Source organism: Balaenoptera musculus, chromosome 18, assembly GCF_009873245.2.
Source record: "Balaenoptera musculus isolate JJ_BM4_2016_0621 chromosome 18, mBalMus1.pri.v3, whole genome shotgun sequence".
Taxonomy (NCBI): Eukaryota; Metazoa; Chordata; class Mammalia; order Artiodactyla; family Balaenopteridae; genus Balaenoptera; species Balaenoptera musculus.
In genome coordinates this window covers 23046978-24093504 of record NC_045802.1, presented here as the reverse complement: position 1 = coordinate 24093504, position 1046527 = coordinate 23046978, and the positions used below count along the sequence as shown (strand labels likewise).

General features: G+C 40.6%; 5 protein-coding genes and 4 pseudogenes across 19 annotated transcripts; 3 read left to right on the top strand and 6 right to left on the bottom strand.

Annotated features, from left to right (window-relative positions):
• Window positions 1-13092: 13092 nt before the first annotated feature.
• Window positions 13093-13876, top strand: LOC118884441 (ferritin heavy chain-like). The gene has a single exon (XM_036832096.1). The coding sequence runs from the start codon at window positions 13157-13159 to the stop codon at window positions 13706-13708; it is 552 nt and encodes a 183-aa protein (XP_036687991.1). The 5' UTR covers window positions 13093-13156; the 3' UTR covers window positions 13709-13876.
• A 12986-nt stretch (window positions 13877-26862) lies between these two features.
• Window positions 26863-27436, bottom strand: LOC118884319 (annotated as a pseudogene).
• A 2859-nt stretch (window positions 27437-30295) lies between these two features.
• DNAJC15 (DnaJ heat shock protein family (Hsp40) member C15) lies at window positions 30296-95701 on the top strand. Its single transcript, XM_036831125.1, has 6 exons — window positions 30296-30445; window positions 58072-58123; window positions 60758-60831; window positions 69036-69112; window positions 75688-75758; window positions 95471-95701. The coding sequence occupies exons 1-6, from the start codon at window positions 30341-30343 to the stop codon at window positions 95539-95541; spliced, it is 450 nt and encodes a 149-aa protein (XP_036687020.1). The 5' UTR covers window positions 30296-30340; the 3' UTR covers window positions 95542-95701.
• A 77393-nt stretch (window positions 95702-173094) lies between these two features.
• LOC118884414 lies at window positions 173095-174426 on the bottom strand (annotated as a pseudogene).
• An 11713-nt stretch (window positions 174427-186139) lies between these two features.
• LOC118884413 lies at window positions 186140-187244 on the bottom strand (annotated as a pseudogene).
• Window positions 187245-192899: 5655 nt separating this feature from the next.
• Window positions 192900-197342, bottom strand: LOC118884317 (annotated as a pseudogene).
• A 30954-nt stretch (window positions 197343-228296) lies between these two features.
• On the bottom strand, window positions 228297-846829 carry ENOX1 (ecto-NOX disulfide-thiol exchanger 1). Of its 10 annotated transcripts, XM_036831988.1 has the most exons (21): window positions 846524-846827; window positions 844576-844634; window positions 772671-772758; window positions 718819-718884; window positions 661665-661822; window positions 535234-535377; window positions 502127-502273; window positions 453864-454010; window positions 452882-453019; window positions 391288-391458; window positions 389882-390088; window positions 385981-386214; window positions 375520-375732; window positions 357938-358044; window positions 353907-354024; window positions 328349-328533; window positions 300389-300496; window positions 295732-295788; window positions 270031-270133; window positions 257538-257623; window positions 228297-228939 (listed from the first exon to the last, which is right to left on the bottom strand). In XM_036831988.1, exons 7-21 carry the CDS (start codon window positions 502212-502214, stop codon window positions 228808-228810), a joined length of 2094 nt encoding a protein of 697 aa, XP_036687883.1. In that variant the 5' UTR covers window positions 502215-502273; window positions 535234-535377; window positions 661665-661822; window positions 718819-718884; window positions 772671-772758; window positions 844576-844634; window positions 846524-846827; the 3' UTR covers window positions 228297-228807. The 10 variants fall into 10 exon arrangements, with proteins under 10 accessions (XP_036687883.1, XP_036687884.1, XP_036687882.1 ...); XM_036831989.1 differs by lacking the exon at window positions 844576-844634; XM_036831987.1 differs by lacking the exons at window positions 772671-772758; window positions 844576-844634 and having other exon boundaries at window positions 661661-661822.
• A 37465-nt stretch (window positions 846830-884294) lies between these two features.
• On the bottom strand, window positions 884295-919052 carry CCDC122 (coiled-coil domain containing 122). 6 transcript variants are annotated; one of them, XM_036831585.1, is made up of 7 exons: window positions 918925-919008; window positions 915190-915275; window positions 909528-909615; window positions 908897-909012; window positions 899945-900343; window positions 899071-899187; window positions 884295-885237 (listed from the first exon to the last, which is right to left on the bottom strand). In XM_036831585.1, the coding sequence occupies exons 3-7, from the start codon at window positions 909571-909573 to the stop codon at window positions 885088-885090; spliced, it is 828 nt and encodes a 275-aa protein (XP_036687480.1). In that variant the 5' UTR covers window positions 909574-909615; window positions 915190-915275; window positions 918925-919008; the 3' UTR covers window positions 884295-885087. The 6 variants fall into 6 exon arrangements, with proteins under 6 accessions (XP_036687480.1, XP_036687478.1, XP_036687481.1 ...); XM_036831583.1 differs by lacking the exon at window positions 918925-919008 and adding an exon at window positions 918647-918882; XM_036831586.1 differs by lacking the exon at window positions 915190-915275 and having other exon boundaries at window positions 918929-919052.
• A 208-nt stretch (window positions 919053-919260) lies between these two features.
• Window positions 919261-931364, top strand: LACC1 (laccase domain containing 1). The gene is made up of 7 exons (XM_036831582.1): window positions 919261-919390; window positions 920573-921177; window positions 921796-921974; window positions 923116-923281; window positions 926076-926301; window positions 927413-927573; window positions 928589-931364. The coding sequence occupies exons 2-6, from the start codon at window positions 920628-920630 to the stop codon at window positions 927570-927572; spliced, it is 1281 nt and encodes a 426-aa protein (XP_036687477.1). The 5' UTR covers window positions 919261-919390; window positions 920573-920627; the 3' UTR covers window position 927573; window positions 928589-931364.
• Window positions 931365-1046527: the final 115163 nt, after the last annotated feature.

The following is a 1046527-nucleotide window of genomic DNA, read 5'->3' as shown; positions in this document are numbered from 1 at the left end:
GGCACAATGCCGGAGGCTTGTGGCTTACACTGACAAGGTGTGTACCTACTCCAGGTGGGATGGGATGGCTGAAACACCCCAGCCTGTAGTCAGCAAGCCACTTAGGAGTTCGATTGTTTTGCTTATATTACTGGTGCTTAGAAGATAAAGACAAACATATGTTTGGTAGCTAATGAAAGATTTAAATGAAGGGTGGGCAGTGCGTGGAGTAGGACAGGAGAGAAGGAGGTAAAGGCAAGGGACTTGTTAGGGAAGGAAGTCAGGGTTTCTATGCCACCTGCAACGTTAGAGGTCTGTCAAGTAGACCACGGGTTCTCAAATGTCAGAGCGCATCAGAACCACCTGGAAGGTGTATTGAAACAGACTTCTGGACCCTAACCCTTGTGTTTCTGATTCAGTAGGTCTGGGGTGGGACCCTGTGGGGTATTGTGAAGAGTAAAGAGTTAATCTACATCAGTTGTTCTCAAATGGAGTTGACTTTGCCTCCAGCAGATATTTGGCAACGCCTGGAGATCATTTTTATTGTGAAGCCTGGAAGCAGGTGGAAGTGGGGCTATTGGCATCTAGTGGAGGCCAGGAATAATGCTAAACACCTTACTGTGCACAGCACAGCCCCCCCACACAGAGAATCATCCTGCCCCAAACGGCAGTAGATCAGGTTAAAAAATCCTGACCTACACAATATGTCTAGTTGAGAACCCCAGTAATTTAATGGTTGCTGTTTTTATGGTGACTTTAAGGTTTTAGCTTTGTAAAATGGGTAGGTGGCACAACCATTCATCATGAGTCAGGAGGAAGGTGAGAGTTTGAGAACAGTTGGGTTGGAGGTGCCTGCAGGGTGAGAAATGCAAACAGTGGATCTGGGTGGCCTTTCTGGAGGTGATCTTCAAAATCTCTTCTGCTGGGAAAACACCACAGAAACTTTTGTTTTCAGAAGAGAAGGTAGTTGTTTTGGTGGTTGGATTAAATTCAAATTTTCAGTAAGGGAAAGCCCATTAGGGGAAAACCAGTTCTGTTAAAGGAGCTGGTAATAGTAATACTGACTTCAGGAATGCATTTAGTTGACCATATTTATTTTACAACACAACCATGTAACACACCCACGTTTCAAACATGAGATAGAAATAGAAGATAATGGGCAAAATCTAAATTGCTTATTCTGTTCACTTCTTGCTTTGCTACATTCTCAAAGTGTTTTTAAAAATGTGAATATGCTTTCTAAAATGTGAATTGCAATAGACATCTAAAAGCTTCTTCAGGGTGCTCAAGAGTGAGTCATCCATGATGCTATACATAGAGAATCCTAAAGATGCTACCAGAAAACTACTAGAGCTAATCAATGAATCTGGTAAAGTAGCAGGATACAAAATTAGTGCACAGAAACCTCCTGCATTCCTATACACTAAAGACGAAAAATCTGAAAGAGAAAGTAATTAATTCAAAAAGAATCATGTACCACAATGTTCATTGCAGCTCTATTTACAATAGCCAGGACATGGAAGCAACCTAAGTGTCCATCGACATATGAATGGATAAAGAAGATGTGGCACATATATACAATGGAATATTACTCAGCCATAAAAAGAAATGAAATTGAGTTATTTGTAGTGAGGTGGATGGACCTAGAGTCTGTCATACAGAGTGAAGTAAGTCAGAAAGAGAAAAACAAATACCATATGCTAACACATATATATGGAATCTAAAAAAAAAAGAGAAAGACTCTGAAGAACCTAGGGGCAGGACAGGAATAAAGATGCAGACGTAGAGAATGAGCTTGAGGACACGGTGAGGGGGAAGGGTAAGCTGGGATGAAGTGAAAGAGTGTCATGGACATATATACACTACCAAATGTCAAATAGATAGCTAGTGGGAAGCAGCCACATAGCACAGGGAGATCAGCTTGGTGCTTTGTGACCACCTAGAGGGGTGGGATAGGGAGGGTGGGAGGGAGACGCAAGAGGGAGGAGATATGGGGCTATATGTATACGTATAGCTGATTCACTTTGTTATACAGCAGGAACTAACACAGCAATGTAAAGCAATTATACTCCAATAAAGATGTTAAAAAAAAAATTACAAAGGGAAGAAGACCACTTTACGATGGAGGATCTTGGCAGACACCACCTTGTTATCAAAATTAACATCACTAGGAATCATAAAAATAGAAATTGTATGCTCTTTTATAGTAATCAGTGAGAAGAAAGCAGTTTCATTTCTCCAATATTCACAACCATCGTGAAGAAAAACCGGACCAATCCAAACGAAGGGACATTCTCCAAAATAATTGGCCTGTGATCTTCAAGTTTCAAGATGATAAAAGCCAAGGAAGGGATGAGAAAATGTCCCAAGTTGAATGAGTCTGAAGAGGGGTGACAGCTAAATGCAATATTTAACTCCAAATTGGATCTTTGACTCTAAAGGATATTATTTGGATACTTTGTAAAAACTGAATGGGATGTGAGAGATGAATTTGATATGAAGATTTTGATGGTTGTATAGTAAGTATGTAGGTGAATTCGCTGTTCCGAAAGAGTTCATGTGATCAGGTTAGGCCACTCAGATAATTTCTCTATCTTAAGGTCAAGTTAAGTAACCTTGACTATATCTGCAAAATCCCTTTTGCTGTAAAACAACACAATCATGGGAGTAACACCAGGGGGCAAAGATAGTGGGGGTCATTTTAGAATTTTGCCCATCACAAGATGGAAGAGAGAAATGTATTTGAGTCTTCTCTCAAACAATATATGTAAAGAAGGGAAGGTGAAAATCTGCTTCTCAGATTCATTAAATAGGCATTGGGAAATTCTGGACTATGACCTCTGAGACATCTTCAGCAGTGAAATTCTTTGATTTGTCTTTATGAGGCTGTAAGAGCATGCATAGTATGTTTCTGACTTACTGTTGCATTCCCAGCACTTAGCTTAAGGACTGGCACATAGTAGATGCTCAAAAATGTTGAGGGTATGAAGAAAAAACTATGAGTGAAGAATTAGCTGTGGTAACCAAAGATTTATTTCCTTATTTGACTAATCAGAATCTTCAGTGCTGGTCCCTCAGTGAGTTATTCTTCCAAACTAACCAGGTTAAGGAGAAACCTGGTAGTTAATTTCCAGTTCCCTCTTGATTGATGGTATTTGTGTATATATAGAATTCCAGAGGTGTTTTTCTTTTGTAAATATAATTTGCCAGGAAGACTTAGAACATATTCATCTATCAATAGAAGCAACTAATACATTCAGAATGAAAGGATCTTATGATGCTATGTTGTTTCAATTAACATATATTATGATGAAAGCTTAAAACATTACTATATAGGGATATAGGAGGAAATTATATTAAAGATTATTTTGGAAATAAAAAAAAAAAGAGAAGCCAAGAAATGTAGTCTTAATTCAGCATTCAAAACTTATTTGTTGAGTACCTAGTGTGTACCAGGCACTGGGGATATAGCAGTGAATCAATCCATCAAAAAGCCCTGCCATAATGAAGCTTTCATTCTAGATGGACAGCTAACAAAAATAAGATATGTAGTGTGTTAAATATTGTTAAATGCTATGGTAGTCAGATTTCAAGATGGCCTGCAGTAATTTTTGCATCCTACCCCAAAACTGGGATAAAATGTAATGTAGCAGTAGGCAATTAATATAGATTTTAGTACCAGGAAGTGTGGTGCAGTTTAAAAAAAAAAACTGAAAATATGGGCTAGGTTTTGGAACAGAGAGCAGGAGCTGAAAGGACTTTGCAGAAAAAGGTAGTGAAGTTTAGGACCATTGAAGAGACTGTTAGTTGAAGCCTGTTAGCCTATGAGGAGGCTGCCAGTGAAAGATGAGGGAAATGTTATCAGGAACTGGGATCTTTGTTATGAGGTGGTAGGTAGCTTAGCAACATTGTTACCTACAGTAACGTGGACAGTAGAAAATGTACCTAATAAACTGAGTGAGCTAGCTAAGGAGATTCCAGGCAGAAAGTTGAAGATCCTGCCTAATTTATTCTTGCTGCTTATAGTAAAATATGAGAGGAGAGAGATTACCCAAATGAAGGATTATTAAACAAAAGGAGCCAGGACTTGCTGGGTTTTCGAAGTGCCCTCTCAAATGGCTAAAGAGGAAGCTGAGAGTGGCTGTCAGTTCTTTTGTTAAGACATCAGAATGATCTAAGGTGATAAATACCTCAGGGAATTATTCAGTCAAAGAATAAAACTTTCAGAAGCTAAAGAGTGTTGTCCTTCAAAGTTTGTCCTTCAAGGCAAAAGACAAGGTGTGTTTTTTTGTCCAGTGGAATAAATCCAAATGAGATTCATTAAAAAATCTCAGACTTTTTAAGAGAATTGTATTTGCAGAAACACCACCAGTTTGGACTAAAAGAGATATACATTAAAAAATGAAAATGGTCTTGTACTGACAGGAATCAGGCTGAGAAAACTACACAACTGCACACCTGGGCTACCTTTCATGGAAGAGGAAATGTGACTCTAAGGACAGAACTTAAAGCCCCAAGGGTGTAACCAAGTGCCATAAAGAGTTATCTCCATTCCTTGAGTCCTTATCAAGGAAGTATTAATCTGTACCTCCCTGGATTTCAAAATTGCTATAGCCTAGTGATACCTACATGCCTTCCATTTTTCCCCTTTGAACAGAGTATCTAGACTAGTTATCCTATGCATATGCCACCAATTTATGTTGGATATATTGAGGAATGATAACTTGTCCCTTTACTTCATAGGTCTTCAGGTCAAGAGAACTGTACTGGAGGAGCTATACCTAAGTAACTACATGTGAGGACCCTCACCTGCAACAGACATGATTTAGATGACAAGATTCTAGGTTTGAGCTGATGCTCCAGCTAATAAGTCATCATTCTCAGCACCTTTAGGAGCAGCTCTTGGTTTGCTTTTTGTCCAGAAAGATTAGAAAGAAGTTACTAAACTGTAATAGAATGATGGCTTAGAAGGCTGATAAATAGACAACGTGTAGGGAGCAGTCTTGAACATTTATTTTAAATTGCTTCTAATGAGTCATTTCTCAGAACATTAGGCTAAAACCACAGGACTGTGTGCAAGCAGAATGACAATTTAGGCTTTTTTGTAGCTTGTGATAGAGTAGGTGTTGTAGAGTATAGGAGAAGAATCATCAGCTGGTCTGTGAGGGAAGGATGATGAAATATGTACACAGAATGTACTAAAACAGAGGCTATGGTAGTGAATTTAATACCTGACACTTTTCAGGAGAATGTGGGAAGTGTAAGGATATAAAAATTGTTTATTGATGTAAGAAATGTCTAACTGTTTAGACAGTGCTTTTGGAACTCCTTCCAAACACATATCCGTTGTGTCTGTTTGTCAGAGTATCATTTCTTTGGATCCCATGCAGGTGATCCCAAGAGGTCACGTTGTTCTTTTGGCTGGAGTACAGGGACATCACATCAATTTGACAGGTTTTGTGGCACCCTGTCGTAAAAAATAAAAGTATTTTGAAGAGCAAACCCACATCACCCTAAGTCCCTTTTGTTTTCAGTAAATTATCATGGCTATAATGTAGGAAGGACACATAAGATGCTAGAAAAATAGTACAGTTTGTACAATGTCAGTATTCAATGGAGGTTTGGGGGCTTAATTTAGGTTAAAACAATCCAACAGACTTGTCTCAAAGCCTTACATACTCATGCAGAATCTGGCCACAAAAATAAAGGCCCAACAAAACACGGTATTTTCTATTTCCTGGCTGTGTCTGTCAGCAATGCTTTTTCTAAGGCAAAAGACCTTGGGTCATCATGCTGTTATTCCCTTTCAGGATGTATTTAATCCAAGAAACACGTGCTTCTGGCTTATGAAATGCTATGATTAAGTTTTAAATCCCTGGGAAAATAAATGAAGCAATCAATGTATCCTGCTATAAATAGTAATAGGCAGGTTAGTTCTGAGCTACTGTCAACAATCTGTGCTTCAGACCAGATGATTAATTCTGGCCAGAATACTAAATTGTGTTCTAAAGAGATGACTGACACAGGTTATTTGGGGAATTTTAAACAAGAAAGTTACCCATATTGTGTCTTTTTCTTAGAGTACATGACCTTAAGTGAATTACTAGACTCCTCTGAACCTGTTTCCTTTTCTGTAAAACCTCTCCTATCCATTTGCTTTTACATGATTTCAGAGCCAGATGTCATTATTCCACACTGGAAATCATAAAGTGTTTTTTTATAATTATTATTTAACAAGTTAACAATGGCGTACTGGATAATCTGGATCTGCGTATAGTATTGTAACAGTGAGACGGTAACATTTTTACAGATAATATAAATGTGCTCTACAGGAAGGTTGAGAATCTAAAAAGAAATTTTCCATTTATTATCTCATTATTATTTATCCTGACATAATCTGTGAAGAATGTTAGTTTCTTAGTTTTAAAGATGAAGCAAGCAACTCAGAGTGAACACGCACACACACACACACACACACACACACACACACACACACTGGGCTACTACAGTGTGTCAAACACTGTTAGGCACTGTGTTTGTTCCTGTGTTGTGTTAGTTCCAAAATCAGCCTTCAAATTGAATTCCTCTGTCTACTGCTGTCTACGCTGTCTGTCTCTGTTTGATCATATTGGGGTATTTTAATATTTATTTATTTAGGCTGCGCCGAGTCAGTTGTAGCACGTGGGGTCTTTAGTTACAGCATGTGGTATCTTTTAGTTGTGGCATGAGGACTCTTAGTTGCAGCATGTGAGATCTAGTTCCCTGACCAGGGATCAAAGCCGGGCCCCCTGCATTGGGAATGTGGAGTCTTACCCACTGGACCACCAGGGAAGTCCCCATATTGGGTATTTTAAAGGAGATACTATCCAGCAAGGAAATGAGGATTAAAGATATTGTCTTAGTCCATTCAGGCTGCTATAACAAAATACCACAGACTGGGTGGCTTATAAACAACAGAAATTTATTTATTTATTTATTTATTTTTGAATTTTATTTTATTTATTTTTTTATACAGCAAGTTCTTATTAGTTATCTATTTTATACATATTAGTGTATGTATGTCAATCCCAATCTCCCACTTCATCCCACCACCACCACTACCCCCGCCACTTTCCTTCCTTGGTGTCCATACGTTGGTTCTCTACATCTGTGTCTCTATTTCTGCCATGCAGACCAACATCAGAAATTTATTGCTCAAAGTTATGGAGGATGGAAGTCTGAGATCAGGACACCAGCAGGGTTGGATGAGGGCCTTCGTCTGGGTCACAGACTTTTTATTGTATCCTCACACAGCAGAGTGGGCTAAGGTGTTCTGAGGAATCTCTTTTATAAAGGCACTAATCCCATTCATGAGGGCCACCCTTGTTACCTAATCACCTCCAAAAGGCCCTACCTCCTTACATCACCTTTGAGGGTTAAGATTTAAACATGAATCTGGGGTGGGGGACACAAACATTCATACCAAAGCAAATACAGTGACATCACTTGCAAGTTTCCCACAGGTAAGTGAATGAAAGATAGGTACATAGAAAAATGACACATTTTTCTTACATGTACATTGCAACACATTCTCATATATCTCTTTCAGTGGCTCTTTTAGAATATTTAAGTCCAGAAAATCATGTATATAAGATGCTGATGTTAATAGCAAGCAAACAAAAGGTTTGTATTAGTTTCCTAGGACTGCCATAACAAAATGGCAGAGCAGGTTCCTTCTGGGGGTTCTGAGGGAGACTCTGTTCCATGTTTGTCATCTAGCTTCTGGTGTTTGTTAGAAATCCTTGGCGACTCTTGGCTTATAGCCGCCAAACTTCAATCTCTGCCTCTGCCATCACTTGGCCTTCATTCTTGTGTGTCCTTATGTCTCCAAATCTCTCTATCCCTGTAAGGACACTGGTCATTATATTTAAGGCCCACCTTAATCCAATATGACCTCATTTTAACCTGATTACCTCTGCAAAGGCCCCATTTCCAAATAATGTCATATTCACATGTACAGATTTAGGTCTTCAGCATATCTCTTTGGGGGACACAATTCAACTCACAACAGGGTTTAAAAAATTTTTTTTGCTAATTGAGGGTAAGTTGTAGACTTATAACCCCATTACACCTAAATACCTCAGTGTGCATTTCCTAAAAATAAAGACATATACTTCTTCTACATAACCATAGTATACTTATAAAAATCAAGAAATTAACATTGATACATACTACTATCTAAGCCACAAGATTCCATGCAGATTTTGCTAGCTGTCCCCAAGAGTTCTTCATAACAAAACAAACAGACAGACAAAAAGCAGTCTTCTTTCCTCCTTTTCCTTTTTTGTCTTTATTATCCAGGATCCAATCTAGGGCCTTTTAGTTGTCCTGTCTCTGATCTCTCTCAAGCTGGAAATATTCCCAATTTTTCCTTGTCTCTAATGACCTTGACATTTTTGAAGGGTGCAGGCCAGTAACTTTGCTGTGTTCTTTGCAAAGGTTTGCCTGATGTCGCCTCAAGAATTGAATAAAACTATGCATTTTGGCAGGAATACCACAGCAGAGATGCTCTGTTTTTCTCAGTGTATCATATTAGGAAACATATGATGGCAGTTTGTCCCATTATTGGCAATGCTCACTATCATCGCTTGGTTAAGATGGTACATGCTGGGTTTCTCAGCTGTATAGTTAATGAATAATTAATAAGTAACTGATATGCAATTTATGAAGAAATACTTTGAGACTATGTAAATATCCTATTCCTCTGTCAAGCTTTTACCCAGTGGTCTGATCATCCATTGATGTTTCCTGCCTGAATCATTTATGATTGCAACATAGTTATTTCTAACTCCATCATTCCTTCAACATTTATTGGGTGACATTCCACCTTAAGGAAGAGCTTTCTCTTTTCCCCTATGAATTCATTTATACAAATATGGACTCATGGATATTTATTTGTTCAATGGGTTATAATCCATTACTTTCATTTATTTTGTCATGTTTGGCCAGTGAGAGCCTCTTCATGCTAGCCCCTCTCTCCTTTTGACATGTCCCATCATTTTTTGAGCACTTCCTTACTTTCTGGTTCAAGATGTTTCGAGCTTATCTCATACTTTTCCTTCTGAGAAATTATCCATTCCCCCAAAGAGATCTGTTTCCTTTTCGTGGGGAATGGTATTTAGAAACCAACACTGGGTGCAAGTTGTGCTCACTTTTCCTGAGATATCATTGCTTCTAGGCTCTTTCAGAAGACATATATAGGAAATACACACACATATACACATACACATATCTCTGTTTTTATATCTATTGATATAGATGTTTATTGACCCATGATAAATAGATAGTATTGTTGAAATAATTTTCTAGACCCAAGACAGAGCTGCTCCTGCTTGGGGTGCCATGTCAGCAAACCAAAACTTAGATAACTTTCATGTCCCTGTAAATGCTCTGCTTGACCAGAAATGCAGTATATCCAGTTGCCAATCCCCAAACTCCAAGCCAACTCTGGGCTCTATACTTATTTCCTTGTTCCTTCTCACCACAAGCAAGATTGACTCTGTGGCCCCAGCCAGTCAGATATTTTCTATTTTTCTCTTCCTTGCTCTTTATTCTGCAGAAGCTTCCTGGCTCCCACCCCATTCTGCAGTTCTCCAAACAGAGACTGTCCACTTCATGAAGTGTTAAATAAAGTTTGTTCATATGATCTAAATTGTCTTCTTTAATCATTTTTTTTTAACAGTGTAGTAGATAGAATTCTGGGGTAGCCTCCCTAAGATTCTTGTCTCTCATTTATTCAATCAAACATTAATGTAGGTACTGCTGTGAAGGGATTTTACAGTTATAATTATAGTCTTATATCATTTGACCTTGTGATTATTCAGGTAAGCCTGGCCTATTCAGATGAGTCCTTTAGAAGAGGAGAATTTCTCCAGATGGAGAAGGGAAGTCAGAGATTTGAAGCACAAGAGGTTTGAACATACTGTTGCTGGCTTGAAGATGGTGGTACAACATGTTGAAGAATGCAGGTGACCTCAAGTAGCTGAGGATGGTTCTGGCTGACTGCCAGAAAGAAAACAGGGACCTCAGTCCTACAACTACAAGCAACTAAATTCTACCAACAACCCAAATGAAGCAGATCTTTTTCCCAGAGCGTAGATAAGAGCCCAGCCTAATGACACCTTGATTTTGATCTTGTGCTACCCCGAGCATAGAACCCAGCCAAGCCCTCTTGGATTTCTGACCTACAGAACTGTGAGCTAATAAATAGTTGTTGTTTTAGGACACTAAGTTTGGGGTAATTTGTTACAGCAGCAATAGGAAACTAACACAGTTAGACATTGATATAAATATAAAACTATGAGTTTACACTAATTCCAATCAAATACCACAGGATTTTTAAAATCTTCCCTTTCTCAGATCTGTACCTTCAAAAATTAATAACCTGATTTCCCTTATCTTTGAGACATTTACTTATTTGCTCAATCTCCTCACATATAACCAAACTCTTCACCATGTGGGTCATCTCCTCAGCCTCACAGCACACAGGGGTTGCATTGGTTGAGTTCCCATCACCCCTGACCCCATTACACACACTAAACCCAGACCTCACCATCCATCATGGCCATGCCAACCAAGTTACCCCTGGACTATGGCTCCCCCCAATCTAGAAAATTTATGTTTAAATACACTTTATTTTTTTAGCATCATTTTAGAGACTAGCTCTTCTCTCTTAAAAAACTGTGGCTAGGTACCACTTCCTGCTCTAACGGTGTTATTGCTGCCATCAACAGGAAACAACACTTTACTGAGTACCACTGTACTCACCATTGTGTGAGACATTCTGAAACAATTCTAGATGAGGAATACAATGCCTGCATTACCCGAAAAACTGGGATTACCTTTTGGTGGATGTCGAGCCAAAGGACACAACCAAGGCAAAAAGCAGGAGAAGGAAGAATTTATTATTACTTGTAGCAAGTAAAGAAAACACCGGGGATCTTTCCCAAAGCAGTGTCTCCCCAAACAGCAAAATTGGGGACATTTTAAGCTAAGGGCACATGTATTCATGAAGGGACCTGGGTGGTGGAGAATTCAGCACAGAATTGGGGCAAAGGTCGACAGAATCCAAGCTTTAGTTGACTGAAGTCATGAGGGTCAACATCATCATTCCATCCTCCAACTGGGTTGGGGGCCTTAGTTCCTGCGGAACTCAAAGACATGCATCAGATTGTTATGTATATCCTAGGGCTCTGTTATATCACTGAAATATTGTTTCTTGACTGCTTTTCCTTTCCTGCATTCCCTCACTTCCCTTAAGATCATTAGTTACTGAGACCCACTCAAAGGCAAGCATTGTGGCCAGGTTTAGATCTCACAAAATGGCTTAGGCCAAAATGACTTCTCTTCTGTCAAGAAATCCATGCCTGATTCTCTTTCTCCAGGGACCCCTTACCCTATCTGCTTACACCTGCTTTCCGACCACCATTTTATAATATAGTAAGGATGGAAGAATTACAGCCCTAAATTGATAGCTGAACTTTTACTTTGCTTAACATTCTTCTTCAAAATATGATAGAATCTCTTATCCAGTTTTGAGGGTTTTTTTAACAAACAGCCTGTTAAGGAGGAAGAAATTTTCTTCTACCCTTCTAGGTTCTTCTAGCTGGTCTAAGAATTAAGTTGACATGAAACAGGTTAACAGGAGAAAATAAAACAAAGTTTAATAACATGTATACATGGGAGAGACTAAAGGAAACTGAATAACTTGTCAAAATGACCGAAGTCCTCACCTTAAATATCATCCTCAGCTAAAGACAAAAGAAAATGTAGGCCTTCCCTGGTGGCACAGTGGTTAAGAATCTGCCTGCCAATGCAGGGGACACGGGTTCGAGCCCTGGTCCGGGAAGATCCCACATGCCACAGAGCAACTAAGCCCGTGTGCCACAACTACTGAGCCTGCGCTCTAGAGCCCACGAGCCACAACTACTGAGCCACGTGCTGCAACTACTGAAGCCCACGCACCTAGAGCCCATGCTCCACAACAACAGAAGCCACTGCAGTGAGAAGCCCGCGCACTGCAACAAAGAGTAGCCCCTGCTCGACGCAACCAGAGAAAAGCTGTGCACAGCAACGAAGACCCAACGCAGCCAAAAATAAATAAATAAATAAATTTATTTTAAAAAAAAATGTAGAGAGTGGGGATAGTCAGCTGTGGGAGGTTACCAGGAAAAGCACAGTAAACAAGGGTGATTTTGATGCAGATTTAAGTTATTTCCTTCCCCACTGATAAGACCTCCTAGAGATTTGAGCATCTTTCTCTTCCTGGTATGGAGGGAGACACCCTTTCAAATGGAGATTTCTCTTACAAATGTAAATATCTCTCACAAAATGGTACCACCTACTTGGTTTTCAGAGTTTTTCCCATGTCTACTCTTAGAAAATGACCAGCTTAAAATATTTAATATGCCAAAGAGACATATTTTGGGGTGGCAAATTCTGCTCCCCTACAAGCTCATGTGCTTATTAGTAAAAGGAAAAAAACAGTCCTGTCTGTTTCTCCTTTGCCACTCACACGGATGTTGACATAAAGACACGCAACATAAGAGATGTGAGTTTGTCAACAAAAAATTAATCAATAGTTGATATAAGGAAGAAAATGGAAAATTTTATTTGAGACAACCCGAGGATTATAACCCGGGAGACAAAGTCTTTCAGAAAGCTCTGAGGACTCCACCCCCCACCACCCCCCACCCCCGTTCGAGCTCAAAACACAGTTATACAAGTTTTTGAGACAAAGGGTTAAATGAGGTATTATTAACAGTTCACACAATCCAGATCTACACTGCAAAGTGAGTAGTGGGTCATGGGGTCATCATGGCCCTTTACATGATTAAGAAGGACTGTTATCTCCTGAGGAGGTTTGGTTAATGCAGTTACACAATACACATGAAAGGGGATGGAAGAGGCACAAATTTTAGGTTTAAAATTTTCTTGTCTTGCATAAAGTATGAATTTTATTTCATCAAGTTTTATTCAGCATCCTGCGGAAGACTATAGCCAAGAGACAGGCACTGTTAGCATTGAGGAAACTCCTCCAAAGAGGTAGAGAAGCTGTAACCAAAAGTGGGTCTGCGCCCCAAGGTCCCCGCCGCCGTTACAGTGCCGCGCAGCCACCGCCTCACCTCAGCCGCCCGCCATGACGACCGCGTCCCCTTCGCAGGTGCGCCAGAACTACCACCAGGACTCGGAGGCCGCCATCAATCGCCAGATCAACCTGGAGCTATACGCCTCCTACGTCTACCTGTCCATGTCGTACTATTTTGACCGCGATGATGTGGCATTGAAGAACTTTGCCAAATACTTTCTTCACCAATCTCATGAGGAGAGGGAACATGCCGAGAAACTGATGAAGCTGCAGAACCAGCGGGGTGGCCGAATCTTCCTGCAGGATATCAAGAAACCAGACCGTGATGACTGGGAGAATGGGCTGAATGCAATGGAATGTGCGCTACACTTGGAAAAAAGTGTGAATCAGTCACTACTGGAACTGCACAAATTGGCCACTGAGAAAAGTGATCCCCATTTGTGTGACTTCATTGAGACTCATTACCTGAATGAGCAGGTGAAATCCATTAAAGAATTGGGTGACCACGTAACCAACTTGCGCACGATGGGGGCCCCCGAATCTGGCATGGCACATTATCTCTTTGACAAGCACACCCTGGGAAATAGTGATAATGAAAGCTAAGCCTTAGGCTGGCTTCCCGTAGCCACAGGAGTGACTTCCCTGGTCACCAAGGCAGTGCATGCATGTTTGGGTTACCTTTACCTTTTCTGTAAGTTGTACCAAAACATCTACAAGTCCTTTCCTTAGTATCATTCCTTCAAATAAAGTAATTTGGTACCAAAAAAAAAAAAAAAAAAGTGGGTCTGGCTGCTCACCACTCAAAAGCCAATAAAGAGGCAAGGTTGGTGAGAAGAAAGTTTGCTTTATTTCAGACGCTGGCAATGGGGAGGGGAGGGGAGGGGGGACAGACTCCTGTCCAAAGGTCAATTCCCCCACCCCACCCCGACAATCAGCATGCAAGAGCTTTTATAGACGGAAGGAGGGGCTCCATGCAGAAACGGCACAGTCAGCTCTGACAGTCACCTTGAAATTGGTCATGCGGTGGTCTGACCAGCATCATCTTGATTGTTTTAAGTACAGTTAATCTTCAGTTCCAGGGTCGGTTTGTGCCCATTTCCTTGAGGACAGTTCTTGGAATTGTGGCAGCTTATGTCATGGCTACAGTCTGGTCATCATGTAGTTAACTTCTTTCACCTGATGGGGGTTTCAGTATCTATAAGACAGCTCACAGGATAGGGCTCAGAATGTTACCTATAACCCCTGAAGAGGGACTAAACGTCTTTGACTATGCTTAATGACTAAACTATTATTATTTAGTCTTGTTGGACTGTTTTCCTTTGTTTCTGCAATTTCTCATTTCCCTGATTAAACTTATTCTTTGGCTAAAGTTTTTCCACAGACAAAGGCAGGCAGAGGACATTGGGGGAAAGGACCACAGGGTCCTGCTCCTTTTCAAAGCCAGTTTATATATGATTTTTTGGCTAGGAAATACATGCAATCAAACATACATCTTGGTAAAAGATTACTGCTACTCACAAAGAACAGCTAACTCAAGTTAACGATTTTAATGTTTTTCTATATATGGGAAGATGCAAGAGTCTGAGGTCATTAAAATTCTTCTTGTGATATGCATCTAACTATCTAAGGTGCCTGCTTGTCCAAAGCACAGAGTGCCTCATCTTGTATTAATTTCCCCTCTGAGTGCACTGTTCCTCTACTTAAGCATTGTAGAACTGGGTGGTGAACAACACTGTTTGTTTATCTTTGTTCACACAGAATACATCACTTCTGACACTTCGGGCCACCAATTGCGTGTGTGTGTGTGTGTTTGAGAGAGAGAGAGAGAGAGAAGGGTTTCCCCACACCAAACAATTCTGTGACACCAGCTAGGTATCATACAGTTAAATTCAATTCTGACACTACCTGGTGATAGGGTGAGATCTCACAGGTTAAGGGCTTGGTCCCGCAAGACTGTACCCACACCCCCCCGACACCAAATGCAAGTTCAGGTGACCTTTGCTTCTGACTGACTGGCTATAAATTGGGGGTTCCCACAACCCTCTCTATGGGTTTGATTTATTTGCTAGAGAGACTCACAGAACTCAGAGAAACACTTATGTTAACCAGTTTATTATAAAGGATATTATAACTGATACAGGTGAACAGCCAGATGAAGAGGTAATAATGAAGCCAAATCCGGCCTCTGTACCCCAACACTGAACTAAATCTCAGAGACAGAGTTTTGGGTGAAGTAGAAAAGAATAGCTTTATCGCTTTGCCAGGCAAAGGGAGCCACAGTGGGCTAATGCCCTCAAAACTGTGTGTCCCGACCTGGAGAGGGAGTGAGGAGTTTATAGTAATGATTCAAAGAGGGTGTGATCAGCTCGTGGACATTCTTCTGATGGGTTGGTGGTGAGGTAAGTGAGAATCAGTACATCAACCTTCTGGTTCCAACCAGTCTGGGGTCTGCGTGCTTGTGGGCAGCACACAGTTAACTTCTCCCACCTGGTGCGGGTTTCAGTATCTGCAAAACAGCTCAAAGATATTATTATGTGTATCCCTCAATGGGGAACAAGGACCCTGCCCCAAGGCTGCACTATTGTTTCTTGACTGTTCGTCCCTGGTCTCTGCATCCCCTCCCTTTAATTAGCAACTGTTTGAACCTGTCAGTTTGGAACTCAGGGAAGTTCAAGAAGGCTGAATGAAGCTTATTTCCTGTAATCAAGAAATGGGGGATACAGAAAGGCTTTTGTGCCCAGGAGCCCCACAGGGTACTGTTCAGTTTCAATAGGGTAAGGTCTGGAAGAGTCTCCAGTGTAGGAACTTCTGTTCCCCTGGAGCTGGGGGGGCACCACCCTCCAGGCACATGGATGAGTTCACCAACGTGGAAACTCAAATCTCCTCTTTTAGGAGGTTATATGGAGCTTAATCTGCAGGCCACCCTCTTCTTCCTAGAGGTTGGGGGGTGGGGCTGAGCATTTCAAACTTTGAATCCCTTTGACTATCCCCATCCTAAGGCTACCCAGGGACCCCACCCTAAATCACCTCCTTAGCTTAAACTCAGAGGTGCTCTTAAGGAGCTCCTTAGGAATAACAAAAGGCACTCCTTGCTGGAAATTCCACGTGTTTTAGGAGCTTTGTACCAGGAACCAGGAATAAAGACCAAATATATTTCTTATCATACCACAATTAGGAACATATCTTCCACACATTTCTCCTCCTTTGGGGACTGAGAGAGACCTGGGAAGGGCTGGATTTGGAAAATGTAAAACACAATAAGTTTTCATTATAATAGATAGGTAATACACAGAACTTGTTTTGCTATCTAGTAGAAAAAGGCCTCCTTTCTCAACTATAATTTTGGCTGAGAGACAAGAACAAAATAATTATATATTCACCTCAGTCTTTCAATAAAGGCAGAAAGAGCTTTCCATTTCAAATTTGTTTTGTTTTGTACCACATGTTGGTTAATTAGATAAAACCATGTCATGTGCCAGATTCAATCAGCCTGAAAATAATCAGAAAACCGGGCTTGGCATTGTTTATGCTGTTTTGGCTCAGCTAGACAAAAGCACAAAATGTAAATTGGAGCCAGAAAATAACATATGGGGACTGGTGCCAGGTTTTCTTTCATGGGATTATCTCTAGCTGGCACCTGAGCTGCAGACACTGCTCTGGGGGACCATTGTAGACAAATCTACATGATGCTGATACCCCTTTTCCACGATTAGACAGTGGACACCTCCATGAAGGGCACTTACCTTTCTGCCTTTGACATAGGCCAAACCCGGCTTTCCAGCTATTGGCAGTCAGTCAACTGAAAATATATGCTAAAAAATGAAAACATGTTTTTGTTTGGCTTATCCCCTAGTGATTCCCTTTAGATTCACTTCTTTGTTTTTAAAATCTCCTGAAAGATTAGAAATACAGTCCTGAAATCACTCTTCAGCTGTATTTTCTTGTTATAGGTAGTTCAGTGAATATCATCAAGGAGAAGGCAGAGCAGTTCATTGTCATCCTACTTAAGTGCCGAAGGATGAACATTTAAGAAAATATCCAAGTGATCACAGAATAACAGTCATTTTATAAACCTAATCATCTGATCGATGATAAAATCCAAATTAGCTAGTTTTCCCTTCTCTTCCTGCTATATAAACTGTCTGATATCAATACACAGAGAAATAGGATTACATACTGCTCTTTTTATACTTCTTTAAAAAGGATATTCTCTAGAATATTCTAGAATGTGGTGTGGGTATTGATGACTATCTAGTATGGATGAGATTCCACCAGCAACCACCTACTTGCCACATTCAATGGGAACATTTTTTCCTTATCTGTAGGTATCTGGCATTTCTCACTATTTCATCCCTTTTGAAATTTTCTTGGTTTCCATAGCCCCATTCTCTCCTGACTTCTAGCTCTTCTCCCTCCCACTGGGGAGTTCAGGTTATTTGAGCATTTGCTGCCCCATGCTCCTTGTCTGGTGCCTTACAATAAACACCGGTACTTTCCTTCACCACAGCCCAGTGCCGGTACAGTAGATTGGCCAGCAGATACAAATTTGTTTCGGTAACAAGGGAATACAGAAACAAAGGAAAAGCAGTCAAACGATAGTGCAGTGATAAGGTAGAGTCCTTGTTCCTCCTCAAGAGATATACATAACAATATCTTTGAACTCTTCTTCAGGAATTAAGGCCCCCACCCACGTGGAGAATTATTCCTGGAATACCACCCTGTTACCTCACCATCAACCAATCAGAAGGAAGTCACACACCCTGCAGCCCACCCCCCAAATTTTGCCTATAAAAACTCTTCCCCCAAAACTATTGGGGAGTTCAGAGTTTTTGAGTACAAGCCACCTGTTTTCCTTGCTTGGCCCCTGTAATAAACCTTTCTCTGCTCCAAACGCCAATGTTTTGGTTTGTTTGGCCTCGCTGTGCATCGAGCACATGAAGTTGGGTTTGGCAGCAAGTGGCATGAAAAAATGTGGGGAAAGGAATTTTTGTGATTAAATGAGACTAATGTGACATAAAAATCAACTGTGGTGTGCGGACTTCGTTTGGATCCTGATGTGAACAAACCAGCTATTTAAACATTTTTCATAACGATGAGAGAAATTTGGATATAACTGGATATTAGATGACAAAAAAAGTTATCAATTTTTATTAGATGTCTCAATGGTGTGATATGTTAGAAAATTCCATATTTAGCAGGAAATATACTGAAATATTTAGGGTGAAATGAAATGGTATCTTCATTTGCTTTAAAATACGTCATCCAAGAAAGGAAAATAGAATACTTTTTTTGTGTGTGTGTGGGATCTTAGTTCCCCGACCAGGGATCAAGCCCACGCCCTTGGCAATGGAAGCACAGAGTCCTAACTACTGGACCGCCAGGGAAGTCCCTAGAGAGAGTATTGTGGCAGAATCTTGACAATTGTTGAATCTGGATATAGGGGCTATGAGGTCTCGTTATACTATTCTTTCTACTTTTTAAATGCTTACATTTTGAAAAACAAAATTAAAGAGAAATGAAAATAAAGGGAATTTTTACTTCATAACTAAAAATTTCAGAGATGGGGTAAACTTCAAATGAAGTTTGATTAAGGACTCAGTTTCTTTTTGACCTCCTTGTAGCTTTCAGGGGTGTTTGCTGCATCCTCAGGCCATCTCTTCTAATGGTCGTGAAACAGGAGGGAAGGAGGCAGGGCACAACCTTTGAAAGAATGACATAGCCCAAGGACATGACTTAAACTGATTAGAACCAAATGGGTCCAAGATGGCAGACAACTTCCACTAGACCTTGAGCCTCAGTATGTGCTCATTGTAACACATCATCAAGCTAAATGGCACACCCACAGGAGCCATGACAGTTCCAAGACCGACCATAAGGATCACAAAGTTGGCAGTGGCCCAATTCCTGGAAATCCCTGCCCCTTCCTAAAATAGCTGGAATACTCCTCCCACTCATTAGCCTGTGAAATTACCCACTCCTATAAAAACTGACAACCCCATACCCTGGTATCTTTCTCACCTTCTGCAATGGCCCACACTCTGTCTGTGGAGCATGTTTCTCTCTAAATAAATCCACTTCTTACCGATCACTTTGTGTCTCACTGAATTCTTTCTGCAATGAGACATCAAGAACCTGAGCTTCATTAAGCCCTAAAACCAGGTGTGTGATCTCAGCTGGAAGACTGTGGATTTTGGCCGGGTTCGAGTCCCAGCCGCATGGGTTCAAGTCCCAATCTGAGGTGCACGGTTTCAGTTGGGGCATCATGTGTCCTGGTTGGCCAGGGCACTCCCAGGTACATCTATTGTCCTAACACAACTATTTATAGCACTATCTTTCATTCAAATGTGATCTAGTTTGGGATGATAAATTACAAGGTCACCCTAGCTCATGGCTGTCAAACGATTGTCAACCACAATTAGGGCTTCATGCTTCTCTGTTCATGTCCACCTGAATAGAAAGAAACTGCTTTCCCTGAAGCACACAGCAAACTTCTCCTATACTCCCGATATCCCAGAAGGACTATGTGCCCATCCATGAAAAAAACACCATGGCCAGAGTGGTGGGCCCACCCTGAGAGTAAGGAACACAGTCAGTCCTTGGGTCCTTGTTGGATGGGGCCAAGAGGGATTGAGTGTGGGGAGGAAACCACTAAAGGTTACTACACGCCTTGCATGTCCCTGCCACTGCCCTAGTTTAGGCCTCAACATCTCATACTCAGGCTATTGCAATAACTCCCTTGTTGATCTCCCTTTTCTAGTTTTGGCACATCCATCCCACATCATTGCTACCAGAATGATCTCCCTAGCATGTAGATCTGATCATGTCACTACCACATTTGACATTTTTTGGTGTCTTGCCTTGACTTATGAGATAAACTCTAAACACCTTTTCTTATTAAATAAAGCTGCGCCATATCTGGCCTTGGGTTATCTGTCTACCCTTATCCATCTTCACTGTCTTCTTTGTACTTTAAGTTTAGCCAAACTGGATGACTTGCTGTACTATTCATATACAATGCTTTCTCTACCTCGTTCCCCACCCCCCAACCCAACCCCCTTCTCACCCCCGAGCCTGCCTCATTCTTATCAATCCAGCAAACTTGTATTCACCCTTCCGTGGCCAGTGTGAGCACTCGCTTCTCCGACTCCCGCCTGGGTCTTTTCTAGAACTTACTATGTACCTGGCATTGTACTAAGAGCTTTACAAAAGTCAATTCATGTAATCCTCACACAGGAAGTGCTATTATTTAAATAGAAGAACAGACATACACTATATCCACTATATCTATTCGTGTACTCTATGTTTACGTGCAGGGCCAAAGCCTTTTACTTGGGTGTGGGCCCTCTGATTCAGTTCTGCCTCCGATTTCTTCTACACTGGTGATCTATCCTCAATGACTACTAATTTGGGTTTGTTAAAATAAGGCGGGAACAAGACATTTTAAAAGCAAACTGAGTGTAGAATCATGCTCAGTTTTTATGAGCCTCTTACACCTGCCATTTGACGGCTTTTTTCTTTTTTTCTAACTTGCTTTCGTCGAGTCTTTCCAAAGCATTTAATTTCATTTCTGTAAACACAACTCCTTCCACCCCCAACAGTTATACTCTATCACTTTGTAATGTCTAATCAGATTTTATCATTTCAAAGACAAGACAACCACTTGGGGATCAAACACGGCAGTTGGGGCTGAGAAGCAAGAAGAAAATATACAAGGAAACAAACAGGTGAAAGAGGTAATATAAGGAAAATAGTAACTAACACTCCATAGAACTTACTCGGTATATAGAGTAAGTTGTATATATGTTCTAAGAGCTTTACAAAAGTCAATTCATGTAATCCTCACACAGGAGGTGCTATTATTATCCCCTACTTTACTGACGAGGAACTGAGGCACACTGAGGTCAATTTATTTATTTTTTGCCAAAAGTCTTTTAAAACAACAAATGTTTAAAACCTTTTTTTTACTGAGATATATCTAAGATATATTACCAATACCTGCTTTTCTGTTAAAAAGTCTATTGAATATAGTGTTACCTGTCTCTGAAGTGATTTAACTAATAAAAATAGACCAATGAAAATTTAACGTGGATTCCCTTTTGGGTTTCACAAGAAGGATTCCTCTTCATTCTCAGGGAAGCCAGAGAAGTAAATGTAGCTAAATCAGGAAGAGATCCTTCTGGGGAGAGAGAGGACTTAATTGTTTGTTTCCATCCTTTTTTTTTTTTTTTTTGCTGGTGAGGGTAACCTTAGCAAAGAACCAAAGTCTGACAACTGAGTAGTCTTTGTGGAAGATTTTTCTTTAAAAGTGGCTACTGCTGTAGGAGGAGAGACCCGAGGCAGCAGTGGAGCTGGGGCAAGCCTGCAAGCAGCCAGCAATCTGCTCTCAGGAGGTGGAGTCCGAGCTGCAACCCTGCTGAGCCCAACTCCCTTCCACCTTGTTATCCTCTCCCCTGCCCGCCTCTCCTTTCTCCCCTTTTCCTGACTTCCACTCTGGAAGCTTCCCTCCAGTTCTTGAGCAGGGGCAGCAGCTGCCATAAGAGGAGCTGCATTTGACCTGGGTCGTGCTGTAATTGCTCCTTTGCTCCAGGCTGGAAAACTGTGACTGCAAGGGCCCAGCCACTAGGGGACACCATAACCCTCCTGTGAAGTGGAGTCTGTGAACTCCAAGAAATCAGATACAGTAAGTCCCCTACCTAAGAACGAGTTCCCTTTCTGACTTACTTCACTCTGTATGACAGTCTCTAGGTCCATCCACCTCACTACAAATATCTCAATTTCGTTTCTTTTTATGGCTGAGTAATATTCCATTGTATATATGTGCCACATCTTCTTCATCCATTCATCCGATGATGGACACTTAGGTTGCTTCCATGTCCTGGCAATTGTAAATAGTGCTGCAATGAACATTTTGGTACATGACTCTTTTTGAATTATGGTTTTCTCAGGGTATATGCCCAGTAGTGGGATTGCTGGGTCATATGGTAGTTCTATTTTTAGTTTTTTAAGAAACCTCCATACTGTTCTCCATCGTGGCTGTATCAATTTACATTCCCACCAACAGTGCAAGAGGGTTCCCTTTTCTCCCCACCCTCTCCAGCATTTATTGTTTCTAGATTTTTTGGTGATGGCCATTCTGACCGGTGTAAGATGATATCTCATTGTAGTTTTTTTTTTTTTTTTTTTTTTTTTTTTTTTCTCATTGTAGTTTTGATTTGCATTTCTCTAATGATTAATGATGTTGAGCATTCTTTCATGTGTTTGTTGGCAATCTGTATATCTTCTTTGGAGAAATGTCTATTTAGGTCTTGCTAACACATATATATGAATGTAAGGAAAAAAAAAAAAGGTCATGAAGAACCTAGTGGCAAGACAGGAATAAAGACACAGACCTACTTGAGAATGGACTTGAGGATATGGGGAGGGGGAAGGGTAAGATGTGACAAAATGAGAGAGTGGCATGGACATATATACACTACCAAATGAAAAATAGATAGCTAGTGGGAAGCAACAGCATAGCACAGGGAGATCAGCTCTGTGCTTTGTGACCACCTAGAGGGGTGGGATAGGGAGGGTGGGAGGGAGGGAGATGCAAGAGGGAAGAGATATGGGAACATATGTATATGTATAACTGATTCACTTTGTTATAAAGCAGAAACTAACACACCATTGTAAAGCAATTATACTCCAATAAAGATGTTTAAAAAAAAAAAAAAAAGAACGAGTTCCCTTCTGAGAGCGCGTTCATAAGTCCCACGAAATTAGCCTAGGTACCCAACTAACACAACCGACTATATAGTACTGTACTGTAATAGGTTTATAATACTATTCACACAAATCATACATAAAAAACAAACACAAAAAATAAAGAAAACATTTTTAATCTTACAGTACACTATCTTGAAAATACAGCAGTACAGTACAACAGCTGGCATACAGGGGCTGGCATCGAATGAACAGGCAAGAAGATTTACTGACTAGAGGAGGGGAAGGAGGTGGGAGATGGTAGAGCTGAAGGATCGTCAGCAATAGGAGACGGAGGGCAAGCTGCAATTTCACCCACGCCTGATGTTGATGGCACAGGTCTGGTTCCTTGCTGGATTAAATTCTACCCTCCTGAAAAAAACGACCCAGTGATGTCTGGGAAGTAGCTCTTTTATTCTCATCATAAATGACATGGTAGCACTGGACTGCATTCTGAACCACTGCAGCAACCTTTGTGTACCATTCTATGTTCGGGTCCTGTGCCTCAAAAACAGTGCCTCCTCAAATAAAGAATATCCCCTTGCCATTTCCTGTGTCATGAATCTTTTCGGTTCTTCAGTTACTTCTTCTTCCTCTTGTCTCTCTTCGTCCTTTCCCTGGCCCTCCAATTTCATCAGGTCTTCATTAGTAAGCCTCTCGTGATGCACAGCAAGGAGTTCAATGAAGTCGTCCTCTTGCAGATCTAGCTACAGCTCCTCGCTGAGGGTCACTAAGTGGCTGAAGACCTCTTTGGATTCCTCATCCACCTTCTCAAATCCACAAAAATCATGAACAAATTGCGGGCAAAGGTTCTTCCAAACCCCATTCATGGTGACGGCCGTAACCTCATGCCAAGCAAAGTCAATGATTTTATAGCTTTGTAGGTGTTAGAGTCCTTCCAAAATTGTCACAAGTTTGTTCCTGATTCGTCACTTGCCTTTACTGCCTGACGAAAAGTGTAACGTAAGTAATATTTCTTGGAAGTCGCTGTAACTCCCTGGTCCATAGGTTGGCTGAGTGACATAGTATTCGGTGCAAGATGCACTACTTTGACGTTGGGATGAAAGTCGTCCATGAATGGGGAGTGGCCCGGAGCACTGTCGAGCAGCAAAAGACTGTTGAATGGGATGTCCTTCTCCAAGCAATATTTCTCTACCTCCGGGATAAAGCGGTGGAAACACCCGTCCTGGAAAATGGCTTGGGTAACCCAGGCTTTGGGGTTACTCTTCCACACAACAGGAAAAGAGCCCTTGGCTATGTTTTAAGGGCTCTTGGGTTCTCTGAATGATAAACTAAGAGAGACTTCAGTTTCATATAACCGGAAGCATTGCCACCAAACAACAGAGTTAGCCTATCCTTTGCTGCTTTGTAGCCTGGCATCAACTTTTCCTCCTTACTGATGTAACTTTGGTCTGGCATCCTCTTCCAGTAAAGTCCTCTCTCATCCACATTAAAAACCTGCTTGGGTAAATATACGCCTTCAGAGCATTTCAGGAAATTCCCTGGCAGCTACCGAATCTGCACTCGCTGCCTTGCCATTTACTTTTACATTGTGAAGGTTGGCTCTAGCCTTGAACCGATGAAACCAGCCATGGCTAACATTAAAAGATGTGCCCTCTGATTCTTCGCCGTATTTCTTCTTCAAGTCTTCAGAACGGCTTTTAGCTTTCTCTTGAATCAGCGTTAAGCTGAGTGGGACTCGACGCTGATGCTGATGTTGCATCCACACACTGAGAAGTTTCTCCATCTCCTCCATCACTTTTTTTTTCCCCCCCGCACATGAACATTTATTAAACATTTTGAGTATTACACACAATTTGCTTCTTTTACTTAGCAGTTTTTGGCATTTTTCTGTCAGTACTTCATTCTTTTTAACTGCGGCAGATGTTACATTTTCTAGACATATTGGTTAGTTATTTCCTATTAATCAACATTTGGGCTGTTTCCAAGTTTGAAAAAAAAAGTTGCAACAAATACTCTTGGGTCCATTTCTTTGTTCAGGATTAATTTCTAGAAGTAGAAGTTCTGTGTCCAGACCCAGAATACTTTGAATTTTAATTCATATTGCTAACTTACACTCTAAAAAGCTTGCACCAATTTATAAGGCAGAAAATGCTTTTTTTTTTTTTTTGGATACTTAATCTAAATCTTTGCTAACGTGATGGGTAAAACATGTTTTAATTTTCATTTTTTAATTTTGTGAAGTTTAGTTTCTAACTTACTAATTTTGGTTTCTAGCAGTATTCATTCTCAATTTATTACCTCTGAATTTTTAATTTTAGCCATTATGCTTGATACTAGATTATTCTTTTTTGTAATGAATAGCCGATTCTTGTTCTATCATTGTAACATCCCATGCAATCTCACTGAAGATCAGAAACAAAGTTTTTTAAGGTCTCAGACCTTCTCCTTTAACCACCGAAATGGTAGTCTCGTACCTGCCTCTTTACTAGCCCTGTGGAATATCCTGGAGTTTTTTTTTCCCCCCTTTAGTTATTTATTTATTTATTTATTAACATCTTTATTGGAGTATAATTGCTTTACAATGGTGTGTTAGTTTCTGCTTTATAACAAAGTGAATCAGCTATACATATACATATATCCCCGTATATCCTCCCTCTTGTGTCTCCCTCCCACCCTCTCTATCCCACCCCTCTAGGTGGTCACAAAGCACCGAGCTGATCTCCCTGTGCTATGCGGTTGCTTCCCACTAGCTATCTATTTTACATTTGGTAGTATATATAAGTCCATGCCACTCTCTCACTTCATCCCAGCTTACCCTTCCCCCTCCCTGTGTCCTCAAGTCCCTTCTCTACGTCTACATCTTTATTCCTGTCCTGCCCCTAGGTTCTTCAGAACCTTTTTTTTTTTTTAGATTCCATACGTATGTGTTAGCATACGGCATTTATTTTTCTCTTTCTGACTTACTTCACTCTGTATGACAGTCTCTAGGTCCATCCACCTCACTACAAATATCTCAATTTCATTTCCTTTTATAGCTGAGTAATATTCCATTGTATATATGTGCCACATCTTCTTTATCCATTCATCTGTCGATGGACACTTAGGTTGCTTCCATGTCCTGGCTATTGTAAATAGAGCTGCAGTGAACATTGTGGTACATGCCCCTTTTTGAATTATGGTTTTCTCAGGGTATATGCCCAGTAGTGGGATTGCTGGGTCGTATGGTAGTTCTATTTTTAGTTTTTTAAGGAACCTCCATACTCTTCTCCATAGTGGCTGTATCAATTTACATTCCCATCAACATTGCAAGAGGGTCCTCTTTTCTCCACACCCCGTCCAGCATTTATTATTTGTATATCTTTTGATGGCCATTCTGACTGGTGTGAGGTGATACTCATTGTAGTTTTGATTTGCATTTCTCTAATGATTAGTGATGTTGAGCATCCTTTCATGTGTTTGTTGGCAATCTGTATACCTTCTTTGGGGAAATGTCTATTTAGGTCTTCTGCCCATTTTTGGATTGGGTTGTTTGTTTTTTTGATACTGAGCTGCATGGGCTGCTATATCCTGGAGTTTTCAACTTATTGACTCCTGGTCTGAGTGAACAGAATTTTTTTCAGAAGTGTGATATAAAGTAATTCACAGTCCCTCTTTTGATCTAATTTTAATGATTGAATGCTAGCTCTTCTGTTTATAATCCAGTTCTGACCTTTGGACCCATCTGCCTAGCTCCTAGCTCTAGGGGCTCTGGTTGTTTCAACTCATGCTACCAGGGGACTCTCCCACTTTGGGCTGTCTTGGTAGATATTCTGCCCTAGGCAGGTGCTGGTCACCTATTCTTGACTCCTGATGGGTATTCAGGCAGTTACAGCAAGAAATGTTTCACAAATGGTATCTGGTACCGTCTAGTTAAGATTAATGGGGAATAAAAGTACTTTGCTTAGAAATAATTATCCATGGACCTAAAATCAACAAAAGTCTCTACAACAAAAAATACATAATTTTTTGGGGAGGAGGAGGAGGCTTGAAATAGATCAGAAAACACTTTCACATTAATCGTTCTTTTCATGTACTTCAAATTTGTATTTAATGCCTTTCTCCTCCTGGACATCAGAAAGAACACCTGGATATTCTGGGATAAGTTTATATTTTTCCAAATCAATTTTTGGAAAAAATGTGTCACTTTCAAATTCCTGCATGATCCTTGTCACAAATAGTCTAAGATGGCCTGGCTTGTTCGTGGCTTCCTTGTAAACGGAACTGCCTGCCACTATCCAAACCATGTCCACTCTATTTGTTAATTCTGGTTGCTCAATAAGTTTTAAAGGCATCATCCAGACTTTTGGCAAGAAAATGAGCTCCCTGTGGAGGTTCCTTGAGTTCTCTAATGAGAACTATATTAATTCTGTCCCTTAAAGGTCGATTCTTCTCTGGAATGAATGGAGAACCAGGTTTTCCTACCCATAATCACCATATTCTGTTTACCTTCTGCTGAAGAGGTTGTGGTCATTCTTTGGAAATACCTGTATTCATTCCTGAGCAGGGGCCAGGGCAGGTCCCTGTTCTTGCCAATGCCCATGTTCTGCCCATGTACACAGCGACCATGCGGTTTAGCGGACGAACCATGACAGCGGCAGAAAACACTTCCGAGCTAGCATGTCACACTGACGCGGGGATTACCTGCCAGCTTGGCGCGAAATTCCTCCATCACTTTTCCACGCTTCTTCTATATTATTGTTGACATCATCGGCATGGCAGACTTCACACATTCCATGATCTTGTTCTTGTTCTTTAGAATCGTGCCGGTGGTTGAACGATTCATGTTATAAGAATGAACGACGTCTACTATCTTTTCGCCTCACTCCACTCTCTCAATTATTTTCACTTTTTAAAAAAATTAATTAACTAATTATTTTTATGGCTGTGTTGGGTCTTCGTTTCTGTGCGAGGGCTTTCTCTAGTTGTGGCAAGCGGGGGCCACTCTTCATCGCAGTGCGTGGGCCTCTCACTATCCGCAGCCTCTCTTGTTGCGGAGCACAGGCTCCAGACGCGCAGGCTCAGTAATTGTGGCCCATGGGCCCAGCTGCTCCGCGGCATGTGGGATTTTCCCAGACCAGGGCTCGAACCCGTGTCCCCTGCATTGGCAGGCAGATTCTCAGCCACTGCGCCACCAGGGAAGCCCCGCCCCTATTTTCACTTTTGTTTCCATTGTTATCCCTTTGTACTTCTTAGCAGTACCAGCTACAACATCGCTGTTTTTACGTTTGCTTCTGGACATCCTGGGCTTGAAATAAAGGTACTGTACTACTGTACTCTATACAGTACTGTACAGTAAAGTACATAAAAGCACAACCACTTGTAGAGTATGCACACATGTGACAGTGTATTCCAGACACGTGAACTAACTTATGTGATTGGACATGCGAACGCATGTTCACATTTTGAAAGTTCACAACTTGAAGGTTTGTATGTAGGGGACTTACTGTATCTTATTTATTTACTTGGCATTGTAGACTCATTGCCGAGTAGAGTGTCTGATACCTAACAGATGCTTAACACATATTTATCGAATATATGAATGGATGCATAAATGAATGACCTGTGGGTTCCAATCCAATTTATTTACTTAGTTCACCAACGTCCTCGATACTTGTGGATCAGTCTAATGAAAATTAATTTCTGTAATAAGGCCATTTTTCTGAAGAGTCTTGGCATGTTTTTTTTTTAACCCAGTTCTACATGCCACCTTTTTCATTTCTGTGTGTTTGTTTCCAGCTAAAATTTCCAGTCTTCCTCCTCTTTCATGTAAAAAAGTCTTACCCATTCTTTACTGACCACCTCAATGGCTCAGTCTCCACCAACCCTCCTCTGATGACCCTGGTTAAAAATGGCCACTCCCTCCCAGAAACACCAGTCAAATTGTGGTGGTAACTCTCTTCTTAAGTGTATTGTACAAATTACTTCCATATTCTTTTTTTTCCTTTTTTCATTTTTTTTTTTTTAATTTTATTTATTTATTTATTTATTTATGGCTGTGTTGGGCCTTTCTGTGCGAGGGCTTCCTCTAGTTGCGGCAAGTGGGGGCCACTCTTCATCGCGGTGCGCGGGCCTCTCACTATCGCGGCCTCTCTTGTTGCGGAGCACAGGCTCCAGACGCGCAGGCTCAGTAATTGTGGCTCACGGGCCCAGCTGCTCCGCGGCATGTGGGATCTTCCCAGACCAGGGCTCGAACCCGTGTCCCCTACATTGGCAGGCAGAGTCTCAACCACTGCGCCACCAGGGAAGCCCTCCTTTTTTCATTTTATGCTTACAATTTCCCTGAGTCAGAATGTTGGACAAATGTTACTCCCCTTCCACAGGTAAGGAGAGATTTGAAGCAGTTAATGGGTATACTCAGGAACACAAGCCTAGAAAATGAAGGAATATACACCAGAACTCAGATCTCTTCTATCCTCCTAGTCCCTTCCTCTTTATACTGCTGTATGATGCATATAGTCTTATGCTCTGGAATACATTATAATCACTTCGTATTAGTTTTATCTTCCCTACTGGATTGTAAATTCCTCCAGGCCCTAACTTCTTGGGCTTGCTAATAATATTAACTAAATCAATAAATTAGTAGATCCTCAAAACTTTTAAATCAGGAATTAAAAAAAAAAAAGAAAAGATTTGTAAGCTGCTTTTGCAATGGGTATAAAAGTCAGAAGAGCTGCCAAGTTGGTACAGGAGTTGGAAAGCACTACACTGGTTTCATTTGTTGGTTAATTTTTGCTCCAAAAGGCTTTACTTAAAAATTAATAATAATAAATCAGAAAAATAAAATAAACAAAAAAGAAAAAAACGAATAACGAAGTGCGTCTTTCTATATCCAAGTCAGCACAAAACCATTTGTGGGGTGGAAGGTTTATAAGTTTCTTCTTTGCAATTTCACCTTACATATAGCCAACCATATGGCGGGAAGGGGTGGAGTAAGCAGATTGCCACTTCTATTGCCCTCATGGATGGGAGAACCGTGGTATTATTAAGTATGATCAGTGGTTGGGCGGGGTGTGTGTGTGGGAGGGCAGGTTTAGAAAGGTCTGGTGTGGGTCTCAGGGAACGTCAGGGAACTTCGGCACCGCACTTAGACTCTCTGGGTCTCTCCTGGTCCAGCATCTGATGAGACCAACATCAGATCTAACATCAGACTGTAGGGCTTAAACCCAGGCTCTCAGGTCGGGATAGGGGAAGGAAGAAAGGCCCCATCACCCTTTGCCCCACGAGTCCCAACGTTGGCTTTAGGCCTGCAAATCTGAAACAAAGAAAAAAATCCTCCACATCCTAGGGCCCCCAGCTAGGATCTGACCTTTGGCTTGAGGGGACAAGTTGGTCTGAGCCTGGGCGAGAACGAGATCCCTTGGGGCCCCGCCCTTCACTAGCGCAGCGGGAGAGGCAGAGGTAAAACCCGCGAACGGACCCGCCCTAAGTAGTTTGTCCCTACGGCCGCCTCGTAGGCAGCGGGGCGTTCCGAGTGCCCGGCGCCGCATTGCCATGGCTGCCCGTGGCGGCGTAGCCACCGCCGGCGAGGGCCTGCGCTACGCTGAGGACTCGCCGCCCCCGACCAAGCGGTCGGACACCGACATTGACCGGAGACTGGTGAGTCTGCCGGCTCTCCTGCCGTTCTCCCGCTCCAAGCTGCCCGAGCCTACCCGCTAGCGCTCCCCAAACTCCGCCCCGCCCCGTCCCTGCCTCACCTCTCTGCACCCCCTTACCCCCGAACCGGGGTCGTCCCGGTGTTCATCCACTACCTTTGTCCCACCCCCTCATTTATTCAGAGTTGATGCTCCTCGGTGCCCGGCGTTGACGAGTAGGCGTGTTCGGAGAATCTCTGGTCCCTCAAGGAGCTTTCATTCTTGTCCGGAAGACAGACCAGAGAACAGGCAATTGCAGACGCAGTGTGATAAGTGCTGTAGGATGGGTGTTCCCATCATGTAGGAGGAGACCCCAGTCCAGTCTTTCGGGGCCAGGGGGTGAGGCCAGGGGAGGCTTCTAGGAGAAAGCGCTGTAACCATTGTTGTAAAACTAAGATCTGAAGAATGAGTAGCGGCAGACTCGGTGAAGAGGAAAAAGCGTTTCAGGCGCCAGTAGTATCATCTACAGAGTCGTAGACCAGGGCCCAGTCAGACGTAGTAAGGGGTCTCTTCAGGCTGAAATGTAGAGCTGGGAAAAGAAACTGTCCAGTGGAAACATAATGCGAGCCGCATACGTGTTTTTAGATTTTCAATAGCCGTATTTAAGAAGTTAAAAAGATAGGTGGATTTAATTTTAACAATGCATTTTTATTTAATCCAGTATGTCCACAGTGATATTTTGACGTGAAATCAATATAAACATTATTTTTTTTAAAAATATATTTATTTATTTATTTTTGGCTGCGTTGGGTCTTTGTTGCTGCTCACAGGCTTTCTCTAGTCGCCGCCGGCGGGTGCTACGCTTCGTTGCGGTGCGCGGGCTTCTTGTTGCAGAGCACGGGCTCTAGGCGCGTGGGCTTCAGTAGTTGTGGCACGCGGGCTCAGTAGTTGTGGCTCACCGGCTTAGTTGCTCCTCGGCATGTGGGATCTTCCCTGACCAGGGCTCGAACCCGTGTCCCCTGCATTGGCAGGCGGATTCTTAACCACTGAACCACCAGGGAAGTCACAATATAAACATTATTAATGAGATGTTTTCCTTTTTTTTTTTTTTTTTTTTTTTTGTACTAAGTCTTTGAAATCCAGTGTGTATTTTACACTAACAGGACATCTCAGTTCGGACTAGACACATTTCACATACTCAGTTGCCACATGTAGTTAGTGGGCCACCTTACTGATCTGTGCTGTTCCCAAATGGGGGCCAGAACATAGGAAGCTTCTGGTAAATCACGTGAACAGCTTGGGGTATCCTGAGGTACCATTTTGATGAGTTTTAAGCAGAGGAGTGACCTGTTGGGCAGTTGTAAAGTTCTCTCAGGCTACGTGTGAGAAGAATGGATTAGTTGGAGAAATTCTGTTTTATCCCTTTTCCACACCACCTTCCGTGTTGACCCAGCCAACAGTGATAGATGCACAGCACTTTTTGTCCATATTGTTCATTGACTAGTCATACACAGTCTTGTGACATCTTTTATGTTGACCTGTCATTTTCCAGCGTTTTTTTGTTTCCTAAGAGCAGAGACTGGGTGTTTACTTCAAGTAAGCACTCAATTGGTAAGCGCTCAGTTATTGTTACTTAACTGATAAATTTCTGGAACAGAGTCAGTGGGCTGGAAAGGTTTCAGAAAGCAATATGCTTTTGTTCAACAGACATTTCTTGAGCACTGCTGGATACCACCCAGGTGTCATCCTTGGAAGAAGTAAATGAACAAAACAGATAAAAAGTTTGAAGTAGCAAACTCTTTGAGTTCCTGCTATGTCTGATTCATTCCATACCACAGCCCTGTGAGGAAGGTCCTTTTCAGTTGTCACTTGAACGAGGAGACGGAGACTCAGAAAGTGGTAATTCATCCAGGATCATTCTCCTAATAAGTGGTGGGCCTAGGGTTCTAAATCCTAACACTCTTTCCACTGTGACTTGCTGACTCCTGAGAAATAAGGCTTTCTTTCTTTTTTTTTTATTATTTAACTTTTTTTTTTAATTGAAGTATAGTTGATTTACAATGTTATGTTGGTTTCAGGTGCACAGCAGAGTGATTCGGATATATATATATTCAGGTTCTTTTCCCTTATAGGTTATTACAAAATATTTCAAAATATTGAGGATAGTTCCCAGAAATAAGGCTTTCTGAATAGAGTGTTCAGTCTGTGATGTAAACTGGATAAGATATTAGGTTAGGCAGAACTCATGTCTCTATGGAGAGTTGTAAAAATCTCAGTACTGGACTGATTTGCAAGGCACTTGGAGCCCTGTGGTATTTTGAAGGTAGAAATAATATTGGTGATTTTTTTACATCTGTAGGTACTTTTCTTTGGAAAAGGGAGTGTATAGAATCCAAGCTATCAGTTAGGAGACATCTTTAGTAGTCTGGGCACGTGAAGGCTAAAGTGTAGGCCAGTGATTCTAAACCTGTCCAGCCCAGAGTCCCCTTTTTATAACAAATATTAAAGTTTCCTGTAATATCCTAAAGATTTATAGGCAATAAAAAATACCCATAAGCATAATTTTAAAAAATCAGTGTACTGCTCTAATTGAAGCATAAAGGTAAAATAAGTATTTTATTAGAAAATAACGTGTCTACTATTTAAATATGTAAGTACTCAGGCATGATTACATTAGAAGACACAGTGAAGAACTGATCAGTTGCTGGCACATTGCACCAGTGCAAAGGAATCATTGTGAGTGTGGTGGCTATAAATGCAGGCTGATTTCAGATGTATTACATTGGCAGCTCAAATACCATAAGGGCCATTGTCATCGACAAACGAATTTTTCCCAAGTTGTAAACAATTTTTGGTAAAATTTTGAATGAAACAAAGTGGAATCTTACCTCAATTTACATGATAGCTGCAATTCTGGAAAATTCAGTCTTCACTAAAATGGTGCAAAAATGATATATTTTATATGTAGTAAAGTCCTAGACTAAGATGATCATACATAGGCTTTTCACCTACTCAGTGTCCAGTAGAGTCTTTTAAAATCTTGAGCGATGCAGGCAGTTGTTTGTTGTCCAGTGTTTTCTCATATATTTTAGGACTTCTAGGATCCATAGTCCTCATCCACTAAATACCCTCCTTCCTATCCAACTTATCGTGACAACCAAAAAATGTCCTTGCAAATTTTCAAAAGGTCCCTAAGGGTCTGTTCTGCTTCTGTAGGGAGTCACTGGTCCAGGCAGTGACCAATGATGGGGTGGAACATAAGAGAGTTGATAATAATAACTTTGGGGAAACTTAGAAGTACCGAAAGTGATGGGAAGTTGACAAAGTGTAGGATAACAAAGTACAAATGGGGAGACGCAAGAGGGAAGAGATATGGGAACATATGTATATGTATAACTGATTCACTTTGTTATAAAGCAGAAACTAACACACCATTGTAAAGCAATTATACTCCAATAAAGATGTTTAAATAAAAAGGAACAAATGACCTAAGTATGGGATGTATTTGCTAATCTTATTGAAAATAGTAGAAAATAAAATATTTGTCAAGGAATTGAAAAAGACATTTTTCAAAAAGATGCAATTTATTTTAAAGTTTTTGAAATATATATCTGCAGTTGTAGATGTGAAATAACTGTCTCATGTAAGCTTTCCTTTAGGGATTAAGAATTCAGGTTCATTAGCCTGTTTGGGAGAGTAAAAGATAAAAATGTAGGAGGAAATACCTGCATAGTACTTTGAATAAAATACTATCTTACAATTAATTGTTTAATAATCACAAGTCATGATCAGACTTTGCTTTAGCAAAGCTGCTTCTCATGGAAAAGTAGAAAAGAAACTTTAAAGTTAAGAGGAGAATATTAACAATTTTTAAAGCAGTTTGAACAAAACTCAGTTTGCATGACTTGGTAGCCTTTCAATTTTCAGTACTTTCCTGAAGAGTGTAACTCCTAGTATTATTAAGATGATGTAACATATAAGAAAATTAGCCACATATATGTTTCAGTGTAAGCAAACCTGATACATGAAAATCAAAACCTATCAAACATGTAAATTATCAAGTGCTTATTCATTACCAAAAAAAAGAGACCACTTTTATTTTTCAATTGCAATTTGAATTTAAAATATTTACCTTGAAGCTTCCCTTTGAAGAAATCACATGGATTATGTATTGTATATTCATATTTTTAATGTTGCCCTATTTTCTCCTCACTGTTCCTTTCACTGTAAAACACTGTTCCTATCACTGTTATCATAAGAGGAGGCTAAAATGTAAGCTCCCTGAACAGGGACTTTGCTGTCTGTGTATTTCCAACATTTATAAAGGTGCCTGTTATGTGGTAAGCACTTTAAAAAGAAATTGTTGAATGAGTAAATGTTATTCTGGAATGGGAAGGAATGAGAAGAATGGAGTTAATAAGAATTTTCAGTTGTCTACCAGTGAGTCCTACAAATAAAAATACAAAATTCAGCTTATCTAAAGTGTAGCTCGTTATATCCCCTCCCTATGCATGGTGATTCTCGCCTATCCACTACCTTGAATAATGCCATCATCACTCCACTTTCTCCCTTCTCACTGTTATTCTGTTGGTCTTAAGCATCTCTCCTCTGACCTATTGTATTGATAATAGCCTTTAAAAACAGGTCTCTTTGCTTCTGGTCCTTTACCCTTTTTACACTTCACTCAGCCATCAGTTATTTTTCTATACTACACACCTAATTATGGTACTATAATTTTTTAAATTAATTTACCAAGTTCCTTTTCATAAATTTACCGAGGTCCAAACTTCCCATGGTAATCATATAAATTGTATAAATATACCATTGTGATATACAGGACTGTTCATGAACTAACCCCTAAATGACTTACTTACGCAGCCTCATTCTCCATCTCCTTCGCTGTACTGTGCCCTGTGCTATGACTTTACTTACTGTAGTTTTCTCCTCTGTCTGAAAGTCGTTGCCTGGCAAACTGCTGTTCTTTTTTTTTTTTTTTTTTTAAATATATTCATTTTTATTTTTGGCTGCATTGGGTCTCTGTTGCTGCGTGCGGGCTTTTCTTTTAGCTGTGGCGAGCGGAGGCTACCCCCTCCTTGCGGTGCGCGGGCCTCCCATTGGGTGGCCTCTCTCGTTGCAGAGCACGAGCTCTAGGTGCGTGGGCCTCAGAACTTGTGGCACTCAGGCTCAGCAGTTGTGGCTCGCGGGCTCTAGAGCGCAAGCTCAGCAGCTGTGGCTCACGGGCCTAGCTGCTCTGCGGCATGCGGGATCCTCCCGGACCAGAGCTCAAACCCATGTCCCCTGCACTGGCAGGCAGTGATTCCTAACCACTGCGCCACTAGGGAAGCCCCTGCTGTTCATTTTTTAAGACTCAGGTTACTGATGTGAAGCCTTACCTGCCTCGAGTTCCCTTTCCCTAGTAGAATAAAGTTGTTTTATCCTAAGTACTTCCTTAGAAAGTCATATACAGTTTTTTATTAAATTATTTCTTATAATATATCAAAATTATTTATATACGTATAAGCACCTAGGTTGTGAAGTCTTAAGGGCAAGAACTTACATGCTTGCTTCTGTGATTGGCATTGCAGTCGATACATGGTAGTTACTTAATTGTTTATTAAATGAACAGCTATTAACTTTTATTACTACTGAGTGGCTTAATAAATAAACATGGATGTTTAGTTCAGCATATTGATGCATGTATTCTTTTTCTGTTGGATTTCTCCTTTGTGTTAGTTTCTAAGGGAGAAGAGTCTGTGTCTGTCTTGCTCACTACTCTGCCCAGAATTTAGCACAAAGCCTGTCATAGATGCTAAATAAGTATTTGTATATTTATAGATAAACGCTAAACAAATGTTTGTTGAGTGAGTGACTAGTCTCCATATTTCTCCATCACAACTACCATTTTGATGCAGGATTTATTATTTTTTTAAAATTTTCCTCTGGTACAACTATTGTCTATCTTGAAACTTAAATGTTGCAGTCTCAAGATAGAAGTTTTAGCATTTTATAACACTTTCAGGCAGTTCATATTTATCTAGAAGGTTATTTACTGCTTTTGCTGTTTTGGAAGAATATAATGCCTTACGGAATTTGTAAACAAATTTTTTTTTTTTTTTTTAATTTATGGCTGTGTTGGGTCTTCGTTTCTGTGCGAGGGCTTTCTCTAGTTGTGGCAAGTGGGGACCACTCTTCATCGCGGTGCGCAGGCCTCTCACCATCGCAGCCTCTCTTGTTGTGGAGCACAGGCTCCAGACGCGCAGGCTCAGTAATTGTGGCTCACGGGCCCAGTTGCTCCGTGGCATGTGGGATCTTCCCAGACCAGGGCTCGAACCCGTGTCCCCTGCATTGGCAGGCAGATTCTCAACCACTGCGCCACCAGGGAAGCCCTGTAAACAATTTTGATGCTTTTTTTTCCCCCCAGCAGTAGCAGCTATGATGGAGTGGGCTATTTTCCCAGTTCTCAGACATTCTTTGATTCAAGATGGTGGAACATTTAAAGTAATGTGTGTTTGTGTGTGTGTGTTTTTCTGGTGGATATTTGAAACTAGGTGATAGTAACAGATACCTGACTTGGCCCACTTGCTGATTTGCTGGCATTATTTAAATAGTGCTTCTTCTCCTTTTTTGAAACATGTCTTTTAAACTAAAATTAGATATTCTTTACAGGCAAGGACCAAGGTTTAAGGATCGTTGTTCTCTCAGTTCTCAACATGGTACCAACCTTGGTTACTGCTCTGTAAATCCACTGAATAATTAAATTAACAAAGGAATGAAACAACGAGATGGAAGAAAAACAGAGGATTAGAGGACATGTTTTGCAGTATGATGAACTGACGGCCTTAAGGAATAAAAAAGACTAAGATAAATGATATTCTCTCTCTGATTTTTTTTTTAAAGTATTTATTATTTTATTTATTTTATGGCTGTGTTGGGTCTTCGTTTCTGTGCGAGGGCTTTCTCTAGTTGCGGCGAGCGGGGGCCACCCTTCATCGCGGTGCGCGGGCCTCTCACTATCGCGGCCTCTCTTGCCGCGGAGCACAGGCTCCAGACGCGCAGGCTCAGTAGTTGTGGCTCACGGGCCCAGTTGCTCCGCGGCATGTGGGATCTTCCCAGACCAGGGCTCGAACCCGTGTCCCCTGCATTGGCAGGCAGACTCCCAACCACCACGCCACCAGGGAAGCCCTGATTTTTTTTTAATGGTAAAGAGATGCATAAAATATAAGCATGTATTAAATATTAGGTGTAGTCAGAGTACACATGATACTCTGACTTCTTCTGACGTGCTTTTCCAAATTTTGGTAACTTTATTGCTTGATGCCTCTGATAACACAGGCAGTCTCCAGCTCTGTTTTTAAAGTTTGTTGATTCAATTCAGTATAATAGATTTTTTTTTTAACACCAAATACATAGAAGCTATATACTAGGTGTGTGTGGGGAGGAGATGAGTGAGCCAGGATTGCCACCCTCAAGGACAGAGGGCAGCAAACTTCTTTTGTAAAGGGCTGAATAGTATTTTAGGTTTGCAGACCTTATGGCTTCTGTCACACTACCAAACTCTGCTGTTGTAAAGCAGAAGCAGCCATAGACCTACAGCCTAGCTGCAATGATGTTAAAGTTTTACTCACCAAGAACTTTATTACTGTATAGTACTTACAGTATTTCTAAATGTGTTACGTGGTTTTGGTAAAGATTTTTTTTTTTAACTAATTATTTTTATTTTTGGTTGCGCTGGGTCTTTGTTGCTGCGTGTGGGCTTTCTCTAGTTACAGCGAGCAGGGGCTACTCTTCATTGCAGTGCGCGGGCTTCGCATTGCGGTGGCTTCTCTTGTCGCAGAGCACGGGCTCTATGTTTGTGGGCTTCAGTAGTTGTGGTGCGCAGACTCAGTAGTTGTGGCTTGCGGGCTCTAGAGCGCAGGCTCAGTAGTTGTGGTGCACAGGCTTAGTTGCTCGCTGGAGGTAAAGAATTTTAAGTAGAAGTTTTAGTAAGTGCCATGAATTGATACCTAATTTGTATATTTCCATTTGCGGTAACCCATTTCATTCTTTCCTTCCATGCTAGAAAGCTTGTGATATACTACTATTCAGAAACAGTTTAGAATCGTTGACTCTTTTACTCTCAGTTTTGTGTCAATGGATCTCTTCCTAGAACTAAGTTTATTGTCTGTATTTGATCAATATGGTAAGATTTTTTTAACTGTGAGATTTTGTAGGGGATTGTTTCAGGTGCTTGTAGTATAAAATCACTTTTGGCCAATACAAAAGCTGTGACCATGTGGGATCTTCTCATGATTTTTGTTTTTTAATAACCTTTATTTTTTTTCTGAGTTTGTTTGTCTTCAAACAGTGCTTCCCAATCGTTTAAACTTTTTATAAGGTAACAAGTTTCATACCTGTCTCTTACCCCCATAATATTAGTAATATTTTAAATTTTTAATCATTGAATGTATAAAAATAAGGTAAAAATTAATGATATGCATGAATGTATTGAGTTTATGATATGCAAACAAATAGTTAGGGAGGAAATGAACTAACATTTAGTGAATGCTCTTTACCAGGCACTGTATTATATTCTCCCGCTTCTCATAATAACCCATGAAGTTAGATGTTACTTTTCACCATTTTACATATAAGAAAACTGAGGATCAAAGAGGTTAATTAACTTTCTCAAGGTCATATAGCTAGTAAGTGGCAGGACTAGGATGTGAAACCAATTTTGACTCTAAAAGTCCTTGACTTTTTTACTGTACCATATTATTTCTCCGTCATTTAGATATCAGAAATTGATGAAATTCAACTCCAAGAAATGATACACAGTCTTGGTTTTTGTGGTAATTTTCAGAGTCTTCAGAAGCTTCAAGATATGTTTTAAAATTCTGTTTTTTTTAAATAAATTTATTTATTTTATTTATTTATTTTTGGCTGCGTTGGGTCTTTGTTGCTGCGCTCGGGCTTTCTCTAGTTGCGGCGAGCGGGGGCTACTCTTCATTGTGGTGCGTGGGCTTCTCATTGCGGTGGCTTCTCTTGTTGCGGAGCACGGGCTCTAAGCGCGTGGGCTTCAGTAGTTGTAGCATGTGGGCTTAGCAGTTGGGGCTCGCCGGCTCTAGAGCGCGGGCCCAGTAGTTGTGGTGCATGGGCTTAGTTGCTCCATGGCATGTGGGATCTTCCCGGACCAGGGCTCTAACCTGTGTCCCCTGCATTGGCAGGCGGATTCTTAACCACTGCGCCACCAGGGAAGCCCTGTTTAAAAATTCTTAAACTTCAAAGCAGAGTTAATTTTATTTCACCTTAACTCAAAAAGGAAGAAAAGAATATTGTGTAATGAAATTAAGCTATAAGCATTGCTATTGTAAGAAATTACAGCCTTAAAGTAAAAGACCCTATTGTAAGGGAGTAAAAATAGCTTTCAGGAAATGGGATGATTTCCCAAGCAAGAAGAATAACCGAATTATAAGGTGTTGCAGGTAAGCCGAAAGAGAGAGTTTAAGGGGTGCTTGCCAGGGACTTCAAAGTCAGTATAGTGAAAGCTTGTAAGAGTACATGATAGGAGATGTGGTACATATATACAATGGAATATTACTCAGCCATAAAAAGAAACGAAATTGAGTTATTTGTAGTGAGGTGGATGGACCTAGAGTCTGTCATACAGAGTGAAGTAAGTCAGAAAGAGAAAAACAAATACCACATGCTAACACATATATATGGAATCTTAAAAAAAAAAAAGGTTCTGATGAACCTAGGGGCAGGACAGGAATAAAGATGCAGATGCAGAGAATGAACTTGAGGACATGGTGAGGGGAAAGGGTAAGCTGGGACTAAGTGAGAGAGTAGCATTGACATATATACACTACCAAATGTAAAATAGATAGCTAGTGGGAAGCAGCTGCATCTCACGGGGAGATCAGCTTGGTGCTTTGTGACCACCCAGAGGGGTGGGATAGGGAGGGTGGGAGGGAGGCGCAAGAGGGAGGGGATATGGGGATATATGTATATGTATAGCTGATTCACTTTGTTATATAGCAGAAACTAACACACCATTGTAAAGCAATTATACTCCAGTAAAGATGTTAAAAAAAAGTACATGATAGGGAGGAGGCTAGCTAGAGACACAGCAAGATCACTTTTATGATCAGGGTGCAAAATTAAGTGCAGGATTAAAAGGGAGATACCAAAGATGAGGTATATTTGTTTCTATTGAAGAATTTGTTTTTAAAGTAGACAGATCAGAGGGTTTTCTGACTTAAGAAGTTATTTATTAAATCCTTCTGACTGGTGGGATCTTCCACAACTTTTCTTTTTTAACCTTTATTTTTTTCCCCTGATTTTAAAAGAAACAATTGTATAATAATATCATATAGTAATTGAAGTAGATACCATTTATTGAGTGTTTACCACATGTAAAATATTAGGTGATGTATATGTATGTCCTAATTTTTAAAAATTCATAGCAACCCAAGGAGGTAGGTATTGTTTACCTCATTTTACAGATGAGGAAGCTCTAGTATAGAGGTTAACTAACTTGGCCAAGGTTATCTTGCTGATATGTAGAGAGCAATTCAAACCATATTTCTTTGAATTCCAGAGTCTGTGGTCCAAAGATTTTGTTTTAGTGATGAAAGGTAGGTAATAAGAATATATAACTACTGTTAATGTTTTGTTTTATAGCAGTCCATTTTTTTTCTGTGTGCGTATATGCTGAACATGCTGTCGTATAACTTACTTTTATTCTCTAACATGGTCTGTAAACATTCCTCAATATATTATTTAATTGTGGATGCATATTTTAGATGTGCCTTAATTTATTTAATTTTTCCCCTATTGTTGGGTATTCAAATTGTTTCCAGTTTTATATATTATAAATAATGCACTGATGAATATTCTCATATAAAAGTTTTTATGCACCTCTCTGATTATTTTCTGAGCCTAATGACATGAATATGTTTAAGGCTGTTGATTCCTATGGTGAAATTACCTTCAAGACAGATTGTCCCAATTTGAATTCGTAGCATCAGTTTGAGAATGTTCATTGAACCACTCCCTTGACAATTGTAAGGCTTTGAGTTGTTGGCTGAATGGATGCCTCTCATTAGTAATGGCCTTTATACTGGAGTGTGACAGATTGCCACGTGGCCCCATCCAGAAGCTGAAGGAGGTACTAGTAATCCTACTTTCATACTTAACAAACTGGTTGGTTTTATATTAAATGTAGGAGTTTTGAACATACAACTTCTTGTTGGAGGTTGAGGGAAGGTAAAATTTTGTGAAAAAAAAATAGGGAATTATAAGGAGTGAGGACATCAAGGACCAGTGCTAGAATCTAACTTGACATTAGACAATTAAGTGACACTATTTTCTCTGGGTAATTTATCAAACTACCTAGTAAGAAGTTGTACAAGGCAAAAGGTTTGTGAATGGGCACTGAAGTCAGTTAGGGATGTTTCATTGAGTATGAGCTCACACTGGAAAGATAATTGAATGATTTTTATAATCTATTAAAAGACTGTAGGAGATTAAATTGTTGCTTGAAGACCTAGGCTCTGGTCTGGAATTAGGAAACCTGTGTTCCAGTCCCAGCGCAGACACTGATAACAATTGCAGTGGCGCTTCCCTGGTGGCGCAGTGGTTAAGAATCCTCCTGCCAATGCAGGGGACACAGGTTCGAGCCCTGGTCCGGGAAGATCCCACATGCCGTGGAGCAACTAAGCCCGTGTGCCACAACTACTGAGCCCACGCACCACAACTACTGGAGCCCGTGCACAGCAACAAAGAGTAGCCCCCACTTGCTGCAATTAGAGAAAGCCCGTGTGCAGCAATGAAGACCCAACGTAGCCAAAAATAAATAAATTAAATTAAAAACAAAACAACACAAACAAACAAACAGAAAACAATGGCTGCAACTTGGACAAGGCATGTGGCTATTCAGGACCTCAGTGTCTTCCTCCGTAAAAATGGAGGAAGTGGAGTGGGTTTTGGCTAGATGTTTTCTATCATTTCTTTCAGCTCTAAAAATACCAACAAAACATTGGACATCTTATGGAAACTATTGAAAACGAAAGAGAAACATATCTTTTTTGTGTGTGTGTGTGGGATCTTAGTTCCCCAACCAGGGATCGAACTGGGCCCCCTGCAGTGGAAGCGCAGAGTCCTAACCACTGGACCACCAGGGAATTCCCAAAACATATCTTTTCTGTATAAAAGTATAATGTGTCTGTTCCTAGAGTACTGTGTGTACTTCTGTTTGCACCTTTCAAAAGTCAAATAGAAATGGAACATTTCCCGAAAGAGAAAATATATAAATGAATTGGCGGGAGAAGTGTGTGATTGTGTGAGGGGGAAAGAGGCAGGGAAGGCTCATTTGAAGGTAGGCTAAAATAGTTTAGAACTTAATTCAGGAATAGTGTAGAACTCTTAATTCAGGAAGTTATTGGACAAAAATAATTTAATAAAAGTCAGTACAATAACAAAATGATAAAGGATATCTGTTAGGTAAAAAAAGTCCCTTTTCTCCAAATTTTAGATAATAGAAAGAACTAAGGAAAGTCCTTAAATTTGAAAGAGAGAAATTTAGGGCCAGTGAATAAAATAGCAGTGACGAACAAGTTAAAGAAACTAACTCCTAGAACTAAATGAACCTTGAATTGCCCAGAAGACCAAGCTTTTTAGAGCAGATATATCTGAAGCTTCAGGCCAAAGAACACATCTCAGAGGCTTCACTGATAGACTTGACACATCTAGCATGAAGAGCCACAGAGCACGGATGTAAAGCTTGCCATAGTTCTTACTTCCTAACAGATATCTTCCACACACTGAAGTCATCTTTCAGTATCATTCTGGTTTAATTTTCTAATTAGAATTTGGCTTTGAAAATCTTGCCCCTTTTTGGCCTGTCTGCTTAGGGTTATTATCTTGAGATGATTCCATTTTGTTAAATAGATGGAAGTTGACTTATATTTTACAAGTTGTCTGCTCTATGTTTGAAATATTTCATAGGTTACTGGTCTAGTCTATATTTAACATATTCTGTAGATATTTAACATATTCTGTAGATATTTAACATATTCTGTAGATGATCCCTGCCCTCCAACATACACATATATTCAATTGCAATAACCTAAGGTCACCGTGAGTTAAGGGCAGAATCTCAATCAGAATTCAGGTTTCCCAGCTTCTAACCTTTGTTCTCTCCTGTATCCTCCCTTTGCCCTCTTGGTCTAGCATTGACCCTATCCTTCAGTTTTATCTGGACTCTTCTCAGAAGCCATCTATGACCCAGAAGCAGAGTACTTAGCAACTGGCCACCTGTCTACCTAACCATCTACACACACATTCATCCATCCAGTCAATTAACACTAACTTTTATTTAACCCATACGTATTCTAGGAATACAAAGATGAATAATGCCTGCTTCTTGCTCTCTAGAGGCTCACAGTTCAGTAAAGGAGACAAGTTATGAAGTTGTAGTCTGGGATTACAATAGAGAAATAAACTGGAATGTAGAGAGGTGGGAGTATTTGAATAGGGGAGAGGGTACTGTTGGCATTGATTTCTTTCATATTTGGAAATTTACTTGTTCCTGCTGCCTATCTAGAGTCGTTCCATTTTTCTTTGCTATTTAGTAACTGAGAAGCCATATATATATACCAGACATCCTTCTGTGTTAGGGACTGGGGTCAATAATACTATCTTTATATGAACAGTGGTGAAACAGAAGGGTGGAGACATATTAGACTCAACTGAATGAGGGTAGTAGGGATATGACTCAGATACTCCAACTCCCTTACTCAGAGCCAGCAGCTTCAGAGGATGGAGAGCTTATTTTGGGAAGTGACCTGGTCCAGACACAGGTAGGGACCAGCTCACAGGGAAAACATGTAAGGGTAAGTGCAAGTTTCTTATTGGCAGCCTCTGATCAACTATCTGCTGAAACCGTCTTTCAGCGTTTTACTTCCACTACTCCCTACTAGCACTGACTTACTAAATTGTAATAAAGATAGAAAAATGGAATCTCTCCCTCAGGTTAAACCTAGTGTTAAAGTGAAAGTTTTTACCAATTAAAAAAAAATATCAATTACTATATTATTATAGTTGTATACACCTTAAAGAGAGTTTTTAGTTAGGGCATGCTTGTTTCAAATTTGATGGAATGTGTTAACACTAATTAGTAAAATCTGTGCACTAGATTATTCTCAGCACATTGGTTATCTCAGTGTAGCTGTATAAAGCAGTGGATCTTAACTCCAGTGTCTCTGCACATTGATGAGGTATCATGAGGTAACATGACAAAGGGATGGGGTTACAACCATGTGCCTTTGCAAATAGCCTAGAGGGAATCTTATCTATGGTCCATGATCTGATTTAAAATCTGGTCCTAAGAGAGGGTGTGTCATGTGTCAACTTTTGAGAGTCATTGACAACTAGAATAACCATCCCTTTATTATCCTAAGAAATATTTCTGGCTAAAAATCTAGTAAGTTCTAAAAGAAATTAGATAAATTTATGGAGAAATAAAATATAAAAGCAAACTAGTAAGGTTTTGAGGACTGGCAGGTTTTGTTTTGAGATTGTGAATCAGTTTGTAACCTTTGTGAGGCGACCTTATTGATCCATATCGCTACCCCTAGTACAGTGCCTGGTTTGTAGTAAGCACCCCGATTAAATGTTTAAATAAATGTTGAATTAGTGAATAACGAATGAGTCAGGGCGATATGCCTAAAAGCATTATTTTCTGGTCCTGAAACACAGTAGAAATATGTATCAGCCAGGGTTCTCCAAAGAAACAGAACTAAGTAGAATGTATTATTTATCTATTTCCAGGAATTGGCTTACACAGTTGTGTGGGCTGGCAATTCTAAAATTTGTGGGGCAGGCCTGCAGGCTGGCAACTTTCAGACAGCAGCTAAGTCTTGAGGCAGAATTACTACTTCCTCAGGGAAGTCTCAGTTTTCTTAAGGCCTTTCAACTGATTGGATGAGTCACACCTACGTTATCAAAGATAAACTGCTTTACTTAATAAAGTCAGCTGATTATAGATGTTAGCCACATGTACCAAATACCTACACAGCAACACCTAGATTGAGGTTTAGTTGACTGACCTAGCCAAACTGACACATAAAGTGAACCGTCACAGTATCCTTGGGTTTGAGAACTTGAAGCCAAATGTGCAGCCTGGTTTGGCAAACCTACGATGAACCCAGGGACTCCTGGTACTCTCTGAGGCGACCAGGACTAGGTTGGTATTGGGACAGGACTTTCTGACTAGTCACATTTAACAAAGAAAGCTGCTTGCGTTATTAGAGACAAGGTTTGTATCAGTGGGTCCCTGAGTATATGCTAAACAGTACTTAAAAGGTTATTCGTAAGATCATCAGTTATAGCAAGGATTTAAGTTTGGAGAATTTCTTGTTCATTATATTAGAGTGGAGAAGTACTCATTTGTCCTGAGCCTGAGAGTTTTGGTTTTTTTTTTTAGCCTGAGAGTTTTGTTTCTTGTTATGTTTGCTTTTGGGTTTTGTTTTATTGTTTCAGTTTGTTTTTGTTTTGCCCTTTTATTTACTCTCTAGTCTTGCTGTAGATATTAATGCTTGCCTATGGTTTAAAATAAATTAAGTGACTTTAAAGTCAAGCAAGTAAGATGTAGTTAACATTGCTTTTTCTTTTTACTTAATTTAAAATTTTCACTTAAATTAATTAAAAAATTGGTGCTTTGAGAGAAGTTCAAGTGTATTTTTTTTTGGCAATGGAACAGTAATGGTAAGGGCCAGGTGGATTTAGATATGAAAATCTGGGACATTCATGCCAGCTTGAAAATTTTAGGGAAGGATAATTGTAAAAATTCTCTTCCTAATGTCATTTTATCATGTCTGACACTTTTTCTGGAATATAAATTCCCTTGCTCTCCTTCTTTTGATCTGCATGTGCACTACCTCTCTTTCTCAAATTCTGCTGATTTGGCAAGCAGTCTTTCTTGTTTCTTCCCTTTTTTCTCCTTTCCACTTGCTGTTTAAATTCAAAGAGCTTTCTTTGTAGAAATTGAACCAAATAATAAGGCAGCATAAAACACTGAGTTCAGCAGAAAGTGATTTGCTTGTGATTAACCCTTGAGAACTGAACCACTGCAAGATAACAAAGAAGGGATGTATTTTGAGACAACCTGCTCATTCTTCTTTTCCATTAGTAGATGAGACCGTTTCTTCCCCAGGTGTTAGGAATTCATGTACAGCTTTGCTTGGGTTTTATTTATCACTCTCAGGGTGGCAAGTGTTTTAGAAAAGCAAGACCAAAGGAGCTTATTGACAGCCCTTCTCTCTGCCCCACTTCCTCTCACAGACTTTCCTCCCAGCAAAAGGCAGCTCCATTCTTCCAGTTCTGTAAGGCAATAACCTTGACATTCTTTCCCCCCAGCTTTACGGAGGTATAATTGACAAATAAAGATTGTATATATGTAAGGTGTACAACATGATTTAATAGACATATACATTGTGAAATGATCACCATAATTCAAGCTAATTAACACATTGGTCACCTCACATTGTTACCTTCTGTGTGTATATATGTGTGTGTGCGTGCGCACATGTATGTACACATGCGGTGAGAACCCTTAGGTCTACTACTCTTAGCAAATTTCAAGTATAAAACTTATTCATCTGACAGGAACTTTGACCCACATCACCCCATTTCTCCCACCCCAGCCTCTGTTAACCACTGTTCTACTCTGCTTCCATGAGTTTTTGACTTTTTTAGATTCCACGTGTATGTGAGATCAATCAGTATTTGTCTTTCTGTGTCTGGTTTTATTTCACTTTGTGTAATGTCCTCCAGGTTCATCCATGTTGTCACAAATGCTAGACTTTCCTTCTCTTTACAGGTGAATAATATTCCACTGTACATATGCACCACATTTTCTTTATCCATTCGTCATCTTCTCTCTTTTATACCTCACATCCAGTCTCTCAACAAATCTTGTTGCCTTTTTAAAAAATTAATTAATTTATTTGTTTTTATTTATTTATTTTTGGCTGCGTTGGGTCTTCGTTGCTGCGCGTGGGCTTTCTCTAGTTGCAGCGAGCGGGGGCTACTCTTTGTTGCAGTGCACAGGCTTCTCACTGTGGTGGCTTCTCTTCTTGCAGAGCGTGGGCTCTAGGAACGCGGGCTTCAGTAGTTGTGGTGCACGGGCTTAGTTGCTCTGCAGCATGTGGGATCTTCCCCGACCAGGGCTCGAACCCGTGTCCCCTGCATTGGCAGGTGGATTCTTAACCACTGTGCCACCAGGGAAGTCCCCACACATAATTCTTTGGCTGCTTAATTTTCTTCATAGCACATGTCACTTTCCGTTGTATATTTTTCTGATTTCTATTGTTTATTGTCTATCTCTTTGAAATACTCAGAGATGGGAGAGAGTCTCCAAATGGCTGCTTAAAAAAATGCCTGACTTTTTTTATTTGGAGTTTTGTTATTTTTCTTTGTTTAACAGTTCAATTACTCCTTCATGTTTTTCTACATGGATCTGTGAATTATATGCATCTCATTTTTGTAATGAAATTTACCTGGCACAGGCCCTTAACTTCATTTTCTTTTTCTTCTGTGAGACTTTTGGATATATATACCTGGTCCAGAATATTTTGAGACATGATTATGTGTTAATTTCTTAATTAAATTTAACTATCATTTTCCATTGTATTTTCCCATTCCCATCATAATTCCATTCACTAGCAGACACCAATACAGTACACAAATAATTCAAGTTCCAAAAGGCATCTGGATAGTGGGGATGCTTCTTAACATCATTTTCATCCCATTATATTAACTTTTGAGAACCTACTATGTACTAGGTACTTTGTTAGATTTCGGAAATCCGAAGAAGTAAACAGTCCCTACCTCCAGAAGCTCACATTTTAGAAAGGGTTTGAAATAGGTAAGCCATTATTAAATAATGTGCTATGTACTATAATAGAACTGCTAAGTACTATGGGGTCACTAAAAAGTTATACTTGAGTGAGGAGATGGGTGGCGAAAGTTTTACCGGGAGGTGACCTTAAAGCTATTTGAAATAAGCAGGGATTTTCCAGGAGGAATGAGCAGAGAAGAACAGAAGGGATTAAGAGTAAACTTGTGGGAGTGAATAAAGAAGTAACAGACATCTGCCTTGTTTATACAGTGCGTTGGTAATTTTTCATAATCTTTTCTCATAAATCATTTTGAGCACACTGTGATTAGGTTTTCACATTCCCACATTTCCATTTTATAGATGAGGAAATGGGCCTAGAGAGATCAGTTTAGGGTCGCAGATTTGGTATATGTTGAGTTGAAATTGGAGCCCAGGCTTGATTAACTTTGAAGCACATGGATTATACATTCAGGGGTGAAAGGGTGTAAGACTGAGGAAGTTCATGCTTGCTTCATGGGTGAAAAACATGAAGGCTAATGACAAAAGTAAAATTTAGAATAGTAAGGGCAAAAAGGAATGGGGAATGGTGTGAATCAAGGATGAAGGAGATGATGATACTGAGTGGATTTGAAAGCCCAGCCGCCATCAGAAACCATAATTTTTTAATGGTGCTATGTAGTGTGTTCATAAGACTTTTCTCCGGTCAGCTTTAGCAGTTTAGGCAGAGGAGTCTTTTTTTTAATATATATATTTATTTATTTATTCTATTTATTTATTTAGTTGCGCCAGGTCTTATTTGCGGCACGTGGGCTCCTTTGTTGCAGCTTGCAGGCAAGCTGTGGCATGCATGTGGGAGCTAGCTCCCTAACCAGGGATCAAACCCTGGCACCCTGCATTGGGAGTGCAGAGTCTTAACCACTGTGCCACCAGGGAAGTCCCTAGGCAGAGGATTCGTTGTGGTAACTCTCCAACCATTTAAAATCAGTCAGTGATTTCATTGGGAATTTACTGTTCGTTAATTTCTGCAATGCTATTATACATATGCTTGGACATTTTAAAATCTAAAATATTCATGCATTGTGTGTGGTCAAAGGGGATGCAGTGAAAACTATGCTTTTTGGTATTTTTGAGAAATATAATCTAAAGTTGTCATGAATTTCTTAAAACTTACAATACCATTGGCCAATAACACATGAATTAGTTATATGTATACATATCATCTGTGTTTTCTGTGGTGACCATGATGAGATTGTTAAAAACTGAATTTCTAAATTTGATATGAATGGAATTTTTCTATTTTCCTTATATAGACCACTTTCCCCAAACACTGGTCTAGACCAGTTGTAAAAGAATTAGTTGGTAGAATTTTTAACTGATTTGTAACTGTATTAGTTTTTAGGTATATATGTGCACATATATACCTTTTTTATAGAAAAATCAACTTGTTCTAAATATGTGCTTGCATAATTTTATATAGAAAAAAATGTATCTAAGAATTTATTTAGATCTTCTGCAGGCCTAGAAAGTGTTAGCTACTTTCCTAACCATCTGAACCTTCAAAGAAAAAGTTTCAAAACTAAAACTTCCTGAAGGCAGCCTTGTGGATATTTAAAACAACAACAACAACAACAAAAATACCTTGTATGGCACCCACATTTACCATCTACTGTCTCCTACATATGTTTGACACCTATGGCCATTTTAGCTTAGGCCAGAGTACAGGTGTATACATATCTTTCTTTTTTTTTTTTTTTTTGTTAAATTTTATAGCTACTTTTATTTTTATTTATTTATTTATTTTTGGCTGTGCTGGGCCTTCGGTTCGTGCGAGGGCTTTCTCTAGTTGCGGCAAGTGGGGGCCACTCTTCGTCGCGGTGCGGGGACCGCTCTTCATCGCGGTGCGCGGGCCTTTCACTATCGCGGCCCCTCCCGTTGCGGGGCACAGGCTCCAGACGCGCAGGCTCAGTAGTTGTGGCTCACGGGCCCAGCCGCTCCGTGGCATGTGGGATCTTCCCAGACCAGGGCTCGAACCCGTGTCCCCTTCATTAGCAGGCAGATTCTCAACCACTGCGCCACCAGGGAAGCCCCATATCTTTCTTTTTAAATCACACTGCCTGTCTTATTTTCAGCCCATATTCTAATTTCCCTAAGTCAAAGAAGTAGCAACATTTCCCTAGTTTCTGTAAAAACACAGATGTAACGTGATATCAGTCTAGTTGCGTGAGCAATCATAGACATTTAACCTGGTTATTGCCTAGTTGGTAGACAATGACAGTACTTATGATACTAACACTTATGCCTCACTCTCCATTTTGCTTTTAAATTGTCTTTTCAATGTCGTTTTTGTTCTGTTACTGGCAATTTAGTTTTAAAGCATCATTGTTTAAAAAAAATTCAGAATAAAAATTGAAGCACATCATTGTGCTTGATTATGGTGTTGCGTATATAAAAGAAATAAAATAGATCCTGTTAGCCTGAAGGTACAACACTGAAGTTTAAATAAATGTGAAATAGCATAGTGATAAAGCATATGTGAAATTTTTTTCAACAGTAGTCAAATAGAGAAGATGTTGATGGAATTTTCTGATATTTACACAGTTATGCCAAATGAACCATGGGCTTTTTTTTTTTAAGCCCCAGTATGCTTTAGATGTTATTTTACTTTAAAAAATTTAAGATCAGATAAAGGTATGACTGAGAGTTCTGCATGAACTACTTGCTCAGATTTCAGATGGATTTTCCTGTGCTTCCTGTCTTCTGTATTTGCAACTAGATGATCTCTTTTTTCTGTTTGGGTCATTCACATATGTGGAGAGTTGGTGGAATTTGTTGTTTTAGAGCTCTCTTAAATTTGTGTCTGAAAAAAAAATACAAATGACTTTCTAGTGACTGAAAAACAGGTAGTAGATAAATATTTTTCTCTAGGAAACAAATAATATTCTTATTCTGGACCGTTTGAGGTTAAAGTTTTAACTTATTTGCTTATCTCTCTGACAGTCTTAGTATTTCCATAGAAAACTTTATGCAGAAGACCTTTATTCTTATTACAGAGTACAAAAATCTGGTAGTGCAGGATGCATAATAGTTTTAAAATTTCAAGTTGAGTTCAACTTCCAAATAATAGATTTTTGTTATCAATTGTTTATGCTCAAAAGGTATAAACTCTTTTAATATCAAATTAATTGAAAATACTATTAAAGAGGTAAATCAGATACAATCCCCTTCCAATAAGTAATTTAATTCCAATAAGAAATGAGTTGTTGATTAGCTATGCTAATACTTTGTCCATTTTCAGTGTGGATGAGTCAGACTTGATTGCACAGTTTGGGGTCATTTATTGAACATTCTTATTTGCTCCAATGAGCTACCTAATTTGGGTTTGTTTTTGTTGTTTTTAAAGGTTGCAAGGCCTTTAGTGTTTATCTTTCTATAAAGTTAGTCTTCAGAAATATAGATTAATTCTGGCATTAGCATTATTTTTCTTATTGTACTATTGTTGAATGAATGAGAAATGAAATATAAATGGCAGATCTGATATGCTCTAGGAACTCAAAGTAAATGAAACACCCTTCTTATTTCAGTGAGCATTTGTTTATTTTTAATTTTTTATTTTTTTTCTTATTTTTTTTGGCTGCGTTGGGTCTTCATTGCTGCGCGCGGGCTTCCTCTAGTTGTGGCGAGTGGGGGCCACTCTTCGTTGCGGTGCATGGGCTTCGCATTGCGGTGGCTTCTCTTGTTGCAGAGCACGGGCCCTAGAGTGCACGGGCTTCAGTAGTTGCGGTGCATGGGCTCAGTACTTGCAGCGCACAGGCTCTAGAGCGCAGGCTCAGTAGTTGTGGCTCACGGGTTTAGTTGCTCTGCGGCATGTGGAATCTTCCTGGACTTGTGTCGCCTGCATTGGCAGGTGGATTCTTAACCACTGCACCACCAGGGAAGTCCACATTTATTAAAAAATTTTTTTTTAATTAATTAATTTAATTTATTTATTTTTGGCTGTCTTGGGTCTTCATTGCTGCACGTGGGCTTTCTCTAGTTGTGGTGAGCAGGGGCTATTCTTCGTTTCAGTGCGCAGGCTTCTCATTGCGGTGGCTTCTCTTGTTGCGGAGCACAGGCTCTAGGCACGCGGGCTTCAGTAGTTGTGGCTCGTGGGCTCTAGAGTGCAGGCTTGGTAGTTGTGGCACTCAGGCTTAGCTGCTCCACGGCACGTGGGATCTTCCCAGACCAGGGATCCAACCGGTGTCCCCTGCATTGGCAGGTGGACTCTCAACCACTGTGCCATGAGGGAAGCCCCACATTTGTTTATTTTTTAGAGGTTCTCATGTTGGGGTTTGTGAGCTGAAGGGCTTCAGGGAAACCCATGGATTCCCTCAAATTATATTCAAAAATATTTGTGCTTTTCTAGGGTGTATATATATATATATATATATATTTGTGCTTTTCTAAGGTGTTGATCCATAGAGTTCATCAGATTTTGATTTTTTTTAAAATACTGATTAAGTTTTTAATGTCTATAATATACATAGATGCCTGTCTTTTTTTTTTTAAATAAATTTATTTAATTAATTAATTAATTTATTTTTGGCTGTGTTGGGTCTTCGTTTCTGTGCGAGGGCTTTCTCCAGTTGCGGCAAGTGGGGGCCACTCTTCATCGCAGTGCGCGGGCCTCTCACTATCACGGCCTCTCTTGTTGCGGAGCACAGGCTCCAGATGTGCAGGCTCAGTAGTTGTGGCTCACGGGCCCAGTTGCTCCGCGGCATGTGGGATCTTCCCAGACCAGGGCTCGAACCCGTGTCCCCTGCATTGGCAGGCAGATTCTCAACCACTGCGCCACCAGGGAAGCCCCTCATCAGATTTTTTAAAAGCTCTTGCTATCTAGAAAAGCTTAAGGAGACAGAACACATCTAAGCATACATTAGTGAAATAAATGCTATAGGTTAAAAATAAAGATCTTTGGGAGATTAGCATAAACGTTGGAGGCTCACCATGTTTAGCATCCTGTAGAGGACCCATTTGATATAGGCCTTTGCCTTGTTGTGTATAGTGACTGGTGTACAGTCATGCTTGTATCATTGAGGGTCCTGGTAGTAATGGATGGTTTTTTGGAACATAGTTTAACGAAGGGGCTATTTGCAGAGTTGTGGGCATAGTTTAAAGTAACCAAAAAGGGATGATGAATCACCCAGGTACTAGCACCAGTTGGAAACAGTTATCCACTCAGGCAAAGAGGCAAGGGGTTGGGAACTATGCTCCAGAACCCAGTGAGAGTTACAGGTATGGAAGAGGAGCCACTCAACAAGAGCCATGGCCAAAGAGGAAATATAGCAGGGAATAAGTTGTACTATTGTTTCTACCTCCTTCCACTCTTTGCTTTTCTGCTGATGCTTCCTGTTGGGAAAAAGTCTCATGTGCATAGCCTTTCAACCCCTTTTGGCCTCGTAAGAATGGGTCTTGGACTTGGAACACTTCCTTACCAAGAGATGAGGAGCTCACACAACCTGTACTTTGTGGGATTATCGTCCCCTGTTTCAGGCTTGCCCCCAGCTTTCAGTATTTCAGACTCTAGGGATAGTGTGGGATAAAGAGGGGGAGGGTGCTGGTGGGCCAATTTCCCTTTGTCGGCTGGCTGGCATCCACTAGCCATATGAGACTAGTGCACATGACTGGAGCTGATCTTACTCTGTCTCTTCTCTATGTGAGTAAATCACTGTTCTACCTAGTGCTTGACTGTTGTGTTTTCCTTCACAACCTTGATACCAAGATATAATGGGCAGAAATGTATAGAGTCCTTTTCTGGGATTGGTAACCAGTGCATGGTGTTCTGTTCAACACTTCCTCTCATTGGCCAAATCCAACCAGAAGCGAGAGAGGGCAAGTGAGGACTGGATAATGTAGTCTTTTGAGATAAGGGAAGACAGAGGTAAAGAGCAAGGCAGAGAAGGGTGGAAAATGAATCTGGAGAGACAAATGGAGAATAATCATCAGAGTACTTAATACTTAATTTGTTAAATTAAATTGAATTTTTAATTGTTAAACACAATTGAGCCTTACGTATTGTTAGATTAAAGTGAAAAATGATCAAATGTCTGATGATTTAATGTTTCTGATATAAATACCTTGACATAAAAAATCTCTTTAGGATAAGGAGGCAACTATTTGTCTCATATGTATATATTTGAATAGTAGAAATAATAAAAATGATGCAATAATCAATCTATAAAAATGTGAAATTAAAATAACTTTTCAAGACTTTATGTTTTTCAAATATGCATTTTTCAAAATGTGAAAATTTGGATTATCTAATCTAGAGAAGACCAATTCATTTTCCACGGCCTACCTCAAAAACCACTTCTGTGAATCTTTTACTTGGACAAATTTAAGAGTTTATGAAACATTGTTCGTATTTCTGTTACACCACTTACATTCCTAATAGCTAGTTATTCTTATTGATAACATTAAAGTGGTTCACGTTTACTGCCTGTTTACTATGTGCCAAGCCACTGTGCTAAGTCCTGTACATACATTATTAATATTATCCTCAGAATAACCCTAGAAGTGTAGATATTATTGCTTGGTGCTTGATGCATTGGTGGATGGAACAAATTCCACAAAGGCCAGAGATCTTTATATTCTTGTATTAATATTTCTACAACATTTTGGTTTTGTGGTTATTGTTAGTATTCATATGTTTATTAGCCATTTAGATTTTTTTCTATGAAGTCCCTGACCTACTCTTTTTTTTTTTTTTAATATTTTATTTATTTATTTATTTTTGGCTGTGTTGGGTCTTAGTTGTGACACACACGGGATCTTCGATGAGGCATGTGGGATCTTTCGTTGCAGCACGTGGGCTCTTTGCTGTGGCACGTGGGCTTAGTTGCCCCGCGGCATGTGGGATCTTAGTTCCCCGACCAGGGATCAAACCCGTGTCCCCTGTATTGGAAGGCGGATTCTTTACCACTGGACCCACCAGGGAAGTCCCCCTGGGCTCTTTTGTTCATTTTCTACTGGATCATCTGTCTTTTTAATGTGGAGGAATTCTCTGTATTTTGGGGTATGTGCTCATCGTTATGTGTTGCAAATGACTTCTCCCATTCTGTGGCTGGTTCAAGCTGAAATATTAAGAATACGTCAGATCTTCATAGGCAAAGATAAATATTTCTAGTCAGATGAAAGAATAAACAAGTTTTATAAGGAAGGAAAATAAATTCACACATGAAAACAGTTGAGTACTTTTTTAAAAATTTTATTTATTTATTTACTTATGGCTGAGTTGGGTCTTTGTTGCTGCGTGCAGGCTTTCTCTAGTTGCAGTGAGCGGTGGCTACTCTTCATTGCGGTGTGCAGGCTTCTCATTGCTGTGGCTTCTCTTGATGCAGAGCACGGGCTCTAGGCGTGCGGGCTTCAGTAGTTGTGGTGCGCTGGCTCAGTAGTTGTGGCTCGCAGGCTCCGTAGTTGTGGCGCACGGGCTTTGTTGCTCCGCGGCACGTGGGATCTTCCCAGACCAGGGCTCGAACCCGTGTCCCCTGCATTGGCAGGCGGATTCTTAATCACTGTGCCACCAGGGAAGCCCCATTTGAGTACTTTGGTTGGACTGAGGATCCTTAAAGTGAACCAATGGAAAATAAGCCTGGAAAACTCAAAATATGTAGCCCCTGGGAAGCTCTAGAAAATGGCAAAAATATACCTCAACAGAACACCTTCTTGAAATCAATACTCGTTTCCCTTCAGTTCAGGAGTAATTACGTCTAGACAACCTGAAGGGAACCTCAAAGACTGTTTGGTCTCTTGCTAGCTAGCTCTAGGCTTGTCCTTCTCTGCCAGGGAAAGAATCTTCCTTTACTGAGATTGCCCTAGTGCTCTGCCTGGTGAAAATGTGAATCTTAGAACTGGAGCTGAGGACTTCCCTGGTGGCGCAGTGGTTAAGAATCCGCCTGCCAACGCAGGAGACACGGGTTCCAGCCCTGGTCCAGGAAGATCCCACCTGCCGCAGAGCAACTAAGCCTGTGCGCCACAACTACTGAGCATGCAGTCTAGAACCTGCGAGCCACAACTACTGAGCCCACATGCCACAACTACTGAAGCCTGCGCGCCTAGAGCCTGTGCTGCGCAACAAGAGAAGCCACCGCAATGAGAAGCCCGCACGCTGCAGCAAAGAGTAGACCCCACTCACGGCAACTAGAGAAAACCTGCGTGCAGCAAGGAAGACTCAGTGAAGCAAAAAATAAACAAATAAATTTATTAAAAAAAAAAAGTCTAACTCTTTAACAAAAAAACAACTGGAACTGAGGAGGGGAAACCTAGATGAACTTTCCTCATCTTGTCTATGAAGAGCTCTAGACTTCCAAGAGAGAGTTACTGGGTGTTAAAGTTAGAGCACCTTCATACAGTTGGCCTTTGTGTCTTGATGTTTATCCTTATAGAGTCTCCTCTTGAAGACTTGGGGCTTTGATTTCCTAAGACTTGCATTCCCTTACAGAACTTGAAAACTGATGGCTATAGGGCTTTTCGGTTTTACTATCCATCTAGTCTCAGCCTCCATCTTATGATTTCTGCTGTACTGTTGTGAAATGACTCCATTCTATTCCCTAGTGAGATTATTGTAGCTTTTTTTTTAGTTTTTGGATCTTATGGGTTTGCCTCTTTCACCACTAATCAGACAAAAACCGTTTCTATAGTGTCTCTCCTTAGTTCTGATCCCATCAAAATTTGATTTGGCTGTAAGTACCTGAAAACTGAAAATAGTAGTAGTATCTTAGGAAGACAATTTTATTTTTACCTCATGTAAATAGAAGCAGTCCAGGGGTGCTGTGGCAGCTCCATGATCATCCAGGACACAATCTCCTTTCATCTCATTGTTCTTCCTTCCTTATCCGACATGGCAGCTCCTGGTATAATGTCTAAATTGCAGCCAGCAGGAAGGAGGAATGGAAAAGGAGAAGGACATTCCACCGTCCCATGAAGGACTTCTCTGAGGCTGCACACACCACTCTGCTTATATCCTATAAGCCAACACTTAGTAAACATAGCTGTACCTAAGTCTAAGGGGGGGCTTGGAAATATGTGTCTGGCTAAAAATAGGAATTTTGATCCTGTAGAAGAAGGGGAAAATGGATCTTGGGGGGGCAACCGTTGATCTTTGCTACATAAAACCTTCTTCTGTTGTGACATATATTTTCCCAAGGTGGTTAAGGAGAAAAGCATAGACTGATATGGATTATATAACTAATTTAAAATTTATCAGGATGAGCTCATAACTTTAAATTCTGAATTCTTGGCTCTTACTGTAAAAATTTTACATTGATCTAGAAAGGTAGAAATAAGCTAGCTCTTAAGTTATTCATCATTTTTACTAATTTTTCGCAGTTTGACTTCTTTTCTAAACATGGATACATTTTATCAAGTTTTTTAAATATAGCAGAGTCCATTGAGCATTGCATATGTAAAGGAGGAGGAAATATTTACCTTTTAGCTTTATAGAAGATAAATACATTAAACCCACTATTAAGAATAGTCTATAGAAAACATTTTAGCAATAGGTAACATAAAAGCTCTTGGTTAGAACAAATTCAAATACATGGAAATTAAATGAAATCTAGAATTATTTTAATTCACTGAAAATTAGCTGTAATCCTGAAGATTTTTAAAAATTCTACACCGCAGAGCTTGAGGAAAATGTGTTATTAATCATAATTATTCTCATTATTTAAAATGATTTACTTAAAAAACCCAGTATGTAACACTATAAGTGATAATCATTTTTTCCTCCATAGGCAGGAAGTTTGATAGCTGTGGGACTGGGTATTGCAGCTCTTGGATTTGCAGGTAAGATAAATAAAGGATATATATCAATAAATGTTGTAGGAGAAATATTTCCAAATGGCTTCTATAGTGATTCATGAGAAGACTCTTAGTATTCTGAGGTTTTTGGCTTTAAGACATACGTTCCCATTCTTTGCAACATTTATAGTCACTGAAGATTTGTCAGCGTAGCAAATCTAGATAAACTTTGTAGTGAAGGAAATTAACGATACAAAAGCTAGGAAAACTAGCCCCAATAATAATTGATCCTCCTGACATTTTTTTAGTTTGAGCTATAGTGTACTATTAAAAAATAAAATCTCTTTAATATGAAGCAGTGTAAGTGATAATGGGGCTCTTTTATTCTCCCATATTTTTTTCTTGCCGATAAAAATATGCATTTTCTGAGCTGTCAGTTCTTTCTGATGAGCGTAGCCATTCATTATAGTATATTTATCATTCATTTTAACATGTTGGTGTAATTTCTTTGACAAACCCAGGAGAATTTCTTTTACTGCCAAAATCTTTTTAGAAAGAATAGTTATAAAGATTTAAAGTAAAATTGCTGTCTCTTCTAACCATTAATTTATAGTTTTAAATTGCATAGCTATTCTCTAATTAAATGTTAATCTGAGAGCATTTCCTTGTTGATAAAGATTTACATTTTTCATTTAGCATTTGTGTCTCTTAAGTTCCATGGATTTGATCTTGTTAATTGGATCTTCTTTTTAGGTGGAGCTACATTCCATTGTGGTTATATGCAGTGAGATCCAATAGAAAAAGAGACATAAAAGATTTTGTTTTGTTTTGTATAATATTTAATTCCACACAACTCTATTTAAAGCACCTTACCAGTAAGAACTTTAAAATCAGGAAGATCAGTGGTTCAGATTCTCTTGGTTCTTGTACTGTCAAAGTCTTGTGTCTCATATAACTATAGTTAACTACTTACTGAGGTTTCATGAGAAGAGTATCATGTCTGAAAAGGAATTCTGACAAACTTGCCCATAAACATAAAACAATTTTTGTATTAATTACTGTAGCAGAATAGGCATAGTTATTTCAAATGCAAATGTAAGATTTTTATTTGAAATTAGAGAAAGGTATACTTTTGCCAAGGTCTTCTTTCTACAATGAGAAGAATTGGTGTATGTATTCTATACATACTACTCTGTTGCCAAATTCAGTTTACTAACTAGAATATTAATAGCAGGCAGTTCTCTTTCAGGATTAAATACGACTGAAGAGTAGAATTTAGGAGAAAGTACCCCTAGACTATTGGAACTAGACCTTCTCCTTTATGGTTAAAGTAAATGTCCAGATGTCACTTCTTGAAGCCTTTAATTGCTTTTTTACACTGAGATTGCATGATTGTGGTTTTGAAGGAATTTTGAGGTACTTTAAAAGCCATATTTTATACTGTTATAGAATCAAATGGAAGTTGATATTTATATAAGAGATTTAGATGAGTTAGGGTTCCAGCTTCATTTAATTTTACTCTATTTAATGTTCTACTTGATCTCAAGAGCTTTTTATCTCCTACTTAGATTGGCTACTTCACATCTTCCTATGTCTAGCATCCTTTGTTTTTCACTGTAACATGTTGTTTGCACAGGAATGACAGTATATTTAGACAGGTTACTTCTTTTTTTTTTTTTTTTTTAAGAAATTCACGTTCTTTTATTTATTTATTTATTTATTTATGACTGTGTTGAGTCTTCGTTTCTGTGCGAGGGCTTTCTCTAGTTGTGGCAAGTGGGGACAACTCTTCATCGCGGTGCGCGGGCCTCTCACCATCGCGGCCTCTCTTGTCGCGGAGCACAGGCTCCAGACGCGCAGGCTCAGTAATTGTGGCTCACGGGCCCAGTTGCTCCGTGGCATGTGGGATCTTCCCAGACCAGGGCTCGAACCCGTGTCCCCTGCATTGGCAGGCAGATTCTCAACCACTGCGCCACCAGGGAAGCCCAGACAGGTTACTTCTTATAAAATATCTATGTAGTTGAACTTTCCCAGTAGAAATCTTGATTTGCAAATAACATTATGGTTAGAAATTGAATTTAAGTTCAGAGGGTCATAACTGGTTTTCCAGCAGAGCTTTGGGAAAAGAGACCCTAGTATTAGTGGACACACATTCTGATTAGGGTACAAAAGGTAAATTAGCCAGATAACATTTTATTCTTGTTTTATACCCTCAAAACAATTTAGGACCTGTTTTTCTATTGATACTTAGTTGTCCAGACTCAGAGGAGTTTTGATTATTAGGATGCCTAAGAAAGGAAAGCACTAAAATAAAAGAAGCTTTTAGGAGAGTAGTCATCCTCAGTGAGAAATTGAGTGCTAGGATGTTATTGTTTTTATGACCTGTAACGTATAAAAGTAGGATTTTATACATAACCATTGAAATTTTCTAATTTTCTAATTATGAACTAAAGCTTAATTTAATAGCTATGAAAATTATATTAAAATGAAATCTGTCCTCCATTTAATAAATTAGAAATTTGAAAAAACGTGACTGTCTTTCTGGTAGATTTTGAGATAGTTATTAAAATAACATATATAAAGTAAACTATTAATAAATACTATGGTGAGCACTTTGTGGGTGTTGGCTTTCATTATAGAAAATATATTATATTTGCTTTTATTCCTGTTACTATTTAGGTCGCTACACATTTCAAATCTGGAAACCTCTAGGACAAGTAATCACAGAAACTGCAAAAAAGATTTCAACTCCTGTAAGTTAAAAATGGCTTTAGTTAGAAATCTAACCTTGCTTTGATTTTAGTTTATATGCCATTATTGATAGTAATTCAGAAAAATGTTTTGGATTTTCATACAAATGTTTGTATCATTGGCAACTTTATCTACTTTATTGATTTAGTTTCTTTTAAGTTTCTTGGTCATGTTATTTTATACCTAAGCTTATTCCTGACTTTGACTTTAATTATCATATTCCTTTAAGTAGTATTACATCAACTTTGAGGTAATTTATTTTCCTTGTTTAATTAGTATTCATTTAGTGATTGTCCTGTGCCAGGGGCTAGGCATAGCTGGTGAACAAAACAGACATAGTCCCTGTCCTGATGGAGCTTACCCAAAAGTTTATTTCATCTTCAAATTTGAAACTAGTTTCCTCGTACCACCACACCTGGCTATCTATCTCAAACATAAAATTATACGATTCCAACCTTGAAACCTATAGGGCTTATATGTTCATCTACCAGCATTACAGCTACTCTGCTGAGCTGAATATAAGTAAAAAATGAATGATAGTAGGTATCTAAAAAGCTATAGTGTGGTGAACTGTGGTTTGTGACCACTGGAGACCATGCAAAGAAAACTCACTGAAGCAGTACAACATAAACATTGATTTCTGGGAAACAGAAGATCTGGGATAGATCAGTTTGGCTTACAGCAATTTGAGAATGAATGGCTTGTTTTAGCAAAGGCATTATAGGCTTGTGAGGCTTAGTTAGTCATGAACAATAACCACACTTTCAAAGGATGACATACTATTTTATGACAGATAATTAAACTCGGGGTCAAAAGAACTGCAAGTGATTTTGCAGACTTATAAATGCATGTCTGTGATTAGAGGGAGCATGTGTTTATTTTCTGTTTTCCTGTTTATATTTTATTTGGCTAAAGTATTAATAGGAATTTAGCATTCATTCAATAAATGTTCATTAAGCACCTACTACATACTGGACATTATTGTGGGGAGTGGGAGGTAGTCATGAACCAGACAAAGACACTGCCCTCTAGGAGTTTACTTTTTAGTGGAAACAATTAACAAATAAATAAGATATATAATATGTAGAGGTGTTGAAGGTAGAAGTTTAGTTTTCTTTAGAGAACTAAATCAGCGTAAGAGATTGATTCTTTAACAGCAGAGAGGAATCTATATTAGATAGGTCTGGGAAGGCCTCTCTGAGAAGATGAGGGAGCAGGCCATGTGAACATCTGAAGAAAGAGCTTTCTAGTGGGAACACTGCAAAGGTTCCGAGGTGGAAATGAGTTTAGCAGCAAGAGTAACTCCAGTGGTGTATGTGGAAGGAATAGTGGTAGTTTGGGCCCAGATCACTTAGGGCCAAATAGACTGTGACAAAGACAGCAGATTTTGGTTTAAGTGTGATGGAAAGCCTTTGAAAGGTTTTGAGCACATGGGCAACATGATTACCAATTTAGGTGATCACTCTGCCTGCTGCAAAGAGTATAGACTAGAATGAGTCAGAGGAGAAGCTGTGAAACCTGTTAAGAGGGTATTGAGATAGTCCAGGGACTTAGGTGATGGTGGCTTGACATAGTTATTTAAATGTCTTTCCATATGTTTATGTATAGCAAATTGAGAGACTTTCAGAAATCATTTCTCTCCTGTTATGCTGATCTTCAGCAGATATATTTATACCATAAATAGACTTGTGTTTTGTAGAACTACATTATTTAACACTGAAAGGAAAAGAGAGAAAGAAAATGAGAAACATTTCACTGCTCTGTGGAGGCTCACAGATAAGGTAGAATAGTTTAAAAGATTATTATGGGTACCCTGAATGCGGCCCCTGCATTTCTTTTTTCTTTTCAAAGGTGTCTGTATTTATTTATTTATTTATTTATTGGCTGTGTTGGGTCTTCGTTGCTGTGCGAAGGCTTTCTCTAGTTGTGGCGAGGGGGGGCTACTCTTCATTGCAGTGTGTGGACTTCTCATTGCGGTGGCTTCTCTTGTTGTGGAGCACGGGCTCTAGGCACGCGGGCTTCAGTTGTTGTGGCATGCGGGCTCAGTAGTTGTGGCTCGCGGGCTCTAGAGCGCAGGCTCAGTAGTTGTGGCTCACGGGCTTAGTTGCTTTGCGGCAGGTGGGATCTTCCTGGACCAGGGCTCGAAACTGTGTCCCCTGCATTGGCAGGCGGATTCTTAACCACTGCGCTACCAGGGAAGTCCCGACCCCTGCATTTCTTAAGGAGAGAAAAGTGATATGTGCCCCCTTTCCCTCCCTTTTGTGGGCTTCAAGTTAAGACAAGTGCCTTTTGATAAATCTGGCCCCTTTTCCACAAAGTACTACTCTTGCAGTTTGCAGTGAAACATCTTGGAATATCTTTATCATCATAATTATACCTCAGTGAAGATAGGAGTTTTTAAAATAATTCTTTAAATATTAATTATTCCAGGGAAATTGAGGAATGAAATATATACATACTTTCTCTTGGCACTGATTCCAAAGAGCCAAATTCATAAGCACACCATTTACAGTGTTTTGATTTTGTAACTGTGTTCATTATTTAATCAAATAGAGTTACTAACAAATAGGGACTATAGTCGTGTATCAATAAATCCCTGTCACTCAAAGGAGAATGTTCAAGGCTCAAGTTCCTATGGGTTCTCTTTTCATTTTTTTCTTAAACTTTATTCACTTCTTCGATGCTTTAACATCATCTTTTTCTTAAATCTCATCTTTCTTTTTCTCATGCTTTTTTCCCCATTCTTCTGGAATGTTGCCTCGAATAATTTTGTTCATATGGAATGCGTGGAGAGTTTGTTTATTTCCCTCTCACTGTTATCATGTAGCTGCTGGCTTCTTGGAATCTGGTGGAGCCAGTATTAGAGGGACACTACGGAAGTCTCTGCTCAGACTGAATCTCTGTGCCCACCTTTACACTTCCCTGCATACTCTCAGCCACATTTTTTGGTACTCTCAGACTTAGCCAGATTTTCTGGTGTTCTTTTTCCTTTGTACACTGCTTGTTTTGATTTTGATTTTCTTTTGTTTGTGTTTTTGGTTTTTAGGTTGGGGTGATTTTTCTTTGTGTGTTTGTCTGAGTGCCGGAAATTTGGGGGATTTTCTCTTTATTATTGATATTCTGAAATTTCACAGGAATTTTTAGCCTTGGCTTATGTGAAAATTGTCTATTTTTTGTTCTGTAAGATCCTCATATATTTTTTCTTTATTTTTTCCTTCCAATGTGTCTCTGCTCCTGGAACTCATACAAGTGGCCTTTCTTAGCAGTTGGGTAGATTTACTTCAACAGTTTAATTGAATGAGAAGATTGGCAGTGTGCTGTGAGCACGTAGGTGGCTTATATCAACAGTCATGTCATGTCTCTTCCAAATCAAGGAGCCCAGAGGCAGTCTTGGAACCTCCAGAACCCAGGAGTGGTTGAGTACTATGTGTATTTTACTCCTTGGCATAACTCTTCAGCCCTCTGGGTTCAGTGTGATCTGCTGGTACTCTCCTTTGCTTCTCTTGGGACCTACCACCCACAGTTAGATGCATCCGAGGCTGTGATTCTCTTTCTTGGCCTGAGGGCTAAAGTGGTAGGTGGCAGGCCCTTATGCCCTATACTAATGGAGTTAGGAATGGTCTCTCTCTGCTGTACTGGTTTAATTAATTACCCTGATGTTATTTTTTGTATTTATTGACTCTGAATTTAGTCAGAGGGGCTGCTAAACTGGGGCTACTGTGATTTTTCTATATGTGCAGTCTTACCTGTTTTCAATCTTCCAGGATTTCTTTAAACTTTCTGGTTTGCTACTTGATCCATTTCTTGTTTTCTAGCCCTCTTATGGATTTTTCTTGTTTAAAATATCTCTTTTCTCATTTCAAAGGCACTTTGGAAAGCAAAAGACTTTTATTATTCAGTCTGCTGTTTTGAACCAGTACCTTTTACTTGATTTTTTAAAGTATTAATGTATATTATTGACCTAGCTATTGTCTAATTACCTCTAATTTTTTTCTTGGGGAAAAAACCCCAAGTCATTTATCTTCTTTTGAGGCTTTTCTTTTTCTATTTGTGAATTTTTCTTTTTACTTGAATATAAGTTTTTTAAATTGGACTTACATTGTTTGATGGTTAAGTGAAATTCATGGAAATAACACTAATTAAACTCATCCTTCTGTGGCTCTATAAATCAAATAGATTATTATACATAATTAAAGTTTATAGTTTATGGTAAATATGTTTCTTCTCTTAAGACTGTAGAATGATATATTTTCCTGGTTGTTTGGAGGGCTTTTATGTTTCAAGTGATTGATTAAATTAGCTAATGAAGACTTTAACTTGGTTCGTTCACATCTTCTTTAATAATATATAGCACTACAGCATTCAATGTTAATTTTAGAAGGAAAATTATTTTGATTTTTGTTTACATATAATACTTTATAAATAAATAATACAAATAATAATTTTTAAGGGTTCAGGGTGTGTTCCCATAGACAGCAGAATAAGTCCCACTATTACTGTTCTTGGAAATTCTATTAGAAAAATCTAACCATCTACTCCATCTGTTTGATGATATAGTTGTTCCTTATTGTAATCACATTTTTTTTTAATTTAAACATTTCCTTGACCCACCAGTGTTGTCAGAAAATACTTCTGCATTGTCTATGTCTATATATCCTAATATAATGTAGTATTGGTGTATTACTTGTAAGCTTCAAAGGGCTTACAATTTCTTTTTAAAATTATGTAATGTAAAACCTAAATTCCATATGAGTTTAGAAGGCAATGATTTTTTTATGAAGTAGCATGAGCAGTTTTTTTTCGTTGTTTTCTCTGTCTGCCTTTCTGTATATAGCCCCCAAATATTAAATGTCTATCCTCAAAAATGATATAGTTCCCTTAGAAAGATTGTGATGATTGTATATTTACTTGTAAGCTTATTTGTAAACAGGTCAATGTTTTAGGGTATGAGCCTCATCCAGATGCTAGACTTTAAGTAACTTTTTCTTAGTCTCCTTTTCTACCTGGAAAAACAAAGTAAAAATTTGCTTAGATATAATGGCTACTTTTAAGGTTAATGAGCTTTGTGAATATAGTGGAAATGACAGTTCATGAAACATCATCAATTTATGTTTATTATGCTGAAAATTTGGAGCTCACAAAGGTAGATACTCATAAATATTAGGGAGTAAGGTATGCATCTAGTAAAAATTTTTGATCACCTGAGAGAAACCTTCCAACCAGCTGTTCTTCCTCTGTTAAGTTTTTCTATTCCTTTATATATATTCCCCTATATATCTCTTATTCCTTATATATTCCCCTGTGTGTGTAGTGCTTGTGATATATAGCATAATTTGTCCACATTAGTATGTGTACTTAACAATTTGATTCCCTCCTCCCCTCACAATTTGGAGGAGGGGGTTGTTTTTTTGTTTTCTTACTAGATTGTTAATTACTTGAAATTTGGAATAGTACATCATATTCCTCACAACTACTGGTACATTGATAGATTAGCATCTATGTGATAAAGGGCAGAACTTCACTTGTCTCATTTGAAAAGTTCTGGCACATAATAGGTGCTAATGTATTTGTTGAATGAGTTAATTGCCAGGGAATTATTACCAATGGAAATTTATGACAAGCTGTTCAAAGAGAATAGCTTACACAAATGACCAGATCTGGCTCCTTAGGACTCATTTCTTAAGCTCTAATAATTTACTTGGTTTCCTTTTAGTCCTTTTTTTTAAAAAAAAATTGTATATGTAACTGTGTTTATTGTTGAAAATTTAGAAAGTAAAAATAAACATGGAGAAAATAATTATTCATAATTCTACCACCCCAAAATAACATTTTGGTGTATATACTTTCAGATTTTGTTATGCAAGCATACACTTATTTGTTTTTCCTTAGAAAAATATAGGTTCACGTTTTAGAAACATGCACGCATTCAATCATGTGTGAATTTTTTTCCTTCTAAAAGCTGAGTTCATGCATCCTGTTTTCTCTAAGAGCTCCTGAAGAGTTGTCTCTCTGCTGTCTCCCATTCCTTTCCTCCTGTTCTCTGTTTTTTTTTTTTTTAATTTATTTTTGTCTGCGTTGGGTCTTTGTTGCTGCGCACGGGCTTTCTCTAGTTGTGGTGAGCAGGGGCTACTCTTCTTTGTGGTGCGCGGGCTTCTCATTGCTGTGGCTTCTCTTGTTGCGGAGCACAGGCTCTAGGCGCATGGGCTTCAGTAGTTGTGGCTCGTGGGCTCTAGAGCGCAGGCTCAGTAGTTGTGGCGGGCGAGCTTAGTTGTTCCACGGCATGTGGGATCTTCCCGGACCAGGGCTTGAACCCGTGTCCCCTGCATTAGCAGGTGGATTCTTAACCACTGCGCCACTAAGGAAGCCCTCTCCTGTTCTCTCTTAAACTCACTCTAATCAAACCTTCACTTCCAGTACCTTCACTAGACTTAGATTTACCAAAGGGTAAATCCAGCCGTCAGTCCTCAGTTCTCATCTTACTTGACCTATCAGAAGCACTTCAAACTATTTTTCACTTCCTCACTTTTGGCATCTGCTTTTCCTCCTCCTGCACCGCTAGGCCGTCACAGTTTCCTTTACTGATTCCTCTCCATCTCTGTGCCACTAAATGTTGCAGTTTCTAGGGCTCAGTCTTTGGACTTCTTATCTACACTCCCCCTCTAGGTGACCCTCATTTAGTCTCACAGAGCACCTTTAAATACCCTCTGTGTACTCATGACTCCCAGATGTTATCTCCAGGTCAGACTTTTCCTCCACTTACATAGACATTTGAAACTTAATGTAACCAAAACCAATCTCCTGATATGTGTTACCCACAAGAAACAAATAACAAATAACCACTCCTTCTCTAAGTCATTAATGGCAATTTAGGCCAGAAACCTTGCAGTTATTTGCAGAGTGAGACAAAGTTTAGCAACCTGGTAGTTTATTAGAGAATGCTCTTAGGATCAACAGCTCCAGAAGGCAAGAGAAGGAAGAAGAATGGAGGGATAATTTAAGCTGCACTGCAGTCTTAGTAAAAGGCCTGAGGCAGCCAGCCCCCCCCCCCCCCCCCCCCCCCCCCGCCCCCGAGCTCTGACGCTCAGGTGACTCATCGTGATTATCCCGATTTGGGGCAAGAGGCCGTGAAGCTAAGTGACATCACCTGGGAGGTAAACATAGCTAAGAAGTCCAAGGACTGAGCCCTGGAGAACTACAGTGTTTATACCCTGACGTCAGCCAGTCATCAGCTAGAGACCCTCCTGCGAAGGGAGCGTGAGCTTGACATTCTTCAGCCAAGGCAATTGCTGGAGTTTGACAGCTGAGTGCTGTCTGCCAGCAGCTGCCCCAGTGTCTGAGGAGTAAGTGCCTCAGCTCCGAAGGGGGATCTGTGCAGTGTATAGCAGCGTTTACTGCATCATCTTTAGTTCCCTGCTTTTTCTCATATCCCATATTCAATCCAAACAAATGTTATTTCTGCTTTCAAAATACATCCAAAATCTGACAGCTCTCACCTCCTCCTCTACTATCACAATTGGTGCATACCAGCATCATCTCTTGCCTAGATTACTGTTATGTCCGTCCTAACTGGTCCTCCTCCCTGCACTCTGCACCTGTCTTCTCTCCACACAGCAGTTAGAGTAATTCTTCTAAAGCCAAGTCAGATCTGTTACTCCAGTGCTCTGGTTCTCCTGCCACTGAGAATAAAATCCTGAATCATTTCCATTGCTTCCAGGGCCCTCCACAATCTGGTGCCAGTTATCTCTGCTACTTCATCTTCCTCCTTGCTCAGGCCTCTCCAGCCACATTGACCTTCAGTCTAGTCTTCCGGTCTCTTGGCCTCCCTGTCTAATATCCTGATGGTCCTCCCCACCTTGTCAGTTTCTCCTCTTTCTCAGTCAGCCAGTCTAGTAGGTTAAAAAGATGTCTGTCATCTCTACAGTAAGTGACTTGGTCAAGGTTATCCAGTGAGAAAATTACCGTAGAGCTTAGATAAAGTTCAAGCCTTTTGCTTCTACTGACCTGTTTTATTCCTTCAGTGTAGTGTTTATCTTGGTCATAATTTCTTGTAGAGGATTATTGTTTAGTGCTCTCCCTCCCCACCTCCCACAATTCCAAGTTGACTTCTGGAAAATACATTACTCTTATTGCAGCTGTGTGATGGGATTGAGGTCATGCCACCTCATACGTGGAACTAATTATTTCTTGCTCTTTCTTTCCTGTATAGAGCTTTTCATCCTACTATAAAGGAGGATTTGAACAAAAAATGAGTAGGCGAGAAGCGAGTCTTATTTTAGGTGTAAGGTAGGTGTGCTGCATATGTATTATTTTGTTCTGTGGCTAAGTTTGTCTTGAAAAAGGAGAAAATGTGACAATAAAGTTATCCTTATATTTTAAATTATGAATAGGAGGCAAAGGAGAAAATATCAAATTTTTACATTTTAAAACCTCAAATCTAAGAGCTTATCCTACCACCCCTAAAAAAAAATCAGGCGTATTTGTGATGTGCCTTTATTTCTTAACAAGGAGCTACTGTATTTGAATACTAAAGTTCCAATGCAATTATCAAAATAACCTTTATTGTGACAATGAATTCTTTCTGGATTCAGTTTTCTAATTTGATATGTATCATATTTTCAATTATAACATGGGATCTGTTTCACAGTTCTTTCCTCGTTCCACAATTTGACATCTAGCATATTTCGTTATACTTGTTTTACCTTAGTATCCATTTATTGTCTAACTTTGGATAGTTTGGAGAAAGTTAATGATATTATGTGATTGCTGTATATCATTTAACACTTAAAGTTAATAATACATCCCCTACCATAGATTTACCAGTATCTATATTTGTTTACCTTATGTTCCCTTAGAGCTCACTCAAATTTTTATGGAGGTTGGTTACAATATGTTACCTACAACACATCTTATGGTGACTTAGTCAACATAATTAAGGAGAATAGATCATAAAGTCCTATATCAACAGAATTTTTTAATCTCTTTTAGATTAGCAGATATTTAAGGCCAAACATTTTGTAATTTCTTACGACCAATCAAGAAAAAACAAAAAGGTGGGTAGGGGAGGAACAGCTCAATTTAGCTTGGTGCTTCATTTAAATATAAGAAGAGATGGGGGCTTCCCTGGTGGCGCAGTGGTTAACAGTCTGCCTGCCAATGCAGGGGACACGGGTTCGCGCCCTGGTCCAGGAAAATCCCACATGCCGTGGAGCAACTAAGCCCGTGCGCCACAACTACTGAGCCTGCGCTCTAGAGCCCGCGAGCCACAACTACTGAGCCTGCGTGCCACAACTACTGAAGTCCATTCCCCTAGAGCCCATGCTCTGCAACAAGAGAAGCCACTGCAACGGGAAGCCTGTGCAGCACCATGAAGAGTAGCCTCTGCTTGCTGCAACTAGAGAAAGCCCATGTGCAGCAATGAAGACCCAATGCAGCCATAAATAAATAAATAAAATAAATAAATTTATTAAAAAAAATAAAAAATAAAAAAAAAGAAGAGATGGGCTCTCTCACTGAGAATACAAAAAAAAGAAATGATTTTAAGCAGGGGAAACCAAACTAGGAAATTAGCTATATTTCTAACTATTCTTTGCTTAATATTATTCAGAGTGGCATTGTTATTTTTCTTGGGCCCCCATATCATCCCATTCATAGTGTTGAAATGTGAATATGATGCACATTATTAAACCAAACACAAAGTTTTTGAGGTATCATTTAATATCATCCAAGGTACTCCTGTTTTAGGAAAGATAATTAGGGGTTGACTTAAGATACATAGTTATAAAGTTTTATCCCATTGAGCTGGAAACTGTACAAAATTTCACAAGGAAAATTGAGTGGCTAACAGCACAGACTCTGATAACAAGTGAATCTGGGTACAAATACCAATTTTACCACCTGTTAGGTGTGTGACTTCAGTCTCATCATTTGTAAAATAGAGAAAATATTAGTTTCTACTGCATAGGGTTGCTGCGAAGATGAACGCATATGAAGTTTTAGCATAAACGTAGAACTTGGTAACTACTCAATAAATATTAGCTAAGCAGACAGATCCTCATCCTGATTCTGTTGCTGAGGCACTTATTATTAGCTTTTCTGCCCTTCAGCTTCTTCAGTTTTGATTTGGAATTAATAATATCTGCCTTGTCGGAATTTATAATGACATGAGTGATACCTTTTTACCAAAGTGCCTACCAAATAACAGGTGCTGAATAAATGTTGGCACCGCTCTATTCCCATCTCTATCATGAATGCAGAAGCTAAATATTTGCCCTTAACACATTAAGTAGAAAGGTGGAACTTATTTGCTTTCCTCTAGCCCTTTTTTTCAGTCAGGCAGTGTTGATTTTGAGGAGATTCTTTAAGGTGTGAATACATTGCTGTGGTTCCATTTTCTGTGATAAGTGAATCCAAATGATTTAGACTACATAACAAGTAGGTAAAGACAAAATGGAGCTGACTCTGTTGATACTCTATTTAAAAACAAAGAAACCCCTATGTTACTAGATGACTATGTTACTAGATGACTCTGTATATTCTTACATATTGCGTTAAGCCTGAAATATTTTACTGAGCTGCCCAGGAAAACTTAATATACCTGATATATTCTGAAATTATGCACACATTTGTGATTTTCAGACTTTCTAAAAACGTCTGTGGAACTCTGTTTAAATGTTATTCAATAGACTGATAGTAGAAAAAGATGAGACCAAAACTGCTCGATTTGCTACAGGATCAGGGAGCACTACTCTGTTCTACACATCGCACTCACCTACTCCCAGTCAGATGCATTCCAGGGAGCAGTTGGAAATCCCTGATCTAGGCAAAATGATATTTAAAGTTACATTTTCAATTTGTGGTGGAATTGTCTATGCTGGAGATATATCAGAGCTACATTTAATTTTTAATGCTTTGTTTAAGAACTAGGATTCTCTCATCTTGCTTAATCTTTACAAGACCAGTATCAAGGAGCTTATCTCCTATATTTTCTTCTAGTAGTTTTAAGGTGTTAACATCTAAGTCTTTAATCCATTTTGAGTTAATTTTGGTGTGTGGTATAAGATAAAGGTCCAGTTTTATTCCTTTGCATATGAATGTTCAGATTTTCTGTTCCCAATAAACACTATTTATTGAAGAGACTATCCTTTCCCTCACTGTATATTCTCTATTCCTTTGTTGTAAATTACTTGACCGTATATGTATGGGTTTATTTCTAGGCTCTGTTCTGTACCATTAATCTATGTGTCTTTTTATGCCAATACCATACTGTTTGATTACTAGAGCATTTGTAATATATTGATAGATTGAAATCAGGAAGTTTGATGCCTCCAGCTTTGTTCTTCTTTCCCAAGATTCCTTTGGTTATTCAGGATCTTTTGTGGTTGGTTCCATACAAATTTTAGGAATTTTTGTTCTATTTCTGTGAAAAATGCCTTTGGAATTTTGATATAAGTTGCATTGAATCTGTATAGTGCTTTGGATAGTATGGACATTTTTAAAAAATTACTTCTTCCAATCCATGAGCACAGAATATCTTTCCATTTATTTGTGTCTTCAGTTTCTTTCATCAGTGTCTTCTGGTTTTCAGTGTACAGGTCTTTCACCTCCTTGGTTAAATTTATTCTTCGGTATTTTATTGTTTTTGATGCAATTTTAAATGGGATTGTTTTCTTGATTTTCTGATATCTTGTTATTAGTATATAGAAACACAATAAATTATTGTACATTGATTTTATAGCCTGCAACTTTACTGAATTTGTTGATTAGTTCTAACAGTTTTTTGGTGTAGTCTTTAGGGTTTTTTATATGTAATATCATGTCATCTGCAAATAATGACAGTTTTACTTCCTCCTTTCTCATTTGGATGCCTTTTATTTCTTTTTCTTGACTAATTGCTCTGGCTAGGACTTCCAATGCTATGTTGAATAAAGGTGGTGAGAGTGGGCAACTTTGTCTTGTTTCTGATCTTAGAGGAAAAGCTTTCAGCTTTTCATCATTGAGTATAATGTTAGCTGTGGGCTTTTCATATATGATCTTTATTATGTTGAGGTTCGTTCCCTCTATACCAACCTTGTCAAGAGTTTTTATCATTAATGGATATTGAATTTTGTCAAATGCTTCTACATCTATTGAAATGACTATGTGATTTTTATCCTTCGTTTTGTTACTGTGGTATATCACATTGATTGACTTTCAGATGTTGAACCATCCTTGCATTCCTGGAATAAATCCCACTTAATCATGGCATATGATCCTTTTAATGTATTGTTGAATTCGATTTGGTAATATTCGTTGAGAATTTTTGCATTTGTGATCATCAGGGATATTGGCCTGTATTTTCCTTTTCTTGTAGTGTCCTTGTCTGGTTTTGGTATCAGGGTAATGCTAGCCTCATAAAATGATTTTGGAAGTGTTTCCTCCTCTTGCATTTTTTGTAAGAGTTTAAGGATAGGTGTTAATTATTCTTTAATTATGTAAAAAATTAAAAAAAAATTTTATGTATAAAAAAGTCCTGGACTTTACTTTGTTGGAAGTTTTTTGATTGCTGATTCAGTCTCATTAGTAGTAACTGGTCTGTTCATATTTTCTAAGATTCAGTCTTGGTAGGTGCTTTGTTTCTAGGAATTTATCCCTTTATTTCTCCTAGGGTGTCCAATTTGTTATTGTATAGTACAGTTCACAGTAGTCTCTTATCCTTTGTATTTCTGTGGTATCAGTTGTAATCTCTCCTTTTTCATTTCCAATTTTACTTGAGTCCTCTGTTTTCTTGGTGATCTAGCTAGTGGTTTGTCTGTTTTGTATATATTCTCAAAAAACTGGCTCTTCGTTTCATTGATTTTTGGTTTTTTGGTCTTTTTAGTCTCTATTTCATTTATTTTCACTGTAATCTTTATTTTCCTTCTACTAATTTTGGGCTTAGTTTGTTCTTCTTTTTATACTTCCCTGAGGTGTAAAGTTAGGTTGTTTATCCGAGTTCTTTTTTTTCCCCCTGAATGTAGGCTTTTATTACTATAAACTTTCCTCTTAGAAATGCTTTGGCTGCATCCCATAAGTTTTGGTAGGTTGTTCATTTGTCTCAAGATATTTTTTGATTTCTCTTTTGACTTGCTTTTTGACTTAAGACTTATTTATTTTATTTGTAGAAGAATGTTTATATGCTTATGTAGCAATTGATAGTGTATTTTAACATGTTTAATAATCTGTTATTTAACCCTAGGAGATTAGAAGTAGCAAGTAACTGGTAAGTAACAGCTAGGGACTAGAACACTGGCAGAATTGAGGATTGACAACTGACAGCAAGGAAGGCAGTGTTCAAAACAGACAGAAAAACTTAAATGGGTAGCATTTTATGACCATTTAGTAGAAGGGCAAGCAAACCTCTGGAGACCTTGAGAGTTTCTTTGCACTTAATTGATACTCATGATAATGCTTTTTGAGTCATTCAAAATATGCTAGATTAGATTATTTATACCCCATTTTTTAAAAAGTAGGAAATGTAATACATTTTCATAAGCATTCTTTATGTTCATGATAATAACTACTATTCTTTGAACACTAAATGTTTGCCAGGTCATGCTCATCCTTTTGCTTATATAATCTAATTTGTCCTTAAAATAATCCTAGGAGGTATGCTTATGAGAAAATTTTGCTTGTGAGAAAATTATAACTCAGAGAGTTCAAGTAAGCAAGACAAAGTGTTTTTTTTTGTTTGTTTTTGCTGCACCACACGGCATGTGGGATCTTGGTTCCCCCACCAGGGATCGAACCCACATCCCCTGAAGAGGAAGTACGGAGTCTTAACCACTGGACCACCAGGGAAGTCCCAAGACAAAGTTTTATAGATTATGAGTGATGGATTTAAACCTGTGTCTGAATATCTCTAAAAGTTCCTGCTTTTAGCCCCTATAGTGTGGTTCATCCATATAGATTATTTTGAGTTTCACAGCAACCACTGTGTACTTTGAGTCAGCTACTGTTATTTCCATTTGAGGCCCAGAAAAGCAGCTTAGATAAGCTAGTATAAATATTAAGTAGGAACACCAGGATTTTGTTATTATTAATGTTAATTTTTTTCCTTACCTGGAAAATGTACTAGCGAGAAGGAGTTCCAGTACTGGATAAATTAGGTTTTACAGGAATAATTTTAGGTTTATTTAACTTTCTCCTTTAATTTTTGTTTAGAGCATAGGCTCTAACAGCCAAGCTTTTCCCATAGGTTTTTCACAAAGCTAAATAAATTATGAGCTATGAAGCGTTTTGAGATGTTCTGTTGAAAGATAATAATAGTAAAAGCTAGCTATTATGGAACATTTGCTACACACCAGGCACTGCTGTAGCACTTTGTTGGCATCAACTAATTTAATCCTTGTAATTGCTCTATGAGGACTATGTTGTTCCTAACCCTGTTTTACAATGAAGAAACTGAAGCTCAGAGAGGGTAAAAAATTTGACGAAGGCTACCCCATCTTTCATGGCAGTGCTGGGATTAAAATCCTGAAGTCTGGTAGCCCTAGAGTTCAAATACCTGTTTGTTACATTATATGTACTGCCTTCCCCTCAAAGAGCTTGAAGCATAAACTTTCAAACTCACAGTAATAGTCTACAGGCTATGATTCTCCTATCCTATATATTGTGTATATGTTTTTTTAATTGAGAATAAGGACTGAAGGAAAGTACATGCAGCATTGAATATGATTTATTTTGATGGTTGGTAGAATGAAGTGACAAGCTGTAATTTCATATTTATCCACAAGATGGTGAAATTCTCATTAGTTTTTAATTTCTTAAAACTCATATAAACCATTAATTTATAATCTGCATTTGACACTATTTGTTACAAGCACTTTAATTTCTTTTTACAGCCCATCTGCCGGCAAGGCCAAGATTAGAACAGCTCACAGGAGAATCATGATTTTGAATCACCCAGATAAAGGTAGGTAAAATTCCTGTTTTTCACAATATGTGGATCAGAATATGCTCTGAATTCCTTTCAGTTTACTTAAGCTCATTATAAATGATATATAGCTGAAATGGAAATTTATGTGTCACACGTGTTGTGATTTTTCTTATAAATAAATGAGCCTTTAGATTGGAGTTCAGTGACCCACCGAAGTGATGCATTTATAGTTATCAGTTTTGGAAAACTTAGTTAGCGATTTCTATATATGAGTATCTAACCCCTGTTTGAGGCGCCTAGCATTTTTTAATCTTTTTTAAAAATATTTATTTATTTTACTTATTTATTTTCTTTATTTTTTTGGCTGCGTCAGGTCTTAGTTGTGGCATGCAAGGTCTTTTGTTGTGGCGCGCAGGATCTTCTTTGGGGCACGCGGGCTTCTTTCTAGTTGTCGCACTTGGGCTCCAGGGCACGTGGGCTCTGTAGTTGTGGCGCACGGGCTCTCTGTCGAGGCGCATGAGCTCAGTAGCTGTGGTGTGTGGGCTTAGTTGCCCCACAGCATGTGGGATCTTAGTTCCCCGACCAGGGATTGAACCCACGTCCCCTGCATTGGAAGGCGGATTCTTTACCACTGGACCACCAGGGAAGTCCCGAGGCTCCTAGCATTTTGATGGAGAAAGAAAAAACATGAGTTGTGGACTCTTTGACTGTATTAACTGATTTGGGCATCATGAATTACATTTGTTTAACCTTACACATAAAAGTACAAGACTTAGAGGATATTCTCTAAATCTCTTAATGTAGTATGTCACAGATGATCCTGAATTTCTTAATTTTATTCTGGAAGGCTCTGAGGCTGAGCTATTTTTTTTTAACTGGCCAGGTTTTAAATGTAAATTTATCTTACAGAAAGACAATTATTATAACTTTAACTACCCTACAGCTGCTTGAGAGAGAAAGCCCATATGTTTTTTACTGTTTCTGCTCTAAAATAACAGATGGCAGAAGGTTACACTGTATTTCAGAAGTCAGAAGTGGGGGAGTAGGGGACAGAGAGTGAAGGGTTTCTTGGGTTCTTACAGACTTTCAGTTTTCTAATTATTTTGAAAAAAATTAAAAACAAATTTTGGATTTCTACCCATCCTGACTCCAAAATCAGGCATTCTTTTTCAGCTTTCTCACTTAATTACTTACTATAAAAATTCTTTTCACTAAATATCATCTCCTTTGGTTTTTGCACTTGCTATTGTTTAGTGTGAATAAACAAGAGAATATACTTTGAAAAGAGGTTTTGCTTAAAATTTCTAAACAGCTTCAACAGTTACTAAAAGATTCATTCAACTAATTTACTTTGCATTGTGGGCTTTCAGAGTAATTGACTCAGAAAGAAATGTGTTTAAGTGATTCTGATGAACCTAGGGGCAGGACAGGAATAAAGACACGGACATAGAGAATGGATTTGAGGAAGCGGGGAGGGGAAGGGTAAGCTGGGACGAAGTGAGAGAGTGGTATGGACATACATACACTACCAAATGTAAAATAGATAGCTAGTGGGAAGCAGCTGCATAGCACAAGGAGATCAGCTCGGTGCTTTGTGATCACCTAGAGGGGTGGGATAGGGAGGGTGGGAGGGACATGAGGGAGGAGATATGGGGACATTGTAGAGCAATTATACTCCAATAAAGATATTAAAGAAAGGAAGGGAGGGAGGGAGGGAATAAAGATATTAAAGAAAGGGAGGGAGGGAGGGAGGAAGGGAGGGAGGAGTTTATCAAGTGTATGCCCTTCTCTCATTGACTGCAGTGGGATCAAGCACTCATGTATTTCAGATGATTGACAAGTTGTTGATTGTGTCTACTGGCAAGGAAGTGAGCTCTAAAATGTGTCTAAAAGAATATATATTTTTAGATACCTTAGTAAAATATAGAAAATGTTTATATATGTTATGAGCCAGTAGTGTTTAAAGAATTACTTGATTTATTCTGAGATTGTATTTTTATCAAAATTGGGGTTGTTGGCTGCCCATAGTGTGCTTACTAGTATCCTCTAGTCTGGCCTTGCATTGGTGGCAGAGTGGGAGGGAATGGATCCGGAAGTAGGAGCCAGCATTCTTCATCTTCTGCCTTCTAGCTAGCAGCATGGCCTTGAACACTCCCCTAACCTCTCCAAATGTCAATGTTATCATATGCAAAATGAAAGGATTTATTTCTAAAGCTTTTTTTGGATATATGATATAATGTAATACTTTTATATACCTATTCAATTAATTAAGAACCCGTACCTTGTATTTCTATTCGGATCACATTTTTAACCTAAGAAAGATGCTTTTAATCAACTGTTGTCAACAACAAATGTGACAACTGTAGACATCTTGTCCATATAATTACTCATTCACCCAAAATTTTATAATATTTGGAGTTTCAGAGAATTCATAGACTTCTTAAAACCCATCCATATAATGAGTTAACCCATCTTAACTCATAGTTAAGAACTCCTGCTCTAGTACAAGTATGATGATTTAAGGAATATTGCAACTACTTGAGGGAAAAAAATTCATGTTTGATGGAGTTGGGAGATGATAGCTCATAAATCTGGAAATTATCTCTTGAGGAGGAAGGTTGTTTTGTTTTGCTTCATTTTTAATGGGAAGAAGATAATGGATTTTGTTGTTGTTATTTATTTTCACAATGGTTTATATTTTCTGATTTCTAACTCTACAGTAGTTATATTTAGATAAGGGTATTCCTCACCTGGTACAGTCTGTCTCTATAAGAAGATAATAGATTTTAAATGAAAATGTCTGTCCTTGCAGAGAAAAAGCCAGGAATATTTGGGGAAGTATGAGAACGGGCAACTTTCAATTTTGCCTGCTCTTTTTACAGTTCTTTACCTGTTTGCTTGGCCAGGTCACCACTGAGTGTTATTTATAGGTGGTTGCAAACACTTGACTCCTCCAGCCAGTGCTTCTGAAATTCGTGCATATTCTTTCTCTCACCACCTCACCCCCGCGTGACTTTTCTCTTGGTTTTGCTACCAGCTGGTAAAACAAAGCGAGAACTTCAAATGTGTGATCAACGATAACTTGTTACACATTTCATTATTAGCTTATGCAAAGAAAGTGACACCAGAAAATTAGGTGTGGGAAATGACTGGAAATAAATTTTTTGTAACCAGTTTTAAATGAGCATTCAGATGTGCTTTGGTAAAAAGTAAATTTTGCCTTTTCTTTTAGTGAGATAAAAGGTTAATGCAGTAAAAATGTCTCAGCTCTTTGATCTAATGCTTTTAGGATATCTTTTAGCTTATACTTTTTTAAATTACTGGAGAAAACGATTAGTTGTTATGAAGTCAGTAGTTTGATATTAATGCCTAACGAAAATAGGAAGACAGACTAGGTAAATTTGAAAAACTATAGAACCTCAGAGATCTCTCATAGACTGTCTAATCCAGTGCTTCTCAAAGTGTAGTTTGCCTGTTCATACCAGGCCAGTTTGTTACCTGTGTGCAACAAATCAAAAACTGAAATCAAAAGTAAGCATTCAGAAATCTTTATAGCCATTTGACATTGCTATGGCATCCAAGAAAATTTTTTAAAAAGTGCTTCACCATAGTTTGAGGACACTGATCTAATCAATGCTGCCTACTAAATCTTTCTGCTCCATCCTGGGAAAAATGCCCTGTTAGCTTTCCTTAAAGATATTTAGTGACGGAGAGCTTCCTGCTTTGCAAAGCAGTGCACTGATAGGCAGCGGCAACTACTAAAAAGCTCTTCCTTACACTTAGCTGAAATCTGCCTGCCGCGGCACATTCTCAGTCTTTTTTCCATGTATGTCCCCTTTCAATAAACATATAATGCTCTCTCTTCTTTAATAGTATTTAAATCAAAATTAAATTAAATATTGGGATTAAAAACAAGTCAAAGTAATTTATACTGTTGAATGGGTTTTCCTTAATTACCCTTATTGTAAAAGAAGCCAAATTTGACATGAAGCCCTGGTAATAATATATTACAACTTATTACAATATATTGCATTTAAAAGATGTATTTCAAACATTTAGAAAAAGGAAGATATGATCACTAAGAGTCAACATGGAATCACTAAGAAAAAGTGATGCCTAATTAGCTCAATTTCCTTTTTTGATAGATGTACTAGACTATTATTTGTTTTAGAGGGCTCATCTTTCATTTCCCTTCATTTCAACATTTTAATTAGATTTAAGACTTTGTATAAGATAATTTTGTTTTCTCACATATTAATTTTCCTTGATAAGTGGTGAGATATTTAAAAGTAAAGAACATGGCTTATTTATCTTTAGAACCTATGTGTTTGACATTTAATAAATTCTGATTTTTTTCATGAGTGAATGAATAAGCAAATCAATAAAAAGAAGGCATACAAATTAAATGTACAGATAAAATAGTGTTGTGAAAATGAATATATAATGATCATATCAAAATTTTAAAAGACTTATTAGCTTGATGTGAAATGACCTGAAACTATTCTTTTATTCATTCAGAAATTATTTATTCAACTTCTACAAGGTGTCAGAACATTGTGCTAATAAATCTTGGTATTTAAACTGTAAAACAGGGCAGGGCTTCCCTGGTGGCGCAGTGGTTAAGAATCTGTCTGCCAATGCAGGGGTCATGGGTTCGAGCCCTGGCTCGGGAAGATCCCACATGCCGTGGAGCAACTAAGCCTGTGTGCCACAACTACTGAGCCTACGCTCTAGAGCCCGTGAGCCACAACTACTGAGCCTGTGTGCCACAACTACTGAAGCCCACACGCCTAGAGCCCATGCTCCTCAACAAGAGAAGACACTGCAATGAGAAGCCTGCACACCGCAATGAAGACCCAATGCAGCCAAAAATAAATAAAAATACAATAAATAAATTTTTAAAAAACCCCAAAAACTGTAAAACAGGGCAACTAGATCCTTGTCCTCGTGGAACATACATTCTAGTGGAGGGACAGACAAAAAACAAGTAAACCTATTTCAAATTGCAATAATTGCAATAAAGGGCACAATGGCCTGAGATTATAGAATACAGGAAAGAGGCAACTTTACATGGGATGATTGGGGAGGCCTCTCTGAGGAGCCCTAAGGGATGAAAAGAAGCTAGCCATGTGAAGAGTGGTTGGAAAGTTAAGGAACTAGCATGTTCCTAGGAGGAAAGAACTTATTGTGCTTAAGGGAGAAAACTAGTGTGATAAGGGTGTAATAAGCAAGGGGAGAAGCTGCATGAGGTGAGGTGGTGCCCAGAGTTTGAAAACAGTATGCTTTATGGTAATGAAACACTATAGGTTTTGTATAATATTAATATTCCATAAGATGTCACAGAAAAACCCGAATGACCCAATATTTGGATCGTGTTTGGCCAACCCAATATTTGAACTTTATTCTAAATAGAGTGGGAAGTTACTGTCAGGTTTTAAGCAGTAGAGTGATGTAATTCGATTTACTTTTTTTAAAAGAGATTATGTTTCTCCTCAGTCTCTATTTTTATTTTTAGGTTCTCTTTGTATTGAAGTAGAAAATACAGGCAGAAAAGTTCACATCATAATATATATCTAAGTAAATTTTTACAAACATACTCATATAAACAGCCCCCAGATCAAGGACGAAAACATCACTATACCCCTGAAGAGTATGGGGTACTTTCAAGACCCCTTTCAGTCTACCTCAACCTTAAAAGGAACCACTATCTTGATGTATATATCATAGGTTAGCTTTGTCTCTTGAATGTCTAGTCATTTGCATCTGGCTGCTTTGGGTCAACATTATCTTTGTGCAATTCATCCATATTGTAATGTGGAGCAGTCATTCGTTCATTCTCATTGATGTATAGCAGCCTTAGCAAGGCGTGCACTGTGGACCCCCAGGGGTTCCTAATACTCCTCTAGGAACTTATTTTCTCCCTTTTCAGGCCTTCTTTGGGTATACAAGGTAATTATTTTTTTGAATACCATGTATTTTGTATGAAAGCAACAGTTTTCAAACTTTTTCGTCTCAGACCAAAAAGTGTGTCAGTGGAAATGATCAACTAGAGAGATCAGTGAATTAGAAGAGATTAAATTTAAATTCAACAGGGATAAATGTAATGTTCTTTTAGGTCCCCAAAATCAATTGTGTAAATATAGGGCAGAGACTTGGCAGTGTTTCACATGAAAAAGAGCCATGGGGGTATATTTGATCTAAAGGCTATAAGGTTCAACGGTGTAAAAGCCATTAGAAATAAGCCAGTGCGTTCTTAAGCTGCATTAAAGGGCACACAGTATCTGTATTATGAGACTGAATATTACCACAATCTTCTGTACTTGTCACTCACTTATTCAACTAATATTTATTACCCAGCTGTACTGAGCTGAAGTTAGATCTTGTCCAGAATTTTGTGTCCCTTTCTGGATGCTAGATTTTGGAAGACATTGACAAACTAAGTAGTATTCAGAGGAAACCAAACAGGATGTTGAGGAGCTGGAAGCAGTGTCATATGAGGAATCATTCATTCATTCAACAAAATAGAATATAGCAGAAGTAACATTGTATGAATTCTGAGTCTAGGCCTCAAAAAGCTTTGCAGCTTCAGCCATTACCCTCTTAGAACCTGGAGACTACCATGTGAAGAAGACCAGGTTGGTCTATGCCTCCTGAAGGATAAAAGACCAAGCTGAGAGCAAGGACAAGCCATCCCAGGTAAAGTCCCAGTGAGGCCATCCTGTACCAACCAGCCCTAGCTAACCTGACCCAGCTCAGAAGAACTGCCCAGCTAATCCATGGAATAGTGAGGGAAAAAAAACATTGTTGTTGTTAGCCACTAAGTTTTGGGAGTAGTTAGGCAGAGAAGGCTAGTATGAAAAATGTCACATGATAATAAGAGCTTTTAAGAAAAATAAAGCAGAGTGGGGGAAGGGTAGAGATCAGCAGCTGGAGAGAAGGCAGTTGCAGTATTTCTTATATCATCTTAAAATTCTCTGTAAGGGGATAGTATTTGAGCAAAGACCTGAGGGAGTAGGAAGTCATGCAGAAATCTTAAGAGTATTTTAGGCAGAAGGAAGATCAAGTGCAAAGGTCTTGGAATGAGAACATACTGTGTATTTCTGGAATTGTAAGGAGATTGGCTAGAGTGTAGTGAGAAGGAGAAAAGTGGTAGAAAATATGATTGGAGAGAACATCCAGGGCCAGATGATGACATAGCTGGAGAGCTAATGCTAAGAACTTTGGCTTTTACCTTTAAGTGTAATGGGAATGATATGATCTGGTTTACAATATGAGAAAGTCTGCTTTGGCAGCTATGGAGAAAAGATAGCTATAGGATGTCAAGAGTGGAAGCAAGGAAGTTAGTAGAGAAAATTGTTACCAAAGAAAGAATGATATTGATTTACACTATGGGTTTTGTAACAAAGGAGGTAAAGAATGGTCCAATTCAGGATATATTTTGAAGATAAAGCCAACAAAGCTCATGGGGGTAGTAAAAATGAAGAAGGGTAACTCCTAGGTTTTTGGGTGAAGCAATAATGAATAAGAAACCTTGCTATCGTGAGAAAATTGGAGGACATCTATGCAATATCTAATACTTAAAATGTTGCATGAATATGTGAAGTGTCTCTTCTGTGCCCTTATGGAGGCAGAATTATGTTCACTTAGAAGAAACCATGAGCAGTGAAGATTGGACCTCTATAAGGAAGACTATGCTTGTAGTTGGAGCTATCCTAGTTCCCCTTCATGAGATATCAATCAACTAGTAATTACAAGTACCTACTGGGAGCTAGGCACTGTTCTAGGCACTGGAGCTACAGCAGTGGAAAAAGTGATGTCCAAGCAAAGCAGTAAAGGTAATCTGAGATCGAAAACTGTTGGAGGACAGTTTGTTGGTGATGTAATAGGAGGTATTCATGTATTGTGTAATAGGTAAGAACCTTTTAAGACTCTTCCAACCCTAGGTTTCTGTGATTCTCTAAGGATCTGATAAACTGAATCAGACTCAAAGTATTCTTCAGAGCCTTCTGTCTGTTTTTTCTTTTTTTAAACAGCTATATTGAGATATAATTCATGTACCATATGATTCATCCATTTAAAGTGTACAATTCAGTAGTTTTTGGTATATTTACAGATGTGTACCACCATTACCACAGTCGATTTTAGAACATTTTCATCACCTCAGAAGGAAACTCTGTCATCCTTTAGCTCCACCCGCACCCCATCTCACAATCCTCAGTTCTGTTCCTTTGATCTGTATGTTTGTCTTTGGTGCCAGTACCACACTGTCTCGATAACCTTTGCCTTGTAATAAGTTTCAATTTTTTGAAGTGTGACTCCTCTTACTTTATTCTTTTTTATAGGATTGTTTTGGCTATTCTGGGTCCCTTGCAATTTCATGTGAATTTTAGAATCAGCTTGTCAATTTTTACAAACAAGTCAACTGGAATTCTCATAGAGATTGTGTTGAATCTGTAAGTCAGCTTAGGGAGTATTGCCATTTTAACATTAAATCTATTGATCCGTGGACGTGGGATGTTTTTCCATTTATTTAGATCTTCTTTAATTTCTTTCACCAATATTTTGTAGTTCTAAAGTGTTTTATTCTTTTTGATACTGTTGTGAATAGAATTATTTTCTTTTTTTTATTATATTTTATTTATTTTTATTTATTTATTTTTGGCTGCATTGGGTCTTCGCTGATGTGCGCTGGCTTTCTCTAGTTGCACCGAGTTGGGGCTACTCTCTGTTGCAGTGCTCGGGCTTCTCATTGTGGTGGCTTCTCTTGTTGTGGAGCATGGGCTCTAGGCACGCGGGCTTCAGTAGTTTTTGGCTCTCAGGCTCAGTAGTTGTGGCTTGAGGGCTGTAGAGCACAGGCTCAGTAGTTGTGGCTTGAGGGCTGTAGAGCGCAGGCTCAGTAGTTGTGGCTCGTGGGCTCTAGAGTGCGGGCTCAGTAGTTGTGGCTCGCGGGCTTAGTTGCTCCGTGGCATCTGGGCTCTTCCCGGACCAGGGCTCGAACCCAGTCCCCTGCACTGGCAGGTGGATTCTAAACCACTGCACCACCAGGGAAGTCCCTAGAATTATTTTCTTTATTTCATTTTTGAATTGCTCATTGTGAATGTATAGGAATATCATTGATCTTAATATATTGATCTCATATCCTTCAACCTTGCTGAACTTGTTTATTCAAATAGTTTTTTTGGTAGGTTCATTAGGGTTTTCTATATATAAAACTATGTCATCTGTGAATAGAGTTCGTTTTACTTCTTCCTTTCCAATCTGGATGCAGTTTATTTCTTTTCCTTACCTAATTTCCCTGACTAGAAGCTCAGTACAATGTTGAGAAGAAGTTGTAAGCAGGGACATTTTTGTCTTGGTTCTGATCTTATGGAAAAGCACCCAATCTTTCCCCCATTAAGTGGGGTATTAGCTGTGGGTTTTTCATAGATGCCCTTTGTCAGGTTAAGAAGTTACTTTCTATTCTTAGTTTGTTGAGTGTTTTTATCATGCAATGATGTTGGATTTTGTCAAATGCTTTTTCTGCACGTATTCAGGTTATTATGTGATTTTTGTTTTTTGCTTTTTATTCTGTTGATGTAGTGGGTTACATTAATTGATTTTTGGCTGTTAAACCAATCTTTCATCCCTGGGATAAATCCCACTTGGTCATGGTGTACAAAATTTTTTTAGTATATTGCTGGATTCAGTTTGCTAGTATTTTGTTGAATTTTTTGCATTCACATTCATAAGAAATATTGATCTATAGTTTTCTTGTGATGTCTTTGTTTGGTTTGTTATCAAGATAATATGGGCCTTGTAAAATGAGTTAGGAAGCATTCCCTCCCCTTCTATAAACCATCTAGACCTGGGTTTTCTTTGCATAGTTTTTTGATTACTGATTCAGTCTCTTCACTTGTAATAGATGTATTCAGATTGTCCATTTTTTCTTGAGACAGTTTCAGTAATTTGTGTCTTTTGAGGAATTTGTCTAATTTTATATGTGTTTTCTAATTTGTTGAAATAGTTATTTATAGTACTCCATTATAATTATTTTTATTTCTGCAAGGTATGATAGTAATGTCCTCTCTTTGATTTCTGATTCTAGTAATTTGAATCTGTTTTCTTTTTTTCTTGGTCAGACAAGCTAAAGGTTTATTTTGCTGGTCAACAAGCTAAGGACTTCTTTTCAAAGAACCATCTTTTGGGCTGGTTGATTTTCCCTATTGTTTTTCTATTCTCTCTTTCATGAATTTTTGTTTTAATTTTTACTATTTCCTTTCTTCTTCCTGCTTTAGGTTTAGGTTGCTCTTCTCTTTCCAGTGTCTTAAGGTTGAAGTTTAGGTTATTGATTTGAAATCTTTTTTTCTTTTCTTTTTTATTTAATTTATTCATTCATTCATTCATTCATTCATTCATTTATTTTGGCTGCGTCGGGTCTTAGTTGAGGCAGGCAGGATCTTCGTTGCGGCATGTGGGGTCTTTTGTTGTGGTGCGCAGGCTCTTCCTTGCAGCACATGGGCTTCTCTCTAGTTGTGGTGTGCGGGTTTTCTCTCTCTAGTTGTGGCGCACAGGCTCCAGGGCTCGTGGGCTCTGTAGTTGTGGCACATGGGCTCCAGAGCACGTGGGCTCTGTAGTTTTGCGGCACGCAGGCTCTCTAGTTGAGGCGCGCGAGCTCAGTAGTTGTGGCATGCAGCTTAGCTGCCTCGTGGCATGTGGGAACCTAGTTCCCGGACCAGGGATCGAACCCGCATCCCCTGCATCGGAAGGTGGATTCTTTGCCACTGGACCACCAGGGAAGTCCCTAGATCTTTTTTCTTTTTTAACCCAGGAACTTAAAACTGTAATTGCGCTCTAAGCACTACTTAAGCTATGGCCTGTATTTATTCCCCAAATTTGTCCTTGCTGTTGATTTCTAATTTCATTCAATTGTGGTTGGAGAACATAATGTATTGTTTCTATCCTTTTAATTTATTGAGGTTTGTTTTATGGCCTATCATATGGTTTCTCCTAGAAAATGTTCCATGTGCACTTGAGAAGAATGTATATTCTGTTGTTGGGTGGAGTGTTCTGTAGATGTCTGTTAGGTCTAGTTGGTTTTAAGTGTTGTCCAAGTCTTCTACTTCCTTGTTGATCTTCTGTCTAGTTGTTCTATCCATTATTGAAAGTGGGGCATTAATTCTTATTGTTGAATTGTCTGTTTCTCTGTTCATTTTTCTTAGTTTTTGTTTCATATATTTTGGTGCTCTGTTGTTAAGAGCATACATATTTATAGTAACACTTTTTTGTTTTAAACTCTATTTTGTCTCATGAGTATAGCCATTCTAGTTTGTCTGTGGTTGGTGTTTCATGATACATCTTTTTCCATCCTTTTACTTTCAATTTATTTGTGTTTTTGAATCTAAAGTCTGTCTCCTGTAAACAGCCTTTAGCTGGTTCATGTTTTTTTAATCCAACCCGACAACCTAATGACAGATTGGATTGTTTATTCCATTCACATGTAATTTTATTATTGATATAGTTGGATTTATGTCTGCATTTGCTTTTTTAAAAAATTTTATTTATTTATTTATTTGCTGCATTGGGTCTTTGTTGCTGTGTGTGGGCTTTCTCTAGTTGCAGTGAGCGCGGGCTACTCTTCGTTGCGATGCGCGGGCTTCTCATTGCGGTGGCTTCTCTTGTTGCAGAGCATGGGCTCTAGGTGCATGGGCTTCGGTAGTTGTGGTGCGCAGGCTTAGTAGTTGTGGCACACAGGCTGTAGAGCGCAGCCTCAGTAGTTGTGGTTCACGGGCTTAGTTGCCCTGCGGCATGTGGGATCTTCCCGGACCAGGGCTTGAACCCGTGTCCCCTGCATTGGCAGGCAGATTCTTAACCACTGCGCCACCAGGGAAGTCCCTGCATTTGCTTTTTGTTCTCCATGTCATGTCTTTTTTACCCCTCTGTTAGTCTTCCTTTATTGCTTTCTTTTGCACTGAATATTTTCTAATGTAGCATTTTGATTTTATTATTTCATTATTTTTGAGGGTTTTTAAAAGTGATTGCTCTAGGGTTTACCATATACATCTTAATTTCTCAGAATCAGCTTCAGATTTATACTAGCTTAATTCTTATAATATATATGGAAATATTACTTCTATATAGCTCTATTCCCACTTTCCCCCTTTTGTGGTATTATTGTTATACACATAACATCTACTAATATTACAAGCTGAACAGTACATTGTTAGAATCATTACTGTCTGTTGTTATTTTCTTCATCTATAACAGCTTTGCTCCTATACACCTTTGTGCTATTACTAGCACATGTATTATGCATGTATTATATTTCTATGTTACAGACCAAACAGTACATTTTATGCACATTTTTTTATAATTACCTTTTCAATCAGTTAAGAGAAGAAAGCAAAATAGGCATTTATATTGTCTTTTATAATTACACAGTTACATTTACTAGTGCTCTTTGCATATGTAAATTCAGATTACCATCTGAGGTCACTTTCTTTCAGCCTAAAGAATTTCCTTTAGTATTTCTTCTAAAGTGGATTGGTTAACAATAAATTCTTTCAGTTTTTGATTATCTAGGATAGTGTTTATTTCACCTTCATTTCTGAATAACAGCTTTGCTGAATGTATAGCATTCTTGGTCAACAGTTTTTTCTTTGAGGACTTTATGTTATACCACTGCCTTCCTGGCCTCCATTGTTTCTGCTAAGTTAGCTTTTTATGTTATTGGGTTCCTTTATAAGTGTCACACTGTCTTTCTCTTGCTACTGTTAAAAGATAAACTGAGGCATATTAAAAATTTTAAGAGTTCGTTTGAGCAAAAATTGATTTGAATTGGGCAGCAGCAAACCGAAAGTGGTTAGGAGCCCTCTAGTGGAAAGATTTTTATAGAGAAGAGGCAGAATCAAACCAAGAAAATTATTTGATTGGCTGTAGTGTAAGCATTTGCTTTACCTGGAAAAGTCTAGTTGGCTGTTTGTGATTAGTTGTCCTCAGGTTTTAATTTCTTAATGTTGAGAGATTTATAGCCTTAGGTTTTAGTTTGATTATGTAGTCTACTAAGGCATTAAAGCCACCTCAGTCTAATGGCCTCATTTTTTAATTAATTTAATGCTACCTTCCATATTTTCTCCTTGTCTTTGACTTTTAGCATTTTTTAATGATGTGTGTTTTAGGCCTTATTAAATTTATCCTACTTGGAGTTTGTTGAGCTTCTTGGATGTGTAGGTTATTGTTTTTCAATAAACTTGGGAAGTTTTTAGCCAGTATATCTTTAAAGATTTTTTTTCTCCTTTCCTCTCCTGGTACTCCCATTTCATGTATTTTTATGGATTTTATGATGTCCCACATTTCTATGAGGATCCGGTGTTTTCTCCTTCATTCCTTTTTCTCTCTGATCTTCAGTTTGCATAATTGCAATCATTGTATCTTCAAGTTTGCTCATCCTGTCTTATGCCAGTTCAAATCTACTCTTGAGCCCCTCTAGTGATTTTTTTTTTTTTTTAATTTTAGTTCTGTGAATGTATAATGGCTACTTTGGAATCTTTTTCCATAAATCCAGCATTTGGTCACTCTCAGAGGTAGTTTCTGTTGCTACTTTTTTCATGATGTGTGTATGGGTCATACTGTCATACTTGCCTGTTCCTTTACATGCCTTGAAATATTTTGTTGGAAACTGAATATTTTAGATTATGTATTATAGCAGCTCTGGGTATTGGTCTGCCACTCCACACCCCCCAGGGTAGCTTGTTATTATTATTTGTTTATTAACTGGCTGGATTACTTTAGTGAAATAGCCAGAGGTCTTCTCAGCTTGCCTCTCCTGGTGTGAAACCACCATGCCTTGTGGACTGGGAAAAGAGCTGTTGAGGTCCCAGTATTTATTCTAAGGGAGCCATGTCCACGGTAGAGCCTCTGTTCCACTTTCCTGTGACTAAGCCTCAGCACCAGGCAACTGGGAGTAGGAAGAGAAATACAAAAGTCCGTCCTACTCCTCCCAGAAAGAAAGCCCTCTGTCCAGGAGCTGGGGAGAGGTGGAGCCCTGTGTTCCTGCTAGACCAGTCCAGCATGGAGTCTCTGCCTTGCTGAGCTGGGAGGGGAATAGGAGGGAGCCGTTTACCACAGATTCCTACCTTTCCTACTGACTTTTCATAGATCTTCTCTAGTAGATTTTTCTTTCTTCCTTTTTTTTTTTAAGACCGTTTCTAGAGGTTTCAAATGGTTGGGGGTTATTACATAGTTTTCACCAGTTTCACTGGGGAGCAGATCAGTGGAACTCCTCTGAAGTTCAGAGAAGTCAGTCTCCAATGTGCTTCTTTGTGATTTTAACATATTTCTTTTAAGATGGGTGGCTTTTAAGAACCCTTCAAATCAGCAGATGGCAATACTTCTTACTTCTGTTTTACAGATTTGGGATGTAGACATTCATAAGTTTTAACGAGAGTTAAGGAATATATGGATCTGCATAAGGAAGACCCAAGGAAAAAAGGAACTTATATATTCTTAATCCTCGCATTGGTGTACTTTCTGTGAAACTCACATTAGTAATAAATTATACAGGCGTACCTCAAAGATACTAGGTTCAGTTCCAGACCACTACAATAAAGCAAATATTGCAATAAAGCAAGTCACACGAATATTTTGGTTTCCTAGTACATACAAAAGTTATGTTTACACTATACTGTTGTCTGTTAAGTGTGAAATAGCATTATGTTTAAAAAACAATGTATGTTCATACCTTAATTAAAAAATAAACCTGTTGTAAAAATGGCACTGGTAGACTTACTTTACACAGGGTTCCTGCAAACCTTCAATTTGTAAAAGACTCAGTATCTACAAAGTGCAATACAACAAAGCATGAGAAAACAAGGTATGCCTGTACCTAACTTTGTAACAATTGTTAGTTGTAGAATATTTGCTTATTTTCTCTTGTGCTGGTTAGGATTGTTCTACCCAGATGTTTTGCAGATATTTATTTTTAAAGCACCCACTCCTAACACACTTGTTTATCCTGTTTTCTGTCTCTCTGGAGTGATTTTACTTTTCTGAAACTGGTACTTGATTTAAGAAAATAAGGGAATAGTGATTCATCACTTCCTTCTCCCCATCAAGGACACGTCTCGACTCTCTTCTGTGTACTCAGAGCTGTGTTGATAATACAGAGAGATGTAAGACATGATTGCTCTTCAAGGTATTTATTATCTAATGAGTAGATAGACATATACTTTAAAAGTAAACCACAAGGCATGATTTCAATCTTCCTAAGAAGGAAGAGGACCTGGGATGGGGTTACCGGCTTGAAGAAAGTAGAAAAGGTTTATAACAATCAAATGTTTAACATGGTAGGAATTTAATAAGCAAAGAAGTTTGTAAAGAGAGTGAGAGACAGTGTGGTGTGGTAACCTTTCTGGGAATCCTGACTCCACCTCATTTTAACTCTGTGGCTAGTGTTGGGCAAGTAACTAAACTTTTTTGTGATTCAGTCTCTTTATGTAATGAAAATAAGAATTGAGCAACTGCAAAGGATAGTTGGATGAACCAAATGAAATACTATATTAGAATAATGCCTGGTTACTATGCTCATCACAGTGGTTTTGATCATGGGTTTGCTGAGCCCCAGTGATTTTTGGACAGTGTGAATTGATAGTGTCATCAAACTTCATTGAGGTCAACATATATCCAGTGTTAGTTTTTCGATAATTTTGTTTAATTCATTTATTTATTATTTTTTTATTTCTGGCTACATTGGGTCTTTGTTGCTCTGTGCGGGCTTTCTCTAGTTGCGGTGAGCGAGGGCTACTCTTCGTTGCAGTGCGCGGGCTTCGCATCGTGGTGGCTTCTCTTGTTGCGGAGCACAGGCTCTAGGCGCGTGGGCTTCAGTAGTTGTGGCAGGTGGGCTCAGTAGTTGTGGCCCATGGGCCCTAGAGCGCAGGCTCAGTAGTTGTGGCACACGGGCTTAGTTGCTCCACGGCATGTGGGATCTTCCTGGACCAGGGCTCGAACCCATGTCCCCTGCATTGGCGGGCGGATTCTTAACCACTGCTCCACCAGGGAAGCCCTGGTAATGTAAATTCTTTACATTTTTTATCATTTAAGATTTTTTGGCTATGTTTGGCCCTTTACATTTTATTATGTTAGGAACTATCTCATCAATTTGCATGTGCACATGCACAATTCACACACAAACCTCCTAGGTTATGATTGGGATTGCTATGAATCTGTAGCTCTGTTTGGGGCAAATTGACATCTTTACAATAGTGAATTTTTCCAATCCGTGAACAAGACATCCTTTCATTTATTTAGGTCAGATGTAATTTATTCAATGAGATTTTTCAATTTGTAGTCATATGCATAATTTGTTAAATTTATCCCTAGGTATTGATTTTTCAAATGCTATTATAAACTGTGTTGTTTTAAAAGTTATATATATATATATATAGTTATTTATTTCTAGGGCATGAAAAGTTAGTTTTTGTGTATATTGCTGTCATAGCCACCATTTTGTTAAATTTGGTTATTAATTCTATGATTTTGTCTTTAGAGCCTTTTGGTTTTCTTGCATACTTAGTCATGTCATTTGTGAAGAATGATAATTTCTTTCTGTCCAATCCTTTGCAGGGACGGGTGGGGGGGGCAATAGAGGAGGACATTTATTTCAATGTCTAGAACCTCCAATGAAGTGTTAAATAGAAATGATAATAGGTATCTTTTTCTTGTTGCTGATATAAGAGCCAAAGGTTTCAACATTTTACTACTAAGTATGATATTTGCTATATTTTTTTTAACTCCTCTCGCATAAAAGAAATTTCCCTGTATTCTTAGCTTACTGAAAGTTTTTATTGTGAATGTACGTTTTCTGCATTTGTTGAAATGATTATACATGTATTCTTCATTCTGTTAATGTGATGAATTACATTGATTAATTTTCTAATGTTGAAGCCAGTGTTGGATTTCTGATATAAACCTTACTTGGTTGTGAATTTAGTCTGATTTGATAAGCTGATATTTGTTTGTTTTTGCATGATTCACAACACTTCTGACTACCTTCCCAAAGTTTTATGATTTTTGATTGTGGCTTGGGCCGTTTAAATGAAGGTGCATTCTGCAGTTGTAGGATGGAGTCTTTTAAGTATGTCATTTAGATCAAGTTTGTTCATCATGTTATTCAACCTTTTGATATTCTTGTTAGTGTTTGTTTTTGTCTAATTCTGCTAGTGGTATATTAAATCTCCCACTGATTATGGATTTGTATATTTTCCCCTTTAGTTCTGTGTTTTCCTTATATATCTTGCAGCTATGTTATTAGGTATGTTCAAATTTAAGATTGACTCTTTTAACCCTATGAAATTTCCCACTTTATCTCTAGTATTGCATTTTGCCTTAAAGTGTACTTCATCTGATAATTAGCATACCAATGCCAGCTTTATTTTCATTAGTGTATGCCTTTTTATACTCTTAAAAAGATGGTCTCTTATAACCAACATATACTTTGCTGGTTTTAATTCATCAACTATATTAAGATATAATTTGCATACAATAAAATATATATTTAAATGCACAGTTTGATGAGATTTGACAAATGTATACACCCATGTAACCAGTAATATAATGAAGACATAGAACATTTCGAAACTCAAAAGGTTCCTTGGTGTCCCTTCTCATTGCCAATCCCTACCCCAACTTGGACAATCACCGTTCTCCTTTCTCCCACTATTGATAGGTTGTGTCTTTTCTAATGTTTCATGTAAGTGGAATTGTACAGTATGTACTATTTTGTGTCTGGTTCGTTGAAGAGATAAAGCAGTGCAGAATATTGGGCTCATCACAGTGCATTTCCTCATCTCCAAGATCTTGGCCCTCAACACCTGGCTGACTTGGTAGACCTCCAGTGCTTTCATACTGATGTGTTTGAATTTTATTAAAGTCTTCTAGTTGGTGTTAATGGGAGGGTTGGTTTAAAACCTGATAGTTCATGATAGCCCAAAGCAGAAGAGCTCCACTAGTATTTAGTGAAAGTACAAAGGTTCAGAGATCAAGAATGAGGGTGAGTATTCTAATTAAATGGAATCCAGATGATTCCCCCAAGAAACCTGAGCAGGATCGAAAGATTCAAAACTGTACTGTTTCCATTAAATAAAGGATCCTATATATTTTATATCAGTCAAGATTTAGTGCCAGAAACCAGATGTTTTAAGCAGGAGAGCATTTAGTGCAGGGAATGAATGGTTACAAATTGTTGGAAGGTCTAAAGGAGAACATTTTAGACTTGGCTTACAAGAATGGCTCCCCTGGTAATTACAGAGCTGCTCTGTCAGGAGAGCTACTCATTGACTACCTCATGGACTGCCACTGGAACTGTACGGAAAGCACAGTTGCCGCCATCACTACACCATGATTTCACTTGCTAGCAGCAGTAATATAGAGGCCCAGCAAGGAAACCTTTCTCTTCAGCCTTTCAAATCTCACAAGACTGCCTCTCATTGATAGATCCTAATTTTAATCAAACACTACTTGAAGAGAATATAGGAATCGTAGTTTTAGGCTTAGGAGCTTTTCCAAGTTTTAGGAAAGTAGAATGAGTGCCGAACCCACAGTTTCTGCCATGCACATAATTGAAAAGTCCAGTGTCCCTCTAATTAAAAGAGGGTGAAGGGTAATTCAGTTATTCTGAATAAACTGTCAGTTTTTTTCCTTTAACATTGCCATCAATAAATATAATGTTTAATGAGACTTTCGATCTTCCATGCCTTTGATTTTTTTTCTTTCTGCTAAATGAGCATGTTATGGCCAGTGATTTAAATATCCAGAATGCATATCAATCAATTAAAGGTTATGTTTGAGTTCAATTAATATTTTAGTATTTGTTGAGGATATACAAGATGCCTGGCATTACATTGATAACTCTCAAAATTTAAACAGCTTGTTACCAAGATTGACATTACCTAATTCTGAGATCATTTTCAAAGATAATCCTGAAGTCAGTTTATTTCATAATCAAGTGCATATGGAAACTTGCATCAATTTCATTTGTAATTCTTATTGTATATTCAAGGACACTCTGTGATATAATCCGTAAGTGTTTATAGCGATTCAGATCTTGATGTGAAAATGTCAGTGATATCCTCAAGGGTAAAAAGCTAACTATAGCTCCTTCAGCATTGCCCTTATGCTGTTCTGTTTCCCTGCTTTCTCCCCCCCCCCTTTTTTTTTCTTTTTCCTTTTTAAAGTGGGTGGTATGATATCAGTAAAAGGCCTGGATAAAGTCAGGACAATATACACACCAATGCTATCTAGATGTTTTTGGTTTGTTGTGAGCTACTGAGGTCTTATGATGTTTTCAACAGCTATAGATCATTTGTACTCAAGGGGAGAAAAAAAAATAAAAACAAACACAAAGAGACTGGTGAACTGTAATATGATTGTTAGTTCTAGTGTTAGGCAATGAAAGTGTTCAGGACTAGAAGTTAGAAGGCGTATGATGCTTAAATAGCTTTAACGTGACAGTTTCGGGGCCAGTATTTTTTTATGTCAAATAGCGTCTGTTTGTGATTTATAATGATTCTGAATTTGAAATTCACCTCAGTTTTCCTCTTGCTCTTTGCATTAGCAATAATTCATTGTGAAGAACTCTAAAAAAGAAATGACAATTTTATTTTAGGGCACAGTCACTCTAAGTCTGTACTCCATAAGTATTATATTTCATTTGAGACTTTAAAAAATGTCAGTAATGAAGTGTGTTTTAATCCATTTACTTTTCTTTGTCCTCTCAGGTGGATCTCCTTACTTAGCAACCAAAATTAATGAAGCAAAAGACTTGCTAGAAGCAGCCACCAAACACTGATTGATGCTCAAGGACCACTCTGAAGGAGAAAAAGGGGGACCTTATAAAAAATGTCCTGCAAGTTAATCTAAATCATGACCTTCATAATTTTCATACATGTAGTGACCACAATCATTTCTTCCACTACTAAGCTATATAATAATAAAAGATGAACAATCCATCTTTGTTTTATCTTCCGGAGGAACACGTTAAAATTCAATCACTGATCTTTCCCCCTTATTTTCTTCCTCTCTCTGGTAGTCATACATTCTAAGACTTCTGTTAGTCCCGAATTCCTCCCACCCCCCCTCCCCCCTAACCCCCCATACAAGTATAATCATCGGTAATATAACTGGAATTTGTGAGCGATGGGTAGAAAGTTTCTTGCTGCCTATATTTATGCTCGTGTTGTCCCTTGTTTCCTCAGAGGAATTTAGTACTCTGCCTATGTAAGGTGCTTTAAATATTTTGAGACCAAACACTGACTGCCATCCCGGGGAAGTGATTTGAAAGTTGATTGAATTTACTAAATGGTGTTTTGTAAAGCAGTGGTTAGGAAAGAACTCGGCTCTCCCTGAGACCCTATAACTGAAGCATGAGAACTTGGAGAGCTACTAAAATGATTAAAGGTTTACAAAATGAACCCTGTGAGGAAAGCCTGAAAAGAGCTGGGAGAAGTCTGAGGGATTTGTATTTAATTATAGTCTTCTGGTACTCTATATTTATTCAATTATTCATTCTACAAATATTTATTAACCACCTGTAACGTGTGAGGCACTGTAAGTTTCCTCGAGAGTTACAGGTGTGAACCAGTCGTGGATCCTGACCCAAAGGGACTTACATTTAGGGAAAAGATAAACCACACGAACACTATTTGAGAGGCAATGCTAAAGAAGTTCAAAAACAGAAAACAATATTTTAAATTGAGCATCAGGGGGAGCTTCATAGAATCACGAGTAGCATAGACGTTGGCTTTAAAAACAATGAGATATACCATATGATTGGTGACTCTTCTGTTTCCCCTGAGATCAGTCACAATTAGCAGAAATAGGATGTATTAGTTAGTTTGATTAGAGCGCAGGGTTTCTCCAAAGCAGGGGATGACCACATGGTCTGGAAGTCCTGGCCCTGAAAGGTACAGCGTGTTAAATTATTTTCTCAAGACAGCCCCTGGTCATCATCACTTTACTATTCCAAAAGCAAGAAAAGAGACTCAGAGGCAGAATACCAGCATTATTTTCTAGTACTCCTTTACAACCCTGGGTTCATCCCAGATAAGATGAACTATTGTATTTCATCTATCTTAAAATGCTTTCTTAATATTCTAGACGCATGTTTCAATTTATGACATCCTGTAGTGGGGGAGTTTTCTTTTTTTTTCTTAACATCTTTACTGGAGTATAATTGCTTTACAATGGTGTGTTAGTTTCTGCTTTATAACCTAGTGAATCAGCTATACATATACATATGTTCCCATATCTCCTCCCTCTTGCGTCTCCCTCCCTCCCACCCCCTAGGTGGTCACAAAGCACCAAGCTGATCTCCCTGTGCTATGTGGCTGCTTCCCACTAGCTATTTTACATTTGTAGTGTATATATGTCCATGCCACTCTCACTTTGTCCCAGCTTACCCTTGCCCCTCCCCGTGTCCTCAAGTCCATTCTCTACGTATGCGTCTTTATTCCTGTCCTACCCCTAGGTTCTTTAGAACCTTTTTTTTTTTCTGTTTAGATTCCATATATATGTGTTAGCATATGGTATTTGTTTTTCTCTTTCTGACTTACTTCACTCTGTATGACAGACTATAACTCCATCCACCTCACTACAAATACCTCCATTTCGTTTCCTTTTATGGCTGAGTAATATTCCATTGTATATATGTGCCACATCTTCTTTATCCATTCATCTGTGATGGACACTTAGATTGCTTCCATGTCCTGGCTATTGTAAATAGAGCTGCAATGAACATTTTGGTACACGACTCTTTTTGAATTATGGTTTTCTCAGGGTATATGCCCAGTAGTGGGATTGCTGGGTCGTATGGTAGTTCTATTTTTAGTTTTTTAAGGAACCTCCATACTCTTCTCCATAGTGGCTGTATCAATTTACATTCCCACCAACAGTGCAAGAGGGTTCCCTTTTCTCCACACCCTGTCCAGCATTTATTATTTGTAGATCTTTTGATGGCCATTCTGACTGGTGTGAGGTGATACTCATTGTAGTTTTGATTTGCATTTCTCTAATGATTAGTAATGTTGAGCATCCTTTCATGCGTTTGTTGGCAATCTGTATATCTTCTTTGGAGAAATGTCTATTTAGGTCTTCTGCCCATTTTTGGATTGGGTTCTTTGTTTTTTTTGATACTGAGCTGCATGAGCTGCTTCTATATTTTGGAGATTAATCCTTTGTCAGTTGCTTCATTTGCAAATATTTTCTCCCATTCTGAGGGTTGTCTTTTCATCTTGTTTATGGTTTCCTTTGCTGTGCAAAAGCTTTGAAGTTTCATTAGGTCCCATTTGTTTATTTTTGTTTTTATTTCCATTTCTCTAGGAGGTGGGTCAAAAAGGATCTTGCTGTGATTTATGTCATAGAGTGTTCTGCCTATGTTTTCCTCTAAGAGTTTTATAGTGTCTGGTCTTACATTTAGGTCTTTAATCCATTTTGAGTTTATTTTTGTGTACAGTGTTAGGGAATGTTCTAATTTCATTCTTTTACATGTAGCTGTCCAGTTTTCCCAACACCACTTATTGAAGAGGCTGTCTTTTCTCCATTGTATATTCTTGCCTCCTTCATCACACATTAGTTGACCAGAGGTGCTTGGGTTTATCTCTGGGCTTTCTATCCCGTTCCATCGATCTATATTTCTGTTTTTGTGCCAGTACCATACTGTCTTGATTACTGTAGCTTTGTAGTACAGTCTGAAGTCTGGGAGCCTGATTCCTCCAGCTCCGTTTTTCTTTCTCAAGATTGCTTTGGGTATTCGGGGTCTTTTCTGTTTCCATACAAATTGTGCAACTTTTTGTTCTAGTTCTGTGAAAAATGCCATTGGTAGTTTGATAGGGATTGCATTGAATCTGTAGATTGCTTTGGGTAGTATAGTCATTTTCACAGTGTTGATTCTTCCAATCCAAGAACATGGTATATGTCTCCATCTGTTTGTATCATCTTTAATTTCTTTCATCAGTGTCTTATAGTTTTCTGCATACAGGTCTTTTGTCTCCTTAGGTAGGTTTATTCCTAGGTATTTTATTCTTTTTGTTGCAATGGTAAATGGGAGTGTTTCCTTAATTTCTCTTTCAGATTTTTCATCATTAGTGTATAGGAATGAAAGAGACTTCTGTGCATTAATTTTGTATCCTGCTACTTTACCAGATTCATTGATTACCTCTAGTAGTTTTCTGGTAGCATCTTTAGGATTCTCTATGTATAGTATCATGTCATCTGCAAACAGTGACAGTTTTACTTCACTTCCGATTAGGATTCCTTTTATTTCTTTTTCTTCTCTGCTTGCTGTGGCTAAAACTTCCAAAACTATGTTGAATAATAGTGGTGAGAGTGGACAACCTTGTCTTGTTCCTCATCTCAGAGGAAATGGTTTCAGTTTTTCACCATTGAGAACGATGTTGGCTGTGGGTTTGTCATATATGGCCTTTATTTTGTTGAGGTAAGTTCCCTCTATGCCTACTTTCTGGAGGTTTTTATCATAAATGGGTGTTGAATTTTGTCAAAAGCTTTTTCTGCATCTATTGAGATGATCATATGGTTTTTCTCCTTCAATTTGTTAATATGGTGTATCACATTGATTGATTTGCGTATATTGAAGAATTCTTGCATTCCTGGGATAAACCCCACTGGATCATAGTGTATGATCCTTTTAATGTGCTGTTGCAGTCTGTTTGCTATTATTTTGTTGAGGATTTTTGCATCTATGTTCATCAGTGATATTGGCCTGTAGTTTTCTTTCTTTGTGACATCTTTGTCTGGTTTTGGTATCAGGGTGATCGTGGCCTTGTAGAATGAGTTTGGGAGAGTTCCTCCCTCTGCTATATTTGGAAGAGTTTGAGAAGGATAGGTTTTAGCTCTTCTCTAAATGTTGGACAGAATTTGCCTGTGAAACCATCTGGTCCTGGGCTTTTGTTTGTTGGAAGATTTTTAATCACAGTCTCAATTTCAGTGCTTGTGATTGGTCTGCTTATATTTTCTATTTCTTGGTTCAGTCTCGGAAGGTTGTGCTTTTCTAAGAATTTGTCCATTTCTTCCAGGTTGTCCATTTTATTGGCATATAGTTGCTTGTAGTAATCTCTCATGGTCCTTTGTATTTAAGCAGTGTCAGTTGTTACTTCCCCTTTTTCATTTCTAATTCTATTGATTTGAGTCTTCTCCCTTTTTTTCTTGATGAGTCTGGCTAATGGTTTATCAATTTTGTTTATCTTCTCAAAGAACCAGCTTTTAATTTTTTTGATCTTTGGTATCGTTTCCTTAATTTCCTTTTCATTTATTTCTGATCTGATCTTTATGATTTTTTTCTTTCTGGTCACTTTGGGGTTTTTTTTGTTCTTCTTTCTGTAATTGTTTTAGGTGTAAGGTCAGGTTGTTTATTTGAGATGTTTATTGTTTCTTGAGGTAGGATTGTATTGCTATAAACTTCCCTCTTAGAACTGCTTTTGCTGCATCCCATAGGTTTTGGGTCATCGTGTTTTCGTTGTCATTTGTTTCTAGGTATTTGTTGATTTCCTCTTTGATTTCTTCAGTGACCTCTTCGTTATTTAGTAGTGTATTGTTTAGCCTCCATGTATTTGTATTTTTTACAGTTTTTTTCCTGTAATTGATATCTAGTCTCATAGCGTTGTGGTCAGAAAAGATACTTGATAAGATTTCAATTTTCTTAAATTTACCGAGGCTTGATTTGCGACCCAAGATATGATCTATCCTGAAGAATGTTCCATGAGCACTTAAGAAAGTGTATTCTGTTGTTTTTGGATGGAATGTCCTATAAACATCAGTTAAATCCATCTTGTTTTATGTATCATTTAAAGCTTGTGTTTCTTTATTTATTTTCATTTTGGATGATCTGTCCATTGGTAAAAGTGGGGTGTTAAAGTCCCCTACTATGATTGTGTGTTACTTTCGATTTCCCCTTCTATGGCTGTTAGCATTTGCCTTAATGTATTGAGGTGCTCCTATGTTGGCTGCGTAAATGTTTACAATTGTTCTATCTCTTCTTGGATTGATCCCTTGATCATTATGTAGTGTCCTTCTTTGTCTCTTGTAATAGTCTTTATTTTAAAGTCTATTTTGTCTGATATGAGAATTCCTACTCCAGCTTTCTTTTGATTTCCATTTGCATGGAATATCTTTTTCCATCTCCTCATTTTCAGTCTGTATGTGTCCCTAGGTCTGAAGTGGGTGTCTTATAGAAGCATATATATGGGTCTTGTTTTTGCATCCATTCAGCCAGTCTATGTCTTTTGGTTGGAGTGTTTAATCCATTTACATTTAAGGTAGTTATCGATAGGTATGTTCCTATTACCATTTTCTTAATTGTTTTGGGTTTGTTATTGTAGGTCTTTTCCTTCTCTTGTGTTTCCTGCCTAGAGAATTTCCTTTAGCCTTTGTTGTAAAGCTGGTTTGGTGGTGCTGAATTCTCTTAGCTTTTGCTCATCTGTAAAGGTTTTAATTTCTCTGTCAAATCTGAATGAGATCCTTGCTGTGTAGAGTCATCTTGGTTGTAGGTTTTTCCCTTTCATCACTTTAAATATGTCCTGCCACTCCCTTCTGGCTTGCAGAGTTTCTGCTGAAAGATCGGCTGTTAAGCTTATGGGGATTCCCTTGTATGTTTTTTGTTGTTTTTCCCTTGCTGCTTTTAATATTTTTTCTTTCTACTTAATTTTTGATAGTTTGATTAATATGTGTCTTGGCGTGTTTCTCCTTGGATTTATCCTGTATGGGACTCTCTGCATTTCCTGGACTTGATTGACTGTTTCCTTTCCCGTATTAGGGAAGTTTTCAACTATAATCTCCTCAAATATTTTCTCAGTCCCTTTCTTTTTCTCCTCTTCTTCTGGGACCCCTATAATTCGAAGGTTGGTGTGTTTAATGTTGTCCCAGAGGTCTCTGAGACTGTCCTCAATTCTTTCCATTCTCTTTTCGTTATTCTGCTCTACAGTAGTTATTTCCAGTATTTTATCTTCCAGGTCCCTTATCTGTTCTTCTGCCTCAGTTATTCTGCTATTGATTCCTTCTAGAGAATTTTAATTTCATTTATTGTAGTGTTCATCATTGTTTGTTTGCTCTTTAGTTCTTCTAGGTTCTTGTTAAACGTTTCTTGTATTTTCTCCATTCTTTTCCCAAGATTTTGGATCATGTTTACTATCATTACTCTGAATTCTTTTTCAGGTAGACTGCCTGTTTCCTGTTCATTTGTTTGTTCTGGTGGGTTTTTACCTTGCTCCTTCATCTGCTGTGTGTTTCTCTGTCTTCTCATTTTGCTTAACTTACTGTGTTTGGGGTCTCCTTTTCGCAGTCTGCAGGTTCGTAGTTCCCGTTGTTTTTGCTGTCTGCCCCCAGTGGCTAAGGTTGGTTCAGTGGGTTGTGTAGGCTTCCTGGTGGAGGGGACTGGTGCCTGTGTTCTGGTGGATGAGTCTGGATCTTGTTTTTCTGGTGGGCAGGACCATGTCCAGTGGTGTGTTTTGGGGTTTCTGTGACCTTATTATGATTTTAGGCAGCCTCTCTGCTAATGGGTGGGGTTGTGTTGCTGTCTTGCTAGTTGTTTGGCACAGGTTGTCTAGCACTGGTCGTTGAGTGGAGCTGGGTCTTAGCGTTGAGTTGGAGATCTCTAGGAGAGCTTTTGCTGTTTGATATTATGTGGAGCCTGGAGGTCTCTGGCAGACCAATGTCCCTGAACTCGGCTCTCCCATCTCAGAGGCACAGGCCTGACACCCGGCTGGAGCACCAAGACACTGTCAGCCACTCGGCTGAGAAGAAAAGGGAGAGAGAATGAAAGAGAGAGAGAGAGAAGAAAGGGGGCGGGGGAGAGAAAAGGAAGGAAGGAAGGAAGGAGTGAAGGAAGGAAGAAGAGAGCAACCAAACCACAAAAAACAAATCCAAAAGAGAAAAAGAAAAAATATATATGTCTATATATTAAAAAGGAAGAGAGCAACCAAATCAATAAACAAATCTACCAATTATAATAAACTCTAAATACTAAATTAATATAAACTTAAAACCAGAAACAAATTAGGTGCAGTAAGCAAACCCTAAGCCTGCAGTTGCTCCCAAAGTCCAGCGCCTCAATTTTGGGATGATTCATTGTCTATTCAGGTATTCCACAGATGCAGGGTACATCAAGTTGATTGTGGAGGTTTAGTCCACTGCTTCTGGAGCTGCTGGGAGAAACTTTCCTTTTTCTTCTGTGTTCGCGCAGCTCCCAGGGTTCAGCTTTGGATTTAGCCCCGCCTGTGCATGTAGGTCGCCTGAGGGTGTCTGTTCCTGCCCAGACAGGATGGGGTTAAAGTAGCAGCGGATTAGGGGGCTCTGGCTCACTCAGGCCGGGGGGAGGGAGGGGTGCGGAATGCGGGGCGAGCCTGCGGCGGCAGAGGCCATCATGACTTTGCAACAGCCTGAGGCACGCTGTGTCTTTTCCCTGGGAAGTTGTCCTTGGATCATGGGATCCTGGCAGTGGCGGGCTGCACAGGCTCCCGGGAGGGGCGGTGAGGATAGTGACCTGTGCTCGCACACAGGCTTTTTGGTGGCAGCAGCAGCAGCCTTAGCATCTCATGCCCGTCTCTGGGGTCCGCACTGATAGTCGCGGCTTGCGCCCGTCTCTGGAACTCGTTTAGGTGGTGCTCTGAATCCCCTCTCCTCGCGCACCCCGAAACAATGGTCTCTTGCCTCTTTGGCAGCTCCAGACTTTTTCCTGGACTCCCTCCCGGCTAGCTGTGGCGCACTAACCCCTTCAGGCTGTGTTCACGCTGCCAACCCCAGTCCTCTCCCTGAGATCCGACCTCCAAAGCCCGAGCCTCAGCTCCCATCCCCTACCTGTCCCGGCTGGTGAGCAGACAAGCCTCTCGGGCTGCTGAGTGCTGGTCGGCATCGATCCTCCGTGCAGGAATCTCTCCGCTTTGCCCTCTGCACCCCCGTTGCTGTGCTCTCCTCCATGGCTCCAAAGCTTCCCCACCTGCTACCCCCCCGTCTCCACCAGTGAAGGAGCTCCATAGTGTGTGGAAACCTTTCCTCCTTCACAGCTCCCTCCCACTGGTGCAGTTCCCATCCCTATTCTTTTGTCTCTGTTTTTTTCTTTTTTCTTTTGCCCTACCCAGGTATGCGGGGAGTTTCTTGACTTTTGGAAAGTCTGAGGTCTTCTGCCAGCGTTCAGTAGGTGTTCTGTAGTTGTTCCACATAGATGTATTTCTGATGTATTTGTTGGGAGGAAGGTGATCTCCACGTCTTAACTTCTCCATCTTGAAGCTCTCCAGTGGGGGAGTTTTCAACGTTGGCAATATTGACTTATTGAGCTGAATAATTTCTCTTTATGAGGAGCTCTCCTGCACATGGTAGGATGATTAGCAACAAGGGGCCTGTACCTATGAAAGGCCAGTAGCACTCCCTCAGTTGTGACAATCAAAAATGTTTGTGAATGTTGCCAAATGTTCCTTGGAGGGCAAAATTGCCCTGGGTGGAGAGCTACTGCTGTAAATGTTAACTGTGTCTTTTTTTCTTTTCATAAATTTATTTTTGGCCGCGTTGGGTCTTCATTGCTGCACGCGGGCTTTTCTCTAGTTGTGGCGAGCAGAGGCTACTGTTTGTTGCAGTGTGCGGGCTTCTCATTGGGGTGGCTTCTTTTGTTGCAGAGCATGGGCTGTAGATGCATGGGCTCCAGTAGTTGTGGCACGTGGGCTCAGTAGTTGTGGCTCAAGGGCTCTAGAGCGCAGGGTCAGTAGTTGTGGCACATGGGCTTAGTTGTTCCGCGGCATGTGGGGTCTTCCCTGCCTATGGATCGAACCTGTGTCCCCTGCATTGGCAGGTGGATTCTTAACCACTGCACCACCAGGGTAATCCCACTGTGTTTTCTTTTGGTACGTAAAATAATGGATGGCTGACTTAATTGATTGATTCTTAGAGTCACTAAAATATGGTTCTTAAAATCCCCCTGTGTGTCCTAATTTTCTTGTGCTTTAGTATTTTTTTTTTTTTCTGCTCACTGTTACCCTGTACCTCAAATACCCTCCTAATTCTCCACATGCCCAAAGCCTAGGTATAGCTTAAGACCAGGCTAAAATCTCTATCCCTCCATTTCTGGTGCTTTCAGCAAAAGTAATATCGTGAATCATCAGCTCTTTGAGAGCAGGGACCATATCTGTCTTGGTCACTGCTACGCTGGCACCCAATAAATATTTCTTTAATGAATGAATAAATTCCCACAGTACTTTATTCCTCACTTATGGTACCTTGTGAAACAACTGTTTGTGTAACATGACTTATTTCTTCTACAAAAGTGCAAGAGCCTTTAGAGCAAGAATCTTGTCGTTCGTCTTTGTAACCTCTTTAGTGTGGAGCACTTGGCACTTAGTAGACATCATAAAGTTGTAAGTACTAAAAAAAATGTTGTTTTCTGAATACTGTGCTTCAAAAAATGTTACCACTGATTTTGAAAGTTATGCTAAGCAATATTGGGGTACCCTCAGGACATACCTGTTAATTGACATCATTTTCTTCTCCATAATGTATTCATGAAAATTTGAGTCCCCAGCATTAGTTTGGAATTTCCTTCATTCTGTTCTCATTTATCTGCTGAGCATGTGCCCAAGAGACAGATCTGGTTTTGAATACTATCTTCCTATCATATGATCTTGGGCAATTAATCTGCAAGTCTATAATTGCGTCATCTATACAATAGAGAAAATAAGAATCCTATCTTAAAAAGTTGTTGTAGGGAATAAGGTTGTATAAAGCATTTAGTCATATAGCAAGTGCTCAAAAAATATAATTACTCCTTCTTTCAGTGTCCCATCTGGTAGAATACCTTGAATTAAGGTTTGGTGTGCCAGTAATCATTTATTTTACTCTTGAATCTGCAGTTTGGTTAGTGCATGGTGGAGACAACTCATCTCCATTCCATGCAGCATCAGCTGGGGCTGTTGGCTCGGAGGTTAACCGGGGGTGTCGGCCTGGAGCCTCAGTTCCTTTGTACAGAGGTTTCTGCCCGGAGCTACTAGGGCATCATCACACCACAGCAGCTGCAGTCTAAGAGACAGGAAGTGGAAGCTGCAAACTCAACCTGGGTCTGAAAACTGGCAGTTTTAATGGAAAACTCTTTCATGGAGCCCCCCTAGATTCATAGGAAGAGGATATAGAGGACTGTGAAAGAATTAGGGGCCATCTTTAATATGTAGTAGGGCAGGGTCTGGATTTTTTACCTCCTTAATCAAATCAGTTAAGGCATTGTCTTTATTTATTTGTTTTTAATATTTGGCCTCGCAGTGTGGCATGTGGGATCTTAGTTCCCCAACCAGGGATCAAACCCGCGCTCCCTGCATTGGAAGCACGGAGTCTTAACCACTGGACCGCCAAGGAAGTCCCGGCATTGCCTTTAAAAAATTCTTCAGGAATGTAGAATTTAAGTTCAACTACCTGGTGTAGTTTCAGATGATACAACTATTTTTTAAGGTAGATATTAATTCAGTACTCAGTCTCTAAAAGGCAGAAAACTTATAAAATTGGATAAACAGCTACCCACTCAACTCCTTATTATCTGTAAAAAGCTTATTTGAATGGTTACCTATCTTCAGTAAAGATTGCTTTTATGTATTTGCTGTCATTGCATATTCTTCTTAATTAAGTTCTTTGTTGATGTTGCAGTTTCTGTTTATTCTTACATCTTAGATGCAATCTGAGGGATTAGGAAAGACCTTTTAAAAACAAAGCAATTACTTCCCAGATTCCAGAGAAAGTGTAAGTCAAGTAGACAGTTAATTAAAGGGGGAGCACAGAATGCCATTTACAGTATAGTTGATGGTGCCAATCTCCAGCATGAAGTCAAAAGTGGAGAGAAGTTGGGCTTCCCTGGTGGTGCAGTGGATAAGAATCTGCCTGCCAATGCAGGGGACACGGGTTCGAGTCCTGGTCTGGGAAGATCCCACATGCCGCGGAGCAACTGGGCCCGTGAGCCACAATTGCTGAGCCTGCGCGTCTGGAGCCTGTGCTCCACAGCGGGAGAGGCCGCGATGGTGAGAGGCCCGCGCACCGCAATGAAGAGTGGCCCCCGCTTGCCACAACTGGAGAGAGCCCTCGCACAGAAACGAAGACCCAACGCAGCCATAAATTAATTAATTAATTAATTAATTTTAAAAAAAAAAGAGTAGCCCCTGCTCGCCGCAATTAGAGAAAGCCCGCACGCAGCAACGAAGACCCAACGCAGCCAAACATAAAGATAAATAAATAAATAATTTTTTTGAAAAGTGGAGAGAAGTTTAGTAAGGAGAAAAGTATGTTCACTGAGGGAGACATTGTTTTATTTAATCTTCAAATCATTTCCTTTATTTAGTTTGAAGTGCATTTTGGTTATTCAGCAAATATTGAATACTTACTATATCAGGCAGTAAAGATAGAAAATAGGTTCATCCTTAAAATGTGTTGTATGCTCAAACTAAATAGAAGAAAAAACCAGATTCTTAAATATAGAGACCTTTTTTTTTCCTGATACTTTTGAATTAAAAAATATTAAGAGTTGTGTTATTGGGTATGCTTGTGATTACCCAGCAGGGTCATAAGAAATAACATACTTTATCCAAATATAGAAATCCTCTGCTTGTCATGGGGGACCTTGAAAGCGCTTCTAATGATGAATCTGCAACACATTTGGCAATTAGCTTAAGGTAGTTTAATGACATTTGTGGGGGAAGATGAATTAGCCGGGCCCTTAATGTCAAAAAATATGAAGTTTCTATGACTCAGCCCACTTAGGACGAGCTACAGAGGCCGCAGCAAGAAGTGAAATATACTAGGAGGCCAGCTCATTTCGCACAGTGGGAACCACACCATTCACAGAGACTCTGTACCTTGCCCAGCACCTCCTGGACAAAGGCCTCTGGCTACAAGGAGGATTTAAGGGCAGTGAGTAAATGTGTCAGCACTGAGCCTCCCTCCTAGTGGAAAAAGAGCATATCCAAAGAGCATATCCTGTTAACACTAGGTCAGTATCATCTACTTGTCAAAAATGTGCCATGAATTATGAGCCAAAATTTTATTTATGGTGGAGTTAGACACATTAGGAGATTAGATGATTTATTAGCTGGAAAAGTTGAGAAGGTTCTCTGGACTTGTTTTTTAGGTGGAATCTAAGTGATCTGGATCACTGCCCACTAGTGAAATTGCTGGGTATGGTAGACAAAGAAAATGTTCCTTCTAATGACTTTTATGAGCTCTGTAGCTCCTGTTCCCAGCCGAGTGCTCTTTTCCCTTTTTTTTATTGTTGCTGAGCAAAGAATTTATAAAAAGCTTTTTCTTCCTTTTTTTTTAATTTTATTAAAAGCCCTGCTCAATTGAAATGGAAGTTCATTAAGTACTGTTCATTTCTCTTCCTGTCGTTATAACCCCGTCCCCCTCCACTCTATTCAGCAGTGCCTGGCAGCCTGGCCAACATTTTAAGTCTGAACAGACTATTACATAGATATAGATATGCAGCCTCCAACATCAAGAGGGAGTTCAGTGCCACGTGGGCAGAATGTGATCACTCAGGCTAGAGGTCGACCGTAAATTTCAAATTAGCCCCTCACCTTAGAGGGGCAAATGCCCTGGGCAATTAAATCAGCAGTCGGGAACTGCTGTGCCAAGCGGACTGCCTACATTCTCCCTCTTAATTTTCATGGCACCCCTGAGAGGCAGCTGCTATTGCTGTGCCCATTTTAGAGATGAAGAGACAAAGGCCCAGAGGAGCTTAGGAACTTTGCCAAGAATACACAGCTAGTAAGAGGTGGGACTGGGATCCGAGTCCAGTTTGGCTTGACTCCAAAGCCCACGTGCTTTACCTTTACTGCACTAATTGTAGACAGTGTGGGAATCATGGTAGAATTAAGGGGGCTTGCGTGGCTCTCGGCTCCTTCTTTGACAGCTGTGCCCTTGGGTTATAATTTGGGAGCTAGGTTTATGGCAGGATGCAGTGTCACTTGGCATCAGCAAGGAGTCCCTAATGTCCTTCCTTCTGCTCCGGAAGCCTGTGACGTCCATCTGACCGCTCATAGCGAAAGTTCCGTCATAGAGTTTAGCAGTGTGAGCTTCTCTGACTTAGAGTGTGGCTGGAGGAAACTTTGTTGAGATTTTATTTGAAACACTGCTGGGTAAGAGCTTTCAAGGAGAACATCTAGAGCAAGGTTCAGAAAACAGCTCATGAAAGTGAAGCAGCAGACCTTGGGAAGAGAAATGGAGAAATTACTCAGTATAATACAGATGAGAATAAGAAGCCTGCATTTATTGAAAGAAGTAGAGAGGCAATGAAAAAAAATTAAGGTTAAAAAAGAGAGACAACTGAAGTAAAAAGAGGTAACTTGCATTTGAAAGGGAATTGAGTGAGTACTCAGAAGAATTTTTGAAAATTGCTTTCCAATATTCCCAAGTGTGGACTGGGTTATTGGTTCAAGCCATGCTTTTATGCCAGATTCCAAAATTAAATTTTGCACAGAGCGTTGTCTAATAGAACCCATAGAGCTGTAGTCACCAACCTAAGACTGGGTCTTTAAGGTTGTCACGTAACTCTGTTCTTTCACCTGCTCTAATCAAATGGTGAAAAGGTTTAACTCTTGGAGATTTCTGCCTCCTCATGACTATAATATTCATAGCAGACTTGTGAGTTCCATGAACATAGATATACCTATATTCAAAAAATAAGTGCATTCCAAAGCCAACTCATCGATCTTTCCATTTATCCACTCTTGCTTTTGCTGTTTCCTTCTATGAATGTGGATAACCAAGAGCTGACTTTAGAAACTGTTTACATTTTGGCTTCCATGCCTCTGGAGTAGGATGAAAATATCTAATAATATTTTTCCTCTGGTGGTGAGATGTCAGACTATATTTGCACAGTCTGCATCTCCCAGGCTGGCCTGGAATGTTGGATAGCAGTGTTGCAGAAAGAGCAGCGTGTACACACAGAAATGCAGCCTTCCCTAATTGACCCCCCTCGGACCTGATGTATGCTTTCTTCCTCAGCTTCTTGGTACTTAGGTATCCAGTTTGCATTCTGTTCCACTGCATTTTGTACTCACTTATATACTGTATTTTTGTTGGGCTTTTTTTCCCCTCGCAAACAGATTTTTTAAAAGTTCGATCTGTGAAAATAAATAAATTAATAATAAATACTGCCATGTTTGTTTTGCTTTAAAATTGTAAAGGATAAACTATAAGATACTTCTATTTAGTTTTCCGAATACAATTAAAATTAAAGCTGACTTGCTAAAATTGAATTTACACTCAATTTTTTCCGCTGTACAACTCTTGAAGAAAAGACACTAACCTTATGTGTTATGTAACTTCATCTGCCCTGTGAGCCCTCGTACAGGCCCTGCTCTAATTACTTTTTAGACCTCCCTGCTGGAGGAGATGCTCTGCCCCTTTGTCCCTCAGGACACAGTATTGATGGCTTCACTTCTAAAGGCAGCTGTCAGAAACCAAAATCATAGACATGTGGGTTTTCTCAGAAGCCTTTAATGAAACTTGGGTTTTCACCTCTCATACCAAAATAAGCAAGGGAAAAAATAGAAATCAGCCCAACAGTACTTTAAAATTGATTTTTGTATTTATCTTCTAATGCAAATGCCAGAGAAAGTGCCTGCTTCCTGGGTTGGTTTAGTTGTTTTTTGCCTGAGGTATCTTCATGTCAGTTTTTGACCCACAGCACTTTCGACTGCATAAAGAACTCTAAACATAAGCATTGGTAATAGAAATGCTGACACAACCCAACTGTCACCCCTGGAATATGTCATTGAATGTCTGCACACATGCCAGGATCCTGTACTTGGGGTAAGTGAAGAATAAGGCCACTGTTCAGTTTCCAGCGTCTAACAGGGGGGGAGTATGGAGGGTGGTGCCCTCTGTTTCTCATCTCCCCCCCTTTCATCATCTCCCCCCACACACCGTGCCCTGGGGAATGGTCACAGCTTAATTATCTTTTGTTCCAAGGCCAATTAGACCTTCAGAGGGTACAGTGTATGTTGCCATCACTCATGCTGTCATGAGACTCTGTCCTGTGATCAAGTGTTTTCAAGTCCGTAGAGAAAGGAGGACTGACAATGTTGGGCCAACATAACATGAAGAGTCTGTGTACCATCAAACGCGAGCTTGGATCTTGTTTCATCAGGGAAGGAATATGATTTTCACAGCAGTCTGGTGCATTAAGAACAATATACAGAATCACGCAGTGAGTCTGTTATATTTGACTCTGTTAATGGGATTTACGTATGGAACATCAGTTTCCTCTACAGACGTAATTGAGTACATATTTACCGTGATATGAAAACTGCAAGCATATGTAGGGTGTGTGTAATGTTAAATTTTAAGAAACGTAATGAAGAGGAAAATCAGAGAAAACCTGAAAATATGCAAATAATGAAATTATTAATTTGAATTTTTTGCTCAAGATATATGTGAAGCAGCTATGCCCTCCATAATACTCTGTGGAAATACAACAACAGATAGATGATCTTAATGTGTTACCATCTTCCTTTTTGGATTAATTTTTTAATAGATCCATAATGCCTGAAGGGCGGTTCCTAGGGTCTGGCGTGTGGTTCAGGAATGCTCTGTCGGTTACAGCTTCTTCCCTCAGGGCTCTGAGTGGTGTCTGGTGTCAGTAGGTCTGAGGGCCTCTTGTATTTCTTAATATCAAGGGAGTAGGGTGTTTTCCCCCAAAGCCTGGCTGACGGTTACTCCTGGGGAAAGAAGAACAGTCGGGCTAAACTGACCAGAAATATCTGGAGGCACGAACACCTCGTTAGTGGAGGTCAGCAGGTCAGGCGGTAACTGCTCAGAGCGTCATTCTTGGGCAGCGGTGGGATTACCATGGTATAAATTGGCTTCGGGGGACAAATCGATCAACCAAAAGAGGTTTAACGATTTTTAGTGTTGAGTTACAATAAGGGTTCCGACTTTCTGGATCCAATGAGGGGATGCGTGGCCGTCGACTCTGCTTAATTCTAGGCTATGCGTCCCCCATCCAACCCCCAACACCACCATTTTTTGTTCCCAAGGCTGCCTTAGCCTAAAACAGCTTTTGGTCTTTGCTGTCTGGGAGTTAGAAATCCACAATGGCAGTGAACGTTTCTCTTTCTCCTAGTGAGCCCGTCGGCTTTGTCCTCTCCTCTTCTTGGCCTCTTTTTCACTCTTGCACCAGTGACACCTTGGGACCCTCGCAGCTTCCGGGCGCCTGGGTGAGATTCCTCCCAGACCATCCGTGAGCTGCGGGTCCAAGCCCAGCGCCCCAGCCTGCCTCGCCTTGCTTTCTCCTTCTGGAATACCACCGACCTGCCTGCCCACAGAGGGAGACAATGAGACTAATGAGAAAGGAATGGGAACCAATGGGGAGAAATGCACTGAATCCTCTGGACTCCTTGGAGAGAGGTGTTTGTTCAGGGCATTATTCATATTTTTGCGGGGAAGAGCAACATTGATTTTTTTTCATCCAAGAGCCATTCTGCCTTTGCACAGAGTCACCAGAGCACTGAGCCTTCCTCTTTTGTAAATGGGCAAAGTGCCTCACCCATGGCCTAAGAGCACGGGCTTTGAAGCTAAATTTTTTATTTCCAGCTCCAGGCATGAATTGTTGCTTCATTTTGCAGGTGACTGGGAGATCTTCTATTCACTGGAATCTGTCTTGGGTAATACTGCATTATTTTAAATTTTCTCTCTGGGGCTTGGTGTATGAGTTCGCCAATGTCAAGCACGTACTCCATTACGCATAGAATGCTCTGCACGGGCTCCAGGCTGCAAACCTACCACGCTGCTGTGTTTAAAATTTTCCTTTGCAGCCCAGCCAGTCAGGTGTCCGACTAAACCTTGAAGCCAATTAGTGTGTTTCACAGAGCCAGGTGCAGAGCTGCCAGGTAGCGCCTGCACGTGAGTTGCATTGCTCTGATGGGATCTGCACATGTTTGGCTCTATATGAAGATGTTTTCACTTGACATGGAGTCATCTTTGGTCTTGTTCTCCAACCACTCCACTAAGCAGACACACCCACACATGTTACCAATTTGATCCGCTTTCAGAGGAGGATGGTACCTAGTCTTTCTCTTCCTGCTGCTAATATATATGCCCCTATATATACCCCTTGGGAAACTGTATTCTCCCATCCAAAGTGCTTTCAGAGGGGAGAGGACCACGAATCTTCGTTATTATTATCAGGGCATTTTCTGATAACACTGCATGTCTAACTTTAATTAGCCCATAAAGATTTATTTGAGAATTTTGTGCTTTCTTTTTCAAAAATATGTTTGAAGATGGCAATTTTTCTCAAAGAAAGAACACACCTGAGTTCCTGTAATTTGGGGACTGAAGACATGGGCTCTGGTCCTATAGCTCTGCAGCTAATGAGCTGTGTGCCTGGGCAAGACACAGCCTTTTCTGAGCCACTTGGATTCACTGTTCTCTAATGAGCATGGAATCTATAGAAGCAGCACATAGACCTAAGTGTAAATCCCTGATCCACTTTCTATTAGCAGAGTGACCTGGTCGAAGTTTTGTAGCCTCTCTTTTGGTCTCCTGACCCATAAAATGGGTATAATAATATGTACCTCAGAGGGTAATTTGGGGAGTTTAATGATTTCATAGATACAGATATACCAGATTAGTGCCTGTACATGGTAGCTTTTCCAAAAATGTTCATTTTTACTTGCCTATCTCTTTGGCTTTGCTGGTTTTTTATTTCAAGTACTATACAGATATTACAACAATAAGTGGATTTTTAAAAATAATGAATACCAATACAGTTGACCGCTGAACAACGGGGGTCAGGGGCACCAACCCCCATCCACCACCCCACCCCACAGTGGAAAATCCTCATTAAACTTTATAGTCAGCTTTATACAACTTTATAAAGTTGTATAAAGATTTAAATTCTGGCTCATATACTTACTTGCTGTGTGGCTTTGGACAAGTTATATAGCCTCTATGAGTCCTCAGTTTCCCTATCTGTAAAATGGGGATCGTTTCACTTACTTCACACAATTGCGGTGAGGATGAAATAAAGTGATGCGTGTAAAACATCAAGCATGGTGCCTGGTGCCTGACTCCACAACTGTGCACGTAACCGATTTCTTTTCACTAAGCCAGTGATTCTCCACTTTGGCTGTTTCTTGGAATCACCTCTGTAGCTTTTACAACTCCTAATGTCCAGGCAGCACCCCAGACCATCAGACTTTCTGGAGTGGGAGCCAGGCAACAATTTTTTAAAGCCCCTCTGGTATTTCCACGTCCAGCCAAGGTTGAGCATCCCTGCGCTAGATGCACCCTGTGTGTCTCAGCCTGTCTACACGGGCTCAGCAGGAGCACAGCTCAGGAAGGCAGCAGGACTGAGGTCCAAAGGGTGGTGTGGGAGGGACTCTGGGAGCTGCTGGCAGGGCCGTCCCCAGGGTCTGAGTGATGTTAATCACCCTGGGGCCTCTCCTTTTCCCACAGCATTTTTATCTACGTGAAGCCAGCTTAAAATGGAATTCTGGGGGAGCCTAGAGAGGAATCATGTGCAGAGCAGGCAGCTTAAGGGGAGATGGTCAGCAGAAGGGGGAAGAGAGAGCAAAAGGAGATGGTGAGAGCAAGCTTACACCCGCGGGTCCTGACCGAGAAGGCACTCTGACCTTCAGGACAAGATAGCCAGAGTTATCTCCTTCTCCTGCAGGAGTCAAATCATCAGTGGGAAGTGCAGTGTGGTCAGTCCCAGAACCAGCAGCAAAGGTGTCACTGGAGAGCTAATTTAGAAGCGCAGACTCTCACAATCCCCCCACAAATCTTCTGAATTAGAATCACTAGGGGTGGGGCATAGGACTATGCATTTTAACAAGGTTCCCAAGTGATTACATGCTCATTAAAGATGGAGAAGCGCTGCTAAAGCGAAAACAGAACAAGCTTTAGAGGCAAACGGTGCTTCTGAAAGAGTTCTAGCTCTTTCACTTAATCTGTGATCTTTGAAAATTTACTTAACTTCTCTAAACTCCTGTTTCCTCATCTGTAAATTGGGAATGAAAGAATTTACCTTAATCATAGACTGCCAAGGGAATTGTGGATGGAATACAGGGGTTCCGTGGACTTGGATAGGAAAAAAAAGTCATTTTTATTTTCACTAATCTCTATCTGAAATCTAGCATGCCCTTCAATTATGAACATAGGCAAGAAATCACAGTAGTAGTAGTAGCCCATAACTGTCAGCGGTAGAAATCACAGATATTTTCATATCACATTACAGTTCTCTGCAATTAGATATTTACAGTATCTCTACATATCATTTGTGTTCATCTACTTCAAAATTATAGTTTTTAGACTTGCCAGATCTCAATACTTAATGTATTAATAATGAGGCACATACATTACTCTATCATAAATGTGTTTTAGTTTTATAAAAACTAATTTATTTTAAACTAATTGGTTTCCTTTGTAATTTTATTTTTTATTGCCTGCATTTGAAAACTATTCTGAAAAAGGGTCCAGAGGTTCAAGGCACAAAAAAAGTTTAAGAGAAGCCTCTCTTGCCTTGCAAGTTGTTGTGATGATTAAACAATGGAATCAGATGTGTCTAATACTTGGCAGAGACACAAATAACAGCACCCTGATTGCCCTCCTCCGCATCATCCATCATCGTGTTTGTCCTCAACCTGGACCAAACCATCCTTCAGCCTTTTCTGGGGGGTCCATCAGAATGCACAGTGTCTAGTCAACTTCCCCCACAGGTATTTTTCTAGCTTATTCTGGTTTTATTGAATGAGAGTTAGTGTTCACTGAATGGCTGCTCTGTGCCAGAGAGGTGAAGTAAGCTGTTTGGAATCACACAGCTGGTAGTGGGAAAGGTGGCATTCAGCCTCCACACTGCCATGCATATGCCTACATCCAGGCGTAGGGGCACAAATGAAGGGCTCCTGCATCCTCCTGGTTCAAGAAGGCAACAGAGGGTTATCATCTGGCTCACTAAGCACCTATAATCTCTTAGTTCTTGTACATTCCATAAACATTTATTGAGCACTTACTATGTGCCTGGCTCTGTGCCAGTTGCTAGGATACCCAGCTGAGTAAGTCATGAGCCCTGCCTCTAAGAAGACACTATGTGCTCTGGAAGCACAGAAAGAAAACCCCTAACCCAGCGGGGGCAAAATGTAGAGACAGAAATGAGGGGAGGGTCCCCCAGTCACTTGGGTACAGTGTGAAGTTTAAAATGGTTAATTTTACGCATCAACTTGTCTGGGCTATAGTGCACAAATATTTGGTGAAAGGTTATTCTGAATGTTTCTGTGAGGGTGTTTTTTTACCTGAGTCCAGCATTTAAATTGGTAGACTTTGAATAAAGCAGATTGCCCTCCATAATGTGGGTGGGCCTCATCTAATCAGTTAAATTAGTATAAAGACTGACCTCTCCTAAGCAAGAAGGAATTCTGCCAGCAGATGACCTTCACATTTGACCTGCAACATTGGCTCTTCCCTGGGTCTCCAGCTTCCTGGCCCACCCATCAGATTTTGGACTTGCCAGCCTCCATAATCACATGAGCCAATTACTGAAAATAAATCTCTCCATCTAAGCATACATATCCTATTGGTTTCTTTCTCTGGAGAACACTGACTAATACAAAATCCAACTGGAGCAGGATGGAGGAATAAGACATCTCTAAATTATATCTCCCCTTCAACAACAATTTAGCATCCATCTACAGACAAAAGTGCTTTATGGTAGTGGTGGGATTCAGCATCACACAGCAAGGGACCCAGGAAGAGTCTAGCCCACCCATGCATCAGGGTCCTTGGTCCTGCCTGTGAACCCTGAAGTGGTTCATGAACTGGCTAGAGCTCTTCTTGGCCACAGTACAGGAGCCCCTGATTTAGACAATCACCCATGGGCAAGAGAGCCTTAGTGGGAGTCCAGTGGAGAAGGTCCAGGACATCATTGGAGCAAAGAAATCAGATTGGATGCATTAGAAGGGGTAAGAGGACCAAGTTGACTTTATCCCATCAACCACCACCCCTGCCCTGGGTGGGCACAGCTTGGGGCCAAGAGAGCCCTTCTTGGCCTGTGATTTCCTCCCACAGGGGAAAGTGAGAGCATGTGAATGAGCGTCTGGCTTCTCCAGCTATGCAAGATGCTGCCACAGAGGCCCAGTTCTCTCTCACTCCATCCAGAGTACTGAGTTGTGAGCTGCACAACTAGGGGGCTGTGAGCAGCTGGGGGGACAACATGAAGCTCATAGGTCTCCAAACAAATTCAACTAAAAAAATCTCTTCTTGAAAACATATTATAATGAAACTATCAAAAATCAAAGACAGAAACTTAAAAGCAGCAAGAGAAAAGAAGCTCACTGCTTTCAAGGGAACCCCCAAAAAGCATCAGTGAATTTCATCGCAGAAACCTTGCAGTCTAGAAGATAGTAGAATGATATATGTAAAGTGCTGAAAGGGAAAACAAAAAACAAAAAAACTTACCAACCAAGAATACTTTATCTGGTAAACTTGTCCTTCAGAAATGAAAGAGGGAGAAAACATTCCCAGACAAGCAAAGGCTGAGAGGAGTTCATCACCACTAGATCTACCTTACAAGAAATGCTAAAAGGAGTTTGTCAAGCTGAAATGAAAGGATGCTAATTAGTAACTTGAAAACATGACAAAATACAACACACTGGTAAAAGTAAGTATACAATCAAATTCAGAATATTCTAATACTGTAATATGGTAGTGTGTTAACCACTTAACTCTAGTAAAAAGGTTAAAGAACAAATGTGTTAAAAAATAACTATAGCTACAATTACTTGCTAATGAATACACAATATAAAAAGAGGTAATTTGTGACATCAAAAACATCAAAGGGGGAATAAAAAGAGTTTTTGTGTGAGGTCAAAGCTAAGTTGTTAGTGGCTTAAAATAGACTGTTAGGGGCTTCCCTGGTGGCACAGTGGTTAAGAATCCACCTGCCAATGCAGGGGACACGGGTTTGAGGCCTGGTCCGGGAGGATCCCACATGACGCAGAGCAACTAAGCTGGTGCACCACAACTACTGAGCCTGTGCTCTAGAGCCCGCGAGCCACAATTACTGAGCCCACATGCCACAACTACTGAAGCCCATGCGCCTAGAGCCCGTGCTCTGCAACAAGAGAAACCACCACAATGAGAAGCCCACACACCGCAAAGAAGAGTAACCCCCGCTCGCCACAACTAGAGAAAGCCCGCACGCAGCAATGAAGACCCAACACAGCCAAAAATAAATAAATAAAGTAAATAAATTTTTAAAAAAAGAGAACAACTGTGAAAATGATTTATTAAAAAAAGAAATAGACTGTTATATCTATAAGATGCTTTATGTAAGCCTCATGGTAACCACAAAGCAAAAACCTATTGTAGATACACAAAAAATAAAGAGAAAGGAATCATAATGTACAATGCCAGAAATCATCAGTTCACAAAGGACAACAGCAAGAGAGGAAGAAAGGAACAAGGGAACTACAGAACTGCCAGAATACAATTAATAAGATGCTGTTAGTAAGTTCTCACCTATCGATAATTACTCTAAATGTAAATGGATTAAAGTGTTCAATCAAAAGGCAAAAAGTAGTTGACTGGATAAAAAAATGAGACCCAACTATATGAAGCCCACAAGAAAGCAGCAATAACTATACTTGTATCAGAAACAGTAGACTTTAGGGCTTCCCTGGTGGTGCAGTGGTTAGGAATCCGCCTGCCAATGCAGGGGACACGGGTTTGAGCCCTGGTCTGGGAAGATCCCACATGCCACGGAGCATCTAAGCCCATGCGCCACAACTACTGAGCCTGTGCTCTAGAGCCCGTGAGCCACAACTACTGAGCCCACACACCACAACTACTGAAGCCCACGTGCCTAGAGCCTGTGCTCCACAACAAGAGAAGCCACCACAATGGGAGACCCATGCACTGCAGTAAGGAGTGGCCCCCGCTCGCTGCAGCTGGAGGGGGCCTGTGAGCAGCAGCGAAGACCCAATGCAGCCAAAAATAAATAAATTAAATAAATAATTTTTTTTTTTTAAAGTAGACTTTAACTCAAAAGCTGTAAGAAGAGAAAAAGAAGGTCATTATATAATGATAAAGGTGTCACTTCATCAAGAGAATATAAACAATATATGCAGTCAACATTGGAATTCCTAAATATGTTATTAAGCAAATACTAACAGGGAATTCCCTGGTGATCCAGTGGTTAAGAATCCGCCTTCCAATGCAGGGGACGCATGCTTGATCCTTGGTTGGGGAACTAAGATCCCACATGCCACAGGTCAACTAAGCCCGCACGCCTCAACTACTGAGCCCACGCACCTGAGCCCGTGTACTGCAACTACAGAGCCCACACGCTCTGGAGCCTGTGCGCTGCAATGAAAGATCCCACGGGCCACAACTAAGACCTGACGCAGCCAAAAATAAATAAATAAATATTTTTTTAAAAAAGCCACGTGCTTCTATTCAGGTTTCAATTAAGATGCTATGAGATTCAAGTAGGATAAGAAATGAGATAAAAATTGGAACTAAATGTTATTTATTAAAAAAAAAAGCAAATACTAACAAATCTGAAAGGAGAAATAGACAACAATACAATTATAGTAGGGGATTTCAATACCCCAATATATCAATAAATAGATCATCCAGATAATAACCTTTGCATATATGATCAACTAATATTTAACATGGGAGCCAAGAATACTCAATGGGGAAAGAATAGTCTCTTCAGTAAATGGTGCTAGGAAAACTGGATAATCATATACAGAAGAATGAAATTGGACTCCTATCTTACACCACTCATAAAAATTAACTTGAAATGGGTTAAAGACTTAAACATAAGACCTAAAAAACCATAAAACTCCTAGACGAAAACAGAGAGAGAAAACTTTTTGGCGTTGGTCTTGGCAATGATTTTTTAGATTTGACACTAAAAGCAAAAGCGACAAAAGCAGAAATAAACAAGTAGGATGACATCAAACTAAAAAGCTTCTGCACAGCAAAGGAAACCATCAACAAAATGAAAAGTCAACCTACCAAAAGGGAGAAAATATTTGCAAACCATATATCTGATGAAGGGTTAATGTCCAAAATATATAAAGAACTCAAACAACTTGATAGCAATAAATAAATAAATAAATGTTTAAAAATAATAAAAAATAATTTAAAAAATAAATAAAAATTAAATTTTTTTTTTTGGGAAAAGGGTCTTCCCTGGCAGTCCAGTAGTTAGGACTCCACATTTCCACTGCAGGGGGTGCGGGTTCGATCCCTGGTTGGGAAATTAAGATCCCACATGTGGTGGAGCGTGGCCAAAAAATTAAAAATAAAAAATCTTATTAAAAAGTGGGCAGAGGTAGACATTTTCCAAAGAAGGCATACAGCTGGCCAACAGTTTCATCAGGGAAATGCAAATCAAAACAACAATGAGATATCACCTCACATCTCTTAGATATCTTCAAAAAGATAAGTGTTGCCGAGGATGTGGAGAAAAGGAAGTCATTGTGCACTGTTGGTAGAAATATAAATTAATGCAGCAAATAAGGGAAACAACATGGAGGTTCCTCAAAAACTTAAACATAGGACTACCATATGATCCAGCAATCCCATTTCTGGGTACATATCCAAAGGAAATGAAATCAGGACATCAAAGAGATATCTGCGCTCCTATGTTCAGTGCAGGATTATTCACAGTAGCCAAGATACAGAAACAACCTAAGAGGCCATCAACGGGTGAATGGATAAGGAAGATGTGATGTGTGTGTGTGTGTATATTTATATACATATATAAATGTACATATTTATATATATACAAAATGGAATATTTTTCAGCCATGAGAAGGAAGAAAATCCTGCTGTTTGCAACAACATGGATGGACCTTGAGGGCATTATGCTGCGTGAAATAAGCTAGACAGAGAAAGACAAATACTATATGATCTTACTTATATGTGCAATCTAAAAAAAGCCAAACTCATAGAAACAGAGAGTGGAATGGTGGTTGCCAGGGTCTGGGGCATGGAAGAAATGGGGAGATGTTGATTAAAGGGTACAGACTTTCAGTTATAAAATGAACAAGTTCTGGGGATATAGTATATAGCATGGTGACCATAGTTAACAAAACTGTATTATATATTTGAACGTTGATAAGAGAGCAAATCTTAAATGTTCTCACCGCAAAAATTAAAAATGCTAATTATATGAGGTGATGTAAATGTTAACTAACCTTACTGTGGAAATTAGTTTGCAATACAAGTGTATATATATATTATATATAAGTATCAAATTATCACATTGTACACCTTAAACTTATACAAAGTTATCTGACAATTATATCTCAATAAAGGTGGAAAAAAATAAAATTAAAAATTAAACAAACAAAAACCCGAAGTCCAACTGGCTCTATCCACCTGTGATTATTCTTCAGTGTGCTTTACTTTTTGTCTGAATATGTCTTATATTACAAGGCTCCTGGTCTGGGATTCTGAGTCCCCAAGAGATTTTTGTTTCATTACAGACCCTTTGTGGCAGTGTTGTATCTAGGCTAATATAAGCAGTGCTGGGAAGCCTGGGGTTAGGAAGGAAAGGAAATAACATTCATTGAGTGCCTACTGAGTGCTGGGCACTGTGCATTTTACATTCATTTTAACCTCTAATTATTAGTATACAAAAAAGTAAATGGAATTGTGCCCATTTTACAGACAAGGAAACTGAAGCCTGGAGAGAGTAAGTGACTCTTCTGTGATCACCCAGCTAGCAAGGAGAATCAGAGCTGGCATCCAAACCTGAGTCTCTGCCTGACACCCAAGACAACCAAGGCCAGGCTCTTCAAGACACAGGGTGTCACCTCCCACAGAAAGCGCTAGGCCCGGGGAATAAGACCTCCAGCTCCTCTGAGACCTCACTCCCTCGCTGGCACAGCTTCCTACCCCCAAGGGTCCCCTGCAACCACACTAGCCCCTCCCGTGAGAGATTACTCTATGCCCTGCTTGAAGCCCATGCAGAAGATCACCAAATCGCCAAATAAAGGAGCCCTTTGGTCTCAGTAGAGTCTTTGAAACATCCCACTTTGACGTTGGCCCCAGAGCTTGGGTTTCACCCAGACTCTCCGGGTCTCAGTCGTGTTGATCATCAAGGGCCTCTTGACTTACTTCCATATGTCACTCCACCAGGACCCTGCCATTTTGCTCTACTGATGGGAACATCACGTGGGCAGAGCCAAAATCTCTCCTGCAGACCCAGAAGATGGCATCTATTGCTGGTTTCCTTATCTGTGTTCCCTTTCATCCATCAGACAAGGAAATTAAATTGGTCTGGCACCACTGGCTCTCCAGAAAGCTCCTTTGGCTGCTCAATCTACCAAAGAGGGTAGATTTTTTTTTTTTTAACAGCTTTATTGGAGCATAATTGCTTTACAATGTTGTGTTAGTTTCTGCTGTATAACAAAGTGAATCAGCTATACATATAGATATATCCCCATATCCCCTCCCTCTTGCGTCTCCCTCCCACCCTCCCTATCCCACCCCTCTAGGTGGTCACAAAGCACCGAGCTGATCCCCCTGTGCTATGCAGCTGCTTCCCACTAGCTAGCTATTTTACATTTGGTAGTGTATATATGTCCATGCCACTCTCTCACTTTGTCACAGCTTACCCTTCCCCCTCCCCATATCCTCAAGTCCATTCTCTATGTCTGCATCTTTATTCCTGTCCTGCCCCTAGGTTCTTCAGAACCTTTTTTTCTTTTTTAGATTCCATATATATGTGTTAGCATACGATATTTATTTTTCTCTTTCTGACTTACTTCACTCTGTATGACAGTCTCTAGGTCCATCCACCTCACTACAAATAACTCAATTTCGTTTCTTTTTATGGCTGAGTAATATTCCATTGTATATATGGGCCACGTCTTCTTTATCCATTCGTCTGTCGATGGACACTCAGGTTGCTTCCATGTCCTGGCTATTGTAAATAGAGCTGCAATGAACAGTTCCAATTTTAGTATATGTGCTGCCAAAGCAAGCACGAGAGGGTGCATTTATTTGGGTGTTTCCTTTTGGAGTGAGTGAACAGGCCTTTTCAGAGCCGCCCACAATTAGCGGAAAGGCCTGAACTGCCGTGCCAGGCCCACCTGTCAAGAGGATGGCGGCCAAATGGGGCAGATGGGATCCAAGCCAGGCCAGCAGAGAGCCTCTTAATTTAGCCTCGGAGTCCTTTTCCTCTCTTCTCTGGGCACCCTGGAAATAGGACAGCGGTGGAAGACAAGAACATGAGTCAGAGAAAACCATCCAGGAGCCTGTGTGTTAAAAACTCACCTCCAGACTGCAACAGTGATTGTTTAGAAGAGAAGAGCTGAGGGACTTCCCTGGCGGTCCAGTGGTTAAGACTCTGCGCTTCCACTGAAGGGGCACGGGTTCAATCCCTGCTGGGGGGAGTAAGATCCTGCGTGCCGCACGGCCAAAAAAAAAAGAGAGAGAAGAGCTGAAAACCAGAATTAAACATTGGTTTTGCTCATGCTGCCTGGAAGGCTCTCCCTTGCCTTGTTTTTTTGGGGGAATAAATGTCTACTTCTACATCCTTCAAAGGGCGCCCCCTTTCAGGGGCTTTCCCCCCCCCCCCCGCCCAGCTCCTCAGGCAGAGCCCACTGGCCCTTCTTCGTGCATCCTTTGCACAGTGAGATGACCTCTTGGTGCAATTGTGGGTGCAGGTTATATATTTTTATTTTGACATGCTCCAAAAGGGAGGTAAGGTGGATTGCAAATATGTAACTAGAATGTAAAATAAACCATTTACTTTAGGTGACAAGATCAGGGCAAAGGGAGATAAGGGTTAGAAAGGTAAGAAACAACAAAGGATGGCATTTGTGCATAAATTATGTACTCCGGGATTTTTTTTTTTAATTTTTTTTTTTTAATGCTATTCTTGTCTGCTTACATTCATGTACGTATGTATGTATGGCTTTGTTGGGTCTTCGTTTCTGTGCGAGGGCTTTCTCTAGTTGTGGCAAGCGGGGGCCACTCTTCATCGCGGTGCGCGGGCCTCTCGTTGCCGAGCACAGGCTCCAGACGCGCAGGCTCAGTAGTTGTGGCTCACAGGCCGAGTTGCTCCGCGGCATGTGGGATCTTCCCAGACCAGGGCTCGAACCCGCATCCCCTGCATTGGCAGGTGGATTCTCAACCACTGCGCCACCAGGGAAGCCCACTCCGGGATCTTATACTCAGGTTTCAGGTGGGCCATAGTTGCTGCTCTAAGCTTTCCGGCAGCCAACGCAGCTCTGTGAGGGGTTGTGAACAATGCCCTCCACAATGTCCTTAGAAGGGACGCTATACGTTTCATGGGGCTGTGTCATATAACATCATTTCCTGTCCACCCATGACATCACACCTAAGTGCCCTTCAGGGAAAGCAGTTCTACAGGGCGGCCAGTACAATTTTGGCCTGGTTAGATTCACAGATAGGTGTTACTGAATCAGGGGAATTGAAGATCTTGCTGACTTCAGCGGAGATTTGGATAAGTGTTGTGTGGTGCTCATTAAGGAGTATTCATTCTTTTCATCACCGAGCATCTGAGCCCCTTCCTAGCTTTGTGGAGTTCCCTGAGCTAAGGTAGATCCTGCCTCCCATTGTAGAAGCTGGAAGTGGCAGCTACTTGCTTCCCAGCCCCTCTGCAGCCAGCATGTGAGCAGGTAACCCAGGTACCACCAGCCTGCTCCAAAATTATGATGACAAGGTCACTGCCAGTGGCTGCAGAAGGATAACCTTTTGAAGGCGGCATTGGCACCCTGACCTGTGGCATCCAGTGACGGATGTCATCAGTATCAGTAATGGAGACTGTGACCCCCCCCTCCCCCATTCCATCCAAGCCACTGTCCTGGCTGCAGGGCACTGAACCTGGTTCTTCTTAAGAGTATAAACTCATTATAATTGGAATTAGGCAAAAGCAGGGTACACATGTGAAGATGTTTGGAGCTATGGGAATGTTTCTCTTTTAAAATTCCTTAAATATTGTTGTAGATATCAGAGTGATTAAGAATGTTCAGACAGGTGTGATCCCTTTGGTGAAACAGCAGTAATAGTACCTACTCATGGGAACTAGGGCTCAGAGAGATGTCATGATTTGCACACTCTCGCAGACTTAGTTTCACTGCCCCAGGGCCCAGAATACTCATCTGCTAGGGGCCTTCAGCCCCTGTCGTTCCCCTCCACGCCCCTGTCAGCTCTAGGACTCTGATTCCCACCAGAAATTGCAAACCACTCAGATCAAACTTGCCCAAGAGAATCTGTGTAGCTTTGACGCACACGGTGTCCTCTATAAATCACAGTCAAGGCCACAGACGCTCCTGGGGACTCCAGGCTGAATGGCCACTCAGAGCTCTAATCACGTTCTGGGTCTTAGTCCACTGCGGTGAATCTTACAGCAGAGCAGCGAGTGCTAAAGCAGAAACCCCGGTGACAGAAGGAGCTCTCTGAGGGTTTGGTGGAATAAATGACTCAAACAGTTGGATTTGTCTAAAAGCAGTGAAACTGAATTCCTGCTATGATACTGGGATAAACAAAATGTAATCTACAGCATTGTCCTAGCTCATCCAAATCGTGTCTTCCTTTTTCATGTAAGTAACTGAAAAAAAACTGCGGAGACCTTTAGGAGCGTTATCTTATTTGGATCCGATTTTAACCAGAACGCCGAACATTTCATACTGAAATGTTTAAAGCGACTCAACAATTTTCCACTTGCAGCTGCCCGTTTTATCTCTCGCAAAACTAGTAATGATACAAGCAGTTGATTATGGTTTACAATAGCAATAAACCTCTCACAATTGGTTGTTTCCAAAATAAATAGCCATTCTGTTAAATGTTAAATAACAAGTCATAAACGGCGAACAACCAATTTCTTGTGGATTATTGCCTGAATCAATTTCAACAGGAATGGCAGATCATTAAGCTATAAACGCCACAGATCAAAACCATTGAAAAGTTTTTTAAAAAATCAATCAAGGAATTCATCAAGGACTCCTATTTTACAAACCAAATCACACCACACATTGTAACGTATTCTTTGGAGCTTTTCCTTTGCTGGTCATGGTTAGCTCTATTCTTGCCCAAATCCTTCCAAACTTTTTCAGAATACCTTTTTTTTTGGCCGTGCTGCACGGCTTGCAGGATCTCAGTACCCCAAGCAGGGATCGAACCCATCCCTCACCCCACAAAAAAAAAGAATACCTAGCCTGGTAGTTAAATTGGCCCATTCTGAGAGCACGCAGTTTCACTCAGCTGCATTCTATAAGCCCTACATTTAATGTCTACAATATTCCAACTGATAAAACACAGACCTGTCCACTAAGTTAAACATCTGAGTCAAAGCTCAGTGGCAAATATATTCAAACTGCAGCTCTAATAGAGGCTGTTCTTACAAGAGGAGTCAACTTCATCCGGGTGACTGACAGAAGATTCCTCGCCATAGCAACCGGGGTTATCTCTCTGGAATAACAACACTAACCTCTTTCATAACCAGTTTTTCATCCTTAAGTTTCAAAGGCAGTTGCATGCATATTGTGTGATCCTTTATTTTTATTTTTGAATGAACAGTTAGCACTTAGATAAAAATAAAACAAGATGCAGGGAAACCAAATTAATTCCGCATTCTTCCTGAAAAAAAGCGTTACAATGGGTCTTGTAGGCAGAACAGTTAAAGGGCAGGAAGGGTCCCTGTGTCTTCTGAGCACAGAGGGATGGCAGAGAGATTTCGATTCATCTGCCGCCTCTGAAATAGCCCTACTGCACTGATTTGCTTTGTGCTGTCATGGGATCAGGGTAAAGAATTTTTTTCAGATTTTATTCCTGCCTCATTATTTGACCTCATAATCCCTAATAAACACACACGCACACACACACAAACCCCTTAGGTATGATCCAGTGCAAAGTAATAAATGGTCTGTAGAGAATGGTAGAAAAATGTATATTCTCTCTGGAAAAACATGCATATTCCATCACCTTTTTGAAAGAAATTGCTAAATGAATCTCAAAGCACCTCCTCTGTCTTATATCTAATGTTCTAGGGAAGCCATAGACATCAGTGTCTTTCAATGTCACTGAAGTGTCTCACCAGCCCCTCACAGGGATGCTGTGATAACGTTCTGGACCAGACTTCTAGTCAGAGACTTCAGTCTCTGCAAGTGAAAAGCATGGCCCTCAAGCCTCGAGGAACATGGAGGCTGTGACGAGGAGAGACAGACCATAACCCTAGATGGACCACTGCCAAACTCTCCCCATCTCTTGTCCCAGCTCGGATCCATTTCCCATTGGAGCCAACTTGATTGCAGTTGCTCTCTTGAAAGTTTGAGTGATCCTTCTCCAGTCTTGTATATCATTTATAGCCACAGTCTTGAAACCTAGGGCCTCACTGTAACCCTGGAGACTTTCAGTCCTCTGCTGAGGAGAGAGTAGGCAGGAAGTGCAAAAGGTGCCACTAGGGCCAAAGCAAGAGGAATCTGGGGATATGGTTTCTAAAAAGAGCCAAATAATGTGGGGCCCTAAGAGGGGGAGGGTAGCCATCCAACAGAATCACTCCAGGTGAATCTTTGACCTGACTTGGATTTAAGCAAAGAAACTAGCCAGAAGGCATGACAAATGGATTCCAAAAGATGTTCTGTATAGCAATTTTTTTTTTTAAAGATTTATTGATTGATTGATTGCTATGTTGGGTCTTCGTTTCTGTGCTAGGGCTTTCTCTAGTTGCGGCAAGCGGGGGGCCACTCTTCATCGCGGTGCGCGGGCCTCTCACCATCGCAGCCTCTCTTGTTGCGGAGCACAGGCTCCAGACGCGCAGGCTCAGTAGTTGTGGCTCACGGGCCCAGTTGCTCCGTGGCATGTGGGATCTTCCCAGACCAGGGCTTGAACCCGTGTTCCCTGCATTAGCAGGCAGATTCTCAACCGCTGCGCCACCAGGGAAGCCCCTGTATAGCAATTTTATCCTAAGTTTGGAAGTAGGAAGAACTCTTTGAGATCTCCATTGTATTGGACACAAACACTGCAGGCCTCCTAAGAAACCCTTCGTGGCCACCTTGTTTCCAAAGATGAAGCCCAAGTTGTTGGCTGCTCACTGAGAAATGGTGTCCAGGGCAGCACCACTGTATCACGGTTGCTTCTTGTCTTCCCTCCTTGTTTTCCGCCTTTTTTCCTCTTACTCTCACCTCTCCAGGCTTTCATTTCCCAAATAAATTAGCTGCACTATAATCCTTGCCTCAAGCTCTGTATGGAGGGTGGGTGGGGAGGAAACCACCTGGATGAATCAGACTCAGGGCTGGGGCAAGGTTCTCTAGACACTTTATAGGCAAAGGAGTGGGTGATGAAAAGCATGGCCCTTCTCTTTGAGGGAATACAAAGATTCCTTCATTTGCTAAATGATCCGTGACATTACAGCCACCTTGGGAAGTTGCTTCCCAGAGGCTGAGGTTTGAGGAAAGGTTGCTTAATTGCTTTTCAGAAATAGGGTAATGGGCCTTTTTTACTCATCAGCAAAGGGCCGAACTGGGAGCAAATGAAGCCTCCTGGCATCCAAGGTGTTCGCAATTAGTTTCTCCTAAAACAGAAGAGAACTTTCTTTTAATAGTCAAAAGAACAATAGCAACAGCAGCAAAACCCCACAAACTGCCGGTCATCAGACGGAGGAGACCTCATGCCCACCTTGAACCCACACAGAGGTGGCAGTGCCCTCCCGGCCCAGAGGGAGGAAAGCCGGTGCTCTACTCTGCACTCAATGCCCTCCTCACGAAGTCGTGCTCAACCCTGCGGCACCTGTAAATACTTCATTATTTACGGGTGTGCTGGTTTATTCATGCGCTGGCCCAGCATCCTGTGATCTCTCTCTGTGTTGCGGAGTCTGTGTGGGGCTGGTTGGTTGCAGCTGGCGCTAATGAGGCCAACGTGTGGTTCAATCCCCACGGGGGCCAGTTAACTTCAGTCCGCTCCTCGGCCGGAGGCCGCACCCAACCACGGCGCTTGCGTGCACTTCCGGCCAAGGGCATCCAGGGCAGGGGGCGTGGCTTAACACTCCGCCCCCACCTCTGCTGGAGAAAGTTACTCCGCATGGTGCCTTCACTCCTGCGGAGGTCAGCATGGTTTTCTCCAAGATTACCTCTTCGATCCTCTCTAAAGAGGTATGTATTTTTTAGAATCTTCCTTTTTCTTTCAATGAGTGGGTATTTACCAAGCACCTGTTACGCGTTAAGAGCACACTCCTTTGAGCCCCTTTCTCATTTATTCTTCATGCACTAGAATGCAGTCTCCTAGGGGGAGAGGCGCTCTGTGGACCTCAGGAAATAAACTAGGTGGCGTTACAGATTTTTGTATGTTTCTGTATAATGTTAATAGACTAGAAAATATTTATTCACTCAATAAATATTTATTGACTATTATGTCTTTCTTGGACACCTAGGGATACAACAGTGAAACAAAACAGCTTAAACAATTCCTGTTCTCATGGAGTTTATGTTTCAGTGTGGCGAGTGATAGAGAGTAAATAAGAAAAGCTAGTTAAAAAATATGTATGTTCCCTGATGGTAAGTGCCAAGGAGGAAAATAAAGCAGGAGCAGGGATGGGGGCTGCTGGGAAGGCTACTGCGATTGGAAATGCTGCGGTCAGGGTAGACCTCGCTGAAGCGACATTACGCGAGGACCCTTTGCCACGTGCCCTTGGCCGGAAGCACACACAAGCTCCAGTGTCGGGTGCAGCCTCCGGCCGTGGAGCAGACGGAAGTTAACTGGCTCCCGTGGGGACTGAACCCAGACGTTGGCCTCATTAGCACCAGCTGCAATCTGGGGAGAGAGAGTGAGCTGCGTGGGTAGCAGAGGGGAGAACGGTCCAGGCAGAGGGAACAGCAAAAGGTGGAGACCACGAGGAGGGAGCATGCGTGGCCAGTTGGAGGAACAGCAAGGAGGCCCTAGCGGCTGGGACAGAGTGAGTGAAGGTGGCAGTGGAAGATGCACCAAGGAAGCGGAGAGGGAGGGGGACCAGGGAGGGTCCACGGGCGCTCGGAAGGGCTTTGGCTTCTTCTGGAAGAAATCAGAAAAGGCTCATCAGAGGCGTTACTTTGGACCCGGGTGGTACAGGGTGAGCAGTGTTAATGTGTGCGTCTGCACTCCCCTGGAGGGGGCGCTGCCGGACCTCGCGTGCGATTCGGGAGATGACTGTGCAGGTGCCGGTGTTGCCTTTTCAGACTTGAGGGCTGAGCGGAGGTAGCGCTGGCTCCCTGCCCCACCCTCGCCCCACCCTGTCCCCCACGTGCTACAAGCCTGGGAGTCACGTGTGGTCGCATGTTAGGAGCCCACACAGAGACTGGGATTGCTTTACCCACCAGCCAGGCAGGTGGGAGCGCAGAACAGACACGGGAGATCAAAGGGTTGAGTCATTTCTTACCTTGTAGATTACAGTCATCATTCCCACCTGCCAAGACACAGGAACATTGCCTAGCACGTGACCCAAGGCCACGTGAGTGAAGGAGAAAGCAGAGGCGTCCCGAGTTCCAGGAAGGAAGGTGTTGCCTTGGGGTTATGGAAGGGAGGGAAGGGGTAACTGTAGAACGCTTAGAGGAAGGGTGAGATTTAAGTGGGTCGTGAAGCATGGGAGCGATGTGGGTCTGTGGACAGGAGGAGGGAGGGATTTCAAGTCTTTGTCCCTGAGTGAGGAACGGTAGGACATTTGGACACATTCAGGGCTCAGGAATAGGGTGATCTAGGCTAGAACGGAGAGGCCGTGTTGGGAAAGAGCGAGAAAAGGCTGGCAAAGAGTGGGCCACGTTGTGGAACTCCTGGCATGCCAGCGGGAGAAGTTCGGACTTTTCCTGGAGGCGATTTGCTGCATTAGATGGCAGGGTTGTAGCAGACAGAACCGTGTCTGTTTCCTTTACGCCTATATATGTGTACGTGGTAGTCTTGCCAGATATAAAATACGGGAGACCCAGTTAAATTTGGATTTCAGATAAACAATGAATAATTCTCAGTATAAGTATGTCCCATGAAATATTTGGGACATAACTACAGGACACCCAGGTAAATTTAAATTTCAGATAAACAACGGACAATTATTTTTAGTGTACTGCAATATATGTCCCATGCAGTACTGAGGATATACTTATACTTTAAAAAATTCATTGTTTATACGAAGTTCAAATTTAACTGGACATTGGGTATTTTTATTTGCTAAGTCTGTCAACCCTAGTATGTGGAGCTGAATCAATGCTGCTTTCCGATGCTGTGGCCTCCAGGCCAGAACCCCCCCTCCTGCTACACTAATTGGCCCGGACAGCTCTGCCACCAGGGAGCTGATTTCTTGGCCACCCTGGGTGCCGGCTCAGCTCTCTGATGTCTCCAGCCTAGGAGTTACCCCTGAGAACTGTGGGGCTTCCAGCTGCCTCCCCAGGGACCAGCCGCAGCTCTCCACCCCTGCCTCTCTAGACATGGAATAGGAACGCTGACTTTGCCAGCAGAGCAGTGGCAGCGCTGAGAATCAATATCAGTCCTGTTGTGTAGGGTGAGGGAACACAGCCTGCTACCCTAAGTCAGTATTGATTATGCAAGCGGGCTGCCCTCAACCAAGCAGGCGTGCTGAAACAGGATGCTGGTGGCAGCCTGCCCTTTCATGGGGAACTCTTCAGCTATCCCTCAAAGTCTAACAGGCTCAAAAGGGAGGAACAGCAGAGTTCTCTCCTTTCACTAATGCAATGCCTTAGGGAGCTACATTGTATTCTTTGTTTTTTCTTTTTCTTAAAGGCAAACTTGAGGGGGGGGGGGAAACCCATAGCGGTCTTCTCTCCTTTGGGACTCTCTCTTCTTAAATGTGGTCTATCATTCAGTTCAAGAAACAGAGCACAAAATATAAAAACTTGGACTTCCCTGGCGGTCCAGTGGTTAAGTCGTTGCGCTTCCAATGCAGGGGTCATGGGTTCCATCCCTGGCTGGGGAACTAAGATTCCACATACCATGTTGTGTCGCCGAAAAAAAAAACAAACCTAATAGAAGTTGCATTGAAAGCCTAGAATGTGTTGGGCTCTATAGTGAGCATTTTGTATGTGTTGTGGGGTTTTATCCTTATGAGAATTCTATGAGAGGGATATTACTCTCCCATTTCACAGATTCAGAACTAGAGACTCACCAAGGCTCGGTGATTTGATCAGGGCCACACGGCCTGCCAGTGGGTCAGAACCTCGGTTCAAACCCAGGTCAGTTTGACTTGTAACACAACTGCAGGCCCAAGGAGCCAGACAAGCCACATACACTGCTGGTTTGTCATGCCAGCTTGTCCTTGAAAATTCCTAAATGGGAATTCCCTGGTGGTCCAGTGGTTAGGACTTGGCGCTCAGCCACGGGCCCAGGTGAGATACCTGGTCGGGGAACTAAGATCCCTGCTCTGCGCGGCCAAAAAAAATAAAATAAAGAATTCCTAAGTGATCAACATCCTCTGAGAAACTGTCCCTGGCTGCTCTGAAAACCTCAGCTACTTCTCTCTGCTCTTAGATGATTTCCGTTCCACCTGTGTTGCAGAACCTCTGTCGTTGTGCTGTAAAAACACTCACCTTGGTACATCCCCACTTATCCCCGAGGTCCTTAAGGTCAAAGTCTTTTTTCTATCAAGTGTGCCCCTCTCTGTCTTCAGGGGCCAGAATATTGTTTGGCACACAGTAGACTCTCAATATATATCTGCTCTTGGATACTATTATTTCTAATTCTCTTTTCCCATTTGTTTAGGGAGCCCAAGGATGCTGTCGTGTTGGTGTGTAGCATTGTGACTGCAGGTCTTCTGCATGCCTATCTATTTTCTTACACTGAGTTTTCTATTCTCCTGTCTTCACTGGGGACTCAGCTAACTGGTCAACACCAATACTGATAGAAGGTTCTTCTGCGGTCAAAAGATTGGACCAGCGTGGATGCCAAGACGGGTATATTTGCAAAAGACCAAGCTGGTCTCCTCAGTTGTTCTTCCCAGACTCAGGGTCTTAAGGCTGATGTATTTTCAGTCACAGCGATACAGGGATGGAGTATCAGGAGAAGGATGAAAAATATACTATTGAATGAGGATGACAGATTGGCTCTGATCCTACCTTCTCACAAAAGCTTCTTAGAGAAGTCACCCTGTTTTTGAAAAGCGTACATATTCCCACAAAACCTCTTTCAGGAAGTAGATAGGTTCATTCTCCCATGATTCTGCTTCCAGAAGGAAATGTGGGTATAAAGGGAAATGTGGGACCCCCCCACCCCGTGTAGTCTGACCCTTCAGGGATGAATGGGCCGTGGAGCGGGTAGTTGGTGCTCCGCATTGGCTGAGAGGGCTGGATGCATAACCAGCCTAGCCACCGGGAGCTCAAGCACGAAGGAAGTCTGTAAATGGAGATTGCAGCACTTACACACTCCTGATCTTTGTGTTCTTCTGCACGTCCTTCAAGGGGTCTTATGACTAACAGTGATTGCCCTGTCACATTAATTCATCTCCCACAGGCTATTTTTCTTTCAGGTCCTATCTGGGGCAAAGATGACTGCATTAAAAATCTGGGCTTGTTCTTGCTGACAGAGTTAAATTTGGTCTGTGTTTCTTCTGCACAAGAAGAAAAGTCTGAACTGCACAGAACAACTGTCTTAAGGGCACGTCCAGAGCTGAGTTTGTCTCTCTCATCTTCATCTTTTTATTGCTTTTGTTAACGGTACATATTTCAGTGGTGTCAGGATTTTTTAAGGCTCTACCTTGGGAGAAGCTCAAGAAATGGTCTGTGTTAGCATTGGCGAGGCTAAGACAGGTTTATGCATATGAGTCCGGCTGTTTATTGATCCCATGGAATGAGTAACCACTTAGAATATCCTGGCCGTGAGAAATGTAACCCTTGACCAGCCAAAGCCATTTGTCTGCCTTCCCTGTTGAGAGAAGCACATTTAAAATTCCTCACCTGGGAGGAACTTCTTGGAAAGAATATTTCATGCAAACGAATACACTCCTTGGACTTGCATTGCAATTTGGATTAGAAAATATGAGCTCGTTATGCCTGGGCATACATTTTGTTAGAGGCCATGTTGAGAATGAGAGCGTGGATCATTCCAGGAGTCTTGCGTAGGATCTATCGTGGAGTAGATTGGGGATGTATTTGGCTTCACATCTTGCGTGAGGGGTTTGAATCTTGGACTGCTGCTGCTTTTGGTTTAATGCTATATGTTGCTAGGGAGGAGGCCCAACAAAGTTCAGAATTTTGAAACAAAGCGTTGCCATCTGCTGGGAGGAAATGGAGAACAGTTCTCAATTCCCATCTTGAGAGCTTTATGGTTAGTTACTGGGGGAAAGAGAACCTCCAAAAATTAAAGTCAGAGATTTATATTTTGTACACATTTTGCATTTGGTAGAATGTTAGGTTTTCCTCCAGAGGCTTGATTTTGTTTTTTAAACTAGCCAGAGTTCTGTGAAATATGATCTCTAAAGAATGTCGAAGAAACTTCCAATCAAAAATTTTAGTTTCTACTGCTTTGGGGGCACTAATCGTGCCCCAAACGTTCTGCCTCACAACCTGCCATCTTTGAAGGCCTGAGCTTGGAAGGTAGACGACTGAGTGGCATTTGAGTACCTTATTAGAAAAAGGACTTGGACAGCTCTGCCTGCTGTGAGGTAATGTGGGCTGTGAGCCCTGATTGGGACTCGGTTACGCATCTGTTGCAGCCGTGTGCTTGGCCAAAGATGGATTAGGTACACAACTACAGAAACTTTAGAAATTGAATATATATATGTATAAAAATTATAAATTTGTGTATTATTTATAAATTTATAAATATACTATCAATATATAATATTAAATAGAAAGTTTATATCATAATAAATTATATTATATTAAATATATAAATATAGTATATTTACTATAAATTTATAAATACATATATTATCTATGGATATTTATACGTATACTCATCACATGGATTTTGAGAAGCTGCTGTACAGAGAATGACTGAGGGGGTAAGACTATTTTTTTTTAATTAATTAATTTATTTTATGGCTGTGTTGGGTCTTCGTTTCTGTGCGAGGGCTTTCTCTAGTTGCAGTGAGTGGGGGCCACTCTTCATCACGGTGCGCGGGCCTCTCACTGTCGTGGCCTCTCTTGTTGCGGAGCACAGGCTCCAGACGCGCAGGCTCAGTAATTGTGGCTCACGGGCCCAGCTGCTCCGCGGCATGTGGGATCTTCCCAGCCCAGGGCTCGAACCCGTGTCCCCTGCATTGGCAGGCAGATTCTCAACCACTGCGCCACCAGGGAAGCCCCCGGTAAGACTATCTTGAACGCATTGGCTCACACTCAGCGTAAGGGATGTAGGAAGCGGTGTCTGCCCTGGTGCTCCTCTCCGAAAGTCGTGGACGTCATCATCCAGGGTATGTGCTAAAACCAGATTTCAGCGCCTTTCTGGTTTTTGCCTCTCAGATGCTAAAGTGTTCATGAATCTCCACAATACCTAGGACAGAGTGCATAACTCTTCTGGTTACTTCCAGGTAATAACATACATTCTTATTAACAGATATTAAAAACCCCCAAACAATCTGATATTAAAACTGTAATCATTCGTCCTGTTTAAAGCTCCCCTACCCACCCACTGCCATTTAGCTCAGGCCAGACTCAGGTTCAGAAACCTGCAGGAAAGGAAGATGGAAACAGTTCCATCCGCTCTGGGTTAGGCTGGACTGAGTGGGAACGGGAGCAGAGAAGGGGGCTAGAGATCTTTTCCACCAGAGCTGTTGGTCTCTGCCGTTAGGGCCCTCCCCGTGGCCTGAGTCCTAAGCTCCCTGCCTGCTGGTTCCTTGTGGGGAATTTCAACAGGAGCATTTAGTCAGTAATGACAGCGCTGTTCTAGGTGCTACAGAAAATGAAGATCATCAAAATAACCCACTGATCCTTATCAGAGTTTGCAAAGTGCTTTTCTCTTTCTTGATCTCATAAAGTCTTTTCCCTCAAGGAAAGCTCTAGTTCTGAGCCTAAAAGAGGGCCTCCCCTGGAAGACTAGTATGCAGGCCTGAGGTGACCATGGGCAACCAGGTCCAGATAGGCCTCTTTGCTGAAAACTTCTTGTAACTTCTCACTCTGTGCATCCATCCTTTTCCTGAGTTCTTGGATCATCTTTACGATCATTACTCTGAACTCTTTCTCAGGTAGAGTGCCTATCTCCACTTCACTTAGTTGTTCTGGGATTTTATGTTGTTCCTTCATTTGGAACATAGTCCTTTGTTTACATTTCTATTTGTATTTTTATGTATGCAGTAGGTTAGTTGCATTTCTTGACCTTGGAGAGGTGGCCCTCTGTAGGGGATGTCCTATGTGTCCCAGCAGTACACTCCCCTCTCGTCACCCAAGGGCCAGGGACCAGCTGGTCCCAGGGTAGGCTCTGATCTGCTTTTTTTTTTTTAACATCTTTATTGGAGTATAATTGCTTTACAATGGTGTGTTAGTTTCTGCTTTATAACAAAGTGAATCAGTTATACATATACATATGTTCCCATATCTCTTCCCTCTTGCATCTCCCTCCCTCCCACCCTCCCTATCCCACCCCTCTAGGTGGTCACAAAGCACCGAGCTGATCTCCCTGTGCTATGCGGCTGCTTCCCACTAGCTATCTATATTACATTTGGTAGTGTATATATGTCCATGCCACTCTCTCACTTCGTCCCAGCTTACCCTTCCCCCTCCCCATATCCTCAAGTCCATTCTCTAGTAGGTCTGTTTCTTTATTCCCGTCTTGCCCTTAGGTTCTTCATGACCCTTTTTTTTTCTTTTAGATTCCATATATATGTGTTAGCATACGGTATTTGTTTTTCTCTTTCTGATTTACTTCACTCTGTATGACAGACTCTAGGTCCATCCACCTCACTACAAATAACTCAATTTCGTTTCTTTTTATGGCTGAGTCATATTCCATTGTCTATATGTGCCACATCTTCTTTATCCATTCATCTGTTGATGGACACTTAGGTTGCTTCCATGTCCTGGCTATTGTAAATAGAGCTGCAATGAACATTGTGATACATGACTCTTTTTGACCTATGGTTTTCTCAGGGTATATGCCCAGTAGTGGGATTGCTGGGTCGTATGGTAGTTCTCTTTGTAGTTTTTTAAGGAACCTCCATACTGTTCTCCATAGTGGCCGTATCAATTTACATGCCCACCAGCAGTGCAGGAGGGTCCCTTTTGGTTCCGCACGCTGCTGGATCGTAGTTCTCTTGCTTCTCTGTCTGCCCCCTGGTGGGTGAGGCTGGTCTAGAGGCTTGTGCCGGCTGCCTGGTGGGAGGGGCTGGTGCCTGCCCCCTGGTGGGTGGGGCTGGGTCTTGGCCCTCTGGTGGGCAGGGCCGTGTCTAGGGGTGTGTCTAGAGGTGGCTGTGGGCTCAGGAAGTCTTTAGGCAGCCTGTCTGCTGATGGGTGAGCTGTGTTCCCATCGTGTTGGTCACTTGGACTGAGGCGTCCCAGCCCTGGAGCCTACAGGCTGTTGAGTGGGCCAGGTCTCCATGTCAAGGACCCAAGCAAGACGTCTGCCTCTGGCCAGAGTTCACGTAGAGGAACACTCCCCGATATCGCCACCCCCTGTGTCTACGTCCCCAGGGAGAGGCACAGCTGCCCCCCCCCCAACCTCCAAGAGACCTTCCAAGACCAGCAGGTAGGTCTGGCCCAGACTCCTATGAAGTCACTACTTTTGCCCTGGGTCCCAGTGCACATGAGACCTTGTGTGCACCCTCCAAGAGTGGAGTCTCTGTTTCCCCCAGTCCTGTGGAGTTCCTGCACTCAAGCCCCACTGAACTTCAAAGCTGAATGCTCTGGGGCTCCTCCTCCCAATGCTGGACCCCTAGGCTGGAGAGCCTGGCTAGGGGCTCAGAGCTCCCACTCCTGTGGAAGAATTTCTGTGATACAATTGTTCTCCAGTTTGTGGGTTGCCCACCCAGGGGGTATGGGATTTGATTATACCTCGCACGCACCCCTCCTACCATCTTGTCCTGGTTTCTTCTTTATGTCTTTGGATGTAGAATATCTTTTTTTGGTAGGCTCCGATCTTTTTTATCGACAGTTGTTTGGTAGGTAGTTGTGATTTTGGTGTGCTCGTGAGAGGAGGTGAACTTAAGGCCCTTCCAGATAGCCCTTTAGTTCCCATAGGAAATCCTTTGTCCTGCAGGTGACCAGAACCAGTGTGAAATGCTGACCCGTTGTCAAGATGAGTCAGGTTGCATTCATGCCTTGAGTCCTGCACACAGACTAAGGTTAAGCCTTAACACCTTTCTCTCATTCACAAGAGTGCATCAAGTTTTAAAGCTCCATCTGTTATGCGTTGAATTGTGTCCCTCACAGAAGGGATGTTGAAGTCCTAACCTCCATACCTTGGATGTGACCTTATTTGGAAACAGCGTCACTGCAGATGAAATCGGTTAAGATGAAGTCATATTGGAGTAGGGTGGGCTCCTAATCTAATATGACTGGTGTTCTTTTTTTGTTATTTTTTTAATTTAATTTTAATTTTTGGCTGCGTTGGATCTTTGTTGCTACGCACGGGCTTTCTCTAGTTGCGGTAGCGGGGGCTACTCTTTGTTGTGGAGCACAGGCTCTAGGCGCGTGGGCTTCGGTAGTTGTGGCACACGGGCTCAGTAGTTGTGGCTCGCGGGCTCTAGAGCACGGGCTCAGGAGTTGTGGCTCGCGGGCTCTAGAGCACAGGCTCAGGAGTTGTGGCACACAGGCTTAGTTGCTCCGCGGCATGTGGGATCTTCTCGGACCAGGGCTCGAACCCATGTCCCCTGCATTGGCAGGCGGATTCTTAACCACTGCGCCACCAGGAAAGTCCTGACTGGTGTTCTTATAAGAAGGCCATGTGTAGACAGAAACACACAGGGGGAACACCATGTGATGACCAAGGCAGAGACTGAAGTGATGCACCTACAAGCTAAGGAGCGCTGAGGATTGCCTACAACAAACAGAAATTAGGGAGAGAAAGAAGTGGACCCTCCCCTCTGGTCTTCAGAGAGAGCATGCCCTGCTGGTACCTTGATTTTAGACTTCTAGCCTCCAGAATTCTAAGAGAATAAATCTCTGTTGTTTTAAGCCTCCCAGTTTATGGTACTTATTACAGCAGCCCTAGCAAACTGACGCACCCTTTTATGATGCTTACAGCAGGATCGTAACCGCATTTACTTGTGAGCAAATCTGATCTTTCTCAGGAGTCTGGGAGCTCCTAAGGATCCCTAGCGCCTACTGCCTAACACAGACCACAGTGCATGCTAGTGGATATGGGCGGAATGAACACATTTTAGGAGTTTAGATCTCAATGGTATATTAAATACGAACAAAATATAAGAATTAACAAGGGAGAAATGACTGCCAAGATTGATGTGTGTATCTTATTTATAGCATTACATAATTTCATTTACGATTTGCATAAATGAACTCTTATGCCATAATCTGAAACCCCAAACAGTGGCTTTCCTCTGCAACATGAATGAAACAAAAGTCTACGTCTTGTCTCTGTAGGTTAGAGATGATTGTTGTGTTAGTCAAACAACAGACCCTGGTCTTTACCACCTCTTAACTTCTTAGCATTTTTTCTGGTTTCTCACTGGGGCTGGAATGGCTGCTGAGGGACCCTTCCTGCCTGTGAGATTTATATTATTGGAGATTTAAAGCAAACACTGTTTCAAAACTAGCAGTAGCTTCAATAACTGACTGAAGTTGATGCCCCGAAGCAGAATCTCAGATCATCAATTTAACTTACCTGGTTCCTAATGTCTGGGAAATAGCTGGCATCTGGATCACTGCTGTGTACCTGAGAGGCCACGACAGAAGGGACCCAGTGCCTTGGAAGAGATTTGTGGTATTAATGTCATTGGGTCTTTATTTCTGAATAGCAATTTAGCAGATACACAGTTGAGAGGGACAGTTGCACATATGTGTTTGCATGTGTATCCCTGCATGAACCAGAACCAGCAGAGGTAAATGATTAAGAAGGATCCATATTGCAATCACTTATGGAGGATGTACAAGAAAATATATGGGGAATAAGAGAAAGAAAAAACAAACTCATTAGAGAGGGTCCCAATCCCTTTATTGTCTCTCTTTTCACAGTTTATCTGTTCTCTGTACTTAAAGATTCTGGTTCCACTGGGTGGTGTCATTTACTTCTTATTCAAAGGAGATCAGCAGTGACATTTTGGGGGATTTCTTTTTTAGACCCTGACAGAGCCCATGCCATCAACCTCATCCTTAAATTCATCATCCGCAGGCACATCTTATTCAATCCAGGCTTTAATTCAGTGCAATAAATATAGTGATTTCCTACCTTATGCCAGGCTCAATGCTTGACAGTTAAATACAAAGATAAGTAAAGCAAAGCTCCAGATTATGAGGAATTTATAATCTAGAGAAGAGACTAGATACATTATGTAGGTATGGAAGGGTCCCTTCATTTTCTATTCCTAAGGGTGATCTTGGCCAACCCTTGGAGGGCAATCAAGAAGTTAAGTCACATTGTCTCCCAAACCTGGAGTCTGCCCTAGCATCTCCTGGTCATGAGTCTCTTCTCTGCAGCTGAATCAACACGTAATCTCAGAAGTAACCCACTCAGAGGGCTGGACCAGGTCCACCTCTCCCTGGACCACCCTATGCTTCAGCCCCCGTGAAGTCCAATAACTCAGATGACAGTGTAGATGCATGGAGTTCTTTACTGAATGGTTAGAGGTTTGGAGGTCTTATTTGGGTTCTGTTCAATCCAGAGATGGTATAGGTTGCCACCCTGGGGAAACGAAAGGTGGGATCTACTTGACTGTGGGCCCAGAAAAGGCTCAATGACAAGTATAGGGCTTCTGGGCCACTCAGGACTGCAGCACTGTGGGCACCCAGGGCCAAAATATGCCCTCTTTCTCCCTCCCCAAGAACTGAAGTTATGAGGCTCCATGAGGGCCAGCCCCACCTCCCCAGTGAGTCACAGATGGAGGAGAAGGAACTAAGAGGGCAGACACCTACCTGGACCTCCCAAAGCAGACCTGTCTGGTCTGTGACCCCCATCTCCACCCCCAGGGAGCTTGGGCACACAAAGGACCCTTTGGCCTGAGAGCAAGAGAGGGTCTGAGCCTGTTTCCCGCTTTTACAGCCAAGCACCCCGACCCACTGGCATGTGGGGTATGGTCCCAGGAGTTTCTTCCGCTTGCCATTCCTCCATCAGGCCAATTCCTCCTCCTCTGGCCAGAGGGCAGGGAGGGTGAGAAAGGGAACCAAAATATGCTTCCCGATACTTCCTCCTGATCTTGGAGTGGAAATTCCCTTTCCTCCAAGAAAACGTGCATGTGCTTTGGGTGCAGAAGGCAGCTAAGAATGTTCCTGGCAATGGGGCAAGAGAAACAACTGCCAGACAAACTCTCCAGAGTATTCTAAGTACGTAGAGAAGATTAGAGTTGAAATTCCAGGTAGACATTTCCTTCTCCCACACCTTCCAGACTTGGGCCTGCGCAAGGGAAGTGTCCCTTCACACCTCCTCCCCTTCGATGCCGAAAGCTCAGCTTCTCTGTACACCAGTGCCGAGTCGAGTCTCGGAGACAGAGTTTTGGGTGAAGCAGAAAAGGATAGCTTTATTACTTTGCCAGGCAAAGGGGGACAGAGTGCACTCCTGCCTCGAAAAACTATGTGTCCCAACTTGGAGAGGGTAGGGAGACGTTTTACAGTAATGGTTCAAAGACGGCATGATCAGCTCGTGGGCATTCTTCTGATGGGTTGGTGGTGAGATAAGTGGGAGTCAGCCTCATCAACCTTCTGGTTCCAACTGGTCTGGGGTCTACATGCTTGTGGGCAGCATACCATGTTAATCGTTAACTTCTCCCACCTGGAGGGGGTTTCGGTATCTGCAAAACAGCTCAAGGATATTGTTGTGTGTGTCCGTTGATGGGGAACCAGGACCTTGCCCCAAGGCTGCACTGTTGTTACTCTTGACTTTGTTTCTCCCTTGTCTCGCATCCCCTCCCTTCCCTAATTAACAACTGCTTGAATCTGCCCCGTTGGAACTCAGGGAAAGTCATGGAGGCTGAATGAAGGCTGTTTCCTGTAATCAAAGAAATGGGGGACACAGAAAGGCTTTGTGCCCAGGAGCCCCGCAGGGCCCTGTGCGGTATCACCCTCCCCCCATCAGCTCTGGTCTTGAATTGCCTCCCCCTGGTCATCCCTGCAGTGACCTCCCCAGGTCTCTCAATACAGGGACCCCATACCGGCGTTGGGAAAATGCTATGCCTTTCTTTTTTTTTTTTTTTTTTAATATATTTATTTATTTTATTTTTGGCTGCATTGGGTCTTCGTTGCTGTGAGCGTGTTTTCTCTAGTTTCTCTAGTCGCGGCGAGCGGGGGCTACTCTTTGTTGCAGTGCGCGGGCTTCTCACTGTGGTGGCTTCTCTTGTTGTGGAGCACGGGCTCTAGGCGCGCGGGCTTCAGTAGTTGTGGCTTGTGGGCTCCAGAGCGCAGGCTCGGTAGTTGTGGCGCACGGGCTTAGTTGCTCCGCCGCATGTGGGATCTTCCCGGACCAGGGCTCGAACCCGTGTCCCCTGCATTGGCAGGCGGACTCTTAACCACTGCGCCACCAGGGAAGCCCCTGCCGTGCCTTCCTGAAGGTTTCTTTGAGAATCTTTTAACCTACATCTTAGCCTAGGTGTGCCATGATGTTTCCTTCTCCACCATCACGACTGCTGGACGGGGTGGGCTGAGGACTCCTGGCTGTGGACCTGGGGGAGATGTGGGTGGGCTGAGCACCTTACTAGGTCATTCATGAAGTTTACCTAGCGAGACAAGCGCAGATTTTCCTCAGAGAGCACACAGCCTCACCTTAGAATCCTACACGGAGAGAGGGGCGTGTTTCCCACTTGTCTGCTTTGGGCCTTGACTCTTGGGAAGAGTGGACGCTCACCGCCCCATCGCTCCCAGGCCCTGTGGCCATCAGTGTTACCGAGTCCAAGCTCGCTCTGCTCGCCGCAGGACGGGCCAATGAATCGGAGACGAGGTGTTCAGGCAAGGAACACGACTTCATTCGGAAAGCCGGCAGACCGAGAAGATGGCAGACTAGTGTCTCTGAACAGCCATCTTATCAGGGTTTGGATGCCAGTTTCTTTTATAGAATAGAGAGGGGGAGGAGATGAGGAAGTGAAGTAAAAAGGCCATAAGATTTGCAAATGTCTCCTGGAATGGCCAGCCTCGGCGAGGGGATGTGTTCATTTCTTCTTTCTTGCAGCCATCCGCAGGTGGACAGGGTCAGGATGTACAAAGGCACTTTGGTTTAACATTCAGGCAGAGGGGCAGGGTTCCCTGAGGCAGGCCATTATGTATGATTATAATAACAAAAGCAAAGAAAAGCAAAGGTTAAAGTCAAGGAAACAGATCGAACCTAGAGTCTGATTTAGCTCTTCCCTGTTAACATTGGGAGACGCTCGCTGTCCCAGAGGGAGACGTGGCACCAGGCCTGTTGCACCGCCTCAGATTAAGTTGTTTTGATCCAGGTTCTTCCTGATGAGAGCCAGCAGGAACGAGGGTCTCCAGGTTCACTCTAACATGGAGATGTAAATAAATGAGTTTATTCGAGGGGAGAGAAGAGTAGGGACTGCATGGGGGAGTATTGAGAGTTTTCAAGGTTTCTGAGACTGAAAAGCTTAAATGTAGTTAGGGACCAGAGGATACGCCCTGGAGGCAGCCCTGGGGAGGGAAATATGGGGAAAGGAAGTCACAGGATCAGACGCCGGGAGGTAAAAAAGCAAATCTAGCCCATGTTTGGGGAAAATGAGGTTCACCCTTTGGCTGTGGTGTAGGGGGTAAGGAGGGAGCTGGGAAGACTGGCAACGTATTGATGCCAGGGCTGAAAGCCAGGCTGTGGAGCTCCTACTTCACACGGAAGGCGTCCCGCAGTGATGGAAGGTAATGGAAGAGAGTGCGCTGATCAAAGCAGAACTTTAGGAAGATTGACCCCACAGTGGCATGGAGGACAGGTTAGGATGATGATGGTGGTGATGAAGAAGAAGATAATGGTGGTAAGATTCATCAAGATAGTCACGGTTTTAAGCACTTCACATCCGTTATCTCCTCTAATCCCCACGACGCTCTTATGGAAGGAGATGGCCATTCTCATCATTTTACAGATAATGAAACTAAGGAACAGAGAAGTTTAGTAACTTATCCAGGGTCACCCAGCGAATAAGGAAGAGACCGGGGTACAGCCAGGGGCTCTCATCTGTTCATCCAGGCAAACCACAAGGAGGGCCTGAGCAAGAGTGGGGTGGTGGCACCAGAAAGGCAGAGACGGTTGGGCTGTCACGGAATCGGAGGCCACCTGATCGTAGTGACAGCAGGAGACTGGCAGAAGGAAAAGTGGAAAAGATCCCCCAACTTATTGCCATGGGTTTCCGGAAACAGTGGTAATATCACTGAAATAGGGGCGCCCAGAGGAGAAGCTGGTTTCCAGAACCAGATGGGGCACTGACGTAGCCACCAGCATCTTTGCTCCCAGCCCTGTCAGTCCTGCAATCGCCTTCCCCCTGCTTTCCCTCCTTTCTCCTTGTCCCTCACCATCCATTCTTTACAGGGGGATCTCTCCCTGATGGAAAGCAGATCACGTTTCTCTGCTAAAATCCTCCAGTCTTCACAGCTCACCAATCTAAACTCCAAGTTCCTTACTCTGTACGACAAACCCTACCCGAAGTGGCTGCAGCCAGTCTCTCTGACGGCATCTCACAGCCCCGTGCCCTGGGCCGCCTTGCGTCCATCTCCCTGGCTTCCATTTGCTCCCCGCGCCCCTGGAGCCCCGCCCACCTGTGAGCCTCCACGTGGCCGCCGTCCTGTCTCTGCATTGCTCCGGGCTCACGGGCTCTTGCTGAAATGCTCGCTGCAGAGCGGCCTGCCTACACCGTGTCCTCTGAAGTGATTCCTCCGGTCACCGTTTATCACATCTCCCGGTCGCATTGATCGCCACTGATGTAATCCTGCTTATGTGTGCATGTCTGTGTTAGTTTCCTAGTGCTGCTGAAACAAATTACCGCACTCTTGGTGACACAGAAATGTATTGTTTCACAGTTATGCAGACCAGAAGTCCAGAATCAGCACCACTCAGCCAAAATCAAGTTGTCAGTTGGCAGGGCCACACTCCCTCTGGACGCTCTAGAGGAGAATCTGTTCTTTTTTTTTTTTTTTAATGAGTGAATTGTTTTTGTTATTTGGAAAACTTTTTAAAAGAAAGATTTATTTATTATTTTATTTATTTATGTAATTTATTTTTGGCTGCGTCGGGTCTTAGTTGCAGCACGCATGATCTTTTGTTGCAGCACGCGGGTTTCTCTCTAGTTGTGACGCGTGGGCTCCAGGGCTCATGGGCTCTCTACTTGTGGCACACACGTTCCAGAACGCATGGGCTCTGTAGTTTGCGGCACGCAGACTCTCTAGTTGAGTCACGCAAGCTCAGTAGTTGTGGCGTGGGGACCTAGTTGCCCCGCGGCATGTGGGATCCCACTTCCCTGACCAGGGATTGATCGAACCCCTGTCCCCTGCATTGTAAAGCAGATTCTTTTTTTTTTTTTTTACATCTTTATTGGAGTATATTTGCTTTACAATGTTGTGTTTGTTTCTGCTGTATAACAAAGTGAATCAGCTATATGTATGCATATATCCCCAGGATTCAGTTTTGGTTTTTTTTCCTATTAACTTTGTTCTTTTTGTTGTTGTTTTCTTCTAGCATCTTTATTGGAGTATAATTGCTTTACAATGGTGTGTTAGTTTCTGCTTTATAACAAAGTGAATCAGCTATACATATATCCCCATATCTCTTCCCTCTTGCGTCTCCCTCCCTCCCACCCTCCCTATCCCACCCCTCTAGGTGGTCACAAAGCACCGAGCTGATCTCCCTGTGCTATGCGGCTGCTTCCCACTAGCTATCTATTTTACATATGGTAGTGTATATATGTCCATGCCACTCTCTCACTTCGTCCCAGCTTACCCTTCCCTCTCCCCGTGTCCTCAAGTCTGTTCTCTATGTAAAGCAGATTCTTTACCACTGGACCACCAGGGAAGACCCTGGAAAACTTTTTTTTTTTTTTTTTTTTAAGGAACCATTTTGAGATATGTCAGAGCACACGGTTCTTTTTTTTTTTAAATTTTATTTATTTATGGCTGTGTTGGGTCTCCGTTTCTGCACGAGGGCCCTCTCTAGCTGTGGCAAGTGGGGGCCACTCCTCATCGCGGTGCGCGGGCCTCTCACTATCGCGGCCTCTCCCGTTGCGGAGCACAGGCTCCAGACGCGCAGGCTCAGTAATTGTGGCTCACGGGCCCAGCTGCTCCGCGGCATGTGGGATCTTCCCAGACCAGGGCTCGAACCCGTGTGCCCTGCATTGGCAGGCAGACTCTCAACCACTGCGCCACCAGGAAAGCCCCCTGGAAAACTTTTTAAGGAGGTATTATTTTATCACTTTTACATTTGTGTTTTTTTGCTTTATTTATAATTATTATTTTTTTAAATTTATTTTATTGAAGTATAGTTGATTTACAATGTTGTAGTAATTTCTGCTGTACAACAGAGTGATTCGGATATATATATATATATATATATATATATATATATATACATTCTTTTTCCATTAGGTTTATCACAGGATATTGAATATAGTTCCCTGTGCTATACAGTAGGACCTTGTTGTTTATCTGTTCTGTATATAATGGTTTGCATCCACTAATCCCAAACTCCCGGTCTATCCTTACCCCTCCCACACGTTTCCCCTTGGCAACCACAAGTCTGTTCTCTATGTCTGTGAGTCTGTTTCTCTTTCATAGATAAATTCATTTGTGTCATATTTTAGATGCTACATATAAATGATATCATATGATACTTGTCTTCCTCTGTCTGACTTACTTCACTTAGTCTGATCATCTCTAAGTCCATCCATGTTGCTGAAAATGGCATTATTTTATCCTAGGAGAATCTGTTCTTCCCTCTTCCATGTTTTGTGGCCTCTGGCGTTCCTTGGCTTGTGGCTGCATCACTCCAATCTTCAAGGCCAACATCTTCTCTCTGTGCCATCTTCACATCACCTCCTCCTTTGTGTGACACTGTCAAAATCTCCCTCTGTTTCCCTCTTAGAAGAATACATGTGCTTGCATTTGGGATCCTCTCTGATAATCCAAGATAATCTCCCCATGTCAACACCCTTAACTTAATCACCTCTACAACGACCCTCTTTCCATGTAAAGTGACATTTACAATGAGATTTCTGCATGGGGAAAGAGGTTGAGGCAAAGTATCTCCAAGGACTCCTCCGAAACTCAAGTTCTATGAAACAGTGAGTCCATAAAAAAGGAAGTACAGGGCAAAAAATGAGGCAGAACACGCCACTCTGCTTTGACATGTATTCTGGTCCAGGGATTAGGAACTGATATCTTTTGGGGGCCATTATCCAGCCTCCTATAATTTCTGTTTCCCTCCACTTGCTCAGTGGAAGAAATCTGCTGTATCTCAGGCACCTGGAACTGTGCCTAGAACATAGCAAGTGCTCAGCTGTTATTTATTAAATGATTAAATAAATTAATATAGCCAAGTGTTATTTTAGTCTAAAAAGTATTTTTCATTATATGTTCATCATTTAATAATAATCCACCATACTCTTCTAACTTCTATAACAATAAAATTGCTTTGTTCTAACAGTCATCTTAAATAAATGAAAACATGATTTAATGAAATGGCACTTTATGAGCTTTAGGCAAGCAAACATTTGAATTATCTTGTTTAAATTAAATGGCTCTTTTGTGTTCAGGAGTAAGCATCACTAAGTGTGTCTATCTTGCTAATACAGTGGCATCATTATATTCTGAATTATACAATTTAATTACATGTAACTTGAAATTTAAACTGAAACATTGTTGAGGTACAAGCCTGACCTGCACATGCACTCACTACCGTTTTTTTCAAATGATGTGACACTCAGAAACATTTAACAAAATCGTAGCTTTTCAGTTGCTTAAATAAACCTTAAGAAACGGACAACCCCAGTTCTAACGCTTGCTTTGCCACTTATAGGCTGCATAACCCTGGGCAAGATATTTGAGCAGCTAAGATGCTCAGGTCCCACTCTATAAAATGCAGTTCTTGAGAAGCGTGAGATGAGTTAAGATAAGCATCTCCATCTCCAGTGTTCCTCTCGGCTGTCAGCCAGTACTAGCTCTCCTTTCCTCCTTCCTTTCCCACAAACATGCCAGGAAAAAAAAAAAAATCTATTTTAGATCTCATAACTCCTCCAACCCACACTACTATATGTAAACATATTGGCTTAAAATATATAGGTGCATAGCATGAAGGGCTGACTCTCCCAGCATGAGCTGTGCTGCTTTGCTTTCCCATCACATTGTGAATCGAGACACAGCCACCAGCTGCTCTGTGGGAGTTGATGCCTCCCCCAGAGGGATCAGGGTCCAGGAATGAGAAGGAGTGAAGCTGAGCCCTTTTCAAAGAGGACACTCTCCTTTGAGCATCTGGTGGTTAACAAAAGCTTCATACCACAAATCAGGCTGAGTGGGCTGGCAGAGGGAAGGGGGGATTTGCCATCAGAACTGTCCAAGGGACAGAGAGAGAGAGAAGGAGACTGAAGCATGGCGACAGCCAGGTTTTCTTCAAGGAGAAACAGACTATATAACCGGGTATGTTTTCTGGAACTTAAAAAAAAAATAGGGCCAGTTTACCAACCTGAGGCTGAGCAGGCAGTGGTATCAAGAGTCAGCAGAGTGGTGTGTTTTGCCTCATTTTGTCCCCTGTACTTCCTTTTTTAGGGACTCACTATTTCATAGAACTTGAGTTTCGGAGGAGTCCTTGGAGATAATTTGCCTCAACCAAGTTCCACATGCAGAAATCTCCTTTATGACACTCACAACAGATGGCCAGCCTTTGCCTTGTGGCTTTTGTTATAATTTATTTTCTTCAGTAATTGGTTTTTATAGAACACCATTAAGTTAAGGAGTTTATTTTTCAAGTCCCCATTGAAATTCCTCTCTCTTGTGTGTGTGTGTGTCTGTCCCATATCAGAGTCCACCCTGGGACTTTCTGCCCCCTGGTGGCCCCAACTATTAAGGGAAAAGGACTTGACTTTTCAGGTAAGACTCCTGGGCAGGATTCAGTGCCAGGGAATGGGGAGGGAAGGGCAGGAATAATGAAAAAGAAATCTCCTAGCTTGAGAAAGATCTTTCTGACATTTAGTGGTGGTGTTGTTTTTTCAAATAGTGCCAATCGAGATTTCCTCCTTTTACAAGTAACCCAGGTTCAAAGAAAAAATTTAGAAATACAAAAAAGGCACACAAAAGATAATAAACATTTGAGAATCCCAAGATTATGCTTTTTTTTTCAGTTTTCATATTCTGTTCTTTTCATGGTATATTGTGGACATTTTTCATGTCATTATTTGTTCTTCTGCAGTGTAACTCCTACTTATGCATCGTGTTCTATTGTATGGCTCTGGAATTATTTACTTGACCAGCCCCTTCTAGTTCCCCTCACGTCCTGCCTCCTCATGCTGGTCAGGGAAGCTGCCTCTGGCACAAGCCCTTCTTAATCTTCCTTGACTTTCATCCGGACACATAAATGCTCGTCCCAGTGCATTCGGATGGGATGATACAATTACAGTGTGTTTCCTGGGAGTCCTCGTGGTGTGCTGTGGACCCCATCTTTGGGCTTTGTGTGAATGATATGTTAATTACACTCTGTCAAGCCACAAACTTCTATTCCCCAAGCCTGTCTCGGTGAGCTCAATCACTTGGGTTTCATGCCGCAAGTGAGAATAATTCTAATTGGTCTTTTTAAATCAGCCATGGCTGCTAACTTTGGCTCCGCTGACTTGCTACAGTCAAGGCTCAGGCAATGGGAGGGTCATTGGACCAGGCCTGTATTAGACCAGGATGGGCTACGGTAGAGCCACTAGCCTCGTATTCTATGACAATCGACCGAGGCCAAAGGGTGGTACCAGGGCTCCCACTCCAGGACCGGGCAGTACTGCTTGCATGCTCTAGTCCCACCCCACCTGGCCCCCCGCTGTCCCTCATCCAAATGAGGCATCGTGCTGCACTGTGACTGCTGATGAGAGGTGACAACAGGGCCTGATGACCTGATGCTTTGAGAAGGACATCCAGAGTCAGAGATTCTAAAGCTGCAGAATCTTGAATCCATCTAGAGCTGACTGGCTTATTCACTTGGATTATTCAGTCCCGTAAGGACACACACACACACACACACACACCCCAACCCTTTAAAAGAAATCCTGAGCCAATAAGACTCCACCTGCTGGTCTGACCTTGACTTTCCAACTCTCTGTCTCATTTGGTGCTGCCTGAACAGCTGTCCTTAAGGGTAGCCTTGGTACGTGTTCCTTGACCTTGTTCTGATAACTGTCACCTCCTCCTCACACAGATCCATACCCTAGACATTGGCACCAACTTGCTTCACCCTCCTCCCTCCCTCATCCTGTGCTACACATAACTGCTGACTTCACCGGGGTCCTTGGGTATCAGACTATGAGTTTTCACAGAAAAGAATGCCCTCCTCTTCTGGGTGATGTGCTTTGTCACCTGGACCTTCAGCTTGTGCTCTGGGTCTTATGGTGGCATCGGCACTGACGAGGCTTTACCGTGTGGCTCTGGAGGCAGTGGACACAGACACACAGAGAGGATGACAGAGGAAGACACGCGTGTGGTGGCCTGTGGTAGCTACTGATCTGGGCTGTCACTCTCTTTCTCCCAGTACCGACTTTGCCGCCTAGCTGCAGAAATGGCCATGTGCTCCCTTTCCCTGGACACAACGATCAGCCCAGGCTTGGGCGTGAGACCCACGCAGAGTTCATCAGAGTCTGTCCCTGGGGTTGATTCACGTAGCCATGTTCTGTGCCATGTGGGCGAGGAGAGAAACTGAAGCCAGTACATAAAGGAGAGCCAAGACAGCAGAAATGAGAGACAGGAGCAAAGGGAAGTGTCGTGGAGGCACTGAACACTGCTTCTGGTCCTTGAGGTCCTGGACCCTCCACTGCTACTTCAGTTACATGAAAATCTTCAGCATCCTTCTTAACAATGGGAGCCACTTATTCTCTTGTCTTCCTTAAGCTAGTTTGTGATGGTCTCTGACACATATGGCCAAAATGGCCCGGACTCATACACTTTCTGATGCCAGCAGGTGCCAGTTTGATTTGTGAATTTAGATGAGACATCCCTCTAGGGACTTCTGGAAATAGCAGGAGGGTACTTTGAGAAAGAACTGTTTCCTGCAGGCAAGCAGGATGAGGTCTCCTGCCATAATAATTTGGATTATAAAAGGGAAGTGTGACCTTGTTTTATAATCACAAACTAATGAAGCCAGGAATATGTAGGTTATACCCTCACAAAGTCACACAAACCTTTTAGCCAGACTGGCTCTGGCTGGATCTCCCCCACTTGCCTGGTGCCCCAGTGTCTCGGACAAGGTCAGACATGTCTGAAATGTAGCTCTGAAGATCACTTGATGATAACTTCACCCAACACTCTACAGAGAGAAGCTTCTAAGCGAGAATTGTGACCTTTTAATGGTAAGATCAATGTAGAGAGAGGAGAAGCGGGAGGAATAATCAAGGATAACATCAAGGTTTAAGGCTGGGGAGGCAGGTGTTTGGCGATGCCACTGACCTAGATTCAAAAATTATTGAAGGGAGACTAGGTACGTGGCAGAGATCTGTAATGTGTGCTGGACACATTACACAGACAGTGCAGGGCACTGAGATCCATTGTGTCTGCTGGAACTTGGAACCAGTGCTTGGAAACCAGATCTAGAACTCAGGAGAGAGAGCTCCCAGCCAGCACTTAAGAACTAGATGTCACAGGCATGTAGATGGACTTGAAACCTTGAAGATTAAATTCAATTATTTAAGAAGGTGGTTGTGTTAGTTTCCTAGGTTTACTGTAACAAATGATCACAAACTGGGTGGCAGAAAACAGTGGAAGTTTAGTCTGTCACAGTTCAGGAGGCTAGAAGTCTGAAATCAAGTTATCATGAGGGCCATGCGCCCTCTGAAGGCTCCTGAGAATTCTTCCTTGTCTCTTCCTACCTTCTGATAGCTGCTGGTGTTAAAAAACAAAATTCAACTGACTAAATTTTCAAGACCTTTATTGGCTTTATTCAATGATTCACGAATGAAGCAACATCCCATGCAGCAGACAGAAAGGAGCTCTGAGGAGCTCTACAAAATGAGAGACTTTTATAGGCAGAAGGGAGCAGGAACAAGGAAGTTATACTAGACGAAAAAGCGACTGGTTATTGCAAGGTTACTTTCTTTTAGGGGAAGGCAGGGGTCCGCGTAGCAGATGACCTCACTAGAGCTGAACAGGTGATTTCTGATTGGCTGGTTTAAGATTCCATTTCTGGAAGAGGCTGAAACTGCAATTAAGTATTAAATCTCTTTTTGGTGACGTGGGGGTTTAGTATAAGTGACTCCATCTGGGGCCTGTTGTCTTGTTTTTAACACCGGCAATTGTTGGTTCTCCTTGGCTTGCGGTGGCACCACTCCCATCTCTGCCTCTGTTGTCACGTGGCCTTCTTCCCTCTGTGTCTGTCTATCTGTGTGTGTCCTCTCCTTTTCTTATAAGGACATTAGTGGGAATTCCCTGGCAGTCCAGTGGTTAGGACTCAGTGCTTTCACTGCTGGTGCCCGGGTTCAATCCCTGGTCTGGGAACTAAGATCCTGCAAATTGCATGGCACGGCCAAAAAAAAAAAAAAAAAGAGAAAAAAAATTAGTCATCCTGGATTTAAGACCCTTCCTAATCCAGTATGACCTTGTCAACTGAAAAATAAATAAATAAAGAAGCACAACCTAAAAGTTGTGAGTTACATTCTACTCGGGGACCTTACTGAGGACTTCAGCCTGGGAGACAGCCTCTCAGATAGCTCTGAGGAACTGCCCCCCAGGATATAGAGGAGGGGTTGCTGGAATAAAAAATGTAGTCTGACATTAAAAGATTACTGCTAATGGCAAAAACCAGATATCTCAAGTTAATGATTTTAATGCTTTCCTGTATGTGGGAAGATGCAAGAACCTGGGCTCATTGAACTTATTCCTTTGATCTGCACCTTAACTCTCTAGGACCAGTGTCCTGTTTTACTCTATCCTGAGTTCCCCTCAGGGTGCACCACCCAGGGTGGCACCATTCCTTGTCCACAGCCTCATCTTAACTGATTACATCTGCCAAGACTCTAGTTCCAAACAAGGTCACATTCTGAGGTTCTAAGTGGACAGAAATTTGGGGGGGACACTATTCAACCCAACATGAAGTGAAGAGAGAAAGCAAGCAAGCTAAGGACAGAATCGTGAGCACTGGCATTGCAGAGGCTGGAAGGGAAGTGTCAACAGAGACAGGAGGTAAAGGAAGGAGAGATGAGAGAGGGAGGGGGCAAGGAAGCCCAGGGGCAGAGAGGCTGCTCGAAGCACAGGGGCTACCACACATCCAGAGCCGCTGAGAGGGCACGTGTCCATCGGAGAGTACTGGTGACCTCAGTGGGGTGACCGACCATCCCAGTTTGCCCATGACCGGTGGGGTGCCTTGGATGCAGGACCTTCAATGCTAAAACCAGGACGGTACCAGGCCCACCCGGATGGTGGGTCTCCCTCCTTCAGCATCCACTGTTATTTAGAGCTGAGGGTGGAAAGAAGACAGGGATGCAGAGTAAAGGTTGGGGAGTGAGTGGGAGTTCACAGATGTGCTTCCCTGAGGCATGGCTGTGGCTCTGATGGTGACTGGGTTGTCTTTTTCTGAAAATTTCACCACACTGGGAGTTTTCTCGGTTAAGATGTGGACTGGAGTTTTTAGTCTAAAGTAAAGGTCTTCAGGTAAGGTCAGCTCAGTCTCTAACATCATGAAACAACCAGATTATTGGAGATCAAAGTGTCCATCAGATGCAATGAAAGCCACTCTCACCCTCCTTGGCTGGTGAGACATTCTAGGGCACACTATTTAAATGAACCCACTGAATGTGACAGCTACCTTGCTCTGCCTTAAAAGCACTTATTTTCAAAGCATTCAGCACTAGGCAAAAGCCTTAATTTTTCCTCAAAAGGAAATCATCAGGATGTCTGATTCCGTCCAGACCTTTGGATGTGTGATTTCATTATTCATAGTTGACACCCCTCTTCTGGCTTTTGATCTGTAGTTTACAGAATATGTGCATAACGAGGCTCTCTTTTCCATAAACTTATCTCTTTACCCTCTCAGCCCAGAATAACTTTCCAGTTATTCCTCTGATAAAGTATTGATGCCGTGAGCCAGCATATATTAAAACTATTCTTATACAAACACAGCACTAGACATATATCCAGCCCAGACCGGCATCCAGGTCACTGTCAGGGCTCCTCAAGTGTTTGCTGATGATGAACAAGAGAGGGACCTGGGGGATCTTCCACAACCATCAGATCTGGAGACGGAATCTCTTCTGAGAACAGTTCTCACAGTCTATCACCAGTCTCCCAATTCTGTTGCTAGCTTGCCAAGGTAGCTAAATAATCTCAGCCTTAACTCAATAATAAGCATTTTTTAAATTTATTTATTTATTTATTTTGGCCACACCCCACAGCAGGTGGGATCTTAATTCCCCCACCAGAGATCAAACCTGGGCCCCATGCATTGGAAGCGTGGAGTCTTAACCACTGGACCACCAGGGAAATCCCAATAATAAGTATTTTAAAATACACATTAAAGCACCAATTAATTTAAGTTCTTCAGTGGCTTTCCACTCTTCTGATGAAGACTAATATTGTTAATAAGGCTTCCAAGGACCCTGCCTGCCTCGCCAGCTTCACCTACCCCAGACTATTCCTCCCTTCTGCTCTCAGCCCTGCTGCCTGTCTTTCAATTCTTCAGAGGTGATAGTGTCCCCTCTTCTGCCTCCTCTGAGTTTAGTGTTCTTCATTCTCCCTTCACCTGGACATCTCCTACTCATCCTTCTCCTGTCAGCTCAATTATCACTATCTCAGGGAAGCATTTCCTGACCCACCCCATGTCCCACCCATCTACTCACCCCCATCCCTAGGCTAAATCAGAGTCCTTTATTTGCTTTCACAGAATCTCTACCAAGTCAAGATAGGCTGGATATGTGAGCATAGCAAGCACCACTGAAATCTCAGGGGTAGATAAATGAGGATCCACTGAACTTGACACTCACCCTCCAAAGCTTGATGCCAAATCCTCTCTTGAGAACTCACCTCTCTCTCTTGGGAATTCATATCTCTATCTGTCTGTCTATCTATCATATCTCTATATAGTTTTTGTAACACAATTATTTGTTAGGTATAGACATCCATCTTTCTAATACTTTATATTATTTGCGTTGCTCTATTGACTGCAACTAAATTTACAAAGAATATGTTTTGCTACAAGTAGCAGAAAACCTAAATAGCAGGGGCTTAAACAATAAATATGTTTTTATTTACTCACCAAGAAATCTGGAGGTAGGTAGGTGGGTCCTGGGTAAGCACTTAGCATTTCTATGACATCAAGACACTAGATTGTCATCTCATCTGTTTTTGGCTTTCTCCTCATGGTCACAAGATGGCTGCCACAGCTCCAGGCACTATATCCTCCCCTGACCATGTCCAAAAAGCAGCAAGGAGGGTCACATAAGAGTGTTCTCCTCGTGTGCCTCCCTCCTTTGATGAAGGAGGGAAAATACTTCCCAGAGACCTCCCAGCATAGTTCTGTTAGCACCACCTTTAGTCGCAAAGGGGGCTTGGAACATGAGTCTCTAGCATTTTCACTCTTTATAGTGGGAGGTGGGCAAAGGGAAGAGGGATTTGGAGTGTAGCAGTGTTTGCCATGGGACCATGTTTATTGATCTGAGTCCTTCAACCTCTGACTTGGAAACAGATAAACCATCTGTTTTCCCTTCCTGGGGAGTAGCAAGTTATTAATAAATTATGCTGCCAGAGCACAGAGAGTCCTTAAAACAAAGTACTGTCAATCCAAGGCCCCCGTTTCATTAAACCCATATTAGTTTCTATTGCTCATTTGACGGCCTCTGATTGTCCCCTAGGAGGGGAAGTATTAGCAGTAGAGGAGAGGGGAGAACGGTCCCTCACATCTACTCTCCCACCCCCTTTCCCCAGTTGCTGAAAAATCATAAGACCCCAGGCATTCCAGCCACTGTTGGGTAACCAGGGAACTAAGGCTACAGGTTCAGGGCAGGGGGATTGATATGTTCCAGAAACCTCTGTGCTAGAGCCCTGAAGAAGGCCACTGGAAAGTGGATACATTTCTGATAGAGCAGCGGTGAGGAAGCTGGCAGTGCCGGGCAGCGCTGGGCTTTCCTAAGCCCCTGAGATGACTCCTGTGTCAAGCCCACCGATGTACCTCCCCGCCTCCGACGCTGTTCTCATCTCACTATGATTTCATCTTCCCAATTCTCTTAATCTCACGATTCTCAAGAGGGTTTTAAGAAACGCTCCTTTCACCCGCACTCTTGTCTTCCTCTTCCCTCCTCAGATCCTCACTGCTTTGTTGGCCTGACTCCACTGTATCTCTCTGACACAATTTGTCTCCTGTTCCCTGGTGTTTGGGGGCACATGCTTTGCCCCCCACCGACCGCTCCAGGCTCCTAGGGACCCATCCTGCTTTGGTTGGCCTACTCAGGTTTCCCAAGTCCATCATTCCAAGCCAAGAAAAGAGATCCTAGCTGTGAACACCGCCTGGATCTTGGAGGTTAATCTAAACTTGAACAGGCTTCCTTGGGAGTTTTCTGGATCTGGTCTGCACCTGTCCTAGACCACGATCAGTTCCCCTCTTTCCCCTCATACTCTGGCCAGTGCTGGTCTGGCCCCCAGAAATGGGAATGATGCATGGCCTTCATGGAAAGGCCATCCCAATGGGCTCTCACCTCCACGGGCTGCTGGGGCTTGTTTGTGAGACCTGACTTGACATCTGTTTTCCAAGAGTACCAACAGACTCACAACACCATCAAAATGTGGCCTGGCCCCTGACTCCATTAGTTTGAAAACTGTTAGTCACAAGAAATTTGCAGCCCAGATGTCAGCTGGGATCCCTGTGACTTTTGAGATTCGAATGGCATTGGCTTCAGAGCACTGTGAACAAAAATATGGGCCCAACAGCCCATCTGCCCAGATCCCACATCTGGGTACTCTTTGACTCACAGTGTGATCTTGTGCAGGTGACTTAACCTCTCTGTTTCTTTGGCATAATAATAAAATAAAATAGGCATAATAATACTTTTATAAATTTGGGGTGATGATTCAATGAACCATTGCTAGTAAAGCACTAAGAACAGGGCCAGACATACAGTGTTACCATTAGCTCTGCCCCATTTCTTCTAGCAACCATGGCTCTGAATTTCTGCGGTAGCTAAGGGGCCAGTTCCAGGGACTGTCTTGCCATCTCATGCTCTCTGGTTGTTTTCTACACTGCCACCGTGCTCAGTGCCACCCCATGCTCAATACCACCCTACTTTCTTTACTTCCCCAAATACCTCTGATCTCTAAGGTTGGGTATGCAGATGGCTTTCTGATGTTGTAGGGCAAGGAGGGGGATTTATAGTACAGTGCTACACAACTTAGATTGAAATATGACATCCAGTTCTTAAAAGTTCTTTGAACTCCACAGTCCCTAGCCTCACCATCTCTCTTTTCTGATTGCCTCTTTCCTTACCTTTATTCCTCTGTCTGCTTATGACAAATCCTTGAGGCTTTACCTCTGCACCGAATATTCCCAGTAAGGTATTTTCTTGAACACAGATAGCTCTTTTGTCCTCAGAGGAACTCAAGTTGCAGCTTTTTAAATAAAAAAATTCTCCTCTTTATATGTTTTTCATGATAACTAATTGTGACAAGCAGAGATTTTAAATGGGCACTAGTAATAAAATGGTAACTAACAACTATCATTAGCTTGTGTTTTACAGTTTACAGAGTATGTTCAAATTCCTTATTGTCTCATTTGGATGAATTTCCTTTTCTGTTTATGCCTGAAGGGTTTACAAATAAGGGCTTCATAGCAGAGAAGGGACACACACAAGTACCCATGAATACACACATGCACACGTGCGCATAGCTCCCCGTTTTGCGTGGGCTCTGTGATGCTCGCATAAAGCTCCATGAGGGACAAGGCCCCAGATCAATCTATAGACAAAGTCATTGATGCAGTGTCTATTGATCCCAAGTCCTGGGCTGGAAACTTCTGACACCATGGGCCACCATGAGGAGCTATTACAACCTTGTTCTCCTAGTGGATACAGGTATTGAGTTTCTGAAAATTCAGAGAATGGTTGGGCTCATCTTCCTCTGGGATTATTGGGTCATTTCTCAGCATGTCTGAAGTCTGAACAGGAGTGAGGCCCTGATGAATCACACTCAGCGTCTACAGTTCAAGCAGGAGAAATCTGAAATTTGAACAAAGATTTAAGTACTTCCGAGCACACCGCCTTTCATCTTCAAGGACTAATTCACAGTGTGCATTTTATACATCTTTATAGGGTCATGTTACCATTCCTGGACCCTTATTTCTTAACAGTTGGTGGGTGGAGTGACACTTACAAGTGAATTCATTCAGTGGAAGAGCTTGCTTTGACACGTATTTCATTGGCAGAGGCCATACTTTCAGCACATATGTCTGTATAGCCGTCTGATGCTTCATTTTGGAAAGCAACAATAACAACTGTGTCATTAAGCAACAGAGAGGCTAATGTGTCAGCTGGCCTCATAGAGAAGACAAACAAGAATTATCTTGTCAAGTCATAAAATGGATTGTGCTTTGGCATCAGGTGCCTACTTATTGCTGGGTTCCACAATTCCAGGACTCGAATTTAACCTGTGATTTTAACTTAAGCTATCACCATGACCCCAGGCAACTTACCAGTTTCTCTCTGGCCTCTGGGGTCCTTGCCATGACTGGGATGGGAAGTTGCTGGAAGTCTACAACTTGGATCAGTCATTGCCCAGGCCTTTTCAAAGTGTCCCTGAATAGTTGCAAAAATGCAGCACAATGACTTGTCAGGAGTGTCCTTAAGGCTCTTTGCCACCATCATAGCTTTGAACATACATTTAATGTTGTAATTGGCTGATCACTTTTCAGTCTCCATCGTTGGATCAAAAACTCCAGGCAGGGACTGTATCCTATTTATCTCCATATATCTAGCATCTAACATAATGCCTGGAATATAGTAATGAATTAACAGCTTTGTTGATTGAATAAATGAATGGCCCTGTCCCAAGGGGATAAAGGAATTAGTTTTCTCTGAACTGAATGATTCCCCTATGACAATGCTCACCTCTCCTAATTTCCTTTGGATCTCTTTATGTCTCTTGTGTGGTGCCAACTAAAAATTGTCACCTGCCCTCTGGTTCTACAAGGATTAAGTCACTAGCCACTGTATTCGTTGACCTTCAACACACCCTGAAAGGAGTTCGGGGTGGAGATCAGGAAGGAGGCGCTCTGTGCTCTGGGAGAAACAGGCAGAACAGACCTTCAGATAGATATTTTCAGGAGAAGATTTTATAAGCTCAATTTCTGGCATGTTCTCACATCTAGAAAAACACTAAGGGACTTCCCTGGTGGTCCAGTAGTTAAGACTCCGCGCTTCCCATTCAGGGGGCAAAGGTTCGATCCCTGGTCAGGGAACTAAGATCCCACATGCCACACAGCGCGTCCAAAAAAAAAAAAAAATTAGAAAAGCACTAAAATCATTACGGAGACATCTGCTCCTCGTGACTAGCAGCAACCTTCTGCCAAAACGTGTGCTTCATTGCATGGATCCTCTCTTCGCTAAAATCATATGTATGTACTAACCTCCCCGCTACGTCTTCAAAGCAGTTCCTCAGAGCTCTCTGAGAGGCTGTCTCCTGGGCTACAGTCCTCATTAGGCCCCAAATAAAACTTCACTCACAACTCTCACGTTGTACGTTTTTTGTTTTTGTTTTTTTTCAGTCGACAGTTGCATGCAGGTAATGAATATTGATTGAGAACATTTACACTTTATTTATTCACTATCTCCCTCAACAGACATGACAGTGAATAATTTTATCATAAAATCAAATATAAGGTCAAAGGGAGGACTTCCCTGGTGGTGCAGTGGTTAAGAATCCGCCTGCCAATGCAGGGGACACGGGTTCGAGCCCTGGTCTGGGAAGATCCCACATGCCATGGAGCAACTAAGACCGTGTGCCACAACTACTGAAGCCCACCCACCTAGAGCCCGTGCGCCACAACTACTGAGCCTGCGCTCTAGAGCCCGAGAGCCACAACTACTGAGCCCATGTGCTACAACTACTGAAGCCCACGTGCCTAGAGCCCGTGCTCCACCACAACAGAAGCCACTGCAATGAGAAGCCCACGCACCGCAATGAAGAGTAGCCCCCGCTTGCCGCAAGTAGAGAAAGCCCATACGCAGCAACGAAGACCCAACACAGCCAAAAATAAATAAATAAGTAAATAAATTTTTTTAAAAAAAGGTCAAAGAGAGGCATGATGGGTTGGGACCATGGGAGAAGAGATGCCTAAGCTCGTCCCAAGGCCAGGGGATGTATGAGCGACTTCAGCTGAGAGTGGGGCTCAGCCACCTCCTGGGGCACTTTGAAATGTGGTTGTCATGACGAGAGAACTAGCAGCCCTTAATGGGTGAGGCTCAAGGATGCTAAACATCCTATAACATTTGGGTTGGTCCCTATAATGTATAATTTTCTGCCCTAATGCCATTAATGACTCCCATAATGGTGAGTCATCTTTTCTATTGTAAGTTAGTTTAATTTCAGGATATCATGTTTCTTTCCTTCCTCCACCCTTTCCTTCCTTCTTTTTCTTCCTTGCTGCCTCCCTTCCTTCTTCCAATACTTACTAAACATCTACAGGAAATGAATGGTGAGGCTTATGAAGATGAACCAGGCATGGACTTGATCTCAGGGAGCACAGCCATCCAAGGAAAGGTATGACATGTGCTTAAAAAGCAAGAGGGGCTTCCCTGGTGGTGCAGTGGTTGAGAATCTGCCTGCCAATGCAGGGGACACGGGTTCGAGCCCTGGTCTGGGAAGATCCCACATGCCGCGGAGCAACTAGGCCCATGAGCCACAAACTACTGAGCCTGCGCGACTGGAGCCTGTGCTCCGCAACAAGAGAGGCCGCGATGGTGAGAGGCCCGTGCACCGCGATGAAGAGTGGCCCCCGCTTGCCACAACTAGAGAAAGCCCTCGCACAGAAACGAAGACCCAACACAGCCAAAATAAATAAATAAATAAATAAATAATAAAAGTGTTAAAATAAATAAATAAATAAAATAAAATAAAATGAAGAACAGGAAGGATAAAACCCTATCTGGTTCAACACAAAATATATTTAAAAAAAAAAAAAAAAAGCAAGAGAACTGGGACTTCCCTGGAAGTCCAGTGGTTAACACTCTGCACTTCCAATGCAGGGGGTGCTGGTTGACCCCTGGTCAGGGAACTAAGATCCCACATGCCACGCAGTGTGGAAAAACAAAACCAAACCAAAACAAAACAAAACAAAACCAACCAACCAAACAAACAAACAAAAAAACAAGAGAACTGGGCAGAAAATAAAAAGTGGAAGGCAAGTAAAGGTAAAGTGTTAGAGGAGATCAGAGGGAGAGATGTGCTTGGTGTTTTCAATGAAATGCATCTTATAAATCAATACCCAGTCATGTTTATAGAACTTTACAGTTTACAAAGGCCTCTCCTATAGAATATTCATCCTCACAATAACCCTATAATGGTACTTTGTCCTCAGATTTATCCCTCACCAGTTCTCTGCTCTACTCTGTGTCTCCAGGGCCCTGACCATGTAGGCCATGCCCCTCTCCCTTAAGAGCCCGTTTCCAACAGGGTTTGATTAATGGGAAGTACTGGTGAGAGCTGGGAGCTTCTCCATTAAGCAGTGAGTGGCTCTTTCTTTTCTGCAACCCCACCTCCCACCAGACAGGCCTTGGTGCCTGGACTCCAGAGTTCTGCCTCCTTCCCCTTTCCTCTTCCTGCTGTTGTAAGTCTCTGGTTTCCCTTGCCCTCCCTTCCTGGGTTTCAGAGCCTCCATCACCTGACTAAGCAACTCCTTGCATGAAATTCCCTTGGCTGTAAATATTTGAAGGGGATTATGTTTTCCTAATTAGAAGGAAATCATTTTCCTTAACATTTAGAGATAGGGAGAGGAAAGAAGTAAAGGACTTTCCCAAGGTCAACCAGGTACACGAGGCAGAGCCCAGGTCTGTCTCCTGACTCCAAATACAGGCCTTTATCCACTGCTTCATGCCCCTTCCCATAGAGAAAATAACAATGAAAAAGTCATACAAAGATTTTTCCAAGATCATATGAAAGACATATCAGGGTTTTTTTTTCTTCCTCTTTTAAGCTTTTGTGATATGGCTTTTGTTTTGATTTGTTCTTGGAAAAAGTTAATATATTAGCTAGTTTAGGGGAATGCCACACAAGTGTTTATGGATATTAGCCTGGCATTTGGCAAAGTCGCTTATGATAGCCTCACGGAATAATGCATGTTGGTACAGTCACATGGATTAGCAAATGACTGATACAAGATAAAGTCCTCATGGTACTTTATGCCCTAATATCTCAGCATATTGCTATGATTATCATGGTTAGCTCACCTTGGAAGAAGAAGAAAAGTAAAAATACTGAAAAGGCTTTGGGTTTAGAAACATTTTGATAAATATATGAATCAGAGATACATTTGTACAGATTACCACACCCTGACAAGAATATTTTAATTCCTCAATATTACTAAATTAATTACCAAATGTTACTAATCAATTGATTCAATAATAACAAATCCCTGTTCTCTGAAAAGGCCTCATGAGGAAGGGTCTGCATCTGAAGTAAGGGTCTTGGGGGATATGGGCCAGTGGGGTGCTGACCTGGGAGGGATGGACAGGAAACAGGGCTCTCCAAGAAGGCTCAGTTTGTGGAGGCTGCTTAGCCAGAAGTCCCATGCGGGGTGGGGTCTCCTTGTTCAGATAATGCCATGACTTGACTCCTATTATTTCTCCGATAGAACCAGCAACTGAAAATAAGAGTCTAGAAGCGTCAATCATGGTTTATCATGGACCATGGACCACATCCACCTCCAGGCAAATCTATCCTGCCTTGAACGCAGGGAAGGAGTAATAGGAGAAAAAGCATTTGGTGGTGCTATTTCCTTCTTTGCACATGAGACCCAAAAAATAGCCTCTCTCTCTCTTTCTCGTTTTAAGTGCATGGCATTGAATGCTAAATTATCAACATCTTTGAAGGATTGGGTTTGGATGAGTTTACATATAAATCCCAGTGATTCTCGATTGTGGGTTCCAGTGGACAATTGGAAAATTGTGGGTCATTTTTGTTAGACACAATGGCTAGGGGTCATTTGGTGCATGTTGGGATAGTAAGGACAGTTCCACACAACAAAGAATTATACTAAAATTATCGCATCTGGGGAGACCTTCAAGTTGGCAGAGGAGTAAGGCGTGGAGATCACCTTCCTCCCCACAAATACATCAGAAATACATCTACATGTGGAACAACTCCTACAGAACACCTACTGAATGCTGTCAGAAGACCTCAGACTTCCCAAAAGGCAAGAAACTCCACATGTACCTGGGTAGGGCAAAAGAAAAAAGAAAAAACAGACAAAAGAATAGGGACAGGATGTGCACATCTGGGAGGGAGCTGTGAAGGAGGAAAGGTTTCCACACACTAGGAAGCCCCTTCACTGGCGGAGACTGTGGGTGGCCGAAGGGGGAACTTCGGAGCCACAGAGGAGAGCGCAGCCACAGGGGTGCAGAGGGCAAAGCGGAGAGATTCCCGCATAGAGGATCGGTGCCGACCAGCACTCACCAGCCCGAGAGGCTTGTCTGCTCACCCGCCGGGACGTGTGGGGGGCTGGGATCTGAGGCTTGGGCTTCAGAGGTCAGATCCCAGGGAGAGGACTGGAGTTGGCTGCACGAACACAGCCTGAAGGGGGCTAGTGCAACACAGCTCTCTCGGAGGAAGTCCAGGAAAAGGTCTGGAACTGCCGAAGAGGCAAGAGACCATTGTTTCAGGGTGCGCGAGGAGAGGGGATTCAGAGCACCGCCTAAACGAGCTCCAGAGATGGGCATGAGAAGCTAAAGCTGCTGCTGCCGCCACAAAGAAGCCTGTGTGCGAGCACAGGTCATTCTCCACACCTCCCCTCCCGGGAGCCTGTGCAGCCCGCCACTGCCAGGGTCCCGTGATCCAGGGACAACTTCCCTGGGAGAACGCATGGGGCGCCTCAGGCTGTTGCAACGTCACGCCGGCCTCTGCCGCCGCAGGCTCGCCCCGCATCTGTACCCCTCCCCCCCACGCTCCCCGGCCTGAGTGAGCCAGAGCCCCCTAATCAGCTGCTACTTTAACCCCGTCCTGACTGGGAGGGAACAGACGCCCTCAGGCGACCTACACGCAGAGGCGGGGCCAAATCCAAAGCTGAACCCCGGGAGCTGTGCGAACAAAGAAGAGAAAGGGAAATCTCTCCCAGCAGCCTCAGGAGCAGCAGATTAAATCTCCACAATCAACTTGATGTACCTGCATCTGTGGAATACCTGAATAGACAACCAATCATCCCAAAATTGAGGCAGTGGGCTCTGGGAGCAACTGTAGACTTGGGGTTTGCAGTATACGACTGACTGGTTTATGGTTTTACGTTTACCTTAGTTTAGTATTTAGAGTTTATTATCATTGGTAGATTTGTTTATAGATTTGGTTGCTCTCTTCCTTTTATTTTTTTTTTTTATACAGTGGTTTCATGAGCAGTGATGGGGGGCCTCTGTGTTTTTTGTTTTGTTTTTTAAATTTATTTATTTTTTATTTATTTATGGCTGTGTTGGGTCTTCGTTTCTGTACGAGGGCTTTCTCTAGTTGTGGCAAGTAGGGGCCACTCTTCATCGCGGTACGCGGGCCTCTCACTATCGCGGCCTCTCTTGTTGCGGAGCACAGGCTCCAGACGTACAGGCTCAGTAGTTGTGGCTCACGGGCCCAGTTGCTCCGCAGCATGTGGGATCTTCCCAGACCAGGGCTCAAACCCGTGTCCCCTGCATTGACAGGCAGATTCTCAACCACTGCAGCACCAGGGAAGCCCTCTCTTCCTTTTTTAAAACTATATAGTTATATATATATTTTTAAACTTTTTCTCTTTTTGTGAGTGTGTATGTGTATGCTTCTTTGTGTGATCTTTGTCTGTATTGCTTTGCTTTTATGATTTGTCCTAGGGTTCTGTCTGTCCTTTTTTTTTTTTAATATAGTTTTTAGCACTTGTTATCATTGCTGGATTTGTTTTTTTGGTTTGGTTGCACTCTTCTTTCTTTCTTCCTTTTTTAAATTACTTTTTAATTTTTAAAATTTATTTATTTAAATTCTTTTTTTATTTTTAAAAAGTTTTTTATTTTTAATAATTTTTAAACTTTTAAAATTTAATAACTTGATTTCCTTTTAATTATTTCTTTCTTTCTTTCTTTCTTTCTTTCTTTTTTTCCTCCCTTTTCTTCTGAGACGTTTGGCTGACAGGGTCTTGGTACTCCGGCCAGGTGTCAGGCCTGTGCCTCTAAGGTGGGAGAGCCAAGTTCAGAACACTGGTCCAGCAGAAACCTCCCAGCTCCATGTAATATCAAACAGCAAAAGCTCTCCCAGAGATCTCCATCGCAACACTAAGACCAGCTCCACTCAACAACCAGCAAGCTCCAGTGCTGGACACCCTATACCAAACAACTAGCAAGACAGGAACACAACCCCACCCATTACCAGAGAGGCTGCCTAAAATCATAATAAGGTCACAGACACTCCAAAACACAGCACCAGATGCAGTCTTGCCCACCAGAAAGACAAGATCCAGCCTCATTCACCAGAAGACAGACATCAGTCCCCTCCACCAGGCAGCCTACACAACCCACTGAACCAACCTTAGCCACTGGGAGCAGACACCAAAAACAACAGGAACTATGAACCTGCAGCCTGCAAAAAGGAGACCCCAAACACAGTAATTTAAGCAAAATGAGAAGACAGAGAAACACACAGCAAATAGAGGAGCAAGGTAAAAACCAACCAGACCAAACAAATGAAGAGGAAATAGGCAGTCTACCTGAAAAAGAATTCAGAGTAATGATAGTAAAGATATCCAAAATCTTGGAAATAGGATGGAGAAAATACAAGAAACGTTTAACAAGGACCTAGAAGAACTAAAGAGCAAACAATGATGAACAACACCGTAAATGAAATTAAAAATTCTCTAGAAGGAATCAATAGCAGAATAACTGAGGCAGAAGAACGGATAAGTGACCAGGAAGATAAAATACTGGAAATAACTACTGCATAGCAAAATAAAGAAAAAATGAAAAGAATTGAGGACAGTCTTCGAGACCTCTGGGACAACATTAAAAGCACCAACATTCGAATTATAGGGGCCCAGAAGAAAAAGAGAAAAAGAAAGGGACTGAGAAAATATTTTAAGAGATTATAGTTGAAAACTTCCCTACTATGGGAAAGGAAATAGCCCATCAAGTCCAGGAAGCGCAGAGAGTCCCATACAGGAGAAATCCAGGAGAAACACGCCTAGAAACATATTAATCAAGCTATCAAAAATTAAATACAAAGAAAAAATGTTAAAAGCAACAGGGAAAAACAACAAATAACACACAAGGGAATCCCCATAAGGTTAACAGCTGATCTTTCAGCAGAAACTCTGCAAGCCAAAAGGGAGTGGCAAGATATATTTAAAGTGATGAAAAGGAAAAACCTACAACCAAGGTTACTCCACGCAGCAAGGATCTCATTCAGATTCCATGGAGAAATTAAAACCTTTACAGACAAGCAAAAGCTAAGAGAATTCAGCACCACCAAACCAGCTTTACAACAAATGCTAAAGGAAATTCTCTAGGCAGGAAACACAAGAGAAGGAAAAGACTTACAATAACAAACCCAAATCAATTAAGAAAACAGTAATAGGAACATACATATCGATAACTACCTTAAATGTAAATGGATTAAATGCTCGAACCAAAAGACATAGACTGGCTGAATGGATACAAAAACAAGACCTGTATATATGCTGCCTACAAGAGACCCACTTCAGACCTAGGGACACATACAGACTGAAAGTGAGGGGATGGAAAAAGATATTCTATGCAAATGGAAATCAAAAGAAAGCTGGAGTAGCAATTCTCATATCAGTCAAAATAGACTTTAAAATAAAGACTATTACAAGAGACAAAGAAGGACACTACATAATGATCAAGGGATCAATCCAAGAAGAAGATATAACAATTGTAAATATTTATGCAACCAACATAAGAGCACCTCAATACATAAGGCAAATGCTAACAGCCATGAAAGGGGAAATCTACATTAACACAGTAATAGGGGACTTTAACACCCCACTTTCACCAATGGACAGATCATCCAGAAAGAAAATTAATAAGGAAACACAAGCTTTAAATGACACAATAGACCAGATAGATTTAATTCATATTTATAGGACATTCCATCCAAAAACAGCAGATTACGCTTACTTCTCAAGTGCACACAGAACATTCTCTGGGATAGATCACATCTTGGGTCACAAATCAAGCCTCAGTAAATTTAAGAAAACTGAAAACATATCAAGCATCTTTTCTGACCACATTGCTATGAGATTAGAAATTAATTACAGGAAAAAAATGTAAAACACACAAACACATGGATGCTAAACCATACGTTACTAAATAACCAAGAGATCACTGAAGAAATCAAAGAGGAAATCAACAAATACCTAGAGACAAATGACAATGAGAACACGACGATCCAATACCTATGGGATGCAGCAAAAGCAGTTCTAAGAGGGAAGATTATAGCAATACAATCCTACCTCAAGAAACAAGAAACATCTCAAATAAACAACCTGACCATACACCTAAAGCAATTACAGAAAGAAGAACAAAAAAACCCCAAGTTACCAGAAAGAAAGAAATCATAAAGATCAGATCAGAAATAAATGAAAAGGAAATTAAGGAAATGATAGCAAAGATCAATAAACCTAAAAGCTGGTTCTTTGAGAAGATAAACAAAATTGATAAACCATTAGCCAGACTCATCAAGAAAAAAAGGGAGGGGTTTCCCTGGTGGCACAGTGGTTGAGAATCTGCCTGCCGGTGCAGGGGACACGGGTTCGAGCCCTGGTCTGGGAAGATCCCACATGCCGCGAAGCAGCTGGGCCCGTCAGCCACAATTACTGAGCCTGCGCGTCTGGAGCCTGTGCTCCGCAACAAGAGAGGCTGCGATAGTGAGAAGCCCGCGTACTGCGATGAAGAGTGGCCCCTGCTGGCTGCAACTGGAGAAAGCCCCCACACAGAAACGAAGACCCAACACAGCCAAAAATAAATAAATAAATAATTTTTTAAAAAAAGAAAAAAAAAAAAAAGAAAAAAGGGAGAAGACTCAAATCAATAGAATTAGAAATGAAAAAGGAGAAGTAAGAACTGACACTGCAGAAATACAAAGGATCATGAGAGGTTACGACAAGCAACTATATGCCAATAAAATGGACAACCTGGAAGAAATGGACAAATTCTTAGAAAAGCAAAACCTTCCGAGACTGAACCAGGAAGAAATAGAAAATATAAGCAGACCAATCACAAACACTGAAATTGAGACTGTGATTTAAAATCTTCCAACAAACAAAAGCTCAGGACCAGATGGTTTCTCAGGTGAATTCTATCAAACACTTAGAGAAGAGCTAACACCTATCCTTCTCAAACTTCCAAAACATAGCAGAGGGAGGAACACTCCCAAACTCATTCAAGGAGGCCACCATCAAACTGATACCAAAACCAGACAAAGATGTCACAAGTAAATAAAACTACAGGCCAATATCACTGATGAATATAGATGCAAAAGTCCTCAACAAAATACTACCAAACAGAATCCAACAGCACATTAAAAGGATCATACAACATGATCAAGTGGGGTTTATCCCAGGAATGCAAGGATTCTTCAATATATGCAAATCAATCAATGTGATAAACCATATTAACAAACTGAAGGAAAAGAACCATATGATCATCTCAATAGATGCAGAAAAAGCCTTCGACACAATTCAACACCCATTTATGATAAAAACCCTCCAGAAAGTAGGCACAGAGGGAACTTACCTCAACATAGTAAAGGCCATATATGACAAACCCACAGCCAACATCATTCTCAATGGTGAAAAACTGAAACCATTTCCTCTAAGATCAGGAACAAGACAAGTTTTCCCACTCTCATCACTATTATTCAACATAGTTTTGGAAGTTTTAGCCACAGCAATCAGAGAAGAAAAATAAAAGGAATCCAAATCGGAAAAGAAGAAGTAAAGCTATCACTGTTTGCAGATTACATGAGACTATACATAGAGAATCCTAAAGATGCTATAAGAAAACTACTAGAGCTAATCAATGAATTTGGTAAAGTAGCAGGATACAAAATTAATTCACAGAAATCGCTTGCATTCCTATACATTAATGATGAAAAATCTGAAAGAGACATTAAGGAAACACTCCCATTTACCATTGCAACAAAAAGTATAAAATACCTAGGAATAAACCTACCTAAGGAGACAAAAGACCTGTATGCAGAAAACTAAAAGACACTGATGAAAGAAATTAAAGATGATACAAACAGATGGAGAGAAATACCATGTTCTTGGAATGGAAGAATCAACATTGTGAAAATGACTATACTACCCAAAGCAATCTACAGATACAGTGCAACCCCTATCAAACTACCACTGGCATTGTTCACAGAAGTAGAACAAAAAATTTCACAATTTGTATGGAAACACAAAAGACCCCAAATAGCCAAATCAATCTTGAGAAAAAAACATGGAGCTGGAGGAATCAGGCTCCCAGACTTCAGACTTTACTACAAAGCTACAGTAATCAAGACAGTATGGTACTGGCACAAAAACAGAAATATAGATCAATGGGTCAGGATAGAAAGCCCAGAGATAAACCCACGCACATATGGTCACCTTATCTTTGATAAAGGAGTCAAGAATATACAATGGAGAAAAGACAGCCTCTTCAGTAAAGTAGTGCTGGGAAAACTGGACAGCTACATGTAAAAGAATGAAATTAGAACACTCCTTAACACCATACACAAAAATAAACTCAAAATAGATTAAAGACCTAAGTGTAAGGCCAAACACTATCAAACTCTTATTGGAAAACATAGGCAGAACACTCTATGACATAAATCACAGCAAGATCCTTTTTGACCCACCTCCTAGAGAAATGGAAATAAAAACAAAAATAAACAAATGGGACCTAGTGAAACTTAAAAGCTTTTGCACAGCAAAGGAAACCATAAGCAAGATGAAAAGACAGCCCCCAGAATGGGAGAAAATATTTGCAAATGAAGCAACTGACAAAGGATCAATCTCCAAAATTTGCAAGCAGCTCAGGCAGCTCAATATCAAAAAAAACAAACAACCCAATCCAAAAATGGGCAGAAGACCTAAGTAGCCATTTCTCCGAAGAAGACATACTGATTGCTAACAAACACATGAAAGGGTGCTCAATATCACTAATCATTAGATAAATGCAAATCAGAACTACATGAGTTATCACCTCACACCAGTCAGAATGGCCATCATCAAAATATCTACAAACAATAAATGCTGGAGAGGGTGTGGAGAAAAGGGGACCCTCTTGCACTGTTGGTGGGAATGTAAATTGATACAGCCACTATGGAGAAGAGTATGGAGGTTCCTTATAAAACTAAAAATAGAACTACCATACAACCCAGCAATCCCACTACTGGGCATATACCCTTCGAAAACCATAATACAAAAAAGAGTCAAGTACCACAGTGTTCCTTGCATCTCTGTTTACAATAGCCAGGACATGGAAGCAACCTAAGTGTCCATCAACAGATGAATGGATAAAGAAGATGTGACACATATATACAATGGAATATTACTCAGCCATAAAAAGAAACGAAATTGAGTTATTTGTAGTGAGGTGGATGGACCTAGAGTCTGTCATACAGAGTGAAGTAAGTCAGAAAGAGAAAAACAAATACCGTATGCTAACACATATATATGGAATCTAAAAAAAAAAAAAAAAATTCTGAAGAACCTAGGGACAGGACGGGAATAAAGACGCAGACGTAGAGAATGGACTTGAGGGCATGGGGAGGGGAAAGGGTAAGCTGGGACGAAGTGAGAGAGTGGCACTGACATATATACACTACCAAATGTAAAAAAATAGCTAGTGGGAAGTAGCTGCATAGCACAGGGAGATCAGCTTGGTGCTTTGTGACCACCTAGAGGGGTGGGATAGGGAGGATGTGACGGAGACCCAAGGGAGAGGGGATATGGGGATATATGTATACTTATAGCTGATTCACTTTGTTGTAAAGCAGAAACTAAGATACCATTGTAAATCAATTATACTCCAATAAAGACGTTAAAAAAAAAAAAAGAGCACAGGAGCCTATTATGGAGTAACGCATTAAAGCAAAGGCACAATTTTTGAAAGTCTGAGACACTTTCACAGCAAGACAAAGGTGAGGAGAGAATGTACGTTCTCAGAGTCAGTTCCTTGTCTCGAAAGATGTTAAAGAAATAAATAAGATTTTAAAAAAATTATCTCATCTATCCCTAGGTGTAATACGTGGTAGGTACTCTGTTGTGATTGTCCTGCTTAAACTATAGAGTTGAGACCACACTGCTTCTGGGGTTGGGACTGGGGTCTCCCCTGAAAAAGAAAGGCTTACAGGTATCAGTTTTTTGTAAAGGAGGTGATTTATCAGGAAAAATTCTCATAGTTCTTTGGGGTAAGACATATAAGAGTGTTTCTGCTTGGAACAGATGTGGGACCACCTGCAAGAGAGAGTTAACATAGGATCGTATCAGGTTTTGTTGCTTAGAGGGGGCAACAATTCTCAGCAGAGAGAACTTGTGAATTGGTGGAGTTATCACCAAGTTTCTTTGGGCTGTGTAAGGAACAAGCTGGCCTGTTTCATCTAGCTCCACTGGTGAATAGCATCTTTTCCACATTGTTAGGTTGGTGGAAAGTGTGAGTCCCTCTTTGGTGGGTGCACTTAAATGGCTGCAGAAGCCTCTGATGTCTGCATGGTGATGGTAGTGATGTGAATGGAAGAGCTCCAAAGGAATGCAAATTCTGAGGGGAAAAAGAGTAAGGCTGCAAGGTCCTCTCACCCCTTCCCACTTGGAAAGTCTCCTGCCAGTGCCAGCTTTGGAAGATTGAGGTTTTATTAAATTGAGGAAGTTGTGGGTAGATGCTCATCAATACCACTTCTTCTCCTTGGGCACTTTGGAAGATTACATTTCCCAGCAGTTAGTTTGAGGCTGGTGTGACCCATGAGATGTGGGCAGAAGTGATACATGCCACTGTTAGACCTGGCCCCTAAAATCTCCTGTGAGTTTCTTAGCTTACACTCTCTGTTCCCTATCCAATTGCACGTTAGAGCCATTCTATGGAGGCAGCCCAGTTCCCTGAGTATTGCATAGTGGCAAGGTGCCCAGGAAAGTCATTTACCCTACGCTGGACTGAGACATGAATAAGAATTAAATTTCTGCTCTATTGAGTCCCTGAGATTTGAAGGTTAATTTGCTACAACATCATTGCCTAGTTTTTGTACAAAAAGGTTGAAAGAGCACTAATCAATGAAATGTTGCTGATTATCTGGAGAAAGGGGTACAGTGGTATATGGCACGGCTCTGCTTTCTGCCTGTTAATGATCTAGATGAGGACACTGGTAGTTTGCTAATCAAATTGGAAACTGATGGGAGACTGGAAGGGATACCTGTGTACCTGCTGGTATCATAGAAATTTTAAAATAAGTTAAAATAATTAGAATAATGGGCCAAAATAAACTTCTATAGGGCTAAATAGAAACACCTAGACATTTGCTCATGGCCATTTATATATCTTCTTTGGAGAAATGTCTATTCAGATCCTTTCTCATTTTTAAATTGTGTTGTTTGTCTTTTTATTGTTCACTAGTATTGGTTCTTTTTATATTCTGGATACTAGACTCTGGACAGACACATGACTTGCAAATATTCTATCCCAATTTTTGATTTCTCTTTATAATTTCTGTTGGTTTTTTTTTTAGATTGTTAGAAACACATTACAAGCAGATTCCCTTTCCCATATTGAAAAGAAAATATATGACTGGAAATATTCAGAGGTGAAAACTGGGTTAAACCAATTCCCAAGTCCTTATCAAATAAGGTATCAATAAATGAAAAGATATTTTGGAACTTAAAATTAGGGAAACCTATACACAATTTAGAAGGGGGGAAAGAGAAAAAAACTAACCAAAATAAAGTCAGAGTGTTTACATTTTACAGTCTTTAATTAAGCACAAAAACTGTACTATTTAATATATTTCTCCATGAACTTTTTGTAAAATTCAGATTGCAGCGTATCATTCACTAATCTTTTTCTTTCTTCTTCTGATCATCCACACCTTTTGCACAGTCCTTGAAAACAAAGTCATCATCCCACCTTCTTTTTTTTTTAAAGAAGAGAAAGGTGGGCTTCCCTGGTGGTGCAGTGGTTGAGAATCTGCCTGCCAATGCAGGGGACATGGGTTCGAGCCCTGGTCTGGGAAGATCCCACATGCCGCGGAGCAACTAGGCCCGTGAGCCACAATTACTGAGCCTGCGCATTTGGAGCCTGTGCTCCGTAACGGGAGAGGCCGCGACAGTGAGAGGCCCGTGCACCGCGATGAACAGTGGCCCCCACTTGCCGCAACTGGAGAAAGCCCTCGCACAGAAACGAAGACCCAACACAGCCAAAAATAAAAATAAATAAATAAATAAATAAGCAAATATGGTAAAAAAAAAAAAAAAGAGAAAGGTAATTTTAAATTTATTTATTTATTTATGGCTGTGTTGGGTCTTCGTTTCTCTGTGAGGGCTTTCTCTAGTTGCGGCAAGCGGGGGCCACTCTTCATCGCGGTGCGTGGGCCTCTCACTATCACGGCCTCTCTTGTTGCCGAGCACAGGCTCCAGACACGCAGGCTCAGTAGCTGTGGCTCACGGGCCCAGTTGCTCCGCGGCATGTGGGATCTTCCCAGACCAGGGCTCGAACCCATGTCCCCTGCATTGGCAGGCGGATTCTCAACAACTGCACCACCAGGGAAGCCCCATCCCACCTTCTTTTAACTTTGAAGTTGGCCTGAGGCTGGGATGGACCAGTGAGATTAAGGAGAGGATTTCCATTCAGAATGTTTTTCGTATGAATCCTTTTTTCTTCACCTTTTTGTTTTTGTTCTTTCCTGGCCTGCTCTTCAGCTCTTTCTTTGTTAATCTTTTCCAGTTCTGCAAGAGCTACAGTATCATCATCATCATCATCATCACTCTCTTTATCAAAGTCTTCATCTTCATCTTATCCTTTAGAGGATCAGCTGCATCAAGGTTGGCAGTGGGAATCTGGTCTAATCAAGGCTTCTTTGACACTGAAGAGGAGGTTGTATGTTCTCGGTTGGACAATCTCTTATTTTTTTCTCTCTCTTCCAACTCTCTCCTGAAGTCATGGTTCCTAACCTCTTCAGGGACATCCTGAGTGGTTTGTCTATATTTTATCTGTATGAGAGGATAGGTCTCTACTTGAATATTGCTTTGAGAGTTGGCTCAAATCACTTTCTCCTTTTCCTCTCCTACCTACTGCAGGTTCAAGAGTTGGCCTAGCTGCTGCTGTTATGTTTTATGGGTGGCTGAGGTCCAATGCACCAGTCTCTGGAGGTTATACAGACACCATTATGACTCTATAATTTCTTGATAGTATCTTTTGATGCACAAAAGTTTTTAATTTTGATAAAACCCAATGTATTTTCTTGTTGGTTGCTTGGGCTATAGGTGTTGTATCTAGGAAATTATTGCCTAGTCCAAAGCTATGAAGACTTAACCTAAGTTTTTTTCTTACATTTAGGTCTTTGATCTATTTGGGGTAAATTTATTTTGAGCAAAAATATGGTGCAAGGTAAAGGTCCAACTCCATGCTTTGCATGTGTATATTCAGTTGTCCCAGCACCATTTCTTTTCTTTTCTTTTTTTTTTAAACAACAGCTCCTGTTTTTTGTTTTTTTGTTTTTTTTTTATTTATGGCTGTGTTGGGTCTTCGTTTCTGTGCGAGGGCTTTCTCTAGTTGTGGCAAGTGGGGGCCACTCTTCATCGCGGTGCACGGGCCTCTCACTATCGTGGCCTCTCTTGTTGCGGAGCACAGGCTCCAGACACGCAGGCTCAGCAATTGTGGCTCACGGGCCTAGTTGCTCCGCGGCATGTGGGATCCTCCGAGACCAGGGCTCGTACCCGTGTCCCCTGCATTGGCAGGCAGATTCTCAACCACTGCGCCACCAGGGAAGCCCCCAAGCACCATTTCTTGAAGACTGTTTTTTTCCCCCTTGAATGGTCATGGCACCCTTGTCAAAAATCAGTTGAGCATAAATGTGTGGATATATTTCTAGACTTTCAATTCTATTCCATTGATTTACACATCTATCTTTATACCACTACTATACTGTTTCGACTTTGTAGTAAGTGTTGAAATTTGGAAGTGTGAGTCCTCCAAGTTTTTCAAGATTTTGGCTATTCTGAGTTCCTTGAATTTCTATATGAACGTTAGGATCAGCTTGTCACTTTCTGCAAAAAAAAAAAAAGCCATCTGGATTTGTGATAAGGATGGCATGAATCTGTACATCACTTTGGGGAGCATTGCCACCAGAACAATATTAAATCTTCCAATCTGTTCACATGGGGGTGTCTTTCTGTTTAATTAGGTCTCCTTTAGTTTCTTTCAATGATGTTTTGTAGTTTTCAGTGTATAAACCTTGTACTTGTTTTGCTAAATTTAAACCTTAGTATTTCATTCTTTTTGATACTATTGTAAGTGGAATTATTTTCTCAATTTCGTTTTTAGATTGTTCATTGCTAGTGTATAGAAATACAACTAACTTTTGTTTATTTTTTATCCTACTACTGTGCTGAAATGGTTTATTAGCTCTAAAATATTTTTTTGTGTGTGTGAATTCTTTAGAATTTTCTATATACAAGATTATGAGTTTGGAAGTGTTCTCTCTTCTTCAATTTTTTGGAAGAGATTGAGAAGGTTTGGTGTTAATTCTTCTTTAAATGTTTGGTGGAATTCATCAGTCAAGCCATCTGGTTGTAGGCTCTTCTTTGTTGGGAGGTTTTTTATCCCTTGAGCCACTCTATGTCTTTAGGTTGGTGATTTAATATATTACATTTAAAGTAATTATTGATAGGTAAGGATTTATGATCACCATTTTTGTTAATTGTTTTCAGTATGTGTTCACACACACAAAATATATATATATTTTGTAGTGGTGTGAATTGATTCCTTTCTCTTCATCTTTGGGTGTCTATTAAAGATTTTTTCTATGTCATAAATATGAAGTTTATATAAAATAGCTTGTATTTAAGATGTTATAAGAGCCTATTTTAAGCTTATAACTTCACTTACATACAAAAAAACATAATTTTACTTCTTGCCCCACATTTTGTGTTGTTAATTTACATATTTTAAAATTGTATATCATTTAAATTATTCTAGTTATAGTTATTTTAAATAGTTTCACCTTTTAACTTTTATAGTAAACAGTGACTTACAAGGCATATCATTTTCAAATTATAGAAAATCAGAGATAAAGAAAAAATCATGAAGGAAACCAGAGGGAAAAAATATCTTACCTATAAAGGAACTAAGATAAGAATTACATCTGACTTCTCAGAAACCATGTGAGAAAGAAGTGAGTGGAGTGAAATAAAGTATTGAGAGAAAAAAACCCAACAACCTAGTATTTTGTACACTGGAAATTATTCTTAAAAAGTGAAGAAGCAATAAAGGACTTTCATAGACTATTAAAAATTGAGAGAATTTATTGCCAGTACACTAGTTTAGTCTGTTCTTGCTGCTATTTGTTATTGTTTGTGCATTTGTTTCATGACTTGTCTGAACTAATGTTGTGAAGTCTATATTTTTTTCTATGTGTGGCCACTTAAGTCTCTGCTCAGTTAGCTAAATGGTGCTGGGGAAGTAGGCTATACAGGTAGAAAATAAAACTTGACTTCTAGTCACCCCCCATACAAAAAATAATTCCGTATGGATTATAAATCTATATCTTAAAGATGACATGATAAAGTTACCTTTGGATGAGTTCTACATGATTTTGGAGTATAAAAATATTCTTAGAACAGTAAAGAAAGGTACTGACCTACAAAAATTGATGTTGATTTATTTTCCCACATTCAAGAGTAAAAGAAAATATTATCTCAACAGTTGCAGAAATTCAACATCCTCTCATGAAAAAAACAAAGCAACAAAACAAAACAAAACAAAACAAAAAACCCCCCAGAAAACAAGAAATCCTTTGCTAACTAAGAATAGAAATGAGTAGTTATCATAGATGAGTATCTTTCTTTTTTTTTTTTTTTTAAATGTTTGTGGGTTGGCACTCCTAGGAGGGCTCCTCGAGGCCATATTTTTTATTTATTTATTTTTGGTTGTGTGGGGTCTTCGTTTCTGTGCGAGGGCTTTCTCTAGTTGTGGCAAGCGGGGACCACTCTTCATCGCGGTGCGCGGGCTTCTCACTATCGTGGCCTCTCTTGTTGTGGAGCACAGGCTCCAGACGCGCAGGCTCAGTAGTTGTGGCTCACGGGCCTAGTTGCTCCGCGGCATGTGGGATCTTCCCAGACCAGGGCTCGAACCCGTGTCCCCTGCATTAGCAGGCAGATTCTCAACCACTGCACCACCAGGGAAGCCCGATGAATATCTTTCTATGTGTAGGTCTATCTTTTTTTTTTTCCTGCAGCTACTGATATGATCATACAATTTTACTTTTTTTTTCTGACACAGAACATTTTTAATTTATTTTTTATACAGCAGGTTCTTATTAGTTATCTGTGTTATACATATTAGTGTATGTATGTCAATTCCAATCTCCCAATTCATTCCCACCACCAACTCCACCCCCCCTTCCCCCCTTGGTGTCCATACGTTTGTTCTCTACATCTGTGTCTCTGTTTCTGCCTTGCAAACTGGTTCGTCTGTGCCATTTTCCTAGACTCCACATATATGCATTAATATAAGATATTTGTTTTTCTCTTTCTGACTTACTTCACTCTGTGTGACAGTCTCTATGTCCATCCACATCTCTACAAATGACCCAATTCCATTCCTTTTTATGGCTGAGTAATATTTCATTATATATATGGAATATTACTGTCGATGGGCATTTAGGTTGCTTCCATGACCTGGCTATTGTAAATAGTGCTGCAGTGAACATTGGGGTGTATGTGTCTTTTTGAATTATGGTTTTCTCTGGGTATATGCACAGTAATGGGATTGTTGTGTCATATGCTAATTCTATTTTTAGTTTTTTAAGGAACCTCCATACTGTTCTCCATAGTGGCTACATCAATTTACATTCCCACCAACAGTGCAAGAGGGTTCCCTTTTCTCCACATCCTCTCCAGCATTTGTTATTTGTAGATTTTCTGATGATGCCCATTCTAACCAGTGTGAGGTGATAACCTCATTGTAGTTTTGATTTGCATTTCTCTAATAATTTGTGATGTTGAGCAGCTTTTCATATGCCACTTGGTCATCTGTATGTCTTCTTGCAGAAATGTCTATTTAGGTCTTCTGCCCATTTTTGGATTGGGTTGTTTTTTTTTAATATTGAGCTGCATGAGCTGTTTATATATTTTGGAGATTAATCATTTGTCCATTGATTCGTTTGCAAATATTTTCTCCCATTCTGAGGGTTGTCTTTTCATCTTGTTTATAGTTTCCTTTGCTGTGCAAAAGGCTTAAGTTTCATTAGTTCCCATTTGTTTATTTTTGTTTTTATTTCCATTACTCTAGGAGGTGGGTCAAAGAAGATATTGCTGTGATTTATGTCAAAGAGTGTTCTTCCTATGTTTTCCTCCAAGAGTTTTATAGTGTCCAGTCTTACATTTAGGTCTTTAATCCATTTTGAGTTTATTTTTGTATATGGTGTTAGGGAATGTTCTAATTTCATTCTTTTACATGTAGCTGTCCAGTTTTCCCAGCATCACTTATTGAAGAGACTGTCTTTTCTCCATTTTATATCCTTGCCTCCTTTATCATAGATTAGTTGACCACAGGTGCGTGGGTTTATTTCTGGGTTTTCTATCCTGTTCCATTGATCTATATTTCTGTTTTTGTGCCAGTACCATATTGTCTTGATTACTGTAGCTTTGTAGTATAGTCTGAAGTCAGGGAGTCTGATTCCTCCAGCTCTGTTCTTTTCCCTCAAGATTGCTTTGGCTATTTGGGATCTTTTGTGTCTCCATACACATTTTAAGATTTTTTGTTCTACTTCTGTAAAAAATGCCATTGGTTAATTTGATAGGGATTGTGTTGAATCTGTAGATTGCTTTGGGTAGTATAATCATTATCACAATATTGATTCTTCCAATCCAAGAACATGGTATATCTCTCCATCTGTTTGTGTCATCTTTGATTTCTTTCATCAGTGTCTTATAGTTTTCTGAGTACAGGTCTTTTACCTCCTTAGGTAGGTTTATTCCTAGGTATTTTATTCTTTTTGTTACAGTGGTGAATGGTATTGTTTCCTTAATTTCTCTTTCTGATCTTTCGTTGTTAGTGTATATGGATGCAAGAGATTTCTGTGCATTAATTTTGTATCCTGCAACTTTACCAAATTCATTGATTAGCTCTAGTAGTTTCCTGGTGGCATCTTTAGGATTCTCTATGTATAGTATGTCATCTGCTAACAGTGAGAGTTTTACTTCTTCTTTTCCAATTTGTATTCCTTTTATTTCTTTTTCTTCTCTGATTGCTGTGGCTAGGACTTCCAAAACTATGTTGAATAATTGTGACAGGAGTGGACGTCCTTGTCTTGTTCTTCTAAGAATTTGTCCATTTCTTCCAGGTTGTCCATTTTATTGGCATAGAGTTGCTTGTAGTAGTCTCTTAAAACGCTTTGTATTTCTGCAATGTCCATTGTAACTTCTCCTTTTTCATTTCTAATTTTATTAATTTGAGTCGTCTCCCTCTTTTTCTTGATGAGCCTGGTTAACAGTTTATCAATTTTGTTTGTCTTCTCAAAGAACCAGCTTTTAGTTTTATTGATCTTTGCTATTGTTTTCTTTGTTTCTATTTCATTTATTTCTGCTCTGATCTTTATGATTTCTTTCCTTCTGCTAACTTTGCGTTTTGTTTGTTCTTCTTTCTCTAGTATCTTTAGGTGTAAGGTTAGATTGTTTATTTGAGATTTTTCTTGTTTCTTGAAGTAGGATTATATTGCTATAAACTTCCCTCTTAGAACTGCTTTTGCTGCATCCCATAGGTTTTGGATCATCGTGTTTTCGTGGTCATTTGTCTCTATGTATTTGTTGATTTCCTCTTTGATTTCTTCAGTGATCTCTTGGTTATTTAGTAACGTATTGTTTAGCCTCCATGTGTTTGTGTGTTTTACGTTTTTTTCCCTGTAATTAATTTCTAATCTCATAGCTTTGTGGTGGAAAAGATTCTTGATATGATTTCAATTTTCTTAAATTTACTGAGGCTTGATTTGTGACCCAAGATGTGATCTGTCCTGGAGAATGTTCCGTGTGCACTTGAGAAGTAAGCGTAATCTGCTGTTTTTGGATGGAATGTCCTATAAATATGAATTAAATCTATCTGGTCTATTGTGTCATTTAAAGCTTGTGTTTCCTTATTAATTTTCTTTCTGGATGATCTGTCCATTGGTGTAAGTTAGGTGTTAAAGTCTACTACTATTATTGTGTAATTGTCGATTTCCTCCTTTATAGCTATTAGCATTTGCCTTATGTATTGAGGTCCTCCTATGCTGGGTGCATATATATTTATAATTGCTTTATGTTCTTCTTGGATCGATCCCTTGATCATTATGTAGTGTCCTTCCTTGTTTCTTGTAACATTCTTTATTTTAAGTCTATTTTTTCTGATATGAATATTACTACTCCACCTTTCTTTTGATTTCCATTTGCATGGAATATCTTTTTCCATCCCCTCACTTTCAGTCTGTATGTGTCCCTAGGTCTGAAGTGGGTCTCTTGTAGACAGCATATACGTGGGTGTTGTTTTTGTATCCATTCAGCGAGCCTGTGTCGCTGAGCATTTAATCCATTCTCACTTAAGGTAATTATTGATATGTATGTTCCTGTTACCATTTTTTAAATTGTTTTGGGTTTGTTTTTCTAGGTCATTTTGTTCTCTTGTGTTTCCCACTTAGAGAAGTTCCTTTAGTGTTTGTTGTAGAGCTGGTTTGGTGGTGCTGCATTCTCTTAGCTTTTGCTTGTCTGTAAAGCTTTTGATTTCTCCATCGAATGTGAATGACATCCTTGCCAGGTAGAGTAATCTTGGTTGTAGGTTATTCCCTTTCATCACTTTAGATATAACGTGCTACTCCCTTCTGGCTTGTAGAGTTTCTGCTGAGAAATCAGCTGTTAACCTTATGGGAGTTCCCTTGTATGTTATTTGTCATTTTCCCTTGTTGCTTTTAACAATTTTTCTTTGTCTTTAGTTGTTGTCAATTTGATTACCATGTGTCTTGGCATGTTTCTCCTTGGGTTTATCCTACCTGGGACTCTCTGCACTTCCTGGACTTGGGTGGCTATTTCCTTTCCCATGTTAGGGAAGTTTTCAACTATAATGTCTTCAAATATATTCTTGGGTCCTTTCTCTTTCTCTTCTCTTTCTGGGACCCCTATAAAGCGAATGTTGGTGTGTTTAATGTTGTCCCAGAGGTCTCTTAGGTTGTCTTCATTTCTTTTCATTCTTTTTTCTTTATTCTGTTCTGCAGAAGTGAATTCCATTATTCTGTTTTCCAGGTCATTTATCCGTTTTTCTGCCTCAGTTATTCTGCCATTGATTCCTTCTAGTGTATTTTTCATTTCAGTTATTGTATTGTTCATCTCTGTTTGTTTGTTCTTTAATTCTTCTAGGTCTTTGTTAAACATTTCTTGCATCTTCTTGATCTTTGCCTCCATTCTTTTTCTGAGGACCTGGATCATCTTCACTATCATTATTGTTAATTCTTTTCTGGAAGGTTGCCTATCTCCACTTCATATAGTTGTTTTTCTGGGGTTTTATCTTGTTCATTCATCTGGTACATAGTCCTCTGTCTTTTCTTTTTGTCTGTCTTTCTGTGAAAGTGGTTTTCGTTCCACAGGCTGCAGGATTGTAGTTCTTCTTGCTTCTTCTGTCTGCCCTCTGGTGTATTGTGTAGGTGTATCTTTAGACTCTCCATTCTATTCCATTGTTTCATTTGTCTATCGTAGCTCCAATATCATACTCTCTTAATTTTCAAAATTTGATGTCCAGTAGAGTGGGCACTCTAATATTTTTGCACTTCAAAATTATGCTGATTTTTGGGCTTCACTGGTGGTGCAGTGGTTAAGAATCCGCCTGCCAGTGCAGGGGACACAGGTTCAATCCCTAGTCCAGGGAGATCCCACATTCCGCAGAGCAGCTAAGCCCATGCACCACAACTACTGAAGGTCACATGCCTAGAGCCAATGCTCTGCAGGAAGAGAAGCCACCACAGTGAGAAGCCGTGCACCGCAACAAAGAGTAGCCTCCGCTAGCTGCATCCAGAGAAAAGCCCGAGCGCAGCAATGAAGACCCGTAAATAAATGAAGCCATAAATAAATAAATAAATAAAATTTATTAAAAAAATTATACTGATTTTTATCTTTTGTATTTCCATATAACATTTAGAATCACCTTGTCAATTTCCACAATGAAAACACTAAAACATGTTGGTATTTTCTTTTGGAGTGCATTGAATTAATAAATCAGTTTAGAGAAATTGATATCTTGACAATGTTGAGTTTCTCAATGTATGTACATATACTTACTTAGATATTTTTTAATTTCCTCCATAATATTTTATAGTTTTCTATGTAGAAGTCTTGCATATGAGTTTTTGTTTGATTTTTTTCACAGATATTTTATGCATTTGGATGTTATTGCAAATGAAATCTCTTAAAACTTTATTTTCATTTTTTTCTGGTATAAAGAAGTATGATTAATTGGCATAATAGGGTTGTTCAGATGAACAGAACCAATAGGATATATATAAGTATGTATGAGGTGATATATTTTAGGAATTGGCTCATGCTGTATGGAGGCCAAGAAGTCCTTTGATTTGCTGTGTCCAAGCTGGAGAACCAGGAATGCTAGTGGCATAATTCACTCTGAGTCTGAAGGCCTGAGAATTGGGCTCTGATGGCATAACTTCCAGTGTGAGTTTGAAAGCCTGCAAGCCAGGAGCACTGAAGGGCAGAAGATGGAAGTCTCAGCTCAAACAGAGCAAATTGGCCCCTTTTCTGCCTTTTTGTTCTGTTCAGGCTCTCAAAGGAATGCATGATGGTCACCCATGTGAGTAAAGGAGATCTTTAAGCAGTCTACTGATTCAAATGCTAATCTCTTTCAGAAATACCTTCACAGACATACCCTGAGATAATGCTTTACCAGCTATCTTGGCAGCCCTTAGCCCAGTCAAGTTGGCACAGAATATTAACCATCACAATTGGTATATTTACCCCATGAAAGCTGTAACCTTATAAATATGATTTTAAATTTTAATAGCTTGTAATTGTACTTTGAACTTTCTACATATACAATCTTGCTTTCTGCAAAAAAGAAAAAAGAAAAAAAAAGAAGAGGAAAATGTTGTTTTATTACTTCTTCCTCTCCAACACGTATATACTTATTTCTTTTTCTGGCTTCATTGTGCTGACTAGAACTTTTATTAAAATGTGAATATAGTGGGTTGTGTAGGTTTCCTGGTGGAGGGGACTAGTGCCTGTGTTCTGGTGGATGAAGCTGGATCTTGTCTTTCTGGTGGGCAGGTCCACGTCTGGTGGTGTGTTTTGGGGTGTCTGTGGCCTTATTATGATTTTAGGCAGCCTCTCTGCTAATGGATGGGGTTGTGTTCCTGTCTTGCTAGTTGTTTGGCATAGGGTGTCCAGCACTGTAGCTTGCTGGTCATTGAGTGAAGCTGGGTCTTGGCGTTGAGATGGAGATCTCTGGGAGATTTTTGCTGTTTGATATTATGTGGAGCTGGGAGGTCTGTGGTGCACCAGTGTCCTGAACTTGGCTCTCCCACCTCAGAAGCACAGCACTGACACCTGGTTCAAGCACCAGGAGCCTGTCATCCACACAGCTCAGAATAAAAGGAAGAAAGAAAGAAAGAAAGAAAGAAAAAGATAAAATTAAATTAAATTAAGTTATTAAAATAAAAACAAAAAATAATTATTAAACAATTTTTTTAAGTAATTCAAAAAAGAAAGAAAGAACAACCAAACCAAGAAACAAATCCACCAATGATAACAAGAGCTGAAAACTATACTAAAAAAAAACAAAAGCAAACAAACAAAACGGACAGACAGAACCCTAGGACAAATGGTAAAAGCAAAGCTATACAGACAAAATCACACACAGAAGCATACGCATACAGACTCACAAAAAGAGAAAAAGGGGGAAAAAAAAAATATATATATATATATCTCATTGCTCTCAAAGTCCACCTCCTCAATTTGGGATGATTCGTTGTCTATTCAGGTATTCCACAGATGCAGGGTACATCAGGTTGACTGTGGAGATTTAATCCGCTGCTCCTGAGGCTGCTGGGAGAAATTTCCCTTTCTCTTCTTTGTTCGCACAGCTCCTGGGGTTCAGCTTTGGACTTGGCCCCGCCTCTGCCTGTAGGTCGCCTGAGGGCATCTGTTCTTCACTCAGACAGGATGGGGTTAAAGGAGCAGCTGCTTCGGGGGCTCTGGGTCACTCAGGCCGGGGGGAGGGAAGGGTACGGATGCGGGGCGAGCCTGCGGCGGCAGAGGGCAGCGTGACGTTGCACCAGCCTGAGGCGCACCGTGTGTTCTCCCGGGGAAGTTGTCCCTGGATCACGGGACCCTGGCCGTGGCGGGCTGCACAGGCTCCCGGGAGGGGAGGTGTGGAGAGTGACCTGTGCTCGCACACAGGCTTCTTGGTGGCAGCAGCAGCCTTAGCGTCTCCTGCCCGTCTCTGGGGTCCGCGCTGATAGCTGCGGCTCGCGCCCGTCTCTGGAGCTCCTTTAAGCGGCGCTCTGAATCCCTTCTCCTCCCGCACCAGGAAACAGAGGCAAGAAAAAGTCTCTTGCCTGTTCGGCAGCTCCAGACCTTTTCCCGGACTCCCTCCCGGCCAGCTGTGGTGCACTAGCCCCCTTCAGGCTGTGTTCACGCCGCCAACCCCAGTCCTCTCCCTGCGATCCGACCAAAGCCCGAGCCTCAGCTCCCAGCCCCTGCCCGCCCCGGCGGGTTAGCAGACAAGCCTCTCAGGCTGGTGAGTACTGGTCGGCACCGATCCTCTGTGCGGGAATCTCTCCGCTTTGCCCTCTGCACCCCTGTTGCTGCGCTCTCCTCCGTGGCTCCGAAGCTTCCCCCCTCCGCCACCTGCAGTCTCTGCCCGTGAAGGGGCTTCCTAGTGTGTGGAAACCTTTCCTCCTTCACAGCTCCCTCCCACTGGTGCAGGTCCCATCCCTATTCTTTTGTCTCTGTTTTTTCTTTTTTCTTTTGCCCTACCCAGGTACGTGGGGAGTTTCTTGCCTTTTGGGAGGTCTGAGGTCTTCTGTCAGCATTCATTAGGTGTTCTGTAGCAGTTGTTCCACGTGTAGATGTATTTCTGATGTATTTGTGGGGAGGAAGGTGATCTCCATGTCTTACTCTTCTGCCATCTTGAAGCTCCTCCTCCTGGATAGATAGTCTTTAATACATGAAAAAATTCCCTTCTATTCTTTGTTAACAAAGAGATTTATTTTTTATGAAAGGATGTTACATTTCTGCATCTGTTTAGATGATCATATTTTGTCTTTTATTATGTTAATGTGGTAAAATACATTGTTGTTTTTTAAATTCTCCCCTCCAGCTCTGTCACGTATTCAGATAACTTTTTGGGACAAGCAGTAATAAGAGTTCTGTTATATTCAAAACAGGAAGGGAATGAAGCCAAATCTGGCCTCTGTACCCTGACACTGAATGAATTCTCAGAGACAGAGTTTGGGGTGAAGTAGAAAAGAATAGCTTTATTCTTTGCCAGGCAAGGTGGGCCACAGCAGGCTTTTGCCTTCAAAACTCTGTGTCCCAGCCTGGAGGGGGTAGTGAGAAGTTTTATAGTAATGTTCAAAGAGGGCGTGATTAGCTCATGGACATTCTTCTGATAGATTGGTAGTCAGGTAATTGGGAGTCAGCATCATCAACCTTCTGCAAGATATTTCATGGATTTCTGTGAGTCACTGCCCAGTTTTCAAGTCACGTAAATGGAGAGAGAGGGGCCACTTCCCATGCGAATCCCTTCCTGGATTACTTCTAGGATCTTCCAGCTCTTCTGCATCCCTCGATTACTAACGTTTCAAAGGGATGTGTTGAGCAAGAGGCAAAAAACACATACTTTGAAGTGTGAAGTTCAGCCACAGGTGGGGGGCCCCAGAATCCAGAAGTCATTTAGAGTCGGTGACAGAAGACTGCTCCCCTGGGCTCAGCAAGTGCAGGGAGCAGAACTTTCTGGTGGTTTCGGAGCCACCGAAGGCTTGCTTCGTAGTTCTGCAGATTAGCCACAGTGGGCTGCTCCTCGCCAGCTGCACAGTTGGCCCTGCTGCTCAGCTGCTGAATTCTGTGGGAATGCTTCTGAAGGCATCCCAGAGCGGCAGGCTGCCACTGTGAGAGGGCCCAGACGGCAGTGACCCTCAGCACTTCTAGGGTCTGCAGGCAGCCCAGCATCCGGATTGTGGTTACACCACCAGACGCTGAGCATCCCGCCGTCCACGCATGTGGTTACTGTCTCTGTCAGAGGCAGTTGAGGGGAAGATGCAGGGATAGCAAGGCCTGCTGTCGTCGTAGTAAAAGGCTGGGATTTGGGCCTGTAAGCAAAGGCACTGGCCAACACGAGAGGCCGGCTGGCCAGCATGATGTGTCATTAACCAGGTGGCGAGTGAGCACGTGATCCGAGCAGTGGGGCATAAGGGCGTGGAGTTGGGCACGCACTCGAGGCCGAGGAGAGGTGGCCGCAGAAAAGGCCTCGTGGTGCAGCCCTCAGCGGGCCAAGTTGCTCATCTCCAAACAAGAGGCAGTCGCTTAAGCCGAGGAACGCCACGCCAGAAGTTGCCAGGTGCTATGGGTAGCTCAGCGCATCGTTGCTCACGACGCACGTCGCGCTCCCAAACCCAGCCGTCCGCGCATGCTCAGCACAGGCAGCACTAGCTGCTGGCCGAGCGCAGAGTCTCAATTCGGAGACGTTCCGGGGCAGCCGCAACACCAGAAGCAGACATTATCGCCCTGGTTACAGGCTCCAGCGCAGGCTCTGGCGCAGGCTCCGGCTCCTGCTCGTGCTGCAGCTGCAGCTCCAGCTCCTGCTCAGCCCAAAGAGCCTCCACCAGCCTGTGCTTTAGGAAATTCAGCCCCTCCTTACGCTTCAGCCTGCAAGGTGAGTACCTCCTCCCTGGCAGCCATGACTGCCTGTTTTGGAAATGGTCAATACGTTGATTTTTGAATGTTTAATCAAACTTGCTTTTTTTTTCTTTCTTAAACCCAAATCGGTCATGATATGTTATACTTTATGTATGTTATTAGATTTGGTTTGCTAAAATTTTGCGTAAAACGTTTGAATATATGTAAATGTGAGAGACGGACCTCTAATTTTCCTTTATTTAATATCCTTGGCAAGTTTTGTGCTTTCCTCATTGAATGAGCTGGGAAATAGTCCCTCTTTTAATACTCTACAGAATTTGTCAGTCTGATGTAATTTATTCCTTAAATATGTTGACTTAAAAAAGTGCACAATGGGAGAATTGTGAGTTAAGGTTTATTTGGGGCAAAATGAGGACTGTAGCTTGGGAGACAGCCTATCAGATAGTTCTGAGGACCTGCTCCAAAGAGGTAAGGGGAGAAGTCAGTATATATGTGATTTTAGGGGATACAGTGCAATCAAGCACACGTTTTGGCAGAAGGCTGCTGCTAGTGGCGAGATGCAGATGTCTCCGTAATGATTTTAGTGCTTTTCTAGGTATGAGAAGATGCAAGAAATTGGGCTCATAGAATAAGTTCACCATAAAAACAACTTTTCCATATGGGATTTTTCTTCCCAGTTTACAATCTTCTTATCACAAACTTACACAAGGTATTTCTCTCAGAAGTCCCATTCAGTAGACTTCTTATATCTCATTGGCCAGAACTATGTTGACTCTTAGATACAGGAGTGTTCAGGGAATTGATCATTTTCACCTGGGCCCACTGCCGCCACAAACAAGACTGGGGTTTTGTTAGATCACAGCAAAAAGCAATTAAGAAGATCTTAGTTATTTTGCTTTTGTATTTTTAAAGATTCCTCATAAAAGCAATATCATATGATATTTGTCTTGTCTTGTCTGACTTACTTCACTCAGTATGATAATCTCCAGGTCCATCCATTGTTGCTGCAAATGGCATTATTTCATTCTTTTTAATGTTTGAGTAATATTCCATTGTATATATGTACCACATCTTCTTTATCCATTCATCTGCTGATGGATATTTACATTGCTTCCATTTCTTGGCTGTCGTAAACAGTGCTGCAATGAGCATTGGGGTGCGTGTATCCTTTTGAACCATGGTTTTCTTTGGGTATATGCCCAGTAGTGGGATTGCTGGGTCATATGGTAATTCTATTTTTAGTTTTTTAAGGAACCTCTGTACTGTTCTCCATAGTGGCTGTATCAATTTACATTCCCACCAACAGTGTAGGAGGGTTCCCTTTTCTCCACACCCGCTCCAGCATTTATTGTTTGTAGATTTTTTGATGATGGACACTCTGACTGGTGTGAGGTGATATCTCATTGAATTTTTTTTTCAACTTTTTATTTTATATTGGAGTATAGGTGATTAACAATGTTGTGTTAGTTTCAGGTGTACAGCAAAGTGATTCAGTTATACATATACATGTATCTATTGTTTTTCAAATTCTTTTCCCATTTAGGTTGTTACATAATATTGAGCAGAGTTCCCTATGCTATACAGTAGGTCCTTGTTGGTTATCCATTTTAAATATAGCAGTGTGTACATGTCAATCCCAAACTCCTTAACTATTCCTCCCCCTGACCCTTCCCCCGGTAACCTAAGTTCGTTCTCTAAATCTGTGAGTCTGTTTCTGTTTTGTAAATGAGTTCATTTATATCATTTTTTAGATTCTGCATATAGGCAATAGCATACGATACTTGTCTTTGTCTGACTTACTTCACTCAGTATGACAATTTCTAGGTCCATCCATGTTGCTGCAAGTGGCATTATTTCATTCTTTTTCATGGCTGAGTAATATTCCATTGCATATATGTACTATATCTTCTTTATCCATTCCTCTGTCGATAGACATTTAGGTTGCTTCCATGTCTTGGCTATTGTAAACAGTGCTGTAATGAACACTGGGGTGCATGTATCCTCTTGGACCATGTTTTTCTCCAGATATATGCCCAAGAGTGGGATTGCAGGATCATATGGTAGGTTTAATTTTAGTTTTTTAAGGAACCTCCATACTGCTCTACAAAGTGGCTATACCAATTTACATTCCCACCAACAGTGTAGGAGGGTTCCTTTTATCTCACACCCTCCCTGGCATTTACTGTTTGTGGATTTTTTGATGATAGCCATACTGGCTGGTGTGAAGTGATATCTCATTGTAGTTTTGATTTGCATTTCTCTAATAATTAGCAATGTTGAGCATCTTTTCATGTGCCACTTGACCATCTGTGGTCATTTCTTTGGAGAAATGTCTATTTAAGTCTTCTGCCCATTTTTTTTATTGAGTTGTTTGTGTTGTTTTGATATTGGCCTGCATGAGCTGTTTGTAGATTTTGGAGATTAATCCCTTGTTGGTCCCATAGTTTGCAAATATTTTTGCCCATTCTGTGAGTTGTTTTTTTGTTTTGTTTATGGTTTCCTTTGTTGTGCAAAAGCTTTTGAGTTTAATTAGGTCCCATTTGTTTATTTTTGTTTTTATTTCCATTACTCTAGGAGATGGATCCCAAAAGATATTTCTGCAATTTATGTCAAAGAGTGTTCTACCTATGGTTTCCTCTAAGAGTTTGATAGTATCAGATCTTACATTCAGATCTTTAATCCATTTTGCGTTTATTTTTGTGTATGGTGTTAGAGAATGTTCTAATTTCATTCTTTTACGTGTAGCTGTCCCGTTTTCCCAGCTCCATTTATTGAAGAGAGTGTCTTTTCTCCATTGTGTAGTCTTGCTTCCTTTGTCATAGATTAATTGACCATTGGTGTGTGGGTTTATTTCTGGGCTTTCTATCCTGTTCCATTGATCTATATTTCTGTTTTTGTGCCAGTACCATACTGTCTTGATGACTGTAGCTTTGTAGTATAGTCAGAAGTCAGGGAGCCTGATTCCTCCAGCTCCGTTTTTCTTTCTCGAGACTGTTTTGGCTATTTGGGGTCTTTTGTGTCTCCATACAAATTTTAAGATTTTTTGTTCTAGTTCTGTGAAAAATGCCATTGGTAATTTGATAGGGATTACATTGAATCAGTAGATTGCCTTGGGTAGTATAGTCATTTTGACTGTATTGATTCTTCCAGTCCAAGAACACAGTATATCTTTCCATCTGTTTGTGTCATCTTTGATTTCTTTCATTAGCGTCTTATAGTTTTCAGAGTACAGGTCTTTTGCCTCCTTAGGTAGGTTTATTCCAAGATATTTTATTCTTTTTGATGTGATGGTAAGTGGGATTGTTTCTTTAATTTCTCTTTAAATCTTTCATTGTTAGTGTATAGATATGCAACAGATTTCTGTGTATTAATTTTGTATTCTGAAACTTTACCAAATTCATTGATGAGCTGTAGTAGTTTTCTGGTAGCATTTTTAGGATTTTTTATGTATAGTATGATGTCATCTGCAAGCAGTGACAATTTTACTACTTCTTTTCCAATTTGGATTACTTTTATTTCTTTTTCTTCTCTGATTGCTGTGGCTAGGACTTCCAAAACTATTTTGAATAGAAGTGGTGAAAGTGGACATCCTTGTCTTGTTCCTGATCTTAGAGGAAATGCTTTCAGCTTTTCACCATTGAGTATGATGTTAGCTGTGGGTTTGTCATATATTACCATTATTATGTGGAGGTATGTTCCCTCTGTGCCCACTTTCTGGAGAGTTTTTGTCATAAATGGGTGTTGAATTTTGTCAAAAGCTTTTTCTGCATGTATTGAGATGATCATATGGTTTTTATTCTTCAATTTGTTGATGTGGTGTATCACACTAATTGATTTGTGGAGATTGAAAAATCACCCTTCAGTACCAGCATGTAGGTCTGGCCCAGGCTTTAATGAGGTCACTTCTTTATTTCCTGGGTCCTGGTGCACACGAGACCGTCTGTGCACCCTCTAAGAGTGGAGTTTTCGTTTCCCCCAGTCCTGTGGAATTCCTGCGATCAAACCCCACTGACCTCAAAGCCAGATTCTTTGGGGGCTCCTCCTCCTGTTGCCAGACCCCCAGGCTAGGGAGCCTGACATGGGACTCAGAACTTTCACTTCTGTGGGAGAACTTCTGTGATATAGTTATTTTCCAGTTTGTGGGTCACCCACCCAGTGGGTATGGGATTTGATTTTATCACAATCACGCTCCTCCTACTGTCTTGTTGTGGCGCCTTCTTTGACTTTGGACATAGGATATCTTTTTTGGTAGGTTCCAGCGTTTTTTGGTCCATGATTGTTCAGGAGTTAGTTGTGATTTTGGTGTTTTTGTAAGAAGAGGTGAGCTCATGTCCTTCTACACTGCTATCTTGTTCCCTCCTCTCCTGTATGGGATGTTTTGTTTTGCATTCTTGAATTAATCTTTAACTGACTTCTTATATCTGCTGTCTTATTCCATTTAGGCTGCTATAACAAAAATACCATAGACTGGGTATTTTATTTTATTTTTTTAAGTGTAAATTCCTGCAGACTTTTTTTTTTAATGAGTTTCTTGTGACTTTTTTTTTTTTTTTACTTTTATTTATTTATTTTTAGCTGCGTTGGGTCTTCATTGCTGTATGTGGGCCCTCTCTAGTTTCGGTGAGCGGGGGCTACTCTTTGTTGCGATGCGCAGGCCTCTCATTGTGGAGGCTTCTCATTGCAGTGGCTTCTCTTGTTTCCAAGCACGGGCTCTAGGCATGTGGGCTTCAGTAGTTGTGGTGCATGGGCTTAGTTGCTCTGTGGCATGTGGGATCTTCCCAGACCAGAGCTCGAACCTGTGTGCCCTGCATTGGCAGGCGGACTCTTAACCACTGCACCACCAGGGAAGTGGTGCACAGAAGGTCTCGTGTGCACCAGCCTTCCATGTGATTCTAATAGAGTATGCAGGAAGCTTTTTCCCTTTTAAGACCGCCTTTAATCTTTAGAGTATACTTTGGCCAAGGCAGAGGAGGGGACATAGTCTAGAGCCCAACAAATTTCTCAGTAGCCCAACTTTCTTATCAGCTTATTTCCATTTTACAGCTATAGAAGGTTTAAGGGAGTTCTACTACACGTTCATCACCAATTGAGGACTAAGGTCCAGAACACTCTAAATCAGTATCTTTTAACAAAATGAGCACTTAAGGAAAGTATTTATCAGATTAGGAGTAAAAGTTAATCCAATAGTTTCTCTCCCATGCATTTCTCAACATGCACTTTTAAGTAGTATTCTTCCATGCACAACAGTAGCAGGATGGGCAAGAATGAAACTCAAGAGTATTGAATAGGCTAGTCTATTATATCGCACAGAAACTTCAAGGAATCACCCCCACCAACCTACCCAATATCAAATAATAGGCCATCTTCAACCCTAGATTATTATTATTATAGATTATTTGGACAAATCATAATTAATGCACATTTCTCTAACAGATTTATTTCTTTAAAGGAATGGATTCTGAAGAGAAGAAACATGGGGCAGAGAGGTATGGAATAGAAAATAAATACAAATGTAAGCTGTTTTGCTAATTGCTTTATAACCACAACAAACTAGTACAGAGAATGCCCTGTACAAAACAACACTATAAACATCGAGGTGTTCCCTTAGGCAAGGCTGAAGATTTCAGTCTCTGGTATTTGGAATTTAGGCTGCAGTTCTTGTGATGGATCACAGGGTATGTGGCACAGTCCATGCTTTTAACCAGATTTGAACAGGAGAATGGCCCTTGGCCCAGGTAGAAGTAGATGAAGTCTTTGGTTTCATGTGTCACATAATTACCGAAGTTCCTCCCCACAATGCAGTGCCAGGTGGGGTTGTACTTCTTGTCAAACTCCTTCTTGATATGGGCTGCAATGTGCTTCTCTATATTATATTTCTCCAGTGCCTGAGTAGCACACTCCAGCAAGTCCTGTTGTATCTCCTCTGACATATTGGCATTTTTGATCACAGCCTTTTGGTCACACATGGTTACCAAGAAGCAGGGGCTGGCTGACTGCAATGGTCTCCTGGGGGAGGGGCTGGCGAGGCTCAGACCCGTTGGGAGCAGCCAGATGGGGTATTTTAAACAACAAATATTTATTTCTCACTGTTCTGGAGGCTGGAAAGTCCAAGATCAAGATGCCAGCAGGCGTGGTGACTGGTGAGAACTCACTTCTGGTTCATAAAGTCTTCTTCTGAAAAATATTTATCTGAAGGCCTGTTCTGCCAGTTTTTCTCAGAGCACAGAGTGCCTCATTCCTGATCTCTACCCTAAACTCCTTTCAGAGTGTGTTGAAGGTCAGTGGCCAGAGACTTCATCCTTGTAGAGGCAGATGGCAAGTGACAATTTTTAATTGGCAAATATTTGATGGAAGGGACTGGTGAATTCTTCTGGATTTAAGATTCTCATTGAGGGAAGGCTTTAGATTATGGGCTTATTCCTGTAATAGAAATAGAACTATTTGGAGTTTATTCTTAGATTTGGTAAGTTGAGCTTTCCTTAGGGTACATTTCATCTAAATTTTTAAATTAATTGGCTTAAAGTTGCTCATAATAAGCTCTTATGATTTTTTCAATATAGGACCTGTTATGATGTCACCTTTTCCTTTTTTTTTAATATTTTTTCATTTTTTTAAACTTTATTTTGTTTATTTTTTATACAGCAGGTTCTTATTAGTTACCTATTTTATACATATTAGTGTATGTATGTCAATCCCAATCTCCCAATTCATCCCACCACCAACCCCCCCCCAACCTCGCTTTCCCCCCTTGGTGTCCATACATTTGTTCTCTACATCTGTGTCTCTATTTCTGCCTTGCAGTCCAGTTCATCTGTACCATTTTTCAAGATTCCACATATATGTGTTAATATACAATATTTGTTTTTCTCTTTCTGACTTACTTCACTCTGTATGACAGTCTCTAGGTCCATCCACATCTCTACAAATGACCCAATTTCGTTCCTTTTTAAGGGCTGAGTAATATTCCATTGTATATATGTGCCACATCTTTATCCATTTGTCTGTCCATGGGCATTTAGGTTGCTTCCATGACCTGGCTATTGTAAATAGTGCTGCAATGAACATTGGGGTGAATGTGTCTTTTTGAATTATGGTTTTCTCTGGGTATATGCCCAGTAGCGGGATTGCTGGGTCATATGGTAATTCTATTTTTAGTTTTTTAAGGAACCTCCATACTGTTCTCCATAGTGGCTGTATCAATTTACATTCCCACCAACACTGCAAGAGGGTTCCCGTTTCTCCACATCCTTTCCAGCACTTATTGTTTGTAGATTTTCTGATGATGCCCATTCTAACCAGTGTGAGGTGATAACCTCATTGTAGTTTTGATTTGCATTTCTCTAATAATCAGTGATGTTGAGCATCTTTTCATGTGCCTCTTGGCCATCTGTATGTCTTCTTTGGAGAAATGTCTATTTAGGTCTTCTGCCCATTTTTTGATTGGGTTCTTTGTTTTTTTAATATTGAGCTGCATGAGCTGTTTTTACATTTTGGAGATTAATCCTTTGTCCATTGATTCATTTGCAAATATTTTCTCCCATTCTGAGGGTCGTCTTTTTATCTTGTTTATAGATTCCTTTGCTGTGCAAAAGCTTTGAAGTTTCATTAGGTCCCATTTGTTTATTTTTGTTTTTATTTCCATTACTCTAGGAGGTGGATCAAAAAAGATCTTGCTGTGATTTATGTCAAAGAGTGTTCTTACTATGTTTTCCTCTAAGAGTTTTATAGCATCCGGTCTTACATTTAGGTCTTTAATCCATTTTGAGTCTATTTTTGTGTATGGTGTTAGGGAGTGTTCTAATTTCATTCTTTTCCATGTAGCTGTCCAGTTTTCCCAGCACCACTTATTGAAGAGACTGTCTTTTCTCCATTGTATATCCTTGCCTCCTTTGTCATAGATTAGTTGACCATAGGTGCGTGGGTTTATCTCTGGGCTTCGTATCCTGTTCCATTGATCTAAATTTCTGTTTTTGTGCCAGTACCATATTGTCTTGATTACTGTAGCTTTGTAGTATAGTCGGAAGTCAGGGGGGCTGATTCCTCCAGCTCCATTTTTTTCCTCAAGATTGCTTTGGCTATTTGGGATCTTTTGTGTCTCCACAAGACTTTTTGTTCTAGTTCTGTAAAAAATGCTGTTGGTAATTTGACAGGGATTGCGTTGAATCTGTAGATTGCTTTGAGTAGTATAGTCATTTTCACAATATTGATTCTTTCAATCCAAGAACATGGTATATCTCTCCATCTGTTTGTGTCATCTTTGATTTTTTTTCATCAGTGTCTTATAGTTTTCTGAGTACAGGTCTTTTACCTCCTTAGGTAGGTTTATTCCTAGGTATTTTATTCTTTTTGTTGCAATGGTGAATGGGATTGTTTCCTTAATTTCTCTTTCTGATCTTTTGTTGTTAGTGTATATGAATGCAAGAGATTTCTGTGCATTAATTTTGTATCCTGCAACTTTACCAAATTCATTGATTGGTTCTGGTATTTTTCTGGTGACATCTTTAGGATTATGTATGTATAGTATCATGTCATCTTCAAACAGTGACCGTTTTATTTCTTCTTTTCCAATTTGTCTTCTTTTCATGGCTAGAACTTCCAAAACTATGTTGAATAATAGTGGTTGTCCATTTTATTGGCATAGATTTGCTTGTAGTAGTCTCTTATGACGCTTTGAATTTCTGTGGTGGTCTGTTGTAACTTCTCCTTTTTCACTTCAAATTTTATTGATTTGAGTCCTCTCCCTCTTTTTCTTGATGAGTCTGGTTAATGGATTATCAATTTTGTTTATATTTTCAAAGAACCAGCTTTTAGTTTTATTGATATTTGCTATTGTGTTCTTTGTTTGTATTTCATTTATTTCTGCTCTGATCTTTATGACTTCTTTCTTTATACTAACATTGGGGTTTGTTCTTCTTTCTCTAGTTCCTTTAGGTGTAAGGTTAGATTGTTTATTTGAGATTTTTATTGTTTCTTGAAGAGGGATCGTATTGCTATAAACTTCCCCCTTAGAACTGCTTTTGCTGCATCCCATTGGTTTTGGATTGTCGTGTTTTCATTGTCATTTGTCTCTAGGTATTTTTTGATTTCCTCTTTGATTTCTTCAGTGATCTCTTGGTTATTTAGTAACATATTGTTTAGCCTCCATGTGTTTGTGTTTTTTTCCCTTGTAATTGATTTCTAATCTCATAGTGTTGTGGTCAGAAAAGATTCTTGATATGATTTCAATTTTGTTAAATTTACTGAGGCTTGATTTGTTACCCAAGATGTGATCTATCTTCGAGAATGTTCCATGTGCACTTGAGAAGAAAGTATAATCTGCTGTGTTTGGATAGAATGTCCTATAAATATCAATTAAATCTATCTGGTCTATTGTGTCATTTAAAGCTTGTGTTTCCTTATTAATTTTCTTTCTGGATGATCTGTCCATTGGTGTAAGTGAGGTGTTGAAGTCCCCTACTATTATTGTGTTACTGTCGATTTCCTCATTTATAGCTTTTAGCATTTGCCTTATGTATTGAGGTGCTCCTATGTTGGGTGCATATATATTTATAATTGTTATATCTTCTTCTTGGATCGATCCCTTGATCATTATGTAGTGTCCTTCCTTGTCTCTTGTTACATTCTTTATTTTAAAGTCTATTTTATCTGATATGGGTATTACTACTCCAGCTTTCTTTTGATTTCCATTTGCATGGAATATCTTTTTCCATCCCCTAACTTTCAGTCTGTATGTGTCCCTGGGTCTGAAGTGGGTATCTTGTAGACAGCATATATGTGGGTGTTGTTTTTGTGTCCATTCAGCGAGCCTGTGTCTTTTGGTTGGAGCATTTAATCCATTCACATTTAAGGTAATTACTGATATGTATGTTCCTGTTACCATTTTCTTAGTTGTTTTGGGTTTGTTTTTGTAGGTCCTTTTCTTCTCTTGTGTTTCCCACTTAGAGAAGTTCCTTTAGCATTTGTTGTAGAGCTGTTTTGGTGGTGCTGAATTCTCTTAACTTTTGCTTGTCTGTAAAGCTTTTGATTTCTCCATCGAATGTGAATGAGATCCTTGCCGGGTAGATTAATCTTGGTTGTAGGTTCTTCCCTTTCATCACTTTAAATATAACGTGCCACTGCCTTTTGGCTTGTAGAGTTTCTGCTGAGAAATCAGCTGTTAACCTTTTGGGAGTTCCCTTATATGTTGTCTGTCGTTTTTCCCCTGTTGCTTTTTTAAAAATAATTAATTAATTAATTAATTAATTTTTGGCTGCATTGGGTCTTCGTTGCTGCATGTGGGCTTTCTCTAGTTGCGGTGACCAGGTGATACTGTTCATTGTGGTTTGCACGCTTCTTGTTGCGCTGGCTTCTCTTGTTGCAGGGGATAGACTCTAGGCATGCACGCTAAAATAGTTGTGGCCCGTGGGCTCAGTAGTTGTGGCGCACAGGCTTAGTTGCTCTGCTGCATGTGGGATCTTCCCAGACCAAGGCTCGAAACTGTGTCCCCTGCATTGGCAGGCAGTTTCTTAACCACTTCACCACCAGGGGAGCCCTCCCTTGTTGCTTTTAATAACTTTTCTTTGTCTTTAATTTTTGTCAATTTGATTACCATGTGTCTTGGCATGTTTCTCTTTGGGTTTATCCTGCCTGGGACTCTGTGCTTCCTGAACTTGGGTGGCTATTTCCTTCCCCAAGTTAGGGAAGTTTCTGACTATAATTTCTTCAAATATTTTCTGCGGTCTTTTCTCTCTCTCTTCTCCTTCTGGGACCCTTATAATGCGAATGTATGTGTGTTAATGTTGTCCCAGAGGTCTCTTAGACTGTCTTCATTTCTTTTCATTCTTTGTTCTCTCCTGCAGCAGTGAATTTCACCATTCTGTCTTCCAGTTCACTTATTCGTTCTTCTGCCTCAGTTATTCTGCTGTTGATTCCTTCTAGTGTATTTTTCATTTCAGTTATTGTACTGTTCATCTCTGTTTGTTTGTTCTTTAATTTTTCTAGGTCTTTGTTAAACATTTCTTGCATCTTCTTGATCTTTGCCTCCAATTTTTTTCCGAAGTCCTGGATCATCTTCACTATCATTATTCTGAATTCTTTTTCTGGAAGGTTGCCTATCTCCACTTCATTTAGTTGTTTTTCTGGGGTTTTATCTTGTTCCTTCATCTGGTACATGACCTCTGCCTTTTCATTTTGTCTATTTTTCTGTGAAAGTGGTTTTTGTTCCACAGGCTGCGGGATTGTAGTTCTTCTTGCTTCTGCTGTCTGCCCTCTGGTGGATGAGACTCTCTAAGAGGCTTGCGCAAGCCTTGATGTCACGTTTTTCATTCCTAATTTTTGTTGTTTGTGTCCCCTCTTTGTCTGTCTCCATTCTTCTCTCTCTCACACACATATCATCTCTGGGCTCATCCTTTTCAGGCTGGTCAATTATAGGCTTGGGCCAAATCTAGCTTTGGATCTGTTTTTGTCAATAAAGTTTTACTGGGACACAGCCGCACCTATTCATTTATTGTTTATGATTGCTTTCATACTGCAGTGCCAGATAACGAGTTGCAGAGAGACCATAGGCTTGCCAAGACTAAAAAAATAATTTACTTAGCCCTTTCCAGAAAAAGTTTTCTTACTCCTGATCTATGCTTTTAGTCTACTGAAAGAGCCAACTTTTGTCTTTGTTTCTCCTGTGTTTATAAGTTTATTTATTAAACATTATTATTATTATCAAAAATTCATTTTCTTACATTTATTGTTTTCTTCCATCTTGTTCATTTGCTATTTTTTTAACTTCTTGAGATGGTTTCTCAGATAAATTGATTTTCAGTCTTTCTTCTTTACTACCTTATTTATGAAGCAGTAAATTTCCCTTTAAACAAGGCTTTAACTGCAACCCACAAACTTTGATATGTTTTTAGTACAATTCAAAATATATTCTAATTTCCAATGTAATTTCTTATTTGATCCTTGGATTATTTAAATTTGGACTTCCTAATTCCCTTTGAATTGGCAATTCCAATTCTGTTACCAGATCATAAGGAAATTATTAGAGATGCAGAAAATAGTTTTATATATAAGGGTATTCAGAACAACACTGAATAGAAAAAGTTGGGTAGAAACTAAATATTCAATGAGAAGGACAATAATTAAATTATGGTACATCTGTAAGGTAGAATAATGTGTGGTGATTGAAAATCATATTTTGAAAAGCATTTACTAATATGGAAAAATAAAAGATATAAATAAAGGAGAAAACAGAATATTGCACTTTTCACATAGCATTATTCCAACTTTTTAAAAAGGTGTATTTTCAGAGATAAAATGATAGAAAGATATAAAATAATTTTTAATGTACTTAACTCTGAATGGTAAGATCAATTTTTTTTTTTTTGGTAACAGATTTTTCCCAGTTTTATTGAGATATAATTGCCATGCAGCTCTGTGTATGTTTAAGGAGTACAGTCTAATGACTTGACCTTCATGTATTGTGAAATGATTACCAAAGTAAGTTTAGTTTACATCCATCGTGTCATATAGACTCAAAAAAAAAAAAAAAAGAAAATGTTGTTTTCCTTATGATGATAAATCTTAGGATCTACTCTCTTAACAACTTTCAAATATACCATACAGCAGTGTTAACAGTAGTCATCATGTTGTACATTACATCCCAAGGGATGTTTTTTATTTTATTTTTTTCTTTATATGTTTTTGTATTTTTGAAAGATTTTTATATTGAGTATGTAGTATTTTATAATCTAGAAAAAGGGTCCAAAAAAAGTAAGCCCATAACTCACCTTTAATCCAGTGGATTGTGTGAACTGTTCCTTTAATACAGTCTTTTTTTCAATTAAAGTGTAGTTGATTTACAATATTATATTAGTTATATTAGGTGTATAACATAGGGATTCAATAGTTTTATAGATTATACTCTATTTAAAGTTATAAAATATTGGCTATATTCCCTGTGCTGTATGATATATCCTTGTATCTTATTTTATACATAGTAGTTTGTACCTCTTAATCCCCTACCCTTATCTTGCCCCTCCCTCCTTCCCTCTCCCGACTGGTAACCACTAGTTTGTTCTCTGTATGTGAGTCTGTTTCTGTTTTGTTATATTCATTCATTTGTTTTATTTTTTAGATCCCACATATAGGTGATAACATACCATATTTGTCTTTCTCTGTTTGATTTATTTGACTAAGCATAATAAGGTCCATCCATGTAGTTGCAAAAGGCAAGATTTCATTCTTTCTTATAGCTGATAATACAAAATCTTTAGCAAGCTAGAGATTCTTTACATTTTAAAATATTTAGTTCCTATATTTCACACTAATAAATGAAGACAGAGACACTTGGAAAAACCATATGGGAGGTTGCTGGTGAGGTGACACCGAACATCTTCATCTTGTTCCAGGGAGCAGTCTGCTCCATGGCTCTAGTTGTCTTTTCAGTAGTTGAAAATGGTTTCATCCCTTGCAGCCTTGGTAGTCTTTAGTTTTATTGATTGAGTTAATACTTCTTTATCTACAAAAGTAGAATGGATTTTTAAAAAGTCCTTTTCATTATGACAGGAATGTATCCAAGTGGATTCTATTAACTAAATATTTTGTTCTAAAAGTATCTAAGTAGTATTAGGGGAATTCTCTTCTTGAAATTTCTAGTTAGCTTTTATAAGAACTGATTTTTTTCCTCTGTTCTTTATAGAGCAGGTCATTTGTGGAGGGATCTTATCTTCAAAGAAAGGCTGAAGAGGGGCAATTTGGTTGCTTGACTGATTACTGTACACAGCTTTTCTATATGGGATGTTTTATTTCACATTCTTGAATTAATCTTTTTTTATTTACTTTTATTTTTATTTTACCTACTTAAACATGCAGCATGTGAGTTCTTTTTTTATTTTTATTTTTTAAATAATTTTTATTGGAGTATAGTTGATTTACAGTGTTTTGTTAGTTTCAGGTGTACAGCAAAGTTATACATATATCCACTCTTTTTTTAGATTCTTTTCCATATAGGCCATTACAGGGTATTGAGACATCTTGAATTAATCTTTAACTGATTTCTGTTATCTGACGTTTTATTCCATTTGGGCTGCTATAACAAAAATAAAGACTGGGTGTTTTAAACAACAAATATTATTTCTCACTGTTCTGGTGGCTAGAAAGTCCAGTATCAGGATGCTGGCAGATTTGGTGTCTGGTGAGGACTCCCATCCTGGTTCATAGTCAGCTGTCTTCTTGCTATAACCTAGCATGGTGGAAGGGGCAAGGGAACTCTCCTGGGTCTCTTTTATAAGGGCACTAACCTCATTCATGAGGGCTCCACCCTCACCACCTAATCACCTCCCAAAGCCCCCACCTCCTAACACTATCACATTGGGGGTTAAGGATTTCAGCAAATGAATTTGGGGGAACACAAACATTTATTCTATAACATCTGACTTTTGTTTTCTTTCAAATGTTGATTAACTGATTTTCTTCCTCTACCCCATCACTCTTCTTTCTTCTCTAGCTGAGTTTCAGAAAACTGGTGAACTTATTTTGTATATTGATTCAGATATGAATAGTTTGCGAACTTTCCGAAGGTTTGTATTGCTCATTTTGGCTAAAAATTTTCCTGATATTCCCAGGACCCTGAATTCTTCCCTAATTCAATGAAATGGTCTGTTTTTATATTTAAACTTTGGCCTGCAAGAATAAGGCCATCTTGATAGAGCTAGGGGGTCTGCTACCATGGACTGTTGCTTAAAAACATATTTCAGTTTTATTTAAAAGCTTTTTTAATGTGTATTCCCCCAAAGCACCTTAGGTGAAAATCAGATTTTAGTCTAGAGCTTTATACAGACCAATGTCTCTTTCTTTCTTTCTGTATACCAGTAAAATTGTGTATTTCATTTTAACCTCAATCTGCCTGTATTTAAAATATAAAGCTAAGGTTAAGGATTTCACTACTAGCAATCCCACCTGGACATCTCAGTTTCTAGATAAAATCTTTTACAGAGACTATTTTATTAGCCCCACAGCTCAACCCTACTATATATGCCAATTTATCCTATTAATCCTTAGCTACAAAAATATCAGAATCGTTTACAAGCTAAAGTTTGTTTTAGCTTTTTAGTTTTCTGGGCCTTTTCCATGCTATTTCCATCAGCTTGGGGGAGGAGAGTCTCGGACCTTGGGGACAAAGAGGTTTTAGGACTGTCCACCTACTGTAGCTGGCCCTCTCCTGCTGGCCCTTTGGCCTAAGGCCTTGGTACCTCCTGGTCGAAAAAGAGAGTGAGGCTTGCGGGGAAAGAGAGTGCCTCCCCTGGCCATTTATGGTGGGGCTCTGATGATCCTCCTTTGTTGTAAGAGGGTCTCCTGTCTTATCCAGGGAGGAATAACCTGGGACGCCTTCTGTTGCTTGGTTGGAGGTTGGAGATTCCATGTCTGGGTGGCCTTCCTCTTTTGGGTGGGGAGATGCAAGATGCCTTGCTACTGTGTTGTTCCTCAGGTCCCGAGGTCCCAGACCAGTTGGCTTTCTTCTTACCACATTTTGCTTTCCTTTGGTGCCTCTTGTGCCATTCGCAGGTTTTATACTTGTGCTTAGTGGACAGGAGTCAGGATAATGGGTCTGTACCATCTTGTCTGAACCAGCTGTTTTTAGCTGTATAAAAGGTTTTATTGTATTCACACTTCTTTTCTTATTTATAAAATGGTGCCCTGCATTCAGGGACCATATGTGATTTTCATGCCAGAAGAACTCCAGGACTTATTCTCTGCTCATATACAAAAGCAATGATTGGATTGAAATGCTGTAGAACCCATGAAATACTGCTTGGACCAATTCTGCAGTTGGGACTCAGGATGTCTTAGGACTGGGTTCCAGACTTTACACTCATATTCAGATTTCAACATCCTACTCATAAGCTGGGAAAATATGTGTAAGTCTGTTGGAATTAGGGGCTGGGGAACCAATGCCATGTACTTTCTGCTCTTTCATGTTAAATAAGGAAACAGTCTGCCTGCTGAGTCGGAGATCTTTATTGCTTGGAAGATTTTACCTCACCTGGCTTTCTTGCCTCCCAACAGAAACTTGGCTGTGTCTAGAATTTTATTTACCAAAGCAAAGATCTCAAGGTTAACCTGGACATTACAACCACCAGGCTTCAGGAAATGTCTAGTGGCAGGTGGAGAAGTCATAGAACAGAACTAATAGCCTGAGGCGTCTCCTGGGAAAGAACTTAAGCCCCGTCCACTGCTGGAGTTCAGACACAGGCGTGTATTTTTCTTGACTGTTCTCTTTCCTTCACATACTGTGTCTAACCTCTGCACAAATCTTGTCAACACCACCTTCTAATATGTCCAGAATCCAACATCTTCTCATTGTCTCCATGGCTATCCTCCCACAAACCACCATCAGTGCTCAGTACACTGGCTCACCAGCTGGTCTCCCCTCCCCTGTAGCTCCTCTGCCACAGAACTGCAAGTCAGATGATGAAACTGCCCTGTTTAAATCCCTCCAGTGTTTTCTACCTCGCTCAGGGTAAAATTCAGTGGCCCATAGGGCCCCACATGATCCAGCCTCTGATACTTCGCTGACCTCACTTCCTTCTCCCCTCCTCGCTTACTCCTCTCCAGCAATGGCAGCCCTCAGACATGCCAAACACCCTCCTACTTCAGCACCTTTACACTTAGAATCCCCTCTGCCTGTGGTGTTCTTCCCCACATATTCACATGGCTGACTGTTTAACTGCTCAAATGTCCCCCTTGTCAACAGATCCTTGCTAACCCAGGTATATAAAATACTTTCTCCACTCCTGGGTTGCTCTTAATCCCCTTACTTTGCTCTGTTTTTCTTTATAGCGCTTGGCATCACTTGAACTAGATATGTATTTGTCTCTTTACCTCTTAGGAAAATGTAAGCTCTGTGAGAGATAGGACTTTGATGCATTCCTTCTGTATCACTTGAACCTAGAACAGAGCTTCACATGTTAGGTGTTCACTGTTTAATGAATACATGAATGAGTGAATGAATATAGATGATCTCATACATCTCTTCAAGGTGGAACTGGGAAGCCTCCTACAAGAACTCGTCATAATGAAATGAGGCATGTAAGAGTTTTAACCAAGAGCTGGGAAGGGTATTCTAAAGACTGAGTAATGACTATCCCTAGGCCCAGTACCCATTGGACACATCTTTGGATCTTTGGAAACAGTAAGATTGTACATAAAATCAAAGATTCATTTCCCTGGACTGTTAAACACGGGTACCAAAACAACACTGGTGTAGGGACCAGAGGAGAGAATTTTCCTCTCCTTTCTCCATGTATAAGTTTCCTATTTCTGTGTAACACACTACCAAAACTTAGCAGCTTGGAACAATACCCATTCATTATCTCATAGTTCTGTAGGTCAGAAGTCTTGGCTGCATTCTCTGCTTAGTGTCTCACAAGGCCAAAGTCATGGTGTCAGTCCGGCTGAGCTGTTCCTTGGAGACTCTGGGGAAGAATCTGCTTCCAGGGACATTCATGATGTTGACAGGATTCCGTTCCTTGTGGCCAAAGGGCTGAGGTCCTTGTTTTCTTTCAGGGGCCAATTTCAGCTTCGGAGGGCACCTGCGTTTCTTTCTAATTTGCCCCTCCATCTTCAAGGCAGCAATGGTACATCAAATCCTTGTGCTTTATATCTCTGACTTCTCTCTCTGCCATGAGCTGGAGAAAGCACTGCATTTAAAGGGTTTATTCAGTTTAAGTTAGGCCCAGCTGGATAATCTTTCCTTTGCCATATAAAGTAACATAATCACAGGAGTGACATCTCGTTGTGTTCACAGATTCCACCCACACTCAAAAGGGAAGGGGCACAAAGTGAGGGTCACGGTGAGTCGTTCTTAGAATTCTATCTAACACACTCATTTCACTGCACATCACAGCAAAGTTTGGTCCTGAAAGTTTGGTTTCGGGCATCAGAAATGATACTGATGGAGAGGCGGTGGAACCCACTGTACTTGTGAGACAAATAGTGGACTCCTGAGGACTGTTCAGCCATGGGGAATTCTAGAGGGAAATGGGATACTTCTGGGAGTGGCAGTACCCTTTCAGCTTGGTAGACCAGTGGCACTGGCAGGAAAAGACTTGATTATGGACCCATGAGAGCTACCTTGTAGAGAACTATAGAAAGACTTAAGAAACAAAGAATTTCCGAAGGGTAGGTGATCCTGTAGCAGCAGATAGGGGCCACAAATGAATCAAATATGGGTAATTACTACCATTCAGGTGACTTGTTTGTGTATATAAGGTAGTGAGGACTGGGGAAATTTCCCCCTGTTGGAGCAGATGTTAGTAACTTAATCTGATGAGGTCTTGAAGATCTGATGCATGGCCTTCTATGGTCTTTCAGTTTCCCACGGATGGGAAACAAGTGGCACACTTACTGTGATTCACCACTCCCATGCCCCAGCGTTGGCTGACCGCATAGACCTACCTGCTGGGCCTCAGAATCGTCAAGACTCTGCTTCTGACCACCACTGCCAATGAAACAGAGTTGAAATCCAGGGTAGAACTCATCTCCCATCCCTGGACTACATTATACCTCAAATTCCAGCCATCCCAGAAACAGAAAATTTCTACTTATTTCTTACTCTAGCTGCAAAATTGCATACTGTAAATGTTAGAGGAATACCTTGACTCCCTCTATTATGTACCGTTAGTTGAATCTGACTAGAGATAGGGAAGTAAGGAGAATTGAAATCTTTTATACATTTTTTTTTTAGGGCTATTACTCAAACTTATATCAATTCTGGGATTCTCTTCTCCTAGCAGTGCCCTTTTCTAGTGAATGGAAAAGGAATTTAAATGATTAGATGGCAGGAATACAGACCCATAGAGGATGTAGTAAAGTCATTTGTGCTATTTAACCTTCTTAGAGAGAACTCAGTATGTTAACATTAAGAGGTTGTGCCTTGTTCCCATGGAGAAGCAGAGCAGGCTTAGGAGAGCCGTCAAGAAGCTCAAGCGAATGCAAGTTACTGAAAGCTATGTGATCTGTTGCCAAGAGAGGCAGAGGGGTCTCTTGGGTGGTGCGGAAGCTCTGTTTGGAGGTACGAAGATAGAGAAGGGGCTACTGGAGCCTTGTGTGGTACTGAGGTTTGAACCTTGAAGGTTAACTTTTTTTTAAATTTATTTTTTATTGAAGTATAGTTGATTTACAGTGCTGTGTTAGTTTCTGGTATACAGCAAAGTGATTCAGTTATACATATATATATGTGTGTGTGTGTGTGTGTATATGTATATAATATATACTTTTTCATATTCATTTCCATTATGCTCTATTAGAGGACATTGAATATAATTCCCTGTGCTATACATAGGACCTTGTTGTTTATCCATTCTGTATATGTTTAATAGTTTGCATCTGCTAATCCCAAGCTCCCAATCCATCCCTCTCCCACCCTCACCCCCTTCTTGGCAACCACAAGTCTGTCCTCTATATCTGTGAGTCTGTTTCTGTAACTTCTTTATATTGATGTCTCAAGGATGGAACTACACATCGCAGCCAGCTCACACAGTAGAGATCAGGTATTTCTAGATTAGACAGTTGAGTCAAAGAGAAAAAACCATGACTCAGTCTAAAAGACAATAAACAGAGGTTACCCGTAACTTGGCCTTCCAGAGCCCAATGATATAACTCTGACCTATTCCCCATCACTTCTCATGATCTAGGTGGGAGCCACCCCGGTCTCAAGGCTTTCTGGATGGCTGTTCTCTCTTCCTGGTCTGCTCTTTTCTCCCTCTTTGTCTGGTTAGCTATGGTTCAGTCCTCAGATCTCAGTTTAAGTGTCATGCCCTGCAGACCTGATCAGATGACCCAGTTACACACCTGCCTAGAGCCCTGTACTTGGTCTCAGTTACACTTGTAGTTACTTTTTAGTAATTCTTACTAATTAATTAATTACTTGTGGAGTTCTTTGTTTAATAAGGGTGTAAGTTCCTTGAGGGCAGGGCTTAGCTCTTTCTTCTTCACTTCTGTATCTGCACAGCTTGCCTCCATATTTAACACTCAGGCAGGGGCCCAGTAAACATGTATTGAATGAATGAAAGAACCAAAACACTAGGACATGGCCTTTGGAGCACTGGCTATGATGAAAGCGTGCTGCAGGTGGGTCTGTTTTTTTTTTTTTAACATCTTTATTGGAGTATAATTGCTTTACAATGATGTGTTAGTTTCTGCTTTATAACAAAGTGAATCAGCTATACATATACATATATCCCCATATCTCCTCCCTCTTGCCTCTCCCTCCCACCCTCCCTATCCCACCCTGGGTCTGGTTTTTAGTATGCCTTCCCCCTCCTGCAAACATCCACCAATTCTGAGTTCATGTGCATAGGGCTTACTAGGCTCTCAGTTGGCTGTTTGGTATTTCCCCAGTTAAGGAGCTGAGCTGACAATGACCAGAGCTATTTTATTGTTGGAGAACCTTAACAATGTATTTCTAGGTTCCAGGTGCTGGGAAGATTGTAAACTGGTAACCAAGGTGCTGATCTGGGAAATGTCATGTGCTGTGAGGAGGTTCTCCTCAGACTGCTAAAGGAATGTCTAAAATCAGGCCACATGGCAGACGGTGATAGCTGGGAGGGAATTGTTTTGTGGTGGTGATGTGGAGGGAGGTGGATCAAACAACTGTTTCTGTTTTTTAACAGAAGCTGTGATAGTCAAAAATGTCTGCAAGACATCTGGCATTTTTATTACACCTCTCGAAACTATATACCTCAATAATATGTGCCTTACAGGCAAGGGCTCTGCTTGTTGGTTGATTGTGGGTGGTTGGTTGGTTGGTTGGCTGGTTGGTTAATTGTTTGTTTGTTTTCTTCTGGTCAAGTCTTGACTTTCTAATTGACTAAGGAAGTCATGAAACTCCTTTACCTTGCCTGAAATGGGACTTTCTTGTCAGAATTAATCACGTGTGCCTTGGTGCTCCCAGAGAGGTTGGTAGACATTTTATTTCATTCTAAGTGCTCCGCAGCAGGCAGCAGGCCATTTAGGGTAGGAAGCGCGTCGCTCAGATCTGTGTCCAGAGCCTCAACCACAGTGCATCACAAGTTTGTCCTCCAGACAGGTGTGTTGGTCTAAGCTGAACTGAATGTGTTAGAGTATTCACCTGGCCTCTCCGTCACCACCAAGCGTGGACTGGCCATGGAGAAACAAATCCAAAGCATCTGGCCCCCTTCCTTTTTCTTTGTTTCATGAGTCTTCCTTCTCTCTTCTCCCCTTCCCTCCCTTCTGTGTTTCCTTCTCTTCCCTTCTTTCTTCGACCTTCCCTCTCAGTTTCATTCTCTGCCTCTCCATTCCTCTCTCTTTCTGCATGATTCTTTTTATTCTTCTTTCTTTGTCTGTTTCTCTCTTCTCTTCCCCCTTCCCTGTGCCATGTAATGGTTTGTAGGTGGTTAACTGCACAAGGATACCTTGCCAAGAAGAGAAGTGAGGGTGGAAATCCAGCCTACACTCTGTTTGCTGAGGCCTAAGCACTGGCATGGGGCTTTGTCTGCCCAGAGGAAGCATCTTTTTCTAATTTACAAAAAAGCATTTTTGGGGCTAACAGCAGCTCTTTCTTTCCTTAGAATACTCTCAGGGGAAGCATTCGTTTTGTATTTTTCCCTTGACCCAGGCTTCTTCTGAATCTCAGCAGGAACCTCCTTTGCCCTTCTTCTCTCACCTGCTGACCAAACCTGAGCAGGTTAGAATTGCATTTGTATCAGAAACATACCATTAAAAAAGTCTTTCTGCAATAGTCTAGTGGTTTCATCTTTTTTCTGCTGATCCTTTACTTTTTTTTTAATTTTTAATTTTTTAAAATTTTTATTTGTTTATTTATTTATTTATTTTTGGCTGTGTTGGGTCTTCGTTTCTGTGCGAGGGCTTTCTCTAGTTGTGGCAAGTGGGGGCCACTCTTCATCACGGTGCACGGGCCTCTCGCTATCATGGCCTCTCTTGTTGCGGAGCACAGGCTCCAGACGCACAGGCTCAGTAATTTGTGGCTCACGGGCCTAGTTGCTCCGCGGCATGTGGGATCTTCCCACACCAGGGCTCGAACCCACGTCCTCTGCATTGGCAGGCAGATTCTCAACCACTGCGCCACCAGGGAAGCCCTGATCCTTTATTTTTATTGGGACTCTTTTGAGTAGAAGAGCTAACCTTTCCATCATGTGCCTTAGGTGTTTAACTCTAATTTTCTCTTTTCAGTTGTCTACATAACTAAACCCTCCTAAGCTCTTGTTGATCCATTGGCATGGTAGTGTTTATTTAACAGTGGTGTCGGTTCCATAATTTCTGACAGGAAATCTTAGGGTGGGATATCTTTGCAAGCTGCTGGACAATCAGAGGACTGTAGACCTGGAAGTTCAAGTTCTTGGAATGCTCTTGAGGTTAAGGTCATTTCTCATTTTCATTTGTATCTGTAGTGCCTGGCATGTTGCTTGGCTGGCGCGAGATAGGCATTCATCAAGGCTGCTGAATGCCCCCAAAGAAGGGCATAAATCAAGCCTCCTTGCACTGAAGGCTGCCTAAGAGACTCATCCTGGCGCTAAAGTAACCATTATAAATCCACGTCAAGGCGGCGCACTGACGCTCACATTCAGCTGACCTGGGGTAGAGTGAGGTGATACCAGCATTAGGCTCTTGAGAAATGCAAGAAACAGGAGCATGTTAGGTTAAGCCAGTTAAAAAACATAAAGTACATGGGGAAAGCCAGTTTCCATAGAGCAAGGCCTCATGCCGGGTCCGTCAGGTTAGGAGAGCAGGAGAGATTGTTCCTTGATCTCCTGTTCCGCCATTGTGGTGACAGCAGTTTTGGTCTGCCTTTTTTTGTTCCTATTGACTGGCTTCCTGCTGTCCTCCAACCTCCCACCTCCTGCTTGGTGGTTGGTGTTAGAGTTCCCCTCAGCTTCTGGAGTCCCTCCTTTCTGGTGGCCTCCCTCTGTAGGTGCCATCATCCAGCTTTTCAGGAGGGACCTAGTGGGTTGCTGGGCCACGTCCAGCAGAGGAACCACCGCACTGTGCAGAGCCCTGTACCAGGCTGCGGCAGGGGCAGTGCCTTGTATATGGTGAGCCCCTCAGACAGGGACTGTGGGGGGAGGTATTCAAGGCTTCCTAGAAGTGGTCAGAGCGCATGGCCTTCATACCTTGTGAGGATTGCTGCTGTCCCTTGCATGTCAAACCAGAGTTTAAGGGTACAGGCATATCTCCTTCAGCACTGACCCATTTAGTGCAGCTTGTCCCAGGAATACTTTTATGGTCCATAAACAAATCCAGTATGTTACTGAAACAGTCAGTAAAAGGACAGTGGAGCAAGTCAATCAGTAGAGGGAGCATTATCGAAGCTCTTGGCCATTGGGTACTTGCAACTCATAGACACCTAGCTTTGCTTGATTCACAGTCATTTTTACTTGGCTGTGATTTCTTTTTATGTCGTTGACTCAAATGACTGACAAAAGGTGCTAGAGGTGCCTCAAAAGTGCCAAGGGAGAGTACCACACTGGAGTGTTTTACTGAAGTTTGGGTCTCCTTCAAGAAAATGGTTCAGAAAACAGAATTAGGCCATTAGGGATTGGCAGAAATCCTTTGACATTATGAAAGAAGGACATCATAAAACTCCCTGCAGCCTGGGAGGACTGACTAAAGATTATGTGGAATTGGAAAAAATGATGGTTGGAGCTTTCCAGTCGTCAGGGGATTTGATGAGGATAGTCACCACCTTTTTAAGGATTATGCTATCATGATTCAGTTGGTGCTTTCATTCTGGGAAATGCGTTATCTTCAACCTCCCACCCCCATGCTGTTTCCCAAGAAATGAACTCAAGACAGTAACCAGGAGAGCCCCGATCTTTCCCCCATCCTCACACAAGTGGCACTCACTGGGATTTTCTCTGCCAGTGTGAAGAATAAATGGGGCTGAATCTGTCCTCTCGTCCCACAGTGAGTGTCGCCATGAGCCCAGCATACAGTTTTCCTTTTGGGGACTTGGCAGCTAGCCCAAGCCTCCTGCCTGGGATTGGGGTTGGGGAGAATTGAGGAGACGCCGCCCAGGTCATGGTCCTTGTCCCCCTTGATCCCTCCCTTTAAGCGGCAGACTCAGTCACTGACGCCATCCATCCAGCACATTTCATAAACAGTAAATTCATTTAAAAAACCTGCCACTGAGCAGCCATCTGTCTCCATTTTGGTCAGTCTGCTATTATAACAACACTCCTGTACTGTGAGGCTGTCTTTCACGGAAGATTCCTTGATCTGAAGGAGAACATGTTAAACATGAGACAAGAGCGATGGGCCAGCTGACAGCATTTCTACCCAGTAGCCTTTCATCACTGGAGCTTGGAATTTAAATCTTGTTTTTGACCTAAGGTGATGATATTGATGGTTTCTATATTTCACTGTGCTTGATTTATAGACTTTAAGATTACAGAGTGTTCCAACATCCTGATTTATAACTTATTAAGAAGAAGGCAGACAAATGTTGTTACCACTTGAGCATTGCTGGTGGATAAACTGAGGCATAGAGTAGTTAAGTTTCCAAGGTCAGATAGCAAAGGAGGAAAAATTGGAACGTATCTTGGAGTTATGATCTCCCTCTTGAACAACCAAGTCATCTCCCTTTATCTCTGTGTGTGTGTGTGTGTGTGTGTGTGTGTGTGTATGTGTGTGTGTACTATTTAAGCATTTCACAAAACTGCTATACATGGACATTTTTCTCTTCAGAGACCAGTCTGAATATAGCAAAGAGAACTGGAACCAGCCCTGGGCTGAGTTGTAAGAAGCTGACACCTGGATCCCAAGCCAGTTTTTAATACATAACATCCTACCGTGTTTCTTCTTGCAGCACTCAAGACCTCTCTTCGCGAATCATGTTTTATTAGGGGGGAAAACATTAAACAAAACCCAAAAACCTCAACAACATAAAAATCTCTGAAACCAAGCCAAGGATGCAGATGGCACCAGAAGGGATTGTAGGCAGTGGGAGCTCCTCTTACAAAGGAAGCTTGTTAATTTATGCTATGTCCCCATGTGCTTGTCTCTAGACGGAATCCTTTGCAAGACCTCGGAGTATATTTTCCTATGCTTACTTACCATCAGTGAACACCCTTTAAAGCCATTTTGGATGATAGAAGAAGAGTTTAGGTGGGGAACAAGAAGATAATATCATTATATTAGGTGGGGAACAGGTTTTCAGAGCTCTTGGGAATTTCACCATTTCCATGACTGTACCATACTTTTATCTGTTAACATGGAGACTTATCTAAAACAGTCGGATCTAATCTGCAGGCGTGGATATCAAGGAAGGCAGCCACCCTGTTGAGCTCATACCTGCAGCGTCCTGGGCTGTCACTAGCTTTGCTTCCCTCCACTTTTCTTTGAGGAAAGTGCTTGGCATTGACACATTCCCACCAGCCTCTGTGTTAATCCTCTTTGTGGCTTTCCCACTGCTTCGTTTTTTTTGTTTTTGATGCACTGAGCACAGTACTTCCTTCCTACTGGAATCGAAAGGGCCAACTTGCCTTTGAACAGTCAGTGGATGTTAAGAAAAACACTTCTGCCTTACTCTTGTTCCTTGGGGCGATGGTTATAAGTGTCAACTTGGATGGGTATGGCACCCAGTTGTTTGGTGAAATATTAGCCTAGACATTGCTGTAAGGTATTTTTTAGATGTGGGTAACATTTAAATCAGTCAACGTTGAGTAAAGCAGATTACTCTCCATAATGTAGGTGGGCCTCATCCGATCTGTTGGAGAGGAAGAGCAGGCCGCTGCTGGAAAGGCTGTACCCAAGGAGGACTGTCAGAGCGAGTGAGCTGCTCCAGGACCCAAGTTTACTGCTACTCAGCCCGAGGTCACAGGCTGGTGTGTGGGTGCAGGTGTCCCCCGTGTCTGCCCAGCAGTTCCCTGCTGAGGGCTGGGCTGTGCTCCCAATGCTCAGGCCACCGGTGGGGTGGGGACCACTGCCGAGTGGTCTGAAGTGTTCTTCCACAGACTCTTCGCCAGAAAATGGAAATAAGGTTGACAAAAAAGTGAATTAAGAGAGTATTTGCTGTGGATTATTATGAGGATTAAATGAGGGTGGACCTGCCACACAGTGAATGCTGTATGTTTATTGAATTAATCTAGTATCACAGTCTGTTGATTTGATGTTGTAGGCATAAAAAGATGTCCGTGTATGTACTATTGCGTGAGGAGGGGTGGAGAAAACTGTGGAATGCCCTTCATAGTGTTCCCACATTGTTGGTTCTAGTTTTTCTGAAGGCATGTGGTTGGCGTGGTGGTGAAGGAAAGAGTGTGAACATTTGGAGGTAAATAAAGCCACCTTCAAATCCTTGTTCTCCCATCTGTGAGTTTTATGGTTTAGAGCAAATAATATTATCTTTTGGAGACTCCAGACTTTTTTTTTTTTTAGTTGAAGTATAGTTAATTTACAATGTTGTGTTAATTTTTGCTGTACAGCAAAGTGATTCAGTTATACATATATGTATACATTCTTTTTTTAATATTCTTTTCCATTTATTGTAGGATACTGCATACAGTTCCCTGTGCTCTACAGTAGGACCTTGTTGTTTATGCATTCCATATTTCCATCTGCTAACCCCAAACTCCCACTCCATCTCTTCCCCAACCCCCTCCCCCTTGGCAACCACAAGTCCGTGAGTCTGTTTCTGTTTTGTAGATAGGTTCATTTGCATCATATTTTAGATTTCACATATAAGTGATATCATATGGTATTTGTCTTTCTCTTTCTGACTTCACTCAGTATGACAATCTCTAGGTCCATCCATGTTGCTGCAAATGGCATTATTTCGTTCTTTTTTATGGCTGAGTAGTATTCCATTGTGTATATGTACCACATCTTCTTTATCCATTCATCTGTTGATGGACATGTAGGTTGTTTCCCTGTCTTGGCTATTGTGAATAGTGCTGCTATGAACATAGGGGTGCATGTATCTTTTCGAATTATAGTTTTCTCCAGATATATGCCCAGGAGTGGGATTGCTGGATCATATGGTGATTCTATTTTTAGTTTTCTGAGGAACTTCCATACTGATTTCCATAGTGGCTTCAGCAACTTACATTCCCACCAAAAGTAGGAGGGTTCCCTTTTCTCCACACCCTTTCCAGCATTTGTTATTTGTAGACTTTTTAATGATGACCATTCTGACCGGCGTGAGGTGATACCTCATTGTAGTTTTGATTTGCATTTCTCTAATAATTAGCGATGTTGAGCATCTTTTCATGTGCCTATTGGCCATTTGTATTTCTTCTTTGGAGAAATGTCTATTTAGGTCTTCTGCCCATTTTTCAGTTGGGTTGTTTGTTTTTTTGTTATTGAGTTATGTGAGCTGTTTGTATATTTTGGAAATTAAGCCCTTGTCGGTCACAACATTTGCAAATATTTTCTTCCATTCTGTAGGTTGTCTTTTCACCATTTTTTATGGTTTCCTTTGCTGTGCAAAAGCTTGTAAGTTTGATTAGGTCCCATTTGTTGATTTTTGTTTTTATTTCTATTGCCTTGGGAGACTGACTTAAGAAAACATTGGTATGATTTATGTCAGAGAATGTTTTGCCTATGATCTCTTCTAGGAGTTTTATGGTGTCATGTCTTATGTTTAAGTCTTTAAAGCCATTTTGAGTTTATTTTTGTGTACGGTGAGAGGGTGTGTTCTAACTTCATCGATTTACATGCGGCGGTCCAACTTTCCCAACATCACTTGCTGAAGAGACTGGACTCCAGACTTTTTAAGACTCTCAATTTGACCCTGGCTTGATAGGGGTGGAGGTCTTGGGAAGTATGCTTAGGTGGGTCCACAGAGAATTCACCTTGAGAGGATGCATGCTTTGGTGAATCACCCTAGCTGACAACCGCTGAGAAGCAAGCCTTCTGAATGTGACACCATGTCATGCCACTGGAATCTTCCCCAATTTTGCCACAAAATTTGTCCCAAACTGCTCAAGAATGATGGTTATAGACATACTGGAAGCCTTATAAAGAGCTATAAAACTTCGTGAGTAGAGCAGCAAAAGTAATTGGGGGTAGAGGACAAGCGGAAAACAGAACAGCTGCCTTTGGAAGGTGAAAGGTCTTTCCCGTGAACAACTGTGAGAAGTCCCAACTACTCACAAGGCTGGGGGATGGAAGGAAGCTCGACACCCCAGGGACATTGCTTGGTGACGGTGGAGGTGGCATCCATGTTTAACAGCAACAATAAAATTGGGATTTTTTTTTCTCATACTCTTGAGCAGTGGTTCTTAGCCAGTAGAGAGGTTACTGCCCCCCCGAGGGGACATTTGACAATGTCTGGAGTCATATTTGATTGTCACGCCTGGGGTAAGGGGTGCTGTTGTCATCCAGTGGCGTCTAGAGCTGCTAAGCAGCCCGCAGTGCACAGGACAGCCTCACAACAAAGTATCCGACTCCAATTGTGACTAGTGCGGAGGTGGAGAAGCCCTGCTGTAGAGGCCCTCCCTGCCCTACGCGAAGGGGAGGCTCTCCTGGTGCGTGCTGTCAGACTGCTGGCAGTAAAAGCATAGGAGGCACATTGAGGCCTGTAGGAGAACAGGACTCAAATGTATTTTGGTTATTTCCTCCAAGACAAAGGATTTCATTCAAGACCGAGTTTGATGCTACGGGAGCTGCCACATCAAAACCAGATATTAGATCGAAGGATTTGAAACCAGTTCACCTCATTGCCCCAGCGTGATGGTGAGGTAAAGCCAAGATGGATTTCATGACAGTGTAATAGCTTCCCTGACAAAGTGATCTTGTTTCTGCCATTCATTTGGTGCTTTCTGTGTGGTCTCCTATTGCTCCAGGTTTCATCTCCCCAGTTAGAGGGCAAACTCAGAGCAGCCAAGGGCTACGGATTCTCCCCTTTTCTGGGCCTCCTGCCATTCCTAACAAAGGGCAAGCCCTCAGGAAAGAAATGTGTAATAAAGGAAAGCCACCACCTAGCTCAATGTAGTCCAAAGAGCTGACAACCTGGAAGAAAAAAAAAAATTAGGACAGGAAGAGAAAAACCATCCTCAGTGATGAATGTTCTAAAATTAGGGTCTGCAGTACAGGTATTGTATTTCCTCAGAATATAAATGTGCCCTCCCTGTAGTACATCATCGAGATTTCATGGGAAAATTAGGAAGGGCAAGGGAAGAGTTTCAGGCTGGAAGGATATTTTGAATATCTTAAGTGATTGAAATAAGCAAATTTTAAAATGAACTTGTTATATTCAGGACCAGATTAATGACAAGGCAGTAAGTTTTAGGTCATTTTTATGGTGGCAGATCAGAAGCATCAGAGGATTCTTGTGTCCTAAAGAGAGTGGTTCATCAAAATATTTTCCAGATTCTTCAAGTTGCAAGGGAACATAAAGAATGGTGTTTCCAATCTACCCTGCTTAAGAGGTTGTGACCTGTTCAAGAAAACTTAGTGGCAAAGTCAGGGCTAAAACCAATTTCTCAACTGCTAGACTGTCATCCTGTGCTGCCTCACCTGCCATTTGTCGTGGTGCCTGATATTCCACCACTGACAGGTAAGGAGATGAAAAGATGGTAGGTGTTTGGTCAGGCAGATGTGGGCATGCATCCCAGCTTTGCTGCTCCCTTTCTGCGGGGCTTGGTTAGCTTTCCTGACTCTTGGTTTCTCATCTGGGAGTAGAGAAAGTGATAACCACGAGCAGTTTATTAATCTGTGCCACGAAAGTTTCTAGGTCTCCTAAAGCTCTTTATTGTAATGCAGTTATTACAAGTTTTCATAACTTGGATGAGCGCTTCTCAGAATGTGATTCGGGAAACACGTGTTCTGCAAGATGTCTTCAGAAGTTTTCTCTGATTAATGTGTATGTGTCTCATGGCTAAATAAGTGTCTGAGACACCAGTTAAACCAAGGTAAACAGACATGGGAATTCTCGGAGCCTTTAATAGGTTAATGGGTACTGTGATTCACCAGAAGGATATAATAAACAGCACTTCACAAATTTGTGTGACTATAGAACTTTTTTTAGTGGAATATCTCTTAGCATCTTCTGGAACATTAGTTTCTGTGGAAGACAGTTTTGGAGTTATGGTAGGTTGATTACATTGAAGGCCCCACCTCTTGTCTGGGCTCAGCTATGTGACTTATTTTGGCCAATCGGTGGTTAGCAAGTGTGATGAAAACAGAGACTTGGAAAGTCGTTGTGCGTTGAGGCTTGCTCCCTTGCTGCTCTTCATAATCATAACCTTAATCATACACTTCTCTTGATCCTTCATCATTGTCATGAGTATATGCTAGGGCTGGTCTGCTGGAAGGATGAGAGACACTACGGAGGAGAGTGGATTTGTCACAGCTGAGGTCATGGAGACATGCTTGCTTCAAGCCAACCGCCAGCCAACTACCACCAGAGACATGGTCCCAGTCAGCAGCTAGTTGAGTTAAAGTTCATGCAAGTGAACCTAAGATCAGGAGAAATTCCCAACTTAAATCACAAACCTGTAGACCTTGTGAGCTAAATAAATGATTGTTTTAAGCCATTCATTTTTGGGTGGTCTGTTATGCACCATTATGTGTGGCAGTAGAAAATTGATACAGAAATTGGAATGGAAACTGGTATAGAAGTGACGAATGTCTACACTCTGATCCCAACTATTCATTTTATTCACACATGCAGAATATGCTTACCCCCTCCTCCCAAGATCCCTAATGATCTCATTTAATCATAGCATCAGGCTCAAGGTCCAGGGTCTCAAGACATGTAACATGTTCAAATGTGGCTCCTGGATGTAAATTCTTTCTGACGAAGGCCTATGAATGAAAAAGGTAAGCTCTTTCACCCCAAACCTAATACACTAGGGTAAGAAAGGACAGGATGATCCTAGCAGACAACCCCATTCAAAAGGATGAAGAATGGAAGTTACATGAGGCAGTAGTTCATAGCAGTTCTGAAGTCTAGTCCTGTGAATGCTGCCAGGACCTCCTGTTCCAGAGGAGGGGAATATTCCTTGATTGGGCCTCAGTTCTGCTCCATGAGAGTGACTCTGCAGTCCATTGTTTTCTATGGCTCTCTGCTCTACCATCCAGGATGACTTTAGTTATCCACTCTCCTTGGCTACCTCTGTGTGCTTTGAGCAATTTTCTCACCCTCCTTTTTGTTTGTGGAAATGGGGGACCCAGAGATTTTCCTACTTTTTCAACAGTCTCAGTTTCTTTTAGGTATAATTGGTAGAACTCTTGCCAATGCGGTACCCGCAAAGTTTATGTGAGTTTCTTACAAATCTGATGAGCCAAAAGCAAAACCTACAATTCTTTTAGAGCTAGATCTCTGTCTAGACTTAATTACTGTTATTTGGGCAAGTCAGGTTGCTGTGGGGCAAGGCTCTTAAGATTCCTAGCAGCCCTTTTGTCTAGCTTAGAGGTTCTGCTAGGTTCTGCTTGCTTTCTTTCAGAAGTCATAATAAAAGGTCTTAAATGTTTGTTTGGATCCTTGCCCCAGGCATTATTTTACTTTGAGAATCTTTTGCTGACTGAAGAGACTAGAGATAAGAAACAATTTTGTTTTCCAACCAAGAAGTTATGGTCCTTCTATAGTCCCTCTAAACTTGCTTACACACTGGTTGGTTATTTCTTGAACCCTTCTCTTTTCTTACAGGAACCTTATCAATATGTAGGTAGTGAGAGCCACTGATACTTTCAACATTCTGCCTGGAAATGTTATTACTCAAATCCCAAAGTTCAGTAGGTACATTTCCTATCTTTTGAATTACCAAATGGCAGTTTTACCAGGTTTTTTTTTTTTTTTGCTACATAATCAATGTTGCTATTTTTCCATCCTTCTATAGCAGTTTTCTAATTACTTTCCAAGCCTCTGCCCACTTCTTGGTCTCAAAGCCAATGCCACATTTTTTACTTTTTTTGTTATAACAGCACCCTAATTCTAAATCTCAGTTTCTGTGTTAGTTATCTATTGCCACAAATAATGCTGCATAATAAGTCACCCCAAAATTCAGTGGCTTAAAACAACCATTTATTTAAGCTCACAAGTCTGCCGACCAACAATTAAGGCTGGGGACTTCCCTGGTAGCGCAGTGGTTAAGAATCCACCTGCCGTCGCAGAGGACATGGGTTCGATCCCTGGTCCGGGAAGATCCCACATGCCACGGAGCAACTAGGCCCGTGCACCACACCTACTGAACCTGCGAGCCACAACTGCTGAGCCCACATGCCTAGAGCCCGTGCTCTGCAACAAGAGAAGCCACCGCAATGAGAAGCCTGTGCACCGCAACGAAGAGTAGCCCCCACTCACCGCAACTAGAGAAAGCCCACTCACAGCAACGAAGACCCAATGCAGCCAAAAATAAATAAATAAATTAAATAAATTTTAAAAAAACCCAATTAAGGCTGAATTATACTTCTTGTCTTTGACATGAGATCAGCTGGCTATCAGCTGATCTAGGGTGGCCTTGACTCAGGCCACTTGCCTCAATTACTTATATTATTCATCCTCCCATAGGCTAGCCTGATATGTTCTTATAGCCATGTCAGAGTGCAAGAGTGCACAAACCCAGTCATGCAAGAGGGCAAGCAGAAATTTGCAGGTGCTTGTCAAGCTTCTGCTAACATCTCTTTGGCCAAAGCAGGTCAAAATGACCAAGTCCAGAGTTGGAATGGGAGGAGATTACAGAATTACAGGGAAAGAGGAGTAGATACAGATTAGCCATTAAATAGGGCTGTTAATAATCTCCATCTGCTATAGGAATTGTTGCTGTAAATATAAGATTTCCTGGGTTAGAACCTTGCTCCAGGGCCTCCCCGGAACAGGGCTCATTGATGTCCTCATGGGTTAGCTAGCTCAGTTTCCTTCCCTTTTCTGACTCTTTCATACATTTTTTGGAAAGTTTTCAAATCCACCTACATTTTTTGCCAGTGTCATCTTTTCAGAGTACGTTTCATATATTTATTATCTACAGTGGTTAGTGGCACCTTCTCTTATTTGTCCTAAGTTAATCATCCTCCTGGGAAGAGTGAATAGCTGATAGAAATAGAAGGAGAAGAGGGAAGAACCTCTTCTTCCAATCATTTATTTAGCTCACAAGGTCTACAGGTTTGTGATTTAAGTTGGGAATTTCTCCTGATCTTAGGTTCACTTGCATGAACTTTAAGGGGCAAAAATGATGACTGAAAGCAGAGATGTTTGAGCGTCAGTATAGTTGTTTCTGTGTAAATGTGGCTACATCTGTGTACATTTGCATTGTGTATGATATACATACGTATGTACATGAAGTTTTATTAGTGTGTGAACATATACATGTCTGTGCACATGTGCATTAGTGCCTGTATATATGCATAGTGGTGGGTGTTCCTTCTCAGTTTATTAAAATATTCCATTATACTTGACCTGATAAATCATGAGACAGTGAGATGAGCACTTACAGGGCAAAGCCTTATGGGAAGAGAAGGAAACAGGAGTCCAAAGGGGGGTTATAAGAACAAAGCAGGAGTTGGGTGCTTCCAGGTTTGAGAAATTTCCAGCGGCAGTAATGAGGATTTCCTCACCCCTTCTCCTCCCATGTTTTTCCTTAAACCTGGATGCTGGAGAAACATGAGGTAAAACATCCATGTTGCCTTTCCATAAAGTAATATGAAGCAGAGAAGCACAAGATAGATTTTATCCCTTCTATTCTCCCACCAAAATGTCCCCTCCTTACTGGAGATCGAGGACCAGGGATAACCTACCTAGTTCTTCCTCAGTCCCAAGATTGGGATGTTGTTCTGTTTCCTTTGAAATATTTTATATTTGAAAAAACACACCAGGTTTGTCTTTGCCAAGACTGTCTTCCAGGAGGTCTGGTGTGAGTTCGGAGCTTTCCTGGTTCTTCATTGATTTCGTGAGTCCCTAAAACCTCCCAGTGAGGCCACAGGAATCTGGAGTTCTTCGGAAGCCTCGTTCTAGTTCCACAAAGTCCACCAGGCTCTTGGGACTGGGGGAGATTTCCGGTTACGTTGTGTTAAAGCATTTGTTATCCCAGGGAGGAATCAGGAAGCTGAAGCCACTTGATACATTAGTGATGACCTCTGAGGGGATGTACTTTCCAACTGGCAGTGGCTGTGAGGCCATGAGATTGAAAACGTTTGATAGAAAACATTTGCTAAGGTCTATGAACTCAGATGACCTGGTAAGACCCAGATAATGGATAAAATTACAGAAAGACCCTATGAGACAGCTTGTTACTATCATCCCCATTTCAGAGATTTAGTCACGTTCCTGTGATCACTCACCTGGAATGATTCCAGAAAAATGCTCTTGAATGCCTCACTATACTGTCTCTATGACCAGGCAATCTACTCCTTCCATGGCCGAAAGGCTGGAAGCTTCATTTCTCAGCCCGTAGAAGCAAGCAGCGATATATGAGATACTTGACTGTAGGTTGGCATAGTCTAGATTTTGCTCTCTGTCCTCTGCCACCCATAGTTTGATTGCACACCAGGCCCAGCACCACAAAGCCTTTTCTTTGGCATACATTGAACCAAAGTTACCGTTATCGGCTCAAGGAACAGATGTTGAGGTGCAAAGCCCTTCCCAGTTGCTGCCCAGCCTTAGGAAGTGACAATTATCCTCACCAAGAATTCATAGCACTTTCTATTTGAAACTTGATTTACTGTCATAAAAATGATGCATGATATGTTGATTTGATGTAACAATCAATGCCTGTTTAATAAACCACCCACAGTGGTGTTCATACATTATCTCCGCCTGAAGACAGTGTTTGACTTGCCAGCCCATATTTCACATTCTGTATCAAAAAATACTAGAGAAACCAACCCTCACTTAGGCATAAACATATTCAAAGGCAAAAGATTTATTTATTGATGAGCGCCTCAACTTCACCAATTTTTAGCTTTTTCCATTCTTCTTGGAAAGAAGAATGCTTTCCAAAAAGAGATTGCTACCAGATGTCGTGGGTTACATAGCACTTGCTCAGATGAAAAGCATATGAAATGGAATATTCCGGTTTCTGATTCAGTCCTATTCTTATCTACACATAGCTCTTCTTAAGTGAACCTGACAGTGTTGGGGTTGATATTAAGGCAGACTACTTTAGTAAACAAGAAAAAGAGTTTTACTCCCTACGGTAACAAATGAGCTTTATATAGAAATTTCTTTGTGCAGGGAAAGATATTACAATTTTCAACACACAGTAAATATATTTGCTAGATTTAAAAAAAAAAAAGCATTACATTACATGCAGTGCACTTTCTATTGTACATTAACCACTTTTTTGCTTTGTATAGAAAAGTACCATCTTCTACTGTAAAATGTTTGCAATTTATTTTGTGAGTCTGTTTTTCCCGTGAAGTAAGAACATTCCATTCCATAGCCCTGTACATTATAATAATGTAATGTACATACATGTACATTATAAAAGAGGTGAAATGTGCATTAGAAACGTCTGAGCTTTATTGTTTGGGTGTCTGTACAGTTCTGAGAGCAGGCAAACAGAGTTAAAATTTTGGACCTAAACAGCTTATTTTATTAACACAACCAGTCTGTAATTACTAGATTTACTGGAGTCTTTTACTTTGATACTCTCAGCAACTGTAATAGACATGTATGTTCTCTAAAATAATACTGTTGCATGTTCCAGCTACAACTATAATTTTTCCTGACAGTGTTTCTGCTGGGTTAAAGAAAACATAATTAATACTTTATTTAATCCTTGCATACTGTATACCTAGTTGACCATCATTCAAAATGGCAGTTGCCCAGAGCCATATAGTTTCTTCCCAGTTGAATGTATATGACCCTGATTACTGTTTGTTGGAAATATGCAAAATAAGTAAAAAGGGAGTTGTAACAAAGAATTCTGGCTCTAGATTTACTCCTTGCTGAGGGTCACTGTGACGGTGACTGCCCATTTGCCGATAAGAGTTGTGAGAGTCTTTGCAGGTTAGAGAGTTGCAACTATTTTGCTTATGTTGGTCTTAACGTATTTAATGGACTATTGAACATATTTAATGGACTATTTGTGGGGATGATGCTTATACTTGTCTTATTTTATCCATATGTTTAGAAACATATTGACTATCCCTAAAGACAGGAGTTGGCTAAGAGCAGGGAAAGGACTTGCCTGTTTTGCTTGGGATGATATGTCTAAAGTACTGTTTCTGAAGAAAACAATGCCTTCAGTCTCCCTGGCTCTGATTTGCGTGCTTTATGCATGCTGTCTTATTTAATCATCACAGCGATCCTCCGACATAGGTGTTAACATTACCGTATCATGAATCTGGGACTAGCACCTCACTGGGTTTAAGTAACGAGCCTTAGTCACAAGGCCAGTGAGGGTTAGGGCTGGGACTCAACTCTGACACAGACTGAACGCTCTCCTACATAGTATGAGAAATTGCTAAATGTTTGAAGCCCAGAAATTAAAAAAAAAAAGAATCCACTAGAAAGCAGAAGAGGGAAATTAGAGTTGGTGGAACTAGAAACACAGTATTTTTAATGATCTAATATATAAACACATTCATTATAAATTAACTCTGAAATGTTCATGTTTGGTGTGCTACACATAAAAGTACAGTTTATTCAGATACTAATGACAGACTGATTGAATATACATGTGAACCTTTTACCATTTTGATATAAAGTGAGCCAAGCTATAAGATTTTAGGAGTCTAACATCTCTTTATTTTCTCAGTTTATGAGGAGAAACTATGAGCATTATGGTAAAATAGTTCTTACGTTTTCAGGATAAAACATCTTTTATTGAATGTAACAAATAAACACAGCACCCATTTTTAGAAAAGGGATTTTTAAAAAAAAACCATCAAAGTAAAACATCCTCAACCTTTACCAAGAAGAAACAACTTGTCACATACCATATTTATTGCATGGATGTTTGTTTAAACAGTCTCGTTTTCTACACAATTACTGCCAACATTTTCTACTTTTGTCATTTCTTTTTTATTACCGTCAATGAAAACGAGAGGTTTATCAAGATGGAAGCAAACTTCTCTACACTTTCAAATGTTTTTGATGTGGTATTTACTAAAAGTATTTGAGTACTTTCAAGCATAGACAACTGACTTTTCCTTGCTCCAACAGAAGAAGGATACTTAAGCCAGCTGGAAGAGTTCTCATACAATGGAATATCATTCAGCCTCAAAAAGGAATGAAATTCTGACACGTGCTACAACATGGATGAACCTTGAAGACATTTAGCTAAGTGAAGTAAGTGAGACAGAAGGACAAATACTGTATGCTTCCACACGTATGAGAGACCTAGAATAGGCAAATTCAAAGAGACGTAAAGTAGAAGAGAGGTTACCAGGGGTTCAAGGAGGGGGGATAGGGAGTTATTGTTTAATGGGTACCATAAAATTTGTTGGGGATGATGATGAAAAAGTTATAATATAGTGGTGTCTGGTTATGTACCATTGTGAATGTACTTCATGCCACTGAATTATACCATTACGAATGGTTAAAAGATAAATATTATGTTATACATATTCTTCCACCAAAAAAATCGTTTTCCAAAAGGCAAGAATGCTGCCAAGATCTTACAACTGAGGGAAAGAAAGTTCTAGCCTCTATTACTGGACCTAATATCTCAATATGTTCTGATTCAACAAATTCAGAAAATTCCTGTGTGGGCTTTTCTTTCATGCATTGGGTTCATTCAGTCAATAAATACTTAAAAGTCATGGTATGTCGTGTCAGTCTGAGGGACTAGAGGGGTGAGTGAGGGAGGTCTCCAGCCTGCAGGACATGGGAGAGACAGCTGCATTCATACATGGTTAACACACAGCATTAGGGCTGCAGTAGAAATAGACTGAAGTAGTAGTGGGAACACAGGAGAGGAGATTCCTGAGGGGATCAGGGCTTCATAGAAGAGTTAGTAATTGACCTGGGTTTGAACTTTAAGAAGGAATTGGGTTGCTTTTTGTATTTCAGTAGTATGTAGTACATTATCACTCACGTTGTCTGTCTTGGAATCTTGGATCTAAAATATTTGCAGCCTTTTCAAATGCTTTGTAATGTTTCCTTTTGTGTCTAAGCAAACTGGTCTCTGGAGGCAGGAAAACATCTTGGTTCCTTCTCTGTCCTGCTTTCTAAATATTTATAAGTAAAACCACTTTGAGAAATAATTCAAAGTAAGCGAGACATGCTTGGATCCCTCAAAGAACTTGCGGTCTAATAGGGAGATGAGGCAAAGACAGCTCGGCAGTAAATGCCTTAAGAAATAGTCAGTGTGGGATGGCCATGCAGAGGCCGGAGAAATGACTTCTGGGGAATGGAGAAAAAGCTTCACGGCTGAGGAGGGTCTTTGTGTTTTCCTCTTAAGGCTGTGTAGAATTTTGACAACTAGATGTGAGTAAGGTCTTTTCCTTCAGATAGAAAGATATGAGCAAAAGCAGAAAGGCAAAAAATGTTAGCCCTACTCAGGGGAGCAGTGAAAAAGCCAGCCAGAAAGCCCTGTTGGGGCCAGGGTACAAGGATGTCCAAACTTTCAATGCTCTGCTTATTCTCAGAATCCAAAAACAATGATTTGTTATTGGGTAGATTTAGGAGAGAAAGGCCAGGGTTTTCCCACTTGTACGCACGTGCAGGGGATGGTGGAGAATAAAGGAGAGTAAAAGCGGTGATCCGAAGGTACTGCATGGGCCTCGGGCTCACAGGAGGAGTGGGGATAGACTGAACTAGAAGCATGATGTAGTGAAAAGAAGAACGTGTTTTGGAGTCATTGGGTCCTGGTTTCAAATCCCATATTCAGAATTTTCTAACTGTGCGAATTGGGCCAAATTGTTAGAACTTCTGAGCCTCATTCTCCTTGTGTGACCAATGAGGACAATAATACTATCCTTGTATAGGGTCATCCCGAAGATTAGGGAGGATGGGGTGACAGACATATGTAGACGGCCCTCAAAGGTACCAATGTTAGTTCCTTCCCCAGGTGATCTCTAAAGTCCCATCTGAAACCAGAATGTGGGTGAAATAATTTAGAAGTTTTTTTTTTTTTTCCTGCAAAAATAAGTTATTTGCACAACTGAAGAAGTTAGGAAGTGGTGTCTTTTTGTCAGATCTAAAATAAGGTCGCACCAACTCCTTTTCCTAATCAGAGCTCTAAGCTAGGTTTACCCTGTGCAGTGTATCCTTCGGCGAAAGTGACTACAGGCAATGCTTTAAAGTATGAATGCACATTTGAAAACATCTACCAGACTTTCAATTTGCAGGTAGTCTAGATTGTGGTACCTCCCCTTGTGTCCCTACTTTATAACTGCCACTTCACAGAATTCGTTTTTTCTAATTATTTTTCAGGTCAACCTCTTAGGTCTTCTATTTTACAGTAATGTTATCTGTAAATGAGGTCATCTCCTTTCCGACTGTTGTATCCTTGTGTCTCCTGACTTTTTTTTTTTTGAAGTCTTAAAATGTTCTCTCATGTTTTATTTGATACTTTTTTCTCTTTCTCTTTTTTTTTTTTTTTAACAAATTGACACTGTGTACAAAGAGTTCAAGTGGCCAGTAAAACTATTGCTTTAAAATTGTTGGCTTTACGTAACAGAGGTATAGTTTGAATTCACATCAGAGCTTTCCAAAATGGCAATAGTACAAGCATATGACTTTCTCTAATATCCAAAACCTGTTCTGGCTTTCCTTTGGCTAAGGAATAGAAAACTAGACAGCCTTCTAAAGCTGCCACAATTTCCTAAAATGCTTTGATAAAAGTTGGCATGCTTCATTTCTCTTGCTTACCCTGATAACACTGGACTAAACAGAAAATTAAGAGAATTCAGTCAATAGTAACTTAAACAGTAGCTAGCTCGCTCTGGATAAATGTGTCAGGATGATGGTGGTAGTGGGCATTAACAGGTGGTAATGGGAAGGCCTCTAGTATTTCAACATTTAACATGACACTGATATTTAGTTTGAATCCCATAGCTCTGTTGTCACATCTTTCCTGTTACGTGGCTCACATCATATAGACACTTTTGGGAAAATGTCTTTTCCCCATTGAACTATGAGCTCATTGGGGGCGGAAGGGGGTGGGTCCTTTCTTACTCAGCTCCATATTCATGGTTTTAGCACTGAGCCTGAACATAACATATGTGTAGATATTTATGGTAGGCATGAATAAGAACCTTAATTTATCAGGGCCCAGTAAAAAGAGCCTGAGGACAATAATGTCCAATAGGGAATTATGAATGTCTTTTCAGAATTTCAAAGAACATTCACTGTTCAGCTGTCTTCCTAAAAAATGTTTCATTTAAAATTAATCAATATCTTGAATACTTGTCTTTTTAAAATAATTTTTATGTAAGGAAGCAGGAAGGAGATAACAATTTAAAGCCCTATTCTACTTGTAATTAAAGAAGGGAAGCCCAAATTCTCTCTAAACCGTTGGTCCAAGTGTGAATTCTTTAATTCCTTTTCTAACTTGTATGTATTCCAGAAAACATACAAATAAGTAAATCCAGGAATTAATAATATTAACTAATTGGCTACTTTGTTCCTATGCATGAGGACACAAAACAACGGTAAAATTTATGTTGATTACATTTGGATGTCATATCATCTTGGTATTTTCAAATACAATCTATCTATTCTAATGCTGTATAATCTCCTTTTCTTAGTACTTTCCACTTTACGATTTTTATATATTCTTGTTTGAAATAACGTTTTGTCTCAATGTCACTCATGCATTTATTTAATCATTTAAAAATTATGGTCTGTGAGATGGGACTGAATAATGTGAAAAATATTTCTTAAGGAAGAATGAAAATATATCAAAGAACAATTTGCAAAACCAATATGGTAGAAGTCATATTTATTGAAAAAAATTAATATCTTTGCTATAAAATTTGTAACAGGAATATTTACTGAATGTTTATTTTGATGCAGAAACCTGAATTTTATACCAAGTACAAGACAGTAGCACTAGTTTTTCTTTTATTTACATTTTATGAAAATTGTTATGCAGTCCATGTTAAAAGAACTTATGATGGAGAATTGTTATATTAGAAAAATAATAATATTCTTCGTAAAGCATTCTCAAGGAGTCCAATCACATCTTCTGCCTCTTCAATAAGGCAAAAGTCCCTAGAACAGCATATAACTTAATTTACAAAATACAGTAACTGTTCAGACACATATTCAAGTTTTCTTTTGGTATGATTTTTTTTTTCCTCACTGTAAAATTACTTTTTTTTTCTCTCTCCTTTTTTTTTTTTCTTTACTAAAACAGAAAGACTTTCAGGAAAATGTCATTGAATGATTTCAGCTATAGATTACATATACAACAACTCTGTAGCCTAGCAACAACCATTGCCACACCATCATTAACTTTAAATATTTTACTTGGTGAGCTATTCTCAAATGTAGCATATTTTAAGGTTTTTGCCATCATGACTGTGGAATCGTTGGTTTTCATAGCAAACAGATCTGTCACAGTATGAAGCTTTGTTGGTTTTAGGGAACTGGTACACAATTACATTTCCACTCACAAGAGAACGCCACAGATGCAACTAAAGTCAGGCTCTGATGGCTCCATAAAGGTCCTGCGCTGGACCAGCCCCAAACCTCTTGGGCTCACGCTGCACAGCCCTGGCTGGGTTCAGGCGGTTTCATATCCGGAGACTTTGCTGCTCTTCACAGTTAGGTAGTTTTAATTCCTTCAAAGGCACACAACTTCCACCTTTTTTCCAGCGTTGCTCCCACGCCTGTGAATTCCTGTTTAAACATGCGTGGCAACCTCATCAAAAGCATTTCGATTTCGTTTGCAGATATCTGTTAGAAAGGAAGAAAAGTCACTTTTGGGAAACAAGGAGGCAGGGGGTTGAGTGAAGACATGCTTTCCCAATGAGACAAACATATGTAGTTTCCTACTAGGCTGTAAAGTAATGTTCTTATAAAAGGAGCCCAAGTTCAAGGGCTGAATGTGATTGGCTTCATCATCTCCTGGGCAGCTGGTGGGAGGGGGGCATGAGACAAGTGGGTGGAAAGTTTCAGGTTCACCCTTCATATGGATGACTGCCTTACTGACAGCACCATGCCTGAACAGCCCTCCCTAGATAGATAAAAAAGGAGATGGGGTGGGATTTAAGACAGCTCAGAGCAAACTGATCACCACTTGGGGAAAGCTACCACTCCTCTGATACAAAGGGCAGCACTTTTATCTAACTTGGTGAGGGCCAGAGAGCATGTGGGTGGCTTTCTTGCCACCCTAACTTTCTCTTCCTTTAACTTTCACAGGGACCAGAAGACCATAAAGGTTTAGGAATAAAAATGAAACCCAGCACCCACAGCAATAAAAGTCTCAATGTCATCCAGTCATAAAACGCAGGTAGGTTTCTTAAATGCAGCTTTTTTTTCTTCTCCCAACTTTTATTACATATATTTTTATACCAGTAATTCATTTTTTCTTAAATAAAGAACAAAACAACCACAACCCTTTTACTCTAATGCAGCCATTGCTCTTTTTTGTGTGTGTTTGCATCCTAATCCATGTATATATATAGGGATCTCAAATAGCAAGTTGACTGAGATCCTGGAAATGGAGGTCTGACATTTCTGTTTAAATTCCAAATCATACTATTGTTATGATCTAAATGACCCTACCAAGATAGTTTCTCTAAGTAAGTCTCAACAAGTGGGGATGACAACATTTAGTAAGGATGTGTGAAGACTACTGGCTTAGCACAGATTTGGGCACATAGAAATGTTCAGTGAATAAGACCTCATTATTTTTCATGGTACAATCACTGTATGGATATCATTTTAGACTCTGTAATTTACTTTACTTTCCATTTAACAATTAAGAGAGACCAGGGACTTCCCTGGTGGTCCAGTGGTTAAGACTCTGCACTTCCAATGCAGGGGGTGTGGGTTCGACCCCTGGTCAGGGAACAATGATCCCACACACATGCCATGTGGCCAAAAAAAAAAAAAAAAAACCCAATTAAGAGAGACCAAACAACTGATACCACAGAAATACAAGAAACCGTAAAAGAATACTATGAACAATTATATACCAACAAATTGGACAACCAAGAAGAAATGGACAAGTTTCTAGAAACATACAACCCACCAAAACTGAATCAAGAAGAAACAGATATTTCGAACAGACTGATCACTAGAAATGAAATAGAATCTGTAATTAAAAAAAGGAAAAAGAGCCTCCCTGCAAACAAAAGTCCAGGACCAGATGGCTTCACTGGGCAATTCTACCAGACATACAAAGAACTTATACTGATCTTTCTCAAACTCTTCCAAAAGATTGAAGAAGGAATACTCCCAAAGTCATTCTATGAAGCCACCATCACCCTGATACCAAAACCAGACAAACAAACAATATAAAAAAAGAAAATTACAGGCCAATATCTTTGATGAATATAGATGCAAAAATTCTCAACAAAATACTAGCAAACTGGGTCAGAAGACTAAATGGATGGCAAGGTGAGAAGGACTCATCTTGCCGTGGCTGGCTTTGAAGACAGAGGTAGGGAGCCATGATTCAAGGAACACAGACAGCTTCTAGAAGCTGGACAAGGACTCCTGCCAATGTTGCTGAGGTATCCTGCATCACTCAGAATCCCAGTGGTTACCCAGTTGGTGCTGAAGGAAGTTCTGTTATGGATGCACAATTAGACTTCCTTATTACTACTGTGAAGGGGTGCTCTTGAGCCTGTTGATATGGCACTGGTTTGTAAAAAAATCTATCAATCAGTAATTAAGAGTATGTACATCATGAAGATGGCAGAATAGAAGGACCTTGAGCTCACCTCCTGACATGAGCACACCAAAATCACAACTAACTGCTGAACAACCATTGATAAAAAAGACTGGAACCTACCAAAAAAGATATTCTAATCCAAAGACATAAAGAAGAAACTCAGCGAGATGGTAGAAGGGGCACACTTGCGAAATAATCAAATCCCATATCCCCTGGGTGGGCGACCCACAAACTGGAGAACAATTATATCACATAAGTTCTCCCACAGGAGTGAGAGTTCTGAGCTCCATGTCAGACTCCCCAGCCTGGGGGTCTGGCATTGGGAGGAGGACTGCCCAGAGCATTTGGCTTTGAAGGCCAGCGGGGCTTGAGTGCAGGAGCTTCACAGGACCAGAGGAAACAGAGACTCCATTCATTGGAGGGCCCACATGATTTCTTGTATGCACCAAGACCCAGGGCAAAAGCAGTGACTCCATAGGAGCCTGGGTCAGACCTACCTGCTGGTCTCACAGGGTCTCCTGGGGAGGCAGGGGGCAGCTGTGGCTCACTGTGGGGACAAGGACACTGGTGGAAGAGGTACTGGGGAATATTCATTGGCATGAGCTCTCCTGGAGGCTGCCATTTTGGCACCAAGACCTGGCCCCAACAGCCTGTAGGCTTCAGTGCTGGGACGCCTCAGGTGAAATGACCAACATGGCAGGAACAGAGCCCCACCCATCAGTGGACAGGCTGCCTAAAGACTTCCTGAGCCCACAGCCACCTCTAGACATGCCCCTTGACATGGCCCTGCCCAGCAGAGGGCCAAGACCCAGCCCCACCCACCACCAGTGGGCAAGCATCAGCCCTTCCCACCAGGAAGCCTACACAAGCCTCTACACCAGCCCCACCCACCAGGGGGCAGACATGAGAAGCAAGAGAACGAGGATCCAGCAGCATGCGGAACCAAGTCAGCAAACGCAGATCAGAACCTACCCTGGGACCAGCTGGTCCCTGGCCCTTGGGTGACAAAAGGGGAGTGTACTGCTGGGACACATAGGACATCCCCTACAGAGGACCACTTCCCAAGGTTAAGAAACATAACTAATCTTCCACATACATAAACATACAAATCGAAATTTAGACAAAATGAGATGGCAGAGGAATATGTTTCAGATGAAGGAACAACATAAAACCCCAGAAGAACAACTAAGTGACATGGAGACAGGCAATCTAACCGAGAAAGAATTCAGAGTAATGATTGCAAGGATGATCCAAGAACTCAGGAAAAGAATGGATGCACAGAGCAAGAAGTTACACGTTTTTAATAAAGAGTTAGAAAATGTAAAGAGCAACCAAACAGAGTTGAAGAATACAATAACTGAAATGAAAAACACTAGAAGGAATCAATAGCAGAATAAATGAAACAGAAGAATGGATAAGTGAGCTGGAAGACACAGTGGTGGAAATCATTGCCACAGAAAAGAATAAAGAAAAAATAATGAAACCAGGGCAGTTTAAGAGACCTCTGGGACAACATCAAATGCACCAACATTCACATTATAGGGGTCCCAGAAGAAGAAGAGAGAGAGAAGGGGCCTGAGAAGATATTTGAAGCGATAAAAGCTGAAAACTTCCCTAACATGGGAAAGGAAACAGTCACCCAAGTCCAGGAAGAGTGTCTCAGGCAGGACAAACCCAAGGAGGAACATGCCAAGAAACATAGTAATCAAATTGACAAAAATTAAAGACAAAGAAAAAATATTAAATTGACAAGAGAAAAGCAACAAATAACATACAAAGGAATCCCCATAAGGTCATCAGCTGATTTTTCAGCAGAAACGTTACAGGCCAGAAGGGAGTGGCACAATAGAATTAATGTGATGAAAGGGAAAAACCTACAACCAAGAATATTCTACCCAGCAATGCTCTCACTTCAGATTTGACACAGGAATCCAAAGCTTTACAGACAAGCAAACACTAGAAGAATTTAGCACCACCAAAGCAGCTTTACAAGAAATGCTAAAGGAACTTCTCCAGGTGGAAAGGAAAATGCCACAACTAGAAACAAGAAAATTACAAAATGGGAAAGCTCACTGGTAATGGCAAACATACAGTAAAGGTAGGAAATTATCTACACACAAATATGATATCTAAGCCAGTAATCATGAGGAGAGTACAAATGTAGGATATTTGAAACACATTTGGAATTAAGAGATCGGCGACTTAAAACAATTATGTACATATATATAGACTACTATATAAAAACCTCATAGTAACTGCAAACAAAAAAATCTATAGTAGATACACACACAAAAAAGAAAAAGTCCAAACACAACACTAAAGACAGTCATCAGATCACAAGAGAACAAAAGAAGGAAGAAAAAAGACCTACAAAACCAATCCAAGACAATTAACAAAATGGCAATAAGAACATACATGTTGATAACTACCATATGTAAATGAATTAAATGTCCCAACCAAAAGACACAGACTGGCTGAATGAATACAAAAACAAGATCTGTATATGAGCTGTCTATAAGAGATCCATTTCAGACCTAGAGACTCATGCAGACTGAAAATGAGGGGAGGGAAAAAAGGTATTCCCAAATGGAAATCAAAAGAAAGCTGGAGTAGCAATACTCACAGAAGACAAAATAGAGTTTAAAATAAATACTGTTACAAGAAACAAAGAAGGACACTACATAGTGATCAAGGGATCAATCCAAGAAGAAGATATAAGAATTGTAAATATATTTGCACCCAACATAGGAGCACCTAAATATATAAGGCAAATACTAACAGCCATAAAAGGAGAAATCAACAGTAACAGTGGGGGACTTTTCATCAATGGACAGATCATCCAGACAGAAAGTCAATAATGAAATACAGGCCTTAAATGACACATTAGACCTGATGGACTCAATTGATATTTGTAGAGGATTCCATCCCAAAGCATCAGAATACACTTTCTTCTCAAGTGCACATGGAACATTCTCCAGGATTGATCACATGTTGGGCCACAAAGCAAGCCTCGGTAAATTTAAGAAAAACTGAAATCATATCAGGCATCTTTTCCAAGCACAGCGCTATGAGATTAGAAATCAACTACATGAAAAAAAACCTGCAAGAAACATATAAACACGTGGAGGCTAAACAAGATGCTACTAAACAACCAATGGATCACTGAAGAAATCAAAGAGGAAATAAAAAAAAATACCTAGAGACAAGTGAAAGCAAAAACTACATTCTAAACCCTACAGAACACAGCAAAAAGAATTTTAAGAGGGAAGTTTATAGTGATACAAGCTTATCTCAGGGAACAAAAAAAAAATCTCAAATAAACAACCTAACCTTACACCCAAAGCAACTAGAGAAGGAGGAACAAACAAAACCCAAAGTTAGTAGAAGGAAAGAAATTATAAAGAACAGAACAGAAATAGAGACTAAGAAAACAGTAGAAAAGATCAATGAAACTAAAAGCTGGTTCTTTGAAAAGATAAACAAATTGATAAACTTTTAGCCAGACTCACCAAGAAAAAAAGGGCCCAAATCAATAAAATTAAAAATGAAAAAGGAGAAGTTAAAACCAACACCACAGGGGGCTTCCCTGGTGGCGCAGTGGTTGGGAGTCCGCCTGCCAATGCAGGGGACACGGGTTCGAGCCCTGGACCCGGAAGATCCCACATGCCACAGAGTGGCTGGGTTGGTGAGCCACAATTGCTGAGCCTGTGCGTCTGGAGCCTGTGCTCCGCAACAAGAGAGGCGGCGATGGTGAGAGGCCAGTGCACTGTGATGAAGAGTGACCCCCACTTGCCGCAACTGGAGGAAGCCCTCGCACAGAAACGAAGACCCAACACAGCCATGAATAAATAAATAAATAAAATTTAAAAGAGATAAGCAAAACATTAAAAAAAAAACACACCAACACCACAGAGATACAGAGGATGAGACTAGTACAAGCAACTATACACCAATAAAATGGACAACCTAGAAGAAATAAACAAATTCTTAGAAAGGTACAATCTCCCAAGACTGAACCAGGAAGAAATGGAAAGTATGAACAGACCAATTACCAGTACTGAAATTGAATCAGTGATTAAAAGACTCCCAACAAACAGAAGTCCAGTGCCAGATGGCTTTGCAGGCAAATTCTACCAAACATTTAGAGAAGAGTTAACACCTATCCTTCTGAAACTACTCCAAAGAACTGTAGAGGAAGGAACACTCTCAAACTCAATCTATGAGGCCACCATCACCCTGATACCAAAATCAGACAAAGATACCATGAAAAGAGAAAATTACAGGCCAGTATCACTGATGAACATAGACGCAAAAATCCTCAACAAAATACTAGCAAACTGACTCCAACAATACATTAAAAGGATCATACACCATAATGAAGTGGGATTTATCCCAGGGATGCAAGGGGCTTTTCAATATCCACAAATCAGTCAGTGTGATACACCATATTAACAAATTGAATACAAACCATATGATCATCTCAATACATGCAGAAAAAGCTTTTGATAAACACCCATTCAACACCCATTATGATAAAATTCAACACCCATTTTCAACACCCATTTATGATAAAAACTCTCCAGAAAGAGGGCACAGAGGAAACATATCTCAAAATAATAAAGGCCATATATGACAAACCCACGGCTAACATCATACTCACTGGTGAAAAGCTGAAAGCATTTCCTCTAAGACTTGGAACAAGACAAGGATGTCCACTCTCGCCATTTTTATTCAACAGAGTTTTGGAAGTCCTAGCCACAGCAATCAGAGAAGCAAAAGAAATAAAAGACTTCTTTTCCAAATTGGAAAAGAAGTAAAAATGTTATATTTGCAGATGACATGATACTGTACATAGAAAATCTTACAGACACTACCAGAAAACTATTTACTAGACCTCATCAATGAATTTGGTAAAGTCTCAGGATATGAAATTAATACACAGAAATCTGTTGCATTTCTATACACTAACAACAAAATATCAGAAAGAGAAATTAAAGAAATAATCCCAGGGGCTTCCCTGGTGGCACAGTGGTTGAGAGTCTGCCTGCCAGTGCAGGGGACGCGGGTTCGGGCCCTGGTCTGGGAGGATCCCACATGCCGCGGAGCGGCTGGGCCCGTGAGCCACAACTGCTGAGCCTGCGCGTCTGGAGCCTGTGCTCCGCAACGGGAGAGGCCGCGATGGTGAGAGGCCCACGCACTGCGATGAGGAGTGGCCCCCGCTTGCCGCTGCTAGAGGAAGCCCTCCCACGGAAACGAAGACCCAACGCAGCCAAAAAATAAATAAATAAATAAATAAATAAATAAATAAATAAATAAAATTAAAAAAAAAAAAGAAATAATCCCATTTACCATCACACCAAAAAGAATAAAATACCCTGGAATAAACCTACTTAAGGAGCCAAAAGACCTGTACACTGAAAACTGTAAGATGCTGATGAAAGAAACTGAAGATGACACAAACAGGTGGAAAGATACACTGTGTTCTTGGATTGGAAGGATCAATATTGTCAAAATGACTATACCACCTAAGGCTATCTATAGATTCTATGCAATCCCTATCAAATTACTAATGGCATTTTTCACAGAATTGGAACAAAAATTTTAAAATTTTATGGAAACACAAAAGACCCCGAATAGCCAAAACAATCATGAGTAAGAAAAATGGAGTTGGAGGAATCAGGCTCCCTGACTTCAGACTATACTACAAAGCTACAGTCATCAAAACAGTATGGTACTGGCACAAAAACAGAAATATACATCAATGGAACAGGATAGAAAGCCTGGAAATAAGCCCACACACCTATGGTCAATTAATCTACAACAATGGAGGCAAGAATATACAATGAAGAAAAGAGTCTTTTTAATAAGTGGTGCTGGGAAAACTGGACAGCTACACGTAAAAAAATGAAATTAGAACATTCTCTAACACCATACACAAAAATAAACTCAAATGGGTTAAAGACCTGAATGTACAACTGGATACTATAAAACTCCTAGAGGAAAACATAGGCAGAACACTCTCTGACATAAATTGCAGCAATTTTTTTTTTGATCTCTCTCCTAGAGTAATGGAAATAAAAACAAAAATAAACGGGACCTCATCAAACTTAAAAGCTTTTGCACAGCACAGGAAGCCATATACAAAATGAAAAGACAACCTACAGAATGGGAGAAAATATTTGCAAACAATGCAACTGACAAGGAATTAATCTCCAAAATATACAAACAGCTCATACAACTCAACAACAAAAAATCAACCCAATCAAGAAATGGGTAAAAGATATAAATAGACATTTTTCCAAAGAAGATATACAGGTGGCCAAAAGACATATGGAACCATACTCAACATTGCTAATTATTAGAAAAATGCAAATCAAAGCTACAGTGAGGTATCACTTCACACCAGTCAGAACGGCCATCGTTAAAAACTCTACAAACGGGCTTCCCTGGTGGTGCAGTGGTTGAGAGTCCGCCTGCCAATGCAGGGGACATGGGTTGATGCCCTGGTCTGGGAGTATCCCATGTGCCACGGAGCAACTAAGCCCGTGCGCCACAACTACTGAGCCTGTGCTCTAGAGCCCGCGAGCCACAACTACTGAACCCACGTGCCACAACCACTGAAGCCCACACGCCTAGAGCCCGTGCTCCGCAACAAGAGAAGCCACCGCAATGAGAAGCCTGCGCACCTCAACGAAGAGTAGCCTCTGCTTGCCTCAACTAGAGAAAGCCCACGCGCAGCAACGAAGACCCAACACAGCCAAAAATAAATTAAATAAATAAATTTTAAAAAAACTCTACAAATAACAAATGGTGGAGAGGATGTGGAGCACAGGGAACCCTCCTACATTGTTGGTGGAAATGTAAGTTGGTACAGCCACTATGGAAAACAGTATGGAGGTTCCTTAAAAAACTAAAAATAGAGCTACCACATGATCCTGCAATCTCACTCCTGGGCATGTATCCGAAGAAAACTATAATTTGAAAATATACATGCACTGCATTTTTCATAGCGGGACTATTTACAATAGCTAAAACATGGAAGCAACCTAAATGTCCATTGACAGATGAATGGATAAAGAAGATGTGGCATATTTATACAATGGAATATTACTCAGCCATAAAAAAGAATGAAATAATGCCATTTGCAGCAACATGGATGGACTTAGAGATTATCAGACTACATGAAGTAAGCCAGAGAAAGACAAATATCATATGACATTGCTTATATGAGGAAACTAAAAAAAAAATGATACAAATGAACTTATATAAACAACAGAAATAGACTCACAGACATAGAAAACAAACTTATGGTTACCAAAGGGGAAGTGGGGGGGAAAGGATAAATTAGGAGTTTGGGATTAACATATACACACTACTATATATAAATAAATAACCAACAAAGGCCTACTGTAAAGCACAGGGAACTATATGCAATGTTTTGTAATAACCTATAAGGAAAAAGAATCTGAAAAAGAATAGATATAGGAGGAGGAACAAAGATGGCGAAGTAGAAGGATGTGCTCTCACTCCCTCTTGCGAGAACACCAGAATCACAACTAGCTGCTGGACAATCATCAACAGGAAGACACTGGAACTCACCAAAAAAGATACCCCACATCCAAAGACAAAGGAGAAGCCATAATGAGATGGTAGGAGGGGTGCAATCACAGTAAAATCAAATCCCATAACTGGTGGGTGGGTGACTCACAGACTGGCGAACACTTATACCACAGAAGTCCACCCACTGGAGTGAAGGTTCTGAGCTCCACGTCAGGCTTCTCAACCTGGGGGTCCGGCAACAGGAAGAGGAATTCCTAGAGAATCAGACTTTGAAGCCTAGTGGGAATTGATTGAAAGACTTAGATAAGACTGGGGGAAACAGAGACTCCACTCTTGGAGGGCACACACAAAGGAGTGTGCACATCGGGATCCAGGGGAAGGAGCAGTGACCCCTGGGGAGACTGAACCAGACCTACCTGCTAGTGTTGGAGGGTCTCCTGCAGAGGCGGGGGGGGGTGGCTGTGGCTTACTGTGGGGACAAGGACACTGGCAGCAGAAGTTCTGGGAAGTACTCCTTGGCGTGAGCCCTCCCAGAGTCTGTCATTAGCCCCACCAAAGAGCCCAGGTAGGCTCCAGTGTTGGGTTGCCTCAGGCCAAACAACCAACAGGGAGGGAACCCAGCCCCACCCATCAACAGTCAAGTGGATTAAAGTTTTACTGAGCTCTGCCCACCAGAGCAACAGTCAGCTCTACCCACCGCCAGTCCCTCCCATCAGGAAACTTACACAAGCCTCTTAGATAGCCTCATCCACCAGAGGGCAGACAGCAGAAGCAAGAAGAACTACAATCCTGCAGCCTGTGGAACAAAAACAACATTCACAGAAAGATAGACAAGATGAAAAGGCAGAGGGCTATGTGCCAGATGAAGGAACAAGATAAAACCCCAGAAAAACAACTAAATGAAGTGGAGATAGGCAACCTTCCAGAAAAAGAATTCAGAATAATGATAGTGAAGATGATCCAGGACCTCGGAAAAAGAATGGAGGCGAAGATCGAGAACATGCAAGAAATGTTTAACAAAGACCTAGAAGAATTAAAGAACAAACAAACAGAGATGAACAATACAATAACTGAAATGAAAAATACTCTAGAAGGAATCAATAGCAGAATAACTGAGGCAGAAGAACGGATAAGTGACCTGGAAGACAGAATGGTGGAATTCACTGCTGTGGAACAGAATAAAGAAAAAAGAATGAAAAGAAATGAAGACAGCCTAAGAGACCTCTGGGACAACATTAAACGCAACAACATTCGCATTATAGGGATCCCAGAAGGAGAAGAGAGAGAGAAAGGACCTGAGAAAATATTTGAAGAGATTATAGTCGAAAACTTCCCTAACATGGGAAAGGAAATAGCCACCCAAGTCCAGGAAGCTCAGCGAGTCCCATACAGGATAAACCCAAGGAGAAACATGCTGAGACACATAGTAATCAAATTGGCAAAAATTAAAGACAAAGAAAAATTATTGAAAGCAGCAAGGGGAAAATGACAAATAACCTACAAGGGAACTCCCATAAGGTTAACAGCTGATTTCTCAGCAGAAACTCTACAAGCCAGAAAGGACTGGCATGATATGTTTCAAGTGATGAAAGGGAAGAACCTACAACCAAGATGACTCTACCCAGCAAGGATCTCATTCAGATTCAATGGAGAAATCAAAAGCTTTACAGACAAGCAAAAGCTAAGAGAATTCAGCAAGACCAAAGCAGCTCTACAACAAATGCTAAAGGAACTTCTCTAAGTGGGAAACACAAGAGAAGAAAAGGACCTACAAAAACAAACCCAAAACAATTAAGAAAATGGTCATAGGAACATACATATCGATAATTACCTTAAATGTGAATGGATTAAATGCTCCAACCAAAAGACACAGGCTTGCTGAATGGATACAAAAACAAGACCCATATATATGCTGTCTACAAGAGACCCACTTCAGACCTAGGGACACATACAGACTGAAAGTGAGGGGATGGAAAAAGATATTCCATGCAAATGGAAATCAAAAGAAAGCTGGAGTAGCTATACTCATATCAGATAAAATTGACTTTAAAATAAAGAATGTTACAAGAGACAAGGAAGGACACTACATAATGATGAAGGGATCAATCCAAGAAGAAGATCTAACAATTATAAATACATATGCACCCAACATAGGAGCACCTCAATACATAAGGCAACTGCTAACAGCTATAAAAGAGGAAATCGACAGTAACACAATAATAGTGGGGGACTTTAACACCTCACTTACACCAATGGACAGATCATCCAAAATGAAAATAAATACGGAAACAGAAGCTTTAAATGACACAATAGACCAGATAGATTTAATTGATATTTATAGGACATTCCATCCAAAAACAGCAGATTACACTTTCTTCTCAAGTGCACACGGAACCTTCTCCAGGATAGACCACATCTTGGGTCACAAAGCCTGAGTAAATTTAAGAAAACTGAAATCATGTCAGGCATCTTTTGTGACCACAACGCTATGAGATTAGAAATGAATTACAGGGAAAAAAACGTAAAAAACACAAACACATGGAGGCTAAACAATACGTTAGTAAATAACCAAGAGATCACTGAAGAAATCAAAGAGGAAATCAAAAAATAGAGACAAATGACAATGAAAACATGATGATGATCCAAAACCTATGGGATGCAGCAAAAGCAGTTCTAAGAGGGAAGTTTACAGCTATACAAGCCTACATCAAGAAAAAAGAAAAATCTCAAATAGACAATCTAACCTTACACCTAAATAAAGTAGAGAAAGAAGAACAAACAAAACCCAAATTTAGCAGAAGGAAAGAAATCACAAAGATCAGAGCAGAAATAAATGAAATAGAAACAAAGAAAACAACAGCAAAGATCAATAAAACTAAAAGCTGGTTCTTTGAGAAGACAAACAAAATTGATAAACCGTTAACCAGGCTCATCAAGAAAAAGAGGGAGACGACTCAAATTAATAAAATTAGAAATGAAAAAGGAGAAGTTACAACAGACACCGCGGAAATACATAGCATCCTAAGAGACTACTACAAGCAACGCTATGCCAATAAAATGGACAACCTGGAAGAAATGGACAAATTCTTAGAAAGGTATAACCTTCCAAGACTGAACCAGAAAGAAACAGAAAATATGAACAGACCAATCACAAGTAATGAAATTGAAACTGTGATTAAAAATCTTCCAACAAACAAAAGTCCAATACCAGATGGCTTCACAGGTGAATCCTCTCAAACATTTAGAGAAGGGCTAACATCCATCCTTCTCAAACTCTTCCAAAAAACTGCAGAGGAAGGAACAGTCCCTAACTCATTCTATGAGGCCACCATCACCCTGATACCAAAACCAGACAAAGATACTACAAAAAAAGAAAATTACAGACCAATATCACTGATGAATATAGATGCAAAAATCCTCAACAAAATACTAACAAACAGAATCCAACAACACATTAAAAGGATCATACTGGGGCTTCCCTGGTGGTGCAGTGGTTGAGAATCTGCCTGCCGATGCAGGGGACACAGGTTCGAGCCCTGGTCTGGGAGGATCCCATGTGTTGCGGACCGGCTGGGCCCATGAGCCACGATTGCTGAGCCTGCGCGTCCGGAGCTTGTGCTCCGCAACAAGAGAGGCCGTGATGGTGAGAGGCCTGCGCACCGTGATGAAGAGTGGCCCCTGCTTGCCACAACTAGAGAAAGCCCTCGCACAGAAACGATGACCCAACACAGCCATAAAGAAATTAAAAAAAAAAAAAGGAACATACACCACAATCAACTGGGATTTATCTCAGGGATGCAAGGATTCTTCAATATACGTAAATCAATCAATGTGTTACACCATATTAACAAACTGAAGAATAAAAACCATATGATCATCTCAATAGAGGCAGAAAAAGCTTTTGACAAAATTCAACACCCATTTATGATAAAAACTCTCCAGAAAGTGGGCATAGAGGGAACCTACCTCAACATAATAAACACCATATACGACAAACCCACAGCAAACATCATTCTCAATGGTGAAAAACTGAAAGCATTTCCTCTAAGATCAGGAATGAGACAAGCATGTCCACTCTCACCACTATTATTCAACATAGTTTTGGAAGTCCTAGCCACAGCAATCAGAGAAGAAAAATAAATAAAAGGAATGCAAATTGGAAAAGAAGAAGTAAAACTGTCCCTGTTTGCAGATGACATGATACTATATGTAGAGAATCCTAAAAATGCCACCAGAAAACTACTAGAGCTAATCGATGAATTTGGTAAAGTTGCAGGATACAAAATTAATGCACAGAAATCTCTTGCATTCCTATACACTAATGATGAAAAATCTGAAAGAGAGATTATGGAAACACTCCCATTTGCCATTGCAAAACGAATAAAATACCTAGGAATAAACCTACCTAGGGAGACAAAAGACGTGTATGCAGAAAACTATAAGACACTGATGAAAGAAATTAAAGATGATACCAACAGATGGAGAGATATACCATGTTCTTGGATTGGAAGAATCAATATTGTGAAAATGACTATACTACCCAAAGCAATCTACATATTCAATGCAATCCCTATCAAATTACCAATGGCATTTTTTACAGAACTAGAACAAATCATCTTAAAATGTGTATGGAGACACAGAAGACCCCGAATAGCCAAAGCAGTCTTGAGGGAAAAAAATGGAACTGGAGGAATCAGACACCCTGACTTCAGACTATACTTACAAAACTACAGTAATCAAGACAATATGGTACTGGCACAAAAACAGAAACATAGATCAATGGAACAAGATACAAAGCCCAGAGATAAACCCACGCACCTGTGGTCAACTAATCTATGACAAAGGAGGCAAAGATATACAATGGAGAAAAGACAGTCTCTTCAATAAGTGGTGCTGGGAAAACTGGACAGCTACATGTAAAAGAATGAAATTAGAACACTTCCTAACACCATACACAAAAATAAACTGAAAATGGATTCGACACCTAAATGTAAGACCAGACAGTATAAAACTCTTAGAGGAAAACATAGGAAGTACAGTCTTTGACATAAATCACAGCAAGATCTTTTTTGATCCATCTCCTAGAGGAATGGAAATAAAAACGAAAATAAACAAATGGGACCTAATGAAACTTCAAAGTTTTGCACAGCAAAGGAAATCATAAACAAGACCAAAAGACAACCCTCAGAATGGGAGAAAATATTTGCAAATGAATCAGCAGACAAAGGATTAATCTCCATAATATATAAACAGCTCATGCAGCTCAATATTAAAGAAACAAACAACCCAATCCAAAAATGGGCAGAAGACCTAAATAGACATTTCTCCAAAGAAGACATACAGATGGCCAAGAAGCACATGAAAAGCTGCTCAGCATCACTAATTATTAGAGAAATGCAAATCAAAACTACAATGAGGTATCACCTCACACCAGTTAGAATGGGCATCCTCAGAAAATCTACAAACAACAGATGCTGGAGAGGGTGTGGAGAAAAGGGAACTCTCTTGCACTGTTGGTGGGAATGTAAATTGATTCAGCCACTATGGAGAACAGTATGGAGGTTCCTTAAAAAACTAAAAATAGAATTACCATATGATCCAGCAATCCCACTACTGGGCATATACCCAGAGAAAACCATAATTCAAAAAGACACATGCACCCCAATGTTCATTGCAGCGGTATTTACAATAGCCAGGTCATGGAAGCAACCTAAATGCCCATCGACAGACGAATGGATAAAGAAGATGTGGTACATATATACAATGGAATATTACTCAGCCCTAAAAAGAAACGAAATTGAGTCATTTGTTGAGACGTGGATGGATCTAGAGACTGTCATACAGAGTGAAGTAAGTCAGAAAGAGAAAAACAAATGTCGTATATTAACGCATGTATGCGTAACCTAGAATAATGGTACAGATGAACCGGTTTGAAGGGCAGACGCTGAGACAGAGTTGTAGAGAACAAACGTATGGACACCAAGGGGGGAAAAGTGCGGTGGGGTGGGGATGGTGGTGTGCTGAATTGGGCGATTGGGACTGACATGTATACATTGATGTGTTTAAAATTGATGACTAATAGGAACCTGCAGTATAAACAAACAAACAAAACAAAAAAAAACAACTAATACTAAACTTTCTTTGGGTTATTTGTATGGAAATATGTTAATATAAATGTTTCAGACATTACATGAAATTTCTATAAATCTTATATGTTCTGGTATAATGTTATAAGTCATAATTCTAGTTATTACTTTAAAATGTATACCTCAGAAATAACTAAATTTCCTTGTCAATTGCATTATTATGAACTTTCATCAAATCTTTAACCATGGTCATTTTAAAGTCTTCTGTCATTTACAGACAGTTCTGGGTGTACTCTGATGCTTTTGCAAAAATGTTCCTATAAAAGGGTTTCATCTTCAAGGAATTCATGGAAAAGACTCTGACAAGTACAGGTTTTCTGGTAACTGACTCTACTGCTGAACTGAATGAATAAGCATTTTCAGAACTCTAATGGAAAACTGATGAATTCAAAAAGTGCTAACAAAAGATCAAGATGAAAAAAAAATTAATTACATGGGACTGAGTGAACTGATGAGGATGATTATAATTTTTGTGACTTTCTGTTTGAATAAAAAAAAAAAGAACAGATATATATCTATGTGTAACTGAATCACTTTCCTGTACACCTGAAACTAATACAAAATTGTAAATCAACTACACTTCAATTAAAAAAAATAACAAAAAAGTTATCAAACGAAATCCAGGAACACATAGAAAAGATCACACCCCATGATCAAGCTGAATTCATCACAGGGTCAGAAGAATGGTTCAACATACACAAATCAAACAATGTGATACACCACATCAACAAAAGAAAAGACAGAAACCACATGATCATCTCAAAAGATGCAGAAAAAGCATTTGATAAAATTCAATATCCATGGATAAAGAAGATGTGGCACATATATACAATGGAATATTACTCAGCCATAAAAAGAAATGAAATTGAGTTATTTGTAGTGAGGTGGATGGACCTAGAGTATGTCATACAGAGTGAAGTAAGTCAGAAAGAGAAAAACAAATACCATATGCTAACACATATATATGGAATCTAAAATAATAATAATAATAATGGTTCAGAAGAACATAGGGGCAGGACAGGAATAAAGACACAGACGTAGAGAATGGACTTGAGGACATGGGGACGCGGAAGGGTAAGCTGGGACAAAGTGAGAGAGTGGCATGGACATATATACACTATCAAATGTAAAATAGATAGCTAGTGGGAAGCAGCCACATAGCACAGGGATATCAGCTTGGTGCTTTGTGACCCCCTTGAGGGGTGGGATAGGGAGGGTGGGAGGGAGATGCAAGAGAGAGGAGATATGGGGATATATGTATATGTATAGATGATTCACTTTGTTATAAAGCAGAAACTAACACACCATTGTAAAGCAATTATACTCTAATAAAGATGTTAAAAAATATATAAATGAAGAAAAAAACCCAAATACCTTAAAACTTAATGGCATAAAAAAATTTAATATCCATTTATGATAAAAACTCTTACCAAAGTGGGTATAGAGGGAACATATCTTAACATAATAAAAGCTATTCATGACAAACCCACAGGCAACATAATTCTCAATGGTGAAATGCTGAAAACCTTCCTGCTCAAATCTGGAACAGGACAAAGATGCCCACTCTCACCACTTCTATTCAACATAGTATTGGAAGTCCTATCCACAGCAGTCAGACAAGTAAAAGAAATAAAAGTTATCCAAATTGGAAGAGAAGAAGTAAAATTGTCATTATATGCAGATGACATGATACTATATATAGAAAACCTTAAAATATCCACACAAAACTATCAGAACTGAAAAAATAATTCAGTAAAGTAGCAGAATACAAGATTAACATACAGAAATCTGTTGCATTTCTTTACTTTACACTAACAGTGAAATATCAGAAAGGGAGAGTAAAAAAAAAATCCCTTTAAAAATCACATCAAAAAAACCCCCAAAAAACTTAGGAATAAACCTAAGGAGGTAAAAGACTTATGTGCTGAGAATTATAAGACACTGATAAAGGAAACTGAAGATGATTCAAAGAAACAAAGATATCCCATGCTCTTGGATTGGAAGAATTAGTACTGTTAAAATGGCCATGCTAACCAAAGCCATCTACAGATTTAATGCGAACCCTATCAAGTTACTCATGACATTTTTCACAGAACTAGAGCAAAGAATCCTAAAGTTTATATTGGAACCATAAAAGACCCAGAATTGCCAAAGGAATCCTGAGGAAAAAAGAACAAAGCAGGAGGCATAACCCTCACAGACTTTAGACAATACTACAAAGCTACAGTAATCAAAATGGCATGGTATTGACACAAAAATAGACATATGGATCAATGGAACAGAATAGAGAGCCCAGAAATAAACCCACACACCTATGGTCAATTAATCTTTGACAAAGGAGGCAAGAATATACAATGGAGGAAAGACAGTCTCTTCAGCAAGTGGTGTTGGGAAAGCTGGACAGCCGCATGTAAGTCAATGAAGTTAGAATACTCCCTCACACCATACACAAAAATAAACTGAAAATGGCTTAAAGACTTAAATATTAGACATTACACCATAAAACTCCTAGGAGAGAACACAGGCAAAACATTCTCTGACATAAATTGTAACAATGTTTTCTTAGGTTAGTCTCCCAAGGCAACAGAAATAAAAAGCAAAAATAAACAAATGGGACCTAATTAAACTCAAAAGCTTTTGCACAGTAAAGGAAACCATGAACAAAATGAAAAGACAACCTACAGACTGGGAGAAAATATTTGCCAATGTTGTGACTGACAAGGGCTTAATTTCCAAAATATACAAACAGCTCATCCAACTCAATAACAAGAAAACCAAACAACCCAATCAAAAAATGGGCAGAAGACCTAAATAGACATTTCTCCAAAGAAGGCATACAGATGGCCAATAGGCACATGGAATGATGCTCAACATTGCTAATTATTAGAGAAAATGGAAATCAAAGCTACAATGAGGTACCACCTCACACCGGTCAGAATGGCCATCATTAAAAACTCTACAAATAACAAATGCTGGAGAGGGTTTGGAGAAAAGGGAACCCTCCTACACTGCTGGTGAGAATGTAAATTGGTATAGCCACTATGGAAAACAGTATGGAGGTTCCTTAAAAAACTAAAAATAGAGCTACCACATGATCCTGCAATCCCATTTCTGGGCATATATCTGGAGAAAACCATAATTCGAAAAGATACATGCACCTTAATGTTCATAGCAGCACTGTTTACAATAACCAAGACATGGAAGCAACCTAAGTGTCCATTGACAGATGAATGGATGAAGAAGATGTGGTATATATAAACCATGAAATACTACTCAGCCATAAAAAAGAATGAAATAATGCCATTTGCAGCAGCATAGATGGACCTAGAGATCATCACAGTCAGTCAGAACGAGATAGACAAAAACCATATATCATTTATATGTGGAATATAAAATGTGACACAGATGAACTTATTTACAAAACAGAAACAGACTCACAGGCATAGAAAACAAACTTATGGTTACCAAAGGGAAAGGGGGTGGGGGAGGGATAAATGAGGAGTTTGGGATTAGCAGATACAAACTACTATATATAAAATAGATAAACAAGGTCCTACTGTATTGCACAAGGAACTGTATTCAGTATCCTATAATAAACCATAATGGAAAAGAATATGAAAAAGAATATGTATACATGTGTATAACTGAATCACTTTGCCGTACACCAGAAACTAACACAACATTGTAAATCAACTATACTTCAATTAAAAAAAAAAAAAACAATTAAGGGAGACTAAATAGACCAGGAAATCAAATTAACTGTTCATTTAATATTCACATCGAAAAGACTTTACATGATATGGTCAATTTTCCTAGGCCTATGAAACAAAATTTTAGTTAAATAGAGGCAGTCCTGAAAGTTGAAATCAATTGTATTCTAAAATTTTTAGATGAATTGTTTTGAAATCTGAATGTATTTTTCCATAAAGCCATGTTAACAGGATTATTAGGTCCCCATGTCAACTCACAAAAGATTCATAATGAATTTGAAAAAGTAAGTTTTCTTTCAGTGAGCAATGTCCAAAGCACCTTCACCAGCATCCTGAGTTCCTTCTCACAACACTCCTGGAATATATATGGGACAGACATTATGATCTATCTTCATGTTATAGCTGAGGAAACTGAGTGAGCTACAGAGGGTCGAGTGTTATATCAGAGAATGAACTGGGGAAGAGTTCACCACATGTGGACTGGCCCCTGGCATTGGTTTGCTCTAAATGCTCCCCATGATTGTCAGAAGCTGCGGGTGAAGAACCAGGGGTATAGTGCATTCTTTCTAAGTATCAGTCACCTGGGGCACTTGTTAAAAGCACATTCCCTAGCCTCTTCTCTGGAGTCTCTAATTCCACCCAGTGTGGGGTGTACCCAGATTATTGTTAATAATTGCCCCGGGTCAGGCATATTTGGGTTTACATTGAGGATTTAAATCAGATACGCTTGAATTTGCATCTGGGCTAGGCCTCGAGCAAGCTGTCTGACCTTGGGCAAGTCATTTAATAGCGGTAATTCTCAGTTTCTTCATGTGTATAACAGAAATAAAAACATCTCTTTCAGTGTAGTTGTGAGGATTGTTTGTAAAATGTAACACAGGGCCTGGCACAAATACAATTTCTCTATATATCTGTCTTAGGCGATGCTGATCGAATACTACACGCTAACAATCAAACCTTTTGTGGTAGATGGGTCAAGCCCTGTGTTCATAAGCCAAAGAAAACAAGTACAGAGAAGTGTGTGGTCAAACCCAGGTTTTAGTTGGTCCAGAAGGCAGTTATTCCTTAAGCTTTGTGAAGTCAAGGTATTCTCTTAACAAGCTCCCTTTTTTCTTTTGGAGGACAGCACAGGTCGTCTCCAGTAGGTTCCAGACCCCAGTCAAATTCAAGTGACACCCCTGGGATGAGCAGTCTTTTTCCAGATCAAGCAGAGGCCACAGAGAAACTGACAGATGGAAGGAACAGCCATCCCACCACACACTTGCTTCCAGCACAGCTATCACCTTTCTTTTTGGAAAAGTGGGGAAGAAGCCTCGTACTGTTCATTAGGAAGGGGAGAAAAAGCTGAATTCTCGAGGGGAAAATAAAGATCTGATCTAAAGCTAATGGCTTTGTAGGAGGCCACCTGGGGTTAGGTCAGGCCATCCCACCTAGCAGTCCTGCAGCTGACTGTAAAAAGTGTAACATCTCACAACCACTGCGAGACTTTTCCTTGCCAAACTCTTCTGAACACACTTTCTTTAATTCTCACCATGCTCTTATAAGAGAGGGAATAATTCACAAATGAGGAAACTGAGGTCCAGAGTGATTAGGTAACCCAGGCAGTGAGTGTGGAGCTGAGATGCAGATCCAGGCTCCCGGGCCTTGTTCTTTGACACTGACGCCAGTCCCCAAATGGGTTGGGGATTGTGGAGTGGGAATTAGAAATAATCCATTTGGTCACTGCCTCTGTGCTCATGGGTGGGGACCATGGGGGAGATGTCCCTGTACAGGAGGGCAGAGCTCCTCTGTGATGAATACTGTTTTAGAGTGATATCAACATCAACAGCAAAAAAAAAAAAACCCTGAAAGTTCCCAACTCAACCAGCCCATACACAGTCATATGCTAATGCTTGGGCATCCCTTCCTGAACCACTCACCAAAAATTTGCGAGCAAATCGTGAGGAATCTTGGCTCTCCTGTACTGAAAAGTAGCAACCTCTTGTTTTCCATGGTGGCTTTTGACCTGAGCCTAGACTTCAACCACAAAGGAAGCAGAAAAAGGCATGCAGCAGGAAATAGGTAGCGACCACTTCCTGAGTCCTCGCTGTGGACCAGGCACAGCGTACATGCTTTAGGCGTATTATCTCATCAAAAAGTTCATTAAACAAGCAAATAAACCTTTCACTTGCTGGAAGAAAGAAATGTAGAGGCAAAAGATCAGATTCCAGTCATGGAATGACCATTAACCAGCTTCACCATCTTGCCTAAGTCACTTAATCTCTTTGGGTATTTTCTCATTTGCAAGACAAGGGAATTGGAAAGAAGCTCATCAGATGCTCTAAGGACTTGGATTTGAGTGCTGGCCCTACCATATAGTAGCACCGGTCTTTGGGCAAGCCATTTAAAATTCATCTGTCCACTAGGTTGTGGCAAAGGTCTCAAACTGAGAGAATGTAATAGGTCTTTTTTGCACTTTTAAGCACAAAACAAATGGCAACCAACACTTAGTAGCACTTACTGTGTGCCAGATACTGCTGTGAATGCTCTTCATATATTAAGTCATTTAACACACATTATAGCCCATAAAAAAACCCATTTTATAGACAGTGAAACTAAGGTTACAGAGATGTTAAATAAGTTGTCCAAGGTCACACAGCTAAGAAGTAGTGAAACTAGGATTTGAAATTCTCATAATTACTTAGTTTGAATAACCAATTAGCCAGAAATTAGCATAATGAAAATTGGTGTCCTCAGAAGTAGTGAACTCTCAGTTGCTGTTGGTAGTACAAGGTAACAGCCTGATTCTGCCATGAAGATGTAAATAATGTGCACAGGGATGTGTCACAATTACGGAGCAGTCACCCTCAAATGGAATCCCATCTAAAATATCCATTTAAAAAAAAATAAAAAGCTTCTGTACAGCAAAGGAAACCATCCACAGAATGAAAAGACAACCTACCGAATGTGAGAAAATATTTGCAAAGCATATGTCTGATGAAGGGTTAATATTCAAATTATATAAAGAACTCATAAGCTCAATAGCAAAAATACAAATAATCCAATCAAAAAATGGGCAGAGGATCTGAACAGGCATTTTCCAAAGAAGACATACTGTTGGCCAATAGGTACATGAAAAGGTGCTTAACATCACTAATCATCAGGGAAATGCCAACAAAACCACGATGAGATATTATTGTAAATAATCTAGAGATGATTTAAAGTATAGGGAGGATGTATAGGTTATATGCAAATACCAAGTCATTTTATATAAAGGACTTGAGCATCTGTGGATTTTGGTAGTCACAGGGGTTCCTGGAACCAATCCCCTGCAGATACCAAGGGATAACTCTATTCGGGAACCAATAAAAGGAGCCTGATGAAAAAAAAAATCCATTTAATAAGGCGCTCAGCAAATTCTAGAGCATTTCCCTAAACATGTTTATATCTCATGTGAGAAGAAAAACGAAGGAGAAACTGCTTTCCTGTTAGTTTGATGGTTTCTAAACCTTTTCCCTACCCTGACAAAATAACCTATACGACATGTGACATTTTGGGATCTCCAAGACAAAGTTGAGAGAAAATTCCATTTGTCCTTCTGTTTTACCCTATGGCCAAAGAATTTTTACTTTACAAATATCTTCATTTACTTTAATTCTGTTTTCTTCTCTTCCTTATAAAAATGTGTCAGCTCCTGTGATACTGCCTTCACAATATCCTTTCTCTTCCCGCCAATCATTTCAAGACCATTGGTCTTGAGACCTGAAAGCGTCATGGAGTCATCACATAAACGAAGCATCCAGCACTCACTGGCTGAGCTCAGAGTGAGAGGTACCCGTTTCCCCACCAGGTGTGCAGGATTTCCTTCCCCATATCCCTTCTGAGGTCAGGGATCCTCTCTAAGCTCCTGTTTGTCATAGATGGAACACCGCGGTCCAGGGAAGGGCTGCTGTGCTGGCCCAGCTGGTGAGTGGAGGGGCTAGAACTCAGTGCAGGGTTTCTGATGCTGAATCCAGCCCTGCTTTCGCAGCGCTGGATTCGCTCTCTCACAAGGATACTATTAGGCGAATCAGATACACGTGGCTAAGAGAGTCCCGTGTGGCATTACGATACAGATCAGAAACGTGCCGTGACTATGAAATCTCATTTTCCCATATACCATGTATTGGTGCTGTAGAAACTGGGGAGGACTCTCATAAACATGATGCTTTTATTACCCTCTTACCCAGCTGGCTTTTATTCTAAGAAACTGGTGGTCTGTGTCTTTTTAGTCTTTGATGTTGTCAGCGGATCCCTCCACTCCTATTTTGTTTACAATTTTCTAACATTTATTCATTTAGAAAGGATTGATTTGCTCTAATTAAAAAGAAAAGGAAAGATGAGAAGGAATAAAGGCTCCGTGTAACCAAGGGGCTTATGTGGTGGCAATACCACAGAGGTAATTTGTAATTTGACTTATTTTCTGATTTGCTGACTCTAGCTCAAGCCCATTGCCTCCTTGCCAGGCCACTAAGCACGTGTATAAATTGACACGGGCTGGCATAAATCAGTTGTTATGCGGGTGGTCAGCTCCATGCCCCAAATCAGTCAGGCAAGGGAGGCAAGCGGAGAACGGTTCCTGTTTGGGGGACTGAAAAGACGCCGAGATAGGCTTTGTCAAGGCTGGAGAGTCAGAGAAGCCAACTGCAAACCCAGATTTCCTTCCATAGGATAAACTGACGGTTAGCCTTTAGCGCACATTTAAATCTTGTTCATCCTCATATCCCTGGGCAGAGCATGGCGTCAGCACACAGACACCTTGCAATAAACATCTGCAGAGAGAGATACAGAACGTAGGTGGGGAGGGAGGAAGGACACAGAGGAGGAGGTATGAGAGGAAAAAGGAAAGAAGATAAACAGAAGTGAGAACTTAGGAAAAGAGAAGGAAAGAACTGGAAGGAAAACGAACAGGGAGGAAGGCAACGAGGTACGAGGAAAAGAACAGGAAAGAAGGAAGAAGATAAATAGAAGGAAAGAATTAGAGGGAGAAAAGGAAGGATCTGGATGGAAGATGAGAGAAGGAAGGAAGGAAAGAGGAGAAAGGGGAGACATGCAGCAAGGACAGCTAAAGTGCCCCAGAGGAAACCAGGAGAATGAACACGGACTCAAGGGCACTGCCTGGTGGTCATGACCCTTATGTACTTCGCCCTTCTCCAACTCCTATTTCACTCAGTATCTATCTGCCTGCCAAATTTAGCACTTCATGAGTTCACATCTGATTCTCAAGTTAGTTCATGAATATACCATTTCCTCATTTAGACTACAAGCTTTTTGAGAGCAGGGTCCTTTCTTAGATTTCTTTTGTGCCCTGGCCACTCCCCGTTCTGTTCTGCCTAGTCCCTAGACAGTGCTGGGTTTGTGAAAAGCAGTGACTTAGCCGAGCAGTCACTGGGTCCCTGGTGACCTTGTCAATTTCTCTTGCTGTGAACGAGCAGCTTCCTTTCTACTTTTCACGCAGCCAGATGGAAATCTCGTTACCTCCGAAGTTTCATATGCCTTATGCTTTCCAGAGGTGCTGTGATGTCTAGAAAACACATTCATGATAGCCTGTCTGAGCAACAGAAAACTCATTCACTCATTAACATACTGTGACAGGTGGCTATTTAGGAGAACACCAGAATATACATACTATTAAAGATTATTCAGGTGGGCAATCTTACAAACACTACTTGGAACATTTTCTCCAACCTTACTGCCTAGCTAGCTGTCATCTGGGAAAGAATGCTCTTCAGTTAAGGCTGATTTGAACCTCCTTGGAACTGACAAGATAGTTTGTGTTTCAGAGGCATGCTTCTAGTATACACATGCAAATGGTTTGCCCCTTTGGTGGGAAATGAACACTTCACGAACACCCAAGCCTGTTACCAAACACGGTGTCATGCCAAAAATGGCAGCTCTTTCTAAAAAACTCGTCTCTGTGGCCACATTACATCGAGTCTGGTTTCAGAATCAAATCTTCCACTTCGTGGGTTTTGGGAAGAGGCTGCCGGTATGCAGAGACGGGAGGCAGACACACTTGGAGACCTGGGTCTTAATCTCTTAGACGATATATAAATTGTGGGAAGAGTACAGGGCTCCCTCCTCTTGACTATAAGACTGAAAATATTCATCTGCTGATGTTCAAATGTGACTTCCTTGCTGCTTAGGATCAGTGAGTGACCTTGAACGGCTCTGGGCTGATGTGAGAGATTCTAGATATTGATCAGAAACCATTTTCAAGATAGTGTTGCCTGTGTGGAAGAGCTTACCTGCCCGTGCCCAAGGCATGAGTTTTGAACTCAGCAAAGCTTCAAGGAGCCATCTCCTCCGACCACCCCGGCCCTATCTCCCTCTGAATGCATCTTTCTGACTCGGTCATATATTTCTGATACGAGAAAGCTGAGCGAATGAGAGTGAGTGGTTTAGAAGAGGCAGAGAAGGAAAAGAAATATACAAATATCATTCTCAAGAGCAGAAATAGTATTTAACTGGAAAATGGCCTGTTTGGGGATACACAGTTTTAGGGACCCATGTGCAATTTACATGCCCAGCCTAATTTAAATCAGTTCCTGTCTCTCCTTCCGTTTCTGATCATTCATATACCCAGCTGTGGCCTTTGGGGAAATCCCAAGAAAAACAGCTCTGTTACAGGCTGGACTGAGCCTGCTTTCCTTCTTCCCGTCAGCACAGGGGAGGGCAGAATCTAAATGTTATCTTAACAACAGTCGTGGTAATGGTGATGCCGTCTGATCTCAAGGAAACTGTGTTGTGCTAAGTGGAATTTTTAAAAAGCTCTTTCACCAGAGTCAGCAAACCTCCTGTGCTGCGAAGGCCGGGCTGAGTCCCCTGCTTTAATGCAGCATCTCCCTGACACTCGGTTCATTTCTGATTAACCAGAGCAGGTGCCCCGGGCCGCTGTGCAAGAGAACCTCAGCATCGGGGTCTGGCGGCAGCTCCAGGATTATGAGCCTTCTGGCAGTCTGTGCAGGTACAAGGCCCTGGTGGATACTTAGAGGGCAAACCTCTCATTATTTTGTTTTCTGCTTAAAGCCCCAAGGATATGGAATTCCAGTATATAGCAGTAATTTGCCCTCTGGATTAAAAAGTCTAAGTATCCTCTCAGCCTCACTGGGATAGAAAGAATATTCGGTCCAATCCCTGGCACCCAGGAGTTTTAGTCAGAACACTTTTTGATATATTTTCAGGCGTGAGGAAAGAATTCGACAGCCCCACTGAGCATTTTGTCCAGGAGGTGAAGGGCTGTCTGGGAGAGACCGAGACCCTGTATATTTCCTCTGTGAGGGAAATACCTTCTTTATTATCTTCTAAAACAAAGGTATCAGTCTGAGATGAAATGGAATTCCCCTTGACCGAATCCCTTCCGGAAAGGCCCATCATCTAAGGGCCAGAGACCAGGTGTGCGAATTCTCTCCTTAGTGAGGGAGACCACACAGATCTCACCCAAGCAAGTGAATGATGGACACCGTCCTGAGGGTAAGAATAGAACAAGAGCTCCTACCCATCAAATAATCAATTATACCTGGACGTGCACGCGCACACACACGTATGCAACTCACATGTGCACGCACATTTCATAGACATACAGATCATCAACCTGCACTGATGGGCCAGAGGAGACAGGAGCCCTACAATTCTTAGATGAATGATGAGTGGATTCCTTGGCCATTTCAGCTCATACTGAAACAACCCCTACTTCTTCACAAAGGCTTCCCACTTGGGATTTCCAGAAAGGGAAGGAAAGAAATGTCAACAATACAAAGGAAGGATAATAGCAACAATAGGAATCCTTTCTTGAGGGCTTATTCTATGCCAAGTACAGTGGTGCAAGTGGCATTTCATTTAATCCTCCAGGCAAAGGTAGTGGTGATATTATGAAGAATGGTATTGGAGAAGGAAAAACAAACAAACAAAGTAGGTCTTCAAAGCTTTCTTTCAACAAAGTAGCAACGTATCGCCCCTCCTCCTCATTTCATCTGAGTTCACGTGAGCGTTTTCTGTCACCCTCCCCTCCCCCCATGGAAGTGAGGGGAGGCCACAGGGAAGGCAATGACATGATTCTGAACGTCAAGACTCTTCCAGTCTCCTCCTTCCATCTCACTCTGTATGGTCTACCCTGTCACCAGCTGCGGGAGAATAAGAGGGCATGGATCTCTATGACTGAAAAACACTTTTTGTTCCAGATGACTTCTCTCAAAGGTGAAGTATAAGACCCATTAGAAAGGTCAAGCAGTTGTGGGACTGTGAATTGATAAGATCATATGAATCAAAATTAGATGACAGTGTAGCAGGGTAATCGATACTGACCACTGAAGATTCAGAATGACTTCAGGTGTGTGTATTCAGGTCAGAGAGCTGTGGGCCTGGTCCTGCACATCCCAGGCGCTTTGCTGTGCTCTATGGAAGAGCTTCTTACTTCCATTTTCCTTCTCAGCAGGACACTTAGCAAACTGCCCAGTGACAGGCTTAGTATCTCTGTCCCCTTCCAGGGCTCCCCAAGGCAGTACTGGTTAATGCCATCACTTGATTTTCACAGAGGCCCCCTCACTATTCACTGGAATTTGATACATAAATTGAGCTCTTTTTGTCCCTTCTCTTTCAGCGCACAAACACCCCAATGGGCTAGGAGGGTAGCTGGTCTGCAGAGGAGAAAAACTAGCCTCACAGAAATGAGGAGTGATGTCCTGACCCTGGGTATGACCCTCGAGGGGCACAGCTGAGAGGAACTTTTGTAGTCATTTTTTTTTTTTTTCCATTTGGAGAATGATGCTAAAAAACCACCATTAATACAGTTTTCTTGAGAGTCATATCAGATTTTTATGTTATTTGAGGTGATCTTTCCTCTTTTGTGTGGAGCCCTTAACATAGAGTCCTGTGAGAATATGGTCTAAGGATAATGCCCCATCAGTTACCCTGACATGATTTCTCCCTTGTTGTGGGAACTTTCAGGCCAACCTGCACTTTAAAGTCCCTCATATGCTTTTCAAAGTAATTTGGCATCTGCTGAAAGTCATTGTCATTTTCGATAACTGCTTTTCTCTCTACAAAGACAAAAGCAAGTGAAAAAAAGACAACTCTCTGCCAGAAACTGAGTTCTTGTGAAGAAGTACAGATAAACTTCCATACACTATTATATCCCTAACCAAGCTCACGCAGCTTCGACCTGCAGCCAGTAATCAACATGCTACATTTTAGCAATGCAAGTTGAGAAAAAGGATTTACCTTGGAGTCCAGCTGCTGCATGTATGACCAGAGATATTCTATATTGGCTCCAAAAGGGTGGACGTGAAGAAACGTTGATATGATGCCTGAATTAAAAAGACAAACACTGGACATTACTGAGAGGCAAATAAAAGTCTCAGGCGAATAATGTCATCTGACCCCAGTGACAGTTTTGTCAGGCTGAGTCGTGGTCCTGCCATTTCTAACAGCTCTCGGCAAGCATTCAATAACTGCACATTCTGAAGACGGTAATGGTAACATGGCCAACAGAACACTGTCTCCTGGAACGACAGTAGTTGGAAAAGCGAGACTCTGAGAAAACACATAGATGAATGAAGGTATTTCTAAACAAAGACTCCTGGAAGCATTTCAACTACCAATTTTATGCTTGATTTGCCAATATAAAATTGTAGTTATTGGAAGGATAAAATGATCCCTTTTCTTTCCCTCACTAGACCCTGCAGTATGAAAACGGCTCCTACAGCTGTGTCAGATTCCCCTGGTAATTACAGCTGCTAGTTACGGAAAGTATTTAATCCATATTTCCCCTCACTGCCACTGAAGGAAGCACAAATCCTTTGCCATTTCCCCCTGGCTCTTGCTGTGGTTTAAAGGGAGCTAGCCTGCTCTCTCCTTCTCGCTGCTGTAATTTACAAGATCATTTTAAAAGCCCCAGGAACGGACGGTTTGGCTGGAGTCTGATTATAAATCAGAGGGCTTTTCCATCGTGAAATTCAGCTGTCAACATTGTAGTGACAAATGAAAAGCGGAACGTTAGTGTCGGGGCTGATGTAAAAGCATTACCCTCCTTCCCTCCCTGCTCTTATATCCAAAATCAAAATGGTGAAGATGAGGACGTCAACTCCATAGGCTGTATGCTCCTGTTAAGAAACTGTGTTCAGACTGACATTTTTGGCTTCTCTTTGAAACAGGCTTTGAGATGAATCCAATTTGAGGATAAGGCCTCAACGTTCTGTTTATTGTGATGCTTTGGTGCTCGAAAGCCAAAGGTCAGAGGGAAGACCCACGCTTGTATGAAATGCAGTCAGGGCAAGCAAGCACGGGCCAAGCACATCGTTCTGCACTAGGTCATGCTATGAACTGCAGGGTGGCCTTGCATTGACCTGGGAGAGGGTCTCATGGCCCCCTGATCTCCTGTGTGGTGCTTGGGATGTTCTGGATGAGTGTCAGTTTTTAAAGAAAAGTTCTCAGTTTATCCTTAGGCTGAGAACAGAGGACCAGAGTCTACGCAAGTACTTTCAAGACCTACCCTCAGAACACTGCTTTTCTGTGGGTGTTCTTGGTGGACAGTGAAATGAGGAACATAGAGATGATTAGTTACATTTCTCCATAAAGCTAAAACCTCAGTCTTCAGAGATTGACCTTTTCCTGGAAATATAAAGAACTACTGTTTTATTCTGAGATTACGTTCTTCTTTTTTTGTTAAAATGTCCTTCTCTTATGAAATAATGGTGATGATAGAACGTAACAATGGTAGTTTTAATCTCTTTAAGTGGCAAAGAGCCATTTTTAATATACGTAACTGGGATTGTTTTGTCCCCCTCCTACCACTTTGTTAATTTATGTTTTAACTGTATAGACCTGGCAACTACTTCCCTGTGTCTGAAATTCTCAAATCTCGTGAGGTGGCACTATAAGTAATTCTGTTACCAATAAGAGTCAAAGTATAGACTCTCATGAATGATTTACTTAGAAAATAAATTAGAAGTATTTAAAAAAATAACATTTCCATTTGCATTCCGTAAGTGGGAGAGAGGGGGCAGAATTCTTATGGGGAATTGATTTTTTTTTTTTTTTTTTTTGGCCTCCCCATGCTGCGTGGCTTGTGGGATCTTCATTCCCCGACCAGGGATTGCACCTGGGCCCTCAGGAGTGAAAGCACCGAGTCCTAACCACTGGACCGCCAGGGAATTCCCAAGGGGAACTGCTTCTATTTCAGGATGGTGAGTGGGGCTTTCCCTGCTGTCCCAGGCTGAGGACAAGTGGTACTATGTCTACTGCTTTCCACAGAGAGCCTCCAACAAATGGTAGGCAGACCCCTGCCCCCTAGGAGGACAGGGAAGGGAGAAGGAGTAGTCAGTGCTGGCTGGCTTTGTGAGAAGGCGAGGGTGTTCCTAGTGAGAAGCTTTTCTCTTCTCTTAAATGCGATGCTCCCAGGGAGGGGAGGAGGTGCCTCAAGAGAGCGGCTTGTAGAGACTGGAGGGCCCTGCAAGGTGGCGAAGCACATTCCTTTCCTTGGCTGGACTTCCGCTTAGGCAGCAGACTGACTAATCTGGCTTTGTGCCCAGCCGAGCACAGGGGAGGCGGTGGGGTGCTGTAGCCTTTGGGTGACAAGAATGTGTGAGTTTCCCATGGGACAAGGGGGTATCTCAGAAGGTAGACGGGCTTGAGCAGCCTTACGAGTATCCCAAGGGCCCCAGCAAATAGAGAAAAACGTTTTTTATGTTAATATCCCTACAGGACAAAGAATCATCGACATCTCCTGGATAACCTGCAGCCTCTCCTATAAGTGCCCTTGGGAGTGTGACAGGAAGTTAGTGAAATGCCTCCAACAGAATGAATAGGACGGTTCAGAAGAGGATGGGGGTGGGGCTGACAACACTTGACCTAAGAAGATGAAGGAGGAAATTCAGGGATACCAGAAGTGGGAGGACCTGGAGTGGCCGCTTTTCTTGCCTCTGTGATGATGGCCTCCCTCACTGTTTACTGTCCCACAGCCCTAATCTTGGGTCTGTAGCCCCAAGGAACTCTGCCCTTAGACAGTATTTGTGTGTTCTGGTTCAGTAGCAGGAATATAGTATGCATTTACAATAAATGTATGTTGAATGAATTTATCCTCTAGAACTGAGAATGGCCAGTGTACTTCTTTAAAATTTCTACTGTTCTATTATTGACAAATCAGGAAAAATAAGAACCTTAAAAATTGCTACCAGTACTAACCAAGGATGGTAATACTCTTTCAAATACCAGGTAACTTTGAGGAATTACTCATCAGTGATTCCTGCCCTTAACTCATCCTGTTCATCCTGTTATGAATTCAGGACAGAGTAACTTGGATATTTTGGGCATGGAAACTTTTTATTGAAACTATTTTGCTCATAAAGCTAAGGGGAAAACGCACATGTGATTTCTATGTATCTTTCTAAAATCAGATTAGAAATCCTAATCCGGACATGAGTATTTTTCCCTAGGAGAGTATTTAGAACCATCTTAGTGGTAGCTGATATTAACAAGGCATTAGCTTTTCTTTATAAAAGTTTAGCAATTGCCACTAAATACATGTGGGGTCAAAGCAGGTAGTTAAATAAAGGTTTTCCAAGCTTTTCCTATGGATGGCAACCAAGTTCTTCAGTATTGCTAGAGATGCAGTAGAAATGGGAACCCGTAGTCATCACCCCCCAAGTACTGCACCCCTCCTCCTCCTCCCCTTGCTCCTGCCCATCCCAGTAGCATCACAGAAGCATCAGGCATGGCGTCTGAGAAAATGTACTTTCTAGGCCCTGGTTCTGGATCAGATTCACTTTGGGGAAGCTTCCTAAACAATCAAACTAAAGCCTCTTAAAGCTCCTTTAAAGGAACTGGGATACTTTCTGAGAATGGGGAAAAAAAAAAAAAAAAAAAAAGGATAGCTGTAACTCAAAATCCAATGAAAAATGCTACAAACCCAGAATTGGAAACTATTTATGGTTCTCTGGAAGACCATAAACACTATAAAGGCTGGGTAAAAGGAACACTAGGAACTGAGGGTGGAGAACTCAGCCATTACTGAACTGGTGGATCTCCAAAGGGATGGACTCAACAATTGGTCTTGGCTGGTTCCATGGAGAAGTGAGGTCTCCACATGTAAGAATGGGTTTCCCAACAGTGGGAAATACAACTGTAAGTAGCTAATTTAAGAAAATAAAGAAGGAATAGAGGAGGCTGTCAGTACTCTTGAGTATCCTGCACAGTTCAGGGCCTGAAACACTACTTTAGAAAGATACACAAACCAGCTCCAGACAGCCTGTGGCAAATCCCTCATTAGGAAGGCCCATATAAACAAGCACATAAAGCATTTTGAGCTTTTCCCATCAACATCATCTGGTTTATTCTCATTTTTAGATGTCACCAAGACCAAGGGAGTGACATTTAAATTAACCAAGTAGTGCTAGATTTTTACTGATTCATTTCCTTAGCAGCAATTAGGTGCCAAGGTCCTAGGGACACAGCATTGCCCAGACAGACAAGGTTCCTGCTCTTGGAGAACTTATATTCTAGGTAAGCAACACAGACGATAAATGCAAAGATTAAAAAAGGAGATATTTTCAGAGAGTGGTGGGCATATTGCAGAAAACAAAACAGGTAATAGGACAGGAGTGGGGAGTATCCTTAAGCTTGGTGGAGGGCTGCTTTACAGGAGGTCAAGGAAGGTGAATTTGCCCGTGTGTCAGATGAAGAGGAGTCAGCCACAGAGAGCCTGGGGGAAGGTGACTCAGGTACAGGACCAGCGAGTGCAAAGGACCTGAGGTGGAAATGAGGTGGCAGGAACAAACTTGGCTTCAGACTGGTGCAGCATGCGTTTAGAGGTAGGTGGGGAGCCAGATCATGTAGGGCCCCAGTTTAAGGGGGTTGGATTAAGCTCTAAACATAGCAGGAAACCAATGGAGGGGTTCTAAGCAGGGGCATGATATGAGCTGAATTATGTTTTCAAATTTTCATTCAAGCTGCTGTACGGTGAATAGACAAAAGGGAAACTGGGAAACCAATTAGAAGTGTTTGCAACAACCAATGGATCACTGAAGAAATCAAAGAGGAAATAAAAATATACCTAGAGACAAATGACAACAAAAACACCACGATCCAAAACCTATGGGACACAGCAAAAGCAGTTCTAAGAGGGAAGTTTATAGTGAGATAAGCTTACATCAGGAAACAAGAAAAATCTCAAATAAACAACCTAACCTTACACCTAAAGCAATTAGAGCAAGAAGAACAAACAAAACCCAGCATTAGTAGAAGGAAAGAAATCATAAAGATCAGAGTAGAAATAAATGAAATAGAGACTTAGAAAAAAATAGAAAAGATCAATGAAACAACAAGCTGGTTCTTTGTAAAGATAAACAAAATTGATAAACCTTTAGCCAGACTCACCAAGAAAAAAAGAGAGAGGGCGCAAGTCAATAAAATCAGAAATGAAAAAGGAGAAGTTACAACTGACACCACAGAGATACAGAGGATCATAAGAGACTGGTATGAGCAACTATACACCAATAAAATGGACAACCTAGAAGAAATGGACAAGTTCTTAGAAAGGTACAATTTCCCAAGACCGAACCAGGAAGAAACAGAAAATATGAACAGACCAATTACCAGTACTGAAATTGAATCAATAATTTAAAAACTTCCAACAAACAAAAGTCCAGGACCAGACGGCTTCACAGGCGAATTCTACCAAACATTTAGAGAAGAGTTAACAGCTGTCCTTCTGAAACTATTACAAAAAATTGCAGAGGAAGGAACACTTCTGAACTCATTCTATGAAGTCACTATCACTATCACCCTGATACCAAAACCAGACAAAGATATTTTACAAAAAAAGAAAACTACAGGCCAATATCACTGATGAACATAGACACAGAAGTCCTCAACAAAATACTACTAAATCAACTCTAGCAGCACATTAAAAGGATCATACACCAGGATCAAGTGGGATTTATCCCAGGGACGCAAGGATTCTCCAGTATCTGCAAATCAATCAGTGTGATACACCACATTAACAAACTGAAAACTACAAACCATATGGTCATCTCAATAGATGCAGAAAAAGCTTTTGATAAAATTTAACATCCATTTAGGATAAAAACTCTCCCAAAAGTGGGCACAAGGGGAACATATCTCAACATAATATACAGATTTCTTTTTCTCTTATGGACTCTTATTCTTAAAATTGTATTGATACTGGCACAAAAAGAGATATATAGATCAATGGAACAGGATAGAAAGGCCAGAAGTAAACCCACACACTTATGGCCAATTAATCTATGACAAAGGAGGCAAGAATATACGATGGAGAAAAGACAGTCTCTTTAACAAGTGGTGCTGGGAAAGCTGGACATCGACATGTGAAAGAATGAAATTAGAACATTCTCCAACACCATACACAAAAATAAACTTAAAATGGGTTAAAGACTAACTGTAAGACTGGATACTATAAAACTCCTGGAGGAAAACACAGGCAGGACACTCTGACATAAATCACAGCAAGAGTCTTTTGGATCTGTCTCCAGGAATCTCAGCTCTGCAGAGGAATAGATGTCTCTAGACACAGTCACATTTTGCTGGAAACCTACAGAGGACTGACCAGAAGTCTGGAGAGCCATCAGGGAGGGGTTATGTGAAATCTGGGTCTCCCACTAAGCCACTAGTGGACACTTGTCCGTGGGTGGCTGCAGAGTGACAAGGCATTTATGAGAAGTGGAGAGAGACAAGACTGGGAGCGGGTAGCAGAAGACTGATCAAACACTTGTGGTTTGGTCTGATGTTTCTAAGTGCCTTGGGATTCTAAAAACCTTTACTTTTCCAAAAAGCAGTTTTTTCTACTTATTTGGTGATTATAATACCTGATCTTGTACAGTTAGTTTTTTAGTTTTTTTAAAAATATCTGTCCTTCTGTCTTATTTTTTTAAATTTTTTTTTTTAAGTACATTTTTTTTTAATTAATTAATTTATTATTAATTTTTGGCTGTGTTGGGTCTTCGTTTCTGCGCGAGGGCTTTCTCTAGTTGTGGCAAGCGGGGGCCACTCTTCATCGCGGTGCGCGGGCCTCTCACTATCGCGGCCTCTCTTGCCGCGGAGCACAGGCTCCAGACGCGCAGGCTCAGTAATTGTGGCTCACGGGCCCAGATGCTCCGCGGCATGTGGGATCCTCCCAGACCAGTGCTCGAACCCGTGTCCCCTGCATTGGCAGGCGGACTCTAAACCACTGCGCCACCAGGGAAGCCCCCTTCTGTCTTATTTTAACTAAACTCCTGAGACTGTATTTGGGCCTTTCAGTAAATTGTTCCTTGTATCTGAAATGGCCTTGACAACTCCCCATCTGACCAGAGGAAACTCTATTCATCCTTTAGGGCTCCTTCAACTGTCCTTTCTTCCCACAAGGCATCTGCAGCAGAAGTAGCTCCTTCTCTGTGTTTCTGATTTTAGTTTCATGGTCATTAACTACTTTCTTTCTCACTAGTCTAGAAAATTCTTGAGGGAAGAGATCACCTTATCACCACCGTCCGCTAAGATACGTCTTGGTACATGGCAGGCCAGTAGCTCCCAAAACACAGTCCCAGAGGTGACTGCTTCAGTATCACCTTGGATGTTAGTTTTACAATAAACAGAATCTCTGTGTGTGAGGACAAAGATTCTGTCTTTTAAACAGGCTGCCCAGATGATTCTTTTCCACAATGAAGGCTGGTAATTTTTAGAGTAGGCTCTTGACAAATGTTTGTTGATTTACTGATACGGACATTTGTGTCTTGGAAACAAGATTTAGGTCAATGACTCATTCTTTATGGTCAGTAGCTTTCAGACAAGAACACACACCCCAGATTACTTTTCTCAGGTGCAGCCTAAATATAGCCTCAACTCTATTCACTGAAAACACCAAAAAGTCGCCACTCAACCTTCTTTAAGTGTTTTTCTTTACATTTCCTTCATCTGCTTCCTAATACCCATGTGTAAGGGGGGACATTCCAATTCAGATATAGGCTGGCTGTGAGGAGATGGGTTAAATGGTGAGTGATGGAAATGGTGGTGGTGGTAGGAGGGGCGGGGCTTGATGTGAACAGTCATCTTGGTTACCCATAATATGTATGTCCTGATCCGCAGAGGAGTCACGATGGTATGTGAAGAAGATTGCCTGATCGTTAAGAATGTGAGGATGGTTCTCAGGGGTCTGGGGGAGTTTGGAACAGCAACTTTATAAACAGAGTTGTTGAGAAGGTTATGACTATATTTGGATGGGATTTACAATGATGACCAGCATTGACAGGGTACCAGTCAGGGCTGCTGGGATTGGAAATGTGTTGTGTTGGAATTAATTAAAAAGCAAGAGAAGATGGAGTGATACAGACCCAGGGTTAGACTGTCAACATCTCCTCAGAGCTATCTGGGTCCATTCTCCTTCATAACAATAGCCAGGGGTTTCCAACCAAACACAGCTCCAAAGCTTTGGTCCTAAACCAGAAGTACTGACTCATCCTCTCCCACACAAGTTCAACGCATGCCAAGTCCAACATGTAGGGCACATGTGAAAGGAACTAGGAGTTCTGGCATAGACACTAGGCAGTGTCAAGCTGACTTAATGTGTGGTTACCATACAGTTTTGAGATATAAAATGCTACCCTCCAAAACTCCCATAAAAATGTAATTCTTTTAGGTTCAATTATATGCCAACCTGTCTTCACAAGGATTGACTGCAAAATAAATAATCTAGCAATCAGTAATGAAGTGCTTCCTAAGGGCCTAGCTACTTTAGTTGAGTTGGAACATAGCACTGGATGCCCGTTCATTGTCAAGCAGAAAGTTTGGTAGAATGGTGGAACTCCCAAGGGACTCAGGATCGAAATCTGCAAAGCTCCAAGTAGTGTTACTGATGAAATTCCACTGATCTTCTGTAATGTATATATAATTTATATGTCTTAAAGACACCAATTTTATAAAATGGTCGTGAGAACCTCTGGAAAGAATATATACTCTTTTGCCCGGATAAATTAATGTCACAAATAACTAGGATTGCTCATTATTTAGGAAGCTCTAGCCTCAGTTTTATGTTTTCTGTAGATGAAATCCATTTGAATAGCTTATGTTTCACTCCCCTCTTCTCTTCCAGGCAATCAAGATTTGTGCCACTGTGCATTTTTTATATAACATCTGTGTGTCCCAAGAGGGTGTTACCTGAATTTATTCGCGTATAGCACATATGCAGGCATCTAGATGTGCTGAAGATTTTGCCAATAAGCATTTCCAATACAAGGGAGATTTTCTGCTGTGCTCCTAGCCTTTTAGAGTGACTTAGAGCAGGCCTACTGTATCCTATATATGGGTTTAATTATTCCAAGGGAAGATTCCAGGGAAATTGCAGAGTATTCCTGACCCCTCCAGATGTATCAGAAGTCCAGGGGGCTCCCAGAATCATTCTCCCCACAAGTATTCTTCAGAAAAGAGTAGCCCCAGCACCAGAAACTCCTTTCTCTCTCTAGCCTGGTCCAGAGCAGTTTTGGACCCATATTCTGTCATTCTGTCTCTATCACAGTCCTTATATGGATTCCAGAAGCTGCAGGAGAGGTCTTTATGGTCCCTACATTGAGATTTCTACGAAACATGTTAGCAGAGAGGCACATTTAATGGCGGGGACAACTGCACCCTTTGGCAAGATCCGTTTTGCCAGTCTTGGAAACTCTTCTCTACCCTGGCATTTTTTTTGGATGATTACTCTCTCTTTGACTACAAAACAGTGTAAGTACCTAGGAATTTTGGGGTAGGGTTTGGGCAGGAAGTCACATCTGTAATAAAACTTCCATTAAACAGAGTAAAATAAAATATTGTGGTGGAGAGGTAATGGAGAAATGAAGGGAAAATTAAACTCCTAAATTTAACCAAACCTTAAATCTCCAGCCTCCCTTCTACCTAAACAGTCTCATAGATTGATTCAAATTGAGTGTCACATGCTGTTTTTCTTTTGCTCAACGCTGAACTTCAAATGCTAATATGAGGGACCAGTTTAAGAGACCAAAAGTGAGAGAAAAGGCCTGGAAAATTTGGAGTTGGTTGTACCTAGTTTTTATTGAAGATCCCAACTTACTAAATTTTTAATCCCAAACACAGTTGAATTTACCAATTTTTAAGTTTTTTCTAATATTAGAGACCTCAGCAGAGTTGACACGTTATAAACGTGACCCTCGTATTTACTCCCATTAACCTACAGTTTGTAAAGCATATTGTTTTTAAACTTTTGAGGTGGCTGATTGAAAAAAATGTTGGTGTCATGTGTGTGTATACACATGGTCCCCAACTTACAATGGTTCAACTTAACGATTTTTTTGACTTTATGATGGTACGAGAGCAATACACATTTAGTAGAAACCATAGTTCAAATTTTGAATTTTGATCTTTCCCCCACCTAGTGATATGCAGTATCATATTCTGATGCTGGACAGCGGTATTGAGACGATGCTCTCAGTTAGCCACACGATCACGAGGGTGAACAACCGACACACCATTCTGGACCCACACAACCAATTCTGTTTTTAACTTTCAGGCGGGTAGTCAATAAATTACATGAGATATTCAGCACTTTATTATAAAACAGGCTTTGTGTTAGATGTTGCCCAACTGTTAGCTAATAAGTATTCTGAGCATGTTTAAGGTAGGCTGGGCTAAGCTATGATGTTTGGTAGGTTAGGTGTATTAAATGCATTTTTGACTTACATATTTTAAACTTATGATGAGTGTATCGGCATGTAACCCCATCATGAATTGAGGAAGACCTGTGTGTGTGTGTGTGTGTGTGTGTGTGTGTGTGTATACACCTATAGTAATTTATATATAAGTACTGTAAAATAAATTTATATATGTAAAATAACATAAATACTGTGTGTGTATGTATATAATCTATCCATCTATCTATATATACAGTAACTATTTAGCAGATATTGTAAATGAACTATGTTCTCCAAGTAGAACATAAAAGGAGAAGCAGCAGTCTATTGTGAGAGGAAGGAAATAAAGAAAATGGATACCCATTCCCATTTTTTTACCGTCAAGTGGTCTATATTATTCAGACTTAAAGAGGGAGGGTTTACTGCTGATCATTAATTATGTGCTCTGTTCATACCCTGAAAGTATCATGGGGGAAATCACAACTTTGTCACACTGAGCGAAAGAGAAACAGTTGTCAGAGTTTGACACATTGTCCAATAGAAGAAAAATCCAGTTGCCAACTACGTACAGGTTCATTTTGGGTTCCTGGAACTGATAGCACATCAGCATGTCTTATGAAATTTGTGCACGGCATGTTATTACAGCTGTATATCATCACAGAGAAAAAAAAATAATTGGTTTTCCTTGGAGTAGCTCTAAGTTGATGTCATATTCAATAACCTTGTAGTTGAAAAATCTATAGATGATGGATGAAGTTGGGACTATCTTTTGAATTTAATTCCTCCTGTGCCAGCTTCTACAGGACCTGACGTACCTGTCACTTTGAGGTGAGTGCCTGCAGAATTTAGAAAATGCGGCCAGGCGGTACTTCTGCCAGATAACGAACTACAGAAGAACAGTTTGTCTCATGTGTACAACAGCCTCGTTCCTCACTCTTAATCATGCCATAGAGGAGCCAGGCTAAACTTGGAAGCTCACGCTGGGGTCAGTGCCAAGGTGCAGCTTGAATCAATGCTGTGCATCAGGGAGTGAAGCTGGTGGCTTCTTCTCTGGATTTGAGAACTCTGGAGACAGCCTTAAATATACAGGCTTCGAAGGTGGGGTCCCAGGCACGGTACCACCACAGCCCCATTGAGAAGACTTCCTTATGAGACTAAGAACTGCTTTTGTATACGCTGATGATCACTATCAAGTGGGGACAGGGTTGGATTGGGAGTTTGGGGTTAGCAGATGCAAACTGGTGTATATAGGATGGATAAACAACAAGGTCCTACTGTACAGCACAGGGGACTATATTCAATATCCCGTGATAAACCATACTGGAAAAGAATATGAAAAAGAATGTATACATATATGTATAACTGACTCACTTTTCTGTACAGCAGTAATACAACATTGTAATTCAACTATACGTCAATAAAAAAATAAATAAATAAATAAAGAGAGAATATTTAGAGCTTTCTCTGCTCCTGACAAAGAAAAAGACAACTTAGATATATTTTATGGGGCAACTGAATATGTTTAGGTGAACAGCAACTTCCTTGCTTCTTCTTTCCCCTTCCTTAGTGGCCAGCTCGTCTTATTTATCTTGGATAAATGAGTCCAGACTTGGGCAGAGAAGCCTGGTTAGACTGTCCTAGATTGGCCTAGCACTGTATCATCAGCATCTCAGGTTTGGCCTTGGGACTGACCTCAGGACGTGGCCGTACCTGAGCCTGGGGATCTGGCTTGGTGTGGAACTTTCGGACTGAACCCAACCTGACGTCCAGTTGTGTCCACATCTTGAAATTCAGATTTATAACATGTGAAATGCAAGTTAATCTGTTTTCCTTGTACTCAGTTTTATGTTGGATAACCAACTAATATACATAGTTACAGAAGAGCAAAGTCCCCACTGGCTTGTATGCCCCTAATTTGAAATGTGTGTAATACAATCTTGATGAAGGTAATCCTACCTCTGACAAAGCTTTTAAATCATTAACAAGTTAGAGGTGAATTACTTAAATATTGTTTAAGTGAATTATTACCTACGAGAGAACAGATGAGGAAAACAGAATTTCCTTACCGATTAGCAGAGCTTCTTTCTCTGATTTTAAGCCTGGGCTTCTTTTCTCAATATTGTTCTCTCGGTCTTGGTTGACCAATGCGACTGTCAACACATTAATTTCCTATAAAGTTAAAAAACAAAAACATATAGGTGTTTATGTAGATTCTGTGCATTCCAACAAAAGCCACCAGGTCTTTTAAACTCTATAAAAGAGGTCATCGCTTCCGTTTATAACTGAAGATCAACTTTTATAAGTGATTGATCTATTTGCCCAAGAGTAGAAAAGTAATTCTAAAACAGCCTCCTAGCTACTGCTCCCAGCAAACTAAGTAACTCTTTGCAAAAGTGGCACATTCTGTGCAATTATCTTAACGTTTTTAATCCATGTTTTGATAAAACTCTGTTAGCAAAAACTATTTGACTTTAGCTACTTTAACAAAGTTTTTATTTCAAATATGAAAAAATTTCCTGAAAAGCATATACAGACTCATTTATAATACTATGCAAGTAATTTGTGTGAGTGTGTAGGGAAACAGGGCCTATTGGGAAGGTGAGATAGAACTGTTGTTAGGACTGTTTAAGGTGAGTTAAGTCTATGTCCTTATACATAACTGCAAAAGGTAGATAAAGCAAAGGTTGGGAAATTGTTTTCTCTGGAAACTAGAAATGAAGAACTGTACAGCAAGCCAGTATGTGAAACGTTGAGGCTCGACTATTTTTAGTTCTTTTAGTATTTTTAATTTAAAAACAGAGAAAAAGATTTAACTCATATTCTCCCAGACTTGATATTAGGACTCAAAATGCAGAATGATTTAATAGGAGATCAAATTTAATGATCAGAGACCTGCATATATGGGATGGTAGAATCATTAGGGTAGTGGAGTCTCATTGGAGGGAAATTTCTCACTTAAGATAGGTCTTAAAGAAGGACTAGCACATTGGACAAAGAGTTAAGGGTATTGTTTCCATTAGATGATAAGGACTCTGTCAGAAGGACAAAGGGTAGGTAGGGAGGGACAAAGGACAACTTAGATGGTTTGGCAGGTGTTCCCAGGACTGGCATTGGTTACAGGAGAGATATTTAGCTAGTTTATATAAATTAACAGAGTTGGCCAGATAAAAGAATATAGGAAATTATTGGAAGCATGTTGAACATGTAAAGATTTTACCTGAAGGCATTCAAATTACGACTGGTCCAAGGCAAGTCGAGCCAGTTAGACTTAAAAGGTCATTAGAAAGATGCTCTTACACTTCTAAAAACGGATCTTGGGAAGCAGTCCCAGTAGAAACACAATCCAGAACTTGAAAACAACAAACCCAAAGGTGTATGTAGATGGGATCAGAATATTTTATAAAGAGAAGTCACAGGGAATTCCTTCTGTGATGAAATAACATATGGATGTGTTTTAAGGGCTTGAAGAGGTATAGGAGGAAACAGAGCAGAACGGGAACTCTCATTTCCATTATAGTCAAAGGTGTGTCCCAAAAAAATATGAACTAGGATGATGACTGTATTATTTAAGAAAAATATGAATAATGAAGCTCGTGGCTGAGTGGAAACAGTCTCTCCAGGAAGGGGTGATCTGTTAACAGCCTGGATGATAATTGGGGCCAAATGAAATTACTGAGGAGAGTTTAGCAGACAACAGGCCCACATCAATTGCCAACACTGAGTGGTGTCCTGAGGCCATCACACAGTTAAGGATCCAGGTTTATTAAGGAAAATGAACCACAGAGGGCAGGCAGCACATGAGGAGCCAGCAAGAAATGGCAAGGGCGGGCCAGACTGAGCCTAGTCAAGGTGCTGGAAGGCACCTGTCCCCATGTCCAAAGCTGGAGTCATAAAGAAAGGGGACTTGGAGCAGTCTCCAGCAGATGCTGCTGAACCAACAAGTCTACAAGGAGCCAGACAGGCCTTACCAGTGACTGTTACTTTGATGATGTTTTAGGGTTGGCTACACGAGGATGGAAAACTAAGAGTCTGTGGAAGTATTTCTTGAGACTGAATATTGCAGCCTGTGCTCTGCCGACCACGAACGGTGCGTTCCTGCATGGTCATTGTCTGTGACCGTGGAGTAGACACACCTCTCTGCCAGGCTCCGACAGCAAGCAGTCCAGCGGGCCTGGCCCAGCAGAGACCCAAGGCTCGGCAGATGGTTCAGCCTTTGGGTACCACTGTGAGTTCTGTCCAGGGTGGAGATGTTGCTGCATTTCTGACTCCCCCGGAGGGAGAAGAAGAACTCTGGCAGGAAGCGGTGCAAGACTTAAGCTCATCAGGCAGGTTCCAGTTACAGCTGCATATTGTAATAAGGTGGCCTCAAGAGCCTACAGAAGGGGAACTCTCATTTCCATTATAGTCAAAGGTGTGTCCAAGCATGTAAACAAGAGACTTGGGTCTTTAACATCCTTTAGTGAAGTGGACCAACTTGTGACCATTCAAAAGCGTTACTACTGACTAAGCGTCCTAGAGCCTAAGCCTGCCTCAGGCATGATATAAAAGCTCAGACCCTTCAGAAAGAGACAGACAAATACCATATGATATCACTTATCTGTGGAATCTAAAATATGACACAAATGAACTTAGCTACGAAACAGACTCACAGACATAGAGATCAGACTTGTAGTTGCCAAGGGGGAAGGGAGGAGTTGGGGGAGGGAAGGACTGGGAGTTTGGGATTAGCAGATGCAAACTGTTATTTATAGGATGGATAAACAATGAGGTCCTACTATATAGCACAGGGAACTATATTCAATATCCTGTGATAAACCATGATGGAAAAGAATATGAAAAAGAATGTGTGTATGTGTGTGTGTATGTGTGTGTATATATATATATATATATATATACACACACATATACATATATATGTATATATATGTATAACGGAAGCACTTTGCTGTACAGCAAAAATTAACATTGTAAATCAACTATACTTTAATAAAAAATTTTTTTAAAAAGTTCAGACTATTGCTGACAGAGTCACAGAATTAATGAGATGGGTGAATGCTTTTGTTATACATTTTGGCAGAGACATAATTTAAAGTTAATATGGGTGTGTTTTAAGGGTTAGAAGACAGGACAGTAGTTTTAGATAGCCACTTGATGTGCTGTGCTTTTATCTTTTTCCACTATAACAAAAAAGGCGAGGAGTATTGTAATGACTCGTGACTCACTGGTTCCTTAGAAAAGTAAAGTTAATTTGATTTGTCTGTATTTGTAGTAGAGTTGTTTAATTTAACAAGAGAATTACAGTTATTAGTAGGTGGCGAGTTTGGGGTTGTCTTCAAAGTACAAAGTAGATATAAGCAATATCCGTACCCTCTTTTTGTGTTTTCATTTAGCTAAATTATCATCCAATGTTTGTCAAAAGAGCTCCATCATTATAACTGGTTAAAGGGAGTACACAGAGAGAAGGTGGAACTAAATAATTCCCCAAGTCAAACCCTTCTTGCATTTAAGCTAAGCCTGTTTTTACTTTTAGCCACTCAATAAATATTTATGCTGCATACATATATTACATGCCTACCACATGCCAAGGAATGCTAAGTTTTAAAGGATACTGAGTCTAAAAGTGGCAAGAAGTGCATGCTTATCAGCAAGCAATTCTTATAAAAGGTCTGTAAGAAAGCTTACAGGAAATGTCAGTAGATGAAGCTGGAGAGGTAGGTAGATCTGGACAAGGAGCTTGGATTTTACCTGGAAGGCTTAATGAATGAAGAGTGTTCAACATAGGAGTTACATGAACAATTCTGCATTTTAGGATATTGGTTTGCAGGAAGTGGAAGTAGAGGCAGGGATGCCAGGTTAGAGCCTATTGCAATTGTCTATTTAATTCTGACCTTTTCATAACGAGGGTAGAACCCAAGTCAGTGATGTGCAGAGGGCAAAATATAAGAGATATTTAAGAGGTAGAACTAAAAAAAATCCGATGACCTGGTGGATGAGGAAAATGCTGAGAATGACTAAGTGCCTCAGTGAAAAGGAAAACAGAGAAAGAAGCAAGTATGGGTGAAGATAATTTGTCCAAATTTGAACTTAAGGTTTCTATGACATATTGCCAAGGTATCTGAGAGAAAGTAGGAGCCACAGGTTTTTGAACTTAGAAGCAAGGCCCTGACAGCTCTTTTATGGCCCATTTCTCAAGTTAGTGTTTGTAGCCCACATCCCTGATGTCTCCTTCTGGGACAAAGAAAAGGCTTGCTTATTGCTTGATATAAAAGAGATGGCTCCCTCAAGCTCACTGTTCCTCTCCTGTAACATAATCCACTGTATGTTCAGGCTTCCACCTGGGCCCCTCTATGGGGGCGTGATCAGCCTGTAAGATCCATGAGGATAAAGCTGGTGAAGCCGGGACCACTGTCTTGGGAGCACAGGATAGAACCTCAAATGGACATTTGCCAAAACCTTCTCTGAGAACAACCCATCACAAAAGGGACAAATTGACCATAAGGGAGCACGTTTTCAAGGATATCAGAGGATGTAACCAGTTTGTGCTTCATCTCTAACTCTATAAATCCATGCTTCAAGTCTAAGTCCTGGTCCTACCTTAAGAGTTTCACATTCTCTACCCAGAATGTTCCAACTTATCTCTTCAGTAATTGGGGAATACCTTTTACTGGGATGTTGGATCGTAAGTTAGAAAGACTTTGCCCCTTTCTTAAAAACTTCATTGTTCTTTTGACTCATTCCTACCCCAAATCTCTGGAATATAGAAGGAAACTTTCATCATTAGAAACATAAAGTTAGAAGACGCTTTATCTTTTATCACATACAAATCCTTTACCCTGATAGTTGTAATATACCCTGAAGAATTACGTGTCTACTGGTGAAGGTGTTCCAGATTGCAAACTGGATGTGGATCAGTGCAGATGGAGGTTATTAAGGACAAATTGTTAATGGTGTACAAAGCGTACACTAGGAAGGAAACATTAGGATGGGGATCAAGAGTTTCCGCACAGTGAGATCAATAGGATTATGAAATAATATTCCAAAGGAAGTGGTAAGAACACCATTCACTTGACACAGTAAAAAGCACTCCAGACTAGAAAATGCACAATAAGTAACAATTCTGCACTTGGCAGGAGAATGAACAAGATTATCTAATAAATCTTTTCTCAGTCTACCTTTTAGCTCTAATTTCTGTGATACTTAGAAGGAATCATTAAAGGGCTGGAAGAAGAGGTTTTTCAACAACTGAAACTAGATATCATGGAGGTTTTTTTTTAGACTTCTTAAAGGTTAAGCTACTCAAAGGCAGAAATTTCCCCTCTAAGAGTCCTTGTCAATTACTTTAAGAAACGGTCAAAGTAATTTATCCATTTAGAAAAGCTCTATTTAATAATTTTCTGAGCTAGAATTGTGCTTTGCTGTTGTTTTGGTTTTGTTCCCCTATACCTACCCAAGCCCCTAAGAACCAAGAATACGGTTTCTTCAGCCTGATAAAATCCTTTCGTTATTCCTTTCACTTCATTATTCCTGTGACCTGCTTAACTTTAGTGCTATTTGCTTTCTGCTGCAAAGCTTCTTGAATACATGGTGCATACCCACTGTATCTACTGTCTCACCACCTGAAACCTCAGCTTTCTCATTAATCACCCGATGAAACTATCCTTTGAAAGATTTTCAGTGACTATTTTCTCAGTCTTCGTACCATGTGATATTTGACATCACTGACTCTGCCCCCTTAAACCATCTGCCTCATTTGCTTCTGTTACATAAGAAGTCCTGGTCTTTTTCCTCCTAATTTTTAATTTCATCTTCATTGGTTTTTTTCTTCCCTCTGCTGGCCCAGTACACATGGATAAGAAGGTTACTTTCTCCTTTTATACTCTAACTTTGGTACTTTTGCCAAAGCTCAGTCACCACTTTTTCTTCTCTGTTTCCTTTGATCAGAGTTCTTTCATTCTCACGGGTTCAACTATCATCACACTTAACCCTTTAACTTCTGTTCCTTATCATCAACTGACCACTGGGTTTGTTTGCTTGAAATTATCACTTCCCATTTCAAATTCAGAATGAGAGGTGGTAGGAGACATACTACATGCTTAAGTTTTAGCCTTTGCTCTTCCACTAATAGTTAGTTGACCTGGGGCAAGTTATGCAACATCTTTAAGCCTCAGATCAGTTGTCTAAAAATGAGGGTGCTGGGTAGGGTCCATCACCTCTGAATAATGCTTTATGGAACCCCATCAGCTCTACAGAGGTGACATGGAAGGTCCAATGAGCGGATGTCTAGAATTCCCACTCCATTACTACTTGCTTCTGTTTTATAATACAGGACTTCTATTTAAGGCTTCATTGAAAGGAATGTCCTTATTTTGAAAAATGTGTGAATCCAAGTCCTTCCTGATGTGGTGGTTCTTCTAAAATTCTATAATTTTATGGCTAAAGTCCAATTCACCTCACACGTCAGACTGCATTTTCTTCTAACTTTTCTGTTTCTATTAGTAGCACCGTCATTCTTCCACTTGCAGGCCTTTGATTCATTCTCTTCTATCCCCTAAGGCCTCTCTAGATCTGGATTCTATCAAGTATCTGTGAAATGTCTCTCATTCCCCTTCCGCATTTCCACTACCAGTGCTCTACTATCAGTTCTCCTCGTTTCTTACTTGTCTGTGCCTTTGGTTTCTTCCTCTTCCAGCCCACCTTACATGATATTACCAGATCAGTTTTCTAAAATGCCACTTTCATCTTGTCAATCTCCAATTTAAAACTCAGATGCTTTCTGAAAACCCATAGGAAAAACTCCGATGTTTTCCAATAACCCATGGGAAAATGCCAGATTGAGCCCGGCATTCAGGTTCAATCCTACCGATACAGCCTACCTATCTCCTTTAGATGTTCTGTCCAGATACGTTCTTAGAAAGCTCTCTCCTTTTCTTCACCACCTCCTACATATATTTTTATACACAGCACAAGTCCCATATCTCTTAAGGGCATTTATTCCAGGCTATCTGTACATTTTCCTTATCTCAGCACATTTCCCCTGTCACTTCTGTGGCAGCTGGCCACTTATACATTTGGAATAAACTGAGTCACCTGTGTTTGCTTCCTCAAAAAAACCGCCAACTTCTTAAGGGCACTCACCATATCCAAGCAAGTGAGACAGCATGGCCGAAAGGGATCTGTGTTCTAATTCTGTCACCATTATTTACGTACTAGATAACTTTAGGCAGGGTTATCTCTGAACTTTCTTTTACATAAATCATGGATAATAACCTATACCTATCCCCCGGGGTGCTGTGAAGACCAAATGTCATATGTGACATGGTGCTTTTGAAAACTATAACCTTCCAGGAATATTGTGGCATCACTATTATCATGATTGTTACTCACTTTTCTTATCCTCAGGACTGAGTGGATACGGCACAGGTGCATAATACATACTTGGGGTACTGAATCTAGGTGAGAATTCTGTATAAGACCTTGACTACAATTATATAAAAACATGTATGCAAAAGTGATAATCTGTCATGGGATTCAAATTGTACATATTTTCTGTTTTCTAAATGTTCTGTGGCACTGTTCTTCTACTGCTATCCTTATACTTTAAAAAGAAATAAAAAGAAGCCTAGGACAGGCAGATGCTATTTTGAAGAGCTATATGTAAGCACAGCTGCTAGCTGACTACTTCACTGGGTAACATACCAAACGACATCCTCCCCACACCACACACGTATGAAATCTACCCTGTGGCCCTCCAAGGGCTGGCAGGCCCTATAGCTCCTAGCAAAAGGTGAGTGGGGCAGTTGTCAAGATCCGCAAGGTGAAGATTCCCTATGTCACTTCCCACACCGTCACCGCCACACCATAAGGCCTCACACTCCATGGAATCAAGGGCCCCGTAGACTACGGTCAGGATGCCAGTTAGCTACTTCAGTGTCCTTTACTCAGAATTTTTTCAGAGTACCCAAAGCAATCCATCAAGTGATAGGCCAGTCTCCACTAACCTTCAGGGGTTCCTCGTAAGATTAGAACCATGGTCAGAGGAGGAAGGGGGATGGGGATACGTCTCACACTTTCCTTTATGAGCCAGTGACTGTCACGTAGCAGGTGCCCAGTGGCTGATAAATGAAGGAACGGCCCACAGACAATGGCCTGGAATAGTGAAAAAAAAATGATGGATTTGGACACGGAAGACTGGTTCTAATTGCCACTCGCTGTGTACCCTTGTTTCATGATTCCTGTTTGTAAAGAGAGGGATTTGAAGCAGATGAGCTCTACAGTGTCTTCTTGCGCCAATATTTCATCTCTGCTGCGTGCCCTTTTCCCTGACTTGGAGCTTCCCTTCAGAGTAAGGCAGCCAACTGGGTACTGACAAGATACACTTATCCTGGATTTCAGTGCCAATAAAATTAGAAGGAAGAGAAGAAGAAGAGGGAGGAAAAAAACATTTAAAAAGCAAATGGATGAGAAAAGGATTGATGAGAATGAGTAACTGAGTAAGCTTCAAAATTTCTTATGGTTCAAGGGAATGCAAGAATGCATCAATCCCCAAGAGTGAGCAGGACCTCAGGAATTCTCTGTGGCGTAGAAGTCCCAAGGCCTCACTAATCTTACCAGTTGCTGAAGCTTGGTACTGCCAGTCCTGAGGGTCATGGGCGCCCCCCCACCTGATCCTTTCCTCAGAAGCCTTTGATGTCCAGGGTCTGCAGAGGGGAACCTCAGAGCCCCAACAGGCTTCAGCCGCAGAGAGACCATGTGAGAGCAGATGTGCGGAGCGCCCGCCCTCAGCCAAGAGTTAGTGATTCATCACAACACTAGCACATTTTACACACTGGGATATGAGCCACCTCACTGGGCTTCAGTTGCTGGACTCAGACCCAGAGTGCATGCATTATGTCCTAAGACAACTCCAAGATTTTCTAAGATTTCCACTCGCAAAGATTAAAATCAGTGAGACCTGGTTATGCATCATAAAAAGGACCCTTTAAGGGCTTCCCTGTGGCGCAGTGGTTAAGAATCCGCCTGCCAATGCAGGGGACACAGGTTCGAGCCCTGGTCCGGGAAGATCCCACATGCCGCGGAGCAACGAAGCCCGTGCACCACAACTGCTGAGCCTGCGCTCTAGAGCCCGTGAGCCACAACTACTGAGCCCATGTGCCACAACTACTGAAGCCCCCGTGCCTAGAGCCTGTGCTCCGCAACAAGAGAAGCCACCTCAGTGAGAAGCCCGCGCACCGCAACGAAGAGTAGCCCCCGCTCGCCACAACTAGAGAAAGCCCGCACGCAGCAACGAAGACCCAAGGCAACCAAAAATAAATGAAGAAATAAATTTAATTAAAAAAAACCTTTAAAAAAATAAAAAGGACCCTTTAAGAAAGAGAAAACTCACTGTGGTTTAGTTACCAGAGATATCCACGTAAAGCATTTCTCCTGGTGGCTTTCTTTTTAGATCATTCTTGGTTATATTTATTTAATAAACACATATAGTGCTTAATTTGTGCAGGTAATATTATAAGAACTTTACACATATGAACTCACCCAATCCTCCTAACAGCTCTAGGAGGTCAGTACATTTTACAGATGAGGAAAATGAGGAATGGAGAGGCCAAGGACTTGTCTAAGGTCACACAAGTAGTGAGAAGCAGACTCGGGATGTGAACCGATGCTGTCTCACTCCAGACTCTTAACCACCGTGCTGGGCTGCCTCTCTTGAATGGGCTGTAATGTCAGCCTATTACAGTCCTTGTCAACTGAAAAATGCCTGTTGAGCACTGGGACGCCATCCCCTTCTGAGGGCTGCCAGCAGTCCGGGCCTCTTGGGGGGCCAGCAGGGGCTCCGGGCTGGCTGATGAGCGGTGGCTCGGGTGCAATCGTGAACACAAAGGGGAGCAGAGCAGAAAGGCAGCAGGGGCCTGGCCCAGGAGCGGTGTCAGCTGGGATGGGCCTGGCTCCCTGCTGCTGTTAGGTGGTGACACCTTGTCCTTTGGACAAGTGTGACTTGTAACCACGGTCCGTGCGACAGGCACGCAGTTTGGAAGATGTGTGCGGGGGAAAGCCGAGGTCGAGGCAGTGCTCCAAAGACCAAGTGAGGGCCACGGGCAGGACCGGCCAAGCAGGTGAAGAGACTCGGGCAGGGGGACCGGGGGAGCCCCAGCTATACCCCAAGTATGTGATAATAAAGCAGAACCACTGAGGTGATGGGATAAGAGAGAAAAGCGGGGGATACAGAAGCCATTCTAAAGGAAGAATGGACAGATTCTGTGTGTGAAGCAGAGGAAAGAACAGAATTTAAAAATTTTCAGCGAAGTCTGGACCACTAGCAGAATAATGATGCTAGAATCAGAGGTCACAAAGAATAAGAAGCACTGGCTCCGGTATTTCAGAAATACTGGATGTGAGGTCTTGGAAAGGCAGCTGGAAATATGGGTCATAGGCTCAGGATAGCATCTGGGCTGGCAGGGGCTCTCCAGCCCATCTGCCGTCTCTCCCCCCTCCCCGCAGGAAACGGGAAGAGTTGTCCCTGCCACCCTCAGAGTGTCTCTGCCTGGACTTCGTGTGCCTGCGCCACCTGCAGTCATTTCTCTACAAAGCGACAATGTCCTCAGTCGCTAGCACAGTCCCCTGCACACGGTAAATCTTCAACCAATATTTTTTGAAAGAATAAATGGTAGACTCTCGGTAATATCTGTTGAATGAATCTGTTATTACCCAGAGAGGATGAACTTCATAGGTGAGACAGACAGTCACAGGATCTGGTCAGTACCCTTGGCTGGGAGTGATTTCCCAGAAGTCTAGGAGGACTACATATAATGGAGAGGGAAAAAAACCAATGCAGTCGCTTTGGGTATTTTACATTCTTCTGGTCCCTAAATGTATTTGCTGTAGCATCATTTTAAAGTAAAATAATTTCTTTACTACTTTAGATTGAGACAGTAAAAAGTTAACTTTGAGTTTGTATCTATTATTAGTGCTTTCAATATGTTTTTAAATTAAATACTAACTTTTTTTTTGGAGACCATAATATAAGCTTATAAACTTTTCCCTTTCTTTTCCTTTTTAAAATTTAAGATAATTCTCTAGTTCACGTTAATTCTTTTTTTTTTAAAACATCTTTATTGGAGTATAATTGCTGTACAATGGTGTGTTAGTTTCTGCTTTATAACAAAGTGAATCAGCTCTACATATACATATATCCCCGTATCTCCTCCCTCTTGCGTCTCCCTCCCACCCTCCCTATCCCACCCCTCTAGGTGGTCACAAAGCACCAAGCTGATCTCCCTGTGCTATGCGGCTGCTTCCCACTAGCTATCTGTTTTACATTTGGTAGTGTATATATGTCCATGCCAGGTTAATTCTTAATAATAACGTTTCTTGGTTTTCTCTTTATAAATATATATATTGGCAGAAAATTTACAGAATATAGATTTTGAAAATTAACTGGAATTCTACCACTCAGGTATAAGCACTATTAACATTCAGATATTTACCTTTCATATTTTATATATAACCCTCCTCCCACATACTCATATATATAATATTATGTAATATATATACACACACATGAATGTATATATATATAGTTGTGTGTGTGTGTGTATATATATGTGTATGTATATATATATATATTTATATATAGTTGTTTAATTCTTATTTGAAAAAACAGGATTATCCCACATATACTTTTAACAAGAGAACCCTGATAGGAAAGAGTAATTTCAATTTTGTAATGTTTTCCATTAAAAACGAAGAGCATACTGCTGCCTGGATCATAACTTACTTATGGCTATTACAGTTCACACCAAGCTTAAACTATGGTCTCAAGCTGGTGATTAGATGCCTTTCTTTTGGCCTAGTTTTGTGACAATCATATTAAATAAAACCTATGAAAAAATGAGAAAAACATCTTTTGTATTCCTTTAGCTCCATTCATTGTTTAAAGTGTAGGTTGTAGTGTTTTATTTTAGTTTCACTATATGCCGCCATAACTGTTGCCAAGTGAAAAAAAATACACTTGATCTCAAAAACGGTGTGTGTTTCTCTTCAATACGTAAAAAATGTAACCCATACTACTATATCTACACAAGTGAGGCTACCCTTCGTAGTCTGAAAAAGTACTGACGTGAAAAATCTCCTTAACCAGTAAAAATGGAGCAGCAAACAGAAGCTAAAGCGAAATACTTTTAAATGTATGTATGTGCATCCAGAATTAGTCAGTTTGATTCATCTTGTATAATACTGACTCTATTGTTGGTAAAGATTAATTGCATTATGGTGCTCTTGGCGTGTTATTTTCCCAGTCCATTTCTCAGTATGACACTTCGTATTTTTCTCTGCTACAAAGCACTCACTATCATAATTTTCACCTGCTGAGTTTACGTTACTAATGATAATATTAAAATTCAGAGTCTTTTTGACCTTTATAGAGGTAAATTAGGTCATGAGAATAGATGGGATGCAATCTGATAAATGGGAAAGAGAGACATTTAATTATTATTAAAGTAAAATCAAATTTTACAAGGTTTGCCAGCCATACTGTGAGATCTTAGTAAACATTAAATAGTCTCCCCTCCCCAACACACCAAAATCCAGTTCTCTCTTCTCACTGCCTTCTTGCATATGCCACCTATGAGAACTACTCCAAGAACAAAGTGGTCTGGATTGCTGATGCATGGTTCATGATGGATGTAGAATTTGGGGTCCTCTGAATTAAAAAATAGTATGAATAATGGCAATGATTATAATACTAATAGTTAGCCCTTGCTGAGTGCCTGGTAGATGCCAGGTGTTGGTCCTGCTATTATCCCCATTTTACAGATGATAAAATCGAGGCACAAATAAGCTAAGTACTTTCCTCAGCTCACATACCTAGAGAGTAGTGGCTGTAAGACCGGGCCCCAGGTAGCCAGACTTTGGAGCTATTAGTCTATACTGCCTTCTGTCCAAGTTACTTCTCAGGGAACCACAACTTCTGGACTTCGTTCAAGCCCCTAATCCCAGCCCAAGTCCTTTCCTTGCTGAGAACACTGAAGCCAGTGTTTGGTGATTTCCCTTTTCAGCATCTGCTGTCTCCACAATGGGCCATGTGCTCCTTGAGGATGGTGACCAGGCTGTGATCGTGTGTGCTCCCAACACACAGCACTCTGTCTACAACACTGCACTGCCCATCGTGTGGACTTGGGTGGACACAGGAGCAGCTAGTTGTGAGTCCACATATCTTTTGTGTATTCTCCAAATGGCTGTGATTTCTTATAAACCAGAGTCTGGCAATTAGTAACTGTATATTTTCTTTTTGGGATTGAATCACAGCAAAGTTCAACATTTAGACTAAAGTCTCTGGACACCTCAGTTCAGTATACTTCGATTAGAATTTATCGAACCTCCACCACTCTCTCATCCATCAAATATGTATTGAGCACCTACTATATGGTTGGTTTTGTGCTAGATAAGGTTCAAAGATGAATAATAGTGGTTCCTGCTCTCAAAGAACCTAAGAGTCTAGAGTATGGACAGGCATGTAAAATATATTAAAAGACAGTGTGATGTAACTATGACAAGGGTTGGCCTTGCGGGCTGTGGAAGCCCCTAGCAGCACCTAATCTGAACTGGAGTGGATAGCAGGCAGTAGTTACCCAAAGTGTGGTCTGCAGACTGATGGCCCTGGGAACTTATTAGCAAATCCTCAGGCCTCAGCCCAAACCTTCCCCATCTCAAACTCTAAGTGGGAAGCCCAGCAATCTGTGCTTTAAGAAGCTCTCCTTTTGATTCTGTTGCCTACTAAAGTTTGGGAAGTATTGCCTTAGAGAATGTGAGACTCACAGACGCATAGCCATAGGCAAGAAAACTTACACCAAATTAAAGCTGTAAAATAAGAAAGTTGGATGAGTGATCCCTACTACCTCAATTCTAACTTTCACAGTCGGCAAGACTTCTGTACACATCTTAAACTGAACTGCAACGAGATGTGCTTAATCCTCAAGATCACCTGCAGATAATATAGATAAGGAAGGGTTTGCATTTCTCACCTAATCAGGCCAAACAGATTCACAGAGCTGTCTGAGGTGGCTGGAATTTCTACCTCCACTCAGTCATCAGTCAACAAGTGTTATAAATGTATTACAAATGTGCCCACCTACATAGGTTCATCACTCTGTTAGGTTCTGTAACACATACCTACACATTACCTGCCCTTAAGGCACTTACACCTGAGTTGAGAAGCTAGGCGTGTCATAACTGGGTTGTTCAGAATGTTTGGGATAATGATAAATACTGTGGGAATATGAAGAAGATGGTAATTGATTTGGGCTGATCTTAGGATAAGGCCCCAAGAAGTAGGAATTGAGCTGGGCTTCAACACAGCAGAATTTGCATTGCCGGCAAAAAGCATGACATGATAGATGGAGGAAAGCTGAATTACCAATAAAAAAATCTAACTATTTAGAGTTTTTCATGTATGGTGCACCTAGCTGAATTCGACCTGTTGACTAAAGTCATTTATTTATTCAGGATCCCAGGTCAACGGTTATTCCCAATAGCAGGCCAACAGTTATTCTGTTCTTACCAAGGGGACCAACTTGAATATTGCTGTGTAAAGTGTCCAGGAACAGGCTTCCCTGGTGGCGCAGTGGTTAAGAGTCCGCCTGCCAATGCAGGGGACACGTGTTCGAGCCCTGGTCCTGGAAGATCCCACATGCCGCACAGCAACTAAGCCCGTGCGCCGCAACTACTGAGCCTGTGCTCTAGAGCCTGTGTGCCACAATTACTGAAGCCTGTGAGCCACAACTACTGAGCCTGCGAGCCACAACTACTGAAGCTCGTGCACCTAGACCCGTGCTCCACAACAAGAGAAGCCACTGCAATGAGAAGCCCGCGCACCACAACAAAGAGTAGCCCCCGCTCGCCGCAACTAGAGAAAGCCCGTGTGCAGCAACGAAGACCGAACGCAGCCATAAATAAATAAATAAATAAATTTATTTATTTATTTAAAAAAAAAAAAAAGTCCAGGAACAATACCTAAGCTTACAGCGGTGAGACATGTTATACTTGTGTGCGTGTGTGCACGTGTGGTGAGGGGAGCAGGGGATTACCTATGTGGATAGGTTTGGGGGCTTTACATAGGTCGCACTTGCAGACCTTTCTTCTAGTTTCAAGTCATCTTTCTCAAAGCTGGCAATGGCAAGAAACTGTGCAAATTAGATTCCGAGAGTCTCATAAACCTAAGTAGCTCATTAGCATACACCAAACAGTCTGGAAACTGTCCAGACAAAGAAAGGCACTCTGAAATCTCACAAGGAAGCTGACATAACAATAAAAATGACAGTGACGCAGCATCGTGGCCACAGATCTCTCCTACAAGGGCAACTCCAGGGCTGGGAAGGCTGAGGCTTAGAGGATTTTCTTGGGGGAAGAAAAAAAGAAAAAAAAAAGAAGAGAAATCTTAAAACAGCAACAACCACAAAACCTATTAAGTGTTCCAAGGCTGATGAGTCTTTCTAGAAGGAACGTAAAATGTGAAGGCCTCTTCCACTGGGCAGGGGCAGTAGCTTTCCTCCCCGGCTCAACGTCTGCTCTGCCTGAATTAAGAAGAAAGCCATGGAGGGAGTTCAGGCTGAGGTGTGGCCTGAGGAAGTTCCAGGGGGCTGCAAACAGGGCGCCTGGTGCCTGGGAGAGCAGTGTGGCTGGGTGCCCCTCTGGGCGGGGAGGGCAGGCCAGGAGGGAGGGAGGGGAGGCTGCATTTGGCGGTGAACTCACAGCTGGGGCCGATTCCCACCTCTCAGGTCCTAGATAGGGCGGGGGGAATGGAGAGGGGCGCCTCCGTCAGAGCAAGGCTGAAAGCGTAGCTAGCACGCACTTCACTTGCTCATGGGTAGTCGGAAATTTCCAAGTAGTATTTCCAAGCCTGACCTTTGTAGTTACCCCCAGGAAGCCCATCAATATTGCATCTGCAGATTAAGATCTGAGTTGTTTGCTTCGAATTCCAGGATAAACTGCTTTTGGGGTAGAGTTTTCATTACGTGGGCATAGTCAGGCAACTACAAACACACCTTTGGTGAAGGCCGTTTCGCTACTCTAGTTGGCAGGGACAGGTGGGATGGTGACAGCAGAAAGTGATGAAACTTAGGAAAACTCTTCCCGGTACAGTCTTTTCTGCCCCTCTCCCCCTTTTTTCTTCTTTCCACCTTTCCACCTACTTTCCTTCTTTGTCATCTTCCTACACATTTCCTCAAGGAAATACCACAGTCTAGTGAGTTCTGTGGCCCTGTGATGGACGAGGGCTGGAGACAAGCAGTGTGTGTGGTGAGAGAGAATGACTGCCCTGTGTGCAGCGTTACAGAACCCTCCTGAGACCCAGGGAGAGCTGAGCAGAGAATCCTTGAGCAAGACCAGCATCAAGACGGTGAGCCGAGCCACGCTGACCCCAGCCCTGGCCGGCACATTTCACACCTCTCCCTCTCCTGGTCTCTGTGCTTAGCAGAAACTAGGAGTGTACAAATCACTGTAGAACATTTAATATTCTAAAAAACCAACAACAAGTGTCTAGGAAGCCCTATAGCTCCTGAGAAACATAGACAACTGGGCTTCCCTGGTGGTGTAGTGGTTAAGAATCCACCTGCCAATGCAGGGGACACAGGTTCGAGCCCTGGTCCGGGAAGATCCCACATGCCGCAGAGCAACTAAGCCCGTGAGGCACAACTACTGAGCCTGTGCTCTAGAGACCACGAGCCACAACTACTGAACCCGCGTGCCACAACTACTGAGCCCGCGTGCCACAACTACTGAGCCTGCGCATCTAGAGCCTGTGCTCTGCAACAAGAGAAGCCACGACAATGAGAAGCCCGTGCATCGCGATGAAGAGTAGCCCCCGCTCGCCGCAGCTAGAGAAAGCCCGCATGCAGCAACGAAAACCCAACACAGCCAAAAATAAATAAATAAATAATTTAAAAACCCAAAAAACATCTACAACTAACAAGAGGCGATGCTCATCTCCTGGTGAATCCCTGTTCCCTGCTGTTTTCAGGTCACTAATCCTGGTGATATGTCAGCAGGAACCTAAGCTGTGTGAGAGAAGGAGGCGCCCCACTTTCCCCCACCATCTTCCAGAGGCACTAGAACAAACTGCTTCTGTCCACCTTTTGGGCTCCTGGCTTTTTTTCACAAATGCTCCTCAACTTTCCTCCTGTTCCGTTCTGAGCAGCACATCAGGCAGTGCTAAGCTGTATCTCCTGGGAGGCCTGGTTCCTGTGATTGAGCTCTCTAGGTTTATTACACTTTAAAATGATATTGCCTGCACTCAAGTCATGTCTGTATATTCCTGTGTGCATCTCTTGTTGATGGTTTTGAGTTTCCATGTATCTTCTTGGCCATATTAGAAATAAAAAGTTAATGTTCTGTTTGGGCTTAGAACTCATGTTGTCCTTTTACTTGGACGTTCTTCTCAATCTCATGTATTCTCTGGAGAGGGTGGACAAGCCTCATTTGGGTAGGGGTGGCCTGGGTTTGGGATCCACACAGAGAACAGGTTCTGCCATCCCTAGACCACCAGGAAGATGCTCTAGTTCACAGCACAAATCCCTCAATAACGTGACTCAGTATCATTCTTCTAAATCATTCACGAAGGTTATACCATTTGCCTTTCTCTTCAGAATGCAGACATTCTTGGGAGCTATTTTCATCTCCTGTGAAGAACTCAGTATCCTCTCTATGTGGTCACATCCAGACAATATTACTGGTTGTTTATCTCATCACTTACCATGTAGGGGCTGAGTTTTATTCTTTTTAAAGAGTCAGTGGATCTCCCTCTATCCCTAAATCCCATTCAAATGGAAAAGCATCCCCATTTCAAAAGTGCTTAAATGGTGGATGTATTAACTAATACATTGTTAAAGAATACTCATTGCACACTATCCATGACAGCAAAAACAAATATTTTAAAGTCCCACAGCAGGGACTGATTAAATACACTACAACACATCTGTGGCATGAAATATTAGGCAGTCATTAAAAGTTGTATTAAGAAAACATTTAATAACATGGGGAAATGCTCATGATTTATAATGAAAAAAAATGTATGGCTGTAAAACTGCCCATATAATATGCTGTAAATTTGGTAAAAATGTATATATGTGCACATAGGCAAAGCTGAAGGAAACACAAAGAAGTGTAAACACTAATTTCTGAGTGGTAAGATTGCAGATGATTGTTTTCTTTATATTTTCCACAAAAAGAAAATGGCTCTTTTAAGATAAGAGCTTTTATGTGTGTGGGGGGGTACTGGATTTATAAAAGTTACCAATCTTCCATTCTAAACAATTGCTTTTGCTTCTGCATCACGTAGGATTATCATTAACCTTTTGGGGGAAGTATATTTGTCTCCAGAGTGGAAAATTTTGGTTTCAGATCTTGATTTTAGCTATATAGGTATCCATGTCTGTGTCAGACCATTTCAGTCAGCACTGAAATTTATGTCTACTTTGGCTGTTTTTGTCTAACCTGACCTGGGGGGAGAAGGTCTTTTCATGTCTCCAAACTCAACCTGTCAGCTTTATTAAACATGCACTAATCCTATTACATGCTCCAAATCCTCTAATGGCCAAGCAGGTCCAACCAGCTCCCGTCCTGACAAAAAGGACCAACTGTAGGCCCAGCTCCAGCTGTGGGAACACATGGTGGGTTGGCAGTGAGGCTCCTGGTAAGGAAACTTCTCGAGTGTTTACTGGAAACAAAAACACTAACCCTGAAGCCAGCTTTGTCCAACTTTGACAGCAGTTCCCTCTCTAATCCTTCCTTGGGGCACATGCTGAGAAGACAGTTTATGAACAGGGTCTCCTCCGACCATCAATCCTCTCCGAGGGGGCTGGGTTGGGATGTGTGTGGTTTTTTTCCCATGCAATTCTGGATTTCACAGCAAATGGCAGGGATACGGCTAATTCACAGCAGAAAACATGGTAAACTAGCTGGAAGAAGGCAGCTGGGTGGGCGCACGAGGGTGGAGTCGGGGTAGAGGTGGAAACGGAAGCACCAGCAGGAGAAAAGCAACGTTACAGAGGCTGTAACTGGAACAAAAGGCCAGAGTCTGGGTGTGAGCGTTTAATATGTGAATGGGGCCATATATTACAGGCTAAAGGAAATATCAGTCTGTGAAAAGTCCCCCTTCTTGATTTTAGACATCTACAGAGCAAGGGTGACCTCAGGCAGCTACAGACATGGGTCCATCTCTCCCTGAAGGAAGACAAAGTGGCTACGGATTTTCCAGTTGAGATTTTCAGGGGTCTCAAAGCTCCCTACATACCTACACGTATATACCATTCCCCTCAGACCCTCCTCCCCATGGACCCAATCCTTCCAATAAAGGTCTTGTCTCCAGAGAGTTTAGGGAAACGTGCAAACCAGCTACCTCAAGCCCATTCATTATTCGCACTGTGATATTGACCCAAAGGTGGAGAGTGAGTCCTGATGGAATGAGACAGAGGACAAGCAAGTTTTGGTGAGAGCGGGGCACGATGACAGAGTCAGCTCCATGTAGGGCAGGAACCACATCTATATTAGTCACCGATGGATCTCCAGAACCCAGCACAGAACCTGGCACATGGAAGGATGGAGCAATAATAATACCCAACACTTCCCAGCCACGTCAGCACTGCTTAGCAATGCTCACAATAACCCTATGAGGTAGCTGCAGTCACTACCTTTGTTTTAGAAGTGAAAAAAATGGTGGCGCAGGGTGCAATGAATGGCCCAGGGGCCCCCAGACAGTAAATGGCGGAACCAGGACTAAAGCCAGGCTACTTGGTGCCCAGATCTGTTCTTAATCTCTACACTCCGCTGCCTCCTTCGATGAAGTCTTGTTGATTTATTGAGTCAAAAAGGGATGGAAGGTGAAGTAAGTCAGACAGAGAAAGACAAATATAATATGATATCACTGATATGTGGAATCTAATTTTTAAAAAATGATACAAATGAACTTATTTACAAAACAGAAACAGACTTACAGATAGCAAAAACAAACTTATGGTTACCAAAGGGGAAATGTGGCGGGGAAGGATAAATCAGGAGCTTGGGATGAACATACACACTACTGTGTATAAGATAGATAACCAACAAGGATCTACTGTATAGTACAGGGAACTCTACTCAATATTTTCTGATAACCTATTTGCGAAAAGAATCTAAACAAGAATGAATATACGTATATGTATAACTGAATCACTTTGCTGTACACCTGAAACTAACACAACATTGTCAATCAACCAGACTCCAATAAAATTTAAAAAGAAAAGGGGGGGGGGATGGAAGACTGTGTTGAAACACAGACTGGGGGCCTTCGTACAGCCTCAGGCAGTGAGATGGTGAGAAGAAAGACCCCCAGGGGCTGGAAGGACCGTGGCGTCTGCAGTCTCATCCCCGGTGTCAGCAGGTGCTCCAGTTCCCTGCCATGGAGCCTGTGGAATGGGGCGAGGGAGGGACAGACCTTTGTGCTGAGGTGTTTCTCACTGTCTCATCTACTCCTCCTCCAGTTCAAGATCGGGGCCTCCAAGAGCAGGCCAGAAGTTACAGGAGGGAAGGATAGAGCCTGAGTTGTCTTTGTCCTCTGAGACTATGGTCCCAATTTCCTGTGGGGTTTTTCTTTTTCTTTAGCCTTGTTTGATACATCAGTATGTATATACTCTCTTGTGCTTACGTACCCGAAGGATGGTAAGCACATTCTGCAACTGGGCCAAGGGCTCGACACTAGCAGAGGTTCCGCCATAGGCATCATTAGAATACACGGTTAACGGTAGCTTTCTGCCGCAGCGTGTACTAAACTTGAAGACTGTTCTGCACACAGTATCTCTTCCATATGCTCTTAACATCTTTACTCTGACAAATTTAAAGACAACTTGAGGATTTACTTACTTACAGAGGCAACGTGAAAAACTGAAAAATCTTTTCTCTTTTGTGTTTTTTGTTTTATTGTTGGGTGGGAAAGGTGTTCCACTAGACAGTGGTAACCTTCAGTGCCACAAATTCAACCTCTTTACAGACTGCAAATGATTTTTGTAACTCCAGTGTGTGAGCTTGAATTATGCAAGTAGAGGAGGGGGCGGTAAAAGCTTTCCTGTAGCAGAAACAAAGAGGGGGGAGAAAAAAATTCATGGAAAGCTTCTAGACCAAATTGTTCTATACGTTGCTGGCTTAAGTAGCCACTTTATTTGATTCCTCCTAGTTGTTCCTGCAACTAGGATTTCTTGCATCCTCTCCTTTCCCTTCCACTTTCTCGCTGAACATATGTACGCTAAGGATCATGGGTGGTGATACCTCTGGGAGGTACCTGGGAGGAAGGTCATCAAAAGAGATGCAAGGTGAGGACAGATATCAAATTAATTACATTCAATAAAGTAATTAAATTAATAGTAAATTTAATTTTAAATTAAATTTTAAAAGTTTTTAATTTAAGATTTTGATATCTGTTATACATAGTGACCAGGGACCAGGTTAGTTATTCAGCAATCCTAGGGTTTAAGAGAGAGCTCGGAGACAGAGACCAAAAGAAAAATCATAGCTTTGCTTTTGAGGAAAGAAAACTGGTTCTGGAATAACTGAAATCTCTGAAGGATCTGTACTAAAGGCTAGTTTTAAACTTGGGTATACTAAAATATATCCAGTTCCAAATACAAGGAAAAACCTGTTTCAAATCTTAAGTGCAGTCCTCTTGGAGAAAAGGTCTTTGCAATTGATCTGAGCTTCTGGCTCTAATGCTTTTAGATTAGCCTTTCAGAAACCTCTTCTCATGGGCGTGAGCTCACAGAAGGTCTTGCGCACGGGGACAAGGGTGGGCTTTGTAAGGGTGCCTCTGTTTGGGGACCTCAAGAATACTGAACAAGGTGTTAGTCAGATATTGTCGTTGACCAATAAAATATAAAAACAATAGAAAATAATTAGTAACTGACTGACTCTAGGTGCAGCTAGCGCGTCCCATAAGCTTGGCTCTTGAGACTAAATAGGCAAAAGAATTATTAAGTTGCAAGACCGGACACATCTTTGAGCCGCACGTGTGCATCTGTCACACTAACATTCTGAATGCCCAACAATTCTGTTAAGTCTGAATCTCCCTGCCAGACTTCATGACACAGCTATTAATATACAGAATCCCCCAGAAACAAATATGAGCAATGCAGACCAAGATTTATGGATGTGTTAATCACGGCATTATTTATAAAATTAAAACAAAAATAGGAAGTTAAATGCCTAACACATAGGCACGTGGTTCAGTTAGTTCATATCTACATTACACAGCCATTAAGCACCATGTCTTTGAGGAACATTTACTGACAAGAAGAATACTCATGGTATAATGAGAAATCAATAAGGTACAAAATGGAAGACACTGTGATCATATTTATTGGTTCATTTATTTATGGTTTTTTCCCCTCTGGTCATATACATGCACGTGACTGGGAAGAACTAAAATAAAATACTGATGGTGACTATCTCTGAGTAATGAGATATTAACTTATTTTTCTCTACCTTTGTATACTTTTCTGTAATTTTCCAGTTTCATACAAACCTTTTCCTTTTCCAATAAAATATATTGCTTTAAGAAAGCAACTGTTAATTCTCACAAGAATACCCAGCTAAGCCAGCACCAGCCCACTATCTAATTATTATTAATAAATGATAATGTACACAGTTCCTATCCTTGCATGTGAATAATCAGGGTGAAAAAAAATCTATATGTCTCAGTCAGTAACCTCTGGGCCAGAAGCTTTAAAGCTCATGATCTGCATTAAAATTCATCCTGTCAAAGTACTACCTACTGTATTGAATACTGCTGATATTGATGCATGAAGAGGGAATTGATACTTGTCAAGGACGTACTCTGGGCCAGGTGTTTATATATGGGGTTTCGCTTAGTACGCTGCTGGATGAGGAAACTGAAGTTCAAAAAGGTCAAATTGGGCTTCCCTGGTGGCGCAGTGGTTGACAATCTGCCTGCCAATGCAGGGGACACGGGTTCGAGCCCTGGTCTGGGAAGATCCCACATGCCGTGGAGCAACTGGGCCCATGAGCCACAGTTACTGAGCCTGCGCGTCTGGAGCCTGTGCTCCGCAACAGGAGAGGCCGCGATGGTGAGAAGACCGCGCACCGCGATGAAGAGTGGCCCCCGCTTGCCGCCAACTAGAGAGGGCCCTCGTACAGAGGTGAAGACCCAACACAGCCAAAATAAATAAATAAATAAATAAATAAACCCAAAGTTTAAAAAAAAAAGTCAAATCACTGGCTCTGGTCACATGGCTACTCAGTGATCAAAATGGATTCAAACCCTCTCAGTCTGGCTTGAAAGCCCCCTCTCCTTTCACCACCACAGGGCTGGTGAAAACTTCAGATGACACGTAGACTTCATTTCAGACATTTAAAAATATCTTAAAATATTTTGCTAGCACTCCGACTGTGTGGCCAAAATAACTGATCTTTGTTTCTTTTCTTTCACACAACCTAGTGGAGGTGCTGGGGAAACTGCCCAAAGGAGACAACATGACAGACAGAAAAGAGAAGGACAGGTGAATAATCCACCTACTGGGAAACCCTTGAAAGAATAGGCAATTTTTAGAGTTGCACAAACGAGCCTAGCCCTCAGTGAGAGAGGAGGCGGCCAATTGAGATGTCGGGCAAGTGCTACCAGACTCCATCAGTCCACAGATCTCTCCCCCAACCCGCCCCAGCGGGCAGGGTGCTGCTCCTGTCTCCTGCTTGGCCTGACTGAACTCCATTTCTCAAAGGTCATCTTTGGGGGTTGATTACAAAGCACATGTCATGGATTCTAGAGAGGTATTTTTAAATGTTAAAAACTTTCCTCTAAGAGAGGACAAACAGACCTTAAAGATGATCTCTTTTCACTCTTTCCACTTAACAATATATACCTTTTGACATTTCTCAAGAAAGAGCCTACAGACTAGATATTGTGTCAGGCCTATCTTTCCACGTAGCATCTAACTGAATTCAATCAGCAGATGAGTTTGTAATCCTAACAGCATCCCATGTAGTTAGAACCTCACAATTACAAAGTGCTTCCGCATCAGTGATGTCATTTGCTTCTCACAGTAAACCTGAAGGAAGGAAAAGGAGGTAATGTCACCCCCATTTTACAGATCAGGAAATTGAGACATCCTGCCACTCTGTCTGGCTTATTGGATTAGACAGCAGCTTCCTTGGAAGGCACAGAGGGACTGACTCTGAGGGGGGGGTTGCGTATGAAAGTTTCAAAACGTGGCAGCAACGTGTCTCTGGAAAACAGGATCCTGAAAAGGGGTTTTCGGGTAAGGATGGGGTAATGAAATACTGGAGCGGGAAGACAAACACTACTTAGGTCACACTGTTGCCTATGGAGAGCTCTGGGTGAATGGCTTCCTTCCCTAACTTTCTGCTTTCTCAGTCCTATGTATTCTTCAAAGCCAAACCCAAATCCCACAGATCCAGGAGCCGTTCTTGAGTATCCAGCGCAGAGAAACCATAATAACAACACCTTAAGATTTCCATGTGCCTTAGCTCATTACATCATGATAAGCTTTTGAGGTAGGCTGCATAGTCAGTTTTACAAATGAAGAAAATGAAGCTCAGAGGGGTTCAGTAACTTGTCAAGCTGACACGGCTAATAAGCAGCAAAGTCCAGATTTCAAACTACATCACATCACAGCTGCCTCACCTTCCTGTACACGTATCACATCTTGTAAATTGCCTGCCCACGTGTCCCATAGTTCATCAGCCTTTTGTTGTAAGTTCTTTGAGGGCAGACACCAAGCCTTATATTTCTTTCTAACCACCCCCTCCCACAGTTAGCAGAGCCCCATGTACACAGTAGGTTCTCAATAAGCATCATATGTTAAATATCTGTTTGGTAGGAACAGTAGTTATTAAGAGGGATTTTTTGGTACTCTGAATGTCAGGGTCTCTGCTGTATATAATTAAAACAAGAGTGAACATGGAATGTATAATTTCTCCTTGCTCTAGCTTAATCAGGCATTCATTACCATGTCTGATTCTGTGTTATGTGAAAAGAACTGCTTAGTAAGCATTTTCTATGAAGAGGATAGTCAAATACATACAGTTATCAAAGAGATTTAAAAAAAAGGCGAAAACAAAACCATCCAACGTATGGAGAGACAATGATCTACATGGCGTACTATTTCACCTGAGACTAAAGAACTTCCAAGGCAAAGAGAGTACTTGACTAATACTGGGAAATTCAAGGTACACCAAGGAGGAAGCAGAGTGCCAAGTGGGATCCTGTACCATCAGACTCTGTCTCAAGAGGACAGATGCTCCATGCAACCGATCGGGGTCAGAAACAGAGAAAGGTACGCTTTCAAGGGCTTTTCTGGGAGAAGGGGTTTGCTTTGAAACCTCTTCAGCATAGCAGCCATTTCACTACCCTCTTCATTGCCAGGCAAACTTAATAAATACACATGCAATATACAATTTATTACCCTATTGGGTCTCATTCCATTTGCCCTCCCAACACCTCATTGGTCTATAGCTTTGAAAATATAAAGGGCTCGAATAAATTCACTGAGATTAGAATTTTTACTATAGACCTTAGCTCAAGTACTTCTATGTCGACATTTGGTAACCTAAGCTAACAGTACCTACCATATTTTATTGCCAAACCACACATTAGTAATCGTAATAAGCCGCTGAGATGCAGGGCCTCTGACTTCCTTTGTGTTAAAAAGTGCCACATTCTCGTGGGCATTCAACCAACACCAAGCAAGAAGAGCAAACACCAGGTTTGTGGTACCTACATTTGTGTCCTCATGGCTGTGGCCATTGGTCTCGACCAACTCCTTGGTACCCTTCAACTGCAGATTTTAAGAAAAAACAAAACAAAACAAAAAAACCCAAATGAATAAGTAAGCATTATCTACTAAGTGTATATCATCCTGTTAACCCTGATTTCTATGAAGCTGCACTTTATGAAACTTCCAACAAGAAAAAAACAGATGGAGCACATAATTCTAACGAGTCTTACTGAAACCAGTTTGAGGCCAATATTTTACGAAACCTGATAGCTGGCAAGAAATAAATGGGCCTTGGTCATTATTTTTAAATAATAAATTAGAAAGCAGTTCCATAGGCATAAAATGCATAAAATTCGTTCTTAAGAATAATAAACGATTTCATTTCCTCGTTGTATTGCTATTAATTTAAACCCTGCAGTGTTTGCAAGTTGCCACTAGCTAAATGATGTTATACTAACAATTATTCGAGAATTATGTGTTTCCCCTTGTTTTAACATGCCGCGGTGCTACTGTACGTGTCCTCCTTGAGAACCTATTTGAATGACTAACGTGGTTTCTGGAGGTCTAAAAGAAGATGATTTGCTTCTTTTTGGAAAGGAAGAATTGGGAACACATCTCCTTGGTCACCGAGGCATTAGAAGAAAAGCTATTTCTCAAATGAGATTTTTAACAGTGAACATCTGAAAATGCCTCTCCCTCAGAAGGCTTAGGAGTAATCAGTTATCAGGAGATTTCTGGCAACCTTTAATTGGCATTTTATCCTAGCCTGACTTGAAGCAGATACATGAAGACAGAGAATAAGGACAAAGGGGAGCAGGCCTTGCAGCTGTTTGCCGGTACTTCTTCCTGGCTTATTATGCTTAGGAAGCAGCATCTTCTGCATCCTCTTTCTGATGCCTAAAATATTCTTGGTGGGATATAAATGCTTAAAGTTTGAAAGAAAATAAATGCACCACCAATGTGTTTGATTCAAATGTTGGTTCTTTCGGGCTCTTTGTACATGTTAAAATGAAAGCTTCTTTGATTTTTGTCAGGCGATCTCAGACCCTCAGTAAGAAAACCACACGCTCTCCGTGCCAAGAGAGAGGCTCTGCCAAAGCAACGGCGACACGAAGGAGCTGAGTATGGGGCAGCTGACTGTGGGCCAGTGCAGCAGATTAAGACTCACCTCCACATCGTCCTGCTTGAGAAAGAGGCGTGCTGCCCAGTGTTCTCTGGGGCTACACCACCGATGTTTCTACACATAACAAAGACAAGGGAGCACGGGCAATGTGTGATACGCACGAGAAGAAAAAGTGCGCCTCAGTGACAGGAGTGCCATCTGTTACCAGAGGGCACAAAGGGACTTAAAAATCCCTCTCTGTTTTCCTGTCTTAAGGTTTTCCTTTCATAGGTGTTCCTCATCTTCTCCTTTTCATCAACCCTCTCTGCTTGTCCCACCTTGTAACTCGTGCTTCTGGGAGTGAAGAGCGGGGTTGGCTCAGAAGAAGGTTTTGTTACTTTCCATCGGAAGTAATGGACTCTGTCCTTGAAGCCTTTCCCACCTTCACATGTTTCCCAGTGCAAACACGCCGTCGCTCTCCACCCATTTAAGTAAATTCCATCGTCCTGCTCCATACTACCTTTTCGTTCCGCTGTGTGTGTGTGTGTGTGTGTGTTTCTCTCATCTCACTCCCCGTCTGTCTGCTGTCTTCTGAAGGATCCACACGTGTCCCCCCATCTCCTGCCAGCTGAAGCTGCAGGCCAGCCACTGCTCTGCCCTCAATGGCCTGCTCCCTGCTCTCTCCGGAGCTGCTGCTCTCCTCCAGACGGAGGGGCTAACATCTTGTCTGAGGATACCTGGGCTTGGGGATAGGCTCCAGGTGTTGGAAGCTACCACCCCTGTGAAGGAAATGAAAGGCAGGAGCCAGTGCCAGTGGGGCCTGGTGGGACCTGGTGAAGCTGCATCTTAGCAAACAGAGAGCTTAGGGAATGAGCCTGCCTTCCCTGGGCTGAGGGCTACGGACGGTAAGGGTCTGCCCTCACGACCTGTTCCTTCTTTTCAGGATTTCCATCAAGTGGCAGTCACTTTAAAGAGCAAACTTCCAAGTCTTCAGAGAAGGGTATATCTTTTCCTGCGTGCGTGTGTGTCTATATAATACAGTAAGTCTCCTACACATGAACGAGTTTCATTCCGAGAGCGCGTCTGTAAGTCCAATTTGCTTGTAAGTCCAACAAAGTTAGCCTAGGTACCCAACTAACACAATTGGCTATATAGTACTGTAGTGTACTGTAATGGGTTTATAATACTTTTCACACAAATAATACATAAAAAACAAACACAAAAAATAAAGAAAACATTTTTAATCTTACAGTACAGTACCTTGAAAAGTACAGTAGTACCAGCTACATCACGGCTGCTTTTACGCTTGCTTCCGGACATCCTGGGCTTGAAATAAAGATACTGTACTACTGTACTCTATACAGTACTGTACAGTAAAGTACGCAAAAGCACGACCACTTGTACAGGATGCATGCACGTGACAATGTACGCCAGACACGTGAACTAACTTATGTGATTGGACAGGCGAACGCACATTTACATCTTCGAAAGTTCTCAACTTGAAGGTTCGTATGTAGGGAACTTACTGTAGTAAGACTCTAGGCCCAATCAAATCTCTGGGGGTGAGGGCATCTGTTTAGGCCCTATCTATGCAGGCACTGAAAAGGTGTTTGCATGTATAGCTACTCTACACAAGTCCAAAGAAAGCTTTGTAAGGCATTGTTCAGAGCGGCAGAGGTGTGTTTTTAAATGTATGTCTGTGTGTGGCGGGAGGCTACAGGGAGATGGAAGGAACGTGTCCATTGCCTGCTCTCATCTACAAGGATGACAGGGGCACCAGGCAAGGGGCTCTCGGGAAAACAGTCTGGTGACGACAACAGCACCCAAGTGCATTTGGCTGCTGTGGGCTCTCTTAAGCTTATGTCTTCTCGGTGCCTTTGCTTGAAAAAGAGCCATCCCATGACTACAGCAGATTTAAAAATGCTTCCTTTCCAGTCATATTTCCTAGGTTTTTAATAATTTTAGTTGTTCTGAATCTTGTTCACGTTCCCCATTTATCTTTTTTCTTTTTTTTTTAAGTAATGGAGAGTGAAGTGTGATGCTTTACCAAAGCCTGTGTGCACACATTGCTCTTTAAAAATGCATGCCATGACGACAAGGATATAGCAATGAATTCTGCAAAACTTAGCATCTATTTTTATGACTGGAGTTTGGACTTCGAATCAAAATAAAGGATTTGAGTCATTTGGAGAAAGGAATTCACCCCTCCTCATCCCAGTAAATCAAGGAGGCAGAGAGAGAAAATGTAAAACAACAAAGCTCAGAGCTATGTCTGTTTGATCAGGAGCAAACCTGGACCAAATCAGCTCTACTTTGCTGAAAGCCTTTTAATAATGTAAAAGAAGAAAGAACAGCGACTGCAGGTCTCTTAGACAGTAGGTCATTGTGAATTTAGTCATCAACATTTTTTCAGTTCAATCTAACTTATCCAAAATCATATAATGTAAGCCTCAGTCTAAGTTATTAAATCTATCTTAATCATATAAAGATAACGATTAGCTTTAGAAAGCATTTTCCCCCAAAGCTATAAAAGCTTATAGACTATCTAACATCTTCACTTTTCCCTCACAATTCACTTATACTTTTAGGGGAAAGTGACTGAAAATATATTTTTTTGAGTCCAAATCATTAAAAAGTTAAAAATCACTTGTAAAGTGACTGAGTCACAGCTGACTAGGCTCATACTCTCCCAACTTCATAGCTTTTTAAAAAAAATATCACTTTTGAAGTTATTTATGTTGTACAAAGGACCTCCTCATATACCACTGTGAGTGAGAATTTTAAAGCAACCTAAATTTGACTACCCCCAAAGGGCTACGGTTACTATATGTGATTTTTTTTCCCCTTCCATTTGCCATTCATTACATCATGGGCAGCATGTGAAGGCCAGAAATGGGAAAGCATTTCAAGAGCTTTCTCAGCTTCTCGCATGTAGATACTGGGCCTAGATTTCACTCAGCTGCCGAGAGATCCATCTTACCCTGCTGTAAGACAATAGTTTCAAATCTACTACTTATCAATGTCAGGCCACACTTTAGTATCAAAGAAAGCCAGGATGAAACGTTCAGATTTACAAACTTCACATAAAAGGTTTGTTGCTCACCCTGGTTAGATAAGTGCCCTGATGCACAGGGGAGAGATTTTTTTAAATGTCGTTATGAATCAGTCCTTCTGATTCAGATGTCTGCAGGAGGATAGTGGGCTATGCTAAACTCATTTTCCTTGCGATTAGGCTTAAGAGGAAACGAGCTGCTTGCTGTGAAATTTATCTGCATTGCCAATGTTTTAAAACTGTATCAAAATTCATTTGTCTTCTGGAAGAAACTTTCACACATCGCTGGGGGACTTGGGTGGTCTAAAGAGGTACCAGAGTGAAAACAGAGATGCTGGAGAGAAGATTATAAATTCTACCTAGCAAAGCTGCTAAGAGGTGGGGAGGGGCCAGGCTGGTCATTTCCAAGATTAACTGCAGCAGTGTTTGCATGTGTGTCGAACATGGGGGAGGCGTGTGTCAGTGTTGGAACTAATTCACGAGTCAGAGCTGTTGCATTCACTTACTTGTTCCTGGAGGACTTTGAGTAATGCTTGTGTGTGTGACTGCTCTTCCTTTGCTTGCTCCAATTCTGACTTTTTGTTGTTTAACTCCTCCTGGATGGTCAGCAATTGCTGTGAAAAGGATATTTAGGATAAGTAGGATTGAAGGCCAATGGAATACTGTAAGATATTGAAAACATCCATTCCAAAACACGAGGAAAAGGTTTGTACGTGTCTTAAAGCTTAATCCAGACTTCAGCTGACTTTTTTTAAATGTCTGTTTCACCCTCCCCCCCACGTAGTGTAACGAGTGTGCAGTTAACGCCGCGGTATCAGGCTGTTTGTGATACTGATGCACAACGCTTGTTTCAGTGTTTGTGAATGCACCTTTATATTCCTTTAAACAGATGCGTATTTGTAAAAATATGTAGAATAGTGGTAAGAAACTAAGACACTGACAGCTGAAGAAATTAAATCATAAAAACACTTAAAATAATGAGTCAACTTGTCCGAGGTTACATCATTTTACATATGACCCTAAAGCTAGCTTTACAGTAGCTCTGTAAAGCTGCTTCACCAGGTGGCTGGGAGCACAAAAGAGCCTTTTACCTTCTCTGTTATGATGGTGATGTTTTATTAGATCAGCAGGACTGAAGTCCAGACTGCAATCAATATATCAGTCGAGAAAACTGCTGATACAAGCTGTCAAAACACTCAGCTATGGCCTGCACTGTTGTTCTGAAGCAGGGCCACTGAACGGATTGCTGTTAAGCCTTGAGCGTCCCCTGCCCTATCAATTGTAATGCATGGGGAGGCTTACCTGGCCTGCCAGGAGGATGGGGCTACCCAGCACTAATTCTTTGGAACGTGGTTATATGCTAATATAGACACAGGCTGGAGAACACATTCAAGAGCTTCAAAACAGGCCCTGGAAGCAGCTCTGTCTATTCAGAGCTTCCTGACAACAAAGGGCTAGTTTGCAAAGACAGAAGTCTGTTTCCTCTGCTCCCACACATGACAAGTGCTGCACTAATGACATGAGAATGTCAGTGCGTTCCTGCCACGAGGGTAGCTGTCTCCACACCAAGGCTGCGACTTCCGGGGCTTGACAAGCTGGCTGCAGAGCTGCCTGGCCAGTTCTGAACTATCAAGGCCGGAATAAACACTGGCACTGGATTCCTGATGCTTCAGGTTGCCAAGTGGAAGGATTAAATTCAATCTTCAAAACTGCTAGTTTCGCAGTACGTTGTCGGGGAGGAAGTACTCAGAAAACCACACTGTGCCTTAACCCCTGGGCTTGCTTGTCTTGTTCCCTTGTCCGGTGCTGGATGTAGAATTAAGAACCTACTTTGGTCCCCCAGCATAAACAGTGATTTCCTTGCAGTTTTCAAAACACTCAGCGCCCCTTATTTTACCACCTGCCCGTATCATACTCACATATGATGCAATACACACATCCCACACGGGCTCCCTTCACACGTTATGTGATTCAGTTGTGCACCAATTGATTAAAGTGCAGAAACCAGGGGGCCATGTTGTACTCTGGCACCATGATAAGTAATGAAAATGACCATTTCCAAACAGTGGGGAATGACCCTGTTTCTTTTTTTTTTCTTTTTTGAAATGCAGATTTATTTATTTATTCGGTTGCACCAGGTCTTAGTTGCAGCAGGTGTGCTCCTTAGTTGAGGCAGGCAGACTCCTTAGTTGTGGCATGTGAACTCTTAGTTGCAGCATGCATGTGGGATCTGGTTCCCTGACCAGGGATCGAACCCGGGCCCCCTGCACTGGGAGCATGGCGTCTTAGCCACTGCGCCACCAGGGAAGTCCCGACCCTGTTTCTTTATTCTCGTTCACGACCAGCCCCAGAACAGTTCCGAGAGGATCTGGTGCTCTGACTTCCATGATGCCTAGTGGATTTTTATGTCATTAGACAATTTCGAATCCACTCCTCAAACCTCCTTTAAAAATGAGCCAAATGAAGGACAGGAAATTGTCTTCAAACGTAGGTAGCTTATGTTCACTCAACTGTAGCACTCGAAGTAGCAAAATTTAGAAACGACTGATGTCCAGCAGAGGGGGACTGGCTACAGTAACGATGGTGCATCTGTGCAATGGGGCACCATGCAGCCATTAAAAATGAAGTTGCACAAGTGTCTCTGGACATAGAATTAACTCATAATATACTGTTCTCCACATGAAAAGTTCAGGCTATGAAAGGGTTTCACTGAATTTTGCAAACTATTCATAGCAACGAATCTGGATACTGTCTCTGGGTGAGTGGGCTTATGGATCTTTCTGTTAGTTTTGCTTGTAATTTTCTGGTATGTCTGTAAAGGAGCAGACACTGCTTTAGTAAGAACAGCAACAACAGCAAACAAATGAACTTAATTAAGGTTGAGGAAAGGACAAAGAAAGGAAAACCACTTGGACACAACTCTCAGCTGTTATTACCAACACTGTGAATAGATCAGAGGGGAAGTGAGAACTCCATTAGGTCTGCCATTGCATCTACACATTTACAACACTGCTTCATGCTATTAAAACGTGCGTGCGCTCGTGTACACACACACACACACACACACACACACACACACACACACCCTTCCCCTGACCTCACTTCCCATGTAAGCTTCCATCCGTTCTCACTGTTCCTTGGAATCACACTTTTAAATTTAAAAAAAAGTGTGATTCCAAGGAATCATCCCCAGTTCCTTTTCTTCTCATATGTAGGCAACCGCTTTCAACGGTTTCTATCTTTTTTATTTGAATGCATTGTTCCAAAATATATACTGTTGTTTTGCGAGTATGCATTCGTATGTAAGTGACAGCGTTCATATTTCTTGTTTACTATGTTTTTAAGATCCATGGTGATATGTATATATATCTAGCTATTGCTTCTGGTGGTTGCATACTATTTTACGGGGTACGTCCGCCCACTTATACCTATTCCACTCTCCCAGGGAAGGCCCCTCGGATTCTCTCCAATTCTCCTCCCCCTGTGTAAGGCTGTAGTGGGAGATGCTAGGGCTTGTCCCTGTGGACCTGTGGGAGACTTGCCCTGCTGCATATCCAGCAGTGGAGCTGCGGGTCATGGGGCATGCCGGGGGAGTTCACTGCCAAAGCTGCGTCACAGAATGGTTGTACCAGCCCACCTGCCCACCAGTGCTATATGAGTAACTGAACCCCACACCCACACTAACACTTTGCATTACCCAACTTCCTAACCTCTGTCAGTCTAATAATATCAAGATTCTTCACCTTGGGACTTCCCCGGTGGTCCAGTGGTAAAGAATCCGCCTTCCAATGCAGGGGACGTGGGTTCGATCCCTGGTTGGGGAACTAAGATCCCACACGCCACGGGGCAACTAAGCCCACGTGCCACAACTCCTGAGCTCGGGTGCCTCAATGAGAGAGCCCCGCGTGCCGCAAACTACAGAGCCCGCGCGCCACAACTAGAGAGAGAAAACCCGCATGCCACAACTAGAGAGAAGCCCACGAGCCGCAACGAAAGATCCATCGTGCCTCAGCGAAGACCCCGCGTGCTGCAACTAAGACCCGATGCAGCCAAATAAATAAATTAATTTATATATATTTTTAAAAAAGATTCTTCATCTTTGAAAAATCTCGTACTTTTCTGACCCCCTGGGGTTTTATGCATCTCACATGTCTGCCAGCTTTTGAGGTTTATTGACACTTCTTAAAGGGAGAGTCAAGGGTAGTGGTTTTTAAATCTGGAGAACTTTTCAAACACACTTATTCCTGGGTCCCACAGAAGACCAATTAATTCAGAATATCTAGGGGACGGACCCAGGCAATAATATTTTTTTTAAAAACCTCCACAGATAATTTTAATGTGCAACTGGGAAGGAAAACCACTGTCTCTTTAAATGCTTATTTAATCCTGCTACAATGTTGCTTCTGTCCGGAGTACCCTACTCAGACTCTGCTCTTACTAAAGTCACTAACACTTCTAACTGCCAACTAGAATGCCAGGTTCTGTTTGCCTTGGCATGTCCTCTCTCTCCAGGCGATCCTGTTCACACCCACAGCTTCAACCGCACGGGCTCGGCTCCTGCGCTCCTGCTTTTCAAAGCTGACCTCACAGCCTCCGCCCCTCCTACTGCCCACCAGATCCTTTCCCTACAGTGTTTCAAACTGTGCTTACTATCACTCCGCCCCCACAAGGCTAATTCTATTCCCCTGGTAACCGGAGTTAAAACCTTGAGGTCCATGCCCACCCTTTCATCACCCTCACAACCTCTCTGCCCGTTCCTCTGCCTTCTCTCCAACCATCTTCACTGTCATGGTTAGGATGAGCATCTCTCTTCTGGATCTGCTTTTTCCTCCTGTCATTCACCCTACACTCCTGAGAAAATTGGCCACCTAAGAATCAAAGTGCTCCTGTGCTTAAGAAATACCACTGATCCCCCAATCTCTACTGGATAAAATCCAAACCACTGGCTGTGTCGTCCTTCCCCAGACATGCTAGGTCCTTTCATGACTCTATGAAAAGCTCACTACCCAGAATTCTGCCTGGCAGATTCCTATTCATTTTTTTAAGCCAACTTAAAGAATGTTTTCGGGCTAACGTCAACCCATATGATGACTTTATATGGTAGAAAAGAGCCCCATCCTCTAGTCAGACAGGACCCTTCACTAAGGCACATGGCTGGGCAGGAGAGCAGGGGCTTGATTTCATTCCCTTTCACCCATTTGCCCTGGCGCCCCTGTCCAGGGCAAAACCTGCACAACTATAAGCAGTGGTCTTGGTTTCTTCCTCAATAAAGACCCCCTCTGATCACCCAAGCAAAGTTAGCTGTTCTAACTTCCATGCTCCAAAAGCACTTTTATATGATATATTACATTTCATAGCTATCTCCCCAACTAGCCTACATCCACCAATGGTAGGGTCCATAACTGGGTTACCTCTAACACACAGCAGGTGCTGAATGAATGAATGAGTAAAGAGGTGAATGAACGCTTGCTCTGGTTTCCGCAATTCTATGAGATTAAGCCATGATCTAGCAAAAAACAAAACAAAGGGAAAACAAAAAAACCACACACACACACACACACACACACACACAAAAGCCAAAACGACAACAATAACAAAAACTACCTGAGGCTCTATCACTGGGTAATTTATTGTTCTAGACACATGGGTGTATGAAATCTTCAGAGGAAAATAGCACTTAAGACATTTGGATTCTTTACTCTGGAAGTTCCAGATACCATCCTTAATCTATAGGGGAATATTTCTTAAAAGTCTAAGAAAATCAATCAGTGAATTTACAATTATGTAATTTCTTCCCCATGTTCCACCAAAAAGCAAACAAATAAACCAAAACCACCACTAGAGGAAAAACAAAATAAACACCCCTAGACTATTTTCTGCATTCTTTCAAATGAATTGTTTCTTTTGTTTACAAAAGGTAAACTCACGAATCTAATATTTATGTATTCAAAACAGGGATGATTCAAAACTGATTGTTCATATGACTAGATGTCTTATAAAAACAATGAGATAATCTGCAACTAGATAATTTAAGTCAGCCTTTCTGGTCTTTTTTCACTTGAAATCTGTGAGACTGTATAAGATTCTTTCCAGTTTGAATTTTTAAGTTCCAGAGTACCTCAATTACAGAAGTTCACAGGCAGTTAGAACTTAATCAGAAGAGCCTCTCGGTTGGACTGGCTGACTGCAGCATAATTTTAATTTAACACTGGGAAGTGTGGCATTAAATGGATGCACTATTACATTTTTGGTGGTTACAACTGAGTGTGTTCCAATTAGGCAATTATCCATATGCCAATCAAGTGCAAACACTCTGGCAGACAATAACAGGTAAATAAACGCCGTACCTGACACATCTTCATATTTCCAGGCCACTGATTTAATAGGATCATTTGTAATGCTCTTTGGGGATGTAGACTTCCGTGTGTAATGGGTCTTTCTCTCTGACAAATTCGAAGAGCATTACCAGTGTTATCTGGAGCCCCAGAATATGTGAGGTCACGTTTCCATTTTTACAGATGCGTGAATCATAGGCACCCAGAGGTTAAGTCATGTATCCGAGGCCACGGTATCGGGGAGAGACCTACCACTTGCACAACTCGATTTTCCTACTTCAAACTGTGGTTTCTACCCTGACAACCACACTGATCCGTCAATTTGAAATGGAAATCAGGACATGCCAGACTTAAAACCCTCCTAGCAACGACTTCTACCTAGGCATTCACCATTTCCACTTAAGACCGAGGCTGCTGGAGACGTGCCTTTGTGTATCCTTCTGTGAGCGCTGTGGTGGATTTAACTTTCCTTTAAAAACTGTAACCCTTTCCTTGTCTTTTTCCCTTAAATTTTATAATTTTGTCACTAAGGTCAAGTCTTTATATAGCTAACATATCAGATAAGGTTAGATTCCATGAAAGCCCCAGACTACGGTGCAGATTCTCTGTATGAAAGAACACCAGCAATGTCTCAAGGCAAGCTGACACTCACTGAATGGTGCCGCCTCAGGAATCTCTGGCAGGACTGGGGAGCTGCTGGGGGATGGAGCTGCTGGGTGGCATGAAACTGAGAGCATCTGACTTTGCGTCTTCCATGGTGGTGGAGGAGTACTCTTTCTAAATTCACGGTGGTGGCAGGTCACGTGAACTCGTGCCACTAGGTAGATATAATATATACTGATAGTGACTGACACCTATACACAAACATACACACACACATTTTCTCTCTTTCCCTCTTCCCCTCATTTCAAGATTTCCCCAGTGACTGGCTCTATGTTCAGTTCTTTTAAAACAATCCAGTAACATTCAATTATCAATCAATCAAGCAATCATTCATGTATCCATTCTTTCAATCATCACTTATCTCCTAAGTACACAGCGCTGGGCTAGACAGTATGGAGGACAGGGAGGAAACAGACACAAAGTAGCCTGTCCTCAAGATGCTGGGTCACGAAGATGCTAGTCTATCCACTAAAATGAATTTAGGGTGGCACAAAATACTCTAATAGTGGCTACAACCAACGTGGTTTCCCTAGGAGATTCTCGGGGATCAGTTCATGTGTTAGGAGAACATGAGCTCAGGGGATCCATTTGGAATCAGAACTTGTTCTCTACTCATTAGAAATGAGCCACCAAATACTAATGCTTAAAGTCTGGAAATATTTGAGCCCATACAGTGTCACCAATTTTTAATGTGTTTTTGCTCTTTTGATTCAGTTTTAATAAATGTTATTCCATCTCCATAACTTTGCTGTAAATTCGATGCCCTACTTAGTGGGATAAGCCTTTAAAGGCCAGTAGGATATCGCCTAAGGAAACGAGGTCCGCTGGCTTCCAAAGAGAGTTTTCCACCAAAGGCCAGGGTGGGTGTGACTATGTCTGGACAGAGCGATCAGCAGTTGTTTTAATGTCTAGACCGGGGGGCAACGCCTGTGGGCATCCAGCATCGCCATGTCTGCACACCTTGTCTCCAACCTGATTACTCCGTGTATTTCAGCCCGCCATCTGAACCCCACCTGTGGCCAGCTCTGCCAGATCCTTGTCATCTTGGCCTGCTACAAGGCGAGGGGATCCGCTCGTTCGTCCCTTCCTGCTTGGTGAGATCCTGCTACCCAAACACAGCTCCCTGCTTCTGCTGCTTTTCTCCCCAGGCTCTCCAGACCTTCCACCCCTCAGCCCTGCTTTGCTTCTCACTGACTTCAGAACCACTTAGGAAGGGCAGCCCTAGGTCCCACTGCTGAAGTCTGCCTGTTCCCACCTCACATCTAATACTGAATCCCGAGCCAATCCCTGATTGTTGGGAAAAGCCTGAGATGTAAAAAATCAAGTGCATATTATCACAACCTAAGAGCAAGGCTTTGCCTGAAGGCAAACATATCTAACAGTATTCCTGACAAAGGAGAGAAACCTGGCTCAGGGGAAGGACAGTCATTTACTACCTGGTATCCACAACGTTCACTTTTCTCCTTGGGGAAAAAAAAAAAGATGGAATTGAACTAGTTTGAATTTTTTTGTCGCACGAGGTGGTAAGACTACTCCAAATTTATTCTTGTTTAAAATGTCATCTGCTTCTACCTGTGGATGAAACTACGCTTCAATTTATATCAAGGTCCAAGGGTGACCAAGCCTGTGGCCTGGTTTATCCATCCCAGTGCCTCCCTCTCTGCCACCAGCTCAGTGACCCCTGGGGGAGAAACATCTTTTGGAGAGAACCCCACCATTTAGATGACTGATAGCAGGAACACCAGATCATAGGAATGAAATTGTGCTCAGGGTCTAATATCCTATTACACCAGGCTATACATATTTAATTCCTTGGGTCTTTCCTCATAAATCAATTCCTTCAGGCCCTTAATCTCATCAATATCTTTTCTGATATTGAATTTTAAATGCCATTCTCATTGCTAGGCAGAAAGGCAATCTCTTACTCGTGATGGGATCAGGTTTCATTTACAACTGAGAGATGCTTGGAGGAACCTGGCCCTATTCCCTGACCCTGCTGTTAAGATCCTAATGTCGGTCAGAGCCAAACAGCCCAGGTGCAGGTCTGACAGGGCTGGCCCTCCAAGAGGTCAAGACAAGGAACCCTGGGGTCATGCCTATCGGTACCCTGGGAGCCTGGGACAGCTCTGGGAGACTGGGGAGAAGGCAGAAGTAAGGGTTTTCAAGGGTGTGGATCCTCAAGGGGGTCCCTGAGACATGAGACACCCCGCCACCCACCCAGGGCGGTGTGCTCTGACAGGGGTTCCCGTCTCTGAACAGACGAGCAAGGGCCTGACCGAGGACACACACAGTGTGCATACACTGGAGCACGATCTCACGGGACGTGGGCGAAGGGAGGCCATGGGCCATGGGTTCTCTGGAGGGGAAGCGTACAACCCAGAGGGCAAGGGTTTGGAGCCGGAATGTTTCCAGGTTCCCCGAGGCTGGCCCCTAACACTGGTGTTTCCCCTGCTGCAGGAAAGGGAAGAATCCCTGAATTCTGTGAGCCGTGCAAAATTGCCGGAGGGAAGCAGGAGCGATAAATATAAGACTTCAAGGGTGACCGAGAATTGGGAAATGCAGGTAACCACTGAGATGCAGATTTGGGGGCCTAAGTCTGCAGGCAGTGGAAGGACTCCAAGGGCGGGGCTCTGGGAGCTGTCGACCTAGGTGCAGGAAATAAGCAGGTGCAACTGCACAAAACTTAATGGTAATCAAACTAACCGAAGGTCCATCCACTGATTATCAGCGTGCACCGGCAATTCTAACATAATCGGTGATAAAATCCTTTGTTGATCTAAAGCCTAACCAATTGCTGCCGTTACTGATGAGAGTCAATATATATGTGCAAGCTTCAAATGAGCATAGTTTCACTTCTTACCCTTTAATAAACATACTCAATGTAGAAATGAATTTGGAAAATGTCAGTATCATAGTCTGCTCCCATCCCACCCCTCCCCCACCCCCATATGCTCACACGGGACTCAGCTACACCCAGTTTTTGGATTTTGAGCTTGTCTCAGACACAGTGTCTCCAATCCCTGTAGCACTACATGTATTCTTACATTTCTACAGTAGATTCGAAATAAACAATGGTAGCACAGTTATTGCGAAGACTGAGAACTAAAACTGAGCTACTTCATTCCACAGGACCTCTTAAAGAATTTTTCTGTCTAAAATTTGAAACAGTGAAACATGGTGAGAACCATGAGTAGTATTATTTTTGTTGAGTGCAAATTTTAGTTCTTATGTTACATATTTTTACTGAATTTTAATATTTTACAAGTTGAAATGAGTTCTTTCAAAACTGTTGACTCTTTGCCTTAAAGCTAAAGGACAGATCAAGAAAATGTTACCAAATCAGTGGTACTACTAGCAGTTGCCTAAACTGTATCTTTTGCATTTGCATTTGTTAAGATTCATGTATTTACTGGACAATTATTTACAGACTGTAATATATTAACTATAATCAAAAGATCAAAGTTCAAACTCTTAGGTGGGTTAAAAAAATTATTTAATAGAGAGTTGTGATTTTTTCCCTTACCTTGTACTATTTTATTTAAAAACTTTTTTACAGGCATAATTATATGTGAAATTCAATATAAGAAAAATTTCACTGTATTTCTTTCTTGGCCATTATTATTACTTGTTTCATTTCATGATTATTACTGAAAATAATTTTGTCGTGTAGCATAGGAGGACGTTTAGAAAAGGACCCCCTTGGAATGTCAAGTTACACCAGGCACACCCCTGGCACGCAGCCCGGGGTCTGGGCAGGAGAGGAGATCATGACCTTGGGAGGGGAGAAATGTGTCATCAGACATGGTTTTAGAGACCATTTCCTTTACTTGGATATCCTCCTGGGAGGGCCCTGTGTAAAAGACAAGATACCCTTTGGGATTTGTATAATTCAATGGAGTTACTTATCACGATACACTATACCCTGATAAGGCAACATTATTATGAAAAGAAACACAGTCAAGGATTGGAGAAAAGGCAAAAAAATAAGCCCCAGGTCACTGTCTCAAGGTTAACATGGTTAGCTCTATCGCTGACTTGCTGTGTGACCTCGAACAAGCCACTTTACTGCTCTGGTCTCCTCTTTCCCTCACAACTGTCTCATGAGGAATGCTTTATCATTTGCAAAGCAACACATCAATTAATGTCTTGCTTACTGAACGCAGGAAAAGAAGATGCAAAAGTGGCTTAGAAGACTCAAAAACCTATTTTCTCTTCTTCAGATGATTTTCTTTTTAATAGTGTGATTTGCAGTGTCGTTTCAACTTCCTGTTTTCCACTTTCCTCACATGTTAAATAAAGATGACAATACTCATGAGTGGGATACTACTATGAGACTAAAGAACATCCATTAATATGTGAGGCTCCTTAATGGCAAAGGGTACTAAGTTAAATGAAAGGGCTGTTACTATCCTCTTTGCAAAAATGGACAGACTAAGGTCAAGTGTGTGGGCCTTACATGAGTGGGCACTCCTGGGGATTAATATTCATAGCGGAAGGTCTGTTGTTCAGTCCCATCCTGGCCAAGCTGGTTGTCCTCCTTCAGCCAATTTTCAAAACACAGGGCCAGCCAACTTGAATTAACACCATTCATGCAATTCCCAAGAGAAGGTGTCAAATGCGTTGCCGAAGTAGGAATATATATCAGTGATATTCCCTCTGTTGCCTCTGCTGGCAATTCCACTGCAAACGATAATCCAATTTGCTGGGATTTATTTATTCTTGTCACTTTTTTTTGGCAATTATATAAGGTGGTCATCACCCCAGCCTCTGGGCACATGTACAGCTGTTAATGTAGAAATTTAAAATATTAACATGCTTTCCAGCCAGGTTGGCCCATTTACTTCAAACAAGAACCTAATTGCACAGCTGGGTCTTACATTGTGCCCCAAAGTCCAAAAGAGATTCGTTCTTTCTCTGCAGGGTTTATAACCCAGTCACGATCAGAGCTTATAGCTAGAAAACCCTTTATGAGTGACTTGTGACCAAAATCCTGTGGCCATCTTTGGAGTTGGCTTATGCAAAGTGATCTGGGCCTCATTAACAGTTCAGCCCGTGGAGAGCCAAACCATGCTCTTCCTGGCATCAATAACAGTTACTACCACCATCAGTGACCACTTTGACTGCAGTTTTAGGAAAGCAGCTTTTGACTTAATGGTTACAGAGCAAGAACGTGAGTTGTGGTTTTGAGAGCTTTTAGTTGAATCCTAATTGGTGAGAAAGTTGTAATGATCTAACATGTAAATGAAGAGAGACAATACAGCTGAAAGTTCTATCTCTACATCAGCCACAGATGTCTGACTAAGAACGGACATGGGTCATCACCTATGTTGCTTAACTCTTGATTAATGGTAGAACTTGAGTGAAGCTAATTCAATGATAACAATATTCCCAATTTTCCTTTGTTAGCGCAAGTTGACGTTTTTATGGCTAGGAGACTCAGACATCTAGGGGCAGGGTGAGGAGAGGAGAACTGTCCCTGAACTGAGTGCTGTGAATCTTTAGTGGCTCTGCAACAAGGTTTGCAAATAATGGGCACATTCGTCTGTCACAGACAAGGTGTGAGGCAGAGGATGTCTGCTCGTTCCCCAAAGTCTCCACGTTATTTTAATACACTGGGGCTGGTCTGGGACCCCTCATTAGGAGTCTCAGAGTAACCAGAACCTCGTGGAGGTCTCCAAGTTTCACCTGTTCCTTGTTCCAGGGCCGAGCCCTGGGGAGACAGGTGAAGGCCTGACCAGATAAGGACAGTCTCAGTGAGGGGCTTTAACCAGCTGCAGGTGGTCTCCGTGGCAGTTACTTAGCCTCTGGACTATCTCAGGTTTGCCCAGTCCCTGAACTGCAGACTGTCTTTAAGGAAAAAAACAAACAAAACCGCAGCAACAGTAGCAGCAGCTGCAAGAGAAAAGCTCAACAGAGACTGCCATTGTGAAATGTGCCACATATTCTTAATATCTGGGGCTGAGATCCATTGGGTAAAGTAAAATATAGCACCACCCATTTTGCATAGCTCTCAAGGATGCAGACAGAAAATTACCATTTTAAACCAATCTTCTCTGCTTCTGGAACATTAAACATAGGAAGCACTAAAGAAGTGAGCTGAATCGCTCAGACCCTTTACAATAAATTGTGTCAGCATGGCCATGAATGATAACAGCAAAAAAGGGTCCCAAGGTATAAAAATTAAGAGAAATTAAAGCTGTAGCTCTACACTTAATACCAATATCAATCTACCCTGTGATGATGTGTTCCTCCAGCCTTAGCAATCCCTCAACTTGAGATCGGCGATTGCATGCAATTTAACATTACACGTGGGAAGTCTACCCATGTCCTTCTAATGAAAATTTCAATCACAGGTTTTGCTGAAGTCAGCTGAAAGGCCAGCTTCTAACAATGATGGCACAGAAAAGATCATCTTGTGTGATACACAGCTAGTTAAGTGTGCATTCTAGAAATAGGGAAATCAATACCAAGATTAGTGTTGATGACTTTAATTTTTTTCCAAAAGAAAGAATAGGGAGACCACATTTTTAGGGTCTGCCAATAGACTCTATATAGCAGTGATTTTTACTTCCTGATAACAATTTGAAAATGTAAATCATGATACAAGTAAGTGACATAAAGCAGTTATATTCTAATTCAAGTGATTATATCAGGATTAAGAAGGATTATGTGAGAATTACTTTGGGAAGTTTAAAAAAAACCACCTGTTTTGCCACTGAGTTCACTGTGGATAATCTTTAAAAAGATATGAAAGTTTTCTTTTATTCCAAGTTGTTACAATCTTCATTTTTTTCTGTAGTTTCATATTATGAATGGATATTCAGTAGCTATTAAAAAGGTTGTCTTATTCGGGTTTAACCTGTTAATGGGATTATATCATATTAATAGACTTTTGTAACATTGAACCAACCTTGCATTCCTGGAATAAATCCAGTTTGGTGGTTTATAAAATACCAGATTAAATTAGCTTTTAAAAAGGAATTTTAAATCTATGTTCATAAGTGAGACTGACCTGTAATTTCCGCCCCTCTTTTTTACTGCCTTTGTCCTGTTTTGATATCAAGTGTACTAGGTACACTAGCCTTATGAGTTAGTTGGGAGGCGTCTCCTCCTTTTCTATTCGCTGAACAATTTTGCAAAAGATGGGCATAATCTTCCTTGAATGTTTGGTAGAACCTTCCAGTAAATCTATTTTGGATCTGTTGCTTTGATGTAAGATTTTAAGTTTCTAACTGCAATTTTTTTATGAGCTCATCCAGGCTTTCAATTTTTTCCTGATTTAATTTTGATAAGGTTTTTTTTTTTCCTTTAGGAATTTGTTTATATCACCTGAGTTTAAAAATTTGTAGTAAAACTATTCCTGATTTTTTCATAGTTCTTTAATCTCTGTCACATCTATAGTTATAACTCATTTTCTTTTAAAATATTGTTTATTAAGTTATTCTCTTTATGATCAGTGTTGCCAAATTTTTCCATTCTATTAGTCTTTTCAAATAGCAACTTTTGGCTTTGTTGATCTTCTCTAATGTATGACTTTGTTATTTTAGTAATTTCTATCCTTATCTTTATTTATCTTTCTTTCTTTGTGTTTATTTATTTTTTTTTTGTAATAAGAGTTGGATGCTCATTCCTGTTTCCAGTTTTCTTTTTTCCTTGAACAGACATTTAAAAGTTTAAAATTTTTCCTCTAGGTTCTGTTTTAGCTGCATCCCACAAGTTTTGATATGCTGTATTTTAATTATCAACTATTTCCAACTATTTTAAAATTACAACTCTGATTTCTTTTTAGACCTGTGGATTTAGATGTGTGTTTTAAAATTTCTAAGTACACAGAATTTATTTTAGTTATCTTTTGTGACATTGATTTCTAACAATTTTATTGTGATCAGAAAATATTATCACCCCTTTGAAATTTGTTGAGACTTGCCTTAAGGTCTAGTATGGGATTAATTTTTGTAAATGCCCCACATATATTTGAAAAGTACAGTTTTCTGTACAGGTCCTGCCAATCAAGAGTATAGGAGCTGAGTGCTATGTAAATGCTTCATCAACTGCAAACATCAGCAGGAACAGCAAGAAGGGAACAGCAGAGCTGCTTAGGAAAATGTCCTCACTCCCTGACATCTTCTAGGGTCTTTCATTCAAAGTAGGCTTGGCATGTTGCCACTGTCCTTTAAGTATCGACGTGTGATGTAATCTCACTTTCAAAAGATTAGGAAAAACAATCAGGAAGAAATTTTAAGCACTCTATTGCCTGGCTTGGAGTCTTCTTACTACTCTTTCTAAGCCTTGGTTCCTTGATAAGTATGATAAAAATGTCAACTCCCAGGATGCAAGGCTCTTAAAGTATTTGGATAGTAGAAAACATTGTCTGAACAGAAACATTTGTGACTGCACGTACACACACTCAGCGTAAGTAAAAACACAACAGCTTATTTCCCAAGGTTGTAGTCATTCTTTCATAGCCCTGGGGCCACACCAGATGACGTCAGTGACTAATAAGCTCCTCAGCATCTAATACCAGCAGAGAGCATTCATGACCCCTAAAGACAGAAGGGCTCCATCAATCCTTACACTTCAACAAAGATTTGTCAGGAATCTGGTTCTATTCAATCAATGAGATGAGATTATTATGTATTCAGGCATGAGTAGGAAGAGCAGCAGAGGTTATGAATGAGGGAAGCTGGGGCTTCCCTGGTGGCGCAGTGGTTAAGAATCCGCCTGCCAATGCAGGGGACACGGGTTCGAGCCCTGGTCTGGGAAGATCCCACATGCCGTGGAGCAACTAAGCCCGTGAGTCACAACTACTGAGCCTGTGCTCTAGAGCCCGCGAGCCACAACTACTGAGCCCGAGTGCCACAACTACTGAAGCCCACGCACCTAGAGCCCTGTGCTCCACAACAACAGAAGCCACGGCAATGAGAAGCCCGCAACAAAGAGCGGCCCCCGCTCGCCGCAACTGGAGAAGGCCCGTGCACAGGAATGAAGACCCAACGCAGCCAATCAATCAATCAATCAATCAATCAATTCTTAAAAAAAAAGAACGAGGGAAGTTGGTTTACAGTTTTCAGTAGCTGAGAATAAAACGTGTGGCGACTCAACAGTTTGTTCTTTTCTTCATCTGTTTATTTAGAGAGCTGTTGGCTACAAATGACTAAATTAGCCATGAAAGACTGGTCTTAGGTGCCAGAATTAGTCTCTACTCCAATATCAGAAGAAAAAAGAAACTAACAGTTATTTAACATGCTGGGGGGAAATCATAGCCCCTGTGTCTCACCTCATTTTTCAGGGGGCTAGGAGATCGATATAAATGAATGTAAGAGGAAAAGAGTCTCAGAATGCAAGCATGTGGAGGCCCAGTAAGGAGCCAAGGACCAGGAATCAGGAGCCACGAGCAGCAGGAGGTGAGAAGGGGGGTTGGGGGGGGATGCGGCTTAGCTCAGAGACTTAAACTCTATTTGATTAAAATCAGGAAATAAGTGGGCTGGTCTAGGGACTCACCATTGCCCCTCCTAGCTTCAGCAGTCTGTATTCTGCAGTTCTCTTGAGGTAAAAATAGTGGTGGAATTGAGCCCATCTCCAGTCCAAATTTTATATGTAAAGCAGAATTCCCATTATCATCACATTCTACGCCTTGTTTTTTATACTGTGGGTGGACCATGAGAAATGTCCAGCAAATCGTGGACTTAAAATCAAGCACATCAATCACCAGCTGGGCAGAAAAGCAGACTGAAAAGACCAGACCAATCAACTAAGACCCAAGGACCCATGAGGGAAAGGTCGGACCTTGGAGTGCTCCTTAAGTGACCTGGCAACTCTCAGAAATCTATCTGAGCTCATGTTATCCGATGTAGAGCAGTGAAACTACATCACAGACACCTCTTTTCTCCTTCTCCCGAAATGATAAATAGGAGGATTACCTTGGGAAAATTATACTGTAAAAAGAAACTCAGCACAACAGCTTTTTTATGGACTTTACAGTTAGGTCATTACCAAGATCTTCCTGACATAAATTGTGAGTAGCAGTGAAGAAATACAAACCACTAGGGAAGAAATATAAACCCAGGAGAAAAGAAAACAAGATGCACAGAGAATTAGTGAAGGACAAAATTGCAGAGTCCCACTCTGTATTTAAATGATTGAAAAATGTGTAATGCACTGGTTCAGGAAATGACTTAGGGTAAAATGTAAATCATGGGCGAAAACATGTATCTCTAACACCGTGAATGAGAGTCCCGGTGCTTGCCAAAGAAGCCTTCTGACCGGAATACCTGAGTGATACCTGGCTTAAAATAAATTAAAGTGGTGGTGTGGTGGAGGACATAAAAAATGGAATGTGTATGCATGGGGGACAGCAGAATAAATTACAAATATAATTACAATAAACTACAAAACAAACGAAAGAAGAAAAAGGTGATAATAAAGGTGTGGAATGTCATTTTGCTCATCTTTCATTTATAAGCACCATTTGTAATGCCCCTTCCTTGGAAACCTATAACCAGAGTTCAAATATACTTTCTCCTTTTTTATCTTCCCCAATACTTCCAGAAAATAAAGCTGTTGTGGCCATTTACTTAGTGTGTGTGTGTGTGTGTGTGTGTGTGTGTGTGTGTGTGTGTGTGTGAGAGAGAGAGAGAGAGAGAGAATGAGAGAGAAAGAGGGAGACACTCAGAGACATACAGAGGTGAAACAGAAAGCACCAAAGCTGGAGAGGTAATTACCAAACTGAGGAAGTCTCATCAAGTTAAGAACTTCATGAGGCAGGGTCTTTTCAGTGATCAATTGAATGAAGTGGGTGGTCTATAAAGTGAGCACCAGATTGGGCAATAAATTTGTTTAAGTTTCCCTTGATGATTCAGGGTGCTTTGTTAAACAGAGGAGAAAACTTAGTCTTTAACTAACCGTCTTACATCCTGGTACTGAATTCCCAATTCCACTCTTTGGTTACAAGTCCAGAAATGTTAACTGACTATGTCTGGCTAGCCCATTGATTGATCTTTAAAACCGGTAACACTACATGTTTATGTGCAAAGAGAGAGGGAGACTGAAAGAATATATGTGAATGTTAACCACAGTTATATCTGGGTAGTGACACTCTGAATGATGTGTTTCCTTTTATATGCTTCTTTTAGGTTTCCAAGTTTTTTTGCATTGAGCACATACTCTTTTGTATGAAGAAAAATAAAACAAAAATCAAAATGACAAACCTAGACCCAGAAAAACTGCAGCTCCCACCTACAATTCTCGGCCTGTTTATTCTCTTACTCAGATAAAGAGGATTCTTTTCCCTCTGAGTCATTCTTCTCCTTCCTCTTTGTTTCCATGTTGTATTCTTTCACCCCCCCCTACACTTCTCCCTGTGTTCTCTTCACAGCCTTCATTTCTGATGAGAAGGAGATGGGCTGCTCTTCCTAATCCTGTTTCCTCTCCTAACCAGCTGCACGGAGAAAGCCCCGGAGCACGACTCCCTCGCAACTGCAGCCCAACTGGAGATGATGGATAATTACATCAGTCTGGCTGGGAGCGTGACACCTGCTATACACAGGCGGCCATGTGTGCGTCCGGGTTCAGGGTTTCAGCGTGGATGAGGCTGCTTCTTTGCATGGTTAGACTATAAAGAAATGGAGTCAAGGCCAGAACACAAGGATTCATTTTAGTGTCCGTGGCTGGAGGGAGACACGACAACGGCCAAACAGTATGTGTCTGCGGCCAAAGCCCATTTTGATTTGCTGCATTCAAGAAAAGATCCATTTCACTATAAAGCTGGTACTCTTGGCCTGGAGGCAGTTTCTAAAAGAGGTGGTGGAGGGGAGGGTCATTCAAAGGTCATCCACCAACTATGGCTGACAGTGTGCGGGAAAAGCCAAGTTCCTTTATCCTGGGAATGGCTGCAAGTCTCCCAAGGGTCCATATTTCCTACTGCAGACACTGGGGAAAGCAGCAAAAGGTAGAAGCCAAGTGATTTTAATGGTCTGCAGGGCAATGCCATTATTTCTACCCCTGGCTCCCACACGCGTTCATCTGCTAGCCTCATTGCTTTCAGAAGCGATGATTACTAATGAGGATGCATTTGATGATCAAATTAATTACGGGCAGAGCAGGAGCTCTAATGGTGAGCTGAAGCCTCCCAGAATTAAGCTTTATTAGGGCTTCTCTTTCTCGTCCCAGAAGTGAAGAGATTTCTTTTCACAGTTCAAATTTAATAAATAAAAGCCACGTGTGTGTTACTTTCTTCTTGCTAGCTCTTACTCTGCTAATGTAAAAACCACATGAAGGGCTGTGACATAGTCAGAAAAGAGGCAATGGGTTTTTGCCAAAAATATTTCTCGCAAGCAAGGAGCGCCGGAAGGGCAGAGCTTCCCCATGTCTTGCTCCCCTGGTCACCGTGGCCCTGAAGCCCCACTTCTCTACCTGGTCCACTGTGGGGAGTTACGGGGTGACAGAGAGAACGCAGGGGCCGTGGTCAGCCAGGCCTGGGCTGGAAATCTGACTCTGCTGCGTCCATGCTGGACTCAGGGCAAGTCACTCGTCATCTCCGGGTCTCGAGTTCTACCTGAGAAGCTGGGATAAGCGCATACTCCTGAGATGTGAGCGCGGAGTGGAGTAATGAAGGAGTTTTTGAGAGTAAACTGGGGCGAGCAGGTCCTCCGGCTGTAAGGGGCGGAGGAGCAACAGCGCTGGCCACCCCAGGACCAGGAACCTCAGCTCTGGATTTGTCCAGACTTACCCTGCAAGTCCTGAGTCTTCTCTTAAACCTCTACGTGTCTTCACGTTGGCCCCAGGAAAGTGGCGATTGCAGTTTGCATTTGCAGAACAGCTTTTCCAAATGCGTTCACATACATGACCTCATTTTACGGACACAAACACTGACCGAGGCTGGCAGGGTTCATTCTGCAGATGCAGAACCTGAGGTTCAGATAGGCTGATTTGTACAAAGTTGTGCAGAAGACGGCCAAGCTGGAAACCCTCTCCCTCCTACTGCTCTGGTGTTTTCATTTTCTTGGGCGGAAGCTCGGTGCCGCTCACGTCCATGAAGGCAGAGTATCTCCTTCCTTATCTGAAGGTCTCTGTCCAGTGAAAACGGAAAGATGCCCATGGTCCTCCCTTGTTTGAAACTGCTAAAAACTCAGGGCGGTTTCCTCTCCATGAGCTTCACTTTTAGTCCTTTGTGTCTTGTCCGGAATCAAATGGGAATGTGCCTTAGTAACTCCTAAGCCCCTAAGCAGATGTCAGGTGCGATCATTTCAAACGGGTTGGGCTTTGCAATGTGAAGCCCTGAGCCAAGAACCGGAGCACTGGTTACTATTTCTCGTTCCAAATGTCCCCAACCATCCCTTCAAGAGTCTCACACTGCAGTGGGTACAGACATTCTGAGAAGTGCCAGGGAGTGTGATCTGCAAATGTTAGAAAATGCACATGCTGCCACCAAGACAGCTGACATTTAGCAGCCAAAGGGAAGGGGCACTGAATTATAAATGAGGATTATCATCACCATCACGCCGGCTGCTATGACAATGCATCATCCCAAGGTACTGGTTGAAGAACGGGTAGAAAATGAAATGACAAACTCTGGGGTAGTTAAGGAAGGACAACCACGGTAGACCCCAGATTAAGCAGCGTTGTGAACCTTGATATCCTGCCCTGGAACCTATGTAAAGCCACATCTGAGAGACGTACATGTTTTTATGATTGTTCTGATTCTAGCAAAATAGCAAAGACTTTTAACATGAATGTGGAAAATGCCTTGTGAGTTGTTTTCTATTCAGAAAGAAAGAAACTTCATCTGGGTAAGTTGAAATAGAATAAAATAAACATGGATTATGTCTCTGCAGCCACAGCTCGTAAAAATTCCAGATATGTGTGTGAATATGTCTTTGTGCATACATATATTTTTTGAACTTTTTTTTTTTTATAAATTTATTTATTTATTTATTTTTAGCTGAGTTGGGTCTTCGCTGCTGCACGCAGGCTTTCTCTAGTTGCAGAGAGCGGGGGCTATTCTTCATTGCGGTGCACGGGCTTCTCATTGAGATGGCTTCTCTTGCTGTGGAGCATAGGCTCTAGGCGCGCGGGCTTCAGTAGTTGTGGCACGTGGGCTCAGTACTTGTGGCTCACAGGCTCTAGAGCGCAGGCTCAGCAGTTGTGGCACACGGGCTTCGTTGCTCCACGGCATGTGGGATCTTCCCGGACCAGGGCTCAAACCCTTGTCCCCTGCATTGGCAGGCGGATTCTTAACCACTGTGCCACCAGGGAAGCCCCCCTGTGTCATGCTTTTAAAGAACCCACTTAAAAATCCAACTTCTCTCTTGTTATTACATACTGCAGCCTCTTCCTGTCACCTTTCTCAGACTATTTATCTTCTTTTTCTCCTCCCTTAAACCCCTCTAATTTGCGGATCTGCCTCCTCAGTCTGAAGCGTCTATTACCTAAAATATGCTGCCTTAAGTTCCTATGTTCCTGCCTCTTAGACATTCAGAAAATGTGCTCACTGTTCTTCCCTTCCCTTGTTTCTGGAAAGCCAGAATAACATGTAATATTCTTCCCCCACCCCCTCCCCCGGCACCATGCTAACCAAGGATTCATTCAACAACTGGATTAAGCTAAAAGCCCCTGAAACAGGTTCTTGTTCAAAATGTCAGACTTGGTCCATGTGTGTTTGCTTTTGCTTTTCCCTTCCTCCACAGGCAATTAAAATGTCTGTCAGTGATTAAACTTAAAAGAGCAGAGCGAATGGGAAGGGAATTCCATGGAGTTCTTAGTGGAGGACAGACTCTGGCCTTTGTGGAATTCCCAAATCTCCTCAAAATGTAGCCTGTCAGTCAGCGAACCACCGGGCAGGAGAAGGACTCAGCTGTGGAGGTGACCTGGACTCAGCCATCAGTAAGCCACACGGAGTCCTAGAAAAGTGACCCCAGCCCTTCATCCCCGATACAAACAGGCTACCACGCATTACCTCCCGTGAGAAGGAACCTGGAGCATGAAAGAGACGGACGGACACACAGAAACCAAACCACCAGTCCTGGAATAAACAGAAATGATTCAGGAACAATAAGAATTAAAAACATTCTAATTAGTATTCTCAAAAAGATTTGAGAAGATACCGCAACCAAAAAATAAGACTGTGTGGAAAGATAGTAAACAAAGAACAGAAATAACATTTGCAAATAAAATAACATGATTATCAAATAGAAACTTCAGTGGGAAGGATAAAAGATAAAAGTTTAAACAGATACTATGAGAAAAAGGACAATGGGCACAGAGCATCAGCCTCGTAGGTCCCTTATATGACTGCTGGGCATTTCAGAAAGAAAATGAAACCAGAAATGACAAGTGAACAGTTATCAAGAGAACAGAGACCCCGTTGCATTTATCCGTGTTATCTGTCTGCAGCACCTCGCCCAAGTTCTTTGTAGCACTACCTGTGAAGGCCACGGGGAACAGTGGGCTGCTGGCCTTTCTAGGATTTTCAAAATGTTTAAGGGACATGCTTCTTTTCAGAAATTAAAAAGAATTATCTAAAGTTGTCTGGGGTAAGTTCATTTTACCTGTCTTCCCCTAAAATTTTCTGATGATCAAAACCACCACCACCCCCAGCAGAGGCAGCACCCCCAGCACAGCCATCATCATCGCAGTCTTTGATATGACTCCTGCTGCCATAATAATGATCCTGGGGGCTTCCCTGGTGGCACAGTGGGTGAGAATCTGCCTGCCAATGCAGGGGACACGGGTTCGAGCCCTGGTCTGGGAGGATCCCACATGCCGCGGAGCAACTGGGCCCGTGAGCCACAATTACTGAGCCTGCGCGTCTGGAGCCTGTGCTCCGCAACAAGAGAGGCCGCGGTAGTGAGAGGCCCGCGCACCGCGATGAAGAGTGGCCCCCGCTTGCCGCAGCTAGAGAAAGCCCTCGCACAGAAACGAAGACCCAACACAGCCATAAATAAATAAATAAATAAATAAAATTATTAAAAAAAAAATAATAATGATCCTGACTTTGACATGTACACGTGAGACTTCATTACATATGAAATCAGGAGGGGAATCAAACACAAACTTTTCACTATCTCTAAAAATGTACTTACTAAGCAACCAAATCGTTTAAAGAAGATTTCACAAGAGATGCTTAACTTCCCTTAAGTGGTCAGACGCACTCAATGATGTTCTCGTTTCAACACACTTTCATTTATTTCTTAATATACATCCCAAAGACCAATCCTTGACCAACTTTTGGCAAAACTAGCTGGGGTTACTCTTATATTTTAAGAGAGTAACATTATTGTATTTCTCTGTCCTCTTCTATAAAATTAGTCTAGATTAGCTTCTGTAATACATATACAGAGAATCCCACATCTACCCCTCTTTGAGCATAAGGGAAAAAAACCAATTACTTAATTTCTAAAATGGTGTTGATCGTAATAGTCCTCTTTCCCTCAATTTCTTTCCCTGGTCTCCCTTGCTGAAAATTGTCAAGGCAGCTGACTAGCCCTGGTCTTTAATAATGGCAAGCCAAGAGTGTTAGAGAGTTCTACGTGGGCTAATGGTTTACTGGCCTAAGACAGCTGGTCTGCAGATGACATTTGCTAACAGCGTTAAAGAGCATCAGCTGGAAGCATGTATGAGGGACCCTTCTGCCATAATCATCATTAGTCACTCGCAGTTTTATGACGAGCAGCTTAAAATGGTATCCTCTTACCATCTAAATATTTACCAGTCCTATCAATATGATTTACACATGGCTTCAAAAAGAATTCTGGGGCTTCCCTGGTGGCGCAGTGGTTGAGAGTCTGCCTGCCAATGCAGGGGACACGGGTTCGAGCCCTGGTCTGGGAAGGTCCCACATGCCGCAGAGCAACTAGGCCCGTGAGCCACAACTACTGAGTCTGCGCGTCTGGAGCCTGTGCTCCACAACAAGAGAGGCCGCGATAGTGAGAGGCCCGCGCACCGCGATGAGGAGTGGCCCCCGCTTGCCGCAGCTAGAGAAAGCCCTCGCACAGAAACGAAGACCCAACACAGCCAAATAAATAAATAAATAAATAAATAATAATTAAAGGTGCTAATAATTTTTAAAAAAAAGAAAAGAATTCTGATTTTAAAGTTGGTTATTTAGAAATATGACATACTGACTTGTCCTCGTGAATAAAAATACAGATCCTGTTTAAATTCAGGTATGGTTAAAACCATAACGAGATACTAATATACACGTATTATAGTGGCTAAAAAAACAGAGTAAAACAGAACCAACTGGCCATTCCAAGTGCTGGCTGATAAGGACACAGAACAATTGGAATTCTCACGTAAACCCTCGGGAAAGCACAATGGGACAGACACTTTGGAAAACAGTTTAGCAGTTTCTTAAAATGTCAAACACACTTACCATACGACCCAGCAATCCTACTCCTAGGAATTTACCCAAGTGAGATGAAAAATTATGTCCAAACAAAGAGCCTGTAAGTGAATGTTTATAGCAGATTTATTCATATTGGCCTCAAACAGGAAACCACCCAAACGTCCATTAACTGGTGACTAGATAAACAAAGCATGGCCCTTCCTCACCATGCAATGCCATTCAGCATAAAAAGAACGAACAACAGACACATACAGCAACACAGATGAATCCCAGATTCGTTATGCTGAGTGACAGAAGCCGGACTCAAGAGGTTGTATACAGTACGATTCCACTCATATGACTTTCCTGAAAAGGCAGAACCATGAAGGTAGAGAACAAATCAGTGGTTGCTGGGAGTGGGGTGGACTAAAAAGGGGCATAAGGGAATTTTGGGGGGCAGTGATGGAATTATTTTATATATTGATTGTGGTAGCGATGGTTACATGAGTGTATGAATTAGTCAAAACTCACAGAACCCTCAAAAGAGTATTTTTACTGTGTGTAAATTTTACCTCGATCGACCTAAGAAAATAATTCAGTGTGGTAACCTGAAGGTAAATAAGAATTTCAAATATGGGTATGCTTTTCTTGGATACCTAAAGATATAAACGAAAGCCCACGACCTTACTCTCCCTGTGGCAGAGACAGGTTAACTTTGTTGCCAGTTTCAGATCAGGTTAAGGCTACCATGTTACCATGGATACAAGCTATTATTTCCTTTTGTGTGAAACCTCTAATATTAAACTGTGACTCACATGCAAGGCAAGGGGAGACTAAGAAACAACCAGACAAAGTCACCTGAGGCTTTTTCATTTTTCAGAACCCTGCCCTTAATGTTTCCTCCATGAACTCATGAGAAACCATGTGAAGTCAGTGAACATATCCTTTAGGGATGAAAAGAAGAAAGGTTAGAAACTTTTTGGCTAAACTTGAAGGCAATTCTAAAAATTTTATGCTAGTCTTAAGGCTGTTAAGACTGTTTATATTCTTCTGTTTGTTGCAGAAATAATTTCCCCTATATGGATTGCTAAAACAATGACATACGAGAGACCAGCCCTCTCCTCTATCTGTTGACTTGCCTGGGAGACGATGCTTTTCTGATTTATAAAGTGGACAGAGGGCAGATTGAGGGTGGGTTTTAAAGTCAGGAGAATTCTTTGCAGTGGGGCTCAAACTGGCAAGTTGTGGGGATTCACTCAAAGCGGGTAAGGTAGAAAGATGACTCTTAAATAAGCACATATATTTAAAAACTATATTAAAGATGTGTTGCCACAGTGATCGCCATGCATCCACCTAACGACTAGTGAAAATGAAAATCATAACTGCTGCCTTTGAGCTAGTGCTTTCCGTGTGCTAAGGAGGTGCTACGTGGACCCCTAGGGCATCACCTCTCCCCACACCCTGCCCTGCTCTTTATGATCCAAGAATCCCAAACAACCCAGAGCTCCCCAGAGGCACCAGGCGAGTTCTTGCCTCTGTGCCTTTGTCCATTCGTTCCTCCATTCAACACACATATTTTGACTATCTACTCGTGTCTGCTGTTGATTGAATTGTGTCCCTCCAAATTTATATGGTGATGTTCTAAAGCCTGTACTTCAGAATGCAAGCTTATTTGGAAACAGGGTCACGGCAGATGTCATTAGTTAAGATGAGGTCATACTGGAATAGTGTGGGTCCCTCGATCCTATACAAATTGTGACCTTATAAAAAGGGGAAATTGGGACACAGGCACACACTCGGGGAGAAGGCGACCTGAAGATGAAGGCAGAAAGCAGGGTGATGCGTCTACAAGCCAAGGAAGGACAAAGCTCGCCAGCAAACCTGAGGAAGAAAGGGGAGAGTCTGGAGCAGACTCTCCCTCGCTGCCCAGAGAGGGACCAACCCTACCAGCACCCTGCTCTTGCACTTCTAGGTCCAGAACTGTGAGACAATAACTTTCTGTGGTTTAAACCAAACCAGAACAAACCAAAACAAACTCCCAAACAAGATTCCCCCCAAAACAAAACAAACACAGTAAAGTACATTTCCTACGGACAAGGAGATTCTGCAAATGTGTGAGAAGCCGCGAGAACGGAACTGCTCCTTTAAGGGGCTGGAGCTCAGTGGGGACGCACAGCGGGGCTCCGGTGTGGACCGGGGCGGGGCGCTGACACCCCTGCATGCTTCTTCCTGATTGGCTAGCTCACCCTCACCTCCTGACTTCTTTCAGATTTGAATCTTCAACCAGCTTAAAGGTTTTTTTTTTTTTTAACATCTTTATTGGAGTATAATTGCTTTAAGACGGTGTGTTAGTTTCTGCTGTATCACAAAGTGAATCAGCTATATGTATACATATACCCTCATATCCCCTCCCTCTTCCGTCTCCCTCCCACCCTCCCTATCCCACCCCTCTAGGTGGTCACAAAGCACCGAGCTGATCTCCCTGTGCTATGCGGCTGCTTCCCACTAGCTGTCTATTTTACGTTTGGTAGTATAAAGACGCAGACGTTGAGAATGGACTTGAGCACACGGGGAGGGGGAAGTTCAGCTGGGACGAAGTGAGAGAGTGGCATGGACTTATATATATACAGCTTAAAGGTTTTAATCAACTTTTCATGCAACCAGAGTCATCTTTCCTGGAGGAAAAGAGGGCCCAAGGCATGAGGTATGAGAGACGGCCAGACGCTCCTCATCCTGGCAAGGGCGCCACTCACCCCCAACCAACGTGCGGACAGATGGACAAGCCCCGGGAGCTCCCCGCGGCAGCTGTTAACACCGATATCCAAGTGCGGGCGCCTGAGCCCCGCCTGTAATGACATTTTCCTGGCTGGTTCTGACCTCTGAATCTCGCTGATTTGTCTAACACACACTGTGAACATCAGCGAGTTAGGACTCAAAGCCAAGACGCCAAAATTGCTTTTAAATGGCAGGAGATGTTGAAGACAGAATTTCTGTGACTTGGTCATTAACTTGTTTATATCCCGATCCACGCTTTTTTACATCCCTTCCTCTCAATTATTTTTTCCCTGCTTGGCGGAGGTTTCAGCAGCAGTTACCTCTAATCATTAAGACACTTTTGTAGGCAATTCAGTCTCCTGCTCTTAGAGAGCAGCCAATATTGGTGGGGGAATTTGAAAAAAATATCCTACTCACTATATAATTGCCCATCGTCTTGCTTATATTTTCCTTGTTTATAGAAAACGATCTTTTTTTTTTCCAGAAAAGAGTGGTTAGATTTATATATTCAGAGGAGTAATACAAATAACCATGTGTGATGATAATTTAGGCTATATTATTCTAAGATAACTCACACACCTTAAGGGTATCACATATCAATCAATGTTTTCAGATATAAATCCAGCTATGACTCTTTGATTCTACCCTCTGCTGCCAGTGCCCAGTTTTTTCCCCACCCCCTCAAGCCCTCATTTCCCACAGTCCACGTTCCTTCTGCTTCCTCCAAAGCCCACAGCTTCTGTCTCTTTCTTACATGAGCTGGAAAGACCCAGCTTTAACTTGAGTGTGCCAGAATGAAGCCTGTCGATCTTCAACAAAAGCAGAGATGCTGGCCTGTTTCTGAAGTTTGCCTATCGCCCCAAATTCTAGTGCTTCATCCAATCCCATCAACAAACATTTCTGAAATACAGAGTGTGTTCAGAGAACCGGTCTACATCCTAAGTATCATCCAAGAGAAATGGAAATGATACAGTTTACGTATTCATCGATCTCAAAAACAAACTCGCCATGCTTTTGTAGACATCAGTGTGCCTGCTTTTAAGCTGAGAAGTTCTAAGATTACAGAACACTGGTGTCACAACTGGCAAGGCTTCTCTGACCTTTTGCCATGAGGCTAAATTTTATGTATGGAGCTTTCAAAGTCCTAGATTCTCTTCCTTGGCTTCCCACTTCGAGGGTGTAGTGCTTCAACCTATTTCTTTAGCGTGGTTTCTCCCCTGACCCTCCCCTTCCACGGTCATCAGCACTTTCCTGACCTAGCCACTTTCTGCTGTTCTTTTTTCTCCTCCACCTTTCCCAGCAGACAGCCGCCACTGCATACGCACGTCCCTTTCTCTCGAGAACAGAGACACCGGTGCGGGCGCAGGTACCTGTTGCATGCCTTGCATGGTCTGCTGCAGGAACTGCACCTGCTGGTCCTTGGTCAGGTTTTCTTCCGTTCGAAACAGCTGCTCTTTCTCCTGCTTCAGCAGCTCCACTTCGTTCCTGTAGGCGTCCAGCTGCCACCGGAGGCTGTCGTTCTCTTCTTTAAGCGCGTAGGCCTGGGCGGCCAGGGCTGAGGGGCAAACAGAATGAGTTCAAGTGAGTGACCTTCTCGCTTAGATGGACAGCCTTCAGTGCGAAGGGGATTCTAAACCGGATTCTTAACGTTTGTACCAAACCCAAATGAGCTACCCTGGGCTGCTTTATTTTGCAGCTGGTGAGCATTGCTTCTTTGGGAATTTTTCGCTATTCTATTTGTCCTGTCTTATGTATGATTGTGGGCACAGGATTGACTCCTTCCAGATTCTCGTCTCCTGACCTCTTCCCCGATCCTAGGCTCCCTCTCAGAAACTGATCCGTGTTGCTAGGTCATGACAGTGCTCAGAATTCCAGGCAATCGTCGTATCTACCTCGTGGCTGTCCTTTCCCTTCCGGTAGGATGGCTTAGCTCCTTGGAGGGCCACTTTCTTTCAAATTATCAGCGGCCCCCCCCAATGGAGGCACGTAGCCACAGCTGCCCAGGGGAGCTGGGGATTGACCCCCACACACACTGTTCCTTCCTGCTCTACTGCTGGGTCAGACTGACTGCATGAGTCAGTTAGTTAGTTAGTTCCCTCTGACTCCTATCAGAATGCTGACCTGGTTCCATCTGTTTCACCAACAGATTCCTACCCTAATACTCCTTCCTGAAACCTGAAATTCTCTATGTGCAGATTCAGAGCTCACTCACATCTCCACCTGACTGACAAACCGAGACACTTAATTCAGGGTCTGACGCATCTCGAGGCTCCAAAAACAACTGAAATGGAATAAAACAGAGTGAATGGTTCAAAACAAAATTGAGGATGGCGACTCCCTTCCCTAGTTTCCAGCTTACTGTTTGGTGGTCTCTGCAATAATCACAATAGCTTTCTAAGCACTCTCTACATAATAGACGCTGGACCGTGAACTAACTCACTTTATCCCCCCATCAAGCCTCTGATGTGGGTACTGCTCTTAGCCAGCCCCTCTTTACAGATGAGAAAAATGAGGCTCCGGGAAGTTAGAGAACTTGTCTGATCCCACAAAGAGAGTAGCGTCAACAGCCTTTGAACCCAGATTGGGCTCCAGAGTCCCTGCTCCCTGTCACTGGGGTATTCTGCCAGCCAGGTGAGTTTAGTTCTTACCAGACTGTTTGAAAAGAACTCCAAATGCTCCCCCTCTACTTTCTCACCAGTTTCCCATACTTTCTTCCCCCCTCCTTCAGAAAATCCATTCTCTACTTTTGTAAGCAAGAGAAAAGTGAAGGTATTTTAAAAGCTTGTTATCAGAAGCTTCTTTAAAGAAGTAACTTCTGGTTGGTAAGGGCATGGCATGAAGTCTCTGTCCAGGATCATTTCCGCACCCCACACCATGCCCAGTCCCGATCCCAGAGCCAACTCGAGGTCAGCCTCTCAGGTGTTCCACCCACACATTACCGTGCAATGGTGACAGATCTGTACGGAGGTGCTCTGAAACCCCAGTGAGTTCTCTCCTTAAATATCAACCATCAAATTACGTTAATAGGAGTTTTATAGTTGAGTGTTTTATGGTATTCTACTTTGCAAAATGATTATGTACAGTACACACTGAAATACTAATCAAATAGAACATGCAATTAACCAGAAAATTCCCTACCTCAAACCATCAGGGATCAATTAGTCAACAAGCAGTTACTGCATATGTACTCCATGCCCGAGCCTGTCTGGGCATCTTGGATCACAAGACAAGGAGACAGAGTATGTCTCTTCTCTCAAGGAGCTTGAAATATAATAGAAACCAACACGTTTGAAAGGAACACACTCAAAGCAAGAGAGAAGAGCCTGATGCCTGGCATATAGTAGGCACTCAATAAACGTTGGTTGGATAAATAAACGAGTGACTAATTTAGTGTCAAGGTTTATGGCAAGAGAATCCATCCTACAGGAATTCACAGAGAAGAGAAAGGAAAAGGCAGACTGGATTAATAAAAGAGGGCTTTGAAGGGTGAAAGCCCAAGAACTGGGGAAGGGCACCTCACTCAGCAGCAAGAGCTGAAGCAAAGCCCAGAGATGAGAACTGAAGATAGACTATCTGGGGCAGGAAGCAGAGAAGCTTGACCAAAAGGCAAGAGTCTGTCTGGAAGCAGTGAGAGAAAGGTGAGCCACGCCGGGTGACGAGAGAGGCTGGAGGTTCAGAAGTCAGGCTGGAGAGGTGGGATCAAATGGGGAGGCCAACTGAGAACCACTGAAGGTGCCCAGGCGGCAGAAGGACGTGATGAAATCGGTGATTTAGGAAGACTGGTTTGGCAATGGTGCATGGAATGAACTGAAGGCTGAAGAGGGTGAATAAAGGAAATTTTATTTGGTGTATATGTGTGTGCAAAACCCAGGAGCTGCCAATTTTACAGTTTTCAGGGACTGACATAAAAGCGGAGACGACCCAGGGTACACCCAGGAGTATGAGCTAGTGCTTTTTCAACACTGCGCAGCCCAACTTCAGATCTTGTCCACACCCTGAGGTACCACCTCCTGACAACTCAGTTTACCAACCCCTAAGGAAATGGTTATGAGGCATCATTTAAGAGAGGGATGTTGTAATAGGGCAAAATTACAGAAAATGCAAATGATGGAAAAAGTGTTGGCGCTACAGAAGCACATTACTACATTTCGTAGCATTCAAAGACACTTAAGTCATTTCCTTAGGAAGCTCTATCTGGCCCTTTCTCAATTCAGAGTGGCATTTTTATTATCATAACTGATAGCAGGTGTTTGTGAAGAAATCGATTAGTATGCAGGGATGGAAATCACATTTTCCAAACGAATTGCATAGTCTGCAAGATATGCTGAAATCTGTGTAGCAAAATGCAAGCAGCTATAAAGCATGTGCCAGCAACATTATTTCAATAAATTGTCTGAACATAAATACATATAGGGAAGTGCACCATCCATTATTTTAGGGCTTCTCTTATAAGCCTGTGGAATGGCACTGCTGACATTTCTTATTCTTGGCTTAAGCCAAGTGACCACTGTTCCTACCAAGTAGGATGCAGTGTCATTTGCATTTCTGGAATACGAATGTGATATCATCATATGAAAAAAGATTAAAAAAAACCCAGCAGCTGTAACTCCATCCCCTCCCATCCCCCCCCAAATCAATACCATAGCCAATCCCATCAACGTTTTTATAATTGGGGCATATAACTGATTTTCATTCCTTATTAAATAATTTCAAGCTTGATATTTGCAAAGAAAATGTTGGTTACTCATGTGGCAGCAAAGTGGTTTTCTTCTAAAGGGTGAGAAATTATATATTGACTCCACTTAACTTCTGGTCACCTGTTTGTAAACATTATTCAGCATGATGCTGCACGGATCCACCCCTCAGATGAAGCTTCCTGGAAGAAGCTAGATTATGTTTCTTGGACCAGAGCTCTAAAGGAAACAAAATCCTAATAATTTCTAACTTAACATCACTTCTCAGCGTATTCAAAATTCAGAAACTTGAAAGGACCACCCTTTCATTTCTCTCTTTCTCTCTTTCATTCTTTCTAGGACACTGTATTAAAGTAAACAGTTTTGAACAATGTATAATCAAGCTTCTGTGAAAAAACTGACCCCTGAGAGACGGCACAACCAATCCACTATTCAAATAAGCAGAAGGATTAAAAATAAACAACAGTATGCATCTTTTTATAGGAATCCCTGCAGACTGCACTGTGTTCCAATAAATAGAATATTTAGCTAACAGGTGGATTACCAATTTTCAATACAATTTAAAAAAAAGAATACAGTGAGATACTTTAGATGTAAACTATTCTGAACACAATTGAATTTTCCTTTGGTGATTTTAAAGGCACTGCTGAATCCAGGGATGCCTCTGGATTATCATTCATTCATTCATCAATCAGCTATTTATAGTGAAGCCATGTGAGGAGAGCTGTGGCCTCCACGAGGGGAAGGCCAGTGTAGGCATCAGTTTATACTTGCTTAGGACCTTAGAAAAATTCTGTTACAGGGATTTTCTGATTGGATCAAAACCGAAATAACGACGTTGGAAAAACTCTGCTAAACAAGATTAAATTCCATTTCAAAACTTAGCACTAGACTACTAAAATTACCAAAGTGTATATAAGTTGATCCAAAGATTAAATTGCACTGCTGAAGAAGAGGCTTAAAGGCATTACAGCATCTTGCTGCACCCTTGACTAGATCCTATATAAACCATTAGTCTTTGTATTAATTATGGTCAGAGTGACCTCCTCTGTCTCCTCCATTACTTACTGTGTTTCCATGGGAACAGATAATGGCATGCTTACCTTCTTTAAGTAAATACTCTGGTGAAAGCCTTGAAATCTCTCTCTTAGCAGCCTAAGCCAGCCTCAGAAAAATAATTAGCCCTATATGAAAATATGTAAGTTATTTTGGGTTATGTCCCTGTAAGCTGACAGTATGTTAATATCTCTTTCATGCTCAGGTAAGATGCAACTAAATAATCAAACACTTTAACATATTGTTTCTAACAATATCTGGATTTCTCAAAAACTGTCTTAGTGTCGTTGGGGGACTCTGTGTTTAACGTCCCCCCACTCCACTTTGCCAGATGTCCTCCTGAAATGCTGGGAGGACGCTGCCCAGCTGTGCATTTCCTCCCCACGCGCAAAGAATGTCTTTTTCAAGGTTTTCATCGGCTGCTGCCCAGAAAGGCACTTGTGCTGAAAGGTCCAGAACCCAGGATGACTGACTGGATGGGTCTGAGACCTGGAAGATACGGCCACCATATCAGCTCGCCTTCCAGCCCCCATGGCCTGGGCGCTTAGGGACCGTCCCCAGGCTCCAGCTGCCTTCCTGCATTCTGCTCCTCCTCCTGCAGGGTGCCTGGGGTGGGGGGTCCAGTGGCTCTGCTGCGGCACAGACAGCACACTGTGTCATGCTTTTCTCTGCTTAGTGAAGCTTGCTCCTGAGAGGTGACTGGCCCAGGGGCTGCCATCTGACTGGTCCTCACCGATGCAGCATTGAGGGGGGTGTGAGGTGTACCTTCTGTTCAATCCCTCATCATCTTCCTGCTGCCGGAACGGGCCTGGGTCTCTGAGTCATCATGTGGAGGAAAGGTGCCCACAGACCAAGAATATCTGCTTTGGACTCTACTGTGCCCAAGAAATAAACTTTTTTTCTTTGGTAAAGACACTTGAAGATTTGGAACTTCTTTGTAAAACAGCTGGCATTACTCTAACCCAGAGTTTCCCAAATATTGGCTTGAATCAGAAATTCCTGGTGGGTGTGTTAAACACGTATTTCTGGGCCCCTTCCCCAGAGCTTCCAATGGGGTATGTCCGGGACGCAGCCTAAGAATCTGCATTCCTCCAAGCTCCGAGTGGTGCTGACGCTGCCGGGGCCGAGACCACGCTTGGAGAGCGGCAGCTCAGGCCACGGCCGCTTCTATCGCCCGGCTTCTGAACTGGAGCTGCAATTGGCTTGTTTGGACAAATACGTCTGACAGCACCACAGGCTCAGCCTGGCATTCTGGTTCCATTCCCCGACCTTCTGAATGAGCCTCAGCCCCACGCGCTGCACCTGTGAAGGCAGTCCTGCCCCAGCCCTATCTCCATGCCCCAGCCACCTCCTTATGGAGGGAGGGGGAAACCTGGGCAAAAGGTACAGTCACGGGCTTCCCTGGTGGCATAGTGGTTGAGAATCTGCCTGCTAATGCAGGGGACACAGGTTCGAGCCCTGGTCTGGGAAGATCCCACATGCCGTGGAGCAACTAGGCCCGTGAGCCACAACTACTGAGCCTGCGTGTCTGGAGCCTGTGCTCCGCAACAAGAGAGGCCACGATAGTGAGAGGCCCACGCACCGCGATGAAGAGTGGCCCCCGCTTGCCACAACTAGAGAAAGCCCTCGCAGAGAAACAAAGACCCAACACAGCCAAAAAAAAAAAAAAAAAAAAGTACAGTCACTACTGTTTTCCTTCCCCCATTTTCCCCCAATAACAGTAGCAGTAGCAGCAGGAGTAGCCGTAGTCATAGGAATAGTAACAGTGGTAGTAATAGCTAATAATTTTATGTGCCAGGCAACATTTGCACAATCTCCTTTCGCCTTCCCAAAAACACGATAAATACAACTATTATTTTTATTTTCCAAGTGATGGGACTGAGTTTGAGAGATGTGGAGGTTTGCACAGCTGGCTGGAGGTGCAGGGTTTATCCTCCACAAGGGGGATTCCAGAATCTACACTCCCTGACGTGATGGCACCGGGGCGGCCCCTTGCAGGTAAGCACTGCAGCTCGAGCACGAAGGAAACCAGGGACCCTGCTGTGGGACCTGATCAGCTCCTAACAGAGGCAAACATTCCCTTGCTGGGTCTTTTTGGGGACTGTTCTGCAGGAGAGGGGCTCCACTACGGAGGCAGAGAGGATGAGCCTATTTTAAAACGAACACACGTACATCTTCTGCAGGAGGAGTCTGGGAATGAGCCATACAGAAGTTAAACTCAGGCTTCTGGAGCCTTGAGGCCTGACTTGATCCGCTCAGGGATCCCGCCTTCTATGCTGTGTCCCCCTCCTCTGAAATGGCTGCACTGAGACCACCGACCACTGAGCTCCTGGGCCTCGGCCGGTTATTAAGGCTCCATGAATTGACCATAAGTGGGTGGGTTCATTTCTGGGCTTTCTATCCTGTTTAAATCCTATTCCATTGATCTAGATGTCTGTTGCTGTGCCAGTCCATACTGTTTTGATGACTGCAGCTTTGTAGTATAGTCTGAAGTGAGGGAGCCTGATTCCTTCGGCTCTGTTCTTCTTTTGGAGAAAACTCTAATTTGAAAAGATACATGTACCCAATGTTTACAGCAAACTATTCACAACAGCCAAGACATGGAAGCAACATAAGTGTCCATCAACAGATGAATGGATAAAGAAGATGTGGCACATATACACAATGGAATATTATTCAGCCATTAACAAGAATGAAATATTGCCATTTGCGGCGACATGGATGGACCTAGAGATTCTTATACTAAGTGAAGTTAAGTCAGACAGAGAAAGACAAATATCATATATCACTTATATGTGGAATCTAAAAAATGATACAAATGAACTTACTGACAAAACAGAAATAGACTCACAGACATAGAAAACTTATGGTTACCAAAGGGTAAAGGGAGAGGAATAAATTAGGAGTTTAGGATTAAAATATACACACTACTATATATAAAATAGATAACCAACAAGGACCTACTGTATAGCACAGGGAACTATATTCAACATCTTATAATAACCGATAGTGGAGAAGAATCTATAAAAAAGAATGGGTATATATATTATAACTGATTCACTTTGCTGTACACCTGAAACTAACACAACATTGTAAATCAATTATATTTCAATAAAAATTTTTTAAAAAAGGCTCTATGAAGAGAGCCGTGTCCAAGGACTCCGCCTGGTCTCAGGAGTCCCAAAGGACCAGTGTTCCAGTGCCTACCCCACCCAGCTCCTCTACGTTCTGCTTTTCTAGGTGTCCTGCACCTTCAGCTGGAGTAAAGGCAGTGAAAACCCTTCTTCCCACAGATTCCCCAGGGTCTGAATAGGCTCAGGAAGGCCCAGGACAAGCACAAGATGACCCTCAGGTGACCAGACAAAGCACGGGGTCCTTGGAATGCTGGCATGTTGGTGTCTCCCCAGCGTCCAGGCACAGAGCTGGAGAGCATCAGAGATGCCTGCTGCACAGTCTCTTGCTATAGACAGCCTCTTGTGGTCTGGACGAACTATAATCAATCTGTTTTCCAGTAACACCTGTATTGCCACTGAAGCAGCAATCTTCCTCCAACTGCTGGCAGAAATTCCTTCAGCTGCAGTTTTGCAGGATTATTATTATTACAACTTAGCATTGACATGACATTTTCTATTTGTAGTGTGTATTATAGTCTGAGCATTAGCTGTGATTAGGGAGAGCTCACCAGAAGCACAAGGCAGGGTCTATTTCCATCTTTGTGTGAGGCCAGTGGAATAAGGGTAATTTGGAGAGTGCCGGTAAGCTGGATCTTGTTATTATAATGGCTTAAATGCGAGTCTGCAGGCACAACCGGCAGCAGGTGACTCAGGAAAAGAAAATCCTCTGTCACCCTGTCCACAGAGCTCCTCCTAAGGAAGCGGTCTGCACCGGTGGCCGTGACCGCGCGGTGCCTCTGGGCCACTCACGCTGCTGACAATTCACCTCATTCATGCCTTACCGCTTTTCCATTGACATTATTATATCTACTACCTCCCCCAACTCTCCCATTGCCCTTGGAGGAAAGGAAGTGAAGGAAAGAGGCACGCTCGCTTCTTCCAATAGCAGGGTGCCTGCCATTGAAAAGGTTGAAGGATACTCTGCTGGGTGAGGGATGCCCCAAGTGTCCTCAGGGAAGCACAGCTGCGGTGAGTCCCTCGAACCTCGGCTCAGAGCCTGCTCTAGGCAAGCACACCCGCCTGACCTCGGGGCTCCACGCCCATCGATGGGGAAAATGATGCAGGTATGGACATGGGGAGGCCGCATACCTGCTCTCCCCACCCCGAGCCGTGGTGGTCAGACCGAGGAAGAGGCTGGGGAAGGAAAGCTGGGGGTGGGTGAGGCTCCTTTCTGAAGAAGGCGGGGCGGGGCTGGGCCTTGAAGTCAGGCTCACACTGTGAAAAGCTGCAAGGAGTGGGAGTGGGGCTGTCCCACCGTGAGGACCACTTTCCCAAAGGACCCTGCCGACTCCAGAAGGAGCCCGTGCCCAGGAGACAGGGCAAAATGGGTGCAGGGAGGAGGGGAGGCTGGGTTGCCAAGGGCCCCATGTCTCGGGTCCCGGCAGCAGACACATCGAGAAGGGCAATTCCCCCCAACTCTTTTTTTTTTTTTTTTTGCTTAGGCTTCAGTTTTCTTTTTCACTTGCAATCCCTATTTCGATTTCCAAGATGCAGGTACAGTTTTTTCTAACTCTCTGGAAGCTTTAGAGAGTCTTTTTTAGGGCCATCAGACTTAGACCAAGATACGTCACAGAATGGCACGGGTCTTCAGGAACAGCGCCCCCTCCCTGGCCATGTTCCCCCCTCACAGACAGCATACCTCCCCGGGGGACCGTGCTCCACCCTCGCTAGTGGTTGGTCTCATCCAAAGAGAGTAGCTTTAAATAGCAACCCTTCCCCCGCCTCTCATTTCTCCTTCGGCTGCAATGCCAGGGCCGGCCGACACCGTTCTCTCCTCCCAACTGGCAGATTTCCTTCCTGTTTAACAAATGGTCACTTCCAATTTTCTTCAAGAAACCTTCCCCTCAAGGAGTGATGTTTTTCTACTCCTTCTAAACCCCTAAACACACACACACACACACACACACACACACACACTCTCTCTCTCTCTCTCTAACGGCTGCTTTCTACTACATAAAACATTTCCCTCTGAAATGTGCAGTGGAGGTCAGCCCACACCTGAAGCATGTTCTCAGTCCTAGGCATTGCCCTTTGCAAGGAAGAGCGACATTTCCCACAAAGCTTTTCTTTTAAGACACCAAATACTTGGGCTAACAAAGATGAGTTGAATAGAAGGGGCTTCTCTTCCCTTGGGTTTTGTGCCGCACACAAACTCTATCCAGTCCACAGAGTGGGAACCAAGGCTGCTGGGAAGTGTTGGGCAGTGAATTCCCCTCCCTACCAGCCTCATCACCAACGCTGAGACTGGTTTATTTAAGCCCACGTGTTTGTGCCCGGCATCAGGGAAGAAGATTCCCATCCTCTCTAGATACATAACCAAGGCAGAATGACACTGGTATGAAAAAGTAACTGGTGTCTCCAGGCCAGCAGTCCTCGAAGTTTGTCCCACACACAGCCTCCATCTGTCCCACCTTGGTATCTCATATGTGAGAATTCCTAGACCCATCCCAGACCCTCTGAATCTGAGTTTCTGGAAGGGGGGCCTGAGGGTGTACATTTCAGAAAGTTTCTGGAGTAACTCTAATGCACACCGAAGTTTTGGAACTTCTTCACTAGCCTTTAGAAACCAGATCCCCACTTCATAACTTTTTTCTGGGCTTGTGTTTCTTTCATTATTTTTTGACGCCTGCTTTCTCTCAGCCTTTTCTAACGGCTTCTCTGTTACTGAAAGGACCTACTCGTCTCCAGCTTTTACCATCCAACACAGCCTTCCAGGGTTCTCTGCCATCTGCCTTGCCTTCTCACATTTCATTCATCTATCTCCCTGCTCCTCTCTGAATGCCGGTTACTGCCCCTCCCGTGATGATACTGTGACTGAATGCTTTCATAGATCCTCCGGGCAGTGTCTCCAAAACACATTTTTCTGACCTACTAGATGTGGTTGTGTATTACTTTTCTTTGCAGCCATCTTTCTGGAGAAAGCTCGGCTGCAGCAGGTTTGTGGCCTGCACCCAGGAGAGGTTGAGCTATGCCGCCGTGCTCTGTGGGAACTAATCACCCTCGACCAAGGGCCCTTGGACCAGCCTCTCAGTGGAGGAGAGGAGGCCCTTCCTGCGTGCACGCTCTCCCCAGACCAGTCGCGAGGTCCTCTGAGGCTTTTCTCTTTGGCAAATGCCCAGGCATCCCTGCTTCTCTCTCTCACCACTGATGGATGAGAAAACAGTCCTTGGCTATTCTCCTAGCATCAGAGAAAAGCAGGGACTCTGTCTTTCTGCATCCAGCCTACTTTAATTTTTCCCTTTCCTCCCAGCTAGTCTTTTTTCCAATTAACCAAAGGATACTTGGATGCATCTCGCACAGATATTATGAGGGGGGTTCTCCACCCGTGTCATGCATGACATATTTAAACGAATAAACTACCTCCCTTTCATTTCTTCTTTCTTTGGTCCTTTATCATTGCCCGTGTCAGTCACTTCCTCTCCACTAATCATTTTTATCTTTTACTTCATTTTAATTTTCTTCTTGTTCTCAAATTTTGTTACCTTACCTCTACTTGTTTTTTTTTTTCTTCTTTCCCACCTATAATTGACAGCCATCGATCTTCATGTCACACGCCAGTGGTTTCCAATCCTTTGTGCATCAGACTCGTCTGAGGAGCATTTTAATAATACAGATGCCTGGGCATTGACCCCCAGGCATTGGTGTTTGTTGTGTAAAGCTTCCCAGGTCTTTCCTGCGTGCAGCCAGGGCTGGGAACTGCTCATTTTACCTTTGTTACTGCTTAGCAGTATCCATTCTCCACATTGTCACAGTACCATTTGCAAAATGCCATGGAAACCCTTAATTGGTTATTTCTTACAACCTCAAGGAAACCCTCTTAGGATGAGCCTTATGTTACTGCTAAGAAAGCTGAGGCTTAGGGAAGGGACATCATTTGCCAAGCCACGCTGGAAACAAAACGAAGATCCCTCAAAGGGCCTCTGACCTCATCTGGTTCAAAGTTATTTCTGCACTCTGTTTGGTGACTCTAAAACCTCTCTTCCAGGGACACCAATGCTCACTCATGTAGGCCACTTTCTCAGAGCTTTTCTAGTGGTTTGACCACCTCTCTTCAAAAGAGCGTCAAGGTGAGCTCGGCGTTCCTCAGTCAGGCCCAGAAAATGGGAAGGAAACTTGGAAGGAAGTCTCTCAAAAACTTATTTTCAGAACTCTTGATTTCTTCTCCACTTGGATGGCTCCAGCTCACATTTGTCAACTGGACACCTCTTCTCATTACTTCTTCCCATCCCCAGAGCCTAAGTGCGACAAAATCCTGCCTTGACAAACTCAGAGTCCTTGGACAGGGAAAAGTGCATGCATTTTATAAACTGTCTGGATGGCTAAATTATAGCAATTTTTCCCTGGGAGAGAGTTGTTCGGATATTAAAACCCGCTATACATTGAGTACGATCATCTTTCTCACATCCCCATAAAAAAAGCAGTTTTTGCTTTGTTCATTAAAATGATTTGCTTTTGGTTTCTGAAGAGTATACTTTTTCGGGTAGCAATCTCTTATTCTTACTGGCAACTCCTTAGAATCCCTCTGCAAGTGCTGAAGCCCCAGTTCAGCGCTACTAATCAGATGCTAAATGCTTTAAAACAGCTCTACCCCTTTTTCTAAGTGAGAAATAGTGCTGTCTGGGCAAGTTTAGGAGGTGACCTTGATTGAATTAAAGAGGTCAGGGATGGAACAGACTTCAAATTCATATTCAATGATTTTAAAGAAATGACTTCCCTCCAATTAAGCAGGAATTAGCATGAAATATTTTGTTTCTGAAAGGTGAAAAGAATTCCTCTGAGAAAGCAGCTCTCTCGTTACTAGCTTTTTATTGAACGTGGAGGAGAAGGCACCACGTATGGTTTTATATCAAGTGCTTTGTTAACATGGTGCGGATGACCTGGCATCAATTACAATATTCCTTAGGAGCCTAAATGTTATATAGCTGGGGCAAAAGGTCCAATTTAAGTTTTGATTTCTATTTCAAAAGCCCAAGGACTTAACAACTTTCGATTAATTAAAAAAAAAAAAAAAAAAGCTATACTTTCCATCTGCAATCATTTCAGTGTAGTTCCAGGAAAAAACGTTTCAAATGTTAACCTTACTTATTTCTTTGTTGTTTCCCCTTTTAGCTCCATCCTTCACCTTGCCAAGTCCCCCATCTTTTAATGACCTGAAAGAACATGCCCTTCTTCCTGCTCTAAACAGTAACATGGTCAGTACTGTGAGGATGAAAATAGGTAATTTTTTTTGGTCTAAGCTGCAAAAAATATCCTTCGACAGATTAAAAAAAAAAATAGTTCTTCCTGGTTTTCATTTCTTATCCGTTCATTTAATGAATTCTTGTCTACCTACTGTGTACAATGCAACACGCTGGCCATTCAGGGAGGAAAAGATCCCGAGCTAGTCTTGAAGGAGCAGATTGGGTAGAAGGTCCTCCATCTCAGCATGTGTTCACCTTTATTTGCTTAAAACAAACAAAGAAACAAACAAAACCTTCTACAGGGTTGCTAAGAGTTCAGATGAACAGATTTACACCACTTCTTCTCAGATACTCTCAGCTCTCACAGCTCTGCATGTTAGAGTTTATCTGCTAGTTTTGGCTCTGACTTCTGAGAGCAAGAGCTTTATGGACCCATGATCCAGTGCTATTCCAGGAAAAGGAGAATTCTGATGAGCTACTAGGATTTTTCAGAGCACAGAAACACCACTCTCAGGTCAAAGACTGAGTCTCAAATAGTCTTTCAAGACTTTGTTTGCTATTTTCCCCCCTTAATATGGCACTGCAAGACAAATGATATCACGGTCCCATACATGTCATAAGTAAGAATTCACTAAATATCTGTTTTCATTTTATCACTGCTTTGTATTATGGCGTTGCTTAAGACAATTTCATGGAAGCAAAGAGCTAAGGATAGAGAAATGGATGGCTTTACGACGTTTGGATTATATAAACTATATGAGAAAAGTCTAGTATGGCAGGTGGAGACATTTCTTAAACAACTGACTGGTAAATCACTAAAAGAAGAATTAAAATCTCTTATCCTACTTCCAGGAGGTTTGCCAATATGTGTTATCCTTAAGTTTTACCTGAAAACTTGTAATTACAAAAAAAAATATCCCCAATACAAACTTGCAGACATTATTCAGCATTCCAGCTGATTATTGTTTGGGGGTAAAAACCACATTTTTCTCGTTAATTTCGAACATGGGGTAAGAAGGGGGAGGACATATTACTTCTAAGATCTCTTCCCGATCAAAACTTCCCTGAGTCTGTGCATCTCAATAACATTGATATTATTGTAGGTGCTCTCCCTCAGACTTTTATTTTTAAGATTGATTGAGGGGTAGATCTCATAAAGAAAAGCCTCAGGAACAAGGAAGGAGGGAGAGTGCTTCAGTAAGTCTTGAAATTATATGGAGAGTCAATGAATGATTTTCAGGTAGGCTCTCCCAGGCCCTGGGGATGCAGGGGAAACATGGGATGAGATGGGAAATCAAAGAACTAATATTGTAGCTCAGATCATTGCAGATCAATCATCACATCTGTGCTTGTCTTTAGAGAAGTAGTTTTGTTTTTCTCTTTACCTTTTTGGAGAGTCAGGGAATGGAAGACTCGGGCTGTGACAGTGTGTCCGGTTTACCAAAGGAATACATGACATGGCATGATTCCTTCCCGATGTACTTTGCCTCTTCAAAGCACTTCTTCTTCTTGCCCAAAGCCATAGAGCTGGTTGTTTTTGAGGAAATAAATATCATTCGGCTAGAAAAGGGACTGTGCCAATTTCCTGAATATTTTTAAAAGCTGGCATTTCTGTTGGAATGGGCTAGAAAACAGTTTGCTGGATGCCCTGCCTATGTTGAAGCCAATCTCTTTCTAGTCAGTAGAAAAATCCAGAAAGTAATGGGAAGACTAAGCAAAAGCCCCAGTCAGCCTGGTCTGGATTAACATTTTAAGGTAATAAACATCTCCAGCCTACCTTTGCTTCCAAATGGCATCATGGTGCCATGCACATAGCAGGCATTCAAAATCCTTGGTTGATTTTACTGACTCTTATGATGCCACTTAAGGCATTTGAGGGATATTCTATTCTGGAGCTTTTTTTCCCCACAACATTTAGTGGTGCCATAGAAAGGTCATTAATGTGGAAAGAAGGAAATTAGTACTGAGTTCTAATACTAATACCTAGTATTAGTACTAGCTCTAGTTCTAGTACCTTCCACTTACTATATTGGGCAAATAACGTTAACTGCTCAACATGGGACTGCACATTCCTGTTTGTGAAGAAAGGAGAAGGTTATGCAAGGTGCTTTCTAAGGGTCTCTTCATATCTGAAGAGACTCATGGTTGCCACTCTCCTTGTGGGTAAGAATTCAACATGTCTGCCTGGATCAGAACTTGAATTATTTCTTGGATCCTTAATTAAATAGTTACGCAAATATGATCATATTTGGAATAGGAAACTGCAAGATGATGTGGTCTAGGAAGGTGAAATATTATGGAAAATTAAAGGTGATTATTCCCCAAGTTGAAGCAAAAGAGGGCAATTCAATAAACTTCTATCATCTGATACCAGTTACTATTCATGACTACTTTCAACTTTCCTGAATGATTAGAAATGGCCAGGTAGTATACCTCAATCAATACAAATTTTACCACAGATTCTCCTGGGTAATTTTTATATTAATATTTACTGTAGTTCAGTTATTTAAATAATATATGTATGTGCTGTAGAAATTTTTGAGATGCACAAATAAGAAAAAAGATCACTGGTAATCACACCATCTAGAAATAGTCACTCTGAATATTTTGACCTATCTCCTTACAGATTTCCCCCTAACATATAAATTGTGAATACAACACATACACAAATACACAACTGGAATGATCTGTACACTGATTTGTAACTGCTTTTTTTAATCACTTAGCAATATACAGAGAACCTTCTCTCATGCCATTATATAGTTTTCTAAAACATGGTTGTTTTCAAGGCTGCTTATGGATATATGATTAATTAACCAATACCCTAGTGTTAGATATTTACATGTTCCTAAGGTAATTCAGATAACTGAAAATTTGGGTAACTGCATCAAGCGGCAATGACCCACATGCAGGAAGAGGAATGCAGAGGTCTCTGGGACACAGCGGCTCTAGAAGTTATCAGTACAATGGGCTCGTTAAAGAACCTGCAACACCCACCCGGAAGCACTACGATGAATCGACTCTGTTTTGCAACTTTTGCTCCAGAAATGTGTCTCCCTACTTCTCTGCTGGTAATGGGGAGTCTCAAATAAAATGTCCCTTCTCTAGCCCCTTCCCAGAAAGCTTCCCACACTGTGTCCTGGAGCTGGGGAGAAGGTCTGCTGAGCACTCTTTGGGATCAAGGACATGCATGCCAGTAAAAGAGACGAGTCTCTAAGCCATTTAGACATGGGAGCGCTCACTATAATAATAATCTTTTAAATTGCTATAAACTTCAATGTCCAGCGCTTCTAAGTATCATAAATGGAAGGTGGAATTTCTAAGAAAGGGGAGAAATAATTACTGCTACTTCTGTCAATTACTTTTCCCATTAGTTATGGGGCATTTAACTGAGTGTGGCTCACTGGAATTCAATTGGATATCTGTCCTCACTTTCTGTATTCCTACAGTAGATCTTCAGGTCTTGGATTAATGAAGCTTATGGGCAACAGTGTTAGGAGTCAAGGTACAATAACTTTATGTCGCCAACTGTGTCTTGATGAACGATGCGGTATAAAAGCATAGGAGAATTAGGTCAATGGTGTTCATAAACAGTACATCAGGGCCAAGAAGCTGGTAGCAGCATAGGTTTTAATATAGTCTGGTATCGATTCTTTTGGCCAATGTCCCACTTTAACAGTGTTAAAGTCACACTTTAAGATTTCAGATGGAGAGGTAGAGAAGAAAATCAATAGATACTATCTTTCCACTACTAACCAGCTACGTATCTATAGTTCTCTGCCACACTCACATTTAAGGAACCTAAAAGATGCTGTGGGGAGGGCTGGCCCAATTTTCAGGCTTTAATGACCTCAGGTATCTACTCTGACCACCTCAAAGATTACAGCTTGGAGTCCTAAAGGTTCACGGGAAGGAGCCCATGATCCAGAAAGGACACACACGCACTTGCTCTACATTTTCTATTTCATTAATATATAAAAAAAGCTTTAAAAAACCCCGCTTGTTATACAAAAAGGTCTGACTAAAAACATAATCATGTATGTATTAAAAAAATACATACAAAAATGCTTATAGTGTTAGGCTGTGAAGAAGAAAACGAATCAGAAACTAAAGAGTCTTTTGTAGTGTTATAACTAACAGTTTTACCTTTTATTATTCTTAATCATTAGACTTTCCAAAATGAATAGGTTTTTTTTAATATAAAAAATAGATTTCATTTTCAAAAAGTCACACGCTGCTGGAGGGCAATGAGCTGATCTACTAAAAGTGTTTTCTTTAAGCGCCAGCTAGAATCATAGGTGAGCACTTAAAAAATTACGTCAGTGTTGAAAAGGATAATCCTCGTTTGGTAATCAGAAATTCCGACTCATTAGTCACCAGCTAAGAGGAAAAACTAGGAATAAATGCCACTAAGGAATTCTTTCGTACATTTAGGAAAGAGAAAGAAGAGAGTTACAAACTTACCCAGATTCTGTCATCTAAACTCCCTCGAAAATATTCTGCTTTTTTCCAGAAGTTGTGCAAACCCCACTTAAATTCCAACAACACTGTGTTAATTTTGCTCAAATGAAAGCTGAAAACATACTTTAACATCCTGTAAGAATGAGATACTAAGAGTGTTGATAAAATGACACTAAAATAAATGTAAATTTAGATTGCTGTTATAAGTGGCCGCCTGGCTCTGTGAAGATGTTAGGTTGCTATAGTATTTTCCATAGCAACTTTGCACCTTATTACATAAATATTCCCTCAGTGTCCTCAGAGCCTGCTAAGAAAACAGGATTAAATCTACACCCCTATGTAATGATCCTGCATCAAAACTTATCAGAAATAAATGCCCCGAAAACATAATAAACTGCAATCTAGATCATGGTGCTCCTGGCAGTTGAAAGGCATCACAGCGCTGCAGGCTGGGCACGGGCGGCTGTGCCGTGACCTCGTGCTGCCCACTGGCCATTTGTCTACATTCCTCCTGGGCCAAGGTCTCCTCACTTCTCCCTTTCTGAACATTGGCTGGTAAGTTCCTCACTTTTCTCCTCTGCCTGCCAACTACCCATCAGCCCAAGAGCCCTTCACCACACTCCAGGGACTCCTGTCACCAGGCCAGAAGCCAGGGCTTGATAGAGCCGGAGTCCTCTCTGCAAGTGTGGCTAAGCTGGGAGCATGTGCTGGGCTGTCACACAGAAAACTATTCAGAGAACAGTTTTCTGTGTGACAGCCCAGCACATGCTCCCAGCTCCAAGCCAGTACTGACCGGCTCCAAGCTAGTACTGACCAGGCTCCAAGCTAGTACTGACCAGGCGTGAATTGATGGAGACCAAGCTAGTACTGACCAGGCGTGAATTGATGGAGACCCTCAACCAGGGCTCGCCTGGGTTTTCTGGAGGCGCCGCTCAGCTGAGTGGCTGGAGCCTTATGGAAAAAATCTGTGGTCTCCGAGACACAACACACTTTCAGCAACCCAAATCGATTTGACACGAAACACACGATTATGGAAAATCTGTGCATATATGAGAGCGACGTTGGGAATCCGGCATTGTCGCGGGCTACAGAAAAATAAGATTATAAGGGGGCTCCGCTTAAAGACAGTTTAGCCTCCAAATGTGAATTTGCAGAGCAGATAAGCACGGTCTGGTTGGACAGGAGTGCTGCCGTGACAAAGGAATCCTGCTCCACGGGGTCGGTTTAACAGCATCTGCCGCTTACATTTAAAAGGTAAAGAAATGATTTCTACACTGTTCAGGAACATATCCATTACGAAATGGGAACACTTAACTGCACAGGACATCAAGGAACTGAAAAATCTACCCCAAATAAACACTGATTTGATTTCCTTTGGCAAGATTAGCAAGATTTAAAAAAATAAATAAATAAAGGGAAGGAACAGAGAAAAAAGCCTTGTCTCCTTGCAAATGAAGCTCTATTTCGAGAGATTAGGAATGAAGCAGGCTGCTCAGCCCACCTCGGAAGACTGATTTCATCATCTTTAAGCCACGTAAGTTTTAATTAATCACACCTCCTCGTTTGGCCCTTGGGTTCCCAGAAGACATTCTGTCACGGTTGGAAAGCAAACGCTCGTCTTTAACTTGGCGGTGGCTGATGGACACGCGTCACTGTTCTACGTCTCCTTCAGATGGTCGTCACGTGTGAAAACAGAAGGTCTACAAACAGCCGATCCTTCTCACCACTGGTGCTCCTGCCTTTGGGAGTCTGCTGGGCAGGGAGCACAGTCCCAGGCATGTGAGACTGAGCCGTCTCACTCTCCACGTCTGAAGGCCCTTGTCCCTCTGCCCGGTTCTGAGCGACCCTGGAGTAAGCCTGCTAGGATCACACTCCATGTTTCCTAAAAGGAAGCTTCTGCCAGCTGTGAGTGATATGGCTCCCGTCAGGCCCCCCATCAGTCGGCTGCAGGACCCTGAACTGGAATCCAGTGGCCCTTCCCTTCTGTGCCTAGGCTGGTGCTGGGGGCTGCAGTGAACCTCTTCTTGGACTCGTGCCTAGGTGTAATCTGTCTGTTGGGCATTCTTATGTCTTTCAAAAGTACTCCCATACAGGAAATAAACTGAATCAGAAAAATGAAGGCAGTCCTGGTGTTCAAAGAGATCAGGGGATAGCCCGAGAGAGCCTTATTATTAATTTTTTTAACCTAAGACTTCCAGCTATATATGAAACTGCTTAGACAGACTGAATACTGCTGATTCCAAGTGAACTGAATTATGAGTCCCTAATTTGACTCAGTTGGCTGAAAGAGCTGGAAAATCTTTGTCTGACTTCTTACTGGAATTAAAAAAAAAAAAGTCGGTACCTATTTTGTGGTGAGTTTCCATGGAAACTTGACAAGCCAGAAAACATTCTTCATAATTAAAAGAGTATTTGCTCCTATAAGGAGCTCAGAGTTTAAATAAGGTGTAATTAAAACCCAAGAGCATTTGTGCATATGGAATGGTTTAAGGGTCGTCTATTAAGCAAGGGCCGTTTTAGATTTACTCTCTTCTAAAATCTGTGTTCAATGTACAATGTATACTCACCAAATATTGGGTTAGGTACATACACTGGAGAGTGATGTTCATTCTGCTTTATCCTGAATTTAAATTAACGGCTTAAAATATATTTGGCATCAGGCGCTGTATTTCTATTAACTTAAAATGTTTATTTATCTCTTAAAAAGTATCTCATACCTCGGAGTGCAGGGTAGGCTGTGTCTAACTCTCTCCATACCCCCTGGGTCCACAGTGTCTTGAACACAAGAAGATGCTTGACAAGTGTTTGTCAATCATTAGAATGACGCTGAGTTTCAATTCTCTGGTCCATAGTCTCTTCAGCATGTGGCACTGAATTCTGGGTGTGCAAAAGTTCTGAACGTTGTGGAGAAATGAACCATTCTTGTCTGAACACGCTTCTTAATGCCTGCCATTTCAGTTTAACCAGAGTAAGTGTTCTTAGGGCTACCATCTTCTGATCAACTTGCGCGACGGAACCATCAAAAACAGGGACCAGAAGAAGGGGATTATGTAACTGAAGTCAACAAACTTTTATTGAGCACTTACTTGGTGAAGGGCCCAGGACTAGGTGCTGGGGGATGACTAAGATGAGAAGCAGAGTCACAGTCACTGAGTTACTTGTTACACGCTCCCCACTAAGTACTGTTGGAAGGGCTTCATACGCACCGACTCACTGAACTCACGATACTGACACTAATCAGGTTCTGCCAGGGAAGCCTTACCATCTAGGACAGACTTCTCTTCTCCCTTCCTTCCTGTGCAACTCCTGGCCCTCCCCCACTGCCAACCTGGAGGGAGGGAGGAAGGAGAAAGGGTGAGGGGAAGGAGGGAGGGAGAATAGAGGTGAGGGGAGAGAGAGAGGGAGAAGGAGGGATTGATCTGGCTTTGAAAGTTTGGCTTGATTGCAGCAGGAGACAAACTACTATGCAACAATACATTTGAATTTTTATCAAAAATTATCTTCACAGACTTTGGAGCAGGATGCCGATTTTCTTGAATGAATGCTTCGATAAATCTGTCTTGATTTTCAAATGTATTAGCAAAACTCATTTTCACTTTTATCAGCATCTTAGTTTGGCTCCAGCAAACTCCTTTTTCCCCTTTAAGAGTCACCGGCTGAGCAGCGGTGACTGGCCCGCCCAGAGGCATGTGGAAGTGACAGCCGGTCTGGCGGAACTCTGGCCAAAGACACACTGTAAATTACTATATGTGGTAAACAGCAAAAGTACAAGGAAGTATTCTTCATCATCAGAAAAGCAGAGATACCCTGAAAAACTTTGATTAAAACAAAAAAAATTGAACCCAAGGTATCATACAAGTCCTCACATAATAAACCTTGCTTTTTCTGAAAACCGAAGTCAATTCTCTCCACCTCCCCCTCAGAAATGCAATAAAACCTGCACAGGTTTTTGTTCTAGGTGGGAGATGGAGGGCAGGGCAGGCCGGGGGCTCCCGGGAGGGAGGGTGTTATCCCCTGGGATTTCCAAGAATTCCTGGGTCAGCTGCTGCCCGTGAGGCAAGGTCTCACTGTTTTGGCAAAAAAGGAGGGGGCAAGGATTCCTTAAAGGATGGAGAAATTTACTTCTATTTCAGGTCTGGCAATTCCTCTGTCCGTTCAGTACAGCGTTCTGTTTTCAGAGGCCTGCTTGGAGGTGACTAGACTAACACAGGCAAATTTGTACCTAAAAAAACGAGTGGCCTGTCACCTAAGGAGATGCCGCTGGAAGGCCGGTTTCCCTCAGGTTGTAGGGCCTCAGTCCCCCCTTTCTGCAGTTCACACGATCTTGTCTGAAGCTTGGTCAAAAGACAAGATGGGATTCTTGCTGTTAGGCTGAGCCCCCCGAATATGCACGGCTGAAAGAACCACCACCACCTGCCTGCCTTTCGGCAGGATCTTGAGGGCCCAGCGGAATAAGGAAGGTCAGTTGCTTTCCCTTCCCTCCAATCAGTCTTGCGCTTTGCTCATAAACCACACACCGCATTCTCCGGGTCTGTCTCATTTCGAAAAGCACAAAAAACACTTTCAACTCCTCAGGGCCTGGCATCTGAACCTCGGTTCTTTCATCTCTGCCCTCGGCCTGGTGTGGAACACGCACTGTATTGTGTTCATTAATTCTGCTGACCAAGGAACGAGCCTGGAGAAAGTTCTGCAAGTTCAAGTCCTACTTCAGGCTCTTATCAGACGCCTGGGAGGAAAACCACAGAGGTCTGGGAAGAAGGCTCTTCAGTCGAACTTCCCAGGAGGACCCCTGTGGTCCCCACTGAGAGGAGAGGTCCTTGGTATCCCTGTGGATTCTTCCGGAGCACAGATCAGGGGCCAATCCTGCAGGTATATGCTTGCTGCCATGGTCTGTAAGATCTCCTCTGTGGCCTATTACTATTCTTGAGTCATTATTATTCTTGTCTTATCCCAAGCAGGCTATGAAATTATAGATATTTCTTACTTGAGAAATTGACAGGTTGTTTAAAAAGAAATGTCACTCCCCGCAAAATAAGGGGAAAAAAGCCACAGGTTCAAATCAGAATTCCTGATTGATTTCATTCTTTTCTTCTACATCTACCTTATAAAGATGTTAAGGATCCAGGTATTGTGTAAACTTGCCCCTCATCTAGCCAAAGACACACTGTAAATTACTATACGTGGTAAACAGCAAAAGTACAAGGAAGTATTCTTCATAATCAGAAAAGCAGAGATGCCCTGAAAAACTCTGATTAAAAAAATGATGAAAGCTTTTTTTGAGGAAAAAAGTTATTTATTTATTTATTGGAAGAGCTCATTGAATTTAAGAAAAATCACACCCCAAACTCACTTTCTTCTTCTGATATATGAAGGTCTGCAGAATAGAAACGCTGCGTGGAAGGTGGTTTCCTCAAATAAGCAAATCCAAACCCAATAATCGAGCATTCCTGAGAAATCGGATATCAGTTTAATAAGAGACATACATTGACACATAAATGCTCGGTTCATTTTTCAGACAAAGGATATATGGCTTCAAAAAATAGTGGCGTGGTGCCTGCTTTTATGCTAAGCTTCTAAAAGATTCAAATGAATGGAATTTGAGGATGAAAGGGAAAGTTTCTAAGGCAGTGGTTCTCAAACTTTAGCCTGCATCAGGATTCCGCGGAAGGTTTTAAATCACAGATTCTGGATCTCACATCCCCCCCCTCCCCCATCCTCTCGAGTCTGATTTAGTAGGTCTCGAGTAAGACCCAAGAATTTACATTACGAATAAGTTCCTAGGTGATGCTAACATTGCTGGACTGGGGACCATGCTTTTAAGAACCACTGTTCTAGGGAAATGAAACCCCCCTCTGTATACGTCTGGATGCAGGAGCTTTTTCTTGTGATCATCTTATGCTTCCGGCATTCTCTTCTAAAGCCCTGGAGAAACAGAGCATTCTGACCGCTATTTATTTATTTATTGAAGTAGAGTTGATTTACAGTGCTGTGCCAATCTCTGCTGTACACCAAAGTGACTCAGCTATACTCATACAGACATTCTTTTTTATATATATCCTTTTCCATTATGGTTTATCCCAAGAGATTGGATATAGTTCCATGTGTTATACACTAGGACTTTGTAGTTTATCCATTCTAAATGCAATAGTTTGCATCTATAAACCCCAAACTCCCAGTCCATCCCTCCCCCTCGGCAACCACAGGTCTGATCTCTACATCTGGGAGTCTGTTTCTGTTTTGCAGATAGGTTCAATTGTGCCATATTTTAGATTCCACATATAAGTGATATCATACGGTATTTGTCTTTCTCTTTATCAATGACTTCACTTAGTATGATAATCTCTAGTTGCATCCATGTTGCTGCAAATGGTATTATTTTGTTCTTTTTTATGGCTGAGTAGTATTCCATTGTATACATGTAACACATCTTCTTTATCCATTCATCTGTCAATGGACATTTAGGTTGTTTCCAGGAGGCATAACTCTCCCAGACTTCAGACAATACTGCAAAGCTACAGTAATCAAAACAGTGTGGTATTGATACAGAAACAGACGTACAGATCAGTGGAACAGAATAGACAGCCCAGAAAGAAACCCACACACCTACAGTCAATCAACCTTTGACAAAGGAGGCAAGAATATAAAATGGGAAAAGACAGTCTCTTCAGCAAGTGGTGCTGGGAAAGTTGGACAGCTGCATGTAAATCAATGAAGTTAGAACACACCCTCACACCATACACAAAAATAAACTCAAAATGGCTTAAAGACTTAACTATAAGACATGACACTATAAAACTCCTAGGAGAGAACACAGGCAAAACATTCTCTGACATAAATCGTACCAATGTTTTCTTAGCTCAGTCTCCCAAAGCAATAGAAATAAAAACGAAGATAAACAAGTGGGACCTAATCAAACTTACAAGCTTTTGCATAGCAAAGTAAACCATAAAAAAAAATGAAAAGACAACCTATGGAATGGGAGAAAATATTTGTAAATGATGCGACTGACAAGGGCTTAATCTCCAAAATATACAAACAGCTCATACAACTCAACAACAATAAGAACAAACAACCCAATTGAAAAATGAACAGAAGACCTTAATAGACATTTCTCCAAAGAAGAAATACAGACAGCCAGTAGGCACATGAAAAGATGCTCAACATCACCAATTATTAGAGAGATGCAAATCAAAACTATAATGAGGTACCACCTCACACGGGTCAGAATGGCCATCATCAACAAATCTACAAATAACAAATGCTAGAGAGGATGTGGAGAAAAGGGAACCCTCCTACACTGTTGGTGGGAATGTAAGTCGGTGCAGCCACCATGGAAAACAGTATGGAGGTTCCTCAGAAAACTAAAAATGGAATTACCATATGATCCAGCAATCCCACTCCTGGGCATATATCCGGACAAAACTATAATTCAAAGAGAAACATGCACCCCTATGTTCAGAGCAGCACTATTCACAATAGCCAAGACATGGAACTGACCGGTCAACCTAACTGACCGCTCTGTAATCTTGATGACTTGACCATTTCCGAATCTTGATTTTGGCTTCTACTAACCAAACTAGCAAAGATCCTCTGTTCCTGGTCACCCAAAAAGGCCTGGGAGAGGTGAGGGTTTTATTCCCTTTTTGGCAAAGTTGGCAACTGTGGTTGTTCCCAGGCCCTTTAGGAAACACTCATTCCCTCAGACAAGCAGTCTCCCTTGGTGCCTCCTACGTTTGAGTGAGCACTTCTCCTGCTTGCTTTTACAACATCAAGGGAATTACATACAATTTGAGAAGAGAGTTTTACATCAACATCTCAGATTAGGCAGAGAATATCAATCAAGGTTCTCTCTAAGCTTCCCTCCTTTTTATAACTCAAGGATTGATGCCCCTTTCTTGGTACCAAATGGGATCATCCCTTTGATTACAGGTTAGGAACTAAAATTTATTGGAAAGCAGTATAATTCTCCAGCACATTGCTTCAGAGGCTAGAAAGCTTCTTTAGGGATTAAACATTTCCCATGTAAGAAGTACACTGACTGAAACCAAATTTTATCTGTATTTCAGCATCAATGGTGGCTCCCACACTCTGGAAAAGGATTTTTATGGGAACAGCAAATATCCCCAAAAATAAGTGTGGCCCCAGACCCACATCCAGAGAAACAACTGGAACAATTTAAATCATTATGTTCCCAAGAAGGAATTTCAAGTTCTATTAATACAAGGCAGAGTCACTCAAAGATGAAAGTTTAGTTGAACTCAAATAAAAATGAGTTATGTGGCCATTTCTCAATCTGTATGCCCCATCTAAGATTAGGAAGATCATTAAGGTATCTCACAGGGATGTGGCAGTTATCCACGTTACCTGATTCATCAACTCTCATTTTTTTAGTAGGGCTGTCACAGTTCTCATCATCCGACATTTCCATCTCTTCTTCTCGGCGGATGCCCATAAGCTGCTCACTCTGAGCGTTCCGGAGCTCCTGGAAGCAGAGGACCCATGGGCGTCAGAGTCAGCGACACATGACACACCTTTCCCAGTGGTCTCTCCGTGCGTTATGACTGACATAGGAATGTCTTCACCTCCCAATCACTGCCCGACCTAATCTAGAGTGAAGTTCTGAGGGGTCTGGGGTGTGGACCAATCGAGGGATTCGGTATCAGACTTGGGAAAAATTCCTGATCACCAATGGTGAGTCAAGGGCTCTTCAGCAAGTTATTTAATCTCTGAATTTCCTCATTTGTAAAAAGGGGGACAATAACGTCCACCTGGTAGGGCTGTCGTGAGGCTCCCACAGAAATGCCTATTACCAGAACTGGAACGTAGGGGGCGCTAGGAATGTGAGCAAGAGAATTTCTTAAAAGGCCGGTCTACCACTGACCCACTGTGTCACTTTAGGGATGTTTCTTCATCTTTCTTAGTGTCAATTCACTCACTGAGATAGTGTGACAAGGAGAGTTTTGCGGATAAAAAAGTTAATACATGTGAGATACTTAGCATCACGTGAGAGACTTGGTTCATTAAGTTGAAAATGTTGACCACTATTATTATTCATGCAAAATAGTGTCCCTGCATGTGTGTATGTGCCCATGTGTGATCACATACACACACACACTCACACACACACTTCAGATATCCAAATGGTGAAATTCAAATGATGTTGGAGGACAAAATAAAAACAGATGCCTTCTTTGTTGGTGTTTTACATTATCATGTGGGGTTTATTGTTTATGTTGTAATAGCTGTTTTAGCATCTCTTTAAGATCTAAGGGCCATTTCTTTCTCCACTTCCTAGAAAAGTGACTGCAATCAAGGTATTTAATTTCCTGAGCCTTTGTCTACTCACACATAAATGGGGTAGTAGTAATATAAGGCTGTTTGACTGCAAGAGTGTATGTGAAAACTCACTGTAAAAAGTAAAGAATTACACAATAAATTGTTTACTACTGTGCTTAAAAATCAGGACACTGTAATTGCCTACATTAAATAATTATATTATTATTTTGGATCAAGCTGTAAATTATATATTTGCAAATCCTTATCCATTCTGTTCTTTTATATGTTCTGTCCTCAAAAAAAACAAAAAACGGAGGGTAGGGTGGAAAGAGCTGCATTGTTGTTTTTCTCCCCATTTAAATTGGAGTCTCTAAAAAAAAGTCAAACAGTTAAAATAATTTCACTTTATAAAAAATCTATGAATAACAATAAAACTAAATTACAACACCTAATGTATTAATGGCATGACTTTAAACACAATTTAAAGTGCTCATTCGATGGATGGATGCATCTATATTATTCTGTTATAGGTGCTCTCAACTCTCTTCTCTCCTTAGCACACAGATTTTTAACTGTAGCACGATGGGAAGGGAATTCTGTATTGCTAACCACATTTGCGTGGTCAGCTCTGAACCCTGGGAACCACAATTGCAGAGACAAAGACAGGGAAGTCACCAAAGACAGGGAAAGGGGGAGGGCAGAAGGCAAGGTCCCTGGGACAGGGCCACCCATCACAGGGCAGTCCTGAGAGGCACCAGGATGACAGGCAGTGTCCCCTCACTTGACCATGCCACCTTGTAGAAAGAGGTGCCAATTCCGCCTCAAATAACACCATCGGGTCTTGGAGGCGGATGTCACATGTGATTAGTGGGGAAGTTTTTAGGTTGTGGACAACTAATCTTTCTACTGACAAAGAGCCCAATTTCCGAGGAGGTGGCCTGAAAATACTTGAAGCAAAGAAACTTCAGGTGGAAAGAATAAACGAGGCTAAAAGGACCTGTTGTTTAGTTCCTACAGTTAATGACAAACTGTCATACAGTAGCTGTTCTCGTGGGGAAGGGTGGCAGAAAGGAAAAAATTGGAGGAAAAAAAAAAAGCTGAGGCTGTTTCCACAGGGTGCCTCTGGTTCAGCAGTAAATCACTTGTACACTCTAATAAATCTGTAAAGGTGTTGCAGATAATTAACAGATGCTGTTCACAGGAACGTGGAAAAATCAAGCCAATTATCAAGCTCATATGCAACTGAGAAATCATCCACCATGTTAAATTGCCAACTGGTATTTAATCAATCGGGCAACATGTAGGAGAGAAAATCAAAGGTAATTTAGAATTCTATTTCCTACTATATCAGAAGAGGTGGTGGTGAGAGTGGCAGGGAGACACAAAGACCCTTTACAGAAGCATCTTTCTGGGCTGTGTCCCTTTCTACCTCCCAGTAGGGAGCAAAGCAAGCAGGCTTCCTTGGGACAAGGCTGGAAGCCTTCGCGTGTCCTGCTCAGCAAGGGAGGGGATGGCCCTGCACGGAGGAGGCAGGGCTGGGGGAACGGGATCCCACGTGGCAGGAAGCGTGATTTAGATCAGTAACGGATAGTTGCCGCCACTCCCAGATTAACGACAGCCTTTTTGATGCCCGGGTTTATTCAGCATCATGCCACCTGCCCTTCTCTTAACGTTTCTTTTAATCATGTCTGGTTTTATGTGAAGCCAAAAAAAAAAAACCAACAATTCATAGGCAGATCATTCCCAAATCTGAATCATAGTTTATGGATTCCAATTAGTGTTTCAGAACCTTCGATTCATGTATTTCATCACTGATTTTCGGGACACTTTCCTCATGAAAATCAACCTTGACATGGGGCTCAAGTCAGTGTCTGGGAGAGCACTGGGTAAGCATCCTTTGGTTTTCTGGTCTCCGAAGAATAAAAGAGAAATCCCACCTCTTGCATCAGTCACCAACCACCTTCTCGGTATTTGTGAACAAAATAAAAAATGTCCTTCTTAATAATAAATTACACTAGCCTTTTAAGTGTCCCATTATTGTGCAGTCATTCAGTACTCACCGTAATAACAGTGATAATAAAGAATTCACTTGGTATGCATACGGATGCTACATCAAGTGCCATTGCTATTCAACTGTAATTTAGCATTAGTTAATGGGCACTTAAAATGCTACCCAAATGGTTGATACTGCAGTACTTTGTGGTTCCTCAAACTCTACATAAAACACTTATTTTACAAGTGTGAGCCCAAATCATTAAATTAATAAACCTTACCTTCTATAAGTTTGGGATTTGGAAAGAGGGGATTATCATTTAGAGAACTTTAATATTAACATGCTAGAGACGGAGAGGCATCCAAATGAAAAACATTCTCTCATTAAAAAAAAAAAAAAGCAGCAAACAAAGACAGTATACTTACTTTTAAATTACAGGTTCAAAGCGTACACTACACTGAGGAGTTAAAAATAACAGCTGGACCACCAATGACTAATGACACAATCGGGTCCTTCCGGGTGGCAGCGAAGGTTTAGTTCTGAACTCTTGCCTTGGGGTAGATACTCACACTTCACACATGCATTGATGCAGAGGGGTGGACAGGGCTAGCTTGGACATTCACTTCCCTGAGGAAATTTGCTCTGGGGAGAGGTCTGATAGGACCTGCTGGCTAGCACAGGGGACGAAGACATTGCTTAGGATGAGAAGATATGGATGAAAGGCATACTTGCCATTTCTAGCCAAAGAGCAAACAGTCACCATCATGTTGTAGAACACTGAAAAAAAACTCAGTAATTTAAAAACTAGTTTTCTATTTTACGTTACACTTTGTTTCCTTTTTTTGCACAGTGATTAGGCCAAGTGTCTTAGCTTATTTCTGAGCTCTTTGCTATGAATGGGAGAGATGCTTTTCTCCCCTTTGCAGGGGAGAAAAGCACTCTGTCCTCTAAGCATTAAGTCAGCTGCTTTTCTGGATAAGGAACAAATCTGAGCTGCATTTGGAGCCAACAGTGAGGGCAGGATGACTGCCCACTGGAACAAAAACCATCGTGGCTGCAGCCACACTATTCCCTGCCAATCCAGCTGTGTGATGGTGGTTAAAAAAGTAATAATAAAATCACCAACCTCAGAATGCTTTCGCCAAATGTCTATGTTCTTGCGCTGAGCTTTCGAGAAATGGTCCCAAGCTTTTTGTCTGGTAGAAGCGTTGAAAACGGCCACAATCTGCTCAACTTTGGTGAACAAGGAAGTCAAACAAGACAAGTAATTTATGTTGTGATCACTATAGGGAAGCAAAGCAAAGACACTAGGAGTCTATGGATGATGTCGCAGCAGAAATAACATCATCAATATCCATCCAATTTGTGCCTTTTTGTACTTACATTTTAGCAAGGTTGGGGAGGTCTCCCTTCATGTCTGTCTCCATAACTTTAGGTTAAAACAAATTCTAAATATGACTGGGAAAAGTTCATGGACATCTGCTTCCAAGCATTTGTTAGCTCTTGTCTAAAAATATGACTTGGTACATCTATACACCTAGATCTACAGATATACAGGCACTGGTGTTGACACACAAATATAGATATACAGATCAAGTAATGCCTGGATTGGGGCCTTAGAAGTAAAGCCCGGGGGCAGTGGCTGAATGAGGAAGAGCCAAACACATCTCTTTTTCGCTTTTGGTCTCCATCTCAAGGACCCCAGTGCAGCCCGCTGAAGACATTACCGTGTCCAAGTTCCAAGTTGGGGCAATGAGTAGTTGTGTCATATCTCCCTTCAGTCTCAAGGCCATTGTTACTCCTTGGTCCCCTTTTCTCCCCCTGTTGCACCCATTATAGCCAGCCCTCCAGCCCTCTGGCAGAAAATGGGAGCCACTGCCTTCACCTCAAGACAGACCAAGGCTCACCCAACCAGCAGCACCGCATGCAGATCTTATTTCAACACCATATGGCGTCCTTCGTAGTTCATCATGGCCACATACCATTCTCTGTTACTCCATTTTCACTTTCATAAGGCTCTCTCCTCCCTCTGGCTCCCGACCCCTGGAAGTTCTAACACTTTGACTTAATTTAGCACTTCTATGGCTTCCAGGGGAGGTGCTATGTCCATGATCAATGTTGAAGGGTGGTGAACAAACGTAGATGTAGGGAAAGGGATGGGCTCTTAGTAGTGGATGTGAGAGGCGGGGTCAACCAACTGCAGATTCAATCTTGCGTAAGCAGTTATTGATCTAGTAAGCACAGGATTAAGGAAATTACAGCACTGAATGAACCATATGATTAAACCTGAACTCCTAAATATTTAGTTAGGAAGGCACAGTCAAAATGAGCTTCTTAGCGATGCTAATGCTCTACTTAACATAAATCTTTCTAAAGTGATTCCCAAGGCTCTGTTCTAAAAAAGGGCATCAAAGCTCTTCCAAATCTTCCAGGTGTCCAAGGAGTGTCAAAGAGTAATAGAATAATCCCCACAGAGGAGCAACACCTGGTGCCCCAATTTCAAAAATTAGTCCATAAAATAAACAAGTGTGTGATGGAGGAAAGGAAGAAAGCAGATTCCCTTCACTTACTACACGGTAAATATCTTCTAATGCTAATAAGCAACTACTTCTCAATCTATGGGTGATTTTCACAGCGGCTTTTACATGGACTGTTTTCTAACTCAAGAAGGTCGCAACTCCAAATCTCCTTATTTATCAAACTTGATCATCATGTCTCCTGATGAACTTGTTGCACTCGCCTGTAACAGGAGGATTTAAGCTAAGCTCGCGCTGCCCTTGAGCGCGTGCAGGTCCCCTCTCCTGCCTCACCTGGAGGAAGTAACGCTGCCATACTAGTCACAATGAGTTGCTCCCGGTGCTGACTTTCCCCTGACCACCCACCCCCAGGGCTCTGCTCGGATGCACTGCCCATGGCTGGCCAAGGAGAACTGGTTCAGCCCCACTGCCTGGGCTTCCTATGGCTTTGCCTGCAGGGAGGCTGGGATCATCTGGGGCCTCCAGATGCCTGCTGCACGGGCAGCACAGAGCATTCGGCCCAAAATGCCCATGGTGGAATCCACTGTCTGATGAGACTATCTGGCGGGGGTGGTGATCATGCGATTGTTAAAGAGTAATGGGTCTCATTGCTTTTAATAGTAGACCTCTTTGATCAGCATCACTTAGAAGAGTAAGACCTGTGGTGTCCTGACACCAGGCCTGAGGAGAGAGGACAGGAAGGGTCGAGGCTGAGTTATCTGGGTGATAGAAGTCAAAATTCTGCCATCAATCAGAGAAGGCTGTTAATAAAGGGGATACACTAAAGAGAAAATTATGTGGTCATACATGCATGTGTGGAGTGGGAGGAAGGTAAGAGAGACCAGTAACGCACTTGGAGGAGTACAGAAGGGAAGGTACTTAGAAGAAAGATTCTGCACAGGCTCAAGGGTAAAAATGGATCCCCTAATATCTACTCAAGGCATGTACTCTTGTAGATAGTCCCTGTTTGAGGATAAATGCCTCAGTTATTTAGAACATGTTATCACCATATCCCAGGGTTTAAGTTCCATTCATTCATTCATTCATTCATTCATTGAGAAAACATCTGAGATCCTCCTAGTCACCAGGCATTTGACTGATTGCTAGAAATACATGATTAAGACAGAGTCCATGCCCTTGATGAGACCATGGTCTCTAGGGAGCAAGAAAGACAAGCAGATAATTATCCTATGCAAGAGAGGTATGGATGACAGCTATGGGGACACAATAGCTAACTCAGTAGATGGAGTCAGGGAACACCCCCAAAGAAAACAACATTTGCTAAGTCTTAAATGATGAATCAATGCTTGCCCAGTAGAGAAGGCAGGGGCGGCCGGTTCAGAGGTGGGCATGGAATTGTGAAAGGACTTTGTGTGAAAGTAGGGGATAGGGCTAAAGCTGGGTGGGAAGAAGTCAGGAAGGACCGTGTATGCCAAGTCAGACTGTGACTTTATACTGTAGGCTAGAGGAGGCATATCCGAGTAGGATTTGTTTGGGAGAGATGATGAAGGCTTGAATTAAGACAGAGCACTGGAATGGAGGGAGGAGCAAGGAGTCGACAGGACACGATGGCTGACTTGCTGTGAGGCTGGAGAGAAGAGAGACCAGGATGACTCAAACCTGAGAAGTACATCAGAGACCAAGAGCACAGGTGGAGGTCTGAGAAAGAAGATAAGGAGTTTACTTCTGGACGGGCTGAATTTGAGATGCCTGAAGGTCATCCAGAGGGAGCCAGAATACATACAGGAGGTTCAGAAAGAAGTCAGAATTCAGAGGTTTATCTTGAATTTTCTGGGCCATTCTCAATTTCATGTAATTGTATTCTTTTCAACAGCATAATTAATTAAAAGCAAAACTAAATGTGATTACTTTTATACTTCTTTTCTTAAGTTTTATACTTTCCCCCCACATATTAACAAGTTAAAAAAACCCTCAACCTCCAAAAACAAAAACCCTGTAACTCAGGCTTAGGTTTAAAAAATACTCGCACAGTATTTCTATGGCCCAGTTGACTTCTCTCATTTCTGTTCAGACTGCCCCTGAATCAGCCATTCGTCTTGCAAATGAAAGATCTTGGGCACACAAAAGGACTCAGCAGAGTGCTAGGATCTGCAGGAATTCATCATCATTAGTGAAAAACTACCTCAAAGAGTATGCCGTAATGAATGTGATTCAAAGACGGCATGTTTTTAAAACCATAAATCAGGACGACCACTAGGATTGGTGTCCCAGGGAAAGACCATCCTCTCTTCACTGTCTGCAGCAGGAAACACCAAAGAGCAAGTCCTTGAATCCGACTACCACTCACTACTTCTCCAGTATAACTCATACTGCTTATTCTATACACAGTAAAACTACAGGTAGTTACTAAGTGGAATCTTTAACACTCTACTTCACCGCTCAGAGAAGACAGAAATAGTAAACAAGATGGCACTGGCCTTTGTTCAAAAAGGCAGCGTGCAGACGTTGAGCTGAGAGCAGAGCAGATTCACATCAACCGCCACCGGGGCCTTCACCACCCAGGGGTCTGCAGAGTGGTGGCTGCAGGGCCCCATAGGAGCCTATAGCAATTAGAATACTTCAGCATTTTGGAAGTGTTAACAACAGAAAGGGCGCTCCGTAAGAGAATTAATATTTACCCTTCACACCTTGCAAACCGCCCTCCCACAATTCTATGTATTAACTTTGCCTAAATTAGGTTATTGGAGAGAAATGAAAAAATTCAAAGTGACTGATTTTTCTAAAGTATGCTTGCATGTCCATCTTAGGTGTCACAGTAGAGTCCCTAGTGCATTTCCAGCAGGTATAAGTGAACATTAGCGGAGGATAAATAGAGCTTTGAGCAAATTGCTAATCACTCTTGGCAGAGACAAACCTCTTGTTAAAAGATCAACTGAGGTATATTAAAATTTTTGAAGTTTATTTCAGCAAAAATGGATTCCAGTCGAGCGGCACCAAACTGGAAGTGTTTAGGAGGGCACCATTGACAGGAGTTGGGGAGAGACTTACAGGGAAAAGGCAGAACCAAAGCAAGGAGATTATTGTTTGGTTGTCTCTCAAAGCCTAGTTGGTTATTTGTGATTGGCTGTCCTTAGGTTTCCATTTCTTAACCTTGAGGCATTTACAGGCTTAGGTTTTGGTTTGCACACTTAGGCCACCGCGACATTAGAGCCTCCTCTAATGGCCTCTGTGTTTAATTAATTGAACACCCTACTAGTGATTATTCATTCTCTTATACACATAACGTGCACACATGTGTATAAATTCTTCAGCATTTCAACAAAAAATCCTTAAGACTAGGTAATTTAACAACCTTTTTGTTTTGTACTTTCCCCTCACCTCAAAATGTCTGGACATCTGCTGACTTCAGAACAGACTTCTTACATGAGAGAGAACTTTATCAATTATCTTGAGAAGCACTTGTCTTCAGTCTTCTCAGAAAAGACAAGCTCAGAACAGGACATTCTGGGTAAACACCCAGAAACAGAACACACTCAAACAAGCTCCCTGGGAAGGAGCCGGGCACCAAGCACAAAACCTCAGACTTCTGGGGGGACACGAGGCTCCTGATTCTTGAGCTCTGGGCAGAAAAGCTTTGGAAGCAATGAAAGAGAAAGGTTAGGTTCCTCCAAAGAACAAACCCAGACCTTTTCCTCCACGTGCTCCTGAGTGCGTGTCTTGAGTCCCCACACCTCCTGCATCTTTTGTTCCAGCTAAGCAGCTGTGAAAGAGCTTTCAATCCATTTAGTCTCCCAAATATCAGGAGAAACCGATTAAGTCCTTACAGGCAGTAGGCCTGCCTAAATAGAGCACCTCAAACAAATCTTCCAAGCTGAATTTTTGTTTTTAATGTTATCTAGGCTCCTGATAGAGCCTTAGCTCTGTGGGGTTCAGAGGAAATCTTATTTTCCTTTAAGGGATAACATTTTCCCAAATCCTCTGTGAAGAGCTCCTAAGAGATTTTCAAAGGCGTGTAACAAATGAAAGAGCCGAGTTCCCCCACTAGCGTTTTAGTGTTGTTTTTAAATACCAACAGCTAGGGTGGGATTGATGAGCCTTGGCCCTGGATTGCAGAATTATAACAGAGAATGGAGTAAGTGATTTGGGCCCTCTGGATGCCCAGAGGAGTGAGACAAAGCCAGAGGAAGGAGCAGTTAGTGCTGAACACGACAGGGGAAGCTGCTAGAGTGATTCCCAGAGAGATTCCTGTGCCCTCACTTGTGTTCTGGGTCCTCACTCAGGAGCCAGTCAGTCTGGCGGGAAGCCCAGGAAACAGCATTAACTCCATCAAGCCCATACATTAAGGAGGCATGGACCAGAATTTCAAGTCAAGGAGGAAAAAGGGCATTATGGGGTTTTTGTCTTGAGATGAGTAAAAAGAGCCATGCTGTGTAACCCTGTGAATCCATTCCAGCCCTGGTAAACCTGAGGCCAAAACGCCACCAGCAGGCACCACGGTTCTGAACTTCCTGGTGAGATGAGGCCAGAAATCTGGTTCTTTTGGGGAATGGGGCGCAGATAGGAAGAAAAACATGTTGATCAAAGTATACAAAAAGAAACAGGGTGCTTTTGGCAAATTTTAAGCAAGCAGGAAATGGTGACATTGTTCCAATAAATGGTAAGATGTTAGGCAGACAGTGACTTTTGAAGCTCTGTATAGTATAAATCCCAATACACTTCAGGGAACTGTAGATACCCTTATTAATGCATCTGTTCAAATATTCTGGAAAGTAATGGAACAAAAATCCATGAAGCTATTATAATTTTAATGGTTCCTTACAATATATAGCATCTATTAGGCTTTTTAAAATCCAATCAATCACCCTGTCTGGATTATCCCTATTGACTAAATGAAAGTAATATACGTATATAAGAAAAAAATGAATAAAATGAAAAGTAAAAGTCTATCTTCCCATCCTGACTACCGCTCATCCAGTGTCTCTCTTTAAAGGTAACCACTGTTAACAGAGTATCCATCCAAAGAAAAAGTTATACATACAGTATACTATGTGTAACCTTGTTTTACTTACATAAAGTGCTACTATTGATATATACACTGTGCTGTATTTTGCTCTTTTTTACTTAAAGTATCTTGGAAATCTAGTCTTACGTGTATTATCAGTAAGGCTGCAGTGAACATCGTCAGACATATTTTCTGACACATTCTTACCTAAATATCTTTATAAGAAATTCTTAGCAGTGGAAAAAATACATAAAAGAGTGTATGAATTTTTAATTTTTGAGAGCTATCGCCAAGTCGCACTCCCATTTTATGCCCACAAGTGTTTTTCAGATTGTTCTCCTATCCCTTGTCAACAGCTGGTAATCAAATGTTAAATTTTGCCATTCCTGATCAATGAGAAAAGGCCTGAATTACATGATGACCAATTCTCTGAACCCGAGCTATCCACATCTGCAGTTTCCACTGTGAATCACGGAACGAAGTCCACAGACTCATCAGAACTGCCCTTTTTATCAGTATCTGGCTTGTTGTGAAGACCGATCACCCAGCAGGAAGGGAAGAGACCTGGTTTCTGGGTATCCCTTCTCCTCTGTGACCCTCAAAATGGTGACCCTGCTTTCCTCTGGGTCACCATCAACTCCATGAGTGGTGCTAGGAAAATTAGGTAACAGTACTTACTGGGCCAGGCACTATGCTTGATGATTGAAAACAGTGGTTTTCAAAGTGTGGATCCTGGGCCTGCATCATGGGCGTCATTTGGGAACTTATTAAAATGCAAGTAGCCCCTAGACCTACTGCGCAGAAACTCTGGGGGGTGGGGTCCAGCAGATTCTTTTTCTAAAAACATCTTTCCCAGTTTTATTGAGATAGATATAACTGACATACAGCACTGTGTAAGCTGAAGGTGCGCAGCATAATGATTTGCAGTATGTACGTACCATGAAATGATTACCACAAGGTTAGTTAATATCTGTCATCTCACATGGTTACAAGTTTTTTTTCTCGAGATGAAAATTTTTAAGGTTTACTGTCTTAACAACTTTCAAATACACAATACAGTATTGTTAACTATTGCTGTTGGGCCGTGCATTTCATCTCCGGGAATTACTTATTTTATAACTAGAAGTTTGTCTCTTGCCCTCCTTCACCCGTTCCCTGCACCCCCCAACCTCTGCCTCTGGCAACCACCGATCCAGCAGAGTCTGTTCTTCCAAGGTCCCCGGGTCATTCCAACGCATAATGAAGTTTGAGAACCTCTTACTTAAAACATTACCTCATTTAAATTCCCCAACAATGATCTGAGGCAGGTGCTCTTATCATGCCCATTTCACTGAGAAAGAAACTGAGATTCACAGGGAGGGTATCATTACCAGTCATATACTTAGCAAGTGGTGAAGCTGGGAATGGAAAATAGCACCTGTGCAACTGCAAATCGTGCATTTATACCCATCTGAATATGCATTTGTACTATGGGCCAAAGTCTCATGGACACTGGGGAGCATACCATGCCAGACCTTGCACTAGGCACTGGGGACAAAAAGATCCAGAGATGCTGTTGGTCCTTGCAGCCCCGGAGAATCCCAGTATGAGAACTGCCAAGAGGGAGGATGCAGAGAGCGCCAAGGCGGGCAGGAAAGGCTTTAACAACGGCTGGTCCAAAACGTTAAGGTGAGCAGAATTTTCTACTCAAAGAAGACAATTATTTGCGGCTGTGATGGGGCAGGAAGCTGCACTGAGCCCTCTCCAAAAGGGTACTGAGGAACGTGAAAGACAGCAAGGAAGAATCCCAGGGTCTGGCAAGAGGGCCCCTGCTCACCTGTCTACCAGACTGCAACCGACTCCGTTCGGGGTGCGCGCTCAGCACACGCTTTCATCTAAAATCCGTGCTGTCCTACTTTTGCTTATCGCTGTTGTTGAATAAAAGCCTCAGCAGGGGAAGCTTGAGGTGGGGCTGAGGGAGAGCTTTTAGGGGTCGAGGACTCGCACAGGGTTTCGGGGGGCACGTGGGCGGGCAGGGAGGGTCATGCAGCCTGCATTTCTGAGGCCGTAGCTCCACCTCTAAGCAGCTGTGTGGCCTGCAAAACCTCCACCTGTTTGAATCCCAAGGTCAAGGGGGGGTCAGTCCTGAATATCCTTCCTACCTCTGCCATCCCATGGCACAGGGGTCTGCGAACTCTCTGTGAAGGAACAGACAGGATATATTTTTGGCTTTGCGGATCACACGGCTACCTGCTAGAGCACGGGTCTGCACACCTAAGCAGTCTGTCTCCTTAACTAGATGTTCTCTCACGTTGTCTGTGGCTACTCTGTCACGAGTCTCCCTGGACATTGTTCTTTTGTTTGAGCACAAATACTCATCGGTACTTCTTCTTCAGTTGCACAGAGAGTCAAGAACACATCATATCTGCCTTCAAGAAACTTTCCTGACACCTCACTTTTCCTCGGATGTAGCTTGAAAGTGTCCTGGCTTTGAAAGGTTTTCATGAAAGATTTTTTTTTTTTTTTTTTTTTTTACATGTGATTCCTTCCAAAGTAGCTCAGAGACTGTTTCCTCACACGAGCCTCCGCCCCCTCCCCCTGATACTGGGCAGTGGCTTTTTTCCCAAGTCCCTACAACTGGGCTGGGATCAAGGTAGCAAGGTTTTCTTCCTTAGCTCCCAGGAGTTACGTATTTCCTGAACTTCTGTGTTTCACTCAACATATATATGGTAATTATTGAAATCTAGCCTTCTACAATGCTTTATTGTTCCAGAGTATAAGACTTAATTTCTCTCTCATATTTTGCTATCATTAAATTTTAAAAGAAATGCAAATATCAATAGTGTATTACTTGGCTCAGTCACATATATATATAGAGAGAGAGCCAGAGAGAGAACCCAGATATATATATATATGCAGGCTGAAAGCCGATACCAAAAAAAGCTCAACTCGGTTCTGTCGGGCTTCCAGCATCTTCTGCTATCAGTTTTGCTGTCCTATGAAATAGAAAATTCTGTGCTCATCCTTGATTTGGAAGTTTTTATAAAAGGTATTTTCTCTGGACATTTTGTCCCTGAGAACAAAAAGGTATTTTTTTTTTTAATGAAAATTATGTTTGCAGCACTTAAAACACTGACGAACACAGCCATCTGTATAATTCTGAGGAGAAACAGAAGACCTGCCGAGTCACTAAGGCGGTCATGGGGAATTTTTTTCCCATGCATGCACGATAGCGATGACGACCACAGACATGGGAAAACATTTTAACACGTCATAAAATTCTTTTTCGACGGCAGGGACACGGGAGCCAAATTTCCCCTAGCGGAAATTAAAAAACAAAGAGTTTAGCTGAGATGTTCCTAAGAAGAAAATGATTTCAGAAAGAGCTTTTCAGGCAGGAGAAATGTGGACGAGGGTGCCAATCTGCCTGAAACGGGGGTCGAAGTTCACAGGGAGATCAGACGCCCCTCACATTTCACTCCAGCACTCAGTGCTCTACCTGGCACTTAATAGGGACCCAATAAATACTGTGGATGAGTTTCATCATTCATTCAAACGCCTGAGGCTTTCACGATTTTAGTCAAGAAAACAGATGAGGACGTGGCAGAGGAGATGCAAGATGCAGCCTCTCTGACATGAGTTTTGGTGCATCTGCAGCACCAGCAGGAGGCCACACACACTCTCAGGGGGCAGAAATGGCTTAAAACTTACAGTACTGCCCGGAGATGTAACCTCCGCAGCCAGGCAGAGTCGGGACGGGCACAGAGAATGTCATCTGATCCCCTGTTCTATGATCAGCTCCGGAGTTACTGACATCCCAGCAGGTACTTGTTGTTTGTAGACATTCAGAGATGTTCAAGGGCCGAAGTTGTTGATACGATAAGGACAGCTGAATTTTCAGAGTGGGAAGAGAGCCTAGGAGACTGTCTGGTCAAACCCTTTCACCACAGAGATGAGAAAACAAAGACTTAAGGAGCTTCAAGGCCTTTCCTAAAGTCACCTGGCTAATTTATGGTCAAGCTGGGATCAAAACCAGGATGTCTTGGTGCCTGGTCAAAAGTCTCTCCACTGTTGGCCTTTTTCGAGATCTAAGATGAGGTTGATGCCATTTCCTATCATAAACGCACAAAACAAGTCTGCATGATAGTTCTAACCTTCCCAATCTCCAGGTTAAAATAACATCAATGACAGCGCTCTAATACTACTTCTGCAAAATTCTCAACTGAAGTATATTCTATGTATTTCACTTTTAAGGAGAATGGTATATTAGATCAAAGGCAGTTAAGATCAGTTTACCCCCAAAACCAACATTTAGAATGTGTTTCGCAGTTATTAGGTTCCAGCCCAATTTCCAATACTACTTTCATTTCCACCTGTGACATATGATCAACAACCAATATTTGTATACTGAGGTGCTTACAAGAATGTTGCCTGAAAGTGGTGCAGTGAGGCGGGAAAAGAGAACAGCAAACGGTCTCTGTCTCCGCTTAGCCTAAAATCTTGCTGGAGGAAAAAACCAAAACCCCAGACCTGATGCTTAAAAGAATAATCAAATGCCCAAGTAGACAGTACCGACAAGCGCTACAGAGGGGAGGAGAAAGGGAGGTGATAATGCGTAGAATAGACAGAAAAGATTCATGGAGGAGGTGTGATAGGAGCTTCGGTTCTGGCCAGGGGAGGAGGGGAAACGCTTCCGACAAGGGATGGGGAGGAAGTACGAGTGCGGAGGGGGGAAAGAGGGCCGTGCTAGAGGCAAAGACTTTGTTTTCCGACCAGGTGGCGGCTCTTATATTCAGTGTGATGCCAGCACACTTCTTCACACCCACCTGTAAACTATAAACTTATACTTATCCTCCTCTGATCATTTTCATTTTTCATAAACACACACGCACACAGAGAAAGCGAACTGTCCAAGGAGCCAAGAGTCCTGGGTTCTAATCTGCCCATAAATTGCTAAATAACAGGGGCCTATTAGGGCTGCTCTTGGGACCTCAGTTTCCTCCTCTATAAAATGAAGGGGCTTGGGCCAACGAGGGTCTGAGGTCCCCTCCAGCTCTGACACTCAACAATATCTAGTTTTCCATCCTGCTCATACTTATGGCACATAATCTTAAATTAATATGACTAAGTCCTTCTCCATCACCTTCTGCTTCCCGTTTGCCTTTTCCCCACTTTGCTCCCTTCCCTCTCTCCTCTCTTACCAGGAAGTGTGCTGGGAAATTACCAGAGTGGGACGATCATGGAGTGTTTAAATTTTCATCAGATGCGTGTGTGTTGTAACAAGGCATGGACAACTGATCGACCTGGCATGCACATTAATAACTGAGTGTTGTGGAACATGCTTCCTCAACGTTATAAATAGCTCTTCTCTGAGCTTTGAAATGACAAGCTTTGCTCATAACTGAAAACCTGAATGTGGGCAGGCCTATGGGGAGTTCCTCTGACATATAAATGTTTAAAAAGCAAGGAAGATCAAAACCCGAAAGTCTCTCAGTTGGGAAACTTGGGGGAGTTTCTGCCCAATGGATAGGTTGAGAGGTGACATAAAGATGAGATAAGGATGATAATGAGAATAAAATGACATAAGAATGAGATGATTCACCAGTACTGAATTTTTTTTTCCTTTCTTTATATATAGTGAATGAGATCTATCCAGCTGGCCCAGAAAAGGAAGGGAAAGCCCTAGGTGCCCCACCAGTTTAAAGGATGCTCTCATCTAACATCTTTGAAAACTGCACATCCGTCATCACAGGTGAAAAATGATCCAAAGTAGAATGGATGCCATACTCCCCAAACTCTTGGTTGGGTTTAGTTGCGCCCTTTGACACTTTATGCCAAGGCTCAGATGGAAACAATGCCTATTTGGTTATATTTACATAGCCCATCCTGGGGTGAAGGCCAGAGATAGGAAGAAGGTTACAACTTAAACAAATGTTGGCAGAACTGAACACCAACAAAGTTAGAAGGTAACTGCTGGCATTTGATGTAGACCTTGAAATAAATCTCAACCTTTAAATTATTCATGGCTCTTGGGTTTTTTTTTCCCTTTGAACAAATGCTGTTTGTTCAAATATGAAAGCAAGGATAAGCAAGGCAAGGAGATATGTGCATTTAATCCATTTTAATGGACTAACATGCAATGGAATTTCCCTTCTCCTGGTCAACCAGTTGGCTATTTCCAACAAAATCTATACAGGGACCCACACTTTTACTGCACTCGGCGCTTTGTAATGTACCTGAATTTTCCTGGAAGTTGTTCAGTGGGCCTTCTCTTCAGGACACCAGGCCAGCCCCACTTGCTGTAATAAACTAGTCCAATAATAGACCTGCTTCCAAACTGCCTATGAACGACTCCCTGAGACTGACTTTCTAATGGAGAGGCTGCCATGGAATGCTAGGAGCATAACATTGACATTGTGGGGATCTTTTACGTGGGAGGGAGCAACTGTCAAATAACCAGGAGATTTCCAGCCACTGTGGAGAAAGAAAGCTGAGATGTCATTCCCGAATCCCAGTGCTTTACAATCCTTATCTAATTCTAAAAGAGAACGCCAAATGTGATTCCTGTGGTGTTTGCCAGAAATATTAAAGCCAATAAATAGGGGTATGACTGGTTCTACTTTTGGAAAATATGGCAAGTATGTCGATCGCTGTGGACTTCCGCAGCTATTATTTTAGAGGCAGCTCCGTGTATGGACACCAAACTCACCCTGAAGCCATCTGGGGAAGCAGAAAATGCGGTGGAGACAACCAAACATAACTCCACCAGACATGAAATGAGATATATTTCAAAATTCAAAGGATGAGGAAATGTACACACACCTACCAGGCTAGTCAGGTTATTGCTAATATTTTTCTGGTGTATTTCATGTTAGAATTTGGTTCCCCTTTGCATGTGGGGAATTGTCGTCTTTGTAAAAGCGCATAAAAACGAATGGAAAATTCTGAGATTGCTCAGTGAGCTATGCAACGTTCCCGTTCTACCTCACAGGCTTAACTCCAGCTGAGGCTCACATTGAAAGTATGTGCCATCTTCAAGTCATCCTGAAGGGTCCTGGCTATTGAGGATTCACACGAAGGCCCCTCAGGCCCTCTGCGGCTGGGGCGTGTACCCCTTGGACAGCTCTGGGGGCTGTCAAGTTCAGCTGGGGTTTTCACAATCCCTGTTGATATCTGCTGGCTGCTGAAATACTTCCCAGAATCAAATTACAGGGTTAAGGGGGGAATCTCTCAAACAGTAATAGGGAGATGGGGAAGGTACAGGTTGCCAGACAGTGACAACTGGGGAGATGTCAACATGAACTTTTGTGTTTATTCTTCTACCCCAACTCTCCTAACATCCTCTAGCCTGTTACCAAGTGTCTGGTAAAATATAGCAGTTTCCAACAAAAGCATAGCTGGTGAGCTCCTTCTTCAACTTGTTTGATTACACATGCAAGGTGAAACTCTGTTATCCACAGACAGTGCTAACACCGATGCCAAACTGTTCTACAAGGTTCCTGGAAACTTCTGAGCTTACTGTTTCAGGCTTACTTCCTGCCTTCCTTCCAATGTACTCATTCATTCACTCACTCATCCCCCAAATATTTGTTGCATATTTCCATGTTCCAGGCACTTGATATATATCAATGACTAGGAGAGAGGTGTCCTTTTCTTTGTGACGTTTATTATAATAAACCAAAACCAGACAATTCATTAAGTCATACCCATTTGGATAAGTGCCCTGAGGAACCTGAAGAGATGCAGGAATGGCGAGCCTGCTTGGAGAGGATGGGTCAGGAAGGCCTCTCTGAAAGGGTGGCCTTACAGCCAAGACCTAAAGGATGAGAGGGATGGAAGCATGCAGAGTACAGGGAAGAGACCATCAGACAGAGGGAACAGATGTGCAAAGGCTCGGAGGTGGGAGGTAGCTTTGACGGGCTCAGCAGGAAAAAGGCCAGTGGAAATGATGCCTTATGAGGTGAGGGAGAGCTGACGTTGAAGAAGCAAGCACGGACAGCTTGAGGCTCGGGAGGATGAATGTCATTGTAAGTGCAATGGGAATCTACTCAAGGGATTTAAGTGGGGAAGACGTGCTCTGAATTATGTCAGACAACGTGTGAAAAATAGATTGAGCTGGAGGAAAGGCGGAAAGGGAGGAATTACACGTGGCAGAAACTGCAAAATGTCTCTCTGTAGCCATTCTCCCCTCCTTCCTAACTCAGAGAACTCCAGTTTTATTCTGGAGAACAATGGGCCCAGTCAAAAAAGTATATTTCCCATTTTCCTTATAGCTCGGCATGGCCACATGTAGTAATTCTGCACAACAAGACATAAATAGAAGCCTACTGGGGATCTTTGGGCAAGTTTGCTTTCCTGCTCTAAAGGTGCAACCCCTTCCTCTTCCTTTCTTCCTCTCCTTTTTCTTATGTGATTCCAGCTTGTAAAAACAAGATGTGATGGCAGGAGCAACAGCAGCCCTCTTAGACAACTATCTAAGAAGGTTAATATTGATAGTATCACAGAAACCTCAGGCCTGACAGCCTTAAACCACTGAACCAGGGCCAACAAATCTGGATTTCACTGTGTATAAAAAGAAAAGGCTCCATTTGTTAAGATAAAGTTTGGTTGGGTTTTCTATTACTTACAGGTGGACACCATATTTAACTGACATACCAGGCTCTTATCATCGTTCAGGCAGCCTGCACTTGAATGGTGGCAGTGAAAATGAATAAAAGTGGGTCAATTTTGAATGTTGAAACAATGGGATTTCCTGCTGTCCTATATGTGGGCTTTGGTGGTGGGGGATGGTGGGTGTGAAAATTACTTACAAGATTTTGGTCTGCGAATTTATTAAAATGGGAAGGAAAAAACCAAAGAAGGACAGGTTTGAAGGTTAAAAGCAAGAATTTAATTTTTGATATTTTATAGGTGAGGTACCTAAGTGTTATCTATGATAGTAATCTCCATTCTTGTGGTTTCCATGAGGTGGGATCTTCCTCCAAAATTCCTGGCCCTACTCTAGCCCTTCATTCTCTTCTTTTTCAGGGAGCAAGTGAACAAGCCTGCCTGTACAGGCTGAACAACGCAGGTTTGAACTGCGCAGGTCCACTTATGTATACTACAATACTGCATCATCCATGCTTGGTTGAATGTGCGGATATGGAACTGAGGACAGGGAGGGCCGACTATAAAGTTATACTCGGATTTTTCATCCTGCAGAGGGTCCAAGCCCCTAACCCCTGCGCGTTGTTCGAGGGTCACCTGTACTCATTCCCGTCTGCTTCTCCACGTGTGATGTGGTACATATGGATACAGACTCCACAGGAAGAAGCCTGTGGTCCTCGGAGCTGCCTGTGGCTGGATGCTCAACCCCCAGGTCCAGCATCAGGAACCCCATCATCGCTGCAGATCTCAACCCCATTATCCAATTCTGCTTTTATCAGGAGTAAAACAATGATGCTTGTATCCCCACGTGCTGGACTTCTTTGTCTATCTCTCAGTGTTTTACACTTAGGTTGGCTTCTACCTGTATAATATCAGACACATCCCATTCTTTCAGCCACATGATGGGGGGCTTGTTTTTAACAAGTGCTTCTTTCAACAGGTATTGCAAGAAAAAAACTAAAATCCCTCCCCTATTCTAATGTGTGGCTGCCTTCCTTTCTTCCTTGTGAGAGTCAAGGATTGAGTCTTCCCTGCCCAGTCGGACTGTAAACCGCACAGAAATGAGGATTTATTTAAACCTGACGCTAGTGAGCAAAAGGTAATCAGTGATCATTCTACTGTTCAGGCAGTGGGCTTCTTGCCATAACTTTGTAGGAACTGTATTATTAGAATGGTGTGGCCTTTCCCTCTCTCCCTTTTCTCTGCTATCAATCCACCCTACCCCACCTACTAATCAATTCTCTGCTTCCCTCCTTTAAAAGGTGGTCTGGGTGTTAGTGGACTTTAGCCTAGCCCTAGTAACCCCAACTTCAGAACTGCTGGGCATACACAGTCGGGTAAAAGGTCATTGCTCGCCACCAGGGAATCTAGGTAAGGTGGTCTGACAATGGTCTCTATGTCTCTATCAGATTCAGCAGTTCCGTTTTTCCTTTTTTTTTTTTTTTTTTTTCCTACAAAGACAGGGTGTCCCAGGTTGGTCTCATACTGGATATTTGGTCACTTATCAGAGTTTATGTTTGGGAGCTTCCTTATGTGACATTTTACGCTGTGGCAAAAATGGTCTTTTGACAACAAAGTCATATAAAACACATTTACAGTTAAGACTCTGGTTTTTCATCCCCTCCTCTCTTTCCATCCTAATGGATACCTTATGGCTGGGGTTTACACTGATGAAAGAGGTGATGGGCGTTTTGGCACATTATGTCATTGAAAATAATACTTATTCTCAGAATGAATATGTAAATTGCATATATTGCCATCCCGTGTAGGGTCCTGCACCTGGTGTGGAATGGAGCGCGGCACGGTTACAAGTGTCATTTAATAGCTTTTACCAAGCAAGGGCACAGCAGCAGCTGTGAGGCATGATGCCACTGTGACATTAACTACAGACACAGAGCGCCCATAAAAGAATATATGTCCTTTGTTTTGAATAGAGCCCTGGGTAATTTCCCTAACTACTGTTCTATGAGAAAGCCCCGTTTACACCCTTTCATCAATTTAGGATCTGGACGTGAAAAATCACCGGCATCCAGTGGTTCAGGCAATTTGCTTTCCAAATGAATAAAGGACAAAAAATAATACTGCAGAAAAATCTCTACTCATGAGTTGCCTGTGTTGACAGCCAAGGCTCACCTCAAATAAAGGATCCTGAGGAGGAGTCTTTCTGACCTTCTTTCTAAACAGAGCCCAAGGACAATGCGTGACAGTGTATTCAGGGGCTGCTTCTACTCTTGACACGGGGAGGATGTGTGGGTCTGGGTCTCACCCACAGGTGAGGGTGGCCACCCTGCAGGGGCGGTGTGAACTGTAGTGGGTCCAGCAGGCACCGAAGCATCTGTCTGCCCCGCCCTGGGGGCCAGGCCGGGTGTTCTGCGGAAAAGCTACAGAAATGCTGCTCACCTTGAGAAGTAAGCTCTCAGGGCGGGGTCCGTGTTCCTCCAAGTTGCCACAGGACATGAAATCGGTTATGACGTTTTGCCATTCGATATGGAGTAAGATGGGAAATTATGGGACTACTTACCCCCAAATGAAAAAAAAAAAAAATGAGTACGTAAGAAAAGGCAACATCATGACAAAAGAGATGGCCCCCAAAATCTTACTTACATTGAGTGAGGATCCCGGTTAAGGCATTTTTGAAATTCTCCTTGGCCTCCTCCATCTCCTGCTCATGGGTGGCTTTCTCGTTCATCAGCCGGCGGACGTGGCTGTTGGCCGACTGCACCATGGAATAGAACTGGTTTGCAGACCGCCGGTTTACTTCCCCTCGCTCAATCCAGGACAGCAGCACTGTGATGGCCTCTGAAAACTTGCTATCGTCTGGAAATGCAAAACCACCAAGTCCAAATCACGCCCAGGAAAGATTTTCGTTTTCACTTTGGTTCCTCTCTAAAGGCAAAGCACGGTCCATCCTAATGGATACGTTTTCAGAACTTGACCTTGTGAGCTCTCCTGTGACTAATGGCTCCATCATCTCTTAGCTTGTCTTCCCTCATCTAACTCCACGGCACTGCACAACCACCCAAGAAACAAAGGGTGGTTCACCCCCTCACTACCAACTCAATGAGCTCAGTTTTAGAAAATCTGTTCTGGGCATCCTTTGAAATACGGTACAACCTCACTCTTCCACCAAACCCAGATTTCTCTTTCTTAAGACTGGCTCGAAAAACTGTTATTCACCTATTTGGCCTCCAGTTGATTTCTTTATTCTTTCACCAGAAATAGCATACAGTGATACTAGTTTTCTGACTTAGAATCTGCTGAGTTATTGTCAAAATGTGGATGACAGATTAAATTACTTTTAAAAGTGGTTGTGATGTGAGATATTGTTCCCAAGGTGGTAGTAGGAATAGGTCAATTCTTATTCTACTGCAGTTCAAAACTAATTTCACTTTAGGTTTAATAGAACATATTTGATTAGGCTGAAAACTAGAATTTTTCCTTGTTTTCAACAAAAGAGGACCTGTTCCGGGGTGGTCAGTGTTTGCCTTGGAAGGCGACTGGAAACCCATTTGAACTTGGTTGGAGGGGTGTGTTGATGGGGGGGGAGGGGTTCTACCTGTAAATAAGTGATAAAGTTTATTTCAAAGAAATCAATATACTTGCCCATTTGCAAATAGTTACTGGAACAGATCTGTGTTTTACGACTGACTTGGAGGGTGAAGAAGAAGCAAGTTTGAAGGAGATTAAGTTAATTGGAAGTGGAAGCTGTATGTCGGTTATTACAACATTAATTGATCCTATTGCTGAAGGCTCACTGCGTATTTTCCAGACAAACTTGAGGAGATGAGCCTTTCATCCGTATTTTTTACCCCCGAAAAAATGCGATTTAAGAGAAATATCCTAGAAACTAACACAACATTGTAAATTAACTATACTTCAATAAAAATTTTTTTTAAAAACCCAATAGTTTCCAAGTAAACTGAGTAGAATCTGAGTTCTAAAAATAAGAAGCAAAATTAGACTAAAAGATTCAGATGCTTCTCACGATTCTGACAAATACTAAGTGACTACCATGTTCCCTCTACTAGAGGAACACCGGAGACATCCTTATACACTGTATGTGTATATTCCATTGTTTATATATTATTATATATTGTGTGCATACATATACACGCATACATACATACACACTCTAGATGAACAGATAGAGGGTGATTCATATTTAGTAAAGGAATTTTATTTTATTTTACTCACCAGAGGTTTTACAATCAACCGTCGCCGTTAGTATTTTACACACCATACAAAGTCTGCATTTGCGGAGTGCTTTGTGAATTTTGCAGAGCGCTGTGGAAATACCATTAGTACCTTTTCTCCCAGAGGCCCCCTTTCAGACCAGGGCACTTCACTGCTGTGGCTGCTTCTTGCCCAGGAGGTACTTGCACTGAGTGAAGGCGGGATCGCTTGACCCAGTGCCCGTGGATTCTCCAGGATGGAAATCCTGCTGTTGATGGACCACCACCCCGGGCCCTCTCCCGCCTGGGTGGTGCCAGTCTGGGCTTGGGGATCAAAGCTTAACTCCTGGGCAAACCTGCCCCCTCTGCCCTCACGCTTTGATCCGAGGAGGTAAGTGGCCTGGGGAAGGCCCACAGGGCAGCCTGCACGTGAAAGACTCAAGTTTCCTTGCCAATTTCAACCGACCCGTGAGCGAGCGCGCACTTGTTCAGCGTCACAGCTGGTTTGCACAGTTTTGTTAACTCTGGAATTTCAGTCTGAGTTCAACCCTCAGTGAACTCCAGCTGCACGGGGTTCTTATTTCATGGACCAGAGCGGCTTGTATACGATAGAATCCATCACACAACTTAACACTGCGTTCAACCCGTGGAGAGGCCCATAATTCAGCAGTATGCTTGTGGGAGCCCCACTGCGACCCTTACAGTCAGAATAAATTCCGCCTCTCTCCCTCTCTCTGCCTCTCTGCAGATATGCGTTAGGAGAATGGGCCTCCGAAAAGACAGCAGAAATCAACCTAATGCTTATAAGAAATCTTTTTTTTCCCCTCTTAAAAAAATAACAACAACAGAAAAGAGAACTCTGACTTCATGGACCATTTTTCCCCTTTGCTGTGACTTTCATCTCTACGTAACACAAAGAAAAATCCTAGATGTTTCCGTTATGGGGCTTCCAAGGAGAGAGAGAGAGAGCAAGGGGGTCCCATCTTTCTTTCACCCTCGTACGGGTGCAGTTTTTTCTTCTCTCGCTTGTGGTTACGCAGTTCATAAATACCCTAATTTACTGTCAGGAAGAACACACTTAAATTTTAAAAATGCATGTTTCCTTGAATGACCTAAAAGCCAAATGTTATTGTTCTTCACTCCTAGACCTAAAGCATAAGTTCACCAGCAGATTAGAGTTAATTGATAGTTTTCAGAAAGAGAGACAGCAATTTTAGGATTAAGCAACTGAAAATACTCAGTTGAAAAAGTAAGTAGGCAAGAGACTGTCTAACATTGTAACAAGTAATAGTAGGCAGAATTCCATTTTCTCAGTATATATGAATAAAATAAAAATATACATTATATACTGTATATATCTTATATATACATATATATATGGCTTACTACATAGTTTTGAAAACTCCCAATTTCATCCTCATTTCTGAACTTTCTGAGGCGGGCTGGTGGATGACTGATGTACTGACGTTCAAATTAACTGTGAAAACATTAGCTAACGTACGACTGGTTAAGTCTAGTCGATATCTGTTGCCATGTAAGAGGTGACTTTATATTAAATGAAGACTAAGTCAGCAGCTCCCCCTGAATGGCTACAGGAGGGTGTTGGGAGCGGTCATTTTCAATACCCAAATGAAAATTCAATTCTGGATTCAGGGGAAAGATCACAGAGAAAACAGAAAACAATATAAACTAATTTAAACAGGATTTAGATTGCAGCACTCTTAAAGCTATTCATGCAGAAAGAAATTAACACGGCTCATAAAATTCACATCAAAGACGCACTTATAAAGATTCCAAATACTTTCTGTGAACATGCATGGGTTTAACTCTGAACATGGGTGCCCTTCAGAAACTAGAATGTGCAGACATGCCTTCTCCACACAAAGAACTGGGAAAATTGGCACATTATGGAGTGACTATGGACCATTTGCTCATTAAAAATTGCCCAATGTTTTCTAATCAGCGTCTTCACAATGTCACACCTGCTGCTGCAACTGCTTGCTCCATGTCCTCCCTTGATCTGCAGTTTCCCCTTCAATCCGTTCACCATTCCTTTGTCACACTCCTCTTTGTTAAGGACCATGGCCTTGTCTCTCTACTTTTGCATGTACTGTGCACTCATCCTAGGGGCCCCGGAACTCCTGGTCCACCCGGTTAACTGTTATGCTTCCCTCAAGAGTCAGCCTAAGTGCCTTTCATAAAGGAAGCTTTTCTGCAACCCTAACATGAATTCGGTGTCCCTTTGCTACGTTTCCACAATTCCCTACATATCGTGCTATGAAAACATTAGTCACTCTATACAGTGATTGTTGGTTCATGTATCCACTGGCCCTCCAGTTCTGAGGGGTCAACGTGAGAAGAAAACTTCCAAAACATATTTCAGTCTTCTGCTCACTCTGACTTTTTCCCTTCGTAGTTTCTTTCATTACACTCTATTTCTAATAGATTTGCAGTACATTAGTCCTGGAAAGTTATGGCAAATCTAGTGGTCAAAAGTTGGGAAATATCAGTTGATAATAAACATTTTAATTTCAGGTTGAAGAGTATTTTCACATTGTCTACCAGAGATAAATGTTCTCATGGCACTTAAGCTGGCTGGTCCTTTTATCCTTCAGGCCTCTGAGGTTATTACCATAAGCAATGAAAGTTAAGAGAGATGTCAGATAATTACACAGAAGCAGAGCTTTCCACAGTAAGCTAATCAGCTTATCCAATGACTTAAAAATCTTTTTGAAAGTTGTTTTTTTTTTTTTTTTAAATTCTGGAAGGTAAAAACCCTTGCATTTAGCTTTGTATTTAGCTTTTTAAATTCTGGGAAGGTGATAACCTTTGTATTCAGCTTTGTGAGGACTAAATAATATTATAATGATTATCACACTTCAGTATCGCTATCTGAATCCATACCCAACTTACTTCATTTCTCGTCACATCAGAATTTGTCAACCTCCCTTCCTATCCCTCTTTTCCACGTTTACTGAGCATGGGGCACATAGTAGGCATTTTAAAAATTGCATATGGGACACATCTTTGCTAGTCAAAGATCACAAGCATGAACCTCATTTGGGGGCTTATCAAAAATGCAGCCTCACCCTACTCAGGCCTCCTGACTCAGAATCTGTGTCCTAGTCCAAGCGTTTCATATGCACATTGAAACTGGAGAAGCACTAGAAAGAAATCACTCAATAAGAACCAGGGAAACTGGTGAGGAGCTCACCTAAGTTAAAAGATAATGAAAACCTGAAATGGAAAGTAGCATCTGAGAGAGTCGCGAATACGGAAAGGCTCTGATGGGATTCTCATGAGCTTTGTGAATCCCTGTCCCCAAACCCTCCACCCCCATTTAAAGAAGAGCTGCTTAAACGTCAGTCATCTTCATCCCAGAGAAAAATGTGATAAAAAAAGTCAAAGTCTTGGAAATGGGCACAGAGACTGCAGATCCTTTCGACGGAATGCTGGGCTAGAGGATCCTCTCCAACCCCCTCTGGGATTAACTGATCTTACAGGGATGTGAATCTCTAATTGTTATTGACTAGGCTATTTTACAACTCTTTAGGGACAGAAGGTAAATTGTGAAAACGCATAACAATGCAAATGATTCTTCTCTGTAACAATGTAAATGAATTTTTGTCCAGAAGAAAATATAAGTCTTTACAAAGCAAACTCTCTTTTGAACCAGTTTTAACATCTTACTCATTCTCTCATTAATTAGTGAGTTCAGTAAAATCACTGATACAGGCTCATTTTGTATTTCTTCCCCCTCTTTGGGTGCATAGGGAGATCTGACCCTGAATTTCAGAACGATAAGTGTGACAAGAGCCAGGCCATGAGCCCTGAGTATGAAAACTGAAGTGGGCTGGAGTAGTCTGATTTCTGGTGGGTCTAGAAAGGAATGACAGGAAGGGAGATTCCATGTTTGAACAAAATGTCTTGAGAATGAGGGAAAAAAGGAAGACACATCCTACAACACTTTTCTTTCCAGAGAAATGGGGATAGACACACACACACACACACACACATACATATACACACACACACACACACACACACACACACAGAGAATGAATGGTATGTCTATACAGCTGTCCCTGATTTCTAGCTTCTGTGATAGGTGGAAATAACTTCTGGCGTACAGTCACATACTGATTCAGGCAGAATGGACATTCCAGGATGGAACAACATCCCAAATGCTACTACAACATTCCCAAAATTTCACTACGTGTACCTAAAACTTAGACATCCCTAAACAAATCTCCATTCTCTGGCTGTTCAATTAACCATCAAGAGGGGTGGTACCTTACCTACCCTTCAAATCACGGATAGCGTGAAAGGCTACACAAATGTTAATACTTCCCCCTCTACCCTCGACATACCTACAAGTTCACTTACACACACAGAGACACACACACACACAATCTCTCCAACAATTTAGTACCTGTGAAAATGAGAAAATTCAGCGGGGACAACATAAACATGCACTGATTATTCCTGTTTTTGGATCAGGTAAAATGTTTCTAGATGAAATGGTCTATCTTGCCTTGTGAAGGTCAGTAACGCCCAAGGACGTGATTCTCAAACAGGTTCCCGTGCTGCATATTTCCTTTGCCCTGAGAAGGAAGCTTGGCTTCTAGCTAATGGAACTTCGACTTGGCTCAGAGCATTATTGATTTTTTTAGTTTCTCAGAACCATAAATATTGACAACCATCTCAGCAAGATGCTGGCAACCACTTCCGCGGTTTCTCCCTCTGGCAGGCTGATTGGGGGCCATTCTGTATGCATATCAGAGACTAGTCCTCAGAAATTACAAATGCTGATCGCAGGAAGACTGTATCCTGGATGACATATCAGGGAATCCCAAGGACAATGCTTGCAAAGCTTTGTCAAAACTTCACCTGATTCAGAGAGAAACTCTTCACTCATCACATAATGAAAGATTATGTGATGCTTTCCAAAGGGGGAAAAAGTACACAAAAACTTGTAAATGCTCTTGCCAGGAGAAATCCCCAGTGAATCAGGACATCATCTTTCCTCACTGTCTAATCAATCTCTCCCTTCCACAGTCCAAACATGGGGCTCCTCCAGGGGTGGACGGTCTGTGTTAGACAAAGAGAAATTCATTATCTCATCTGCCTGGTGCTACTGTTTCCAATAAAGTGTAATTATGGTGGTATTGAGCTTCTTCTCACTTTCTCAAAGCCGTGCTATAAACTTTGGATCTGCAAGCAGTTACTTCCCAGTCAGTCTTCATTAAGTTGAACTGTCTCAGAACAATGTCTATTTAATCAGCAGGGTGCCCGCTCATCTTCTTTTTTAGAATTTGTATTAACCATAACAGACACTGGGTGATCAGTGCCTCAGACGCTACACCATTACAACTCAGTGTCTCCTCTGACTTCAGAAGACCCAGGGACCACTGGATCGTGGCTACCTGGTCCCAGAAGGTCACCCCTCTCTCACCCCACCTCTGCCGGGCTGGGTTGCCTACCACTCCCGGGCTAGCGCGCTGCACTTCCCATACATAATAGTGGGAAGAGCTTTGGAATTGCCTCTGTCACTCAAGAAACCTAAACTACACCTAAACTCTGTGAGGCAGGGACTTTGTGTGCTGCTTCCCTGGCATCACAGTGTCAGGGATATGGCAAAGAGCTCAGCGAATACTTGTGGAGTGAGTGGAATGATGGCCGAGGGCACATCACACTTCCCTATACTTCCCATCATGCCTGGTAGCACTGCTGGCCAGAAATGCAACACGCTCCTAACTCCAAACAGCTAAGAAAGAGAGACAGGAATTAATTTACTGAGCATCTACTGTATGCATAGTTTTACCACCGGGCAGGATATGGAGGGCCTTGTCGGTTATAATAAAGACTTGGCTAGTACAGATTTTTCTGGATAAAGCTGATTTTCCACAAGAAAATTATAAGGATAAACGAGTATGGTGTAAAACGGGGGAAAAAATGCTTGTAATAAACCCGAGATAGCAAGATTTCTCAGGGGAGGAAAGAAAATCAAATCCAATTAGGTATTTTCAGATTGTATTTCCATTTCCTTTCTGATCCAGGCTTTTTTTCACCTGAGGTCTTGATGGTGTTTTACATCCCCACATCAAGGAAATCATCTTCAGGGAAAGAGTTTCCTTGGCTCCTCCTGCCTAGCTTTGCAGCGTTATCAGGAGCATGGAGTGGATTTCCTCTCAGAGGCAGCCCATTTCCTAAGCAATTAAATGCTGTTTATATTCCAAACTCTGTGCTTGGGTTGAAATTGTCAAGCTTGATATTACCTGACTGTTGCCTAAGATGTCGCCCCAGCTAGCTCATTTTACTGTAACTGCCATCTATTAAAATTTCCAATCTGTTCTCTCCTCAAGGGATCACACAGTACTTGGCAAAGGTATGGCTTCTAAATTCTTCAAATTATACTCATCTATATAAATACATAGTTTTGAAACGGCAAGGTTTGCAAATGACTTTACCAAACTGACTTCCCAATCTGCTATCCTCTAACAGGAAAGGCAATGCTGTGGACCTCTTACACGCAAAGACACTTCTGTGTTGGTTTCTTAAAAAGAACCTAACGTAGATGCCAAACTTTCCTGAAACTCCTCCAGGGGGTCACAGCGCCAAGGTGCTAGTTTTTGTCACTTCTAGGTGTGGACACGATCGAATACAGTTTAGCTGCTGCAGCTCATTAGCTCAGACTACACAATGTACTGGATATTAAAGAAAAAATTATTTGTTCCAAAATCAACATTCCTGCTTGAGAATGTTGCTCTTTCTCATTCTGCCCACTCCTTGTGGACTCTAGTCTGAATGGAAAAGTGAGAGGACGTCTGCATTTGCATTTTACATGCTTTTTATTAAAGGGACAGCCACAGCCTATGATGGTAAGACACGCCTCCTCGGAGCAGCAGAGCATGTGCCAAGGGCATCAGTAAGAGGTGCTCCATGGTTACGTCAACTAAAGAAGGTTCTACAAGGATCAGGTCATTAGGCACTGCAGTCGCTGACCTTCAACACACCCTGAAAGGAATCCAGGGCAGAGAAAAGGAATGCGGCACTCTGTGCTCTGGAGAAACTGGCAGAACAGGCTTCCACATGGGTAGAGATTTTCAGGAGAAACTTTTACGAACACAAATTCTTGCATCTTCCCATACTTAGAAAAGTACTAAAGCCATTAACTAAGATATCTGTTCCTTGTGACTAGCGGCACCCTTCTCCTGAGATGTGTGCTTGGGTGCAGGCACCCCCTTCACCAACATCACATATATGTTGACTTCCTCCTTTACCTCTTTGGAAAACTTCCTCAGAGCTCTCTGAGAGGCTGTCTCCTGAGCTGGAGTTCTCAATAAGACACTGAATAAAATCAACTCACAGCTCTTACAATGTGAGGTGGTTTTTTTTTTTTTCCAAGTCAACAGTTTCAGTGGCAACTGCATCTGATTAGGGGTTCCCAAGGCTGGAGCAGGGGATGAGGGCTAGAGACAGAAGTCTTTTTTTTTTTAAATGCTTTTTCAAAGAAATAGAATGTCCACTTCCTATCTTCCTAAAATAGGTTTCAGCAGCTTTTCGTATTTCCTTTAGTGAAAACATCCAATCCACTTTAAACACTGCCAGGTATGTTCTAAAACACTCCAAGGATCAATCGCATCTCTCCTCTCCTAATGACTTCTCCATTGTTTATGGAATAAAACCCAAATCTGGTGGCAGCCCTCGGGGCTTCACCATCTGGCCCCAGGCTGCTTTCCCAGCTTCACCTTCTCTCTGTAAACTTCCAAGCAGCTCTCACGTTCCCCCGAGGAGGCGACTTGCCTTTCTCCGCCTGTGCCCAATTCCCCTCTGCCTCCTTCTGTCTTTACTCCTTGAGCTCCAGCCTCTGACAAGAATGTCTTCAGGCCCTTTCTTCTCCTGGGGAAACAAATCTTGTTTATCCTGCAAGGTTCAAGTTCTGCCTCCTTTGTGGAGACTTTCTTGACACTGTCATCAACACCACTCACACTTGTCCGTGAGTTCCCAAAGCATGTTGCTCATATGTTGGTTGACAATCATGTCATTGGCTTTGTATTACAGTTCATCGTGGCCAGCGACCACGACCTGTTTTTTCATCGAAACCTGACACGCCCGATAGACTGAGGAGGGTGTGACCATCACTTGCCTGTGAAGTGCACCCATGTTGCTGGAGTCAAACAACTTTGCTCAATAATGGAACAGAACTGACACACGTGTCATCCTAACTTCCAAATCTGGCCTCTCCCCAGTCATCTGTAGTTCACTGTGGCAGGTACTAAAGCCTCCGTCTCTCTGTCTTTATCCCCCAGGGCCTCAAACCCAGGAGAGGAGCACAGAAAACAGTTAAAGAAATGACACATGCTCACTTCTAGTTCTAATTCTTCCCTAGACGTTAGGAGGGTCCCTTTCCTCCATCTCTAAAGACAGAGACCCTATTCTACATTTCTCTTCTGTCCTGCACGGGCCCCAGCACGGTTTCCGATAAGCCTTGTGGGGGGGGGGGGATGGCTTTGTTAAGAGCCCAGAAGAGGTGCAAACTACAGACCTGGAGGAGCCCCGGGACCTGCCCGCCTGCAGGAGGAGACGCTGGGTCATTCAACAGGGGTAGCAAGTCAGACGGTGCCCTGCTACGGGGCTAGTGCGGAGGGCTCTTCTGCCCCTCTCTGCTTGAGTTTGGTCGATATACACACACACTCAGGGAGAAGGCTGGGCAGGGGCACGGCTCTGTCCAGGCAGCAGGAGGAAGCCCGGGTGACCCCGGTCCCATGAACTCAGCACGCAAAGGGACAGGAGAAATGCCGGGGCCCGGCGCCTGGGGATCACGGTGTTGCCCTGGCAGCGGGCGATGGCCGGCAGGGAAGTGGAGGAAGCAAACGCGCGCAGCTCCTACCTTTCAGCTTCTCGGCCAAGAGCGCGGCCTCGTGCTCCGAGTAGTGCATGATGGGCGGCGGCGAGGGCGGCCGCAGCCGGTCCTCCTCCAGCTTGCGCCGGTGCCGCTCCTCGCGGGCGCGCATTCTCTGCTTGCACTCCCACTCGTAGAAGTCGTCCCGGGCCTGGGCGAAGTCCACGTGCAGCCGGCCTGAGTCCTTTTTGTCCGTGCTAGACCCTAAGCGCATCCGGTAACCTGAAACCAGTGGGAAGGCGGGTCACATCACACTGTCACAACACTGTCACGCACGACTGTCACAGTCGGGGCCAGGCCCTCAAGGCGGGCCAGGGGAGCTCTCACTGATTTCTTTTTCCCTTACAAAGGACATCCTTCCCATAGGAGGTGGGAAGCTGTTATCCTTCACCACCGCCATCCAGAAGCACGGCCCAAGGTACGCCTATTACAGATTTAGGAATAAACGCTCCACTGGGAGGTGTCTTCAAGCCAATGTTGCCAAGAGGATGATCTCAAGAACCAGGGCACTTATCCTAACTCCTTCTTCCTTCTGGCTTCCAGGAAGATCAGAAAAATATTGGGCATGTAGCTTTTTTCCCCCCTCCACTTTTAATGGCCTCAATTTTATATTTTCAATTTACTGTAACTCTGTTGCATAAGCCCTCTTCATTTTATTTTTTAGAAAGAGGTGGAGCGCAAGTTAATAAAGATTATCTATGATATTTAAAAAGATCTACAAAGTAAATTCCGCGACACCTCACTCACAGGCTATTGCTTCATTCTCCTAGAAAATGCCACTTGCTCCATTCTCTCTCGGCAGCTGCAAAAGCCACAATTACCAAGGCAATTTTGCAATACTGTTTTATTTCCACTTATCCTCTGGGGCACGCAGGAGAATATTTTACCTTCAATCAAGAGGCCTCACCGCGGCCTTCCTTACAGCCCTCCAGCACCTCATCTGGCACGCAGCACTGCACAAATTGTCCATGCAATCTTTGAAGGCCACGGGAGCCCGTGTGAGAGCCCAGAGCTAGACCAAAAAATGGGCCTGGAAGTCTTTGGGGGATTTACTGTGAGCTACACAACTTATAAAGATTATAAGCAGAAACTTGATCTGAGAAATCAACACAAACAGAACTGAAAACAGACCGCCAGCCTAACTTCAAGGGAAGGAGGTTTGGCTTTGAGGTTGCTCTTCAGTTTGGGGTACTCAGATTTTTAAAAACATAAATTCAGGTCCCAGCAGGATCCCTGTTGTCAGGGGCTGCCAGAAGAGAGAGCAAAATAAGCACTTTTGCTGTGCAGGGACTTTGCAAATGAGGCACCACTGTGAAATGCTAGGCTGCACTGCACTGATGCTCAAGATCTTGTGGTAGATTTCAATGGATTATTTTAGCATTTGGGGTTGAAACCCAGCTGAAAAATCCCAGGAGAGGCTGGCTTCTCCCCAGTAGGGTACCTCACACCTTTGAAAAGTTACAAATGTGAAACAGATCTCAAGTCTGATTCCCATTATGACCTTCTCCCTCCCAGGTTTAGAAGGTATTATCTCTCTAAAACTGGGAAGACATAACAATACCTATCAAAAACACAAACATCTCAAGAGGGAGGGGATTTGGGGATGTATGTACAGGTATAGCTGATTCACTTTGTGATACAGCAGAAACTAGCACACCATTGTAAAGCAATTATACTCCAATAAAGATGTTAGAAAATAAATTATAAAATAACTGTTCACAAGCAAAAAGAAAAAAAAAAGCAAACATCTGATCACAGAGGGGCAGAATTAATGCTAAAGAAGAGTCTATCTTGGTTGTGGGCTGTGGAAACTGAACAAATCAGCAGGCCATGGTGATATATACATAACAGCTGAGCAGGCAGAATGGCCGAAGACTGGCCAGCTGTCCCAACTGGCCAAGCAACTTTCCCCTGGTCATGTCCAGAGCATCACTTTTCAGACATTTCTGGTTCCAAAAATCACCCTCTCTTTCACCAAAACACCATCATTAAGGCCTTAAAAGAGCCCGTGATGAGGCTGAGCCTAAAATTAGCTTGGCCTTCAAATGTGATTGTGGTCCTAAAATTAGACAGGCCATCCAGCTGGGCTAGGGCTTGCCGGAGCTCTTACACAGAAGCCGCAGCCTGTCTTCCTTCCTTCCTGCCCCTCCCAGTCAGCCTTTCAGATCTTCCCAGGACGATGCTGCAACCTTGCCAGGGCAGCCCAGGCAGAGCTGGGAGACCCCTGTGTACTCAGGCAGGTAGGCTGGAGGTGAGGCCTCTGCTGTGGGCTCCTTCTGATGCCAAGGGGTAGTCAGGCAGGGGCCCGGGTGAGAGCTTGAAAAAAATATAGCATCAAGGCATAAATCTGAAACTTTCATGTGCCTAAATTTGGAACTGTTCATCTTTGGCAATGTACTATGAGTTTTCTGATTGGGTCTAAACATTGTGTTATGTCAATGTTGAAAAGCACCTCTGATTTACTGTAGCCCTTTCATTTAATCAGGTGGGGGTAAAGTCATAGTTGTATTGGTGGAGCTGTGATTAGAACCCAAATTCCCAGGGCAGGATTCCTTCTCTATCATCATCAGGATATTTGTGTTAAAAACAACCACTTACTGAATGGTTCCCATGTTGCACGTGCCCTGCTAGGCGCTTAATATCCCTTATTTTGATTCATTCCTCATAACAATCCGATGAGGTAGCACTATTACTATCTCGATTTTGCAGAAAAGAGAGGCTCAGAGAGAGGTTATCTTGCCTGAGACATGTGAAAGCCAGTGCCATACACTCAACAGAATCCCCAGTTGTCTAATAGATTACTCGGATGCTGTAGTTCAAGACTTTGTGAGAGAGATGAGCGTTGTATTTTTATTCGATGTTTTATCGTCCACCTCCATTCTGGAATACTTTCAGGTTTTCTTTTCCACTGTCAGGTTTTATTGGAATAAGGGTTTTAAAGTTCTCCAGGTCACTATCTAGCTCAGGAAAGTCTCTGCAGTGTTGGAGTAACCCCAAGGCTTCTGGGGTTTGCAAGACAATTTTACGGTAATAGGGGCTGACTGCAGAGTTAAGTAAACCTGGTAGTAATGTTCAGATTTTTTTTCCCCTCTTCTTTTCCCACTTTTCCCCACTAGCTTTGCCTCTGGAAGAGGGACGTGATGTGCTGAGTGACAGACTGAAATATGCAGATGGAGACAGAGAGGGAATGACAGTGAGTTAAATCTAAAAAGACATCCTTCCAAAGCTACATTTCAATACCAGCTCTGCGATGCTTAGATTTGGCAAAGGCCTTGTTGACAGGCTCCATACATTTGCTCCAACACCCACAGGGTGGAAGGCAGGGGGAGGCTTAATTTCAACCTCTGTAAAAATTTCACTTATAAATGGCACCAGAGAAGCAGGGATGGTGGGGCGGGCTTAGCCAGGCCAAATGCACTAGCAACTGGGCGGTGATGCTGGGCCTCCTTCTCAGGCCCGAGGACCACTTTCTGCAAGGCACTCGTCTTGATCTGGTGACCTGGTGTCTAGAAGGTGAACCACTTCTGAAAAACTGAAATTATGCTGAGAGAGGACTTTATTCCCCCAGAGAATTACATCCAATAATAATAATGGTCCTCAGTATTCATAATATTGCTTCTCATCTAAGAAGCACTTGAGAACATTAATTAGAAACTCAATGGAATTCCTAAAGCCTGGATGGTGGGACACCCTGTCTGCAGCAGGGAGGTGCGTTCACAGACTTAACAGGGAGCTTCCGGCAGCCTAAGGAAAGGGCCGAATTCCTCCTTCTCCAGCCCCAAACTGTGAGGACTTTTATTGTGCATTAAGGCAAAAGGGAATACGCTCATATTAACATAACAAAACATCACAAAGCGCCGAGAAAACCCCCTTATGTGATGCAAAGTACCAGAAAGGTAAATGGCTTTATCAACCATGAACTCCTCGGCAAAGCGAATGTGACAAAAATTCTTCTTGCTTTTCCGAATCGCTGTGATGTCACCGCACTGCTCAAAGACTTCTTGGATGATTTCCTCAGTGGCGTTTTCTGGTAATCCTCCGACAAACACGGTCTTACACCCGGGAGGTCGTTCTCTTGTGGAGGGAGGTGGAAGATCTGAGAATCACAACAAAACAGAGGGTTTTGCCTTTTAGTTATAGTTGCTTTTTTTTTTTTTTTTTTTCTGGTTCACCTGGTGAAAGTCAAACTCGCAGACTAACTTTCTCCATTCTGAGTAATGATGGATTCCTAGAGTGATTTACACAGATGGCAGGCGGTCCTGGTTTTCAGTGCCTGTCCCCTCCTCCTCCCCACCTTTCTTTACTTTCTATGTTCATTTCTACACAGAGTGGCTATGCTCGTCCGCGAACAGAGATAAAGCAAATGTTACCATAATTTCATTTCTCCTTCATAATACAGAGGCCCAGAAAATCGGAAAAAAAAAAAAAAAAACTTCATGAAGTACAAAGCATGATGAAATGAAAACATGATGAAAAACCGAGGCTTGTTATCTGCTTTGTCTTGTTGCGGGTAATGGAACAGTAAGGCAGAACAGGGTGCAGAGTCTGAAAGCAGGCGCAGTACTTACTTGGCTGGGAAACACCAGGCCTGAAACCAACCCCTCCTTTTTTTTTTTTTTATTATTCACATTTAAATGAGCAAACTACTAAATCTGAGGGAGGCTGCATAAAGAGATAAAAAGCAATCTTCTGAAAAGTCCACTTTAAAAAGGCAACACTGATTAATATGAATTAAAAAAAAAATCCCAGCTATTTAAGCCCATAAATTTAGTATCAGAGGCTAAATTAAAAAAAACAAAACTGCCCTATTTATTTCATCAAATGTATGTTTCCTTCAAGCGAACGCAGTCTGGTCCAGGAACTCTGAGATGCAGGCTCCCGGCTCCCCTCCACCACCAAATTGCTAACTGCCAAATTAATTCCGTTTTCCATCCAGCAAAACGCATTTCAGAGTTTCTCTCCCACATTTGTGAAGATGGATGGAAGTGTTCACATATTTCACACTCTGATCTGCAGCAAAAGCTAGACTTCGTTGCACGCAGAAAGGTTCTTAATGCTGGCTATTCACGCCAATCACCCATGCTCCCTTCGTGGTGTCAATTCAGCTCCTGGAATAGACACAGGGACCCACATATTTGTTTTAATCTAGAGACGAAGGACTTCTGTAGAATGATCCCCACTCTGTGTACCTAGGTGGGAGAACTTTGAGTCACATCTGAAAATGAATGCAATACCATATTAAAAAAGAAAGAAACTTAAATCGATGATCAAATGCTTCTCACAGATATCACTTACTTGGGTTTTGGGGGAAAAGAGTACAGCTTTTGCAGTGGATTATTTCTTTGACGACAGCCACTTCTGTTGGCGGGGGAGGTACCAGCCCCAGGCCTGGTATCATTGGGTTAATAGGGGTGATCCCCGTCATCATGTTGAGGCCTGGATCAAAGCCTGGTACACAGATTGAGTCTGTAAAGTACACAAGATATCATTTTGGCTGGAGGATCTTAAATTGGTTTTTGTTGTTACTTTTGCTGTTTTCCTGCAAAGATGATTTGACTTTATGCTTCCTATGTTTTAGGAATTTCTCCTGGCGTAAATATAGCAATATAGAAAGCTATTTCAGAAAGGTAAAGAGAAAATAAAAGATGAACTTAATGCTACATGGAAAGGAAGTTATATTATTTAAAATATTAACATGGCAGGACAGAACACAGCGTATTCAAGTGTAAAACCACGCACCATGAAGCTTTGCTGTTATTGTGAATGCGATTTTCTGTTTCTTATCTTCGATGTAGATGTGACTGCCTTATGACCCAGGATGTGGGAAGAATATCATTTAACACTGAAGTGCCCAATGAATACAACTGTCAACCCGGTTTTATCAAAAGAGCCTTCTTACCCAAGTGACCTCGATTTAAGGAAGTTCAGTTTATATGTGCATACTTTATAATGATGCATTCAGGTCCAACCTAACCTATTCCCCCCAGGAAATAAAAAACAAAGAGTGATTATAATTACTAAGGCTGGGTTAGATACATGCGGGCATAAAATTAGCTATATACATTTCTGAGTTCTATTGGATAATCACACGTTCTTCCTATAATTCAATCAGCAAATAATTGACCACCCTTCTGAAATCTTTATTTGTTGTATAAAAAATACAAGTTTCTGCCCTGCATAAAAAATGGAAGGGCACAAAAAGGATGGGTTTTCCAATATAAACACTGAATTTTTTTCTTTTTTAATGGGATAATAAAGCAAGTCATTTCAAAGGTGATATACAGGGATTTTTTTTTTTTTTTTTAATTAGTAAGACCTTTCTAAGAGTAGGGACTGCTAAGACGTATTGAGTTTCTAGAGTAGCTGCAAGGGGATCCCTCTCCTGAGAATTTTTCTGTTTTCAGATAACATACTCTCACTGGTGGTGTGATACAAACATAAGCACAGATGCCCCCAGCAGTAGCCGTGGTGACCCTCCACTATAGTTCTCAGGGATGAAATTTCCTTCTCTTGTTTTCCTTTTCTCCCTATTATGCTAGATCATTCCCATTCTTCCCTCCCGCCCCCTCTCCTTTGTGGTTCTCAAGTCCAGCCAGCCCGTGCCTTAGGCCCCTGCATGGCCTCACCCTTTGCTTACCTGTGCTGAAAGGTCAGATAAGCCCAGAGGCAGGTGAAGTGACAACTATAGGCTTTGTTTACTAAGACTCTCCAGGGGATACAGAAGGACCAGCATGGACTTTTCCTTTCTAGGAAGAAGTTTATTATAGCTTTCCTCCAGCTGCTCTGGGTATTTCCATTCCTCTTCTGGGTTGAACAGAATAAGCAGGGTGATCCTGATTTATAAGCTCAAGAGGACTGCTGTCCCATTTATGAGGAAATCCATTTAATTTGACTGCATACCAGCCTTACTTCAGTAAAATGAGGTGGGGTTTTGGGTTTGTTTCTTGGTTTTGGCCTTTTTTAAGAAACCCTCAGTGTAAATGTCAAATAAGCATTATCTTTCAAAGCAGTCACCCTGACATTCGAGGTACTTCTATAATTATGGTTCTCAGGTTCTTCTTCTCTCACACGGGGCTTTTGAGTGGATAATCTCTTGGAGCACTAGCCTCCTAGGACTCCAGGATTCTTCACTGATAATTGTGCAAAACAAAGTGAAGTACAAATGACATAAAAGTTTAGAAGTGACAGAGGCAGGACTCACACTTTGGTTATTCGTTTGAAATCTTCATCAAGTTTCACAGGTCTTATTCCCATTTCACAGCTAAAGTAATCGAGGCTTAAAGCAGTAAAGTAAAATTTCCAACATCACAAAGCAAACAAATGGCAGAGTCAGAACTAGGGTCCAGGTCTCTGGCTCCGGATATAAAAACATCTCTTTTAACCACTTCGAAGTTTCCACCTAGAATGACCCAACTAGATCATTTACCTAATACATGCCACTACCACAAATGTACTCTACTCTTTAAAACAAACCAAGACGTAGCCTTCTGATCTGGACGCCAATTCTAAAGGAGAGCTCCAGAACAGAATGGCTTCCAATGTCATCAGCACTGAAATAACACATTGGCTTCTCAGGAGGATATATCAGAAATAGAAATACTGGTAATGGGAATACTGGCATGCTGATGCCTTTATTTAATCTCATTCCGTACATAAGATTGGTCTGTTCCTTTCCTGGCCTGGCCCTTACTATTGTCTGCCAACACAGGGTGATTTAAGGCTGAAACCACTCAGGACCGCATGAGAGCTCCGTGAATTACAATAACCAGATGTTTCCCAAAATGAGACGAGAAGCCCAGTTCTTGTGTTCTCTTTTAGTTGTAGCAGACTTGTGTTTTCTTTTTTTTATATTATTTATTTATTTATTTATTTATTTATTTATTTTAGTTTTTTGGCTGTGTTGGGTCTTCGTTTCTGTGCGAGGGCTTTCTCTAGTTGCGGCGAGTGGGGGCCACTCTTCATCGCGGTGCGCGGGCCTCTCACTGTCGCGGCCTCTCTTGTTGCGGAGCACAGGCTCCAGACGCGCAGACTCAGTAGTTGTGGCTCATGGGTCCAGTTGCTCTACGGCATGTGGGATCTTCCCAGACCAGGGCTCGAACCCGTGTTCCCTGCGTTGGCAGGCAGATTCTCAACCACTGCGTCACCAGGGAAGCCCTTGTGTTTTCTTTTTGAAGGCTGAATAAATAAATACATCTTCAGAAATGGGGACAAAAGATACTACTCTTGAGCAAAATATTTGAATACAGAGCAAGAGTTGCCTTGCTTTTTCTGAGACATTAATACAAAGAGACTGTGGGGTTGAATGAAATCTGCATGGTGAGTGTAGTAGCTTGAAAAGAGCTTAGCAAGGAATTAACACTTAAATTATGCTGAACACCAAAGGATCTGATATTCAGTATTTGAGAGGAAGAAGTGGGAAGGATTAGACTTTTTTTAAAAAAGTATGAACCCATTACTTTTTAACAATGTATGAACAGATGAAAACTGTTTTTTCCAAGAGCACAGGAGGATCTCACCACGCGCCTGCCAGCAGCGTCTTCCGGATTCCACAGGGTAGAAGGAGTTTTTGACTGTAGCTGCTGCTAGGCTAGGGTCTGTGTCCCCAGCAGGAGACACCACCGCCCCAGCCTCTCCAGGAGGCTCTCCAAGGTCAGCAGAATGCAGCCCTTGAAGACCTTCAAGATGGCGGAGGAGTAAGCCGTGGAGATCACCTTCCTCGCCACAAATACATCAGAAATACATCTACATGTGGAACAACTCCTACAGAACACCTACTGAGCGCTGGCAGAAGACCTCAGACCTCCCAAAAGGCAAGAAACTCCCCACGTACCTGGGTAGGGCAAAAGAAAAAAGAAAAAAACAGAGACAAAAGAATAGGGACGGGCCCTGCACCAGTGGGAGGCAGCTGTGAAGGAGGAAAGGTTTCCACTCACTAGGAAGCCCCTTCGCGGGCGGAGACTGCGGGTGGCGGGGGGAAGCTTCGGAGCCACGGAGGAGAGCGCAGCCACAGGGGTGCGGAGGGCAAAGCGGAGAGATTCCCGCACGGAGGATCGATGCCGGCCAGCACTCACCAGCCCGAGAGGCTTGTCTGCTCACCCGCCGGGGTGGGCAGGGGCTGGGAGCTGAGGCTCAGGCTTCGGAGGTCGGATCGCAGGGAGAGGACTGGGGTTGGCTGCGTGAACACAGCCTGAAGGAAGGGGTTAGTGCGCCACAGCTGGCCGGGAGGGAGTCTGGGAAAAAGTCGGCAGCTGCCGAAGAGACAAGAGACTTTTTCTTGCCTCTTTGTTTCCTGGTGCGCGAGGAGAGGGGATTCAGAGTGCCGCTTAAAGAAGCTCCAGAGATGGGCGCGAGCTGCGGCTATCAGCGCGGACCCCAGAGACGGGCATGAAATGCTAAGGCTGCTGCTGCCGCCACCAAGAAGCCTGTGAGCGAGCACAGGTCACTCTCCACACCGCCCCTCCGGGGAGCCTGTGCAGCCCGCCACTGCCAGGGTCCCGTGATCCGGGGACAACTTCCCCGGGAGAACGCACGGCGCGCCTCAGGCTGGTGCAATGTCACGCCAGCCTCTGCGGCCGCAGGCTCGCCCCACATCCGTACCCCTCCCTCCCCCCGCCTGAGTGAGCCAGAGCCCCCTGATCAGCTGCTACTTTAACTCCATCCTGTCTGGGCAGGAACAGGCGCCCTCAGGCGACCTATGCAGAGGCGGGCCCAAATCCAAAGCTGAACCCCAGGAGCTATGCGAACAAAGAAGAGAAAGGGAAATGTCTCCCAGCAGCCTCAGAAGCAGCGGATTAAATCTCCACAGTCAACTTGATGTACCCTGCATCTGTGGAATACCTGAATAGACAACAAATCATCCCAAAATTGAGGTGGTGGACTTTGTGTTATTTTGTCTGTATAGCTATGCTTTTACCATTTGTCCTAGGGTTCTGTCAGTCTGGGTTTTTTTTTTTTTGGTTTTTTTTTTCAGTATAGTTTTTTAGCACTTGTTATCATTGGTGGATTTGTTTTTTGGTTTGGTTGCTCTCTTCTTTCTTTTTTTCTTTAATTACTTTTTAATTTTTTTTATTTTTAATAATTGTTTTTAAATTTTTTATTTTAATAACTTTTATTTTTTTTCCTTCTTTCTCTCTTTTCTTCTGAGCCATGTGGCTGACAGGGTCTTGGTGCTCCGGCTGGGTGTCATGCCTGTGTCTCTGAGGTGGGAGAGCCAAGTTAAGAACACTGGTCCACCAGAGACCTCCTGGCTCCACATAATATCAAGCGGTGAAAGCTCTCCCAGAGATCTCCAAGTCAACGTTAAGACCCGGCTCCACTCAACGACCAGCAAGCTCCAGTGTTGGACACCCTATGCCAAACAACTAGCAAGACAGGAACACAACTCCACCCATTAGCAGAGAAGCTGCCTAAAATCATAATTAGGTCACAGACACCGAAAACACACCACCGGACGCAGTCCTGCCAACCAGAAAGACAAGATTCAACCTCATCCACCAGAACACAGGCACCAGTCCCCTCCACCAGGAAGCCTACACAACCCACTGAACCAACCTTACTCACTGGGGGCAGACAAAAACAACAATGGAACTATGAACCTGCAGCTTGTGAAAAGGAGAGCCCAAACACAGTAAGATAAGCAAAATGAGAAGACAGAGAAATACACAGCAGATGAAGGAGCAAGGTAAAAACCCACCAAACCAAACAAATGAAGAGGAAATAGGCAGTCTACCTGAAAAAGAATTCAGAATAATGATAGTAAAGATGATCCAAAATCTTGGAAATAGAATGGAGAAAATACAAGAAAAGTTTAACAAGGACCTAGAAGAACTAAAGAGCAAACAAACAATGATGAACAACACAATAAACGAAATTAAAAATTCTCTAGAAGGAATCAGTAGTAGAATAACTGAGGCAGAAGAATGGAAAAGTGACCTGGAAGATAAAATAGTGGAAATAGCTACTGCAGAGCAGAATAAAGCAAAAAGAATGTTGAGAACTGAGGACAGTTTCAGAGACCTCTGGGACAACATTAAACACACGAACATTTGAATTATAGGGGTCCCAGAAGAAGAAGAGAAAAAGAAAGGGACTGAGAAAATATTTGAAGGGAGTATAGTTGAAAACTTCCCTAATATGGGAAAGGAAATACTCAGTCAACTCCAGGAAGCACAGACAGTCCCATATAGGATAAATCCAAGGAGAAACACACCAAGACACATATTAATCAAACTATCAAAAATTAAATACAAAGAAAAAATATTAAAAGCAGCAAGGGAAAAACAACAAATAACATACAAGGGAATCCCCATAAGGTTAACAGCTGATCTTTCAGCAGAAACTCTGCAAGCCAGAAGGGAGTGGCAGGACATATTTAAAATGATGAAAGGGAAAAACCTACAACCAAGATTACTCTACCCAGAAAGGATCTCGTTCAGATTTGACGGAGAAATTACAACTTTTACAGACGAGCAAAAGCTAAGAGAATTCAGCACCACCAAACCAGCTTTACAACAAATGCTAAAGAAACTTCTCTAGGCAGGAAACACAAGAGAAGGAAAAGACCTACAATAACAAACCCAAAACAGTTACGAAAATGGTAATAGAACATACATATCGATAACTACCTTAAAGGTAAATGGATTAAATGCTCAACCAAGAGACATAGACTGACTGAATGGATACAAAAACAAGACCCGTATATATGTTGTCTACAAGAGACCCACTTCAGACCCAGGGACACATACAGACTGAAAGTGAAGGGATGGAAAAAGACATTCCATGCAAATGGAAATCAAAAAAAAGCTGGAGTAGCAATTCTCATATCACACAAAACAGACTCTAAAATAAAGACTATTGCAAGAGACAAAGAAGGACACTACATAATGATCCAGGGATCAATCCAAGAAGAAGATATAACAATTGTAAATATTTATGCACCCAACATAGGAGCACCTCAATACATAAGGCAAATGCTAACAGCCATAAAAGGGGAAATTGATAGTAACACAATTATAGTAGGGGACTTTAACACCTCACTTTCACCAATATACAGATCATCCAAAATGAAAATAAATAAGAAACACAAGCTTTAAATGATACATTAAACAAGATGGACTTAATTGATATTTATAGGACATTCCATCCAAAAACAACAGAATACACTTTCTTCTCAAGTGCTCATGGAACATTCTCCAGGATAGATCATATCTTGGGTCACAAATCAAGCCTTGGTAAATTTGAGGAAATTGAAATCATATCAAGTATCTTTTCTGACCACAACGCTATGAGACTAGATATCAATTACAGGAAAAAATCTGTAAAAAATACAAACACATGGAGGCTAAACAATACACTACCAAATAACCAAGAGATCACTGAAGAAAGAGGAAATCAAAAAATACCTAGACACAAATGACAATGAAAATTGGGATGCAGCAAAAACTGGGATGCAGCAAAAGCAGTTTGCTTTATGGGATGCGGCAAAAGCAGTTTGCTTTATGGGATGCAGCAAAAGCAGTTTGCTTTATGGGATGCAGCAAAAGCAGTTTGCTTTATGGGATGCAGCAAAAGCAGTTTGCTTTATTGGATGCAGCAAAAGGAGTTCTAAGAGGGAAGTTTATAGCAATACAATCCTACCTCAAGAAACAAGAAACATCTCAAATAAACAACCTAACTTTACACCTAAAGGAATTAGAAAGAAGAATAGAAACCCCCTAAAATTAGCAGAAGGAAAGAACATAAAGATCAGATCAGAAATAAATGAAAAAGAAATGAAGGAAACAATGGCAAAGATCAATAAAACTAAAAGCTGGTTCTTTGAGAAGATAAACAAAATCGATAAACCATTAGCCAGACTCATCAAGAAAAAAAGGGAGAAGGCTCAAATCAACAGAATTAGAAATGAAAAAGGAGAAGCAACAACTGACTGCAGAAATACAAAGGATTGTGAGAGATTACTACAAGCAACTCTATGCCAATAAAATGGACAACCTGGAAGAAATGGACAAATTCTTAGAAAAGCACAACTTTCCAAGACTGAACCAGGAAGAAATAGAAAATATAAACAGACCAACCACAAGCACTGAAATTGAGCCTGTGATTAAAAATCTTCCAACAAACAAAAGCCCAGGACCAGATGGCTTCACAGGTGAATTCTATCAAACATTCAGAGAAGAGCTAACACCTATCCTTCTCAAACTCTTCCAAAATACAGCAGAGGGAGGAACACTCCCAACCTCTTTCTATGAGGCCACCATCACCATGATACCAAAACCAAAGATGTCACAAAGAAAGAAAACTACAGGCCAATATCACTGATGAACATAGATGCAAATATCCTCCACAAAATACTAGCAAACAGAATCCAACAGCACATTAGAAGGATCATACACCATGATCAAGTGGGGTTTATCCCTGGAATGCAAGGATTCTTCAATATACGCAAATCAATTAATGTGATACACCATATTAACAAACTGAAGGAGAAAAACCATATGATCATCTCAACAGATGCAGAAAAAGCTTTCGAGAAAATTCAACACCCATTTATGATAAAAACCCTCCAGAAAGTAGGCATAGAGGGAACTTACCTCAACATAATAAAGGCCATATATGACAAACCCACAGCCAACATTGGTTCTCAATGGTGAAAAACTGAAACTATTTCCTCTAAGATCAGGAACAAGACAAGGTTGCCCACTCTTACCACTTTTATTCAACAGAGTTTTGGAAGTTTTAGCCACAGCAATCAGAGAAGAAAAAGAAATGAAAGGAATCCCAATCGGAAAAGAAGAAGTAAAGCTGTCACTGTTTGCAGATGACATGATACTATACATAGAGAATCCTAAAGAAGCTACCAGAAAACTACTAGAGCTAATCAATGAATTTCGTAAAGTAGCAGGATACAAAATTAATGCACAGAAATCTCTTGCATTCCTATACACTAATGATGAAAAATCTGAAAGAGAAATTAAGGAAACGCGCCCATTTACCACTGCAACAAAACGAATAAAATACCTAGGAATAAACCTACCTAAGGAGACAGAAGACCTCTATGCAGAAAACTATAAGACACTGATGAAGGAAATTAAAGATGATACAAACAGATGGAGAGCTATACCATGTTGTTGGATTGGAAGAATCAACATTGTGAAAATGACTATACTACCCAAAGCAATCTACAGATTCAATGCAATCCCTATCAAACTACCAATGGCATTTTTCACAGAAGTAGAACAAAAAATTTCACAATTTGTATGGAAACATAAAAGACCCCAAATAGCCAAAGCAGTCTTGAGAAAGAAGAATGGAGCTGGAGGAATCAGGCTCCTGGTCTTCAGACTATACTACAAAGCTGCAGTAATCAAGACAATATGGTACTTGCACAAAAACAGAAATATAGATCAATGGAACACGATAGAAAGCCCAGAGAGAAACCCACGGACATATGGTCACCTTATTTTTGATAAAGGAGGCAAGAATATACAATGGAGAAAAGACAGCCTCTTCAATAAGTGGTGCTGGGAAAACTGGACAGCTACATGTAAAAGAATGAAATTAGAACACTCCCTAACCGCATACAGAAAAATAAACTCAAAATGGATTAGAGACCTAAATGTAAGCCTGGACAGTAAAAAACTCTTAGAGGAAAACACAGGCAGAATACTCTTTGACATAAATCACAGCGAGATCTGTTTTGATCTACCTCCTAGAGAAATGGAAATAAAAACAACAGTAAACAAATGGGACCTACTGAAACTTAAAACGTTTTGCACAGCAAAGGAAACTGCAAACAAGATGAAAAGACAACCCTCAGAATGGGAGAAAATATTTGCAGATGAATCAATGGAGAAAGGATTAATCCCCAAAATATATAAACAGCTCATGCAGCTCAATATTAAAAAAACAAACAGCCCAATCCAAAAATGGGCAGAAGACCTAAATAGACATTTCTCCAAAGAAGACATACAGATGGCCAAGAAGCACATGAAAAGCTGCTCAGCATCACTAATTATTAGAGAAATGCAAATCAAAACTACAATGAGGTATCACCTCACACCAGTTAGAATGGGCATCATCAGAAAATCTACAAACAACAGATGCTGGAGAGGGCATGGAGAAAAGGGAACGCTCTTGCACTGTTGGTGGGAATGTAAATTGATACAGCACTATGGAGAACAGTATGGAGGTTCCTTAGAAAACTAAAAATAAAACTACCATACAACCAGCAATCTCACTACTGGGCATATACACTGAGAAAACCATAATTCAAAAAGAGTCATGTACCACAATGTTCACTGCAGCTCTATTTACAATAGGCAGGACATGGAAGCAACCTAAGTGCCCATCGACAGGTGAATGGAAAAAGAAGATGTGGCACATTTATAGAATGGAATATTACTCAGCCATAAAAAGAAACGAAATTGAGTTATTTGTAGTGAGGTGGATGGACCTAGAGTCTGTCATACAGAGTGAAGTAAGTCAGAAAGAGAAAAACAAATACTGTATGCTAACACATATGTATGGAATCTAAAAAAAAAAACAAAAACAAATGGTTCTGAAGAACCTAGGGGCAGGACAGGAATAAAGACACAGATGTAGAGAATGGACTTGAGGACACGGGGAGGGGGAAAGGTAAGCTGGGATGAAGTGAGAGAGTGGCATGGACACATATACACTACCAAATGTAAAATAGATAGCTAGTGGGAAGCAGCCGCATAGCACAGGGAGATCAGCTCGGTGCTGTGTGACCACCTAGAGGGGTGGGATAGGGAGGGTGGGAGGGAGACGTAAGAGGGAGGGGATATGGGGATATATGCATACATACAGCTGATTCACTTTGTATAAAGCAGAAACTAACACACCATTGTAAAGCAATTATACTCCAATAAAGATGTTTAAAAAAAAAAAAAGGAGCACAGGAGCCTATTATGGACTAACGCATTAAAGCAAAGGCACAATTTTTGAAAGTCTGAGACACGTGCACCACATGACAAAGGTGAGGAGAGAATGTACATTCTCAGAGTCAGTTCCTTGTCTTGCTTAGAAAAGCTGCCCCCGTGAACTTGAGAGACAGTGAGCTCCAATTCCACTCAGGGAAAAGAGGGAGGAGGTGGAAATTGCAGGAAGAAAGAATCGAATTAAGCACATAATAGAACTTTCTTCTCGAAACTGTACTTAAACAAGAAGAAGTGTTACTTATGGCCAAGGCTGCGGCCCTGTCCAGCTCCTCTTTGTTTGGCTGGCTGCAAGCACAGAAGCAGTGAGGCCGAAGCTCAGCAAATGTTCTAGCTGTCTTTTCCCAACTGGACAGGACAGAAACAAACAAAAATCCTGTTGACTGATTCGCAGTCCAATGTTTTATCAATTAGATGAGCATTTTTCAGAGGGCAGCCTGGGGTTTTGTGTTCAAGACTTTAGAGGTGTGGCAGTTGAATTCATTCATTCATTCACTCATGCATTCGACATTTGCTGTGCACATACTATTACCAGGATCTGGAGTTACAGAGGTAACAGCTACATGTTCCCCACTTGGGGAAATCACAGGGTTTGAAGACAGCATAAAGGATGAGGACCAAACTCAGCAGAAGAGCTGAGAGATGTGAACAGAGGCTCAAAGGACTAAGAGTCATCTAGGAAGGGATCAGTCAGGGGGAGCCTGATAAGACAGGAGAATTCCAAACAATCATCCAAGGCTACAGCACAGTGAGCTCGTGTCAGTGTGGCCGCAATGTCCTGAGGGGTCCTAGGAGGCAGATCAGAAGGGATCTTGCCGTTCAAGCTAGTGTGCCACCACTGGAGGGCAGCCACTGAAGGCCAGGTGTGCCCTGTGCCAGGCCACAGGCCCCGTGCCGTGCTACCCTCCATCCTTCCTGCTCTCTTGTCTGCTGCCCCTAGCGGTGGCTTGCCCCTTTTCTGCCCTTTCCAGGCAATGCCTTCGTAAAGAGTCTCACATTTAAGGTGAGAACTAGATTCCATTTGAAAGAAAGGCAATAGAGGCCTGTCTCTGGTCAAGGCTGGACAGAACTAGGTTAGGTGTGGGCTGGGCTGAGGCTGAGGGGACAGAGGTAAGCTGTCAGTGCCAAGAACAAATGCGGCCCAGAAGGCAGAACACAGTGTTGCCAGAGAATAATAAGAGAAAAGAGGTGGGAGTCAGGCCAACTGGTAGCATTCTAGGTCTGGTGATGGGTAGAGATCGTTAGCAGCAGATAAAACGCAAGGCCAGCCCGGCCAGCTTTGCCAGGAGACTCCATTCGCAGGTCACAGGGCCTGAGCCACCCTGATCCACGGTTCTGACTCAGTCCAAGGGGAACTGGCACTTAGCAACCACACTGTGGGGTCACAGGTCAAGAAAAACTAGGCAGTCTAGCAGGTTACCTAATCTGGGACTCAGGCCGGAGAAGTAAGAGAGGCTCCAGACACCAGAAGTGAGGGCTGGGGTTTGCAGAAGGAGCAAGACACCCTGGTAATCAGTCCTGGAGCACCGGGCAGAGCATGACCAGGTCAACCCAGCTGGATGCTGAGTCCCAGAAGCAGGGCTCTGGGATCCCCTTCCTCCTACCCGAGGGCCAGGTGGGACCTCAAGTCCAGGGAGATGCCATGCACGTGGGGGTCCCGGACCCAGGACTTGCACAGGCAGAGGCAGGCTGGAGGGGCTCTGACAACCATGCAGTAGCTCCTCTCCTTTCTTCAGAAGAATTATTGATTCAAAATATGATCTGTTGGGGGCTTCCCTGGTGGCGCAGTGGTTGAGAATCTGCCTGCCGACGCAGGGGACACGGGGTCGAGCCCTGGTCCGGGAAGATCCCACATGCCGCGGAGCAACTAGGCCTGTGAGCCACAACTACTGAGCCTGCGTGTCTGGAGCCTGTGCTCCGCAACAAGAGAGGCCGCAATAGTGAGAGGCCCGTGCACCGCGATGAAGAGTGGCCCCCGCTTGCCGCAACTAGAGAAAGCCCTCGCACAGAAACGAAGACCCAACACAGCCTAAAATAAAATTAATTAATTAATTAAAAAAAAAAATGATCTGTCGTCCCTCGACAGAGAAACCACGTGATACTTGAGGACATTCTGTTTCCTGGGAGTTCAGGATGGGGAGACTGTCTTTCACAATGGTTTCCCGTTGCAATTGACAAGCCCTGCCCTTCTATAAAATCGGTTAAGTTCATGGACTATGAAGGTAACGCTTTTTCCATTCCCTGTCCTCCTTTTCTCTAATATTCTTAAAAAATCATTTCATGATCAACAAAGGAAAGTAGTTGCTAAAAAGGTGATCTTCAAGTAGAAGGATGTGGGCACAGCTGGGTGACCACGAGGCTGGCTGGTTCCTTAACCTCTCTGGGCTTCAGTGTCTTCATCAGGTAAAGGTGAACATGAATACCAGACACGCTACATCCACAAAACGGGAGCATCAGAGAGGACAATCTGCAGGACAGCCGTCTATCGTGCCCAAGTCCACAACCTGTGGTCAGGACCCTGGGTCTCCCACACACTGGCTGTGTGACCTCAGGAAATTTAACAAACCTTGCTAAGTCTCGTTTATAATATCTGTAAAATGGGGATAATCATATTTAAATCTTAATGTTCTTGGGTGGATTAAATAGGATTAAATAAAAACCCAAAGTGTTTAACAGAATGTCCAACACATGGTAAGTATGCAACTAATGGTAACAATTACATACAACATCAATATGTATTTTTACATCTATTTAATGTAACCTTATATAAGTATGTTATCAACATTGTCTACACATTAGAGATCATCATGGTGATGTATTTCATTTGACAAACAGTTGAGTGCCTACTAGGTGCTGGATGTTTTGCTAGGTACTTGGCCTGCAAAGACAAAGATATGAGTCCTCTCTTCGTGGAAGTAGCCGTCTAGTGGCAGAAACAACTAAACAGAAAATGACAATCACTACAGTGTGATGACAGTTGTGGAACATTTAAATTAGATGTGCTATGGAAATACAGAGAAGGGGGGCATCAGAACCAGTCTGGGAGAGGGGGTGTCCTGGGTTAAACTGTGTCCCCTGAACGGGTATGTTGAGGTCCTAACTCCCCTGGTACCTGGGAATGTGACTTTATTTAGAAATGGGATCTTTGAGGATGTAATCAAGTTGAGGTCATACTTGGTTAGGGGGGGCCCCATCTAATAGGACTGGTGTCCTTGTAAGAAGAAGAGAAGAGACACAGACAGACACACAGAGAGGACGGAGGTAGTGACTGGCGTGATGCAGCTGCAAGCCAAGGAACGCCGAGGACTGCTGACAGAAACCAGCAACTAGGAGAAAGGCGTGGGGCAGATTCTTCCTTAGATCCTTCGGGGAGACGACAGCCCTGCCAACACTGTGATCCCGACTTCTCGCCTCCACAACTGTGAGAGCAGACGTTTCTGCTTTAAGCCCTCCCAGCTTTTGGTACTTGGTTTTGACAGCCCCGGGAAACTAATACAGCCGGGCGGGGGTAACTGTCCCAGAAGGAACCCGGGAGGGCATGACAGCTGACCCGAGTCTTAAAAACGATGGCTTCTATACATGCAATGGGCATATAAAAAAGGTATCTCCACAATATCCTTATTGGGATCATAAACACAAAGATAGTTCTAAATATTCTCTTAGAAGAAATGTCCCAAATTGGTCCTCTGGAGGCAGAACTGCTCTTAGGTTCTCCCTCTGCGAAGAAGCAAATCTTGAAGACTGCCATATATTTGTCGAGAACAAAGCAACCACACAGATTATCAGTTAACATAATAGTGTGCTTTATACGATAAGTGAATATCTACAAGCAGAGTCTCTGCGAAAGCAAAACTGAAAATGCTGTTGTGATCTTCACAAAGAGACCCAAAGGTGGAGAGGTATGTTTTCCGTTTAAACCCAGGATGTACATCCGAGGTGAGCTTCTGGAGCCCTGCTGTGCACACGTTATAAACAAAGACCTCATTCCATCAGTAAAGCCCCCTGTCCCCTTCCACGGGGGATGTGATGCTGGCAGCTGGGGGAATGTAGCCGTCAACAGCTATTTCAAGCACTGTTGACTTGAGTGAGGAAATCTGTGCCCATGTCTGAAAATATGACATGACACCACGTGAACAAGATTTTCAAAACTTCTGACCAAAACCGGTGCAGAGAAGAACTGACAGCTAGAAAGGGGTCTGACAGATCTTTCTAGCAACCTGTGCACAGGAACCAGATACATTTTGAGGGAGCCGGAGGTAAAAGCCCATCAAAGGTTCTGGGAAATTCATGCACGCTGGGGGCCGGGTGATTTGAATTCAGTGCCGGAGCAGTTTTTTTTACAGAGGCCTGAGCTGTCACACTCAAAGGAAGCGGCTTTGTGTCCCCTGGGCCTGCTGAAACACACCCTTCAGACACAATGGGCCGTACAGCTGAGGCATAAAAACCACGCTGGCAGTGCCGGCCAGGCGGGGAGTGGTTCACTTAGACAAGGAAGCAAAAGACACTGGGTGTTACTTCCGAGGCTGAAGGCGACTTGGGCATTTCCTAGTCCTACCCTCTTGATTTGGAGAGGAGAAAACTGAGGCCCAGAGAGGTTGAGTGACTTGCCCAAAGCGACACAGCTGGTTAGGAGTAAAGCTGGAATTGGAATCAAAAGTCCTGCGCTTCTTCACTGAGCATTTGCCGTCTCCAACGCCTCTCCATCTGCCTTCCTTGGGAGGCGTCTGGAGACAGCACATTCGCTAACGCCCAGGGTGGCCCATTCCATTTTCTAACAGTTTTCACAATGAGACAGTGACCCTTCCTGTGTTGACTCAGGACCTGACATCCTGTAGTTGAATCCGCTGTCCTTAGTCTGCACTCCTGAGCTGCTGCCCCAGGCCTAATTCTCTCTCCCACCTTTACTGGTCAAATCCATGAAGGAAGCTCACGGGAATACCCGCGTCTTCTCTCGGCCGCGCTCGGCACCCTGCTTCCCGCAGTCCTTCCACATGGGACGGTCCTCAAAGACCACCTTCTCTGAGGTCTGGGGTTGTCCCCAGAAACAGGCCACGCAGACGCCGACGCTCTGATCAGCAGTGCTCGCTCCCTTTCGGAATTCTGAACTCTGTGTTTTTTGCTGACTTGGTACATCGTGACTGAAAGACAGTGGTCACGTTCGAACACCTGCTCTGTGCCAGGCCTGTGTCGACAGCTTCACATCCTCTAGCGATGCGGGCCTTTCTGGCAGTCCCATCACGGAGTTGACATCACCGAACGGCCTCATTCAACTAGAACACACATGTCTTGTCTCCGCAGGATGCCATCGGGCAGCTCTGCAGTTGGCATTGTGAAATGAAATAGAAGATTTTGCGTCCTGCACTGAATTTTCCCCAATCTGTCTTTTTAGGTTCTCCTCCTGTCTCGAATGTTCCCTCCCGGGCCTTCAATGTCTTGTACGACAGCGGGACGAGTCTCTCTGTAAGTTCCTGCCCCTTCCAAACCCCCAGCAAATTTCTCCTTGAAGGTCACACTCAGCCACAGAAGGAGAGGAGATCCCCTTAGACAAATCCATTTAGACACCATCCCCCTAACGCTTATTTCTTCTGAACGCTTTGTTGTTGATTTCCAATTCGGAGGGCCATTGCCAAGTCCGCTGGCAAGCGGGGTTACCCCTACTTCCTGGAGTTGGAAGCTCGTGCTGAGTTCTTTTCCCTGCCCTGTGGCCTCCTGCACCCTCTCACTTGTTTCTATGTTTTGTCTGAATGTTCTCATGGCAAACTGTTGACAGTGTGCAGGGCATCCGTCTTGTTCCAGTGCTATTAGACACTCTTGAGCAGATGAAGTAACTTCAGGGTTTCCCTATTTCTTTTAATGGTACTTGCCCTTCCTCTCAGCTCCCAGTTTGAAACCTCTGTAGGCAAACACATCCAGGGTAGGCCTTTCAGACAGACCTACCCTTGAAAGGTTTTCTACGGCATCTTCTTTTTCCGCCCCACGGCTATTTAGATTCTCATTAGTTCTCATCCAGGGCACTGCAAAAGCCTCTTTGTGTGACCAGAAGTTTCTGTATCTTCTTCCCTCTTCTCCCACCCTTCCCTCCCCACACCCCCAGTCTCTTCCTGCAACCCCTTCTCACACCCCTGGACCTGGGATCAGTCAGCAATGCTCATGGGAGACCCACGAGAATAGGCCCTAATTGGGGTCTCTAAATTACTTCTTTCAAACTTCCTTTCACATCCCTATCTCATTAGCTGATGATTGATTTCCTCTCTGTACGATGTTATGTGACTTCGTACAGCAGGACTGTTACATGACGATAGGGAAAAAAGGACTGGATAGGCTCTTGGTGTTCTCTGCTTTGTCCTCACCGACAGGCTCGTGGCACAGGAGCAGAAACTACAGGCCAAACACTACTGAATCTTGAGAAATATTTTTGAATATTCAGTCAAGCACGTAAGAAGCACTCTTTAATTTTTAACCCACCTATTAATCCATTTACACTTGATCTTAGCCAAAAGGCCGAGAAGCAATATATTAATCCATTTATCTGCCTATCTTTCCAAGGAGTGGGGACACTCCAAGTGTATGTTGAAAGACTAGAGAATTTATGTCAACACGTTTCATTCTGGCACTCAGTGCCTCTTCGCTCTGTAGAGCTGTTCCTCTTCTTTGAAGTCAGGGTAATAGCCTGGCGTCATACTGATATAAAGCCCGCTCTAGTCAGTGGTCATGACAGCAGAGGTGGTATTTCACAGCCTGTGAACGTCTTTATAGGGATCTTTCCTTTGAAACCTGCATCTTTCCAAGGCAATATACAGGGCCTAACCTTTTGATTTTATTTATCAACCTTGGTTTCAGTTTACAAAGGCATCTGGGAGATAGGTAACATCTCGTAAATTTAAACAGGAACAAAGGAAAATGTATTCAACGTTTAGCTTCAAAGAAAACATTCACATCATATTATTTTAAACAATTTATGTAGGTTTCAATTTAAACTTACTGTTTGAAGGGGTTGAAGGAACACAGAGTTGGTCTCTTTAAATAAGATCAGTCCAGAGCTGTGGACTTGGAGAGAAAATTGAGCCTATTTTAAAAGTAAACACTTCATGCTCCTAAGGGAAACTGTGAATCGTGTGTTGCATTGAAATCATAGACTAATCTAACATTAATTTTTCTACTGTGTGAGCATCACCTTAACTCCTAGATCCAACACAGTCTCTGGCACCGGGTGTCACCCTCAAGAAATGTTTGTTAAATGAATGAAAGAAATTGCAAAATTCACAGAATTGACAGAGTTCACACTAAAGGGACAAGACAATGTAATGCTTGGTTGTTGTTCAATCGTAGTGGCACTGCATAAATTCATGTAAGATTCTAGGGCAAATGATATCTGGTGTTCTTTCTATTTAGCTTATTAACTGAACAATGAGAGCCATGAGGGTTTCTGCTAGCCATTCCTCTTGATATCATTGGGAAATGACATGATTGTTACTCACATGTGGCTGATACTGAGTCTGAGAGGCAGAGGTGTGAGGGGTGCTCGAGACCACAGAAAACACTGACGGGACAGGTCTCAGTGCTCGTCACTGGACCATCATACTCACCCTCCGGCCAGCTCGTCTCTGCAAAACGCAGGCCTGATCCTAGAGGAATGGGGTGGAGAGGCAAGAGGGGGATACGGTACCACTGAAATTCATACAAAGTCAATCGGCTTGGGACCACTTGGAAAATTCAGGCCAGGAATGGATACTTTTATTAAAATTATTTATCATGGGTACAACTTACTTTCATGCCACAGGGGAATGCTATAATCTAACGGTGGCATAAGTGAAGAGCTACTTAATCAAAGCAAGCTGACAAAAGAGGTAAAATAAAAATTTTAACCCATCCACTGCTAAAATTTTACATAGGAAGCATAAACCATATTCAATAGACACTATCTTTGATTTTATATTATGGTCAATTAAGGGAAAAGTAAAGATGGAGAAAGTAAAGGAAATGTAGATTCTGGGTAGGAATGAGGAAATAAGGGGGCAAAGAGAGTTGAAGATGGAAAGAAAAGAGAAATCGGAGGGAAAGGCAGCAACAGACAGACGGAGGGACGGTCTGAGTCCTAAACTCCAGGGCAGGGTCACCCTTCTGCCCCGCTGACCAGCCTCTCTGCTTCTCCATCCTTAATCTCCAAAAAAGAGGAATAAAAATAATACTTACCTTGATAGGGTGGTTGTGAGGCTTAAATAAATTAGAACACATAAAGGGCTTAAAAGAGTGCCAGGTACGTAGGAAGTGCTCGATACATATTAGCTAATATTTTAATGGTGAGTATTATGTATATTTGTGTGTATAGAACATGCATGTGTGTGCTACACTATATACATGATACAATATTGCCTGAGTATTCTCTTTTTAAAAAAAGGCATATCTCAGTCCTCCGTTGCTTTCTAAGTTAAAGCTTTATTATCTATCCTAATTTCAAGAGGTAATTCTTTAGGTGGAAATCAGGAGGGTCTTCTAGGTAAACAACTGAGAGAGGCAGTGCTGTACAGTTTCCGCACAGGAGAAATTTCTCCGAGAGTTTAGTATCAGGAAAATACTCCTCCCTACGCCCCAAGGACCCAAGATGTTTTTCTGTGCCTGGAAATGAGAATTACAGAATTCAGTGCTATTTCCGCTCTGCTTTTTCTGCTAGGAATATTAGGTGTTATACCCAAACACACCATTCTGCTCTTCATATATCTGGCATATCTGTTTTCCCCTTAAACTTAGCTTTTCCCTTTGCAATCCTATTTTATTAACTTAAATGAACATATCTATGTTATTAAGCTTCTTTACACATACACATGCGCACACACGCATATCTTTTAAATAAATTAAAACTGAGCAGCGCCAGACTTTAAAAATACTTTGTTACATCTGATGCTCTGGCCAGATTTAATTATTTACACGTTGGTGTGCATTTTAATTTAGAAAACACCAATGCCAAACCATACTCTCTGATAGCCTGCCATCTCTAGCGATATCCTGAGTAACCCCAGTAGCTGATTTTTTCAGAGAAGTAAACTAAGGTGGAATAATTTCACTAAGAAATGGCCATTTAAAACTAATTCAGCTTTTTGGGCTGAGCGTGGTATATACTTTGAGGAACATTTCTTTTTTTTTTTTTTAAATTAATTAATTTATTTTTGGCTGTGTTGGGTCCTAGTTTCTGTGCGAGGGCTTTCTCTAGTTGTGGCAAGCGGGGGCCCCTCTTCATCGCGGTGCGCGGGCCTCTCACTATCGTGGCCTCTCTTGTTGCGGAGCACAGGTTCCAGACGCGCAGGCTCAGTAGTTGTGGCTCACAGGCCTAGTCGCTCCGCGGCATGTGGGATCCTCCCAGACCAGGGCTCGAACCCGTGTCCCCTGCATTAGCAGGCAGATTCTCAACCACTGAGCCACCAGGGAAGCCCCGAGGAACATTTCTTAACTGCTTGTTTTGGTCAAGTCTTCCTCCACGGTGTCAATTCCTCAGTAGGAAAAACTCAGAGAACTCATTTCCCGCAAGAAATGTATGCCCCAATTTTTTTTTTTTCCTGGAGAGTTCAAAGTTAAAAGCAGAGACTAGCTGCCAGATTTTCACTTGAAATTATTTTCTGTCCAGCTGTAAATCCAAAGAATGTTTTTGTTCTTCCTTTGGGGGTCCACCTCTCATGCTCATTCCCAGAGACATGTTGTTTTGAATTGTCACTAAGCCTTTAGGCGACACTATATTTTCAAAGTCCTTTTCCTATCGTTTAATAAGCCAGTCCTCATTACATCTCTCCAAGATCGTTCCCCCTTTAAACATGAATGAGGAGGTGGAGGTTTGGGAGACTAAAGACATTTGCCCACAGCATCGCTGGACTTGGAGGAGAGGTAGATTGCAGTCCATCCTCTCCTGGCTGCAGTGAGGGTCTACTTGTCTGTGGTCTCCAGGGAGGCCCAGGGCCCAGGGAAAGAGCTGGGATGCCCAACATTTAGGGGTCAGCCCCACGTCCACCTCAGGTTCCTCCTCGCAGATGTGAGGCTACAACCGGCCCTGCCTACTTCCCACAGTTATTGTGGCTGCCAGATGTTACGACAGGTGTTTATATGCCAGCAATTTACAAACCAGAAATCAATATACAAATGTAAATTATAGTTAGGGTTTTCCACTTCAAAGGCCTCTGGGGCTCCACAATGGTGCTAAGTGTTTATCTTGTGCAGAAAGAGAATTCAATACATTATTCCATATATTATTGTGCTTTAAAGAGTACACAGGCGCATGACAGGAGGGAGGAGGGGAAACGGAGGGAGCACGGATGTGTGTGCGTGTGTGTGTGTGGTGTACCCTCTTCTCACCATAACCTATGGTCCCAACACAACTATGCCATTCTCCACGTTAGGGTCATCCACTAAGTTCTTTTTTCTTTCTTTCTTTAAAGATTTTTTGATGTGGACCAGTTTTAAAGTCTTTACTGAGTTTGTTACAATATTGCTTCTGTTTTACGTTTTCTTGGTTTTTTGGCCCCAAGGCACGTGGGATCTTAGCTCCCCGACCAGGGATCGAACCCGCACCCGCTGCATTGGAAGGCAAAGCCTTAACCACTGGACTGCCAGGGAAGTCCCTGCACTAAGTTTTATAGCTGGAAGCACTGAGGAGCTGAGCGGCCTACTGTCCTCGATCCCTCTGAGATGTTTGCTCATTCAGTATCTACCGGGTTGCTACGCAATGTGCTAGTCGCTGGGGACACAGAGGTAAGCCAGGACCCCTGGCCCTGAGGTGCTCAGTACACTGTGATGCAGACACATGGGCACATAACTGCATTAGAAAGTAGCAGCAAAATTCGGGAGGGCTACACAGCACCTGTGCCATCCTCCTGAAAAGAGACTGTCCACACTCTGAATGACAAGTAGCCTTCCTCACTGAAAGTATCTGTCTAGCTGAGCCACTGTGCCCCGAAGCCCGAGCACAGAGCACTTTGTAAACAGTCCCAGGTCAGACGGTGGCTTCCCCTTGGGGCTGGAGCCAAGCTTTCAGTAGTGGTCATTTTTACTGCATTTATCGAATGACTTTTTTGAGGGCAGAGGATTGTTGGGTGTTTTATCTTTCTTTATCTATATTATTACATATCTTTCTCCTCTATCTTAGTAAGGGGGGCATTCTGGATCAGCAGGCCTCCTTCAGGCTGAGTTTACATCAAAAGCGTCCATGGCATGGAGGACTGTGGTTACAAAGTACAGATCTGTCAGGGACCGAGTCCAAGGCCCAGCTAATCTACATCTGCTGGTTGAAACTGGACAGGGAATTTCCATTCGCCAGAAAAGCCAGAGTAGAAATGCTAGCTTGGGCCTTCATACCCTTATTGTTATGGTTTTTTTTTCTTTTGACTGTAACAAACACAGATCATCACATTTGTTTTTTTTTTTCAAATACATTTGGTAAGTCAGTGAAAAGGATTTGAAACCTTTATCAAAGGTATTTGTCTTCCTTCCATCCCAGAGTGATGGGACAGAGGCGTGAGCGAAATGAATAATTTCAGCGTAAAGTGTTTGTTGCACAAACAGAGCTAAGTTAAGCTCAAATCAAAGAGAGTAAACTGGGAGGTTGTATCAAGTGTGTATTATGAGGGTTGATCCTGGGGCCTTTTCTGCTCAGTATCCTTACTTGATGTCTGGAACAGAGAACTCTGTGACACACTTATTAAAACACCATCATCACCAAGCACTTGTGCTCAAACCTTGTGTTGGGTGCTGGGGACACAAAAAGGTTGAAGACTGGGTTTGGGCTTCACGGTTCTAGTGGGACAGAAACTTCCACGGAAAATAAAAGCGACAAATACAGAGTGACTTAATTTGTTGAAAAGCATTGCAAAATGAAATGAAAGGGATGATGGTACTTGCGGCATTACACGACTGACACATTCACAGTGGATGAGGAAAAGAAAGCCATATGTGTGAGAGGGAAATCCATGATGTCAGAGAAACCTAGTCCCAGCAAGTGCCCCTCACACTGTCCCCCTTTGCCACCATTTGTCAAGGGACTGTGCCAGGATGGCTCTGAACTATTATCACCTCAAGAAGCAGAGAGGGATGTGTCGGGAGGATGCCGGCCAGACTCCCACCAAGTTCTCCTAACTGGATTCAGGCACCTCTCCCCTTGTGTTACCCCTCTGCCCCCCGCTGTGGCTGACCCCTCTGCCCCCGGCTGTGGCTGGTCCCCCTGGCACTGGCCTCGCTTGTGGCCATGGACGCTAACTCCCCCTCGGTCTGACTTTACATTAGCCTGACGGGGACGTTTTCTGAGCTATGGTGATCACTACCCAGTTTTCCCCTCCCTCGCGCCCTCTCACGGTTCTGATTCTTTCGGATCCTTTTCCTCACAAACAGCTCCTGGGTATAGTCCCTTCTTCCTCTTGGGTGAATTGCCCTCTTAGTTGTGGGTGGCCTTGAAGAATCCATGTGGACCATGGAGGAAGGTTTGGTTGGGGTCTGGAAGAGTACTCATTTTTTACTGAGTATTCTAGGGGTCAGGCAAGATGCTAGGCACCTTCGCAAACTTTATTCCACTTAATCTTCACTACAGCAGTTCAGGGGAAACTGAGGATGGGAAGAAATTTAAGTCAAATCGTCACTTAGCAATGGCAGAGTTGGAACGCAAACCCAGGTCAGTCTTACTGCAAAGCTCCTTTTGTCTTACCAAGACTGTCAATGACACACCGCTGAATTGGATGGATTATGGGGTTTTATCACTACACAGGACTGACTTTTAGCTGGTAAACACCAGGATGGCCATATCACCGTTTCAGGCCAGCATCTGTTCTGTTTGGTCAGTGCCCAAGACCTATCAGTTGTTAAATATTTGGGTATCATTGTTGCCCTTATCAAAATGAAATATGTGGCAAATGTTTAACTTCTGCTTCTGGCAAGGTGAGAGTCACAGAGACTGGAAATGCTCTCCCACCTGAAACAACTAAAAAGCCAGGTAAAATGTGTGAAACATGGTTTCAGATAATGGACATCAGGCAGTGCAAGACAATGATTCCTGAGAGAAGGGAAACAAACAAGGTGAGCCGTGTGACTCCGCAGCGCACTTCCAAGAGAGGGTTTCCAGGATGCAGCACAGGGACAAGGAGCCCAGGAGGAGCCCAGCAGTTTCCCCAGGTTAAGATATAGTTGGTAGTTTGGGGAGGCCAAGCGCATCAGAGCTTTCAGGGCAGAGTACTGGAGAGAAGAGAACTGCACACACCTGTACATGTACACACACGTACACACTTACATACACACACGCATATACACAGCCCAGAGATTAAAAGAGGACCCCCACACACCTGTATACACACATACATACACACACACACACACACACACACACACACCCGCACACCCACAGCTTGGAGACTTAAAGAGGACCCACATTGAGCCTTCAGCTGAGAACCGATGATGAATGCATGTGAGGAAACTACTTAAGGCTGAGAAAAGAACCACTGAAAAGGATTAGAAGAAACAATCCATAGAGATCACAAAGGCTGGGGAGAGTCTGTGCCCTCATCAGCTAGAGTAGGAAAGCCTCACCATTCATGGGGTACTGGGTAGAATACTCTGAATGGTATTGCCTCAGTGGCAGGGCAAAATGAGCCCTGGATTAACAAAGCTTCAAAGCAAGCCTTGAAAGGTTCAAACTATTGCCAATTAACTTAAATGTCTCCTAGAATAAACCTCAAGGATATTTAGAGGAATACAAAAATATCTAGCACCTAACAAGGTGAAATTCACAATGTTTGGCAACCAGTGAAAAATTACCACATGTGATGGGCTAACCCAAACCTGTGAATATGTTATTTTACATGGCAAAGGAAGATTAAGTCTGCAGATGGCATTAAGGCTGCAAATCAGCTGACCTTAAGATAGAGAGATTACCCTGGATTATTCCAGGGGACCCAACATAATCATAAGGGTCCTTCAAAGGGGAAGAGGGAGACAGAAGAGAAAGTTAGAATGATTTGATGTGAGAAGGATTCAACCTACCATTGCAGGCTTTGAAGATGGAAGAGGACCATAAGCCAAGGAATGCAGGCAACATTGAGAAATTAGAAAAGGCAAGGAAACAGATTCTCTCCTGGAGCCTCCAGAGAGGAATGCAGACTTGATGGCGTCTTGATTTTAGCCTAATGAGACCTTCTAACCTATAGAACTATAAGATAATAAATTGTGTTGTTTTAAGCCACTAAGTTTGTGGTAACTAGTTACAGCAACAGAAAAAATACACTAGGCATACAAAGAAGCAAGAAAATGTGACCTATGCTTTGTGACCATCTAGAGGGGTGGGATAGGGAGGGTGGGAGGGAGGGAGACGCAAGAGGGAAGAGATATGGGAACACATGTATATGTATAACTGATTCACTTTGTTATAAAGCAGAAACTAACAAAGCAATCATACTCCAATAAAGATGTTAATAGAAAAAAAAAAAGAAATAACAAGTAAGTTAGAAAAGACAAAAAAAGAAAATTGATAAAGTCCATGTGTGGTCCTTTGAAAAAAGTATCAACAGAACAAGAAAATAATGAAACTATGTGTGCACCAGGTGAATTTTTAAAATGCAGAAGGAGGAAGCATGTTGAAGGCAGAATAACCACAGAAGGAGGGGATGAGGGAGAGGGAGGGGAGGAGGAACACGAGTGCTCTGCTCGACCTCAAATCCTCCCTCGGACCTTAGGGAAGAGACTGGTGTCTGATGTGGCCGCGTGTGCCCCTCCACCAACTTCCCAACTGGGCGGCGAGAGGTCCTGTGACTCCCATTCCTGGGGAATCCCATAGGGGAGGGTGACTGCGGTTCTCCGGGCTCATACGGTCCTGGTAATCCCTGGTCTGCAAGCTCTCAGAAGGCAAGGACGACACCTTTTTCACCACCAAGGATGACAGTCACGTACATACATGACACATAGCAAATGCTCCATAAATGGCTTCAAATGAAAAAACAGCACAAAAATTCTCTCTTAGCAAGATGTCATGAGTTCAAGGTCATGGAAGGGAAGAATAGTCCCCAAACAAACAAAAAAAACCAACTGATGCTTTAGAAGAGGGTATGAAGTATGACTTTTTTCTCTATTTTCTCAACTTTTGATAACCATTTGTTTATAAAACTAACAATAAAAGGAGAAACATATTAAATCCAGGATGTCTAAGTGACCTCAGAAATAGGACTGTCTGCCACTTCCCTATTATCAGGACAGCATGAATCAAACAAATATGCTCCAGATTCTTCCGTGTATTTATCCCTACTCTGGAACCCAAACAAAAGCCTGTCAATAAACTTGGAAATTAGGAAATCCAAAAAAAAAAAAAAAAAAAAAAAAAAAATGTGACCTATAATAAAGAGAAAAATAAATCAATAGAAACAATAACATAAATGACAGATGACAGAAATAGTAGACGAGGATATTAGAGTAGTTATAACTGTGCTCCATATGTTCAAAAAGGTGGAATAAAGATTGAACATGTTAAATAGACATGGAAGATTAAAAAATTATAAGTCAAACTTAATTAAAAATAAATCCATTTGGGGGCTTCCCTGGTGGCGCAGTGGTTGAGAATCTGCCTGCCAATGCAGGGGACACAGGTTCGAGCCCTGGTCCGGGAAGATCCCACATGCCGCGGAGCAACTAGGCCCGTGAGCCACAACTACTGAGCCTGTGCGTCTGGAGCCTGTGCTCCGGAACAAGAGAGGCCGCGATAGTGAGAGGCCCACGCACCACGATGAAGAGTGGCCCCCGCTTGCCGCAACTAGAGAAAGCCCTTGCATAGAAACGAAGACCCAACACAGCCAAAAATAAATAAATTAAAAAAAAATAAAAATAAAATAAATCCATTTGAACTTCTAGAGATGAGAACTACAATGTATGAGATGAAAACACAATGAATGAAATTAACAGCAAATTAAACATTAGATTAAAAAATAGTGAATTTGCAGACAATATAAACAGCAGTAGGAACTGTCTAAAAATGAGACACGGGGAAAAAATAAGAAAAAATAAACAGAACATAAAAAAAGCTGTGGGACAACTACAAGTAGCCTAATATACTTGTAATCACATTCTCTGAAGGAAGGAGGTGGAGCCAGAAAAATATTTGAAGAAATAATGGCTGAAGGTTATCCAAATTTGATAAAAACTATAAACTCACAGATCCAAGAAGCTCAAGAATATATGGCACAAAAAACATGAAGAAAAGTACACCAAGACACATCATAATCAAGTTATTTAAAACCAGTGATAAAGACAAATTATTAAAAGCATCCAGAGAAAAGTAGTTATATTATGTACAGAGGAACAAGATAACAATGACAGCAGATTTCTTGCTGAAAACTGCAAGCCAAAAGACTGGAGTGACACCTTTAAAGAACTGGGAAAAAAATTTTGTCAATCTAGAATTCTGTACCCAATAAAAATATCTTTCAAACATGAAAGCAACATATTGACATTTTTGGATATAATAAACTAAAGAATCCAACACAGCAGATCTACACTATGATAATATTAAATAAAGTCCTTTAGGCAGCAAAAAATGATATAAAATGTAAATCTTAGTCTTATTCTACACAAAGGAATGAAGAACATGGGAAATGGTAAATATGTGGTTCAGTATAAAAGAGATTTTTGTATTTCTTTAAAAGATAATTGAATGAAAAAGCAAAAATACTAGGAATGTATTTGGGTTCATAATAAATGTAGAAGTAAAATGTATAACAGCAAATAGCACGTAAGACAAGAGGGGGATATAAAATTATACTGTTTATGGTTCTTATACTATACATGAAGTGGTAAGCCAACAAGAGAGAAAATTGGAATCATGAAAGATACTCAGTTGAAAAGAAGATAGAAAAATAGAAAGGATGGCACAAAGAACAGAACAGACAAATAAAACCAATTAGTAAGATTTATTTTAACCCAATTGTACCGATAATCATATTAAAGGTAAGCAGTCTAAGTATCCTAATTAAAAGACAGAGATTGTTAGACTAGTTTACAAAAGCAAGACCCAACTATATGCTGCCTATAAGAAACCCATGTTAAATCTGAAGTCATAAATAGGTTAAACGTATTTAAATTATATACCATGCTAATACTAGTTAAAAGAAAGCTGGAGAGGGGGGCTATATTAATATCAGACAAAGTAGATGTTGGAAGAAAAAAAAATGCTACCAGAGATAAAAGGGTCATTTCATAATAATAAAGGAGTCAAATAATCAAAAGAACATAACAAACCCCAAACATTTTTGCACTGAATAAGAGAACTAAAAATACATGAAGTAAAAATTGATAGAATGGAAAGATGAGGTAGAAACATCCATAATATCAGTCAGAGATTTCAATACTTCTCTCTTAATAATTGTTAGAACAAATAGGTAGCAAATCAGTAAGAATATAGAAAGCTAAAATAACACTATGGATCAATTTGACCTGATTAACGTTTATAGAACACTTCTCTTAACAATAGCAGAAAACACATTCTTTTCAAGTGTACATGGTGCATTTACCAAAGATAGATCATATTTGGGGCATAAAGCAAATCTCAATAAAATTACAAAGATACAAATCTCACATAGTATATTCTCAGACCATAATGGAATTAAATTAGAAATTAATGACAGAAAGACACCTGGCCAATCATCAAATATTTGGAAACTAAATAACATATTTCTGAATAACCTGTAGGGTCAAAGAAGAAACCAAAAGAGAAATTAAAAAGTATTTTAAACTAAATGAAAATAAATACAACAAACCAAAATTCATGGGATGCAGCTAAAGCAGACTTAGAGGGAAATTTATAGCACTAAAATGCCTAATTAGAAAAGAGTCTCAAATCAATGCACCTGGCTTCCACTTTAAAAATCTACAGAAAAAGATGAGCAAATTAAGCCCAATATAAACAGTAAAAGGAAATAATAAAGATAAAACAGGAATCAAATATAAAACCTTAAAACTATAGAGAAAATCAATGAAACCAAATGCTAATTCTTTGTGAAGATCAATTAAATTGATAAACTTCCAGCCAGGATTAGGAAGGAATAGATAGAATATACAAACTATTAATATTAGACATGAGAAAGGTAACATAATTACAGATCCTAATAAGTATAAATTAATACTGCAAACAAATTTATGTCAATAAAACTGACAGCTTGGATGGAACAGGTTCCTTGCAAGACACACATTACTGAAGCTCACTAAAGTCAAAATAAATATATAGCCCTATTTCTATTAAAGGAATTGAATTCATAGTTAAAGTCATTCTTATAAGGAAACTGTAATTCCAGATGACTTCAGTAGAGAATTCTACCCTAGTGTAAATTAAATATTAAAGAAAACATAACCGTAATTCTTCCAGAAAATTGAAGAAGAGGCAATATTTCCCAATTCATTTTATGATGCCAACATTACACTGATACCAAAACCAGAAAAAAGCATTAGAAGAAAAGAAAATTATTAGTATCTGTCATGAACTTTGATGAAAAATTTTAGCAAACTGAATCTAACGATCCATATACAGGATAATACATCATGGCCAAGTAGGATTTATTCCAGGAATGCAAAATTGGTTTAACATTAAAAAATCAATTTAATTTACCAAAGTTGCAGACTAAAACTAAAAAATAAAACAACAACAAAACCCCAAAACCACAATCATCTCCACAGATGCAGAAAAAGCATTTGAAAAAATCCAACATCCACTCTCCTAGCGAACTAAAACTTGAAGAAAATGTCCTCAACCAAATAAAGGTGATGATAAAACCTAGAGGCATCCTCATGCTTAATTGTATTTTCTTTATAAGATAAGGAACAAGGCAAGGATATGCACTCTTACTACTTCTATTCATCCATCAATATATATGACAACACAGATGATTTTCAGGATGATTATACTGAGTGAAAGAAGCCAGAAATGGAGTACACTCTGTATGATATCATTTATATAAAATTCTGGAAAATGCAAAATAATGTATAGAGACGAATAGAAGATTCATGGTTGCCTGGGTATTGGGGTGTTGGGGAGAGTGGGTTTGAACAGGCAGGAGGGAGCATTTACAAAAGGAACAAGGACGCTTTTTGGTGTGACAAATATGTTCATTATTTTGATTGTGATGATGATTTCACAAGTGTATTCACATGCCAAAGCTTATTGAATTATGCAATTTAAATATGTAGAGTTTACTGTGTGTCGATTATATCAATACTTCATAGATATATGAAGTAAAATTTAAACAAACAGCCCACTATTATGCCAATTCTAAAATCTCAGAAGCCAACAGGAAACATATTGGGGATTATCGATGAACTCAGCAAAATTTGGCATGAAACGTGGTTCCAGACCTCAAGCAGTTTTGGAAATTATAGATGATTTGGTAGGGTGAGATTAATTCTCACTCTCAACTCAATCCAAGAGCGAAAAAGTCTCCCAAGTAACATACCAACTTGCAGGGTTTTAGATGTCACTGTATATCTGAATTTCCTCCACAGAAATTCTTCTCCCAACTTGTTAAATTTTAAGACTTCTCCTTGGAACCATGAGCAGAATGAGAAAAACACAGATGGCTCAACCTCACTGTCATAATGATTCAAGGCAAGCAAAGCTTAAGCTGTTTGTATTTCAGATTTTAAAATAGAATTGAGGAGAGCAACATCCTTATCCTGGGTGCTAAAATGAATATTAAGGCAAAGCTAGTTTAGATCTTGTTAATACTGCAATATGATTCTTTTCAGTTTGTAATGCAATGGGAAATCCACACATCCTTCCACTGCTTCCCTCAGAATTAGTATTTTAAATAAATTCTACTTGCTTATTAATAAATAAGGTCTATTTACTTACTCAAAGGCAACAGACCTTATAGTACTATCAACAAAGGCTTCCCTTGTGGTCTCCTGCTGCTGCTGTTTATAGGGCTGCAATTACAGGAAAGGGTTCTCAGGAAAAGAAGAAATGACACCATTACCAACGATAGGAATTCTCCCGGCGCTGTGGAGACTCTTTATTGAAAGAAATACAATGCCAGTTTGTTGTTAGCAGAATGCGTGGAGTTTGCTTGGCAGTGGCTTTGCTCCTTCTGGACACCACCCTGCTGGTTAGTGACGTTCAACTCTGAGCATCTTCCTTCTCTTCTTTCAGCACCTTTCTGGGTTAAATGTCTCAGAACAGGAAGGCTGCCACTCCAGGGAGGCAGCACAGAAAAATGCAGGAGACTGATGGGCGGGGGAGCCAGACTGCTCATGTGTATTTTCTGGCTGTGCTTCTCACTGGCGTTGTGGCTCAGAACATATTCCTTAGCCCCTCTGTGCCTTGAGGGTACTCGTTTGTAAAAATGAGGTACTATTAGCACCTATTTCATTAGATGAGGATTAGATGAGATAATAACTCTAAGATGCTTGGCAAAATACCTGGCACATACACAATGAATGTAAGCAGTTATTACTATGAACACAGCTTTGCTGACACAACCGCAGTTGTGGAGAATGGATGACAGAAGCATCTCTAAGCTGCCTCCTTCTGACAAGCGCAGTAGGAATAAGACATAGAAGTACTTCTTCTAATGATGCAGCAAAACCTTCTTGGAAAGAGGACTGTACAAAACCAGTTTACCAGGTAATAATTATACTAATACCACCAATTACTGAGTACTTTGCATACACTGCAAAGGCATCACACACTGTATTATTAATTCCCATCGCAACCCCAAGAAGCAGATGAGAGAACTCCCATTTTCGAGACAAGGAAACTCAGGTCTAGAGAAGTTAAATACTTTGCCTCAGCTCACATGGATGGTAAGAGCATTTCTGCACAGAGCCTGGCAGAGTCTGGCTCTTAGCCCATGGTTTTGCCACTATGCCAGGTGGTTTTTCAACCCACAAAGTGGTGCTGTGTTCTGAGCAAAGCCGTTCAGGAGGGAAACAAATCTTTCAGAAGGCAGAGTTTCCAACAATGCACAGTCTTTCGAAATTATTAAAACAAGGATAGTCTCAAGTACTGTTGGGTGAAACATACTTTCCTTGTCATACCTGAACATGGAGATAACATCATTATTGCCAAGCCATCTCTGTCTGTCAGGAGAATATACTTGAAATGATAATGAATTTCTTTTTTTTTTCTGCTTTTTCCTTGGTCCCTACCTGGTACCATAATTCACATCAGGCTGTTTAGTGTTTACTTCCTCAGGGAAGGATATTATGCAGAAAGCACAGAGCAAAGAAATATGTGGCATGGTGGCACCAAGGTCTCACAGGGGTTGGAAGGACCTGAAGCATCAAGATATAGAGTAAGGGGGCTTCCCTGGTGGCACAGTGGTTGAGAATCTGCCTGCCAATGCAGGGGACATGGGTTCGAGCCCTGGTCTGGGAAGATCCCACATGCCGCGGAGCGACTAGGCCCATGAGCCACAATTGCTGAGCCTGCGCGTCTGGAGCCTGTGCTCCGCAACAAGAGAGGCCACGATAGTGAGAGGCCCGCGCACCGCGATGAAGAGTGGCCCCTGCTTGCCACAACTAGAGAAAGCCCTCGCACAGAAACGAAGACCCAACACAGCCATAAATAAATTTAAAAAAAAAATGACATGGGAGGAAAAGTACTAGGATGACCTTCATTAAAAAAAAGATATAGAGTAAGGCTTCCTGTTTCCCAATGGGAGGGAAGGATCCTCTGACTGATGCATAAATGAGTGCATGTTAATGTATATTTGGAGTATTACATGAATAAAAATTAAGAAGTAGTTATAAGCAGGAGAAAATTTGATCTTATACTATCAATAAGCTCATAGCTATCAGAATACTCTCAAGATTCTCAAGAAAACTTACCATGATTAACTTTTATATAAAGTAACAATTCTATTAAAACATAGTAGCCTACATTAAATTCAAATCGTAACTATTAAAAATATGTGCAACATATATATATATGACATATAAAAGGGCAAAGCCCCTAATATGGAAAGAACACTAATAAGTCAAAAAGAAACAAAGGAAAATGTTTCAGTAGAAAACAAACAGGGAATTCAGGAGAGGAGAAATAGATGCATATAATCAATTAAGATTTTGAAAAGGTCCAAACTCATAAAAAAGAGATTAGATTTGTGGTTGCCAAAGGTGAGGGGTGGGGAGAGGCGGAATTGGATGAAGGTGGTTCAAAGGTACAAATTTCCGGTTAGAAGATGCATAAGTAATGAACAACATGCTGACTAGAGTTAACACTGCTGTGTGTTATATAGGAAAGCTGTTAGGAGTTCTCAAGACAGGAAAAATTTATTTATTTATTTATTTTTCTCACCTATATGAGATGATGAATATTAACTATACCTATCGTGGCAAACATTTCATGATATATATAAATTAAATCACTGTGCTGTGTACCTTAAACTTATATAATGCCGAATGTCAATTATATCTTAATAAAACTGGAAAAAAAAAAGATTTGAAAAGGTTCAAATAAAAGCAAGATTCTTTTCACTCATTAGCAAAGGTTTAAATTACAATAATAGCAGTTTTAGCAAGGATTTAAGGAATGGGCCAACATTACATGTGGCTAAGTCTACTATTATGCATCCAAAGAATATTTACTGACATGAGAAAATTATGTCTTTTTCCTCCCTGGTAAGAAAAAGTGATAAACAATTATATATTTGAAACGACACCATATTTTTAGTATCAAATACATTTGTTTATACTTTTGTAAAAAAAAAGTGACCGGAAGTAAATATATTGATATAGGAGTGGTTATTCTGAGCCCTTAGATTACAATATTTTTCTTCTAAAGATAACTGTTATGTACTCAAAATTTTTATAATAAAACTACGCTATAAAATTTTTCTCTGTATGTTCCAAGTTCCTTTAAAAAAAATCCCTATCTTAGTTGGGAAATAGATGAGACAGGATTCATGTTACACACCCCTCTATGTCATTGAGCATGTCATTATTGAGACATGCTGATAATGTATACAATTTCTTTGTAACAGTGTTGATGTTGTTTTCCCAAGAGGATTATTTAGGATTGGATGAGTAGGCCTATTAAAAATTTAACTTTACATAAAATAATTTTTAGAACTAGGAGTCCAGTTCAGCATGGACAGACTCGTCTATGATAAAGGAATGAAGAGAATACAAATTACAATACTATATTAACATATTGTTTTTTCTAAACAAATGATGTGCTTAATAGCTGCTTCCCATTCAGTAAATCTACAACTGGGAGAAAAGTGATAAAAACCAATGTTCACCAAATAGTAATATTAACAAACCATTGTTTACCAGCCATTGTTTACTTGGATATAAAATTTTTAGCTTTTTGTTTAATTTCCAGTTAAAAAATCAGAAGTAAAATTACTTTTGGGCATTGTAATTTAAGTGGTACAAGAACGTGACAGTTCCTTTGGGGAAGTGAACTTTGAAATTCTACTTAATACTTTAGTAAGTAAAAGTTCTCTTCAGGTGCACTTTTAAAATGTTTAGAACTGATTTTAACACATCTTATTCTTTGTAGTAGCCTTTGACCATGGGCTTTCAAATTCCTACCAGCAATCAGACTTCAAATAACAAAACTTGACCTGATAACATTAACTATAGAAAAAGCCTGTGAAACACATTTTTTAAAATTGGGAGGTTAAAAAATAAACCCTAATGGATTTAGAAATGAGAGAAGGAAATTGTATGAAAGTTTTCGAGTCTTCTAGAGCTAATGTCTCATCAATATAGTTCTCCCCCAGCAAATGTCAGGCTGTGGGAAGTGGGAAGCTCTAGGTGAGGAGATTCTAGGCAGAGGGTATGGATGGAGCAAAGGCCCGAGGGCAAGAACAAGCTTAGCACGTTCCAGAACTACGAGGAGGCCAGTGTGGATGGAACCTGATGGGCAAAGGATACAGTGAAGAGATGTGAAATCAACAGCAGGGGCACAGATCATGGATTTTGAAACGTGCTCCCAAGAACCTCCGCACCTCTACTATTCAACTGGATAATCACTGTCTTTTATGACTTTCTGCTTCCACGATCATTCAGAAGTGTTTTAACGGGCTTCCCTGGTGGCGCAGTGGTTGAGAATCTGCCTGCTAGTGCAGGGGACACGGGTTCGAGCCCTGGTCTGGGAAGATCCCACATGCCGCAGAGCAACTAGGCCCGTGAGCCACAACTACTGAGCCTGCGCGTCTGGAGCCTGTGCTCTGCAACAAGAGAGGCCGCGACAGTGAGAGGCCCGTGCAGCGCGATGAAGAGTGGCCCCCACTCGCCGCAACTGGAGAAAGCCCTCGCACAGAAACGAGGACCCAACACAGACAAAAAAAAAAAAAAAAAAAGTGTTTTAACGTTAAAAAGATTTGAAAACTTCTGTAGTTTTAATTTGATTCTAATTGCTAGAGGATATATAGATACACACACACATATATGTATATATACATGAATGTATATGTGACTATATAAACACACATAACGTTTATAAACATATATACATATGCACAAACATGTATACACACAGACACACACACACACCTACATACCGGTGTTTTTGGGCATTTGCCAAGGATTCACTCTAGAGAATCAGTGGCTTAGAAATCGTGGCAGAGGAGGTAAAACTGAACCATCACGATTTAGAAGAGCTTGAAGCTGGGGAAGGAGAGTTAGCCACAAGCGGGTGGCAGCTTTTCCCCAGCCGGAGAAGCTCAGTATGTCAGTGAAACCTGAGATGACTAATAAAAGACACATGAATGACACGAACAGGTATATTCTGAAAACAGCAGAGTTGGAAAACACTAACATTAGAGACGGAGTCAATAATAACAACGAAGGCTGCCAGGATTAAGTGGATCCGTGTCACTTAAGAGACATGATCTAAATAGAGAAGAAACTCAACCCACGTGGGAGAACGTTTCAACTATTTTGTTTGGGGAGAAACTAATCTTGCTCACTGGAGAAAGCCAGAAGACTAAGCAAGAAAAGACCACGAGGGGACGGTCCCTAAGGAGCAAATCAGAATGATCTGAAAACAATAATGTTGGAAGATGAAGTATAATAATAAATTTGCTGTGCTTGCCCAGAGTTCTGGAAATGACTTGAGAGGGGAGAGGATGGCTTTTCTTGTACTCCGTCGCTCTTTGGAGTAAAATCTGTCTGATGTGGGATTCATTCCAATACCACAATCCATGTAAATTATGCATCCCTGTGTGTCTAGCACTGTGCTAGGCAGAGTCTCTGCTCACAGAGAGGAAAACCTACTACAGAGAAAAGGCCTGGTGTGAACATCCTCTGGCAGGTGGAGTGTATCCATTTTACAAACTCCTATCAGCAGAACAAATAATGGAAACAAATTGACCATAGCCCAGGGTCAAACCATATGGTAAGAGCAATCGCTGCCTTGGTGTGGAAGGGGAAGGGCAACACCACAGTTGACCCAAGCTACCAGGGGAGGCTATTTGAATGGACTGGGACCTGGGACCGGAGGTGCCCTCGGAGGACCTGGTAGAATTTAGGTGGGTGGAGAGGGAGGCGAAGGTGTTTCTGAATCATTAACAGCCCAGCAAGAGCAGTTCAATCCGATCCAACTGTGAGCCTGGAAATATTGCCTAATTATTAACTAGCAGGTGAAAGAACAGAAAAAACACCTCTGGTGTCACTGCAGGCTTCCATCTGGCTGTGGGACCATTAGGAGGCCCTTTACATTATGGCTCCTGGGCGATACAAAGAAGGCAGAACTCTTGCTTACTAAATTAGCAGAAATAATTTCAACAACACCCAGAGTGAGCAAGGATGCTAAAAAGAAAACATTCAGCCATCGCTGATGAGGGTAGAAATTGTAAAGCCCTTTCAAAAATAATCTGTGATGCCTCCAGAGTAACTGAAATGACCATATCATCGGCTGACCTGGAAACTGACCTTAAAGAAATATTCCAAATGGGAAATAAAAAGTCCAAGACACTAACTGCAGAGTTACTTATGCTATTTGAAACTTGGGAACAGTTCAAAGACTACCAACAGAGCAGTCAAAGTAATGCAAATCGATGTGTGAGATCTTTTTCACCCAGAGAGAGAGTAAAGGTTAAAGTGCTTTTAAATATCCACTATTGGTTAAAGTGTAAAATGGGTGAAACTTTTGTCGAGGACAATTTGGCAACATCAAAATTTAAAACATTCATTCCTCTGAGTCAGTTCTAGAAACTTAGTATTTCAACTTTCCGAGCTCTAGAAACTTGGATAGTTAAAAATACTTAAAGTGTGTAAAGGGCTTTACTGATTCCAAGGCATCTCCTAATTTCCTTTTCAAAATTATATAATACACGCTACATCTGATCCCTGAAAGAAAGGATGTCATGATAGATATTATTGATAGGCCCATTTTCTAATAAGGAACATGAAGGTCACAGAGATTAAGAGATTTACCCTTACTACCCCTAAATTCATAAGCCTAGCAAGTAAAAGTCAAATCCTTTACTAGTGTTTACTAGAATTCCATAAGGCTAAATACAGTCATCTTGTTTATGTAAAATATCTCTTTGTTTAGGCATAGAACTCCATTTCACGGAGGCAAACCACTAGGGTCTGGGGAGCAATTCCATATTTTCTGTGGAATAATGGATAATACTGCGCCCACTATATCTGGGGGGTGGTGTTTTTGGGGGGAGGGGAGAGAGAGAGAGGGAGGGGGAAGAGGGAGAGAGTGGGGTGGGAAGAGAAAGAGAAATGATTTGTTGGTCCTCTGACCTAGCATGTGTGAAAAAACAGACAAAAATAACTTATATGCAGATATAAGATGCAATGTGAATGCTTAAAAGGAGGTGAGGATTGTGAGAGATCTACTATTCACAAGTGTTGTGTATCCTTGGAGAGCTGGTTCCAAGAGGGAGGTGAGGCCTTATTATTTCACAGCAAGAGAATTAATAATTCTCATCATTTCTAAAAGCCATGTGTACTACAATGGGTTTCACAATAATCAATTAATTAACCAAAGTAAATATTTAGAATGAGTTACAGCACAAAGATATGAAATCAAGGCATATAAATGAACTTTAGACATGTAAAATCACTCTTCAGAAGGAGAGATTACACGAAAGAGAGCAATGGTGTCCCACGAGATGGCCGTGCCCAGTAATAACTTCAGTGAACGCTTGTCGTCATTCCTCTGTTATTTATCAAGGAAAATGTCTGCAAAAATTCGGTCAGTACAGGCACAAAAACAGAAATATAGATCAATGGAACAGGATAAAAAGCCCAGAGATAAACCCACGCACCTATGGTCACCTAATCTATGACAAAGGAAGCAAGGATATACAATGGAGAAAAGACAGCCTCTTCAATAAGTGGTGCTGGGAAAACTGGACAGCTACATGTAAAAGAATGAAATTAGAACACTCCCTAACACCAAAATAAACTCAAAATGGATTAAAGACCTAAATGTAAGGCTAGACCCTATAAAACTCTAAGAGGAAAACACAGGCAGAACATTCTTCGACATGAATCACAGCAAGATCTTTTTTGACCCACCTCCTAGAGTAATGAAAATAAAAACAAAAATAAACAAATGGGACCTAATTAAACTTAAAAGCTTTTGCACATAAACAAGGCGAAAAGACAACACTCAGAATGGGAGAGAATATTTGTAAACGAAGCAACTGCCAAAGGATTAATCTCCAAAATATATAAACAGCTCATGCAGCTCAATATCAAAAAAAACCCACAACCCAATCAAAAAATGGGCGGAAGACCTAAATAGACATTTCTGAAAAGAAGACATACAGATGGCCAAGAGACACATGAAAGGATGCTCAACATCACTAATTATTAGAGAAATGCAAATCAAAACTACAATGAGGTATCACCTCACACCAGTTAGAATGAGCATCATCAGAAAATCTACAAACAACAAATGCTGGAGAGGGTGTGGAGAAAAGGGAACTCTCTTGCACTGTTGGTGGGAATGTAAATTGATACAGCCACTATGGAGAACAGTATGCAGGTTCCTTAAAAAACTAAAAATAGAACTACCATATGACCCAGCAATCCCACTACTGGGCATATACCTTGAGGAAACAATAATTCAAAAAGATACATGCACCCCGGACAGAGGGAGGGAAAATAGATGGATACTGTCACTTTATACAATGAGAAATAGTACGGAATCCCTAAAATTGGGAGGGGGCAATATTAATTCAAAAATCCATTTTCTTGAGAATAAAATTTTAGTTTCAATACTTTCTACGCATTTTGGCTTTATTTTTACCTACACTTTAAAAATTACAATACGTTTTTCCTTAAAGGCTACTATTTTCTTTACCGATTTGTTTTTTCAGTCAAAGCACGAAAAGCATGACTCTCCTGAGAAGTCTCTTGAAGAAATCCCTTCTCTGCGTTCTTCTCTCTGTCCTCAGACAAAACAAACAAGCAAACAAACACACCAACAAAAGGTGTGAGGGGTGAGGCTGCTACCGGAGTGGGGTGGATCCCCAAATCTTGACCACTGTCAGTTGGTACCAAGGAGTTTGAGGCAAAGCCAGGCACAGCTCTGCGGATATTTCTGATATTTATATTAGTTATTATAAATAATTCATATAAAAAAGGTGAACCACAAATAATAAGAGGAAAGAAAATGAAGCATTGTATGTTTCTGAATTGCTGCTGGAAGGAAATTCATTTTCAGCTCAAACACAATAGCACTTCACCCCTTTGATATGTCGTTGGCTGGAAATACAAGTAGCAATGAGAAACTTACACAGTCTTAGAGCTGCCTGCTGTGAGTACTCAGGTGTACGACCTGACAAAAGATAATCATAAGCCTTTAAGCAAGGTACTTTTTAATTTCTTTTTTTCAAATAGGAGAAAAAGGGGGTACAAATGGTTTGTACCATTCTAATAAAAAGAGAGCGGGTAAAGGGGCAAGAAATGAAAGGCAAAAAATTCCTTTTACAAACATTTACTGAACATGTACCGTGCTGGGAGGTGTCAGGGCACAAAGATGAATAAAACATAGTTCTTTCCCTTAAAAGGCTTAGCATCAAGCAGAAGATACAGACTGGGTGGAAGGAAGAAGGGATGGGTGGACGGATGGACAGATGGATACACACACAGATACAGCATGAGGAAAGGGTGAATGAGTAAGCATGGTCTCCCAGGGAAAAGAAAGTAACCAGAATACAAAATTTAACAAGGAAGAGTTAAGGAGACTGATTATAAATGTGGAGAAATGAGCATGGTTCATTAATTTTATCCATATCTCAGTTGCCTTGGGAAATATCAATAGGCTTTCCCTTTATTTTAATGTACACAAAACTCTTACAGTGAATGAATAAAAAATGTAGTCTCCTATGAAGTCTTGTGCTTAAGCAGCCAAGGTTAGAGTTTAGTTGTTGCTTTATAACCAGTTTCATTCAGTGGAAAATACAATGGCACTCCCAGACCTGGCACGTTCTTCACCAGGTGTGGAAGGAAAGAGGTAAGAGTGCCTGGATGGTCCTCTCCACCTATCAAAGATGGAGAAAACAGTCAAGATACATTATTCTGTAGAACTTAACTAGACCCTATCCAGACCTTATCTCCTCATCCATGAAATGCAAGGGCTGGACCAGATCAGGGTCAGCAGAAAGTTTTCTTCACGTTTGTACTGGTGTTGGCTGCCTGGAGTGCCATGTTGACATATAAAAACACATCCTACTTCAGTAGGAAAGAGGGTCCTGATAGGTTAGTAACGTCTGCGTGGGAACAGTATAAGACACATTTGCCACTGTGGAGTGGATCACTAAGGTTTAAATGAAATATGGTCTCTGAAGTCTCTCTGAAAACTTAAACCCTAAACACCAGTATAAGATATTACTATCTAAAGTCCTTTCTAACGCCCAAATCTTATTTCTACTGAGTTGGAGCTCTTACCTTCCCATACAATGGATACCATGTTACGATAAATTCTTAATGACCCTTATTAATGGTTCTTAATAATTCTTAATAATGATTCTTATTTCAGTTATTTTTTGCCCCATGTCTTGTTTTCAGGTTCTCATGAACACGACTGGAACAGGCCTGGCCTTATTTCCTTTTCCTTCCTAAGCATGGGGCCCAGCAGGAGGCCACTGAAAACAGAACACGTGGTTTACTCACTCAACAAAGGAGCCCGTCACACATCGACCGTGCAAAGGGCTGCACAGATGCCGTGTTGGCTCCTTTCCTCAGTTTAAGCCTGGGCTCGGGAACAGCAAGAGCTTTGTGAAGGGAGGTGGGTGGGAAAACGAAAACAGACACTTCTGGTTCCTCCCTACTCATGTGTTTACAAAGTTCTTAATTTTCCTTAAGGAACTGACAATTCATAAATCAGATATAGCCACGACGAAGAGCAACTACAAATACGAACAAACAAGACCGCTTATTTAGGATTTTAGATAGTCTGTCCCCTATTACCCTCTGTTGATAGGAAAAGGTGAGCTACAAAAGGCCCTGCTCACCCCTGCTCCCAAGGTTGCTTGAACTGAGACCTGATTTCTAGCATCTACACGACTCTCACTTTCACGTTTGCCCTGGGTTATTGGTTATTCAGTAGATGCCATGGCTCTGACAAAGGACTTGCCTTCCCTCTGTTGCAAGTTGTTTCTTCAAAGCCTAGAAAGATTAAAGTTCCTCGTAATGATTCTCCCACATCACTTCCGTGGCTGTGTGTGCGATTAACTCTGCAGGGGCTCTCTGGGTCCATTAAAGAACAAATACACAAACAAACAAATAAAAACCACCACTGCCGCCAGAAAGATTACCTTAATTATAGAGATACTCTTCCTGTGGTTCTTGTTAAAAGTTACCATCCTGCTTTATTTCCTCAAGATATTACCTGGATATTAGTCACTGTGTATAGTAAGGGCTTATGTCTTGAATTTTGAGGATTTTCCTAAATCTAGCATTTCAGAGCTTTAAGAGAACCTGGACACCCTCCTTTGACAGGTGGGCATAGCAAGGCCCTCGGGACCTGTGCAACTGGTCCATGGTCATTTAGCCCCCACGTGACAGCGCAGAGGGGGATTCACACCCAGCCTCCGAGGCCCTCGTCACTCTGCTTCCCTATATGTTGTTGACTGGCTTTTCCGGCACCTTCCTGCCTTCCCAGTCTTCTCTGGTCAGTCAGGGCCTCCTCGGGCCCCTGCAGGGCCTCTGGCCTGTCCCTCTCCCAGCCAAGCCCCAGCGAGGATGACATAGAAATCCAGACACGCATGACATCATCATCTTCCTCTATTATTTCCCTAAATTGCTTTTTTCCTACCATGACAAGGTAGTATTTTCTCACAGCTGGGGATGAACACATTCAAAAAGACGTTCTCAAATACATGGTTTCTGAGAGAGGCCACAAAGTTTTGAAAACGGAAAATGAGCATTTTTGAGTGATTGCCCAGTTCATGAAAATGTCTCTGGTTAGAGCCTCGTCAGCAGTGAGTCACTGTGAGCGAGGGTCCCCTGCGGAGACTTTAGTTGCCTCGCATTAGAGTGTGAGGCCTATTTTTCCTGCTGAGATAGAATACATGGCTAGGAAGCATTAACTGATGGAGGTCACAAGAGTTCCAGCCAGTGAAGTGAGGAATATTTCTTTAAAGATGCCCTCGTGGTTGCAAAGCCTTGGTGAACTTGAAGACTACAGCATTTCCCCTTGCTCTTAAGGATAAAGTGTCTCTTCGCCCACAGGCATAAACCTGCAGAAGTAAAGCTTCAAGGTCAAAGATGTGCCTTCTATGAGAACAAGTAAATGTCCCTAATGAGGAGGAAAATATAGTTTATTATAGTTCAAGGATGTGTATCTTGATGCCCAAGACCTTTTTTTCCAAGATAAAACCTGGTTAGATAAGATTATACACAGTGCTTGAACATAGTAGATGTTCAAAATATGTTTTTTAGATTTGCATTGGCAGCTCCCTTTTAGGTACTTTATGGCTCGGATACTTTTACCAAAAAAATCAGTTGTAAAATTATGTTACAGTTAAGACCATGGAAATGTAGCATCAGACAAGTTTCCCTACCCATTCCCAGGCCTAACGGGGTATTTTGTTTTGCTTTGTTTCCCCACCAGCCCAGGTCCTGAAGTACTTCAAGGAGGTATGTTCTCAAGTTTTCAGCTGTCATTTCCGGGCCTCGTGTCTCAGAAGGTTTGAAATAGGCCCTGGAATCTACAGGCCAGGGAATGTTGACACAGTGACTTTTGGAAATTACTTTGAGTAATACTGTCACAGAGCTACAGTTTATGGGTGTGCTCTGGTACATGTGGACGCCTCCACTTGGCTTGTAGAGGAGAAGGGTTGCCACTGCTCCTAGAACAGGAGAAAAGTCAGAACAAGGGAATCACTGTTCAGAGGGGCCACGTCTTCTTCTTTCTTTCCCTTAAAATAGAGAGTCGGCCAAGATCGCTCCCACCCCCCTACTCCTCCCTACACTGCCCTCCAATGAGGGTAAAGGAAACTCACAGTTTGGATCCCTACACTATGTCCCACACTTTCATTACCCATTGTGGAAACTGCAACAGTTCTCTGACGTTGAGAGTATTATGTCCCCTCTACAGACAGACGAACTCAAAGAAGGGAAATACGTCGCTCAAGGTTATACAGCTAAAGGAAAGAGCCTGGATTCAAACCCAAGACCTCAGGCTCTAAAGCCACCATCTGCCTCTTGCAGAGGGAGAGTTCATCAATTTCTAATGAAAAGGATTTTTCTTTGCAAAGACCACAGAAAGGGTCCCCATTTATTACTGTTATCAGCTAACTCCCCTTTCTCCTTCACACCTTCCAACCCTTCCAACCTCCTGCTTGCCCTTACCGGCTTCTCCCATCCAGTGACCCCTCCACGTTCTCCCTGACACCAGTCCTCCCCCTTTTCACTGCTCTGCCCCCAGTCTTGTAGGACTCTGTGGTCTGGCTCCGTAACGACTCTCCTGCAATGCTCATCATATCCACTTTGTGCCCTTGTCCTTTTATTTCAGCTACCTGCTGAAACCCAACCTGGATAAAAGCCACCCTCCTTCTCTCTGTGCCCCTCCCCCGGGAACATGCACCACTGCTGGGGGAAATCACATCAGGCTCACAGTGAGTGTTCATCAACCTTCCTAAATTTCCATAGTCAGCTTCTTCTCACTCCTCCAGAGACTGCCTTCAAGGGCTCTCCCTTCTCAAACTTTTCAGTCCTCATCAGCTCACTTAACCTCACCAGATAACTTTGCCTCCTACTCTTTTGGGAAAGCATCAATAGCATCCTTCAGCCAAGAACTCCCTCCACCCGTGTTACCAAATCAATCAGCCCACTTGCTCCGGATTTGGTACCTTCCCAAGAGTGAATACGTTGACTCAAGTCCATCTGACCTGTGTTAATCGCTGACAAGTTCAAAGTTTCTTTTTTCCTTTGGGAGAGCTTTACTTATTTTTAGACTGAAATGTACATATTCGCCTTATATTTATGATCATTTTTGATTACTGACATTAACTGGAGGGCATGACCAGCACGGTCTTATTCATAGCAGTCAACTTTGTATTACTAAGTTATTCCTGGTTAAACTTTAGTACAGAGCTTAGATCACTGGACCCCAAGTCCTAAACTTGTAACTTTAATGGAAATCTCCAGATTTCAAGCACAATAAACGATACGCATAAAAATTAAATAATTGAAACCTTTTAAATTTCAGTGCAATACAAAAAATCTCTACAATCATCATCCCCTCCCACCCCCCAAGATATATTTCCACCTAAGGTATTTATTTTTAAAAGTAAAAGTGTAAAGATAGGGCTGGCCTGAGGCAAAAATGTAGGAGGTTTTGTTTTAATCATTTCCCCCCAATTCCTGATAGAGTGGAAACAGTTTAGACAGCCAGACCTGGATTTCCATTCCAGCACTGCCTCGTTCTACCTGGCTAACCTTAGGTAAGTTAATTAACATCACCCAAGTTCAGTTCCCTTATCTGTAAAATGGGGTTAATAATATTTAGCTAGCAGAGGATTAAATGAGGCAAGGTATTTAGAGTATTTGGTACATACTAGGTGCTCAATAACTGGTGGAGTTATTACTATTATTTTCAGTATTCCTAGTAAAGCCATTGACAGCATAGCCTCAGATTCATACTGATTATGTCCCTAGGGAAAACACACACACACACACACACACACACACACACACACACACACACACACACACACACACACTTTTTTCAAAAGACTTTGAAAACTTCTGCTTGCAGCCATGAGGAAGCAACAGGGATAGAACTAAACCTTCTGCTTCAAGCAACTAAAAAGTAAGGCAACATACATGAAGTGACAGTTTTCAGGGATTGGACAACGGGAAGTACAGGACAGTGATAATTGAGAGAAGAGAGACAGATGAAGTGAAACCTATGATTGTCCCAGTCTGCTGTCTAGAAAGTTTTGAGGATTTAACTCAGGGAAAAGAAACCCAAACAGAGCCTGAGGTGTACCTGAGTTCAGTGTCTGAGGAGGCCAAGCCAGCAGGAAATTATAAGGTTGAGTGCTGGAAAGGAAGGAGCTAATCAGAGAGAGAGCTCTGGAGATCTTCAGATGATTCCCCTCAAGTCTTTGGCTGAGTATTGATCAGCCATGTGAAGGAAGTACCAAGGCAAAAATCATGGAAAAGGAGCAGGTGGTACCATTTCTGAAGCTCACAAAGCTCTGGGAGCCGATCAAATTTCCAATAACCAGAGAGGGGAAACCTTGCAATGTACTGGGGTAGAGTTCCAAGTAGGGTCTTGCCTCAGCAGTAGGATAAAATTATCTCCAGGCCAAAGGCTTCTCTAGATCCAATTATCCAAACTTAAAAGCAAGCCTTTGAATGAATTAAACTATTTTTAAGGAATTTAACTGTATCTCAGAACAAATCTCAAAAATATTTAAAGGAATACAAAAAAAAATCCAGCACCTGACAATATAAAATTCACAATGTCTGGCATCCAACAAAGAATTACTAGGCATGCAAAGAAAGAAACAGAAAAATATGACCCATCACAAGGAGAAAAATCCACAGAAAGAACTTAGAAACATCACACATAACAGAATTAGTAGATAAGTACACTAAAACAGCTGTTATAAATATACTTCACATGTATAAGAAGATAAATGAAAGAATAAGCATGATAAGGAGAGATGGGAAGATAAAAAGAAGAAAAAGACATCAAATCTCACAGACATCAAATAAGGAGGCTGATGGTTGTGGCCACCCTTCATATCTAACCATGATTCATGACATAAAAGCTATACTTTAGAATAGTCCAAGGACCAGATATAAAAGTGACTTTTCCAAAATTAATACATTTTATATAATTAATTATATAAAGAAATCAAATCACACATTCAATCAACTATATAGTTATTGAGCACCCAGCTCTGTGTTTGATGATAGAGGAAATACAAAGATGAATTCGATATGGTTCTTGCTTGTATAAGTGTACAGTCTGTCACAGTCTGTTAGATAAATGATAGCCTAATTATATAAAGGCATAATGTGATATATCTACAGCTCAGAAACACAATATGTAACACAGAAAATGATAAGGCTGCAAAATAAAAGGAAATAAAAAGAAACAAGATACAGAAGTCACTATGCAATTATTCTATATTTACAAATAAAAGGCGTTGACATTAATTCAAAACAAAACTCCAATACACAGTAATATGCATGTGTGCACACAGGATAGAAAACACACAAATTGATTTTAATATAGGATTAAAACTGTTTGGTTTTTCTTTCTGTTCCCAGCTGCATTAGAATGTCTACTGTAGGGCCAGGACACAATTTTCCATTATGAAATGCAAATATCTCCCTTCAGCTCATGTTGCTGTCAAAGATATCAAAGCTGCTCTATCCCAGTGGAAGAAAAGGAAACCAAGAAAGCTAGGGAATGCGTGTGTTTGTGATGTATATGCACGTGTACACGTTACATATTTCTATGCAATATGTGTATACTTAATATATCTATACATATATAAATATACATGCAATTCTTTGAATATATTTTCTCTAGTTTTAGGCTAGTGGGTAAGAAAGTGACTTGTACAGTTCAACACGCTAGTTGAATGGTACATATACCAGAGTACAGCAGACCAAATAAAGACTAAGCTAATCAAGAGATGGAAACGAGTTTAAAATTTTCAAAAAAATTGTTATGGCATACACAGGAAGAAAGAAATTACACATCGATAATTCAAAAGAAGTCAATCTACAAAGGAGTAAATTTACAAAGCAAGTAATGTTTATGTGCTTCATTCCATGGAAGAGAAAAAAATGACTATATTTCAAATAACTATATTACGTTATGCAAGCATTTGAAAAGGACTTTCATTTCATAACAGCTCTAGCCAACAAGGATATGGGCTGTTGTCACTTGTGGAGAGTTACTGGAGGACAAGCCTTGATTTGTCTGAAGTGACATCAATTACCTTATACAGTACACAGTACAGGCAGAAGCAAATATTACAGTTTTTGGAAACAATTATCTACAAATTCTCTTACCTCTAGAAATACTGTAGACACACACATCATAAACAAAGCACTAGAACGAAAGCTCCAGGAGGGCGTGTACGTCCCCAGCACCTACGGCAATGCCTGACACATAATAGGTACTCAATACTCCGTTCTACCATTAATCTCTTCTGGGATTTCCAGAAGTCTCTAGGTGTGAGGCCAGGTGCCTCTCACTGCTCTTCAATCCAGTTCCTATAAAACAACTTGGCTGACTTTTTTTCTCTTTTAAACATGAGTCAGAGGTTGCTTCCCTGTTTAAAATCCTTCAATAGCCTGCACTTCAAATAAAATCTGTACTCCTTGCTTTAGCAGGCAGGATCTGGCCCCAGCCAACCTCTCCAGACATATGTTAAGTACCAACCTGCCAACCCGCCCCATGCCAACTGCCGCTTCTTGCCCATGCATACACCTACTTTCATTTCCTTGAAAGAGCCAAGTTCTTATCACCTCAGGCCATTCCACAGGGAATTTTCCGCTTTTAGAATTTTCTCATCTTCCCAAATTCGCCCTTTCTTCCTGTTCTCCCCTCCTGCTACCAGGATAATGTTCATTTATCCTTGGGGTCTTAGGCCGAATATCACTTCTTCAGGGGAACCTTTCCTGAACACACTCCAATCCCTCTGAGCTAAGTCAGGCTCCCACCCCTCTTTTGTAACAGCCCACAACTGTAATTATATAATCACCTGCACAGCTATCTGGATAACATCTGCTTCTTTAGAAATGTGTATCTCCACAGGAACATCACCTGTCTGTCATGTAAACTGCTGTTTCTCTAGTGTCTTGTAACATACACTGTACATTAGGAACTTTCAGTAACATTGTGGTGAATGAATGAATACACCAATGTACTGTCCTGCTGTCCTGGGGAGAAAAGGGTAAATAACCGTGGAAAGTATAACAGAACTGTCAAGGGGACATGAAGTCAGGTACATAAATTGTGAAATATGAGTCAAGGGCCTATTTGTTTCCTGACACTTGATAATGAGAAATCTTCCAACAAGATGGAAAATGAAAACAAAAGAGGACCAAGCATCATCTTTTAGAGAGTCCAACTACTAAGCACCAGGCTACCTGTATCCCTTAATCATGCCTGTGACAGAGTGTCACCATCAATATCTGAAGGGACTAAAGAAAGGAAGTTTGCTGGCTTGAGTATAATTTTCATCTTAAAAACGAGTATGGGGGATGGTTTATCATCATATAGTCTATCTGAGTGTCTCTGTGAGCTGATGAGATGGCTTCAGGTATAGATCCCTAGGTTACATTTTAAAGTCTCTGACTACTTCTCTTATTTCAAACCTTGAAGTCCAGCAACAGACAGCAATCTAGTGGGTCAAAAGAGAGGGCAGAGATGAATGAGCTATTTGGAGATGCAATTAGAGGTTAGGCTGAGACCTGCATGAGCAGCTGAGGGCCTATTTCTAATTTCACAGCAAAAGTGTAACTAGGAGAGATAGGAGTCAATGGCCATCCATGTGCTGTGACTGCCAAAGCAACATCTCCATACCCGTTTCTTTCATGAGCTCTAGACCCTTACGTGTGACTGATCACCACGTGTTTCCTTCAACAGCTTCTTCATATTCAACGCATCCAAAGAGAAACTGGCCATCTTCCCTCACCCTTTTCCCTTCCAGCCTTCCCCATCTCAGTCAATGACTCCACCATTTACACAATTTCCAAAGCTAGAAGCTCAGGAGTCACTGTTGATTCTTTACCCGCCTGACGTTCCACATGGACTCAGTCATCAATCCCTGTGTTTTTTTTTTCTTTCTATAATTAAATGTCTCATGGGTCCCTTCACTTCTGCCTCCACCACCATGATTATTATTGCCATTATTTTCTCTTACCTGGTAACTGCTACAGCCTCCCAACTGATCTCTTTGTTGCCAATCTTCCCTCATTCCCATCAGTTGTCTGTAGGACTTAATAAAAGCACTCTGTAAAACTACAGCTCTAGATTCCACATATAAGAGATATCATATGATATTTGTCTTTCTCTGACTTACTTCACTTGATACGCTCTAGGGGAAGGATAAATTGGGAGATTGGGATTGACATATACACACTACCATACATAAAACAGACAACTAATAAAGACCTACTGTATAGCATAGGGAACTCTACTCAATACTCTGTAATAGCTTATATGGGAAAAGAATCTAAAAAAGAGTGGATATATGTATACGTATAACTGATTCACTTTTGCTGTATACCTGAAACTAACACAACATTGTAAATCAACTATACTCCAATAAAAATCATAAAAAACAAAACAAACAAAAACTACAGCTCTAATCATATGACTCTCCTGCTTACCGCTTTTCAGCGACATCCTATAGCACCCTTTATCTGCTAGTGGCAGAACCACTTACGTTGATCTGTATTGGCTTCTTCCCTCTTCTCTATTTCCCCCACTAGGGTCTAATACAGGAGAGTGAGGTCTATGTCTTGTATTCCCAGTATTCAGCACATCTGGCTCAATAAACCCCAGTTAAAAGAGTGACGCTTCAGGAGATGAAAGGATTTAACAAATGCCTCTTCATATCTGGGCATACTGAAGAGGATAAAGTTGTTCCTGGGAGGATTAAACAACCCAACAAGGAAACTAGAGAAAAAATATTCTGAGGAAGCAGAGTAGAATTAAAATGAGTGGGGGCATCCGTGAGTCGGAGAGAGGAAGAGGACAGAGAGGGGACTGTCCCCATGAGTTGTAAATCTCAGCTCTTCCCAGAGTGGCAGAGAACAGAGGCGCTGAGAGCAAACTCAGAGCTTCAGGAGAAACCTCAAGGTAGGAACCAAGGAACAACTCGGATACTTGTGAGAGGAAAGAGATCTTTTACTGGCTCCAGGTTAAGCCGTGATAAGGCACGTGGCACTTCCACAGCTAACAGGGAGGTGTGATGCCTTTTCCGAACACGTATTTGAAATACAACAAATGGCACACTGAGAAACTTCGGGAAAGAGATACATGTCCGCTTAAAGTCAATAACAGCTAAGGAGAGATTGCTGACATTAGGAAAGAAAATTTCAAAAAGTTTAGAGCAAAGCAAGGTATAATCTTACAGTCAGAGAATATCCAGGAAATATTACCCGTTCCCAGGCAGGCCTGGGCAAGCAACTTAACACCTGGGGACTCAGCTGCTGCCTTCCAAGCTTTCCAGTTGATGATGATAACTTTGGAGAAGAAGCCAGGGTATATAGGAAGGGAGCAGCTGGTCACACAGATGGTGTCAAAGCTCGGGATTTGATATTCTTGGTTTCAGCTGATGACACCAGAGGTGGGGATCGGGGGGTGCTCCTGAAAGGAGACAATGTGTATCGTAGGAAACTGGGAAGAAGCTTTCAGGCAACACCAGACCACGTGAGGATTATTTTGAAACTTGAGATTAGGCAGTGACACTGTTCAGTGAAAACACAAACAAACAAAATTGTAAACTAGATCACAAGGAAGATATCACATGTGGCAAAGAAAGATGGATGGTCCTAGAGAGGGATCTCCACAGTTGACGGGAAAAGTCTGGTGTAGATGGCTATATTCTAGTGTCTCATGAGATGCCAATAGATATTTTTAAAAGGCTAAATTATGTCTAGGGAATCCTACATAAGAGATACCACTCTTTTAAACTGCGCATTGCACATTAGCAGAGTAAAGGCTCTGAGGAACCTACAAAGAAAGCAACCTACTTGTGTTAAACCCAGAATTTGCCACGCTTGTTAGGCCACGTAAATACTTACATGACATCCACCCTACCTAACAACTGTGGGACACTGATATTCCAACAGGCCAGTTTAGGAAACCTGGATCTATACCAATGCACAAAGAATTGATAATTTAAAAAAAAAAACAAGAAAAAATTTTAAATTCCACAAATCTAAAAGTATGAGGAATAAAATAAACATACAATACCATATGGAGGGAAATATTAGCTCATAGACAAAGGAGGACTTCGAGTATGGGATTTAGTATACCAGTGTACCAGTAGAATGGTATATTTTGGATAAAAGAAACAAATTCAGTGTGATGATCTCAAGTAGCACTTCATATGAAGAAGGTAAATGGGGAAGTTCATGAAAGTGGGAATGGGATTGTGGTGGGGAACATGTGGGTGATGATGAAAGGGGAGGAAAATGAAGGAGGTGTAACTGTGGGAGCTCACAGTGACCCATCAAAATGGCATGATATGGCAGCAATAACTGCATCGGATTTCCTGGGAAATCCTTTTGATTAAAATCAGAGGATATGAAAAATGTGTGCCTTGTTTTGCTGATAATTTTAATCTCTCAATAAATAGGAAAAAAGTAGTAAGGAAAGGGATTTAGTGTCAATTTAATGTTAACAAACATGGGAAGAGGCGTTGGTCATTTAGAAATATCAGAAACTTTGGGAGAAAGCCAAGCGCTCATAAAATCCAGCCTCTCCATAATTCTGTCAGAGACATTTTAGAGGAGATTTCTTGGAAAGAAGGATACACTAAATTATCTTTATGTCCCTTCTGAGACATTAAAGTTTGCCTCAAAGAGGCGCCAGCATGAAAACTGGGCCAGGAGCAACATTCTGTGTCTCTATGACTATGGGAAAAAGAAACAAATAGCACCACACATTGGGTACAGTAAAAAGATACTTTATATAAATATACTATAAAGCTATAAGAATTGAAACAATGTGGTGCCAGCATAAAAAGAGATCAGTAGTACAGAAGAGGTATTTCAGCAACAGATTGAAATATACATGAGAATTGAATTTCTGATAAAAGAAGGAAGTACATTCATGGAGGCAAGGCAAATTAGGACTATATATCAACTGTAGAGAGTGGGCAAAACCTTTCTGTATTTAGAAGTGGAATAACCATAAGGGACTCATAAAGGAAATGTTAAACTTCTGTTTTTTTTTAAAGGAACAATACTAAAGAGGCAAAAAACAGACTGGATAAATATTTTTAGAAAATATGAACGTCAAGATTAAAATGCTTAGGGCTTCCCTGGTGGCGCAGTGGTTGAGAATCTGCCTGCCAATGCAGGGGACACGGGTTCGAGCCCTGGTCTGGGAAGATCCTACATGCTGCAGAGCAACTGGGCCCATGAGCCAAACTACTAAGCCTGCGCGTCTGGAGCCTGTGCTCTGCAACAAGAGAGGTTGCGATAGTGAGAGGCCCGCGCACCGCGATGAAGAGTGGCCCCCACTTGCCACAACTAGAGAAAGCCCTCACATAGAAACGAAGACCCAACACAGGCAAAAAAAAATATAAATAAATAAAAATTAAAAAAAAAAGATTAAAATGCTTAAAAGTAATGACCAAATACAAGCTAATAAAAACATCACCCAGAACCCTATGTGATAAATGGATATAGTATGAAAGTAATATATTTACAAAAGAGGAAATATGAATAGAAAATAAATGCAGGAAAATGATACAATTTAAAAAGAGTACTTATAAAATAATTTAAAGTAAAATAAAAGGATGCCACCTTTGCATATCAAGTCAGTAAATATTAAATATGTGTTTATATTTTGGAAATTACCCAGTATTTAACAAGAAAGTTTAAAATGTTCATTTGTTTTGACCAACTAATTCTACATGTAGTAGTCCATCCAAGCAAAATAATTCTAATTGCTGCAAAGCTCTATGCATAAAAAAGGTTCACTGCAATATTATTTGTTGAAAAACATCAAAAGGAAGAAAGGAAGGAATAACAGTTAATGTTTAATGAATGCTTACTATGTGTAGGTACTATGCAGTTATTGTATGTGAAGTTATCATATTATAATCTCACAACTGTCCCAGGAAACAGATACAATCATCATTTTACAGAAAAGGTAAAATGTTTTTACATACTTGAAGAGATTATGTTCTCCAAAGAAACTTGGTTAGTAAGAGTAAAAAAATGGAAATAGCTTAAATGTAAATACAGGAAAACTGTGGAAGATTTATTTAATGGATTAATCTAAAATTTTAATATAAAACTATAGAAAGGAAAAATAATTTAGGATAAGGTGCTAATAAAAAAACACAATAGAAAATTTTATATTTAATAGGATTCAAATATTTGCATAGAAAAAAGACTGGAAGAAAACATATAATAAACACTAACCAAATAAAACAGAACTTGACCCTGAGAGAGCGTCAATAAAGAGAGTCTGCTGGCAGCCCTGAGAACAAAGCAGAGTGTAGTTCAGTTGGTGGATGAGGGGAATGACGAAGGATGCTCAGGAAGAGCCCAAAAGGCTCAGACACAGTTGAAGCAGTTTGGCTAATACAGGAGATAGAGAATGTAATTCACGGCAGATACAGTAAATCTTTTATAACAAGTAGGGTTGTAATTCTTTTCATGGTAAGTTGCTGGGAAAATCATAAACTGGTCATGGTTAAAATGTCAGAAGACTCAAAATCATAAGAAAAAATCATGAATTATTGAGGTTGTGGCTTACTCTGGAAGTCACACAACATTTTCTGAGAAGAGTGGGAGGTGGAGACAAGAGTAAAGTAATTTCTGCTATAGGAATATTTCAATTAGGCAGTTGAGAAAATTTCGGCAGAAACATATAAATCTCTGCTCTCAACTTATTAGAAGGAAGTATCTGTCTAGATTAGCTTTAGGGTAAAGGAGTCCAGATAAATGCATGTCCAAACCATAGAAAATGTCATTTTATGTATATACACACACATCCCACAGCAGACCAAACTGTATGAATTTTATAACATTTTGGAGAATTTTATAAATATTCTAAGTATAATGCTTTCAACTCAATATTTGACTTTCCTTTTTCAGTTTCCCACTTTCCTGTCTCCTGTCCTCTCTTCTCATGTTCTTTGTTATATTAAATAAGAAACCACATATATATTTATATATGTATGTATGTGTGTGTACATATATGTTTGTATACATGTGCATATACATGTATACATGTACATATATGTTTGTACACATGCACACACATTTTATATAATTTACTACAGCTAGTTTAGACTTTTACATGTATGGTCCATATTGACAAAAAGAACAAAAACAAACAACAACAACAAAAAACAAAATGTTTGGTCAACTCAACTCAAAGTACACAGGTTCGTGGGTGTGAAACTTAGTAACTCTCCAAAGGCAACTGGTTTCTACTTAATGCATACCGTCTACCCTCATCTAACTTGATGCGCAAAAGTGAACTGTTCTTCTGACATATAACAATGACCACACTATAATAATAACTGTTGCTCCTCCATTGCAAATTCTGGGAGGGCAGGGACCGTGCCTATTTGTTTACTGCTGGAGCCACTGCACCAGGACAGTGTCTCAAAAAATGTGTGTTGAGAGTGTGACTCCCTCTTGCAAGAGCACAGGAATCACAACTAAGTGTTGAACAATCATCGACAGGAAGACACTGGAACTCACCAAAAAAGATACCCCATATCTAAAGACAAAGGAGAAGCTGCAGTGAGATAGTAGGAGGGGTGCAATCACAATAAAATCAAATCCCGTATCCACTGGGTGGGTGACTCACAAACTGGAGAACAATTATACCACAGAAGTCCCCCCACTGGAGCGAAGGTTCTGAGCCCCACGTCAGGCTTCCCAACCTGGGGGTCCGGCAATGGGAAGGGGAATTCCCAGAGAATCAGATTTTGAAGGCTAGCAGGATTCGACTGCAGGACTTCAATAGGACTGGGGGAAGTAGAGACTCCACTCTTGGAGGGCACATATAAGGTAGTGTGCACATCAGGACCCAGGGGGAAGGAGCAGTGACCCCATAGGAGACTGAACCAGACCTACCTGCTAGTGTTGGAAGGTCTCCTGCAGAGGCAGGGGTGGCTGTGGCTCACCACGGGGACAAGGACACTGGCAGCAGAAGTTTTGGGAAGTACTCCTTGGCATGAGCCCTCCCAGAGTCTGCCATTAGCCCCACCAAAGAGCCTGTAGCTTCCAGTGCTGGGTTGCCTCAGGCCAAACGACCAACAGGGAGGGAACTCAGCTCCACCCATCAGCAGACAAGCAGATTAAAGTTTACTGAGCTCTGCCCACCAGAGCAACAGTCAGCTCTACCCACCACCAGTCCCTCCCATCAGGAAACTTGCACAAGCCTCTTAGATAGCCTTACCTACCAGAGGGCAGACAGCAGAAGCAAGAGGAACTACAATCCTGCAGCCTGTGGAATGAAAACCACATTCAGAGAAAGACAGACAAAGTGAAAAGGCAGAGGACTATGTACCAGACGAAGGAACAAGATAAAACCCCAGAAAAACAATTAAGTGAAGTGGAGATAGGCAACCTTGCAGAAAAAGAATTCAGAATAATGATAGTGAAGATGATCCAGGTCCTCAGAAAAAGAATGGAGGCAAAGATCGAGAAGATGCAAGAAATGTTTAACAAAGATCTAGAAGAATTAAGGAACAAACAAACAGAGATGAACAATACAATAACTGAAATGAAAAATACTCTACAAGGAATCAATAGCAGAATAACTGAGGCAGAAGAACGGATAAGTGACCTGGAACACAGAATGCTGGAATTCACTGCTGTGGAACAGACTAAAGAAAAAAGAATGAAAAGCAATGAAGACAGCCTAAGAGACCTCTGGGACAATATTAAACACACTAACATTTGCACTGTAGGGGTCCCAGAAGGAGACGAGAGAGAGAAAGGACCCAAGGAAATATTTGAAGAGATTATAGTCGAAAACTTCCCGAACATGGGAAAGGAAATAGCCATCCAAGTCCAGGAAGCGCAAAGAGTCCCAGGCAGGATAAACCCAAGGAGAAACATGCCAAGACACATAGTAATCAAACTGACAAAAATTAAAGACAAAGAAAAAGTATTAAAAGCAACAAGGGAAAAACGACAAATAACATACAAGGGAACTCCCATAAGGTTAACAGCTGATTTCTCAGCAGAAACTCTACAAGCCAGAAGGGAGTAGCACAATATATTTAAAGTGATGAAAGGGAAGAACCTACAACCAAGATTACTCTACCCGGCAAGGATCTCATTCAGATTCGATGGAAAAATCAAAAGCTTTACAGACAAGCAAAAGCTAAGAGAATTCAGCACCACCAAACCAGCTCTACAACAAATGCTAAAGGAACTTCTCTAGGCAAGAAACACAAGAGAAGGAAAAGACCTAAAATAACAAATCCAAAACAATTAAGAAAATGGTAAAAGGAACATACATATCGATAATTACCTTAAATGTGAATGGATTAAATGCTCCAACCAAAAGACATAGATTGGCCCAATGGATACAAAAACAAGACCCATCTATATCCTGTCTACAAGTGACCCACTTCAGACCTAGGGACACATACGGAATGAAAGTGAAGGGATGGGAAAAGATATCCATGCAAATGGAAATCAAAAGAAAGCTGGAGTAGCAATACTCATATCAGATAAAATAGACTTTAACATAAAAATAGTTACAAGAGACAAGGAAGGACACTACATAATGATCAAGGGATCAAGCCAAGAAGAAGATATAGCAATTATAAATATATATGCACCCAATATAGGAGCATCTCATTACATAAGGCAAACGCTAACAGCTATAAAAGAGGAAATCAACAGTAACACAATAATAGTGGGGGACTTTAACACCTCACTTACACCAATGGACAGATCATCCAGACAGAAAACTAATAAGGAAACACAAGTTTTAAATGACACAATAGACCAGATAGATTTAATTGATATTTATAGGACATTCCATCCAAAAACAGCAGATTACACTTTCTTCTCAAGTGCACAAGGAATATTCTCCAGGATAGATCACATCTTGGGTCACAAATCAAGCCTCAGTAAATTTAAGAAAACTGAAATCATATCAAGCATCTTTTCTGACCACAACACTATGAGATCAGAAATCAATTACAGGGAAAAAAATGGAAAAACACAAACACATGGAGGCTAAACAATACGTTACTAAGTAACCGAGAGATCACTGAAGAAATAAAAGAGAAATCAAAAAATATCTAGAGTCAAATGACATTGAAAACATGATGATCCAAAACCTATGGGATGTAACAAAAGCAGTTCTAAGATGGAAGTTTATAGCAATACAATCCTACCTCAAGAAATAAGAAAAATCTCAAATAAACAATCTAACCTTACACCTAAAGGAACTAGAGAAAGAAGAACAAAGCAAAACCCAAAGTTAGTAAGGTTAACTAACTTTAAGTTAGAAGGAAAGAAATCATTAAAGATCAGAGCAGAAATAAATGAAATAGAAACAAAGAAAACAATAGCAAATATCAATAAAACTAAAAGCTGGTTCTTTGAGAAGATAAACAAAATTGATAAACCTTTAGCAAGACCCCTCAAGAAAAAGAGGGAGAGGACTCAAACCAATAAAATTAGAAATGAAACAGGAGAAGTTACAATGGACACTGCAGAAATACAAAGCATCATTAGAGACTACTACAAGCAACTCTATGGTAATAAAATGGACAACCTGGAAGAAATGGACAAATTCTTACAAAGGTATAAATTTCCAAGACTGAACCAGGAAGAAATAGAAAATATGAACAGACCAATCACAAGTAATGAAATTGAAACTGCAATTAAAATTCTTCCAACAAACAAAAGTCCAGGACCAGATGGCTTCACAGGTGAATTCTATCAAACATTTAGAGAAGAGCTAACACCCATCCTTCTCAAACTCTTCCAAAAACCTGCACAGGAAGGAACACTCCCAAACTCATTCTACGAGGCCACCTTCCCCCTGACACCAAAACCAGACAGAGATACTACAAAAAAAGAAAATTACAGACCAATATCATTGATGAATATAGATGCAAAAATCCTCAACAATATACTAGCAAACAGAATCCAACAACAAATTAAAAGGATCACACACCACGATCAAGTGGGATTTATCCCAGGGATGCAAGGATTCTTCAATATATGCAAATCAATCAATGCGATACACCATATTAACAAACTGAAGAATAAAAACCATATGATCATCTCAATAGATGCAGAAAAAGCTTTTGACAAAATTCAACACCCATTTATGATAAAAACTCTCCAGAAAGTGGGCATAGAGGGAACCTACCTCAACATAATAAAGGCCATATATGACAAACCCACAGCAATCATCATTCTCAATGGTGAAAAACTGAAAGCCTTTCCTCTAAGATCAGGAACAACACAAGGATGTACACTTACGCCACTATTATTTAACATAGTTTTGGAAGTCCTACCCATGGCAATCAGAGAAGGAAAAGAAATAAAAGGAATACAAATTGGAAAAGAAGAAGTAAAACTGTCACTGTTTGCAGATGACATGATACTATACATAGAGAACCCTAAAGATGCCACCAGAAAACTGCTAGAGCTAATCAATGTAATTGGTAAAGTTGCAGGATACAAAATTAATGCACAGAAATCTCTTGCATTCATATACACTAATAACAAAAGATCAGAAAGAGAAATTAAGGAAACAACCCCATTCACCATTGTGACAAAAAAGAATAAAATACCTAGAAATAAACCTACCTAAGGAGGTAGAAGACCTGCTGTCCTCAGAAAACTATAAGACACAGAAGAAAGAAATCAAAGATGACACCAACAGATGGAGAGATATACCATGTTCTTGGATTGGAAGAATCAATATTGTGAAAATGACCATACTATCCAAAGTAATCTACAGATTCAATGCAATCCCTATCAAATTACCAATGGCATTTTTTACAGAACCAGAACAAAAAAATCTTAAAATTTGTACAGAGACACAAAAGACCCTGAATAGCCAAAGCAATCTTGAGGAATCAGACTCCCTGACTTCAGACTATACTACAAAGCTACAGTAAACAAGACAATATGGTACTGGAACAAAAACAGAAATATAGATCAGTGGCACAGGATAGAAAGCCCAGAGATAAACTTACGCACGTGTGGTCAACTAATCTATGACAAAGGAGGCAAGGATATACGATGGAGAAAAGACAGCCTCTTCAATAAGTGGTGTGGGGAAAATTGGACAGCTATATGTAAAAGAATGAAATTAGGACACTCCCTAACACCATACACAAAAATAAACTCCAAATGGATTAAATGTAAGACCTGACACTATAAAACTCTTAGAGGAAAACATAGGAAGAACACTCTTTGACATAAATCACAGCAAGATCTTTTTTTGACCCACCTTCTAGAGTTATGGAAATAAAAACAAAAATAAACAAATGGGACCTAGTGAAACTTAAAAGCTTTTGCACAGCAAAGGAAACCATAAACAAGATGAAAAGACAACCCTCAGAATGGGAGAAAATATTTGCAAATGAATCAATGGACAAAGGATTAATCTCCAAAATACATAAACTGCTCATGCAGCCCAATATTAAAAAAACAAACAACCTAATCCAATAATGGGCAGAAAACCTAAATAGACATTTCTCCACAGAAGACATACAGATGGCTAAAAAGCACATGAAAAGCTGCTCAACATCACTAATTATTAGAGAAATGCAAATCAAAACTACAATGAGCTATCACCTCACACTGGTCAGAATGGCCATCATCAGAAAATCTACAAACAACAAATGCTGGAGAGGTTGTGGAGAAAAGGGAACCCTCTTGCACTGTTGGTGGGAATGTAAATTGATACAGGCACTATGGAGAACAGTATGGAGGTTCCTTAAAAAACTAAAAATAGAATTACCATATGACTCAGCAATCCCACTACTCGGCATATACCCAGAGAAAACCATAATTCAGAAAGACACATGCACCCCAGTGTTCACTGCAGCACTATTTCCAACAGCCAGGTCATGGAAGCAACCTAAATGCCCATCGACAGACGAATGGATAAAGAAGATGTGGTACATATATACAATGGAATATTACTCAGCCATAAAAAGGAACGAAATTGGGTCATTTGTAGAGACACGGATGCACCTAGAGACTGACATACAGAGTGAACTAAGTCAGAAAGAGAAAAACAAATATTGTATATTAATGCATATATGTGGAATCTAGAAAAATGTTACAGATGAACTGGTTTGCAAGGCAGAAGTAGAGACACAGATGTAGAGAACAAACGTATGGACACCAAGAGGGGAAAGCAGGGAGTGGGGGGTGTGTGGGATGAATTGGGAGATTGGGATTGACATGTATACACTAATATGTATAAAGTAAATAACTAATAAGAACCTGCTGTAAAAAATAAATAAATTAAATAAATAAATAAATAAATAAGTAGGGGGAAAAAATGTGTGTTGAATGAGTTAAGTGAATACTGAAGCCCTATGTATCTTTCCAGACAGCTCAAGTTTCACCTCCCTGATAACATCTTCCCTCAGAGCCCTAGGCATTGATCCTTCTGGAAATTACTGAACCACCTCTTAGCACCTGATTCTACATATTATTTTTATTGCTGTTTTTGTCGCTGTGTTTTTCAGTTTGGGGAGATATGCTCCCTGAACCCTCGAGGACACTTATATACATATATATTTTTTTCTATTTCCCAAAGCACTTGTTACAGGGCACATGGAAAATCTGCAATAAACATGTGTTATTAAATGATCAACTCTTTCAAATGACCTTCTACTTTGTGACATCAACCATTTTCTATATTGAATACACGACTGTTATTACTATTCCAAAGTGTGACGGAAAGAAAACAGGGAATGCAGTGCCAGTTGAGTTGGGTTTCTAAGTTCTGCCACTTCAGTGCTGGACAAGTCACCCAAACTCTGGTCCCCTCTTTCCCTGTTTTTAACATGGGAACATGAACAAGAGCCACGACCACCATAAGTGTATACCTGTCTCAAAGAGAAGACTGTGGAATCAAATGGCATAACGTCTGTGGAAGAGTTTTGTAAATTGGAAAGCAAATATTAGCTCTTCTATTTACCCATTTAAAATACAAAATTGATGTTGCAGTGCCACCGGTGAGAGATAACTGCGTGTGGCTTTTTCTGAGAATGGCTGTTAGGCAGAAGAGTGAGGTGATGAGGATAAGAATCTCAAGCACAGGGGCTTCCCTGGTGGCACAGTGGTTAAGAATCTGCCTGCCAATGCAGGGGACACAGGTTCGAGCCCTGGTCCGGGAAGATCCCACATGCTGCGGAGCAACTAAGCCTGTGCGCCACAATTACTGAGCCTGCGCTCTAGAGCCCGCGAGCCACAACTACTGAGCCCACATGCCACAACTACTGAAGCCTGCGCACCTAGAGCCCGTGCTCTGCAACAAGAGAAGCCACTGCAACGAGAAGCCCGCGCACCGCAACGAAGAGTAGCCCCCGCTCGCCACAACTAGAGAAAGCCCACATGCAGCAACGAAGACCCAACAGAGCCAAAAATAAATAAATAAATTAAGAAAAAAAAAAACAAAAACAGAATCTCAAGCACACATTCTGCCAAACCACGCCCTGGTCATAAATCCCAGACCGGGCTCAACACCTGCGCGTGGAAAGACTGCCAAGGCGCCTGTCACCCACACCCCGTGGTGTGGTTGCAGGCATCTTCCAATCCAGGAGAAAGCTTACCCGACACGAGCTGCTGTCCAGGCAACCCCACGGGAACCATGCCCAAGTTATTCATAGCGGTGGCCCAGGCAGTGGGGTCCGTCACTGACATGTTCAGCTGGGTCGTGTCGATCGCGAGACTCCCCAAACCATCGGCTGCTGTGATGGGGTGGGGGGAAAGAAACTCTGACTTAGAGTCCACAGGCAATGGCGTCTCTTGGAAAACAAATCGCATTTCTAGAGACGTGAGGCTTCGTTTAAGCACATTCCCAAACCACAAAAAATAACAGCACTGTAATCTACAGCAATGCTTTCTCCAGACGTAAACATAAAAGAGTTTCCAAATATATTCTGGGAGGAAACGTAATGACATGCAGTTTATATTATACACACCATACCATTAAGGAAGTAACCCTGGAAAAAACTGAAGAATCGCTTCCTTCTCCAGGTGAAACGTTAGTTAAGTTCCCTGGTGGAGAGGCAAAGTCAGAGGACTCTCTGGGTAAAACAAGTCAACTGGCTTAGAATAAATAAATTCATCTGTTTCCAAGTGTAATTCTGAAGCAGGCACACCCTCTAATCATGTAATAAAATCTCTAAAATCAGCTGTCAAGCAGTCAAACTGGTCCTGACTTGAATTTATTAAGTGTTACCTTGTAACATATTCCGTCCTTTACAAACTATTTACATCCGTACATTAAGGAAATGCAGGTGTCTTTCTAAAGTGACTCCCAAAATATCTCTTACAAGCACAGGCTTTCATCGAAACAAAATAAACAAATAAATAATATTGAAAACAAATAGCACAGAGCTAAAAAAAAAAAAAAGGTCAGCAAAATAAGTTACATTTGACTTAATGCTCTTTGATGTTCACTAGTTCCAGAGCCTGGTTTCTTTGAGGAGCCCAGGCTCCTGGTTCAATACTTATTTTCATGGCTGGAGAGGCTTTCCACTAAGACGCAGAATGCCTTGTTTGTGTTCCGTGCTGGCCACCGACGTTTACCTGCAGCCATCATCTGAGGAAGCTGCTGGGGACACTGTGTGATGCTTTCAACGCCGCCGCCTGCATCTACTATTGAATTACGAGCATCCTGAGGGGCGGGAGTGCTTTGACGGCTGAGTGCAGGGTCCCCACGGAGATCATCGGGTTCTGCAAAAGGGGAAGAAGAGCAGTGCGGTGAGAAAGCGTAATCGTTAACTGGGGGAGCTCTCATGGGAAGAACTGTTGTCTATTCAAAACAAACAACAACAACCACAGCCAAACAAATAAACAACAAAGAACAGCTTTCAGTGGCGGGCACAGAGGCGAAGCTGCATCCTTCTCCAGTCTCGGTCTTGGAGCCCGGGAGATGTGCGGGTCAACTGTCAAACCAGCCGGAGCAGGGCTGGATGAAATAAACAGCCTGTCTGCGGAGCAGCTAGTGCCTGGCCTCCCACTGAAGAGACTTCACAGACGGGGCTTATCAGACCCTCACAGCCTGCTCCGCACATGACACATCAATGGAGAGGGCAGACTCGGGGCTAAATGTGATTTTTTTTTAAGTTAAAAAATTAATTGATGTTGTTATTTTCGAAGACGGTCGTCTGTGAAATGTATTCAGAGAGGGAGAAAAAGTCGGGAAGAGGGAGAAAAGAAAGCAAGGAGCTACTCCCCGTGAGATTGGTAAAGAGTGTGCCCAAATTACAATCGTCAGGAAAGGCAAAAGGAAAGAACGGCGTGCTGCCCCCCCCCCCCCCCCGTCAGGGAAGACGAAGAGGGTGCTGGGGCGGCAGAGGAAAAGCATTTGTTTTCTTAGTTCTATGACGAGATAAATTTAACTGGCCGCAATTTGGTCTGAATTTTCCCGAGAATTGCACAGCTTATATAGAAATGTATTTTTATAAGACTTTTCAAAGCACCTTTCTGAAAAAGACAAAAAACAAAACATTACTTAAAGTTACAAAGGGTCCCTCTATGTTGTACCATTTATAAAATGCTATGCCTTCTCTCCATCCTTAAGAATGCAAAGACGTAGCATTCCTACGTACATATTTTAAGAGCACTTTCACCAGCTCAAGACTGGAAGACAAAACGTATCACTTGGATGGCTGACCTGAGAAGTTTGAATTTTAAGTAGATTGGTAGAACAACTGAATTCGAAGTATTTATCTTTATTTAGGCACAAATTTAGAAAATTTTTTCAACTGTCTTTCTGTTAATATATATTTTAGAATTAGTGTTATAGTCTGTCAGTGTATCTAGTGTGAAGTTTGGCCCTTTTATGGTATGCTCTTTTATTCCTTTGATTCTTAGGTGCAAGAATCAGTGATCCTTTTGAACACTGTCTTCTCAAAAAAACTAAAAACCAAAAACCAAACAAAAAAACCCTTACTGCCAGGTGAGTGTAAGTTTAATTCAAATGGAAGCTCAGGTTTCAATATCTCAGGGATCTGTGGATATTGAGCAAATCGTTTCTATGGTCTCCACAAATCCCTAGCCCTCAGACGTAGGGGAATGAGAGATGGTGGGGAATTATTTCCAATAGTCTATCAGGAAGATAAAACACCTTCATCAAGAAGTAGTGAATGATTTCAACTTTGGGAGCAAATTGTACTCAGGACAAATGTTTCAAACCTCTCAATTAGACTCTACCACCCAAATAAACTCAGAACGTGTTTATATATTATATGCATCATTTATCCTAGGCAGTGGATGTCATCAGACAAACAGATTCTCACCATATAAAATACACCCAATAACATCAATACATAGCTAACCAAAATGCCTGCCCTTTAGCTAGCCACATGCCAGCAACATTTCTGTGGTGAAACCTCAAAGCATTTTCCTCTCTCCACCTCCAGCCATTTCAGAACACCAAAGCAAAGTCAGGCTACAATGTGTTCATTCTTTTGCTCAAATGGCCCAGGAGGAGGAGAGGCCCTTCAGATCACTGCAAGGTCACTATTCGTCTTACTTATCTCCCCAGTGAAGTTTAGTTGGCTGGTTTTTTTTCTAGCTCAAGTTCTCCCCAAAGGGGCATTAATCACAACTTTTTTTTCTGTCCATTGAGTCTGCAGTTCTGGAACACTGTATCAGAGAATATCCCTTTACTTTGTAGGCTTTATGACTTGTGCCTGACTGGCCATGTTTCACTTTGCCTTTTTCGCTACAGTATTTTAGGGGTGGTGGTAGCTCTCCTTGGCTTCATAACTGTTCCAGTGTTAGTTTTCACTTTAGTGACTGTGGTCTTACTAAGGGGCATAGAGTGTCCTCGGGGCCCTTAGGTTCTACCCACGCTTTCCATCTCCATCTTAACAGACTGATACTGTTTCACTGAGAATAGTAACAACACCGCTACTGTTTCATCACAAAAGTATTGCTTCTTGGCAAGCTGTGGATTGTAAACCTGAATTTATCCCCTAATGAGACGGTGACATTCTATGTATGACATCTCTTCAATCTCCCTATCCAATGGTTTGAATGACATACAACTTCATGTGGCTGCCATGTACCTAGAATGGTGACTCTAAAGGAAGTTCTATCATGTCTTAGGCATTTCCAATAGACTCAAGGATGCCTTGCAATTCTTTTTTAAACAAATTTATTTATTTTTGGCTGTGTTGGGTCTTCGTTGCTGCGCGTGGGCTTCTCCCTAGCTGTGGCGAGCGGGGGTTACTCTTCGTTGCGGTGTGCAGGCTTCTCACTGCAGTGGCTTCTCTTGTTGCGGAGCACGGGCTCTAGGTGCACAGGCTTCAGTAGCTGTGGCACGCGGGCTCAGTAGTTGTGGCTCGCAGGCTCTAGAGCGCAGGCTCAGTAGTTGTGGCGCACAGGCTTAGTTGTTCCGCGGCATGTGGGATCTTCTTGGACCAGGGCTCGAACCCATGTCCCCTGCATTGGCAGGCGTATTCTTAACCACTGCACCACCAGGGAAGCCCAAGGATGCCTTTCAATTCTTTAAAAATTTTAAAGTGATTTGGTGTGGGAGAAAGGTGATATTTTAAATTAATTACTACCTGGTAATTTATGAATAGTTACAAGAGTGATTTTTATATTCTACTGACATCTATTGTTCCTGTTGAGTACCTGCCTCTTTAAATGATTCAAGGCCATAATGCCTAATTCATCATTCCAATGAATGTCTCTGCCTTAGTTTTCTTATTTCTAAACTATAGAAAAGATGAATATTCTTAATGTTTATTTACACACAGAGATGTGGGGAGTTAAAAATTAGAGCTAATAAAGCACTTGGAATATAGTAGGTGCTAATTATTATTATTTTATTTGAAAGTGTAGTGTTTCCATTAAGGTACCCTGGGATCTTTGTGTTCTACTGGATAATTATGTAATTAATTTTAAAACAGTGAGTAACACTTGATATTTCTAAAAGTAAGTGTTGCCCTAGTTTTCTGTGTCACATCTAAATTGTACCAGAATATTTCTTCCTTTTCACCGTTCCTTCATAAAATAATATAATGTAATTTAAAAGATGTATAAATTTTTCTCTCTAGGTTTTTTTTTTCTACCTATGCAACTACAAAAGATTTCAAGAGATTCATGATGAATTGTGAAATTGGCAGTTTCTGTTTACAGCTTTTAGTGAAGTAAGATCATCCCCAAACAATCGGATGTACAAAATGCCAAGGATGACAGTACAGTTTTGTCCAGGTTTCAACTGAAATCTAACCTGTTCTTTGTTAAGGCACATTCAAGTACAAAACCTCAGACCCAATTTCATAACTGTTCAACAAGACATATTTATGCTAAGAATTTCATTGAGCTGTATCAATGGGGCAAATAGTTTTTGAAACTCACCAAGCCTAAGAAAATACTATTTGGCCTAAAAAAATGACACAGGCTTCTCTTGCTCTAAGAAACACAACTCATTCTACCTGTCCAAGGTCCCAAGGTCCCAAGGAACACAAGGACGGACACACACACACACACACACACACACACCCCCCGTGAGTAATAAAATCCATCTGTAACTGTCCACAAAACACAGATTCCTATTAAAAGGGGGTGGAGATGAGTTAAGTCTTGAAAATTTTTCTTTTGTTAATTTAAAAGGATGATTTTGTTTGACTTAAGTCCTTAGGTTTATACCTACTTCAACAGAAGAATTATAGTGAGAAAATCTGATATATTAATGTCTTGTTGAGAGTTCATTCCAAAGGAAACTTATTTCATATGACATCTGAAACTTTCTTATTTTATAGGAAGTATTCACTAGCATTATCATGGTTTATATTCTAGTAAAAAGAAAAATTCATTCCCATCCAAAGTTCTACTTTCTGCTTCTATTACTAAGAAAATATCTCACTTTGATCACCATGTAATCAGTAGGATGTTCTCTTGAGGTTATGGAAATGTTCATAGTTTAAAACAATATAGAGTATTGTTAAATAGACGTTACTTATGTTTTAACCCCATGATTTTTAAGCAACCATTTAGGAATAAGGGAGACATTTCTGCTTCCTATAATGGTAAGTGAAGTAATTCAGACTAATTCTCCCACTGAGGAACAACCAGAAGAGCCTAATGTCTTTCATCAGTTTTATAAAATTCTCACTATTATCTCTTCAAACACAAAAGGATCACAAAGACATGCTTAAATTATGGTAGAGGATTACTAAACAGGCTTCTAAGGAGAACGGGTCCTCTTACACTGATCTAGGAGATGGGTGGAATCTGCAAGTTTCGAGGCAGAGTAGAATTGATCTGCAAAATGTGGTAAAAAAGGGGCTTCCCTGGTGGCGCAGTGGTTAAGAATCCGCCTGCCAATGCAGGGGACACGGGTTCGAGCCCTGGTCCGGGAAGATCCCACATGCCATGGAGCAGCTAAGCCCGTGCGCCACAACTACTGAGCCTGCGCGCCACAAGTACTGAAGCCCGCGCGCCACAACTACCGAAGCCCGCATGCCTAGAGCCCGTGCTCCACAACAAGAGAAGCCACCACCGCAGTGAGAAGCCTGCACACTGCAACGAAGAGTAGCCACTGCTCGCCACAACTAGAGAAAGCCCACATGCAGCAACGAAGACCCAACGCAGACAAAAATAAATAAATTTATTTAAAAAAAAAATGTGGTTTAAAAAAAAAAAAGAAAAAAAAAGGACACCAAGGCTAAGTGCTTTGAGGGGAAAGAAAGAAGGGATCTTTGGTAGCCACTCATGAGAAAAGGGGACTTCAGAGAAGAGAAATGACTAAAGCAGACTTTGAGGTGGTTCACTGGGAAATATACAATGTAAACCTTTCCCCTGCACCCTCTACGGAAATGTCAGCAAAGTCTATCTGGCTGCTTAGTTCTTAGATGGAGTAGTTTTTGGAATGTTGGTACCCTTTAGAGGAGAGAGCCTGAAGAGGATTATAAGGAGGCAGCTGATAGCAGAGACTACCTAATGTACTACATGATAACGCATGATGAAGTTTTCACATCTGCTAAATATACAGGATGTTGGTTATCAATGATTGATGTCTCCTGATTAGTGTGAAATAAGAGGATTAAGGTTTTGAAGAAGAGATTTAAATTATATTAAAGTTTATGAGGAATTAGATTTTGTGGGGGAATTTCTGATGAAGAGAATTGTAAGGTAGGAATGTTATATCAAATAAAGCTAGAAAGATCCTACTCGGAAATGGACAGAAAAGTCAGCTCTTGGAAACAGTATGGGCAGAGGATGGAACTGGGCTAAGATCGATTCAGGCAGTGCTGGACCCTGTAGTACTTTCTGTCAAAGCCATGAAATCAAAAGGTCTTCTTAAATACCTGACCTATGACCTTCTTTAATATCTTACTCACATGTTTATAAAACCATTGAACTCTTTTTCAAAGGGGTCATGATGTGACACACCTCACAGCACAGTGCACCTGAGGAGAAAAATGCCATTTCTGTCCTAAGTAGTTTTTAGTTTGCCCTTTAAGGCAAGAAGACAAAGGAGGTATGTATTCCCTCCTCTGTGTTCCCACAGTGCTCTGAACCTTTCTCTATACCAGCACTTGTAACTTCATATCCCAATTAGTTGTTTATGTCTATGTCCCTAATAAACAACATGCTTAGAATGATCATGGAAACTGGCCATTTTTGCATCCCTGCAGGGAGCAAGCACAGTACCTAGAATATGCCAGATGCTCAGTATACATATAAAATTATAATGTATTCATAAATTTAAAATGTATTCAAATCATCATATAAATTACATATATAAAATTTATATACACACACACGCACGCACACACACACACGCATGCACACAGACACACGTATGTTTTTCAAATAAATTCAGGCATAGAAGGAAGGAAAGAAAGTAAAAAGGAAAATAAGAAAGGGAAAGAAGGAAGTAATAAGGGAACAAAAAAACAAAATTCAGTTCCAGGGTCCAGTCTCAAAGATTGGAGGTTTGAAAGCTAAAGAACACAAAAGGGAAAATTGCTGTTGGAAACTAGAACACAGACAAAATTTCAAGTATCAAAGACAATTTTTAAAAAATGTTAGATTTTTACAGATAAGCTCTTGGTGTGCTTAACAAGTCATTCTCCAAGATCTAAGATTCCACACCTCCCTGGTAACCAATGTAGGGTCATAAGCAGGTTACAGCGATGTTCTCCTTTTGTGAGACTTCTTCCCAGCTGCTCTTTGGAGGAGGTGAAATCTATAAATAATGGCATCGTCTGATCCATTAAGTGCTGCATTAGTGTAACAAAGGCATATACCTATAGTGCTAAAGAAGTGAAATCAGGCGAAGAAAGGAAAAGTTTCAATTTGGCATGCACCACAGAGGATAAAAAGCAGGTCTGGCCATTTCTCAAACACAAAAGGCCATTAAGGGTCTGTGATTACATCCTCCATTTTTCTACTTTGTCTAGTAGCCAATTTTAAACTACAGATCGTCATCCTTCCAGCTTAGGGAGGAAATGGTTACTGAATGGATGATAAAGTTTTACCCATGACATATCTGTCTCCGAAGAACTCAGTGTTGAAAGAGAAAAAGAGAGAATGAATATGAGAGAAACAGAAGGTCTCCCTCTGTAATGATGCAATCAAACAAAATAACCAACTTTACCAAAGAGATAACTCAACCAGCATGGCAGGATAGCAGATAAAGCCAATTATCTTTTGATACAAAGAAAAATACTGTTTGGCATTACATGCATAAGTGTAGACAAATGACAGAGGTAAAATTATTTTGTTTTCAGGAACTCTTTGCTTTTAAAACAAATTACACTTTATATTTCTAAATTGAAGAAAATAATAAAAGAGAAAGCTTGAGACCACAGGAGTAAAGTACTTCTCTTTCCATTAAAAACAGAAAAGAAAAGAAAATAGGACTGGAAGCTACTATGATAAAAATATGTAATTTCAAAGTCTTTGTAGAGACACCTTCCATACTTAGTATATTTCAGATTTTCTGAGAAGGGCAATATCATACTAGAAGACTGTTTATGAAACATGACATGGGTCAACTAATTCCCCTCATTAATGGATACCTATCAATCAGGACAAACACACCCAAGCTCATAGAACATCAAGATTCCAACCTGAGAGTTCATCACTTCTAATTTCTCCCAGATACAAAAGTCCCCAAAATGTTTCTGACAGGCAACTGTTTCAAAATAGCCTTAACAGTTCAAAAAGTCTCCCTGCAGCAAAGCCCTTATCTAGAAAACAAGATAGCTGAGCTCCATCTTTCAATCCTACTTCTACAGTCATGTGTAGGCCTTGGGACTCTTCGAGCCCCTGAATAGGGACACTGAGGCATAACTGCCAAATAAGTAAGTCACAGACAAGTTTATTAAAATAAATAAGGACGTATCAGAGAATTCTTGCTTCCACTCAAACGACGAGTTTTTTCCTGCTGGCACCCTCTCTGTTCTCTTCCCTTCCCATTCAAAAAGTTCTACAGAATAGACAAGGTAAACAGAAAGCTGGAACTACAAAAAAGCTTCACTTGAAATGGTAAAACTACAGGCTGGGGCTTCCCTGGTGGCGCAGTGGTTGAGAACCTGCCTGCTAGTGCAGGGGACACAGGTTCGAGCCCTGGTCTGGGAAGATCCCACATGCCGCGGAGCAACTAGGCCCGTGAGCCACAACTACTGAGCCTGCGCGTCTGGAGCCTGTGCTCCGCAACAAGAGAGGCCGCGATAATGAAGAGGCCCGCGCACCGCGATGAAGAGTGGCCCCCGCCTGCCGCAACTAGAGAAAGCCCTCGCACATAAACGAAGACCCAACACAGCCAAAAATAAATATAAAAATAAATAAATAAATAAAAGATTACTATTAAAAAAAAACCAAAAAACAAAAAACTACAGGCTGCCGATAGAGAGCAGCAGAGAGACCAGAGGAAGAGTCCTTTTGAGAAAGGGGGTAATGCCTCTGACATAGACTTCAGGTGGATTTCTGGCTTCAAAGACACAGCCATCAGGAGAGGTAACCTCTATAAACCATGGATGGCACCACAAATCAAAGAAGATTTTAAAATTAATGCATAGTGTATTAAGGCACATCATTCACATACTGGTCTTTTCAGCCACACTTATGTACAGAAAGTGATTTCTGTGAACATTATTATCTTCTTATGTAAGGGAAAGCAGAGTATATTTAACTCCATAATTTGTGCTGTTTTGTATTCGTTTTTTTTTTTTTTTCATTACACACTCATTTTACACCTTGACCCAACCACGGAAAACATATTAAGCTACAAAGTGGAACATTTTAATTGTAGTGGGTGAAAAACTTACCCTTAAATGGCTGCAAACTCTAGTAAATGAGTTATCTGTTTTCCAAAAAGCCCTGATTAGAGCTCTTAAATCTATGGAAATCTACCTGCAATAAACCCTGGATCAGACCATGACCGGCCTGAGCTGGTTGCTCATCCTGTTTAATGTTTCTCCTCGGAGGGGCACCAAGAACATATTAGTTACTCTTTAAACTAATGTGCTCTTAATGATGCCATTGCAACACGATGAATAAAGCATTAGCCCCACAGCAGTGATCGCCCCCGGAGCAGGACACCTCACCTCTAGTGTGTCACTGGGGGCTGGAGACCTTGTTTTCTCTTCTCTAAATGAGCAGGCACAGCCCTTGCTGATGCTCTGTAACCAGTGGGCAGGATAGTGGGAGCCTTGGGTTCCCTGGGATGGTTGGTCCTTTTTCCTCTTCAGGGAGTCAAGAGATGGTGACATGGCGTTGGGCTAGTTGGGGGAGGGCTACTAGGGCACGAGTCATGCATGTGCAGCGAGATATCCAATTGGAAAAGTCTAGGCTGGCAGGGAGCATCCTGAGGAAATGCATCAAACTTTAGTTGTTATTGGCTGTGTTTGGCAAGAGTCAAAAAGAGGGGGTGGGATAAATGCTGATGGGAAGGTTCCAGCACTGAAGACAAGGTTGAAGGTCACTGTAAAACACTGCTGCTATAACCATAACTCCTTCCCTTCCTTCCCTCCTCCCTCCCCTCCCCTTTCTCTCACCCCACCTCTCTCTCTTTCTCTCTCTCTCCTCCCATACAAAGGTGTAGATGTGCTGGTCCACCCCACCTTCTCCCACGAACACTCATACTCCTGACACTCAGTGCTATCTGCCCCTTAAGCATGTCTTAATAGAAACCATTCCTCTGTACAAGGGGATGGCATTTGGAGGACTAAGCTCCTCAAATGGAATCTCTTTCTCTACTCCTATCTTCCACATTAAGAACCCATCCGGCCCTGGGAAAGTCGCCTATTTTTCTAACTACGGCTGTAGTTACCAACAAGGCACTAAAGGCACCGAGGTCTACAATAATGTTGGAGTACTGAAAATGGTTTGTGTCAACCTGCAGTGAAATGCGCATGATCAAAAGCAAATAGTTATTTAATGAAATACCTATGCATTTTGTATTAGGACAACTTCTCTAATTAGCAAAGTTAATATCCATATAGACATCGTTTGAGTTAGAAATCATTTGTAAGTGGGGCTGTGTCGCACTGGAAAAAGTCTCTGAGCCCGCACGGTTATGGAGAAGTCAGAGCTGGCTGTAAATGAAATGAGCAACTTGTAGGAAAATAATTTCAAAAGCAGAATTATAAAAACCCTTCCCGGGACTTCCCTGGCTGTCCAGCGGTTAAGAATCCACGCTTCCACTGCAGGGGGTGCAGGTTCGATCCCTGGTCGGGGAACTAAGATCCCACGTGCTGCGTAGCACCACCCAGAAAAAAAAAAATCCTGTCCAAAAGTCCTATAGACAAAATTATATTGAATGTCACATGTCAGTGCATCTCGTATGTTTGATACGACGTGGGGTGAGGCCTCCAGAAGAAAGCTGCTGGCGCCTGGAGCCTAAGAAGTTTTAAGTGGCTGTTTTGAGGCACCATCTGGCCCCTTCCTGCCTATTGCGTGTGAGACAAACAAAGATCCATCTCCCCTCAAACTCGCCAAACTCAAGTTCAAGATCCAATGCCATTCCCAGTTATTTATTCACAGATTACTTACATATTTTTTTTTTAAATATATATGCTAGGTATTATTTTTTTAAATTTTATTTATTTATGGCTGTGTTGGGTCTTCGTTTCTGTGCGAGGGCTTTCTCCAGCTGTGGCAAGTGGGGGCCACTCTTCATCGCGGTGCGCGGGCCTCTCACTATCGCGGCCTCTCTTGTTGCGGAGCACAGGCTCCAGACGCGCAGGCTCAGTAGTCGTGGCTCACGGGCCCAGTTACTCCACGGCATGTGGGATCTTCCCAGACCAGGGTTCGAACCCGTGTCCCCTGCATTGGCAGGCAGATTCTCAACCACTGCGCCACCAGGGAAGCCCCAGATTACTTACATACTACTGGTGGTGATGGCGGGGGGGCAAGCAAAAACTGACCCTAAAGAAGACAGATATGAGAGAAAAACATCTGGCTCCTGGTGCTGAAAGTAATTTCATGTGAGCTGAGAGTAATCATATTTATTTATGGTTTTATTATTTATAAAAAAAAGAAATTATGCTGAATGTGCTTTGTGGGAATTACAGTATATTGCCGGTGCTACCGTGGTTTATTATTTTTCACAGCTAGATGGCTTAAACCCAACCTAAACAAATATTTTAAAAGAATTTCCACTAGCATTATCACGTTTTCCCCTTTCTAGTCTTAATGAAAAAGATCATCTGCACTTCAAGAACTCTGACGTTCTTGTTCTTGTGCATTTCTAAATTTTATGGTTTATTATGAGACAATGTTTACTGTAAAATGATGACTAAGAAAATAAGCAGCAACTGCAGTGCAGGGTATGAGGTGATGGCACTTGAGAACTACGCGGCTGCCAGCTCCAAATATTCCAAATGGACCAGGCCCTGGCCCATTAATGCAATCACGATAATGATTTTATTACTTGCACGATGAAGCAGACATGTGTTCACGCGCTTATCCAGCATATCAATCTGATACCATCTCTACAACACAAAGAGTTTTATTAATTATTAATAAGCTAAAAATAGGGTAGATAGAACCGTGAGATACATAATCATCATGAAAACTAAGTGTAGCATTATTTCCAGACTTCCCACAGCAAAATCTCCTAATACTAAACCCTTACTTTAATAGGAGACACCATCTTCATTCAAACACGCTCCCCAAACACTTGCTACCCTTCCTATCTACCAGCTAATTCAACTGCCCTTTTTTTGAGTAGTGAGATTTGCATGGAAATGCAGTGACGCAGTTCCTTTCAATCTGAGAATAAACATCAATATACGTCAGGTAGATGGAAACTAATATTCTTTTAAGGACATTTTTATTTTAAAGGCATTTTTACTAACACTAATGCTTGGAATGAGTTAAAAAAAAAAAAAAAAGCTGAAGTCTATAAAGTGAAAGGAGAGTCATTCCCTCAGCCCTCCCCCAGAGGCACCCAGTGGGAAAACAGCTTACTATATAACAGCTCCACATCTTTGATTTCATGAAAACTCACAACAACCTACGTGACAGATGTTATTAGCACTTTTTTGCAAAAGAAGAAAAGCTAAGTTTCAGAAAATTAAGACCGGCCCATTTACCCCGGGTAACAAAGTTAATGACTGGCAGAGACCAGGGTTTAGTTTGTCTTAGCCTGGACCTCTATTGTTATAGATTTGGGGAACTTTTCTCCAACAAAGAGCCAGACTAGGAGGTCCCTCTTGGTTTGACTGGAGGAGTCTGGGGTAAAGGGTTACTTCGTCCCCCAGGGATGCATTCACTCAGTAGATCTTTATTACATGCTTACTGTATGTGGGTCACTGTGCTTGAAATTCGGAATATAGTGGTGAGCAAGACACAGACCCCTGTCTCCAAAAAGTCTGCAAAGTAAGAAGCGCTAGCAGATGAACAAATACAACAAAACAGAAACAGAGTCACCGATGTAGAGAACAAACTAGTGGTTAGCAGTGGGGAGAGGGAAGGGGATTAAGAGTACAAACTACTAGGTATAAAATAAATAAGATACAGTACAGGGAATAGAGCCAATATTTTATAATTACTTTATATGGAGTATAACATACAAAAATATTGACTCACTATGTTGTACACCTGAAACTACCATAATACGTCCACTGTAGCTCAACTGAAAAAAAAAATTAGCAAACCTGAGCTTGCTGCAGTGTGGCAAACTAGATACTCTTCAGAGCCTGCCTATTATAAGAAAACAACAAGTGGATTCTGGATATAACTACTTATTAATGTATTGTTAGTCTTGAAGGAAGAAAGGAAAAATCACTAAGATTCTTTGCCCCGCCCACCATTCTCCTCCTTCCCCCACTGCCCAACAAAGAGAAAGACAAGGAGGCTGAAACCAGGAGTTGCTGGCGCAGTAGGCAAACATGAAGCCAGAGTTACTTGGGGGGAAAAAATGCCAGCATTGGCACTGTGCCACGAGACAGCCTGTCATGGTGAAGTAGAGCCAGGGTCTGAGTCTCCCTCTGCCATCAGGACCTGGAAGCCTTGTTGTGTCTTTGCATGGCCCTCACCCCACCCCCATTCAGCCATCCTGACCCTTCTACTTCAGTTATAAAAGTAGACAGGGGAAAGAATCTGAGCAAATCAGCAGAAACGTCTGCTGGAAAACATCTGAAGACCCAGGCTTTATGGAGAAGCACATTTTTCTTAGAATATTCATTGTGCATCTAGAGAAACAGAGGTGGGGAACATATGCATAAGATGTCTACCTAGGGTTGATCGACAGTCTGAGGGTTTTAATGGGTTAGGTTTTATCAGACAACCTCACAGATGCCTTAGCCCCACACTGGGCTTAATTGTGTCCAAATACATGCAATGAGGGTCAATCTGTGGTCTGAGCTGAGAGCTTGGTGTAAGTATCGTCACCATCGAGGCTTGCCTAGAACTGCTATCCCTGTGTAGACAGCTTCTATTGGAATCTCCAGTTTACCAACACTCCCACCACATTTCTGCCACCTAACGAACTACGATAGTGAGAGATAAGGAGGGCGAGATGGAAAGGCTGGTCAGGGCCGTATGAGTGGGATGGCTGGGAGGTAGGGTCAGGTTACTACTCCTCTTTTCCTTTTCCTCCCCCGTTTCGTGCTAGCACCCCTTCCCATCCTACCTCTCTTACTTCACAAGCTATCTCATTCCGCTGGCAGCTGGCTACCAGGCTGGCCCGGAGTTCAAGCCTGCTTTCTGCCTTCCACCATGAAGGAGAGCTACAGGAAGTAGGAAATGGGGGTACCTCAGGGCCGGGTAAAGCTGGGAGCTGAGTGAACCAGAAATCCCAACTTCTAATTCCTCTCCCAGGGGATTGGCGACTGCAGGGGCTGGAAGCACAAGGGTCTGTGTTACTGTGTGATGTACACTTGAGTCCAACTCCCACTGCGTGCGTATCAGGATCAGTACCATTGTGGCAGTTACTTTTTCGTTCCCAGTGAAGACAGCCTTAAACCCTGAGAGCTGGTCTGGGGACCCCCTTTGTGCCTCTCCTGTAAAAATATGCACAGCGGTTTGGCAGCACAATTTGTACATCACAAGAGAGCTCTCATCACAAGTTCGCCCCGGGCCGGTTCCCTGAGCTTCTCCACTGTATGCCTTCACTCCTCATCTCACGAGTTATGTGAGGGGCTAACGCATAATGCCTCTTGGAGGAACTGAAAGAAACGAAGCATTACTGGCAACACGGTGAGACATTTTGATAGTTAAAATCCAGATCCCTTTAGATAGGTTCTCATAGAGGAATTCTTTGGATTACATAACAGCAGCAAAACCTCCACCAACGACAATTTTGTGAGCGCATCTTCACACCAACTACTCCCCCCCCCCTGAAAAGTCCACGTTCTGGTCTCTCTGGGTTTTTTTCCATCAGTATTTTGGCTTGATTCATTGTTTACATACAGTTACACAGTCTTATTTTATAATCTCCACTAGTTTCCTTTTTTTTTTGCTTCTCTTTTTTTTTTAATTTAATTTACTTTTTTAATAGTTTTTTATATATTTTCTTATTACTTTTCATTCTTTCTTTTTGGCCATGCCCATGCAGCTTGTAGGATCTTACTTCCCCAACCAGGGATTGAACCCAGACCCACTCAGTGAAAGCGCCGAGTCCTAACCACTGGACCACCAGGGAACTCCCTGCCACTAGTTTTCTTGTATGTGCATATTCTTGACCCAAATCAATGAAAGTACATGAAGTGTAAGCAATAGGGGCCCCACATGGAGATTAACCAAGACACTGAACTGCAGAGTATTGCTTGTCTTGACCACTGCAGCAAACAATATGCCCAGTATTAAGAAGTGGTACATGACTTAGGTCTCGCTAATGTGGGTGGAGGGGCGTTAGAACCAGAACAGAGAAGAAGCTAAGCCAACAGCCTACTCTTCAGTTTCCTCCATTTTCCAAAAAGCAAAACAACCAAACAACTGACCAGCTCTTAGTTAATACCACATTTAAAGATTACTGAGAGGAAGAACTTTAGAGCAGTAACATGATGTTGAGGTTAACAGAAGATGGTCTGCCCCTGTCCATTTACCTACATTATACTGAAACTAAATCAGGAAACCGCAGCATATTTGGTCAGAAGGTCTTTCTAGTTATATTCATAATTTCTACCCACCCCCCCCTTTTGTTCTTCAGAGAACACCTTCATAGAGAGGGGTGTTTTAAAATTCTGGACAGAATTGGCAGTGGGAAAAGAGCTGGGGAAATAATGGAGACTCCAGTACTTAATGGACACGTTTATAAACCCTATGAATTTTTAACAAAGGAACAATATCCACAATTAGATTTGAAATGAGCTTTTCTTTCTGGGCGTGCTTATGTTAACTAGATTGTGAGTGGATTTTACTTTATATTTAGTAAACGATACCAAGTGCAAAAGAAATCACGATTTAACAGAAAATGAAAGCAAATTGTTGATTGTTCCCAGATCTTTTTTCTTCTTCTAGATTTTCAGAAGTGTGGCGGTTTTCAAATTGTATTTCATTTTATTTAAATGCCACATATATGCCAAGGAACTCAGCGGTACAGAGAGTCATTTTCCAACACTCCTGATCTAAAGCTGTCTTTTTGCATTATATGGGTAAGTTTTTGTTTGTTTTCAACTTTAAAAAAAATTCCAAATGTAAAACTTTGGGAAGAACGACAGTAAGCTTTCCCATTTGCAAACAAAGCCATCTCAAATAAATATTGAAAAAATTGAATAGTGTAGAAGAAAATAGTGAGGCGACAGCTATTTAATTTGCATTTTGAGACCAAAGCTTAACTCTTATCTTCATATGGCTTGAATTTCTAGCATCACAGAAGCATACACAGCTTCCCTTTGCCCTTGGATGGCCTCCAAGGTCCTTCAGATTCTGCCTTCTGGTCACCTCTGCCGCCTCATTTCCTACAGTCCCCCTTCTCCTGGGGATCCCAGGACATGGGCCTTGTTACTGCTCCCTGAGTCTGCCAAGCAGAATCCTCTCAGTGACTCGGCACCTGTGGTTCCTCCAGATGCCTGGACATCTGCCCTTTTCTAGCCCCTTAGTCCCTTCTCTATTGAAATATCACCCTCTACAGAGAGGCCGTCCCTGACCTACCAAAAATAGTAACTTCAGTTCCCTTCTGTCCTTCCACCAGCTGTATTTTTCTCCATAGGATTTCTCAGTATTTGAGGTTATATTACATAACTATTTCTTTGATAAGCTGGTGTTCCATAAGGGCAGGCTGACTTTTAAAAATTGTTTATGTTTTTTCTGCTAAATCGCCATCAACCAAAATAGCGTCTGGTACACAGTAGACATGCGTTCTCCCTTCCCCCCGCACAAATGCGCTGAATAAGTAGAATGAGTGTGTATGTCTGTGTATGTGTGTGTGTACATATATATACATATATATACGTACTGCATTAGTTATTTTTTTTTTATCATTTCTATTTCCTGATGCTTTAACCTCTGGGCCCTTCCTGACACTGGAGGAACTGCCTCTCCCAGGGCTGGTCAATTCCTAAAGACAGCAAACAATAGGAGCATAATCTTCAAATTCGAGCTAACCAATCCAGAGCTCACACCCTCAATAGACTCCACTATCCCCCTGCCCTAATCACCCCAGGGCTAGGCACCGGACAACTAAAGACAGCCCCTGTGCCTCAGAGCCCGAGGAAATGATTCAAACTAGCCAATCCTAAACGTGCTCACCCTGCTTCACCCGTTCCTTCTCTCAGAAACTATCATGAAGCCTCTCACCCACTTTCTTCCCTTGCTCCTTCCGCATCCTGACCGACCCTGGTGCCTCCCCCTGTGCCCACCCACCTCCCGGGGTGGCACGCATACTCTCTCCTCTTAGGAACTGTGAGTGACACACTATCTTTTCAATGGCAGTCTTCTCCTAATCTCTTGGCTTCACCAGACCTGAAGAATACTAAAATCTACATTTTAAAATGCACACATACAAATTTGTTGAATGACTTTTACAAGTGAAGTTCACTGTATCTTCAAGGAACATGATATATAATCATCACCAGGAGTTATGGTGTCCTTGGACTCACGATAAATAACTGTACCATTTTAAAGATCTGTGGGTAATTTGGCCCTCATCTTGGCTCTGAGATTAATTTATGGATTGATTGTTTTTGTGGTTATTATTGCTGGTGTCTATTTGACCTTCAAAGCTTGTTTTTGGATCTAGGGACCAGCAATGCAAGGGAGCAGCCCTGCCAGGTTCTTTCTGCCACAGACACAAATAATTAACACTGGATACCAAATGCCAATACACTGTCAAAACACACACAGATTTATTCTCTTTAAATATAAGGAAATAATTAGTCCTACCCATACTTTCCTAAATCACACTGAGCTCTAAAAGTAATGAGGACACATTTCTACAGCTGAAGCACTCTGAGTTTTTCCAACACATGAGAACAAAGTTGTTTTCTTTCCATTCCAAGAGAATATAGTTCATGTTGTTCCAGGGCCCAATGCTCAGATGGCTCCATGTTCTCTGCTGGAACACACCTCGGGCAGGGCTAAGCCTGGGCCTGCAGGCATGGCAGCCGTGGAAACTGATCCTGGGAAACTGACCTTTGATTCACCCTCCCAGTAAGCGCTGGGGAATCTGCTGGGTGTTACCCTCCTTACCCACCTGGTAAGGAGGAGAGCCCGAGGCTGGAGTCTTCAGCACAGTAGGGACGGGCCAGAAAGATAGAAAGATGTCCGCAGGGAGGGCCAGGGGAGCTTCTGGAATGAACTGGAGGGAACCTCAACCCCGTCAGTTGCTGTCTTTGGCAGGAGAGCCCTCTCTGGGATTTGACAGCCTGGGAAGCTTGACTCTCTAAGGGGGAGACAGCCACGGAGCCTCCCGCCCCATGCAGCTGTCTGCGTGCAAATTCACACCTCCTGTACTTGCATTACACAGCTCTTTCCAACTGTGGTCCCGCTGCAGACGACTGCATACTCCCTAACAGAAATGCTACCTGACCCTGCTTAAGGTATTCATCATCATAACAGAGCAATCTGCAGAAAACTTCAGAAGGGTCATAAAACTGTGCTCATGTGCTTTGAAAACATGTTTGCCAAATAAACGCGAGGATTAAGAATTTACATCAGAGGAGTCCGGAGCGCCCTCTCTGGTCCATCGGCTTTCCTTTCCCACTGGTGGCGCACTCAGCCCCCTACCCGTCCTCACGGACGGCTTCTCCCCTGTGATCCCTGCTCTTCCCTCTCTTGTCTATGCACCCTTCCTTCCAGCTTCACATCCCGGCCCCCCTCCCCTGAGAAACCTTACAAGATCAACTCTTAACAACTGCTTGCTCCCTCCAGCTCCAGAGTTCCTCCAGGGTGATATGTTCCTCCGGTGTTATATCCGGGGATTTAATGTGACTCATGAAACCATCATTTTAAATTTTGAAGAGTTATGTGTACTTTAAGCTACGTGAAATGGATGTTTTCGTGGATTTAAAAAATAGTCAAATATCGGCAGCTTCATATAGTTCAACTTAACATGTATCAGGAAAAAAGTGTATTAGAAGAAAACCATGTGATTTTGCAGATATTATTACTTAGGAAGAAGCTTAAATAGATACTTTTTGGAGTCGTATATAAACAAAAAAGTAAATAAATGTTCTGATGATACAGACACGGCAAAAATTGTTAAGCTGGTATCCACCATCAAACTGAGGAACAAATGCATTTTGACAACCAGTGTTCCATAGGCCCCTCTGGCCATTTAACATGCCCGATTTTTGTGTGTGTACATGGTTATTTTCTTTGTGTGTCTGTGTTTGTGTTTTCTCTCCAACTAGTTTCCCAGGCATGTAAAGGCAGAGAGCAATTTGAATGATCAACCTCTTAGCACAGTACCTTCTACGCAGCAGACCGACCTATGAGCAGGATTTGTCTGGTCACTTATGATGATGCTATCTCACCAGGAAACACCATTTGTTTTCCCTCTTATTATTCTAAAGCTAGAAACTGATGGGCCATGCTGTTCTGGCCAGGAAGCCTGAGACCGGGAACAATTTATAACTCAGGACCCTTAGTAGCACTGCTTGTTAGAAACTGCCAAGAAGTGTTAAGAGGCAGTGTGGTCTGCTGGACAGAACGCAGTTGACCATCTGGACTCTCTGTTTAGCGGCACAATACGCATGGTCCCCTCCGCTTCCCAGTCCCAACAGACAGGGCCACAAGCAGGTGGGAGAGGACAGACTACGGGAAGCCACCTCCTCCTGTGACATTCTCCTGGCCCCTGACCTCTCTGCCCAGCTACTGAGCACTGAAACCAGCATCAGTTTCAGTTAAATACTGTCCTTTAAAAAATGAAGCCCGCGTTTGCAGCAACATGGATGGACCTAGGGATTGTCATACTGAGCAAGTCAGGCAGAGAAAGACAAATATCATATGGTATCGCTTATATGTGGGTACCAATGAACTTATTTACAAAACAGAAATAGAGTCATAGATGTAGAAAACAAACTTATGGTTACCAAGGGGGAAAGTGGGGGAGGGCTTGGGAGATTGGAATTGACATATGCACACTACTATATATAAAACAGATAACTAATAAGGACCTACTGTATAGCACAGGGAAGTCTACTGAGTACTCTGTCATGGCCTATACGGGAAAAGAATCTTAAAAAGAGTGGATGTATGTATATGAATAACTGATTCACTTTGCTGTAGACTTGAAACTAACACAACATTGTAAATCAACTCTACTCCAATAAAAATTTTTTAAAAAATGATGCCTGGGTGTTTTGAAATGTGTGGGGAGAATTATGACTCACATACTTTAAAACATGAACTAACGCCACTCGTACATTATTCATTTCATTTCTCTTTTAAACACATTATATATTTCATTTATCTTTTAAACACATATAAAATATTATGTGCAGTTGGTATTTTGACAGCTCTTATAACTTAGCTTTTATATTAAATCCAGTGTTTAAGGAAAAAAAAATTCTGCCTACTAACCAGTCGTTACAACCATGCACAGCACAGAATGATGTGTCTCTATAGTACCTAGGAGGTCAGTCACTAGATGTCACAATCAGAAAAAAAGTTATTGTAGAAATGCGCGGTGAGGAGACAGAGAGATGGTATTTTCTTCTGGGGTGCCAGGGAAGTACCACAGACAAGAAAAATATAGGCTGAGTCATGAAGGATAAAAAATAACCTCAATAGGAAGAGAGAGAGAGAAAGTAAGCAGGCAGCTCAGGAAGGGAAAGGTAAACGCTGATGTGTGAAATCAGTGGGAGAGGCCACTGAAAGGACAAAGCTGCCTCTCTCTCCACTACTGTACACTGAAGTGAAGTCATTCAGATTACATTGGTCTCTGTATCCATATAATGACAGGGGTAGCTTTTATTCTCTAAGATGTTGCTTTGAGGAAAATGTCAAGGCATTTGAATGCATGCTTCCTAAGTAAAACATTTTCCTACATAAAGATGCTGGCTTATCAACTGGAAAGCTAAAGTGAGTTTTTTTTTTTTAATATAAAAGATAGACTGAAAAGATTAGGAAAGTCTTGACAATATAAACATGCATTTACTCACCAACTCATGCAATACTAAAACTAGGGTTTTACTGCTCAACAGCGTAAAAGAGATCACTTTAGTAGAAAGAAAATAATGCACAGTTTTTATAGCATAGAGAGTAATCTCAGAATTCATTAACCAAGAGACCGAAAAAATACACAAAATATTACAGATTTTAAGAGAGTTTTAAATAAAGTCATGGAGAGCAGATTACCAATGGTTTAATTAAACTAGGTTAAGAGTGGCAGGAATCTGTTCCCAAACTTCGAGGCCAGGGAAGAACTATATAACAGCCTTAATATTGACTAGCTGCAAAAAAAGTCAATAACAACATGAAGATCACTGGACTCTTAGAAGAAAGTTACTATACCAGCCTGGATTCCATAATAGAGAGGATAGAGAACACTAATTCTAATCAGATCCACACCACTGACTTAGGAAAAACATTTTAAAACACCAGCAAAAAGATAAGTATAATATGAACGCAGAGATGTCGGCTCTAATTTAAAAGAGATTCTGAAAAATAAGATTTTGATCACATAATTATAGAGTCATAATCCTAGTGAAAGAAAAGGGGATGCCATTATAGAATTCACCATGTCTTTACATGAACTCTGATGAATTCTGATTCTACAAGGATGAGAAATAAATGGAAGCAATGACACAAAGTAGAGACTATCATAAAAGTGTCAGAAGATTCCTTAGGAGAACACCGGAGAGGCCTAAATCCAGAAGGACTGGGATGAACATTTTGAAAAACAACCAAAGGTAGTACATAGAATATGTTTCAAAATATCTGAAGAGGAGGAACAAGGAAAAATTGAAATATTTGGGGGGAAGGTCATTAACAATAAACAACAAAGACCACAGAATTGTTCAATTCCCCTTTTGTGAGTTTCCCCCTGCAAGCAAAATAATCCACACATGCAAGCAAAATAATTCATAAATTGGGAAGTTATAATAAACAATGCAAGCGCGGAATGACAGCCTGAGGTGGTGGTGGGAGAGGGGAGAGGAAAGGCGTTAGGTGAGCCTCAGATATTCTCAATATGATCCTGCAATCCCACTCCTGGGCATATACCCAGAGAAAAACATGGCCCAAAACGATGCACGCACCCCAATGTTTACTGCAGCGCTGTTTACAATAGCTAAGACATGGAAGCAGCCTAAACGTCCATTGACAGATGAATGCATAAAGAAGATGTGATACACACACACACACACACACACACACACACACACACACAAATGGAATATTACTCAGACATTAAAAAGGATGAAATAATGCCATTTGCAGCAACATGGATTGACCTAAAGATTGTCATACTGAGTGAAGTAAGTCAGACAGAGAAAGAGAAATGTCGTATGATATCACTTATATGAGGAATCTAAAATATATATATATATAATACAAGAGAACTTATTTACAAAACAGAAACAGACTCACAGACTTAGAGAATGAACTTATGGTTACCAGGGGGGAAGGGTCAGGGGGAGGGATAGTTAGGGAGTTTGGGATTGATATGTACACACTGCTATATTTAAAATGGATAACAGTCAAGGACCTACTATATAGCACTGGGAACTCTGCTCAGTATTCTGTAACAACTTAACTGGGAAAAGAATTTGAAAAAGAATAGATACAGGTATATGTATAACTGAATCACTTTGTTGTACACCTGAAACTAACACAACATTGTTAATCAACTATGCTCCAATATAAAATAAAAAGTTTAAAAAAAAAAAAAAAAAGCAAGTGTGAGACTCAATACTGGGAGGAGACTGGCCAAGATGGCAGAGTAGGAAGACCCTGAGCTCACCTCTCCTCACCGGCACACCAAGATTATAACTACTTACAGAGCAACTATTGATGAGAAAGACCAGAAGACTACCAGAAGAGACCTTCTACAACTGAAGATATAAGGCAGGAACCACAAGACAGGTAGGGGGGAGCAGAGATGCAGCAAAGGCAAGACCCACATCACACAACCTGGAGGATAATTACAACTGCAGAGGTTCTCCCCAGGGAGCGAGGGGTCCGAGTCCCACGTTCTGTTCCCCAGCCCAGGGGGCCTGCACCGGGAGGATAAGCCCCCGGAACGTTTGGCTTTGAAAGCCTAGCAGGGCTTACTTTTGGGAGAGCCAGAGGTCTGCGGGAAATAAGACACTCCGGTCAGACCCACCTGTTGATCTTGGAGAGCCTCCCAGAGAGGCAAAAGGCAACTGGAACTCAACCTGTGGATACAGACACTGGTGGCAGCCATTTCTGGGAGCTCGTTCCACCACGAGGACTCTGATGCTGGCAAGTACCATTTTGGAATCCTCCCTCTAGCTTTTCAGCCTCAGGATCCAGCCCTGCCCCCACCCAATAGCCTGTAGGCACCAATACTAGGATGCCTCAGGCCACGCAGCAGCTGGGAAGGGACACAGCTCCATCCTCCAGCAGACAGGCTGCCTAAAGATCCCCTGAGCCCACAGCTACCCCAGGACCTGGCCTTACCTGCCAGAGTGCTCAGGACCTGGTGCTACCCACCCGGGCACTAGCCCCAGGAACACCAGCAACCTGCAGTCAAAGACCCCGAGACCCAGCTCCACTCACCAGTGGGTCAGCAATAGCCCAGGGACCAGCCTCAATCCCTAGTGGGCAGACGCCAGCCCCAGGAACCCCTGCGCCCCAGCCCCGCCCACCAGCAGGCCCGGCGTCAGTTCTGAGACACCTTGGACCCCTCATCCAGCCACCCCAGGATCCAGCCCCCCTCACTAACAGACCAACACCGACTATGGGACACCCAGACTCTGCACCCAGCTGTGTCAGAAACTTATCCCACCCACCAGCAGGCTGATACTAGATCTGGGACCCTTGGCCCCAGAACTACCCACCCTAGAACCTAGCTCTGCCCACCAGTGGGTTAGCAGCCTCCACACAAGGCAGGGCCTGGCAACCAACAGGCCTGGGAGCCAGCGTGCCAGACTGCCCATGGTGGTCAGCCCACCACGACAGGAGGACCCATGAAGCCCACTTAAGGGGCACCCCTAAAGCATACAGACAGCTCTGGTGACCAGCAGGAATTGCACTGCCAGGACGCCTAGGACGTCTCCTACCAAAGGCCGCTTCTCCAAGGTTGGGAGATATAACTAACCTTACAAACACATAGGGATAAAACCAGTAAATCAGGCAAAACGAGGTGACAGAGGAATATGTTCCAAACGAGAGAACAAGAGAAAACCCCAGAAGAACTGAGTGAAGACGGGCAGTCTACCCAATGAAGAGTTCAAGGTAATGATCGTAAAGATGTTCAAAGAACTCGGGAGAAGACTGGACGGACAGGGTGAGACGTTAGACGCTTTTAATGAAGAGTGAAAAAATATAAAGAAGAACCAAACAGAAATGAAGAATATAATAATTGAAATAAAAAATACACTAGAAGGAATCAACAGGAGATTAGAAGATACAGAGGAATGGATCAGCAAGCCGGAAGACAGAGTAGTGGAAATCACTGACTCTCAACAGAAAAAAGAATAAAAATAAAGAAGGACAGTTTAAGAGGCCTTTGGGATAACATCAAGTGTACTAACATTCATATTATAGGGGTCCCAGAAGGAGAAGAGAAAGAAAAAGGGGCAGAGAACATATTTGGAGACATAATATCTGAAAACTTCCCTAACCTAGGAAAGGAAACAGACATCCAGGTCCAGGAAGCACAGAGTCCCAGACACGACCAACCCAAAGAGGACCAGACGAAGACATGTCATTAAAACGGCAAAAGTTAAAGATAAGGAGATAATATTAAAAGCATCAAAAGAAGAGCAACAAGTTACATACAAGGGAACACCCATAAGGCTATCAGCTGACTCTTCAGCAGAAATTCTGCAGGCCAGAAGGGAGTGGCACCATATATTTAAAGCAATGAAAGGGGAAAACCTACAACCAAAAATACTCTACATGGCAAGGCTTTCACTCAGATTTGATGGAGAGATCAAAAGTTTTACAGATAACAATATCTTGTAATGGCCTATAATGGAGGGGAGTAAAAATGCAGGATTGTTAAAATGCATTTGAATGTATGAGATCAGCAGCTCAATCCTGAAACCAATGTAATATCATACTAGGTTAAATGCTACCCACTTTGCTCTCTTGCAAATCTGACGTTGTAGCAAGTTTATCAGGATGAGGTCATTTGACTTTGAGAACTTAGTGCAACTTTGAAAATACCCATAATGACTACTGGAATCCCAAGGAGTTGGTGTCAGTTTTAAAATGACAACTTACTAGGTGTGTGACTAGGGGAAAAAGACAAAGGGTGAGAGTAATCTTCATATATTAGGAGAAAAGCAGACATATATGATGGACTAGATTTGTTAAGTAATATACCAAAAAAAAAAAAAATGGAATTAGGACCAGTGGGAGGGGATACAGCAAACCAGTTTCAGGTTCATTCAATCTTTTTCCCACTCACTCAGTCAATATTTAGTTAACTCCTACTGTCTGTAGCACCATTTCAAGTTCTAAGCAAACAAAAACTCACTCCAAAGAGGGCTGGCCCAGATAGATGTGTCAGTATATAGGTATGCACATAGACAAAGGAGTACATTAATTAAAACACAGGTTACTATAAAGAACAGAGAGGAAGACTCAATCAACTCTGCCAGTGGAAGTGATTTTAGATTTTCTTGAAGGACGAATGAAGGTGAAAACTGGAATAAAAAGTGTTTCAGGCATTGACAACATTATGAGCAAAGACGCTTAGCTGAAAAGTGCATGTTGTAGTATAGAAATGAGTGTTTTTAATCGCCTGGAGTTTGTGGGGCAAATGGTGAAATGGTGGGGAATGATGCTGAAAACATAGGTGCAGGCCAAGCTAGGGACTTCGATCTCCACAGGCAATGAGGACCAAACAGAGTGTTTTAAATTGGGAGCGACAGGATCAAATTTGTAATTTAGAAACCTTCTCAGAGTAAATAAACTAAGGGTCAGCTCACAGGGAGAGAAGCTTGGGGGAGGGTAATTCTAAAGTAATTCCTAGAGCCCAGGCAAAATGGGGCAGTGGTAGTGGAGATGGAGAGAGGGAATAGACGGAGAGAAACCTTTGGAGACAGAGAGACAGGACTTGAGGAGCAGTCAGAATATATAGATGACAGTGCAAGAAGGTTTAGTTCAAAAGGAGGACAATGTGAGCTTTCCATAGAGCCGTCAAATGCTTCCACTGCTGAACTTATATAATATGCAAAGCCATGTTTGTCCCTAGGCAGACATGTGCTTTTCTCAGTAGCCACAGAACTAGCCTCTGTGCCTGGCACACAGTGGTTCTCAGCCTTTGACGGACACCAGAGTCCCCTGAGGAGGCTTTTACAAATGCATAGGCTGGTTTCCACCCTCAGATTTTTAAACAAACCCTCAGTAGATCTGATGTGAGGTCCAGGCATTTTAAAAAACAGCTCCAAAAGAGATTCTGATGTGCACCAAAATTTGACAGCCATGGGAGCATATAGTTGATAAATGACAGATTCATTAATTAAAAGAAGAAAGGGAGGGAGAGAAGGCTTCCTGCAGTTTTTGAAAGCAGCAGCTAGTTGACCTTCTATACTCAACAGTACAGTGTCGGCTGGCAAGTCTACAGGATGCCCTTTCAGATCTTCCGATTTCAAGGGTTCATGAACATGCTGTTACCGAATCCCTGGCTTTGACCCTTGCAGACAGAGCACCGGCTAAGTGATTGTTGGCCTGACTTGCAGAATCTTTTCTTATATCTCTTCCATGATTAATGACCATCCTCTCTTATGGCAACCTGTTCTTTAACTTCATAACATTTTGTGTATTTGTTAATACATATATTTCTCCATTTGCTTTCCTCTCAATGCCTGTCTCTTCTACTAGAATGAAGTTCCATACAGGCAGGCATTCTGTTTCTTTTGCTCACGATTGTGTGTCCGGCACCTACCTAGCAAAACACAGGTACTCAGTGAATAAATGAGCAATGAGCCACACTTTTCTCATGAAAATGTTTAGGCCACATTGCAACACTTTCAATATGCCTACAGATCTGTCAGGAGGGTATTACAGACAGAAGAAACAGTTTCAGAAGTATTAAAATCACAAACAGCTGCAGACAAGATATTTTTAGATTTTCTTCCACGAGAAAACACTTTAGTTCCAAAAACTTTGATGTTCTATAGGATACCTCCTTATACAAAATAAGTCAAATTTTAAAATAGGGAATAAATAAAAGGGTAAAATAGGGACAGGTGTTTAACCTGAGAAATATAATTTAAGCCCTGGTCCTGTTCCTTATCTAGATCTAAAAAGTCATACCCTCAAAGTCTGATGAACCTGGGGCTTTCATATCATTTATGTGTTAATTACCAGGGCTAACAATTAGGTACAGAACAATGGGAAAAATCCTGAAGTTCATACTAGCAGAGCAATTAAAGAAGTAGAAACAGGCTAACTTCAAGAGCCAGAAATGTTAAAAACCTCTATACTAATTTTGATCCACGTGCTTCTATATGTTTGAACAGTAGTAACTACTGCCGACAATAGTTACTATGATATTTAACTAACTCATGACTTTATTAAACATTTTACTACCTTGAGAGGTAATGTGATTTTTTTTTTTACATAAAAAATTATCAAAAAGAGAATTCTACTTTTCCTAAAATTTGCCAGGCACCAACTATATGCTACCACTTTCACATTTACAATCTCATCTGATTCTCACAACCACTTTACAGATCAGGAAATAAAAAATCAGAGTTACCTTAGATGTATGCCTAAAACTGGAATACCGTAAGAACTGTTAATTACAATAAAAAAATTCATTGAAGAATCATGTTAATCCAGGTGAAAATGTATATTATATTTATAAAAGCATATTTTTATTAAAATGGTAAATTTAAACTTCAATCATTGGAATGATAGAATACTATGTTCTAATTAATGATATAATTTCATTTACTAAGGAGAAAATAATATTGTTTCAACTGATGGTATCAAAAAGACGTTAAGACCAGTGATAAGATTATATTGACAGCATGTGCCCCTTGATATGATACACTGAGAAGTGTGTATCGCCTCTGCGGTATCTTTGCCAAAATTCTATAACCTCAATTTAGCTGTAAGAGAACATCAGACAAACCCAAATCAAGACATCTAAGCAGTACTCTTCAAAAATGTCACAAGTGACAGAGTAATGTCAAGGTTAGGGAGCACAGATGATGCTTGGGAGCAGAGACAATGCTTGGGAGGAGAATGACTCACCTCATCATGAAACAACAGCTGCAGAACTTCCAGGCTACACAGCCTCATACCAAACCCTCTAGCCAAAGCCATGTGGCTGACAGGGTCTTGGTGCTTCAGCTGGGTATCAGGCCTGAGCCTCTGGGGTGGGAGAGCCAAGTTAAAGACACTGGTCCACCAGAGACCTCCCGACCCCACGTAATATCAAACGGCGAAAGCTCTCCCAGAGATCTCCATCTCAACGCTAAGACCCAGCTCCACTCAACGACCAGCAAGCTACAGTGCTGGACACCCTATGCCAAACAACTAGCAGGACAGGAACACAACCCCACCCATTAGCAGAGAGACTGCCTAAAATCATAATAAGTTGACAGACACCCCGAAACACACCACCGGACGCAGTCCTGCCTACCAGAAAGACAAGATCCAGCCTCATCCACCAGAACATAGGCACCAGTCCCCTCCACCAGGAAGCCTACAAAACCCACTAAACCAACCTTACCCACTGGGGGCAGACACCAAAAACAATGGGAACTACGAACCTGCAGCCTGGAAAAGGAGATCGCAAACAGAGTAAGTTCAGCAAAATGAGAAGACAGAGAAATACACAGCAGATGAAGGAGCAAGGTAAAAACCCACAAGACCAAACAAATGAAGAGGAAATAGGCAGTCTACCTGAAAAAGAATTCAGAGTAATAATAGTAAAGATGATCCAAAATCTTGGAAATAGAATGGAGAAAATACAAGAAATGTTTAACAAGGACCTAGAAGAAGTAAAGAGCAAAGAAACAATGAGGAACAGCCAAATAAATGAAATTAAAAATTCTCTAGAAGGAATCAATAGCAGAATAGCTTAGGCAGAAGAATGGATAAGTGACCTGAAAGATAAAATAGTGGAAATAACTACCACAGAGCAGAATAAAGAAAAAAGAATGTAAAGAATTGAGGACACTCTCAGAGACCTCTGGGACAACATTAAACGCACCAACATTCGAATTATAGGGGGCCCAGAAGAAGAAGAGAAGAAGAAAGGGACTGAGAAAATATTTGAAAAGATTATAGTTGAATACTTCCCTAATATGGGAAAGGAAATAGTCAATCAAGTCCAGGAAGTGCAGAGAGTCCCATACAGGGTAAATCAAAGGAGAAACACGCCAAGACACATATTAATCAAACTATCAAAAATTAAATACAAAGAAAAAATATTAAAAGCAGCAAGGGAAAAACAACAAATAACATACAAGGGAAGCCCCATAAGGTTAAGAGCTGATCTTTCAGCAGAAACTCTGCAAGCCAGAAGGGACTGGCAGGACATATTTAAAGTGATGAAAGGGAAAAACCTACAACCAAGATTACTCTACCCAGTAACAATCTCATTCAGATTTGACGACAAATTAAAACCTTTACAGCCAAGCAAAAGCTAAGAGAATTCAGCACCACCAAACCAGCTTTACAACAAATGCTAAAGGAACTTCTCTACCCAGGAAGCACAAGGGAAGGAAAAGACCCACAAAAAAAACCCCAAAACAATTAAGAAAATGGTAATAGGAATATACATATCAATAACTACCTTAAATGTAAATGGATTAAATGCTCCAAACAAAAGACACAGACTAGCTAAATGGATACAAAAATAAGACCCATATACATACTTCTACAAGAAACCCACTTCAGAACTAGGGACACACACAGACTGAAAGTGAGGGGATGGAAAAAGATATTCCATGCAAAAGGAAATCAAAAGAAAGCTGGAGTAGCAATTCTCATATCAGACAAAATAGACTTTAAAATAAAGACTATTACAAGAGACAAACAAGGACACTACATAATGATCAAGGGATCAATCCAAGAAGAAGATATAACAGTTGTAAATATTTAGGCACCCAACATAGGAGCACCTCAATACATAAAGCAAATGCTAACATACATAGAAGGGGAAATAGACAGTAACACAATAATAGTAGGGGACTTTAACAACCCCTTTCACCAATGGACAGATCATCCAAAATGAAAATAAATAAGGAAACACAAGCTTTAAATGATACATTAAACAAGATGGACTTAACTGATATTTATAGGACATTCCATCCAAAAACAACAGAATACACTTTCTTCTCAAGTGCTCACAGAACATTCTCCAGGATAGATCACATCTTGGGTCACAAGTCAAGCCTTGGTAAATTTAAGAAAATTGAAATCGTATCAAGTATCTTTACTGACCACAACACTATGAGACTAGATATCAATTTCAGGAAAAAAATCTGTAAAAACTACAGACACATGGAAGCTAAACAATACACTACTAAATAACCAAGAGATCACTGAAGAAATCAAAGAGGAAATCCAAAAATACCTAGAAACAAATGGCAATGAAAACATGATGACCCAAAACCTATGGGATGCATCAAAAGCAGTTCTAAGAGGGAAGTGTGTAGCAATACAATCCTACCTCAAGAAACAAGAAACATCTCAAATAAACAACCTAACCTTACACCTAAAGCAATTAGAGAAAGAAGAACAAAAACCCCCCAAAGTTAGCAGAAAGAAAGAAATCATAAAGATCAGATCAGAAATAAATGAAACAGAAATGAAAGAAACGATAGCAGAGATCAATAAAACTAAAACCTGGTTCTTTGAGAAGATAAGCAAAACTGATAAACCATTAGCCAGACTCATCAAGAAAAAAGGGAGAAGACTCAAATCAACAGAATTAGAAATGAAAAAGGAGAAGTAACCACTGACACTGCAGAAATACAAAGGATCATGAGAGATTACTACAAGCAACTATATGCCAATAAAGTGGACAACCTGGAAGAAATGAACAAATTCTAAGAAAAGCACAGCCTTCTGAGACAGAACCAGGAAGAAATAGAAAGTATAAACAGACCAATCACAAGCACTGAAATTGAGACTGTGATTAAAAATATTCCAACAAACAAAAGCCCAGGACCAGATGGCTTCACAGGTGACGTCTCTCAAACATTTAGAGAAAAACTAACCCCCATCCTTCTCAAACTCTTCCAAAATATAGCAGAGGAGGAACACTCCTAAACTCATTCTATGAGGCCACCATCATCCTGATACCAAAACCAGACAAAGATGTCACAAAGAAAGAAAAGCATAGGCCAATAACACTGATGAACATAGATGCAAAAATCCTCAACAAAATACTAGCAAACAGAATCCAACAGCACATGAAAAGGATCATACACCATGATCAAGTGGGGTTTATCCCAGGAATGCAAGGATTACTCAATATATGCAAATCAATCAATATGGTGCGATACACTATATTAACAAATTGAAGGAGAAAAAACTTATGATCATCTCAATAGATGCAGAAAAAGCTTTCGACAAAATTCAACACCCATTTATGATAAAAACCCTCCAGAAAGTAGGCATAGAGGGAACTTGCCTCAACATAGTAAAGGCCATACATGACAAACCCACAGCCAACATCGTTTTCAATGGTGAAAAACTGAAACCATTTCCACTAGGATCAGAAACAAGACAAGGTTGCCCACTCTCACCGCTATTATTCATCATAGTTTTGGAAGTGTTAGCCACAGCAATCAGAGTAGAAAAAGAAATAAAAGGAATAAAAATCAGAAAAGAAGAAGTAAAACTGTTACTATTTGCAGATGACATGATACTATACAAACAGAATCCTAAAGATGCTACCAGAAAACTACTAGAGCTAATCAATGAATTTGGTAAAGTAGCAGGATACAAAGTTAATGCACAGAAATCTCTTGCATTCCTATACACTAATGATGAAAAATCTGAAAGAGACATTAAGGAAACACTCCCATTTACCACTGCAACAAAAAGAATAAAATACCTAGGAATAAACCTACCTAAGGAGACAAAAGACCTGTATGCAGAAAACTATAAGACACTGATGAAAGAAATTAAAGATGATACAAACAGATGGAGAGATATACCATGTTCTTGGATTGGAAGAATCAATATTGTGAAAATGACAATACTACCCAAAGCATTCTACAGATTCAGTGCAATCCCTATCAAACTAACAATGCCATTTTTCACATAACTAGAAAAAAAATTTCACAGTTTGTATAGAACCACAAAAGACCCCAAATAGCCAAAGTAATCTTGAGACAGAAAAATGGAGCTGGAGCAATCAGGCTCCTTGACTTCAGACTATACTACAAAGCTACAGTAATCAAGACAGTGTGGTACTGGCACAAAAACAGAATATAGAGCAATGGAACAGGATAGAAAGCCCAGGGATAAGCTCACGCGCATATGGTCACGTTACCTCTGATAAAGGAAGCAAGAATATACAATGGAGAAAAGACAGCCTCTTCAGTAAGTGATGCTGGGAAAACTGGACAGCTACATGTAAAAGAATGAAATTAGAACACTCTCTAACACCATACACAAAAATAAACTCGAAATGGATTAAAGACTCAAATGTAAGGCCAGACACTATAAAACTCTTAGAGGAAAACACAGGCAGAAGACTCTATCACATAAATCACAGCAAGATCCTTTTTGACCCACCTCCTAGAGAAATGGAAATAAAAACAAAAATATACAAATGGGACCTAATGAAACTTAAAAGCTTTTGCACAGCAAAGGAAACCATAAACAAGATGAAAAGAGAACCCTCAGAATGGGAGAAAATATTTGCAAACAAAGCAACTGACAAAGGATTAATCTCCAAAATTTACAAGCAGCTCATGCATCTCAATATCAAAAAAACAAACAACCCCATCCAAAGTGGGCAGAAGACCTAAATAGACATTTCTCCAAAGAAGATATACAGATTGCCAGCAAACACATGAAGGGATGCTCAAGATCACTAATCATCAGAGAAATGAAAATCAAAAGTACAATGAGGTATCAAGTCACACCAGTCAGAATGGCCATCATCAAAAAATCTACAAACATTAAATGTTGGAGAGGGTGTGGAGAAAAGGGATCCCTCTTGCACTGTTGGTGGGAATGTAAATTGATACACCACTATGGAGAACAGTATGGAGGTTCCTTAAAAAACTAAAAATACGACCCAGCAATCCCACTACTGGGCATATACCCTGAGAAAACCATAATTCAAAAAGAGTCATAATTCAAAAAGAACCATAACCACAGTGTTCATTGCAGCTCTATTTACAATAGCCAGGACATGGAAGCAACCTAAGTGTCCATCGACAAATGAATGGATAAAGAAGATGTGGCACATATATACAATGGAATATTAGTCAGCCATATAAAGAAATGAAATTGAGTTATTTGTAGTGAGGTGGATGGACCTAGAGACTGTCATACAGAGTGAAGTAAGTCAGAAAGAGAAAAACAAATACCGTATGCTAACACATATATATGGAATCTAAAAAAAGAAAAAATGGTTCTGAAGAACCTAGGGGCAGGACAGGAATAAAGACTCAGATGTAGAGAATGGACTTGAGGACACGGGGAGGGGGAAGGGTAAGCTGGGATGAAGTGAGAGAGTGGCATGGACATATATACACTACCAAATATAAAATCAATAGCTAGTGAGAAGCAGCCGCATAGCACAGGGAGATCTGCTCATTGCTTTGTGACCACCTAGAGGGGTGGGACAGGGAGGGTGGGAGGCAGCCGCAAGAGGGAGGAGATATGGGATTATATGTATATGTATAGCTGATTCACTTTGTTATAAAGCAGAAACTAACACACCATTGTAAAGCAATTACACTCTAATAAAGATGTTTAAAAAAAAATAAAAATAAAGCTACAATAAAAAAAGTCACAATTATGAAAAACAAAGAAAGAATACAGAACTGTCCTATTCATTTTTTATATCTCTGATTATTTTGATCATCATTCTGAAGATCAGTAGTCAATACATAGTACTGGATGTTTAAATGTAGGTTTAAGAAATTGGAATAATTCCTTATCGCATCCTAGGTATTAGCTAAATTCTATGATGTAAGCCTGTTTTTATATTATTTGCAATTTTCCCCGAACAGCTGTAATCAAAAAAGGATCCTCTATGAACTAGAGACTTCAGTTAACTGATTGAAAATTACTTTATGCTAAGCTAAATCTGTGTCATTTCTTACAAAGGCTGTACGTCTTTCTAAATCAGTATCTCAGCTCAGATTATTAGATTTATGATGGTTGTTGCCATTGTCCAAACAGGAAAGCAGGCAGACGAGAAAAGTAAAACAAAAAGAGAGAGGGGGAAATTGAAGCAAGGAGGAAGGAAACGCTATTCCCTTGAAACACATTCATTAACCTGGGATTACTGCTAGAAGCTCCAGGCTAGAAGTGAGCAGCTTGCTTCTAAACAGATTTTAATTTTTAATCCAGTGGAATAGGTCAGATGCCACTCTCGCACCTGGAGGCCCATCCCAGAACCTACCTGCCCCAAGGCAGTACGGCGGGTCTGCTAGTAATGGTCACATTTGGGTAAACGCAACCTCTAGGCAACCACGTGGCTCTGCGTGTTCTCATCCCAAGGACCAGCAATCAAAGTTGGATGAGCTCTGACAATGAGGTAGGGGGTTTCTCCTTAGATATTTTTTAGGAGTGAGAAAAGACACAGCCAATAAAAACATTTTTTAAAGTGGAGGCTGGAGGGGGGATATCTATGTTTGAAATTCTAATAAATAGAGATCAGCTTTACTACTTAATTAAAATTGGGTGGAGGCATATACGTTGGTCCAAATGTGATGCTCACGAGAGAAATGTCCAGGCACGAGAAAGATCTCCCAGGAAACTGAACGCCTAAATGTAGGGAGAATTGAACAGAGCAGGCCCCGTGCTTCCACAGGCGTAGCTAAAGCAAGCAAAGACGAACCGGGTGTGACCGATTCCCAAGCCCTCTGCAGACCTAAGATCAGCTGCGTATTAGCATAGGCAGGCCTCAGCCGTCCATGAAAATGAGAGCGCATATTTAAAGTTGCGTTTTAATTTAAAAGGTACTCAACATTTCTCCTCTTGTTCACTGAAAAAGGCCAACACCCGCGTGCTTTATTGATGCACTGCAGAACCTCCGTCTAAAAGAACTAGGTTTGCCACATGGCATTTGCTGAGGATGTGTTAAATGCATAGTTTCAGAGCCAAGAATATTGTTTTTCAAACTCAGCGAATGCATTATTAAAGGACTTCTGCTGTGCCCACCACCGGGGGATGGGAGAAGAGATGGCAGTGGCCCTGCACTCTGAATGCAAAGGAACAATGACTAAGTCATTCACTATAAACTCTAACAGCAATAACCCCAAACTTACACGCCTCCGCCCCTCCAATTCCCTTTGGCCAATCTAGAAAAAAGGACAATGGAAACCTTTAAATAAAACTCGTATAAAACTTTAGTTCCCAGCACAACATCTTTGATTCTTCGGATGGTAAGTATTTCACTGCGATGGGTGCCTGGTCCCCTTTTCCACATTCCGGGGCTGCGTAAGCCTTCACATCAGCCCCCAGTTCTACTTGCAGATCGAGAGTATAATATACTGACTCCTTCCAAGAAGCTTTGTGTTAAAGTCATTAAATGCCCACACAAGTAATTTTTAAATTAACTGAACCAGAAATAATACATAATACATATCAATTTTATGACAGTGAGAAGTTATTCACTTTTAGTAAGCCAAGAATATCTGTTGTATAAATTTAAAATCTTAGGAGTAAGTCCAGTGTTTTAAATAGACCATGGAAAAGCATGAAATTTATGCCAGGTGAATTTTGAATATAGGGGAGCCTTTATCATTCTAGGAAAAATACTTCTCTACAACAGGCAAATTCTCCGGTAAGTCCGGAAATGATTCATTTTCTTGGAAAATTATCCTTTTTCACTTGGAAAAATATTTTCTTTAAACTGCTCCCTTAGTGCATTTTAAAACCTAATTTGATTTATAGACATCACTTTTACACACAGCTTTTCTAGTATATATCTTTTGCACAGGGCAAAGTGAATTGGTGACAAAAATTTCTATCCCGTTAAGATGTGGGGAGCAAACACATGACCAGTATCCCCAGATGCAGGCAATATATGCTGACTTTTTATGTAACACTTTCCCCTTAAAAATAAGAATATAAAATTCTTGCTTCAGAAAATTTCAGAACACCATGCTTTTAAAATTATACTTTTACTTGACACACTTTCCAAAACCTCAGAACCCTGAGGTTAAAAGAGCTGGTGCCGACATAATTTGAGCCGACCCCATAAATACGTATAGAACTCCCAGTGCACCTCATCTGCTGTGCTGAGCAGGCGATGCAAGATGACTACCGTCTGCTGGTCCTGCCTTCAAGTAGCCTGCGACTGGTCTGGCAGGACAGACACACGTATATCTGGTTGTAATGCGCTGGGATTATGTTCTCGTGGTATGAATCAGATGCTCCGGCAGCACAGAATAAAGAGTGAGGATTCTGGAAGGGAACGTGGGAGTAGGGAGGGTAGATGTTCGGCAGAAGAGATGACGTTTGAGCTGGGTCTTAAAGGACGAAGAAGATTAGGCCAGGCAGGGGAGAGCATTCCAAGCCAGAGAAAAAAAAACAAAAACAAAAATCAGCCCATCCATACCAAGGGTTTAAAATCAGACTTTTAAAAGTGTTTTCCTTCAAAAAGATTCAAGTTTGAGAAGTCCAACATGACGTAAAAATCACAAACTAGATGGTTTCTTTCTCACTGGCCTGCCCTTCTCACAAGCACCCCAGATGGTTAGAAGTACATGTAACAAGAAGGAGAGGACTTAAAGTACCTTGGTAGAAACAGAGAGAGAATGATTCCATAACTGAAGCAATAGTTGGAATTAGCGCTGTAGGTTTATGAGTGAGAAGTGCTACCAATGAAATCAGGAAAAGCATACTGCAATAATCATGCCTTTTCGGTCTGTTTAAAATACAAGTTAAATTGATCTCATTAAGAGGGTCTGCTAAGAAAAGAGTCTGCCAACAGCTATCAGCTACAGGGTGTGTAAGAATTTTGCTCTGTGCTGGGTCCTATTAGTCAGAAGGGAGGAGAGCAAGGAGAAACCCATCATTTTCTCCCAGTCATTTAATCACATTGGTCTCTTGAATAGAGATGAAGGCTGGGCTGCAGACTTCACGTTTTGTACTGTGTCCCTCTTCTGCTACAGAGGGACAAGGAAGGGGGGAAGCAAGGTCTCCTGGGTAGACCTGGACGGAGGAAGCATGAGGCTCTAATGCCCAAGTGAAGATGCTGCTGAAAGGCTGAGACCAAGAAGAGGACAAGACTTTGATGGGTTTTCACAGGGCCTATAAGCTAACGAAACTGGAGTTAAAAACCAAAGGGAAATTTAAGTTAGCTGGAACCTAAATATAATAGGTTATACTTTTGCTTATTCATTTTATAAGAGTTAATTCATTCATATTGGTATTTTTTCAAAGACGTGTGCGTGTATGTGTAAGTGTATGGGTGTGTGTGCCTGTGTGTGACAGAGAGGTTAAAAAGATAAACAAACCAAGTGTGTGGATTGTGTTCATTGTTTTCTCTGAGCCATCAACAAGTAGAGCCAAGACGTAGGAAGAGTGTATTTAGGAAGACGTGCCTTGGAGACTTAACCCTCCTATTATTCCCCATGTAAAAGAAGGCAGCTTCGGAGAGCTGAGCGCGTGGCTCCCTAGATCCACGTGTCACCCCTCCTCCCCGGGCAGGTGTGCAGACTGTGGGGCTGCCTGGGTCTCGCTAGACTTGGGTTCTGGCTTCTGGCTCTGGGTCTGCTGCTGACTCACTGCATGAACTTGGGCTGGTCACGGTTTTCTCAGGTGGAAAGGAAAAGCCAGTGTTTGGATTACACACTCTGCATTGGCTTTCCTCTCCCAGTGTTCTCTGATTCGGCAGCACAATAGGATGTTCTAAAGAAATGTTTTCCTCCTTCTGGGTTTTACATATTCACATTTGAGAGCCACTGTAATAATAACAATGCCCCATCTAGTGTCAAGACAGGGAATATTGGTTCAGGAGTGCAGAGTGAGCAATGGCTCTGTGGTCCTTCATGGCTTCAGGGGTCAGAATGGCAGTGGGCATAACCGAGGGGGTCTTTGTCAGGTCCCACCCACCCAACTTGGTGACGTAGGACATTTTGAAAAAGACTGTGTTTTACAGCTTCCATGTGTGATGCACAACACTAGCACGACAGGACTTTTATTAAGGTCACAAGGAATAATCTTTCCTACTCTTTTGACTGGTGGCTATCGCCATCAACATAAAAGAGCCTCTGGGCGATGGAGACGGGCAGGCAGTACCTTCCCGAGGGAAGATCAGAAGGGATCCTGGGTGAGCTGCAAGCAAGTCACCCAATTCTGGCATCTCGCAGACTTAAACCTGGGAGTTCTGCAGGGCTTTGGTCTTCCACCCTTCCCTCTTCATTTCTTTCTTTCCAAATGCTCCCACAAGGAAATCATCTCCGAGCAGCTCACAGCTCACCACACACACTTCCAACTTCCCAGGTTCTGTGCAGCTCTGTCCTCTCCTTGCTAAACGCCACCCCACAGGAAAGAAACCAAAGGAAGGAACAACAGCAATGCAGGGGCAATGCATGTATCATTTAGACAAACGGTCCTCCTCCTCGTATGTCTGACTCTCCTGTGGCTTTTCTTTGGTCTCCATTAAGTGCCAGGGCAGTTTAATTTTTATAATATTGCCATGTACAAACCGCTTCATTTTGGAACCTGCCTCCCTCTCAGGACGCAGGTCAGTTTGGCAGAACGGTGTCTACCGCGTGCCAGACACCGTCTTAATGATGTCTGGGCTGAGAGAACGTAATGAGCCCAAACTCAGAAATTCTCTGCCACGCTGCCCGGTCTGCTCTCAGCCTGTGATCTAGGTAACTAGAAGCGCATTTTACTTCCTGTGACCAAGTTCAATGGAAGAGGTTTTCTCCCTGTTTTATCATCCTTATGCCTCATTCTCGTGATGGCTGGACCCATGCCAGCAGCAGTGGCTGAGGTTCTGGAATGCTCACGTGCTGGCTGGGCTGCTGGCTCCAACAACTCACCTGCTCTGAACTGTTTTAAGAAGTTGCCTCCGCTAGTCTGCCTTCTGTCCTTACCTTCTAGGCAGTCACTTGGAATTCTACCATTTACTGGCCCAGTGTGACTTCTGCCCAGCCCTCTGCCCTGGCTTGTCAGTTTAATGTGCCTCTACATTCCCCAATCAGCTTGATTCTAAGTGGCCCAAATTGTCCTTAAGTCCGTTATCACCAGCCCCACATTCCTGCTCCAGGATCTTCACGCCCATCCTGAGGGCGGCACATCCTTTGAGTTCAGAGTGATGGTCTCAGCTCAGTTCCACTGACCAATCCAGGTCTGGCAGCTGTGGTACTCTTGAGTACAACTGTTACCTGGTAACCAGCAACTGAGGTAGTCCCCACAGAAGACTCGCAAATGAGATTTGCCTCAGGGGGCCACCAGAACATAGTGGTCTCTGATAATTACCAGACAAAGAAAACATTTAGACTATTTACTGAAGACCTAGAGTGGTGCCTGGCATCCTATGGGGACTCAAAAAAATTTGGCAAACTATGTAAAGACATCTCTCAAATAACAAATTACAAATGTTGACAGTTATGATTGGATATTGTAAGCTCCCTCAGGATAGAGAGTCTGTCTGGGTCTATATCTGCATCCCCAGGGCCCAGCGCAGGGCCTGGCATCTAGCAGAATTGGCAAATATTTGCTGAGTTAGAATGACTTTGTTGAGAAGAGTATGTCAAAGGCACTTTTGGAGGATATCTTAATTTCCCAAGAATTGGGATGAAGCAGGACTTTTGAAGATGCCCCAGACAAAACTATCAGATTGGTTGGAGCCCTGAATCTACATGCCAGGGTGTTCTTGAGGCACCAGAATCTCTGAGTCTATCCAGTGAGTAAGGACCATGACAGGATGGGTGTGGGAACTCTGCAGGACAGTCTATGACCTAACGTACATTTTCTCCTGCTGGGATCCTCGGCACCTTCAGGTTTGACCTGGGATGCAAGAGATTCTACTGGACAGCTACTTATAAGCAAAAAACGGGAATCTGGGTTTGGCCAAGCATCTTCGATGTCTGAAACACATCTGAGTGTGAAACAGCCAAGATACAGGCCCTCTAACGGAGCCCAGCAGAGCTGCCAAAACAGCTGGGTAGCAATGAGCTAAGAATGCCATGCTTTCAGTGAATGGCATAAGGCTAGTAGTTTAGAGCATTTCTTTATTTATTTTTATGGTTTAAGCTCTCTATGAATGTATGGAACACTACACTTAGGTCAATCAAGGGTACTTGAATTTCAAAATATATTAAAATGTGTTAGTGTTCATTTCACATAAAATATAAAGCATCCATCTTTAAAGTGCTCACAGCAATCAGTGCTTTTAATCGAGCAGAAAAGCATACACAGATATAGAAATGTTTAGTCCTAGCTGGGGTCCCTGATAGTCATCTTCAGACATAACGTTTACACAACAGATGTTTCAATTACGACAATAATATTTATTGAAAGGTGAACCATAAATGTATAGGCACTTGAAACATTATTGAACAAACGTAATTTAAAATGCTGGTGAACTGCATTTTAGCCCTGCTTTGATTTTATCAGCATTTGTCAATTAATCAATGTGAACCTTGTAAAACATGTTCTCTTACGAGTGGAAACAAGCAAGTGCTTGCAGGCTTTGAAGGAAAGGTCATTTAATAATTTGCTAATTGTGCAAAGATAGATTTAAAAAAATTTTTTTTAAAAAGGGAAGCTCTCATTACCACTCTGCATAAACAGAACTTTATTTAAGCTTAAACTTGCTAACTGAAATATGGTCAATGGTTGAGCTGTGGGTTTTTTTTTTTTTTTGGTATTAAATAGTGGAGAAACATTAAGACGGAAAGAAATTAATCTAGCTGCACATTTTCAAAATTTATTTTAAGAAGCTTTCCGTTGTCACCTCTGACATTTCAGAGCTGCCAACCTTGAGGCTATGGTTATAAACAAATCAACTATAACTTCTTGGCAGACAAGTGAAGAGAAAAAAGACAAAGCAACAGAAATGGGAAATGGAGCAGCGCAAAAGAGCCATGCAGGGGCAATGTTCTGGTTTCTTCTCTTTTCTTCTTTCTTCTTTGCTTCACTTCAGCCTTCATTCTGCTAGATGGATGTCAGCTCCCTACTCCCTACTTCTGACTGCCTCGTTCATTTTAAGTGAGAAAGAAGCTGAGTCCAACTCTCCCTTGGGGGAAGCCAGGCCTCAGCACACCCGTCACCTCTCCTGGCCACCAAGGAAGTGCCTTAACTTCCGGGCACAGCACTACCACCACCCAGCACTCTGCAGTCATCTGAAGGACTCGAGGAAGTTTAAAATGGGTAACGTACCTCGGAGAGCAATTTCTACCCTGGGGTCTGCAGGACTGAACCGAGAAATCCGCACCATCTTAGAAGCAGAAGTGGAACTTGAGAGAGCGTGCCTCAAGGCGTTTGTAGGAGTCAGAATTTTGCACGGAGTTTACAGAGACAACGTTCCTTGAAGGGAGATGGGTCTTGGCAGGCGGTCTGGGCAGACCGCTTTGCTGCAGGACTCCTTTTATAAGAGTTACGAGGGCCTGGGTTGCTCTCTGCCTGCTCAAACTGGCTTATCAATCCATTCCATTCCATTCTGTTACGCGTTCTAAATAAGTCATTATTTCAGGCACATTTCCCTAAGCAGATGCAAACACTCTTTTCCTGTGTGAGACTCCCTTGGGCAAATTAGGTTTCTTGGAAAAGGGTCAAGGAGCAATCAAACAAAATACCTACTGAGAAACAAGCAGGTGGTTTCAGGGGACGCTGTCGTTCGTGCAGGCCACACCACAAGTCAAATTTTAGACACTGCTCGGGCAGTAATGTTGAATCTGATAGGGCCAGGTATGGAAAGCAAAATCCTGATATCTGTAGTCAAAGTTTCTTTTTATCGTCATGACAAATAAGTTTTTTCCCCTCCCAGCGTTATCAAAGTATAATTGAGAAATACAATTGTATAACATGCATTTAACATGATGATTTGATATACATATGATGAAATAAAAATTCATATTTGAAGGCAAAATCAGAAAAATTTAAACAGAAATTTTCTTCTCTGCCCGTTTGGGCCTCCTGCCACCCCTCTGGTGTGCACTGTCCACCTGCTTTATGCATTAACCAGACTTCCCCAATGGCAGAAAGGCCGGCTCAACCATAAAGATCAATTTCTCTTCTTCTGGCACCAGCCATGTAACTCCTTGGAAGACAACATTCCTGTCTCAATCCCGTAAGGGGTCAGGATGACCCGCCACTCGCCTTGTATGTACAGACATCTCTGCTGAACTTTATGTATTGATACAAAACCAATATATCATTCCCCTTAAAGACAGCGATTGGTGCAGACCACATTGGTCAAAAGACTGAGGAGATACTGGGTCCCCCCAGTGGAAGTCCTTAGCTTAAATACTTATGACCTTATTAATGTAACTAGCTATATTACTTGTATTCTTGTATTACTTGTATTGTATTACTTGTATTCTGCCTGTTTTCCAAGATTATTGTTTCTTGCATTACCAAATGTGTCACTGAGCCTCTGGTAAGAAATAATGATGACGAGGTGACTTGAAATAATTGACCAAATATAGAGTTCTGTAAGATCCATGATGCTAATAGTGCAACCCTAGATTTGGAAAGAAACAACAAGAGGGAACCGTCTCCTGGACCGTAACAGAGTCTCAGTTTCCTTACCTATAAAATGGGGTTTTTGGCTACTGTTAACAGGGCCTAGTCCAGTAATAGCACACTGAGTGGTCCATCAACGAAACACTTGCCTTACCTGGGAACGAGCATTCCTAGCGTAGTGGGACAAATTGGTCATGGTATGCCTCCAAAACCTTGGTAGAAATTAAGACTGAAAAGGAGGGGACTGTAAAATAAGGAATGTTGTTCACCATCCAGTTCTACAAGACTCAAGTCATTAACCACTGCAGTCGCTGACCTACAACACACCCTGAAAGGAATTCAGGGCAAAGATCAGGATGCAGTACTTTGTGCTCTAGGAAAACTGGCAGAACTGACCCTTAGATAGCTGATATTTTCAGGAGAAAATTTTATGAGCTCAGTTTCTTGCATCTTCCCATACTTAGGAAAGCACTAAAACCATTAACTATATCTGCTCCTTACAAAGAGCAGTAACCTTCTACCAAGATGTGTGCTTGATTGCATGTACCCCCTTCTCCAAAATCACATATACGCTGACCTTCCCCCTTTACCTCTTCGGAACAGTTCTCAGAGCTCTCTGAGACACTGTCTCTTGGGTTATAATCCTCAGGTTGGTTTGAATAAAATTTACAATTTTTTCTTAGATTGACTGTTGATTGATTTTTCATCAATACACATATATTTTGAAATGATTACCACAATAAAGTTAATAACATATCCATACCTCACATAGTTACCTCTGTGTGTGTGTGTTTATTTTTTTATGGAAGCAAAACTGATGGTCATAAAATAATGGAAAATTTCCTTGTCTAATATTTCTAATTAAAAGTAGCTAATCAAATCCTAATTCTTTAATAAAACTGTAGTACCAATTTTTGTAAGGGAAAAGTTACTATGAAATTATTATCTTCTGTTCTCGTTATCTAACACATGTGGAATATTTCTGAAATAGATATTCCTTATTGCTTTTTCTTTGAGTCATAGGGAGAAAAGTCCCTTTCGTGTTCCTTTAATATTTGCTTTTATTAACTTCAGCTTCAGTTAGCTCACTTCCGTATATCAAGATTCTTTTCAAAACAGAAGAGACAAGAGGTAAATGCAAATGTGGGAAGGGAAGCTGCTTGGTGACATGACAGCCGCTCCCTGGTAGGAGTTATTTCTACCTAAAACGTATACACCATATTAAGAAGCCACAGGGAAGAAATAAATGCATGTGGATGGCAGGTTTTCATTCGTTTCCTTGACGTCTCAGAACACTGTAAATAAGTTTGTGTGTTTCAGTTCAAGCGGTTCCACGATCTTGGAGGTCTTAATCATTTGTTCTGTTTTTTTTACTCTTTACTATTTTTTTTAAATTTTATTTTTTTATACAGCAGGTTCTTATTAGTTATCTATTTTATACACGTTAATGTATATAGGTCTTAATCATTTGTATTAACAGTTTCTGGAGTGTACAAAGCTTGTGCTTAAGGACCATGATTGGCATTCAGTGTAGTCAGACTGCATTAAGCAGAGGTACAACCTTGTTCATGGCTATCTTTGATCATCTTATTTAACAGTAAGTTCAGGCCGATGAGGTGGCTTAGCATCCTCCTGTGTTTCAGCCTGTCAGTCATGCCCCACCAGAACACCTGGCTCTGCTGGGCACCCTCACGCTTCTCCAAATGAAACCAAAGTTGGCACGGTGAATGGGAAGGACTGGCAAGTGGCATTCAACCCGGGAAAAAAGTTTAAAAGTGGCATATAACCCGGCAGCCCTGTTTTAAAATGTATCCAGGGTTGTGGTTTTATTCAGGTATGGTATGGCGAACAGGTTAGGAGATGCTTGCCATAGAAAAGATAGTTGGTTACATATAGTTTCCAAGAGGAAGAGGCATGAAGTGCCACATCAGGCCATGCAGGGCCACATGGAGAGGTACCAGGGTTGCTCAGGAGGAGAGGAAATAAGGAAAAAAACGTGGGCAAAAGCCTTTCCTGTGGTTTCTGCAGGGCAAGAAGGTTTAGGACTGGATAGCTTAAATAATTTCAGTGCGTTCTGGGGCACAGGGATGATTCCTAATTGTCCAGTACCTGGCCCTGGTGTGATTTAGGGCAGGGGGATAGTGTTCTGGACTGCAGGGGCCTGATAAAAAGGGGCAGGTGTGGGCATGGCCTCAGGATAGGTTCACTTGGCAATCTAAGGTGTGCTCCCAGGCAAGCTGTTTGCTGTCTGTAGGAATTAGCTAACCCTGGGAAGGGCAGTGCCTCCTTGGCATCTGCAAGACTCTAAGATGTCAAAATACATCTTATAAAATACAGAAGATAAAATAAGATTAATACAAGCCTGTCTGAAACACTTGTAAGAAGCATAAAAACAGAGCTTCTCAAACTTTAATGTGCATAGGAATCACCTGGCTATTTTGTTAAACTACAGGTTCTGATTCATTAGGTCAGGTGGGTGTTGAGATTTTGCTTTTTTTTTTTTTTTTTGGCCATGCCCCACAGCATGGGTAACTTCCCCCACCAGGGATCAAACCCACAGCCTCTGCAGTGGAAGCATGGAGTCTTAACCACTGGACCACCAGGGAAGTCCTGAGATTTTGCATTTCCAATAAAGTCCTTGGTGATGTTGGGGCCATGCTTTGAGTAGTTAGGGATAAGAATATCCCTTGGTCACCTTCTGCAGGGAAAAGAGAAGAACCTGACACTTGCCGAACCCTGCTTTGAACCAGATACTGCTAGGCCCTGAATACACAGACTTCATCTTGTTTTGCTTGGACAACATCCTTTCTTTGCTCTTAGGAAAAATTATCCCAGTGTTACAGGGAAGGGAACTGAGACTCAGGGTAGTTAAGTAACCTGCCCAGGTCACTTAGCTGAAAGTCAGAAGATACAAATGTATCTGGCCTAAAACCTGAATTTTTTCCCACCACAACATACGTACAGATGGTTCCACTCTAGTGGAAACTAAAATGTCTCTGTTGGTAAAGGCTTCGTAAAATATAAAGTGTGGACTTGAATCGTGGACCATTTACAACTTGAATTCTGAACAGAAGAGAAATTCTGAATGATGTTCATTATTTCAGGACCAGAAATAAATGGTGCTGACTAAATAACTTATATTTTATTATAGCTATTCGAGAAACACTTCACATGGGATTCCCTATTACACTAGTGTCTTTATTTTAAAAAGTGTCACATGTCCGTGGTAAGATATAAACAACAAAAGTCTGCCTTCCTCCCATGTGCTTCCATTTCTATTGCACAGAGAGAACTACTGTTAGGTTTGTGTAGCCTTCTAGAAATTCTGGGCAAATAGTAACCTTCTATGCAAATAATAAACTTTTTCATACAAATTCATTCACCCAGCCATTCATTTTTCCAGGGGGAAAAGGAGTAAGTAAAACATACAACATCCCTCATGCACCTCACATTCCAGTAGGGGAGCCAGATCATAAACAAAAGAGTGAAATAAACATTATGTCAAATAAGGATAAATGATAATGAAGAAAAAGCCGGTGGAGTTGGGGAGGGGGCGGGGAACGTTTGCAATTATAAATGCAGTGGTTAAGGAAGGCCTCATGGAAAAGATGGTATTTGAGTAGAGACATGAAGGAGGTCATGCTATTCCACATTGACTTTTTCCTTTAGCAATATATATTAAAGCCCTTGCCGTATCACAACTTAAAGATCTACCTCGTTCTTGTTAATGGCTCCATGGTACTCCACTGTGTGCATATACCATAATACTGATGGGCATTCTGTTACTTAAGCAAAGGGAATGTTTTAGATTAAGCTTGTTATCGAACTTATTAGCTGATCGTTTGAGTGGTCATAAGGAGATTTGGGGAGCATGGTATAAAGCCTGATGAAGTAGAAAGAGCAATTAGACGTGAAGCTGTGGCTGGGAGCCCTAGTGTGCCACTCGACCAGGTGACCATGTTATAACTGAGTATTCACTGAATGCCTGCTTCATATTAGTGGTTTTCCTTCTGCCATATCTTAGGCAGGGCTACATCCACCAGGTGCAGGGGGGTGTCTAGGAGCTTCTCTACCCTGATGGCAAGGCGACAACCTACTTGCAACATTTTCCTCAATGCCAGGCTACCCTGTAACCCCTGCGGAGTCAAATACAAACCCTCCAGGTGACAAGTTTTCCACATTCCCCACACAGGAAGCACAAGCACAAATTTTAGGGAGCAGTTAACCATCTGGGCTCTGAGTACAATCTTCCTCTTTTAGGAGAAAGCACGTAAGCTTCCTTAAAACAATAAGGAACAAAAACTCCTTACCTTCTAGTAATATTTATTTACATGGATACAGATGTTTAGCATTGGGCCATATGACTGAACATATTTCACATTTAATGAAAGATTCATTTATGCATTTAATTATTATCTGAGGCAGTACCTGGATGATGTCAGCACTCTGCCGGGCTCTGTAGGAGGAATAAATATCTGTGCAGTATGGTTCCTGCCCTTGTCATCTGCTAGCTCTTAACAAAGACCGGACAAGGGAAAAAATGACCGTGATTGAAAGCAGCGTGTGATCAGTTTGTGGTGCCAAGGACAATGTAACAGGAATTAAAGGAAAGGGGAGGATGCTATGATCCAGAGAGGGATCCTGGCTGAGATATAAACAGGTAGGGATGCAGGTGGAACCAGGGGACTTTGGGAAGGGATGTGTGTGTGTGTGTGTGTGTGTGTGTGTGTGTGTGTGTGTGTGTGTGCACGCGTGCGTGCGTGCGCATGCGCGTGCGTGTGTGTGTTTTGGGAACATGTATGAATGGAAGGTGAACATAACTGCACAGCAAGCAAAGGCCCAGGTGAGGGAAAATACAGGTATTATAAGGGGAACACAAAGTGGCCCACTAGAGCTTAAACACAGAATATGGGGGGTGGTCGCAGATGACAGGAGATGTTGGTTGGAGTGAGACTGGCAGGGGGTTCTGAGGCTCCCACCTTGCAATCAGACATGAGATAAATAAATGAGTCTTGGAAGATGTCAAGAAAAGCACCATCAACCTCTTCCTCTTTTTCTGTTTCTGCTTTTATGGGGAGGAGGGGTACTGCGCACTTTGGTTTTATAACCTCTGCTTCCAATTCCAGTAATTTAAAAAACCAACTTAATACTTATGAAAGTAATATACGCCTGTAGCTTAAAAAAGCAAGTACTCCGTAAGAGGCCTATAATCAAAACCAGCCATCCCCACCTGTCTCCACCACCCCCTCCTGGCTCCTCAGAAACCCCTTTTTTGTTTGTGGTTTGCTTTTACTATGAAAGATAATGATTTGCCAGAGCGAGTAGCCTCCTCTACGGGTAAGACTTTTGCCCCAAGCAGTTGCTCTCAAGTTTGGTTAATCCACGGGCTGGCCCAGGGCAGGAAGACTAACCAGTAAGTCTAACCCAGCTCTCCCCCGTCAAGGAGGTTGAATCCTGTCATGGGAAAGAAAGGACACCACTTTTAACTTTCAATTCTGATATTTGATTCCATATATTTAAGTGATATATGTACACTGATATTTCTTAAATGATCATTTTTAGAGATTATCTAACGTCTTACTACTCTGCAAAATGAGGAAAACTTGACACTGTTACACCATCACCACCTCCCAACAAGCGTTCCTCCCCCATCTTTCCAGTTGATTAAACTGCAATTTGGGGTTAAATCGATATTCTATGTTTACATTGTTGTAACCACGTAATATTGTTTACTACTGAGCCACGCAGTGTAAGAACACACTTCCTAGCTTGTTCAATATTTTTTTCCTGGTGCTACCTTTTTCTTCCTTCCTTTTTGTGTGTATCTATTACTAATCACTCTTGACCTTTTCAAAGGAACTATAAAAGCCCTACTAAAATCATTTTTGGCGTGAGCAACTCAACCAATGTATCTCTCAGATCTGTTTTTCCCTCCACAAGCCTACCATTGAGTCCGTCCGGTCTAGTGGTTTCCCAGGCCAGCTGCCCACCTGTTGTCCTGGGGCTTCTTTTTAACACCATCTTGCGAAATCCCTGTGCCTCTCGCCTGTGTTGGGTCCCCCGCTTCCTGGATCCCATGGTTTCCTCTTTCTTGGTTTACATCCTCATTTTTGTGGAGCTCATTCTCTAGTAGCTTCCTAAGAAAAGGTACATGGGAGGTAAGTTTGTTGAGACCTTCCTTGCGTGTCTGAAAAAGTCTTAATTCTACTCTCACGCGTGCTTGCTAATTAAGCTTGTCATTTAATTCTAAGTAAAAATTCGTTCCCCTCAGAATTTTGCAGGCTGAGTTTCACGGTCTTCTAGCATCCAGTGTTGCGGTTGAGAAGTCTGAGGCCACTGGTTCTCCTGCTTTTTTATCTGTGACCTGTTTTACTTCTCTGGAAGGTTTAGGAATCTTCTTTTTAGTCCCTGGTTTTCTGAAATCTCATAGTAAAGAAACCTTAATGAGGATATTTTCTTATCCATTGTTCTGGGCACTTTCTCTTCCCTTTAAAGTTGGAAATTCCTGTTGCTCTGGTTTGCAATTTTTCTTGAATTATTCTTTGATACTTGTCTCCCCGCCATTTTATCTATTTTCTCCTTTTGGAACCTCTGTAGTGAAATGCTGAACCTTGTGGACTGATCCAATACCTTTTTTACCTTCTTTTTCCCACCCCACTATCCATCTTTGCCTGTTAATCTGCTTTCTAGAAAGTTTGCTTGACTTTACCTTTTACACCTCTGAATTTTTTTTTTTTAACTCGGAGTTTAATTTCCAAGATCTCTTTCTTATTTTCTGAGTGTTTCTTTTTTATAGAATTTACCTTTTATTTCATGGATATAATATTGTCTCCCATCTTTCTGAAGATATTATAGATTTTTAAAAGCTCTTCTTTCACTTCTTGATTATCTATATTTTTCCAAGCCCCCCAACCCATTTCTCTCTGTTTTGATCTCGATATTTTACTCTATATTTTCTGTTGGGAGCCATACTCAAATATCTGGTGATCCTCTCACTATTCATTTGTATTTAAGACTTTCACATATATATGTAACACTTATATATAAAGAAAATATAGAATTTACTTACATTTAGGTACAGTGAGTCCCTACACAACTGATTAGAAACCCTGGCAGGTGTGCCTATCACCTGGTAGGCGTCCCATGAGGTAACTGGGTAGGAATCTAGCCATTCTGATAGGGACTCCAAATGCCAGTCAGGTCATTTCTTTGAGTCATTCAGTTTCTCTAGATAAGAATCTTTTAAACTCCTGTCTAAAGACCCTGTCCCAAAAGAATTTGGAAAAGAATAGATACATGTATATGTATAACCAAATCACTTTGCTGTACGCCTGAAACTAACACAGCATTGTTAATCAGCTATGCTCCAATATAAAATAAAAATCAAATAACAAAATAAAGAGCGCTGGCCCTGGCTACAGGTGCTTTGGGAGCTACATTGTAGAACAGTCCAGGAGGGTCTCACCTGTTTACTCTACAGAGTTTCACTTCATTCCCCTGGTTTCACCTCTCTATCCTGGACCTCGTTTCCCTGAGTCCAGAGCACCTCTGATTCAATTTAGCCCAAGACTATGCCTCAAGCCTCCAGCAGGGATGGAGACTTGGTAGTGGCAGTGCGAGGGTGGGAGAGGAACAGGGCCGAGCTATTCCCTGCACTCCATTCCATTAAGTACTACTAACTACTAACTACTCTGTAACTACTGTGAACTAGTCCCCCCTTTTCCAGGCTCACCCTCACACCCTTCTTAAGTCTCCCCAGGGTCCTGCAGAATGAACCTGCGGGCTTCTCTCAGTACCCCTCAGCCACTCCCCCTCCATCACTGGGCCATCTTCCCAAAGTTTGCTGACATCTCGTTTAGTACCACCTCCCCCCTCTGTTCTCTCTCGCTCTCAATCTGTGTATAGCTTTTTTAAAATTCTTTGCTGAAATTTTAGGGAGATTTTTGGAATAAGAAGATATAAATGCATGTGTTCAATCTGACAGAACGACAAGTTACCAGTCTTATAAATTTTACTTTGTACTTAAGTACTTATTATGTACTTCACTCTAGAAAGTTTATCCAGAGAACTTTAGGTGTTGCCCTAAATCAACTACTAACTATGTAACAACTGTAATACTTTCAGGTAGGATATTACTGAAATCATTTTAATTCTCTGTGACTTTCTAGCGAGTACCAGGCAAAGTGAGTTAAAGTCCTCCATAAATTTATCTTTATAGAATCTCATTATTATCTTGGCTCTAGAAATTCGGACCAATAGTCAATTTGAGGCAGATGCCACATCAATTTTTAAAGATGAAGGAAGGAAGGAAGGGAGGGAGGGAGGGAGGGAAGGAAGGAGGGAGGGAGGGAGGGAGGGAGGGAAGGGAGGGAAAGGAAGGAAGGAGGGAGAGATGGAGGGATGGGGGAGGAAAAAAAGAAAGAAACAGACATCAAGAAAATGATTTAAAAATAGAATAGTGAGAGGATTGGCCTAAATAAATAACCATTTTAAGAAAAGCTATGTAAGTTTATTAAATAAGAAAAGAGACTGCAGAAAATCATCTGCCTTTAAGATAACTAAACAATGATCACTCACTTGGAAGGCAGTTGAATAATTTCTGCCCTGAACATTAGCTGTGAAACTCCAGTTATTCATTCAACAACTTGCACCCAAAATTCATATTAAAAAAAATCACCATTATCCAGCAAGAAACTATCCACATAAGAAATTCTCACAATTACATACACAAATCACCTTCCAATTATGCACTCACCTTTTTATTGCATATATATATATGCATTCCTCACCTCATCCCCCAAATAAATTTAAGTCAGCTTGCTGGTTATCCTTTTAATATATTAGTTGAATGTATTTTTATTTTTCTGAGTATATTTCTTACAAATTTGTCTACCTAAAATTATGTAATCCTCTTTATTCTGTGCCACACTCAATTATGGGCCAATAAGCTTTTAAAAAGTTAACCATTTGTCAACAGGAATGCTTCTAATGTAGCTGTAATCACATCTTCGAGCTTGATAAGATAAAAAACTTTGTAGTCAGATTGACCTTGTTTTGCATCCCAACTCTTCCACTTATTGAATGTATGACCTTCAGGGAGCTGATAACCTCCCCACAAGGAAAATGGACATACTATTATCTATTTTGCAGGTTGTTATATGGATGAAATTGTAAAATGCATATAAAGAACCTGACATATTGTAGGTGTCCAATAAATAAAAGCTATTAAAATCAGAACATGAGAAGACATTGACGCCTTAACTCTAAAAATACACTTTCTAAGTAAAGAGTTTTCACTTCCATTTTTAGGCATCAGATCACTGGTATGCTGGTCAACTAGAAGCAACTTGTCAGCCACTGAAAAGCAATGGGGAAGTTCTTACGGGCAATTAGGGAAAGCAATGTGAAAGTAGGGGTGTGGGGAGGAGGCCTGGAAAAAAAGTTAAACAAAGTATTTGACTTTGGATCAGTTCCTTAACCTTTTTGTAGTTTATTTAACTATAAAATTAGGAGGTTGGATGACGTCCCTCCAGATGTTCACAATAAAGAGTTCTGTGGCTGGATAATTTTGGAATATGACCCTTCATCCCATGCTTGCCCCCTCCCCCATTTAAGGCAGCAGTTTGATTTTGTTTTACCTGGCATATTACAAACTTCTCCGTGTACAAATCCTCCCCATTTTTTCCCCCAAAATATTAGCATATTTTGGAAAAGACGGATGAGCTGATCCGCAGTTTCTCATTCTATAATATGCTGCTCTGAGTTTTACTGCTTCACGTAAATGTTTGGTTAAGGAAAAAAGGGTAAACGTGACGTGTGGGAAGTTTTATTTATTGATGCTTTCTCCTATAGCAGCATATAACTTTTAGAGTGGGAGAAAAATCTATCGCCATTCCAGTGAAACCAGATATTTCTAAGTACAGTTTAACATTTCATCTATATGGTACCGTCAATGTCTTGAGCAGCTGATCACCAAAGCATCCACTGAACTGCTGCCAATGAAGACAGACATATTACTGGGACACATCTGGCAATTTTGGCAATCAGTGAATGAAATGAATCAACCATGTAGTGATCGGACTGGCTGCTTGGTGATCAACGTGACTGGAATGGAAAATAACTGTGGGATAAATTAATCCTTAGACTGCAGGACTGTACCGTGATACCAGAATAAAACTCAAATGGGTGTTCATGATGAATACATTTTCATGCTACAGTTACAAATCCAACAGTTAAATTATTTCTAATAGTAAAATACGTTCACTTTTTCTATCAATCTACCAACATTTACTTTTATCTGAAAGGAAAAGACTGTGCAAAGTGTTTGCTGGGAATGAAAAGATATAGTAGGAAAGAGGCCAAAGAACCTACCAGAAAAAGATCTAGGAGCCAGATGCTCTGTCAGTAACTTTCCATGTAGCCTTCAGTAAGTCTTTGTTTTCTTACTTTTAAAAATAACTAGCCTCAAGTAGCTTATAATTTAGTTGATTATATTTACAAATTTGGGATTTCCATTTAATGCCTTCTTACATTACAAAATCATTCTTAATTTATCTACATAGCGGAGATGAAAGTGAATGAATATTCTGATGTTCTTTAATTAACTACATGCAATGAAGCCCCCGTTTCACTTTAATTGTAGGAATTCTATGAGAACCTGTTGCAATGTGTTTCCTTCCTCTCTTGACATGTCTCCTGCCCCTCAAGGCTGCTAAGGTTTGAAAGTGTTCTAATTATTTCTATATTTTCATAAAATACTCTCTTCCCACCCCCAAAATACTTTTCCTTCTTCTCAAGAGGAAGTTTTTCAGAAAGCAATTCTGTAGAATCCAAAGGATGAGTGTTAGTAGTAGGGTGACCAACTGAGGGGTTTCCCACTGTGTAGGACTTTCTGTGCTAAAACTAGCACAGTCCCTGACAAATGGAGATTGTGGGTCACCTTGGTTGGTAGCTTGAGAGAAGGATTGGAAGTGGCAATGGATGCCTGCATCAGAAAGTTGCCATTTTAATCCTCCTATTAGAAGCACTCTTCTTTCATTGTTAACCAGCTGTAGAAAGCCATCCAACAGCAGATGGATGAATGCATTCAATGACCTTTAACTTTCTCTTACACCAGTGGTTCTCAACTCTGGCTTCTTACTAAAATCATCTGGTTAGCTTTCTTTCTTTTTTTTTTTTTTAAATGATACTATTCCCTGATTTAACTGATCTGGAGGTAAGTCCCAGTCATCAGCATATATGTCTAAAATTCCCGTGCTTATTCTACTGTTACTCAGGGCTAAGAAACACTGCTTTGCATCCATTCTGAGATTCAAACTATAGGTCTAGCAAGAGCTAGTCAAAGCAAGGAGAAATCTACTTTGTTATCTCTGACTTTTAAAATACTGCCTGCAAGTTTCCACTTCATATTTAAAACAAATGAGAACCCACAAACTAACTTTAAATGTATTCACCTAGGGTTCATGGTATGTTTCTCCCTTGTCATGATTATCAATCACCACCATCTACTGACATAATTTTTTGCACAAGAAACTGTGTTAGGCAGGTACTGTGGGACCACAGAGATTTCAAACTCAGGGTCTCTGCCTTCAGGCAGCTCACTGTAAAACACAGGAAGGTGACTAAATGATCAAGCAAAGGACCTCACGAGGAGCTCAAAGAGGAAACGACTATGGCCTGAGACGGTTGGGAAATCTGCACAGAGCAGGCAGGATTTAAAGAAGGCCTTTGAGGACTAAATAGGATTCTAATTAGAAGGCCAGAAAGGGCCTTCCAAGCAGAGAGTGGGTAAGAAGCAATCGGACTACCAAATTTAAACATATACACAAATAAGAAAGTTCACATTCTGAGCAATACAAACTATATGAGGCCAACTGCTGAGCAAGGGGACATAATTAGCCCTATCACTTTTTTCGGTGAGAACCACTCCTGACACTGAAAAGAAGAACTAACCTGGCAGATGAAACAGTTGGTTCAGCCGGAGCATAGAGACAAGCTTGGTGCACAACGCAGAGAACAAGCCACAGAACAGCAGCGACAGTACAAGTCCCTTCCCTCTCTCATGCTGGGCCCCGCAAAGAGACCTAATTACCCAGGCATCAAGGCAAAAGCTGCTTAGTTCATTGCCAAACGCTTGAGGTTCCTACTCTATCCGATCAGATGATTATTTAATGTTGAAGGAATACATTTAGGACAAAAATCATGCAAAAGTTATGTGCTGTCTTTTATGTCATGTTATGTGATTATCAGTATTGGTTTTCAATTACTTTTATAATGCGGTGGCCTTCTCTCTGGATTTCAGAATTAAAGCAACACTGTGCCATTTGTCCTTGACCCCTAAAATAGTTAACTTTCGTATTTATTCCAATATCTGGCCTTCATGCAAGATAGGAACTCAGTGGGTGTGGGTATGAACGATCTGGGTACACATCATCTCAGGAAGTCAGTTGGCAAAAAGAACACTGAGAAGTAGGCACCACTGGTATTTCACACATTATTAACTTATATTACAATTCAAATAAGCTTACAGCTGGCAAAAAAAAAAAAAAAAATCTCTTCTGTAAAGTGATCTCAAACATAATAGGCTTAATCAGAGATAAATTAAATTAGGCAGCCATGCATACTACAGCATATTAATTCTGAGTAGTTATTAAATACACTTTCTGTTATCAGTGGTGTGAACAACATTATATGCAAACAAATTCTTCGAGAGGATAGGAAATAAAGTTTATGTTTGGGATACTGTGTGCCTGATATCTTCCCATGCCTTCTTATAATGTTAAATAATCTTTTCTAATAATGGTACTGGGTTAAGTCTCCATAAATGAGTCAACTTCACTCCCAGGCAATAAGGCAAAAGAATAGCAGACAAAACTGCCAGTGTGGTTTTAGTTTTTTCCAAAGGGAGCTTTTCTACCTTTCTACTGCAATTTTTAAAAGAAGGCATTAGTGAGTCAAGCTGGAGCAAAGTTGTCCAGAACATAAGGTAGTGAATATTCATTATGTCAATTTTATGATGCATCTCATTCTGTGTTTTGGGTAACCTGTGTTGCCTGAGGATATTCAAAGAAGGAAATTATTAAGGTTGAGTGCTATTTTGTAAATAACATCCTACCATTCTCTCTTTGTTTCCTTAAATGGTAGTAATCTAACCCATCCAAGCTAGCATGCAGATTCCATAAACTAGCAAGTGGTGCTTCTGTGAAAGAAAAGAAAAAGAGACATCTAAGGGATGAAATATATCGAGAAAGGTAATGTACACACATACACACATGTTACCTTCCTGGATGTACTTTTGCCATATTATCTTGTTCTTTTAATTAATCAATCAGGCCCTTCAATTTCTGTATCCAGAAGCAACTCAAGTTACTAGGTATGACCCTCCCACACACACCCAACCCCCAAGTCTGAGAAAAACGTTTGACACTCTTTGTGCTTTGCACATTTAAAACTCAATGTAAGGTGACAAGAACATTAAGCTGCCCAGTGAGCAAAATGTGAGACTAATCACTATCTGTTCTTAGCCATGTGTATAATAATTGGCAAATTAAAGTGCCTGAGAATAGCTGGGCCACCTGCATGAGAAAGCATCACCCTGGAATGACTAATGAAGACAAATGTATGCGGCCAGCTTTACTGACGACAACTTCCAACACCCACAGCCTGAAAAGGCACATTACAGTACCTGTTTCATTTACTGTAAAGTAAGCACCATGTCAATTTTTTGTAATTTAAAGGCATAAAACCTAACAACCCTCAATATTTTGTATATACATACTGATTGAATTGATTGTTATTTACTTTTGAAGTAAGTTAGAAAGAGAAAGACAAATATTGTATACTAATACATATATGTGGAATCTGAAAAAATTGGTATAGGCGATCTTATTTACAAAGCAGAAATAGAGACAAAGACGTAGAGAACAAACGTATGGATATCAAGGGGGAAGGGGGTGGGATGAATTGGGAGATTGGGATTGACATATATACACTATTGATACTCTGTATAAAATAGGTAACTAATAAGAACCTACCGTATAGCACAGGGAACTCTACTCAGTGCTCTGTGGTGACTTAAATGGGGAGGAAAACCAAAAAAGAGGGGATATGTATATGTATAGCTGATTCACTTTGCTGTATGGTAGAAACTAACACAAAATTGTAAAGCAACTATACTCCAATTAAAAATTTAAAAGAAAATACTTATTTACTCTTGAAAACTCAATTTTTTTCTTTTTAAGCTGGCAAACTGGGATCAACTTGCTTATTAAAATGTTCAATTGAAACTTTATAACAACTAAATTCAAATAAATACAAATGCTTCAAAAATAATTTTGTTTTAATAAACTTGCTACTATTATTCATCCATCCATCCATCCATTCGACATTTACTGAATACCTACTATGTGCTAGGCACTTCTTGATATTTGGCAGAGAGAGATGAATAACATATCCTTAAGGAGTTTGTCAACTATTGGAGGAAAGTTGCATGCACACAGCCAATTTCTACATGTTATTGTAGAAATCTTTTCAGAGCACCTCCCTTTCTCTTAGAGACTTCAGAGAGAAGACTCTTGAGCTGCATTCTAGGACCATATAAAGAGGGCACAAAATGAAGAGTTTTGGTGGCTGAACAAGCTTAAGAAAAGTCTTCCAAGCTGAGAGAGAAGCATGTGCAAAATCAACAAGAAGGTCATGGTCTGAGTGAGGAAAAGAAATCGCCTTCAGAGTAAATGAATGAAATAAACACAAGAGGCAAGAAAGTCAACAGATGATGGTGAACACTAGGCAAGGGTGAGAATGTGCAGGGCCCCAGAAGACATGTCTAGGACTTGGGATTTTATTCTATGGGGCAGTAGTTTGCAATACACATGCCAGGGAACCCTCGGGTCCCGGGAAGGGAGGGAGACAGACTGGGAAGGCGTGAAAAGAGTGAAGGAGAGGCCTACCAGTCAGGACTCTGGGCCCCGAAACTCTGCTTCAACCACAGTACCTTTGCCAATGTGTGTCTTCTGCTGGGCCTTCTAAATTTTTTAAATAACTTTTGAACTTGGAAAAATTTTAGATTTACAAAAGTTGAAAAGATAATACAGAGAGTTCCCATAAACACCTCACCCAGTTTCCCCTAATATTAATCTCTTTATGTTACCACCACGGCACATTTGTTACAACTGAGAAACCAACATTGGTACCTTGCTATTAACTAAACTCCGGACTACATTCGTATTTCACCAGTATTTCCACTTGTGTACTTTCTCTGTTCCAGGATCCAATCCAAGACACCACACTGCATCGAGACACCATGTCTCTTCTGTCTCTTTTGATGTGTGCCAGTTTCTCAGTTCTTCCTTGTTACTCATGACCTTGACAGTCTTGGGGAATATTAGCCAGGCATTTCACACTCACTCTGGGTTTGTCTGATGTTTTCCTCGTGAGTAGACTAGGGTTATGGGTTTTGGGAGGAACGCCACAGAGGTGAGGTACACTTTCCATCACATCATATCAGGGGGCATATATCATCGACAAGACTTGGCACTTGCAATGCTAACCTTGATCGCTCGGTTAAGGTAGTATATACTGAGTTTCTTCACTGTAAAGTTAACTATTTTCCCTCTTCACAAGCTCTCTGATTTGGAAGCTAGTCACTCCAGCCCACACTGAAGGATGAGGGCAAGCTTTACTTCCTGGAGGGGGCTATATCTACCTACATTATTTGGAATTCTTCTACAAGGAAGATTTGTCCCTTCTACTCCAATTATTAATTTGTTTAATCATTTGTTTATATTAGGATGAACTCATGCACATTTATTTTCTATTTTAGATTATAGGACAATAAATACCGTATTATCTATTTTGTTGCTCAAATTGTTCCAGCTTCTGCCACTGGAAACTATTTTAGGTTGGCTCTTCTATTCCTTTGACATGACCCCATCCTTTTGTTCTTTGAGCCCTTTATTGTTTTAGGGCAAACCAGATAATTCAGTCCTATATTGTATTTTTACTGCCCCAGTCCTAGAATCAGCCATTTCTCCAAAGATCCCTAGTTCCTTTTAATGGAGGATGATATTTAGAAACTAGTATCTGGGCATGGGTGTGCTAAGATGCTACTGGGGTATCACTGCTCCCAGGCCCTCTCAGCAGAAAGAGTTAGGAATGTATGTATATATTCAAGCCCAGGTATATATACATAGCTATAATTGTTTCTGTATCCATCCATCTGTATATATATTACACTAAACATGAGTTCATACTCACATGTCCAACTACAACCCAGTACTAAATGGTTCATTCTGGCTTTCCCTCCTTGCTTATCTGCAAAGACCCTGACAGAGAGAAACTCGGCTCCCACCACCCATTTACTTCTTTGTTTGACTCTAGTATTTGAAACTTCTTTTGAAAACAAAATTCTATTACTTTAAAATGATAGAAAAAAGCTTGAAAACAAACACTGTAAGAGAAGATCTTTAAATTATTTAATGTAGAAAAGTGACTTAATTATATTTATATTTTTAGAAACATTATTCTGACTGAGTGAGGAATGGGTTGAAGGGGGCTGAGACTTGAGGTAAGGACAAATGTTAGAAAGCATGCTGTGTACTCCACAGAGGATATTAAAGACCTGAAAAGAAACAGCAGCTATGGAAACACAGAAGAAGGAATTAACTTGAGGGATATTTTAGAAGATTTATAAATAGAACTTAAGTGATTGTATGTGGAAAGTGAGAGAAGATGGAGATAAATATGGATGAAGTAATGGGGTAAAGGTGTCTTTTTATCTCAGAAAATACACTGTGAGGAAAGGATTTGGGAAGAAAATAATTGAGTATAAGGCATTTAAAATGGAGTATCCATGTGGACACGCTTCAAACACCTCGTGAAATGTGGTTCTGGATTTCAAGAGAGTTGTCTAAGCTGTAAAAGTGAATTTCAGGGTCTTAAGCCCAAAAAGGAAGATGCAAAATCTTGGGACCAAATAAAAAGGCCAGGAATATGGGACGAATAAGAAATAGAAGATCAGGGACAACAAACTATACAACAATAATATTGAGAAATAACATGCTGAATACATGAACATGTGGTATCTCTCCATTTATTTAGGTCATAATTTCTTTCAACAATGCTTTGTAGTTTTCAGTGTACACGTCTTACACTTCTTTTATTAAATTTTTTCCTAAGTCTTTTATTTTTTATGCTATTTTAAATGAAATTGTTTTCTAAATTTCATTTTTAGATTGCTCATTGCTGGCATATAGAAATATAACTGGTTTTTATGTACTGATCTTCTATCCTGCAAGCTTGATGAACTCATTTATTAGCTCAACAGTTTTTTTGTGAACTCCTTAGGATTTTCTATATATGAGACTGTGTCATCTGTAAACAGAGTTTGTTTTATTTGTCCCTTTTCAATCCAGATGCCCTTTATTTATTTTTCTTGCCTAACTGCCTTGTTAGAACCTCCAGTAAATTACTGAATAAAAGTGGCAAGAGTAGACATCCTTGTGTTTTTTGATCTCAGGTGGGAAACTTTCAGTCTTTCACCAATAAGTATGATGTTAGCTGGGGGTTTTTCATAGATAATTCTTTATCAGATTGAGAAAGTTTCTTCATATTCCTAGTTCGCTGAGTGTTTTTAACAAAAGGTATTTTGTCAAATGCTCTTCCTGCATCTATTGAGATGATCATATGGTTTTTGTCTTTTATTCTATGAATATGGAGTCTTACATTCATTAATTTTTGAATTTTGAACTAACCTTGCACTCCTGAGATAAATCCCACTTGGTCACGGTGTATAATCCTCTCTACATGTTGTTGTATTTGATCTGCTAGAAATTTTTTGTTGAAGATTTTTGAGTCTACATACGTAACAAATATTGGTCTGTATCTTTGTTTGATTTTGGTATCAGGATAAAAGTACACTTACAGTTTTACCTATTAGCAGGAACGAACTGGAAGATAAAAAATTTAAATTACACCTAAATTATTAAAAATACATAAAATTCTTAGTAATAAATGCACCAAGAGGCATGTATGAATTATACACTAAAAACTATAAAATACTGCTGAGACATATTAATGAAGAAATGTACATTTATGGATTGAGAGGCTCAATACTGATGTCAATTCTTTCCAAAATGAGCCTCAGATTTAACATATTCTCAACTGTAATCTGACTAAACTGATTATTTTTAAAACTGGTAAGCTAATTCTAAAATCTACATAAATTTTCAGAAGAAATAGAATATCTAAGCCAATTTTATAAAAGAACAAAGATGGAGGACTTACACATCTGACTTGAAGACTTGCTGTAAAGCTACAGTAATCAATACAGTGTGGTACTAGCATAAGGAGCAACAAAATCAATGGAACAGAATAGAGAGCTCAGAAATAGGTGCACACTTACGTGGTCACTTGATTTTTGAGACTAGCACGAAGGCATTCCAATAAGGAAAGGAAAGGCTTTTCAAAAATAGTGTTGGAAGAATTAAACATCCCATATAGAAGATAATAAACAAATAATATACAAAACATAATAAATATAATATACAAAAGTTAATTCAATAAGGATCATAAATCTAAACATAAAATCTAAAACTATACAACTTTTCAAAGAAACCACAGAATTTTTTTGACTTGAGCATAAAGTTATCTTAGGATACAAAAGCCAGTGTCTATGAAAGAAAAAAAACCCCAATAAATCACACCCCCCAAATTAAAACTTCTGCTCAACAAAAAACATCATTAAGAGAGAACGAATAGACAAGCAATACATTGAAATTGGAAGGAAGCAGTTGCAATGTATACATCTAATAAAATCCTGGAGACTAATATATATCTTATACCTCAAAAATAAAAATACATACAAGCAACCCAATATAAAGATGGGCAAATACTTCAATGGACACTTTACAAAAGAAGATATGCCAGTAAGCACATGAAGAAGATATCAACATATTAGTCATCAAGAAAAATGCATATTTGATCACAATGAACTATCACTGCAAACCCAATTCTAGCTTACCAGAATGGCGAAAATTAAAGAGACTGACAAGACCAAATGCTGTTGAAGATGTGTAACAACTAAAACTATCATATATGGTTGATGCGAATGTAGAATGGTACAACTACTTTGTACAAAGATATGGTAATTTCTTCTAAAACTCAATATACACCTACCTATGACTAAAATTCCACTCTTAGATATTGACCTAAAAGAAATGAAACCATATCTTCATGAAAGACTTGTTCAAGACTGTTCATGGCAACTTATCCAAAACAGAGCCTGAAAAGAACACAGGTGTCCAGCCACAGAAGAATGGATTAACAAACTGTTGTATATTCATGCAATCAAATATCACTCAGCAAGAGATAGAAATGAGTTACTGATAGACTCAAGAATAGATTAATCTCAAAAACATACTATGTAAAAGAAACCTGACACGAAAGAGTATGTAGTATATGAGTCTACTTATACGGAGTTCTAGAACTAGAATTGATTTACTCTAGAGGTAGGGATGGGGATGTGCTGGGAAGGTGTATGAGGGAATTTTCTGGGGTTGATAGACACTTGGGTAGCACAGGTGTATATATCTGTTGGAACTCATAGAAATGTACGCTTAAGATCTGTGCATTTTATGTAAATATGTAAATTTTACCTAACAATTTTACTTAAAAAATAAGAATCATATAAAAAATCATAAACTTTGAATTCTAGTAATGGTACATATACCAAAGTATTTGGGGGAATTGTAGCGATGTCTACAATTTACTTAGAAATGTTTCCAAAAATACAGTGGATTCGTGGATGAAAACAGGGGTGCATAGAGGTAAGCGTATGAGTGTTCACTGCCAATTGCTTTCAACTTTTCTGTGTGGTTAAACATTTCCATAATAAAATCTTGCAAAAAAAAAAAAAGAAACCTGAAAAACCGAGTCTTTCACAATAAATAATAAATTAAAGGAAAAAGTTAAAAGAAAAAAAAAAAAGAAAGCAATCCCAACTCATAAGTTACTAGCCATGTGAACTTGGCAAAGTTTTTAAATAAAGAGTCTATGTCTAAATTTCCTTATTTGTAAAACGAAAATGATAAATAATACCTTTTGTACAGGATCCTTAAAGGACTATACTTGCTAATATAGGTAAAGAACAATAAGCACTGAGTAAATGTTTGGCTACTATTTTTAGTGAGCACGGAGCACCTGTGGCCATAAACCCACAAAAATAAAATGTCTCAGAAACAGAAAAGGAGGGCACTCCTTGCAATCGCCTTTGTTAAGGCAATTGTGATGTTTGTTGCATAGATAAAATCAGATTCACTGTGATTTTTGTTTTCTGTGCATGAATGTCATTTATCAGGACCCCTAAGCAAATGAGCTAGTAAAAGGAAATATTGTATTTTAAAACACCCATAAAGCATATTTTTAGAAATGGTATTTCCTTGACTTTCATGCCAGGAAAATGCTAACACATGGCGTGCAGCATGCTGGGCCCAGAAAAGAAAGCCTGCCAGATGCCACAGCAATAAATAGAGTGGGGCTTTGGAGAGGAAAAGTAAAATGAGAACATGTAACGTTATGCCTCCAATACCCTTACCATCTGGTATTTAGCCCACTGAAATTATGGGGTTTTTGGAAATTCACCTTTGTAGGCCACCTTTAATTAATTTTCTTATTTATTTGTTTAGCAAACATTTAAATCACAGCCTACTATGGGCAGAGTTCTGCATGCCCTCCAGGACCTCAGCAAAATGAAGGGTGAGGTAATGTTAGAAAGAAGAAGTTCTAAGTGCAGTATAATGAGAGGTTAGTACCATTTACACCTGCCGCCTCCTTCTTTAATATTCATTTTAAAAACACAATTTTAACATTTTCCATCGATAGGTTAAGGAGCCACATATTTTCACAAACGACAGGAATTCGCAGACAGGAAAAGAGGTGGCAGAATGTGTTACGTGGGTTATGTTTTACTTTGCTGAGAAATGCGTAAGTAGAAATACATTTTTATAAATTATATTTCCTATAGTGCTTGCATTATCATTTTTATCAATATTTTAAATGCAAGTGGAATTTCTTAATGTGGTATCTTTTACTTTCAATTTAGCAATGTTTCTGAGGAGAAAACTGAGCTCTAGAATGTTGAAAACTGCCTCATTCTATTACGACTGCTCTCCTTAGGGTTTTCAAATATGTATACTTGTGATAATCCTAAGAAACTGTGATTGATGGATTTTTACCCAGAATTTTAAAACAACAACAATCACAAATTCTTTTAAATGAAAGGAAAAGTACATTCTGTTCCCTTAACTTGTCTTTATTTTGGGATTATACGTTCTCTGCTAAAATTTAGGATGGAATTTCTAACAGTGATGGCATTGTTCAGTAAATAGCAGTCCTTTGTGTGTGTGCAAATTTTCAAATGAATGGAAATGGTCTTAGACATTTTATCTGGAAAACTTTCGCCTATAGTATTTATTCAAATGTTGTCCATATTTTCAGGAAAGAATTGAGAAAAATGTCTTTCTCATAAAAAGATGTCATTCCCTTGTGGCTATTATGAAAGGAACTCCCTCTCCTCCCTCCAGTACACAACACACAAACCCTGTGCTATCAATAGAAGCGGAACATAAAATTAAAGAAACACTGACTGCATGCCAAATTCTGGGATAACAGGGAAGAGGAAGCCAGTCGGCAATCACCTCTCCTAGCCCTTATCTTCTCCTCCCACTTATCTCTCCCAGGCTGGGGATGTCCGGACTCTATGACCTCTTTCTTCAGTGGAGACACAAGCTGTGAGTCAGGTGCCCTGAACTTTAATGTCTATTCTTCTTCCCCTTTAACCTTACTGTTAAGAGAAAATAAAATGTTTTATGTCAATGAAAATACTCAGTCACTTGGAAATCATCTTTCTGGGTTTCAGCACCGATACGCCTGTTATCTTAAAAAATCCTTTCAATTTAAATAGTAATGAATTTGTCACAGAAGTATATTAGGAGACCTATATTCAAATAAAGTTTCCCACTGACTTTAGGTGAATCCACTGTTTTCTAAGTCAATACAAGTTGCTTAGGATGATCAAAGGCCAAACTTTTGTAATCTCTCCCCATGTAGATCATCTTAGAGTAAAATTATTAGGGAGAAATTAGGGATTCGTAAAGCAAGACAGAGAGGGTTTTTGTTGTTGTTGTCATTTTGATTAGCCACAAGCTTATACCACTGTATTTACTGGAGAGTGTATAACTGTCTTGAAATGAAACATCACATAATTCCAACAAGTATGCTCTCTCTAGTTCACCTAAATTAGGGAGGCTTCCCTATATTCATTTTGTCTCTTTCACAGGCATCCTTGAGATTCTTTGCCCTTAATTACTTACATCTATGCTTCAAGTATTAGGAGCACGCTTGAAATTTACAGTTTTTCTAAGTTCCTAACACTTATTAGCTTTGTTTTCTGCCTAGACCTGTTAACCTAATTTTGTCTTCAATGCTTTTGGGAATAATGCATTGCTTATCTTTAAATTTTCCATAGCTGTTTCTACATTAAGGAATCCAAATGCAGGTTTCAATTTACTCATTATGAATTTGCTGATCCTCTAATCTGAATTAAAAACCAAATTTTTTTCATTCTTCTCCGTTACGTTTCAAATTTTAACAGATACTTTCAAACTGTATTTGAAAAACTTAGAATCCAACACCATGACCAATCTTCTTTCTGCCAAGCACTGGTGTCTAAATCTTTCTTTCTTTTTATTTTTTTAAGTGCTATGGCTCCTGATATAAAAGACAAGGGAAAGAAAATGCAGAAGGATGACAGTAGGCCTATTACTGGACACAGGTCCTCTTTCTCCTCTGCAGCTTCTACTTCTTGGAGGGTAACAGAACCCAGGGGCTCCACCCCAACTCCTGAGAGAACGGGCCTCCACAGGAAAGGAGAGGGAGGAAAGGAAGGCTGCAGATCTGGTGATAATTTGAGCTGAGTCCCGATGCCACGTCTTGTAGGCAGACAGATTAACAGAGCAGCATTTTGATTTTCTAAAGTGAAATCCACCAGAAATTAAGAGTGTGCGGTTTGTGGGAATTCTAGCACTCTTTTTTTAAAATTAAACTTAATTAATTAATTAATTAAACATCTTCATTGGCGTATAATTGCTTTAGAATGATCTGTTAGTTTCTGCTGCATAACAAAGTGAATCAGCTATACGTATACATATATCCACATATCTCCTCCCTCTTGCGACTCCCTCCCACCCTCTGTATCCCACCCTTCTAGGTGGTCACACAGCACCTAGCTGATCTCCCTGTGCTATGCGGCTGCTTCCCACTAGCTATCTGTTTTACATTTGGTAGCGTATGTATGTCCATGCCACTCTCTCACTTCGTCCCAGCTTACCCTTCCCCCTCCCCGTGTCCTCAAGTCCATTCTCTATGTCTGCGTCTTTATTACTGTCCTGCCCCTAGGTTCTTCGGAACCATTTGTTTTTTTAGATTCCATATATATGTGTTAGCATATGGTATTTGTTTTTCTCTTTCTGACTTATTTCACTCTGTATGACAGACTCTAGGTCCATCCACCTCACTACAAATAACTCAATTTCGTTTCTTTTTATGTCTGAGTAATATTCCATTGTATATATGTGCCACATCTTCTTTATCCACTCATCTGTCGATGGACACTTAGGTTACTTCCATGTCCTGGTTATTATAAATAGAGCTGCAGTGAACACTGTGGTACATGACTCTTTTTGAATTATGGTTTTCTCAGGGTATATGCCCAGTAGTGGGATTGCTGGGTCGTATGGTAGTTCTAATTTTAGTTTTTTACGGAACCTCCATACTGTTCTCCATGGTGGCTGTATCAATTTACATTCCCACCAACAGTGCAAGAGTGTTCCCTTTTCTCCACACCCTCTCCAGCATTTACTGTTTGTAGATTTTTTGGTCGTGGCCATTCTGACTGGTGTGAGGTGATACCTCATTGTAGTTTTGATTGGCAATTCTCTAATGATCAGTGATGTTGAGCATCCTTTCATGTGTTTGCTGGCAATCTGTATATCTTCTTTGGAGAAATGTCTATTTAGGTCTTCTGCCCATTTTTGGATTGCATTGTTTGCTTTTTTAATATTGAGCTGCATGAGCTGCTTGTAAATTTTGGAGATTAATCCTTTGTCAGTTGCTTCGTTTGCAAATATTTTCTCCCATTCTGAGGGTTGTCTTTTCATCTTGTTTATATTTTCCTTTGCTGTGCAAAAGCTTTGAAGCTTCATTAGGTCCCATTTGTTATTTTTGTTTTTATTTCCATTTCTCTAGGAGATGGGTCAAAAAGGATCTTGCTGTGATTTATGTCAAAGAGTGTTCTGCCTATGTTTTCCTCTAAGAGTTTAATAGTGTCTGGCCTTACATTTAGGTCTTTAATCCATTTTGAGTTTATTTTTGTGTATGGTGTTAGGGAGTGTTCTAATTTCATTCTTTTACATGTCCAGTTTTCCCAGCACCACTTATTGAAGAGGCTCTCTTTTCTCCATTGTATATGCTTGCCCCCTTTATCAAAAATAAGGCAACCATATGTGCATGGGTTTATCTCTGGGCTTTCTATCCTGTTCCATTGATCCATATTTCTGTTTTTGTGCCAGTACCATACCGTATTGATTACTGTAGCTTTGTAGTATAGTCTGAACTCTGGGAGCCTGATTCCTCCAGCTCCATTTTTCTTTCTCAAGATTGCTTTGGCTATTCGGGGTCTTTTGTGTTTCCATACAAATTGTGAAATTTTTGGTTCTAGTTCTGTGAAAAATGCCATTGGTAGTTCGATAGGGATTGCATTGAATCTGTAGATTGCTTTGGGTAGCAGAGTAATTTTCACAATGTTGATTCTTCCAATCCAAGAACATGGTATAGCTCTCCATCTGTTGGTATCATCTTTAATTTCTTTCATCAGTGTCTTATAGTTTTCTGCATAGAGGTCTTCTGTCTCCTTAGGTAGGTTTATTCCTAGGTATTTTATTCATTTTGTTGCAGTGGTAAATGGGAGCGTTTCCTTAATTTCTCCTTCAGATTTTTCATCATTAGTGTATAGGAATGCAAGAGATTTCTGTGCATTAATTTTGTATCCTGCTACTTTACCAAATTCATTGATTAGCTCTAGTAGTTTTCTGGTAGCATCTTTAGGATTCTCTATGTATAGTATCATGTCATCTGCAAACGGTGACAGCTTTACTTCTTCTTTTCCAATTTGAATTCCTTTCATTTCTTCTCCTTCTCTTACTGCTGTGGCTAAAACTGCCAAAACTATGTTGAACAATAGTGGTGAGAGAGGGCAACCTTGCCTTGTTCCTGATCTTAGAGGAAATGCTTTCAGCTTTTCACCATTGAGAACGATGTTTGTCATATATGGCCTTTATTATGTTAAGTTCCCTCTTTGCCTACTTGCTGGAGGGTTTTTATCATAAATGGGTGTTGAATTTTGTTGAAAGCTATTTCTGCATCTATTGAGATGATCATAAGGTTTTTCTCCTTCAGTTTCTTGATATGGCTTATGCTACTGATTGATTTGCGCATACTGAGGAATCCTTGCATTCCTGGGATAAACCCCACTTGATCATGGTGTATGATCCTTTTAATGTGTTGTTGGATTCTGTTTGTTAGTATTTTGTAGAGGATTTTTGCATCTATGTTCATCAGTGATATTGGCCTGTAGTTTTCTTTCTTTGTGACATCTTTGTCTGGTTTTGGTATCGGGGTGATGGTGGCCTCGTAGAATGAGGTTGGGAGTGTTCCTCCCTCTGCTATATTTTGGAAGAGTTTGAGAAGGATAGGTGTTAGCTTTTCTCTAAATGTTTGGTAGAATTCGCCTGTGAAGCCATCTGGTCCTGGGCTTTTGTTTGTTGGAAGATTTTTAATCACAGTCTCAATTTCAGTGCCTGTGATTGGTCTGTTTATATTTTCTATTTCTTCCTGGTTCACTCTCGGAAGGTTGTGCTTTTCTATGAATTTGTCCATTTCTTCCAGGTTGTCCATTTTATTGGCATATAGTTGCTTGTAGTAATCTTTCATGATCCTTTGTATTTCTGCAGTGTCAGTTGTCACCTCTCCTTTTTCATTTCTAATTCTATTTATTTGAGTCTTCTCCCTTTTTTTCCTGATGAGTCTGGCTAACGGTTTATCAATTTTGTTTATCTTCTCAAAGAACCAGCTTTTAGTTTTATTGATCTTTGCTATTGTTTCCTTCATTTCTTTTTCATTTATTTCTTATCTGATCTTTATGATTTCTTTCCTTCTGCTAACTTTGGGGTTTTTTTGTTCTTCTTTCTCTAATTGCTTTAGGTGTTAGGTTAGGTTATTTATTTGAGATGTTTCTTGTTTCTTGAGGTAGGATTGTATTGCTATAAACTTCCCTCTTAGAACTGCTTTTGCTGTATCCCATAGGTTTTTGGTCATCATGTTTCCACTGTCATTTATTTCTAGGTATTTTTTAATTTCCTCTTTGATTTCTTCAGTGACCTCTTGGTTATTTAGTAGTGTATTGTTTAGCCTCCATGTGTTTGTATTTTTTACAGATTTTTTCCTGTAATTGATATCTAGTCTCATAGCGTTGTGGTAGGAAAAGATGCTTGATACAATTTCAATTTTCTTACATTTGCCAAGGCTTGATTTGTGAACTAAGATATGATCTATCCTAGAGAATGTTCCTTGAGTACTTGAGAAAAAAGTGTAATCTGCTGTTTTTGGATGGAATGTCCTATAAATATCAATTAAGTCCATCTTGTTTAAAGTATCATTTAAAGCTTGTGTTTCCTTATTTATTTTCATTTTGGAAGATCTGTCCATTGGTGAAAGTGGGGTGTTAAAGTCCCCTACTATAATTGTGTTACTATCAATTTCCCCTTTTATGGCTGTTAGCATTTGCCTTATGTATTGAGGTGCTCCTATGTTGGCTGCATAAATATTTACAATTGTTATATCTTCTTCTTGGATTGATCCCTTGATCATTATGTAGTGGCCTTCCTTGTCTCTTGTAATAGTCTTTATTTTAAAGTCTATTATGTCTGATATTAGCATTGCTACTCCAGCTTTCTTTTAATTTCCATTTGCATGGAATATCTTTTTCCATCCCCTCACTTTCAGTCTGCATGTGTCCCTAGGTCTGATGTGAGTCTCTTGTAGACAGCATATATACGGGTCTTGTTTTTGTATCCATTCAGCCAGTCTATGTCTTGGTTGGAGCATTTATCCATTTACATTTAAGGTAATTATCGATATGTATGTTCCTATTACAATTTTCTTAACTGTTTTGGGTTTGTTATTTTAGGTCTTTTCCTTCTCTTGTGTTTCCTGCCTAGAGAAGTTCCTTTAGCATTTGTTGTAAAGCTGGTTGGGTGGTACTGAATTCTCTTAGCTTTTGCTTATCTGTAAAGGTTTTAATTTCTCCATTGAATCTGAATGAGACTGTTGCTGGGTAGAGTAATCTTGGTTGTAGGTTTTTCCCTTTAATCACTTTAAATATATCCTGCTAGTCCCTTCTGGCTTGCAGATTTCCTGCTGGAAGATCAGCTGTTAACCTTATGGGGATTCCCTTGTATGTTATTTGTTATTTTTCCCTTGCTCCTTTTAATATTTTTTCTTTGTATTTAATTTTTGATAGTTTGATTAATATGTGTTTTGGCGTGTTTCTCCTTTGATTTATCCTGTATGGGACTCTCTGTGTTTCCTGGACTTGATTGACTATTTCCTTTCCCATAGTAGGGAAGTTTTCAACTATAATTTTTTCAAATATTTTCTCAGTCCCTTTCTTCTTCTCTTCTTCTTCTGGGACCCCTATAATTCGAATGTTGGTGTGTTTAATGTTGTCCCAGAGGTCTCTGAGACTGTCCTGAATTCTTTTCATTCTTTTTTCTTCATTCTGCTCTGCAGTAGTTATTTCCACTATTTTATCTTCCAGGTCATCTATCCGTTCTTCTGCCTCAGTTATTCTGCTATTGATTCCTTCTAGAGAATTTTTAATTTCATTTATTGTGTTGTTCATCATTGTTTGTTTGCTATTTAGTTCTTCTAGGTCCTTGTTAAACGTTTCTTGTATTTTCTCCTTTCTATTTCTAAGATTTTGGATCATCTTTACTATCATTATTCTGAATTCCTTTTCAGGTAGACTGCCTATTTCCTCTTCATTTGTTTGGTCTGATGGGTTTTACCTTGCTCCTTCATCTGCTGTGTGTTTCTCTGTCTTCTCATCTTGCTTAACTTACTGTGTTTGGGGTCTCCTTTTCACAGGCTGCAGGTTCATAGTTCCCATTGTTTTTGGCGTCTGCCCCCAGTGGCTAAGGTTGGTTCAGTGGGTTGTGTAGACTTCCTGGTGGAGGGGACTGGTGCCTGTGTTCTGGTGGGCAGGACTGCATCTGGTGGTGTGTTTTGGGGTGCCTGTAACCTTATTATGGTTTTAGGCAGCCTCTCTGCTAATGGGTGTGGTTGTGTTCCTGTCTTGCTAGTTGTTTGGCATAGGGTATCCAGCACTGTAGCTTGCTGGTCTTTGAGTGGAGCTGGGTCTTAGCGTTGAGATGGAGATCTCTGGGAGAGCTTTCGCCATTTGATATTATGTGGAGCTGGGAGGTCTCTCGTGGACCAATGTTCTGAACTCGGCTCTCACACCTCAGAGGCACAGGCCTGACATGTGGTTGGAGCACCCAGACCCTGTCAGCCACATGGCCAGGGACGTGGGGAGTTTCTTGCCTTTTGGGAAGTCTGAGGTCTTCTGCCAGCGTTCAGTAGGTGTTCTGTAGGAGCTGTTCCACATGTAGATGTATTTCTGATGTATTTGTGGGGAGGAAGGTGATCTCCACATCTTACTCCTCCGCCATCTTGAAGGTCTCCCTCCTCTAGCCCTCTTATCAACAAATATTCCAAATGAGAACCCAGAGCCATCCGCAGAGCTATCATTATGATAGATACTGATAAAAATCATACCTTTACCATTAGAAAATAGTACTAATAATCTCTTACTGGGGATATCAGTACTACCAGAACAACTTCTACTTAAAAACATATGTGAGCTAAGATTGAAAAACACTTTCCTGCTGATTTCAGACATATGGGAAGGCCTAAATAGTACTGTGAAACTTGGCAGAGCAGCTAGAGGTAATGTGTGCAAGAATATCTGGCTGAAATCCTATTTTCTGATGACTTATACTCAGTTACAAACTAAACTTGGCGCAAATCTTAGCTTAGTAGAACTCCATCAAATACAACCAAAATAAAGATTAAGGGTGGGGAAAAACCCTATAAACTTGACTTTCAGAAAAGACCAGAGCATTGCTTGCAAGGGAAACAAAAGGAAATTCTCAATACTTACTAATCTTTTTATTTAGAAAATTACATTTTACAAGTGCTAAGATCAATTACAGTCTAATAATTTCCAGTACTTTGAAAAGAATAAATAATTAAAAGGAGCAAGAATTGAACCCAGGAAAGGCTCTGTCAGTTCTAGAAATAATTGCTTTTACTCTTCAATTTTTCAAAGTTTCACTTTTTTAGTGGTGTCAACTGGCTCAGTCCACTGTCATGTACAAAAATATAATGGACTAAAAAACTTTAATTTCTTAGAATAACAAAACAGAATTTGAGAATAGTCTAAACACTGAGACATACAGCTCTTAAAATTTTAAGGGAGTAGACACTTGTTTTAGAGCCCTAAATAATCTGGTAAACTTAAATAGAGACTTTAATTTTAATAACTTTTGGGAATTGGTGCTCTCATCTAACTCTGATCTTTCATTTGTTTTTAAATGTTTAGTTTTCAATCACAGGAGATCTAAATGTTGAGGTTAAGTGTTTTAGTAGATGAAAGATGATTACTAGTAACACTAAAATACCTCTAAATCAAATGACCATGTAACCTCTACAAATATTTATTACTGTAACTTCTACAAATATTTATTTCTTTGTTTATTTATTCAACCATTCACCAAATATTTATTTAGCACATGCTAGGCAAAACACAACAACAGTAAAATCTACTAGAAAGTACAAATATATATCTGTTTGAGGATTTTTGATAGCTACCATTTTTTGAGGCACCACAATCTAAAAAAACACTTGAGATAGATCTTGAAATATACCAAACTTCAAAAAAATAATATACATTTTTCTAATGTTATTATGAAAGTAAGAGACAAAAGGAAGTATCTGATTGGTTAAATGGAAGAGAAAGGCCTCCAAAACTGGCTGACCTCTGAGGTGATGGAGAATAAGAAACTGTGCAAATGTCCTTTAAAAAGTATCTCTCAGGAATACCAATCGAGTCTCAGAGGCTAAAGATTAGAAGTAATCCCTTCTTCCTTCTTTCATTCTCTTTGTTTGTCTTTGCTCTATTCCTTTGGTCTTTTCTCATTGCTTACACATAAATATACTTGATTTAGATGGAATTAATAAAGCCACATTAGAAACTGCTCATAGAAAATTCAGTGGAAAAGGGACAGAGGCACATCTAATGGTAATAACAAAACAAAATAGAAAACTTTGTTGACAAGAAGGAAATAAAAGGTTTTCTAGTAGAGTTAAAGAATAACTGTTTCCTAAGTGCCTATTCAATGGCAGGGAGGGTGCTGCACTACCAAACGTTAAACCCATATCTACATGTCTACGTGTCTACTGTGAATGATGAGATGGGTGTAGGAAGGTGGTTGTCCAGAAAAAAAAAAAAAAAAAACTGGTGAATGTTCCATTATGAGAAGGTAGATACATAAAACAATTAACTACTACGAATAAGTCTAATGTCCATATGTTAACAGATAATGCTAAAAAAAAAAAAACCCCAAAAAAACTGTTGAGGAAAAACAAATTGAAAGGTATAAATCAGTATGATCTCATCTATGTAAACTTAAAAATAATATCCCATATATATAGACATATAAGTTATAGTATCTATGGCGATGGGTAAATAGAAAGAATGGTAATTTTTTTTCACTTTAAAAAATAGATATCCAAAGCAACTTTAGAAGTATTAACATTTTAAAATATGGCAGTGGAGATGGTGGCCAAGGTGGTGAGTAGGAAGACCCTGAGCTCACCTCCTCCCATAGCAAACTAAAATTACAACTGTTTACAGAGCAACTATCAATGAGAATGATCTGAAGTCTAGCAGAAAAGATCTTCTACAACTGAAGATAAAGGAGGAGCCACAACAAGATCAGTAGGAGGGGCGGTGATGCCATATAGTCAAGACCCACATCTCTAGGTAGGTGGCCCACAAATAGGAATATAATCACAATTGCATAGATTTCCCCCAAGAAGCAAGGAGTCTGAGCCCCACACTGGGCTCTGAAGCCTGGGGGTCTTGCACCAGGAAGATGAGCCCACAGTATGTCTGGCTTTGAAGGCCAGCAGAGCTTGCATTCAGGAAAACCAGAAGGCTACAGAAAACAGAGACTCTGCTCTTAAAGGGCACATGCAAAGTTGCACATATGCAGAAACCCAGTGCAGAAGCAATAATTTGGAAGGAGTCTGAGTCAGACGCACTTGCTGATCTTGGAGAGCCTCCCAGAGAGGCAAGAGGCAACTGGGACTTACCCTGGTGACAGAGACACTGGTGGCAGCCATTTTTAGGAGCTTATTCTACCATGAGAACACTAGTGCTGGCAGGCACCATTTTGGAGTCCTCCCTCTAGTTTATTAGTGCCTGGACCTGGCCCCACTTGCCAACTTTTCAGCATTAGTCCTGGGATGTCCCAGGCCAAGCAGCCAGCCTTGCAGGGACACAGGCCCACCCACAGTCAGGCTAACACAGGGTCCAGGACCTACTGGGTCATGCAGGCAGCTAACTAGGACACAGGCCCCCTACCGCCCACCAATGGCCAGCAGCCTCTGTACTAGGCAGGGCCTGGCAACCAACCAGGCTGGAGACCAGTCACATCAGCACACAGTAATCAGCCCCACCACAACAGAAGGGTCCACGCAGCCTACATAGGGGGAGGAATACCTAGATCATATAGCTAGGGTGAACAGAAGGGAGTGTGCAGCTCGGACCCATCGATGTCTCCTACATAAGGGCAAATTTCCTAGATTGGGAAATGTAACTGACCTACCTAATATATAGAAATAAAAGCAAATAATCAGGCAAAATAAGACAACAGAGGAACATTTTCAAAATGAAGGAACAAGGTAAAATCTAAGAAGGGCTAAGTGAAGTGGAGATAAGCAATCTACCCAATAAAGAATTCAAGATGCTTGATGAACTTGGGAGAAGAATGGATGAACATAGTGAAAAGTTTAAGAAAGACTTAGAAAATATAAAGAAGAGACGAACAGAGCTGAAGAATACAATGACTGCAATAAAAAAGAAGCAATCAACAGTAGATTACATGATACAGAGGAAAGGGTCAGCAAACTGGAAGACAGAGTAGTGGAGATCACTCAAGTTGAACAGAAAAAGAGAAAAGGATTTAAAAAAAAAATGAGGATATGTTAAGAGACCTCTGGGACAACATCAAATGTACTAACATTCTCATTATAGGGGTCCCAAAAAGAGAAGAGAGAAAGAAAGGAGTAGAGAACTTATTTGGAGACATAATATCTGAAAATTTTCCTAACCTGGGAAAGGAAACAGATATCCAAGTCTAGGAAGCTCAGAGAATACCAAACAAGATAAACCCAAAGAGGTCCACACCAAGATATATTAGAATTAAAACGGCAAAAATTACAGATAAAGAGAGACTATTAAAAGCAACAAGATAAAAGCAACTAGTTACATACGAGGGAACTCACAAAGGCTATCAGCTGACATTTCAGCAGAAATTCTTCAAGTCAGAAGAGAGTGGCACAATATTTTCAAAGTGATGAAGGGAAAAACCCACAACTAATAATACTTCACTGAGCAAGGCTACAATTCAGATTTGATGGAGAGATAAAGAGTTTTACAGACAAGTAAAAGCTAAAGGAGTCCAGGACCACTAAACCAGCTTTACAAGAGATGTTAAAGGAATTTCTCTAAGCAAAAAAGAGAAGAGTACAACTAGAAATATGAAAACTATAAAAGGAAAAATCTCATTGGTAAAAGCAAACATACAATAAAGCTGGAGGAATCAGGCTCCCTGATTTCAAGCTATACTACAAAGATACAGTCATCAAAACAGTATGGTACTGGCACAAAAACATACACATAGATAAATGGAACAGAATAGAGAGCCTAGGAATGAACGTACACTTATATGGGCAATTAATCAATGACAAAGGGGGCAACAACAATACACAATGGGGATAAGACAGCCTCTTCAATAAATGGTGTTGGGAAAACTGGACGCCTATATGCAAAAGAATCAAACTGGACTACCTTCTCACACCACATACAAAAATAAACTCAAAATTTATTAAAAACTTAAATGACCTGACACCATAAAACTCCTAGAAGAAAACACAGGCAGTATACTCTTTGACACTGGTCTTGGCAATAACTTTCTGGAAATGTCTCCTTAGGCAAGGGAAACAAAAGCAAAAGTTAAAAAATGGGACTGCATCAAGCTAAAAAGCTTCTGCACAGTGAAGGAAATTACCAACAAAACAAAAACGCTAGCTATTGAATGGGAGAAGATATTTGCAAGTGATATATCTGGTAAGGGGTTAATATCCCAAATATATAAAACTCATACAACTCAACATCAAAAAATGAAACAAATGACTGAAAGATAGGCAGAGGACGTGAACAGACATGTTTTTCAAAGAAGACATATAGATGGCAATGGACACATGAAAAAATGCTCAACATTTCTAGTCATCAGGGAAATGCAAATTAAAATCACGAGATATCACCTCACACCTGTGAGAATGGTTATTATCAAAAAGACAACAAATAATAAGTGTTGGTGAGGATGTGGAGAATAAGGAACCCTAGTCAACTGTTGGTGAGAATGTAAATTGGTACAGCCACTATGGAAAATAGTATGGAGTTTCCTCAAGAAATTAAAAATAGAACTACCATACTATCCAGCAATTCCACCTCTGAGCATTATTCTGACAAAAACAAAAACAGTGATTTGAAAAGATATATGTACCCCTATGTTCAATGCAGCACTATTTACAACAGGCAAGATATGGAAGCAACCTAAGTGTCCATCAATAGATAAATGGATAAACATGTGGTATACAACTCAGTCACAAAAAAGAATGAAATCTTGCCATTTGTGACAACATGGATGGACCTAGAGGGTATTATGCTAAGTGAAATAAGTCAGACAGAGAAAGACAAATGCTGTATGGTTTCACGTATATGTGGAATCTAAAAACCAACACAAATGAACGAACATAAAAGAACAGACTCATACATACAGAATGTAACAAAGAGGTGGTTACCAGAGAGGAGGGGGATTGGGGGATGAGTGCAATAGTTGAGGGAGATTAAGAGGTACAAAATTCCAGTTACAAAAACAAAAATGAGTCACAGGGATGAAATGTAAAGCATGGGGGATACAGATAGCTACACTGTGATATCTTTGTATGGTGACAGATGATAACCAGACATATCATAGTGATCATTTTGTAAGGTACAGAAATACTGAATCACTATATTGTGTACCTGGAACTAACTTAGTGATGTAGGTCAATTACACCTCAATTTTTAAAAATGTGTAAACACATTGGGAGGAAATGCATAAAAATGCTAATAATGAAGGTTCTCTCAGGGGGGTGTTATGGGTGATTTCTAATTTTTCCTTTATGTTTTTATGTATTTCTATTTGTCTGCAATGAACATGCATGTTTTGCTTGTAAAATTAGAAAGAAAACAATAAATGTCATCAAAAATGAAAATCTTAAAATAAAATATGGCAGTAGGTACATACATCTATTATTTTCTGTAGGCTTAAACTACTTCATAATAAAATTTAATATATTTTTAAATTTTGTTGTTTAAAAGAAGAATGCTGTAGAAATTTAGGCAATTAGAAGGAGCTAGTCCAGTAAGTCCAATTTTCTTACTTTTGAGCCCAGAATATACAAGGCTGATTATTTTCCATCTTTAGCAAGAGGAACAATGGAGAGTTAATGTAGAAGAAGAAACTGTCCTTGATATGATGAATCACTGGCACTTTTGGCAAATGGATGGTCATTTCTAGAAGGAAGTGAATTACCTGAACATAATTATATTGAATCCTCTAGTTTTAAAAGAGTGTTTCAACTCATACACTATCCGTGTAGGTTACTCTTTTTCTTCCTTACAGGGTGTGAATGTGAAGCTTTAGGGGCACAGTCAATGGATGTTACATTTTCATTGCTGCTAAAAATGTGTAAATAGAGTCTGGATTTTGAAGTAACAATTTACACACATAAAGTACTGACTAGCTGTGCAAGACCACAGTTGACTTTTTATTTTTAAACTCCTCACAAAACTTCCTCTTGATTCAAAATTGCCATCAGACATTTTCTAATGTAATTAGAAAGGAAGCCACAAACATCTTAACTTCGGATCATATGTAATTTTTAGAATTAATAGCAAGATCCGGAGAGTTTTGTTTGTTTTTAAATCCGAGTGGTAAATAAGTCTGAAACATTTCACTAGTGAGGCAAGACTCACTTGAGATATATTGTTAAACATGAGGGGTGAAAATACATCACAGACACAAGTGGTATTACACAGCCCACATTTTTCTGAAAACGTAGTCTCTGTAACTCTGAATGTACTGAAACTCTGAAAACGTAATCCTCTGCATGAGGATTAGATATATACTCACAATAAGAGAGCATATTGGCCTATAATTTTCAACATTACATGCTTGTATTTTTTATTGTATGCTATTTTTCAACTGCTAGAGGAACATGGTCTCATAAATCTAATATTTATTCTTCCTTGTTTATAGAACTAGTAGAGCACTTCAGAAAATGAGAAACTCTGAGAAGTCACATATAACTTGGTGTCCTGTGCACCAAAGAAGAGAGGACAGGAAAGTCACCATGTTTGAAAAATCGGGCTCAGGAACTCAGTTATAAAGCTTTAAATAATTAAACAACACAAGGTAAGGGAGGCCTTTGATGTTATTTCTATCTCCATAAACGTGGTCTATTTATAGATGATAAATCTTATCATGTACGATTCTTCATTTTACTAGAGAGCAAAGAAAAAGAGTCCTTTAGTTCAGTTCCCACGTGCAACTCTGTACTTGCTGTGTGTATTTCGTGCAAGCTAAGGCGGAGAGTAAGTGTAATCCACTGTAACAACCAAGATACCCCTACTTATAACTGTGTCTTTAAATCATGAATTCTTCTCATTTTCTTATTAAGTAACCTCTGTACTAAGGAATTCAATGATTCCTTATGTCAAGTCCAAAGAAAATAGCAGTGAATGAGAATTTGTTTTTCTATGGAAAGGTTGTGCCTGTATTACGGTAAATGTCTCAAGAGATCACACCCCTTAACAAAGCTTTTGTGGGAGAAATTTCCTGAAGCTCATTGTTTCTATGTACTTTCCTTTTAATGGATAGCCTTACTTGAGATTTGGGAAGAATCCAGAGAAATAAAAGGCATCAAGTCATTTCCTCATTCTCTGCAGACATGAAGAATGGAGGGCAGGAATGGGGGGAGCTGCCAAAAGATAAGTGAGGGACAAGGCAGAAATGTGGATGGAGGGTGGGTGAGGGATATCGGGGCTGATGGGAGAGAGAGTTTCAGCTGCAGTGAAGGGCCCTTTGAGCTACCCGCAAACTGATCCCTGAACTACCGAGGAAGCCTGTGACGGAGCAGAGAGCTGACACTGGGGTGCATGATACAACGCAAGTGAAAAAATACTCCTTTGCTACTGACCTCTTCTAGTCTTCCCTTGGATTTCAGATGCTCTACCCCTTCCTCTCTCAGTGACTGAGCTGATGATACCTTTGCAACACCAGCCCCACTATTTCCTCTGGGGTCCAAGCCCTGTCTTTGCTGTAAGTCCCCAGAGCTGTCCACTCTCTTCTGTTTTCCTGCACTGAGTTCTGATGTTATCTTCCCCATATCCATGTTCCCCTATCAGACAACAGTGATCTCCCCTAAACACCAAACCAGAAATTCTGGTTCTCCAGAAGAGTATCCATATATGCACGTTGGTGTGTTTCTAGACAGCTGAAAAGCCAGTGTAGACCCAGAATTGAAGAATGATGAGGGGAAGAGAATGGCACCCAGAGTTAAAAACTGGGGTCCAGGCCCGGCCCCACCATTTGCTCAACTCTGCCCATTTCAGCATGCTCAACTCTCACCGGCGACTCTCTGGTCTGGGCAATCCGGGTCCTCCTCTGCAGGGACAGGCAAAGGAGGTTTGAATTTGGTTATCACGTCAACTGGGGACAGGGTGGCGGGGTGCTGCTGGTCTTTAGTTCCTTGAAGGTAGGGCTACTAACCTTTCTATTGATAAAATCCATGGGCTGATCTTGCATCACAAAGAAGTGTCCCCCTGAAAATGTCAATAGTGGCCCCACTGAGAAACAACAATAGATGATTTTTCATGTTCCTGCAACCTGTCTGTATTCTCAAACCTAAGTGGAATGTAGAGAACTTAAGAGACTCAGAACAAAACTGTGGGGATAAACAAATTTGTGGACTGTATAATTTCATAGGAAAAGGTTCAAAAAAATGGATTTCTCTCTCCTGAAGAGAAAAAGGATGACTTGAGACTTAAGTCTATGATGACCAGTACATTCTGTCTCCATAACAGAAGAAATAAAGTGCCATGCGAGGAGGTCAGGAAACACTTAGGCTTTCTAGACAATGAGGTTTCTAAGAAAGGAGAATCTATATTAGGATTCAAAAGGAAAGTGGATACCTAGGTATGCAGGTCTGAAAACAAATAGTTTCTCATTGGTTTCAGACAGTTCAAGTGGGATCTTATTTGCAGACTCGGGAAGAACATTTAGGTAACTTCTCAAGTCCTTTCCAGCACCTCTTTTTCCGTCAGACACTTGTTACATCTCTGCACACCATAACATCCTACCAAGCTGACAGACTGGAGAGTTAAAGATGGAGACACAACCTCCCATCTGTCCTCTCCCCCAGTAGGTACCACATGCCTCACCCTTCAAAGTGAATCAATCATGGGGCCCAACAATGAAGGGTGCAGTGGGAAAACTGGAATCTAGCCCAGCACTGCAGTGAAATCTACTTTGATTTCTCAGTAGAAATAAGAGAAAGTTAAAAAAAAAAAAACCCACAGTAGAGGGCCATTACGGGAGAAAACATTTGTCACCGTGGACAGAATAAAAGTCCAACCAAATGAAATAAACGTCTGTGGAAAAAGACATGTCCTTCTAGGGAAAGTACTCTGTTCCTTCTCCCTTGCTCTTCACTTAGTTTTTGTCTGCTCAGTGAGCCAAGCTTTATCTGCTCTCTTGCTCATTTTTCCATCTATGAAAGATGGGTGGATTAATTTCAGCCTTTAGGTAGGTCTTTGTCAGAAAGTACTTTCAGAATAAAAGTGGTTTACTTGGTACCATCTCAGAAGCAGAACACGCACTTCCAAGATAAAATGCTTGCTTTGCTAGCAAGCTCTGTCCTTAAGTGAGTAACAATACTGTTAGTGATTTTTCGAGCTGTTAACGCACACACATTAAACAACCACCACGGTCACCCTGTTCTATCATAATAAATCATAGGGTGAGGACCCCTTCGTAGAGCTAAATGAAAACATTCTGGCTACTGAGATTTTATAATTTGAAAAATGTCATGATGATAACACTAGTTGATATTGACAAATGCAGTTTTGATTTTCAATGTTTCAAAATATAATTTATCAGCGAGGTCTTAGCTAATTGAAAGTACTTAACAAAATCTGATCTATGTAGACACTCAATATAAATGTACTGGATCTATTCAGTTAGAATTTATGAACACAGAAATAAAACTTGTTTTAAGCCAACGTGGGGGATATTTTATTTCTAATATCCTTGTAACATCCCACAGAGTATATAATAATAAGTATGAGAAGCACCATATCAAATTTCTTCTCATTTATATCCATCTCCCAATGAAATCAAAGGATTACAATCTGTGCGCAACCTACTTCCACAGTTCTTATTGCAATAGGGTATGACTATTATCCATTTAAAAAATACCCCTCAAAATTAATAATAACTTCAGTGAGACAAATGGAAAAATTAACACAAACCTTAAGACCTCCAGCAGATCAGAAGACAAATGTGTTCTTTGGGAACTTGACTGAAACAAGGTATTCACACAACTCTTTTAAATGGAAGCTGTTCACAAAGGAAGGCTCATGGAAGACACTGTAGCTCTGACATGCCAGATGCTTCTGGAAGGAGAAAAAAAGCACACCATTAGAATGTGCCCAAAGTACAGTGACTGCCAGTACCAGCCACTGTGGTCAGAAAGTGCTGTAGTAGCACCTACCGCTATTATTATGGTAACCGTATTAACTGCTATTACTTTTGTACCCCCAGATCTTCTTACTCATAAATGACAGGGTGGATGGTAACCTTTCAGCATTGTGTTTAGAAACTTCTAAAGGCCAGCAGTATTTTATAACTAAGCCAACTCTGCCCCTTATTTAACTAGACAAGGGTTGAAGGACGGTGCTCAGGTATGAGCATGAAGGCGGGAACACTACTTCTCACTGAGAACCCACCAGCTGCGAGGCACTGGGCACAGGCTCCTTAATCTGAACGATGTCCCTGCAATTAGAGGGCACTGGCCCCATTTTCCAGATAAGAAAGCTAAGGCACAGATTCCTGAAGTCAGGTTTACAACCCAGGCATCAAAGCCTAAAAGGCCTCAGGGCTGACTCTTCCCCTCATTTCACTCTGTGGCCTGTGTGATTTAGAAAAATATTTCACTTGGTGCAGCCACTATGGAGAACAGTAAGGAGCTTCCTTCAAGAACTACAAATAGAGTTACCATATGATCCAGCAATCCCACTCCTGGGCATGTATCCAGAAAATAAGAAAACTCTAATTCAAAAAGATACATGCACCCCCTATGTTCACAGCAGCACTACTTACAATAGCCAGGATATGGAAGCAACCTAAGTGTCCCTGGACAGATAAATGGATAAAAAGATGTGGCACATATATACTATGGAATATTACTCAGCCATAAAAAAGAATGAAATAATGCCATTTGCAGCAACATGGATGGACCTAGAAAGTATCATACAAAGTGAAGTCAGTCAGACAGAGAAAGACAACTATCATATGATATCACTTATATGTGGAATCTAAAAAAAATGATACAAAAGAACTTATTTACAAAACAGAAATAGACTCACAGACATAGGAAACAAACCTATGGTTACCAAAAGGGGAAGGGGGGAGGGATAAATTAGGAGTATGGGATCAACAGATACACACTACTATACATAAAATAGATAAACAGGGCTCCCCTGGTGGCGCAGTGGTTGAGAATCTGCCTGCTGGTGCAGGGGACGTGGGTTCGAGCCCTGGTCTGGGAGGATTCCACATGCCACGGAGCGACTGGGCCCGTGAGCCACAGTTGCCGAGGCTGCGCGTCTGGAGCCTGTGCTCCGCAACAAGAGAGGCCGCGATAGTGAGAGGCTCGCGCACCGCGATGAAGAGTGGCCCCCACTTGCCACAACTAGAGAAAGTCCTCGCACAGAAACGAAGACCCAACACAGCCATAAATAAATAAATAAACAAAGAACTGATTGAAGGACTTTATATAAAAAAAAAAAAGATAAACAACAAGGACCTACGCTATAGCACAGGGAACTATATTCAATATCTTGTAATAACCTATAATGGAAAAGAATCTGAAGAAGTATATATACAACTGAATCACTTTGCTCAACACCAGAAACTAACACATCACTGTAAATCAACTACACTTCAATAAAAAAAGAAAAATATTTCATAAACAGAAATATTATTGACAAGAGAACAGGTAATGCTGCAATATACTAAAGTAACTCACATACTACTAAATTGATCAAGAAAATTCCTCTCCTCATTTGCTTTAGTTTTATATCAGACATTGTCTTATTGAGTCAGGCCCCACAGAAATACAGACAGCCAACTTTAAGCAGTGCACTTCCTCTCCCACCTTCCTCCTTATGCAAAGAGAGCTCTTTGGAAACCCAGTGGTGCCCATGGGTTGCGGGGCAGGTTTGTGTGCTGTGTGACATCAAGGAGATAGCATTGCAAACGGCCCATCTTCCTCTGATGCCTCCATGTGACCCACAGTGCCTTCATCGTCCCAGAGAAAGAGAACATCACCTTTCCCTAAGGGGAATTGCATCCCTGATGCAACCAGGAATAGAGCCTGCCTCTTCTGTGGATGTCTCTGAGGCATAGGACTGCATCTCCTCGCAGCTATATCCATCTTAACAGCTAAGGGATGGCTGACAAGTCTCGGCAGGGCTCCATCTAGATTTCCGTTCTTATTTTTAGTCAAAAATCTACATGTTTTGGGTTGTTCCATTGCCAACAGTTTACTCTCCACCAGCTGTCCCAGCACCCACTCTTACAGTATGTTTCAGGGTCACTGCCCACCAATCAATCACTTCAAAATTCCCCTCAAAGTGCCAGCTTTTAATGCCATAGCCTTCTGTATGAGCCTTGGAACTTCTAGGTCATAACCACACTGTACTTGGGAAGCTCCTCGGAAAGGCTAGAGAAGGATAAAGCAGGAAGGTCACGTGTAACTTTTTAAAATTTTTATTTTAATTTAGGCAACTAAAGCTTAAGGCATGAATAAAGAAACAAGGAAGAACAATTGATAGAATTTTCAGAGCTCTGCAGAACTGGAGCCTAGGATTATTACATGGGGGAAAAAAAAAAGAGAACAGAGCCAAACAGAGCCAGTTTATCTTTACATAAAAGAAGGAAGAAGAGCTTGACAAAGAACAGGGAATGAAAATATCTGGACCATGGAATCTAACCTAAATGACGGGAATATAAAATGAAGAGAAACTCTTCTTAAAATCTCACATACTAGCTTTCTGATTTCCTCACATCCCTTAAAAACAAAGTTTCAGGTGGTATGCCTAAATGTGTAGACCCTGTTTCCCATAAAACCTCGACGGCAATTTCCAAACATTCACTCAACCACTATTTACTGCACACTTCTTTTATGCATACTTCTTTTATTTGTTAAATTTTTATTGAAATATAGTTGATTTACAATGTTGTGTTAGTTTCAGATGTATAGCAACATGATTCAATTATACATATATGTATATAAATATAATATTCTTTTTTACATTCTCTTCCATTATAGGTTATTACAAGATATTGAGCATAGTTCCCTGTGCTATACAGTGGGTCCTTGTTAGTTATCTATTTTATATATAGTAGTGTATGTATTTTAAACCTAAGCACCTAATTTATCCCTCTCCCCCTTTCCTCTTTGGTAATCATAAATTTGTTTTCTATGTCTGTGAGTCTATTTCTGTTTTAAAAATAAGTTCATTTGTATCTTTTTTGTAGATTCCACATATAGGTGATATCATATGATATTTGTCTTTCTCTAAGCCAGACAGAGAAAGACAAATATCACAGTGCATACTTCTGAGTCAGTCAATATGTCAGATAATTCCAGGAATACTGAAAAAAGCAAGATAGCCTTTCCCTCAAGCATGTTACTGCTTTGGAAGCGGATGCAACTTGGACATCAAAAATTATGAGAAGGTGGTACTAATATGTGTTTGAGAGAATGGGGTCTGGACCAGACTGTGTGGGGTTGTTCTTGCTTCATCACTTACAAGCTGTATGATCTTGGGCAAGGTATTTAAAAACTCTTTAACCTTGGCTTCCTCATCTGCAAAATGCAGAAATGATATACTTCCCACATAGGCTGCTGTGAGCATTAAGTAAGATAACCTATACACACTGCTTGGCACAATAAGGGGTGCATGGTAAGAACTCATCAATTGTTAGGAAGGAGGAGTAGTGCTGTTATATAACAGAGCATGATGATGTCAGTGAGGGAAAACGTGCTCTGAAACTTTGAAAGGGCTGGCGATCCTCTTTCTCAGGGATGAGGAGAATCAAGAAGTCTTCAGTAAGGAAGGTAGCATTCAAGATCAACCATAACTAAACACGCACAAATAATTATGCTTTCACAGAAATCCTCTAATGATAATTGAAAAGCTAGAAAATGAGCTACATTAGAAAAAAAATAGGTCCATGAAATTAGACATTATTTTCCAGGATTTGGTGTGAAAGTAGATATCTACCATAACGACATAGCCAGGGAACGATACAAAGAAGAAAATCTATGTATTGCTACCAAGAAAGATACAATATCCCACTGGGTCCTGTTCTATTCAACTGTAATCCAAAATGACACCAGGGCTTTTTAATGGAATTGGCAAGCTCTGGGCACACCATTTTTAAACTTAGCCTCAAATTTAAGTCACAGGGCTTGTGACTCAAATCTCCAATGTGACCTTTACAGGGTATTGTTCAAGGAAACATGCCTGTCACTGCGCAGAGAAACTATATGCCGTTTTATCCCGGAAAGTATGATGAAAAGATGCACTATATTGTTATAAGCACAGAGCCACAAAAGGATTCTGGCTTTGATTCTCTAGAAGCAATGAAAACAAAGACTCTATTTGATTTTGTATCATTCATGTAGAAATGCTGTCTTATCGCATTAATGAGCATTCCTATTTCCCCCATATTCTGGACTTTATTTAATTCAAAAGAAGCTTGGCAGGAATCTCATCATTTATGGATTTAAAATATAATGCCTCTGACTAAATCCCTTTTTCAAGGGCTTACTGAGCCACGCTACTTGTCTTTGTCAGACCCATAGGATATTGTACTGAACAGTAGAGCTAAAAGCACAGAGTGACTTGAATTCTCTAACCCCTTCTCTGCTTCCCAGCCCTGGGAGGTCTGCTTAAAGAGAAGGACCTTGCAAAAGACATGGTGTCATCATTCCTTTCTCACCCTTCTTTATCCCTTCCACTGAATTAGGAAATCCTATCAACTCCTCTTCCCATTCATCCATCTCATGACATCACATTTCATGCACTACCATATGCTTTTTGCTGGTGTTCCTTCTTGTAGCTCATCCTACAAACAGTCAAAAGATCTGGCATCTTCTTTGACTGGTCTATGGTGGTGAGAAGTAAATATCAGAATAAAAAACATGAAAGAATGAATGCATAAATGAAATATTTTTTAAAATGTAACTCAAATTATACTCATCCACTACTCAAGAACTTACCACGGCTCCCTACTTTCTTAAGGATCAGATCTACATCCTCATTAGGAATACCTGTTCCCACCATCCTCTCTAACCTTAAAACAGACTATTTATGACCCAAACCCTTGGGTCAATTAGAAATAGTTTGCTCATTATATTATAGTGAATCTCAACTAGGGATACATCGTAATTACCCAGGTCAACTAAATTGGAATCATCAGAGGAAAATCCTCACTATATGCATTTTTAAAATGCTCCACAGGTGATTCAGATGTACATCACTTGTTAGGAACTGCTGCTGTGTCTCCTCCTCCTCTAGGTGTATGAACCCACCTAGTACAGCACATGGAAGCCTCACCTTTTTTTAAAATAAATTTATTTATTTATTTATTTTTGGCTGCATTGGGTCTTTGTTGTCGCGCATGGGCTTCTCACTGCGGTGGCTTCTCTTGTTGCGGAGCACCGGCTCTAGGCACACGGGCTTCAGTAGTTGTGGCTCACGGGCTCTAGAGCGCAGGCTCAGCAGTTGTGGCACGCGGGCTTAGTTGCTCTGGGGCATGTGGGGGAAGCCTCACCTTTTCAGTGAATCTTCCTAGGCCATAACAATATTCCATCCCTTCTCTAGTTTCTCATCATAGAATTAAAACATTTCAAACTAGAAAGGATCTTCCATTGATTCTCTTGATTGACTCTGTACTAGTATTCACACCCTTGTGTAATCCCCTCTCCTTCCCCACCTTGAGTGTGGGCTAGACCTAGTGTCTTCTGATGAACAGAGTATGGCAGAAGGGATGGGAAGTGACCTCTCTCTTGCCCTGACTCTAATGATGCCAGCTGCCATGTTGTGAAGTGCTCTATGGAGAGGGCCATTTGGCAAGGGACTGAGGCCCTCAGTCCACCCACCTGTCGGGAACTGAACCCTGCCAACAGTCACTGAGGGAACTTGGAAATGGACCCTGCTCCAGTTGAGCAGGGTGAACTGCAGATCCAGCCCCAGGTGTAATAACTGTGAGTTTGGCCAACACCTTGATTGAAGCCTTGTGAGAGACCATGAGCTGGAAGGACCCCTCTAAGCCATGGCCAGATTCCTGACTGTGATGGTTAATATTACGTGTCAATTTGGCTAGGCCACGGTACCCAGATATTTGGTCAGACACCAGTCAGATGTTGCTGTGAAAGGATTTTTTAGATGAAATTCAGATTTAAATCAGTAGACACTGAGTAAAGCACATTATCCTGTGTAATACTGGTGGGTCTCATCCAGTCAGATGAGGGCCTTAAAAGAAAACAAGCTGAGATCTCCCAAGAAAGAGGTATTATGCCTGCACACTGCCTTTGGACTTGAGCCGAAACATAACTCTTTCTTGGCTCTCCAGCCTGCCCTGCAGATTTTGGACTTGCCAGCCTCCATAATCACGTGAGCTAATTCTTTGAAATAAAGTTCTCTATAAAATAGATGGGTAAAGATATACACCTGTATATCTCTCTATATTTGTGTATATATATATTTGCGTGTATAGATATATACACTACACACACACACACACACACACACACACACACACCCAAACACCCTATTCTGTTTCTCTGGGGAATCTGCTAAGTTTCAGGGTAATTTGTTAAGCAGCAATACCTAGCTACTATGAGACTCCTCCCCCTCCAAAGCACTATTACTTTTTAAATTCCTCTCTAATTAGGGCCTTCAAGCTCTGTCAAGGTAGGCACCATGTTCACCATGCTTGCAACCAAACCTACAGCTCCCAGTATTGTGCCTGGTATATGGCAGATGCCCAAAACATATTTGTTAAATAAACTAGTCAGTGATAAAGCTTTAGCAGCAGTGTCTTCCTATAACCAAAAAATAAATAAAAACAAAAAAACAAATACTAAACAAAACAGAAAACAATGGAACAATTCCCCAACTAAGATTCTTACTGTCTACAAGCATAGGTACCTTCACAAGAGGTACAAATCAGTGTGAAATTTTTAAGGTGACACATATATCCCTTTACTAGTGAGCAAAAAAGTAGAGATGAGGAGAACTGAGACACATTTGGAGACTGGAGTGGAGATTTTATGGAGCTGGAGAATAAGACTAGAGTGTGAATTCCAGAATAACACATTTGAAATTTTGTTGACTGGCTTAGAGCTATTGGAAGTGTTTTTGTTTCAGGTGGATTTTGACTAGGAGTGTGCTTTTGAAAATAAATGTGGCATCAGTGTTCAGAATAAGAAAAAAAAGGAGAGGACTATTGCTAACAGAGTGAATTAGAGAGATAGGCGCGAAAATATAAAGGAAGGCCCAGATGGAAGAAAAAGCAGAGAATAGAGGAAATTCCGTGAATTAGATGGAATTCATGATAAAAGAGAAGAAACAGTCAAAGATTATAAGAATATTTTAAGCCTGGGTTTGGTGAAAATTGTAAGAACACTGACAGAATGTGGAAATTCAAGGGGGGAAACTGCTGTGTGTCTCCATGCCCAGGAGAGTAGAAAGCAATAATCAAAGCTGCTTTAAGATTTAGAAAAGTCACATTCCTTCCTATGATTATAAATATTGAAAACTCAAGGTCTGATAAATCCCCAAAGATCAGTATGGAATATCAAAGACTATGTCCTCAATTTTTTTCAAATGGGATGTAATTTACATACAGTATAATACACAGATTTTTAAGTGTACATTTCAGTGAGCTCTGTCAAATGTAACCAACACAATAGTTAAGATAAAGAGCACTTTCATCACTCCAGAAAGTTCCTTTCCAGTCAAGCCCTTCCAAAAGGGGAGTTCTGGTTTCTATCACCATTGATGTCTTTGCCTATACTTGAACTTCATATATATAGAATCATACATTCTAAGTTATTTTTTGTCTGGCTTCCTTTGCACAACACAGTGATTATGTAATATTAATTCTGTATCCTGCAACTATCATTCTTTTTATATATCACTGCATTCTATTCCTAATTTGTGGGTTAAATATTTTTGTGTCCATGGTCATGACAGATATCAGTGTGTATTTTTTTAATAGTGTCCTTATCAGAACTTGGTATTAAAGTAGTACAGATCTCAGAAAATGACTTAGGAAGTGTACTACTCTATTTTCTCTATTTACCTAAGATTATTATTTCTTCCTCAAATATTTGAAGGAATTCACTAGTAATACCATCTGGATCTGGAGGGTTTTTTCTTTTTTTTTGATTGTTGCTGTGGGAATGTTCAAGTCAATCAATTAATTCAACAAATACAGAGCTAGTCCTATTTTCTACTTCTTCTTGTAACAGTTTTAGTTGATCTTTGTCTTACTAAACAAGAAATTTTGTCAACTTCATCTAAGATGATTTTGTCTCTTACTACTTCTCACACCCTAAAATAACAGTTCCTGCACTTATTTTTTTCCTTTCCACTTCACTTGACTAAACTAGATCCATCTCTCTAGGTTTCCTTTCTTGATATATTCAAATTAATGTTATTTTTTTCCTATTCTGTGAGCTTCTCCAGTCCTTACTAATTTAATCTTGTACTGCCTTGTATTTTCCATTATACCTCTGAAAATAGATTATAGAATTCTTGAAGGCAGAAATTATACCTTAAACTTCATTGTTCCCCATAGCAACTAGCACACTCATTTAACATTAAATAAATATTTATGAGATTACTGCTTTTTCCACTCTGTGGGTTAGTTTAAACATCTACTGTGGATGAGTTTGGAGCACCTTATATAGTGCCAGGAAGCATGGAGTGTTAAAAAATAATGATAGTAACAAGAAACTAATATTGGGCATGTCAAAAGGCATAGAAGCCAACCTGAAAGAACTTCCAACGGCCAAAACTGGAAAAATTTGAGAAACAAAACAAATAATTATAGTACCAGACCATATAACCCAAAGAAAAAAAGAATAGTATGAGTTCAGAATCCTATAAATAAATGATTGAATAAATAAATAAATAAATGGGAGAGAAGAGACTAGTCTTTTACAGACTAAGTAGAAAATGTAGAGGGTATGTACGCTTCAGCAGTACATGGGATTAAAGTGAGAAAGATGAAGACGTGGATCCCAGGAAGATTAATGCAACACAAGATGCCTAGACAACAGTTGCTCCAGTTTGGGACAGCAGGAAGTATCTAGGAAAAGGGAGTATTGCAAAGAAGCTGAAAGTACTTAAGGATGCCATAAAGACAGATTATGGAAAGAAAAATAAAAACAATGAGAATCTCTAGGAAAAACAAATAGCTACAAAAAATAAGGCAATGTAATCACAGTATACTACTTCAGTCAGCAGTGAGTAATAATGCTTACATACTCATAATAATTTTTTGTTGAGGTTTTTAACCTTTAGAGTCAATCTACTGACAAAAAGTTAAAGTCTTAATATGATTAAAAAGAGAATATAAATGATGTCAACCTTAGTAGTGTAAAATTAAAAGCACAAGTGAGCAAAACTAGAAAATATTAAAGGGAGAAGTTACGGAAAGAGTAATAATCTCATCTCATAAGGTAAGAAATCATTAGATACTGCCTGTAGTTAATAAGATAGAAATATAGGAATAAATATATTTAAAAATATGTAGGTAACAAAAGAAGAACTAAAAATGGTAGTATATTGAGAGTGGGACAGTAGTAGTACAAATAATCTAGATCCTTATTTATCATAATAGTAAGTCAATATATTAATATCTAAATTTGACAAATCAACAAATGGTGATTATACACGTACACAAACACACACATGATACAGCCAATATCACAAATATATTTAGAGCTACAGCAGCAAAAGTATAAACAGAGAAACATACAAAAGAATTATAAGCTTTTCTCTGTGTTGGGGGTGAGGTCCATTTCATTATAGGCCTACTGTATCTTTCAATTTTTAAAAGTATATATATATGTATATGTATATATATATGCATTTTATTGATAAAAATAAATATTTTTGAAATATTAAACATTTTGAATGTGAAATATTTATTAACATTTAAAAAAATCTATCTGGAAATCATCCCATTAGACTATGCTTCATAGTGTAGCCCTTAGCATTTAAATAACGGTATTTTAGAAATTAAAATAGTACATTTTAAAGTCTCAAATAGAAATGTCTTCTATAAATCCTATCTTATGGCAGGCCATATCACAGAAGTATTTCAGAATACATGACAAAATAGCCTACTTTAGGGACATTAGGTGTTGATGAAATTAAAAAACTGTGGTTAAAATATTTATGAAAAATATATGAGGCGGGTAAATGCCTGTCCTTCGTGACTCTTCATGATGGCATCTGACACATATCAGAGAAAAAGGGGCACCTTGGTCTCTCACTCACTAACACAACAATGAAAAACTCCTTAAACTGGAGCCATCCTGAAATACCCTGAGTCTGTCATTTATTCCCTCTGTGATTGCCAATATATGAAATGACAGTGTCCATCAGAATCAGGGTTTGTGAACTACATCCCTGACTTTCATTTCTAGGTGACAATACCTCCACTATCAAACATGATTAAGCTCAAAAGATTTTAGGTATAGTAGAACACCACAGAATTTATGCCACTTGAAATTTGGGATGTACCTGATGTGGCATGAATTTGAATTTTCTGGATATAATAAACTACTCTGTGATATAGATTTGGAAAAAGTAAAAATGAAGTGAAAAACTTTAAAAGGAGACAAATGTCAAAATATGAAAGACTGTAGAGTCTGTGGATGGTATTCTCATTCATCTTCAAATTTCCTACTATTCCTTCCTCCATGTCCAAACATTTCAAATAAAGAATTTTTCCAATATCATTTGATACAGGCAAACATCTGAAATTCAACAGCAGACTTTAAATAATTCCCATCTTGTAGGAGCTTTAAAAATGAATGCTGGCTTGCTTTTCCTAAAGAAAAAAAATACGCAGGCGCTTTTTTTCCCCCTTCCTGAATGAGAATTTTCCAGCTGCTGCTAAGTTTCCAGACATATGTTCTCAGGGTTGGAGAGTCCTACTACATGTATATTCTTTTTTAGCAAAAATTAGGGCTCGGAAAGGTTGACAAGTAGTAATGGACTTCAGATATCCACTGGAAGTCTTTATGGGAAGAGTTTATCTGTGTGTGTGTGTGTGTGTGTGTGTGTGCGTGTGTGTCTGTGTATACATATACATATACATCTAGAGAAGAGGGAAGTCACCAAAATGTTTTTGCAATGGAATAACAACCAAAAAAATAAATAATATATAAATGTTATAAGATCCCCTTCCTATGAATGAAATCAGAGCTTAAAGAGCCTTGAGATCATGGCATGTGAATTTTCACAAGCCTTCTAGAAACAGGAAAGAATAAGATGTTGCCGCCCTGCCTGCCTGCACTGCCTTTCTGAAGCATTCACATGTAGCAATGGTTGTTACTAACATTATAATTACTACGCAGTCCTCTTAAGTAGATAAGTTCCAGGAGAGTGAGTTCCATGTCTCATTTACTACGGTATCCCATCTTCTGGAAGAGAATCTGACATATAACAGGTATTTTGTAAATTCTGTGCATTAATAACAACCTTCGAATTTTATTGTATTTACAGAGCAAAGGAGCAAGTCGAGGTGAAAGTGCTTTGCAAATTCTCAAACACTCTAAGATGCCAGTGATGGCTGGTGCTATTCTGCATAATCCAATCCCCTGTTGGGGACAGCTCCTAAGGGCTCTGACAAAGCCATTCCCTGCACTTTGAATTCTAATACTGGGCTATAAAAATATATGCACCTACAGAGGTGAGAGACAGAATCATGCAGTTGTTTGGAGTATAAACTCTGGAACCAGGCTGCCTGGGTTCAAATTCCACCTCTGCAACTGACTTACTGGCTGTATGACCTTGAGTGAGTTATTTCACCTCTTTATACTTTGTTGGCTCATCTGTCAGTTGGGAGATGATAGTACCTAACTTACATGGCTGTTGTGAGAATTAAATGGGTTACTTTACATAACTCATTGAAAAAGGGCCTGGCACACAGAAAGCATTAAGTAGTGTTGCTGGTGCTGATGCTACTATTCCTATTATTGGGTTGGCTCAAAAGTTTGTTTGGGTTTTTCCATAACATGGAAAACCCGAACGAACTTTTTGGCCAACCCAATACTACAGGGAAGCGGAAAAAATATGAGGAAATTAGGTCATGTCCATACTGTGATTTTTAAAAAATTTTTTACCAGTGCCATACAAGGATAGAGTTTATATTCCTGAATTCCTCTGAATATTCAACTTGATGCCCTATTCCACATACTTAGCTCCTTAAAGAGCCCAGTGGAACTACAGCTTAGTAAGGTATATGTTTTGGATAAAACATGGATATTAGCTGAGGCATTTAATCATGGAGGCAGCTTCAGGGTCTCTGTTCACCCTGTGCATGTTTTTCAAAGCACATGGCTGGATGTGTTTTCTCTTTCATGAAGGCCTTTTAAAATGATGTGGACAAGACAAGCTTCTTTATACATAAAACTATTTTAATTTTTATTGAGATTTGCTTTAGGAATGTTCTTAGTGTTGGTAAGCTGACACATTTTCTGACAGCAATTTCATTCAGAAGAGCTTAGTTTATGATTATTGTACACATGATGGAGTTTGTGCAGTTACATTTATATTGACTCTTCACTCCATTAGTACTGAAATCCAGATGTCACTTTACTTCAATGCAAACATACCAGATTGACCTGAATTTTTCCAGAGACTTAAAAGGAAAAATCCCAAACAAAACAACACGCCACTTCTGAACCACACTCTGTGCTGTGAGCAAGACCTTTCAGTTAGAACTTACTAAAATTAGGTCAAGGGGTTCTCTTGGGGGGAAAAAAAGTAGTTTGCCAAAGAAATTCTAAAATTTCCAAAATAAAGCATAAAGCAATATGCCATTTCACTGATTCTTATTTATTCTTTTATAGTGCTTTGGGAAATGTCAGACCATTGGTCTGCATCATTTCATCTCCTTGTAGGGGAAAAAACTGTCACCAGCAACTGCTGCTTCAAACTATAATAATCTTGCAGGTTTGTTCTAAGAGATCCCCAGAAATTTCCTTCCCATGGGTGACCATGCTAGTACCCTAGTGTAAAGCTTAGAACTGTGTGTGTGTGTGTGTGTGTGTGAGTGTGATTTATTTATTTATTTGTACTTTTATAAGATCAGGTTGAGCTTTTCTATTACTAGGAGGTGCAAAGATGGCTATTCAGATTTAAACCACTGCAAACAGTTACTTAAAAATCTTTCTAGCAACTAACTGCTGAACAATCATCAACAGGAAGACACCGGAACTCAGCAAAAAAGATACCCCACATACAAAGACAAAGAAGAAGCCACAATGAGACGGTAGGAGGGGTGCAATCACAATAAAATCAAATCCCATAACTGCTGGGTGGGTGACTCACAAAATGGAGAACACTTATACCACAGAAGTCCACCCACGGCAGTGAAGGTTCTGAGCCCCACGTCAGGCTTCCCAACCTGGGGGTCTGGCAACGGGAGGCGGAATTCCTAAAGAATCAGACTTTGAAGGCTAGTGGGATTTGATTACAGGACTTCCACAGGACTGGGGGAAACAGAGACTCCACTCTTGGAGGGCACACACAAAGTAGTGTGCGCACCAGGACCCAGGGGGAAGGGGCAGTGACTCCATAGAAGACTGAGCCAGACCTACCTGCTAGTATTGGAGGGTCTCCTGCAGAGGTGGGGGGTGGCTGTGTCTCACCATGAGGACAAGGACACTGGCAGCAGAAGTTCTGGGAAGTATTCCTTGGCGTGAGCCCTCCCAGAGTCTGCCATTAGCCCCACCAAAGAGCTCGCGAAGGCTCCAGGGTTGGGTCGCCTCAGGCTAAACAACCAACAGGGAGGGAACCCAGCCCCACCCATCAGCAGACAAGTGGATTAAAGTTTTACTGAGCTCTGCCCACCAGAGCAACACCCAGCTCTACCCACCACCAGTCCCTCCCATCAGGAAACTTGCACAAGCCTCTTAGATAGCCTCAGCCACCAGAGGGCAGACAGCAGAAGCAAGAAGAACTACAATCCTGCAGCCTGTGGAACAAAAACAACATTCACAGAAAGATAGACAAGATGAAAAGGCAGAGGGCTATGTACCAGATGAAGGAACAAGATAAAACCCCAGAAAAACAATTAAATGAAGTGGAGATAGGCAACCTTCCAGAAAAAGAATTCAGAATAATGATAGTGAAGATGATCCAGGACCTCGGAAAAAGAATGGAGGCAAAGATTGAGAAGATGCAAGAAATGTTTAACAAAGACCTAGAGAAATTAAAGAACAAACAAACAGAGATGAACAATACAATAACTGAAGTGAAAACTACACTAGAAAGAATCAATAGCAGAATAACTGAGGCAGAAGAACGGATAAGTGACCTGGAACACAGAATGGTGGAATTCACTGCTGTGGAACAGAATAAAGAAAAAAGAATGAAAAGAAATGAAGACAGCCTAAGAGACCTCTGGGACAACATTAAACACAACAACATTTGCATTATAGGGGTCCCAGAAGGAGAAGAGAGAGAGAAAGGACTTGAGAAAATATTTGAAGAGATTACAGTCGAAAACTTCCCTAACACGGGAAAGGAAATAGTCACCCAAGTCCAGGAAGCGCAGAGAGTCCCATACAGGATAAATCCAAGGAGAAACACGCCGAGACACATAGTAATCAAACTGGTAAAAATTAAAGACAAAGAAAAATTATTGAAAGCAGCAAGGGAAAAATGACAAATAACATACAAGGGAACTCCCATAAGGTTAACAGCTGATTTCTCAGCAGAAACTCTACAAGCCAGAAAGGAGTGGTATGACGAAGTGATGAAAGGGAAGAACCTACAACCAAGATTACTCTACCTGGCAAGGATATCATTCAGATTCGATGGAGAAATCAAAAGCTTTACAGACAAGCAAAAGCTAAGAGAATTCAGCACCACAAAACCAGCTCTACAACAAATGCTAAAGGAACTTCTCTAAGTGGAAAACAGAAGAGAAGAAAAGGACCTACAAAAACAAACCCAAAACAATTAAGAAAATGGTCATAGAAACATACATATCAATAATTACCTTAAACGTGAATGGATCAAATGCTCCAACCAAAACACATAGACTGGCTGAATGGATACAAAAACAAGACCCATCTATATGCTGTCTACAAGAGACCCACATCAGAGCTAGGGACACATAGAGACTGAAAGTGAGGGAATGGAAAAAGATATTCCATGCAAGTGGAAATCAAAAGAAAGCTGGAGTAGCAATACTCATATCAGATAAAATAGACTTTAAAATAAAGAATGTTACAAGAGACAAGGACGGACACTACATAATGATCAAGGGATCAATCCAAGAAGAAGATATAATAATTATAAATATATATGCACCCAACATAGGAGCACCTCAATACCTAAGGCAACTGCTAACAGCTATAAAAGAGGAAATCGACAGTAACACAATAATAGTGGGGGACTTTAACACCTCACTTACACCAATGGACAGATCATCCAAAATGAAAATAAATAAGGAAACAGAAGCTTTAAATGACACAACAGACCAGATAGATTTAATTGATATTTATAGGACATTCCATCCAAAAACAGCAGATTACACTTTTTTCTCAAGTGTGCACAGAACATTCTCAGGATAGATCACATCTTGGGTCACAAGTCAAGCCTCAGTAAATTTAAGAAAATTAACATCATATCAAGCAACTTTTCTGAACACAGTGCTATGAGATTAGAAATCAATTACAGGGAAACAAATGTAAAAAACACAAATACATGGAGGCTAAACAATGCGTTGCTAAATAACCAAGAAATCACTGAAGAAATCAAAGAGGAAATCAAAAAATACCTAGAGACAAATGACAATGAAAACACGACGATCCAAAACCTGTGGGATGCAGCAAAAGCAGTTCTAAGAGGGAAGTTTATAGCTATACAAGCCTACATCAAGAAACAAGAAAAATCTCAAATAAACAATCTAACCTTACACCTAAAGGAACTAGAGAAAGAAGAACAAACAAAACCCAAAGTTAGCAGAAGGAAAGAAATCATAAAGATCAGAGCAGAAATAAATGAAATAGAAACAAAGAAAACAACAGCAAAGATCAATAAAACTAAAAGCTGGCTCTTTGAGAAGATAAACAAAAATGATAAACCATTAGCCAAACTCATCAAGAAAAAGAGGGTGAGAACTCAAATCAATAAAATTAGAAATGAAAAAGGAGAAGTTACAACAGCCACTGCAGAAATACAAAGCATCCTAAGAGACTAGTGCAAGCAACTCTATGACAATAAAATGAACAACCTGGAAGAAATGGACAAATTCTTAGAAAGGTATAATCCTCCAAGACTGAATCAGGAAGAAACAGAAAATATGAACAGACCAATTACAATAATGAAATTGAAACTGTGATTAAAAATCTTCCAACAGACAAAAGTCCAGGACCAGATTGCTTCACAGGTGAAGTCTATCAAACATTTAGAGAAGAGCTAACACCCATCCTTTTCAAACTCTTCCAGAAAACTGCAGAGCAAGGAACACTCCAAAACTCATTCTATGAGGCAACCATCACTCTGATACCAAAACCAGATAAAGATAGTACACAAAAATAAAATTACAGGCCAATATCACTGATGAATATAGATGCAAAAATCCTCAACAAAATACTAGCAAACAGAATCCAACAACATATTAAAAGGATCATACGCCATTATCAAGTGGGATTTATCCCAGGGATGCAAGGGTTCTTCAGTATTCGCAAATCAATCAATGCAATACACCATATTAACAAATTGAAGAATAAAAACCATATGATCATCTCAATAGATGCCGAAAAGCTTTTGACAAAATTCAACACCTATTTATGATAAAAACTCTCCAGAAAGTGGGCATAGAGGGAACCTACCTCAACATAATAAAGGCCATAAATGACAAACCCACAGCAAACATCATTCCCAATGGTGAAAAACTGAAAGCATTTCCTCTAAGATCAGGAACAAGACAAGGTTGCCCACTCTCACCACTATTATTCAACATAATTTTGGAAGTCCTAGCCACAGCAATCAGAGAAGAAAAAGAAATAAAAGGAATACAAATTGGAAAAGAAGAAGTAAAACTGTCCCTGTTTGCAGATGACATGATACTATACATAGAGAATCCTAAAGATGCCAGCAGAAAACTACTAGAGCTAATCAATGTATTTGGTAAAGTTGCAGGATACAAAATTAATGCACAGAAATCTCTTGCATTCCTACACACTGATGATGAAAAATCTGAAAGAGAAATTAAGGAAACACTCCCATTTACCATTGCAACAAAAAGAATAAAATACTTAGGAATAAACCTACCTAGGGAGACAAAAGACCTGTATGCAGAAAACTATAAGACACTGATGAAAGAAATTAAAGATGATACCAACAGATGGAGAGATATACCATGTTCTTGGATTGGAAGAATCAATATTTTGAAAATGACTATACTACCCAAAGCAATCTACAGATTCATTGCAATCCTTATCAAATTACCAATGGCATTTTTCACAGAACTAGAAGAAAAAATCTTAAAATTTGTATGGAGACACAAAAGACCCCGAATAGCCAAAGCAATCTTGAGGGAAAAAAACAGAGCTGGAGGAATCAGACTCCCTGACTTCAGACTATACTACAAAGGTACAGTAATCAAGGCAATATGGTACTGGCACAAAAACAGAAATATAGATCAATGGAGGATAGAAAGCCCAGAGATAAACCCATGCACCTATGGTTGCCTTATTTTTGATAAAGGAGGCAAGCATATACAGTGGAGAAAAGACAGCCTCTTCAATAAGTGGTGCTGGGAAAACTGGACAGCTACATGTAAAAGAATGAAATTAGAACACTCCTTAACACCATACACAAAAATAAACTCAAAATGGATTAGAGACCTAAATGTAAGACCAGACACTATAAAACTCTTAGAGGAAAACATAGGAAGAACACTCTTTGACATAAATCACAGCAAGATCTTTTTTGATACACCTCCTAGAGTAATGGAAATAAAAACAAAAATAAACAAATGGGAACTAATGAAACTTTAAAGCTTTTGCACAGCAAAGGAAACCATAAACAAGACGAAAAGACAACCCTCAGAATGGGAGAAAATATTCATAAATGAAGCAACTGACAAAGGATTAATCTCCAAAATATAGAAGCAGCTCATGCAGCTCAATATCAAAAAAACAAACACCCCAATCCAAAAATGGGCAGAAGACCTCAATAGACATTTCTCCAAAGAAGACATACAGATGGCCAAGAAGCACATGAAAAGCTGCTCAACATCACTTATTATTAGAGAAATGCAAATCAAAACTACAATGAGGTATCACCTCATGCCAGTCAGAATGGCTATCATCAAAAAATCTACAAATAATAAATGCTGGAGAGGGTGTGGAGAAAAGGGAACCCTCTTGCACTGTTGGTGGGAATGTAAATTGATACAGCCACTATGGAGAACAGTACGAAGGTTCCTTAAAAAACTAAAAATAGGACTACCATATGACCCAGCAATCCCACTACTGAGCATATACCCTGAGAAAACCATAATTCAAAAAGAGTCATGTACCACAATGTTCACTGCAGCACTATTTACAATAGCCAGGACATGGAAGCAACCTAAATATCCATCAACAGATGAATTCATAAAGAAGATGTGGCACATATATACAATGGAATATTACTCAGACATAAAAAAAAGTGAAATTGAGTTACTGTAGTGAGGTGGGTGAACCTAGAGTCTGTCATACAGAATGAAGTAAGTCAGAAAGAGAAAAACAAATACCGTATGCTAACACACATATATGGAACTGAAAAAAAAAAACCAAAAAAACCCAGTGGTTCTGAAGAACCTAGGGGCAGGACAGGAATAAAGACACAGATATAGAGAATGGACTTGAGGACACGGGGAGGGGGAAGGGTAAGCTGGGAAGAAGTGAGAGAGTAGCATTTACACATATGCACTACCAAATGCAAAATAGATAGCTAGTGGGAAACAGCCACATAGCGCAGGGAGATCAGCTCGGTGCTTTGTGTCCATCTAGAGGGGTGGGATAGGGAGGGTGGGAGGGAGACGCAAGAGGGAGGGGATATGGGGATATATGTTTACATATAGCTGATTCATTTTGTTATACAGCAGATGCTAACACAACATTGTAAAGCAATTATACTCCAATACAGATGTTAAAAAAAAAAGAATTACCATATGACCTGGCAATCCCACTACTGGGCATATAACCAGAGAAAACCATAATTCAAAAAGACACATGCACCCCAATGTTCACTGCAGCACTGTTTACAATAGCCAGGTCATGGAAGCAACCTAAATGCCCACTGACAGGCAAATGGATAAAGAAGATGTGGTACATATATACAATGGAATATTACTCAGCCATAGAAAGGAACGCAATTGGGTCATTTGTAGAGACGTGGATGGACCTAGAGACTGACATACAGAGTGAAGTAAGTCAGGACGAGAAAAACAAATATTATTGCATATATGTGGAATCCAGAAAAATGGTATAGATGAACCAGTCTGCAAGGCAGAAATAGAGATACAGATGTAGGGAACAAACGTATGGACACCAAGGGGCAAAAGCGGGGAGAGGGGGCAGTGGTGGTGGGATAAACTGGGAGATTGGGATTGACATATATATACTAATATGTATAAAATAGATAATTAATAAGAACCTGCTGTACAAAAGTAAATAAATAAAATAAAATAAAAAATAATAGCTTGTATGTTATGCATATTTTAGAACAATAAAAAAAGAACTTTACCATTAAAAAATAATAATTCTTCCTGAATGAAAGAGCCCTGAAAGCTAATTCTAACTTGCTTTCCTTCTGACTGTGCTATACACTTGTAATTACACATGCTGTTTGAGGCACTTGTACCATTTTGCACAGTTTCATTACCAGATTCAAACCTATTCCATCCTGAGAACAAAAGCTGGCAAGAGGCACTCAAGTGATGAGTGAACAAAATGCAACAGAAAAGCAACAAACTGACGTGGAAATGTCATGTGAGTTGCTGAATGGCACGTAGCTCTAAAGTTTACCAAAATATTTTGAAATACTTTGCCAGTGAGCATGTAATTGACTGAAAGATTTGCCAGCACTCTTCTGGAAATGTCTAACATACTATATAATAAAGAAAACCATTTACAAAAAAAGTTGTATGTTAAATTTTTAGAGAGCTTTCAAAACCAGTGTGCTTCCCCTCCCATTTTTGGCCAAGGAAATAACTGTGATATTATCAGCTTTCATATTTTGATGTTCATACTTTCCTCACTGCCTATCACTTGCATTTTTGCATGGCAGTCAAATAAATCAGTCAATGAACCTAAGCACCTAAGAACCTAAGAAGTACAAATTTCCTGGCTCAAATTGCTATTAGTAAGATTCTGACTCATGAGGTCAGAATCTACCCTTTTAGGTGAGCATCATATTCTTCCATTCATCCATCCACCCATCCATACATCCATCTAGTCATCCATCCATCTATCCATTTTTCTAACAAATATTAGTCAAGTATCTAAGATGTGTCAAGCATTGTGCTGGCTGCCAGAGATATAACAATGAAAAAGACAGAGTTCCTGACATTATGGAATTTACAGTATAGCTTGGAAGACTCACAGTAAAAGGAATAATAATTATACTTTGTGCTAAGTCCTAGGATAAAGAAAGAAGAGCAGGCTAGATAGGAAATAGAGAGAAAGGTCATAAAGGATTCCTAAAGAAATAGCATTTATCCTGAGGCCTTAAGAATAAGTAGTACTAGGTCTGAAAAAAATGAAGGGACTTAGGGACCAGACGGAACAGCACAATGGAGGGTGTGAAGCATTAAAAAAAAAAAACCCTCAAAGAAGGAAGGGCTGGTGTATAGAGAGCAAGCAGAGAAGTGGCAAGAAATAAGACTAGAGAGATGGGCACAGTTTGGGACTATTCCTCTTTTTGCCCTTCTCTGATTATTTATTGTTTTAACCAACACTGGACAGGGTAACTCTAAAGATACTTCAGGGTAACCCTGAAGTAATAATAAACAAGAAAAGTATTATTCCATTATTCTTAACACAAACCTCCCCTTGCAACCCAGTGAACTGTCTATAACTAAACATCAGCAACTATTCATCTACTCGTTCAGGAAATTTGGGGGAGCTTTTAAATGACAGGTCGAGTATCATGACCACATCTCCAAGTGTGATTTATGTTTCCTTTGTGAGACTTATAATGAGAAAAAAGTAATACGAAAGTAATGAATACATTTAAAATCAATATATAAAAAAGGAGAAAAATCACAAGTACTCCTTCAAGTAAACTTCAACAAGTAACAGTTCAACTTCAAGTAAAAGTTCTCCCTTAGCTGTTGATCACATAGTGTGCAAAACAATAGTTTTCAAGGAAAAATAAGGATCTCAACACAAGTATTTTGCATTAATTTATTATATAAACAATTGTTTTCCTAGAATACATCAAAATCTTTAACCATGAAATGCATATATTAATGCAATGCCTGTTTACATACAGACACATTTATGTACACATTTGTATGTGCATATATTTCTCTCTTAGCAGTCAGGGAGAGGAGCAGTAATAACTAGCTTTTATTCTTATATGTTAAATAGAGCAAAAATATCTATTTCATATTCACCTCTAAAGACAAAGAGGTAATTTTGGATTTCAGCTCTTTTTCTTGTTGGATTCTATTAAAATTAAAGTGGAATAAAATAAAATTCAGACCAGTTTTATACGTCCTAAATTTCCAATTGAGACTTTTTTTTTTTTTTTTTTAGTCCTAACTAGTTAGTTGCATCACAGTAAGTCCCTATGGGTAGCTGCTAAATTCCTAAACCAGAAGCAACTATATTTCAGGAACATGTTTATATCTAATACCAAATATGTTTTTATCTTAATAAATTAAAAAATATCTCTCCCATCCTTTCGTTTTTTCCTAAATTCTCTCTTCTCTCTTCACTTTGGCATGTGGACTTGTGGCTGCAGCCAAACGCGTTGGTTGAGAGGGAGTATTAACTGCAATAGCTGGGAGGGAACACTGAACAGTATCTTCCAGCCAACCCTCCTCTGTGTTCTCCCCACCCAAGTTCTGGGTTCTGGCCCCATGCAATTCAAACAGCCTGTTCTAATTAACCCTTCCACATTCAGTTGTCTAAAATGATACGCTGAAATCTAGCATATCAAATGGTAGGCCTACTTTGGCTTAATCTGTAGAACTTTCTTATAACCAGAGCTGTCTAATAATGGGACTGTTTACCTTATAAAGTAGGTACTCCCTTTATCTATGTCTGCTGAGCGCTGGAATATTAGGTAGATAATCACACAACAGAAAGTATAGGTGGATTCCACAGAAAAACATGGCCAGAGGTCCAGCATCCATCACCCTCACCCTCCCCAATCCTAAAATAACCTTGTCATCAGGGCTGAGGCTTCCTGCCTGCCCAACTGTGGGCTGAGGCCCCCTCCCTTCCAGTAACGAGACCACTTCACAATGGTCATCGGTTCACTGGTGCCTTTCAGATACACGTCTCATTTCATTTTCATAGCAGAGCCATGCCAGTATTCACAGACAAATGCACGGATGTTCACAGCTTTAATCCACATGTCCAAGGTCACACAACCAGGAATTGGCAGAGCTGGGACCAGAACACAGGTCTTCTGAGTGCCTACAGGTCACTTGCTCCAAAAGGGAAAAGGCTTAGGCAATGTCTAAAAAGGATTCTGGGACTGTGTGCATGAAAATCACTGATCACTGCAGGTGATTTTTTAAATGCATGCTTCTGGATCCCAGCCAAGAGCTAGGAATTAGATTCTCTGGAGGGTGGGGCCAAGAGTCTGCATTTTAACAAGCTCCCTGGGTAATTCTTCCTCACAGTAGGGTTGGTGGACTGCTGCTCTAAGTCTTTTCTTCCATCTCTAAACTTTCTGGAGGGTTTGTCAGCTTGTCATTAGGAACATTTCTGGGAATTTTTTATTCATCATTTGAGCGTCTTATATGAACAAGTCACTGCCCTGACCCTCCCAGTCTCACATATTTTACTTAACAAATACTTACATAGTATTGCTATTTACTACATGCTAGGCCCTGTTACTTGATTAAATTCTCACCACAATCTCACGTAGGAGACGATATTATCATAATACTCGTGTTATAGATGAGGAAACACATGCACAGAGAGGCTAAAGGGACTGGCCTCAAGTCACACTCAAGACGTGAGTCCAGGCTGTCTGGCTTGAGTCCGTGTGTCAACCATTGCACTAGGCTAGACCTGCAGCTTCAAAACCAAGATTTGCAATCGCCCTGACAGTGCTAGGGGAGCACTGCTCACAACACCTTCAATTTGAGCTTAAAGGAGTAATCAGCTTAGGGTTGCTCCAGGACGTCCCCCTACTCCACGCCCCATGCCGCCACGTGCTCGGTTCCGTCCGCCAGCATGCCCGGTACGCCCCCAGCCCCCTCTTCCCACGGCTAATGCCTTCTCATCCGACAAAACCTGGACACCATCCCTGGATGTCCAGGATGAGTGAGAGTCCCCTCTGCTTCCCTTCCAGGGCCCAGAGCACACTGGCCTCACGGCACTACTGCACTGAGCGACACCCACAGATCTACTCCCATCTTCCACCGGAGACTCTAAACCCCCTCGGGGCAGACATTAAGCCTTATTTATTTTCTGCCGCAGGTGTCTGGTGGTGAGTAGGAGCTCCAGAGATGCTTGTGGCATAGAAGAGTGGTTGTATGCAAAGTAAGGAATGGTTATTCGCTTTATGATAGAATTTACCAAAGGTTTCTAAACCCCTGTGCTCATTTACATACCATTAATTTCTGGACAGCAAGCCTGGAGAACAGAAAGTTAAAGCCACTGCCAATTGGAGATCAATCCAAATTTCCGATAAAATAATCTCTGAAATTATCATTTAAGTCAGTGGGAAATCTTCTATGGACCTATGAAAATGCGAATAAAACTGGTTTTCAGGGACACGCCTGTACACGTTAGTGCATGCTGGCTTCGGTGCTGTAAATGTGTAAGCAGGTGGGGGAAGTGAAGCTTGGCTTGTGAATTTGGTCCTTTCCTCTCCAGCTGGAAGAAGCAAGAAATTTTGAGAGCTCTCTGCTCTCCTGGCTACTGAAGGATCACGTTTCCCAGCTCGGCAATGACCACTGAAGCCACCTAGGGAAAACAAAATTCTTTCGCACAAGAAGAACATAGAGAACAATGGGGAGGGATTGGTTCCTTGGCTCCTGCTTCTAGAAAAGTCTAGTTGGTGTTCTGTCTAACTTGTCTCTCAGTGGCCTAGGACATCAAACAGGATAGTTGCAAAACGTTCTACAGTCTTGGGGTCAGAATAGCCTACATGCCTAGAAAGCCATCCAAGTTGTAATTAAATTCCTCAAACAAGCAAAGCGGCCCCAAACACAATATTAACTTCCCAATCTTACACGGTTTACTAAATTCTTGAGATTGCATACATGCTAAACAGACTCGCTGACATTTTTCTTCCTTTAAAAGAGATTTAGTCTTTTCCCTCACATCAAAGAAACTATATCAAAGAAATACAAAATGGAATTTGTGATTAGTAGAAACAGACCGTATTAATTTTTCCTTCTAAACAATACCCTAAGACGAAAACAGGCTAAAGCCATTATGCTAATTCAGTGATGGAGAGCTCAGATTGCCACACGAATAAACAATGTGTTTCAGATAAAACAGACTATACACTGTACCTCACAATTACATTTTATGGCGGAAAACATATTTATGAAGCTTTTAGCCTGGTAATTTAAGGGAAATGCCCTCAAGTCTTCAAGTCCCTACAAGTTTCATGTGAAACATACAGTTCTATGAATCCTATTACTTTAGGAAATAAAGTCCAGTCAATGTCTTTGAACAAAAAGTTCAGGAGTTAGTGCCCTCTGCCTTTGTTGTAGGCCTGATAGGCCCTAGTGTGGGCCAATTATCTCTGCTCTGCCCCATGGTCAAAGAATGCACTATTATTTTGAATGCACTATTATTTTCCTTCGAAATGGAGCCTATGAGACAAGTCAGGGAGCCCTGATGGCCGATCAAAGAGAGCAGCCCCCAAATAAAACCAATCTAAAGAATGCATTCCTCACTAGGAAGAACTCATCAACCATATCAATAAGGTGTCCTCTCCTTTAAATGCCCTGCCTCCTTCTTTCAGTTCATTCTCAGGAGGTGAGTTGTGAGAACTGATCCAAGCCAGTTTGATCATTCATGGATATTCGATTTCCTTTGATAGGTGAGACTGTCTCTTCTCCCACAGCCTGGCTACAAAACTCGGCCACATATGCAAACATCTACTAGCAAGCAGGCACAACAACAGGTATGTAGTCAGTTCCATGAGAAATCCCTCTTTCTGTTCTTTTTGGTGTTCCAACATCATTTTGGGTCAAAAGTTCAGTGCAGGCAGATATCATGATATTCTAATACAACATTCAGCTAACTCTTTTAGTTAGTTAAGGACAGTTTTGCATACAAGACGGTGCTGATCTATAAACCTATGGTCATGTTCAACAGGTGACTGGCTTTCCCATATTTGGTTCACTAGACTCTAACATCTTGTTCATCCACAAATCTTGAACCCCTTAATTTCACCACTGGGGGAGAAATTCTAAATCCTCCTTGTTGATCAGATGCAAAGATTACCGAAACATTTATCGTAACCATCTCATGAATCTTTCAAATACTAGCAAAAGCCCTGAACTGAATATTCTCAATTAGGAACTTCATATTAGTTTTCCATCATTGTGATGTAGATTAATTCACATACAACACACACACACACCAATTTAAAAGTAGATTATAGAAAACATGACCAAGTAGAATATCCATTCATTTTAACGTTCTTTCATTAAATTTCAGATTGAAATTAGTAATTCTAGGCAATACACGACAAAACTCTCTCTCCTACCCAAGTCGGAAATTCTTGCCAAATCTTACTTCCTTTTCATAGTATATGAAAGACTTGGGGGCCTAAAGAGAGCATGGGTGGAGAATATGAAAAGCCTGGGTGCTAGTTCCAAGTATGCAAATAACCATGTAGTGCCTTGTGGTTAGGAATCTTTGTGCAAAAGTTTCCTCAAGAGGTATTGTCAGAGCAACTGAGATGCATACTAATTCATATCAAATTGCAACAGATTCAACTCAATTCAATTACATTACTGAACACATGTGTGTGTCCCCCAATCTTATCATCCACCATAGATACCACCTCTGACCCCACAGCCTGCAGCACTGCACTAATCACATGCTGGTTTGGGAAACAAAACAAAAACAAAAAGACAACAACAGAAAAAACGTATCTGCCTACTAATAAGGAATATATTCTTTATCAAGGGGGGGGGGTGTCAGTGAACCTAGGACCTCTCTGACCTAAAGTCCCAGCCTACACCCAAAGATACTTGGCCCTAGAAGGCCATTGCCTTGGACAAACATGAATAGAAGTTTGAGCTTAAAGACTGAAAATATAAATTGTCCAATACTGTATTTCTACTGTATTTTAATCATTTATTTGTAAGACTAGCTCCTCTGCTGGACTAGGAGCTCCCTGAGGTCTGGGACTATGTCCTCAAGGCCTAGCTCAGTTTGGCAGATAGAGCAAGCTCATTACGTGCTTGTCGAATACACAGAAAAATTAGTGCTACGAGGCAAGAGAGTTGCCCCCAAATGAAGTATGAATTTTTAAGCTGATGTGGCATTTAAGTATTTATAAGAAATCATGGAGGCTGATTAGTATAGCATCACGAATAGAATCAAATCCTAAGTATCTGACAATTTATTTGTGGACCAGAACATTTGTGAGGGCTTGTGGTTATCAAGGTGAGGCCACCTTCTGAGAAGTCAGAGGCTGATGCTCATTGGCATATACATCAAAGTTCTTGAATTAGGAGGAGAAACTCTATTTAAAAATAGGGAAATTGAAAAAAAATGAGTCTTGTATTAATGAGATTCAGATAATTCAATATTTTACTACTAAACCACAGAGATCTAGATTACTAGGGAAAAGCAATTGCTTTGAGTTCACCACCACTCTGGATAAGCCAGTGTTAGCTTAATGAGCTTTCTGTGTACTGGGCTTAATAAAAAATTGTATTAGCGTTTCATACAAATGAGGTAGAGTTGATGAATTACTCATAATGAAGGAAAATAACCTCTAATCCATTTTAATAATTCCCTTATTTCAAAAAATAGAAATTTATCCCTAAGCACACAGAATCCTAGAAGATGATACAAGCCTAGAGAAATGAATTGATTTGCTGAAGTCACATAGCTAATTAATGATGGAGGTAAGATTAGAATCAAGGTCTGCCAACTCCTTGTCTGGTGTACTTTCCACCACCTCAGTGGTTCTCAAATGGTGCTCTGTGGAACTCACCAGGCACCCAGAAGTGGGGCGCAGGGAGGCCTGGAGAGCAGAGTTCCACTGTTTGCCTCATGCTTTCTTTTCAGGTAGAGCCACTGGGCTTTTAGTGCTTTAGTATACAGATTTGTGGATTTCATGCCATTAAAAAAACTACTATATACAACTACCATCATGCCATAAAAGAAGAAGGGATATTTTGTTACTAAAAACATTTAGTATTAAAGAATCTCAGAATAAATGGAGATTCTTGATAAAACACAATACTGTCCTACATTTTTCTCATTTCCCTATGGATCACAGAACAAAAGCCAAACATGGAAAGCCACTGTTCTGTAGACCTGCGTTTGGGAAGCAACAGTTTTGTGGGAAAAACATAGAATTTTGGGTCTCAACCACATCACAGTAGCAGGGCATCCTTGAGTGAGTTGTTTTGTTCTCTGCATTTTATCCATAAAGGTCAATAATAATTCCTGACCCACAAACTGCAGGGGTTCTTCCTTCACAAAACATCGAGTCTGGTTATTCTCAAAACGTGGCCTCAAGACTACCTTACAAAAGCAACGTCTGAGGTGCATATTAAAAACCCACGTTCCTTGGCCCTACCCTGGATGAGGCTCTCAGAAAATGAGGTCTAGCTCTAAGAGATGTGGGTTAGAAGGCGGGAAAACCTAGGTTCTTATTTTGTCAATGGTGGTGTACCATATCTGCTCAATCCCTGTAGAGGCTGGTGGTCAGATTAAAAGGATGGAATTCCTTTGAAAATCTGCACTAACTAGGAGATAACTAAAAAGGGGAACGTGAAAAGGAGGACAAGAAGAAGAAGGGCCAGAATAAAGAGGACATCACTTATTCTCACAGTTGCTATTTTCCCATCTGACAAAGATTGTGAACGGGATCAGTGACTTTTTAACCACCCCCCCACCCCCTTTGCAGTTAAGCTATTTTCAAGCAGAATCTTTCGAGGAAAAAAAAAATCTTCCAACAGATGCAAAGCTGCTCGGGTAGAAGTGACCAGGGACCCTGTCCCTTGAGCCCCCTCTCTCAGACACCCTCCACCCTCCAGGTAGTCTCTGAGGTCCCCTACACTGGACGATAACAGAAATACCCGCTCTCTGAAATGTCATTCTGGCTCTAGAGAAGGTAAATCTAACCATTAAGCATCAGTCATCAACCAATGCCACTGGCTCGACTATAATTAGCACAGAAAATGTAGCCACTCAATCATCGGATTCTCCTTCTTAATGAGGGATTCACGTGCAGGTGAAGTGGCTGGCATGGCACACCACAAACACAATCAATGAGAAGACCCTACCCTTAACATTTTTTTTTTTAAATCCATTACTCTTCTTCCCACCAGCAGTGCACAAGTGTTCCATTTCTCCACATCCTTATCAACACTTGGTATTTTCTATTTTGTTTGGTTTTTTTTGATACCAACCATTCTAAAGGGTGTGAGGAGATACCTCATTGTGGTTTTGATTTGCATTTCTCGAATGAGAAGTAATGGTGAGCAACTTTTAAACTTGTTGGCCATGTGTATGTCTTCTTTGGAGAAAAGTCTATTCAAGTCCTTTGCCCATTTTTTTAAATTAGGTTGTTTGTTTTCTGTTGTTATTTTTGAGTTGTAGGAGTTCTTTATATATTCTGGATATTAATCCCTTATCAGATATATGATTTGCAAATGTTTTCTCTCATTCAGTGGGTTGCTGAATAATATATATTTTTAATTCCTTGGATTGACTGGTGTCCTCTTAACCTGTCCGTAATTTATTTTGGATGGTGTACTGCTAGAGAAGAGAGATGGCTCTGTTAGTCTGATTCGTGCGGTTCTTAGCAAACAATACTCTATGCAGGCTTGACGCCTAAAGTTTTTTGAGGATGATTATGAAACAACGTAGGATACTATTTGGTATCACTCTTCTTTCAATAATGGCCGACAAATGGAAGTACAACTGTTAATTAAAAGCACATAATGTTGCCTGATTATGAATAAAATGTCCCAGCTCACTAGAGCATAATTTCTACAGCATTAGTGGAGAATTAACTAGCTTTATTAAAGATTGGAGGACTAGTCACTTTTTCATCATCCTTTAATTAAAACCTCTACATCTTGCACTTAAAAGTCTTTGTTTCTTACCCATTATTTTCATCCTTTATTCTGGCCTTGAAAAAAGAGGATGAAAAAAATTTTTTTAATTAATTTATTTTTGGCTGCGTTGGGTGTTCGTTGCTGCGCGTGGGCTTTCTCTAGTTGCGGCGAGCGGGGGCTACTCTTCGTTGCAGCGCGTGGGCTTCTCATTGCGGTGGCTTCTCTTGCTGTGGAGCACGGGCTCTAGGCGCACAGGCTTCAGTAGTTCTGGCTCGTGAGCTCTAGAACACAGGCTCAGTAGTTGTGGTGCATGGGCTTAGTTGTTCCGCGGCACGTGGGATCTTCCCAGATCAAGGCTCGAACCTGTGTCCTCTGCATTGGCAGGTGGATTCTTAACCACTGCACCACCAGGGAAGCCCGGATGAAAAATTTTAAAAAGCACGAAAGTTTCTAAACGAGCTTTTTATGCTCTGTAATAATAGAAAGGCATAGTTTTCTAAAATACTGGTAAAAAGTTAAGATTTTAATGTTCTTTGAACTAGAAGACCAAGGAGAAGAGAAGAAAAGAAAAGCAGTGGTCAGCAGAACAGTTTGGATTTAAAGTTCTTTTATAGTCTAAAATAAATTTATGTTCATAAACAATTTCTCCCGACTTCTGTACTCACACTAACTGAAAGGTACTATAGTTCAGGGGTACAAGTTCAAAGTCCTGAAGCAGAAAATCATCCAGTTACAGCACAGCTTACTTTACATTCTTCTTAACTTGGAATTTGCTTTGAAGTAAATGGGAGGGCAGGACATAACCTCCCTCAACCTTGGGTCTCTTCCCCTCCCAAAGACCTACCCTTGAGTGCCTGGCACAGTACCTGATGCAGAGCAGACACTCAATAAGTGTTAAGTAAACTAATAATTTAAATATATTAGCGAGGATTTGTGGGGTATTATGTGCCAGGCTTTGTGCTGTGTGCGCCACAGCCATGATGTCACAATCCCAGGGACAGCTGTTGTCACTTCACAACCACTATACTATACTCAATTCTATATTTCTCCCCATAAACCCCAGTTATGGACTTTCTCTCCACTGAAAATTCTACTGTATGCTTCTTAAGGAAAGGAGAACTGACTTGGTATTTTTTTATATTGATTTCAGGACCCTCATTTCTCAATCCTTTTATATAAGTACAGTTTATTAAGCTTGTTTCAGCCCAGCTGGGAAGAAATCTAGAAACAATGTATTTTTTGGTTTCATCCTTTGCCACTGAATTTGGCCTGATGCATCTTGCAAGAAATACAAATGGATATGATGTATGTGATAAAGAATCTGAGTGATGGAGAGCAGTAAGCAAGGCAGCTAACTTTCTACACCAGAATTATTATCCATACGATTAAAATATAAAGACACCTGAATTTATCTTTTCTGTTTATGCTGTTTGAGTCCCATTAAGTCCATGTTTCTGCTTTCTTCTAAATATTGTTTTCCATATTTCAAACGTCTAATTAAGTAAACACAATGTAAAGTGAGATGATATACTGTTTGGAAAACCATAAAATTATAGAGTAGATAGGTTTCCATTATAATCCAATTTTCACTCTGTCATAATTTTCCCAAAGGGTTTCCCTTTGGGGTTGAAGCTTTCTAAGCTTGGTTTCAGCTCAAAACTGAATGTTTTGATTCACGTGAATTTGGAGAAGACTCAACTCCACCTTTTCTCTGCTGATCATATGTGTTTGTTTCCTGTAAAAGTAGATCAGGCTTCATTTCCCTTTTGCTGACGTAACTTCTGCAAGACCCCCTCTCCTTCTGAATTCTTGACCACTTAATTACTTAAGTCACGTAAATGGCGCAGAAGACTAGTGAGACGACGTTCTTGGCTCAACACCAGCCCCCCAATTCTACCCCTTGCACATTGCACCCCCTAGCATATACCCTCTCTCTATACATAGGACTGTTGTCTTACTACAGACACCCAGAACTGCTGGATCAAATGGAATGCAGATTTTAAATAGTAATATATGCTGCCACACTATCTTCCAAAATGACTGCACTAAATTATTATAATTTCACCCAAAGTACATATATGAGAGTACCTATTCCCTATATTCACCAACATTGAATTTTATCAATCCATTGGATAAAAATTTCTGCACTGTTACTTAATATAAAATTCCATCCTTGTTATGAGTTTGGATATTTTATTGTTCATTTTTTAATTCTGTCACTCATTTGCTTTTCATTTTGTTGTGTTAGATCTAGAAGTTATTTTTTGTAGAAGGTTGGGCATCTCTAAAAATATCTTTATGGTACCTTCATGTTTGAGATTTCTGGGTTCAAAATAATTTTCCATGACAATTTAATGTTTTAAACTTCACTATATTGCAGAATCCAGGGTGGCCAAAAAAAGTCTGCTAACAATGCTTTCTTTCTTTTTTAGGTAGCTTTCTTTTTCAACTTTGGGGACAGAATTCTTTCGTTACCCTATCCTAGGAGTTCTGAAATTTCATCAAGATACACCTAGGTATCGGTTGTTTTCCTTTCATTTTGTTGGAAATTGGCCAAACCATTTAATCTCAAGACACAAGTCTATCTCCAATTTAGAGAAATTATCTTCTGCTATTTCTCTGATAATTTCTTTGATTATTTTCTATTTTCTCTGCTCCCTTCTAGAACTCCTAGACAATAAATGTTTGACCACCTGGATTGATTTTCCATGCCCCTACATTTCTCTCATGCCTTCATTTTCTGTCTCATTGCTTTGGATTTGGGGAGGAGTGCCTTAACTTCCCAAATCACCATTTGGCATTCAGCATTTTCATTCTGTTATTCAGTTACTCCATTCATTTTTTTTTTTTCCTTTAAATTTGGGAACTTACATGTTTGCCAGTATCTCTTTCTGGTTCTCTGACTCTACTATTTCTTTTTTCTTATTTTTAAGTTTAAGCAATATCATGTTCTCCTACACTTGAAATTGTCTTTAATGAGGTTAGAGTATGCAAAACTTGATTCCCAAACTACATGTACTCTAATAAGGCACTTGAGTTTAGGTTGCTTAATGCAGAAATTGGGGAGAATTCTGTAACACTATTGTATGCTTACCTAAATAGTGAATTATGGTGCTACTAATAATAACAGTAGTTAATATATGTTGAAAATTTCCTGCTTTGTAAAGTATTTTACATGTATTAGCTCATTTAATCCTCATAGAAACCCTGTTACTCCCATTTTACAGAAAAAGACATTGATAGAAAGAGACTAATTACTACTGGTAATTATATTACTAGTGATCACTAGTAATACGAAATACGACTACTAGTATTATTGTTACTATTACTATAATACCAAATACTACTACTAGAAGTAGAGGAGCCAGGTTTGATCCCCAGCAGAGTATCTCCAGCACCCACTCAATTAAAAAAATCAATAGTCTAACAGTTGTTTGCACAACTATTAAAACAACAAATAATTAATGCAGCTGTCACACTAAGCTGTCCAACCTGTACTAGTCTGAATTTAGATGCCAAGAATGTCTCTGACTCAGTATCCCTCTGAATCAACCACTGAAGCTAGGACAACCCTCCTGGATATAGGTTACATTTTAATATCCATCTAATATTTCATGTGGCGTGTGAGCGAAGACTATCTTGGAGTAGACAGGAAATAACTAAACAAAGCATCCTATGTTCATAGTATTTCAAACAATACCTATCAGCTTTCATAAATCATCTGCTTCAATGGAGGTAACAAGCTTGACATAGATATTGTTAAGAACTGAAGTATATAATCAGAGTAGACACGATGTTTGGGGGATTTACTCTGTGATAGAAAGAGTACAATTTCTCCAAAAGAATCAAAGCTGCACAAAGGAAAGGTGCTGCCATTCAATTATTTCTCACTGATCACTTCTGATAGGAAGCCACCTGGGAGTGACCCTGCAGAGCCTACCTGTGTTAAAAGGCCCTCAGCTAGAGTTCATCATACAAGTGATGCTAAGAAATTAAAATTACACGGCTTGGAAAATGGCTGTAGCTGAGTGCCAACCAGCAGAAATCTCTCTTATGCAGACATAATGCATCATCAGAATTTGAAAATCATTATCTTGCCACATTAGCCCTAAGTGGTGTGTAGAATCAACCAGGTTGAGAATGATTAAAGTTAAAAGAGTGTAGTTACAGCGAAAATAACAACAAATGAAACTACCTAAAGTACCACTGGCTATTTTTAAATCTTTAAGAACAAACAGGAATTTGCTAAATTATTAAAATCAAATTAGCATAATTTAGGATCTAAAATTATTAGAGTGTTAATGCAGTGATTACATTTCTTTAAAGTCGGTTAATGAAAAATCACTGTTACTTCCTGTTTGGAAGAAACTGCATTAACTAATATCATCGGGTACCATTTAGATTAGCCAGTTCATTTCCATAGGAGCCAAAATTTGTATCAGTAATACGAATGCTAATATTTTATATATAATTAGGATGAAAGCTCTTGGCCATATACAATAATAAGTAGAAAAATGAATTTTCTACTACTCTATTCAAAATATATATACAAATGAATTAAAAACTAAAATGAACAGGAAGTAAAAACAAGTAAGTTCTAGTGATCTGTTGTACACACTGCCTACAGTTTACAACTCTGTATTGTACACTTAAAAAGTTAAGAGGGTAGATCTCATGTTACGTGTTCTTACACCACAATAACAATTTTTTAAAGGAGTTAAAACAATCTTCTGAAGGTAATGGGACTACAAGAGGTTTTGCATTTTGGTTAAAATTTCAAAATATTTAATTTCTATCATATTAAAGACTGAATCAATACCTGTTCTGTTACAAAACATTTTGTGTAAGAAATTCTATAAAATAAACAAAAAAGAAAATAAAATGACCCCTAATTTTTCCATCCTGAGATATTATCATTGTTCAACAGTTTGATATACACTTTCCAGTTTTTCTCTTTACTAGAATATTTTTATTTAAGAAATGGGACAATTTTCTGTGTCCCTTTATCACTAATAGCCATGGACTTTTCCCCATGTTTTAAAATGTTTTTCCATAACAGCAGTTCTCAAAGTATGGACTGCAGACTCCTAAGTGTCCCCTGACATTCTTTCTTTGGATCTGGGAAGTCAAATCTATTTTCATAATAATACTAAAATGTTATTTGCCTTTTTCACCATGTTGACCTTTGCACTGATGGGGCAAAGGCCATCGTGGGTAAAACTGCTGTAGCCTTAAAAAAAAATCAAAGCAGTTTTTGAGTGTGGTACAGTATCAGAGAACAATATCCACAATTATTTGAGAAGGCTATTGAAATACTCCTCCCATGTATGTGTGGGATGGGATTTTCTTTATATTCTTCAACTGAAACATATCATCAAACAGATTGAATAGTGAAGTAGGTACAAGAATCCAGATGTCTCCCATTGAACTAGTCAAGTAAGATATTAAAGGGATTCGCAAAAATCGAAAAGAACACTTACTGTCCTCACTAGTATTTTTGGTTTTGAAAAATATATTTTCCAAAAAGTGTGTGATTTAACAGGTAATATGCTTAATGTTGCTTATATATTATTTTTTATATATATTTTTTTCTATTTAATTTCTAATACAGTAAACATTGATAGATATAAATCACATGAACAAAAGTTCTTTGGCATCCTCAGTCATTTTGAAGGGTGTAAAGAAGCCCTGAGACCAAAATATTTGGGAAAGGACTTTTATCAAAAGCATAGTGGTCTTTTTAATGGGCATGCCTTAAAGTATTTAACACCAGAATATACAGTTCTTGAAAGCAGGGACTACTAGGTAAATCCTAAAGGGCCTGGAGAGGGAGCTACAGCTCGTGGCAATCCTGTCCTTCCCCCAGGGATGGGCAGATTGAAGACAAAAACCAAAGGCTAAACTTCCCTCGGCTGTTTAGACAACCACATTACTCTCCTGCTTAGCTTTTCTCTCTTCTCAAAATTTTGTCTAATTTTTCTAGGATTTACACAGAAATAATGTTCAAAGAAGGTGAAATACAAATTTATTTCAGAAAGCCAAATGACGTTTTCCTTGAACTCACCTTACACTTCTGATATCTTTACATTTCTGATAGTTTTTTTAAAAATTTCTGATCGATACTCAATCAGGTTGAGTCCTGAGCACCTTAGCTTGGTCACTTACTCCCCTCCTATCTTCACGGCCTCTCAGTCAAATACTGGAGACCTGAATGGCCCTTAATGAATTAGAAGGATTATTTAAATCAGTCTTTCTTTTTTTTTTTTTTTTAACAAGGTTAAGAATATATTTATAGTACTAAGAACTCATGGCCTAGTTTATCTATTTTGCAAATCTGGATTTTCTTAAATCAGGATTATCCACGCTGAATAATTGATTGTTTTAAAAAATTAATCTAGAATTTAAAGAATGTCTGCTCAGAGTCCAAAAGCATAAAAATTCCATAAGGGCTTCCCTGGTCATGCAGTGGTTAAGAATCTGCCTGCTAACGCAGGGGACACGGGTTCGAGCCCTGGTCCAAGAAGATCCCACATTTCGTGGAGCAACTAAGCCTGTGCGCCACAACTACTGAGCCTGCGCTCTAGAGCCCGTGAGCCACAACTACTGAGCCTGCACGCCTAGAGCCTGTGCTCTGCAACAAGAGAAGCCACCGCAATGTGAAGCCCACGCACCGCAACAAAGACCCAACGCAGCCAAAAAATAAATAAATTAAATAAATTTTTAAAAAATTCCATAAAATGCCATTCTCTCATGCATTAATATTGCTTTTTTTTCATTTATTTATTTATTTATGGCTGTGTTGGGTCTTCGTTTCTGTGCGAGGGCTTCCTCTAGTTGTGGCAAGCGGGGGCCACTCTTCATCGCGGTGCGCGGGTCTCTCACTATCGCGGCCTCTCTTGTTGCGGAGCACAGGCTCCAGACGTGCAGGCTCAGTAATTGTGGCTCACGGGCCCAGTTGCTCCGCGGCATGTGGGATCTTCCCAGACCAGGGCTTGAACCCGTGTCCCCTGCATTGGCAGGCAGATTCTCAACCACTGCGCCACCAGGGAAGCCCTTAATATTGCTTTTAATGAATTAAATATATACAGAGTTAGCCGCATTAATCTCAAATGGTCTCTGGGGGGCTTACCTAAGTAACTTTAAACACGACTATACTCCCTAAAATGTGTTCCGCAGTACTTAGGAATTTTCATTGTTATAGAGGCACTTGAGTACCTATTTAAAGTAGTCTTGGTATCCACGCCAGAAGGCTAAAGAGAGTAGAACTAAAGGACAGTACAGCCACATGAGGTTCTAAAACTGTGAACACTGGAGCTGCAGATCCTTACTGTAGTGCCCAATGAGTACGGGACTCCTTATCAATGATTTTCAAATGTGAAAGTTGAATTTTCTCTCCAAAAATGTATACTGGATCTTCCTATTTTAAATCACACCACACCCTTCTGTCCAACTCACCCTTTCCATTTTACGAGTCAACCACAAACAGACTTAGAGTCCTCAATAAACAGAGATTCTCAAGAAACCTAAGAGTGGGGTATGAAACAATCCACTTGGGTCCTCTTCCCAGCTTCCTGTGGGCCTGGGATACTTGCATTTGGCCAGGTCTTGTGTTCTCAAGGCTAGGCACACTGTTGCTGCAACCAGTGAATTAAATTCTTCCTACCTCTACAATACCCTTCACCCATGGCCCTACTCCTAAATGCCTACCCTTTTCCTCTCCTAGGATAAGAAAGTGATTATTTGGACAGGTTCTTGTCATTTTCGAGGGATAATGTTTTTGCCCTCTTTCTCTCCTATAACAGAAGGAGAAAACACGGAAAAAACCAAAAAATAAATACTGTTCCCTACCTCATCCCCTAACTCCTAGAGAGTGAAGACAGTAATGCCATCACAGAGGAAGGGAAATGCACCTAAGCTCGCTCTTCTAAGGGCTGTGCAAAGTGATGCTGTTGGTTTCTGGAAGGTACAGTAATTCCCAGGTGACCACAGTAGGAATCCGTGCTTCTGAAGTAGAGGCCTCAGGTGGCCCTTCTCACTCCGGGACTTCTCAACCGGCAACGATTTTGCCCTCTAGAGACACTTTTGGTTGTCACAACTGGGAGAGCGGGAGTGGGGGAACGCATGCCCCTGGCATCTAGTGGGTGGAAGGTAGGAATGCTGTTAAACACCCTACAAGGCACAGGACAGCCTGCACAGCCAAGTATTACCTGGCACGAAATGCAACAGGTTAAGAAACCTTGCCCCAGTCTAATACAGCTTCTAGGTCCATGGATATAAATGGAAACACTGCTTGCATTACTCACTAGTTCATTCAACTACTTGCATTTTTGTACTGTTTTCATTATCAGAGAGATATGATCCCCAGCTCTTACACTTACTAGCTGTGGGACCTTGGGCAATGGGCTGAAACTCTGTTCATCATCAATGAATGAAAAAAAACCAATAACACCTTCAAGACAACTGCCATGAAGATTACATTAGATAATACATATAAAATGCTCAGTGAGTAAATGTTAGCGGCTGCTGCTAGCACCATCATCATCACCAGCATTATTATCACCGCCAGATACTTAATAACTACCAAGTGCCTGGCCCTGTGTTTGGACCTGAAAGTACATTAATGAAGAAAGACTTGGAACTTATCAGTAAGAAGCTCACAGACATACCCAGTAAGCAAAAATGCAATCAGGAGACATATCCTAAGGTTCTGAAATCCTAGAGAATTGTCCCAAAGCAAGACGTACGCTCATGCGCCCCTTGACCACTTGGTGAGACCCATCTCTTCCTTCTCCTCCAGCATCACAGGGTGCTATGCTTGTCCTAACTGGGTCTTCTCACGCTCTGTTTCCCTGCTACCTCTCCCTGCCACCACAACCCCGGGTTCTTTGGTTTGGGACCTCAGGCACTTTGTGGTGAAGAGTTACTCTCACACCAAGAGAAAACAGCATGCAAGTAAAGTGGCATGACTTCCCGTGGGTCTCAGAAAGAAGGAGGGCTGACCGTGTCACCATGCTCAAGATTCAGGGGTCAAAGTTCCAGCCCAGGGGGAGCATGTGGTCAGCATGTACCATCAGTCTACCCATGCCCCGTGGCATTTTTGGCGTGTGTCAGCTAGAAACTCTTAATTTAGCAGAAATAAGCATCTTTCCAGGAAAAAATTCCCCCAGTTAAAAAATCCTCCTGAATTTATCTTCTTTATTGTATCACATGACTTTTACTTATCCCTCTTATACCACCTGATACAGCTCTGCTTCTTGCTCTGTGCAAGAAAGTTATAATTTGCACATGCACACTATAACTTGTAACTGTACAAATGACTGCAGTGTCACATTCACTAGAATAATGACCTAGAGCATAAATAAATATGGCTTGGAAGGAAGGCATAGGCCTTATAAGAATATCCTTTAAGCCCTACAGTTCAGAAATGAAGTTCTGTCTTGCATCGTTCTACACATTCAACAGTAGGAAAAATTACTAGAAAGGTATTTAGATGGTGCATATTTTTTGTGGATTTGGATTAATCCCAAATGATTATTTTTCCATTAATGTAGAAACACTGTGGAAAAATGAATCATATTTTAATTGCCATAATGCTGTATCATTTATTTACACTAGAAATGACTGGTGAATCTGGTTTGGTGCTAAGTCCTAAACAAGCCAATTAGTACTCAGATTAACCTCTGTAATCACTCTCTAGCCAATTGCTTTCCATAATTTTTTCATAAAATTTGTTTGCACTCATGTTTCTTAATGAGGCAGGTAACTAGCCTTGCATTTCAGGAATTTGGTCCTCCAGCATAGGAGAGTTTATAGTATTTGCTTTGGAGAAATTTACTTGCATGTAATACAAAAATCCCCTATTTTGCTGAAAGGCTTCAAACCGTAAGAGAATACAAGATAATTAGTTTTTGGACTATTAAAAAACAGAGAGTTTCACTTAAAAAAAACCAAAAAACTCCATGGGTTCTCAACTCTATAAACCCTTCTTCAAGAAAAATACACATTCCAGACCAGAATGATAAAGGAAGTAGAGAAGTGCCTTCATGACAGGCTTCCCCCTTCAAAGCATATCATCACCTTCCATAACATTTGTCTAGTATTCTGGTTACTCACAATCTTATACGTTCGGGAAATAATATTTTTAAGATTTAATTGTGAACAGCACTAAGCCATTTCCCCTTCTGTTGGGGGAGTTCTAGGCATGTACTTACTTATGTCCCAAATCTGAGCTGAAGCCCTACATGCCCCCAGAGTCAGGTGTACCCGGTGTGTGGAGGACTGGCTTTGGACCAGTCCATGCAGACACAGGAGGAACCAAGGAGCCTCCTGGGCTAGGAAGGGAAGGAAAAGGACTGACAAGGAAACAACTTTCTTCTACGACAAGGGACAAAGATACAAGTAAAAAGAACTGATGCTGAGAGCAATAAAATGGCTCCTCTCCGAATACGGGGGTACTGTTCCAGCAGGCGCATAGGAGTCCTCGCTAGAGAAATTACAATAAAGGTAGTGTCAACAAAGAAGAGCAGTTTTTCCGAAATCTCAGTGGGGCACTAGAAATGCAAGGTACTAGTAGCATTTATCCAGCAGCATTTATCAACTGATGGGAGATGACACTCACTCCTGGTCTGTAGCTAAATGCCCTGGATGTGAGACTCCGGCACCCTCGAATGGGCATCAGTAGAAAGCACAAGAACTCCCAGTCCCCAATGACACAGGGACCACATGTGGAGTCAGAGCCACTGGAAACCCTTCCTGGGGTGGGTGGGGAATAAACTTGCTGGTGATTAGCAGTAATCCAGAGGACTCGCTCACAGAATACATGTGAGACATTCACTAGAGACTCCCCAGCTGCTTGGGAGGAATCTGAGGGAGCTAGCTGGGGCCAAAGAAATGCTGTTTTGTAACTGTTCTTGTGATGTGTTTCTATTCCCAGGATGAAGGGGCTTGGGAAATACAGAAAATGTGCAGAAGTAATAATGATGACTGTGATAATAGCTACTTTATTTTCTGTGTAGTTCTTGGCATCGTTTCTGTGAATTAGGACAACTGTATCAAAATATTTCACTGGAAATTAATAAGCTCTCAAGTTAAATTATAAAAGACCCCGTGATGTGAGATACAATATCCAAAAGTATTGAACCAGGGGAAGGAAACTGCTGAAAATCAATGTTTCTTCTATCTTCTCATGATGATGAACCACAGACATAAGAATTTTCTTGTCTTATTACTGACTGAAACCAAGGAGTAGAAGAACTATTGTCTCATTCACCTGGAGTCTAAGGATTATTTGGGGGCACCCCAGGCACCTGCCAAGTCTCTTACCCCAGGGCAAGGTCCTTCTGGCCACAGTTAACACCCACCAGGAGGAGTTCTCAGATACCTGGAAGCAGAAGTCATTCTGCAGGGTAGTACTTACTTAGCCTCTGTCCTCCAAGCAGACGACAGTGCTTCCTCTCAGTCAACTTGCATTTCCTGGTCTCTGGACACAGCCTCTCTGGACCTAGGACAGCTGCCCATCTTCTCAGCACTAGCGGTTTTCTCTCTGCTTATCCTAGATCTTGCCCTTGACCTGTGCTCTGGCCCTGGCCCTGACTTGCAATTCTGCATTCCTCTCAATACGGGTATTGTCTCAGGCAATGTCTAACTTAAAATCATGATATTTAATCTATTCTTAACAACTTTATAGGCATTCTATACAGTATCGAGTAGTAAAAGTATTCCCTTCATTTTTCTTTTATTTCATCAATTTTGATGATATCATAGAGAAGATGAGCAATTAAATGTCAAATGGCACAGCACAGGTCTGAATGAGGTCAGAATGACCTCTGACAGGACACAGGCTTTAATTACAGATTTGGGGGGCACATATGCAAACTATACTGTAGATTTTGGGGTGGATACCCTTTTCAGATTAAGAAAAGTTCCTTTTCTTCCTGGTATACTAAGAGTTACTATCATGAACTAATGGTGAATCTCAATCAATACCTTCTTGATATTATAATGAAATAATCACACAATTTTTCTCCTTTATAAAATTAGTGTGGAAAGTTACATTAAACCAATATTGTGCTATACCTTAAACTCAATTTGCTCATGTGGTAACTTTTTTATATGTTAATTGAGTTAACTTGCTAATATTTTCTTTAGAAATCTTACCCTTATTATAGTTGTTGATAATATTCTTCAATGTCTGCAAGGAACTATACTGATATCTTCTTTCTTCATTCCTATTTTATTCTCTTTTTCCTTGTTTGACCTTGCCATTTTTAACAGACTTTTCAAGAACAAACTGGCTTTGATGATGGTCTCTACTATACATTTGTTTTAAAATACGCATTATTTTTTGCTCTTCTGTTTGTTTTCTTCCTTCCTGCTACTTTCTTTCAGTTTATTTTTCCTTCCTTGTTGAGATGGATATTCAGTGAATTAATTTGCAGTCTTTATTCTAACATATGCATTTAAGGCTATAAATTTCCCTTAAAGATGGCTTTAGTTGCATTTTTATACATGAAATTTTGAGATGTCAAAATTTCATTATCATTCAGGTAAAAATATTTTCTAATTACCATTGTTATTTCTTTGACCCATTTCATTATTTATGTAGAAGAATAATTCTTAATTTTTAAATATGAAAATACTCAAGATTTTAGTGTTGTTTTCAAGATTATTGTCACTGATGTAGCTTGAATAGTGATCAACTTTTAATACTTTGTGAGATTTTTATCCTTTCAAATATTTTGAGACTTGACTTTGATCTGATCAAGTTTTGTATATGTTCTGTGTATATTAGACAAAAATGGTTTTCTGGATTTGTTGTGTATTCAATGTTCTTTATGTGTCCATAAGTAAAGTTTGTTACAGTGTTCAAAACTTCTAAATGCTTACTAACTTTTTGTCTGTTCTATTACTGAGAGAGATATATCATAATCTCTCACTATCTGTTGTTTTTTAAACATTTCTTCTCTTACTTCCATCACTTTTTGCTCTAATTAGCTCATATTATTAAGCGGCTAAAATTTGAGGATTATTATAACTTCCAGGTGAATTAAAGCTCTCACCATTGCAAAATACCCTCTTTATATCTGGTAACGTTTTTTGCTTTAAAAATCATCTTAGTATTAATACAGCTACCACTGCCTTTTTGGGGGGGATGGAGGGACAACATTGGTATTTCCATTTTATGTTTTTTCCCATCTTTTCACTTCCAACCTTTTTACAGGGTCCTTATGTTTTATATATAGATATTGAAGTACCATTAAGTCGGGTCTTATCCAGCCTAACAACCTTTGTCCTTTAATTAGAGCATTAAGCCTATTTACAATTAATACAACTGCTAATATATTTAGATTGATATTACCATCTACTATATTACCATCTACTTAGCTTTCTGAGGATCAGTATCAACTTCAATCATGGGTCTTATGAAAATTAAAAAAATTTTAATGAGAAGATTTGTACAAGTGCTTTGGAAATTATAATATCCTAAACCAAGTATTAGTAAATATTCTTCCACTGAAGATTTAAAAACAAACAAACAAAAAAACCTCTGCAATGCAGGCTCCTGAATGCAGTTTCAAAGACGTTTTAAAAATATATCAGGTATGTAGCACAGGGAACTATACTCAATATTTTATAATAACCTACAATGGAAGAGAATATTTAAAAAAAAAAAATATATATATATATATATCACTGAATCACTTTGCTGTATTCCTGAAACACAGCATTGTAAATCAACAATATTTCAATAAAAATTTTAAAAATATATCAAGTAATGGCAGCACTGCACGAATATATGCACAATCTTCTAAGATGACTCCTTTGAAACAAACAAAACTCATGATGTTTGGAGTCAGAAGGTGTGAAGGAAGGGTCTGAGAAGGAAAGGGGCTTGGTGAGTTTAAGTGACAGAAAGGAAGTATGGCAGGAAGTGGTGAGATTAGTGACATGGGCATAAGCTAGATCCTGTAGAGCTTTATGGGGTTGTTGATTGTATTAGAAATGCACCTCCCAGTATATAGGGCAATGTCATGGTCTGATTTGTTTGTAATAGTCTACTTGGGAAGCTCCAGTAAAAGCTGATTAGAATAGGCAAGAATGGAAGTGGGTGGACAATTAGGTAGCCATTGCAGACTCCTAACGACGTCTCCCCTCCAAAGACATGTCTTTCACTTGAGAAACAGAAGGAGGTGGATTCGAGGTATCTCTCAGGGTAGAATCATTAGGAGATAATTAATAATGGCTCACGTGGGAAGTGAGGGACAGAGTGGTGTTAACACGATGGCGTTGTGATTCTGGCTCAAGGAACATGCTGATAGGAAGTGTTTGTAATGAATTTTTATCTACAATGAAGTCTAATAATTATAGACCATTTATCAAAACTACTGATTATTATCTTATCATTATCTCATTTTCATTATTTAATAAATTTTCCAAATTGCAAGCTTATGAAAGCCTCTCACGGTTCTACGATCAAACTCCAATCTCTCTTTAATATTTTTCCTTTGCAGTTTTTGTGCTAAAAATGATTTCAAAGAAAACTGAACAGTGCACCACATACTATCCAATATTATTCTTCTCACAAAAGACATTATAAGGTTTGGTCAGAAACCTTCAGTGGTTCAGACCAGGTTAACGCTGACTCTAAAAAAATTAAAACGAAACTTTTGTTCTGTTGCACTTTTCACAAGAAAACAAAATTGAAGCAGACAATTCTGCTGAACGACAATTGGTTTTTCCCTAACACAAAATTTCAGTACCGCTATTTTCAAAAGAAGCATTTCTATTATAAAAACCATCATGTTTGTAATTGAAATGATAACCCTCAAAACATTTATTGGGCCTACATTTCATTTAGGTTTTCAAGTTTTGACCTCTCTCTTGAAAATAAAAGGAAAGGTTCCTAATGGAATTGTAAGACTGTTCAGTATCAAGTTTCTCTTTTTTTTTTTTCCTCCAGTTATAAAAGTTATGTCAAAAAGCATCCAAGGAGGAGTTGAGGAAAATGGCGGAAGAGTAAGACGCAGACATCACCTTCCTCCCCACAGATACATCAGAAATACATCTACACGTGGAACTGCTCCTATAGAACACCCACTGAACGCTGGCAGAAGACCTCACACCTCCCAAAAGGCAAGAAACTCCCCATGTACCTGAGTAGGGCAAAAGAAAAAACAAAAAACAGAGACAAAAGAATAGGGACAGGACCTGCACCAGTGGGAGGGAGCTGTGAAGGAGGAAAGGTTTCCACACACTAGGAAGGCCCTTCGCGGGCGGAGACTGCAGGTGGCGGAGGGGGGAAGCTTCGGAGCCACGGAGGAGAGCGCAGCCACAGGGGTGCGGAGGGCAAAGCGGAGAGATTCCCGCATGGAGGATCGGTGCCGAGCAGCACTCACCAGCCCGAGAGGCTTGTCTGCTCACCCGCCGGGGCGGGCGGGGGCTGGGGGCTGAGGCTTGGGCTTCAGTCGGATCCCAGGGAGAGGACTGGGGTTGGCGGTGTCCACACAGCCTGAAGGGGTTAGCGCACCACAGCTAGCCGGGAGGGAGTCCGGGAAAAAGTCTGGACCTGCCGAAGAGGCAAGAGACTTTTTCTTCCCTCTTTGTTTCCTGGTGCACGAGGAGAGGAGATTAAGAGCGCTGCTTAAAGGAGCTCCAGAGACGGGCGCAAGCCGCGGCTATCAGCGCAGACCCCAGAGACGGGCATGAGACGCTAAGGCTGCTGCTGCCGCCACCAAGAAGCCTGTGTGCTAGCACAGGTCACTATCCACACCTCCCCTCAAGGGAGCCTGTGCAGCCCGCCACTGCCAGGGTCCCGTGATCCAGGGATAACTTCCCCAGGAGAACGCACGGCGCGCCTCAGGCTGGTGCAATGTCACGCCGGCCTCTGCCGCTGCAGGCTCGCCCCGCATCTGTATCCCTCCCTCCCCCCCGGCCTGACTGAGCCAGAGCCCCCGAAGCAGCTGCTCCTTTAACCCTGTCCTGTCTGAGAGAAGAACAGATGCCTTCAGGCGACCTACACGCAGAGGCGGGGCCAAAACCAAAGCTGAACCACGGGAGCTGTGCGAACAAAGAAGAGAAAGGGAAATTTCTCCCAGCAGCCTCAGCAGCAGTGGATTAAATCTCCACAATCAACTTGATGTACCCTGCATCTGTGGAATACCTGAATAGACAACGAATCATCCCAAATTGAGGAGGTGAACTTGAGAGCAAGATATATTATTTTTTCCCCTTTTCCTCTTTTTGTGAGTATGTGTATGCTTCTGTATGAGATTTTGTCTGTAAAGCTTTGCTTTCACCATTTGTCCTAGGGTTCTGTCCGTCCTTTTCTGGGTTTTTTTTACTTTTTAAAAAAATTTTTTTCTTAATTATTTTTTATTTTTTATCTTAATAACTTTATTTTATTTTGTCTTACTTTATTTTATTTTATTTTATCCTCTTTCTTTCTTTCTTTCTTTCTTTCTACTTTCTCTCCCTTTTATTCTGAGCCATGTGGATGAAAGGCTCTTGGTGCTCCAGCCAGGAGTCACTGCTGTGCCTCTGAGGTGGGAGAGCCAACTTTAGGACACTGGTCCACAAGAGACCTCCCAGCTCCACGTAATATCAAATGGCGAAAATCTCCCAGTGATCTCCGTCTCAACACCAAGACCCAGCTTCACTCAATGACCAGCAAGCTACAGTGCTGGACACCTTATGCCAAACAACTAGCAAGACAGGAACAAAACCCCACCCATTAGCAGAGAGGCCGCCTAAAATCATAATAAGGCCACAGACACCCCAAAACACACCACCAGACCTGGACCTGCTCACCAGAAAGGCAAGATCTAGCCTCATCCACCAGAACACAGGCACTAGTCCCCTCCACCAGGAAGCCTACACAACCCACTGAACCAACCTTAGCCACTGGGGACAGACAGCAAAAACAACGGGAACTATGAACCTGCAGCCTGCAAAAAGGAGACCCCAAACACAGTAAGATAAGCAAAATGAGAAGACAGAAAAACACACAGCAGATGAAGGAGCAAGGTAAAAACCCACCAGACCTAGTAAATGAAGAGGAAATAGGCAGTCTACCTGAAAGAGAATTCAGAATAATGTTAGTAAAGATGATCCAAAATCTTGGAAATAGAATAGACAAAATGCGAGAAACATTTAACAAGGACCTAGAAGAACTAAAGAGCAAATGAACAGTGATGAACAACACAATAAATTAAATTAAAAATTCTCTAGAAGGGATCAATAGCAGAATAACAGAGGCAGAAGACCAGATAAGTGACCTGGAAGATAAAATAGTGTAAGTAACTCCTGCAGAGCACAATAAAGAAAAAAGAAGGAAAAGAACTGAGAACAGCCTCAGAGACCTCTGGGCCGACATTAAACGCACCAACATTCGAATTATAGGGGTCCCAGAAGAAGAAGAGAAAAAGAAAGGGACTGAGAAAATATTTGAAGAGATTATAGTTGAAAACTTCCCTAATATGGGAAAGGAAATAGTTAAGTCCAGGAAGCACAGAGAGTCCCATACAAGAAAAATACAAGGACAAACACGCCAAGACACATATTAATCAAACTATCAAAAATTAAATACAAAGAAAACATATTAAAAGCAGCAAGGGAAAAACAACAAATAACACACAAGGGAATCCCCATAAGGTTAACAGCTGATCTTTCAGCAGAAACTCTGCAAGCCAGAAGGGAGTGGCAAGACATATTTAAAGTGATGAAGGAGAAAAACCTACAACCAAGATTACTCTGCCCAGCAAGGATCTCATTCAGATTTGATGGAGAAATTAAAACCTTTACAGACAAGCAAAGCTGAGAGACTTCAGCACCACCAAACTAGCTTTACAACAAATGCTAAAGGAACTTCTCTAGGCAAGAAACACAAGAGAAGGAAAAGACCTACAATAACAAACCCAAACCCAAAACAATTAAGAAAATGGGAATAGGAACATACATATCGATAATTACCTTAAATGTAAATGGATTAAATGCTCCCATCAAAAGACACAGACTGGCTGAATGGATACAAAAACAAGACCCATATATATGCTGTCTACAAGAGACCCACTTCAGACCTAGGGACACATACAGACTGAAAGTGAGGGGATGGAAAAAGATATTCCATGCAAATGGAAATCAAAAGAAAGCTGGAGTAGCAATTCTCATATCAGACAAAATAGACTTTAAAATAAAGACTATTACAAGAGACAAAGAAGGACACTATATAATGATCAAGGGATCGATCCAAGAAGAAGATATAACAATTGTAAATATTTATGCACCCAACATAGGAGCACCTCAATACATAAGGCAAATACTAACAGCCATAAAAGGGGAAAGCGACAGCAACACAATCATAGTAGGGGACTTTAACACCCCACTTTCACCAATGGACAGATCATCCAAAATGAAACTAAATAAGGAAACAGAAGCTTTAAATGATACATTAAACAAGATGGACTTAATTGATATTTATAGGACATTCCATCCAAAAACAACAGAATACACATTTTCTCAAGTGCTCATGGAACATTCTCCAGGACAGATCATATCTTGGGTCACAAATCAAGCCTTGGTAAATTTAAGAAAATTGAAATCGTATCAAGTATCTTTTCCAACCACAACACTATGAGACTAGATATCAATTACAGGAAAAGATCTGTAAAAAATACAAACACATGGAGGCTAAACAATACACTACTTAATAACCAAGTGATCACTGAAGAAATCAAAGGGGAAATCAAAAAATACCTAGAAACAAATGACAATGGAGACAGGAGGACCCAAAACCTATCAGATGCAGCAAAAGCAGTTCCAAGAGGGAAGTTTATAGCAATACAATCCTACCTTAAGAAACAGGAAACATCTCAAATAAACAACCTAACCTTGCACCTAAAGCAATTAGAGAAAGAAGAACAAGAAAACCCCAAAGTTGGCAGAAGGAAAGAAATCATAAAGATCAGATCAGAAATAAATGAAAAAGAAATGAAGGAAATGACAGCAAAGATGAATAAAACTAAAAGCTGGTTCTTTGAGAGGATAAACAAAATTGATAAACCATTAGCCAGACTCATCAAGGAAAAAAGGGAGAAGACTCAAATCAATAGAATTAGAAATGAAAAAGGAGACGTAACAACTGACACTGCAGAAATACAAAGGATCATGAGAGATTACTACAAGCAACTCTATGCCAATAAAATGGACAACCTGGAAGAAATGGACAAATTCTTAGAAATGCACAACCTGCCGAGACTGAACCAGGAAGAAGTAGAAAATATGAACAGACCAATCACAAGCACTGAAAATGAAACTGTGATTAAAAATCTTCCAACAAACAAAAGCCCAGGACCAGATGGCTTCACAGGCGAATTCTATCAAACATTTAGAGAAGAGCTAACACCTATCCTTCTCAAACTCTTCCAAAATATAGCAGAGGGAGGAACGCTCCCAAACTCATTCTATGAAGCCACAACCACCCTGATACCAAAACCAGACAAAGATGTCACGAAGAAAGAAAACTACAGGCCAATATCACTAATGAACATAGATGCAAAAATCCTCCACAAAATACTAGCAAACAGAATCCAACAGCACATTAAAAGGATCATACACCATGAACAAGTGGGGTTTATTCCAGGAATGCAAGGATTCTTCAGTATACACAAATCAATCAACGTGATACACCATCTTAACAAATTGAAGGAGAAAAACCATATGATCATCTCAATAGATGCAGAAAAAGCTTTTGACAAAATTGAACACCCATTTATGATAAAAACCTGCAGAAAGTAGGCATAGAGGGAAATTTCCTCAACATAATAAAGGCCATATATGACAAACCCATAGCCAACATCGTCCTCAATGGTGAAAAACTGAAACCATTTCCTCTAAGATCAGGAACAAGACAAGGACAAGGTTGCCCACTCTCACCACTCTTATTCAACATAGTTTTGGAAGTTTTAGCCACAGCAATCAGAGAAGAAAACGAAATAAAAGGAATCCAAATCGGAAAAGAAGAAGTAAAGCTGTCACTGTTTGCAGATGACATGATACTATACATAGAGAATCCTAAAGATGCTACCAGAAAACTACTAGAGCTAATCAATGAATTTGGTAAAGTAGCAGGATACAAAATTAATGCACAGAAATCTCTTGCATTCTTATACACTCATGATGAAAAATCTGAAAGTGAAATTAAGAAAACACTCCCGTTTACCACTGCAACAAAAAGAATAAAATATCTAGGAATAAACCTACCTAAGGAGACAAAAGACCTGCATGCAGAAAATTACAAGACACTGATGAAAGAAATTAAAGATGATACAAATAGACGGAGAGACATACCATGTTCTTGGATTGGAAGAATCAACATTGTGAAAATGACTCTACTACCCAAAGCAATCTACAGATTCAATGCAATCCCTATCAAACTACCACTGGCATTTTTCACAGAACTAGAACAAAAAATTTCACAATTTGTATGGAAACACAAAAGACCCCGAATAGTCAAAGCAATCTTGAGAACGAAAAATGGAGCTGGAGGAATCAGGCTCCCTGACTTCAGACTATACTACAAAGCTACAGTAATCAAGACAGTATAGTACTGGCACAAAAGCAGAAATATAGATCAATGGAACAGGATAGAAAGACCAGAGATAAACCCACACACATATGGTCACCTTATCTTTGATAAAGGAGGCAAGAATATACAGTGGAGAAAAGACAGCCTCTTCAATAAGTGGTGCTGGGAAAACTGGACAGGTACCTGTAAAAGTATGAAATTAGAACACTCCCTAAAACCATACACAAAAATAAACTCAAAAGGGATTAAAGACCTAAATCTAAGGCCAGACACTATCAAATTCTTAGAGGAAAACATAGGCAGATCGCTCTATGACATAAATCACAGCAAGATCCTTTCTGACCCACCTCCTAGAGAAATGGAAATAAAAACAAAAATAAATAAATGGGACCTAATGAAACTTAAAAGCTTTTGCACAGCAATGAAAACCATAAACAAGACCAAAAGACAACCCTCAGAATTGGAGAAAATATTTGCAAATGAAGCAACTGACAAAGGATTAATTTCCAAGATTTACAAGCAGCTCATGCAGCTCAATAACAAAAAAACAAACAACCCAATCTAAAAATGGGCAGAAGACCTAAATAGACATTTCTCCAAAGAAGATATACAGATTGCCAACAAACACATGAAAGAATGCTCAACATCATTAATCATTAGAGAAGTGCAAATCAAAACTACAATGAGATATCATCTCACACCGGTCAGAATGGCCATCATCAAAAAATCTAGAAATAATAAATGCTGGAGAGCGTGTGGAGAAAAGGGAACACTCTTGCACTGTTGGTGGGAATGTAAATTGATACAGCCACTATGGAGAACAGTATGGAGGTTCCTTAAAAAACTAAAAATAGAACTACCATACGACCCAGCAATCCCACTACTGGGCATATACCCTGAGAAAACCATAATTCAAAAAGAGTCATGTACCACAATGTTCACTGCAGCTCCATTTACCATAGCCAGGACATGGAAGCAACCTAACTGTCCATCGACAGATGAATGGATAAAGACGATGTGGCACATATATACAATGGAATATTACTCAGCCATAAAAAGAAACGAAATGGAGTTATTTGTAGTGAGGTGAATGGACCTAGAGTCTGTCATACAGAGTGAAGTAAGTCAGAAAGAGAAAAACAAATACCATATGCTAATACATATATATGGAATCTAAGGAAAAAAAAAAGGTCATGAAAAAGGTCATGAAGTTCCTAGGGGTAAGACGGGAATAAAGACACAGACCTACTAGAGCATGGACTTGATGATATGGGGAGTGGGAAGGGTAAGCTGTGACAAAGTGAGAGAGTGGCATGGACATATATACACTACCAAACGTAAAATAGATAGCTAGTGGGAAGCAGCCGCATAGCACGGGGAGATCAGCTGGGTGGTTTGTGACCACCTAGAGGGGTGGGATAGGGAGGGTGGGAGGGAGGGAGACGCAAGAGGGAAGAGATATGGGAACATATGTATATGTATAACTGATTCACTTTGTTGTAAAGCAGAAACTAACACACCATTGTAAAGCAATTATACTCCAATAAAGATGTTAAAAAAAAAAAGAATATTTTCTGAACGTTAGAGAAGCTTCATTTATGGAGGTCAGGGGGACCCTCAACAATCATAATCTGCAGAGCACCAATAATAAATAATACACATCCCTCATCTGCAAAAGTGAACTGGTACAGATACCAGAGGTCCCTGGAATTTAAAGCACAGTTATGTGTGGAAGGTCCGGGGGCAGGAGGCACGTGCGTTGTACATGGGATCGTGGAATGAGGAAGGGGGTGAAGGAGGGAAGGGTGTTAGTGCCTCTATTGTTTGCTATAGAGATGTTTCTCCTGGGGTTAAGGAATGAAGAGAGGAGAGGAAAAAAAACTGATGGATTAGATAGAGCCTTGTTTTTCAAACATCATGTCGTGAGCCATTAGTACATGGCTCATTACCAGAATTTGTTTTATAAGCTAGAATAGAAGGTATCAGAGTATATCGTGTAACAAAGGTAATGTTTCACGAAACACTTGTTTCACATATATATGTGAAAGTATTTTGTGAGAATATGTAAATGAGTATTATTGATTTGTCATATAAAATGCTATTAACTCTGTGGTTTGTCATAAAAAGTGAGTCACTGAGCTACAGTATTTAAGGTTCCCCGCCCCCTTCTTCTAATAGGAAAGGACCTTATGTTAAAGATCTTTTGTTGCTCATTTTCTTCCTTGGGCTTTAAACCTTCAAAATAAAACTCCGAACTTTCGCCTTATCCCTGTTCCCAGTCATAGAACAGAGAAGAAAATCTTGCTTCCAATGTCTCAGAAATTATCCCTTCTTTCTCTCATTCTGTGTCACATGTTGATTCTCTTTAAGTAGTCCTCAAATCCTTTAGTCACACTAGATCACTGGGCTTTTAAATATTAAGAAGATCCTCTCTCTCCTTTGGGTATCTCTTTTGTTAGAGGGTGTTAAAAACTGTCATATGATCTGGCTTTATTTGAAAATACATTCCTATCTAAATTATTGTCCAACTGAAAAAAAATTAAAAAGTACGCAGTGAATCAGAATCACTTCTGCCCTGTATAAACTTGGAAAGTTATTCATCCTCTCTGAGCCTTAGTTTCTTTGGCTGTATATTAAAGTTAATACTATCTCCTTAGCCAGATTGTTGCAAGGAGTGGAGATGATTCGTGCAAGTGCCTGACAAAAGTTAGGCATTTGATAAATGACTATTTTGAATTATAATAACATAAGAACCCAAGCACACAACTGCTTCTTATCCTTCTCCTGTATAAGCAGGCATCTTGTTTTCTACCCTCACGATGAGCACTTTTCATCTCTTTTCATCCCCTGAGTGCAACACAGGGCCTGACACCCGGTAGATGCTTGATAAAAGTTGACAGAATTGAATTTAAAAAAGGTGCTGTTGTATTTTCTTGATAAGAGAGTATCCCTATTGCCAAAACAATTACGAGGGCCAATCTTCATGCCCATATTAGCTCACTGGGGTTTTTTTTGGACTAGGAATGTAGTCTCAACAGGAAACACCCACCTCCCAAATGGTCCGACTACAAAAGGAACCAAAGTCAAGTTCCATCAGGTAAGCTTGCATCTCCCCTGACAGGAAGTTAGCGCGTCTCTCTGCTCTGGGAAGAAGCCAATAATTGAAAGCACCTGGGGGTCAAGACAAGCTGTGCACTTAAGACTGAGGAGAGAGTGGTATTTTTGCTTAATTTCAAAAGCAAAGAACGGGTTGATAAGAGAGAACAGTCGTTTTGCTCGGAAACAAGCCTATGACAAACCATACTGAATAGAGGCCAATCCTTATTTTCTTTTCCAAACTTCCTTCTCCTCCCATCTCCACACAAATACTACACACCCCTAACTCTGCATCCAGTGCTCTGTCCTCCCAACCTCTAGCCCCTTGAGGTGACGGGGCATCTCTGAGCACCTGTCCAAGCCGACCTCTCCGGCAGTCCCGCGCTCTCGTGACCACAGAGCTGTGTCTGAGGGTGGAGGGGAACCAGAGGTCTGATGATGCTTCTCTGCCATCTCAGAAGAATTCCAGGTATCATTAACACAAAAAAGTCTGTGCCTCCCATTCAAACAGGCCACATGTGTATCAGGAAACAGACAGTCATCTCCAAAGGACCCCTAGGTGTACGAAGGTGCTGAGTTTTCTCATCCTGCCGTCTTCAAAGTACCAATGAAAATACAACTCTTACACATCTAGCCTTTCCGGCTGACCCGAGGGTGGCATTTGCTTTCTATTCTGCCTTTAACTTGCTTCACAAAAATAATCTTTTTTGTCAGGTCTCTTTCTGTGTCCTCTCTTACACAAATAACAGCCCCCAGGGGAGGGGGGGAGAGAGAAGATGGCGGAAGAGTAAGACGCGGAGATCACCTTCCTTCCCACAGATACAGTAGAAATACATCTACACGTGGAACTGCTCCTACAGAACACCCACTGAACGCTGGCAGAAGACGTCAGACCTCCCAAAAGGCAAGAAACTCCCCCGGTACTTGGGTAGGGCAAAAGAAAAAAGAAATAACAGAGACAAAAGAATAGGGACGGCACCTGCACCAGTGGGAGGGAGCTGTGAAGGAGGAAAGATTTCCACGCACTAGGAGCCCCTTCGCGGGCAGAGACTGCGGGTGGCAGAGGGGGGAAGCTTCGGAGTCACGGAGGAGAGCACAGCCACAGGGGTGCGGAGGGCAAAGCGGAGAGATTCCCGCACTTCCCGCACGGAGGCTCGGCGCTGACCAGCACTCACCAGCCCGAGAGGCTTGTCTGCTCAGCCGCCGGGGCGGGCGGGGCTGGGAGCTGAGGCTCGGGCTTCGGATCGCAGGGAGAGGACTGGGGTTGGCGGCGTGAACACAGCCTGAAGGGGTTAGTGCACCACAGCTAGCCGGGAGGGAGTCTGGGGAAAAAGTCTGCAGCTGCCGAAGAGGCAAGAGACTTTTTCTTCCCTGTTCCCTGGTGCGCGAGGAGAGGGGATTCAGAGCGCCGCCTAAACGAACTTCAGAGACGGGCGCGAGCCGCGGCTAACAGCGCGGATCCCATAGCAACAGGGGCGCAGAGGGAAAAACGGAGAGATTCCCGCACAGAGGCTCGGCGCCGAGCAGCGCTCACCAACCCGAGAGGCTTGTCTGCTCCCCCGCCGGGGCGGGCGGGGCTGGGAGCGGAGGCTCGGGCTTCGGTTGGATCGCAGGGAGAGGACTGGGGTTGGCGGCGTGAACACAGCCTGAAGGGGTTGGCGCACCACAGCTGGCTGGGAGGGAGACCGGGAAAAAGTCTGCAGCTGCCGAAGAGGCAAGAGACTTTTTCTTGCCTCTTTGTTTCGCGGCGGGCAGGGAGAGGGGATTCAGAGCGCCGCCGAAACGAACTCCAGAGACTGGCGTGAGCCGCGGCGGTCAGCGCGGACCCCAGAGACGGGCGTGAGACGCTGGGGCTGCTGCAGCCGCCTCCAGAAAGCCTGTGTGCGAGCACAGGTCACTCTCCGCGCCGCCCCTCCTGGGAGCCCGTGCAGCCCGCCACTGCCAGCGTCCCGTGATCCCGCGACAACATCCCCGGGAGAACGCACTGCGCGCCTCAGGCTGGTGCAACGTCACGCCGGCCTCTGACGCCGCAGGCTCGCCCCGCCTCCTCTGTACCCCTCCCTCCCCGCGGCCTGGGTGAGCCAGAGTCCCAGAAGCAGCTGCTCCTTTAACCCCGTTCTGTCTGGGCGGGGAACAGACGCCCTCAGGCGACCTACACGCAGAGGCGGGTCCAAATCCAAAGCTGATCCCCAGGAGCTGTGCGAACAGAGTAGAGGAGGGGAAATCTCTCCCAGCAGCCTCAGAAGAAGCGGATTAAAACTCCACAAACAACTTGATGTGCCTGCATCTGTTGAATACCTGAATAGACAACGAATCATCCCAAATTCAGGAGGTGGACTTTGGGAGCAGGATATATTAATTTTTCCCCTTTTCCTTTTTTTTTTTTTTTTTGTGAGTGTATATGCATATGCTTCTGGGGGAGATTTTGTCTGTATAGCTTTGCTTTATAATAGCTTTATTTTACTTCACTATATTATAGCTTCTTTCTTTCCTTTCTTTCTTTCTTTCTTCCTTCCTTCCTTCCTTTCCTTCCTTCCTTCCTTCCTTCCTTTCCTTCCTTCCTTCCTTCCTTTCCTTCCTCCCTTCCTTCCTTCCTTCCTTTCCTTCCTTCCTTCCTTCCTTCCTTTCCTTCCTTCCTTCCTTTCCTTCCTTCTTCCTTCCTTCCTTCCTTCCTTTCCTTCCTTCCTTCCTTCCTTCCTTCCCTTCCTTCCTTCCCTTCCTTCCTTCCTTCCTTCCTTCCTTCCTTCCTTCCTTCCTTCCTTCCTTCCTTCCTTCCTTCCTTCCTTTCCTTCCTTCCTTCCTTCCTTCCTTTCTTTCTATTTTTTCTCCCTTTTACTCTGAGCCGTGTGGACGAAAGGCTCTTGGTGCTTCAGCCAGGCATCAGGGCCGTACCTCAGAGGTGGGAGAGCCAACTTCAGGACACTGGTCCACAAGAGACCTCCCAGCTCCACGTAATACCAAACGGCAAAAATCTCTCAGAGATCTCCATCTCAACATCAAGACCCAGCATCACCCAATGACCAGCAAGCTACAGTGCTGAACACCCTATGCCAAACAACTAGCAAGACAGGAACACAGCCCCATCCATTAGCAGAGAGGCTGCCTAAAATCATAATAAGGCCACAGACACCCCAAAATACACCACCAGACGTGGACGTGCCCACCAGAAAGACAAGATCCAGCCTCATCCACCAGAGCTCAGGCACTAGTTCCCTCCACCAGGAAGCCTACACAACCCACTGAACCAACCTTAGCCACTGGGGACAGATACCAAAAACAACGGGAACTACAAACCTGCAACCTGTGATAAGGAGACCCCAAACACAGTAAGATAAGCAAAATGAGACGACAGAAAAACACACAGCAGATGAAGGAGCAGGGTCAAAAGACACTAGACTTAACAAATGAAGAGGAAATAGGTAGTCTACCTGAAAAAGAATTCAGAATAATGATAGTGAGGATGATCCAAAATCTTGGAAATAGAATAGACAAAATGCAAGAAACATTTAACAAGGACGTAGAAGAACTAAAGAGGAATCAAGCAATGATGAAAAACACAATAAATGAAATTAAAAATACTCTAGATGGGATCAATAGCAGAATAACTGAGGCAGAAGAAAGGATAAGTGACCTGGAAGATAAAATGGTGGAAATAACTACTGCAGAGCAGGATAAAGAAAAAAGAATGAAAAGAACTGAGGACAGTCTCAGAGACCTCTGGGACAACATTAAACGCACCAACATTCGAATTATAGGGGTCCCAGAAGAAGAAGAGAAAAAGAAAGGGACTGAGAAAATATTTGAAGAGATTATAGTTGAAAACTTCCCTAATATGGGAAAGGAAATAGTTAATCAAGTCCTGGAAGCACAGAGAATCCCATACAGGATAAACCCAAGGAGAAACACGCCAAGACACATATTAATCAAACTGTCAAAAATTAAATATAAGGAAAACATATTAAAGGCAGCAAGGGAAAAAAAACAAATAACACACAAGGGAATCCCCATAAGGTTAACATCTGATCTTTCAGCAGAAACTCTGCAAGCCAGAAGGGAGTGGCAGGATATACTTAAAGTGATGAAGGAGAAGAACCTACAACCAAGATTACTCTACCCAGCAAGGATCTCATTTAGATTCGATGGAGAAATTAAAACCTTTACAGACAAGCAAAAGCTGAGAGAGTTCAGCACTACCAAACCAGCTTTAAAACAAATGCTAAAGGAACTTCTCTAGGCAAGAACACAAGAGAAGGAAAACACCTACAATAACAAACCCAAAACATTTAAGAAAATGGGAATAGGAACATACATATCGATAATTACCTTGAATGTAAATGGATTAAATGCTCCCACCAAAAGACACAGGCTGGCTGAATGGATACAAAAACAAGACCCATATATATGCTGTCTACAAGAGACCCACTTCAGACCTAGAGACACATACAGACTGAAAGTGAGGGGATGGAAAAAGATATTCCATGCAAATGGAAATCAAAAGAAAGCTGGAGTAGCAATTCTCATATCAGACAAAATAGACTTTAAAATAAAGACTATTACAAGAGACAAAGAAGGACACTATATAATGATCAAGGGATCGATCCAAGAGGAAGATATAACAATTGTAAATATTTATGCACCCAACATAGGAGCACCTCAATACATAAGGCAAGTACTAACAGCCATAAAAGGGGAAATCGACAGCAACACAATCATAGTAGGGGACTTTAACACCCCACTTTCACCAATGGACAGATCATCCAAAATGAAAATAAGTAAGGAAACACAAGCTTTAAATGATACATTAAACAAGATGGACTTAATTGATATTTATAGGACATTCCACCCAAAAACAACAGAATACACATTTTTCTCAAGTGCTCATGGAACATTCTCCAGGATAGATCATATCTTGGGTCACAAATCAAGCCTTGGTAAATTTAAGAAAATTGAAATCGTATCAAGTATCTTTTCCGACCACAACGCTATGAGACTAGATATCAATTACAGGAAAAGATCTGTAAAAAATACAAACACATGGAGGCTACACAATACATTACTTAATAATGAAGTGATTACTGAAGAAATCAAAGGGGAAATCAAAAAATACCTAGAAACAAATGACAATGGAGATACGACGACCCAAAACCTATGGGACGCAGCAAAAGCAGTGCTAAGAGGGAAGTTTATAGCAATACAAGCCTACCTCAAGAAACAGGAAACATCTCGAATAAACAACCTAACCTTGCACCTAAAGCAATTAGAGAAAGAAGAACAAAAAAACCCCAAAGCCAGCAGAAGGAAAGAAATTACAAAGATCAGGTCAGAAATAAATGAAAAAGAAATGAAGGAAACAATAGCAAAAATCAATGAAACTAAAAGCTGGTTCTTTGAGAAGATAAACAAAATTGATAAACCATTAGCCAGACTCATCAAGAGAAAAAGGGAGAAGACTCAGATCAATAGAATTAGAAATGAAAAAGGAGAAATAACCACTGACACTACAGAAATACAAAAGATCATGAGAGATTACTACAAGCAACTCTATGCCAATAAAATGGACAACCTGGAAGAAATGGACAGATTCTTAGAAATGCACAAACTGCCGAGACTGAACCAGGAAGAAATAGAAAATATGAACAGACCAATCACAAGCACTGAAATTGAAACTGTGATTAAAAACCTTCCAACAAACAAAAGCCCAGGACCAGATGGCTTCACAGGTGAATTCTATCAAACATTTAGAGAAGAGCTAACACCTATCCTTCTCAAACTCTTCCAAAATATTGCAGAGGGAGGAACACTCCCAAACTCATTCTACGAGGCCACCATCACCCTGATACCAAAACCAGACAAAGATGTCACAAAGAAAGAAAACTACAGGCCAATATCACTGATGAACATAGATGCAAAAATCCTCAACAAAATACTCGCAAACAGAATCCAACAGCACATTAAAAGGATCATACACCATGATCAAGTGGGGTTTATCCCAGGAATGCAAGGATTCTTCAATATACGCAAATCAATCAATGTGATACACCATATTAACAAATTGAAGGAGAAAAACCATATGATCATCTCAATAGATGCAGAGAAAGCTTTCGACAAAATTCAACACCCATTTATGATAAAAGCCCTGCAGAAAGTAGGCATAGAGGGAACTTTCCTCAACATAATAAAGGCCATATATGACAAACCCACAGCCAACATTGTCCTCAATGGTGAAAAACTGAAACCATTTCCACTAAGATCAGGAACAAGACAAGGTTGCCCACTCTCACCACTATTATTCAACATAGTTTTGGAAGTGTTAGCCACAGCAATCAGAGAAGACAAAGAAATAAAAGGAATCCAAATCGGAAAAGAAGAAGTAAAGCTGTCACTATTTGCAGATGACATGATACTATACATAGAGAATCCTAAAGATGCTACCAGAAAACTCCTAGAGCTAATCAATGAATTTGGTAAAGTAGCAGGATACAAAATTAATGCACAGAAATCGCTTGCATTTCTATACACTAATGACGAAAAATCTGAAGGTGAAATTAAGAAAACACTCCCGTTTACCATTGCAACAAAAAGAATAAGATATCTAGGAATAAACCCACCTAAGGAGACAAAAGACCTGTATGTAGAAAATTATAAGACACTGATGAAAGAAATTAAAGACGATACAAATAGATGGAGAGATATACCATGTTCCTGGATTGGAAGAATCAACATTGTGAAAATGACTCTACTACCCAAAGCAATCTACAGATTCAATGCAATCCCTATCAAACTACCACTGGCATTTTTCACAGAACTAGAACAAAAAATTTCACAATTTGTATGGAAACACAAAAGACCCCGAATAGCCAAAGCAATCTTGAGAACGAAAAATGGAGCTGGGGGAATCAGGCTCCCTGACTTCAGACTATACTACAAAGCTTCAGTAATCAAGACAGTTTGGTACTGGCACAAAAACAGAAATATAGATCAATGGAACAGGATAGAAAGCCCAGAGATAAACACACACACATATGGTCACCTTATCTTTGATAAAGGAGGCAAGCATATACAGTGGAGAAAAGACAGCCTCTTCAATAAGTGGTGCTGGGAAAATTGGACAGCTACATGTAAAAGTATGAAATTAGAACACTCCCTGACACCATGCACAAAAATAAACTCCAAATGGATTAAAGACCTAAGTGTAAGGCCAGACACTATCAAACTCTTAGAGGAAAACATAGGCAGAACACTCTATGACATACATCACAGCAAGATTCTTTTTGACCCAGCTCCCAGAGAAATGGAAATAAGAACACAAATAAACAAATGGGACCTAATGAAACTTAAAAGCTTTTGCACAGCAAAGGAAACCATAAACAAGACCAAAAGACAACCATCAGAATGGGAGAAAATATTGGCAAATGAAGCAACTGACAAAGGATTAATCTCCAAGATTTACAAGCAGCTCATGCAGCTCAGTAACAAAAAAACGAACAACCCAATCCAAAAATGGGCAGAAGACCTAAATAGACATTTCTCCAAAGAAGATATACAGATGGCCTACAGACACATGAAAGAATGCTCAACATCATTAATCATTAGAGAAATGCAAATCAAAACTACAATGAGATATCATCTCACACCGGTCAGAATGGCCATCATCAAAAAATCTAGAAACAATAAATGCTGGAGAGGGTGTGGAGGAAAGGGAACACTCTTGCACTGTTGGTGGGAATGTAAATTGATACAGCCACTATGGAGAACAGTATGGAGGTTCCTTAAAAAACTACAAATAGAACTACCATACGACCCAGCAATCCCACTACTGGGTATATACCCTGAGAAAACCATAGGTCAAAAAGTGTCATGTACCACAATGTTCATTGCAGCTCTATTTACAATAGCCAGGACCTGGAAGCAACCTAAATGTCCATCGACAGATGAATGGATAAAGAAGATGTGGCACATATATACAATGGAATATTACTCAGCCATAAAAAGAAATGAAATGGAGGTATTTGTAATGAGGTGGATGGAGTTAGAGTCTGTCATACAGAGTGAAGTAAGTCAGAAAGAGAAAAACAAATACAGTATGCTAACACATATATACGGAATCTAAGGAAAAAAAAAAAAAAAAAGGCCATGAAGAACCTAGTGGCAAGACGGGAAAAAAGACACAGACCTACTAGAGAATGGACTTGAGGATATGGGGAGGGGGTGGGGTGAGATGGGACAGGGTAAGAGAGTGTCATGGACATATATACACTACCAAATGTAAAATAGATAGCTAGTGGGAAGCAGCCGCATAGCACAGGGAGATCAGCTCGGTGCTTTGTGACCACCTAGAGGGGTGGGATGGGGAGGGTGGGAGGGAGGGAGATGCAAGAGGGAAGAGAAATGGGAACCTATTGTATATGTATAACTGATTCACTTTGTTATAAAGCAGAAGCTAACACACTATTGTAAGGCAATTATACTTCAATAAAGATGTTTAAAGAAAAAAAAAAAAAAAAAAAAAAGAGCCCCCAGGGGAGAAGGAAATACGAGGGTGGGGAGGGACGGACTAGAATCCCACGAATGGCGTCAGTCAGTGGTCTGGTCTGTGGGCCCCCAGTGTCTATGAAAGATCGACTGGGAATGCTGAGCTTCCTGCTTCTCTCCCTTCTTTTCTGCCAGGCGGCAGGGTTACACAATTTCATAAAGCAAAGCCAAAGGTCACATGTGGAAAAACGGCAAGAAACTTTCGGGGACTTGTGGATTTTCGGAAGTTGACACCCACACTGTGCAACACTGTGTGTGTTTCCTGGGGGCGAAGGGGTGGCCGTTGCTTGTGTCAGAGGATGTTTCAGAGGAAGGTGTCTCCTCCAAGCAAATGATGACATGTCTGACTGTTTGCATCCACTGTTCTCTCTCCTCTTTCATCCGATCAAACCGGCCACCTGGTCTGAGCCACAGGGACCTCCGATAGGTGTGAGGTGGGACAAGGGAGGTGGTGCTATGTCAACTGGTGGAAGTCTTCTCGGCAATGGCAAGGGGCAACTGAACTACCGATATTGGTTTATGTTTGATTCATATATAACAGTGGATCAGCACTTGAACGGGTCTAGAAAATCCAGATATTCATTGTTAATTGAGCCCCTATATTGTGCTAGATGATATTTAAGTGCTGGGAAGACAGTGGTGAATAAGGTCCCCGTCCTCATGGAACATGTATTTTTTAAAACTTGTACAGACAGTTTTATTAGGTGGCATTTTACTGAGGGGTTGGAACTTAGCCTGCAAGTCAAGAAAAGTTAATGAAAAAATGTAGCAAAAAATGTTGTGCTCCAGGCACAATAAACAAACAAAGAAACAATCAAAACTTTCTCTAAGAAAGAAACTATGATCACAGTACTTGGCTAAAATATTTTAAAAAGGAAACACAAAAAACAAAGTGCATGAAGTTATTGTACACAAAAGGAGACAAAGCATAAGTAATTATGCTAGACCATGAATTCTAGTGGGAACAGGAAATAGATGAGCTAAAGAACAACTTCAAATAGCGATAAGTGCTATGAAGGTGGTAAAACGTGGTCACTGGATGGAATGACTGGATAAGGAGTGGAGGAAGTTTTAGGCGGGTTTAGAGAAGGTCCTTGGAGGGGCTGGCATTCAAGCTGAAAGCTAAAGGATCAAAAGAAGCCACCAAGCTCTGGTTCTGGTCAAGAGCAGCATAGGTAGCAGACGCAAATGCCCTGGGCAACGGTGGAGGGGAACCTCGACCTGTACACCTGGAGTCTGCAAAACAATGGGCAAGTGGCATGAGGAGAGGTCACGGGGGCAGGAGGGGCATCCCATAGGGGCTTGTGGACGGTGGGAAGGAGTTGCCATGTCACTCTCACAGCAAAGGGAAACCACTGGAAGAGACCTAAATCAAAATAAATACCCTTTGCCTCCTCACTGCATGTCTCCAGCTCACTGCCTTCTAAGGATCCATGCCTTGAAAGACTGCAGATTTCAACAGCAGAGATATGTGCCCTGCACCCCCAATTTCTACTTTTTTATTTGTGAAAAACATTCAATCAAGACCTATCATCAAAAAAAGACCTTTCAACTACCACCACAGTCTCACTAACCATTCCTAAGTACTTCAGAACGGCTTGAACAGAAAGAAACAGGAACCAGAAAATAGAAGAGTACAAATTAAATTATCCTTCTCACAACATCCCTGGGTTTGACTTGCCAAGTCTCGACGTCAGATTGAATTCCTTGGAAGTGAGTACCTTCTGCAAAGTACCTCAGACACAGACAATGCAGGCTGGACTAAACTGCTTTTCTTCCCATATGAGTTGTTACCATCTCCCTTTGGACCAATTGAGGATTATTGTCTCAACAAGGCATGCAAGCTCATTGTTTGTTAAGCAGGCTCAGCCAACCATTAAATCATAGGAGAGATGGACCTGGCCTGTCCTCTTGCCTCTGAACTGGATCACAGTTAATTTCTCCAAGAACCCCACCCTAGGTCCAAAGAGCAACTGGGGAACGAGGCTCTTTAGCAAAGCCTGAATTTTATTTTAGTTCCCTAATACAATCAACTACTTTTGTCAAGTTAATGTTCTTAAGTCTACACCTGCTTTTTTTTCCTTAAATGAAAACAAACCAGAGACAAAATATGGAAATGCATGGAAATGCAATGGTTTCAAAGAGCCAGAGAACCCACAGAAGAACACATTAACTTAATTTGTACCCCCAGATAAATGACAAGATATGTGTATAAGGGGAACAAACGTTTAAAGAAGTCATTAATGATGTGTGAAGATGAAAGTTATCTCTGACTGAAAAAGGTAACTGAAAAAGACATCAAAGAGAAAGCTCTGAAAGTGCACTTGCTAAATAATCACCAGATGAGACAGACAGAGGTGCAACCTGGGTTTGTTTTAGTCTTGCAGGTCCCAAGCGAATGCTTTCATTTTGAAATACTGGTGAGCCAACAGCGCAGGAAATTTTACTATTTGGAATGACTAGACTGAGTTAACAACGGATGATCAGATACTACAAAAAATGTGTCTTGCCTGAATACATCTGCATATCTTCAGATGGCTCGAAAAACTGCAGTGAGACTAAACAAGAGATGACCTCTTCCGAGTCACTTCTAGAAAGTGGGAATCTCTGGTGCTGAGGTATCACTGCAAACCCAGAAAAGAGAGGGGTCCGAGACCCCAAGTGCTGTCAGGTAAGGCAGGTGCAGACCTGAAAATGGTGTTCAGGTTTAACTTCCCCACTGCCAGGGGCATCCGTGTCTAGAAACCTAAGTCCTCCTCAGTAAGCTGGGGGCTAGAGAATATATAAAAACAAAATAAAATTTTATATAAAATTAACAACTTTCTGTGTCTAAAATTTGGTGATAGTCTTCTTTTGTGTATAACTGATATAAAATGCTGTTCTGAAATAAGACTTTTAGAACTAAGCTTAAATTTCTGATAAATAATCAGTACACGTAAAAAGAAGAAATAAGCTTCCCTTTCAGGGGAAATATTGGGAAACTGCCACAGTTTCTTTTTAAGTCAAAAGTAACAAAATTTCTTTTAAAACCCCCCAAAACCCAAAATAATTTATTAGAACTGTTCCAGTTTCAAATGACAGAAACCCAATTCAAAGTAGCTAAAGTAAAAAGGAGTATTTATTGGCACACTCAGCTGAAAAGTCCAAGGGATAATGGATTCAGGTATGGCTAGATCTAGCTGCTTAATTTATATTATCAGAAGCTTTCTCCTTAATTCTGCTACCCTCTGCAATGGCTTTCTTTTTAAGCAAGTTATCATTAATAGAGCTAAAATAATTACCAGAAGTCCTGTATCATATAACAACCTAAGCTTAAAACAAAACAAAACAAATTTCTTCCATGAGTTCAAGAAATATTTTAAGATTGGTCTTATTAACCTGGCTTGGTTCACATGCCATCTCTGTGGTTTGCAAGCAGGTGAGGGAGTAATACTCTGAGTGGGATGATGTCAGCACCACTTGAATTCCACAGGTTAAGAAGAGACCTGGTTCCCAAAGGAAAACTTGAGGTGTTGTTACCAGGAAAGGAATGCACACCACCATGTAAGACCAACAGATATTTACTATATGATGTCCACGCCTCCATTCACCTGTTTCCTCCTCTTTCATCAAAATCCTATCCAAACTGATTTCAGATACTGCCTCCAGCCAAAACATTCCCAAATTCCAATGAATTGTTCACTTTAAAGTGATTAATTTTTAAAAAAGTCTCTCTCCAGACTCTCACCCAGTGGTTTCAGGCCCCTTTCTGGAACTCCCACCGACTCTTGTGCTTCCCTCTGCCACCGAATCTACTACACTTTTTGAAACTCTCTGCTTCTGTGTTCATCTTAAATATAAAAAATTCCCCAAACGCTTTTTATCCTTGCCACCTAGGACCATCCTTGGCACAAAATAGCAAATATTTACGGAATTAGACTGTTGTTGACAGAGACAGTTCTTCTGTGGTGTCACACTGAATTTATTCAGAAACAGCAATGAAATAGTCTCCAGCAGACCCTACATCTTTAATGCCTCTATCTTGCAAATGGAAATCTGAAAATTCAGTCACTGAGAAATACATTTTTACCTAGTCCCTAAAGCCCGACTCAGACAAGAATAGCAAAACATTAACTGCTGAAGTATTTTAAAATAATTCATTAGGAAGTGCTAGCCTCTCTATCCACCCCACAACCTAGTAAAATAACTTTAATTCATCTCTAACTCCATTGATATTTTCAGTTTATATTGTTGATGTCACAAAAATAGAAGTTTCGTGTTTCACTACGATCAAAGATACTTCATGTAAAAATAGCCTATGGAACAGCAATACATGCCTTTTCAGATGATGTCATTTTAAACACTGCATAAATTTACTATTACTTAAAATACTAACGGCATAAGTGGATACTAGAAGATACCGCTCCGCATCTTGCAAATGTACATAGGCTCTGAGCCTCACTCCCATCTGTGTCCTCCCTCAGTGTCAGATGAAAATGAGGACCATCTCGCAATAACCCGGTTCTCAGTTCAGAACCGTCCACTTCAAGTGAAACTCTCGTGATCAAGGCCTTAAAGCTGTACTGAATCCCACATTCAGGTCCTGTTGGTTCAGGAAAGACTGATACCAAGGTCCTCGGAGCAAGGGGAAGAGAAGCCAACCCTAGCTGCGGAAGGTCTGGGGTCGGGTATCTTACACACACATGGTGGGCGTCCCACCAAATGCAAGTTTTCATACAACATGGGGTCTTCCTCCAGAGCTCACTATCAGCTACCCAGTCTCATGCTGGAGGGAAAAATGGGCTATGCAGGACTTCCCAAGAGATGGTGCAAGCAGGCAGAGAACCACGTTTGTTGTTCTTTATAGGAAATTTAGGGACAGTTCAAGCATAGTTTTGCCTACACATCTTTCTCTTCTTGTACCTGACTGCAGATAAGGTACAGCTATCCCTTCTTGAAATAAGATGCAATTCCACTGCTCAGACAATCAACCACCACCAAAACTCTGAAAGATAGATAAATATTACTGGCCTGTTGATACATGAGAAAATGAAGCCTCAGAGAGAGGTTAAGTAACTTTCCCACAATAATGTGCTCAAAAACGCCAATTCTCCTCCTTCCAAAGATTACAAGACCTATCTTCAGGATACTTGTACACAGCAAAAGAGTTGCACTTTGTATTGTGTTAAAAAGAGAGCTAATCTCTGATGAACATTTTGAGATGTTACAACAGAATTTAAATCACTGTTTTATGCTATTACAGCAAGGGTTTCATATCACAAAATATGCCTCTTAATTATTGAAAAGCTTAGACCATAAACAACCCATATTTAAAGAGTAAATCCCTAGTGTATTTGTGTCTTATCCCAGCAACATCCTTCAAATACTCTAATAACTCAAGAGACCTTTTTTTTTGAGGAACTTTAGGTAACTCTCAAAAAAACACAGAATCTTAAATTTAATTTCACTTGGCTTTTTAAAATAAAATCAAAGTCACAGATGCTGTCCCCTCAAGACACTCTTTCTCGGATCTTCCTCCAAGCATGACACATCTAACAAAGAATGCATTGACATTTGAGGTGAGGCCTCAAAATGGGGCAATTAAATTGAGTTTGGGGGATTGCTTATCTTCTAAAAAAATTACATGGCATATTTCTGCTCCAGGAAGCTGCTGACCTTTTAAAGCTACAAAGCATTTTTATATACCAAAAGCATTTTCTTTTGTCTTAAAAGGTACCTTGTAATTTGATCAAATTTAATAGTCATTGGTTTATAAACTGCAACCATTACTGATTATGTTTGACTGCAGAGCAAAAGAATATTTGCTATCCTAACACCATTTAAATCCCACCTAACATCACGGTGGCACAATTGCCCACAAAGCTGCTCTAGCCTCCTGGGGGCTTCCTTCCACGGCTACACCTGGCCAGGGCAGGAGAGGATGGGCCCAGCGCAACTGCGCGTGGGCACCAACCCAGACAACATGAGACTGTTTTGACTTAACACGTATACAATGAGCTTAGTGTGTTTAAATTCTCCTCACAAACCCTTAACTCCCCTCCACCCCACTTCTTCAGTTTAGCAAACATTCACTTTATAAGGAGACTGGACTTTGTTCTTAGCCAGCCCTCATCTCTACCTGATGTTTCCGTGCATCATCTCTCCAACCTCTGCCAGGAAGGAGCGGGTTGTAACCCTGATCCTCTGAGAGATTTTTGATGTATTACCAACCCTCTTTGAGGGTTCTGGCTTAGGAAAGAAAATGCTTAAAAAGAAAATGCTGAAGTATTTATTGACAGGCTCCACCTCCCCGTGGCAGACGCTCTCTGATGTCACAGAAGGGGCATGCCAGGGGGGCCACATGCCAATTGATTTTTGAAATTCCCAGAAGCAACAGAAAAGGGCTCACCTCTGCTCTAGGTGGCAAACACGCATCATAATATATTTATTAATCTGAGGCTCTTAGTTTAAAAATGCAGCTTTTACTGTATTCCCAGAACCTTCCCGCTTCCCTTTTCATTCTTATTTCCTCCCTCTTTCTTTCTCATTTACACAGAATTTTAGGGTTAGAAGAGATTTTCATGGTTAAATAATTCAACTCCCTTGGCTACACTTTCTCCTCCCTTTGTTTCCGCTGCATCTCCATGCCCCAGCTTGCTTCCTCTCATCTCTGAAACTGGACTTCCTCCTCCCTTCCTTCCTGCTTCCTCCTCCCTTCCTTCCTGCTTCCTCCTCTCTTTCTTCCTCCTCCCACTTGCTCTGAGATCGCTGCTGCCTAAGGTAGGATCATGCACTCCTGGAATGAACAGCAGGACCAAAACAAGCGTGACTTAAGGGTTTAGACCATGTCATAATTTAAGGTCCAGGACCAACCGACCCGAAAGGACCTACCTGACTTCATGGTCCTTTATCTGTCTTAACATATGACAGTAAGACTAGGCACTCAGTTATCTACTGAACTAATGAATGAACAAATTATTGTTTATCTACATAAGTAGCATATTTGAAGACTATCATTCTCCTTTAAAATGGAAACATACCCATAGAATTAAGGGAGGGGTTTTCACTGGTTACAGAGATCTTATTATGAATTAGTTTAATCATATTACTTTTTCCTAATTTAATCAGCCAGAATTAGAGAAAAAAAAAAAAAAAGGAAATTTGTAATGACACTAAGAGGAATAAGTAATTTTGGAGCCTGGGCTTTTTTGCAGGTGGGCAGGTGGAAGGTTGGGGGTGGAAGTTGAGAGGTCCTGAAACAAAATGGGAACTTTGGACAGTCAGAGGTAACCTAAGGACACAATGGGCACCTAAAGGTAAGAGGGGACACCAGGAGATGGCAAAGGTATATAAACAGGAAAGATGGCAACAGTGTAGAACATAAGTATTACTATTTGGCTTAGGATTATATAGCTGTAGTTACAGCACCTATGTACTGAATTGGAGAACCTGCCTTGAGTGGTCTATGAAGAAGTCATGACAAAAGTCAATGGTGAATGTAGGACTACCACCATTCCACAAGTATTTTAATTTTCCAAAACAAAACAAAACAAAACAAACAAACAAGAAAGAAAAAAAAGATGCCCCATAAGACACACTGGGCTTGACCCTTGGCTGCTCTGATAACAAAGTCTGAAGAGAAAGCTCATACTTCACTGGGGTCAAATACTCACCATTCCTCAGAACTGGCTCACTAAAATACCTCCTTCCTTTCTGATGTCATTTGCATGATTCAATTTTGTTTTGGTTTCTGGTCTTACAAATTGTCAGTTCCCGTAGAAAATGACAAGTAGAGGGATTAAAGGAAGTGCAGGATAATGAAGAAACAAAAAGCACAGCATAAATCAGGCACATGGTGGATGTTTATTTAAGGTAGATACATTGAAGTATTGGTTTGTTGTTACTGTTTCCATTCTAGGCCTAGAATACTGGGAGAAAGCACAACATTATCTTTCCAAGTGCACTAACGCCACTTGGGAAAATATAAGTAATTACAGGTGGGTCCTTGTAATAATATAATAAATACAGGAGACATTCCTTGTTATTTCCAAAGAGATTCCACAATCTTCTTTGGAGATTCTAAAGAGATTTTCCATCCCTTCCAAAATGTATACAAGATACAAAAAGACAGGTGTACACAAAGATACAACTACACATCAGAAGGAACAGAGACAAAATAGGAAGCAACATTACTAATTTAACAGTAGTCTGGATTGCAATCCTATTTCTGCCTATATTTATCTCAAAAGGAACCCTTCACTGGCCCGTATGTAATTTAAATGAGATAGCAAAATATTGTTAGAATTAATAAACTAATTCAGTAAAGGTAAAGGGTACAAAATCAACATATAAAAGTCAGTCATGTTTCCATATACTAAAAAAAGGAATACCTGAAAAATATTATATCTGAAAAAGAAATAAAGAATACCATATATATTATGATAGAATCCAAAATAGTAAAATACTTAGGAATAAATTTAACCAAGGGGGTGAAAGATCTGTATGTTGAAAATTACAAGACATTGATGAAAGAAATTGAAGAAGACACACATAAATGGAAAGAAATCCCAAGTTCATAGATTGGAAGACTTAATATTATAAAGATGTCAACACTACTAAAAGTGAACTACAGATTTAATGCAATCCCTACCAGAAAAATTTTTAAATCCATCCTAAAATTTATAGGAAACTCTGAATAGTCAAAACAATCTTGAAAAAACACAAAATTAAAAGTCTCACACTTCCTGAATTCAAAACTTACTATAAAGCTACAGTAATCAAAGCAGTATGGTACTGGCCTAAAGACAGACATACAGACCAATGGAATAGCATAGACAGCTCCCCAGAACAAACCCTTGTATATATGGTTAAATAATTTTCAACAATGTACCTAGACCATACGATGAGGAAAGGACAGTCTCTTCAACAAATGGTGCTGGGAAAACTGGATATTCATATGTAAAAGAATAAAACTGGAGCCCTGTCTTATACCAGTCACAAAAATTAATTTTAATGAATTAAAGACTTAAATGTAAGACCCAAAACTATAAAACTGCTAAATGAAAAATACAGGCAAAAAACTCCTTGACATTGGTCTTGGCAATGATTTTCGGATATGAGACCAAAAGCACAAGCAATAAAAATGAAAATAAACGAATGGATTACATCAAACTAAAAAGCTTCTGCACAGCAAAAGAAACAATCAGCAAAATAAAAAGGCAACATACAGAATGGGAGAAGGTATTTGCAAACCAATTATCTGATAAGGGGTTAATATCCAAAATATATAAGTAACTCATATAACTCAACAGCAAAAGAAACAAAAATCTGATTAAACAATGGGCAGATGAATAGATATTTTTCCAAAGAAGGCATCTAAATGGCCAACAGGACATGAAAAGATGCTCAACATCACTAACCATTAGGGAAATGCAAACCAAAACCACAATGAGCTATCACCTCACACTTGTTAGAACTGCAGTTAACAAGAAATAACAAGTGTTGACAATGATACAGAGAAAAAGGAATCCTGGTGCACTCTTGATGGGAATGTAAATTGGTGCAGCCACTATGGAAAACAGTATGCAGGTTCCCCAAAAAGTTAAAAATAGAACCACCATATGACCCGTCAATCCCATATATATCCAAGGGAAATTAAATCTCTATCTCAAAGAGGTATCTGCACCTCCATGTTCATTGCAGCCTTATTCACAATAGCCAAGAGGTGGAAACAACCTAAGTGTCCATCACTGAATGAATGAACAAAATAATCTGGTATATATACACAGTGGAATATTATTCATCCACAAAAAAGAAGGAAAACCTGACTTTTGTGACAACATAGAAGGACCTTAAGGGTATTATGCTAAGTGAAATAAATCAGACAGAAAAAGATAAATACTGTATGTTCTCACTTATATGTGGAATCTAAAAAAGTTGAAATCACAGAAATAGAAAGTAGAATGGTAGTTACCAGGGGCTGAGGTGTGGGAAAAACAGGGAGATGCCAGGTCAAAGGGTACGAACTTCTAGCTATAAGACAAATAATTTCTGGGGAGTTAATGTACAGCAATGGTTACCACCACTGTATTATATATACATTTGAAAGTTGTTAAGAGAGTCGATCTTAAATATTATCACCACCAAAATAAATGGTAATTATGTGAGGGGACAAAGATGTTACTTAATTATATTGTGGTAATCATTTTACCATATGTATATGTATCAAACCATCACATTGCATACCTTAAACTTACATATATGTCAATAATATCTCAATAAAGTTGGGGGGCAAGGGAGGAAGTTACATATTTATAGTGCTGTACAATTTATAAAGTAATTGTTCATTATCTCCTTTGATTTTTATAGTTTTTTAAAAATCTCACATTTCAAAATGATGAAATTGGTACCCAAAGGACTAATGTGACCACTACAAGGACACACAGTGACTGGTTATAAAACCAAGAACCAAACCTGGTTTCCAGCCTGAAACACTTTCTATTACACCACCAAAATTTTTCTTTTATTATATACGTTTCCAGAGTACAGCATTATAATTCAAAATCTGTAAACACTACAAAGTTATCACCACCACAAGTCTAGTTACCATCTATCACCATACAGTTGACCTCCCCCCTTTACCCATTTCACTCATGGCCCAACTGCCTTCCCCTCTGGTAACCACTAATCTGTTCTCTATGAGTTTGTTTTTGTTTTATTTTGTTAATTTGTTTTGGTGTTTTAGATTACACGAGTGAAATCATACGGTATTTGCTTTTTTGTCACCTGACTTATTTCACTTAGTATAACACCTTCAAAGTCCACCCATGTTGTCTCAAATGGCAGGATTTCATTCTTTTCATGGCTGAGTAGTATTCCATTGTATATATATACCACACCTTCTTTATCCATTCATCCATCAATGCAAAACTTAGGTTGTTTCCATACCTTGGCTACTGTAGATAATGTTGCAATGATCATAGAGGGGTATACATGTTTTTGAATCACTGTTTTTGTATTCTTCGTATCAATACACAGAAGTGTATTGCTGGGTCTATGGAGGACCCATAATTTTTAATTGTGGGGGGAATCTCCATACCGTTTTCCACAGTGGCTGCACCAACTTACAGTCCCATCAACAGTGTATAATGAATGGGTCTCTATTCTCCACATCTTCTCCAATATTTGTAATTTCTTGTCTTTTTTATAATAGCCATTCTAACAGGTGGGAAATGATATCTCATTGTGGTTGTGATTTGCATTTCCTTAATATTTAGTGATGTTGAACATCTTTTCATGCACCTGTTGGCCATGTGTATGCCTTCTTTGGAAAAATGTCTATTCAGGTCCTCTGCCTATTTTTATTTTTTTAAATTTTTTTAGCATTTTTAAACATCTTTATTTACTTAATTAATTTTATTTTCTTAACATCTTTATTGGAGTATAATTGCTTTACAATGGTGTGTTAGTTTCTGCTTTACAACAAAGTGAATCAGCTATACATATACATATATCCCCATATTTCCTCCCTCTTGTGCCTCCCTCCCACCCTCCCTATCCCACCCCTCTAGGTGGACTCAAAGCACCGAGCTGATCTCCCTGTGCTATGTGGCTGCTTCCCACTAGCTATCTATTTTACATTCCGTACTGTATATATGTCCATACCACTCTCTCACTTCACCCCAGTTTACGCTTGCCCCTCCCCGTGTCCTCAAGTCCATTCTCTATGTCTGTGTCTTTATTCCTGTCCTGCATCTAGGTTCTTCAGAACCATTTTTAGATTCCATATATATGTGTTAGCATACATACAGTATTTGTTTTTCTCTTTCTGACTTACTTTACTCTGTATGACAGACTCTAGGTCCATCCACCTCACTACAAATAACTCAATTTCGTTTCTTTTTATGGCTGAGTAATATTCCATTGTATATATGTGCCACATCTTCTTTATCCATTCGCCTGTCAAGGGACACTTAGGTTGCTTCCATGTCCTGGCTACTGTAAATAGAGCTGCAATGAACATTGTGGCACATGACTCCTTTTGAATTATGGTTTTCTCAGGATATATGCCCAGGAGTGGGATTGCTGGGTCATATGGTAGTGCTATTTTTAGTTTTTTAAGGAACCTCCATACAGTTCTCCATAGTGGGTGTATCAATTCACATTCCCACCAAAAGTGCAAGAGGGTTCCCTTTTCTCCACATCCTCTACAGCATTGTTTGTAGATTTTTTGATGATGGCCATTCTGACTGGTGTGAGGTGATACCTCATGGTAGTTTTGATTTGCATTTCTCTAATGATTAGTGATGTTGAGCATCCTTTCATGTGTTTGTTGGCAATCTGTGTATCTTCGTTGGAGAAATGTTTATTTAGGTCTTCTGCCCATTATTGGATTGGGCTGTTTGTTTTTTTGATATTGAGCTGCATGAGATACTTGTGAATTTTGGAGATTAAACCATTGTCAGCAATCCTTTTATTCATTTACAAATACTTTCTCCCATTCTGAGGGTTGTTTTTTTGTCTTCTTTATGGTTTCCTTTGCTGTGCAGAAGCTTTTAAGTTTCCTTAGGTCCCACTTGTTTATTTTTGTTTTTATTTCCATTTCTCTAGGAGGTGGATCAAAAAAGATCTTGCTGTGATTTATGTGATAGGGTGTTCTGCCTATGCTTTCCTCTAAGAGTTTTATAGTGTCTGGCCTTACATTTAGGCCTTTAATCCATTTGGAGTTTATTTTTGTGCATGGTGTTAGGGAGTGTTCTAATTTCATTCTTTTACATGTAGCTGTCCAGTTTTCACAGCACCACTCACTGAAGAGGCTGTCTTTTCTCCATTGTATATTTTTGCCTCCTTTATCAGATATAAGGTGACCATACGAGCATGGGTTTATCTCTGGGCTTCTATCCTGTCCCACTGATCTATATTTCTGTTTTTGTGCCAGTACCACACTGTGTTGATCAGTGTAGCTTTGTAGTACAGTCTGAAGTCTGGGAGTCTGATTCCTCCAGCTCCGTTTTTCTTTCTCAAGATTGCTTTGGCTATTCGGGGTCTTATGTGTTTCCATACAAATTGTGCAATTTTTTGTTATAGTTCTGTGAAAAATGCCATTGGTAGTTTGATAGGGATTGCATTGAATCTGTAGATTGCTTTGGGTAGTATTGTCATTTTCACAATGTTGATTCTTCCAATCCAAGAACATGGTATATCTCTCCATCTGCTAGTATCATCTTTAATTTCTTTCATCAGTGTCTTATAGTTTTGCATACAGGTCTTTTGTCTCCTTAGATAGGTTTATTCCTAGGTATTTTATTCGTTTTGTTGCAATGGTAGATGGGAGTGTTTCCTTAACTTCTCTTTCAGATTTTTCATCATCAGTGTATAGGAATACAAGAGATTTCTGTGCATTAATTTTGTATCCTGCTACTTTACCAAATTCATTGATTAGCTCTAGTAATTTTCTGGTAGCGTCTTTAGGATTCTCTATGTATAGTATCACGTCATCTGCAAACAGTGACAGCTTTACTTTTTCTTTTCCAATTTGTATTCCTTTATTTCTTTTTCTGCTCTGATTGCTGTGGCTAAAACTGCCAAAACGGTGTTGAATAATAGTGGTGAGAGTGGGCAACCTTGTCTTGTTCCTGATCTTAGAGGAAATGGTTTCAGTTTTTCCCCACTGCGAACAATGTTGGCTGTGGGTTTCTGATATATGGCCTTTATTATGTTGAGGTAAGTTTCCTCTATGCCTACTCTCTGGAGGGTTTTTATCATTAATAGGTGTTGAATTTTGTCAAAAGCTTTCTCTGCCCCTACTGAGATGATCATATGGTTTTTATCCTTCAATTTTTAATAAGGTTTATCACATTGATTGATTTCCGTATACTGAAGAATCCTTGCATTCCTGGAATAAACCCCACTTGATCATGGTGTATGATCCTTTTAACGTGCTGTTGGATTCTGTTTGCTAGTATTTTGTGGAGGATTTTTGCATCTATGTTCATCAGTGATATTGGCCTGTAGTTTTCTTTCCTTGTGACATCTTTGTCTGGTTTTGGTATCAAGGTGATGGTGGCCTCATAGAATGAGTTTGGGAGCGTTCCTCCCTCTGCTATATTTCAGAAGAGTTTGAGAAGGATAGGTGTTAGCTCTTCTCTAAGTGTTTGATAGAAGTCGCCTGTGAAGCCATCTGGTCCTGGACTTTTGTTTGTTGAAAGATTTTTAATCACAGGCTCAATTTCAGTGCTTGTGGTTGGTCTGTTTATATTTTCTATTCCTTCCTGGTTCAGTCTCAGAAGGTTGTGCTTTTCTAAGAATTTGTCCATTTCTTCCAGGTCGTCCATTTTATTGGCATAGAGTTGCTTGTAGTAATCTCTCATGATCGTTTGTATTTCTGCAGTGTCAGTTGTTACTTCTCCTCTTTCATTTCTAATTCTATTGATTTGAGTCTTCTAACTTTTTTTCTTGATTACTCTGGTTAATGGTTTATCAATTTTGTTTATCTTCTCAAAGAACAAGCTTTTAGTTTTATTGATCTTTGCTATCGTTTCTTTAATTTCTTTCTGATGTTTATGATTTCTTTCCTTCTGCTAACATTGGGTTTTTTTTGTTCTCCTTTCTCTAATTGTGCTAGGTGTAAGGTTAGGTTGTTTACTTGAGATTTTTCTTCTTTCTTGAGGTAGGATTGTATTGCTATAAACTTCCCTGTTAGAATGTTTTTGCTGCATCCCATAGGTTTTGGGCGGTCATGTTTTCATTGTCATTTGTTTCTAGGTATTTTTTTATTTCCTCTTTGATTTCTTCAGTTATCTCTTGGTTATTTAGTAGCATATTGTTTAGCCTCCATATGTATGTATTTTTACAGTTTTTTTCCTGTAATTGATACCTAGTCTCATAGCCTTGTGTTCGGAAAAGATACTTGATACGATTTCGATTTTCTTAAATTTACCAAGGCTTGATTTGTGACCCAAGGTATGACCTATATTGGAGAATGTTTCATGAGCACTTGAGAAGAAAGTTTATTCTTTTGTTTTTGGATGGAATGTCCTATAAATGTCAATGAAGTCCATCTTGTTTAATGTGTCATTTAAAGCTTGTATTTCCTTATTTATTTTCATTTTGGATATCTGTCCATTGGTGAAAGTGGGGTGTTAAAGTCCCCTATTATTGTGTTACTGTCAATTTCCCCTTTCATCACTGTTAGCATTTGCCTTATGTATTGAGGTTCTCCTATGTTGGGTGCATAAATATTTATAATTGTTATACCTTATTCTTCGATTGATCCCTTGATCATTATGTAGTGTCCTTCTTTGTCTCTTGTAATAGACTTTATTTTAAAGTCTATTTTATCTGATATGAGAATTGCTACTCCAGCTTTCTTTTGATTTCCACTTGCATGGAGTATCTTTTTCCATCCCATCACTTTCAGTCTGTATGTGTCCCTGGGTCTGAACTGCTCTCTTGTAGACAGCATATATACGGGTCTTGTTTTTGTATCCATTCAGCCATTCTATGTCTTTTCCTTGGAATATTTAATCCATTTACATTTAAGGCAGTTATAGGTATGTATGTTCCTATTACCATTTTTGTAATTGTTTGGGTTTGTTATTGTAGGTGTTTTCCTTCTCTTATGTTCCCTGCCCAGAGAAGTTCCTTTAGCATTTGCTGTAAAGCTGGTTTGGTGGTGCTGAATTCTCTTAGCTTTTGCTTGTTTGTAAAGGTTTTAATTTCTCTGTCGAATCTGAGTGAGATCCTTGCTGGGTAGAGTAATCTTGGTTGTAGGTTTTTCCCTTTCTACACTTTAAATATGTCCTGCCACTCCCTTCTGGCTTGCAGAACTTCTACTGTAAGATCAGCTGTTAACCTTATGGGGATTCTCTTGTATGTTATTTGTTGCTTTTCCCTTGCTCCTTTTAATATTTTTTCTTTGTATTTAATTTTTGATAGTTTGATTAATATGTGTCTTGGTGTGTTTCTCCTTGGATTTATCCTGTATGGGATTCTCTGTGCTTCCTGGACTTGACTATTTCCTTTCCCGTATTAGGGAAGTTTCCAACTGTAAGCTCTTCAAATATTTTCTCAGTCCCTTTTTTCTCTCTTCTTCTTCTGGGACCCCTATAATTCGAATGTTGGTGAGTTTAATGTTGTCCCAGAGGTCTCTGAGAGTGTCCTCAATTCTTTTAATTCTTTTTTCTTTATTCTGCTCTGTGGTAGTTATTTCCACTATTTTATCTTCCCGGTCACTTATGCGTTCTTCTGACTCAGTTATTCTGCTATTGATTACTTCTAGAGAATTTTTAATTTCATTTATTGTGTTGTTCATCATTGTCTGTTTGCTTTTTAGTTCTTCTAGGTCCTTGTGAAACATTTCTTGTATTTTCTCCATTTTATTTCCTAGATTTTCGATCATCTTTACTACCATTACTCTGAATTGTTTTTCAGGTGGACTGCCTATTTCTTCTTCATTGTTTGGTCTGGTGGGTTTTCACCTTGCTCCTTTATCTGCTGTGTATTTCTCTGTCTTCTCATTTTGCTTAAATTACTGTGTTTGGCGTCTCCTTTTCACAGGCTGCAGGTTTGTAGTTCCCGTTGTTTTTGGTGTCTGCCCCCAGTGGCTAAGGTTGGTTCAGTGGGTTGTGTAGGCTTCCTGGTGGAGGGGACTGGTGCCTGTATTCTGTTGGATGAGGCTGGATCTTGTCTTTCTTGTGGGCAGGACTGCATCTGGTGGTGTGTTTTAGGGTGTCTGTGACCTTATGATTTTAGGCAGCCTCTCTGCTAATGGGTGGGGTTGTGTTCCTATCTTGCTAGTTGTTTGGCATAGGGTGTCCAGCACTGTAGCTTGTTGGTCGTTGAGTGGAGCTGGGTCTTAGTGTTGAGATGGATATCTCTGGGAGAGCTCTTTCCGTTTGGTATTACGTGTAGCTGGGAGGTCTCTGGTGGACCAATGTCCTGAACTCGGCTTTCCCACCTCAGAGGCTCATGCCTGACACCCGGCTGGAGAACCAAGACCCTGTCAGCCACACAGCTCAGAATAAAAGGGAGAAAAAAAAGAAAGAAAGAAAAAATAAAATAAAATAAATAGGTATTAAAATAAAAAATAAAAATTATTAATAAAAATTTAAAAAATTTTAGAGTAATTAAAAGAAAAAAGAAAGAAAGAAGAGAGCAACCAGACCAAAAAACAAATCCACCAATGATAACAAGCAGTGAAAAACTATACTAAAAAAACAAAGAAACTAACAAAGACAGACAGACAGAACCCTAGGACAAATGGTAAATGCAAAGCTATACAGACAAAATCACACAAAGAAGCATACACATACATACTCACAAAAGGAGAAAAAGGAAAAAACTATATATATATATTTATATATAAAAAAGGAAGAGAGCAACCAAATCAATAAACAAATCTACCAATGATAATAAGCTCTGAATACTAAATTATGATATACATAAAGCCAGAAACAAATTAGATGCAGAAAGCAAACCCCAAGTCTAGAGTTACTCTCTAAGTCCACCTCCTCAGTTTTGGGATGATTTGTTGTCTATTCAGTTATTCCACATATGCAGGGTTCATCAAGTTGATTGTGGAGATTTAATCCGCTGCTCCTGAGGCTGCTGGGAGAGGTTTCCCCTTCTCTTCTTTGTTCACACAGCTCCCGGGGTTCAGCTTTGGATTTGGCCCCACCTCTGCGTGTAGGTCGCCTGAGGGCGTGTGTTCCCCGCCCAGACAGGATGGGGTTAAAGGAGCAGCTGATTAGGGGGCTCTGGCTCACTCAGGCCTGGGGGAGGGAGGGGTACAGAATGCGGGGCGAGCCTGCGGCGGCAGAGGCCAGCGTGACATTGCAACAGCCTGAGGCGTGCCATGTGTTCTCCCAGGAACGCTGTCCCTGGATCACGGGACCCTGGCAGTGGCGGGCTGCACAGGCTCCCGGGAGGGGAGGTGTGGATAGTGACCCGTGCTTGCACACAGGCTTTTTGGTGGCTGCAGCTGCAGCCTTAGCGTTTCATGCCCATCTCTGGTGTCTGCGCTGATAGCTGCGGCTCGCGCCTGTCTCTGGAGTTCGTTTAGGCGGTGCTCTGAATCCCGTCTCCTCGCGCACCCCGAAACAATGGTCTCCTGCCTCTTAGGCAGTTCCAGACTTTTCCCCGAACTCCCTCCCGGCTAGCTGTAGCGCACTAGCCTCCTTCAGGCTGTGTTCACGCAACCAACCCCAGTCCTCTCCCTGGGATCTGACCTCTGAAGCCCGAGCCTCAGCTCCCAGCCCCTGCCCATGCCGGCGGGTTAGCAGACAAGCCTCTCGGGCTGGTGAGTGCTGGTTGGCACCAATCCTCTGTGCGGGAATCTCTCCACTTTGCCCTCTGCATTCCTGTTTCTGCACTCTCCTCCGTGGCTCTGAAGCTTCCCCCCCAACCCACCCCCCATGTCCACCAGTGAAGGGGCTTCCTAGTGTGTGGAAACTTTTCCTCCTTCACAGCTCCCCCCCAGAGGTGCAGGTCCCATCCCTATTCTTTTGTCTCCGTTTTTTCTTTTCTCTTTTGCCCTACCCAGGTACAGGAGTTTCTTGCCTTTTGGGAAGTCTTATGTCATCTGCCAGCGTTCAGTAGGTGTTCTGCAGGAGTTGTTCCACATGTAGATGTATTTCTGATATATCTGTGGGGAGGAAGGTGATCTCCATGTCTTATTCCTCCACCATCTTGAAGGTCCCTCCCCTATTTTTAAAAATCAGGTTTTTGTTTATTTTGTTGTTGTTGAGTTGTATGGGTTCTTTATATATTTTGGATATAATCCCCTTATTGGATATATGATTTGAAAATATCTTCATCCATTCAGTAGGGTGCCTTTTTTTTTAATAAATTTATTTATTTTATTTATTTATTTTTGGCTGCATTGGGTCTTTGTTGCTGCACATGGGCTTTCTCTAGTTGCGGCGAGTGGGGGCTACTCTTTGTTGTGGTGCGCGGGCTTCTCATTGCAGTGGCTCCTCTTTTTGTGGAGCATGGGCTCTAGGCGCACGGGCTCTAGAGTGCAGGCTCAGTGGTTGTGGTGCACGGGCTTAGTTGCTCCGTGGCATGTGGGATCTTCCCGGACCAGGGCTCGAACCCGTGTCCCTTGCATTGGCAGGCGGATTCTTAACCAATACACCACCAGGGAAGCCCTAGGGTGCCTTTTAACTGTGATTATGGTTCCCTTCACCATGCAGAAGCTTTTAGTTTGATATAATCCCATTTGTTTATTTTCTAGCAATTTTTTAAATTTTCAGAATTGGGCTAATTATACCTTGGCAATAATTAAGACTTCTAAGACATTTTGAAAGTGCAAAGTAGCTGTTATGTATAACAAAATGATACTTGTATTTTTAACATGTCTTTACACCCAAGAGCTCAAGTGTTGAATGATATATTCCTGTACATAGGTATCTCGAGATACTGAACTCTGAAAAGTAAATCTACAATAAACTCACACCCACTAATATCCCAAATCTTTCAAAAGTAAACAGAAGCTAGGATCAAGGAGAGAAGCTATGGAGGAAAAGTGCTATTATTACATCACCCTAGCTGTGTCTTAATAATCACACAAAGGACAACTGCCATCAGTAGTATATGTGTCCTCAACGATTGGTATTCTCAACCCTTGCTTCTTTACTTTGTACCCAACTTTGCTAATTTCACAGTACTGGATAGTACTCCTTTGTATTATTTAAAGTGCTCTATTTAGACATGTTCCCTTCACTAATTAGTCTGTACTTGACTTTTCCCACCGCTTTGATAAGTGAGATAATTGCGGAGGAAAGGCCAAAGCCTTTACGGTCAATCAGATGACGAGAAAAGGGAATATGGTCTTTCAGCTGAGGAAAATGTAAAACATTATGTGGCAAGGCAGAAGCTATTAGCAGAATCAATATTTCTCCTAGTACCTTAATAACTCATTATATCAAAGCCCTGACAGGATGGAGAAAACCTCAGTCTACCTACGTGGAAGCTTCTAAACTGGAAAATAAAATTCCATTTAAATTACAAAGACTTAATTGGCGTACAAAGGAAATGACAAGTTACAAAATCAGCCTCCAGATTCTGAATGTGTTAGGAGTTTTTAAATCATTAGTGCAGAAAGAAAAGCAGAAAGACAAAGAACAGTGCTACTCTCCGGGCTGCACATTTATAATTTGCAACTGGTAAATATGTATGAATATGCTCCACTGCAGCTCACGATGACATACTGCTTGATATAGACAGCACAGAGCACAGGAATCAAAGCAGAGAAAGGCTCAGCAGTTACAGCCCACCTCCTCCCACACTTAAAGAGTTTTCCATCTTCCCAAATCTCCCCTTACTTAAAATACTCTCATTTAGGAATGGTTTCTTCAAATGAAAAGTACTTTGATGCCAATGGACGTTCAAAGCACAGCAAAAAGTGTCCCATGGTCAGCTCTAACTGTATCATGAGGCATAAATAATAGTATTTTTTCCTAAACTTTTAACCTTCCCCGTTCTGCTTGATGCTTCCAAGAAAACAAGCAAGCAATTAAAAACAGTTAATAGGCTTAGTCGTCCAACTGTTTTAACCATAGAACTAATTGTGTTTCTTTCCTAATAGGTAGCAAAAGACAAAAGAAACATTTTGTAGTAATTGAAATGGGGAACATTAGGCTTTCCCTGAAGGACACTATATCTCCTTATTTATAGAGATGATGAATAGAGACACTACTTTGATTCTACTACACACTTTTACTTTGTACTTATAATGTTTAGTTAAAAACATTTTTTTTTTTCTTACAAGCTCAAATGACTTTACTGTGGCTCTCTCAAATCTCATGGCAAGTTAAAACTGAGACTTCACATCAGGAAATTTGTTTAGAAAAGGCCACAGCTGGCAAACCAGCAACAAAAGAAGGCCAGGCTCCCTAACATCTTAAGATATTATTCATGATTGATTAATTCTTTCTTACATTCCACAAACACTTATCAGACACTTAAATATCAGACATAGGTTTGATGAGAATTATACGGAAGAAAGTTCCCAGAAGGTTCTCTCTTCAAAGAGCTGGACAATCTAAATAGATCTGGAAGGCACACAACATCGAAAAGTTACACAGCATTACAGGATTTAAATTATAATACAAAATAATAGTCAACTGTCACAATCACTGCATATAATTACGGGCCAAAGAGGGGCTACAGTAAAATTTAAAGAAGAAATCTCTCTTGGCAGGAGTTTTCAAGGAAAGGACTAGGGGAAAAGGTAAGAGAGTTGAGTGAGACAGGATGTGAGTGGTTGAAAAAAGAAAACAACAAATATTCCAACAAGCAAGGGCAAGCCAGTGAAAGCACACAGTCCACTGTAAAGCAGGAGAAGATTTTACATAACATATCAGAGCGAATAAGGATAGAAAAGTCCACCCAAATGACCAGGAAGGGTAGTGGCAGGACTGCCTGGAAATCAAGGTGAGAAAGTTTTCTACTTAAAATGGAGAGTCAGGAGATGCTCATACCATCTCCAGGTCCAGGAGAATTTGGGGCGTAGAAATTGCACAGGGAGGATATCCTCTCTACAGAAGAGGCAAGTTTCATATACAGCCAGAGTTGTATAAAGAAGTCTGAGCTTTCAGAAGACCTAGGAGCAAACCACAACTTCAGGGAAGGGGCACTGGCAGGATGGTTCTTGCAGAAGAAACCTGCTGATGGGAACAGAAATGAGTGTATGCGAGAGGACCCCTGTGCGGACGGCTTCCGTGCCAAGAGGGACAAAGGTGGCTGAGGTGAGAAGCACAGTGGTTCTGATCTGGTCCTACGCACAATCTGGTGTCACACAGCTTCCAGAGCTTCACTAAGTGCTAGAAATAGCACCCTCCTCCCACCTCACCTGTCACTGGCAAGGATCATATCCTAAGATGCCTTACAGTTAAACCTGTCAGGTTCCAACAGCTTAAAGAGCTGGGCTGAAAGCAAAAGATTCATTTTGTGGATATACGTAGAAAAAACAGGAATGGTAAGAAACCAGATATAGGGAGACTGTTGGTTAGGAGGTCATACCTGATGGGCCCTAGAAGACTTACTAGAACTGATATTCTTCCACCATCACCCATATCCCCTGCCTTGTGAAATTCCAGCAAATCTAGGCCCCGTGTCCCGCTGCAAGAAATCACAACAGAGAAGAGCTGAAGGGGTCCTGTCTGTGAGAGCCATACTCTTGGGCCCACGCTACTTGGAAGGCTGCGTCTGTGTCACATTCTGAGGGCTGGGAAACCAACATGGTGTTGGGTTGTCAATAAGGCAGCATCTGCTGATTTGGGTACCTCCGGGGAGAACAGGAAACGTCTTTGCTAGGCTTCGAGTTCGTAGCTGCCCTTTCCACTCTCCATAGGCAACTTGCTAACTGCTGTCACTTTTTCAGCAGAAAGGCCATCAGCCGTTGCGTCAATGCCAGGGCTTGACTGGCTGGGAGAATTCTGCCCCATCTCCAGTGTGAACTGTCCCTCTGGGTGTCCTTACTCAAGCAGCAGTGAACTGGAGAATAGTTAGTTTGTTGTTCACTTCCTTGAGGCTGAGCAAGGCTGGATGGGTGAGCCGGCAGGACCAGGGTTCCAGCACCACACTGAGGGAGACAGAATATTTCCAGGATGGGTCTGGGTTTGTGTCAGCAGCAGGGAAAGTCCAGCGTTTCTATCACTGATCACAGTGAGTTAGTCACTGATTTGCCTTAGTTGCTCTGACAAGCTTTCATTTATTTATTTTTGCCTCTGTGACAAGGACACACTTCCGCCTTTCAACATTAAATAGGTCGGACAATTCGTTATTCTTCATTCCTTTTTTTTTCCCCCACTCTTCCGGGTGAAGGGCAAAATGGATCATTCTGGTGAATTACAGGTGGGAAATCAACATAAGACACAAAGATTAAAGAGAAGTAGATTTTTACAAGAAAATTATTGGATTTTTTTTTTTTTTAATGTTTTCATGTAGCAGAACTTCCTTTTAGCAGCTGGTCAGTACAGTCTTGGGGATGGAAGGATCTTTCTGATTAAAGAGCATTTCTCTTCTGCCACTTCATCATCTACTTCTATCCTCTCACCACACTTTGTCCCCTTAAAGAGAACAAAAGCAGCATGAGGAAACTTCTCTTGTTTCCAGCCTCCCAGCCCTTGCCCCTCTTCTCTCAACTATTTGGCTTCCATTACGAAAAAGGTGCCACAAGCAGAGCATAAGTGTGTTACTAAGGACACTTCTTCAGTTCACTGCACCACTCGCTCAGCTAAATCTGGCAGATTCATGCACATCTGGCCCACTGGCAAGTCTCAGTGGAATTCAGCTGTGCTGGTCTAGGGGAGCAGGGGGACGGCGCTTAGAGTGAGACCCACCATCTGGCCTGCTGATTCCTTAAATGTGCAAGGGTCACAGGCCACAGAAATACCTCCTTCAAACCCATGCACCCTTACTTGGTGTTTTTATAGTTTCTTTTTTTCTCATTTTCAGCGCTCAATTCTCTTCTTTAATAAAAACCAGTTTTGTCCTTTGGCTGTTTATAAACCACACCGGAATGCAGTATTCTGTGCACAAGCTTACTTTCTGCACAGCATGGGAGAAAACACAGATTCGGGGAGATTTTAAATCTGTGGACCCCAAACACACTGCAGATTCTGCAGATTTAGATCTCACTGTGTCTCAGGCAGTTCAAAACAGCTTCTGAAAAGGAATACTTATTTAAATATGCTTCCTCTATGGTTCTTGAGGTATAATAAAGTATCACAAATCATAAATATCCAGAATCGTGAACAGGAGAATAAGAATCATAATTGCAGAGAATATGTGGAATTTCCTCCTTCAAGTCAGTAGCCAAAGGTAATACAGCAGGAAGGGAACCATCCAGAACAGTGGTGGGAGTGAGAGATTAGCAAAATGTATGGCTCTCAGAATGTATAACAAAGAAAATCTTAATTTCTAACAGGAATTACAACATGCCAGGAGCATGGACCACAAGAAAAAATATCTAGTTCTTCGCTGTAAGTAACTTTCTAAAAATGCTGAAATATATTCTCCTTTAATAAAGTCCTTTAAATATACTCTAACTGGGGTTTTTCTTCAAAACTAATATATGATTAAAGTAAGAGTTTCAACTAGTTCAAAAGACTAACCAAGAAATAAAGGCTTCCCAACGACCAGAGTCCCGCTTTCTAGAGATAATAACCAAAACAGTTTCATGTACAGCCCATGCATACAAAAGCATATATATCTGCATATTTGCACATGTGCATATTCGCTGGTACATGATTAAACTATATGGAAACATTTGCTAGTTTCTTCAGATATGCTCAACTGTATATAAAATTCCTGCAGCACTGGTTCATATCATTGTCATAGATTGACTTGCTCTTTTTAACAGCTGCTTTGTATCTTATTGAACAGGTCACTATAAACACCTATATTCCTATTCATATACTTTCAGGTTACTTCCAAGTTTTAACTGTTACAAAAGAAAATGCAATATGCTTTCCTGCGGTTAGAGCTGCATATTTTGTATAGATAGACCAAAACTCTTGCAAAAATCACCTTGCCAATCTACACTCCTTCTAACAGTGTGAAAACTTTTCACCATCACTAGGTAACACCACCTGTTTAAACTGTTTTCAATTGACAAGTGAAAAATACCACCTTATTTTAACTTTTTTTTTTTCTTTCATCATTAATGAGGCCATGTTTCTTGGCTACTGTATTTTTCTTTGAACTAACCATTCACATTCTTTATTTTCTTTTACTGGGTTGTTACCATTTATTGATGCAAACACAGGAGCCCCTTGTTTAGCAAGGAAATTAGCCCATCATCTGTCGTATATATTACAAATACTTCTCCTAATTTTTCATTTGTCTGACTTTAGTTTTGTTTTGGAGTAGGAGGCCGTCTTCTAGAAAATTAGATGTGTTAAACAATACATCAGCAGCTGTACTGTATGCATGGTTCGAACTGTGACCTGCTTTATTCAGGTGTTAAGCTTATCTCAGGTAGCAAGGTCACCAGGACTAATTGACAGAAACTCCCTCAAGTTTCACAGAGTCACAGAGGCCCCTACAACGGGGTCACCTTCACCTTGCAGCCTCTTGCCTTATCCTCAGACGGGAACCTGACCCAAAAGTGCCCGCTCTTTTTATCTAGAGGTCACTCAAAAGGCAGTAAACATTTCTTTTATTTGTTCCCCCTCCTTCCTTACCAACAGTTTTGGGAAGAGTCGGGGAGAAAAGAAAAGAATTCATTTGATAAAATAAATTCAGCAAATTCCTAGGAGTCCTTTTCCATCCTCCCAGTGATTCACCCGGATCTTATATTCCAGGGTTTTGCATCCTCTCCCTCATCATCACCACTGACATGGGTGTGCTCCCTGTAGGGCGTTGACCGGACTTGCCACTGGTATGCACAGAATGACAGGGCAGGAGTCCAGCCAACAACGAGCTTGCCTGTACTTGTGCAAGTGGGGAGCTGGCGACAAGGTGCAAATCCTGACCCCCGAATTGTTCACTGTGTTACCGATAGCCAGTTAACCTCCAGGGCTCAGAATCCTTATCTATAAGATACCGATAAGCACAGTGTGTCAGAATAATAAGAGCAGCTACGTCACAGGACTCCTATACAGGTAAAGGAGTTATTATGCAGAGCAGCGCCTGGCACGTGGCAAGTCTTAAATGAACATGGTCTGTTAATAACAATGAGACCAGCAAACAATATAAGCAGAGTATGATCAAGTCCAACAAGCCTTACTTAAGTACTACGTGACCACAGAAAGGGGAGCCCCAAAGGATCAGGCAAGTAATGCAGCAAGGAACAAGCAGCACTTGAGAAGGAGGCCAAAGATAACCAAAGACAAGTGTGTGCATTCCGAAGGCAAGGAAGAGCCTTAAAAAAACCGCCACCGCAGGGATCACAAGTAAACCAGTGTGAGCGCAACAAAAGGGGCACTGAGATAGAAGAAGGAAACAACTTTAAAAATGTAGATTGCGGAGGAGTTAACCTCTCAGACAGCTCAACTCTGTTTGTTTAAATAAGAAAATGTTGACTTACTCTTTGCTCTCAAGGAATAAACTGGATCAGCTGTTATCTCAGAAGGAGAGCTAATCCCTAACAGAAGAAAGGAAAGCTGCATTCCCAAAGTTTATCTCTAGGGCAAATGCTTGAAAAAAGAAATGCCTGTCCCACAGAAACCCTGCCATAAAGGATGGAGAACTTTCCAGGCTGGTCCCTGCAGCCCCTGGCGATAAATACGCTAAGGCAGAGTTGGAACACTACCATCCGGCTCATTCATTCATTCGTGCGTTCATTTATTCGTGCATTCGTTCATTCGACATTTGAGGACCGCCTACCACCAGGGCGGGGCTCTCCTAAGAGAGGGGTGACAGTCATGATCAGAGAGACATGAGGTGTCCACACTCACGGGGCTTGTAGTTCAGTGTCGGGGAGGGAGGAGTGAGGGGCACAGAGCGTAAGAATAAACCAATGGATGAAGGAGGCTCAATGGGACAGCGAAAAGCACCATGGTGGAGACGGTAAAAGCAAGAGCTGTCGTGGGGTGGAAGGCCTCTCTGAGGAAGCGACATCAGATGACATCTGAATGAGGAGACAGAAGATCAGCAGCAGGAAATTCCGGGCAGAGAGAACAATCAGAGCAAAGCTGCGGCGGCTGGGAAAGGCTTGGTGTGTTCCCAGCACAAAACAGCCAGCAAGGCTGGACCTGAGTGAAGGGGAAAAGTGCCGGGGACAATGCTTCCTCAACAAAAAGTGACCTCGAGTTCCAGCTCTGGACATCAAGCCCACATGTCCCCCTTCCCTCTGCCGTGGTTTTCGTTGGCAGCGCCTGCCAGGGGTTTAGCAGCTCCTCAGCTGCTGACACAGAATGCGTGAAGTCGGGACCTCAGAAGCACCCAAAGCCAACGGGTCTCACTCAGGGATCCAGGAGGGGGCCCTTGGGATCCCAAGAGCCTGATGGGAGGAAAGGGAAAGGCTTGGGTGAGTGAAGGGTAACTAGGTGCTCACAGCTCCGGTACCCAAAAAGACACAATCTGGGGAGGCGGGGGGTGGGGTGGGGGACGGTGGATTTCAACTCATCTTCAGCAGAATTTTAGTCTGATTTAGTTAAGGGAAAGACAGATGCCTCTTTTCCCTTATTTGCCTGCGAGTTTCCAAATTAGCACTTGGGACAAAATCAATTGGCAACAGCAGAAATTCCAAGGGTGCCCTGCGTACAAAGCAAGACCAGGGGAATGAAGACAACTGCTGACGTATCACTAAGATTTAGGTAACAACAAAATAACCCGCAAAACGCCATCCTAGTAAATGTCCCTTAGGATGACTCTGAAAAGCAAAACAAAGCCACTGATGGATGGAAATGAATCTCACCTAGTATGATAATTTTTAAAGGAAATTTTCTACTTTATTTGTTGGCCTCTTTTTTAAAAGTTAAAGTTTATAATCACCATGCATGATATAGTATCAAAATAACTTGTGATTGATGATAATTAAGAATTAAGAAATTCTTAAAATTAAAGAAATGTCTGCTTTTCTAAGCTGAGTTTCAACTAAATGTGTTTACTACTAAAATCATGCCTTCTCATACAAATGCGGAATGTAAGTAAGTTGCTCTGGAGAGGTTAAGGTTTACATTTTTTTCCCCCTTTGTCATTTATTAGCATGGATTAATAGGCCAGTTTATACTTGACACTAGATTTCTTTATTCTTAAAATGATAAGACCAAATTTCTCTATGAGGTCATACTGCTTTCTTAAAAAGGATGCTTATTCCACAGTCACAAGGAGTCAAACTCAGTGAACTTCTCCACAAAGTTTTGGCATTTTGAACAGTTTGGGTATGGTCATTTTAGGGCAAACCATCAATGCATGGGTCAGAGAATTTTATACTTATTATACCACATGAATTCTATTCTACTAGTATTTCTAAAGAAGATGAACACCCAGGTGAATAAATGTATTTCAGTTCTGGGTTCAGAATATACAAATTGTTATTTTCAATGGCAATAGCGTATCTATCAAGTCCTTCTATGTGCAGCTATACAGAAGAAACTTTGGTTATATGGGGAATAAACTATTACTTCTGAAAGACAAAGAGCTAAAACTAGAAGCTAAGAACTCTAAGAATTTAGTGTTGTTTGGATTGGTATCACTTGACAGGGGAATAATTAAAAGACATTGTTTCCACTCTCAGAAGAAAAGGTACACAACTTTGAAAATTTAATAATGTAGTAAACTATACTTATATTCTAAATAAAGTGAGTTTAAACATTCAGGTGTGTGAAAATGTTTTACAAATGACGAAATACTGTAAAGTACAAGGACATGCCATTATTATTGGAGTTGTTTTATTGTGCCAATTATCACTAAAGTCCTGTCCATAATTATTTTTTCAGTGACCGGGCCCAGATCATTTACAATAAGAATGAGCAGAACCATCTGATCTCCTAGAATTAGAAACAGCTAATGGAAAAAGTTATTCCATCCGTGAAATGAACGTGTTTATTCATCATCTGAGCAAAGTACCTCCATGTCAATTCCTGATTGGTTTTTCCAAGCACTTTTTTAAACTCAGCAGAAAAGATGAAGCAAAAAAGATACAACTAAAACCTGATAGTGTAATTAGTGGCCTGGAAACTTGGAATAAAAACCATGTAACAACCAGATCTTTAATAGGAAGTCAGTATCAGGGCACATTCCTTACACTTAACTCTGAAGAGTTAGCAAAGTAGCACATTTTAATAGAAAATCAGCATCAAGGGCTTTTTCACCATGTCACTATTAATTTATAATATTTTAACCTCTATTATTGTTTTAAAAATCATGTGATCTGCAGTCCAATGAGTTCTATCACTTTCATCTAACCATTCTATAACAGTTTTCAATGTCTAATATGCTTTAAAATGGACAAAATTATACCCAATAAATAAACTGCTTGCCAAGAGGTACTTTGTTTAAAAAAAAAAAAAAAAAAAAGGTTAAAATTGCCTGAAATGATAAATATAATTCCTAAAGTTAATTTTACCCCTGTCTAGATATGGCCCAATAAATAATTAATTAATCTACATATATTTATAAAAAGTAGAATGAGAATCAAAATATCCCTAATTTAGAGGAGAGAAACTGAGGTTCGGAAAGATAAGTACCTTGTTAGAGAAAGGATTAGTACTTAATCTACACGTCTACTGTACTTCCTTCCTACAATCAGAGCCGCAAGGAAGAGAAACAGGATTTATAAAGTAGATTCATAAATCATGATAACATGAGTCAGGGTATGGTTATGTAACCTCAAACATCTTTGATTTTAACAAGCTAGAAACCCAGAGCTTGATATTTATTGAATTACATACATGCCTTTCCTTGTTGTCTTGTTTACAATAAATTGATAATAAATATTTACAGGATATTTCAATTTGTGAATTCTAGCCAGTCTGCTTTCTAATGAGAATATAGCCTATTTGGGTTTTAAAGCTTTCTGACATTTGAAAATGTTTACTTTGGGTCTCTCAAAACCACAGAAAATGCTTCCCTACTGTAAAAATCCTGATCAGTTGTACTTTCAAAACAAAATATGAAAAATCCCTAGGTGGTGGATTTTTCTTTGGGATAGAATAACACTCCTTTTTTTCATTCTTTGGCAATCGGCACTATTATTTATACACTTGAGTTAAATTGGATAGAATATACTTACAGCCACAGTATTTTGATCAAAGGTGTCAGATAAATGCTTTGCCTCAAAAGGATAATCCAGAAACCATTTTCCCCCTTCCCTGATATGCATGAAACCTTCTACAGGAGCCGGAACTTCGCGCACTGTCCATGGGGAATGACGTACGTTACGAAGACCCAACATCTGAATTAAAATTTCAGCCTTTGACAAGGAAGAGCTATCCTTAACAAACATGTCAGGGTGCCTTTGGAAGGAAGGCCGAGAATCCTCTGGCCATTTCTGTCCCTAAGAAAGAGAAAAACCACACTTTCACCAAAACCGATGTCGGCGTGATAAACTCCTCCCGGACAGGTGCTGTCAGATCAGCACACTCCAGCTGAGGTTCTGAGGGTCAGGTCAGATCACGAGCTGACAGAAGAGAGGGCGGCACAAATAAGAAAGAACCAAGCTCTGAAAACAAGGCCTCCAGACACGGTCATTAGTTCTAGCCTTGGCCACTCCACCTGGAGCAGGCCCGAAAATTCCAGAGTTGGGTTTTTCTGGGTCTGCCACAATTCAACCTCCCACACGAATTTGTTGACTTGGGTCCATTATTAGTATAATCATTACTTTCATCACCACGATCATTAAGTTTATAAAACTCATTTTATTGATGAAATTAGACAGAGGAAGGCAAACAGACTCCATTGCTAAAGCCAGTTTTGGTCTATTCGTAGTGGCAGCCCAGGGGACTGCGCTGAGAAGCACTCTGAGGCTGGGGACGGTAGGAAAGTGCAACCTACTGATTTCACGCTGTTCATTATGGGTGCAGGCCTGTCAAACCTCCAGGGCTTACAGCACATGTAAGGTAATCAGTAAGTATTTATTAAAATAATCAATAATAATACTTCAATAGTTGCTTCAGAGGTCTTCCTGCCTCCATCCTCAGCCTTTTCCAAACCACATTGCTTTAAAATGACCTTTTCTATAATTGTGTTGGATCATGTCTGCCCTTCTCATCCCTGGTTCTTTATTGTTATTGGGCTCACTTATGAAGCACGGCATACAGCTTATAAAAACCAGCCACGGCAGACAGATAAATAGATTGGATGGATGGATGGATGGATGGCAGGTAGGTAGGTAGGTAGGTAGGTAGGTAGGTAGGTAGGTAGGTAAGTAGGGATGCTTGCTGGCTGGCTGGTTGGATGAATCAATGAGTAGACAGAAAGAAGGAAAGATAGAAAGACCCCAGATATTCACCCAGGACATCTTCATTAATCAATTGACCAATTATTAATTAGAGAATAATTTTTCTGTTCTCCTAATCCCCTTTGCTTTGGCTCACAGGCCTTCTTGAAAGCTTTGATTTCATTGTAACCCACAGGCTTGGGTAAAAGACACTCCCAGTGAGACTCTGAGCAGAGGAAGAGTCCCCTGGTGTTCCTACATGGAGAAGCATATTGAGACAATGCCTCTTTATTACAGTCTTTTACTTGGAGTAGAAAGGGCAAGCTCCTTAGCCGTCCAGACCCTGTCTTTCTCCATTTGGCCTCTGCTGCTTTCACTCAGCTTCATCTACCACCAATCCTTATTCCCCAAGGAAAACTTCTCATGAGTTTAAATTAACATCTGCAATTGTTGAGAGCAGGAACTTTGTCTTAATTTGTCTCTGTTTTCTTAGTACCCAGCACAGTTTGGACACACTGAATAAAAATGAGATACTTTCAGAGCTTGTCAGGTTAGGCGGCAAAGGGAACAGTGATGATGTTATAACCAAGACAGGGGATGAGAAATAAAAGCAGACTGTTTTGTGAGATGTAATTTGTTTCATTTGGAGATGCTCAAATTTCAAAGTTCCAGTAAGATGTGCCCCAAAAGAAACCAGAAAGTTGGGAAATCTGGTCCTAGAGCTTGGGAAAGGGGTTAGGGCTGAAGGGGGTAGTCACTTGGGAATTATCTGTATGTAGGTAGCAGTGGAAGCCATGGATAGATAAAGAGGACCTAATAAAAGACAAGAAAAGGAGATAAGAAAAGAACCCTGTAGAAAGGCTTTGGGGAAGAATAACATATCAAAGACTTAAGAGGCCAAAGGCATTAAAAAGTTAAAATAAGGAGTATCAATCATGTTAGTGTCTCATAATGGTCAACAGGGATGAAAAATATACTTTAAAGATTTTTTTGATGTGGACCATTTTTAAAGTCTTTATTGAATTTGTTACAATATTGCTTCTGTTTTATGTTTTGGTTTTTTGGCCACGAGGCATGTGGGATCGTAGCTCTCCGACCAGGCATCGAACCCGCACCCCCTGCATTGGAAGGCGAAGTCTTAACCACTGGACTCCCAGGGATGTACCAAGTGGGATGAAAATTAAACAGAGATGATGGATTTTACAAGTTGGGGAGATGGGGTGCAGAGAAAAGTGAGACATCATTGAGAACAAATTCACTGCAGGGAAAGGACCAGGGAAAACCAGACTGTGGTTGGTTACAGTGAATGAGTATCTTTCATTCAGACTCATTACTGAGACTATGTGTGTGGATGAAAGATGGCTTGAGCGGGAAGTCTTCAGTGGCCACCTGGGTGGGAGTGGAGGAAGCAGTGATGAGAAGCATGGGGAGAAGGTATCAGCAAATGCGCAAAAGCAAGAAGGATCCTACTCTTCCTGCTGCAACCTTACATTATATTTGGCCAGATGTCCTTAGGAAAATGGTTCCACGATTCCTACTGGCGATGAATGCTTATCCCCACACCCCCTCCCCCATTCCTCGTGTTTCCACAGAGGTTAAGGGAACATCAACTTCACAAGAAGATACAGTCTCTGCCTTCCCAGTTACTTCTCCTTGAAAAGGAGTAATTTATCTGATTTTTATGTTTGGGCAAAGTTATTGAGCTTGTCCATCTCATCACCTTCCTTCTTTAAAATCATAGGAGGCACGGGACCTCCTATTCATTTTGCTTTCAACAGCCTGCCACAGCTGGGGAAGACTGCAACTGTCTAGCTCTGCCTGTAACTGAAGGGTCAGTTTATATCAAAGGGGCTGTATTAAGAAGCCCATGTGGTCACAGATGTAAGCCATAGTCTCCAATTCAGTCATATTTATAAATAAACCTTATGGTATGTGCTCCATTTGTCCGACTCCCGAGTTTGCTTCTCAACTAGATGGGAATTCAAGGCAACAATCCGTGCTTAATCATTACCACCTTAAAACTACCTTTCAAGGAGTTTGTTAAAGAAGAGACACAGAAATATAAGTCCTCTAATTCCTCGTTTGAGATTTGAAGGGGTGGAAGTAGATAATACCTAAAGTCCCTTTCATCAATTTCTAAACATTTGTTTGTTACTGTGTACAAGTTTGTAAGAGATAAGTAGGAAGAACCAGGAGTCAGAGACATCTCAGGAGCTAAAGGAAGTGAGAATTTCAAGTATTGTAGAAGCAGGCAGTCAACCATGTAGTATAGCAGAAAAGTCTCCTAGGATGAAGACACATTAAGAGATCAGAGGGTACCTTATCAAGAGCATTCTCCAAGAGAGGAAGGGATCAAAAGAATAAAGACTGCTGTATATAAACAGAAATGTATTTACACACCTATAGACATAGAGAAAAAGACATAGACAAACAAAAGAAACAAAATAAAGAATCAACCTGGAAAAAAATTCCTCCCAATTCCACCGGCTAGACTTCTCTATGCTTATATAAGCCTCTTCCTCCAGTAGATTACAAAACTTTGTGCTTTTGCATCTAAATTTTCCCAGAGAAAAAAACAAACAGCCACAAAATGCTTAAAAGGAAATGCTAAGAACTGTTTTGCTCAAAGAAAAAAAACAGAGACTTTTAACTGAGGTGAAGACAGTAGAATATTATTTTGCTCTCTTGTCCCTTGGAAGCTCTGAGACCTTTTCAGAGCTTAGGTGAGGAGGGTGTCCAGGCTCTGAGCACAGTGGGGACAATGATGATTGGGGCTGGGGGTGTCACGGCACTTGTGCCTTAAGGACTAATGGGTTTCATCTGATTCATCAGTGAGCACCTCTGGGAACAGAGGGAAGAAAGCAATTTTTTTTTTTTTTTTTTTTTTTTTTTTTTGCTGCTGCTGTAAACAGAAATCTCACTCAGCCCTGTCCTGAATTCTTGCACAGGAAATCTCTGCTCACCTGCCTTTTGAGACACAGGTCTCCAGTGGGCACCCTCCAGAGGTAGAAGCAAATGTGTTCCACGCAGTGAAATCAGTTGCTATGTGTTCCACTGTGGCGACCACAATTCCCAGGGGCAAAGCTGATACACGCCGGTTTTCGGCTATAATCCCCCTGGAATCTGTCCCCGCTGTTTGAGGGATAATTATCCAGCTATCCCCGAGGCCAATTCTTACAGTTTCCACATAAAAATCACCTCTTGCGTGAGACGTGAAATTTAAAATCATCCCTTCACAGATATCACTGAGTCACTCCATTACCTCTGGGACAGATACAAATTATGCATTCTTTGATTCTCTTTAAAATTTTGGAGGCACAGGGGGACAGAGAAGGATCTCATTGACACTAAAAATAATATAAGGCGTTCCAGAAAGAAACAATAACTTGTGTGATATTAACTGTTCCAGAAAGAAACAATAACTTGTGTGATATTAACTGCTCCTCGTCCTCCAAAGGCTCCCTGCTTGGTCAAGGAAATCACATAAAGCATGGAAAACTAACAGCAGGCTTGCATGCTAATGACGGCTGGTGACAAGGACTCATTGAATGTCACTGCGTCCTGTCCTCACGCTGCTTGTTTTTCTTATCTCAGTGACTTCTCCCTTCACAAGACTGATGTACCCCATGAATTAGCATCCTTCTGCATCCTTCTGGGTGTCTGCAACCACGAAGGCACTCAGAAATGTCTGCATTCGAACCCTAAGCACTCTTATGCCTGCCCTTCCCCCAATGCCACTGCTTAATACTGAGAGTTATTTGTTTGTACTGTGGAGATGGTGTGGTAGGAATCCTCTGGAGCTAGTCTGATTTTTAATCCTCGATGCTGCCAAAGCCTGCTATCACGCGTGTATTCTTATTTCAGAGAGGGCGAGACATTTTCTCAATTAGCATGAGTAAAACACAATGGCTGTCACTGCAAGAATGAAGAAATGTGTCTGTTCTCGTGCTCTCCTGCTACAATGACCTATTTCACACCAACATCTGTTCGGTGCTGAGGAGCTATTCCAGATGTGAGCTAGCAGCACAGCCCAGCAAGTATGTTACCCAGACGTCCACAGAGGGCTACAGATGTTTCATGCCACGGTCCATATTCAACATGACCGTGACTCATTTTTTTTTCCATTATTATTCTAATAGAAAAACCTTCCTTAGAGAGTCAGACCCATGTTAGTCAATATATTGTTTGCCTCGGGTGCCTGAGATAACCTGAAGACAATTAAAAGAACAGCATCCCCCAAAATCAGTCTTGCCACAGAGGTTAATTCAATTGCTTGGTCTTTAACGGCTGCTGGTGATAGTTTGAGGAGTTCTGTGACTGGTGGGAAAAGTTGAGACCAACTTCCATTTCCTGCTTGAAAGCCTTCCCTCAGGCAAAATGCACCAAGTAATACTAGCTTTTCAATTTAAAAATTAGAGATATCCGGAAACCACTGTTCCCTCCAAACAGGAGAGAAAAGCACTGTTCAGATGCTAAAATACGTACCACAGTCACCAAAAACATACGCCAATTCTGTACAAAATGCTTTGAAGCCCTTGACCTAATGAGGTTAGTGACAGGGACAGGATGACTAGAACAGAGAACAAAACTGAGAAAGAATTTTGTGCCATATTTCTCCTGTCATTTAACCAATTTTCTCCCTCAAAATTACAACATGGATGGCAAATCTTCAAGGCTAGTGCTGCATAGGGCAGACTAAGTGCTATTTAAAATGTAATATAATATGTGTGTCCATCTGATAGGAGAAAACAAGGGCCCATGGGAAGGACTTTGCAGATAGGTAGGGGTCTTAGAAGGTTATAAAGATGCCAATCAGGAAACTGAATCACAGAACAGTTACTCCCAGCCAATTAGAAAAGTGCAGTGTGGTCAATGAATTCTGCAAAGGAAAGAGTCCTTTCAGCCTCTCAGCGGCATGTACCCACTCCATTCCCTTGACCTCCGATGTATAATCCATTAATCTCTACTAAAATTAACGTTGTGGGTTAAAATCAGAGCTTGGAAGACGTTAATGGAAACGGTTTGATGTGTGCACCATATATACTGCTCCCCAAGTTCCCCGTCTTTGTAATTCACTACCAGACAGGCGAGGACATGCAGAATGCTGGCACTTCCACGCTGATCAAAATAGACTTTCATTTTCCACTTTAATCCCAGCAGGGCATCTGTGCTGTCTCAACACCTGTCACGCTCGAATTCTCAGTCAAGAGGAACCACAGGTTTCCGACAAACATACTTTATCATCGTAGGGGACTCCCTGCTCCAGAATCACTACAGGGATATTTACACTGATTCGTTGCAGAGATATGGGGTGTGGAAGATCCAGGACACTCAAGATTCCTCCGCAGTGACTGACATCCAGGATGAGAGACTCCGAACTGCACCATGCCTGCACCTGCTTGATGCTCTAGAAACTGTGCATCAGACTGAAATGGGACAGAGAGGGAAATGGACTAATTAAAGCAGGGTGTTCTTTTTCCTTCCCTCAGGGAAGTTTCTGCAAAGTGGGGTCTGAAAACAGAGACAAGACTAAGAAGATACATAGGGTCATGGGATACAGAAGACAAACAGGACCAGGAAGACTCAAGCTCTTTTTAACCACTTGAGAGGTAGACAAACTGGGCAAGAGACAGCAGCAACAGGGAAAACAGTATTCCTGGAGGGAGGGCACAGGAGAGACCCAGATGCTTGGCAGGAGTTTACTGCTTTACAAGGTTTGGGCTAAAGTTCACCTGAATTTAAAATTTGTTTTAAGCACCTGTTACTAAAGAATATTTTCCATTCTGAAAGAAAAGGTGCAAGCATCAAGTATGGAGAGAATCACCTGGCCCTTTAATATTTTACTTTACTGAAAACACATCAGGATAAAGACCTCCTGAAAGGAGGCAGAGGACTGAGTACGGCCTTCTCATTTGGTGTTTTAATGAGAACTATGAGGAAGTTGGACTCCATCTGACACTTTCAATCTCTGAGGTGTCCTTGGACAAAGAAGCAAGCACTACCTGCCTACCAGGTGAGAGTTGAGAGGAAAGTCTGCCAAGCTTAGACTGTTTTCGTAAAGCAAACCAGGTCAATCTCAGGAAACTCCACCACTGTTGCTTTCATTGCCCTCCATGCCCTGCCTCTGATGAGTGGAAAATATATCAGCTACTCTCTGGACAGAGGCAAGTGACATAGAAGATTTCAGTAGGCAGCCTTCAGGCCATATCTTCCAGGCATCTAAAATCAGTTTTATTAAGCTGTTCCTAAGAAGTGCCTCTGCCTTCCTGCTGACCCATCAATCCTTAAACTCTTCTCCAGAGGTTCGTGTTACAGGATGCCTTTATACTGTGGTTATTAACAAGTGACCATTTATCCCAGTGGCTCAGAACAGCAAGACTAGGACTGTCACCAGAAGAATAAGACACAGATTCCTCAGTCATTTAGCAAAGTGCCGGCTGAAGTTCTCTTCACCCAATAAAACGCCTGCCTGGCCATTTGGAATTTTACACCAGGTTCTCCTTTCTAAGATCAACCAACACAGGGGGCATGACCTTCTACTAGTTACAAGGGATGAGGAGGTACACCTTGACTGTATCTAAGGGCTAATTAATGCCTGGGAAGCACATCCTAGAAATAACATTGTAATATGTAAGTTCCCAAAGACTAAAAAGAAAAAATATGAAATAATTTATATTCTGTTGAAATGTATTGACCTTGTAGTCTAACGAGAAACTTGTGAGAGTGGATAAATGGAACAAAAAATATTTTCTTCAATTAAAAAGACAACTGAGGGAGAAATGTTGAGAATGAAGAAAATGGGATCTTAAAAGCTGTCAGAGTTAACTGCCTGTCTTGGAAATGCACATCTAGTCCCATCATTTCCCTACTTAAGACTGGCCCCAAATCCTTAACAGGTAGAGTAACTGCCTGTCTTGGAAATGCACATCTAGTCCCATCATTTCCCTACTTAAGACTGGCCCCAAATCCTTAACTGGCCCCAAATCCCCAAATCTTGCCATAGGACAACAGAAGCTATTTGAGGGTTTCAAACTGGGAGAGAAGGAAAGTATCTCATCTCTCCTTCTGCTTTTTAAGACCCAACCCACCTGTTATTCAGGTTTCTTCTTTATCCAGGAAATCTTCCCACACCAATGGGGTTAGGTTCCCTATAGTGTGATCTCACAGGACTCTGTGCTTTTTCTTAATACAAATCACACTTGTACTTATTTTTCCTTGTCTCTCTATCCCCCCTAGATCTGGGCTGTCCAATATGGTAGGCGCTAGTCACATGTGGCTATTGAGACTTGAAATGTGGCTAGTTCAAACTGAGATGTGCTTTCATGTAAAACATATATCGATCAGATTTGGAAGGCTTTATGTGAATTCATCCAGAAGGAATGTAGCCCAGCTGACACCTTGATTTTTAGCGCAGTGAGAACTACATTAGTCTTCTGACCTTCAGTTCTATAAGAGAATAAATGTGGGTTGTTTTAAGCCACTCAGTTTGTGGCCATTGTTACAGCAGTAACAGAAAACTAATACATGTGGCTGCTAGAAAGTTTATATATATGGATCACATAATATATCTGTTGCTTCAGGAGGGCAAGGACTGTCTGTGTCATTCACAGCTCCCTACCCTGTCCCCAGCACACTGTCTGGTTCATGCTGGTTAGTCCAAATAGCAGGAATGAATGAGGCAATTGAAATAGAGACAGTTCCTCTCCTTTCAGAAATTTGTAATCCATTCATTATTCTGATAAACATTGATTAAGCACTCACTCTGAACCAGGTATTGCTCAAGGCCCGGAGGATACAAAAATAAACAAGAAGTGGTAGAGGCTGAGGGGGGAGAGGTACAGGGAGCAACTGCTTGACCGGTATGGGATTTCCGTTTGGGGATGATGAAACTGTTTTGGAACTAGATAGCAATGGTGGTTGCATAACTCTGTGAATGTACGAAATGCCACTGAATGGTTCACTTTAAAATGTTTTTTTTTGTGGGACTTCCCTGGAGGTCCAGTGGTTAAGAGTTTGCCTTCCAATGCAGGGGGTTCGATCCCTGGTCGGGGAGCTAAGATTCCACATGCCTCAGGGCCAAAAAAAAAAAAACAAAACCATAAAACAGAAACAGTATTGTAACGAATTCAATAAAAAGACTTTAAAAAATGTTCCTCATCAAATAAAAATCTTTAAAAAAATATTTTTGTTATGTGAATTTCATTTCAAGAAAAAATAACAAAACAAGAAGATGGCATGGTCCCTGGTCCCTGACTTCAAGGATCTCAGTGTAGCTCAGAGTTGTACGTACATGCCATAAAGCACTACAGGCCTTATGCCAGATAGCCGTATCCAGGACACAGCTGCTTAGGAAGGAGCGATGGCCAGGTGGAGGATGGGCCTGGGTAAGAAAATGGGTGCCAGGAAAAGCTTGAAAAGATAATGGCAGCTGTTTTTGAAAAATCTTCTAAGATAAGTAGGATTTTTTCTTTTTAACCATGCAAACTGTGGAAGGAGTATTCCAGGCAGAAAGCTCAAACATTTATAGCAACCCTAAGTGACTTTTCAAACTCTTGGCATTCTCTATCATTCTCTATCAGTCTCTGTCTGCTTCCACGTCTCTATCCTAATTCATAGTCCTTACAGAGGAAAGCCTTAATCCTTAAAGCCACAGCTACTGTAATTACCCACAATCACAGAACCCTTGGAGTAAAGAGCTATTTAAAATGGGAAACTACAGAGAAAGGGAAATAGGAACCAGAGACTTGATTGAGTCTATGGACAAGCCAGTAAAATGTTCATGTATAGTTAGAGAGAAAGGAGGAAAAAACAAAAAAAACTAGCTTTGTTCAGAGTTTATCTGACATCCATAGGACAGCCATCTGAAGCCATCTGGCTTTTGATACAAGCAAGATGTACAGACCTAAACACAACTTGGGAAGAACGCCAAGAGGTCATCAAAATCATAGGACAGACATCAAGGCAGATGAGACCATTTGGCTTTTCTTCTGGTTAGGAAAGATTTAAATACAACCTGGAAATATCAACAAAAGTTATCTCAACTAAGAGCTGACTCAAACTCAACTGTATTCTAAATAAAGGGGAAGAGGTAAGTTGGGAAAAAATATATATATATTTTTTTTAAATTAATTAATTAATTATTTTATTTTTGGCTGCGTCGGGTCTTTGTTGCTGCACGCGGGCTTCCTCTAGCTGCGGCGAGCAGGGGCTACTCTTTGTTGCGGTGCACAGCCTTCTCATTGCGGTGGCTTCTCTTGTTGCGGAGCATGTGCTCTAGGTGTGTGGGCTTCAGTAGTTGTGACTCGTGGGCTCTACAGCGCAGGCTCAGTAGTTGTGGAGCACGGGCTTAGTTGCTCTGCAGCACGTGGGATCTTCCCGGACCAGGGCTGGACTGTGTCCCCTGCCTTGGCAGGCGGATTCTCAACCACTGCGCCACCAGGGAAGCCCGGGAAAAATATACTTTGATCAAGGAGGATTTTATTTTGTTTCCAAAAATTTTGACACATATGAAAACTTTTATTTCTAATTCTTAATAATAATGAATGAAAAATCAAATATTTGCTCTCAATTCAAATGTTACTTCCTCGGAAAGGCCTTCCTGTCAAAAGCAGAATCACTCAACAGTTATAATACAGTCACCTTGCTTTATTTCCCTCATATCATTATCTGATACTTTCCTGTTCACTATCTGTTTTCTTCTGCCTTCCTCTTTCTAGAATGTCAGCTTGATTTGAGTCCAGCTGGTATGTCTCATTCACTGCTTATCCGCAGCATCTATAAGAGTGCCAAGTCATAGAAGGTACCTTTGCTGAATGAATGAATGAATGAATGAATGAACAAGAAATTCAAATATTATTACCTGACTTAATTCCACATCCCATCTCTTCCCCCCAATGATTTATAAAGCTTTATAACTGGAAGACTTATTAAGTTTACATCTATTCTATAGGTCATCCTCGATTTATTGAGTATTGTAGGATTAATTAAGAGCATGGGACCAGAAATCCTATTGCCTAGATAGGAATTCTAGTTCCTTATGTTTTTTTCTTCTAGTGTGTGACCTTAGGTAAGCTACTTAACCTTTCTATGGCTTGGGTTTCCTCATCGATCAAGATATGTCATAGAGTTGCTTGACGACTAAAAGTATCTAGAATAATGCTTGGAACCTACTAAGCACTCAATAAACAGAACTCCATAATGGGCTGAAGTCACAGAAAAAAGAATAGTGGCTTAACAAAATGTAGAATTTTTAATCCTTAGATGGTTTTAGGAGTGAGTTTTCTGTACCCAGAGGTGTTCAAACAGAGATTTAATTATCCACTTGATGGAGATATTGGAGATAGGATTTACACAGCAGAAAGCCATTTACATGAGGTAACTTTTAACATCCCCCTTCCTATTCCTGCAACCTTAAGATCCTATGGTCATGACTAACACAGTAAACTGAAGCTAAGGAGGATATAGCACAGTTCCCCAGTGCAAAAACAAAGAGCATTTTAGGCTCCAGTACTCAGCAGGTACATCTGCACTATTTTCACAAGAGAGCTGATGTCTTTTCTGTATGTGGGGAACTTCCTGTTGACTTCTGACCATTGGTGTCTATGTTCCTGACCTCCTCACGAGACTACAAGGAATGAGGGGTAGATGAACATGGGGACCGGGGCTCAGATGTTCTTGGAGACACAAAAAGTCAGACTTGCTTAGAAGGCTCAGGATAAAGCAAACTAAAAGGAGCCTGAAGGGAAGAAACTGCAGACGTTGAGATCTGCAAATGAGTGTTAGCTTCAGCTAACCATTAATTCTTAACCGGAAAGGAAGAATTTCAATATATTCACATTTAAAGAAGGCCATGTCTTACCACATAGAGACGTATAGGAAACTGGGAACAAGTTGACCTGTCCCAAAGAGACCCTCGATAGAGTAGGGAAAAGTAGTCTCTAGGAGTTCGTTGAGATGGCCACCAAGACAACCACCAGAGAGGGCAGGGCTCAGCGGTAAGGGCTATGTGTGCAGGGGTCCACCCAGGTGTAAGCAGCTGGTAGCAGGTCTTTTTAAAGGAAGGTGAGACCTGAAAAATCTAAATCTAGGTTCAGAGTGAAAGAATGAATCAGTGGGCTTCTTCTAAATCTGTGGTACTAAGACATAACCTGGGACACTCACGTCCTTTAGAAACACAAAATCCGACATCACCTGCAACACCAGGAAAGACCATTAAACGGCATTCTGCATTCATTTTTACATTAAGTGGATTTTTATCATATTACATTCACTACAAATTAGCAATCTGCGCGTGCTGAGTCAGCTGACCTTCAGCTTTCTTAGTTTTTGTAAACTATAATGGACCCTTTTAGTACCAACAAGTAATGTTATGAGCATTCACAGACATATTATAACTTAATTCTCACCAGTGGTAGATGTGGAGCAGCTTCTCTACCAGGTATTTTTCAAGTGCTGACCAGAATAGCTGCACTAAGAACAGTTCCGTATGCTCAGGTGAATACCTAAAAATACACGCTTATTCTCCTTTCTAGCAGTGAAAGTCATTTTCAACCACCCTAAAAAAGACTTTGATGTCAATGTGTGTTAGCTTCAGCTAAGCTGTTTCAAATCCTATCCACACATTCAGGGGGATTCTTTCAAATTCTGATGAGCTAACCAAAAGTTACTTTGAAATTGTTATATTCCTTCCACACTGTTTGCATACAATTTTTAGTAAGCTCATCTTGAGTTCTAAGAACTTCAGAGTTTATTTTTATAGATAAGGTTCCACCCTCTTTCAATGGAATCCTGATGTTTTTTGTGTTATATATACAGAAATATGCTTGAGTGTTTAGGAATTTATTTTAGAACTAAAGAATTTAGTTTAAAATTTCATGTATGTATGTTATTTAGTATGCCATATTTATATTCAAGAACTTGTCAATTTTACACAGCTTGCCCTTTGGGAGATTAATTGCAGCAGATAGTAATGAAAATCAGGATTCTGTTGAAATATATATAGACTTATTTTAAGGCTATTGGAAGAGTTAGTTTATTTGGTAGACCTTTCTTGCAGTTTCTTGCACCCTAACAAGAGCAAAATATTGGAATGGAAAGGGTCTGACTTAAGCAATTTTAGCAATCTCTGATTCCTACTGGCTTCTTCTGCCATCACTATTTAATTAATTTCATCAGAACCCCAGAGAGGAAAAAAATTGTTTCATACATAATTTAAAATAATTTTTTAAAAAAATCTTAAATTTTCTCAGAAGACATAGAACTATCATATAAATGAGAGGAAAGAAAGATTTAAAAACATATTTTCCAACCACGAGTGGTTCTAAGTTACAAATGATACTGTCTCTACTAACCTAGGGGATATTTTCGGTTGTCAAAATAAATTGGAGGAGTCTACCGGCCTAAACTGTATAGAAGCTGGAGAAGGTAAACATCCTGCAACACACAGGGCAGACATTCACAATGAAGAATTGTCCCTACCCAAAATGTCAACAGGGGACACGAGGATAAAATATAGAAGCAGATTAGGAGCAGAAAATTATTTATCTCTTTCCACTTGTGATATATCAAGTATACAAAAAAAAGGTAATAATTTAGAATATCTGAAAACCATAATTTAAATAGCAGATCTAATTAGTACAGATCATATCTGCACCCTGAAAACAAAGAAAATATCTTCTTTTCCAGTATCTGTCAAACAGGTACAAAATTTGACAATGTATTATGCCACAAATAAAACATCAATAAATTTCACCAAACAGGAAAGTGTAGAAAACATTCTTTTATCATGATGCAATAAATCTGTTAATTACTAACAAAACTAGAAAAAAGTATACCATATCTTCCAAAAATTTTAACCCTCTCATAATTTGGGGGTCAAGAAAATAACATCTAGAAAACAACTATATGGAAGAAAACCCCTATGGGGTAGTTAAAGCAGTGCTCAAAGGAAAATTCATAGACTTAAACAGTTTATTAATAAACAAGAACAAATAAAAAATAAATTGAGCATTCGAGTTAGGATGTTAAAAGAAACAAAAACTATAGAAAGCAGAAAAAGGAATATACATAAGTATAAATTAATTAGAAGAAAAAAGAGTAGAGGATTAATAAATAAATCAAAAAGCTAGTACTTACACTGTTAGCTAACCAAATCAAGGGGGATAAGGAAGAAAGCTGATACAATTATACAACATAAGAAACAATAAGAGGTAAATAACACCAATATAGAAGACATGTCTAAAAAAATCGTTAAGAGATTTCTTTGCTCAACTCTATACAAATAAACTTCAAAACTTGGATGAAAGAGATAATTTTACAGAACATATGGTATCACAAACTGCCTTCAGAAAAAAAAAATCTATTCAGACCAATTACCATGCAAATAAAGAAAGTAAATGGTTACCCCCAAAACTGGACACACACACACACACACACACACATATAAGGCCTCGATGGTTTCACAGTACAATCTGCCAGAACTTTAAAGTAACAGATAATTCTAATATCATATAAACTCCTCCAGAGCATAAGGAAAAAAAGACAAGGGTGATTTCCAAGCTCTTCTTAACAAAGCAATAGTAACATTGATACCAAAACCTGACAGACCAAACCAAATAGAAAACTGTAGTGCAAACTCAGGAATAGCACTGCGGAAATCTGAAACCAAATATTGACAAACAGAATCCGGTAACAAATAAAATAATATGCATGGCCAGATGGAATTTATTTCAGGAATGTAAAGAACAAAAACCTTAGGAAGAAATCTGTCAACACCAAATTCCTCACTAGGGCACTTGATGTCTTTTAGAGAATGACAGTTTTCCTTTCCACATTAATCCCACCACTCCAATGACAGCCACACTATGTCATTCAGCCTTCTGCATACTTAATGCTATTTCTTATCTCTTGACCTCTGCTAATTTTGTATCTGTGTTTGGAATGTCATGGGCCCCAACTTCCTCCCAGTTCTAAATATTCTATCCACCCATCAAAACCGCATTTAAATGTTAACTCATAAGAAAAGCTTCCTTGATTCTCGCCACAATCAGAAACCTCTCTCCTTCTGCTAAACCACTGAAAAGCGCTCTCGCTCTCTCTCTCTCTCTCCCCACCCCTCCTTCCCTCCCTCCCTCCCCCCTCTCTCTCATAGCACATGTATTTAACCCTGTATACAGATATTTATGCCTGTAAGGCACTACTTCTCCTATTAGACTGGAAACTTTTTTGAGGGTAAGGGCCATGTTTTAGGTGCCTTTGTATGCCAATCATCGCAAGCACCAATCCTTCCCTACTTGAATGTTCTGGTGCATGGACACATAAAAATCCAGTATATAAATGCAGAAAGCAAGCTGAACACTTGTGAGAAATGGTTTTCCTTAATATGTTACTGCGTGTGCATAGAACAAAAAGTTAGAATATGAAAGTCAGCAGGGCAGTAACAACGCCAGCCCCACTCTCACCCCACAGCTGGAATCAGGGCAGCATGAAATGTGTTCAAGCTCCTGACGGAGGAACTCTAAATACCTTCAGCCAGCCAGTAATCTAACAGCAACAGCTACTGCAGAAGCCAAAAAGCTGCTAGAACCATCAATTCAAGGCATTGGGGGGGGGAGAATAAGTGAGTAAAGGAGTCAGAATGGAATTGTTGGTTTCATTAGTTTCTTGGTTGGTAAGCAGGTACTTCACACACCCACACACACACACCCTGCTATGCATACTCTTCCTCTTCACATTTTCATTTTCACAAAGCCCAGATATTAACCTGTGTTCTAAAATTTCACTGGAAACGTGTAAACTTGCAAGACAGTCATAACGTCGAGTTTCAAAATGTATGTGTAATTTGTTATGTGCAGCGGGGTCAACAGTCCTATCAGAACTGCACCAGAAGGTTTGCTAAGAACAGAATATTAAACAGAGCAGAGACTATGGGGTATAATGTGAGAAACTGACACTACGTTAGAACGGTACCAAAAGGTCATATTCCGACCATTGTTGATACACTTTTTGAGAACTGGACTTACAACATAAACCTGTTACATTGCTATCAGGTGCCACTTCAAAAGCAATGATATCTAATGACATGACAAATTTCTGGATCATTCTGAATACAGGAGCTACAGTTTATTTTAAGACCACATAAAACAAAGAAGTTGACATACCTAGCGCTTTCCTAGAAGGGAAATGTAGTGCTTTATTTTTGGCCTGCCCCTCACGTTGATCCATCCCTCCTTCAGAATGTGCCCTTCTTAGATATTTGAGACGCCAGCTCTTGGTTTTCCTCCTGCTTCTCTCATGCTCCCTTATCTTTGCAGACCTCTCCTTCTCTACCTGCCCTTATATTTCAGTGGTCCCCAGGCTTCCATATGCAGCCCTCTCCTCATCTCACGCCACACACTCTGCCATTTCAGAGCTTAATATTATTCACGGTTTCAACCCAAAACTAAAATCAAAGTCTTACGTCATCAAAATCTCTATCTCAGATAAGAATCCTGTACCCAAATTTCCCCAGGTGGTTATCAACTGCATATGCATAAACTGAACTCACTTTCTCCGTCCCAACCAAGAGAGACGAAATGATGGTCCCCCAAAGATGCCCATGTCCTAATCCCCAGAATCTCTGATTATGTGGCAAAAGGGATTTTGTAGATGTGAGTTGGTTAAGGATCTTGAAATTATCTGGTAGGGCTCAATACAGTCACAAAGGTGCTGATAAACGTGAGGCAGAAGAGTCAGTGTTGAGTGATTCAATCTGGGAAAGACCTGACTGGCCATTGTTGCTTTTGAAGACAGAAGGGGGCCATGAAGCAAAGAATGTAAACAGCCTCTAGGAGCTGGAAGAAGCAAGAAGGGATTCCTCCCTAAAGTGTCTGGAGGGAATACAGCCATGCTGACACCTTAATTTTAGCCCAGTGAAACCCTTTTCAGACTTCTGGCCTCCAGAATTATAAGATAACAATTTTGTACTGTTGCAAACCACTAATTTTGTGGTAATTTGTTACAGCAGCCATAGGATACTAATATCACCAATTCTCTCCTTAGTCTATGGTACCACCTTGAAGCATCCTTAGATTCATCAATCACTCTTGATTACCACTCTGCCACATGAGTTGCCAAGAACTACTGACTCTACCTCGTAAATTCTTCACGTTCCCTCCCAACCATCTGTTCTTACCTCCATGGGTACTCCCTGAGACAGATCTGCATCCTAGAGTCTTTACTAGTCTCCCTGAATCTACTTAAGCCACTCCCGACCCCCAGTCCCAACCTAGGCAAGGTTAGTCTTCAAACTGTCCCCAGAGAATGTCTACATGACACAAATCTGATCAAGTCTCAAGCAAAATGGCTCACTACTGACAACAGAATGACAACACATTTCTTTACCTAAAAAAAGGGTCTTCATATTTTGACACCCACCTAACCATCCAATTTTAATCTCTGCCCTCTGTCTAAACTTGGTGCTCCACACAGCATTCCATTCATACTTGGTACTTCATCTTTACTCTCTGTCTGATGTTCCCTCACTACTTGTCTAAGTGGCAAACTCCTACATATCTTTCAATACTGAACCAACTGTGTTGGCAAGTTCTCAACAACGACCTCCTTGAAGGCTGGGACCTCTCTCCATCTCTTTCTCAGTGCCTAGCCCAGCCCTCACTCTGAACCAACAGAAGGGACAAGCCTTCCCTTCTCATGGCCTCTGACTTATGCCTGCCCTATCTTTCTCCTAGTTTTGGCTCATATTTGGCTTTGGAATTACTTTGAGAAGTAACTCAGCAAGACACCATGCCCTCATACCCCTTAAATCTCAATGAACAGGTGCTAGATTTGAGAAGTGATACAAGAACAACCAACCCTGGCATCAGGGCCACTTCTTCTAGTGCAAGAACTTTACCTTAAAAGACAGACTTCGGACAAGAGATTCTGTCAGTCTCAGTTCTGCTATAGATGAGACCTACTCAAAGCTATTCTTACACCATCTCTTCACTTTTCCCTCTTGGTTATAAAGAACTCTGCTTTCTTCTGGTTTGCAGCGTAGGTAAGTTTTTGTACTTTCAAATAATTTCCATCCCTTTTCTCTGGCCCATATCAAATTTCCTAATATTGTGTTTAAAATATGGAAATGAAAGTTAGACTCTAATATGGGCTTTATCAATGTTTAACACAGTGAGTGAATTATTTCATGATTCTTGTGTGTTACATTCTGGTTAATACAACCCAGATAATGTTGGCCTTTTTGATAATAGTCCTATATTGCTGACTCATATCCCTGAGTGACAGGGTGAGAATGACTTTTTACCTGCAGAATACTTATATATCAATTCCATTCTATATGATGGCTAGGATAATTTATCAGTACTTTTTTTTCTAGAATAAAAAAAATCTCACACTTTTGCAAAGAACTGTCTGATGCACTGACAGTATAGTTCATCTTGAGTTGATGTTCCACTTGATGACTGCAACCATTAGACTCAAATCAGAGCTTCATGAAGTTCCCTAGCAGTTTTCTTCACTTTTAAATATGTGCTATATATTTATGTGGGTAACAATTCAACTCCAAGTAAAAATACATACATTATTTAACTATCAGTTGATACAACTTCATTTCAGGAGCCACAAACACCAGAAATAAAGCTTTAGACAGACCATGTAGAAATGGTCTTAGGAGTTATCCTCTGATTTGATTAACCTCTGTGCATTTTTTCCGTTTAAGTCTACAATGAGAGAGACAGAGCTGAGAGCAGAGAACTCTTTTTTAGTTAATCTTCCTTTCTGATAAGGCAATGGAAACAAAGGTCCAAATTATGTTTCTGAAGTGAAATGGGATGAGATAAACAAAAAAATTTCATTCCTAATTCACTCCTGGGAAAAAATCTCAATCCAGATTAAGTATGTTTCTATTCATTTAACTAAATTAAGTTCATTTCACTTTCTCATACTGACCTGATAAAACTGAAGCATACATATTAGAGAAAAAATTTTGACATACTATAAGGATAAATTTAATATTATCTCATTAAAATAAGATGTATAAGCGAGTGGATTTGGAGTGGAAAAATCTGGATCACAGTCTTAGCTGTAAATAAATAAATAATAAATAAAAAATTTTTTTAAAAAAGAAATATAAACCAGATTATAGCATAAATTGACAAAGAAAATGGAACATGTGAAAGAGTGGCTGTGAGACACAGCCAATAGAAAATGACAAGAAATATACAACAATTAGTTTTCTTTATCAAAGGACACCATAAAGAAAGTAAACAGCTAATCCAAAAATGTGGTGAAAGTGATACCCGCAAAGGATGTTACACAGAATATATGAGAATGCTTATAAATCAAAAGATAGAGACAGCCCAACAGAGAAATGGGCAAATGTCAGAAACAGATATTTTAAAGCAGAGGAAGCATGAATGCCCAATAAAGTTATGAATGGATACTCAAATATTCAGAGAAATTTAAACTATGAGATACCATTTGACACCCAAGACTCGGGAGAAATTTAAAAACATACAGTTTCCAAATGTAGACAAGAACTCAGAGCATTGAGAACTGGTAGAAAATTAAATTTGTCTAACCACTTTACAAAATGATTTAGCATCATATTTGAAGGTGCACGCATCCATTGACTAATAATTTCAATGATTAAATATATTCCCCAGAGAAACACATGCACCTATGCATCAGAGACCTGAGAAAGGTGAAAGGTCTCGACAGCATTATTTGTAATAGCAAAAAAAAAAAGAAAAAGAAAAGAAAAAAACCCTATCTGATTATAAACAACTCAAATCATGTCCATCAACAAATCATTAAAAACTTTTGGAATAGTCATATAAGAGAATATTTCACAGCAGTGAAATTAATACAGTGTGGCTACACTAATCTACATGAATAAATAAATCTCTGGAAAATCATGTTGAGTTAAAAAAAGAGCAAACTAGTGTCTCACTCTATCTATATAAAATACAAAAACATATAAAACAATACATTGTCTACAGATGCACACGTGAAAACCATAAGACACAGCATGATAATCCCAGGAAGTGGTTTGCTGGGAGACAGAGGGGAGAGGACAAAACTGGAGGAGGGGAGACAGGGGTCATCTGATTGATTTCTAAGGTTCTATGTCTTTTTTTTTTAATTATTTTTTATTGGAGTACAGCTGCTTTACAATGTTGTGTTGGTTTCTGCCATACAACCAAGTGAAGCAGCTATACATATACATATACCTTAAGCCATTTTTTTTCACGTTCACATAACTTTTATTACAGTATATTGTTATAACTGTTTTATTTTATTATTGGTTATTGTTTGTGTGTGTGTCCATCATTATTTTTTTAACATCTTAATTGGAGTATAATTGCTTTACAATGGTGTGTTACTTCCTGCTTTGTAAAAAAGTGAATCAGCTATACATATACATATATCCCCATATCTCCTCTCTCTTGCATCTCCCTCCCACCCTCCCTATCCCACCCTGCTAAGTGGTCACAAAGCACCGACCTGATCTCTCTGTGATATGCGGCTGGTTCCAACTAGCTATCTATTTTACATATGGTAGTGTATATATGTCCATGCCATTCTCTCACTTCGTCCCAGCTTACCCTTCCCCCTCCCCGTGTCCTCAAGTCCATTCTCTATGTCTGTGTCTTTATTCCTGTCCTGCCCCTAGGTTCTTCAGAACCATATTTTTTAGATTCCATATATATGTGTTAGCATACAGTATTTGTTTTTCTCTTTCTGACTTACTTCACTCTGTAGGACAGTCTCTAGGGCCATCCACCTCACTACAAAAAACTCAATTTCGTTTCTTTTTATGGCTGAGTAATATTCCATTGCATAAATATGCCACATCTTCTTTATCCATTAATCTCTCGATGGACACTTAGGTTGCTTCCATGTCCTGGCTATTGTAAATAGAGCTGCAATGAACATGGTGGTACAGGACTCTTTTGAATTATGGTTTTCGCAAGGTATATACCCACTAGTGGGCTTGCTGGGTCGTATGGTAGTTCTTGTTGGATTGTTGGATTTTAAAGGAACCTCCATACTGTTCTCCATAGTGGCTGTATCAATTTACATTCCCACAAACAGTGCAAGAGGGTTCCCTTTTTTCCACACCCTCTCCAGCATTGATTGTAGATTTTTTGATGATGGCCATTCTGACTGGCGTGACGTGATACCTCATTTGATTTGCATTTCTCTAATGATTACTGACGTTGAGCATCCTTTCATCTGTTTGTTGGCAATATGTACATCTTTGGCGAAATGTCTATTTAGGTCTTCTGCCCATTTTTGGATTGGGTTGTTTTCTTTTTTGATATTGAGCTGCATGAGCTGCTTGTAAATTTTGGAGATTAATCCTTTGTCAGTTGCTTAATTTGCAAATATTTTCTCCCATTCTGAGGGCTGTCTTTTTGTCTTGTTTATGGTTTTCTTTGCTGTGCAAAAGCTCTTCAGTTTCATTAGATCCTGTTTGTTTATTTTTGTTTTTATTTCCATTTCTCTAGGTGGTGGGTCAAAAAGGATCCTGCCGTGATTTATGACATACAGTGTTCTGCCTATGTTTTCCTCTAAGAGTTTTATAGTGTCTAGCCTTACACTTAGGTCTTTAATCCACTTCGAGATTATTTTTGTGTATGGTGTTAGGGAGTGTTTTAATTTCATTCTTTTACATGTAGCTGTCCAGTTTTCCCAGCACCACTTATTGAAGAGGCTGTCTTTTCTCCATTGTCTATTCTTGCCTCTTTTAACAAAGATAAGGTGACCATATGTGCGTGGGTTTATCTCTGGGCTTTCTATCCTGTTCCATTGATCTATATTTCTGTTTTTGTGCCAGTACCATACTGTCTTGATTACTGTAGCTTTGTAGTACAGTCTGAAGTCAGGGAGCCTGATTCCTCCAGCTCTGTTTTTCTTACTCAAAATTGCTTTGGCTATTTGGGGTCTCTTGTGTTTCCATACAAACTGTGAAATTTTTGGTTCTAGTTCTGTGAAAAATGCCATTGGTAGTTTGATAGGGATTCCATTGAATCTGTAGATTGCTTTGGGAAGTATAGTCATTTTCACAATGTTGATTCTTCTTGATTCCAATCCAAGAACATAGTATATCTCTCCATCGTTTTATATCATCTTTAATTTCTTTCATCAGTGTCTTATAGTTTTCTGCATACAGGTCTTTTGTCTCCCTAGGTAAGTTTATTCCTAGGTGTTTTATTCTTTTTGTTGCAATGGTAAATGGGAGTGTTTCCTTAATTTCTCTTTCAGATTTTTCATCATTACTGTACAGGAATGCAAAGTGATTTCTGTGCATTAATTTTGTATCCTGCTACTTTACCAAATTCATTGATTCGCTCTAGTAGTTTTCTGGTAGCATCTTTAGGATTCTCTATGTATAGTATCATGTCATCTGCAAACAGTGACAGCTTTACTTCTTCTCTTCCGATTTGGATTCCTTTTATTTCTTTTTCTTCCCTGATTGCTGTGGCTAAAACTTCCAAAACTATGTTGAATAACAGTGGTCAGAGTGGACAACCTTGTCTTGTTTCTGATCTTAAAGGAAATGGTTTCAGTTTTTCACCATTGAGAACGATGTTGGCTATGGGTTTGTCATATATGGCCTTTATTATGTTGAGGAAAGTTCCCTCTACGCCTACTTCCTGGAGGGTTTTTATCATAAATGGGTGTTGAATTTGTTGAAAGCTTTTTCTGAATCTATTGAGATGATCATATGGGTTTTCTCCTTCAATTTGTTAATATGGTTTATCACATTGACTGATTTGCATATACTGAAAAATCCTAGCATTCCTGGGATAAACCCCACTCGATCATGGTGTATGATCTTTTTAATGTGCTGCTGGATTCTGTTTGATAGTATTATGTTGAGGATTTTTACACCTATGTTCATCAGTAATATTGGCCTGTAGTTTTCTTTGTGACATCTTTGTCTGGTTTTGGTATCAGGTTGATGGTGGCCTCGTAGAATGAGTTTGGGAGTGTTACTCCCTCTGCTATATTTTGGAAGAGTTTGAGAAGGATAGGTGTTAGCTCTTCTCTAAACGTTTGATAGAAGTCGCCTGTGAAGCCATCTGGTCCTGGACTTTTGTTTGTTGGAAGATTTTTAATCACAGTTTCAATTTCAGTGCTTGTGATTGGTTTCTTTACATTTTCTATTTCTTCCTGGTTCAGTCTCGGAAGGTTGTGCTTTTCTAAGAATTTGTCCATTTCTTCCAGGTTGTCCATTTTATTGGCATACAGTTGCTCGTAGTACTCTCTCATGATTCTTTGTATTTCTGCAGTGTTAGGTGTTACTTCTCCTGTTTAATTTCTAATTCTATTGATTTTTTTCTTGTTTTTTGTTTAAACATCTTTATTGGAGTGTAATTGCTTTACAATGATGTGTTAGTTTCTGCTTTATAACAAAGTGAATCAGCTATACATATACATATATCCCCATATCTCTTCCCTCTTGCATCTCCCTCCCTCCCAGTCTTCTTTTTTTTCTTGATGAGTCTCACTAATGGTATATCAATTGCGTTTATCTAGTCAAAGAACCAGCATTTAGTTTTTTGATCTTTGCTATTGTTTCCTTCATTTCTTTTTCATTTATTTCTGATCCGATTTTATGATATCTTTCCTTCTGCTAACTTTGGGGTTTTTTTGTTCTTCTTTCCCTAATTGCTTAAGGTGTAAGGTTAGGTTGTTTGTTTGAGATGTTTCTTGTTTCTTGAGGTAGGATTGTATTGCTATACACTTCCCTCTTAGAAATGCTTTTGCTGCATCCAATAGGTTCTGGGTTGTTGTGTTTTCATTGTTATTTCTTTCTAGGTATTTTCTGATTTCCTCCTTGATTTCTTCAGTGATCTCTTGGTTATTAAGTAGTGTATTGTTTAGCCTCCATGTGTTTGTATTTTTTACAGATTTTTTCCTGTAATTGATATCTAGTCTCATAGCATTGTGGTCGGAAAAGATACTTGATACGATTTCAATTTTCTTAAATTTACCGAGGCTTGATTTGTGACCCAAGATGTGGTCTATTCTGGAGAATGTTCCATGAGCACTTGAGAAGAAAGTGTATTATGTTGTTTTTGGATGGAATGTCCTATAAATATCAATTAAGTCCATTTTGTTTAATGTATCATTTAAAGCTTGTGTTTTCTTATTTATTTTCATTTTGGATCATCTGTCCATTTGTGAAACTGGGTTGTTAAAGTCCTCTACTATGTTTGTGTTGCTGTCGATTTCCCCTTTTATGGCTGTTAGCATTTGCCTTATGTATTCAGGTGCTCCTATGTTGGGTGCATAAATATTTACAATTGTTATATCTTCTTCTTGGATCGATCCCTTGATTATTATGTAGTGTCCTTCTCTGTATCTTGTAATAGTCTTTACTTTAAATTCTATTTTGTCTGATATGAGAATTGGTACTCCAGCTTTCTTCTTTTATTTTTATTTTTTGGCAGTGCTATTCCCTCACATTTATTTTTAAATTTATAATATGTGAATTTCCATAGGGGTGGGAAAGATGCTCCCGCTTTCTTCTGATTTCCATTTGCATGGAATATCTTTTTCCATCCCCTCACTTCCAGTCTGTATGTGTCCCTAGGTCTGAAATGGGTCTCTTGTAGACAGCACGTATATGGTTTTTGTATCCATTCAGCCAGTCTATGTCTTCTGGTTGGAGCATTTAATCTATTTACATTTAAGGTAGTTATTGATATGTATGTTCCTATTACCATTTTCTTAATTGTTTTGGGTTTGTTATTGTAGGTCTTTTCCTTCTCTTGTGTTTCCTGCCTAGAGAAGTTCCTTTAGCATTTGTTGTAAAGCTGCTTTGGTGGTGCTGAATTCTGTTAGCTTTTGCTTGTTTGTAAAGTTTTTAATTTCTCCGTTGAATCTGAATGAGATCCTTGTTGGGTAGAGTAATCTTGGTTGTAGGTTTTTCCCTTTCATCTCTTAAAATATGTCCTGCCAGTCCCTTCTGGCTTGCAGAGTTTCTGCTGAAAGATCAACTGTTAACCTTATTGGGCTTCCCTTGTGTGTTATTTGTTATTTTTCCCTTGCTGCTTTTAATATTTTTTCTTTGTATTTAATTTTTGATGGTTTGATTAACATGTGTCTTGGCATGTTTCTCCTTGGATTTATCCTGTATGGGACTCTCTGTGCTTCCTGGACTTGATTATTTTCTTTCCCATATTAGGGAAGTTCTCAAGTATAATCTCTTCAAATATTTTCTTAGTCCCTTTCTTTTTCTCTTCTTCTTCTAGGACCCCTATAATTCGAATGTTGGTGCGTTTAATGTTGTCCCAGAGGTCTCTAAGACTATCCTCAATTCTTTTCATTACTTTTTCTTTATTCTGCTCTGTGGTAGTTATTTCCACTATTTTATCTTCCAGGTCACTTATCCGTTCTTCTGCCTCAGTTATTCTGCTATTGATTTCTTCTAGAGAATTTTCAATTTCATTTATTGTGTTGTTCATCATTGTTTGTTTGCTCTTTAGTTCTTCTAGGTCCTTGTTAAACGTTTCTTGTATTTTCTCCATTCTATTTCCAAGATTTTGGATCATCTTTACTATCATTACTCTGAATTCTTTTTCAGATAGACTGCCTATTTCCTCTTCATTTGTTTGGCCTGGTGGGTTTTTACCTTGCTGCTTCATCTGCTGTGCTTTTCTCTGTTTTCTCATTTTGCTTAACTTACTGTGTTTGGGGTCTCCTTTTCACAGGCTGCAGGTTTGTAGTTCCTGTTGTTTTTGGTGTCTGCCCCCAGTGGCTAAGGTTGGTTCAGTGGGTTGTGCAGGCTTCCTGGTGGAGGGGACTGGTGCCTGTGTTCTGGTGGATGAGGCTGGATCTTGTCTTTCTGGTGGGCAGGAATATGTCCGGTGGTGTGTTTTGGGGTGTCTGTGAACTTATTATGGTTTTAGGCAGCCTCTCTGCTAATGCGTGGGGTTGTGTTCCTGTCTTGCTAGTTGTTCAGCATAGTGTGTCCAGCACTGTAGCTTGCTGGTCCTTGAGTGGAGGTGGGTCTTAGCATTGAGATGGAGATCTCTGGGAGAGCTTTCGCTGTTTGATATTACTTGGATCAGGGAGGTATCTGGTGGACCAATGTACTGAACTCAGCTCTCCCACCTCAAAGGCAGAGGCCTGACACCCGGCCGGAGCACCAAGACCCTGTCAGCCACATGGCTCAAAAGAAAAGGGAGAAAAAAAGAAAGAAAGAAAGAAAAAAATAAAATAAAATAAAGTTATTAAAATAAAAGTATTATTAAAAATAAAAAAATTAAAAAGTAATAAAAGAAAGAAAAAGAAAGAAGAGAGCAACCAAACCAGAAAACAATGCCATCAATGATAACAAACACTAAAAACCATACCCCCCAAAAAAAACCAAAAGGACAGACGTAACCCTAAGACAGATGGTAAAAGCAAAGCTATACAGACAAAATCACAAAGAAGCATACACATACACACTCACAAAAAGAGAAAAAGGAAAAAATTATATATATCTATATACAAAAAAAAGAGAGCAACCAAATCAATAAACAAATATAGCAATGATAATAAACTCTAAATACTGAACTAAGATAAACATAAAACCATAAACAAATTAAATCCAGAAAGCAAACCCCAAGTCTACAGTTGCTCCCAATGTCCACTGCCTCAATTTTGGGATGATTCATTGTCTATTCAGGTATTCCATAGATGCAGGGTACTTCAAGTTGATAGTGGGGATTTAATCCGCTGCTCCTGAGGCTACTGGGAGGAATTTCCCTTTCTCTTCTTTGTTCGCACAGCTCCTGGGGTTCAGCTTTGGATTTGGCTCCGCCTCTGCGTGTAGGTCACCTGAGGGCATCTGTTCTTCACTCAGATGGGAAAGGGTTAAAGGAGAAGCTGATTCGGGGGCTCTGCCTCACTCAGGCCGGGGGTAGGGAGGGGTACGGAATGCGGGGCGAGCCTGCGGCGGCAGAGGCCAGCGTGACGTTGCAACAGCCTGAGGCACGCCATGTGTTCTTCCGGAGAAGCTGTCCTTGGATCACGGGACCCTGGCAGTGACGGGCTACACAGGCTCTTGGGAGGGGAGGTGTGGATAGTGATCTGTGCCTGCACACAGGCCCCTTGGTGGCTGCAGCCGCAGCCTTAGCGTTTCATGCCCGTCTCTGGGGTCCACGCTGATAGCCGCGGCTCACGCCTGTCTCTGGAGCTCGTTTAGGTGGTGCTCTGGATCCCATCTCCTCATGCACCCCACAATAATGGTCTCTTGCCTCTTAGGCAGTTCCAGACTTTTTCCTGGACTCCCTCCCAGCTAGGTTTGGCGCACTAGCCTCCTTCAGTCTGTGTTCACACAGCCAACCCGAATCCTCTCCCTGGGATCTGACCTCCGAAGCCCGAGCCTCAGCTCCCAGCCCCCACTCCTCCCGGCGGGTGAGTAGACAAGCCTCGCGGGCTGGTAAGTGCTGGTCAGCACTGATCCTCTGTGCGGGAATCTCTCCGCTTTGCCCTCTGCACCCCTGTTGCTCTGCTCTGCGGCTCTGAAGCTTACCCCCTGCCCACACCCCATCTCTGCCAGTGAACGGGCTTCCTAGTGTGTGGAAACTTTTCCTCCTTCACAGCTCCCTCCCACTGGTGCACATCCCGTCCCTATCCTTCTGTCTCTTTTTTTCTTTTTTCTTTTGCCCTACCCAGGTACATGGGGAGTTTTTTGCCTTTTGGGAAGTCTGATGTTGTCTGCCAGCGTTCAGTAGGTGTTCTGTAGGAGTTGTTCCACATGTAGATGTATTTCTGATGTATCTGTGGGGAGGAAGGTGATCTCTACGTCTTCCTCCTCCGCCATCCTGAACGTCTCTCACTACGGTTCTATTTCTTAAGCTGTGACACACACAGCTGCTGTTTTACTATTCCTCATAATGTAAATACATGTTACGTATTATTCATTATATGCATAAAATATTTCATTAAAATCCTAAAAAAGTGCTGTGGAAGGGAGTGAGCGGCAAACCCTGGGCAGAACTGGGGACTCGGCCAGGTATGTCTTTGATTCCCTCCCACCTGCATCTTTCCTCAGACTTAAAGGCACACCTTATAGGTTCCAGCCACAAATCCTGCCAAAGGATAATCAAGGTTTGGGCTCATAAAAGTTTCAGGTAACACTTCCCAAGGCACCTTTGAAATGAACAGACAAGCTTCGGCTTTGAAGTCCTCCCAATAAGCCCCACATCTGCCTGGTGTCACCTTCTCCCTGGGGCGCCCCACCCCCACCACACAAGCTCCTCAATGGAGGTGACTGGGGCGACGTGCAGACCACTTCAAAAAGCTTCCTGGAGCTTCTTCTAGACTAATTACTCCTAACTATCACAATGCTCTGTATGTATTTTTCACAGTATATGGCCGGCAAGTTTTTAATCATTCATCTTAGTGGGGAAAAAAATCATTTGAACCTCTTTTGGACAGATATGAGATGTGAAAGGAATCCAAGGAAATGTACCAGTATAATGTCTTGTGATTAGATACCTATTTAAACGTAAGTGAGTTCTAGATTTAAGACTTTTGTGGCTGTATGTCAGCTGATCGATGTTTCCTGAAACATTCAGTCTTTATAAACATAACTTAGTGTATTTGTGGTAATTTAAAATCTTGAGTGTCTGAGACAGGTAAAAATGTGTGATTAAGTAACTTCTGGGAAGAGTCATGTGGTTTTATTCATAGGTGATTAAAAATACTATCGCTGTTTTAATAAAAACAAATACACATAGAATGAAAAACAAAATCCTAGGGAAAAAACATTTAAGGGATAGACTACTTGATTTACTCGTAAATAATAGAACATCAGTATATCTATTAGTATGTGATTTAAGTTAATTCCTCAAAATTAGTTTGGTTGCATTTTTATTTACATATTTTTAACATTCATTTATTTTTTTTTAACATCTTTATTGGAGTATAATTACTTTACAATGTTGTGTCAGTTTTGCCGTATAACAAAGTGCATCAGCTATATGTATACATATATCCCCATTGGTTGGATTTTTAAATTTTTACATCAGTATACAAAAGTTATTGGTACAGATTTTTCTATGCTGAAAATGCAATCTTAATGAAATATATTTTGGAAGGAAGGAAGGGAGGGAGGGAGGGAGAAAAGAAGAAAAAAAGAAAGGAATTAGACTTTTGCTAAAGACAGCCTACATGATTCAATTAAGCCAACTTAAGGTGCACTGATATTTGCCAGATTACTATCCTTCTCTGCAGAGAAAAGGTCCTAAAACTGCTATTGTTTATCACAAACTCTCCTAAAGTCAAATTTGGATCTGATAAAGTCAACAATTCTTCAGCACTCTGAAAATCAATCTCAAGTAGAAGTTGCTAATAATTATTCCTTTGCCGGGTACCCATACAAAAACAATGTCAGAAATTCTTAAAGTTCTACTTGATATTCTACATCAGGGGGTCCCCAACCCCCGGGCCATGGACCAGTACCAGTCTGTGGCCTGTTAGGAACCAGGCTGAACAGCAGGAGGTGAGCGGCAGACGAGCAAGCAAAGCTTCATCTGTATTTACAGCCGCTCCCCATCGCTTGCATTACCACCTGAGCTCCACCTCCTGTCAGATCAGTGGCAGTATCAGATTCTCACAGGAGCACGAACCCTACTGTGAACTGCACATGCGAGGGATCTAGGTTGCGTGCTCCTTATGAGAATCTAATACCTGATGATCTGAGGTGGAGCTGAGGCGGTGATGCTAGCGCTGGGGAGCGGTTGTAAATACAGATTATCATTAGCAGAGAGGTTTGTCTGCACAGAGACCATAATAAATCAATTGCTTGCAGAATCATATCAAAACCCTATCAGTGAGTGGCAAGTGACAATTAAGCTGCAGCTGGTGGCAGGCTATAGTGGCAAGTGAGTGGATGTACTTCAATTGTACAGCTGCACCTGGTAGCAGGCTTTAAGTCAGAATCCAACACTTATTTTAGTCTGTACGTGGCCTGCCCATTATTCTATTTACCACTTCCATCCATGCCTCTTTCCCGCACCGCGCACTTGTCTCAGTCACAGTTTTGGTAAGCCCTCAGGCTAACCCTAGCCAAAATTAGTAAAAAACAAACGTTGCTGGAGAGCTTCTTTGAAAAGGGGGAAAGACCCAACGAGGAGACAGCAGAAGACTCTAAGACTGCCAACAAAAAGAAAGCTGCATTTCAAAGAAAATACCAAGAGTCCTACTTAAATTATGGGTTCATTGCAATGGGTGATTCACATTCTCCAAACCCACTTTGTATAATATGCAGCGACCAGCTATCCAGCAAAGCCGTTTGGAAACTTTCAAAACTGTTCCACTGGGCTTCCCTGGTGGCGCAGTGGTTGAGAATCTGCCTGCCGATGCAGGGGACACGGGTTCGAGCCCTGGTCTGGGAAGATCCCACAGGCTGCGGAGCGACTAGGCCCGTGAGCCACAATTGCTGAGCCTGCGCGTCTGGAGCCTGTGCTCCGCAACAAGAGAGGCCGCGACAGTGAGAGGCCCGCGCACCGCGATGAAGAGTGGCCCCCGCTTGCCGCAACTAGAGAAAGCCCTCGCACAGAAACGAAGACGCAACACAGCCATAAAAATAAATAAATAAATAAATAAATAAATAAATAAATAAATAAAAATTTAAAAAAAATTTAAAAATAAAAATCTGTTCCACCACATGGGGGCCAAGCACCCTGCATTAAAAGACAAGCCTCTGGAGTTTTTCAAAAGAAAAAATGTGAACACAAAGAACAGAAGCAATTATTGAAGGCCACCACTTCATCAAATGTGTGTGCACTGAGAGCATCATTTTTAGTGGCTAACCGCGTTGCTAAAGCTAAGAAGCCCTTTACTATTGGTGAGGAGTTGATCCTGCCTGTTGCAAGGACATTTGTCATGAACTTTTAGGAGAGGCTGCGGTTCAAAAGGTGGCACATGTTCCTCTTTCGGCTAGCACCATAACTAGACGAATTGATGAAATAGCAGAGGATACTGAGGCACAACTGTTAGAGAGGATTAATGAGTCACTGTGGTACGCAATCCAGGTTGATGAGTCTACCAGTGTTCACAACAAGGCAACAATGCTTGTTTTGTGCAATACGTTTTTCAGGAGGATGTGCATGAGGATATATTACGTGCACTTTTGTTGCCAACCAACACCACAGCTGCAGAACTATTCAAGTCTTTGAATGATTACGTACCAGGAAAACTGAACTGGTCATTTTGTGTCAGTGTATGCACAGATGGAGTGGCTGCCATGACTGGTTTCACTACTCGGGTCAAAGAGGTCGCTTCTGAATGTGAGTCTACGCACTGTGTCATCTGTAGAGAAGTGCTGGCTAGCCAAAAAACATCACCTGAACTTAACAGCGTTTTGCGGGATGTGATTAAAATTATCAACCACATTAAAGTACATGCCCTTAACTCACGTCTGTTCGCGCGGCTCTGTGAGGAGATGGACGCAGAGCACACACGTCTTCTCTTATACACAGAAGTGAGATGGCTTTCTAAAGGTAGGTCACTGGCCAGAGTTTCTGAGTTCTGAGAGCCGCTCCAGAGATTTCGTTTAGAAAAACAGTCACCACTGGCAGCACATTTCAGTGACACAGAATGGGTCGCAAAACTTGCTTCCTTGTGTGACATATTCAACCTGCTCGACAAACTCAATCTGTCACTTCAGGGGAGAACGACAACTGTGTTTAAGTCTGCAGATAAAGTGGCTGCATTCAAAGCCAAACTGGAATTATGGGGGCGACGAGTAAACACTGGGACTTTTGACATGTTTCAAACAGTAGCAGAGATTTTGAAAGAGAATGAACCAGGGCCTTCTTTCTATCACCTATTGCAGCTTTCAAAAGAGTCTGAGCATTACTTCCCAACCACAAAAGATCCCCAAACTGGGAAGGAATGGATCCGTGACCCATTTGTGAATAAGCCAGGTGAATCGACTTTGTCCGTGCTAGAAGAGGATCGACTGCTTGAGATCTCAAATGACGGTGGCCTTAAAAGTATGTTTGAGACAACTTCCAATCTCCATATGTTCTGGATTAAAGTCAAGGCAGAATATCCTGAGATTGCCACAAAAGCACTGAAAAGCCTGCTTCCATTTCCAACACCCTGCCTTTGTGAAGCAGAGTTTTCTGCAGTGACAGCAACCAAGACGAGATCATGGAGTAGACTGGACCTAAGCAACTCACGTCGGGTGTCACTGTCTCCCATCACCCCAAGATGGGACCAGCTAGTTGCAGGAAAACAAGCTCAGGGCTCCCACTGATTCTGCATTATGGTGAGTTGTATAATTATTTCATTATATATCACAATGTAATAATAATAGAAATAAAGTGCACAATAAATGTAATGCGCTTGAATCATCCCAAAACCATCCCCCACCCCGCTCCGGTCTGTGGAAAACCTGTCTTCCATGAAACCGGTCCCTGGTGCCAAAAAGTCTGCAGACCACTGTTCTACATCACTGAAGTTCTCAAAAATATTAGTACCTCTCATAATAATTACTCAGTAACAGTATTTGGCTACTGTTTCGTATATTAACAGAATAAATACCAACGATTTCCAAGAACTGCTAGTATTCTTGGTTTAAAATTTTTGCTAAAAATTGTTTTAGAGGAGAGCAGCAGTCTAGGGTCTGGTAGCGATTGCTTCCTGGATGACTTCCTCACCTATTTACCTTCCGGCAGGTTGTGTGGATCGACAGTTTTGCAGACAGCAAAAGAATTCTACTGTTTTGCCCAGAGTGCACCTTCAGGTCTACATACTTCCAGGGAAAAGGACCAAAATAAAGAAACAATTCCACAGCCTTACCCACTGATGGATCAGAAATCAAATTGTTTGGGGATGGGGTGAGCAGAGAGAGAGTCTGCGAGACCGCTAGAGGAGGGTCCCTCCAAGTCTCTGAGTCAGCTGCAAATTCCCCAATTTCCTTCTCTTGGTTACCCTGTCTGTAGTGAAACCCTTAAAATGAAACCCTTAAAATAAATTTAAAAAAAAAAGAGATGCCTCTTTTCTTTTAGCAGATGTACTCTACTAGTTGAAACAATCACAAGACAGCCCAGATTTCAGGGGAGGGGACAGAGTCCCTAAAATAAAAAAAGCAGCCCTTCAAAACCTTCAAAGCTTATCTGGAAGGTGAAGTCAATTGGGAGGAGCTACAGAACATGTTTCCTGCTTAGCAGGAATCAGAGAGGGAGGGTGGGGAAGCCCCGTTCTTGAGGACCTGTTTGGATTTGTAATTCTGTGGCTTTCCCCCACTCCAGCACACACAGGCACCCCTTTTCAAACAATTCGTCAGCCTTCCTCCAGGGGAAGATCTTGACTATTTAAAACTCAATTCATAGTGAGGATGCTCCATAAATATTAGTCATCTGAACTCCTCCTCCTTCTCCTCTTGTCAAAATATACGATCTGTTTTGCACAGAAGCTGAGAGATGGAGTTTGGAAGCACGCTGAAACTAGAAGTTCAGGCAGTTGAAACCATCTGGGTTTTTGGACCACAGTCTGATCCTCATATCTTCAAGTTCCAGCAGGATCTCTACAAGGTCAGCCAGTTGATTCTCTCTTACGGAGCCCCATCAACACCAACCCCATTTGCTCTCGCGTGGGTGAAAGTATGTGGAATTGCAAGGAAAGAAGGCAGAAGAAACTCCCAAGATGTGCAGACAATCTGCCCTTTAAAATATTTCTCCTCCCTTTGCAACCTGGAATGCGGACCACAGGAATGTAGTACGATCCTTGGACTAGACAATTTCAATCATGAGCAAGTGTGAATGTCTGTGATGAAAATAGCAGCTGACTTGGGTCCACAAACAGAGGTCAAGGACATCTTTCCACATGCACTGTTACCAGTGCCTGCCTGGTGTAATAGTGTGAATAAAGATTAGTCTGTACACACACACACGCACACGCACACACGCATTATTCTTCAAAACAGCATCTCCATATGAGGAGACTTATATTTGTATAAAATAATGTGTTTGAAAATTACAGGCAATGTAGCAACAATTTCTGAATTATTCTCTTGTTTGTTTAGTACTTCAGTTCAAAAGGCTAATCGGTATTTTGTTTAAGCTGCAGGAAGCAGGGCCTGAGGCTGACACACAGGACCTACAGCATCTAATTTCCGTCTGATACAGTAGGTGGTTAGGATATGCCAGGCACTGTGCTGCCTTCCATTTATCACCTCACTGAATTTACACCGCAGCCCTGGCAAGTAGGTATTATCATCTTGATTTTACAAATGAAGAAACAAAGCTTGAGTGAATTTACGTAACTTCCTATGTCCCATAGCTAACTACTGGTGGAGCCAACATTCCAACAAACCCAGGCCGAACTCGAAATTCCACACCTGAGGCTACACCACTGTTTATTGGGAGCTGGGCCGTGTGGAGGCCATGGAATTGCCCTGCTCCAGTCTCCCTTCAAGACAGCCTGCTGCAGGAAGCCTGGCTCACAGACAGTTGCTGGACCTTTGAATCCACCGTGGCTTTCCTCTGAGACCACGATTCCCTGGGGCTTCTCTCCACCCATCTGAACTTGACCAGAATTGGCCCATTCCCACCCGACCTGGGATTCCTCTAAAGCTGCACCATCTAATTCAGCTGCCACCAGCAGCACGTGACAATTGAGCACCTCAAATGTGGGTAGTGTGGCTAAGGAGATAAATATTTAATTGTATTTCATTTTAATTAATTTAAGTCTAAGTAGCCCCAAGTGGCTACTGGCTACCATACTGGATAGCACAGACCCAGAACACTTCTGTGGCTGCAGAAAGTTCTATTAAACTGCACTGCCCTAAAAGGACAACTTCTGCTTAAAGAGATCATCAGACTGAAATCTGCAAAGATCCACAGGGGAGGTGAAAAAGCCTTACCTACCTGAGAGGCACTTCCCTTTGAGATAGTCGTCCCAGAAGGGCCTGCAGACACTAGGAAGATGGTCAGAGGTGAAGAGAGGTGGATGGACAGCAGGAAGGCAGCAGCATGGAGCTCAGGTGACTCAGAGACACACTGCCTCTCTGGGGCTGGTCGCGCAGCTGGGGAAACAAAGCGTATCTTAGAAAGGGGAGAGTAGCATACCTGGGTCAATGGGGCTCAGCGAGCAGGATTTTATGTGGCTATTGAGAGAGAAGGGGAACGAGGACCCACGTGAGGTAAAGGTCTAGGCGTAATACCAGGTAGGAGGAGTTAGTTACATTTTTTTTCCATCGGTTTCTCCTACTCTTTTCTTTCTCCCTGATTATCTGACTCTGATCTCCTTACAAAATCCTTATTGTCCCCCGTTCTCCTCCACCCTCCAGCCACCAGAAAAAAAAAAATACCTGCAATAAATACTTTATTTCTTTTATGTATTAGACTTTCATGTTCATTAGTCTTCATGCAGATTAACTGAACATTAAATTTTTTTCCTCAAGAAAAGTTAACTGTTCTTTGAACATGTATTATGACCCTCAGTTAACATTCTTTCATTAGGTCATAGAGTCAGTGGTAAGATGAGGTTATACTTTTTACCTTCATCAGAGGTATTTTCACAGGAAAATGTGGGCTAACACTAGCTTTCCTGTATAAAATAAGAATAAAAAATCTTGCGAAAATAAAATACGCTTAAAAAATACGTACAGGGCTTCCCTGGTGGCGCAGTGGTTGAGAATCTGCCTGCCAATGCAGGGGACACGGGTTCGAGCCCTGGTCTGGGAAGATCCCACATACCGCGGAGCAGCTAAGCCCGTGTGCCACAACTACTGAGCTTGCGCGTCTGGAGCCTGTGCTCCGCAACAAGAGAGGCCGTGACAGTGAGAGGCCCACGCACCGCAATGAAGAGTGGCCCCCGCTCGCAGCAACTAGAGAAAGCCCTCGCACAGAAACGAAGACCCAACACAGCCAAAAGTTAATTAATTAATTAATTAATTAAAAAAAAATACGTACATACAATTTCACTTACTGAAAAGCTATAAAATCAAGGCAAAGGTCTTTTCTTAAAACAATCAACTTTAGGAGCGACTTGCAAATTAATGTGTTCTTTTCTTTAACAGTCATTAGCCTGAATTGGTACCTAAGCCATAACATAAGAAAATAAAAGATTCATATCAACAGTTTTAAATTCTGTAGCCTCAATTCCCAGATATACTCTTAATAGTTGGTTTTATGAATTTCTCTTTAAAATGTGTGAAATTAATACATTCATCTAAAAAGGCAACTGAGAATCCATACACAGCTCAAAAATACAAACTTCAGAAACACAGATGTTCTACCAAATTCTCACTTGCTTACTCCCAGCTAAATTCATCACTGAGCGTTAAAAAGATTTTCTAAACTGTCGAGGACAAAAAAAAAAATGGTATTATGCATTCATATCTGGCTCTGTCACCATCTAGGGCATGTTACTATAGACGTTAAACATCTGGGCAGGAGGAAAGGATCTATTTGGGAGCTTTTGGCTACCATGACAACTGAGTGTAAGTCTCTCAAACAGTTCGGTCTCTGCTCCTCTACTTTTAACACCACTGCAGGCCTTTCATTTTCATTCCAAAAGCCCAGAGTAGGTACCATTTTAAAACAACAATCATCACAGTAAATAATATTTACGTGTAGGAAGTCAGTTCCTAGAGCATGTTTCTCTTGCTTCTGTCCTAGTTTATTACTGTGGGTAGGACAAATTCTTTCTAATTGCAGTGATGCAGTTAAAGTAGTTTGGACTTCATGGCTTTTAGATGAGGAAGTCCTCTATTTCTGAGTTACTCAAGAGATGGTGCTTAGTGAAAAAGTCTTAATGAAAATTAGCCACCATTATTTTTCCCATGAAGAAGCCTCCCTTCTGGATGTTAAAAATCTTTATCAAAATTCTAAATGACACAGAATATGGAAAATAATAATTACAGCTTTCATGTAGTCATGTTTTCTGTATATTGGATGTGCAATGCACTTTGTACACATCATTTTATATTTATTCTTCAAAACTACCTGTAAAGTTGGTATTATTATTTAGATCTCACAGTTATGGAAACTAAACTATGGAGAAAGGTATAACAACATTCACTCCACAGATATTTACTGAGTGCCTACTGTGTGCTAGGCACCAGGAGTATAATGGTATGAAGCATTATAGCATGTCCCTACTTCCATGGAGCTAATCATGCGTGGGCAAAGGGAAACAAACAGCTAGTAAGGGACAGAGGCAGTAACAGAGAAGCTAATTCTGGTTTGAGTGTCCAAGATGGCAGAGTAGGAAGCCCCAAACTCACCTCCTTCCATGGACACACCAATATCATAACTATTTATAGAGAAACTATCTATGAAGAAGATCTGAAGACTAGGACAAAGTATTTTCCACAACTAAAGATATAAAGAAGGAACTGAAATGAGATAGGTAAGAGGGATGGAGAATTGGTATAGTCAGAACCCACACCGCCAGGTAGGTGAGCTACAAATGGGAGGATAATCACAATTGCAGAGGTTCTCCCCAAGGATCGAGTGGTCTGAGCCCCGCACTGGGCTCCCCAGCCTAGAGGTCCTACACTAGGAAAACAAGCCCCCAGAACATCAGGCTTTGAAGGCCAGCAGGGTTTGCATTTGAGAGAGGCGGAGGGCTATAGGAAACAGAGACTCCACTCCTAAGGGCACACGGAAATCTCACACACTCCAAGTCCAGCACAAAGGCAGTGATTTGAAAGGAGCCTGGTTTGGACCCACTTGCTCACCTTGGAGAGCCTCCTGGAGAGGCAAGAGGCAACTGGGACTCCACTGGGAACAAAGACACTGGCAGCAGCCACTTGTAGGAGCTCATTTAACCACAAGGACACTGACGATGGTGAGCACCATTCTGGAGTCCTCCCTCTAGCTTATTAGTGCCAGGGACTTACCTGCCCACCAGTAGGCTGGCACCAGCCCCAGGCACACTCAGGGCGTCACAGCCAGGCAAACTGGGACCTGGCCCCATCCACCAGCAGGCTGGCAGCCACTGCATGAGGCAGGGCCTGGTAGTCAACTGAGCCAGGAGTCTGCCTGCATATCACCACACCCAAAGTAGCCAGCCCGCCACAACAGAAGGGCCCACAGAGCCCACAGAAAAGCATATCGCTAGAGCATATAGCTCTGGTGACCAGAGGGGGAGTGTGCGGCTGGGCCCAAAGGATGCCTCCTAATTCTCTCTCTCTGTGCACAGAAAAAAACTAAAAATGGATTAAAGACTTGAAAAGCTGAGACCGTAAAACTTCTAGAAGAAAACATACGCAGTATGCTTTTTGACATCGGTCTTACAATATTGTTTTGGATATATCTCCTCAGGCAAGGAAACAAAAAGCAAAAATAATCAAATGGGACTCATCAAACAAAAAGTTTTTACACAGTGAACAAACTGAAAAAGTAGCCTACTGAATGGGAGAAGATATTTGCAAATCATATATCTAACAAGGGGCTACTATCCAAAATGTGCAAAGAACTCATACAGTTCAACATGAGAAAAACAAGCAACTGGTTTAAAAAATGGACAGAGAACCTGAATAGACATTTTTCCAAAGAAGACCTACAGATGGCCAACAAACACATGAGAAGATGCTGAACTAAACATCAGGGAAACACAAATCAAAACCACAATGAGGTATCACTTCACACCTGTCAAAGTCAGCACTGCAAAAAAGACAACAAATAACAAGTCCTGAGGAGATATGGAGAAAAGGGAACCCTTGTGCACTGTCAGCGTGAATGTAAATTAGTGCAGCCCCTGTGGAAAACACTATGGAGCTTCCTCAAAAAAAACAGATTGCTGGTTATACCTGTCTCCCCAACTCCCATTCACACTGGTAGCCTGAAATTAGCCATGCTTGGCAAATGCTAAAAATTAGGCCTCTTTTCTCCCTGAGAGCCAAATTACTAGCATAGCACTCTTCTCCTAAAAATATATTGCCCCCCCACAAGGAAATATGCTTCATGAAGGTAGAGCTTTGTCTGTTTTGATCAATGCTTTCTCCACAAGACCTATAGTGCTTGGCACATTGTAAGACATAAATATTTGTTGAATGAAATAATATTTTGTCGTAGCTCCTACACTCAAGCAGACTGAAAGACGACTACCCAAACTCCAAAATTCCATTTTCAGAACTTGTATAAACACGTTCTGTGGTTCAGAAAGTCTGGCCCTTTCCCAAGACTACTTCATCTGCTCATAAAGGGGTCTCCTCAAAAAGGGAACCCTCCTACATTGTTGGTGGGAATGTAAGTTAGTGCAGTCACTGTGGAAAACAGTATGGAGGTTCCTCAGAAAACTAAAAACAGAATTACCATATGATCCAGCAATCCCACTTCTGGGCATATATCCAGACAAAACTATAATTCAAAAAGATACATGCACCCCTATGTTCATAACAGCAGTATTCGCAATAGCCAAGACATGGAAACAACCTAAATGTCCATCGACGGATGAATGGATAAAGAAGACGCAGTACGTATGTACAATGGAATACTACTCAGCCATAAAAGAGAACAAAATAATGCCATTTGCAGCAACATGGATACAACTAGAGATGACCATATTAAGTGAAGTAAGTCAGACAGAGAAAGGTAAATACCGTATGATATCACTTATACATGGAATGTAAAATATGACACAAATGAACCTATCTATGAAACAGAAACAGAATCATGGACACAGAGAAGAGACTGGTGGTTGCCAAGGGAAAGGGAGCTGGGGAAGGGATGGAGTGGGAGGCTGGGGTTAGCAGATGTCAGCTTTTATATATAGGATGGGTAAACAACAAGGTCCTACTGTAGAGCACAGGGAACTATATTCAGTACCCCATGATGAACCATAATGGAAAAGATCGTATAACTAAGTCACTTTGCTGTACAGCAGTAATACAACATTGTAAATTAACTATACTTCAATTAAAAAAAATACAAAAGAAAAAATGAAATAAAGAAATAAAGAAATAAAATAAAGGGGTCTCCTCTCTGCCTGCACGGCTGCTGAGCAGAAGATACAGGACTCGCCAGTGAACCTCAGTCCCTGGAAATACCTCCAACTGAAAAAGGGCAAATAGCAAATTGTGATAAGTATGACACAGCTGGCTTTCACTTTTATTGTAACCTGTCGGAACAAATACCAAACTACAGGCGATATGGTGTGCTATGAATAAAATTGCAGAAAAAGGTTTGGGCTCCTTTAAAATACACTATTTAGAATGTGAAACTACTTTTTTTTAAAAGTCAAGGAGCAGTTTACCAGGAGCTCTGAAGGCAACACCAAGCTGACAAGGACCTGTAGAGTTGCAATAGGATTCTTTCACTTATCTAAGGATAGCTCTGTGTTAAGTGGGGTGTTTCCATCAGAGACAGAACATTGCTGACCCGCTGAAAAGTGTTAACAGGATCTTAACTAGATTTTAGTGAAAATAGTTGAGTGTTAGCGAGCTTGTTGAAATCCGCGGAGGCGGTCAGAATTCTGTTGGGAAGCTGGGAGAGTCTCTGGCAAAGATAATAGACGCAAAGTATTGGATTAATTGGGCCAAGAGTACCTAGTTTGTACTTAGTGTGCAAAGAGGTTCATTTTTCATAAATAACACTTTCTAACTTTCCTTACATAGGTGTTACCAATATATCCCAAATAACTCATTTATAATTGCATAGCTTATTAGTAGAAAGTTCCTTATAATTTTCCTTATTTTCAACCATTATCAGTGGTATAGTAAGTTAAGACATCCTTGGCAGCAAAGTTACCAAAACTCTGGTCTGGCCACAGAGGAACCCTGGCCTGATGTGTGTCTAGTACTTCCATTCCCCTCAATGCATCAGACCCATTATTTCACATGATCTACCAACAATTCTGTAGGGCGGATATGACAAGCCTCATGTTATAATTATGAAAACCGAAGCCCAAGGAGGTTACAGCTTACCAGTTAGGGCAAATACGGTCACTAAAATCCCAGACCACAGACTCAAGAAACCTACTGCTCTTTCTACCACAAGATGCGGGGTCTACTGGAATAAAATTTAGTCTCTTCGGGGATGTGCTGGGCCTGGGTAGATGTAAGGATGCCCTAGCTGAGCCTCAGGTAGAGCCATCTTATGGAAGCTCTACAGTCCTGATCCCTGAGTCTTATCTGGCTAAATTCCACCTTGAGCTTAGCGTACTGCATAAGGCTTACAGCCAGGAGCACCCAAGTCACTGAGCTGAGAATCATCCGGGAAAAGGCAGGAGTAGAGGACCTCTGCCTGGTGCCTACAATGCAGGTTGGCAGGAAATAATCCCTTCATGTGACACCACCTGTACAATATCTTCCTCAATGTTACAATGTTAAATGTTCCTGAAAAACGTCTTAGAATCACATCCTCTGCGTTACTAAAGACACTTCAGTAACTGAATCCTTAATTCAATACATGAAAACATCATCTTATTTTGAGGGGTGAGAACGGGTAGGAGTATGGGAAGGGCAATGTATTATTTCGGGTTGAGTCTCCTGATAATAAAAATACTGGCTTTTAAACAACATAATTCTTTTTCCCAAAAACACAAATTATTTCTCTTCTGCTCAGTGTCACAAATATTTTTATCTCCTATGCAAAGAACATTGTGCTGGGTGTCAAAAGATATAAAGATGAATAAGAAATGATTTCTTCCCTCGAGGAATCATTGATCTAATGAAAAGATGGAAATCTTTCTAGAATAGATTTTTACATGTGTCTACCTTCTTAAGAATAATATTATACAGCTTTTCCTCGGTGACTTAGGGCATCATTATGAATATCCGCTGCTGTCCTGATAACAACAATGGGCACAGCTGTAGTTAAGTTAACCAAGAACTTGCCATCTACCTCTTTGAATTGGCTAGATGGATGGATGGATGGACAGAAAGACAGATACAAATATCCCTTTGCGCTCCGGTCTTTTTCCCATTCTTCCCATGCCATATATGAACTAAAGAGCTACCGTGTGACAAATGTGCTTTGAACAAGCACAGAACTGCCTTTAGTCTTCACTGAGGCACAGGGAGGGCTGAAGCCTGCTGAGCCCCCAGAGCTGCCCTGAAGGTCACTTCTTATTGCTGGGCCTCTCTCTGACGTGTCACCCACCCACCCCCCTCTTGTCACTTGAATTTCCACACTGCTGGCACCCCCCCTTCCAATCTCTGCCAATTACTCTGAGACTCTTCACTCTTTGTTGTGCTCGAATTACACTGTGCCTAAGATGCCTAGCAAAGGGCAGTCACAGGGCAGGCGCTGGAGAAAGGCTGGTGTTTGACGTGACACTTTTCCCAGTCTCTGCATCTTTCACAGGATCAGGTGGACACATACAAGATACTGCTCCTCTTTGCGGTCAGCAAACCCACAAATCACAATCCATCACTTTTTATTTGTGCATATCTGTGAATAAAGTTTTCTTTTTTTCCTCTCACCCCTGCACAAGACACTCATTATGCTTGCCATAACTCATTTGTAATGGTATAGTCCAATAGCTTAAAAGCTCCTTAGTATTTTCATAAATTTTCTCCACCCAGCAGTTCTATTTTAATAAAATAGTCACTTTGGCTTTATTTATATTTTTATAAATAATTTATATTTCGGTTATAACAAATAATTCTGGGTCTGAGTTATGTTGTCATGGACACACAATTTGAGCTTTCTAGAAGCAGCATCACCGCCATTCCGGTGTTGCTTCCTCTTACCTAATGATGACAGACCTACAGATGAGATGAAAGTCTAAGGTTCGCAGCTAAAAGGCAAAGCAATTATAAAGTATGGCACGTGTAGCATCTGATTATTTCTCTCCGTATAACTTCACACTTGCAATTGAAAAAAAAAAATGTTCTTGTCTTATTTGTAACATAAACCATGTCATGGAATCCTTTTATATTTTTTTATTTTATTTTATTTTTGGCCGCGTTGGGTCTTTGTTGCTGCACGCAGGCTTTCTCTAGTTGTGGTGAGCGGGGGCTACTCTTCATTGCGGTGTGCAGGCTTCTCATTGCGGTGGCTTCTCTTGTTGTGGAGCACAGGCTCTAGGCGCATGGGATTCAGTAGTTGCAGCACGCAGGCTCAGTAGTTGCAGCATGCAGGCCCTAGAGAGCACGGGCTTCAGTAGTTGTGGCACGTAGGCTCAGTAGTTGTGACTCGCAGGCTCTAGCGCGCAGGCTCAGTACTTGTGGCTCAAGGGCTTAGTGGCTCCGTGGCATGTGGGATCTTCCCGGATCAGGGATCGAACCCGTGTCCCTGGAGAATCCTTTTATTTTAATCTCCTTGCAGGCTCTCATTAAAGCTAGCACACATATAATTGCACTGAAAACTGATAACGATTACACTATTATGGCATAAGAATTAATGTAAGGTGCATTAACAAATATTAAAATAACTGTTACAAATACAAGAAAAACATGACTGCACTACACTCTTAGGGGCTTCATTTATGTAAGAATTTTTCCCATCTCCTTCCTGTTCACCCAGACAACAGCCAGATAAATGACAGTCTCTGATCTTTACTAATAGCGTTGTTTTCTCAGAGAATAACTTCCTATGATCCCCCCCGTTTTGAAATTTTGCACCTCTCATGAGTATATGAAAATCCCAGCATTTCACTTTGCCCCATTTCAAATTTATATGACAGAGTTCCAAACGCTGGGAGCTGCAAAGTGCCCATGCTTAGGACGTATCAACCATCTGCCCTGGTCATCAAGACAGAGTCCAGACATCAAAGTGCTCATGGCATTTACGTAATGTTTATGTGCTATTTTGCAGGTGATAAATGGAGTCTAGCTTTTCCAAACTCAGACCCATCTAATTCCATCGCATGTGAGTACTTTTCTTGTGCTGTGTATTCAACTGTGCATGTTTGTACTTGCTCACTTGCCTCTCCCCCCCGCCCCTGCCATCTCTCTCTCTCTCTCTCTCTCTCTCCCTCGCTCTCTCTCTCTCTCTCTCTCTCACACACACACAGTCTGAGAGCAAATCACGTAGGTGCCCCAGAAAGGCTAAAGGTTTGATACCCATTCAAACTGATATTTCTAAAGTATTTACTCAACGTTTATTAAGTGGAATTGGGGAAAACTTATTTTCTATTAAGTGTGTATCTCTTCATGGTTAGTTAACAGAGCTAGTTCACACACTGAATGCACGTATCACTTTCTCGAGCTTCAATTTCTTTTTTCACAATGTTTTGGTCTCATGGCTGGCTAAAATTAGTTACTCATACTCATGAGGGCAGCAGTAACCTACACATATAGAGTTACAAAGTGGATCGCAAAGTTCCTTGGTTTGTTTGTTTACGTTCAGGTTGTCAAAACATTTTCCACTTTTCCCTGGTCCTTTTCTCAGTTCAATCTTCTTTTCTCTTCAGTCTTCTTGGCTTCTTACGATTTACCAAACCAAGCAAAATCTTGGGAAGCACACTAACAACTTTCAAATTTAGATACTAAAAATAAATGTATAGCATGGTGATGATAGTTAATAACACTGTAATATATTTGAAAGCTGCTAAGAAAATATATCTTAAAAGTTTCCATCACAAGAAAGAAAAATTGTAATTGTGTGTGGTGATGGGTGTTAATTAGACTTATTGTGGCGATCATTTTACAATATATACAAATATCAAATCATTATGCTGTACACCTGAAACTAATATAATGTTATGTCAATTACACCTCAATAAAAGAAAATAAATTTAAAAATAAATAAATCACTCATTTCCAATAAACAGACCTATATAAAATACTACTCAGTATAAGAATTTCAACTGACTGTGAATTGCCAAATTTAGGTGATTGCAATTGTGGGGAGACTTGCTGTAACATTGTGCAACATATCTAATATAGTTCAGCAATGCCAACAATTATTATTGTTATCTTGCTCCCACCCCTATGAGGGGGCTGGAATAAATTTTGTCTTGCCAACTGCCTAAGTGTTACACATGGAAACCTGAGTTAATAGGTGCCATGTTTCCTGTTTACACCAATGATATTCCATTGGTATACATTGGTGCCAGAAGAAGCTGCCTTTCCTTAATTCAGATCTGTTCACCCAGATACGCACATGTATCCCTGGATCCATTAGGCATCAAGAATTACAATACTTGGAAGACTAGTCCTCCAGTCTAAACGTTTAAATGTTAAATGCTAAGTTATGTTGCAGGATCTGAAGCAGGATGTTGCAGGATCTGTTGCAAACATGACTCAGTCACACATCTGCTGCAGCCCTGTCCAGATGTCAGAATGCATGTCATTTCGGATTAATTTATAATGAGAGAAATCAAGTCATGACCCATGTAGTCTCAAAGGTCTACTTAGATGATGGTGAAGACCTATGATGCTCCCTGAAGTATGGCTGACTCTCCGATCTTATTAAGGATATATGTTTCTGACATTTTAAATATCTTAAGTCAGTGATTTTAGCCACTTGGGAAAAACAATGTTGCAGCATGTAATTTAAGGTCATTTCAACAGAGCCAGTTCAATCTTAAATCATCATTTCTAATGCATTCTAGCAATGCCTCTTTTGTGAAGTCACTCTGCACAATAGTGCCAGTGACCATGGAATGTGACTGAACAACAAATTACTTGTAGAGTCTGCAAAACAAGTCAACCTCTCAGCAGTTGAGAGCTTTGCCTAAGAGCCTGTGCTTGCCCCTGGCATGGTACCTTGCTCTTCTTCATCAGTTTCAGCAATGCCACATTGCTTTCCAGCCTCCTAACTCACTGGCCTCACAAACACAGACTCCCTAAGTGCTCTCAAAGATGCTGGTTATCACCTTCGGGGGAAACACTTTCTTTTCCTTTCTGCAAACTCTGCATTTTTTTTCTGACATTCATATCCAATCAATCACTGTCAACAGTCATCTTCACATATGAATGTTAATACTAATATTATTAGAGAATTCTTGGTAATCTGTTTTGTGGGTAGAGTTGAAAGGGGGTGACCATAAGCAAGCAATCCAAAGGAAAATCATTTCAACTACTCTGAAAGCCTACCTCTGTGAAGCAGTCAGAGAGAGCAGATTAATGTCCCAGGTAGGCTCGTTGTGAATAAGATGGTGTGTATTACAGCTAGGAAGGGCCAACCAAGTAGATCTCACTTGACCGGCCCAGTTGACAGTAGTAGAACATTTTGGAAATGAAAACACAGATATATCCTGTATGGGTTACTCATATTCTTGTAAGTCACTAATTTGAGAGTATCATATTTGATGACTGAGAAAGATCTGGAAGGGAATTGGATTATCATTGACAAATAGTTCTAAATGGATAGAAATAACATCTTTGTTGGTGCCCCATCTGTCATCAGCTATAAAGGGCAGATTTTTTATTATTATTATTATTTTTTTTTTTTTGCTAAAGTCATAGGAATAGAATTATGGGTTCTTTCCAAAAGAGTAAAAAGAAAGCAGACTTTATGACTCCTGGAAAGTTTTTACCCAAGAATTCCTGCAGGGTGATTTGAAAATTAATGCTTTTTCCTCCAGGGGAACTTGTATAAAAAAATTAATTTGATAACCAATTAATTATCATAAATTCTCCTCAGTATTTTTCTCACCAAGACTTTTATGACTCTCAAAATAAATCAGCAGCATTATGATCTGTGCCTTCCACTACAGCCCAGTACTTTGTTCCATAAGTGCAATACAATACATTTCAATTCCCATCGTCTAACACTATCTTTGCAAACAAATATTAAGCCTTACATTTTATAATAAATAGTTCCGGATGATAAAAACTGTACTTAAATATTTCTGAGTGATAACAAAAGTTTATACTAGTTGCCTGCTTAGTTTTTTCAGACATTGCCAAACTGTTTTCCAAGGTGGCTGTACAATTTCACATTCCTACCAGCAATCTATCAGTGATCTAGTTTCTCTGCATCCTTGCCAGCATTTGATGTTGTCACTAGTTTTAATTTAGCCATTCTGATAGATGTATAGTGATTTGGGATTGTGGTTTTAATATGCATTTCCATGACGACTAATACTATCCAACGTTTTCACATGCTTATTGGCTACCTGCATACACCCTTTGGTGAAATTCTTCAGGTCTTTTCCCCACTTTCTAATTAGACTGTTTTTCAGTGTTGACTTTTGAGAGTTCTTTATATATTCTAGGGTAGTAGTTCTTTCTCAGATCAGTGGTTTGCAAACATTTTCTCCCAGTCTGTAGCTTATATTTTTATTCTCCCAACAGAGTCTTTGGCAGAGCAAAACAATTTAATATTAATGAAATCTGAAAAATTCTGATTTATTTATTTTTTCTTTTGTGGATCATGCTTTTGGCATCAAGTTTAAGAACTCTGTCTATGCCTAGATCCCAAAGATTTCATCCTACTTTTTCTAACAGTTTTGTACTTAACTCCATGATCTATTTTGAGTTAATTTTTGTATAAGGTGTGAAATGAAGATTGAGGTTCATTTTTCACCTATGAATGTTATTGCTCCAGCACTGTGTGTTAAAAAAGGTATCCTGCCTCCATTGAATTGCATTTGCACCTCTGTCAAAAGTCAATTGTGCACATTTGTATGGGTCTTTGACTGGGGTCTCTATTCTCCTCCATTGATTTATGCATGTATCCATCCACCAAAACCACAGTCTTGATTATAGTGTCTATATAATAAGTCATGGAACTGGGTAGATTGAATCCTCTCATAATGCTTTTTTCAAAATTGTTTAAACTATTCTAGTTCTTTTGCCTTTCTATATAAAATTTAGAATAATCTTGTCAATAGCCACAAAATTGTTCCTGTGATTTTGATAGGAATTGCTAGCAAACCTATATATCAGCTTGAGGATAACTGACATCTTCCACTCCATGAACGTGGTATGCCTTTCCATTTGTTTAAATCTTTTTTTATTTCTTTCATCAGTATTGTGTAGCTTTTAGTATACAAGTCTTGTACGTTTTGTTAGATTTACACCTAAACACTTCTTTTTGAGCAACTGTAAGCAGTATTGTATTTCTGAATTTCTGTGTCAATGTGTTTATTGCTAGTATACAGAAATACAACTGACTGTATGTCTAGTTGCATCCTGTGATCTTCCTGAACTCACTTATTAGTTCTAGGTTTTTTTTTAAAACATAGATTCTTTGTGATTTTCTATATATACAACCACGTTGCCTGTAAATAATGGCAGTTTTATTTCTTCCTTCCCAATCTATGTGTTTTTTGTTCCTTGCTTTATAGTACTGTTGAGTAAGAATGGTGAGGGTGGATATCCTTGCCTTGTTCCCAATCTTAAGGAGAAAGCATTCAGCCTTTCATCTTTAACTGTAAAGTTCTGTGTAGGTTTTTTTTTGTAGATTGTTACATATCAAATTGGAGAAAACTCCTCTATCCTTATTTTTTAATCATGAATAGGTGTTGAATTTTGTCAAATGTTTTTTCTGCATCAATTGATATGGTCATGTGTTTTCTCTAACTTATTAATAGAGTGGATTACATGGATGGATTTTCAAATACTGAACCAGCTCTTTTTCCATGGAATAAATCCTACCAGGTCATGGCTTATAATTGTTACATATATTGTTAAATTCTATTGATTACTATTTTGTTAAGGATTTTTGCATCTCTATATGAGAAATATTGGTATATAGTTTTCAATTTCGTATTGTTTTTGTCTGGTTTTGGTATCAGGGCAATGCTAGCATCCCACAGTGAATTGAGAAGAGTTCTCTTCTACTTTCTGGAAGAGACTACAGAATTGGTATTAATTATTCTTTAAATCTGCAATAGACCTCTCCAGAAAAAAATCAACTGGGCCTGGAGATTCCTTCTGGGGGAGTTTTAAAATTATGAATACCATTTCCTTAATAGTTACAGGTCTATTCAAATTATCTACATTATATTGGGTGAGTTGTATTATTTTGTGTTTTGAAAGGAACTAGTCTATTCCATCTAGGCTGCCAACTTCATGTAGGTAAGACTGTTCATAGTATCACCTTTATTTCCTTTTGAAGCCTGCAGGGTCTGTAGTGATATCTGTTGTTTCATTCCTGATACTAGTTATTTCTATCCTCTCTCTTTTTTTCTTTGTCAGTTTTGCTAGAGGTTTGCCAATTTTATTGATTTTTTCAAAGAACCAGTTCCTCGTTCTATTGATTTTTCTGTTTTTCTGTTCTCAATTTCACTGATTTCGACTTTTACCCTTATTATCTCCATTTTTTTACTTGCGTTGGGTTTAGTTTGCTGTTCTTTTTCCAGCTTCTTGAGGTGGGAACTTAGATTACTGATTTAAGACTTTCCTCATTTTTATATGAATTTAGTCCTATGAATTTCCCTCTCAAAACTGCTTTAGCTGCTGCCCACAAATTTTATATTGTATCTTCATTTTCATTTAGTTCAACGTATTTTTTATTTTCCTTTGATACTTCCTCTTTGGCCTGTGGATTATTTAGAATTATGTTGCTTAGTTTCAAAGTGTTAAGAGATCATCCTGTTATCTTTCGGTTATTGATTTCCAGTTTAATTCTATTGGGGTCAGAGAACATACTCTATATAGTTTCAATTGCTTTAAATTTGTTAAGTTTGTCTTATGACCCAGTACATAGTCTTTCTGGTATCTGTTCCATGGGCACTTGAAAAGAATGTGTATTCTGCTGTTGTTTGGAGTAGTTTCTAAGTGTCAATTAGATCCTGTTGATTTGTTGATTAATGGTGTTACGAGTTCTTCTATATCCTTGCTGATTTTCTGTGTAGTTATGCTGTCAACTGTCAAGAACGGGACGTTGAAATCTCCACCTGTAATTGTGGATTTGCATATTTCTCCCTTCAGCTCTATCAGGTTTTGGGTTTTTTTCACATATTTTGTAGCTCTGTTGTTTGCTGCAGTTACATTTAGGACAGCTATATCTTCATGGTAGATTAACCCTTTTATCGTTATATAAAGTTCAGCTCCTTCTCTGGTGATTTTGTCTACATTATCTGATGTTACAACCTTGAATTCCTTTGATTAATGTTGACATGATATATATTTTTCTGTCCTTTAACTTTCAATGTTCCTATATTGTTATATTTGAAGTGAGTTCCCTGTAGACAGCATATAGTTGGTTTTTGTTTTTTAATCCATCCTGACAATTTGTCTTTTACTTGATATTTTTAGATTGTCTGCATTAATGTAATTATTGATATATTAGGGTTTCTGCCATCTTATTTTTAATTTTGTTTGTTCTGTTTTTCATTTCTCTATTTTTTTCTTGTGCTTCAAGTAAGTGAGATGAACACTGTAGAATTCCATTTTGATTTATCTGTAGTGTTTTTGAATGTATCTCTCTGTATAATTTTTCAATGGCTTCTCTAGGCATTATGTATATACCTAACTTGCCACAGTCTATTGGTGGCATCCTTTTACCAGTTCAAGTGCGATAGAGAAAACTTACCTACTTTTATGTCTCTTTACCTTCCCTATTTAAAATATAATTGTAATCAATATTTCCTCTACATAAACTTAGAAGCTATATCAGACAGTGTTATAATTTTCATTTCAACTACTGAACACAATTTGGAAAATTCAAGAGAAGAAAATCTAATATATTTACCCATATTTTTGCTTACCACGTTATTTCTTCTTTTCTGAGTGCCCTGAATCCCTTTTATTTTATTGTTTCCTTTCTGTTCAGAGAAATTCCTCAAGCCACTTTTTTAGGACAGGTCGACTGGGGTCTAATTCTCTTAGTTTTCCTTATTCTGAAAATGCCTCGATTTCCCCTTCATTCCTGAAGGATATTTTTACTGGGTTTAGGACTATGAGTTGACAGTTCTTTTCTTTCAGCACATGAAAAATATTGTGCCACTTCCTTCTGGCTTCCGTTGTTTCTAATGAGAAATCTGCCCTTTTAATTATTTTGCTCCTGTAGGTAAAGGGTTGTTTTCTCTTGCTGCTTTCAAGACGTATCCTTGAAAATAGTTTTGAAGTTTAATTATAATGTGTGGTGGTGTGGATCTGTGTTTATTCTTTTGGGGAATGTGTTCAGCTTCTTGAATCTGTAGGTTTATGTCTCTTGCCAAATTTAGGAAGCTTTCAGCCACTGTATCTTTTTTTTGGCCATTATAATTTCAAGTTGTTTTTCAGCGCACCCTCTTTCTCCTTTCTTTCTGGTACTTCAATGCCATGAATATTAGATTTTTTGTTATAATTCCACAGGTCCCTGATCCTCTATTCATTGAGAACTTTTTTCCCATTCTATTTTCCCTCTGTTGTTCGCATTGGGTTAATTATTCTCATTCTGTCTTCCAGTTCACTGATTCTTTCTTCTATCCCCTCCATTCTGCTGTTTAGCACATCCACTGAGATTTTTATTTTGGTTTTTGTATTTTCAGTTCTAAAATGTCTACTTGGTTCTTCTTTATATTTTATGTTTCCTTGTTGAGACTTTCTATTTCTTTGCTGGGGCTTTCTAGTGTTTTCATTTATTTCAACAGTGTTTGTAGTTGCTTATTGAAGCGTTTTTATCACGAATCCTTTAAAATCCTTGTTAGATAATTCTGACTGTCATCTTGATGTTGGCATGAATAGATTACCTTTTTTCATACAACCTGAGATATTCCCGGTTCTAGGTACAAAGAGTGATTGTCAATTAAAATCTGAACATATGCGTATTACACTCGGAGACACTGGATCTTATTTAAACCTCCTATTTTAATAGGCTTTCCCTGATACTGATCTGATAGGGATAGGGATGATACCATCTCATTATTGCCAAGTGAAGGTAGAAGTCCAGGTTCCCTACTGAGCCTCTATTGACACACAAGTGCGGGATTTTGTTAGATGAGTATCCATTTTCAGTTGTTTAGCCCTTGCATTTGATTATATCGCACCTTTATTTTCCAGACTTTTTTGCCTCATAGTCCTTAAGTGCTATTTCAGCAACAGTGGGAACAGAATATTCCAAGAATAGGGCAGCAATAAAATATCATTTACAAAAGGAATACAATTAAAACACCGTCTCCCCAGTTAAAGCTTATTGCCATTAATACATAGTCCCTAAAACAGGTTTTGTTTATTTTGTTTAATTCAAAAGATGAAGCTCCTTCTTTTCTCTACAAAGAAACACACGCACAGAAAAGGATTAACTCCTTGCGGACCTCAATGTAGTATATAAAGATGTGTGTGTGTGTGTGTGTGTGTATACAAACTTCTGATAATATTTGCTCACAGTAGAATACTTTGGGGAAAGAGAAATGCATAAAAATATAACTCTACATAATACCATCTAGCTATAAACTACTCTTACATTTTCTTTGGAGTAGTCCACTCTAGTTTCTTCCTATGCACTTATTATATTTTCTTCTCTTTATAAAATGGGCTTATACTATAATAAATACCATTTGGAACCCTGCTTTATCCACTTAACATAATAATGGGTTTTCCCATTTGGTTAAATGGTCTTTAAAAACATGAGTCTTTAATGGCTATAATAATATTCTACCTTATGAAGGTGCCATAATTTATTTAAACATTCTTCTATTTGAGGATACGTTTTTACATTTTTGCTGTTTTTAATAATACTGGAATGCATATTTTTTAACATAAATCTTTGATTTTTTTTTTCCCCTTAGGGCAGACTGCTAGAATTTGGATTACTGGATTGCAGCTACTAATAGCACAAGGCTCCCTGCTAGAGCAGGAAACACTGGTGTGGGTCAGGGCCAAGTTAACTCTTGGCCGTTGCATTGAAAGGGTTTGCAAATTCTGCATCCTTCTAGCAACACACTGTTGGGGTTCTCTTTAGGGTACTTATATCCTGTGCAGTAGTGTGGCCAGGCAAGCCTGAGGCTCCTCCAGCTTACACCAAGAACTAGTTGTTTCCTCTGTTCCTTAGAAGAGCTGCTGGGAACCAGGGAAACTGAGTCATGTGTGTGCTTCCTCTGGTCTGTATCCTGTCTCTTTTCACCACTGGAGTAGTAAGGGCCAAGATGAGAGTGTGAGTCAGCGGAACGGTGTGAGACATTTTTTGCAGGAAGCCTTACTTGCTAATTTATTTTAGGACAAATAAAAGAGATTCCATGCTGTAAACAAATAGTATCTTTAAAACAAAATTGGGAACACAATTATCTATATGTAAGTACCTTTCTGTCTGTCTATCTATGATCTATCTATCACCAAAATTTAGGCGACTCGATAGTTTCATCACACTGTGATTGTGTTGTATCTGATTACATATTGCTCTCAATAAAGTACTTTTAAGCTATTTTCTTTTCCATAATAGATCTTGTAAGTTATTTAATTGTAAAAATGTACAATACCTTCTAATATTACATTCTTTAAAACAAGAATGTTTTCCACTGCCGACAAGACAAACAGCAGTACCTTTACACAAAAGAACTCATTTGTCAGCTTACTTTGAAACACCCAATTTCCATCAGCTGTTTGCTCTTCCTAGAGCAGACTGAGTGGGGGAGAATTTACATTTTATTTATTCATGCTCTTTGTTCATTTTTCTATTGAGGTGTTAGGGTTTCTTTTTCTTATGAATTTGGAAAATTCCTTTAATTACTGATGATATTAACCTTATGTCTGTCTTATTTGTTGCAAATATTTTCCCCAGTTTTCAGAGCCAGTTGATTCCGTATATGGTGCATTTATTTTTTACAATTCAGAAACGTTTAAATTTAGTACATTAAAATATGTTTTTTGCTTTAGCATTTTTTCTTTTGTATAGTTAGTATATCTTCCCAAGTCTAAAATCACATATATATTAAGCTATAAAAATGATTTTAATATCATTTTTGAGAAATCATGATTCTTCATTGATTTTGATACCATTTTTATCATATACTAAATTATTTCATCTACTGGATCTTTTAAAGCCCTTGTAGTTGTACCACTGTGTTATCTGATGATTCTTAGATTGTTTACTGAGGGAATACTGAACATCTTGTAAGGCAAGTATTCTTTCCTCCACTGCCATTTACCTTTTCTTTTCCTCAAAATTTTAACTAGCTCACCCATTTATTCTTCCAAATGAATTTCACAGTCAATAATTCAAGTTTCAAAATAAAAATTCTCTTAGATTTTAAATGTAAAATTTAAATTTTATGATTATTAAAGATGTTTACACCAGTAAACATGTGAAAAGGTACTGACTTTTACTACTAATCATAATAGCACTGCAAGTGATCTGCCATCCTAAAGTAAATAAAAATTTTTAAGTTTGATAATGTTTGGTGTTGGTATAAGTATGTGGGAAATTAGCACTTTCATAGACCACTGATGACAAAGGAAATTGGTAGTTACTTTAGAAGAAGTTTGTCACATCTGTCAAAATGTAAAATGCGTGCACCATTTGATCCAACAATTTCCCTTCTAGGACTCTGTCCCACAGACATTTTTACACATGTACATAAAGATACAAGGTAGGTCATTGTACCAGTGTTTGTAATAAGCCCATATTGGATTCCACATAAAAATATGCCTCAGGGGAATGATAAACTATGGCATGTCCATACAGTGGAATATTGTATAGCTATTAAGTAGAATGAAGTAGATTTATATGTAATAATATGGAACAAAATCTCTAAGATACAGTAGTCCCCCCTTATGTGCAGTTTCACTTTCTGAGGTTTCAGTTACCCGCAGTCAACACAGTCTGAAAATATTAAATGGAAAGTTCCAGAAATAAACAATTCGTAAGATTTAAATAGCACATCATTCTAAGTAGCATGATGAAATCTCATGCCATCCTGATCTGTCCCATGCGGGACGTGAATCATCCCTTTGACCAGAGTATCCCACCTGTTAGTCACTTAGTAGCTGTCTCAGTTATCAGATCAACTGTTGCAATATCACAGTGCTTGTGTTCAAGTCACCACCCTCTTTTTAGTTAGTAATGGCCCCAAAGCACAAGAGTAGTGATTCTGGCAATTCAGATGAGCCAAAGAGAAGCCATAAAGTGCTTCCTTTAAGTGAAAAGGTGAAAGTTCTTGACTAATAAGGAAAGAAAAAAAAATTATATGCTGAGGTTGCTAAGATCTACGGTAAGAACAAATCTTCTGTGAAATTGTGAAGGAGGAAAAAAGAAATTCGTGCTAGTTTTGCTGTTGCGCCTCAACTGCAAAAGTTACAGCCACAGTGCATGATAAGCACTTAGTTAAGATGAAAAAGGCATTAAATGTACACGATAAGATATTCTGAAAAATCAAAACTACAATGAGGTACCACCTCACACCAGTCAGAACTGCCATCATTAAAAAGTCTACAAATAACAAATGCTGGAGAGGGTGTGGAGAAAAGGGAACCATCCTACACTGCAGGTAGGAATACAAGTTGGTGCAGCCACTGTGGGAAACAGTATGGAGGTTCCTCAGAAAACTAAAAATAGAACTACCATATGATCCAGCAATCCCACTCCTGAGCACATATCCAGACAAAACTATAATTCAAAAAGATACACGCACCCCTATGTTCATAGCAGCACTATTCACAACAGCCAAGACATGGAAGCAACCTAAATGTCCATCGACAGATGAATGGATAAAGAAGATGTGGTACATATATACAATGCAATACTACTCAGCCATAAAAAAGAATGAGATAATGCCATTGGCAGCAACATGGATGTAACTAGAGATTATCATACCAAGTGAAGTAAGTCAGAAAGAGAAAGACAAATACCATATGATATCACTTATATGTGGAATCTAAAATATGCCACAAATGAAGCTATCTATGAAACAGAAACAGAATCACTGACATATAGAATAGACTGGGTGGCTGCCAAGGGGGAGGGGGTTGGGAGAGAGTTGGAGTGGGAGTCTGGGGTTAGCAGATGGAAGCTTTTATATGTAGAATGGATAAACAAGGTCCTACTGTAGAGCACAGAGAACTATATTCAATATCCTATGATAAACCATATGGAAAAGAATATTTTTTAAAAAAGGTATTTTGAGAGATAGACACACATATTCACACAACTTTTATTACAGTGTATTGTTATAATCGTCCTATTTTATTATTATTTTTAGTCTCTTACTGTGCCTAATTCATAAAGTAAACTTTATGATAGGCATGTATGTATAGGAACAAACAATATATAGAGGGTTCAGTACTATCCAAGGTTTCAGGCATCCATTGGGGGCCTTGGGATGTCTCCCCCACAGATAAAGAGGACTACTGTATATTATTAAATAAAAAATAAGTTTGAGAAAAATATGACCAACATAATGCTATTTCTATTTTAAAGTATGTCTTCATGTGTGTGTTGGGGGGGAGGGGTAGTATGTGTATGTATAAAAAATATTTAGAAGGGCAGACACTAAAAGGGTAATTGTGTATTTACTTCTGGGGAGTTAAGTGAAATTAGAGAGTAAAAAGAAAGACTATAACTGTTAATCTAAGTATTTGTACATTATTTTACTTATCTACTATAATATTGTGTTCATATACAACTTACATGTTTTAAATTAAAAAACTTAAAAGCAACACCTAGTCACTATTAACGTTATCTTTTCCTGGACTACTATTTTGGGTTTCTATGTGTTTATTTACTCTCTAACTGGGAGAAAGTTATTCATACTTAGTTGGCCAACAGATAATATGTGTGAGCTCCCGGCTGGCAATGCCCCTCGGGTGGTGGTTTCTGAATCCCCTTCTGAGTTCCACCTTATGGTACATGTTAGTCTGGAAACTTTTAGGGTTTAGCTAGCATTCATCCCGGACTACCCTAAGTGACTGGGGTGAGATTTCTTTTGTCCTCATTGCATATTTCTCTACCCCCAAACCCCAGCAAACACAGAGTGAGAGAAAAGCTACAATTCTTGGTGTGTTACATGGGGAAGGGACTTTACCACCTGGGATGGATTTTATTCTTCCCCTTCTGCACCACCCACTAAAAAAGGACAGTAAACTACTGGGAATTGCAGTCTATGAAGATATATAAAAATTTGGTGCTGAGGAGAAGCTCTGCTACAGTATTTTTTTTTTTTTTTTTTTGTCTGTGCCACACGGCTTGCGGGATCTCAGTTCCCCGACCAGAGACTGAACCCGGGCTCCAGCAGTGAAAGCCCAGAATCCTAACCACTAGGCCACCAGGGAACTCTCATCTGCTATGGTATTTTGAACATGTCAAAAAGCACATGACCCACAGGAGAGAGCTGCTCAGGCTTTCTACTGGTACAGAAATCCAATGCTGGCCAACAACTTTTATTCTCAATTCAGCTCTATCAGCCTCGTAATCACTAGAAATTCCTTCAGGAATCCTGCAAAAGGCTATCAGTCTTATTTTCCACTGGTATTATGTCTTTATCTTTTTCTGTGTCACCACTGATACTTAAATGGAAAGTTGAGAGAGGCTGTGTCAGGGCCTGTCAGCCAGATGACACTATAAATGTGTTATTTTGCAAATAAAAGTCAAGTCCAAAAACATAATACAACACTGCTAATGGACAAAAGAGGCCATAAACACAAAAGGTGTATGTGGACAAACACAACCCTTCTTAGAACTTTTCTACACCGCAGTGGTGCATCTGCCACTTACTAACCAAGCATGGCGGCTCTCCAGGGCGCTAATTCTCCCAAGGACCAAATACCCATTTACTGTGTATGTGTGCAGAGAACAGGGAACGTTTCAATGACAGCTGCTCTGAAGATCAGGACGAAGGGGAGAGAAAGGAATGAAAAGCAGCGTTACAATACAGAGAGACCAAAATCTGAGTGGAAATAAAGATAGACAGTGGGGAATCAACAGGAGATTAATGCCTATGAAGTGATGAAAGAGGATAGAGTCCCAGAAGGGGTACCAGAGAAAAACTCTGTAAATTATCAGTGGGAAACGGAAGCTCTGCTGGGAAAGACCGTCAGCCTAATTTTTTTCAAACTTAAAACTGGGATTTTTGTGCCACCAGGAAATAATAGGTAAGCGGGGAAGCTAAGGCAATTTATCACAGTGATCATTTCCACTGATAAGCATTTCTTTGTTTGAACAAATGCCCACTCTTAAAAACCAAGTCGCAACTGAACTAACAACTTGGTTTCCAGTGACGTTCCGTTTTAAAAAAAAAAAAAAAAACTTCCAAAAAATATAATATAAAAAGAGTGAATATACGATATATTTTTGGTCTTTTGACAGAGATAAATGCGCTAGAAGGACACCTGCCACTCTTTACTTTAAATGTGGAAATCGTGGGCTGGCCTAAAAGATGTAACAGGTTACAGAAAAACCCAAACGAACTTTTTGGCCAGCCCATATGTTCAATCCATATACCTTCTATAATTTCCGCATGTGAGAGGTGAGAATATGTTTAAAAATACCCAATATCAGAAAAATATGATGTATATCAGGATTCTGTTGGCTCTTGTCAGCTACTCACAGCGAGATAAGGCAGCAAAGGAGGGGCCAGAACTTGCACTAGACTTGCCGCTGGAGCAAGTGCATGTGTGCACAGTGGGCAAAGCATAATGCTCATGCTGACCTCTATTCAGGACAAAAGAAAACTAGGGAGTCCCAGGACCCAGGGCCATATGCAGAAAGAGGCCCAGCAGTCCTGGGAAGCCGTCCTGCAATGGTCCACAGACACTTATCTGTCAACGGGGAAGCAGCAGGGCCCTGTCCCTGGGCTGGACTTCTCCCCAGCATAGCCACTGGTGCAGCCAGTGGAGTTAGTTGGGCCTCGATCCTACAAGAGAGACCAAATGATTGAATAAGAAGAGAGTTCTGACCTGGACTACATTCAAGCCACCGGAGGTTTGGGAAGTCAAGACACAGAAGGTTTGTTGTTACTAAGAAGGTTAACATCAAGAAGGGTTAACATCAAATGGGCTGACAATGCACCACTGGGACTGGGAACCATGCCCAGGGCCATGCAAGTAATAGTGACACGTAGCAAACACTACAAAAGGGTCTCCTATTAGTAGGAGTAGCATAACATCACATCCAATTTCAAATGATGGAATCTCCTCAAAGGTGAAATTTTGCACTTGAAGTCTGTGGTTAACAACTGTTTCATGGAATCGTGGGACGCTGACTCTGGAAAAGCAGGCAGACCGTCAGCTCAGGCGGCCCAGGCTCCAGTATAACTTGCCGCCTAGCTTTGAGCGTCGTCACCTAAGCTTCCAGGGCCTCGGTTTTCTCATCCCAACAGTCTCTATGGCCACCTCTGGAAACTCTTGAAGGCCATGAATTTTTGTTATGAGGCTCCTGTCACAAATATAATCTTAGCAAAAATGATCCTATATTGTGGCATTCCTACTTATGCAGCAAATCTAAAGGGGATAATCACACTCCAAAATGGACATTCAGAACAGTCCAGCTTCCTTCACCCAAATCCTTTGAGAAGCAGACGTGGTAGCAAGCCAACCAAAACCTTGTTAAGACTGATCATGAAATAAATCATGTCCATCCCAGCTGAGCACAGTCTCCCTCACCCCTCTGTGCCCAGCTCAGTCTTCCCTCCATCAAGGGCTGGTGTGTCAGGACCGGCTTTGTCCCGCAGCAGCTGGGGGCCATAGGTCCTGGCTGCCCTCTGCGGGCTGGACACAGCTGTGGCGAGGCTAGGCAGCTTGAACAGTGTCGGGTTTCATGAGGAGGCAGGAAGCAGAAGGGCTGACCTTAGAGACACACAGGAAGTGGGGTGGGGGGACTGGGTATAAGGGACACAGGTGTGCCCAGCCCAAGCCCATCAGGAAGAGTTCCCAGCACGACCCAGGGTTCCTAGTACAGGTTGCCCCTGTAAGCAGCTTTTTTGGCAGGAAAGAGCTCCTTGCAGGAAAGGGGTCTCTGCAGGAGGCCCCTTTTTTTTTTTTTTTTTTTTTTTTTTAATGCTATTCTTGTCTGCTTACATTCTTTTTATTTATGTATGTATGTATGTATGTATGGCTGTGTTGGGTCTTCGTTTCTTTGCGAGGGCTTTCTCTAGTTGTGGCAAGTGGGGGCCGCTCTTCATCGCGGTGCACGGGCCTCTCACTATCGCGGCCTCTCTTGTTGCGGAGCACAGGCTCCAGACGCGCAGGCTCAGTAATTGTGGCTCACGGGCCCAGTTGCTCCACGGCATGTGGGATCTTCCCAGACCAGGGCTCGAACCCGCGTCCCCTGCATTGGCAGGCAGATTCTCAACCACTGCGCCACCAGGGAAGCCCAGGAGGCCCCTTTTGTCTTGTCACTAACCTTAAACCCGGCACCCCCATGCTCTACTCAACTCCAGTCCCAGCACACCTTTCAAATCTTTGATCACACAATACCTTGCCTAACTTGTTGGTTCCTTCCATAGATCAAAGAAATAGAAATGAAGAAGAAGTAATTAACATATGATGAGATCTCTTCCCTAGCTTCCCCTTCACTAACCTCACGAACAAACTGTGTGAACAAGGTAGCATCTAAGGAAAGATCACAAGAAGTCCACAAGCCTGCACAGAGGGGGATGGGGACGACTCTGACCCCCCCCCCCCCCCATCTCAATGATTAACTGAGGTTACTTCCCTTTTTCTCTTTAAAAACTTTCCTGGCTGGGCAGAATCTTTGGAGGTGGTTTTGTGGGGGGACACTGAGTCCACCATCTCCCCAGATCGCCAGCGTTCTGATTGAAAGCAGCTTTACTTTCTACCAACATTTGCCTCTCTCTCGAGTACTGATTTCTGAGCGGTGAGCAGCCAGACCTGAGTTCGGAACCCCCCGGTTCTCCAGGAAAGGCCACCCCCAGATCAGTCCCACTCCAAACACAAGTCTCAGCCAGAGTCTCTTCCAGGCCCACAGGAGCCTAGACAGCTACATGGGGACCTCCCAGGCCTAACTCAACCAGCACTCCTCTGTGGTCTTGGCACCAGAGGGGGAAACTGGAAAGAAAGGGGCTGGAGGGGAAAAAAACTTTTATATGGTTCTAACTTTATGGAGAACAGCGCAAGCTTTCTAATGGTGCCGCTTGGAAGCACATCGACGTAAAGCCCAGGGGACTCCGCTCACAGCACCTCATCTTTCATAGAATTCCAATCCTGGCACAATCCTTGTATGAGGATTAAATTTATTCGGAACCAATTTTCCAAGAGCTCAAAATATTGTACACAAGTATTTGTTTTTACTAATCTACTAAATCTTTACAAAATTCCTTTTCCTTTGGTTAGAAATGAACAAAGCAGGGTTAATCTCTTTACATCTTTTTCAACCATGGAGGCACAACTGAAAGGGAACAGACTATCTACCGCAGGTAATACAGAAAGTTAAGGAGGATCCTCGGAAAAACCGGTCCTGAGGGGAGAAAAAGATCACTAGCACAAGCCTTTGCCTCATGAAGCCCCACAGCCCACGGACAGCCAGCTGAGGCCAGGCCTACCCAGAACCCTCCCTATTCTCAGATACCCACAGAACAGGAGGCAAATTCAGAGGATGTACAGATTGGGTTTTTCTGATCTCAGTGGGCAGTTGCCACATTTGAATTCAAGTCCTTTAAGAATCCACTCACAAATGCTGAGCGTCTCTGCCTTATCTACAGAGATTTTCAAAACACTCACCTCCTGTCTCTCCCCACTCTTAATAACATCATCTCCCAACATTCACTGTATAACTGTAAAGGAGCAGGACCCATGGGGCCTTCTGGGGATAACCCCTCTCCCCATCTCTGAAGCACCCAGACAACTGTCTCTGATGCACATTTCCTGAGTTGTTTTACAGATGCTAAAAGCCCCACCAAATAGAAGACTGTAACTACTTGATGGCCATGAGCACACAGCCCCCAGACCTACTGGAGCCTGAGGACTGATAGTATTAATCCCTGTGATACCACCCTGCTATCTCACAATCAACCAATCAAAGAACTGTGCACGAGCTGATCACACACCCTGCCATGTGACTCTCCTCTCTCACTCTGCCTTTAAAAATGCTTTCCTGGGCTTCCCTGGTGGTGCAGTGATTGAGAATCTGCCTGCCAATGAAGGGGACACGGGTTCGAGCCCTGGTCTGGGGGGATCCCACATGCCGTGGAGCAACTGGGCCCGTGAGCCACAATTGCTGAGCCTGCGCATCTGGAGCCTGTGCTCCGCAACAAGAGAGGCCGCGATAGTGACAGGCCCGCGCACCGCGATGAAGAGTGGCCCCCACTTGCCGCAACTGGAGAAAGCCCTCGCACGGAAACGAAGACCCAACACAGCCATAAATAAATAAATAAATAAAAATGAAAACAGAACAAAACTCACTGCTCTCAATCTTTAAAAAAAAAAAAAAAAATGCTTTCCTGAAACCCATCAAGGAGTTCAGGGGTATTTTGAGCGCTAACTGCCCTGGATGCCTTGTCTGCTGCCTTACAATAAACGCTGCGCTTTCCTTCACCACAACCCGGGGTCGGTAGATTGGGAAGCCGACTCAAGTAACATAATGAATCTCTAACCGTTCCTCAACAAACAAGTCTGAAGATGGCAGGCACATTTCGCCTTTGTCCTACCAGCATTTTACAAGGTTGAGAACGATGGATTTCAGTTTGAAATCCATCATTACAAAACTCTCCTCATCTGGCAAAGGGAAACATCCCGATCACAGTTCTCTACGGAGCATCATTAGAGGAAGCCAGAGAGAGAGCAGGAGCAGGAAAACGGGTCAAAGAGCAACTCTTTAACTTACGGAAGCGCAGGCCACTCTGCCCAACTCACAAAATCACAGCCTGCTTTATTCAGCTCATCCCCTCACGACCACGAACAGACGAGGAGATTTTTATCACTGCAGTCTCATTCTACAAAATAGGACTCCATTTCCTCATCTTTTTGGATGGCCATGAGATAATGTACATCCTGTAAACAGAGGTTGGTTACTTCAGGGAGGGGGGTAGGAATTAATTTCAAACCTATCACATAGTTTCAAGTTATTTCCCGTGAGATTTCATACCGGTGGGGGGGGGGGGCAGCCAGCACTGGAAGCCATAATTTCCATATTTATTGGAAATTGCATCTCAGCCAAAGTGGTACATTGTGTCCTCACAGCGAGACCTCACCCAGAGAAACAGAATTAACTCACCCTATCATCATAAGTGTCCAGGGTCTTTTTCAGAAAACTGTTAATATTTGACCCTCTAATTCACAGACTGTTTCTTTAAATGCACTGCATTTTAGCAGACTGTAATTTAAGGAACTGATTTCTAACCTAATAAACTTCTTTGCCAACTAAACCAAAGAGTTTCTATCTGTGCAGTGCATAGGAAGTGATAATAGAACCAAATGGCTATTTTTTTTGAATCAGACGTCTCCCAGCCAGATTGCTTAGCTGGGTCTTTATTTATTTATGTACATATTTTCTTCTCTAAGGCTGTTTCATAATCTTCTAAAATATATTTTTATATAAAAATATGTATTTTTATATATTTTATATATGTGGAAACTATATGTGCTTATGTATGTGTTTAAATGTACACGTGTGTTTATGTGTGTATGCACATGTATGTATGTGTGAGTGTGAGTATGTGTGTACAGACTGGCACAAATTTAGACTGTGAGGAAACGACTGATAAAGGATGCTGCATATTTCATGTATAATATATCTGAATACTGGATTTTACAACCACTGCTGATGGCATTATGCTGTTTTCTTAAAATTACATTATGCACATCATGTAATTAATTCACTGAGGCTTCCAGCTCAGAATACAACCCCCCACAAATCTGGATTTTTAGTTTTAGTTTTCTTTTGTTTTAGGAGTATTAACACCTCTCTAAGAAGACAGCATGGGGTTGGCATGAACATTAACACAAACACCACAAAAAATGTGACACATACAAACTCTTGCATTAAGAGAAAAAGTTTGAGAAATTAAGTAAAATTAGTTAATGAGAAAATAAATTGGCTATTATATAAAAATGTTAAGAACCCAATATTTTCTTAAGGAGATTTGCACTGAAGATAGTTGACATTAGCCTTAGATCACCAGTACACGATTTGACTCATTAACCGAACTGAAATACAAATAAACTGTATTGATTAGGACAGTCAGAGTTAGGGGCAAGCATTTAACCTTTGGAGTTGACAATAGTACCCTCCCACAGTACATCCTATGGTAGATCAGGAGTCTGACCCAGCATGGTTTTTATGTTTTATGTTTTTGGGTTTTTTTTTTTTAATGTCTTTAACAATGCCCTTTGAATCTATAAGTGATTTATTTAGAAATTTTTCAATGCTGTTTTTATTAAATAAATGAAAGTCCTTCTCTACTGTTATTCCTGGTTTTATTATATAAAAATATATATTTTGGCAGCCTTGCAAAATTAATCTTAAAATATTTCCCCAAAATTATTACATTCCAAGTATATATCCTCGAAAAGGAACATCTGTTTCATCTCTGAGTAGTTGAAATCATGTAATGTTTATGCCCTACTTTAAAATATCATCTAAGGAAAAAAATTAAATTTTCAGGTTCATCATATCTCCTTTCATAGCTCCTCAATTCCAGGATATGTATTTTTTTCACATTTTAACATTTTTGAAAATGAGATAGATCCTAAAATAATAGCCACATTAAATTTGGGTTTACTCTTTATTTTCTCCTAAAACACTATTAATGCATCTAGCAATCCACAGTGTAATAGACATGAGAAAATACATTATTTTCCACACGCCTACGACTTACTAAGCATGTATGTTCTGCCACATGCTTAATATAACAGTACTTCTCACACACAAAAATTCCGAGAAGCAGCCTAATACCCCCAATCAATCACCTTTTTGCTTGAAAGAGAGGGAAAAGGTGGCACCGGAAGCCACCAAAAAGAATAGAAAAGTGAAATACACACTTCTCCAGTACGCTTTTTGGCAAGCAATGTTCATGTGATTCACTTCTGGCCAATGAGAAGAAAGCAGAGAAGTGGCAGTTCTAGGAACGCTTACATTCAACCAACAAAGAGAAAAGACTTGGCTGGTGTGACCTCTTTTCTTCCCTTCTTCCTGTCTTACTCTTTAAGGATAATGGTACCAAGGCTCAGAGAGGTTAAAATAACTCACCCCAAACCATGCAGTTGGTAAGTGGCAAGGCCAGAGGCAAATCAGCCTCAGGGCAATAGGCCAATTCTTTAGGAGCTAATTTCTTCACGGTGCTAAATAAAATGTTACTGGGGTAATATGCACCAGTCAAATCAAATTTCATCATGCAATCCTTTATGTAACTAGCAAAATGTAAAAACAGCACTCTCAGGTAGTTAAAAGCCTGTCCCATTCCCCACCCACTCACCCACCCACACAAAGAAAGCCTGCCCAGAATCACTCATCTATCTTGTTGGAGTAACCCACCGTTACTGCCCCCTAAAATTCTGAAATCAAATAAGCATGGGTGGTGCTCTCTGACTCAAGCAATTGAGAGATTTTATTATCTAATATGTAAATCTCTTAATACACATCCCAACTGCTTGATTTAGAACACACACACACACACACACACACACACACACACATAGACACAGTCTACAGTAAAATCAAGAAAAACTAAAATAGAGAAACTTTCACTAATTTTACCCCCAGAACATTGATCCTGCCTTGACCAAAGTAAATAAATCAGTGTAAATAAGTAAATAAGTAAATAAAACAGTGAAGCTGTAAATACATTATATTTTCCTTACAGACAATCATTTTCCCCATGCCTTCATTCAATAAGTGTTGAACAAATATTTAAAGACTAGAGATTTGGAGGGATGTCTGACCAGGAAGCCCCACACGCCTTGGACCAGAACTCAGCAGAGCCGGAACTCAAATCTCAGGTCTTTTTGCCTCCAATTCTAGCTTTAGGACCTTAGGAATCCTGAGCCCAAAAAGTGAACCTAGTAACCCCACGCAAGTGAGAAACTAAATCCAGATGCCAGAGCTCTGTCCAAATTTGCTGAGCACTTGCTCTGAATAAAGTTCTACCCAGAAGGTGATACACATTAGAATAAAACATGCTCTTGCCCTCAAGGCCCTTGAGTCCCTGTGACCATTGTGTGATTTAAATAATTCAACTGAAATCAGAGACATTATCAGTAATAGAAAAAATTTAAAAAGAAGTCTCATGTGCCTCTTAAGATATCTCAAATTAAAATGAAGCTTTCCATTTGACAAAACCCTAAAATATGTACTAATCAAGATAAAAATGACCAGAATGATAATGGCCACACTGATAACATTTATTATTAAGCACTTACTATGTACCAGGCACTATTTCAAATGCTTTCCAACTTCTAATACACAACAAGAGCATTAGATATTATTATTATCCTAATTTTACAAATGAGTTCACAAAAAAGCTTAGAGAATTACTTCATAACTTGTCCAAATTTACATATGCTAATAACCACTACACAATTCAGCCTCCAATTTCAAAAAATCCTGCCACTATTCTATCGTTCTTTAAAAAGGGATAACAACTCCCGTACACACACGTACACACAGACACGTAGTTTTATCTGTCTCTATAGGTCTGTTTGCTTTGAATATCCCAAAATTTAATCAATATCAGGAAAGAAAGCTAGAAGGTAGAAGCTGAGAGAAATACTACCCATACGGAATGGGCCATTTGTGGTAAAAAAAAAAAAAAAAAAAGAAAAAATCAGTAAGGTGAAGAAAATGAAGAGTTTAACAAGAAAGTTTCCAACACTTCATACTTTAATTGTGAATTGAAGGAATTATTGAGGAAAAATATTTTTAGAAAAGCTTTTAAATTTAGCCTGTGGGTGTCACTGACACTAAGGTCATTTCAACACAATGATTTTCAAAGTAATAGAAACAGAACTTAGGGTGGAAGCACCCAAGAGACGATTACAATAGAATCAACACTGATTTGCTCCAACGTTCCAGGAGAAGAAAGTATAGACCTCATTTCCCCAAGATTCTGCTGGGATTGGATGTCTTTACTTAATTAACTGCTCATCCATGATACTATCTGAAAAATGCTGACCCTGCAGCTTTGTGCAGACGACTGCTGTTGCCTCAACAACTCTATTTATTGGAATATCCATTTTCCTGTCTAACAGAGCCCAGAGTTGGAACTTCCTCCACTTGAGCTGATTTTCTACTGCTTCATTTATGCTATAGCTGTGTTTGTACTAGGTGTGAGATATTTATCTCCATGATCATATACAGTCCAAGGTAAAGAAAAATACAGGTAGAAAATGAAAAGGAAGAGACACTCCTTTCACTGTCTTTCAAAGTAGAACAATTACAATTAGGTAGGGGAAAAAAATACCTGTAAAAATGACCTCAAATCATTTTTTTACTTATAAAGGAAAAACTGCTGACATAAGCACACTGATGTAAATTGTGTATGTGTGTCCTGTCTCACCAATGTGCAAGTTTCCCTACTGGATTATAAGGTTCTTGAGGGCAAGGGTTAGATTCAAGAAACCTCATCTCTTACATGGGATGACGCCAAGGCCTGGGCCGTGGTGTCTGTGTTCCCCACCGTGTACTCTCTGGTTGTGAAGGAGCTGAGAAGATTTGCCGACGATCATGGCCAGGTTAGTCACTACAGACCCAGGGCAGCACCCTGCCCACGGGAGGTGTTTATTTAATATGAGTTGGACTAAATAGAAATAACATCAGCATTACCCAGTTACCTCCATTAACAACCAGTTTAGATGAGCTTTTTGATATTTTCCAAATTGTTCGTTTGTTTTCTCCTTTTAGAATTGTTACTATTTAAAAGTTTAGGCATATGGTAATACTTAGCTGGAAGTAAATATTTAACCCAATCTCTACTAAGTAAAGTCCTTAACATTTTATATACAGGCTGAAGACATACATAAAAATATACATATACATACACACACACATTTGGAATAAAAGCTGGTCTCGTCATAGAGTGCCGTTTTCTACGCGGTAGCAGCAAATAGAGATTTACACTTCAGGAGAAGGCAGGCACCTGACCGTTTATCTTCCTTCAGCACACCAACTTCCCTCTCCCCCTCTACCTCTTCAGTCATGGGTGCCTTCGTATTCAGAACACAGCAGCTGCTTATTTCAAAAAGTCCAGAACTTCACAGCTGCTCACTGTGCTTCCTCGTTCCATTCCCACGGCAAAGCTGTCATGTTGTTTGTCAAGTCTGAAAATCTCTTTCCTACTTTTCATAGGAGACATTGATTAAGTCGATAAAAATAGAATCCCAAACTGTCATAGCTCTTTCAGTCATCTTAATTCATTGTAATTAGTTTTCAAATATTCAGTTCCTGATTGCCCATAAAACTGAGGGCATCACACATGCGTGAGCTGTCGTTATTTCTTAATACTAGCAGTGGTAATAGTAAGGTTCCCGTCAATTCTTCCCTGTGGTCTTTATACTTTCAACCCTGATTAGTATGTGTGTGGCTGGTAAATAATTGATTGATTTGATAGTGAGTGACATATTTTGAAATCTGCAAAGCATCTTATGCTGGGAATTTAAGCCAACCCTTTCTTTTCCCGAGATAGCTCTGGGCGTTCCTGCAATAATAAGTTGGAGCAGATCTTGACTTTCCTATTAGCATCTCACAATTTATGAGCTTCTGATAGCCATGGGATGATTTTTAAAGGATGAATTTAATTCCCCAATGCACCAAGATAACTAGAAAAATAACAGACAATAAATGAGTGCTTTAAAGAAGGAATTTAAGAATTTAAAGCTTCACCCAAGCTGAAAGTAATCAAAAAAACTTTAGAATGGTCCTGAACTGACTTCAATATTCCCTTGACATTATTAAAGGAATGTATCAGCTTTGAATAACTTACTCCATTTAGGCTGCACAACTATCCTATGATGCAGTAGTCATTATCTACAGTTGTTATATGAGGAGATTGAGGCTCAGATATTTTAGGCAAATTACAGAACTAGGAATTGGCAGATCTGAAGTTCAATCCAGATCCAGCTGCATTCAGTCTAGATCCAGCCACATTCACAGCCCTCACCAACCCCCAGGAAGAATGTGAGTCCTTGAACTTCCTGACATTTACAGCACCGTGTGGGTCCCTATATATCAAGTTTAAACCTAAAAAAATTCAAAATTCATTTATTTCATGGATCATCCAAGACTTTGGGGTTCAATTTATCACTGGCTACGTACTGAGTAGGAAATGATAGGGCTACAATTTTCAACCATGATCATAAGTAAAGATTTAACATATTTGGGGAATTATTTGAAAAATCAAATATAAAGAAACTTGTACCTCAAATAATAATTTTCCCAGTAGAATTTGCCTAGCAAGTTTATTGTGGAAATCAAAGAAAAGTTGTGTATTGTTCTAAGCAAAACTCTTTAGGTAAGTTTCTATCAGTATCATCCACTGTCAAAGTGTCAAATTCTTACTTTCGTTACTCCTGTAACCAAAGCTCATCAAACAATCACACGCCTTCTGCACGCTCCAGGTAAACCACTTTTAATTAAAATATCCTTCAATTACCAATTCATTAGAAATTCTGGACTCCATGGTAATTGAGAATTTAAGCAACAAGTTTGGCTGAATCACCATCCAAAAATACTGAGTAGAACTCAGTAAGTGAAGAGAATTAAATGAATTTTTTTCCTAAAGAGAATTCAGATTATATCAACTCACTGGTACAATTCCATGTATTTAAAGACAAACACCTTTGATAGGTCATTATTAGGAATTTAGCTAATTATGCATTAGTTTCTATTGGGAAGCTTTACTACACGTCTTGCGATGGAATTTATACCAGACTATCTTTACAAGGATATCTGTAAATTAAACAGCCTGGAAGGATGAAGACGGCATCTCCCTCCAGGACAGAGGACGGACTGGTTACCTGACCAGGATAATAAAGGCTGAGTACATCTGCCAGCAGCTCTTTATAAGACTGATGGCTTCCTAAACTCTGCCTTCCTCAGCTGTGACACAGACCCACCAGGTGTGAAGTACCCCCCTGGGGTCACTCAGTGTTGCCCCCCTGGGAACTGGGGGACAAGGGAAACTGACGCAAGCAGGAAGCTCGCGCCGCAGGCTGTGCCACGTGGAATAGAATCCTTTGTGTCTGACCCAGGAGTTTTGTGTCTTTTTCCAACATGCATGGAACTGTGGCAGCCTCACTTATTAGCTCACAGGCAGGGTAAAATCTCAGAACCTTCACTGCTCTTGACAGTTATGTGTGATTGATTAAGTATTTGCAGAGGCTCACTAACTCCAGGGGAAGTTTCTGCACCTCCCTCTAAAGCCTGAAACTCACAGCCATCACTTGCGCTCACACAATCATGGCACACCCACTACAGAAAACCACCTTCCGAGCTTCCCTGGTGGTGCAGTGGTTGAGAATCCGCCTGCCAATGCAGGGGACACGGGTTCAAGGCCTGGTCTGGGAAGATCCCACATGCCGCGGAGCAACTGGGCCCGTGAGCCACAACTACTGAGCCTGCGCGTCTGGAGCCTGTGCCCCGCAACAAGAGAGGCCGCGATAGCGAAAGGCCCGCGCACCGCGATGAAGAGTGGCCCCCGCTTGCCACAACTAGAGAAAGCCCTCGCACAGAAACGAAGACCCAACACAACCAAAAATAAATTAATTAATTAAAAAAAAAAAAAAAAGAAAACCACCTTCCTACAAGACCTGGCCACCTGATAGCTACTAAAATGAGGGGCGACGGGAACAAGTGGAGGACGCTTGTCCACTGCTGGGTTATTAGCGCCATCGTGACCATGGATCTATACATCCTGAACAAGATATCCTTCTTACTCCCTGATTGATTACATGCTTTCCCAGGCTGACCTGCAAATCCCTGCCATCAATCAGTCTCATGGGAAGAAAATCTCGGATCTTGCTCCCTCTCCTCAGGCTACCCCAAGGGTGACACAAGCCAGACAGGTTTTTGAGGCACGGAGGTGCCCCAACTTGCTTCCTTTTCCCCACCTTGCTGGTCAGGCTCATGGACAGTAATAACCAATATTTACAGGGCACGTCTCAATAATCATTTGATCCTTCTCCCACCTGGAGATGCAGACCATCTGTAGGCTCTCTTCACAGAGGCTCAGCGAATCCAAGGGGCTTCGCCCAAACCCACAACTGGTAACTGATGAAGCGGACACGTCAGCTCGGGGCTTCCAACTCTTTGTTCTGTAACCGTTCCACCCTCTGTACGCCAGGAAACCCAGAAGCCCAGCAAACGGTTCAGCCAGGCGCTCAGACCGCGGCTCCCCCGCCTGCGCCTCACAGGGAACGCCCACGGGCGGCGCGGTTCTGCATCCTTCCAGCACAGCCAGCATCTTCCACGTCCCCGCCCCGCCCCGCCCCGCCCGGGAGGAGGGCTGCGCCTGCGCACAGTGCCATCTGGCCCAGGTTCCGGAAGCGGAAACCCAGGGGTCCAATCAACCACCCCGCAACACACCTGCACAGGAACTGAGGCTGTGCCCTCCAGCCCCCACTCTGGCCCTCTCATTCGCTCCTTCAGCTACTCTCTGAGTGGCCCCATGAGAGGCAGGGGAGTACAGTGGTTAGGGAGCAGGGTCTAGAGCCAGAAGACATGGGATTTTTAACCCTGGCTCAATCACTTACTAGTTGTAAGATCTTAGGCGACTTATTTAACCTCTTTGTGCCTTAGTTTCATTATCTGTATAATAGGGATAATAACAGTACCTCTGTTACAGGATTGCTGTACAGATCGCGTGAATTAAATAAATTACTCCAAACAGGCCTATACTCAATAAATGTTATCTGTCACCACCACTACAGCTGCTATGAGTCCCCACTGGACACACTGATCCCATTTTGGTTAGCACCCCAATTTCTCACCGTCAGGCCTGGGCCTGAATTCAGGTGAACTTCTCCAAGTTCGCCACACCCAACCCTACAAAACCCTACAAAACAGCAATCTAGCCTCACCCACCCTGCCATCAGAAACAAAACTGTCAAAGAGAGTGTGACGAGCTCCAGAAATCTTTCCTACTGAATGAATAAATGTGCTGGGAAGACTCTGTCCTTCACAATATATATTCTGGAAATACAATGTTCTGGGCTGGAGCATCCTCTACCTGCTCTGTGAGTAAATCCACATGGTAGGCAGAGTAATGACCCCTTTCCCCTCCACACCCAAGATGTCCACATCCTTTTCCCGGAGCCTGTGACTATGTTACCTTACCTGGCAAAAAGGACTTTACCGATGTGAGTAACAAGGACATTGAGATGGCAGATTTTCCTAGATTATCCAAGTAAACCCAGTCTAATCAGGAGTCCTTAAAAGCAGAGAAACTTCCCCAGCTGTAGTGAATCAGAGAGATGGCAGTCAGAAAGATTCAGCTCATCATTGCTGGCTTTGAACATCTTGAAAGGGGCTACAAACCAAGGAAATGTGCGTGGCCTCTAGAAGCTGAAAAAGGCAAGAAAATGGATTTCCTCTGGAGCCTCCAGAGAGGAACGCAGCCCTGCTAACAGTTTGATGTTAAACCAGTGAGACCTGTGCTGGACTTCTAATCTCTAGAACTTTAAGATAATAAATCTGTACTGTTTAAGTCGCTGAGTTTGTGGTAACGTCTTACTGCAACAATAGAAAACAGAGTCCCTCTGGATTCTCCTACTAGGGAAAGACCACAAGCCAGTATCTGGGCACTATGCTGTGGAATTAAGCAACAGAAAACCACATACTTCCTCACTAATTCATTCTTTCATTGAGTCACTCAATGAACTTCTGAAGCACCTGCCATATGCCAGGCACTGTTCTATGTGCTCCAGAAAACAACAGTAAAACAGAGAGAAACAGTTGGCTGCTGTTCCATGGAACTTATGTCCCAGAGGTAAGAGAGAGAGACAGTAAACAGGCCAATAAAGAAATAAAACAATTTCAAACAGTGATAGGTGCTGTGAAGAAAATAAAACAAAATGAAGAGATAGAGAACACTGGGGCAGAGCCGGGGGAAGGAAACCCCAGTCTGGGTGGGAGGAAGGCTCTCTAAGAAATGACATTTGAGCTGAAATCAAAAAGGTACAAGGAGTCAGCAAGGCAAAGATCCAAGTCAGGTCCTGAGCTGCTAACCCACGGCTAGGCATTCTTCCTGAGAAGGTAAAAGATGAAACAGCTACTCTGAGAAACTGACGCAACTTCTTGCTCCAAAGAAAAGTACACCGTGTGAATTGCTTCGCTCATTTTCCTGTCCTCACTCTTCACAAGCATGACTTTTAAGGCTTTATTTTTTAACATACTTTATGAGCAGTGCAAAGGCAGCATTACCCCCAGAGTCCCTGATATCACTCTCAGTGAGATCACTCAGTGCTCTCCTTATCTGAATATGGATACGGTTAGATTCCTGGGACGGCTAGACTGCTCTCATTGTGATGGATTTCCCTGTGGCTGGCTGTTTCCTGTATCAGTGACACTGGCTCCAGGACCAAATCCATTGCTCAGGTTCAGACCCAGATGGAGAGCCAGAGCCGATGCAGACCCAGCTGGCTCCCCTGCACTCTTAATTAGGAGACAAATATCAAAGTCTCTAGATGGTGAGTAAATGTGTAAACTTCTCTCTCCTGTCTTATCAGGTAGGAATGATGGTCTTTGCCATCCAAATCACACGTACACACAACAAGCCACTCGATTTATCTATTATTGCTAAATAGTATCTTGCTCTGACATCTATGGTAAAATAGTGAAAGGCACTCCAATTTTGATTAAGATTGTCGTAGTGTCATTAATTATTTCTCACAATTGCTCCTTTCATAGGTTCTTTATGAAGGTCAAGCTAGAATGGCCAAGCAATCTGTCTCAAGCCAGCATTCCCAGACATACACAAACAATCCAGAGCAGCGCAAGCTATCTTGTACACCTGCTAAGACTCTCTCCCACATATACTTTGCCACGTGAGAACGTTACAAAGGTGAGATATGCAAAACGATTCCAGTTCTAGAGCTATTCTACCCATTTTTGTTGTTTTATATGTTAACATAAGAAACTTACATATAGACTTCATATTGAGTGGAAAGCCTTTTGTGTTGGCGAGTTGGGGTGCAGAGTTAACACTTCACAATGATAATTCACTGACCCTGAGGATGGTGCTCAGATTTTAGAGCCAGAATATGAGTCTGATTTCCAACCCCACCATATAACAACTATACGACCTTGAACAGGACACACCTCTGACCAAGCATCAATCCTTTCTTCTCTATAGATTGAAGTCGAAAGAAACGCCCTTTCACCTGTTTCCGAGGGTTCTCACAATTCCAAAATGAGATGTACTTTGTGAACTAAATATAAGTGTAAACGCAAAGTCCCCCCCGACCCCGGCCTCCTCACTCATGGTGCTACAAATATGTTGCGTTTAAGGCAAAAGCCCGGGTCCCGGTTCTCCGCACTCCACCCAGGATTCCTCTCCTCAGTGACTCCCTCTGGGATTCCCTGGTGCTTGTGGGCGTAGCTGTTCCTGCACCTGAGAGCATGCCTCTCCTCTTCGCTATGCTTTTCCTCGGCTCCACTGACCTTCGTTGCGCTGCCATCCACAAGTCACCATCGACCACCCCCCCAACAACATTCTCTGGACAAATAACTTCCTCTAAAACGCCAACCTCCAGGCCCGGCCATCAGGGAAACCATTTCGGGCTTTGCTCTTTCAAAAAGGGACCACCAAGAAGAAGTCGTTAGGCACTGAGACCGGTTCTTTGCAGGGACTGGAAAACTTTATCTTTAAGGGCCAGATAATAAATATTTTAGGCTTCAAAGGCTTAAGTAATGTATCTCTGTAACACATTCTTGTTTGCTTTGTTTTTACAATGCTTTAAAACCATAAAAACGATTCTTAGCCTTTCATCCTTACAAAAACAGGTCACAGGCTGGATTTGTCCCGAGGGCCGGAGTTTGCCAATCCATGCCGTATGCCACAGTCTCGTTCATGCCAGAGCATACTTGTTTGTGTGTGTGTGTGTGTGTGAGAGCAGGTGTCTTCTGTTGGTAAGGGGAGTTGAGGGGAAGCTAGTTAAGTCAGGAGAGGTACCTGGAGCCTCTGTTCCCTTGGACACCCAGTCTGTCGCTCAGTCTGGTCCCACGGGCAGATTTCTTCCCACGTGGCTTTCTCTCAGTCCAGCTTCTTTTGGGGAATCCTAAGCCACGGGAGAGATCGGTCCATGTCTGAGCTCCAGAAGTAAGCCAGGCTCAAGTCCTCACCCTCAGGGCTCCTGAGCGCTATGTAAATCAAGCATGTGACTTCCATGCCCCCGAACATTCTGTGACAGAAGGCCGCTCTGCCCACAGCACATGGATGGAACCTGGGGGCTGCAGTTACTTATGATACAATCCAGCCCGGTAAAAATGCATCACGGAGCCACCCAAAATATTTTAGACATTTATAATCTGCTATGCTTACTACCAGAAAAGAAGAGGAGGGGGAGGGGGAAGGGGAGGAGGAAGAGGGGAGGAAGGAAGAGGGAAAAAAGAGGGGATGAGGAAGGGGAAGAGAAAGACTGCAGAATATTTCGCTTGGATGTCATTATTACCACAAAATCATTTCACCTGGTACTTATATCACATTTATCAAACACTGTCACATAATCCAAAAGCAAAAGTACGATTCCCCACCATTCACAGTTTCTAAAGGAGAGAGAGTAGATTTGGTCTTCCTTTGGATGTTTTCCCCTCTTCAGAGAAAACTTCATTTCAGTTCTTCTTGATTTTCACATATATGCCGTAAGTTAAGGCCTCCCCAAGTGCAGAGGGTGCCCATCTGCAAATTAGTAAGTGACGCCACCTCGGCCCACAAAGGAGCTAGAAAATGGGGCCCCTTCGGCTCTGTGTCTCAGCACAGTCTGGTTACTGAAGGTGCCTTTGTCGGGGGATGAGTGGGGGGGGGGGGGGGGGAAGGCACCTCTTACCCTGGCAGATCCAGCTGTGCCCAAGGACACCCGTGTGGGTGAGCAGAGCCAAAATGGCTTCTCACCCCGACTTATGTCCTTGCCAGGCTGCACGACAACACACAGAGGCCCTGACCTGGTCCGTGAGTCAATGTCTACAGGCCGGATGAATTTAGTCCATTTTATGCAACTACTAGCACTATGCTGACACAGAAGCTGGTGATGATATTTACGGCGTTGACTATGCTGGTGCTGGTGCCATCACCAACTTGTCAGCTGGAGATCCTTTGCTCGTTGTCCCTTAAGGAGGGCTGATTTTGAGAGGGACGGAGACATCTTAGAGACAGAGAGGGTAAAGCCGTCCACGGTGTGGGTGAGTTGTAGGAGGAGGGTGACTGACAGCCATGAAGATAAACGGAAAGAGAAGGGTAAGTAACTAGTACAACAGAGCCGGCAGCTGAAGCTGAGGACGGAAGCCTGTTCCCCGCAGAGGCTGCTGAACGCCTCGCCCGGAGGTTTAAACGGAAAGAGGACTTTCTTCAATAGTGGGAAGGAAGGTTTGGGAAACCTTGTTTGCGCTGATGGAAGACGTACACAGCTGAGAAGCCAGGAGGCCGGTGATGAGGCTTCAATCGCCTAGAGGGGAAAGAATAGACACAGGTGGGGGCCTGGAGATGCGTGAGGAGGAAAATCTGAAGCTGCCCGGAAGCTGCCGGGGCAGAACCAGCGATAGGTTGGAAGGGGGAGGGGGGAAGGGTGTGGTGGAGTCAGGGCTGACTGGAGTTCCTGGCCCAGGAAAGGACTGATGGCTGTGTTTTGGTTGCCAAGACAACAAGCCTAAATGGCAGCGGGAGAGGCCTCAGAGTCTCTCTCTGGGATCCTCCTGCTCTGGGTCATGCCGTGCAGACCTGATCCTCTTCCATTAAACGTACAATATGTACTCTTGTTGCGTGACGTATGTTTATCACCTGAAAGGACTCTCCCTCCCCATTGTATCAGGATGCTGTGGGTTGCAATCATGCTTCAGAAACACATATTTTTCAGCATTGTTAAGGGAAACAAACATCTGTGACAACTAATCCGAACCCATTCACAGGAAAGATAAATAAAAGCATTCTAACCTGTAGCATTATATATAACTTCTTTAAACAAGGAGAACGTTACAGCAGAGCTCTACCTTTCCAGCAAAGAATGTACTCCATATCTTCCTCTGGAAACTAAAGATACTACATATAAATTTGAAATCATATATTTCTTCAAAGCATTAATTTTTAACAAGGCCAAAATTGCTAACAACCAGGGAAAGTACCGATTTATAAATTACGTGCTCGGTACATAGTATACATTGTGAATTTGCATGCATATTAAATGCAAATAACCAGAAGAGCATAACATTAAAGCTTCAAATTTATATGTGCAAAAGCCAGTAAATCCTAACATTAAAATTCTTCCCAGAAAATATTAACTCCCCACATCCCCTGCAATGGCTGCACAGTCAGGGGAGTGGTCTCAGCACAGAGTTCAGGAAGAGTATAACTTGTATCACCCATGCCACCCACTCACCAGACGGAGCAGACGAGACCGTCTGCATCCTGTGAGACAGAAGTAAGGTGCTGATGCTGCCCAGCTTTTCAAAGTTTTTTTTTTTCTTTTTTTTTTCATAATTTGACAGGAAAAAAGGTACCACCAAAACTGCCACTTTTGAATCACTAAGAAAATCTTTCTTCATTGTAAAGATTTCAACATTGAGGAAATGGGACAAAACACAGCTAACTTTGCTCTTCCACTAAAGTAAAAATCAGAGGTATGTGATGTCAACTTGGTAGGCTTTGGTGACCAGTTATTTGGTCCAACACTAGTCTAGCTGTTGCTGTAAAGGTATTTTTGTAGATGTAATTCACGGTATCCCTCAGTTAACTTTAGGTGAAGGTGAGTACCCTGGATAATCTGAGTGGGCCTCATATAATCAGTTGAAGGCCTTAGGAGCAAAAACTGAGTTTCAAGGAGGAAAAAGAATTCTGCCTGAAAACTGTAACACAGAAATCCTGCCTAGGGCTTCCCTGGTGGCACAGGGGTTAAGAATCCGCCTGCCAATGCAGGGGACACGGGTTCGAGCCCTGGTCCGGGAAGATCCCACATGCCGTGGAGCAACTAAGCCCGTGTGCCACAACTACTGAGCCTGCGCTCTAGAACCCACGAGCCACAACTACTGAGCCCGTGTGCCACAACTACTGAAGCCCACGGGCCTAGAGCCTGTGCTCCCCTACATGAGAAGCCACTGCAATGAGAAGCCTGTGCACTGCAACGAAGAGTAGCCCCCGCTCACCGCAACTAGAGAAAGCCCACATGCAGCAACAAAGACCCAATGCAGCCAAAAATAGAATAAATAAAATAAATTAATCAAAAAAAAAGAAATCCTGCCTAAGTTTCCAGCCTGCTGACTTGCCCTACAGATTCCAGATTCAAGGCTACGACATCAACTCCTGCCTGCTGGCCACCCCTATGAGTTTCAGACTTGCCAGCTCCCACAGTTATGTGAACCAATTACTTAAAATAAATATACTATATGTACATACACACAGGCATAGATGTGTGCATATCTATTGATTCTGTTTCTCTGGAAAACCCTGACTGATACAAGACTCAAAGGGATTTCCCACTTAGAACAAAGTGTTCAGTATTATAATCCATCCTGGTGGTTGGGTGAGTGCTGCTTGATTTTGATTACAATGTAAAAATTAATGTATTCTCTTTTTAAAAATTTTTTTATTGGAAGACATATAACATTATGTTAGTTTCAGATGTACAACATAATGATTCAAAATACGAATATATTGCAAAATGATCACCGTAAGAAGTCTGGTTAACATCCATCATCACAAATAGCTATAAATTTTTTTTTCTTGGGATGACAACTTTTAAGATCTACTCTCTTAGCAATGTTCAAATGTACAATACACTGTTATTAACTAGAGTTACCATGTTCTACACTACATCCCCACGACTTATTTATTTTATAACTAGAAGTCTGTACCTTTTGACCACTTTCACTCATTTTGTTCAAACAGCTCCACCACTATGGAGTGCAGGACTTTCTTGAAAATTTCCTTCCTGATACTCATTTAAAGACTTCTCACTCTAAGAGGCTGACTCTAAGAAGAATAACGCGGAACTATATTTGTAAAAGAGGCTCATGAAGATCTTTCTGGTGGTTGAACATCTGCTCAGCAAGGCTGCTTTGGGGGCTCGCCTTGCTGTATTTATATTGTGAATTCTCTGTGGATGCTAAGTCTTGGGGGATGGAACTGTCCCCTCATTTATGCCTAAAAGCACAAGTCATACCATCAGCTCTAGTGAAGCAAATATCCCTGTCAAGTTCAGATCAATTTCACGGGTTTAATGCCACTGTGACTGCTCCTTCTCTGTCTCCTTTCCTCCCTTGGCCTCACGAGGCAGCTTACTGTGTGTGCCCTCCAGCCTGAGCTCTTCCCATCTCCTCTCTGTGACATGGAATGCTTATCCCCACACCCGGATCCAATTACTGTGTGTGCGAAGCCCATCCCGGGCCTGTGCTCCCTTCCCAACAGCTAACTCTTCTCACACCCCTTTATCTATTGCCGACTGTAGGATCTCCCGGGAGTGGGAGGAATGAGGGAAAGGGCCGTAGCACGTCCAAAGGAGAACCGATCAAATTTCTATCTTTTGCAAACTGTTCCATTGCCACGGTTCCATGACTTGTAAGCTGGGAAGAGAACTGATCTATTCTAGAAGGCATTTGGACATCTGCTGTATAATCTTTTGGATACGCCCTCTTTTTTTTTTCCGGACTGGTAGGGATGGGAGGAGTTCTCCGAGGCAGCCCCCCAGACTTGACTGAAAGTTCTCAGTAAGCTCTCCTCATCTTCTGTCTTCTCTATCAGTCCTGTCACCAAGGCCAATCTCTTCTCCTTCTCCCTTCCTCACTGCAGCTCTTCTCACCATGTGCCTGCCTTCTCCCTCTTCTGAGTTACTGTATAACCCACAGCAAGAATCACCTCCCCCAATATACACTACCAAATGTAAAATAGATAGCTAGTGGGAAGCAGCTACATAGCACAGGGAGATCAGCTAGGTGCTGTGTGACCACCTAGAGGGGTGGGATAGGGAGGGTGGGAGGGAGACGCAAGGGGGAGGAGATATGGGGATATATGTATATGTATAGCTGGTTCACTTTGTTATACAGCAGAAACTAACACTCCATTGTAAAGCAATTATACTCCAATAAAGATGTTAAAAAAACAAAATTACCTCCCCCAAATGTCACTTTGATCAATCATGTGACATGTTGCCAAGTGTTCCAAATGCTTCTTCTGAAATTAAATTTCCACCCCCCGGATCTCAAGTCCACCAGCTGACTCCCTGCTTTCCCCTCACTCTCCTCCTTTCTAGCTGTGCCCCCAGCTCACAGGCCCCACTCCTGTGCCCTGCCCCCTCTCTGCTCTCCAGAAGGCGGGGCTAACCTTTCTCTCTTAAGACTCCTCCCCTAATACGTTCCTGCTCTCCTCTGAATCGCTACTCAGAAGGAATTCCCTTAACATTAAAAAATAACCCCCGCTCGTTTTTCACAGGGAAAATTCAAGAGGTGATGGGCTTCTGGATCCCACATCCCAAATAACTAACTCACTATGGTTTTCCACCATTCCTGATTCAGATCCTGAGGTTGGGACTCACGTACAGCTCACATCCGGGAAATCCTGGGGCCAAAAGTCAGTAACTACCTGAGTAATAACTCGCTTGATTTCATCTGAAAGCACCCCTATTTGTTCCGTCCTCGGAACAAAGTCGCAAATGAGAAACCTCCCCCGAATTTAACCTTTCCTCTCGGCAAATTCTCTTAGACATCTACACAAGTATTATTAGGCATGCATATCAGAATATATTTCCCATTGTGATTTATGCACATGTTACATACAGTTATGGATGTATTTTTGGAAAATTGTTTTTTAAATATTTAATAGCCATTAAACGGGTAAAATAATACTCTGCTCCTTATGGAACAGTGAAAAGTCATCCTAGCACTTTTTGCAAGTATTTGAAATTGTAATCAGTAATGCAGGCAGAAAGAATGTCAATGGTTTTCAATCATCACTGGTAAAAATGTAAATTCTTTAAAATTAAAACTCTGAAGTTCACCTGCATTAATCTACTGCTAATGCAAGCTGGGACTATTTTCTAGGATTTTGAGTGGCTTAACATCATCAAGACATGTCACAAGCTCCATCCAAATTATTCAGTGCATAGCATGCATTATTCTGAACCTCTCAGAAGATGAAACAAGGAGAGGCAATGAGAGTGTCTGAAGAACAAAAGGAAAAATGAAGCACGGAGACCTCAGGCTAAAAGTATAAAACCCTTGAGAGGGTTTTAAGGACATTTTAGAGGCCTGAAAAATGAGAACAAATCAGCAGGCCCATTAACTCAGCAGCGAATTAAAGCACCATTGTTTCCAATTTCAGCCTTGAATATGGAGGGCACCAAATAGACCACGTTCTGCTTCCCCTCTGTAGAAGGAGAGCGAGAAGTCGCCGCTCTGTATTCTTAAGTGCCTTTCTTCTTTTCCAGCTAATTTAGTGAAAGAGTGACTACCCATTTCCTAACTCTTCTCCTAAAACATTATTACTAACTTCCCTAGGACCATGTTAAAGGGACAGCAAGAAAATAAACAATTGGAGATTCAAAACACAAGTTCTATTCCCCATTAATTTCAACTTCTTCCTTTTAGTAAAAGATGAAGTTTACTATCTTCAGATGTATTGTTCTTTACCTTCATACTTCAGACAAAATGGTAAAATACAGCATGTGGTTAATCCACAAACTGAAGAGCCTCTGAATTTAAGAAGTGGGCCATATTCCACAATACATATATTTTATTGTCTCATCTCATGGAAAACGGGGTTCAAAGCAGCTCTTTCCAATCCTTGGATGAAGTAAAAGGTCTGAAAGATCCAATATGACCACATGAGAGATATTCCTTGAGAATCAATTTGTATTTATACCAATTTGTTCGTAACACAGTCTCACCTGTTAAATAGTGCTAGGCCCTCAGGTTAACTGCTTACAACTTTTTAAGTCATTATTTGGGACTCTGCTTCCACATCTAGAAATCAGTGCATCCCAGCTGGTAGGTGTCAGCACACTGCTGTGCTGTGACTTGGTTCCAGGTTTGCTATGAGGTCCTGGCACCCCTCAGCCTCAGAGAAGCAGGTGGGGCCCCATGCAGCTGGATAGGTCACAGCTGGCCATCAGCTTCCCCAGAGTCCAAAGGCACAGTCCCCACTGCTCTGCTGAGAAGCACTGCATGTCCAGGGACACCCATGTTAACAGGCCACTGCAGAAGGCACCACTGCCCTTCTGGAGAAGCGGCCCATGCAGTTGGAGGAGGCATTTGCGTTCCAGATGTGCAAGGTACAGTTGGCTGAAGGTGGGCCTCTAGTAAGTTGGGGAGGGGGAACTGGTGGGCAAAGCTCCTGGTATCAGTCCCCCAAATTCTCTCTTTATGGGTTTCAGAAACTTCTTTCCACTGGGGGCTAATGTGCCCTTTCACTGGCATCCAAGCTACCTATGGGATGACTGCTCTGACAATGAACGCGCATTTTACCAATCAGGGCCCCGTCATCATCTTTAATTACTTCATAGAAAAAAAATTCAAAGGGCAGTATCAGAGTATTGCATTTAGAGAGCAAAGAAAATGATTAAAGCTCTTGGATTTTTTAAACATAATTTTAACTGCTGTAAAATTTGAATAGTGGTGAAACAGCTTGAATATTTCTTAATCGATGCTTGTGTAGTATCTGACAGCGACTAATATGAATTCCAAGAGGAGAATCACTGACATCTTGAACAAGAATTCTATTTAGCTATTTCAGGCAAATAGCAATATGAAAAGAAGTTATGTTCATGAAAGCAAATTCAGGTTTCTCATTAGAAAATCTGAAAAGATTTTATTTGGAAGTTTCTTAGCTATACAATAGTCCCCAAATGGACGTCCCCAGCTTACTGTGTTATTAAGTTATCTGTTCCGATGTGCGCCACATTGAGGCGAAATTGAGAACTGATTTTAATAACATGCTTGTATCACTATTTCTTGGTGTTTCAATTTTAGGCGTTATCTATTGGCCTTCCAATAAGGAAGATGAGGGTTGGTTGGTTGGTTAGTTTTCATCCACCTATACTTGTCCCATGTTCCTATCCTCAGAATTCTAGCACAATTTTGGTTATATTAAACACCCATTTTATATCATTATAGCTACAGAGACATTATTAGTATCTGAGTCATGTAACAGTCTATGATTACATTTCCTTTTCTGCATTCCTTTTTCTCCTTCCTGTTACATTTCATTGAAATGTTTCATTTCAGTGTAACAAATCAGTGTTACATTTCACTTTGGTTAGTTTCCTTATATAATTATCCTGAGGTTATCCCCAAAGCCTCCCCCAGATTTGTAAATTTCCTCTCAGTAGGAACAGATCAGGTGTTTTATCAATTTCATCATCTTCAAACTGAAGCCCTCTACCTACTCCTGTTGAGATCAGTGGATAACTTGTTCCTCTGCACAGCTGGCTCTTATGTTGGTCCCGTCTCTGGGATCTGGGGTCTTTTTGGTTTACCCTGTCATTTATTGGAGCACATCATAGTGTTGTCAAGTTTCATGACAATGTACTGGTATTACCTTTTTATTGGGAAACTCCTATCTTTGGTCGGGGGAGACTTTGTTGAATTATTCCTTTGATGGTTTTCTGTCCTCTGTTTTCTATATTCTCTCAAGTTGGTGCTGCTGTTTTTGGACGTTGGACCTCATGAACCAATCCTATAAATTTCTTATTTTTTCTACATTATTTTCTATTCTTTCTCTTTTACTTCACATTCTGGGAAATTTCCTTAACTTTATCTCCCAACCCTTATAAATTCTCTTCTGTTTTCACAGTTGTAATATCACACCTTATTTATCTGAAGATACAAATGATTTCTTTTTTTAAGATTTTTTCTTCCTGCAAAGGTTCTGTTTTCCTCCAAGTTGCTTTTTTTCTGTTTGCATGTTTTAGTTTCTGTCTCTCATAATAGAGACTTTCCTTAAATGTCTGATGATCCTTGGCTGTCTGCTGGTAATTATTGGTGAGGCCTGAGAAAGTCAACAGGAAGGTTTTGTGTGTGGGGAGGGGTTGATTTGAGATTTATTTTAGGATTGTTCTAATTAGGCCTCTTCTTTGGGAACCCCTGATGTCAGTATCCTCGAGTTTTAGTTTTAGGTCATAATCCCAGGGAAGTCTCCTGCAGATAGGGTATCATCCTGTCTGCCCTCAGGCTAGGGGGCAGGGAGAAGAAGGTAGTTATGGTTCTCAGGATTTGGTAAATCGGTGCAATCTCCCTGATTTCAAGACTATATAATACCACTTGACTTTTCCTGATACCTTCCAATACAGAAACCTCTATTTTATCATTTGTACAGAAAAAAAAAAAGTCTCCATTCCTATTATGGAGTGAAAGAGGGGCAGTTAGTTACCTGCTTGTATAAAGTTGGGGAGCAGATCTGAACTTTCAACCAATACTCCTAATTTTAGTCCTATCTTCACTCTCATTTCCAAGGGGTTCTTGTTGCTGAAAATTCCTGAGCTTCGTAGAAGTCGTCAGTGTAAACTGGGCTACTTCTTCCTTTCTCCTCTGCTCAGTAAGCTATCACTCATCCACCTGTATCCCAGATTCCAAAATGCTACGGCTGTTGCCCCATCCCTTTGTTCTTATAGATATGTAACTTAAAAAAAAATCCCTTAAGTGTCACTTTAATCGTGTTTCAGGAAGTGCCAGGAACTAAATAAAACATGTACCATATTTAACCTGAAACCTATTAGTCACTCTTCATCCTTTCATGTTGACATTGAAATGGGGATTACTCAATTTTTAAAAAAAGAATTTTAACCATTTAGACAAGACTCAATGTTCAGGTGGAATAGGAAGTAGGGAAAAGAGAAATTTGGGGTGAAACTGAATTTAATAATTGTATGTTTTTTGTAAACAAGGATGTCACATTGTCCTAACGATGCATTGGGCATTGTGGGAAATAAAAATATGTCCTTATTTCAGAACAGCCTTTAAAAATTCTCAGAAAGGTTAAATATTAAAGAGGTCCTTGAATGGATGATTAGTCTAAAAAAGGGTATCTGGAGGGAGGAAAACCATGACAGAAGAGTGGAACGGTGAGAGGCAAACTCAATGGAGGAAAAAGGACTTAAACTCAGTTTCGAAGAATAAACGTTACAAACATTTCTATTGTACAGTCTGCATAATGTGTATTAGATACAAAGTGATCAATTGATGGAGAAATAAGATTTATTTAATGCAGACTAAGGCAGAAAGGGAAAAAAGCTCTTCTACTTAAAATACAGCTGCTTTAAGTTTTTACTCTCAGTTTTTCACCATAGTGGGTCATTACGATGTTGAAATCATTTTTTAAAATACCAGTTTAAGTTCACTACAAACTTGTGAAAAGAGATTCAGTGAACTATACTTTTCAGTGATGTTCAGGTTTTGAAGTTACACTCCTATGGATATTGAAAACACCATTATCATTGAAATACCTGCTGGTAAAACAACCTTGTTACTGTGTGCCTGCAACCCTCTAGTTCCTAACGCCATTTATCTCACTGAAATAAACGTCTTCACAGCATGATTCTTGATAACACACAGATTTAAGGACTATCATGATTGCCTTGGGCAGCCTGACTCTAATTGGATGGATCTAGATATGAGAAGAAGAATTCCGAGGAGAGCATTGTGCCTGTTTGAAAATGGGATGATGCCGTGCAAAGACCAATCTGCCTTCGGCGTCCGGCCTGGGCAGGGGCAGGTGGCAGTTCAGTGTGGATGGGCTGTGGGAGAAGTCTAAACGCAGAAGCTCTGTGGGGTGGGGAAGGGACTCTAAAGCATAATGAGCCTGTAACTTGGGAGACAAAGGGGAGACACTGAAGTTTTCTGAAGAGGCAGTCATATCATCAAAGAGATATTTCTCAAAATCATGGAATCTGCCAGTGCTCTACAGGGCCGAAAACCAAGTCACAGGCCACTGGTCAGACCCTAAGTAACACAGAGGTCCAAGGTCACGCGAGGCTGGCCTGGGCTGCGCGGCAATGGACGTGTGAGAGAACTCACTGCAGAGATCAATGAAACTGAATCATCTCTACTTACAGTACGACAGACACAGTCCATCAAGGAAAAGGGATGGGACTGAATTAGTACCGACGAAAGGACTTACACTGAAGTTGTGTTTCAACTAAATCCATGGTCTCCTCTGGCTTTTAATTCAAGAAACGTTTGCTGAGTATCTACTACATGCGAGGCAGATGGGCTTTGCTCATCACTTTGTCTCGTTACCTTATAAGCTGAATGTCAAAAATTCCAGCTAATTGATTTCACAGACTGATTGATGTTCTTCAGTAAGAACAACAGATTGATTCTTTTATAAACAGCAATACTAATTCTTCCATTATGTTCTTCTCTCCCAGTGCACAGAGTCCAATGGACTTTAGGGCCAACTCGATAGGAAGAGCAGAAGAGAGGCATTAAGAGAACAAGGTCCATTAGGCCCAATATTGCCTCAATTACTTTAATTCCATTATTCCTGTTCATATTACTCCTTTAATCGATCTCTCCTTTCAGTTATTCATACTTACCCTCCTCAAAATCACAAGTAATAGGATTATGGTCTTTTGAGCTCAGTGGCAGCAGACTTTCAATATATTTATATGAATATTTATATAAATATATATTTATATTTCTGAATTTGTGATTGTCCCCAGATCTGCAATGGAGAAGTCTTAAATTGAATCAAGTCTTCCAGAGGCCATCTCTTAGAAAGATGCAGAGCTTCTTAATGCAATATAGGTGCTTTTACCTGTTATGTCATTTGTCACTCGCTGTCAAGACCAGGCTTAATGGCTTTCTAAGTTTCTTCTTCCCATGTTTCAGCCTTAGGGCGGTTTAACTACTTTTCAAAGTGGACCGCTTTTCTGTTCGTATCCCAGCTTTTTGTTTAATGTAATCCTTCTCCCTTCACCAACAATTATTCTGCCCTGCAAGAGTGTCATCTGGACCTTACATTAACCACTGCCTCTTCCATACGACAAGTAATCAACCGCTCGGTTCCACCTCTGTAGCAGCCTTACAAATTAAAGGAGCTCTGTTTTCCCTCCACTCTTAGCAAACATCAATGCAGCATTTATAATATGTAAGAGGCTGCACTTTGAGCACAACAGGACACGTAATAGGTATGCAGCCCGTTTCCTCAGCACCTGCCGGCCCTTCTGAGGGTGTTATAGAGCTAACCCATGAGATACGAGAGGCATGTGACACTGTGATGTGAGGAGTCCATTGAAAGTTCCCCTGCAGTGAGGAAGGGGTAAATAACTCATGAGTGGAGAAAAGTTTCATAAAGGGGATGGATTTGAGTGATGTCCTGAAGGATGGGGGGGGTTCTGAAGATGGAGGCTGGAAGGACAAAGGAACAAACTGTGTGTGAGAAGCAAAGCAGGCGAGTGCAGCCAGGACAGATGATTTACAGAGTAAATGACCCAGCAATCCCACTACTGGGCATCTACCCGGAGGAAACCATAATTCAAAGAGAGTCATGTCCCACAATGTTCATTGCAGCTCTATTTACAATAGCCAGGACATGGAAGCAACCTAAGTGTCCATCAACAGGTGAATGGATAAAGAAGATGTGGCACATACATACAATGGAATATTACTCAGCCATAAAAAGAAACGAAATTGAGTTATTTGTAGTGAGGTGGATGGACCTAGAGTCTGTCATACAGAGTGAAGTAAGTCAGAAAGAGAAAAACAAATACCGTATGCTAACACATATATATATGGAATCTAAAAAAGAAAAAATGGTTCTCATGAACCCTAGGGGCAGGACAGGAATAAAGATGCAGCCGTAGAGAATGGACTTGAGGACACAGGGAGTGGGAAGGGTAAGCTGGGACGAAGTGAGAGAGTGGTACTGACATATATACACTACCAAATGTAAAACAGATAGCTGGTGGGAAGCAGCTGCATAGCACAGGGAGATCAGCTCGGTGCTTTGTGACCACCTAGAGGGGTGGGATAGGGAGGGTGGGAGGGAGACGCAAAGGGGAGGGGATATGGGGATACGTGTATATGTATAGCTGATTCACTTCATTATACAGCAGCAACTAACACACCATTGTAAAGCAATTATACTCCAATAAAGATGTTAAAAAAAAAAAGAGAGAGAGAGAGAGGGCGCTGAGCTCTTCGAGAGCCAGGTTAGGAAGCCCTGACTTCCCTCTAGCAGCAGTGAGGCTGGGAGGAGTTTGGCAGGAGATAAGCCTGTTAACACAGGCCGCCTCCTTGCAAGGTGCAGGATGAACCCGAGGCAACTGCAGGTTGCAGACCTGAGATGGAAGGAAGGCTCACAGTATGTAAGGGGAGCTTCTCCATCGATGTCTGCTTTCCCGCAGAGCCTCAGCCAGCCCTACACCCTCCCTCCCACCTCACGCTCCAGCAACGCCGCCCGAACAGCAAGCAGTACACACACACCCTGCTCCCCACACCTCCCTGCTACGCCGCCCGCCCTTTCTCCTTTAGGATGTTCTCTCTCCACCACATTGGTCCATCTGGCAAGGTTCTCACTCTCTTCAATCTCCGCTCAAATGCCACCTTCTCTGTAAAGCATTTCCTGACTTCCCCAAGCCAACTCCGTTGCTCTTTTTCCTGTGTGTGAGGAGCACATAGTAGAGAGGCCCGTCACAGCAACAACTTCCGCATGACCATCTCCCACCTAAACTGTAACCACCTTGACGTTATCCCCAGAGCCACTCTTGGCACATGTGAGAAGGACAATGCTTGAATGGATGAATGAGTGAATGAACAAATGAACAAACCGAGTGGTCATATAAAAAACAAAAGGAAGGAAAAGCCGCGAAAATGATGGTCAGAGATGAAAAGGGGAAAAGAAAGTAAAAATATGAAAGAATTAGAGAAAACTTGAGAGAGCTTGGTGAGAGCTAAGTGTCAGGGCAGCAAGACATGGAGAAGTATGCCGAGCTTCTGAGTTCCCTGCCAGAAGCCCTCTGCTCTTCTTCATGACTTTTATATTATCAGCTTAAAAGCTCTGAGTATAAACTTACAGATTTCAAAGAATCAAAAACAGAACCGCCAGGAGACAGGCAGAAGAAGAACCCAAAGAGAACAAACAGTAAGATTCGTATCTTAACTTACCCGTGTGCAAACATGTTCTGAGAAAGTCTGATAGAATCTTGATTCAAAGTATAATTTCTTTAATTAAAATGTTTCCCGTGTATCATAAAAACACTCTAAAATTTCAGAGGTCTTAAAACTACCGTGTTAATTATTAACTAAAAAAACCATAAAAATCAGTTCCCCTTTTTTTAAAAATCAGAGTTGCACAGTGAATATGCGTATTATTATCAATTCCACGAAACAGGTATATCTGAACTTTCAGAAATCTCAGATTAGAGAAATTGGAAAGTGCAAAATGGAAGAGGGGAAAAGACTTAGCAACAATAAGTTAGTTTTTAATTTTCATTTCTGGTTTATTTCTCTTTAATGGTAGAGAAGTGTTAGGTACCCACAAAATAACCTAGTTATTAAAATAAGATTTATTAGAATGTCATAATTGTAGCAGTGCCACTTTAGGGTACTAAACAAGCTGTTTAAGGACTGTTTAACAACCAAGATGCAATTGCTCACTGAACTCCACACATCATCATCAAAGAGCTCTTCCACCATCACTCTGATATAGTCATTGCGTGACCAAAACAAACTGTTTTACTTTTAATTTAGGCCTGTAGACATTCTCACACACCAAACGAGGGGATTCACATGGAAGTTATTATAGAAGGATAGTAAGCACTTGTAATAGAGGGTAGTCAGCACTTCAATAAGATGGAAAAGACAACCAAGCAGTGGAGGCGCCAGGATGAAGTTATACAACCATATACGATGGCATTTGGTGGAACCGTGCCTGCAGGCATCACACACACCATAAAAATTTGCCTTGTGATTCACCAGTTTTGTTAGGACTAATGTCAGCGTGAAAAAGGCTAAAATGAATTTTTATTTTCATTTTCATTTTCTACGGCCTGTCATCATCTTATAAATCCAGTGCTGTCTAGGCCAACACTATCCCTCGGCCATGGGATGACCTGCAGCCCCACCCCCAGGAATAGGAAAGCTTCCGTGGGGTTGGGAGGCCTGGAAGTCAATTATCCCAGCCCACCTGATGTCCAGCCTTGGGGAGGCCAGGTGGGAGCCACACGGTCTGTATCTAGATGTTGGCCTGCCCACCTGTAGCACTAACCCGAGGCCTGAAATCAGTTCACAGGGTCCTGAAAGATGCCTGCTTCGTTCCCAGGACCAAGTCCCCACTGGCCTTCGACCTCTCTCAGCAGGAGGCTTCCTTTTGGGACAGAAAGGTAATCCTTTCCTGGAAGTCACAGTAGATACGTCCAGAAAGCTCTACCCTTGCAGGAAATAAGGGTTTTCTAAATAAACATCGCGAGGAACGGATAATTTAAGTGCTATCTTGAGACCAGGATCCTCGCATGTTACCAATACTCAAATCTAAGCAACACGCAAAAGACCATTGCTAATAATTTCTACCCGAGGAAGCACAGAGAAGAGAGAAGACACAACGGGAGCAGACCTGTTTCAGGACTGCATTTAGAGATGAGAGCTCTGGAACAGACGTTAAATTTAATAAGCGCAAAGTGATGCAGCTGGAAAGAAAGAATAGCCCGGCTAAGTATGATTTCAATGGTATTGAATTAGCTGGAAAGATATCTTGATGTCCTGATAGAGGTGGCATGTAAATTGCCAGCTCAGCCTGCCATGCAGTAGAGAAAGCGGGTCTGGCTCACAGAGAGGGCTACATTTTAGAAAAAGTCTACCTGCTCTTACTTTTAAAGGAAAGCTCACGTCCCGTTTATGATGTTGTTGAACTTGGACTATCCTAAAAGTAAGAGGTCGCTGAGGATAAGGGAGCAGAAGAGCTGCCCATCTCTGGTCACTGCACTTTGCTTTTGCCAAATGAACTTGACCACGGTCATTACGGTCTTTGCCATTCATTCAACCAATATTAAGCAACAAGCTTTGTGCTAGTTTCTTTAGGGCAAACCAAGAGGAACGAAGTCCCCTTCCCTTAGATAGTGTTATGGGTTGAATTATGTGTGCCAAAAAGTATGTGGAAGTCTTAATTAAATGTGGCCTCATTTAGATGTAGAATCTATGCAGATGGTCAAATTATGATGAAGTCATTAAAGGAGTCCCTAATCCAATATGATAGGTGTCTTCAAAAGGGCAGAAATTTGAACACAGGGATAAACAATGCGAAGACACAGGAAGAAGACGGCCGTTCATAGGCCAAGGAACACCTGAGGCTACCAGAAGCTAGGAGAAAGGCATGGACCATATTCTCCCTCACAACCCTCAGAAAGAACCAAGCCTGCTGACACCTTGATTTCGGATTTCTAGCCTCCAGAACCGCGAGATGATAAGTGTCTGTCATTTAAGCCACCCAGTTTGTGTTCCTTTGTTACAGCTTCCAGAGAAAACTAATACAGACTGGGTCACAAAAGAAGCAAGGCCGATGACAAAATTGCCATGGTCAATGGAACTCCTGTGTGGGTCTATCCACAGATGGTTTGATTCAATTAACAGGGCCAGGTTCAGTCAATGGACCAGAGATCAACACCATCTACGTCCGTTCCATAAAGACCATCAAAGAAAGAGATGGTTTATATCCTATACAGAGGCTGACCCAATGTTTAATACTCTAAAAAGATGATTAGAAAGAAAGAAGCCATAAAGGTTAACGGAAAATTAATCTTGGTGACCTACTGGGGCAAATCAAAGTTGTGGGACATACATTTATTTAAAAGGAAAATGCAAAGAATCTTTAGAAGGGCAACTTCAGGTAAGGGGACAGAGATAAGACTTTAACTAGAAGAGTCTTCAGTACTCATCTATTTACATCAATGTTGAAAAGATCAAAGCCTTCTGATGAGGTAATAAAGATGAACAATAGCAATAACTCTATGTTAACACTGTAGAAGATGGAAAGAGATTCCAGGTGACCAGTCCTGTTTCCTCCCTGGATGTCTACAGAGCCCCTGTTGTAGGTACTCTGAGATGCTCCCCAAATGCACATTAGTTCACTGAGACCACCCATGACTGGCCCTCTGCACCCCGGTATAAGTGAGTAAAACGCACACAAGAGAATGATGTCAACTGAATGTCAGCTTAATCAAAGCTGCATCACTTCTCATACAGTGACAAGCAACCTGCCAGTGGCCGTGCTCGTCGCTTGCTGTACCCACCATCCCTTTACCTGAACATGGTGAGCGCTCTCTCCTCCACGGTTTATAAGGATGGCATCATGCTGGCTGCAAAGGACCTGTAAAATAAAGACAGCCGTGTTAGAGAAAACGTCCAACAGCAAACTCAGAGAGCTGTTGGAATATACAAAAGCAGATGCAAGGTTTCACTTGCAAAGTTCTGTCGATCTTCCAAAGAATATTTCTGCTTTAAAAGTCGTCCTTGTTGCTAAAGTAGCTACACCAGGGCTGGGGTCAGGGCCAGGGCTCCCCAAATCTGGAAAAGCCTACATAAATCAAGCTGTATATTAGTTAAGGGCAGTACAACCTAGAGTATCATTTGAAAGCAGTTTTGGGGGGCTGATCAGTACAGGGTTACTCTTTTTAAGTGTAGGAAAGACTTCCTGCAAATTTCCAAGTTGACATAAGGGTTAGATATTTCTACGTTTTCTCTTAGGAAGTCTGTGGTTCCTCAAACTATAAAAATGCATCTACATATTTCCATAGAATAAATCCCAACTTTATTTACTAGAAAGTATTTTAAAATCTTGTTACTCGAGTCAGGTCTACAGACCACCAACATCAGCATCACCAGGGAGCCTGAAATGCTAAAACCTCCTGAAACAGAATCTGTATTTTCACAGGATCCTCGAGTGATTCCTATGCACATTCATGTCTGAGAAGCATGGTTCTGAAGCTCCTTATCTATCTGACCTGCAATTACTAGAATCACAAGAAATAGGTTGCCTGAAACTTCAAGACTGTCCTCTGGTGTCCAGAAGTTAATGGAATCACAGTGCCTTTATTACAGCTGAATAAAGTCCCCAGAAATCCCTTACTGCTGGCTAAGTCAACTTTTCTCTTTCAGAATACGTGGGCTAATTGTACACTTATACCTAAAGCACAGTTGATTCTAGAAGACTTTTGTTTTACACTTACAAAAGCAGCACCATAGCCATTCATTCATTCCATAAGCAGTTACTGAACATCTATTTAGATGCTCCATAATATCCAACATTGGGTCAAGAGCCCAAAGTGTAGGGGAAGAACAGAAATTACAATAGGAATGGGAGCTCTAATAGGGAAAGGTTGGCACCAGAAGCCAGGGTGCAGAGGAGGGCACTGGTGCACACTTAGAAAGCACCTGACCCAGACCTGGGACACTGCGAGGGCTTCCTGAGCTGAGCTTCGAAAAAAGAAGAGGAAAGATGTTTCAAGAAGCAGCCCACCTGTAGGCGCAGTGAGTGTGGTGCTGGGTTAGGGCAAGTACCCAGCCCAGCGATGAAGGAGTCAACTACCTTTACTTAGAAAAAGTATTGGATTGTGACTGTATAGAGTTGTTTTTCTCAACTGCTTTGAATATTTGTATGCACGAGCTCTAAAGCCGGAAGCCGTTAGGAACATTTTTTCCCCTTCAGCTCCCCTACCTGCAGACAAGGAGGAATGGCAGACATCAAATGCAAGCAGCACTGACTCAGAAGTCTGCTGAACACTGCAAGGGGGCAGGGACAACAGAACTCAGTCTCCGCATCTGCTCTCTGATCACACAGAGTCACAGAGTCAATGCAGCTGCAACCAGCAATACAGGGACCATAAAGAGAATGGCATTAAAGTTAATACAAAAGTCAGGAAACTGTCTTCGGGGAGGGACACTGGCTCTTTGGCTGCTGCATGGCTGGGAGCAATTGAAGGCTCTCGGTGAGACCACAGTGTGCATGCCCCTCTCTGTGCCTGTCTCCTCTCCCTACGTTTAAGTAGTCCTTATCCTGCCTCCTTCCCCCTTGCTTCCTCTGACTCATTCTCCTTCTCCCTTACCACCTCCAAGTGCCCTCCCATCTCTAATTCAACTCTCTTCTTCTCCTTTTCAATCTGCCTGCTTTCTCACCCCCTCCTGCTATGAGAAGAAGGAGATGAGGGAGAGAAGCGAGGATAACAGAGCATCTTTCTACCTTTCCCCCCTTGACCTCTTTTCCCTGTTCCTCACTAATGTGCCCATACTTCTTTCCCCTCTTCTACGCTCTCTCCTTTCCCAGAGTCAAACCTCTGTTATCAGCGTGTAGCCAGACCTCCCAGGCACAGAGCTTGGAAATTATAGGAAAATTGCTGGGCTCGTCTGCTGTCCCATCGTCACACTTGGAGTTCGCAGATTCTCCCAACCTGCTGCCAGGTCAACAGTTGAGAAGGCAAAAAAAACAAACTTTAGGGACTTCCCTGGTGGCACAGTGGTTAAGAATCCGCCTGCCAATTCAGGGGACACAGGTTCGATCCCTGGTCCAGGAAGATCCCACATGCCGCGGAGCAATTAAGCCCGTGCTCCACAACTACTGAGCCTGCGCTCTAGAGCCCGTGAGCCACAATTACTGAGCCTGCTCACCACAGCTACAGAAGCCTGCACGCCTAGAGCCCGTGCTCCACAACAAGAGAAGCCACCGCAGTGAGAGGTCCGCGCACCGCAACGAAGAGTAGCCCCCGTTCGCCGCAACTAGAGAAAGCCCGTGCGCAGCAACGAAGACCCAACGCAGCCAAAAACAAATAAATAAATTTATTTTTAAAAAAACTTTATAAATGTAGTAAGCTAGCATTTTCTTAGCAGTTTTTAAAATGTAGAACAATGCTGGGCTATTCAGCTGCTGTGCTCAAAGGGTACCGAGACGTAAAATATACTAGGCAAAAGGATTTCATTCTATCTCCGGTTTTTCCTAAGGACGCTCCCTTCAACCCACCATGAATCCAACCCTTTCCTTAGTGTTCGTCTTACCCCTCTTTGTGCCGATCCCCCAAACCCTCCTGGAATGACTGAAATGGGCCTCATTACAGGCAGGAGTTACCAGAGTGCTTCCTGACAAAGACACAATGCAGCACACAAAAAGGCTCATTTAACGCCCCATCAGGAAGCCTTACAAGTTACAGCTTAATAAATATACGAAGATTATTATAATACAGAAAATGTCTGGTACCACCACTTCCTGCATGAAATGCACTTACGGAGTACTCTACAGAGTCGGCTGTGATATGGCAATCTCACACATACTCTTTGAATTACAGAAAAGCAATTTGGCTTTCTTTAGGTATTTTACTCTTATTTTCACCCCTGTGAACGATCAGCAAAACTCTGTAGACAAATCTGCTTTGCTCACCCTTTTATCCCAGCGCCTAGATGTAGTATGTGCCCCTGGCATATAGTATATGCTCCCCAAATGTTTGATGAATGAATGAGTTAATTAATCAAAGAATCAACTGACCAATCAGTATTAGCCTAAGACACAACAGAATTAAGCAGCTGGAGGGAAATACTATGGCACACGGATGAACTTTGAAAATTTCCCCTAGGCTTTTGGCAGTGGCACCTAATCATAAGGTAAACACAGGGCTGTGGATGTAACTCACCTCCAAGAAGTAGAAAGGGCAGAGGGGCTGACTGGGCAGGGATACTGAGTGGTCAGATGTGACAACTAACATTCTAATAGCAAATGAGCAAACAGAAAAACTCTAGAGAACAGACAAAAGTTCTCCAAAAAAAAATACAGTAGCCTGGGATAAATTAGTCAGTCCCTCCGTTTGTTCGAATGATACTTTGTCCAGACCCTGTAATTACTGATGCTCTCATCACACCTTTACACTTCTTCAACAGTTTCTGAGTCAAACTAGGAAGTAAGGACCTGATCATAGCTCACCAAGATTTCATAGGCAAGCCAAGGAGGCTCCAGAACGGATTCGCTCTGTAGACCAGGAAAGGGATTGCAATCCTATCTTGGAAAAGGGAAAGAGGAGACACGACAGGTGGAGCTAGGTCTAAATGGAACCCCAAGGGGTCCTGCCTCTCTGGATTCATGTCAGAATTCAGGGACCAGGTTAGCAGTTCCCTGAAACAGGGATGCAAGTCACTCCATATCAACCAACCAAGAATTAGAGCAGAGCTGGCTTAGCCAGCAGTGTAATTTGTTATATCTGGCTCTGAATCTCTTAAAAATGTATTTCATCAACAGTATATAATCAATAGTATTTCTAAAATCAGCATGTACTTTCTTTGTGTTCAAAAATCATGAGTGTTTCTTTTTAACGTTAACAACATTAACGCCATGAAAACCATTGGGCTGAGATGGTCACCCCTCCAGAAAAGGCCTCTTCAGAAACCCATCCAATTTTCATGTAGAAAGAGCCTCCTATGTTAACTTTCAACTCCACTGCCCCCTCCGACCTGAAACAGTTTTAACGAAAGCCCTGCACTCACATCTGAAAAGAAGGATTTGCCTCTTGAGGAAAAAACTTTGACAACTCTAGAACACATGTATTTTAATTTAAATCTGACCCAGAGTAAAGTACCTCAATGACCCATCAATGGAAAAAGAAAAAATATCTTTAAACAATCCCTAGATGTTACTTACATTACCACATCTGCGTATCATGAGACCTAGATTTGTTACCATTCAACAGACAGTGCTTTCTAATAATAAGGAATTGAGGAAAAGATAGCATGTTTTAATCTTCCGTCCCCTTAAGTTTCAGTTTGAGGTTTCTGGCAGTATAGTTTCCTAGCTATATATGGACCACAGACAGCTCTACGATTTCAGTGTTACCTATACAACATTATAAATATTTAGAGGAAGAAAAATAGTTGTATTTGCCATCTGTATCCACTCCCTAAAGCTCTACAGCTATGTTTTTGCACTGGTCACCACCCAAAGCCAGTTCTGAGTGCCAGCTCCACCTGTGATTCACACAATTCCTTTTCCATATCAACTCCCTGTTCAGTTTACCAGCACCTCAACATTTGTGGATTTCTTCTAATCTCACCTCAATAAGCGACTGCTTATGGGAGGATAAAAACCCACTTCTTCCCACAACATTTGGGTGCACGTGTGTATCTGAGTGTTTGTCTCTCATATGATTTCCAAGTTAGAACTCAAGGTCAAGTAGACAAATAGTGCGTACACAACAAGAGCTACAGCATGAAAACAGATCAAGGAAGGGGGGGCCCCCTCCCATCACTTCCACTACATCCCTGAAAGATATGATCCAGATAACCCCCTTCCCAGCCCCTAGATCCAGCCAACCCCTCCATTAAGCAGACCTTCCTGAGAGAGGGGTCTGGGTGAACGCCACTGTAAGAGACGGCCACATATTTCCACAGTTTATGAGGATAAAGCAATTACAGCTTCAGCCATTCATGAATAAAGCCTCTTTAACATTTTAATGAGAACATTAAACTCAGCTGCACTTGGTTTGGTCTCCCTAGAAAGTCTGTTAGGTTGAAGAAAGTTTCTTCAAGAAGCAGTAATGAAATTGCAGGTCTCTCTGTGCCGCCAGGGCATGACCGGGCCACAAACACGGGCTGCCTGATGTCTCTCCTGAACGAGCCCATATATTCTGGTAAGGCTACCGTTTGGTAAATGAGAAGAGGCATCTGGAGAAACACCTTCCTCTCTGCAGTATTTGTGGGCTTGTGTGTGCTCACTCATTTTATATCTGACTTGTCTCCTAATTCGTTTTTTATGTTATACACAGCTTGGAGTACAATGTGTGACTCAATAAATGTAAAATTATACTTTTCCGCTATTTTCCCTTAATCATTTTCTACCGCCTCTGTTCTCTCTTGCACAAGGCTCCCAACTGCCGCTTGCCTGGAGGCCCATTAAATTCAGCAGACAACCAAGAGAGCTTCAGAAGCCAAAGGTGAACAAGAAATAATTCTCAGACTCGGTGACTTAACATGAATGTCTGCCTCTTCCTCCGAACAAAACCTGGAGCAGTGTGAATGAAAGAGTTTGTCACCTTGAAGACCAACTAGGAGAGAAGAGTAAAGCTAAAGCAGGTTCATCTATTGAAGGTCACTGATGCATTCAACTCTCCCAACATTTACTGAGCATCTGCTATGCACTAAGAACTGTTCTAGACACTGGGGCGCAACCAGGAGTGAGGCAGACAAGACTTTTACTCTCACAGAGCTTGAAATCTCGCGGGAGAGACAGGTAGTAAACAATAAAAGAAAATGTCAGAGGGTAACAAGTGCTAGAAAGAACCTGCAAGAAGGTGATGTGACAAGAGAGGTTAGTTAAAGGGGTGGACAGGAAAAGGTGAGCAGAGCAAAAAGCTAAAGCAAAATCCTTAACGTCATGGAAAGACAGGGAAGAATTTCCAATGCATATCACTAAGTGAAAGAAGCTATTCTGAAAAGGCGACACACTGTATGATTCCAAGTGTATGACATTCTAGGAAAGGCAAAACTACGGAGACAGTTAAAAGATCAGTGGTTGCCAGGGATGAGAAGAGGGAGAGAAGAATAGGATTTGAAATATGCTTTGAAAGAAGAGCTGACAGGATTGGTGATGGATAGATTGGAAATGAGAGATGAGGGAGAAAGAGAAGTCAAAGATGATTTCTGCATAAGAAGAGAGACCATTCCCCGAGAGAGGGAAGACCCTTGGGAAACGACCTATGAAGACCACACAAGGTGCCATGTGGAGCCCTAAGGAAGCAGTGGGGGTCCGAGTTCACCAAGGGGAACTCAAGGTCAACTTGCTTGACCTCTGCCTTAATGTGAGTAGCAGATGTGCGCATGTGTGTGATACATACACTCACATACGTGGACATATGCAAATATGTGTCATGCTTAATAGATGGGTTTTGCAATTCAAAGCAAATCTGAGATCATTTCAACCATCTTTCAAGGAATAAAGAGAAAGAGTTGTGTTATTGTTGTTGTTTCCATTAACGTGCAAGGAAGCTGAGGGCAAATAGGGGGAAGAGTCTTTCCGGAGATCACACAGCAAGGGGTCAGCAGAGCTGAAACAAGGAACCAGGCTTCCCTGCAGGAGTTCACACCACGCATCACACCCTCTGAAAATCATCCGGACCGTTCAGGGCACCCGCGAGCACCACGCTTCATGAGGGAACACGCACCCGGGATGAGGGAAGGGTGGGGTTGATGCGGCCTCCTTTCCTACAGCGAGCTCATCCCGTCTGGATGCTATTGAAATCATCCATAAAATGTGGTTGACAAATCTAAGAAATCAATAACATGAAAGCAAACCTCACAGAGAGCAGATCAAATATTCAAGTGCAATGGGACACTGATTTTTAAGAAGCAAGGAGGCGCTTTTTTTTTTTAATTTTATTTATTTATTTATTTATGGCTGTGTTGGGTCTTCGCTTCTGTGCGAGGGCTTTCTCCAGTTGCGGCAAGTGGGGGCCACTCTTCATTGCGGTGCGCGGGCCTCTCACCATCGCGGCCTCTCTTGTTGCGGAGCACAGGCTCCAGACGCGTAGGCTCAGTAGTTATGGCTCACGGGCCCAGTTGCTCCGCGGCATGTGGGATCCTCCCAGACCAGGGCTCGAACCCGTGTCCCCTGCATTGGCAGGCAGATTCTCAACCACTGTGCCTCCAGGGAAGCCCGGGACACTGATTTTTAAACAGACATGTTAATTATGAACAACACGGCTTCTCAGGCACTAGCCCTTCAGAAACCTCCTCAGGGATACACATAAGGAGCTTCCTCAGAAATGGAAGAAGGTGGCCTAACACCACCTCTTCATACACCTCCCCAGGACCTCCTCCCCTGTGCCTTAGGTTTCCCGAAGAACACCCAAAGCACTAAACACATTTTAGGAAAAGGGAAAACCAGAGTTGACAGGTCAGGTTTTTGCAATATTATTTAAAGGAGTAAAATGCAACTAGATGAAATCACCACTAAAACCATTCCGGTCATGTCTGAAGAAGACAGGGGGCAGGCCCAGGAGGAGTGGGCACGCTATCTCGTCTGCCTGCCACCTCTACATGGCTTCAAAACAGACTCTCCTCTTTTATCTACCAGGCTCTCCCTCATCATCCACCAGGCTCTCCCTCATCATCCACCAGGCTCTCCCTCATCATCCACCAGGCTCTCCCCCTCATCATCCACCAGGCTCTCCCTCATCATCCACCAGGCTCTCCCTCATCATCCACCAGGCTCTCCCTCAGAAGCTGCGAGGTCTCCCACCTCGACGTTTTGAAGTCTGAAAGGGAAAGAGGGGCTGTCTGCCTCTGTGTTTCCCGCTGTGAGTCATACACTCCCTGCTCTTACTGAATGTAGGCTGTTTGTTTTCTTGTTGACTTGCAGACTTCCTCTCTGCTGCTCCTCTCTAATAATGTGTTGCCAAAGGACCTCTACAATGGCAGGCACAGGCCGGCTGATGGACAAGACCACAGCAAGTGGTACCCACAGTAACGACTGAGAGCGCCCAAAGGAGGCGGCTCGGGAGAAAGGAGTTTTGAGACGCTTCGTCAGCCGCACCCTGTCCTCCTAGCTGGAGATTGAGAAAATCACTTGTCAGCGTTAAAACCACATGTAAAGATGGGAATCACTCCCCCTACAACATTGATTTTCTTACCGAACGCTTTCACAGAGGCACATAGGACTGACGGGCTCTCTGCACACACGGAGGAGAGTGGACACCTGCCCTATTGTTAGATAGATGCTCAGGCAGCTCACTCCCTGAAACTACCCGCAGGCTCCCATTCACATCAATATCCTCCACCAGGCCCTATCTCCCTGTCCGCTCTGCCCTACAGAATCCTTTGTCCTGCTTGTACACATCATTTTCCCTAACTCTGTCTTCTCCTATCAGTAAAGTTTTCTTGCTTTTTTGGTAGTGTGGTTATTGAGATTTGCAAAGAGAGTTCAGGAAAGACAGATGGCAAGAAGAAAGGCAAACTGGGGATAATTCACAGGGGACTTGATTCAGAGAGTCTGCTCCTAGGAAGAGCCTAGTCAGCGAGCAAGATGGGCCGATGGTGGGAGGCCTGGAGGGCAGACGGGCACACAAGTAGGAATGACCAAAAGCAAGCAGTGGATTAGAAACCAGGGGGGCATTCGAAGCAGTGGGCTTTCGGCACCACTATGAGACATCTTAGAGGCAACCCTAGAGGCTGGAAGCAGAAGGTTGCAGGATGCCAGCGGTACCTGTCACTAGAAATGGCTAAGGAACGGAGTAGGCAAAAATAAGGCAAATGCTCACACTCTTGTCCCTTTATAGTCATAACGATCCCTCTGTACAGCTCTATTTCTTGTCTTTCCTTCACAGCTTGGGTCCAATGTCAAACGCTCTTTTATCCTCACAAGACACCTGAGACCCTGGCCAGACAATTATCAGAGTGATGATTCTATCTTTATACAATTAAACACTACAGCTTTCTTTGCCAAGCATTTTTCACATATACTGTGTCTTTTCATTCCCATAACCCTATGTGACATAAACACTATTAAATCAGTAAATCCAGGCTCAAAGAGATTTAAAAATTTTGCACAATGCCACCCAAGTGAAAAGAGCCTTCATTCAAACCCAGATCTTGTGGCTTGAGATTCTGTGCTTTCTAGAACACGCTGTTAGTATATTTCTTGTTCCCTAACTCTATGTGCTATAAATTTCACCAATCTAGGCTTCACCAATTCAGAGCTGCCGAGGCGATAAACCACCATCAAGTGATACCCCACTTACTTGGAATCTGGGAGGTGCTACAATAAATGTGCATCCAATATCGTACAGGGTGCCGGATGACGAAGCTACCAACCTAAATGTGGAGAAAAAGAAAGCTTGCCTTTGTTTAGTCATGAGGCCTACATCACCAACTTAGCACCAATATGCAATTAAAAAATTAATTAGATAACTACAAATGATTTAGTTCTGTTCTCACGGCTAATCAATGTTTTTTAAAATTCAAAAAAAATAATTCCCCCAAATATAAGAGGTATAATCTTAAAGTAGTAGCACTGAGTCTATAGGCTAAAATTAAAAACCACCACGGTCATATAGTTTTGTCATGAACTTTTATTATTTATTATATTATCCTGTAGCTCAAATTACTATTAATTCATATCTGCACCTCCTTAAAGAGTCCAGCATAAAGCTGGTCTCCAGATACTTGCTGAATGGATGGATGGATACATAAATGAACGAATGCATGTGTCCATCAAGCTACACTCCATGCCAGTGGAAGAGGGAAATGCCACTTGCTTCAAGGACAATGGACCAAGCCACAGAGACACAGATCCAAATCCTGCTATTTGCCAACTATGTCATCGTGGGCAAATTAACTCCCTCCTTGATTCTGAGCTTCCTCATCGGCAAATGGGGACAACTGAGTGCCACACAGAACTGGTGTAAGGATCAAATGAAGTCACAGACTTGGCACACTGCCTGGGTTGCAGAAGTTGCTGTAGCTTATTTACTTCCCCCTCTCTCTCCCGCATTTAGCGTGACCTCTTTCATCCCAACCTTCATAATGGTGCTTCAGTACACAAAACCCTGCTGTAAAGTTAATGGCCAAACATCAGATTTATTTACAGTGATGACCAATGTCCCCTCCACTAACATCAAACTTATTTATTCATGGTCTAGAGACAAGCTGTTATGCATAAAAGGTGTTCAACAGATTTCGATGACTAAATGTTTTGAGGACTAAATGAGTAAATGTCCCAGAGAAGTGAAGCTCATCCATACTCTTTATATTTGAAAGCTAAAATGTAATGTATACTTAACCACTTTGCTAAAAGAACAGGTCGAAAGAACTTTAACTTTTTCTTGACTCGGGGCTGTCAACATGAATTTAAGTTTTAGCACTGGAATAAGAAGTTACAGGGATTTCCCTGGTGGTCCAGGGGTATAGAATCTGCCTTCCAATGCAGGGGACACGGGTTCGATTCCTGGTCAGGGAACTAAGATCCCACGTGCAGCAGGGCAACTAAGCCCGTGCGCCGCAACTACTGGGCCGACACACTCTAGAGCCCGTGTGCCACAACTAGAGAGAGAAACCCGCACACCACAACTAGAGAGAAGCCTGCGCGCCATAACGAAGATCCCGCGTGCCGCAACTAACACCCGACACAGCCAATAAATAAATAAATAAATAATAAATAAATAAGTTATAATTCCTTGTATGCTTTTTAAGTCAGTAGATTTGCTAACACTAAATGTTCCCAGATTTCCACACTGTGGTCACAGCTTTCATTTCCTGTGGTCAGCAGCTTCATCCCCTGGAGGGCATGAGACACTGGGGAATTAACAAGACAAAGTCCCTGTCATCGTCAATATATGTATATGTATAGCTGATTCACTGTGTTATTAAGCAGAAACTAACACACCATTGTAAAGCAATTATACTCCAATAAAGATGTTAAAAAAAAAAAAGAGTTTATCAGGACTCATTCTCAGATATTTCTCATCTGTGGCCTCATGACACATATGTTTGGTAAGGGCTTGAAGGAGGGCCTGTATCCTTCCTAGACCAAGGAGGACTGCTCTACCCCTAATGTCTTCCACATATGAGGCACTCAACAAATACTTATAAGTAAATTAATAGGGTAAATAGTATGCAACCTTTGTAATTATCATTTTCTATTTGAAGACTTTATTCTAATCCATGACCAGGTCCCTTAGTTGTTTGAGGCTGTACTTTTTCATCTGCAAAATAAGGCAGCTGGGTTAAAGGATCTCTAAGATCCCTTCCAACATTAATCTTCCATGATCCTATACTTCTAGGCACCTGTGTATGTTCCAGATGATAGAGCTGCTGGAAATCCGACTACCAGGTAAGTGAGACCTTAGAGTACATAATGAATAAACAATGCATCCTTCACCCTCTAATACAGACATCTTCACAAGAAGATATTATCCTTGTACCATGGCAACAAATATAAAAAGAATGAGCTCTCTTATTTCTCTCACCCCTAACGTCATACATAATAGTAAAAAGATTGACCTTGGCATGTAAACATATTGATCCATTTTTTTTCCCCTGATACAAATGTTCGTAAGTGAAAAACTAGTATATCTCCAAAGTCAACTGCATTCAGGCAAATAAAATCTTAAAGGAATTTTTTTTTTCTCACAACTAAATCTAGTGCTTTCATTGACGCTCTGTTCCCAGCTATTTCTTGGTTCATATATTAACTTATCAGCTACGTTTGTTTAAATGATACTACAGTTTCACTGTTTGCACAGAAATATAATTCAACTCCTTTAAACTAGTCTAACTTTCTTAAAACTGAAACTTCTATATTAAAAAATTCACACAAACAGGAAGCAGATACTTTCAAACGCCAAGTCAAAGATTTGTCAACACAAATCTCTGCACAGCTAGGAGGGCACTTATGGGCACAGCTTCTCCCCTGGAGACAGAGGACGCCTTGGACAGCTTTCTCTCCCAGGTAAGAGGTAGGACGGTACACCTGTAAGTCCATCCTACACGAATTCAAAGTATACTTTCCTCCAGCGTTGTACCAAATCTCAAGGGAATGGGAAAAATGAATAAAACATATCATCTCTGCCTCAGAGGAGATGCAGCTAGGCCAAGTGAATGAAAACGGCGACACTGGCAAACAACTGCCTGGGATCGGAGGCTAGCTTTGCCATAATTAGCTGGAAACCGTGGGCAAGTTACTTAACCTTTCTGATCCAGCGTCCTCATCTGCATAGTGGTGCTAGTAACAGGACCTACCTCATTAGTGCTGTTAGGGGGAGTAACTACGTTACTGCTCTTCCTGGCACACAGTAAGCACTCAACGTTAGTACCTGTATCGTGATTATCACCATTATGAACAGACAACCCATGAGTTGAAAATTTTCACTGTTTTTTTTTTAGCAAAATTGAAGCTATAACAGATCCTAGGAAATAAAAGGAAAAAACAAAGTGGAAAACTATTTTTCCAACAAGTTTCATTTTTCTTGTGTCTTCCTGACAAATCCTAACCACATCTATTTCTCAGAGAGATGTAAAGATGGTGGTGGGTAGGGGTGTAGAGAAAGATGTAAGGAAATATGGGACAGAGAGAAAAAGAGAAGATAAGAGGGGGCAGGCAAGAGGAGCATTCCTGAGTTACCTAAAACCATCAGGTAGACGGGAGCTGAACAAAGATGGAGAGAACCTTTGTTGCAGCCTTGCCCTGGCTTGTTTCCTTCTCTGCCCAGAAAATCCTTCCTCAAGCACTGAACTACCACACTTATCTTTTCCTCACCACTCTGTGCTTTTCTTTCCACTGTTTACACCTTTGTGTTATCGAATATTAGATGCAGAAAGAGCCTTAGAAGTCACCTAATCCAGTTCCCTTATTTCATACGTGACAAACACTGAGGGCCAATAAGACCAAGTCATTTACCCGGGGCGGGACAGCCTGGCAATGGCACGGGCAACATTAACATAGGAATCCCGGTGCCCCTGGTCTGTGCTGTCTCCCTGAGGACAATAAAACGAGGACATTTACCCACATGGAGTCTGGCTGGCCTTTATCCCATCTGGCAGATATATAAGTTTTTATCTTGGGAAGAAAATCTTGAGAAATATTCCTAAATGAATTAACAAGAAGCTTACTGTTTTTAATTCAATAAACATGTTTTATTATTAACTTCATTGCCTGCTAAGCCTGAAATTAGGTTTTTCTATGCTTGGGCAGGTCCTCCCTCACCAATAACAGAACAATCAGATTTCAATTAAACAGATATTCTCACTTGGGCGACACACACACACACACACACACACACACACACACACACACACACACACACACACCCACACCCACACACACACACACACACACACACACACACACACACACCCAAAAGAGGCATTTAATCAAAGCACAGTTTGAGCCCATTCTTCTTGTTACTCTTCCTGCCTGTGTTTAAGAGAAGTAGATGTCAAATGTTACAAGATAAGGCTCTCTGAATACAGAGACTTCAAATCATTTATCTTCCAAAGTAGGAACAATTTCTTTGCTATTACTTCCTATGCTATTTCTAATCCAATAACAAAAGGCAGCCTAACCGCTGTACTCAACAAGCTTTTGTATCTGGCTTCTCCGAGTGCCCTCGGTATGCTGTGCCCAAACCAGGTCAATAGTCTCCTAAAGCCTTGACTTCCCTTCTTCCTAGCTTTCAGTTCCACAGTGGAAGACTCACACTCCGAAACCAGAGTCTTTTAGTACCGTTTAATAATATATACTTAAAAATAAACACTGTAAGTATGTTTTTCCGTTGTGGTTATAGCTCAGATCCTTAAGTGTAAGAATCTGGCTAAAACGTTTTGAAGCAAGAAGAAGCCCCTGGTTTGCTTACACTCTCCCCCTTTCCCTTTCCCTGCTATGAGGGTGGCTTCTTTCTCATTTGCTTCACTACGTGGGGTTTCAAAGCTGTGACCTCACTGTGATTAAGGGAGAGACTTTGGCCATCTTCTCACATTGTTTAGACTATAGGAACATCTGAATCTGGGCCACTAATAATAACTCAGCTCTGTTGCCTAAAGAAGTGTTTACTTTTAGTAGACTAGACCCACATAAAGCCTATTTATTAGAACTGTGCTTGGTAAGTGTTGTTTACATGGATTATACTCTACTACTACTAATATGTGCTTTGTTTTTCTTATTCTCTTTATTTTTCTTTCACAGTCGATATAGGCTGGCCACCAACGGTGGTGGTCCTAGTGGCTGCCATTCTCATTCATATGAATCCAATAATAGGAAAAGCAGAACTCAACATTGCAAAAACAAGTGTGGAAATCAAACACTGAAGCTTGGGAAGAGTTGAGCCCAAAATTTGAAAGTTTCTAAGAAAGAAAAAAAAAAGTTGCTGCATCCTCCTACCCTGCCTGCCAACTAGCAGTGGCAGTTCAGTCTCTCCAGATGCCTCTCAAAAAAAGAAGCACCACAAATGTAACAGGAGCTGAGATCCTGGGGGAAGCAATTAGATTTAAGCCGTTTTCAAAATTCTGTAAAAAAAAAAAAAAAAAGAAATCGGAAAAAAACCCCCACACCTGGCACTTGACATTTTTACATGTTCTGCTTAGCGCCTGTGGAATAACCCTCATATAATGACTAGTTGTCACGTTTATAAAATAAACCTCGGGTTTTTAATGTAATAGAATAGAACCACTAGGCTAGGAAAACAAACCACTTCAGAGGAAGAATGCGGCACATCACATGTAAACCTCATCCTCCGTCATTAGAATATCAGCCAAAACATGAGAAATTAGGCCAAGGTCAATGGCAGATAATTGCAGAGAAGTTCTCCTCCAATAGCTGGCTGGGTAATACTATAAGCTTCCTGCAACTGTCTAGCAAAGCCAGGGTGGGGACAGTCCTATAAGGCAAGAGGAATTTTTAGATCCTGCCTCGACCCCTCCAATACAAGCTCCTCAGTGGCCCTTTGATAAGTGATGACAGGAGAAGCTGGGATGGGAAAGAGGAGCAGCTTCAGAAAGGACAGCAAGTGTCTCCTCAGGTGCAGAAGCAGGTCTGGGTTTCAGCTGATGGTAGGAACCAAGCACCTGGTGTCCCATGCCTCCTAGAGTTCACCACACTAATTTGATGCCTATTTGTGAGTCAGGTATAACCTTTCTTAATTAGATGCACAGCTGACACGTCAAAGACAACAGAACTAGGCAAAAAGATAGTAAGGCTTATACAAAACCAACTTCAGTTGGGTTTCTGAGATGGTTTCTCTTCACTCTAGGATGAAGTGGCCACAGATCTATCTCCAGAGATGATTTTGTAAAAGCAACCACTCTACCCCTCAGGCCCTCACTCACTCCTTCACTCTGTCTTAAATATGGCATCAAAGTAACGGGGTCCAAGAAGTGAAGAAAGAGGTAAAAGGAAACAGGCCCTCTTGAAAAATATTCCAGGGCTCCTGGGCAAGGACATGCTTTTGTTATACTATGTGGTTCAATGTGAAACATCCGAAGATGAAGATGCAGACGTCTATGCAAGAAGCAACTCACCTGTCAGCACCTGATCTTCCTCAAGTTCTACCTTAAATATAACCTATTCCATGAGGTTGTTCTGATGTCCTAACTGGAAATAACATCTCCCTCACTTGAGTTCCCACGTCCTTTTCTATTTTGTATTTTAGCCATGTATGTAACTGTCTTATTGCCCCTTTAAGCTCTTTGAAAAATGATATTTTACTGAGTGCAAAGAATGAAATATAATGAATGTCAGATTCTTGACTACATGGTAGAGACACGTATGTCAGTCACTGAGAAACCCAAGTGGTCAGGGGGGACTTTACCCAGCTATACTTGATAGGACATCAGAGCTACACTGTCAAAGGAAGGAAGAAGAGTGTATCTAAAATTAAGGAAGACGTAGAGAATGGATGTGTGGCCACAGGGGAGGAAGGGGAGGGTGGGATGAATTGGGAGATTAGGTTTGACGTAAATACACTACCATGTGTAAAACAGATGGCTAGTGGGAACCTGCGGTATAGCACAGGGAGCTCAGCTCGGTGCTCTGTGATGACCTAGATGGGTAGGATGGGGGGTGGGGTGGGAGGGAGGTCCAAGAGGGAGGGGATATATGTATACATATAGCTGATTCACTTCGCTGTACAGCAGAAACTAACACAACATTGTAAAGCAATTACTATACCAATTGAAGTAAAATTAAGGAAGAAAATAAGCAAAACTCTGAGGTCCCAGGATGTCTCCAAACACATTTATTTAAAGTCTAGTAGGTTCTAATGACCCTCCGAGAGGCCACGAAGGGCAATCCAAGGTCCTTTTAAGACGGGAACATCAATCCCATGATGGCGCTCCTAACCCACACCAGTAATGGTGATCACTAGAGGATAATATCTTTGTTTTTGAGGTCCTGGAACGCCTCTGAGGACCATCGGCCTACAGCGAATCTTCAGAAACAACTGAATGCCCACGTTTGCATTCACCACGCTGAATGCTATGACCTCTGTGGTAACAAGAAAGGATTAAGAGCTTAATGAAGCCAAGGCTCCGTCATGCGCAGTAGCTCCTGCCAATCATGGTCAGTGACAGGTTACGTCTTTTCATGAACTTTTTGGAACAATATTTTCCCTAGATAATTACAATATGGGAGCACGTACATTGCGTCAGCCAAACCTAAAAGTTCCATGGTCACAGCTAACTAGTATCAATATGCATATTTGAGCTTTGCAATGGCTTTCAGAGAAACAGTGTTTAGAGTGTTTCTTTAGAGATAATACTTTTTAGAAATAATTGTTCCTTCAGCGTCTGCTTTCTTTCCGGCCTCACTGTGCAAATCATGCTGCTCTTCCTCAACTTTCCCAAGATCCCCAAGGTCATTCTCTACGGTGTTGGCTTTAAATACGACTTGGTGCCAAAGATCCCCACTCAGCTTTCAAGTTCACCTGGATGACACTGGCCCACACTGGGTCTCTTCCTGTTTCCATACATTCAGATCTAGTCGATCGGCATTTTCTGCAAAGAGTTTCACTTCCCAGGAATTGCAATCTGCCTCTTGCATAGTTTCCTCCCATTCCCCTGGGTAGGTGGCCGCCCAGAAGGCAGCAGGGAGGAGGAGCTTTTTGATCCGATGAAGCTTCTCTGCAGGACTCGCAGCTAACGGCGAAGAGCTGGGCTGGTAGTTCTCTGGGGAGAGCAGGTGACCACAAGCGTAAGGGCTCAGCTGAGAGTCACTGGGGCGCCTTGCTGGCCGCCTAAAGCAGGTCCTCCAACCTCGGAGCGGTGACGTGTTAATGGCTTACGTAATGAAGAAATGAGTCAGTGTACTTGGCAATTCAGACTTGAACTATGTAAGGCCTCGATTCAGAAGGAAATTCTGAAAGACAAGTATTAAATGGTGACACATTTTTTTTTTTCTTTAAGGTGCTGGTGGTGGGGAGGAAAGGCTACTAAATGATAGACATCTGTGTTCTTCTGCTGTTTCCATCCTTCTGGACTTTTAGACGACTGTGAGCTCCATGTTGAGCCCAGCTAGTGTTGCCCCTGAGCATCCTGGGAAATGACAGCATCTTGGCCTGCTGAGCCCAGACCCATTACTTAGCATATTCGCCCTCCTCAGGAACTGAAGAAGCTTGCCACGGCCTTTTAGAAGACCCAGGGCAAAAATCAGCACACTTTTTTTTTTTAATTTACGTTTTATTTTAGTTGAATTATAATGTTGTATTAATAACTGCTGTACAGCAAAGTGACTCAGTTATACGTACATACATTCTTTTTCATATTCTTTTCCATTATGGTTTATCACAGGATATTGAACATAGTTCCCTGGGCTATCCAGTAGGACCTTGAACGAACTAATGCCATTTGCAGCAACACGGATGCAACTAGAGGTTATCATACTAAGTGAAGTAAGTCAGAAAGAGAAAGACAAATACCATATAATATCACTTATATGTGGAATCTAAAATATGACACAAATGAACCTATGTGTGAAACAGAAACAGAATCAAGGACCTAGAGAATAGACTAGTGGCTGTCAAGGGGAAGGGGGGTGGGAGAGGGTTGGATTGGGAGCTTGGGATTAGCAGTTGCAAACTGGTATATATAGAATGGATAAACCACCACACGGTTTTAAACAATGAGAAATCTCCTAAAATAAATGAAGTCTTGGCCAACATAAACCAACCAAGGAATCAAAGTGACGGATGAGACCTTATTATAGATAACCCTTCAGCAGGCTCTTGCCATGTCATGGTTAAAATGGCAAAGGAAAGTGTCTTGACATTCTAAACAAAGAACAAATGATAGGCAAGGCTTAGAGTTTGGGACCTCATAACAAAAGATAACCCTAAGGAGCCGTTAGGATATGCCAGGATTTTATTTATGTTATCTCACTGAATCCTCATAACAATCTTTTGAGGTAGATGGTAGCGTTAATAATCTCATTTTTAAGATGAAGAAACTGAGGCTTAGTGAGCTTAATTAAGTAAATCATCCAAGTCTCCCCAGTTTGATGGGATTTGAATACATGCTATCAGTTACTTATACCATCAGTGGCCAAGGAGATTTTTTAAATCAGAATTAGCCTATTTCCAAGAGACTTTGGAGGATGAAGGAAAGGGGTGAGCAAGAAAAACAAGAATTCCTAGGAAAAAAAAAAAGCTGTGAAAAATAAAAAGAAAGAAACTGAGGAAAACACAGAATTTCTCCCTCACATTATCAGTTCATTTCTCTTATCTGGCTTAATGAGGCAAAAGGAGATTCTAAAGTCAGACCGTGTGAATGTTTGCCCACTAAGACTGGGGCTTGTTCTTAGCCAAGTGAGTTGTCTGTTAAACACAGTTTCCCATGTAGACTCAAACCTCACTCACATGGTGTCGCTCTTAATCAAGTGTGATCTGTCCCCGTGTGGCTATTTCAAGTGGTCAACGCCCAGGAACTGAGTTTTCCTACTGCGTCTCCTCCTTGGGGAGGCCGGGGAGGGGTGGTGAGACCATGGGAACGGTGTCTGTCTTCTTTCCTGTGACTCAACCGAATATGTCAAAGAAATGCTGTTCCTGTTGGTCCTGCAGCGATACATGAATTATTCCATCTGCCAAGCAAATTCATGTGGAAAACAGCAGGCTATCTCTGTCCGAGTGCCACGGAAAAGTGGGCAAGGCAGCAATGAGAAGCTCCTCAAGCAAAACCAAACCACAAGAGAGATGAACTTTAGCTGCTTCCTTCATTCCTCCCATAAAAACGTGTACACACATCTCCACCTTCCTCTTGCCAGAATCGGGGAGAAGAGAATTTCCTTCCTCCTCTGGGCTCTCATAACTACTTCAGACCAACTGCTAAATTACAGTGCTTACCATATTGTCCTGCCATATATTTTAGGTGTCTGCCTTCCCACTTAGGTAATAGCTCCTTTTATCCCCTGAATATTTGAGTCCCATGCATCTGGCATCGTGCTTAACAAATATTGTTAAACAAACCAATGGAAGAGTGAATGTAACGATGAGTGAATGACAACTTGCTCCAGGGCTCTGGCTAACTAGGGCAACAAGAAATGTTCTCTTTCCTCTATTGTTTATGACTGAAGATGGCTGACACTGTCACACTTAGAGGGGGGGTGGGGAGGGATAGATCACACCCATTTGTAGTGTTAGATGTCTAGGATGTTTGGGCACTTAATGAATGAGTGCTTCATGTGTGGTTATATGTGCATGTGTTTTGCATTTTCCTCTGCTCCTGTCTCTGTAGAGTTCATCTTTCCCACCTTGTACGCAACAAGCCTACCTATCTCATAATTTGCTCCCTTCATCACTTATTTTCTTTGGACTTAATTAACTCAGTTAGAATCCTTACTCTAAAGAAGGCATTCTCCTTCTTCCTATAAGTTCCTGGAGGGAGGAAAGGGCAGGAAATCTGACTTAGTGTCACCGCACTGTGCTGCCCACAACCTGCCAGCCATGTTCCAGGTATGATGGAGGCTGGAACTGCAGCAAGACTCAATACAGACATGGCCCCTCCTCTTGCAGAATTTACAGTCAGTGATAGAAAGAGAGAGAAATAATAAGGTGAGTAAAGCGTAGTAACTATGACAGAGGAAACGCAAGGTGTTATGAGAGCACAGAGGAAGGAGATCAAACCTAATCTGGAAATCAGGAAGGGCCTCCTAGACAAAGTCCTTTTAAGTTTTGACCTGAGAAATAAGTAAGACTTATCCAGGTGAAAGAGGAATGTAGGAAAGAGGAGGGGAAGACCCAGAGACAAGGGAGAACACGGTGTACGTGAAGCACTTAAAGAAGTAAAGAATGGGGGCTTCCCTGGTGGTGCAGTGGTTGAGAATCTGCCTGCCGATGCAGGGGACACGGGTTCGAGCCCTGGTCTGGGGAGATCCCACATGCCGCGGAGCAAATGGGCCCGTGAGCCACAGCTACTGAGCCTGCGCGTCTGGAGCCTGTGCTCTGCAACAAGAGGCCACGACAGTGAGAGGCCCGTGCACCGCGATGAACAGTGGCCCCCACTTGCCGCAACTAGAGAAAGCCCCCGCACAGAAACGAAGACCCAACACAGCCAAAAATAAATAAATTAATTAATTAATTTAAAAAAAATTAAGTGGATATTAATGATTCCTTTAACGAATTTTCACCTTCCAGCAAAAATTAAAAAAAAAAAAAAAAAGAAGTAAAGAATGGCTGGGGTTTAAGTCAGGAGACTAGCTCGGGCCTCAGCTATTTTATTCTCAGGGCAATAGAGGTCACTGAAGGATTTTAACCAAGGTGGTGACATCTGGATCTGAGTTTCAGGAGAGAGACTGGGGTTGTAGAAAAAGACATATAGATTTGCGAGTTGTATCATTAGAGTAGGCTAAGTGTAGTAATAAATAGATCTTCAACATTTTCCTTTTAGCACGATTACTTTGGATGCCATATGGAGAATGGATTATAAAACTGTGAGACTAGATACACAGAAACCACTTAGGATGCCGTTTCAGTTGTCTGGATGAGGATGGTAATGGCAATGATGGAGATGGAAAGAAGTGGTTGGGTTCAAGAGAACATTAAGAAGGCAGAATTAACAGACCATGACAATCCTAGGTCAGGGGATGGCACAAGGTTCCTTAAAGGGCCAGAGAGGAAAAACTTAGGCTTTGCCAACCATACAATTTCTGTCACAGCTACTCGACCCTGCTGCTTGGGTGAGAAAGTAGACATAGACAATATCAAAGGGCACCGGTGTGCCTGTGTTACAGTAAAATTTTCTTTACAAAAAGCAGGCCAATAGGCCAAATTTGGTCCAGGGCTGACGTCTGCAGACCACTGGACTAAGTGAGGGATGCAGTGGTAAGAGCATCAAAAATGGTCCCAAGCGTGGGGCATGGGCCCCTGGGTGGCCGGCTTACTATTCACAGAGAAAAGGACGCTGGAGAAGGAGCAGGGTCAGAGAGAGGGAGGTGTGGGCAATGTTTAGACAAGTTGAGTTCAGGATGCCTGAGAGACATCGCCCAAGCTCTGGGTAGAGAGACAGAGATTTGGGAGTTGTCTTGGGCAGGGTAGACTAAATGTTATAAACAGACCACCAAAATTCTGTGGCTTTAGTTGTAAGAAGTTTCTCAGACGGTGATGCCAGAAACACTAATGGGGATGGGGGGAAAATCATTCCAGAAGCCTGTCCAATAGCAGCACCCATGTTACTGAGTCGCAACGAGGAGAGTTCAGAGAGGAGCTCTTGCAGGAGGCTTTTGTGGGTCAGGCCTGAAAAAGGCAGCATGTCCGCCCACAACCCACTGGAGAGATGTCACCCACATGACCACCTAACTGCAAGGAAGGCTGGGGAACACAGTGGAGCTGTGTGTCTAGGATCAACAAGGGTAGAGTGGATTTGCAGGGAAAGCCACCAGGATCGACCGCCAGAATCAAAAATACCTACACAGGCCAGAAGGCTTGAGGGTGAATAAAAGAGATTCAGGCAACTGAGAGGAGTGAGACCAAGTCCAGGGCCCCGAAGAACACCAAAGTGAGGAGATCCAGCAAAGAGGAATGACAGGAAGAAAATAAAACTGGGAGAATGTGTGAGATATTTAACGAACATATGAAGAATGAGCACAAATTTAGTCCTTAAGCATCAAGCCCACCTCTGACAAGCTGACACGTATTTGGTACCTCTGATATTTAGACGAAAAAGGAGCCAAATTGCATTTAGGAGAAAATGGTAAATCAGCTCCGCCAAAAAAATCTATCAGTAGGTTTTCATTACTATTCAGATGGACTGCTTTAGGGCTACATCATACAAAATTTTTTTTCCATTCACTTTTGTGTCCATAAATCAACCTATACAGGTAAAATGTGTTTTTCTGCATTAAAAATTTTATGTGGTCTTATACGCATGAACATATTAATATAAATATGAATATATGCCTGTCTGTGTACACACACCCACTCAGCACTCCTAGGGTTCATTACCACAATGCATTTCTTTCTCACTTCCATTTTTTTTAGCAATTTTCCGTACTCTCTGCTTTGTTCAAGGCCCCTCCACCTCCTACCCGACACGTTTGCATGTCTGGTCCTGGCTCCCAATGAGAAGACCAAGGAAAATAAGTTGGACTCCGCTCTGATGACATTTGAAGCACTGTTTCATTATTACAAAACAGAACAGAGCCTGTAGCTTACACAAGAAAATCCAGGCCAGGACACCTATGCCCTGTCCACAGCCCTTCTGAGCCCAGAAGACCTCAGCTGGGAAAAGAAGCATCTGAGATCTTACAGAGCTCTGTCTACCAACCTTCCCTCTTCACTTTCTTTAGAATGTAAAGTCTTTGGGGTATGGAAGCGGCTTCTGAGGGTTTTGTATCGGAACACTCTTTTCAGCAGAAAAACAGCCAGCCTTGCTTATAAATAAGTTTAAAAAAAAAAAGAAAGACAAGAAGATTTTAAAAAGATGATCTGCCCAGGTGGTACATAGATGCTAAAGAAAGCAAAATTAGTAACCTCATCTACTTGCCCTGCATAAATTATTAGCATACTCAACCCGACCAAGTGACTATTCATAAGCCCGACCTCGAACACCGTGGGGTTCAGTAAATACAAATTGCGGATGGTGACAATGTTACCCTTATTTCCTTACTTAATGACACGCAGGTGGCAGTTCAGTGGCACAAATCATATGCACTTTATTCTTCCTTCACTGCTCTTCACGTTGTAACTCATATCAGAGGTGAATCTAACTATTGGAAATAGCCTCCCAATGAGCAAAATTGATTCTTCCTTTCATTTGACAGAGACCAGCCCATGTGTACAAGCAAAGAAAAATTTTGTAAGCAGTACTTCTGCTCTGGCTTCTGTGATGAGATATTCTGTGAGCTCCAACAAGTCTTTCTTATTGTTGCTTTTATAGGGTCATCACTATTCAAAGTCAGCTAGCTTCAAATATCATCTGCAAAGCACATCTAGAAATTGCGCTGCTGATGCAGATAATGTATGAATCTGAGAAACTGCAACTTGTTTCCCACTGGCTAGATTACATATGTAGTTTCTTTAAAAAAAAAATTCTAGACTCTTCCAGCTGTTTCGGGGGCAGCTGTGGGAGAAGGGCAGGAGTTCACCAACATGAGGTACACAAATGTCACAGGCATTTGCTCAAAAAGAGTATGTGAATGCAAAATACACAATTTGAACACTCCATCTGATGCTTCAAATGGCAGCTGGGTTGGAAAGCCCAACAATTTTCTTTGGTCAGATTCTCCTCTCATCTCTGTCGGTCTCCTAAAGCTGCCAAGTTAACTCTGCCATCTCTTCCTCTTTACAGGATGGTCCTGTCTCCTCCAAGTCTAGAAAATGGAGGCCATTCAGCCATGCTGGGAACCCTGGACCACCCTCCGTTCTCCCACCTGCATCATGAATCATCCTGCTTGAGTCATCACCAGACAGCCTCCCATCAGCCCCCCTTCTCTCCCTCCACCACCCCTTCCTTAGTTCAGGTCGTTGTCACTACAGAAACATCTAGTGATCTCCCTGCCTACAGGCTAATTTCTCTACAATGGATCCTACCCATGAAAAGCAAACAAAATCTAACACATAAATCAGGCAGTATCTGGCCTCTGCTTAAAACACTTTAATGATATACACCATCTGAAAATAAATCTGAATTTCTTACATGGCAGCAAGAACCCCAAACATTAGGCACCAGACCGTGGCTACAACCTCATTTACCATGACATATGCCTCCTAGTTCTCTCTCTCCCTCTCTCCCTCTTTTTCTCTCTCTCACATACACACACACACACACACACACACACACCCTCCCTCTTACTCCCCACCCCTGGGACCAGTAAAGTCTCTGCCTAGAATGCATTCCTCGTTCCCCATCCTGACCCTCACTTGGCTCCTCCTAGTACGTGTTTATGGTTCATCCAGGGACCACCTTTTGGCAGCCTTAGGACACCCTCTCAGTGCTCGCCAAATACTCTCTAGCCAACTCTGCAAGTGAAAGCTGATACTGCTATTCAGTGATGCATTTTTGTATCTCTGAGTTAGCAGCATGGTGATCTACTGAACAGAGTAGAGGGAACAGAATTAGATCCAAACCCACGGGAATTTTGTGTATGATGAAAGTGGAAAAGCTATGGACTCTCAAATGATGGTGCTCGTATAATGGTTTAAACATGTAGAAATGATAATTTTGGATACTCAGCAAATGTCTTCCCCCCAAATTAATTCCACATAGATTAAATATTTAAATGCCTAAAAAAAATCACAGAAAAATTAGAAGAAAATTTACAAGACGATTTCTATAGCCCAAGGGAAAGGTTTTTCCAAGCATGATTTTAAAAACCAGAAACTATAAAGACTGATACATTTAACTAGCTACATAAATAAGTAGCTTTTTAATTGGAGAAAAGTACTATAAAGCCAAGTGAAAAGACAATCAACAAATTGAGAAAAATGCCTAGTTGGTACATTGCCTGGCACCTAATTTATTTTGAGTAAATTGACTTATATACCAGAGGGTTAATCTCCCTAGTATATAAGAAACTCTTGTGAACCAATACAAAAAGACAAACCTCCCATTCGAAAAAGCAAAACTAATGACATAAAAAAGTACACAAATTGCTTCTAAATTTATGTAAAGTTTTCAAACTCCTAAGTCGAAGCAATTCAAATTTTCAATGATATTTTGCATACCAGGATGACTAAGATTAAAAAAATACTCCGGGTTATTGAAGGTGTAGGAAAAGGGCACAGTTAAATACTGCTGATAACAGAGTTCTGGAAAGTAGTTTAACAGCAAGACTCAAAATTTCTGACACAGAATTTTCCCCAGAATTTATCCTAGAGAACAATCTACACATCCATCAACAGGGAGCTGCTTAATAAAACAGAGTAACTCTTTATACTGTACTATCATATACCCACCACAATTCAAGATATAAGCATATTTACTTACATAGAATGCTATGCTGCAAATTTTTTTAATTGAGTTAAAAAAATGTATAACATCCGCCTATTTAAAATATGTTTGTTCATATGCACAGAAAAAAAAAAAACACTTGGAAGGATATTTACCAAAATGTAAATAATCATGATCTCTGAGAGGTGGGAACATGAATTCCTTCTTCATACCTTCTTTCTTTCTTCTTTATAGCTTTTCGTATTATCTGACTTTTTTTTTAACACAGCATGTATACTTTTATAATTAAAAAACAATTACTGGGACTTCCCTGGCAGTCCAGTGGTTAAAACTTCGCCTTCTAATGCAGGGGGTGTGGGTTCGATCCCTGGTCAGGGAGCTAAGATCCCACATGCCCTGGGGCCAACAAACCAAAACATAAAACAGAAGCAATATTGCAACAAATTCCATAAACACTTTAAAAATGGTCCCCATCAAAAAAACTTAAGAAAAAAAAATTACCAACAATATAACTACTTCCATGGTTTGAAAAGGATGAATAGGCAAGCAGATTCAAAAGGGGCCTGGTCCAGGGTCTTCTCCCTGAGAATGGCGGTTTCACTAGCATCCTGGGTTTTACCGCACACATCTTGAGATGGCTTCTGCACATCCTGAAAGAGGTACAGCTGCAGCACTGGTTTTGCATTTTCAAAAGTTGCTGGGCGCCTTTGCACTTCCGTTCCACCAATTCGTGGAAGAAGTGGCCCCACGCCTTCCAGAGCCACGTCGTCATGGTCAAAATAGAAGCCCAGAGAGAGTACCTTTGAATTTAAACACACTCTTGGATTTGTGGTTCTGCATGCTCTCCTAACTGCATGGAAGTACTTATAAGGTATATATTCTTGGACAAATCTCTTAATGTCACAGAGCTCTTACTTTTTTACTTATAAAATGAGGGTAAAAGCCTACACAACACACTGAACCAACCTTACCCACTGGGGGCAGACACCAAAAACAACGGGAACCACAAACCTGCAGCCTGCAAAAAGGAGACCCCAAACACAGTAAGTTAAGCAAAATGAGAAGACAGAGAAATACGCAGCAGATGAAGGAGCAAGGTAAAACCCCCCCAGAGCAAACAAATGAACAGGAAATAGGCATTCTACCTGAAAACGAATTCAGAGTAATGATAGGAAAGATGATCCAAAATCTTGGAAATAGAATGGAGAAAATACAAGAAACGTTTAACAAGGACCTAGAAGAACTAAAGAGCAAACAAACAATGATGAACAACACAATAAATGAAAGTAAAAATTCTCTAGAAGGAAACAATAGCAGAATAACTGAGGCAGAAGAATGGATATGTGACATGGAAGATAAAATAGTGGAAATAACTACCGCAGAGCGGAATAAAGAAAAAAGAATGAAAAAATTGAGGACAGTCTCAGAGACTGCTGGGACAACATCAAACACAGACAACATTCGAATTACAGGGGTCCCAGAAGAAGAAGAGAAAAAGAAAGGGACTGAGAAAATATTTTCAGAGATTATAGTTGAAAACATGTCTAATATGGGAAAGGAAATAGTCAAGTCCAGGAAGCACAGAGAGTCACATAAAGGATAAATCCAAGGAGAAACATGCCAAGACACATATTAATCAAACTATCAAAAATTAAATACAAAGAAAAAATATTAAAAACAGCAAGGGAAAAACAACAAATAACATACAAGGGAATCCCCATGAAGCTAACAGCTGATCTTTCAGCAGAAACTCCACAAGGCAGAAGGGAGTGGCAGGACATATTTAAAGTGATGAAAGGGAAAAACCTACAACCAAGATTACTCTACCCAGCAAGGATCTCATTCAGATTCAACAGAGAAATTAAAACCTTTACAGACAAGCAAAAGCTAAGAGAATTCAGCACCACCAAACCAGCTTTACAACAAATGCTAAAGGAACTTCTCTAGGCAGGAAACACAAGAGAAGGAAAAGACCTAAAATAAAAAACCCAAAAGAATTAAGAAAATGGTAATAGGAACATACATATCGATAATTACCTTAAATGTAAATGGATTAAACGCTCCAACCAAAAGACATAGACTGGCTGAATGGATACAAAAACAAGACCCGTATATATGTTGTCTACAAGAGACCCACTTCAGACCTAGGGACACATACAGACTGAAAGTGAGGGGATGGAAAAAGATATTCCATGCAAATGGAAATCAAAAGGAAGCTGGGGGGCTTCCCTGGTGGCGCAGTGGTTGAGAATCCGCCTGCCAATGCAGGGGACATGGGTTCGAGCCCTGGTCTGGGAAAATCCTACATGCCGCAGAGCAACTAGGCCCATGAGCCACAATTACTGAGCCTGCGCATCTGGAGCCTGTGCTCTGCAACAAGAGAGACCACGACAGTGAGAGGTCCGCGCACCGCGATGAAGAGTGGCCCCCGCTTGCCACAACTAGAGAAAGCCCTCGCACAGAAACGAAGACCCAACACAGCCAGAAATTAAATAAATAAATAAATAATTTAAAAAAAAAAAAAAAGCTGGAGTAGCAATTCTCATATAAGGTAAAATGACTTTAAAATAAAGACTGTTACAAGAGACTTGGAAGGACACTACATAATGAGCAAGGGAACAATCCAAGAAGATATAACAATTGTAAATACTTAGGCACCCAACACAGGAGCACCTCAATACATAAGGCAAATGCTAATAATGGCCATAAAAGGGGAAATCGACAGTAACACAATCATAGTAGGAAACTTTAACACCCTACTTTCACCAAGGGACAGATCATCCAAAATGAAAATAAATAAGGAAACACAAGCTTTAAATGATACATTAAACAAGATGGAAGACTTGATACTTCTATAGGACATTCCATCCAAAAACAACAGAATACACTTTCTTCTCAAGTGCTCACGGAACATTCTCTAGGATATCTTGGGTCACAAATCCAGCCTTGGTAAATTTAAGAAAACTGAAATCATATCAACTATCTTTTCCGACCGCAATGCTATGAGACTAGATATCAATTACAGGAAAAAAAACTGTAAAAAATACGAACACATGGAGGCTAAATAATATGCTACTAAATAACCAAAAGATCACTGAAGAAATCAAAGAGGAAATCAAAAAATACCTAGAAACAAATGACAGTGAAAACATGACAGCTCAAAACCTAGGGGATGCAGCAAAAGCAGTTCTAACAGGGAAGTTTATAGCAATACAATGCTAGGTCAAGAAACAAGAAAAATCTCAAATAAACAATCCAACCTTACACCTAAAGCAATTAGAGAAAGAAGAATGAAAAATCCCCAAGTTAGCAGAGGGAAAGAAATCATAAAGATCAGATCAGAAATAAATGAAAAAGAAATGAAGGAAATGATAGCAAAGATCAATAAAACTAAAAGCTGTTTCTTTGAGAAGATAAACAAAATTGATAAACCATTAGCCAGACTCACCAAGAAAAAAAGGGAGAACACTCAACAGAATTATAAATGAAAAAGGAGAAGTAACCACTGACACTGCAGAAATACAAAGGATCAGGAAAGATTACTACAAGCAACTATATGCCAATAAAATCGACAACCTGGAAGAAATGGACAAATTCTTAGAAGAGCACAACCTTCTGAGACTGAACCAGGAAGAAATAGAAAATATAAACAGACCAATCACAAGCACTGAAATTGAGACTGTGATTAAAAATCTTCCAACAAACAAAAGCCCAGGACCAGGTGGATTCACACATGAATTCTACCAAACATTTAGAGAAGAGCTAACACCCATCCTTCTCAAACTCTTCAAAATTATAGCAGAGGGAGGAACACTCCCAAACTCATTCTATGAGGCCACCATCACCCTGATACCAAAACCAGACAAAGATGTTACAGAAAAAGAAAACTACAAGCCAATATCACTGATGAACACAGATGCAAAAATACTCAACAGAATACTAGCAAACAGAAACCAGCAGCACATTAAAAGGATCATACACCATAATCAAGTGGGGTTTATCCCAGGAATGCAAGGATTCTTCAACATATGCAAATCAATCAATGTGATACACCATATTAACATATTAAAGGAGAAAAGCCATATGATCATCTCAATAGATGCAGAAAAAGCTTTTGACAAAATTCAACACCCATTTATGATAAACTCTCCAGAAAGCAGGCATAGAGGGAACTTACCTCAACATAATAAAGGCCATATATGACAAACCCACAGCCAACATCGTTCTCAATGGTGAAAATCTGAAAACATTTCCACTAAGATGAGGAACAAGACAAGGTTGCCCATTCTCACCGCTATCATTCAACATAGCTTTGGAAGTTTTAGCCACAGCAATCAGACAAGAAAAAGAAATAAAAGGAATCCAAATCAGAAAAAAAGAAGTAAAACTGTTACTATTTGCAGATGACATGATACTACACGTAGAGAATCCTAAAGATGCTACCAGAAAACTACTAGAGCTAATCAATGAATTTGGTAAAGTAGCAGGATACAACATTAATGCACAGAAATCTCTTTGCATTCCGATACACTAATGATGAAAAATCTGAAAGAGAAATTAAGGAAACACTCCCATTTACCATTGCAACAAAAAGAATAAAATACCTAGGAATAAACTTACCTAGGGAGACAAAAGACCTGTATGCAGAAAACTATTAAGACACTGATGAAAGAAATTAAAGATGATACAAAACGATGGAGAGATATACTATGTTCTTGGATTGGAAGAATCAACATTGTGAAAATGACTATACTTCCCAAAGCAATCTACAGATTCAATGCAATCCCTATCAAACTACCAATGGCATTTTTCACAGAACTAGAGCCAAAAATTTCACAATTTGTATGGAAACACAAAAGACCCTGAATAGCCAAAGCAATTTTGAGAAAGAAAAACAGAGCTGGAGGAATCAGGCTCCCTGACTTCAGACTGTACTACGAAGCTACAGTAATCAAGACAATATGATACTGGCACAAAAACAGAAATATATATCAATGGAACAGGATAGAAAGCCCAGAGATAAACCCATGCACATATGGTCACCTTATCTTTGATAAAAGAGGCAACAATAGACAATGGAGAAAAGACAGCCTCTTCAATAAGTGGTGCTGGGAAAACTGCACAGCTACATGTAAAAGACTGAAATTAAAACACTCCCTAACACCATACACAAAAATAATCTCAAAATGGATTAAAGACCTAAATGTAAGGCTAGACACTATAAAACTCTTAGAGGAAAACATAGGCAGAACACTGTATGTCAAGAATCACAGCAAGATCCTTTTTGAGCCACCACCTAGAGAAATGGAAATAAAAACAAAAATAAACAAACGGGACCTAATGAAACTGAAGAGCTTTTGCACAGCAAAGAAAACCATAAACAAGACAAAAAGACAGCCCTCAGAATGGGAGAAAATATTTGCAAATTAAGCAACTGACAAAGGATTAATCTCCAAAATTTACAAGCAGCTTATGCAGCTCAATATCAAAAACCCAGTCCAAAAATGGGCAGAAGACCTAAATAGACATTTCTCCAAAGAAGATGTACATACTGCCAACAAACAGATGAAAGGATGCTCAACGTCAGTAATCATTAGAGAAATGCAAATCAAAACTACAATGAGGTATCACCTCACACCAGGCAGAATGACCATCATCAAAAAATCTACAAACAATCAATGCTGGAGAGGGTGTGGAAAAAAGGGAACCCTCTTGCACTGTTGGTGGGAATGTAAATTGATACAGCCACTAAGGAGAACAGTATGGAGGTTCCTTAAAAAACCAACAATAGGACTACCATATGACGCAGCAATCCCACCAGTGGGTATATACCCTGCGAAAACCATAATTCAAAAAGAGTCATGTACCACTATGTTCATTGCAGCACTATTTACAATAGCCAGGACATGGAAGCAACCTAAGTGTCCATCGACAGATGAATGGATAAAGAAGATGTGGCACATATATACAATGGAATATTACTCAGCCATAGAAAGAAACGAAATTGAGTTATCTGTAGTGAGGTGGATGGACCTAGAGTCTGTCATACAGAGTGAAGTAAGTCAGAAAGAGAAAAACAAATACCGTATGCTAACACATATATATGGAATCTAAAAAAATAAATAAAATGGTTCTGAAGAACCTAGGGGCAGGACAGGAATAAAGACGCAGGCGTAGAGAATGGACTTGAGGACACGGGGAGGGGGAAGGGTAAGCTGAGAGGAAGTGAGAGAGTGGCATGGACATATATACACTACCAAATGTAAAACAGATAGCTAGTGGGAAGCAGCCACATAGCACAGGGAGATCAGCTCGGTGCTTTGTGACCACCTAGAGGGCTGGGATAGGGAGGGTGGGAGGGAGACGCAAGAGGGAGGAGATATGGGGATATATGTATATGTATAGCTGATTCACTTTGATACAAAGCAGAAACTAACACACCACTGTAAAGCAATTATACTCCAATAAAGATGTTAAAAATAAACAAATAAGTAAATAAATAAATAAAAAGGATGAATTCAATGGAGAAAGAAGACAAAAACAGTGTTCATGTGAATGGGTGGAGAGAGCCGGGTCATGTGTCTAAAAGCGCTGCTATTTTAAGTAAATTACACGAACAGGAACAGGGGACACTCATATAAAGTTCATCCTCCTTAGGTTTGCCAAACCCAACTGATGCAATACCACAAGACCACCTGAACTACTGAACAGTTCACACTATAAATTTACTTTACTGAACCTTTCTCATACACAAGACCAGAAGAACATATTCTGACCCCAGTGAGCCTAAAACAAGGATGAACTTGTTCATTGTCAGAACAGAGGAAGTAGAGCTAATTTCCTCCCTCCCTCGCTCTGACAGTTTGCCTAGTTTTAGTCAGAAAAAAAAGGTTGGAAGACTTTTCAGCTCTAAGAATAAATCCATGAGTAGGTTACCAGGACATGTTGTCAGTCTACACATATGTCCCCCCTCCTTTATTTTTTTTTAATGCCTACGATTAGCTAATAGTTATCACAAAAACAGATGGGTATCAGAATATGGTTAGGAAAACAACAAACAAAATGTCAGCTAACTAAGCTTTAGATTCTACATATTTTATTACTCAATATAATTTTAAGTCCATCGCTTTAAAATGGGGCGTTTCAACCATGGCAAGTAGGAGAAAGCTAGGACTTAGTGATTGGTCTTTCTGAAGAAAAAAGAAACAAAAGTTATTTCTAGTGACCTTTGATTGTTTACCTTCAAGCTGGCTAATCAGATGTAAATTGTCAGCTCATGGATATGCATAATCAACTTTATTCCCTTTGCTAATTGAGAAATAGAGCTGTTCATGTCAAGAAACATTTGAAAAATGCACCAAGCTTGCTCAGTGGAGCAACTTCTTTATAAAAGTCAGAGTTTCCATATGGTAAAATCATGGAAATTAGGCTTAGGGAAAAAAAAACAACAACAACAACACTAAGAAAGATTAATTTGTTACTGAGCTAGTGTGGGCTGGAACAAAATCAGTCTTAACCTCAAACCTGGGATTTTTTAAAACCACTTTTATGTTCACAAAGAACTCCATCAGCCCTTATGAAAAAGCATTCCATCACTTTACTACTTTGAGTTCCTCTCCTGCTGTGATTATGCTTCCCTAGCTGGCAGTGGCTCTGGCTTAGCGGTCACTTTGCCAGGACACTCACTTACCCACTGAACTTGGTTCACACAAGTCAGTCCTTCCCTTTCTTTAACTCTCCTTAAGTCTTTTTAGTTTTCTTTAAAACTGACCACCAAAAGGTAAGTGGGTCTCATTTCAATTGTGTAAAAAGGGGACCATATATTCTCTTGAGTGACACTTCAAGACTGCTCCCATCTTTATAACCTCAGTGGAAGCATCCATCATTTCAGTTATTGTTGCTGTTCCAGAAGACGTGATTGAAGCAGTGACCAGCTGCAAGGACCACCCTGCCTTCTCCGATTCTGAGATAAGACCCATTTCCACCCTTATTCAATGACTCCCTTGTTTTATGAAACCCAATTTTTCGCCCTCTTCTTTGAGACAGTCCTCATTAACGAACATTCTCTCCCTTGTAACAATGCGAGTAGAACCCTCTCCTTAACAGTTCGGTGCATTTTGTCTCCCACGTGGTGCACTGAAGAAATGAAAAGCCACCGCTAAGTGTAAGCCCCAACCCTTCTCCTCTCACAGGGACGGCCAAAAACTGCTCTGTTTCTAGTGAGGATGGAAAACCCAAAGAACAGAGGGACAGGAGCGAGGGCTCGGATAGCACAGTCCAGTCCGCAGCCCCCATTAGTCCAGGCGAGGGAAGGCACACAGTCGGTGGGGCTTTATCCTGAGGGAGGTCTGACTTCAAACTCACTCAGTCATCAGGCCTCACAGAGCAGCATGTTCACAAGACGCACCTGCCAGGAGGTCTAAGCTCTTCGCAGAGGGAAACATAATTAGTGGAATTAGCACGTGTTTTGAAGAATGGTCCCTCACTCCATCCCCACTACACAGGGTCCTACCTAGGGTTACTTAACCTCTCTGAGCCTTGATTTCCTCGTCTGGAAAAGTGCTTTAACCAACCTCCCCACAGTCAGAGGGCCCACCGTGTTTCAGTGAAACATTCAAGCCCTTTCCCCTTTTACCTTTCAATTCTCTAATTTTTTCTTTGTTTTTTTTTTTAATTAACAATTTTATTGAGACACAATTCACATACCATAAAAATTCACCCTTTTAAAGTGTATAATTCAGTGGTTTTTAGTATGTTCAGAGTTGTGTAACATCACCGCTATGTAATCCCAGAACATTTCATCATCCCCAAAACGAAACCCCTCGCCCGTTAGCAGTCACTCCCCATCCCCCCATCACAGCCTGCGGCAACCACTAATTTACTTTCTGTTTCTATGAATTTGCCTCTATGTCTTCATGGCTCATCCATGTTGCGGCACGTGTCAGTATTTCATTCCTTTTTATGGCTGAATCAAAGTCCACTGTCTGGATATACCGCATTTCACTTATCCACTCATCAGATGATGGACATGTTTGGCTAATGTGAAGAACGCTGTCATGAACATTTGCATACAGGTACTCCTGTGGACCTAATGTACTGCTAGCTCTCCTGGGTATACACCTAAGGGAAGAACTGCTGGGTCATATGGCCCCTCTATGTCTAACCTTTTGAGGAGATGCCACACTGTCTTCCAAAGTGGTTATACCATCCTCTTTGCTTTGGACCTCTTTGGGTTCCTTCTGTGTCTGTTTCCTGGTTGTTTTGGCTCAGCTGGAAAGTAACTGGGGTGATTGCAAAGGTATTTTCTACAGAATGAGTTCTTTTTAGCCACCGTAGGTAGAGAAAACACAACAAGGTGGTTGACGTGTGTGGGGGCCACATACAGTGGTGCCGTGCGGAGCACACAGACAGGACGTCCATGGCAGGGCAGCAATGGTGCCTGGAGTTCAAGAACCAATTCAGGAAGTTCTGAGTGGGTTTCGATGTGGTTTAAATTTCTAAGCTCTAGATTTATATCAATAAATCACACAAATATAAGCACACTCATATCTTTACTTCAGGGGCTTACCATATAACCAGGACAATACAACAGGAACATAAATAATGACAAAATATGGTTTTAAAGAAACTAACATATGAGAGAATAATTCCTGCTGGGCATATCAGGGAAGATTATTTTGGAGCAGAAAGCATCTTTACTAGCTCTTAAAGGATAACTAAATTTATGAGGAGGAACTGCATCTCAGACAGAGGAACAGTATAAGCGAAGGCACCAAGTGAAGGAATGAGAAGAGGATTAGAAAAACAGGAAAGTAACAGGGAAGAACTGACATTCTAGCAATTGACTGAATGTGCAAAGTGAGGTACAAGGTGGAATAAAAGATGACTCCCAGGCCTTTGGCATGGAGTACAGGATAGATGGTAGTGCCATTAGCAGAAATAATGGCAAAGGCTAGAAGAAGACCTGGCATGAGAGGGAAGCAATAAGTTAGTTCCCTTCCAGACATATCAATATAGAGAGTTTAAAATCCAGGGGAACATATGCAGGTGGGGTCCACTGGGCAGAAAAAAATACAGAATTGGAGCTTAGGAAATAGTTCCTCATGGAGGTCATTGCTGAAGCCCTCAGAGTGAGTAAGAGGGAGAAGAAAAATGGTCTGTTTCAACTTATACCCAAACAGGAAAGCCAGTCCCCTGGGGAAGCCAAGGAGACCAGGACTAGGCAGGGCCAGGATGTGGGAAACAGACATAACTTTAGGACTGAGCCTTGAGGAAGGCGGCCAGCTATTCAACCACAATGTTCTGAAGGACAAGGCAAACTCAGACTTAACCAGGCCAATGCTGACATTTGGGAGGTTTAGTCCGGCAGGTCAGGCACAGCAGCAGGAATTTCCTCTCAGAGAGGCCAGCCATTTCTGAGGGGTTCTCCTGCACTGACTGAGGAGATGAAGGGCAGGGTCCAGCCTCCCAGGATGAGCAAGAGCTGAGCAAAATATCCAGGTTCCATCTGAAGGGATGGGTTCCACCGAGACTCCGGTTTCCACTGGCTGGACAGACCCAGCGGGATGTGGGGAGGGAGGCCTTGGTGTGGATGTGGGTACCAGGACTCACCCTGTCTCCTCACTCTCAGCACCTGGCCTGGTGGGGGGAGAGGGCAAGACTGACTGGGGCCCCATACGCTACAGGAAGTAAAGCTTCTGGTGTGCTCTCTGCCCTGTTCAGGAAAGGCCCAGAAAGCCAGTGACGCCGAACCCTCAGATGCTCTCAGTTACTCCAGAATCAGGGTTGAGGAAGGAAGGGATAGAGCCGTACACAACATCCACATTTGTGAGGACAAAGAAGGAAGAGGGAGAAAAGAGATAAGGCAGGGAAAACATTCAGACAACACTCTATACATCAGTGAGAGTGACGGTGACGCAGGAGAGAAGCGGGTCAGGGAAACTAGAGGGACAGAGAACTCAGAAGAAATAAGCAGGTCACCAGGGAACCCTTCTGATTCCCCCTAATCGTCACCAAAATGTTCGCTTCACTGTATCCAACAGTGATGCGCTCCCGCAAATAATGCTTTGTTGGCCCATTTTTTTAAAGCTCTCCTTTTGGTTTGTGGCAACCAATATGTAACAGTGGCAACTCCTGTATAAATACCATTTGGTGAATATATCCAATCTTGATCTATCCATAGAAACTGTCTAAACAGTGAAAGAAAACATCAAAAATATAAATTGGAAATATGGACCTCCAAAAACTCTCATTTCTAGAATAGCCAGAAACATCTCGGAAATGCTGCAGAACTCCAAGTCACGACATAAATAATAAAATGTAAAACTCAGTGGTTATAAAATAGACAGACTGTGAACTAAAATTTAAGCAATTAAATTATATTATAAAAAGGTATCTTTTGGAAATTTAAAAGGTAACAATTTTAGTACAAAGAGAAACTCACAAAAATGCATAGTTGTTTTTTCCCCCTGTCTTTTATCAAGACAAAAAGTAAAACAAAAATCATCTTAACACCGAGATCAAAAATAGAAAATTTCAATCAACACTGCTGTACTTTTCACAAAATTATAACAGGCTGAAAACTGCAAGCAGCACATGTCACGTCTTTTGCACACTTCACTAAAGATATATTTATTCAAAACAAAATGTCTCCCCGTGATCCTGCTGTAGAAGGAACATGAGTCATATATGCTGAAAAACTCTTCTCACAGTTTTAACCTGTTAGGGGAAAAAAAAAAGAAATGCAGAGCTTCCAGCCCATCCACTAGTATAGAGGCCTGTGAAGAACAATTTTGGTTTTAAAAAGCAAGAATTGCTTTGGCACTTTGAGGCCTGATATCCAACATTGCAGATCTAGAAGCAAAGAACTCATCCCAGTTCATTACTGCCTTACACCTTGAGAAGCAATTGCACGACTCATTCTGAAACCTATACAGACACTGGGACCAACACCACAAAGCTTGTGAAGGACAACCAAAAGCCCAGCGGATAATAAACCAGCATGGTGGCTCAGGCCCTCCATGGAGCATCTCCTGGAAAAGCTCGGTGGCCCCTAATATCATGCTGGGCCCGCAATTTAGAATGACTTGATGGAGGAATGTCGCCTATGGAATGATCAATAAACCAAACAGACCACTTCACGTTTACACAGAGTGGCTTCTGGTTCAGGGTTCTGATCTAGGGCTCAACAGAGGAACCCACACACTCCCCTGTTAGGGAAAAGCATCAAAGAGATTTGTTTTCATTCTCGGATGGAAAAAGTGCTGTGGTCCAACAGCAATTGCTAGAGGGGAGATACACTCCAGAGCTTCCTTAAAGTTACTCCTTTTCTGAATACTAAAGAACTTTTCTCAGGCTTTTTGAATGAGCTGAAAACCAGTTTCGAAAGATAAGATATTAAACCATTCCTATAGGGAATAAGAACACTGGAGATTATTTACTTTGCTGTAATTACTCTGGCACATAGGGAGATTAGCGTTCAAATACTACTAGGTTTGCATACAGAGATTTCAATAATGGAGAAAAATTAGTTCATGTTTTGAATATTTAGGGGCTTAAAATGTATATTACTGCTAAAGAGTGAACACCGGTTAATACCTGTGCAGTGAATAATAATTACCAAAACCATTAACTGTTCCCAAGTCTGCATTTCTTTCCCCCCAAACCATCGTTTTTTAGAAGCATCTTGGTTTTTATTGGAGCCAATGGTAAGTGAAAATGTATTTGTACATTCACAAATGAGTTTGCGTTTCATAAGTCTTGGATTTTAAATCAGGAAGCAAGGCAGTCAACACTCTCACCCAGTAAGGGCAGAAATAAAATCTGCTTTCGACTTAAAAAAAAAATTTTCAGAAAGAGATAAATGGCCTTTAAAATTTCATTATTTACTAGGATATTTTGGGGGGGTTTTCAAGATTATTTGCGCCATGACTTTAGCTTAGGACAAAACGTATTACTGCAAAGGTTCTCATAGCATCCTCAGCTTTATAAGCTCTACCCTGCCACTTGTTATCTTTTAGGGGAGGAGTTGCTAAGATTAAATGACAATGTTTACATGACTTTTTTTTTTAACTTTTTACTTTGAAATAGCTATCGACTCCCAGAAAATTACAAAAGTATTATAGAGTTGTGTGTACCTTTAGCCCAGCTTCCCCCAAATGGTAACATCTTACATATCTATAATATAACATCAAATCCAGGAAACTACATTGGTATGATACTCTTATAAAGACTACAGGCCTTATTGAGATTTTATCAGTTATTACATACGCCCGTGTGTGCGTGTGTGTGAGTGTGTGTGTGTGTATATATTGTACTTCTGTGAAATTTTTATCCCCTGTATAGATTCAAGTAACCACCATTCCGAACAAGAAATGGAATTCTATCCTCCCTCACCAAGGAACTCTCTTATGCTTCTCCCCCCATCTCATCCCTGTCCTTGGTTACCACTAACATATACTTCATCTCTATAATTCTGCCATTTCAAGAATGTTATATATATGGAATCACATATTATGAAACCTCTTGAGATTGGCTTTGTTTTTCACTCAAAATAATGCCCTTTAGATCCGTCCAAGTTTTTGCATGTATTAGTAGCTTGCTTGCACCCTTTTTATTGCTATCATTTTAATCATCATACAAACTGGGTTCAAAAATATAATGGTGGATTTTACTGGATCGATAAATAATACTCCTCTCATGTTCCAAACAAAATAAGAAAGCAAATGAAAGCAGTCATATAATAGGGACAGAGATATCAGTGTTTTACTGTTCAATCTGATTGGAGAACATGGTTTTACATCTGCTGCCAAAAGCACTGGCTAACATTCTACTGCAGGATTAAATTTATCCACTGGCATAAGCTAGTAAACTACTGGTAGACAGATCGGAAAGTCTGGAGCATGCTGAGTTCATACTCCCCAACTCACCTCTCAAGAAAGGTCAAACACTCAAGAGGCCTAAGTGAGGAAACATTGTGAAATGGGAAATGTTCTTTCCATATGCTTCCTTCCTCAGGTGTAGTGTACAAATTTTCTCTCCTCCACAGAAAGACAAAGAGTACGGAATAACTATGCCACCCAACAATTCAGCTTTCTTCTCTTGTCCCATTCACCATCTTTTTGCTCATCCCCTTCATTTATGGGTAGCCAGAAATGTGGCTGTCTCCCTGAGTACAGACCACTTATCAAGACTGTAAGTCTGGGCAGCTTCAGATGGCATTCTCAGCTACCTCTTTTAGGCTTCTCTGGGAATCTTACGCATCTATCCTCCTTCTACTGTCAAAAGGCCCAGTGATGAGCCTATTCCTAACATAGTTCCATAGACTATCTCAACACTGTTTCTCGATAGTGGATTTTTACTCAGGAGTTAGACATTCAAAGCAAAACGTATAACCAACAGGCAATATGCTAGGAGTTGAGAGAACTTAACATAAATTCCGAATGAAAACTGTATCTGCTTTGTTTTCCCCTGTTTGTTCAAAAAGAAATCGCTAACTACAAAAATAAGCTATATTTACCAATTCTATATCAGTCTTCCTTAAGAAGCTGTCTCTTTATTAGCTTCTCAGTTTTGTATTTTAAAAAACAACGCTGTATCTAATGGAATATATTTCATTAAAAAAACACTTACATGCAATTGATGGCAAAACGGTAAACTAGAACAGGCTGTTGCATCTCTTACCCAGGCAAAAAATCTAAAGAAAATATCCTTTTTTTTAAATTGAAGTATAGTTGATTTACAATGCTGTGTTAGTTTCTGGGGTTCAGCAAATTGATTCAGTTTTATATATATTCTTTGAAGAAAGTATCCTTGATAACAAAGAACTAAAATTCTAAAATACCAAGATGTCAGGGATAAGGAATGATACCAAAGATAGATGTACTCTTGTACTTTTCTTAATAAGGAGGATTATGGGTAACAATTAAATTAAGATATTGACAGAGAAAACTAAAAAGAAGGAAGTATCTCAGTAAGTTAGGGAGAACCACCTAAAGAATAAAAACTGAATGAATATCTTTTTAAACGAACAAAAGAAAATTTGATATATCCAAAGAAAATCAGAAGAAAAAAGGAAAAAAGAAAAAGACATAAATATAAAATGTGAATAAGATGGCAGAAACAAGTCCTGATGTAACAGTACATAAAGTCATTATAAATGGCTCAAATTCAACAATGAAGACCTGCAGAGGAGTTCTGACTTCTAGTAATGGTGGAGTAGCTTTTATCAGACTAACCTTCCTGCTGAAAATAAGTACAAACTCTACACAAAATATAAAACCAACTCTTTGAAGGTACTGAACATAAACCAAACAAAAAGGAGAGCTGACCTTTGAAAGAAAGAAACCACACTGGGTAAGATCTACTTTTAATACATCTTTTCCCCTGGGACAGTGTAGCTGGAATTCAAGCAGAAATCCACAGTCTTGTTGGTTTGAGGAATCAGAGGACAGTGTCTGAGGCTGCCAGAGCACTGTAAAAAGTGGCCAGTGTTGGGGTGGAAGTAGGGAAACCCAAAACCTACAGTCTTCATATAAATCCTTGGCTGATTACATAATTGTGCATGCATGGGGCAAGACTCCAAAGAGCACAGGAGAAACTAACCAATGGAAGGCTGAAAGAACTAAAGAGATATTTCATCAGCTGTTTATCTCAGAGGAAACAAAATCTGCAATTCAAGTCCTGCCAACTTAGGGGTGATGTGGGAAACAACTTGGGCTTTCCAGTGATGCCACAGATGGGCCATGCCTTAGAAGAAAAGACTGTGTTGAAATACTATTTGTCCTAGGACTAAAGGCAAAACCAAAATATGCCTACACTAACAAAGTCTTTTACCAAGCCTCCATAAGTTTAATGTAATTTCTGTGTAACCCAACTAGCTGCTACAACACAACAATATATTCAGAGGAAAATAACACAATCCAGAGTGTCTACAACATATCATCCATGATATCAGTATGCAATAAAAATTCACTAGATATGAAAATAAGAAAATGTGACACATAATCAAGAGAAAATTCAGGCAATGGAAACAACTCTGATGTTGGAATCAGCAAACAAAAACTTAAAAATAATTATCGTAAAGATGTTACAAAATCTATATGAGACTTTGGGTCTGAAGGATGACTAGCCAGGGAATTTCAGGAAATGTACAGAAGCTGTAAAAATAGAACACATAAATCCTAAACTGAAAAATACAGTATCTGAAATTGAAAATTTTAATGAATGGAATAAACAGTAGATTGGCAACAAGAAAGAATCAGTAAACTTGAAGCGAGGTCAACAGAAATCATCCGAACTAAAGCATAAAAATCAGAAATAAACAAATAAATTTACTATCATTATAGGGTCTCAATAAACTGAAGGATGTTACAAGGTAGTCTAACATACTTATAATTGGAAACCTCAGAGGAGAGAAGAAATAGACAGGAACAGAAAAATTATCTGAAAAAAATATTGACTGAAAATTTTACAAATTTTATCAAAAACAACAATGACAAATCCAGGATAAATAAAAAGAAAACCACACCTTGGAAAATCATAGTCACACTGCCAAAAAGCAAAAAAAAAGAAGAAATGAAAAATGGTCTATATATGGGGGGGCAGTGGGAGTGGAGGGTTTGGGGCAGGAGAGAGGGAGAGAATAAGAATGACAACAGAACTACTGTTAGAAATAATATAATAAAGGCCAGAAGACAATGGAATGACATCTTCAAAGTGCTGAAAAAAACAACTAAAATTCTATATTTGGCCCCAAAAACAGCTTTCAATATCTTTCATTTAAAAAGTGAAGGCAAAATAGAGATATTGTCAGATAAGCAAAAGTCATTTTTAGCAAAATATCTGCATAACAAAAAAGACCAAAGAAGTCTTTTTTGGATGAAGAGAAATAATACTGAGATCACTTTAGATATTGGATATCAAATATTGAGATCTACAGGAAAGAATGAAAAGAAGACAAATAATATATGGATAAATATAAAATACTACATATATTCTTCGATTTTTAAAAGTCAGTTCACTAATGCAAAAGCAATAGTAATGTATTGTGGATTTTATAACATATGTTAGAAAAAATATGAGCTATCAATAGCACAAAGGCAGACAGGGATGAAAATAAAAGTGTACTGTTGTAAGGTTCTTCCATTTTACATGCAGTTTTATAACATTACTTGAAGGTAGTCTACAATGAGATGAAGCTGAATGTTTTACTCTCTAGAGCAACCATTAAAAATAAAACAAGAGATACAGACAAAAGACAAAAGAGGATATAAAATGGGATACCCAAAATATTCAATTAACAAAAAGACAAAGGAGCAACCAAAAAAAACCCCACAAAATAGAGGGTACAAATACAAACCGAATAGTAAGATTGCATAATTAAACACAAATATCAATAATTACATTAAATATATATAGATTAAGTCATCAAATTACAAAGCACAGATTGTTAAACTAGAGAAGGAAGCAAACAATTACATGTTCTATAAAAATGATGCACTTTAGAAGTAAAGACACAGGTTGAAAAAAATGGGAAAACTATAATTCACATAATATGACGCATAAGAAAGCTGGTGTGGCTATGTAAATATCAAACAAAGTATACTTCAAGCCAATGGATATTACCAGAGAAAATAAATTATTTCACAAAAAAACAGGTATTACTTACAGGGCCATTTCATTAAAGAATAACAATCCAAACATGTATACACCTAAGAATCTTAATAAACATAAAGCAAAAAAAATGGCAGAAATAAGGGGGAAAATAGAAAAATTCACACATAGTTGGTGATTTATAATATCTCTCTCAGGAAGTAATAAAAAGAGAAAAAAATAACCTGTATATATGAGATTTGAACAACACTATCAACCAAATTTAACTTAAAATATATATAAAATATAAAACTCAACAATGTACAATTCACATAACACACATCCTTGTCAAGTACTTTGAAGAATATTCAATAGGACAGACCATATATTAGAACATAAAACAATTCTCAATAATTTTTTATATATTGAATATCATACAGAATGTTATCTGTCCACAAGGCATTTAAATTAGACATCAATAATTAAGGTCTAGATATCCCTCCTCAAATATTTGGGTCCAGTGAAGAAATCGTAAGAGAAATTAGAAAATATTTAGAAATGAATAATAATGAAACACATCATATAAAAATTTATGAAATGAACTAAAGAGTGCTTAAATGGAATTGGTCACTTTAAAGAACTTGTATTAAAAATAGTAAGGGTTTAGAACCAATGATCTCTGCTGCCAAGTTAAGAAGCTAGAAAAAGAATCACTTTTTAAAAATAACTAAGGGACCCACTACCCTCCCTGGAAACCAGGGAAGCTGGCAGATACCTCCTTTGCCTTCTCCCTCTAGCCAGCTCTAAGTCACTTGTATCTCCCTGAAAGGAGCTGGTACGCAAATCTGGCACCTCAACACTTTAGATCAGATGCACCTAATACACACACACATATACATATATATATTCAGTTATATATGTATAACTGAATTACTATGCTGTACACCTGAAACTAACACATTATAAATCAACTATACTTCAATTTAAAAAATGGTATTAAACATTAATAAAAAATAAGTCCTAATAAATTAAAGAAGGTTGATATATATCAAGCATGTTTTCCAACCACTATGGTACAAAACTAGAAATCAATTATAAGAAAAGAATGGAACATTCACAAATATGTGAAGATTAAACAAAATGCTACTGAACAATCAATGAGTCAAAGAAGAAATCAAAAGAGAAATAAAAAAATCTTCACACAAATAAAGATGGAAACAATATACCAAAATTTATGGGATGTAGCAAAAGTAGGGCTATGCAGGAGGTTTATAACAATAAATACCTTTACTGAGAGAAAGAAAAATCTCAAACAACTTAATTTTACACCTCAAGGAACTAGAAAAAGAGGAGCAAACGAAGCCTCAAGTTAATAAAAGAAAGGACATAAAGATCAGAGAGGAAATAAATGAAATAGAGGCTAAAAAATCAATAGAAAAGATCAATGAAACTAAAAGCTGGTTTTTGAAAAAAATAAACAAAATAGACAAAGCTTTAGCTAGACTCACCAAAAAAAAAAAGAGAAAGGACTCAAATACATGAAATTAGAAATGAAAGAGGGGATATTACAACCAATGCCACACAAATACAAAGGATTATAAGAGACTACTATGTAAAATTATATGCCAACAAATTGGACAACCTAGAAGAAATGGATTAATTCCTAGAAATATACAACCTACAAAGACTGAATCGTGAAGAAACAGAAAATCTAAATAGATGGATTACTAGCAAGGAGACTGAATCAGTAATCAAAACCTCCCAAAAAAATGAAAATCCAGGACCAAATAACTTCACTGTGAATTCTACCAAACATTTAAAGAAGAATTAATATTAATCCTCAAATCCTTCCAAAAAATAGAAGAGGAAGGAACACTTCCAAACTGATTTTACAAGGCCAGCATTACCCTGATACCAAAACTAGACAAGGACACTACAAGAAAAGAAAATTAAAGACCAATATCCCTGATGAACACAGATGCAAAAATCCTCAATAATATGTTAGCAAACTAAATTCAACAGTACATTAAAGAGATTATATACAAAGTGATCAAGTGGGATTCATTCCAGGGATGCAATGACAGTTCAATATCTGCAAAACAATCAATGTGATACACCACATTAACAAAATGAAGGATAAAAATCATATGATCATCTCAGTAGATGCAGAAAAAACATTTGACAAAATTCAACATCCTTTCATGATAAAAACTTTCAACAAACTGGGTATAGAGGGAACATATCTCACTATAAAGGCCATATATGATGAGCCCAAGGCTAACATCATATTTAACAGTGAAAAGCTTCAAGCATTTCGTATAAGATAGGTACAAGAAAAGGATGCCCACTCTTGCCACTTCTGTTACTGGAAGCCCTAGAAAGAGCAATTAGGAAAGAAAAAGAAATAAAAGGTATCCAAATTGAAAAGGAAGAAATAAAAATGTCTCTATTTACAGATGATATGATACTAAATATTAAAAAACTAAAGGCTCTACCATAAAACTGTTAGAACTAAAAACCAAATACAGCAAATTTGCAGGATACAAAATCAATATATAAAAATCAGTTGCATGTCTATACACTAACAACAAAATACCAGAAAGAGAAATGAAGAAAACAACCTCATTTACAAAACAAAAAAAATAGGAATAAATTTTACCAAGGATAACGCATGTATGTGGAACCTAGAAAAATGGTACAGATGAACTGGTTTGCAGGACAGAAATTGAGACATAGATGTAGAGAACAAACGTATGGACACCAAGGGAGGAAAGCCGCGGTGGGGTGGTGGTGGTGGTGTGATGAATTGGGCGATTGGGATTGACATGTATACACTGATGTGTATAAAACTGATGACTAAAAAGAACCTGCTGTATAAAAAAATAAATAAAATTAAATTTAAAAATTAAAAAAAAAAAAATTTACCAAGGAGATGAACGATACATACATGGAAAAGTGTAAGACGTTGATTAAAGAAACTGAAGAGGACACAAATAAATGGAAAGATATTCCATGTTCATGGAATGGAAAAAATAATATTATTAAAATATCCATACCACCCAAAACATTCTATAGATTCAGTGCAACCCCTATCAAAATTCCAATGGGATTTTCCACAGAAATTTTTCTTTAAAGTCATAAAATTTATGTGGTACATTAAAAGTTGCTCAACATCACTAATCATCAGGGAAATGTAAATCAAAACCACAATGACATATCACCAAAACAATCTTTAAAAAGAAGAACAAAGTTGAACGATTTACAAAGCCTGATCTTAAATTTTACAAAAATGTTACAGTAATCAAGCAAATGAAGTAAATCAAGGGAATAGAAAAAAAAGTTGAGAAATATGTGTGGACATATATGACCAAATAATTTCCAAAAAAGGCACAAAAATCATTTAGTAGAAAAAGTATAATCTTTTAAACAAATGATGCTGAAACAACTATAAATCTGTAATGAAAAAATGAGCCACAAAAGATACAGAAAAAGTAATCCAAGATGGTTCATAGGCCTAAACGTAAAAACTAAAACTGTCATGTGGCTAGATGAAAACATAGGAAAATACCTTTTTGTCCTTAGGATGGCAAGGATCTTTCTGCACACAAACCCACGAAAGGTTAGGCAAAAAAAACTGATATTACTCACCAAAATGAAAACTTCTGCTCATCAAAAGACATTGTTTAGAAAATGAAAGACAAGCCATAAATAGGAAGAAAATATTCAAAATACACATACCTGACAAAGGACTTGTATCCAAAATATTTTTTATTCTATAATTTAATAATAAAGAAATAGACAACAAAATAAAAAACAGACCAAAGAGTTAAATAGAACCTTCACACAAGAAGATACAAATGGTCAATTAGCACATGTAAAGATGTTCAATTAGACGTCACTAGTTATCTAGGAAATGCAAATTAGAAAGCCATTTGCAGTTTTTCATATACCTATCCCATGATTCAATAATTCCATTCCCTGGTATTTACACACTCTATTCCTTCTTCCACCAAAAAAGGCATTGTACATAAATGTTTATAGCAGCCGTATTTATAGTAGCCAATTAATCAAAACAACTAAAAATTCCATCAACAGCCTGATGGATAAACAAAGTGTGGTATATCCATACAACAAAATTATGCACAGCAATAAAAGAAATGAACTTCTGACACCGACAACAATCTGCAGAAATCTTAAAAATATCATGCTGTGCTAAAGACGCCAGACATGAGTATATAATGTATAATGTCATGTATATAAATTTCTACAACAGGTCAAACCAAGATATATTGATAAACATTAGAAAAGTGATTGTATCTGTGCTTCAGAGCAGGGTGTGGAAAGTGACTAGAAAAAGGCAAGAGAGCTCAATCTAGGTGATCAAAATTTCCATACTTTGGAGTGTAGTTATACAGGTATATACATTTGTTAGCTTCATCAAAGCATACACTTAAAATCAGTACAGTTTATATGTATCAATTATAGTCTCTCCACCCAAAAGACAAATATTCCCTAAATGACTCTAAAACACAAGCAATATCTTGTTTATAAAAATCACATTTTTAAAAGGGATATAAAATTATAGAAGTGAAAGGATAAAATATATATATATGTCAAATAATAAATGAACCAAAAGAAAGCTAGCATAGCATTCTTAATATTTGACAAAAAATAGAATTCAAGGAAAAATCATAAGGGACAATGAAATTACATGTTAGTAAATGGAAGAGTAGGTTGAGAATATGAATCCATCATGTACAAAAATGCACCTAACAATTTTGCCTCAAAATATACAAAATATGGAGAAAAGTGGATATCTCTAAAATTGTAATTATGATATTAACTCACACTCTTGGAAACTGATGGATGACACAGACAATAAGGTAGCAAAACAATAAAATATAATAGCATAGGGAATAAACTGAAACTAGTAGCTTTAGATAAGACTCCACCCAGAAGCAGAGAAACGTGTGTTAGAACACTCCTAAAAACTGATGATGTAATAGGCCACAAGAAACAATAAATTCCAAAGGATCAACATCATACAGAAAGTGTCCTGGGGCTTCCCTGGTGGCGCAGTGGTTAAGAATCCGCCTGCCAATGCAGGGAACACGGGTTCGAGCCCTGGTCTGGGAAGGTCCCACATGCTGCGGAGCAACTGGGCCCGTGAGCCACAACTACTGAGCCTGTGCGTCTGGAGCCTGTGCTCCGCAACAAGAGAGGCCACGATAGTGAGAGGCCCGTGCACCACAATGAAGAGTGGCCCCCGCTCGCCGCAACTAGAGAAAGCCCTCGCACAGAAACAAAGACCCAACATAGCTAAAAATAAATTAATTAATTAATTAATTTTTTAAAAAAACCTGAAAGTTATTTAAAAAAAAAAAAAAGTGTCCTATGACCATACATAATACATAATCAAATCAGAAATTAAAAACAAAAGGGAAGCTAAAAAACAACAAAAAGAACCTATGTCTGGAAAATAAATAACACACCACAAGAAAAAAGACTAGGGGTAGGCATGGGCCAAGTGTGTGAAGGGAGTCAAAAGGTACAAACTTATAACTGGAAAGTTATAAAATAAATAAGTCATGGGGATGTAATGTACAGCATGGTTACTATAAATAATAATACTATTATCTATAGCAATATTACATAATATACTTTTATTATGTTGAAATTTGCTCTGAGAGTAGATCTTAAAAGTTCTCATTACAAGAAAAATATTTTGTAACTATGTGTGGTGACAAATGTTAACCAGACTAATTGTGGTGATCATTTCATGTTATATACAAATATCAAATCATTATGTTGTACACCTGAGACTATTATTATGTGTTAATTATACCTCAATAAACATAAACATTAATTAATTAGTTAAAAAGAATAAAAACAGAGATACAACTAAAAACAGAAAATTTTAAATGAGAAAAGAATAACTGTTACACATTCTTGAAAAGATTAAATATCAAAATTGAGATGAAGTAGAAACCATCATTAAACAACAGGCATAAAAAAACAGTAATTGTAATAATGATAAATTTAAAAAATCTCTTCCACAACAAATAGATCAGGCTCAGATCATTTTGCCAGTGAGCTCTAATTTGAAGGAATAGAAAAATCCCTACCTCATACACTAAATTGTTAATGTATATAGGAAAACAAAAAAAGCTGTCTAATATATTGGAGAACACTGGTATCTTAATGATAAAACCGGATAAGGACAATGCAAGAAAATTCCACTAATCAACATATATGCAAATATCCAAAAGCAAACATCAGCCAATCAAACCCAACAAAGTATTAAAATAATAATGGAGGAGAAGGAGGAGTTGTGATCAAATAAAGTTCACCCTGATATCCAGACATATCTTATGTCTGGAAAATAAATATCCTGATAATTCAAGGACAGTCTGACATGAGAAAATCTATTAAAGTAATCAACCACATTAACAGATGAAATGATAAAATCACATGATGATTATCTCAATAAATGCAGAAACAACATTGGAAAAAGTCTAATAATGATTCATGTTAAAAATTCTCAGACTACTAAGAATGAGGGTAATTTCTTAACCAGAGAATGATTATATACCAAAATCTACAGCTACGACCATAACCGAAAAACTTTAGACACATAATGTTACCTGTGATCACTACTTCAGGCCAACAACGTGAGACAAGAAAAGGAAATCAGAGGCATAATGACTGAAGGAGGAGAGAAAAAACTGATTAGCAGAAAGTGTGACTATCAACATAGAAAAAATTTAACACAATCAATAGAAAATATGACCATCAACATAAAAAAATAAAATAAGCTAAACCAAGGTAAGAATGAACAGAATCAATCTATAAATAAATTTAAAATAGAATAAGAAATTTGAGCAAGGTGGTTAAATTGAAAATCGGCTTACAAAAATCCATAACATGGCCTACAAAAGTAATAACCAAGTAAAAAATATAAAAGAAAATAACATCCACAAGAAAACAAAATATCTCTAAATTATCTTCAGAATGCACAAGTCCTTTACGGAGAAACCTTAAAACTATGTTAAGATCAGCTGTAATGGATACAATGGATTAATGGAGAAACATTCCACGCATAGGAAAAAATTGTTGTTAGTCCCTCATTTCTGTTTCCTACCACAACCCTTCTCCACCTCTCTCTGAAGTCTCAAAGTCTAATTCCAAGCTGATCTAGAAGTAGCATTTAAGTTCCCACTGGCCACCCTCCGTGAAGGTCTGGAGTACCCTTCCAGATACTCGCTTTCACCAAGATTCCTAAGCCGTACACCGCCTATTAGAGTCAGATGTCTCTCAGAGGAGAGAACTGTGTTCTTATACTTCCCACTGAGTTGCAGCACTGCACACCTAACCACAGGTGCACACACTCATTCACATACACATGCACACACATGCATCTGCACTCACATGTTCAGGGTTAGGTGTTGGTTTCTATGGCTTTGTCTGCTCTAGGCTGCCTTTGTGTCTGGGAGCTGGAGCTGATCGTGCAGTGACTAAGCATTCAGGCTCGCCCTGAATCCTCCCCAAACCAATGGAAACAACCAGTGGCTGGGAAGCTGTGAGATAAGGAGAAGATCACAGGTGAAAGGAGTGGACACTAGAAATGCACCAAGTCCTAAGGCATTCATAGGCAAGACACCTGATTTAAGACCTCATCTCAACATAAGGAATCCAAAGCAGCAACCACCAGGGGACCCAAATGCAGCTCACCAAGTATGGACAACCTCAAAACATGCAATGGGACAGCCAGAACTCCAAGAGACTAGCCAGAATCCTAAAAGGGTTTGCTATACCATTTGACCATGGATCTAATGGACCACATCACCTCCTAACCCCCAGCCTGTCCAGATGAATGAGTCTCTTGCCCAATTCTGACCTCCTGTCTCAGGCTGCTGGAGAAGATATCAGAACTCATATGCTATCTCTGAGACATGATAAGGGCGACACTTTTAAATTCACTGGAATTTTCACATATAAAGAAAAGAACTTATAGCCTGTTCACCTAATCCTTTCTTCAAGCAGATATATTTGAAAAAAGTCAAGATTTATATCTCTAACTGTAATCATTTTAAAAGCAAGAGAGAGAATTAACAGTGTTTCATTTTGGGGAGAAATTGTCTAAAGTGAATATAAATTACTTACATTATTATTGAAAAATCACATATATAAATCTGATGTTTCTCTCAGGACGATGTTTGCAGATTTACAGACCCTATGCAATCTAAATGAGAATAAAGAAGCAAGGATCTTATTCAATTATTCTCGTGCCACACAGAGTAAACGTTCTATAAATCCACCATGTTGTCTTTGCTCAGGCCAGCCTGGACCACAGCTGCTCCTGCACCTAATGAGTTCTGCACTCCCATCCTCCATGCCTTGGCACATGTTTTCCCTCATGTAGAAATCCTTTCAATGCCCCTCTCTTTTTTAAATTGAGTTATAATTGCCATGTAACATTCTATTAGTTTCAGGTATACAACAAAATGATTCAATATATGTATCTATGGTGAAATTATTACAATAAGTTTAGTTAACATCCATCATCAAACATAGTTACAATTTCTTTTCTTGTGATGAGAATTTTTGAGATCTACTCTCTTAGCAACTTCCAAATATGCAATACAGCATCATAAACTACAGTCAATGCCTCTCTTTATCGACCCCTTCCCTCAATGGCTACTCAGCATCACCTTCTCCTTGAAACTTTCTTGCCAGGTGCCCAAGCCCATAGGGCTCTCCCAATTATAGCTCAGTTTCCATCTGCCTTGCATTCGACTTACCTGTTTCTCCAGTAGGCAGAGCTGGCATCATGGGTATGTGACCTGTGAAGTCACACGGAGCCCCACTCTCACGCCCTCACTTGGTTTGATGCCCTCTGTCAACATCTTGAAAGTCTTCCTAATTTTATCCTGGAACCTGTGTTTTGTAAGTGAATGGAGCGTGAGGAGAGGAGTACACAGCACGTATGTCCACAGGGCTTCTCCACCTCGTTGCAGAGAGCTTTCCCGATGCCCCAGGAGGACGGAATTCCGGAGACCCACAATGTGTGCGAGTTTGGCAAGACTCAAAGCACAAGGTAGGTGTATTCCATTGATCGCTGAGTAGTGAGTAAGTGGAGGCACTGAATGCCCCAAAAGGCCATGCTTTTTATTTGAACCAGAACTTGATTTGACTGTAGAAAGAAGGCAACAGTTCTAAGTGTTACCCAACCGTTTATGCTGAAAATAATGACGTAGAAAGAAAAGGAAAGAGAGGGTAACCCATGGTTTTCCTTTCAGTTCTTCATTATTTATCAGTAAGCAAAGGTAGAGAGTGTTAGGCAGAATATGTACATAAGAAGTGAAATAAATAACTGAGGTAGTTTTGTTCAGTGTTTCCACTGTTCTGATAAGAACGGGACACATAGGAATTGTGTAATTTCTGTGACTCCACATACAAGTTTAGTGCCCTTATATTTACATTTAAAACCTGCATTGCATAATATAAAAATGAATGGTAAAGTTCATGCTAATAATTTAAATTTTCAATTGTTCCTTACTTAGAATGACATTAGCTAGCAAGTAAAAAACAAAACAAAACAAAACATAAGAAACCACAAAAGAGAGGGAAAAACTTTATGTCTTACACTTTTAATGGCCTCTTTCCCGTTTTTGAACAAGGGACCCCACATTTTCAATTGCACTGGACCCCATAGCCAGCCTTGCCCCTAAGACTTAAGTTTCCAGAAGGCAGAAACTCTGCTCTATCCATGGCTATGTGATTGCAGCACCTCAGCCCCTAATCTGAGTTCATTCAGTAAACACCTGTTAGATCTCGAATGTGGTGGGTATAATAAAGAACAAAAGATCATAGGGTTCCAAGCTAGGAAAACAATAATCTGTCTCTCTACTCTGTGCTCGGCAGACCACAGCTGGGGTAGTAAGCTCAGTTCCAGGGGTCACATTTGAAAAGGGATGCAGAAAATAACCCATCAAAAGGTACTGGGCTCAAATTGTTTTGGCAACTTATTACCTATATAACCAAAGGGAAGTTAATTAACCTTTGTGAGTGTCAGTTTTCACTTTTGCAAAATAAGGATAATAAGGTATTAAAAAAACAAGACCTAGGAGGACCACAACCACTGACTTCTAACTGTTGAATGTCTGTCACAGAAAAAACAGAAGGGTTAAGAGTGACATGTAGAAACCAATGGGAGGAAACTTCTGAGAAGGCAGAAAACCAGTATGAAGAAGAATTTCTGAAGAGGCAAACGTGGGCCTGCCTGGGGATACAGTAAATTCTCTATCTCTTGAGAGAGTAGAGGAGTACTTGACAAAGTTTTAAGAAACATGTAATATCAGATAAAGATTAGGACATACAATAATAACAATGATTGCGGTAGATATGGTTTCCTGGTACATCCTAAATGCCAGACACTATGAGAGCCACTTTACCATGTACTATCTTATTAAATCATAACAACCAATCCACAAGGTAGGCAATATTTCTCTTATTACTTTTATTCTTACTCTGAGGATAAAGGAGAAAGTGTAATTAATTTATTCATGATCACAAAGCTAGTTTGTTATGAAGACAGCCAGCTTCCACTGAATTTTCTTCAAACTCTGAGATTCAGAAATATTGGACAAATGCTAAATAAGAATGATTACAAACCTCATGTCTGAATGTGAAAGACTCCCAAGATGCTCCCCTCAACTTCACACAAATGTGACAATCTCCATGTGAATCATTATGAGGGAACCTAAAAAATGCAATAAACTGTCAAGGAGAATCACATCATTACATTATCAAACAGACCTTTAAAAAATCCAGGAGACAAAAGACGTTTTCTTTCCTAGACTATCCACACAGTTACTGAGCTTCCAGCCTTCCCCATACTGTTATGCCATCTGAAGAAACATTCGAGGTTCTGGAGCTCTATCACTACACAGACAATCCCTAAACACTGCCCTCACCTTCCACCTTGCAGGGCAAGTGAGAGCCTGGGCCTGCCACTCAGCAGTTTTGTCCCATTTTAATACAGATGTTGCAGCTTTTTATACTTACACATCTTGAAAATCACCCCAGGAAAGCCATATTTGGGCGCTTGGAAGTCTGGCAGCTGTGAAATTACCTCTTGGCAGGACAGTATTCACTTTCCCTTGGCTGTTTCCTACCACTTAAGCCCAGGACATGATTGAAACCAACATCTGTAAAAGCAAAACTGGGATGCTCATTTAAATGCTTCCATTTTCAAAAAGTTACTCAGGAGCCATGTAAGTGTTCTGTATTCTACTCGTTAGGATTGTTTTGAAATGACATCACCACGAATTTCAACTGATAATGCAGAATTAGAAAACAGCCAACTCTATCTGCCATTCCTAAAAGCACTTCAAACTCTTAAACTTCTTCTATTCATTTCAAGTAGGAAACAAAGCACTCTGTGAGTACCAATGCATTTTTAGCACACTTTTGCAAAAGGGAAAGCCCAAGACAGGAGAGTCACTGAAAGCACTCAGATTTAGAATTGAGTTGATATCACAGCTAGAAATGGGATCCAAGACTCTTTCTGACCAGGTGTTGCTCTCCATCAAATTGGTGGTAGCATTTCAAGAATCTATACAAACGCCTGGAGGAAAAGATAAAAAGACAAAAAAAAAAGGAAGACAGAAAAAAAATATATATGAAAGAAAGAAGAACTGGACCAAACCCTCAAGCTACAAGTAGGAAAAAAAGGAAATTAGACTCCTGAATGTTTCATTAGGATAAAAATGTCCAAATATAAGCTTTGCCACTGCAAACAATTATTCTGTGCTATCTGATCAGCAGTACAACACCTTATCTCTTCACATCACTAGGCTGTTTTTATATGTGAAACTACATGATATATTACACTTTAATACCTATCTGCTTCAAACATAGTAGAAAAATACCTACACAGCATAAATCATACATGACATCACATTGGTCTTTTAAATAATGCTGTGAACACCAGGAAGATTCTGGGGGTCCATTTTTCATGTTCTTTTTGCTACTGTCCAAATGGAAGTGCTTACTTTGCCTCTCTACCAGTTCCTTTCAATTAAATAAATCAAATGTGTACAAAGGACTTTTCATGCATGAAAGGTACCAAATGCTTCTGTACAAAGAGGAATGCCATATCTATCCTCCTCAGGACCCAGAATGCTAAATTCAAACACACCTGGTCTAACCTCTGTATACTCCCCTGATATGTCTGATACCTCCTCTGATTTGTCCTCCTTTTGACATCTCTGTTTTATCAATACCTCCAACCCATGGATGGAAAGGACAGAAGAGGGAATTCCCATAGCACCCATGCTTCCCTCTCTCCTTGGCAGCATGCGGAGAGAGGAAAGCAATCTACTTGTCTGAACCTGGGCACTAGGACAATTTTATTCACTTGTGTGTCTCCCCTGACTAGCACAATAGTAGCAACTCAATAAACACCAAATGCATATGTAAAGATTAAACAAAAACGAGTCACGTTTGCCTTTGTATTATAACCCTGGTAATAGGTTTTGGAGGAAATTCAACTAAAAACTGAAATGAACTTAAAGATTCTGGATTGTCTCCAATTCATATTTATATAATTCATCCTTCCTCAAAAGAATACACTTTTCCTTTCTTTCCATCCCCGCTTTTCTGTCCTTCCCCCTCCCCATCTCTCTCTTTCACACACCCAGCTTCTATATAAGTCTATGCAAGAAATACACTTTTACATTATTCAGTTACCCTGCTTCATCTTGCTATGAAGTCAGCCTATATGAGATAATGACAAAGGAAAAATTATCTGACTCTATTATTCTCATCATGAGAGCACAGGCCCACTGAGAGACGGGGAAGGACAGAGCATGACTGCCAGCACTGAATGCTCTGCTGTTTGGCAAGACAAAACTGAGGTAACATTTTCTTGCATATCAGGAATTCAAACATTATTACATGGCATGTATGTCCCAACTTCCTTGATTATTAAGTTGTAATTCTAAAGCATTTGACCTTGGCAGGAAAGGATAAGCTAAGATTTTCCTGACTGGTATCTAGAAGAAGTGATGAGCGCATTTTCTTTTTTAATTCTGCTTTTATGAGGAGCTCCTTTCCCACGGGTTAAGCTACCATCATCCAATCACTCTGAACATGGCAGGATGACTATAAAGGACCCTGCTTCCCTAAAATGCTTGAATGTTAAGGGATCAGGATATGGTTAACTGGGCCTTTATAATCACCACCAGTCTAAAAAGTATGGAGAAAATGCTGGTGTAGGAAGATCCTGAACTTACCTCCTCCAATGGACACAAGAAATCTACAACTATATATGGAATAATTCCCATGGAAAGGGACCTGAAAACTGGATGAACAGAGCCTCCAAACAAAGGGTAAAAGGACAGCCTTGACATGGGGAGGAGAGGAAGAAATATGGTCTCACCAAGGAAAAAAATACACCAGCCATGGTGATCCACAATTAAGAGCGATCACAAAGGTAAAGGGAAATCCCATAAAGTTATCAGCAGAAACTTTATGAGCCAGAGGCAGTAGCATGACATAATCAAAGTGCTAAAAAAGAAAAACAAAAAAACTTCCAACTAATTCTCTACACAGCAAAGTTTATCACTCAGAATACAAGGAGAGATCAACAGTTTCCCAGATAAGCAAAATCTAGAGAAGTTCATCACCACTAAAGTGTCTCTATAAGAAATGTTAAAGGGACTTCTTTAAGCTGAAAAATGGCACTAATTAATAATAATAAAACTTACAAAAGTAAAAATCTCCCTGGAAAAGGAAAATATATAATAAAGGTAGTGAATCAATCACTTATAAAGAAAGTATGAAGGTTAAAAGACAGAAGTAGCAAAAGTAACTAAAATTACAGTGATTAGTTGAGGGATACATAAAATTTTAAAATGTAAAACGTGTCATAAAAAGTATAAACCATGGGGGGAGGGAGTAAAAAGATAAAATTTTGGAATATGTTCAGATTTCACTTGCTACCAACTTAAAAGAGGCTACTATTTACATAAGATGTTATAATTGAACATCATAATAACCACGAGGAAAAAACGTCTAGTAAATACACAAAAGAAAATGAGAAAGGAATCTAACCACTAAATAAAAAGACACTAAATAAAACAACACTAAATACTAACTGTCAAAACACAAGAGAGAAAGAAAAGAAAAAAGGAACTACAAAAAACACCCAGAACAAAAAACAATACAGGACCGCTGAACCAAGATGGCGGATAGAAGGACGTGCTCTCACTCCGTCTTGCGACAACACCAGAATCACAACTAGCTGCTGGACAATCATCGACAGGAGGACACTGGAACTCACCAAAAAAGATACCCCACATCCAAAGGCAAAGGAGAAGCCGCAATGAGACGGTAGGAGGGGCGCAATCACAGTAAAATCAAATCCCATAACTGCTGGGTGGGTGACTCACAGACTGGAGAACACTTATACCACAGAAGTCCACCCACTGGAATGAAGGTTCTGAGCCCCACATCAGGCTTCCCAACCTAGGGGTCTGGCAACAGGAGGAGGAATTACTAGAGAATCAGACTTTGAATGACAGTGGGACTTGACTGCAGGACTTCGACAGGACTGGGGAAAACAGAGACTCCACTGGTGGAGGGCACACACAAAGTAGTGTGCACATTGGGACCCAGGAAAGGAGCAGTGACCACAGGGGAGACTGAACCAGACCTACCTGCTAGTGTTGGAGGGTCTCCTGCAGAGGTGGGGGGTGGCTGTGGCTCACCGTGGGGACAAGGACACTGGCAGCAGAAGTTCTAGGAAGTACTCCTTGGCGTGAGCCCTTCCAGAGTCCGCCACCAGCCCCACCAAAGAGCCCAGGGAGGCTCCAGTGTTGGGTTGCCTCGGGCCAAACAACCAACAGGGAGGGAACCCAGCACCACCCATCAGCAGTCAAGCGGATTAAAGTTTTACTGAACTCTGCCCACCAGAGCAACAGCCAGCTCTACCCACCACCAGCCTCTCCCATCAGGAAACTTGCACAAGCCTCTTAGATAGCCTCATCCACCTGAGCACAGACAGGAGAAGCAAGAAGAACTATAATCCTGCAGCCTGTGGAACAAAAACAACATTCACAGAAAGACAGACAAGATGAAAAGGCAGAGGGCTATGTGCCAGATGAAGGAACAAGATAAAACCCCAGAAAAACAACTAAATGAAGTGGAGATAGGCAACCTTCCAGAAAAAGAATTCAGAATAATGATAGTGAAGATGAAACAGGACCTCGGAAAAAGAATGGAGGCAAACATTGAGAAGATGCAAGAAATGTTTAACAAAGACCTAGAAGAATTAAAGAACAAACAAACAGAGAGGAACAATACAATAACTGAAGTGAAAAATACACTAGAAGGAATCAATAGCAGAATAACTGAGGCAAAAGAATGGATAAGTGACCTGGAACAGAATGGTGGAATTCACTGCTGCGGAACAGAATAAAGAAAGAAGAATGAAAAGAAATGAAGACAGCCTAAGAGACCTCTGGGACAACATTAAACACAACAACATTCGCATTATAGGGGTCCCAGAAAGAGAAGAGAGAGAGAAAGGACCCGAGAAAGTATTTGAAGAGATTAGAGTAGAACACTTCCCTAACATGGAAAAGGAAATAGCCACCCAAGTCCAGGAAGCACAGAGAGTCCCATACAGGATAAACACAAGGAGAAACATGCTGAGACACAGAGTAATCAAATTGGCAAAAATTAAAGTCAAAGAAAAATTATTGAAAGCAGCAAGGGAAAAACGACAAATAACATACAAGGGAACTCCCATAAAGTTAACAGCTGATTTCTCAGCAGAAACTCTACAAGCCAAAAGGGACTGGCATGATATACTTAAAGTGATGAAAGGGAAGAACCTACAACCAAGATTACTCTACCAGCAAGGATCTAATTCAGGTTTGATGGAGAAATCAAAAGCTTTACAGACAAGCAAAAGCTAACAGAAATCAGCACCACCAAACCAGCTCTACAACAAATGCTAAAGGAACTTCTTTAAGTGGGAAACACAAGAGAAGAAAAGGACCTACAAAAACAAACCCAAAACAATTAAGAAAATGGTAACAGAAACATACATATCGATAATTACCTTAAACATGAATGGATTAAATGCTCCGACCAAAAGACACAGGCTTGCTGAATGGATACAAAAACAAGACCAATATATATGCTGTCTACAAGAGACCCACTTCAGACCTAGGGACACATACAGACTGAAAGTGAGGGGAAGGAAAAAGATATTCCATGCAAATGGAAATCAAAAGAAAGCTGGAGTAGCTATACTCATATCAGATAAGATAGACTTTAAAATAAAGAATGTTACAAGAGACAAGGAAGAACACTACATAATGATAAAGGGATCAATCCAAGAAGAAGATATAACAATTATAAATATATATGCACCAAACATAGGAGCACCTCAATACATAAGGCAACTGCTAACAGCTCTAAAAGAGGAAATCGACAGTAACACAATAATACTGGGGGACTTTAACACCTCACTTACACAAATGGACAGATCATCCAAAACGAAAATAAATAAGGAAACAGAAGCTTTAAGTGACACAATAGACCAGATAGTTTTAATTGATATTTATAGGACATTCCATCCAAAAACAGCAGATTACACTTTCTTCTCAAGTGCACATGGAACATTCTCCAGGATAGATCACATCTTAGGTCACAAACCAAGCCTCAGTAAATTTAAGAAAATTGAAATCATATCAAGCATCTTTTCTGACCACAACGCTATGAGATTAGAAATGTATTACAGGGGAAAAAACGTAAAAGACACAAACACATGGAGGCTAAACAATACGTTACTAAATAACCAAGAGATCACTGAAGAAATCAAAGAGGAAATCAAAAAATACCTAGAGACAAATGACAATGAAAACACGACGATCCAAAACCTATGGGATGCAGCAAAAGCAGTTCTAAGAGGGAAGTGTATAGCTATACAAGCCTACCTCAAGAAAAAAGAAAAATCTCAAATAAACAATCTAACCTTGCACCTAAAGGTACTAGAGAAAGAAGAACAAACAAAACCCAAAGTTAGGAGAAGGAAAGAAATCATAAAGATCAGAGCAGAAATAAATGAAATAGAAACAAAGAAAACAATAGCAAAGACCAATAAAACTAAAAGCTGGTTCTTTGAGAAGATAAACAAAATTGATAAACCGTTAGCCAGACTTATCAAGAAAAAGAGGGAGAGGACTCAAATCATTAAAATTAGAAATGAAAAAGGAAAAGTCACAACAGATACCGCAGAAATACAAACCATCCTAAGAGACTACTACAAGCAACTCTCTGCCAATAAAATGGACAACCTGGAAGAAATGGACAAATTCTTAGAGAGGTATAACCTTCCGAGACTAAACCAGGAAGAAATAGAAAATATGAACAGACCAATCACAAGTCATGAAATTGAAACTGTGATTAAAAGTCTTCCAACAAACAAAAGTTCAGGACCAGATGGCTTCACAGGTAAATTCTATCAAACATTTAGAGAAGAGTTAACACCTACCCTCCTCAAACTCTTCCAAAAAATTGCAGAGGAAGGAACACTCCCAAACTCATTCTAGGAGACCACCATCACCCTGATACCAAAACCAGACAAAGATACTACAAAAAAAAGAAAATTACAGACCAATATCACTGATGAATATAGATGCAAAAATCCTCAACAAAATACTAGCAAACAGAATCCAACAACACATTAAAAGGATCATACACCATCACTAAGTGGGATTTATCCCAGTGATTCAAGGATTCTTCAATATACGCAAATCAATCAATGTGATACACCATATTAACAAATTGAAGAATAAAAACCATATGATCATCTCAATAGATGCAGAAAAAGCTTTTGACAAAATTCAACACCTATTTATGATAAAAACTCTCCAGAAAGTGGGCATAGAGGGAACCTACCTCAACATAATAAAAACCATATACAACAAACCCAGAGCAAACATCATTCTCAATGGTGAAAAACTGAAAGCATTTCCTCTAAGATCAGGAACGAGAGAAGGATGCCCACTCTCACCACTATTATTCAACATAGTTTTGGAAGTCCTAGCCATGGCAATCAGAGAAGAAAAAAAAATAAAAGGAATCCAAATCGGAAAAGAAGAAGTAAAGCTGTCACTGTTTGCAGATGACATGACACTATACATAGAGAATCCTAAAGATGCCACCAGAAAACTACTAGAGCTAATCAATGAATTTGGTAAAGTAGCAGGATACAAAATTAATGCACAGAAATCTTTTGCATTCCGATACACTAATGATGAAAAATCTGAAAGAGAAATTAAGGAAACACTCCCATTTACCACTGCAACAAAATGAATAAAATACCTAGGAATAAACCCACCTAGGGAGACAAAACAGCTTTATCCAGAAAACTATAAGACACTGATGAAAGAAATTAAAGATGATACCAACAGATGGAGAGATATACCATGTTCTTGGTTCGGAGGAATCAATATTGTGAAAATGACTATACTACCCAAAGCAATCTACAGATTCAATGCAATCCCTATCAAATTACCAATGGCATTTTTTATGGAACTAGAAAAAAATTTTTTTAATTTGTATGGAGACACAAAAGACCCCAAATAGCCAAAGCAGTCTTATGGGAAAAAAGCAGAGCTGGAGGAATCAGACTCCCTGACTTCAGACTATACTACAAAGCTACAGTAATCAAGACAGTATGGTACTGGCACAAAAACAGAAACATAGATCAATGGAACAAGATACAAAGCCCAGAGATAAACCCAGGCACCTATGGTCAACTAATCTATAACAAAGGAGGCAAGGACATACAATGGAGAAAAGACAGTCTCTTCAATAAGTGGTGCTGGGAAAACTGGACAGCTACATGTAAAAGAATGAAATTAGAACACTCCCTAACACCATATACAAAAATAAACTCAAAATGGATTAAAGACCTAAATGTAAGACCGGACACTATAAAACTCTTAGAGGAAAACATAGGAAGAACACTCTTTGACATAAATCACAGCAAGATCTTTTTTGATCCACCTCCTAGAGTAATAGAAATAAAAACAAAAATAAACAAATGGGACCTAATGAAACTTAAAAGCTTTTGCACAGCAAAGGAAACCATAAACAAGACGAAAAGACAACCCTCAGAATGGAAGAAAATATTTGCAAACGATTAAACGGACAAAGGATTAATTTCCAAAATATACAAACAGCTCATGCAGCTCAATATTAAAAAAACAAAAAACTCAATCCAAAAATGGTCAGACCTAAATAGACATTTCTCCAAAGAAGACATACAGATGGCCAAGAAGCACATGAAACCTGCTCAACATCACTAATTATTAGAGAAATGCAAATCAAAACTACAATGAGGTATCACCTCACACCAGTTAGAATGGGCATCATCAGAAAATCTACAAACAACAAATGCTGGAGAGGGTGTGGAGAAAAGGGAACCCTCTTGCACTGTTGGTGGTAGTGTAAATTGATACAGCCACTATGGAGAACAGTATGGTGGTTCCTTAAAAAACTAAAAATAAAATTACCATGTGACCCAGCAATCTCACTACTGGGCATATACCCAGAGAAAACCGTATTTCAAAAAGACACATTCACCCCAATGTTCATTGCAGCACTATTTACAATAGCCAGGTCATGGAAGCAACCTAAATGCCCATCGACAGACGAATGGATAAAGAAGATGTGGTAAATATATACAATGGAATACTACTCAGCCATAGAAAGGAACGAAATTGGGTCATTTGTTGAGACGTGGATGGATCTAGAGACTGTCATACAGAGCGAAGTAAGTCAGAAAGAGAAAAACAAATACCGTCTATTAACGCATATATGTGGGAACCTAGAATAATGGTACAGATGAACCAGTTGGCAGGGCAGAAACTGAGACACAGATGTAGAGAACAAACGTATGGAAAGCGGCGGGGAGATGGGGGTGGGGGTGTGATGAATTGGGCGATTGGGATTGACATGTATAAACTGATGTGTATAAAATTGATGACTAATAAGAACCTGCTGTATAAAAAAATAAATAAAATTAAATTAAAAAAAAACACCCAGAAAACAATGAACAAAAAATGGCAATAAGTACATACCTATCAATAATTAATTTAAATGTAAGTAGACTAAATTCACCAAAGACATCAAGTGGCTGAACGGAAACAAAAAGAATACCCATTTTATATATCTGCCTATGAGACTTACTTTAGAAGAAAGGACATACACAGATTGAAAGTGAAGGGATAATAAAAGATATTCCATGCAAATGGTAATGAAAAGAAAGCTGGAGTAGATATATTCATACCAGAGACAATAGACTTTAAAGCAAAGACTGTATAAAAGACAAAGAAGAGTGTTATATAATGATAAATAAGTCAATCCATGAAGAGGATATAACATTTATAAATGTATATGCACCCAACATAGGAGCACCAAGACATATTGTAAATATTAATGAACTTAAAGGCAGAAACTGAAAGCAATACAATAATAGTAGGGGAATTCAACACCCCATTTACATCAATGGATAGATCATCCACACAGAAAATCAATAAGGAAACACTGGCCTTAAATGACACACTTGACTAGATAAATTTAATAGATATATACAGAACATTCCAACCAAAAGCAGTAGACTAGACATTCTTCTCAAGTGCACATGGAACATTCTCCAGGATACATTGTATGCTGGGTCACAAAACAAGCCTCAGTAAATTTTTTAAAAAAAGAAACAATACCATCTTCTCCAACCAAAATGGTACAAAACTAAAAATCATCCATAAGAAGAAAAAAAAACAGAAAAAGCACAAAAACGTGGATATTAAACAACATGCCACTGAACAACCAATGGGTCATCTAAAAAAATCAAAGAGAAATTTAAAAATACCTAGTGAGAAATGAAGACAGAAATACAACACACCAAAAATTATAGGATGCAGCAGAAGCATTTCTAAGAGAAAAGTTCATAACAATACAGGTCTACCTCAAGAAACAAGAAAAATCCCACATAAACGATCTAACTTCATACCTAAAAAATTAGAAATAGAAGAACAAATGAAGTCCAAAATTAGTGAAATAAAAGGAAATAATAAATATTAGAGAAGAAATAAAATAGATTAAAAAGCAATAGAAAATATCAATGAAACTAAGAGCTGATTCTTTGAAAAGATAAACTAAATCAACAAACCTTTAGCTAGACTAACCACGAAAAAAGAGAAAGGACTCAAATAAAAATGAAAGAGGAAAAGTTATAACAGATACCACAGAAATACAAAGGATCATAAGAGACTACTACAATTACACACCAACAAATTAGAAAACCTATAAGAAGTGTTTAAAGACCTAGAAATGTGCAATCTTCCAAGAATGAATCAGGAAGAAATAGAAAATCTGAATAGACTGAATACTAGTGAGAAGAGTAAGACAATAACCAAAAATCTCCCAACAAACTAAAAGCCCAGGACCAGATGGATTCACTGGTGAATCCTATAAAACAGTCAGAGATTTAATACCTACACTTTTCAAACTCTTCAAAAAATTGAAGTGGAGGGAAACCTTCCAAACATTGTATGAACTGACATTACCTTACCTTGATAACAAAACCAGACAAGGACACCACAAGAAAAGAAAATTACAGGCAATATCCCTGATGAACATAGATACAAAAATTCTCAACAAAATATTAGTAAACTGAATCCAACAATACTTTAAAAGGATCATATATCATGATCAAGTGGAATCTATTAGAGGGATGCAAGGATGGTTTGACATCCATAAAAGCAGTCAATATATCACTTAACAAAAAGAAATATAAAAATCATAAGGTCATCTCAAGAGATGCAGAAAAAGCTTTTAACAAATTTCAACATCCATTTGAGATAAAAAACTCTCAACAATTCAGGTATAAAGAGAATATACCTCAACATAATAAAGGTCATATGTGAAAATCCCACAGCTAACATCATACTCAACAGTGAAAACCTGAAAGCTTTTCCTCTAAGATCAGGAAGATGACAAAGATGCCCATTCTCACCACTTTTATTCAACATAGTATTGGAGTTCCTAGCCACAGTAATTAGACCAAAAACACATCCAAATTGGAAAAAAAAAGAAGTAAAACTGTCACTATTTGCAGATGACATGATATTGTATATATAAAACCCTAAAGACTCCACCAAAAACTGTTAGAACTAGTAAATGAATTCAGTCAAGTCACAGGATACAAAAATCAGTATACAGTAATCTGTGATATTTCTATACACTAATAACAAACTAGTAGAAAGAGATATTAAGACAACAATCTCACAATTACATCAAATAGAATAAAATACCTAGGAATAAATTTAACCAAGCTGGTGAAAAAATTAATATTGCTAAAATTTGTTAAAATTTCCCTATTACCCAAAGCAATCTACAGATTCAATGCCATCCCTATCTAAATTCCAATGGCATATTTCACAGAACTAGAACAATAATTCTAAAATTTGTGTGGAAACACAGAAGACCCCAAATAGCAAAGACAATCTTAAAAAAGAAGAACAAAGCTGGCAGTATCACATTCCCTGATTTCAAACTATAATACAAAGCTATGGTAATAAAAACAAGATAGTACTAGCACAAAAACAGACACACATATCAATGGAACAGAATTGAGGGCCCAGAAATAAACGCATACATATATGGACAATTAATTTATGACAAAGGAGCAAAGAACATATAATGGAGAAAGGATAGTTTTTTCAATAAATGGTGCTGAGAAAACAGGACAGCCACATGCAAAAGAATGAAACTAGACCATTATCATACACAATTTTTAATTTTAAAAATTAAAAATGTATTAAAGACTTCAATGTAAGACCTGAAACCATAAGATTCCTAGAAGAAAACATAGGTGGTAACCTCACTGACATCAATTTTAGTGATGTTTCTGTGGATCTGACTCTGAAGGCAAGAGAAACAAAAGCAAAATAAACAAATGGTACTACTTCAAACTAAAAAGTTTCTGCACAGTGAAGGAAAATATTATCAAAATGAAAAGGCAAACTACAGAATGGGCAAAGATATTTATAAATCATATGTCCTATATGGGGTTAATATCCAAAGTATATAAAGAACTCATACAAGTCAACAATTAAAAACAAAACCAAAAACCCTGTTAAAAACAGGCAGAAGCTCTGAATAAACATTTTTCCAAATAAATTTCATACAGATGGCCAACAGGCATGTGAAAAGATCGTCAGCATCACTAATTACCAGGGAAATGCAAATCAAAACCACAATGAGATACGATCTCACACCTTTTAGACCGGCTATTATTGAGAAGACAAGAAATAACGGATGTGAAAGACAATGTGGAGAAAGGGGAGCCATCATACACTGCTGGTGGGGACTGTATATTGGTACAGACACTATGGAAAACAGTATGGAGGGTCATCAAAAAAATTAAGACTAGAACTACCACACGACTAAGGTGTTTACCCAAAGAATACAAAAACAGTAATTCAAAAAGATATTTGCACCCCTATGTTCACTGCAGCATTATTTACAATAGCCAAGATATGGAAACAACCGAAGTGTCCATCAATAGATAAATGGATAAAGAAGATGTAGTATGTATATGTATTTGTGTATATATACACACACAAATACATATACATACACACACACACACACACACACACACACACACACACAGGCAATGGAATATTACTCACCCATAAAAAAGAATGAAATCCTGCCATCTGCAACAACACGGATAAAGTTATCATGCTATGTGAAATAAGTCAGCCAGAGAAAGACAAACACACAAACATATGATTTCACTCATAGGTGGAATCTAAAAAAACAAATTAACAAACAAAATTAAAAAAAAAAACAACTCATAGATACAGAGATTAAATTACTGGTTACCAGAGGGGAAGGGGTTGGGGCATGGGCAAAATGGGTGAAGGGGGTCAGCTGCATGGTGATGAAGAGTAACTAGACTTGGGATGGTGATCACTTTGTAGTATATACAGGTGTCAAATTACAATGCTGTATATCCAAAATATACAATAAATAATAATAATATTATTAATAATATTAATAATAATAATATTATACAGAATACGGAGCTCAGGTTCACCAACTAGTGATGTTATTCTCTTGCTGTGAGGTGTCCCAAAGAGAAGGCTCAAAAGAGCTAACACATTTATCAGCCGAAGTCATGCTCCTCTCCCTGAGACTAGGCCAGGAATTGGACAGCAAGAATTTTACAAATATTAATAAAAGCACATCTTTTGTCTCCTGTGTCAAGTTTATCTTCCACCAGTAATAAGTTTCTGCAGGAGCAGTAACTGCTGGTCACTGCTGCTGTTATTTCTACAGCCACCTAATGCTCCTGGCCAGCTATGAGCCACTTAAAATAGTTTTGATGCTCCTAACTTTCTTGGTAACCAGATATGATCCAAGGAGCGCATGATGACAATATTATTTTTCAAAGCAAACCACGTATTTAGACAACAAAGGAATGAAGCAAAGTATGGTCATGCAATTGAAAAAATGTAAACCCACAGAAAAACACACATGAAAGGACAAAGAAAATCCTAAGTTTTTAAGCTCTGACTTCTGTTACGCAATTCCATGTCTCAACTTTAGTCATTCAGTGACCATCCTATCATCTGCATGAGATGAAAAAATGAACTACTAGCGAACACCTGAATCCCCTCAAAAATATACATGTGCTTTAACCAATCAAGGACAAGGAGAAGAACAGGCTTAAAGGAGGAAGTAGAAATTCTCCTTTGATCAGAATTCAGCCCTAAAGAGACTAAAGAAAACATATTGCTTCTTTTAAGCAAAAGCATTTGAACTTTGGCCTCAAGGCCAAAGTCCTGCACCAAGGAACACCCTGAACGTCTGTCTCCATCTTTTCTTTCCCCCATGCAAGTGTTGGTTACTGACACTCCAGCTCTTTCCTGGAGCCCTTCTTGCCATCTCAGACTCCAGAGTAAAGGCCGATGTCCCCCAAATCATTTTAATGATCTCAAGTTACATCCTTTTTTATGATCATTCTGTGGCTAATTCCTCCCTACATGTGTTCAACTGGATGCAAAGAAAAGAACAACACCCACCTCCAGATGCAGCAATTATCCCCCGCCACCCGCTTTGCAAGGATAACCAGAGGTTCCGCTTTGCAAGGATAACCAGAATTGTGCTGTCCCTCACTCTCAGTAGACGGGCGTAGACACAGATTAAAATGAATTTAATCCACGTTCTTTTCTACTTGGCTGGCAGACAACCTAAGTAGACCATCATTACAAAGTGGTTCTAGAAAGTTTGTTTTAGACGTGGTCAGGGGGCTCACCACGAGGAGAACGGGGATGGCCAAAGATGGTGATGGAGTCCACAGGTGGCTGCTGTGGAGGAAGAGCGGATGGAGTGGAGGCCAGGCAAGAGAGTAGAGAAGCTCGTGCTCTGAATTGAACCTTGTGTCGGATGGCCAAGGGAACGACAGGATTACACAGCCTCCCTCTACTCTCCTTCCCATCCCACCCTCCCCACTAGCCCCACCTTTAATCAAATGTATGAAGCCATCTGAAAAATATTATCAACTTTGAGGGGTTTTTTTAATGCTAAAATCATCGCCCTTATTATTAGGCATTTGCTTATTGATTCTTTCATTTTAAAGAAGTCAAATTTTCAGGTTAGTTGTAGATCCCAAATAGCCATATTATGAATAGCACATCTGATAGGAACACTAATATCACCAATCCACAACAAGAACTCATTCTAAATTTAAAACAAAAGCCTCCACTTACCCTACTTTTTATTACAGGAAATGTCCCATAGTCTAAAGTGCTCATAGCTGCGGCACCAGCTGTGGGAATTTAATACCTCTTGGGCTTTTATGAATCCAATTTCCCCTCCTTTTATTTTCCTTTGCTTTTTTCTTTTCTTGTCATCTTTCTTTTTCTTCTTCCCTGAAGAGGGATGAAGGGACAAAACTAAGGTGGGGATAGGGCAAGTGACCTATGAATCAAACTGGCCAGATTTTCACAAGTCAGAGCACATTCTTTTCCTGGAATGGTCCTCAGAATAAAAGAAAAGAGTGGAAACCTCAAATTCATAAGTTGTAGTTCAATGCCATTGCTTAATGTGGAATTAAAGACAGTCTGAACAAAATAGCATCACTTGTCAATTTAAAGGGGTAAAAAGCATTTTGTTTATTTCTTTCTGTATCTATTTTCCAGGCCTCCTTAGATTGCAAGAATTCGCGGGGTGGTGATATCCATCTGAGTCTAGCATAGTGCTCACGTCTCGGGCATTCAATACTCCATCCCTTCAGTGAACATCTGGAGAGCTTGGGCAAATACATTATTGTTTCCCATAAAGTGCACTGAGATCAAGGACTCTCTGGGATGGCAACAGAGTCTGAGTAAAATAAGAATTTAATATCTTCATTTGAGAAAATGAATGCTGGATTAAGAAAAAAGAAAAAAACATTTGTTCACAGCAGAAATTCTTGCAGAATGTGAGATGCGGTGGGAATTTCTAAGAGAGGGGTATGGTGAGTCGTATTTCCCAAGACTTATCTGCCCACTAACTCCTTGGTGTTACATGTCACTAGTCAACGTTCTATAAAACACACGTTGGAGAGGAAAAAATGGACCACATATTTACAATCCAATCATGCATATTTATAAAATATTTTGTCTGAATTCTTTTTAAATGGCAGATGGAGGTGTGTGAGTAGAATCAACAAGAACATAAGCGACTGGGAGAGGAGGGTGGAGAGAAGGTGTGTGCCCTTTCTTTGGTCACTTAAGCTCCTAACGAGCTCCTGGGCACCCAGTTACCTTCCAACTCAAACCTGAGCCTCTCTCTCAGCTTTATTCATTCAATCAAGAGTAATAATCATAATAACCACTTAGTCCAGTCCTTTTCTTCCATACGTGAGAAAAGAGAGGCCCCAAAATAGGTATCTACTTTGCCTGAGGTCATTTAGTGAAAAAGTGGCAGAAGATAGAACAGAAAATCCAGTAGTTCAAATATCCAACATTCCCTAAAATTGTATTTACTCAATATGTACTCCAGATCTAATATAGGCTAAGATAAAGTAGAAAATCTACATCAGTATTTATTTAACTCAGATTAAAACACCACTCTTGATTACAGTAAAATTTGGCTTTGGGGATAACTCAGCTAGGCCTAGGTAAACATCCTCTCTTGCATTATTTATGGAGAAGGCAGCCGTCTCATGTAATTATGATTCACACTGGAAATGGTGGAATCCCCTCGGCTTCTACTCTGGGAGACCACCCCCCCCTCATTTCTGGGTAGGATTCCCTCCTCTGGGGGATCTCTGGAAAATCTCCCCTACCCTAAATTTGGGTTCCCCTCTTCCCCGCTACCCATTGGGGTGGGGAATCTTTTCCACTCTCACAATTTTACCCACCCCACATATGCTAATAGCTCCCAAATTCATAACTGTAGTTAGCCACCCTAAATACTTCTGCAGTAAAGCAGCAAAGAGAAGAAAAGAAGGGAAAGAAAGGAAGGAGAGAAAAGGAGAGAAAGGTGGACTCTCCAGGGCTCGCCTTCCAGGAGAGAAACTGTTTCTATCCCATGGCGCATCAAATTAGGCACGGCCTCATTTTCGTCCATAAACTTGATCCTTCACTTTTGCTCCCAGTTTCAACTGTTAGTGTCAGCAGTCCTCTAGATGCCCAAACAAGAAATCTGGGATTCATTCTATCTTACTCCATTGCCCTCAGAACTTACATCCAATTAAACTCCAGGGTTGGCTGCTTTTACCAACAAGATTCCAATTCTCCCTTTTAGCTTGGATAACTCAAAAAGTCTCCCCCCAGCTAGTTTGCATGTCTCTGGCCTTATTCCCATCCTCGAGCCCATCCTCTATTCAAGAAACCATTCCCCAGAGATCCTTGTAAAACACAAAACTGTCTCCACCTCATCTGTGCTCAAAACCCTTCAGCAGCACCGTATCACCTACAGCCCTAATTCCCTAACGTAGGCTCCCATGTACCTCTGTCCACCAGCTAGCCTCACCATCACGGCCCCGTACTCCGTGTGGTCCGGGAACTGCTCATGGCTTCCTGCTGTGCCTGCGTTACTTCTGACCTCAGTGCTTGTTCATGCTGTTCCCGCATCCTCACCTCGATTCTGCAGGATTCAGCTCAGGCACCCTCTCCTCCAGGAAGCTTTCCCTGGTTTGGGCTAGTCTAGCTATCCATTCTCAGTACTTCTGTGATACCCTGTAACCTGCAACTGCTCTCTCACAGGGCTTCCTCAGTCTTCCTTGATGGAGTGTCTCACCCCTGAGGGCAGAAGCAATGTCTTCTTCCCCTCCAGATGCCCAGTTCCTAGCACAGTGCCAATTACATAAGAGGTACCCAATAAATGTCTACTGAATGAATAAAACGAGTAACCAGCTATGACAAGCACAAACCCACTAATCCCACCTTGTCTCTGCGTTCTTCCCCACTTCCCAGAACCCCTGCCAAGTTCTAGGTAATGGCCATGGGTAATCACATCAATTTGCCATACACTAGCAATTACTCCAATGTAAACTTCACTCATTCGGCTGGCCTTTCCAAGCCAGTTTTAATTAACAAGGTTTTCTCTGTTGAGATGTTTCCCATAGAGTGTTTCCTGGACTGAATTATTCTGATGTGTGCCTCAGTTCTCTGTCACTCTCTATGGATGGAGCCTTCTACAGTAATTGACAGAGTTTACAGTTTTTTAAAAGTTCCTGTTGAAGATATTTCTAAGCAGGATATTAGAGCCACGTGTTTTCACTCAATCATAATGTCCTTCCTCAGCCAAATTTATTTAGGCTTGGTCCCCGTCCTATTTTTTTTCTTTCTTTGGGAATAATTTGAGGAAAAAAAAAACCCACTTAGGCATTCTGGAGTGAGAGGAGATTTAAAAATATTAAAACATACTTTACAATGAAGGTGCAACTGCTTTTGGCTCAGAATAACCAGCATAATTCAAAAATGCATTCAAACTACATTTCAATTTAGTATCTAGCTTAGTCTTCCTGATGAAATCACTGTCTAACCAGCTTAAAGCAAAATAAAATATTTTCAAGTTAAAAAGGACTAAAGCTATCACTTCTGACTAAATGCAATCAGCATAGTATTTTAGCAGAACATCGTGATTATTATAATACATAATAATAATAAACATTTCTGCCATCAAGGTCTTTGGCACTGCAGAGAACAGAAAGGAGCTTGCCCCATGGACTTGTAATGTAAATTAAACAAGCAATATGAGTCGCACAAGTTTCACAGGTTAGAGTTAATTAACATTTTATCCCAAGCAGAGAAGGAAAAGGGAAAGAAAATTAAAAATCAATATTAACAGCATCAGAACTCACTTCAAACCTTATAGGAGTCATCTGTAATGTGAATATAATTTAAGAGACTTAGAACATCACCAAGCCCAGTCTGATGCCCCTTGCTCCTGCCCCTACTCAGCTAACCCTTAAAAACAGCATATTTGCATGGTTGATTCTTATACAGCGTTACACAGCCAGTGGCAGACTTGCCAAGAGACACAGGACAGATTAGCTGAACTCCAGGGACCCACTCCTGTTGTATGACTCAATTTTCTCTTTTTTCTTCCCCCACTCCTTATGACTAAGTATCCAATAACAGAAAATACACTGAACCTAGATTTATCTCATACTGTATTTATCCTTTTTTAAATTGAAGTATAGTTGATTTATAATATATTAGCTTCAGGTGTACAACATAGTGATTGAATATTTTTATAGATCGATTATACTCCATTTAAAGTTATTACAAAATAATGTCTTTAGTTCCTTGTGCTATACAGTATATCCTTGTTGCTTATCTATTCCATACATGCACCCCAATGTTCACAGCAGCACCATTTACAATAGCCAAGAGATGGAAGCAACCTAAGTGTCCACCAACAGATAAATGGATGAAGAAGATGTGGGATATATGCACATGGAATATTACTCAGCCATAAGAAGAGTGAAATTTTGCCATTTGCAACAATATGGATGGACCTAAAGAATATTATGCTTAGGGAAGTAAGTCAGAGAAAGACAAATACTCCACATTATCACTTACATATGGAATCTAAAAAATAAAACAAATGAATGTATATATCAAAATAGAACAAACAGACTCATAGACATAGAAGACAAACTAGTGGTTACCAATGGGGAGAGGGAAGCAGGGAGGGGCAAGATTGGGATATGAGATTAAGAGATACACCGTGGTTATTTTTAAGTATACACCCTCAAATCCTTTTAACCAAAGACTATTTGAAACTTATGTATAAACAATTTAAGCTTCTAGAATACACTTCCATTCTCATAAAATTAATTATATCTTCTACCAAGTCATTGAAACACACATGCCAAATAAGGATTAAGGCCCAATCAGCCCCCTACCACTTAAAAAAATATTTTAAGTCAATTAGTTTCCAACTGCTCAGTACTGAAGAACCAATACCAAAAACAGTACCCTTAAAAAAAAAGACAATGGGCTATTAGGTGAAAGAATAATAAGATATATTCCTCTCAAATCTTGCTCCAAGATTTTCTTAAATGAAAATCCCCACAAGAATTAAGTTGGTAAATTCCAAAAGTTCAGCAGGGTTCAGGCAGCACTGTCTCTTGATGTTTTTGGTTTACTGTCCCTCAGCACTCACTGGATTCTCTCTGGCCTTTCGGTCCACCCCAGGAAAGCAAGACAAAGCAAGTTCTCCACCTGTCCATCAGACTGCCCTGGATGTGGCAGAGGCCAGGCTGCACACGGGACAGCTCACATCACTGACACAAATTACAGCTAATTGCACAGGGCCCACGCACAGCATAAAAGACAGCCCACATCCAAGAGACCAGGCCAGTCACAAGAGACACCTCACTATTAACTAGTCCCTTCCTGGAACCTCCCTCCATACCTAGTGGTAGGGGGTAAACCTCTCTCCAGGATACACCTTCAGAACTGGATGATCAGACCCCATTCCCCACAGAAAGTATGCGTATCATGGGGGAATGGGGAACAAAAATATAAGGATTTCATGTACCCTAAATAATCTTATACCATTCTTACAGGGGAACAATAACATATATATAACATATAATAACATATATATATATATACACACACAGATACACATACATATATATATAGAACATATATATATATACACACAGATTTATATATGCGTGTGTGTGTGTGTATTATAACACTGTATTTTATATAATGGTACATTTCCTCTTCTGTAGCAAGATAAAAGACCGATAGTAATTGCTATGTGAAAGGTCCAGTAACTGTTTTTGAAGAACACCATCGGTTCAGTTACTTCCCACACAAAGAACTGAAAGATAATAACCTCTATGCACAAACGAATCTTGGCCTTTACAAACATGTCAGAAGCATCAAAAGGCATTAGCGTAAGCCACATCCAATGTGGTGATTTATCCTTGGACTTTGTCTGAATGTTCCGAAGTAAAACAGAGACCCAGTCTTTCAATACACCAAAAGCACTGTCCTTTAAAAAAGATTTTTCATCTTTCTTTGTACCAGAGACTTGTTTTTCAAATACATTGTTCAGATTGCTGATCTGCAGGTTCAACCCCTCACCAGGAGGCTCTCTGCATCTTAGACATGGAAAAAAGCTTTAGCGTTATTCTGGGGTGAACTGTGTCCCCCAAAATGGTATGTCGAAGCCTAATATCTGGTATTCGTGGATCCAACCTTATTTGGAAATAGAGTCTTTGAAGATGTAATCAAGTTAAGATGAGACCATTACAGTGAGCCCGAATCCAATATGACTGGCATCTTTATAGGAAGAAGAGAACAGATGCTGACACACAAGGGCTATGTGATGACCAAGGCAGAGACTGAAGTGCCATAGCACAAGCCAATGGGGCCAAGGACTGCCTTCCACCGTTGCCAGCAAACCACCAAAAACTAGGGAGAGGCAAGGAAGGATTCCCCGCTAAAGGCATCAGGGGGAGCATGGCCCTGCCAAGACCTCAATTTCAGACTTCTGGCCTCCAGAACTATGAGACAGCAAATTTGTGTTGATTTAAGCTACCCTGTTTGTGATACTTTATTATGGCAGCCCTTGGATACTAATACAAGGGGCACCTCTTCCATCCTTTTACCTTGCAGCAGGACTTCATGAAAACTTCCCTGATTGTTCGGATGGGGGCTATGTTGAGCCCACAGAAGCCCCCTCCATAACCCATGCCAATAGATAAGATCCGCTGACAGCAGAAGTTTTTATCTGTAACCAAAAGAGAAACGAAAGCGTTGCTGCAATCTGCCACCTTCAAACTTGAAAGTATCTTTGGAAACTGCTGAGGTCACCCTGCCTTCCTTTCCCTAAGGGACTCATCCTGGACAAGGCAGTAAGGCAGATCCAGAAGTGCCAGCAATCAACTTCTGACCTGTCATTTGCCTTTCAGAACACCCAGATGTAAAGAGTCTTTAGTAACTTGATGTTTTAACGTCCGTAGGTATGGGCGCATAGAGGATGACAGCTCTGGATTATTTAATGAGGTCACAGCATGTACTTCTAGCAACTGAGAAAACTGAGCATTCCTGTTGAAGAGATGGTAATAAAGAGGGATGTAAAGGAGAATCCAGTTTGCTTTGTTTGGAACAAAGGTATGTGGGATATACTCCCAAGGACAGAGGACAGCTCTGGAGACACAGAATCAGAGAACTTACCATGAGAACCAGTCATATTTTTAGAGATCGCATACCATAATTTTACAGATGAGAAAAACCAGGCTCAAGATACATCTTTAGGACTTCACTGCCAACCCTGACCTAGGCAGGCCTGCTACCAGACTGCTGTCTGTCTGCTTCTCAGTCTCCAAAGAGGGGGGTGATGGTGCCTGTTGATAATGTGCTTTTAGACGCCCCAGCTAAAGCCAATTTTGTGCCAGCACAAAAAACAACCAAACAAAAAACCCTCATGTTTTAAAATGGAAAATGGGTTTGGGAAAATGGGGGACACATTCCTATGCCATAAAATGTTAATCAAAATTCTCAGTGTTTAAACATATCAGAAAGCATGACATTTAAGGTAACAATCTAGGAAACTGGGCCTTTAAAGATCACAATTACAACTTGGCTCTTCTGAACAGACATAAAAAAATTCCTCTCTGCTATATATAAAAACAAAACAATAATGTAATCAATAAAACACATTATAGTATTTACCAAACTGAAACAAGCAATAAAATTTATTACCACTCATTTTCAACCACACAAAGTACTTGTAGAATCGGGAAGTATGAAAGAAGAAGGCAAATGTGGAGCAAAAATGAAATGTGAAAGGTAACAGGCCACAGAGAAAAACAATTCAAAACCTAAGGACAGTTAACACACATAGATCTCATCACTCCAGAAGGCTGTTCAAGGTTAAGACTTCAAACAACACAGGTCTTCCATTTAGTACTGACCGCAGCATGGAAATGATGGGAAGAATCCTTGCTTTCTCAGACTTCCCGCAAAAGTGCAGCATTATAGAAGGTAAAGTGAACAATAGAGATGATGATCAAAACCCATTTTCAGGACTAACTACTTCCATTTTCCTCCTTTTATTGATTTTTTTTTTTAAACCTACTTTGCACTCTCTCAGGCAGCTTGGTTGCAGGGCACATCGTTTAATGTACCTTATTGATTCAATCGTACACGTTTATACTTGTGTAGAAACTTTTGCTACAGTGCGTTTATTGATCTTTTAATTATTAATGGAGGTCAGAAAACCTGTAGAGCTTTATCGTAAATAGTTTTATTTGCTCAACTTACGGCAAGAAAATTATCAAAAACGTTCAGCAAATGAAGCATCGTGCTTTGCTTATTCCCTCCAGTCAACGGGTTATGTTTCAGAGGAGCTGTCAGTAAGATTTTTTTTTCTAAAGTCAGGATTACATCAGACTGAACGACTCATTTGGATGAAAATGTCTTTTATGTTTTCAGTTTCTAGAAATATTCCTGACGTACCCTTCATGTGGCCCTGGGAATGGCAAGCAAGTGTTCCCTTTCAGTGTGGCCGTATTCAGATTACACCGAGCTCGTCGGGTGAGCAAGCTTTCTGGCAAAGTTGCCACAAGGTTAAGAGCCTGTGCTAATGTTGTTTACAAACTGTTAATTTTGGGTGATGTCCTTGGCCAGTGAGATCGGTGCTGGGGAAGAGCTCCCATCTATCTGGAATAGTTCAGGAAAGCTCTGAAGCAAATGGAAGAGCCCTGCATGCTCAGAAACAGGAAGGAGGCATGGAAGAGAGGGGTACCTGTCAGCCTATTCAGGCCTTCACTGCTGCTGACAAATGCAAAGGTTTCCCGGAGATCCAGACCAACGTTTGCTTGAGGAAACCTGCATCAGTCACTAGGCCAGTGACCAGGCTGTCTGGTAATTACTACAAATACTTCAAGATATGTAGCCCCTCTATTAATCTTTTTTTTTAATAGTATATAATTGTTTAAACTTTCTATTTATTTATTTATTTATTATTTTTGGCTGTGTTGGGTCTTCGTTTCTGTGCGAGGGCCTTCTCTAGTTGCGGCAAGTGGGGGCCACTCTTCATTGCGGTATGCGGGCCTCTCACTATCGCGGCCTCTCTTGTTGCGGGGCACAGGCTCCAGACGCGCAGGCTCAGTAGTTGTGGCTCACGGGCCCAGTTGCTCCGCGGCATGTGGGATCCTCCCAGACCAGGGCTCAAACCCGTGTCCGCTGCATTGGCAGGCGGATTCTCAACCACTGTGCCACCAGGGAACCCCCCCCCATTAATCTTAATGACCCAACTGCACAAGTGATATGCCTCACCCAGAAAGCATAGTTAGTGCATTTACATACCGTGAGCGCAAAGCAGGATAACATACTCAACAAGGAAGCAGACGAGGCCTGACCTTCCAGAAAGGGCCACCTGATTTAAGGTCTGGTATCCACAAACATTAAATGTTATCAAGCAAATCATAATTTGTGAATATCATGAATATACCTTGACTTTTATTATTTAAAATTCACGTATAGCTAATCTGCCAATCACACAGAACACACAATGGGCCCTTACACAGCCAACGTAACTAAAACTGTGGGATCTAATTCTTACGCTGTTCCACTTCCCACACAGAGGACCAGCCTCACTTGAACCAATTCTGATAGGAGAACAGGGGCTATGATTTTAAGCCATTTTTCTCTTTTTTTTTTTTTTTTTTGTAGAATTCTTACTTTAAATTAAACCTAAATTCATAACCGTAATTAGTTTCCTTGAAAATCTTCAGTATTTTAAATGAAAATGTGTAGGAAAATATTATTAATAAGATGGTGTTTTCCAAATATTATTATAAAGCATTGGGAATGCCATAGTATTTATTTTACAACATGGATACTTTCAAAAGCCCTTTTACCCAGGCTCAAAGAGCACACAGTATATGATACAACCTAGAGGAAAATAATTTTATAAATTAGGCCATAGTTTTTTAGATATAAGGGTCTTTAATCAGCTTTTCAACATAACAAAATGTAGTTATACAGTCAAGTATAAGGCAAACAATCCAGTAATTTAAGGAAAAGCTCTGTGTGACAGTAAGTGAAAAAGAAAAAAACATCTGACACCAAAAACATTTATTCTATGGTTAACTGCCTTTCTCTAGTGTCATATACAGAATTACAATGGAATTAATTCTTAAGTTATCAATTAAAAAGATTAATTGGTAAAGATACATTAGTCAGCTGTATTTAAATGGTCCACCTCTCATCCACATTTAAATAGAAACAATGCTTTCATTTGCTACTTTTCAAAGCAAAGTGCCTTCCAAATAATAATCCTTTAATTGCATATCATTAGAGATGTTTAAAAAAATAATAAAGAGAGTTAATGTCTAACAAGCATACCAAGATGGCAATTGATTCCTTTTGCGTTATGTTTGCTCAGTTCCTTTTCATGATACCTGACCGTAACAAGCATCTGAAGTATAGATGAATGATTTTTGCCTCAAAAACTCTGAAATCATCTCATTTATTCATACTAGATTTGCTAATCAGTAACTCAATTCATCTGAAGGCCCAATATTCCACCCTAATTAAAGCTGCAAAGGAAGAGGCACTGCCTTTAACCCAACCCTTTTCTGCTTTGGAGCCCTTCCATGTCATTTCCTCTCCGAACCTTCTCAACTAGCACCCAAGAACTTAACCCTCCACCATTCATGACTTAATGGGGTTGCCTCTTTTTTTTTTTTTTTTTTTTTTTTTTACATTTTGGCCATGCCGCAAGGCTTGTGGGATCTTTGTTCCCCACCAGGGATTGAACCCGCGCCCCCTGTGGTGGAAGCACAGAGTCTTAAACCACTGGACCGCCAGGGAAGTCCCAGGGTTGCCTCTTTATGGATGGTATCCCCAACTTTGACCAATCTGCAAAGGTACTTTTTTTTTTTTAAATCTATCCTTTCTCCCCTTTCTTCTGTCTGCTACTGTTTCCTAGGTTCCAACCATCTAATCAGATTGATACCAATTGTTCACTAACAATCTTATACGGATTCGTTCATTCAACAAATACCCACTGAGCGCCAGCTATATTTCAGCACTCTTCTAGGTGCTGAGGATGTATTTGTAGACAATAGCAGGCCAAAATTCTTGCCTTCATGAGAGGCTAACACAATACATAAACTAATTAATTGATAATAAATATATATGTATGTATATATGTGCATGTATATATTCTGTTAGTTCTAAGAGAAATAAAGAAAAATAACATAAGAGAAGAGCTGCTGTGGTGGGGTTGCATTTTAAATAAGATGGTTAGATAGGTGATAGCTGGATAAAGGCCTGAAGAAAGTGAGAAAGTCTTGTGGATAGATATGGGGGAAAGCGTTCCAGGCAGAGGACACAGCAGATTCCTAAGTAGTGAGTCTAACATTTCTGAGACACAGAAACAAGGCCAATGTGTCTACAGTGGGGTAAATGAGGCAAAGTGTAGTGAGTATTCGAGGTACCGAGGACCACTGTAAAGACTTTGCTTTTACTCTGAATGAGAAGGGAAACTACTGGAGGGTTGTGAACAAAGGAGTAATATCCCTTTTTATTTTTAAAACATCTGTACTGAGATACAATTGACACACCATACATTCATCCATTTACAAAGTGTACGATTCAATGGTCTTTAGTATATTCACAGAATTGTGAAACCGTCACCACAATCAACTTTAGAACATTTTCATCACTCCAAAAAGAAACCCCACATCCCTCAGCAATCACTCCCCACCCCCCAAACTCCTAGCCCTAGGCAACTACTAATATACTCTGTCTCCATAGATTTGCCTTTTCAGGACATTTCATATAAACTGCATCATGCAATACGTGGTCTTTTGTGACTGGCTTCTTACACTTAGTATAATGTTTTCAAGGTTCATTCTTGTTGTATCATGTACTAGTACGTCATTTCTTTTTACTGCTGAATAACATTCCATTGTATGGATATAGCACACTTGGTTTATCCAGTTATCAGTTGATGGACATTTGGGTTGCTTCCACTTGTTAGCTGTTATAAATAATGCTTTTATGAACATCTGAATACCAGTTTTTGTACAGACATGCATTTTCAATTATCTTGGGTAAATACCTAGAAGTATGTTTGCTGGGTCATATGGTAACTCTATGTTTAACCTTCTGAGGAACTGCCAAGCTATTTTCCAAAGTGGCTGAACCTTTTTACATTCTATCAGCAGTGTATAAGGGTTCCAACTTCTCCATATCCTCAACACTTGTAATTTTATCTGTCTTTTTGATCATAGCCATCTAAGCTGGTATGAAGCAGCACCTCATTGTGGTTTTGATTTGCATTTCATAGATGGCTAATATTACTGAGCATCTTTTTGTTCTTATTGATCATTTGTACATCTTCTTTGGAAAATGCCTGTTCAGATCCTCTGCTCGTTTTTTAATAGGGTATGTATTTTTATTACTGAGTTGTAAGAGTTCACTACATATCCTAGACACAAGTCCCTTATCAGATATATGGTTTGCAAATATTTTCTACCACTTTGTGGGTTGTTGTTTCACTTTTTTATGATTTGCCGTAAAACACTGAAGTTTTTAATTTTGATGAAGTCCAAGTTATCTATTTTTTTCTTTTGCTTTCTTGTGCTTTTGGTGTTGTATCTCAGAAACTCTTGCTTAATCCAAGATCATGAAGTTTTATAGCCATGTCTCCTTCTCAGAGTTTTATAACTTTAGCTCTTATATTTAGGTCTTTAATCCATTGTGAAATAATTTTTGTATATGGTGTGAGAGAAGGGGGTCTAACTTTATTCTTTTACATGTAGAAATCAAGTTGTTTCAGCATCTACTTGGAAAGGACTATTCTTTCTCCACTGAATTATTGGCTCCCTTGTCAAAGTAAATTACATTTTAACAGGAGTTGTCTAACACGCTTTGTCTGTTGCCCTTAAATGGGCAAGGGCAGAAGCACAGAGACCAGTTAGGAGGCCACTATCATAAACCAGGTAAGAAATGCTGGTGGCTCAACCAGGAGGGTGGCAATGGGAATGCTAAGAAGTGGTCAAATTCTGGATATGTTTTGAAAATTGAGCTGATGAGACCTGCTTAGAGATTGGATGTGGGTGTGAGAGGAAGAGAGGACTTAAAGTTGACTCCAGTATTTTTGGTCATGATGTCACACAGACGACAATTTTGGCTTGGAGAAGAGTGACATGATCACCTGGGCTACTGTATTAAAAACAGATGGTAGGGGGATGAGGATGAGGGCAGAGGGACCATTCAGGAGGCTACTGTGATAATCCCTCTTTGGGGATTTATCTGAATTGTCATTAGTCCGTCTTAGAAACACGATGACTAACCTCTAACAAATTAATTGTGAGAACTACAAATCTCACCACAGGTCAATCAAGAAGATATTACAGGCTAGATGGGATTTTAGACATCCTTCAAATCAAACTCCTCCAGAAGGTATTCACTGGAAGACAAGAGAATCTCATTTCCTATTAACTCAGAAAGTCTTTCAAGCAGCTCTTGTAGCAGACTTTCTAATAGGTCCAGCCCAGGGGGTTCTCAGGCATAAATCTTCAAGTTCTATGAAAACCCTTCAGAAGATGGTCAAGGCACAACTCAAATAGCTCATACCCCTGCTGGAAAAAAGCACTGCACCTCTAGTGTTCCTTAAAGAGACTTAATCTTCCTCCCCTGGCCTCAGAAGAGGCAGGTGAAGCAGGATAAGGACTGTAGCATGCAGGGAGGGAACAGAAGCATTTAAGCCGTCTCATTCTTCATAAAAAAAGGTGATTTTCTTCTGGATTTAGCAACTTTCCACTCCCTTCTATCCTAGACAAGATTTCCGTTTCAGTGAAAATCTACTGAGTCCACAGGGCACAAGGAATAGCTAGTGTTCCTTTCAAGAGAAAGCAGGAGGCTTGGAGTCTTCTCCGAAAACTGGCTCTAGGCAACCTTGAACTAGTTCTGAGAACTTGGTATCCAGACAGACAAAAGGAGTCTCAGTTCAAGACCCTAATAAGCCTCTCAAGTCATTTTTTGTCAGTGAAGCAACAGCTAATGAGGAAGCAGTGCCTCTCAGCACTAGAGATATTCAGAGGAAAGGAGGCCAGGGTACCATGTCAAGGATTTCCGAGGCACACAGAGGAAAATGTAAATCTGTCCCCAGGGCCTGGAGACAAGACAAAGACCAAATGGAATCCTAGAGTAGGTTGTTAAGCTGTTATGTGTAGAGGAATGGAAGGCATCTGATGAACCACTCCAAGACTGACATTAAAACACACAACCCAGGGCTTCCCTGGTGGTGCAGTAGTTAAGAATCCGCCTGACAATGCAGGGGACACGGGATTGAGCCCTGGTCTGGGAAGATCCCACATGCCGTGGAGCTACTAAGCCCATGCGCCACAATGACTGAGCCTGCGCTCTAGAGCCCGTGAACCACAACTACTGAGCCCGTGAGCCGCAAGTACTGAAGCCCGCGTGCCTAGAGCCGGTGCTCTGCAACAAGAGAAGCCACCTCAATGAGAAGCCTGCACACCACAAGGAAGAGTAGCCCCCGCTCGCTGCAACTAGAGAAAGCCCGAGCATAGCAGCGAAGACCCAACACAGCTATAAATAAATAAATACATTTAAAAACAAAAAAAAACAAACAACCCAAATGTAAATATGAAGACTATTTGCTTCAATTAAGTCTAAGCTACAGGAGTGTGAACTTTCATTTCTCCTCGGTGTACAGCTCTGCCAGTGCTTTCACCATTATTAAAGTGTGTTTATACAGGGTTTGGCTTTTCATCTATTATAGAAAAACTACATCTTGCCAACAGCACTACAGAGGCCTAAACACGGTAAATCCTCCGTTGACCTTGAACCCAAGCTAAAGCAGTCATTCTCCTTGGTGCTGAACCTGCCTAAATAATGCACTGCATAAATGGCTATGAATATAAATTACATCTACAATGCATCTTAGCATCCATGGATTACCAACAGGGTACGTGTTTTTCCAGAAGGCAGTGTTTGTAGAGGCACTTGGATGCAGGCAAAATTCTTAGGGAAATAACTGGGAAGGCACTTGCTGGAAGAGGACGACCATGTGTTTATTGAGCACTAGGAGTGTGCTGGGGCTTGAGTCCCACAAAGGAGGTGGCAAGGCTGCAGCAGCCTCTGGTCAGAAGGCTTCACAAGGGCAGAGGAAGAAGAAGTTGCTTAACAAAGGACATGCAAGAAAAAGAGATGACTGCAATAGAAAGCTCAAAGTGGCGAAGCATCATGAGACAGGTAACAGAAAGCAAGAGTAGACGAAGACAAAAACGTCAACCAGAATGTCAATAGCATGGAAAATGGCACTTCCATAAGAACCACCAAGAAAATGTAACAACATGGAAAAGTGTTTATAACATAATGTTAAGTGAAAAAAGCAAGGTATCACATGATGAATGCAAGACATAAAATCACGTACACAAAAGGCTGAAATCTGGAAGGGAATGTAGAAAACTCAAAACCACCAGATGAGCGTGGTAGAATTATGGACAGATCGGTTTCCTTTCAAAATTTCCTTTAATCTTATGGTAAAGACACGTGTACACACACACCATATTGTTATAGGCAATTAGAATATATGTAAATATTCACTGCAGCTCTGTGATGGTTTAACAAATGTGAAACAATTCAAATATCTGTCTACAAGGGACAGATCAAATAAAATCTGGGCATATATAGAAAATGACTTCCTATATCACTTTAAAAATTGAGGGGCTTCCCTGGTGGCGCAGTGGTTAAGAATCCACCTGCCAATGCAAGGGACACGGGTTCAAGCCCTGGTCCCGGAAGATTCCACATGCCACGGAGCAGCTGGGCCCGTGAGCCACAATTACTGAGCCTGCGCGTCTGGAGCCTGTGCTCCGCAACAAGAGAGGCCGCGATAGTGAGAGGCCCGCGCACCGCGATGAAGAGTGGCCCCCGCTTGCCGCAACTAGAGAAAGCCCTCGCACAGAAACGAAGACCCAACACAGCCATAAATAAATAAATAAATAAAATTTAAAAGAGATAAGCAAAACATTCTCTCTATAAATTTGATCTTTAAAAAAAAAAAAATTGAGGTATAACTGTTTGTACTGACATGAAACTATGTCTATGAGACATGGCCAAGTAAAATTTTTAAAAGGCAAGATACAGAAAAACATGCATGGTATAAAAATATTTTTATGAAAATAAATAGCTACAACAGTATTTGTTGGTATATACACAGGAAAGAAACAGTATGGAGTAATAGAAAAGGAGGGGAAATCATGGGATTGGATGTTTTCATTTCCTACATTAATGTATGTCTGTAATGCTTGAATTTTGTACAATATAAACTTATATTACAGGTGTAACTGGAAAAACTTCTTAAAGAGTGAAAATTGAATCAAAAAATTTTAAAGCAACTAGTATATGTGAACAAACTTTAGAAGTATATCCTAGGGTAACAGGGGTAAAACATAAAAGGAGCTTTGAAAAACAGAGGGTGGATAGGGCTAGGGCAGGGCAGGGTATAGACAGGCAGTGCAACTAAGCGAATGAAAAGCGCAGTCATGCTGAGCTCTAACCTGGGCAGTAGCTAACCAATCACCCTGAGCTGAAGGGCAGTAGGAATGCGAAAACCATCTGAACCTCAAAGGAGAAGGTATTTCACAGGGTACAAAGGACCACTGTCCATCCACAGAGTTCTGAGAAAAAGTGACAGGTAATTTCTGAAACGCAGAAGAGAGGAGGTGGCAACAACATGGAAAAACAAGGTTGAGGATGAATGGGTAACAGTGACTAAAACAGAACAAAAGAAAAATAAGAGGCAAGTAAACAGAATTTATGAGGGGACTCATATAACATACAGCTGATTTACCAAAAGCCAGTCAAGCACAAAGTAAGCTGACTCCAAACCCATTAACCTGAAATCTACTTTCTTGCTTCCAAAAAGCAATCAGAACTTCAAAATGCAGTTTGTCTTCCCTTAACAAGTCCAGCAAATTTCAGTTGAAAATCGCTCTTCCTATATATGCTGTTAGTCTGTGTCACCATGTCCCAGATGTTCCTGGGAATTGGAACAGCTAATTTGTTCAGTTACCAAGCCCTGCCGTGCAGTTCAGCAGGCTAGGAGAGCTGCCAAGAGTAAATGGTACCCCTCAGTATAAACAGTAAAACGATCGGCTCTAACACTCACAGGCACATCTAAACCACTACGTGCCTCAGGTCCCTAGTCTGAAAAATGGGTACAATTTCAAAGAACTGTGAGATTCAAATGACAGACGAATGATAACTCAGTGCCTTGGACATAGCACAACATTTAAATGTTTCTGAATGAACAAATGAACCAATGTAGTTTGGTGCTATATGTACTTTTTTTTTTTTTTAAGTATAGCTTACTTACTTACTTACTTACTTATTTATTTATTTATTTATTTATTTATGGCTGTGCTGGGTCTTTGTTGCTGCACACAGGCTTTCTCGAGTTGTGGCAAGTGGAGGCTACTCTTCATTGCAGTGCACAGGCTTCTCATTGTGGTGGCTTCTCTTGTTGCGGAGCACAGGCTCCAGGCACGAGGGCTTCAGTAGTTGTGGCACACAGGCTCAGTAGTTATGGCTCGCGGGCTCTAGAGCACAGACTCAGTAGTTGTGGTGCACGGGCTTAGTTGCTCCGTGGCATGTGGGATCTTCCCGGATCAGAGCTCGAACCCGTGTCCCCTGCATTGGCAAGCGGATTCTCAACCACTGCGCCACCAGGGAAGCCCCTATATGTACTATTATTGTGCACGAAACAAAGGTATGCTGCAGTAAGAGCAAGTAACTTCCTTCTAACATCAAAGTCTCCCATTTACTGCTTCTACTACCGTTATTGCGCTTCCTGGGCATCTGTAACACATCCTCAATGTTGAAAGTGTATTTCTGTGCGTTTTGCCTTTTCTCTTTAGAACTATAAGGTCTAAGATGGTGAGGGATGTTGACTTCAGACTTCATGAGCAGGCAAATAACCAACTAACACTATAAAGCCACGCAGAGCGAACCTTCTGGGGCCAACCTCTATGTGGTGGTAGTGAAGGGGATCCCAGATCCTTTGGTGAGGTAAAACAGTTTTGAGCATCTAGATGTGCACAGCACATCGAATGGGATACCTCTTACTTGAAGCACATTAAGATGAAGCAATACCCTCTAGGCTAGAGTTTGTTAATCTAGGTCCTTGAATACCAAAGGGACCCATGAATGGAATTAATGGAGGTACTTACACTCAGATGGGAAAAAAGTTAGATCTTTATTTTTACCAATATCTAACTGAAATTTAGCATTTGCTTCAATTATGAATTTAGGCAACAAATCATGGTACTATTAGCAGTACCTGTACATATGTCACCAACAGAAGCCATAGGTATTTTCATGTCTCATTGTAATTGATGCTAATATTTCAAAATATCATGTATGTTTATAACCAGCTTGAAATTACAGTGGCTATTATACCCATTGCCAGATCAAATATAATGTGTTAATCAAGGAGCACATGTATTACTACATAACAAATTTGATTTAATACTTTGATAACTATAATTAATATAATTGGTTCCTTATAATTCTATGTATTTTATCTTATGCATTCACATACTTTGCTCTGAGAAGTAGGACATGAACTCTACCAGACTATCAAAGATGTCCATGACACTAAAAAAGGTTAAGAAGCCCTGCTCTAGGGCTTCCCTGTGGCGCAGTGGTTGAGAACCTGCCTGCCAATGCAGGGGACACGGGTTCGAGCCCTGGTCTGGGAAGATCCCACATGCCGTGGAGCAACTGGGCCCGTGAGCCACAACTACTGAGCCTGCGCGTCTGGAGCCTGTGCTCCGCAACAAGAGAGGCCACGACAGTTATAGGCCCAAGCACCGCGATGAAGAGTGGCCCCCACTCGCCACAACTAGAGAAAGCCCTCACACAGAAATGAAGACCCAACACAGCCAAAAATAAATAAACTAATTAATTAATTAAAAAAAAAAAAAAGAAGCCCTGCTCTAGATTATACTGTCCAACAATTGAAAGCACTGTGCAGGCTTGAAACACTTTTAAATGTGAAGGTGAAAACATCTGAGAATCTGCAATTATCCTGAGATGTACGAGTTGCTTATATTGACCAAAAAGTTCAAAATTAATAACATGACTTACATAATAGAGTAGCCTATGCATGAGACAGTCCAATTTGAGTTCTTTTTATAACCTTTTCCCATTGGGTTAAAAACACAAGCATCTGAGTCAAGAACTTAGCTTTGAATCCTATCTCAAATGTACTGTCCGGCCTTGGGCAAGCCAGTAAACCTCTCTAAGCTTCATTTTTTTTCCTCATCTATAAAATGTGAACGATAATACCTGCCTCAAAGCATTACTAAGACGATTAAATAATACATACAAAACACTAAATAATACATGCAATGTACTTAGCACAGCACCTGATATAGTAAGTACTCAGTAAATTGTAGTACTATTACTTCTTTATTTTAGTCATTAATGGCATTTGAATTATAACTTATATTGAGTCTTTAAGATGATTTCTTTAAAAGGCTATATAATCAAGAGGTAATATAATACACTGCCTCAAAACACAGACTCTGAAGACAGACTGCCTGGGTTTGAATTTTCCTCCAACACTTACAATCTGTGTAACTCTGAGTAAGTTCCTCAGTTTTTTGAGATTGAGTGTCTAGATCTGTAACATAGGGAAAATAATCATATCTACCTCATAGGGTTGTTATAAGGATCAAGTTATAGCCATATGCGAAGCACACTGGAAAGTGCCAGGCAAACGGTAGATACTTGGTAATCATCAGCTATTATTACCAACATCATCATCCATAGTTATTATATAATGGTTTCTCATCATGTTACATAGAACTCTTTCTTCTTCCTTTCATCTGAATTTTAGTGATGACTTATCATAAATGAAGTGGAGTCAGTCCCATTTAAACGAAATTATTTACATGAATGTATTTGGACATTAATAAGAACAAGGCAGGGAGGAAAGTCAGCTACAATAATTTCCTAGGAGGGATTAGAAAGACCCCACTTCCCATGGCTTCGCAACCAAGTCAAAGCTTACACAAGAAGGATTCTTTACATTTTGAAAGAAATGCTTCCTTCATGGCAACCGATCTGTGTCATATACGGACAAACACACCTACGTTTTTGTACACCTTTAAACAGGTGCAGAGAGTGGCCTCTGTGGCCCAGGCTGGAGCTCACCTTGGAGAAAGGAGCCATGGAAATGCTGGGCTCGGTGACAACAGCAAGGGCCACGTCAGCATCACGGGAGCAGAGACGCACCTGTTTCCCAGCAGGGGACTGGCCTTGCTCCTCACCTGGCAATTAGTAGGGTTTGGCTTAATTTAAAACCTACACAAACCACTGATCTCTGAGAATGTGACTGACGTTATTTTTTTAACTAATTATCAGAGTTAACAAACACACTCACTTCTCCCCATCTTTTAAGGTAGCTGAGTAATTAGTAACTCAGCAATTAATCATCACAGCAAAATTATGAAACAAGTGAAACTATTCTCACCATCATTTTATTTCATTGATTTTTACCTCTGAGCTTTAAGAATTCAGGGTTCTTTGCTGAATATAATATTAACCCTCCCAGCAAGACAATGAAAATTAAAATCAAATGATGAGGGACTTCCCTGGTGGCGCAGTGGTTAAGAATCCACCTGCCAATGCAGGGAACACGGGTTCGAGCCCTGGTCCAGGAAGATCCCACATGCCACGGAGCAACTAAGCCCATGTGCCACAACTACTGAGCCTGAGCTCTAGAGCCCGCAAGCCACAACTACTGAGCCCATGTGCCACAACTACTGAAGCCCGTGTGCCTAGAGCCCATGCTGTGCAACAAGAGAAGCCACTGCAATGAGAAGCCCGCGCACCGCAACAAAGAGTAGCCCCCGCTCGCCCCAACTAGAGAAAAAGCCCACGTGCAAAAACAAAGACCCAATGCAGCCAAAAATAAATAAATAAATAAATTTATTTTTAAAAAATAAATAAAATGATGATACATACCCCAATAATTCTAATATACTATAAAATCAATGTTCATCACTATTCCCAGTACTCGACAAAAATGGAAGTACCAGATCTGCTTTTTTTAAAATAACAATTGAAAGATTGCTAAGTCACTAGTTTTAAAAGTCAGAAGCAATAAATCTTTAGGTTTTTCCCAGATGCACACAGAGGTATTCCATGGAGATTTAGTTTTCCAACACATATAGCTAAAGGTTCATTCCCAGGAGGAAGGAAAACTAGAAGCTTTTTGTACCAACAAAGCAAAATTTGGCATAATCTGGGCTTAGTGGCCAAAGATTATCAGGTAGTAGAAATATCTGCAGTGTAACCAAGGCAGATTCATAATTAGAGGACTCTCCTCTTCGGTGCTCAACTCGTGCCAGTATTATTATTTCCAACATCCCTTAATGGCGGCCAAAGTAAAACATTCCAGCTGAGGGATTCACGGTGCCCTTGCAATACTGGCTTTCAACACTGCAGGCGCTTTGCAAAAAGCACCCAGGGAGAGGTGGACCTGGTCTTTAGTGCTTGGACCACTGGAGCTCAACCACACTGAGATGCCTTCCAAATCTCCAGGCTGCTGAGCTTGGTTCTCAACTCCAGGCTGATGAGATTCTGCAGTAGAGCAGTTTCGCAATTTAGATTAAGGTGAATCTCGGATCTGGAACCTTTTGACAAAAGAGCCTTAGAACAAGATTGGCAAAAGTTCCCTCTCTGTCAACAGGTGGGGTAAGGGGAAGACAGGAGAGAAATCCAGGAATGGATATCCATCTGTATGCATCTGCACAGTTGACATTAGGTGCCAAATTTTCCATGTGATCACATTTGGGGCGGGGGGCACATTCAAGATAAAATACTTTCACAGGAAGTGATCACATGGAACCTTTATCAATGGAAAATTCTCTTCTTATTTAAAATCCTACATATCCTTAATTATCAGAGTTAAGCATTCATTCTAGGGTGAAAATAATCTTCCTTAAAATACAGCCTGTTACTGCCCAGATGTGCCTATGAGCTAAAAGCCTAACTCTTCAGGATGATAAGCAAGTCCTCTATGGTCTGGCCCCTACCTACTTCTCTAGGTGCCTTTACTTCCACAGCTGCCAGGATGCTAAATCTCTCTGTGAGTCCTCAAATTTTTTGCCACGCTCCTTCACACCTCTCAGCCCTCACTGAGCCTCCATGAGGCTTGGAGTGTTTTGTCTTTGCAGCAGTTCTGACAAATGCTTACTCATCTTTTACAGCTCAGTGAAGATCACCTCCCAGGAAAGACTGACCACTCCTTTCTTTGTGCCCCCGACAGACCCTGTACCACTTCTGCCTGCTACAGCCCTTTACTACACTGTTTCTTAATAGCTTTACGGAGGAGTAATTCAAATTCAAGACACTGCACATTTTAAGCGTACAATTTCATAAGTTTTAACATACAGCTATGAAGCCATCACCTCAATCAAGATAATGAACATAGCCCACTAGCTCCAAAAGTTTTTCATGCCCTTTTGCCATCTCTCCCTGTCACCCCCTCCCTGCCTTTCCCCATCCCGAGGCAACACTGTTTTGCTTTTGGACACTATAAATTTATTACCATTTTTAATAGTTTTAAATATATGGAACTATACAGCATGTATTTTTTTGGTGGGGATGGAGGGGGACTTGTTTCTTTCACTCAGCCTAAGTACACTGAGCTTCGTTCATGCTATTGCATGAATCAACACTTGATTACCTTTTATTCCTGAGTCGTTTCAGCACGGACTGAGCTATGCTATTGTACAATGAGTTTGCCCTTTCACCTGTGGATGAGCATTTGAATTGTTTCAACTTTTTGGCCATTACTAAGTCCACTACTACGAACATTCACATGTAATTCTTTGAACAGACACATGTTTTTATTTGTTTCCTCTTGGATAAATATTCAGAAGTGGGAATGGATGAATCATGCGGAAGATGTTTGATTTTTTTTAAGGAACTGCCAAACTGTTTTCCAAAGTGGCTGTACCATTTCGCGTTCCCACGAACAAAGTATGAAAGTTCATTTCCTCCATAACCTCATCGACATTTGATACAGTGAGTTGTCTTAATTACAGCCATTCTAATATGCCTATTGTGTTATTTCAAGGGAGTTTTAATTTGCATTTCCCTAATGATTCACGATGTTGAGCATCTTTTCTTGTTTATTTCTTCTTCGGTGAAATATCTGTTCATATCGCATACCTGTTATTTTAGTGGGTTGCTTGTTTTCTTATTAAGTTTTGAGAATAATTTATATATTCTGGATGCAAGACCATTATCATATGCATTTGGAAATATTTTCTCCCAATCTGTGGTCTATCTTTGCATTTTCTTTCTTTTCTTTTTTAAAATTTATTTATTTATTTATTTATTTTTGGCTGCGTTGGGTCCCTGTTGCTGCGCGCGGGCTTTCTCTAGTTGCAGCAAGTGGGGGCTACTCTTCGTTGCGGTGCGCAGGCTTCTCATTGCAGTGGCTTCTCTTGTTGCAGAGCACAGGCTCTAGGCACGAGGGCTTCGGTAGCTGTGGTGCGTGGACTCAGTAGCTGTGGCACTCGGGCTCTAGATCGCAGGCTCAGTATTTGTGGTGCACGGGCTTATTTGCTCCATGGCACGTGGGATCATCCTGGACCAGGGCTCGAACCCGTGTCCTCTTGCATTGGCAAGCAGATTCTCAACCACTGTGGCACCAGGGAAGCCCCCTATCTTTGCATTTTCTTAACAGTATCTTTTGAAGAGCAGGAATTTTTAATTTTAGATGAAATCTAATTTATCAATTTGTTCTTTTATGGATTGTGGTTTCTGTATCATATCTAAGAAATCTCTTCCAACCCAATGTCACAAAGATTTTTTTCCTATGTTCTCTTCTACAGGATTTATAGTTTTAGGTTCTCCTTATATTTTATAATCTATTTTGTGTTCATTTTAATATACACTATAAAGCATGGTTCAATGTTCATTTTTTTTGCTTATGGATATCCAATTGTTCCAGAGTCATTTCTTGAAGGAACAGTCTTAGGCCACTGAATTGCCTTTGCACCTTTGTCTAAAACCGGCTGTATATATATGTGTGTGGATCTATTTCTGACTCTCTGCTCTTCCACAGTAATCTATTTGTCTATTGTGACACCAGCACCACACTCTTGGTTACTGAGCTTTATAAGTCATGAAATCAGGTAGTTTTAGTCTTGCAACTTAGTTCTTCTCTTCCAAAGTTGTTTTGGCTACCTAGTCTAGGATCTTTGCGCATCTATGTGACTTCTTAGATTCACCATTGCAATTTCAAAAACTGCTAGCATTTTGATTGTGGTTGCATTGAATCTATAGATCAGTTTGGGGAAAACTGACATCATAACAATATGGAGACTTCTGACCATGTACAAAATACATCTCTCCATTTATTTAGGTCTTCTTTAGTTTTTCTCAGTAATATTTTATGGTTTTTCAGTGTATAGGTTTTGCACATCTTTTGTCAGATTTATCCCTAAGTATTTCTATCCTTGATGCTACTGTAAACGGCATTTTTTATTTCAATTTCTGATTGTTCACTGTTAGTATACCATAAAACAACTGATTTATTTTTGAATTTTTGAATTTTATTTAATTTATTTTTTTATATACCAGGTTAATATTAGTTATCCATTTTATACATACTAGTGTATATATGTCAATCCAATCTCCCAATTCATCACACCACCACCACCCCTCTCCCCGCCACTTTCCCCCCTTGGTATCCATACATTTGTTCTCTACATCTGTGTCTCAATTTCTACCCTGCAAACCGGTTCATCTGTACCATTTTTCTAAGTTCCATATATATGCGTTAATTTACACTATTTGTTTTTCTCTTTCTGACTTACTTCACTCTGTATGACAGTCTCTAGGTCCATCCACATATCTACAAATGACCCAATTTCATTCCTTTTTATGGCTGAGTAATATTCCATTGTATATATGTACCACATCTTCTTTATCCATTCATCTGTCGATGGGCATTTAGGTGGCTTCCATGATCTGGCTATCGTAAACAGTGCTGCAATGAACACTGGGGTGCATGTGTCTTTTTGAATTATGGTTTTCTCTGGGTATATGCCCAGTAGTGGGATGGCTGGATCGTATGGTAATTCTATTTCTAGTTTTTTAAGGAACCTCCATACTGTTCTCCATAGTGGCTGTGTCAATTTACATTTCCACCAACAGTGCAAGAGGGTTCCTTTTTCTCCACACCCTCTCCAGAATTTATTTGTAGATTTTCTGATGATGCCCATTTTGACGAGTGTGAGGTGATACCTCATTGCAGTTTTCATTTGCATTTCTCTAATAATTAGTGATGCTGAGCAGCTTTTCATGTGCTTCCTGGCTATCTGTATGTCTTCTGTGGAGAAATGTCTATTTACGTCTTCTGCCCATTTTTGGATTGCATTGTGTGTTTTTTAATATTGAGCTGCATGAGTTGTTTATATATTTTGGAGATTAATCCTTTGTCCATTGATTCGTTTGCAAATATTTTCTCCCATTCTGAGGGTTGTCTTTTCGTCTTGTTTATGGTTTCCTTTGCTGTGCAAAAGCTTTTAGGTTTCATTAGGTCCCATTTGTTTATTTTTGTTTTTATTTCCATTACTCTAGGAGGTGTATCAAAAAAGATCCTGCAGTGATTTATGTCAAAGAGTGTTCTTCTTATGTTTTCCTCTAAGAGTTTTATAGTGTCCAGTCTTACATTTAGGTCTCTAATCCATTTTGAGTTTATTTTTATGTATGGTGTTAGGGAGTGTTCTAATTTCATTCTTTTACATGTAGCTTTAGTTTTCCCAACACCACTTATTAAAGAGACTGTCTTTTCTCCATTGTATATCCTTGCCTCCTTTATCATAGATTAGGTGACCATAGGTGCATGGGTTTATCTCTGGACTTTCTAACCTGTTCCATTGATCTATATTTCTATTATTGTGCCAGTACCATACTGTCTTGATTACTGTAGCTTTGTAGTATAGTCTGAAGTCAGGGAGTCTGATTCCTCCAGCTCCGTTTTTTTCCCTCAAGACTCCTTTGGCGATTCAGGGTCTTCTGTGTCTCCATACAAATTTTAAGATTTTTTTGTTCTAGTTCTGTGAAAAATGCCATTGGTAATTTGATAGGGATTGCATTGAATCTGCAGATTGCTTTGGGTAGTATAGTGATTTTCAAAATATTGATTCTTCCAATCCAAGAACATGGTATATGTCTCCATCTGTTTGTGTCATCTTTAATTTCTTTCATCAGTGTCTTATAGTTTTCTGTATACAGGTCTGTTTTGTCTCCCTAGGTAGGTTTATTCCTAGGTATTTTATTCTTTTTGTGGCAATGGTAAATGGGAGTGTTCCCTTAATTTCTCTTTCAGATTTTTCATCATTAGTGTATAGGAATGCAAGAGATTTCTGTGCATTAATTTTGTATCCTGCTACTTTACCAAATTCATTGATTAGCTCTAGTAGTTTTCCGCTGGCATCTTTAGGATTCTCTATGTATAGTGTCATGTCATCTGCAAACAGTGACAGTTTTACTTCTTCTTTTCCAATTTGTATTCCTTTTATTTCTTTTTCTTCTCTGATTGCTGTGGCTAGGACTTCCAAAACTATGTTGAATAATAGTGGTCAGAGTGGACATCCTTGTTTTGTTCCTGATCTTTCAGGAAATGCTTTCAATTTTTCACCATTGAGGATGATGTTTGCTGTGAGTTTGTCATATATGGTCTTTATTATGTTGAGGTAGGTTCCCTCTATGCCCACTTTCTGGAGAGTTTTTATCATAAATAGGTGTTGAATTTTGTCAAAAGCCTTTTCTGCATCTATTGAGATGATCATATGGTTTTTATTCTTCAATTTGTTAATATGGTGTATCACATTGATTGATTTGCGTATACTGAAGAATCCTTGCATCCCTGGGATAAATCCCACTTGGTGATGGTGTATGATCCTTTTAATGTGTTGTTGGAGTCTGTTTGCTAGTATTTTGTTGAGGATTTTTGCATCTATATTCATCAGTGATATTGGTCTGTAATTTTCTTTTTTTGGAGTATCTTTGTCTCGTTTTGGTATCAGAGTGATGGTGGCCTCACAGAATGAGTTTGGGAGTGTTCCTTCCTCGGCAATTTTTTGGAAGAGTTTGAAAAGGATGGGTGTTAGCTCTTCTCTAAATGTTTGGTAGAATTCACCTGTGAAGCCATCTGGTCCTGAACTTTTGTTTGTTGGAAGATTTTTAATCACAGTTTCAATTTCATTACGTGTGATTTTTCTGTTAATATTTTCTGTTTCTTCCTGGGTCCTGATGCGCACACTACTTTGTGTGTGCCCTCCAAGAGTGGAGTCTCTGTTTCCCCTAGTCCTGTCGAAGTCCTGAAATCAAATCCCACTAGCCTTCAAAGTCTGGTTCTCTAGGAATTCCTCCTCCCGTTGCCAGACCCCCAGGTTGGGAAGCCTGACGTGGGGCTCAGAACCTTCACTGCCATGGGTGGACTTCTGTGGTATAAGTGTTCTCCGTTTTATGAGTCACCCACCCAGCAGTTATGGGATTTGATTTTATTGTGATTGCGGCCCTCCTACTGTCTCATTGTGGCTTCTCCTTTGTCTTTGGATGTGGGCTGCTTTTTTTGGTGAGTTCCATTGTCTTCCTGTCGATGACTGTTCAGCAGTTAGTTGTGATTCTGGTGCTCTCACAAGAGGGAGTGAGAGCACGTCCTTCTACTCTGCCATCTTGAACCAATCTCTAAACAACTGATTTTTATATATTGATATTGTATCCTGGAATCTTGCCAGAGGTCCCTGGAATTAAGTTGCCATCTCAATGCCTCGGAGGACAAAGGAAGTTGATCACAAGGACATACAGGAAAATGTATGCTGTGGAGGTACATTTGCTAGGGGAAAAAGAGGAAATAAAGATATCTCCTCTGCATTCCTGTTTCTATATCTTTGGCCTAGATGGTTCGAATGAGTCCTTGAGCTCATTAGCCAAGTGGTTTGGAAAAAATTCTAAGATTTAATGCATATGGTCCTTCCTAAAACAGTTTCTGCAATGGGAAACAGTATAATCCTTCAGCACAGAAGAGGAACTCCAGGGAGCCCATAACAGTAATGCTTCACCTTCCTTTTGGCCTTGATTCCTTTAGGATGGTTTCTGCTTCCTCATCCTTTTATAACAAGGTTTCCTTAATAGGAATCTAGCCCTTACAATTCAGAACAGGTACTTAAACTGGAGTGTGTCCTCTATGTATCTACTTGTATTTTGAATGATTAGTCTCAGGTTCCTGACTGAATTCTACATATGACATCATGTTGACTACCTGTATAACTGAATCTGCTTACGTTCTTGTTCACCCCACAACCATAAATACGATGCTTGCTCCACAGTGCAGCATATCCTGTTTGCTGCACTGATTCTCTGCAATAGAAAACTCCAAGGTCACATGTTCCTCCATCCTTCACATCCCCAGAACTCTATCTGCTCAGGACATAAAAGAAAGGATACCATTGTTACAAACCCCAGAACACAAAACCACTTCTCTGTTCCACACTGCACAGAAAACCTCAAAGCATGTTCCTAATGGAAAGGATTTGGGGTAGAACGTGAGCATTTTCAGCTATACCCGCGTCTCCAAATGACCATCACTGTCAGAAGCATCATCTTTTAGTATGAATGACACACTGTATGAAGGGCAGAGCAAAAAGGAGACACCAGGGGAAAAACATACAGAATTAACAGCAAGAAATGAAATCTGGTCAAAGCTCCCTAAACCTGCTTCCTATTTCTCTATGTTGACATACAGTCATTCAGGAGGCCTCTGTCACTGCCGTAGTCAGGGCTTTGCATACCTGGGAAGCTCTCATCCCTCTCACTCTCACACACTCTCTCTGGTTATAAAACATTACCTATGGGCCACACATTTCTTCCATATTAAAAATAATTTTTACAGCCATAATACATTTTACAGTATAACATTAGAAAACACAACAAAGCCAAAATAAGAAAACAAATCATCATTAAACTTGCCAGCCAGAGATCACTGCTCCTAACATCTGGTATACATTCACCCAGACTTTTCTCCCCTGTACAACATTTTCAACAAAGATGAAATTAGAAAGTTATCCACAGTTGTTTTCTAAATTGTCAAGTAGGTAAAAATGGCTGGAACACGTGTTGATTATTTTTTGGTGCGATTTTAGCAAAAGAAGTAAAAACATTACAGAGAGCATTAGACCTTCAACAAAGGCCATAAAATAATTATGGTGTGCGACCTGCACTCCTTCCAGCTGCCAGTGCTTTATTACTAAAATGAGCAGAATTAACTAGCAAATGGAGAAATCCCTTACTAATTAGAAAACCATAGCCGGAACACTGTCACTCAGCCAGGTGGCATGAGACACCCCGTCCACAGACAGAGCTCTAAGCATCCTAGAGGTACATATGACCACACACCTGGGGTGGGAAAGTGGGAAAAAGATAAGGCCATGTCGTTTCTGCTGGGAAGGAAAAAAAAAATTCAATAAGTGCAAGAGGTCCAGAGAAAAAGAAGTAAATGAGGTGGGAGATACAACCCACCACTGGGCATTGTTCTGTACACCCACGTCTCTCACTGGGCTGGAAGTCCTCAGCAGGTATCATATTCCTCTTTTTTATCCCCAGTGCCTGGCACTTAGTGAGGATTTGCTGGAGGGATTTAGGGGCTGTCCCAGAAGCAGCTGAGTCGAAATTGGATGGGTGGAAATTAGCCTATGTAACACACTACAAAAAAGATGAAAATATAATCTTCTCTAATTATAACTGTCCCACTGAGATTTAGGCAGAAGTCAACTGTGCATGTGTTAAAGGTAAATGTTTCTAAATAAGCTGGATAACACTAAGAACCCTTAATCCAATATCTTAACACACACACACACACACACAAACTGACTTTCCAACTCCTAGTCAAATATATTTTCACTAAGTACACTAAATAGTGTACTTAGGTACACTAGTGTACAAGGTTAATGTGTGTTACGAAGGGAAAAATGGGTTGAAGATAATTATACAAGATACCTGATGTGGTATATTAATTGCAAAACAGCCCCCAATTCTCTGTTCCTCCCTATATCTATATTCTTGGATATTTAACTTTGCAATTTCTCCCTTCAAGAGGTAGATAGTCTATGTCCCCACTCCTTAAATCGGGGTTGGCCTTGTGACTTGCTTTGAGTAACAGAATACAGGGGAAGTAAAAGTGTGCCAGTTCCAAAACTAGGTCTCAAAAGGCCTTGTGAACTTCTACCCTCTCAGAACCCTGCCCGGTCACCAAGCTGGGTTACTGGATGAAGGGAGACAAGAGGCCATGTGGTTCCACCGTCCTCATCACTCCAGCTGACAGTCAGTCAACCACCAGACCTGGGGGCCAGCCAGCCCTGAGCCATGCTGCCATGTGCACCCAGATGCAGAACATTTCACCAAAGAATTAGGGGAAAGTAAATTAAAACCTCCATTGAGATACCACTAAATACCCATCAAGGTGGCTAAATAAAAAATAATAGTAACACCGAATGTTGGTGAGGCTGCAGAGAAGCCAGAGCACACGTACATTGCTGGTGGGAATGTAAAATGCGACAGCCACTGTGGGAAACACTTCAGCAGTTTCTTATAAAACTTAACATGAAACTCCCACCAATTGCGCTCTTGCAACTGCATTTATCCCAGAGAAGTAGAGACCTGGGATACGTTCAAACAAAAAACCTATACATGAATGTCCATAGTAACTTTATTCATAGTAGTCAAAGACTGGAAACAACCCAGAAGTTCTTCAACAGAAAATGGGTAAAAAACTGGACTACTCCTCGGCAATAAAATGGAACAAATTACTGGTACACACCACAGCTTAGATGAGTCTTCAGAGAGTTACACTGAGTGAGAAAAAGCCAATCCCCAAGGGCCACATACTCTATTTATATTTATATATTTACTAGGGAAATGACAAAATTATAGAACCTGGAAAACAGATTAGTGGTTGCTGGGGTCACAGCTATGGGGAGGGGGCAAGAGGAGAGGAGACGGGTATGGAAATAACAAAAAGGGCAATGTGGAGGACCCTCGTGGTGGCGGAAATATTCTATATCTCGACTGTACCATTGTCAGTACACTGGTTATGATACTGTGTCATAGTTTTGCAAGATATTATCATTTGAAGAAACTAAGTAACAGATACAAAGTATCTCTCTATACTATTTCTTATAACTGAATACATATCTACAATCATCTCAAAATAAAAAGTTTAGTTTAAAACTAACTACCTGAATGGCTTTGGGCAAGTTACCGAGTTGACTTATAAGCCCTGGGTTCCTTATCTGTGAAACAGGGATAGAACAGTACTTCGCTAATAGGGCCTGAATTAGATGGTTAAGTGAAATGATATTTATAATGCTCTTAGAGGATAGTTAGTATTCAATAAATGTTATTATTGATAATCGTAATAGCAGTAATAACAATGCATATAGTAACAAATAGTAATAAATAAACATAGTCACATATAAACAAGTATTTTTGTTTGTTTAATGTCCAGCCAGATTTCGGGGCATGGGGCAGGGCATGACAGCAAGGTAGACAGTAGCAATTCACGTAGTCCAGTTGCTTACTAGAAAAGAGACCTAAAGCAAGGGAAAGGAGACCTTATTTGCTCAAGGACAAGGAAACTGAGAAAGACAGCTCTATTTTAGAAAAAGCTGTAGAATGAAACAAAGAAAACATGTGTCAGAAAGATAAGTAAATGAAAACCGGGGCTGGAAATTGATTAGTCTCTACGATACACCTAAAGATATGTAATTAAACATATAACCCAAGAGTTAAATTAAACTTACCCCATTTAACTTTGCAACCCCTCCGGCTATGCTCCACAATGCCTAATAAGGAAATGTCTCACTTTAAAAAAAAAAAAAAAAAAGTGATGGAGAGGGATCTGATGGAGAGGCCAGTTATCTTTCAGCATTAAATGTAATTGTAAAACTCTAAATCAGAGCTCGGTGCAGACATTACAGGCTGCACATCAGAGTCAGCGGGATAAGCATTTTGAAAATAAGGATTAATGGTTTCCATTTTATATCACCTTGCAATGATAAAGAGTGATGTCGCTTCAGTTTGTAGATATAAGCAACATTTTAAGATACTTACTTCTTTGATGGCATCTGAATCCAGCCAACGTACAAGCACATCAAGCTGCACTATATTTAAATGTATCCATCCATCCATCCATTCGTTCATTCAACAGATAATTACCGAACATCTCCTTTGTGTTTGGTACCATATCAGATGTTGCAGCTACAACTATGAGCAAGAGTGACATGATCTCTGCCTTCATGAGACTTATATTCTTTCAGGAGAGTAACATAATTGCTTATTGACTACAAAATGTTCAGTAATGGGAATTACAGAGGGGCTTTGGGAAGACCTCACTGGATGCAGAAGCATCTACTCATCTGAAAGGTTATCATCAACAGGAAGTTAATCTCTTCCATACAATGTGAAAACAGCTCATTTTTTTTTTTTTCCATTTAGATAATGAAAACAAACACTTCATTTACCTGCCATCATCAAAGAGTATTCTGGCCCAGCTAAGTGTATTTTCTAGAAAGCTGGAAAGCATCACCCTGTGCTAAAATTTTATTTACAATTTCAAAACACTAAATCCTTCTAAAATGCAACAAGTTGTACACTCCTCTGCATCACTAAAACGGACGGATGATTGGGATTTAGTCTCTCTTCAACGGCCCCCCTGGTGATCTCTGAGAATGTCAGTACCACCTATTCACTTTGAACTCTGCCCCGGTAGGTAGAGGACCAGAACTCTGGCAGCCGGCTGTAGCCTGCTGTCTGTCCGTGCCCTCCCCCACCTCTCCCGGTAACCCGGGGGACGTCCGCTTGTTTCAGCCGCGTCACACACCCCAGCGCAGGGACACGGTCTGCCTCCTTTAGGGCCCCCTGACTCCTGGGGCACGAGTCCCTGCTGCCTGCCTCCTCCGCCACCACTCCTCCGTTCTAACCTGCTTTCTTCAGCTGTGTCTTCTCCTCCTGTATTTTCTAAGCTAGATCAAAAATGAAAATTTCCAAGGGAACCCAAACAGCAGGCACCATATTTAAATTTGAAGTAAAAACAGGGAATTCCCTGGCGGACTAGTGGTTGACACTCTGCGCTTCCACTGCGGGTTTGATCCCTGGTCGGGGAACTAAGATCCCGCATGCCTGCGGTACAGCCAAAAAATTTAAATAAATAAGTAAACAAACAAACAAACAAAGTAAAAAGACTTTTTGCCTACAACAAAAGTCAGATGCATGGCATTTGTGAAAAATCTTTTCAGGGGGCCGAGGGGTACTGGGCTTTCCTGACTTTACTTCCAGAGCATTAAAGTAGAAAAAACAAAGAAACTAACACCACCGACCTGGCAGTGCGTATCATGCAATTGATATTATATTGCATTTTTCCCTACGAAGAGCTCAAACATTTGTACTATTTATTTTCCCCAAATTCCTGAGATACAGAAGAAAACAAAACAAAACGAAAAGCAAGTATAATTATTAATCCTTTGAGAGGGAAGCTGTGACAACCAAGATTCTAAGTGAGTTGCCCAAACTCACAGAAAGAGGACTGAGGGTCTTCCTGCCCCCGGGTCCTCATTTTGTTTTCAGGAAACAATGCTTCCCAAGCACTCCAGAGCAAAACTGCCCACAAGATACCTGATTTTCCTCTCAGATATAGAGAAACAGGTAAGAAAAAGCAAGTTCCTCAAAACTAAGATCAGTAAAAATCTTTTAATAGATGTTTTCAGTCTGAAGAAAACCACCCTATTTCATACAAAAACTTACGGAAAGTACCTCAAACTTACAGGAAAATACTCTCATCTTTCTACACCATCAGATGGACTTGTCACCTTGAAATTGCTGAGATAAGTGCAATAACTCTCAAAGTACTTTTCATACAGTGGAAAAAGTCACACCATTCTCTGACAGTATATAAAACTATCTACACATTTTCACAGAAAGGACTTTGCGTTAGCAAGTTACAAATATCAACTCCTCGCCCACTATTTCTGGACTAGACTGGATTGTTTTCAGATGAATTTCACTGTTGCGACCCGCCTCAACTCGCTAATCAACTGAAGGGACCGTGGCGCCATCCTTTCTCCTCCTTTGCGCCCGCTGAATCTCCCAGGATTCTTGTTATATGATATTTTAAGTGTTCACAATGTTCTCACTGCTTTAAGCCAAATCTGTGTCACTTCCCAGCCTCAATGAGTAAAATACTACAAACTTTTACAGAAGAGGAGTTGGAAACAGCATTCCAAGCAGTCAGCAGGAGAACAGGAAGAGAAATGAAAACAATAAAAATAAAAGCAGGCGTCTGTGTCCTTCTTTAGGTCAGGCTGCCACCTCCTGCAAATCTAATTAGTGCTCATCCTCCTCCTTTTTCTACACCAGATGTCAAATAAAGCAGGACGTACTAGTACAGGTAGGAGAATAATGTTTAAAGTGTCTGGCTGCACGTGACATGGCCAGGACCGCTGAGATCCGTCTGGAGGGATAGCTCACTGTTGGCAAAAGTATGCAGAATTCTTCTGGCAACATCTCCACTACTCTGAGAAGCGCATCAATTAAAGCAGCTCAGGGGCAATTTAAACTTTGTTACCAATTCGGTCTCTCTTTCCACTGTGTGCTTTCTGCTTGGAGCTCTAAGATAAATGTGAGCTGCAGATGCAGCCGTTCCCGTTTCTTCCATGCATACCTCCCTCCAATTTTCCCTTTACTCCCTGGGCTGTCGACAGTTTACCCTTGAGAAGAAAGAAGAAAAGGTGTGCAGGTCAGGAGAGATTCTTTATTCTACAGCAAAGCCAAGTCTCAGTTCTCTGAGATAATTGGGGGTGAGAAGTTAGCTTCCTTTTAACTCTCAGGTTTGAGTTTCTTCCTTATCAACTTCCTCAGTTGTTTAGTTAACCAGGGGATAAAATTTGAATTTAACTTCCTACAACTGTTCCTGTATGTCCTTTAAGTGGTAGTGCTACTAGTTAAGTATTGAACCAGACAAAACCCAATATAGAAAGAAGAGTAGAAGCTGGATCTCTTGCCTCCAATCAGAGTAAGCCAGTGGTATCCATTTTCACCAGAAGGAAGTTAATAATCTGGGACAAGCACTCACTTGGAATCCTACCATCCAAAGAAAAGGCACTGTGGGTAGCCAACTGTGGGAATTAGGCAAGATAGTTACTCTCTTACTATTCAAAAGGCAAAACATACTTATTGTACCTAAAGTCAGAAGATATTTTAAGAAAAAAAAAAAAGTGTCACGTTGTATGAAGCCTGAAGTATTTATGGACTATTTATATTTTAGTTAATGTAATTAAGAGGGTACCTAAATGATTCAGTCAATTCTCAATTATTCCTACTAATGGAGCTGATCAATACAGTGGAGAGCCTAAAATGGCAGCCCATGTAGCTTAACGATGGCTCATAAATCTGCACTCTTTATTACTGGTATACGGGTGCACTGAATATTCTTCAGATTTAACAGAATTCATCAATTCAAAGCAGTTGAGAATCTTAGAGGGTCATTCTGTCCAATCCTCTTCTTTTGCACCCAAGGGAAATTTGGCTTAAAATGTTTAAGGGACCACTGTTGTTAAATGGAAGAGTCAGGTATCAGTGTGACCACTGCAACGGACATTGTGAAGTGGAGCCCTGTGGACTGTATTTAAAAGAAGTCTTAAAAGCAACTAGTTGCTTCAGTTAGTGTCTTCTATCCCCGGCCCCATCCTTAGTTCACTTCCCAAAATACCAGTAACAAATACTAACTACTGAGACCCTCCTCAGTACAAGTCTCTGATGGATTCAGTACTCCAACGTACATAGGACTTAATGTCCTTGCATCTTTCCAGGGCTGTTGATTGATGTCTTCCTTGAGGAAGTAAGCAATTAGCAATTTTGATTTAAAAAATGCGTCACTGCAATTTTTACTAGCCTGGAATAAGCAAAAGGCTTTTGTAGATCAATTATGCAAGAGGGATAACATAGCAACTTAAAAATAAAATGTGAGCACAGTCTGGAAATAGAGAGTTACAGGCATCAGCACAGACACAGAAGACCTGCAGAGAATCTGTATCTTAAACATATGAGAATGTATCCTGTTCCAGGAGAATTCCAAAGGAGACCCCACAGCTTTGCACAACCTTCCCTGGCAGGACGTGTCAATGTTTACCCTCTCACCACCACGAAAAACACCAATTTAAAACCTGCCTACTGCAGTTTAATAGGCCTAGTGGGTTTTTTTCTCATTTTGCCAAAATGAGGTCGGCAAAAACATAAACAGGGGATGTGATGCCTCCTAAGTGTCACTCAGTATCGCAGAAGAAAAAACGGCCCAGACCTCCCTCTCCCTAATCCCAGCCCCCGCCCTGAAATATCTATGAAAATGTTTCTAAACGTTAAAAAAAAAAAAAAATGAAAATGAGAGAGCTAGAGAAATCCTTGAGATGTTTGTGAAAGAAAACACTGCTGGAACAGAATGCCTTATATTCCACAAGGAAACATCCTCATAAACCCAGCTGAGAAATGAGCCCACTTTTAAAACGGGCACAACCAGGAGCCGGGATAATTACAATAGAAACACTTTATTTCAAATCATGAAAAGAGTTACACTTGATCTTGTTGTTAGCAGGGGCTGTGCAGACAGCAACATTAACTGTGAAATGTAAGGGCAGATAACAGCTGATTTGAAAGGGGATTGTGTAAATCTAGTTAAAGAGCAACTTTAGAAGATTATTTTCAATTACTGAGATAGCATCATGGTTCTCAGGAAAAAAAAAAAAATGGAAAGGTTTGTTCTTTACACCACATACAGTGTATGGAATCTAACAAAACCGCCTGCTTTCAAGCAATAATCTCAGCCAGCAGCTAATAGGCCTTACCTCCACTTTACCCTCCCCTTCTTCAAGTCATTTTCAATTATTTCCAGCACTCACTCAGCTCTGTGAACAAAATGTCATTTCAACCAGAGAAACAGCTTTTAAAAATCCCCTTCAGGATAATTACTAAAAGCTTTTAGATTTCCGAGTGCCAACTATACATAACCTGGGAAACCTCTAACCTAGGGGCCAGGGTCAGGCAGAAAAAGCATGCCTGTTGGGTTGACGAAGTAGCTTTTGCTTCACCTGTCAGAACATTTAACTGAGCACATCTGGGCCTCGGCCCCGCCTCCACTGTCCCTGCACCTCAGCTCATACAGAGAACACACACATTCACACGCCGACCAAAATGCAAGAAGCCACATCTCTAGCTACCTGAGCTAACCCTGTCAAGTGAAATCCCCACTTGTCATTTTCTTTAACATGGCTTGTGTAGAGGGTGCTAACGATTTATTTACAAAAAAAAAAAGAAAGGAAAACGTAAATAGGCAACAAAGAACCTAGTGTAAAGGAGAAACGTCAAACTAGGAAGCAGAGAGCCCTGTACCTTCCTGGCTCTGTCACAGACAAGCTATGTGACGTTCCAAGCCTCATCTGCCCGTTCTTGTACTTGCCATGTGTTCCTAGTGCTCCAGCCGCTTCCCACTACTCTCCCTGGACATAACTATGTTCTGCTGTGCCTGTGTCTCCCCCTTTTTTTTTTTTTATTAATTAATTTATTTATTTTTGGCTGTGTTGGGTCTTCGTTTCTGTGCAAGGGCTTTCTCTAGTTGCGGCAAGCGGGGGCCACTCTTCATCGCGGTGCGCGGGCCTCTCACGTTGCGGAGCACAGGCTCCAGACGCGCAGGCTCAGTAATTGTGGCTCATGGGCCTAGTTGCTCCGCGGCATGTGGGAATCTTCCCAGACCAGGGCTCGAACCCGTGTCCCCTGCATTGGCAGGCAGATTCTCAACCACTGCGCCACCAGGGAAGCCCTGTGTCTCCCTTTTGAATGACCTTCTCTACCTGGAGAACCGCTTTGGAGCCCAGCTTCCTTCTCACCTGTGTGAATGGTACCTCCACTCCCTGGTCACAAGGGATGGCACCTCGCTGTAGGCGCCTCTAACACTATCTGCATCAGTATGCCTACGACACAGGGTTAGTTATCTACGCCTGCCCACTTCCTTCTGCAGCCGCCGTGCTCCTCGGGGACAGGGATCATCTCACCTCTGTACATTCAGAACTGTCGGAACACGAGAGAACATGCAGTAAAAGTTTATGAAATAAAGACTGGATCCATGAAGGAATGAATAATGAACTGACGTTACAAAATTTCAGTTTCATCACCTTTAAAGAAGGGATAATAATCGTTACCCAGTTCATTCAGAAGTCATGATGGTCAAAAGATGAGATGGTGCTTTGCACATTGTTACATGCTGTACAAATGTACGTAATAATGATGATAAAGATGGTAATATTCAAACAAACACCACAGTGTACAAATATAGTATATCTTCACATACAGCAAAAAAAAAAAAAAAAAAAAAGTTATTATTCCCCATACCTACCACATGCCTACACTCAACTCAACTTCAATATTCTTTTCTCAGGGAGAGAAATTTAAAATTTAGCAAAAGAGGACACCTCACTGTCCAAAAAAAAAATGTTCTCCTGACACTAAAACTAAATATGTAGAAGTCAGAGAATCATTAAAGTCTCTTTACATGTGCTTCTCCTTCCATTAATTAACCACAGTTTTCTGCACGGATGTGTGACTAGATTCCACTCTGTGATGGCCATTGAATACTGCAGATTCCACCCGCATGCTGTCACCTCAAATGCAAAACCGCAAACGGAACTGAAGGATCTTGGGAGGGACCAACAGCAGAATGACGATCTCACACTTCAGCTGTAGGTAACTGAGGACTATATGCTGAATATAGCATATATTTTATAGTTTTTTATAGTTTTTACAGTTTCTCTTCAAATATCTCTGTTCTTCCTAACCAAAATACTCTCTTGTCACAAAAAGAGAAAGAATTCTCTCACTTGATTAAGACCGCTGCTGTAACAGTAAGAAATCCTAAAGCTGTTCCCATTAGCTTGCGGAAGCATAGTGTCCTCTCCTCACTCAAGCCAAAGCACCATGTCCCCTGCGGGCCTGGGACAATGGGGCATTGTCACTGCTATAGCGCAGTTGTAGAAGGATCCGCTTTGGTACACTGATGCCTAAAAACCCATACGCTTCACAACTGTTCCCTTAGTTATATGTCATGATTATTTTAAGGTGAGAAAAGACTCTAAAATGACATTCGTGTCCCAACGTTCCCCTCGCTCAGAAGAACTAAACAGATGTAGTTTCTAAACGTGTAGATATATTCAAGGTCAAGCTACGACCAGTCAAAATCCTGCAAAAGAGTTAAACGAAGCTGATCATTGGCTAGAAGGCTGGAAACGGAGAGTCCTCACTCTAAGGATGAAAAACCTATCCCAGCTGAAAGCGATCATAAGCGAGTTGGCCCATCAGCTGCCCGGCCACAGCTGTATCCACCGCTCTGCTCACCCAAAGAGATTCATGCTCTCCTGGTGCCAAAATAAATGTCTCTCTTAAAAAAAAAAAATTGCCCAATTGAAAATAACTCTCTAATCTGCATCCTTTCAATAGAACTGAAGTGCACTTCACCAACACAGAGCACAGGCATCTTGAATTAGCAGAGAACTATTTTTAACACATGAAGGAGAAGATATGAAATTAGTTTCACGGGGAATGAGAACCTTGGAGATTATTTACTTTGCCTTAATTACTTTGACTCACCATTAATTTAGCTTTCCTAGGGTACTAAATATTTCACGCTAAGATTTGGAGACTAAAGAGACAGGAGCACAGATTCGGAGCACGGGAAGTCTGCAACAGCATCTTCTACACTGAGGCACGGATGCCCCCGTCGGGCATCAAAGGCCATTCACGGTGTGCCACTCAATGACACTTGCAGTGGCTGTTTCTGTTGTTTTTCACCCTGGGACCAGGAGCTCTGCCCTGAAGGATGCAGGGAGCCGAACTATCTTCAGCTTCTGTTTAACAACTCGGCCAACAGCATCACTAGTGCTCACGGCTACTCACGGCGACTGCCAAATAGGGCAGGCCACAGCCGCCTGGAGCCAAGGAGAAAAGAGTTTGGGCTACACGCTTCAGGAAGTTCTTAATGATCAGCGCAACCGGGCAATGGAGTTGATTCCCAGGAAAGATGACAAAGGAGCTACTCTAGCAGATATTCTGTAACGGCTTCATTAGAGCATCAGTGGGAAAGGATGCGCTCAGCTCCCACCAAAGCACTAACGATGAGTGGGGTCTACCACGTACAGCCGGGCACTCGCCAAAGCCTTGCACGCTCCCCCGTGGCTCTGAATCACCTTGGCCGCTGGCAGACATCACAGACACGGGCTGTGCTCGGCAGCGGACAGGAGCCTGAGGACAGAAATTCGCTGGTTCCCAGTCTCAAGAGGAGACTCACTGGGGCCACTCAACCTGCTGGTGCTGCCCGGCTCCACGTGGTATTCGGCAGTGAGTTGGGTGGCATCAGGCAGAGACTCAGAGAGCTGCAGCCCTCCTTTTGACCCACGATCAAAACAACTCTTCCTTATTCTAAATGTCAGAAGAACTGACCCTGTCTTACGTAATTCCATTCCTGTGAGTTTAAGCCATTACTTTTCTCCACGAAGCATGCTATACCCTAACGTTCTCTTTTCCCGTATAAATGTATTTGCACCCTGATACCGTTGTGCTTCATTTATAAGTTGCCCTTTTTCTTCTTCTTCTTGATGAGGATATTATTTGACTTCATTGAGCCATATCCTTCTAGTGTTCTGAACCCAAATCAACAACGTAGCAGTCAAGTTCATGCATCGCCAAAACTCCGCCACTTCTCTACTTGGTGATAAAATGCTGTCGTGGAAATATGTTTCTGTGACAAACATATCTAATTTAACAATAATAATTTATATTTCTTTAGCCTATGCATAGCTTTGGAACATGCTCACGTATTTCATACGTTTTATCTTACCTATGTTTTTCCATTTGGCCCCTTTCTACATGTCCCATGCTCATGAAACTCCCACCTTGCAGTCAGTTCCTACAGGGAAGCCTATCCTCTTTGTCACTGTTGATGCAACTTCTTTGCTTTCTGGGTCACACACCTCATTTGGGCCATTCGCACTCTCGATCCCTTTTATCATTTACAATTCTCAGGTGAATCTCTTCGATGCCATATCTTAATACTAGACATTATATTCCTTCTTTTGCATCACCAGAAAAAACAAAGCGTGTTGCTACTAATCATTTCTACTGGGGAGACAAGGAGCATCACAGAACACAGGGTTCAAAATTCCCACCTCGTCCACTTACCAGCTATGACAGTGGACCAGTTACTCAATCTGTTTGAGCCTTGGTTTCCTCTTATTATTGGCATAAGAAAAGGTTGCCATGAGGATCAAACAGGATGGCATCTGAAACTGTGCCTGAAAATACTCAGAAGTATGCTAACTGTAATTCTCCTGCTAGGTTTCCATTCACGCACCATTCTCATTCACACTAACAAACGCTATCCCGGCAAACAGCATCTCACTGCCATTGGGTCCCTGAAAGTGCGTCTTCCCGTGAGCCTCCCCACTCACTTCCTCCAAAGGATGACCAAGGTACACAAGGTCCTACCATCCGAGAGATCACTGATTTCCAAGTTAGCTTTTTCCTACTAAATTCAACTGCAAGAAGTTCGGATGTACTACAGTTGAAAGTGCAGGGTAAATGTATGAATGACCATCCTCTCCCAGCATTTCCAATCATGTCTGGCCTGTCTTCATATCACACTGAGATGTGAGATAGGCAGCGACGGGGTGAATGCAGAGCACGTGCCGATGGCAGCCAAAGAGCCCATCCCTGAGCCATCGCCCATCAAGCACTAGACTTGCAGCTGGTAGAATGCATTCCTCTCCATCCTTTTCTCCTTGCCTTCCTGGTGAAACATTTTACACCACAGAAGCCTTGATTAACCTTCAATTCTTGTCACGTCAAATTTGTCTTGCTCAGAGAAATTGTGACATCTGAAATTCTGCTGTAAGTCTGAAGTCTCCACTTAAAGATTCAAAAGCTAAAAAGTGAAAAAATAAAAACTCCCAACAGGCAGTTGAAGGATTTCAATGTATAACTGGCAAAAGGGTGGTCTTATAGCTTAGATGGCTATGGCTATTAACTGTAAAATGGGCACACCCTTTGAACCAGCAATTCTTCTAATAAGAATTTACCCAAATGAGATTATTGCACAAGTGTAAGATGATGTACCTACAAGCATGCTTAGAGCAGTAATGATTTCTAGATTGAAAAACTGGAGACAAATGTCTATCAGTAAACCTAGGGTAAAACCTAACAGCCAACCTCCTCAGCAAGCTGCTTCCCTTCTTTTCTACCAGTACTCTGCGTTTCCTACACACGAAGTCCAGAGGGATTAGCATGAACTTCTACCCAAATCTGAAGCAATCAGAACACTGCCCTGGTCGCTTCTTTTTTTAACTAATTAATGAATTTATTTGGCTGCGACGTGTGGGATCTTTAGCTGCAGCATGCACGTGGAATCTAGTTCCCTGACCAGGGATCGAACCCGGGCCCCTTGCATTGGGAGCGCAGAGTCTTAACCACTGGACCACCAGGGAAGTCCCTGCCCTGGTCACTTTACCTAGAATGGTCCAACCAAGTAGAAGGAAGCCAGGATTTTTTTTTTTTAATGATTTGTTTGTTTGATGATTAAGTGAAGCTCTCTTTCTCTGGACAGTGAATGGGCCCCTAGAACCACAGCTATTTTGCCACCATGAGGAGCATGAAAAAGAGCAGGGAAGGGAAAATTATAAAGAAAGAAATCCTAAATCCCAATTAAATCATGCCTGAAGACCCTACCTCCCGGATTTTTCAGTATGTTCCTATTATCTAAGCTAGTTTGCCCTGGGATTTGCATTACTTACAATGAAAAGCATCTAATACAACTATTCAGTCACTAAAAAGATGAGATATATTTGTTGACATGGAAAGATGCCCAGAACATGTCATTAGAACAACACAGCAGATTACAGAAAAGCATGTACAGCAAAATTCCATTTATTTAGAATTTTATCTGTATCTTGTGTGTGTATGTACGTGTGTATATGTAATATATATATATGTATGTGTGTGTGTGTATATATATATATATATATATATATATATATATATATATATATATATACACACACAGAGAGAGAGAGAGACAGAGAAAGACAGACAGAGACAGAGAGATATTCCTGGAAGAATTTTACTAAAATGTCAACAATGGTTAACTGTATTATTTCTGAAGAATTTTCCTTTCCTTTTTTTTTTTTTTTTAATTTTTATTTATTTATTTATTTATGGCTGTGTTGGGTCTTCGTTTCTGTGCGAGGGCTTTCTCCAGTTGCGGCAAGTGGGGGCCACTCTTCATCGCGGTGCGCGGGCCTCTCACCATCGCGGCCTCTCTTGTTGCGGAGCACAGGCTCCAGACGCGCAGGCTCAGTAGTTGTGGCTCACGGGCCCAGTTGCTCCGCAGCATGTGGGAATCTTCCCAGACCAGGGCTCGAACCCGTGTCCCCTACATCGGCAGGCAGATTCTCAACCACTGCGCCACCAGGGAAGCCCTTCCTTTACTTTTTGTATTCTTGTATAGTGTTTGCTCCCGTACAACAACATGCATTTTTGGGGGAGGGGGCACAGAAAAATCAAGCTTTAAAAAAAGCTGGCTATTTACTGATTCTGTTTCCCTCTAGTGTAAAATAAGCGGACGGCTTTGCCTCATATCCCTCTCCAAACCCAAATGTTCCGAGGGAAAAAAAAACAAAAACTGAAGATGCTACCCAGGCACTCAAAATATTATTTCATTATAAAATTCATGACAAAACAATGAAACTGCTTGAAGATCTGAATTTGTACATGCTGAAAAAGAAACACAGCCAGAGGTGCCTAAGTGTCTTTCTAGAAGAGTGGAAATAATATTAATCAAAAGGAAACATCTTCTTCAAGAAGCTGAGCACTTCATTTTCCAAAAAGGGAAAGTGGCAGTGGCGGGAGGGCGGGAGGTAGAGAGGGGGTAACGCACGTGACAGTGAGCAGAAAACACCCAGGGGTGGCTGGCGTGGGGGGCCATCACGCTGCGATGCAGAGGGTTTAGTCCTCGACTGCTGCTGGACACCCACACCCTTCCCTCATGGGGAAAACCTCCCACCCTGAAACCTAACCCCACTCCTCAGCAGTGGAGGACAATTACAGTCACTTTAAATCACTTCAAGCAAACTAGAAAACTAGATGTTCTCTGTGAGCTTTTTCAGTTCTAAAGGTATAATCTAACCAAACATATTATGTAAATTGTTGGGAGGAAGAGGATTATCTGAAAGATCCAAACACCACTAGGATAGAAACATCTGAGTGGCTTAGACTTGGCTCGAAGTGACATCTCTGAGAGGAGGCACTGGGTTAGAAACACGTACCAAAGGCAAATGGAAAACAGAAGTCAAAGACAAAAATCTTGATCTGTTTATTGGTGATTTTTACTACAGCTTGTAGGATCTTCTGACTATAAAGTCTCAAAAACTCTGGCTCTAAAATCAGTTAAGTGAAGTAAACATCTCTTTGAAGTAGCAGGAATCCTGTAGATATAAGGTAACTCCAAAAATACTAGGATGGGGGCTTCCCTGGTGGCGCAGTGGTTGAGAATCTGCCTGCTAATGCAGGGGACACGGGTTCGAGCCCTTGTCTGGGAAGATCCCACATGCCGCGGAGCAACTAGGCCCGTGAGCCACAACTGCTGAGAGCCTGCGTGTCTGGAGCCTGTGCTCCGCAACAAGAGAGGCCACGATAGTGAGAGGCCCGTGCACCACGATGAAGAGTGGCCCCCGCTTGCCGCAACTAGAGAAAGCCCTAGCACAGAAACGAAGACCCAACATAGCAATCAATCAATCAATAAATAAATAAATCTAAAAAAAAAAAAATACTAGGATGGTTTGTTTTACAAGTGAATTTCCTGCACTTGTCTCTTTTACAATAAATTACTATACTGTACCTACACTGTATTTCATGATAATGCCATTGCTCACAGTCAGTCACCATTTAATTCTGGGAGAGTCCCAATACTCCACGAAAGGAAAGAATCAAAGATAAACACCACCCATAAAATTGTCTATATTACACATTGGCCTTTGGGATCAAGTTAAAGATACATCTCTGGAAAGCATCCCTCCCACTCAAAATCACAAGCATGCCCTAGGTTATCCATTTGTCTCTTCTGTGTCTCATTCTAATTCATCCCACTTGGATGGACTGTTGGCAGCCTTCAATCTGAAAGGGCATCAGAATGAGAAAGAAGACACTGAGTGGTTCTCAAACCTCAGTTCCAGTAAGAACCCCCCGTAGGGACCCTCTTCAGTCCTTCTGCACCAGTATCTTGAGGTGGGCTTAAGAAGCTGTACTTTTAATGAGCGTCCTACATAGATGTGAACAGGGTATGGATCACCCTTTGGGGAAGAGTGATGTAGGTTATTACAAGGTGACCAAATCACTTAACAGATCATCAAACCCGATTATATGACTCTCCTTGGATCATTCCATTCTTTTCCACATCCATGGTCACTACTCTTGCCCCTTGTCCAGGAAGTCATTACCACCACCTCTCCCTGGAGTTGACCCTAGTTTCCAAGTTGGTTGTCTTGCTTCCGCTCTTGCCCTCTCCGATTCCTTCTCCAGAAACTTGCCAGAAAGATCTTCCACACTACAAATCACACCACATGACTCCCCCCGAAACCCTTCAATAACTGCTTAGCAGGTAGGGATTTCCATTCCTGGGGATGAAAATGTTTTAGAATAGACACAGGTGGCAACTGCACAACACTGTGAATATACTAAATGCCACTGAATTGTTCACTTCAAAATGGTTCATCTTGTGTTATATAAATTTCACCCCAATTAAAAAAAAAAGAAAAACAAAACAAAAACTTTTCAGTGGCGCCCCACTGCACTCAGGCTAAAATTCAAAGTCCTCAGCCTGGCCTGGTAGGTGTGGCACCATCAGGCCCTAACCTACATCTCGGAGTCTCATTCCAGCCACCGTCACCCTCACTCTCTGCACTCCAGCCACACTGGCTATCTTCCAGTGACTCTTTCTCACATCTGGGCCTCATACATGGGACCCTCCCCACCGCCTCGCCGTGGGATAACCCCAGTCAACCTTCAGGTCTTCATTTATACATTACTCTCCCATATAGGCCTTCCCTGACCACCCTCATGGTATCCTTTCAGAGAAATCTGGTCTCTTCCAAGGACTTAGCATGAGCTCCAATTACATAATGATTTTTGTTTCACTTGATATTCTTTCCAGTAAACTATGGACTCCCAGGAGGACAGGACCAGGGATTTTTGTTCGCTACTGCATTCCCAGCACCTAGTGGGAACCTGGAAACCATAAATACCTACTCATTTAGCACAAAGATTATGTAGCATGCTTTGCTCCAAAAACATTAAATCTCTACTACAAAATGAGTATCGAGCTAGGTCACAATATGATGGGAGATTTAAAATATATATGTTGACATTAATAACTAGATGAGAAAAATCAGAAACTACTTAGGGCCAACTCAACACAGTATGGAAGACCCCCACCAGGCACAGAAAGCAACCTCTCTGCCTGCTACAGCACCTGCTTTGTGTTTCTGGACAGAATCAAGTCCCCGATGCTCAAGAAAATGCCATTTAAAAACTCTGTCCTGGGATTTCCCTGGTGGCACCGTGGTTGAGAGTCTGCCTGCCAGTGCAGGGGACACGGGCTCGAGCCCTGGTCTGGGAAGATCCCACATGCCGCGGAGCAACTAGGCCCATGAGCCACAACTACTGAGCCTGCGCGTCTGGAGCCTGTGCTCCGCAACAAGAGAGGCCGCGATGGTGAAAGGCCCGCGCACCGTGGTGAGGAGTGGCCCCCACTTGCCGCAACTGGAGAAAGCCCTCGCACAGAAACGAAGACCCAACACAGCCATAAATAAATAAATAAAAATTAAAAAAAAAAAACTCTCTCCTTGTGCCACTGTACATCGCTGAATAATAAGGAAAGAAACGGAGGCTGTACCTTTTCAGAAAGATGCAACTGAACTGGGTAAAAGACCAGGCTTCAGATGGATGTCAGGAGAAACCGCGGGCTGCCCTCACATGGGCACCACTTTCTTGAAGGAAAGTGCGTAGAGTCCAACCCAGGAAGAAAGGACCTTCAACTCAGTCTGTTCTGAGGGATTTTTTTTAAAGGGAAATAGAGGAGAAACTCACATAAGAGCAGGCGTGATTGGTATTTTGTTACTAAACAAACTGTTCTTCAGTGATTATAGGTGTGCAAGTGATTTATTCTTTCCAATCTTGCATTTGTATTAACTAGAACCCTAATTTGTCCAAGAGGCTGAAGTGTGTCTTAATTACTCGCCTTCAAAGCTTATGCCCATTTAAAATAAGCTTATTTCTTTTCCATCGTCAGCTCACCCAGAGCCACCTAATCCACAGTCCTCCCGCCCGGCTCTCAACACTTGGGATCACCGTGCAGAGCAGAGGCCGGCAAGTGGCCCAGCTCCAAGGAGACCCATCTGTGCAAAATTCTGTGCACCAGCCCACAGGACATTCTCCAGCCCTGTTCCGCCTGCAAGGGCAGGAGAACGTCAGGACCTGAGCGCATTTACTACCCATGCCATAGGCTATTTTTCAATACTTAAAACTCTTCTTTAGCCGAAGCTTTGGACTTTCCTAAGCCCCAGTCCTTAGACCTGGTGGTGAATTTAGAGTAACCCCATGTGCGCTGCAGTGCCTAAAGGTACTGCTCCTGACATCTGAGGATGGGGCACCTACAACTGGGTTGTCTGTGCGACCTCTTGGCATCTTAGTAGGAGATAGCTCGAAAGCTTTCTCCTTGCTCCAACTCCCAGCTCTCTGTGCTTGGCTGGGGACCCCCCCGGAGAAGGGACAAAGCTGCCCAACGCGGCCAACTATGGGACCAATGTGGGAGCAACCAACAAGACTGCTCTCCGACAGGGGAAGGAGCCCGAGCAGAGTCCTTAAGGTAGTGCGCGAGGCCACCATGCCAGCCGGCCACCAGCTTGGCTTCCTCTGACGTGGCTTCTAAATTTGCTTTAGCCTAGAAGATGCTACTTGAGTCCTATTCCCTTCTTCCCAAAGCATCCTTATTAACGTTCTTAACAATGATTTTGTTACAGAACCACATACATTTCTATAGGAGAGGAGGTGGAGGACCCTGAAAACACATTTAGAAAGCATACTTGTGGGGTTTCCCTCGTGGCGCAGTGGTTAAGAATCCGCCTACCAATGCAGGGGACACGGGTTCGATCCCTAGTCCAGGAAGATCCCACATGCCGCGGAGCAGCTAAGCCCGTGTGCCACAACTACTGAGCCTGCGCTCCAGAGCCGGCGAGCCACAACTCCTGAAGCCCGCACGCCTAGAGCCTGTGTTCTGCAACAAAAGAAGCCACCGCAACGAGAAGCCCACGCACGGCAATGAAGAGTAGCCCCCGCTCGCCGCAACTAGAGAAAGCCCACGTGCAGCAACGAAGTCCCAATGCAGCCAAAAATAAATAAATTAAATTAAATTAAAAAAAAAAAGAAAGCGTACTTGTGCAGGAAAGTGAAGTGCCAGCAAAACCAAATCCTTAGGTAGCAGAGGTATAACCCGTAAACCAGAGGACATTCAGGAATGAGTCATGAGACCGACATGTTAATACGGGCATAAGGATATTACACACGGAGATGAGGTCAGTAAGAACCACCGGCAGAAAATAAGGTAGAGATGGTTAGTAAAAGAGGAGCTCAAGGACAAACTAACAAGGACACTAGGAGAGGTTGCCAAAATGCCAAATAAATTTGACAAAGGGAAATTAGTGCTTGGAAAACCAGAGACTAGGAGGGGATGAATAGTCAGTAAAAGGATGGAGGCTCCTGGTGGGAGGGGTGACATTCCAAACGCAGGTACTTTCTGCCAGGATTGGAGCTGGCCAGACTTTTGCAGCGGAAGAAGCCAGAATGTCAGAAAGAGGAAAACGTCATCAGAGTTACACCATGCCCACGCTTTCAGGACCTGGGGACTGTCTAACTAGGAAAATAGGAATCTCTTCAAGTATGTTTCACAGAGGAAATTTACGAGAGAGAATTGGTTACTCAGGTGATGGGGGAGCAGAGAGCCTACACGTGACAGTGAGATAATCCAGAGATGAGCAACAGCAGGAAGCTGCCGCCTTGCCTAGGCTGACAACAGACAACGGAAAGAGGGGGTGCTGCTGGAGTCCACGGGCCAAGGTCACTCGTGAGCAGCTAGAACCAGAGAAGGTCTGTCAAGCATGAGTGGTGCTACCAGGGAGGGATTCCCTCTGCCCGGGACGCCGCGCGAAGCTGGAGGAAAGAAAAAAATACCCTCCCTGGCTTTGCCCTTCTCCCTGCTGTCTCCCACGTGCCTTCCACGGGCTGAACACAGCAAGCCAGCTGACTCGGAAACCTGGGTGAACAGCCTGCAGGGGTGAGCCTCCGGCACACGGAGGGGAAGGGGGGAAGGCCAGGAAGCCTGGGGCGAGGACCAGGAGTCACAGCGAGCTGTAATAAGCAAGCCTCTTTCCCAACAGATACACTTTTAAAAGGTTTGTTTACTGCCATATAATGGTCACACAGGAATAAATTAAGTGGAAGCCATACCTGCTGGACTGGCCTATTGACCTTCCTGCTGCGTGCAGGTGACCCTGATCTATTCTGCACAGTCCCCGAGTTGCACGGGTTGGGGGATCTATTCTATAGTAATACCCTTTCTTCAGTTACAGTTAATCCAGGACTAGTCTTAAAAAGTGCATTTTTTTCCCAAAATCCTAGGGGAAAAAAGGTTCTTTGAAAAAATTTTAAAATATAAGTATTTAATAGGAGAAAATATACGCATGCACGCCTGGGCCCACACACCCACCAATGAGTACAGGTGAAACTGGGGAAACCTGACCAAGACTGGCGGACCGCAGCGATCCACGTCCTGGTTGTGACGCTGCCCTATAGGTTTGCACGACGTTACCACAGGGGGGAAATGGGTAAAGGGTACACAGGCTCTGACCATGTTATTTCTGACAACTGCACATGAATCTGTAATGATCTCCAAATAAAAAATTTAATTAAAAAATATCATAAATATGTGCCTACTCTTCTAAATTAATAAGGCCTCTTCCTTTCCCCTGTGTTTCACCCATAGTGTCTCCGGTCTGTACACTCACAAGCGCGGTGTTTCTACCGTCAGGACTCTGATCTCCCGGTGAAGCAAGGCCCAGTAAACTCTGTGCTGGCCCCCTCTACAACTTCTCAGAATTCCGTCTTCTCTCTGTCACTGGCTCAATGCTACTTTTGCAGAAATATGATGGTGTTAGGTTGCTCTTGTTTGATTATTCAGCCTCTGCCTTTCTGACTGCAGACGGAGCCAGGACCTTAGTCTTCATGCACGGGACAATTAGGAGACTGCCTGATCTTATTTCAGATCAGCTAACAAGCCTTAACCTGCTCATTTCGTGATTAAGAATTCATTTCAAAACCGCTCTCTTTCTGGATGTATGCTTCCCTTCTCCCAGCCTCCACACCCTTTGATCTCCTTTGGGAGCTGGTGGCCTAAGAACTGGCAGGAGAAACTGCAGAAAAAAAGCCTGGCACTTTGACAGACCAAGAGGAAAGAGCCAGCCCACTCCCAGCTACCACTCATTCACTTAGCTAAAATATAGGCTACAGGAGAAGCGGGGAAAACAATAGATAGAAGTGCATGCTAGGTCTTCCAGAAACTGATGCTGGATGAAAATCCCTTCTTAGCCAAGAGTATGAGGGGAAAGAATCACTATTCTTCACAAAATGGACACGCGCCACAGACGTCTCTCCAACTCTCCTCTACCACTCCACGAAACCCGCCCGTAAAATATAACTTTCTTTAATGATCTGGTGGTAAATTATTTATATGCTTCAATTTATCTTTCTGTCTTCTTTTATTTATGCCCAGAACTGTACTACTTAACTCTAGAGAGCCTGACCACGATTACAGGCAAGGCAGAGGCGTCTCAGCCCTTTAGGGGGTATCGAGCTGTAGGGACAGCAGGCCGAGCCGCGGGTGGAGGCCTGATGTCTCCGTCTTGGGATGAGCTAAGTGAGCACGCGTCTCCGGCCTCTTGGTCCTGCTGACTTTTCCAGCCAGCTTTCCACCCAAATCATTCTTGCATCGTTTCCCCATCTCCAGCCTCCCAGCCACTATCTTCTCTGTTTGTCTAGGCACCGCCACCTCCTAGCTGGTCTCCAGGCCCCCAACTCTTCCTCTATCAATCCATTCCCCACACACCTGCCGGCAAGGTCATTCTCAGCTGCAAATCATGAGTAACGATGCCCTCACCTTAATTCTTCAGTAGCCCTCTATCACCTGAGGCCGGAGTGCCCAAATTTGCCTAATGAAGAAAACCAGTGGGGGGCATTATTTGAAAAATAAATGAAGCGGTTCTTCAGTATCTTCCGTTGGGTTTCTCCAGAAACAGACCTTGAGACAGAATTTATTTACTTTTTTCCTTTTTTTTTTTTTTTTTGGCCGTACTGCGTGGCATGCAGAACTTCCCTGATCAGGGATGGAATCCGCACCCCCTGCAGTGGAAGCGTGGAGTCTTAACTACTGGACCACCAGGGAAGTCCATGAAAGAATTTAAATGCAAGCTATTCGTGTGGGAGCGGATCCTAGGAAGGACTAGTACAGGAAAGGAAGGCAGCCAACAAAGCCCAGATTATCGAGCAGACAGCCACCATGGGCAACGCCATCAGTCTCACTAGGGGATCCTGGGACACAGCGTAGGACACACATCAGTCTCTGCACCTGATGGGCCAAGATGCTAGTGTACTGCCACCCAGCTCTCTTCAGTCATTGGATGAGGTCCACTCCTGGGGCCATCTAACTTCGCTGCCCTACAGCTGCCCCACCTGTGATAGAGAAAGCCCTCAGGTGGAGAACAGTAGGTGCTTGCAGAAGAATTCTGCAGATGTGCATGGGAGCGGTGAGCATCCGGGCATATGAATGTGTCTACTTGACTTGGCGTGTCCCTGAAGAGTCTGTCTGATTCAGGGGGCCGGGGTTGGGACCCAGGAATCAGTACTGTGGCAAGAACGGGGAGACTGTGAAACACTGACCCATATCATAAAGTTCAAAATCTTTGATGGGTCTTACTAGTTCTTCCATGGTCTGCCCCCTACCCTGCTCTCCAAACTTCCTCTCCCCTCGCCCCCCAGCACAGTCACTTGTAAACCACACTGAACTTACGCACTTCCTGCAAGTCTTCCCTGCAGGCAGCATATTCTCTGCTACAAGCAGGAACTGTGCCTTAATAATCTCTATGATCCCCAAAGCCAGATACTATGCCAGTCATATAGTAAATGCTCAATAAATGTTTGTTAAAGAAATCATCCTAAAAGGAAACAGTATGGCATTACTTACATAGGTTCTGTGGACATAACCATCTTCCCTATCTCTCAAAATAGTAGTAAAATGAAACAAATATCTATTGAGCCCCTAATATACGGAAGACACTCAGGAATCCCTCCAGAAAAGCTCTATAACTTTTGATCAGCATACACCTTAACAGACACTTGCTGCTACAAAACTGTGAATTAAACCCTACAAGCGAGACAAACAACGGAGGTAGTGGTGGAAAGGTGAAGGATGCTTTACGGGGAATTGGAAGCCTGTCAGGCTTTACCCTACCTGGTGATTCTGCCAGGGCTGTCCCCAGAGACACGGTCGCCCTTCACATACTTCACAAAGATGGAGCAGGATGAAGAAGAAAGTCTTATTTCAATGCCACTGATCTCTCAGGATTAAGACTTCTTCCAATCACCAGAAATTTGGTACCTGGGACCTCGATGGTAACTCTGGGCTCTATCCCTTAAATGCACAACAGCTTCTGTGGTTTTCAAGCTACTCTCTTACAAACCAAAGCAGAGGTCTGGACAGTCGGAGTCACTAAAGACCTCACAGGCGGCTTTTCTCCCCGTCTGGGTTATTAACCACAGCGCCCTGGCCACACTCCAGTCTGGATAATTACACTGGGGCGAACAGATTTCACCCTCCAGCTCCAGCTAAATAAAGTATTCCTTCGGCCCAGCTGCCGTTACCTTTGTTATGTTGCTGTGGGCTATTAAAGAGCTCTTCTGTACTTAGGATGGCTGTATTTGTGAAAAATCAATACCCTTGGTATAACTTTCTACACCGACAAGAAGTATATTCCAAAATATCACTGGCTAAGTTAGTTGTTTTGACATGTTTTTATACAGGGCCAGAAACAATTAGAAAAGTACAGTCATTTCTCCTCCATTTCCCCAACTTTTGCTATTCATGCAGATACAGACTGAAACATTTGCAGCATCACATAAAGGAGGTAGCAGGTGCGTACTCCACAAAATACACGCTGAGTGTCTACCACGTGGCAGGCTCTGTTCCGGGCACTGTTGTAAGGGTCATGGGTTATGTTCTCAGCATAAACTTGAACTTTTTCCAAAGGGAATAATTCAATTTAATTCTTCCTCTGCTGCTACATTTCTGAGAATCTGAATACATCATCTTTACTTAAAATCTATCATACACAGGTCTCCCAATCAAATACTATTTCCGTCCACTCTTTAAAAAAAAATCTACAGGAAAACTCAATGTGTATGTGGATGGGTGTGGAAGTACATGTGTGTCTAAGAATGAGAAAATATGTTTTCTTGGCCAGCCTGGAGGGCAGCAAATGGGATGCTGCTTGGATAAATATTTATTTGTTTGCTTGTTTAGCAATCATCCTATTTGTGTGGGTGAGAGTTTACAGGTTATAATAGCAGAAGCTGACATAAGGGAATGGAAAACGCAAATATCTCTTAAAACTTCTCTTTACTGTATGAAAAAAATACAAATCAGGCCCTTTGATGCTCTATCATTAGGATGAAAACCATGAAAAGGAAAAGAATGCAAACACATATGCATACACACATTCTCGTGAACATAAAGATAGGAGAGGGAAGTTAATTAAATTTCAAGATTCCAGTGGAATAAATTAAATGTATGAACTACAGGATATTTAGCATCATGCCACGCAAAGAGAAATGGTTCTGAATTTTTTAAAATAATAATAACCTTAAAATTCAGATTAATCCTAGAGGATCCAAAGCAAGCACTTGTCCTGAACAAACTACAACCAGACTGTGAAAAATGATTTTAAAAATCAGTGACGTTCACTTGAAATCTGCGAAATTATTATTCTGCTTGGAAATCCTTCTAGCTAGAACAAGTTATAGCAGACTTCTAAAACTAGGTTAAACATGCTGTAAATCAATTTATTCCCCCCTACAAATCTGCTACAGTGCATGCTTTTCTGGTGAAAATGGCTCTGCAATGGTACTTAATACTGTCACTACATTGTTTCTCCAACCAGTCCAATCCAAGTTTTTCTTCCAGTTAAGGTGTATTAAAGTTAAATGACTACCTTTGTCATAAATAATAAATAACAGAATACAGATTCTTTAAAATAGCATAAGGAACCTCAAAATGTATCACACATGCAATACATTGCCTAAGTTTAGAAAAAAGCCTTAATAATGCACATGTGATCCAAGTTCGCCATCCAGTACTCCATTCATTATCATTTCAGAGTTCAGAAGCAATCTGCACTATTGCCATCTCTCACAGATAGATGACTTGTCCTCCACAAGCAGGCTTCAGGTAATACATTTGGCAAGACAGCTTTGATAAAAGACTGAAATGAAGATTATGCAGCTACACAGTCTGTCCCATGTAGTCTACTTTTTTTTAATTTTTATTTTATATTGGAGCATAGGTGATTAACGATGTGTTAGTTTCAGGTGTACAGCAAAGTGATTCAGTTATACATATACATGTATCTATTCTTTTTCAAATTCTTTTCCTATTTAGGTTATTACAAAATAATGAGCAGCGTTCCCTGTGCTATACAGTAAGTCCTTGTTGGTTATCTGTTTTAAATATAGCAGTGTGTACATGTCAATCCCAAACTCCCAATCTATCCACCCCGCCACCCTTCACCCCTGGTAACCATAAATTCGCTCTCTGTGAGTCTGTTTCTGTTTTGTAAATAAGTTCGTTTGTATCTTTTTTTTTTTTTGAGCCCAGATCACTAGATCAACAGTACGTCTCTCACGTTGCAGACAGACCACAACACGTGATTAATTAGCTGTAATGGTTAAACTCTTGCAGGTGTACAAGCTGACCAACACAATCCTCAATCTCATCCCCGTATAAAATTCATTTACAGAATAATAGATCATTAAAGGTTGTCCAAAGATGTAAACAATTACCAAAGCAAGGGACTGGGCTTCCCCAGTTTGAGGAAAGAGGTGGAAAGTCACAGGACTTTGCGCGACTGAGGGCTGAATACACAATGCATCTAAAACCATAATGTAGCCTGGTGTCAACACTGAATTTTGACTCCCAAATATTACTGTATTTTCTAAGTATCTTTATTAGGATAAAAATCTTGGTTACAAATTCTGTGTAAAGAACAAAGAAAGAATAATTTGAGGGAGGAAACAGGAGAAAATTTTTCAAGTGTGACCTAAGGCAAGACATCCTGGAGATGACTCTGTAACCAGGCTCGAGTCACAACACCTAACCGTGCCTCAGTGTCCCTTAAAACTAAAGGGTTAGGCCAAAGCATCAGTCTCTAACTCCCTCCTGGCAGTAAAATCCAGTCACCTATTTAGGTATCACAGGGAACTCAAGTTTTTGTAAAATCCTAAGAGCATCTGACGGCAGCAGAAAATGTGCTTATGGTGCTTAATGACTATGAAGGGAAGAATGAGAAGGGTCTAAAGAATCCTCCCAGTCTTGCATTTTTCAGTTTATACTAGGCTTAGGAGGGCAACTGAAATTAGATGCTTCATTTCATCCCACAATAACAATATAATTCTTATTATAATAAAAATTTTAAATGTACATTTTAAAAACATCCGCAAAAGGAAACAGCTTCACCTTCCTCAAATGAAAGTTGTTAGTAGATCTGTCTCATTTGGAGGGTTGTGATGCTTGAGCTACAGTTATGAGTGTAAGGATGTGGAAGCAGCTGTCACTGCTTTGTTTTTCATTCACAGTAGGTGGTTGCCAAGCAACAAAATACTATTGTCTGTTTCCATGATCTATTGGCCAATTTTACTGGTGATAATGCTTTCCATAGTTTAAAACAGGGCCACCGTTTGCACAAGAAGAAATGAGAAAAAATTCTAAGGATGACAATAACATATATACAACTAAACACACTGCATGTACCCCCAAATTATGTGTATAAATATATAGCTGTGTGCTGATATACATATATTTTGCGTGTGTGTGTGTGTGTGTGTGCGTGACATATACATTTTTGTTCTACCTACCTCCAACCCATCTCAATTTGATAGGCCAAAAACTAGAATCTAAATCCCTGAGGGCAAATCAAAGCATGACCTGGAGATATGAAAACATAGTAAGAATTATTTTCTCAACAATAGCAATAATTTCCAATTTTGCCAGATGTATCAAATTCTGTCCCTTGAATACAAAGTTCTTCAGTCAGAAAAGTAATTCTACCTATATAAAAATTATAAATGGAAAGCCTTTACTATCTACTTTGGAATCATCAAACATATTTAATATGTTGTTTTACTTCAAATCATCTGCTACCACTGTGTACAAAGATAATAATTCAAATGGGAATATTCTGCTTTTCTTTACACCCAAGAATCTTAACATATATTCACTTTTTAAATAATTGAATTGTGCTCCCTGGAATAGCCTCATGTGATTCCCCACTTTGTTTTGATATTGGTTCCTAGGGAATAACAGTCATGCTATGTTACTCTTGCATATTTCACTAGCTTACAAATAAAATAATGCACAGTGTACTCACTATAAAGTTGTCAACATTAGCTTGCATCAGTTGCTGTTTGTTTTCCACTGACAAGGTTTCTAAAGATAAGAATTACAATATTCTTAGATGTACAGACACAACATCAAAACAGCCTGAAGGAATTAAAGCTGGAAAGTGCCAGAGGCAATCATGCTTTGAAATGAAGATAAATCAGTGTCACGCACACATATATTTCTGCAAAGACCCTAAATAATGCCAGAACAGTCTTTGGATTTTATGCAATGCTCATCCGTCTCCCTTCACAATATACCAAAGCACTTTAACTATTTAGTGCATCCCTCTAAAGGAGCCTTTGAAATTCACTTTCTGAAATTCATTACCACTTGCAAATCGATATATTGCAAGAAACTGGAATAAGCAAAACCCATTACGTGGATTGACATTACTATAAAATCTATCAAAAGGGCAACGTTAGCAAAACAGAAACAAAGTGTGTTAAATAATGAACTGAATACTAGTCAAAATTACTTTTCCAGACAGAGCCATCTTCAGCAAAACGCTCCCAGGAGCGCCCATCCGGGTTTCTCCTTCACGTCTCACCCTACACATGACCCACTTCCTTCTCCCTCAGCTTCTCAAGGTTGCTCATCTGCGTCTGGCCCTCACCAAGAAACAATTTCCTTCTCACTTTCTCCACCCTCTTCATAACCCTTAGGCACCCATTACTTTCTCCAAACTACCAGACTCAAATCTGCAGCCCAGTTTGCCACGAACCTCCCCATAAGCACTTGTTTTCCTCATTCTTCTAGTTCTGCTTTAAAAATCTCCACCACAGAGCAAATACAATACTAATAAAAAGAAGGTTACAAGCCAGTTTTTTCTTTTAATATCACAGCAGCAAAATGTTGAGAAAAAAACAGAAAAGGAGAAAAGCAGGAGCGCATTTGGAGGAAGGTGGATGAGAGTGTAGCTATACACAATGGGACTCGAGGATCCAACCGGGCCCGGTTTCCCCACCTGTCGACCCCACCTCCCCCATGTGCGCGCCGCGGGATGACAACCACAACACTCCAAACCACCCCCCCTCCCCGGAAAGGAGGCGGGGTTACGCCTTCAGCCAATCAGAACCCGCAAGCCCCAGGTGTCCAACCTATGGGGTGGCCGTGGCAGTGCAGGGGGAGGACGTGGGTGGTCGGGGAGGGGCGGCGTCCGTGGGAGGCGCGCACGTGTGGAGTCCGGAGAAGAGGGGAGGCGGCAGGCGTCCGGCTACCCAGGCGTAGGCTCTGCACCCTGGCAGCCGCCGAGTCCTGCTGCCCAATGCCTCTTTTGCCTCGGGCTGAACCGGGCCTCCCGCCGAGGAAGACCGGTTCACTGTGTCTGAGTTCCCCGAGTAAGGGGACAGTCACAAATAACAACAATAGTACCTAGTTCAGACAAGGCGGGGAGGAAAGTTTCCGGCCCGCACCCAGAGGAGTCCGCCAGGGCTGGGAGGAGAAGGGATGCAGGGCGGGAGGGTGACAACCGGGAAAGAAGAGAGCAGCGGGAGGGCTGCGCGAGCAGGACGCGGACCCGGGTGCGGTTCAGGGGGCGGCGGGCAGCGGGGTGCGCTGTCCAAGGTGCACAGGAGGTGGGAGGTGCGCGGCGGGCGCGGAGCCCGCAGCCAACACTGGCTGGCGGCGCGGGGGAGAGCTGAGAATAGCTGTCTGGGGCGCCAGGCGCCCCCAGGCTCGTAAAAGTCACCCGGCTGGAGCTGAGGTAGGGAGGGGAAGGGCGCGGGGGGCTGCGGTGAAGCCCCCACGCTCCCCTGCCCCCCTCCCTACCGGCCTCACCTCTAGCTCCATTCCCCTCCCCCCGAGCCCACTCCCCTCCGAGCCTCCGTCCTGGTGCCGCGGCGGCGGCGGCGGCGGCGGCGGCGGCGGCGGGACCGCGGAACCCCCGCTCCGAGCCCGGACGCCCCGGGGATGCTGCGGGCCCCGGAGCAGCTTACCTGGGGCCGCGGTACCGGTACGGAGGCAGCCAGCCGCGCGGACCCGGGCGCGGCGCGGCTCCTTCTCGCCTCTGCGTCCTCCTTCTCCGCTTCTCCCCGGACTCGGTCCAGGGCACGGAGCTCTGAGACCGCGCCGGGCTGCAGCTACCTTTCCCACCGCCGCCTCGGCTGCGCTACCGCAGACAGAGGACGCCCAGTGGCGGCTGGAAGCCTGTGTGAGTAGCGGCGCCGGAGAGAGTGGGATCTGCTGAGCGGCGCTGGAGACTCCGCGGCTCAGGGCGCGCGGCCGTGCGCACGCGCGCCGGCGAGTGTGAGTGTGTGTGTGTGTGTGAGCGTGCGCGCGCGCGCCCACGGGAAGGGGGAGTCGCGAGGGAAGAGGGAGAGAGGCCGAGAGACACTCGCAGGGACCGAGGCGAAATTCTTCGCCCTCGGAAATCCGTAAACCAGGGAAAGGAGGATCGAACGTGCGTGTGGCCCGGGGGAGCTGCCCGCGGGGCGGTGGCAGAGGAGGAGGGGAAGGCAGCGCGGCGCGCGCGGGCTCCAGATCCGAGCTGGGCTGGGCCGAGCGGAACGCGCAGCCACCGATGCAGCGGAGGCGGCGCCCGCAGCCCACTGTCGCGCTGCTCCCTCTAAGGGAGGGGCCGGGCCGCTCGCTCCCGCCACCGCCGCTGTCCGGACTTCTCGCCTGGGCGCGCGGGGACAGGGATCCAGCCCCCACAGTGGCCACCGCAACCTTGGAGGCGCTCGGCCCGCTGAGGGGCCGAGCGGGGAACCCGGCGCACGTGGCCGATTACCGGCTGGAGCCGGCGCGTGCAAGAGCTGCGGGCGTGGAGTGGGCGGTGGAACCCGGCCGAGCGCGGCCTGCCGCCTAGACTGGGTAGAGGAAGCCGGGCGGGGGAGCGAGGGTGAGGTCGGTCAAGGGTGCGGTCAGCAAGCACAGTAGAGGGTTGTGAGGGCTTCCACTCCAGGCGGAATGTTGCCTTTTTTTTTTCTCGGAGGCCACTTTTCCTCGAAGTTACCCACTTCCCATGTAAAAGTGCCGGCTTCCTCTTTGTTCGGATTCAGCTAACTGTGCAGGCATCCGGCTTCTTTGAAGTCCGGCTTCTCCAAGAACCGGCCAGCCTGGCGCCGCTCTTGGCCCTTTAAACCTCTACTCTCTCATTCATCCGAGCTACATTGTATACCGTAGAAATAAAATTTTCAGGCACATTTACATGCCCTTTCTCCTAAAAGACTTCTTGTCCTAGCGGTATTCTTTTCCATGCTTGTTTTAAATTCTGAATGCACTTTTATTCCCTCAGGAATTTCTTAAAGGGTCATAAGGTCTGGTTGATACTTGAAATACCCTTCCTGGCAAGAATTCTCGGGCCGGGGCGGGGGCAGGGTTTGTGTTTCGTACACTTTTTCATGCTCTCCAGTACTGAGCCCAGTACCGTGTACTTTGTGTGTTCTCTATAAATGCTGAATGAATGACATTGTCTTCTAGCTTCACATGTCCTGAAGGCGAAGACTTGGATGCTGGGAAAGTCATTACCACCCCACCAGACTTGCTTGATTTTAACTTATACCATTTCCCTGTGTGTGACTATTTTCCCCTCTGGCGGCCAGAGCCCCAGTGCAAAGAATGACAGCAGAGAGTACTGACCCATTGTGCAGTCTCACCAAGGTGCTGGCAGAGATCACTCTGCAGGGAACCCGATGGGGCACCTGGGTGTGAGAAGGCTAAAGCGTGCTTCATTTCGGTCCTGGGGGAATCCAGTCTCTCAACATGAAAGTCACATTTCGTTAGCAGTTTATAATGTCTCTTCTAGAGCAGAAGGACAGGAAAAGAGGTTTAAGAGAAATGCACGTTTCTGATAGCTTGTCGGGTACAAGATTTTCTCTTGTAAAGAGCATTACTTAATGGCTACTTGCCAATACATGCAGGGTCACCCCAGACTACTAATTCTGCTGTAGCACCAAGCCCACATCCTTCAACCTTGGTATTTCTACAGTCATTCTCTTAGAAGCAAAAGTCCTCGATTTTACATTCCATGCTAAATTTCAGTTCCTTTGAATTCAGGCTCTTCTATGAGCTGCTTCTCTCTCCACTCATGATATCACAGCTTTGAAATAGAACTGAAATTAAGTGAAAATTAAAATGGATTTAGTTGGGTGCTGCTGTCTGTTCTCTAGTGGGAGTCCCTTTAAATGATTCCTCTTCTGTCACTCAATTTACAATCTTCTTAGAAGCCACTTGTTGTGATATGGAATTCTTGTGCTTTTTTGTTAGGTTGAAAGCTTAGGTATTTTAAATTTTTACTTGAAAGGAAGCTCTAGAACTTGCAGGAGGAGCAGAAAAACTCTGACACCCAAAATGGACTCTTGACAGCCAACCTTTAAAATGGCTATGAGTCAGAGTCTTCCAAAATAATTTTAAATAATTTTGTTTTGCTTAAAAAGTTGCCTTTATGGTTTCATTCAACAGCTTCCCAAGTGCTTGCTTACTTGGTGGGATGCAAGAATGGAACAAAGCCATAACTTCTCTGATGAGCACCAAAGGGATTAGACTTGTGTTTGTAAAAACAAATACATTTACAGGAAGCCAACATTTAAAAATAAGAATGTAGGCTTGGAGCAATCTTAATGTATGTTAATTTAAAAGATAAACCATAGAAAGAAAGACTAACAACATAAGAGATAAATTGTTTCTGACCCGCTTAAAAGTTTAGAGGACTAGCTAGGATTAAAATGCTATAAACCATAGCTCTTCATGCTAGCTAAACACTAAATAATAATAAAATGTTCTACCGAGAAATTCATTTTCATGTTATTATCAGTTGAACTGAGAATTAATAGCATAATTATAAAGGTTCGATTTTTCTTCCTAAAAAGGGAATGCTCCTTAACGTAACTGCTTTTTTCAATTTGCAGCAGTGCAATGAACTAGTCAAACATTAACTTCCTTAAAAATACTGGATTGGGAAAGGGTGGGGTGTGTAGAGAAACCCTTTAAACTGATTTGACTACAATTAACTAATCTGCCCATCTAAAGTTATAACAAAAGCTTTCTACCTCTGAAGACTGGTAAATTTAGGCTGTGAGATGTACCCTGAATTCCAAAATCAACTCCTCATGCTGGGAGCAGATTGCTCCAAATTCCCTCAAGTGAGAAGGCAGGGACCGTTAGCTGAAATGCTGCTGTTGAGTTTAGTGGTTGTGAGCACGCATAAGGATACAGGTAATTTCCCCCATAATTAGGTCACAGATCACTTAGTGCATTAGAGTTTTAAATGATAAAAAAACACCTTGACTTGCACCTGGACCCAAATGCGAGCTCAGTACAGAGTGTAGCATGGGGACAAGAAGAAGTTTCAAGTTATCCTGTTTCTCTTCATGCTCTTATACATTGTTTTATTCCAGATATTACTTAGGGCAATTTAATTCTAACTGGAGATCAGGCATATTTAGGGAAGTCAAAAATCAGAGGAAAAAGGTTATAGTGTATTCCAAGCAAATGTAGGTGGGCTTCCAGAGTTATCAGTGCTGACATTCCGGAGACAGGCGAAAATATTAAAGACCACAGGTTCTTAATAGTTTATGGAATAATGGATTTCCTGGAAGCTGAAGAAAGCTCTAGATCCTCTCCTCTGGAAAGTGAGCATATGAACACAAAAAAAATTTGAATAAAATTTCAGGAACTTAAGGGAACACCCTCTGAAGCTCAGGTTAAGAACCCCTGTCTAACATAGATCCTTTGCACATTGATATGTATGGCTAAAGGGAAATGAATTGGTAGATATACTACTATCCTTACTTCTGTTTTTAATCCAATAAGTTATTTGGTTGTCAATACCAAGAAGATGCATAAGCAAATCAGTAAACCCCACAAGTATTTATTGAGTACCTACTTCATAATCAGTACTATCCCTAATGCCATGATTGTTACAAATAAAGTATAAAATGCAATCTCTGCCTTTAAGGAGCCTACAATCTAGCTATCATTATTCTTGGGAACAAAAAAGTGAACATAAGCATAATTTATCACTTGACCAGGTACAAAAAACTTCAACTTGAATTACCAATGTGACTTAATGAGCCATTTGTTAAGTAAATAAGCCATTCCATTGAAAATTGATTAGTGGCCAAGGTATATATGCATATTTTCATATTCATATTCCCTAGTAGTAATAACTTAAATTACCACATGATGTATAAGGTAAAAAGCTAGTCTGTTGCTGAATTCTGAATTTTAGACTGGGGATAAGAAGAAAATTACTGACAAGAAAGAAATCAGCCATATTGGCAATGGCAGCTGTGGATTAAGTATCCCTGGAGATCCCTGGGCAGAGTGGAGTTGATTAGAATATGCTAATCAATTTTATATAGTTTATATTTCAACTGATCCACAAATTAGTAGGACCACCCATGTATTTTGAAATTTCTGTATCTACAAAGACCCTTCCGTCTATTCTTGGATAATTTTAGTGTAATATTTTATTATGACTCTCCTTAAAATTTCTTAATTTTTGCCCTCTGTTCTTTTCACTTATTAACATTATTTATTTTTGGTTAATAGAACTTTTGAAACTACAGCTCCTTCACTCAATTCATGACAAACTTATAAAGAGGAAAAGCAATAATCCAAGGAAACAAGAGGTTTTCAGTTAAAGGAAGTGTTACCATGAACTCCTCTCCCACTTAAGGGTGGCACGAACATAAAGCCAGTCACATAATTAGAGCTGTGGAAAGCTCAACCATCCGTGTATTGACCACTTACATAGCCTGCCTCTCCAAGGGCCCCAGAGGCTTCATGTGGGGATACCAGGACTACCAGTCACATCTTTTCACTTCTCCAGAGGCAGTCTTAGTGTCATATAAAAATGGCACTGGACATCAAGTTGTAAGATCTGAGTTCAATCCCAGCCTGGCAAACAAGTTGCTATGAGACCTTTGGCAAGTCACTTTCTGAGCTTCAGTTGACCCTCCTGTGTAATGTGGACAATAATAACTACCTCATTGGTTAAGAAAATTACAATGTGAGAAAGGGTTTCAAATGTTGTAGGAGCTAAGTAAGTCTGCGCAATCTTGGATTTAAATCAAGTGTGTGGCAGAAAATTGGAACACGTACACGAATGGGAAGCTCCTGTAGAAACGCTGGAGCCTTTGTTAGACTATAACTTAAAGAACATTGAACTGATTTGATGATTTCTTGGAGTCCCTTTCAAGGATATTTTAAGAAAGCCACAGACAACCAGAAGTTGGCAGAAACAGACACATGCAGGAAATTGTGGGTTCCATAATTCTAGAGGTGTTGTAATTCTGTAAATTCTGCTGCTGTCGCAAAACCCAAGCTTTTGTGTTCATTTGTTTTTAATTAGTCTCTGTTTTTCCTGTCACACAGATCCTGCTTCCCCAATGGTGTTTTGAGCTGTTAACTTAGCTATAGGAACATTTATTTTACAGATTAAGACCAACTGTAAAATTTATTTTTTTAAACAAAAATATTCACTGTTTATTCCTCCTTAATTGTGAAAGCAGTGTGTGTACTCATTGGGGGAAAACAAGCAATACAGAAATGTATAAAGAAGAAAAAAAATGCTGTAACATCACCTCTCAGGGACCAACCAACATTCCTACTTTTGTGTATACCTTTCCAGACATTTTCTTTGCATCAGTTTATTGTTTTAAAATGTCATTCAAGTCAACGTATCAGCCATTTAAATACATACTAGCATTTTAGCAAAAACAGTTAAACTCTTTCACAAAAAGATTCAAAAGTGGTTTTGGGTTTTTTTTTTTCCTTTCATACTCTTCCTTTTCAGGATGGATTCTTTGCTCAGCAAGTCCTTTAAACAGGATTTTACCAAGTCATCCTTGAAACCTTCCCTTTTTACTTCCCCATTTTCACCGCTTCTAACAGTGAGTACTTCTTAATGACCCTTTAAAAACTTAATCTCACCTTGAGCTGCCATGTTCTGGAGTCACAAGCCCTGCTCCTTAGCCTCTAGCCATTCTGTGGATGCTTTGCATTACTTAACCTCCACCCCCAAGATGAGGTCCGGCTCTGACCTTGGATCTGGTACTGAATTCCCTGATGGAGCAGGAAAGATTCTTGATTTCAATAAGTAACCAGAATGTTCACTGGAGTGACCATCTACTGGTTATACAGAAGGTTGGCCTGGAGGTGGATTATTTGCATTCATGTTTTGTGTCAATTGCTGCAGGCAAAATTTGGGAAGTATGTTTTATTTTGTTTTAAGAGGCTATAAACAGTCCTTCAAGACGAAAATGCTGACTATAATTCCAAAAGAATCTCCTGCTTTTGCAGTTGAGCATGCTATTTCACCCAGGAAGCTATAATTATTAATGAAACATAATAACAATGTTTATAATTTTGTTGATTTGTTAGTTGTACAGAGCACAAGCTCCCAGAGTAAAACAACCCCAATCCAGGCTATCCCATTCTGCAAATCCAGGCGACCAGGACCTCTGGCATCACTCTTAAAATGAAAGCTAAAGAATTGACAGTAGGAAGGAAGGAAACAAATAAAACAAGGTGAGATTAATTATCTGTAGGAGTTCTCTGAAGAATATACACCCTACCTTGTGAATTATGAAAGTTTTAAGGAAATAAGTTACCACATTGTATGTGCAACTCATCTAAGAAAAGAATGAGATAATAAAATGCAACATATGAGACAAGCTATAATCTTGGAAATTGTATACATGGCATAGCAATATGCATTAAAAAGTTTTAGAGAATTGATAGCATGTCTCTAGCATTCATCAAAGAGAGCCATCATGTTTAGCAAGTCAGAGAATTTCAGCAACTAGAAAGGTGTACTTTTGTTGCACAGGATCATTTATCTTGATTCTTTCCTGTCCTAGATGCTGCAAGTTTATGTCTGTAGGTCCACCTTGGGCTAAGAAGTGGCCTTGGGCAGGAAGAGGTACCAAGTTTATAGCATGGAATCTGAAAGGTGAGGTGAAAGAAGAAAGTCTGAAACTGGGAGACAGGACGAGGCCACTGCTCCAGAACCAAGTCCATGAGAGTTGAGTAGCCATGGAATGCCCCTCATATGTGGTACTTGGCTTGGCTGAAGCTCAAAGAGATGGATGTGTTCCACTTTTATTTCTTTTGACCCCATTATCAGAAGTCAGCCTTTATTTCAATTAATATAATAAGGCCATATTTGACCAGAATAATTAAGAAAAATTAAAATAAGTACCAAAATATTTTTAAATTTTAATTACTTTGTGACAGTTCTGCTAAAATATAGTATGTTGTATATCCTTTAATCTTCACAAATTAAAATCACTGGAATGAATATAATATTTAATAATAAATAGAGAGCATAGAAAAGTAAAAATATTATGGGATTTAAGATCAGATTGAGCTAAATTTAAATCATGGGTCTGTCACTCTCTGGGTGAACATGGGTAAGTTTCTCTTTTTTGTTTCAGAGATCAATAAAATTAACTTTTTAAAAAATTGAAGTATAGTTGATTTACAATGTTGTGTTACTTTCAAGTGTACAGCAAAGTGATTCAGATATATATACACACATATATATACATATATGTCTATGTATATATATGTATGTGTGTGTGTGTGTATGTATATATATATATATATATATATATATATATATATATATATATATATATATTCTACCTCTCTGGAGAACCTGGACTGATACACCATCCTCCACCAACAAATGGACCTTTGAGTGCACATGTCTGCTTTCTCTGTATTCCTTCAAGGTGTCAGCCATCTCTTCTTGTTTCTTCAGTGTGACTGACTGTAGATTCTTCTCTGCTCAAAACAGAACTCTATTGCATAGACTTGGGGACACCTATTTTTCACTACAAATGGTCTCTTTTTACTTATTTCCCATGTCTAGGCTATGTTCTGAAAACATAAAGTATTGGTATCTTAAAAAAAAATGCCCAGCAGAAAAGGCATGCATCTGCCTACGCTCCTTCATGTTCAGCTCCCCACCCCTCATATCATACCACATGTTCACCCTTGTAAACCAGTTTCTTGTGATTTCAGCTAGCATGAATCATTTGCTCAGGACCAGACCACTCACCAATTTTTTGAAACTGCAAAACTGGGGACCAAGCCTCACTTCATGAAGATTTCATTAAGGGTTACATCCTGTGTGACCCAGCCTGAACATTCAGTGATTTTCATATCATAACAATCACAACTTTTTGGAAATAAATGAACTCAAGTTCTTTTCCATATTTAAGACAGTCCAAGGGTCAAGTTTTCAAATGCAAAGATCCGGTCTGTATATTTATATTTATATTTCTTAATCTGTGTTGTATAAGGGATTTAATCAAAGTATAAAGAAGAGTTTCCAGACAAAGAAAGTGATTGCATCCAAACTGAGTTAAGAAAGATGATGGGATTGTCCTCTCTGAAGATATTTATAAATAGGTCTAAATAAAAGTATTTATACATAGTATTTCCTAAAGGCAGACATTGATAATCAAGTACTCTTCTAGTCAGATGATTCTCCGATACTGTAATTTTCTATTCTCTGAATCGAAAATTCAGAGTAGGATAATATATTTTGATAGTTTTATTCCATGACAATTATAGAAGGGAAAATGAAAAGAAATGGAAGTTGGCCTTTAGCAGCTGTTTTAGTGAGACAATCTTCATTTCAGATTTCTGGAAGGGAGACAATAGTCTGGGAGAGAAAAACAAGACTTTGTTCTTATTGTGGTAAAAGATATTTTGCTAAAGATCTTGTTCTTATTGTGTGCATGTGTGTGTCTGCAAGAGACAGAGAGAGACAGAGAGAGAGAGAGAGGGAGGGAGAGAGGGAGAGAGGGATAGAGATCTAAGCTACCTGCTATGGACTGAATATGTCCCCCCAAAATTCGTTATGTGGAAGACTGATCCCCAATGATGGTATTGGTATTAGGCGGTGGGGCCTTTGGAGGTAATTAGGTCATGAGAGTGGAGCCCTCATGAATGGGATTAGTGGCCTTACAAGAAGCGACATGAGAGCTTGCTCTCTACCATGTGAGGATAAAACAAGAAGATGGCCATCTGCAAGCCAGGAAGAGAGTCTTCACCAGACCCTGGATCTGCCAACACCTTGATCTTGGACTTCCCAGCCTTCAGAACTGTGAGAGATAAATATTGTTTAAGCTACCCAGTCTGTGGTATTCTGTTATATGAGCCTCAACTAAGGCACTACCCCAAGTTATTGTAGTAGTTGTTGTCTTTTACCCTAACTTCGGCAAAGGGGCCATGTAGTAATCTGTTCTTGGACTAGAAGACTATTAGAATTTCCAGGAAATCAGTAAAGTTTTGCTCACAACCATACATAATTATGTGATTGTGTGTTTTACTCATATAGGCTTCTCATTAATTAGACAGTTAACTAGAATCTTATTTCATTCTTAAAAAAGAAATGTCAATTATGACTTTGTATTTGGCTTATATTTCTTTAAAGCTATTTTCACTCTCTTTTTAGATTTCATGTTACACATGATTACCTGTAACTAATGAAAATAAAATAAATGCTTTAAACTTTTTAGTGAATCTCACATCAGGACTCTTTTTTTTTTTTTTTTGAGCATTCTAACAATCTTATGAAAGAAATATAACCTATACCTATGCAGAACCACAATCCACAATTAAATCTTCACAGTGACAGTGACTTCCCTGGTGGCACAGTTGTTAAGAATCTGCCTGCCAATGCAGGGGACACGGGTTCGAGCCCTGGTCTGGGAAGATCCCACATGCTGTGGAGCAACTAAGCCCGTGCGCCACAACTACTGAGCCCATGTGCCACAACTACTGAAGCCCGCGTGCCTAGAGCCCATGCTCTGCAACAAGAGAAGCCAACGCAAGAAGAAGCCCACATACCGCAACAAAGGGTAGCCCCCGCTCGCTGCAACTAAAGAAAGCCCGCGCGCAGCAACGAAGACCCAACACAGCCAAAAATAAAATAAATAAGTATTAAAAAAAAAACCAACTTCACAGTGACATTCCTTAAGAAGGCAGTGTTTGCCCTGAACAACCATTTCACGAAATTCTTCTAATAACTGCATTACTGTGGAAACCAATGGAATGGACTTGTAAATTCTACAAATGGAATAAGATGAGAGTAAGGGCACAATGCATCCAAATTCAAGCTTCATAGTGCTTTATTTTAGACTGTTGACTTACGTGACGTGAAGATGGAAAACACATCTTAGAGTCAGAAAACCTGGGTTCAAGCCATGGGTCTCCCAATTGCTGTCTTACTTTCAGTAAGTTATTTTACCAATGCCTGCCCAACTTTTTCATCTGTAAATTAGAGATAATGGTGATGCCCATCTCACAAAATTATTATGAAGATTAAATTAGATTATTCACATAAAAATTTTGTAAAATCTAAGGCATTATATAGATGCTAAAATATCTGGGGGGTATCACTACAATTGTTACTACTTAAAAATATTAATAACTTCAAAACTATAGGATTGCAGTCAACCATGAGTTGAACTACTTGGCATAGTTTCTAGAGCAAAATAAAGAACATGCTTGTTGTTCATCTCATGCCAACATCAATGTTTCCCCCATCAAGGACACAGCATAGTATAAAGCATATAGTAAGGTGTTCAGTACATCTTGCTGGACTCAATTGCCCCATGTTATTTATTCCCTTCTTTTTTTTTAATTGAAGTATAGTTGATTTACAAAGTTGCAGGTGTACAGCAAAGTGATTCAGTTATACGTACATATATATACATATGTATATTCTTTTTCAGATTCATTTCCATTTTAGATTATTACAAGATATTGAAAATAGTTCCCTGTGCTATACAGTAGATCCTTGTTGTTTATCTATTTTATATATTGTAGTAGTATCTGTTAATCCCAAGCTCTTAATTTATCCCTCCTCCTATCCTTTCCCCTTTGGTAACCATAAGTTTGATTTTTATCTCTGTGAGTCTATTTCTGTTTTGTAAATAAGTTCATTTGTATCATATTTTTATTTTTTTAATAAATTTATTTATTTTTATTTTATTTTATTATTTATTTATTCATTTATTTTTGGCTGCATTGGGTCTTCGTTGCTGCACGCAGGCTTTCTCTAGTTGTGGTGAGCGGGGGCTACTCTTTGTTGTGGTGCATGGGCTTCTCATTGTGGTGGCTTGTCTTGTTGCAGAGCACAGGCTCTAGGCACACAGGCTTCAGTAGCTGTGGTGCGCTGGCTCAGTAGTTGTGGCTCGCGGGCTCTAGAGTGCAGGCTCAGTAGTTGTTGCTCCGCAGCATGTGGGATCTTCCCGGACCAGGGCTCGAACCCATGACTTCTGCATTGGCAGGCGGATTCTTAACCATTGTGCCACCAGGGAAGTCCCTGTATCATATTTTTAGATTCCACATATAAGTGATATCATATGATATTTGTCTTTCTGTCTGACTTACTCCCTTCTTTTTACTCAACTTCTCTTTTCAATCCTCCTGTAGCTTTCTTTTTATTTTACATTAGGTTAAAAAAATATATCTATTTTACATTATTTCACAAGACGCAAACATCCTAAGGACTATGAAAAATGCCCATAGCGCTTTACATCTAAGAAATTCGTAGGCCGGGCTTCCCTGGTGACGCAGTGGTTGAGAATCTGCCTGCCAATGCAGGGCACACGGGTTCGAGCCCTGGTCTGGGAAGATCCCACATGCTGCGGAGCAACTGGGCCCGTGAGCCGCAACTATTGAGCCTGCGCGTCTGGAGCCTGTGCTCCGCAACGGGAGAGGCCGTGACAGTGAGAGGCCCGCGCACTACGATGAAGAGTGGCCCCCGCTCGCCGCAACTAGAGAAAGCCCTCGCACAGAAATGAAGACCCAACACAGCCAAAAATAAATAAATAAATTTATTAAAAAAAAAAAAAAGAAAGAAATTCGTAGGCCTTTTATAAACACATTAATGTCTACCTTGAATGTTTTCTCATCATTTTATCATGCATGTCTGCCTAGTTTAAAACCACAGGGCAGGAACTCTGTCTAATTCTGTTTGTAAATCAGGGAGTGAACATTGTTGTTCAATACATGCCAAGAAGCAACAGCTTGCATGTGAGGTGAGTAGGTGGAAATTATTATTTCTGTCTATTGCAAGGTGAAAATAAAATGGGTACTTTACAGTTTTCAAAGCATTCTCATATCGATTATCCGGTTTGTCCATCACACCAACACTGCAAGGAAGCTAGACAGGGCAGTTTCACTAACTGCCCTGTCTAGGCCCTATCTAGGCTAACTGTTGTTAGCCGCCTTGTATGAAAGCAGAGAGTGAGACTGAAAGGTTAAATGCCCTCGCTAATATCCCTCGGCAAGTCAGCAGCACAGCTAGGGAGGAATCCAAGCCTGCAGAATCTCTGCCCACGCACTTCTTAACTGATACCACAGGAACTTCATAGCCATAACCAGGACTGGTCTGTGAACATGTCAGGAAGCATATCTATTTTCTCTCCTTTGAATATGTGCACTTAACTCTGACTGGGGTCCACAGCAAGTGTTTAGTAAATAGTCGTTTAATTAATTAATTAATATTATGGATATCGTATTGGCAGGATTCAAGAAATAATTATTGAATTCATGGCAAGGCCTGACACCCCTGCCATCTAGGCTGCTGCTCAACCCACGGAAAACCGTTATATACTGCAAATTTTCTGTTTCATTTAGAGAAACTTGTGATGCCAGCTTTCAGTCCTGCTTTCCAACCATATCATTCTCCCAACAAGTTGCTATCCCTGATCAGTAGCTCAGGCACATAGCCATTTCTCTAATAGACTCAACTATAACTTGCAAAATACAGTAGAAGAGCCCTTAAAAGTTTAACTTTTCATTTCATTAAGAAAATGTGTGATGTGTTTATTGCCAGAATCTTCTGTGTTGTCCGGAAGTCAGGCCCTGATACCAGGACACACATGACTTGTGATTGAGAGACTGCTATTAAGGTCCCCTGTTTGTGCTAATGGCTTATAAGAGTTCTGAGACATTGGTGTGCTTACATTGAGCTTTGAAAAGTGTTGGTCACACAAGCTGGATTGTGCAATAGGGGAGTTGGGAATTGTAGAGAGTAAGGAAGGGGAGGGTATGAGAATAGCTGTGCATTTCTCAGCGGCTGCTTTACTTAGATGTGGCCGGAAATAGTGAGTAATCCTCTCACCTAGACTAGACTGAGCCAAAGGAACTGCTCGCTCACATATTAGTTGCTAGAGTGATCTTCAACCCTTGATGGTGCCAGAATCAAATGACAATGCACGTGTTTGAATGTGCACTAGTTTAGGGACAAAATCGACATCCTCCACAGCCTTTATATATATATGCTTTCATTTTGCAGATGCATGTTAGTCTTTTAGTAGCATTTTGCCTAATTAGCTTTTCAAAATGGTTCATCAAGGAAGTCAGTGGTTGAACTTCCTGTCTTATTTCTCCAAATCATAATCAATTCTGATTATGAACCAAGAGACTACCAACCCTTTCTCAGCCATGCAGCCTCTGTTAGATGCACATATTGGTAAATTCAGCTAACTTTGTGTCCTCAGTTCAGTTTTTCAATTTCTAGTAAACTGACAAACAAAACATCCATCAAACTATTTCTCTTGGAAGAAAATCTTATGTAAAATGAAGACTGTATGATGGAATGTTGTAATAACATTTTGAGAAATTGTAGAATATACAACCCCGGATTCATGAGTGCATCCAATATCAACATGTGGTAGTTCAATGTTATTATCCCTTCAATAACACCATCTGAGATTTTCAGTACTTTTCCAACTTTCATATCAAATGAGAGATCTGAGAGACATGCAGAGAAAAGGACAGAAGATAGTGGGTCCCAACTCCCTACACCATGACCCTTAATGTCTTCTTTATGTTTATTTTGCTTAACCTTTAATTTCCATATCCTGATCAGGCATATATTAACTAATATCTCTGAGCAGCACAAAATAATATATACACACATACATATTGACACTAGCTAAATTAACAAACCTAAACATCTAAATATCAACCAGTCCTATTTAAAGTAAAACATAGACAAATACTTGTTAGGTGTTACTCAAGTAGGGAAGTTAATTTTCATTAATAGGAGTCAACAAATGAATGGCTCAGAAACAACATAATGTCTTCCTTTTGGTGTTCTGTTAATTCTACAGTTTATTTCTACTGTACTTAATGTTTTATACAGTGTTATTCTTGTTAAACTTTAAATGCACTAATAGAGGCTTTTAAAAATGATTCTATTTTTATTTCTCTTAAAATTATGTTAAAAAAATTATCAACAACTAATTTTTTGTAGTTGTAAATCCATATTTTCATATATAAAGTTGTTTAAGGGCCCACCTATGTTCTGAGTTAATTTTTAAGCGAGTATTGAGCTATTCCTATTTTTCAGGCGCTGTGATAAAATACACCAGTCACTTCCTATAGGGCATGTATTATTATCCTCATTTTTTATAGATGACAAAGTTCTGCTTCAGAAAGTTTAAATAAGTTCCCAAGGTAAGAAAACAAATAAATGCTAGTAGCTGAGAATCCAGATCTGTCTTTCTCCAAGGCCTATGCTCTTTTCAGTATATCATGTGGCCTCTCAAATTTTAGAACCATCAAGGTTTACATAGATATAGCACGCAAACATACACACAGCACTGTAGGATTCTTTCCTTTTTAAAAATAGTCTTGGCATCCAGAAAACAATTGCATTGGAAAGACATGAGTATCAGTAGTGAACTTCTGACAGTTTGGTATATACCTGCCTTGGCTTTAACCTTTACAAAATCTTAAATATCATTGGACCAACCTTGAGGAATCAACCTTGCTCTTAGTAAATATGATTTGTGAAGGAGACAGTTTCTCATTTTCTGCACTTCTAAACAGTTGTGTCACCAGGTATAAAAACTAACAGTAGATTTAATAAGCTATTTATTTCAATAAAGAGAGAAACTCTTATTATTCACCAAGAATAGACTGCATTTGGGGATACTATAATAGATGGCGGAAATAACAATTGAAATTCTGAATACATTAGAACCCCAGCGTGCTGCAGACCAATTAAAATTGACAACCAAGTGGAGCAAATACACACAGATAAATATAGAAAATTCAAGTTGTTTTTAGGGTGATTTCCCCCCCTTTTCTCTTTACTAGTTGGTACTTTTCTTCCTTCTGAATATTCCAGTTCATTTTGTTAATCTTTTTCTGCTTGGCTTCTGAATTTTTATCAAATCGAATGCCGACAGACATCAAATTTTAATTCGTAGTAGAATACCTTGTCACTTTGATGTATTTAGTGCTCTGATGTTGGGAAACTATCACTAACTAGAAATACTAGCTTTTGTAGACAATATATAATTTTCATAATCTTAAACTGAGATGGGCAAAATAGACACTGCACTAAATGTTTCAGCCATGTGTTCACCTCTCTGTATTAAATTAGTATTGGCAGCTGAGTAGGAGATTAAAGGGTATGACTGCTTTAACCTTCAATAGTAAATGATGCTTGCTGAATTGCCTCTGTGTGCCTCTAAAGCCCAAGAAGCTTAAAAATAGAGGTTTGATGCTAATGATGAGAAAACACAGTAAATTAGCATCCCATAGGTTGGGGGAGGGTTACGACTAAATTTATTGCTAATGGAGATTATGGAATTTATTTTTCTGAAGTTTTTAGAAAGTTTTGTGTCAGGCATGACTGACTCTAGGAGATTGTTTGATATAACACCATAAACAACAGATACCACTACTTGAGTACCTCTTACGGATCATGCACTGTACTGGATGCTTATACTATCGAGTTTCATTTTCATAATATTCGTATGGCACAGGCATTGTTATCACAATTATACACATGGTAAAAATGATGATCGGGGGCTTCCCTGGTGGCGCAGTGGTTGAGAATCTGCCTGCCAACGCAGGGCACACGGGTTCGAGCCCTGGTCTGGGAAGATCCCACATGCCGCGGAGCAACTAGGCCCGTGAGCCACAACTACTGAGCCTGCGCATCCGGAGCCCGTGCTCCGCAACAAGAGAGGCCGCGATAGTGAGAGGCCCGCGCACCGCGATGAAGAGTGGCCCCCGCTTGCCGCAACTAGAGAAAAAGCCCTTGCACAGAAACGAAGACCCAACACAGCCAAAAATAAATAAATAAATAAACTCCAATCTCTTAAAAAAAAATCAGCACCAGTTAAACTAGTTCACTTAACTGTTCTAACACTCAGCTTACATTTCAAAAAAAAAAAAAAAAAAAATGATGATCAAACAAGTTAAATACTGGACCCAGGGTCCTATGATTAGACCTGGGACTGGAACCACAGAGCTCACACCAGTGCCCCTCTGATCTCAGTGACCTACACACATGGGTCACACATTCGTTCTTTCTCATGTCAAAAGACACAATGAAGGGTTTTTTCATATACGTATTATAGCGTTTGAAAAAAAATGATGTTAGAGAACAGCTATAGGTATAATCCCAATACAAACATAATTTCATTTAAACACAAGTGCAGTTCTGGCCTGAAATTGATTTTTAACCTACATCTTTTTTGAAGAGGGAGAATCTGTAGAGAGTACGGGGGTGGGTGGAGGAGGAGAAATACAGCTGTCTCAGCAGCACTGAAGGAAAAGGAGCAAGTTAAATGCATTCTACACTCAAGATTAATAATCCTCAAGTACTTTTCTATTTAATAAATTGTGACAGAGTTACTCAGTGTAGGTCCAGAAAAGGACAGAATGATTGGGCTTCTTGTAAGAAATCCTTTTTAAAAATGGAGGTTGGATTTATATTATTGTAAAAACAAATAGATTTGGGGGTGAGGGGAATGTTTCCTTGCTGAATTAACTTGTAAAAAAGTAGCAAACAGTGCCATCTACTGGGCTTTAATTTTCTCTTTGTTAGAAGTTTTGCAGCCAGAACAGTTGTGTATATTCAATACATATACACAACATAAATAACAAAATACATTAAATAAGAAAAAAGTTTGCTGCCCATCATGAAGATTCCAAAATATTTTAAAGTGGCTGTTTGTTTCTTTATGAATTCATTTAAAGTCACTTTACTCTTGGTATTAAAAGAAATAGTCAATAAAAACAAAATAATTGCCTTCACAATTATTAGATATTAAATATTAAAAAAAATCTTTCTCGAAAGAAAGTTAAATTACGCTACATGGAAGCATCATCAAGTAAAAACTGAGCGACATCTCCCCAGGTTTGCGAAATAACCCATCTCATCTGCTCAGCTGACAACTCTCCAACCTCAGTCCGATCCACCTCAGAGGCTAACACATTTCCTTCTTCACAAAGAAGAGGAGGAGAAAAGAAACACATAACCTAGGAAGGAGGCCAGGGCCTATGTAGTGTGAACAATGCTCATTCTATGAAGCCCACATGGTGGAAAAGAGCTGGGCTGGAAGTGTTGTCCCCAAGTCTTCCCAGGAGGACTCAAGGCGCTAGGTCACCTGGCTTCTCCACTGGTCAGTGTGCAAGGTGGTTCATGATCCACGTCCTGGCAACACCCAGCACAGTGTTTCTCAAACTGAGGTCCTTGAACCACCTGCATCAGTATCATCTGGGGAGTTTGTAAAAGACTTATGTTCCTGGCCTGAGTCGTAAGATGTGCTGAATCATAAACCTCTGGTCTGGCACCCAGACATCTTCATTTAACAGGCTATTCTTATGCACATTGGGGTTTGATATCCGTTGTCCGGCACCTTGGGGTTGTTTACTCTGTAGCCTCTCTGGTGCCTAAGATCACACTGCAGGTGGGTGAGCCTCCAGCGATCCATCCCAGGCCTTTCCTGCCAGGTCTGTTCTAGAACACTGTGTGCCTGCACACCAGCACCATCTGTGGCATTTTAAAAGTTGTACATTACTCAGCCATGAAAAAGAATGAAATAATGCCATTTGCAGCAACATGGATGGACCTAGAGTTTATCATACAAAGTGAAGTAAGTCAGACAAAGACAAATATTATATGATAACACTTATATGTGGACTCTAAAAAAATGATACAAATGAACTTACTTACAAAACAGAAATAGACTCACAGACATAGAAAACAAACTTATGGTTACCAAAGGGGGAAGGGGGGAGAGATAAATTGGGAATTTGGGATTAACAGATACTACTATATATAAAATAGATAAACAACAAAGACCTACTGTATAGCACAGGGAACTATATTCAATATCTTGTAGCAACTTATAATGGAAAAGAATCTGAAAAAGTATATATATATGTACAAGTGAATCACTTTGCTGTACACCTGATATATTGTAAATCAACTATATTTCAATTTTAAAAAATTGCTGATGGCATACCAAAAAAAAAAAAAAAAAAAAAAAAAGAAAGAATAAAGCTTTCCACAACATTGATTTACTTAAAATAAAAATAAAAAATAAAACTTGTCCCTTCCTGGGTCCCATCTCAGTGATTCCGACTCACTGGGTAGGTCCCCAGGCCACCCCAATGTACAGCCAGTCTTGGGAAGCTGCAGCTCTGGGGAAACTCCAGGACTACCCCGACAAAGACTGTCTTCAGGAAAACTATGGAGCAGACAGCGTTTGTTGGCTGTCTCCCACTGCCTTTTGAGTGTCCCCTCCTTCCTCTTGGCACCCTACCTCTCCCTGTGGGCCGCTCCTCTCTCTTTACTCCCCATACTCGGATACCTTTCATTTATCCCATTCTTGATCAGTCTTGTTAATGGCAACTAACCTCTCCCAGAACTTTAGCTTTTAATGAACTTAAGTGACCACCAGATGGCCTATAAAGTCTAGAAACATAAAATATGATTTTGTCATATATTGTAATATAATATCAATAAATCATTTATTTATTCTTTTTCCAACTATGTTCTCAGATTTGGTGCTCCTTCTTTAGATAAAATGCCAATTGCTTTGGCCTGGTAAAAGCTCCCGGGTGTGGTGGTGATGCGTGTGTGTGGTTCACAGAGTGTGTGAATGTGTGGCAGTGTGGACAGAGGTTCAGTTACGCAGCCTTCTGTGGAAGCTGGCTCGTGTGTGGTGTCACCTCTCCTGGAGATGCTGGTGCAGTGAGGCCGCCTGACGTCAGCAAACCAAACCTGTCTCTGACTCCCCCAAAGGACAACAGTGACAGCAGGGAAACACATCCCCAAGACCAACAACACCCTCCTGTCACTTAACTACAGCCAGTTCAGCCTCAAACCCAGCTCGGGTATAAGCCCCCTGTGAAGGCTTCTCCTAGGTCAGCCCTGTCCACAGTGATCTCTTCTTGTTTAAAGCCATAGCACGTACAATCTGACCCACTCCATGACAACTAGTCACTGACTGTTTTTAAACAGTTCTTAAGTTGTGTTGAAGAAGTAGGGTGTGAAGAAAGATGATTTGAAAGTGAACATTTGCAATAATATGGAACATGAGATCGGTGCTACAATTCTTTCCAACTCATTGGAAATATGCTCATAAGAGGCAGAGACCATGTATTTATTTATATCTTCCATAGTGTCTCATGCAGAGCTAATGCCCAATACATAGTGGATCATTTAATGCAAATTTTTCTTTCCTAACTGTCTTCAGGGCTAAGACATGAATAGCAATTTTTGGATTGCTCAAAAGCTCCTTTAATGCAGGATTTGTTGACTATTCTGCAGATTGGTGATTACAGTCAACAGAATAGGATTATATCTGAGATTGAGACCCTCTGAACATCACTGTCGTGAAATTTTGATTCAGCCTCTTCCCAGACCAAGTCCTTCAGGTGGTGATCTTAAAAGCCTACCTGCTGGGCTTCCCTGGTGGCACAGTGGTTGAGAATCTGCCTGCCAATGCAGGGGACACAGGTTCGAGCCCTGGTCTGGGAAGATCCCACATGCCGCGGAGCAACTGGGCCCGTGAGCCACAACTACTGAGCCTGTGCTCCGCAACAAGAGAGGCCGCGATAGTGAGAGGCCCGCGTACCGCGATGAAGAGTGGCCCCCGCTTGCCGCAACTAGAGAAAGCCCTCGCACAGAAACGAAGACCCAACACAGCCAAAAATAAATAAATTAAAAAAAAAAAAAAAAAAAACCTACCTGCTTTATTCCATCAAGCCCTAACTGGCTCTCCAGCTTCTTTCTTCATGCAGAACTGCTCCCAGGGCAATTCCATTATGCTCTAAGCACAGTTTTTGCCCTACTCCCCAGACTCCACCACAGCTGGAAGACACCTCCTCTTCTTACTGGTTGTCGGTTGACCTTTTCCAGTGGGTCTCAACTTCAGCTACATACCAGAAACATTTGAATAACTTTGTAAAATCCTGATGCCCAGGTCTCTTAAGCAAGTCTGATTTAATTGCTTTGGAGTGGATCCAAGGATTCAGTATTTTAAAAAATCTCTCAGGTGATTTTAATATGAGAATTGAGAACACTTCGTTTTTCTTGTGCTCAAGCTAAGAAGTTCCTATTTTGCCTTTCTCCTCAAACTTAAGTCAAAATTCCTGACTTAAGATGTAACTATTAAAAATTAATATATGCAAATATTGACATTTACAAAAAGTAGGCAGACAGTGATATAGACTTGTAAATCCAATTATAATTATATAAGTACAATGTATTTGTATTTGGAGTGTTATACTCTACCTTACTTCCATCACCTTATGGAGGTAACTAAAATCCTCAGATATTTGAAAGGTTTCAAGGCTAGGGATTCCCCGAATGTGTTTAAGAACCACCTAGTTAATATATGAATTATAAATTGGTGTGAAATGGAAAGCTCTCGTAAAACAAGACCATGGGAATCTTCACCAATGTTCTCTCTTCCCAAGCATTTCTCCCAACCTTTAACGCTGGAGAAATTAAGGAGTTGAGAGATGTAATTTGCTTTCAGGAGAGGATGGCCTTGAATGGAATTTAGAAGCAATGTGCTGCCCAGTGGATGATGTTGCCAGCTGTCATATCTAAACCGGTTTACTGCCCACTCAGTGCACCGTTTCCAGGATTTAGATGTGAATTAACTTTGAGTACAATAGCATGGGATACTTCTCAGCCCATCACTATGTTTTGCATGGCTCATCAGTGCCTAGGAGATATGTGAATGGCTAATAAATATACGTGTGTAACAGGTTTCACTAAAATAAAATGATTCACATTAGGACAAAATGCCCTTCTCCATCCATTTGAAATTGTTGCATTTAATTGTATTCCACACTATTGGATCCCTACTGTCAGATTCTGTCAGTAATCAGTGGAGATGATGATGGGATAAAATCTGCATGTCTAACATGTATTTTATCAGCAAAAATTAGCTGGTCTGAAATACATAATTAGTTCATAAAATGTGTTTTTGAACACATTTAAAGAATGAGAGTTTTTAATCTGCCAGTTTTGCTGAATAGGCATTTATGGGTATATGGGGAACTCTGAGGACAATTATAAAAGAACTCATAACCAACTAAGGGATGAGCCTTAGAAGAGTAATAGGAACTATTGACCTGAAATTGTTATGAAACCACATCATCCTTCCAAAAATATATTCTGTTTTGTGAGCTGAAAACAGCCATTTCTGTTTCTGTTCCACCTTCCTTGCTTCTTGTTTCTTTTTTAAGAATTTTAACAGATTTTCTAGGCTTGGGTATTGTTACCTTTCTAAGGATTCAGAGATGTGTAATTGAAAAATCAAAAGACTTGACAAGTCAGAAAGCCAGAGTGAGAAGCAGCATACATAGGTGTGTGATTCTTGAGAGACCCCCCAACCATGCTGCCTCCTTTTTTTACCTGCAGACCCATTATGTAGGTTTATTTTCTTTGTTCTCTTTTTCGCATTAACTAAGCATGTCAAAGTTGACCCAGCAGCATCTGGGTCTTTAGATAAAGTGGAACGTGGACTCAGTGACACAGTAACATCACATATTTCTAAGTATGGAATTTTGTCCTTTTAGAATGGTTATTAATATTGGATAAATGCCCAGGTAATGGATATTTTTGCTAACTATTTTGTAAATTAACAGAGAAGATCAATAGAATAGCAAATTATCAAAACATGATGGTCCCCTGCTGCCACAACAAGGACAAGCTAAGATCTAGAAAGTAGATGGTGAACAGAAGCCAACTTCGTGACAATTAGCAATTAGCAGTGACTTGTGGATGTTGAGCTACTATTGATCAACTGACAAAAGAAGAAAGAGGGAGGGTGAAGGGGAGGAGAGGAGGGGAAGGAAGCTCTTTCTTCACATTGTTCTATTAAAGAAGACTGTTGTTAAATCTTGAATGAGAAACCAGAAGGCACTCCTCATTGGATACCATGATTTACATGGTTACAAACTGATTAGAGAGTAACTCATTCCTCCTGCCTCCTATAAGATAACGGCAATTGACAACTGCCTCTCTTCAACCATTCCAAGAAAGTCCAAGAAAATGTATTGCAATGCACGAAAACTTGGCCTACATTAATAGATGATTAGGGCCATGTGTTACACAATGCCAGGGACAACATTCTAGAAGAGACCTACTGTTTTAGCAGGTATGACTCTCAAACCACAAACTTAACTGTGCAAAAAAAAATATCCATTTACTTTCTAAAACTCACCTTAATTTCTGACTCCGGACTCCCCATCACTCCTGCTTGGAGGAAATTTTAACTTCTGCTTCTTTTGGAAACTTCCTCTATGCTCAAAATGTGTCATTTTTCCGGGATTTTGCACCTCACAGCAAGTGGACACCGAGAGGAGCCAGGTTTGAGCCGGTTCAGGAGGCTGCTGGTTGAAGTGAAAGGACCCCAGCAGAAGGAGACTGTGGGTGCACCCTTAGAGGGCAGGCACTGCAGGGGACAGTAAGAGGTCATTTGGAAGGTATCCTACTAGAGAACAGTGCAGACTAGAGTGCCCTGACTAGGAGATATTTAAATCATCTGCACATACAACTTGGGAGAGAAAGAGAGTCTACATTTGACAGACTACGAACAGCAAAGCTAAGTAAATAGGCCTTTGCTCTTTGCTCTCGGCCCTCCTCCTTCACCTTGCGGGTGGGGAGAGGAGGTCATGGTACTGGGAGTTGGAGTTTAGAAGAAGACAGCAGTAGAAGCAGCCTGCACTTCCTAATCCTGGTACCCAAACAGGCAGGAGTCAGACCTCAGCTGAGAGAACAGAAGTCTTATTGTAAGCAGGAAATGACAGTTACATTTATGCTTACCTAAAGATGAGACTGTAGACATGGTTTGAAAATGACCAGAAATGCTATGGGATTTCTTGGAGAGGTTGCCAAGTTGTAGAAAGGATACACAGACCAGGACATGGATGGAGACAGTGGTTTCCTGATGGTGTCCCACTGAATTCACACTCATTGTCTCTTTCCACGTTCTTTGTCCCTCCAGGCTGGCGGCACTCTGATGCTTCCATGTTGTCCTTCCTCCACAGTCACAGCCAGTGTTTGGAGCCGTTCTGCTCTGGGTTCTTCTGCCTCCCCAGATATTTCCTGAAAGCTGCATCTGACTCCTGCTCCAGGACCTCCCTCCCTGCGGAAAGCCTTTCTCTTCCTCCTCCTTTTTGCAAACTTGGTTTGCTCCTGCAAACATGTTCTCCCTTATGCGTCCTCCATAAGGAGTGTAAGTTCTTCTATGGGCTTAGTTTTATTTTTAGAAAGAAAAGCCAGAAAGGATAGGGGCTATTTTTACTTTCTACACCTGAAGTAGTAGAGCACAGAGAGCTATTGGCTTGAATATGGAAAAGAATAAAAGGAAACATTAGGTGAGAGAAAATACAAATTATATGTCAAAATATTACTCAGCTCCGCTTTGATTTCTGGTGGAATTTAGTAATCCTTGATCTGACTGAATTTTCTACTGGATGCAGAAGACATATGTACTTAAGCTAATCTCAGTATATTTTATACCTTGGTGCGCTTGCTTCTTCCCCTCTGCTACATGTGGGCTGAGAAGCAGCACAGTGTGGTGATTGAGATCACCAGGGTTCAAATCCCAGCTAAGCCATGATGTCACTATGGGACCAGGTACAACTTACTTCACCACTCTGTGTCTCAGTTTCTCCATATGCAAAATGGGAATGATGGTCATAATAGCATCTACCTCATGGGGAAATTATGAGGATAGAATTAATGTTTATAAAGTGCTTATGAGAAAATAAGAGACATAGCAATGCAAAAGAGGTGCTTGCTGATGATAATTTGCTTGTTCTCTTACATTCTAGAATCTCCATGGGGTGATAAATTTGCTACATGCATAGCATTCCTTAGTTAGATGGTCTTTCTTGAGACCACTCCCCACACTGGGTCATTCTCTCAAGAGTTCCCTGTATTACATCTTCAGAGCACTTACTATCTCTGCAATTCAATAAATAACCTCGTAATAATTTAACATCTGTCTTCCCTGCTCAGTTATGAGCTCTATAACTAAGTTGACTCCTGAGATCCCTTATAATTCATGCAAATGTCCGGGGCTTTCTGATTCAGAGTCAGCCTGGTATTACGTCAGATCTGCCGTAAGTTTGGGGGTTACAGGATATATTCTAGCAGGTTTCGTTCAAGCGTGTTTTTAAAAAATTTTTTACTTTCATTTTTTTAATCAAAGTATAGTTGATTTACAATACTGTGTTAGTTTCAAGTGTTAGATTCAGTTATACATAAATATGTATTTTTTCTGATTCTTTTCCATTATAGGTTATTATAAGATATTGAATATAGCTCCCTGTGCTATACAGTAAATCCTTGCTGTTTATCTATTTTATATATAGTGGTGTGTAACTGTTAATCCCATACTCCTAATGTATCCCTCCCCTGCCTCTTTCCCCTTTGGTAACCATAAGTTTGTTTTCTATGTCTGTTAAGTCTTTTCCTGTTTTGTAAACATGTTCATTTGTATTATTTTTTAGATTCCACATATAAGTGATATATAAAAATTTTACTTTCCAGAGGAAGGATAAAATGGCATCAACCCATTAGCTGCTTTTAGAGCTATAACCAATAAAAACATCTGGACTTAGTTTTTGGCTTTAAGAGAGAAATTAAAAAATTTAAATTGCTACCTCTTCATATTTATTCCACATATTTGAAGACTTTAAAAAGAAAAAAGTATAGGTTCCTTAAAGGCCTTGTGGCATGCTCCAAAATTGTTAGTTTCCAGTTTAACTTAGACTAATGGGTTGGTTGGCTGAGGACTGCTTGCAGGAGAGGGACTGACTTAATGATTACAGAGAACACTGATACGTGTAGACTTCATGTTTTGAAAATCATTATGATGGAATTATTATAAACAATAATATTCATAGAACACCATGTGGAAAAGCACACCATAGTTATGACTTCATAGCCAAAACAACCTAGAAGAGTTAGATCCAGCAGATAAACCAATAATGTAGATACTCAGAGATGGGGTTCCCTTCTCTCCCTCCATGAAGCAGCCCTCCCAACCCCACCCGGCCTCAGTCTCAGTTTATCTGATTCAAACATTCTCCTTTACTCTTTCCCAAGAGTAATTAGACCTGCATGCTGTGGGTATTCCAGAACGTGATGGCTGTAGTTTGAAATATCCAATTTTTTCCTTTCCTTTTCATCCAAATCCTGTCCATCATCCCCAAAATAGCTCATATTGTTCATTCCTCTGAAAATCTGTAAAATATGTTGGTACTTGATTATAATTGCTCTTTCAGTGTCGCTGAACTGATTCATCTGTTTCACGTCTTACTGGATGAACAACTGAGTATAAGATAAAGGAGAAAAAAGACTATATATTGTACTTTATATTATGTTGCCGAGAGATGCAGTTAGTAGATGTACAACTAATAAACGATCCAGAACCCTGGAATACTTAATTAAATCAAGTTACATATTTGTGTGGTGCCCTAGCAAATGTCTAGCATGGGCATTTAGGCTTCCATAAATATTAGCACTTCACTTGTAATCTGAGATGTTGAATTTAGTTTTAAAATAGACCAACAAGCCACACAAACTACTTCCCAGGTATGTTTTGAGTTCAACATTCTTTTTTACAACTTCTATATTTACCACTATACCACCAAATAGAGAGAACAGACACTTAAAATGATGACCCTATGGTAAAATTCCATAATTTTTTTTAAGAAAGAAAAGTTAAAAAGTGTTTGACCTACTGAGTTTATTTAATCCAATTTCCATCCCATCTTTTGCTGTGCCTCCTGATCCTGGACAACAGAACATTGCTGAATAAACACTGCAAAGCTGAACTTAGTAGGTTCACCATGGATTTACACTAACCGCAGATTTACTCTAATTGGTGTCATTTAGATCATTAAAGCGAATCCCTTTTATTATGGCTTTATGGCAGTTCACACCATTTTCATTTTCCTCAAATGACTAACTCTACACTACTAACGCTACACTGTCACCTTCAGCTGTTTTTTCTTACACTTTATCTAATCAAGAACTCCTTTGATTTCCCTTTCCTTTAAATTATCCTTTTCCTTTATTCAGTCTCTATTTTTTTCATCCTGACTCAGGAGGGCTCTTTCTTCTGAAGGCTACTCCCTTCCTCTCTGCCCTGAAGCCTGTCCCCTCCTGGGCTTCCAGGATGCACTCCACGAATAGCTCCCACTCTCTTGTATCTTCAGTGCTGCCTTTTTCATGAGCCCTGCAAGCATGGTCAGATTTCCCAGGCCCAAGGAAATCCTTCTCTTAACCCTTCTAGCTACCCTACAAGTTCTCTTGCATTTCTAGCCTTTCATTTACTATGTCATTTCTCAAAAGTGCAGTCAATATATGTTATCTCAGCTTATCCACTTTTTTGTTTGGATGTACTGCATCCCACCAGTCCTCATACTGAAGGCCACAAATTCCAGTCCTAAGGGGTAAGCTTGTGCTTAGATTCTAGGACAAAACTACTCACAAGGAAGCAACTATCACCCCTTAGATTCAGTTTTGAATCTCTGTACCAAGTGCTCCCACTTGGAACTAGATTCTGCCTATGTCACTGCTACTAGAACTTACTGAAGCTAACCACCTAACCAGCTACATTTTCTGCCTACCGCTAACCCCCATTGCACTCCTTTTGTCTCCCTTCGCATTTGGACAGATAGATATCAGAACATTAACTTTACTATTGATAAAGCTGATTGGTGAATATTTCTTTACATGTTTGGCTGAATAGTTTTATTAAATTGAACTTTCTCCTATAACAGCAGCCCAGAATGTGCCCTCTCTGCACTTGATTTGCAGTCTGGCTTATAAGAAAAAGAGTCGGGGGCTAAGCCTTCTTCCAAATCAACAAAAGGTAAGTCACTCAACTATTGGGACAAGTGGAAGTTCGGAGATTAGCTGAAAACATTCCTACCATAATTTTCCATTCCTGGAGAGTAGATTGGACATTCTCTTCCCTTTATGGAAATATGAGCCATGGGGAATAAATGTTCTACACTATCCATCCTCTGCCTCCTTGCTAGGGCTTCTCCTAACTCCTGCGCCAGAAAGCCTATCTAGTCTTAGCCACCGTGCCAACCCTGCTGCTGCTGGAATACACTCACTCCTTAACCTTACACACTGGTTTCTGGCTCAAAAATCAACCATAAGATCTTAACTACTCAATCCAGTGACACCTTCCCAGTCCTAATCTTCTCTCACTTCTCAGCTGTAAAATTCCGATCACTTCCCATTTGACTGTGGAAAAAGAGGCAAAGATCATGGGGTCATGCATTGCAGTTTTGTACATTGTTTCTTATATGATTACCATTGTTTCCAATCAGAAGAGAGTTCTCTTAACAACCAGGTCCCTCTACTCTAGGCTTTTGTAAAATCAACATTCATGTTAAAATGACTTCCTACTGATGTAGTAGAAGAATAGGAGCTTTGGAGTAAAATCAGATCAGAGGTTAGGTTTGAGTCCAAATTCTGACACATACTAGTTATATGACTTTAACTTTCCACTGCTTCAGTAATTTCAATTATAAATTGAGAATTTTGTGAACTAATTAATACTAGTTGTATTAATAGTAGTTAATATGTATGGAATATTTAATTCTAATCACTAAGGACTTTATCTGCATTATCTTATTTAATCTACAACTCCATGAAGTAAATCATATGATTATTCCCATTGTACAGATTTTAAAATGGAGACTTAATGAATGTAAGAAACTTGCCCCAAATCACACCACCAATGAGTGATCGTTTGGAATGAATCTAGTGAAACAGGTATTAGAACTCAAGTTTATATAACTCTAAAGTTAAGGCTCTTAACTGTGTTTTTCTTCTTTCCCTACACTTACTGTACGCAAAGATCTCCTACGGTGTATTGTACAGAAAATGAAGTCATTAGATAGCATTGTCACCATCATCATCATGATTGTCATCATTACTGTTACACAAAGGATTACATTCTAACTTGGCCAGCGGTCTTTGTGTAGTCTTTTCTCAATTTAGTTTATTATCATGTATTTGTTAAAAAGGGGTCTACTCTCTCTTTTTCTCTGAAAACCTTATAGTGTTATTCATGTACTAGAAGAAAACATGGGCATGTTCCTTTATGAGTTAGGTACAGGGAAAACTTTCCTGTGACACAAAATACAGAAGCAATAAAGGAAAACATTGATAAATTTAACTGCATAAAAATAAAACAACTTTGCATGGCAAAAGAAGTACTATAAACAAAGTAAAAAGACAAATGACAAACTGGAATAAATATGTGCTACTTGTATCACAAACAAAAGAGTATTCTGGCATCAAGATAGATGTATTGACCAATGAAATAGAATACAGAGCCCCAAAATAAACCATCCCATATATGGTCAAATGATTTTTGACAAGGGTGCCAAGACCATCCAATGGGGAGAGGACAGTCTTTTCAACAAATAGTGCTGGAAAACTGGATATCTACATGCAAAGGAATGAAGTTGGACTCTTACCTTATGTCATAAACAAAATTAACACAAAATGGATTAAAGACCTAAATGTAAGGACCCAAACAATAAAACTCTTAGAAAAAAACATAGAGGAAAAGTTTCATGACATTGGATTTGGCAGGAATTTTTTGGATATGATACCAAAAGCACAGTCAAAAAGAAAAAATAAATAAACTGGATTTCATCAAAATTAAAATTTTCTGCACATCAAAGGACACAATCAACAGAGTGAAGAGGAAATCCATGGAGTGGGGAAAATATCTGTAAATAACATATTTGATAAAGGATTAACATCTATAATATATCAAGAACTTCTACAACTCAACAACAACAAAAACTAAAACAACCTAATTAAAAAATGGAGAAAGGACTTGAGTAGACATTTCTCCAAAGAAGATATACAAATGGCCAATAAGCACATGAAATGATTCTCTACATCACTAAGGAAACATGGCCCAAAACCAAAGTGAGATATCACTTTATATCCATAAGGATGGTTATTATAAAAATAAAATAAGTGTTGGCGAAGATGTTGAGAAATTGGAACGCTTGTACATTGCTAGTATGCTAACATAATCTCTCAGGTTTGGGGAGTGAGTTCAACATGAGTGATCAACATGATATGGCTACCATAAAAGCCTTTGTAAACTTAGGTTGCATTAATAGAAAACTGAGTCCCAAGTATGGAATGAAATAGGACTCTTCTACAGGTGGTTGATCAGACTAATAATACCTTAAGTGTTGTTTTCTGTTCTGCATCTTTCATAGGACAATACCAAGGCAGAACACATCCAGAGGGATGTGACTACGATGGTGGAGGAATATGAACTAAAGTCACATGAGTTGTTATAAACTGGGAATACTTAGCTCAGAGAAAACAGTTCTTGGGCTGGATATGGGCTATATACTTCCGGCGCTTTGAAACAGAGTTCATAGCCACTTTAAAATATATATATAATTAAAATATACTGTTCCTAATGTTTTGCAATCTACTTTTCCTCTTAATTCATTCAACAAATTTATACTCTCAGTAATATGCATATAAATAAGCTCTTTCTCTCATTATTTTTAATAAGGTATATTTGGCTTATCATTTTTTTATTCACTCCACTCCAGGGCCCACCATATTAAATAGTGCTGCAATTTTTATTCAGATTCAAAGAATGCTTACAATTTCAAGAACTTGGGTATTCTTTGAACTTATTTGCCTAAATTGTGATGCATTAGCAATTAGAATAGTTAATATCACAGAATACACGTTTTCCCTTTGGTATATGGGATGTTAAACTATGTTACAATGGTCATTTATTTATCAGCAACTCAGTGCTTTTTCTCAAATGGCCCTGGTTAAAGCAGCCATAATTATACTAAACTATATCTGAAATTAAAGCATTTGGGAAACATCCTAACGAAAGCTCAAAACTCCCTTTCTACCAGAAAATTAACACTCTCGAAGGCCTAATAAGTATGGTTAAGGATACTTCTGATGCCAAAACTCTGAAAAGCACTCAAAACCCCTGTGCCATCAGCTAATGGAATATTGCCATTCTAGGGGGAAAAAGTAAAGAATATTTGAAAATGATTAAAAGAGAGGGCATTTTTAGTGGTGTAAAGAATAATATAATAGACATAGGAAGTTGGTTTCCTGAAAATGATTTTGCTACAGATGTAATTAGGAAAGATATAAAGTGTGTCATTAGGAAAAATTATATTAGAATTATAGTTAAACTCCACAATTATGCATAAACCATATAGAAACAATAAAAACAAAGTGAAATTGCCCCAAATTATCCTGAATAGGCATTACATTTATGATTAATGTACAATATTCTATTCAGAGAAATGTTATGGTTTCCATTTTTAATAAAGATTTTCTTTCTATTTCCATACAGTCCTCCTTGTTTAGTTGTATTTTCATGAAGCTTTCACAGCTTTCTTCTTTAAAAGATGGAACAGTTTACATAATTTTTCAATATATAAAACTCTTTTAAAAGCATGGTTCAAACTGTTTATAATTGAAGAACACAAGAGCATATTTCTTGTGGCTTGTTAAACACGTTTACTTTCATTAGAGTTACATAAAAGTTTCATTTCATTTTCTAAAAAAGCATTTAAAGAAAAGTTCTGGTCTTTATAAATATTCACATATTTTGGTTTAAAATCATAAAAGTAAATTTTGGAAGTAATTTTCACGTTCTTTTATAAATAATAAATTAATTGTCTGTTATTTGGTATCATCCTATGTCAATCAAATGATCCCATGCCAGACTATCCATAATTAAGCCCAATATAAAAAAGCTTAAAGTTATTTTAACCGATTTTAAACAAGGAACTCTACATAAGTTCTCTAAATTATAAGCCAATATTTATTTTGATTCAGAAATCATGGTATAGATTTCTTAGTACTTCTAAGCTACAGCACTGCAGAGAAACTGAGGCATTTTAAATGTAGTTCAGCTTTATAGTAGCTGTAACTGTTGAACTTGGTTCTGAGGCTGTGTTAGAGTTGACTCCTGAATGTAGGAGAGAGAACTTGAAGCAAATTTGTGAAAATACATGCCTACAGAAGACCTAGAATTTTGTTTTGGCTGGTGGAAAGGGTTTATTGTTAAATAGAACGGGAAAAAAAGGCAGTGTTTACTGTTTAGTCCTGAAATGGATTTTGTGTCTTTGGAAAGTTTTTCTTTTTTCTTTTTTTTCCCAGAAGAGGCATTTCAGGCTCAGTTTTTACTCAAAGAAGATAACTCAAGAAATAGTATTAATAATAAGATTAGAGGTAGGAGAGACTGACGACAGGGATGTTGGGAGATATTGACAAGAAGAGCAATGGTTGATTATCTTATTCACTAATTCATTCAACATACACCAGAGCATCTATTATGTACGCCAGGTATCTGCTTGCTGATGGCAGTGCAAAAGGGAATAAAATAGAAACTTTCAGAGTCTGGTGAGTGAAGACAATCATGAGAAAATAATTGCTTTGCAGCCCACCTCAAATGTCACCTCTTCTTTTAAACTCTTCTACCCTCGTCTGGAATTAATTACACCTTATTTTGTGTTTCCACAGGGTTTGGTTTATGCTTCTATTACAGGATGTTTTATGTTGTATTTGAACCTATTATATACATGTCCCTCTTGCCAACTAAATTAATCTCCTGAATGGAAAGAACCATGACATATTTGTTTTTGCAATTACCTAACAAAGAAGGTAGAACGTGAGATTTGTTTCTTTGCCATCATCAGCTCACTGTGCTGGGCTTTCACGCATACCAGTCAGCTTCTTTTTTAGATTATGTTACAAAATGAAAGCGGATATTCAAACTTTGTTCCTATTGCTGGGCCCTACTTCCATAAGTGTAGGACATTTTGCAGAATTTTAGCTTATTTATATATCAGCTTGAAGTTTTGAGGACTAGTAATACTAATGTTTACAAGTGTTTGGAGGCCAAGAGCAAGAAGTCTTAATAACTTTAGCCTAGGTTAAAACCATTTTCACAACACTAATAATTTTTTTTATAACTGTTACCAATTTTATATTTCTTGATGTTGTTAATGTAAAAAATCACAAAGATATTATAAAATACCCTTAGCAATACTTTTAAAGTGACTGTAAATTTTCTGAAACCATGATGACAGATGCTATGATTTTGATTTTTTATGTTGAAATGTTCTGTCTTCTAGATCCACATTTCTTTGTAATATTCTGAGTTAATTACTCTTGATCTGCGACAGACTGTTATTCTAGGGTTTTGAGTTGTAGGTGGAATAATGAATGATTAAAAAGGAGAATTGCTAGTTTAAAAAAATGGAAAAGATGGGAAAGGATGTTTTGAAAGAACCAGGATGATTATATGAGGCCATAGGATCTGGGGATGTGCACACATGATTTTTTCCTGTCCCTGTCTTTGTCATTTAGTTGGAATGAGAGCAACCAAAATGTTTTCCTTAAGTATCACCCTTTTTGTCTGGTTGCATGAGTCTTTTAATAAGCCTGTCTAAAAATCACATGACCTCAGCACAGTTGAAAAAATTCTAAATTAAAAAATTGTTAAATTCAAAATCAAGATTTATTTAATAAATTTATAGTATGTAGCAACATGGTAGTTCCTAAGAATACTAATATCAAAAAAGATTAATACAAAGTAGTGACTGATTTCTTATACTTGAAGGCTCATAGTGTACTTTTATTGTTGTACTAAATAAATGGAATAAAGTTTGTGTCTTTTGGCTTGCCTTTTTAACTTAAAGCAAATAAAAATATCAAAATTATACTAAATGGGATAGTAATTAGATTTCAAAGGTGCTAAGTTTCTTGCTTTTTTTTTTTTTTCCTGTTGCTGCTGCTGCTGGAAGCAGAATTGATCTGGAATGAGGAACCGGAGTAGAGTAAGTCATATCTTGAAAATAGAGATTTCAATGTGTAATTATTTTTGCAAGGTGACTTGGTTTGGGATTCCCAGAAGCAGACTCCAAGCAAGTGATTTATTAGTGAAGTCCTCCCAGGAGAAATTGGTGAGGGAAGCAAGACTGGAAAGAAACAAAAGCCAAGCAAGGCTGTAATAGCAGGTAAAGTCCTTTTGAGGGTGGCAGGACTCCCACAGACAGTGTTGGTGAGAGCTAGTGGAGGTAAAAGCATAGCTCACTTGGGAGAGGGGTGCTCAAAAGGAATAAAAAAGAGATCTGAGAGGGTCTGGGCAGAGCACTGACTGCGTCAGTGTTTCTGAGAAAGTTTATCTCTGGGATGCAGTTCAAAATAAAGATGGAGTCTCTTGCATAAGACAGTTATAAATGAAGGGATTGTTTTCAATGTTCAGGATCTAAATTTAGGCAAGTGAATTAAACTTTGGAGTTACACCAAAAATGAGAATTGGAGTCTGAAGATGATACAACTGGGGCTGTGCAGAGACTGAGAAAAGGAAAGCTCTGAAGAGGAAGTGGAATTTTTTGCTGGAAAGAAATGGAAGAAAAATGAGAGAATTAGACTAATTATTAGGAAACTGTGCCTGAGTAAATTACATTGACAGATTAATTGAGATTGAAAGGCTTAGAAGATGAATAATCTAAATTAGTGAAAGATTAGAAAAAGAATGGACTCTTTCTGAGAATGAGTGCTTTATACAAATTTGTATGAACCACAAATTAAAATAATATCAACATTATCTAACTTCCCAGCCAAGTCAATATTACATCCAAGGGACGGAGGTGTCCTCAGAACGGTCTCCCTCTAAGGAATGACAGACACTTGACAGTGGCTGTACACAGTCTCTGTGGGAAAGGTGGATGAGGAGAAAACTGTGTAATATTTTCAGCCAAGTGTATGTGCTGACATCTGGCTGGCTAACTGGGCATGAATTAGTTAACACTAGTCATTGAAGACAATACAACTCATTTTTGCGGGATTGTTATATTTTTCCCATATCACATACATAAAGAAGCACTATGAAATCAAGGAGAAATAGTCTTGAAAGCACCTTGAGGAAGCTTCTCCAATACAAGCACGAGGATTACAAATTTCTAATCTATGTAAAATAATGTCATGGGGAGTAATAAGTAATACATAATAGATAAGGTGGACGATATGTCTTGACTTAAACGTTTTGGACAAAAAAGAAATTTGAAGGTGTATCTTAGACTGGCAGTGTATTATCATTGCCTCTAAATTACCTGTGCTATGTGACAGCAATACTGGCAAATATCTGTAATTTAAGTGTTTTATTCCAATTCTGACATGATTGTTATGCCAGAGAGCTTTTTGAGTAAGAAGCCTTTTAAAACTATTTATCACATGAACTCTGGTTTTGCTATTGGAATACACCATCTCATTAATTAAAAGAGTGAAGTTTCATTATTTCATGTCTGTCTTTACTGGGTTATGTAAACAGCAACTCTGCCATTACTAAATCATATGCTATTTTAATTTTTCTAAAAATGTAGACCTCATAGCCATCATTGAAATAGAACATTACAGGAGAGAAAAAGCAATTTGGAGCATCCCATTCTTAGATATGTATTGAATAAATCTATTCTGTTATTAGTATCTGTTTCAATTTATTTTTCCTGGTTTCATTCACAGTTCAGTAACATTCAGGAGAAAGTGCTATATGGTAGCTAATGTGCTATAGAAGACCCATTACTTATACTGCCAAATTTATCAGGAAAGTAAAAGAACAAAAACCAAAAACCAAACCCTTCCCTTAGAAATACATTATAAATTCAAGTAAACAAATATAGCATAGGTTATTTATGACAGACACACAACTTTTAGCTACTGATCATTAGCTTTACTAATCATTAGCTTAGTTAATGAAAAATAAAATATAATATTGAAAATATGAGCAACTAGTAAATCAAATAGTTTTTAGTTGAAAAACCATAAGTTCTTAGTCTACTGACTCTCCCCACCAAAAAATAGTCCTAAATTTCCACAGTATTGATATAGGCCTTAATGATTTATATGGATGAACAAGGGATTCCATGTTCAATGCAAGATGATATAGGAACTTCGAGTATTAATTGTAATCACCTATGTGAACTTTACAAGGTTCCAAAGCAATTTTTATAAGCAGAATTTCACTTTTCTTAGCCAAAATGTTTTACTAATACTGACTTTCATGTACTGATGTCACACAGAGTGAAGTAAGTCAGAAAGAGAAAAACAAATACCATATGCCAACACATATATATGGAATCTAAAAAAAAAAAAAAAAATGGTTCTGATGAACCTAGGGGCAGAACAGGAATAAAGACGCAGTTGTAGAGAATGGACTTGAGGACACAGGGAGGGGGAAGGGTAAGCTGGGACGAAGTGAGAGAGTAGCATTGACATATATACACTACCAAATGTAAAATAGCTAGTGGGAAGCAGCCGCATAGCACAGGGAGATCAGGTGCTTTGTGACCACGTAGAGGGGTGGGATAGGGAAGGTGGGAGGGAGATGCAAGAGGGAGGGGATATGGGGATATATGTATACGTATAGCTGGTTCACTTTGTTATGCAGCAGAAACTAACACGATGTTGTAAAGCAATTATACTCCAATAAAGATGTTTAAAAAATAACAAATTTTTAAAGCAGTTGTAGGTTTATAACAAAATTGAGAGAAAGTCACAGAGGTTTCCCGTATACTCCCTGGTCCCACACATGTACAGCCTTCCCATTTATTAACGTTACTCACCAGAATGGTACATCTTTTTAAACCAAGGATGAACCTACACTGACACATCATAATCACCCAAAGTCCACAGTTTACCTTAGGATTCACCCTTGGTATTGTACATTCTATGCATTTGGACAAATGTATAATGACATATATCCATCATTACAGCATCATACAAAATATTTTCACTGCCCTAAAAAAATCCCCTGTGCTCCACCTATTCATCTCTCCTCCAACCCCCCACTCTCAGCAACCCTGGCAACCACTGATATTTTTACTGCCTCCATAGTTTTTCTTTTTCCAGAATGTCATATAGTTGGACTTATTAACTTTTTCAGATTGGCTTCTCTCACTTAGTAATATACATTGAAGTTTCCTCATATCTTTTCATGGCTTGATAACATTTCTTTTTTAGCACTAAATAATATTCCATTGTCTGGATATACCACAGTTTATTTATCCATTCACCTACCAAAGGTCATCTTGGTTGCTTCCAAGTTTTGACAATTATGAAAAAAGCTGCTATAATCATCTGTGTTTTTGTGTGGACATCAGTTTTCTACTCCTTTGGATAAATACCAAGGAGTGTGACTGCAGGACCATATGTTAAGTGTACGTTTAGTTTTGTAAGAAACTACCAAACTATCTTCTAAAATGGTTGTACCATTTTGCATTCCCAGCAGCAATGAATGGGAGGGTTTCTGTTGCTCCACATTCTCATCAGCATTTGGTGTTGTCAGTGTTACAGATTCTGGCCATTCTAATAGGTGTGTAGTGGTATCTCATTGTTTTAATTCTCATTTCCCTGATGACATATCATGTGGAGCATATTTTCATATGCTTATTTGCCATCTGTGTACCTTCTTTGGTGAGGTGTCTGTTAGGTCTTTGGCCCATTTTTTAATCTGGTTATTTGTTTTCTTATTGTTGAGTTTTAAGAGTTTATTTTATATTTTGAATAACAGTTCTTTATCAGGTTTGCCTTTTGCAAATATTTTCTTTCAGTCTATAGCTTGTCTTATCATTCTCTTGACAGTGTCTATTACAGAGCAGACATTTTTAATTTTAATGAAGTCTAGCTTATCAATTATTTCCTTCATGGGTTGTGCCTTCGGTGTTGTATCTAAAAAAGACATCACCATACTGATGGTTAGCTAGGCTTTCTCCTATGTTATCTTCTAGCAGTTTTATAATTTTGCATTTTACATTTATGTCTGTGATCTACTAACTCTAACCCTAACCCTAATCCTAAAAAAAAGCAGAAAGAAAGAAAATAACCTAGTTCTGAGTCATGGACCAATGCTGATTGTGTTACAGCATAAGCCACTTGAAGTGTTAGCCATAATAAGCCATGCAAATTCCTAATAGGACTACTAATATTAGGCAAACAAGATTATCAGGTTTTATGTCAGCTATATTCTTTTTCTGGAAGGTTGCCTATCTCCACTTCATTTAGTTGTTTTTCTGGGGTTTTATCTTGTTCCTTCATCTGGTATATAGCCCTCTGCCTTTTCATCTTGTCTGTCTTTCTGTGAATGTGGTTTTTGTTCCACAGGCTGCAGGATTGTAGTTTTTCTTGCTTCTGCTGTCTGCCCTCTGGTGGTTGAGGCTCTGTCAGCTATACTCTTACCGAATCTTATGCACATAGAAAGGTGAGGAGAAAATGGACCTAAGATACCTTTTTGATGTTATTGCTTTGAACTCATTAAATCCTAAAACTGAATATTTAAAAACCATATCTTCAATAATTAATGTTTTGTTTCTGCTTCTAAAAATTTGACGCAATGGAGCCACAAGAAGGAGTGCTTTTATTCTAAAAGGCACAAGTTTGTTGCTGTGGACATAGTATATGACTTTCAATGAGAAAAAATATATGTTAGTCTACATTGGTTAACATTAAGAGCTGGTATGTTTGCCTTACATGATGTTATAAATTCAATTTAGCTATAGAATAGTAAGAAAGAACATACAGACAGAAAAGTGAACAAAAAATTGTATACATTGCAACACTCTAAAAATATGTTATCCAACAGCAAAGAAAAATGATTGTTACCTTCTGGATAAAAGAGAAAAACTAAGTAAATATCTGAAGCCTTGAACACATAACAACCTTATTATAAATGTCAACATTTATGGACTGCTTTGAAGCCAGGGATAAAAAAGCAGGTAGTTTGAAACAGACAACCATTTAAAATATCTTAATAATTTAAATCATTGTAACTTCAAATGCTTCTTTTCTTCTAAATTTTTGCTTCATGTGCTAGTGAAGGCAACATGTTTATAAACAGGCATTCATGAGTACAATATATCTTATACACTCAAAATATTCATACAGAGTCTTTCACTATTCTTCTGTGAGCCTTCCTATTGTCTCTCTATTGCTATCAATTATCGGGTTGGAAGGCATTTCAGCAAACAGATGACTGATTCAAAGAAAAGAAAACATATCTGTCATTAAGAGAGCCCTCTGATAGTGGATGTTGGCTGTTAAGACCCAAAGGATTTTCTCACCTTTCTATCCCGTAATTTTTGTGGCATAGTCTGTGCTCAGCTTTACCCTATACTACATTACCATATGGCCATGTTAATCTTTTGTTCCAATGCATTTTCTCAGTTCAGCTGCAGTTTTTTCCAGCTGTTGAATGTTCCATTGCCATTGTCTTCTCTTTGACTGAAGCTTGTTCACCTGACAGTGCAAACGCTTAAGAATTGCACCGTATCTCTTATGTTGTACCTATTAAAAGAAGAGCACACGTCAATGTGTATGTGTATTTTTCCTTCCTTGAGAAGGAAAAATAGTAAACAGCCATAAAGGATATTTTGACTACTCTAAAGAGGAAAGCACTTGATTAAAAATTACTTACTGTAAATAATAATGATAATAAAAATAAACAGTAATTATAAGTATTCAACACATTACATGCTAGATACTGTGATGAGAGCTTTTTACATATAATTAAATTCTCATAACACCTTATGATGTAAATATTATTATCCCCACTTTTGTATAAACTGAAGATCAAAGAGTTTAAGTAATGCACTCAAGGTTTCACAGCTAGCAAGTGATGGTGTTTGGGATTTGAACACAAGGGAAGCATCTGTGATGGAGGGCCTTCTACTTATCAAAGCAGGTTCTGGTTAAGAGAAATGGTTTCATTTCCTGTATCTAGTGGTTCACTGAAACATAGACCCATTGATCTAAAAGATCCAGAAGATCATGTAGGCCATTTCCCTGCCATTAAGTAGATCAGTATTTATGCTGAGACAGACAAGGCTACAGCGGAAGGCAGTGAGGCACAGTGGAAAGTGCATGGGTTAAGGCTGAATAATATTTCATTGTGTGTATACATCACAGTTTGTTTATCCATTCATCCATTGATGGACACCTGGGTTGTTCCTATTTTTAGCTATTGTGACTAACACTGCTATGAATATGGATATAAATATATCTTTGAGACTCTGCTTTCACTTCTTTTAGGTATATACCCAGAAGCAGAATTGCTGGATCATACAGTAATTCTATTTTTAATTTTTCGCTGAACTGCCATGCCGTTTTCTACTCTGGCTGCACGAGTTTACATTCTCACCAGCATGTGGGATGGTTCCAGTTCTTCACACACTGAAAGTATTTGATATTACCTGTCTTTTTGATCGTAATCATAGCCATCTTAGTGGGTGTGAAGTGGTACTTCCAGTGAGTGTGACAGTGGTATTGTAGTAAAACACCCACTTTAAAATGAACTGATTGAATAATAGAATAGTGGGGCTGGGAAAGTTACTTCTTCATTCTCATGTCTATTTAAGAGAGCGCTCTAGTCAGTCAGGAAGGTGATTCTAGGTCAATACAAAGAAGAATCAATTTGTCAAAACACCAATTCACCAAATTTGTCAAAATAACCAATTTGCCAAAGTAAGTTTATAGCTTAAGATGGCTGTAGGGAGACAAGACTCTGGGTTTCTGGGGCCTTAAGACTCTGTCCCTGACCTGTCTCCCCTTCTCTCTGTAACTCAGCTTTCCTTTTAACTGGGACCCTTTTTACTGGGACCCTCAGTACAGTTTCCCCTCTCTCTTTCCCAACTCCTCCCTTAACTTGGAGCTTCTTCACCTTTATTATGCCATGGCTCATTTTGATAGTATATGAGGACTATGGACTTCTTCTTAGAGTGTTTTTAAATGTAAAATAAAACATACATGATTACAAAAGAAACCAATTATATGGAAACACAGTTCTGCAGAGCATCAGGGGAACTAGGACAGAAACACTGTAAGCATTCCAAAATACTGATATAAAAACAAAGTTAAAACTTGTCAACTAACACTTCACATAAATTGCTATAAACTTTAAACATCCTTTTAAGTTTCCAGTTTTGTTAATTCTGCAAAGTCAGATAGTTCATTCAAATTGGTGAACTAGGCCTCCTGATATATTGGCAAAACAGAAAGTGACTTTAAAAGAATTATAAATAAATTAGTAAACAGAAACATCATATTAGATAATGAAACTATATTCAAAAGAATATTTTTAATATATCAAGTATATTCAAAGGGATATATATCAACTTATATGTATATATGTAATACATATCACTGCATATAATATTTATTAATATGTAATAAATATATCCATTGATATATCCAATAGCATACATTTATAGGGAGAATATAGTCACTGAATATGCTTATATACATGTTCATAGAATATACTAATAGAAATCAAATAACTAGAACAAAATTTTGGTTACTCCATAAATCTTATTAGCCTGCTTCTAAAATTATTCTTCAGCAGTGAAGCTGTGAAACTAATACACCATGGATCAGAGTAGAGACATGCAAAGTCCCCTCAGTGGGACTCTAGATCACCAGCCTCAGCTAGATATCACAGGAGGTATTAATATAAACAGAAAGACTATATCATCAGAAGGGATTATGTGAAGAACGTAGCACAAAAATAGGCAAGTGAAGGAGGCATGTGTTGGTAGTTCCCATCCAGTGACTACCTGATAAGAATAACGCTGTTACGGAGATTGGCTCCTTGAGTGTCCAGAGCCAGAGGTCAAGAACACTCCAACTCAAATGACTGACTTGATTTCCATGCTCAGTAACCAGCTTTATGATAATTTGCCTTCCAGTGTAGTTTCCTTACAGGGAGAAGAAGCACTGATGACTGATACGTTTTCTGATTTCCTTGAGAGTTTTGTTTATTATTGTAAATTAATAAACTGGCATTTGAGTTTTATACATCAGGTTCTTGTGAACTCTACTAGCACTTCTCCATGTCTACCCAACTCTGGGATACTTAAAATGTTAATTTTCTAAGCCCACAAGGCTAAAAGGAGGTTTTGGCCAAGAAGTGACTTCGTAAAGGTGAAGGTCACATTGTGAGCCTTCTTGAAGGCCAGCCAATTATTCAGCCTCTATTGGTATAATTCTGCCTTTGGTATGTGTCAATATTCAAACTTGAATACCATTACACAGCTAAGGATGTAGTGGTTCTGGAGAGAATACAGCTTTTTTTGCCTCTAAGAAATGGAGGGGTTACTATTCTTATTTAGTTATTGTTACACTCAGGGCAGAAATAAGAATAATAATGAAGCAGGTGTGGTGCTCAGAAAACACAGTGGCAAAAAGAGTGGCCTCTTCATTCCCTTCACTCTAGACACACTTCACTTCTAGAATCTGAGTCCAAGTACGTTCTCATCTTAAGACTTCTGCACTTATTTTTTCCTTTGCCTGGAAAGCTATTCCTCAGATCTACATGACTAGCTCCTTCACTTCTTCACATTGTTTGTGTTTTGAAAGTGAAACCAACTCTGCATTCCTGAGATAAACTTTGCTTGGTCATGAGTTACTAACCTTTTTATACATACTAGAGAATGTCAATTTGAAAATATTTTGCATCTACGTTCATGAGGAACATTGGTCTGTAATTACTTTTCTGGTAATGTTCCTGTTCATTCTTTGTGTCAGGGTTATGCTGGCCTCCTAAAATAAGCTGGGAAGAGTTCCACCCTCCATTTTCTGAAACAATTTGTATAGGCTGGGTATTATTTCTTCCTTAAATGTGTGATAGAATTTACCAGTGAAGCCATGTCAGTCTGAAGCTTTCCTTGTGGGGAGGGTTTTAATTATGAGTTCAATTTCATTGATTCCTACTTCACACCATTTATATAGCCTAATTTTAAATGGACCATAGGTCTAAACATAGAGGTAATTTCTTCCTATGTTACTGATGGTATGTGCGCTTTTCAAGGAATTTGTCCATTTCACCTAAGTTGTTAAATTTATTGTTGTTTATAATAGGCCTTTATCATCCTTTTAAGTCTATAGGACCTAAGGTACTATCCCCACGATCCTCATGATTTTGATCAGTATTGTTATGGTTTATCAATTTTATTAGTCTTTTCAACTTTTGGCTTTGTTGATTTTCTCTGATTTTCCATTTTCTATTTCACTGATTTCTACTATTTATTATATCATTTCTTCCTATTTGCTATTGGCTGAATTTATTCTTATTTTTCTAGTCTCTTAAGATGGAAGCTTAGATAATTGCTTTTAAACCTTTTTTCTCTTCTAATATGCACATTTAAAGCTGTAAATTTTCCTCTAAATACTGCTCTAGCTATACCCTATGGTTTTTTATATGCTGTGTTTTCATTATCATTCAATTTCAAATATTTTCTAATAATTCTCATGATTTCTTCTTTTTTTGTGATTTCTTCTTTGACTCATGGATTATTTATAATTGTGATGCTCAATTTCAAAATGTTTATGTATTTTCTAGCTTTCTTATTGTTACTGATTTCTAATTAAATTCTGCTGTTATCAAAGAATACCAAATTCTTTGAAATTTATCATCCAGTGTATTGTCTATCTTGGTGAATGTTCCATGTGCATTTGAAAATAAAGTATAATCAACAGTTATTAGGTGGAGTATTTTATATATGGTAATTAGGTTTAGTTGGTAGATAAGTTGTTCAAATGTTCTATATCCTTGCTTACTGATTTTGCGTATTGTTCTATCAACTATTCAAAAAAGTTGTTAAGCTCTCCAATATGATTGTAGATTTGTGTCTTTTTCTTTATAATTTTGTCAGTTTTTGCTTATGTATTTTGAAGCTTTATGATTAGGTAAATACACATTTAGTATTATTATTTGTTTCTGGTGAATTGACTGGCCGTCTTCAACTTTGATGGTAGTCCATATCTTAAAATCTACTTGATATTAATACAGCCACGACCAGCTTTCTAAAGATTGATGTCTTCATAGTTTATCTTTTTCTATCTTTCAAACTGTCTGTGTCTTTATATTCAAAGTGCATCTCTTGTGAAAAAGTTATGTTCACAAATTGTTTTCTCAATCCAATCTGATCATTTTTACCTTTTAATTGGAGTGTTTAGTCCATTTACATTTGATGTAACCACTGATATGTTTGGGTTTAAGTCTACCATTTCAGTATTTTTGTTCTATTAGTCTCCTTTGCCTTTTTTATTTATTTCTTTTCTGTCTACACTCAGAGTGGATCACAGACCTAAATATAGAATGCAAAACTATAGAACTCCTAGAAGATAACACGGGAGAAAGCCTAGATGACCTTGGGTTTGGTGATGTCTTTTTACATACAACACTAAAGGCACAATCCATGAAAGAAATAATTGATAAGCTGGACCTCAAAAAAATTAAACCTTCTGCTCTGTAAAAGACACTGTCAAGAAAATAAGACAAGCCAGAGACTGGGAGAAAATATTTGCAAAAGACACATCTGATAAAGAACTGTTATTCAAAATATACAACAAACTCTTAAAATGCAACAATAAGAAAACAAATAACCAGATTAAAAAGTAGGTCAGAAACCTGAACAGACACCACACCAAAGAAGATATACAAATGGCAAATAAGCACATGAAAACATGTCCCACATGAAATGTCATCAGGGAAATGAGAATTAAAACAACAAGATACCACTACACACCTATTAGAATGACCAAAATCTGCAACACTGACGGCACCAAATGCTGGTGAGGATGTGGAGCAAGAGGAATGCTCATTCATTGCTGGTGGGAATGCAAAATGGTACAGCCACTTTGGAAGACAGTTTGGTGGTTTCTTACAAAACTAAACATACTCTACCACATGATCCAGCAATCACACCCTTTGGCATTTACCCAAAGGAGTTGAAAACTGATATCCACACAAAAATACAGATGTTTTTATAGCAGCTTTATTCATAATTGCCAAAACTTGGAAGCAATCAAGATGTCCCTCAGTAGGTGAAAGAATAAACTGTTGTACATCCAGACAACAGATATTATTTAGCACTAAAAAGATAAATAAATAAAACAAAAAATGAGCTATCAAGCCATGAAATGTCACAAGGAACCTTAAATGCATATTACTAAGTGGAAGAAGCCAATCTGAAAAGGCCACAAACTGTATGATTCTAACTATACAATATTCTGGAAAAGGTAAAACCATGGAGACAGTAAAAAGATCTGTGGCTGACAGAGGTTGGGGGAGGGAGGGATGAATACATAGAGCACAGAGGATTTTTAGGACAGTGATACTCTTTTTTTTTTTTAATTAGTTATCTATTTTATACATATTAGTGTATATATGTCAATCCCAATCTCCCAATTCATCCCACCACCACCACCCCCCTGAAACTCTTCCGTATGATATTATAATGGTGGATACATGTCATTATACATCTGTCAAAATTCATAGAAGGTACAAAACCAAGAGTAAACCCTAATGTAAACTATGAACTCTGGGTGATAATGATGTGTCAACATAGGTTTATCAGTTGTAACAAATGTACCACCCTGGTGGGAGTTGTTGATAGCTTGGGAGGCTGCCAGGGGGCAGAGAGTATGAGGGAACACTGTACCTTCTGCTCAATTTTGCTGTGAACCTAAAACTGCTCTGAAAAAATAAAGTCTATTAAAAAAATCAATAACCATCACTGTTCTTGTATATTTAATGTGACTTTTTTTCTGGCTGCTTTTAAGATTTTTTTTCTTTGTACTTGGTTTTCAGTAGCTTGACTATAATTTCCTTAGATACAGTTTTCTTTGTATTTATCCTGCTTTGGGTTTGATAAATTTCTTGAATCTATGAGTTATTTTTTTAGTCAAGTTTGGAAAGTTGTTGGCCAGTATTTCTTAATATTTCTGTTCCTTTTTCTCTCTCTCTCCTCATCTCCTGGAACTCTAATTACCCATATGTCACATTGTTTAACATGGTCTCACAAGTCACTAAGGCTCTATGCATTTTCTTTAATTTTTTTTCTTTTTCTCTGTATGCTTGCTTTGATGACTTCTACTGATCTGTCTTCAAGTTTAAGAAAGATCTTGCTTCTGTTGTGTCTAACCTGCTATTAATTACACCCAATAAATTTTTTCAACTTTTTCTTCAGTTCTAAGATTTCCATTTGGTTCTTTTATATGATTAATATTCTTTCTCTTTACCCATTACTGTGTATCCATCTTTCATGTAGAGCAGGGGTCCCCAACCCCGGGGCCGTGGACCAGTACTGGTCTGAGGCCTGTTAGGAACCAGGCCGCACAGCAGGAGGTGAGTGGTAGGCGAGTGAGCAAAGCTTCATCTGCCGCTCCCCATCACTCACGTTACCGCCTGGACCATATACTCCCCCCATCCCTGTCCGTGGAAAAATAGTCTGCCACGAAACTGGTCCCTGGTGCCAAAAAGGTTGGGGACTGTTGCTGTAGAATATTTAACATATTTAATCATAATTTTCCGTCCTTGCCGAACAACTGCTGAGTCAACTGTGACTGTTTTTCTTGATTAATTATCCTCTTAATTATTGGTAATACTTCTCTATTTGTTTACATGTGTAAGAATGCTTTTTATTAACTGAACAGTGTACATAGATTATAAACTCTGGATTATGTTACTTTCTTCTGAAAAGTTTTGAATTTTGTTCTAACAGTCAGTTAAGTTACTGGTGGATCATCTTGAACTTGTGAGACCTTATTTTATACTTTTGCTAGAGAGTGTCCATTTCAGTTTTGTTCTTAGATCTAGGCCTTGTCTTTAGTCTAGTTTTGCGTTAGTTCTTAGTTCTGAGTATGGTCTTTACTCCTAAAGTGTGGCAGTAGTAGCAGTGGGCAGATGCTAAAATCTCAGGTCAGTTCTTCAGCATTGTAGCTGTTTTTCCCCACTGTGATCCTTGAAATTTTACCCCCGCCCCCAATGCAACTGCAGTTCAAGTTAAAGCCAAGGATTTGAAGGGAGATAATACAGAAGTTTGGGGCTCCAAATAAGGCCAAATTTAATATTTACTCAATCAACCTCATGATGAGGGGTAGGAATACCTAAAACAGTATAAAATGATTTCAAACATAAGTTATTATTATTATTTGTGGTGATAATTATTAAGAGAACATATTAAATATTAGTAAGATCATGGAACTTATCTTACGACCCAGTAATTCTACTTCTTGATACAAAGGGTGTGTGTACTATGTTCACTACAACGTTACTTTTAATAGTGAAACGCTGGAAATAATGTCTATCAGTTGTGGCATGTTTATATAAATTAAGGTATAGTCATACTGTGAGATATTTTGCAGCAGTTAAAAGAATAATGTAGGCCCATAGGTACTAATATGAAAAAAACCTGTGATATAGGTTATTGAGTAAGTAAAGTAGTTGCAAAATTATATGTATGGTACTTTATGTAATCTTCCCCTATGCATAGATGTGTGTTCATGTGTGTGTGTACATGCACATGTATATATATACATATATACATACATACTCATGCTTAACCAAGTGCACACACCAAACAGCGGTTGCCATTAGGAAGAGGTGAGTGTGATAAGAGAGCAGTGTAATGGGAGGCAGTGGTCAAAGGAACTTTAGCCTTCCCTCTAAAATTTTAATCTTTTCCACAGAGAATATATTTCCACAGAAGTGAAAACCATTTTTTAAAAAGATTGGGAGTAGAGTCCAAAAGACATGGACTCATATTCTATTCTGTCCCTTATCACTAGCTATATAACCTTGTACAAGTTATTTAAATTTTCTGAAATTCTGTAAAATATGTTACTGTGAGAATTTAAATGGGATAGCCTACACAAAGTGCTTGAAAAATACCAGGCACTCAATAAACAACAATAGATTTAATAATACTGAACATTTCTTCTTGTACCTTTTGTAAGATAGAATAATTTGTTACCATGTTATCTAGCTATCTGAATCATTCTTACCCTGCTTTTAGTTTACCTTTTTACCTTTGCTTCTTTGGGTTTTTCATGTAGGACCGGCTTTCTAGTTGTGTAATCATTTCTGTGGCTGACCTCAGTAAATGAATGGATTAGTTAATTGTGTAACCTGCATGTTGCATTGTAACAAGTGAAACATATTTTGTTCCTGATCCCTAGTAGCTCCGAAAGCACTCTAAATTTTTCCCTGTCCTTTAAATTTGGAGCTCAAATTGAACAAAATTTAGGCAAGAGTAACCGTTAATAAATCTTAAAATGCTTTACACAATACCTGTTATCACAAAATGTTACTTGCAGCACTCATCATTTGCTAAAAACTTCTTAACTGCTCTAGTTTCCCTTCCCTGAAAACTCTTGGATTTGGCAAATAACATGGTTTTAAAAATGACTGTTGCTTAATGCTTTGTATTTGAAGCTTTGTGCTTGTATGCTTTGTATTTTGCTTCCCCACTTTTTTTCGTCAGTGACTCATAACTTATCTTTATTTTCCTCTCTATAGTTCCTTTCTTCTAAAAATATATATAAAGACAGACAAGAGACAGGGAAAAAAGGCATTTTGGGGTAATTATTTTGAAATACTTCTTTCATTCAGACATGGCCTAAAATTACCAAAAACATTCATTTGACTAAAAAAAAAAAAAACATGTAAAATTCAAAAACCATTTTCAGTTTTTCTTAACCAAAAAATGTAAAAAGCAATATAATATCAAGATTAAACATGCAAAGCACAAAATATTGAAAGAATTGAACATTAGAACAAAAGAATACTATAATCCAGGCAAAAGATGACCATGAACTGTACCAAGGCCATGGCTAAAAACATCCAGAAGGAATAGAAAAAAAAAAAAAAGACTCAAAAAAGAAATAAGTAATAAAAATCTTCTGGTATTTGAATTTATACTCTTAAAAAACTAGTTGTTTTGAGAAAGAAGTTACTTGTGTCAATGATAAATTCTCATCAAGCAATAAATGAAATTGTTGGGAAAAAAATGCAGTGTTCTCAAGACAATGCTGTGGCTGTGGTATTTGTCCTTCAGTTTTATAGTTTATTACAGATAATCTCTAATTTCTTAGATTTTCATTTTTTCAACCATAACATTGTGATAGAATTGAGGACTAATTTTTAATGCATTAGAGTTAATAAAACTAAAATTAAAAAGCCTAAAAGGATCTTTAGTAACCCTATTATGAAAGCTTAAAAAAGAGCTTATTAAATTTCACGATAAGAAATATAATGATGAAAACATTAAAAACTGAAGTCTCAAGCTCAATGACATTCCATCTAAATCTATCATTAGTAGACATTTACATCACCCTTTACCACTAAAAATACCTATGTACACTTCTGCTTCTGTCAAAATAAAGTAGATGCATTTCATATACCTATTCCTCATGCTAAGTACAACTAAAATCCCTGGACACTGTATATAATATTAGCATAAGAAGCTTCTGAAAGGTGGAGAGAAGAAGGCAGACTGGCTGGAGACCTTAGGACCCTAGGAACGACTTGGTAATGAGTTCCCTGGGTTTTCATTTTGCCTCATATATCCCAGACTGGATATGGGGAAGACAGCAAGCTGGAAATGCCAATAGGTGCAGACAAAAACAAAACAAAACAAAACAAAACAAAAAAACTCCAAGAAAAGCCTGCTATCTAGCCAAAGGACCAGGAAAAAGGCAGACTCTGCAAGACTGAACACTTTTAGGTAGTAACTACTAAAGTCAAACATCACAGAGAAAACTATGGCCCCCCCACCACCCACACTAGCAAAGCCTACACTTTCACCATTGCTGGGCTATTACAAGGTGCTGGGGCGGTGTCAGAGGAGGCTGACTGGGGAGCCCGGACTTTTCATTCCCTCTGGAAAGTAACAAACCACATCCTCTGGTGTGAGTGGAGCCCATCTGGGGAGGCTGGACTTCTACTCCCATCTAGTGGTAACAAGGCATTCTTCCCCCTCCTCACTGGGAGAATGTCAGAGGAGGCCTAGTGGAGAGTCAGGGCTTTTACCACCGCTCAGTGGTAGCGAGGCCACATCTACACGGGAGCAGTAAAGAGGTGCTCCTGCCCTTCCCAGCCACGGGCTTATCAACAGAAGCCTAGTGGGCAGCCAGAACTCCCACTTTTGACTAGCAGTAACAAGAAGCCCTTCTTCCCGCCATGAGTGTCCATGGAGACTCTGAACTTCCAGTACTACCTGGAAGCAACAATGACCCAGAGTCTTAAAACATAATACCCAACATGTCCAGATCTCAATAGAAAATCTCTCATCAAAGCAAGAACCAGGAAGACCTCACACTGAGTAAGAAATAACAATCAACATGTGCCAACACCAAGAAAATGCAGAAGTTAGCATTATCTGACAAGCATTTTAAAGCCGATCATCATAAAAATGCTTCAATGAGTTAATTATGAATTGCCTGAAACAAATGAAAATATAAAAAGTCTCAGCAAAGGAATAAAGGATACAAAGAACAACATGGAAAAAACACAGTAACTGAAATAAAAAATTTCATGGGATGGTTCAATAGCAGAATGGAGGTGATAAAGGAAAGAATCAGTGAATGGAAGATAGAACTCTAAGGATTACTCAATCTGAAAAACTGAGAGACAAAAGACTGAAAAAAAGAAACGAAGAGAGCCTCAGGGACCTGTAGGGTTATATCAAAAAAAGACCTATGATTTGTGTCATCAGAGTCCTGGAAGGATAGGAGAAAAGAGGGCAGAACTGCAAAAGTATTCAAATAAATCAGAGCTGAAAATTTCTCAAATTTGGCACAAGACATAAGCCTACAGAATCAAGAAGCTGAGAATTTTCCAGATAGTATAAATCCAAAGAAATTAGTTCCAAAACGTATAACAGTAAAACTTCTGAAAACTAAAGACAGGAAAGCTTGAAAGCAGCAAGAAACAAATACCCTATCTGTAGAGAGAAAAACAATTCAAATGACAGTGGATTATCTGTTAGAAATCACAGAGACCAGAAAGAAGTGGCACAGCATTTTTCAACTGAAAAGAACTGTCAACCCAGAATTCTATATCCATCACAATATCTTTCAGAGATGAAAGGGAAATGAAGACATTCTCAGATGAAAAAAAAGAAAAAACCCAGGGACTGCCACCAGCCGACTTCACCTAAAAGAATGAATTTAGAAATTTTCTAAAGAGAAAGGAAATGATAAAAGAGGAAATCTTAGAACATCAGGAAGGAAGAAAGAATATGGTGGAGTAAAAATATGGGTAAATACAATGGACAAATGGAGAGGGCATAGCTAAAGGGTATGGGGTTTCTTTTGAGGTGATGAAAATTTCTAAAATTGACTACGGTAATGGTTACAAATTATCTGTATTCATACTAAAACCCATTGAATTATGCAGTTTAAATGGGTGAATTGTATGGTACGTGAATTATATCTCAATAAAGCTGTTTTCAAAATCAGCATAGTGGTAGCCTGAGGAAAAGGGACAAGAGAACTTTCCGGGCACGATGCAAAAGTTTTATATCTTGATCTAGGTCATGGTAACCCAGGTGTATGTATAAATTGTCAAAATTAATCAAGCTAAACCCTTATAAATAGTGTACCTACTCTTATGACAATTATACCTTAATAAAAATTACTAAGAATCTCAAATTTCTCTCCAAAATGTTTTTACCAATTTATACTCATACCAATAGTATTTTAGAATTCAGGTGGTCCACATCTTACAAATTGTAATATTGATAATTGACAGGCTAAATTTGGGGCCTTATTGTGGTTTGAATTATCAACCCCTTATTGTTAGCGAGGTTGTTCATCATTTCCATTGGGGTTTTTTTCTGATATTCATGTTTTGAAAGGTAAGACTTTTCATACCATTTTACCAATGTTCTATGGCTTGTTTGAAATTTTCTTATCTCTTAGTCACTTATATATGTTACAAATACCCTCTCTCAAAATGAGTCTTGTCTTCTTTATTGTTATGCTGCATCTCAATAATCTAGAAATTTATTATATAGTCAAAAGCAACATTTAATCATGCAGTTTGCATATATGTCTGTGTGTCTCTTAAAATAAATACTTCTGTAACACAAATGGTTAAGTTTGTCTCCTATATTGTCTTCAGTCCTCGTGGAAGCATGTGCATGTATGTGTTAAGAGGTAGGAATCTAATTTTATTTCAAAATTGTCTTTATTTTTTCATATGGCTAACTTATTTTGTTTGTACCATTTATGATGGATTATTTCTGGATTCTTTTTTTCTGTTTCATTAATCATTTTTTCTATTTCTATGCCACTTATATACTGTCTTACTATTATAGTTTTATAATAAATCTTGATATATAGAAGGGTAAAAAAATACCCATTTATTTAGATTGCTAGTAAAATATAAGATAAAATCATGGTGTTTCTTGAAGAGAATGTTTTGTAAAGGTGAGGGTTTTTGTCTTCAAATTCCTCAGGGTTTTTTTATTGTGTCAAATTAGTCACAAACAAGTTGAAAATATACATCTTTTTATTTTCCAAAGTAATTTTTAAGGGTGAAAATTATTTTTTTGCCCTTAACAACGTATACTTTTCCATTTTTGTTCTGCCCTCATCTAAACAATAATGACTACAGAGGTCTGCCAGTGGCACCTCAAATTTAGTCTCACTTTTAATTTTACATATCAGTTTGTTGTTTTTAATTGGACAGTTGAAAATTACAAATAGGAAGTCAGAGGGGTTTAGAATACCAATATTTCCATTGTCTTTACTCTACTTTGAAGAGTCTTTAATTTCTGTCTAGGAGTGGTCATATTTTTGACTGGATAGCTTCTGCTTTCTTTTTTTTTTATGTTTATAGCAACTTTATTCATAATGGCCTAAACCTGGAAGCAAGAAAGATGTCCTCTAGCAGGTGAATGGATAAACAGTGGTATATCTAGAGAATGGAATTATCACTCAGCTCACTATCAAGACATGAAAACACATGGAAGGATTTTAAATGCATATTGCTAGGTGAAAGAAACCAATCTGAAAAGGCCACATACAGTGCCTCTGCTTTCTAGCCATTAATTGGGTACAAAATTGGTGGAATGCGACCTGGAAGAATTCTAGGCCAGATTTAAATAAGAGTGAGTACTTGCTTTCTTTGAGTGTATTAATATATTTGAATATTTTTGAATGAGGGAGTCTCTATACTTATCTATTAATGGTTTAGACTTATCAACTGCTTTTTGTAGTTCTTTTTTGTTCTCTAGCTGTTTTGGGAATTGAGAGTAAACTATGGAAATTATGACTATAGTAAAAGTTTAAAAAATGATCCCATAAAACATTGAAATCCAGATAATTAAGACTTACCTCTATTTCTTTTCTTAATTTTTCATGTGTCTTTTTTTCTTCCTCAAGAAAACAAGTTTTTTCAATGATGGATTCTTTTACAGTTATAATTTTGTCCTTTAGGTTTGTAATGTCTTCCTGTATGTTTATAGAATTTAAAATATACACATCAAACAATGAATGGTCAATATAAATCCAAGATTTTCAGTGTTTCTGTAATTTAAGAAAACTAGCCATCACATTTAATTTTGATAAATAGGATTAGAATATTACTTCTATAGGTACGAGGAACAAAGAATGGTTATTCAAACAAGCAAACCTTAGATTTGAAAATATAGAAGTAAAAACCAAATGAAAATAAGATATAAAGGAAAGTGGTAGTCACAGGGGCAATTGCCCAGCTACGATATAAAGGATATTTTTTAATTCTTTAGCAAGAAATAATAGATATTTTAAGTTTTTATCTCCCAACGTCCTCAAAGAATATTAAGAAAAAGATGCTTAGGGTATAATTATTAATTCATATTGTTTGTGTAACAGCATTAAGCACACTAAATTGATTTTAATTGGTCTGGATCCATTAGCCTGGAAGCTAGAGTTTCAACATCTTTGTGAGTCACACCTTCTGTAACAAATGGATTAATTGTTTACTGTGATTTTGTTTGACTATATATTTTTATTAATCCACAAGGGATTTGGGGATGTTTCCTTTATGGATTTGCACATATGGCATAGTTGTTACATAACTCATGCACTTATACAAGTTTTCAAATTTCTGAATCGAGTTAGAGCACCCATGGGTATTTTATTAAGTTAATGATAAGTTTATCACTTAGTAAGTGTACTTGCAATAAAAGGAATAATAGAAAACATTTTAATAAGTGATATTTCAAACCTGTACTTGTTTCATCAGGTTTCCTTCTGGATTTTGGAGATCCTGCATAAGTTCCTCTTTCATTGTCTTTAGTTTTTTAACAAGGTCTCGTTTCTCCTCGAGTTCAGTCATGAATGACCATTTGCTCTCTACCTCTCTCAAACTATCTTTATGTGCTTTTATTTTTGCATAGTATTCATTATATCTTATCATTTGTTCCTCAAAATCTTCTTGTGCTGCCTCTATATCAAATTTAAGCTTCACATTTTCTGTATGTAAGGATTTGATTTGATTTTCCAGGTTTCCACACTGAAGTCTGGTATTCCGTATGGCAGCATCTTGCTGATAAATTTGCCTTTCTGTTTCTTTAGTTTCTTCAGAGACAGATGCTATTTGTGTTTTAAGCTCATGAAGTTCATTCTGTAAGATATTTCAACATTGTTATTATTAGTTCATGGTATTCAACATGAAAGAAAAGTCATTGTTTTGATCCATAGTGTGTGTAGAAAAATCACTTAACATAAAAAATATATATTTATCAGATATAGAAAAATTGATGCATAACAGGAGACGTGTAATAAAGTAACAAAATTATTTTATAATCAGAAGGAGCCCAGGGTTACATATTTCTTATTTTATAACGTTCATCTAATTCTAAATATTAAAATTTTATCCTTTGTCTTAACATTTTATATCTAAAAGATACTTTACAATCATTTTAATAATATATTTGTGGGCAACCAGAAGTACAAACTAAAGAAAAACTATATGATAAAAATGATAAAACACTCACTTGAAAACACAAAAGATCTAGGTTCTAGTTTCCTTACTACTATTTACTAGTTGGGGTGATCATACATAGCAAACTTAATTACCCTGTTCAAACCTCACTGTCTTCATTTGTAAGATGAGTTTAAAGGTATATTTAGCTTTGCCTCTCTGAGGCATTTGGCATTTCTAACCAGCACCTCCTTTTTAAAACCTACCAGTACTCTTCTCTGCTTCTCCTCAGATATCTCTGAGCATTGCTTTTCAATCTCGATGGTTCCTTCAAATACAGGTTTTCCTCAGGGTGCAGTCATCATAATTTCCTCCTCTCATTCTGTATATAATCCTTGGGTAATCTTATCCATACTTAGATCTTGAGATACATATATGCTAATGATTCACAGAATATAAGTGGCTGTTAAGTCCTATACCCAGCTGCCACTGGCCATCTCAAATTCATCGTGTCCAAAAATCAGACTAATCCTCCCCTCCCCGATCCCATCTTGCTCTCCCTTGTATCAGTCACTTATTGTCAGAACCACAAAACCTCGGTGACATATAACTAGTGTTTATTGCTCATGTGACGAGAAGCAACTGGGCTTGGCTAGGTGATTCTGTTGACTTTGGTTGGATTTCCTCAAATGTCTGGAGGTTGGCTGGCTGTAAGATGATTTAGGTTGGCTTCAACTGGGCCAACCGGGGTGTCTTGGCTTTGCTTCACATGTATCTTATCCTCTAGTGGGCCAGGCCAGGCATGTCCTTCTCATGATGATAGCAGATGCAGAAGAATGGAAGCCCAATTATGGAACAACTTTTTCAAACTTCTGTTTGAATAACATCCCAGCTGGTCACATGATCAAATCTCAGTGGAGGGGTAGAAAGTATGTCCACCCATTATGGGAGGGCATTATAATGATAAATGGCAAAGGGTGTGGATATACACGAGGATGAAGATTTGGGACTAAAAATGCAAATTACCACACCCCTATGTTCCCAAACTTAGTTAATGGTATTCCTTTGGGAGTCATATTTAATTCCTCCCTTCTCTTTATATTTAACTATTCATCAAATTCTGTAGATCCTCCCACCAATACAACTGTAGGCCTTTATCCTTTTTCTTCTATCCAGTATGGTCGTCCTCTTTAAATGAATCTATAATTTGGGGAGGGAAGCACTTCACTAAAAAGGCAGACCCAGCCTGTCCTTTTCTTGGCAGAGACAAGAGAGGGAAGTATACTGAAAAATACATCGTGCTGATGAACTTCAATCTTTATCTCCAGCTCTAATATTTAAAATGCCCACTCGACAGTTCTATTTGGATACCTAATAGATGTCTCAACTACACAGGTTCAGGAAACAACTTTTAATTTGCACACCCAACATGCTCCTCTTCCAGCTTTCCTGATTTCCATAAACTGTACCACTTTCTACCTGGACACTTAAAAACCTAGTAGTTGTTCTTGATTCTTCCCTTAACCTTAACCCCCACAACCTATTTACCAACAAATCTTGATGGTTGGGCCTCCAAAATATATAAAATCCCAGCTCACTTCTGACCAGTCTTTGTAGCATAGTCCAGCTTCCAACTGGTCTCCCTGTTTCCATGCTTCCTCCTCTCCCCCAACTAGACTCCATTTCTCAGGCAGAAGAATCCTTTAAAAACATAAATCATATCATGCTACTTCCCTGCTCAAGATCCTCCATTGCACTAATAATAAAATTCAAATTCTGTAATATGGCTTTTAAGGCCATACATGCTCTAATCCCTATCCACTTTGCCATCCCTCTCGTGTACTACTCTCCCCACTTCCAGCTTCCTTTTGTTTATGAAATACGCCTAGGCCTAGTTCCTTCTCTCCTAAGGGCATTTGTAATTGTTCCCTGCACCTTAGAATTCTCTATCCCTAGCTATTACCTGCTGGGGTCTTTGTCTTTCACAGTTCAGCTTTATTATTACTCCTCAGAACAGTCTTCCCTGAATCAAAATATAAATTAACTACCCACCTTCCTCCCCGTTATTCTCTACACATAATCCTATCGTATTCCCTTTGTAACACCTCAATCAATGGAATTACTTTATATCTTTATTGCTTGCCTGCCTTAACTAGAAAGTAAACTCCATGGGTGCAGTAAACTTGTCTAACTTCTTTACCACCATCTTCCCTGTAGTTAAAATAGTACCTGGCACAAAGTTGGTGCTCTATAAATATTTAATAAATGAGTGAATGAGTGATGTACATGGAATGGTCAGGAAAGGGACACATGACCTGTCAACTAGATCAGGCTGTTGACCCTATTGATCAATATGGGGAGATGACATTCACGCTAATTTGGTCATCATCTCTTCTCTTTCTTGGACTGACATAACTAATAGACTGTTGACTTTTCTCCCTGGCTTTATTCAATTCCTCCTCCAATCCATTTCTACCCTTCCACTAGAATTATATGTCTTCTTGTTGTTGTTGCTGTCTCCCCCTCCTCCTGCTTCTCCTCCTCTTCCTCCTCCTCCCTTTCCTTCCTTCTTCCTTCTTTTCTTCCTCTTTCTCATCTCCCTCCCCCTCTTCTCTTTCCTTTCTTTGTTAATGGATTTATTGAAATATAACTGATATAAATAAACTGCACATATTTAAACTTTACAGTTTGACAAGTTTTGACTTACTTTTATGATCATGAGACTGTCACAATTAAGACAGTGAACCTATCCATTACCCACATGTCCAAAAATCAGACATGTCCCAAAAAGTTTCCTCCTGATCCCTTGTGATCTCTCCTTCCCTCCTCAGCCCTCTGTTTCCAGGCAAACATTCATCTGCTCTGTCACCAAAAATTAGTTTGCATTTTCAAGAATTTTATATGAAAAGAATCATACAATATATACAATTTTAGTCTCACTCCTTTCACTCAGCCTAATTAGAGACTCATCCATGTTGTTAGATATATCAGTAGCTCTTTCTTTTTATTGCTGAGCAATATTTCTTGTATGAATATACCACACTTTGTTTACTCATTCATCTGGTAGACATTTGTGTTGTTCCTGGTTTTCCAGTGGGCATACACTTTTATTTCTCTTGGGTAAATGAATAGCTAGAAACTGAATGTATGGGTTATATGGTAGATATATTTTAAACTTTTAAGAAACTGTAAACTATTTTCTCAAATGGTACATCACTTACATTCCAAAATAATTGGGTCTGAGAATTCCAGTTCTTCCATATCTGCAACAGCACTTAGTATGGTCAGTCTTTTTAAATTTACCCATTCTAGTGGGTATAGAATGAGATCTCATTATGATTTCAATTTGCATTTCCTTAATAATTGATGATACTGAGTATCTTTTCATGTGCTTGTCTTTTGCAATATCTTTTTGCATGAAATGACCATTGAAATCTTTTGCCCATTTTTAAACTCGGTTGTTTGCCTTCTTGAATTGTAAGAGTTCTTTATATAGTATAAATAAATTCAAGTACATTGTCAGGTATGTTTTCAAGTATTTTCTCCCAGTCTATGACAACCCAAATGCCCATAGAGCCCCAGCAGGTATACCTCACATTCATTTTCATAACAGTGCCTTTTGAACAGAAATAAAAAGGCTTTTTTGTTTTTTTAAAGCTTGTGATACTAGTTATTTATTTATTTATTTATTTATTTATTTATTTATTTTTGACTGTGTTGGGTCTTCGTTTCTGTGCAAGGGCTTTCTCTAGTCACGGCGAGCGGGGGCCACTCTTCATCGCGGTGCACGGGCCTCTCACTGTTGCGGCCTCTCTTGTTGCGGAGCACAGGCTCCAGACGCGCAGGCTCAGTAGTTGTGGCTCACGGGCCCAGTTGCTCCGCGGCATGTGGGATCTTCCCAGACCAGGGCTCGAACCCGTGTTCCCTGCATTGGCAGGCAGATTCTCAACCACTGCGCCACCAGGGAAGCCCCTAAAAACTTGTTTTAATGAAGTCCAAGTTTTAAAATTTTTGTGTACTATTTAAGAAACCTTTGCCAAACCCAGAATCACTAAGTTTTTCTCCTATATTTTCTTCTAGATATTTTGTAGTTTCAGTTCTTGTATTTAGGCCTATGATCCATTTTGAGTTAATTTTCATATACAGTATGAGCTGAAAATTGAAGTTCACTTTTTTTGCATGTAGCTGTCCTCCACAACTTGTTGAAAGATTATCCTTTCTCTAATGAAGTGCCTTGGCATCCGTCTTAATGAGCTTGGGCTTCTATAAAAAATAACAAACAAAAAAAAAATGGAAAAACACCATAGACTGGGTGGCATAAACAACAGACTTGATTTCTAACAACTCTGGAGGCTAGGAAGTCCAAGATCGAGGTGCAGCAGATTTGGTTACTGGTGAGAGGGCTATTCCTGGCTTGCAGACAAACGCCTTTTTGCTGTGTCCTCATATGGCAGAGAGAGAGGGAGGGAGAGAGAGGGAGAAAAAAGCTCTGGGGTCTCTTTCTCTTCCTATAATCCCATCATAGGGCCCCCACCCTCACAACCTCATCTAAACCTATTTACCTCCTAAAAGCCGCACCTCCAAATATCATCACATTGGAAGGAACACAAACATTCTGTCCATGAGAGCACCTCTGAAATCAATTGTTATGTGTGGGGCTATTGCTGGATCCTACTCTGTTCTGTTCCATGGATCTATATGTCTATCTCTATGCCATGTTACACTGTCCTGATTACTGTACTCTATAATAAATCTCAAAGTCAGGTAATATTATGGGAGTTCCCTGGTGGCCTAGTGGTTAGGATTCTGGGCTCTCACTGCCGAGGGCCCAGGTTCAATCCCTGATCGGGGAACTGAGATCCTGCAAGCTGTGTGGCGCGGCCAAAAAGAAAAAAAAAACAAAGTAATAGTAGAACTTCCAACATTGTTCTTCACAGTTGTTTTGGCTACTATAGGTTCTTTGCATTTCCATAGGACTTTTAGAATCAGCCTGTCAATTTCTCTAAAAAATGCCTGCTGGGATTTTGATTGGAGCTGCTTTTAAACAATAGATAAAAGAGAAAGAACTCACATGTTAACAATACTGAATCTTATGATTCATGAAAATGGTATATCTCTCTATTTTGGTCCTTAATTTCTCTCAGCAGTGTTTCACAGTTTTCAGTATACAGGTCTTACATATTGTCTTAGTCTGCTGGCACTCCCATAACAAAATACCATAGACTTAGTGGCTAAAACAACAGAAATTTATTTCTCACAGTTCTGTAGGCTGGAAAGGGTGTCAGCATAGTCAGGTTCTGGTGAGAACTCTTCCTGGCTTGCAGAGGGCCACCTTCTCACTGTGTCCTCACATGGCAGAAAGCAAGCTCTCTGGCATCTCTTTTTATAAGGGCACTAATCCTACCACCAGGACCCCATTCTCATGACCTCATCTAAGCCTAATTACCTCCCAAAGACCTCATCTCCAAATACAATCACATTGGTGATTAAGGCTTCAACATATGAATTTTGAGGAGATACATTCAGTCTATAACACAAAACTTTCATCAAATTTACCCCTAAGTATTTCATAGTTTTGATGTTACTGTAAATGATAATGCTTTAAAAATTTTAATTTCTGATAGTTTCTTTCAATATATATAAATACAACTGATTTTTATAATTAATCTTATCTTGCAACCTTTCTAAACTCCCTTATTAGCCCTAATAGCTTTTTAATAATAGATTCCTTAGGATTTTCCAAAAATAATCATGCTATCTGTGAATAAAAACAGTTTTACTCCCTCCTTTCCAATCTGGATGCCTTTTATTTCTTTTTCTTGCAAGGAGTGGCTTGAATTATCAGTACTATAGAATGAATAGAAGTGATGAGAAGACACATGCTTGCCTTATCCCTGATCTTAGGAGAGAAATATTCAGTCTCTCCCTATTAGGTATGCTGTTGGCTGTAGGATTTATGTAGATGCCCTTTTTTAGTTGGCTGGAGTTCTCTTCTATTCCTAATTTGCTGGAAGTTTTTATCTCAAATTGATGTTGGATTATAACAAGTATCTTTCATGCATCTAGAATTCTCTTTCTAAAACATAAATTTAATCATTCACTCTTTTGCTTGAAGTCCATCAAAACCCTCCCATCACCTCTAGAATAAAGTTCAAGTTTTTTATCATGCTATACATCTCTTGTTGCTTCTCAAAATACATTCTATGTTATTCCACTACCAAACTACTTATAGTTCTATGAATGTACCAATTTTATTTCAGGACTCTGTGAATTTCTTCAGGTTCTTTTTGTCTGGAATATCATCCTCCTCACCCCCTAACCCTCAAACCTATCCCAGACACCTAATCATTCAAGTGAACTCCAGATATTTTTAAAAACTCAACCGATCACTCCTCTTTCAGTGTTAAATCTGTGCTTACACTTCTACTGTTGACACCACTTCCCTGCATGTAATTATTTGTTTACTTATTTGTCTCCCTCTTTAATAGATGGTGAGTAGTGTAAGAGTGAGGACAATATTCAGCAAAATGCTTAATAGAAATTAGGCCCTCAATATAAGTGAAATAACATCTGTAAAACTCTTTGAAGATTGAAAATTTTTATAGAAAATTTCTTTATAGAAATCTAAGACATTATTATCTTTGTATTATATCCTATTGTCAACATGTATCCTTTTCTGAAAGTGACTAATACAATGCAAATACTTATAAGAAATCTATATTACCACAAAGGTATAATTATTATCATCATATCTCTGTTGATGCATTAATACCTAAAGCCATTATCAAAATTTGGTCCCATACTGCCTACCAGGGCCCCAGCAAGGATATCTTACATAATGTTTACAAGTATTATTTCATTTAATTGTCATGAAAACCTTACAGGCAGGTCTTATTATTATCTCCATTTTACAAATGAGAAAACAGAAGCATGGAGAGATTAAACCATGGAACCGGAAGTAGCAAATCTCTTCTTTCAAACTAGGCAGTTCAGCTCTAGAGCAGCAGTCCCCAACCTTTTTGGTACCAGGGACAGGTTTCATGGAAGACAGTTTTTCCTTGGCCTAGGGTGGGGGACTGGGGTGAGATGGTTTTGGGATGATTCAAGCGCATTACATTTATTGTGCACTTCATTTCTATTATCATTACATTGTAATATATAATGAAATAATTATACAACTCACCATAATGCAGAATCAGTGGGAGCCCTGAGCTTGTTTTCACTTGCCACTCACTGATAGGGTTTTGATATGAATCTGCAAGCAACTGGTTTATTATGGTCTCTGTGCAGTCAAACCTCTCTGCTAATGATAATCTGTACTTGCAGCCGCTCCCCAGTGCTAGCATCACTGTCTCAGCTCCACCTCAGATCATCAGGCATTAGATTCTCCTAAGGAGTGCACAACCTAGATCCCTCGCATGCGCAGTTCACAGTAGGGTTCGTGCTCCTATGGGAATCTAATGCCACCACTGAGCTGACAGGAGGCAGAGCGGTAATGTGAGCGATGGGGAGCGGCTGTAAATACAGATGAAGCTTCACTCGTTTGTCTGCTGCTCACCTCCTGCTGTGTGGCCCAGTTCCTAACAGGCCACAGATCGGTACCTGTCCGTGGCCCGGGTGCTGGGGACCCCTGCTCTAGAGCATATTCTTTTCATTTCTATGTTACATTTAATAAAAAAACCTTTAGAAATTAAATATACTGTTTTTATTTTTGCTCCTTTAGCTATATTAACAGAGAACAGTTATGTCTAATTATGCTGAATACAAAAACAAGTATGGCTTCCAGATGCCTGTGGTGGAATTATGAACATATTTTGAAATTTAAGGAACACAGAAATGTTCCTTATCTACCTGAAATGTTCACTGGCAACTAGTAAGTCATGAGCCATAGCTTTAAGAACACAGGCTTAAAAACTTAACCTTCCTTCAATTCAGAATTTTAGGAAAAACTATCAAATAGAGTGAATTTAAAATAATTCTATGTGACATATTTTTTATGCTTATTTATAGTCACAGTGACATTGTTGAATGTTTGCACACTGGATGTGTAAAATGGTCCATGAAACTGGAATACTCATGTAGACTTTACGTAGGGATACCAGAATAATTTAGAAGGTGTAAATATGAAAAACAGACATTTTAAGTTGCCTCCTCAGAATTATTAAGTTATGCTTAATAACTTCCCTGTTACAAATTTAATATAGCTTTGGAGAACATAAAGACTCATTTAAAAGACTGTGTGAAATAGGTTACCTGCAAATGGAACAGAACTTTTTTGTTTTTTTCTATTTCTGATGTTTGTGATTGTTGTTGCTGTGCAACTTGCTCGACAGCATCAGTTAATGAAGATGTGTCTTGTTTAGCCAGAGCTAGACAAAATAAAGTACATAATAAAAATCGAAATGCAAACATTCTAAGAAACATGTTTCTTCACTCAAAGTCATGAAAATGGTTATGTTTTCTCAAAAATAAACTAAATTTAGGGTTGGTACTCTTCTTTTTTGACTATAAACAAAACCAAAATCAAAGGCCATAAAAACAGACAATTCAAAGTCACCTACTGCAATATTATACCTGTTACTTTATGGAACAGTATAAATATTTTGATTGTCCTAAAAATTATTATCTAGACCATTTGCACATATACTACAATTATAGTGGTACCATAACCATTTCTCAATTGTAGTTGATGAATTTTCATGATAGGCCTGCATTTTCAGGTTGTTATACTTTTTCTAAACATTCTATAAGTTTCCTCCTGGTAAACTTTAACAGCTTCCCTCTATTCTAATTTGCTACTAATTTTAACACAATTATCCTATCATACTACTTTTTTGTTACCGCTCATCTTTTAGTTATATATTTCTGAAGATAACTTCATTACCTTCTTCAGGAGCTCCTTGACTCTTCCTTTCTTTGTTGCCTGACATTCTTGTGTCTCTTTTCCCCTTTTTAGTTCACCTTCTTTACTCCTACAAAATAATCAGTGTAGAAAATCTTTCACTTTTCTTTTTTTTTCCGTCATGTATTAGTGATCCTGAAAGTAAATTAATTGTCACATATCTCACAAGGATGACAATGACACTCATCATCAGTTCCAAGAATTAAAATACAATGATTGAGTGAGTGAGTGATGACATTCGTCATCAGTTCCAAGAATTAAAATACAGTGATTGAGTGAGTGAGTGATGACATTTGTCATCAGTTCCAAGAATTAAAATACAGTGATTGAGTGAGTGAGTGATGACATTCGTCATCAGTTCCAAGAATTAAAATACAATGATTGAGTGTTGTATTAAAATACAACAACAATGGTTGTCCTGCTTTTCAGCTCTTATGACCCTGAGAAGTTTCTTAATTTCTTTGCTCATCAGTGTCCTCATCTGTAAAACCTCATAGGGCTGTTGTAATAATTAATGTATGTAACATGCTTAGCACAGTAACTGACATAGAGTGAGTAACTAATTATTCTGGATTAGTAGCTAGTACCTCTAGAACTATTATGAAATGGATTCTAAAACTATAACCAGAATCTGTGAAAAACAGTGCCAAGATGAATTAGCAACTTCTGTCTTGGGTATAGGATGCAGGGAATATGGCACTCCCATGTAAGGCCAGGGTAAGCCTTACGCAAGTTTAAAATCACCATTCAATCTCTTCTATACGTAGGAGAAACTGATGAGATGAAGGGGTAGATTTTTTTCTCCCCTGAAAGATGGAGAGAAAGAGTTCTTTCCTGTACCAGCGCAACAAATGAATGCTGAGTTGGCAGAGTTAAAGGCATTACCAGTCTTTGGAAAAAGAGTATCTGATTTTGCCTGTCCATTCCTATACAAAAGGAATCATACAATTTTGTATGATTAATAAAAGGAATGTAGTGTTCCTGCTTAACATTTGAACATATGCATTTTTCTTTTTAGATGACATCCTTTTAAAAACATCTTCTCCCTAAAACCACCTCGTTTCTCTGAAGTTCATGCCGTCATGAGCTTCAGATGAGTAAAGTAAGAAAAAGTAAAAAGTAAAGTAAGCTTTACTCTTCCTTATTGTTATCAGTTGACTTCTAAATCTCTACCGTTCACTCCTAGATTATAGTATATGACTTACTGTGTCTCTATTACTACTTTTTAAAATATTTCTTTGGAATTTCAACATCTACACAGGTGGTACTTGTAATACCCTGACTTCTCCGTTCTTTGATGTTTTTCCTTATCCATCCTCCCCAGCCACCCACAGAGTATCACTACACCTCATCCATAATCTCAGATTCAAACACTTATTTTTCAGCTTATCCCTCCTAGTATTTTGACTGTAAGAGCTGTTCAACCACATTGACTCTTCTACCTTTTCATGGTCCCTTAGCCTTTCATGTACTCACGTCACTTACCCAGCTTAGATTCCTTTGCATTCAACCTCACTTTTCTTGTACTGCTCTCTCCCTGTCCTACCTTCCCTGGAAAACTTCCAACCAGTTGCTTTGCTTACATACTAGTAGCTGAATACACCTCAAGAAAAGCACACACCTGTGCTGTGGTCTCACTTTAAATTCAAGACACTTTATGTCAAGTGGGCCCTTGATGCTAGGCCCCTAGGATTCATCAAGTTTCATGGATGATTATTTCACTCCTTCTTCTCTGTCTTCAAACCTCCCACATCTCTTTCCCCCTCCTCTTTCAGTTGATAACCCATCTTCCTATTTAACTGAGATAGTAGGAAAATATCAGAGAGGGTGGTAAATCACCCCATCTACCAGTCTTCCTGGACCTATACCTATATACTAGTCCATTCTTTTCTTGCAGTGAATAAAGTGTACTTGCTCTGACCTAGGGCCAATCCTCTACTTCTGTACCCCTTCCTCTCCTACTCAAGGACATTGTTCCTTCAAACGTCCCATCAAGAGAATTTCCTCCTTTATTTGGTCAAACATATTATCCTGGACAGCCTATCGTATAATCATCAACAACAATAACCACTTTTGCTTGACACTTGAATCTCTTTCAGCTATTGATCCTTTTCTTTGCTCTCTTTTATAGCCAAGATCCTTGTTGTCTACTTCCTCTCCACCTATTCTTCTTGAATCCACCAGAATTAATCATTTACAACTCTAAAGTTCTTATCAAGGTATCTATGACATCCACATTGCCACTTCAATGGCAAGTTTGGTCCTCATCTTCCTTAACGTATCCATATCATTTGACACATTTGATCATGCCCTCCTCTTTGAAACAACATACTTCTTGGTTTCCTTTGCTGGCTCCTCCTCACCTTTCTCATTTACATTAGAGTGCCCTAGCACTCAGTCCTCAGGCCTCTTCTTTTCTCTAAACTTACTCTGCAGGTAATGCCATCCAGTTCTATAGCTTTAAACTCCCCTTATAGGCTCACAACTCCCAAATTCATATCCCTAACCTGACATCCCTCTTGAGCTCCAGACTCATACACAATTTCCTACCTGATATTTCCACTTGAATTTCTTATAGGCATTTCAGTTTACTATGTTCCAAGCCGAACTCTTTATGTCTCTGTCCACTCCATCACTACCCCTAAACCTGCTCCTTCATGGTCTTCTCCATGCCAGTAAATTATAAGTTCATTTTTCTTATTCACACTCAAAACTCTAGAACATTAGCAGGGAGGTATCTAGAAGGGTATAGAGCCCAAGGCAATTTAATCAGCCTTGCCCAAGATAATCATAAATGAGAGCTCATTGTTGATGTTTCATAGACCCTTTGGGAAATCATTTGAGATATTCCCCAAGTATGTGGCCCAAGACTGCTGCCCCAATTGTTTTACCTAATAGACAAATCAGAAGCTTGACTCTTTTCTTTCTCTTATATGCTGCATGCAATTCTTTTGGCAAAACTCACTGGTTCCACCTTTAAATTATATTGGAATCCAACCACTCCTTCCTTACCTCTTCCAAATACTATCTTAGCTAAGAAGCCTTCCCTGATAATCCCTCTAAAACATGACCTTCATCCCCCATTTCCTTACCCTGCCTCATTTTTCTTAACAGCATTTATCACTTTTATCATTTTTCTTTTTTACTTCCTTTTACTAATGTAAGCTCCATGAGGGAAGAGAACTAGAACAGTGCCTGGAACATAACAGGTGTCTAACTATAGTCTATCTCCACTTCAATTGACCCTGTTCTACTGACAGAATAATGCTTCTGAAACACTGTTCTGATCACATCAAATAGCAACCAATCTTTCAACTCCACCTTAGATGCATCTTCTTTAAGAAGTTCTTCTTGATCTTTCTGGGTAGATATGATCTCTCGCTCTCTCTTTTTAGTACAATTGTTTGTATATCTCTATTATACCAAGATAGATAACAGTCTAGGTCTCAGGGTAAGATAGGGCTAATCTTGAATCTAGGTTGTGCCACTTACTAGTTTATTAGGTACATTCTTTCCAACCTGAGCCTCAGATTCCTTGTCAATAATAGTACCTTCCTCATTAGATTTTTGTGAGGATGAAGTGAAATAATGAATATAAAGCATTTAGCAAATTCCTGCCACTCAACAATTTCTATTCCTACTGTTTACATTATTTTATACTATATTTCCCTATTAGACTATAAGCTCCAGGAAGTCTTACTCATTTTTGTATTCTTTAAAGTATCTGATGAAGAAACCAAAAAAAAAAAAAATTAAGAAAATTAGATTTATACAATAAAAAATAAAGTAACTGGTACTTCTTGATATCTATTTCTGAAGCAGCATAAATTGAAGAACTCTTGGGTGATATTTATTTAAACCAGCTATTCATGAAAGGACATCCGGTTTAAAATTGAGGAAGTTTTCATTTTTTCTGGATCTCTACTGTAGAATGGACAAAAAATAAAAATGAAAACAAACTACTGTCATCTACTGATAATTCATTACAATTGCATAAATCAATAAAAACAAGAGTTTAGAGACTAGACAGTATTAATTATTCTTTCACTCAAGCCACGTATGTCGGTACATATTATATACAAAGCATTGTGGGAAATATAAATATGAATTAAGTGACTGATTTAAAAAAAAACACCTTATAATACCTATAGTATTTGATAGTAAATATCCAAATATTACTTATAAAAAATCATTTAGGCAAAACACTCTCAACTAAAACAGTAGCTTTACAGAAAACAATGCAATGGAAATACTATAAACCACCATGTTCTATATTAACTATAGCCAACATTTACTAATTACCATAAGTACTTTCACATAGATTATCTGTTTTATCCTTCAGAGCAATCCTATAAGCTAGACATGATTTTTACCTGTATTTTGTAAATGAGGAAACTAAGACTTGGAGAAATAAGGAAATTCGCCAAAGGTCATACATCCAAGCAGGAAGGATGAAATTTGAAGCAATTAGGATGCAAATTAACATTTATTAGGTATTTAGTATGTACTAAAGCATTGTGATGAGCATGATTTTTGTGCACCAGCTCATCTGAATTCAAGAGGCGAGTGCCTGTAATTGGCCCTTGGGAGGAGATTTTTAAAAGGCCATGGTTTGAGTCTTTGGAAACTCATCGTCTGGTACCTCCCTTCAAGTTAATGAGCAAAATAAAGCAAGGCTGTCAAACTCCCCTAGGGCTTTGAGAGCTTCTGGCTTAAAAGAATCAAGACGAGGCAACTGTCCATGTGTGCCCATGTCACGTAAGCACCATTTTTCATCCTGAATGGAAAAAGCTCCTATGTGGACCTGCCAGGCAGTTTAAGTAGTTAAGTTGATAATTACCTCCTACCCCCTTTAGAACATACATTTTATTAGAAAACAAGGAAAGAAAAATTACTTAGTTAATTTTCACATAAGTGTGAAATTGCTTTGGTTTTTGTTTTCCAAGTGGGAGGGGGAGTTTAATATCTGAAGCTGATGTTTAACTGGGGAAGCTAAAAAAAACTGACCTGGGGAAGAGAGAAAAGATTTCCTGGAATTGAGAGTTTAAAGTTACGTCTATATTTGTCATGAGCATGATGGAATCAGTTCTGGATGGTTCAATTCCAACAATAAGAGGAATATAACAGGTGTTATATTAAAGAGGAATCATGGGGGAAATGTAAAAAACTGCACAAATGAGTAAGAATCAATAATACATACTTCAGGTAAAAAAGATGACAAGTCTTTTCAACCACATGTTTTCAAGAGAAGTTATATCATCAGAGTCATCCAAAAAGAATAAATTAATTGAATCATTAAAAGTGTATTGCAGGGCTTCCCTGGTGGCGCAGTGGTTGAGAATCTGCCTGCCAATGCAGGGGACACGGGTTCGAGCCCTGGTCTGGGAAGATCCCACATGCCGCGGAGCAACTAAGCCCGTGCGCCACTACTACCGAGCCTGCACTCTAGAGCCCGCGAGCCACAACTACTGAAGCCCGTGTGCCTAGAGCCCGTGCTCCACAACAAGAGAAGTCACCACAATGAGAAGCCTGCGCACCGCAACGAAGAGTAGCCCCCGCTCACCGCAACTAGAGAAAGCTCTCGCGCAGAAACAAAGACCCAATGCAGCCAAAAATAAATTTAAAAAAAAAATGTATTGCATACCTATTATATACCAGAGTCTTAGAATCTGCTGAAACTAGGGACTTTTCTCTTCCTTGGCTAGGTAATGAGATTCAAGTTTCAGGATGCTGAAAACAGAAAGAAACCAGAGGATTGGAACTGTTCCTTAACTTTCTTTCAAAGACAATTTAGAGAACATTCAGATATTACTCATTGATAGCTTTAAGCCAAAGGTGGGATTTCTCTGAATGCACAGATAGTACTGGACTACAAAAACATCTCGTTTTGGGGTGTAGACATACAAGGATGGGTCTGCAGCTGAAATCTAAGTTTTAAGGGATGCCCAGGCAACTGTTTGAAAAAGAAATTATAGGTCTTTGGTGAAATCCAGTCATAACCTCCCTGCTTGTCTCATTCAGGACAGTAAGGGGAAAAGTCTTTTATTTTTACTCTATAAACAAGTAAACATGATTTCTAAACCAAAAGGAGCTCGTAGCAGGTTGAATTGTGGTCCCCCAGACAGATGTCTGTGTCCTCACCCCCAGAAACTGTGAATATGAGCTTATTTGGAAAAAGAATGTTTGCAGGTGTAATTAAGTTAAAGACCTCGAGACGAGATCATCCTGGATTTAGGGTGGGCCCTAAATTCAGTGACAGGTGAGAGGCTGAGCATGCAAACAAACAGTGACTAGGCCATATATAAAAACAGGACTCTGACCCACAACCTGCAGCAACCAACCCAGGAAACCATCCATCATCTACAGTAACCAGCTAGCCTGCCATTCTGTAAGTCAGACTCGTAGGAAGTCAGACCACTATCTCTAATAACAATTCAGGAGCCAAACATTAACCCCTGTAACAAATGGCCCCCAAATGGCCAGTGCTTGATTAATAAAGAACAGCTTCCCTAGTTTTTGTCCCTACTTCCAACTTAGGACCAACCAGAGAAAGCCAAATATGCACCCCTAACCAATCACATAGGATGCGCAACTTCTAGTGAGCCCACCTACAGCTTCCCCAGGCCTACAGCCTGCAATCAGGGCATACCTGAAGATTTCCCTTTTTTCCACTATAAGCTTTCCCACCCCTCTGCCTGCCTTTGAGTCTCTGCCAAAACCCAAGTAATGTGGCTGACTCCCTTGTTCTAGCAAGCTCTGAATAAATAGCCTTTGCTTACTCTATGATTGGCCTTTTCTTTATTTCCATTCAGGTGTCTTTATGTGAGAAAGGTACAGGGAGATTTGAGACTCAAGACACACAGGAAAGTAGACCATGTGAGGATAGAGGCATAGAGCCCCAAGGCATGCACCCCAAGGCAAGGAACACCTGGAGCCAACAGAAGCTGGAAGAGGCAAGGAAAGCTGTGAAGGGAGCACGGTCCTGACACACCTTGATAATTCCCACATCACGCTGAGTGCGCACGCTGAATGCCAAGGGTTAGAAAGCTACTCTCCAGGGAGTCTAACCACTTCCGCTCCTACCAGCGGAAGTGTACATCTGACAGCGGCACTTGTGTTTGTTCCTGAACCTGTTTATGCCAGTTGTACTTGTCACTGTGCTTTCATAATTTAATTAAGTATTATGTAAACCAATGAAATAGTGTGGAAATAAAGTTTGTTGTTTCTTTAAAAGCTATGTTTAATATTTTGGAAAGACCCAATTAAGGTGAGCTGTTTGCATGTGTGAGATAACTATAACTGGTGATAAAGAAGAAATCTGCTCTCAGCTTCACAAGTGCCTCTAGGTTATTTTCCTCTTAAAGGAACCGAATCTTGGGAAAGCTTAGCTGATGGTTGAGAAGTGTAGTTTATGGAAGAGGTATGATGCAGAACTCTAATCAGGAGGCCATGTGCAAAGAAAAGGCCTTGGACTTTCTCAACAGATTGGCAAACAAGCATATAGTTGTTTTAGGTTAAAAAATGTTTAAGGTATTGTGGTATACTTTTTCATAACTCTCTGGTTTAACTGACTTTCCTTTGAAACAGTTTTATTTAGATATAATTTATATACTACCATGTTCATCTTTATGAGGTACACAATTTAATGTTTAATTGACTTTTTCAATGTACTGCTTGGTTACGGATACAGATTGCATCTATGAGAGAGCTTCTCCTATACAAACAAAAAGCTAAAAGAAACAGTTAATTCTGCTTAGCGAGGGGATGGGGATTCAAGGTGATGTTTGAGCTTGAAGGGTCTTGAACAAGTAACAGCTAAAAAAAAGCATATAAAAAGAAGAGTGCTCTAAGCAGAAGGGATAGCTTATGCAAAGGATGAAATCATAAGGTGTTCCAAGGAACAGCCTTTAGTTTGAGTGGCTTGGGAATAGGGAAGTTGTTTTTTCAAATCTAATTATGCATCTGAATCACCTGTAGAGATTAAAACGAAACAAAAAGCAAAGCAAAACAGGCCGAGACTTGACTCCCCGAGCTTCTGATTCATATGTATATCTGGAGGTGGTGGAGGGGGGAGCTCCCTGGATGTATATTTTTTAAAGTTCTGCGTGTAGTTCTGAGGTGTAGCCAGGATTGAGAGCCACTGGAGTGGGGGGAATGGGGGTGACGTAAGAGAGTGCTAGGAGATGAGGCCACAGCCCAGTACCAGACGGTGAAAGGAAATGGCATATAAATACAATATAACAGCGAACTTTCTCTTCCCTGACAGCTTCCCTATTCTGAAATATTTCTTTTTTAACTTTTTCTTACTGTTACCGCTGCATGACAGAAAATGAATTCCCCCCGTTGTCTATAAAAACAGAGAGAAATGTTTTCACCCAGCTTTGTAACTAAAGACCTCTATTTTGCTCACAGTAATATTTCACATAAAGCAAGCTCAGGGCAGAGGGGGTCAGGTGCACCACATAGCACTCAGTGCTCTTAATAAATGCCCAGCAAAAATGATGAAAGTACAATTTTTGACAGAAACCTCTGCCAGATAACTGAACAGTGGGTTCCTACTCTGGGTTGGTGACGCCATAGAATAGCAGCACCTGCCCACCTCAGGTGCTCCTCTAAACTCCCAGATGGCTGAGGTTCTTCCTCTCGGGGACAGGTTCTTCAGCACTTATCGTCGGAGCGACCGTCAGAAGAAAGGGACCCCCTCCTTCCGCCATAACCAGTTCCCCAGGAAGCATCCTTTCTCCTACTCTCTGAAGGTTGGAGATATTTCCCCTTGGCCAGAGCGTCTGCCTACCATATATGTAGGAGCTGTTCAATATTTTTAAATAAATGAATGTTATGCTCTTTCAGGGCAGAGAAAGGATGCTAATTTACATCTCTATCACAACTCTAAGGGTCAGCGCCTTCTAATTTTCTACTCCTGGCGCGTATTTTTTCAAAGGGCACCTAGGACCTCCGTTTATCCACACACGTGCAGGAGCTGTAAAGTTTAGTCAGCAAGTTAGGCAGGATCAGCAAAAAGGCAAAGGAGGGGTTCAGCCAACTTGTTTCTGGAAACAAATAAAGCCAAAACCGTTAAAAAAAAAAAAAAAAAAGTCTACCTCAGGAGGCACGTTACTTGAACTTGGATGGGACAGAGTGCCAAGTGCTAACGCAGTGAGGTTCTCAGGCCTGGGCGAAACCGAGGGTCCCCCGCGCTGCCGGGCCGGCGACTCGTTGCGGCCCGGCTGGGAGCGCGGACGCCGGGAAAGGGCTTCATCGCCCCCGGGCAGGGGGAGGCGGTCTACGACCCGAGGCCGCTCGGCCGCGCGCCCCGTCGGGAGGTCCGCCCCGCTCCCTCGCGCCCCGCCCACCCCCGCCCAGCCACCGGCCCGCGGACCCGCCTGGCTCCGGTCACTCGGTCGGTCCGCCGCTCCGCTTCCCGTTCCTCCTCCTGGCGCCGGGCGGCGGGTGTGGGCTGGCGCCCTCCTGACCCGGAACTGCTGACGGTTCCCCACGGTCGAGAGCGTCCGACCCGAGGGTCGCTCCCCGGATCGCTCCCGCCTCCCCGCACCCAGCCCCCCGGCCCGGCCTCCGCGGCTGTCGCGGGGCTGCCGGGCGTGGGCTCCGTCCGTCCGCGGTCAGGCGGGTGAGGCGGAACGGGCGCCGCCCGCCCAGCGCCCGGGCACAGGCTCGCGGCCTCCCGGTCTCGTTCAGGCTGAGGACTGGGGGCGGCAGACGCCTCAGAGCTCGCCGCCCACCGAGTGTGCAGCCGAAGGCGACGCGCGACGGGCGAGGACGGAGAACGGCCTCGGGTGTGCGGCCGGCCGTCGGAAAATCTCGAAGGGCCGGGAGGAGTCCGGCAGGTGAGGATCGGCGCCCCACGGGGCCGAGCGCGGACCGGGCGGGTGGCAGAGGCGTCGTGGGGCTTTTCACGGTCCAGAGGGAGGGGGTTAGGAGTGGCGGCAGGAGAAAACCATCCGGGGCAAAGGGGGTCACCGAAGGGGTCACCGAAGAGAGACCGGCAGCCTGGGGTGGGGGAGGGCAGGGGCTGGGGTGAGAAGATCTGTGCGCGGGGAGTGAAGAGGAGGGCAGGTGGGACGCACACCTGATCCAAATTGCCGTTGCTTATGAGATAATTGCCATACCTGAGTCCTGCGTGAATCCTGGAGTCATCCCTGCTTTTATCTCCTTAAAAACGCATTTAAAAAAAATTGAAGTATAGTTGATTTACAATATTAGTTTCAGGTGTACAACATAGTGAGTCAATATTTTATAGATTATATGCCGTTTAAAGTTATTATCAAATATTGGCTATATTCTCTGTGCCGTACAATATATCCTTGTAGCTTCTTTTATACACAGTAGTTTGTACCTCTTAATCCCCGACCCCTATCTTGCCCCTCCCTCCTTCCCTCTCCCCGCTGGTAACCACTAGTTTGTCCTCTGTATCTGTGAGTCTGCTTCTGAAAAACAGCAATAACAAAATGCAATTTTTCTGAAGGAAAAAAAAAGCAATTAAGAATTAAAAGATTTTTAATTTTTAGGTGCAGCTCCATTTAACCTATTGAACTCGAGACCCAGGTTTTCATATGAAGGGATGTAAATTAGCAAACCAGTCATATCCGGATTAATGATATATCAATAAGTGGACACCCTGTAATTAAAAAATGGGACTTTGTCTAAGTCAACAAGTAATTCCCTGCTTAAAATTTGCTACCTGCACCATTGTAAAGCAATTATACTCCAACAAAGATATTAAAAAATAAAAATTTGCTACCTGAAAACAAAACAAAACAAAACAAAAACTTGTTCTGCTGGAAAGATGTAAAGTACTTTCACAAAATGAATTAAGAGATGGCTTTGCTTTTCATTGTCCTGGTTCTGACAAATAGTGGACTAGCTTTTCTGGAAGGAGTCTAGATTCACTATTTTGGTTACATTTTTAAGTCAATGCAATTCTTTTTACCCATCCACAAGTTTCTGTTGTAACTATAAGGAGATTGATACAACTTTGTATTCTTACTTATGCTAATTTTTCGTTACAGGTGATTTTGGGGGGCACAGAAACGTTCTTTGAAGAACTTTGTACAGTGTTGAAGGATGGCAGAAGCAGTGTTGATAGATCTCTTTGGTTTGAAATTAAACTCTCAGAAAAACTGTCATCAGACATTACTAAAGACATTGAATGCTGTCCAATACCACCATGGTGCCAAGGCCAAGTTCCTTTGCATAATGTGTTGCAGTAACATCAGCTGTGACCATGATAATTGTGAATTAGAAACAAGCAATGGATTATCTGCTTTCCTGAGAGAATTTGAGACTGTTAGCAATCCCAGCATGGCTGCCTCATTGTATACTATTAAACAAAAAATTGATGAAAAAAATTTGAGCAGCATTAAGGTAATTGTGCCTGTGCACCGGAAGACATTAATGAAGGCTTTTATTGGTCAACTCTTCACTGATGTTTACAGTTTTGAGTTTGAAGATTTACAGATGACTTTGAAGGGAGGTCTTTTGAAACAGCCTACTGAAATAAACATAATCACAGCTCAAGAACTAGAAGCAATCCAGAATGAAATAGAAACATATTTGAGAAGTTTGCCAGCCCTGAAAGGAGAATTAACCATTATCACATCTCCTTTGATCCCAGGTACGTTAAACACTATCTGTTGTTTTTACTGGATGTGAAAAACCAGTCTTTCTTTACAGGTTGTTCACCTCTTTTTGCTTCTTTCTTTTGTAGACTGTTGTGAATTTATGTGTTCATTAGCATCAGTTACAACATGGGAGTGTCATGCATGGCCTTGTAGTGTCAGGGGTGTCAAGGGATAGCCACCCTAAATAAATAAATTCTATTTATGCAAATTCAGCTTTAAGACAAATCCCCCACCCCCAGCCTTCCTTTTAAATGAGATTTATGACCGTAAGCATTTCCTGCTTAGAAATTCTGAAACCTTAACTCATTGGTGCTTTCACAGAAGAATGAAGTTTACTGTGAGCTATGTGAGCTATATGCTATTGGGATAGCAAAGACAAATGGAACAAAAGATACCCTTTGAAGAGCAATAATCCCACAGAGAAGGTAAAACAAACTCAAAGCATTATGTCGTAAGAATAGATGGAGGTATAAAGAGCTGTAGAAATTAGAAGGCAGATAAACTAACGCAGGATGAGGTGATTAGGGAAAGTCTTAATGAGAGACTGGGTTTGTAATGCTTATGGTCTTTTGTATGTCATGTTTTTAATCTTCATTGTTTATCTTCAACAGATATTTTCATACATGGCTTTACTACAAGAACAGGTGGGATATCTTACATACCAACTCTTAGCTCATTCAATCTCTTCAGTAGTTCCAAACGGAGAGATCCCAAGGCTGTTGTTCAAGAAAATCTGCGTAGGCTGGGGAATGCAGCAGGATTTAATGTGAAGAAATTTTACCGAGTAAAGGTACAATTTTGTTTCTTATTTTGGAAGATGTAAAGTATATTCTTATTTATTTATTTATTATTTATTTATTTATTTATTTATTTATTTATGGCTGTGTTGGGTCTTCGTTGCTGCACGCCGGCTTTCTGTAGTTGCGATGAGCAGGGGCTACTCTTCCTTGTGTTGCGCAGGCTTCTCATTGTGGTGGCTTCTCTTGTTGAGGAGCACGGGCTGTAGGCATGCAGGCTTCTGTAGTTGTGGTGCGCAGGCTCAGTAGTTGTGGCTTGCAGGCTCTAGAACGCAGGCTCAGTAGTTGTGGTGCATGGGTTTAGTTGCTCCGTGGCATGTGGGATCTTCCCGGACCAGGGATCAAACCCGTGTCTCCTGCATTGGCAGGTGGATTCCTAACCACTGTGCCACCGGGGAAGTCCCTAAAGTATATTCTTGACTCTGCTAATGACTACATGGACTTTAAATAAGTTATTTAACTTTTGCATCTAGTGTTTTATCTAAAATTTAGTATAATGTTTGTGATTATTTTTCTTAGAGCTGTATACCATAACCTAAAGATCAATTCTATGTAGATATATATATATATTTCACCTGGAGCTCCTCATGTCTAAAAGTACAGTGAATTCTCAGAGTACAGTACCACTGCCCTTTTTGATTTAGAAGGAAGATTCCTGCATGGTGGGAGAGAAAAGCCATTATTAATCAACACTAGGAGGAACTAGGGTACAACTGATGAGATAATTGTTTCTTACAGAATTCTAGCATTACTTGACTCCAGGAAAAGTAAAAATATCATTGATTTGGAAATTTAATTTCTTTCAGTAAATTAGTACTTTGTGGAAAGTACTGCGATTAGAGATTTACCCATCTCTACTGGGAGGTATTCATGATGGATGGACTATTTTGAATTTTTAAAAATGTTTGTTAAATGTAAAAGTCTGCTTTCCTTTGAGGAAAATATACAGAGATTATCACATCATAAAGTTAAATAAGTAACTTTGTTATTTTATCATATATGGACCTGATATATTTAATGAATGCTTGTAACCTTAAACTGCTTATATAATTTTGTACAAGATGCGTAGTTTCAGAAAAGCTTATGGTATGAGAAACTCTTCAGAACATTTTTTTCTCACATCTTTGGTTTTAGATTGATCATGCCAATGATGTCTGGATTATGGGAAGGAAGGAGCCTGAATCTTACGACGGAATCACCACAAATCAAAGAGGAGTCACAATAGCGGCTCTTGGTGCTGACTGTATACCGATAGTTTTTGCCGATCCTGTCAAAAAAGCATGTGGGGTTGCTCACTCTGGTAAGTGTACTTAATTAAGCATCTAGGATTTTACCAATTTTTTTGGTACAGGAAAAATTATAATTTCTTTCTGATGGACATTACAAATAGTTAATTACTACCCATGGTGGTAAGTGTAAAGATAGGGGAGAGCTAGCAGACTCTTAGGACAGGAGTAGATAAAAGGAGTCCCTAACTCAAATTATATGAATCAGAGTATAATTCCCAAAGAAAGCAGTACTTAGGCTGATTCTTGGGGTGATTTGTAGGATTTGGCTAGGTGCCAGTGTTTCTCAGCAGGGGTGCTATTAACATTTGGGGCAAGATAGTCTTACACTGCAGACTAAGTTTACTTGGCTTTTGAAATTCTTCATGACAGTAGCACTCAGAGTTGTAATAACCAAAAAAAAAAAAAAAAAAAAAAAAGCCTCCATGCTTTTCAAAACACTCCCAGGGAGTTGTACTGCCTGTAGTTGAGAACCCTTGAAGTCCAGGTAATAGGGAATAGGAAGTTGAGACATGTCGGGTCGCAGAAGGTGTTTATGAAAATGCAGAAGCATGTGTAAAGGTGTGGAGGTAAGAAAAAGCAAGATATGTTTGGAAAACCGCATTTAGTTTAATATGCTGTAGTCTAGTGGCTTTAACTATTCTCTAAAGATAAGAACAAAGAATTTTTAGGTGCTGTGTTGTGTTAAGGTTATGGAATTTTGTTTTCTGGTGATTTTTTAAAAAATACTGTTTAGACTATCCAGTGGTTATGAGTCTATGTAAAATGAAGAATGATCTCTTAGATTTTCTTCTGCCTGTAAATCAGCGACTACTTTGCGTTTTAGACTATAGATAAATAAGAAAGTGGTGAATTTTTCTTTTGATCTAGCTAAAGTAATGAATGACTAGAAGTCAGTAACATTGTCAAAAGTTACTTAAAATTTGAGTCTTAGTTCCTAGATATAAAACGGGAATATTATTTGCTACTTCCTGGGTTTTGAAACATTAAATTCAAAAATATCAAAGATAAAAGAAACAGTCTTGAAAAGGAACAAAGTTAGATGTCTCACACGTCTCCATTTCAAAACTTGTTATAAGGCTACAGTAATCAAAACAGTATGTATGGTGCTGGTATAAACACAGATGTATAGAGCAATGGAATAGAATAGACATCCCAGAAATAAACCCTTGCATATATGGTCAAATGATTTTTCACAAGATACCTAGACTGTACAATGGGGAAAGGACAGTTTCTTTAACAAATGGTACTGGGAAAACTGGATAGTCATATGCAAAAAAATAATGTTAGACCCTTATCTTATGTCATATATAAAAATTAACTCAAAATGGATCAAAGATCTACATGTAAGAGCTAAAACTCTAAAACTCATAGAAGAAAGTGTAATCGTAAATCCTTGTGATCTTGGATTAAGCAATGGTTTCTTAGATATGATGCCAAAAGCACAAGCAACAGAAGTAAAAATAGATAAATGGATTTTGTCAAAAGTAAAAACTTCTGTGTATAAAAGGACACAGTAAACAAAGTGAAAAGTCAATCCAACAGATTGAGAGTAAATATTTGCAATTCATATATCTACTAAGGAGTTAATATTCAGAATATATAAAGAACACCTACAGTTCATCAACAACAACAAAAACCAACTTGATTGAAAAATGGGTAAAGGACTTCAATAGAACATTCTCCAAAGATGATATGCAAATGGCCAACAAGCATGTGAAAAGATGCCCAACATCGCTAATAATTTGGGAAAAGCAAATCAAAACCACAGGATATCACCTCACACCCATTAGGATGGCTAATATTATAAAAAAAAGTGTTGGTGAAGAGAAATGGAAACCATAGTGCGCTGTTGGTGGCAGTATAAACTGGTGCAGCTCCTATGGAAAACAGTATGTTGGTTCCTCAAAATTTTAAAAATAGAATTATCATATTACCCAGCAATTCCATTTCTGAATATATATCCAAAAGAATTGAAAGCAGGATGTTGACAGGATATTTGCACACCCATGCTCATAGCAGAATTATTCACAATAGCTAAGAGGTGAAAGTAACCCAAGTGTCCATCCACGATTGAATGGACAAGCAAAATTCATTCATACACTGGAATATTATTCAGCCTTAAAAAGGAAGGAAATCCTGACCCATGCTACAACACTGAATGAATCTTGAGGATATTATGCTAAGTGAAATAAGCCAGTCACAAAAAGACAAATACTATATGATTCCACTTATAGGAGGTACCTAGCGTAGTCAAATTCATACGAACAGAAAGAAGACGGGTGGTTGCCAGAGACTGGGGAAGGTGGAAAGGCCAAGTTCTTGTTTAATGGGCATAGAGTTTTAGTTTGCAAAATGAAAAAGTTCTGGAGATTGGTTGCACAGCAATGTGAATAGACTTAACGTTACTGAAGAGTACGCTTGTAAACAGTTAAAATGGTAAATTTTATGTTATGTGTTTTTTCCCATGATTTTTAAAAGTGTGCATAAAAAATGAAGGAGAGAGAGAAGACTAAGAAGATATAATTCCAGTGGAAACTGAAAGTACAGAACATTTTAAAAAGGAAGTGGAAGGGACGTCCCATTAAATGTCTCTTCTGTGTCAGGTGCTTTGTATAATATACCTCATTTAAAAACCAGTATTTTAATTAGTTGATTATTTGGCTTAATTAATTTTGTGATTCATTTACTATTTCTGGACTTTGAAAAATACATAAACTGACTGCTAATTTTTAACTTAGATATAAATTATGGTGAAATTTTCTTATGTTTTAACTTTGCTTATCTCTTTTTCTTCTTATTTACCAGGTTGGAGAGGTACTTTGTTAGGTGTTGCTATGGCTACAGTGAATGCTATGATAGCAGAATACGGCTGTAGTTTGGAAGACATTATTGTTGTACTGGGGCCTTCAGTAGGACCTTGCTGTTTTACTCTTCCAAGGGAATCAGCAAAGGCATTTCATAATCTTGATCCCAGATGTGTACGGCTCTTTGGCTCACCAAATCCCTATGTTGACATCCGTAAAGCCACGAGGTATGTTTGATTTCAGTCCAGAACTGCAAGTTTGATTATTGCTTATTGCTTCTAAAATGAAGATAATTTTAGAAAACAATTAGTAACGCCAAGAAAAATTCAGGTGGCAGGTATTTAAGTAGCTGACATATACACTTACACAAAAACTAATTTTAAATATGAAATCTTTTCTCATTTAAGTTTGAATAACAGCAGTCTTCTGATCTGGTATCTCTTATTGATTTAAAAGTGAAGGAAGAAACAGTTGGCATTTAGTTTTAAGAGACCTACTTAAACTTCATATAGAAAAGTTGGCACTTTTTATAGAAAAGAATGGCACTTCACAGACATTCCTCAGCTAAATTCTCCTAAATATAATAAACTATCAGGAAACTGATATTTTTAAATTATTCCTATTCTCTAACTGGAGGAATATATTTTTCAGCAAAAATACTAGATAATATAAATACATAGATACTTTCAAGTTTTTTATGGTCCCTTGCACTTTTGAATTTACGAAATTTTGCTATTAATAGATAATAAAAACTATTTGTCATTTCTACAAAGGAAAATTGATGTCTGATTTGAATTGTGTTTCTTTTCCAGTCAGCAAAACCTTACCCAGATTCTGCCTCATTTAGTACATAAGTAGAAAGGATTGAAATTGATTCTTAAATGTGACCTGTGAAATAAGTGTCACTAATTTATAGTCATATTTCATACCATAAAGTGTTTGAGGAGAAGCAACTTTCCTGTGAAAAATCTGGTTAATAGAAGGAAAGGAGGCGGGAGAGTCAGATGACTACAAAGCACGCTCTGTCTGAATCAATTGAATCTTGTCTTCAAGATTCTTCTTAAATAAGTACTTGATTTTGCTTATAGAATCCTGTACCCAGATCATGTCTGCAGGACAATATGGAGGTTATACAGTTCACATATGAACTTAGGTGATTAATGGTGGTGAAATCTACCATTTCCTGACTTGTCCCTGTTCTGTAACTGAATAACAATTTGCATTGTTCCAAGCAGATCTTTCCCAGAATTCTTTTACACCAGTATCCATACTTTTTCCATATTGCTTTGGCTGTTGGTAAAATAAACCTTCTGTCTTTTGAAAAATCTTTATCCTAAGGATTCTTCTAGAACAGGGAGGAATTCTACCACAGAATATTCAGGACCAGAACCAAGATCTCAGCCTCTGTACCTCCTGTCATCCTGACAAGTTTTTCTCCCATGTCCGAGATGGCCTTAACTTTGGTACACAGATTGGCTTCATATCAATTAGAGAATGAGGTATAGTAGCTTCTCTCTCCCTGCTCCCCCTCCCTTCTCCTCCCTCTTTCCACCTTTCCCACCCCGCATTTTAGAAAATAATTAATTATATTTAACTTTACTCCTTTATTCCTATAGGAAGAACTAATTCTCTACTTTTTAGTGAAGCAATAGTAGTAGAACAGTTAATTTTCTGTGACGTACTCTAATATAAAGAGCAGCTACTTCTTTTCCTAGTTAATGAAGAATATATTAATAAGTATATATAAAAGTATAAAACTAAAATAATTTTTTCATTAAAAAATCATGTATGTATGCCATTTAACTCTCCTATGTACTTGACATCTGTATATTTTCTTTTTTTTTTGACATCCGTATATTTTCTATCATAACATCTTTATATCTTTCTTTTTTAAATTCTTTTGATTTTTGAGAAGAAATCTTTACATAAAAGTTCTAAATTCTATAATAATAATACATACACAGACCAGACTGGTTTTACAACCAAATTTCCAGCTGATTATCTATAGTAGGAGTTGGTCAGTTTTCTTTAAAGGGCTAGAGAGTACATATTTTAGGCTTTGTGCAACATGTAGTCTCTGCTCAGCTATTCAACTCTGCTTTTGTAGAGCAAAAGCAGACAGGAGCAGAAATGAATGAGTATGTCTTTGCTTCAGTAAAACTTTATTTACAAAATAAAGATTTGGTCCACAGGGTATGGTTTGCTGACACTTGAGCTACAATCATAGAGCAAGATTGAACGTAATTTCATTAAATTAGTATTTCTTAGAGATGGATTTTTTTTTTTTAGTTATACAAAAAATATTTTGTGACAGTGATTTGGCACTGACCCTTTAGCATATACCTGATTTTCTTTAAGGTTACTTTTAATTGAATTAATATTGTTTTTAGGCTTTACAATGTCTTTAACTCTTTAATATACAAAAGGCTTTGATAGATTTAGTGATTCTTACATTGATATTTTAATAGCACTACTAATGGCTTCCTCATATTTGATTTCTATGTATTTTTACAGATACTTGACTGGATTTTTGCATAACTATTTCCTGCTTCCTTCCAAACCAACTGTAAGAGAGAAATTTAGCTGTTTGATATACTTAAAACAAAAAGGATTATAATGAATAATTCATCTTTCAGATATATTTTCATTATCATCCAATGCCAAATGATTTCATTGATTCTAACAATAACTGACACAAAATCAAGATGATGTATTGGGTTGGCCAAAAGCTTTGCTCAGTTAATGAATACGTTGTTCAATAATGTTCTTGGTGAAAATGAAAAATGTGTCCTTTATTTTTACTTAAACCCAAATGAACTTCTTGGCCAACCCAATTGTTTATATGTTACACAGATAAGGATTATTCTTAAAGTTTGTACTCTGTATTTGTTACGTAAATCAGGAATAGGTCTATTCAGTTTAGTATTTATTGGGTAGCCTCTATTTGTCAAGTATTGTTTGAATCATAGGTGAAATCAAGATGAGTAATACTTTTTCCCTTTGAGTCTAATGCAGTGGAAGAGATAAACACTTCTAACACTTTAATTTTAATAGCCGAAGAGTACAGGAGAAGGGAGGATTAATTCTATGTGGAAGGCAGAATAGAGAAGGTATTACAGAGGAAATGACTTACCACATGCGCCCGAAAGATGTATAGGCTTTTGACAAATAAAGAACAACCATAACAGGTAGAGGGAATACCGTAAAGTAGGGCATGAAACTGTACATGTATAATATGTTCTGGAAAGAGAAGGGTGTGGGCAGGAGTTACGGGAAAAACAGGTTAGAAACAGATTAGTTTGGGTCTCGAATGCCGTGTCAGAGAGTTTGGAGTTTATTTTCCAGGCAAAGAGTAGGCATAGAAAGCAGGAGAGTGTTTTTATGTCCTTGGCATTATATTTAACAGGATGGATTTAACTTGTGAGAGACTAAAGCAGAGAGATTAGTTAAGAGGCAGTCACGATACTTTTAAAAAGAAATAATGAAACCTGAATGCAGTGGAAATTAAAACAGAGGCAAGAGTAGATGAATTAGCGAGACATTTCAGAGATGGAATCTGCAGATCCTGTTCCTAGATCATGGAGGTAAGAGGTGAGGAAGAGTGGAGAAGTCCCTGATGCCTCCACAATCTCTGCTTGGCTGACTACCTAGAGTGGCAGCAAAGATGGGGAGGAGGTTTGGGGCAAGGGGGAGGGATGATGAGATTGGCACACAGACTGAAGTACATCCAGATGGAAATATGTGGTCAACAATTAGAAATAGAGACCAGGAACCTGGGAGGGAGTCACAAAAAAGACAGCAGTTTGGGAGTTGGCTATGCAGAGGCAATGCCCGAGTCTGCTGGAATAGGCTGTATCATCTCCGTAGAAACATAGGGTGAGAAAAAAGGAGGTCCAAGGATGAAACCTCATGCAACACTTGCATTTGGAGAGCCAGAAGCTGAACCAGTCAAAAAGATTAATCCTGGAAGAAAAAACATATATAGTCATTTTGGAGAAAGAAGCCAGCATAGATATGAGAGGTACTCAAAAAGAAATCTTCAGGGAGTTCCCTGGTTGCCTAGTGGTTAGGATTTGGCGCTTTCACTATGGAGGCCCGGGTTTGATCCCTGGTCAGCATCCTGCTTGCCGTGCAGCATGGCCAAAATACAAAAATAAGTAAGTAAAGTAAGTAAGTAAAAAAAAAAAAAAAAAAAGAAATCTTCAGAGAGAAAATAAAATGAGAAGAAACCAATGGATTAACCATGTTGAGCTGTTCTATAGGTCATGGTGGTGGAGTCAGATTTCAGTTCTTTGAGGAAGAGGATGCACCAGTGTCAACCCTTCTTCGCTAGTATTTATTGGAGAAAATAAAGCACCGAGGGCTGTATTTTGAAGCATTGGGTGTGTGTGTGTATATATATATATATTTGGGAGGGGGGATGAGTAGTCTTAAGTGTATTTGTAGGCTGAAGAAAGGAGTTAGGCTGTTTTCACTTGGGAAAAATGGTATGTATGGTACATATTTTTAATGTGAATTGTCACATTATACCTTAAAAAGATTTCTTATTTCATACATATATTTCTTACCTGAATATGCAGAAAATTACACTTGTTTGGTACTTATAAAGGACTTTCAAGTCCATTACCTCATTTTACCTTTACAGGTACCCTGAAGTACATGTCAGATGCTATTCCTTTTATTCAGATGAGAAAACTGAGCCTTGTTGAGGTAGAGGCTAAAATCACATAATTTGTGATAAAGTAAGATTTGAACCCACATCTTGTGACTCCAAATATCATTTCAGATTATACAGTTAATCAGAGCTATCTAAATTAAATGTTTACAACTTTTTGTTAATATCACGTATCCATCCACCCAGTCAAAATTTTGGTGAGGTGCTAGGGTAGGTTAAAAATTATAGTTATGGCCCTCAAGATATTTAATATCCAGTGAAAGGTGACATTCAATAAAGCAACAATTTTAATACTGTGATATGTGTTGTAAGGTTGTTTAATTCTTTTATGTAACTCATAGCTCAGTGTGAAATTTATATAAAATACCTCATTTCTTCCAATTTAGGGAAGGCATTAAATACAGATCATGGGACAAATTCATGCAATCAAACTCGTGTAAAATACTCTTGTTTCATGACAACAATAAGATTAAGGAATAATTCCATTGAGAAAGATGGATAATTTTCCAGTTCTTCACTGTATATTATTTTGTTGAATGCAGAGTATTAGGCAGCCATGTTTTACTTTATGTACCAAAATACTCCAAAACCAAATAAAAATTGTTTGATTATCTATGATTTTGTATTATCTGTGTCAAAGCATAGAATGAAAAGTTGTCTCCTTGCTGTTTTACTGAGTGAAAAGTATTGATTCAGTAACTCAAAAACAGAATGTTTGTTGTTAAATAGTCGTATCTTATTGCCTCTACAAGATCTCTCTCACTTTTAAGCATTTGTATATAGGTTTCTGGGACTTTCAGGGTGTAACTACAATGATGACTTTTAATAAGTTTTGTTCTGTTTTCAATCTAAGCACTACTACTAACTGCACTTAGAAAATATAAGTTGTCATTTTAGTAAGACGATAAATTAAGTTTGTAAATCAGAGTGCATGACATGATTTTTTAGAGGTACTAATTAGCAAACTAAAATTTATCTAATTGTAATTTTAAATTCTGAAGAGTAACATAGTGATTAAATATGCTATACTCCATTGCTTTATAAAGCAAAGGAAAAAATGGTCTTTCCACTAGGAGGTAGTATTTCTACAAGTAGCTCTGCTCTGTTTCTTGGTATAAAGTTGAACCAATCTTAATCTCTGTATTTATTTGTACAAAACACATATATGGCTCTTAATTTAGATGCAACTTATTATAGTTCAAGTAGGTAAAAACATTTAGGAGTCCTCACCTACCTGGGTCTCACTTCTACAGAATCTCCAGTAACTGCTTTTCTGTAAGTAGATTGGGGGGTTGGGGGGGATTCAAAGAAGCTTATTCTGTGTCACATGACAAAAACATAAATGATACCCATGGATTCAGAAGCTGGAAATAAGAGGACAGTGACATATGAACTCATTTTATATCTCAAAGTGGGATTTGATACTTGTTTTCACTCAGTTGTCCTAAAGTTGTACTTCCGATGTATCCATCTTTTTATGTGAACTCTTAGAGAGTGCCACCAATCTTAGACATGGATCTGTGTGTGTGTGCTAAATGGTAAACAAGAAATATGTGCCATGTATGGTACATAGCCTCTTTGCCCCAGCTAACGTAAAGTCACACAAAATACATTGGATGCAGTGGAATCATAGATTTCCCTCTATAAAGATTTTGTAAATCGGGCAGTAAAGAATGGAAGCGTGGTCCTTATGCTCACTGTATGTGTTTATAGGAACTCTGGTCTAGAGCACGTCCATTTCCATTGTAGGCAGTGTTTTTAAACTTTACTTGTGATTTCAAAGATGAGGCAGCTGCTGTAAGTAATGCATTGTTCTGTGTGAGGTCATTGCTTAATGAAGGAAAAAGAAATCTGCCAGTACTGCTTTTTCCGGATTAATGCATTTGGTTTGGACTCACAATGATCACATGTTAGTTGTGTGGAGACAAACTTCTCATACTCTCCGTAGATGCATTTTCTTTGTAGAGAAGGAAATGCTTACATCACGCTCCCTGTGTCTGTGCCAACTGCCTGAGGTGAGCTATGTCCTTTCTGTATCTGGAGCAGGCTTTTTGTTTTATGTAGTTCTCAAAAGGCTGGGGTGTCCAGTTACCGTATCTTATTAAACAATTAAAATTTCTAGCAGATTCAATAGCTCAAAATACCACATTCCTTTCTAACAACAACAAAAAGGGTACTCTCATTCCATGAGAAACATCTGTAGAAAATAGACTGGTTCATGGTGGCAATTGAGTTTTGAATTTTTATTATCCTTTATTTTCTTCTTAATTATTTTTGCATCACACATTGCTACAGTTTACATCTTACCAGTGCTTCCCCATTATTTCACTTTCCTTAAGTACTTGTTTTAGTCTGAATCTAATCAAACTCTAGAGCTAATTATCAATGTATAAGAAATATGGGGGAGGGAGGATTAAGTTAAAGGATACCACAAATTTGGGGCAGTAAAAAAGTAATCCACTTTTTGAAACTGGTCAAGAATTTTAATAAGGATGGGAGATACAGCTGAAACCAATATGTCAACTATACTTCAATAAAATTTTTTTAAATAAAAAAATTAAGTGACTATATCATTTTACCAAAGAAAAGATAGGAGGGGACTATTCTGGATTAAAATAGATTTATTAGACCTAACAGTCCCATGAAATGAGTGGGCCTAGTTTGATTCCAATGAGAAGAAATAAACTATAGGACATATTTTTGAGACAATTGGGAAAAATTTGAATATGATCTAGGTATTAAATGATGCCAGGAATTATCATTAGTTTTTCTAGAGGTTAATGATATTGAAGTTCTGTAAAAAATATCTATGTTGATCTGTATTGAACTATGTAGGAGTAAACTGATGTGTTACATGCCAGTTGCTACCAAATGTTTCAATAATAATAATAATGATAGTAATAATAAGGATATGATGCAAAATGGCAAAATCTTGAATTGTTAAACCCGAGCGATGGTTATCTGGGGGTTCATTGTACTGTTTTCTCTACTTTCGTGAATGTTTGAAATTTAGCCATAATTTTTAAAAATTTAAACTTCTTGCACTGCTAGTAATATTTAAAGTAACATTTTTGTTTAGAAAAAGTATGTACACATTTCAGTTTTCTTTATTAAAGCAGAAGATGAACATTGTCAACTCATTCTTTTATATGCATGGTGTGGGGAGTGGAGAGGAGAAAGCAGACATATCTGACTGTTGGATTTTTGTTTAAATGAAGAATATGAGAATTATATGCCATTTATATTAACACAGGAGGTCTATAATTCACAAAATAGGAAACAATAAGGAGCCATACTTTTCTGCTAAATAACTATCCTAAAATAATAAGCTTACTTTTACATTTTCTATTATATTAAGTGGAATCTGGTTGGTATGATGATTCCTTTAATGAAAAACTACATGGAACTTCCATCCTCTGGCATAAGAATAGTCTAGAATAGAATAAAAATGTATGGCTTAATAGCAGTTTATGGTAAAAGTTAGTGTTTTTCAATGAAAATTAATGGGACTGCCAAAAAATCTCATGGGATCCCAGGTTGCCATATAGAAGTATACTTCTAGAATGAGCAAAGCAATGTTTCTATTCTGTTCTAAATTTATTAGACCATACTTGGGGTATTGTAGTACATTTTGGGAAGTACCCCTTAAACAAGGTCAGAGAAAAGCAATACTAATGGTGAGGGGGCCCAAAGCCAGATTATGGGAGGGATGGTCAAAGGGACTAGAAATGATTAGCTTGGAGAAAAGAAGTCTCAGTGGAATTTAAACAACACGCCATAGATATTTGAAGTACAGAATGATGATGGAATAGAAAAAAATAGAACAAATTAGTGGAAATTATAGGAAGACTGATTTTGGATTAGTATGAATGTTGAGAAAGGCTATCTGCCATGGGCCTTAAGTACTCCAGCGAGGCCCTGTTTGCTCTTTTTTTTCCAGGACATTTATCAGGGTTGTATTTGCAGCAAGCAATCTTGAGGGATAGGTTAAGATACCATTTTGGAGAAAAGGCAGACTTGCTTACCACTTATAAAAGTGAATTCCCCAAGCTCAGTGTTCTTAACCTAGGACAAAAACCTACCGTGTGCATAGAATACACCTGAGCCCCTCTTTGGTGCCCCCATGGGACTTGGAGGGAAGGGAACTAACTCAGATATGATGTTTATCCTACTTGTTAACTATGAATAATGAAATCTTTTGTCTCTAACTCAGTCATCTCACATCTTCTGCCAACACTGGTGAAACAGTGATAGATTAATTTATTAGCTCATAGGTAGGATTAGATCGATAAATCCCAGATCCAACAAAGGAGAAGCACATTAGTTCATGGGTTCCCTATTGAGAGGTGTTCAAGTGAATGGATAAACCTCTATTTAGGATACTGCATAAACACAGCAAAAACCAAAGCCCCAGACTAGTTTTCCTTAGACATTCAATGTCATGCCAATTGCATAAATTTTATTTTTCTTTTTAGGAAAGACAGTATATAAGTTTAGACTTGTCTGTAGAATACCAGAAGATTCTTATTGAGTTACTCCAAGAGAATGTTGCTATGCCCCTCCAAGTTGAACCACTAGGAAATCCCTATATAAACATGGCCTCAATACATATTTAAATGACCCAACTTCACCCATTGTCTCTATGTATCCCTAATCTCATATTCTTTATTTGCCTTCAGATGAAGGGAGACTCAAAATTATTATGCCAAAGATGTAATGCATCTCTGATTTCACGTCAGAGCTTTTAGCACCCTGGGGAGTCAAGACTGGAATCTCGAATCTCTGCCTTGACAGCCCTCTTTCTGCCCTATGACAAGTTAAGTATCTCTGACTTGTCTTATTGGAAATTCATGAACATAAGTTTTATTAGCATTAATGAAACTTTAGTATCAAATGTGGTGGTAAACACACTCAATATTTTTCTTTCATTGCTGGAAGCGTTTCATAATATTTACCAGAATACTTTGAAAAATGTGTATTAAAATCTAGTCTGGCTTTCTGAATGAGTGGTGTGATTCAGGTTTGGATCACATATGATATCACTGAACATAAAGTTTTAACACTAGCATCATGGTGATAACCTCTCACAGTCTTCCTTTGTCTTTTCCTTTGCATATGATTTGTGCATCATGCACATTCATCCACTGGGTGGCAATGTGTACTCAAGAATGTTTACTGTTTCTAGTTCCCTCAGTCTAACTGAAATTAAGGCATCAAACTTTTATTTGGAAAATTGTCATTGTATCAAATCTTAAGAAACAATATTGCCTGAATTCAAGCTTCTACCTACAGAGATTTTAATAATGTTAATACTTCCTACCATTTACTCTCAACCACATTCTTCTCCCAATGTGTTCACAGGCCACACATTTGCAAAATAGATGATCCCTCATGCTCTTCTCAATCCACGCCATTTTATAATTATTCATACCTCACTCCTTAAATACACACATGCCCCTTCTATGTTCCCCTAAACTATATTCTGACCCCAACACTCTTAGTTCCCCACCTCTCATTTCTGTGGCTCTTGCCTGACAATGAATTTTCCCCTTTTCCATTTTGTTTCTTAAATACTACATCTCCTTCACAGTGAAATCAAGAGACACATCATTAAGCTCCTATATAACATAGTATACATGCTCTCTGGTTCTGTACTACATCCTAGATAAGGAGAGCAGATTCAGGAGATGCATTTATTCTTGGGAAGTCCTGTAGTTCCCTTTCACTTGACTTAATTGTCCAAAATGCAGAATAATACTAATTAACTAGCTCTATGTAAGATTTATCTTCAAGTTAAGAGAGGGAAAAACTTCCAAGAAATTAAATTGTATATCAAGTGTGATTACAACATGAGAAAACCCACAAAACTTTATATATTTTTTTAAAATTGAAAATAAAATAGTAGTAATAGTAGTTGCATTAGATGGTGAGATTATGAAAACTTTTGTTTCGCCTTTCTGCTCTTCTGTATTTTTCTATATTTTCTATTTTTTCTATATATTTTAATGAACTATACTTTTTTGAAAAGAAAAAATAATATCTAACTGTGCCTAAACCATATTTTATCTTTCTCTTTCCTGGATTGAAAACCTCCTTTTTCTTTCACATATCCTTGGCTGTCTAATTTTCCAAAAGGTACTTAATAATATTTTGACATTTCCTTGACTCTCCACATGGTGCTGAGTGTGATGGGAGGTTTGGCTCATACTTTCTTTTTTTTAAAAACAATCTTTATTTTAGCATAGTTTTTAGACTTACAGAGAATTGTAAAACCCCCCTGTACCCCACATCCACTTTTCCCTATTACTAACATCTTACATTAGTTTGGTACATTTGTTGCAATTAATGAACCAATATTGATACAATATTGTTAACTCAAGTTCATACCTTATTCAGATTTCCTTTGTTTTCATGTCCTTTTTTCTGTTCCAGGATCCTATCCAGGACACCACATTACATTTAGTCATCATATCTCCTTAGGCTCCTCTTGGGTGTGACAGTTTCTCAAGATTTCCTTATTTTTTCATAACCTCAGCAGCTTTGAGGAATACTGGTTAGGTATTTTGTAGAATGCCCCTCAACTGGGATTTCTCTGATGTGTTTCTATTGAATAGACTTGGATTATGGATATTGGGGAAGAAGACCGCAGAGGTGAAGTCATATCAAGGGTAAGTACTATCAGCATGACTTAGCACCATTGATCACCTTGCTGAGGTAGTGTTTGTCAGGTTTCTCCATAATAAAGTCACTCTTTCATTCCTCCTTTCCATGCCTTACTCTTTGTTGGTGTGTACACAGCTACACTTAGTAGGGAATTATGTTCCAGCTCTGTGAAGGGAGAGTATCTACATAAATAATTTGAAAATTTTCTGCACAGATTTATCTACTCTCCTCCCTTTATTATTTATTCAATAATTTATTTATATCCAAAGGAAACAAAAACACTAATTTGAAAACATACATGCACCCCAATGTCCATAGCAGCGCTATTCACAATAGCCAAGATATGGAAGCAACCTAAGTGTCCATCCATGAATGGATAAAGGAGATGTGGTCCATATATACAATGGAATACTACTCAGCCATAAAAAAGAATGAAATAATGTCATTAGCAGCAATATAGGTGGATTTAGAGATTATCATACTAAATGAAGACAAAGACAAATATCATACGATATCATTCATATGTAGAATCTAAAAAATAAAGTGAACGAATGAATATAACAAAAGAGACAGACACACAGATAAAGAGAACAAACTAGTGGTTACTGGTGGGGAGAGGGAAGGGGGGAGGGGCAAGATAGGGGTAGGGGATTAAGAGGTACAAACTACTATGTATAAAATAAATAAGCTACAGGATATATTGTACAACACAGGGAATATAGTCAATATTTTATAATAACTTTAAATGGAGTATAATCTGTAAAAATTTTGAATCACTATGTTGTACACTTGAAACTAAAATATTGTAAATCAACTAAATATTTCAATTAAAAACAAAACAAAACAAAATTCAGTCATCCCCAATGAATCTTTCTGTACTTTTAGGACTGATGTGTAGCTTCTCTTCTGGCCCTACTTAGAGATTCTACATACACCAACACAGACCCAGAGATCTGGTGACTTTCTTAGGTCACCCTGCAGTTAATAGTATGGAACTGGATGCCTACTCACTTGACCTTCGACCTTCAGATCAGAGCTCTTTTCACCACAGAGCTTTGCCTCATTTAATAATTGATTTATACATTTAGCTCATTCATTTGTTCAACAAAAAATGCCTGAGTAACTGCTTCATACCTGACACTGTGCTAGGATTTGCAGGTACCTACAAATTTGGAGAGTTTATACCACTTTAAATAGAATCTAAAATTGGGTAAACTGCCACCAGGTGGCGTAAACCCTCAGACTGGCAAGGATATTTGTAAGTAATTTGTAGGTAACCATTCAGTTTTTCCTCTTAGACATTTTTTCAAATTCAGATGGTGAGAACTGGTCTGAATGTGTAATCCAGGTTTATCATGTTCTGTGAAGGTGCAGCCAATCTTCCAGCCTCCCAGGCAGAAATCTTTGAGTTATTTTTGTTTCATTTCACGTTTTACTTACTGAGTCACTGCTTGTTCAAACTGGCTTCTTCCCTTACCTATAGCCCCTTCATAAAAATCTCCAATTTAGAAGTGTCAGGGTAAAAACACCCTGGTCTGGTCTCAGCCTACTGCAATTTCACTGCTGATTCTGAGCCTTTGCTCCTGATGTTCTCTTTCCCTGAAATTCCTCCTTTAAACTCTTTCATCACTGACTCACCCATGTTCAGCAAACATTTGAGTAGTCATGGTGATTGGTAATATATGAAGTCCCAAACTACATACTGTCTCCACATACTGCTGTGTTCCTCCCTACCGTTCTGAGGGTAGAGGATATCTAGTTGGTAAAATTGGTGTATGAACAAATATATTGAAAACATTTACCAGGCACAGTGGTGACAAAAGTATCAGCCTTGCAGAGATGGTCAAGAAAGAAATTGGCCCCTGGGTTAGGACTGAAGTTAACTCAAACAGTGTAAATGGATACAGAGTTAAAGATTGTTTTACATAGTGAGATGAAATGGCATGGTATTTCAAAGTCTGACAATTTTAGCATAGGTAGAAGGTATGATGTATGTAGGCAAATGCTCAAAGTTGGTATGAAAAAGAAAGGCAGGGATCAGATTATGAGGCCCTTTGAATGACACGCAAAAACGTTAGGACTTTATGCTTTAGACATTAAGAGTCATTATAATATTTAGAAAGGAGGATGACACAAACATTTGCATTTTAGAAAGATCATCTGCAGCTGTATGTGGCATGGATTGGAGAGAGGTGAGACCAGATATGAGGTAACCAGTTAGGAAATGACCATAGAGCCTGGGTGGAGAAACTAAGGCCTGAACCAAGGAAGAAGCTGTCTGAAGGAGATGCAGGGATGAATCTGAGAGATTCAACAGAATTTGATGAGGAATCAAATATGAGAGTAAGAAGAGTGCTGGGTAACCACCGGTATCCTGATTTAGGTCACTGGGTGAGTGGTGATGTCATTAAGCAGGATAGAGGATACAGGAGGCTGAGCGGTTTTTAGGTGGTGGTGGTAATGAATGTCTTGAGTCTACTTTGGGACATATTATCTGATTATTTGCACTAATCAACTTCATACATTATTAACACACAGGTTAGAACAAAAAGTCTCTGTAAAGAAAAATCTCCTACTACCACTCATCAATCTAATCAATATGCAGTCAAAAATATTTTAGGAGGGCTTCCCTAGTGGCGCAGTGGTTGAGAATCTGCCTGCCAATGCAGGGGACACGGGATCGAGCCCTGGTCTGGGAAGATCCCACATGCCGCGGAGCAGCTGGGCCCGTGAGCCACAATTACTGAGCTTGCGCGTCTGTAGCCTGTGCTCTGCAACGAGAGGCTGCAATAGTGAGAGGCCCGTGCACGGCGATGAAGAGTGGCCCCCGCTTGCCACAACTAGAGAAAGCCCTCGCACAGAAATGAAGACCCAATACAGCCATAAATAAATAAATAAATAAATAAATTAAAAAAAAAAAAGAAAGCAACTATTCAAGCAGAGATGATCAAATGGACATTTTACAGGGGAGATGGTTTGAATGTGATCTTAAAAGTGGCTAAGCTTTGGGTGGATGAAGGTGTGAAGGAAGGCTACTCTGAAAGGCATGAGAACAGGGAAATGCAAAGGTTTCCTGTCTGAGAATACAAGGGTATAAGGGTATTGGGGCCAAGCTACTTATGTCAGAGCAATCAGTAGTCTTTAAAAAAAAAAAAAAAATTTTAGGAGTTAAGTGAATGGGTCTTGTGGAACACATATTCCAAACTTTCCAAGACAGTTTCACTTCCTACAGTATTATTCTTTTTAATAAACACAAGTCATTAAATATATAAATTTAAGATGATTTAATTTTTTATCTCTTGTAAGACTTTTCTCATAAGTAAGTTCATAAATTATTAAAAGGTTTAAGGTATGAGTCCTGCTAGTTAGGAATCTACAGACTAATCCAGACGAAGAACTCAACACCCAGTGAAGAACCGCTTAGTGGTAAACTGTGTTGGTGTAAGGGTTCGTGGTGCATCCAGAAAGTGGCTGTCATTTTGGACAGAGAGGGCTGTGCTGAGAAGAGGCTGGAACTGCAGCAAAGCTCTGAAGAATGAACAGTATCTGAAAGTCAGACATTGAGTGAGGAGAGCAGCCTTAGGAAAGGAATCAAATTGGAAATAACCTCAACGTGTCCAAGGGAGATGGAGGACCATGGCCTATCTTGATTAGTCTTTTGACTGAGCCACAGAGAGAGGCTGCTAGGTGGTGTGACTCCTGTTTCTGCCTTCCTATATCCAGCTCCTCTTCACTTTGTGATCATTTTTCTAAGGTATAATGAAAATTTCTAGTTGTGTGGTTTCCAAGGTTTTTTTTTTCATTCCCTTCCTGACTTGTTCCCATTTCCATCTCATTCTGAATTTTAGCTTTTCTTTTTAAAAAATTTTTTATTTTTATTATTATTTTTTAACCTCTTTATTGGAGTATAATTGCTCCACAATGGTGTGTTAGTTTCTGCTTCATAACAAAGTGAACCAGCTATACATATACATATATCCCCATATCTCCTCCCTCTTGCGTCTCCCTCCAACCTTCGCCATCCTACCCCTCTAGGTGGTCACAAAGCACGGAGCTGATCTCCCTGTGCTATGCGCCTGCTTCCCACTAGCTATTTTACATTTGGTAGTGTATATATGTCCATGCCACTCTCTCACTTCGTCCCAGCTTTTCTGACCTTAGTCCTAAAAGCTTTTGCTAAGTTTTAGGATTCCCTAGTCACCTTACTTTCTATTTTGGGTAAGATTCACATTTTCCTGTGAGGTATACATGCAGTCTTTTGAGGCAATGTTATTGGAATTCCCATTAGAGGTAACTGTACAATAGTGAGCTATTCTTCTAGTATATTTTCAAGAACTGTGGATAGATAAACACATGGTACTGAAAAATCCATAACGTAAGGTGGATATATAATCATGCCTCCTGCATAGTAGCCATCTGATAAATCTTTATAAATGAATGAATTTTATGTAATAACCTATTAAAAAAAGAATACATCTTTTCTACTCACATTTTTCACAAGGACTTTTTACCGCCAGAGCAAGAAATACAGTAGAGGCTCCAGGGATAAGTGGCGAGGTCACGTTTCTTTTGAGATAATTCCTTTGGCTTCGCCTTTAAGTCAAGTCAAGCTCTGACTCCTGATGCTGTGAGGTGAGGTGAGGGTCAGGGACCTTGTGTGTCAACCCCCTTCTCTCCAGGGGGCCCTAGCTCAGCGATCTGTAAGAAGTGTATCAAAACATTAGTCCAAGTGTCTGAGTCCACTTCAGCTATTTGTGTTTGAAATTTTGTATTTGCAAACAGTTTGCTCTTTAAAGTTGGTGAACATTCCTTTTATAATTTGTTTACACTGTTTGTTGGACAAGCTACTAATATTACTGATAGAGCAAAATTAAAATTAAACTAGCCTCACTCTGATGGTTGATTATAAATCCCAAATTAGCAAAGTCCAATTAATGAGGTTTTATTATCTACGTATATATGTGTATGTATACAGGGTTACATGTATGTGAATTAAGAATGATAGCAATTTAGAACTAGAGGGACACAGAGAAATGAATTCTATTTAAAGCCTACATTTTTGCAGATGAAGAGATTTGCAACTGGTAAATTGTTCTTCTTTTACCCAAGAGACTAGTTCTATATTTAAACACAATCCAGAAATACCCTCCTTTACAGACGTAACTTGCTATGACTCCACAGCTCCACTGAGCACATACATATTATGTAATGCTCTCACTTCTATTAGCTGTGTCTTATCACCTCCCATAAGTCTCCAGCCACTTTGAAGACAGAGATTTTATTTGTCTTTGCACAATCCCCACAATACCTGTCCCAGCCCATCCCCATGTCTGATACTGGATTGAGCATCAATCAAACCAGTAGGCAGCCATGATCCTGCACTGAAATCAAGGAAACAACCATTAAGGTGATAGATCTCTTCTGAACTTTGCAAATTTTCTTCTGCTCCAGTACATCTGACAGTTTCCCCAGATAACCTTGTTTGCTATTTGGAGTCCTGTGGTCTCTACTCCTCTCCTGATAGGAGGAAGCTGTGCCCTTATGCTAAGGCTCTCCCATCCCGTTGTTTCCCTACTCTAATACCAACAACTGCAGTGGGTTTGCCATTCTCTGGTTTGGATGCAATTTAGAATTGCCGCCACTCCCCAGCCCCCCTCTTGTGGTGCCCCTCAGCTCAACCTCCTCCATCTCGGCATGCTGGGTGGTAAGTAATGCAGGCAGCATGTGTAATCCCACCCTGAGATCTAAAGCTGTTGCTTGCCTGGCACTGTTACATAAAATAAATGGATATTGAATAATTCAAAAGAGTGAATTTGGACATTAATTATTCACTCAACAAATATTTATTGAGTACCTAATATATACCATACCAGACTTTTTCCTGGGTGCTGGAGATGCAGTAGGTAACAAGATCAAATTTCTGCCCTCATGAAGGGCATTCTAGTCAAGAGGGATACAATAAACAAATAAATTAATAGATATATAATATAAAGTCACTGCTAAAGAGTAAGTGCTGTGAAAAAACAAGAAGCAGGGAAAGGGAATAGGAAATGACATCACTAATCAACATCACTAATCATCAGGGACATACAAATCAAAACCTCAATGAGCTCTCAGCTCACACTGTCAAAATGGCTATTATCAAAAAGACAAGAAATAACAGGTGTTGGTGAGGATGTGGAAAAAAGGGAACCCCTGTGTATTGTTGGTGAGATTGTAAATTGGTGCAGGCACTATGGAAAACAGTGTGGAGGTTTCTCAAAAACTTAAAAATAAAAAAAAAAGAGGCATTGCCGCTGAACGGGAAGTCATTATTATTGTGACAAATGTTTCTGAGAGGTCATAGTTCATTTATTGAGTGTCTTTCATTTGCTGGGTACTTGTTGGGCATTTAAGATTTAGAGATGGATACGACACAGTCCCTGCCCTCAAGAAGCTCCAGGACCGAACTGTGAACAAATCAAAATGTCATGGAACGAATGCAACAAAAGCATTTACAACTCTCCAAGCTTGCTTTATTGTTCCCACTTCATACATTAGAAACCAAGACTCAGGATGAAATGATTTGTTCTGTATTATACCACAGACAAAACTGAAATCCAACATGGGGATAGGGAGTTAAAACCTAAACCCTTCCTGTCATTCTATACAACCTTTCTCAGAAAGTGAATGCAGAGGTGATCCAGTCCAATACCTCACTGGAGGCTGGAATCCTTGTAACCTTAAGTAGCAAAAAGCCAACATCTTAGTGAATTGGGCCCCATGATAATGGATGTAAAATGGATTACATATGCTTTGTCCTGCTTTATAATTCTACCCTTTTTACCCATTGACTTAGATTGCCCATCAAAATAACATTTATAATATTAAGTAGTGAGTTAGATTTGCATACCTATCCTGGGCTAGTAGAAATCTGAGATGTCCACTGGAGGATACTTTGGTCAGTTTTTAAAATATCTGAGTCACAGGACATAGCCTTTTAGTGGATTGAATTTTTGTTAATATAAACTATTTTGATGATAAAGGCAAAACCGAATAGATCATTAGGTCATCCATTCCTGAGAAGTTAAAAGGATTGTGGACAGTAATATGGTATCCCGAGGGCTGGAGTGTATGTATAATTACAACTTTCAGCTCTGTTAGCCACTATGAAGCTATTACTATAATCTTCTATATCAGTATTTGTTAAGTGTGTCATAACAGTTCCAATATGAAATGGCTCTTCATATCTGTTCAGAAAAAATATCTGTGAGCTAATTTTTGCAGAACATTTACCATAACTCTGTTAAGACAAATTATAGGTACCCTACTATTGTTCCCATGTTAAGAAAGAGAAAGTAAACTAGAGCAGGAAATAAAAAATATGCGCTTCACTTGGGTACAGTAATAAGTCATTCGAAGAGTCCAAGATAGGACAGGATTCTAGTGGCTACTAGTGTGGATTAATAGAGTTTTAGATTTTAAAACAAAACTTTTGGGGAATGTTAAGGGCACAAAAACAAACCCACCCACTAAGGCTTAATTTTCTGTAGCCTATCAGAGAGAAATTTAATGAGCACATTTAATGCTCAGGCAAGAACTGGGATAATAATGAAAACTAGAAAGGATTAGAAAGCTTGGTGAATCAGAACAATGTTTCTGTGCCATCATTTTACACTGGAGGATGTTTTCATTTTGTTCATTTCTTATAGTGAGTTTCATATTGGCTACTTGAGGTCTGGTGTTTGGTTTACTTCAGTTCCAGTTAGCATAATACTGAACGCCAATGTTTCGTTACTTCAGTTTTCCCTCCTTTCCCGATTCCCAAGCTTGTCAGCACTAGAGGAAGACCTTCCATGGAAGCTCAGTATTGAAAGTCTGTCTCAGTATTGAGGGTTTCTTACACCAACAGAGACCCTGCAGCAAAGCTGCAGATGTTGCTTTCCCACCTTGGTGGTGGAGCATTGGAGCTGAGTTGGGCCTATTCTTCAGGTAGCCTTCACTGCTGAATCTGCTAGAAAACACTTTCAATAGACCTCTGGTGGAATCTGGAAAATAATGACAAGAAAAAAAGTCACTCAACTGCAGGTCTAGATACTCAGAGAATGTTTTATTTACAGTGGGCAAATATCCTTAAGAGAGTTTTAGGAGCTGTTCCCACATGTGTGTTTGATATAGAAACAGGATCTCAGTTATTTCTATCTCTGGAGGGGATATTTGTTTACACAACAGAAGGGTGAGGTTTTAGAATGTTTTGTCTATGAACCTATGTGAGCAGGCCCCTAGTATAAGGAATTAGGTCTATTAGGATCTATCCATTATTACTATCTAGCTATTAGGGTCTATTAGGAATTGATACATTTTCTTTTTATTATTTTTCTTTTTTGTCTTATTTTTAAAAAGAGAAGTGGATGGAAAAATGTATTGGCCCTCTTCCTTTGGATCAGAAGGTAAACATTCTCTCGTTATGGAATAAATTATTTGGAAAAGGGTAAATTGAAGAGTTAGAACAATTTGAGATGGGAACACCCAGCCTATTTCTCTGCCAATAATGGACATTACCTCATGACTATGTTTGAAATTTTCCTCAGCCTGCTTGTAAGGGCTGGAATTGATCAATTCAAGCATTTCCATGACACCAACTTGATTTTTCTCCATCTGAATTTCACACAGTTTTCTTCTAGCTAGAAGGTAATTTGTTTGGCTCATTATAAAAAATGTTGAAATGGCAAAAGTTTCCAAGATAATGTCTATTTTTTTCTTTCTTTTGGTAAAACCAAACTGCTTCAACAGTCAATTGCCTAGTTAAATGATTAAATTCTTAATTATTCCCATGGCTTGCAGGATTATGGTTGTAAAAACATTAAGTCCTACAGAAAACTTATGTAACTTGTACTAACATCTTTTGGAAATGAGATCCTTTCTTCTTTAAAAATTCTGCCATTTTTCTCTTCCATAGAGATTGAATTACTTGTTTACCCTTTTTGTTTAAAGGCAGACTATTCGATTTCTCTCAATTATTACATCCTTTATTATAAGTATGACTCAGCTGAACATTATTGTGACCTGTTTTTTAAAAATATCTTTCTTCCCTTTATTTTGGGGAATTGAGTTGGTGTGCTAGTGCTTTTCTTTCCCGTGAAGGAGCCTTATTGTTCTTGTGGTGAAGGCTTCTAATTTACTTGGACATCTTAGGACATAATTTGATTCTTTTATAGTGGTTGGACTTTTCTTTCCTTTGGACCAACACCTATTCTGTACCTTTCCCTTTTTGTACTTTTTTCTACTCATTACTCAGATGGTCTTTCTCTTCTAGTATCATATTATTTTAATGATTGTAGCTTTGTAATATATATTTTTAAACATCTTTATTGGAGTATAATTGCTTTACAATGTTGTGTTAGTTTCTGCTGTATAACAAAGTGAATCAGCTGCATGTACACATATATCCCCATATCCCCTCCCTCTTGCGCTTCCCTCCAAACCTCCCTATTCCACCTCTCTAGGTGGTCACAAAGCACTGAGTTGATCTCCCTGTGCTATGCAACTGCTTCCCACTAGCTATCTACTTTACATTTGGTAGTGTATATATGTCAATGCTACTCTCACACTTCATCCCAGCTTACCCTTCCCCCTCTCCGTGTCCTCAAGTCCATTCTCTACATCTGCATCTTTAGTCCTCTCCTGCCGCTAGGTTCATCAGAATCTTTTTTTTTAGATTCCATATATATGTGTTAGCATATGGTATTTGTTTTTCCCTTTCTGACTTACTTCACTCTGTATGACAGACTCTAAGTCCATCCACCTCACTACAAATAGTTCAGTTTCATTTCTTTTTATGGCTGAGTAATAATCCATTGTATACATGTGCCACATCTTCTTTATCCATTCATCTGTCGATGGACACTTAGGTTGCATCCATGTCCTGGCTATTGTAAATAGTGCTGCAATGAACATTGTGGTACATGTCTCTTTTTGAATTATGGTTTTCTCAGGGTATATGCCCAGTAGTGGGATTGCTGGGTCATATGGTAGTTCTATTTTTAGTTTTTTAAGGAACCTCCATACTGTTCTCCGTAGTGGCTGTATCAATTTACGTTCCCACCAACAGTTCCCTTTTCTCCACACCCTCTCCAGCATTGATTGTAGATTTTTTGATGATGGCCATTCTGACCAGTGTGAGGTGATACCTCATTGTAGTTTTGATTTGCATTTCTCTAATGATTACTGATGTTGAGCATCCTTTCATGTATTTGTTGGCAATCTGTATATCTTCTTTGGAGAAATGTCTATTTAGGTCTTCTGCCCATTTTTGGATTGGGTTGTTTGTTTTTTTGATATTGAGCTGCATGAGCTGCTTCTAGATTTTGGAGATTAATCCTTTGTCAGTTGCTTTGTTTACGAATATTTTCTCCCATTCTGAGGGTTGTCTTTTTTATGGTTTCCTTGCTGTGCAAAAGCTTTTAAGTTTCATTAGGTCCCATTTGTTTATTTTTGTTTTTATTTCCATTTCTCCAGGAGGTGGGTCAAAAAGGATCTTGCTGTGATTTATGTCATAGAGTGTTCTGTCTATGTTTTCCTCTAAGAGATTTATAGTGTCTGGCCTTAGATTTAGGTCTTTAATCCATTTTGAGTTTATTTTTGTGTATGGTGTTAGGGAGTGTACTAATTTCATTCTTTTACATGTAGCTGTCCAGTTTTCCCAGCACCACTTATTGAAGAGGCTGTCTTTTCTCCATTGTATATTCTTGCCTCCTTTATCAAAAATAAGGTGACCATATGTGCGTGGGTTTCTCCCTGGGCTTTCTATCCTGTTCCATTGATCTATATTTCTTTTTTTGTGCCAGTATGATATTGTCTTGATTACTGTAGCTTTGTAGTATAGTCTGAAGTCAGGGAGCCTGATTCCTCCAGCTCCGTTTTTCTTCCTCAAGATTGCTTTGGCTATTCGGGGTCTTTTGTGTTTCCATACAAATTGTGAAATTTTTTGTTCTAGTTCTGTGAAAAATGCCATTGGTAGTTTGATAGGGATTGTATTGAATCTGTAGAATGCTTTGGGTAGTATAGTCATTTTCACAATATTAATTCTTCCAATCCAAGAACAGGGTATATCTCTCCATCTGTTTGTATTATCTTTAATTTCTTTCATCAGTGTCTTATAGTTTTCTGCATACAGGTCTTTTGTCTCCTTAGGTAGGTTTATTTCTAGGTATTTTATTCTTTTTGTTGCAATGGTAAATGGGAGTGTTTCCTTAATTTCTCTTTCAGATTATTCATCATTAGTGTATAGGAATGCAAGAGATTTCTGTGTATTAATTTTGTATCCTGCTTTACCAGATTCATTGCTTAGCTCTAGTAGTTTTCTGGTAATATCTTTAGGATTCTCTATGTATAGTATCATGTGATCTGCAAACAGTGACAGTTTTACTTCTTCTTTTCCAATTTAGATTCCTTTTATTTCTTTTTCTTCTCTGATTGCTATGGCTAAAACTTCCAAAACTATGTTGAATAATAGTGGTGAGAGTGGGCAACCTTGTCTTGTTCCTGATCTTAGAGGAAATGGTTTCAGTTTTTCACTATTGAGAATGATGTTGGCTGTAGGTTTGTCATATATGGCCTTTATTATGTTGAGGTAGGTTCCCTCTATGCCCACTTTCTGGAGAGTTTTTATCATAAATAGGTGTTGAACTTTGTCAGAAGCTTTTTCTGCATCTAGTGAGATGATCGTATGGTTTTTATCCATCAATTTGTTATCCATCAATATGTGGTGTATCACATTGATTGATCTTCATATACTGAAGAATCCTTGCATTCCTTGGATAAACCCCACGTGATCATGGTGTATGATCCTTTTAATGTACTGTTGGATTCTGTTTGCTAGTATTTTGTTGAGGATTTTTGCATCTATGTTCATCAGTGATATTGGCCTTGAGTTTTCTTTTTTGGTGACATCTTTGTCTGGTTTTGGTATCAGGGTGATGGTGGCCTCCTAGAATGAGTTTGGGAGTGTTCCTCCCTCTGCTATATTTTGAAAGAGTTTGAGAAGGATAGGTGTTAGCTCTTCTCTAAATGTTTGATAGAATTCACCTGTGAAGCCATCTAGTCCTGGGCTTTTCTTTGTTGGAAGATTTTTAATCACAGTTTCAATTTCATTACTTGTGATTGGTCTGTTTATATTTTCTGTTTCTTCCTGGTTCAGTCTCAGAAGTTGTGCTTTTCTAAGAATTTGCCCATTTCTTCCAGGTTGTCCATTTTATTGGCATACAGTTGCTTGTAATAATCTCTCATAATCCTTTGTATTTCTGCAGTGTCAGATGTTATTCCTCCTTTTTCATTTCTAATTCTGTTGATTTGAGTCTTCTCCCTTTTTTTCTTGATGAGTCTGGCTAGTGGTTTATCAATTTTGTTTATCTTCTTAGAGAACCAGCTTTTAGTTTTACTGATCTTTGCTATTGTTTCCTTCATTTCTTTTTCTTTTATATCTGATCTGATCTTTATGATTTCTTTCCTTCTGCTAACTTTGGGGGTTTTTTGTTTTTCTTTCTCTAATTGCTTTTGGTTAGGCTCTTGATTTGAGATGTTTCTTGTTTTTTGAGGTAGGATTTGTATTGCTATAAACTTGCCTCTTAGAACTGCTTTTGCTGCGTCCCGTAGGTTTTGGGTCATTGTGTTTTCATTGTTATTTGTTTCTAGGTATTTTTTGATTCCCTCTTTCATTTCTTCAGTGACCTCTTGGTTATTTAGTAGTGTGTTGTTTAGACTCCATGTGTTTGTATTTTTTACAGTATTTTTCCTGTAATTGATATCTAATCTCATAGCGTTGTGGTTGGAAAAGATACTTGATACGATTTCAATTTTCTTAAATATACCACGGCTTGATTTGTGGCCCAAGATATGATCTATCCCAGAGAATGTTCCATGAGCACTTGAGAAGAAATATCATTCTGTTGTTTTTGGATAGAATGTCCTATAAGTATCAATTAAGTCCATCTTGTTTAATGTGTCATTTAAAGCTTGTGTTTCCTTATTTATTTTCATTTTGGATGATCTGTCCATTGGTGAAAGTGGGGTGTTAAAGTCCCCTACTATTGTTATGTTACTGTCGATTTCCCCTTTTATGGCTGTTAGCATTTGCCTTATGTATTGAAGTGCTCCTATGTTGGGTGCATAAATATTTACAATTGTTACATCTTTGTCTTGGATTGATCCCTTTATCATTAGGTAGTGTCCTTCTTTGTCTCTTTTAATAGCCTTTATTTTAAAGTCTATTTTGTCTGATATGAAAATTGCTACTCCAGCTTTCTTTTGATTTCCATTTGCATGGAATATCTTTTTCCATCCTTTCACCTTCAGTCTGTATATATCCCTAGGTCTGAAATCGGTCTCTTGTAGACAGCATATATACAGGTCTTGTTTTTGTATCCATTCAGCCAGTCTCTGTCTTTTGGTTGGATCATTTAATCCATTTACACTTAAGGTAATTATCGATATGTATGTTCTATTATCATTTTCTTAATTGTTTTGGGTTTGTTTTTGTAGGTCTTTTCCTTCGCTTGTGTTTCCTGCCTAGAGAAGTTCCTTTAGTATTTGTTGTATAGCTGCTTTGGTGGTTCTGAATTCTCTTAACTTTTGCTTGTCTGTAAAGGTGTTAATTTCTCCATCAAATCTGAATGAGATCCTTGCTGGGTAGAGTAATCTTGGTTGTAGTTTTTTCCCTTTCATCACTTTAAATATGTCCTGCCACTCCCTTCTGGCTTGCAGTTTCTGTCGAAAGATCAGCTGTTAACCTTATGGGGATTCCCTTGTATGTTATTCGTCTCTTTTCCCTTGCTGCTTTTAATATTTTTTCTTTGTATTTAATTTTTGATGGTTTGACTAATATGTGTCTTGGTGTGTTTCTCCTTGGATTTATCCTGTATGGGACTCTCTGCACTTCTTGGACTTGATTGGCTATTTCCTTTCCCATGTTTGGGAAGTTTTCAAATATAATCTCTTCAAATATTTTCTCAGTCCCTTTCTTTTCTCCTCTTCTTCTGGGACCCCTATAATTCGAATGTTGGTGCATTTAATGTTGTTCCAGAGGTCTCAGAGACTGTCTTTAATTCTTTTCATTCTTTTTTCTTTATTCTGCTCTGCAGTAGATATTTCCACTATTTTATCTTCTGGGTCACTTATCCGTTCTTGTGCCTCAGTTATTCTGCTATTGATTCCTTCCAGATAATTTTTAATTTCATTTATTTTGTTGTTCATCATTGTTTGTTTGCTCTTTAGTTCTTCTAGGTCCTTGTTACACGTTTCTTGTATTTTCTCCACTCTATTTCCAAGATTTTGGATCACCCTAACTATCATTACCCTGAATTCTTTTTCAGTTAGACTGCCTATATCCTGTTCATTTATTTGGTCGGTGGGTTTTTACCTTGCTCCTTCATCTGCTGTGTGTTTCTCTGTCTTCTCATTTTGCTTAAATTACTGTGTTTGGGGTCTCCTTTTCACAGGCTGCACGTTTGTAGTTCCCGTTGTTTTTGGTGTCTGTCCCCAGTGGCTAAGGTTGGTTCAGTGGGTTGTGTAGGCTTCCTGGTGGAGGGGACTGGTGCCTGTGTTCTGGTGGATGAGGCTGGATCTTGTCTTTCTGGTAGGGCCACGTCTGGTGGTGTGTTTTGGGGTGTCTGTGAACTTAGTATGATTTTAGGTAGCCTCTCTGCTAATGGGTGGGATTCGTTCCTGTCTTGCTAGTTGACTGGCATGGGGCATCCAGCACTGGAGCTTGGTGGCCGTTGGGTGGATCTGTGTCTTAGTGTTGAGATGGAGATCTCTGGGAGAGCTTGCACCGATTGATATTACTAGGGGCCGGGATGTCTCTGGTGGTCCAATGTCCTGATCTTGGCTCTCCCACCTTAGAGGCTCAGGCCTGACACCAGGCCAGAGCACCAAGACCCTGTCAGCCACACAGCTCAGAAGGAAAGGGAGAAAACAGAAAGAAAAAATTTATTAAAATAAAAAGAAAAAAAAAAAGAGAGCAAACAAACCAATAAACACATCCACCAATGATAATAGGCGCTAAAATATACTAAGATAAATACAAAATTCAGACACAAATCAGTCATTGACAGCCGACCCCAAGTCTACAGTTGCTCCCAAAGTCTACCACCTCAATTTTGGGATGATTCGTTGTCTATTCTGATATTCCACAGATGCAGGGTACATCAAGTTGATTGTGGGGATTTAATCTGCCGCTCCTGAGGCTGCTGGGAGAGATTTCCCTTTTTCTTCTTTGTTCACACAGCTCCTGGGGCTCAGCTTTGGTTTTGGCCCCACCTCTGCATGTAGGTTGCCCTCAGGCATCTGTTCCCACCCAGACAGGATGGGGTTAAAGCAGTGGCTTATTAGGAGGCTCTGGCTCACCCATGCTGGGGGGAGGGAGGGGTACGGTAGTTATAACTGGAATGCAGGGTGAGCCTGCAGCGGCAGAGGCCGGCATGACATTGCAACAGCCTGAGACGCACTGTGTGTTCTTCTGGGGAAGTTGTCCCTGGATCATGGGACCCTGGCAGTGGCAGGTTGCACAGGCTCCCCGGGGTGGGGACTGTGGATAGTGACTCATGCTTGCACACAGGATTCTTGGTGGCAGCAGCAGCAGCATTAGCATTTCATGCCCATCTCTGGTGTCCGAGCTGATAGCCATGGCTTGCGCCCTTCTCTGGAGCTCATTTAGGTGGTGCTCTGCCTCTTCTGGGCAGACAGGGAAGGAATCCCCTCTCCTCACGCACCCCTAAACAATGGTCTGTTGCCTCTTCCGCAGGTCCAGAATTTTTCCTGGACTCCCTCCCAGCTAGCTATCGTGCACTAGCCCCCTTCAGGCTGTGTTCACACAGCCAACCCCAGTCCTCTCCCTGGGATCTGACCTCTGAAGCCCAAGCCTCAGCTCCCAGCCCCCACCTGCCCTGGCGGGTGAGCAGACAAGCTTCAAAGGCTGGTGGGTGCTGGTTGGCACTGATCCTCTGTGCAGGAATCTCTCCGCTTTGCCCGCTGCACCCCTATTGCTGCGCTCTCCTCCGTGGCTCCGAACCGTCCCTCCCGCCCAACCCCCATCTCTGTCCATGAAGGGTCTTCCTAGTGTGTGGAAACTTTTCCTCCTTCACAACTCCTTCCCAGAGGTGCAGGTCCTGTCCCTATTCTTTTGTCTCTGTTTTTTTCTTTTTTCTTTTGCCCTACCCAGGTACGTGGGGATTTTCTTGCCTTTTGGGAAGTCTGAGGTCTTCTGCTAGTGTTCAGTAGGAGTTGTTCCACATGTAGATTTATTTTTGATGTATTTATGGGGATTAAGGTGATCTCCACGTCTTACTCCTCTGCCATCTTGAAGGTCCTCTCTGTAATATATTTTGAAATTAGGATGCCTCCAGCTTTATTCTTCTTTCTCAAGATCTCAAGATCAAAGTAGCTTTTGGCTATTCAAAGTCTTTTGTGATTTCATATGAATTTTAGAATTATTTTTCTATAAAAAATGCCATTGAGATTTTGATGGGAATAGTATTGAGCCCTGTAGATTGCTTTGGGTAGTATGGGCATCTTAACAATATTAAGTCTTCCAATCCATGAACATGGGATGTTTTCCATTTACTTGCGTTTTAAATTTCTTCTTTAATTTCTTTCTTCAGTGTATTACAGTTTTCGATGTACAAGTTTTTCCAACTACTTGGTTAAGTTTATTTTAAGTATGTTATGCTTTTTGATGCTACCGCAAATGGGATTGTTTTCTTACCTTCCTTTTTGCATGGTTCATTGTTAGTATATAGAAACGCAACTGGTTTTTGTATGTTTTTCTATCCTGCAACTTTACTGAATTCATTATTAGTTCTAAGATTGTTTTTGGTGAAATCTTTAGGATTTGCTGAGTATAGGAACATGTTATCTGTAAACAGAGATCATTTTACTTTTCCCTTTCTGATTTGGATGCCTTTTTTTTTGTTGCCTAATTGCTCTAAGACCTTCAGTACTATGTTGAATAGAAGTTCACTGCTAAATTTCAATCAATTACAAGTCACAGTGATTCAATCTCTGAAATATATTTTCCTTTTCTCTCTTTCATTCCATCACTGCTGCCACTCTGGTTTTTGTCACTTCTCTCTCTGCAATAGCCTAGCTGATCTCTTCTTGATCCTAGGTTGCTCCTTTCAATTCTTTTTCCACCTGCCAATGGAGTGAACTTTCAGCAACAAAAATGCTCCCTTTCTTAAACACATTAATGTCATGTATTCCTATAACTTTTGGGACAAAAATAACATTTTGTTTTTTAGCTTAGCATGTAAGGCCCTTCACAATCTGATTTCCACACACCTCTCTAGTTTCATCTTTTACCAGTCCTTCATACAAACCATTTACCAAAAAGAACTCCTATCATCATCTAAATATTGTGCACTTTCCTACTTCTGGGCTGTGGTGCAAGCTCTGAACATCATAAGATCTTTTCTAGAATATCTTCTCCGAATCTGCCTCTTATCCTTCTACTCATTCATCATCAGTCAGCTCAGTGTCATTGCCACCCAACTTCATTCAATATCCTTCTTTTGTGCTCTTATAGTGTGCATATCATACATTCGTCTTTTTAACTAGATCACATGCTTCTAGAGTTGTTACTCTATGCTTTAATATATTTTCTAGTATAGTCATTGATTATTTTTACATTCTAACAAAATAAAAGAATTGAGGGGATATATATTGAGGGAATTGGTGATGTTGAGCTGCAGAAGAGAATGGTGTGGAAGGGTGAGGTGGGCAACAGAGGGGTGGTGGATCATGATACCTGTTTCCACATCTGAAGTCTTTCATAATGAAGGGTTTATATGTCCATCTTGGGGAGATTGCAGGGGAGCAGATTTTCTCTTGATGTAAGAAAAATGAACAGAGTTTTCTGAAGAAAGAATAGGCTACTGGGTCAGGAGGAAGTGAATAAATCACTTCTGGGTCTGTTTAGAGAAATGCTGGACTGTTTCTCCTGATTGAGTAATGTTTCTGTTGAAGGAAGGAATTCAGCTTCTTCTGGAGGGTTTGATCAGATGGCCTATGACATCTCTTCCAACTTTTACATTCCACCATTATTTTCTAAAAATAAATAAATAAATAAAAATTACAGCTTCTTTAAAAGAACAACGAGATACCACTATATAGCCAATAGAATGGCCAAAATCTGGAACACTGACAATACCAAATGCTGACAAGGATTTGAAGCAACAGGAATTCTTATACATTGCTGGTGGGAATACAAAATGGTACAACCACTTTGGAAGACAGTTTAGTGGTTTCTTACAAAAATAAACATACATCTCCAGTAAACATATAATCCAGCAATTGTGTTCCTTGGTATTTACCCAAATGATTTGAAAACATAGGTCCATATAAAAAACCTCCACACAGATGTGTTTTTTTATAAACACAGTTTTATTTATAATTTCCCAAACTTGGAAGCAACCAAGATTTCCTTTAGTAGGTGAATGGATAAATAAATTGTGGTACACCCAATCGAATATTATTCAGTTCTACAAAGAAATGAGCTATTAAGCCATGAAAGATACAGAGGAAGCTTAAATGCATATTACTAAGTGAAAGAAGCCAATATGAAAAGGTGACATACTGTATGATTCCAACCTAATGACATTCTGGAAAAGGTAAAACTATGTAGACCATAAAATGAAAAGTGGTTGGGAGGAATGAATAGGCAGAGCATAGTTTGTTTGTTTTTAAGGTAGTGAAAGTACTCTGTGTAATATTATAGTGATGGATATATGTCCTTATACATTTGTCCAAATCCATAGAAGGTATAACACCAAGAGTGAAACCTAAGGTAAACTATGGACTGTGGGTGATTATGATGTGTCAATGTAGGTTCATCCTTGGTTTAAAAAAGATGTACCATTCTGGTGAGTGATGTTGATATTGAGGGAGGCTGTGCACGTGTTGGGGCAGGGAACATAGGGGAAATCTCTGTACCTTCCTTTCAATTCTGTTGTAAACCTAAAGCTGCTCTAAAAGATAAAGTCTTTAAAAAACTAAATAGGGCTTCCCTGGTGGTGCAGTGGTTGACAATCCGCCTGCCAATGCAGGGGACACGGGTTCGAGTCCTGGTCTGGGAAGATCCCACATGCCACGAGCAACTGGGCCCGTGAGCCACAATTACTGAGCCTGCGCGTCTGGAGCCTGTGCTCCGCAACAAGAGAGGCCGCGACAGTGAGAGGCCCGCGCACCGCGATGAAGAGTGGCCCCGCTCGCCGCAACTAGAGAAAGCCCTCGCACAGAAACGAAGACCCAACACAGCCATAAATAAATAAATAAATAAATAAATAAATAAATAAATAAATAAATAAATAAATTTATTTTAAAAAAAAAAACCAAAAAACTAAGTACAGCTTCTTCACACTTAAACCTTGAAAACAGATTGACCTACATGGTACTACTTAGAAGGTTTCGGTGAAGCCAAAGGAGCACAGGCCCCTCTCAGAATTCAGGTTTGAACTTATTTATTGCAAAGGTGTTTGATAGTGTGGCTTCCTGATTTCTGTCGTTCACCCTTTTCCTCATCAGTATCCCATTCCTGATGGCCAACATCTAACAGTACAATGATCAAGGAACAATGTTTTATGTATCCTAAGATACCTATCTTACTCTATCTTGTGTTACATTCCTTTTTGTGCTTGAATATCTACCCAATTAGATTGTGAACGATGTCTTAACTTTTTATGTACCCTCTGTAGCTTTTATATCTGTCCTTAGCGAGAATTCCACAAATGATTGTTAAGCTGAATTGAATTTAGGCTACAGGATGAAACAGATTCAGCTAATCCATTCTAAAACATTGTAGTAATCTACCAGAGGGATAAAAATAGGGGGAAAAAAAAAACAAACCATGAACATGGGACCTCAGGATACTCTGGCATTTCAGTTTCTGAAATGTGGCAATTTGGTAGTACTGGCAAGTTGGGAAGAGAGGTATGCCAATTACAGGGTGAGGAGGTGAACAGTACAGCTGAGAGTCAAGAGGAGTGACACGGACTGAGCACCTATGTCCTGACTTAGCCCCAAGTGGTTCTCAGTAGAATCTAACAGGTGGACCCTCCTGGGGATCCAGGAAATACTGCAAACACAGGGAATTCAGTCCATTGTTAATGTTGGCCAGATCACAGACAGTATGAGTTAGGAAATACCAGAATTCACAAAGCAAGAATGTTTCTGTCTTTTTCATACTCATCTAAAAATGGAATTAGCTACCAAAGAGAAAGAAAGAAACAACCAGATTTTTCAAGAGGAGGAGGAGAGGTTTTAATTCCTCTTTTTTTTTCTTACAGATTTTTCTATGGCTGACAAAACTATGCTCGTCAATCCTTTGGTGTTGACAGCAAAGTATCCCACAGTATCTGCCAGGTAGCTGTTGATATGTAAATCATCCACCTTTTCCCAGACTTATTGCCTCTGGAGGGCCCCTGTGGGACAGCATCCTGCTTGAAGCTGAAAATAATTGCTGATCTTTATAAAGGCAGAGAGAGGCCTGAGGGAAGGAATACTGGACATAGAGACTAGTGGCATTGGGGAAAAGGGAGCTGACCAGTTTGCAAAGTAAACTTTTCCTCAAAAATTCAATTGAAAGCATTCACAAGTCTGCACATCCAGCCTTGTTGGCTGGTCATCTGCGGCAGCAGAGTTCAGATATGATGCCAGAGCTATGTGAATCCTGTGTGGAGAGACGTTCCCGTGATGTGCCCTGTGGGACCTACTGCCTTCCCGCTGACAGCGTCATCTGTTCCAAAAAAAAAAAAAAAAATGATGCTTCTAATTAAGACTGAAGCTGAGAAATTTTCCTGACAGGGGTGGAAGTCGTAGCATGCATGGCCCATTAGATTTGCATTCTTTGTTCAGTGGGACATGAAGTCACTACTTTACCAACAAATTGAAACACCGAGGATATTCTCTCTCTCTGACTTTCCTACATACAATCACTACACCGCCCCACACACATGCATGAGACACACACATCCAGTTGCTACTTTAGAGTAAGCTCTTTTTTTTCTTTTATAGTTTCAGGTGGAATCAATCAGTCAATCAATTTCTCTGTGTGTCTCTGTCTCTTTCTCTCTTTCTTCAATATTTACCAGACTTGTGGGGGACTTTCCCTCCAGATTTGGTGGTTTTAAATTCAGGACAACCCTGATAGAATAAACACTTTTTACCACTAAGGAGATTTGAGAAAAATATGCCTCTGTCCCTAAAGGAAATAGCGAAAGTTCATTCCCAACAATTTTTTGAATGGGCATTAACTGCTGAAATAAGTGAAATAAGTTGACAGTTTCCCACAGTGGCTAATTTGAAGGGGACAAGAGGTACCTAGAAGTACAGAGTTTGGTGCATTTGGTAAAAGTAAAACAGCCTCCTTACTTTATAATGACAGCTTGTGTTATAGATTTCTTCCTAAAGTAGAAATGTTGCCAAGGCAATACCTTGGCAATCTTCTACATGGCTGCTTTTTACATTAATCCACACAGGCTTCACGGACGTTAATCTTTACAACACACCTATGCGATCCAGAAAGGCAGAATATATTGTTTTAGTCTGTTTTTCATGAAGGGAAAGAATAATAGAAGACAAATGTTTCTGGTCTCCACTCGCCTTTCCAGGGCGCGCTGTCAATGACCAGACCTGGGATTTTGAAATGGCCTTAGGACCTCAGCCCAGGACTGTGGAGAAAAGAGAGCAGGAGACCTAAAGAGAATGAATGCAACAAGCCAGATCAAGGACGCAGCTGATGATCAGAGCTGGAAGGTCTGCCACTGAGACAACGTGGAGGCCAGGGGGCAGAAGCCCAAAAGGAACCAGAGCCAAAAGTCACAGTTAGCAAAGCTCAGAGCCAAAGCACAAGACAGGAACCAAAGAAGCAATCAACGCTGAGCAAGAATGTCCAGTGTCAGCATTCAGAAAGTGCCCTCGTGACCTCCCTTGGTGCAGTAGCGCTTCCTTATCCCCAGTGTGGGCAGCCCCTCTGGAAAGCAGCCCCTACAGCTGGGCTTGAGGAGTGATTAACCTTGGAGTCACGGGGAGCTGTTTCAATTTTTACTAGCCTTCCACTATGAGGAGACAGAGACAAGATCTTTATGCCCAAGATGTCTCTGGAGTCATAAAGTTCACCAAAGTGGTATCATAGGGGCAGGGCTTAGACTAGGGTGGGCAAGTGAGGTGCCTAGGGTGCCAGCCTTAAGGAGGCATTCACTCGTAGTGTCAGACAAATGCAGGTCGCTGAGCGTCAGAGAGGGGAACGATGCTTCCCTACCCAAGGCTGGGCAGCACTGGCCTTGACACCCGATGGCCTCTGTTTCCCTTTGACATTGGTCCACAAGTCCATTCTGAATCCGAGTCTGGGGACCCCATGGTGTTTCTTGAAACAAAATATATGATTAATATTTAGCTTCTCCCTGGCATTTAATAATGTCGGATGGATGAAAATAAACTCCTAAATCAATGTAACAGAAAAATGTTGGTTAACACCATGGTAAAGACATTTTCTGTTATCCATTGGCTGGCCAGGAAGTTCTAAATACTTTCCCAAGAGTATTTGCTTCAGAAAGAACAAAGAAAGTTACTGAGAGACCCCAGCAAATGTTTGCTGAATGAATAGATAATGAATTAGAACTGACAACAGGGAGAATAGGACTCACATGAACCCCATGAAAATATTCAGTATTCTTCATTTTAGTTCCATCTGGTGGTTAACAGGCTTGGTTTATTTTATATACTAAATTTTTTCAAGCGATATCTATATTAAGTGCCCACAAGCTTTTCCTCTGAAACTTATCATTTAAATCACTTTAGTTGACTCTGATCTCAACCAAGTAAGATGTTAAGGAAAGAACAAGTACAAGAGAAATAGTATAAAACTTTATCCAAGAAGACTTGTTGGTTAATTTTGCTTTGGGGTGGTTGTGAAGAGCTCCCTCAAATCCATATTCTAAATCTAAATAGGAGTATCTTCAGTTTTTCAGTCAAGAGTGATTTTCTTTCTTTCTTTTTTTCCACTGGGCTCCACAGATTGGGCTGTCTTCTGTCTGCTTCTGATGCTGTCATCCATCTCCAGGGTTTATAGTTGCTGACAATGTGCTTCAATAATTCACAAGGAACAGGACCCGTTTTGTGTTCCCCCTTTTCTCAGTTGGCTCAGTGATGCAAAGCAGATTGAAAGCATGCTTTTTGTCAGTGAAGTAAGTCGAGAGGTATCAGAGACACCCTATGAGGAATAATAACTGAAGGAGTTACTGCTATTAAATGTTTTCCACCAAAGCACAACTGGATAAAACCAGAAACGCACTGGGGTCTGCCCGGCACCCTTGAATCCTGCTCGCCCGGTGACTGTACTCAAGACTCCCCTGTCTAGCCTCCAAAATGTGGAGTGGATTTTTTCCAGCTCTCAAGGTTTAAGGAAGGGAAATCTAAGGACAAAATGAAATTCTAAATTCACTCACTCAATTTATATAACCTGTGGCATTTGTTTGCTAATTATCTTGGTAAGATGTTTAAGTAGCAACTATTATGCATTCTTTCCATAACTCTCTTCCAAAGAAGATGCCTTTTATTTCTGGGTAGCCTCAGACAACAGAGCAGGCAAGAGAAGGCCACACAGCCATGACTTTCACTCTTCAGAGAAGAAGCCTCCTGGGGACGTGCCGTTGCTCGTGTGTCTTTAATATTAGATGTAAAAAGTTCTGTGTCAGGCTGAAGTCCCCAGACTGGCCTCATCTCAGAGGAGGCCGGAGCCTGTCAGGGCTCCCATGTCAGGGCTCCCATGTCCTGACTTTGTTGACTGATTTCTGCTTATTGAAATTCAGCAGCAGCAGCAGCAGAAGCTGCCTCCTCCCTGTTGCTAGCTCCTATCCCTGTGCAAATAAGACTGTGGCTCAAAGGCTTTGTAAACCACGATTTCCAGGGCCAATTCCAATACTCTGGTGCCTCTCTGAAGCCAATAACCAGACCCACACCAGAAGGTGGACACACCCCTCCAGATACAGAATGGACTTATTTAGGTTCATGCAGAAACCAAAGAGGAAAGAACAGGGTGGATGATGCAGTCCTATACTGGCCCTTGCAACCGAGCTGAGGGCTGCTTCGTGGAGGCTGGCTGACCACCGCAGCTGCTTGTGTACACATAGCGCGCCCTCTGCACGACCTCGGCCTGCCTTGCATCTTCAGTTTGATTTTGGCATTAGTGGTTTTCATAGATTTTTCTCCCTCATATTTTCCACATATCTCATATCATTATTAAAAGTGTATTTTGGATAGACTGGTCCTAGCCATTGAGTAAAAAATTCTGCTTTTGAAAAGTATATTTGTAATGGAATATTGCAAGGCTCACGATCTGGAAATCAGCTGACATCTGCTATGTCCTTCTATGTCAATACATATAAATGTACACAGATATACAGATAGATAGTTCTACACATAAAATATTAACTATATTTACATGCGGTTTTCTTTAGGTAAGTAAATACAAAACTTAACCTCAGTTCCACTTGGCTTTTGGCAAGAAGTTGGCACCTAGTTTTTCATCCAATTGGCAAATGCACATAATTAATAAATGAGTTTAAAGGATACAATTTTTCCTTTTGTTTTCTTTAAAATGAAATTTGAGATTGGAGTAAAACAGAATAAATATCAATGGAGGCCCAAAACCTTACAGAAACTTTAATAGGATAAGCCTGTGGTAGCTGGAACCATAGCCCTTGAGGTCTACACTGATCCAGAAATTCCAGTCATCAAAACCTGACTTTTTTTTTTTTTGTTTTTGCTTCTTCATCATATTCTGAAGCTTGTGGTAGCCCTAAAAGGGTTGCCAGTTCACTCTTACAACTTTGCCCCAGGCTGAGGAAAGAACTGACTCCAAAATGTGTTCTGACAATGACACCGTCACAAAGGTGAGTCTTCTTGGTGTTAAAACTATCATGGCTGCAGATACAGGGGATGTGCTCTTAGGCTTCACTGCAGGGATGCTGGGAGCAACTAGCTTCCCCAGGTGGATGCCACATAGACACACCAAAACGCAGGAGTGGGTACGTGACTGTGAGAGGCACTGGTCCTATCACGTACTGCACCATCAGAGACTCTGGCTCAGCAGAGCACTGGAGTGGTACATTCAAGGCATAGCTGAGGCAGCAGCTTTGAGATTAGGGTAAGGCGGTGGGGGTCATCATCTAGGGTGCACTGTGTACTTGATATCAACGAATATTATATGGTGTGACATCCTCAGTAGGTAGAATACATACTTCCAGGAGTTAGGGGTCGGGGCAGCAATGGCCCTGCTTACCATCACTCCGTTACCTGCTTGGGAGAATTTCTCTTCCTCTCCTTGTTTCTCTGGGTTCTGTCCTGGTTTCTTGTCCTGGTTCCCTCTGGTCCTTCCACCAGAGGACACAGAGTCCTATTAAACTATAATCGACAGCTCGGCACTTTGGGTTCCTTGTGCCAAGGGACCAACAGGCAAGAAGGGGGTGACTCGTGGCATCAGGAGGAGATTGGGAGACTGTCTGTCATACAGCGGAAGCAGGGAAGAATATATTTGGCACCTAAGTGATTTTTTTAGGTGCCTCTTGGTACTACTTTGCCCAATGTTGACAGTAATAGGCCAGTTCAGAAACCTTAGTCAGAGAAGGACGTGGTGACTGGGAGCTCAGACCCCTCTGGTCAGGTTCATGCCACCAGGTAAGATACCCAGACCTGTGGAGGTGCTAGGTGAGGTTGAGGAGAATATAGAATGGAGGTGGAGGAGGAGACAATGAGTTTCACTTGTGATCCCAAGACTGGCTGCTCAGCTGGGGCTGTGTTTCTTGCCACTAAACCTCAGTAAGTTTACCTGAGGAAGAATACACCACTGTCTTAACAAAGCTGCCTCCAGAATGTATACAGAGCAGTGGATTCAAAGGGTGGACTCGTGAACTCCATGAAGTGCTACCTAGACCCTCATTCAGTACCAAAAATACCTGCTCCCCAAGCTGCTGGGAGTGCTGCAGACAGATAGCTTTTGCTGTCAGCTTACTTTGGGAATTGTCTCAACTGAAGAGAGCCACTGGCATCCAGGAACTGGTTGACCTGGGGATGTCAAACTCGTTGCCTCTTGCTAAAATGGTATATCTCTATATCTTGCAGCTTCAGAACTCAACTGTGCGGTTTGCTGAGGTTTTTGTTAAGACTGCAGTTGTAGCCCAACATCTTCACGTACTGCACCATCAGAGACTCTGGCTCTGATGTATCTTCATCCACTCCTCTTATTTTCCTTCTTTCCTCGGGTGTTGATCAAGAGAACCTCTAATAAACTTCCTACATGCAAACCACTCCTCAGTCTCTGGTTCCTGGGGAACCTAACTTGCAGCAGTGTTAAGAAAAAAATGAAACAGGGAAATGGAATAAATATCAGATATCAGGAGGGGCTGCTCTAGTTAAGATGGTCAGGTAGGACTCCTCCAACAAGTTGATATTTGAGCCGATGTGTGAATGATGAGAAGGGGCACAGAAAGATCTGGGGGGAGTAGCCTCCCAGACAGAGGAAAGTATGAAGACCCTGAGGGGAGAATGAGTTGGACATGTTCCAGAAAAAAAGGAAGGCCAGTGTTACGTGTGATAAATGAAAAACAGGCCGGTAGAAAAAGCTGCTGGATCATGGAGTTTGAACTTTATTCTAAATACAATAAGGAATTATTAACAATAATTTAAAATATTACTTTGACTTCTGTGTAGTGAATGACTTGCAGATGTTGAAAGGAGAGTCGGGACGAATGGTGAGTTATAAGGTCACCCAGGAAAGAAATGGGGCGTTTTGGACGAGGGTGGTGATGGTGGAGTGTGATTGATTTTTGCTATTTATTTTGGAGGTGAATCTAAAAGAAGTTGTGACGGGTTACGCGCGGGACAATGAAAAAAGAATAATTAAAGATGACCCCTAGGATAGGCCTGAGCAACTGGGGCCACGTCACTAATTGGGATCTGAAAGACTAGCAGAGGGGAATGTTTGAAAGGAGAAATCTAAAGCAACCTGAGGATGGGGTACAAAGTTCCCAGAGAAAAGAACAGATTCAAAGGTTATATTACCTAATTAAGTAGTGAATTCAACTTTGTCAATCTTTTCCATCCTTCTGTGCTTCAGTTTCTTAGTTTTCCAGTCTTTCCTAGGCAGTTATGAGATTTTGCAGGCCTCAATCTATAATTATCTATAAACTGGTTTAAGTTTCTCAGAGATTTTGCATTTTCAGCCACCTCCCAAGTGATACTGATGCTGTGGTCAGAGGACATTTTGAACATCAAGGATCCAGTCAGACAGACCCAGTTTTGAGTTATTTCCCAGTCAATTATTAGTTGTATAATACTGGGGAAGTTTAAATCTTCTCAGAACTTTCATTTCTTTCAAAATAGGAACAATATACCTACTTCATAATGTTACTGAGAGAATTAAATGATGTCATGTCTGTAGAGCATAAAGCAAGCAACCCAGCTCCTGACTCACAACAGGGTTCACTAATTTAGTCTCCCTCCCACTCCATCTCAAAAAGGGTGTCTATTCACAAATTATATTAGAATTTAAAAAAAAATCATTATAAGGCCATTGGCATTCAGAGAATTAAGATGTGTGGTTTTGACTACAGCTAAGTAACTCCAGTGGTCCACAGAATGTAGTCTTTTGAATTTTGCTGAACTACATATGTAAGTCCTATACACTGAGGTGACGGTCATTGGCAGTAGTGAGTCACTTTCCTGGGGTGAAACCTATCCAAGGTCAAGCATCCTCATCTCAGACCAACTTTATGGTTCTTAGCTCATCGTCCCATCCATGCACCTTTTGTGAAGCAAGAAAATCTCTGTATTTTATGGAAAATGCCCCTGCTAAACAAAGGCACAAACAGAAAAAAACAAACAATTCGAACCAACCAGTGAAGAGTGTTGGCATGAAAGTGAGGAGAAAGGTAAGAAATCTAGGAAATAGATGATGCTTATACAGCAAAATAGGAGTTTGGGATAAATTATGGAGTGGGAATGCCACATTGGCGGTGGTTTGGATTCACGATATGAATGCTTTTACCATGTGCCCCATAAGGAAATAAGGAAAAGTAATTCACAAACTATTTCAATAAATTTTCCAGACAGAATTCATACTATTTGCTTTATAAATGAGTCTACTCCTCTATTTATAGAATTATGAAGGTCTTAAGGGGTCAATTAAAAGTTTTTAATGATGATTGACTGAACTTTACAGAAAAAATTCTATGCTACAATGGTATCTGTGATTTGGGGAATTTGTAAAGTGGAAATTGTTAACCATCGGATTGGTAATCACATTGTAAAGAGAGAATTGGCATCTTTAATTTCTTGATTTACAATAAGACCATGGTGTTTGTCAATAGATATTCAGCACCATGTACACAAAGTACAGGGGCAAATAAGACATGGATACTGCCCTCTTTTGAGGAAGGGAAAACACTGGCTCCATGATGCAAATATAACCCTGAAAATTAGGAGGGTAAATTGTCTTGGGGAAGGAATATTGGGATCTATGACTGGCAGATGCTCATAATATAGGTGCATTTAAAACAGCTGTTAATCCCCTGGTAATCAAAGAGACAAAAGGGAGATATAATTTATTATGATACTAAAGCACTGAGCTAGCTCTAAGAAATCTGACACATCCTAGAAGTGATCAGCAAATCTCAACACTTTTGCTTTCTCTCAAGTCACTTAACTTTGACTGGATACTCTCTGTGTTAGCTAGGGCTAAAACACGCCTAAAGATAGATATATTTCCACAAAAAAATAATTTTTATACTCACATCCATAAAAAAAGAAAAACCAGCAGTCTCACTTTCACAAGGCTCCGATCAGTCTCAACACCATGGTGTTCCTTTCATTTGAACCTTGTAATCCTTGTAGGATGGATGATCCCACATTCCATGGTTGTTTGAAGAGTCTCGAGTTGAATTCTGTGGACGTGTTGGTCTGTGTTGCAGAAAGACTGGTATTTCCTAGGTCAGGTTAAAGGGAGTGAACCACAGGATTGATTAAAATTCAATTGGACACTAATTCCTTTGTATTATCTTCTGGAATCCTCACTTAAAATGCAGATGCTCTAGGGAGGGTAATACATTAAAGAGCATTAAGGAGTAACACTATCAAGAGAGCTGCCAAGGTCAATTTCCATCCTAATAACTTCCACAGAATGTCACTCATTCTTAGAAGGCTGTTCAAGACTTTCTCAAGAATTCACTTGAAAGTCTTATCAGAGAGTTCCTGGTCTCCTGAGTGGAGATAGGCTAACCACTTGTATTGCCCCAGTGAAATGGGGGGAAAAAATGTAGTATGGCATACAAGCAGTCTTAATCAAAGGGGGGAAATAAACTCTTGTGAGTGTCTCTCATTTCCCGGGCTCTGTCCTATGAGCTTTGCATGTGGCATCTCATCAAATCCTTTCTCCAGTGTCATTATGCTCTTTTTTTTTTTTAAAACATCTTTATTGGAGTATAATTGCTTTTCAATGGTGTGTTAGTTTCTGCTTTATAACAAAGTGAATCAGTTATACATCTACATATGTCCCCATATCTCTTCACTCTTGCATATCCCTCCCTCCCACCCTCCCTATCCCACCCCTCTAGGTGGTCACAAAGCACCGAGCTGATCTCCCTGTGCTATGCGGCTGCTTTCCACTAGCTATCTATTTTACGTTTGGTAGTGTATATATGTCCATGACACTCTCTTACCCTGTCACATCTCACCCCACCCCCTCCCCATATCCTCAAGTCCATTCTCTAGTAGGTCTGTGTCTTTATTCCCGTCTTGCCACTAGGTTCTTCATGACCTTTTTTTTTTTTTTCTTAGATTCCATATATATGTGTTAGCATACTGTATTTGTTTTTCTCTTTCTGACTTACTTCACTCTGTATGACAGACTCTAGGTCCATCCACCTCACTACAAATAACTCCATTTCGTTTCTTTTTCTGGCTGAGTAATATTCCATTGTATATATGTGCCACATCTTCTTTATCCATTCATCCGATGATGGACACTTAGGTTGCTTCCATGTCCTGGCTCATTATGCTCTTATTTCTATCAATCACCGTTTTACGGATGGGAAACTGAGGCTATGGGAGGTTAAGTAGCTGCCATGAGGAGCTGATCTTGGAGTCAAGGTTGCCCTATCATCTCCTTTCAAAGCTCATTAACCCAGGAAAAGAGATCTTACCTAGGAAATTTGGTCTAAGGCATTTTGGTTCTCTCCCTCACCACCCAGGTCCATATAATTCTGACTTGTACAGAGGCTCTTCAAGAGAAGGAATGTAGAGGATAAAAGGTTAACATGTTAAGTATTATGAGACTTATTATTGAGCAGGACTGGAGTAGCAATGGAAGGAAGGCTATTTCCCATGTCCTATTTTGAAGAAATGCCTCATTTCTTTATTTTTAGAATGTTTAGAAAATTATTCTGTGACAAAGCTAAACATAATCTTACCATATGATCCAGCGATCGTGCTCCTAAATGAGCCAAAACTTAGGTCCACATAAAACATCGTGCACACATTTTTACAGCTGCTTTGTTCAAAACTGCCAAAATTGGAAGCAACCAAGATGTAATTCTATAGGTGAATGGATAAACAAATTGTGGTACATTCAGACAATGGAAAATTATTTAGTGATAAAAAGAAATGAGCTAGTGAAAAAGACATGGAGGAAACAGCGCATATGGCAAATGAAAGAAGCCAGTCTGAAAGGCTACATACTATATGATTCTCACTATATGACATTCTGGAAAACAACTTTAAACAGAGTAGAAATATCAGAGGTTGCCAGGGGTTCAGTGGGGTTGGTGGGGTGGCGGAGGGAGCTGAACAATTGGCACACAAAGCATTTTTGGGGCAGGGAACTATTCTGTATAATACTATAATGGTGGATACATGACTATGCATTTGTCAAAACCACAGAACTGTACAACACGAAGAATGAACCCTGATGTAAGCTATGGACTTTAGTTAATAATAATGTGTCAGTATTGGTCCATCGATTGTACACACCAATGTAAGATGCTAGTAATAGGGAAACTGTGGGCAAAAGATGGGGTGTCTTGGAAAGAGTATATGGGAACTCTCTGTACTTTCTGTTCCATTTTTCTATAAACCTAAGACTGCTCTAAAAAGTACATTAATTAAAAAAAATCATTCTAGGTCTAGACAATAATATTGTACTATCATTATGTGATGTGATAAATAGTGCTACAATGGCAATCATATTACAATACAAAAGTGTATCAAAGAACATGTTGTACATCTTAAGTTTATACAGTGTTATGTGCCAAATATATTCAATTAAAAAAATCATTCCAGGACTTCCCTGGTGGTCCAGTGGTTAAGACTCTGTGCTTCCACTGCAGGGGAAGTTGTTGGGGAACTAAGATCCCGCATACTGTGTGGCATGGCCAAAAAATTTTTTTAAAAATTCAAATATTTAAAAACAAAACTTCAGGTGGATACAGTCTATGGACCACCACTTTGTGATCTCTACTGAAAATGTTTAGCTTGGTTTCCAGCACTCAATAAATGCTAGTGTTCAACAAATTAAAAAAAAAATAGAAAGTAAAAAATTAAAAAAAAAAATTCCAGAACTATTCCATTCTTCAAATGTCTTATTAAACTATAACAGATATAGGTAGAGAGAAAAGAAGGAATAAGAATAGTGTAAAGGAAAGGAAGAGGCAGAAAAAATATGAGAATTATAATAAGCTAAAAAGAAATTTGTGCCAGCAGGGGGAAAAAAACGAGATTAGAAATTTATAGAGCCTTCTCTTTGTAATCTTCTTTCTTCTTTTCTTCCTTTGTTCTTTTCTGGGGTATGGGCTGGGTAGAAGGACTTCAGCAAGCTTAGAATGTGGAATACGATGACAACATAGACTCGTAAAAATAGTCTATGCACATTCCCCCAGGCAGGCATTTTACTTAGGGCTGATGGAAGCCTAGGATATCTGGAACAGTCTATATTTATGAGATGATTAAACTTGAGATGGTTAAACTCTAACTTCTGGGTGGTTGGGGGAAGAGAATGTATAACGTGCTGCCACTGGAAGAATCATGGGGCTGAACAGTGGGGAACCAGCTTTCAGCTTGGACCCCAAGCGTAAATAGGGCGGATGGGGGGGGGGAGGGGTGCAGGGTGCTGGAAATCAGCGGTAGAGGCGATATGGAGGCTCAGAGTGAGTGAGAAGAAGGAGCTTAGAGGATTGGAGAGGTTCTCTTCCAAACAACTTTTCTTTTCTGTTGAGGAATAATATTGCTACAATGGCATATATATATACACACATATATATATATATAATAGGTATTATACATATATTAAAGTGCATGAATCTTAGGCATATAGTTGGTTGAATTTTTATCTGTGAACATACTTATGATCCACAAACCATATCAAGATACAGAATATTTCCAGTATTTCAAAGAGCTTCTTTGTGCTCCTTTCCAGTCAATACCTCTGTCCTCAGAGGTAATCACTCTGATTTTTATTATTAAAAATAGTGCTACTATGAACATTGGGGTGCATGTATCTTTTCAAATTAGAATTTTTGTCTTTTCTGGATATATGCCCAGGAGTGGAATTGCTGGATCATATGGTAACTCTATTTTTAGTTTTTGAAAGAACCTTCATATTGTTCTCCATAGTGGCTGCACGAATTTACATTCCCACCAACAGTGTAGGAGGGTTCCTTTTTCTCTACATCCTCTCCAGCATTTACTATTTGTAGACTTTTTGACGATAGCCATTCTGACTGGTGTGAGGTGATACCTCATTGTAGTTTTGATTTGCATTTCTCTAATAATTAGCAATGTTGAGCATCTTTTTGTGTTGGCCATCTGTGTGTCTTCTTTGGAGAAATGTTTAGATCTTGTGCCCATTTTTTGAGTGGGTTGTTTGTTTTTTTGGTATTGAGTTGTATGAGCTCCTTTTCTTCATTTGTTTAGTTCTATATACTGCTTATTATCATTGATTCATTCTTGGACTGTGCCAGAAATACAAATCTCTTTAAATATATTCAATTACAACAGGTAACTATCACATCATTTTTTTTTTTTTTTTTAAAGACATCTCTCTATTCCCCTTCTAGTCTGGACTGGCTGATCTCTAGGCCTGCCACACCAATGTTGCCAAGGAATTTTCAGTCATTACCATTTTTGGGATTCCCTTTGCCTCTCTCCTATGTTGGATCCATTGTTTCCTAGATCCTGTGTCTTCTGCTTTCTTGCTTTCCTCATTGTTTTGATGGAGCACACCTTGTAGCTTCCTAGGAAAGAGTTCATAGGAGATACATTTTTTGAGAACTTGTAATCTTTATTCCAGTTTTATAATTAATCAATCATTTGGTATCTTGTTACAATGAAAAGCATTTCCCTCAGGATTTTGAAAGCATTGCTCCAGCATCTTCTAGATTCTGATATTTCACTTTATGTTATTTTGCAGTAGTTGTAACAACATGATGTAATCAGTGTTAGTTTGCTTCCTAATCTTTGTATATTTTTCACTCCCTGGAAGGTTTTAGGATTTCCTATTTGTCCTTCGGCTCCTGAAATTTCCTGACTATAGGAATTGATGTGGATCTTTGCTCAAGTATTGTGCTGGGCATTCTGTGGGTCTTTCCATTTGGAAGCTATTTTTTGTTTTTTTTTAGTTCTGACACATTTTCAAGTTATTTCTTTAATAATTTCTCCCTGTTTTATTTTTTCCCTGTCTTTCTGAATATTCCATTAAAAGGATGATGGACCTCCAGGTTGATTCTCTAATTTTCTTATCATCTTTCCTATTTTCTCTCTCATGAACAGATATGTCATACTTTGTACTTGATTTACTAAACTTTGTCTTCGATCCCTTCTATTAAAATGTTCATTTTTGCTCTTTTTTCCCTTATTCCCAAGAATTTGTTTTTGTTCAATAAATGTTGCCTTTTTACAGACTCCTCTTACCTATTTTATTTTTATGAGGATTAGTTACAGTTTTTTTTTTTTTTTGAAGTTTTCTTCTGTTTCATTCAATGCCTCTCTTTGTTTTGTTTTGGTCTGCGTCTTTCATATTGTAGGTCTTTCTCAGATTTACTGTTATTATTGGCTGTGTGTTCATTATTATTATTAATGAAAAAGGTTGCTGCTGAGTTCTGAATGAGTAGGGCGCCTTGCTGAGTAGTGGGCTTCACTCTAAGATAATCTGGCTGAGAGTTTTCTTAGAGGAACCCCAACTGTCAATATCTGCAGATCTTTTTGCTGAGTCAGTTTCCCTAGATATGAATCTTCCAATTTCATGCCTGAGGGTTATGAGTTCTTGCAGCATTCTGGGACTGAGTGGGAGAAAGTGCTGCGATGGAGGTGAGGAGGGTTCACCTTTCAGAAATTTCACATTTGGCCTGTTTTCCCTGTATTTAGTAGAGCTCTCTAGCGAGGTGAGGCTATAGCTCACAAGTGAGCAAACCTTTTGTTTCCTTTTACGGTGGGGGAAGAGGTGGTCTGAGGAGGCTGACGAGGGAGATCTATGAGGTTAATTTTTTCTTATACAGATTTTCAACTAAGCTTCTGGTTTTCAGCCTCACCTGAACACCCCACCTTCAGAGGTAATTGATACCCCAACTACTGAGGCTTTTGGTGGTTTTTGTCACATGCACCTGCTTATTTCTGGAGTTACCTTGAGGCTTCTCCAGCTCAAACCACTTCCAGGCTTTCTCTAGTTTCCTAAGTTAGTAACTACTCATCCATAACACTTTCAGCTTTCAAACTTTTATTGTCATTTCTTTTCCTGTTCTCTTTATACTTGTGGATTTATATGTTTTATTGCCTTTACTGCCTCCTTAGTGAGGTTTCTGGAGGGAAAAGAGTAAACATTTGTGCTCCATCTACATTTTAACTGAAAGCTGGTTAGTCAATATGTAAGAATTTAAAGTCAGTTCTGGATGTCTCTGAAACATAAGTAAGTATTGCTACTTTTTCACCATTGTTCTAACAGCAGACTGATAAATAAAAGTGCCCATACTCGGTATGTCCCTTGGGGAATGTTATAGAATGAAATGGGAACCAAGAAATGGATCATTGCCAAGGAGACATTTTGGGACTGACTTTTCTGGTCATATTTAGGATCAAATCCCCACAAAAATGTGGCAACATTATAATATAAAACTGCTGTTCTGGATCTGTTGGCTTGACTATTACAGGAAAAGAACAAAAGAAATAACAGAATATAATAATTATCAAACGTGGTATATTTTTAGGAATGATTATTTTACTCATTTGATGCAAAGACTAGAAACCTAATTTAAGATTCCAATGGAACGTTCAGATTTTATTTACCAGAAATCCTCCAAGTATGTGAGCATATTTTAAATACATTCTACTTATGCTTTTTAGTCTTCATGGAAGTATTTCTATATTTTACAGATAAATGTCCCTTGTGTTACAACCAGTCATAGGTGATGATTCTGGTTATTCAAAAAAATACACATCTGTTAAGAAACCTGACACCAATTTGTGATAGTGGTTTCTTTCTTCCATTTTGCTTTGTGCAGCTGGAAAATTAGGCTACTTTTTTTTTTTTTTTTTTTTTTTAAAGAATGAAATAAACCCCAGCAATTGAGGGAGTTTACTGACATGTTCCTCACATGCCATCATTCCAGAGCCTGATCTTGGATAACTACTTTATTAGCCTCCAACACTATGGACGAAGATTTATTTAGCATCAATAGTTGATAGTTTGCCACTGCCAGATTTAGATGCTGCTATAATATTACATGGCCAAGAAAAGTACGAGATAGGAAGAAAATATGGGAAAGTATGTTTGAGCCTAGCAAAGTAATAGGGTAGATAGAAAACTCCTCTAAAGAGACTTCAGAAATTTTGAGTTTTTCAGACTATCCAATTACATGGAGCATTTAAAGGTGAGGAATGTGGAGAGAAGCTGAATGGAAATTATTATTTCAGACATGTGAGGCTGTATGCAGGAGTTGGGAGTGAGAGAAAAGAATGAAGGGAGTGAAGATTAAGTAGAGGAAGGAGATGCGTAAAGTGTGCTGAGTTGGGTGGGGAAGAGCCTAGACACCGAGAGTGTCTCGTGCGTTATGTATGAACTGTGAGCTTTTTAGTGAATGGCAGCTGACGCTGTAGCAGAAAAACTGACGAAGTGCTGTAGAATTTAGAGTCTGGAGCTGATGTAATACTTAGAAAGCTGTGACGCATGTGATCCAATCCCTAAGCCGTGTCACTTTACAAAAGTGCAGTAGAAACAGGCAATCCAAGCTTTAATATAGTTCTCAAAAATATTTGAGGAAGCACAAGTATGTGACCCAGAACATATTTTACTAAAGTCTTTTCTAACCTGCAGTCTCCAATTCCCAGACGGTTATGTGTGCAGGGCTATTGACTCATCTGTCTTTATTGAGCAAATTGCCTAATAAATGAGAATAGAATCTGGTTTCCAATATTATTAGCAGGTTTTTGAGAAAGGCATTGGTATAAATATTGTTCAAATAGCTTCTGGATTACAGAAGGCTTTCTGCTGGCTATCCTTTTCTTTGCATCTAACCAAGTTTAAGGGGAAAATGAGCCACCTATGTTTCTTGACCTTCCCACAAATAGTCCGAATTCCATTGGTTGCCACAGCATAGCCTGTGTCTTTGTGATAGAAGCTTTACTGGAGTGATAACCGTTGTTACTGAGAGAACCATGACGCTCCAAGTCCTTCTCCTTGAGTTATTATCTGCCCAGGAAGGATGCTGAGTGGAGGATTTAAAGAAAAAAAAATGCTTTTTTGAAGGATCCACAAATCCCTATTGTGTATGCCCATGTGAACACCAATCCAATGGAAAAAATTTACCATGTTGCCCTTTTTAGCAATAAGGGCTTTTGTAAAGTGTTAATTGAATGATTAAAATCTGTACTAAAAGTGTATGATTAGAAAAATTCCTCTAAAAATCAGTACATCTGAAATAAACCAATTGATTTAGTAATTCAGCCTAAGGAAATTTTATCTTGATAAGTTACAATTGTGAGAAAAGTTCAAATTTGTTTATCACAGCAGACTAAAGGGCAGATCCATTTCATTTTTATATTAAAGAATATTTTCCCAAACCCAGGCCATAAAGTCATGTATAATTAAAACATAAAATATGGTTGAAAAGTCTACAACAAAAATTATCCTTTGTTCTAATTTTTCATCTAGAGTAGATTTATAACTCTTTATAAAATCAAATCAGAAGAATAAATATTCAGTAAGCACATATGATGGGTCAGGCTTTGCCTTAAATCCTATGGGAGAAACAAAGAAAGTTCCTGTCTTCTTAAAATCTGGTAGAAGAATATCGTTAAGAACTGAAAGTTCGGGGCTTCCCTGGTGGCACAGTGGTTGAGAATCTGCCTGCTAATGCAGGGGGCACGGGTTCGAGCCCTGGTCTGGGAAGATCCCACATGCCACGAGCAACTGGGCCCGTGAGCCACAACTACTGAGCCTGCGCGTCTGGAGCCTGTGCTCCGCAACAAGAGAGGCCGCGATAGTGAGAGGCCCGCGCACCGCGATGAAGAGTGGCCCCCGCTCGCTGCAACTAGAGAAAGCCCTCGCACAGAAACGAAGACCCAACACAGCCAAAAATAAATAAATAAATAAATAAATAAATTTATAAAAAAAAAGAACTGAAAGTTTAAATAACATCATAATATATAAGTAATACTTTAAGACAACAATGGAAAAGCACATACAAGGCTAATTGTGAATACAAGTCAGATGTTAAAATTCCTTTGGGGATCAGTAGTTCAGCTCTTTGGCTAAAGAATAGAGTTTCTAAAATGGTAGAGGAGACAGGCCCAGAAAGTAAAATTGTGTTAAAATTATGGGTCTTAGATGCCACGCTAAGATTTTAGAACTTGATTTTGTAGGGAAACCACTGAAAGATTTTAATTCTAAACTTAAATGGAGAAGTGACAAAATCAGAGCAGCACGTTGGAGCGGTGACTCTTTCAGTTGTGTGCAGATGGGACAGAGAAACTTCAGACACTGAGATGGCTTAGAAGGTACTGCCATTGGGACTTCCCTTGTGGTCCAGTCGTTAAGACTCTGCACTCCCAATGCAGGGGGCCCGGGTCCAATCTCTGGTCGGGGAACTAGATCCTCCATGCCGCAACTAAGAGCCCACATGCTTCAACTAAAAGATCCTGCACGTGGCAATGAAGATCCCGTGTGTCGCAACTAAGACCCTTTGCAGAAGGAAGGAAGGAAGGGGGGGGGGGGGGGAAGGGAGGAAGGAAGGAAGAAAGGAAGGAAGGAAGGAAGAAACTGCCATTTCCCAGGTTGTTTAGGTCCCTCCGTGGAAATGGGATGGACCTGCCATCACCCCAAGTTTAGTTCAGGGGTCTAGACTGATGATGCCACACACACACTATGAGAGCCTGAGAAGCGTTATTACTCACATAATGAGACTTTTAAAGGAGAGCAGGACAAACTCCCAAGCAGGTCCAAAGGCTTGGGAGATCCGGAAGGGACGACTGGGTTGGCTTTTTATGATGGTTAGAGTGTAGGGATGGAGTGAGTGTCCCCTCACATGTGCTGAGGCTTGCGTGACCTGAATTTCCTGCTGGTACCAAAGGAGGGAGCACCCAGGCCTCTTATCATCTGGCTGTGGGGCAGCAGGAGAAGAGGAACGATGTGGCTGGAAAGTTGTCAGCAGACATCAAAAATGGAGTCCGATTCTTTATAACGCACATATAGGGCGGAAAGAGTGATAGAGTGTCAAATGAGGGTGCTCTGTCAGTATTACACATGAGCTCTAAGTCTCCACCTGATAGAACCTGCACTGTGGGAGGGCAGGTCTCTGGAAGAATGGATTTCCATGCGCATGTGGTTATATGACTTTCAATTTACAGGCCTATCGAGGGCCTTTGGAATGTCAAAGAGGAGGTCTCTAGGGCTTTGAAATAAATATCCCAGGAACTCTTGACCTTTTGTTCATTGCATTTCTTTTTTTAAAAAAAAATCTAATATATTGCTTATGTTTGGAGAAAGATTTTTTGAAAGATGCAAAGCTGAATGGGATTGTTTGCATCTGAGATCAGTCGTAGATTCTGTTGTTCAATAAATCAGTCTGTTTTGGTTTGAGCACCAGTTCCATGCTGTCAATCTATATGTACAGTAATAACTATCTAGAAAACTTGTTTAACATGTCTGTTTCTGCTCTCAACCCCAGGGATTCTGGATGAGAGGTTTTGCGTGGATCTCAGGAATGAGCCTCACGACAAGTGTTGCTGATACAGGGGTTTACAGGCCTCACTTGAGAAGCACTGCCCCGTGGTGTACCCAGGACGGCACCAGGTATTGCAGAGGCTTCAGGCAAAGTTTAGCATGATCAAAATCAACAAGAAGCTGACTGCTTTGCCGGCTCTTTTTCTGCTTAATCAACTTTTAACTTCTGCACCTATTAAGTTTGTAAAAGCAAAAATAAAATAAAAGCCAGGACTACGGTTCTGTTTAATTACTGTTCAGAAGTTAGCAGTGCTTGAGTGCTTACTATGAGAAAGGGCTCTATATGCTTTTTCTAATTTAGTTTTCACAAAGTCAAATAATTATCACATTACACTGTAGAAAATTGCAGCTCGTAGGATTAAGTGACTTGCCTAAGTCACACAACCACTAAGTGGTAAAGCCAGGTTTCAAACCTAATTTTGTCTAAATCAAACTTGTGTTATAAACCGTAACACTCTATTTACTGTCAGGAGCCCGGGTCTAGCTTTGCAGTCTCACCTGAGTGATGATGGTGGGAGGTGTCCCATGGCACTCTGAGCAGGGAGAATATTAGGCAGTTGCCTGCTTAGTTTTCTCATATATTGACAGTAGAATAATAGATGTTGGTTTGGTGTCCTAAGGGTCTCTGTCTCCCAGGGTAGAACCTTCCTCATTGACTGGCACATCAGCCCTTTCATGAGCTTCTGGAAAACTTGAATTTTGTAGGTTGCTTCCCTGTAAGCACAGGTTGTCTGGTTTAGAAGAGCACTTTTTGGACCACTTTCAAGAGGCTGAGAGGAACTAGGGTGGCTACAGGACAGTGAGTGAGGGAAAGGGTGATGGGATTTAGGGCTAAGAAGGTATACAGGGCACAGATCAGACAGAGTTTGGAGGTCATGGTCAGAAATTTGGTTTTCAGTCTAAGTATGGTGAGAAACACATGGAGTGTTTCACACAGGGGATTTAGTTCTCTGATTTTATGTCTTAAAAAATAGCCTTTTGGTTGCTATGCAGAGAATGGATGAGAGGGAACAAGAGTTGAAGTGGGAAGATGGGTAAGGAGGTTGTTTTACCTTTTTAAAAAAAATTATTTATTTAATGTATTTATTTTTGGCTGCGTTGGGTCTTCGTTGCTGTGCGCAGGCTTTCTCTAGTTGCTGTGCGCAGGCTCTAGGCGCACGGGCTTCAGTAGTTGTGGCTCTAGAGCGCAGGCTCAGCAGTTGTGGCTCACGGGCTTAGTTGCTCTGAGGCATGTGAGATCTTCCCGGACCAGGGCTTGAACCCATGTCCCCTGCATTGGCAGGCGGATTCTTAACCACTGCACCACCAGGGAAGCTCACCCTCTGACTATTTTAAGTGTGGAAAAGTTCCTCATGAAGGAAAAGCCAACAAAGAAAGAAAACTGATAGTTCTAGGCTTAATGCAGCAGGAGCAGAGAAGAACTCAGAAAGAAATTTTTAGAGGCTCCCCCACCTCCTCCCCAAAGTAATTTTGGAGAGAAGGTAAGAAGAGGGAGAGAGAATCAGAACTTGAACATTTCAGATTTCATTTTTTGTTCCTTTTTATCCTTCTAAAATCCACCCCCGCCCCCCAAATATTTTTCTCCTCAACTTTAGCAGTGTTGACTCTGACAGCCTACGTGTCAGGCAGGTGTCTAAGATGATGATACTCTCTGTAGGAAATTACATATGTAAATATTCTTTCCTTGGAGAATTGAAGAAAAATATGTTTCTTGACGGTGGCTAAGAACCCAGCTCTGGAGTCATTCTCCATCACACAAATTACTCTGCAGTAGCTTGAAGGTGGCACACTCGGTGTCACAAGACAAGTATCTCCTTGTCCAAGAAACATGACTCAGACTGCCATGAGACCAGAACAGAGTGGTGGTTTCATAGATGCTGTGCTTTTCCCACACATACTATATAGAACTCCTTTGACAGCAAGCTATAGAAACCCAACTTGAATTACTTTAATGAAAAAGGGTATTTATTGTACGCATAGAAACATGTCTCCTGGAAACTAAGGTCAGAAAAATGGCTGGGCTTCCGGAACAACTGGATTAGGCTCTTGAAAACCCTGACTCCTCACATTCTTTTTTTTTTTTTAACAGTTTTATCTACCTGACAGAAAGATAGCTGCTGAAAGCCCTCAGAACTTTAGCCACTTAGACACAGAGAGAGAATGTGATGCTCTCAGTCCCAAGTCTAAAACTCCTGAAAAAAGAGCTTGTTGGCTCTGCTTGAGTTAGGGTCTTACCCCTGTGAGTAAGTGTCAGAGGAGGGTAACACTGGGCTAACAGAGTGGACTCTACAGCATCCATGGAGGTGGACAGGAGCAGCTCTTCGAGGACAGTTGAAGAAACACATTTTCTTCAGAGGTCTCCAATGATAGATAGAAAGGTACTAGGTAAAAAGCCCCATACGTATCCACTGCACAAGAAATTTTGTGTATGTGAATGTTGATGGAACTAGTTCTCTTAATTAAATTAATGACCGACCTAAACTATCAAAAAGCAGGAGAACACTCAATCCAAAGAGATACCTAAACATCAAGAAAATAGAATGAATAACAAATAAAGGTTGGCATTGTATTTTTCTGTTAACTGTCATCTGGGTAAGCCATTTCAGAGAAGGATTGACCTCTTTGCCTTCTATAATTAAATGGTATCTTAATCTCCATGAGCTGGATTTTCCTACAATGAGGTAAATACTTGTTTACAAAGTATTTATAAAGTTTATAAGAGGGCAAAGTCCCTCTTAACCTCTCCCCGATCTTCCCAATCTGATGGGTGAAGACATTTACCTCCGTTAACATATAAATATATGGATAATCTACATAAATAAATCATGGACATTTTTACATTTCAATAAACATAAATCCTACGTTTTTAAAAAATAATTTACCTTGAAATAATTTCAAACTTAAAGAATACCATATCCCCCATCCAGATTCCCCTTTATTAGCATTTTACCACATTTACTCCTTCATTTTCTGTCTTTATATAGATATAGAGATAGATATACCCATCATCATTAGTTTTTTCTGAATCATATGAGGGAATGTTGCAAATATGATGCTCTGTCATATTTAGATCCTTCAGTGTATATTTTTCCACATCATGTTCCCAAACAAGGACACTTTCCTACCTTTCACCATACAGATTTTCCAATCAGGAAATTAGCACTGATACAACTGATGACACTACTCTCCAAAGCACAATCCACAGACGCCTTTCACATCTCCTCAATGGTCCCCAAAATATCTCTTTCCCTTTCTCATTCAGGACCCAATCCAGAATCAGGAGTTGCATTTAGTTGTCATATCTCTTTAATTTCTTTTATTTGGAGTAGTTCTTCATTCTTCCCCTGTCTTCTGTGGCCTTGACATTTTAAATTCTGTATCTGTATATAATTCTATATTCATTCTGTATAATGTCCTTCAACCTTGGTCTGTGCAATGATTCCTCAGGCTCAAACAAGAATGCCCATGAATTCTTGACAGCAAAACCCCCAGAAATGATGCTATCTATGCTCTTCTCAGGGCACCACACAGGAGAAAATATGATGTTGACCCATCCCATCATGGTGATGTAAACGTTGATCACCCTCCCACCCATTTTAAGAATCACTTCTATAGGGACCGGGATGGCTGATGAAAGTGTGCTGCTAACCTCATTTTTGTTGTGCTGTGGAGGCGTGGGAAGAGGGACAAGGACTCTTCATTTAGGGTTTAATGTTGGACAGACCTTCTGGAAGAATCTGAACAGCAGGAACTCAAGATAAGGGCTTCAAGAAACACAGAGAATGGTCACAAGAGTGTCAAAAACTTACAAAACTAGAACTAACCTGTAAATTTAATGATTGGTCATAGAATTATAGAATAAAACAAAATTTTAGAGCTGGAAGGGACTGTCATAAACATTTAAAACAGATCTCTAGCCCATCAATTGTTATGAATTACTGATTGGTTTTGTTGATGGGCTTCAATGTTCCTCTCACCTCTTTTTCCTGGCACTGCCAGTGGGGAAGTTCCCAGTGAACTGCTGCTTTAGGCTGGGTTCTCCTGAGACTCCTGAGACTGGGAGGGTACAGAGATGCACCTGCCTCCTTTGGCTGGGCCCGAAGGGAAGGGTAGATCCAAAAGATAAAAACACTGGAGACACAAGGACAGTCCATCCCCATTCTTAAGGTCATTTATTCATGTTTTTTGTCCTTTGTTTCATTCCAAAAATTATTTAAGATTCTACCTGAAAACATTTATACAATGCTACAGGATAACTGAAGGAAACTAAAATAAAACCAGAGACAAGATTAACACACAAAATCCTTGAAATACATTGCCTGAAGAGGTCCCAGATTTGGTTCTGAGCTTCCTGGCTTCCAAACAAAATGAAACATGATTGATTACAATGTTTAGAGTGTCTAAAAATGAAAAATCCTTTTTTTCCAGAGATGCACAGCTCTTCCTGATATTGAGAACTGAGAGAAACATCTCCTGTGATTTCCCAAGGAGAACGACATCCTCAACAATAATTTCTGTGATAAATAAAATGGCAAGTGTAGAATGACTTCCTCTTCTTACCTCCCTGGATGCAGGTCAAAGAGGCCCAATGCCAAAGCATAGCTAGTGTACAAGGGACCAAAGCGATGAAATCAAAAGCAATATTTTTCTTCCTTAGCTCTTTTAGATTCAAGAGGAAGGAGTGGATTCCTATAGCCTTATGGTAATCTTCCATGAATGACATTTCTTAAAACTAAGCTTTTTATTAAAAAAAAAGTTCCACAAAGAACTTCACAGTATATTGTCTATTTACCTAACCTCCAGGTTACTGACAAAGGGAAGTGCCCTACATATATTTTAAGAATAAACTGAGAGAAAGGCAGGTTTGACATCTCCTTATGACATTTTATGAATAATATGGGGTCTAACCAGGGCATGTGACTGCCCCAGGGCCAGCCCCAGCTTCACACAGGGGTTGGGTAGAGGATGTACCCTTAGGCAGGGCCAAGATCTTCCCCAGAAAGTAGTCAATTGTTTAACTTTAACACACAGACAACTCAGGCCTAGAAGCATTATGGGTTAATACATGTTCACAAAATTTTCACTGGAAAATGTTGCCATTAAGTGACATGCATCACCTAAAGTGTCCATTAAAAAAAAAAACACCTCAAAGACATAGTTTAATTTAAAGAACTAATGTAAAATACTATTTAATACAAACTAATTAAAATTTAGGATCTCTGAGCTCAGAATGATAGGATTCTGGAATGGTCGATGTTCATTTGTTCTTTCTGGTTATAGAAAGCTGTTCTGGAACAGCTGTCCAGTTTATGACACCAAACTATGTCATCAATTTCCAGCTATGATGGAATACCTGTGTTCCTGCTGGAAAACAAAGAGCCATTAAAAAAAAAAGTCTTGTTGCAGCCCTGCCAAAGCAGTCAGGACCTAAGGACCTAAGAAAAGGGAACAGCAGAGAGGCGTTTTCTGATTCTCGATCTAGAGCAAGACATGAGACTCTGGGCAGAGGACTGCTACAAGGCACATGATTAACCAGCTAAAAACATTAACTCTTATAAAGAGATAATTAAGTGAAGAAAAAGTAAAACAGAGGCATATAGAAGTCACTAATCATATATAATTATGATATAATTATATGATATAATTATATATCAATGTCCAGCCACTGGATCAACATGTATGCCCAACTAAGGGGCAGGGAAATCAATCTCCCCTTCCCACAAGTGACCCCCAAGGGACTGTGACCTTTGCACCCCAATGTACACACAGTACCCGGATCAGTGGGTGAGAGGCTCACCCCCCCTAGAGTCACCTGCCTAATGCACTGTGGTACAGCCAGCCCAGGATGCCACCCTGGAGTGCACATCCTGTCCCAAGATGGTGTGGAGCACATCAGTTCTACTTTACTTCTTCTGGTGGGAAGGGGCAGGAAGGGGAGGCTGGGCATGTCCTGAGGCACCAGGGAATGAGAGGGTGGGTGGTTGAGATCCTGTCTGAGGGAGGGCAGTTGAGATGGGCCCTCCTGTGGGCCAAGCCTCCAAGCCATTCGTACATGCTCCATTGGCTCACTTATTTTTTTTTTTTAATTTTATTTATTTATTTTATTTATGTCTGTGTTGGGTCTTCGTTTCTGTGCGAGGGCTTTCTCTAGTTGAGGCAAGCGGGGGCCACTCTTCATTGCGGTGCGCGGGCCTCTCACTATCGCGGCCTCTCTTGTTGCGGAGCACAGGCACCAGACGCGCAGGCTCAGTAATTGTGGCTCACGGGCCCAGCCGCTCCGCGGCATGTGGGATCTTCCCAGACCAGGGCCCGAACCCGTGTCCCCTGCATTGGCAGGCAGATTCTCAACCACTGCGCCACCAGGGAAGCCCTGGCTCACTTATTTTAAAAACATAAGTCAAAGATAAAATTAAGAATTTCAAGACAACACCATTAACCCCAAGCCCAAGACCCTTTTGAACATGGGGCTCTGTGACTGTCATTGGTGGCATCCTTGGGAAGCAGGCCTTGGTTGGAAGTGTTGTCTCCAAGGTTATGGGGCCTGGTCATCATGTTACTTGAGTCCTCTTCCTGTGCTAACTTCTTTCCTGCTTCAGCCTTTGGTTTTCGATGTTTTGTGCTTTGTTTTAAAACACATCATTCTTTTTCATGCTAGTAATGAGTTTTACCAGTTCCCCATGTCTGAAATCTTCCATAGAAAAAGTTGAATGAATGTGCTGCTAATTTTCAGGGATAGTGTGTCAATATTCTTAATTTAAATTAAAAAATACGTCTTAATTGATTTTAACTGGGTTGGGTTAAATTTTGTCTCTGTGATTCCCCATTCTTCTTTATTTTGATCATCAAAGGCACTATTTAATTCTCCAAGGGACCTCTTCTAACATACTAGTTTTCATGGTTTAAGTGGAAAATTAGAATATCACACTGGTTTGCAAATCTGGATCTGATGAATGAGAATATTGTAAATCGAAGCTCTACTTGGAAAAATACATTTCAAACTCCCAAAGAGGTAGATATGATTTTTTGTTGGTTGTTTTTATTTTTTCTTCAAGACTTCTGATAAAGAGTGAAGCCCAGAGCCAAATACTCATACTAAAAATACTTTGGGTTAAGATTGACTAATACCTGTAAAGCCCCTCTTCTAGAAACTTGTATGAGATTCTCACATGGGCAACCAAGACAAGATCTTGAAATTATAACTTTTCATGGCACAGCTGACACTCTTTGTTTCCTGGCTCCAAAGAAAAGTATAATCTTAACATGTATCCAATACCTCTTAAAATACACTCTGACTCATCTCTCAAACTCCAGGCCCTATATTCCTGCTGTAAATTTGATATTTAAATACACATTGAAGCCTCAGGGGATGTGAGCTTGGTTAGCGGGGAGCCCTATTTATAATCTGCAAAGTCCATTTGTTTTTCTTATCTTTCTAAGAGATTTCTGGCTCAGTCAACAAAGCGGAGTTGGAAGCTTTAGTAAAGAACTCAGCAGCTTAGGCAATGTAATGAGGAAAAGAGGCCTTCAAGGAGGGAAGGTTATAGAATGCAAGTCCGTGCACCCCACACAAAGTGAGGCCAAACAATAACAAAGTTTGGAGCAGAGAAAGGTTTATTGCAGGGCCATTTCAGGAGATGGGTGGCTCATGCCTTAAAAACCCTGAACTTCCCAAAAGCTTTCAAGCAAAGCCCTTTTATTGGAAAGGTGAGGGAGGGGCGTGGTTAGTTGTTGCACACTTCTTGGTATTAGATCCTTTGTTCTTGAGGTCAGTTCATGGTCAGGTCATGGTCAGGTCATGATGTTCCTGTCAACCTCCACCAAAACAGATGTTATTCTCTGTTCTGACAAGAAAGGGCAAGGTCCCAAGGCTCAACTTTAGCCCTCCAAGGTCCTGGCCAAGAGGATGGGGTCCCTTGGCGGGCTGGTTACCCTGCCCAGGAGCGCTTGTCCAACTCCCAGTCTGGGTCCTCCCGCCAGTGTCCAGGCGCAGATGAGGAGGCAGATCTCAGCTGGTGGCACCCTCAGGGTCAGGCCCCCAGGCCCTGCCCAGCCGACGTCACAAAGGGAGCTAGGCACCCAGGACCCAGCCCGCCCTCAGGCTTTTCATTTAAACTGGAGAGAACCATTTGTATAGGATCAATAGGAATACACTTTGTAGCAAATATCAATCAGGTTAATTCCCAGCTTGACACTAGTGCCCTTCTTTGACAATAGCCCCAACCATAGAGGTGGACCTGAAGTAATGACGTGCAATGTCCCTGCAACTTAACCCTGACCCCTGGCCACCTCCGAGGGGTAGACAGTTGATCTAAGCTGGACCAATGTTTGAAACTTGAGCAGAAAGACTGAAGCTTTTTGAAGCTGTTACCTTAATGGCAGTGTCCATATACTCCGGCTGCTGAGGCCTCCATGGACCACGACCCTCGGAGACAGACCCCGCCATTAGGTCGCGGAGGTGGGGATGGGGGAGAGGTTTGCTGCTGCTTCAAGGCCTGGGCCCGGCCAGTGGGCGGCTGTGGCGAGGGCTCCGGAGCTCTGCGGGACACAACGCTCAGTCTTCCCCGGGGCTCCCTAGCTCACCCGAGGCCAGAGGGCCTGGAGGGCCCCGGGGAGAAGGCCGCGATCCACCTCTCACCACACCCTCTGCCGCAGGGACCACTGGGAGCTGACTGTTGGCAGAGCAGAACCTCTAATCACTGCGCTCAGGGTCTCGTCCTAATGGTCTCGCGAGAATGGCTTCGCTCAAGGTCTCCCGCTGACAACCGTGCACCCGCCCCGCCCCTATTACAGGAATGCACACTTTGAGGGCCAGCAAGACCGGACATGAAGCCTGGACAACTGGACAGGGCAGTCAGAAGTCATTCTCTAATGCCCCCTGACTTCTCTTGCTCAGACCTCCAAGGAATACTTTGCTTTACCTGTCTAGTGCATGGGAGGGGTGGCAATAACTGAAATAATGTGGTATTGGGAGGTCGTGGTGACAGGACGAGAACGGGAGTTCCCAGAAGCTTGGCTGGGATGCCCCGATTCATTGTTACGCTGGAGAAGGTTGTACTGGCTTAAGAGAATTGACCGTTAAATATTCTGGTAGCTTGAAAATGGCCACGGGAATTGGTATATACTATAAATCAAAGTCCAACCATTCACTGGCCCAAGATTTGGTTTACCAATACTACAGTGTCTGATTTTAAGCGTATACTATTTTCTAGAAATGTTCTCTGGCTCCCTCTGATTGCCTGTGGCTCTTCCTTTGTGGAATTCTGAGACCCTTATCTCCATTTATCACCGTTATTTACGCACCTGCTTCAATTCCTGGCCATATAGGCCATAATGTCTAGCACATAATAGATGCTTAACAAATGTCCCTTCTATCAATGGACCCATGAAATGCATATTTTCAGACTCACATTAAAACTAAGAAAAGATCTTTGCTAGCAGCATTTTTTTCATTCCTTTTTTCATATATGTAACATTTAGTGAGCTCCTATCATGTAACAATGTACCAGGTCCTGAGGATTTATCGCAGAGTAAAACATGTTTCTTCAAGAAGCTCACAGCTTTTTTGAGGAAGACATATATAAATAACCACACTACACTTACATCTATGTATTGATAATAAAATATGAACAGAGTCATGTTCAATTTTAAGAATGAGTGTGTTAGAGTATGAGTGTGTTTTTATAAGAAGTGTGTTAAGCATCACTTGTAATAACATGAAACTTGAAACATTATAAGTATCAATCAGTAAGGGACTGGTTAATTAAATTATGAACTGCCAATAAAATGGAATGGTATGCAGCCACTAGAATCAGGTACAGTTATGGATGCCGATATGGAAAGAATCTCAAAGATGTATTTTTCAAAGGAAAGAACAGTACATTGAAAAGTTGCATGTATATAATAATCCTTTTTTTACTAAAAGGATATATACATAAATATATTTGCATGTAAGAATGCTATTATATGCATACACAAAATTTTTAAAAGAAATACAAGGTGGTTATCTTTAGAAGAGATTGTAGAGAGGTAGATTTTTTTTACTTTTTAGTTTTAGTATTTACATATTTCAATTCTCTATTATAAATTTCAGTGGAGACTATGAGACCGTTTAGTTTTCTTCTTCATACTTTTATATAATAAATAACTCTAAATGTTCTTTAGAAAACAGCGAGGGACGCCATTAGTATGTTTAAATTTTATATAACCATTTGGTAATACTTATCAAAAATTTAGAAGTGCCTACCTTTCATTCCAGTGTTTTTACTGCCAGGTATGTATCCTACCAAACAAGAGCACAAAGGTAGATGTACAAGGATGTTTGGCCCATCACCTAAATTGGTGAAAATCAGGAGTGAAATGCCCGTGAAAAAGAGACAGGTTGAATGAATTATTACAGTGCATCTAAGCAATAGCATATCAGGCAGTGGTTAAAACAGATAAATAAAGTCTTGAAAAAAATGCTCCTGGTTGCAAAGCAGTGTATTACACCCTCATTATAATAGTGAAAATATTATATTCATATAGATAATAGAGTCACATCCAATGAGGGGATTCGGTCTTCAAGCAAATTCATCAGCTGAGAATCAACTACAATCAAACCTGCATCTACAAGCACTAGGACCACACTCAGCTGTGAGACGTTCACCCTCCACAGGCCTGGAAGCAGCTCTCCCGAGGGTCAGCGGAGTCCCAGGCTCTCTCAAGGCTCTGTGCTCCACGGAGTAGAATAAGTAGCCTGAACTTCTATTTATGCTGCTTTCTCTTTGCAATTTTCTCTCTTTCTATATATTTTTATTATATGTGCATTAGTTGGTTTGGTAGGTTATAATGCAACTCCAATACATAAAGGTTTATATAGAGTAACATATCTGAAGGGCTACATGGCAAAGCATAACAGTTTACTTCTGAGAAAGAGGTGGAGATAGAAAAAGAGAAAATATTTTTTCTTTGTGCCTTTTATATTGTTTGAGTGTGTATTATTTTATACATGCTAAAATATATATTTTATACTTAGTATTTTATACTAAAAAGAAATTTTAAAAATTGATACGGCTAACAAATTTAAGGAAGTGTGGAGGATATGAGACAAAGGTGTGTTGGGAGATTGAATTTGATTCTGTAGATAATGAGAATCACATGGAGATTTTTAACCTCGAAGGGTGATGATATTCTAATGATATTTTGGAAGATAACGTATAGGATTGAAAATTATAGGTGGCACTGGTGAGAGGTAGACTGAGTTTATGAATTAGTTATCTTTTGGTTTTTATCTAAATAATGAAGATATTCCTCTACCTAGTTTTGCACTGGAAGTTCCTAGGGTACAGTATTTAAGTCCCTATGTGGCTATAAGAGAGACAGATGGTCAGACATTCAGTCCCCAATTCTTTCATCTCTACTTTCATCCTCATCTTGTGTCCTGGCATCCATTAAGTGTTTATAGGTGTCTTGGCAAGAGGGAAATTCAGGCTCCTTCTGAGTCATATGAGTGGACCAACAGTGATGCAGGGAAGAAAGCTCCCAATAGAGGTCAGCCTTGCTGGAAATGCAGAGATGGACAATCCCTGTTCCTAGAGTGGTCAAGGGTGTCAGGGTGCAGCTTGAAAGTTGTCATTTGAGGGTGACCTGGGTTGTACTCAGTGGCACTGACTCCCGGCTAATGGCCCAGGGCTCTTTGAGTTATAGTGATTTCAGTTCCTTCCCCTGGTGACTTTCATAGGGTGCTAATCTCCTCCAGGGCAGGTTCAAATGAAAATCCCTGTGTGAATGAGAGTTCAATGGGGTACCAATCATTGGATTTGAAATACTTCATGTTGGTTGAGGTGGCCCAGAAACCCTCCAGCAGAAGAAGAGGCAGGAAGGGAGGTTATGCCTCATCTGAGTATTGATTTGACTCCAGAATGTTGTCTACTCTTGTTGGCAAATACTGCATGCTGTCCAGGAACATGGCTGTGAGGCTGGGTAAAGTCCTCTGCTTTGGCAGAGCCCTATCCTAACCCCAAAAAGCTTTTGGGGGAAGGTCACTTCCTGTCCCTTGTTCAGATGAGATAGCTTTAGTCTATAACAAGCCTGAGGCCCGTGTTGATACCATTTATAGAGAATGTTTCTTTCATTATATACCTAGCCAGTTCCTAAGACAGGCCTTCTGAGGAAGGATGGATCAAGACCATGTCTAGTGTCTGTCACATCATAGAAATTAAACAACTATCCCCTTTTCTGTTTCGAAGTCAAATCCAGTCTACTGGCTCCATTTCTTTCTACCTTTCTGGTAAATTTATTTTGGACTTTTGTTATCCTCTTTGCCACTTACCTTGATTGGTAACACCATAAATAGATCTTTCCAACTCATTCATTCATTCATATCTTCATTCATTTATTTTTTTGACAAGTACTGTGTTTGTTGAGTGCTTGTGTGGGTCAGACTGTGTGAGGCATTAGGAATATAATGATGAACAAAGAGAGTCTCGGTCCTTACCCTCATGTTGCTTAAAGCCTAGAGCAGGACTGAAGTATGAAACAAAGAATAACAGTAAAACACAAAGCCACGACTGTGAGACGGCAATGATGGAGTGGTACAAGGTGAGATTACATAAAAGGAGAATCATCTGGTGAGGAAAGTCAGAAAACGCTTTGCTGGGGAGGTGACTCTGCTGAGCTCTTTTTTCAGAAAAGCCTGGCTTTTGGCCAAGTTGATCAACTTCGTACCAGAAGGTGAAGCAACATTTCCAAAGTCACTCTAAAAGAATGAGAAATAAATGTCAATGGCACTTACTTGGCCATATTCACAGAACTAAGGGCCATTCAAGTGACTCTGAAGGACACAAAAAAAAACAAGAACAAAACAAAACTAAAGAAAGCAAATAGGTACCCTGCTCTATTTATTAAAATGTTGCTTAATATTGATATAATAACGCTGAAGGATATAGTCCCTTCCTGACACCTGAATCTGTGGAGTTAAAAAGACAACCATTTTCCACTTACTTTGGACACTTTTTCCCTCTGAATGTTCTGTTCTGTCACCAACCTATTGAAGCCCATTTCCAGTCATGTTTTCAATTTGTCAAGGTCCTTCAGGATTTTGATGAGCAGTTATTTCTCTCCTCCTCACAAAGAGACCTGCTTTAAGTTGTCTATGACTAGAACAGATTGAGTTATTTAACTATCATGCTGAAGAAACTTTGAGAGGTAAATACAGGTGTCAGCAACACATTCTGCTTTCTGGAATCACAGGATGGAATTTCCAGCCATAAGCAAGGGTGCTAGTTAGCATTTCTGGTTGGAGAGTCTGACTAATGAGCTCCTTTCCCAGGAAACAGGAGTGCCAGTCGCCTGGTTATTAGCAGTTGTAAAACCGGGCCCCACGGGTGATGTGTTACAGACCTCTCTTCAGAATTCCCCCATCTAAAAGAAGACTCATGAGTCAGAATTTTGGGAACTGCACAGGTAGCCATCTTGAAATTTCGGGGAAATTTGTCTGGCTTACAAATCATAAAAATAAATAGATGCTATATATTTTGAAAGAGACACAAGGCTGTCTAAGTATGGGGGAGATTGAAATGGATACAAACATACATATACTAACTTCCTCTTCCTCAATGAGATCCTGAAAGATGATGGCTTCCAGGGCATCATCTGGACGAAAATGATCACAGTTAGTTTGAAGTGTTTAAGTCATTAGATGCTGTACAAGTCACAATGCAGTGGACTCACAAATTAAGCAGGATTGATTGGTAGTAAAATAAAAAATTAAGCAATATATGGAAATGTTCAACTGTTAAGAAACTGACCAACGCTAACATGTAGCAGTAATTAAAATAATTCCAAAACAATAAAGCTCATTAATGTTTAAAACAGGGAGAAACAGTTCATTTAAAGTACATATATTTTGTACTTAAACAGTGTATTTATTTTTTCACATCCATTATTCCCTGTGAGCATTATTACAATCCCTTTTTTACATGCTGATATGAGTTTATTTCTCATTTCTGATTATAAACAAAACACGTTTTTCATGAATAATTCAAAGAGATAGAAGAAGTGATATAAAGTTAAAAGCAAAATTCACAGGAAATCCCAACTGAGATCACTATTGTTAAGGATTTTGTCAACATCCTTGCAGACGCTTCTATGTATATATACAGTAGATACCCGTGTAATAATTTTGCATTTGCTACCAGGTTGATACTTTGTAGTATATACACAGTCAATAAATATTTTCTTCCTACTCCCTGGGAAGGAAATTTTGTTCACTTAGTATTTTCTTCTCTCCCTACCTTATTATTCAGATTATGGTAATTACTACCAAAGGAAGAGGGAAGAGGGACTGGAAGAGAAGGAGATGATCAATTTGGGAGCAAAGTTTGTGGATGAGACTGGAAAAGCTGTTGGGGAGAGAGAGGCTTCAGGAAGGAGCTATAATATTACAGTGTGAAAGAGAACAGGATGAAAAAGGTGGGTTGCAAAAGATATTTTAAGATATGGTACTGTGAGTTAGCAGCTGTATGTCCTTTAATGTTTTCTGAAAGTTGAGAGCAAAGACTGAAATTGCTTGGTAAAGCCTTTTGTTAGCTGAGCTGTTTCTGTGAAGGTCATGGTGCTGAGACTGGATCTCAGAGGGATATGGGATTTATTTGATTTATATACAAAGGGGATTTTATCAACTATGCTGCCTTGTAATTCCTTTTCTCTCAAAAATACGTCATGGCGCTTCTCCTCAAGTCAACAAATATAAATTTCCATGATTCTCTTTAGTGGATTCTCTGGTGGGAAAACACCATATCTTTATAAACGGGCCCATGTTGGTGGATGTTTAGGTTGTTTCTAATGGTGATGAACATCTTTGTGCATCTTTACATGTTTATGTGACTATCTCATTGGAATAGACTATTTATTAGATATAACATTTTACATTTTAAATTTTATTACATAATGCCAACAAAAAGTCACACTAACCTATACCCTCACCGAGTATAAAAGTCCCATAGCCACCCAGATTCATTCTTATCATCTTATTTTTTTGGAGAGGATTACCACAATTTGGACAATATATCTAGAGCATACATCTTAAGAAGCTGAAACACAGGAAGACTGAGGGACCCTCATCTAAGATGTTAGAACTGAGTAGTTCTAGTCTGGTGACCTCTCTATAGGTGTCTTGTGCCTGGAAAAGCCAAATGTCAATGACGTCTGTTAGGCCACACGGAGACTAATGCCACCCAGAAGGTAAAGAAAGATAGTGAAAAGTGGCGAATGAAACTATTTTCAGTTCAACTCATCTGTGTAACCGGGGTGCACACCATGGTGATGAGATGATGTGTATAAAAGTACTTTGTACATCGCTAGACATTGAGGTACCACTTGGGAAAACAATTGCCCCCTTCATCTGTACAGTTAGGGCTGTGTGTTTAGCTAATTGAAAAATCATAAGCATTGTGGTTTGACCTTGCATCTCAGTGTCATTTTTATCTTCTGCAACCTGATATACAAATTCCCAGTAAAAGAAGCATTTGATATTACAAAAAAGTGCTGACAGGGTCATTGCCAATCTGGACCATGTTTCCTTGTGATATCCTGCTGATTCAAAGCCAGAACGTCCAATGCTGTGCTGTCTTGTAGCAAATGTACTATAGACAGTATCTTTCTCTGTCATTTTGTGTCCCCAGGTTGCCTCTGACCTTGGCCTATATTGATTCTATGCTTATTTATATTCATTTTGTCTCTAGAAAAGTGGGTCCAGACAGCCCTCTCTGAGTTTATTTTACCAGCTCAGATCTTGCCTGACTCTTAAGGATTCCAGTCACCAGAGCAGCTGTGTTTAACCTTGTCTGTTAGTCCCTGCCCAAGAAACCCATCCGAATTGGCAATACTTCTGAAAACACAAGTGAGACTAAATTACAAATGGAGAAAGCGTCTGGGTTAAAATAAACAGTCACCAGACAAAAGCTATCTGCTTCCATGTTCTTTTTTCTGTAGGAAAAACAAGGAACCAGATCTGATTTTATTCTTAGGTGAGATTTGTTGTTCTATTTAAAAGCACTTATCTCAGAATTTCTGAGTAGCAATAAGAAGTGGCAGTGGGAGGAGTGGTTTGCAGTGCAGTTGTCTGCTTGTAGTAATAAAGATTCAAATCTAGTTTCTGCAGTTCTGCCTTTGGTATCTTTATTTTGAACTAGAATAGCACAGAAAAAATGGATTGAAGACCTTGTAATTGGAGCATGTCTTATGTTTCCTAGTTACAGGGACCTTCAGGAGATTAGATTTTTCAGGATACTTAAAAGCACAGAAAAGCAAAAAAAACCTCCTACCTCGCTGGTAATTCCTCTGTGAGGACAGGACAACCTCTAAGTTTGGAAACCTAGGTGAGGGGAGAAAATCATTTCTCTTAGCAGAGGATAATAAATAGTAATTATTTTCAACTATGTCTGCCCCTAAGAGATAGTCTCACCATCCCAGAGACATGGTCAGTGGGAAGTGGTCTCATTCAGTATGATGAATTGCATTCTGCTTTAATTCTGGGGACCCTCAGATAAGTACACACTGGCCTGCTTATCTTCAAAAGTTGCCCATGCAATCTGCAAGTTAAGAGAAGAGGGCCAGGAGACCTTCAAGATGGCAGAGGAGTAAGACGTGGAGATCACCTTCCTCCCCACAAATACATCAGAAATACATCTACATGTGGAACAACTCCTACAGAACACCTACTGAACGCTGGCAGAAGACCTCAGCCTTCCCAAAAGACAAGAAACTCTCCACGTACCTGGGTAGGGCAAAAGAAAAAAGGGAAAACAGAGACAAAAGAATAGGGATGGGACCTGCATCTCTGGGAGGGAGCTGTGAAGGAGGAAAGGTTTCCACACACTAGGAAGCCCCTTCGCGGGCAGAGACTTGGGTGGCCGAAGGAGGAAACTTCAGAGCCACGGAGGAGAGCGCAGCCACAGGGGTGCAGAGGGCAAAGCGGAGAGATTCCCGCATAGAGGATCGGTGCCGACCAGCACTCACCAGCCCGAGAGGCTTGTCTGCTCACCCGCCAGGGCGGGCGGGGGCTGGGAGCTGAGGCTTGGGCTTTGGTCGGATCTCAGGGAGAGGACTGGGGTTGGCGGCGTGAACACAGCCTGCAGGGGGCTAGTGCGCCACAGCTTGCCGGGAGAGGGTCCGGGAAAATGTCTGGACTTGCCTAAGAGGCAAGAGACGATTGTTTCAGGGTGCGTGAGGAGATGGGATGCAGAGCACCGCCTAAACGAGCTCCAGAGATGGGCGCGAGCCGCGGCGATCAGCGCGGACCCCAGAGACGGGCATGAGACACTGAGGCTGCTACTGCTGCCACCAAGAAGCCTGTGTGCGAGCACAGGTCACTCTCCACACCGCCCCTCCCGGGAGCCTGTGCAGCCCGCCACTGCCAGGGTCCCGTGATCCAGGGACAACTTCCCTGGGAGAACACACGGCGCACCTCAGGCTGTTGCAACGTCACGTCGGCCTCTGCCGCCGCAGGCTCGCCCCGCATCCGTACCCCTCCCTGCCCCCGGCCTGAGTGAGCCACAGCCCCCGAATCAGCTGCTCCTTTAACCCCGTACTGTCTGAGCGAAGAACAGATGCTCTCAGGCAACCTACACGCAGAGGCGGGTCCAAATCCAAAGTTGAACCCCGGGAGCTGTGCGAACAAAGAAGAGAAAGGGAAATCTCTCCCAGCAGCCTCAGGGGCAGCAGATTAAATCTCCACAATCAACTTGATGTACCTGCATCTGTGGAATACCTGAGTAGACAATGAATCATCCCAAAATTGAAGCGGTGGACTTTGGGAGCAACGATATATATATATTTTTCCTTTTTTCTCTTTTTGTGAGTGTGTATGTGTGCACTTCTTTGTGTGATTTTGTCTGTATAGCTTTGCTTTTACCATTTGTCCTAGGGTTCTGCCTGTCCATGGTTTTTTGTTGCTGTTGTTGTTGCTTTTTATTTTTTCTTTTATTTTTATTTATTTATTTATTTATTTATGGCTGTGTTGGGTCTTCGTTTCTGTGCAAGGGCTTTCTCTAGTTGTGGCAAGTGGGGGCCACTCTTCATCACGGTGTGCGGGCCTCTCACTATCACGGCCTCTCTTGTTGCGTAGCACAGGCTCCAGATGCGCAGGTTCAGCAATTGTGGCTCATGGGCCTAGTCGCTCCGTGGCATGTGTGATCTTCCCAGACCAGGGCTCGAACCCGTGTCCCCTGCATTGGCAGGCAGATTCTCAACCACTGCGCCACCAGGGAAGCCCTTTATTTATTTATTTATTATAGTTTTTTGTGCTTGTCATCATTGGTGGATATGTTTTTTGGTTTGGTTCTCTTCTTTCCTTTTTTCTTATTATTTTTCCTTTTTTCTTATTTTTAATTTTTTTATTTTTAATAATTATTTTTTAATTTAATAACTTTATTTTATTTATTTATTTATTTATTTTTTCTCTCTTTTCTTCTGAGCCATGTGGCTGACAGGGTCTTGGTGCTCCAGCCAGGTGTCAGGCCTGTGCCTCTGAGGTGGGAGAGCTGAGTTAAGGACATTGGTCCACCAGAGACCTCACGGTTCCACGTAATATCAAACTGTGAAAGCTCTCCCACAGATCTCCATCTCTACGGTAAGACCCAGCTCCACTCAATGACCAGCAAGCTAAAGTGCTGGATACCCTATGCCAAACAATTAGCAAGACAGGAAAACAACCCCACCCATTAGCACAGAGGCTGCCTAAAATCATACTAAGATCACAGACACCCCAAAACACACCACCAGACGTAGACCTGCCCACCAGAAAGACAAGATCCAGCCTCATCCACCAGAACACAGGCACCAGTCCCCTCCACCAGGAAGCCTACACAACCCACTGAACCAACCTTAGCCACTGGGGGCAGACACCAAAAACAATGGGAACTATGAACCTGCAACCTGTGAAAAGGAGACCCCAAACACAGTAAGTTAAGGAAAATGAGAAGACAGAGAAGCACACAGCAGATGAAGGAACAAGGTAAAAACCCACCAGAGCAAACAAATGAACAGGAAGTAGGCAGTCTACCTGAAAAAGAATTCAGAGTAATGATAGTAAAGATGATCAAAAATCTTGGAAATAGAATGGAGAATATACAAGAAAAGTTTAACAAGGGCCTAGAAGAACTAAAGAGCAAACAAACAATGATGAACAACACAATAAATTGAATTAAAAATTCTCCAGAAGGAATCAACAGCAGAATAACTGAGGCACAAAAACGGATAAGTGACCTGGAAGATAAAATAGTGGGAATAATTAACAAAGAGCAGAATAAAGAATGAAAAGAATTGAGGACAGTCTCAGAGAGCTCTGGGACAACATTAAACACACTTACATTGAATTATAGGGGTCCCAGAAGAAGAAGAGAAAAAGAAAGGGACTGAGAAAATATTTGAATGGATTATAGTTGAAAAATTCCCTAATATGGGAAAGGAGAGAGTCAATCAAGTCCAGGAAGTGTAGAGAGTCCCATACAGGATAAATCCAAGGAGAAAAGTGCCAAGACACATATTAATCCAACTATTTAAAATTAAATACAAAGAAAAAATATTAAAAGGAGCAAGGGAAAAGCAACAAATAACATACAAGGGAAGCCCCATAAGGTTAACAGCTGATCTTTCAGCAGAAAGTCTGCAAGCCAAAAGGGAGTGGCAGGACATATTTAAAGTGACAAAGGGGAAAAACCTACAACCAAGATTACCCAGCAAGGATCTCATTCAGAGTCAACGGAGAAATTAAAACCTTTACAGGCAAGCAAAGGCTAAGAGAATTCAGCACCACTAAAGCAGCTTTACGACAAATGCTACAGGAACTTCTCTAGGCAGGAAACACAAGAGAAGGAAAAGACCTACAACAAAAACCCAAAACAATTAAGGAAATGATAATAGGAACATGCATATCAATAATTACCTTAAAGGTAAATGGATTAAATGCTCCAACCAAAAGATATAGCCTGGCTGAATGGATACTAAAACAAGATACGTATACAGGCTGTCTACAAGAGACCCACTTCATATGTAGGGACACATACAGACTGAAAGTGAGGGGATGGAAAAAGATATTCCATGAAAATGGAAATCAAAGAAAGCTGGAGTAGAAATTCTCATATCAGACCAAATAGACTTTAAAATAAAGACTATTAAAAGAGACAAAGAAGGACACTACATAATGATCAAGGGATCAATCCAAGAAGAAGATATAACAATTCTAAATATTTATGAACCCAACATAGGAGCACCTTAGTACATAAGGCAAATGCTAACAGCCATGAAAGGGGAAATCGACAGTAACACAATCATAGTAGGGGACTTTAACACCCCACTTTCACCAATGGACAGATCATCCAAAATGAAAAGAAATAAGGAAACACAAGCTTTAAATGATACATTAAACAAGATGGACTTAATTGATATTTATAGGACATTCCATCCAAAACCAACAGAATACACTTTCTTCTCAAGTGCTCATGGAACATTCTCCAGGATAGATCATATCTTGGGTCACAGATTAAGCCTTGGTAAATTTAAGAAAATTGAAATTGTATCAGGTAACTTTTCTGACCACAATGCTATGAGACTAGATATCTATCAATTACAGGAAAAAATCTGTAAAAAATACAAACACATGGAGGCTAAACAATACACTACTTAATAACCAAGAGATCACTGAAGAAATCAAAGAGGAAATCAAAAAATACCTAGAAACAAATGACAATGAAAACACAATGACCCAAAACTTTTGGGATTCAGCAAAAGCAGTTTTAAGAGGGAAGTTTATAGCAATACAATTCTACCTCAAGAAACAAGAAACATCTCAAATAAACAGCCTAACCTTACACCTAAAGCAATTAGAGAAAGAAGAACAAAAAACCCAATGTTAGCAGAAGGAAAGAAATCATGAAGATCAGAACAGAAATAAATGAAAAAGAAATGAAAGAAACAATAGCAAAGATCAATAAAACTAAAATCTGGTTCTTTGAGAAGATAAACAAAATTAAGAAACTCTTAGTGAGACTCATCAAGAAAAAAGGGAGAAGACTCAAATCAATAGAATTAGAAATGAAAAAGGAGAAGTAACATCTAACACTGCAAAGATACAAAGGATCATGAGAGATTACTACAAGCAACTCTATGCCAATAAAATGGACAACCTGGAAGAAATGGACAAATTATTAGAAAAGCACAACCTTCCAAGATTGAACCAAGAAGAAATAGAAAATATAAAGACCAATCACAAGTACTGAAATTGAGAATGTGATTAAAAATCTTCCAACCAACAAACGCCCAGGACCAGATGGTTTCACAGGTGAATTCTATCAAACATTTAGAGAAGAGCTAATACCTATCCTTCTCAAACTCTTCCAAAACATAGCAGAGGGAGGAACACTCCCAAACTCATTCTACAAGGCAACCATCACCCTGATTCCAAAACAGGCAAAGATGTCACAAAGAAAGAAAACTACAGGCCAATATCACTGATGACATACATGCGAAAATCCTCAACAAAATACTAGCAAACAGAATCCAATAGCACATGAAAAGGATCATACACCATGATCAAGTGGGGTTTATCCCAGGAATGCAAGGATTCTTCAATATACTCAAATCAATCTATGTGATACACCATATTAACAAATTGAAGGATAAAAACCATATGATCAACTCAATAGATGCAGAAAAAGCTTTCAACAAAATTCAACACCCATTTATGATAAAAGACCTGCAGAAAGTAGGCATAGAGGGAACTTACCTCAACATAATAAAGGCCGTATATGACAAACCCACAGCCAACATCCTTCTCAATGGTGCAAAACTGATACCATTTCCACTAAGATCAGGAAGAAGACAAGTTTGCCCACTCTCACCACTCCTATTCAACATAGTTTTGGAACTTTTAACCACAGCAATCAGGAAGAAAAAGAAATAAAATGAAACCCAAATCGGAAAAGAAGAAGTAAAGCTCTCAGTGTTTGCAGATGACATGATTACTATGCATACGAAATCTTAAAGATGCTACCTGAAAACTACTAGAGCTAATCAATGAATTTGGTTAGAGTAGCAGGATACAAAATTAATGCACAGAAATCTCTTGCATTCCTATACACTAATGATGAAAAATCTGAAAGTGAAATTAAGGAAACACTCCCATTTAACATTGCAACAAAAAGAATAAAATACCTAGGAATAAACCTACCTAAGGAGACAAAAGACCTGTAAGCATAAAACTATAAGATACTGATGAAAGAAATTAAAGATGATACAAACAGATAGAGATTTATAGCATGTTCTTGGACTGGAAGAATCAACATTGTGAAAATGACTCTACTACCCAAAGCAATCTACAGATTCAATGCAATCCCTATCAAATTACCAATGGCATTTTTCACAGAACTACAACAAAAAATTTCACAATTTGTGTGGAAACACAAAAGACCCAAATAGCCAAAGCAATCTTGAGAAAGAAAAACGAAGCTGGAGGAATTTGGCTCCCTGACTTCAGACTATACTACAAAGCTACAGTAATCAAGAAAGTATGGTACTGGCGCAAAAAACAGAAATATATATCAATGGAATAGGACAGAAAACCCAGAGATAAACCCACGCACATATGGTCATCTTTTTTTTGATAAAGGAGGCAAGAATATACAATGGAGAAAAGACAGTCTCTGCAATAAGTGGTTCTGGGAAAACTGGACAGCTACATGTAAAAGAATGAAATTAGAACACTCCCTATCACCATACACAAAAATAAACTCAAAATGGATTAAAGACCTAAATATAAGGCCAGACACTGTAAAACTCTTAGAGGAAAACATAGGCAGAACACTCTATGACATAAATCACAGCAAGATCCTTTTTGACCCACCTCCTAGAGAAATGGAAATAAAAACAAAAATAAAGAAATGGGACCTAATGAAACCTAAAAGCTTTTACACAGCAAAGGAAACCACAAACAAGACGAAAAGACAACCCTCAGAATGGGAGAAACTATTTGCAAATGAAGCAACTGACAAAGGATTAATCTCCAAAATTTACAAGCAGCTCATGCAGCTCAATATCAAAAAAACAAACAACCCAATCCAAAAATGGGCAGAAGACCTAAATAGACATTTCTCCAAAGAAGATATACGGATTGCCAACAAACACATGAAAGGATGCTCAGCATCAGTAATCATTAGAGAATTCCCAATCAAAACTACAATGAGGTATCACCTCACACCAGTCAGAATGGCCATCATCATAAAATCTACAAACAATAAATGCTGGAGAGGGTGTAGAGAATAGGGAACCCTCTTGCACTGTTAGTGGGAATGTAAATTGATACAACCCCTTTTGAGAACAGTATGGAGCTTCCTTAAAAAACTAAAAACAGAACTACCATGCAACCCAGCAATCCCACTACTGGGCATATACCCTGAGAAAACCGTAATTCAAAAAGAGTCATGTACCAAAATGTTCATTGCAGCTCTATTTACAATAGCCAGGACATGGAAGCAACCTATGTGTCCATCGACAGATGAATGGATAAAGAAGATGTGGCACATATATACAATGGAATATTACTCGGCCGTAAAAAGAAATGAAACTGAGTTATTTGTAGTGAGGTGGATGGAGCTAGAATCTGTCATAGAGATTGAAGTAAGTCAGAAAGAGAAAAATAAATACCGTATGCTAACACATATATATGGAATCTAAAAAAAAAATGGTTATGAAGAACCTAGGGGCAGGACAAGAATAAAGACGCAGAGGTAGAGAATGGACTTGAGGGCACGAGGAGGGGGAAAGGTAAGCTGGGACGAAGTGAGAGAGTTCATGGACTTATATATACTACCACATGTAAAATAGAAAGCTAGTGGGAAGCAGCCGCATAGCACAGGGAGATCAGCTCGGTGTTTTGTGACCACCTAGACGGGTGGGATAGGGAGGGTGGGAGGGAGACACAAGACGGAGAAGATATGGGGATATATGTTTATGTATAGCTGATTCACTTTGTTATAAAGCAGAAACTAACACATCATTGTAAAACAATTATACTCCAATAAAGATGTTTAAAAAAAAGTAAACATCACAAAAAAAAAAAAAAAAAAAAAGAAAAAAGAGAAGAGGGCCTTCTAATTCACTGGTCTTGATAAAAGTAAAATAGAAGCAGGCTTTCAAGTATCCCTATGGAGGGCACTATAGGATTTGTGTTAGAAATGGTTCTAAAGACGGAGAGATTAGTAGGTGAGAGATGTAGACAGGCTGATCCTCTTCCAGCAGCTAATTTAGAGCTAAGCTTCTGCCAAATGATGCTTTTAGCTCAGCATCATCATTGCCCCTTTCTGTATGCTCTCCTGCGTCACAGGAGGGAAATCTAGAATGTCATTTTCCTGAATTTCTTTCCAGTAGAATTTGGGTTAAATCTGCCAATGATAGGAACTTAGGTGAGATTAGGTAGGAGAAGAGGAGAAGGTGTTTTTCTCTTGCGACAGACATGGGTAGGGAGCTAAGATCATTGCTAATGGCTTCCCTAGGCTACGGGAGGCGGGTGGGGTGGACTTCCCTTTAAACAGGCAGCTGAAGTCATCGGCAGTGGATTCCCAGCCATCACTGCATCTCCAGCTCTTCTAGAGTGGACTCTTGACCTTTGCTCCCTCAACTCTTCCAATTCTTTCTAATTTTCTATGTTAAATATCTCTCCACTCAAAATGCATAGTCATTTTTTTCCCTCCCTGCATAATCCTGAATGACACAAAGGTACAGAAACAAAGGCCCAATACTTTGGTCATCGATATTAATAAACCTGAATTTTGATTATCACCAAATTATAGACCAATATATGGCTTACAAACATAAAAAAACACATACGGTATAATTTCATTTTTATAATGTTCAAAAGCAAAGTGTTGGGTTGGCCAAAAAGTTCTTTCGGGTTTTTCCATGCGATCTTACGAAAAACGAACTTTTTGGCCAACCCAATAATTTGTGGTGTTAGAAGTAAGGACAGAAGTTATGTTTGGGGAAGCCCAAGAGGGTCATGATTGGGTGAGCCATGAGGAGGGCTTTGGATACTGGTAACGTTTGATTTCTTCATCAAGGTTGTTCTTAGATGGTTGAATTCTTTTCGTGATAATTCTTTCAAGCAAGAGAACTATAATTTATGACTTTTCTTTAGAGATGTTCAACTTTAATAAGATATTTATTTAAAAAATTTAAGGCTGGTAGGAAATCTCATTTTTTAGTGTCAATCCTAAAATGACAATGTTATCGTTAAGTTCAATCTTACTCTTTGACAGTTGCTACAACTGAGGCAGCAAAAGACCCAGTAACTTACTTGCCCAAGGTCTGCCTTCAAGTCCAGTCTTCTACCTATTTATAATCTGATTTAACGTGAGAATTTTAACAATCAGATTATCTTTTTCCCATTAAAAAAAAAATTATGGTTAAAATGAAATCAACATTACATAAAAATAGGTAAGAGGAATCAATTTGAGCTAATTTGTCATCTCAAGCACTACTTAAGAAATATCAGGGTCTCCGGTGAAAAGGTCTGTGGGTGACATGGGTAGAGAATGTGCAGACCTTGCCAAGGTATTTAAAATTTAGGAATAGGAAGCAGAGACACTGCTTCAACAGTGGCCTATTGTGAATTGGATGTGGCTCTAAATCAAGCAAAAAACACACATTGTAAAATGTCACCAAGAAAGGTAAATTGGATACTGCTTGAAAACCCACACTAATTTTGTCCATTTATTCATTTCCCACAGCTTCTGCTACCACTGAGCTGCCTAGATAGTCAACTCTCAGTGTGTGGGATTCCTAAGGCCTAATGGACCCAACACCTTAATGTTTCCTTCCCTGCTTTTCTTGTCCAGAGAGTATGGGTTGACCCATGAATGCCCACTGAATGGATCCTGAGTTTTACTAAAGGAGGGCTAGTTCCTGGAGAGCTGTGGATTCATAGATAACAAAAGATAAGAAGGTTCTTTTTGCAGAGTTCTCTCTCGCCAACTCCCCCCACCACCGCCAACCCTTGTAGGATCGAAATCTTAATATATTCTAGGACATTCTAGGTTCATTACAACATACATATGGTTTTGAAATCTTTTAACCCATGACTTTCAGAAATCAGCAATAGTGTGAGCTTTTGAGCTCCTTGGCTTTTTCTGAACTTGCATCCAGCATAATTCAGAAAAGACTACTAGACTACTCCTTACCATCTATTTATTCAACTTCCACTATATGCCTGGCAGTGCGCTTGGTGCTGAAGTCATATGATGAATAAGATATCATCTCTGTCCCCAAGAAGCTCTTGATTGGTTGCAGAACAGTCATGTAAAATAATCGTTTAGTTATAGGAATGAATTTTGGTGCTGGTTAAAGCATATCATATAAGTCCTAACGATGACTTTTAAAATCTGTTTTCCTGATAGCTCTTTGCTGGTGACCTTCCAATATAAGGCTAACCTCTATTTTGGATAAAAGGACTTTTTGGAGAATTCATCCTGCTTGACTTCATTTAAATGTACTAAACCTGGGCATAGTCTGGGAGCATCCCAAGTTCAGAAGATGAAAAGAATATACATATAAGAATTGGGCTGGGACTTCTTGCTTGAAATTGATACTAATTAAAAGTCCTAGGAGTAGGGAATTTTATGGCAAGAAGCTCCTATAATGCTGACTTGTAAACTAAGATTGAGAAGATTCTGAAAGACATAGATGTTGTATTGAAAGAAAGGTCAAAGATACTGTCCAGTATGTTTAATTGTCACCTGTCCATCATCAGACAATACTTCAGGGATAACAGCTTGGAGTATGGAAATTAAGGTAGTGTCTCTAGTCTCTGAGGTTCTATATCTTTCCAGAGCAGAGACATTCTATCCCAAATCAAGAGATACCTACTTGCAATTATTCCTGATTTTTTAGTCTGGGAGATAAATTATATGCCAAATTTGATCAGAGACTTAAATCAGAAAAGATTATCAGTCACTCGAGATTTTTTTATCTAATATTTATTGCCCTTGGGTTCAAATGAATCCGAATTTGGTTAAAAACCCTGCTGCAGGACTCTCCTTCAGTCCTGATGGAAAGATCTGGTGATGAATATCAAAAAGATCATCGGGGCTTCCCTGGTGGCGCAGTGGTTAAGAATCTGCCTGCCAATGCAGGGGATACGGGTTCGAGCCCGGGTCTGGGAAGATCCCACATGCCGTGGAGCAACTAAGCCCGTGAGCCACAACTACTGAGCCTGCGCGTCTGGAGCCTGTGCTCCACAACGGGAGAGGCCGCGACAGTGAGAGGCCCAAGCACCGCGATGAAGAGTGGCCCCCGCTCGCCGCAGCTGGAGAAAGCCCTCGCACAGAAACGAAGACCCAACACAGCCAAAAATAAACAAATTAAAAAAAAAAAAAAAAGATCAGGAATCACAGGTCATGTGATTTCGGCTGGATGATGGGAGTGGAGAGAACTGGGTGGAAGTTGGGGGTTCCCACCTTGAGTAAAGAAGAAACCTCTGTTTGGCTGTGACTAATCACTGCATCTAGGACTACAGGTCTAGTGAGTTCAAGAGAACCTACTTTCAATAGAAGCTGCATATGTCCTTGGGTTTTCCTAATTTTTAATTGTTGTCAATTAATTAAAAAACTAGAAAAAGGTGAAAGGAAAAGACTTTTGCTTCCAGCTAGGATCTAGAGGCATATGAAAGCCCTTTGCTTCCATGGTAACAAAAAGAAAAATCCATACAAAATTTAAATCATACTTTTCCATGGGGCAAGCACAGAGCAGTGGACACAAGGAAGCCTTGATGAACAGAACTGGCTCAGTAATTCTCCCTCCAAACCAAATTTTGCTGAGAAGGCAACAGTAAAGAAGAAGGATGGTAAGTAGAGAGGAAATAACAGAAAACTTATGTTCCTATGGTAACTGAATTCCAGGACCCTGACTGAGTTGAATCTAAAGGTGAGCCAAAATTACCTGCAAACTTTCTTGTAGCTCACATACTGACAAAATCAAAAAGGCAGTGGCAAGGAAGGTTGGGTTGAGCTCAACATCAATTTTCATCAGAGAAATGCAAATTAAAACCACAATGAGATGCAATTTCAGACCCACTAGAATGACTAAAATTAAAAGTATGACATCAAATGTTGGCACGGAGGTGAAACCATGGGAACTCTTACACACCGCTGGTGGGAGTGTAATTACTTTGGAGCACTCATTGGCAGTTTCCTGTAGTGTTATGTATACCTATCCGTGACAAAGTCATTCTATTCCTGTGCATATACCTGAGACAGACAAAAGTTTGTCCACCAAAAGATTGTACAATAATGTTCTTTACAGCAGCTTTATTCATAGTAGCTGAACGTACTTCTGAAAATATAAGCTTAGTAAAAATGTAAGTGCCTGGGGCTCCAGGCACACTTTCAGAAACAGAAATGGCATTGAGGAGCATTGTACGTAGAACAAACACCTGGTGATTGCTATCATCAAGGGACCACTGACTTCAGTAATTACATTCTGTAGTGGATGTGTTTACCTTCCTAAAGAAAAGCACCAGGAATCTTTGCCACTTAAATAACCAGGCACTTAGGGGGTCAAGGGGTGGACTTTGATTCCATTGGTTAACATCTGGGTCATGCAAATGGCATTTTCTTGCAATGTTCTCTTTAATAAATGGCAAATGTTTTCCTCCTGGCAATCAACACTGGAGAGTAGTCTGCTTTCTAGCTTGCGTGGATCTGGGGTTAAAATAAGTTTGAAGTCCTCCTCTACAAAAACAAGTTTAGCAAACATCAATCCTTTCAGAAAACCATTGAGATTTAAATGGCACCTTAATAGTATTCTTCCATCTTCCAAACAGTTGGGCTGGAAGATTTTTGTGGGAATGCAAATCTGAAACCCAGGGGTAGGGGCTGGGGTGGGGAGGCAATTTTGCAGGGTCTGGCAGATAAGAGTTGTCATGCCAACCCACATTTGTAGTGTTTCTTCCTATTCACTGAGGTTAAACTAGAAAAAAAGTATTTTTTCTCCAAACATTTCTCCTGATCACTTTTATGTGATTGGCACCTTTTCATCTTGTGCAGAAAGTCGGAGCCCAAAGAACAGACTTCATTTCTGTGCTATTGATTGAAAGAGAAAAGGTGTGCTGAGTGCCATAGGAACTTGCGTCTAAGGAGACTAATCATCTTTTATTTCTGCTGAAGAAATAAAAAAGCAAGAGAGATAGGTAAAATAGATTTTTTTCTAAGCCTACCTTGTGAGCACACTTGTGCACGTGTGTGCCTTCATGTGCATGCATGTACAATCACAGACATGAACCAAGCTGAGGTTAGCACCCTCCAGATTACAATGGGAGGCCTGGAGCATTCCCTATGGACTCTGGCAAATGAGTGTGCAAGGATGCAGGGCAATGGCTGACAAATCGCTGTCTATTCTTTTCTGTGATAGTAGCCTGGCTGGTGTGCCGAGGCCCTGGGAAAGTGCTGCTACAGGTACCGAAGTGTAGCCAGTGAAGCTTGTCAGGCTGATGGATGGGAGTGAATCTCAGAAGTCCATCAACCCTGCCACCTCGCCTTCAAATGGAAGACACACCAGGCTGGCTCAACTAATAGCTCACCATCACCCAGCAGGAAAGGCAGCTGGAGGAAGTGAAGGAAGATGGAAGGGGGGCAAGAGTGCTGGTTTACGTGGAAGAAACTGATGACTTGTTAGGCCTGACTTATTTTGACAATCAAGGCAGTTTGTCCTGGTGTCATCTTAATTACCTTCTGTGCAAAGGGGAAAAAAGGCAGTAAGTGGCAACAGTTAATTTGCACTGTCAATTGATTATAATTTTTTCTTTCTAGGAATTCTTCTGATGCACAAAGCATATTCTATAACTTTCCCCTAAAGATGAATTCTATTAGATTCAGCCATTTCTGTCTCCTCAGAAAAGGTACTAACATTGCCAATACTGAGCATCTGTGTGTGTGTGGGTATGTGGGTGTGTGAGGATGTGTGTGTGCATGTGTGTGGGGGGGATATTTGGTGGTTTTACTTTGCACACAGGTAAGTTTTGTGTCCCTTAAGGGAACCCTTAAAATTTCTCTTGCTTTCTGGTCTCCAAACTCCAATAGCCATTCGTACTTAGGACCAGATGCTCGGCAGAAACCAGAACCAAAACTTATTTTACTCTGGGGGCTTAGAAGGAAAGAGAACTTTTCTCAAGGTGATGATGAGGAATTCTCACAAATCAATGCTTCAGAGGAGATGTGAGTTCTCACCTGAACTGGCACCATCCTTAGAAGGCACATCACTTATCCACTCAGTTTTGATTTTTCTAAGAAAATAGAGAGAGCGGTGCATCCTACCTCTTTTTGGAAAAAAGAAGAAAAGAGCAAGATACGACACAATCATCTCTGCTTTTCTACTTTCTGATTTCTCCTTTTTGCTTATTTCACACTCTCTAATAAAGGACCAATGGGAATATTTTATACATTTATTTAGTATTTATTTACTTATCCATTTATTTAACATTTATCCATTGACTCAGCAGTTTCCGCTAATGTCTGGGTAGGAAATGTATCTGCACAGGTGTGGCTGGGGGCAGTGGACCTGCCCAGGGAGGACCTGGCTTACGGCGGTCTGCTCAGAGCCCACCATCATGAGTAAGCTATGTCTGAAGTCAGGAGAGGAGGGTGCCTGTTTGGAATGTGATATATTAAGTGGCTTATAACTGACTTCTTTAAACTCCCCTCCCACTCAGTCCTTTGGTTTTGGCCCCTGAGGACACTGAGCCCTCTGGTTTCCTACACATGCTTGAACCAAAGAACTCCCAGACCAGGGCAGGCAGCAGAGGAGTTGCGTGGTCTCCACGCACGTGACCAGCCTCCCAGTTCTCCTGGAGACCGCCACCTTCACTCCCCACTCCCAGTAAAACCTAGCATCCTGTCCTGTGTAGAGTAAGGACTGAACTGTTTGTTGGGTCAGTGAGAAAGTGGATGAAAAAGCAGATTCACTTGTTTGTAGCGCCTCTGCTCTCCTGCTTTTAGTCTGAGTGAAGATGAGTCAAGAGAACATTCTCTGACACAGATGAAAGCCAGCAGGCATCTGTTTTATGCCCTAGAGAACAAGCAAGGAGCTCTGAGGCAAAGCCCTCGTGCGGAGCCCTGAGCTCCTAGGGCTGCTGATAACGTTGTGGTTTCGAGGTAAGGTCAGTGGACCAGAAACCTGAGAAAGGATCCCAAAGGCCTTGGGATCCCGGGCTCTCCTCTCCACTAGCCGGGACATCCTTAATGGAGCATTAGTGGGGAAAAAGGCAGCTGTCAAAGGAGAAGAAATTCTCAGTTCCACTCAGGATTTGGCAGCATGGTTTATGGAAGAGACAACTTTAAACAGCAAACGATAAAGAAGGGTTGTCACTCTGCATTTACAGGAAAATTCTGTGGGCTCAATCTAAGAAGTGGATTTGTGCTCTGACTCTGGAGCGTGCAGCGCCAGGGCTGAAGGGAGGTTTCATGCCCAGAAACACGAATTCAAGTTTTGTAATAGCACACAGGGTTCTTCTAATGGCTAACCTTTGGACGCTGTAATGTGGCTCTTTCCTGACCTGCTATGTTCTTGCTGATGGTAGGGACCTTCAAGAATCATATCCGTAGTAGCTCCTTGCTTACTTACAAACTTCCATGGACACCAAGTTGCTTCTGTGATTCTTGTAAAAAATAGATAAGCCATATGACGATTAGCAACTCATGGTTCTTTAGAGATCAGCAATGTGGAAATATTATCTATCGTTTTTATCATTTGAGTCCTAAGAGGCATCTGAGAATCTATAATACGCTACACTAAATGTAACACAAGAGCAGTTAGTCTTTCAAGGAGATATCTGCTTATCAACTCTCCAGAGAGGCTGTGGGAAAGGCTATCTGTTTTGGATTATTCCCTTTTCCAGCCAAGCAAAGTTTTGTATGCCCACAATAGCTCACCTCCTTGGGCTCGTGTCATTCTGAAGATTCTTCCCTGCTCCTAGCATACCCTCTTCTCACTGAGCCGCTCTCTTCATGCCTTTAAATGTTAACATTTAAATCATGTCCTCAAGCTTTCGGCCTCCTGGTAGACTTTTCAGAAAACCCCTCTCTAAACTCTTCACTTTGGTTGGCTCAGCCAGCACTGGTTTGAAGCCCTAATAAGCTGTATCTGTGATTTCTGTTTATTATTTGCACACTGTCATGTCTTTGCATTTAAGTTAGACTTTGTATCTGTCCCAGGTGGGCAAGGAAGGTCTTTGATTTTGCCATGATCTTGAGACGCATGTTCTGCACATCGCAGATGATGTTAATGGGGTCTAACTGATCGACGAAATGGGGGGGCAGGTTGAACCTGGCAGAGAGGAAATGAGACATGAAGCCCTGAGGGTGGCTGAAGAAAAGGCAGAGTTATCCCAATGGACTATGTTCCATTGAAAGGTTCCTGTTGAAATATAATAGAGAACAGCAGGAATTCAATGCACCGGCATTCACCATCTGATGGATATTTGGTTGTTTCCTGCTTGGGTCTCTCAGTCCAGCTCCTGGAAGACATATGCCCTGCAGACTGCAAGTTCCAATTAGCGGGGAATTACATCTTTAAAAAATACAGTTTCCAGAAATATAACATAACTAAATAAGATCTAGTACTGAAGGCAGGAAAAAACACCCATCTCCTAATGCTTAGCTGGAATAGCTTTTCCTCCAGCACATGGGACACATTTTGTTCAGTTCCTTCATTGAAGACAGATTGGAAAAATGAGAAGCAGTTGAGTTTGGGAAATTAATTATTGTATCTTTGTGTCAAATGTGGTAATGCTTTAAATGTAGAATTACATGGACATCATATGGGGACCAGGAGCTGAGAGGCACCATAAGATAAATGAAGAAAACAAAAGCAAAATATTTTTGAGTCAGTCATTTAATCGTCCCCCGGACAAAAGATAACCTTGTGTTATAAGCGTTCAGGTTATAGAGTGAAAGATGCGTTTTACACTCTCATGGAAAGGCATAATCTGTAAGGGCATAATCTGACCCAGGTGTAACCCAATCTGTGAATTAAAAAAGTGCTTTATAACAGGATTTAATTGTACTTGTCGGAATTTTGCCCCTCATTCCAGTTGTGGGATTTAATTAATCGTTACCCAGAGGTCAGTCACCTCAAGGCAAATGCCATAAAAGGACAAAAAAATTATCTTAATGTGGGTTAGGATTAGATGCAGGCAGTTTCCATTTTATTACTATTATCAATTGTTTAAAGAGCTTTGCTGAATGATCTCATTGTACGTGTGCCTTGAGGCTTTCTAGAGCAATTTGGAAAATACATTATAGAACAAACCACAAGATTATTAAAATGACTTTAAACAGTATGAGTCCATTTTCCAAAGGAGGTTATAATACTCATATTTACTCATATTTCGTCTCCTTATATAATTATTCTCACTCCATATTTCGAGAATAAAATTTATAAGAATGTGTCCTCATCTAATTATCCCACCCCCCTCTTTACTCTTTTATTTCTGTTCTTTTTATTCTATGAAGCAACTTTCTGGCTCCTAGCAAGAGCTCACAGGGAGATCTAAGAACAAAAGGCTGAGTGATCTAGATGAAAACACCAGAATCCCTCCTTCATGTGCTTTCCTTTCAATATATCTAATTTTTTCCCCATCAAGGAATACCTTTTGAACAAAATAAAGTGGGTTTGTCCTCACCACTGTTGGCAAAGGATTAAATACGTGGTTTCTTCCTGCTGCTCCTTTATTGCCTGTTTCTGCCCCCGTGTTCCCTGAAGTGTTAGAAGTTGCGCTAGAACCTCTGTTAACTGCCACTGAGAAAGACTAAAAGGAGGGTGGAGTAAGGAACAGGTGCCCCAAGGACATCTGCTAGTGATTCCAACTTACTGTGATCCCAGGGAGCTAGAGCAGCAGATTTGATGTGATTTGCCTGAAGAGGTTGCCTCTTGGTAACCTGTTTCTGACCAGACATACCAAAGTATTAAACATGAAACTTGAAAGAAAAGGACATTCTAAATAAAGACCACCTTTTCATCACTTCATCAATATATTTTCTTCTTCTTTTCTAATTCATCTTTTTTGTTTCTCTCCCATATTAATTATCATAGGTATATTTCACATCAAGATCTCTATCACAATCCCTCTTTTATACCTAGATAAAATGTTGGATGTGGAAGGATGATTTGTCATAAAAATATGAAATAACTTGCCTGTCTACATTGCTAAGATAGAAAGAGTGCTGAATTCCATCTTCAAGTGTTCAAGTTACAGTGATGCTATTAACTACTGCAAATAACCACACCGTGCTGTAAAGTAGTATAATATGATACTTTAAACCTCTTTCTATTTCACAAAGACTGGGTGAGGCTGAAGTGAGATAGATATTGCATAAAACTTAAAATGTAAAATACATACTACAGAAATATAAAGTCTAGTGCATGGTAAAGAGCAGTGTCATAACTTGATCTTGTCTTTTGTTTCTTGTTTGTTTTTTAATTTGTTTCTTGCATTATGCCAAGCAAATAATAATAGCCAATATTTATGTTTCAAGCACTGTGCTAAGTGGTTTGCATATATTATTTGTTTACATAATTATTGGGTACTATTACCATCTCCACTTTACATACGAGGAAACGAAGGCACAGAGAGGAAAAGCAAGTTGCCCAAGGTCACACAGCTGGTAATGGGGATCTGTAGTAGGTTGAATTTTGTCCCTCAAAAAGATACGTCCAAGTCCTATCCCCTGGTACTTGCGCAAGTGACGTTATTTGAAAAAGGGTCTTCCTATATGTAATCAAATGGACGATCTTGAGATGAGGTAATCCTGGATTAGGATGGGCCCTGCATGTAATGTGAGTGTCCTTATAAGAGACAGATGGACACACAGACTCAGAGGGAAAACAACCATGTGAAGATGGAGGCATGGATTGGAGAAATGCTGCCACAGGCCTGGAGATGTCTGCGGCCACCAGAAACTAGGAAGAGACAAGGAAAGATTCTTCCCTAAAGACTTTAGAGGGAGTATGGCCCCGCGGACAGCTTGATTTAGGAACTTGAAGTGTCGAGAACTGTGAGAAAGTACATTTCTGTCATCTTAAGCCACCCAGTTTGTGGTAATATGTTACAGCAGCTGTAGGAAACCACTATAAGGCCCCAGGATTCAAAGAGAGGGAGTCTGACTCCAGAACGTAAACACTTGGCTGTTTTCTTTTCATTTACTGTTTTATTTGAAGTACAAGTAAATTTGGGAGAGAAGGATGTTATCAACTGAATGTGGTATGATTGTTTTGGCGAAATGAAATGGTTAACTTGTGGGAGTGTTCTTACACAAGCTAAGACATCAAAATCATTGTTCTGTGGGCATGGGGCTGTTGGAACTCTAAGTTTTTCAAAATATTTGGTCCAGAAGTAGTACAATAATTTAGTTTTAAAAGATTAAAAAATTAAAAATCCTTTCAGAAAGAGAAAATAGTACATTAACACTCAGCAAAGATAAACAAACTCACTAACAAGTAAACCCAATAAGAGCAGAACACAAGAACATGCTAGCTGATGAGCTGAGATCTGTGCTATTATTATCAATAACAATGTCCTGTGCTATTATTATCAATAACAATGACAATGTCAGTTTGGGATCAATACGTATTGTCTTGTGTACTTAGAGAAAAAAACCAATTTCTTAGAGATATTGGGTTTCTTGGGCCAGACTAAAACGTCTCTGAACAATCTAGCATTTCCTAGCCTGGCTAATATATTTTACTCATGAATAAATTTATGTTCCATAAAATATTCTCTCCACTTCCACCGATTTATAAATACACCATTCAAAAGCTGTTATAAATATAATTCTTTGGCGGTTGAGAAAAGCTCTGGTCAAGGCTGCCTCCTCTCTTGCCCGGGCTCTTGGACATCAGCTTTGCATGATGACAGCTCAGCTAGATGACTCAGGAGCCACGCTCATCCTTCGCCTTCCTCTGAGAGACATGGAGGACCAATGAGCCTCGGGAAAAGAGGAAGCGAGCGCCACCGCCAGGATGCCAGCCCATCTCTGGAAGCATCAGGAGCAGCTACTGAGCTTTGTCTTTTTATGTTCAGTAAAATTTAAGTCTGCCTGCGCTAATTCCCTAACTCCGTCCCTGAGGTCTCCCCTAAGCTCTAATTCCATGTTTGCGACGGTTTTTTACAACCCTCTCCTTGGTTTTCAGTCTAGTCCATCAGATTCAAATGTCCTTATTGTGGCCCTTCTTTCCTCCTCCCAATCTGATCTCAACCTGGGGCTTCTCTGAGTTACTCATGCTGTTAAGGGCAACACCATTCTCCCTGGAATCAAGCTTTGCCATCATCTTTCATCCCGATCCCCCATTATTTGTGCTTCTAATCATTTACCAAGGGCTGTTAAGTATACTCCATAAATGTCTTTCACATCGAAACTGTCCTCTCCATTCCCACTGCCATTACCTTGCCAAGGTCAAGTTATGACACTTCTTTTGTTGCATTTCCACAGCTTGCAAAACCAGTTCTCCCCTCTCTGCATGCCTGAATTTTATCCCACACAAGCCCCTCTCAGATTCTACTTCTTCCAGGATTCCAGCACTCCCACCTGAAATAGAGGTAAAGTACTGTGTACTAAAAACACAGAGAAAAAAAGACCCCCTTTTCAAGGTTTTACAAGAGCGAGGAGGTAGATAAGTAAACAGACAATCAAATCTGGGGCTATATGAAATTAGGGTACTTGATTTGGATGGAAACAAGATCAGGGCTCCAAAACGGGCAGATATTCAACTGGTTCATACGGTGCATGTGTACCGGTTTGTGAACTACTGAAGTAGTTTTGTCTTGGTTGTTAAGTAGCTGCTCTGATGCCCTGGCTGCCTAGGCCCAGTTCTGGTATCTCCCCAGGATCCAGCCAGGCAGAAAGTCTCCAGTATCTGTGCCAAAGCTCTGGCCCACATCTGTTCCGGTTTGTCAGACCTTGCCGTCTTATTTATTAAATATTTTAAGTATCTCCACGGCCTGTCTCACTAACCACAGGTGAAAGCTTGGGATTGACAGAGATGGGGAGGGAAAGAATCAAACCCACTTGGCCAGGGCATCACCCAACTCTTCCCAACTTGGTTACTCTTCCAGGGTTGCCACTGTCATCCGGAGTCAGAGCTCTGAGATCACAGAAAACCCATCTTGTGTCTTTTTCCCTTAGGATGTTTCTCATCTTCATAATTTCCCATTATTCTGCTATTTTCAACATTTCTGCATTTCTTCTTCTTTCTTATGCATTCAGGACCCTGCTCTAGGCTTCACATTTTTGGATGTATGATCGACAAACGCAGCGAAGTATTTGAATCTTACAGATTTCACCTGTGACTTAATTATGTCTTTAGCAGGAAGGCGCTCACCCACAGATGCCCCTTTCCTTCTAGAAAGGAGAATCTCTCTCTGATGACATGTCTTGCCCCAATTATTGCCCTTCCTCCTCTGTGTCCTCTCTGCCAACGCTGGACTCTTGACATCCAAGTAAATCAAGAGACCTCGCTGAAATCACTAAAAGAGTTACTGTTTGACTTGACAGTCTCACTATTGTCCGCCGAAATTTTACCAGTAAGTTCAAGTGACAGCTGGGGAACATAGCAGAGAAAAGGTTTCCATTATCAGAGGCCTTAGTGAGATGTGCTCATGATCAAGGTTCAGAGGGGCTGGAAACTCAAAGAGGCTGAGTCTCAGGGAGGTCAAACATCAACTGACTCTCAGCACATTGTCAATGCTAGGGGCTTGCCAGGTTTCTTGTATAAAATGCTTCTGTTTTCTCTGAAGCAGTTTATGTGCTCAGTGGTAAAGCTAAGGCGTACTCACAGTTTGTTTGTGCCTTATTTTGGGACCAGGGCTTAACCTGCAGAGGTCTGGATTAATAGTCCTTTCACTGGGTAAAGCTCTAGGTGTCTTGCAGGTTGGACCAGTTCCTGGCCCCTCGGCTGACTTGTGGCCTCTAGTAACCAGCTCCGCTGGTCATTATTTCCCACTGGCTTCTCCCCTTCCCCTGCCTAATTCTGGAATGAGAATGCAGGGCTGGTACCACTGTCCTCTAGCCTATTGGTACCCTGTCCTTTTCCAGAACATTTTCTGATAGGCAACAACAAACACAACAAAACAATTGCAGCATCAAAACTCAAGGAAGCATAGGATAAAATGACGTATCTGTTGTGTAATCAATACCTAGCTCTTAAGGGTGTTGCAAATTGAGCTCCTATCCTATTTTCATCTTATTTTTGAAGCCCTCGTGCTCCAATCTGTATTCTTCTTGTTCTGCCCCCTCCTTGAGATTGGAGCTTAAGCTCTCAGTTCTGACAGGTAGCTCTCCCAGAGATGTTTCTCTTACATAATCTATCATCTATCATCTATCTATCTATCTATCTATCATCTATCTATCTATCTATCTATCATCTATCTTTCTATCTATCATTGATCTTCTCTATTTTTATCCTTTGCTTGTCTTTGGAATTCTCTCATAGATCTCTTAGCACTATGCCTTACTTTACTTCTGCATAACTGGTGTTTATTACAAATAAATCACCAACATTTTTTATGATAGTAGGATCATCTCTTCCCCTTTATTTGCAATTACAGCTAAAAGTAGCACCCAATAGATTAAATAGCTCTAGCAGAATAGCTTGCTTTCACATCATTTGGTCAAAACTACTCTCCTTGAGTGAGGTAATCATGGTGGATTTTTGTAGATCACCTATTTGTTGTTGCTGTTTCTTTGAAGCAATTTTGTTCTTGATCTTTTGATATCAAAACACTTTATTTAATAATTTGACCTATCCTAATATATTTAAAACACTTCTTTTCTGGATTTTTTTCCTGAATTAAAAGTTTCACTGAATATAATTGACATACAACTTTATATTAGTTTCAGGTATACAACGTATTTGATTCAATATTTATATACATTGCACAATAAGTCTAGTTAATATCCATCACCGAACATAGTTATAAATTTTTTTCTTTTGATGAAAACTTTTAAGACCTACTCTCTCAGTAACTTTCAGATATGCAATGCAATATTATTAGCTATGGTCACCATGCTGTACATTGCATTCCCATGACTTACTTATTTTGTAACTGGAAGTTTGATCACTTTCACCTATTTTGCCCATAATCTGTATTTTAAAAATTCCAAAACAGACTGGGTTTGAACTGACTGTTTCACCCCTGCACAGGTGTCTCTTTGCCTGACACTTATCCCGTATGTCTCAGCCTGAGCCAAACTAGAAACTTCAGCGTTATTCCCAACTACTCCCTTTCTCTTTAACCCACTACATTCCGTTTGTGGTCAGTATTGCAGATTTTGCTTATATCTCCACATAGGTCCCCTTTTTCCACGTCCACTGGTCCTGCCTTGGTCCAGGTCCTCATCACGGTTCACCTGCACGAGTCACCTTCTGTTGGCACCATTGCAACCAGTCGGTCTGATCACCCAACTCCACTCCTTTCTCCTCCCTGCTCTGGCTGTGTTCATTTATCATTATTCTGTGCCTTTACTTCCTGCTGTTTTCTCTGCCCTCAAAGCACTTCTCAGCTGGGAACATCCCAGTTCAAAATTGCTTTAAATCCTTTTTGGCACGTGGTAAAATATGAAAACAAAATAAACCGAACGGCGCAAACAACCCAAGAACAAAAGTCTACCGGTTCTTTAGAATTGGGTTCCAAGGTTATGTTCTCAGAGGCCTTCCTGATCCCCCTCAGCAGGGCAGGCAGTGTCTTCCTGGTGTCCCCACTGGACTGTGGTCACGGGGTTAGAAGTTGGTCGACTCTGGAGGTCAGGGACCATGTCTTACCCACCCTTCTTTCCTTCTTTTCCAATTAGTGTTTCACAAGCCCACGTTGGATGGGTCCTGCTGCGCCCAGGGTGGGCTCCATTTGACTCTGCAGCCCCTCCCTGCGCTCCTGAGGTTCCCCCTGAAACTCAGAGCCTGGAAGAGAGAAGTATTTTTCCTCTGTGAGCCCCAGGTTCTTCCCCACTGGCTTCAAGCCATGCACTTTCTGTTGCCATCTTCTTTCTTCACTGAAAATGATCATGATTCTTGACTAAAACACCTGTGTTTTCTCCAGAATCTGGACTGTGTCTGCTATGAGTATAGGTTCTTGCTCTCTGTCTGGTATTGTGATTTGTAAACTTTCTGGGTGAGCTTGTCAAAAATGCAGATTTCTTTGGCTTGTTCCCCCAACATTGTGATTAATACCCCAGCAAACTGTAATATATGTTTTCCCATTCATGTCTGGGGTCAAGAAAGGGCTTCCTTTGCTTCACCAGAAAACCCACATCATTAATTCTGCTCTGATTGGCAATGCTCACCCCCAAACAAATCCACTGGCCAGGGTGATATGTGGAATACAGCCACCCATGCTATTGATTGTCTGCATGACTCAGAGCAAAGAGCTGAACATCTTTAAGCAAACTGACAGACTTTAATTTAGTTTTGTGATCCATAAGCCCCAGTTTTGCAGACAAGAGTGGGAGGTGTTTGAAGCCAAAGGAGTTGAAAAAGGAACAAGGTTTTCAGAAGAGAATCATTGGTGTTCATTGTTATTCACTATGCCTTCCCATTCATCATTATGTCTAACCACTAGCAGATATTTGCTACATGGTTAAATCTCATTATGTGTTTGTCGAGTGAATGGATAAATAAGTGAATATATCTTTATTGTAAGTACTTGAGATGTGTTGTAGTAAATTCATCTGGTCCTCTAGTGTTTCATTTACTTTAAATTCCATAAGGTTTTGTGTTGATGTATTCTGTCCCATGCTGAACATCTTTATGGTTATATAATCACAATCCTCTCCATGTAATCTAATGTTCTAGAAAAATCAAAACATTAAAATAGTCCATCACAGAGGAACACAAAATTGAAGACAAAAATGTCAAAGGTAACAATGATAAGACTCCCACATTAAGAATAATATTATCATTTGAATTGGCCATTAGTGCTATGCTTTTGTTATTAATGTTACTGTTTTCAATTTTAAACATGCAGAATATTGATTTAACACAGCTTGTTGCAAAACACCAACATCAAATTTATGTTTGCTGCAAAATACCCCATCTCTTAAACTAAATCTGCTTTCTTAGATTTTGAAATTGATATTGAATTAGGGAGAAATTACTTTTAATCCACAGATTGCCACCTATAGCCTGTGGCAAGTTGATGGTATCAGTTATATACTGCTGCTTAATAATCCACTCTAAAATTCACTCGCTTAAAACAACAATAATTTATTTTGACCATGAATCTGTGATCTGTCAGGGCTCAACAGGGACAACTCATTTGCTCAGTTGGGGGTCAGTTGGGGGTCAGTTGAGGTAGCTTGACCAGGTTCATGTGCTGCTTGGATTTCCTGATAGCACGGTGGTTGGTTCTCAAATGTGAGAATCCAAAGAGAGAGGAAATGAAAACCCAGTGTCTTTAAGACCAGTGTATGAAAACTAGAATAGTGTTTTTACCTCTGAATTCTATTAGTCAAGCAGTCATAATGCCCAGATTTATGGAAAGGACATACTTACGGCAATGCTTATAAATGTCACAGTGATCTCAGTCTTGGATCTTGCCCATATAAATGAAGTTTCACTGAAATATTGAATTGTTATAACATCAATTTTTAAAGACTATCAGAACTACTTCAACTTCTTAGAATATTAGACATCTCCCTTTGATTCCAGAAATCTGGCTCCAATTCTTTGATGAAACAGTTCCTAAGATGCACAGATTCCCCTTGGAACCTGTATTAGCTAACTCTCGTAGGTCAAGGTGGCCCTGGTGGCTGCACTCAGCTGGAATTTAGCTCTTAGCTATGGTACCCTTCCCTGCAGCTAGAGAAGTGAGAGGTGAGCTTGCTGAAAGACCTGTCAGCCAAGTGATGCCTATTCTTCTTGTGTGAAAAGTGGCCCCTAGCTTGGAACACTTCAATTCTTGCCAGAAAATTGTCCAAAACAATTCAAATGTGAACTCTTTACAGTACCTCTTTGCTTGAGTTAGTTGGAGGTGTGGCTTAAACACAAAGTGAGCACATAAACAGCTTCCTGAGAAAACAGAGATGCTATTCAGTGCATCCCCAGGAAACACAACTCTTTTTGAATGGTTGGATCTCCTCCTGAGAAAAGACACAATCAGAGATCACACAATCTATGTTCCCCTGCCAGGGAATTATGCCAAGTAGGGAGTACATGGGGGTGGGGTGTGTGTGGACATGGGGAGTGTGGACATGGGGGTGGGAGAGAATGGGGTGGATTTCTTTGTAATAACCAGAAAAGTTTAACGTGTCTCCCTGGTATGTGCATATTCATCTACAATGCAAGGCTGTACAATGGATTTGCGAAATCCTCTCTGGGGACCCAGCATGATCTAGGATACAACAGAAAGAAATGTACCTTTTAATTTTACTCTTCTTGCTGTTTCTCTGCTGCTAAAATGACTGCTGAAGGCTTCCTCATGAAATGACAGAAAGCAGTGCTAGTCAATGTGTTTGTTGAGTACATGGCGTCCAGTCCCTTGAAGTACTTGGGGTCCTAGAGGGAGGCAGAAAGGGGGATGAAGAACAGTGGATATTGTCACTGGCCTTTGTCTACTCCAAGACTTACATGACCTGGGAGGGGTAAAATCCTGGAGACTCTCCTTTTCCTAAAAGGAACCTTCATTTGTCAAAGATGTACATAGTATTCTGGACATTGCGTAGGAAAAGTTTTTTAATGTGTAAGCGCAGGGTGGCACTCTCAGTATTTGCAAAATGCCATTCCCCCAGATTTGGCCAAGATCAGGTAATGCAGATTTTTATCTCCTACCTTCCCTTTTCTCATGGTTTGACACTCCCCTGGGATGTTCTATTCTTTGAGCACAAATTTATGCCAACATTAGCAGAAAAAAACCTGTTTGCTTCCTTGTGTGATGGTGGAAGAACGTCAGGCAGAACACAACTTGGTTATATTTCCCTTTCAAGAAAGACCCACAGTGAATTTGTCAAGGGAACTGGAAAGAAATCCAGGTTGAGATGATTGTTAATTGGCTTTTAATTAATAATTCGGAAAAACCTATATTTATGAACAACTGGTTCTTGGAGTCATACCAAGTTTATTCAAAAACAAGAAGCAAATATTCTTATTACCTTCGAAATATATTGTTCCTGTATCTTCAAACTTGAATATGCTTTGAAGCTACCTCCAAAGAATTCTCACATAAATAAATTTATTGTGTCTCTTTTTAACCTTACACATTTCTTGTGCTAATGCAGTCCTATTTTAATCTGCTGTTATTCTTTTAAATATCAGATTTCAAAATGCAGCCTATAAAGAAGAGCTACGCAGTTCATTATTATTATTATTTTTTTTACAAGCTAAGAATGTAATCTGCCTACAATACCTGCTGTCTTGGTGACTGGGTTTTCTTTTTCTCTGTGTTCAGTGTGGACCAGTAAGGTGCAGGAGTTGCATCTTCAGTTCAGTTGGGCAGAGAAGGCCGTTTCTCTGCCACTGGGACATAAAATTCTACATTTTATTTATCTTGTTTCTTGTTTCAAATATCTGTCCTATGCTTCCAAGTTTTAGACTTATTTTTCAATTTTCTCTAGAAGACACTCACAATTTTGTTTTCCAAATCTTCTTTTATATTTTATCTATAACATGGAATGAGAGTACCATCTTCTTCATGGCTAGTCTCTCCATGTCCTTCTCTTTCTTTTCTTTTTCCTGATTGTCTTGTGTTTACTTTTACTGACTTCCTAAACTGGATTATCCAGGCTATCCCCTTTATTTATGAATCCTGAGGTAGTGTTCTCTTGCCCTCTATCAGTGGGGAGCTGTAGAGTGGATGAGTGACTTGTAGACATGGAACTGGAATGCAGTTCTATACATATATTAAAAAGTGGGGCTTCTCTGGTGGCGCAGTGGTTGAGAATCTGCCTGCCAATGCAGGGGACACGGGTTCGAGCCCTGGTCTGGGAAGATCCCACATGCCGCAGAGCAACTAGGCCCGTGAGCCACAACTACTGAGCCTGCGGGTCTGGAGCCTGTGCTCCGCAACAAGAGAGGCTGCGATAATGAGAGGCCCACGCACCGCGATGAAGAGTGGCCCCCGCTTGCCGCAAATGGAGAAAGCCCTTGCACAGAAACGAAGACCCAACACAGCCATAAATAAATAAATAAATAAATAAAATTTTAAAAAAAAGTGTACTGACAGGATTAGAAGATGTGGGATAAACTGAGTTAAACCACAGGAGCTATTTATCAGACAAATGTGAATTATTTCCAGGAAATTTGCTTGTAATGTCTGTAGAGAGAGGGGATGCTGAGGTTAAGGGCCCAGTGATGAAGATGCCAGATGAACACCTACAAAGGCTGAAAGAAAAGGACTGCATCTCTATGGTTATGAAAATCTAGAGGGGAAAAGACTAGTCATCAAAGAAAGAAGGAACTTGAACTGGGGTGGAGGGCAGAGGTGAGTTTAGGTCACAGGGTTCCAATCGTAAAACCCAGAAGATGGAGCAAATTGGTATCAATGATACAGAAAGGGATTAACATTAGACTCAAACTAAGGAGAGTGTATCTGATGTCCCACAGATATACTCCGGAACAGGGGAGTATCTCCAGAACAGGGGCAAGAAGCAGTTTGAAAATGGAAAAAGCCAAACTTGGGTGTGTGTCCTGCAGACTTAGCAACTGGCTGAATACCTACGATTTAGGCCTTGGGTAGAGTTCATCACCTGAAATAGCAAGGCCTCCAAGACAGAGTAGAGTAATAAAGTACAGGGATTGATGTTTGAAGATGAGTTTTGAGCCCTGACTATATGTTCTTAACACCTGGGTGGTCTCTGCAGAAAAGAGAATTTGGGGAGCTCAATATTTCAAAGGGTCCTAGGCAGATACTTTTCATTATTCTTCTTTAATTTCTTCTTCATTTTGCTGCATCTATACTCTGAGTCACCTAGAGTAATTAGAGGAATTCCTGCATCTTTCTCCTTTATTCTGTCTCCCACTCGTCAGGAATGGGGACATCGTAAAGATGAAATGAGACATGGTATTTAGAAGCACTATATGAGCAGAGGAGCATAAGGGTTGGCAGTGGCCCATCTAAATTGGGGTTGGTTTTCTAGGATGCTCTGACACCCTTAGTTCTCACCCTCAGAGTGTAGCATCCTAAGGTTTTTAGATGATATGTTTTTCAACAAACATTTATTAAGCCTGCACTGAGTATTTGTATCTGGTGTAAACAATGGAGCTACCAGATGAAGACCTGGGGCTGCTACCTAGGTCTGCAGGGGAGGCCGGGGGCAGCCAGGCTTATAAAGCCTAAAGTTTATGTGATTTGCAGGGCTCTCTATAAGAAAAAAAAAAAAAAAAAACAACTTACAAATATAAATTGAAGTATAAAAGAGAAATTTTATTTATTTAGAGTGAGAAAAAAATCCAACAAATTTAAATTTTAAAAATCAGACAAATAACACAAATATCATAAAATCCAGATGGGAAAAAAGATATAGTATTTTTATTAACTAACTCCATAGCAAACTTCTATTACTTTTTTCCCTGTATTTTTTGACCATATAATCTTTGATCTCCTTTTCATATGACAGTGATTTTTTACAATTATTTTGCATAGAAAGACAGAAATGTAATTCAGTCTTTCCTGTAACTCAGTCCAGTGAAATTTGTTTTTTATTATTGATCTTTTTGGCTAGGTGTGATTAAAGGCTGAATCACTCACTTAACAATTTTATATATTGAAAGACTGGAAGACAGTTTGGTACATCTCGTTTCACTTAACTGCCCTCATGGTCTGTGCCCAGCATGGCAGGCTGCTCTTGTTATGGTGCAGCCTCTGGCCTCGCTCCTGAGTGTCATGTTACAGGGTGAGTAACAGGGTGAGTCAGCCCTGTGAGAAGGAGTATTCCTGGAAGCCATTCCTACACTGGCACAGCTAGTGTCACTTAACTATACATGGAAGTGTTTATGAACCACATAAATACACCTGATTAAATCCAAATAAATGTCTCTCTAGCTCAACTCTCTCCAGACTGGATCTCCCAAATGTCCTCAGCCTTTCCAAGCTACCCAATATGAGGAGACATATGTAAATTGGGGTAAGGGCAGTCAGAGTGGGAAAGAGACAGTGGACTTAACTCATTACAGTTAAAATAGATTATATCTGCAAATTTTACAAAGATCTATGACCTCATGAACGCATGAGGCCCAGGGCCTTTGCAAATGACGTGCCCTGATGCTTGAGTTTTATTAACCTCCATGTAAATCCACCTGTGGGGAGGCAGGTAGGTGACCTGAGTGAGTGAACAAAGATGTCACAGTGTTATCGAACTTGGAGCCAAGTCTTGAAAGATAAGGAGACGTTTTTTCAGCAGGTCAGTGGGAATGGCCAGGCCTCGTGGGAGGTGCCAGTCAAAGAGACAAAGAAGGAATGGTAAGAGTGAAAGAAGGAGAATCAGATGAGAACGGTGCCTTTGGAGAGTTTTAGAGCAAATTTCAATAAGGGATGGTTAAGTGCGGTGCCAAGTCCAAGCAGTGAGAACCTAAAGGGGCCTATTTGATTCGGCAGCTAGGAAGCCACGTGGTGACCTTCACCACCCCCATCTCAGTGCTGTAGTGGGTGTCAAGGCTGACTTCCACGGGCCGAGGAGGGAATGGACCACAAGGAAGCTGACATTTTGATTCTCTTCCTAGAAAGAGAAGTGTGCCTGGGAAAGGAAGACGAGGCAGAGTGCTGTACCTTTAAGAAAGCATCAGGATGAGGGACTCTTCATTAGTACTGTTTTTTTATTAAAGAGGAGCGTGACCAAGCCTGTTAAGGATGCCCCGTAAGGGCAGTTGGTAAAGACAGAGAAGTCGCCCTGGTCTGAGCAGAGGGCACGTGGGCTCCATCTGCTTGTAATGTTGCCCACCTGCTTCTCACGACTTGAAAGTTCTCTAGGATGGCTTCCTAACACCAACGAGCTGAGCAAGTGTGCAGGTCCTCAGAACAGTCTCTATGTGCTCATCCCAACATCCCAGATGGTGGCCGCAGCTCAGCCCTGCCCTCTCATCCCACATATTGAAAGTACTGAGTTCACATTCGGTTCTCCTCCAGTTTCTCATCTTCTCATCTCACCCTTTCTCCCAACCCTCTGCCCCTGTCCTGTATCTCTCTCCACCCCCTTTCTTTTCCTTTTCTGATATGGAATATTTCTCATGCCATTACTATTCTTAGAGATATAACTCTTAAATGGCTGCATAATATTCTGTAACATGGATTAGCCATTACTTAGCCTAAATCTCTTGTTGGACATTTGGTCTGTTTTAAGATGATTGTTCAGTTATCTAAATTTTTATGTATAGTAGTTGCTTATTCCCTGAGGATCAATTTCAAAAAAAAAATTTCAAGAAATGGAATCACTTACACAAAGGTATGCATGTTTATATGGTTTTTGACATATATCACCAAATTGCTTTCCTGGTCTCTCAAATGTTTGATGATAATGAAGCACTGAGAGATCATAGGCATTTTCATTTGGTGAAACACATTTGAATAACATGATAAAATGGAAAATCTGAAATAATCATCGGACACATTTGGGTAAAATCTGGATTTGATTGTTTTTGTCCATATTTTGAATTGACTAAGTAAAGGAGAACTGGCCTCCACATTTTCTACTTATTGTCAAAATTTATTAAGATAAATTAAAGTGCTTCAGACTTGCAGTTGGATTTTCCTGGTTCTTAGACTGTGGTTACTGCCCTGACTGGTCAGGCTGGGGTGAAAAACACTTCCTGGCAGTCAGCAGGCTCTATTCTGGGATATAGAAACATGAGAACCAAGGAGAGGAAAGCTAATCCACCAAATAAACAAACAGGCATGGTGGACTCATAAAGGGCAGCCAGCCCAGGACAGTAAATTCACCTCAAGGAGAGAGGCTGAAAGACCCACCTCCTGCCTTGTACCCCAGGGGGTCCTGAATCCTGACCCCTGCTGTGAGAACTGAGGATGCTTGCCACCTTTCTGGCCCCTTCCTTGGTCCCCAGGTTCTAGGATCTTGCTGAATAGCCTGAGGATAATTGAGATGCTAAAAACAGAAGGAGAGCTTTTCAGAGGCTTCCTCTCAGAAGATTTTGCCAAATTTCTGGGAATACATAAGAAGTTTGGGCCACGAAAGCCTGGGTGATCTGTGAATATAAACACATCACTAGGGGATATCCAGCTTTATATTTTTTAACAAAAGCCCTTTTAAAAAAATCTTGGATTTCAAAATGCTACCTTCTCCAGATTATAATCATATAGTGGCATCAAACAAGAAAGCTCTTTGATAAAACCCTGCCTATTTTGGGAAGGGTGGAGATGAGAAAGATGTGGGTGGGAGCCGTGCTTGGTCACAGCTTAAGATGCTGAACTTTGATCATTTGGCAGAGAAGGGGCAAGATCATTATGACTCCAACTCACAGACTCAAACTGAAACTCGTTAATAAGTCATGTCTCACCCACTCCATTAATGCTCAGCAAATGCCTGGAACTCTGGCCAAGAGGCCCAGACTTCAGGACAGAGTGTCAAATAACAACTGACACTATCAATTAAAAATAGTACTTTGGATTTAAATGGGTGATTCAGACTTGATTTCCTTCCTTTGCCTGGGATAGTACTGTACATAGGAGGGCTGTTTTCAAATGTTTCTCTTTTATGTGAAAGGAAGGTTTTATTGCAACCATCTGGGCAGTGAGCTCAGACTCAGCTCTGTGGGAGTTGGATGCAGCCACACGTCCACCTCCAAGGCTGATGGCAATTGGCACTGCTGGCCTCCTGAGCACATGTGTGCACTTGACTCTCCAGACCAGGTCACCAAGAGCAAGAGGATGGTTCAGGAAGTTATGTCAAAGTTTTCCACCATTTCCAGAAACTCCTCCCATTGTACTCTTCCCATCATTCTCCTTCTTCGTAAGATGAGAACAATTAAAAAGCTAACTAGTCAATGATGAATGACACAAGCTAAACAACCCAGGATACTCTTTGGCAGAGGTGATAAACTGAAGAACCAAATTTATCTTTCCAGAATATGCCCATACACATAATGACTTTAAGTGTGTTGACCAAATTGACCAGATAGATAATTTTAAAATAAAGTCTACAATAAAACATACATTTGTTGTTCATAGGATATGATTTTTTTTCATCAAATTTGTTCATATTGGCTAATCGGATTGGTCCGTGTGCTCTTCTGAATTTCAGTCAGTACCACTATACGTCAGGCCAATGAAGGATGTCTAAGCCGTACATTCTCAAGGTTTTGGCCACTATGAAATGCATGCCCCTTGAATGTAGATGAATTTCTGTTTTGTGTACAAGTTCTCCTCCCCTTGGACATTTTCCCACCACACAGCCGATTACCAGATCCCATTATATTTAGTGACATACAATGTGTCTACACTACCTGCCTGGTTATTGGTGTCTTGGGCACCTCCTACTCATGAGAACAGAGAATGGAGCCTGCAGAAAATTATGTGAGTCAGTTTTCTACAGGGATTGCAGACTAGTAGTACATGTTCAGAACCCAATTATCAATTCCAAACGGGACAGCACAGGAAGGGGCTTTCACACTGTGGTAGAAACTAGAGCAGAAGATGAGAGGAACCCACATGTGATGACGTCAGAGTTTAGACCACGAGGCTTCAAGAGAATTCCCCGAGCCAGGAATTCACAGCAGCTTTACAGCAGCTTCTTAGTCCTCAGGCACAGGTGCGGGAGGAGCACTTAGAGAGTGGCTGCGTGGCAGACGTAGCCAGTGGGAGGCGCTAGACTTCGAAATCTGAGCCCCTAACAAAATCTCACTAAGAGTTTCCAACCTATAGACCCCAGTCCAAATGCACTGGACTCTTCACACTGACGTGCAAAGAGTACCGTGGGCCTAAGTGTTTTAAGAATGTACTAGAAACGTCAATAACACCGTCGGTTCATGGTCTCACTGTGAGACTGAGGCTAGACAGGCCTGTGAGCTGTGAAAGCCCGTCTTTGGTGGCCCGGGGCCCCAACAGTGGCCCCAGTGGCCCGGGGAGGAGTGGGAAAACCCCTCCAACCTTACTTCTGCCCAAACCCTGATCTCTTCTCTTCTCTCACCCTCACCCCTTTCCTTTCTCCATCAGGTCTCAGAACTGTCATCAGGTTCCTAAATCCCAATGTTAAGACCTGTAGAAACCCCTCAGGTGTGTCTGCTGAGTGGCCAGTCTCTGCAAGTGGACACTTCGGCTGGTCTGGTGGGACTGAGGCCACTCTACCCTGTCTTTCCTTACGAGCATCCACGTGAAGACCCCACCGCTGATACCATCTTGTTCCAGTGATGGTTTTGGATCCTTGCCAAGAGAGCCAGAGCTTGTGCCGCATGCAGGGAGCATAGCTCCTCCCTGGAGATGCCTCTTCCTCGCCAAAGGAAGAAGAGTGGGCAGTTGTACAAACAGGAAGGGAGAACGTGTTACGTGCTCCAGGAAGGTCTGTCCCCTAAGAGGGAGAAATGACACTCACTGGTCAAGAGAGATCAGCTGTGCTTCTACTGGCTCTTTTTCATCTGTCTAAAGGCAGGCTGGGTAATGGCTTCTCAGGAGAGAGATGGGAGGGAAGGGGAGGGAGAGAGAGGGAGAGATAGGCACTGCAGGGGTAACCCCTCATCTTGTTATTGCAGAAGAAGTGCCACGGAAAATAAAAATGCCTGAGGAAAAGTAAATAAGGCAGCCTGTACCCTATAACTCAAGACAGCCTTGCGGTGAACGATGGGACTCTCTTGTAAAATCTGAATGGTGCCAGTGGAAACTAGTGCTGAGTTATGCAGGCTTGTAAGCTGTGCAATCTTTCAACAGGTTGGAGGGTGGACAGGTTACTTTCAGGAATTTCACTCATTCCTTGAATTCTTTTCTGAGTGGATCTGTGATAAACAACTGAATTATAGTGCCAGGCAGGAGCTGCAAAGCAACCAAAGATGATAAACAAATGTGAGGGAAGACCCAGGAAAGGGTCTGAGTGTTCTGGCACCAAAAGAAGAGCCTGCAACCTAGATCCTATTATTCTGCCAGTTTTTACAAAACCATGGCTACCTTGTCTAGTTGACACCTTGGAATTGCACTTTATTATAAACTTTTGAATAATTCTAGTATAAAATGAAATCAATTCCTGATTTGTTAGACTCATTACAAAAATACTGATGGTATTCAGAGTTCTAGAAGACACATACAATAATATTATAAAGGTCTAAAAGTGTCTTGGCAAACTCTAGTAAAAATTATGTCTCTCTTAGAAAAAAGTATGATCCTCATGTGAGGTTTTCTTTCTTGGAGATTGATTTAACAGCCCTTTGACACTGATTAGATAAGGAGGATGATGGTAATTATGAAATTTTAATACACAAATGGCCAAGGAAGTAGAATTTTCACTAATGGAAATAGGGAAGTCCCCAGAAATGACTGGCGTGAGAGAAAGCTGATGTATTTCACATGAAGTGTGAGATGTGGATAAGACACCAAGTTAAAAACAGCACCTTGGAACTGGGTATAAACTTGGAGAAAGTTTTGCTAATTAGTCATATCGCAGAAGCCAAGGAAGTAGATGTGATTGAAAAGGGAGGGATGGTGAGGAGGCAGAGGAGGAAGATCAAAGAGCATGCGGAGAACCCGACTCCAAGGGGATCAGCTGAGGATAAGGTTCCTGGGGGAGGAAGCAAAGGAAGGAACTAAAGAGAGAACCAGCACAAAGCATTTATGGAGGCCAAGGGGCAATGTGAACAGCAGGGCTCACAAGGTCCAAGATGGCCTGAGGTCTAACAGCTCTTTGACTTGTCTTCTATGACCCTCCCCGTAACTTTCTCCTTTCCTGTGCACTGGCTTCCTTGCTATTCCTTGAACGTGCAGACAGGTCCCACTTTAGGGTGTTAGTACTGCCCGCCCTCTCTGCCTGGAGTACCCTTCCTCAGCTGTCTACATGGCTGCCTCTCACCTCCTTCAAGTCTCTGCTTGATTGTTACCTTCTCAGTGATGTCTACCTGCTCTCCCTTTTCTGTTTTCCCTAGGACCATTTAATATACTAGATAATTTACTTGCCCATTTGCATACGTAATAATAATTGGTTATTTATGTTGTTTGATCTCTGCCCCCTAATCAAATATAAACTTCATGAGGGCACCTTTCCTGAGTACCTACAACAGCGCTTGGTATGGAGAAATACCGGAAGACTATTTGTTGAAGGAAAGAATGAACAGTGTTGGACAGAGCTGAGAAGACAAGGAGGCAGGCACGGGAGAATGGGCAAGGTCATCAGATTGATGTTTGGGAAGTCCTTGGCAATCTAGTGAGAGTCATTTGGGGACAGTAATTGGGGGCTGGGTAAGTGGAATTGGGGGCAGGGTAGAGGAAGTGGACGCAGCAAGGTCAGAGAGCTAACTTGTAGAGCAAATCAACGTTTGGGTATAATATTTAAAACTCCAGAACTGTAAACAACTAGATCAGATCTTCTTGATGCTGGTTTTGGAAGACAAATCAAAGGCACACACTGGGTTGGCAATCACAATAGGCTGGCCTGTGTGGAGTTGCAATTTAGAGGGCGGGATGTGACCCGCAGTGTCTCCAAATCCATGTGACATTGAGCTGTTCTACAAAGGAGGTACACAGCCTGTTAAAGTACCACCTATTTTAAGACAATCCAATTTTCTGCAAAATCCAGACCTACAGATCGTATGAGTCAAGGGTGATGGATTTCAGATGGAGATAAGAGAGAAAGGGGAAGTGGGAAACTGAGAATTTAGCTAGGGCTCCACAAAAAGCACAGGAAGAGACAGCGGGGAGAAGACACCCCCTACTGAGGAAAGGCGACAGTCTGGGCCTGCCCCAGAGAAAACAACTGTGTCCAAGGGCCACAGGGGAGGAAAGGGCGCAGGGAAGAGACTGTCCTCGGAAGGGAAGACAGCCAGAGGAGAACAACAAGCTCAATTATAGAAAGATCCGCAGGAAGAGGATCTGCTGGAGGACGGAGTAATTGGAATTTGAGACAGTGAATAGCCAGAAATCAAGGAGTCAAAGAGGAGAGGGAAAGAGAAAACCCTGAGGGCAGCCAAAGGAGGAGTTAAATCCATTTCAAGAACAGGCTCCAAGAATAGGAGAATAGGCAAAGCCACAGAGAGAGCTGAAGGAGGAACTTGAGAAACAAAATAAAAAGTAAACGGAAGAGGGGAATGGAAAATCTGAGGGTACCTTTTGTACGAGAAACTGGGAAGCGTTCAAGTGTGTGTAGAATTTGTCTGATGTTGGGTCATTAATTCATTCCGCTGTGCCATGTGTTTGCATACATAACACATCAGCACCTTGTGAGGGACAAATGCAATGCAGAGAAGTGGGGCCCAGGAGTGGGAGAGGGTGTCTGAGCCAGAGCCACATGATATTCACGTAGTTTTCAGTAGTGTTTGATCCTAGAGAACCTGGAAGGTGGGCTCACTAGGGGTCCATTATCTGGGGGACATTGGAGCCACTTGGGAAAAATTCACAACACTTTCTATCTGGGATATAAGGCTTGATCAGTGAGCTAGAAAATACTTCCTTTGGTTGACATCAGCAGTAGGCAGCACTGGGGTCTCCAGCAATTGTTGGGTGGTGGCCTCCCTGTGCCTTAGGCCTTGGCAGGGGCAGGGGCTTGTCTTAACCACAATCACACCAGAACAACAATGGTTAACATTTATTGGGGGGGTCCATGTCATGTGCTGTGCTAAGCTTTTTGTGGAATTCCATATTTGCCTACTTGCTAGAGTATTCGTGACTCCAAAATCAATACTCACAGAGCTTTTGCGGTCATTGAGGGACAAGGGCAGAACAGAGAAAAATTTGAGTCCCCTGACATGTGTGTTCCCAGCTGAGGTCAAACAGGGTGACATTCTCTTCTTGTTTCAACTTTCATACTGTAAACAAGTGTCCTTTTTGTAGTCTATGTAGTACCATGTTTTTTGCATTTTTGTGCTTTTTCTTGGTGATTTCACTGTTTGAAATGGCCCCCAAGTGTAATGCTAAAGTACCTTCTTGTATTGCTAAGCACAAGAAGGCTGTGATATGTTTAAGAGAAAAAAAGTATACATTAGATAAGCTTTGTTTCAGCACGAGTTATAACGCTATTGGCCATGAGTTTAACATTAATGAATCAACACTGTATATTAAACAAGTTATCTTTAAACAGAAACACATATAAGACAAGATTATGTATTGATTACTTGACAAAAATGTGACTAGAGGCTCTCAGGAACCTAACTCTGTATTTCTTCTCCTAACGACAGTTCAGTATTTGCTAATTCAGTGTTTGTGGTGACTCTATAGACTCTAATTGTCGTGAATAATGAGACTTGACTGTACGTTATTTCACTTAATAGTCATAGTTCCAGAGAGTAATTCTACAAAGGTCACATTTTACAAAAATTTAGGCCTAGATGAATTTTAGGCCTTGAGAGGTTAAATATTGAATTCAAAGCTATAATACTGGCAAGGAAGTGGAACCCAGTTCTGACTCTGGATCTCCAGCTTGTGATGTTGGTGCTACCCTGGGGTGAAGGTGGATGCAGAGAAGCGGTGGATTCTCCAAAATGTAGGGAGGATTTTATTCGTGAACAAACATAAGTTTGCCTGAGGAAACTCCTCAAAATTATTTGATGGGAATTTCAAGTAGAACCGGAATTTCTAAAATCACAGGTAGAGAAATAACCAGGAAAATACTGTTTGTTGTTTTTTGCTATGACCTTAGTTTATATTCCGGAATGGGATGGCCTGGGGAGACTTGGGTCTACACGAGGTTGTGACCATGCTTTGAAGAGAATAAAACACTATAAAAATAAGTGATTCATTAGGAAAACTGAGCTGGGAGCAGGAAGTTCTATTCTAGTCCTAATTCTGCCAGTAACTGCTGTCAGGCTTTGAGAAAGTCATCTTCACAGCTCTACACCTTTGCTGCTCCACCTGTAAAATGAAAGTATTGGTGGCTGATTCCCTCTGCTCTAAGTTTTTAGGCTCTGAAAACTGTATAGGTCTACGTGGTTTCTAACTGGCTGTCCGTAGGTCCTATTTTGCCTGGAAGAGACTTAGTTTACACCTTTTGTCTTGGCATAGTTATTAATAGCATCTTTTACTCTCAAAACTGCGTCACTTTGGACAATAAGTTATAAGATTGTCCTGTTCTCAACCGATATTTGTTCCATGTATTTTCTTGGCTAGCTCAGATACAAGAAAGCCCTTACCCTATCTTAGGAATGGAGACCAGCTGGATTACTTCTTCCAGATACAGTGGGTTCCTGGTGTCAGGTCATTGAGCTACTTGGCTCTTACCTGTTACCGGGTTCCTGGTCTACCCAAACTGGCTCTTGCCTCACATCTTGGGTCTCTATACCAGATGCCATGATGCTTAACCTGGGAAAAAATTCTGTTTTGGTTTTTGATTCCCTAAAAGAAAATTGTATCCGAAGGACTGTAAAAAGAAGAAAGTCTTTAATACAGAGAAAAAGTAGTTTGATATAGCACTGCTGATTCAAGGACACAGTATGACTCAATAAAGTCATTCCTAGTCGTATTAGATGTGATTTTTTTCCCATCAAATTACCTACAATCATAATATAATTCTATTGATACTGATTAAATATAATAAAAATTAATTTTCAAATATAGGAATAAAAAAGCTAGACTGAGAAGTGAAAGGTTGAAACAAAAGTTTCTGGCAGTCTTTTGAGTCTTCCTAAATGTACTGTTTGTCTTTCTAAACACTGTTTCATCCTCTTGTTGTCATGTAAGAAAGTTACATGAATCACTATTCAAAAAAATAAGTAAATAAATAAATAAACCCTTCACTATTGAACAAAATATTACCTTTTCCTTCACTCATTCAAATTTTATAGAAATAAAGCACAAAAAAGAAAATAGTTATACCCTATTCTTTTTGGTAGGTTAAAATCCACTAGATAATTTTATTACACTGTTAATTTGCTTAGCAAAGCATTTCTTCCCAGAGAGTGAAATAGAAACTTTAACACAGGCCAGATTAAATAATTCTAAACTTTCTGAATGTAGTTTGGAAAATGAAATGATCAATTAATCTAATTCTCTAATCTGTGTTTCTGGTTCCAACTCTCCTATCTTTCTGGGTAACCTTCAGCTATTCAATCCGGAAAATGTAATATGTTAATGATTGAACCAACACCACCAGACTGGCATCTTAATTGAAATCCTTCTTCTGCATGCTGCTCACAGGTTAGGAGTGAACAATTTCTCAGTAGCAATTGCTTGCTTCCTGGAAAGAGCTCTGGTTCAGAAAGGAGAGCTGGGGGAGAAGTTGTACTTGGTGCAAAATTGATTGACTGACTTGTGTCTATTATTACAACTCTTTGGGACAATATTGAAATGGATTATTGGCTAAAAGATCAGATTCCTTGGAACTTGCCAGCCAGAAACTCGAATGGAAGACTGCACCCTGGATGCTCTGAAACAAAGATGCCAAAGTAGCCCTGGGTCCCTCCCTCCACGGGGCTTGCTCTGTGGTCAGGAAATGACCCAGGGAAGGCCAAGGCCTGGCAGGGACTCTGCTGGTCTACTCCCTGAAGAGGAAGAAACCACCAGCAACTTTTATCTGGTTCAGTTCGGAGTTTAAAATATCATCCCCTGTCGTTGCCCAAAAGGGGCAATCTGATCTTATGAGCAAACAGCAAAAGGCATGCATAAAAAGAAAAAAACATAAAAAATCTGTCTGTTGTTGGTTTCTTACAGTTTCCACAATTATCTTAATTTGAAATGTTAGATGTTGTTAGGACATTTTTACTTTGTTCCTGATACATGTTAAGTAAAATCTCTCATGATGTTGGGCTTTTATGCTTAATCTGTTTTCTGTTAATAATCCTTCTCATTTGATTATGAAAAAAATGAAACAAATGTTGTCTCTTTTCTTGGTGTCTGGTTCAAGATATTTGACTTTTAAATGTTGGCCCGAGGAAGGAGAATGTGGTTGCTATTTGCTGAGCCTGGATCAAGGAATTTGCTATGTGTTAGTTGAACGCATTGGTACTACTGCTTACCTGCTACCCAGTTTCCTCCCCAGCCACTTTATCATTCTTTAAATGTTTCACCAATATGTACCTCATGTTTGGGCATAACTGCATGCACAGTTTCATCTTCCTCTTTTATCCAACATTTGGGGTAAAATAAAAGTTATGTGGTAACCAGTTCACATCTTGAACTATCAGCAAAGATTGACCAGGCCAGGCCCAGAGACACAGATCATATTTAAGACCAAGACACAGAGGCAAGGTAGGTGAAGAACCAGGCTCAGAGCTGAGAGGCCACGGGCTTGAGGTGGTGACATGAAGGATCACCAATATCCCACAGACTCTGCTCTGGAGTCAGAGCTGTTCCTTCATCCTCTTCTAGATTTTCTACTATGAACAGGTGTCTTTGGGCCCATCTCAGGTGAGCAAACCTCCTGGGATTGGAAGACCGGAGGTGTTCTCTGCCACTGATTGGAGGTACTAGGTGCAATTTCTAGGAATCTTGGTGAGTTTTTTCCTTCATAACTTTTATTTTCTCATGGTTAGAAACAAAACTAAACAATTTAAGTAATTCTGTTTAATGGAAATCAGGAAAGAAAAAAAAAGGTAACTAGGAAGTGTTTCATACCGTGCATGGACCATAACATTCTTATAAACCAGAGAGGATGTTAGGAACTGAGAACACTCTGTGTAAGGGAATAATAGAAGCAAGACCTGCAAAACATTCTGATGAACCCAAATATATTTAAAGTAACAGAGATATGAAGAGTGCCCTTTTTCAGTCACAAATTTGACAGGTTATGTAAAGAACTGGTTCTATGCTTACTGTATGACGTTGTTAAAGGGGGACCGCTGAGACAGTTCATCAAATGAGTTTAGTGAGTCAAAGAGGACTTTTTCCTGATTGGAAGGAAGCTATCAAGGATGAGAAGCCCAGGAGAAAAGAGATATATTTTGACCACGTTTCTTTTTTTTGTCCCCATGGTCTGGCCTTGAAAAGACAGATCACAGAATGTGGAAAAAAAAATTTTTTTTTTGAAACTTCCCAAGAGGTGGGTAAATATCAATAGCTCTTTTTCAGAAAAGGAGATGTTATTCCTGAGCCTCAACAAGTGAAAAAATGAAACCTCTGTAGGTTTCTAGGAGGAGGGGCAGGAAGAGAAAGAGCAGAGGGAATTTCATCCCCAGCTACTGTAGGTCCCACAGACAGGATAAGGATCTGGGACCTGAGTATGACCTGTGGGTACGTGTGATGAATCAAAAGTACCCTGGGAGGGGAAAAGAAAGACTTGGTCTTTTTGCAGTGGCTGTCAATCATTGAAATGTGACAAACAGATTGATAAAGAGATCACATATTTAAGTGTATTCTTTCAAGTTTTATTCTGTAATATATTGTGCCATATGTATATAAAATAGCTTAATCTGAAAATGAAATTGCTTTTGATAATTTTTTTAAATTAAAAAAATCCTAATTAGCTGTTTTCCTGTTTCTGCCAGTTTTTTTCTAATTAAGGAAAGCTGTCTGCAGACCTTCTGCCCCCGTAGGAGACACCAGTGTTTACATGATGCAAAATAATTTCAGATTTAGTGCACAAATAATCAGGCCCCATACGACTGGCCTTGAGCATCTATACTTATTAAGTGATGGCAAATGTTAAACCCTAGGAACAACAAATGCTCACTTAGATCATCATATGGGAAAAAAATGCAAGCTTTGGAGCCAGAGAGATATGGATTCAAACCCTAGCTGCATTGTAACCAGCTGTGTCATCTGTAACCTCTGAGATCTCAGTTTCTCATCTGTATCAGCTATAATTTCTAATAAGCTGTACTGTTGTAGGAATTAGCTATAATATATGCCAAGGGCTAACACAGTGCCCCCAGAGCTTTAGGGCCTCAGCAAGAGCTCATTACGGTTATTACAAGACTGTGAGACCATCCATATTTTTATTTTTAATTTTTATTTTTTTGATAACTTCATTGGAGTATAATTGCTTTACAATGTTGTGTTAGTTTCTGCTGTATAACAAAGTGAATCAACTATATGTATACATATATCCCCATATCTCCTCCCTCTTGTGTCTCCCTCCCACCCTCCCTATCCCACCCCTCTAGATGGTCACAAAGCACTGAGCTGATCACCCTGTGCTATGCGGCTGCTTCCCACTAGCTATCTATTTTACATTTCGTAGAGTATATATGTCCATGCCACTCCCTCACTTCTTCCCAGCTTACCCTTCCGCCTCCCTGTGTCCTCAAGTCTATTCTCTACGTCTGCATCTTTATTCCTGTCCTGCCCCTAGTTTCTTCAGAACCATTTATTTTTTTTAGATTCCATATATATATGTGTTAGCATATGGTATTTGTTTTTCTCTTTCTGACTTACTTCACTCTGTATGACAGACTCTAGGTCCATCCACCTCACTATAAATAACTCAGTTTCGTTTTTTTTAACGGCTGAGTAATATTCCATTGTATATATGTGCCACATCTTCTTTATCCATTCATCTGTTGATGGACACTTAGGTTGCTTCCATGATCTGGCTATTGTAAATAAAGCTGCAATGAACGTTGTGGTACTTGACTCTTTTTGAATTATGGTTTTCTCAGGGTATATGCCCAGTAGTGGGCTTGCTGGGTCATATGGTAGTTCTACTTTTAGTTTTTTAAGGAACCTCCATACTGTTCTCCATAGCGGCTGTATCAATTTACATACCCACCAACAGTGGAAGAGTGTTTCCTTTTCTCCACACCCTCTCCAGCATTTATTGTTTCTAGATTTTTTTGATGATGGCCATTCTGACTAGTGTGGGGTGATACCTCATTGTAGCTTTGATTTGCATTTCTCTAATGATTAGTGATGTTGAGCATCCTTTCATGTGTTTGTTGGCAATCTGTATATCTTCTTTGGAGAAATGTCTATTTAGGTCTTCTGCCCATGTTTAGATTGGGTTGTTTTTTTTTTTTTGATATTGAGCTACATGAGCTGCTTATAAATTTTGGAGATTAATCGATTGTCAGTTGCTTCATTTGCAAATGTTTTCTCCCATTCTGAGGGTTGTCTTTTCGTCTTGTTTATGGGTTCCTTTGCTGTGTAAAAGCTTTGAAGTTTCATTAGGTCCCATTTGTTCATTTTTGTTTTTATTTCCATTTCTCTAGGAGGTGGGTCAAAAAGGATCTTGCTGTGATTTATGTCATAGAGTGTTCTGCCTATATTTTACTCTAAGAATTTGAAAGTGTCTGGCCTTATATTTAGGTCTTTAATCCATTTTGAGTTTATTTTTGTGTATGGTATTAGGTGGTGTTCTAAGTTCATTCTTTTACATGCAGCTCTCCAGTTTTCCCAACACCACTTATTGAAGAGGCTGTCTTTTCTCCATTGTATATTCTTGCCTCCTTTATCAAAAATAAGATGACCATATGTGTGTGGGATTATCTCTGGGCTTTCTCTTCTGTTCCATTGATCTATATTTCTGTTTTTGTGTCAGTACCATACTGTCTTGATTACTGTAGATTTGTAGTATAGTCTGAAGTCTGGGAGCCTGATTCCTCCAGCTCCGTTTTTCTTTCTCAAGATTGCTTTGGCTCTTTGCAGTCTTTTGTGTTTCCATACAAATTGTGAAATTTTTGTTCTAGTTTTGGAAAAATGCCTTTGGTAGTTTGATAGGGATTACATTGAATCTGTAGATTGCTTTGGGTAGTATAGTCATTTTCGCAATGTTGATTCTTCCAATCCAAGAACATGCCATATCTCTCCATCTGTTGGTATCATCTTTAATTTCTTTCATGAGTGTCTTATAGTTTCTGCTTACAGGTGTTTTGTCTCCTTAGGTAGGTTTATTCCTTGGTAGTTTATTATTTTTGTTGCAGTGGTAAATGGGAGTGTTTCTTTAATTTCTCTTTCAGATTTTTCATCATTAATGTATAGGAATGCAAGAGTTTTCTGTTCATTAATTTTGTATTCTGCTACTTTACCAAATTCATTGATGAGCTCTAGTAGTTTTCTGGTAACATCATTAGGATTTTCTATGTATAGTATCATGTCATCTGCAAACAGTGACAGCTTTACTTCTTCTTTCCCAATTTGGATTCCTTTTATTTCTTTTTCATCTCTGACTGCTGTGACTAAAACTTCCAAAACTATGTTGAATAATAGTGGTGAGAGTGGAAAACCTTGTCTTGTTCCTGATCTTAGAGGAAATGGTTTCTCTTCTTCACCATTGAGAATGATGTTGGCTGTGGGTTTGTCATATATGGCCTTTATTATGTTGAGGTAAGTTCCCTCTATGCCTATTGTCTGGAGGGTTTTTATCATAAATGGGTGTTGAATTTTGTCGAAAGCTTTCTCTGCATCTATTGAGATGATCATATTGTTATTCTCCTTGAATTTGTTAATATGGTGTATTACATTGATTGATTTGCTTATATTGAAGAATCCTTGCATTCCTGGGATAAACCCCACTTGATCATGGTGTATGATCCTTTAATTTCATTTATTGTGTTGTTCATCATTGTTTGTTTGCTCTTTAGTTCTTCTAGGTCCTTGTTAAACATTTCTTGTATTTTCTCCATTCTATTTCCAAGATTTTGGATCATCTTTACTCTCATTACTCTGAATTCTTTTTCTGGTAGATTGCCTATTTCCTCTTCATTTGTTTGTTCTGGTGGGTTTTTACCTTGCTCCTTCATCTGCTGTGTGTTTCTGTGTCTTCTCATTTTGCTTATCTTACTGTGTTTGGGGTCTCCTTTTCACAGGCTGCAGGTTCATAGTTCCCGTTGTTTTTTGTGTCTGCCCCCAGTGGGTAAGGTTGGTTCAGTGTGTTATGTAGGCTTCCTGGTGGAGGGAACTGGTGCCTGTGTTCTGGTGGATGAGTCTTGATCTTGTCTTTCTGGTGGGCAGGACCACGTCCGGTGGTGTGTTTTGGGGTGTCTGTGACCTTATTATGATTTTAGGCAGCATCTCTGCTAATGCGTGGGGTTGTGTTCCTGTCTTGCTAAATGTTTGGCACAGGGTGTCCAGCACTGTAGCTTGCTGGTCGTTGAGTGGAGCTGGTTCTTAGCATTGACTTGGAGATCTCTGGGAGAGCTTTCGCTGTTTGATATTACATGGAGCTGGGAGGTCTGTGGTGGACCAATGTCCTGAACTCGGCTCTCCCACCTCCGAGATACAGGCCTGACACCCAGCCAGAGCACCAAGACCCTGTCAGCCACATGGCTCAGAAGAAAAGTGAGAAAAAAAGAAAGAAAGAAAGAAAAAAAGAAAATATAAAAGTTATTAAAAAATTTAAAAATATATTAAAAATTAAAAAGTAATTAGAAAAAAAGAAAGAATGAAAGAAGAGAGCAACCAAACCAAAAATCAAATCCACCAATGATAACAAGTGCTAAAAACTATACTAAAAAAAGAAGGACAGGCAGAACCCTAGGACAAATGGTAAAAAGCAAAGCTATACAGACAAAATCACACAAAGTCCACCACCTCAAGTTTGGGATGATTTGTTGTCTATTCAGATATTCCAGAGATGCAGCATACTTCAAGTTGATTGTGGAGATTTAATCTGCTGCTCCTGAGGCTGCTGGGAGAGATTGCCCTTTCTCTTCTTTGTTAGCACAGCTCCTGCGGTTCAGCTTTGGATATGGTCCCGCCTCTGTGTGTAGGTCGCCTGAGGGCATCTGTTCCCCACCCAGACAGGATGGGGTTAAAGGAGCAGCTGCTTGGGGGGCTCTGGTTCTCTCAGGCCGGAGGGAGGGAGGGGTACGGATGCGGGGCGAGCCTGCGGCGGCAGAGGCCGGCGTGACGTTGCAGCAGCCTGAGGCGCGCAGTGCATTCTCCCGGGGAAGTTGTCCCTGGATCACGGGACCCTGGCAGTGGCGGGCTGTGCAGGCTCCCAGGAGGGGCTGTGTGGAGAGTGACCTGTGCTTGCACACAGCCTTCTTGGTGGCGGCAGCAGCAGCCTTAGCATTTCATGCCCGTCTCTGGTGTCTGCGCTGATAGCCATGGCTTGCAGCCATCTCTGGAGCTCGTTTAGGCGGTGCTCTGAATCCCCTCTCTTCACGCACCCTGAAACAATGGTCTCTTGCCTCTTCGGCAGTTCCAGACTTTTTCCCGGACTCCCTCCCGGCTAGCTGTGGCGCACTAGCCCTTCAGGCTGTGTTCACGCAGTCAGCCCCAATCCTCTCCCTGGGATCCGACCTCCGAAGCCCGAGCCTCAGCTCCCAGCCCCCGCCCGCCCCGGCGGGTGAGCAGACAAGCCTCTCGGGCTGGTGAGTGCTGGTCGGCACCGCTCCTCTGTGCGGGAATCTCTCTGCTTTGCCCTCTGCACCCCTGTTGCTGCTCTCTCCTCCGTGGCTACAAAGCTTCACCCCTGTGCACTCTCCCCCGCACCCCATCTCCACCAGTGAAGGGGCTTCCCAGTGTCTGGAAACTTTTGCCTCTTCACAGCTCCCTCCCAGCGGGGTAGGTTCCATCTCTATTCTTTTGTCTCTGTTTTTCCTTTTTTCTTTTGCCCTACCCAGGTACCTGGGTGAGTTTCTTGCCTTTTGGGAAGGCTGAGGTCTTCTGCCAGCGTTCAGTAGGTGTTCTATAGGAGTTGTTCCACATGTAGATGTATTTCTGATGTATTTGTGGGGAGGAAGGTGATCTCCACGTCTTTCTCCTCCACCATCTTGAAGGTCTCTCTCCCATTAGAAATGTGGGTAGTCTATAGATGGAGTATCTTAAACCTAGTGATTTTTAAATCTCTTTCATCTCCTAAATACAAAGCCATAATTCAGCATTCTTGAAAATGTTTTTTGGAAATATTAAGAACTACAACATTTTAATTCAAACTAGAAATATTTTTGGCCTCACCTAGGGTAACCAACTGGCCCGGTCTGCTCTGAACTGAAGGAGTCCCTGGGATGTGGGACTTTTAGTATAGAAACAATGAAAGTCCCAGGCAAACCAGGATGAGTTAGTCACTCTAGCCCCACCACAGAGGTATTTGGTCCTTTAACTACAACTGGCATCCTCAAAGTGGGGTCCTTGGACCAGCAGCTTTACCTGGAAACCTGTTAGAAATCAAATCCTTGAGTCCCAACCCAGACTTATTGCATCAGAAACGCTAGGGATGGGGCCCAGCATTCTGGGTTTAAATAAGTTCTCCAGGTGATTTTGAGACATGCAGCATGCTAATGTTTGAGAATTATTTGTCTATAATATGTGACCTATGACAGACTAAGACATTTCACAGAGAAGAATAGAAAGAAGCAATGTATTAAGCCTATTTCAAGTTAAGACACATGAGTCAATATTTTTATAGCTCACTGTTTCTATTATTAATATTCCCCAAGTTCTCTGTCATTTCATCACTGGGCTCTGATCTTAAGGAATAAGGAATGAGGAAGAAGATAAGATACTATAACCAGTGCAATAGTTCAGCTCAGGAAGGAAGCGGCATCCGGTTAAAACTTTGAGGGAAGGCTGGTAGGAGAGTGGAGTTATGTAAACGAAAACACGGGTCTAGTCTAATAGTTCCTCCACCTTTGCAAAATGTCACACAGTCAGTATCCAGGACTGGGTATAGGGCAGGAAGTATGTGGGTAGGGCCAGATAATATCTGTGGAGGGAAACACCCAAGAGGCTTCCAAATTAATGCCATTTTAGTTCCTTCAACAACCACACAAGTCAGTTCCTCAGAAGGCTCTGGTAACTTTTGCAAAGCAAACCAGGGGAATTTTCATAATACCTGTCACTATATATGACTTCAAATATTTGAATGTCTAGGACACAGGATTGGGCAACAATCCATTTTATCCAATACTGAAATCTTCACAACAAGCCCCTCAGCAGCTAACAGAGTTTTCTCAGTGAAGGGCTACTGCTTTTGGCATGGGGTGGGGAGGGATGAAAGAGCAGCCAGGTAACATCATAATGATGGGTGTAAGTGATAAGCAGAATGAATGGAAAGTCATTAAACTCTAGCTGTTACCACTGTTCCAGTGGGAATTGTGAGAATGTTAGCAAATGACCAAGGAGGTACGACTTGTTTTTCATTGATTGCCTTGATTTTTGCATACAAATATGACATAAGTACTTATCATTGTTAGATTTGCCACAGATCCTAATTTTTCCTTCAGTAAGAAGTCTAACCATGCCCTTTTTCCCAAGAAGGACAACCTCTGTTTGATCAGGGATGAAATCAGCCGAGGCTTCCTCATCTGGCACACTTTTCTCCATCTCATTGCCAGATCCTAAAGGTCAAGTCCTTTTCTTGCTAAACCTAAGAATCACAAAAGCCAAAGTTGCTGCTAGAGTGGACTAACTTCTGTCTCAGTTGAAAGCATATAACTATTCTATCATGCTATTGTAGGTCTTTCTGTCTGAAAGACAGACAGATAGATCAATAGATATTCCTTTTCATATTCTTTTCCATTATAGGTTATTACAAGATATTTAATATTGTCTTTTTACCCAGTTCAGCAAAGCAAAATATTCTCAATTTTTCCTTCAGGATTTAATTATTGTAGGATACAAACGTAACTTTCTCTAGAAAAAACAAAACACTAAACAAACAAACAAAAATTCAGAAACAAAGTTTCAGGCTCGTTACATTGTTTTTGAGAGACGGAATGGAGGAGATTCATGTAGGGAAGATGCTGGGAGGTACTGTGTTGTTGAGCCTGGCAAACACTCAAGACATTAAGTCTGGGTTTGAATCCAGACTAGAAAATCATTACTTTCTGAAAGCCTTGAGAATTTGGGTCCAGAAAAGTCTATATGAAGAGATATTAGTTTGGAAAGAATTCATGATTTTGCAGAACCAGAAAAAAGTTTCAACTATTACCTTTTCTGTCCCACTGCAGAACATCTTTGTTCCATCTCTGTCTTGGACCAGTCCAAGCTGTGTGTAAGAGCAGCCATGTATAATTTTTGGCCTCACTGGCCAGCACCTCAATTCTAGAAAAGGAGCTCAAAACAGTCCAAGGAATTTAGCTTTTCACCATAGCAGGCTTTGAAGTCTGCTTCTGAGTTAAATCCATGCCTTCTGGAAGGCCTCTTATAAATAAGTATTAAACATGACCATTAAAAATTATTCATCCTTTAATAACTTATCTTGCATAAAACGTGGTGACTATAGTTGATAACACTGTATTATATCATTGAAATTCATTAAGAGAGTAGAACTTCAATGTTCTCATCAAAAAAAAAATTGAAAGAGTAACTTGGGAGGACAGAGTCAAGATGGCAGTGTGGGAAGACACCAAGTTAGCATGTCCCCACAACTAGGGCACCTGCCAGCCACTGATGGTGGATGCTGACGCCCAAGGAGATGGGAGAAACCCCCAAGTGAACCTGTAGGACGTGGGGGGACAGAGGGGGGAGAAGTGGAGGCCAGAACTAAGGCCAGGGAGATCAGAAGAGGTAGGTGGGAGGGGCCCTCAGGGACAGGAGGAGCAGGAGTAGCAGGAGAGGAGGGCGTTTGCCCCACCCACTCAATCCCTGGAAGCCTGCTGGGCTCCCAGGTGAGGTCCCCCACCCTCTGAGACCAGGGGTGGGGGGCATGCCTGGGCCCCTTCTGTTCCTTGAGCCTAAGCCCCACCTCCCACAGCCCCCAGGGCCTTTTCCAGCCCTGTGGGTCCTGAGCATAGGCCCTGCCCACTGGCCAAACCTCACCCTCGCTTAGGCCCCACCCTCCACAGCCAAGGCCTTTTCCCCATTTTTTTTTCCTCTTTTCCCTCCTCCTCTTTTTTACTACTGTGGTACTGCTGTACCTTCTAGTTGTTGATTCATCTATATTTTTATTTTTATATTCTTTCTAACATATCTGTTAGTTTCCTATTCTAATTTTATTTTTTACTTTGTTATTGTTCTCTCTTTTTTTTTTTTGTCACCCCACGTGGCTTGCAGGATCTTGGTTCATGAGCCGGGGGTCCGGCCAAAGCTCCTGCAGTGGGAGCTCTGTGTTGGAACCACTGGACTAACAGAGAACCTCAGACACCAGGGAATATTTATCAGAGTGAGGTCTCTTGGAGGTCCTCATCTCAGCACCCAGACCCAACTCTACCCAGCAGACTACAAACTCCAGTGTTGGAAGCCTCAGGCCAAACAACTTAAGACAGGAGCACAATCCCACTCATAAAAAAAAAAAAAAAAAATAAGAAAAGAGACGGAAAAAAAATACGTCACAGATGAAGGAACAAGGTAAACCCTACAAGACCAAATAAATAAAGAGGAAATAGGCAATCTACCTGAAAAAGAACTCAGAGTAATGATAGTAAAGATGATCCAGAATCTCAGAAATAGAATGGAAGCATGGATTGAGAAAATACAAGAAATGTTTAACAAAGATCTAGAAGAACTAAAGAACAAACAGAGATGAACAACATATTAACTGAAATGAAAAATACACTAGAAGGAATCAATAACAGAATAACTGAGGCAGAAGAATGAATAAGTGAGCTGGAAGACAAAATGGTGGAAATAACTGCAGAGGCGCAGAATAAAGAAAAAAAGAATGAAAAGAATTGAAAACAATCTCAGAGACCTCTGGGATAATACTAAATGCACCAACATTCGAATTATAGGGGTACCAGAAGAAGAAGAGAAAAAGAAAGGGTTTGAGAAAATATTTGAAGAGATTACAGTCAAAAACTTCCCTAACATGGGAAATGAAATAGTCACCCAAGTCCAGGAAACACAGAGAGTCCCATACAGGATAAACTCTAGGAAAAACACACCTAGACACATATTAATCAAACTAACAAAAATTAAATTCAAAGAAAAAATATTAAAAGCAACAAGGGAAAAACAAAAAATAACATGTAAAGGAATCCCCATAAGGTTATCAGCTGATTTTTGAGCAGAAACTCTGCAGGCCAGAAGGTAGTGGCAGGATATACTTAAAGTGATGAAAGAGAAAAACCTACAACCAAGATTATTCTATCCAGCAAGGATCTCATTCAGATTCGACAGAGAAATCAAAAGCTTTTCAGACAAGCAAAAGCTAAGAGAATTCAGCACCACCAAACCAGCTTTACAACACATGCTAAAGAAACTTCTCTAGGCGGGAAACACAAGAGAAGAAAAAGACCCACAAAAACAAACTCAAAACAATTAAGAAAATGGTAATAGGAACACACATACTGATAATAACCTTGAATGTAAATGCATTAAATGCCCCAACCAAAGGACACAGACTGGGTGAATGGATACAAAAACAAGACCCATCTATATGCTGTCTATAAGAGACCCACTTCAGACCTAGGGACACATACAGACTGAATGAGAGGGGATGGAAAAAGATATTCCATGCAAATGGAAATCAAAAGAAAGCTGGAGTAGCAATACTCGTATCCAATAAAATAGACTTTAAAATAAAGACTATTACAAGAGGCAAAGAAGGACACTACATAATGATCAATCCAAGAAGAAGATATAACAATTATAAATGTCTATGCACCCAACAAAGGAGCACCTCAATTCATAAGGCAAATGCTAACAACCATGAAAGGAGAAATCGACAGTAAAACAATAATAGTATGGGACTTTAACATGCCACTTACACCAATGGACAGAACATCAAACAGAAAATAAATAAGGAAATACAGCTTTAGATGACACAATAGACCAAATAGATTTAATTGATATTTATAGAACATTCTACCCAAAAGTGGCAGAATACACTTTCTTCTCAAGTGCACATGGAACATTCTCCAGGATAGATCACATCTAGGGTCACAAATCAATCCTCAGAAAATTTAAGAAAAATGAAATCGTATGAAGCATATTTTCTGACTACAATGCTATGAGACTGAAAATCAATTACAGGAAAAAAACTGTAAAAAACACAAATACATGGAGGCTAAACAGTGCGCTACTAAATAACCAAGAGATCACTGAAGAAATCAAAGAAGAAATAAAAAAATACACAGAAACCAATGACAACGAAAACATGATGACTCAAAACCTATGGGATTCAGCAAAAGAAGTTCTAAGAGGGAAGTTTATAGAAATTCAATCTCACCTCAAGAAACAAGAAAAATCTCAAATCAACAATCTAAGCCTACACTTAAAACAACTAGAGAAAGAAGAACAAAGAAAACCCAAAGTCAGTAGAAGGAAAGAAATCATAAAAATCAGAGCAGAAATAAATGAAATAGAAACAAAGAAAACAATAGCAAAGATCAATAAAACTAAAAGCTGGTTCTTTGAGAAGATAAACAAAATTGATAACCCCTTAGCCAGACTCATCAAGAAAAAAAAGGAAAGGACACAAATCAATAAAATTAGAAATGAAAAAGGAGAAATCACAACTGACACTGAAGAAATACAAAGGATTATAAGAGACTACTACAAACAATTATATGCCAAAAAAATGGACAACCACGAAGAAATGGACAAATTCTTGGAAAGGTACAATTTTCCAAGACTGAACCAGGAAGAATTAGAAAATATAAACAGACCTATCACAAGTAAATTTAAACTGTAATTAAAAATTTTCCAAAAAACAAAAGTCCAGGACCAGATGGCTTCACAGGTGAATTCTATTGAACATTTAGAGAAGAGCTAACACCAATCCTTCTCAAACTCTTCCAAAAAATTGCAGAGGGAGAAACACTCCCAAATTCATTCTACAAAGGCACCATCACCCTGATACCAAAACCAGAAAAAGATACTACAAAAAAAGAAAATTATAGACCAATATCACTGATGAACATAGATGCAAAAATCCTGAACAAAATACTAGCAAACAGAATCTAACAAAACATTAAAAGGATCATACACCAT

What these genes read in the sequence shown, in the direction of transcription:
- LOC118884441 (XM_036832096.1), top strand. Translation starts at nt 13,157, where the DNA reads ATGACGACCGCGTCCCCTTCGCAGGTGCGCCAGAACTACCACCAGGAC.
- DNAJC15 (XM_036831125.1), top strand. Translation starts at nt 30,341, where the DNA reads ATGGCTGCCCGTGGCGGCGTAGCCACCGCCGGCGAGGGCCTGCGCTAC. An exon ending in CCGACATTGACCGGAGACTG is followed by an intron (nt 30,446 to 58,071) that starts GTGAGTCTGCCG and finishes TTTCCTCCATAG; the next exon opens with GCAGGAAGTTTGATAGCTGT. An exon ending in AGTCTTATTTTAGGTGTAAG is followed by an intron (nt 69,113 to 75,687) that starts GTAGGTGTGCTG and finishes TTCTTTTTACAG; the next exon opens with CCCATCTGCCGGCAAGGCCA.
- ENOX1 (XM_036831988.1), bottom strand. Translation starts at nt 502,214, where the DNA reads ATGGGATCCAGGAAGCGGGGGACCCAACACAGGCGAGAGGCACAGGGA. An exon ending in TGGACAGCAGCTCGTGTCGG is followed by an intron (nt 391,459 to 452,881) that starts GTAAGCTTTCTC and finishes TGTACTTTACAG; the next exon opens with ACTCAATCTGTGTACCAGGC. An exon ending in TTTGGCGAAAGCATTCTGAG is followed by an intron (nt 354,025 to 357,937) that starts GTTGGTGATTTT and finishes CTCTGCTTCCAG; the next exon opens with GAGCTCCGGAACGCTCAGAG.
- CCDC122 (XM_036831586.1), bottom strand. Translation starts at nt 909,573, where the DNA reads ATGTCAGGCAACAAAGAAAGGAAGAGTCAAGGAGCTCCTGAAGAAG. An exon ending in TCAAGGAGCTCCTGAAGAAG is followed by an intron (nt 909,013 to 909,527) that starts GTAATGAAGTTA and finishes TATTTTGTCTAG; the next exon opens with CTCTGGCTAAACAAGACACA. An exon ending in AAGTTCTGTTCCATTTGCAG is followed by an intron (nt 900,344 to 908,896) that starts GTAACCTATTTC and finishes AATATCTTACAG; the next exon opens with AATGAACTTCATGAGCTTAA.
- LACC1 (XM_036831582.1), top strand. Translation starts at nt 920,628, where the DNA reads ATGGCAGAAGCAGTGTTGATAGATCTCTTTGGTTTGAAATTAAACTCT. An exon ending in CACATCTCCTTTGATCCCAG is followed by an intron (nt 921,178 to 921,795) that starts GTACGTTAAACA and finishes TATCTTCAACAG; the next exon opens with ATATTTTCATACATGGCTTT. An exon ending in ATGTGGGGTTGCTCACTCTG is followed by an intron (nt 923,282 to 926,075) that starts GTAAGTGTACTT and finishes CTTATTTACCAG; the next exon opens with GTTGGAGAGGTACTTTGTTA.